The 1153433-nt window shown below is 47.0% G+C and overlaps 1 protein-coding gene across 1 annotated transcript; it reads left to right on the top strand.

Annotated features, from left to right (window-relative positions):
• Positions 1-384182: 384182 nt before the first annotated feature.
• LOC144770986 (putative cation-transporting ATPase 13A4) lies at positions 384183-1106412 on the top strand. Its single transcript, XM_078655855.1, has 30 exons — positions 384183-384363; positions 619002-619175; positions 674819-674965; positions 693034-693104; positions 711695-711775; positions 714260-714329; positions 714870-715004; positions 778497-778569; positions 798970-799101; positions 805848-806018; positions 814888-815045; positions 826546-826734; positions 828520-828581; positions 831554-831704; positions 837801-837887; positions 869184-869340; positions 902293-902410; positions 916632-916756; positions 925492-925655; positions 928022-928144; positions 947045-947124; positions 958375-958417; positions 966876-966985; positions 978997-979093; positions 996049-996121; positions 1004509-1004683; positions 1052683-1052834; positions 1087716-1087804; positions 1090961-1091041; positions 1103961-1106412. The coding sequence occupies exons 1-30, from the start codon at positions 384301-384303 to the stop codon at positions 1104162-1104164; spliced, it is 3555 nt and encodes a 1184-aa protein (XP_078511981.1). The 5' UTR covers positions 384183-384300; the 3' UTR covers positions 1104165-1106412.
• The last annotated feature ends 47021 nt before the right edge of the window (positions 1106413-1153433 follow it).

Here is a 1153433-nt window from a genome sequence, read left to right as displayed (position 1 = left end):
AAATGTGGAAGTGGGTCGGCGGTTGTGCACACCGCTTCCGTTAAAGCCCCTGAAGAGAAGCATTTGGAGCTTCGAAACGCGTCGGGCAGATCCCGTACGGAGCGGCGTCTACGAGTGGATACCCGTCCTCACCTATACATAAACCAAGCTGCTGTTCGCGTGCTACTCAAAGGTGGACACCTTCGAGCATTGATTTATACGCGGCCGTCCAGCCGCGGAGTATGCACCACCCCGGTACCCTGGGGGTCACGAAAGTGAAGCAGCAGTCGTACTTGGAATCGAGGACTGGCCCACTTGTGGAGTCCATACAGGACTTGATTGTGTGCTTCCCGGACCGCACTTCCCAGAATGCACAGTCTCATTTGAGCCTCCAATCGGTGGGTGTGCTATATATAAAATGTGGAAGTGGGTCGGCGGTTGTGCACACCGCCTCTGTTAAAGCCATTGAAGAGAAGCATTTGGAGCTTCGAAACGCGTCAGGCAGATCCCGTACGGAGCGGCGTCTACGAGTGGATCTCCGTCCTCACCTATACATAAACCAAGCTGCTGTTCGCGTGCTACTCAAAGGTGGACACCTTCGAGCATTGATTTATACGCGGCCATCCAGCCGCGGAGTATGCACCACCCCGGTACCTTGGGGGTCACGAAAGTGAAGCAGCAGTCGTACTTGGAATCGAGGACGGGCCCACTTGTGGAGTCCATACAGGACTTGATTGTGTGCTTCCCGGACCACACTTCCCAGAATGCACAGTCTCATTTGAGCCTCCCATCGGTGGGTGTGCTATATATAAAATGTGGAAGTGGGTCGGCGGTTGTGCACACTGCTTCCGTTAAAGCCCCTGAAGAGAAGCATTTGGAGCTTCGAAACGCGTCGGGCAGATCCCGTACGGAGCGGCGTCTACGAGTGGATCCCCGTCCTCACCTATACATAAACCAAGCTGCTATTCGCGTGCTACTCAAAGGTGGACACCTTCGAGCATTGATTTATACGCGGCCGTCCAGCCGCGGAGTATGCTCCACCCCGGTACCCTGGGGGTCACGAAAGTGAAGCAGCAGTCGTACTTGGAATCGAGGACGGGCCCACTTGTGGAGTCCATACAGGACTTGATTGTGTGCTTCCCGGACCACACTTCCCAGAATGCACAGTCTCATTTGAGCCTCCCATCGGTGGGTGTGCTATAAATAAAATGTGGAAGTGGGTCGGCGGTTGTGCACACCGCTTCCGTTAAAGCCCCTGAAGAGAAGCATTTGGAGCTTCGAAACGCGTCGGGCAGATCCCGTACGGAGCGACGTCTACGAGTGGATCCCCGTCCTCACCTATACATAAACCAAGCTGCTTTTCGCGTGCTACTCAAAGGTGGACACCTTCGAGCATTGATTTATACGCGGCCGTCCAGCCGCGGAGTATGCACCACCCCGGTACCCTGGGGGTCACGAAAGTGAAGCAGCAGTCGTACTTGGAATCGAGGACGGGCCCACTTGTGGAGTCCATACATGACTTGATTGTGTGCTTCCCGGACCACACTTCCCAGAATGCACAGTCTCATTTGAGCCTCCCATCGGTGGGTGTGCTATATATAAAATGTGGAAGTTGGTCTGCGGTTGTGCACACCGCTTCCGTTAAAGCCCCTGAAGAGAAGCATTCGGAGCTTCGAAACGCGTCGGGCAGATCCCGTACGGAGCGGCGTCTACGAGTGGATCCCCGTCCTCACCTATACATAAACCAAGCTGCTGTTCCCGTGCTACTCAAAGGTGGACACCTTCGAGCATTGATATATGTATATATGTGTGTGCGTATGTATGTATATGTTTGTGCGTATGTATGTATGTATATGTATGTATATGTGTGGGTGTGTGTGTGTGTGTGTGTGTATAATATATATATATATATATTCATACTGACACTTAATGTAACCTATATTATTTGTCTGATTTGATATAGAAGACAAGAGGAGGAAATCTCTGAGGTTTTTATTAGTGCCCTGAAGAGACCTCCTGATTGTATGAGCTCTGTACAAAACACCAATAAATTAGATATGATCGTAAATGGGACAGCACGGAGGTAGAGGGACCGGGAAAGGCGCACGATTCACACCCTTAGGGTCCACTGGTGGCTGGGATGTATGAAGTTGGTGGGGCAAAAATACAAGGGAAAAAAAAGTAAAAAAATGTTGACACTTTACCTTCCTGGCGCGACAACCTCCTCGCTCGAGTCTTTTGCAGGCAGGCTCCAACGCAAGACCCAGAAAACTGCAGTAACCAATCTGGGAGCGTCTCTCTTGCAGCACCAGGATTGGAGGGAGCGGTCTCCTTCGGCGCTCCTGAGAGAACTGGAACCCTAAGCTGTCTCTGGGTTAGAGAGGTTTAAAATGTGCATGTCTGGCTGGCCGTCGTAAGATTGTTGGCCAAGAGACATGCACACTTCAAACTTAAAGTGCCCTGCCCATCACTGCTGGGATTAAGACCAGACCCTGTGGCATGATGGAATGAATGAATATTTTCAGGGGGCATTATCCTGAGTTAACTTTCTGCCACCTTAACTTATGCATCGAAGGTGAGGATACTTGATTAAGGTGACGGACATTTATGTCCATGAAGAAGTCTGCGAGAAAGTTCATTAATGACATTAACACATGCTTGCTGGAGCAGGAGGGGTCCAGTTCTCATCACCCCTCCCTCCCTCTCTCTCTCTGCAATGCCCAGTTTCTAGGTTTAGCCTCTACCCTGTTCCTTCGGTGCGTCATCGATGCATCATCGCAGAGGAGCGATGCTCGCCCAATAGCACCTGTGGTAATGGACCGCCATATCTTATCTTGCGCAGCAAGTATTGATCTTCTGTGTTACCAGTCTCGAGTGCTTTCTCTCAGCTCGCTTCTATATATGTGTTTTTTTCTTTTTTTACTGGTCTGGGAGTTTCTTTTGCTGGTAGGTCATCACTGCTAGTTGGTGTCATCGGGACGAGATGTGGTGACATTTAGATTGTATTCATACAGAGTTACACCTGTTTATTTGTATTGTATCCTTAACTTATCGTTTGTCTTTGCAGCGGACATGCTGGTATCAGCATGTAGAGTAGGTTGTCAGTCATGTATGGTACACCTGGATCCACATAGTCGCTGGGGCGCGTTCATTGTGGTATTGTGGGTAATGTGCCTCCAGCTGGTTAAGTGCGATCAAGTGAGGAAGGCTGCTCAGTGAATGAGCGGGTGGGTGTGTTCTTAGTGTGCTGTACAATGTATCCGTGTGAGGTGGATGATGTTAAACCCTCCTGTGGGTGTGTTCTTAGTGTGCTGTACAATGTATCCGTGTGCGGTGGATGATGGTAAACCCTCCTGTTGGTGTGTTCTTAGTGTGCTGTACAATGTATCCGTGTGAGGTGAATGATGGTAAGCCCTCCTGTGGGTGTGTTCTTAGTGTGCTGTACAATGTATCCGTGTGAGGTGAATGATGGTAATCCCTCCTGTGGGTGTGTTCTTAGTGTGCTGTACAATGTATCCGTGTGAGGTGAATGATGGTAAACACTCCTGTGGGTGTGTTCTTAGTGTGCTGTACAATGTATCCGTGTGTGGTGAATGATGGTAAACCCTCCTGTGGGTGTGTTCTTAGTGTGCTGTACAATGTATCCGTGTGAGGTGGATGATGGTAAACCCTCCTGTGGGTGTGTTCTTAGTGTGCTGTACAATGTATCTGTGTGATGTGAATGATGGTAAACCCTCCTGTGGGTGTGTTCTTAGTGTGCTGTACAATGTATGCCTGTGAGGTGAATGATGGTAAACCCTCCTGTGGGTGTGTTCTTAGTGTGCTGTACAATGTATGCGTGTGAGGTGAATGATGGTAAACCCTCCCGTGGGTGTGTTCTTAGTGTGCTGTACAATGTATCCGTGTGTGGTGGATGATGGTAAACCCTCCTGTGGGTGTGTTCTTAGTGTGCTGTACAATGTATCCGCGTGATGTGGATGATGGTAAACCCTCCTGTGGGTGTGTTCTTAGTGTGCTGTACAATGTATCTGTGTGAGGTGGATGATGGTAAACCCTCCTGTGGGTGTGTTCTTAGCGTGTGTGGTGAATGATGGTAAACCCTCCCGTGGGTGTGTTCTTAGTGTGCTGTACAATGTATCCGTGTGTGGTGGATGATGGTAAACCCTCCTGTGGGTGTGTTCTTAGTGTGCTGTACAATGTATCCGCGTGAGGTGGATGATGGTAAACCCTCCTGTGGGTGTGTCCTCAGTGTGTTGTACAATGTATCCGCGTGAGGTGAAAGATGGTAAACCCTCCTGTGGGTGTGTTCTTAGTGTGCTGTACAATGTATCCGTGTGTGGTGGATGATGGTAAACCCTCCTGTGGGTGTGTTCTTAGCGTGTGTGGTGAATGATGGTAAACCCTCCTGTGGGTGTGTTCTTAGTGTGCTGTACAATGTATCCGTGTGTGGTGGATGATGGTAAACCCTCCTGTGGGTGTGTTCTTAGCGTGTGTGGTGGATGATGGTAAACCCTCCTGTGGGTGTGTTCTTAGTGTGCTGTACAATGTATCCGTGTGAGGTGAATGATGGTAAACCCTCCTGTGGGTGTGTTCCTAGTGTGCTGTACAATGTATCCGTGTGAGGTGGATGATGGTAAACCCTCCTGTGGGTGTGTTCTTAGTGTGCTGTACAATGTATCCGTGTGAGGTGAATGATGGTAAGCCCTCCTGTGGGTGTGTTCTTAGTGTGCTGTACAATGTATCTGTGTGAGGTGAATGATGGTAAACCCTCCTGTGGGTGTGTTCTTAGTGTGCTGTACAATGTATCCGTGTGAGGTGAATGATGGTAAGCCCTCCTGTGGGTGTGTTCTTAGTGTGCTGTACAATGTATCTGTGTGAGGTGAATGATGGTAAACCCTCCTGTGGGTGTGTTCTTAGTGTGCTGTACAATGTATCCGTGTGAGGTGAATGATGGTAAGCCCTCCTGTGGGTGTGTTCTTAGTGTGCTGTACAATGTATCCATGTGTGGTGGATGATGGTAAACCCTCCTGTGGGTGTGTTCTTAGTGTGCTGTACAATGTATCTGTGTGAGGTGAATGATGGTAAACCCTCCTGTGGGTGTGTTCTTAGTGTGCTGTACAATGTATCCGTGTGTGGTGGATGATGGTAAACCCTCCTGTGGGTGTGTTCTTAGTGTGCTGTACAATGTATCCGTGTGTTGTGGATGATGGTAAACCCTCCTGTGGGTGTGTTCTTAGTGTGCTGTACAATGTATCCGTGTGAGGTGGATGATAGTAAACCCTCCTGTGGGTGTGTTCTTAGTGTGCTGTACAATGTATCCGGTGAGGTGAATGATGGTAAGCCCTCCTGTGGGTGTGTTCTTAGTGTGCTGTACAATGTATCCATGTGTGGTGGATGATGGTAAACCCTCCTGTGGGTGTGTTCTTAGCGTGTGTGGTGGATGATGGTAAACCCTCCTGTGGGTGTGTTCTTAGTGTGCTGTACAATGTATCCGTGTGTGGTGAATGATGGTAAACCCTTCTGTGGGTGTGTTCTTGGTGTGATGTACAATGTATCCGTGTGAGGTGGATGATAGTAAACCCTCCTATGGGTGTGTTCTTAGTGTGCTGTACAATGTATCCGTGTGAGGTGAATGATGGTAAACCCTCCTGTGGGTGTGTTCTTAGTGTGCTGTACAATGTGTCCGTGTGAGGTGAATGATGGTAAACCCTCCTGTGGGTGTGTTCTTAGTGTGCTGTACAATGTATCCGTGTGAGGTGAATGATGGTAAACCCTCCTGTGGGTGTGTTCTTAGTGTGCTGTACAATGTGTCCGTGTGAGGTGAATGATGGTAAACCCTCCTGTGGGTGTGTTCTTAGTGTGCTGTACAATGTATTCGTGTGAGGTGGATGATGGTAAACCCTCCTGTGGGTGTGTTCTTAGTGTGCTGTACAATGTATCCGTGTGAGGTGAATGATGGTTAACCCTCCTATGGGTGGTATGCTTGGTGTTGGTCCAGGGAGGTAAAGTTTGTCGATCAGCGATGGTTTTTAGCCAGTTTACAAAGGTTTATAGATATGACGTTTCTTACATATTTGGAGAAGGAACGTGTGGAAAGAGCAGCTCTGCTACCGTTGCTTGGGGATGGCTTTCAAAATATGCAGAGTTCACGCAGAGGAATTTGCTGTGATCAGTCATGTTCTGTTTAATTTGATTGGTCCATGCCAGGAATGTCTTGTTTGCACCGCGTAGGATTCGGCCCTAAGAAAATGAATTGAAAAGACCCTACCGTGTTCCACATGTTCTGCAAGATTTCAGTCTTGACTTGATTTCATTTCTGAAGAGCTACTGATGCTTTGCGTGATAGACGTGAGCCGGAAGCAGAGTCCAAAATTCTGCTCCGTGGCAGCCACAGTCTGTTCTCCCAGTGATCTTTGTTGCTGTTTTGTTCTGAAACATTTGCTTGATTGGAGCAGCATCCGGGGTATGCATCTTATGAATTCCTTTGTATACTGTGGTCCCTTGATTCGCACAGCTCACTGGGCCACACAACGTGTCCAGCGCTATCCATCATCTCGCTTACGCAGTTGCAACCCAGCCAGTGGCAGCAGGATGGGCTCACGGGTGGACTTTGGGTCTAAAGATGACTCCATGTGCTCAGATTTGCAATTTCTTCAATCTATACAAGTCTCTGAGTGACGGTCCAAGGTGGCTTTCGCTCAGCCTTCACTTGAATTGATGTCTGACGCTGGGTGAAATGCTGCAGCGATTCAAGGAAAAGAAGAATCTTCCAGCCAGCTTGGACATAACATATGCCTCTTCACCAACCTCTGTGCCGTTGGCGTTAATTGGCTTTCAAGGGTGGTGAAAGCCTAAATTCTGGCAAAATAAACAGCATGTGTAGCACTAAAAGCAGTGTAGGATTGTTCACAGGTGTGCTCCTTCAATACAGCTGGATTTTATTGTGGGATGTGGGGTCCTTGCCTCTTTAATCTGTTTTTGATCTTCACTTACACTAAACGTTTGACAAATGAATCCATTATTTGCAATTCAATTTTCGCCGAGGTTATCATGATTTTTGAAGCTCTGCAGAAGAACATAACCTCGAGCACTCGTGCTGACTGGGAAGGCTGCAAAAGAAACTAACCTCGAGCGCTCGTGCTGACTGGGAAGGCTGCAGAAGAAACTAACCTCAAGCGCTTGTGCTGACTGGGGAGGCTGCAAAAGAAACTAACCTCAAGCGCTTGTGCTGACTGGGGAGGCTGCAAAAGAAACTAACCTCAAGCGCTCGTGCTGACTGGGAAGGCTGCAAAAGAAACTAACCTCAAGCGCTCGTGCTGACTGGGGAGGCTGCAGAAGAACCGAACCTCGAGCACTCATGCTGACTGGGGAGGCTGCAGAAGAACCTAACCTCGAGCGCTCGTGCTGACTTAGAAGGCTGCAGAAGAACCTAACCCTTAAGCGCTCATGCTGACTGGGAAGGCTGCAGAAGAACCTAACCTCGAGCGCTCGTGCTGACTGGGAAGGCTGCAGAAGAACCTAACCCTTAAGCGCTTGTGCTGACTGGGGAGGCTGCAAAAGAAACTAACCTCAAGCGCTTGTGCTGACTGGGGAGGCTGCAAAAGAAACTAACCTCAAGCGCTCGTGCTGACTGGGAAGGCTGCAAAAGAAACTAACCTCAAGCGCTCGTGCTGACTGGGGAGGCTGCAGAAGAACCGAACCTCGAGCACTCATGCTGACTGGGGAGGCTGCAGAAGAACCTAACCTCGAGCGCTCGTGCTGACTTAGAAGGCTGCAGAAGAACCTAACCTTAAGCGCTCGTGCTGACTGGGAAGGCTGCAAAAGAAACTAACCTCGAGCGCTCGTGCTGACTGGGAAGGCTGCAAAAGAAACTAACCTCAAGCGCTCGTGCTGACTGGGGAGGCTGCAAAAGAAACTAACCTCAAGCGCTCGTGCTGACTGGGAAGGCTGCAAAAGAAACTAACCTCGAGCACTCGTGCTGACTGGGAAGGCTGCAAAAGAAACTAACCTCGAGCACTCGTGCTGACTTGGAAGGCTGGAAAAGAAACTAACCTTGAGCGCTGGTGCTGACTTGGAAGGCTGCAGTCGAACCTAACCTCAAGCACTCATGCTGACTGGGAAGGCTGCAGAAGAACCTAACCTTAAGCGCTGGTGCTGACTTGGAAGGCTGCAGTCGAACCTAACCTTAAGCGCTGGTGCTGACTTGGAAGGCTACAGTCGAACCTAACCTTAAGCGCTTGTGCTGACTAGGGAGGCTGCTGAAGAACCGAACCTCGAGCGCTCATGCTGACTGGGGAGGCTGCAAAAGAAACTAACCTCAAGCGCTCGTGCTGACTGGGAAGGCTGCAAAAGAAACTAACCTCGAGCACTCGTGCTGACTGGGAAGGCTGCAAAAGAAACTAACCTCGAGCACTCGTGCTGACTGGGAAGGCTGCAAAAGAAACTAACCTCAAGCGCTCGTGCTGACTGGGAAGGCTGCAAAAGAAACTAACCTCAAGCGCTCGTGCTGACTGGGAAGGCTGCAAAAGAACCTAACCTTAAGCGCTGGTGCTGACTTGGAAGTCTGTATTTTAGCCCCAATGTGGTTCTTCTAACAAGCCCTGCATGACTCCTTCCCATATGCAACCTTTGGACTGTAGAGAATGCAGCTTTGCTTATCGAACTTTGTTCCACTGGTTGATATATTTACACTTGTTGGTCCTTTTTTACCGCATTCATAGGGCTTATGTTTAAGGATAGCCCTGGATTGGTAGAGTTTACTGAAGTGAAAAATTTATTTCCACATTTATTTGCCTAATAATGAACTACATGTTGGCAAATATTGTAAATAAACATTACTGTTGCTTATTATTTACTTTGTGTTACTTTTCCACGGAAGACTGTGTTGCCTGCTTGTGTAGTGTAGTTCCTATAGTCCCAATAGGCTCTGCGCATTGGAATAATATATTCAGCAGTGTAGACGAAGGACTGAGGTCGACTACGTCTCTACTGTAATGTAATGTAATGTAAGGAGCATTTCTATAGCGCTACTTTCACTCCAAGGAGTATCTTGGCGCTCTATCCAGCCTAGGTGAAAGGGCTGGAGGGAAAGAAATGACCTGAATACTGTACTACACACTACACCAATTCCCAACACGTCGCTTCAGACAGGGTGAAAATCCAAGTTTTCAGTGCTTTCCTAAAGTGTGACTCTTGAGAAAGTGTTCGTAGGTGGGGCGGAAGCTTATTCCAGGCCTTAGAACCTAATACAAAGAGTGATTTACCACCTTTTGTTACCAGCTTGAATCGAGGGATTGTAAGAAGATTCTGACTGGCAGACCTCAAACAGCGATTGGGATAATATCTCTTAAAACCATTACACAGGTATTTTGGACCCTGTTGATGGAAAGCTCTAAAAGTGATTATGAGAATTTTAAACAAAATTCTTTTCCCTATGGGTAGCCAATGAAGCAGTTTGAGTGCTGCTGAGGCTGAGGACCTACGGGGCCATCGCAACACCAGCTGAGCGGCTGCATGTTGGACCATTTGCAATTTATGGAGAACGATTTTGTTGGCTCCAGCATATAACCCATTGCAATAGTCCAACCTGGAATTTATTAAAGCCACTGCAACTGTTTTCCTGGCCGACAGTGGGAGAAAATCAAAACATTTTCTCAAAGCTTTTATAATCTGGAAACACGTTCCAGCCACTGTCACTGCTTGATGTTTGAAAGACAGTTGGTCATCAAATTTGATGCCTAAGTTGCGGGCAGATGTAATAGTTATGTTATGTTATGTTATGTTATGTTATGTTACGTCTATTTATTGTGCGCGCAGCGACTCCAGCCAAGGAGCGTCCCGGCGCAAAGACAAGGTAGCTCGTAACACAACGGGAAGTAAAAAGAGGCAAATAAACAGCTAATAGTCTTGGGAGGTGTTTCCGCATCCACTGGCCAACACACTCTAGGGGAAAACAAGTTGTTAGTTCCGAACGGTAGGATTTCTGTCTTACCAGCATTACATTTCAAATGATTGTCAGTCATCCATTTGAATGTTGCTGCTAGACAATCCTTGAGGTTTTCTTCAGCATTCGGCCGCTCCCTATCTAACACCAGAATGAGTTGGGTGTCGTCAGCGTATGAGATTGAACTGATCTGAAATGACGCGATCAATTCTACTAGGGGTGCCATGTACAGGTTGAACAGTACTGGGCTTAAGCTTGAGCCCTGAGGGACCCCTGAGCTGACGACCTTTGCTTCAGATTGGTGTTGACCCAGCACTATGACTTGACGTCTATTACCAAGAAAATTCGTAAGCCACGCCAAGACTTTCCCCCCTACACCTGCGGCAGCCAAACGGTCCACTAAGATGTTATGTGAGACCGTATCAAAGGCTGCCGACAGGTCGAGTAGGATTAGGACAGCCTTCATTCCCTGGTCCATGGCTGCTCGACGGGTCTCTGCTGTATAAAGCAGGGCTGTTTCTGTAGAGTGTTTTGAACGGAACCCTGACTGGTTAGGATGGAGAATATTGTTCATCTCCAAAAAGTTCGTCAATTGAATATTGACGAACTTTTCGGCCAGTTTAAACAGCACAGGCAACAGGGAAATGGGCCGCAGGTTGGAAAGGGTAGTAGGGTCGGCCACTGTCTTTTTTTGGAGGGGCTTAACAGCAGCACACTTCCAATCGTTCGGGATATCAGCCGTGGCTAGAGACGAATTTATGATCCCATTAATTATGGGATTAACCGTCTCTGCTAGAGTATGCAAAACCAGGGAGGGGCAGGGGTCCAAAGGTGATCTCGATTTAATGGCTAAAATAGCCTTCGAGGTCTCCTCAAGAGAGACCAGTGTAAATTCTTCCAAGCGTGCGGTGGGCCTCATCGCCTCACTCTGTGTAGGGACGATCGACATAGTCGAAGCTGAGGGAAAAGTTTTCACGATTGCCAGAATCTTGTCTTCGAAATAATCAGATATCGCATTACCGAGATCCTGAGATGGAGGAATCTCCTGCGATAAAGCTACTGGACTCATGAACTCCTTTACAATTTTAAAAATCGCTTTTTGTTCCTGACCTGCCCTAATGACAGCCTGTAGATAATGGGCCTTCTTAGCAGATTTTAACTCAGCATTGTTAGACGGGGACCCTGAGGGTCGGCCGGATACCGAGGGATAGATCCCCGAGGGGGACCGTCTCCGGCGATCGTACAGACAAGTACCCTCCCTCCCCACAAACAGGCACCACACCAAGTCGAGTTCAAGGCTTTATATACGGTTCTTAAGGCAAGGATATCAGCGATACAGGATAACTTGGACCCGGGGGTCCTCTCACTTCTAGTCTCTGTAGGGAAAGGGGGTAGCGGGACAGTCTTGGTACCGGATCGGTACAGGTAGTGGTAACAGGCGAGCTCACAATCCTCGAGCTGGAGGGTCTGTGGATCGGGCCGCGGCAGCGCCAGCAGGCCAAGGTGATAGTCTCATAAAGCAGAGGGCCGTGGCAGCGCCAGCAGGCCAAGTCGATGGTTTCACGAGGCAGAGGGCCGCGGCAGCGCCAGCAGGCCAAGACGATGGTTTCACGAGGCAGAGGGCCGCGGCAGCGCCAGCAGGCCAAGACGATGGTTTCACGAGGCAGAGGGCCGCGGCAGCGCCAGCAGGCCAAGACGATGGTTTCACGAGGCAGAGGGCCGCGGCAGCGCCAGCAGGCCAAGACGATGGTTTCACGAGGCAGAGGGCCGCGGCAGCGCCAGCAGGCCAAGACGATGGTTTCACGAGGCAGAGGGCCGCGGCAGCGCCAGCAGGCCAAGACGATGGTTTCAAGAGACAGAGGGCCGCGGCAGCGCCAGCAGGCCAAGTCACGGATGAGTTCTTCTCGGGTCTCTCGACTCCAGGATACAACTGGCTTCCTGGTCTGGCCCTGCTCCAGTTATAGGTCTGGTCCCCTTTGATGTCCGGACCCTCGCGCCTGGGGGCCGGGAGGTCCGGGATGAGGGAGTCCAGACACCCAGCAGGGGGGTGGAGCCAGCGCCCAGGCGGCCGGGGGTGATCGACACCTGGCGGAGGAGAGCCGTTGACGATTCCTTCTCCCATTGACTCGCCAAGTGGTCACTCTGCCTCCTGGGGGGAGGTTGGTGCCTCGATGTCGGGGCCGGTCGGGCCCAGGGTGAGGGTCGAGTTGAGGCCACGCGGCCTCGTGCTGCAGTGCCCCAAGATGGCGGCTGGGCCGAGGCCGTGGTGTGGATGGTGACCCGGGCCAGCTGGGTCCGGAGCTGGTGTCTTGTGGTGGAGGAATTTGCAGTGTACTTCGGGTGGTCGTCGGGGACTCTGGCTGGGGATGCAGGGGGAGCCAGGGTCCAGGTCCCATTGCGGGGAGGGGGGGCAGCCCGACCATGCGGCCTGTCCAACATGCGTCCCCCCCAGCTGAAGGCGGGGAGAGTCAGCCATCTTCCTGGGGACTCTCCTCGCTGAGGCGGAAAAAGCGTGACAGGCCGTCGACGTTGGCGTGGTCCTGGCCTGGACGATGTTCCACCGTGAAGTCCATCCCCTGCAGGGAGATGGACCAGCGCAACAGCTTCGGGTTTTCCCCCCGCATTTGCATCAGCCATTGCAGGGGTCGGTGGTCTGTTTGCACCCGGAAGTGGGTGCCGAAGAGGTATGGCCGGAGCTTCTTGAGTGCCCAGACTACGGCGAAGGCCTCTCTCTCAATGGTGCTCCAGCGCTGTTCTCGGGGCAAGAGGCGTCTGCTGATGAAGACCACCGGATGGTCGACCCCTTCGGCGTTGAGTTGGGAGAGGACGGCCCCCACACCATGATCGGAGGCGTCCGTCTGCACAATGAATTCCCGGCTGTAGTCGGGAGCCTGGAGCACGGGGGCCGTGCACATGGCGGTCTTTAGCTTTTCGAAGGCCGATTGGCAGGCCGGGGTCCAGTTGACGGTTTTGGGGCTCTTTTTGGAGGTGAGCTCCGTGAGGGGCCCCACGATGCTGCCATAGTCCTTCACGAACCGCCGGTAGTATCCGGTGAGCCCCAGGAAGGCTCGGACCTCCGTTTGGATCGTAGGGGGTTGCCAGGCCTGGATGGCAGCGATCTTGAGTTGGAGAGGGGCCACCAGCCCGCTTCCCACTTGGTGTCCCAGGTAGGTCACGGACCCTTGGCCAACTTGGCACTTGCTGGCCTTGATGGTGAGCCCGGCTTGCTGGAGGGCGTGTAGAACCTCCCGCAGGTGGCGGAGGTGGTCGGTCCACTGGTGGCTGTACACAGCAATGTCGTCCAGGTAGGCGGCGCTGAAGTCTTCCAGGCCCGCCAGTACCTGGTTTACCAGCCGTTGGAACGTTGCCGGGGCGTTTTTCATGCCGAAGGGCATGACTTTAAAGTGGTAGTGCCCGTCTGGGGTAGAGAAGGCGGATCGTTCTTGGGCCCTAGGGGTGAGGCCGATCTGCCAGTAACCCGCTGTTAGGTCGAAGATGCTCAGGTAGCGGGCGGCCCCCATCCGGTCAATTAGCTCGTCTGCCCGGGGGATGGGATGAGCGTCGGTCCGGGTAACTGCATTCAGCCCTCGATAGTCCACGCAGAACCGGAGCTCAGGGGCAACGCCCGGGGCAGCTGCCTTGGGAACCAGGACGACCGGGCTCGCCCAGGGACTGTCTGAGGGCTCGATCACTCCTAGGGTCAGCATCTTGGACACCTCGGTCTGGATGCAGGCTCGTACCCGGTCTGGTACGCGGTATGCTCGGTGTCGAATAGGAGGGCTGTCCCCGGTGTCCACATCGTGGAGGCACCAGGGGGTGACTCTGGGGGTGAGGGAGAACAGGGAGGCGAACTGCCTCAGGAGCGTTTGGCAGTCTTGGCGTTGCTCCGGGGACAGGGCCTCGGAGAGCTGGACCCCTTCCACTGAGCCATCCTGCTCGAGGGTCCTCAGTAAGTCCGGAAGGGGTTCGGAGTCTTCTTCTGTCCCAGTATCGGTAGCCATCAGGAGGCTGAGTTCGGATCGCACAAAATGGGGTTTGAGCCTGTTGGCATGGAGGACCCGTAGGGGGTTCCGGGCAGTCTCCATGTCGATTAAATAGGTGACGGGCCCCTTGCGTTCGATTACCTTGAAGGGCCCGGACCATCTGTCTTGGAGGGCACAGGGCTCAACCGGGGACATCACCCAGACCTGTTGTCCAGGTTCGAACTCAATGGAGGACGTGTGCTGATCGTACCACCTCTTCATGTCCTCCTGACTGGCCTCGAGGTTGGCTTTGGCGGTGTCTCGGAACCGCCGGGTCTGGTTGCGGAGAGCCAGGAGATACCGGTAGATGTCCGGGGGAGTTTTCTGGGGAGGCTGCTCCCAACCTTCCTTGACTAGGCTGAGGGGGCCCCGGACGGGGTGCCCGTACAGTAGTTCAAAGGGGCTGAAGCCGAGGGACTTCTGCGGGACCTCCCGATAGGCAAACAGGAGGCATGGAAGCAGTACGTCCCACTGGCGTCGAAGGGGTTCTTCTAGACCCATAATCATCCCCTTGAGGGTGCGGTTGAATCTCTCGACCAGTCCGTTTCCTTGCGGGTGATAGGGGGTCGTGAATTTGTAGGTGACCCCGCATTGCTGCCAGAGGGACTTCATATATCTGGAGATAAAGTTCGTGCCCCTGTCACTGACGACCTCCCGGGGGAACCCCACCCGGGAGAAGATCCCCATCAGGGCCCGGCCCACCACGGGGGCCGTCACAGTCCGAAGAGGGATGGCCTCGGGATAGCGGGTGGCGTGGTCTACAAGGACCAGGATGAACCGGTGTCCTTGGGCTGTTCGAGGGTCGAGGGGCCCCACAATGTCTATTCCCACTCGTTCAAACGGGGTGGTGACGACAGGAAAGGGTTGTAATGGTGCTTTGATTTTTCGGCCACTTTTTCCGCTGGCCTGGCAGGTGGGGCAGGCCTTGCAGTGGTTGGTGACATCCTTCCGCATGTGGGGCCAGAAAAAATGGGTCACCAGGCGGTCGTAGGTTTTATCCTGCCCCAGGTGTCCGGCAAGGGGGACATCGTGGGCTAAGTTCAGGAGGAAGTCTCGGAAGCGAAGGGGCACCACCAGCACCCGACTGGCCCCTAGTTCTGCAATTTTCTGCTCGCTGTAGAGCAGGTCTTGGTCCCAGTAGATCCAGTGGGCCCCCGAGGTATCCCCGGTGCTCTGGGCCAGGGCTTGCTGCCGGAGTCCTTCGAGAGAGGGACATGTTTTCTGTTCGGCCCGGAATTGTTCCTGCGTGGGGCCTCCCTCCTGCCGCCATTGTGCCAGGTCAGGGACGTCCCGAAGCTGGTCGGGTCCTTCTTCGGTTTGGGTCAAGGGAATGGCTTCTGGGGCGGCCTCCTCTGGGATGAGCGCGGGAGGAGGTTCTGGCCACTCGGGCTCTTCTGGGCTGGGGACCGCGCGGGCGGTCATGGACCGGGTCGTGACGCAGACCCATTCGGGGAGGCCAAGCATCCCCAGGTGCTCCCTCCGTTCGACAGCTGCCCAGGGAGAGCTTTCAAGGTCGTTTCCTAGGAGGCAGTCCACGGGGGCATCATCGCGGACAGTTACTTTTAACATCCCTGTTACTCCTCCCCACTCGAAGGGGACGCAGGCCATGTGGCATAGGCTTTCGGAGTTGTCGGCTGATCGAACAGGGCAAAGAATGTTCGGCAAGATTTGGTCTGGAGTGACGAGGTGGCGTCGGACCGCCGTTACACTGGCCCCGGTGTCGCGGAGGGCTTCCGCCCGGCGACCATTGATGTTAACCCATTGACCGTACTTCTGTGTGTTGGCGGGAAGGGGGGCCCGCGGAATCATGTCTCTCTCCCCTAAGCAGACCAGTGCCATGGCGGCGGGTGCCCATTCCGAGGGATCGGTCTCGTACTCCTCTTGGTCTTCCGGGATTATTTCTTCCCCTAGGGCCGCCGCTGCAACTTGGCGGGGAGTCGTGTTCGGATTCTTTGGGCAGTTGGGATCACTGGCGTAGTGGCCGGGTCGCTGGCACCTGTGGCACGTAATGTTGGCCCGGAAACCGGCCCGGACGGCAGGGCTTCCCCGGCCAACCGGGGTCGAGGGGGTTCTGGGGGGTGACGAGGGGCCGGGGTCTCTCCCCCGACCCTGACTTCCTCCTCCCCCTCGGGGGCGATACGATCTGGATACTTCGCTGGGTGCGCTCCGGCCAACTCGGGTGCTTTCCCACCGGTCGGCTTCGGCGGCGAGTTGTCGAGGGTCGGTTAGCTTGCTGTCCAGGAGGTGTTGCCGGAGCTCCACGAAGCAGTTGTTCGACAGGTGTTCCCATACGATAAGGTCAAAGAGTTGTTCGTAGGTGGTTACTTTGTTGCCCTTGATCCACCCCTCGAAGGCTCGGCTGAAAAAGTTCACGTACTCCACCCAAGTTGTACCCGGAATCCGTTTGCAGTCGCGGAACCGTTGGCGGTACATCTCAGGTGTGAGCCCGTATCGAGTGAGGAGGGCGGCCTTCATGTGGTCGTAGGAGGTCATTAGCTGGTCCGGGAGTTGCAGCAGGGCGTCCCGCCCTTCGTTGACAAACCTCCCCCATAATCCGGCTCCCCAATCGCTTCGGGGAATCCGGTGGGAGGTCATTGCCACCTCATAGGCTTTAAACCACTGCTGGATATCATCGTTCTTGTGGTATTCCCGGATGACATCTTTGGGGATGTGAACCTTGGGCTCGGTCGAGGCAGACGGGGTCGGTCGTTCGGGGAGCCCGAGGTCTTTATTCTGTTTCTGAATCTCCAGTGCTTTGAGATTGCGCTCATGTTCGTACTCTAGTCTCTTTTCCTCTAGCTCCCTCTGTCTTTGCTTGTCTTCCCGCTCTTCCCTGAGCCGTAAGTGTTCCAGGGTTATTTTTTGTTCTGCCAGCTTGAGTTCCCCATCCAAGCGAAGTCGGGCAAGTTCTAGTTCGTGGAGTCTGGTTTTTTCTCTTTCTTGGATCTCTTCCAGGGAGAGATCCGCTCTTTCTTTAGCTGGTGCGGGGCTCGTTTCGGTTGTTTGTGTTCGGGGTACGGCCGTACCTTTTTCTGCCCAAGCTTCTAGGGCTCGTTTGAAGTCTTCCTTTGTGCTAAGACCTGTGGTTGGAAGTCCAAGTTCTATGCAATATTGCTTCAGTTCCCGGTGGTTGTAGTCTTCCAATTTTTCCATCTGAAATTTTTCCGTTGTTCCGCTCTCTATTGACATGGTTGTTGTGTGTGGTGGGGCGAGTGACTTTCTGTACGATTATGCGTAGGTTCGGATCCCGTCGCTGGCCACCAATGTTAGACGGGGACCCTGAGGGTCGGCCGGATACCGAGGGAGAGATCCCCGAGGGGGACCGTCTCCGGCGATCGTACAGACAAGTACCCTCCCTCCCCACAAACAGGCACCACACCAAGTCGAGTTCAAGGCTTTATATACGGTTCTTAAGGCAAGGATATCAATGATACAGGATAACTTGGACCCGGGGGTCCTCTCACTTCTAGTCTCTGTAGGGAAAGGGGGTAGCGGGACAGTCTTGGTACCGGATCGGTACAGGTAGTGGTAACAGGCGAGCTCACAATCCTCGAGCTGGAGGGTCTGTGGATCGGGCCGCGGCAGCGCCAGCAGGCCAAGGTGATAGTCTCATAAAGCAGAGGGCCGCGGCAGCGCCAGCAGGCCAAGTCGATGGTTTCACGAGGCAGAGGGCCGCGGCAGCGCCAGCAGGCCAAGACGATGGTTTCACAAGGCAGAGGGCCGCGGCAGCGCCAGCAGGCCAAGACGATGGTTTCACGAGGCAGAGGGCCGCGGCAGCGCCAGCAGGCCAAGACGATGGTTTCACGAGGCAGAGGGCCGCGGCAGCGCCAGCAGGCCAAGACGATGGTTTCACGAGGCAGAGGGCCGCGGCAGCGCCAGCAGGCCAAGACGATGGTTTCACGAGGCAGAGGGCCGCGGCAGCGCCAGCAGGCCAAGACGATGGTTTCACGAGGCAGAGGGCCGCGGCAGCGCCAGCAGGCCAAGTCACGGATGAGTTCTTCTCGGGTCTCTCGACTCCAGGATACAACTGGCTTCCTGGTCTGGCCCTGCCCCAGTTATAGGTCTGGTCCCTTTTGATGTCCGGACCCTCGCGCCTGGGGGCCGGGAGGTCCGGGATGAGGGAGTCCAGACACCCAGCAGGGGGGTGGAGCCAGCGCCCAGGCGGCCGGGGGTGATCGACACCTCGCGGAGGAGAGCCGTTGACGATTCCTTCTCCCATTGACTCGCCAAGTGGTCACTCTGCCTCCTGGGGGGAGGTTGGTGCCTCGATGTCGGGGCCGGTCGGGCCCAGGGTGAGGGTCGAGTTGAGGCCACGGGCCTCGTGCTGCAGTGCCCCAAGATGGCGGCTGGGCCGAGGCCGTGGTGTGGATGGTGACCCGGGCCAGCTGGGTCCGGAGCTGGTGTCTTGTGGTGGAGGAATTTGCAGTGTACTTCGGGTGGTCGTCGGGGACTCTGGCTGGGGATGCAGGGGGAGCCAGGGTCCAGGTCCCATTGCGGGGAGGGGGGGCAGCCCGACCATGCGGCCTGTCCAACAAGCATGATATTTTCGTCTTGCTGATTTATAGATGTTATGGGTGGTGGCATCATATTTTCTACGCCACCTTCTTTCCAGGGTTCTTACCTCTCCCAATTCTAGTTTCAGGGCCAATGAGAACCAGGGGGCATTCTTTTTTATTTTAGTAGTTCTTAAGGTGTTCTTATTAGATGATTTTAACTGACTATATTAGACTTAAGTTTTTGCCAGTTAGCTCAGAGGTCACTAGAAACTTTCTCGAATAAGCGAGGAGGAGTTTAACCTCCCTGGATAGACAAGAAGGGATTTAGTTTCTGACAACCATAAAACATGACAACTTTGCTCTCCCTGATTAAGAGTATATCTCTAGAGTCGTGTGAAAACAAAAGACAGCTATTTCACTCAGTCAAAGGTGCGTACTTAGTTTCACCAGATTGCAGAGAAAAGAGAGACGGGCGTTTTCAATAAAAGGTATAATTTATTGAGCAGTCTCCTTCCTCATACAAGAGAAATGAATTGCTACAATTGCAATACTTATAGTAAAGTAAAGTGCGTACAGTAAAAGCAGGATTATAAAATAATACTGTAAAAGCATTGATATGGTTTCTGAGCCATATGATACTTTAAAATAGATAGAATATATACATACATATATACATTGACTAATCGTACTCAACTGGTGCTTCTAAATACGCCTACCCCGGTGTACCTGACCTAAGCCTAATACGTGGGAAGGAGTAAGTAAGTAGCAGTTTAAGTTAAGTTTGTTTTGCCAAGGGACTGACTCAAGAATTCTCTGCAAGGGATTATTCAGTTCTGTACCTGGGATTTAGAAGGCTGGAGGGCTGGTATCTCTTATCCCAGGTCTTGATATTCCAGCTGCCTGCGAGGGCTGCTTGGAAGCGCCGGAGCTGGATTTCTCGGCAGGAGAAAAGCAGCGTCTCTCTCTCGCTCAGCGCGTCAGGAAGGAGGGGCAGCGTCTGTGGGCTTCGCTCTCAGCTGAGCTCCTCGGCAAGTCTCACTGCTCCAAGTTTGTTTTGCCAAGAATCTGACTCAAGAATTCTCTGTAAGGGTTTAGTCAGTTCAGTACCTGGGTAATAGAAAGCAGGAGGGCTGATATCTCTCTCTCAGGACTCGATATCCCAGTCACCCGCAAGGGTGGGCTGGAAACGCCAGAGCTGGATTTTCTCGGCAGGAGAAAAGACAGCGTCTTTCTCAGCGCGTCAAAAGGGAGGGGCAGCGTCGTGGGCCCTCGCATCAGCTGGGCTTTCGGGCAAGTAGATAGCTGCTCCAGATTCACCACCACTGTGTCTTTGCTTAAGGCAGCGTTGGTATATTTATACCTGAAAGGTGCCGGGTTTGACGTAAGGCTGGACATAAGACGTCAATAAAGATGTCACTAAGAACTGGCCGTTCTTACAGTGCTTTACAGGAGTTCTCGGACGAAATCAAAACAAGGGCAATGGGGATTTCCCAGGTTGCTGGAGGCTTGGTTTTGTTTAGAGAACTCGGTGTGCTTTCTAGGGGGCTGGAGGAGTAGGCTTGCTTAATGTGACAGCATGGGCTACGACTGAATTATGAATAGGGTTTTTATGCCGTTGTATGGATATTATTGATTTATAACCGGACAAGGGCACAAAATAGAAATATCGATTCAGGTCCCTAGATAAACACACTACACCCACTCCACAAATTAATGTCCATCATTACTAAAATGTAAGCAATAGTAAACATATCTAAAGGTGCATGTGTATACCAAACCCACCCCAAAATACATTTTTGCATTTGAAATGGTGTATGTGAAATACATGAAAATGATTATAGTTACTGTACGTTTTTTAAGCAGAGTAATCATTCAAAAAAATAGGATGCATATATATATATATCAGCTGAATGATTTTGCGGAAATTACACAATACAGAAAAAAAGTGCGAGACCATTTCATCACATATAAATACAGTTATTTGTAAATATGCTAGAGGCTGAGGTAATATATTGTCTCTAGAGTACCTAAAATAGAAGCTCTGTTCTCTAAGAATAGTTCTACTTTAAGCAGAGTGCAAGTGCCAAAAAAAGGTAAATTTTTGGGAATCGGGAAAAAAAATAATTTTGTTTTTCAGGGGAAGAAGAAAAAATAGTTCCAAATATTTTCAGTAGCTTTTGTTTTTCAAAGCTGAAGGCCAAATTCAGAGTTCAGGGAATGCTGTGTGCTCGTTTGCTTTAAAGTTATTCTTTCTGTTCAGGGGAGAACATCACTTCAGACAGACTTTTAAAAAAGCAGTTTACTGCCTTAGGTGAAAGTTCGACCAAGTTGGAAAATGCCGCAACTGTGCAGTCGTAAGAATGATCGCTATCATCGATGTATTGATCAGCATTGCTCACAGAAGGTCGTACCTGGTTGATGCTGCTCTCATCTTGCACTTCACTACCCTTCAATCGCAGTGGTGAAGTTTCCACGAATGCCGTCATCAGAATAGGTAACCGCTGGGGACAACACGATGCATGAGCCGTTACAGGACTTAGCAAAGTATCTGTATCCAATGGTACTTCTGATTGTAGTGTGAGACAGATGTCTAACACGCATTCTTCTCCACACAGCATACATCTTAGCACAGGTAAGATACAATTCTGCCAGATGGGTCTGAATGAAAGAAACCAGGTCATATTCAGATCTCTTAGCCGGGCTAATCCAAGGACTTTAGTTATGTGGTCCCGATAGCGTATAGCTAGGATCGTTTCTTCCATTGTTGCTGGTGTCTTGTCTGTGACATGGCTTGCCATAACGAAGCAGGAGTATCAAAAATAAAATGCCTGCTACGAGTCCCAACAGGAGTGCTAGGCCGCCAAAGACCGAATGGACAAAATCAGGAAAGATGCACAGGACTGCTTTGAAGGGTGTTAACAGTCCCGAAAAAATTGTCTTAAATACATGTGGGATACCATCCGTATCGGACATGTTTAGGATTTGGCTTAGCATTTCCGCGAAATGTAAGGGGCAATTTGTTGATAAAAGTGCATGTATCTCTGCCGTTGTCCTTGCAACTTGAAGATCATACGTTTCTTTTGATGACGTCAAGGGCACAGTCGTCTGTAGAAAAACAGACTTCATTCTGCTTAAAGTATCAATTCGAACAGAAGAGATATTCACAATGGGCCACATTTTTCCCTCCCTGTCTGGAGTGCTGTTCGGATACAATACTTGCATACAGCAAGTGACCATGGAAGAAACGCTTACAAGATGAGCTTTTCCTGGCACCAAGCCACAACATCTGTGGTCCACTATTAGAATGTAGCTCCCGTTAAAAAGCCGTCTAAAAAATGGCTCTATTAGAGTTGCAGGTGTGCCATGCTGGTGGCATGAAAGGTTATTTGAAGTCCCCTCACAGGCCCCATGTAGATTTATACCCTGACACAGAAGTATACCACTTAGTGACCGTTTACAATTATTACCACTAAGAAATACATTTTGTCCTTTTTCACTATAACATGTGTGTGTGTAAGGTAATTTCCATGATGACTTAATGTATCCTTTACCCAACCTTTCATACTGGCCTGCTGGTATATACTCTTGGCAGTATTTAAATTGGAAAGTTGTTATCGGAATAGTTATGATTCCGTGTATTATCCATTCAATGACAGGTCGTTCTGACATTGTCAATGGTAATCTCTCAAGTTTTTCAATGCTCAGAATTGTATATTCCGCTCCTTTTTGTGCCAAGCTGATTTGTGTATCAGTAAGGTTAAAGATAGAGAATAATGACGTTGTGTTGATTAAACGCCAGGGCACGTAGCCTGAACGCAGATTTTGTAATGTCCAGCCAAGCTGTAAAATAGAACGTAATTGGGACTGACCGTGTTGTAACATTAGTAAGTCCTGTTCTATTATATCAATTGCAGATGATACAATACTGTCCAGTGAATATATTCTGGAAGACAGAGTCATTAACCCATTGTCCACAACAGAAAGTGATTTTTCCAAATTAATACAGTCAATTTCCCGTATTTTTCTGCTGTTTCAATTTGTGTTTCTGTCCAAGCTTCGTTGTAAGCCGCATATATACTGGCCGCTATGAAACGTTTTTGACGCTGTTTGCGTGGTCCCATTATGAAATCACGCAAGTCAGCACCGTCTTTAAGTAAAGTCAAGTGTTGCTTAATTTCTGCCAGTGTGGATTTCTGTAGCCATTCGAGGCAGAGTTTCCCTACACTGTATGTTGTAACTATCCCTGGATGTTGTCTCTGGGAGTATCTAGGGTCTGGCCTGGTCAATTTGAACCCCTGTATTTTGTTCAGAAATCTATCTTGACAGTTATTTGTGTCTGTGGGCCAGATCAACCATTTTTTCCAATCAGGATGTGTTCTGTTTTGGTTAAAAATATGGGATACGTCTATCTCAACATCTGTAGTGCTATTACTGTCAGGTGTTGGCTTTGGAATAGACGGTTTATTTAAGTCTTTAATGTTGGCAAGGCCAAGACAGGTTGTCTGTTGAATTGTGTTATTCAAGAATATAATTTGTTCTGGGATCATGCAGGCTCTAAATAATTATTCTATACCTTGGACCTGCCAATCTCTGGTACCCCAGATGGTTTTTGTTTCAATGTTATTTTTCCAAAAATCAAAACCAAATGTATTCATTTTTTCAAAAAATGTTTCTGAATAGATTAATTTAGTGTTTGTCAGCATGGTTTTCATTCCTGTCTCATTTAACAGTTTGAAATAAAACGTTTCTGGATCACTTGTGTTAAACCCTGAGAAGTATGGGAATTTATCATAAAATGTTTTTGAACTGCCTTTTGGTGGAGTTGCAGAATGTTCCCATTGATTATAATTAAAAACATTTCTTGGTTGAGCAGATTTATGCAAATAATGGTTAGCATAGTGATTGTAGCAGTACATCTGTTCATAATTTGATGAACCCTGTAAATATTCATGTTCTGTAAATTTTGCTGACATAACTAAATCTGACATCATATCATTAATACTTTCAATGTCCCAATCATCAGAGAATGTGCTCGGCTTTACAAAGTCACTTAATGAAACCTTGAATTGATGTGGATACTTCAAGAGCTCGACCGGGCCATAGATTTCGTAATCTGTTTTGTCCCAAGCTACCCCACCGGGTATTGGATTGGCTGTGAAATTTACTGATGAGAGTTCTCTTTTCTCGATGTGGGATGACTTGTGTGACTTTAGGACCAAGTTGATGTTCTGACTTGCTGTGTCCATTGTACTATATTTTCCCTCAATGAAATGTCCCAAGCAAAGTACCATGATGAGCCAAAGCAGGAGAAAAAGTACACCTAGCACAAACCAAAATTCAAACCATGGAGAAATCAGATAGGTTTCTTTGAGTTGATGAAAGATTTCTTTTGCTTTGTCTTTAAAAGTCTTTGTTGTTGTTGGCTGTTCCTCAGGTTCGCTTGGATCCTCAGAAAAGTCATCGAAATTGATGAAGTAGCCTGATGCAGTTCTGTCAATTGTTGGAATTGCTTCCGGATTTTCATTTGCTTTTGGTATTTTCTTTGTTTCATTAGCATAGTCTGAGGCTACATCGTTGTAGACAGGTGTTTCTTGACGAACTCTTGCAATTTGGGTTTTAAGAGGCATAGGTTCCATGGCTTTGTTGCATAGTCCTTGTTGATTCACTGTAGGTTTATCAAATGTGATTAGTCTCTCAGTTTGAACCTCTTGTATTGTAGCAAACTTTGGTGTTCTGCTATTTCTTGGGAGTCCACTTGGCCTACTACTTATTATTGTGGTTTAACCAGGTCGATGGATACAACTCGGTTCTCCTTTTTACCAGCAAGGGGCGGTAGTACAACTGATCTTGTTCGGCTGACAGCTAAGACAGGTACTGCTTTTCTGTAAGAAGGCCCAAATTCCTTCTTCACCGCGATTTTCTCTCTACCAGATCCCCAATCTTTGGAATCCAGACAGGCCTTGCTGGGACAGGTGGTTTCTCTTCAGTGGCTGTTGTTTTAACTTTATGTTGCTCAGGTCTTTTCTTGTTTCATTTAAGTCCTGTAAAATAGCCAAACGATCTTTGATATCAAAGCATTTTCCTTCTACCACTGAAGTCTGACTATCAAGGTCCTGGATATGCATTCTAGTCCCGAACAATAGTACGTACGGACTGAAACCTTTTAGAGAATTTCTTGGCAGATTATTAAGACTACGTTGGACACTTGTTAAATGTTTGACCCACCCATCCCCCACACCTAATACCTTTGCCGTTATAGATTGCTTTATGTCTCGGTTTTTTCTTTCCACCATCCCGTTTCCCTCAGGAAGGAAGTGACAAGAATACCGCAACGCAATGCCCATGCTGGTCATAGCCCCCTTATAAGCTCGAGAGCTAAAAGCAGGACCCTGGTCAGAATGTAGCATGCCAATTGTATGCCGATATAGACTCGCAAATCTTTTATAACAGTTCTGGCGTCAGCCGAGAGCTGGGGTCTACATTTTAAGTGAATCTAGTCTTTAATGATATACAATGGGACGCATTTTTCCTGTTTGATCATGCGTATAGATCGCCTTATGCTTTCTATCAGGGGTCTCGGCACTACTGTGGCCGGTTCGCCACTGCCATCTCTGTTTCAATCTGGGCAGCTTATTACAAATTTGTGATGTTGCAGGCTCATTCCCGGCCACCAGTATATTGATTGCAATTCTTTCAGAGATTACTTGATCTTATGGTGTCTTAGACCCTCACCCATGTGTGCGTCTGCTATTAACAAGACTCTCCTGTTCGTGTTTGGAATTACCCTATCCCCCACTCCAGGGATTCGAGCAAAAGGAACGGAGTTTGCATCGATTATGTATGTATAATTGAGTGGATAGTTCATGGGCAGTGCTGCACAGTCGCCTTTTGATGACGTTTTTACCGCCAGCATGGGTTCCCCGTCTATGTATTTTTCTGAGCGCTTTTTTGTGGCTACGGAAGCCGGTTTAGTTGCTTCCGCTGTGGCTGTCTCAGCCAATGAATTCCCTGTAACGTGAACGCCATCACGTTCATGACTCAGTGAATGTATCACGTGAGTCTTTTGTAGTTCTTTCTGTAAAAGAACTACTTGTTCCCAAAGCGATTTTTGCTTGATTGTGGCACCTGTGTCATCTTTGTAACCGTTTTAAACCCATTTCTGCAAGTCATTATTGTATGGTTTGACGCAGTAATGCGAATCGCACACTATTAGTGTCGGGAATTCGCGATCGGCAATATCTAGCGCCATTTTTAAAGCTATTAGTTCAGTTTGTTGACCTGAATTGTCTTTTACAGATTGTGACATTGTTACCAGTGGTCACAATTTACCTTCGCGCCACCGGCATTTAACAACCTCGCACGTAGCGTTATAGGCTTGTTTTCCCCAAACTGAGGGTAGTGCATATCCGTCTGTATATATTACACAGGCGTAAAGTTGTATAGGCAGAATGTCGATTGGCAGAGGATATTCTTTTTCATATGTAAGATCTTTCAGTTTTTTCATGTTTGGGTCAAAATAGTATTTCACTTTATCTGTAGCTGCCATGCCTGCAAGTTCACCTGCATCCGGACCTGCCCCGCTCCAGCACCCGCCAAGCCGAACACCAGCAGCAACCACCTCAAGTGCATCCTGCTCAACACCCGCTCCGTCCACAGACACGCCATCGAACTCTGGAACCTCCTCCACACCACATCTCCTGACGTCGCCTTCCTCACGGAAACCTGGATGAACGACTCCTCAGCACCCGACATCGCCATCGCCATCCCAGAGGGCTACAAGATCACCCGAAGAGACCGCGACAAACAGACTGGAGGAGGCATCGCCATCATCCACAGGGACACCATCCACATCACGACCAACACCGACGACACCCTGAAAACCGCCGAACACCTACACTTCCAGATCCGCACCGACCCGAAGACCACCCTCAGAGGCACCCTGATCTACCGACCCCCGGGACCACGCACACAATTCAGCGAGGACATCGCCGACTTTGTCAGCCCGCATGCCCTCCCCTCCGCTGACTACATCCTCCTGGGGGACCTCAACTTCCACCTGGAGAACAACAACGACCGCAACACCACCACCCTGCTCGACAGCCTCGCCAACCTCGGACTCAAGCAGCTGGTATCCACCCCCACCCACCTCGCAGGACACACACTCGACGCCGTCTTCTCATCCAGCAAAGACATCGCCTTCAGCCACGCCACTGGACTCCACTGGACAGACCACAGCTACATCCACTTCACCTTCACAAGAACGACGATCCACCACCACCAGCAACCGGTTGCTCGAAGAAGCTGGAACAAGATCACAGCTGACCAGCTCGCAGCTTCCCTGAGCCAGCACCCCCCCGCCAGCTCAGCGAACCCCAGCCAGGCCGCCGACAACCTCACGAAGTGGATCAACTACTGCGCAGACGAACTTGCCCCACTGAGGACCCCGCCTAGCAGACCCGGCAGCAAGAATGCCCCATGGTACACCGACGAACTCAAGAGCTCCAAGAAGAACTGCCGAGCCCTCGAGAAAGCCTGGAGAAGGGAACCAACACCGGACAACATGACCGCCCTCAAGCTTGCCACCCGGAAGCACCACCAACTGATCCGCGCCACTAAGAAAACTGCATTCAAGGACCGGCTGGACAACAACGCACACAACTGCAAGGAACTCTTCAACATCGTCAAAGAGCTCTCCAACCCCAACGCCGGAAACAACGACATCACCCCATCGCAAGACCTCTGCAACTCCCTCGCCTCCTACTTCCACAACAAGATCGCGGACATACACAACAGCTTCAGCACTCAACCGACGCACGTCACAACCGAACCACCGCCCCCCACCACCACCCTCCGCGCCTGGACTCCGATCAGCACCGAGGACACCATCCGCTTGATGAACTCCATCCATTCCGGATCTCCGACCGACCCCTGCCCTCACCACGTCTTCAACAGGGCCGACTCGGTCATCGCACCCCACCTGCGGGACATCATCAACACCTCCTTCGACACCGCCACCTTCCCGGAGAGCTGGAAGCACGCCGAACTCAGCGCCCTACTCAAGAAACCTACAGCGGACCCCACCGAACTCAAGAATTACCGCCCCATCTCGCTCCTCCCGTTCCCAGCCAAAGTCATCGAGAAGACCGTCAACAAGCAGCTGGCTGCCTTCCTCGAGACGAATGGATCCCTCGACCCCTCACAGTCGGGCTTCCTAGCCAACCACAGCACCGAGACCGCCCTCATCGCTGCCACCAATGACATCCGAGCCCTGATGGACAATGGAGAAACAGCGGCCCTCATCCTCCTAGACCTCTCCGCGGCATTCGACACTGTCTGCCACCACACCCTAGTGCAGCGCCTCAGCAACATCGGAATCCAGGAGAAGGCACTGGATTGGATCATCTCATTCCTCAACGGAAGAACACAGAGAGTCCGTCTACCACCGTACAAGTCAGAGGCCACCGAAGTCATCTGCGGCGTCCCTCAAGGATCCTCGCTGAGCCCCACACTCTTCAACGTCTACATGAGCCCCCTCGCGGCCATCGCACGCCAACACAACCTCAACATCATCTCCTACGCTGACGACACCCAGCTGATCCTCTCCCTGACCAACGACCCCGCCGCCACCAGAGCCAACCTTCACGAAGGGATGAAAGACGTAGCCGAGTGGATGACGACCAGCCGCCTGAAACTTAACTCAGACAAGACGGAGGTCCTCATCCTGGGCTCCTCACCTTCCGCCTGGGACGACTCCTGGTGGCCCCCCGCCCTGGGCAGCGCACCCAAACCGACAGACCACGCACGCAACCTGGGCTTCATCTTGGACTCCTCCCTCACCATGACCAGACAAGTCAACGCCGTCTCCTCGTCATGCTTCAACATCCTGCGCATGCTACGGAAGATCTTCCGGTGGATCCCCACCGAGACCAGGAAGACGGTCACCCAGGCCCTCGTCACCAGCCGACTGGACTACGGCAACGCCCTCTACGCCGGAACCACCGCCAAGCTCCAGAAGCGACTCCAGCGGATCCAGAACGCCTCAGCCAGAAACATCCTCGACATCCCACGACACAGCCACATCTCCGGACATCTGAGAGACCTGCATTGGCTCCCCGTCAACAAAAGAATCACCTTCCGCCTCCTCACCCACGCACACAAAGCCCTACACGATCAAGGCCCCAGCTACCTCAACAACCGCATCAACTTCTACGCTCCCAAACGACACCTCCGATCAGCCAACCACGCCCTCGCCGCCGTCCCCCGCATCCGAAGAATGACAACGGGAGGAAGGTCCTTCTCCTACCTGGCCGCCAAGACCTGGAACTCCCTACCGACCGACCTGCGCCTGACCCAAGACCACCTCTCCTTCAGGAAGAAGCTCAAGACCTGGCTATTCGAGCAGTAGCAGCACCCCCCCCCCAGCGCCTTGAGACCCTCCGGGTAAGTAGTGCGCTATATAAATTCCTGTGATTGATTGATTGATTGTAGCAAGAGAATTTTCCCATTGTATCCATGTTGGATCTAATGCCATGGTAGTTAAATTACACGGGCATGTTAACGCCTCAAAGGCTGATTCTGCTGTTAAAACAGTAATCCGTCTGCCTTGGGCTTAGGCTCTTTCTTTTGCTACAGCTGTTTGAACCGCATTTACAATGTTTTCCGCAAGACTCAATGTTTTTTCAGCTTCTGTGTACAAATGTGATTTGTAAGCTATTGCTACCGTTTCTCCCTCATTAGAGGTTAGGTACGTGAATCCGCATCTTCCTGGGATGACTCGGATTACAAGGTTGCGTGTGTTATCGCGAGTTTGCAATTTTGTTTTTGTTAACATGTCTGTTTGCAATGATCTCAATATTTCTCTGTGTTTTTGAGTCCAATTGATTGGTTTAAAATCAGGTTTTATTAGTTCATAGAGAGGTGTAACCCTCTCCGCATAATTTAGAATGTAAGTTATTCCGAAATTCAGGAAACCTAGTATTGATTGTAAGTTCTTCAGCGTTTTTGGTGCTTGGATTACTGCGCATTTCTCTAAGAAATTGTCTGCCAGGCTTTTGCCTTCACTTGGTAATTCATACCCTAAAAACAGGACAGTTAGATGGGCAATTCGTGACTTTTTAAAGTTGAATTTGTAACCCTCTGCTGCGAACCCAAGTATTATGGTGTTCACTCTTTTCGAGTATCCAAGTCATCATCTGTTAGATAGATGTCATCGACATAAGATAATGCCTCATCATCATACATTTGTAGTAACTCTGTTACTCTTGCTGAGAATAATCCAGGGCTGTTCTTGAACCCCTGTGGGAGTCGACAGAATTTTTTCTGCGAGCCCATTATTGAGAAAGCGGTCAAATACCTGCTTTCAGGTGCTATGTTTTGACAAAAGAATCCATTAGAGATGTCTAATGTTGTTTTGTATTTTTTGCGCACAATGTTATTCATTAGTGCTGCACTATGTGAGTTTTGTACTGCATAAGTTTTGCAACATGAGTTTAGGTGTCTGTAGTCCAAAACTAGTCGATATGAATCGTCTGGCTTGGAGACAGGAAACAATGGATTGTTCAATTGTGAGGTGCATGTTTCATTCACCCCCTGGTATTCAAGTTGATCTAAGATCTCCCTGACCTGTTTTTTAGCTTCTTGCTTAATTGGGTACTGCCTCTGTGCAGTTGGTTGACGTTTTAACTGGATTTTGTAAGGAGGAGAGTCCTCATCCCATCCAACATAGTTTTTATACAATGCAGGAGCTTGGGCTACTGCCCACTTTCTTGCAAGTGTATATTTTCTATGAATTGGAATATGATTTGAGAAGGCAGGCATAATCATTTCTTCGCCATGAGGGCACTCCCTGACAAACTCTGGTGGCCAGTCCTTTTCAGCTAAAAGGATGTCATAGCCTTTGGAAAGGTTATCCCACAGTAGACCCCTTATTTTCCTAGTCTTATCTCCCTCTATACGTAATGTTATTTCGTATATCTTATGAGGTTTGCTAACTCTGGTATCTGCAGTTTCCACCTGAATGTATTCATTCGTGTCCACTGTCTCCTGATGATTCATCAGGATCTTGCGAGCTATGCTCACTTCTGCTGCGCTGTCTAGCATTGTCTGAGCCCACTCTCCATTTGTCAGCTGTGTCCTCAGGATCCTCGGCATGTATTGTCTGAGCCCACTCTCCATTTTTCAGCTGTGTCCTCAGGATTCTTGGCATGTTTTATTACTTTAATACTGGCTACCTTATTTTTGGAAATTGTAATTTTTTACTTTGATGAGCAGGTTCCTTGTCTTTGGACTTGACGTGCTCTTCCCTGTGTTCTGAACGTCCTCTTCTTTCTGATTTCTGCGAGGAAGTCTGAAAAGATCGAGAGGGACGTGTATCAATATCTTGATATCTATCAGGTTTCTTCAAATTATCCCTATTTCTAAGGTTGTATCTTTTCTCAGAGGGCTCCCTCTGGGGAGACTTGTGTCCTTGGTCCGGAGATCTTTCTCTCTGCCTAGGAGACCTTCCTCTGGACTGGAATCTTTTTTCTTTGGGAGTGGATTGTTTATTTCTATCCCAGCTCTTTTTTTGGAGTGTTTAGATTATTTTTAATAAATATTTTTTCAGGATTTTCAGTTAGTTGGGTTTTTACCGGTTTCCAACCTAAACTATCTCTTCCTAGTTCTTCATAGGATTTTTCTATGATTCTGGCAAGTTCAAATGGTTGTTCTGCTATATCTGTTTCTTTCAATTTCTGGAGGAAAGTTATATCCTCAGTTGCCAATTGAACTAACTCTCTATATGCCTGTGTTAATTCTTTTATTTTAACAAAGAGTTCTTTGCTTGACATTTTATTAATGTCAGGATGTGGTGTACGGCTGGCTAGAACCGGCCACGTTGCTCCTGGTCTACCTAGTTGACCGAGCCTGGTGATGTGATTATTATGTTTTAGGGCGCCTTTAAACCAGAGCAGGTGCTCTTGGTATTTTAATGGGATTTCCACCTCCTCGAAAGGAGTGTACTCATCCGGAGGTTCCTCTATTTTGTAATATATTCATGTGTGACAGCGTTTGCTGCTGGAAAGTTTATCCATGAATAGAATACCTCTGTCTGCCGATATTCATGTGCCTCAATTACGAATATGACTGTACCACCTCTCGATGTTAGTCCATTTTCTATAAGTTTAAGGGTTATAGTTTTTCTTATGTTGACCGGAATGAGTATAGCATTCGGGTCGGTCTGCAGGAGACTATTGTCATCCTCTAGGAGTTGAGCTGCTATTCTAGCTGCCTCCCTTTCGTCTTCACCGTCTGACATTTTTACTGACAGAAGGGTTTTTGTTGCAGATCAAGTTTCAAGGAAACAAAGATTAGGTGCACAATATTTTGGAACACTCTATCCTTCAACATTGAATAAACCAAAAACTATACATAGGAATCTCTTCCTACTACGTTCCGGCAGATTTTAACCTTTTACCCACTCCAGACGTCTTTTGGAGTATTTACGGGAAAAAGGGTCTGTGTGAAAAAGCACGACTGAGTTACTCTAACGTCTTGCGTTAGATTTATCGCCTTATCAAACGTTGGGCGCCATGTAGTGTAGTTCCTATGGACCCAATAGGCTCTGCGCATTGGAATAATATATTCAGCAGTATTGACGAAGGACTGAGGTCGACTAGGTCTCTACTGACTATATTAGATTTAAGTTTTTGCCAGCTAGCTCAGAGGTCACTAGAAACTTTCTCGAATAAGCGAGGAGGAGTTTAACCTCCCTGGATAGACAAGAAGGGATTTAGTTTGACAACCATAAAACATGACAACTTTTCTCTCCCTGATTAAGAGTATATCTCTAGAGTCGTGTGAAAACAAAAGACAGCTATTTCACTCAGTCAAAGGTGCGTACTTAGTTTCACCAGATTGCAGAGAAAAGGGAGACGGGCGTTTTCAATAAAAGGTATAATTTATTGAGCAGTCTCCTTCCTCATACAAGAGAAATGAATTGCTACAATTGCAATACTTATAGTAAAGTAAAGTGCATACAGTAAAAGCAGGATTATAAAATAATACTGTAAAAGCATTGATATGGTTTCTGAGCCATATGATACTTTAAAATAGATAGAATATATACATACATATATACATTGACTAATCGTACTCAACTGGTGCTTCTAAATACGCCTACCCCGGTGTACCTGACCTAAGCCTAATACGTGGGAAGGAGTAAGTAAGTAGCAGTTTAAGTTAAGTTTGTTTTGCCAAGAATCTGACTCAAGAATTCTCTGTAAGGGTTTAGTCAGTTCAGTACCTGGGTAATAGAAAGCAGGAGGGCTGGTATCTCTCTCTCAGGACTCGATATCCCAGTCACCCGCAAGGGTGGGCTGGAAACGCCGGAGCTGGATTTTCTCGGCAGGAGAAAAGACAGCGTCTTTCTCAGCGCGTCAAAAGGGAGGGGCAGCGTCCGTGGGCTCTCGCATCAGCTGGGCTTTCGGGCAAGTAGATAGCTGCTCCAGATTCACCACCACCGTGTCTTTGCTTAAGGCAGCGTTGGTATATTTATACCTGAAAGGTGCCGGGTTTGACGTAAGGCTGGACATAAGACGTCAATAAAGATGTCACTAAGAACTGGCCGTTCTTACAGTGCTTTACAGGAGTTCTAGAACGAAATCAAAACAAGGGCAATGGGGATTTCCCAGGTTGCTGGAGGCTTGGTTTTGTTTAGAGAACTCGTTGTGCTTTCTAGGGAGCTGGAGGAGTAGGCTTGCTTAATGTGACAGCATGGGCTACGACTGAATTATGAATAGGGTTTTTATGCTGTTGTATGGATATTATTGATTTATAACCGGACAAGGGCACAAAATAGAAATATCGATTCAGGTCCCTAGATAAACACACTACAATTGAACCTGTTGGTTGGATCATTTCATATGAAAACACTCCAGGGTTCCTAAAAGCGGTGATCCTGGAAGGGAGTGAGGGTAACATCAGCACCAGAATGGCTCAAGTGCAAGACACCAGACATGCATTCAATTTCAAGGGCCTTGGGACAAGCCATTGTTCTATCCATTACTTGTTGGAGTCCGAGGGAAGTTGCCCCCTCAACTCTACATGTTCCCATGGTCATTGTAAATTTGTGTTTGACAGAAGTGTTGAGTAATGCCCATCTGAACTGTAGCTTGACTGCTGCAATCGATGAGCATTTTTTGGGGCCCTTGCAATTTTACATTGTGGTGTGCTATATGAATGCCAGTCGGCTGCATCCCTTTTCAAATTTGAATTTCCCATCCTGTGTGGAATTGGCTTTTCTTCACCGGGCGCTGAACTAAGGGCACCTGAAAAGATATGCGTAGACTAGTCAGATTGAGTATAAATATTCAACAAACAATTGTTTTTCCAGACTCTGCTGTAGATGTTGGTCTATATGGTTCTAAATAATCCCAGGGCTGGGATGGTGGTGTGGACTAGCGGCATCTCACACATTGTTCTCCCTGTACTCTAGCATGTTTCTTCAGATCTCTGAAAGTCAACCTCTCTGTTTCCTTGGAAGAAATAAAAACGTAAAGCATCTCTCTCAGATGGAGGCATGGTGTATGTTTTGTGTAGTTTAATTTGGGAGCCGTCAGAGCAACAATTGCGTATCTCAACATAGTTAAACATCGAATGATCAACCCTGTAAACGACCTCCTTTAAGGCAGAGAAACGCCAATCCATGCCTTCTGACATGCTACTTCATACGCTAACTTCCTCCAAGGCAGAAAAGCACCAATCCACACCTTCTGACATGCAACTTCCTACACTAACCTCTTCCAAGGCAGAAAAGCACGAATCTACCCCTTCTGACATGCAACATACTAAGCTAATCTCCTTAAAGGCAGAAAAGCACCAATCCAAACCTGCTGGCATGCAACTTCCCACGCTAACCTCTTCCAAGGCAGAAAAGCACCAATCTACACCTTCTGACATGCAACTTCCTATGCTAATCTCCTTCGAGGCAGAAAAGCACCAATCCATACCTTCTGGCATACAACTTCCCACGCTAACCTCTTCCAAGACAGAGAAGCACCAATCCACACCTTCTGACATGCAACTTCCCATGCTAATCTCCTTAAAGGCAGAAAAGCACCAATCCAAACCTTCTGGCATGCAACTTCCTACACTAACCTCTTCCAAGGCAGAAAAGCACCAATCCACACCTTCTGACATGCAACTTCCCACGCTAACCTCTTCCAAGGCAGAAAAGCACCAGTCCACACCTTCTGACATGCAACTTCCTATGCTAATCTCCTTCAAGGCAGAAAAGCACCAATACATACCTTCTGACATGCAACTTCCTATGCTAACCTCTTCCAAGGCAGAAAAGCACCAATCCACACCTTCTGACATGCAACTTCCTATGCTAACCTCTTCCAAGGCAGAAAAGCACCAAGCCATACCTTCTGAGATGCAACTTCCTACGCTAACCTCTTCCAAGGCAGAAAAGCACCAATCCATACTTTCTGACTTGCAACTTCCTATGCTAACCTCTTCCAAGGCAGAAAAGCACCAATCCATACCTTCTGACTTCCAACTTCCTATGCTAACCCTCCTCCAAGGTAGAAGAGCGCCAATCCACACCTTCTGGCGTGCAACTTCCTACACTAACCTCTTCCAAGGCTAAGGTGCACCCACCCAAGCAACTCCACACAAACCTCCTTTAAGGCAAGGATTCCTTAGACCATCACTACCCAACATTCTTCCGAGGGTAAAATGCCCTCCAACCCCAATATTCTTACCACCTGTAGTCATCTTCTGCAGCACTAATCCTGAGCTAGCTCCTGTTTCTCTCATTTCTGAAAATCCAATCAGCCTTGCTACAAAGACCACTCGTTGCCCTGTCGTGTTCTCCACTCTATAGAACTTTGCATAAGCGTGCTTGCAGAAGATATAGGCACACGCACAAGGCGCTTCATAAATCTAGGAAAGCATGTTCTTAACTCCTCAGCTCTTGCCCTGTAGTGGCTACTTGCCAATGACCTCCATCCTCTTTTATTCCTCTGGTAGGTTTGGAACCTTTGATGAGAACAGCTTTGAACAATTCTGCATCAACTATGCCAACGAGAAGCTCCAGCAGCACTTCAACATGGTAAGGAAAAGCGCTGACCCGTTGAGTAGTTGGACAGGTCAGGAAGCAACCTACCGGGCAGCCAGATAAATATGCTTGTTCTCACTTGGGGTGGTAGCCTGTGGGAATAGCCGTCTGTGTACTGTGAGATCTAGATGGCTGGCCTTATTTTTTTTCCCCTTAAATTTCAATGTCATTTTTTATAGGCATTATATGACTGAATTGCAGTTGGAAGCCTCACAACTTACAGCACCACACAAACCCTTGCTGCAGCCTGCACCACATACACCCTCGCTGTTTGTAAAACAATCTACCTTGCTGACTAGTTAATAAACAATGTCTTTTGTCAAAGTATTTTAACTTGAACTGGAATTAAGTGGGTGAATTTTAGGAGTGCCTCCTCTTTTGTTCTAAATGGTTACGTGGGACACTGAGCACCATCCTTTCTTGACACACTTGTTTGTTGTCTTGTTTGCCACTTTTATTCCGCCAGCACGTCTTTAAGCTAGAACAGGAAGAGTACGTTGCGGAGGGTATCCCCTGGACCTGCATTGATTTCGACGACAACCAGCCCTGTATTGACCTCATAGAGGCCAAGCTTGGTATTCTTGACCTGCTGGATGAGGAGTGTAAGGTGAGTGCCTTCTCAAGGGGGGAGTAGTCACTAGGTAATCTACAGGGCATGCAGTGAACTGTTGACATGGGTAGAATATAGATCTGTAGTCAGACACTCCTAGCTGAACCTCAAAACAGCCCTCCCACAGCATTCCTCAAGGCCACTCTAGGTTTAACGTAGAAGCAATCACACCAGGCAAGGGATGGATGCAGTGCTGCCAGATGTGCACCATACTTTGTGCTCCCACTTGTTTGGGTTAAACGTCGCCCGATTCCTCTTGCTTTGTGTGAAACCTTGCGTTTGGGAGAGGATGCCTCTCCTAGATTGGGTCTGAGTATTGTCAATCTCCCCTGGCAGAACAACTCTTGATTCTTGAACAGTGCCAAGCATACATATCATGAGGCGGCATGCACTGCTGAAAATAAGCGCGTCTCTAAGAGATGATGGTCCCTGCGGGCACCTATTCTGTGGTGTCCGAGCCTAAACATCCCCAAACTTGAGACCTGTATGGCAGCTTATGATTGGCTTTGTTCCACCACGTGCACGGCACACATGCCCTTTGATAGTTTACCTTTCTCTTCTTCAACACCATCTCCTGTCTCTACTTGCACCACCCTCTACACCAGGACTATAAATAAAATCCTGCAGACCTGAAGCTGAACCCATATACCTCCCAGAGGTCTTCATTGTTTTCTCTTTTTTTTCTAGATGCTCAAAGGCAGCGACCAGCGTTGGGCTCAGAAACTTTATGATCAGCATTTGCAGAGCAGCCATCACTTCAACACGGCCTTCACCATCGTTCATTTTGCTGATACTGTAAGTGGAGCACCGACCCAGTCTTCCATCATACGCGCCTCTTGGCTGTTGCAAAGGAGAGCTGAACCTGCTGTTGCTTACTTGGTCACATTTGCAGAAATGGTTATAAATGACTCCACCCTGTATTATACCTCTGAGCCAGCCAGGGTAGACTGGGCTATAGAAGGTGCTGATCAAGGCGGGGCCTTGTGGAAATAAAATTGACAATTGTGCCCCATCATTTCCCTGTTTCTGCCTGACAGCCATTTTTTTTCATTCGGACAAGCACCCATTTTGTATGTGACATCCATTTTGTCTTCAGACCCACAAGCAAGACACCCTGCCTCTGGCACCCCCGTTCATTGACCACACATTTCTGTGGTTCTGCCAATTCTGGGAACCAGCAGCAGATAGTTCCTGTTTTAAGAAGTAGTTCCTGTTCTTAACTGTAAGACACCCTGCACCTGGCATCTTAGTTCATTGACCACCCCTTCCAGTGCTTCAGCCAATTCCCAGAACCAGCAGACAGTTCCTGTTTTAAGAAATAGTTCCTGTTCTTGACTGCAAGCCAGAGAGCAGATGGTCTCTGTTTTACACAAGACAGTTCCTCTTTTTGACTCTTGTGGTTCAGCCAATTCTCAGAACCAGCAAGATAGTTCCTGTTTTACACAGGATGATGCACTAGACAGGTTCACCCATAAGGTGACCCGTATTCTGCAAAACTTGCAAACAAATGAAGAGAATAAGAAACTTGAGGAGGAAATTACTGAACCTACTGAAAAAGTCCTACCCATTCGTTCTTCCGCCCCTAATTCATGAACACCCCCGCCTACATTCCTCCAAGGTCACTCTGAACGGTCATCTCCAGACGAGTTATTTGAAAATACATCCAATGCCTTAGACTACTGGTTAGACCAGGAACCTCCGCTTACACCTGAGGAGGAGGAAATAGCCAGAACTGCGACCCTATGGGTCTCTCAATATAAGATATATGACAATGATCTCATAGCCCAACTTTTTCTAGCATTACCACGCTCACATCAAAGATTAGCAAGTCTCTACATGGTACAACATCTCATCACACTCAATGACACTCATTTTAAACATGATCCAAGACTCGAAGATTTTCTGTCTGACTGCGCTGATAACATGTTCCTCCACAATAGTTCAGTTTTTCTCAACACATTTATAGATTTTAGACAGAAATACCAGAAAACGACTGAATATAAATCTTTCAATAATACTTTTGGACCAATTAATAGACTTCCTCAAACACGCCAGTTCCCCATGAGAGAGGTCCACCCCAGAGCTGACACGAATGGCGCGCTACAACGCGTTTTTATTTATGTACCCTTGACAAAACTTGAGTTACTAAGGATAAAAGAGATGGTTCCCTCCCACTCAAAGGATCCTGCTGGATTCTTTAAAGAATTAGGAGATGTATTAATGATGGAAACATATACTCTTTCTGATATCACAGCAATTCTGAAATTATTGTTTGCATCGGGTATATATGACAAACTAAGAGAAAAAGATTGGGAGTAGCAGGTGAACACATTAGATGGACCGAACTTCAGAATGACGAAAATACTAGAATAGCAGGTCAAGGTATAGGAGACAGACTAAAAGCACTTCCTGGCACTATTTTAAAGGTGCTACCACAGTTACTGACAGTGAAAAAGGAGGACTGGGATACCATTTCCTCCTGTAAACAGACATAGGAGATTATTACACCAGACTTGAAAAAAGTTTTGCGGTAAATACCGGCCTTACGCCGACAAGCGAAGCTTACCCGCATCTGTTTGTTTCCAAATTAGTAGACAACGCCTTCCCAGCTATTAAAGAAAGAGTACTAAAAGTAGAAAGTACCTGGCAAGCACATACACCACCACAGTTCTTACAAATGCTACAATATCACCAAAATCGCATTAGGGATGAAGAAGAAAATGATAAGAAATGCATGAAAGTGTAGCGATTAGGGCCAGCAAACATTGGTACAGGGCAGTACGAGGTCGAAACCGCAGCTGCACTACATCTCCCAGGATGCCCTGGGTCCTGGTCATCTGGAACTCGCATCCGGTTACAGCAATATAAGCTCCTCCCTGACACTGCCGGGTGCTTGTCAATCCTTCCATTAACTTTGGTAGAGCCTGTTCGTGTATGTACGCTGAGGACTGATTTCCGCGGACGCTTTCTTTCCCGCTTGGAGGACGCCGAGACCTGGTTCCCGCGGACGCTTTTTTTCCCGCTTGAAGGACGCCGAGACCTGGTTCCCGCGGACGCTTTCTTTCCCGCTTGGAGGACGCCGAGACCTGGTTCCCGCGGACGCTTTCTTTCCTGCTAGGAGGACGCCGATGATTTGGTATCCGCGGACGCTTTCCTTCCCGCCTGGAAGACGCTAAGAGCTGGCTCAGCGGACGCTTTTCCTTTCTCGCTTCAGAGGTAAGAGTTAGAACAGTAGCACGGCCGTGCTGATAATCTGTTTCCTACGTTGCCTCATTCATTACATTCTTTTGAACCTTTAACTGCGTCTCTTCCCTTCCGCTCTGATTGGGAACTCCGTTCTAAATTCTCCAGTAGTGACTGTAACTGACCTGGATATTGAGACGCCTCTCCAACCTGCCTTCCGTTCGTGTTTGAGCTGTGGCTAAACAGCTACAAAACGCGACAGACGTTTACCCACTAAAGAAACAGCAGAGACTGTTAGACATTCACCGAGTGGGCAACCCTGTGAGTATTCCCCACATTTTCCCTATTGAAGACTGATCAAGGGAGCTTACAGTCCAGACTAATCAGTTTGCCTTTGTGTTTTCATAGCGACTTTGTGCCCAGAAGAACTCCTTATGTCAGACCAGACCTAGAGGGGTGCCTTCACAACAACTTCGTCCTTCTGTTATTCCCTTCCCTTTTCCCCGGGGTGCAAACTGTCCCTAGCGTGTGTCACACGCTGGGAGGGTTGGCGCTATTGGGAACTGGGAGGCCTCTCATCAAGCTGTGGTCCCCGCTGGCTAGATACCTAAGGTTAGTGGCTTGTGTGTTATTCTATTGGGATACCTCTCCGCTGCTAACCGCGACAGAAAGATACCAAGATGAAAGCATTAGTAGCCCAAACTGCACCTCAGCGCCAACGGACACCAGAGGTAGCCAGACAAACGTGAAGAGCACTTGTAATTATTGCAAAAAGACCGGACACTTCGTTAAAGACTGCCCTGTCTTAAAGCACAATTTGGCTACTGGTAAGACACAGCTTCGTCCATATTAGCCAAAACAGAATGTTTCCCAAGGCAGTTCAACACCTTCAGTTCCACCGACAACACAAATGGCCCAAATGAACATTATAGACAGCGACTACACTGAATACTACCCAGATTTTTCATGATGTTGCCCAGGGAGAGAAGATGACAAACTGCCCCTAATCACCATCCCAGTAGATCAGAAAGGCCCATTTATAGAGGTCCGACTTCTTGGGGAGGATAGAAAGTTTCTACTAGAGACTACGGCCAGTAAAACAACAATAAGCCATCAAGAGGTCCCAGAGGCTCCTCTCTCGGGTTCAAAAAGTATTTCTCTGGGTTTCTCCGGACAACCTGTGACAAACGCCACGTCAAAACCACTGCCCTTGCAGGTTGGTCCCCTCACGACAACTACATATCTTATATTGACAAAATCATGCCCAGAAAATTTGCTTGGTATAAAAACATTGAAAGAATTAGGAGCTGTTATTGTTTGCTCACTGTAACGGGGAGTCAGTAATAGGCAGGGAACGATGTTTGGGTAAAGCAGGTTTTATTTTCATATACAGTTTCTTTTGACGAAATGTCAGTCTTTCTTTGGCAAACTCAGCTGGATCCGTGGTGCCTCTTTGGATACACGCTGCTTATGAGACCGTCTCGCCCCTGGTTTGGGCTCTTCGAGTTGTAAGACTCTCGTGGTACGGGGTAACCGGAAAGGAAATAAACAAAAAAGAAAGGACCAATTACAGCCTGTCCTCGTTCTGCTTCAAACCCAAAGGAACCGGGGAAGTGAGGGAACACCTCTGGTGTGGCGCTTTACCGCTGCTGTGTCTCATGGTGAAGGGGAGGGAATTCTAGGGACCAGGAAGGTGAGGGATTCTATGGAAAAGGGTGCACTCGCTAACGCGGGACTATACCCCGACGTCCCACCCAACTTGCCAACTTGTCCCGTACCTGTCTGAGCCACACTCCTCCCTCGGGAGTATGGCACGGCGCAGCGTGGTCCCGTTGGCCTCCTGGCTCGTCTGCTTTGCCTTTCGGCTCGCCTGCTTCTCTTCCTCGCTCGGTGTTCTCGGACCCGCGCACTCTCCGGCTCTTCTCCTCGTACTCTCCCGATCTCCGCTCCTCGCCTCCGGTGAAGTCACACGCTAACCCTGGGATGTCTGGGTTCTTAACCAATGCCCCGAAACAGACGTCACGGTGGGAGTGGCCTTCGTCAGAGTCATACGACCAGTTAAAGGAGCCGTGCACATTTCCTCCTGTTGTCGAGAGCCAGGGAACCTGTTCGTCCTGTGGGGAAGGAGTAAGGGAATCCTCGTCATTATGAGTCCAGCAGTCCGCTTCGGGGTCCAGTCCTTGTATACTGGGTGCCTTGTTACACTCACCTAAAGATGTCAGATTATTTCTACGAGATTTTAAGGGCCACTACACAAGTAGAGAATTAGATGAGCATTTGAAAGATTTGCCACACACTCTTTCGGCCACTGATTCCACCACAGTAGGATGTATGGAAATAACACCTCACAAGGTTACACTGAAAGAGGGAGCCCATTTACCACGTATAAGACAATACAAAATTCCACCTCAAGCTGAACAAGCATTAATGTTAATTATTCAGGACCTAATACAGTCAGGTGTGATTAAAGAAACAACTTCGAACATTTGCAATTCCCCTGTTTTACCAGTTCATAAAAAAGTGGAACCAGGAACACCACCTGTCTACAGACTAGTGGTGGATTTGAGAGAGCTCAATAAATGTGTCATTCCACAACACCCTGTGGTCCCAGACATCTCCACTTTACTCACAGCCATAGATGCAGAAGCAACGCATTTTTCTGTCATTGACTTAAAAAACGCATTCTTCAGTATACCCATTCACCCAGACAGTCAATATCTTTTCGGCTTCTCCTTACAAGGACGAAGTTTCCAATTCACAAGAGCTCCTCAAGGTTTCACCGAAAGTCCAAGTGCATATAGCCAAGCGCTGAAAAGACAATTGGATACTATTCAAATGCCCACGGATACAGCCATACTACAATATGTTGAGCCATACTACAATATGTTGATGATATCCACATTACGGCTAGATCTGAAGCAGCATGTGCTGAAGCATCACTACTAGTACTAGAATTCCTAGCTGCAAATGGCCATAAAGTTTCCCCTGGTAAGCTCCAATTTTGTTTACAGGAAGTGGCATACTTAGGGCACTTGCTGTCAAAGGAGGGTAGGCAGCTTACACAGGAACGCATCCAACTCATACAACAAATACCACAACCAACAACACAGAAACACGTTCGAGCTTTTGTTGGTCTCACCTCATATTGTAGACAGTGGATCTCACAATTTGCACTCATTTCTAAACCATTAGTGCAGCTCACAACACTCGAAGCTGGCGCTACTCCACAATTACCCTGGACAGATGAACACACGCAAGCTTTTCAGTCTCTTAAAAAGGCTATGTGCCAAGCCCCAGTGTTAGCAACACCTGATTACACCAAAGATTTTACCTTGTTTGTAACAGAAAACTCAGGTACAGCACTATCAGTCCTGACCCAACTTCAAGCAGACAGACATAGACCATGTGGTTATTTTTCAAGTACATTAGATCCATTAGCACAAGCATTGCCTGCATGTCTAAAATCAGTAGCAGCTACTGCACAAGCTATTAGACAAAGCGATGCTATTGTATTGGGACATCATCTGATAGTCCAGGTCCCACACGCTGTAGAACTTCTGCTAAACAGAACGCAAACACAGCATCTGACAATAGCCAGACTCACCGGATATGAGATGACGCTTTTTCAGCCACATATTGAGATTAGACGATGCAAAATTCTAAACCCAGCAACACTGTTGCCACTGACCTCTCCTACTGAACAACTTCACGATTGTATTGACATAATTGATTTAGTGACCAAACCCAGACCAGATTTACAAGATACTCCCCTTTCTAAAGCAGAAATGACACTTTTTGTTGATGGTTCTTGCATGAGACTCCCCACTGGAGAACTAGCAGCAGCCTATGCCATCACAAATGGTACAAACACTTTGGAAGCACACAAGATAGAGATACTGTTGGCACAAGCAGCCGAACTCATAGCACTAACACGAGCATGTCACTTAACAAAAGGAAAATCAGTTAATATTTACACTGATTCACAGTACGCTTTCGGGGTTGTACACAACTTTGGCATATTATGGAAAGAGAGAGGATTCCTCACATCACACGGGTCTAAAATACAGCATGCTACACTCATCACTGCCCTCTTAGAGGCCAGTCAGTTACCAGCGAAAGTTGCAGTATTAAAGTGTAAAGCGCACACAAAAGGAACCGATGAAATATCAAAAGGAAATGATTCTGCAGACAGTGCAGTCAAATTAGCAGCAAACACAGAATTGAATATACTACACCGCCAATATGCAATACGAGACCCCTTTTCTGACATCCAGGATGTCCAAAGTCACACCACACCACAGGAACTGCTAGAATGGAAGGAAAAAGGAGGGGTCCTTACAGATCAGGGTTGGATGACACCTGAAAGAGCAGTATGGTTTCTACCGGATGCCATGGTACAGGTTATAATAAACACCATACATGGACCAGCACATCTGGGAGAAAAAGCAATGTTAGACCGCATACAGAATATATGGCACAACAAACATTTGAGAGCTGCAGCCAAACAAAAAGTTAAAACGTGCATGATTTGTAATCAGTTCAACCCAGGTAAAGGCACAAAGGTGGAGCAGGGTGGATTCCAACCCCCTGACCATCCATTTGAAGTTCTCCAAATGGACTATATCCAGATGGAGAGATGTAGAGGTCACAAGTATGTACTAGTTGTAGTATGTTCTCCGACCAGATGGACAGAAGCCTATCCCGTCCCAGATTACACTGCAACGACAACTGCTAAGCAGCTAGTAAGAGAATATTTCCCGAGATATGGGTTGCCCCGCGTCATCTACTCAGACAACGGCCAGCCCTTCTCCTCTGAACTCATGAAGCAAGTGTCTCTTCTGTTAGGGTACCCTTGGAAATTTCACTGTGTAAGACATTCTCAAGCAGCAGGTCTAGTAGAGAGACACAACCAGACTTTGAAGACAAAATTGGCCAAGATATGTACAGACAAAGGCGTGGACTGGATGGTAGCCTTACCGGTTGCCCTCTTCTACATGCGTATGGTAGCACATTCCAGAACCGGTCTTTCTCCGTATGTTCTGCTCTGAATCGCTAATTATTATGATTGTTACAGTCTTGAGATTACTGATGAAATATCTAAGCTATGTTGAGCATGTGCTCAGTGTGCTGTTAAATATTGTTTCCTTACTAAAGGTGCTGTTGCGTATGCAGCAATCTCAAAGCACTAGTCTACCAATACGGGGTCTGTACTCGTAACTCTTGCACAGTCCCGCCTATGTTCACTGTTGAGAGTGAAACCAGTTTGGGAGGAAAGGGGGTTAACTAGCTTTACAATTTTAAACTAAACTTTATCTTGTTTTTTCACTGCTCTTGCACCTTGACAGGTGGCTTCAGGAAGAAAGTGAGGTTATTTTAGATTGGCAAAAAAGTATGCTACCTAGAGCTCTCTACTCCAGTGCTTCTCTGACCTTTTAGTAACACAGGCCACTTTTTAGAACAAAAAACTTTTGTGACCCACCTAGCTTTAATGGCATGAGGCAGGCAGTGTTTTTAGTGTAATAAAACGTGGTGTGGTAGCACACTGTTCATTGAAATGGCCACTAAATTTGCACAAAAATAGTTTCTCTGATTAAACTACATTGAACACAAATAATGTGGTGGAAGAGGGTTCCATTGAATGTATTTGTTGTTCATCAAGAAAAGTGTTTTTGTTTTGATCCTTTTAAATCTTTCCTTCATTACACTTCAGAATTACAAAAAAATGCTTAATTTTTGCTTTCTAAATGCTGACTGTGTATTAGTTTACTGATATTTACATTTTGTTACAAAACAATGAGATCCTGTAGTAGCTTTTCACACACTGTACCGAAGCAATATTTTCACATAATTCACTTTACTTTTGTCTGACTGTAAAGCGACAGGAGTTTGTCAAATCCGCATGTTAAAGAAAAAAGAAACCTGACATCTCACCACTGTCTAGGAAGAGCAACAAATGTGACAAGATAAATACAGAATTTGAAGGTATCTGTATGGCTTGGGACTTCAAGACCCACCAAACAATTGGCTTCTGACCCACAGTTTTGGAAACTTTGCCTTACTCTTTGGTTATCCCGGGCAAACCAACACAATACTCAATTTCCATAATGTTACAGATATACCTTTTCAATTATACATTTGTTTAATCTATTACATTCAATGTTATGGTGTTAAATGTTGTTTTTCATTTCTTAAGTCACACCTAGTTACTTTGCAAATTTAGTATTTAGAAAATTGTGTTTTTAGTATTTTGTGGCTGGAATAGATTTACTTGCTGCTTGAAGTGGTTATTCTGGAAAGTAGTCTTCTCAGGAATCCTAATCAGTGCAAAGCCTTCCACCTTTGGTGGCCATATAACTTCAGGTCACCAGGGCACCTTGTTTTTAGGCTTGGTCTTTAATATATTAAACCAATTGCAGAATAGTTGTGGCCTACTTTAATTGGTCCATTTTAAATAGTTACTACTTACGGTGTGCATAAAAATGAGAGCAGTGGATGTGATGCAGTCCCCTTGTACCATGAAGGCCCATGGCCTCCTTCCTGCCACCCTGACACAAGTGGATACAAATTATCAGTATGCCTGTTATGGCACAACTAAAACTAGAACTCAGAAACTAACCACTGTTTTCATTTCTTAGATTGTGAAAATTCTGAAATTGTACTGAGGAACCAGAACTTGATTTGGGCCTAGTAAAACATGTAGTTTTCATTAGTTATTAGCGTGATGCACCTATTAAGCCAATTTAGGGATCCACATCTGAATAAACACGCAATATGTGTTCAACCTCGGGATTAGTATACGCTTTTCACACACTCTAACACCTAACCATAGCATATGCCGCTTGACTTTACCAGACGCCATTTTGTGGCCTTGTTTGCTCTTCGCATTAGTGAAACCTCATCATTTCAGTTTGACGAAACTGTTCCCCTGAGAAATAGTATAATTGTAGCCAACTGCTGCTTCTGCACGTTAGGCCTGTCAAGGTTGTAGGTGGGGGTATGCTGGATGAGCACATTCCAGGAGGCACTGTCCGGACTCTTTCGGAGCTAGCAAAAGGGAGTCACCCTCTCGACCTTACTATAATGAGCTGAGCTAAACTGAACAGGCTTTGTGTTCCATATATGGTCATTCCCCTGCACCAACCTGTACCAACTTGTATTTTTCCTTCTTAGGGAACGGTTTCGAAATGTAACAGTATATATGTGATCGATTGACATTGTGCCAGCAGTCTTCTTGGCGGACCTCGTGGGGTTAGGTCGCAAGGAGCTCCTCTGGCAGAGTTTATGCTTTGGTGTAATAAACGATTGGACCTTCTACACTGCCAACTGACTGATTATTGGTAATTGGTATTGGGGCTATTTGTAAGTATAGCTCGATTGGGTTGTAATTATTTTTTCGGTACTTCAGTACACACCACTGGATTTTTGAGGAACGGGTTTCAAATCGATTTACAGAGAATGTTCAGGTGAGTGCGGCTCTGCGGTTTATGAAAACTGTTGATAGTCTTTCGTGGGCAGTAGGGTTACAGGTTCCCCTTTAGCCCGATCCTGCGGTGCACCCACTAGAGGCTGTCGCCCTCATCCGCTGTAGGATTGGTAGTGCACCTCTCTATTAACTGTTCGATGTTGAATGTGGCCTTCCATCTAAAGGCTTAACGAATCGATGTCCGTATTTCTGTATTCGTGTGGCTAATAGCATGTAGTTTGTTGTGTTGATATGGTGGTGGCTGGATATGTCTCTTACTGATACTTGGATTGGGCCATAGGGTAGCATTCCTTCACTTTGGGCACTGTTCTTAATCTTCGGTCTTAAATGTCTGGTCTCTGCATTGTGTAGCCTCTATCCGGCCGCTACTGTCCAGGCACTGCACTTAAACCAACGTTTGCTTCCACTGTCCGAATGAAAGACCGATTCTGTTTCTAACCTCTTTATACCGTGCAGCTTGGGCCACGTTTCTTTCTATGTGTGTTTAGTTGAGGACATGCAACCATAAATTCTTTCTCCAGTCAGATTACGATTAGGACCCCAATTGTCTGCCCAATCATTGTGAATGTTTATCACCTCTGACGTTTTGATAGTAGCAGTCTTCCTACTGCCCGTTGTGCGTATAATGTGGGTTTTAACACAAATTTCCTATATCTTTCTGATGGAATTATTGTTACATTTTCAATATTCTATTACTCTGCTTTTTATACATTTTGCCATGGAATGTGACTGTTAAGCCCTCTAATAAAAATTAAGGGAATTATAGTAGAATATTGTGCACAGCATTTCAAACATGGTGAAGAAACATTTCACCACTGTACAGTACCTTATTCGGATGAAGCATACATAGCGAGGAGAGATCGCAACGTGGAAACCCATGCTTCACGTGATATGGTCTGTGACGATGTCAAAATCTTATGCTAATATCTGCCATTAGTGTTGTGTTGGATATACGTCATGAGACTAGTGCCTTGTTCCGTGGTGCCCAATACTTGAATAATTTCAAATCCACCATGCCTAATACTTGAATAATTTCAATAAAATAAAATCCACCATGACTTTTGCTATGACTATCGACAACCAATCTGAGACATGTGACACGTAATATGCCCCTACACCGCGCTCACATGATATGTCAATTCCACAGTTCCTACAGTCGGGCTCGCAAATTCAATCTATTTCTCTCACCTATAAGGGAGAGGAAAACATAACCAATATTCGTGGATGTATTTTGTAGACCTTTGCGAGCGCGTAAACAGCAGCCATTCTAGACACTGTGGCCAGTTCGTAACATTGCCGATCGCCTGCACGTCTCCCTGACCTCGCAATCATCCCTCACGCACACATGCTAGAGTTATAAAGCATCCTCAGCGCGACCCTGCCCCGGAGCCACTTCCCGTGCCGTGCCCACATACCCTTTCATCCCTTGCGCACGAATAGGCCCTTCGATAATCTCCTCCCCTGCACCTGGCTGTTTGATCCGATCCCAGGGCATAACCAACCCCTGCGGATACAGTTTATTGCCCAATACAGTAGGATTCCGCCTCTCATCAAAGGAGCCGGAATTATTCAATGCCACAACCCCACGAGATCCGACCGATTGCGCGTATTTCTGCTCCTATAATTATTTAATTAGCAATTGTTTGAAAACAATAAGAATTGCATTAGGCGCTGTACCGCCTTTGCCATCCCCGCTGCGGCCTCCAACCAATTTGAAATATTACCGCCTAGCAAAAGAGAAAAGTAGTGAAAACAGTATTTAAATTAAATATGTTTGCGTATACAAGGCGGGATCAACCTAAGAGCATCAGGACCTGTGTAGCTAATTTTTGCATTAACTAGTGCGTCTGTGAAACATTTCTGTCCCGCACCATGGTTGATGCCTGTTATAAGTGCTGAACATGTGTAATTGGCTATTTTTCAGCATATTGAGGGTCTTGACGAGGCACTGTGATAAGAGTGAGGCTGGTGGATGGGACATTCAATGGGGTGATGCACGAGTCCTAATGTCGATGAAAGTCGTTGTACAGTAAACGGGGCAGTGTTTCTCACGTTTTAACAGTGTTTGACAAATGCACGTAGTTTTTTTTTTTTTTTTTTTTCCGGAGTTTTTTATATAGCGCGAACTAGAACCAAACCGAATCAGTTATCAGAGCGCTTTACATAGCACCAGTTACGTTACATGTGGACACACTTTCATTTTTTAGGCACGGGGAGATTAAGTGATTTGCCCAGAATCACAGGTTTTTTTTTTTATATCAGAAACAATTTGTTTGTGTTTCAGTAACTTAAATACCCGTAGACGGTTCTGCTGTCGGTAATTCAGCCAGCAACAGTCCCACTGAAGGCAGATTTACCCCGTCCGAGTAGAAGCTGCACATTTTACACGACCCCATCTGTAAATCACGCCCAGTTATCCTACGATGGATATTACTTTAACCAAATTCAGCTAGTGGAAGCCGTCGGTGAAGGACCATGCAGCACTGATGGTTGCAAATAGTCGACTGGTGCCCCCTCTAGAGATGTCTCAACGCCCCCTACAGTTTGAAGACCACTGCACTAGAGTAACAAAGTCAGGAAGTGTCTGGGAGTGAATTAACAAGGTCTAATAACCAACAATAAACACTATACAGCCTTGGTATCGGGCACCCCAAGCTTCCATAAAACCAGCTACGCTCTTAGGAACCAAAACTTTGGGCCCAGATTTTTTTTTTTTTTTAAATAAATTAAGCACTGACATGTTAGGCATTTTTGCAAATTGAATTAAACACATTTACAATTGCAAGGATGTTCCCTAAAATGCATTGAATCGTACTATATAAACTCAAAAGCAGGAGCATCGATTAGAACCCAAGAATACTTCTGCTGAACTTAAAACATTGAGCGCAGGCTGGCATCCCCGTCATCTCTCTTGGTGGGGCCGTCTTGACACAATCAAAATGATGCTAACTTCAATCGTTTTGTATATCCTCTCCAACATCCCACTGCCTATTCCATCTAACTTCTTTCAAAGGTCAATTCTATTCTGATCTCCTTTTTGTGGAATGATACAAAATCAAGAATGGCGTTACAGAAATGAGTAAAACCAAAATCTGAGGGCGGTGTCAATTTCCCCCATTTTTCAATTATCACGAGGCCTTTCAGTTCCGCCAACTAACGAATTGGATTACCAATCAGACTAAGGCTAAACCTCTCTGGGTAGATCTCGAGACCTCATTTTTTGTTGCCTTCTCATTTCAGGAATATCTCTCCTTCACCCGCAAACCGCAAACGCTCTCTACTCCCATAAATAAGCAATCCTGTCGCCGCTCGCAGTAGCTTTTCAAACCCTGGCATTTTTGGGACATTAATATTGGCGTTTCCTGGATATTACTTGCTGAAGCTGCCCCTGGAATCAGATATCGGGTGTGGCGAAAGGACTGACGGGAAAGGGACTGCGAGGACCAGCAACCCCGTAACTCCGTGCAGCTGTGTGCCTCTTCCCGCCCCCTGCCTGATTTTATAACATTAATTAGGGCTTCCGGTGCGCGGCGCGCGCCGGGAGAAGCCCGGGACAAGGGCGGGACCATCCGAGGCCGATAGAGGCCGGGCAGGGTCACCCCCCCTTAATTTGCGATTCCAATAGTGAGTCTGCATGCTTCATAATCTTTGATTGTAATATATTGTGGGATTAATACATGCTTTGTAGATTTGGTCCACAACTCAATTAGTTGCCCCTGAACTTTTTAAATGATCTATAATATCTATTTTAGTGCATGCAGGCAGATGGCGCTTCGCTCAGGGAAAGGTAGAAATGTTAGGACTGGTACTATGGGGGGGTCAGTGACTGGAACTCTTGATCAGTTCATTACTAGGGCAGCAGTCGTATTAGAGCATGAGATAGCATTAACAGAAAAAAGACTATCTCTAGATGCTCTGTTTGCTAAACGATCATCGTTGGGTACAATTAGGTCTGCGGTTACACCTGAGCAGCCTCTTATTCATCAACCCAATGGAGTTCCCAGTCCGAGCAATAGCCCAGAATTGATAGGGTCTGTAGGTTCGGTTATCTGCACCTCAGTGAATACAACAAATGTTAGTACATCATCCATGGAAAACAGGCGGGTAGAATTAATCTTGCCAACTTCACTAACTCCGACCAGCACAAATGTAATTATTGAGCCGAACCTTAGGAAAGGCACCAAAGCCCAACAGTCCACTGGTAAAAGAAAGCGTGGGGGTGGTGCCCAAAAGGGTAGATGTGCCAAAGTAATTAAGATCACTAGGCCAACACCCGCTACACCTACTACTGAGAAATCCTTTACTCCCGTTATGAACAAAAGTAATTTGAATCCCAATCAACCATCTAGTCGTCAAGCTGCTATAGGAAGTAATGAGGGCCTCTTGGGACAAATTGAGCAGCTAGTGAAATCCCTGCTGTTACCAATATTAGAAATAATAAAGCTACTGAATGAAAACCTGGGGAAATTAGATAAAGTCGCAATGGCGAACTCCCGCATGCTGGGAAAGGCCGTGGAGAGCATACAAGGTCATGGACCCGTAGCACATCATCACGAGGCCTCTGCTCCAGTGAGCTCCTCTATCGACACTCCCCAAGAATTAGCCGGTAACGTGGAAAATAGCCAAATTGAGTCTTGTACTAAGAGCTGCTTAGACACTAGAAAGAAAACACATCGTAATAGAGAGGGAACAAAAACGACTGGTAGGGATGAAGTAATAGAGCTAGGGATCCCCGCTGCGGAAGGGGTGGTACAATCCAAAGGGAATAACGCTTCAGGTAAACAGGGTGGGAAAAAGAAGTTTACCTGCATTGATCTTCCCCCCGAGTCTGTCACCTATTCGGTAATATTGACTGGTGTCCCCGGGTTACGAGATGACATATTGGAAACCCATAGAGAGTTGAAAAATAAGGTCACCCATTGATTGAACAGGAATAGATCGCTCCCAGCACACACCAATGCAGAGATCGTACATGTTCGAAGGGTGAGCTGGTTGGGTTGTAGACCGAAGGATAAAGATGGGGACTGCATAATTGTGAATTTCAGGGACCCTAGGGTGGTACGGTTCATATGTAATGGGACAGGGTTGGGTGGGGAGGGTGGAATCCAATCTTTTGATTTGAATTACTTCTGTGCTTGTACATCTCCCCGCATGCCAACTAACCCGCAAACCTGGCGAGATAACCAATTTAGTGGATTAAACCCAGATTGTTGGCAAGAGTTCTGCCCCATCCCCTGTCCAACCGTTATGACATTCTTTCTGGATTGGAGGGGGTGGTCTGACTGGGGTATAATCCTAAAGGTTTTCCAGTGGATCAGTGTTTGGCATATGTAAACCCAAACTTGGGCAAGGGTATCATCAGAGAAAATAGTCGCTGGGAGGAGGGAGTGGATTCAGGTATGGCGATTATAGCCAGAGACGACATCTTGGCTAGCGAGGGCCTTGGTTCGCCCACTAGGCTCCCCATATCGAGTAATGGGGAACTCTGTGTTGTGAATCCATTGGGGGGCTCCCGGAGGGCCGGTTGTAAACCAAAATTGATGGCTTTGAGGTATCATGAGTGTTGGGGTATCAGTATGGGTGGGGTGGCCACTGAGAATTCCCAAATGGTTATGGACCCCAATGACTCTATTCAAGCCACTGTAATGCACAGGTTAAAAATCGTGTCTTGGAACATCGCAGGTTTAAAGAGTAAAGTGTCTATAGCCGAGTGGATTGAATTTGTGGAGGAACATGATATCCTGATTTTCCAGGAGACGTGGGCTGTGGACCCCATCCACCGCCCAGGGTACTTAAACTATCACAAAGCGGCAGTGAGAGGTAAAGAAGGTAGACCATCAGGGGGCCTAACCATCTGGGTTAGGCAATCTATCAATTATAGACCATTGGAAATAATTGTAGACAGCCCGGACATCCTCGTCATAAACTTGAAACGGCCTCTGTATCCAGATATCCTCATTGTAAATGTGTATATTAGAGGACAGCCGGGAGGGAGGGGTTGCTAAACCTTCCCAGGTTTGGACATCTTCTTTGACACCATCAGGTTAGACTGCTACACGATAGTAGCCGGTGACTTAAACTGCTCGTTGGAACCCCTAAACCATGATGGGGAAACGCTCTTGGTTGAGGAGGATGCACAATGGAATATCCCTCCACTTGATCTCCAGCCAATTATGAAGTGGACCGAAGCAGCCATGCAGTGGAGGGGTTTCTGCTTAGAGCGCGGATTTAGGGCAGTAAACCGGCGCTCCACCTCTGACAAAATTGGGAAGGCAACATTGGATAATGGCAAATCTATAAGTAATATCGATTATATTCTCATCAAGATTGAGTACTGGTTTATACTTGATGATATGCTAATTCTTGACCGCCCTGAGAGTGACCATAACCCACTTTTGTTGAGTCTAAACTTAAATGGAGGTGAAAGGAGTATCAATCGCACTCAGATATCTACTGCGGATGCCCTGCTTACTAATGATATGCACAGGGTTCGTTGGACTAGGATAATCGAAGACCCCGAGGCCTTGGTTAAGATTAATCGGGAGGTGTCTCGGACTCTTTGCGTCCTGCGATCGCTTCCGACTCAGGAAGATATAATCGGTAAGACAACTGCACTCCATGAATCACTTTTCCTGGAGTTAAAATCGTATTTTTCCAAATCCAGTAAACCCCAAAGGCCCATAATCCAAGCCCCTGGAAAAGCACGGTATAATAAAACCTGCCATGAATCCTATGGCTTACTGGTGACAGCTATAAGGTCAGGTAATATGCCAGACATTAGGAAGGCTAGGATTAACTATCACAAAGCACAAAGTCTCGCTAAAAAAGAGTTGGATGACCAACATTGGGAGGAGCTCTTAGTAGCTAGCAGGTTGAAAAACCAGACCAAGTTTTGGACATAGTTAAGTGGGGAAACACTCCTCATTCTCAAGTTCCTGTTAACTATGTGTCACCTGAGGACTGGGTGGGTATTTTGAGTCTCAGTTTTGGGGATTGGAACTGGAAAAAATCTGCTCTACTCATGCTACAAGTCCTTTGCCCAACTGCCAAGTCTTAAAGTTTGACCGTAAAGATGTGGAGGATGCTCTAAGAACGGTTCCGTGTGGAAAAGCCCCGGGAATGGACTGCATTCCAGCAGACCTTTTTAAACCTGATTTAACAATTTGGGTCCCATACATTGCCTTTCTCGGCAATGCAATTGTGAAGGGGGCATGTATTCCGGATTCCTGGCGTGGAGCTGAGATCCTGCCAATATACAAAAAGGGGGACCGCTCCACCCCGGGGAACTATCGACCAATAAGTTTGATAGACTCTGTACAGAAAATTGTTGCAAGGATGGTGCTGGCTAAACTAGAGAGTTGGATAGAACTTGAAGATATCCTGTCTCCGCTGCAGGCTGGGTTTAGATCATGCACAAGTACTATCGAGCAGGTGCTCCAGGTTATATTGATTTACTGGAGAGTTGTTAGCTTGGGAGGTGGTACCATCTTCGCTGCCTTTGTGGACCTTAAGTCCGCATTCGACTTGGTTCCCTAGGGCAAAGCTATGGGGGGCTCTTAGTAGTATGGGGATGCCCCAGGAGCTCCTGGATCTAGTGATTAAGCTGCATAACAACAATTTTGCGCAGGTGCGCTGGGGTAAGCAAGGGCAGGTTACCAAGAGATTTCCTGTGTCCCGGGGTGTGCGACAAGGGTGCGACTATCACCAACCTTCTTTTTGTTGTTCATTAACAGGGTTGTGAAGTACTTTTCAGCTTTTCCAGCCGATGCTCCAGTCTTGGGTGGCACTAAGATCCGCTACTTATGTTTGCGGACGACACCCTTATATTGTCAAAAACTCAGAAGGGCCTGCAGGCGGCCCTAAACAAATTCAAGGAATTTTGCCAAATTAATGATCTACAGGTGAATGTAGCAAAAACAAAATGTATGATTCTTACAAAAAACAGACCAGTGGTGGGCCACGTCACAATGAATGGCATATTGCTTGAGCAGACCAACGTTATGACATATCTAGGGGTTGTCTTAGAAAATAAGCTTAGTTGGAAGCCCCAGATCGACACTCTCTCGCTCAAGTTTGCCCAGTTATCGGGGTGTTTAGTCAAAGAACAGAGGTCCTCACAAACAAAAAGGATAGGTCCTGCCTTAAAGATTTATAACTCCAGGATTAGTTCAGCGATCCTGTACGGAGCGGACCTCTGGGGTTTTGCAGACCTATCCCAAATTGATAAAATCCAAAATAAATTTCTAAGAAACATATTAGGCCTCCCTCGTTCTAGTCCATTGAAGCTGCTTTTAATGGATCTAGGATGCCACTCAATTGAGGATGTGGCACGCTTTAAACCGGTGGCCTTATGGAGGAGGATCTGGACCACTCCAGAACTGGCACTTTTTGCCAAGGAAATTATGGATGTTAGATCTGTCGTGGGTTCGGGAAATATATCCTGGTTTAAAAAAGTAAGATTGCTATTAGTGGATATGGGTTTAAGTAACTTGTGGACCGATCCAGTAACCAACCCTTTTCCATCGAAAAAAGCCTTTAAAGATCTATATTGGCATTTAGTCCAGCAAAAACACATTGCACAGATAAATACCTCATCCCTGTCAGGACTGTTCCTAGAACATAAACTTGATCCATCCCTAGAAGAATACTGGGACACCATCACTAAGATGAGTGACAGAAAGTTATACCACCAGTTTAGGATCGGTTCCTTGCCCATAATACCGTTTACATAAAATTGGATAGGACAGGGAGATGAATTCTGCCCTTGGTGTATGGACCAAAGGGGGTCTATTGGCCATATATTCTTTGTATGTCCTGCCTATTCAGCCCCCCGAACAAAATGGCTTAAACCTATTTGTCAAAACATCGGTACTCGGTGGGGTTGGAGGCTTCAAGGATTCTCAGGACTTATACTAAGGAATGTATTGTAATTGCGGTGGCAAAATTTCTTGGTTGGATGTGGATTATTAGGACCAACCATTAGGTTAGGGGTTGATTTAGTACCAACCTGCTGTTTTTTAAGATATCTTAAGAGCATTAATTTTTATATTTCATCATCAAATCTTCATCTTCACCAACGCCCCTTCCCTTGGCATAATCTTCTCCGCATAACCCCCAAAGCGTCCACCATTTATTCCCATTTATTGGTTCCCCCTGAGCTCCGAGATAAAACTAAAGTAGAACTTTTGTGGGAATCTGATTTGGGAGTGAATCGGCCTATTTCTTTTTGGAACAGAATTTGGACGAAAATCAGGAAATCATCTAGAGCCGCCCGCACAACACAAACAGTTTACTTTCTTTATAATCTATTATTTTTTACACCTGCATACCTAAATAAAATTCACAACACAAATCTTAATACGTGCTGGACATGCTCCCAGGTTAACGCAGATCATCATATGTTATTCACCTGTCCACATCTTTTTGTATTTTGGGGGCATCAAATTAGCACTATTTTTCACACCTCAACCCCCCTCTACTTCACAAATGTTTTCCTAGGCAGCCTAACAGCAGACTGGGGGGAGGCTGATCCCAATGGCTACTTATTGATTTATTAAAAGCCGTAGCTTTTCAGCAGATATCAAAGAACTGGAAAAATTCCTCCAAATGATCATATTTTGCTTGGTGGTATGGTTATGTCACAACCATCGCCTTGATACGGCATTTGTCCATCCCATCTCTCTTGCTACAAAACGACTCCACCTCTGGGGCCTTTCACACAATATCCAGACGATACTGGGAAGCTGTTAGAATTGGGGGTCTCTGGTTGGCGCAAGTATTCCCTTGTGACAAGCAGGGACCCTCTCCTCTAAGTCAGGGCGAAGGATGACCCCTCAGAATTACCCTTGCTCACCCTCTTGGTGCGTGGCGTGAGCAGCCAAGGCTATTCTCCAGGCGTTGTTAGTTAAGCATTTGTAATAACACACACAGTAAAATGTACCAATCCCCCCCACAAATGGCCACCAGGCTGCGAATATATAAAAATACGTTCCTTTATGTAAAAATATATATATGGGCAGTTCAGACTTATTACAAGACCAATATAACGTTTTTAAATTAGGTCACAAGATTGTAAATAGGCAAGCGTTTCTCAGTTACAGTTCCAATGTATCTTCTGTCTTGTTCAACTCACTTGTAAACAGTTCTCTCAGTTCCAGTTATGCAATAATTGGGGCCTCTTGCCCCGTTCCTGGAAGGTATGCCGCTCCCAAGCGCCTCTGTGGGCTTCGCAGCGCTCCTCTGTGCTCCAAACGGAAGAAAACCCCAGGCCCTACCAATGCTCAAGCATCTCGCAGTATGGGTTGAATGGAGACCTGAGAGGGGCCTCTGGAAACCCTGGGCCTTTTCCGGAGATGGGGGCTGAACTGCGGAGCAGCAAGCAGGCAATGAGAGGAGCCTGGAGGAACCCCGGGCCTTTTCCAGAGGTGGGGGCTCTCGGCTGCAGTGAGGAGCAGGGAGGCGATGAGAGGAGCCTCTTGGGCCAAGGCACAGGGAAGGCTGACGGGGAAATAAAACGTTGGGGGCCCCGAGCCCGGTTTGAATTCCTTCCTTGGGGGGGACGAGTTGTACACGGGCAGTGGACTCGTCCCTGGCAGTGTCTCCGGGTCTCCGTCTGCAGCAGGTGGGTGCACACAGGCGGGGGTGGCACACGACCCTGGTACAGATGGTATTGGGGTCTCCCAACAGGGGGGCGGCGCGGCCTGCAAACTCCTCTGGTTGGCGAGCGGGGGCAGCAGGGCACGGTCCTTCGTGCGGGCTGCACTTGTTGGGTGTACTTCTGGTGTCTTCTTTCAGTGCGAGGGGCAGGCACATCAGACGCTCCACAGGAGGTGGAGCCAGCATTGTGTGGCCAGGGGCAGCCAGGAGTACCTTGATGACAGTGCTTCGCCCTTCCTGGGCCAGGTGCCGGCTGAGTCATCAGTCGCCCCCCCATGGGGGCGGAGCCAGCATTGTGGTGGCAGAGCACAGCCTGATTAAGAGTCCAGGGGCACTCCTACCTCCCACTAAGGTGTAATCCTTGCATTCACCACCGGTCATCCCCCAGCCCTGTCACTCACACATCCCAGACAGTCAGATACATATACTAGCAGAGGCTGGCTGAAATGGTTAGGCAAGCAAATGCTAACTTTCTAAAAGTTGCATTTGCAAACACAGGATATTAAAATAAACTTTACTAAAAGAAGTATTTTATTATTCTGAGTTCAGGCATACTAAACATTATTTCCTACCGTGTTCCCTGAGCCTGCTGGGATTATAGAGTGTAATAATTCCAGCAGCCCATCTGGCCTAAAGGGAACAGGTAGCCTTACAATAGTGAAAAACGAATTTGGCAGTAATTCACTATTAGGACATGCCACACTCATCCGAGCATGTCCTACCTTACACTTACAATGCATGCACCCTGCCCTTGGGCCTTCCATAGGGGTGACTAATATGAAGTTAAGGGAAGGTTTAGGGGCTGGCAAGTCTGTGCACTTGCCCAGCCACCATGACAGTACCAGACTGCACGCAGGTTCTGCAATGGCAGACCCTAGACACATTTTAAAAGGCTGCTTCTGTGGGTGGCGCAACCAGCGCTGCAGGCCCACTAGCAGTATTGGCATTTACAAGCCCTGGCACTCCTGGTGCACTTTACTGGGGTCTGACAGTAAATCCAAATAAGCCAATCATGGAAATCAATCACATATACACTTTATACAGGGAGAGCATATGCACTTTAGCACTGGTCAGCAGTGGTCAAGTGCACAGAGTCATTAAACCAACAAAAACAGGTCAGAGAGAATATTGGAGGAAGGCAAAAAGTTCAGGGATGACCCTGCCAAGAGGGCCAAGTCCAACAGAAGCGAACTTCTTTACACGATCTCTCACAACAAGAAGCCTCCAAGCCTCCTGACTTCCTATTGCTCGTTGTACAGTGAGGCTTAATTTATCATTTCCTATAATGTCTTTTAAGATCATGTTTCATTCACAAGTATTGGTATCTATATTTCATGTGAACCTGTGACTACACTCATATCCTCTTCTATAATTCCCTTTATTATTTTCATGAGTATAGTATATCATTACTACTTTTGATTGTACCTTCTTGCATTTGTGCATTGACAAATAATTGCTTATACAAAGTGTTTGTTTTTATGATCATATTAATATTTCTAAATAAAGCTCTTGAAGTTTAAAAACATTTTTTTAAGAACCCAAGAATATACTTAAGTAGACAGCTTAGCCATCGCACCACTTTGTTGGTTTTATACCCATTAGTAGTTCTGTAAACGGAACTGCCTCCCCTCCAATGTAACCACGCTAAAAAATGTGTAAAAAAGAATCCAGCAGGTGAAGTCATTATATTAACATATTGAACGTTGATACAAGCCACACTTAACACTTCGTTTTTTGTGAGGAAAAAAATAAAATGTACTGTCCCATTACACGTTTCATTTCTATCCAAAAAAATGTGTAAAACTTTTCAAAAAGCTTAACAAGAAACTAATGTTGCTAAATTATTCTCATATTAAAACAAGCACAGAGTCCACACACAAAAAAAATGTCTGAACAAAAAATAAAAAAATAAATTCCCATCACATTATCCACCCACCAAAAAAAAACATCCCGCCTCTAACCTTTCAAACAACTAACTCACGAAAGATGCCTGCTGCTGCTTTTAAAGGCACAAAAAAAACACAATCCTTCAGTACAGGAAGTGATGACAGTTATTGCCCAGCCAATAGAAGCCCGAGAAAAAGTTCAAACTGGCGCCTTTCAGAGTGACTCACCTGGCATTAATTATGCAAATGAGGCAGGTACATAGGTGGGGGCTCCCAGCACTCGGGTTTGGTCCATCAGTATCACAGCGCCCAGAAGCCCTGAACGGAGCCTCACAGCGCCCAGAAGCCCTGCACGGAGCAGAGCCGCCTCAGCGCCCAGAAGCCCTGCACAGAGCCTCTCAGCGCCCTGAAGCCCTGCACGGAGCCCCACAGCGCCCAGAAGCCCTGCACGGAGCCTCTCAGCGCCCTGAAGCCCTGCACGGAGCCCCACAGCACCCAGAAGCTCTGCACGGAGCCTCACAGCGCTCTGCAGCCCTGCACGGAGCCTCACAGCGCCCAGAAGCCCTGTACGGAGCCTCACAGCGCCCAGAAGCTCTGCACAGAGCCCCACAGCACTCTGAAGCCCTGTGTGGAAATAAAATTGACAATTGTGCCCCATCATTTCCCTGTTTCTGCCTGACAGCCATTTTTTTCATTCAGACAAGCACCCATTTTGTGTGACATCCATTTTGTCTTCAGACCCACAAGCAAGACACCCTGCCTCTGGCACCCCCGTTCATTGACCACACATTTCTGTGGTTCTGCCAATTCTGGGAACCAGCAGCAGATAGTTCCTGTTCTTAACTGTAAGACACCCTGCACCTGGCATCTTAGTTCATTGACCACCCCTTCCTGTGCTTCAGCCAATTCCCAGAACCAGCAGACAGTTCCTGTTTTAAGAAATAGTTCCTGTTCTTGACTGCAAGCCAGAGAGCAGATGGTCTCTGTTTTACACAAGACAGTTCCTCTTTTTGACTCTTGTGGTTCAGCCAATTCCCAGAACCAGCAAGATAGTTCCTGTTTTCCACAAGATGGTTCCTGTTCTTGACTCTAAGCCACAGACAAACCCCCGAATGAGGAAGGGCCTTCAACTGAAAGAGAACACATTTCCACACATCGCATGCCCTCTCACGAGACACAAGACACGCCCCTACCTTGACACATCTGTTGGAAATTACTGCTTGTCACTTCCCTTTTTCTTGTCACTTCTCTTTTCTTCTTTTGCCTATTGACTGAAAACTGTATAAATATTCTGATGTGTGAATAAAGCAGCAGACCACTCCTGTACCCACTTGGTGCTGGAGCTCTCCCCTTAACTCGAGTTACTGGACCCTTTTTTTTTGTACTCGAGCACCACGGACTCCTCTCTTTGCTTTGACTGAAATTATGATTATTAAGTATAGAAATTCTGAGATGAGGTAATATTGAATTAATTTACCACACCTGCACGGAGTTTTCTTCCGTAAGTAGCGCCTCTGATAATCTGACCTGGGGAGTCCCTCGCTCGCGCCCCCGACCTTTCAAAATTCCTCCCCCATCCATCTCCCTCCAGGGCCGGCGTCAGTCTGGTGCAGAGCGGGGCGGGGGTCTCCATGCCTGGGGGGCCGGGGATATCTCCATGCCTGGGGGTCCGGGGATGTCTCCATGCCTGGGGGGCCTAGGGGGTCCGGGGATGTCTCCATGCCGGGGGGGGCGGGGATGTCTCCATGCCTGGGGGGGGGGAAGGGGAGTCTCCATGCCTGGGGGGCCGGGGGGGTCCAGGGATGTCTCCATGCCTGGGGGGGCCAGGGATGTCTCCATGCCTGGGGGGGGGGGGAAGGGGAGTCTCCATGCCTGGGGCGGAGTCTCCATGCCATCCCCGCTGCGGCCTCCAACCAATTTGAAATATTACCGCCAAGCAAAAGAGAAAGGTAGTTAAAACAGTATTTACATTAAATATGTTTCCGTGTCTGGTTGTGTCTACAAGGCGGGTCAACCTAAGAGCATCAAGACCTGTGAAGCTAATATTTGCAATAACTGGTGCCTCCGTGAAACATTTCTGTCCCGCACCATGGTTGCAGCCTGTAATAAGTGCTGAACATGGGTGATTGGCTAGTTTTTCAGCATATTAACGGTCTTGACGAGGCACTGTGTTAAGAGTGAGGCAGGTGGGTGGGACGTTCAATGGGGTGATGCAGGAGTCCTAATGTCGATGAAAGCCGTTGTACAGTAAATGGGGCAGTGTTTCTCACGTTTTAACAGTGTTTGACAAATGCACGTAATTTATATCAGAAACAATTTGTTTGTGTTTCAGTAACTTAAATGACCGTAGACGGTTCTGCTGCCGGTAATTCAGCCAGCAACAGTCCCACTGAAGGCAGATTTACCCCATCTGTAAATTACGCCCAGTTATCCTACAATGGATATTACTTTAACCGGATTCAGCTAGTGGAAGCCGTCTGTGAACGACCACGCAGCAGTGATGGTTGCAAATGGTCGACTGGCGCACCCCTTGAGATGTCTCAACGCCCCCCACAGTTTGAAGACCACTGCACTAGAGTAACAAAGTCAGGAAGTGTCAGAGTGAATTAACGAGGTCTAATAACCTACAATAAACACTATACAGCCTTGGTATCGGGCATCCCAAGCTTCCATAAAACCAGCTGCGCTCTTAGGAACCAAAACTTTGGGCCCAGATGGTTTTTTTTTTTAACAAATTAAGCACGGACATGTTAGGCATTCCTGCAAATTGAATTAAACATTAAGCATTTACAATTGCAAGGATGTTCCCTAAAATGCATTGAATTGTACTATATAAACTCAAAAGCAAGAGCATCGATTAGAACCCAAGAATACTTCTGCTGAACTTAAAACATTGAGCGCAGGCTGGCATCCACGTCATCTCTCTTGGTGGGGCCGTCTTGACACAATCAAAATGATGCTAACTTCAATAGTTTTGTATATCATCTCCAACATCCCACTGCCTATTCCATCTAACTTCTTTCAAAGGTCAATTCTATTCTGATCTCCTTTTTGTGGAATGATACAAAATCAAGAATGATGTTACAGAAATTAGTAAAACCAAAATCTGAGGGCGGTGTCAATTTCCCCCATTTCTCCAATTATCACAAGGCCTTTCAGTTACGCCAACTAAGGAATTGGATTATCAATCAGACTGAGGATAAACCTCTCTGGGTAGATCTGGAGACCTCATTTTAGTTCCCTTCTCATATCAGGAATATCTCTCCTTCACCCGCAAAAGCTCTCTACTCCCATAATTAAGCAACCCTGTAAATTACTACCTATTGCATCCAATTTAGTTGTACATAATTTAGATACTTTTCTCAATTCTACAATTTGGCACAACAAACAAATCCTTCCCAACAAGAAACCTCTATACTGGAAGAGCTGGAGACACAAGAGTCTGCTCTGGGGTCACCAACTTCTTGATCAGGGCTCCCCTTTTCAATTTACGCAATTATAGTCCCTATATCATCTACCTTCTTCCTTTAATCCTACATTTTTGTTCTTGCGGAATGTAATACTTGATACTTACGCTAAACTCAAATCTTCCTCTTCACCAACGCCCCCTTCCCTTGGCAAAATCTTCTCTGCATAACCCCCAAAGCGTCCACCATTTATTCCCATTCATTGGTTCCCCCTGAGCTCCGAGATAAAACTAAAGCAGAACTTTTGTGGGAATCTGATTTGGGAGTGAATCGGTCTATTTCTTTTTGGAACAGAATGTGGACGGAAATCAGGAAATCATCTAGAGCAGCCCGCACAACACAAACACTTTACTTTCTTTATAATCGATTATTTTTTACACCTGCATATCTAAATAAAATTCACAACACAAATCTTAATACTTGCTGACAGGCTCCCAGGTTAACGCAGATCATCATATGTTATTCACCTGTCCACATCTTTTTATATTTTGGAGACATCAAATTAACACTATTTTTCACACCTCAATCCCCCTCTACTTCACAAATGTTGTCCCAGGCAGCCTAACAGCAGACAGGGGGGAGGCCGATCCCAATGGCTACTTATTGATTTATTAAAAGCTGTAGCTTTTCATCAGATATCAAAGAACGGGAAAAATTTGCTCTAAGTGGTCTTATTTTGCGTGGTGGTATGCATATGTCACAACCATCGCCTTGAGGCAGCATTTGTCCATCTCATCTCTCTTGCTACAAAACGACTCCACCTCTGGGGCCTTTCACACAATATCCAGACGATATTGGGAAGCGAACTTCTTTACCCGATCTCTCACAACAAGAAGCCTCCGGACTTCCTATAGCTCATTGTACAGTGATGCTTAATTCATCATTTCCTATATTGTCTTTTAAGAGCATGTTTCATTCACAAGTATTGGTATCTACATTTCATGTGAACCTGGGACTACACTCATATCCTCTTCTATAATTCCTTTTATTATTTTCATGAGTATAGTATATCATTACTACTTTTTATTGTGCCTTCTTGCATGTGTGCATTGACAAATAATTGCTTATACAAAGTATTGTTTTTTTATGATCATATTAATATTTCTAAATAAACCTCTTGAAGTTTAAAAACATTTTTTTAAGAACCCAAGAATATACTTATGTAGACAGCTTGGCCATCGCACCACTTTGTTGGTTTTATACCCGTTAGTAGTTCTGTCAACTGAATTGCCTCCTTTCCAGTGTAACCACGCTAAAAAATGTGTAAAAAAGAATCCAGCAGGTGAAGTGATTATATTAACATATTGAACGTTGAAACAAGCCACACTAGTAGTATAGGTTGTACACTACTCATCACCATGTATTTTCGCTAATTGGATGTGACAGGTGGCCACGCCCCCTTGGCCACGCCCCCCTTAAAAAAATTTATATAAAAAAAAGTTTGATATAAAAAAAGTTTGATATAAAAAAAAGTTTGATATAAAAAAAAAGTTTGATATAAAAAAAGTTTGATATAAAAAAAGTTTGATATAAAAAAAGTTTGATATAAAAAAAAGTATGATATAAAAAAAGTTTGATAAAAGTTTGATATAAAAAAAAAGTTTGATATAAAAAAAGTTTGATGTAAAAAAAAGTTTGATATACAAAAAGTTTGATATAAAACAAGTTTGATAAAAAAAAAGTTTGATATAAAACAAGTTTGATATAAAAAAAAGTTTGATATAAAAAAAAAGTTTGATATAAAAAAAGTTTGCTATAAAAAAAAGTTTGATTAAAAAAAAAAAAAAAAAAGTATATAAAGCGCTAAGTTAGATTTTGTGAATTAATGCACGTTAAATGATACGCGTTGAATTTTTTTAAAAAGCGTGTAAAATGACCAAGCATGCCGGGGGGTTGCTAAGAAGCGGTACTAGTTTGAAATACGAGTCAACAAGCATACCGGGGGCGTGTCTAGCATGTTCACAGAGGATATAAGCCAGCATTCCGAGGACCGTGTGTTAAGAAACCCCAGCTTTTTTCCGACGAAAAAAACTCGAGCTTTAAGACAACTTTGAGAATGTCTTGCAGTAGCGTGGAACTTGGACCCCTTGGAGAAACTATAACGGCGATGCTGACCGAAGCCGCAAACGCTGCAGATGCCGCTGTCAATCGCGCGGATAGTGACAAGGAAAATTGCGATCCAACAGCTCCTAAGGCCGAGATGGCGTCGACGCTGCTGAATAAAAAGCCTGAGACAGGCGTCGCCGAGACGGCGCTGCCGAATATAAACCCCGAGACCGGCGCCTGCGAAAAGGCGGGCGCACATGTTGGAAAAACACCAAACAATTCCCCCGATGTTACAGACGGCCGAGGAAGACCGGAACCGAGTGAAGAAGACGAGGGTATTTACCTGCAACAGCCGGACCCCGAGGACTCTAGCGACTCTACAGAGATGGATTCCGGAGATGAATCTGTAAACAAGCCAGAGAAGTCAACGGACGCTCAAGAAGAAAAGTGTGAAGATGGAAAACGAAAAGTAAGTACGAGAAGCGATTTTTCAGCAAACCTATGGGGGGCGTTTAAGAGTGTGATGATGAGGCGTGTAGTTATGAGGAAGGTTGAGGTCCAAAAAATCCCCTTTTTTCTTTTTATCAGCAAAAGAGAGGAGGAGGAGCCCCAGGCGACAAAACTGCTAGCACGACTATGGAAGTTACACATCCATCACTACATTTTTCATGTCTCTGCTGTTCAAGACAGAAAAAACTTGCCGTTACGCATAAAAACTGCAGCTGTAAGCGCCTAGACGCTGTTGTACAACTTTGGCACGGTGACAGGCGGGGTGCTGAACAGTATCACACACTTTTGACTGCTATAGCGGCTATCATAAAATTGTGCTTAAAGGCGGGGTGGTACGACGATTGCGAAGGTTGTAAAATTGACGACCCGAGTCAGCTGCATCACGACTGTCTCATGATGGGGTGTGAATATGAAGATAGGTTGATACGTAAACTATGTTGTAAGCTGGACCCCCATAAAATTATGGTAGCGTTGGGTGAGGTCAGTGCGTGAAAGAAATGTTTCTACCCGACGATTGTATTATGATGATTGTGAATGTTTTAAAATATATTAAAAGAACGCAGACCCCCTCAGAGCATGTTAAAAGTATGTATGCGGCGGGTGGTGAAGAGATAAGATCGATAACGAAACAGCATCTGAGGAAGATGAATTATCGTAGATATTTTAAGATCAAGTATCTTTGTAGGAGATTAAAACCGAGGAACATGGCATTTATTAATGACGCGTAAATGAAAACATGTTGATGATCGTTTTCGCTACTATTATGTATCTGTGTTTTTCTGTTGCAGGAAAGTCTGTTTCGACACATGGTCGAGATCGGGGTTCGGCCGAGCGCTAAATGCGTGGAAGATGCTTTTTATTTTCTGATCAGAGCAAAGATGCCGTACCCCAAACCTGTGTTTCGACCTTCCGTGCTATGCCGTAACAAACAATGTGAAGTTATTGAAGAGTTTGAAAAAGAGCTGAGTCGGAAACCTAGAGGCTTTTATGACATTGAAAATAGCAAATACTTCTTGGACGTCGACGACGTGCTCGAAGACTGCGTCAACAATTATATAGCACGGACATTTTGCACCCTAGGCACTACTATGAATAAGAAACAGTTTTTCAATTTTATGAATACAATAGCTGATTTGTATTGCCGAGCCTTCATGAGGGGTCGTGGAGAAGATGCAAGAAGACTGATACCATACACAGCTGGCAAAATCAACATACTTATTCTACGTCATGAGTTTTTAAGATCAATGTGTTAAATATCTATGTATTTGTTGTTATTAGCGTTTATAGCGTTGTACATTCCTATATTTCGCACTTTAAAATCATAAGCTGTTTAATTCATGTTTTATTAAATAATCTACTATTGCTGCATAAACCGGCTTCTAGTCCTGATTATGTGATAAAAGGAAAATAATAAATAAAACAAAACGTGGATGAATAGAGTAGTGACGAGGGAGTAGGTGGAGTGCGGTATTTTAGTTAAAGAAGCGCGACGATGCAGAAGCTTTTCAAAAGAGTTTATTACAACCCCTTGAAGGTTGGTAGTTTTGGCGGTGTAGACGCCTTGTACAAGGAGAGCAAAATCCACAACGACGCTGTTAAAAGAACACACGTACGTGACTGGTTATCGGGTGAAGATGCCTACACACTACATAAGGGGTCCAGAAAGCGTTTTCAAAGACGCCGTGTTTTAGTCAGCGGATTAAATCATCAATGGCAAGCAGACCTTCTAGATGTCCGTGAACACGCGGCGGTTAATGATGGTGTAAAATTTATATTAACCGTGATAGACATACTGTCAAAGTATGCATTCGCAGTCGGATTGAAGGAAAAATCAGGGAGTGCGGTCACAAAAGCGTTTGATTACATTTTCAGCGGCGGAAGAATCCCTAAAAAGTTACAGACAGATAGAGGGAAAGAGTTTGAAAACAAGACGCTAAAAGCGCTGCTGAAGCGGTATGGGGTAAAACATTTTGTCACAAACAACGAAGTTAAGGCGGCGATTGTAGAAAGATTCAACAGAACTCTCAAAGCTCGAATTTGGCGGTATTTTACAGCGTATAACACATTTTGTTATATAGATCGTTTACAAGATTTTATTAAAAGCTACAATCATAGCTATCATAGAACCATTAAGACGGCGCCAGTAGAAGTAACCCAACAAAATTAGTTGAAAATTTGGAGAACTGTGTACGGGTCAGCGTTCAACAACAATCCTGTTTCAAAAAGAACGTTCAAAAAAGGTGATCATGTTAGGGTATCTAGATGCAAGGGCGTATTCCAAAAGGGGTATGAGCAGACTTTTACAGATGAGATCTTTGTGATAGACAAGATTTCCACGCATTCAGGCGTTACAGTTTTCAACTTAAAAGACTACGCGGGGGAGGATGTCGTAGGATGTTTTTACAAAGAAGAGCTACAAAAAATAAAAAAGGATCAAGACCGCGTGTACCGTATTGAGAAAGTTTTGGCGAAGAAGGGGAAGGGCGCCAGAAGACAGTGCCTAGTTAAATGGAGGGGGTGGCCTGATAAATGTAATAGTTGGGTTTCTGAGAGTGAATTAAAGGATATACAAAGTCTACAACGGCAGGTTTAGGCATTTAGGTACTTCGAAAGCACCATGGAGGCCGGACCTTTTTATCTGACGCTCCCGAGTAACGCTTCTCAGGACACTTTCCCTAATAACAAAATTTCAAATTTTACAGTGAAACTAGCAAAACCTATACATCTACAAGGTGACTGGGAGGTGGCCCTAACAGAAATTCAGTACCCGCACACGTGGGATACTTTTGAAACCGAGGATGTTAGATTTACAGTGGTACGCAAGAAGGAGGGCGCTCATGAACTTTCTTTCCCACCGGGGTACTATGACAAGATACAAGACATTGTAGACGTGATGAATAAATCTATCATTAACATCGCAGAACTTATAGACTTTAGATTAACGTATGAGCCGCGACTTAGAAAAGTGCAGTTCAAGAATGTGCAAGACTACGGTATTTTGGTGCGCAAAAAAGTGGGTCGCGTGCTGGGGCTGACGCCTAACGTTCACCACTCGGCAGCAGAAGACAGAGCCTTCACGGATGTACACGGAGGGTTTTACATGATGTTTGTGTACTGCGACGTGATAGAGCATCAGAGAGTGGGGGATAGCTACGTGCCGCTCCTCCGCTGCGTGGAAATCACAGGCCGAAATAATAGCATGATAAACATCATTTACACCAAAAGAGACTATGTTGCGGTCAGCAAAAAACATTTTCACACGATAACTTTGGAACTCAAGGACGATTTGAACGCCAATATAAGATTTAAAGTGGGTAAAGTCATAGCGAAGCTTCATTTCCGCCCACGACGTGGCGAAGTGTACTAGCATAATGATTTTACCTGAAAATTACGGCGATGCGTCGCTCTATAGGGATTACTATAGAGCGCAAGCCGGCTGGGGGCTCCCGGGGTTCCACGGGGCTCCTATTATGTATGGGGCGGGTGTTGGCGGTATATTCAGAAGTCTTTTCAGAAAAGCGGTGCCGCTTTTAAGAAGAGGATTCCAACTGGCAAAACCACATGTGAAAACCGCGGCAGCAAATATTGCTCGAGACGTTGTAGGCCGCGTTTTTGGCGTGGTGGTGAAAAGTTCAATAAAAAGGGTCAAGAAGGTTCGGGTTTAATCTATCTTGAAAGAGGCAGGAAGAGAAAAAGGGGTGTGTCACTAAGGGGCCCACCAGCGTTCCTTCAAAGCGATGTGAAGCGCCGCCGACCGGCTCAAAAGAGATCTCTTAAGACCAGGAGTAGACGCGGAAAAAAACGAGTCTCTAAAGGCAACATATTTTGAAAGCGGACCATGGCCTCCGTCCCCTGTGGTTCCCAGGAATGCGCAAAGTCCGAGTTGGACCTATTCCAAGTACCACCAACGCAAACCAGCATTGAAAGTTCTCTATACGTCGAAGTACCGCCACTTTCGGCCCTGTCAGACACAGCACCCTTAGAGTTCTTTATAGCACGGTCGGATGACTACCTGGACCTTTCAGCCACGCTGCTTTATCTTTCGTGCAAAATTACTAACGCCGACGGTACTTATCTGGACGCCGCGGCACGTGTGGCATTTTCTCCATACCCCATAGCATCACTCTTTAACCAATTGGATGTGAGCCTCGGTGACCGACTCATCAGTCAGTCAAACAACTCGTACCCGTACAGGGCTTATTTAGACACCGTACTTAACTATGGGGACCCGGCTTTGAAACGCCAACTTTCAGCGGGTCTCTTCTTCAGAGACACCGCCGGAGAGCACGAGGACACGGCTTTAAATGGCGCTAACGCCGGGTTTAAGAGTAGAGCTAGCTTTACATCCCGAAGTCGAAAAGTGGAACTTATTGGCCAATTACACAGCGATTTGTTTTTCCAAGACAAATTAATGCTTAACGGTCTAGATGTGAAGATTAAACTTATTCAAAATAAAGACACTTTTTGCTTAATGAGCGGAGACGCTGAGGGTTACAAAGTGCACATCTTATCAGCGTTGCTTTTTGTGAAACGCGTCAAAGTGAGCCCTGTGGTGCGTTTAGCTCACGCCGAGACTCTGTTAACCAGTAATGCCAAGTACCCCATTGAAAGAGTGGAGCTTAAGGTGTTCAGCATCCCGGCCGGAGCTCTATTATCGAATACAGAGAATATTTTCTTCGGATTTTTGCCAAGAACTGTAATTGTAGCGCTGGTCGATAACGCGGCATTTAGCGGTGAATATGGAAAAAACCCCTTTAATTTTAAGCATTATAATATATCTCACAGCAGTCTCTCTGTAGACGGTCAAGCTATACCGGCAAAACCATACATGCCTTCTTTTGAATCTGGGGGCGTGGCTAGAGAATATTTGGCCCTGCTGCAAGTTGCAGGGAAGTATGCGGCGGACCGACCCTTCTTTGTGGACCGCATAGAGTACACTAAAGGGTATTCTATGTTGGCTTTCGATCTAAGCCCCGACAACGACGCTGGAGGCGGCCATTTTTCGCTACAAAAATCAGGCAACGTGCGTCTGGAGCTCCGCTTTACCGCCGCATTGCCGTCTACCATAAACCTCCTGATTTACGCTGTGTTTCAGAATGTTATACAGATCAACCATAGGAGAGAGGTATTAATTGACTATATGTGATGATGGATACGTCGCAACTGGAACGTTTTCTTGCCAAAGACACGACTGCTAAACATTCATTTTTAGGTGTATTTGCCGCTGACACTCTACCGCACTATCTGAGTAAACATCAACGCCTGCTTCATTTAATAGTCAATACAGACGGTAAAGATCAAAGGGGTCGGCACTGGTTAGCAATATTTCTAACGGATAAGGACTCTGAGTTTTTTTACTCCTACGGAATGCCGCCAAACAGTTATTTGTACCCCGATAGCATATGGACATTTTTAAAAAGAAACTCAGCAGACCGCATAATATTTAGCGATAACCAGATTCAGGACGACGCATCATTCACCTGTGGGGCACATTGTCTGTTTTATTTATATCATAGATGCCGAGGTGTAGACTTTGAAAGCATTTTAAAAATGTATTCAGCAGATTTAAACGCTAATGATGCTCTTGTAACAAGGTTTGTGATGAGAGAATTACGCAGCTTGAAAAGAGGCGTTGTAAATAAGATAACATCGCAAAATTGTATTTCATTCACTCATAATAAACGTGTTCATTGTATTTATGATAACTAGCAGGCCTCTGCAAGGTCTTTTTTAAAGTGAATCTGTAGCAAACATTTTAACCTATGATATAATTTTATCTAAATAAAACGCATGAAAAATGGCTTTAACTTTTGCTTGTCGATTTGACTTTTTTCAGCGCAGAGTGACCATGTTAATACGCCGCTGTTCATGTGATTTAGAAATGCTTAAAGGGGGTATTGTATGTATATGAGGCCTAGAGTAAGGGGTTGCAAAAAAATGAATGCAAAAAAAAATATGAAAAAAAGGGTCTGACTTTTTTTCAGCACCACGTGGCTATGTTAAAAGCGCCGCTGTTCCTTTCAATCAGAAATGCTTAGAAAGGATGTTGTCCGTATATGGGGCCTAGAGTCAGGGGGCGTGTACCGTTTAATTCGTAACACATGAAGACACAGTTAGTATTGCGAATTGAGGCGGGAAACTGCCCGTTTTTAGATATAAAATGTGAGGTCCGTGAGAACATTCTGGCTGAAGCTCTCAGAAAAGCTACGACGCAGCCGGTGACTCCTGCATTCAACACCACGTCAGGCGTTTGAAAAAGCTGAAAACCCTGGAAGATTTCAGCACTTGCCCACTGTGCACAGATGCCATTTATGAACATCATGACTGAGGAACAAGAATTGCTGGTAAGAAGTGTTTTGTCGTTTTTTCTATAAGCCTCTAGCTCCTTTGAATATGCGCGTCTAATAGGATTCTCTCTCAAAGGTTAAATGCTTTTTAATCAGAGAGGTCAGATTTACCAGCCCAGGCTGACAAAGTAAGACGAATGAGTCTCGAGCCCCGGGCAATGTTCTAACATGCTGTTTTAATTAAGTCTTTTTGCTTCTCCGTCAAATTTTATTTAGTAATGTTACACGTGCATGTGTTTTAAACTGAAGGAAAAATGATGCAACATGTTATGTTTAAAATTTGCACTAGCCCATACCTCAAAGACTACCAGGACATTGATCCGTGTTTTTAAGTCGATGCCTAGTCTGCCTACTTGTTTTTACCGGTCATTGTTTAATAACCCCAGCGGTCTTAAATAATGTCGCTGTATTTCCTCGGACAAGCCAGCTTGACCAGCAGGCTAATTTGACGATGAGGTCAGGATTTCTTGCAGCTGCAGTGATTGCATGAGCGTGTAATTATGTATAGCCGTGCTTTCAATTCATATAATTTAAACCGATGTAGGAAATGTGTTACAGCTGTTTGCATTTTGTATTCGTAGGCTGTGGCAGAAGCTGCTGAAGCTTTTTTATTCAACACAGCGCCTGAAGGCCCTAATCCTATCGCATCCAGTCAAATTTGTGGCTTCAGCACACAGGATGGTGAGAATTAATATACTTTTCTAGCAGTATTTCTCCGGGGTGTGTAGTGTGTGGCGTGTGGGTGTGTGGTGTGTGGTGTGTGGGTGCGTGTGGTTTTTACACTCAATGTAACTAGTTTTAGGGCGGATGACAATTGAGGACGCTTCAGACTGTTCATTGCTTGAATTAAAATTGTGTTTTTGCTCTTACTTAGATAATGCTGAGGCCGCATCAAGCACCAACCGACGCCTGACGCATTCAAGTACACAACGACGGGTTGTACAGAGGAGTTCAAGGCAACCGGCTGGTGATCTGAAAAGCAAAGGTCAGAAGGGGAAAGAAGCGAGGCGGAGCTGGGTGCAGCAAACAAGGCCGGGGGGTGTTGGGGATAGTTCTGTTGGGGTGCCGGCATTTCATAAGTTTCCACCAGCGCCTGTAAATGGTGGTTTGAGAAAGAGACGCTCTGTCTGTAAAGAAAAGGGTGTTAAAAAGCGCAATAGGAAAGCGGAAGCTACATATAACAATTCTGCTACCCTACAGACCGTTCAGGTTTCAAATTTAAACACTCCTAACCCGGGTTGTGTTCTACCCGGCCGAATTTCAGAACAGATTCTAGGTGTCACAACGCACCCTTGCAGCGCCACGCCTGTATTAGTGCACCCCCCACCTACTGCTACCCCTAAGTCTCACTCTCAACCATCAAACAACTCGCACAAACACCCGGCAATTGCCGTGACCCCCCACGCAGAACTAGAAATAATTTCGCTGGATGACGATGACTCTAGTTGGGGGGGAATTCCAAATGTACCTGTTCAACAAAACAAATCAAAAGCAGGGCCTGTTGTACACAGCGAACGCTCCAAGAACCCACACTCACAAGGGGTTTGTCACACAGATGTTACCTTAGGAGGCCCAGGCATCAGTACCCCACCGGTATGGGTTGACCGTGCTGCTATTTACCATAATTTAAATACTGAAACTGCCACCGGCGCCGCAGCAACCGGTGAATCCACAGCCGCGCTACAAACCCCTAGACACGTCCCCACATCAGCCCTAAACATTACATCCGCAACATCAGCGTGCCACGAAATTTTACCTTTAATTACCGACCTCAGGAGAAGCACTCTGAACACCGCCACTATCTGCGAAGCTATTATTTTTGCTGTAAGTAATCGTGATACCGTGGCTCAGATACAAGCCTTTGAAAGCATCAAAGCAGGCATTGCGCGTATACAACAAAATTTACAGAAATCAATTTCAGCTACTTTAGTAACAGCTCAAAATCAGCTTGAATCCTCAGTCTCCTCAGCTGCCATAGACGCCGTCCTAAGCGTCAAAAAATCACTTAACATTGAGTTAAAGACATCGCTTGACCCTAGTAGCGGGGTTGATGCTGCGGCGGTTAAAGCTTCACTCCCCACCGACGCAGCTGTACTTCAGGCGATTTATGCCGTTTTCCCCGTAATAAACAACCTCGAGGGCTTAGGCTTGAACTCTGCACCGGTCAGTTCATCCATTTTTAATGTTCTACGGGCACAGGGCGCTTCTGAACATATCGGGGGTATAACTGATGTCAAACTAGCTGTAGAGGAGGTGCTCCAAAATACTCAGACCGCGCAAGCTACTATTTTAGCCGATGCCCAAGTCAACCTTGACTCCTTGAGTCTTGACTCGGGGAACTGATGATGCAACCCAAAGAGCATAGGTCGCCAAGAAGGTCTGAAACTGCAAGCTCCAAACGTAAAGAGAAATGGTTAGCTGCTAAAGTAGTCAGAAATCGCTTAGCCAAAAACCTAAAAAGAGCCAAAAACCATTTGAGAAATATACGCCGTAATATTCAAACCCATGACGGCTATTTACCACCGAGCCCCACGCAGTTAGAGCAGCCGCCTCAGAGAGCCACAGGCAATCACGATAATTCCAGCGTCAGTAACACACCAGCGCCAGTGTTTTTAGAAAGCGTGCGCCAATATCGAAGAGTTATCAAAAAATTTAGAGCTATCGAATTTTATGAAGAATTTCGTTTTGTCAATCTTCACCTCATAGATTCTATTAGACTAGCCCTAGAAGTGGTTATTAACTCTATACAACAACTGCTCGACCCAATGGCCCCGGATATCGGTCCCAACGATTATGTACAAATTCGCCTGAGCGGCGGGGGTCTGGCTAACTCTTTTTACACTCGCAGGCTACCGCATCATGACCTAGATGCCTCAGATTTCTTAAACAAAATTGTTGACATGATGAATAGCAATGCTGAGATTGTGGGGTCCCAAAGTTTAACACTTGTTGTGACTGTGATAAAAAGTAGGGGTGGAGGTGCCAGACGGGGTCTGAATTCTGTATTGTTTAGTAAGATCATTCAAAAGAAACGTCGCTGGTTGCTTGATTTAAACAACACAGCTGGAAATTTGTGCCTGGCTGGGTGTTTAGCCGGGTTATTGGATCATGGACGCTCTACGGATAGAACATTGACGGAGCAGGCACAGTTAATGCATGATGACCTAAATATCCCCCCTGATACGGATGTCTCTTTGCGAGACATAGAATCATTAGAAAATTACTTGGGTGTGACGATTAAAGTATTATACCACGCAGGTGGCTGGCATTATTTCACCAGCAGAACCCCCACCAAATCTAAAATTCTGTTTGTTCTTTTACATGAAAACCATTTTTACGGTGTGAAAGATATAAAAAAATTCCTCGGCGCTAGGTATTACTGTGAATATTGTCATTCGGCCTATACCCACAAATACAATCACTCGTGCGCAGACTTCTGCAAAGCATGCGTTACGAACGATTGCCATGACCTAGCCAATGATCTCCAAAGGTGTCCGCAGTGTCGACTGTATTGTCGTTCTACTGCGTGTTTAGAGCGTCATCGGGCATTAGCAGCGGCAGGGAAAGTGAACTGTCTCAGCAGAAAGCTGTGTGATTCGTGCGGTCTCTATGGCCCCGAAAGTCATGAATGTGAAGGCCTTGAATGTGGTGTCTGTAAAGCCCGGGTGTTTTCATTTGATTCCCATCTCTGCTTTATGAGTAGACTCAAACCGCCAAACAAAACAAATGATTATATATTCTATGATATGGAGTGCCGTCAGGAAAATATCATTCACGAGCCTAATTATATTTTCGCCAGACATATTAATGGTGAGCCAACTTGGGAGTTTTCAGGTCCTACATGCGTCAATGATTTTATCAACACATTTATTACACCCCGCTTTAAAAACTATAGTTTTCTAGCCCATTTCTCTAAAGGATATGACTGTTATTTTGTAGTGAAAGCTTTAGTGCTTGAAAAAGTGGCAATGTCACTGATCACTCAGGGTGGTAAACTCATGTGCGTTACAACAAAAGTACTCAATATCAGGTTTATAGACTCTATTAACTTCCTCCCCATGAAACTCAGTAAACTTCCTCAGGCTAAGGGATTCCAAGAGTCCAAAGGTCATTTCCCACATTACTTTAACACTTTGCAGAACCAGAACTACGTCGGTGCTATGCCCTCAGAAGAATTTGATGGTGTAAACTATATGTCACCATCTGAGAAAACAGAATTCCTGTCCTGGTATGAATCAAACAAAGATCAGGTATTTGATTTCCAGAAGGAACTGTCTCATTACTGTCAACAAGATGTGAACATTTTAAGAGAGGCCTGTATCCACTTTAGAGAAGGTGTCATAGATATGTCTAAGAAACAAATCTTGGTGAACCCCGGTCAGGTCAACGAGTATGCCTATGATGACTTCATTGACCCCTTTCAGTACATCACTTTGGCTTCAGTCTGCTTGGCTATGTTCAGATTTAGTTTTTTAAAACCTTACACGTTAGCGTTGCTACCTCGTGATAATTATCACAGACAGCAAAAGAGATTCTCAACACCGGCTATTCAGTGGTTGATGTATTTGGAATACAGCGAAAAAATCACCATCCGTCACGCTTTGAGAGGTGGGGAAGCTTAAAATTGGGTCCTATTTTTTAGATGGTTATGCCAATATTGACGGGGTCCCTACAGCCTTTGAATTTAAAGGATGCTTTTTTCACGGCTGCCCAATTTGCTATGCAGGAAACGATTTTAACAAGATGACTGGTTGTACATACGGTCAGTTGCTTAACCGCACGGCTATTAAACAGGAGTTTTTAAAAAGACGAGGCTTCAACGTGAGAAGTATTTGGGAACACTCGTGGCGTGAGCAGTTAACATGTAATCTAGAGCTGCAGACTTTTATTAAGGATCGTGACTTACCAGAGCCCTTGAAACCCCGCGATTCTCTCTACGGAGGGCGAACCAACGCCATTACTCTTTACTGAAAGGTCTCTGATGATGAAAAGATTTTTTACTATGATTTTACCAGCTTATACCCATTTGTAAACAAGACAAAAGTCTACCCAATAGGACCTCCTAAGATCCTTTATAAAGATTTTGGAGACCCCCAAAGGTATTTTGGTCTAATCAGATGTAGAATTCAACTGCCTAGAGGGCTTTTTTTCCCGGTGCTTCCTTACAGATTTGAGGGCAAACTACTATTTACCCTCTGCCGCTCCTGCACAGAAGCCAGACAGACCTCCCTGTGTGATCACTCTGATGCTGAACGTGCTCTGACCGGCACCTGGTGCACTGTAGAAGTGAATGTAGCGCTGAAAAAAGGCTATGTGATAGATCGAATTTACAAGATATGGCATTTTGAAAATGTTTCTCATGATCTGTTCACCGACTACATCAATTTGCACCTTAGAGACAAGCAAGAAGCTTCGGGTTACCCCCAGTGGTGTACCGATAATGAGGCGAAACAGAAGTACCGAAGGGAATATTTGGAGAAAGAGGGTATTCATTTGCGCTCTAATAAAATCCGAGTGAACCCCACAAAAAGACAGATTGCTAAACTGTTTCTCAATTCTCTATGGGGAAAACTGGGTCAGAGAGAAGACCGTTCAGAAACTATTCTAGTGACTGAGCCGGATGAATTTGATGAATACTTTTTTACTACCTACCGCGAAGTGTCATCTTGCGAGTTCATAGATGATGATACCGCTTGCGTGTGTTGGCGGTATACCACAGAACATTACCCGCCTTCGTGCAATGCCAACATTTTTATTGCCAGTTTCACCACCGCTTATGCTAGATTAGAGTTGTATAGCTCCTGGAGTTGCTTCAAGACCGTTGTCTTTACCACGACACAGACTCTGTGATTTTCGTGAGCAAAGAGGGTGATGTTAACCCCCCGTTGGGTGACTATCTTGGGGAACTCACTAGCGAAACACCTTCCGATGAACACGTCACTGAGTTCATTTCAGCTGGACCCAAAACTTATGGGTACCGCTTATCAGGCGGTAAAATCTGCTTGAAGGTAAAAGGGATCACCCTCAATGTTCAGAACCGTGAAAAAGTTAATTTTCAAAACTTAAAAGAGCTGGTCACTCAATATGCTAAGCACACCGAAAGAGGTGAATGTGTCCCAGAAGCTGAGAGCTTAGTAGTTCCACACCCCAGCATTGTAAGAATAAAAAAACGTTGGGATATTGAGACCCGCCCTCTTCGTAAAACGTTGAAGGTTGTATATGATAAGCGCGTTCTTAAAGATGACTATAAAACCCTGCCCTACGGCTTTTAAGAGTCATCCAGCCTCGGTGTAAAAACGGTCTAGCGAGTAAAAAAGGCTTTCTGCATTGGAGTGCATAGTTTATTAAAGGTTGTTTAAAGTATGGATATTAGATTACAGCATCCATTCTCATGCATCCTCGCGGGTCCTTCCAATTCTGGTAAAAGTTATTTTGTAAAAAAACCTTTTGGAAAATGCGCATCAAATGATGACGCAGCCCCCCACCAACGTGGTTTGGGCCTATTCCTGTTGGCAGCGGCTCTATCAAGAACTCACGCAAAAGCTTCCGCACCTCAAATTTGTCGAGGGGCTCCCCGACACCTTAAATGATGACAATTTATTTCCACCTTCTAGCGTTAATATGTTAATTGTAGATGATCTAATGTCCTCTGCTTGTGCCAGCAATGAAATTGAAAAAGCTTTTACTCAGTATGTTCACCATCTGAATCTTAGCATTTTATACATTGTGCAAAACGTGTTCTGCCAAGGTAACAGCTCGCGGACCATCGCTCTGAACACCAAGTACATGGTGCTTTTCAAAAACCCCCGAGACAAGCTTCAAATAACTACTCTAGCCAGACAGATGTACCCGGGTCGCTCTAATTTCTTTCTGGAAGCCTTTGAGGATGCCACTCAGAGCCCCTATGGTTATCTTTTTGTAGATTTAAACGCCCGCACGCCTGAGGATTACAGATTAAGGACCGGTCTTTTCCCACCGGATCTTCCTGTTGCTTATACTCTAAAAAAGTCCAACCCATCTATAAAAAGAAGATAGATAGAAAGCATAGCCCCAGTTTAGAGCGCCGACAATCTCACGACCATGTCCAGCCGGATAGCTCGCAATCTAGCTCTTTTAAGACTGCTGGTCTCATCATCCCCGCAACAAAGAAAAGCTCTTCTATGCTCGGCGTCTGACGATTTAGTAGCAGCGATTTCGGAGATAGCCCTAAATACCTTGAAGGGCAATGTCCCGCTGAGTCCTCAGCAGCTCCGAGTGCTTAAAAAGAAAAGTAATCTTGTTAAAAAACTGAGCAATAAAAGGGTCTCCATTAAAACTAAAAAAAGTCTTGTCAAGCAGTCTGGGGACTTCATAGGGTCGCTGCTTGGCATTGCTATTCTGCTTCTCTCAGGACTGCTGCGTCGCCGGTTATGGCTCACATTGAAAAAATGTATCTTGTTCCTAAACATCAACTAGACAAAATGCGAGCTCCCCCAAGCGCTGATACTGACATTAGAAAATCAGCCACCGATCTGTTGGACGCCGAAATGAGTGAAATTCTTCAGCGGAGCGATTTACCGGTGCACGAAAAGGCCAAGCTTTATACCTCCATCCTTCAAAAGTATCTGAACTTTATCCATCATGGTAAAATGGAAAAAGAGGGCCTGACTTTATTCATGCCTGAAAGTCAAGAGCCCCCCGTTTCAACCGTCAGAGAACCTGAATCGCCAGCCTTTAACATAGTTAATGAAGTTATTAACAATGTTAACCCCCGGCACAAAAAGAAAGCCGAATTACTTCTTAATAAAATTATTCAAAATAAAGACATCGCTTTCTGGAATGATAAGGGGGAACTTCTTTATAAAGGTAATGTTATACGCGGTTCAAACCTGCACAATTTGGTCAGAGGCGCCACCCAAACACACTCTTTCGCTAATAATAAAGTGCCCGTCGGATGGGATGTCTTCATGCAGAGTCTAGCAGAACTGAACATTCCGACATCGGTGCTAGGCAACGGTGGTCATCGTATCTACTTAGAGGATTTAAAGAACAACGCCAATGCACCTTTTGTTATTCCTTCTCCCCCCGCATCACCATTTTCACAAGGCCCTCATAGAGCACCCTCGCATGCCTACCGAGTTACCTCTGATAATGCTCATGACTCCATAACCACCCCTGTCCAAGCACTCCCGCCCAAAAAAAGAAAACTGTTCAAGAAACCGTCTTGGTTGTCTACATAGCGCCCTGAATTTATAATAGAGATCTGTGGTTATTACTGTGGAAACTAAATATTGTTTTATATAGCTACCTCATTTTTATCAAACCTTGTAGTTTTGTCGGAATTTATGCTTGGTGGTCATACCGCATATTACAGAGTGCTGAATATATGCTTTTTGGTTTCTTGATTTTTATGTACCTCATTTTATGTTTGCTGCTCATTCCGTGGTTTATATAAGACAGAGCTTAATGTATTTCATGAATACCGATACCTCATTCATTTTTTAAATAGCTATCGTGATTATTATCGTGTACCAAAAAATGTGATTCCTTTTTTTATGTACCTCATTTTATGTTTGCTTTTGATACTCTGATTTATACGACACTCAGCATAATGTATTTGATAACCACCGTTACCTCACTAATAATGGTAAGCTAGAATTTGTGTTTTCTATACATTATAATTGTATTTTAGCTATTGTAATTATTATCATGTACCAAAGAAAAGATGTGATTCCTTTTTTATGTATCTACCGCTGATTTTATGTTTTGCTTTTGATACTGTGGTTTATATGCCGCTCAGCATAATGTATTTGATAACCACCGTTACCTCGTTAATCATAAGCTGGAATTTCTTTCAATTTTTCTATTGTCACTAAAATGTTGTCAAGTATACGTAATTCCATATTATAAAAACTGTAATTACTTAAAATTTAATTTTCTGTTATGTACAACATGATTTCAATAAATTGTAAATACTACCCCGAAATAAAACTTCTCTGAGCTTTGATTTAATATTTAATAAAAGCAAATTTATCTAAAATGCGTTATCATTCTTTTCAACAATATGACAATGTGAAATTTACGAAATATCATTGTAATTCGTCGCTACATTCCCTATATCCTGCATATGGACCCCCATAAAAACTCTAAAACAAGACATGCCTGGGCATGTTTGAACTACATATAAAATGATGTCCGAACATGCCCGGGCATGTCTTGTTTTATACCTCCCCCGCTTTATTCCTGCAGTTTTTTTATATTAAACTTTTTTTTTATATCAAACTTTCTTTTATATCAAACTTGTTTTATATCAAACTTTTTTTATATCAAACTTTTTTTTATATCAAACTTTTTTTATATCAAACTTTTTTTTATATCAAACTTTTATCAAACTTTTTTTATATCAAACTTTTTTTATATCAAACTTTTTTTATATCAAACTTTTTTTATATCAAACTTTTTTTTTATCAAACTTTTTTTATATCAAACTTTTTTTTATATCAAACTTTTTTTATATCAATTTTTTTTAAGGGAGGAGTGGCCAAGGGGGCGTGGCCACCTGTCACATCCAATTAGCGAAAATACATGGTGATGAGTAGTGTACAACCTATACTACTCACACTTAACACTTAGTTTTTTGTGAGGAAAAAAATAAAATGTACTGTCCCATTACACGTTTCATTTCTATCCAAAAAAAGTGTAAAACTTTTCAAAAAGCTTAACAAGAAACTAATGTTGCTAAATTATTCTCATATTAAAACAAGCACAGAGTCCACACACAAAAAAATGTCTGAAAAAAAAATCAAAAAAAATTCCCTATCACATTATCCACCTCCCAAAAAAAAACATTTCGTTTCAAACAACTAACTCGCCAAAGCTTCCAGCTGCTGCTTTTAAAGGCACAAAAAAAACACAATCCTTTAGTGCAGGAAGTGATGACAGTGAAGGCCCAGCCAATGGAAGCACGAGAAAGAGTTCAAAGTGACCGCCGTTCAAAGTGACTCACCTGGCATTAATTATGCAAATGAGGCAGGTACATAAGTGGGGGCTCCCAGCGCTCGGGTTTGGTCCATCAGTATCACAGCGCCCAGAAACCCTGAACGGAGCCTCTCAGCGCCCAGAAGCCCTGAACGGAGCCTCACAGTGCCCAGAAGCCCTGAACGGAGTACTTTCATCGTAAGTAGCGCCTCTGAGGGGGTCATCAGGGCAGGAGAGAGGGGACAGGGGGGAGGGGGGGATGCACGCACGGAGGAAGTTCAGCGCGCAAACTAGCGCCACGAATTGAACATTAAAGATAAAAAAGAAGTAAAGAAAGAAACGGGATTCAATGAAAGAATTAATGAAAAAGCAACTTGCATTTAAAATGCAGTAAATAATGCCCGTGTCTTGGTGTCCGGGAGGGGGGGTGGAGGCTGCATTGTAAGGAGGGATTCGAGCTCGGCACATGCTGATGACTGCTCGTGTCAGCAGCGAGCGTTGAACCCGTGAGCGGCCTGTGTGAGGAGCGCTGCTCCGAGCGGCTGAATGTGAGATAGCGCAGGGGGTTGAGGCGCCTGCAGCAGAGATCTGTAGATGGCGGGGAGCACTGCACGTGTCAGCAGCGAGCGTTGAACCCGTGAGTGGCCTGTGCGAGGAGCGCTGCTCCGAGCGGCTGAATGTGAGATAGCGCAGGGGGTTCAGGCTCCTGCAGCAGAGATCCATAGGTGCTGGAGGGAGCCCCCCGGGGTGTGACGCGGACAGTGATGCGGGGGGGGGTTGTCAGGGGCGGGATAATGCTGTCATTAGTTGAGCGGTTTTCACTGTAAACATGTTTTTCGGTGCATTAAATGCCGCGTCCGCCTTGGGGGTACGAGGGGTGATTGTTTCAATGCTCGCCCCAGATTCTTTTTCGGTGACCGGCCTATGCCTGAATTCTTGGGGTTCGTTCCCTCAGCGAAGCGCCGGCTTGAAATGCAAACAACCCCCCCCCCCCCCCTCCACCTCCCGCAGGTCGCCGAGCAGAGGGCGGGGGGGCTTTAAGTGGGATGGAAACACTGGGGGGGGTCTCAAGGGGCGCAGTCGATGGAATTCAGGGCTTTGCTTAGAAACACATCAACTCGTATTTTGCTGCTTCTGTCGTTGCATCAGATCTAGACTAGAACCCGGAGCAGGACACTTACAACAAGCAAGGATGTTGGCTTTGACAATGGTTGTTTGTTGCATAAGATAAATAAGCCACAGCCACGGCCTTGTTGTATCGCAGATTGAAAACGCGTCCGTTGTGGAACGAGGCTGAAGGAAAGGACTGGAGGCGAGCAGGGGCTGACACCAGCTGAGGAAGAGATCTCTTTACCCCTCCCCCCCTCCCCCCACCTCCCTCCATTCATCGCTTCTCGGCCTCTGGAAATGTGTTCTTGTCACTGATGCAATGTTGTCATATTGCGGATCCTCGTGTATAGCGCCCTGACGCCCCCGGGTCCAGCCAGCGCCAGGGGAACTCACAGAAAGAAATAAAATGCGGGGGGGGTGTATGATGTCGCCATGCCTGGGGGGCCGGGGGGGGTGGCGGGGATGTCTCCATGCCTGGAAGGGAGGGGCGGGGGGGGTCTCAATGACTGGGGGGCGGGGGGGGGCATCCTTTGCTGATCCAGGCCCCCTCCTCCCCTCAGGTCCTCTCCTTGGCTCGTTCAAGTCTCTCGGCGCCTCTCAGGAGTTTTCTTTTCTCCGCCACTAATTCTGGCCTCAAACTCCTTCTTTCGCACCCGCTGTGGAAGAGAAACACCGGGACAAATAAATCGCACCGTTGTATTTTTTAAATAAATGGCTTCGGATTCTTTTATGAAGTGCCGATTGTAACAGCGTGAATTAACATTCAGTGGGCATTATTCCTTGTCCTGCCCATGCCCCTTATGCCCGGAGCTGTGAGGGGTCTGATAATGCCCTCCGGGGCGGTCATTAACAGCCGCTCCGTTCGAAATCTGTTCAAAGCGCTGAGACGCGGCCGGAGGGTTTCTATTCCACAATCCAGTGATTCTCGCTTATTTTCAAACCGCCTCGTATCCGCCCCGCGGGGGCTTAGAGGGGGCCGTGGCCTCTCCTGGCCGGGGGGGGGGGCGCAAGCTTGTGTGTGTGTGGGGGGGGGGGCGCAAGCTTGTGTGTGTGTGTGGGGGGGCGCAAGCTTGTGTGTGTGTGTGGGGGGGGCGCAAGCTTGTGTGTGTGTGTGGGGCAGTCTTGTGGGGGGGCAGTCTTGTGTGGGGGGCAGTCTTGTGTGGGGGGGGCAGTCTTGTGTGGGGGGGGCAGTCTTGTGGGGGGGCAGTCTTGTGTGGGGGGGCAGTCTTGTGTGGGGGGGCAGTCTTGTGTGGGGGGGGCAGTCTTGTGGGGGGGGCAGTCTTGTGGGGGGGGCAGTCTTGTGGGGGGCAGTCTTGTGTGGGGGGCAGTCTTGTGTGGGGGGCCAGTCTTGTGTGGGGGGGCAGTCTTGTGTGGGGGGGCAGTCTTGTGTGGGGGGGGCAGTCATGTGTGTGGGGGCAGTCTTGTGTGTGGGGGGGCAGTCTTGTGTGGGGGGGCGGCTGGTGACATTTTAAAGTGGTGGGCGCAAACTGATTTGCATACTGCACCGTAGCGAGGGAGTGCAGCAAGAGAGCCCGAACCCATAAGGGGTTTTGAAAAAAGAGAAGGAAAATCGTGCATTTTCAAGCAAATTTGCGAAAGCAGGAAGGTTATTAAAGCAATTGTGAAAGTGCAGTTATTACATTAATAGATGGCATAAGATGGGTAGCTGCTTATTCAGTATAACCACAGAGCTTCATACATTCCGTCCTATTACGCCCCGGTGCTGAATTCAGACTATAAGACTTTCATGAAAATCTCAGCTCTAAGACCTTGCTGACTGGGATACGGACTCAGGTGCGGATGGCACATAGAACACCATTACATCCTTGTCCATACTGTGCCATAACTCAGACTCCCGCCTCCCCTCTCCCCGCTAGAGCGTTGAGTTCTCACCGAACTATTTTATTTCAGCTCATCTACACTTTTACTCTTCCCTCTTCTATTCTTCATTATCCTTTTCAGACCAACTAACAGACTTGCAAGTCCACCGCTTAGGTGACCCTAAGGGAAGTCCAGGGACACAATGTTCTTTTTTTTATTTAAACAAGCCATTTATATTAATAGACTTGTTTCTAGAGGGTCCTGCCCAGCACAACTCATCTTGCATCCTCACCATCTCGCAGCAAATGCTCTCGTAATACGCTGAGTATCAGTCACTCTTGGCGCCTTTTCTTCCCAATTCTACATTCCTCCGTGTTGGCCTATGGGAGTTTGTCACACTGTAATTGGCGATGCCATGTATGTATGTGCTGCATGGCTAAACTTTACACGGTGACAAAAGCGAGACCTAGTGGCGATGACAATGCATGTTAGTAATTTTTTACCGGTTTGAGCTAGAAACATTTTTTGTTAAAATCTGGAGATTATGCAGCAGTTGATAGTTATGGTACTGTACTCCCCTCTGTTCCTCTGTTCCTCAGTGCCCTCCCGCCCCGCCCCCCGCTTCCCGCCTCTGTTTGGTTGGCCACGCCCCCTTTGCTTTCTGTGCCCTCCCCGCTCCCGCCTCCCAGCTGCTCCTCCCTCCCTCGCACTTCGTCATAAATGGCGACCGTGCGAACGCGCAGCGGTCACGCGCAGCGGGCGCGCCGATTGTGTGCCGAAGGCGCGCCAAAGGTAAGCCTGTCTGCGCCTGGACCACGTCCAGCGCCGGGACCCCTGGCTTCCGCCGACACCAGCCCACCCGCCGGACCTACGACGCCACCGAACTCTACGCACTTAACGCCAGCCGAATCCCGGGCTGCTATCAAGCCACCCCGAGACGCACCCACGGACCCTTCTGCTGCCACTCCTGCAAGTTCACCTGCTCCCGGACCTGCACAAACCAAGCCGAACTCCAGCAGCAGCCATCTCAAGTGCATCCTGCTCAACACCCGCTCCGTTCACAGACACACCGTCGAGCTCTGGAACCTGCTCGACACCACAGCCCCAGACGTCGCCTTCCTCACGGAAACCTGCATGAACGCCTCCTCAGCGCCCGACATCGCCATCGCCATCCCAGACGGCTACAAGATCATCCGGAGAGACCGCGTCAACCAGACTGGAGGAGGCATCGCCATCGTCCACAGGAACTCCATCCGCATCACGACCAACACCGACGACACCCTCGCACCCGCCGAACACCTGCACTTCCAGATCCACATCAACCCCAAGACCACCCTCAGAGGCACCCTCATCTACAGACCCCCGGGACCACGTACACAATTCTGCGAAGACATCGCCGACTTAGTCAGCCCGAACGCCCTCCCCTCCGCTGACTACATCCTCCTCTGGGACCTCAACTTCCACCTGGAGAACAACGACCGCAACATCACCACCCTGCTGGACAACCTCGCCAACCTCGGTCTCAAGCAGCTGGTGACCACCCCCACCCACTACGCCGGACACACACTCGACCCCGTGTTCTCATCCAGCAAGGACATCACCTTCAGCCACGCCACCGGACTCCACTGGACGGACCACAGCTGCGTCCACTTCAGCTTTAAAAGGACCACGATCCACCACCACCAGCAACAGCTCGCACGCAGAAGTTGGAACAAGATCACAGCCGACCAGCTCGTGGCCTCCCTGAACCTGAACCCCCCCACCAGCGCATTGAACCCTAGCCAGGCGGCCACCAACCTCGCAACGTGGATCAACTGCGCAGACAACCTCGCCCCCCTGAGGACCCCGCCCAGCAGACCCGGCAGCAAGAAAGCCCCATGGTTCACCGACGAACTCAAGATCTCCAAGAAGAGCTGCCGAGTCCTCGAGAAAGCCTGGTGAAGAGACCCTACACCGAACAACATGACTGCCCTCAAGCTCGCCACCCGAAAACACCACCAACTGATCCGCGACACCAAGAAAACCACGTTCAAGGAACGACTGGACAACAACGCCCACAACAGCAAGGAGCTCTTCAACATCGTCAAAGAGCTCTCCAACCCCAATGCTGGAAACGACATCACCCCTTCGCAAGACCTCTGCAACTCCCTCGCCTCCTACTTCCACAACAAGATCGCGGACATACACAACAGCTTCAGCCCCCAACCGGCACACGCCACGACTGAACCACTGCCCCCTACCACCACCCTCCGCGCCTGGACCCCAATCAGCACCGATGACACCATCCGCACGATGAACTCCATCCACTCCGGATCTCCGACCGACCCATGCCCTCACCACGTCTTCAACAAAGCCGACGCAGTCATCGCACCCCACCTGCGAGACATCATCATCACCTCCTTCGACACCGCTACCTTCCCGGAGAGCTGGAAGCACGCCGAACTCTGCGCTCTACTCAAGAAACAGTCAGCCGACCCCACCGACCTCAAGAACTACCGCCCCATCTCGCTGCTCCAGTTCCCTGCAAAAGTCATCGAGAAGACCGTCAACAAGCAGCTGGCCGCCTTCCTCAAGACGAATGGATCCCTCGACCCCTCGCAGTCTGGCTTCCGTGCCAACCACAGCACCGAGACCGCCCTGATCGCAGCTACCGATGACATCTGAGCCCTGCTCGACAACGGAGAGACAGCGGCCCTCATCCTCCTCGACCTCTCCGCAGCCTTCGACACTGTCTGCCACCACACCCTAGTGCAGCGCCTCAGCAACGTCGGAATCCAGGAGAAGGCACTAGAAGGACACAGTCCGCCTCCCCCCGTTCAATTCAGAAGCCACCGAAGTCATCTGCGGCGTCCCTCAAGGCTCCTCGCTCAGCCCAACCCTCTTCAACGCCTACATGAGCCCCCTCGCGGCCATCGCACGCCATCACAAACTCAACATCATCTCCTACGCCGACGACACCCAGCTGATCCTCTCCCTCACCAACAACCCCGCCACCGCCAGAGCCAACCTACACGAAGGGATGACAGACGTAGCCAAGTGGATGATGAACAGCCGCCTGAAACTGAACTCGGACAAGACGGAAGTCCTCATCCTGGGATCTTCACCCTCCGCCTGGGACGACTCCTGGTGGCCCCCCGCCCTGGGCAGAGCACCCAAACCGACAGACCACGCACGCAACCTGGGCTTCAACCTGGACTCCTCCCTCTCCATGACCAGACAAGACAATGCCGTTTCCTCGTCATGCTTCAACATCCTGCGCATGCTACGTAAGATCTTCCGGTGGATCCCCACCGAGACCAGGAAGACGGTCACACAGGCCCTCGTCACCAGCCATCTAGACTACGGCAACGCCCTCTACGCCGGAACCACTGCCAAACTCCAGAAGAGACTCCAGCGGATCCAGAACGCTTCAGCACGACTCATCCTGGACATCCCCCGTCGCAGCCACATCTCCGGACACCTGAGAGATTTGCACTGGCTCCCGGTCAACAAGAGAATCACCGTCCGTCTCCTCACCCACGCACACAAGGCCCTCCACAACCAAGGCCCAGGATACCTCAACAGCCGCCTCAACTTCTACGCTCCCACACGCCAACTTCGATCGACCGGCCACGCCCTCGCCGCCGTCCCCCGCATCCGAAGAGCCACCACAGGAGGAAGGTCCTTCTCCTACCTGGCCGCCAAGACCTGGAACTCCCTCCCGACCCATCTCCGCCTGACCCAGGACCACCTCGCCTTCAGGAAGCAGCTCAAGACCTGGCTGTTCGAGCAGTAGCGGACCCCCCCCCCTCAGCGCCTTGAGACCCTCCGGGTGAGTAGTGCGTGATATAAATGTTATGATTGATTGATTGATTATGAGGGAACAGCAAAAAACGCATCATCCCATAGTTTCTGTTTTAGTTCTTGTATTCTTAATTTACGTGCCTTCCATATTGCTCTCTAAGGAGTTGGATCTGATCCGAATCTCTGGGTGGTTTTTTTAGAGCCAGCTTTAAATTAGTTAGGGCCACGGTACAACTATGGTTAAACCACCCTTTGGTGGTTGGGTTCGAACTCCTGGGTTTTACTGTAAGAAGTCCCTTAATTTTTTCTAAAATATCTGGATAAAATTTTTTAGGACTTCCTCATCTGTTTCTAGTAGATCCAGGCATTTGATTATATTTGGGTAAGCCGCTTTTACCACTTTTCCGGTGATTTCGGTCGGATCTATCTTCCCCCATTTTAATGTGTATCCGTTTTGTTTACCTATCTCCAGTTTATTCTGGGCAAGAGTTTTCGCTATAGCTGTACTTAGGGGTTTGGAGTTAATTAAGTAAAGATCCATCCTCAGGGCAGAATGATCACTTAGTGTGTTGATCAGAACCTCAAAGGATCTAGTTATACTTGACAATCCAGGCGACAGGAGGATGTAGTCGACTGTCGGTTGGCATCCCCTTCCCATATATGTTGGTTGCAGGAAGTTTGAGCCTGAGCTTAACCTATTAGCTATTACAAGATCTAAGTTCGATAGCATGTTCAGAGCAATCCCTACCTTAGTATGGACAAAATGCATGAGTGGAGCATCATGTTCATCCACTATCCCACATCGATTTTTCTCAGCATGTGGGCATGGGTGCAGATTAAAATCCCCTCCCCATAGAAGATGAATCGCCCCTTTTCCTGCCTTAGATTGCTGGAGCTGGGTTAATTTCTCCTGGATATTAGAGAGAAGTATCAGGAATTGACCCTCTTCTAGGTTGTTATAAAGGTTAATTAAAAGGATAGAATCCTTGTTCTTGGAGGAAAGGGAAAATAATTGGAAATTTGGATCAGACTAGACTATCGACACTTTTAGATGGTTCACAGTGTTTGCAATGTACGTGGCCAGCCCTCCCTTTCGGTCTGCCTGCACTGCTGGCCAGAGCTGGAACAAAGTATGTTTTGTAACCCAGGAGGTGGAGCTCAGTCATGGACCATGTCTCCTGGAGGCAGATAATTTTCCCCTGCTCCAAAAAGTACAAGGCAGTACCATCCTCGATTTTAGGACGAAGACCCGCAGCATTCCAGAAGAGGATGGGTAGGGGCGGTGGTTCTAGATTAACCGCCGCATCTTCATTTACTGAACAAATAGTTTTTATTTTTAGCGTTAGTTGAGGTGGGTTAAGATTAGTAGATGCGGTCGCCATTAGTGGTCAGTCGACCATTTCGAGGCCACTAAATCTATTCCTCGTCGGGATACTGAACCAAGTATCCCAGCGAGGCGGCTCTCTATAGGCCGTCCTCTGCGTATGCGGACCCCAATCATCCCATCCACCTCCTCGATGGCGTGGGCCCACTGTGTGCCAGGAGCTATCATAATCATGGCGACGAGGGCCCGCTGTTTGCCTTGTGTTACCATATTCAAAAAGACGTGGAGCTGCTGCTTCCCAAGGGTTGTCATGATCATTGAAGGGACCATTGCATAGTCTTGCGGGGTAGAAGAAAGACAGTGGCTTGGTGCTTATACCTCCATTTACACTCGGGTACTCCCAAGAGCAAATATAGTCTACTACTCGGGGGTCTTCGAATGTGATCACAATACAATCTCCCGGGATTGTTTTTCTGCCATTTCCCACCCAGGGAGTCCTATGTACCATCAGAATCCTAGATGGCCAGGTTGGTGGGATGGGGCGGTTGGTGTTTAGCCAATGTTGGGCTTTATTTTGCAATGACCACGTAGGTTCTGCGTTGTAATCCACCAACTCGGGGACACCTGTCATTACCACCACGAAGGGAGATGCTTCCGGTGGCATCTCAACAGGGAATCTAACTTCGGGAGGTCCTCTAGGGCCATCTCTGTTGGATACTGGAGCCGAGGTTTTTTGAGCCGGGGTTTTAGGCGCCGGAGTTTTAGGCTCCAATTTTTTGGGCGCAGATGTGTTTGGCGCCGATGTCTTAGGCGCAGATGTTGTCACTGGCGGGGGATTACCCTGGGGTAGTGTTATGGCAGCCTTAGTGGAGGGTTTCACTGGTCTATTGTTTAGTGTGTCAGGGAGTGTTGGTTTAAATATTACGTTTGACGGTACAGTTACATTATTTTGTGTGACAGAGTGGTTGGGGAGAATCTGTTTGTTCTGTTTGTTGCCCCCCTGTTTTTTGGGCCCCCGGGACTTGCAAAGGTTTTATATGATTTGTAAGATTAGTTAGTTGGTTCTCTATGTGCACTAGTCTTGCTTCTACTGGCTCAAGAAAGGATTTCAGTATGTCTGTGATGTTATTTAGCAGCTGTAAGTTATTGCTATCAGTAATTTCGTTACTGTAGGATAGAAGGATAGGGGATTCCAAGCTAATAAGATTAGAGGAATCATGTGCTGACTGGTTTATGATCGCAGAGACTACTATCTGTTCAGCTCTTGGAAGTGGATTCTCTATCATACTAGCCGTACCTCCGATCTCATTAGGGATGGAATTTTTCGGATCGTTCTTTCTTTTCCTTATGGCGCCCTCCCTCCTCCCTCTTGCTTGCCTTACTTCATCCGGTGTGGTTTGGAATGGTAGCTCTGGAGTCCTTTCTAGATCTGAACTTATCTGGGCATCCGAGAGCTGGGAAACCGACAGGTCCACGTTGTTTGGTAGGCTACGCCTAACCTCGCAAAGGGTCCTTTGGCCAGAATTGCTATCTATTACAGGGCTTCTTGCGTCCGCTAGGTTACCCATAGAGGATCTCTTAGCGTGCGCTAAGTCCAAGGACACCCTACCTTCCATCAAAGTGATGCTTTGGTCAATGAATAAATTTGCCTTGGTTATGAAGTCATCCATGGGGCCTAGCAGTTTACCCCCACCCCCCCGATGTCTAGGTTTTGTTTCCTCTAGTTAATACCATTGTTCCTGTTAGACCAGTACAGGAAGTTTAGTATCTTGCATAAGCCGAAAGTCAATAAAGCTGGATCTTTAAGAGCTCACAAATGCAGAGTCAGTAGTGAAACAGTACATACGATTTCCGTGTGGGTTCCCGAAGATGGGAGTTTAGGGAGGTGGCCCGGTCCGGTCTCTCTCGTCCTCGAACGGCCTCAAACGGCCCGCCCTTTGCCCGGGCTTCGCTCCGCGCGCGTCCCGCGTGCGCGGGTAAGTATCTGGCTTTATACGTGTACGCTATGGGCGTGGCTTCCGGGGAGAGCGGGCCAGGTGTCTGGAATTGGCCTCGCAGGGACTCTTGGTCAATGGAGTCCCTGCCGTCACGCTCGCAGCCCCATTGAGCCTCCGCAGCCCCTGTGAGATTGCCTGTGAAGTGGGACCTGCGGAGCGGGTCCGGCAAACAGTTCAAGCAGCAGAAAAGTTTAGGAGCAGGTCAGTGGCAAAAGGTCTGTTTCCTCGCTGGATTCACCTCGTAGAGTTAGTCTGTAGCGTATAGCTCTACGCCATGTAGCAAACAGTCCCACAGTTGCATTGTTCTTAGTTCTACCTTGGAAACAGTCAGTGCACGGGTTCGCACTTTGCACAGTTCTATCCTGTATAGCAACACGAGAGGACCAGGATCACAATGCGTTTCGTTCCCTGTCATCTGTGAGGGAACCAGGAGTTATGCATCCAAAGAGATATGTACATGGGATGCGTAATGTTTGGTATTTTGAAAATACAAAACTGTACTCTGGCCTGAGAGCGCATCCTGCCCCCTTTGTAAAATACTTTGCGTTATAGTCATCTAACTCTGGTCAAATGGACAGGAAACAGCCCCTTCAGTTTGCTTAATCACCACAACGGCCCCAGCAACGCCGGGGATGCCTGGCTTCACCTTGGGGTGCCCTCTCACAGGGAAAGCCAGGACGGGTTCCCCAGCGGTATACAGCGCCAAGACGCCACGTAACGAGGTAACAGTGCGCTTTACAAGTATACATACATTACACATTACATACATTCTGAGCTATGGTGATGTGTCGTCAGGGGCGGGATTATATGCACCGCTCCTCCCATTGAACTGGTTGATCCTCGGCACCCCGTGCACATGAAAGTGGAGGCACAGACGAGTGTCCGTGCAGCCATTTTCAGGAGCTGTTTGCTCATTTCTTTGAGTGTTGTGTATGTGTTTAGGAAGGACTGCTGCACACAACGTACTCCCCTCTATTAGAGTTTCCTGCTGGCCCTTATGCACCAGCGCATTCAAAGTCAAAAGGTAGCTTTATTCGACTTTACAAAGCAAGTCATATAAGCATATTTAAACATTTCAATTACAGACAAATATAAAATCAATTCATTTCATATAGGCAGATAAAAGCAATCTAAAATAACATAAAGGTCGTACTGTAATAAATACTAGAGGCTGTAAACTATACGAATTAAACAAGTATTTTAAAGGGCCGTCCCAGGCCTAAAGTGCCAACTAGCGCAATAGGTAAGATTGAAAATACATCAGGTAGAGTTGGTTACGGATTACAACTACCTCAACTTATTGCATCGACAATCTGCATCTAATTACATATTTTAAAAACTTTGCTGCTGTTAAAATAGTCACCTCATCTTGTAACATATACAGTTTAATCAAAGCAGGTCTACACTGCCTCAAGCCCCATGATTTTAACCTTTTCCAGGCGACCGCGTTTCCCCCTCCGGTGCTGGGCCGTAATAGAAACGGGCGTGGTCATGACGGAACGGTTCCGTCATGAGCATGGAAGGGGTTAAGAGGGGTAGTAAATATCTTTTCTCCCCCAGGCAAAGTATTTACAAAAGAAAATAAAATCTATATTAGACTGTACTGAGACATCATCACATGGGCAATTAAATTGCGAGACCAGTCGTTTGTAATCGGGAAAGTCAACAGTCTGAAAAAGCTGTCTGTTCTAATCCCAGCGCATTCATCAGAGACCTCTCTTGTGAAAAGCAGTCAGAACGTCCCGCACCGCTAGAAGCGTGAGGTATAGTGGGGCTCTCCCCGTGTATCAAGAACTGTGCACCATAGACTGTGCGCTGAGACAGGGCTTGTGGCCCAGTGCGCTGAATCTCCCCGCAGTACGAGCCGCGCAAGCTTGGTACGGCTCGTACCACTGTTATCATTGCAGGAAGAGGACGCGTCTCATGCGAAATGCGTCAGAGTTGGTAGGGCCGGGGCTAATAAACGTACAGAGTGGAGTGCACCGGAGCGTTCTAAGAGGCCCCGACTTGGTAAATCACGGTACCGGGCTCCTAAAAACAGTACCTGACGTCCGAGAAGGGGTTGTGAAGACAATTAGTGTTGCGAATGGATGTGTTTGTGTGTATGTGTGTGTGAATACAATTTCGGCTGTTTTTAGCGGACGACAAAGTTCTAATGCATGTTGATAAATGGATGTGCCCAGGACAACACTGTTTTAGTCAACTAGGGAGCTGGCTGGAATTAGAGCTAAACGTTGTTGTCGCTCGCGGAATGAGTTCTAAGGACCGGGCACAAGTCCCCACTTGTAACTAAGTGCTAGCATAATAGGCACATGCAGATCAAAACAGCTGTGCAACAAATAGTGGTGAAAGACTGCTTTTCACAAGAGAGGTCTCTGATGAATGCGCTGGTGCATAAGGGCCAGCAGGAAACTCTAATAGAGGGGAGTACATTGTCTGCAGCAGTCCTTCCTAAACACATACACAACACTCAAAGAAATGTATTCACACACGCATACACACAAACACATCCATTCGCAACACTCTCCACCAAACATTCATGCATGCATACACGCACACGCTCGCGCCAAACACTTTAAAATAAAAGAAAAACACACACTCTTACCTTGGTCCCGGTTCGCGCCACCTCTGGGCTCTGCTCCCCACACGTCACAGGCTCACAGCACTCCTGGCCCAGGGGCACAGGTACCTTCTCGCCCGCAGCACGCCCATTAGGGCTCCTGATGGGCATGCGCAACGCCCCAAAAACACAAGTGCGCATGCGTGGGCACGGGTAAAAATTCACCCTCCGTCCCCACTCATGCGCACTTGTGTTGCTGCCTGCCTGGTGCCTGTACAATCATGTCAATCAATCAACATGACGCCAGACCGCCCACTCCTACAGACTCTGAAGGGGCAGGGCGGTCTGACGTCATGTTGATTCATTGACATGATTGCTGTCAGTCTTAACTAAATAAAAAATGCTGAGGGAGCTGTGGGCGGCAGGGGGGCTACACCCCCACGCCCCAATGGAGGAACCGTGCCTGCTTGTGTGGGGGGGCAGTCTTGTGTGGGGGGGCAGTCTTGTGTGGGGGTGCAGTCTTGTGTGGGGCGCAGTCTTGTAGGGGGCAGTCTTGTGTGGGGGCGCAGTCTTGTGTGGGGGCGCAGTCTTGTGTGGGGGCGCAGTCTTGTGTGGGGGGGCGCAGTCTTGTGTGGGGGGGCGCAGTCTTGTGTGGGGGGGCGCAGTCTTGTGTGGGGGGGAGCAATCTTGTGTGGGGGGGCGCAGTCTTGTGTGGGGGGGCGCAGTCTTGTGTAGGGGGGCGCAGTCTTGTGTGGGGGGGCGCAGTCTTGTGTGGGGGGGCGCAGTCTTGTGTAGGGGGGCGCAGTCTTGTGTGGGGGGGCGCAGTCTTGTGTGGGGGGCGCAGTCTTGTGTAGGGGGGCACAGTCTTGTGTGGGGGGGCGCAGTCTTGTGTAGGGGGGCACAGTCTTGTATAGGGGGGCACAGTCTTGTAGGGGGGCACAGTCTTGTGGGGGGGGCAGTCGCTGCCTGGATTCATGAGGTTCCTTGTCCCGAGTCACCTTGAATGAACCTTTTTTCCAAATGTCTGGCCCCTCCTGCCCCCCTTGAACCCCAGACCGGGAACCACCTTTCTATTGGGGCTTCCAGGCGCTGCCGAGGGCTCTGTGCAGAGTGGTGCATTGTGGGCCTTTGAGACGCGTTATCCCTGCAGAGCAAGGGTCAGGGGTTGGAGGCCAGGGGCTGGGTGGGGGGGCAGAGGGCTGGGGGGCCAGGGGTCAGGGGTTGGGGGGGCCAGGGGTCGGGGGCTGGAGGGCCAAGGGTCAGGGGCTGGGGGGCCAGGGGTCGGGGACTGGGGGGCCAAGGGTCAGGGTCTGGGGGACCAGGGGTCTGGGGGGCCAAGGGTCTGGAGCTGGGGGGCCAAGGGTCTGGAGCTGGGGGGCCAAGGGTCTGGAGCTGGGGGGCCAAGGGTCTGGAGCTGGGGGGCCAAGGGTCGGGGGCTGGGGGGCCAAGAGTCGGGGGCTGGGGGGCCAAGAGTCGGGGGCTGGGGGGCCAAGGGTCGGGGGCTGGGGGGCCAAGGGTCGGGGGCTGGGGGGGCCAAGGGTCGGGGGCTGGGGGGGCCAAGGGTCGGGGTCCGGGGGGCTAAGGGTCAGGGTCCGGGGGGGCTAAGGGTCGTGGTCCGGGGGGGCTAAGAATCGGGGTCCGGGGGTGCTAAGGGTCGGGGTCCGGGGGGGCCAAGGTTCGGGGTCCGGGAGGGCCAAGTGTCGGGGTCTGGGGGGGCCAAGGGTCGGGGTCTGGGGGGGCCAAGGGTCTGGGGCCGGGAGCCAAGGGTCTGGGGCCTGGGGGGCCGAGGGTCTGGGGCCTGGGGGGCCGAGGGTCTGGGTCTGGGGGGCCGAGGGTCGGGGTCTGGGGGGCCGAGGGTCGGGGTCTGGGGGGCCGAGGGTCGGGATCTGGGGGGCCGAGAGTCGGGATCTGGGGGGGCCGAGAGTCGGGATCTGGGGGGCCGAGAGTCGGGATCTGGGGGGCCGAGAGTCGGGATCTGGGGGGCCGAGAGTCGGGATCTGGGGGGCCGAGAGTCGGGATCTGGGGGGCCGAGAGTCTGGATCCTGGGGGCCGAGAGTCGGGATCTGGGGGGCCGAGAGTCGGGATCTGGGGGGCCGAGAGTCGGGATCTGGGGGTGCCAAGGGTCGGGGGCTGGGGGTGCCAAGGGTCGGGGGCTGGGGGTGCCAAGGGTCGGGGTCCGGGGGCCAAGGGTCAGGGTCCGGGGGGCCAATGGTCGGGGGGCCAAGGGTCAGGGTCCGGGGGGTCAAGGGTCTGGGGGCCGGGGGGGCCAAGGGTCGGGGTCTGGGGGGGCCAAGGGTCGGGGTCTGGGGGGGCCAAGGGTCGGGGGCTGGGGGGACCAAGGGTCAGGGGCTGGGGGGACCAAGGGTCGGGGGCTGGGGGGACCAAGGGTCAGGGGCTGGAGGCCTGGGGTCAGACTTAAGTCGGGCAAATATGGAAAGAAGCTGGAAGCTGAGGCAATTAATTGATCCGTTTAAAGCTGCTGGAGCCCAGGCGTTTCTCCAAGAATCGGCTAAGTTGTGAAACTTTTTTTGTTTCAGATGTAGAGGCTAAATTGGCGTTGACAAAGTGGCAGACTGTATAACTGGGTAGCTATTAATAAGCACCTAGAGGTTGTATTTGCTGCTCTGATTCTATAGCTCGGATGTTTGGATGCTTGGGTCTATGGGCAGGGGGGTGCAGCATCATAGGTTGTTATGAGTGTTGAATCACGGGTGGTTTTTTATTGGCCCTTTTTTCTCTCTTTTGCTATAGGGATTTAGCAGGGTTATTAGCAGGGTGTAAGTATATAGATAGTCTTTTGTCTGTTCATGCTGTGTCAGAAAGGGCTGGGCCTGGGGCCTGGGAGACTCTAGCTGCTATATTCAGCAGCAGCTGTTCTGGGGGGGATTCCTTCTGTGGGAAACAAGGAGGATGGCCTTGAAGAAGGCAGAGGGGGGTGTTGCAAGGGGGGTGGGGCATGTAAAAAGTGGGGAAAAAGTCAAAGAGGGGTTGTTGTATATATGGTTATGGGAGAACAATAGTGAATGCTATGGTTTTTCTTATGTTTTGGTGGATATTATTAAATAGATATAGCATGAATTAGGTGTTAAGCATGGAATGTAGCTGGCTTGAATAGAAGATCTAAAAGTCAACTAGTTCGGTAAGAGCTTAAGGCATATAAAACCCATTTAGTACTCTTGATGGAAACACATTTAGCCTATAAGGATCGGCGCCTTCTGGAACAGCTTGGGCTAGAGGTAGTTGTATGTACCTCTCAAAATATATCGATTAGGGGGGTCGCCATTTTAGTGTCAAAAACGCTTGGGTGTCAAGTTCATAAAGTTCTAGCAGATCAAAGGGGAAGATGGGCTATTGCCCAAATAGAAATTAATAGTGTTATTTATGTTTTTTGTGTCTTATATGGCCCAAACATCGACGATCCAACTGTATTTGATATTTGCCTAGAGTTAGCGGGTTAGCAGGGGGAGATGGTATTGATGGGGGATTCTAACTGTTATTTCTTATGGGGTAGACTCCACTAGTCAACCGCTGGTTCCAAGAACGACGAAGGTGAGAGCTTCTATCTTGGAATTGGCCAGATTATACTCCTTGCAGGATGCATGGCGGACTTTACACTTAAACAAACCAGGCTACACGTGTTATTCAGCATCACATCATCAATATTCAAGAATCGATATGGCCTGGGTTTCAGATATTTTATTGGCATTAGCAGATATGCGCCAAGATTACGTCTGGCCATAACCCCATCAATTTTTTCTTTTCAAGCAAAAACTGCTATTAAAACTGCTCAATTATTTACATTGCCTAGGCATCTGGTAACAAATGGGAAATTTGGGATCGTGATTGGTAAACAAATCTTTGACTATCTCATAGACAATACAGGCTCAACCTAGCTTTTGACCGTATGGGACGCTATGAAGGCATACATTAGGGGAGCCATTCCGCAGTGTATTTATCAGCAGAATAGGGAACGGAATGGCCAAGTCAGGGATGCTTTTCAAAAACGTATTAATTGCGAACTACAACATGCCGATGCAGTTCATCATCAAAGGACAGAACAAGATCATTTGTGTCAACTCCTCTTGGAGTAGAAGGCTGTTACAAGCAGTGTTTTAATGGAAAAAGTAGCAGCCTGTTTCATCAAACATAAGACACTACAATACCAATATGGTGATAGGATTGGGGAAGTTTTGGCTCATCAACTTAGAGATAGTCAGTTTAAACTAAGATCAAGGCTATGAAAGGGGAGGGTGGTGCCCTTTTTAGGGAACCCGGGAAGCTAGCCAATCAATTCTCTACTTTCTATCAACAATTATACTCTCCGGAGGTAGGGCAGGTGATAAATTACTTGCATCGGAGCAGTCTACCGGCTTTGACGGAGGAGGATTCCCTTGCTTTAGAACAGGAGGTTACAGTAGAGGAGGCTTTGGAATCAATAGCGGAGCTTTCACTAGGGAAAGCTGCAGGTGATGATGCTCTCCCTGCCGAGTTCTGTAAGCATTTTAGAAACCTCCTGGCTCCGGTATTGTGGGATGTTATCTCTCAAATTGGCAGGACAGAACAGGTACCTGATTCATGGAACATTTCAAATATAGTTTTCTTTCTAAAGAAAAATAAAGATCTGAAAGAATGCGCCTCGTACCGCCTAATTTCTTAAATTAATGCAGATGCGAAAGTGTTTGCTAAGACATTGGCTTCCCGTTTAGCCCCGATGATGGCCAATTTGGTCTCTCCCCAGCAGCATGGGTTCATTTCTGGGAGAGATACAACTGCCCATGTTTATACGGCAATAGCTGCCTTTGATGCTGCGGGGTAATTAAAAATCCAACTAGGCATGGTATTATTGGATGCAGAAAAAGCATTCGACCGGGTGGCCTGGGATTATCTTTGGGCAACACTTATAGCATTTAGGATTAAATAAAACTTTCGAAAGTTGATAGCTGCTATGTATAGGGATCCAAAAGCCAAGTTACTTTATTCTAACATTCAAACCACTCCTTTTCCTGTTAGGCGCCGTACGACGCAGGGTTGCCCCTATCTCCTCTTTTATTTGCTCTTTACATTGAGCCATTTATTCAAACACTTTTGGCTAATATTGCGATCCTCCCACTGAATATTGAGCAGCACTCTCTTAAGTTGACGGCATATGCCGATGATATGTTTACGGAGAAACCAAAGGAGGCTATAGAACACATAGGTAGAGAGGCAAAATAGTTTGGTCATTTCTCCGGTTATAAGCTAAATCGGAACAAAACTCAAGTCTTGCAAAATTTTCAGCCGGAGGATGTAGTTGAAGGTGCTTGTGAGAAGGTTACTGACTTGAGGTTACAAACGTCTTCTAAAATTGAGCTAATACATTCTCTAAACTGTTTTTTTATTGAGTAAAGTTGAAAAACAATTGAAGGCGTGGCATAAACTTCCACTGAGTATCTTGGGCAGATACAATGCCATTAAAATGAAGATACTCCCCAAATTTCTTTATCTTTTTAGGTCTATTCCGCTGCGTATTCCGAATGTTTTTTAGGAAAGTAGACAGCATTCTCAGTAGTTTTATGTGGGGTATCGGAAGGCAAAAAGGGCCGTAGGATTAATGAAACTTCCATATATCCAGGGGGGGGGCTAGACCCACCCGATTTTGAACTTTATTTATTTCCGGCTTTTTTAGGCCATTTGCGGAGCCTCCTGAATCCTGAGCCATCTTTTCCGACTGTAAGGGAGAACCCATTCCTTTTGTTTGGTTTATTTATTTATATAGATTTATATAGTGCCAACAAGATCCCGAAGGATATCATTACTTCATTATGCGCATCCCTGCCACGTGCCGCGCATCTCGCATTAGAATCATGCATTTTCTGTAAATGTCCTGCATTACGCCAATGCTTGAGATTGTCACACAAATGAACCGTATCCTGAAGTGCATTAAAACCGTGTAGTTCCAGTTTCTCACTTTGCTGGGTGCTTAAAAGCTAAGCTCTGCTTATCATGGCCACAAGATGGTGCTGGTGTACAACGGGACGTACAGGATTCTCAATAATTAGCAGAAATATCCCACTAGCACAGAAACTCATATCCCAGCCAAGACAACTACAGAGAGTTGAAGACCTAAATAAACACAAACCCACACACCCGCCTATTAATGTACAAAAGCACCCCCTGCTCAAACCCTTGTATCACACAGATGTGGCTGTCCAGCGGCAAAGCGAAGCTTCTAAATAGATGCCCAAACCTGGGACGGTCTAAACTGCAGTGAGAGATGGGCCTTATTCGAGGACTGATCGGGGAGAAGGAGGAAGAGGCGGAACGAGATGTGGCCTAGCGGCCAGAACTGTCTACGTAGAACCGTTGATGCAAAACATGTAACGTACTCATGCTAAATAAAGACGTATCGGCTTCTCATGTAAAGCGCCCCTGGCCTTCATGCATGAAGGACCGCACATATGAGAAAAGGGCGTTAATTCTGAAAATAATTTCATGTCATGGATGCAAATCTTATTTCACTCACAATATAGTGTCACTCAAAGTTTCACATTTGAGGCTTGAAGTGTCACACATAAAAGTACTACATACATGAGAATGTCACACATCAGAAAACTGAACTTGGCAGCTATGTATGGAGCGCTAATCAGCATTGTTTCCACCTTCATTTGTTAAGTGCCGGAGCGTAGAATTAAACTAATTAAGAGAAACTGGCCTCTCTTTGTGAGTTAAGATGGTTACTAGGGAGACAGAGCAGCACCCCCTACTGGCAGAGACCTGTGCTTTGTTTCAAACTGTAACGATTCAGCAAGTCTTTAACAGTCCAAGAGCGCCACCTACTGGTTCTGTTTAAAACTGAGCACTTATCCATATTAATTTTCAAAACTGTCTACTGACTCATTGGTTAATCCTCAATGAATCGATCAAAAAGAATCCCATACCTCATTGTGAACTGTTAAAGAAAATGAACCACACCTCGGGAGAGGTGTGGCGCCGCGGCCAGGGCGACTGACGCTGGAATCTGGGGATCACGGTTCGATCCCCGGCTCCGGCGGCAGGTTAGCCCAGCACCATGTGACTCTGGGCAATAGCTCGCTTAATCTTCCCGACGGCCCCCCAGCGCCTAGAGACCCTTACGGGTGATTGTGCGCTTTACAAATGTGGACTTTACTTTAATGTTCTGGAAAGACTGTGATAGGCAAGCGCGTTGAGGTGCTAAAACACACGGGGGAGCAGGAGCCTGACCTCAGTCAGAACCAACTAAACATGAACATCAACACGTTGGATTGAAGTTACATTTTTGTCTGCTTTCTAGACACGTAATGAACAATATTTTCACTTCATTTTTTTCCTTTTTTCACAGTTCACGAGTTACATGTGTTTTGTCAGTTTACACCCCTGTTGGGTTTTCAATTTTTATTGTTCCTAATTAGGATTTTACTCCCAATGATCCAGTTTGGCGAAATGTTAAGCTTGGTTCATTTTCATCCGAACTTGAACTCCGAGTTCTAAAAAATGTGCTCCCGCTATTGTGCGTTCTCCGATCAAGGGAGGGTGTAGAGGGGGCTGGGCCTTGTTACTCACACTGCTATGTCAGCATCGGCTTATTAGAAGTTTAAACGCCATTTCACCTTTTTGTTGCTTTTCCACACAACACTACATATGAATGTTGTTGTAAGTTAGGGTGCGTGAAATGCTTCACATGAGAAAGGCTTGTTTTCAGCATCCCTAGACTTCCATTGAGGCTCTAGGCTGCTCACAGTGTTTTAAAAGCCTCCAAGGTTATCGTAACAAGGTAGCTGTTGTTCGGACTGATCGGCTAATAACATATATGGAGCTGCAGCCATCGTGTAAGCATGATTTCACACACTTGGAAGAAGCCCAATTTTACAGAGAGACAGAGCTTTTGCAAATCCTGCTGCTGATCTTAGAGGTATGGGGTCCCCCAAACAAGCCTAAGAGACCTTCTATATTTTATAAAACCTAGTTCCTATCTAGGGAAGGTGGTATACTAGGCATTATAAGACCAGTTTTCACCATCATTGTAATATGATTTCTCTTTTTGTATTTTATGGAATTGTAACAATGCTGACCATATTATTTCTGATTGTATGTCTTCTTATGTTGGCAAAAATACTGCATCTTGGAGCACGTCGTTAAAATAAACATTTTAACTTTGCCCGTGTCTCTTATTACTCCTGTTGTGGACTGGTATGAGAGTATAACGAAAGAGTGTTCTTGCTTCCACCTTTCCTGAGTATAACCTAAGTCGCATGTTCTGGGTTGTCTAATCATTGGTTCCTTTGCTATTGGATGAAGAGCTAATGGGACACTGATGCTAGCTGGTTAGGGTTTCTAGGCACTAAGGTGAGTTTTTTGGTCCACCACAATTCACTGAGGTCCTGGGTCTCTGTGCACAGTTCTGTGTAGGAACAGAGGGCCATATTATCAAGCAAGGGCGATACATTATCGCCTCTTTTATCGGCACCAAACTACTGATAAAGTGGCGATAATGGGCTTGATATGCCCTTGTGAATTCCCATAGCAGCCTAGGTTCTGGTGAACACAATGTGAGGGGGTGGGAGCAAAGGCACGCAGACAACGGGTAGAGATCGTAAATCTACATAAAGGGAATGAGAGCAGCCATGGCCAATCAAGAAACGGCGTGGGACCTTTCAATGCAAAAAAGAGTGCACCGGACAAATTATAAATTAATCTAAGTGTAAGGGCACTTCTAACAGGGTCAGTTGCCACTAAAGAGAAATCACACCCAATGGTGGGACAAAGAGCAGCGTTTCACCAATAAAAAAAACAATTTAGAAAGGGCACACAAAGCAACAAATGGAAAGCGTGAGCATGGTCTATGACCTCAGAGGGATTACAGCATGCCTCACAGAGCAGGGCTTGTACAATGCCTCTTAGCTGAGAAGAGGGGTAGAAAAGGTTAAAAGGAAGAGGATAAAAAAGATTAGAGTGCTGGAAAGTAGGATCTGATTTCATGGTTACTGTAGGAAGGTGGAATCTGACTACATTATTGCCCGCATGTTTTTACTTACTTTGGCTGGGATCCTGCTATTCCTCTCTAAATTGATTCCACTCCAGTTTGGTTACTGGGGTATCCTTATGAGTCCCTAGTATATGGTACACTAGGTACTAAGGGCATGTGTACGCCAGAGGCCTACCAGGGGCTGCAGCATGTATCGTGCCACCCCTTGGAAGACTTCCACAATGACACCACAGGACTGCACTTGCAGCCTGTGTAAAGTGGTGCATGCACCCCTTACTAGGATATAGGTTACCTATATCTACCTTAAATCACTGCACATAGAAACCTATCAGTCACCCCTATGGCAGGCCTTATCATTCCTGAAGGCAGGGTGCTTGGTTTTGTGTGAGAGGGTGCCCTTTCATCAGCAGGACCCCTCTGCAGCCAGTGCTATTTTTTGATGCAGCCAGACCATATACTCTTAAGTGCCTTATAACCTTGCGTTAAATGCTAACTTTGGAATGCCTGCATGGAAACATGTCGTGTTTGGTGTCACACACTTTGGAGTCCTACACCCCCCCCCCCCACCGGCCAATCCTGGCAGCGGGGGTAGAATTTCACCCTTCTAGAGGGTGAAGGATTCAAAATAAATCTATCGGGCCACACTTACCAATAACCCATATACCAATAATAATTATAATAATTCAGTCGGCAATGGAGAAGGTTCAATCGTTTATTCTTCAAATACAAGCCCTGACAGGGGAGCCTGTCTGCACGACCCTCGGAGGTGCGCAGAGGAGACTGATTACATGTTCAAAATACAAAGCATATATACGTTTCATGTGTTCAAGATGACCTCCTACAAGGAAAAACACAACTTGTAAGTAAGCCAAGAGGAATACCCATATAAGGCACAATTGATTTGGTAGTAGCCTAGGCCTAAGCCATTCCGGGAGCAGGTCAGTGAGGTGCCGCCCTGTCTATCTGGAGCTCGGGGAGTACAGGAACGAGCTCTGCTAGAATGTGCGCATCCCACAAGAAGGGCAGGTGTGACCTTGAGTTTTCCTTGAGCTACCAACTAACAACTATCATAGGTAGTTTTGGCTGCCATCGTGATTTCGAGCAGAAGGCCAAATCACGTGATTTCTGGGAAACCGCTTTTGCACATAGAGAAACAAAACAAAATGGCTCCGGTTATACCAATAGGAGCAAACAAATAAACAGTGAGTCGTTAGTCGATAAGCAACCATAGTGAACTCTAGATACATAATAATATAACTACGAGGTTATATTGAATATTTTAGGCCAATAATGCATGTTATCAAAATTTTATCCCAACAGACGACCCTTTTGGCCTACTATAGCCAATATAACTAGATTTTACTGTACGAAAACTCCTTCATCAATCTGCATGAGATCTGACACCTCCTTTTGGATCATCTTCTTCTCTGCTTTTTCTTGACAAGAAAAATTCAAAGCAGATGTGATCCTTGCTGCACAGAATGAGCAGCAGGCTGGGCCACATTGGAGACACAGGCAACACGTAAATATTACTCCAAAAGCTCCAGCTAGTACTATAAATATCTTCCAACCCCAAGTAGCTAAGAGACCCCAAAACCAACTGCTAAGGGACCAGGTGCCGTTATCTACATGTGCTTCGCTGGCTAGTCTATTTAGTTTTTGAATGGCCAGGTGAATGGTAGGGGCTGACTCAGGGATAAACACGCAGCAAGAGCTGCCGATCACTCGACAGGCTCCTCCCCTATCGGCGAGGATGACGTCAAGAACCATCCGGTTCTGAAGCGAAACAAGCCTCGTCGCCTGAAGCTCTACGGTAATGTTAGTTAAGATCCCAGTAGTGGTCTGAACCACGTTCTCAACTATTTGGGACAAACGTCGTATACTGCGGCTATTGAATATAGGTCCCCAAAAGGGGGTGAGACCTTTGGCAAAATCCTCGAACTGCTGCAGGGAAGTGTATGTCTGATCAGTACTGTCTGTGTCAAAGCTCCTAATATTTCGGCTAACCCCTGTCCCTTTCTGAACAAACTGAGTTCGATGATAATCTGGTGGAGCAATATATACAGGAGGGTACAGAAATGAAAGATAACTTCCTGCCCATCCCCGTGGGAGCCATGTATATGCATTTTCACCACAGACAAAATACACATCCCGGGGTGTAATCATAGGTGGGGTACTATATACCTGTAGAGTGTAGGTGTAATTACATCTGCTCTTTCCTACCTTAATATGGCCTCGTCCCTGTATGCAGAAGGGAGAGGTAGTATTGATAATGGGGATCGGCAATGCTTTGTCATTTGTAACATTTCGGTCTTGCTGGAAATACATAGGGTCATTAAAAAGTTAAAAATCCTGCATTTCCTCCTCCATCAAGCACATAATAATCTTATATTCTGTATATACATTCATGCAGGCATTGGGGTCTAAAGAGCCCTCTCCACCATTTCCTTCTGCGTCAAATCCTTGATGCTGTTCTATATACTTCAAAATGGCCTTATAATCCTTCTCAGTATACATTTTCGGTTCAGCTACATAATGTGAATACATCAAAGACAATAATTGGAACCAGGCTTCACAGCTAGGTAAGTAAGACATTGGCAAGGAAATGAATAGTTCATCCTGATGCATGACTGAGGGAAGTAACCCGCATACCCAGCAATTCGTTTTGTGTGTGGTGCTGTGAGTTTGATGCAACATTTCAATAAAAGCATTTTTCATACAAGTTTCTCTATGTCTTGCCTTATGAGGGGGCAAAGAATAGAAGATATGTTATTCTGGGGCCACAGTAGTTCCTAACAGCTTCCGTACAGGATGCTGAAACTCTAAGTATACGAATACACACATCATAATCATTGTAATGATGACGATAAAAGCAACGAATGCCACCTTCACTCTGGTGGACCATCCGGAAAATAAATGCATATTATCCACATATCGCCGAGGGGCTAATGGCCTTTCATCCTCCATTGCAAATCGAGCAAAAGGAAACATGCTCTCTAAGTCCAAATATAACTCGGTCCCTCTCTAAGTCCAAAAAACTATCCTTGTATCCACAAAGCACGCACACTACCAGAGGGGTTCTTCCTGTGTCCGTTTAGAGCCTCACAGGCAGACTCTTGTCGTCCATCAAAGAGAAAGAAACGGCAACCAACTTTCTTCGTTCCGTGGTACAACCACAGCCCCCACCTTAGTCTTTCTTTCTGAACAGAGCTATTTAGCACAGTGTTCCAAGCTCTCAACGGGTTCAGTCCAGTGTCTTGCCAGTACCCCAGTACGTCTCTCCGATGTTTCTCAACTCAAGTCTTTCCCTAACTCCTACCATGAGAATCTGGGGTACCGCGCTGTTTTCGGGGCCGCAGGTCGTAGTTACAGCGACCAGGTCGCTCTTGATCAACAAATAACTCAGTTGCACGGGCATCAGATACATTCGAACCCTGTGATGTACCAGAAACAACGGTCTCCGCTGATCGAGTCGCCGCCCTGTCACCTGGGGCAACACTTCACTTGGCTGCCCCTCTCGGGCGTCCGAGAAGGGTAAAAGACTCTGAAGCGACTCTTTCTTGGCTTGGGATTCCTTCGCGGTTTTGCAAATCAAAGGGCGAAGGGAGCGGGAGGCGCTTCAGATGGCTCGCATGTATCCAGTGTCTACACCCATGCACCTTCACGGCCGACCTTGTGGCTAGTATGATCTGGTAGGGTTCAGACCACTTCGGTTCCAAACTCGATTTCCGTTGATAGTTCTTCACCAAAACCCACTGGCCTGGTTCCAATCGATGTCCAGGACCCTCTGGTAGCGGCCGCAATGTTTCGGATACCTGTTGATGAATAGAACGCAGATCTTTAGTCAAGGCATACAAGTAGTCTGTCATCAAAGGATAGTCAATATCTCTAAAGGGCCTAGGGACACCCCACACATTAGCAGGACGTCCAAAAATTACCTCATAAGGAGATAACCCCGTTCTCGTGTGTGGTGTTCTTCTCAAAGACAATAATGCTAAAGGGAGGGCATCAGGCCATTTTAATCCAGTACTGGCACAAATTTTTGCCATCTTCAGTTTTAATATACCATTATATTTTTCAACTAGACCAGCTGACTGGGGATGTCTGGCTGCATGAAATTTCTGCCTAATTTGTAAACCATCACAAACACTCTGAACCAGTGATGTATTAAAATGTGTCCCGTTATCAGACCAGATAATCCGGGGAACGCAATATCTGGGGAAATATTCCTTCACCAGAGCTTTGGCAGTTGCAACTGCAGTGGCTTCCTTGGTGGGGTATGCTTCAACCCATTTACTGAAAGCCCAAACCACCACCAAGACGTATTTCAGATTGTTCACTCTCTCCATTTGATTGTAATCTATTTGTATAACTTCAAATGGCAAAGATGGAGGTGCAAAATTTCCACTCAGGACGGATTCTCTACCCCCTGAGTTATAACGTAAACACACAGGACAGTACTTGACCACATGTACTGCAGTTTTGGGAATATTTGGGTTATTCCAGACGGGGTCTAACACTGCACAAATACCCTTTGCTCCTATGTGTGCTGGACCATGAGCCATGGTCACTACAGCATATACCAATGCATTAGGAAGTAACCAACGCTGCTTCTCAGTTCGATCTATCCAACATTCATTCTTGTCCAATTGTCCCACTTCCTGTTCCCACTTTTGTGCTTCATCTATGGTAGCTTCTTTCTGTAACTCTTTTACACTTTCAATGGTATTATCAAACACTGATGTTTCCGTCACCCATCAGGCTGAAGCACTAGGGAACATGGGAGTCATCTTAGTTTGTGCCGTTTCTTTGGCTACTGAATCCGCATATGCATTTCCCTTTCCTGTGGAATCAATGACTTTCTTATGAGCACTGCATTTGATGATGGCAACTTTATCTGGTAGTGTCAGGGCAAGTAACAATCGGTCAATTAAAGGACCATGTAGAATTTTCTCGTCTTCTGTGGTAAAGAAACCCCTTTCCCTCCACAGCCTCCCAAAGCTATGGGCAACGCCGAATGCGTGCTGTCTGTATAAATATTTACTCTCAGGCCTTTACTGATTTCACATGCTTGTAACAAAGCTATTAATTCAGCTGCCTGGGCTGAGTGATGTGAGATCCTAGCGGTTTCCACCACCGTTTTCAGGGTCGTAATAGCATACGCAGCTGTTGCAGTTCCATCTGATAATTTAAAACAAGAACCATCAACATACAATTCTCTTTGGGGTTCTGGTAAAGGGGTATCGGTAAGATCTACACGCCCTTTTGTTTCCTCTTCAGTTCTAAATATGCAATCATGGATATCGTCCTTTTTATCATTGGAAGGGAGAGGCAGAAGTGTTGCTGGATTCAATGTAGCACATATTTTAATCGTAATGTTGGGTGCAAACAATGTTAACTCATATCCTGTTAATCGAGCACTGGTAAGGTGCTGGGTCTTAGTTCTATTTAACAGAATATCCACAGCATGCGGTACCATAACTGTGAGATCTGTATTCAAAACTATACCTTCTGATTGTCGGATGGCCACCGCTACCTCCCAGTGGCCCTCAGACAACTGGGAAGGGCTTGTGAGACCATGTCTAGTACTGATGAAAAGAAGGCACGGGGTCTCTGTTTTCCACCAAAACCCCGTGTTAACACTGAAAGGGAACAACCGTCCACCTCGTGCACATAAAGTGAAAAAGGCTTCCGGTAATCCGGGGTACCCAAGACAGGTGCAGAACACAAAGCAGATTTCAAAGAGTCAAAGGCTTCTTGACATTCATCCATCCAGGGTAGGGGTGCATGCACATCTTTAGTAGTCAAATACAACAAGGGTTTAGATATTGAGTGAATAGTTAGGAATCCATTGGCGACAGTAAGAGGTTATGCCAAGAAAAGCACGGACATCACGTTGAGTACGGGGTACGACATGTTAGTAATTACAGATATTCGTTCCGGTGTTAGTAGTCTCCCCGCTTTCGACAGTAAGTAGCCAAGGTAGGTCACTTCCTGTCGACAATATTGAAATTTGGAGAGGGAGACTTTATTTCCTTTATCATCCAAATGATGTAACAATTTCGCAGTCGCTTCCTTGCAGCCTTCCTCTGTATAGCAGGCCACCAAAATATCATCCACATATTGGATGATCGCATTACCTGCAAGCAAAATTAATACATCCAGGACTGCCTTCAGAGCCTGGCTATATATGCTAGGGCTTTCTGTATAGCCTTGTGGTGCACGCGTAAATCTAAAGCTTCGTCTTCCTGATGATAATCCGAAGATATGTCTGCTATCAGGGTGAATTGGAATGCTAAAGAAGGCGTTCTTTAAATCTATTACAGAAAAATATTGTGCAGTAGGGGGAATCCGTGTAAGAATCGCTGTAATATCTGGTACCACTGGGTATTGAGGGACTACTATTTTATTGACCGCTCGAAGGTCAATCACAAAACGATATGCGGAATTATAACCAGGGGCACCATCAATCGGTGTCTTCTTCAATATCGGCAAAATTGAACTATTACAGACATTAGCAGCTGTTTCTTCCACTACCGCCTTGTCCATGAGGTCACGAATGAAATGCAGCAAGGCTTGTTCACCTTCTGGTGAAATTTTATACTGTGGAATGCGGGGCATCTGTGTATTCGGTTTCACGGTTATTGACACAGGGGCTAGTCTTAACAGATCAACATCGGTGTCCCCTGTCGCCCATAATGTCTGAGGAATAGTAGAGAATTCAGGAGGCAAGGTCTCATTCTTAGCGAAATATTGGGTCATCTCTACAGGCGGTTTCTGCATTGTTAGAAAAACACCATCAGGGGAACAATACATTTGTGCATGTAATCTTTTCAAGTTATCCAACCCTAGCAAGTTTTCTCCACAATTAGAAGTGAGGAGGAAGGGTGTATGCATGGAAATGGGACCAATCGTAAAAGGCAGAGGTTTTGAAACGGGGCTCACTACCGGTATTCCAGAGAATCCTACTGATACATTATTTTGGCCAGACACAGCTGCCCCTGGGACCAGTGTATGGGCGACTGAACTACTCATCGCCCCAGTATCCACTAAAAACTTCCCCGATGTACCAAACAGTTCTCCTTTTACATAAGGTCCCTCTTGGTCAACTGGTACTGTAATATGGCCCCCGCTCTGTCCTTGGCTGTCTCATGCATAATCTCGTTCATCATACCTGTCCTCCTGATAAGTCTCATTGTAGTATTGTCTATTCTGAGGGTCATCAAAATGATTCTTAAGAGGACCCTCATCCTGTGATTCCTCCCGTCTCATACTATTTCGATCTATGTTCCCCAGTCCTCTTCCTCGTCCTCTACTGGGTCCGTTCCTTCCTTGCAACAGAGGGCAATCCACCCTCCAATGTCCTTCCTCCTTACAATAGGAACATTGGTTTATCCCAACATTCGGAGGGCCTCCTCTACCTCTTCCTGTCATCTGGCCTCTCTGGAACGAGCCTCGCACTCCCCGTCCTGAAGTTTGTCCTCTACCGACTTGCTGCAGTAGTACTCTTGATTTTAGATCCTTAGTCTTCTTCTCTGATCTTACCTTACTCTCGTTCTCACGATGTCCATAATATTGGGCCATACTAAGGATAACAGATGGTGCAGCCGTAGTCCACGTGCTCTCAGCCGATTGGAGACGGGACATAACCTCCGGGAGCAAATTGGTGACAAATCTATTCACAAATCTAATTCCTCCCTCAGTAGAGAGGTCCTGGCCACTGAAATCTATGAAAACTTTCTCAAACCTAGTGAAGAAATCTGACACACTTTCGTCCTTCTGTTTACACTGTTAATTTATCCCAATCTTCTTTCCTGGGAGGGAGAAGGGTCTTCATATATGCAACAATTTTATCGGGTACTGCTAATATTTCATCCCGGGGTTTTTCACCTGGCTTTCGTTCCGTATCCCAATTTTTTAATTGGTCCCATGTTCCTCCTAATTCGGGAGCATGGTCCGTACCATGTATCTGTCTCCAGATATCCACTGGAATCAGGAGACCAAAAAATAGCTCGATATCAGCTATAGTCATGATGGCGGAATTGGCAGCTTCGGTCAATTCTTTGTAATAAGCTGTAGGATTTTTACGGGGGTCAGGGAGCTGGGCTTTTAGCGTAAGGACCTCGCTTCATTTCCAAGGGGTGTAAACCCATTGTTGCTGTAGCCTAGCGTCCACACGTGCTCTAGTGACAGAACCTGCATTGTCTCTTATCTTGGGAACTTCCGGGAAAAAGAGAGGATGCACCTCTCATGGGGTGTTGAGCTCCCCATTCGGCACTCTTTCGGTGCACACGTTCCCGATAATTCAACAGCGTTGTCACATTCTGATAAACTTCCTCAACCGCGAGATGGAATTTATGAGCATGGTCACTTATATCCCACAATATTTGCGGCGGAAGTCCTTCCTCAAAATGCTGTTCCCATAAGGAAATTAATCGAATTGCCATGCTTTCTAAAGCCAGCTGTTGTGCAACAGGTTCAAAATCCTTCATAGTACTCCAAATATCTTCTAAAGTGTAAATAGGATTTCGCATCCACTAGGATGCCTGAACTATAATAGCCCTCCTCTCTTCCTGTCCCAACAACGACCGAGTGAAAGCTCGCTGATCAATCAAGTCTGACATCGGTCGTTAGGGCGTAGCACCCAGACTAATTGTATTCCGGAGATCTGAGGTAGTCTGAGTCGGAGGGGAGAGGAATACAGGGTGTAAGGGAGAAGGGACAGCCGCATCCGGGCAAAGGGATATTAGGGGTGAGGTAGTTAATCGAAGAGAAGGAGGGGACAACTGGGCATCATGTCCCGATCCGCCAGCAGGGGCCGTGGCGACCACCCCTATCTGTGGTTTGGCGGCCGAAACGGCTCCCGCCTGGCCAGCTCGTAACACAGGTACAGCTGGATACAAGCCTTGTGGAGCATAAGGGGGAGGTGGTCGGGCTTCTAGTAATTCCTCTAATTCATCTCCTGTCTCTGGTCTAGCCACATAGCTTTTATTAGTCTCTAATCGAAACTGCCTATCCACTCTTTCAATATTCTCTTCCACCTTTCCCTTATCGTATGCTACTGCCTTCTGAGTAATCGTCTGCCCACTTTTCAGCCTCCCCAACTTCTCCTCTCTGATCCGTCGTCTGTTTGCCTCCTTTAACCATAAGTTCAAGGAATCAAACATTGACTGGCGGCTTTTCTTCATGAATAATTTATTCTGTATATAATTAATCTTCTGCTCATCAAAAGACCCCGTAAGAGGCCATTGTAAACTTGCATTATCCTTTGTGTATTTGTTCCAAAGGGTATTAAACAAAATCAGTTGTAGACCATGCTTGACATACATATCGAAACTGGGACTGCCCTCAGGAGGGGCCGGCTGTCGTTCTTCCAGCCGTGTACCTCGCCTGCAGCAGCACCCAAAACATATTTTACTAAAACAAGGCATTATGTTTATTTTACTAGTTTTGTTTATACAACGTCACAACACACACTCATTTGGACGCATCCCTTCTCACCGGTCTCTCATGCATTCCTCATTCTATCAACACAATAAAGTGCTGTAAAACAGTACAATTCAAAAAGGGGGGTGGTGATGGACAGAGTATCTGAATTAAGCAGAACCCTCCTACCCAGTCAAAAGATCAGGGCTTGATCCATCACCGTTTTTTAGCTCACTGCACCATCCCAGTTCAGAACATGGCTACATGCAAATTAGTCTGACCCTGGCCCAGTGCATCATGGTAACAGGGCAGACCAAACTACCAAGCCAATTCTTTACTGGAAAGGAAACAAGCTTCCGGGGGCCGGTTTCTGGCATTCCAGCCGTCTTCGGCCCGGCTTGCTTGAATCCTGATTGTGCAGTGAGCAAGGGACTCACATCTGAGCATACCCTTCCACACTTGTGGTGGCCAAAACAGTACAAGGCAAATACTTCTCAGAACCTATGACGTCTTCAAATACGAACAGAGCCCGTCGACTCCTGTTCGGGGAATTGATTCAACAGAACTCCAGACCAACAAAGTCTCACCAAAAGGGAACAGTCGTTAGATGGCGAACCACAAACTCTCTCACAGGCCATCCCATGGTCCTGTTCTGGTTGGGACACGTCTCCAGAACCCTAGCTTACCCAGTTGCTCCCAGGGCTTTCCCGGAGAGAATTCGGCCGAGCGAGCAACGCCGTACTCTGCTAGGGCATCAGATGTAACCTCAATTATTCACCAAACCAGTCCGTGGGGTCTCTACCCGCGCAGCCCCTTCGCCGCAACGGTAGATCCCCAGATTCCCTCGTGGTCCGGCTTCTCCGGCCACCTTCAAACAAACAGTTAACTGTTATCCAAAAAGGAAACACTCCCTCCGAGTGATCCTTATCCAATCACAAATATCACTCACCTGGTGCACGCAGGTCGATTGCGAGTTCTCCACTGCCGACGCCTAAACAGACAGGCACAGTCTGTTCTTCTCTCGGGTTAAGCCCATAGGACTCTGGCGTAGGGTCTTCAGTAGCTGGGAGGGATACTGGGCTCGAGAGTGGAACGGCTTGTTTTCATACCACAAACGGGTGTCTCAAATCAGGATCCTTTTTCTGTCCACCCACTCGGCCAGAACTCCTCCTTGTCCCGTTACCCCTGTTTACAGGAGGGGACGACCCTATTGCAGAGTCCCGGCGGAGTCGCCAACTGAAGGATTCAAAATAAATCTATCGGGCTATACTTAACAATAACCTATATACCAATAATCATTATAATAATTCAGTCGGCAATGGAGAAGGTTCAATCGTTTATTCTTCAAATACAAGCCCTGACAGGGGAGCCTCGGAGGTGCGCAGAGAAGACTGACTACATGTTCAAAATACAAAGCATATATACGTTTCATGTGTTCAAGATGACACCCTACAAGGAAAAACACGAATTGTCAGTAATCCAAGAGGAATACCCATATAAGGCACAATTGATTTGCTAGTAGCCTAGGCCTAAGCTATTCCGGGAGCAGGTCAGTGAGGTGCCTCCCTTTCTATCTGTAGCCCGGGGAGTACAGGAACGGGCTCTGCTAGAATGTGCGCATCACACAAGAAGGGCAGGTGTGACCTTGAGTTTTCCTTGAGCTACCAACTAACAACTATCGTAGGCAGTTTTGGCTGCCATCGTGGTTTCGAGCAGAAGGCCTAATCACGTGATTTCTGGGAAACAGCTTTTGCACATAGAGAAGCGAAACAAAATGGCTCCGGTTATACCAATAGGAACAAACAAATAAACAGGGAGTCGTTAGTCGATAAGCAACCATAGTGAACTCTAGATACATAATAATATAACTACGAGGTTATATTGAATATATTAGGCCAATAATGCATGTTATCAAATTTTGATCCCAAGAAGGGAGAGACATGTACACACCGGTCTACCCGGTAACAGTTTAAAAGAGCCCTGGCATCACAAAATGGATGCAGCAGCCACAGACACAAGTCTGGCCTCCTGCTGCTGACCAAAACTCTGGCAAAGTGGCCTACAAAAAATATGATAAGGAATCTTTCTAATTAAAAATAAGCAATTTCTCAAACACTTGCTTTTTATTTGACTTGAAGTACAATAAATGTTAGCACTGAAAAATGAGGAAGACCGATCTTGACACCATAAGATATAGGCAGAAGACTGCCATATCCCTTAAACCCGTGACATTACATCGAAGACACCATAAAAAAGGTTGTTTATGTACAGGAAGGGGGACCTTCCTGCACATAAACAATTTTCCCCTCTACACAGGCACCCTTGCACTATGGTGCAAGGGTGCCTGCGTTTAGCGCTAGGCAGCTAAAGGTAGCGCCAGAGCAAGGGGAAACGCACGGCTGCACAATATTCTAGTGAAGATGGTGCAGCCTGTGGAAAATTAGTACGATTTTGGTAAACATTACCTGCGCCATCTTGCCTTTTCCCCGGATGCCACACTTTTGTCGTGCGCACCCGCCATTTCACGTGCCTCGACCAGAACCTCCCTCTGCACGCCACTGGCCCCCAGCATAGCCCATCACCCTCGCAAAGCCTGCACGCTGACCAACCCCCGCTCGCACATGCTTTAGGTCATAAACCCCACTTCAGCGCAGCTCCGACTCAGAGCCCCATCCTGTTCCCAGCGCGACACCTCCCTTCGTTCCTTTCATGGTCCCAGATCCTTTGATGCAAAACCCCCTTTTTCCTGTGCCCGTTTGCCGTCCTCGTTCCCAGGCCGACACCTAGCTCTGCCGATACTGCTCCCTGCCCCTCCCCGTACAGTAGAAGGCTTCCTTCATCAAAGAACCCCCGAGTTGATCAAAGCCCCCACCCCATGAGATCCGATCAAACCCCACATTCCATGAATCGACGGAATATCCAGCTGCGCGATAATCATCACCTGTTGTGACCAGGGTGGGGAGTTCTACTGTAAATGTGTGTGGGAACGGGCCCGAAGGGGAGGTCCCGGGAATGTCTTTCCGTACATCAAAGCATTGCCATGAATATGTAAACTGTAATAAAAGCCATGAAACCTGTATATAAGGGGCCAGGCCTCAGAGAGGAGCTAGAGCACCTCATGACGATACCTGCTGTCTGTTTTGTTGTGTTCTCCTCCGGAGAGAATAAACCTTGTTTCCTGCCTTCCAGTCTCCAGCGCCTGCCTCTTCATTGATTAATAATTCGTGGGTTACAGAGGCAATACCGCCGGGCAAATATCGATTGTCCCCGACCTTAGGTTTTACAATTGGCGTCCCAAGCGTGGGGCCCATCAGCGACTCGTGGATCCAGTGGGAGAGGTCCCGACGACAGAGTGAACGACTGCAACGATCGGGAGAGCTCTTGCCCAATAGACCCTCGTCTGGCAGCCGATCATCCGAACTTCACTAGTTCCGAACAGACCTCTCTCGAGTGATCCACGGTCCTGACTGGGAACCATTAGGAGTGCCGTGAGAAATACGAGAAGAAGAGGACGAACGGGCGCTGGATTCGGAAGACAAGAAACTGTCCATACGGTCCGGGTAAGGTCGTGTAAGCACGACAAACTGCAAAATAATTGATTGATCGTTCGGAAAATACTAGTATTACTCTTTGTTAACTTATTTGGAGATTCACTGTCTGCACGCGGAGAAACAGTAGGCTCTTTCCCTTTTGCAAACAGTGAAGGATAGGTAACGCAGCCGTCGTGCCTATTTTTCTCCCCCACTGATTCTATTATTTATTAACGGTTTTCAGGAGATTCCCTCTCCCACACTGATTAACTGGGTTCTTTGACCCCGAACTACTGTTCACGGATTGTCTTCTGGAGATTCTCTGTCTGCAAACAGGAAATAACAGATTCCTCTTTACGGATAGTGAAAGGGTAGAGGACACAGACTTTTGCGCCCCTGCTTACTCTCCCCATTGATTTTATTCTAGTTATTTATTATTGGTTATTCTTTATTATTGATTGTTCTTTATTATTGATTGTTCTTTATTATTGGTTATTCTTTATTATTGATTGTTCTTTATTATTGATTGTTCTTTATTATTGGTTGTTCTTTATTATTGGTTGTTCTTTATTATTGGTTATTCTTTGTTATTGGTTCATGAGGTATTCACTGCCTGCAAACAACGTAGAATAGAAATATTCTGTCTAGTCTTTGCACACAGTGATAAGATAGGCAGTGCTGACTTTTTGTCCCTCGTTGCGAGCCGTCATGTCTGTCTTCTCCCCACTGATTGATAATTGGTTCAGCCCGGACTGTTTATTAGAGGTGGATCATCTAGCTCCGCTGGAAGGTACCCCTAATAAGGACATGTTCATAAACTATGGATTAGTCACCATAACCTATAATAAATTGTGGCACAGGTATACCAAAGAAAGTCAAGACAAACAGTGGCCACTGGCAGGATCCTTCGACCTTGATAAAATAGAAACGTTAGAAATAGCCCTTCGTGATAATAAGACAACGCCTATTATGCTCGACAGTCTCGGTATGTGGCGCAAAGAGGCAATGCAACGAAAGAAAAGAGACGAGGACACAGCAGGTAGAAAAATATATCAACAGGACAACCCCTGGACACCACGACCCGAAAGTTATCCCCCGACACTACGCACAGAACGGCCAGACTTAGGGCAAGATCAATGCGCTTTTTGTAGATATGTCGGACACTGGAAAGCACAATGCCCGACTCTGCTGAGCAAGAGTGGGAATAGAGGGCCGACAGGAATAACAGACCGACAGAAAGGGAAAAGGCGCGAGACAAAGAAGAATCAGACTGACATACGCAGACCAGATAGAACCACCACGTTTGATTATGCCCGATGGCACAGATTTCGCCAGAACGATTTCAGCGACATGTTCGAGTTTTCCTAGGTCGGACAATGTAAAGACGGGAACCCAGCCTAGCCCTAAATTAACAGACGGAAAAAGATAATTATGGCCAATAACTGTTTTTATGCTTGTCTTTGGATCTTGTATGTCATACCTTTACTGTTTCCCCGTCTGAGTTTGTGTGTATGTAATGTATGAATCTGCGTCATCCCTCTACACGTGCTTTCGTGTTACATAAACTCTGTTAACAGAAATTTAGCTTGAAACAACCTGGAAAGAAAGGAATGGGAAACGAAATCAGTAAGCCACTGATGAACACGAACTTTTATTTTAACATAACAAGCAAGAAACAATAACGCTAGAAACAAGAACGGTAAACTGTAGAAAATGAAAGTCAACAGAACATTCGCCCCCCCCCATTCTGGAACCTTCCAAAGTAGGGCAGGGTTACGGCTACGCCCAACCAGCGGCAACCCATATAAGGCGGACCCTGCTGCCAGCTCTCGGTCAGGAAATCTTAACATATGGGGGAACCGGAGGAGAGGCAGGGGCCAGCAGAGTCCGGCCGCAGCGGCTCTGGATAGTTGCAGGCAGTCCCGCCACATGTCCTCCCGGTCCGGCCACCAATGGCCAGGGACCGGGGCCAACTGAGTCCGGCAGCAGCCGATAACCTAAGGAGGCCCGGTCCAGAGAAGGACGGGACGCGTCTTTCTTTTCCCTTCCGTGATGGCAGCAGCAGCACGCCAGGCGCCACTTCTATCATGAACAATGGCTGCGACGACTCTGGACGGCGGAATGTCCTGCACGTACCTCCACAAAATTTGTCCTGGTCGGGCTGGGAGGGAGGGGCGACGCGGACGAGCCTCTCCCACCTCCACAGATAGGAGGCTTCCCAGCCCCGGCCCAACGCCGAACTCCTCCAGCCAGGCGGCGGTGCCGATACTTGCGCAGCACCGAACATACAACGGTGCCCATATTTTCGGAGCACCGAATATGCAATGGCTGCACCGATACTTGTGCAACACCGAATGTGCGCCGCAGGCGGCCATACCTCCGCAGCACTGGGCATGAGCCTTGTGGAGCACAGGGTGTGGAGAAACTTTCGTGCAGGCCCATGAAAGAGAGCAGCGTGGGATGCACCGGGAGTGGGAGATGGCGCGAACGAGTCTCCCTCGCCCTCCAGGTGAGGGCATCACAGCTGCACCCCAGCCGAACGTCCCGCTTCCACAACACAGAGTTCCTTTCCTTTCACTCCAAAGGGCCTCTTCCACTCTTGCGGGCTCGGCGAAGGGTGGCCCCTGCAGGGCCTCAAAATGGCGTCCGAGCCCCTGGAAGGCGGGTCTAGGCCACCAGAGTAACTTTGGACAGCAATATAACTCGGACGCTTGCCCACCGGGGCACGAGCCCCCACCTCCGACAGCATCTCCACAGCCTTGAAGATTCTACAAAAGTCCCCGGAGGAGCCCTCGGCCCCTGCAGGCTTCCGGGAAGGGACGACTGCCTTGATCACTAACGAAACAAGCATGACATTGCCACTCCTTCTGTTAGCATGAATTCTTGAACTGCCGAAAAGGACTCTGGTCCAACTGCCAGTTATAGGAAACATTTCCCCCTGATGCTACTTCCGGACTGAACCGGCCCCGCCCAAAATGGCGCCGGTATCAATAGGAACTTACGAACACCTTGTGGTGTTCCTTCGCACTAATACAAACTTGAATGTTCCAAGACATATATATGTGATCCTTTGTACACGTGACAAGAAGCAAAAGGGAGAGCTCACTCGATGAACATGTAAAAGGATCCCGTTAAAAATGTTGAGTACAAAATGTACAATGTATTATACTTTTTATTTTAAACTGATGTATAACTTCCCTTATGACGCACGCACACGGTATGCATATAGGAAATCTGATTACAGCTAGTCTGACTATGCTTCTAAATTCTGAAATAAATGCCCCCGATTCCCCCAACCAATTGATGGACCTACGAATGAACGAATAAACTTTTCTAAATGTTTTTATTGCTGCAAAACAACACCCCCACTGTATGCACTTTAACCATTGCCGCGCCCGGCCAAGTACGACTGCACCCTCATATCCTGCGTACTGAATGATTTTGCAGAAATAAAGGTTTTCGAAACTATGAACGGGTATTGCATGCTTTATTTAAAATGTGGGATTGGCGGGAGAGTTTTTGTGCACCCTACTTTGCTCTCTCTTTAAGGTTATTAGAAGATGGTTACCCAGCCCCGGATGGAGGATCGGATCAACGACACGATACTCTGCCTCCAGATACGCGACAGACCCAAAAACTCGCGCATGGAGAAAGACCTCGACTTCTGAGGATGGGTAAACGAAACGGTATAAATGATGGAATGTAAAAGATGGGTAAAATGAAACGATGTAAATGTTATGAAGTACAACGCTCAAAGGTACTAGGGAACAGAGTTGATCGAAGAACTAATGAACCCGAGAACATCACCGCGTTGAAAGAGATTTAAGGACCCCGATAGCTAGATACACCTAACAACTAGGTACCTTCGGTTTTCTTTTTAACGTTTTCCTACACCCGACCTATAAGGGCACACTGCCCCCCCCGACTCCAGAAACCATACCCCCGGGATTCTATCCCGAGGAGATAAGACGGGTATGAGGTAAGTAAAGGACTCTTGAATCCATGTATTTGATATGCGCGAATGTTGTCCCCCTCCCTTCCCCTCTTTTCTCCCCCCCCCCCTCTGCAGGTTACATCAGAAATCACAACCGAGGTGTGGCGAAGATCTGAAGCCTTGCCATGCCTGATACGCGAAGCAGACTAGCTCCGCAAGGGGGCACCTAAGCACGCCCGCCAACTGCTCATGTAACAAACGAGCCACTAAATAATATGACTTGATAAGAATTGATCACTCTTACTCCAGGTTGCGCGAGTGGACACATGCCACGTATGTCTGAAACTATGAAAGAATGCTTGTGCGTGACTGAAGCGTCGACTCAACTGGTCAAAGGACCAAGAATGCAAGGAGTACGACAAAATAGTGCCCTCTTCCTTTTTGTCAATGCATGCCCCCCGTACCCGACCTAATGCTCGTCCGTCCTGAACCGCATGTATTCAAAATACTAACACTGACCCGCAATGTCTTGTGTCGAGTAAAGCGCTGAATAGCCTATCTTGATACACGGCCGCTCCCTATGTCGCACGTGTACTGTCTAGCCTACTGTTGTCCTCTCTCTCTCTCTCTCTCTCTCTCTCTCTCTCTCTCTCTCTCTCTCTCTCTCTCTCTCTCTCTCTCCCCTCCACACTCTCACTCTCCTAAAGGACTAGCACCGAAATTGGCAAACCGCCACCCCTAGCGTACCACCCAATTGGCTTCAAATACCGTCAGTATTTGCACAAAACTTGTCTTTAATACAATCACCCTGAGACCGTGTCATTACCTCTCCTTTTCTGCTAAAAGTCGATGAAACCGAGATTGGGCCGTAAGGGAAAGGACAGGTAAGACGACTGAGGTTCCCTAATCTGACCCGTAATAAGGGAACTACATGTCAGCGGCTCCTATGTTATAAAAAGATGCCTCAGATAAACGCGACCTTCCCCCGTCCCGAATTGTTGCAATACCCAAACAATAAAGGTGATCGGAACATCCTCATGTTCCAGGAACGCCCCTGTCCCCGTATCAGCTGCTCCAGACGGGAGTTATGAAACTGTCCCTCATCCCCGGTTGTGAGAGATGGGTCGATTTGCGCCCTTACCACAAGTTTTCTATGTCCTCAGTTGTTTCCCATAAAACCCCTGTCTTTTCTAATTAAGTAATCAGGCCGTAGGAGGCTACGTAGGAACCAGAATGATGTTTTACAAGGTTAAAAGGACTAGACCAAAGTGAAGAACTCGTTGCAATGAACCCTGTTGAAAGTGAAATTGTTTAGTTGAAAAGCAGGATGCATTGATAGAAAAGAAATGTTTAACCTATGTCCGTCCCTCAGCAAAATACCTGTTTAGTACCAGGTTGATAGCTCGCAGTACCCTTTGTAAATATAAAACCCTAGAGAACGGCATATCTTTGTCAGGCTCGTCTTACGAAGGTGGGTCTCCATCAGATGAACTGTCGTAACGGTAATAAATAATTGTGAAGGAAAGCCATAGTAAATCCAACAGGCCCATCATCGGTCATTTATATGTTAGTTGTAAACCCTAATATAACGGACGTTTTCATTTTTGCTTGGAGCTGGGAGAGAAATAGACTTTTGTGATTACCTTCCTCTGCAAATTCTCTAAAGACTGTCTTTTCAAACTCGTTTAAGGGTACGGCTGTCGGGAGAAAAGAAGGACCGGATGTGGGAGCACGAGGCCTGACTGCGGACTATGGAACACCTGCGACATTGGCCAAGGCGAGACCGCGACAGAAAAGAGCTGCAGGACGAGGCACTGTTTTCAACAAAATGAGAAGAAAGGGCCGACCTGATGCCCCTGCTCGATGTCCAGTGTTTGCCGACAAGTCCCCGCTCTTTGAACTCGGTCATGAGCCTGCCTATCTGAAATTCTCCGTCCCCCTAGTCTGTACCCGATCTGGCCCTGCTCCATCCCCCTTTTTCTCCAACCTACCCTAAAGGACTGCTCACGCGCACCCTTCTTCCATCTGAACTTTTTGACTTTCACCTCAAAGGACACAGGGTGAAAAGGACCTTTCTGATCAGGAATGCGAGGGAAAGGCCGTGCCCTGCAACGCGGGACCTAGAATAGAGCTGGACCCGTAGCTCCACCGCCGGTGCTCCACAGCGCCAACAAAAGACAACAAAGAATACTGAGAACTCGTTAACTTCGAACATTTGACACCCTCAATCATCGTTTCTGCTACGCCTCATTTCTCTCCCAGCCACCATTGTATTGATTATGCTCCAATCCAAATCTGATATATGTAATAACCCGTCAGTTCACATTATGAAATGTACTCACTGCTCTCGCTACAGAATCGTTTTTGTATTGTATTACTATGACTTTCCTGCTAACAAATTTATCAAAGTTTATCAATAGGCCCGCCTCCCAAGATGAAAAATTTTAAATGTACTGTTTATAGCTCCTTCACCTGGGTTCCTACTTTCTACTTATGACCGCCACAATTAGACATGAATAGGAAATAGGCCAGCAAGATGTCTTGGATATGTTAAAGGGGGGACTGTGGAAAATTAGTACGATTTTGGTAAACATTACCTGCGCCATCTTGCCTTTTCCCCGGATGCCACACTTTTGTCGTGCGCACCCGCCATTTCACGTGCCTCAACCAGAACCTCCCTCTGCACGCCACTGGCCCCCAGCATAGCCCATCACCCTCGCAAAGCCTGCACGCTGACCAACCCCCGCTCGCACATGCTTTAGGTCATAAACCCCACTTCAGCGCAGCTCCGACTCAGAGCCCCATCCTGTTCCCAGCGCGACACCTCCCTTCGTTCCTTTCATGGTCCCAGATCCTTTGATGCAAAACCCCCTTTTTCCTGTGCCCGTTTGCCGTCCTCCTTCCCAGGCCGACACCTAGATCTGCCGATACTGCTCCCTGCCCCTCCCCGTACAGTAGAAGGCTTCCTTCATCAAAGAACCCCCGAGTTGATCAAAGCCCCCACCCCATGAGATCCGATCGAACCCCACATTCCATGAATCGACGGAATATCCAGCTGCGCGATAATCATCACCTGTTGTGACCAGGGTGGGGAGTTCTACTGTAAATGTGTGTGGGAACGGGCCCGAAGGGGAGGTCCCGGGAATGTCTTTCCGTACATCAAAGCGTTGCCATGAATATGTAAACTGTAATAAAAGCCATGAAACCTGTATATAAGGGGCCAGGCCTCAGAGAGGAGCTAGAGCACCTCATGACGATACCTGCTGTCTGTTTTGTTGTGTTCTCCTCCGGAGAGAATAAACCTTGTTTCCTGCCTTCCAGTCTCCAGCGCCTGCCTCTTCATTGATTAATAATTCGTGGGTTACAGAGGCAATACCGCCGGGCAAATATCGATTGTCCCCGACCTTAGGTTTTACACAGCCCTGCATTTCTAAAGTGATGAAGCGTGTTTTTAGCCTACTTGGCTTAACGACACGCTTCGCCACTTTATTGCAAACAAGCTGCCCGTCCCGACGTTGTCCGGGGATGAATTAGAATGTCTGCAATGGTTGTAATAGGCAAAGTAAATTGCTTTCAAAACTTGCCTGTGCGTCTGCTCAGAAGCCCTCGTTTGGTACCGCTGAAGGTAAGCGTGTGCTCTTCTGTTTGTTGTCCTTGCCACAATATGCGAACGTGTGTGCCCACTCCAGGCGACGCCCCGGTACCGCTGAAGGTGAGCATGTGCTCTTCTGTTTGTTGTCCTTGCCGCAATATGCAAACGTGTGTGTCCGCTCCAGGCAACGCGGCAGCCGCGAACGAGTTTGTCCGCTGTAGCGCCACTTAGAGGCACCACATGACGTGAACGGCCAACAATGCCAAATTCAACTCCCGCTTGTAATGGCAAATGCAACTTCTGCTTCTCGCAAGCAGTGGAATCCAGCTTGGCTTTGAGGAATGCCGCGCCCATCGCTCTATGCACACGCCTCCAGCACAACGCTTTTCGCAAGCGGTATAATTCAGCAGGGTTGGATTTTGATGAATGCTGCGCCCATCGCAAGCGGTATAATTCAGCAGGGTTGGCTTTTGTCAGGGTTGTGTTTTGACGAATGGCGTGCCCATCGCAAGCGGTATAATTCAGCAGGGTTGGGTTGTGACGAATGCCGCGCCTATCGCTCTATGCACACGCCCCCAGCACAACGCACACTCCCACAATGGAATACTTTTTCCCAAACGTTCTTTTTCCCTTCTAATGTATATGTTGTGCTGGTGTATAGCCTATGACCATTTGCGGATACTCTCCTTTGGAACACTGTATTGGGTGTTCCGGTTGGTGCTGTGGTTCCGGAGCTTACCCGCCTCAAAGGTTTGGGCTCTCTCTTTATAATATTAGTATAGATATAGATATAGATATGCCCGTAAGCTGGGAGAAAAATCCTAGCTCAGTACATTCAGCGAGCACGAGTGGCTGCTTACACTGCTATTCAGGCTCTATAGTCGTTAGCACCATTTCTTAGCACATTTTTACATCCATTTTGGATGCAAGGTAATTTTTGTACTACTAAAATAGTGCTAAATGACTGGTTATGCTTCTTGCATACGTGTGCCTACTTTTGATCCAATTATGCGGTTCTTGGGACTCTGGTGCACCTGCTGCACGAATGGTAGCTGGACCCTTGTACAATATATGAAAACAGTGAGCTAGCGCCTCCTGAGGAAAATGCTACATTTAGCGCTATGCAGATGTGTTGCTTCCATTGGTGCAGCAGGTGCAGTGACACCAAGGCCTAGAGGCCAAGGGGCCTGCTGAAAGCTGAGCATTGCTGTATTTTACCATGCCAACAGCGGGCAAGCCGCCCAGTTCCTTCCTTGCACTGGGGCCCATGCCACACTTACCACTCCACTGGTCTTCAGCATCAACTTAACTTCCTCAGGAATTGTTAGATAATAGAGGTGGCAAAATGAACATGAATGCAGAAAATGTGACATGGTTAACTGTTTTCTTTCAATGCAAACACAAGTTGGCATGGCACACCTGGCATGGCACCCGGTCTCTTCAGTGCTTGATAAGCACTGTGGAAATTATGCACAGAGTTAAAACCAAAACAAATGTTTAAAGAAAAACAGGAGAAACTAAAAGATAGCCACTTAAGCAGAACCAGAAACGTGGTATTAATCCTGGCTTCTCCACGTTACCAAATTGAGTGATCTTAGTCAAATATTTTATTTCAGCAATCCTCCATTTTCTTCATTTTCGCATATGAAGGTAGCTTGAAATACATGAGTTCAGTCGCCAGGCGTACCAAACGTCCTGTGTTTCATTTATTAGACTACAATGTTGCTTTATCTATAGGAATGTGGGCCACGTACAGGGTGCACATTACACCTTACTTTCCTCTTAGTTCCCAAAGGGCATTGTCGCCAGGGAGCGGTGCAGAAATGGTTCATGTCCATGGTACATGTTTTAAAAGTCTCACTTTTAATAAGTGCAATGATATAATGTGACGTATTAACATCCGTAGTAGGATGGGATACCATTCACATCAAACCTCTGGCCGCAAAAGTGACAGGTCTGGCAGGAAACGGCTGGCCAGAAATTTGACAGGTCTAGTCTTAAATTTGACAGGTCTGGCAGCAAACCCTGGCCTTAAATTTGACAGGCCTGGCAGCAACTTGCTGGCCGCAAACACTCTGGTTTTAAATGGGTGACGTGTACGGCTAGTCCCAAAACTGACAGGTTTGATTGCAAAACATCGGTTAATTGTGTATGTTTAAAAAAGTGCATAGAAAAAGTGTGTGCATGTAGTAGGGAAATGCCTGGGCTTGTTTAAAACTGTGGGTTGCAGACAGCTGTTGGCTGAACAGCTGTGGGGCTGTCCTGAGTCCCCCAGCCCAGGGCCTGGGAAGAAGACTGGGGCATGTAGGTGTCAAAGTTGTAAAGGGTCCTCACAAACCTTCCTCTGGCTTTCTCTAATATATACATTTTTCTGTTTATATTTTATAAGCGGCTCAAACATGCTGCTGAAGAGAGGTCTGCGCAGCCCTTAAGGGACAAAACAGCAACCGTCTAGAACAACAGAAATGGCACAAAAGGCGTGAGTAGGCGTGTACGCCATGAGAAACTCTCAACGTCCTACACACTAGCCAACATGATGACAATCCTCTACAACAATCCATCCTGCACAGGGGTGGGGTCGGCACTGACAATGTTTACAAACACAGATTACACCGGGCAGGGTCTGTGTAAAACCGGTACATCGGGTCTATGCCCTCTCAGGGTATCAAAAGGGATGGGTGTCTCAACCGTGGTAACCTTTAAGAAGAAACATAGGGACTCAGAGAACCTTCCCAACCCTTTAACACGTGTGAAGGTCTGTAAGGTATTCACAGAGCCCCAAACCGAACCCTTAAACCTAAAGAAGACGGCGCCGGTGCTCCCAGAGGTCCAGGCAAGGCCCTTAAGCCCGAGAAGAAGAAACCGAGGACCCCTGAACCCCAAGATAGCCCCTTAGACTTATCTGTAAAAAGGGATGCCAAGCCCTTGAATGAGGCCGATACACCCATGAGCCCCAAGGAGGCGGTAGTTGTACTGGAGGGTGTAGAAGAGATGGCGCAGCCACAAGCCCCTAAAACATCGCGCCTCTCAAGAAAACATCTGAAGCTGAAACCGGGGGTCCCTAAGCTACAGTTAGCAGAGTCCCTCAGCAACCCTAATGCAACGCTGGATCCATCCTGCGTCCTGAAACCCCGGACAGTGCCAAATAAAATGACTGTTCATGTAGAGGTGCACGCCCCGGAGCAGACCCCAAAACCGGGTGTAAGTGTTCAGGCCGGGCCAAGGGTCTCAACAGGTGATAATGCGCAACCCCTAGAAGGTCCTTCTATCATGAATAGCTACGCTCTCGAGGTGATGAGGGGGTTGGTAGACGGCATAGGTAGAACCCCAGAAGCGGTGTACCAGGGGTCATCGAACATTGGGGGTTTACAGAACCCAGGTAGCCAGTCACCACACCCTGACACAGGCATTTCAGTTAGGCTCCCTGATTACAACAACAGTTCCTCACAATCCTCATACCCTTTGTCCCCTAGTACCCCTCAGGGAGCATACGACCCCACCACCCCCGCTGACAGCCCTGTGTACAGGACCGTGTCCAGCCCCGCTGCCAACCCCGTGTACAGTCCCGGGGCCAGGCCCGGTTACAGTCCCGTGTCCAGCCCCGCTGCCAGCCCCGTGTACATGTCTGTGTCCAACCCAGTGGCCAGCCCCGGGTACAGTCCCGTGACCAGCCCCGCTGCCAGCCCCTGTACAGTCCCGTGTCCAGCCCCGAGGCCTTCGTAAGCCCCACACAGCCCTCAGCAATAAGTGTGGATGACAATTCAGCCGTGGACTACTATGATTTGCCGCTTATTGCACGCCCTTTTGGCACTTTTACACTCCTGAACTCACCATACCAACAGCAATGGAGGCTCACTAATTGTAAAACATGCCAGGAACAGGCGTTAAAGAATGGGGCTAAGGCTGTTAGCAGTATAGAGGGTCCTGAGCAGGCGTTACAGAATGGGGCTAAGGCGGTTAGCAGTATAGAGGGTCCTGAGCAGGCGTTACAGAATGGGGCTAAGGCGGTTAGCAGTATAGAGGGTCCTGAGGAGTTGCATCCATTTATAAGGCCGCGCAAGGTGGGCCCCCCTAAGCAGGAACAAGATGGGTCTGTAAACACCCTAGATGTATTGGGGGCTCGTATAAAAGAGATGCAGATGGCTGTTCGAAAATTAAAACGCCAGGCGAACGGCGCAAACATGAAAATTGAGCTGGGGTTTCCAATAGCGGCTTCAAGAGGAAGGCCCAACAGAAGGCCCAACAGAAGGTCTTGGAAAGGGTTGGTGTTGGACTTGGCCCTTTTCACAGAAATCTTTTTTTTTTTTGCTTCCCCGAATTCTGGATGTCCCCCCTTTATAATGTAATTGTATAGGCCCTGCGAGGTTGTAATGCCCTGTGTATTAAAATCAATGTTAGGTACAGGTGCTCTACCTTCAACATGGCTGCCATAGGCCCCTGTTACTGCAGTGTGGTCGTGTTAAGGCACATTCTAGTTGCCAGGAGCTGGCAGGGACTCCAAACAATGTTGCCATTCCAGCCTGCCTTGTCTGCCCACAGTTAGAGTAGGGAAGCTCCTGGCACCTTCTAGAATAAGGGCGGAGCTTAGTTTTGCCGCCTTAGAGGGTGGTCACCTGACCTGGGCCTATATAAGCTAGGGAGGGAACTTTTTCCAGTCAGTTGGGGCATCACTGACCTGGGGGACCCACGCAGGAGTTTTAGGCGGAAGGGCCTAGTTAGGAACCTATGCTACTGAGAGTGATAGGATTTAGGTGCTGCCTCTAAAGCTGGGTGAGATGTCCTAGACTAGCCCCCTGATCTGGCTCGGCGGTAGGGAACCCCAGGGACCATCTACAGTGACCTGCAGAGGACGCCTGCCTGCAGCCCCCAACTCAACCCCCCTTCAAGAAACAAGAAACTGATATTTACAAGGGCGCAAAGTCCATCACGTGCCAAGAAGAAGTCTAACTGCTACAGGACTGCTGGAGAATCAACCAGGTACTGGACTGTGCTGCACCTGCGCCCCCTTTGTCTTGACCTGGGTCCCTGCGCTGACCTGCCACTGTCGTGTGGCCTGTCCTGTTTGAACTGTGATCTGCCTCCCACTTAAATACACTACCCGAGGAGCGCTGTCCTGCATTATCTGAACTGCCATAGATTGCCAGAGCTGTGGGTCCCTCCGAGCGCTGTGACCTACTCCAAGCGCTATCTCTGCTGAACATCTGACCCACGTGTACCTTAGCGTTGGCACCTGAAGTGATTGGGCTAATTGGGGCCCCAGCGCTGCATTCCTCCTGAGAAGGGCTATGCACCCCAAGCGCTGTTGAAATTACCCCCAAGCGCTATCGCTCTAAAGCGCTATCCTACTGTGCCCCAAAGCGCCGAGAAACGCTGAGCGCTAGAATCGCCGAGCTCCGCCTTGCCTGGGAAGACGCTGTTGCCCCGTGGAGCCCTGACCGGTTCCCAGCGCTGTGCTAATTAAGCGCTGACCTGCCTCGTGGCCCCCCCCCCGCCCCTGAAGCGTCGGGCGGAGAAGCGCGATTGCTGGGGCTGCACTCACCGCCGCAGCCCGAGCGCCGCTCGTGGAAGACCGCCGCTGACTGTGGCATTCCCCCCTCGGCGGCCCCCGGTGTGAGGGGAGGGCTGCCGCTACTTCAGGGAGGGCCGCGCTAGGCCCGGTGAAGCAGCTTTCCAGCACCACGTGACGGGGGGCACCGGCCGCGTCAATGGCCCCGCCCCTGTCCAGCGCCGTGCAGCGATTGGCTGCTGCAGCCGCGCCCACTGTGCCTGCTCCGCGATTGGAGGCAGAGGCTGTGCCTCCCCCATCGCTGCCCGCTGATTGGTCCCCGGGCCACAGGAAAGCCAGGGAAGGCCCGGGAACAGCCTGCCAGCACCAGAGGGCTCTCTGAGGAGAGCGAGAGCCCGGTAACAGCCGGTAATCATCGGGACCTCCGAAATGGGTCCGGAAGCCCGAAGATTAAGGTAACTCCCCGGGGAGGCAGGCGGGAGGCCAAGAGGAAGAGCGGGGACCCCCCAAGAGCCAAGTGAAACATTAGTTGGGCCTTGTCGGCCCCCAACCCCCTCGGACAGGACCCAAAGTGCTGGACTGGGTCCTGTGGGCCCCATTAGAGACCCGGAACTGGGCCTGAGTCTAATTAAAGTTTAACCCCGCGTTGGGGGGAGGAAATGGATGTTCTTCCCTGCCCCTAGGCAGGACTTAAAAGTCCTACTGTCACTGGGCTGCTTTGGAGGTCCCAGGGGCCCCAGTTTACGTGCCAGATGAAATGTTTTCCTGGCTTCATTAAGTAAATGTCACCCGTGTCCTAAAGGGTTGGGGATACTAGTGCCTTCACAATAAGAAGTTCTACTCTTAGCCTTATGCCTGGCTTGGTTTTGATTAAATGAAATACTCCTTACCACCTGATGAAATGTTGATGCCGGTCTGTTTGCATTGGCCTGCCTATCTTACTTAAAGATATGTTTTGCTTATGCCAAGGAAAAGTTTCATATGCATGAGCCACCTTTTATATGTCTCATGAAATGCTCTACCTAAGGTCAATGGAATGTTTTACCCTTGTGTAAACAAATGTTTCAATCTTAGCCCTGTGCATGGCTTAACCTGGCTACTGCAGCCATTCACTCAAGCTAATTAAATGTTTTACTCCTGTCTAGGGTAGGGGTTCCCGAATGCCTACAGTGATATAGGAAATGTTTTATTCCTGCTAACAGGACGGCTAATTGACTGTCGTTGAAATGAATTCCTTGCAGGGGCGGGCTTCATGAAAAGTTTATCCTATCCAAGGAACAGTTGCCCAGATGCCTAAAAGTGCTATGCTGCAGGGGTTGTTTATTAATGAAATATTTTACCCATGCTGGAGGCAATGTGTCAATTTACCTGCTGACATACTGGTTAATACCTACTGGAATGTTTACTGCTGTGTAGGGAAACGCTATTTTCTTTCCTGACAGGGTTATTGCGATATGCTGTGGTGATTAAAGAATCACACCCCTTTACTCCCTCAGGCAAATGATTAAGAGGTGCTGCATTGATGATGAAAATGTCATGTTTACCTTATGGGGTGTTCCCTCTTATTGAGGACATGCTTTCCTTAATGACCTATTTACTCCCGATTCGGAAATGTTTGGGTCCTCCTGAGTGCATGTAAAAAGGTCTATTCTTACGTGAGGAAGTGTTCGCCTTTACCAGATGACAGGGTTGTTTATCCCTGCCTAATGCCATGATTGGTGTGGCCTGATGACATGTTCATTCTGCATGAAATGTTCTACATTTAATGAACGGTTCTATCCTCATTTAATGCCCAGCTGATTCCTGCTGTAGGATATGTTTTACTCTTGCTGAGGAGATTTATGTAAAGTTCACCCTTGCTTGGTGAGATGTTAATTGATTTTCCTACTGAACTGGTTACTACCTGAAGACCTGTGGACTCTTGTTACAGGTTATGCTCATCCTTGCCTGATGAGCTGGTTGAAATGCTAATTCTTTCATGAAGTGTTCATTGTTAACTAATGAAATGCTAAGTCTCTGATGAAATGTTCACTGCGACATGCTATATTTATTGAACTGCTCCCTTTTCTCCCCTCCTATGAAATGCTTTAATGACTAGTTGATACTGTGATTTTCCACTCCTGAACCTTAGTCCTACATAAAAGTTATTTGATTTTTAATCAAACACCCTGGAGTGGTGTCAGTCATTGCGTTCCTTTTATTGTCTCAGTGGGTGTGTGCTGTGTAGTCACTTAACACCTAAGCTTTCGGGTGCCTACCTGCTCGTGCCAGGCTACCCCCGGGGAACTGGCGACTCCAGTTCCTACAGTTGGGTTGTGTAAAAAAGTGATAATACAGACGTGTCAGACAGCTGTGGCCGACATACACGGTATACAGGCGTGACTATGGCAGCACCAGCCCCTAAAGACCCCCACAACCACTGGTGCTCATAAGAGGCCCCCAAAATATACCCGTAAGTTCTAGAGGTTAGTGAGATAGTCTGTACGATTCTTACAACTGCTCAAGCAGAGGCCATCTGCTGCCCCACAGCCCCTCAAACAAGAAACTATTTCTCTAGACCCCTTCAAACAAGACACATCTGATTCCCTAGACCCCTTCAAACAAGGTACCATAGCTTCAAGACCAACGCCTGAAACATATAAACCAACACTTCACCACCGACAATACATAGGTGCAGGGTCTAACATACCGAGGTTCGGCCATTTGAAGGGGGTAGGGGGCGGGCTTTAAAACTCCAAACAGCAACATTCAGAAGGTCCTATGGGCATATCTGTAGTGACGGCCTCCATGAACAAGACGTACAGCGACACCGACCCACCTGTTCTGATAGGCTGGGGCTTGGTATCTAGAAAAGCATGGGTCCATAAAAAAAAGTGGTTTAATAGTACAAAGCAACGCCGGCTTTTAATTCATAAGCTGAAGAAGGCGAGAATATGCGCTACCCGCAGGTTTACAAGGACCCCTGAGACATGTCCCACCCTAACCCCCCCAAAATGACACAGCAGAGAACACCTCCGCAACTCTCACTCCTACTGATGAGGGCCCAGAGCCCTTGTTTTTAGAGAGTGTTAGAAGTTACACTCGCAATGTAGAGAGGTTTAGGGCCGTAGAACACTATAAGGAGTTTAGATTTGTTAACCTACACCAAATAACATCAACCACTCATGGTGTTCTAGCTATACATCAGGCTGTGCATGAGCTCATAGAAAGGTTGTTACACGATGTGGGGCCTAATGACTTTTTCCAACTCCGCTTCCAAGGGCAGGGTTTTGACACTCCGTTGTTCACCAGGCGGAAGACCTGAGATGTTTTTGACGCTGTGCAATTTTTAGAAAACCTCTCGGCTTTTACAGAGTAAGGCTGAACTAGTCTCCTATGGCACTTTTAGAGTCATAGCCCTCATTGTACGGGGGCGTGAGGGGGGTGTTTCCAGACCCTTAAAGAGCATACTATACAGTCAAAAAATTGGTAAGAAACAGCGGTTGCTGCTCAACTTTAACAATCCCGCTACCAATACATGTCTGGCGGCCAACATCGTGGGTCTGCTGATGGCTCGCAAGACCCCTGACGCTGTCATCATGTCTAGAAGCCCATGAGGTTCTTGAAATACCTCCTGACCGTGTGGTCGGCTTTGGCGATATAGGTCTTTTTTAGAACGGTGAAAGTTCTTTATCACAGCGGTTCCTGGCAGTACTTTACAACCAGGGAACCTGTGAGAAACAAGACCGTATATGTCCTCCACATCGAAAATCATTTTTACGGCATCTTGAACCTTAAAGGTTTTCTGGGGGTCAAGTATGTGTGCGCCCACTGCGACCATATATACAACAATAAAACATACCACCAGTGTGAAATGCATTGTAGAATGTGTCAGAGGGACGGTTGCATAGAAGACCCCACCATGAAGGTGAGGTGCTGCACATGTAGGTTGTTTTGTCGCTCGCAAGCCTGCTTGAACATACACGTAAAATCTTTCAAATGCATCCCTAAAAAGGACTGCAGCGAGTGTGGGCGGTATGTGGCAACGGATCACAAGTGCAAAGGTATGATATGCCCCCGCTGCCATGTGTCTTACACTGATGGCCCCAACCACCAGTGGTATATGGTTAAAGGTCCATCACAGACCAAGACCGAAGACTATTTAGTGTTTGATACAGAGTGCACCCAAGAGACGGGGGTACACCAGCCTAACTATATTTACGCACACCATCTAACTTCCGACGCCAGCTGGGAGTTTGAGGGGCGAACGTGTTGGTGATTTCCTAAGCACTTTCTTTCAATCCAAATTTCAAGGGTATACCATGCTCGCCCACAACTCAAAAGCCTACGACTCCTTCTTTATTCTGCGAAACATGATTCGTGAAAAGATACAGGTGGAACTCATAACCCAGGGGTCTAAACTGATGCTGATGACGGTATGCCCTTTAAAAATACATTTCATAGACACCCTGAATTTCCTACCCATGAAATTGAGCAAGCTGCCAAAGGCCTTTGGGTTCCCAGGGTGTAAAGGTTATTTTCCACACTTCAACACCTGGGCTAACCAGAATTATGTGGGGGCCATGCCTCCTCCTGAAAGCTACGGGATGGAATACATGATGCCTGATGAGAAAGTGAGCTTTCTACAATGGTACTCTGAAAACCGTGAAAAGGAGTTTCACTTTAAAACAGAGATGAAAGCTTATTGTCAGGCGGATGTAATGATCCTACGGCAAGCTTGTAACCTCTTCAGAGATGTTGTGGTGTCTATGACTAAAGAAGTCACGGTCTTGAAACCTAAGACACTGACTGAGAAAGTCAAGGCCTTGACATCCAAAACCCCTGAAATGCGGGAAACGGTCGACTACATAGACCCATTTCAAAACGTCACTCTGGCCTCCATGTGTATGTCATCTACAAACACAGGTTTTTGATGCCTGAAACTATAGCTCTAGTACCGCCAGACCTCTATAACGGTAAACAGAAACGTTATTCAACCCCCTCTATCCAGTGGCTCATGCACATCTCTGAGAAGGAAGACATCCAGATTCAACATGCCTTACAGGATGGTGAATACCGCCTGGGCCCCTATTACCTGGACGGATTCTCTGTAATTAAGGGTATGCGGACGGCCTTTGAATTCAACGGTTGTTTTTACCACGGCTGCCCCAAGTGTTACAAGCCCCTAGAGTATAACAAAATGTTGGGGGCCACCATTGAACACTTATACAGACGTACTCTGACAAAGACCCTGTATGTTGAAAAGCAGGGGTTTACTATGAGAGTTCTATGGGAGCATGAGTGGTTAGACATGTTAAAAACTGACACAGGTCTCTGCTCTTTTCTTCAGACTCGTGATTTACCCAAACCTCTGGAGCCCCGCAATGCCTTATTTGGGGGGCGTACAAATGCCATACAGCTGTACAAGGCCGCTGGTGAGGGTGAGAAAATACACTATTATGATTTCACCAGTCTGTACCCTTTTGAGAACAAGATGAAGTTGTACCCACTGGGTCATCCCACCATCATCTATAGAGATTTTAAGCACATATCCGAATACTTTGGGCTTATCAAATGTGAAATCTATCCTCCTAAGCAGCTTTACCTCCCTGTGTTACCATGCAGAGTCGATGGCAAGCTGATGTTCCCCCTCTGCCGAACATGTGCGATGCTTAAAGAGGTTGACGGCTGCAGACACACCGATGAACAGAGGATGCTCACAGGGACCTGGTGTAGCATCGAGGTACAAGCTGCCTTAGAGAAAGGGTACAGGCTCGGTAGAGTACACGAAGTGTGGCATTTTAAGAGCACTACAACACAACTCTTTGCCCCCTACATTAATTTATTTCTCAGAGACAAACAGGAGGCCTCAGGGTATCTGAATGGTGTACTAGTCAGGATGCAAAACAGAAATACATCGACTACTACGCTCACGAGGATATCCATTTACGCCCCCATCTGATAGAGGTCAATCCTGCACGCCACCAGTTAGCCAAACTGTCTCAACTCCCTATGGGGAAAATTTGCACAGCGCACAAACCTTTCAAATACTACCTTAATATCAGATCCTGAAGAACTGTTCAAGTACCTGTTTGCCCCATGCTACGAGGTGTCCAGCTGCGAGTTTATAGATGACGATACCGCGGCTTTGTGTTGGAAATACGCCCAAGAGTACCCCACATCGAGTAACAACATAAACATTTTCATAGCCTGCTTCACGACAGCCCACGCTCGTCTAGAGCTTTACGGGGTTATGGATAAGCTCCAGGATCGCTGCTTGTATCACGATACAGATTCTGTGATTTTTCTGAGCAAGCCGGGGGATGAAGACCCTCCTCTAGGAGATTATCTGGGTAACCTAACCAATGAGCTAGATAAGGATGAGTATATAATTGAATATACAACCTCCGGGCCTACAACATACAGTTACCATACCAACAAGCACAAGGTGTGTATGAAGGTCAAAGGGATAACATTAAATGTCAGCAACACCCTAAAAAAATCAATTTTGATAGTTTGAAGAATCTGGTGCTTGAATACGCTACAGCAGACGATTCTGAGAATGCTAAAACCATAGTCGTGAACCAGCCCTGCATAGTCAGATCCAAAAAGAAGTGGCAAATCACACCCCAGCCTCTACATAAAACATTGCGAGTTGTTTTTGATAAAAGGGTCCTGACCACAGACTATAAAACACTGCCTTATGGTTATTAGACCCATTAGAGAGACAGCCGCCACAGCATGGACACTAGGTTATAGCATCCGTTCTCCTGCGTGCTAGCAGGACCCTCAAACTGTGGTAAAAGCTACTTTATAAAAAAAGCTCTTAGAAAATACCGCCTCTGCTTTATCACAAACCCCTAACACATTGTGTGGCTTTATTCTTGCTGGCAGCCTCTTTATACAGACTTGGGCCGCCGGTTCCCCATATCAAATTTATAGAGGGTATACCGGATAACCTCAACGATGATGAGCTACTACCCCCAGCCCTTGTAAATATGATAATTGTTGATGCGTGAAGGTGGTGATCATCCCGAGTTAGAGAGAGCTTTTACTCAGTATTCACATCATCGTAATCCAAGCATCTGCTACATTGTGCAGAACTTGTTTTACAAAGGCAAGAACAGTAGGTCTATAGCTCTCAATGCTTCATACCTTGTTTTATTTAAAAACCCTTGTGACAAACAACAAATAGCCGTCATAGCTAAACAGATGTACCCCGGAAACACACACTTCTTCATGGAGGCCTTTAACGACGCTACAGCAAAACCCCACGGGTACCTGTTGGTAGACTTAAAAAATGAAACTCTAGAAGACTATAGACTAAGGGCTGATATTTTTCCCCCAGAGCTACCAGTAGTTTACACCCCAAAGCCCAAGACCAGGACCTTTAAAAACCAACACTGATGTATTTTAGAACCATTTACAGCCCCGCCCTTATAACGCTCAGTGGTGACCATGTCTGCACACCTACGCCGCAATTTAGCCCTCCTGAAAATGCTTGTTAAAGCCAGTCCCCAACATCGAAAGGCCATCCTGGGCACCGCTTCTGACGATTTAGTGGCTGCCATTTCAGAAATAGCCCTAAACACCTTAAAAGGCAACGTCCCTATATCAAAGCGTCAGTTACAGGTTCTGAAGAGGGGTCTTATCAAGAAGCTCAGAAATAAAAGGACCACACTCATCACCAAGAAGAAACTGGTGAAACAGTCTGGGGGCTTTATAGGTAACTTGCTGGGGATAGCTATACCTGTAATTACAAGCCTCCTCTCGGGCCGGTGATGGATCATGCCACAAAAATGTATCTGGTTCCTAGGCAGCAAATTGAGCAGCTGGGGTCTTCCTCGGACAACGCCTGGGATATCTGTAGAAATGAGACTCTACGTCTGGATACTGAAATTAAAGAAATTTTGAGCAGGACTGATCTAAACTCCTACGACAAGGCTAACCTATACACCAGCACTCTCAAAAATTTCTTAAATTACTACGCCCAATGGAATACCGAGAAAAACAAGCTGACTCTATATACCCCAGACTCTGAACAACCCGCAGCTCAGGCCCCTGACCCTCAGCCCCTACAACCGCCTCCCGATCTTGCGACAGCCTCAGATACCTTTGTTGGAGACCTCTTACAAAATATAAGTCAAACGCACAGAGGGGCTGCGCAGATGATAATGAGTAAACTAGCCGCTTCTAAAGACCTAACCTCTTGGAATGAACGAGGTGATTTTTCTCTACAAGGGCCAACCGGTTGCAGGGTCGCATATGTATGATCTAGTCAAGGGTCTCACACACCCCAAAATCCTAACGCCTCAAAATGCACCGAGAGGCTGGGAGCAGTTTCTGAGGGCCGCTGCTGAACTCAATATACCTTCCACGCTTGTTGGTAATAATGAACACCGCCGCCTGCTAGACAATTTGAAGGACCCCCTACTGCCATCGCCTACAGGTTCTGAAGTTCGAAGGCTATCCCCTAAATGGTCTACCCCTGCACAGCCTTCGACATCTCGAAAAATAGACATTGCCCGAACTACCCCTCACATGGATTACTCCTTGATGTTTCTAAAGACTTTTTGAATAATTGTGTGTGGTTTTTATTCCAAGGTTTCTGCAATAAAGTTTTGTCAACTATTGACCCACCTACCTACCTGTTTGTAATAAACACCTGTTATAACTTTTCAAACCGTCTCAGTTGTCTTTTAAAAAACATTTTATGGTGCATGTATATTGAAATACAGAGTCGGAATGCATGATTTTAAAAATATAATGTCTTTATTTTACAAGTTCAACATTAAGCATACAAGTTATAATCCCTTACAGTTTTGACAAGGTACATATTCTTTTTTCACAGGTCTGACCGACACCCGTGTGTTTTCTTTTACATATTTCGCAACTATAATATCATTGTTAACAAGATCCCTCGAATATAGATATAAGAAATTTCTAAACAAAACACCCTGTGACATTTTACTGATAAAATAAATAGTGTTCACCGCATGTGATGGCCATTGAATCCTGCACCCTTAGCTTTTTATACTCCACCATAGCTGCAGCTTTTTTCACAAACTTGAATATAGGAGGTGTATAGAGTCTGTGCTCAGGGAACTCTGCGGTACTGTCAAACACGTTAACCTGGTCAACATCTATAAACATGGCTGCCCAATGTGTCACAGCCTGGTCATGCGGGTTGGTAACCCATCGCTAGGGAAAACACCCAAAAAGTATTTCCTAGCGTATTTATGTCTGCTTAAGAAGTCACGTATCTGCACCGTATCCATTTCACAAATGTTTTTAAAGATAGTCAAACAAAATCTGCCACGCGTGGTTGATCTGAATGATGCTGTCGAATACAGAGAATACGTCCATGTTCACATTAGCCACCAGTGGAGATGCGAATCGTATTTCAGCTTTTAGATTCCCATTTTTGACCAGGTTGTAGTGATCGCCATCTTCCATGTCCGGTGTCAGGTCTAATGCGAGCAGCCTGTATCCACCTCCATAGCCTTCTCTTGACACTGCTACACTGCAGTCCTTTTGATGCTTTCCTGTTATCGAAACCAGTCCCTGATATTCCCTGATGTAATGCCCGGCGGCAAAACTAGGTGTGTAGGGTTTTGCAGGAATCACATTGCCCTCATTGACCAGCGCTGCGTAGTTGATGTTGTAGTGTTTAAAATTGAAGGGGTTTGAGCCATAGGTGCCACTAAAAGCTGTATTGTCCACAAACCCTATGATGATGAGCTTTGGTAGCTGCCCCAGAAATAAATTCTGCTGTTGTGTTAAGCGGGTACCTGCAGGGATGCTGAATACCTTCAGAGCTACTCTTTCCACAGCGTACTTGGCGTTGGATATTTGCAAAGCTTCGGCGTGCGCTAGCCTGACGCTCGGGGACACTTTCACTCTCTTTACAAACAGGCTCGCGGACAGTATGTTCAGCTTGTACTGTTCAGCATCCCCGTTGATGAGGCAGAATGAGTCCTTGTTGCGATTGAGCTTGATCTTAAGATCAATTCCGTTGATGAGCAGTTTATCTTGGAAGCAGAGGTCCGAATGTATGCGCCCCAGGAGGTCAAAGGTACGGCTGGCTGCAGCATGCCCCGCTCTTTTTATAAAACCCTTATCACCATCCAGAGCTGTGATTTCAAACTGGCCTGTGTATCCCTGTGAAAGAGACCGGCTGAAAGTTGTGTGTCAAGGGCATCGCTACTGTAATTTAGAATGCTCTCAATGTAGGCTCTGTAGGCGTACATGTTATCGTTCAGGGTGATGAGTCGGTCGCCCAGGGTGATGTCCACTTGATTAAACATGGTAGCTAGAGGGTAAGCGATTGGTGCCACTTTAGCGTCGTCGTCAAAGTCGGATCCATCCGCTTTTACGATTTTACACATAAGATGCAGCAGGGTGTTGTTGAGATCCAAATACATAGCCGTGGCCCCTGACACATAAAACTCTATAGGTGCCAGCGGTGTCAATGCTGCTAAAGGTGATACCTCCATGAAGAAGCTGTTTTTGATGCTTGTCTGCGTGGGTTTTAGACTAAACAAGTCCAACTCTGATTTGACGCACTCTCCAGATCCACAATGTACGAAGGCCATGGCTGTGTTTACAAGGCTTTAAAAAATATTTACTTTAGAGCCGGTTCGCTTCTTTGCAGCTCTCTTCCGTCTTGGAGCTCTTCTTTTCTGAGGGCGTTTTGAAACGGTCCTCCTTTTTTTATAGGGGGCTGGGGGACCCCTGCGTCTGGAAACACGCCGTTTCCTTTTGACACTCGCCCGTGGCTTATACATCAAACCAGCTCCTTCTTGAGGTTGCTTGTTCATGCGCTCTGCAACCGCCGACGTAACAGACCCCACCACCTCCTGGGCATTGTTCGTGGCAGCCGCCTTAACTTGAGGTTTTGCAATTTTATAGCATCTTCTCAGGAAAGGCATAGCTCTTCTAAACAGACTCCTAAAGAATCCTCCTAATCCAGCCCCGTACATAACGGGTGAACCTTGAAAGTACGGTGGTCCTCCATAACCGGCTTGATTTCTGTAATAGTCTCTGTACATAGACGGATCTCCGTAGGCTTTCATAACACCATGATGGCTGCTTAATACCTTCTGTCGGGTCTAGGCCTTAAATGAAGCTTGATAATAACTTTCCCGTATTTAAAGGCCACCGGCTCAGACTGATCATCGAAGATCATAATTGAAATAGTGTCAAAATGGTTTTTAGAAACTGCGACGTAGTCAGGTTTGTTAAATTGTATGTTGACCATGGTATTATTATCACCCTGTACATGCACCCACCTTAACAACGACGAGTAACTATCACCTATCCTCTGAGACTCTACAATATCGCTGTACACGTAGAGCGTGTAGAACCCCCCATTAATATCAGGGCACGTGTGATCTTGTTCCACGGGGCTTTTCACATGTTGTACTGTCCCTAAAATCCTTCTTAATTTACCTGAACAGTTAAACAGGGTGTTTCGATTTATGGATTTAAGAAACACCTTCCTTCTCACATTATCTAGCACCAGATGGATATTCGGATGTGGTTCTATACCGGCTATGGATTTGTTGGCTTCGATAATGCTTGAAACGTGTGGGTAGTAGCTGGGCGGGAAGGATGTGTGTATGCCCGTGGGGTCCTGTTCCCTCTTGAAGTGAAACTTGGTTTTGGCCACGGTAAATGTATTCCATGTTCTAAGGTATTGTATTTCTGTTAGGGCAACCTCCCAGTCCCCCTTCAGGTCCACAGCCTTAGCCAATTTGATAGTGTAATTAGAAATCTGATTGTTGGGGAACATGTCCTTAGAAGCGTTGGATGGTAAGGTTATATAAAAGTGTGTAGTCTCCATCGTCGCAGCGGTTTTTAGCTCACACACCCTTTAGGGAGCTGCCCAATACCCAACTGTTAAATTTCTCAGGCCATCCGCGCCATTTGACATATGCCTGGCTCTTAGCACCTGTACCTTTCCTTTTCAGAACCTTTTCAACCCTATACACACGGTTTGGATCATAGGGCACCTTTTGTAACTCTTCCTTGTAAAAGGATCCCAACACCATTTCCCCATCGTAGTCCTTTAACCTGTAAATATACATCCCTTCCTTAAGCTCCACTCTTTCCACTATAAATATTTCATCACTAAAGGTCTGTTGGTAACCCTTCGTGAAGACTCCTTTCAGTTATGAAATCCTTACGTGATCACCATTTTTAAAAACAGGCTTCTTCACCTTTGTCCCGAAGTTAGGACCATACACATTTCTCCAAGCAGTTAACGAATTATCAGGTGTTACCTCTTCAGGTGCCATTTTGATGGTCCTATGATAACTAGCATTATATACAGCTAAAAAAGCCTGTAGAACATCGGCGTATCTGTATGTATTGTTGGCAGTAAAATACCGCCACATCCTAGACTTTAAAGTTCTGTTAAACCTTTCTACAACCGCTGCTTTTACCTCCGTGTGTTACAAAATGTTGAACATTGTGCTGCTTTAATAATTTCTGAAATGACTTGTTTAAGAATTCTTTTCCGGCGTCTGTTTGTAGTTTTTGAGGAATGCACCCCTTATCGAAGATGGCTTTAAAAGTGGCCGTGACGCTAGCTCCACTTTTCTCACGCAGCGCCTCTGCATAGACGTACTTGGACAACACATCTATGACTGTTAATATATAACAGGCGCCGTCGTTATGTTTTGCTATATCTTGAAGGCTGATTATGTCCGCTTGCCACTGATAATCTATACACGCATTAACGATTGTAGGACGCCTCTTAAAACAGTCTTCTGACTGGTTTATGTAGTGAATACGCCTTCTCTCCTGATAACCACGTCTTCACAGCTTCTTTGCTTACCGACTCCTTTTCATCCTCAGCCCTTCTATACAGAGAGGCGACGCTTCCAAAGCTACCAACCCCTCTTGTATCATAATAAAGTTTTCTTAACCGGCCCACCGACATGTTAGCAGTCGTTACAGTACAGGAAATGAAAGACGCTTGTTTTGTGTAAACATTTTATTAAAAAATGAGTATTACCAAATCACAAACAAAAGGGGTTTCATATCTTTTCACAGTATGCGTAGTAAGTACGGTTTAACACATATACGGTTTTTGGGTGTAACATTCTACTACTTTAAATACACGCTAGCGTGTAACAATACATCATGACTTATCTATTATAAAACAACCTTTGTGGTGCCATGGCCTCTACTTTTCTGCTTTTTAGATACACATTACACATGCGCCTTTCTATAAGTCTTTCTATCATTTTTCTGTCACAGCACGCACAGGCGTTTGGCATGCTTAGTTTTGCGCAGGGGTCGTTGGCATAGCGTATCTCCTTTACTGTCGCCATCAAGATCTTCAGCATGTTCGGGTGGACAAAATTATTTTCAGCGCTCAGGCCGTGCACCACCCTTAGCAGCTTATACATCTTGTACGGATCAAGCAAACTACATATGTGCTATATCGTTCGGTCTCTGTATGATTCGGCTAGACACTGGTGCGCCTCCTGTTGAGGGTCCCTAATACGATGGCCAAAGCACATGTTGTAATAGTCCCTTTTGACACACGCGCGTACAACTATAGCTGCGAAACCTTTGACACCAGCTATAGTGTCTCTGGGGAACCACGCCATTGCTTTTTCAAACTCGTTCTTAGAACTATCTTCACATTCCATGGGCACAGGTGAACTCGGCTTTGTGGAACTTCCAGTCTGGTTTGCACAGCATATACAGGACAGATTCAAGCTGCGACCTTTTGCAGTCTGCCCGTGGGCCTCAGTTCTTTTCGGTGTTTCATCCTAGGTTCAAAAGATAAATATTGACAACCTGTTAGCGGTAGAAATACCACAAACTTTCATGTAAAGGGTCTACGCCTAACATTTTTGACTTACCACCACATTTTCACCACCCTCTGGAGCGGCTCTGAAATCTTGAGTCGGTAATATCCATCGGTGATCCCTCATCTTCCATGCTTGTATTAGGCTGTTGCACAACTACCTTCGTAGGACTCATAGCCATCTGAACATCCATGGTTTCATAGATGTGCGTATTAGGAGGGGGCATTGTTTGATTTTCTTTGTGCATTATGAAGTAAGTGCATCCCACTGGTGATGCTCTCTAGAGGACCAAAAACAAAAACAAAGAAATATTAGTGTTCGATAGTTGTAGAAATAAAATACATCCTTATGTAAATGGCTTCTCATAACGTTTTGACTCACCTTCACATTTTCACAGCCCCCGACGGCGGCTCTGCCATCTTGAGAGTTGTTAATATCCTGCGATGCCCCATCAGCCGCGGTTCTGACATCTTGAGAGTCGCTAATAACAGCCGATGCTCCCTCATCTTCCATGCTTGTATCAGGCTTTTGAACAGGGACATTCTCAGGAACAAGACTCTCGTGAAAACCCAAGTCTTCATAGACGGGTGTATTAGGCGGAACTATGGATTCTTCCTCATCCTCCACCTCCAAGAGCATGCTTTGCTCAGACGACCCACCATCACTCGAACCCTCGCTAGAGCTGCTGTCACGCTTAATCGGGGACACCTGGCGCGGCCAATCCTTGAGACCGGTGGCACCAAAGCGCTTAGCAAACCCACAGCCAAAAGCAGTAACGTCGCAGCCCATATCCTTAGGTTCTTCTAGTTGAGCATTCTCGTCCATTACCAAAGGGCTTATGGTTCTGTAATAGCTACTGATGGGGGGCTGTGAGCCACCAAACCAATGTGTTCTCGCAAATGGGGTGTAGCTCTTCCTTTCTGCCATGGCGACCCTTCACGAAGTCCAGCGGCTGCTTGCTATACCATGCTCCTGACACAGGCTTATATGTATTCTAAGAAACCACAACCCCTAAAAGAGGCATATACCTCTACACCACAAGAGGGACACATGGCCTCAGGGCAGTACCGCCACGCCTGCCTCCAAAAACAACCTGCCCCCTATGACTCATACGCCCCCTTCCGGGACAGCTGCTTTTAACACCCCAGAGGCAGTAAAAGTGCCACCTCTCACATGTTGCTGCCAACAGTTTAAGGCCAGGACAGTTTAAGGCCAGGACAGTTTAAGGCCAGGCCCTGTCAAATTTAAGGCCAGGGTTTGCTGCCCGACCTATCACTTTTGCGGCCAGAGGTTTGATGTGAATGGTATCCCATCCTACTACTAACGTCAAAGCTTTTGCATGTGCTTTTTTTTATTTGAGTGGATGTTATCGTATTTTACGTGGTGTATTGCATGATTTACATGGCAAACTTTTCAGCGCTTTCTCAGCTTGTACAGGGAGCGAGAGAGCAACCGATGTGTATTCTTTTTTGCTTTCACTCCCAGGAGTGAAATAGACTGGGGCAAGAAACTGGCGTAGGCCTCCCTGGAGGAGCAGACAACAAACTTTATGAAAACAATATCACAGGTCACAGGCCGCTGGTCAGACGCACCTCTGACCCTCTGCAGTCCCCCCTCCCCCAGGGTGCTCTGCTCATTCTGCAGAAACCACCCCTGCTGCGCCCTCTGCTTTTCAACATTCAAGGGGCCATTTTGTCGCTTCTCGCATTTTAAAAGCAGCGGCTGCGACCGGACTCTGAGTGATGTGTGACCCGTGCGTGGTCGCACCCTTCACGGAACACAGGTTTGCAGATTGCCTTGTTTGGTACGTAGCTAAGCTATTAATAATGTATTAAGACCGTTCCCAGTAGTTGTAAGCTTTTATTGGTAAAAGAAAAGCTTAAAGAGAAGAACCCACAGCAACACCTCAGGCAGACAGACAGACGGACTCTCAGCTCATCAACCAGAGCCTAAAGGAATCAAGGATCAGACAGAACATTTGGGATCCAGAGAACATCGTAATACTAATAGCTACCACAACACCCCCTTTCACCATAATGAAAACAAAAAAACTCTTAATCCAATACATAATCCATCAATTTGGAGGCAGTTTGACAGCGCGTTGACGGCGAGACACCCGTCCTTCAGCCCCAACACTTTGAAAAGTCTGGAGGAAGAACTTCCAGGAACACAAGCAGTGGAGGAATGAACAGAATCAGAAACTGGAGGAAGAATAGAAACATCTCCAGAAGCAACAGGTGTAGATGAAACGCGAGCCGGAATATCAAAAGTCCAAGAAAACTCACCAACTCATCTCTATCATGATACATTTTAAAATATTCTGCCTTCTCATTAGTGAGTTTAACATCTCTATCCTTATTCCACCCCCCCCCCCCTCCCACCCAACAGCAAAGAAGGTTTCCTGTCCCTCGATACCTGCACAGGAAGAGAAAGAAGATTGAACTTTGGACACTTTGAAAAGTTTCTTAATGAGAACCCAATCAATCACAGAAAAGTGAGCAGATCAGACTCTATGTATAACTCTTTGTTTGATTTGTTTACACAAAACTCCAGACTTAACCTAAAGATCATCACCCAAAACCCTATTGTTAATTAAAGAGGAACGAGCACTCAGAGGCGAAAACCATTCCAACATACAAGATAGGAAGAGTAGAGAGGAAGGGAGACCCACGCCAATGATGCCAGGGTGACTAACACCCAAACAGAAAGCACTCATAAGTAAGCAAAGGGTAACCTACACCCAACCAGAAATTAAGCAACCCAACCAGAAATCAAGCAGAGGGTGGTTTACACCCAACAGAAAGCAAGCAATGGGTGGAAGCACCCAACCAATAAGCAAAAACGGGTGGCGTACACATCATCCCAGGGGATGGACATGTAGTGAAAAGTATAGAAAGAGTGAATAACACCAAATTGTGCCTCCCCAATCAGTAAGTGCAAGGAAAATGCGATCTGGGTGAACTGCACCACACAGAAAATAAATAGTGCAATCACACCTTAAATAAGACCACACTTGAGAAAAACGCAAAGGGGATACACGCGCAAAAAACTGTGTACAATAGAAGATACACTGTAAATTAAAGTTATATAAAGCAGAAAAGGTTAGCAAAGAGAAAACGGCCCATGTCAGAACATATGAAGAAGCAAAGGATAAAAAGAAAATGCTCAGCATAGAAGTAGTAAAAAAACGGGAAACAACCATTACAACGCAAATTTTACAACGAACTACCATTACAACGAAACTTTTACAACGCAAAAACTTTTACAACGCATACCATTACAACGCAGGATTTTACGACGCAAGTACATTTACAACGCATACCATTACAACGTAAGTATTGGTAAGTATATAATTATTTTTAAAATATTATATGTTTGGGTTTTTGGGTAAAGGGGTATTTTTAGGGTTCAAGGTCAGTTTTCAGTTTTTGGGTAAAGAGGTATTTTTAGGGTTCAGGGTCAGTTTTCAGTTTTTGGGTAAAGGGGTATTTTTAGGGTTCAAGGTCAGTTTTCAGTTTTTGGGTAAAGGGGTATTTTTAGGGTTCAGGGTCATTTTTCAGTTTTTGGGTAAAGGGGTATTTTTAGGGTTCAGGGTCAGTTTTCAGTTTTTGGGTAAAGGGGTATTTTTAGGGTTCAGGGTCAGTTTTCAGTTTTTGGGTAAAGGGGTATTTTTAGGGTTCAGGGTCAGTTTTCAGTTTTGGGGTAAAGGGGTATTTTTAGGGTTCAGGGTCAGTTTTCAGTTTTTGGGTAAAGGGGTATTTTTAGGGTTCAGGGTCAGTTTTCAGTTTTTGGGTAAAGTGGTATTTTTAGGGTTCAGGGTCAGTTTTGGGTTTTTGGGTAAAGGGGTATTTTTAGGGTTCAGGGTCAGTTTTCAGTTTTTGGGTAAAGGGGTATTTTTAGGGTTCAGGGTTAGTTTTGGGTTTTTGGGTAAAGGGGTATTTTTAGGGTTCAGGGACAGTTTTGGGTTTTTGGGGTACAGGGTTAATTTGTAAAAATAAAATAAAATTATATTTAAATTAAATTAATTAAATGTAATTAAATAAAAATTAATTATATGTTAATAATTTAAAATAAAAAAATTATTTTTAGGGTTCAGGGTCAGTTTTGGGTTTTTGGGGTACAGGGTTAATTTGTAAAAATAAAATAAAATTATATTTAAATTAAATTAATTAAATGTAATTAAATAAAAATTAATTATATTTTAATAATTTACATTAAAAAAATTATTTTTAGGGTTCAGGGTCAGTTTTGGGTTTTTGGGGTACAGGATTAAATTGTAAAAATAATTTAAAATTATATTTAAATTAAATTAATTAAATAAAATTAAATACAATTTAATTATATTTTAATAATTTACAATAATTTATATTAAAAAAAATATTATATACTTACCAATATTTACGTTGTAATGGTATGCGTTGTAAAGGTACTTGCGGTGTAAAATCTTGCGTTGTAATGGTATGCGTTGTAAAAGTTTTTGCGTTGTAAAAAATTAGTTGTAATGGTAGTCGTTGTAAAAGTATGCGTTGTAACGTCATACATCCAAAACGGGAAACAACCATTATAAACTTTTATGCTGAAGAAGAAATGCATTACCAGCAGAGTACCATGTAAATGGCAATATGATAAAAAGTACATAATATGATTAAATAAAGATAGGGATGTCGGAAATGTAATGGCAATATTATACGAAACAAATGAGCCTCAATACAATTGTATAAAAAGTGAAACATTACATAACAAATGATAAGAAATAATGATAGAAAGAAAATGCCGGTATGTGTATAAACATAGACAATGCATAATTGTAAAATGCTGTAGTAAATGGGAGCCAAAATTGAGACAGCGAATCACGTTGCTTAAGTGCCAAGAAACCATGAAGTTCAGCACTTAATGTGAAGCAACGAAGAAAACTGCAAAGCGTCTCTAATGTAAAGGCAGTCGGGCTGGAGACAATAAGATAAATGTCCCCCAAAATACTTCGTACACATATGACTCCACGGACGTCAAAGAAAAATCAGCAGGGGAGCTCCGGAAACAAAGTCAGAATAGAAATGCAACAATGTATACACCATATTGTCTAACTGGTAATCTTCATTCCTCCGAGTCCAGGTCTTCCCGTTCCTGAGCCCGTCGCTCACTCCCAGGATTCTGTCTTTGGTGATTGTTGTCTTCATTATGAGTTTCTTTGGTATTCTCGGGCTGTCTTTGTGACGCGCGTCCCCTTGATGCATGCTGGGTACTCCACGCCTTATTGGGGGAAGTATTTTGACATCAGCTGGGTAAAAGGTTCTGTGGAGCATGAAGAGCTGGGGTAATCCACCGTGATTGACAGCTATAAACAACCAATGGCTGATCAATGTGTCAATGACACAACAATGCAGTAACAGAGGGGGTGGCACTCAGCCCTCTCACTCTGTATATGTCATCTAAACTCTGCAAGGCAGATAATGCTGCCTCTAGCCAGACCTAAGGCCTCTCACTCTGTATATATCATCTAAACTCTGCAAGGCAGATAATGCTGCCTCTAGCCAGACCTAAGGCCTCTCACTCTGTATATATCATCTAAACTCTGCAAGGCAGATAATGCTGCCTCTAGCCAGACCTAAGGCCTCTCACTCTGTATATATCATCTAAACTCTGCAAGGCAGATAATGCTGCCTCTAGCCAGACCTAAGGCCTCTCACTCTGTATATGTCATCTAAACTCTGCAAGGCAGATAATGCTGCCTCCGGCCAGACCTAAGGCCTCTCACTCTGTATATGTCATCTAAACTCTGCAAGGCAGATAATGCTGCCTCTAGCCAGACCTCAACAGCCTTTTCGAGAGGTGAGGGGTGTGACGTCACCCCTCACTTGGTTGAGGCCAGATCAGCACATTATATTATTCAAACTGGACATAACCAGCAGAGTAAGCGCAGGTGTGTAAGCTTTAGAATGCCAGTATCATTCGATGGAGCTCTGCTGACATCCAGTGGTCATTTGATGGAAATGCAGGTGAATCAACTCTTGCCAGGTTTGGATTCAGACAGGGCGCCAATGTTGGTGGTCAGGTTGTATTAGTGATTATTTATTTCTATTTTCGTCTGATACTTTTGTCATGGAGGGTGCAGTGATATTTAGAGGCTCGTTTTAAAGGCCCCATTAAGTTACTCTATGAGGAGTCTGTGTAATGCTGCAGTGCTTGACCAAAAATCATTGCAACAATTCCAAATTCCAAATAGGTTGTAATATGTATTTATATGTGGCATATTTTGACTTTAGTGTGGTCTCGGGGTGATAATGAGGTTCAGTCCCCTTTGCCCTGTTCTTGATTTCATCGCAGACCAGCATTGTGTGTGATTTTGTTTGCAGGGTGTAACTTGCAGAATGAAATATAAAAATAGATGAGTTTTTTCATTAAATGTGTTCATCGTTACCTTTTTCCAGAGCACAAGTTCTAAAAAAAGAAGTGGGCGGACTAATCTAGGTAATACAATTGACATCGCTGCGTGTGACATCGCGGCGTGGGACATCGCGGCGCGTGACATCGCGGCGCGGGACATCGCGGCGTGGGACATCGCGGCGTGGGACATCGCGGCGTGTGACATCGCGGCGTGGGACATCGCGGCGTGGGACATCGCGGCGTGGGACATCGCGGCGTGGGACATTGCAGCGCGTGACATCGCGCGTGTGACATTACAGCAAGTGACATCACAGGAAGTAGCATCATAAGAGATGACATCAGATCTTAAGCCCTCACATATATGTTTGACATGTCTATCATGAGTACATTGGAGCATATTTCGGGTATATAGGTAAACCCTCCTGATTTAGGCAGAAGATTCAGACTTTTGTAAGCTACAGATAATACAATGTTGTCTTTTGTCAGCGTAAACTTCCTCTACCCATAGTCTTTTACAAGAAAAAATAATGATATTTAAATGATTATCTTGACTCCTCAGGGGTTGTTAGCACTATGTAAATGCTATTTATTTTGTAGAAACACTGGAAAGGACCAACGCATCTGATATTCTTACAATGCAGGCACAAAGTGAAACGCTGCCTCTCTTAAGTGTGTGGTTCCCCTCTGCTGCATTTGCATCAGGTGTGAGCTGACCGCTCCCAGCCAGGAGACTCCAAGAGGAGGCTGATGGCCCCTCAGATCCGGCCTTTGTTGTGGGCGCAGCAGGAGTCTGAACGAAGAAAGCCCCGTCTCATCCTGCACGTTGTTGCGGATCAAAGCAGACAACAAAAGGCAGGCGGGGCTGAACGTGTCCCGGTGTTTGCAAATTACACCGGGACGAGTTCAGCATATTTTTCAGTGGAGCCCAACTTCTTGGCAGGGTGGACGGCGTCCACCCTGATAAAATAGTGAGTGGACGCCGTCCACCCGCGTGTACCCCTGACTCGTGCTCTGCCCTTTTCGTTCTGTTTTCTGGTGCATGGAAGTTCAGCCAGGCCTGTGCATTCTTCAGGGTAATGTTCCTGCTCCATTGATTGGCTGCGGCTCGAGGGAGCTCAGCAGAAGATTCATTTGCAGCTAAAAGACAAAGGCTCAATTAAGTACTCCACGTAAAGGGGGTTAAATAAAAACAAAGACCATTTTATGCGAAGAGGATCAGTAGAGAAATATGAGCAGAGTAAATTAAACAAGCTTTGTCAAAGTCATTGTCTTTGCTGGCAATAGAGACCTATTGGTATAGTGTTTCCTTGTGTGCACGCATCAGCACGCATAAGCACACATATGGTATGACGCAGCCGCCATTTGTTTATTGTTTAGATACTGTTCTGGGCGTCAGGCATCAATCTGGGTGCAATAAGTAGACAATAGTTAAATGTGCGCAAAGCTGCATTTTTCAAAGAGAAGTGGCCCCGCGGCAAGTTACAGACGCCGGGCCCTCCAATGAGGGGCCCCCCAATGAAGAACAAATGAAGAAACAGTCTTGATAGGGAGAGGCTGAGGAACGACGGTGGAGGGGGAGGGGCTGAGGAACGACGGTGGAGGGGGAGGGGCTGAGGAACGACGGTGGAGGGCGGGGCTGAGGAACGACGGTGGAGGGGGAGGGGCTGAGGAACGACGGTGGAGGGGGAGGGGCTGAGGAACGACGGTGGAGGGGGAGGGGCTGAGGAACGAGGGTGGAGGGGGGGCTGAGGAACGACGGTGGAGGGGGAGGGGCTGAGGAACGATGGTGGAGGGGGAGGGGCTGAGGAACGACGGTGGAGGGGGAGGGGCTGAGGAACGACGGTGGAGGGGGAGGGGCTGGAGGGGGAGGGGCTGAGGAACGATGGTGGAGGGGGAGGGGCTGGAGGGGGAGGGGCTGAGGAACGATGGTGGAGGGGGAGGGGAGCGATGATAGTGAATGCAGCCCGGGAAAAGGGGACAAGATGGGGGAGCAAGTGAGGAGGTGGGGGCGACGTTAAATTGAAAAGAAAAGAGGTAGAGATCCAAATGACGAGCCGAAGAGGGCAACATGGAAACCAGGGGCATAGAAGTGAGTGGGAAGCAGCATACATGGGAGAACACACATGAATGCACAGCCATGGAGGGCTCAAGGCAAAAAGAATAGTTCCTTGAAAGTGAGCAGCGGAAGTATACAAGTCATGTAATCAAAAGGTCAGTGAAGCAGCTGTGTTGTAAGATAGGGACAGAGAAGAGGAAGGAAAAACACTGAATAAGAAGCCAGAACATGAGTGACCAATAAGCTTAACCATGGTAACCAGTGGGCTGGTCTGAAGCCCCCTGTAAGTATTGGTATCGTCCGCCTGAGGTCTTCGACAACAAACAGCTAAAGCTGCGTGAAAGCAAAACAGGACTTTATGAGCTGCTGATGCAGAGATCTGGGGGACGGAGGGGATCATGCATGTCATTGGTGACATGTTCATGCGACTTTCATAAACAAGGTCAATAGTTATGTGTTTGTATCTGACAGTCGTTGTCCAATTTGAGCAGAATGTATTTCCCCTTTTACAACCTAAAGGTGATAAGGAAATAACACTATAGTGTCACACAAAATGCAGCTCATGACCCATTCCTCTTTGAAAAAAATAGTAGATTTGTTATTAAATTTGTTAATAATTGACTCTGGGGAATAGCTTGCTTAATCTACCCAACGGCCCCCAGCGCGGGGATGCCTCCGGGTAGCTGCGCGCTTTACAAATACTGGATTTACATAACCAGTCGCAGCTTCACAGAGGTTTTGGGTGCATTCTGACAGGCCTAGGAAGGTGAAAGGACTTGCAGCATTTGCCACATGAGAGGCAGCTGACAATGATCAAAGCTTTCCATCGCCCTGGTGCCGCGCTAGGCGATGCAGGGGGTGCAAAGCATAGAAGGACATTTGCCAAGCCGCACACGGCCTCCTTGCGCGGCTCTGCGAGGCTTGGGAAATCAGAAGTAGCGAAAGGCAGCGTGTGGGAAGCGGTTACATGGGTGGAGCGTGGGAAGGGGTTACATGGGTGGAGCGTGGGAAGCGGTTACATGGGTGGAGCGTGGGTAGGGGTTACATGGGTGGAGCGTGGGAAGGGGTTACATGGGTGGAGCGTGGGAAGGGGTTACATGGGTAGAGCGTGGGAAGGGGTTACATGGGTGGAGCGTGGGAAGCGGTTACATGGGTGGAGCGTGGGAAGCGGTTACATGAGTGGAGCGTGGGTAGGGGTTACATGGGTGGAGCGTGGGAAGGGGTTACATGGGTAGAGCGTGGGAAGGGGTTACATGGGTGGAGCGTGGGAAGGGGTTACATGGGTAGAGCGTGGGAAGCGGTTACATGGGTGGAGCGTGGGAAGCGGTTACATGGGTGGAGCGTGGGAAGCAGTTACATGGGTAGAGCGTGGGAAGGGGTTACATTGGTGGAGCGTGGGAAGGGGTTACATGGGTGGAGCGTGGGATGGGGTTACATGGGTGGAGAGTGGGAAGGGGTTACATGGGTGGAGCATGGGAAGGGGTTACGTGGGCGGAGCGTGGGAAGGGGTTACATGGGTGGAGCATGGGAAGGGGTTACGTGGGCGGAGCGTGGGAAGGGGTTACGTGGGTGGAGCGTGGGAAGCGGTTACATGGGTGGAGCGTGGGAAGGGGTTACATGGGTGGAGCGTGGGAAGGGGTTACATGGGTAGAGCGTGGGAAGCGGTTACATGGGTGGAGCGTGGGAAGCGGTTACATGGGTGGAGCGTGGGAAGCGGTTACATGGGTAGAGCGTGGGAAGGGGTTACATGGGTGGAGCGTGGGAAGGGGTTACATGGGTAGAGCGTGGGAAGCGGTTACATGGGTGGAGCGTGGGAAACGGTTACATGGGTGGAGCGTGGGAAGCGGTTACATGGGTAGAGCGTGGGAAGGGGTTACATGGGTGGAGCGTGGGAAGGCGTTACATGGGTGGAGCGTGGGAAGGGGTTACATGGGTGGAGCGTGGGAAGGGGTTACGTGGGTGAAGCGTGGGAAGCGGTTGCATGGGTGGACCGTGGGAAGGGGTTACATGGGTGGAGCGTGGGAAGCGGTTACATGGGTGGAGCGTGGGAAGCGGTTACATGGGTGGAGCGTGGGAAGCGGTTACATGGGTGGAGCGTGGGAAGCGGTAACATGGGTGGAGCGTGGGAAGGGGTTACATGGGTGGAGCGTGGGAAGGGGTTACATGGGTGGAGCGTGGGAAGGGGTTACGTGGGTGGAGCGTGGGATGGGGTTACATGGGTGGAGAGTGGGAAGGGGTTACATGGGCGGAGCGTGGGAAGGGGTTACGTGGGTGGAGCGTGGGAAGGGGTTACATGGGTGGAGCGTGGGAAGGGGTTACATGGGTGGAGCATGGGAAGCGGTTACGTGGGTGGAGCGTGGGAAGGGGTTACATGGGTGGAGCGTGGGAAGGGGTTACGTGGGTGGAGCGTGGGAAGGGGTTACATGGGTGGAGCGTGGGAAGGGGTTACATGGGTGGAGCGTGGGAAGGGGTTACATGGGTGGAGCGTGGGAAGGGGTTACATGGGTGGAGCGTGGGAAGGGGTTACATGGGTGGAGCGTGGGAAGCGGTTACATGGGTGGAGCGTGGGAAGGGGTTACATGGGTGGAGCGTGGGAAGCGGTTATATGGGTGGAGCGTGGAAGCGGTTACATGAGTGGAGCGTGGGTAGGGGTTACATGGGTGGAGCATGGGAAGGGGTTACATGGGTAGAGCGTGGGAAGGGGTTACATGGGTGGAGCGTGGGAAGGGGTTACATGGGTAGAGCGTGGGAAGCGGTTACATGGGTGGAGCGTGGGAAGCGGTTACATGGGTGGAGCGTGGGAAGCGGTTACATGGGTGGAGCGTGGGAAGGGGTTACATGGGTGGAGCGTGGGAAGGGGTTACATGGGTGGAGCGTGGGAAGGGGTTTCATGGGTGGAGCGTGGAAAGGGGTTACATGGGTGGAGCGTGGGAAGGGGTTACGTGGGTGGAGGGTGGGAAGCGGTTACGTGGGTGGAGCGTGGGAAGGGGTTACATGGGTGGAGCGTGGGAAGGGGTTACATGGGTGGAGCGTGGGAAGGGGTTACATGGGTGGAGAGTGGGTAGGGGTTACATGGGTGGAGCGTGGGAAGGGGTTACATGGGTGGAGCGTGGGAAGGGGTTACATGGGTGGAGCGTGGGAAGGGGTTACATGGGTGGAGCGTGGGATGGGGTTACATTGGTGGAGAGTGGGTAGGGGTTACATGGGTGGAGCGTGGGAAGGGGTTACATGGGTGGAGTGTGGGAAGGGGTTACATGGGTGGAGCGTGGGATGGGGTTACATGGGTGGAGAGTGGGAAGGGGTTACATGGGTGGAGCGTGGGGAGCGGTTACATGGGCGGAGCGTGGGAAGGGGTTACATGGGTGGAGCGTGGGAAGGGGTTACATGGGTGGAGCGTGGGAAGGGGTTACATGGGTGGAGCGTGGGAATGGTAGCGTGGGAATGGGTTACATGGGTGGAGCGTGGGAAGCGGTTACATGGGTAGAGCGTGGGAAGGGGTTACATGGGTGGAGCGTGGGAAGGGGTTACATGGGTGGAGCGTGGGAAGGGGTTACATGGGTGGAGCGGGGAAGGGGTTACATGGGTGGAGCGTGGGAATGGTAGCGTGGGAAGGGGTTACATGGGTGGGGCGTGGGAAGCGGTTACATGGGTAGAGCGTGGGAATGGTTACATGGGTGGAGCGTGGGAAGCGGTTACATGGGTGGAGCGTGGGAATGGTTACATGTGTGGAGCGTGGGAAGCGGTTACATGGGTAGAGCGTGGGAAGGGGTTACATGGGTGGAGCGTGGGAAGGGGTTACATGGGTGGAGCGTGGGAAGGGGTTACATGGGTGGAGCGTGGGAAGGGGTTACATGGGTGGAGCGTGGGAATGGTAGCGTGGGAAGGGGTTAAATGGGTGGAGCGTGGGAAGCGGTTACATGGGTAGAGCGTGGGAAGGGGTAACATGGGTGGAGCGTGGGAAGCGGTTACATGGGTAGAGCGTGGGAAGGGGTTACATGGGTGGAGCGTGGGAAGGGGTTACATGGGTGGAGCGTGGGAAGCGGTTACATGGGTGGAGCGTGGGAAAGGGTTACATGGGTGAAGCGTGGGAAGGAGTTACATGGGTGGAGCGTGGGAAGGGGTTACATGGGTGGAGCGTGGGAAGGGGTTACATGGGTGGAGCGTGGGAAGCGGTTACATGGGTAGAGCGTGGGAAGGGGTTACATGGGTGGAGCGTGGGAAGCGGTTACATGGGTAGAGCGTGGGAAGGGGTTACATGGGTGGAGCGTGGGAAGGGGTTACATGGGTAGAGCGTGGGAAGGGGTTACATGGGTGGAGCGTGGGAAGGGGTTACATGGGTGGAGAGTGGGTAGGGGTTACATGGGTGGAGTGTGGCAAGGGGTTACATGGGTGGAGAGTGGGTAGGGGTTACATGGGTGGAGCGTGGGAAGGGGTTACATGGGTGGAGCGTGGGAAGGGGTTACATGGGTGGAGCGTGGGATGGGGTTACATGGGTGGAGCGTGGGAAGGGGTTACATGGGTGGAGCGTGGGAAGCGGTTACATGGGTGGAGCGTGGGAAGGGGTTACATGGGTGGAGCGTGGGAAGCGGTTACATGGGTGGAGCGTGGGAAGCGGTTACATGGGTAGAGCGTGGGAAGGGGTTACATGGGTGGAGCGTGGGAAGGGGTTACATGGGTAGAGCGTGGGAAGGGGTTACATGGGTGGAGCGTGGGAAGCGGTTACATGGGTAGAGCGTGGGAAGGGGTTACATGGGTGGAGCGTGGGAAGGGGTTACATGGGTGGAGCGTGGGAAGCGGTTACATGGGTGGAGCGTGGGAAAGGGTTACATGGGTGGAGCGCGTGGGAAGCGGTCACATGGGTAGAGCGTGGGAAGGGGTCACATGGGTGGAGCGTGGGAAGGGGTTACATGGGTGGAGCGTGGGAAGGGGTTACATGGGTGGAGCGTGGGAAGCGGTTACATGGGTAGAGCGTGGGAAGGGGTTACATGGGTGGAGCGTGGGAAAGGGTTACATGGGTGGAGCGCGTGGGAAGCGGTCACATGGGTAGAGCGTGGGAAGGGGTTACATGGGTGGAGCGTGGGAAGGGGTTACATGGGTGGAGCGTGGGAAGCGGTTACATGGGTAGAGCGTGGGAAGGGGTTACATGGGTGGAGCGTGGGAAGGGGTTACATGGGTGGAGCGTGGGAAGGGTTACATGGGTAGAGCGTGGGAAGCGGTTACATGGGTGGAGCGTGGGAAGGGGTTACATGGGTGGAGAGTGGGTAGGGGTTACATGGGTGGAGTGTGGGAAGGGGTTACATGGGTGGAGAGTGGGTAGGGGTTACATGGGTGGAGCGTGGGAAGGGGTTACATGGGTGGAGCGTGGGAAGGGGTTACATGGGTGGAGCGTGGGATGGGGTTACATTGGTGGAGCGTGGGAAGGGGTTACATGGGTGGAGCGTGGGAAGCGGTTACATGGGTGGAGCGTGGGAAGGGGTTACATGGGTGGAGCGTGGGAAGCGTTTACATGGGTGGAGCGTGGGAAGCGGTTACATGGGTAGAGCGTGGGAAGGGGTTACATGGGTGGAGCGTGGGAAGGGGTTACATGGGTAGAGCGTGGGAAGCGGTTACATGGGTGGAGCGTGGGAAGCGGTTACATGGGTGGAGCGTGGGATGGGGTTACATGGGTGGAGTGTGGGAAGGGGTTACATGGGTAGAGCGTGGGAAGGGGTTACATGGGTGGAGCGTGGGAAAGGGTTTCATGGGTGGAGCGTGGGAAGGGGTTACATGGGTGGAGCGTGGGAAGGGGTTACATGGGTGGAGCGTGGGAAGGGGTTACATGGGTGGAGCGTGGGAAGCGGTTACATGGGTGGAGCGTGGGAAGCGGTTACATGGGTGGAGCGTGGGAAGGGGTTACATGGGTGGAGCGTGGGAATGGTTACATGGGTGGAGCGTGGGAAGGGGTTACATGGGTGGAGAGTGGGAAGGGGTTACATGGGTGGAGCGTGGGAATGGTTACATGGGTGGGTCGTGGGAAGCGGTTACATGGGTAGAGCGTGGGAAGGGGTTACATGGGTGGAGCGTTGGAAGGGGTTACATGGGTGGAGCGTGGGAAGGGGTTACATGGGTGGAGCGTGGGAATGGTTACATGGGTGGAGCGTGGGAAGCGGTTACATGGGTAGAGCGTGGGAAGGGGTTACATGGGTGGAGCGTGGGAAGGGGTTACATGGGTGGAGCGTGGGAAGCGGTTACATGGGTGGAGCGTGTGGGAAGCGGTTACATGGGTGGAGCGTGGGAAGGGGTTACATGGGTGGAGCGTGGGAAGCGGTTACATGAGTGGAGCGTGGGAAGGGGTTACATGGGTGGAGCGTGGGAAGCGGTTACATGGGTGGAGCATGGGAAGGGGTTACATGGGTGGAGCGTGGGAAGCGGTTACATGGGTAGAGCGTGGGATGCGGTTACATGGGTGGAGCGTGGGAAGGGGTTACATGGGTGGAGCGTGGGAAGCGGTTACATGGGTGGAGCGTGGGAAAGGGTTACATGGGTGGAGCGTGGGAAGGGGTTACATGGGTGGAGCATGGGAAAGGGTTACATGGGTGGAGCGTGGGAAGGGGTTACATGGGTGGAGCGTGGGAAAGGGTTACATGGGTGGAGCGTGGGAAGGGGTTACATGGGTGGAGCGTGGGAAGCGGTTACATGGGTGGAGCGTGGGAATGGTTACATGGGTGGAGCGTGGGAAGCGGTTACATGGGTGGAGCGTGGGAAGCGGTTACATGGGTGGAGCGTGAGAAGGGGTTACATGGGTGGAGCGTGGGAATGGTTACATGGGCGGAGCGTGGGAAAGGGTTACATGGGTGGAGCGTGGGAGCGGTTACATGGGTGGAGCGTGGGAAGGGGTTACATTGGCGGAGCGTGGGAAGGGGTTACATGGGTGGAGCGTGGGAAGGGGTTACATGGGCGGAGCGTGGAAAGGGGTTACATGGGTGGAGCGTGGGAAGGGGTTACATGGGTGGAGCGTGGGAAGGGGTTACATGGGTGGAGCGTGGGAAGGGGTTACATGGGTGGAGCGTGGGAAGCGGTTACATGGGTGGAGCGTGGGAAGCGGTTACATGGGTGGAGCGTGGGAAGGGGTTACATGGGTGGAGCGTGGGAATGGTTACATGGGTGGAGCGTGGGAAGGGGTTACATGGGTGGAGAGTGGGAAGGGGTTACATGGGTGGAGCGTGGGAATGGTTACATGGGTGGGTCGTGGGAAGCGGTTACATGGGTAGAGCGTGGGAAGGGGTTACATGGGTGGAGCGTTGGAAGGGGTTACATGGGTGGAGCGTGGGAATGGTTACATGGGTGGAGCGTGGGAAGCGGTTACATGGGTAGAGCGTGGGAAGGGGTTACATGGGTGGAGCGTGGGAAGGGGTTACATGGGTGGAGCGTGGGAAGCGGTTACATGGGTGGAGCGTGTGGGAAGCGGTTACATGGGTGGAGCGTGGGAAGGGGTTACATGGGTGGAGCGTGGGAAGCGGTTACATGAGTGGAGCGTGGGAAGGGGTTACATGGGTGGAGCGTGGGAAGCGGTTACATGGGTGGAGCATGGGAAGGGGTTACATGGGTGGAGCGTGGGAAGCGGTTACATGGGTAGAGCGTGGGATGCGGTTACATGGGTGGAGCGTGGGAAGGGGTTACATGGGTGGAGCGTGGGAAGCGGTTACATGGGTGGAGCGTGGGAAAGGGTTACATGGGTGGAGCGTGGGAAGGGGTTACATGGGTGGAGCATGGGAAAGGGTTACATGGGTGGAGCGTGGGAAGGGGTTACATGGGTGGAGCGTGGGAAAGGGTTACATGGGTGGAGCGTGGGAAGGGGTTACATGGGTGGAGCGTGGGAAGCGGTTACATGGGTGGAGCGTGGGAATGGTTACATGGGTGGAGCGTGGGAAGCGGTTACATGGGTGGAGCGTGGGAAGCGGTTACATGGGTGGAGCGTGAGAAGGGGTTACATGGGTGGAGCGTGGGAATGGTTACATGGGCGGAGCGTGGGAAAGGGTTACATGGGTGGAGCGTGGGAGCGGTTACATGGGTGGAGCGTGGGAAGGGGTTACATTGGCGGAGCGTGGGAAGGGGTTACATGGGTGGAGCGTGGGAAGGGGTTACATGGGCGGAGCGTGGAAAGGGGTTACATGGGTGGAGCGTGGGAAGGGGTTACATGGGCGGAGCGTGGAAAGGGGTTACATGGGTGGAGCGTGGGAAGCGGTTACATGGACGGAGCGTGGGAAGGGGTTACATGGGTGGAGCGTGGGAAGCGGTTACATGGGTGGAGCGTGGGAAGCGGTTACATGGGTAGAGCGTGGGAAGGGGTTACATGGGTGGAGCATGGGAAGCGGTTACATGGGTGGAGCGTGGGAAGGAGTTACATGGGTGGAGCGTGGGAAGGGGTTACATGGGCGGAGCGTGGGAAGCGGTTACATGGGTGGAGCGTGGGAAGCGGTTACATGGGCGGAGCGTGGGAAGGGGTTACATGGGTGGAGCGTGGCTGTTCTCACTACATAAGTGGACTTTGGTACATTTCTAGATTTATCAAGAAAGCCAATCCTGGAAATTGTATTGTATTGTAATTGCATTTGTATAGCACTTACTACCCCTGACGAGGCGTCAAATGGCTTTTTCAGCGGGTAGCACGCTACTCCAGGACCCATAGAGGATTAGTGTTGAATTAGTATAGTGAAACATGCAAGTGCATTTTAAGGGGTGGATAGGTTAGTCAGTTATTTGGATTTGGAATGATAGCAGAAGGATAGAGGATGAAAAAAAGATTTGTATTTATATAGCGCTTGTTACCCCTGATGGGGTGTTGAACCATGCTATTCAGGAAGCCCATATTAGTGGTGAATTAATGTGGTGAAATGTTAAATTAATTTGAGTGGTGAATATTAGTCAGTTATTTGGAGTGAGAAGGATAGTGGAGGGATTAAAGGGGAAGAAAGGTTTGCATTCATAGACCACTTGTTACCCCTGATGGATGTTGAAGCGCTTTTCTGGTGAGTAGCACGCCACTCCGGAACCCATAAAGGATTGAAGTAATTTGAGTAGTGGATATGTTATTCAGTTATGTGGGTAGAGAAGGGTAGGTGGCGGGATAGTGAAAGGAAAGAGGTTTGTATTTATATAACGCTTGCTACCCCTGATGGGGTTTTGAAGCGCAAGTAGCACGCTACTCTGGAACCCATCAGGATTAGTGTTGAATTAGTATGGTGAAACATGAAAGTAATTTTAGTGGTGGATATGTCAGTTATTTGGATTGAGAAGGGAGGGGTAGAAAAGAGGGAAGAGTTTGAAAGGTTTGTTTTGGGGGGATCGGTATAGTGAAAGAGGTGTAAGATGATGCAAGGAGGGGTAGAGTAGGAGAGTCTAGAAAGGGTTATTTTGGGGATCACACTATTGGTATGGGGTTTGGGGTTAAATGAGAGAGTGGATGTAGAGGATATATTGAGCGAAGTATAGGCTGAGAAATAGGGAAGTGCATTGGAAATGCTTAATTAGAAGAAAGTGATAAATATATAGATCCATAAGTACATTGAAAGTATATAGATGCATACAGGAGGTAAGTATATTGGGCAGCATTTCTGGCCCTGGCCCTGGTCAGTCTCGAACAGGATCAAACAGGCAACTTCCCTTGTCCTTTCCAACCTTAGCCTCGACGCCCGGGCTCAGACGCCCTAACCCTGCCCTTTTATAGCCCTAGTAATCAGGTGACCCCGTCAGCCAATGGGAACCCTAGCCCTAACACTATCCAATCACAACACTAGCCCTAAAAATCTAGAACAAATAGGAGACCAGGACCTTACAGCCAATCTTAGCCCTAGTCCAAGCACCCAATCAGTTCAAAAACCCTGATCTATACGTCCAATGAAGGCCCTAGTCCCATCCCAAGTCCAAGCAACCAATGGCACAGGAAGCCCTTGTCGCTACGTCTTCCTAGTAGAGGCACAACGAGGAGACATCTTTATTTCTCCTCGTTGTTTCTTCTTCCTCCACACATGGAAAGAGGGAAAAGCCTCTAAGGATTGTGCATCTTCCTGCACAAAAACAATCTTTCCTACAACGCAGGTGCAAGGGTGCCATCACAGTTCCCATACATTATTTAGTGCATTCCTACAGCTACTTGTACCACAAGCACAGCCCACTCGCTGTAGCCAAGTGCCAGAAGCATCCAAATTCCAGGGAGAGCTTTTAGATAATGAAAATGTCACTTAAATCAATCACCTGAAATCTATTCACCTGAGGGCCTCCCCCCTCCCCCCCCCCACCGGTGCCCAGAGACGCCCTCCCCACCTTGTCCCATCTATTCTGGTGCGCGCTCGATATCAACCTTGTTCCAAAACCCTCACGGGACATGTCTGAGTGCTAAAAAGACCTCTCAATCAAAGTTCAGTAGGCCACTTGGAGTCTGGTGCCACTGCACCTGCTGCACCAAGCAACATACAGGCTGGGGCACCACCACTACATCCACACTAAGCCACGCTATCCAGGCCACGTCCAGGTTTGCCCAATCTGCACACCCTGCCCAAAAACCAGACAAGCTTTCATTAGATGGCTGGAGCCTCAACATAGCTGGGCCTAAGACAGTGCAGTAACATAGGCCCCCGCAACGACCCATGGTGCGGCGCCCCAAGCTTCAGGGGTCCCCTCAGCACAGTATCCTGACCTGAGTGTTCCTGACTAAGCATGGAGGGGGGCCCTCCATGTACCTTGCAAGGGCCCCCTTCAAGCTTCATTATGCCACTTGCCTAAGATGTATCAATCATGTGGGGGAGGAGGAAGTTCTGATCCATTCAGTCTCCTGTTATTCAATCTCAATTTATCATAGGGGAATGATCACTTGTCCTGTACAACCAGGGTATACAGGAGCTATGTGGGGTGTCTCACAATAAAAACCCTCATGCACGTGATGGTAAGGTCGTGGTAGCGGTATATGTTGGTTCTCCGCTCTTCATTCACATGTGTGCATATTCATAGGGTCAGATTGGTTATGCAGCCTCCACCAGGAGGTTTCTACCCATGGTTAAAACAGTAGTGATCAAGTGATGTGGACTGTTGTTGGACCCGGCCTCGTGGCGTGGTCCTCCCTGACCCGTAGTGACCCCTCCTGACACGTGCACATCCCCAGGGCCCTGATTCCCCCGACCATTTCCTCCATAAACCACCCCCACGACCCTTGGCTTCCCCGTCTTCTCCCTCCATCTTCCTGGTACCCGAGGCCCGGTGCCCATGCCCCTGCACCTAAGATGGCCGCCCCCGGCCCCAGCCCGACCTCAGCCCTAGGCGCGCCATACCCGGCTGGGGGGTAGAGCGCTCCACGTGAGTGAGAGAGGGAGGAGTAGTTCGATCACACCTCCCACCTCCCCTCGAGAGATGAGTTTCGATCGCCCATCCGGCCTCCCTGAGGGCTGACTCCATGGCCTGCTGCGTGTCTGGGAGCCCTCCAGACCCAACTTGAAAGGATGAAAGGAACCGCCTAGGAGGAACCCCCAACAACCGGCCCCCAGGTGCTAAGACCTCTGCCTGCGAGGACTCCGGACATCAAAGGGGAGCAGTCCTATATCAAGGGTTGCTCTGGGACAATCAAGTCAGTTGTATCCTGGAACTATGAGAGCCCTGCTGACGTCGTCGCGGCTCCTCCCTGGCAGAGAAGGACTTCTGCGCGAAACCATCTGAGCCCTGCTGACCTCGTCGCTGCTCCTACCCGGCGGAGAAGGACTTCTGCCCGCATCCATCTGAGCCCTGCTGACATCGTCGCGGCTCCTACCCGGCAGAGAAGGACTTCTGCTCGAATCCATCTGAGCCCTGCAGACGTGGTCGCGGCTCCCTTGCAACCTTGAGAAATCCTGAGCCCTGCTGATTCGATCGCGCTCCCTACAGACCGTAAGAACTGCCTCATCCTTGCTCGAGCCCTGCTGATTTGATCGCGGCTCAGAGACTATCCTGGTCCGGCTGGACCCAAGATCTACCCGTATTGTGGAAAAGTAAATTTTGCCATGTTATGTGTCCCTACGTGTTCCCCATCTTATGCTATATGTGCATGATTAATATGCATATGTATTCCCTTATGATCAATTAAAGACGCAATTACAGTTGTGTCCAACTCCAATATACCAGTTTCCAGTTCTCGTGAAAGCTACGAGTATTAGGCATATGTAAAGCTATGTTGCCACGTTTCACAGTGTGCACGTTATTTCATTGTAAAGTCCCCGTTTCTAGGCCTCAAAAGGGCCCGGAGTCAGATTCAGCTCCTGTCTCCTGAACCCTCTCCGAGGAGCGATACAGCCCCCACCTGTATCCCTGACCCTTCACTTACTTCCTGCCTCACAGTGCCCGGCTCGGCCTGGCTCTGCCTGCCAGTCTGCCAAGAGTATGTTATGATTCTAGTTATCAGTCCAGCCCTCCTTCTCTGCATTCCTAAGCTACTGAATCGCATCAATAGTTTCAGTCATCGTCTAGCCTTTACGTCTCCATGTAAGAGAAATACTGTATTAATGGTCATTTAATATTCCTCAACACGCACCACATGTAGAATAATGTATGCACCAGTCTTAGAGTCTGTTAGCCTTTCCCCTCCTGACTTTTGGATTCTATCAACATGTTCTCTAAACATCAGATACTAGATAATGTTTAGGTACATGTCGCTCTGACTCTCCAGACTTCAGTCTCCCCTTCTAGCGCAGAAGTCATAGCCCCCAGCTTCTCCTAGTAACACGTCATTGCCAGTTTGCGCGCACCACTAGGTCAGAGGTCCCGGCTCCTTAGGTAGCCCCCTCCATGTTTCCGCCCCATTTATGACATATTCTGTTACGTTTACATCACATGTCTATGTATACGCCCTGTTCACGCCTCTTGTTACACCTACTTTCTGCCTTATCTTTCGCGACTGCTACAGGCCCTGCCCACTGCTACGCCTACTGTATGTACTGCAATGCAATTGTTTAACTATATATACTTGTGTACTGTTATTAAAAGTTAGCGCGCTCATTCCAGATCCTGCCCGACAGCTGTCGGGGCCCCCCTGCCAGGCTAGCCATCCCAGATCTTCCCCGTGCAGGTTGTCCTGTTCCTGTCCTTTATGCTGTATTAAACCTGCAAACTCCAGCTACCTCGAATCTTGACTCTTATTTATTGACCTATCTGTTATTGTATATCTAGTCAAAAATAGAGGTATTATTTATTTATTTACCACATAATGGCGCCCGAACAGGGACTTGCCCTTTCCCCACGCGCCGGAGAAGCCACGCCAGCCCCCTGACCCTCTGCAGCCGTGACGGAACCATACCGTGCACGTGCAGATATTTCTGCTTCAAGTATCCCTCAGGCCCACGGAGGAGACGGAGGTTGCGGTCCAGCATCCAGACGAGGCGGTGGAGGAACGCGGCGAGTCCCGACCAGAGCCCAAGCCGAGAGTCCAAGGTCCGAGGTATCCGGAGGCCCACCCGTAACAGAAGTCCGAAGTTCGTAGTCCGTCGTCGTAGCAGTCCAGTCCAGTCCGAGGCCTTCCGTTCTTGCTGCCCGGTGAGTACCGTTGCTGGGGTAGTATCTAGACAGGGTCAATTGCATTGTCTCTGGTCCGTGGGTTTGGGTACACAGATCCAACACGAAGTGTCCACTTAGGTGGATGCGGATCCTGACGTGTCTCTTTATGAGACCGGTAAGTTTCGTACTGTTTTAGCAGTGCATCCAGTCATTCTAGTTTCTGTTCTAGTAAGTTCTGTTCTCGAGGAAATTCATGTATTCCTGTTCTCAAGTATTCCAGGTAATGTTTCTGTTCTAACTGTTATTTTAAATGTCATTTCATGTGTTTTCAATGTCGTGGTATGAATGTGTTGTTCTTCAGTAATCATCGTGTTCATTGTGTATTGTATTGTGTCTAGACTCTAGCCCAGTCATGCCTCTATTCTCGAAATTACGTCAGTTAAAAACTAGAAAAAGTCTGCTTGAAGAAGCAGTTCCTGTCCCGCCTAGGGACAGTCCAGGTCATTTTATGTATCAAAAGCATGGCATAAGTGCCATATTATATCTAGATTTTTGGGTGGAGTACACCAAGGAATTAGAAGAAAAGTATAGATGGCCCGTATCAGGTACGTGGGATGCCGAGTGCATCATGCGAGTAGAAGAAGCATTATGGAAAAAGAAAGCCAGACAGTCACAGAAAGATGCCATCGAGTTATGGCGCAAAGAATCTCATAAAAGAACCGAAAAAGAAATCAGAAAGTCAGAATTAAGTAGAGAATCTTCAGAAAAAGCCCAAGAAAGGGAATTAATCGAAATAGGTGAACGAGTTAAAACCGAACAGTCAGACAGACAGAGGAATGCCCTTATTAAGGGTATGTATCCTCTTCTTGCCGAGGGCTTGCCAAAAGCAACCCCGGAGGCATCCAGTAATTTTCCGCCACCATTAGTTCCGACCAAGCTACGTCACAAACCGACCGCAGCTGATATTTTTCTCTCGTCATATTTGGACAACACAGTCCCAGAATATGCAAATCCTGTTCCGCCAGCTCCTGTAAATAATGTAATTTCTGGTCCTCCAGCCACCGGGGCACCTGTTACAGCACCTGTTACGGTACCCCCGGTCCAGCCTACATTACAAGTACCCGCTATATCGATCACTCTGCCAGCACGAAGAGTATCAGTCGACGATTCCAGTTCAGGGGCCGCGGGAGGAGGTCCTCCTGGTACCCCGCCGCCAAGTAGACGTCTAGGGTTAGTCGAGTTACATGAACGTGCGTTACAGCGTACGCCCAAATATCAGTCCATTGCAGAAATCAGGCGAGCTCTTACTGAATGCTGTTATGATCCAGTCCCAGGCGAGGATAGTATGGTGATATATTCCGTATGTATAAGGCAGGTGACCGAGTATTTGGTCACCCTACCGAATATGAAAGAAGATCTAGACAGAATGTATCGTTTCATTCGTACAGGAGACGATCCAGAAAGTATTGGCGAAGCCATGTCTTTAAGGAAAGCCGAGATTCAGCTTATGCTATTAAAGTTTCTAATCAATTGTTTAATTAGGGAACAAGATTCCCCGACTAAAGATCCGAACGAAATGAAAGTTCTGACAAGGTGGAGTGATAATATAGCCGAGGGTAAGCACAGGACCATCAGTAGTATAGAGAGTATGTACAAGAAAATACGTAAAGAAATAATAAGGTTACACGAACAACGCAAAGAAGCACTAGTAAGCGAGAAAGAAAGTAACTCTGATACTGAAGAGGTAGACGACGAGAATCCCACCAGAATAGCGTATGTAGGTAGAACTAGACTTTCCGACCGACATTCACGTCTAGAATACAAGAAAACTGTTCATCTTCCAGCACCAGAACAAGGTTCTCTAGAACAAGTATTTCAAGCTACCGATCACATTCTGAAATCACAAATCGGTTATGGTAAACTTAGTACCATGCATGAACAAGAATTAGCCCGATCAGCAATCCGATGGGCTATTGATTCTACCACTTTTCCAGACGAAATAGTGGCACAAATGTTTCTGAAACTGCCCCCAGCCGAGCAGCGACTGGTGGGTATGTATATGATCCAGCACCTCATTACTCTGTATGAGGGTCAACATTCTGATCCAGGTCCGTTACATGATGTTCTGAACGAGTTACTCCAGTATAGATGGAGAGGTCTAGGTACCGATTTAATTAGTGTCATTCTAGAACAGCGCCACAAATATAGAACGTTTCTGAATCCACATTTTGTCCATGTCTCACCCCCAGAAAGTAAACCGTTTTACATAGATAGACAGCATCCGTTACGAGAAGTACACCCAGTTAGGACACCAGCTGGTGAAATGCAACGAGTATTTGTTTACACCCCGATTACAAAGATGGAACTCTTAGAGATGAAGAAATTAATTCCCTGTCACGATAAAGATCCAGCAGGGTTCCACCGAGAATTAAAAGACATGCTCCGTATGGGAGAATACACGTATCCAGACATTATTAAAATGTTAAAGGTCCTGTTGCCTGCGGGCATATATGAAAAACTCAAGGAAAAAGAATGGGAGGTGGGAGAGAAAAAGATAGATTGGGCAGCTCTAGAAGCTGAAGAAAATACACGTGTACCAGGTACCGGTCTAGGAGGTAAATGTAAAGAATTACCCGAACTGTTAATACAAGTCCTGCCAAGATTACTAGCCACGAAAAAGGAAGACTGGGATGCAATCTCAGCCTGTAAACAGAAACCAGACGAAGATACTAGTGATTTTTATTCTAGGTTTGAGAAATGTTTTAGCATTAACAGTGGTCTCAAGACGAGTAGTGAGTCATACCCTCATCTTTTTGTTACTAAACTAGTCGAGAATTCAAGTCCACAAGTTAAGAATCGAGTTTTGAAAGTCGAAAGTACTTGGCAAGCTAATACTCCGTCCCAAATGCTTCAGATGCTCCAGTATCACCAGAATAGAATCAGAGAAGAGCAAGATCATGAAAGGAAACGTATGAAAGACACGAAAATGAAAGTATTAGTTGCACAATCTGTTCCTCAAGACAGTCAGAAGAGGGGTATGAATCAAGCCAGTCATCCTGCAGTTCCTGTCAAAGGGACCTGCAATTATTGTAAACAGCCAGGTCATTTTATAAACGAGTGGGCAGTTCTGAAACACAATATAGCCACTGGTAAGACTAAAGAAAGACCACGTCCGCCTAGACAAGAGCAAGTTTCACAGACTTCTCAGTTACCACAGAATGCACAACAGACAGTTCCAGCACCGCAGCCTATAGCTGCAACACAGCATGTTACACAGCAAATGTACCAGTATGCACAGTCCGAGTATCCAGAGTACCAGCAGTATTCATGAAACAGCCTAGAGAGGGAGGTAGGCTTGCCTCTCATCGAGATACCTGTAGATCAAGAGGGTCCCTATGTTCACAGTCAAGTATTAGGGAAAGACAGAAAGTTTCTGATTGATACAGGGGCAAGTAGGACGACTATTAGTCATGACGAGGTTCCAGGGGCTCCGCTCTCAGGCTCTAGAAATGTTTCCCTTGGATTTTCAGGAAAGCCTATTGTAAACGAGATATCAAAACCTGTTACTCTAGAAGTTGGTCCATTGTCCCGAACTACTGACCTGTTACTTACGAAGTCATGTCCAGAAAATTTGTTAGGTATTAAGACATTGAAAGAATTAGGTGCAGTCATATGTTGTTCCCCAGAAGGAATACGTTTGTTTTTGCGTGACTTTAAGGGTCACTATGTATTACGTGATTTTGATCCAAGATTACTGAATGTTCCGCAGCATCTATGGGCGCAAGGTCCAACTGATGTTGGTTTTATGCAAATCACACCCCATCGTGTGACTCTCAAGCCAGGTGTAGTGTTACCACGAATCAGACAGTACAGATTGCCACCTGAGGCTGTAGCAGCCTTATCCAAAATTATTGACGAGCTCATTGCTCAAGGAGTGGTTGTAGAAACTGACTCCAATGTATGTAATTCTCCTATCATTCCAGTCATGAAACGTACTGATCCAAATGCACCTCCGGTATATCGATTAGTGATTGTCCTTCGAGAACTTAATAAATGTATCATTCCCCAGTACCCAGTTGTTCCAGATATTTCTTCCCTATTGACAGCCATTGATTCTGAAGCCACGTTCTTTACTGTCATCGACCTTAAAAATGCATTTTTCAGTGTCCCCATTCATCCAGACAGCCAGTTCCTTTTCGGATTCTGTTTAAATGGAAGGAGCTATAAATTCACACGAGCTCCTCAAGGTTTCACAGAAAGTCCTAGTATTTACAGTCAAGCACTTAAGAGACAACTAGACAATATTCACATGCCAACTGACACTGCCCTGCTCCAGTATGTCGATGATCTACTGATCACAGCCCGTTCTGAACGTGACTGCGAGCGAGCGTCACTTACAGTTCTGTATTTCCTAGTCGAGATGGGGCACAAGGTGTCCCCTTCGAAGCTTCAATTCTGTGTCCAGCAAGTGATCTATTTAGGCCACTTACTGTCCAAGAGGGGTAGGCAGTTGACACCTGACCATATCCAGTTAATAGCGAGTCTTCCTCAGCCCAAGACCCAGAAGGAGGTACGTGCTTTTATCGGCCTCACTTCTTATTGCAGACAATGGATTCCTCAGTATGCATTTCTAGCCAAACTACTGATACAGTTAACGACACAGGAGGCAGCCGTATCGACTGTCCTCCCTTGGACATCTGAACATACACTTGTTTTTAATGAATTAAAGAAAGCCTTATGCCAAGCTCCTGTTCTAGCTACACCGAACTACAGTAAGCCTTTTACGCTTTTTGTCACAGAACGTGATGGTACAGCATTATCTGTTCTCACACAAGATCAAGCAGGACAATACAAGCCCTGTGCTTATTTTTCGAGCACATTAGATCCAGTAGCCCAGGCTCTGCCTGCGTGCCTCAAGTCAGTTGCAGCCACAGCACTAGCTATTAGACAAAGTGATTCCATAGTGTTAGGACACTCCCTGACCGTACAAGTTCCACACTCCGTGGAAGTTCTTTTAAACCGAACACAGACTCAGCACTTGACAATTGCACGTTTAACAGGTTATGAACTGACACTGTTCCAGCCACACAAAGAAATCAGACGCTGCAACGTTCTAAATCCTGCTACACTGTTACCGTCAGTTACTTCAAATCCTGCCACACATGACTGTGTGGAAATTGTTAACACCATGACAAAGCCAAGACAAGACCTGACAGATATCCCATTACCAGATCCCGACCTGACACTTTATGTGGATGGTTCATGTATGAGAACAAGTACAGGAGATCTAGTAGCCGCGTATGCAGTGACTACTGACACTAAAGTTATTGAGACACACCGTATTGACACCCTGTCCGCCCAAGCAGCAGAGCTAGTCGCTCTGACCCAAGCCTGCATACGTGCCAAGAACCTGAAAGTTAATATTTACACCGATTCACGTTATGCATTCGGAGTCGTACACGACTTTGGAGTGCTCTGGCAAGAAAGAGGTTTTATGACTTCTCATGGAACCAAGATTCAGCATGGTCTCCTCATTCAAGCTCTGTTAGATGCAATACATTTACCGACAGCTATCGCTATCATGAAGTGCAAAGCACATACGAAAGTTACAGACATTATTTCTCAAGGAAATGATCTAGCAGATCGAACAGCCAAGCTTACAGCTCAGACACCAGACATTCCAGTTAACAAGACACAGACATCCACTCCAGATCAGACTACATGTATGACAGTTAAGGACCCCACACAAGATGTCATAGATATCCAGTCACATGCTACTCCCGAAGAGATCAAGAAATGGTCCGAACAAGGAGGGGTCCAGACAGATCAGGGATGGTTGACGAAGGGAAAGGCCACATGGTTTCTCCCCGACTCTATGGTTCAAGTCATTATTAATACCGCACATAGTCCTGCACATTTAGGAGAAAAAGCCATGTTAGACAGTATCCAGAACATTTGGTTCAACAAGCATTTACGAGCTGCAGCCAAGCAGAAAGTCCGTACCTGTATGATATGTTGCCAGTTCAATCCAGGTAAAAGTGTCCCGGTGGAACAAGGGGGATTCCAGCCTCCTGACCACCCTTTTGAGGTCCTCCAGATGGATTACATTCAGATGGAGCGATGTCGAGGTTTCAAGTATGTCCTTGTAGTTGTATGCGCTTTGTCCAGGTGGACAGAGGCATATCCAGTCCCAGATTACACAGCCGCGACCACTGCCAAGCAGTTGGTTCGTGAATTCTTCCCCCGTTATGGACTCCCTAGGGTCGTGTATTCAGACAACAGCCAGCCATTCTCATCTGAACTCATGAAGCACGTTTCCCTTCTGTTAGGGTACCAGTGGAAGTTTCATTGTGTACGCCATCCTGAAGCAGCAGGTCTCGTAGAGAGACATAATCAGACCCTGAAAATCCGTATTGCCAAAGTCTGTAAAGAGAAAGGTGTGGATTGGCTAGTAGCTCTGCCAGTCGCCCTATTCTATATGCGCATGGTCGCACATTCCAGATCAGGTCTGTCCCCTTATGAGGTCGTATTCGGCCGACCCCCGAATATGTGGGGTACACCTAGACCCCGAAGTATTACATATGTTTCCAGTAATATGCTGACAGATTACCTAGCTTCCTTGATGTCTGCCCTACACTCTTGTCGTTCACAGGTTGCCGCCGCATTTCCAGACAATACCGAGGTGAAACCGCATGAGGTCATACCGGGCGACCTGGTCCTCGTCCGCAATTTTGATCGTTCAAGTCCGCTGGAGCCTCGCTGGAAGGAGCCGAAGTTAGTCCTTCTGACCACCCGTACTGCCGTCAAGTTGGAAGGCAGGAAGGGGTGGGTGCACCTGTCACATGTCAAGAAATTTCACGGACTCCGACTAAAAACTGTTTCCAAGAACATTTCCAAGGATTGCCAAGATTTTAAAGACTGTGTGGTAAATAAATAAATAATACCCTATTTTTGACTAGGCTTATAGCATAACAGATAGCTCAATAAAATAAGAGTCAAGATTCGAGGTAGTAGGAGTTTCTGCAGGTTTATTACAGCATAAGGACAGGATCAGGACAACCTGCATAGGAACAGAGTGACAGGGCCCAGCAGGACAACTGGGGCCCAGCAGCTGCCGGGGCTTGGTCTGGGATGAGCGCGCTAACTTTTAATAACAATACATTGACTTATATACATAGCGCAAACACATAGCATTACATTGCAGTAGGCGTAGCAGTGGGTGGAGCAGAAGGCGTGACGCGTAGCAGTCGCGAAAGATAACAGTAAAAAGAGGTGTAACTGGGAGTATACATAGACATGTGATGAAAACGTAACAGAATATGTCATGAATGGGCGGAAACACTGGAGGGGGCTACCTAAGGAGCCGGGACCTTTAACCTGATGGTGCGCGAAAACTGGCAATGACGTGTTACTAGGAGAAGCTGGGGGCTACGAACTCTGTGCTAGGAGCAGAGACTAGAGTCTGGAGGGTCGGAGCGACATGTACCTAAACCCTATCTGGTATCTGATGTTTAGGGAACATGTTGATATAAACTAGGAGTCATGAGGGGAAAAGCTAACTTGATTCTAAGACTAGACCATGCATTATTCTTCATGAAATGCGTGATGAGGAATATTAAATGACCATTAAATACAGTATTTCTCTAACATGGAGACGAGAAGGCTAGACAATGACGGAAACTATTGATGCAGTTCAGTAGCTTAGGAATGCAGAAGAGGAGGACTGAACTGATAGCTGGAACTATAACATACTTTTGGCAGACTCAGAGGCAGAACCAAGCTGCACCGGGCACTGCGAGGCAGGAAGTAAGTGAAGGGTCGAGGATACAGGTGGGGGCTGTATCGCTCCTCAGCGAGGCTTTCAGGGGACAGGAGCTGAATCTGATGTCCGGGCCCTTTTGAGGCCTGGAAACGGGGGCTTTACAATGAAATAACGTGCATACTGAGAAACGTGGCAACATTACTTTACATAGGCCTGATATTCGTAGTATTCACGAGGACTGGAAACTAACATACCAGAGGTGTACACAACTGGAATTGCGTCATTAATCGGGCATGGGGAATAACATATGCATATTGGTCATGCACACATAACATATGATGGATGAGGCGTAGGGACACAGAACATGGCAAAATTTACTTTTCCACAACTGCCAAGATACTATTCTTAAGGACTGTCCCGCAAATGACATTGATACCAAGCCCTCCCTGTTAGAGAAAACTCCGCAGCAGGAGTATAAAAGTAAACTCCGGTCTAGTAAAATAAGTCAGCCAGTTTAATTGTCTAAGTCCTCCCCTAGGTGAAACGGTTAGACAGGTTTCTGACATGTATGAGATAGACCCCCATAGTGAGAGAGTTAGTCAAAACTCTATCAGATGTATCATTATTCTATGTTTTCTTCTATTTTTGAGTTTGATGGTTACCTGCACAAGTTATGCATTGCATTTATGTTTTCCAATTTCTCATGTAAATAAGTTTTCTAATGCTACAGTAGAGCACACATTTAGTGATCTGCCTCCTCATGAGCTATCCTATCGTCTTGCTATGCGCAACAATACATTTATCAGAATGCTACATTATTCACACCAGACCAGCAATGCCACTAATTGTTGGGTGTGTGGTCGACTCCCCCCTTTCCAGACACCGAAGGGAGTTCTGCCACTCTTTCCTTATCCGTTTTCACATAATGGTTCGTGTGGAGCATGGTGCACGTTAACGTCATCTTCAACTGATATGTCCCTTCTGAACAGTACATGTTTTCCAGACAAGCAAGGTCTCACCCATAGAACAGGGTTAGATCTAGAAAATGAAGTTTATAATTTAGGTAATTATTCTTCGAGTTTTATGGTCCTGAATGTTCAGTCTGATACCACTCCTGATTTACCTGCTATTACAGTACTACCAGTCAAAGGCGAATTATGTGTCAGAAAGAATGGTTCTGCACATGTAGGACATAGTGATTGTACTACTATTGTCGAGTATAGTGACAGTGGGAAATCTATTTTCAAAGCCTCACGTCATTCATATTTTGTTTGTGGTCAGACCGCATATGTTCGTCTGCCCCTCGATTGGGATGGAACCTGTTACATTGCCTTCCTACTGCCACCAGTTTTCCTAGCCCCATCCGATTATCATAGAAACACACATCTAGTACACATTAGACATAGAAGGGAGATCGAGTCCCCGATTGTCGATCAAACTGAAACTACTCTAGAACAGTATCAAGATTTTAATAAAGGATTCTTCTTCTTTATAGGACCTGTCCAGAATAGTAAGCTAATCCGTAGGTTGACCAGAACCCTTGAAGCAGTAGTGAATGAGACTGCCTCTGCCCTAGGTAATTTAACCGAAGAGCAATCTGCTATGAGATTTGTCGTGCTCCAAAATCGTCTCGTTCTTGACGTCATACTGGCCGATAGAGGAGGAGCATGTACAGTCATCAGATCTAGTTGCTGCATTTTCATTCCTAATAACGCGCCGTCTGTTTATTCAGCTATAACCAGACTTCATAAAATTGCCCATCAGTTACACCAGAATCCAGGCACCTGGACATGGTCCGGTTGGCTCTGGAGTATAATTTCTGCCTGGGGATGGAAAGTATTGTCATTCCTAGGTATAGCAGTAATGATCATTTTCAGTTGCTGCCTCTGTTTACAATGTGGCCCTGCGATTTGCGGCATTTGTGCTACCTCTTGTATTCCTAGTCTAAGTCCCCGTCCTAAGTCCCGTTCCAAGACAATTCGAGACGAGCAAATGATACTGTATGAAATGATAGATGGTATCATGAATATTGATGTTTCCTGATGGAAACGTAGTGACAAGGAGGGAATGTGGAAAAGTAAATTTTGCCATGTTATGTGTCCCTACGTGTTCCCCATCTTATGCTATATGTGCATGATTAATATGCATATGTATTCCCTTATGATCAATTAAAGACGCAATTACAGTTGTGTCCAACTCTAATATACCAGTTTCCAGTTCTCGTGAAAGCTACGAGTATTAGGCCTATGTAAAGCTATGTTGCCACGTTTCACAGTGTGCACGTTATTTCATTGTAAAGTCCCCGTTTCTAGGCCTCAAAAGGGCCCGGACTCAGATTCAGCTCCTGTCTCCTGAACACTCTCCGAGGAGCGATACAGCCCCCACCTGTATCCCTGACCCTTCACTTACTTCCTGCCTCACAGTGCCCGGCTCGGCCTGGCTCTGCCTGCCAGTCTGCCAAGAGTATGTTATGATTCTAGTTATCAGTCCAGCCCTCCTTCTCTGCATTCCTAAGCTACTGAATCGCATCAATAGTTTCAGTCATCGTCTAGCCTTTACGTCTCCATGTAAGAGAAATACTGTATTAATGGTCATTTAATATTCCTCAACACGCACCACATGTAGAATAATGTATGCACCAGTCTTAGAGTCTGTTAGCCTTTCCCCTCCTGACTTTTGGATTCTATCAACATGTTCTCTAAACATCAGATACTAGATAATGTTTAGGTACATGTCGCTCTGACTCTCCAGACTTCAGTCTCCCCTTCTAGCGCAGAAGTCATAGCCCCCAGCTTCTCCTAGTAACACGTCATTGCCAGTTTGCGCGCACCACTAGGTCAGAGGTCCCGGCTCCTTAGGTAGCCCCCTCCATGTTTCCGCCCCATTTATGACATATTCTGTTACGTTTACATCACATGTCTATGTATACGCCCTGTTCACGCCTCTTGTTACACCTACTTTCTGCCTTATCTTTCGCGACTGCTACAGGCCCTGCCCACTGCTACGCCTACTGTATGTACTGCAATGCAACTGTTTAACTATATATACTTGTGTACTGTTATTAAAAGTTAGCGCGCTCATTCCAGATCCTGCCCGACAGCTGTCGGGGCCCCCCTGCCAGGCTAGCCATCCCAGATCTTCCCCGTGCAGGTTGTCCTGTTCCTGTCCTTTATGCTGTATTAAACCTGCAAACTCCAGCTACCTCGAATCTTGACTCTTATTTATTGAGCTATCTGTTATTGTATATCTAGTCAAAAATAGAGGTATTATTTATTTATTTACCACAGTATCCACCAGCTCGGGGATTGAGAGCTGGGTGCCGGTGACGCACCCGCATTGACTTTAAAACCTAAGACTGTCCCGCTACCCTAATCCCTACCGAGACTCTTTGAGCCCTTGCTCTGCTTGTATATCGGAATCTGCGAATCATAAAGATCCATACTGCTTGAGAGATAAAGAATACGTTCTCTTGAAACCTACGGTGTGGTGTCCCTTTGTCGAGTGGTGCTAGCTCAGCGCGCGCGATCCTAGATTCGAGATCCTCTCCCCGAGGGGTCTCCCGCCAGTGCTCGGCAGTGTTCCTAGGAGAGGTGGGTCACAGGGTGGTCAGGTACATATTCTGGCCTCCCCTGGGATCGCCCTTCTAACAACTGTGCTCAAGGGTGGTTAAAATACCCGGACAACCAGATATTACACTTTATTCGGTCTGGATTCGGGTAGCCCATCACTGGGTATAAAAAAAAGGGGGTTGTGTGTTCAGCGAATGTGTAAGGGATTCTAACGCACACAAAGGTAAGTGATTAAAAAGTGGCCAACATGTTTCAGCCCAATTTGCCTGGTTAGGTCTTATGGGCTTTCTTCAGGACCAATAGTGCAAAGTGAAAAATTGTGAATATCTATAACAAATATTGCCTCATTATAAACAGTGTAAGAAAAGGAAAATTTAACCTGTTTCTTTTCAGTATGGGAGGTCACAGTGTACCTTAAGTGTGGAATTGTCACACTTCCTCGGATGTTTACGGGAGTCGAGGGGGCTTTTCTAATGCTCCATGCCTCGTGCGCTGCTAGTACTGACTCTGCTACCGGGATCCACTCCCTGAAAAGCAGGGCTATTCTCTGTTTTTCTTTACCCCGGTATGTCAAAGGGTGCAAATAATATTTTCTAGGTTCGGGTGGATACACATCAGACTTAGGGCGACACACTGAAGTAAACATAAAAGTGACAGTTGAAATGCGCATTGATACCCTCACAGGTGACAAGTTACACTCTACAAACATGATTGATTGAATGTGTGAATCAATCCCAGCTACTGGTAATTACTCAATCCTGCATGTGTTAGTCGATCTCAACCACATTTCAAATAAAGCATTATGTTACAAGTGTCTTTAGGCCTCCTCTTCACACTGAGTGATTTAGGGGTGACATTTTAGAGTTTTTTTGCATAGAAGGAAACTTACTCAGGCAAACAATACACATCTGTGTACACTGACAGCCTCTTATGTTATGTTATGTGTTAGAAATGGGATCCCTGGATGGCCAGGGCTTGCGCCAAAGTCAGTCAGAGACCACCACTCCTAAGTCAGGGCAAGGGAGTTACACGCCAAGATAACCCCTGCTCACCCTCTAGGTAACGTGGTGCAAGCAGCAAGGCTAAACTTGGAGGGGATGTGAGTTAAGTATTTGCGCACGCACCCCCAGCAACAACACCCAAGGCCCACCACAGAGGAAACTCCACACAAGGTTATGTATAAAAATAGCCTTTGTATTACACCAAAACACATTAGATAAAAACACACACTTTACAATGTGCCAGAGGCACGGGCAGAATTTACAAGGGATATGTACAAGACAGGGCCACCTGGACCACTGTCAGGAATCAGCACTTTTAGAAGTAACACTTTTTGAACATAGCACATAGAGTGTAAAATTACTGTAGCAAAAAAATAGCACACAACCAGTAACCACTGGTACCCAGGACCTCACTAGCACCACCTGTACTAGGAGAACAACCACCTAAGTATCACAATACCTGTAGGGGTATAAGCACATAGCATATGATGCATAAACATACATTCAGAGGTGTAAGAACATGGCACATGATGCATTAAGACACATTCAGAGGTGCAGGGGAGGAAAACACATGATGCCTAAAAACATTCAGAGGTGTAGCAATAACAATTGCGCAGTAATCACATTGGCACATAAATCATAAATGCGCCAGAATCACATTAGCCACAACCTGTGGCCGTCCCTAGGCCAACTGGACTCTCTACGGCTAGGACGCCCTGTGTCCCAAATGTCAGGCAGGCTGCGCAGGCAGCCAAGAACACAAGCCTAAACGTGGCAACTGCCCACAAAGTGCTGGGCAGTTGTAAATACTGAGGGGGCCAACGTTGGAGCCTCGTGGGCTCAAGAACAATGGTGGGGCGAACACGATGTGGGAGCCTCACAGGCTCTGTAGAAATGACTGTCCCCTTTTTGGAGCCTCGCTGGGCTCTGAGTAAATAAATGGCCCCTGAGCCTCTCTGGGCTCTCAAAGATACTTGTGGCGCCTGAGCCCTCGTGGGCTCTCAGTTAATCAAAATGCCCCCTTGAGCCTTTCGTGGCTTGAAACAGAATGCGGCCTTGTCGGAGCCTCGGGGCTCAAGAACAACTCTGGCGCTGTAAGCTGGAGTCCCCCTCCTGGGGACTCCTAAAGGCAATGGTGCGCTTTGAGCCCGTCACAAATATGCCCCACGAGCCTCATGGGCTCTAAACAAATTGCCCCTGCAACGTAGGAGCAGCCCGCTGCCTTTGGGGCTGCTCTAGGGATGTGCCTGGGCCCCCACCGGGCCTTCAATGAGCAAGGGGGCCGCCTACTTGGTTGGAGTCCCCCTCCTGGGGACTCGACAAGACAATGACCCCTGGAGCCCTGGGCAGAGGAGCGACCCCGGAGCCCGCCCCCACTCACCGGCTACCTGGGGAGGTGGCCTCTCCTGGCGGCATCGACTCTCCTGCTGGGCTTCTACCAGTGGGGCTCTCTCCTCCTTCTCCGGAGCCTCGGCTGCTCCGTCTCTGCTGCGGTCGGCTTTCTTTCGGTGCGGGGCTCTCCTCTCCTCGTGGGAGCCCCGCAAGCGCCGGCAGTCTTCCTCCTCACAGGGCAGGAGCGTAGGGAAGCCCTCGAGGTCGGGCCAATCCCTGTGCGGCCCCAGGATGACGCGATGGGAACTCTGACAGCCGGGAACCAATCCCAGCGCGTCCAGGAGGCGGGACCAGCACTCGGCTCGGGATCTCCCGGGCTGGTAAAGTTTTTGGGCACAATACGGGGTAGGCTAAATCAAACAAATACGCGGCGTGGGCAGCCGCTAGAGCAGCAAAATGCAGGGTCGGCACCTGCCTTACAAAAGCGCTCCCAAGCGCCCTAAGACGACGAACAGCGCATCCAGGCGCTGCTGGACAATAAAGCGCTCCCAAGCGCTATACCCACAGATAAAGCGATTCCTGGCACTAGAGATGAAGCCAGCACTCCCAAGCGCTTTAGGACAAAGTACCAGCGCTCCCAGGCGCTGGAGGGATGCCACAGTCCAGCAGAAAGTCCTTTCAGGAGTACAGCAAGTCAGGGGGGGGGCAAGGCTGGGCCCAGAGCCAGCTCACTGGGCCTCCAGGCAGGGAGGCAATCCAAGTGGCGGTCCTCTTGCCCAGCAACAGCAGCAGCCCCCTCAGGATCCTGGCAGAGAACATTTTGTTAGGGGACACAGCCCCTCCTTATACTAGTAAATCCTTTGTCTGTAGGTGCAGGGTGGGGGAGAAACCAGTTGCAGCTGGTTTTGGAGCACCCTTGATGGCTCAACCACCCCTTTCATTCACTAGGGAGGCTAGGGTCGTTAGACGCACCACAGGGGGCGGAGCCAGCATTGTGTGGGGGAAAGCCCAGCCCCATTCAAGACACAGGGGCACTCCTCCCCAGCCATCAGCATGCTAATCTCCACACTCACCACCGGGCAGACCCATCATGACTCATGGAGCCTGGCATGCCAGCCAGCTCCAGCCAATCACGCTCCAGCACCCTCACTGCACACACACAGCCATGTCTAGAAGTGGCACTTCCACACTAGACACATTCATGCCGCATACATCATTTCGCAGCATTCAACCACACGAGTCCGCACATACCAGACTCAAGCCTGTACACCCCACGCATCAGGAACTACCAGGGACACATACATTCCCCATGCATTCCTATGGGAGGGCAGGCCTATCTCACCACATGCACTCAAAGTGCGCACGCACTTTCCACTGGGACACAGTGAAAGTGCGCAGAACCCAAAAATCACCATCACCAGGTCACCATTAAAAGCAAAAAGTTCAGGGGTGAACCTGCCAGAAGGGCCAAGTCCCACATTTTGTTACTCTGTATTTGTAAAGTTCAAGGCTCCTCTAAAGAGGGTCCCGGCTCTTGGGTTAGACGTGCACATTGTAATGTTACCATCATGACTAGTCACAGCAGGAAGTGTACAGTTACCCATTAAATTCATCGATTTGTGTTGCCCTGTATACACTGACACTCATCAGCTTGCTAAATGTATAATCTTTTCCAATGCGTCTCAATGCTAGGGTGTATTTGTGCATCCCTATTATGGGTTTTCTGTATCAGAGGAGTAGAGGTTCAGGACAGGTAATATATCGCTGCATGGGGAAAAATATACATTCATGCTTACAGTACCTGAAATGTGTCTGTCAGTATAAGGAATACTAAGAAGCTGACTGCACTATAGGTTATGTCAATGTTGAAATCAAGCACTGTCGGCATGCACAATCTCTCCGCTCTATGTGGCCAAAGTTATAACATCTTGGTGCTACTAGGCCTTGGTCACAACATCTTAGATTGTGCCCAGTGAGTTCTTTCTTGAGGGAGCCTGGAAGGGAGGTCTGTAGTCTTGGTGCCATCCATCCATCAGAGACCCTTTTCAAGTTAAGTAAACGAAAGGCTGCTTTGTTAGCAAAATCCTTATGTGGAATTAGTGTGGTGTTGCACGAAGCCTCATTATTTTATATATTTTTCGGTGTCACTGTGAGGACCACTTCCTGGCTATATTAAGCACCTGTGTATATCTGCATTCTTTGAAACACCTCACCCCACTTCATTCAACAAAGAAGGTTTGTTTACTCTTCTTTTTCTGGCTGGCCTTTGAAGCTGTTTCTGCTCTCGCTAGACCTCTGCTCTCCCTCACAAAATCTTAAATAATAGACATATCTAGAAGAAAGTTTGGACAGCAAGCCTCTTCATTGGTCTGCTAAGTTGCCATTCACATTTTGTTCCTGCCCTCCACATCATACAACATGGGGCAATGAGGCAGCCTGCTTCACGCATTGGCTCCATTCACTGAGTGACTGCACAAAGCCTTTGAAGACTGTGCACATCCGCCCAGAAAATAGTCCCTTCTTCCTCAGTAGCAAAGTTGGTTCTCAGTGCGCTTTTTATTTAATGTATTTTTAATATCAAGTTTAAATACTGCGTATTTTTCTTGCCCTCCTTTTTAACATATGTGTTTAAGAGACACTGTAGCTGTCAAACATCTGCATGGGTAAATGTTTATTAGAAAAAATGCTAACATAAACTAGCAACTTTTATTTGATGGCATAATTGACTTATTTCCCCTTTTTATTTTTGCTTCATAAGCTTGCAATAAAAAATTACCATGGCAACAGCTTGCCAAGATCAGGCCAATTGACTTTGCTAATGCTTGTTCTAAGTAGTAGTTCAATTTTTCCTCTTTTTTTAGTTCCTCTTTATTCAATTTGTGGTGGAAACAGGCATAAAACACATAGAGAAAACCAGAAGTAAAATGTTTAGATCACAAGATGAGGTCTCCACCATTCCCTTCCAACACCGCAGACTCACGTGTTACACGCCGCCACCCCACACAATGCCACAAATAGTAGATAGGTGACATCGTCTAGCTGCTTGGGAGGAATTGTGCTATTCTAAGCCAATGTCTATCTATGAACAGATGCTGGCTGCCCGGTTAATGTTTTGTAAAACCCGCAACACGATTCTTCCGTACACAATGCTTACTTCTTCACTTTAAGAGACATGATGATGTTATAAAATTAATAAATGCAATAAACTCTGTGTTTAGAAAAAAACTGAAAGCTATTAAATTCTGTATTTGGAAAACAACTTTATTGTGCAGTTAATTAAAACCATTACAATTTTAGCATAAAATACGTCCCATATGACAACGTGCTTATTTACATTTTGAGTTGCGCTTACTTGACATCGAATGGAGCAATATTTCCTTAAGTGCTGGTTTTCCTCAGCATTGCAACGTTTGAAATAACAGATAATATGTTTCTGGGCGATAAAAAAATATTGTTGGGTGAAAATCGCTAGTGAAGCGTTATACATGTTACATCTAAATCAGCGAGGGGAGTCTGTAATCAAACAGATCCGGAATCACCACTATCGTGGCTTTAAGTGACTAAGAGGTCGATTAGGATGGCGGACGGAAGGTCGACCGCTGTCCTGGAGTAGGCGGAAAAAGCCTTTTTTCTGTCCGCCTGCCGCGGACATTCCGTCCGCCATATTAGGATGGGAAACACTGTCAAATTTCCGTACGTGGCGGTAGAGCACGCACCGCCGCGGCGGTACACCCGACCCCGCGGCGGACGCACCCAATCCAGACACACCGCTGTACGGAATGACGTCTCCGACCGTCTTCCAACTCACGATGGCAGAAAACACACATAAAATCGCTGCGGAAAAACAACCTGCCTGAACACGGCGGAATCACCACAGCGGAGATACAACACATTGCAGAGATACACACCACAAGCAGATTGCCGTCATGGACCCAGCGCTACACGCATTTCCGATACTCTTCGTGCTCCACCACCAGCAAGTCATGGACCATCATCGACGACGACGCAGGTACGCCAACCCACCAATTGCAGTCGTAAGGGGATTAACTGCCAGGGCTGTGACGTTGGAAGGGGGAGTGTCATGTCTAAGAAACTACATTGACGATCGCACAAATATATCCACAATTGAAGTACACAACCAGGAATGACGACGACAAACCTCAAATTATGATTTACTAGCTTTATTTAACATAATAGGTGTATAATCTCAGAGTATTCAAGAGCATGGACACTGCGTACAACAGAGCAGGTACATCACTGGCAGCACATGAGAGGGCATAATGCAGTATCAGAACAGCAACAGGGCAATGTGGCCAATAGAGCAGGTACATCACTGGCAGCACATGAGAGGGGCAAAGTGCATCAACAGTCCATTGCACAGAACAGGTACATCATTGGCAGCACATGAGAGGGCAGAATGCAGTATCAGAAGAGCAACAGGGCATTGTGGCCAACAGAGCAGGTACACCAGAGGCAGCAAATGAGAGGGACTAAGTGCATCAACAGTCCATTGCACAGAACAGGTACATCATTGGCAGCACATGAAAGGGGCTAAGTGCATCAACTGTCCATTGCACAGAACAGGTACATCATTGGCAGCACATGAGAGGGCTGAATGCAGTATCAGAACAGCAACAGGGCATTGTGGCCAACAGAGCAGGTACACCAGAGGCAGCAAATGAGAGGGGCTTAGTGCATCAACTGTCCATTGCACAGAACAGGTACATCATTGGCAGCACATGAGAGGGGCTAAGTGCATCAACTGTCCATTGCACAGAACAGGTACATCATTGGCAGCACATGAGAGGGGCTAAGTGCATCAACTGTCCATTGCACAGAACAGGTACATCATTGGCAGCACATGAGAGGGGCTAAGTGCATCAACTGTCCATTGCACAGAACAGGTACATCATTGGCAGCACATGAGAGGGCAGAATGCAGTATCAGAAGAGCAACAGGGCATTGTGGCCAACAGAGCAGGTACACCAGAGGCAGCAAATGAGAGGGGCTTAGTGCATCAACAGTCCATTGCAGAGAACAGGTACACCAGAGGCAGCACGTGGGAGGGGCAATGTGCATCAACAGTCCATTGCACAGAACAGGTACATCATTGGCAGCACATGAGAGGGCAGAATGCAGTATCAGAAGAGCAACAGGGCATTGTAGCCAACAGAGCAGGTACATCACTGGCTACCCAAGTACGTGTGTCAAGCGACCCGTCACAAGGACAATAATAATGTCAGGGTGGTTACATTTGTCAATCTACACACAAAGTAAAATGACATGTGAGTGATGGCAACTAAACCTCACACCACAGAATCTGGTGGCGTGCTTGAACTACTCGCCTCGGACACACTTCCAGCACCAGCAACAGGAGTGTGAGACACAGCCACCGATCTACTGACTGACACATGAGCCATAGACCCAGACACACCGCCAGCACCAGCAACAGGAGTCTGAGACACAACCACAGCTGTAGTGACTGACACATGAGCCATAGACCCAGACACAACGCCAGCACCAGCAACAGGAGTGTGAGACACAGCCACCGATCTACTGACTGACACATGAGCCATAGACCCAGACACAGTGCCAGCACCAGCAACAGGTGTGTGAGACACAGCCACAGCTGTAGTGACTGACACATGAGCCATAGACCCAGACACACCGCCAGCACCAGAAACAGGAGTGTGAGACACAGCCACAGATCTGCTGACTGACACATGAGCCATAGACCCAGACACACTGCCAGGACATGTCCCTGTACACTGACCATCAAATACCATGCCTGCATCTGACACATGAGAGTGGCGGACACACACAGTGCCAGTACCTGCAACAGGAGAGGGCACAACTGACACAGTGCTACTACATGATGCATGACAGCGTACAATAGACACAGTGCCACTATCTGACACATGAGAGTGAACTGCAGCTGGTCCACTAGGACCACTAAAATGATGAGCCACAGAGCTGTATAGGCCAGGAGGCAGGGTCGCCCTGGGAGCTGGGGAAAGCTGTACTGGAGGGACATTGGGGTGTTCAGGTCTCACTGGTGTGTGCCTCCATTTTTTTGTGAAATGTAGGGGCACCCCGGACATGACAGGACTGGTAAGTGGAGTGGCATCATCAGACATCAAAGGTGTATCATGTGCTTGTGGTGGTCTGCTCTCTGGGGACGTGCTGGACCCTGCCTGCCGTTTGCTGTGGGCCTGCCTTCTGCCCTCTGCATCATGTGTAATGGGGGATGCAACAACAGTGTACTCCTTCCTCTGCTTCTGCGGGGCGTGGATGGGAGTCGAGGTATGGGGGGACTCCACCGCTGACACATGTGTTGTACGTTCCTTATAAATCAGCCTCAGTGCAGCCAGGGGTGATGTATGCCTGTCCTTGATGGTGCCCGTGTCCATGGGAGAACCCTTGGCCATGGGATGTGCCTTGGACGTAGGAGGTGTCCTGTCTCTGGAATGTCCATGATCCCTGGGTGGTGCCCTGTCCCTGGGTGCAGACTTGTCCATTGTAGTGTCCCTCTCCTTTGAAGCTACCTTGCCCTTGGGAGTGTCCCTGCTCTTGAAAGGTGCCCTTTCCTTTGTAGTGTCCTTGGGAGTGTCCCTTCTCTTGGGAGGTGCCCTTTCCTTTGTAGTGTCCTTGTCCTTGGGAGTGTCCCTGCTCTTGGGAGGTGCCCTTTCCTTTGTAGTGTCCTTGGGAGTGTCCCTTCTCTTGGGAGGTGCCCTTTCCTTTGTAGTGTCCTTGTCCTTGGGAGTGTCCCTGCTCTTGGGAGGTGCCCTTTCCTTTTTTAGTGTCCTTGTCCTTGGGAGTGTCCCTTCTCTTGGGAGGTGCCCTTTACTTTGTAGTGTCCTTGTCCTTGGGAGTGTCCCTGGACTTGGGCTGTGCCCTTGCCTTGGGAGTTCCTTTTGTGAGGGATGCCTGTGTAGCATGTGAATCCATTTCTCCCAACACCCCTTGATGATCATGTGTGTCAACTCCAGTGTAGCTCACGTCGTCTTCGGAGAAAGATATCCCAGTCCTAGGGGATGGTGTCTGTGCCCTCCGTGCCCTGCCTTGCTGCCTGTGGCTGCTCCTAGTGTAATAACCTGAATAAGAGGCCTGGTATGATAAATCACTCTCCTCTGAAACATCAAGAGGTGTGGATGGTGGTACAGAAGTAGCACCCTGTCTATGCGACTGTACAATGGCTGAAGACACAGTGTTTGCCAATGACTGAACTGTTCTGTGGAGACCAGCAACATCGCCATGCATCCCCTCCATGAATGCCACCACCTGCCCCAACTTCCTATCGTGGTCTTGGAATGCATTGATCATGTTGGTCTGCCCTACACACAGCTGTCGCAGCAGATCTACTGCCTCAGCACAAAGTGCACTTTGTGTCACAGGGGCAGGCTCCGCGGTGTCTGCACCAAAGGCAACTCTGCTCCCTCTCCTCTGGCGAGCACGAGCAGTATATGTTGCAGTGGGTGGCAGTGTGGGCCCTGTGTGCTGTGTCCCGACTGAAGGTGTCGATTGCCCACTCCCTGTCTGTGACAACAGTGCTGACTCACCAACACTTTCTGAGGATGAGGACAATGGTGTCTCCACATGTGAGTCCTCAGGGACGGTTCTGTCCCCCTCTCCGTGGATGCCCTCTTCAGTGTCAGTCTGCGTGTGTGTCATCTCGGATCTGGATGCATTGCCACCACTCATCTCCGTCGTCTGTGTGTCAGTGCCCTCGGCCAAACCTGGAAGAGAGAGGGAAGAGATGTTAACCTAAGTGCCACACTCACGTACTGAAGGTTACAAAGTCACACCGTTCCTTACAGTCGATTGACATGTAGCACCCATCCTGTACACGAACCACCCCTACCACACATCCTCATATCATAGATCCGTGGGCGTCTGTGAAACATGTACATCATACAAACAGGGCAAGTGCATGCAGACCACCACACATGTCATGCCATGGGACACCAGACCTCAACGGCATGTCCTGGAACCCTCAAATACAAATCAACTGGTATGTCCACCTGGCGGACATTGGTGCTACCGCTTACTCCACTAATGCCACCAACATGCAAAAGATACACACCACGGATGTCACTACTGTGTCTGAGCACGAATACATGCATGCACTCACAAGTTACATACACATACAGTCAGCTTACCGCTAGTTTGCTGTTGGTCCCCTCTCAGCCGGGCGGACAGGTCAGGATGCGTCACAGCAATTATCCGGTGCATTAGAGGTGTCATGGTGTGTCGGGCAAGGCGGACTGTTCTTGGAATGATCCCCAGTGCCAGGACTGGGCGCTCACCCACCGCCAGTGGGTGACCGGCCTGGACTGGCGGTGGGTGACGGAATGACACAATGACACTGTAAGGGGTTTTCTTAACTGCCATTTCAGATTGCATCATCAAATGTATGTGTTGGCCTGCACCGCCACCGCGGAATGCGTGCACCGCCATAGCGGCGCCAGTAAATGATCAAAATCTGTTTTCTCCGAAAAACTGGTGGCCGGACAATGCTGAAGCTCCCCCCGATACCATCTTGTCTGCTTGAAACCTCGGCATTAAATTTGACGACCAACTGTGCTTTAAACAGCAAGCGGTGGCTGTAGCTGGTATGTGCTTCCACATAATTAAATCTTTGAGGAAGTTTTTTGATCTTCTTCCTCTAGCAGCCAGAAAGACAGTCGCAGTTGCCTTAATAACATCAAGGCTGGATTACTGTAACAGCCTTTATGCTGGAGTCAATAAGTCCGTACTTCATAGGCTACAGATGGTCCAACATGCTGCTGCCCGGCTGGTGTTACGTTGGCCCCGTAAGTCATCTGCATCAGCGGCGCTGAAGGCACTGCATTGGTTACCAATTAGCAAAAGGATCCTATTTAAGATCTTGCTGATCACATTTAGAGCCTTTCAACAGCAAGGGCCTAAATACTTGTGTAATGGTTTTAAACGGTACCAGCCTACCCGTTGCCTGAGGTCGGCTAACCAGAACTTGCTAATAATCCCCAGATTCAGACTGGCTACCAAAGGAGGAAAATCTCTTTTTGTCCTGGGTGCTAGGGCCTGGAACAAGCTTCCACTCTACCTTAGGTCACTGTCCCATGAAACTCAGTTTTGGAAAGCTTTAAAAACTTGGGTGTTCTCTCTTTCAGATACGGCCTGCATAGCATTGGTGTAAAGTGTAATGCGCTTCCAATAAGTTGATTTCTTTCCCTCAACTGTGTTATCTGGTTGTTTGAGCGCCAAGATACTCCTTGGAGTGGTAGGTGCGCTATAAAAGTGTCCTTTACATTATATTACATTACATTACATTACATTTCAAATGATGCACCGTCGCGGTAGTACGCACATGCATTTTGCGGGGTGTAACCGGGATGGTCCTTGACCATACAGCATATGTCATGCTCAATTGCTGTGTAAACGGTCATCTTCTGTGTTGGTGGAAGGCGTCCCCAGATGGCGTATGTACACACACTGCATGTCTCCGCACACATGTAATCTTCTTAGTTGTACGTGTGTGTCAGGACATGTCCGGAATGCTGGAAGAATATTGATGTGAAGTCTATGGACCGTGTCCACGTGCGACATTCATGTCCATTTGTTGCATGTGTGCTCATACTGTTGACCTTGCCAGTGGTTAACAAAGGCTAGTGATGTGGGCCCAATTTGCATCACATGTGCATGGCGACGTGTTGACGTCTTGGTTTTGGGGACACACGTTGTCATTTCTACACATCTACACAGTCCCGCAAGGGTGTGTACACACATTCATTAGCTGTTGTGAGTGTGTGGTTTGTGTGTGCAAGTAACAATGATGTGTGTGTACATGCATTCTGTGTATGCGTGTCTGTTGTTGTGTGCCCATGCATGTCAGCTGAGGGGGCATTGTAGGTGTGTTTATGGGTGCATGAAGACAAGGAGGGTGTGTTCCAATTTCATGTTGTGTTTGCACGTACATGTGTGTCTGTGGGGACGCTGTCCACATATGGGCCCTCAGTCATGTGTTGTTGCAAGATGTTTGAACATGTGTGCACGTTACATTGTACATGTTAGCCCACAGGATGTTCTTTGTGGTTGTACATTGTGTGTGTAGTCAGCTGTATTGCCATATATATTGTTCCGGTCACACATATCATCACTGTCTGCAACATGTATTATTGGCATTGTGTTGGTCAAGATGTGATAGTGTTGCACAGCTATGCATTGTTGGTCATTTGACATCTGCTGCCATCTACTCCCACACAGGAGGGCTCCAAATGTGCATCGACCATACACTGTGCTGGAGGACATGGTTGACGAGGAGGTGATCCGCAAATACCGGTTTGACCGACTGAGATTGCAGGAGCTTGTCACACAATTGTCACCTCATCTGCAGCCACGCAGGACATATCCTGGAGCTTTCACACCCACAGCAAAGGTGATGGCGGCACTTCATTTCTTTGCGACTGGCACTTTCCAGTACGCAGTTGGTCATGCCGGAGGGATGTCACAATCCATGTTCAGCATGGTACTGCGGATGTTCTAAATGCCATGATGCTTTACAAGGATGATTACATCCATTTTCCACGTCCGGCACAGTTGGCAGCAGTCAAAGGGGACTTCCATGCCCTGGCCCAGTTACCACACGTAGTGGGTTCCATTGATGGAACACATATTGGTCTCATACCACCCCAGGCACGTGAAGCTGTATATAGGAATCGGAAGCACTACCATTCGATCAACGTGCAAGTGGTGTGCCTGGCTGACAACATCATCTCGCATGTGTGTACCAGATTTCCCGGTTCCGCCCATGACTCCCACATCATGCGGAGCAGCATTGTCCCCCAACTGATGGATAATCTGCATCCAGAACGTGTGTGGCTTGTAGGTGAGTGTGCTGAAAGGACAATTGTGTTGTCAGTGTGTTGTGAGGACAATTGTGTTGTATGTGTGGCATGGTGTTCCCATAAATCCTGGTAATGAAATTTGTGTCTGTCATCACCCCACCTAGGCGACTCTGCGTACCCAAACCGGCCGTGGCTGCCGAGCCCCATCAGGAATCCTACTACCCCTGGTGAATTGCGTTATAATGATGCCCATTGGAGGACACGGCGAGTGATGGAACGTACATTTGGACTGCTGAAGTCTAGGTTTCGCTGCCTTGACAAAACCGATGGGGGCCCTGCCATACTCACCAGGCAAAGTATGCAAAATCGTGATTGCCTGCTGCATGCTCCACAACCTGGCCTTGCGCAATAACATTGAACTGATCATGGACCCTGAAGACCAACAGGTTGCTCGGCCTCCCATCCCACCCATGTTGACTGATGAGGATAGTGGTGAGGAAGAAGGTGTGGACCAGAGGCGTCAGCTCATTGATCACTATTTCCCTTGATTGTGAGTAACTACCGCTTGTGCAGCCAGACAATGCGTGATGTATGTTTGGTGGTGGAGTGTGTATGTGGTGTGTCTATGATGCCTGTTCTGGTATGTTGTGTTTGCAAATGTGTGTGTTAGATGGTGTACATGCAATGCTCCCTGATGTGTGTCCTGTGATCCACTTAATTGGTGATGAGTGTGGTTTGTGGGATGTTGCAGTACAGTATGTTATGGGTGTGAATCTCTTTCCTGACCTGTGTTTGTTGTTCTCTCATTATCCCTAGGTCACTCCCACAGAGGCATGATTCTCAACAACATTGATCCCTGCACCTGGTAACGTTACATTCTAAGACAATCATGTGATTAAAACATGGAGCCCACACATCATTGAGTGTTTACCTGATGCTTATTTACAGGTTGAGGATTGATGTTGGTGCATATTTACAAACAAGTGTTGGTGGGGGAGTGAGAGTTGAAGGTCATGGCAGATGAAAACACCGTGGGGACACCACAATGTGTGATGTCCAGCTAGTCCAACAGACGTGTGGCAATGCTTGGCATTGTGGGACAGGATGGTTTGCAGGGTGAATGGCAGGCTCAGACAAGGGTGAAGTCGTTGGCACCCCCTCTTAGAGCGGGTAGATGGAGCAACACCACTGCTCTCACCTGGATCCAGCCTCGACGGCCCTTCAGTATTGGAGCCGGAGCGGAGACAGCTGTGGGGGCAGGTTGGTCAGGGGCCACCTCCCTGTCCGTGGGCTCAGGTGTGGGTGGCGGTGGTGTTGGTGACCGGTCCCGCTGGGCACTTGGGTGAGGGGGTGGTGGTGTGGCGCGGGATAGTCAGTCCCTCCACAGAGCAGTTTGCTGGCCAATGAGGTCCACAATTTGGCCTATGCGGTTATCAATTGACCGCAACAGATGACTGCTCTCTTGTGAGTCTTGGTGGGCCTGATCTGACTGTGCCTGGGACCGCTCATAGGAGGCATTGACTCTGGCGATAGCTTCCAGGGTTTTGGCGCCAGGATGGGGTGGGTGTCCTTCCCCACCTCGCCGGACAACTGAACTCCTGGTTGTGAGCTGTGCCCTCACCTGTGGCCTCTCACGTACACTCTCCCTGCTTGCCTGGGATGTTGATGGTCCATCATCGGCCGATGGGTCAGGCAGGGTGGCAGAGGCAGGAGTGGTGGTGGTGGTGGCTGCACAGCTCACAATGGCAGGTGTTGGTGTGGTGACACAGGCCGAGGTGGTGGAGGCAGTAATGTCCTGGGAGCCTGATGGCCCTGGAAGTCTGCTTGGCCCCGCATCGTCCTCTGCGCCTGAGCTGGCAATGGGCTTGTCCCCAGAGAGTCCATGCTGTGAGGGGGGCGACTGGTGCTGGCGGTTGCTGCTTTCGCCAGTCAAGTTGCGATCACCTGAGGGACAAGATTATCATGATCAATGCTGTGGACATGACATGTTTTTGGTAACAACATTACAATCAATAATCTCTCTCACACACCCCACCCACCTCTCGCACCCCCCCACCCACCGCCACCCTCCCTGTGGACATGGGGGCCTGTTGGGAGTTGTAGTGCTGGTCTCTCACACCCCCAACCCACCACCACCCTCCCTGTGGAAATGGGGGCCTGTTGGTAGTTGTAGTGCTGGTCTCTCACACACCCCACCCACCTCTCGCACCCCCCACCCACCGCCACCCTCCTTGTGGACATGGGGGCCTGTTGGGAGTTGTAGTGCTGGTCTCTCACACCCCCAACCCACCACCACCCTCCCTGTGGACATGGGGGCCTATTGGGAGTTGTATTGCTGGTCTCTCACACCCCCCACCCACCACCACCCTCCCTGTGGACATGGGGGCCTGTTGGGAGTTGTAGTACTGGCTGCTTTGACAACATGCAAGGCTAGGAAGGTAGTAGGCAACATTTGTGTTTGGTCATGGTGGGTGCATTTGAGGCCAGGACTTCACATTTGGGTGACTGTGTGGTCCACATGCATGGATTGGGGCCAGGGAGATGTGTGTTGGCAGTTGTGCATGGCAGACCATGGCAGTGTGATCGTGGTCATTGGTTTGTACTTACCCGCCTCTTGTCCCTCCTCGATTCCTTCCCGGCTCTCAGGGTGCAGTATGCCCAGCACCTTCTCCTCCCATTCAGCAAATGGTATGGGCTCCGGGGGAGTGCCGCCGCCAGTGTGGTGTGCCCGCAAGTGGTTCTTCGCCCTGATGCCTTTCACCCTTGCCTTGAGGTCGTGCCACCGCCTCTGGATCTCGTGTTTGGTGCGTGGCACGGTCCCTGACGCATTCACTCTGGTCACAATCCTGTCCCACATGTGATTTTTGGTTGCCAAGGTGGTTTGCTGGACTAGGTTGCCGAAGAGATGTGGTTCGACACGGATGATTTCATCCACCATGACCTTCAACTCACTGTCTGTGAACCTGGGATTTTTCTTTGGTGCCATGGTGTGTGATTGTTGGACGGCGACCTCAGGGGCGAGCAGGAAGTGCACCTGATCACCCTGGGGCCCACCTTCCTAAGTACAAAGTCGAGCCCTGGCGGGAGACTCCTCAGGGGGAGAGTCTCGAATCTAGGATCGTACACACTCTATAAGCACCACACGACAAAGAGATACCACACCGTAGTTTCTTAAAAACGTTTCTTTATCTCGTGATTCAAAAGGATCTTTATGATCGACAAGGCAAGTATTTACAAATAGGGCAAGGGTCCATAAAGTCTCGGTGAGGGTAGGTGTAGCGGGACAGTCTTATGGCTCAATGTCAATATCGGTGCGTATCCGGCGCACAGCTCTCAATCCTCGAGCCAGGGGATACGATGCGCTCTTTGGGGGTCCAGCCGGACCAGGAGAGTCAGAGAGCCGCGAGTCACTCAACAGGGCTCAAGCAAGATGTCAGAGGTCTTACGATCTTCAGGGGAGCCGCGAGTCACTCAGCGGGGCTCAGGAGTTCCAAGGTTGCAGGGGAGCCGTGAGTAACTCAGCAGGGCTCAGGTGTTCCAAAGTTGCAAGAGAGCCGTGCGTCACTCATCAGGGCACAGATGTTCCGAAGTTGCAGGGGAGCCGCGAGTCACTCAGCAGGCTCAGGTGGTTCCGGCAGAAGTCCTTCTCTGCCAAGCGAGCCGCGACCACGTCAGCAGGGCTCTCGTTGATCCAGAGTCGAATCTGTCGATAGTCCCGGAGCATCCCCAGTTATAGGACTGCTCCTCTTTGATCTCCGGAGTTCTGGTATGCGGGGTTCTTGACACCTGGGGGCCGCTTGTTGGGGTATCCTGCCACGCGGCCCTTTGATTCATTCATGTCAGGTTCGGGAGGAGTCCCAGACACACAGCAGGCGTGGAGCCAGCCCTCAGGGTGGCCGGAGGGCCGATCGAAACCGATCTCTCGAGGGGAGGTCGGAGGTGTGAGAGAAACTGCTCCTCCCTCTCTCACTCAAGGGGAGCGCGCTGTCCTCCAGCCAGGGTGGCGCCTCTCGGCCTAGGCCGCGCTGGAGCGGGCGGCCATCTTAGATGCCGGAAAGTGGGCACACAGGGCCTACGGGCCCGGAAGATGGAGGCACGGACGGGGCAGTCCGGGGACGGGGGTGTGTAACATGGAGGGAAGGGCTAACTAGGCCGGGGGCTCAGGGGTCTGTTGTGGGGTACAGCTCGGAAGGGGGTGCCTAAGGGTCAGGGAGGACCACGCCACGAGGCCGGTTCTAAAAGTGATGTGCAAGATGTTGGTGTGGTGGGGTGGGATGTGCAGGTGTGTGGGGATGGTGGGGTGTTGGTTTGTGTGGTGTGTGTGTTTGTGTGCAGGTTGTATGTGTATTTGTGTGTGTCTGCTGTTCGTGGTGATGTGGCTCTTGCTTGCAGCTATGCTGTGATGCAAAGGACTGTGGTAGTGGGAGGGATTCATTTTATACTCTGTGTGGTGGTGGTGTCCCAATGGTTGTTGGCAATCAGGTGTTCTGTGGGTGTGGTGATTTAGGTGCCTTTTTTGGTGCTTGGGGGGGTGTCATCGGGGCGTGTAGTTGCTGGGGGTGGGTGTTTCAGGTGGTTGGGTGTTCTGTTTAGTGTGTTTTCTATTTACTTCCGTCTGCCATTTTGTAATCGGTTTGACTGCAGGGATGGTGTTTGTGTGGTCCTTCCGCAGTCTTGGTCCGTTTTCCGAAGTATTGTTTCTGTGGCTGCGGAGGACGGCAGTGAGTTCAGTTGGAATGGCGGCGTTATCCTAATCGCGCGGCCGGACCCTCCGCAGGTGTAGCGGCGGTTGGGCCTGTTCCCGCAGTCATGTTCGTCCGCGGCGGTGGGTGTACTTTTGGTTCCGTCCGCTGCGGACGGTGTTTGATGTGTTCCGTCCGCCGCGGACGGTGTTTGCTGTGATCCGTCCGCCGCGGTCGGAGTTTCTTGACATAAATATCCTAATCGCAACCACGGATTCTCCGCGGTGCAGTCCGGAGTGATTTTGCCGCGACCATGGCGGACGGAACCCGTTTCCGTCCGCCATCCTAATGAGTCCCTATGTAAGGACACTGTACCATTTGTGGCTACATCTAGACAAGGGTTCGACTTGCAAAATAGCGAATTCATTCGACCGTCTTAAAATGGGACACTAAACATATTGGGCCCGATTCACAGAACTAACTTAAGACAAAATCCTAAACTTACTACCAAGACAACACATTTCAGTCCATAATGTGCAAAGTATTCACTAGTTGCAGATGCTTTGTTAAATATGGGGCTGCCACTGGGCTAGGGTGTCATGTGCAAAAATTGCTTTTTTGGCTTTAAATGCATCCCAATAAATCATTTCACTTTCAAGCACAAATCTTAAAATAAGGCTGTGATCGTGGGGTGTAGGCGGACCGGAATAACAGGCGTGGAGGCCGTACGTAGTGGGCTATCTCTTAGCCTATCTTTATGGTTTGTACACAGTTCAAGGGGGGAAGGAAGGGAGAACAGGGTCTTGAGGTGAGGCTTTTGTTCGTAGTCGCGGTGGTGGTTCTGCGCAGAGGGAAGGCACTTGGCTGGAAGACGGGGTGAGGGTTCCCAGAGAAGGGTTGGTCGGTTGAGCAGCGGGACGGTGGCTCCTCGGAGGTATGAGAAGGAGAGAAAAGGAGGGCCGTTAGTTCTATCGACACAGAACGGTATGAAGCCGTCTACCTTGTTATTGTTATTGTTATTGTTATTGTTATAGTGGATTTATATAGCGCCGGGTCACCCACAGGTCTCAGGGCGCTTTGACCACCAAACATAACATCCGGGATATGAAAAAAAGGGTGGAGTGCCTAAGCTAAGCTGAGTGCTGTTCTGAACAAGTTAGTTTTCAAGGCTTTCCTGAAACGGAGTAGATTCCCCTCCTTTCAGAGTGTCTCAGGCAGGGCGTTCCAAAGGTTCGGTAGTAAAACCGAAAAGGATCTCCCTCCCATTGTGGCCAGCTTAAAACGAGGACATACAAGGAGTTTGGCATCAGAGGACCTGAGATTTCTTTCCGGTCTGTATATCTCAATCCGCTCCTTTATGTAGGTCGGGGCCTTTCCATAGATGGCTTTATGGGCTATACAGAGGCTTTTAAAAACGGACCTCTGTCCAATTGGCAGCCAGTGTAGACTTTTTAATAGTGGAGAGGCATGCGTTCTCCGCGGTAGGTTAAAAATAAGTCTAGCGGCGTCGTTTAGGACTACCTGAAGTCTGTTTGTTAGCATTTTTGGCAGGCCTAAGTAGAGCGCATTGCCATAGTCGAGTCTTGACACTATGGTGGCCGAGACCACTGTGCGTAGCATCGACTGAGAGAGGAGAGGGACTAGTTTGCGCAACTGTCTTAAAAGACCCGTACAAGTGCCGACCACGGTGGAAACCTGGTTGGTCATTGAGAGGGCACTGTCCAATTTAATGCCCAGACTTTTAACCGTGGCTGCTGGCTGTGGGGTTGGGCCCAGCTCCTGGGGCCAATACATGTCACTCCAGAAAGAGCACTTGGATGGTACTATCAGCACCTCTGTCTTTTCCGGGTTAATTTTAAATTGGTTTGTGGACATCCAGTGGACCGTATATCTAAGTATGTCCTGCGCGTGTGACTGGGCTTGCGCTGTGTCATCTATGCCCAGCAGCAGCTGTGTGTCGTCAGCATAGTTAAACACCCGACAGCCCATCCCCGCTAGTGTGTTAATCAGGGGCTATAGATATATGTTAAACAGGAGTGGGGACAGTGCTGAGCCCTGGGGGACGCCACAAGTCAGCCTTCCCACTCCTGATACACTATCTCCCATCTGGATTCTCTGGGTTCTCCCAGATAGAAATGATTCGAGCCACCGAAGGGCTAAACCCTGAATCCCAAACCCTGCCAGCCTATTCAACAGAATGGAGTGGCTGACAGTATCGAACGCCGCTGATAGGTCTAACAAAATCAGGGCGCTCGGTCTTTTACTGTCAGCCATCCTTCTGAGCTCGTCCAGCACCGAGAGCATGACCAACTCGGTGCTGTGGTGTGCACGGAAGCCTGCCTGCCTCTCATGGAGTAGATGGTTAAACTCCAGATAGCTTGACATAGATTTTAGTACATGTTGCTCGAGTACTTTGGACAGGAAGGGCAGCTGGGATATGGGTCGATAATTTTTTAAGGCATTGGGATCTGCCCCCACTTTTTTTAGCAACGGTCTTACACGAGCTTCTTTGAAGCTAGTGGGGAGCCTGCCAGTGCTCAGGGATTTGTTCAGTGTAGCTAGGATATGGTCCTCTAGAATTGGACCTGCCAAGCAAAAAATACTTGGGGGGCATGGATCTGCTGGGGAGCCAGATTTTGTCTTTCTCATCAGTGATTCAAGGGTTAGTGAATCCATAGGGGGAAATGATGATAAGCAGCTGGCAGTAGAGTTTAGAGTGATATGTTGCTCAATTAAGCTGCACCCCATGCTTTTTATTTCGCGCATGATAGTGTCAACTTTATCCAGAAAATATTTCTGGAAAGTGTCACAGTCTATGCTACTATCTGCATCCTGGGCTCTTTTTGTTAGTTCCTTCAGGATTTTAAACGTTTCCTTTTGGACATTGTTCGCCCTGTTTATACGGACCTCATAGTATGCGGCTTTAGTTGTCCGGATAGATTTTTTGTAGCTACGAAACGCCATCTTGTATTGTTCACAAGTGGCTGTGTCCTTATTCCTCCTCCAGATTCTCTCTATATTGCGCAGGGCCTTCCTTTGGTCCCTCAAGGCGGGTGTGAACCAAGGGGCTCCCTTTTTCCCACTGTTTTTTGTCTGAAGTTTCTCAGGGGCTATCTGATCAATGGCCTTTACCAAATAGCCCATCATATCTTTACAATCCTGATCTACATCTTTATTAGGCATTATCGGCTGGACAGTTCCTCTGAGTGATGTAGTCAGTGTGTGTTGGTCTACGTTTTTCCACTGGCGGGTCAGTCTGGTTTTTGATGCTGGGCGTGGGAATATGATATCCAGGGGAATGTCACAGTAGATCAGGTGGTGGTCTGACCACATACAAGGGAGGATTTCAGCTAGTACCACCCTAAGATCTGTGGTCCATATCAGATCTAGCGTGTGGTCTTTTATATGGGTGGGAGCGTTTACAAGCTGCTTGAATCCCAGGGAGGACATGGTTGTCTCTAGGGTGCTGGCCGCTGGCTGTTTCTTATCTTTGTCCCAGTGAAAATTGAAGTCTCCTGTAACTATGACGTTTCTATATCTAGAGCACATGTCGGAGGCATAGGTCATAAAGGAGTCATTAAAACCTGGGGTTGCGTTGGGAGGGCGATAGACTGTGAGAACTGTAACACACATATTATCGCCAGCAAGTCGGCCAAATCCGCCGACTCCGCCAGTATTTTAGTCACTGCTAGATATTTCTTGAAAATTATTGCCACCCCTCCCCCTCGGGTCTTCCCTATGCGATTCTGCCAGTGGATGTCGTAATTTTCAGGAACAGCAGCTATGATGTCTGGTAGGGAGTTATCCCCCATCCAGGTCTCGGACAAGGTCAGGATGTCAATGTCTTCGCCCTGTGGTAGAGTGTAAATCTCGAGACTATGACAGCATAGCGACCTAGTGTTTAGGCTGACGAGCTTTAAAGTGTGCGGGGGGGCTCGGGATCTACCTATCTGCGGCGCCTGGATAGACAGTTCCTCAATACGAGTGAGTGTAGCCAGGTCTGGAGATGTCATAGCCCCATTCAGATAAGGGATTTCCTCACCAGAGTATGTAGTCCGTTCCGGGGTTGTGATGGGAGACAAGCGAACGTGAGGTAGGGAGGGGAGGAGTAAGAGCTGGAAAGAGGAAGAGGGGGTAGGTCGAAGGGTGACGGGTCAGTGAGGGGACAATATATACATTCGTGCAAGTGACAACAAACGGGCTATGTACAATATTCTACAGTGCTGGGTGCAAGGTGAATAAGGGTCTGACTATACACAGCGATATTTACACTCAAGGGGAGTCGGTACTCACTTGGCCCGCCGCAACTCTTTCCGCGAGTTGCGGCCGCTCTCCAGCTTCCTCCACCGGACTCCACCAGTCTGTGGTAAATAAATAAATATTACCTCTATTTTTGACTAGATATACAATAACAGATAGCTCAATAAATAAGAGTCAAGATTCGAGGTAGCTGGAGTTTGCAGGTTTAATACAGCATAAAGGACAGGAACAGGACAACCTGCACGAGGAAGATCTGGGATGGCTAGCAACTTTTAATAACAGTGCACAAGCATATATAGTTAAACAAAATACATGATGTTCAATACAATAGGCGTAGCAGTGGGCAGGGCCTGTAGCAGTCGCGAAAGATAAGGCAGAAAGTAGGTGTAACAAGAGGCGTGAACAGGGCGTATACATAGACATGTGATGTAAACGTAACACAATATGTCATAAATGGGGCGGAAACATGGAGGGGGCTACCTAAGGAGCCGGGACCTCTAACCTAGTGATGCGCGCAAACTGACAATGACGTGTTACTAGGGAGAAGCTGGGGGCTATGACTTCTGCGCTAGAAGAAGAGACGAAAGTCTGGAGAGTCAGAGCGACATGTACCTAAACACTATCTAGTATCTGATGTTTAGAGAACATGTTGATAGATCCAAAAGTTATCAGGGTAAAAGCTAACAGACTCTAAGACTGGTGCATGCATTATTCTACATGTAGTGCGTGTTGAGGAATATTAAATGACCATTAATACAGTATTTCTCTTACATGGAGACGTAAAGGCTAGACGATGACTGAAACTATTGATGCGATTCAGTAGTTTAGGAATGCAGAGAAGGAGGGCTGGACTGATAACTAGAATCATAACATACTCTTGGCAGACTGGCAGGCAGAGCCAGGCCGAGCCGGGCACTGTGAGGCATGAAGTAAGTGAAGGGTCAGGGATACAGGTGGGGGCTGTATCGCTCCTCGGAGAGGGTTCAGAAGACAGGAGCTGAATCTGAGTCCGGGCCCTTTTGAGGCCTAGAAACGGGGACTTTTCAATGAATTAACGTGCACACTGTAAAACGTGGCAACGTAGCTTTACATAGGCCTGATATTCGTTGTATTCACGAAAACTGGGAACTGGCATACTAGAGATGGACACAACTGTAATTGCGTCTTTAATCGATCATGGGGAATACATATGCATATTAATCATGCACATATAACATAACATGGGGAACACGTAGGGACACAGAACATGGCAAAATTTACTTTTCCACATTCCCTCCTTGTCACTACGTTTCCATCAGGAAACATCAATATTCATGATACCATCTATCATTTCATACAGTATCATTTGCTCGTCTCAAATTGTCTTGGAATGGGATCTAGGACGGGACTTGGGACTAGGAATACAAGAGGTAGCACAAATGCCGCAAATCGCAGGGCCACATTGTATACAGAGGCAGCAACTGAATATGATCGCTACTGCAATACCTAGAAATGACAATATTTTCCATCCCCAGGCAGAAATTATACTCCAAAACCAACCGGACCATGTCCAGGTGCCTGGATTCTGGTGTAACTGATGGGCAATTTTATGAAGTCTGGTTATAGCTGAATAAACAGACGGCGCGTTATTAGGAATAAAAATGCAGCAACTAGATCCGATGACTCTACATGCTCCTCCTCTATCGGCCAGTATGACGTCAAGAACGAGACGATTTTGGAGCACGACAAATCTCATAGCAGATTGCTCTTCGGTTAAGTTACCTAGGGCAGAGGCAGTCTCATTCACTACTGCTTCAAGGGTTCTGGTTAACCTACGGATTAGCTTACTATTCTGGATAGGGCCTATAAAGAAGAAGAATCCTTTATTGAAATCTGTATACTGTTCTAGAGCAGTTTCAGTTTGATCGACAATCGGGGACTCGATCTCCCTTCTATGTCTAATGTGTACTAGATGTGTGTTTCTATGATAATCAGATGGGGCTAGAAAAACTGGTGGCAGTAGGAAGGCAATGTAACAGGTTCCCTCCCAATCGAGGGGCAGACGAACATATGCGGTCTGACCACAAACAAAATAAGAATGACGTGAAGCTTTGAAAATAGATTTCCCACTGTCACTATACCGGACAATAGTAGTACAATCACTATGTCCTACATGTGCGGAACCATTCTTTCTGACACATAATTCGCCTTTGACTGGTAGTACTGAAATAGCAGGTAAGTCTGGAGTAGGATCAGACTGAACATTCAGGACCATAAAATTCGAAGAATAATTACCCAAATTATAAACTTCATTTTCTAGATCTAACCCTGTCCTGTGGGTAAGACCTTGCTTGTCTGGAAAACATGTACTGTTCAGAAAGGACATATCTGTTGTGGATGACGTTAACATGGACCAGGCTCCACATGAGCCATTATGTGAAAACGGATAAGGAAAGAGTGGCAGAACTCCCTTCGGTGTCTGGAAAGGGGGGAGTCGACCACACACCCAACAATTAGTGGCATTGCTGGTCTGGTGTGAATAATGTAACATACGGATAAATGAATTGTTGCGCATAGCAAGACGATAAGATAGCTCGTGAGGAGGCAGATCACTGAATGTGTGCTCTACTGTAGCATTAGAAAACTTATTCACATGAGAAATTGGAAAACATAAATGCAATGCATAACTTGTGCAGGTAATCATCAAACTCAAAAATAGAAGAAAACATAGAATAATGATACATCTGATAGAGTTTTGACTAACTCTCTCACTATGGGGGTCTATCTCATACATGTCAGATACCTGTCTAACCGTTTCACCTAGGGGAGGACTTAGACAATTAAACTGGCTGACTTATTTTACTAGACCGGAGCTTACTTTTATACTCCTGCTGCGGAGTTTTCTCTAACAGGGAGGGCTTGGTATCAATGTCATTTGCGGGACAGTCCTTAAGAATAGTATCTTGGCAGTCTTTAAAATCTTGACAATCCTTGGAAATGTTCTTGGAAACAGTTTTTAGTCGGAGTCCGTGAAATTTCTTGACATGTGACAGGTGCACCCACCCCTTCCTGCCTTCCAACTTGACGGCAGTACGGGTGGTCAGAAGGACTAACTTCGGCTCCTTCCAGCGAGGCTCCAGCGGACTTGAACGATCAAAATTGCGGACGAGGACCAGGTCGCCCGGTATGACCTCATGCGGTTTCACCTCGGTATTGTCTGGAAATGCGGCGGCAACCTGTGAACGACAAGAGTGTAGGGCAGACATCAAGGAAGCTAGGTAATCTGTCAGCATATTACTGGAAACATCTGTAATACTTCGGGGTCTAGGTGTCCCCACATATTCGGGGGGCGGCCGAATACGACCTCATAAGGGGACAGACCTGATCTGGAATGTGCGACCATGCGCATATAAAATAGGGCGACTGGCAGAGCTACTAGCCAGTCCACACCTTTCTCTTTACAGATTTTGGCAATGCGGATTTTCAAGGTTTGATTATGTCTCTCTACGAGACCGGCTGCTTCTGGATGGCGTACACAATGGAACTTCCACTGGTACCCTAACAAAAGGGAAACGTGCTTCATTAGTTCAGATGAGAATGGCTGGCCGTTATCAGAATACACGACCCTAGGGAGTCCATAGCGGGGGAAGTATTCACGAACCAACTGCTTGGCAGTGGTCGCGGCTGTATAATCTGGTACTGGATATGCTTCTGTCCACCTGGACAAAGCGCATACAACTACAAGGACATACTTGAAACCTCGACATCGCTCCATCTGAATGTAATCCATCTGGAGGACCTCAAAAGGGTGGTCAGGGGGCTGGAATCCACCTTGTTCCACCGGGACACTTTTACCTGGATTGAACTGGCAACATATCATACAAGTGCGGACTTTCTGCTTGGCTGCAGCTCGTAAATGCTTGTTGAACCAAAGGTTCTGGATACTGTCTAACATGGCTTTTTCTCCTAAGTGTGCTGGACTATGTGCGGTATTAATAATGACTTGGACCATAGAGTCGGGGAGAAACCATGTGGCTTTTCCCTTCGTCACCCATCCCTGATCTGTCTGGACCCCTCCTTGTTCGGACCATTTCTTGATTTCTTCGGGAGTAGCATGTAACTGGATATCTATGACATCTTGAGTGGGGTCCTTAACTGTCATACAAGTAGTCTGTTCTAGAGTGGATGTCGGTGTCTTGCTAACTGGAGTGTCTGGGGTCTGAGCTGTGAGTTTGGCTGTTCGATCTGCTAGATCATTTCCTTGAGAAATAATGTCAGTGACTTTCGTATGTGCTTTGCACTTCATGATAGCGATAGCTGTCGGTAAATGTATTGCATCTAACAGAGCTTGAATAAGGAAACCATGCTGAATCTTGGTTCCATGAGAAGTCATGAAACCTCTCTCTTGCCAGAGCACTCCGAAGTCGTGTACAACTCCGAATGCGTAACGTGAATCCGTGTAAATGTTAACTTTCAGGTTCTTGGCACGTATGCAGGCTTGGGTCAGAGCAACTAGCTCTGCTGCTTGGGCGGACAGAATGTCAATACGGTGTGTTTCAATAACTTCAGTGTCAGTAGTCACTGCATACGCGGCTACTAGTTCTCCTGTACTTGTTCTCATACATGAACCATCCACATAAAGTGTCAGGTCGGGTTCTGGTAATGGAATATCTGTCAGGTCTTGTCTTGGCTTTGTCATGGTGTTAACAATTTCCACACAATCATGTGTGGCCGGATTTGAAGTAACTGACGGTAACAGTGTAGCAGGATTTAGAACGTTGCAGCGTCTGATTTCTATGTGTGGCTGGAACAGTGTCAATTCATAACCTGTCAAACGTGCAATTGTCAAGTGCTGAGTCTGTGTTCAGTTTAAAAGAACTTCCACGGAGTGTGGAACTTGTACTGTCAAGGAGTGTCCTAATACTATGGAATCACTTTGTCTGATAGCTAGTGCTGTAGCTGCAACTGACTTGAGGCACGCAGGCAGAGCCTGGGCTACTGGATCTAGTGTACTCGAAAAATAAGCACAGAGCTTGTATTGTCCTGCTTGATCTTGTGTGAGAACAGATAATGCTGTACCATCACGTTCTGTGACAAAAAGTGTAAAAGGCTTACTGTAGTTTGGTGTAGCTAGAACAGGTGCTTGGCATAAAGCTTTCTTTAACTCATTGAAACTAAGTGTATGTTCAGATGTCCAAGGGAGAACAGTCGATACGGCTGCCTCCTGTGTCGTTAACTGTATCAGTGGCTTGGCTAGAAATGCATACTGAGGAATCCATTGTCTGCAATAAGAGGTAAGGCCGATAAAAGCACGTACCTCCTGCTGGGTCTTGGGCTGAGGAAGACTCGCTATTAACTGGATACGGTCAGGTGTCAACTGCCTACCCCACTTGGACAGTAAGTGGCCTAAGTAGATCACTTGCTGGACACAGAATTGAAGCTACGAAGGGGACACCTTGTGCCCCATCTCGGCTAAGAAATACAGAACTGTAAGTGACGCACGCTCGCAGTCACGTTCAGAACGGGCTGTGATCAGTAGATCATCGACATATTGGAGCAGGGCAGTGTCAGCTGGCATGTGAATGTTGTCTAGTTGTCTCTTAAGTGCTTGACTGTAAATACTAGGACTTTCTGTGAAACCTTGAGGAGCTCGTGTGAATTTATAGCTCCTTCCATTTAAACAGAAACCGAAAAGGTACTGGCTATCTGGATGAATTGGAACACTGAAAAATGCATTCTTGAGGTCTATTACTGTAAAAAATGTAGCTTCAGAATCAATCGCTGTCAATAGGGAAGAAATATCTGGAACAACTGGGTACTGGGGAATGATACATTTATTAAGTTCTCGAAGATCGATCACTAATCGATATACTGGGGGTGCATTTGGGTCAGTACGTTTCATGACTGGAATGATAGGAGAATTACATACATTGGAGTCAGTTTCTACAACTACTCCTTGAGCCATGAGCTCGTCAATAATTTTGGATAAGGCTGCTACAGCCTCAGGTGGCAATCTGTACTGTCTGATTCGTGGCAAGACTACACCTTGCTTGAGAGTCACACGATGGGGTGTGATTTGCATGAAACCAACATCAGTTGGACCTTGTGCCCATAGATGCTGCGGAACATTAGACAATCTCGGATCAAAATCTCGTAATACATAGTGACCCTTGAAGTCACGTAAGAACAAACGTATTCCTTCTGGGGAGCAGCAAATAACTGCACCTAATTCTTTCAGTGTCTTAATGCCTAACAAATTTTCTGGACATGACTTCGTAAGTAATAGATCAGTAGTTCGGGACAATGGACCAACTTCTAGAGTAACTGGCTTTGATATCTCGTTAACTATTGGCTTTCCTGAAAATCCAAGGGAAACATTTCTAGAGCCTGAGAGCGGAGCCCCTGGAACCTCGTCATGACTAATAGTCGTCCTACTTGCCCCTGTATCAATCAGAAACTTCCTGTCTTTCCCTAATACTTGACTATGAACATAGGGACCCTCTTGATCTACAGGAATCTCGATGAGAGGCAAGCCTACCTCCCTCTCTAGGCTGTTTCATGAATACGCTTGATACTCTGGATACTCTGTCTGAGCATACTGGTACATCTGCTGTGTAACATGCTGTGTTGCAGCAATAGGCTGCGGTGCTGGAACTGTCTGTTGTGCATTCTGTGGCTGAGAAGTCTGTGAAACTTGTTCTTGTCTAGGCGGACGTGGTCTTTCTTTAGTTTTACCAGTGGCTATGTTGTGTTTCAGAACTGCACACTCGTTTATAAAATGACCTGGCTGCTTACAATAATTGCAGGTCCCTTTAACGGGAACTGCAGGATGACTGGCTTGATTCGGACCCCTCTTCTGACTGTCTTGTGGAACAGATTGTGCAACTAGTACTTTCATTTTCGTGTCTTTCATACGTCTTCTCTCGTGTTCTTGCTCTTCTCTGATTCTATTCTGGTGGTATTGGAGCATCTGTAACATCTGGGACGGAGTACTAGCTTGCCATGTACTTTCGACTTTCAAAACTCGATTCTTAACTTGTGGACTTGAATTCTCGACTAATTTAGTAACAAAAAGATGAGGGTATGACTCACTACTCGTCTTTAGACCACTGTTTATGATAAAACATTTCTCGAATCTGGAATAAAAATCACTAGTGTCTTCGTCTTGTTTCTGTTTGCAGGCTGAGATTGCATCCCAGTCTTCCTTTTTAGTGGCTAATAACCTAGGCAAAACTTGTATTAATAGTTCAGGTAATTCTTTACATTTCTCTCCAAGACCGGTACCTGGTACTCATATCTTATCTTCAGCTTCTAGAGCTGTCCAATCGATCTTTTTCTCTCCCACCTCCCAATCTTTTTCCTTAAGTTTTTCGTATACCCCTGCGGGCAACAGGACTTTTAACATTTTAATTATATCTGGATACGTGTATTCTCCCATACGGAGCATGTCTTTTAACTCTCGGTGGAACCCTGCTGGATCTTTGTCGTGACAGGGAATTAATTTCTTCATCTCTAAGAGTTCCATCTTTGTAACTGGGGTGTAAACAAATACTCGTTGCATTTCACCACCCGCTGTCCTAACTGGGTGTACTTCTCGTAACGGATGCTGTCTATCTATAAAAAACGGTTTACTTTCTGGAGGTGAGACGTGAACAAAATGCGGGTTCAGAAACGTTCTATATTTGTGGCGCTGTTCTAGAATGACACTAATTAAATCGGTACCTAAACCTTTCCATCTGTACTGGAGTAACTCGTTCAAGATATCATGTAACGGACCTGGATCAGAATGTTGACCCTCATACAGTGTAATGAGGTGCTGGATCATATACATACCCACCAGTCGTTGCTCGGCTGGGGGCAGTTTCAGAAACATTTGTGCCACTATTTCTTCTGGAAAAGTGGTAGAATCAGTAATCCATCGGACTGCTGATCGGGCTAGTTCTTGTTCATGCATAGTACTTAACTCACTATAACCGATTCGTGATTTCAGAATTTGATCGGTAGCTTGAAATGCTTGCTCTAGAGAACCTTTTTCTGGTGCTGGAAGATGAAAGACTTTCTTGTGTTCTAGGCGTAAATGTCGGTCTGGAAATCTAGATTTACCTACATACGCTATTCTGGCGGGATTCTCGTCGTCTACCTCTTCAGTAGAAGAGTCATTTTCTTTCTCGTTTCCTAGAGCTTCTTTGCGTTGTTCGTGTAACCTTATTATTTCTTTACGTATCTTCTTGTACATACTCTCTATACTATTGAGTGTCTTGTGCTTACCCTCGGGTATATTATCACTCCACTTTGTCAGAATTTTCATTTCCTTCAAATCTTTAGACGGATAATCTTGTTCCCTAATTAAACAATTGATCAGAAACTTTAATAGCATGAACTGGATCTCAGCTTTCCTGAGAGACATGACTTCAGCAATACTTTCTGGATCTTGTCCTGTACGAATGAAACGATACATTCTGTCTAGATCTTCTTTCATATTCGGTAGGGTGACCAAATACTCGGACACCTGCCTTATACGTACGGAATATACAACCATACTATCCTCACCTGGGACTGGATCATAACAGCATTCGGTAAGAGCTCGCCTGATTTCTGCAATGGACTGATATTTGGGCGTACGCTGTAATGCACGTTCATGTAACTCGACTGCCCCTAGACGTCTACTTGGCGGCGGGGTACCAGGAGGACCTCCTCCCGCGGCCCCTATACTGGAATCGTCGACTGATACTCTTCGTGCTGGCAAAGTGACTGATGTGGCGGGAATTTGTACCATAGGCTGAACCGGGGGTACCGTAACAGGTACTGTAACGGGTGCCCCGGTGGCTGGAGGACCATGAATTACATTATTTATAGGAGCTAGCGGAACAGGATTTGCATATTCTGGGACCGTGTCGTCCAAGTAGGACGAGAGAAAAATATCAGCTGCGGTCGGTTTGTGACGTAGCTTAATCGGAACTAATGGCGGCGGAAAACTACATGGTGCTTCCGGGGTTGCTTTTGGCAAGCCCTCGGCAAGAAGAGGATACATACCCTTAACAAGGGCATTCCTCTGTCTGTCTGACTGTTCGGTTTTAACTCGTTCACCTATTTCGATTAGTTCCCTTTCTTGGGCTCTTTCTGAAGATTCTCTACTTAATTCTGACTTTCTGATTTCTTTTTCTGTTCTTTTATGAGATTCTTTGCGCCATAACTCGATGGCATCTTTCTGTGACTGTCTGGCTTTCTTTTTCCATAATGCTTCTTCTACTCGCCTGATGCACTCGGCATCCCATGTACCCGATACGGGCCATCTATACTTTTCTTCTAACTGTTTGGTGTACTCCACCCACAAATCTAGATATAATATGGCACTTATGCCATGCTTTTGATACATAAAATGACCTGGACTGTCCCTAGGCGGGACAGGAACTGCTTCTTCTAACAGACCTTTTCTAGTTCTTAACTGACGTAATTTTGAAAACAAAGGCATGACTGGGCTGGAGACCAGACACAATACAATACACAATGAACACGATAATTACTGAAGGACAACCCATTCATACCACGACATTGAAATACATGAATGACATTTAGGATAACAGTTCGGACAAAATACTACCTGGAATACCAAAAAACAAAATACACGAATTTCTCGAGAACAGAATAGACTAGAACAGAAACTAGATGCACTGCTAAAACAGTACGAAACTTACTGGTCTCATAAAGAGACACGTCAGGACCCGCATCCACCTAAGTGGACACTTCGTGTTGGATCTGTGTACCCAAACCCACGGACCAGAGACAATGCAATTGACCCTGTCTAGATACTACCCCAGCAACGGTACTCACCGGGCAGCAAGAACGGAAGGCCTTGGACTGGACTGGACTGCTACGACGACGGACTACGAACTTCGGACTTCTGTTACAGGTGGGCCTCCGGATACCTCGGACCTTGGACTCTCGGCTTGGGCTCTGGTCGGGACTCGCCGCGTTCCTCCACCGCCTCGTCTGGATGCTGGACCGCAACCTCCGTCTCCTCCGTGGGCCTGAGGGATACTTGAAGCAGAAATATCTGCACGTGGCCGGTATGGTTCCGTCACGGCTGCAGAGGATCAGGGGGCCTGCGTGGCTTCACCGGCGCGTGGGGAAAGGGCAAGTCCCTATTCGGGTGCCAATATGTGGTAAATAAATAAATAATACCTCTATTTTTGACTAGATATACAATAACAGATAGCTCAATAAATAAGAGTCAAGATTCGAGGTAGCTGGAGTTTGCAGGTTTAATACAGCATAAAGGACAGGAACAGGACAACCTGCACGAGGAAGATCTGGGATGGCTAGCAACTTTTAATAACAGTGCACAAGCATATATAGTTAAACAAAATACATGATGTTCAATACAATAGGCGTAGCAGTGGGCAGGGCCTGTAGCAGTCGCGAAAGATAAGGCAGAAAGTAGGTGTAACAAGAGGCGTGAACAGGGCGTATACATAGACATGTGATGTAAACGTAACACAATATGTCATAAATGGGGCGGAAACATGGAGGGGGCTACCTAAGGAGCCGGGACCTCTAACCTAGTGATGCGCGCAAACTGACAATGACGTGTTACTAGGGAGAAGCTGAGGGCTATGACTTCTGCGCTAGAAGAAGAGACGAAAGTCTGGAGAGTCAGAGCGACATGTACCTAAACACTATCTAGTATCTGATGTTTAGAGAACATGTTGATAGAATCCAAAAGTTATCAGGGTAAAAGCTAACAGACTCTAAGACTGGTGCATGCATTATTCTACATGTAGTGCGTGTTGAGGAATATTAAATGACCATTAATACAGTATTTCTCTTACATGGAGACGTAAAGGCTAGACGATGACTGAAACTATTGATGCGATTCAGTAGTTTAGGAATGCAGAGAAGGAGGGCTGGACTGATAACTAGAATCATAACATACTCTTGGCAGACTGGCAGGCAGAGCCAGGCCGAGCCGGGCACTGTGAGGCATGAAGTAAGTGAAGGGTCAGGGATACAGGTGGGGGCTGTATCGCTCCTCGGAGAGGGTTCAGAAGACAGGAGCTGAATCTGAGTCCGGGCCCTTTTGAGGCCTAGAAACGGGGACTTTTCAATGAATTAACGTGCACACTGTAAAACGTGGCAACGTAGCTTTACATAGGCCTGATATTCGTTGTATTCACGAAAACTGGGAACTGGCATACTAGAGATGGACACAACTGTAATTGCGTCTTTAATCGATCATGGGGAATACATATGCATATTAATCATGCACATATAACATAACATGGGGAACACGTAGGGACACAGAACATGGCAAAATTTACTTTTCCACAAGTCCTCCGTCCAGACTTCGTCTTCTTCTTCTGCCTCTTCGCTCGGCTCCCGGGGTTCTCCGCACGCTGTCTCCTGCCATGAGTCTTCCTGCTTGAACGCGCTGTTGTCCTCAGTTCCGGCTTTTCTGGGCTCCGCCTCTGGAATGTGGAAGGAACTTCCGGGGTCATGGGAGAGTCCTTCCGGGATTCCGCTCTCCGTGATTGGCTCCTGCAACGAAGGAGAGAGGGGAGGAGTCCGGGTTGCTATGGACGCCCGAGGATCATGAGTCGGGCGCCGGGATTGTGAGGGAAGGCGCGGCTTCGCCAAGGCAGGGGTCGTGGCCCCTTCACAAAGGCATTATACATCTAAATTCAGTGGTAAATCAGACTATGAACAAGTGCATGCCAAGTATTCACTGTCCTCCATTCCCATTATTTGCAAACCTGTGCTGTGCAGTTTGTGGCTGCCGCAAGATTGAAAATAATATGCGAGGGTGCAGTCATGTAATGACCTTAAAGTTAAGAGTGGAGCCTAATTTTGTCTGACACAGTCGAGTTCGCTCTATGTACAAAAAGTGCTAGATGTCCGCTGTCTTCTTTTTCAATGATTGTGGGTTTGCACTTTGCAGTATAGGGTGGGGCAGACGCAAGACTTGGATCTGAGGTCAGCAATGTGGGTTTGATGTTGTTTGTAACAGTTTGCTGACAAGTTGCAAAAACGTTGTTGTCCTGCACGCAAGCTGTAGCGACTGGCTGTTTAGTAATGCTATTGAGGAGGGTCAGCATGTGTCGTCTGTGTCGTCTCTGCGGACATGCGGAAGGGTCAGTCTTACATTTTTTGTGCATCAGATGGGAACTGAGGGCTGGAAGTAAAAAGTGGCGTCTCCATGTATTGACAGCTGGGCAGATGCACAAGAAATGTAAGACTGACCCTTCCGCATGTCCGCAGAGACGACACAGACTGGTCGGCCAAGTTAGTTTCCATGTTGGGATTTTAACTTTTGAGCAAAAGGCTCCCAGTAGAATCAGGAGCAGTAAGTGCTGTATTGTTGGGGATATGTGATGTACAAGATACAGCTGCGGCGACCGGGCCCCATACGAGGTTAACACCATCCATCCATGTTTCTTCTTTGCAAGCATTGCTGTGTCCAGTAGCCAAGCTTTGAGTTTACCATCCTTTGAATACTGAGAAGCTGCTAATTGTGCCCCATACTTCATGCATATTTAGGGTGGTTGAAGTTTGCTCGAGCGCGGTAGGCCAGTCTTTCTTGCTTTTGGGCTGGTTCTTTAATTCTATCCAGCAGAGACCTAACACGGATTCTTCTTGGGCTGACCTCAGCTTCCCGCACAGTTTGAATATTGCTGCAAACCTTAATGGGAGTTGGATAAGCAATCCAATTTCTACGCAAACTTGCTCCTGGGAGGTAAATTGCTGAATCCAAACAATCTGTTTAAAGAGACATGATTTTTGTATGTTCAAAAAGTTTGCGTCTTTGCCCTTAAATAGTTCAGAGCCGTAGGTAAATTTAGGTACAATTCTGAAAAGTAGACTCAATAGAAATAGGAAACGAGGTGAGCAAAAAAGTGCACACACAAAAGTAAGGACAGTTAAGGAAATTGTGTCCCAGTTCTATCAAGGTAGGCAGCCCCAAGTTTAACTCCATACATGGCTTTTATTTTTAGGTCTCATCTACAGGCAAGACACACTCTTATGTCTTTGAGGCCCTTCTGGTCACAGGGTTATAAATTGTTTGCTGTATAATTTATTTAATTTCTTCACATTTTGGGACATATTTACAAGGAGTTAATACCACCAGAACGTCCACGTTGCATTTTGGGCCATTTCCTGTCGCAGGCACTAGGCCTACCCACACAAGTGAGGTACCATTTTTATTGGGAGACTGGGAAATGCGGGTGAGTGGAATTTTGTGGATCCATGCAGATTCCAGAACTTTCCATCACAGAAATGTCAGGAAAATGTGTTTTGTTTTACAAAGTTTGAGGTTTGCAAGGGATTATGGTTAACAGAACCTGGGGCGACCCATACAAGTCACCCCGTTCTGGATTTACCTGGGTGTCTAGTTTTCAAAAATGTATACTTTTCTAGGTTTCCTTAGGTGCCGGCTGAGCTAGGGTTAAAAATCCACAGCTAAGCACTTTGCAAAAAAGTTTTCACTGTATAAATGTGGTGTGCCCACATTGCATTTTGGGCCATTTCCTGTCACCGGCACTAGGCCTGCCCAGATAAGTTAGGTACCATTTCTATCGGGAGACTTAGGGGAATACAGAATAGAAGAACAAGTGTTATTATCAATTGACTTTCTTTGCATTTCTTCCATCAAAATGTAAGACAATTTATAAAAAAAAGAAGTTATTTTTAAAAATGTCCTCTAATTCACATGCTTGTATGGGTACCCATCATTTTGAGATGCGCCAGGATACCCTCCGGGTGACAGCTTGCGCTATAAAAGTATCCGATACATACATATATTTTACCAAATGAATTGTTATATACCCGGTACACAATGAAATACCATTGCTAGACACAGCTCAGTTATTGGTTCTGGGTTCATCGGGTTCTTGGTGAACCTACAAGTCCTATATATCCCCACAACCTGAATGATCCAGCAGATATAACTGTATATTTAAAAAGATCTGCATACTTAGAAGAAGTTACAGGTGAAAACGTTGGCACACATGTCTGTTTTTTTCACCTCAATTTTAATATTTTCTAATTTCAACTGTTAGTTTCAATAAAAACAAACCTTGAAGGATCGACACAAATGACCCTTGCTGAATTCAGAGTCCTGTTTAGTTTTCAGAAATGTAAAGCTTTCCGGGATGTATAGCTTTCCGGGATCCATTTCATACCCATTTCTACCACTAACTGGAAGGAGAGTGAAAGCACAAAAATTAGGAACAATAGGCTATGTCCCAGTAATATCCCAAAACTGTGTAGAAAAGTTTGTTTTTCTGACAAAAGTCTGCCTGTCCCTAAAAGCTGAGAAGATGGTGATTGCTGCACCAGTAACCCTTTGCTGATGACATTTGCAGGGACAAAAACAGACACTTTCTTCTGCAGCAACTTTTTCTGATTTTTAAAAAAAAACTAAATTTAGCTGCATTTTGGCCAATTTCTGGATCCCCTCCAGGGGAATCCACAAGCCCTGGGTTCCTTTAGAATCCTCTGGGTGTTAGTAAAAAAGGGGACAAATTTGACATGGATACCTTATGTGGACAAAAGGTACAGAGGCCTAAGCGCGAACTACCCCAAACAGTCAAATAAAGGCTTAGCATGGGGGATTGGGGAGTAAAGGACTAGCAGCGAAATGGTCAAGGTGATGTGGACTACTTGCCAATTGTGTGGGCATGATTGAGCCTTGTGTGGCCATTTGACTGGAAATGCTACTGGTTCAGCATCCCTGGAAGGTGCCGTGATCAGGTCAGCTGATGAGCCTTGTTCAGAGTCTGTAGCCTGCATCCTTCTGTTTATTTATTTATTTATTTATTTTTAGAATTTATTAAGCGCAAACAATTGCCCGCAGGCGTCTCGGCGCTGTATTGTATTACTCACTTGTTTGATACTGAGGATGTTTTTCAGAGGTTAAACAGCCAGGTTTTCAATTTCTTCCTGAAGGACATTAGGTTCGGACAAGTTCTTATGATTTGTGGGAGAGAATTCCACAATCTTGGGGCGGCAACTAGGAAACGTCTGTCTCCCCAGTTGACCAGCCTAGTCCGAGGCACTGCTAGGTCATTCTGTCCTGCTGATCGTAGCATTCGAGTGGGAATGTATGGGACAAGATGGTCGCACAGGAATTGAGGTGCTTGTTGATGTAAAGCCTTGTAGACGATACAAAGTGTTTTAAATTTAATTCGGTTCCTGACCGGGAGCCAATGAAGACTCCTCAGGGATTCTTGTATTGGCTTAAATTTGGGAATGTTCAGGAGAAGTCTGGCTGCCGCATTCTGGATTGTTTGCAATTTCTTTATTATCCTGACTTGTGCGTTTGCGAACAAGCCATTGCAATAGTCCAGTGCTGACAATACCAGAGCGCTGACCAGTGTCTTTCCCACATTAGTAGGGAGAAAAGGAAGAATCTTCCTAACCAGACGTAGTTTGTAAAACGCCGTAGAGGCCGTCTGATTAGCATGCGCCAGAAAATTTAGCTTGTCATCGAAGATGACACCCAAATTTCTTACTTTCGTAACCGGTTTGGGTACGGCTCCAAAAGATGATGGCCACCAGGTTGGGGACCAGCTAGGACTGAGGTGGCCAAAGGTGACCACCTCAGTTTTATCAGAATTTAATTTCAGACAGTTTGCTGACATCCATTTTCCAATGGCCAGCATACCTGTCTTGAAATTTTCCGCCACTGTTTCCCCATTATTCCTAACAGCCAGTATCAGCTGTGTATCATCCGCATATGAGGTAAGGTTCATCCCGTGCGCTTTGATGGTATTAGCGAGGTCCGACACATATATATTGAATAGTGTCGGACTAAGGGATGAACCTTGAGGCACCCCACATGGCAGCGATAACTCAGCAGATTCAAACCGGCCCAGTATAACTGCCTGGGATCTCTCTGCTAGAAAAGACGCTAGCAGATCTTTTGCTAGGCCTTGTACACCCATCTTTTCGACACGGTTGACCAGGATTTTATGGTCAACCGTGTCGAAAGCAGCAGATAAATCTAAGAGTACCAACAGTGCAGTGCCACCTTGGTCTCTGATGAGTCGAGTCTGTGCTTTAGAATTGCTGGAAATCTTTTCATTTCATTGAGTCCTACTCTCAAGTCCTACCCTCATGACTGTCGCAACCCCCTCATACACCCTCTGTAGTGTGTTCAACTTGCTTTATCCCTGTGGTGCTTCATGGCGCTATAGGATACCATGACCGATGTTCCTCAAGACCTGTATTTCCGTTCCGCTTGAATCCCTGCCAGCGTCCCCCAGAACCTGTGATCCAATAGATTATCTGCACCCATTGTTACTAGACCCTTGCTGTGGTTTTCCATTGAATCCCTGCAAGCTTACCCCAGAATCCCATGAGCCAATACAAGCATTCCTCCTGCCTTGGGCCTTGGCGTTGTTTTCCATTATACACGTTTAAGTGAAAACAATACTTTTGTTTCCTGTTATTTGGTTCCAATCATCATATGGCACTTGACCATTCTGTAAGGTCAAAGTGAGTGTACTAACACGTACTTTATCCAAGGTTCAAGATCCTCCCAGACAGCCGTGTGCCCCACGTGTCACACATCATCTAGCTACATCCGTTGAGTCATAGAGAGGGTATATAAACCCTGCTCGACCCCGAATAGTGGCTTGACCTCACTCCCTGCGTAATAAGCTTCACCCTTCCCACTCACCTGAAGAATCCTGCCAGAACTGAGAAGCGCCCCAGTCTCCTTTAAGTCCATCTGATCCTGTGGTTCCAGTGGCTCCACCACCCTTGATGTCTTCCTCCTCTCTCCCTCCTGCACAGCTACTCCGGACTCCTCAAGACTCTCTAAGTCAAAGCCTCGAGATCTTCTTCGAACTTCAGTCAAGTAGAACAACTAGGTGAAGTACTTGATATCAGGCTAGGACACGCTAATCCTCCAATTGTGGTAAGCAGAGCCGAGTATCCACGTCTTCAAAGACGATTGACTTTTCCTCCGGGCTCTCTCTGTGATTTACTCCAGCGCTTCTTGTGGGTTTATACTCCAGACTCTTCCAGCAACCCTGGTGCCAGATCTGTTTGTGCCAGGATTAAAGAATTGTGCTCCGTGTTTCTCTGATGAACAGTAGTGCCTAGAGCACTTCAGAGTCATTGATATATGTATGAAACTTGTAACAAAATCTGTGTTCCAGGTTTAATCCTTGGCAGTGTTCCAAACTCCAATCAGTGATTTTGGTAATTTTTCTCATGTCGTGCTGCTGATGAACCTGTAAGTGTACGTCACTGAAGTCAATGTATGGTCACTGTATATAGAGGCCCGTTAGGGTACTGATGGCAGCTGCCTACTCTTGTTATTTCCAGTGTATTCTGTCATCGCAATACCAGAGGTTCTGGTCCCGTGCGTATCTTCCTTTGCAGACGAAAGGTCTCTGGAGTGACAAACGCTGCGAGGCAGTGTCGCAAAGCCGCTGAGCACATCCAGTACTGCAAGTCTCTCTTTTCTTATTTTATCCCAACACCCCTCCCCACCGGGGGCCACGCTTTATTTAAGGAGTTTCCGTTCCTTGAACAGGCTGGGGCCCGAGAGGAATAGGAGGTCCCGGATCGGCTCCGGTGTCGTCTCTGTGCTTCGGACCAGGTGAGTCCATGACAATAAAGCATCTCCAGAGGGGGAGGGGCGGCAATAAAGACGTCATTTGCCTAATTTTTATGAACAACGTCCTCTCTGCCGAATGACACACTCAGGATATTGTGGATCTAAATATTTATAGGGGATTGTTTATTTATCAGGGAGACCTGGAGCACCCCATATTGCAGTAATATCCTGCCGGCTCTAGGGCAACATGCTTATGGTATTATTCTTAGCGTGTGAAAGAGACACTCTCATTATGCATCCCGCATAACAACTTACTGTCTTGGCAAATAACTTTACACTTCATGTGACTAAATTGAATTAATTCTTAAACGCCTTCCAATAGTCTTAAAAATTATTCATTATTTGTCTGTTCAAATACATCCAAAATGCAGTCACAGGTGTTTCGTTCCTCGAGGCTGTGAATCAAAATAATGTAAATTAATTCAAATCAATTCCAGATTACAAATATTAAAAACACTGAGACTGCTAACACATTTTCACCACAACGCTTTGTATCAATCACAAATAAGTGACACATGTGACAAATTATATACAAGCGTTTCCATCATGTTTGGACAAAATGTATTCTTTTTTTTCCAAAATAAATAAGCCCAGTCTTGTTTTAATAAGGCAATCAGAAGAAATTCATCTAAAGAGATTGAAAGACAGACTTTATCTAGTAATAATGACATCTGATGCCTGCCTCATATACTACTACTTCTTATACTCAATTTGTTTATGTTCTTCCTAGAATTCTCAGTTTTGCCTCCAAGGTTAATATCTGGCAGTCCCTCTCAGGGCCATGTTAGATTGCTCACAAATTGAGCAGCCTGAAAATCTAGTTACTATTGTCCTCATAAACTGTTACTCAAAAAACCAGGGCAAAATGAGAAAGAAATAACCAGCAGCAGGTCGCCCACACTATGTAGAACTGAAAGAGTCACAGTTTGTTCGAGAGGTTTGTATAACAAACTTATTAGACATTCTGGGTAGTGTGCAAACAAATTATAAATAAAAGCATTGATGGGAGCACCATCTTGAGCGGATACCACGCACTCGGTATGCTAAATCCCTCGTATCCAAAGATCTATCCCGAATACATGTAACTTTGGACAACACAGAGTAAAAATTTGCTGAATCGGCTTCACTGAGAGTCTCCTAAAAATGCGCCATCTCAAGTCTACCATACCATACAGGAAAGATCCTAGGTTTTTATTATCTCTGAGAAGATTCTAGATATTGCACAAACAACTGATTAGTAAATGCATTAATGAGAATGATATCTAGAGCAGATAACTACCACTGAGTCTGCTAAAACATACACATCCAAAAGTTAATCTCCAGCACCAGTCCAGCCCCAGTAGCGTCATTCCACAGTCTACATAAACATTTGTGAAAACATTGACAGGGACGCCATCTTGAGCAAATAACAAGCACTGGATATATTAAACCACCCGTATCTAAGAATCCATGACCAATACTTATTATACCCGCTGACATCGTTCCACATCCTAAAGGGGTTGTTATGCTCTATCGGTGGACTGATAAATGTCGGCTACATAACAAATATTGTTTTATTGTCCTTGTTTAGTCCTCTGTCCGCTGCCTGAAGGCTGCAGATCCACCGAGCTTCCATGCGTCTACGAATGAGGTCTCGGTTGACCCTCTGGGGTCAGCTGAAATGTGGTCAATCCCATGAAATAGTAGAGTTTCATTGTCATTCCTCTGGGACAGATATTTGTGATTTAAGGATAAGTTTGTTCTTTATTTTGACAAGTTCTAGCATGTGTCAAAATCCCAAGTCTTAATTGTCTGCTCGTGCTTCCCATATAAATGTTCTCATATCAACAAATAATCAAATAGATTACATATGTTGTACGAAAATTAATGAGATGTCTGAACAAACATCTTTGCTATGTGTTGTAACAAATTGCAGTTTTTATGTTTAAACCCAGTGGGCAATCCAAGCATTTTTCACAAGCGTAGAAGCCCGTTGGGAGTTTTGGAAACTAACTTTCAACTCTCAAGTCAGGTGGTTCTAAGTAATTTAGACTTGTCAATTCTCTTCAGTAAAATATAAGTGGCCAATTTAAGACATTTAACAAACTTGGCACATATTCTAACATGTCTCAATGTCCATTGAGTATTTTCTAAAACTGATGACTGGGTCTAGAGTAAGCCATGAATGCTAATCTTTCCTTTTTGCTATATTTTTTCTTTATTCGCAAGGGATCTGACCCTTGGACACTTTAATACTCTTTTCTACGTCTTGTGATATCCACTCAAAGCCAAGTATTTGATAAGTGCTTTTCAGTTGGCCTCAAGTGGTTTTCTCTGATGCAATTCCTTCATATGTGGAGCATTTCTCCAACAGGAATGGACATGTTACAGAGGCAGGACGAACACTGTTGGCCGGTAATGTTCTCTTGTTGGCTGTTTTCTTATGAAACAGTAGACCTTGAATCTCATTATTGTAAATATACACTAGCACAGCCAATAAAAGGTATTTCAGTTCCATGTATGAACATCGTAAGCCTAACAATAAATGCAATCTTGATAAGAAATCTATAAAATGCTGATATCTTTTCTTTTGTGCCAGCCAATTATGATGATGTCATCAATATATGTACCCAAAAATACACAAACAGCAGCCATTCTCAGGCTTTAATGGACTAGGCGGGTTCCCTTTCAAACAAACCCATACAAATGTTGGCCTGGAAGGGGGCAAAGCTGCATCCCATTGAAGAACCGGGTTATTTAAGACCCAGCGGCGCCAGGGGCACGCCCAAAGTCTTCGGGTTCACCTGTCTTAGAATACAGAGACACGGGACTCTTCGTGGTGGCGTCAAAGATCGAATTTGTTGACTGCAGCCAGTAACAGAAGTCCTAGAAATCATCACGGTATGAGTTCTCAGGAGACTGCTCAATTTTACAAAGCAAGTCATCCCTTTTTATGCCAAAAATCACATTCCAGACAAATACCTTACATTTACGAACTGTCCAATCACATGTATCCACACCAGAGGTATCACATAACGGTAAAACCCACTTTTCAATTACCCGGCCCATGAGCAATCATCGGACAAACCCAACATTCTTCTTTAGACAGGTCGAACGAACCCATAATAAAAAAGGCCACAACCCATTCATAAATAGACCATAAAGAAAGGAGCAGAAACAGGTGGGAGTAGGATAAGGCATATTTGTGTGCAGTAAAACTTTACGATGTCCTGTGCTCTGATCCTTAATCTTGATCAGCTAAAGGGCAGGAACTTGTTTAACAAGGTCAGCTTCAGGCAACAGGGTCAGTTCACTCAGGTCAAACAGGAGTCAGCACGAACTCGAGCTAAGGTGTACATGTCCTTAAAAGACTAGTTCAACCACAGTCATCGGCCTATGTGAGGGCAACCACAAAATGGCTGCCATACATAAAATGGAACCCACGGTTCAGAACGAAATCTCCACAAACGTAGTGAATCTGTAAGTCTAGCGTGACGAGATCACTCGTACTTGCCGAACTCACTAGTTACGGTTTGCTATTATCAAATTCGTAACGAAACCATGCCATTTATAAAATTGGTTCAGAATTCACAGAACCTCACCATGTGCAATATTTGGGAGGATTGAACGGTGCAGAGTAGCATGATGCGGTGGTGCAATCATCTTGCACCAGCTTCTTGACAGGTAAAGGAGCTTCAGACCCAAAAGAGGTCATAGGTCAGGCCTATGGAATTATGTGATTCTGCAGCTGCTGCGTTTTCCACTGTAGGAAGATGGCTCTCTATATAGTGTACTAAAACGAAGTACACTGTGCAGAGAGTGCAGAGGATCCCTTATTGGTATAGAGAGGTAAAAATAGATAATACTAATGCTCTATCCTTTGCCGACGACACCCAGCTGATCATGTCCCTCATTGAAGACTGCCAAAGCCACCCTCCACAGAGGAATGAAGGCCATGGCCAACTGGCTGAAGAACAGCAGACTGAAGCTGATTTCAGATAAGATGGAGGTCCTCATCCTCGGACCCACCCCATCAGCCTGGGACGACTCTTGGTGGCCGACATCGCTAGGCACAGCCCTGGAACCAACAGACCATGCACGCAACCTGGGGGTCTTCCTCGACTCCACCCTCTCCATGAGCAGGCAAGTCAACGCCGTCTCCGCAGCCTGCTTCAACACCCTCCGAATGCTCCGCAGGATCTTCAAGTGGATCCCTCCCGACACAAGAAAAACCGTCACCCAGGCCCTCATCACCAGCAGACTGGACTACGGGAACGCCCTCTACTCAGGAACAAAAACCAAGCTCCTGAGACGACTACAACTAATCCAGAACGCCTCGGCACGTCTGATCCTCGACGTCCCCCGACGCAGCCACATCACACCCCACCTGAGAGGCCTGCACTGATTCCCCGTCAACAAGAGGATCACCTTCAAACTCCTCATCCACGCACACAAAGCATTACACAACACCGGACCTACATACCTCAACAACCGACTCACCTTTCACATCCCCACCCGAAGCCTCCGCTCACCCAACCTCGCCCTCGCCACAGTCCCTCGTTTCCGAAAAACCACCGCCGGCGGCAGATCCTTCTCCTACCTCGCCGCCAAGACCTGGAACGCTCTCCCTAACAGCCTACGACAGACTCAGGACCTGCTAGCCTTCAGAAGACTCCTCAAGACCTGGCTCTTTGATCAGTAGCGCCCCCCCCCAGCGCCTTGAGACCCTCACGGGAATGTAGAGCGCTTTAGAAATGCAGTGATTGCAGTGATTGATTGATTTGAGGCAGTGTGGACGAGCAGTTAGGCTTATCAGAGGGTAGTGCTAAGCATTTCTTGTAATCACAGAGTTAATAAATGAGACACACACTCTAGAATAAATCTGAGACCAATTTGTAACAATAACGACGCCTTTATGTAATTATAATTATATTTTAGATAATTTTTCAGACCAAGAACGTTCTAAAGTAAGTATTTTTAAAGTTATGAATTTTTAAAGTTTGCAAAATAATTCACTGTTGTATGCAATTAAGCACAATAGACGTCAATTGGAGAATATAGGAAAAAGCATTGGAAATCATACAGTGGCTTCTCGAGGTTCACCTCAACGATTCTGGATTCTGATACTTAGCAAGGCAGAAGTTCGGGAGCATCCCGGATTCGGTCGGGAGCATGCATGCTACGAAGAAGGGGTCCACCTGAACACACACTGCACAAGACTTAAAGGTAAGTCCGAGGGGTCCCACTTGAGGCAGCAGGTCACAAAGGCCTCAGGACCATGGCAGCCGTCTGTCATTACCCAGGCAAGGCGGGCTGGGTGCGGAGCAGATAGCGCAGCCAAGCAACATGCATCAAGATTGTCGACGCAGTCAGGGGCACGCAGATTCCAGGTACAGCTGGGTCACTCACGTAGCAGCTCTCAGGGGGTCTCGATGTCTCTCAACAGGTGACTGCGTCCTGTGTCGTTGGAGTTTGGATTTGACTATTTCTTCTTGGTCTTTGGTGTAAAGGGTCCAGTACCCAGGGAATTGGTACAGCATGGCTCCAGTAGGTCCTGGTGTGGGGGCAGATCTGACCCTTCAGAGCTGATGTACCTCGTCTTGCTTGGGTGCTGCATCAGAGTCATGAGAGCAGCAGATGCTAACCCGGACTTTGTGGTTCGGTGACTGCAGGCTGCAGGAGAGTAGCTCCTCTATTCCAATGGAGGTTCTCCGCAATTTGTCAAAGGATGGAGGTGCTTCAGGGTTCTCGGAGGCTTCACAGTCGCAGGACAAGTCAGCAGGTGACGATTCTTGAGTCCTGAACTGGGGTACTGCGTGCCCGCACCCACTATCTGGTGACCCTTTCTGAGTGGATCTGAGGTCATTTACCTGCAAAGCAGCTGTGGCGGATAGATTTTAAGGGGCCTATTAGGATCTCTGGGGGATCGCCACTGCCAGTCAGACGTTGGCGATCCGCCTGCCAAATATCCCTCTGTCACCCCCGCCATATTAGTATGGCGAGGCGCACCGCGGCGGACTGAAAAAAAAACCGCTTTTCCGCAGGTCGCCATGGAAAGACCAGCGGGAAATGCTTTGGGGGCCAATTAAAGAGCCTCCAGAGGAGTGGGGGTCTGAACTTGGGGGTACCTACGGTACGGCCTTCATTGGCAGACACAAGATAGCAGACAACGCACTGTGCCTGTCACGTTGTGCATGCCAATGCACAACATGCATATTTCACATTGCGGCGGGTGGTGCTTGAAGCACCGCCCGCCGCAATGTTAAATATGCGGGATGCGACCGACACCCTAATTAAAGAGAATGTCGTGTTTACAATGATTTAGGGGCTGGTGAAAAACATATTTCATTAATGATGTACACTATTGTACTATATCAGTGGATTTTTTTCAATTTGCTATTTAGATTTTATTTATGTTGTGGCAATAATGAATGTATTGACTTGCTTTGTTGTTATTTTATACTATTTCGGGCTTTTCTATTTTCACTTTTGCACGTTGGGTGGAAGCACGTAGTTGGGGCCAATTACATCGCACGTTGAAAAGAAAGGGGATTAGTTTCACTTGTGCGAGGAGGTCCAGTTTGGAGCTGTCTGTCCGGTCCACTGAAGCGCTTGAAACACAATAATCATGTTGAGGGAGAAGTGTGGCTCACTGGTTAGAGCGGCAGACTCTGAAGCAGAGATCAGGCCCGGGACCAGGGTTCAAGTCCCGACGCAGCAGGGTCTTGGGCTCAATGTCCGCGGACTCGATAATTCTCGCATCAGCGCCAACTCTAATCATGGGTCCCACGCTGCAACTCTGGGCAATAGCTTGCTTAATCTCCACAACGGCCCCTACAACACTGGGATGCCTGGCTTCACCTTGGGAGTGCCCAGGAGAGGCATCTCACAGAGAGAGCCAGGAAGGGTTCCACAGCGTTATACAGCGCCGGGACGCCCTGTTGGGGCAGCTGTGCGCTTTACAAAATACACTACATTTACATTTACATTTACATGTTACGGGAAGAATATAGGCTAGAATTAAAATATGGATTAATAGATTATGTTGGCTGTATAGCACGTTTAAATGACACTATGCACATAGAGGTTTAATTTTTGTAAGTAGTTTGTAAACAATATTTACTCGCTGCACAGCGTATTACACATATGTTTTTTTCATCTTGGCTTATGGTTTTTCACATGGTGGTCACATGCATACTGGTATTTTTGTGGCACGTTTTGTGGGTTAAGAGTTTTTCAAATTGTGTGGTTTATTTCTTTCCATTTTCTTTAACAAAATGTTTTTAGAAAATTAAGTTTGTCAAAATGCACTTAACAAAAATCTGAAACGCTCTTTTTATACTAGATTTACCCCTGAGGAAGGGTACGATCCCGAAATGCAGTGGGTTAACAACATTGTAACTACTCAACGTTTGGGTGAATTTCGACGTGCTGCTTTATTTGGCCTGGATTGGTAATTCGCAAGCATATATATATTTTGAAATCATGATGCTTGAAGTAAACGTTGAAGAAGATTGATGTATAAAGAGGACCCACAAGAATAAATGAACATAACTGGATTTAAACGGTTTATATTGATACATATAACACAGATTCAGCAAAAAGGGGAGGAGGAAAGCAAAATCTTTGAGGTGACCCTGTAGAAAGGGCCATTTCCAAGGCAACCCCCCTCCAGGCTACAAACAGGGAAGTCAAATCAATACCTTGATGGACTTCTGTGCTTAGGGCGATGGAACATGGAAAGTGGCCACTATGGCATCAGCAGTAAGTGCCAGTTCTACGCCTCTCTGAACCCAGGTGGATCCTTCTGTCTTTACTCTCTGGGCCCACTGAACTGACCCCATGGGGAGCCCTACTCCTTACCTCTGGACCCCATCATCACAGAACCTAACCTTACTTTGCTCACAGATGCATCCCAGGAGGCAGGCAGTACCGCTATGGCCAACAGTGTGATGCGGCCCATTACACCCTTGGGTCTGACTTCCGTCCCCAACCCAGAGAAAACTCTGTCACCAAGGACAACAACCACCAGAGGCCACTGACAGCTGTCGGGGTCCACCACCAGGCCCCTGGCCATCTAGGGGTCTCTAACCTCTGTGGATTATCAAAGTGGGGGGTGGTAGCCCCAGGTGCCGACCCTCCCACCAGTTTAGGGATGGTATTATGAGACTGGTCATTCAGCCCAGGGTCTGCTCGCTGAGGCTGAACAGGAGAAAGGAATGGGCTTGCCCTCACCCGGTTCCTTCGTTTGGGGACCTGTACCCTCTGTTTGGGAGTGGTACCCCCAGAAAACGGAATTGTTAGAGCACCTGTGGCAGCCACCCCTCCCAGTTCCCCTTACACCGGGGGAAACTCATTCCCCAGAATGCAGTCTATGGCATCTGGGGACTAACGATGCCCCTCTTCTGGGTCACTCCCACACCCCACTCCAGGGATACCAGCGGTTAGAGCAAAAAAAATACTGCCCTTGGGCTGCAGGTACCCTGCACACCTGGCCATTGTACTGCTCTGGGAAAACTAGCCTTTCCACATCCATGGCCTGGCTAGCCCTGGTGTCTTTCAGAGCAGTGACTGGGACCCCTTTCACTGTCACCTGGTGGAAGTGACATCTCCCACTCTCAGGGATCACCAGCTCACCGTCCTAGTGCACCTCCCAACTAAGGGAGATCACAACATGCTCTATGACCTGCCTCTGGGGACTACCTACCCCTAAGGCCACATTGGCCAACCCTGTAGAGGTATCTCCTGTGGGTGGTTTCTTAGGACAGATAGAGTTCCCATGCCTGTGTCCTAGCTGGAAACCTTCCTTTGGACCCCTGTGCTGATCCAGTGATCTGCCTCCTTAGCAAGTTTCCTTGGATCAGAGAGCTGACTATCAAGAAGGTGGTGGCGCAGACTTGGAAAACAAAGACTAAACATGTGCTCTGTTGCAAATAAATTACACACACCCTGGTAATACTGGTAATACTTTACCTCACTGCCCCGCACCCAACCATCCAGTGCCTTGAAAAAGGAACCTACATAATCCACCCAAGTCTGCTTAGATAGCTTCTGACTGTCCCTGAACTTCTGTATGTACGTTTCTGGGGTCAAACCACAATTCCTGATTGGTACCTCCTTCATGGGGGGATACCTAATCTTGTCACTCCCATTTAGGGCCAGTAGAGTTTACCTCCCTCCACTAGGGATATGCCTCCATGGACTAGCTCCCCAATCTCCCTCAGGGGTCTTGTGCATCTGTAAGGCGATTTCATAGGTCTCAATCCATCGGCCTATGTTGTTTCCCACTACAAAGTCAGATACAAGACCCTTGGGTATGTGGACACTCCTTTCAGAGGGCAAGTCAGAACTGCAACCACCATCTCTCTTTCCAGCTCTCTTAGGCTCAACTCCTGAACCAACACCTGTTTATTTTCTTGTGTAGCTTATAATTCTATTCCATCTCAACGGTGAGTCATTTCTCCTCTAAGACCTGGCTAATTTGCTCTGCCTCTAACTTTAGCTTGGCAAGTTGTAACTTGAATGTTCTCTGCTCCCTCCTGTCTTCCAGGTCCTCTGGGGACAGGCCTTTAGAGAAGACACTGCTTCCTGCTCTGTGGGGGACCATCTCTCTTTGTAGGCAGGTTGCCCTCTATCCTACAGGCATTCCCGAATTCTCCACTGAATCCTGGTCCACCTCCTCTTCCTTCCCTCTTTCCTCATCATTATCCTCATCCTCTGGGGTTTCGTGTGCTGCATCCTTAAATTCCAATCAGGCCCCAGTGCCATTTGCAGCTCAACCTTTTTGGTGAAGTCCTTGGTATAAACCGTAAACCCTTTGCAAAAATCCTTCATTTGCTGCACTGTGTAGTTCTCCAACTTGGCCAACTCAAAATCCATGCTTGCAGGTGCAGGTCCAATTATGGTACCTCCAATCGGAGACATGATTTTAGGAAAATGTACAAATGCCAATCATGAGGAATGGAGAAATTAAAAATGCCAATTTAATGATATCAGGAAAGAAAATACAGACTGGGGATCAGAGACAATTGATTCAAATTGGTCTTAGATGTGGATAGTAGTGTACACCAAATTACTGTAAGGTACTGTACAAACACAAGTCCTATCCTCACCGCTAATCACCAATGTTGAAAATTGTGGGCCTCATTGATGGCATTTTGGCGTAGTCCAGCACAGCAGGGCAGCTTGCAGCTCTGCCCTACGCCAACGTGAAAGGAAAAGAATGCCCTGTAGAAAGATATATATATATATAATTGAATAGCTTCACTTAATTTCACAAAGTAAATGAACAGGACTGATGCCCTTGAGGAATTGTTTGACCCCTAGGGAACCCGGACATGCCTCCCACACTACTTGACCATACCATGTGTTGTAGTCCCCCAGAAATGCCAGGGCAGAGTTGGCCTTCACAAACGTATTCACTCTTCTTCTTCCCAAGCCCATCACCCCCAAATAACACCGACTCCATTAAGAGCCATTCGAACACCACCACCATAACTGCTCCATCACCCTCCTTCATATTCCCCTAACCCTCCCAAGCCTTCCACCCCCACACACCACTGACCCCCTTAAGAGCCACACACACACATATCGCTCTATAGCACCATATCACATATTCAATCAATCAATCAGTCCATTTATAGAGCGCACTACTCACCCGTGAGGGTCTCAAGGCGCTGAAGGGAGGGGAGGTGCTGCTACTGCACGAATAGCCAGGTCTTGAGGTGCTTCATGAAGGTGAGGTGGTCCTGGGTCATTCACAGGTGGGCGGGAAGGGAGTTCCATGTCTTGGCGGCCAGGTAGGAGAACGATCTTCCTCCGGTGGTGGTTCTGCAAATTCGTGGGACGGTGGTGAGGGCGAGGCTGGTGGAGCGGAGCTGGCGGGTCGGAGTGTAGAAGGAGAGGTGTTTGTTAAGGTATTCGGGGCCTGCGTCGTGGAGTGTCTTGTGTGCGTGGGTGAGGAGTCTGAACGTGATCCTTTTGCTAACGGGGAGCCAGTGCAGGATTCTCAGGTGGGCAGATATGTGGTTGTGGCAAGGGATGATGAGGATGAGTCGTGCGCAGGCGTTCTGTATGCGCTGAAGTCGTTCCTGAAGTTTGACTGTGGTTCCTGCATATAGGGTGTTCCCGTAGTCCAGTCGGCTGGTGACGAGGGCCTGGATGACTGTTTTTCTGGTTTCGGTGGGGATCCACCGGAAGTTTTTCGGAGCATGCGCAGGGTGTTGAAGCATGAGGATGAGATAGCGTTGACTTGTTTGGTCATTGAGAGTGAGGAGTCCAGGTTGAATCCTAGGTTGCGTGCGTGTCGGTGAGGTGCCCAATGATGTGGGCCACCAGGAGTCGTCCCAGGCGGATAGGGAATGTCTGAGGATGAGGACCTCCGTCTTGTCTGAGTTCAGTTTCAGACGACTGAGCTTCATCCATTCTGCGACGTCTTTCATTCCTTCCTGGAGGTTGGTTTTGGCGGTGGCTGGGTCCTTGGTGAGGGAGAGTATCAGCTGGGTGTCATCAGCGTAGGAGATGATGTTGAGGCTATGTTTGCGTACGATGGCGGCGAGGGGGCTCATGTAGATATTGAAGAGGGTTGGGCTGAGCGAGGAGACTTGGGGTATGCCGCAGATGATCTCGGTGGCCGCGGAGCAGAAGGGAGGGAGGCGGACTCTCTGGATTCTGTCAGAGAGGAACGAGGTGATCCAGTCCAGAGCTTTTCCTTGGATCCCCGTGTCGTGGAGGCTGGTTATTAGGGTGCGGTGGCAGACGGTATCAAAGGCGGCTGAGAGGTCCAGGAGGATGAGAGCGCTTGTTCCCCGTTGTCAAGCAGGGTCCTGATTTCGTCGGTGGCTGCGATGAGGGTGGTCTCGGTGCTGTGGTTGGCTCGAAATCCGGACTGGGATGGGTCGAGGGAGTTGTTGACCTCGAGGAATGTAGTCAGCTGTTTATTGACGGTCTTTTCGATGACTTTTGCCGGGAAGGGAAGGAGAGAGATGGGGCGGAAGTTCTTGAGGTCTTTGGGGTTTGCTGTGGGTTTCTTCAGAAGGGCATTGATCTCTGCGTGTTTCCAGCTCTCTGGGAAGGTGGCGGACGTGAAGGAGTTGTTTATGACGTTCCGGAGGTGGGGTGCGATGATGGCGTCGGCTTTGTTGAAGATGTGGTGAGGGCATGGGTCAGAGGGGGAGCCGGAGTGGATGGTGTTCATGACGTGGGTGGTGTCTTCAGTGCTGATGGGGGTCCAGGCACTGAGGGTGCTGGTGGGGGGCGTTGGTTTGGTGAGTGGAGGCGGAGTCTGGGCGCGAAGCTGTCGTGTATATCGGCGATCTTGCGGTAGAAGAACGTGGCGAGGGAGTTGCAGAGGTCTTGCGATGGTGTAATGTCATTGTTGCTGGCGTTGGGGTTGGAGAGTTCTTTTACGATGCTGAAGAGTTCCTAGCTGTTGTGAGTGTTGTTGTCCAGTCGCTCTTTGAACGATGTCCTTTTGGTGGTGCGGATCAGCTGGTGGTGCTTGCCATTGGCGTTCTTGAGAGCTGTCATGTTTTGTGTTTTTTGCTCTTGGCGCCAGGTTTTCTCGAGAGTTCGGCAGGATTTCTTTGATTCTTTGAGGGCGTCGGTGAACCATGTGGTTTTCCTGTTGCCGGTCTTGCCTGGGGGGATTTTTAGTGGAGCGAGGGCATCGGCGGAGTTGGTGATCCACTGTGCGAGGTTGCGGGCTACGTCGTTGGTGTCAAAGGTGTCAGTTGGTGGGTTCTGGCTCAGTGATGTGGTTAGCTGGTCTGTGGTGACTTTGCTCCAGCTTCTGCGGGGGATCTGTTGCGGGCGGTGGTGGGAGTTAGTCTTCTTGAAGGTGAAATGGATGCAGCTGTGGTCAGTCTAGTGTAGGCCGGTGGAGTGGCTGAAGGAGACATGGTTGCTGGTGGAGAAGATGGGGTCGAGCGTTTGGCCGGCGTAGCGGGTGGGGGTGTTCACCAGTTGCTTGAGTCCGAGGTTGGCGAGGCTGTTGAGCAGGGTGGTGGTGGTGTTGTTGTCGTTATTGTTCTCCAGGTAGAAATTCAGGTCCCCTAGGAGGATGTATTCTGATGTGGCTAGGGCATGCGGGCTGATGAAGTCGGCGATGGTATCGCTGTAGTGTGTGCATGGGCCAAGGGGTCTGTAGATTCCCCTGAGGGTGGTCTTGGGGTCGGTGTGGATCTGGTAGTGTAGGTGTTTGGTGGCGGTGAGGGTGTCTTTGGTGTTGGTCGTGACGCTGATGGTGTTCCTGTAGATAATGGCGATTCCTCCTCCGGTTTTGTTGACTCGATCCTTACGGGTGATCTTGTATCCATCCGGGATGGCTATGGCGATGTCGGGGGCTGAGGAGGCGTTCATCCAGGTTTCCGTGAGGAAGAAGATGTCCGGTGCTGTTGTATCGAGTAGGTCCCAGAGTTCGATGGCGTGCTTGTGGACGGAGCGGGCGTTGAGTAGGATGCACTTGCGGTGGTTGTTGTTGTTGCTTGGTCCAGGGTGCGGGGTGCAGGTTCAGAGGCAGGTGAATTTGCAGGCTTGGCAGTTGAAGGGTCCATGGGTGCGCTTTGGGGTGGCTAGGTAGCAGGCGGGTGGGTGCCCTGTGTTGAGTGCGTTGAGGGCGGTGGTGTCGTATCTCAGTCGGGTTTCCTGGCTTCGGTGGGGGCCAGGGGTCCGGGTGCGGTCCAGGCGAGGATGGGCGCAGACGGGCTTGCCTTTGGCGTGCCTTCGGTGTGCCAGCGGCGCACCCGCTGCGTGTGGCCGCTTGGCGGCCGCCATATGAAGGGCAGAAGGAGGAGCAGCTGGAAGGTGGGAGCAGACCGGCCAATGGGAAAGAAGGGGGCGGGGCTGCAGGGATGCAGTGACGGGAAACGGCGGGGGACATGGAAGGTGAGGGCGCAGGAGAGAAGAGGGGCACAGGGGCGAAAAAACGGGCACAGGTGGGCAGAATGTGAAACAGAACAGAATGCCAAAGATGGGCACAGAAACACAGAAACAACAGCAGAGCAGTACTTCGCAAGGATGCAGGCGGGCCCACACGGGTGACAGCAGCTCACAGGTCACACACGGGGGCTGCGCAGCGGTGAGGGGAGCAATCTGCCTGGTGGCATGGTCAAAGGTCGCAGAGCATCATCATGGAACTCACAGGAACTCATACCTTCACCATCATCTACCCCCCCAACCTCTCATGAGAAGCATCCACACACTTTAAACACAACCTGATAAAACTACACCCTGAAACACCCATCTCTGATCCCTACTTCTCAATAAACAAATGTCATATAACCACTGATATCATCTTCTACACTAAACGTAGAGCACTGTAGCAGGGATTCCATTCTCCTACAGAACTGTGCATAGAGAATTGGAACCTTAGTGAATAAGGGTGTGCCAAAACTAACCTTAGTACCCAAAATCCCCTTAACGAGCTAGCTACAGTGTCTCATTGGTTATTACAAACTCCCAATGTTTAGACAAACCAGAACATGGACTTAGAATACCTCAGGTCACGTGGAACACATGAACACTCTTTCGTTATACTATCATTTCAAACCAGAACGTGGAGTAAATGAGGACGCGTGCATATTTGAAATATTTATTCACTAATGCAGGGTTCTCAAACGCAGTATCTTAGATAATACAAGCAAACATAATATAAGAAGCAAAGTTATCAGCATAGTTACTAGTCCATAGAATACAAAAGGTGACAACATACTAAAAATGCTGAAATGAATAGGAGTTAACAACACCTATTTCTCACCCACCCGAACTAGCATAATGTATTATATCTAAAAAGGTCTCATTGGGTTTGAGCAGGGCGGCCCCATACCTCAAGATCCTAGTGTGAAGGGATTACATCATCTTCCACCAGCTCTCTGCTTGCGAAGCACCATCAAGTGTAGTGTGTGCCCTGTGTACAGCAATATAAAACGTGCCTAAAGCCAGAATGTGGCTGCCGCTTGCATGTATGTTATGTCTAGGAAGGTGCGAAGATCAGACCTCACAACAACACTGTGTCGAGTTATCCTTGAAGGCTTCAGCACTCACTGTACAGACACAGTTTACCAAGCAAAGCTGATATCAGAGCAATAACATATTATTCTCGAGTAAATCACAACGCTCTACTGGGCTGAAAGCTAAAACAACAATTATGTGTCGTGTGCAGAAGCAGCAAAAGGTAAAATGGCATTTAAAACATTTAATAAGCTCATGCTAACTTAACACAGTATATAGGTAATGCGTATCAATATGTCATCCCCCCCATGATCCGAGCCCGAACCAGACATAATAATATAAGGGGCTCAACGATGAAGTGCAGAGTTCAAGAACGTTAGTTCAAATTATGAGTAAGCGAGAAATAATTTCGTCACTTAAAAAAAAATCCAAAATTGTATCCTCTGGACAATATGAGCAAAGTCAATAGCTCTGGGAATAGAACAAGTTTGACATAATCCTAAAAATTTTAAAATTGATAAAAGTCAACTTGTCAAAGTCAATAGTTCTTGGACATGTAAATTTAGTCATAATTCAGCAAAAAGAAATTGAAAAAAGTTCAATGTTAATAAAAGCTTCAATTCCATTCAGCCAAGGATGGAATATGCAAAATAAGTAGCAACGGCCTCCAAAAGGAAGTCACTGTCATCATCAGAAAACTAATCAGCCATCCAATTCAATAGGGGGAAAGAACATTCATGCTCTTCTAGTACCAGAGCCTTCAGCACCATCAGAGGACAACTCGGTGGCTTCTCAATGAAGCTATGTGTCAAGAAATCATGCGCTGCCGCGAGTATGTTCCAATGACCCATTAGTCCATGCATCGCTGCCAAGGCCATAATCCTTTCGTCAGAACAAACCAACTCATGAGCAACTAAGGGACTCATCAGTCGATTAAAATCCACGTTAGGAGACACCGTCTTGTAGAGACACAAATCAAGGGCCCACTCAAAATCGCAGCTCAGGCAATGAAACACAGGCTGGACACATGTAAAATAGGAAAATCGGAAAGATAATCCATATGCTGCGCTTAAGGTGGCGAGCGGCAGAGTGCCATAGTATTCAAGCATCCTGTTGCGAAACAGTGCAAGGTGGTGCAGCGCGTCGTGAAACACAGGATGGGCAGCCATTCTTAATAAAATAAAATATCACCAGAACGCCTGCAACCAACGCCAGCAAAACAGGAAATCCATCAAACAAGCTAGAAAGAATCGAATGGAATAAAGCAGGGATGACTCCAAATATTTTTTCAAATGAAGTTACAAGACCACTGCTAACTATCTTAAAAAAGTGTGCGAGGCCAGAAGTGGAGGACGCGTTAAAGATTGTATGAATCAGCTCGCTGAAATGCAATGGCAAGTCAGTATTTAATAGTGCCTGCACCGCTGTGCGGGTGTTGGCGACGTGAAGGACAAATGTTTCACGAGCCGAACTCAGGGCCACTTCTTTCTGAGACAAAAGGGCTCTTATTCTACTCATTCCATTGAACTCCGCCGTCAAGGTTGGAATCCATGGCCAGATGGAAACATCTGAGTTCCCATGTGGAGGAGGATATAGAACGTTTTTGCAACAAACTACACATTCAGTCACTAACCACATAAGCAATACCTCTAATTAACCCACAACAATCTTCAATATTTAAAAGTAAATAACTGCCGTTTACCAGTAATGTGAAAGTGGGGACGATAGCGGGAACGGGAGTACCTTTCAAAACACAGGCTAAATTTGTCCGTTCTTGGTTGCAAGAACCATGCATTGAATGTGTCTACACATTAATGAGTGATCTGATGTTTCTGTGCATTCTTCACATTTAAGATACACTTCTTTTCCATCTTTTAGGCATCTGTAAGTAAAAGGAAGCGACCAGGCTTCATGTAGAAATGAACTACCTAGCGGTTCGTATCTGCCTATCGCAATATATCGCATACAATTTGTAAATTTAAACAAAGCAAATGGTAACGTGATTAACCCGTGGATAAGCCTCCTTGCAGCAGTGGCTTCTGCCACAGAAAACGGTCAAGACTCCAACCTTTCAATGTGTAACATAGAAAAAGAGGCATCTCTCATTGAAAGTAATCGCTGCTTATCAGTCAAATTAAAAGGGGCAAAGAGGGAGGAAACGTTCATGTAATTCCAAGGTACTTTCCCATTCTTAAGCGTCTGCTGGGTCCATGCAAATTGCATAATGGAACGCAACTGATTTTGACCATGGTATAACACAGACACTTCATCTTGCACAATATCAACAACAGAAGACACAATATTATCTAAAGTGTAAACGCGGGAAGAAAGCATGTTAATGCTATTATCTACTACTGCAAGCACTTTCTCTAAATTAGCTTGATCAATGGCCCTAAGGCGTGTAGCCGCCTCAATCTGTGATGTTTTTCCAGATTTCATTGTAAATCGCATATATCCATCTTTTCGGTCTACCACTAGCCGGGACTTTTATGAAATCATTTAAATCCACATCATCAGTTAGCTTGGATAAATGCAGTTTAACCGATGCCAAGGTAGAATGTTTGAGCCAATTCTGACATAACTTGCCTACAGAATAAGTGGCATGAGTCAGCACTTCTGTGCCACATCAGCCAACCTCTTGGGTTCAAACTGGAAATGTTAAAGGACGAATTTTGCAAAAGAGTTTGCAACTCTCTAATCGAAAATTCAGTTGTATTACTCCAACCGGAATATTTTTCTAAAGCAGGTAGGGAAGGAGAATTTAATCTTTTAGAAGTTCCCAACCCAAAGCATGCAGTTTGAGAAATGGTAGAATTTAAAAACAACATATGATTTGGGATGAGACATGCATGGTGCAAAGCATCAGTGCCTTGTACCTGCCAACTTTTAGAACCCCAAACAGATTTAAGGTCAACAGTTTCCTTCCATAACTCGTAGCCTTCTATAGCCAGCTTGTCTAGAAAGGACTTTGAGTACAATAACTTAGTATCGGTAAGTCTAACCTTGGACATGGACTTCTGTGTCATTTTAAAATAAAAAGATGCAGGATTGGACTGAATAAAGTCAGTAAAAATAAGTGTCCTTTTTCAAACAAATACTCGAACTGCCTTGTAAAGGAGCCGGGCAATGTTCCCAATGTGTATAATTTACAGCACTCCTTCTGGAATTAGTTTTATGCAGATAATGGTTGCCAAAATGTTGGAAGCAAAATAAATCACTATAATTAGCAGATTCCAAATACAAATCCTCAGCATCAAAGGCAGCATAATAATTCAAATCAGAAAACAATGGCTCTACGGCCTGAACATCCCAATCATCAGAACGTATGTTTTGTTTTACCACATCCCCCATGTTTACTCTGAGCACATTAGGAACATTAACAACCTCAGTTGGGCCATGGATTTGAAATTTAACAGCATCCCACATAATCCCATCAAGGACAGGCCAAGCAGTGATATTAACAAAAGTCAAGTCTCTCTTCAGTTTGTGTGCCGAATGCGATGAGGAAAGGAGTGCCAAAGTACCATTGAGATGTCGAATGCATGTTCTCTCCTCGACATAGTGTCCATCGACGGTTCAAAAAAAATAAAACACAAAACCAACGAACATAAAAAGGTCAATTGAAAAAAGCATCAACCAAATATATGTCCAAGGGGGAATCAAAAAGTGTTTTTTAAATAAACTGGCATAAACTGCAAAACGTGAGGACTTTTTTGAGTTATTCGAAACAGTGTCAAAAGAAAATCTGGATTCTGTCGCCAAACGTGTTTGCAAATCAGGCATCGATTCATCAGTTGGGTAAGTGTAATCAAGTTCATCAACATTAGTACCAGGCAAAGTATTTAATTTAAGGACTGGAAATTGTAGGCATCTCGATGGCCACTTCTGGCTCGGGATTAGAAGCACTGGCCAATACAGAACTCCTCACAAACAAAGGACAAGAGACAGCCGGTGTCATACTAAGAAGAATCGGCCACTCTGTGTATTTTGACATTGTCAATTGAGATAAACCTATTTTCCTTACGACCTGGAAGTGGTGGTAAAATGACTGTTCTTGTGCCCTTCACGCCAAGCACAGGAACCGGAGCTCGATAGGAAGGACCAAATTCTTTCTTGTTATCGATCTTCTCTCGAACCAGTTCTCCAACTTGTAGTAGCCAGCCAACTACCGGTATCAGCAACGCATCATCCGATGTGGAGGGCAAATGTTCCTTTGCAAGACTGTCTCTGGTCTTCGTAGATCCTGTAAAACATTGCAATGTTCATCTACGTCGAAGGCTGTGGCTTGGGCCACGCAGTCTAGACCGCCAAGGTCCGGGACATACATCTTGATACCAAAGAGCATTTTGTATGGGGTCTGCCCACCCAGAGACCTTCTAGGGAGATTATTAAGAGCAGGCTGTACGCCATTGAGATGGACCAGCCAGTTCCTGCCAGTGCCTATAACTCGGGCTGTCAATGATTGCCTTAAGTCACGGTTCATTCGTTCCACTACACTGTTACCCTCAGGTCTGTATGGAGACGAAAACTTGACTTGGACCCCCATCGAAATCATGGCATCCTTATACGCCTTAGAGGCGAAAGCAGGACCCTGATCCGAATGGAAGGTACCACAGGCAAAAATCCGTACAAAGACGCGCAAATCTCTTATGACAGTCCGTGAATCAGCGCTACGGTGGGGCCAGACCCAGACAAAGCGTGTGCATGAATCAACTGTGACTAAGATATACTTATATGCAGTGTCAGAAGAAAAAGGACAGCAGTGATCTAAATAAACGCAGCCTAGCGGTTTATTAGATATGTACAACTGTGTCTGTGGCGGAGGAGCAGCAGTCAAAGGCTTAATCTGCTGGCAAATGTCACATTGAAGGACATAATCGCGCGTCTGTTTGTACAGTCCCTGCCACCATAAACGCTGTTGTAACTGTGATACAGTGGCCGAGACGCCCGCATGCGCAGACGCAACACCTTCATGTGCCTCTGTGATCAATGTATTTCTGCGGTCCGAGTTGGGAATGAACCTATCCCCAACTTCAGGAATTTTCACATAGGGAACCTTATGGGGGCTTAAGTGGTATGTGTACTTCGAAGGGAACCCCGTAGGATATTTACGTCCCTTCTCAGTGGCAGAAACAGCCGCCAAGATATCATCATCAATCTTACTTTTGGACCGTGTAACCGGTGCAACCAAATATGTAGATACCTCTGATTTTGTTGCCTCATCAGCAAGTGAGTTACCTACAGCGTGAAGTCCAACACGCTGATGGCCGAGAGTATGAATCACAAACACAAGTGGCAACTGCTCTTTAAGCTCAGCCACTCGAACCCAGATCATTTTATGTTTTATTGTGCTACCCTTGGAATCACGAAAGTCATTTTGATTTCATTGTAAGACTGGACACAGTAATATGAGTCACTCACAATAAGAGTCGTCACACTAGGATCTGCGTACTCCAATGCAAGCATCAGAGCCCGAAGCTGTGCCAATTGTGCGGTGCGGTCCCCTAGAGTCTGCGTGTGCACGACTCTGGACTTGAACTCATCGTTCACCATGGCACCGACCACAATGGCGCATGCGGAAATGTAGGCATGTTTAGAGCCATGCGCAACTTGCTGATGCAATGGAAATCCTCCAAAGGTCGCATAGCTAAAGGAGCTGGATGAATGAATTCATACTGTAAGTACTCCTGCGACCGCAATGAGGCGTCAAAAATAAACGTGACACCCGGGGACGTCAAGGAAGCAGCCCATTGTATCCACCGAGGGTGCAAAGCTTTTGAATTAGGTACACTGGCTTTCGTAACCGCCTCCAAGGCAGGACACGGGGTAACAACCAACATGCGTTTTCCCTGTGACAGAGCACGTTCCTTAAGAATCGCCATCTGTACAGCCGTCGAAACTTTCTCCACAGTTGAAAAATGTACAAGTGTGACTTGTAAGCAATAGGTACTGTGTCTCCTTCATTAAAAGTCAGGTATGTGAAACCAACCGTCCCAGGGATAATTCTTATCACCAGGTTGGTGTGGTTGTCACGAGTCAGCAAAAATTTTGAAGCGAGCAGATCCTCCTGCAAGGATTGCAGAATAGCTGAGTGCTCCGGCAGCCAGCATGATTTGGAAAAAGTTGGTTGTATCAAAGCATACAAAGGCTTGATACGCTGGGCATATTCCGGAATGTATGTTCTCCCGAAATTCAAAAAACCCAGCAAAGACTAATTTTTTCAGAGTTCTAGGAGCGCGCAGTTGTGCACATTTCTCCCGGAAGTGAGGAGCCAATCCTCTAACTTCATTGTCGAGCTCGTAGCCCAGGAACAACACTGTATATTCTGCAATGTGCGATTTTGCAAAATTGAATTTGTAACCATTTCGGCAAAGCTACAAATTAAGCGATCAACCCTACACAGATGCTCCCATAGTTCGTCGTCTGTGAGATAAATGTCATCCACATACGAGCAAGCATCAGGGTCGACTCTCTCTAGGAGAGAGACTATGTGGGCAGTAAAAATCCCAGGACTATTCTTATAGACAATAGGCAAACGCAGAAATTGTTTTTGGACACCGCCGCAAGTAAAGGAGGTCAAGCGTGGTCTTAAAACGCTTACGCACTAGACTATCCACCAAGGCAGAGCCGTGAGTTTTCTGTACTGCACAGGTACGGCAATGCGAGTTTAAATGCCGGTAATCCAATGCCAAACGATAAGAACCGTCCGGCTTGGTCACAGTAAACAGAGGGTTGGTCATCGGTGACACAAATGTTTCAATCACTCCTTGATATTCCAATTGTTCAAGGATTTCTGCAACGGAAGCCTTAGCTTCACGTTTAATAGGATATTGAGGCTGTGGCTGAGACCGCAAAGAAATCTCGTGGTGTGGGGAAAATGTATCCCAACCACAGTGTGTACGGTACAAAGCCGGCGCTAGAGCCTTAGCCCACTCTTCTGCAAAATTCAGCGCATGCTCTTTCGAGACTGTGCGCGAAACTAGGGAGGATTACCTCCTCCCCTCGCGGAGCTGCGAGCACAAAAGGTGGGGGCCAGTCAGCCTCTAATAACAAAATGTCATACGTAGACGAAAGATTTTCCCAAAATATCCCTTTTATGGTACGCTGTATGTCACCTTCGATTAACAGGACAATTTCATAAAGTCTGTCAGGGGGAGCAGCTCTAGTGTCAGCTGTTTCAACTGCAACATACCGGGCTGTCGCTGTCACCTTCAGTAGTGGAGGCAGGGCCTCTCGCACTTTGGTAATCTCCGCCGCGCTGTCCAGCAAGGTCAGAGCCCATGTCAGATTCCGAAGCCGCGTTCTCACTATCTGTGGCATATCTCGCTGTTAAAGCGGCGACCTTCTTCTTTTGAAACTGGGGTCTCTTTGTCGTAGAACCTTCCTGCTTCCCTGCACCGTCTTTTGGGCGGGGCTGGTCGCGTCTTTGGTGGCCACCCCGACCCCTGCCGCCTCCTCCACCACCGGTCGCTGAGGCCGAATAATCCTGAAAAGAACGAGGAGAGTGTTGATCAGAAACCTGAACTTGATCAGGTGATTTAATCTTCGCGCGATCGCGCAAGTCATAAACACGTTCTGTGGGGGCAGGCACTGGAGATGCAGGACGAGACTCCTGTTTCTGTTGCTGTTGCTTTCCTTGTTTTTGTTTCCTAGGCCAATTTTGTTTTTTGGTCTGGGGTTGTGTTTTCTCTTTAGTAGAAAATGGCTTAAGACCCCTACTATTGCGGCCCACGGTCTTATAAGCCACCACAATAATCCTTGCTAACTGTCGGGGTTTCTCGGCATCGGGAAGCGCGCTCAAAGTATTAGCTACCTGAAAGTTCACTGCATCCCCCTTGACATTAGCAAGAATGAGATCACAAACCACATCAAAGGTGCCACACAGGCGCATACCCAATTTAACCGCAGCCTCAGGTCCGTGCTCATCCTGAACACGCTTAAGGACCGCAGGCAGGACAGTCATAGACGGAGTGCCGTAGCACCTCGCATAGACCGCCGCAAATGTTCTACCCCAGGTCTCACAGTCACCGATTTCAGGGGCCAAGTCTTTGGGTAAACTAATCGTCAGAATCCTGTGTTTTTCACCAGGAGTCGTGTTAGGAAATACTGCTTCCAGCTGGTCAAATTTCTTGGCAAGCCAGAAAGGAAATTCATCCTTATCTTGGGGACGCTTGCCCATCACTGCATTGACCATCACGGGACTGAGCTTCATGCCGCCCTGTCCTGCAGGAAGCGCCGCACCACCCGGGGCCCGGGAGATTACGGGTTATGTATGGTACCAACGATCGAATAACGTTAATTGAGACTACATGTAGTCTTTTTAGCTCAACAACGGTACAATTGCCGTGTTGAGGATGAGGAGTAAATCCAGCCAAAACAGGCCAATTTGCGCCCGGAATGGACAACGGACCTAACCTCGGAGCTGCTAAAGTGTGGGGGAGGGCGCCACCAAACCAAACGCGATGCTGCCAAGTATCGATAGGTACTTCCTGTGTTCTATATGGAGTATATTCATTCGGCACAGGAGTGGGAGTGTATGTGTGGAACACACCAGAATTTCCGTCCACAGCTGGGAAGGTCACCCACCAGTAAAATATCTCGTATGGGTAAGCTACTTCCGCACTCACCACCATTATCACGGCCATGCCATCCACAGGGACATTATAATTCAGCAAATGATTGCGCACCGCAATGCGACTATGTTGTGGAATGTCCACGGCATTGGCCATGATAATACAGAAGAAAAAAAAGACAGAGGAAACTTTGTAGCACAACTGGGCATGTAATTCAAGGAAACCGTTTAGAAAGATTCAAGCTTGAAAAGACCTAATTCACAAATAGGTAGGTTATTTCCGACACCACCGCTTTCCGGAAACGACAGTGAAGGAGTTAAGGATTGAATGATGTACTACTCAAGTGTCATGAAATAAGACCACCAACGTATGGGCGCCATGCAGCAGGGATTGTTATGTTATGTTATATTGAGTTTGTATAGCGCACGGCTACTCTAAAAGAGTGTCCCAGCGCTTTCCACAGGCAGCTCGGTGTGAAATAACACAACAAGGAACAACAGATACAAAGAAAAAAAAAAAGAAAAACCCACCAGAAAAAGCCTAAAGATTAAAAAGCCAAGTCTTCAGGCTCTTCCTGAACTGAAGCAGATTGGAGGTGCTGCGTAGCGCCAGCGGAAGCGAGTTCCACAGCTGGGGAGCCTTGAAGCTGAAGGAGCGCCCCCCAGTGCGGGCCTTCCTCACACGCGGGACCACGGCATTAAAGAGAGATTCGGACCGCAGTGAGCGGGCTGGGCGATATAAGGCCAATCTTCGCTGCAGGTATCCAGCACCTAAACCAATCAATGCTTTGTGCATCAGCATCAGCGATTTAAACATAATCCGCTTCCGGATGGGCAACCAGTGAAGCGTATGCAGCAACCCAGAAGCACGTGCTCGCCTATGCAGGCCAAAAATGGCGCGGGCAGCAGAGTTTTGTGCCACCTGCAGGCGCTGGACCAAATAATCAGGAAGGCCAAGGAAAAGGGCGTTGGCGTAATACAACCTGGATCCAATGAGCGCTTGCACAGTAATCCGCCTATGCTCCACAGACAGCAATGGTAGGAACTTGCGGAGCATCTTCAGAATGCCGAAACAGGTGCCGGCCAGCCCAAGGACATGAGCTCTCAAAGAAAGCTTGTTGTCCAGCTTGACACCAAGGTTTTTGGCAACCTGTGATGACTGTGCAGAAGGACACATGTCAGAGGGCCACCATTGCCGCCATTCAGGGTCGGTGGCACAGCCAAAGAATAAGACCTCCGACTTACTGGAGTTGGCCTTCAAACTGTTCCGCTGGAACCAGTCGAAGACCATTCCCAGACAGCCCCGAATACTCTCTCCATCAAATGCCTGGTCTTTACCGCATGTGAAGAGGAGTTGCGTGTCGTCAGCGTAGGACACGATCTGGGCCCCATAGGCCTCCACCGCAGCCGCCAAAGGGGACATGAAGATGTTAAACAACGACGGGCTCAACACAGAACCCTGTGGAACCCCGACTCCCAATGGCGGCATCTCGGCGGAGCTCTGGGAAACCCAGATCGTCTGGCGGCGGCCTTCAAGAAAAGATGTAAACCATTTGAACACCGTCCCCCTAATGCCGATGTCATAAAGCCTGGCGAGGAGCGCCTCATGGGGGACGGTGTCAAAGGCCGCCGACAGGTCCAACATGACTAACATGGCCTTGCCGCCCACATCCAAGGTCTCCCTGATGATCTCCGAGACCTCCAACAACGTCGTTTCCGTGCTGAAATTAGGACGGAATCCGGATTGGGATGGATGGAGCAGATTGTTGGCTTCTAAAAAGCTCGACAAGACGCCATGGACATGTTTCTCTGTGATCTTGGCCAGAGCCGGGAGAAGTGAAATTGGCCTATAATTGGCCAGAACCTCGGCATCAAGACCAGGCTTTTTCAGGAGGGGGATTACCATTGCCCTTTTCCAGGTGCGTGGGACACTCCCCTCCCTCAGGGAGGCATTGAGGATAGGGTTGACCAGGGGGTTCACCACCGCCGCCATCCCGGCCAAAAATTTGGCAGGGCAGGGGTCTAGTGGCGAGCCTGATTTAAGACTGGCCAACAGCACCTGGGACGCATCGCTGGAAACGGCTGGAAAGTCTGACAACACAGCGACAGGCATGGACGGTAACCCATTTCCCGCCCCGGGACCGCAACAACCCTCCTCCGAGCTCTCCAAGAAGGAGGCCTGAATCGCCTTTCCGTTCGGATTCCGTTCTCCTACAGAACTGTGCATAGAGAATTGGAACCTCAGTGAATTAGGGTGTGCCAAAACTCACCTTAGTACCCAAAATCCCCTACCAGACTAGCAACAGTGTCTCATTGGTTATTACAAACTCCCAATGTTTAGACAAACCAGAACATGAACTTAGAATACCTCAGGTCACGTGGAATACATGAACACTTTTTCTTTATACAATCATTTCAAACAAGAATGTGGAGTAAATGAGGACGGGTGCATATTTGAAATGTTTATTCACTAATGCAGGGTTCTCAAACGCAGTATCTTAGATAATACAAGCAAACATATTATAAGAAGCAAAGTTATCAGCATAGTTACTAGTCCAAAGAATACAAAAGGTGACAACATACTAAAAATGCTGAAATGAATAGGGGTTAACAACACCTAATTCTCACCCTCCCTAACTAGCATAATATATTATATCTAAGAAGGTCTCATTGGGTTTTAGCAGGGTGGCCCCATACCTCAAGATCCTAGTGTGAAGGGATCACATCATCTTCCACCATCTCTCTGCTTGCGAAGCACCATCAAGTGTAGTGTGTGCCCTGTGTGCAGCAATATAAAACGTGCCTAAAGCCAGAATTTGCCTGCCGCTTGCATGTATGTTATGTCTAGGAATGTGCGAAGATCAGACCTCACAACAACACTGTGTCGAGTTATCCTTGAAGGCTTCAGCACTCACTGTACAGACACAGTTTACCAAGCAAAGCTGATATCAGAGCAATAACATATTATTCTCGAGTAAATCACAACGCTCTACTGGGCTGAAAGCTAAAACAACAATTATGTGTCGTGTGCAGAAGCAGCAAAAGGTAAAATGGCGTTTAAAACATTTAATAAGCTCATGCTAACTTAACACAGTATATAGGTAATGCGTATCAATATGACAGCACAATGGAGGAAAGCATTCCTGGCTATCTTCACGATCTCCTCCACTAGGAAAACCACTTACTGTCTCATTTTCTCTATCTCCCACTCCCAAACTTTCAAAGCGACAGTAACCATTACTATCTATAATAACGGAACCTTTCTCATGCAATCAACTAACCACAGCTTAAACCTGCAGGACAACATCTTCCCCATTATCAAAGAACAAGTAATTAAATCCCAAACCCTTCCCCAGACAACCCCCACCTCCAGCACACAACCTATCACGTCGCCTAATCCAACCTATAACCATGCTCTTCTACTAGCCCGACCAGTATGTACACCCCAGCTCTATGCTACTCCCACCTCTCCGATCGACTCACACACAAGACAATCCCCCCTTCCTACTACACCCACTACAGACTCACACACCACCGCATCGCTTCCATGACCCCTTGCTACAACTAAACTCTCTCCCACACTAGACACCCCCATAAGACACTCCCTCCTCACTACTAGCCCAGCATATATACTCTTAACAGATGTAGCATTCCCCCCTGAAATTAACATATCTCCCCCATTAACAACACTACCCGGTGCAAACTGTACACTACCACAACCACACTCTCACCACACACCTCAACGCATCACACGCCCACTCTCCATTCTAGCTCTCCCGTCTCCGTTCTGGAGATGGAATCAGATAGGACACCCCACAACAACGTAGATGACATGCCTCCCTCACACCACCCACCTGACCTAAGCACCCCTCACACAATCACACTTCATCCTCCAATCTGGAACACACCCTCACCAGACCCAAGACTCTCATTACGGCAAATCAAAGAAGATTTACTAGCTATATCTGAGGCTCTTCTGAGCCAACCCTGGTACATTAGATCTACACGACAGACTAAATCAAATGCACACCTGACCCATTAGTTACTTCGAAATTCCCATCCCCAAATGGAATTCAGTGCCTTCCCACAATAAATCAACACACTCAATCCGCAATACCAATCCTCTCTCTGAGAAAGATTTACTCTCTCTACTCCAATCCTATGAACCCTCACACATGAACCGCAAAACTATCTCTCTAGCGCACCCGCCCAATATGGCCCCAATACCAATTATTCCCCCCAACACCCACAGGCCCACGAAACACAACCCGAGAGGCTTCATCAAACACAACCTTATACAAGTTCCCAGCATTCAGGAACCAAGTTCATCCCACATCACGCCCGTCTCAAGTGTACACTTCTTAACTGTAGATCGGCCTCAAGACACTCTGCAGACATAGCTGACCTCATTCTCACACAAGAACCGGACTTGCTAATTTTAACCGAAACTTGGCTAAAGGAGTCCACAACACCCACCATTGACATACTAGTACCCCCAAACTATATTATCATCAGACTGGAAAGAATTGACAAGACAGGGGGTGGTATAGCCTGCATACACTGTAACAATATTTCAGTAAACAGATCCATATCCCCTGTATTCCTCTCTTGTGAATACTTATGCCTCGACATAACTAGCAACGACAAACCAGTATGCTCTCTTCACTCCCTCTACCGCACTACACACAGTAAAGGATCAAATCCTTGATTTAGTAATCTCTAAAGCTGACTCCATCCAGTTAGAAACAATACATCATTGTGATTGGTCCGACCATCATATTATCATCTTTTTCATCAATGAAACTGTGAAACTCAACTCGGTTCCCACGAGACCTAAAGTATGGAAGAGGAATTTGAAAAACATTAACACAATCACAACCTTCAGTTATAACCTACTTCTTCCGCCTGAAGGGGTATCCGAAGTTCAGAATCTCACCAACCACTACCTCAATTCCATGAACTCGATACTAAATGAGGTAGACCCCCTTCAACTAAAGAGAGTCTCCACAAAAGATTCTAAGCCCTGGTACAATGGAAAACTCAACGATGACAGACGAACATCAGAACACACATGGAGATCAGATCCTTTCGCCAAACACCTCAAAATACTAAGAAAGAAGAGAAACCCCTACTACAGAAAAATCAAGCGCACCACAGCAGATTTCTCCAGCCACCAATTGGATCAGGCAAAAAATTGCCCCAAAAAACTTTTTGAATGAATCAAAACTCAATTTCAGGATTGAATGCCTCGCCCCCAAGATCAATTAGGCCCACGAACCAACTGTGAAGAATTCGCTACCTTCTTCACCCTGAAGACAGAAAACATTAAGACGGACTTTCTCAATTATATAATCAAGCACTCTGCCTCACATACGAACCCATCACCATCCCTACCAATTGCGCCGCATCGAAGCTCATCAAAGTTTGTCCTAAAAAACAATGCGTCTTGGTTATCCTTCAATACTTACAATGAAGAATCCATTCGCAAAATGCTCATTGCCCTGACCCTCTTCCAACAAAAACCATAAATGGCTTCACTCCGCAGTTGTTACCTCTCTGGACTGAGATCATAAATAACTCTTTACCACAAGGTTGCATACAAGACACCCTCAAAGCTGGGCATGTAACCCCCATTCTAAAGAAACCTTTGGCCGACCCTGCAAACTTAAACAACTACCGCCCTATATACACCATTACTACCTACTTAACAAATACCAATCAGGTTTCCGTACAGATCACAGCACAGAATTAGCCATGACCAATATAATTGATGATGCAGTACAAATCCTTGATCAAAATGGAGCCTGCTTGCTCATCTAGCTAGACCTTTCCTCTGCCTTTGATACCGTCTGTTGGACTTGGCCCTTTTGGCAGGCTCACCCCTAAACTTTTTTGCTTTTAATTGTGACCTGAAACTAGTTGTTTTTGGATTCTGCGCACTTTAACCCTGTGTCCCAGTGTAAAGTGCGTGCGCAGTGTGAGTGCGTGTAGTAAGATTGCCCTGCCCTCCCATAGGAATGCATGGTTGAATGCGTGTGTCCATGGTAGTTCCTGGTGTGTGGGGAATGCAGAGTCGAGTTTGGTATGTGCGAACTCTTCTAGAAGTTGGCATGTCTGTGTAGTAAATGTGAATTGACTGTCTGGCTTGTGATTGGCTGGAGCTGGCTGGTGTGCCTAGCTCCAGGAGTCAGGATGGGTCTGCCCCGGTGGTGAATGGAGAGATCTGCATGTTGATGGGAGGGAGGAGTGCACCTGGGACCTGAATAGGGCTGGGCCTTCCCTCCACAATGCTGGCTCCGCCCCCTGTGGTGCGTCTGATGTCCCTTGCCTGTCCTGTGAATGGGGGGAGGGGCTGAGCACAACAAAGTCCTCAAGAACCAGTTGTAACTGATTGTCCCCCTGCCCTGCAGCCTGAGACAAAGGAAAAATGTGTATGAAAAGGGGCTGTGACCCCTTGTAAAGTTGTTCTCTCTTTGGATCCTATCTTGAGTGGGGCCTGCTGCTGCTGGTCACCAGGAGGTACCGCTGCTGGAGACTGCCTCCCTGCCTGGAGGTCCCTGTGAGCTGGCCTCTGGGCCCAGCCTGTGCCCCCCTGCCTTCCTTCCAAGACTTTCCCTGGACCTTGTACTACAGCGCCTAGGGAGCGCCATATCTTTATTGCTGGAGAAGCGCTTGACTGTGGTGCTGGGGAGCGCTTTGCTTTCCTGAGCAGCGCTTCTGATTGTGGGCAGCAGCACGAAGCTGCGATCATCTGAGCCAAGGGAATCCCCGGCGTGGAGATTCCCCCACTACGCCCTAATTTGCGGCGTGGGTGCCACCCCACTTATTTTAAATAGTTGCGAGCAGGTGCCCACCCTGCATTATGACCGGATGTTTATTTAACCCGGCGTGGGTGCCTACCCCGCGACTTGACTTTGTTTAATCCCGAAGGCGCGCCAAAGGCAAGCCCGTCTGCGCCCGTCCTCGCTTTCTATATTCTTTGAAGAGGGAGTCTACCCCTCGAATCACCGCCGATCGGCCCAGGAGTCCCCGGAGCACCGCGCTGGCTCCCCACTGACGTCAGAGGGGAGTTGCGCTGTGATTGGTGCTCACGCAGGAGTGCCCGGCAACAGTGGGAGCATCCTCAGGGGCATCCACAATGGCGGCCTGATTGAGGCTGCCGCGTCGGCACCGTGTGCACCTGAGTGAAGAAGCGACGGGAGCCTACCCCGCGCTCCAAGACCGGGAGAGAGAGGAGCAGCGCAGCCGGAGTCAAGAAGCAGCTTGCGGGGAGACAGAGTCGGGAGAGAGCCCAGCGGAGACTTCGGCCCGCGCCAGACAGCCCCGGTGAGTGAGACAGGGCTGGGTGGGGGTGCCGCGAGATCAGGTGAGATTCTGCCAAATCGCCCTGACCCTGTTAAGAGCCATCTTACCTGCATCCAAAGACTCGCCTGCTCCTGGGACTGTTGCCCACTCTGCTGCCTGTGCTCTCCCCCCGCCGCAGCTCCTTTCCATCATTGCTGCCGCCGAGCGGGGGAGAGACACAGAAACTACAATCCCCGGCAGCCTCCGCGACAGGAAGTCGCGTTGAGGCAGAGCGCGCCAGGAGACGCATAAAGAAACGCTCCACTCCCCGCGTCGCGGGAGCGCGCGGGGCGGCGCCGGGCTAAGCCCAGGCAAAGGGCGGGCCCTCTGTGGCCCTCAGGTAGACGGGACGGGCTACCTCCCCTACATCTACCACCAGGGAAGACGTGCAAAGGTGACCTTTTACGCATTCCTTATTCCAGCTGTGTGGGAAACATTTAAATCTGTATTCTACATAGTATTGCATCCCTGAATTCTAGTAAAGCACAAGATTCAGACATCAGGAAAACATTTCCCAGTACAATATGACGAAAGTAAAAAAGACACCTATTGCTACAAGATCTTCCTCTAGGAACAAAGTGGCTCCAAGTACACCTCTTCCAAGCCTCACTGCCATTGGCCGGCCGGCCTGACCCACCCACTAACCTGAAATCAGTCAAAAAGCCCATCCGTATTAATCTTCCCCCTGAATCTCACCCCTTCACCATAGTAATGATAGGCGTCCCGAAACTTGGTGAAGGGAAAATGGAAACTTACGGGGAACTAAAAAACAAAGTAAGTCACTGGCTTACTAGCCACAGACCGATCCCCTCACACCTTAATGGTCAAATATCCCACGTCAGAAGGGTAGATTAGGTGGGACATAGATTTAAGTCTACAGAGGGAGAGTGCATCATCATAAACTTTAAAGACAATCGTGTGGCAAGTTACATCAGCAATTGGAGGGATGGTCCCACAAACAGTTTGATTCGTACCGTGGGCCTCAGTTACTTTTATCCCCCAAACGACTCAGGGCTTAGCAATATGTACCAACAGCACCCGTTGGAACAGGGGACATTGAATGCCCATGTTAATCAGCATCCATTCTGGGACAAGTCAATGGTCTACAGGCACTATATCCCTAATGACTCACAGTATTTAACTCGGGCCATACCCAGGGACTATAGAATTATAAATCCCTTTGTCACACAACCAGAGAGGAGGGAAAACCCATACCAAACATACCAATGTAAATGTAAATGTAAATGTATTGCGACTTATATAGCGCACGTATCACCCGAAGGCATCAAGGCGCTTGCCTTGGGAAGCCGTCCTGGCTTTTCCCTGTGAGATAACCCCTACTGGGTATCCCCAGGGTGAAAGCCAGGCATCCCGCAGCGGGTGGGCCACCGTAGTGGAGATTAAGCAACTATTGCCCAGAGTTGCAGCGTGGGACCCCATGATTGGAATAGGCACCGAGGCGAAAATTATCGAGTCCGTGGACATTTTAGGGCTCAGGACCCTGCCGCGTCGGGAATTGAACCCTGGTCCCGGGCCAGACCTCTGCATCAGGGTCTGCCGCTCTAATCAGTGAGCCACACTCCTCCACTTGAGTATCCTCACTCTAACTATCTAAACAACCAGTATAGGGTTCCCATTTCCAATAGGTTTAATGCCTTCCTTGGACAGGGTGGCTTGGAGGGGGTAGACTGACTCCATGAACTATCAACTGCCCACAATACTACTGACCATACTAATCTTGATAGAGGCCCAACAAATGAGGTTAATACCAATGCACCGCATGATACAATAGCTGTAGAAAACACTAAGCTAAGTTTCTTTACAACACAAGACATGAGATCTCCATTGGAGGCCCTGTCACCCCAAGCCTGGCTAAGCTCAGGCAGTGTTTCACTAAACGATCACAGCCTTGTTACCCTCCATATAGACCAAACTTGTAACACCACGGGAGAACAGGTTATCACCTATATAGAGGCACTCGGCTCAAATCCAGCTGACAGGGAGTACACAAACATAGCTACTAAAACCTCATGTTCTTCGACACCTTGTAGCTCAAGCTTAGTCTCCTGGAACATTGCAGGGTTGGCAGATAAAGTCTGCGATCCCACCTGGCTGACTTTTATCAAACAACATGCTGTGATATGCCTCCAAGAAACCTGGCTGGTAGAAGAAACATCTTCATCGAGGGGAATCAAAGTTTCTTTACACCAGCTGAACCATCGCGTAGCGGAAGAGCAAAGGGGGTTTGGCAATTTATGTCAACCTGGCACTCCCATGTCAAATAATCAAGCACCTTCCTGGTGACAGTAACATCCAAGTCTTAGTGTTGAAGAAGGGTAAAAACTCTTTAACCCTGATTAACTTTTACAACGCAGTAAACCAGAATGGAGAATGTAGTTTAGTGTCCCTGTATGACTTTCTGAGAGAGGGTATTTTGCCGCGTCAAATACTCATTGCAGGTGACTTCAATACACACCCCTGTGGGAATCCAGGAGTGACTACTATGGGTCAAATGGGGTGCAACAGCCTGAGAGGTTTTCATTTCGATCATTCTCGGCGAGGAATCCAACTGAACAACCTGATGAACGAAAATAATTTAACTGCTGCTATGTCCACGGTGGCTGATCACACCCTTCACCCCAATCCCACGTATAAAGGACACACAGTTGGCTCATATATAGATCATATATTATTATCTGGTGAACTTCCAATTTCGTGTTGGATTTTTCTATCCAAGTAAATATACATAGCGACCATAATCCTCTTTGTATTAAATTGGGTGGAGGAATCTTTGATCTGCGCAAGCCACGTGACGCCCATGGGACCTTGAAGAGTACTGACAGAAAACGTTGTCTAAAATGGACAATGGTGAACTCCAACGATTTGTACACTTCAATCAATAACTTGTGTAGTTCTGAACTTTCGCTTTGTGTGTCGCCAGCATCGTCACCACAGCTAACCTTGTCTGCATTTGAGGGCGTTGTATTAACAGTAGGGACATTGTTAACCGTGCCATCCACAGGGCATGCAGGTAGTTGCCCAAAATGGTTTGACCACTCTTGTTCTAAGGCCAGCCGAGATCTCAAGATGGCCTTAAAGACAAAACCAAGAGACCCGGCCCGTATTAAGGCTCTGCGCACTAACTATAACAAATCCCTTGCTAAGCGAAAGAAAGAGATGAAGGCAAGTGTTTGGGAGACCCTCTTAGACCCCAAAATCTTGGGAAACAGCGCTAAGTTCTGGGAAATTATAAATAAGCCTCTGTTTGATCAACCCAGTAATTCTGCCCTTGGCACAAACATCCCAGATGAGGAGTGGGTTTCCCATTTTAGTTCCATTTTTAAAAGTATCGTGCCACAAGCAGAATACAGATTTGATGCCCCCGAGGAGAACTATTTGCTATTCTCAATTAACGAGGTCGAAAAAGGAATCCTTGGACTGACAAGTAACAAGGCCCCGGGGCCAGATGGCCTTCCCCCGGACCTCTTTAAATCATGTACATCCTTATGGGCGCCTGTCCTCACAGCCGTACTTAATGCAGCGGTGGTCTCCGGCTGCCCAAGGTCATGGGGGGTCTCTACTATAGTACCCGTGTTCAAGAAAGGAGCCCGAAATAGCCCCCTCTGCTACAGACCCATATCCTTAATTAACTCGGTGGTCAAAGTAGTGGGGGGAGTAGTTTTAAACAGACTAGTAACATGGGCAGACGAAAACAAAATAATGTCTCCAATCCAATACGGCTTTAGGCCTGGTCACTCTACAGTTAGCCAGTGTCTTAACCTGTATATGGTTCTAGGGAAATACACCATGGGCCGGCAAGGCACAATTCACATGGCATTCATGGACCTATCGTCGGCATTCGATTGCGTAAACCGTGGTAGGCTCTGGGATGCCATGGCCCGAATTCTTACCTGCTTCTTGCTGCTGGGCGCTTACTCCCACTCAGTCACTCCTGCGCAGCGGAGGTTAACGCTGCCGCGGGCGAGGGAAATCTTTCCTTGGCGCCATCCTCCGACCTGACCACAGGCCACGCCCACTCACACGAGGCCACGCCCCCCGCCTTCTTAAGCCGGGCTGATTACGAGCCCGAGCCTTGGTCCCTAACACTCCTGAGGCACAGCCGGGAGCTAATGTATGTTGCTTTTAAAAAACTTTGAACTTTGAATCGCTTTTAACTCATTCTTACCTGCTTCTTGCTGCTGGGCACTTACTCCCACTCAGTCACTCCCGCGCAGCGGAGGTTAACGCTGCCGCGGGCGAGGGAAATCTTTCCTCGGCGCCATCCTCCGACCTGACCACAGGCCACGCCCACTCACACGAGGCCACGCCCCCACCATCCCCTATAAAATGTGTATATCTCGGACGCGCAGCGGACGAGCGCAGTGGGCGCGCCGTCAGCGCACCGAAGGCGTGCCTAAGGCAAGCCCGTCTGCGCCCGTCCGTGGCCGACCGGGGCACGGGGCCTGTCCCCCGGCCGGTTTTATCAAATACACTACTGCTGATTTGATCCGCCTACACTTCTGCCACCCTACCCCCCAAGCACTCCCGTCCAGCCTTGAGCCACTGGGGATTTTCTACGCCAGAGACACCTTTCCCGAGATGGAAACACCTATACCCTCAGTCTCCCTGCCAGCCTCCAGTTTTCCCACTATTAATAGGCCTCTAAATTCTAACCTAAAAGTCATTTATCTTAATACATGCTCACTGGTAAAACACCAGTTGGAAATCTTTGCCCTGCTAGACTCTGAGAAACCGGACATAATACTACTAACAGAAACCTGGCTCAATGAGGAGTCTGCCCCTGACGTTCTTGCGGCAATACCCACTGGTTACTACATCATCCAAGCGAACAGGCCTTCTGGTAAATCAGGAGGTGGGGTCGCAGTGATTGTTAAGAACCCTATTAGATTCTCCGCCCTGACTGTAGTCGGTATTCCCTTGGTCGACCATCTCGTGCTGAAGCTTGATTCTCCAGCGACCCCGCTCGTCTGCGTCCTAGTCTACCGTCCCCCTCAGTCCATGCCCAATTTCCCGACAATGTTCGGAGACATGATCTCCCAACTTGTCATTAACAACTCTAAACTTTTAATCCTAGGCGATTTCAATTATTGGCCCTTTGACGTCAAAGAGAGTGCCTGTTCTGCTACATTCTCCGACCTTCTTGTTAGCATGAACTGCCTCTCCCATATAAAATCAGCAACTCACATTAAAGGCCACACCCTAGACGAGATCTGGACCTCCAATCTGGACATAACCGCCCTCTTAATCTCACCCTGCCTATGGTCAGACCATTTTATGATCTCCTTTTCCCTCATGATTGCTCCCTGCCCTAGCAGAGTCCTGGAAGGCAACCTTCCGGCCCGGAATTGGAACAGGGCCGATCTCGGTGAATTTGTCATATTACTCCGATCCTCCACCCCCCCCCCCTATCTTGGATCCATCGATACTCAAGCCTCTGCCCTTACACACTGGCTAGAATCAGCAAGCGACGCTGTGGCCCCACTCAGACAGATTAAAATTAAGCGCTTGCATGATGCTCAAAGGTGGTTCACGGAGGACCTCAAAGCCCTGAACTTGGGCCTCAGACAGGCTGAGCGCCGGTGGCGACGCGGCTACGCCCCCGACATGAAAATATGATTTACATCCCTGCTTAAGGAATACAAACTAGCTGTCCTACAAGCTAAGACCACTTCCTTCTCCAAAAAAATCGCTGACTCCTCCACTAGAACCAAGGATATTTTCTCCATTTTGGAGGAACTGTCAAACCCAGATAGGGTCACCATTAAACCCCTTCCTTCTTGTGCACTCTGTGATTCTTTAAATTGCTTTTTCGTGGAGAAAATTGCCAATATAAAAAACAGCATTCTTTCCTTAACCCCGCGCCACCCTCCTGAGCTCGACCCTTCCTTGCTCTCTCCCAACTCCATGCAGCTGACACAGATTCCTCCAATTTCGGAGACGGAGCTTCTCGCCCTCCTAAAAAAGGTTGCCTCCGGATCCCCCACGGACTGTTGCCCTTCCCTGATTCTCCGTGAGGCCTTTACAGCCTGCCCTTCCCCATCTTTGGCGCTGCTGAACAACTCTCTCTCTTCTGGCCTAGTCCCTGGGTCCCTTGGTCGTTTAAAAGAGCAGAGGTTGTGCCCATTCTGAAGAAACCCACGGCAGACCCCACGGTTATGAGTAACTACCGTCCTATATCCCTCCTACCCTACCTCAGTAAAGTCATTGAGTCTCATGTTACTAACACCCTGAGTACCTTCATTGAAGACTCTCACTTCCTTGATTCCCAACAAGCTGGATTTCGACCCAACCACTCTACGGAATCTGTTATACTTTCAGTTGCAGTTGCGGAGAGGGGCTGACTCCAACACCAGTCAGGCCTTGGTGCTCCTGGACTTATCGGCCGCCTTTGACACGGTCGACCATAACATCCTGGTCGACCGTGTCAGAGAGGCTGGCATCCAGGGCACCGCCCTTGACTGGGTTCGCTCCTTTCTGAGCAATCGCCGCCAAGCGGTTCGGCTCTCTCAGTTTTCTGCCGATGAGGTCGAACTAACCTGCGGCGTTCCACAGGGCTCCTCCTTATCTCCCCTTATTTTCAATTTATACCTCACTCCCCTCATTCGGTCCTTACGCGGCAGCGGTGTCACCGCGTTTAACTACGCGGACGACATTCAGTTGGTTTTCGATATCAGTTCCTCGGACCACTCCATCGACAACTTCCAAACCACCCTCTGTCACATCAGTGACTGGATGGGGGTGAACCATCTGAAACTCAACCACAACAAGACAGAGTTACTGCTTGTCGGGGGAGTCTCTAACCCCTGGAAATCCACCTTCTGGCCCGCGAGGCTGGGCCCTCCCCCCAGCCCTGTCAACTCAGTAAAGAGCCTTGAGATCATTGTCAGCAACGACCTCACCATGAAGCCCCAGATCAACGCGGTGGTCTCCTCTAGTTTTTTCCAGTTAAGGAAAATCCGAAAGATCGCACGCTTCTTGACCACCGAGGCTCTCACCCTGGTTTTGCTGGCCCTAGTCATCTCCAGGATAGACTATGCCAACTCGCTCTATGTTGGCATTCCGGCCTATCAACTGAAGAGGTTACAACTCGCACAAAACCAGGCAGCACGGCTTATCTACCATCAGCCTAAACACCAACATGTCCGCCCCCTGTTAAAATCCCTCCACTGGCTCCCGGTATGCGAACGTTGTAAGTTCAAATTGGGGTGCATCACCTTCAAATCCCTTGCAGGCGCAGGCCCTTCTTTAATTTCATCCCTACTACACCCATATGTCCCCTCCCGTAATCTTCGCTCCTCCCACCTGGTATTACTCCGGACCCCGACCTTCAAACGTAAAAAACTGGGTGGACTAAGGTTCTCATTCCTTGCCCCATTACACTGGAACGCCCTCCCGTTAGGATTGAGACAAGCCCCCTCCTACATCCACTTTAGGTCTCTTTAAAACTCACTTGTTTTGTAATGCTTATCATTAACGCTTCTAGCCCCTCGGATTGTCAGCCTCCTTTTTTCTTTAGCGCCAAGAAACCGTTGGGTGTTAGCTGCGCTTTATAATTTCTTTTTACATTACATTTTACATTACATGGGTGTGGAGCAGAATCTGATCAACCTGCTAGCAGATATGCATTCTGACCGGGGTGTCCGGCAGGGATGTATTCTTGCCCCGTTCCTCTTCAATCTATACATAAATGATCTGGAGGTGTACCTCCTAAAAACGGGAGCAGATTATCCCTACGTCGGACGGAAAGGTCTGCCGGTTCTACTTTATGCGGACGACGCAGTCCTGCTGGCCAGGACTGCGGTCGGTCTCCAAACGCTGTTAAATTTTTTTTTTGCTTTTATGAAGTCCCGAGACCTGAGCATTAACAACTCCAAATCCTTCGTAATGAAGGTAGGCCTAGGAAGCAAAAAGCCCAACTCTCTTAATGTTAACGGGGAAAAAATGCCAGTAACTAAGACCTTCTCCTACCTCGGTGTCCTCTTCGACCACCAACTGAATTGGGGACCCGCGGCACAGAAGAAAAAGGGGGAGGTAACCCGGGCAAATGCAGCAATACTTGATTTTTCAAGAAAAATGGGCAACAGCCCGGTGGCCGCGTTGCTTCAACTCTACCAGGCGAAGAGCGTTGCCATTGGCTGTTACGGAAGCGAGCTCTGGGGGTATACTTCACTGGATGATTTGGAGGTAACAGAAAATAATCTTCTGAAGCAGGTACTGAGGGTCCCAAGGGGAAAAGCAAACTTTATTGTGCACGAAGATTTGGGTATGTCATACTTATGTGACAAGATAGCCTTAAATCCCTTACTTTGCTGGCTAAACTGCTGGCTAAATAGTGATCTATCCCTCACACAGCAAATTTTGAGGGAAGCCCTAACATGGGATAACAGGCTTAAAGTCTCCTGCGTTAAGTATTTAAAAGATTGCTTTACTGAATTAGGGTGCCCTGATCTCCTTTTAACGCCAGAATGCATCAGTAAATCGGATGTTATTTATTTGAAGAAAACCTTTATCACATCCAGGTATCTGGCCCGGGAGGAGGGCGAACTAAAGAAAGGCAGCGTACGGAAACATGTGCTATTGAAAACTTCACCACATATGGAACCATATTTGTCCTGGCCCATGCTAGGTTATGATCGCTTGCTGTTGACGAGGTTTCGCCTGGACCTATTTCATTTATTACTGGCCGTACCTAAGGGGTCTTATCGTGGTCAAGTGTTGCCGGCTTGCGGCTGCGACGAAAAGTCTCCGCAAGACCTGGCACACTTTTTATTCATCTGCCCTTACTATGCTATACCCCGGAGGCTCCATCTAAAACCATATCTTAAAAAACTGAACTTTGCACAAATTAAACCTGCACTTTTTTACCTTCAGCTGCTAAGTTATGATTGCACTTTATATGTAAGCAGTTTTTTAAAATTAGCACTAAAATTTAGGAACAGCATGGAGGGGTAATAGTGCTATAGATATTGCTTTTAATGTCGACAATTTTTATACTTTTTATTGAACATTCTGCTTGGGACTTCCCTGTTCTATATTGTCTTTTTAACTTTTTTATATGTTACTGTTTGTTTAATGAACTGTGCTTTTATGGTTGTTTACATGAATAACCGAATAAAGTTGTTTGACTTGACTCAGGTGGTGTGCCTGACTGAGGCCCAAGTCTATTTACCCTTCAGAGCGGCCCCGTCCTGCAGTGGGCCGCTCCAAAGGTGGGCAGAATTGGTTCCTGGGCGCCAGTCCGCTCCAACGTCCTGGGCATCATTATTCCTAGAGCCTGAGGGCTCCAACAAAGCCGCAATTATTTTTAGAGCCGAGATGGCTCCCGGGGCACATTATTGATGTAATGGGCCAGAGAGGCCCTGGTTCCTTCCCACGCTGGGCATCAGGGTCCTAGAGCCTCGAGTGGATCCTCTATGTTATTTTTAGCGCCAGTGCGCTCCCCGCTTCGGGGGAATAGGTGATTTCAGAGCCTGAGGGCTTCAACCAGGCACATATTGTTTTCTGAGCCTAAAGGGCTCCAACGTTTGGCGCAATTTGTTTAGAAGGGCTACTGAGAGCCCTTACAGTATTTTCCCTACCTTACAGCTGCCCAGCAAGGAGTGGGCAGCTGCACCGTTTAGGTTCCTCATTTCTAGGGGACATGTTTTGAACTCAGGAGTGAGACTCACTCCTTTGCCCACATTGGTGCCTTTACAGCTTCCCAGCAAGTAGTGGGCAGCTGCCACGTTTAGGCCCTAAAGTCTGGCGCACTCTTCTGTTTTCTGCCTACGCAACCTGCCCTGACTTTTAGGACTAAGGGCGTTTGAGCCCCATGGAAGGCCAGTGGGCCTGGGGACAGTACCAAATGTGATTCTTGCGCAGGGTGATGGTATTCTGTGTTTGTAATAATAATTGCCTAATGTGATTTATGCGTAATGTGCAATGCCTTTATGCCTGTTGATACCCCTAACTGGGTTTTTATTATGCTTAGGAGGTTGTTTTGCCTAGTATAGTTTATGCTAGTGAGTTTATGTTTTCCTGCATAAGTTTGAGCTAAAACTCTCATAAATGCGAGACCTGCACATGTGCCTATATTTTTTAGGTAAACGCCTGCACTTCGAGAGCACGAACATCACACATTGGCTGTACCGAGGAGTCGGACGAAATGCAGAGTGCTGTACAGAAAGTTATGTTATGTTATGTTATGTTAAACCAGGTTTATATAGCGCACGGCTACTCTAAAAGAGTGTCCCGGCGCTTTCCACAGGCAGCTCAATACAGAATGACATAACAACAAAAGCAAATACAGAAAACAGACAGAGCAAAGCCCACCCAAAAGAAACTAAAGATTAAAAAGCCACGTTTTCAGACTCTTCCTAAACTGAAGCAAATTGGGGGTACTGCGTAGCGCCAGTGGAAGAGTGTTCCACAGCTGGGGGGCCTTACAGCTGAAAGAACGGCCCCCAGTACGTGCCTTCCTCACACGCGGAACCACAGCTGTGAAAAGAGATTCAGACCGTAGCGAACGGGTTGGGCGATAGAAGGCCAACCTACGCCTTAGGTACCCAGCCCCTGAGCCAAAGAGTGCTTTGTGCATCAGCGTCAGGGATTTAAACATAATCCGCTTCCGGATGGGCAGCCAGTGGAGCATTTGCAGCAGCCCGGACGCTCGTGCTCGCCTATGCAAACCGAAGATGGCACGGGCAGCGGAGTTTTGAGCCACCTGCAGGCGCTGGACAAGGTAGTCAGGGAGGCCAAGAAAAAGGGCGTTGGCATAGTCCAACCTGGATCCGATAAGCGCCTGGACGGTTATCCGCCTATGCTCCGCAGAAAGCAGTGGAAGAAACTTGCGGAGCATTTTCAGAATGCCGAAACAGGTGCCGGCCAGACCCAGGACATGCGCCCTCAGCGAAAGCTTATTGTCCAGTTTAACCCCAAGATTTTTGGCGACCACTGATGACTGTGCGGGAGGGCACATTTCAGACGGCCACCATAGCCGCCACTCAGGGTCGGTGACACAGCCGAAGAATACCACCTCCGACTTACTGGAGTTAGCCTTCAGGCTGTTCCGCTGGAGCCAATCGAATACCATGCCAAGACAACCCCGGATATTCTCTCCATCAAATGCTAGATCTTTACCGCATGTGAAGAGGAGTTGCGTGTCGTCGGCGTAGGACACGATCTGGGCCCCATAAGCCTCCACCGCCGCCGCCAGAGGGGACATGTAGATGTTAAACAACGACGGGCTCAACACAGAGCCCTGTGGAACCCCTACTCCCAAAGGCGGCATCTCGGCGGAGCTCTGAGAGACCCAGACCGTCTGGCGGCGGCCTTCAAGAAAAGATGTAAACCATTTGAACACCGTCCCCCTGATGCCGATGTCATGGAGCCTGGCGAGGAGCGCCTCATGGGGGACGGTGTCAAAGGCCGCCGACAGGTCCAACATGACTAGCATGGCCTTGCCACCAACATCCAAGGTCTCCCTGATGATCTCAGAGACCTCCAGCAACGCCGTTTCCGTGCTAAAATTAGGACGGAATCCGGATTGGGAAGGATGGAGCAGATTGTTAGTTTCAAGAAAGCTCGACAAGACGCCATGGACATGTTTTTCGGTGATCTTCGCCAAAGCCGGCGAAAGTCAGATACTTTTACTAAGATCACGTGTCATTTCAGCACTGTTGTTTACTGCAATGCTTTTACGGAGAAGTGATAGCCTGGCCTATAAGTTGCTGGTTGTGAAACAAAGAGCCCTGGTTGTCCCTCTTCCATTTTGAACAGATTGTGCAGTACTGCGTAAGTCACGTGGGGGCATATTATCAAGCCCCAGCGATAATTATCGATAAGCAAACTTAGCGCTAGGATAATTATCACTGGGTAGCGTGGATTTTTATCACTGAGATAGCGTGCTATTAGCAACGCTGATCTCAGAAGTGATAAAAATCCTTGTGCTAACTGCCAATTGAGCGATTATTGCTGGAAAACCAACGATAATCTCTCGAAGTTTGGCGTTAGCTTGATGATAGGGGCTCACAACCTTAGCCATGATATTCACCTTCCGTAGGATATCATGGTTAAGTCAGGAAAATACCAGGTGTAAAAAAAGCAGCGCTAACCGCGGTTAGCGCTGCTTTTTTTATCACGAACAGGGTTAGCGAAATCCTTGATAATAGGAGCAATGTCGCTTAGCGACATTTCTCCTATTATTTTTCTCTGGAACGCCCCCTTTGCATCTCATTAGAGATGCAAGGGGAAGCGTAGAGAAAAAGGGTGCTAACATGCAAATTTGCGTGTTTGCACCCTGTTGCTGATAGGGAGATACTTTTATCTCCGCTTTCTTGGCTTTTAGAGCCAAAAAAGCGGAGATAAAGCCCTTGATAATATGCCCCTGGGTTTACCTATGGCTGTATCTCTTCGCATGTCTGCCAAACTTTGGAGCAAAATAGGCAGAACACAGACAGTGCTCGCTTTATTAAAACAGGACATTTTTATTTGATTAATGTGTGTGACATCCTTCCTGGGTAACTCTACGATCAGTCAGTGGCGCTCACACGAGCTCTTCGCCTGTGGGATCTGTCTGGTGAGAGAGATAGCACTGCTGTCACCAGAGTGAGCCTGTGAGGCCTGGCAGGGCCTAGCAGCTGCTCAACCTCCCTGGGTATCTCTAAGATCAGTCAGTGGCCCTCACACGAGCTCTTCGACTGTGGGATCTGTCTGGTGAGAGAGATAGCACTGCTGTCACCAGAGTGAGCCTGTGAGGCCTGGCAGCGCCTGGCAGCAGCTCATCCTCCCTGGGTCAGTCAGTGGCGCTCACACGAGCTCTTCGCCTGTGGGATCTGTCTGGTGAGAGAGATAGCACTGCTGTCACCAGAGTGAGCCTGTGAGGCCTGGCAGCGCCTGGCAGCAGCTCATCCTCCCTGGGTTAGTCAATGGCGCTCACACAAGCTCTTCGCCTGTGGGATCTGTCTCGTGAGAGAGATAGCACTGCTGTCACCAGAGTGAGCCTGTGAGGCCTGGCAGCAACTCATCCTCCCTGGGTCAGTCAGTGGCGCTCACACGAGCTCTGAGCCTGCTTTTACAAAAAACAATTGTTGGTCAACTTGACAAATAGATGCTCTTTTGGTCAAAGTGCCGCAGGCCACGGTTTTACTTTGATGTCTGCCACGCCCCTTTCTTTGGACGTTGCTTGTCTAAAGAAAGGGGAGGGGTCTCCTTAAATGTGAAAGCGCCACTTCGGCGCTATTAAACACAAAAATAATTTCAATGGAATAGGTCTTTGTAATAATCCAGGAAACAGGTTAAATTTCAAGTAGCTTTATTCAGCAGCACAGCATCATGAAGGCAGCTTCAAGTCCAAGTACAACTGACATCAAGATGCAGAATGCATCACCAGGAAAGTTCTGAGAACCAGAACACCATGAACAAAGTCTCATGCCATTAAAAGGGAAGTAATAAAAGGAAAGATGTATAATACAGGATGTAACACATCTCCCCACAAAATGAAAAACAAGGAAAGAAAACATATGTACAAAATCATAATGACAACAATAGCAATATATTATATATAGTTCCGTAAAGACATGGGTTTCTAACGAATGCGGGAATCTTCCTTGACTCTAGAGGCAATGGTGTCAGGAGAAAGCCTAGAACACAGACTAGGTGCAGAATTGTAATAATTTTGATAATCTGGATGAGTATTCATATCATACTGGACAGGGCACTTTGCAACTTTGCTTACATTCCAGACTTTTCCATCTTGCGTAATAACAGAGTTATTAAAAACATTTTTGACCTGAATGGGTCTGCTATACTTGCTCATGCCCTTGCTAACAATTGAAGGTTTCTGAATCTTGACCCAATCACCAACAGCCAAACCATGCTCTCTTACTTTCCACCTCTTGTTATACCATTCACCCGATTTCTTTTGTTTACAAGAAACTCTGTCCGCAAGAATCCTAACATCCACAGAATCTTCATCAAAACCCTTACACTTTTCCTTGAACCACCAAGGACAGATAACAGATGCTGGATCTCTACCTTTAAGTAATTTGAATGGACTAACTTCAGTAGTGGTGTGGGGAGTTATACGGTAGTTCCAAAGTTTCTCTCTGAGAGCATTCAACCAGTTGCTCTTTTCTTTGATGGAATCAACAACAACGTTTTTTAACACACGGTTGAACCGTTCAACCTGACCGTTCTCGTGCGGCTCATAGAGAGAAGTTCTGACATGTTTGATATTACAAGATTGTAAAAATGACTGCATTTCTGATGAGACCAGTTGAACTCCGTTGTCTGACACCAAAACAGAAGGACAACCCTCTCTAGAAAATACTTCCTGAAAAAACATAATAATAACTTCAGAGGTAACTTTGGATACAAATTTTATCTCTGGCCATTTAGAGTGGTAATCAATAATCACCAGAGCAAAACGGGAAGACTCAGGTAAAATGTTAAACGGACCAGAAATGTCAAAGGCAATTTTATTCCAGGGAAATTCAGGCCACACTACTGATTTAAGAGGAGGAACAAAGACCTTCAACATCTTGTCTTTGTTACAACACTCGCTGCATTCTCTAACCACACGATCCACAAACCTGTCCAAACCCGGCCACCAAAAGTTCAATCTAATAAGACGCTTCATGGCAGAGATTCCAGGATGAGTCTTGTGTGCCAACTTGAGTATCAAATCTTGAACTCCAACCGGTGGAACACACTTGTCACCTTTAAAAATTAAGTTCCCTTCACAAAACAACTCATCAGCAACATTAAAAAATGGCACAATATCCTCTCTGACATTGGCTTTGCTGGGCCAACCTTCCAACAGGTATTTCCTTAAAGTATTCAGCCTATCATCTTCTTCCTGACACTTGATCCAAAATTGTTCAGTAATATCTTGATACTGAGTACCAACAAAATCTTGTAAGCCAGAAACAAAATCAACATCCTTACACCCAGAGATACCATCAACTACACTAAGACATGGAAGACGTGATAGACAATCAGCTGTGACATTTTTCTTGCCAGGTATAAATTCCACCGTAAAACTATATTCCTGTAGTCTTGATGTTAAACGTGCAATTCTCGCTGTAGAGTTCCACCCTCCTCCTACTGATAGAATATGAACAAGGGGCTTATGATCAGTCCTTAAGATGAACTTGCTTCCCCAAATGTAGATCCTATAATGTTCAATGGCCTAGACACATGACAATAGCTCTCGCTCGATAACTGCATATCTGCGTTCTGTTTCACTCAAGGTCCTGGATGAAAAAGCAACGTTCCACTCTGACACACTATCCGTCTGAGACAATACACACCCCAAACCATATAAACTTGCATCCGTAGTGATAATACACTCTTTGCCCATTCTAAAAGGTCTTAAAGTTGGTGAATTTACAATGTCTTTTTTAATTTCCGTAAAAGCCTTTTCTTGCTCTGTGTTCCAAATAAATTCATTCTTCTGCCTCAACAGCTTCCTTAAAGGCTCCATTTTAGTAGCAAAGTTAGCAACAAATTTGCTGTAGTATTCGCACATGCCCGAAAAGGACAGAAGCTGTTCCTTAGTACTAGGAGCCGGGGCATTGAGAATTGCCTCAACATTAGATTTCTTTGGAATTAAACCTTCCCCATAAAGGGTATGCCCCAAATATTCCACTGATTTCTTAAACAGATTGCATTTATGTGTTTTAAGAGTAAGGCCATGGCTTTGCAATCTGGAACATACTTCATTAAGATGTGCAGAATGTTCAACAAAATTTTTAGAAAAAATCAGAATGTCATCTTGGAAGCATTTAACAAAAGAATCAAGATCTCTGAATATCTGAAAAATTACACGCTGGAAAACAGAAGCAGCCGAAGCCAATCCAAATGGCATTCTCTTGTATTGGAAAAGACCCATGGGAGTAATAAAGGCAGTGAATTTCTTAGATTCTTCCGTCAACTCTATTTGGTGGTATGCTGACCTAAGATCTAAGGTAGAGAAGATCTGCGCACCATCAAATAGAGAAACAAGTTCATTAATATTTGGAAGCGGATGGCAATCTATGACTATATTCGAGTTAAGAGCCCTCAAATCAATACAGACTCTCAACTTTTGATCCGATTTACGTACAAGAACTATGGGTGAAACCCATTCTGAAGATTCTATGGGTTCGATGATGTCATCTTTTAATAGGTCATCCAGCATGTCTTTTAATTCAGACCTGACATTAAGAGGTACACCTCTTAATTTCTGCTTAACCGGAATAGCTCCATTTTTTAGCATTATCTTGTGTGCAAACCCTTTCAACTTCCCTAGTTGATCGCAAAATACTTTATCAAATTTACTGCTCCACAATGAAGTGACCTCCTCTCCCCCATCATTGATAGTGTTAATCATCTCTTGGTCACTACAAAGCTCGATGGGATCCTTAGCTCGTGGATTTAACTTGATACCAAGTTCCCACTGATCTTGCCACCCTAGAACATTTACACCCTTGATAGCAATGTATAGTTTGATGTGAGCCAACCTACCCCTGAAAGTTAGAGGGACACACAAAAATCCTTCAATGGAAATATTGCCTCCATTAAAACTTTCTGCTAGAATGTCAGATGGTTGTAACTTAGAAAAATCACATGATGGTCCATGGGGATCCAGAATCCACCATCAGTTCTACCTCAATCCCACAAATGTTAAATATACATTTAGGTGATTTCTTACTGATCGAAACAACAGTACCACTTTGAATGATAGAGACAACATAACCTCTAGTAAGTTCTTGTGTTGTGGTTTCAGCATTATTAACAGAAGAAACTTTGGCAGGAGTAGGAAAATTGGAAATAGTACGTGGATGCCCCGCTCGCCCCTGTGTATTGAAACGTTTTTCTCTACAGACATTCCCAAAGTGTCCCATTTTGCCACATATATTACAGGTTCTATTAAGGGCAGGACAACCTTGGAAAGAGGCAATATGTGATCTGTTTCCACATCTGAAACAAGAAACTGAATTGCTGTTAAAATCAGGTTTCCTGAAATTACTACTTGACACATTCTTTGTACCCAAATGTGTAGCAGTAAAATTTCTTCCTTCATTTTTGGGCTTAACAAGGCATACTTCTTCCTCAACGCTAGTTTTACTAGTGTTAGTACTCTGTTTTTCTACAATACTCATCCATTTTTCAGACATCTCTGTAGACTAAGCTATAGCAATACTCTCCTCCAGGGTAGGGTCACCTAAACACCATAATTTATCTTGGACTTTTTTGTTTCTGACATGAACAATAATTTGGTCACGTATCATTTCATCGGCCATTGTACCAAAATTACAGCGTAAAGTTAGCGCTCTCAAAGAAGTAAGAAAATCATCAAATGATTCATCCTGTTTCTGTGCCCTGGTATAAAATTTGAAACAATTAAGGGCAATATTAGCAGTAGGTTTAAATCTTTTTTCCAGTCTCGCAAGTGCTTCAGAGTAAACATTAAGATTATCACCACTTCCAGAAGGTAGCACAACAAGAGGCAAAGTTCTAAAAATGTCTTGCCCTTCTGAGCCTAAACAATGTAACAAAATACTTTTTTTTCTCTCTGCTCCCATTCGCTCTCCATCAATAGCCTTCTTATAATTGAAAAACTCTTCCTTCCATCTTGCCCAATGCAAGGGAGGATCACCCTTAACTTGTAAAAATGTTGCAGGAGGGTCAAATTGCATATTAAATAACTCAATAACAGTAAAAGTATGCAATATTAATAAAAAAAAATGAAATGCACTGAAATATTATATATAGGATGGTATCATGAATACATTGTACTATATCATGGAAAACACACTGTGAAATGAAAAGAAATATAAGGAAACACAGAGTTAATAGGTGTTGAGATCTTGCAAATGATAACAACACAGTACCAAAATAAATGAAATAAATTATTTGTTGGATGCTGAAGGAAACGCTGTAAATACTCCACAGCAGTAATTGCCACCCAGAAATATGTTCCTTCGTTTTCAATCGGCAAGTTATTTGTTGGATGCTGAAGGAAACGCTGTAAATACTCCACAGCAGTAATTGCCAGCCAGAAATATGTTCTTTCGTTTTCAATCGGCAAGTCAGAACATACAACAGTGATTGCTAGCAAAAAGTAGTTCCTTCGTTCTCAATCGGCAAGTGAGAACTACCGCAATCGTTGCTAGGAGATGAATTGCCAAAACAACAAAATGGCGGTACGTTGCACGCAGTGTTACGTGAGACGCTACTCGCGTTGCGTGTATTAGTTGCTAGGAGATGACGCGTAGAAATAGAAACGCGTTGCCAGGAGATGACGCATACAAAACAAAGCTTGGTTGCTGGGCAGCGTTGACGTCTTGCAGCTAGGTTTCAAAAGGAAGTGCTGACGTGTTGACGCTTCGTTTGTTGAGCTCGGCGTTTAAGTATCTAGGCAACTAGTTAGAATCCTCGCTTCAGAAGGCAAATTCCACAGCTCCGCGTAATGGTATCCAGGCAGCAAGTCAGGATTCTTGAGTAACGCGCTGAGCCAGTAGAAGGACTTGAAAGATGCACAAGTCCAAAAACGAAGTAAATTGCAGGGAAAACACGGGAAATACTCTCAAGCAGTGAGGATAAGCAGGAAATAAATCCAAAAGAGAACAGATCCAAAGTTCCAATTTTCTCCAAATGAAGAAAGACAAAAGCACCATAAAAGTCTTAAAATAGTTCCAGAAGAGATAAAATAGGGTTCACACCGCTCCTGTGCTGTAGATGGCTGGAGTCCTCGTCGCCAATTTTTGTAATAATCCAGGAAACAGGTTAAATTTCAAGTAGCTTTATTCAGCAGCACAGCATCATGAAGGCAGCTTCAAGTCCAAGTACAACTGACTTCAAGATGCAGAATGCATCACCAGGAAAGTTCTGAGAACCAGAACACCATGAACAAAGTCTCATGCCATTAAAGGGGAAGTAATAAAAGGAAAGATGTATAATACAGGATGTAACAGTCTTGCATTTGCAAGAGTATAAGATCGTGCATAGCCAGTAGCTCAACCCCTCATAAATGTGAGACAAATTGCATTGCAAATGCTTGTTTTTCCACTTTCTATGTGTCCTGCATTCAGCAGCAAACATAGAAGGAGGAAATCGCCTCCATTGATTGTTTTCGTGCAAGAATGTGTCCCTTCTTGTACAAAAACCATTATTCCCACAACGCACACCCTTGCACCATGGTGCCTGCGTTGCCCCTTGGCAGCAGCCAATTGTGCCCCAGTGCTGGGGAAGAGGACAGGAAGGCGTTGTATCTCATAGATACAGCGCATTCCTGCCCTTCTCTTTTGACATAGGACAGCGCAGCCAGAAGGCTTGCGGTGTGGCACTACGCCAAAAGCTTGTAAAGGAGGCCCCAGGTGACTATGAAAAGGGGCCGGGCTGGGGCGGATTCAGTCACATGCCAGGCAACAATATAATTAGGTATTCTCTGACATATGATTTGATTCTTACCCATGCCTGTCAGACTTTCAGAGACACCACTCATCTCATCATTAACCACCAATCACAAGGTTTGTGAGGATTTTACTAAAATGGCCAGCATTTTTATTTCAAGTTCAAGGCCAGAAAAACCATTGGGTAAATAGAAAAAAAAACTACATTTCTTTCAACTTTGCGATATAAAGTTATATAAAGTTTCCATAATGATATCATTTCAAAGGTTTTTTAGAGTTGTTATATGGGGGCAGTGCCAGGCTGAAAACGGATGCCAAACATTTTAAACATAGGTATAAGCAGCCATCAGCATGAGGCCCTTCCAGAGTCCCATAAAGTGCAGAAATGGCCAATATTTTTCTCTGAAAAATGTCACAACCCAGTAGTGCACAGAGAAAACTCTGGAAACAGACAACCCTGGCACCCAATATGTTTTGGGTTACCCCATCCTCATGAGCAAATTAAGAAAGCATGGAATTCTTTACAGCAGTTAAGTCCTTTGCCTCAGCTCTCCCGCTAGCGGGATCGACAAAAGCACGAGCCGCAGGAAAAGTGAAGTAATATAACGATAAGGCACAAATGGGTGCTCTCCTACTTCTGGATCAGCATTGGGTGGGCCGGAGAATTTCCTTGGGTGGGCCTGGCCCACCTGACCCACCTACTAGAGCAGGGCCACAAAATAAAGAGCTTAATTTACAAGGAACTGACACAACTGCATTGATGCGTCAGTTTCCTTGTGCCAGTGCCGAATGTCCTTGCGCCACTAAGTATGCGTTGTATTTACAATACAGTGCTCTATGGCACAGGATTAACAGATGAGTCTGAAATTCTGACGCATCTGTTGGCAGAAAGTGACTCATTGCTGGAGTTGGACTGATGGGTGAGTCCCATTCAAAAAGCCCTGCGTCATTCCTTACCCCTGGTCTGAGCAAGCAAAGTTATTTTAACGCAGTGAAGGTGTAGAGTGACGCTGTGAAATCTAAAAGTCTCCCACTCACCGGAAGTAGAGGAAATAAAGCAGTGAAGTACCCCTACCATCGGAACAGCTGCCCTTTGTTTGGTATCGTGATTAATATCAGCACGGGTTCTGGACCACAACGAGCTCCCCATCTGTAGTGTGTTTATCTAGGTACCTGAATCAATATTTCTATTCTTTGCCCTTGTCCGGTTATAAATCAATAATATCCCTGCAACGGCACAGAAACCCTTTTCATAATTCGGTCATAGCGCATGCTGTCACATTAAGCAAGCCTATTCCTCCAGCCCCCTAGAAAGCACACCGAGTTCTTAAACAAATCCAAGCCTCCAGCAACCTGGGAAATCCCCGCTGCTATTGTTTTGATTTCATCCGAGAACTCCTGTAAAGCACTGTAAGAACGACCAGTTCTTAGTGACATATTTATTGACGTCTTATGTCCATCCTTACGTCAACCCCGGCACCTTTCAGGTATAAATATACCAACGCTGCCTTAAGCAAACACACGGTGGTGGTGAATCTGGAGCAGCGACTACTTGCCCGAGAGCCCAGCTGATGTGAGAGCCCACGGACGCTGCCCCTCCCTTTTGACGCGCTGAGAAAGACGCTGTCTTTTCTCTTGCCGAGAAATCCAGCCTCCGCCGTTTCCAGCTTACCCTTGCGGGTGACTGGGATACCGAGTCCTGAGAGAGAGATACCAGCCCTCCTGCCTTCTAATACCCAGGTACTGAGCTGACTAAACCCTTCCAGAGAATTCTTGAGTCAGATTCTTGGCAAAACAAACTTAACTTAAACTACTACTTACTTACTCCTTCCCACGTATTAGGCTTAGGTCAGGTACACTGGGGTAGGCGTAGTTAGAAGCACCAGTTGAGTACGATTAGTCAATGTATATATGTATGTATCTATTTTATCCATTTTTAAGTATTATATGGCTAAGAAACCATATCCATGCTTTTACAGTATTATTTTATAATACTGCTTTTACTGTATGCACTTTACCTAACTATAAGTATTGCAATTGTAGCAATTCATTTCTCTTGTATGAGGAAAGAGACTGCTCAATAAATAACACCTTTTATTGAAAACGCCCGTCTCTCTTTTTCTCTGCAATCTGGTGAAACTAAGTACGCACCTTTGACTGAGTGAAATAGCTGTCTTTTGTTTTCACACGACTCTAGAGATATACTCTTATTCAGGGAGAGCAAAGTTGTCATGTTTCATGGTTGTCAGAAACTAAATCCCTTCTTGTCTATCCAGGGAGGTTAAACTCCTCCTCGCTTATTCGAGAAATTTTCTAGTGAACTCTGAGCTAGCTGGCAAAAACTTAAGTCTAATATAGTCAGTAGAGACCTAGATAACCTCAGTCCTACGTCTACACTACTGAAGATATTATTCCAATGCGCAGAGCCTATTGGGACTATAGGAACTACACTACATGGCGCCCAACGTTTAGTAAGGCGATAAATCTAACGCAAGACGTTAGAGTAACTCAGTCGTGCTTTTTCACACAGACCTTTTCTCCCGTAAATACTCCAAAGACGTCTGGAGTGGGTCAAAGGTTAAAAATCCGCCAAAACTTAGTAGGAAGAGATTTCTATGTATAGTTTTTGGTTTATTCAACGTTGAAGGATACAGTGTTCCAAAATATTGTGCACCTAATCTTTGTTTCCTTGAAACTTGATCTGCAACAAAAAACCTTCCTGTCAGTAAAATGTCAGACGGTGAAGAAGAAAGGGAGGCAGCTAGAATAGCAGCTCGTCTCCTAGAGGAAGACACTAGTCTCCTACAGACTGACCCAAATGCAATACTCATTCCGGTCAACATAAGAAAAACTATAACTCTTAAACTAATAGAAAATGGACTAACATCGAGAGGTGGTACAGTCATATTCGTAATTGAGGCACATGAATATCGGCAGACAGAGGTATTCTATTCATGGATAAACTTTCCAGCAGCAAACGCTGTCACACATGAATTCCACTATTACAAAATAGAAGAACCACCGGATGAGTACACCCCTTTCGAGGAGGTGGAAATCCCATTAAAATACCAAGAGCACCTGCTCTGGTTTAAAGGCGCCCTAAAACATAATAATCACATCACCAGGCTCGGTCCACTAGGTAGACCAGGAGCAACGTGGCCGGTTCTAGCCAGCTACACACCGCATCCTGACATTAATAAAATGTCAAGCGAAGAACTCTTAGTTAAAATAAAAGAATTAACACAGGCACATAGAGACTTAATTCAAGTGGCAACTGAGGATATAACTTTCCTTCAGAAATTGAAAGAAACAGATATAGCAGAACAACCATTTGAACTTGCCAGAATCATAGAAAAATCCTATGAAGAACTAGGAAGAGATAGTTTGGGTGGGAAACCAGTAAAACCCCAACTAACTGAAAATCCTGTGAAAATATTTATTAAAAATAATTTAAACACTCCAAAAAAGAGCTGGGATGGAAATAAACAATCCACTCCCAAAGAAAAAAGATTCCAGTCCAGAGGAAAGTCTCCTCGGCGGAGAGAAAGATCTCCGGACCAAGGAAACAAGTCTCCCCAGAGGGAGCCCTCTGAGAAAAGATACAACCTTAGAAATAGGGATAATTTGAAAACACCTGATAGATATCAAGATATTGATACACGTCCCTCTCGATCTTTTCAGACTTACTCGCAGAAATCGGAAAGAAGAGGACGGTCAGAACAAAGGGAAGAGCACGCCAAGTCCAAAGACAAGGAACCTGCTCATCAAAGTAAAAAATTACAATTTCCAAAAAAGAAGGTAGCCAGTATTAAAGTAATCAAACATGCCGAGGATCCTGAGGACACAGCTGAAAAACGGAGAGTGGGCTCAGACAATGCTAGACAGCGCAGCAGAAGTGACCATAGCTCGCAAGATCCTGATGAATCATCTGGAGACAGTGGACACGAATGAATAGATTCAGGTGGAAACTGCAGATACCAGAGTTAGCAAACCTCATAAAATATACGAAATAACAATACGTATAGAGGGAGATAAGACTAGGAAAATAAGGGGTCTGTTTTGGGATAACCTCTCCAAAGGCTATGACATCCTTTAAGCTGAAAAAGACTGGCCACCGGTGTTTGTCAGGGAGTGCCCTCATGGCGAAGAAATGATTATGCCTGCCTTCTCAAATCACATTTCAATTCATAAAAAATGTACACTTGCAAGAAAGTGGTCAGTATCCCAAGCTCCTGCATTATATAAAAACCATGTTGGATGGGATGAGGACTCTCCTCCTCACAAAATCCAGTTAAAATCTCAACCAACTGCACAGAGGCAGTACCCAATTAAGCAAGAAGCTAAAAAACAGGTCAGGGAGATCGTAGATCAACTTGAATACCAGGGGGTGATTGAAACATGCACCTCACAAATGAATAACCCTTTGTTTCCTGTCTCCAAGCCGGACGATTCATATCGTCTAGTTTTGGACTACAGACACCTTAACTCATGTTGCTAAATCTTTGCAGTACAAAACTCACATAGTGCAGCACTAATGAATAACAGCGTGCTCAAAAAATACAAAACAACATTAGACATCACTAATGGATTCTTTTGTCAAAACCTTGCACCTGAAAGCAGGTATTTGACCGCTTTCTCAATAATGGGCTCGCAGACTATTTCTGTCGACTCCCACAGGGGTTCAAGAACAGCCCAGGATTATTCTCAGCAAGAGTAACAGAGTTACTACAGATGTATGATGATGAGGCATTATCTTATGTCGATGACATCTATCTAACAGATGATGACTTGGATACTCACTTGAAAAGAGTGAACACCATAATACTTGGGTTCGCAGCAGAGGGTTACAAATTCAACTTTAAAAAGTCACGAATTGCCCATCTAACTGTCCTGTTTTTAGGATATGAATTATCAAGTGAAGGCAAAAGCCTGGCAGACAATTTCTTAGAGAAATGTGCTGTAATCCAAGCACCAAGAACGCTGAAAAACTTACAATCAATTCTAGGTTTCCTGAATTTCGGAAGAACTTACATTCTAAATTATGCAGAGAGGGTTAAACCTCTCTATGAACTAATCAAACCAGATTTTAAAACAATCAATTGGACTCAAAAACACACAGAAATTTTGAGATCATTGCAAACAGACATGTTAGCTAAAACAAAATTGCAAACACGCGATAACACATGCAACCTCGTAATCCGGGTCATCCCAGGAAGATGCGGATTCACATACCTAACCTCTAATGAGGGAGAAACGGTACCAATAGCATACAAACCACATTTGTACACAGAAGCTGAAAAAACATTCAGCATTAAGGAAAACATTGTTCATGCGGTTCAAACAGCTGTAGCAAAAGAAAGAGACCAAGTTGATGGCAGACAGATTACTGTTAGAACAGCAGAATCAGCCTTTGAGGCATTAACAAGCCGATGTAATTTACCTACTCTAGCATTAAATCCAAAATGGCTACAATTGGAAAATTCTCTTGCTACAGACAAAGTGAAATACTATTTTGACCCGGAAATGAAAAAATAAAAACATCTAGAATATGAAAGAGAATATCCTCTGCCAATCGACATTCGGCCAATACAACAGTACGCCTATGTGATATATACAGACGGACATGCACAACCCTCAGTTTGGGGAAAACAAGCCTATAACGCCACATGCAAGATTGTTAAATACGTGTGGCGCGGAGGTAAATTGAGACCTCTGGTAACAAAATCATACTCTGTAGAAAATTATTCAGAAAAACAAACTGAAATAATAGCGTTAAAAATGGCGCTAAATAATGCCGATCGTGAATTTCCGACACTAATAGTGTGCGATTCGTATTACTGCATCAAATCATACAATAACGACTTGCAGAAATGGGTTGAAAACGGTTACAAAGATGACACAGGTGCCACAATAAAGCAAAAATCGCTTTGGGAACAAGTAGTTCTTTTACAGAAAGAACTACCAAAGACTCACGTGATACATTCATTGAGTCATGAACGTGATGGCGTTCACGTTCCAGGGAATTCATTGGCTGAGACAGCCAGAGCGGAAGCAACTAAGCCGGCTTCCGTAGCTACAAAAAAGCGTTCAGGAAAATACGTAGACGGGGAAACGATGCTGGCGGTACAAACGTCATCAAAAGGCGACTGTGCAGCACTACCCGTCAACTATCCACTCAATTATACATACATAATCGATCTAAACTCCGTTCCTTTTGCTCAAATCCCTGGAGTGGGGGATAGGGTAATTCCAAACATGAACAGGAGAAATTTGTTAATAGCAGACGCACATATGGGTGAGGGTCTAAGACACCTTAAAATTAAGGAATCTCTGAAAGAATTACAATCAATATACTGGTGGCCAGGAATGAGCCTGCAACATCATAAATTCGCAATAAACTGCCCAGACTGCAACAGAGATCGCAGTGGCGAAACGGCCGGTGTATTGCCATGGCTCTTCGCTTAGATAGGACAATGCTATTTATATGCAGAACCCAGTAGGAATAATGCGTCATATTAACATATAGAGACTAGTTCCACTTAAAATGTAGACCCCAGCTCTCGGCTGATGCCAGAACTGTTATAAAAAGATTTGTGAGTCTATATCAGCACATACGCAATTGGCTTGCTACACTCTGAGCAGGGTCCTGCTTTTAGCTCTCGAGTTTAGAGGGAGGCCATGACCAGAATGGGCATTGCATTGCGGTAATCTTGTCACTTCCTTTCTGAGGGAAACGGGATGGTGGAAAGAAAAAACTGAGACATATAGCAATCTATAACGGCAAAGGTATTAGGTTCGGGGGTTGGGTGGGTCAAACATTTAACAAGTGTCCAACGTAGTCTTAATAATCTGCCAAGAAATTCTCTAAAAGGTTTAAGTCCGTACGAACTATTGTTCGGGACTAGAATGCATATCCAGGACCTCGATAGTCAAACTTCAGTGGTAGAAGGAAAATGCTTTGATATCAAAGATCATTTGCCTATTTTACAGGACTTAAATGAAACAAGAAAAGACCTGAGCAACATAAAGTTGGAACCAAACTTTGTCAGGTCACCTAGGGTAGCCTGGCCTAGGGTAAGACACAATCATTAGAGGCACATGTGTAAAGGTTGCAAACCACCCAGCAATAAATTAACGCAATTTCACTCAAAAAGGACGCTACACCAATGTTGGAAAAATACGAGCTTGTTTATAAAAATAGTATTTGCTCTTTTATCTTTTAGAAATCACAGTTTAGTACATTACAGTTTGTCTTGAAAATAATAATAATACTTTTAAAGCTGCTAAATCATATCATCACCCAGCATCAACAGTACATTACATTACATTAGACTCCAAACTTTACTGGCTTTGAATTCTCTGAAGTGCTTATACCTTTACCCCCCCCCCTCTGTACCTTTAACCACAAAGAGGGTGCACACCCAGTGAGAAGTGTAGGAAATACACAAGTTCTATGTTTTCACCAGTAACTTCTATGAGGATCTTATAATTTTCCTTAGACCAAAGGTACTCTCAACACCACATTGGCAGTTGCTTCTACTCCCAGGTTCTGATTAAGTGGCTTCTTTTCCCTGGACTGGCAATTGTTTAGGTTTGCGCCATCAAGCTACTCCCCACCTCATGGAACACAGTGGAAGGAAAAACGAACAGTGAGCCAGGGCACTTTTCATAGGCACTAGAACTAATTTTCCCCAGAAGGGGAAGACCTTTTCTTGAACCCCACTCCTCTAACTCATAAGGTGATTAATCCCTGGGAGTGCTCAGTTTTCCCCTTCACCCACTCACTCCTTACTGTCTTGTGGGGGCTGTACTGCCCGAGTCTTCAGGTATCTGTGCTGACAGACGGCTCTTTAGAGGTCCCAGCCGGCAGCTGTCGAGTCCGCTACTTCCCGCCCAGCCAGCTGCTCAACTCGGTGCTGGCGCGGGGAGAAGCGGTAATGCCAATTCCCCTTTTCCCAGGGACGATTGAAGTCTTTCCGCCTCCTCAGCCACTCGCTCTCTGGGCTGGCGCAGGCAGGGCGCGCCTCCGCTGACAGGAGCCGCTCTATACCGTGCCCTCGTTTCCGGCCGACTCCTCCTCTGAATTGAATTGAATTGAATTGAATTGAATTGAAAATTCCACTTATATAGCGCATAACCACCCGAAGGCCTCGCAGCCCGTCGGCTCCACCGGTCATGCGCAGGGGTGCAGTGTCTCCTCAGCGGAGATCGCCCTCTCCTGACGGCGCCTCCCCTTCCGCTCCTCTCACTCCGGGACCGGGGAAAAACACACAGGGCTGCTCCTGCAATAAGCGACTTCCTCGCTTCACCTCTCCCCTCTCTACGGTACTGGTGGCCACAGCTCCGCTCCTGCGCTGCTCACCACGCGCTGGTTCGGGGGTAGACCGGTTCAGCCTCACCTCGCTTCCGCTCCCTCAGCGCTGGCTCCTCTCCACAGCCAGAAATCGGCCACAGCAAGTAAGAGATGAAACTCTGTGGGATTTTGTTACTAGGGGGAAGCCACGGCAACCGGAGACATAATTCGATTGACGAGCTGAACAAGGGGGGGGCCACCAAGATTAGCCCCTCACCTACTGGACAACTCTCAGCATTAGTCTCTCTAAAGTCCCTCTACGGGGCAGAGGACTGCGCTCCGCAGCGCTGCAGTCTCCTTCTCCTTTTCACACCCCTGTATTTCTAGACTAAGGGTTGGTCAGGCACCCAGGGTCTCCAGCCATCCAAAGCAGCAGGGTCAGGACAAATAACCCAAGGGAGGAAGGGTGGTGAATCAATAGGTCAACCCTTTGACTATCCAACCCCCACCTTCAGCTACAGCCTGTCGTCCAGCTGACTCTCTCTAGTAAGACCAAATGGCTGACCCTCAGAGGTCCAGAAGGGACCAGAAGGTTCTGGAATGCCCTACTCTATCCTATGGGACAGATTCTAGGTTTGTCAGTTGGGACAGTTGGTAGCCACCATTTTGTGACTCCAACTATTTTCCTGTCAGGAAAGGCCTCTAGGCCTGAGGTAAAAAACTATGAGGGTGAAAGAACGCCTATCCCCTTGACCACCACCTTGAAAAAGCTAGTGGACACAAAAATTAATAAAGGCATGAGGGGCAAAAAGGGGACAAAATAAATAATAAATTGGAGGGACTACGCAAAAAATCAGACAGGTCTAACACGCGTCCCCCCCAGCTGAAAGTGGGGAGAACTTCCCAACCCCTTGGGAGTCCTCATCACTAAGGCGGAAATACCTGGAGAGACCGTCTGCATTGGCGTGGTCAACTCCAGGTCGATGTTCCACCCGGAAGTCCATTCCCTGTAGGGAGATGGACCACCTCAACAGCTTGGGATTCTCCCCCTTCATCTGCATTAGCCAACGAAGGGGTCGGTGGTCAGTCTGAACCAGGAAGTGCGAGCCAAACAGGTATGGCCGCAGCTTCTTCAGAGCCCACACCACCGCAAAAGCTTCCCTCTCAATTGCACTCCACTTCTGTTCCCGGGAAAGCAGTCTCCTGGATAGGAAGACCACAGGCTGATCCAGGCCCTCTTCATTTAGTTGCGATAACACTGCCCCAATGCCATGTTCTGATGCATCTGTCTGGACAATGAACTCCTTGGAGAAGTCTGGGGCCCTCAGGACTGGTGCTGCACACATTGCCTGCTTCAGTTTCTCAAAAGCTTGCTGACAAGCGTTCGTCCAAACTACCCGTCGAGGTTGTTTCTTGGAGGTGAGCTCTGTGAGGGGCGCTACAATAGTGCCATACCCCTTCACAAAGCGACGGTAGTAGCCTGTGAGGCCCAGGAAAGCTCGGACCTCAGTCTGTGTCTTGGGGGGTTCCCAGGCCATGATTGCCTCAATCTTTGCCTGCAGGGGCTGCACAGTCCCCCTACCCACCATGTGTCCAAGGTACACAACCGACCCCTGCCCAATCTGGCATTTGCTGGCCTTGATTGTCAGTCCAGCTTGTTTTAGGGCCTGGAGAACTGCTTGCAAATGTTGCAAATGGTCCTCCCAACTGCTACTGAAGACAGCAATGTCATCCAGGTAAGCAGCAGAGAAACTCTCCATTCCAGAGAGGACCTGGTTCACCAGCCGCTGAAATGTGGCAGGGGCATTTTTGAGCCCAAAGGGCATTACACAAAATTGGAAGTGTCCCTCAGGCGTGGAGAAGGCTGACCTATCCTTTGCCGATTTTGGAAAAGGGGGTGGTGATGGACAGAGTTTCTGAATGATGCAGAATACTCTTACCAAGTCAAGAGATCATGGTTTTAATCCATCACCGTTTTTTAGCTCACTGCACCATCCCAGCTCAGAACCTGGCTATATGCAAATTAGTCTGTTCCTGTCCCAGTGCATGATGGGAACAGGGCAAACCAAACTACCAAGCCAATTCTTATACTGGGAAGGAAACAAGCTTCCGGGGACCGGTTTCTGGCATCACAGCCTTCTTCGGCCCGGCTTGCTTGAATCCTGATGGTGCAATGAGCAAGGGACTCACGTCTGAGTATACCCTCCCACACATAGTGTGGATAAAACCGATTTTGGAAAAGGGGGTGGTGATGGACAGAGTTTCTGAATGATGCAGAATACTCTTACCAAGTCAAGAGATCATGGTTTTAATCCATCACCGTTTTTTAGCTCACTGCACCATCCCAGCTCAGAACCTGGCTATATGCAAATTAGTCTGTTCCTGTCCCAGTGCATGATGGGAACAGGGCAAACCAAACTACCAAGCCAATTCTTATACTGGGAAGGAAACAAGCTTCCGGGGACCGGTTTCTGGCATCACAGCCTTCTTCGGCCCGGCTTGCTTGAATCCTGATGGTGCAATGAGCAAGGGACTCACGTCTGAGTATACCCTCCCACACATAGTGTGGATAAAACCGATTTTGGAAAAGGGGGTGGTGATGGACAGAGTTTCTGGATGATGCAGAATACTCTTACCAAGTCAAGAGATCATGGTTTTAATCCATCACCGTTTTTTAGCTCACTGCACCATCCCAGCTCAGAACCTGGCTATATGCAAATTAGTCTGTTCCTGTCCCAGTGCATGATGGGAACAGGGCAAACCAAACTACCAAGCCAATTCTTATACTGGGAAGGAAACAAGCTTCCGGGGACCGGTTTCTGGCATCACAGCCTTCTTCGGCCCGGCTTGCTTGAATCCTGATGGTGCAATGAGCAAGGGACTCACGTCTGAGTATACCCTCCCACACATAGTGTGGATAAAACCGATTTTGGAAAAGGGGGTGGTGATGGACAGAGTTTCTGAATGATGCAGAATACTCTTACCAAGTCAAGAGATCATGGTTTTAATCCATCACCGTTTTTTAGCTCACTGCACCATCCCAGCTCAGAACCTGGCTATATGCAAATTAGTCTGTTCCTGTCCCAGTGCATGATGGGAACAGGGCAAACCAAACTACCAAGCCAATTCTTATACTGGGAAGGAAACAAGCTTCCGGGGACCGGTTTCTGGCATCACAGCCTTCTTCGGCCCGGCTTGCTTGAATCCTGATGGTGCAATGAGCAAGGGACTCACGTCTGAGTATACCCTCCCACACATAGTGTGGATAAAACCGATTTTGGAAAAGGGGGTGGTGATGGACAGAGTTTCTGAATGATGCAGAATACTCTTACCAAGTCAAGAGATCATGGTTTTAATCCATCCCCGTTTTTTAGCTCACTGCACCATCCCAGCTCAGAACCTGGCTATATGCAAATTAGTCTGTTCCTGTCCCAGTGCATGATGGGAACAGGGCAAACCAAACTACCAAGCCAATTCTTATACCGGGAAGGAAACAAGCTTCCGGGGACCGGTTTCTGGCATCACAGCCTTCTTCGGCCCGGCTTGCTTGAATCCTGATGGTGCAATGAGCAAGGGACTCACGTCTGAGTATACCCTCCCACACATAGTGTGGATAAAACCGATTTTGGAAAAGGGGGTGGTGATGGACAGAGTTTCTGAATGATGCAGAATACTCTTACCAAGTCAAGAGATCATGGTTTGAATCCATCACCGTTTTTTAGCTCACTGCACCATCCCAGCTCAGAACCTGGCTATATGCAAATTAGTCTGTTCCTGTCCCAGTGCATGATGGGAACAGGGCAAACCAAACTACCAAGCCAATTCTTATACTGGGAAGGAAACAAGCTTCCGGGGACCGGTTTCTGGCATCACAGCCTTCTTCGGCCCGGCTTGCTTGAATCCTGATGGTGCAATGAGCAAGGGACTCACGTCTGAGTATACCCTCCCACACATAGTGTGGATAAAACCGATTTTGGAAAAGGGGGTGGTGATGGACAGAGTTTCTGATTGATGCAGAATACTCTTATCAAGTCAAGAGATCATGGTTTTAATCCATCACTGTTTTTTAGCTCACTGCACCATCCCAGCTCAGAACCTGGCTATATGCAAATTAGTCTGTTCCTGTCCCAGTGCATGATGGGAACAGGGCAAACCAAACTACCAAGCCAATTCTTATACTGGGAAGGAAACAAGCTTCCGGGGACCGGTTTCTGGCATCACAGCCTTCTTCGGCCCGGCTTGCTTGAATCCTGATGGTGCAATGAGCAAGGGACTCACGTCTGAGTATACCCTCCCACACATAGTGTGGATAAAACCGATTTTGGAAAAGGGGGTGGTGATGGACAGAGTTTCTGAATGATGCAGAATACTCTTACCAAGTCAAGAGATCATGGTTTTAATCCATCACCGTTTTTTAGCTCACTGCACCATCCCAGCTCAGAACCTGGCTATATGCAAATTAGTCTGTTCCTGTCCCAGTGCATGATGGGAACAGGGCAAACCAAACTACCAAGCCAATTCTTATACTGGGAAGGAAACAAGCTTCCGGGGACCGGTTTCTGGCATCACAGCCTTCTTCGGCCCGGCTTGCTTGAATCCTTATGGTGCAATGAGCAAGGGACTCACGTCTGAGTATACCCTCCCACACATAGTGTGGATAAAACCGATTTTGGAAAAGGGGGTGGTGATGGACAGAGTTTCTGAATGATGCAGAATACTCTTACCAAGTCAAGAGATCATGGTTTTAATCCATCACCGTTTTTTAGCTCACTGCACCATCCCAGCTCAGAACCTGGCTATATGCAAATTAGTCTGTTCCTGTCCCAGTGCATGATGGGAACAGGGCAAACCAAACTACCAAGCCAATTCTTATACTGGGAAGGAAACAAGCTTCCGGGGACCGGTTTCTGGCATCACAGCCTTCTTCGGCCCGGCTTGCTTGAATCCTGATGGTGCAATGAGCAAGGGACTCACGTCTGAGTATACCCTCCCACACATAGTGTGGATAAAACCGATTTTGGAAAAGGGGGTGGTGATGGACAGAGTTTCTGAATGATGCAGAATACTCTTACCAAGTCAAGAGATCATGGTTTTAATCCCTCACCGTTTTTTAGCTCACTGCACCATCCCAGCTCAGAACCTGGCTATATGCAAATTAGTCTGTTCCTGTCCCAGTGCATGATGGGAACAGGGCAAACCAAACTACCAAGCCAATTCTTATACTGGGAAGGAAACAAGCTTCCGGGGACCGGTTTCTGGCATCACAGCCTTCTTCGGCCCAGCTTGCTTGAATCCTGATGGTGCAATGAGCAAGGGACTCACGTCTGAGTATACCCTCCCACACATAGTGTGGATAAAACCGATTTTGAAAAAGGGGGTGGTGATGGACAGAGTTTCTGAATGATGCAGAATACTCTTACCAAGTCAAGAGATCATGGTTTTAATCCATCACCGTTTTTTAGCTCACTGCACCATCCCAGCTCAGAACCTGGCTATATGCAAATTAGTCTGTTCCTGTCCCAGTGCATGATGGGAACAGGGCAAACCAAACTACCAAGCCAATTCTTATACTGGGAAGGAAACAAGCTTCCGGGGACCGGTTTCTGGCATCACAGCCTTCTTCGGCCCGGCTTGCTTGAATCCTGATGGTGCAATGAGCAAGGGACTCACGTCTGAGTATACCCTCCCACACATAGTGTGGATAAAACCAATTTTGGAAAAGGGGGTGGTGATGGACAGAGTTTCTGAATGATGCAGAATACGCTTACCAAGTCAAGAGATCATGGTTTTAATCCATCACCGTTTTTTAGCTCACTGCACCATCCCAGCTCAGAACCTGGCTATATGCAAATTAGTCTGTTCCTGTCCCAGTGCATGATGGGAACAGGGCAAACCAAACTACCAAGCCAATTCTTATACTGGGAAGGAAACAAGCTTCCGGGGACCGGTTTCTGGCATCACAGCCTTCTTCGGCCCGGCTTGCTTGAATCCTGATGGTGCAATGAGCAAGGGACTCACGTCTGAGTATACCCTCCCACACATAGTGTGGATAAAACCGATTTTGGAAAAGGGGGTGGTGATGGACAGAGTTTCTGAATGATGGCCAGGTTCTGAGCTGGGATGGTGCAATGAGCTAAAAAACAGGTGATGGATTAAAACCATGATCTCTTGACTTGGTAAGAGTACTCTGCATCATTCAGAAACTCTGTCCATCACCACCCCCTTTTCCAAAATTGACCTATCCTTTGCTCCATCTGTCAAGGAGATCTGCCAGTACCCTGAAGTGAGGTCAAAGGTACTTAGGTATTGGGCAGCTCCTAGCCGGTCGATTAATTCATCCGCCCTAGGGATCGGATGCGCATCAGTCTTTGTAACTGAGTTCAGTCCCCGGTAATCCACACAGAACCTCAGTTCTGGCGTGGTGCCTGGTGGAGCGGCTTTTGGCACTAGCACCACCGGACTGGACCAAGGGCTGTTGGAAGGTTCTATAACTCCCAGCTCTAGCATCTTGGCAACCTCTCCATGGATGCTAGCCTTCACCTTGTCGGACAGCCGGTAGGTCTTTGACTTCACTGGTGGGCTGTCCCCTGTGTCCACATCATGGGTACACAGGTGAGTCCTTCCCGGGACAAGGGAGAACAACGTAGAGTACTGCTCCAGTATCTGGCGGCAGTCCTCCCGCTGCTCAGGAGTTAGAGTGGGAGAGAGAATCACTCCCTCCACTGACCCATCCTTCTCTTGAGACGAGAACAAGTCCGGGAGAGGTTCGCTTTCCGCTTTCTCTCCCCCATCAGTCACCATCATCAAAATGACCTCGGGCCTCTCATGGTGGGGTTTGAGTCGGTTGGCATGCAGCACCCGTCGAGGGGTCTTAAGGTCTACCAGGTATGTGGCCTTACCCTTCTTTTCCAACACTTCAAATGGGCCTGTCCAACGATCCTGGAGGGCACTAAGCTCCCCAGGTTCCATCACCCACACTTTCTGGCCAGGCTCCAATTCCACCTGGTGAGCATTGTGGTCATACCACTCTTTCATGACTGCCTGGCTGGCCTCCAAGTTGTCAGAAGCTTGCTTCCACAACTTCGCCATTTGGCTCCTGAAGGCCAGCATGTAGCTCACCACATCCTGGGGGGGTTTCCTGGGAGACTTCTCCCAACCATCCTTCACCAGGCTGAGAGGACCGCGTACAGGGTGCCCATACAGAAGTTCAAAGGGGCTGAAGCCCACTCCCTTCTGTGGCACTTCCCTGTAAGAGAATAGCAAACAGGGTAGGAGGACGTCCCATTTCCTCCGCAGGCTTTCGGGCAGACTTCTGATCATGCCCTTCAAGGTTTTGTTGAACCTCTCAACCAGTCCATTTGACTGGGGGTGATAAGGAGTGGTGAACCGGTAGGTCACTCCACACTACTTCCACATTGCCCGCATGTAAGCTGACATAAAGTTGGTCCCCCTGTCAGACACAACTTCTTTGGGGAAACCCACTCGGGTAAAGATCCCCATTAGGGCTCTAGCCACTACAGGTGCAGTGACTGTCCTCAGAGGAATTGCCTCTGGGTACCGTGTGGCATGATCCATCAGAACCAGGATGAACCTGTGACCAGCTGTTGTTGGTGGATCTAAAGGCCCTACAATGTCGATGCCCACCCTTTCAAAGGGGGTACTAACGACTGGGAGTGGTTCCAGGGGAGCCTTCAGCTTCACCCCTGTTTTCCCACTGGCCTGGCAGGATACACATGTTCGACAGTAGGTGTTGGACGCCACTTTCATCTGAGACCAGTAAAAGTGGAGGACAAGCCGAGCAAAGGTCTTGTCCTGACCTAAGTGTCCTGCCAAGGGTATAGCATGAGCCAATTCCAGCAGAAAGGCTTGGTATTGTTGCGGGACTACCAAGGCCCTTGATGAACCAGGTAAGGGTACCTTGGGTTCACTGTAGAGGAGTCCATCCTCCCAGTAAATATGGTAGTGTCCCGTAACATCACCTGCTGCCTGGGCTTCAGCCTGTCGCCTCAGTCCCTCAAGGGTAGGGCACTCCCTCTGCCCCTTACAGAATTCCTCTCTGGTAGGTCCTCCCTCCACATGCCACTCAGCAGGGATGGGTAAATCCTCCAGATTACTTGTTTTTCTCCCCTGAGGCGGAAGCCGGGGGAATCTACTCTTTACCTTTTTACTACGGAAAGCATTCTTCTGTGTGTGAGATAATTTTGACTGTCTGCAAAGTGATTTACAACTTGTGCGCAGGGCTGACATCAGTGCTGACATCGAGTGCATTTTAAAATTGTATATATTTTAACTGATACGTTTTAGAGGAAAATGCTCACATTTCCGACTTGACCCGACCTGACGAGATTTGCTACGTCACAGGGGTCCTGTTAGCGCTCTCTCTCCCCCGGTGCAGCCGAGCACAGCGCTTTCGCCGGCTGGGAGAACGCGACACCACCTTCTTGGGGGGAGGCAGGGTAGCGCTCCAGCTCCTGGACGCCTCCCGCCCTCCCTCACTACTTAAGGTGTGTGGTTTTTGCGTGTCATAGATTACTTGTTTTTCTCCCCTGAGGCGGAAGCCGGGGGCATCTACTCTTTACCTTTTTACTACGGAAAGCATTCTTCTGTGTGTGAGATAATTTTGACTGTCTGCAAACTGATTTACAACTTATGCGCAGGGCTGACATCAGTGCTGACATCGAGTGCATTTTAAAATTTTATATATTTTAACTGATACGTTTTAGAGGAAAATGCTCACATTTCCGACTTGACCCGACCTGACGAGATTTGCTTCGTCACAGGGGTCCTGTTAGCGCTCTCTCTCCCCCGGTGCAGCCGAGCACAGCGCTTTCGCCAGCTGGGAGAACGCGACACCACCATCTTGGGGGGAGGCAGGGTAGCGCTCCAGCTCCTGGACGCCTCCCACCCTCCTCCCATCTTCCTCCGGAAATGGATAAAAGAAAGCAGTTATCCCGCCCGCGCAGCGGACGGGCAAAGCGGGCGCGCCGATGGCGTGCCAAAGGCGCGCCTAAGGCAAGCCCGTCTGCGCCCTTCCACGCCGGGCCCGCGCCTAGCGCCAGTCCCCCTGCCTCTCTCCCCCAAAGAATCTCCTGGTCCAGCAGCCAGCTTGCCATATTAAGACATGGCCTCTGTACCCCCTCTGCTTGCTGCAATCTCCCAGATTTAGAGAAGTCTACCTTCACCTGCACTGGGTGCAATTATTGCGTATGTAACAAGGACCCCCTGAATAGATGAATTCGTAATTCCTAGGTCAGGGAAAAAACCTATTTGAGAAGTAACAACCTAGGCAATTAAACACAGTAAGTCTCCACAAGATCAAAAGATATATAGCAATGAACTACAGCTGCTTAAAGAACACGTTTTTATTAGTTAGTTAACACAAGTAAAAAAAGGGGTTCATTATATGACATTAAAATAACAGTAAAAAAGTTCCATAGGGTACAGTTGACAATCACAAATTAACAATTTACGAACATTAAAAATTATATTAGATGGGTGGCATGAAAATTCAATCTCTACGCGCGTTTCGGCGGCCAGCGCCTTCTTCCTGGAGCAGCCACACAATATCTAAAGGTGAAGATATATACAGAACATACAATTATATCGATTCTTACTCATAAAACATGTAACTAACTGTTATGCATTTTGTTTAAAAAAAAAGAGAAGAAACAATTTTTGTAGCAGCTGTAGATTAAAAAAAGCAACATTATGAATTGCATTTATCTTGTCATTTCTCTTGTCATTTCCTTATGAAAATTGGATTTATTTATTTCAATGGGAGGGGAGAATCGAATATTCTTTGAGAATGATGTTAAAAATAGGTGCCAATAATGGGCATGTATCTAATGATTTTTTTTAAAAAATTGCAGTTCCAATTATTAGCAAGGCCTTGATGTGCAACATATACTGCAATTACCACAAGAGATCAAGGGACCTAATTAATGAGGTAGCATTGACTTAGTCTCGGCCAAGAGTCTTTTTAAATAAAATTGTGATATTTCAATCTGGCATAACAAAAAAACCATTCGTCATCTAGCATTGATCTGATACTTACTAAATGGTAATGTTAGCAGAAGGTAGTTGTTTAAAAATAGATATTCAATTTCTTTTTTTGAATCCTTTTGGTGTCGGTTATGATACAACTAAAAATAAAAATAGGGACAGTAACATGAGTACTTGTTAGTGTACAAGGATAGTTGCACTTTTCTTTAATCGATAGTACCAATTGTCACTGTTATTACCTGATTGTATAGGTGTTTAAGGATCTAAGCCCGCCAGCCGGAACCCTTTAGCGTGGATAGGTGCTTGATAAGGATCGGTCCTTGATGATCTAGATTTAGGATCTTTGTTATGGCGGGTAGGAGAGAGGTAAAGGGATGTTTAATATCTATTTGTTTATTGTTCTCTTGATTCAAAAGATCAGATACAATTATGATACGCAGGACAAATTGGGTTCTACACTGTCCAGGGTAGCTGTGTTATTCTTACCTATTGCATTATATTCGTTTCTCTTAAGATGTTGGGTTGGACTTGTTTCTTGATCTATCTTTTCCTTTTTGATACAGTCCTGAGCCCTTAAGAGAAAGCACATCAAGAGTACATTCAAAGAACCGCTATCTATTAATTATTTTATGTAAATTCGGTCTCTTCTAATATAACCTCAGGTCTTACTTAAAACGATAGGTGCTTCTCTTTTCTGTTTTCCGAAATGTAAAAGGTTTCTTGATCCTCTATGGTGCTGAGTTCAAGAGATTAAAAGATCTCCCTGCCTGTAATAAGAGGGAGGGTATGATTAGATGGAGGATAGTGTAGTTTACTATTCCTATTTCCTGATAGTAAGTTTTTCGGGGTTTATGTTTCGGAGTCTTACCTAGTAACGATCAGCAGGGCTCCCTATGTCCGGTGGCGGGCGGTACGTCTCGTCGGATGATGAGCGCGGCAACAAATGGTGATCGGGTACTCGTTAGTAGGCGTTTATATCTGTGTTCACGTAATCACGTGATTATCAGAGATTACTTGCACCTGTTCTCTATTTGTTCTTTTCTTCTCTTTGGCGCGAAGTTTGTGGAGTTTCAAAGTTAGGTCAAGCGGAGTTTTGTAAACTCACACATGATTGGATGTTTATTCGTTGCGCCCACGCTATTGGTTACTTCGATGTATACAGAAGGCGGTATTGGTGGAAATCACGCACAATACGAATGTGTTTTCCCCTTTCTAAATGTAAACAAGGAATTCTAGCAGATATCAAAGGAGTTACATCTGAATTGATAGATGTTTATCTAACATATTAACTACTGGGATCGGAATAATAGGTGAATAATTTACTATTATCTTTAGCGCCCAGTTCAATGAATTCTAAATTGGATGGTGCCGAATTCTTCTTTTTAGAGGCTGTTACTAAATGTGGTGTTTCAAATTCGGTAACCTTCGAAATTGGTTGCCATATCATATTTTAAGTAAGACATTGAATAAGTTATAATAACATCCTATTTTATATTTCGAAATTTCAGCAAATTTTCACAGCGTATATAGGTAGAACATCTCTAGGGTTTGTTAATTGTGCGTCTTGTTTATGGGAGAAAAGGATACTAAGTGGTCTCAGTACATATCATCTTCTAAGCAAGACATTAAGTAAATTATAATAACCTCCTGTTTTATATTTCGAAGTTTTGGATTTATGGTAACCCTGGGCACATAAGGTTCCATGTCTAAATTAAGTATGCAGGTATACAATGTATTGACTATAACTCATGTGAACATGAGCGTATACGGCTAATAGCTAATAGGGCTATTTTATTTTAAAGTATTGCGTGTTCCCACGGAATTTCGCTATTTAGGCCCTGTCTGAAAGAGTTAAAAACAAAAATCCAAAAGACTTCTCTTTTCTTTCGAATGGACATGCCTCCTTTTGAGTCTGGAACATGGATTTTCTCTAGAATCCTCCATTTAAAGTCGTCAGCATGATGACCTTTATCCAAGAAATGTTTGACCATTGGGCATGCAATTTTCTTAGTTTTTATCGCTGAACGGTGTTCGTTCAAGCGTGTTTGAATTGCTCTCGAGGTCTCACCTACGTATCCTTGGGGGCACGGACATTGAATAAAATAAATTACATTGTTTGTTTTGCAATTCCACATTTCCTGTGCTTTCGTTTTGTGGCCATTATATTCGAATTCCTCACCTGACAAAATGTTACAACATGATTTGCATGATGAACATGGGAAAGTTCCTTTTAAGGGGTGATTGGTCAAGATTGAACGTTGACTCAGGGTGTCATTTTTGGTATTCTTGGCAAATCGGGAGTGAACAATAAATTCTTTTATGTTTTTGTTTCTCCTGTGTGCAAAAATCGGTTTCATCAGTTTTTGGTCGTTCGTACAGTTACTGTTTAAAATATGCCAATTCGAGTTTATGACATGTCTTACTCTTTCATTTATCGTTGAATGCCGTGTAATGCAAACTATTTGGTCATTGGGTTCGGTTGGTTTTGTTTTTAGAAGACAATCTCTGTCATAATATCGGGCCCGTTTATAGGATTCTCTTATTAATCGATGGGGGTAGCCTCTCTCGATAAATTTAGTCCTCATTACCGCTGCTTGTTTATCGAAATCTCTTACATTTGTACAGTTACGCCTAACGCGTAGAAACTGTGAGAATGGGATACTATTTTTCTGAGTACGCGGATGAAAGCTTTGATAATGAAGTAAAGTATTTCTTGCTGTGGGCTTTATGTGGAGATCAACTTCTAAAGTCCCAGCATTGTCTAAAATTTCTATATCTAGAAATTCGACTTTCTTATTACTGACATGAGAGGTGAAGTTAAGGTTAGGATTGGCTCCATTTATCCATTCAAGGAATTCCAGTAGAGTTTCTCTCCCATCGGTCCAGATAAAAAAGATGTCATCAATGTATCTGGACCAATGGGAGATTGACTCGTAAAAAGGTGCAACTTCATTATGTACAAATTCTTTTTCAAATGATGCCATAAAAATGTTGGCTACGGATGGAGCCACTGAAGCACCCATGCTTACGCCCTTTATTTGGCGATATAAATGATTGCCAAATTCAAAGACGTTCTCTGTAAGTACAATTTCAAGACATGCAAGCAGGAATCTTTTTGGACAAGGGATTTGGTGTAGATCAATAAACCAACTCGTGGTTTTCAGTGCGTCTGTAAGAGGGATGTTGCTATATAATGACTCTACGTCCATTGTGACCAGTAGGTCATTATTGGAATTGAAGGGAATTCCTTCAATCTTCTGTATTATGTGACCTGTGTCACGAATGTAGGAATCTATTTTAGGGACAAAAGGGCGTAGGTAATTGTCTACATATTTGGAGAGTGGCTCAGTAGCTGACCCTATTGTGGAGACTATGGGTCTATAAGGGGGGTTATTGGCATCCTTATGGATCTTTGGTAGACCATAAATGCAGGCAATTTTTCCTTGGTTGTGATTCAGGTAGTCGAATTCTTTAGGATTGATAAAACCATCTTCTAGGGCAGATTTGGTTAGGGACATAATTCTTTTCGATAGATTAATTGTAGAATGGAATTTGAGGGGGACGTAGAAGGTTGGGTCATTTAGCATTTTAATCATGTTTACTTCATATTCTGAAGTATCAACAATCACAATTCCTCCACCTTTGTCACATCCTTTGATGGTGAGATCTTTATTGTTGGAGAGGGATATTAGGGCCTGATGTTCTTCTTTCTCTAAATTGTAAATGGGTTTGGGAATGTATCTGAGCGCTTGATCCAATTTTTTAAGTACCACTAATTCAAAGGTGGCTACCTCAGGTCCCAGTTGTTCGAGACCTGGGCAAAAAGTAGAAGGAAGGCAAAGTGGTTTAATAGAGGAGCTATCATCATCTGTGGTCGTATTTTGGGCAAAAATTTTTTTTAGACGGATTTTACGAAAAAAAGAAATAATATCACAGTGTAGTTCAAACAAATTTATTGTAGAGTGTGGGACATATGATAGTCCTTTGGACAACAGGTTTGTGCTATGGTTATCTAGCTCTATTTTGGTTAGGTTGAAGATTGGAATTATATCCCTTGCTTCCAATATTGTCTGCTTCGGGTTTCCCGCACAAATTGCGGTTCTTCCTGTTGATGGTGGTGTTGAGGTTGGTAATTGCCCCTCGGTTGACCCTGGAAATGAACTCTGGGGCGTCCCCGCCCCCCTCTGCGGTTCCCTAAAAAAGGCTGTCTACGGGTGCCTCTGTTGGGTGTTTGGTTATAAAGTAATTCGGAGTCATAGTACCCCTCATTGCTTTCGTTTTCAGAGTCAGAAGTTTCTGAAAAGGTGTTTACTCGTTGGTTCTGTGGTTGGTTTTCTCTAGTGTCAGTGGTGTAGTGGTTCTGTTGGTAGAAGTCTGGTCTTAAATAAGGATATGTATTTTCGATGGTGGCATATCTTTTATCTTTCATCAGTTTATCATTTTTCCTTTTTTCTAAATAGCTTGTGAAAGATTCTATTTCTTTGTTACATTCCTCTATCTTCTTTACGGCTTCGTCTATATTGCCTATTCTTTTCAATTTGGTTTCTAATTCTTCTACTTCGGACCTTACTTCTACAGCTAATTCTTTCGCGGTCTCAACGATGAGCATCATCAGATCTCTGGAGCATCTGCTGGCTATTCTGCTCCATTTGTCCAGAAAGGCCTTGTGTTGAACGAATAAGCCAGGGATATTTCTTACTCTGAGGCCCATGGGAATGATACCTAGCCTAAGATAGGCCAGCATAAATTCCCCATGTGCCTCAATTCTTTTTAGTTTCTTTTTTAGGTCTAGAAGTTTTTTAGTGTCATCGTTGTGTAGATTAGAATTCGAGGTGGAGGCACCAAAGGAGGATGGTATACCTACGAGTGTTTCAAATTCTTCGTCTGTGAAACCGAAGGTTTTTTGGACTGCCATATTGATATTAATGTGGGGTAGAATCTAGAGATAGGTATAAGTGAAAAATTTCTATAAGGAAATGACAACGGGGAACAGAATGATATAATAGACTGATGATAGAATAATAGCCCTACACAGACATGCTGTGGGTAAACAATTGCGTATGTAACAAGGACCCCCTGAATAGATGAATTCGTAATTCCTAGGTCAGGGAAAAAACCTATTTGAGAAGTAACAACCTAGGCAATTAAACACAGTAAGTCTCCACAAGATCAAAAGATATATAGCAATGAACTACAGCTGCTTAAAGAACACGTTTTTATTAGTTAGTTAACACAAGTAAAAAAAGGGGTTCATTATATGACATTAAAATAACAGTAAAAAAGTTCTATAGGGTACAGTTGACAATCACAAATTAACAATTTACGAACATTAAAAATTATATTAGATGGGTGGCATGAAAATTCAATCTCTACGCGCGTTTCGGCGGCCAGCGCCTTCTTCCTGGAGCAGCCACACAATATCTAAAGGTGAAGATATATACAGAACATACAATTATATCGATTCTTACTCATAAAACATGTAACTAACTGTTATGCATTTTGTTTAAAAAAAAAAAGAGAAGAAACAATTTTTGTAGCAGCTGTAGATTAAAAAAGCAACATTATGAATTGCATTTATCTTGTCATTTCTCTTGTCATTTCCTTATGAAAATTGGATTTATTTATTTCAATGGGAGGGGAGAATCGAATATTCTTTGAGAATGATGTTAAAAATAGGTGCCAATAATGGGCATGTATCTAATGATTTTTTTTTAAAAATTGCAGTTCCAATTATTAGCAAGGCCTTGATGTGCAACATATACTGCAATTACCACAAGAGATCAAGGGACCTAATTAATGAGGTAGCATTGACTTAGTCTCGGCCAAGAGTCTTTTTAAATAAAATTGTGATATTTCAATCTGGCATAACAAAAAAACCATTCGTCATCTAGCATTGATCTGATACTTACTAAATGGTAATGTTAGCAGAAGGTAGTTGTTTAAAAATAGATATTCAATTTCTTTTTTTGAATCCTTTTGGTGTCGGTTATGATACAACTAAAAATAAAAATAGGGACAGTAACATGAGTACTTGTTAGTGTACAAGGATAGTTGCCCTTTTCTTTAATCGATAGTACCAATTGTCACTGTTATTACCTGATTGTATAGGTGTTTAAGGATCTAAGCCCGCCAGCCGGAACCCTTTAGCGTGGATAGGTGCTTGATAAGGATCGGTCCTTGATGATCTAGATTTAGGATCTTTGTTATGGCGGGTAGGAGAGAGGTAAAGGGATGTTTAATATCTATTTGTTTATTGTTCTCTTGATTCAAAAGATCAGATACAATTATGATCCGCAGGACAAATTGGGTTCTACACTGTCCAGGGTAGCTGTGTTATTCTTACCTATTGCATTATATTCGTTTCTCTTAAGATGTTGGGTTGGACTTGTTTCTTGATCTATCTTTTCCTTTTTGATACAGTCCTGAGCCCTTAAGAGAAAGCACATCAAGAGTACATTCAAAGAACCGCTATCTATTAATTATTTTATGTAAATTCGGTCTCTTCTAATATAACCTCAGGTCTTACTTAAAACGATAGGTGCTTCTCTTTTCTGTTTTCCGAAATGTAAAAGGTTTCTTGATCCTCTATGGTGCTGAGTTCAAGAGATTAAAAGATCTCCCTGCCTGTAATAAGAGGGAGGGTATGATTAGATGGAGGATAGTGTAGTTTACTATTCCTATTTCCTGATAGTAAGTTTTTCGGGGTTTATGTTTCGGAGTCTTACCTAGTAACGATCAGCAGGGCTCCCTATGTCCGGTGGCGGGCGGTACGTCTCGTCGGATGATGAGCGCGGCAACAAATGGTGATCGGGTACTCGTTAGTAGGCGTTTATATCTGTGTTCACGTAATCACGTGATTATCAGAGATTACTTGCACCTGTTCTCTATTTGTTCTTTTCTTCTCTTTGGCGTGAAGTTTGTGGAGTTTCAAAGTTAGGTCAAGCGGAGTTTTGTAAACTCACACATGATTGGATGTTTATTCGTTGCGCCCACGCTATTGGTTACTTCGATGTATACAGAAGGCGGTATTGGTGGAAATCACGCACAATACGAATGTGTTTTCCCCTTTCTAAATGTAAACAAGGAATTCTAGCAGATATCAAAGGAGTTACATCTGAATTGATAGATGTTTATCTAACATATTAACTACTGGGATCGGAATAATAGGTGAATAATTTACTATTATCTTTGGCGCCCAGTTCAATATATAGCAACATCCCTCTTACAGACGCACTGAAAACCACGAGTTGGTTTATTGATCTACACCAAATCCCTTGTCCAAAAAGATTCCTGCTTGCATGTCTTGAAATTGTACTTACAGAGAACGTCTTTGAATTTGGCAATCATTTATATCGCCAAATAAAGGGCGTAAGCATGGGTGCTTCAGTGGCTCCATCCGTAGCCAACATTTTTATGGCATCATTTGAAAAAGAATTTGTACATAATGAAGTTGCACCTTTTTACGAGTCAATCTCCCATTGGTCCAGATACATTGATGACATCTTTTTTATCTGGACCGATGGGAGAGAAACTCTACTGGAATTCCTTGAATGGATAAATGGAGCCAATCCTAACCTTAACTTCACCTCTCATGTCAGTAATAAGAAAGTCGAATTTCTAGATATAGAAATTTTAGACAATGCTGGAACTTTAGAAGTTGATCTCCACATAAAGCCCACAGCAAGAAATACTTTACTTCATTATCAAAGCTTTCATCCGCGTACTCAGAAAAATAGTATCCCATTCTCACAGTTTCTACGCGTTAGGCGTAACTGTACAAATGTAAGAGATTTCGATAAACAAGCAGCGGTAATGAGGACTAAATTTATCGAGAGAGGCTACCCCCATCGATTAATAAGAGAATCCTATAAACGGGCCCGATATTATGACAGAGATTGTCTTCTAAAAACAAAACCAACCGAACCCAATGACCAAATAGTTTGCATTACACGGCATTCAACGATAAATGAAAGAGTAAGACATGTCATAAACTCGAATTGGCATATTTTAAACAGTAACTGTACGAACGACCAAAAACTGATGAAACCGATTTTTGCACACAGGAGAAACAAAAACATAAAAGAATTTATTGTTCACTCCCGATTTGCCAAGAATACCAAAAATGACACCCTGAGTCAACGTTCAATCTTGACCAATCACCCCTTAAAAGGAACTTTCCCATGTTCATCATGCAAATCATGTTGTAACATTTTGTCAGGTGAGGAATTCGAATATAATGGCCACAAAACGAAAGCACAGGAAATGTGGAATTGCAAAACAAACAATGTAATTTATTTTATTCAATGTCCGTGCCCCCAAGGATACGTAGGTGAGACCTCGAGAGCAATTCAAACACGCTTGAACGAACACCGTTCAGCGATAAAAACTAAGAAAATTGCATGCCCAATGGTCAAACATTTCTTGGATAAAGGTCATCATGCTGACGACTTTAAATGGAGGATTCTAGAGAAAATCCATGTTCCAGACTCAAAAGGAGGCATGTCCATTCGAAAGAAAAGAGAAGTCTTTTGGATTTTTGTTTTTAACTCTTTCAGACAGGGCCTAAATAGCGAAATTCCGTGGGAACACGCAATACTTTAAAATAAAATACCCCTATTAGCTATTAGCCGTATACGCTCATGTTCACATGAGTTATAGTCAATACATTGTATACCTGCATACTTAATTTAGACATGGAACCTTATGTGCCCAGGGTTACCATAAATCCAAAACTTCGAAATATAAAACAGGAGGTTATTATAATTTACTTAATGTCTTGCTTAGAAGATGATATGCACTGAGACCTCTTAGTATCCTTTTCTCCCATAAACAAGACGCACAATTAACAAACCCTAGAGATGTTCTACCTATATACGCTGTGAAAATTTGCTGAAATTTCGAAATATAAAATAGGATGTTATTATAACTTATTCAATGTCTTACTTAAAATATGATATGGCAACCAATTTCGAAGGTTACCGAATTTGAAACACCACATTTAGTAACAGCCTCTAAAAAGAAGAATTCGGCACCATCCAATTTAGAATTCATTGAACTGGGCGCCAAAGATAATAGTAAATTATTCACCTATTATTCCGATCCCAGTAGTTAATATGTTAGATAAACATCTATCAATTCAGATGTAACTCCTTTGATATCTGCTAGAATTCCTTGTTTACATTTAGAAAGGGGAAAACACATTCGTATTGTGCGTGATTTCCACCAATACCGCCTTCTGTATACATCGAAGTAACCAATAGCGTGGGCGCAACGAATAAACATCCAATCATGTGTGAGTTTACAAAACTCCGCTTGACCTAACTTTGAAACTCCGCAAACTTCGCTCCAAAGAGAAGAAAAGAACAAATAGAGAACAGGTGCAAGTAATCTCTGATAATCACGTGATTACGTGAACACAGATATAAACGCCTACTAACGAGTACCCGATCACCATTTGTTGCCGCGCTCATCATCCGACGAGACGTACCGCCCGCCACCGGACATAGGGAGCCCTGCTGATCGTTACTAGGTAAGACTCCGAAACATAAACCCCGAAAAACTTACTATCAGGAAATAGGAATAGTAAACTACACTATCCTCCATCTAATCATACCCTCCCTCTTATTACAGGCAGGGAGATCTTTTAATCTCTTGAACTCAGCACCATAGAGGATCAAGAAACCTTTTACATTTCGGAAAACAGAAAAGAGAAGCACCTATCGTTTTAAGTAAGACCTGAGGTTATATTAGAAGAGACCGAATTTACATAAAATAATTAATAGATAGCGGTTCTTTGAATGTACTCTTGATGTGCTTTCTCTTAAGGGCTCAGGACTGTATCAAAAAGGAAAAGATAGATCAAGAAACAAGTCCAACCCAACATCTTAAGAGAAACGAATATAATGCAATAGGTAAGAATAACACAGCTACCCTGGACAGTGTAGAACCCAATTTGTCCTGCGTATCATAATTGTATCTGATCTTTTGAATCAAGAGAACAATAAACAAATAGATATTAAACATCCCTTTACCTCTCTCCTACCCGCCATAACAAAGATCCTAAATCTAGATCATCAAGGACCGATCCTTATCAAGCACCTATCCACGCTAAAGGGTTCCGGCTGGCGGGCTTAGATCCTTAAACACCTATACAATCAGGTAATAACAGTGACAATTGGTACTATCGATTAAAGAAAAGGGCAACTATCCTTGTACACTAACAAGTACTCATGTTACTGTCCCTATTTTTATTTTTAGTTGTATCATAACCGACACCAAAAGGATTCAAAAAAAGAAATTGAATATCTATTTTTAAACAACTACCTTCTGCTAACATTACCATTTAGTAAGTATCAGATCAATGCTAGATGACGAATGGTTTTTTTGTTATGCCAGATTGAAATATCACAATTTTATTTAAAAAGACTCTTGGCCGAGACTAAGTCAATGCTACCTCATTAATTAGGTCCCTTGATCTCTTGTGGTAATTGCAGTATATGTTGCACATCAAGGCCTTGCTAATAATTGGAACTGCAATTTTTTAAAAAAAATCATTAGATACATGCCCATTATTGGCACCTATTTTTAACATCATTCTCAAAGAATATTCGATTCTCCCCTCCCATTGAAATAAATAAATCCAATTTTCATAAGGAAATGACAAGAGAAATGACAAGATAAATGCAATTCATAATGTTGCTTTTTTTAATCTACAGCTGCTACAAAAATTGTTTCTTCTCTTTTTTTTTTAAACAAAATGCATAACAGTTAGTTACATGTTTTATGAGTAAGAATCGATATAATTGTATGTTCTGTATATATCTTCACCTTTAGATATTGTGTGGCTGCTCCAGGAAGAAGGCGCTGGCCGCCGAAACGCGCGTAGAGATTGAATTTTCATGCCACCCATCTAATATAATTTTTAATGTTCGTAAATTGTTAATTTGTGATTGTCAACTGTACCCTATGGAACTTTTTTACTGTTATTTTAGTGTCATATAATGAACCCCTTTTTTTACTTGTGTTAACTAACTAATAAAAACGTGTTCTTTAAGCAGCTGTAGTTCATTGCTATATATCTTTTGATCTTGTGGAGACTTACTGTGTTTAATTGCCTAGGTTGTTACTTCTCAAATAGGTTTTTTCCCTGACCTAGGAATTACGAATTCATCTATTCAGGGGGTCCTTGTTACATACGCAATTGTTTACCCACAGCATGTCTGTGTAGGGCTATTATTCTATCATCAGTCTATTATATCATTCTGTTCCCCGTTGTCATTTCCTTATAGAAATTTTTCACTTATACCTATCTCTAGATTCTACCCCACATTAATATCAATATGGCACTCCAAAAAACCTTCGGTTTCACAGACGAAGAATTTGAAACACTCGTAGGTATACCATCCTCCTTTGGTGCCTCCACCTCGAATTCTAATCTACACAACGATGACACTAAAAAACTTCTAGACCTAAAAAAGAAACTAAAAAGAATTGAGGCACATGGGGAATTTATGCTGGCCTATCTTAGGCTAGGTATCATTCCCATGGGCCTCAGAGTAAGAAATATCCCTGGCTTATTCGTTCAACACAAGGCCTTTCTGGACAAATGGAGCAGAATAGCCAGCAGATGCTCCAGAGATCTGATGATGCTCATCGTTGAGACCGCGAAAGAATTAGCTGTAGAAGTAAGGTCCGAAGTAGAAGAATTAGAAACCAAATTGAAAAGAATAGGCAATATAGACGAAGCCGTAAAGAAGATAGAGGAATGTAACAAAGAAATAGAATCTTTCACAAGCTATTTAGAAAAAAGGAAAAATGATAAACTGATGAAAGATAAAAGATATGCCACCATCGAAAATACATATCCTTATTTAAGACCAGACTTCTACCAACAGAACCACTACACCACTGACACTAGAGAAAACCAACCACAGAACCAACGAGTAAACACCTTTTCAGAAACTTCTGACTCTGAAAACGAAAGCAATGAGGGGTACTATGACTCCGAATTACTTTATAACCAAACACCCAACAGAGGCACCCGTAGACAGCCTTTTTTAGGGAACCGCAGAGGGGGGCGGGGACGCCCCAGAGTTCATTTCCAGGGTCAACCGAGGGGCAATTACCAACCTCAACACCACCATCAACAGGAAGAACCGCAATTTGTGCGGGAAACCCGAAGCAGACAATATTGGAAGCAAGGGATATAATTCCAATCTTCAACCTAACCAAAATAGAGCTAGATAACCATAGCACAAACCTGTTGTCCAAAGGACTATCATATGTCCCACACTCTACAATAAGTTTGTTTGAACTACACTGTGATATTATTTCTTTTTTTCGTAAAATCCGTCTAAAAAAATGTTTTGCCCAAAATACGACCACAGATGATGATAGCTCCTCTATTAAACCACTTTGCCTTCCTTCTACTTTTTGCCCAGGTCTCGAACAACTGGGACCTGAGGTAGCCACCTTTGAATTAGTGGTACTTAAAAAATTGGATCAAGCGCTCAGATACATTCCCAAACCCATTTACAATTTAGAGAAAGAAGAACATCAGGCCCTAATATCCCTCTCCAACAATAAAGATCTCACCATCAAAGGATGTGACAAAGGTGGAGGAATTGTGATTGTTGATACTTCAGAATATGAAGTAAACATGATTAAAATGCTAAATGACCCAACCTTCTACGTCCCCCTCAAATTCCATTCTACAATTAATCTATCGAAAAGAATTATGTCCCTAACCAAATCTGCCCTAGAAGATGGTTTTATCAATCCTAAAGAATTCGACTACCTGAATCACAACCAAGGAAAAATTGCCTGCATTTATGGTCTACCAAAGATCCATAAGGATGCCAATAACCCCCCTTATAGACCCATAGTCTCCACAATAGGGTCAGCTACTGAGCCACTCTCCAAATATGTAGACAATTACCTACGCCCTTTTGTCCCTAAAATAGAATCCTACATTCGTGACACAGGTCACATAATACAGAAGATTGAAGGAATTCCCTTCAATTCCAATAATGACCTACTGGTCACAATGGACGTAGAGTCATTATATAGCAACATCCCTCTTACAGACGCACTGAAAACCACGAGTTGGTTTATTGATCTACACCAAATCCCTTGTCCAAAAAGATTCCTGCTTGCATGTCTTGAAATTGTACTTACAGAGAACGTCTTTGAATTTGGCAATCATTTATATCGCCAAATAAAGGGCGTAAGCATGGGTGCTTCAGTGGCTCCATCCGTAGCCAACATTTTTATGGCATCATTTGAAAAAGAATTTGTACATAATGAAGTTGCACCTTTTTACGAGTCAATCTCCCATTGGTCCAGATACATTGATGACATCTTTTTTATCTGGACCGATGGGAGAGAAACTCTACTGGAATTCCTTGAATGGATAAATGGAGCCAATCCTAACCTTAACTTCACCTCTCATGTCAGTAATAAGAAAGTCGAATTTCTAGATATAGAAATTTTAGACAATGCTGGGACTTTAGAAGTTGATCTCCACATAAAGCCCACAGCAAGAAATACTTTACTTCATTATCAAAGCTTTCATCCGCGTACTCAGAAAAATAGTATCCCATTCTCACAGTTTCTACGCGTTAGGCGTAACTGTACAAATGCAAGAGATTTCGATAAACAAGCAGCGGTAATGAGGACTAAATTTATCGAGAGAGGCTACCCCCATCGATTAATAAGAGAATCCTATAAACGGGCCCGATATTATGACAGAGATTGTCTTCTAAAAACAAAACCAACCAAACCCAATGACCAAATAGTTTGCATTACACGGCATTCAACGATAAATGAAAGAGTAAGACATGTCATAAACTCGAATTGGCATATTTTAAACAGTAACTGTACGAACGACCAAAAACTGATGAAACCGATTTTTGCACACAGGAGAAACAAAAACATAAAAGAATTTATTGTTCACTCCCGATTTGCCAAGAATACCAAAAATGACACCCTGAGTCAACGTTCAATCTTGACCAATCACCCCTTAAAAGGAACTTTCCCATGTTCATCATGCAAATCATGTTGTAACATTTTGTCAGGTGAGGAATTTGAATATAATGGCCACAAAACGAAAGCACAGGAAATGTGGAATTGCAAAACAAACAATGTAATTTATTTTATTCAATGTCCGTGCCCCCAAGGATACGTAGGTGAGACCTCGAGAGCAATTCAAACACGCTTGAACGAACACCGTTCAGCGATAAAAACTAAGAAAATTGCATGCCCAATGGTCAAACATTTCTTGGATAAAGGTCATCATGCTGACGACTTTAAATGGAGGATTCTAGAGAAAATCCATGTTCCAGACTCAAAAGGAGGCATGTCCATTCGAAAGAAAAGAGAAGTCTTTTGGATTTTTGTTTTTAACTCTTTCAGACAGGGCCTAAATAGCGAAATTCCGTGGGAACACGCAATACTTTAAAATAAAATACCCCTATTAGCTATTAGCCGTATACGCTCATGTTCACATGAGTTATAGTCAATACATTGTATACCTGCATACTTAATTTAGACATGGAACCTTATGTGCCCAGGGTTACCATAAATCCAAAACTTCGAAATATAAAACAGGAGGTTATTATAATTTACTTAATGTCTTGCTTAGAAGATGATATGCACTGAGACCTCTTAGTATCCTTTTCTCCCATAAACAAGACGCACAATTAACAAACCCTAGAGATGTTCTACCTATATACGCTGTGAAAATTTGCTGAAATTTCGAAATATAAAATAGGATGTTATTATAACTTATTCAATGTCTTACTTAAAATATGATATGGCAACCAATTTCGAAGGTTACCGAATTTGAAACACCACATTTAGTAACAGCCTCTAAAAAGAAGAATTCGGCACCATCCAATTTAGAATTCATTGAACTGGGCGCCAAAGATAATAGTAAATTATTCACCTATTATTCCGATCCCAGTAGTTAATATGTTAGATAAACATCTATCAATACAGATGTAACTCCTTTGATATCTGCTAGAATTCCTTGTTTACATTTAGAAAGGGGAAAACACATTCGTATTGTGCGTGATTTCCACCAATACCTCCTTCTGTATACATCGAAGTAACCAATAGCGTGGGCGCAACGAATAAACATCCAATCATGTGTGAGTTTACAAAACTCCGCTTGACCTAACTTTGAAACTCCACAAACTTCGCGCCAAAGAGAAGAAAAGAACAAATAGAGAACAGGTGCAAGTAATCTCTGATAATCACGTGATTACGTGAACACAGATATAAACGCCTACTAACGAGTACCCGATCACCATTTGTTGCCGCGCTCATCATCCGACGAGACGTACCGCCCGCCACCGGACATAGGGAGCCCTGCTGATCGTTACTAGGTAAGACTCCGAAACATAAACCCCGAAAAACTTACTATCAGGAAATAGGAATAGTAAACTACACTATCCTCCATCTAATCATACCCTCCCTCTTATTACAGGCAGGGAGATCTTTTAATCTCTTGAACTCAGCACCATAGAGGATCAAGAAACCTTTTACATTTCGGAAAACAGAAAAGAGAAGCACCTATCGTTTTAAGTAAGACCTGAGGTTATATTAGAAGAGACCGAATTTACATAAAATAATTAATAGATAGCGGTTCTTTGAATGTACTCTTGATGTGCTTTCTCTTAAGGGCTCAGGACTGTATCAAAAAGGAAAAGATAGATCAAGAAACAAGTCCAACCCAACATCTTAAGAGAAACGAATATAATGCAATAGGTAAGAATAACACGGCTACCCTGGACAGTGTAGAACCCAATTTGTCCTGCGTATCATAATTGTATCTGATCTTTTGAATCAAGAGAACAATAAACAAATAGATATTAAACATCCCTTTACCTCTCTCCTACCCGCCATAACAAAGATCCTAAATCTAGATCATCAAGGACCGATCCTTATCAAGCACCTATCCACGCTAAAGGGTTCCGGCTGGCGGGCTTAGATCCTTAAACACCTATACAATCAGGTAATAACAGTGACAATTGGTACTATCGATTAAAGAAAAGGGCAACTATCCTTGTACACTAACAAGTACTCATGTTACTGTCCCTATTTTTATTTTTAGTTGTATCATAACCGACACCAAAAGGATTCAAAAAAAGAAATTGAATATCTATTTTTAAACAACTACCTTCTGCTAACATTACCATTTAGTAAGTATCAGATCAATGCTAGATGACGAATGGTTTTTTTGTTATGCCAGATTGAAATATCACAATTTTATTTAAAAAGACTCTTGGCCGAGACTAAGTCAATGCTACCTCATTAATTAGGTCCCTTGATCTCTTGTGGTAATTGCAGTATATGTTGCACATCAAGGCCTTGCTAATAATTGGAACTGCAATTTTTTTTAAAAAATCATTAGATACATGCCCATTATTGGCACCTATTTTTAACATCATTCTCAAAGAATATTCGATTCTCCCCTCCCATTGAAATAAATAAATCCAATTTTCATAAGGAAATGACAAGAGAAATGACAAGATAAATGCAATTCATAATGTTGCTTTTTTTAATCTACAGCTGCTACAAAAATTGTTTCTTCTCTTTTTTTTTAAACAAAATGCATAACAGTTAGTTACATGTTTTATGAGTAAGAATCGATATAATTGTATGTTCTGTATATATCTTCACCTTTAGATATTGTGTGGCTGCTCCAGGAAGAAGGCGCTGGCCGCCGAAACGCGCGTAGAGATTGAATTTTCATGCCACCCATCTAATATAATTTTTAATGTTCGTAAATTGTTAATTTGTGATTGTCAACTGTACCCTATGGAACTTTTTTACTGTTATTTTAATGTCATATAATGAACCCCTTTTTTTACTTGTGTTAACTAACTAATAAAAACGTGTTCTTTAAGCAGCTGTAGTTCATTGCTATATATCTTTTGATCTTGTGGAGACTTACTGTGTTTAATTGCCTAGGTTGTTACTTCTCAAATAAACTGGGTGCAATTATTCCATTCCCCCTATGCGAAAACGATACCTTCATACTCAGATAGCTGTTAAATCGCAGCCCCCATCTAAACTTAAGGCCGCCTTAATAAATTGCCGATCCTTGCCTGCGCACGCTTCTGATATTTGGCTTTTAATGGATATACATAAATGGGACATACTATTCCTTACGGAAACGTGGCTTAAAGACTCTTCTAAACCAGACATACATTTGGCCATTCCCCCTGGCTATCGATTGTCAGGAGTCAATCGAGACAACACCAAATCTGGGGGTGGGCTCGCTGTCATTGCCAAATCCCACCTCATCATGAACATAAAAAAAATATTTAACCTCGGGCTTATTGAAGCCATGTATCTCACGATAATGGATTCTGCCATCACGATTTTTGCTGGCGGCCTGGTCTATAATCCCCCTACTGCCACTGCTGCCTCTCTCTGCTCTTTGCTACATTCAATTGCAGATTTTTCCCTTAAACATTCATATTTCACAGTGCTGGGAGATTTTAATCTTCATGTTGACAATCCCGCCTGTGCCCAAGCATCATTGTTGCTTGAAACCTTACAAGGATTAACCTTGTCCCAATTAATTAAAAGGGCCCTACCCACAAAGCTGGACATACTCTTGATCTTATTTTCACGAATCATCCTGGCATCACCTCTCTTCCTTCCCTACCCCTTACGTGGTCAGACCATTTCCTCCTTCCTTTTGATATCACTATTCCCTCCCTGCCCCTTCCTACTCCCATCAACAGAGATATAGGTCGTAAATGGTCTAAAGTTACCTATGAGGCCATTGATCCCTGTTTTCACTATCATTTTAACTCATCGGAAGACCTTAACAAGGAAACAGTGAGATATAACTCTGCTCTCACCACTGCATTAGATATCATTTCTCCTCTAGTTCCTATGACTTCCTCTAGGTCTCGCCCATCTGCTCCTTGGTTCTCCCCTATGTTGAGAGAGGAAAAGAACAGGTGCAAACAGTTGGAACGCAAATGGCGCCAGTCCTATGACCCCACTATCAAACTAGCTTATAAAGTGGCCTTAAACAAATTTCAAAAAATTAAGCGGGCCACAATGAGAGCCTATTTCTCTAAACTTATTCAACAGGCTGAGAATTCTTCTAAAACTCTCTTCACTATTGTGAAGGATTTTGTGAATCCGCCTGTCTTGAAAGCCCTGTGTGCCCCCACTCAAGCCCTTTGTGATGGACTATCTGATTTTTTCCAGGAAAAGATTATCAAACTATCATCATCCTTTGATCCCGCATCTTTCAGTCCCCAGCCAGGAGTATCAGACATCCAGCATTGCCCTTTCAATTCCTTTGATGGGCTGACCCCTGATGCAGCACTGTCACTGTTAAACCAGGTCAAGTCAGGATCTCCGCTAGACCCAGTTCCCGCTAAAGTAATGGGTAATCTTGCCCCTGTTTTAATCAACCCTCTCCTCTCAATATGGAATGCTTCCTTGACCCAGGGCCTATTCCCTTCAGTTTGAAAACAAGCTAGGCTGCTCCCCATTTAAAAAAAACCTGATGCGGATCCATCCCAATTTAGTAACTACCGTCCCATCTCCCTTCTGCCTAAACCTGCTAAAATTCTGGAGAAAGTGGTCCAGAAACAACTGACCTTGTACTTAGAATCCAACCAGCTGCTGCACGATTCACAGTCCGATTTTAGAACCGGCTATAGCACCGAGACCGCATTGCTAGGGGTATCGGAGACAATTCGCGAGTCGGTGGACAGGGGCGAGGAGGCCATGCTGGTTCTCCTCGACCTGTCCGCTGCATTCGATACTGTGCCTCATGATATACTTGTGACTAGGTTACAGCTGCTGGGAATTGGAGGTACAGCTCTGGCTTGGATTAAATCGCTCCTTTCAGGGAGATCCCAAAGAGTATCTTTGCCTCCTTTCGAATCAGATGACAAACCCCTTGTTTGCGGTGTGCCCCAGGGCTCCGCCTTAAGCCCTCTTTTGTTTAATGTGTATTTGGGCCCTCTTGCCAGGGTAGTAGAATCGTGGGGAGTCAGGGTGATGACACTCAGCTTGTTTTTTCTTTTAGAGACCATTCTGACTCGCACTTTTCCAACTTCCGTAACTGCCTTGGCAACATCTGTTCTTGGATGGCTTCTAATCATCTGGCCCTAAATACAGACAAAACTGAGGTACTCTTTTTCAGCCAGAAATCAACTCACCCTGCCGCCTTGTGGTGGCCTACGGTTTTGAATCCCCCCCCTAATCCTGTACAGTCAGCCCGCAATCTCGGCTTCCTTTTTGACAACACCATGTCCTTTAAAGCTCAGGTCAATAAAGTCACTGCGGCTTGCTTTGGCAAGCTGCGCATGATTTGGAAGATTTTTCCCTACCTTCCTCAAAACGATTGTCCATGGTCTCATTATGACACATCTGGATTACGCCAGCAGCCTGTATGCCGGAGCTCCCCTTTATCTCATTGATCGATTGCAAATCGTCCAAAATGCGGCAGCTAGGCTTATTGGAAACATCCCCTCCCGCAAATCAGTTAAAGCATATCGCAATGATCTACACTGGCTCCCTATCGCCCGCCGGGTTCAGTTTAAAATCCTGACCCTTGCCTTTCGGGCTATCCATGGAATTGGCCCAGCATATCTGAGTAAAAGACTCAAACTATCCTTGTCAGAAAGAAACCTAAGATCCAATAGCCTTCGTTTACTGACTGTTCCTAGATTTAGGCTCGCCCGGAGTGGTGGCAGAACGTTCAGTGTGACGGCTGCTAAATACTGGAATGGCCTCCCTTTGGACCTTAGGTTCATTGAGTCAGAGCAGACCTTCCGTCGCAAATTAAAAACCTGGCTGTTTTCCCAACTCTAATCAGGTGTGTGCCTCTGTATCTTCAGGTTGGAGGGTAGGACCCTGGCTGCCCTCTTTAGTGATTAACTTGTTCTCTTAGCGCCGGGACACCCCCGTCGGGGGTAGCTGTGCGCTTTATAAGCTTCCAAAAAATAAAAATAAAATAAATAAAAAGAGAGTCTACTTCCCCCTCCACGGACTCCTGGTCCACCACCGCCGGTGGCCGATCTGTCACATGGGGGGTGGAAGCCGAAGCAGGCTCTTCCTGTCTTCGGGTCTGTCCCTTTTTGGCAGCGGGTTGGGCCATTGTTCCAGGCTCCAACCCAGGCGAACTCCCTCTCCGGGCAGTCGCAGACCGTGTGCTCACACAGGCCCAGTCAGGTGTACCCAGCATCGCAGAGTGCGTCCGGTATTCCACCTCTCTCCAAGTGTTGTGCTCCATATCATTTCCCAGCAGACAATCAACTGGCACGGCAGGGCTTACGGCAACTCGAAGTGAACCTGCAACCCCTTCCCACTCAAAGGGAACCTCAGCCACTGGATAGTGGCCCATTCTGCCGTCAGCCATCGCGGCGGGGTGGAGTACATTGGGAATCACCTGCTCTGGAGACACCAGCTGACTTCTCACCATAGTCATACTGGCTCCTGTATCTCTCAGAGCCTCCCCTCTCTGGCCATTGATGGTGACCCATTGCCCATACTTAACAGTATTTGGGGGCACCTGGATCTTTGGAACCATCTCCCGTTCTCCCAGGGACACTAAGGTGACACCCGCCCACTCACCCCCCTTATCTAAGGGCAACTCCTCCCCGAGCGCTACACTAGCTACTCCCGGTGATTTTCCTCCGGTGGGAGGGGGTGGTCTCTTTGGGCATCTGACATCTCCCTTATAATGTCCAACACCACCACACTCAAAACAGTGGAGAACCCTTGGCTGCTGGCTTTGGCCAGGATTAGGGTTTCTTGGCGGGTTTGCCTTCGGGGTGGAACCTGTTCCCTTTCCTTGGAAATTGTTTTGGGGACCTTTAGAGAACTCCCTCTTTTTGTCTCCCCCCTCCTTCTTCTGAGGGGCGCCCTGTCCGGCCTTTTGGGAATCCCCTCCAGTCCCCTTGGAGGACACCCGGGTACTTGCCCAGATGTCCGCCTCCTCTGCAAGCTTCCGGGGATTGGTCAGCTTGCTGTCCACCAGGTGTTGGCGCAGCTCGGGAAAACATTTCTCGAGGAGGTGCTCTTTCAAAAATAGATCATACAACCCCTTATAATCCTTCACCTCACTGCCCTTGACAAAGCCCTCTAACGCCTTTCTTGCATAATCAAGGAAGTCCACCCAGTTCTGGGTGCTCAACTTGTGGCTCCCCCTGAACTTCTGACGGTACCTTTCTGGGGTAAGCCCAAACTTCCTTACCAATGCTAGCTTCATGGTGGGGTAGTTGGTTTGCTCCTCTGGTTCCAGGGCCAGCAAGGTGTCCCGACCAGCGGGAGGCATGTACCTATACAAACCACCCCCCAGTGCTTCTCCTGCACCCCATGGGCTCTTAAGGAGACCTCATAGGCAGCCAACCACTTGGCTATGTCATCTCCCTGACTAAAGCTGGCAATGAGATCTTTTGGTAAATAGGGTCTGGACTCACTGGCTGTTTCTTTGGATTCGCTGCCACCATTTATTACAGGAGAGGGCCCCCGTTGCAGGGCCTGGAGTTCCAACTCTTTCAACCTGAACTCGTGAACCATCCTCTTTTCTTCCTTCTCCTGCTCCAGCTTAGCCAACTCCCATTTTAATTGCCTCTTTTCCCTCCTGTCAGCGAGCTCTGCTTCAGTTAAGCCTCCCCCGGAGACACTACTGCCTTTCCTGGAGTAGGACACTGGTCCTGGGAGTAGGTTTTCCCCCTCAGAGTGGAATAATCCATCTATCTCCACAACCGTGTCCCAGTCTGTCCCTTCATCCTCCTCCTTTCCTTCTTTGTGTGCCTCCACCCAAGCCCTTAGACGGGTCTGGAGTTCCCCCTTCTTGGCACCATGCTTAAAAAATACCCCCATTTTCTGGCAGAAATCTTTCAGCTGAGCCACAGAATAGGTGTCCAGGTTTTCTAGTGCAAACTCCATTTTACAATAGGCAATACCAAGTTATACACACAAGGAAATTTGAGTTGCAAGGGCAACCTGAAGCTACCTCCACCCCACCACCAGGAACAAATCTGGAAAAACAAAAGCACAAATTAGGAGGGCCGCTAGGAGAAAACTCCTTGTGTAGTCTTGTGAATTACGCTCAATTACTACTGAGTATTTGCAACCACAGTCAGGATCCCACCGCTAGACACCAACTTGTTGGAACCAAACTTTGTCAGGTCACCTAGGGTAGCCTGGCCTAGGGTAAGACACAATCATTAGAGGCACATGTGTAAAGGTTGCAAACCACCCAGCAATAAATTAACGCAATTTCACTCAAAAAGGACGCTGCACCAATGTTGGAAAAATACGAGCTTGTTTATAAAAATAGTATTTGCTCTTTTATCTTTTAGAAATCACAGTTTAGTACGCTACAGTTTGTCTTGAAAATAATAATAATACTTTTAAAGCTGCTAAATCATATCATCACCCAGCATCAACAGTACATTACATTACATTAGACTCCAAACTTTACTGGCTTTGACTTCTCTGAAGTGCTTATACCTTTACCCCCCCCTCCTGTACCTTTAACGACAAAGAGGGTGCACACCCAGTGAGAAGTGTAGGAAATACACAAGTTCTATGTTTTCACCAGTAACTTCTATGAGGATCTTATAATTTTCCTTAGACCAAAGGTACTCTCAACACCACATTGGCAGTTGCTTCTACTCCCAGGTTCTGATTAAGTGGCTTCTTTTCCCTGGACTGGCAATTGTTTAGGTTTGCGCCATCAAGCTACTCCCCACCTCATGGAACACAGTGGAAGGAAAAACGAACAGTGAGCCAGGGCACTTTTCATAGGCACTAGAACTAATTTTCCCCAGAAGGGGAAGACCTTTTCTTGAACCCCACTCCTCTAACTCATAAGGTGATTAATCCCTGGGAGTGCTCAGTTTTCCCCTTCACCCACTCACTCCTTACTGTCTTGTGGGGGCTGTACTGCCCGAGTCTTCAGGTATCTGGGCTGACAGACGGCTCTTTAGAGGTCCCAGCCGGCAGCTGTCGAGTCCGCTACTTCCCGCCCAGCCAGCTGCTCAACTCGGTGCTGGCGCGGGGAGAAGCGGTAATGCCAATTCCCCTTTTCCCAGGGACGATTGAAGTCTTTACGCCTCCCCTTCCGCTCCTCTCACTCCGGGACCGGGGAAAAACACACAGGGCTGCTCCTGCAATAAGCGACTTCCTCGCTTCACCTCTCCCCTCTCTACGGTACCGGTAGCCACAGCTCCGCTCCTGCGCTGCTCACCACACGCTGGTTCGGGAGTAGACCGGTTCAGCCTCACCTCGCTTCCGCTCCCTCAGCGCTGGCTCATCTCCACAGCCAGAAATCGGCCACAGCAAGTAAGAGATGAAACTCTGTGGGATTTTGTTACTAGGGGGAAGCCACGGCAACCGGAGACATAATTCGATTGACGAGCTGAACAAGGGGGGGGGGGGGCACCAAGATTAGCCCCTCACCTACTGGACAACTCTCAGCATTAGTCTCTCTAAAGTCCCTCTACGGGGCAGAGGACTGCGCTCCGCAGCGCTGCAGTCTCCTTCTCCTTTTCACACCCCTGTATTTCTAGACTAGGGGTTGGTCAGGCACCCAGGGTCTCCAGCCATCCAAAGCAGCAGGGTCAGGACAAATAACCCGAGGGAGGAAGGGTGGTGAATCAATAGGTCAACCCTTTGACTATCCTACCCCCACCTTCAGCTACAGCCTGTCCTCCAGCTGACTCTCTCTAGTAAGACCAAATGGCTGACCAGCATTCCGCCTTTTATAGGCTGACCCTCAGAGGTCCAGAAGGGACCAGAAGGTTCTGGAATGCCCTACTCTATCCTATGGGACAGATTCTAGGTTTGTCAGTTGGGACAGTTGGTAGCCACCATTTTGTGACTCCAACTATTTTCCTGTCAGGAAAGGCCTCTAGGCCTGAGGTAAAAAACTATGAGGGTGAAAGAACGCCTATCCCCTTGACCAACACCTTGAAAAAGCTAGTGGACACAAAAATTAATAAAGGCATGAGGGGCAAAAAGGGGACAAAATAAATAATAAATTGGAGGGACTATGCAAAAAAATCAGACAGGTCTAACAAACAGCCAACAGCCACTGAAGAGAAACCACCTGTCCCAGCAAGGCCTGTCTGGATTCCAAAGATTTGGGATCTGGTCAGAGAGAAAATCGCGGTGAAGAAGGAATTTGGGCCTTCTTACAGAAATGCAGTACCTGTCTTAGCTGTCAACGGAACAAGATCAGTTGTACTACCGCCCCTTGCTGGTAAAAAGGAGAACCGAGTTGTATCCATCGACCTGGTTAAACCACAATCATGTGGCCAATAATAAGTAGTAGGCCAAGTGGACTCCCAAGAAATAGCAGAACACCAAAGTTTGCTACAAATCAAGAGGTTCAAACTGAGAGACTAATCACATTTGATAAACCTACAGTGAATCAACAAGGACTATGCAACAAAGCCATGGAACTTATGCCTCTTGAAACCCAAATTGCAACAATTCGTCAAGAAACACCTGTCTACAACGATGTAGCCACAGACTATATTACTGAAACAAAGAAAAATCCAGAAGCAATTCCAACAATTGACAGAACTGCATCAGGCTACTTCATCAATTTCGATGACTTTTCTGAGGATGCGAGCGAACCTGAAGAACAGCCAACAACAAAAACTTTTAAAGACAAAGCTAAAGAACTCTTTCATCAACTACAAGAAACCTATCTGATTTCCCCATGGATTGAATTTTGGGTGGTGCCAGGTGTACTTTTCCTCCTGCTATGGCTCATCATGGTACTATGCTTGGGACACTTCATTGAAGGAAAATATGTTACAATGGACACAGCAAGCCAGAATATCAACCTGGTCCTAAAGCCACACAAGTCTTCACACATCGAGAAAAGAGAACTTTCTTCAGTAAACTTCACAGCCAATCCATTACCCGGTGGGGTAGCATGGGACAAACCAGATTACGAGATAAATGGCTCGGTCGAGCTCTTGAAGTATCCACACCAGTTCAAGGTTTCATTAAGTGACTTTGTAAAACCGAGTACATTCTCTGATGATTGGGACTTTGAAAGTATTAATGATATGATATCAGACTTAGTTATGTCAGCAAAATTTACAGAACATGATTATTTACAGGGTTCATCAAATTATGATCAGATGTACTGCTACAACCACTATGGTAACCATTATTTGCATAAACTCCACCAAAAGGTAGTTCAAAAACATTCTATGAGAAATTCCCACACTTCTCAGGGTTTAACACAAGTGACGCAGAAACATTTTATTTCAAACTGTTAAATAAGACAGGAATGAAAACCATGCTAACAAATACAAAATTAATCTATTCAGAATCATTTTATGAAGAAATTAATACATTTGGTTTTGATTTTTGGAATAAAAACATTGAAACGAAAACGATCTGGGGTACCAGAGACTGGCAAGTCCAAGGTATAGAATCATTATTCAGAGCCTGCATTATCCCAGAACAAATTATATTTTTGAATGACACAATTCAACAAACGACCTGTCTTTTCCTAGCCAAAATTAAAGACTTAAACAAACCGTCTATTCCAAAGCCAACACCTGACAGTAATAACACTACAGAGGTTGAGATAAACGTATCCCATATTTTAAACCAAAACAGAACACATCCTGTTTGGAAAAAATGGTTGATCTGGCCCACAGACACAAATAACTGTCAAGATAGATTCCTGAACAAAATACAGGGGTTCAAATTGACCAGACCAGACCCTAGATACTGCCAGCGACAACATCCAGGGATTGTAACAACATACAGTGTAGGAAAACTCTGCCTTGAATGGCTACATACATCCACACTGGCAGAAATTAAGCAACACTCAACTTTACTTAAAGAAGGTGCTGACTTGCGTGATTTCATAATGGGACCACGCAAACAGCGTCAAAAACGTTTCATAGCGGCCTCTATATATGCAGCTTACAACGAAGCTTGGCAAGTAACTCAAATTAAAACAGCAGAGAAAATACAGGAAATTGACCGTGTTAATTTGGAAAAATCGCTTTCTGTTGTGGACAATGGGTTAATGACTCTGTCTTCCAGAATATATTCACTGGACAGTATTGTATCATCTGCAATCGATATAATAGAGCAGGATTTACTAATGTTACAACATGGTCAGTCCCAATTGCGTTCTATTGTACAGCCTGGCTGGACGTTACAAAATCTGCGTTCAGGCTACGTGCCTTGGCGTTTAATCAACATAACGTCATTATTCTCTATCTTTAACCTTACTGATATATAAATCAGCTTGGCACAAAAGGGAGCAGAATATACAATTCTGAGCATTGAAAAACTTGAGAGATTACCATTGACAATGTCAGAACGACCTGTCATTGAATGGATAATACACGGGATAATAACTATTCCGATAACGACTTTCCAATTTCGATACTGCCAACAGTATATACAGGCAGGCCAGTATGAAAGGTTGGGTAAAGGATACATCAAGTCATCATGGAAATTACCTTACACACACACATGTTATAGTGAAAAAGGACAGAATGTATTTCTTAGTGGTGATAGTTGTGAAAAATCACTAAGTGGTATACTTCTGTGTCAGGGTATAAATTTGCATGGGGCCTGTGAGGGGACTTCAAATAACCTTTCATGTCACCAGCTTGGCACACCTGCAACTCTAATAGAGCCATTCTTTAGACGGCTTTCTAATGGGAGCTACATTCTAATTGTGGACCACAGATGTTGTGGCCTGATGCCAGGAAAAGCTTATCTCGTAAGCGTAACATCCAGGGTCACTTGCTGTGAGCAAGTATTGTATCCCAACGACACTCCAGACAGGGAGGGAAAAATTTGGCCCAGTTTGAAAATCTCTTCTATTCGAATTGATACTTTAAGCAGAATGAAGTCTGTTCTTCTACAGACGCCAGTGCACTTGACGTCATCAAAAGAAACGTATGATCTCCAAGTTGCAAGGACAACGGCAGGGATTCATAACCTTTTATCAACAAATTGCCCCCTACACTTTGCAGAAATGCTAAACGAAATCTTAAACATTTTTGATACGAATGGTATCGCAAGTGTATTTAAGTCAATTTTTTCGGGACTGTTGACACCTTTCAAAGCAGTCCTGGGCATTTTTCCTAATTTTGTCCATTCAATCTTTGGTGGCCTTCCACTCCTGTTGGGACTCGTAGCAGGCATTTTATTTTTGATTCTCCTGCTTCGTTATGGCAAGTCAAAACGCAGACAAGACTCCAGCAACAATGGAAGAAACGATCCTAGATATACGCTATCGGGACTGCATAACTAAAGTCCTTGGATTAGCCCGGCTAAGAGATCTGAATATGACCTGGTTTCTTTCAGTCAGACCCATCTGGCAGAACTGTATCTTACCTGTGTTAAGATGTATGCTGTGCGGAGAAGAATGCGTGTTAGACGTCTGTCTTACATTACAATCAGAAGTACCATTGGATACAGATACTTTGCTCAGTCCAGTAAAGACTCATGCATCGTGTTGTCCCCAGCGGTTACCAATCCTGATGACGGCATTCGTTTAGACTTCACCACTGCGATTGAAGGGTAGTGAAGTGCAAGATGAGAGCAGCATCAACCAGGTACGACCCTCTGTGAGCACTGCTGATCCTGTCATCAATGATAGCAATCATGCTCACGACTGCACAGTTGCGGCATTTTCCAACTTGGTCGAACTTTCACCTGAAGCGGTTAACTGCTTTTTTGAAAGTCTGTCTGAAATGATGTTCTCCCCCGAACAGAAAGAGTAAACTTTTAAGCAAATGAGCACTCAGCGTTCCCTGAACTCTGAATTTTGCCTTCAGCTTTGAAAAACAAAAGCTTCTGAAAATATTTGGAACTGTTTTGACTTCTTCCCTTGGAAACGAAATTATTTTTTCCCGATTCCAGAATATTTACTTTTTTTGGCACTCATCCTCTGCTTAAAGTAGAACTATTCTTAGAGAACAGAGCTTCTATTTTTAGGAACTCTAGAGACAATATATTACCTCAGCCTCTAGCATATTTACAAATAACTGTATTCATATGTGATGGAATGGTCTCGCACTTTTCTTTTCTGTATTAAGAGCCATTTCATGTGTAATTTTCGCAAAATCATTCATGCTGATATATATGTGCATCCTTTTAATGAATGATTACACTGCTTGAAAGCGTACAGTACCTATACTCATTTCGTGTATTTCGCATATGCCATTTCAGATGCAATAAATGTATTTTGGGGTGGATCGGTATACATATGCTCCGTTAGATATGTTTACTATTGCTTAGTTTAGTAATTATGGACATGAATTCGTGGAGTGGGTGTAGTGTGTTTATCTAGGTACCTGAATCAATATTCCTATTCTTTGCCCTTGTCCGGTTATAAATCAATAATATCCCTGCAACGGCATAGAAACCCTTTTCATAATTCGGTCATAGCGCATGCTGTCACATTAAGCAAGCCTATTCCTCCAGCCCCCTAGAAAGCACACCGAGTTCTTAAACAAATCCAAGCCTCCAGCAACCTGGGAAATCCCCGCTGCTATTGTTTTGATTTTGTCCGAGAACTCCTGTAAAGCACTGTAAGAACGACCAGTTCTTAGTGACATCTTTATTGACGTCTTATGTCCATCCTTACGTCAACCCCGGCACCTTTCAGGTATAAATATACCGACGCTGCCTTAAGCAAATACACGGTGGTAATCCTGGAGCAGAGCAGCTATCTACTTCCGAAGAGCCCAGCTGATGCGAGAGCCCACGGATGCTTCCCCTCCCTTTTGACGCGCTGAGAAAGACGCTGTCTTTTCTCTTGCCGAGAAATCCAGCCTCCGGCGTTTCCAGCTTACCCTTGCGGGTGACTGGGATACCGAGTCCTGAGAGAGAGATACCAGCCCTCCTGCCTTCTAATACCAGGTACTGAGCTGACTAAACCCTTCCAGAGAATTCTTGAGTCAGATTCTTGGCAAAACAAACTTAACTTAAACTACTACTTACTTACTCCTTCCCACGTATTAGGCTTAGGTCAGGTACACCGGGGTAGGCGTAGTTAGAAGCACCAGTTGAGTACGATTAGTCAATGTATATATGTATGTATCTATTTTATCAATTTTTAAGTATCATATGGCTAAGAAACCATATCCATGCTTTTACAGTATTATTTTATAATCCTGCTTTTACTGTATGTAAATGTAAATGTAGGTGTACTTATATAGCGCAGACCTGTCACCCAAAGGGCATCCTGGCGCTTGCTTAGGGAACCCGTCCTGGTATTTCTCTGTGAGAAACCCCGGCAGGGTGTCCACAGGGTGAAAGCCAGGCATCCCGCCACGAGGGGCCGTAGTGGAGATTAAGCAAGCTATTGCCCAGAGTTGCAGAGTGTGACCCCATGAGTCGAGTAGACACCGGAGCGAGAATTGTCGAGACCGTGGAATTTATGAGCCCGAGACCCGCTGAGGCGGGGAATCGAACCCTGGTCCACAGTCGATCTCAGCTTCCGGGTCTGCCGCCTCTAACCACTGAGCCACGCTTCTCCACAACAGCGTGGTATGCACTTTACTTAACTATAAGTATTGCAATTGTAGCAATTCATTTCTCTTGTATGAGGAAAGAGACTGCTCAATAAATAACACCTTTTATTGAAAACGCCCGTCTCTCTTTTTCTCTGCAATCTGGTGAAACTAAGTACGCACCTTTGACTGAGTGAAATAGCTGTCTTTTGTTTTCACACGACTCTAGAGATATACTCTTATTCAGGGAGAGCAAAGTTGTCATGTTTTATGGTTGTCAGAAACTAAATCCCTTCTTGTCTATCCAGGGAGGTTAAACTCCTCCTCGCTTATTCAAGAAAGTTTCTAGTGAACTCTGAGCTAGCTGGCAAAAACTTAAGTCTGATATAGTCAGTAGAGACCTAGATAACGTCAGTCCTACGTCTACACTACTGAAGATATTATTCCAATGCACAGAGCCTATTGGGAATATAGGAACTACACTACACATCCCCCTCTTATTTGTTGAGACATATCAAGAACGGCGGTTCAGCCAAGGGCCTCCCCTATTCTCTTTCTTTTCCAGTCTCTCCTTGACTCTCTCTCCCCCCTGAGACAAGACTACCTCCACCATGAATGACAATTTGGGATTGACCTTTGGTGAGGACATCGTAGCAGAAATCCTCAGAACACCTTGACTACTCGATAGTGAAGGACATATTGCAGCAGCCAGTCTACAGCGAGACTGGAATTCCCTGGCATCACTTAAAAAGCTAAAAGTTAAAATTGCACTCCATGAGTCTGTAATGACCGAATATCTGAGAGCCAATACACATCCAATGGATTGTTAGTGAGGACTGCACCACGGATCTTCCTCGATGATCTCATCTTCAGACGCGAATGGAGCCAGATCGCGTGGAAATGTGCCCGCGAATGGCTCATATTGATCATCGGCACAACTAAGCGTCTCTTAGAAGCCCTAATTATTAAAATCAACATAGTAGAAAATGGCCTCAAAAACAGGCATTAGCATCTCTGGCTTCAAATCACGCCTGGCTGATATCAATCCCGACATGTCGGACCACCACGACTACCTTTTGCAACAGAAAATCCAGAAGTTAAAAAAGGATATCAAAAGATTTGACAGAGAAAAGATATACCCCTATACCAAAGAGGATTTTCAAGGTTCTGAGAACGACGCACTCTCAGATGATGGCTCAACAACCTCTAACAATTTAAACCGCTCAACCAACAGTAACTCGAGCAATAACAGCTGGGGCAGAAACACCAGCACAAAGGGGCTCCTCCCACAACCTCCACTACCAGCCATGTACGGGTACCCCAACCAATCATATCCCCCACAGGGACCTATGTGGTTCCCAGCCTACCGAAGACCACAACAAGGATCCAACCACTGATATTCCAATATCTTCCTCCTCCTTTTTGGAACAGAGGCAGGGGCAGAGGCAGAGGAAGAAGAAAAGGAAACAAGCAGGTCCAGTGGCAAGACACGGAGAATCAGAGAACAACGAGGAGTATGACAAACCCAAGCATCTGATTGTAAACATCTTCAAGAGGCCACTCAACACTGATGAGGTCACAGTGCTAGAGAAAGGTCTGGGCTTCGTACCAACCTGCAGAGAAGATAACTTCTGACTCAACGAAGAACTACACCATCTATCGCAGAAGATCAGACTCAAGTCTTTCTTCAATGAGAATCCTGCCCCTGAAAGAGGGGATACTGGTCTCAGACCACCCTCCGAATTCACCCCAACAACAGGAATGGTACCCTGCGAGGTTCTAACTTTCGAGAAAGCGATCCTGAAGGAAGCCAACCAACTTAAGTGGAAACACACATTCAATAACCTGCCGAACAGCCTCCATAAGGCCATCTCCCCTCTCAAAGAAGGTGACAGCATCATCATCAAGCCCACGGACAAAGGGGGAGCCACAGTGATGCTCAACATTACTGATTACGAAGAGGAATGCACACGGCAATTGAGTAACACCCAATACTATGAGGAGTTGGGCACTGACCCCACAGAAAAACTTCTCACCCGCATTGGGATCATGGTGATTGAGGCGGCCACTGAGGGTTGGATCTCCCCCCAGGAAGCAGCATTTCTGGTCAACACTAAGGAAATCAATCTACTCATCACACATCCCCCAAGATGCCTCCATCGAACTAGTGGAGAATCTCCTACAGGAGGCAGCCCTCCACACCAATACACCGGCAGATTTCATTCTGGACTGCAGCACCATTGCATTCAAAACAACTTTTTCATGTACAGGACCACTATCTACCACCAAGTAAAAGTTACCTCCATGGGCGAGACATTTGCACCTAGTCTGGCGGGGCTGTACATTGCACATTTCAAGGCAACCCACATCTTTACAGACACCAACCAGTTCCAGGAGAACCTACTGACGTGGAAGAGATACATCAACGACGTCCTCCTCCTTTAGAAGGGCACGGAGGAGACCTGCATCAAGTTCCATGAATGGTTCAACGGCTCCAACCCCTACCTGCGTTTTACCAGAATGTCATCCAACAAGGAAATGCCCTTCTTGGATCTTATGATTTCACTGGAGAATGGACACCTGCACACAAGGACATTCAGGAAGAAAACAGACTGCAACAGCCTCCCCAGCTTCAAGAGCTACCATCAGAGGGCACTAAGAGAAAACTTACCCTACGTCCAATTTCACAGGATCCGGTGCAACTGTAGCACCATCCTAGAGTTTGACCAAAAAGCTAATATGCTCACTGGAAACCTGAGGGAGAGGAACTACCCAGGAGACGTCATACATAAGGCTAGGAAATGGGCAAGAAACAATAACCACCAGGGCTTACTGGAAACCAGGGAGCACCAGACCAATGACGTCATGACCTGCGTCACCACCTTCACCCCACTGTCAAACCAAGTCAAGAATAGCATTAGATGAAATTGGAAGATCCTCAACACCGACTCTCTGAAAATAGAGCCGCCCAGGTTTGCTTTTAATCGGACAACTAATCTATGTGATTAATTTGTCAACACACGACCATACCCCAAGAAGAAGCAACCGGAGACCACCTTGTGGAATCTGCCACCGGTGGCAGGACATTACCCCTGCAATGCCTGTGCTGCCACAAAACATACAAAGACCCTACAGATGGAGGACTTTTACTGGGAACAACATACCCACATGAATTGCAACACCAAGAATTGAGAGTACATGATCACATATCCCTGCAAGCTAAGGTACGTGGGGATGACCAATGGACCCATAAAAACCAGGATCATCGAGCATAAGAGCACTATCCACCGTGGCCGAACTGCGACCAGGATGTGCAACCACTTCATCGATAGAGGACACTCATGTGAGGAGATACAGTGGACTATTCTTGAGGCGAATCAGGCATGGAGCAATGCCTCACTCCTCAGATAGGAACAGCATTGGGTTCATTGCCTCCGTACAAACATACCCTGGACGGAACTCTAGTTACACCCCACAGAATTTTGTAGGGCGAACTGGTACCCCATTCTCCTGTCGGGGCACTGTGCATTGAGAGACCTCTGGTTTCACCGCTATATACTCATGAGGGTCACTTACACCCTCATCTCGTTACACTGATACACGTGCACATCATACCCCCTTTTGGTCTATTCAGCCCGTATCATTTCATGCATATGGAACTAGTCATTCGCACACTTAGAGGCCCCTGGGCCACACGGACTCTCTTTTTTAATTTTAACTATTGGCGCTTCCTGAGCCTAGTCATGTACATTCTACAGAGAGTGGTGTTACCCTGACATATTAACCGGTGCATCAGCAGACAAGCACCTTTGGGCTCTCACCTCCCGTCTGCCTCCCAGATCAGGTGCCCGTACAACCTGCCTTCGAATGATTGTTGACATTTTCTCCTTTCTATGGCAACCGCCGGGCACATTTCACAATTCTTAGCGCACTCGCCAGGGCAGACCAGTCGTACAAGGCAATACATAGTCACACATGCGCATTACACGGCCACCTGGCCACTGCATCCTCGCATATGAGCAGCTAAACCCGACTTGACAAGGCAACCCAGAAGTAGGTACCTCCCTTCACTGCCATCCCTGCTACTATATCTTAGGCATGCAGACCGTGGCCATGCAATATGCAGGTAGGCGTGAAGGCAGGTAGGTGCTGAGAGCCAGTACACTGATGGAAACTGTGAGTATTCCTATGTGGCCAGGACTCCGGCCATGCCGACAGGCTAAGCACAGTAAGTCAATGCTATGTGGCATGTATGATTTTGTCTCACTCCGTGTTTTGTTTTCGCATTTCTTTAATTTTTGACAGCCCATAAAGGTGCGGGTGACCTCACGCGCTTGCCTATAGAGAAACCCTTTTCATACCTTCAGGTAAGGGCTCCCTTCCTACGCTCCTACTAGTTGCCACGCGGCGCTATGTGAACCACGTTCAATCTTATACGTAGCATCACACTGTCAGTGTAACCAGTGCATTTCCTTGTCCCACAATATGGGCACCATTATTCTTTACGTCTTCACACAGCTTACAGTGCAATATTGTTGGGGGCAGACATACGCCGCATATGCAATTGCCGGCTGCCTGGCATGACCTGCAGCCGGCCTTGCTTACCCACCACGATAGCCACCGCTTTTGGAGTAAGCCTTATGGTTTGGTGTGTAGTCGGTCTCGATGTTGTTTCTTTATACAATGTGCACTGACTGATGCGCTTTGTAGAGACTCTCAATGACTCCTCCGATGTGTTTCATGTTTGTCTTTTGTTTTTTTGTCTCCCTCTTTTAATCCTAGGTTCCTTCAGGATTGGTTTAACTATTTAGTTTTAGCCTGACTGTAGGTATTCACAGATGTGGCCCGGCCTTATTTAGTAGGGTTTCTAGACCAATTCACTCACTTTTACTGTCAGACCACAGCTTTTTTTTGTCCTGATGAAGCTCCACAGATCTTAATGACTAGTGAGGCACGAAACATGTTGACATTGTAGTTACTGGGGCACATTATGCCTGTTGGAGTAGCTCATGACCTTTGGGGTCTTTTATTCTGACAAGGGTACCTTCACAATAAATGAATCGACTCCTGGTATCCCTTAGCCCGTTTTAACTTGTCAGGCACCCTCTCACCCTCCACTTAGGACTCCCCCAAACACACCTGCACTCATCTGACGGCTGTTCTAAGAAAAGATCTCCGACAAAGTGACCCTTCGGGGGACCCGTAGGGCATTGCAGCGCTGGCCCGATGAGGAGCAATCGCCCGATGATAAAGCATGACATCCTTGGGGTGTGTGAGGGCAACAAGAGACAAGACATGTGCTTGCCTCTGACTAGAGGGTTCTAGACCTAGGACTCTCCCTTCTCCACTTTATATCCTCTGCTTCCGGTGAGTGGGTGAATTTTAGCACCCCTACCATTGGAACAGCTACCCTTTACTTGGGATCGGGATTAATATCAGGAGCACGGGTACTGCACCACAGCCAGCTCCTAGTCCCCCTCTTATTTGTTGAGGCACTGTAAGAATGTCAGATGTATGAGTAGTTACCCGAATAACAAGGTCAATAGCACTTACTAATTTGTGTTTTATAAGGTCATTGTTTGATAGCGCAGCACAGGGTGTCAGAGCACTTTATATCTCACCCCCATATTATAAAAAGACAATTACTCCAGGGATGCCTGTCGCAAAAAAAACAGAATAAAAAGTCTCCTGTGTGGTATTTATTTACTTTTCATAAATCCTTAGACCATAAACACGCCACCTAGGCAGGCAAGACAGGGAGATAAGTAAATAAACGCCAGAGGGAGGCTGACTCCTCTGTTTATCAGCCTGCATGCTGCTCCCTTCCAGTCGGCCTCCACCTACCCAGGGCATCCTGTCTGGCACGGATGAGCACAGCAGGTGTTGTCACAGGGTGGCAGGGATGGCATGACCAGAAATGCCCTCTTATTAACCTCCTTCCCCACTGTTGGCTGTGCCTCTCTACTTTGTGAAATGATGAAAGGCGGAGAACTCAAGGCTTGTCTTTTTATTCAATCTTGTAGTAGATTTCTTGACTGCGCTAGTTAAAATGCACACGTAGAACCTGAACTACCATCAGTTGTTTGTTGCTGTGTGAAAGCGAGGCGATGTGGCCTGACCTTTGAACTGGGGAACTAGGTGGTCGATATGGATGGAGGACGGACTTGCGTCCGTCTGCCACCCCCGAGGTGGAGGGACCGTCCGCAAGGGCAGCGGTGTTCCCTCCATACCAATTAGGATGTGACCGCCACCCTGGCAGTCACATCCCGTATCTTTAACATTGCGGCGGGTGCTGCTTAAAGCAGCGCCCGCCGCAATGTTAAATATGCATGCATTGCATTTGCACCATAGGTACCCCCCCATGTGCACCCCCACCCCCCCCTTCACCCTGGGGGTCCACAAAGGTCCACATGCTTTTCCACGGCGGAAAAACTGCAGCGGAAAAGCATGTTTCCACACGCATCCTAATTTGGCTGACGGTGTCTTGCAGACACCGCCACCAAATATCGGTCAACACCCTGCGGATCAGTGGCGGAAGGACCTGCCATCCGCCGCTGATCCCACCACCATCCTAATCTGGCGGTGGGTGTTTTCAAGGACCGCGCCGGTGCATCTGCATCCTCCGGGTCGGCAGTGGCTTCCACCGGCCCGGGGGATGCGGATTCACCGCCATCATAATCGACCCCTAGGTTTGAGTCCCAGCTTCAGCACATTATGTTGTCATTCTGGCAAAATCATGTAATCTACCTGTGCCTAGAAAGAGAAATCTGACCTTGTGTAATGTAATCTTGTGCTTATGTCAAGCGCTCTACTGCGCTGGGGGCGAGTTGGCGCTATATAAAACTGGAGTGGATGTCTTCTGGTGTTCATCCTCAGGTATGCCCCAGAGCAGGGACGGGGTGTGCAAGCCTGGCACAGTGAAAGAACGGGGCACCTCAGACAGGTGGGCTAGGTGCCACCCCAGCTGCTCGCCCTCCGTGGACTGGCCCAGGTGATGGAGAGGCTTGAAGGACTCTGCCAAACTGCACAGGGTGCATGAGGGTGGTGAAAGAACAGCACACACACTTTGGATTCAAGAGCAGGCAGCTTGGTACTCAGCGACAGCATCAGTGGACTCCCTGGATACCCCGACTCCATGTACTTAGTTATTTATTTGTTTATTGATTTAGATATTTATTGCTGGAGGTTTTGCTTCTCTTCCCTCCCTTTCTTCAGGACAAACCTGGCCCTCCGCGTTAAAGTACCAACCAACAGACCCAGACCATGCCACAGGAAGGGGCGGGAGATTCAGGGCCTCATTTACAATGAACTGGCATCGAGCAGCGCTGCCCTACGCCAATTCAAACGATCAAGAATGTACCGTATTAACAAGATACGGTGCATTCCTTTCTGCCTGCACCGGCGCACAATTTAGTGCCTATTGCAACAAGATGCAAGGGTGGGAAGCGTTGTTGGACACAGAAAGAGGAACAAGCATTAGTAATGCATCAGGTTCACCAGCGATGAATAATGATCTTTTTTGATCAATCACCATCCAAGACGAAGAAAACATCACCCTGACAAGTGCCACAGGAGTGAAGAGGATGTGGCAGAGCGGCGAGAGCTGCTGACTAGAGAGCTAAGGATCCTGTTTCGAGTATCTGCCGCTCAATATCCTGTGATTCTGGGATAATCAATTAGAGCCTGATTATGACCGACATGGTAGGTTTAAAGTCCGACCACCTTATTATGATGGAGTTTAAACCGGCCGGGTCTGATGGGCTCAAGGAGCCCGCTGGCCAGTCAGAAAGCCCTCATAATCCCTTAAGGACGGTGTTTCCACCATCGGGATTATGATGTGGGTTTCCAACAACCAATCCATGTCGGCCTTTCTGACATGGATTTGCTGTCAGAAACTGACTTTGGGGCCTCTAGCAGGGCCCCCTTCCCCTCTGGCCCTCTGCATTTGGCCAGGGGACACCTATGGTGCCCCCTTATCATCCCCGCACATTTGTGGCAGGCACAGGTGCAGAGATGATTAAAAACCTCCATTCTTCAATAGGTGCTTGTGCTGCGGGAGGTTTTAGCAGAAGCTGAAAAATTGAAGTTTGGGACCACACCATGCCGCATCCTGATTCAGCAATTGGAACCGCTGTCCTATGGTCGGGCCGTTCCTTCCACGAAACGGTGTTGGTCAGAGGCAACTCCGACCGACATCGTAACGAGGGCCTTAATCTCCCCGGTTACCCTAAATAAATCTGCAGCAAAACGAAAAAGCAGAAGGAGGCAAAACTTTATTTAAAAAATTAATTGTTCCACCAAAGCGGATGTTAACAGAATTTTAGCTACCGGAAATTGATAAGAGAAGCAGAGAGGAACAAGCATTGGTAAATGCCAGAAAATATGCTGCAGCCAATAGATATGGTGAAAAAAGTGGCAAGCACAGGAACCAATGAAGAGCCCGGAAAGCGAGGTGGTGGGATGTAAGCCCCATTCAAGATTTATATTAAAAACAATAGATCTCAAAAGCACTGTGCAGGTGAAACCAAAACAACGAGGAGAAGTAAAGCTATTTCTTCACGTTATCACGTCCCTGGGGAGGCGTACAGTTTTGACGCATTTCCAGGTTTAAAGATCTTTGTGATATGGGAATGTGTCAAACTCATGGGTGTTGCCTGGGAACACCCACCACAACGTCCATGGAGCGCCTCCCTCATGGAGTGTAAGGCAATGCAATGACTTGCACTGCGTTGCCTCACACCGTATCAACGAGGCCATAAAACGCCACGCAAAGAGGCATGGTCTCGTTGATAGGGGTCTGCTCTCTGCGCTGCTGGCACATCATAAACAGTGATGCACCGGCAGCGCAGGAGCTGGTAAATAAAGCGGTAGAAAAGGGGGTGGTGATGGACGGAGCATCTGAACCAATCAAACACTCACACACAGTCAACAGATCTGGGTTTAATCCATCACCGTTCTTTAGCCCACTCCGCCACCCCAGTTCAGACATGGCCATATGCAAATCAGTCTGACCCTGTGCCTCATGGGAACAGTCCAGCCCGAACTGCCAAGCCATGTCTTCCCTGGACCAGAAACAAGCATCCTAGGACAGGTTTCTGGCATTACAGTCGTCTTCAGCCCGGCTTGCTTGAATCCAGTGGCAAAGTGAGCAAGGGATTCACGTCTGCCAATTTATGGCGAACAAAGCAGTACAAAAGGGGGTGGTGATGGACGGAGCATCTGAACTAATCAAACACTCACAGCCAGTAAATAGGCCCCTAAATCCCCTTCCCAGAATCACCACAGCTTGGCTCCCCAAGTTTCAAAGTCAGCAGTTCTATCCGCCAGATTACAACTCCCTCTCGGATTTTCATTTATCCATCCATTTTCTTCAGCCTATTAGGCAGGGGCGCCAATGACATGTCCTGTTTTGTTCTGTGAATCTACAGCTGCATACAGCATGTGTGCTGTTTCACAGGGTCGACATGTCCACCGCGGAATCCAGTTGTTGGACTAGAACTAATGCCTGAAGCACATCCTCCATGAATGCCATATCTTGCGACCCCTGGATCGGGCAGAGTGAAATGCTTGGGTGCGTGATTCTGTCAGGGTGCACTCCGCGGAATCCAGTTGTAGCAAGAAGGGTCCACCTCCTGACCTCACCAACACCCCAATAACATATATAAGGAGTATTCGAGTGATCAGGCGAGGGAAGGATAGGGAAGGGAACAGCGGGGAAAAGGAACCTGAAACAACAATAAACATATAGGTTATACTTAAAGTCTGATATACAGGCTACTCCTATACATTCTCACCAACGTCATGTATGTACCTTGGTAACTACCATGAATCTTCTGACATCACACAGCGGGTTGTTTTGTCTGGTTATGCACAATCTCTATAAGAAAGAGCATACCTTGTTAGAGAAAGTAAACCACAAAGAGACCACATCACATTATATCCTGCTAATAAAAGCCAACATACCCAAGGTTCCTTCAAAATCAAAACGTACCGGGATTCTTCCCCTCAAGTTTATACAAAATAGGCTGCTCCTAGCAACCAAGAATAACACAATGGCAGGCACTTCTTCAGGTCACGAATCCAAAATACTTGGGACACGGTAAGACCTGGTTAACTCACCAATGTCTTCCGCTCTCCTTAGCAACTGTCCTGTGATATCAATGAAAGAAACAAAATCCTTCCCCCAAACACGGCTAAGCGTAGCGTTTAACCACTGCTTCCCGCCTTGGTACTTGTAATCCGATATGGTGCAAAACAAATCCAAATCCTTATTGCAGGACAGAAGCTTGAGGCCACTAAACAATTTTCTTATTTGGACATACTGTTTGCACAGAACGACTCTTGGGCCCAAGCTGTAGCGATATTACGCTCTACATCTGCCCTCACCATTTTTGCCAAAAAAACTGGGTAAAAGACCACCCGTTGAATTAATCAAAATATACAAGGCAAAATGTGTATCTGCTGCTATTTATGGGAGTGGGATATGGGGGTTTGCTGACTCTACACCGATCCAGGTAGTCGAAAACTCCTTTCTAAAATATATTTTAGCTGTCCCAAGTAGTACCTCAGGGTATATCTGCCATGCAGAACTAGGCCTTCCATTTATATCAAATTTATTTAAGCTTGAGCCTGTGCTACTGGCACAGGCTGTGGACAAAAGAGGAAACAAAATTGAATAGGGATATCGACTCAGATATTTTGAAATTGGAAGGAGCAATGAGGTTTCCCTGGTTGAGATACATGTATAGTTTCTGTTAGGATCTTGGCAAAACAGAGTAATTTTTTTAATCCTCTTACTATCTCGGCAGTAACCAGAAAGGATCTGAGGAAAGAGGGCTTGACACTGCTGGATACTTTAAGAATGTCAACAGAGATTATAAAGCCAACTGTCCCGCAACATCAAATGTTACTAGCCACTTTTAATTTTCAACCTTACTTAACTTTTGTTCCCGGCAAATATGATAGATTCTTATTGACTCGTTTCAGGCTGGGGATCTTTCATAGACTAGTTAGTTTTCCAGTTATTAATGATTGGTTGCAAAATCTCCAGCCTTGTCCCTGTGATAATGTGTCCCCCCAAACCACGATACATGTTATTTTATTTTGTAAATTTTATGTTACTGTTAGACGTGGGATACTGGTGCCTTTATTGAAACAGATGGGACTACATCAATGTCGCCCAGCCTTATTATGTTTACAATATTTGGACAGTGAAAGCGGAGTTCTAATAACCACAGCTTTCTTGAAAAAAGTGGTATACTGGAGGAAAAGCATGTTTACCTAGTTGCACTTTCTGTCTAGTGATGATGATATTATGAAATCTGAAATTAATTAATAATGTAATATTGAATATGTTTTTAATGTGTTCTTTCTTTGTGATTTTATAATACGAAATGAAATTCGGATTTTTAATTGTATGCTTTTATGATTGCTATTCAACAATCGAATAAAGCTATTTTTGATTGATTGATTGACTTGTAATCCGATATGGTGCAAAACAAATCCTAGAGACTGCAAAAACTCCTTGGATTTTCATAACGGTAATGCGTGGTGAGCTACCTCCGCATTCCGTTCTCGCAAAGCAAAGAAAGAAAGAAAGGCACCGCCTAATGCTGCCAAGCATTTGAGTAACCGCGGTGAGCCTTGCCACCGGTTTACACGGCTCGCCTCTGAGCGCAGCTTCTCTGATAATCCATTACCCGCAAAGATGGGGAATCCTCCCAAAGGTCCGTCAACCCCGTCGCTACTGCAAGCCTGCCACAAACTCTCCCTCGTCGGAGACAGAGTAACTGGAAAAACACAAACGGCCACATGCATCATCCCGGCCGTTTGCGAATTCCAAATTGCGTAAAATAGCGAATCGCAATTTGGAATTCGCAAAACGGGATGCATGAATTTTTTCAAATAATATTAGCGATTCGGTAAAATTCGCATTTTTTACCGATTCGCTAATATTATGCGAATTCTAATTTGCTAATTCGCATTTCCCATTGATTCCTATGGGCCAAGGCCCATAGGAATCAATGGGAATTGCGAATTTGCAAATTAGGATTCGCATAATGTTGATGCATTCCATGGGTGCAGGGGGGGGTCCAAAGGACCCCCCTGCACCCCTGAAATGTATTTTTAAGTGTATGTTTCACACACACATGTCCTAAGGACATGTGTGTCTGTAACATGCAAGTTAAAAAAAATCATTTTTTTGTTTTTTTAAAAATTTTCGCAAATTAACACGAGGGTCAACCTCGTGTTAATTTGCACTTCCAATTTCCATTTTCGCAATTTTAAAAAAAATGATGCATTCCATTTAAGGAATCGCACAAATGCGATTCCTTAAATGCATTCGTATTTTTTAGAAATGCTAAAAAATGCGAATTGTGCAAACAAGTTTGATGCATCCCACACATGGTTTTTGCATTCGCAAACGGCCGTTTTTACCGATTCGCACCGTTTGCGAATGCAAAAACCAATGATGCATGTGCCCGAAAATCACGCTCGACGTTCTGCGTGCATCACTTTCTGATATATCTTTCTCCCGGCCTACTGCATCATGGGAAGTGTAGTTTTACGATGTAATGCAGGCGCGGCTGGGCTTAAACCCTGACAGATATCACATTCATCCCCAATGTTGGTCCCGGCTGGAAGGACTTGCTGTGCTTTTCTACCACCACAACTGTGCTGTTGGAACTGAACCAGAAATCTAGGGAAACTTTAGGATGCCACACAGGTGGCGCTCAACCATACAGCCGGGAGAGCCGAGATGATGAACACGCTTGGCTGTACCAGAGCAGTGAAAACATTTGAAATTTGAATCCCGCAGCACACATCATGTAAAAAACATACACTAATGTCTGTTCAAAATTCAAAAAAGTTAACTTTAACATGCTGAATAGTTTCATCTTCAGGCATAAAATTATTTTGGCAAGAATTTATTAAAAGTAATAGTTTTTAAACATGAACTCAGACGTCTTGTGGCCTCCCCGCCGATGCCAGTAGTGAGCTAAGAAGCAGATGGAGAAACATTCTCAGCTATTAAATCAAGCAGAAGGCAGGTTTTTATGCAACACAACCCTGCAATCACATATTATAAGTAGTTTGCATATGTGATAATGAAGAAAAATGAGGTTTCGTACCATAAAGTATGTGCTTAGGATTACACAGTTCGGACAAGCGGGGTAGCCAGAATTGACCACACATTTTCGGGTTTCACACTGTGCAATTCCAGGCACTAGGTGCCTCATTTATGAGGCCTTGCGTGAGTTTTGCGCTTCCGATGCGTCACTTTTTGTGAAACATCGGCGGCGTAAAACATGCCTCCTGATGCGCACTATTTACAAAGTGACGCATCTAAGCAGATGCGTCACTTTGTAAACCCCTGCGCCACATTATACCTGTCTCAGGTATAATGTATGCAGGGTGGGTGTTCACCCACAAAAAGCCTCATAATAGTGACGCAGTGAAATCTATGACACTTCACTGCGTCACTTTTAGGATGCTGTTGCGTCAAAATCTTGCGCCTGCCTCACAGCAGGCGTAAGACTGACGCAGGCCCTTTCACACGGGGCTTGCCCCATGTGAAAGGAAGCATTGCTGGAGTTGCGTCACTTTTGTGACACACTCCAGCAATGCGTCACTTTTGCGCCTATAGATACGTCAGAAATTCTGACGTATCTGTAACTCCCTGCGACATGATGCGTCATATTATAAATATGAAGCATCAGGTATGTCGCAGGGAGAGCGCAGTGAAAAGTGACGCATCGCTGTTTTCACGCAGCGATGCGTCACTTTTCATAAATGAGCCCCTAGTATTTAAACTCCATGTGATGACACAGTGGCATTGCTGTGTGGGCACACAGGACATGTCTAGCTCTGCTCTCTGTGACATGCAAACCTGAGGTTTGCACCCCTCACACTTCTCCATTCTGCCCCATTGAAGGACAGTCTCGGGGTTCACTTGGGAGGAGCAGGATGGAATCAGGGGCGACGAGAGATGCTGAATGCACATTTTAACTCATGAAAAGCCACGTGAAGTCGCAAAGTCATATGTTGTAGGTGCTTGTGACACGGATTGTTGTTTCGCCAACTTTTGAAGAATATTCTCATTTTGGGATTGAAGTTGCAAACGGACAACGATCTGCACCGAAGCCAGGCATCTGGCTCGCGTTTCAGTGACCCGCCCGCCTCCAGGATGCTGTGATTGCTGTTTCATTATTCGCACCCGCTCATCACATCTCTGTGTCGCGCTGGAATATGCTCTGCAGATAAAACCCCAACACGAGGCCAGCCTTTGAGCCCGATTTAGATCTTGGCGGCCGGGTTACTCCATCACAACGGTGACCGATATCCCGTCCAACACATTATAAATCCCATTATATCCTATGGGACGGTGACTGATATCCCGTCCACTGAAATATAAATCCCATTATATCCTATGGGACGGTGACGGATATCCCGTCCACTGAAATATAAATCCCATTATATCCTATGGGACGGTGACGGATATCCCGTCCACTGAAATATAAATCCCATTATATCCTATGGGACGGTGACTGATATCCCGTCCACTGAAATATAAATCCCATTATATCCTATGGGACGGTGACGGATATCCCGTCCACTGAAATATAAATCCCATTATATCCTATGGGACGGTGACGGATATCCCGTCCACTGAAATATAAATCCCATTATATCCTATGGGACGGTGACTGATATCCCATCCACTGAAATATAAATCCCATTATATCCTATGGGACGGTGACTGATATCCCGTCCACTGAAATATAAATCCCATTATATCCTATGGATGGATGGATGACGTTACAACGCATACTTTTACAACGACTACTATTACAACGCATTTTTTACAACGCAAAAACTTTTACAACGCATACAATTACAACGCAGGATTTTACAACGCAAGTACCTTTACAACGCATACCATTACAACGTAAATATTGGTAAGTATATACATTTTTTTTAATATAAATTAATTTAAATTATTAAAATATAATTAAATGTATTGTAATTTTATTTAATTAATTTAATTCAAAAATAACTTTAATTTATTTTTACAAATTAACCCTGTACCCCAAAAACTGAAAACTGACCCTGAACCCTAAAAATACCCCTCTACCCAAAAACTGAAAACTGACCCTGAACCCTAAAAATACCCCTTTACCCAAAAACTGAAAACTGACCCTGAACCCTAAAAATACCCCTGTACCCAAAAACTGAAAACTGACCCTGAACCCTAAAAATACCCCTGTACCCAAAAACTGAAAACTGACCCTGAACCCTAAAAATACCCCTTTACCCAAAATCTGAAAACTGACCCTGAACCCTAAAAATACCCCTTTACCCAAAAACTGAAAACTGACCCTGAACCCTAAAAATACCCCTTTACCCAAAAACTGAAAACTGACCCTGAACCCTAAAAATACCCCTTTACCCAAAAACTGAAAACTGACCCTGAACCCTAAAAATACCCCTTTACCCAAAAACTGAAAACTGACCCTGAACCCTAAAAATACCCCTTTACCCAAAAACCCAAAACTTACCCTGAACCCTAAAAATACCCCATACCCAAAAACACAAACATATAATATTTTAAAAAAAATTATATACTTACCAATACTTACGTTGTAATGGTATGCGTTGTAAAAGTACTAGCGTTGTAAAATCCTGCGTTGTAATGGTATGCGTTGTAAAAGTTTTTGCATTGTAAAAATTTCGTTGTAATGGTAGTTCGTTGTAAAAGTTGCGTTGTAAAGGTTGTTTGCCCCTATGGATATATTAAAACCATTTTATGTTAAGATACACATATAAAAGAATCAAAACTTTCTATGATAAAGCTACAATTATTAAAACAAAATGGGACAACACACTAACTCAATAAATTAAATGCACATTACAAATGAATGTATAACATACAGTTCATTCATTATATAATAATATTACCTAAAGAATAAAATTACTTTATATTTAATATTTGTTCAGGCTTGTTAAGATAAGGGCAGAACTTGCGGTTATATGAAAACTCCATGAGATTCCATGGAGTTCCGAGACCGGGCAGAATTAGTCACATCGTTCTGCTTGCACAGATTTCTGGTGCCGTAAGCTCATTTTGCACTTGAAAATCTGAGAGAACGGCATCATGCAGCACACCAGAGGGTGCTGCTTCTTGAGTTGGTTTTGCTGTTGCTCGGGTCGATTCTCTACATGAGTTGCAGCTTTCTCACTACGAACAGTCGCCAAACATGCCATTTTCAAGCCATGCATGTGAAAAATATCCACCACGCGGTGGTTGGTGGAATCTGGCCGGAACTGTGTGTTACTTGCTTAATGCAGAGGGCCAAAACTCTGCCTCCCTGATTGCGGAGCCAAATTAATCGCCTGCCCCTAGTTAAGAGACATGAAAATATTTTTTTAACAAATGTTTAATTTAATTTCACATGAAGTTCATTATTAATTTTAAAATAATACATATAATGCTATATCACTTTTACAATTAACGATAGATAGATAGATAGATAGATCGATAGATACAGACAGAGATATGTAGATAGATAGGTTGATAGATAGATAGAGTTAGGTATAGAAATGAAGATAGACAGACATGTTATATAATTATAAGTCTCTGCTTCTAATATCTTCCTTGGGAGTGGGTTGTAGTGCATGTTGCTGGCCTTGACTGGTGTGAGACTTAACCCAAGGCTTGATTGGAGCTCATTTACTACTCTTGTTCCAGCTTTAGGGCTGTAGTAACTTTATAACTGTACTTTGTGGATAGCCAAGGGCTCACTTTTATGTGGCTGGCTGTTTGTAGCAGCCTGTTCCTTCCTAACCCCTTCTTTACATTTCTCTAAACCCCTCTTATTTTGTTGTAAATCTGTTTCACTAGCAACAACTGCGGCTTTTGTGAATATCTTGTTTTTTATAGTAGAATTTTGTTAAACTTTCTTAACTTCTAAAGTGATTTATGCTTATCTATTCTGGATACTCCATCTGACAAAATACTCATGGAAGCTCCCAGGTCAGAGGGTCCTGATCAATTTGGGGACATGTATATGTTTGAATGATTTAATTTTAAAAATGACTATTGCTGCTACTGCTAGTTCTGGTAGGAATATCCTCAAATAGATTGTAATAAGTATTGAAGTTCCTATCCAGATCCAGTTGACTCTGTCTCTTGTTAGAGGAATGGCTGCTGTTTACTTTTCTGTAATTGACACTTTGTTCTAATGGGAAGTAGTTGTTTCTGGTGGTCAATTATTTTCCTCTATCCCTAATGAGATGTAAAGGCCTTCAATTGTTTTTTAACCCAGATGCTTTATGTGAGACCTCGCTAATGGCCTTCAAGTCCAGTTATGTTATGTTATGTTAGTCTGATTTGTATAGTACAACAGCTGCCTCAGCAAAGAGGCGTCCCGCCGTGAAACACACTTTAATAATCATAATTGCTCTGACAATAATGTTCACTGGTCTGTAGGGTCATACTACTTCAGTGGCACTGGAATAATTCTAAGAGAACTTGTGCTGCCATCAGTGTTATATCATGGAACTTACGGGGATTATGAAAAATCAAGCATCAAACAAAGAACAAGTGTAGCAAAAGAGCCACGCCCATTCAAGAAAGGAGTGGTAAGAGCTTGGTACGTAGCCGATGGTGCATTTTGGAGCGCAGTGTTACAAAGAGAATACTAACGCCTTGTGTTGTAGTGCACTGTCATTTAGGGGCAGCACATTCTCCATTGAAATGTGCACTGAATTTTAAGCGTGGGCGTAAAATCCGTTCCGCTCGTGGATTTTGCGGATTTTCGGCAAATTCGCAATCCGCGAACTCTCGCGAATTTGCCGAAAATTCGCAAATCCGCGTGAAGTGGATTTTTTTGCTTGGTCGCACTTGCCAAATAGAATACTATACAATTTTGCGGCGCGCAGCGTTCACTTACCGTCATTCAGCGTTTGAAGAGTTGTTTTTCTCCATGTTTGCGTGTGCTGCGCCATTTTGGAACTTGCTGCGGGATCCCGCGGGAGTTTGTCGACCGCGATTACGCCATCGCGGCCCGCCACCTTGCACAGCGAGAGTTTGTTAACGCGAGTACGTCATAAAGGCCCGCGATCACGCATGGTACTTACTCAGTGGTGCATGGGCCTAGTCTTTCTGTGGGGTTTCTTGAATGTAAACATCATGGAGGGCATCTGTCGTTTCACCTTCCTGGATGTCATACCAACATAACGTAGTGAACAGGTGCAAGTGATCAAATATATCACCCTTTCACAATTACTATTAGTATGTCGTTTGAGCACCCAGGGGCGTGAGGTGCCAATGTCAACTGTGAGAGTTTTGTTGGTTTGGGGACACTCTGAACAGTTTCCACACGGATGGTGGCCTTGAACTGGCGATAAGTTCCAGAGTGTTGTAAGGGACTCTTGAGGTGTGGACCGTGGTCTAGTGTGTACCAAATCATCTTTTAAGTTTGAACTTCTCTTAAAAGAAAACAACAGAGCCGGAATTTTGTTGCCAGCAGTGTTAAGAATGCGCCAGTTTCTCCGGATGATCTTTTGGACCTGCGTGGACACCGCACTGAAGGTGGTCACAAAGGTTAAACTCTCCAGAGGAGTTTTAACAGCAGGTGGAGCGAGTAAAGCTTCTCGGGGATTATTAGAAGCCCTTTTACATGATCTTCTAACCAGGGCACTGGGGTATAGTCACTGTTTCAGTTTGGAGCATAGATCTGCAGATTGATCCTTGAAATCAGATTTTTCTGAACAATTCCTTTGAACCCTTAAAAATTGCCCGAAAGGCAAATTCTCTCTTAGAGAGCGCGGATGATAACTATCGAAGCGAAGAAGGGAATTTCTAGACATAGGCTTTCGATACAGTTTGCTTGCTAGATGTCCATCTATGGGGAAAATGAGTAGATCTAAAAAAGTAAGTTCTATCTCACTGTGTTCCACCGTGAATCTTAGAAATTGGTTTCGGGTGTTCAACCAATTCTGAAAAGCAAGTACAGAAGCACTGTCTCCACGCCCTACTACCAGCACGTCATCGATATATCTCTTCCACAACACCGTTTGGTGGTAATACGGATTGTTGTGGTCGAGGACGTGCTGTGTCTCAAAAAGGTGGACATACAAATTTGCCAAACTAGGGGCAAAGATGCTCCTCGTCGATGTGCCCGATGTGTGGAGGTACAGGGAGTCCTCAAATTGGAAGAAGTTTTCTGTCATTGCAAGCCTTGCCAGCTCCATAATGAAATTAATCGGTGTAAGGCTCTCATGAGTGTTTTCTTCAAGAAGACCCCTTATGGCCTGTAAGGTTTCCTCCTGCGGGATGCAGGTGTACAGAGATTCAACATCGAAGCTGACAAGAATGTCAGTCTCGTTGTTGAACTCTATATCAGGCAAAAGACGAAGTACGTCTTTTGTGTCTTGAAGATAGGTGGGCATAGTCCGCACCAGAGGTCTCAGAAAGAAATCAACAAAAGATGATAAGGGTTCCAGAAGAGACCCGATGCCCGAGACAATGGGTCGTCCAGGGGGTGGCCTAGCTGGTTTGTGGATTTTGGGCAGGGCATAGAAATATGGTGTCACTGGTTGTGCGGTGACAAGAAACTGGGCTTCTCTTGATGTAATCCAGCCCTCTGCACTTGCCTCTTCCACTAGGTTTTTGATCTCGGCAGCCAGCCTGTCTGTGGGGTCAGTACTGAGCAGAGTGTAGGAATTAGTATCTTGTAATTGTCTCAAGCATTCCGCTCGATAAGTGGTGGTGTCCAGAATGACTATTGCACCACCCTTATCGGCGGGTTTAATCGTTATATTTCTATCCTTGGACAGTGTCTCTATCGCCATTCTCTCTGCTCTTGACAAATTCTGAAAGTTGTCATTCTTTGATAGATTTAAGGAGCTGATCTCGTGAACCACCGCCGTCTTAAAGGCCCCAACCTTGGCTGGAACCTGTTGGAGAACGGGGGTATATGTAGATTTCTTTTTGAGACCTGTGTTGTTTTCAGTTTCAGTCAGATCTTGATCTTTCCAGAGAAGAAGAAGTGTAGCCGGACCTTACGAAAGAATTTTTCAACCTCTTGACTTGATGTTCAGTGGGAGTAAGTACGCGTGAGCTCAGGTTGACTACCAGGTCTTCATTACTGCCTGGGATGATTGTTACTGGCCTCGTTTGTTGCTGCAAGTGTTTGGGAGGTCCTGTTCGTCTTGCCACTGTACCTGGACCTGGGTTTGGCCTCTCCATCTGCCCCTGCCCCAGCCACGGCCCTGTCCTAAAAAACCTGGCCGTCATAAAATTGGGGCTGCGGTTGGTACTGGGGCATAGGATGTGGGAACTCTGGGTATCCCCATGGCGGAGGTGTCCACCATGGACCCGGTTGGTAAAAGTTCCCTTGTCCAGCTCGCCTACGATTTGGTCGATTGTATTGACCTTTCCCTCTTCATTGTGGCTTCCCACTAGTATCCATGTCAGAGTCACTAGAATCTGGGTCGGAAGAGGATGTAGCATAATTCGACCCATAGTTCTTCCCTTTCTTAGTAAACTCTGGAGAGGTGTAGTTCTCACTTGTGTATGGATACATTCTCTCGTGGGAGAACTTGGCCAAATCTTTTTTGAACTTATCAATTTTGGCAAAGAAGATAGGGTCTCTGTACTCTTTGTTGGATTTATTTGCCTCATCTAGTTGTTTCTGAAATTGTTTGCTAGTCAAAGTTGTTTTTATTTGGCCCTCCAATATCTAATTTCGATAAGGATTGCATCTGCAACCCTTTTCGCAGTTGTAATTATAAGGATTAGCCAGTCGCGGGTACATCGCCACGCGATTAACAACCAATCTTTAAGGAAAGCTTTATCTGTCAGAAACAATCTAGGGGCATTCGTTACCAAAAGGCCCGTGGGGGCACATTTGCCATGTAGGTATTCAGCCATAATTTGGCCGTGGATAATAGTCCGGGTGTGGCTTTTCTTCAGATTGAGAATAGTATCCCCATCCCCTGGAGTACTAGGTCCTGCAGTTGGTATTGAGTCCAGCATACTGGGATTGTCATTTAGAATAGAAGTTAGAGTTTCGTCATCAAATGACATCGCCGGCCTAGCAACGGTGTTGTGGAAGAGCTATATCGACGACGTGCTGGTAGTAGGGCGTGGAGACAGTGCTTCTGTACTTGCTTTTCAGAATTGGTTGAACACCCGAAACCAATTTCTAAGATTCACGGTGGAACACAGTGAGATAGAACTACCTTTTTTAGATCTACTCATTTTCCCCAAAGATGGATATCTAGCAAGCAAACTGTATGGAAAGCCTATGTCTAGAAATTCCCTTCTTCGCTTCGATAGTTATCATCCGCGCTCTCTAAGAGAGAATTTGCCTTTCGGGCAATTTTTAAGGGTTCAAAGGAATTGTTCAGAAAAATCTGATTTCAAGGATCAATCTGCAGATCTATGCTCCAAACTGAAACAGCGACTATACCCCAGTGCCCTGGTTAGAAGATCATGTAAAAGGGCTTCTAATAATCCCCAAGAAGCTTTACTCGCTCCACCTGCTGTTAAAACTCCTCTGGAGAGTTTAACCTTTGTGACCACCTTCAGTACGGTGTCCACGCAGGTCCAAAAGATCATCCAGAGAAACTGGCGCATTCTTAACACTGCTGGCAACAAAATTCCGGCTCCGTTGTTTTCTTTTAAGAGAAGTTCAAACTTAAAAGATGATTTGGTACACACTAGACCACGGTCCACACCTCAAGAGTCCCTTACAACACTCTGGAACTTATCGCCAGTTCAAGGCCACCATCCGTGTGGAAACTGTTCAGTGTGTCCCCAAACCAACAAAACTCTCACAGTTGACATTGGCACCTCACGCCCCTTGGTGCTCAAACGACATACTAATAGTAATAGTGAAAGGGTGATATATTTGATCACTTGCACCTGTTCACTACGTTATGTTGGTATGACGTCCAGGAAGGTGAAACTCAGAATTCAAGAACACAAGAGTACAATCAGGCGTAACAAACAGGCCACACGACTTACCAACCACTTTTTGATGATGAAACACTCTGCCGAAGATATGCAATGGTTAGTTCTTGAACAACCGTATATTCCCCAACATGTGAGCGACATCTCTCGATACCTGTTCATAAAAGAACAGAAATTGATTTTTAAACTGAAGTGTGACACTACAGGATTAAACGATGAAATTCCATGGATTCAACTTTGAGCGCTTTTCAAATACCACCGGCACTTTGGTGTTTTCTACTCTGCTCTATCGTTATTTGGCTACTTGATTTCTCTCTTAAGACATAAGGTACAATCGTCATAATAGCCTCTAACTATAAGGTACAGTCGTTTTAATAGCCTCTAGCCAGAATGCTTCCAGCAACACTTAAGTAACACTTAAGTAACAACAAAAATTCGTCTTAAAAATTCATGTTGATTTAGCCGTATCTGGCCCACGTCTTTTATTGGTCGGCTTCCGTGTCTTAACAAATCACTGGCGCTCTCGTGCGATGCTTCCTCTTTGGTCCGCAACGACATAACACGCTAGAAAGAAGCCGTGACAAAATGAGGAAACATCGTTATGGTCTGTGTTTGTTTTTGAGTTCCATTTGTCCCCCACATTACATCCGGCTGTATTCACTTCCGGTTTCCTGTTTGTGTAATAACCAATCACGGGACCACAGGAGACATTTTGTGGTGTCCCCCTTTCAGGTCCGCACTGCGCAAACAATAGACAGCAGGTCGGAATGCCCTTCACCTTCGCCTCGGCTAAGATGATGGGTAAAATCAATGAGGATACATTATTACGGTCTGTGTTTGATTTTGAGCTTTATTTGTTCTTTACACCGCATCCGGTTGTATTAACTTCCGGTTGTATTAACTTCCGATTTCCTGTCTGTGTAACAACCAATCAGGGAACAATAAGAGACATTTTGGGATGTTCTCTTTCAGGTCCGCACCGCGCAAACAAAAAGACAGCAGGTCGGAATGCCCTTCACCTTCCCCTCGGCTCAGATGATAGCCGGAGGTACCGACGGATAGGTGGGTTTCCGTTCTCTGCGACGTAGTTTTGCGTAGTTTGGTACTATGGCGGTCAAATTCTCATTGATATACTGTGCTAGTCCTTTGAGAACTTTGAAAATCTTAACAGTACTAGTTTATTTAGTTTTCTCATTTTTTCGCTGTACTGAGAGAAGAGACAAGCGCCTTTCTTTCACTATACCAGCAACAAAGTTATGAAGTCATCTTATCAATATGGCTTCAAAGGAATATGTTTTTCGTCATTATCTAGGCTAGTAGGGGTCTCTCTCATTCTGGTCACCTATCCTCTAGAGCACAGCTTTCCAAACTTTTCATGTTGGTGACACACCTTTTTGTGAAAAAAATTTCAGGGACACGGTAACGCGAGCGAGCGCAACGAGCTAGCCCAAACCACCCACAACCCCACACACAACCCTCCCCACACACACACAACCCCACACACACAAACCTCACACACAACCCCACACACACAAACCTCACACACAACCCCACACCCACCCACACACACACACAAACAACACCCCACACACAACCCCACACACATATCCCCACACACACATCCCCACACACACATCCCCACACACACATCCCCCCACACACACACCTCCCTCACACACACACAACCCCAGACACAACCCCACACACAACCACACACACACACACACACAACCCCCACACACACAACCCCACACACACAACCCCCACACACACAAACCCCACACACACAACCCCCACACACACAACCCCCCACACAACCCCCCCACACACACCCACACACTCCCACACACACCCACACCCACACACACAAACAACCACACAACCCCACACACACAACCCACACACACATAACCCCACACCCCCCCACCCCCAGATAATGTACGTATGTTTTGTATGGATCTGAAGACAACCCACATGGTTCGTAACAGAGCATGAACAGGAGATTTGCACATTTGTGACATTACATATCATATATATACAATCACGATACATTCCACACATATTTACAATTGTATGCACAGTGAGGTCAACTAATTTGCCCAGAATCACACATTTTAAAGTCAGGTGCCAGAGCTGGAATTAAAACCAAAAGTTTCAGATCACCTGATTTCTCCAGTTTATTGGTAACATTTGCCGAGGTGGCTAAGGTTGTCCAGGAAAACACTAATGCCAGGAAAAGTCCAGGAGGAGTGGGCCTGACTTGTTAAATACTGTGAATCAGTCCAATTTAGAACCATACCCGAATGGTCCAAAAGTGCCCTGATGAAAAACGGGGCTTCGTGGCTCAAGGAATTGATGGAAAAAAAGCTGTGGGATCAAACTTGGATGAAATAGTGAAAAAAGTCCAGATAAAATATAATCTGTACATCTACTTCGTAACAAAAAGCATAATGGATGTTTCGGACATATAGCCACAAGGGCTTGACTGTGTTCCTGTTCCAATACACAAGAATATGTGAAAAGAGAGGTCATAGGTCAGGGGTAGAATGAGGACGTAGGACGATCTCAGATGGTAGAATGTTATGTCTTAAATCCTACTGATAATATAAAACAGGAAGCAAGAGAGGATGAGATTCGCATATGATCTCACAGCAGATATATTGTTTCCCTTTAGCCACTGTTTCACACCATGTCCCAGTAGCCCGACCAACCAGTCACATAAAAAAAATATATAGCAGACTAAAACTATTGGACTTCTGACGTCTGGGTCATGTATAACTGGGCTTACTCACTTTAAAGTTGGGCAGCCAGGGAACGAAATTAGACATTTAAATATTACTTCATTGGGAAAAAGGCAGATACTACTTAAAACTGACCTCATTTTCCTTCAGTTCAGAATGTTTCTTTTTACGTAAAAGTTCTATTCTTAACAAAAAAGCAAAGCTGTAACTGAAGCTAAGTGCTGCCTGCCATCTGGTGCCGGTTTCTAATGAGATCACTTCTCACCAATCCGTTAAATGTCAAGCATCCCAGCTCAAGATAAGATAAGCTCGGCAATAAACATGCAAATAGTATGAGAAACAAAAACTTGCTCATGCCAAGCCGTGACAAATACATATAGATTTGTAATACCGAAGGCCAAGGCATTATTTTTGTGAAGAGGAAATCTTTGAGATGACCAGCCTGGTTTAAGCTCCTCTTCTGTTTGTCCTGTCCAGGGCTCAAACAAGACAGATCGCCAGTGTTGCAGCAGACAGCGCCTTGCCACCCTCTCGGCTAAGTGAAATGCTTGTCTGCGAGAGTACAGTAATTAGCACCGCAGCGTGAGCCTCAAACACGCGCTAAAGGAAACATCATCAGCACGTCAATGGGCCGATAAACAGCCATTCATGCTTTCAGACAACCCCCTCTTCCCTGCAGCCCTAATAAGCGCGACACACCTACGCATGGGGCGGGACACACTAACGTGTCGCGCCACACAGTTTGGAAAGCTGTGCTCTAGAGTGACTTTTTTCTGTAATAATATAAAAGGAGGGAATTTTGATAGAAGACTATTGCTTTCAATCAACAACATACGTTTCTTCCCTCCCTTCCCCTATAGAGCGGGGCCTCTTTTGACCTGAGCGAGTGCCAGGCGAGGTGAGGCTATCTCCATAAAATTTATAGGTGAGTCTATCTTTCTAGTTCCAATTTTGACATATGGACATACATAGACATATTTGCATTAATGTTTTGTGTTTACCACATTTTTCTTGGTTATAATTGTTTTTGTTTTAGGAGAGTTCTTCATCACGATGCGAGACCACCTTATAGTAAATCATTACTGGTAGGTCATATCTTTTGTTATCACTTTTCAATGTTGCAGTAGTGTAATTATAATAGGTCCTGACGAAAGCCTTGTTAGGCTGAAACATGTTGACCATATGGTTCATATAACTGATAGTGGTATTTGTTTAACACACAATCCTCACTCTGCTTTTAATCTTGCCACTATGATGATCCCTCCTTAATAAAGCAATTTCTTTGACATCATACTAGGCATTTTTAATCAATCACATCTCTTTCACAATTCTATACTCACTTTGTGCACTGCAACCTTTCTCCCCTTCAACCCTCCAACGTATCCTGTCACTGGTGGATCTGAAGCTAGTATTCCTCTACATATCAACAGAGAGGTACCTAGCAGATACCAGTCTTCAACAATACCCAGAAGATGAGATTCCGCCGATAGGTGGGCTGATGGGTATCTTTCCACATACAGCTGTCTTTCTCTCCTTACATTAACTACTTCACTACACTACTTATTGAGTGTACACATTTTTTCGTTAGACCCTTAGCATCCCTTGTGTGTCTGTTAAAACAGTTGTGTGGCCAAAACGCATTATTATAACTGCAGCCCTGTACTGTCGCATTCTTTCATTCACGGTTGTCGAAAGTAATACTTACTTTTCAGTAACCATGCATGCAGTAGTGCATGCACTTCCTTTATGTCACTTACAAGATTTATGGATAGCTTTGTACCCAAAGATTTGTTTATCTTCAATTATTGTTTGTCCATGCTGTGCATTTTTTTTCTTCTCTCAACAAAACTTTCCCAAAAACCCCCATTCCCATCCATTTTCCAAACACTAACCCTCTTCCCCCGGGCTGTGTGTTTTTGATTGATGTGTGACTAAATGACAGCCATAATTCCACACACTTGCTGGGGAGGATAAGGTCATAGCAACAGGCTGGTGAAGGAATCCGAGGATATATTCTTACTCAGCTTGACACTGAGTCACTATTGGCAAATGAAAGCAGATTTTCATGTGCGCCATAAACTTGATTGGTCATCAAGAACATCCTCCTCCTAGACGTGGCAAATTAATATTACGCTGCTGTGTCCTTCACCTTCAGTACCATTTCTTGTAGTAGTAGCCAATGTCAAAGAAATTCAACGCAAGTACTTTCAATACTTTACCATTTGTTCGGCTACATTGTGGCACTGTTCTAGTGTACTGTCACCTGCTATATTCTCTATCGTACCGTTCTAATGCTACGGTACGGACAAACAAGGTTTCATTTCCTTTTTTCAGATGCTGCAACTGTCACTGTGTAACACCACAAGTACTACCGCAATGATGACATTTCATCCGCCCAGGATTGCCAACCTTAATCGCCATTTCCCGTGCAGCCAGCCCTGTGCCTAGCCCTATTTCCAAACACAAATTACAGGTAAGATAAGCGTTTGGGGGGAGGTAGTATAATGGAGTATTAGGAGAGACAATAGACTGAAGGTCCTAGGACTATTGAATTCACTTACTCTGTGACAGGCACTTAGTTTTGAAAACATTTGGGCAATTACTAGTACTTACACAACTTGAATCAAGATGCCACTTAAGTTTCAGGAATACAAACTTACTGTTAAACCCCCACCCACCAGCCTCAAAAGCAGTAAAAAACACGTATGCTAAGATAAAGTTTAAAGTATATTTATATATCCCTAACATAAATAATCTCCCGCCAGACCCAACCCACCCTCCCTCCCGAGCCCCAACGAATGTCCGTGAAAACTAGATCCCAAAAAATAGAAAACCCAACTCCCAATTCCCACCCCCAGAAGACATTACTTAAGCCGCTGCTAAAAAAAAAAAACTTAGACAGGAATGAGCTTAAGAACTATCGACCGATTGCCAATTTGCCCATCTTGGCCAAAGTTGTCGAAAAGGCCCTAAACGCCCAACTGTCAGCCTTCATAGAACTCCATCATTTATTGGATGATTCTCAGTTTGGTTTTTGCCAACATCATGGGACGGAGACGGCCCTGATCAAGGCCACAGAGGATATCCGAATTATTCGTGATGCGGGTGGCACTGCGGTCTTGATATTGTTGGACCTTTCAGCAGCATTCGACACGGTCGATCATGCTATTTTGATCGACCGTGTCGAAGATCTGGGGATTAAGCATAAGGCCAAGGCCCTACTGGCATCCTTCCTTGCCGGAAGGACTCAGGTGGTCACCATAGGGCCTTTTCAGTCTACCACCCTGTCCCTGCCATGCGGTGTACCCCAAGGCTCATCCCTGAGTCCGATACTTTTCAATATATACGTGTCGGACCTTGCCAATACCATCAGAGCTCATGGGATGAGCCTTACTTCCTATGCTGACGATACCCAGTTGGTCTTGGCCATCAGAAATGACGGGCAAAAAGTGGCTGATAACTTCAATCTGGGCATGCAGGCTATAGGAAGTTGGATGGCCGCCAACTGCCTCAAATTAAATTCGGATAAGTCCGAGGTGGTCATCTTTGGACACTTATCCCCAGATTGGTCCTCCCGCTGGTGGCCACAGTCCATGGGTTCACCGCCCACCCCAGTCAGCAAGGTGAGAAACCTGGGCGTCATGGTTGATGACAGGCTTACTTTTCTTCCTCATGCAAATCAGATCGCCTCCTCCGCATTTTATAAACTACGAATCATCAAAAAAATCCTCCCTTTTCTCCCTACCTCAGCTGGCAAAACCTTGATCACGTCCTTGGTCTTATCCACCTTGGACTATTGTAATGCTCTATTCCTGAATGCCCAAGAGAGAGTCCTCAACAAGCTGCAGACTATTCAAAATGCTGCTGCCCGACTGTTGGGTAACATCCCCAAATTCCAATCAGTCTCGAGCACTATCAGAGAGTTGCATTGGCTCTCCATTAGGAACAGAACTAAGTTTAAGGCTCTGTGCATTGTCTATAAGGCACTGCATAACCAGGGACCAGCCTTTCTGACTCAACAACTTATCCCCTACCGGCCCGCTAGGTCCCTGCGGTCCTCTGATCTCTTCCAGTTGGAAGTACCCCGTACCAAACTGGTCTCATGGGGCGACAGAAGATTTCTTGTTTCAGCACCCAAGCTCTGGAACTCCTTGCCGCTAATCATAAAGAACAGTCCCTCCTTGTGGTCCTTTCGAAAACAACTCAAAACTTGGTTATTTGACCAATAGGTAGATCCTCCTTTAGGGCTGAATTTAGCAGATATCAGCGCCGAGATGCCCATGGGCCTTTGTAGCGCTTTACAAATGTTTAAATAAATAAATAAATAAATAAATAAGTCTTTAAAAAAGGGGCAAGGGACAGTCTCCTCCTACTGCTGGCTGCTGCTGTTGACTTTTCGGGCCAGGTCGGCATGCTCCTTGCGGAGGGTCTCGAGCAGGGTTTTAGTGTTGAGGAGCTCCTGCTTGAGGTAGGACACCCTCAGTGAAAGGCGGTGTGCGCGTGCCTTGCACCTGCTGTGGGGGGCAGCTGATTTCTTTGCTGCTCAGCGGTGGCGGGTGGCTGCGCTACCCCGGCTCCGTACCGCTTGAGACCTGCTGCACTGACTGGCTGACCCAGGGAGCGCGGAGGAGGATGCACGTGTCACCGTGGATGTTGTCGACGTACTGTGCGTGTCCTCCTCCTCCTGGTCCACCAGCCGTCGATATTCGGCGACACTGGCCTCCAGCCTCCGTTACCGGGCCCTGTTAGCCAGCTCCTTCCATGTTGGTTTGGAAGGAGCATCTATATGAAGAAAGAAAGACATAGTCTGTAACCAATGCTCTTTAAGATTAACACAAAATGATTCAGCAGAAAGTTGTGTCACAGTAGAACTAGCAACTTGCAAGTGCAGTACATAACTATTGTGGCCAGTATCTATCTAACCTCCCACCTCTTCATCCTTGCTCTAACATTAGTGGGAGTTTAAGGAATCAATTTTACGAGCACTATGGACTCACTCCATTAGAGTCGACTATGACAGTACACCAGTCTTATTCTTCTTCTTCTCTCTTGTTTAGCAAAATTGGTACGTTAACTTCTGCAAGCCGGCATAATGCCAGCGCCGTCAACTTGCACCCGAGAAAAACAGACGCAAGCCATGATGAGTGAGACAGACTTGCGTTACTGTACCAGTCCAGTACATGCAGGTTGTGATGCTCTTACTTTTCTATTACGGGTGGCACTGAGAATACTCTGTTACAAGGGCTACTGCTTAATTAATTTAACTTTCACCCTACAGTGCCAATGAATACTAGAAAAGGAAAATGAAGAAGATAAATAATCTGATTATCTATCACTGCACATGGTATGTATTTGCTTACATATGGGATGACTTTAGGTGCTTTGCTTTTTATTGAGTGAACACTGATAGGCCACACATGAATGACCGAGTTCTACTAAACTTATTAACAGAGGTAGTGAGTGGCCATCGTAATAGCCGGATATATGCTGTGCTTGCAATACAAACTACTGCTACTATTCATGGTAGTATTCGGACAAAATTACAACTTCTTTTCCTTGCCTTTCCTACACTGGGACGGACGTGCGGGTGCGGTGTTACATGCTCTTCAAAGTAACACTTAGTTCATCCAGTGACCGTATACTCTCTCTAGATACACATATGCTATCTAAGAGTCAGATAGTACCATGATCCAGGCATCCATCCGTTCAAACTATATGTCAATCATTCTTCTTCATGTCTCTCATCTGGACAAACCTTACGTTTTCTCACGGGAAAACAACCTTTTCATTTTATTTGGGAAACCGCAAGCCATACATCCGTGCTTGACTTGCATTTGAATTTCAACCAAAGCATATATTGCTCACACACACAGTTTCTGTTTCACCCACCCAGGCTGTTCTCCTTCCACCCATCCTTGCTTCATCCTTCACCCAGCCATGCATCATATTCCTTCCCAGCCACCTCGGGCACCAATCAAACACGTATCATTCTTCTTTGTCAGTCATCATTACTTTTAACTCGCTCGTCCGACCACACTTACTTACACCCTTCTTTCGCTTTTCGTTCATCCCATCCATCAAGTTCATCTCAGATCTGATTTGGATTCTCGAAAAAAGTTTTACCGCTTAGTTGAAGTAAATTTAGAGGAGGCTACTACCTGGTTGATAAAAAACTTTGTTCTAAATTTGAAAGTCTGCTCAACAGTATAGTAACTTAACTGTAGAACATATATACTACACCCGTGCAGAGAGCACACTACGCAGTCTGCAATCTCAATAAGTAAGGAATATAAGAGCTTACCACTGCCCACCACTACCGTGGCAACCCGCACAGCAGTTTCGTCCGGCACTTGCACCGCCTCCTCACCAGAACTGTCCTCCACCTCCGCGCTGGGCCCAGCACCAGATGTTCCACCTACAAAGTACAATTAAGAATGTTAGATGTCATAGACATACACCACTCACTAGTATTTTGTCTAGGAATGAAGAAATGTGAATACAGAAACCAATTTCATAATTTGTGACTGTCTACTCTAAAGTAAAAATGTCCCTTTTTCCAGGGAAGGGTGTTGTCTTGCTGCACTTTTTGGCACAACTGATGAATGCTTGCTTTTTTAACACACACCATTTTTCTCATAACAGACAGAAGCTTCACTTCTAAGAACAAATCATCATCACTAGGACGGAGTGACCAAAGATTCAGCACCAAAAAGAAAAAGTTCAAACCAGGTGAGGGCTCGGCTCACTTTCCCATTTTTAATCAACCGTTTATGTTTTATGACAAGCTTGATTTTAATAAATAGTTTTACTTTTAATAAAGCTTTAAAACTTAAATAGACTCTGTGGTTTTTGGTCAAGAGTGACTGAGCAAAAGGTTTTGCAATTTTCAAGCATGAGTCCGTGCCTCTGACACTTCTGGACTCTGACTCCGTACTCTAGTCCTGCTTTGGGTAATCATCATTGGGGATCAATCATCAATGAATTCGGGAGCTAAATTACTCTGCCACACTATCTAGTCAGTAAGGAGATTGGGGGTTCTTCAAAGTCTGATATCACTGAGGTGTGTGGAAAGTCTACCTGCGCCTATTGTAATTGATAAACAATGCACTTTAGTGTCCATAGTTCTGTTTGTACAGATTTGTCCGTGCAACAGTAGTAGTATGGATTGTCCTCCTATCCAAACCAAAAGTAAAGTAGTATCTTATTCTTTCTTGGTGGTCATTCACCTTTTTATTGTTGATAATTGTCAAAGCATAAACATTTAGAAGACTTGAAAAGACATTATGGACAATCCCAGAGGACTGCACTCAGTGCATAGAGCTATTGCTGACTAGAATGGGAGTTTCGTTTAACACCTTTTGCCAACTGTGCAATCTTAGTTAGCTACACAGACAGACTAATAAGAATAATCTAGTAATACCACAGGGAGTCATAGTAGAGGCAGGATAAGAATTTAGATACAGTCTAAAAGAAGATCAAAGACGATTTAGAAAAAATCGAATGAAGAACGCTAGGAAAAAATAGGTACTCTATATTAAAATTAAAACTTACCAGGGCCAGCAAAGGAGCCCTAGCCTGACCGATCCTGGCCTTGAACATCAGCAGCAGCCGATAACCCCTCCTCCTCTGTCCTCTTGCCCCTGGGGGGAGCTGATGTACAACATGAAAGAAAGAAAGACCCGAAAACATGGATGATTGTTGTCAACCAAATCAAACATTTCAAAAGAACAATAACAAAATATTTTGGCGGAATAGCAAATAGACAACTATTCCACAGGATATATTGACCTATCTCATGAGGTCTACTACGATATTAGTATTGCTTGATTTGCGGACCGTCGACTTGGAAAGTTATGTAAATCACTAAACAATGCATCACGTTGTAAAGCCCTGCGTCTTCAGGGGGCGTTCCGGCGCAAGAGATGGCGTTCCTGCACAGGAACGCATCCTAAAAGTGGCTGAGGGAAATCTACAAGATTTCAATCAGTCACTTTTAGGACAATGATGCGTGACTCAAACCCTGCGCCTGCTTGAAGCAGACGTATGGCTTCACGCAGCATTGGGGAGATAGGGCACCCCACAGCATTGCTGGAGCTGCGCCATCGTTGCGACGCAACTCCAGCAATGCGCCGCCTTTACGGCACAGATGCGTAACGATTCACAGAACTAACTTAAGACAACATCCTAAACTTACTACTTTTGGTATTCACAGAAGTTAGGATTTTGTCTTAAGTTTGTCTTAAGACAGACTTAAGACAGACTTAAGTCAAAATCCTAACTTAAGTCTGTCTTAAGTCTGTCTTAAGTCTGTTTTAAGACAAACTTAAGACAAAATCCTAACTTCTGTGAATACCAAAAGTAGTACGTTTAGGACTTTGTCTTAAGTTAGTTCTGTGAATCGGGCCCTAAGTGTCTAGCATTACGCAGTTCTTTACACTACACTAATACATAATTTCTCAGGTCAATGAAATGAACACAAAATAGAAAACAAATAAGCATAGTAGCAACACTACTGAGAAAGAAAGCAGTGCACCTGAAATGCACTGAAGATTTTGAAATATAATTTACCTACAATGTAATCTGCAGCATTATTGCTCTTGGTAAAAAACAAAAATTTGCAAAATAATAACACACAGAGCGGGAGAAAACAGAGTAGTGATGAAATAGCTAGAAATAGCTACTACTACTCACCAAGCCCAGGGATCTCGATGCCGAGCACGTCCAGCAAGTCGCGTTCCCGGTCCAGGAGATCCGTCCAACGGTGGGTGGCCTGGTTGTAGGTGCGCCGGACCCCAGAGTGTTGAAACATGGACCGGCACACCTTCTCCCACCGCTTCCGGCGCTCCCGGAGCCCGTAGCCGCCAGCGATCTTGCCGCCTCCCATGATGGTCCTGGGGAGGCGGCACTGGACATAAAAGACTAGTGCGGCCACCTCCTCCGCACTAAAAATCTCCCGAGCTATAACTTGCTCCCCCCTCAAACGCCTGCACAGGAGCCGGGCACGGGGTGCGGGACCCTTCCACTTCTTGGGCTGCTTCCCGGCTCCCTTTACCATGGTCTGGGCAGAAAGGAAGGTAAATAATAAAGAAGAAATAGAATAGGGAAGAAGAAAAGAAAAGAGTTAAAAAAAGTAGTTTAAAATTAACCAAAAGTAGCAGAAAACACAAAAATATAGAGCTAGGAAAATAGAGGTATAAATAAGTAAAATAGATTTTAAAAAAACTTCAAACAAGCAAAGGATGGCAGAGATTGACAGAGGATACAGAAAGCATGCCCAGAACCATAGCAATGAATGAAAAACAAGATGGCCGCGCCCGTTCACGACCGCGTGGGTAAGTTCGCGCGAGATTTCCCCCGCGATCACACGCGAACATGTTCTAGCGAGCCGCACACTTTGCGAGATTACACATAGCGCCCGGAAACGGAATTACGTCACGCAAACAAGATGGCCGTGCCCATGTACGACCGCTAGGGTAACTTCGCAAACGTTGCGCTACAAGCGGCTTGCAAAAATGCAAAAAATCACGCGAACTAACACGCCGCAAAAAAAACAAATCGTGTATTCGCACGAATTCGCGGCTTCCGAAATCGATCTCGCCCAAATTTGCGCCCCGCGAATCGCGCGAAATTGCAGAAAAACGATTTTTGAAAAACTGAAAGCACTCAGCAGGTGCAACAGTTCAATCTTATCATTAGTAACCATTCCCTCTAGTGCTTCCTGAGGGGCCCCTCCAGAGTTCAGTTGCCTACTTGCAACTATTCTATGACCCTGCTCTGACCTTCACAGCAGGCTCAGAGAATAGCTACAAGTATGCCACAAAGGTCCTGCTAAAAAAAATTAGACTGCAAAAGAAAGCAATTACAGATAAGGAAGCAGGTGCCAGACTGGAAGTTCAAATTCAGTGACACATTAATCAATCAGCCCCTAATTCATTCATGTCAGTTGAGGCAGGGCAGGTGTGCTTTTCCCCCCATAATCTACAGTGATGAAACAAAGGGTGGCATGGGTGAGCCAGAGGGTGGCAGTGGTGAAACAGAGGGTGGCAGTGGTGAAAAAGAGGGTGCTGTGATGAACCAGACGTAGAAACAACATGGTCGCGACCGTTGCTACCCGACAAGTAAGTTTGCGAACTGGTAAAAAACCCTCGCGAAACGGCAGAAACACTTGCGAACCCCAAAAAAAACAAAATCCGCAAAATTCGCGAGAGTTCGCGAATTTTGCGGATTACGAATCCGTAAATACGCAATTTTGCGGATTGCGAATCCGCAAAATTCGCCCATACTTACTGAGTTTGCACAAACATGAGGTTTTACTGATAAAACTATATAGCACACAAAAATGATGATTTGTGGAAGTGTTCTACAAATTTTTGTGAATTGACAATCACCAGGTAGAGTGTCTTGATTTGTTTTGATCTTATTAACTTTTTAAATCATACTTTTCAATTACAAAAGGTTCTTCATTTCTGTTTTCTTAACTGTTGATATATTTTCAAATATATGTAAAATTCATTTATAGGCATTATGTTGTGAAAAATGACAGGATGCAGCCTTTCATTTCATACTAGAAAGATTGTTGCATAGTTCACTTTACAAAATCCTCTCACTCAGTCTCAATTTTTCAGCAGACATAGCCTGACCTTTGACCTCTTTGTATGAATTCGCAGCCAATGTCACAAGATAAAAACAGAATTTTGAGTATTTTTTATTGCTCATTCACCTTTGGAAGTCCAACATGATTTATCTGGGGTGTTGCAGCACTCAATGTGCCCCTTCTTCCAGTGCCTATGTACTGTTCTATACTATTCTACTCTATTTAATTCAATTCTATTCAATTCTATTCTATTCTGTTCTGTTCTGTTCTGTTCTATTCTAGTCTACTCCACTATAGTCTCTTCTATTCTATTCTGTTCTACTCTATTCAATTCAATTCTATTCAATTCTATTCAATTCTATTCCATTCTATTCTGTTCTGTTCTGTTCTATTCTACTCTATTCTACTCTGTTCTATTCTATTCCAATCTACTTTATTCTATTCTATTCTATTCTATTCTATTCTATTTATTTTCAAACAGGGTGACAGGAATGATCCAAACAGTTATCGACTAGTCCCCTTAATCGACGTAGAAGCAAAGTACTATGCGGGAACACTCTTGGAAGAACCAACATCTTGGGCATCAGCAAATTCAATCATCCCAATAAACCAAACCGGGTTAGGTCGAAGACAAGGAACCATCACTAACATCATAGCGCTAGCTCTGTTGATGGACCCGGCTAAAGGCTTTAAGGCAAATTACCACTGTCAAAGGGCTAAAGCAACGGTGCGTCCTAGCACCCTTACTTTTTAACCTCTTTTTGTCTGACCTCCCCGGGGTACTGGACAAGAGCCCAGAAACTGGGAAAACTTTGCTTTCCAACCTGCTATATGCTGATGACTTGGTGCTGATAAATCGAGCACCTATTGGCCTTCAACATCTTTTGATGTAATGCAACGCCTTAAATATAAGTCTTAAGAAAACAAAAATGATGACTGTAAATTACCACAAAAAGAAAAAAATCAAATGATAGCTAGATGGGCAATGTTTGGACAAGGTAACTAACTACACATTCCTTGGTGCTCTGCTGGACTGCACAGATTCATTCAGACCCCAACGGGAGGCCCTAAGCAGGAAGGGCACAAGGAGCTATATAGTAGTGAATCCCCTGAAAAAAGTGCCACCTGAACTAACCCTTGTTCCCTTATTACCGGTGATCCACGCAAAATGACAACCCGCGCTAACTGATGGGAGCGAAGCACGGAAAAGGAGAGACGCAACAACCTTGGATAAAGTATTTGCCACTACCTATAGAGCAATTTTCCACCTACCAAACTACGTGTCACCTGCTCAAATATGTTTAGACTTTGGGCTACAAAAACAAACGGTGGAAAGAAGGGGCGCTTATAATAAAAGTTGGCACAAGATTAGAGGCAGGATCTTTAAACTCGCACCTTTGGAACGAGTTGATACGCCATGAAAAATCACCCGCCTGGGAGTACTTTGACTCTCCAAAGATACTGGGACTGTCCGACCTCTGGGCAACGTCCACAGAGCATCAGAGTTTTAAAAAGATCGTAACAAAGGTAACAAGAATGGTATCTCTCTAAGAAGACAAGGAAACACTTTCTAAAAGGGCTCACGGCTGGACAGTACTCAGCGACTATAAAGTTATCAAACCACAACCTTATCTGAAAACAGGAATATATCTGCGAATGAGAGAAAAGAAATCCTAAAGCTCCACTTTGGCATCTTACCAATCCCCCCACACCTCCCGCCATGGAAAAGAAGCCTCGGGAGTGCAGTCCTGACATCTGTGCAAAGAGTAAATGAGGACCGTGCAGATGTTATCTGCATCTGCCCCAACCTGAAGGACATATGAGGCACCTTACTTCGACCAATATTCAAGCAGAGCGGCATCAGGAGCTGCCGGCAGGCAGTAAAACTGTGCTTTAATCCAGTTGAGACACAACTAACATGCCCGCTTACAAAATATTTTGACATAGTGACAGGGAGATTTAACCACATATTGCAAGTAAACATTAAATAAACAACCTTGCCTGTTTTTTAAAATCCTAGCTTAACTTGGCAAATCACTTGCTAGCCACCTATGCTGTCGCACAGACAACTTAGATCTGACGAATTGCAAAGTCCCTCAATAAGAATTTTAACACAATGTGTAATGATGGTTTAACTTGAAGTGCAAAGATGTTATTTTACTGCTGTTTATTTTGGCAAAGTTGTAGCTAGTTTACCGACTTGACGCACAGGCATTTAGACCTGATGAATTGCACAAGCCTCAAAAAGTAACTTTAACATGTGGCACAATATTGTTTTAATTTGATGAATGATGATAGCTTTTTCTGTTGTTTAACTTGGCAAAGCATTTGATAGCTCACCTACTATTGAAGCACAGACAGTTTAGATTTGATTAACTGCATAAGCCCCAAGATGAGAATGTTAACATATTGTATAAGATGGGTTTTAATGTTGTTTACCTTGCTGAGCCATGTGATGGAACTGTTACTGTAATGTATACAACGATGTTAACGAATCATGCATAAATAAATAAACTTGAAACTTTACACTTGAAGCTATTCTAGTCTATTCTATTCTATTCTATTCTGTTCTATTCTATTCTATTCCACTCTATTCTGCTCTATTCTATTCTATTCTATTCTATTCTATCCCATTCTATTCTACTCTGTCCTATTTTATTCTACTCTATTCTATTCAATTCTATTCTATTCTATTCTATTCTTTTTCACTCTACTCTATTCTATTCTATTCTATTCTATTCTATTTCACTCTACTGTATTCTATTCTATTCTATTCTACTCTCTTCTATTCTATTCTATTCTCCTCTATTCTACTCTATTCCACTCTATTCTATTATATTCTGTTCTATTCTACTCTATTCGTTTCTACTCTATTCTATTCTATTCTATTCTATTCCACTCTGTTCTATTCTATTCTATTCTATTCTATTCTATTCTGTTCTATTCTATTCTATTCTGTTCTATTCTATTCTATTTTATTCTGTTCTATTCTATTCTACTCTATTCTTTTCCACTCTGTTCTATTCTGCTCCATTCTATTCTATTCTATTCTGTTCTATTCTATTCTGTTCTACTCTGTTCTATTCTGCTCTGTTCTATTCTATTCTACTCTGTTCTATTCTATTCTATTCTATTCTACTCTACTCTACTCTATTCTATTCTATTCTATTCTAGTCTATTCTATTCTGTTCTATTCTATTCACTTCTGTTCTATTCTGTTCTATTCTATTCTGTTCTATTTTATTCTACTCGGTTCTATTCTGCTTTATTCTATTCCATTCTATCCCATTCTATTCTATGCTATTCTATTCTATTCTATTCTATTCTATTTCACTCTACTCTATTCTATTCTATTCTACTCTGTTTGATTCTATTCTATTCAATCCCATTCTATTCTATTCTATTCTACTCTGTTCTATTCTATTCTATTCTATTCCACTCTACTCTATTCTCTTCTATTCTACTCTGATTCTATTCTATTCTATTCTATTCTGTTCTATTCTATTCTATTCACCAGTTTGTGTAAAGCGCATGGCTACCCAACACCTGGTTTTCCCAGCGATGTCAGTTCTAGATGGAGTGAGGTTGATAAATGAAGGTTAGGGGAAAAGATTTGTTTTTAGCTTCTCTCTGAAACTCCTTAATTTTGTTCTACAGCTTTTAGGCAGCCAGTGAAGAGTTTTAAGCGTTGCACATGCTGACTGAGTTTTCGGGATACCTAAAAGTATGTGAGCAGCTGCATTCTGAAACAATTGAAGTTTTTTGATGACCAAAGTTGGGCTGCCGAGGTACAGTGAGTTGTCATAGTGAAGGTGGGGAAGAATCATTCCTTGAATCAAAGTTCTTTGTGACTCCAACAGGAGCCATTTCAAAGTCTTCCTGCAAGACCCATTGCGGCTAAGATCAAAAAGTAAAGCAGAGGTTCCGGCCTGGAATACCCACAATCTGGTGTTAATTGACTATATCTGATGCATTGTGGGTATACCGGCCTGGAAGCGGAAATTCTGGCCCGATGGTGGAAATTCCGCTCCTGGTGTGGAGCTTGAACTGCGGGTGCGGAGCTTAAATTCTGGCCCGAGTGCGGACGTAAACTTAGGACAGTCGTAAGTGCATTCTGTGAATACCATGAGTAGTAAGTTTAGGATTTTGTTGTAAGTAAGTTCTATACATCGGGCCCTTTGTGTGGATACCTTATATGGAAAAAAATTAAGGAGGTCTAAGCACTAACTACCCCAAATAGTCAAAAAAAGGTCTTGGCATTCTAGGGGAAAAGGTCTAGCAGGGAAATGGTTAATGTTAAAAAGTTGTGACACAAACACTAAACTAACAGCTGTGATGCAGTTTTTTCTACTTGATCTTCTTTCATGTCAATTTTATACTTGCATTTCTGCATTTGTAATGGAAAAAACTGTAAATACCAGGGTGCAGAGAAAGAAAATAATGAGATGAACTAGCCACACCTGAAGAATAATACTAGCAAACACTGCAACGGGCTCTAGATAGGGTCAGTGGGCTCGATTCACAGAACTAACTTAAGACAAAATCCTAAACTCACTACTTTTGGTATTCACTGAAGTTAGGGCTTTGTCTTAAGTTTGTCTTAAGACAAACTTAAGACAGACTTAAAACAGACTTAAGACAGACTTAAGTTAGGATTTTGCCTTAAGTTTGTCTTAAGACTGTCTTAAGACTGTCTTAAGTCTTTCTTAAGTTTGTCTTAAGACAAACTTAAGACAAAATCCTAACTTCTGTGAATACCAAAAGTAGCAAGTTTAGGATTCTGTCTTAAGTTAGTTCTGTGAATCGGCCCCAGTGAATTCGAAGCTGCCTTAGCGTGACATAAACAGCTGTTTGCAGATTGAGCTTGTGAAGGGTGGCACATGGGAGGGCATGGATTGAATTCACAAGCGTGCAAATATTTGCGCTTGCTATGCGTTACATTCAGCGGACTTTGAACAAGTGCCCTTCCTGTCAGAACAGATGCAATGCTTCAGTCCTGGGCTTCTCCTGACAGGTCATTCTTTGCAGCATTTTTCCTCCATTGCTTTCCTCTCTGTGCCGAAGATGAAGGTCTCTGTGCCCTGCAGCCACGGCCATGTGCACCAAGAAACTGACCATATGTGCGATAGTTACCGGTTTAGACCTGACCGGAATCTGCTCATGTGTTTATGTTTTAGCATTATTTGTGCCTTATGGGTTTATGAACCAGAATTCTGTATCACACTTTCTGAGGTGCTTGGGGAGAATGAGCCAGAGACATCCATTAGAAGATCCCGCGTGAGAATATACAGCAAAAAATATGATAAAGAATCTTTCTAATTAAAAATAGGCAATTTCTCAAACTCTTGCATTTTATTTCACTTGTAGCACAATAAATGTCAGCACTGAAAAATGAGGGCGACAGATCTTGACACCATAAGATACGGGCAGAAGGCTGCCATATCCCTTAAACCTGTGACATTACCTCGAAGACGCCATTTTTGGTGCACGGGTGCCTGCGTTGGCGCTAGGCAGCTAAAGTTAGCGCCAGAGCAAGTGGAAACGCAGGGCTGCACAATATTCTAGTAAATATGGTGCCGCCCTGCGTTTCTAAAATGATGAAGCGTGTCGTTAGCCTTCTTGGCTTTACAACATTCTTTGCCACTTTATTCCAAATCTGCCCCTAAATCGGGAGGAAAACCCTAGCTCAGTACATTCAGCGAGCACGCGTGGCTGCTCCCGCTGCTATTCAGGCTCGATAGCCGGTAGCACTATTTCTTAGCACAAAATACATCTTTACGTCCATCTTAGATGCAGGGTGCATTTTTGTGCAACGAAAATAGCTCTAAATGCCTGGTTATGATCCTTGCATAATTCTGCATCATTTTGATGCAATTATGCGGTTCTTGGGACTCTGGTGCACCTGCTGCACGAATGGTAGCGAGACCCTTGTACAATATATGAAAACAGTGAGGTAGCGCCTCCTGAGGAAAAGGCTACATTTAGCGCTATGCTGATGTGTTGCTTCCATTGGTGCAGCAGGTGCAGTGACACCAAGGCCTAGAGACCTAAGGGGCCTGCTGAAAGCGGAGCATTGCTGTATTTTACCATGACAACAGCGGGCAAGCTGTCCAGTTCCTTCCTTGCACTGGGGCCCACGCCACACTCACCACTCCACTGGTGTTCAGCATCAACTTAACTTCCTCAGGAATTCTTAGATAATAGAGGTGGCAAAATGAACATGAATGCAGAAAATGTGACATGGTTAACTGTTTTCTTTCAATGCAAACCGGCACACACGTGTTGGCAGGGCACACCTGGCATGGCACACCTGGCAGGGCACACCTGGCATGGCACACCTGGCAGGGCACACCTGGCATGGCACACCTGGCATGGCACACCTGGCAGGGCACACCTGGCATGGCACACCTGGCATGGCACACCTGGCAGGGCACACGTGGCAGGGCACACCTGGCATGGCACACCTGGCATGGCACACCTGGCATGGCACCCTGTCTCTCCAGGGCTTGATAAACACTGTGGAAATGATGCACAGAGTTAAAAAAAGACCAAATGTATAAAGTAAAACAGGAGAGACAAAAAGACACCCATTTAGTTGCTCATTGTACAAAGCAGAACCAGAAACGTGGTATTAATCCTGGCTTCTCCACGTTACCAAATTGAGTGATCTTAGTCAAATATTTTATTTCAGCAAGCCTCCATTTTCGCATATGAAGGTAGCTTGAAATACATGAGTTCAGTCGCCAGGCGTACACACGTCCGGGGTTTCATTTATTAGACTACAATGTTGCTTTATCTATAGGAATGTGTGCCACGTACAGGTGCACATTACACCTTACTTTCCTCTTCGTTCCCAAAGGGCAGTGCCGCCCGGGCGCGGTGCAGAAATGGTTCTAAGTAAGTTCATGTTTTGAAAGTCTCACTTTTAATTAGTGCAGTGATATCGTGTGACGTATTAACGTCAAAGCTTTCGCATGTGCGTTTTTTAAAATTGAGTGGATGTTATCGTATTTTACACGGTGTATTGCATGAATTATATGACAAACTTTTCAGCGCTTTCTCAGCTTGTACAGAGAGAGAACAACCGATGTTTGTTCTTTTTTGCTTTCACTCCCAGGAGTGGACTGGATGGGGCAAGAAGAGGCGACGCCCTCCCTGGAGGAGCAGACAACAAACTTTATGAAAACAATATCACAGGTCACAGGCCGCTGGTCAGACGCACCTCTGACCCTCTGCAGTTCCCCCCCCCCCCCCCCCTCCCCCAGGGTGCTCTGCTCATTCTGCAGAAACCACCCCTGCTGCGCCCTCTGCTTTTCAACATTCAAGGGGCCATTTTGTCGCTTCTCGCATTTTAAAAGCAGCGGCTGCGACCGGACTCTGAGTGATGTGTGACCTGTGCGTGGTCGCACCCTTCACGGACACAGGTTTGCAGATTGCCTTGTTTGGTACGTAGCTAAGCTATTAATAATGTTTTAAGACCGTTCCCAGTAGTTGTAAGCTTTTATTGGTAAAAGAAAAGCTTAAAGAGAAGAACCCACAGCAACACCTCAGGCAGACAGACAGACGGACTCTCAGCTCATCAACCAGAACCTAAAGGAATCAAGGATCAGACAGAACATTTGGGATCCAGAGAACATCGTAATACTAATAGCTACCCCCCTTTCACCATAATGAAAACAAAAAACAAAACAACTCTTAATCCAATACATAATCCATCAAATTGGAGGCAGTTTGACAGCGCCTGGACGGCGAGGCACCCGTCCTTCAGCACCAACAGTTTGAAAAGGTCTGGAGGAAGAACTTCCAGGAACACAAGCAGTAGAAGTATGAACAGAAACAGAAACTGGAGGAAGAATAGAAACATCCCCAGAAGCAACAGGTGTAGATGAAACGCGAGCCGGAGCATCAAAAGTCCAAGAAAACTCACCAACTCATCTCTATCATGATACATTTTAAAATATTCTGCTTTCTCATTAGTGAGTTTAACAACTATGGGACATATTATCTAGAAACGGTGCTAAAATTATCGCCGTTTTATCGGCAGGAAATTGCCAAGAAAACGGCGATAATGGGCTTGACAATACACCCTTGTTAATTGCCTTAGAAGCCCAAGTGAACACAAGAACATGGGCTTCTATGGGAAATAACAAGGCCGTATTATCAAGCACATTATCGGCGTTTTATCGGCAGTTTCCTGCCGATAAAACGGCGATAATTTTAACACCGGTCCTTGATAATATGCCCCTCTATCCTTATTCCACCCCCTCCCATCCAACAGCAAAGAAGGTTTCCTGTCCCTCGATACCTGCCCAGGAAGAGAAACAGAAGATTGACCTCTGGACACTGTGAAAGGTTTCTTAATGAGAACCCCGTCATTCACAGAAAAGTGATCAGATCTGACTCTATGTATAACTTTTTTTGTTTGATTTGTTTAAGCAAAACTCAATACTTAACAACATTAAGATCACCCAAAAACCTATTATTAATCAAAAAAGAACCAGCAGTCAGAGGCGAAAACCATTCAGGAATCAATTTTGGTCTGGCCTCCCTACCTCCGAGAGCTTTAAAAGGAGTGAGTCCAGTAGTGGAATGAGGTGAGGTAAGATAGGCCCAAACCTTTTCTTGCAAGAAATCAGCAACATCAACATTAGCACCCACAGCAGTTTGAATGCCTTCTTTGAGGATACGATTAGCTCTTTCAACTAAACCATTTGCAGATGGACTGCATAAAGCAACTTGGAAGTGCTCAATGTCAAATTTCCCCCAAAAATCTGTCATTTGCTTAGAAACAAAAGACACGCCATTGCCCATAACCAAGGAGCTAGGTGCACCTTCAATCTTGAAGATGTTCTGCAAAAAAGAAATAACAGACATAGAGCTAGCCACCTCAACAAAAGAGTAATACAACCGCTTGGAAAAGTAGTCAATAGCAAAAAGCAAATCCCTCATCCGAGAAGGACGAATGTTAAAAAGTCCAGCAAAATCAAGGGCAATTTTCTCCCACGGCACCTCAGGAAAGGAACAGGAAACAAAGGTTTTTTGTTGAGTTTCCAGTGTTTATCCGAGACAGTACATTTGGGACATTTAGAAACAACATTTCCCACCATAGAGTCCAAACCTGGCCACCAGTAAATCTGTTTAATTCTTTTGTCAGTGGCAGAGATGCCCATATGCCCCTCATGAGCAATGGCAACAATCTTTATCCCTAAGTAATTGAGGAGGAACAAACAAAACATTGTGAATACAAACACCATTTTCAAAAGATAGTTCCTCACAAACTTGAGCAAAAGATATTAAGTCACTTGACCAAGCCTTACTAGCAGGCCATTTAATCCTGACAAAGAACTCGACTTTCTGCAAATTTTCATCTTTTTCCATAGCTAGAATCCAATCCTCATGTGATAATTTACCACCACTAGCCGAGACAATGTCAGTAACACCAACAACACAGTCATCATCAGCATTGTCTAAAGTAGCAGAATTACATGGTAAAGGAATGTGAGATAAACAGGCAGCACAAACATTCCTGCCACCTTGGACATAATTGATGTCTAGATCATATTCTTGTAACATGGATAGAAGTCTGACAAGGCGAGCAGAAGCTTTGTCCAGACTATTACCGGCCAATAGAAAAACTAGAGGTTTATGATCCGTGAACATATCACATTTCTTTCCCCAAATATTAGTTTTGTACTTTTGGGCAGCCCAAACAATTCCCAGGGCCTCCCTTTCAATAGTGCTATAGTGACACTCAGCTTCAGAAAGAGATCTTGAAGCAAAAGCTATGGTATTCTCATGTCCATCTACCTTCTGTCCAAAAACAGCACCTAAGCCTTTCAGACAAGCATCAACAGTGATAAAAGAATCACCAGAGGGATCAAAAGAACGTAATGCAGGAGCATTGATCACAAAGGATTTGAGACTTTCAAAAACGTTGGACAAGTAGTCACTCTCGACAAATGTCACACCTTTCTTAACAAGGTCTCTCAAAGGTTGAACAGCAAGGGAGTACCCAGGAACAAATCTGGTGTAGTATTCACAAAGGCAGAGGAAAGAAGTGTCTTTTATCAACAGGTGCAGGAGCATTCCTAATGGCCTCAATATTGCAAAATTTAGGTTTGATCCCTTCTGCAGAGATAAAGTGTCCTAAATAGTCAACCTTATTAACAAGAAGCTCACACTTGTTAGGTTTAACAGTCATGCCAGTGAAATTGAGCTCATTAAGCACTTTACGTAAGACTTAAACATGTTCATTTCTGGTTTCAGTAAAGACAAGAAAGTCACCCTGAATCACCTAGACATGCGGCATATCACCATATAAACCATCCATGAGTTTTTTTAAAACTATTGGCACGGATGCAAGTCCAAAGAGCAGCCTAAGACACTTAAAAGCTCCAAACGGAGTTACAAACGCGGTAGGAGATTGAGATTCCTCAGAGAGATTAACCTGGTGATAAGCCGAATGCAGGTCAATGGTTGAAAACAATTTGGCATTACCAATTTTTGCAAGCATCTCTTGTATGTGTGGAAGAGGATGGCAGTCCACAAGAATATTGCGATTGAGAGAGCCTAAGTGAACACACAGTCTGGGATCCCCAGTCTTTTTCTTGGCTAAAACAACCAGAGAAACCCATTCTAAAGCATCAATAGGATGAATGATATCCTCTGATTTGTTTTTATTCAATACAATTTTGAGATCATCCCTAATACTAAGGGGAACAGGTCTCACTTTGTGGATAACTGGAACACCACTACTTTTCAATTTGATGCCGTGCTCAAAGCCCTTAACAGAACCCACTGCATCTTTAAAAACACCAGGGAAAGATTCAACAAGGTTGGAAACAAGATCATCTTCTGAAGCAAGGAGTAAGACGTCCTTAGGAAGATGACCTAAAGAAATGGGAGGATCTTGACCAGGACATAAAATAATAGCAAGATCTTTCCACCCCACAATATCTCTGCCCTTCACTGCTACATAAATTTTGGTTTTGATGGATCTGCCTAAACCATATACCATAACCTAAATAAACCTAAGAAATGAATATCTTGCTCAACAAAAGCTTTAGGATTGATGTCTGGGGACAACAGAGAAGTACCAGGTGACCATAATTAATGAAATGTGCAGTGAGCAAGAATGGTAATTGTGGCTCCAGAATCAGCCCTGACAGAGGTAGATTTTCCTTCAATAAGAGCATCAACAATGGGTCCCTTAATAGAAGAGACATTGAAATGATCATTGGCATCAACAGTAAGAACTACATTACCAATTTTTTATTCACATTGTTGCAGTTCAAACTCAGTGTCTTCTACAGCAACATTTGAAACTTTTACTGTAGTTAAAGAGGAGTTGGAACCACCTCTGCATACACTTTGAAAGTGGCCAAATTTGTTGCAACAAGTGCACTTCTTACCTATAGCAGGACATGTAGGGTTGTTTCCAATGTGACTCTTAGAACCACAGCGAAAACAGATAAGCTGTTTGCGAGGAGATTGGTTCTGTCAATGACCTGTCTGTTGCGAACAGCACAAACAACATCTTCATCAGACAAAACATTGACAGAAGAGGAAGAGGACGAAGAATGATTGGACAAGACTTTGGAGGAGACAATGGACCTTTCTATGCTCATAGCAATATCCAAAACTTCAGGAAGAGTGGGATTACGACAAGCAAGTAAACGCTCTTGAATCTTTTTAGAAGATGAGTAAAAAACAAATTGATCTGTAATATGGGTGTCAATGTTAACATCAAATTCACATATTACAGCTAAAGCTCTAAGAGAGGAAACAAAGTCTTCCACAGATTCATCAGAGGATTGTTTGGCCATAGCAAAATTGAATCTTTCTAATAAAACATTTGAAACATCAGGATATTGCTTTCTCATGCATTGTTTTGCTTCCAGATACACATTTCACGGAGAGTCTTCAGCAACTGGAGCTGGTTGACGAGGAAGATTATGAAAAATACTTTGACCAGTAATTCCTAGATGGTTGAAAAGAATAGCAAATTTCCTTGAAGGTGTGTAACTTTCAGCATCAATGGTGGCTAAGTAGTTTTCAAAAATAGAAAAGCCATTCTAGCCATTTAATGTCAGGTTTACCAGCTTTTTGTAGAAAAGGAGGTGGTTGAATGAGACCCTGGTTAGTAGCCATGGTGCACGAAGAGCGTAGGAAAATAAGATTTCAATAAAAATAATATTGACTCCACACAGCAAGTATGTAGATCTCCGAATAAGTGTGCAAAATAATGCAAAGATCTAAGAATAAAATTCCAAAATAGGAAGATGAAATGAGTATCTGCACGAAAAGGTGTGCAAATCACCGAAAAAGTGTAGAAGAATGCCTCATATACATATTGTAGAATAAAATTGGTGTAAGAAAGAAACAGCGCCCAAAAATATGTGTGCAGATCACTGATGCCGCAATATAGTAAAGAAACAGCTGTTATCGCACAGGTGTGAGAATGACTGTAGACGCAGAGAATTTCCTCAACCAAGATGGCCGCTGACGTTCTACGTCAGCGCGCAGGAAGAATCCACCAATAAACGAAGGCAGGCAGCAAGCAAGCCCTCACATCAGTGTAATGATGAAGGCAGGCAGCGCACAAGCTCCCACAACAGTGTAACAACATTAGCGGGAGAGGGATGAGTGGAAGGACAGTCGGGCCCTGGCGCGGCATAGCATTTACACAAGCTCGAGGGAGAACAATGGAGAGTCAAGTGGATGGCGCGTGGTAGGCACGGGACAGTCGCGCGAGGTAGGCAGCAGTTGAAAGTAGCAGTTGAAGTAAAAGTTGTGCTAAAGTAAAATAAACAATCCCACCTTGTTCTCTTTGTGGAATGCAGCAAGACCAGGACAGCAGACACAGCCGGTGGGTTCCAGCAGTAGGAAGTCGCAGGGAAACAGCAGTGAAGAAGTTGCGGTCAGGAGCACAAACAGCTTACCCCACTCCTGGTAGCAATATGTGGTAAGGGGTTAAGCTGTAAATAATGTTCAAAGACCGTTCCCAGTAGTTATAAGCTTTTTTTGGTACAAGAAAAGCTTAAAGAGAAGAACCCACAGCAGCACATCAGACAGACAGACAAGCTGAGAGTAACCGACTCTCAGCTCATCAACCAGAGCAACAAACTCCAGGAGTCAGAACCTAAAGGAATAAAGGATCTGACTGAACATTAGGGATACAGAGAACATAGTAATACTAACACAGACCACAACCAGCTAAATAGGATTATGTGAAGTGAACCAGGGCCGCAGTGCACACAGCAAAGGGTGGCAAAAAGGAAACACAAGACAGGGGCACTGTTTACCTGATGAAAATCAGTCACCTGGAGCCATCTGTACTAAAGCTTTTTCCCATAGACCCAAAATGGGTAAAACCCTTTGATACATTCTGGCTGCTGGTTCATTAACGTGTAAATGTTGCACATCCTCAGAGCCCTCATGTTCCCCAGATCCATGTGTGAGGATCCTTTGCAGTCCAGAACTTTGTCTTTGCATTCTGGGATTTGTAGTCCTGATTATTTGATTATAAATTCAGAACTGCAAGTCTCAGAATGTAATGAAACATCCCCTGGTGTAATGACCTATTCAGGCATGGATCTGTGTGATTTGAAAGCCGTTTAGACTCAGTGTAAAACACTCTTTAAATCATCATGTGAGGGAAACGGATGGTGGAGGGGGCGCATATGGGGCGGGGACAAGCTATTCCAGATCTTACCCCGCTCTCCCATTCACAGTTTGTGGGCTCAACTCCTCCCCAAAGTGCAGAAATAACAGTTTTTCCTGCACCTGGTGTGGCAGGGAAAGGCTTTTAATGGTGGCAAGTGTGACCCTGATAAATGTTGCCATTTAACTCAATGTCATTATTTTTGGAAAGTGGTTTATTAGTAGTGATAAATAGGGACCTACCACTCATAATAAGGCCATAAACACAATAGAAGTTTCAGACAAGGTCTCAATAAATTATTCCCTTGCTCAACCCTTGGTAGCTGGCAATGACTAGGCTTGACTTAGGAGACAGGCGTGTAAAGCATTTAAAAACACCAATACAATAAATAATTGAGACATAACACACAATATAAATCCAACTCCAATTTATAAAAATAGATTATATTTATATAAACAAATAGACACCATAATGACAATAATCTGACGTAGGGAATCAGATATATTGTGCTCTCCTGCCTTGACTACTGCAACAGTCTCTTCCTGGAAGCCCAGCAGGGGCTGCTTAATAAACTGCAGGGGCTGCAAAATGCGGCTGTACGTCTGATTACTGGTCTGCCCAAGTTTACGCCGGTGGCACAGGAACTGAGGAAACTGCACTGGCTTCCGGTGCGCAAACGGATAATGTTTAATTGATTGTGTATTGTGTAGAAGGCTGTTCATGGACTGGGTCCATCTTTTCTCCAACAGCACTTTCAACTGTACACGCCAGGCAGACAGCTGAGGTCGGCCAACAAAGGGCTAGTGAAGACAACTCGGATTAGGAAAGCACGATGGGGAGGCAGAAGCCTCATCTCTGAAGCTTCCACCACCTGGAATGCCTTGCCCTTGGCCTTGAAGCAAAGTACGGACCTGATGGCCTTCAGGAAAAATATCAAAACCTGGCTTTTTGGCCTTTAGAACCGGACTTTCACCTTGGGGAGATATCATTTCAGCGCCAGGACACCGCTCGGTAACAGCGCGCTTTACAAATGGTATAAATAAATAAATAAATAAATAAATAAATATATGAATCTTTTAAAGAATAAACACTTTCTAGTGTTTAAAAACAGTTATCACCACTTTGGAACATCTGGTCGCGCTTGACGTGGACAAACTCAACGTTTGAGGCTGGCCGCGATGGAGCCCTGGTAGGATTAACTAAGTGAGAGGCCTCAGTCACAATTTACCTTCAAACGTACAAACTTTTCTGGAGGATTTTTTCTCAAGGTCGAGCAGTCCACTCCAGCAAGCCGATTTCGATGCAAAGTCGTTGGATTGCTTCTCTGCGAGGCCCCGGTCAAATCAAGATAGTCTGGAGCTCCATAGCTTTCAGCGGGACAAACCTGAACTCTAGGCTGGGTTGCAGTTGAAGGTAGCCGGCTTTAATCTCAACGTCAAGTCGGCCACCTTATGGAGCTTCTTCCAAAAGTTGCTTCAAACTTCTGCACATTTCTGGAACTTCTTCCAGAAGTTCCTCTTGAGGGTTCAAAGTGTCCAAAACACAAATACATCAGTGTGGAATTGCCTAGGTGGTCCATGGGATGTCTGGACTGGGAAACATCACTTACAACGAAACTTTTACAACGCACTACCATTACAACGCAACCATTACAACGCAAACTATTACAACGCATTGCGCTGGGGGGCGCTCTAGGATAGGGAATAAATTAATTTACTATCCAATAACCTTCCCTAGTGTCCACGGGGACTAGAGTTGGAATAGAAAATTAAAGTATTCACTATCCAGCACCCAGAAGCACTATGCGTTGTAATGGTATGCGATGTAAAAACCGCGTTGTAAAGGCAGGCGTTGTAATAGCCTGCGTTGTAACGTCATACATCCGTCTGGACTACAGTTCCCACAATGCACTTGGCAAAAATCCAAGATGGGAACTCTTGTGGAGAAGTTAGCCTGTTAACCTGTAGCCTGCAGGGAGACCACTCCTTAATCCTTCTTGAACCAAGGCAAAGTCTTTAGCACTGTAATACCAGATTTTGTGCAGAAGCAGATGCCAGCAGGGCAGTCCTTCTTCTCTTTGTGATTTCAGGCAGCAGATTCGAGGAGCTATGCAGCTCTTCCATATTTATCCAGTATTCCTGGGAGTCAAGCAGGGGGACACCCCTGACTAATGGGATGCTGGGTGCCACCGAGGTGTATGCCCAATTCCTCCAAAATGTGGCATATTCTTCTCCCAGAAAGCTCTATTTTTCCACAATCCAAAATGGAACAAGTGTCAGGCTAACCCAAACTGCTGCTGTGGCTAATTTTCCTAAACACTCCCCTTCCAACCCTCGCCCTAATGTAATTACAGGGACTCCCGTGGTCAGGGGTGGCAGGATGTGGGGGTCAGGCGGTGCTTTGCTAAAGTGTCATTCTCCCTTTAACTACCAGTTTGGCTACCCCCACCCCCTTCCTGCCATCTGCTCTGCAGCTGGTACTTCTCTGACCACAGGAACCCATTGCCTCTAGCAGGGCATTTTACACCTGTTGGAAATTGGATCCCCGGCTGGCCAGGGCTTTCGCCAAAGTCAGTCAGAGACCACCATTCCCACGTCAGGGCAAGGGAGTTACACGCCAAGATAACCCCTGCTCACCCTCTAGGTAACGTGGCGCAAGCAGCAAGGCTAAACTTGGAGGCGATGTGAGTTAAGTATTTGCGCACGCACCCCAGCAACAACACCCAGGACCCACCACAAAGGACACTCCACACAAGGTTATATAAAAAATAGCCTTTGTATTACACCAAAACACATTAGATAAAAACACACACTTTACAATGTGCCAGAGGCACGGGCAGAATTTACAGGGGATATGTACAAGACAGGGCCACCTGGACCACTGTCAGGAATCAGCACTTTTAGAAGTAACACTTTTAGAAATAGCACTTAGAAGTTAGAATATAAAATGTAAAATTACTTTAGCACAAAATAGCACACAACCAGTAACTACTGGTAACCAGGACCTCACTAGCACCACCTGCCCTAGGAGAAAAACAACCACCTAAGTATCACAATACCTGTAGGGGTGTAAGAACATAACACATGATGCATAACATACATTCAGAGGTGTAAGGACAAGGCACATGACGCATAAAAACACATTCAGAGGTGCATAAAAAGAACAATTGCGCCGAACTCACATAAGTCACCACCTGTGACTGTCCCTAGGCCAACTGGCCTCTCTAGGGCTAGGACGCCCTGTGTCCCAGTGTCAGGGTCCTAAACGTGGCAGCTGCCCACAAAGTGCTGGGCAACTGGGGAGCAATGTTTGAGCCTTCCAGGGCTCAAGAACAGCGATGCGGCCAATGTTGGAGCCTCGCTGGGCTCTAAACAATTGACTGGGCCCTCAGGAGCTTCTCAGGCTCCTAGTAAATAAATGGCCCCTGAGCCTCTCTGGGCTCTCAGTAAATCAAAGATGCCCCCTTGAGCCTTTCAGGCTCAACACAAAATGCGGCAGTCTCTGGAGCCTCTCCGGGCTCTTAGCACAAAATGTGGGGCAATCGGTGGGGTCCCCCCCCTGGGGACTCAAAATGATTATGGCCCCCGGAGCCCTCGTAGGGCTTCACCATCCATTCCCCTCACTCGGGAAGAGAGCACTGGGGGGGGGGGGGCGGGCACCGGCAATGTGCCCCGACGCCTCCCCCTTCTCGAGAACAACACTGCAGGCCGTCACTCACCCGGTCCGGCGGCGGGGAAGCACTCACGGCCGGTCTCCTCCTCACCCGGTCCCGCTCCTGGGGGCCGGGTCTTCACACGGGCGGCGGGCGGGGCTCCTCTTCCACCACGGAGCCCTGCCGGTGTCCTCAGCTGCTCCTCCCTTCGCTGCTCGGCTGCGGGGGTGGGACTTCCGGTTCGCCTCTCCCGGGCCGCGCAGCGATTGGCCAGCCGACCCAGCACTTCCGGGCCATTGTAGGCAGCGCGGCGGCCCGGCGGGGGCTGCAAACACTCCTGGGCTGCGGCGGTGATCTCGGGGCAATGCCGGGTGGGCACCGGCTTTTAAATAATTAAATAAACCGGGGAAAGACCGGGTGGGCACCGGCTTCCAATTAAAATATAAAGCGAGGTGGGCACTCGCTCGGCCAAAAATTGGCAAAACGTGTCAAATGCCGGGTGGGCACCGGCTTTTACAAATAAAGCGCTCCCCAAGCGCTACAAGCCACAAAAAAACGCTCTAAAGCGCTAGAGCAGAACAAAAGCGCTCCCAGGCGCTAGGAGGAATCTGCAAGCGCTTCCAAGTGCTAGGAGGCAATACCAGCACTTCCACGCGCTAAAGGACAGCACAAGTCCAGAGAAAGTCCTTCAGCAAGGCAGGGGGCAAGGCTGGGCCCAGAGCCAGCTCACTGGGTCTCCAGGCAGGGAGACAGTCCAAGTGGCGGTCCTCTGGCCCAGCAGCAGCAGCAGCCCCCTCAGGATCCTGGAAGAGAACAACTTCTGTGGGGACACAGCCCCATTTTTATACAGTAAATCCTTTGTCTGTAGGTGCAGGGTGGGGGCGGAACCAGTCGCAGCTGGTCTGTGAGCACTGTTGATGGGCTCAACCACCCTCTCTATTCACTGGCAGGGCTTGGGTCATTAGAAGCACCACAGGGGGGCGGAGCCAGCATTGTGTGGGGAAACCCCAGCCTCATTCAGGACACAGGTACACTCATCCCCAGCCATCAGCATGCTAATCTCACTCACCACCGGGCAGACCCATCCAGACTTCCTGGAGCCTGGCATGCCAGCCAGCTCCAGCCAATCACACGCCAGCACCCTCACAGCACACGTACAGCCATGTCTAGGAATGGCACTTTCCCACTAGACACATACAAGCTGCACATACCGTCGCGCAGCATTCACTCCCACGAGTTCACACATACCAAACTCGAGCCCGCACTCCCCACGCATCAGGAACCACCAGGGATACACACATTCCCCATGCATTCCTGTGGGCGGGCAGGCCAGCCTCACTACACGCACTCAGAGTGCGCACGCGCTTTCCACTGGGACACAGTGAAAGTGCGCAGAACCCAAAAATCACCATCACAGGTCACCTTTACAAGCAAAAAGTTTAGGGGTGAACCTGCCAGAAGGGCCAAGTCCAACAACACCTCTTCACAGCAGCCCGGCCAACCAGGAGGGAGCAGCTAAAAGGCTCACAGAAAAGAAAGTTTATTAACGTATTTTCTGTCACATCTATTATAAATCTAACAGAGGCAAGTTGTTGGATTTAACTTTACTATTAATTTGATACCTTGAAGTATATTTTACGTGGCTCCTATCAATATTGATACTTAAATAAAATATTACAATGTTAGCCTATGGAGCCATTCACTACATTGGGGAAACATGAACTTGGCAGCTTTTCCCTTCATCATGACTTATAAAACATATTTTATAATGTCCCTGCTCATAGTTACAAGGCCCACACCCCTGGGGCACCCGCGGGAGACCTTAGGGGTGATTTATTTGTAAACCTAAGGTAGTTTGAGACTTTGGATGTACCAATCAATCCAAAGTCGAATTTTCATAGAAAGTTACGGTGAAGGTAATGCTGCCTTTAAAATGACAGCAGGGAACACAGTGGAGCACAGGTAAGTCCATTAAGTCTACCGGGTCTCTAAACCTATGTGCCCTATTATATGCCAGGGGCTTTTAGCTAGGCTGTCAGTACCAATTATAATTACACCTAATTTGCATAGCCTTATAATCAGAGCACTGGTCCTGGGCCTAATAAGCAAGGCCCAGGGTGCAGTCAGAGACAGTTACCACCAGTACCAAGCAAAACAAGCATTTGCAATGCAATCGGTCTCGCATTGGTGAGAGTTTAAGCTATTAGCATTGTAAATGACAATGCTTTTTATTTATGTTTTAAAAACATAAATAAAAGGCTTTGTCATTTGCAATTCCAGTATCTTAATCTTGTGTAAATGCGAGACCTATTGCTTTGAAAATGCTTGTTAATGTATGTCTTGTGTGTTTGGAGTTGGCGGTGCCATTTTGTGTGCATCTGACCCTAATCCGTTAGAAGTTGAAGCCCAGGTTTGGTGGCCGGTAATGAGCAGCGGCCACGACAGAAAAGGGCCGGAGGTGGAAACCTGCTTCCTGGGATTTAAACCCTGATAAATAAAGCTGAGAGAAAAGGGGGCGACTGAGAGCAGGTGAAAGATCAATGCCGCCTAGGAATGGAAGTCAGGGATGCTGCCTCCTGCAGTTACATTAATGTATTGATTCAATAAAAGCTGCGAGCGCTGATTGAAAAAAGAAGTTGCGTGTTTGCTCGTGCGTGGTTAAGACATCAAGCTACTTAAGACATGTGAAGGGGGAGGAATGCTCCGAGCACTTCTGCTTGAATGTCGATTAGTTTAATCAGCTGGTGGTTGAGGACGTGGGGAGCGGGAGAAGACTAAGCACGGAGTGCGCAGCTGGGGGTGCGTCTGCCTAGTGTCGGGAGGGACTCCTGGGGGCGTCCTGGTGCTGAGAACTATCCAAGCACACAGAGTTATTTTATAGAAATATAACATTGTTTTTCATTGGTTACTCAAACTTGTATACAAGCAGCTGCTGAGCACATCTATAGGATGACATGCCTCGCTCTGCCAATGCTGAGGAAACTGCAATTCAAACAAAAACGGAGTATGTAATATGTATATATATTTGTTGTTTACGTCACAATATTTACTGTCCGTAGCGAATGTAGAAATCCCACGCTGCAGATCTGCTTTTTAATGTAAGAAGGCTGACTGTTATCAAAGTGCAAGAGGCAGAAAGTGCTCTTGAGGCTGACTGTTATCAAAGTGCAAGAGGCAGAAAGTGCTCTTGAGGCTGACTGTTATCAAAGTGCAAGAGGCAGAAAGTGCTCTTGAGGCTGACTGTTATCAAAGTGCAAGAGGCAGAAAGTGCTCTTGAGGCTGACTGTTATCAAAGTGCAAGAGGCAGAAAGTGCTCTTGAGGCTGACTGTTATCAAAGTGCAAGAGGCAGAAAGTGCTCTTGTTGTGAAGGGTGTGCATTCGAAGCTCGTGCCTTGCGAACCACGCGCTCGAAGGCGCGATCACTGGCTGTGTTAACCCCTTCCATGCTCATGACGAGCTCAGCTCGTCATGAGCACAGTGCTCTTGTTGTGAAGGGTGTGCATTCGAAGCTCGTGCCTGACGAACCACGCGCTCGAAGGCGCGATCACTGGCTGTGTTAACCCCTTCCATGCTCATGACGAGCTCAGCTCGTCATGAGCACAGTGCTCTTGTTGTGGAGGGTATGCATTCGAAGCTCGTGCCTGGCGAACCACGCGCTCGAAGGCACGATCACTGGCTGTGTTAACCCCTTCCATGCTCATGACGAGCTCAGCTCGTCATGAGCACAGTGCTCTTGTTGTGAAGGGTGTGCATTCGAAGCTCGTGCCTGGCGAACCACGCGCTCGAAGGCGCAATCACTGGCTGTGTTAACCCCTTCCATGCTCATGACGAGCTCAGCTCGTCATGAACACAGTGCTCTTGTTGTGAAGGGTGTGCATTCGAAGCTCGTGCCTGGCGAACCACGCGCTCGAAGGCGCGATCACTGGCTGTGTTAACCCCTTCCATGCTCATGACGAGCTCAGCTCGTCATGAGCACAGTGCTCTTGTTGTGAAGGGTGTGCATTCGAAGCTCGTGCCTGACGAACCACGCGCTCGAAGGCGCGATCACTGGCTGTGTTAACCCCTTCCATGCTCATGACGAGCTCAGCTCGTCATGAGCACAGTGCTCTTGTTGGGAAGGGTGTGCATTCGAAGCTCGTGCCTGGCGAACCACGCGCTCGAAGGCGCGATCACTGGCTGTGTTAACCCCTTCCATGCTCATGACGAGCTCAGCTCGTCATGAGCACAGTGCTCTTGTTGTGAAGGGTGTGCATTCGAAGCTCGTGCCTGGCGAACCACGCGCTCGAAGGCGCGATCACTGGCTGTGTTAACCCCTTCCATGCTCATGACGAGCTCAGCTCGTCATGAGCACAGTGCTCTTGTTGTGAAGGGTGTGCATTCGAAGCTCGTGCCTGGCGAACCACGCGCTCGAAGGCGCGATCACTGGCTGTGTTAACCCCTTCCATGCTCATGACGAGCTCAGCTCGTCATGAGCACAGTGCTCTTGTTGTGAAGGGTGTGCATTCGAAGCTCGTGCCTGGCGAACCACGCGCTCGAAGGCGCGATCACTGGCTGTGTTAACCCCTTCCATGCTCATGACGAGCTCAGCTCGTCATGAGCACAGTGCTCTTGTTGTGGAGGGTGTGCATTCGAAGCTCGTGCCTGGCGAACCACGCGCTCGAAGGCGCGATCACTGGCTGTGTTAACCCCTTCCATGCTCATGACGAGCTCAGCTCGTCATGAACACAGTGCTCTTGTTGTGGAGGGTGTGCATTCGAAGCTCGTGCCTGGCGAACCACGCGCTCGAAGGCGCGATCACTGGCTGTTTTAACCCCTTCCATGCTCATGACGAGCTCAGCTCGTCATGAGCACAGTGCTCTTGTTGGGAAGGGTGTGCATTCGAAGCTCGTGCCTGGCGAACCACGCGCTCGAAGGCGCGATCACTGGCTGTGTTAACCCCTTCCATGCTCATGACGAGCTCAGCTCGTCATGAGCACAGTGCTCTTGTTGTGAAGGGTGTGCATTCGAAGCTCGTGCCTGGCGAACCACGCGCTCGAAGGCGCGATCACTGGCTGTGTTAACCCCTTCCATGCTCATGACGAGCTCAGCTCGTCATGAGCACAGTGCTCTTGTTGTGAAGGGTGTGCATTCGAAGCTCGTGCCTGGCGAACCACGCACTCGAAGGCGCGATCACTGGCTGTGTTAACCCCTTCCATGCTCATGACGAGCTCAGCTCGTCATGAGCACAGTGCTCTTGTTGGGAAGGGTGTGCATTCGAAGCTCGTGCCTGGCGAACCACGCGCTCGAAGGCGCGATCACTGGCTGTGTTAACCCCTTCCATGCTCATGACGAGCTCAGCTCGTCATGAGCACAGTGCTCTTGTTGTGAAGGGTGTGCATTCGAAGCTCGTGCCTGGCGAACCACGCGCTCGAAGGCGCGATCACTGGCTGTGTTAACCCCTTCCATGCTCATGACGAGCTCAGCTCGTCATGAGCACAGTGCTCTTGTTGTGAAGGGTGTGCATTCGAAGCTCGTGCCTGGCGAACCACGCACTCGAAGGCGCGATCACTGGCTGTGTTGACCCCTTCCATGCTCATGACGAGCTCAGCTCGTCATGAGCACAGTGCTCTTGTTGTGAAGGGTGTGCATTCGAAGCTCGTGCCTGGCGAACCACGCACTCGAAGGCGCGATCACTGGCTGTGTTAACCCCTTCCATGCTCATGACGAGCTCAGCTCGTCATGAGCACAGTGCTCTTGTTGGGAAGGGTGTGCATTCGAAGCTCGTGCCTGGCGAACCACGCGCTCGAAGGCGCGATCACTGGCTGTGTTAACCCCTTCCATGCTCATGACGAGCTCAGCTCGTCATGAGCACAGTGCTCTTGTTGTGAAGGGTGTGCATTCGAAGCTCGTGCCTGGCGAACCACGCGCTCGAAGGCGCGATCACTGGCTGTGTTAACCCCTTCCATGCTCATGACGAGCTCAGCTCGTCATGAGCACAGTGCTCTTGTTGTGAAGGGTGTGCATTCGAAGCTCGTGCCTGGCGAACCACGCACTCGAAGGCGCGATCACTGGCTGTGTTGACCCCTTCCATGCTCATGACGAGCTCAGCTCGTCATGAGCACAGTGCTCTTGTTGTGAAGGGTGTGCATTCGAAGCTCGTGCCTGGCGAACCACGCACTCGAAGGCGCGATCACTGGCTGTGTTAACCCCTTCCATGCTCATGACGAGCTCAGCTCGTCATGAGCACAGTGCTCTTGTTGGGAAGGGTGTGCATTCGAAGCTCGTGCCTGGCGAACCACGCGCTCGAAGGCGCGATCACTGGCTGTGTTAACCCCTTCCATGCTCATGACGAGCTCAGCTCGTCATGAGCACAGTGCTCTTGTTGTGAAGGGTGTGCATTCGAAGCTCGTGCCTGGCGAACCACGCGCTCGAAGGCGCGATCACTGGCTGTGTTAACCCCTTCCATGCTCATGACGAGCTCAGCTCGTCATGAGCACAGTGCTCTTGTTGTGGAGGGTGTGCATTCGAAGCTCGTGCCTGGCGAACCACGCGCTCGAAGGCGCGATCACTGGCTGTGTTAACCCCTTCCATGCTCATGACGAGCTCAGCTCGTCATGAACACAGTGCTCTTGTTGTGGAGGGTGTGCATTCGAAGCTCGTGCCTGGCGAACCACGCGCTCGAAGGCGCGATCACTGGCTGTGTTAACCCCTTCATTGCTCATGACGAGCTCAGCTCGTCATGAGCACAGTGCTCTTGTTGTGAAGGGTGTGCATTCGAAGCTCGTGCCTTGCGAACCACGCGCTCGAAGGCGCCGATCACTGGCTGTGTTAACCCCTTCCATGCTCTGCTCGTCATGAGCACAGTGCTCTTGTTGTGAAGGGTGTGCATTCGAAGCTCGTGCCTTGCGAACCACGCGCTCGAAGGCGCGATCACTGGCTGTGTTAACCCCTTCCATGCTCATGACGAGCTCAGCTCGTCATGAGCACAGTGCTCTTGTTGTGAAGGGTGTGCATTCGAAGCTCGTGCCTGGCGAACCACGCGCTCGAAGGCGCGATCACTGGCTGTGTTAACCCCTTCCATGCTCATGACGAGCTCAGCTCGTCATGAGCACAGTGCTCTTGTTGTGGAGGGTGTGCATTCGAAGCTCGTGCCTTGCGAACCACGCGCTCGAAGGCGCCGATCACTGGCTGTGTTCATTACAACTGGCCTACAGCACTAAGGAGCTGGTGAGGTACACGTTCCATAACCCTCAAAGAAATAAAATGTATCCTAGCACCGGATGTATGACGTTACAACGCATACTTTTACAACGCCTACCTTTACATCGCATTTTTTACAACACATACCATTACAACGCATAATGCTTTTGGGCGCTGGATAGTGAATAGTTTAATTTACTATTCCAACTCCAGTCCCCGTGGATAGTAGGGAAGGTGTTGGATAGTACATTAAACCTATTACCTATCCTAGAGCGCCCCCAAGCGTTATGCGTTGTAATAGTTTGCGTTGTAAAAGTTGCGTCGTAATGGTAGTGCGTTGTAAAAGTTTCATTGTAAAGGCTGTTCACCCCTAGCACCATCTTTAGCGCTTTTACAAAAAGTGTAGACTGGAGACCAGGTATTAGAAAAGATTTATGTTGGACATGCGGCACTTTCTCGCCACCATTGCGTCACTTCTGTGATGCAGCCGCGGCGTAAACCCTGCTCCACGTTGCGTCATACTTACATTGTGACGCATCTATGGAGATGCGTCACGGAGTACGGCCCTGCGCCACATGTAACCTGCGTCAAGTTTCATGTGGGTGTTTCCACGCAGGGGGGGGCGTTCCCTCGTAGGAACGCCCCTGAAAAGTGACTCCGTGAAATTTACAAGATTTCACTGCGTCACTTCACCAACGTTGATGCGTCAAAAGCCTGCGCCTGGTTGAAGTAGGCGTAAGGCTTGACGCACCATGTAACAGATAGGGCAAGTTGGAAAAGTGCTTGAGTTGCGTGCCGCACGCAACACAACTTCAGCACTGCGCCAACTTCATGCCCTAGATACGACACGCATCTGTTTATTCCTGCGCCATGGTGCGCCGCATTGTAAATGCAGCGCATCATGGGTGGCGCAAGGATACATTTTGTGCCGCATCTTTCCTGGCGCATCTCTGCTGATTTGCAGAGGTGCGTGAGGCAACGTATATCTGCCCCTTGGTACTCTGCCAGACCATACAAGCTCTTTGGACAGTACACCTGCTCCATCCGCACACCCGGGCACAATAGCCGTCAAGGGAACTCTTTATAGTCCAGGGCCCGGTACTCGTTGTGTGTTTTTGCTTGTCGGTGTTTGCGTTACGCACTTTCCCAGAGCTGAGGGTCACCCGAGCCAGCACATGGGGATGGTTTATTCTCCTTTCCAAGAGTATTAGTTTAAACACTGGTAAAAGAGAGACACCCACGGTCCCTCCACTGGTGCCCTTACCCTTTGTCACTTACCGTGGGTGCACTAACGTTCCACTTTTACACCTTGGAGGCCCGGTGGGTCATGGGGGGGGGTAAGAAGAACAGCTGGCACCCGCACAGACTGCTGCCTGCAGCCATGGTGAAGAATGACAGCGATTCATCAGGACTGGGGGGACAAGAACCCTCCTCTGCTTTAAAGTAAGGGGGACAGTCCCCTTTAGAGTAGATGATGATTCCTTTCCCCCCAGTCCTGATGAAATGCCGCTCATCCTTTCGGAGAATCAAGGCATGAAACATGTCGACCTATTCACCACTTTCACTTTTCACCCCAGATATTGAGCTGCAGCAGGTTTAATTTCCTGTATCTTCCAACACTCTTAGCTATTAGATTCACCTTCACCCCACTCTACTCACTACATATTCACCCCAACACCCCATCTTCTGGGGCCAGTGGGCAAACAACATAGCAGACCTCTGTCAAAGAGCCCCCCTGCGGGCCCGCTGGGCATTGCAGCGCCGGCCCATCGAGGAGCTGCCCTATGATGAAGCACGACAAAAGGGGGTGCTGATGGACGGAGCATCTGAACCAATCAAACACTCACACCCAGTCAACTGATCTGGGTTTAATCCATCACCATTCTTTACCCCACTCAGCCACCCCAGTTCAGACATGGCCATATGCAAATCAGTCTGACCCGGTGCCTCATGGGAACAGTCCAGCCCGAACTGCCAAGCCATGCCTTCCCTGGTCCGGAAACAAGCTTCCGAGGACCGGTTTCTGGCATTACAGCCGTCTTCAGCCCGGCTTGCTTGAATCCAGTGGCAAAGTGAGCAAGGGACTCACGTCTGAGCATACCCTGCCACACTTATGGCGGCCAAAGGCGGTACAAAAGGGGGTGGTAATTGACGGAGCATCTGAATCAATCAAACACTCACACCCAGTCAAAAGATCTGGGTTGAATCCATCACCGTTCTTTAGCCCACTCTGCCACCCCAGTTCATACATGGCTATATGCAAATCAGTCTGACCCTGTGCCTCATGGGAACAGTCCAGTCGGCTTTGGATTTGTGAATCAAGGTCTTATATTCTACAAGTTTGGTCTTCCAAAGCCGTCTGCCTGAGTCTGTATAACCCTGCCTCCATTCCCTCTCGGCCTGTTTACAGGCTAGTTTCGAGGCCCTTAAAGTTTAATTAACCCAAGGGGCAGAAGCTCTGCCTTTATGACTACGTTTTTTGAGAGGGGCATGGGAGTCTACCATCGCAGTTATCCTAAGGCACAGAGAGGCATAGTTCTCGTCGACCTGTTAATCCAGGGAAAAACAATCTCCGACCTTAAATACCGAGTCAGCGGAACCCAGCCGTGCGAGAGCTTTCCAGTCCCTCCACAGAAATTCTGTAGTAGTGTACGGGGCCTGGGTTAAAGCAACATTAAAATTAACATAAAATTTGATTAAGAAATGATCTGTCCAATCCATGGGCAGAATTTCCCCTATGTGCAGTAATTGGGGAACTGAGAAGATAAGGTCAAGACGATGCCCCTTCTTGTGAGTGGCTTCCCCAACTTGCTGGTGGAGGCCAATGCCTTCACAAGAGTGGAGAAGGTTAAGAAAACCAGTGTCCAGGGAGCCATTTAGCCACAAATTGAAGTCCCATAAGACTACCAATTTGTTATGGGTGGCTGCCATGTGAGTGAGGGTGGCTAGCAGTGAAAGTTGCTGCTGAGCGTTAAAGGCCCCAGGTGGTCTATAACAAATTAGCCCAGTAAAAATAAGACCAGCGTCATTTTTTATGAACAGGCCAAGGAGCTCCACTACATTAACCTGGTCCATGTCAATGGTCGCAATTTGCCAGGAGGCCCTATAAATAACCCCTACCCCGCCACCACGACCCTTAGGTCTAGGGAGGTGAAGAATTTTGTAATCATGCGGGCAGGCCCAGCCCGGATCGATCTCACAATTGGGGTGAGTCCAGGTCTCCGTCATGAATAGGACATCTAGCTGATGTGATTCTACTAACAGTTGAAGCTCCACCTTGTGTTTTGGCAGAGACGTCACATTAAGAAGACCGCATGATAAGAGACCCCCAGTCAGGAAATCGCTCAAAGGGAGAGCTGACTCCTCAAATACAAGATGTGCCTCGTTGGCATACTCGCCTATGTTAAGCAAGGTCTGACTAGAGTAATGTAGGGAGACCCCTTCCAGAGGGGATATCCTCCCGCCAGCAAAAAGAGCAGCATGGCTGGCGCTGGGCGCTACCTTGGCGCGGACAGGCACAGATGGGCTTGCCTTTGGCAAGCCGCCTGCGCGTCCGCTGCGCGCTCGCTCCAGCGTCGTTTTATGGACCCTCAGAGGCACCCTCATCTACAGACCCCCGGGACCACGCACACAATTCAGCGAAGACATCGCAGACTTCATCAGCCCGCACACCCTTCCCTCCGCTGACTACATCCTCCTAGGGGACCTCAACTTCCACCTGGAGAACAACAATGACAGCAACACCACTACCCTGCTGGACAACCTCGCCAACCTCGGACTCCAGCAACTGGTGAACACCCCCACCCACTACGCCGGCCACACGCTTGACCCCGTCTTCTCATCCAGCAAGCACATCTCCTTCAGCCACTCCACCGGACTCCACTGGACTGACCACAGCTGCGTCCACTTCAGCTTCAGAAGAACCACGACCCACCACCACCCGCCGGAGCTGGAGCAAGATCACCAAGAAGACAGCACTCAAAGAACGACTGAACAACAACGCCCACGACAGCAAGGAACTCTTCAGCATCGTCAAAGAGTTCTCCAACCCCACCGGAAACAACGACATCACTCCCTCGCAAGACCTCTGCAACTCACTCGCCTCGTTCTTCCACCGCAAGATCGTAGACATACACAACAGCTTCGACGCGCAGACCACGTACCCTACCACCGAACCAACGCCCTCCACCACCACCCTCTGCAACTAGACCCCGATCAGCACTGAAGACACCACCCGCACGATGAACACCATCCACTCCGGATCCCCAACCAACCCCTGCCCCCACCACGTCTTCAACAAGGCCGACGCCATCATCGCACCCCATCTCCGGGACATCATCAACACCTCCTTCCGCACCACCACCTTCCCGGAGAGCTGGAAGCACGCCGAGCTCAGCGCCCTCCTGAAGAAACCAACAGCGGACCCCACCGACCTCAAGAACTTCCACCCCATCTCGCTCCTCCCTTTTCCTGCCAAAGTCATCGAGAAGACCGTCAACAGACAACTTGCCGCCTTCCTCGAGACGAACGGATCCCTCGACCCCTCACAGTCCGGGTTGCGGGCCAACCACAGCACCGAGACAGCCCTGATCGCAGCCACCGACGACATCAGATCCCTGATCGGCAACGGGGAAACAGCGGCCCTCATCCTCCTGGACCTCTCTGCTGTGTTCGACACTGTCTGCCACTGCACCCTAGTGCAGCGCCTCAGCAACATCGGAATCCAGGAGAAGGCTCGGGAGTGGATCATCTCGTTCCTCGCCGGAAGAACCCAGAGAGTCCGCCTCCCCCCGTTCAGATCCGAGGCCACCGAAGTCATCTGCGGCGTACCACAAGGATCATCACTCAGCCCAACCCTCTTCAACGTCTACATGAGCCCCCTCGCAGCCATCGCACGCCAACACAACCTCAGCATCATCTCCTATGCCGACGACACCCAACTGATCCTCTCCCTCACCAACGACCCCGCCACCGCCAGAGCCAGCCTACACAAAGGGATGAAAGACGTCGCCGAATGGATGAAGAACAGCCGCCTGAAACTGAACTCAGACAAGATGGAAGTCCTCATCCTGGGATCATCCCGCTCCGCCTGGGACGATTCCTGGTGGCTCCCCGCCCTGGGCACCACTCCCAAACCAACGGACCACGCACGCAACCTGGGCTTCATCCTGGACTCCTCCCTCTCGATGACCAGACAAGTCAACGCCGTCTCCTCATCGTGCTTCAACACCCTGCGCATGCTCCGCAAGATCTTCAGATGGATCCCCACCGAAACCAGGAAGACCGTTACCCAGACACTCGTCACCAGCCGACTGGACTACGGGAACACCCTCTACGCCGGGACCCCAGCCAAACTTCAAAAAAGACTCCAACGCATCCAGAACGCCTCCGCCCGACTCATCCTGGACATCCCTCGACAGCCACATCACCAGACACCTGAGAGACCTGCACTGGCACCCGGTCAACAAGAGGATCACGTTCAGGCTCCTCACCCACGCACACAAGGCTCTCCACGACCTGGGCCCCAAGTACCTCAACAACCGCCTGACCTTCTACAAGCCCACCCGCCAGCTACTATCGATCAGCCACGCCCTCGCCACCGTACCACGCATCCGCAGAGCCATAGCCGGAGGAAGATCCTTCTCCTACCTGGCAGCCAAGACTTGGAACTCCCTCCACATCCACCTTCGGCTGACCCAAGACCATCTCTCCTTCAGGAAGCAGCTCAAGACCTGGCTCTTCGAGCAGTCACGCCCCCCCTCCCCCAGCGCCTTGAGACTCTTCCGGGTGAGTAGCGCACTATACAAATGTCGTGACTGATTGATTGATTGAGCCCTGAGCGCGAACCACTAGAGCGCAAGTGAGGACTACCCTCAAGCTGGCGGGTCCGCTCGCACGGACAGACCTGGCCAGAGGGAGTAGAATGCTAGGAGCAGAGCCGCTCCGGTCCCTCCCAAGTTAGTAAAAACACAGTAAGGCACAGTAAAAAAGTTGTTAATCACTTCTTTTAAAATATCCTTATTTACAAATATCGCCGCTATTATGGGAAATGTAACCGTGCTGGCAGAGCCCTACCACACACCCGTCACCACCCTCAGGAGCCAATACAGGGCTCCCTCCACAGCCATGCCCAGGGCTCCTGCAAAAGCACACACAGGGCACCCAGAGCTCTCTCCACAGGCACGTCCAGGGCTCCAGCAAAAGGCACCCAGAGGGCGCCCAGGGCTCCCTCACAGGCACGTCCAGGGCTCCTGCAACAGGCACACACAGGGCACCCAGAGCTCTCTCCACAGGCACGCCCAGGCCTCCTGCAACAGGCACACACAGGGCACCCAGAGCTCTCTCCACAGGCACGCCCAGGCCTCCTGCAACAGGCACACACTGGGCGCCCAGATCTCCCTCCACAGGCACGCCCAGTGCTCCTGCAACAGGCACACACAGGGCACCCAGAGCTCCCTCACAGGCATTCCCAGGGCTCCTGCAACAGGCACACACAGGGCACCCAGAGCTCCCTCACAGGCATTCCCAGGGCTCCTGCAAAAGGCACCCAGAGAGCTCCCAGGGTTCCCTCCACAGGCACGTGCAGGGCACCCAGAGCTTCCTTCACAGGCACGTCCAGGGCTCCTGCAACAGGCACACACAGGGCGCCCAGGGATCCCTCCACAGGTACACCCAGGGCTCCTGCAACAGCCACACAAAGGCACCCAGAGCTCCCTCCACAGGCACGCCCAGGGCTCCTGCAACAGGCACGTGCAGGGCTCCCTCCACAGACACACACCGGGCGCCCAGAGCTTCCTTCACAGGCACCCCCAGGACTACTGCAACAGGCACACACAGGGTGCCCAGGGCTCCCTCCACAGCCATGCCCAAGGCACACACAAGACACCCAGCCAGGGCTCCCTCCATAGGGACGCGCAGGGCTCCTGCAACAGGCACATTCAGGGTACCCAGAGCTCCCTCAACAGGCACACAGGGCTCAGGTACACACAGGCTCCCTCCACAGGCACACAGGGCTCAGGTACACACAGGGCTCAGGTACACACAGGGCTCAGGTACACACAGGGCTCAGGTACACACAGGCTTCCTCCACAGGCACACAGGGCTCAGGTACACACAGGGCTCAGGTACACACAGGGCTCCCTCCACAGGCACACTGGGCTCAGGTACACACAGGCTCCCTCCACAGGCACACAGGGCTCAGGTACACACAGGGCTCAGGTACACACAGGGCTCAGGTACACACAGGGCTCAGGTACACACAGGCTTCCTCCACAGGCACACAGGGCTCAGGTACACACAGGGCTCAGGTACACACAGGGCTCCCTCCACAGGCACACTGGGCTCAGGTACACACAGGCTCCCTCCACAGGCACACAGGGCTCAGGTACACACAGGGCTCCCTCCACAGGCACACAGGGCTCAGGTACACACAGGCTCCCTCCACAGGCACACAGGGCTCAGGTACAGACAGGGCTCCCTCCACAGGCACACTGGGCTCAGGTACACACAGGCTCCCTCCACAGGCACACAGGGCTCAGGTACACACAGGCTCCCTCCACAGGCGCACAGGGCTCAGGTGCACACAGGGCTCAGGTACACACAGGGCTCCCTCCACAGGCACACAGGGCTCAGGTGCACACAGGGCTCCCTCCACAGGCACACTGGGCTCAGGTACACACAGGCTCCCTCCACAGGCACACGGTGCTCTGGTACACACAGGGCTCCCTCCACAGGCACACAGGGCTCAGGTGCACACAGGGCTCCCTCCACAGGCACACAGGGCTCAGGTGCACACAGGGCTCCCTCCACAGGCCCACAGGGCTCAGGTACACACAGGGGTCCCTCCACAGGCACACAGGGCTCAGGTGCACACAGGGCTCCCTCCACAGGCGCACAGGGCTCAGGTGCACACAGGGCTCAGGTACACACAGGGCTCCCTCCACAGGCACACAGGGCTCAGGTGCACACAGGGCTCCCTCCACAGGCACACTGGGCTCAGGTACACACAGGGCTCCCTCCACAGGCACACTGGGCTCAGGTACACACAGGGCTCAGGTACACACAGGGCTCCCTCCACAGGCACACAGGGCTCAGGTGCACACAGGGCTCCCTCCACAGGCACACAGGGCTCAGGTACACACAGGGCTCCCTCCACAGGCACACAGGGCTCAGGTACACACAGGGCTCCCTCCACAGGCACACAGGGCTCAGGTGCACACAGGGCTCCCTCCACAGGCGCACAGGGCTCAGGTGCACACAGGGCTCAGGTACACACAGGGCTCCCTCCACAGGCGCACAGGACTCAGGTGCACACAGGGCTCAGGTGCACACAGGGCTCAGGTACACACAGGGCTCAGGTACACACAGGGCTCAGGTGCACACAGGCTCCCTCCACAGGCACACAGGGCTCAGGTAGACACAGGGCTCAGGTACACACAGGCTCCCTCCACAGGCACACAGGGCTCAGGTGCACACAGGGCTCCCTACACAGGCACACAGGGCTCAGGTGCACACAGGGCTCCCTCCACAGGCACACAGGGCTCAGGTACACACAGACTCCCTCTACAGGCACACAGGGCTCAGGGACACACAGGGCTCAGGTACACACAGGCTCCCTCTAAAGGCACACAGGGCTCAGGTACACACAGGGCTCAGGTACACACAGGCTCCCTCAACACGCACACAGGGCTCAGGTACACACAGGGCTCAGGTGCACACAGGCTCCCTCTAAAGGCACACAGGGCTCAGGTACACACAGGGCTCAGGTACACACAGGCTCCCTCCACAGGCACAGGGCTCCTGCCAGAGGCACACACAGGGCTCCCTCCACAGGCACACAGGGCTCAGGGACACACAGGGCTCAGGTGCACACAGGGCTCAGGTACACACAGGGCTCAGGTACACACAGGCTCCCTCCACAGGCACACAGGGCTCAGGTACACACAGGGCTCAGGTACACACAGGCTCCCTCCACAGGCACACAGGGCTCAGGTACACACAGGGCTCAGGTGCACACAGGCTCCCTCTAAAGGCACACAGGGCTCAGGTACACACAGGGCTCAGGTACACACAGGGCTCCCTCCACAGGCACAGGGCTCAGGTACACCCAGGGCTCCCTCCACAGGCACACAGGGCTCAGGTACACACAGGGCTCCCTCCACAGGCACACAGGGCTCAGGTGCACACAGGGCTCAGGTGCACACAGGGCTCAGGTACACACAGGGCTCCCTCCACAGGCGCACAGGGCTCAGGTGCACACAGGGCTCAGGTACACACAGGCTCCCTCCACAGGCACACAGGGCTCAGGTACACACAGGGCTCCCTCCACAGGCACACTGGGCTCAGGTACACACAGGGCTCCCTCCACAGGCACCCAGGGCTCAGGGACACACAGGGCTCAGGTGCACACAGGGCTCAGGTACACACAGGGCTCAGGTACACACAGGCTCCCTCCACAGGCACACAGGGCTCAGGTACACACAGGGCTCAGGTACACACAGGCTCCCTCCACAGGCACACAGGGCTCAGGTACACACAGGGCTCAGGTGCACACAGGCTCCCTCTAAAGGCACACAGGGCTCAGGTACACACAGGCTCCCTCCACAGGCACACAGGGCTCAGGTACACACAGGGCTCCCTCCACAGGCACACTGGGCTCAGGTACACACAAGGCTCCCTCCACAGGCACACAGGGCTCAGGGACACACAGGGCTCAGGTGCACACAGGGCTCAGGTACACACAGGGCTCAGGTACACACAGGCTCCCTCCACAGGCACACAGGGCTCAGGTGCACACAGGGCTCAGGTACACACAGGCTCCCTCCACAGGCACACAGGGCTCAGGTACACACAGGGCTCCCTCCACAGGCACACTGGGCTCAGGTACACACAGGGCTCAGGTACACACAGGGCTCCCTCCACAGGCACACTGGGCTCAGGTACACACAGGGCTCCCTCCACAGGCACACAGGGCTCAGGGACACACAGGGCTCAGGTGCACACAGGGCTCAGGTACACACAGGGCTCAGGTACACACAGGGCTCCCTCCACAGGCACACAGGGCTCAGGGACACACAGGGCTCAGGTGCACACAGGGCTCAGGTACACACAGGCTCCCTCCACAGGCACACAGGGCTCAGGTACACACAGGGCTCAGGTACACACAGGCTCCCTCCACAGGCACACAGGGCTCAGGTACACACAGGGCTCAGGTACACACAGGGAGTGGAAGAGCCCTGTGTCTGGGGAGTAGTTGGAGGCGCCAGGAGTTGCCTGTAATGAGGAAGGTGTGAGCTCGAGATATAAGAATGAGGCCGGGACTGCGGATCGACAATCATTAACCCCGGCGGAGGGAGGAAGAGACGTGGATGCTGAGCCCGACCTCTGCCAGGCAGCGGGGAGAGGACAGCTGCACCCCGGGATGGAGAGGGATCCCGAGAAGCACCGCCATGCCTTGCTCAACCAAGGGGAGGAGAACGAGATGGTAAGAGCGGAGTGTAGGTGCTGTGAACCCCTCTCTGCGGAGTCTAGGCGCTGTGTGTACCCTCTCTGCGGAGTCTAGGCGCTGTGTCACCCTCTCTGCGGAGTCTAGGCGCTGTCACCCTCTCTGCAGAGTCTAGGCGCTGTCACCCTCTCTGCAGAGTCTAGGCGCTGTGTCACCCTCTCTGCCTCTCTGGGCGCTGTGTCACCCTCTCTGCCAGAGTCTAGGCGCTGTGTCACCCTCTCTGCGGAGTCTAGGCGCTGTGTCACCCTCTCTGCCTCTCTTGGAGCGGAGTCTAGGCGCTGTGTCACCCTCTCTGCGGAGTCTAGGCGCTGTGTCACCCTCTCTGCGGAGTGTAGGCGCTGTGTCACCCTCTCTGCGGAGTCTAGGCGCTGTGTCACGGTGCTGTGTCACCCTCTCTGCGGAGTGTAGGCGCTGTGTCACCCTCTCTGCGGAGTCTAGGCGCTGTGTCACTCTCTCTGCGGAGTCTAGGCGCTGTGTCAACCTCTCTGCGGAGTGTAGGCGCTGTGTCACCCTCTCTGCGGAGTTTAGGCACTGTGTCACGGCGCTGTGTCACCCTCTCTGCGGAGTGTAGGCGCTGTGTTTACCCTCTCTGCGGAGTCTAGGGGCTGTGTCACCCTCTCTGCGTAGTCTAGGCGCTGTGTCACCCTCTCTGCGGAGTCTAGGCGCTGTAAACCCTTCTCTGCGGAGTCTAGGCGCTGTGTGTACCCTCTCTGCGGAGTCTAGGCGCTGTGTCACCCTCTCTGCGGAGTCTAGGCGCTGTGTCACCCTCTCTGCGGAGTCTAGGCGCTGTGTCACCCTCTCTGCGGACTCTAGGCGCTGTGTCCCCCTCTCTGCGGAGTCTAGGCGCTGTGTCCCCCTCTCTGCGGAGTCTGGGCGCTGTGTCACCCTCTCTGCGGAGTCTAGGCGCTGTGTCACCCTCTCTGCGGACTCTAGGCGCTGTGTCCCCCTCTCTGCGGAGTCTAGGCGCTGTGTCCCCCTCTCTGCGGAGTCTAGGCGCTGTGTCACCCTCTCTGCGGAGTCTAGGCGCTGTGTCACCCTCTCTGCGGACTCTAGGCGCTGTGTCCCCCTCTCTGCGGAGTCTAGGCGCTGTGTCCCCCTCTCTGCGGAGTCTAGGCGCTGTGTCACCCTCTCTGCGGACTCTAGGCGCTGTGTCCCCCTCTCTGCGGAGTCTAGGCGCTGTGTCCCCCTCTCTGCGGAGTCTAGGCGCTGTGTCACCCTCTCTGCGGAGTCTAGGAGCTGTGTCACACCCTCTGCAGAGTCTAGGCGCTGTGTCACCCTCTCTCCCGGAGTCTAGGCGCTGTGTCACCCTCTCTCCGGAAGTCTAGGCGCTGTGTCACCCTCTCTCCGGAAGTCTAGGCGCTAGAACATTCTTCAGACGCTGCACCTGTCCCCCAGACGCCCTGGGACGGCCCTGCCAGGGGGCGCCCACATTGTCACAGCTCACTTTCATTGGAGGGGGGGTCTGTGCCCCCCCCCCCCCCCCCCCCCCCCCCTCCGTATCACGAGCTGAGTCTCAGGCACTTCCAAGGTCAGCGAAATACTAAAGTTATTTTCAAGTAGCGCCAAAAAGTTTGAATTCAGCCTATATCTAAGCGCCGCCTTAAATGGCATGGAAAGAGGCAAAGGGACAAATAACGATCTGCCCAGGATCACACGGGGTTAGGCAAGTGTTGAATATATTAAACTGCAAAATGCCCTTTCTAAATATTACTTTAATTTGGAAATGGGTTCAAAGAAGTGGGTTAGCATTTAGACAACGTTTCCAATTACGTCATCTAGGAGCAGAAATGATAATACCCCCCCTGCCCCCCCCAATCATTTTATGACTTTGACTGAGCTGTAAGGGCACCAAATGACTCCATGTCATCAGGAACCCTGCATTCCAGTCCGGGCTTTCCTTGCTGTCAGGCGCTGTCGGCTGATTGTTTCAGTTGAAATGAGCATGACTACAGCTCCCAGAATGCACCATATTGTTATTGAAAACCCAGCACTGAAAAATGGTGTCTCATGGTGACGCGGAGTCAGTTAGTAACCTTAACAAAGTTGTGTTTAGGGTGTCCTTCCCGAAAAACAAGATGAGTCTTTTGAGCAATTTATTTAAATGACCGCGGGCTGAAGACTTCTGTACTCGGGTGTCTGAGAATCTATGTCTAGTCGGCGGCGCCTTCAGGGCGGTGCGACCGGTGCAGCCGCACCCATTGCTGAGCTTTGGGGGGGCGCTGTCTTATAAAATAACTTCTGGGTTTGAAAACACCTGCTGCAGAGTTCCTTGTGTGTCCAGCGGTTTTCAAGCAACAATTAAAATGTCAAGATACCTCTGGTGATCAATGCTCCTGCTGGAGAGAGATCGGGGTTTTGTCTTATCGCAAAGTGGCGCGGAGGGTTAAAGCGCCTGCTGAAAGAGTGCGCACTGAGCGGATCACTGAACCGCGTTTTATGTGGATAGGTCACTGCTTCACTCATTTTGTTTATTTATTAACTAATAGTTTTGTTTAAGTGTGTGATTAACCTCGGGTGTCCTTGCGCTAACGAACTAATACACTCGGAACACAAACTCGTGCACTCAATTGTTCAAGGTGGAGCCAGTGTGAATAAATGGGGGCAGATTTACAAGCCCCTGCGCCACCACTACGTCTTTTCGTGACGTACTGGTGGTGCAGGGCGCTCCCCCATATTTACAAGGACAGGAAAAGCCACCCTGTGTGACTTTTCCTCTCCTTGTAAATACGGCCCCTTCACACGCTGCACTTTGCGTGGAAGGGGCGTTCCATGGGTGTTGCTGTGGGTGTTCCCACGCAACACCCACAGAACAAGACACATCTCCAGATTTATGAAAAATCGTTAATCTGGAGATGCGTCTGAATGCTACGCCACCGTAGAGGTGGCATAGCGAGGCGCAACGAGGAGAAATGTTTTCATTTCTCCTCGTTTTTTCCTCTTTCAATGCCTGCTGCTACAGCACACATTGAAAGAGGAAAATGCCTGTAGTAATTGTTTTTATGCAGGACGGGGCCCCTTCCTGTACAAGAACAATCTCCCCACGACGCAGGCACCCCTGCACCAGGGTGCAAGGGTGCCAGTGCCAGCGCTTGGCAGCTGTTTGTGCGCCAGCACAGGGGAGAGCACAGGAATGCAACATATTCTTGTAAATATGTCACATTCCTGTGCTCTGAAAGTGCCGCATAGTGGCGCAGCCAAAGGGCTTGCGGTGCCGCAATGCGGTGCCGCGCTGCGGCACTTTCTTGTAGATCTGCCCCATGGTTTTTCAGAGCCCATGAAGTTTTAAAAGGTCCGGCTCCGAGTGTAACTCAGGCATAAGTCTAGTCCGCGCCTGGGCTCCGAGTGTAACTCAGGCATAAGTCTAGTCCGCGCCTGGGCTCCGAGTGTAACTGAGTCTAGTCCGCGCCTGGGCTCCGAGTGTAACTCAGTCTAGTCCGCGCCTGGGCTCCGAGTGTAACTCAGGCATAAGTCTAGTCCGCGCCTGGGCTCCGAGTGTAACTCAGTCTAGTCCGCGCCTGGGCTCCGAGTGTAACTCAGTCTAGTCCGCGCCTGGGCTCCGAGTGTAACTCAGTCTAGTCCGCGCCTGGGCTCCGAGTGTAACTCAGTCTAGTCCGCGCCTGGGCTCCGAGTGTAACTCAGTCTAGTCCGCGCCTGGGCTCCGAGTGTAACTCAGTCTAGTCCGCTCCTTGGGCTCCAAGTGTAACTCAGTCTAGTCCACGCCTGGGCTCCGAGTGTAACTCAGTCTAGTCCGCGCCTGGGCTCCGAGTGTAACTCAGTCTAGTCCGCTCCTTGGGCCCTGAGTGTAACCCAGTCTAGTCCATACCTGGGCTCTGAGTGTAATTCAGACATCAGTCTAGTCCACGCCTGGGCTCCGAGTGTAACTCAGTCTAGTCCGCTCCTTGGGCCCTGAGTGTAACCCAGTCTAGTCCATGCCTGGGCTCTGAGTGTAATTCAGACATCAGTCTAGTCCACGCCTGGGCTCCGAGTGTAACTCAGTCTAGTCCGCGCCTGGGCTCCGAGTGTAACTCAGTCTAGTCCGCTCCTTGGGCCCTGAGTGTAACCCAGTCTAGTCCATGCCTGGGCTCTGAGTGTAATTCAGACATCAGTCTAGTCCACGCCTGGGCTCCGAGTGTAACTCAGTCTAGTCCGCTCCTTGGGCCCTGAGTGTAACCCAGTCTAGTCCATGCCTGGGCTCTGAGTGTAATTCAGACATCAGTCTAGTCCACGCCTGGGCTCCGAGTGTAACTCAGTCTAGTCCACGCCTGGGCTCCGAGTGTAACTCAGTCTAGTCCGCGCCTGGGCTCCGAGTGTAACTCAGTCTAGTCCGCTCCTTGGGCCCTGAGTTTAACCCAGTCTAGTCCATGCCTGGGCTCTGAGTGTAATTCAGACATCAGTCTAGTCCACGCCTGGGCTCCGAGTGTAACTCAGTCTAGTCCGCTCCTTGGGCCCTGAGTGTAACCCAGTCTAGTCCATGCCTGGGCTCTGAGTGTAATTCAGACATCAGTCTAGTCCACGCCTGGGCTCCGAGTGTAACTCAGTCTAGTCCGCGCCTGGGCTCCGAGTGTAACTCAGTCTAGTCCGCGCCTGGGCTCCCAGTGTAACTCAGTTTAGTCGGCACCTGGGCTCCGAGTGTATTGAGTGTAACTCAGTCTAGTCCGCGCCTGGGCTCCGAGTGTAACTCAGTCTAGTCGACGCCTGGGCTCCGAGTGTAATTCAGTTTAGTCCGCGCCTGGGCTCCGAGTGTAACTCAGTCTAGTCCGCGCCTGGGCTCCGAGTGTAACTCAGTCTAGTCCGCGCCTGGGCTCCGAGTGTAACTCAGTCCAGTCCGCGCCTGGGCTCCGAGTGTAACTCAGTCTATTCCACGCCTGGGCTCCGAGTGTAATGAGTTTAACTCAGTCTAGTCCGCTCCTTGGGCTCCGAGTGTAACTCAGGCATAAGTCTAGTCCGTGCCTGGGCTCCGAGTGTAACTCAGTCTAGTCCGTGCCTGGGCTCCGAGTGTAATTCAGTCTAGTCCGCGCCTGGGCTCCGAGTGTAACTCAGTCTAGTCCGCGCCTGGGCTCCGAGTGTAACTCAGTCTAGTCCGCGCCTGGGCTCCGAGTGTAACTCAGTCTAATCCGTGCCTGGGCTCCGAGTGTAACTCAGTCTAGTCCACGCCTGGGCTCCGAGTGTAACTCAGTCTAGTCCTTGCCTGGGTTCCTAGTGTAACTCGGGCGTCAGTGTAGTCCACACCTGGGCTCGGAGTGTAACTCAGGCGTCAGTCTAGTCCCTGCCTGGCTCCAAGTGTAACTCAGTCTAGTCCACGCCTGGGCTCCGAGTGTAACTCAGGCGTCAGTCTAGTCCATGCCTGGGTGTCAGGACTCGCAGGAGGTTTCTGGCTACCATCTCCCCTTCACAAAATTATCAAAAGTCAGTTAATCCTTTAAGCTGGGGTGCTTGTTGGCATCGTTGGAACTCCAAGATGGCTGCCAACATGCACATACTGCTAAAGCACTCCGCTGTCGGCAGTCTAGTCTTTTAAGCCTCAGGACATCTGGTGAAGTGTGCTCCAACATTTTACTGCACACTTCACTGAAGAAACTAGGAGAAGAGCATCTGAATTCCCTGTGTCTTGTTAGTCAGCTAGGGTAGTTTGTTGAATTTACGGGGTTAGCTTCGCCAGTACTCTAATATTCCCTTCAGATTCAAGTTAGTGTAATTTGAGGACAATTATAGAATAATTCTCTGTAAGCATAAAAATTGGGTGTAAAAGTTTAAAATGTAAAGTCTTTCTTCGACGTTATTTCAAAGCAGCAGGAAAAAACGGTAACTAAAATAACCTTTAAGGAAACTGTGAACTGAAGAGGAGGAGTTTACTCTTCAGCTGTCACTGTTATCGTATCTGTTCAGTCAAACGCGGTTGCATTAACTCAAGCACTGCGTCTGCCAAAAACAATTTGAATATTTCACCAAAGCTCGTAAATGTAAAAGAACTGAGGATAACGTGGGCATAACTCTTACTGTGCTGCGCGCTTAAACGAACAACTATTTCCTTGTTAAAAGCTTGGAAACGCATTAGATTCGGTGTGACCTTTTCTCACATCCAATCTAGTAAAACCTTCCCGCTTAACATATTATTAATGGGTTTAGACGCGAGCAAGTTTTTCTACATGCCTCGCGCTATTAGACGATAACCCAAAACTAGATTGTGGTGAAATATTTCCGCTTTAAAAAGAAGAGTGGTTAAAAACATTTAGAAGCAGAAACTTCTTTAAGAGCATTAAAGAATCTCCTTTAATTCTCCACACCCATCTAAGGATATAAGGAGACAAAAGCTATATCTAGGCAGATCCAGAACCCCCAGTATAATTTCTCACTCTCATCTCTTCATAGTAAGTCATAGGGATTAAGGGAAGGTAGACACACCATTTGAATAATAAAGGCACACAAACACGTACCTTATTTTCTCTTGTGTAATGGGTTCAGAAAAAATCCAGTATAGAGCGAACCTAAAATAAAAAGAAGAGAGTAGAGTTAAGACTTCTCATTCATACGTTGCTGGTAAATATGAGAAGTAAGAAGAGAAGCGAGCATCCAAAGACATTCCGGTTAGATAAGAAATATATATTTAAATTGAAGAAAGAACAGTAAGTTATAAGTTACAATGAGATCTAATAATAATATAATTGTTGGCAGACCTGTAAGAAGAAGGAGAAGAAGAATTTAACGAAATAGAACAAGCAGATTTTGAAGCAGTCTCTTCTCTGTCCCAACCCCTTTTCCCCCCTTAGAACGTATCTGTGATGGAACTGAGAAACCTAACAGGTAGTGTTCTGAGAAGGGCATTGGGATTTAGCGTCATCCTGCTCCTGTGCAGTTTAAATAGTTGCAAGTACTTCCTGACACTGGGCTCCGAGTGTAACTCAGGTGGCTAGACCACGCCTGGGCTCCGAATGTAACTCCGGCGTTAGTCTAGTCCATGCCTGGGCTCAGAGTGTAACTCAGGCATCAGTCTAGTCCAAGCTTGGGCTCCGGGGTAACTCAGGTATCAGTCTAGTCCACGCCTGGACTCCAGTGTAACTCAGGCATCAGTCTAGTCCACGCCTGGACTCCAGTGTAACTCAGGCATCAGTCTAGCCCACGCCTGGGCTCCGAGTGTAACTCAGGAGTCAGTCTAGTCCATGTCTGGTTTCCAGTGTAACTCAGGCATCAGTCTAGTCCACACTTGGGATCTGAGTGTAACGCAGGTGTCAGTCTAGTCCACGCCTGGGTTCAGAGTTTAACTCCGGAGTCAGTCAGTCTAGTCCATGCCTGGGCTGTGTCCCCAGAGAGAGCCCTCCTCCCAGTCTTGCTCTCTGGTATTTTGTTCTATAATCAGAGAAGCGGCAGTCGAAGGAAGCAGTTCCGGCAGGAATGTATTTTTTGCACCTCTCTGAGATGTACTTGGACAAAGCCTCTGGATAAAGCGTCTTATGAACCATACAGAGGGCCTTAAAGCATCAGACTTACTCCTCCGAAAAATCAGCCTGGCAGCTGCATTTTGTACAAGTTGTCTCCTCTTTTTAAGGGAACAGTCTTTGACGCAATCTCAAACTCACTTTTGCCCTGGTGGGGCAGGAGTCCCAGGGCCCTTTCAGCACAGCTCTTTCAGCCTTCTCGCAAGCGCCAGAAGCCCCCAGAAGTGGAATAACATCATGACAGGGGACTTCCAGTCCCAGCATCCCCTGCTTCTGCCACAGGTGCTGCGCGTGAGGGGGTGGCCCTGGTGAATGCGCTTATAGCGCTGCCTCTCCCCCCGCGGTGCGGGACGTGCTCGGGCCACGCCCAGGCAAATGGCGGGCCTGTCCTGTGCCCATCAGCGTTTGGAAGAGGCTGGGCTTGGCCACCCATCTTGATTGCTTCTTCGGGACACAGGCCACCTAGTCCTGACAACGGAACTGGTACCGTAATCATCTGGAGGGCAAGGCGGGGAGACTTAATCCTCATTCCTCATTTCTTGCTTCCCTAGCCACTTCCCCTGGGGTCTGCAATCACGTTAACATTGCCATTAACCTGCACAGACTGCTTAATTTGTGGGGGCAACCTTTCGCAGGGCGGCCTAAATGAAACTGTTAAATAAGCTTATGTGCTTTTAACCATTTATTCAGAGTTAAGGACCAAGTATTGAATTGCATATTTTATTCTATTTAGCCACTCAGTATTTCTCGGGATTTCATTTCTACTAGAACATTGGATTTTAAACCGGATCAGAACCAATTTGACTCTAGCGTTGAATGTCCCCAGTGATCGGGTTGCTGACAGAGCCTTTTACCATATTTATTTTATTTATTTATTAAACTTGTAAGGCGCACGGCTACCCGCAGTGGGTTTCCCAGCGCCAAGGGACAGACTCAAGAAGAAAAAGGACTAGCAGGCTGGACTTCTTGGGCAAAAAACCTTCTACTCACTGCTGAAAGAGCCAAGTTTTGAATCCCTTACAGAAACGAAGAAGAGAGGTCTCCGTCTTTAGGGCCACGGGAAGGACGTTTTTGGACCCAAATGAGAGGCACTCCTATCTGGTAGCCCTGCTAAACCTACGTTGATACACACTGGGGCTTGTTCCCGCCTGCACTCCCGCACTTGCACCATTGTTTCTTACCTTTTTGTGCCCATTGCCTGGCATTCTTCATTTGTACTCTGCACTTTATGTCTGAGGACTCACGCACTTTGAATCTTGTGCTAGTTGTCTCCAAGTAGCTCTCCCTGTATCCCAAGTTCCAAGTCAATTATTATAACATAATGATTGCCCAGCTACTCAAGTTCCAAATCTAGAGAGACCGCAACAATCAGCCCCCACTAGAGCCAACATAGAGAGGCCCTCCACCACCACTGCTAATAGAGCAAATCCACCCCTTTACTCCAACAACCCATCAGGCAATTGCAGCCGAATAAACAAGGGGTAGGAGTAGACTTTCGCACAAGCACAGAAGCCACTAAAGTAAACCCTCCCCCCGAGTTATAAACCTACCACCGGCTTCAACTCCATATGTCCTCATCCTTGTAGGCATCCCCGAGCTCGGAAGGGGCCAACATGATCCACACCAAGAACTAAAATACAAATGTATGCAATGGCTAGCCAATGATAGACACTTCCGGTACGACGATGCAGGAGAGATCCTAAACACACGCAGAGTTGGATGGCTAGGATGGAGGCCTAAGGACAAGCAAGGAGACTGTATAGTGATACATTTAAAAAAAACCTGCGTTATCCAAGAAATTTTAAATAGAGAGGATGTGAGACAAACGGGTACTATCCAAGCCCTCCCACTGGGTTATTTTTATCCCCCCAGAGAGGGTCCATCAAGACATAAGGCATTATGGGTGGGGCCGGAGACACGAAAACCTTGGCTACAATATAGCTGCTATGGATCACTACTGGCCCAGGCAACCAATCTCTAATATTCCCACAGCAAATAGATTTAGCAGCCTAGAAGGAGTGGATTGACTTGAGGCTCAGGCCATTGGCCCCAAAGTGCAGTTGGGCAACCTTTTGATGGTAACTGAGACCCGTGGTTATGATGCAGGGCACTGCACCATGTTAGGGGAAGGAGAAACCTGTGGGAGCATGAGCGGCTCCCCAGGAAACACCTGTGAGGGCCTTAATATGACCCTGTCCTGCAACCAAGCCCCTTTATCGAATAGCGGGGCTATCACGAAAGCTGATTCTGGACTCTGCGCGTCCCTCCCTCAATCCAACCTTTCAGTTGCCAATAAAACCAACTCTCCTGATCGCCCAAGGCTGCGCGTCTTATCCTGGAACCTTGCAGGTCTGAACAACAAGATAGATGACCCCGAATGGGGCCAGTTCATTGACCAACACGAGATCTGCATGTTCCAGGAGACGTGGGCAAGAGGGGACGTCTCAAAATTGGGTTTTGTCCCCTTCAAAAATTTCTGCAATATCTGGTGGAAAAGGGAGACCCCCGGGCGGATTAAGTATATGGGTGAGAGTTCACCTAGGCTGTTCAGCAAAACAGTTAGGATCATCTTCAAATGATATTCTGTGTATCCTCCTGCACGTTTCGCCCAGGACCTCTAACGAACTTCTAAATATGTACTCAAGACCAGTTAGCCAGGGACAGGAGTCAAAAACACTTGAGGGACTAACGTCATTTTTAGCCACCATTGCAGATAATCACATGAGGATCATAGGAGGGGATTTCAATTGCCAGTTTGAGCCATTGGATGGCCTGCTTAAGGGCAGTCTCTGTGAAGAAGATAAGTATTGGGCCATCCCGGAGAATACCCGTCCACCAGTCAAAACTTGGTCCCCTCTGGTGATCCAGATGAATTGCCTTGTTTTATAATTTTGATGCAATGGAAGATCACAATTCAATACATCTAGCAACTACACCTTCACTAGAAATGGACAAGGTTCCTTGCTGGATTATATTTTAATCTACTCCAAATTCTGGCATAGGGTAATTGACTGTAAAGTCATGGTACGACACAATAGTGACCATAATGCCCTTGTTCTAGAACTAAAGGAGTTTAATCCCGGGAGTGCCACAGGGGTAGAATCCCCCACTGATGACAGGTTGTCCCTCTCAAACTGTAGGAGGAGAGTGCTTTGGGCCGACATAAACCAGTCTCAAGATAGACTAGGCTCCCTGTATGAAGCCGTCATCCCGGTGCTCTTGACTGCAATTATTTCTGTACCTACTAACAGGGCCAGAATTGGTCCTCAGATGGTCACCCAGAACCATACTAGGCTAATTACAATCACGGTAGATTTCTTTTTTTCTATAAAAAAAACATGAGGCCAAATAGGAAAACCCCCAACCTTGGTATAACGACTAATGCCGTAAGGCCAAAACAGCCCTGATCACATCTATCAAGGCCAATGACTGTCTCTTAATTATATGATCTAGAGCGGCCTTCAAGGCCAGTGTCAACGAGGCAAAAAAAGGGTGGGAAAGCTATTGGACGTGGCCCTCTTGGCAGGGTCATCCCTGAACTTTTTGCCTTCATCCAATATTCTCTCTGACCTGTTTTTGTTGGTTTAATGACTCTGGGCACTTTACCACTGCTGACCAATGCTAAAGTGCATATGCTCTCCCTACTGTAAAGTGTATATGTGATTGGATTCCATGATTGGCTTATTTGGTTTACTGTCAGTCCCCAGTAAAGTGCACCAGGAGTGCCAGGGCTTGTAAATACAAATACTGCTAGTGGGCCTGCAGCGCTGGTTGTGCCACCCACAGAAGCAGCCTTGTAAAATGTGTCTAAGGTCTGCCATTGCAGAACCTGCGTGCCGTCTGGTACTGTCATGCTGGCTGGGCAAGTGAACACACTTGCCAGCCCCTAAACCTTCCCTTTTCTTCATGTGAGTTACACCTATGGTAGGCCCTAGGGCAGGGTGCATTGTAAGTGTAAGGTAGACCATGCCCTGATGTGTGTGGCATGTCATTATAGTGAATCACAGCCATTTTCGTTTTTCACTATTGCAAGGCTACCTGTTCTCATAGGCCGGAATGGGCTGCTGGAATTATTACACCCTATAATCCCAGTAGTCTCAGGGAACGAGGTAGAAGGTCAAGTCTAGTATGCCTGAACTCAGAATAATAAAATACGTCTTTTAGTAAAGTTTATTTTAATATCCTGTGTTTGCAAATGCTACTTTTAGAAAGTTAGCATTTGCTTGCCTAACCATTTCAGCCCGCCTCTGCCAAGATGTGTATCTGCTGTCTGGGTTGTGTGAGTGACAGGGCTGGGGATGACAGGTGGTGAAAAGGGGGATTACACCAATGTGGGTGGTGGAGTGCCCCTTGACTCTGAACAGGGCTGTGCTCTGCCACCACAATGCTGGCTCCACCTCCTGGGGACCGACTGATGAGTTTGCCCGACACCTGGCCCAGGAAGAGGGAAGACTGTACTTGTCATCTTAATGCTGGCTCCACCTCCTCTGGAGCGTCTGCTGTCCCTGCCCTGCTCCCTCAAAGCTGAAACCGAGTTGCAAAAACAAAGTGCTCACAGACTGGAAGAACCTATGCAAAGGCCCCCCTGGCCAGGCGAAACAAAAGAAATACCGTATAAAATAAGGAGCCCTGCTCCCAAAAGATCAGATCCGTTCAGCCCTCATAAGAATCTCTGTTGAAGGAGAAAGGACCTTGCTGCTAAGAAGACCAGAAGAAACCTGCAAGGCCCCCTTGAGCCCCCTTTTGCCTTGTTCCTGCAAACCTGGGGCCTCTGACGATCTCCAAGGGCCTGTAGCTGAGCTGGCCCCCTGACCAGAGTCCCTGGACCATTGGACTCTGCCTGTTCCTCTTGTGACTCACTGCTGGGCCCCCCTCTGGAGGCCCTCACTCTCCCCTTTGCAGCTTGTGCCTGGCCCCTGCCTTGAGCCCGACCCCCTCCCTCCAGGAGCCGTGACCCGCTCGGCCGGACCGCCCTGCACTCTGCCGCACTCTTGCCTCGGCGCACCGCTCCCTTTGCAGCCCCAAGATTGTACCGAGGCGTCTCTCATCGCCTCTCCTTGCCTGCTCCTCAGCTCAGCCCCCAGCGCAGGAATCTTAAGCCGGGACATCTCGAGGCCCCTGACATCACCTCTCCCACTAGCAGGCTCAAATTCACGCCGCATCTCTTCAGAAGCTGGTGTGCCTCGCTCCTCTTTCCGGACTCAGGGTCCGCAACGTTTTCTTTCCCTGCCTGAGGCTAACCAGGAACAGTACGCATCGTACTGTACGCTTTCATAACCTCACATTTAACTGTACGCTTCATATTGCATTAAGAAGCTGTACGCCGCGTCCGCCTGCTCACGCGAGATGCGTGAGCATCGGTAGGGCCTTGGGATTTCTCCTGTTCTAAGCGCACAAGAGCGCTACGAAGTGTACAACTCGTCCAAACAGGTCTGAAACCTCGAATTAAGGGTTTTTGAAATTAAGGGAGTGTTGAAATATGCAAAACAAGTATTCCTAAAGGAACTCTGGTAATTTAAAGTATTGCTGAAAGAACAATTGCCTATTTAAAAATCTTGTGGCCTCAACTTGCGTGTTATATTGGTCTTGTGATAAGTCACTGCCTCAGATATATATTTTTACATAAAGTAACGTATTTTTTATATAAATACAACGCCTGGTGTCCATTTGTGGGGGGATCATTGGATTTGCTCTGTGTGGTCATAAATGCTTAACTGTAGCGCCCCGAAGTTTAGCCTCGTCTGCTCGCGCCACACTACCTAAAAGGGTGAGCAGGGGTAATTCTGAGGAGTAGTTCCCTTGCCCTGACTAGAGTGGTGGTTTCTGCCTGGCTTTTGTGCAAGCCCCAGCCAGCCAGAAATCCCATTTCTAACCAAAGCGACAAGTGGGATATCTTGAGAAGCTCCCTGGGTGCTCGTGACATGAGGGCCTTTTGGAAAGTGGTCAACGCAGGCAGTTCTGAGGCTAAATCACTGATAGAGCCAAACCTAGAGGCAGATGTATGGAGGGACCATTTTGAGTCCCTCTATTCAAGGGTGGAGACACGGAATGACTCAGCCGCCAAGGGCTGTTTTGCGGGGATTGATCATCCAATTGCACCTATGTTCACCGACAGAACTTTGGATGACACCCCGACAATAACCCTTAATGAGATAACTGGCGCCCTCTCCAAAATGACCCTGGGTAAAGCTCCTGGATTAGATAAAATGCCAGGGGACCTATTACGCAGCAAACCCACCGTTTGGACACCATATCACTGGGTCCTACTCAATGCCATAATCCAAGGTATGAAGATCCCTGTTGGCTGGGCTTGGGCCGAAATAATCCCCATATATAAAAAGGGCTCACCATTGTTACCAACAAATATAGGCCAATAAGCCGTATCGATATTACACAAAAAATCTTAGCACGTGTGTTGCTGCTCCAGCTCCAGAGCCGGATGGAGGAGCACAAGATACTTACTCCTCCTCAGGCAGGGTTCAGAGAAAAAAAAGTCCACACTGGGCCAAATCCTCAGGCTACAAATGTTACACTGGAAGATCGTGTGTTTGGAGGGTGGCAGCCTCTACGTAATATTTGTAGACGTCAGATTCGCATTCGACCTGGTCCCAAGAGAGAGGCTGTGGGCAGGTCTCCATGAGATGTGGGTTCCTCCTTACCTGTGCCAAGTCATGAAGCGGTTGCACAAGGGAAACTATGTCCAAATTAGATAAGGCAAGGAAGGAAAACGTACGGCCCCCATTCCCATAAAAAGAAGCATTCGCCAGGGATGCATACTCGCCCGACCCTTTTTATCCTTTATATAAATGGGTTTGTTGACTTTTTGCTCAGCAAAAAAGACCTGGACGCCCCTAAGTCGGCATCTCGCAAAATCCCAGCTATGATGTTTGCAGACGACACTCTACTAGTATCTAAATCGCCCATGGGGATACAAAGGGTACTAAATAGATTTTATTTGTTTTGCAGGGAAAGAGGGCTTGAAATTAACCTTAAAAAAACTAAATTCATGGCGCTCAACTCTGCCAAAAGCACTCGACCAAATCCATCCTTAAATGGCAAACCTTTAGAGAGAGTATCCTCTTTGATTACCTCGGCATCACCATCACAGAATCTATGGACTGGGGGGCCCAAATTAAAAAGTCAACCCTGAAATTGGCTCAGTCCTCAGGGGGCTTAATGAAGATTTTCTGAAAATGTAGCCATAAACCTGTGAGTCCTGCCGTAGAAACATACAAGGTCCAAGGTAGGGAAGGGGCGCTGTATGGAGCAGAATTATGGCGTCACCGCCATTCTGGGAGTCTCACACAGATCGAAAACACCTTTCTCAGGCAACTGTTTTGCCTCCCACGGAGTTCTCCTCTCACGCCACTCCGACAGGACTTAGGGGTAAGGGCCATTGCCGAAGAATCTAACCTCATACCCCTTCTATTCTGGTGGTGTTTGTGGGTTACCCCAGAATTTACAGAATACAGGGGCAAATTAAGAGAGGTGATGAGCCTACCGGGGGCAGGTAAATTACCCCGGCTTTCTTATATCCAACACACGTTAGCGAGTCTGGGACGGGGCAACCTTTGGGGTGACCCGGAGGTTGCTTGTGCCTCAATTTTTAGGAAAATTCTAAAGGACTACTACGGGCAGTTTAAACTGGCCCAACTCCGAAGCAATCCATTAGTCTGCAGTCTTCCTAGAAACCAAGGACAGGTATAGCCTAGAGCCGGCACTGAACAACATCAAGCCGGCAACTGCAAGAAAGCTTTAATTTGCAGTTCAGACATGGGGTTCTGCCACTCCACTCTTTTACAAACAAGTGGGCGGGTTCGCAAATTCTGGGGTGCCCGGCATGTGACTGCCCCACAGAATCAGACGTTCATGTGTTTTTGAGCTGCCCCAGTTACCACAAAGCGAGAAAACAGTGGCTGGTCCAGATCTGTAGAAATCTAGGTACCAGGCGCTGTTGCGAGGCTTTTAGGATATTGAAACACGATTCTAGTCTCCCGATAGTATACTCGGTGGCAGGTTTTCTATCCTCCATGTGGTGCACTCGCAGAGCATTTTCAAATCAACTTAACAAATAAGGTCAATAGTTTCGCAAAAATGAAATGAGGAATTTTAAAGGGTCTTCCACCTTCACTGGTCAAATGGGATCATTTGGATTGATGCAGTTTGCTTATATTTAGGATTTACTGTTATATTGGTTTGTTGCTCCCGAGATTCTGTATCTAGTGGCTAAGATCAAGTTTTGGTTCATAAAAGGGGGTGGAGATGGACAGAGCATCTGAATTAAGCAGAACACTCCTACCCAGTCAAAAGATCAGGGCTTGATCCATCACCGTTTTTTAGCTCACTGCACCATCCCAGTTCAGAACCTGGCTACATGCAAATTAGTCTGTCCCTGGCCCAGTGCATCATGGGAACAGGGCAGACCAAACTACCAAGCCAATTCTTTACTGGAAAGGAAACAAGCTTCCGGGGACCGGTTTCTGGCATTACAGCCGTCTTCGGCCCGGCTTGCTTGAATCCTGATGGTGCAGTGAGCAAGGGACTCATGTCTGAGCATACCCTTCCACTCCTATAGTGGCCAAAACGATTCATAAAAGAGGGTGGTGATGGACAGAGCATCTGAATTAAGCAGAACACTCCTACCCAGTCAAAAGATCAGGGCTTGATCCATCACCGTTTTTTAGCTCCCTGCACCATCCCAGTTCAGAACCTGGCTACATGCAAATTAGTCTGTCCCTGGCCAAGTGCATCATGGGAACAGGGCAGACCAAACTACCAAGCCAATTCTTTACTGGAAAGGAAACAAGCTTCCGGGGACCGGTTTCTGGCATTACAGCCGTCTTCGGCCCGGCTTGCTTGAATCCTGATGGTGCAGTGAGCAAGGGACTCATGTCTGAGCATACCCTTCCACTCCCATAGTGGCCAAAACGATTCATGAAAGGGGGTGGTGATGAACAGAGTGTCTGAATTAAGCAGAACACTCCTACCCAGTCAAAAGATCAGGGCTTGATCCATCACCGTTTTTTAGCTCACTGCACCATCCCAGTTCAGAACGTGGCTACATGCAAATTAGTCTGTCCCTGGCCCAGTGCATCATGGGAAAAGGGCAGACCAAACTACCAAGCCAATTCTTTACTGGAAAGGAAACAAGCTTCCGGGGACCGGTTTCTGGCATTACAGCCGTCTTCGGCCCGGCTTGCTTGAATCCTGATGGTGCAGTGAGCAAGGGACTCATGTCTGAGCATACCCTTCCACTCCTATAGTGGCCAAAATGATTCATAAAAGGGGGTGGTGATGGACAGAGCATCTGAATTAAGCAGAACACTCCTACCCAGTCAAAAGATCAGGGCTTGATCCATCACCGTTTTTTAGCTCACTGCACCATCCCAGTTCAGAACCTGGCTACATGCAAATTAGTCTGTCCCTGGCCCAGTGCATCATGGAAACAGGGCAGACCAAACTACCAAGCCAATTCTTTACTGGAAAGGAAACAAGCTTCCGGGGACCAGTTTCTGGCATTACAGCCGTCTTCGGCCTGGCTTGCTTGAATCCTGATGGTGCAGTGAGCAAGGGACTCATGTCTGAGCATACCCTTCCACTCCTATAGTGGCCACAACGATTCATAAAAGGGGGTGGTGATGGACAGAGCATCTGAATTAAGCAGAACACTCCTACGCAGTCAAAAGATCAGGGCTTGATCCATCACCGTTTTTTAGCTCACTGCACCATCCCAGTTCAGAACCTGGCTACATGCAGATTAGTCTGTCCCTGGCCCAGTGCATCATGGGAACAGGGCAGACCAAACTACCAAGCCAATTCTTTACTGGAAAGGAAACAAGCTTCCGGGGACCGGTTTCTGGCATTACAGCCGTCTTCGGCCCGGCTTGCTTGAATCCTGATGGTGCAGTGAGCAAGGGACTCATGTCTGAGCATACCCTTCCACTCCTATAGTGGCCAAAACGATTCATAAAAGGGGGTGGTGATGGACAGAGCATCTGAATTAAGCAGAACACTCCTACCCAGTCAAAAGATCAGGGCTTTATCCATCACCGTTTTTTAGCTCACTGCACCATCCCAGTTCAGAACCTGGCTACATGCAAATTAGTCTGTCCCTGGCCCAGTGCATCATGGGAACAGGGCAGACCAAACTACCAAGCCAATTCTTCACTGGAAAGGAAACAAGCTTCCGGGGACCGGTTTCTGGCATTACAGCCGTCTTCGGCCCGGCTTGCTTGAATCCTGATGGTGCAGTGAGCAAGGGACTCATGTCTGAGCATACCCTTCCACTCCTATAGTGGCCAAAACGATTCATAAAAGGGGGTGGTGATGGACAGAGCATCTGAATTAAGCAGAACACTCCTACCCAGTCAAAAGATCAGGGCTTGATCCATCACCGTTTTTAAGCTCACTGCACCATCCCAGTTCAGAACCTGGCTACATGCAAATTAGTCTGTCCCTGGTCCAGTGCATCATGGGAACAGGGCAGACCAAACTACCAAGCCAATTCTTCACTGGAAAGGAAACAAGCTTCCGGGGACCGGTTTCTGGCATTACAGCCGTCTTCGGCCCGGCTTGCTTGAATCCTGATGGTGCAGTGAGCAAGGGACTCATGTCTGAGCATACCCTTCCACTCCTATAGTGGCCAAAACGATTCATAAAAGGGGGTGGTGATGGACAGAGCATCTGAATTAAGCAGAACACTCCTACCCAGTCAAAAGATCAGGGCTTGATCTATCACCGTTTTTTAGCTCACTGCACCAGAATGCCAGAAACCGGTCCCCGGAAGCTTGTTTCCTTTCCAGTAAAGAATTGGCTTGGTAGTTTGGTCTGCCCTGTTCCCATGATGCACTGGGCCAGGGACAGACTAATTTGCCTGTAGCCAGGTTCTGAACTGGAATGGTGCAGTGAGCTAAAAAACGGTGATGGATCAAGCCCTGATCTTTTGACTGGGTAGGAGTGTTCTGATTAACTCAGATACTCTGTCCATCACCCCCCCCCCTTTTTGAATCGTTTTGGCCACCACAAGTGTGGAAGGGTATGCTCAGATGTGAGTCCCTTGCTCACTGCACCATTAGGATTCAAGCAAGCCGGGCCGAAGACGGCTGTAATGCCAGAAACCGGTCCCCGGAAGCTTGTTTCCTTTCCAGTAAAGAATTGGCTTGGTAGTTTGGTCTGCCCTATTCCCATGATGCACTGGGCCAGGGACAGACTAATTTGCATGTAGCCAGGTTCTGAACTGGGATGGTGCAGTGAGCTAACAAACGGTGATGGATCAAGCCCTGATCTTTTGACTGGGTAGGAGTGTTCTGATTAACTCAGATACTCTGTCCATCACCCCCCCTTTTTGAATCGTTTTGGCCACCACAAGTATGGAAGGGTATGCTCAGATGTGAGTCCCTTGCTCACTGCACCATCAGGATTAAAGCAAGCCGGGCCGAAGACGGCTGTAATGCCAGAAACCGGTCCCCGGAAGCTTGTTTCCTTTCCAGTAAAGAATTGGCTTGGTAGTTTGGTCTGCCCTGTTCCCATGATGCACTGGGCCAGGGACAGACTAATTTGCATGTATCCAGGTTCTGAACTGGGATGGTGCAGTGAGCTAAAAAACGGTGATGGATCAAGCCCTGATCTTTTGACTGGGTAGGAGTGTTCTGATTAACTCAGATACTCTGTCCATCACCACCCCCTTTTTGAAAAGATCAAGTTTTGACCTTTCATATTTGGACCGGTCACCTGCTTATATAGCTCGCAAGTGCACTTTGAATTGCCAGTACTGTTTCCATCTTTGATCAATTTATTGCCTCATATGATCTGATTCCCGCACTTGTTGAGCTGCCTGAATAGATCGCACCATACTTCTTATTTGTGCCAGGCCATACCTCTGTATGATTTATTTCACTTTTTTTTTATATATCCAATATTGTTCAATGTCTTTTTATCCTTATCGATTTTAAAGCAAGTGAATTGTATGCAAATGTAGATGTACTTTTAAGGACAAACTGACTGAAATAAAGTTATTTCCTGACTAACTGACTGACTGACTGACTTTTTAAGGTGGTCTGGAAGTCCAGCATAGAGGGCATTGCAACAGTCCAGTGTGCTTAGACTCTGGCCTTGCACTAGCACCTGTCAAGAGCTCTGAGGAATCAATGCATTGATCATTCTCAATTGTTTCATGAACAGAAAGAATTTAAACATCAAGGGGCCGATTCACAACTAATCCCAGACAAAATCCTAAATTTACTACTTTTGGTATTCACAGAAGGCATTTAGTAGTTGTAAAGTTAGTATTTTCTCTTAAAATAGTATTTTGTCTTAAATTAGTATTTTGTCTAAAGTTAGGATTTTGTCTTAAATTTAGGATTTTGTCTTAAGTTAAGATTTTCTTTCAAATTAGTATTTTGTCTTAAATTAGGATTATGTCTTAAATTAGGATTTTGTCTTAAATTAGTATTTTGATTTAAGACAAAATCCTGAAACTAAATACTGACTTAAGACAAATTCCTAAATTAAGAAAAAATTCTAATTTAACACAAACTCCTAATTTAAGACATAATCCTAATTTAAGAAAAAATCCTAATTTAAAAAAAAAAATACTAATTTAAGACAAAATACTAATTTAAGACAAAATACTAACTGGACTACTACTAAATGCCTTCTGTGAATACCAAATGTAGTAAGTTTAGAATGTTGTCTAAGATTAGTTCTGTAAATCAGCCCCTTACTCATTCATCTAATGCTCAGGTGAAAGTATGTTATCACATAGCACGCCTAGTTTACAAGCAGTGGACACCTGTTCAGTGGCCTGGTGCTGGGTGCCAGCATACCTCCAAAACTCCATACCAAAGTTTGCAGCTCTCTGGGTCTTCACACTGTAAATTTCCAATGCGGAAGACACTGACCCAGAGTTTTTTTTTTCATATAATCTTAAAATATCATTGGATCTGTGCTGAAGGAGGAGAGAGCTTTTATTAAGTTGGGGTTCCCACCGAAGTTTATCTGACATCCCGATTCCTCGGTAGTCTATACTGTGAACTCTTTCGAAGGGTTCATCCTCAACTCTCGTTGCCCAATTTTTAACAGTCCCAGGTCCAAACACCATGTATTTTGTGAGAAGTTGGCCTGGCATATGCTGTCCACTACTCTAGTGGGCTCCTTGCACTAGTCTAAATTACCCTTATTGATGGTAGGTTTAAGACAACCTTTATAGAACGCTATCCTAGTCTTGAAGGAATGTAAAACAGCTTGTTTTTCCAGTCTATAATCTCGTGAATGACCAAATGAAAGGAGGACCACTCCAGGTATATATATAAAATATATGTATTTATTCTAAACAAATTCATCTAGTCTCTTGGCCGCCCCTCCTTCATCCGCCATGGGAAAATAGCAACAACATGGGTAAGCTCTCTACCCCCCCTATACAGACTAACAAGGAGTAATAAGTAAGTTCAGTACCCCAAACTACCTAATTTAAAATCTGGGTAACTACAATGAAGAAATGCACCACTTTACCACCCGTGCGTCCACTAACTACAAGCATTAACAGCATGCTCGAGAGGCTGGTCAATATCGTCTCAGGGGATATTGAACTGACGGAACGGCGCATGTCTTTGGATATTGGCAGTCGGGCGGACATTGTTAACTTTAGAAACACATTGACTGATCACATACAAGGCTCACTCCCGTCTCAAGGCCAGCGCATTGGATCTATTGAGACACAAACTGCAAGTGGGAGTACAAGTGTACCAGAGACAATGGAGTCAACTGAGACAGTTGAGATATTTGAGTTATAGTCGCAGCTCGACATGGACATTGTTACACTTGCAGATCATCCAACTGCAAAACGGAAGAAGAAGTACGTAAAACCAATGTGCACTAAAAGAAAACAGCCCAGACGTACCTGCCCCCCTCAAACATGCCTTTCTGCATGGATACACCCACCCCAAAGCACCAGTATTGGCATCTCTGAAACCTCGAATTGCCTTGTGATAATTCCCACTACAAAATCAATTTTCTCAATCGGGACACAAACTGATGTAATGCGGGACATTGAGAAAATGGAGGACGTTATTGCTAATATTGCCGCTGAACTGGTGGCTAAACAACTTAATGAGTTTATAGACACCTGGGGGCATATTATCAAGAACAGGCGATAAAATTATCACTGCAGGAAACTGTCGCTAAAGCGGCGATAATGGGCTTGATAATATGCCCTTGTGAATTCCCATAGCAGCCCAGCTTAACACCAGAACCTGGGCTGCTATGGGAATTCACAAGGACATATTATCAAGCCAATTATCGCCGCTTTAGCGTCAGTTTCCTGCCGATAAAGCGGCGATCATTTTATCGCCTGTTCTTGATAATATGGCCCAAAATCTTTTCTATTAAAGGATCGCCTTGATAAATTGTCCTCACTAAGAGGGGGGATTGGTGAATTAGTGGACCCCGAACAAACAATAGTAGCTGAAGCAGGAGCGGCAATGTGTGGGGGAGCGGCAGTTAAAGAAATGCACCACCTAACCATTAAAGTCAACACCCCGTAAGTTATCTGCACTGTACCCCGGGCCAAATTAGGGGCGGCCCTCATTTGCCCCCCAATAGGCATAATAACACACCCCACGTTGATTTACCTGCTAATTCGTGTTTTAACCCGAATCGGGTCAGTGTTGATGGACCCAACAGAGTAGATCAGATCTCATTGCTTGGTAGATTGAACAGCAATAGTAACATGTTAGCCCCCACCGGGTGTAGCCCCGGTAGAGCAAATCAACACGTTTTGAGCCTGCCACCTGCCACTTGCCCTTATGTGCTGGTGTTGGCAGGCGTAGCAACTTTAAAGAGGGACCAGCACGAGTCATGGGATCAACTACGCAACAAATGCGTGCATTGGTTAACAAGGTATCGGAGGTTCCATCCGTCAGATACAAATGAGATTATTATGGCACGCAGAGTCGAGTGGGTTGGTGTCTCTACCAAGACTATCGAGGGAGACTGCATAGTTATCAACTTTCCCAGACCATTATTGGCAGAAACCATGGCCACAACTTTTAGGGACCATAACCCAATTCAAACAATACTAAGAATGTCTACCGTCCCCACAGTCAATATAGAATGTGGTGCCAAGGATCTATCACCATCCTCAGACAATTTAATTTTTCACGTTGGTACTTTTCTGCGAAGGCCATAAGGGCCCATAAATGAATGTATAACCCATGAAGCACATCTGCACTTTGTCCTAATATTGTGTATTTTTATTTGCTATTTGTGGTTTCTGATATTCCTATTGTTTTTATTCGTGTACTACTGTAGGAGAGTAGGATCTGCTTACTCTGGTTACCCCCACTTTTTGCTGTGTTTGAATGTTTCTTGACTTTAATCTGGCTGGAGCCCTGCTAACCAGGACCCCAGCCTAGCTGCTTCCTCTCTAAAATGATAGCATGTACTTTAGGTACACTCCAGATTGGTTACTGGGGTACCCTTGTGAGTCCCTGGTATATGGTACCTTATGTACTAAGGGCATAGGTACCCCAGAGGCCTGACAGGGGCTGAAGCATGTATTATGCAACCCCCTTGGAAGCCTTCCAAAATGACACCACAGGTCTGCTACTGCAGCTTGGGTAAGGTGGTGCATGCACCCCTTACTAAGATATAGGTTACCTATATCTAACTTATATAACTGACACATATAAAACTATCAGTCACTCCTATGGCAGGCCCTATCAATCATGAAGGCAGAGTGCTTGGTTTTCTGTGGGAGGGTGCCCATGCATGAGCAGGACCCCTCTGCAGGTTTCAGAATCTATTCTCTGAGGCTGTTCTGTGATGCAGCCAGAACATATACTCTTAAGTGAATTATAACCTTGCGGTAAATGCTAACTTTGGAATGGCTGCATGGAAATATGTCGTGTTTGATGTCAAACACTTTGGAATACTACCCACCCACCAGTCCTGGCGGCGGGGGTAGAATTCCACCCTACTAGAGGGAGAAACATGTACACACTGACCTAACCAGTAATAGTTTAAAAGAGCCCTAGCATCACAAAATGGATGCTGCAGCCACAGACACGAGTCTGACCTCCTGCTGCTCGATGAAACTCCGGCAGGGGAGGCCTAGACAATAGGTTTCCTGTCACAGGGAGGTGTAACCACATCCCAGACAGGCTTTAGTGTATTGGGGCTGGGTGGGTGCATACAGAGAATGCTTTTCAGTCAGTGCTGGGGGCACACTTGGTGTCACTGTGCATATCCCAGTTCAAACCGGTTGCAGGGGCACTCAGCTCCTGCTCTGGTGTGAAACTGGACAAACGGAAAGGGATGTGACTACCCCTCTCCCCAGACCCTCCCATAGATGGGTCCCCAGAGTATGTCCAACTCCCTAACTTAGTATAAGTATGGGACCCCAGTCCTTAGGACTTCAGATTACACCTGGACGAAACTCTGTAACATATACCCTGGAACTTCGACATTCTAGTTCGACTAGAAGATGGAAAAATCTCCTTTGGGGTCAAGGAGTGACTACCCTGTTCAAACAGGCACCAATAAGCATCTTACTGGTCTGCATTTCCAAGGCTCCTGCCAGACCCCAAAGTATTTGTGACTCAGGACATGAACTTCCAGACTTCTCAGAGGCTGACACAAGATCCCAGCAAAGCTGAGACCCACAGCCCTCCAGAGTGACGTGGAACCGGAACTCCTGGACACGTGCGCATTTGCAAGCGCATTAACTTCCCGAGCTTTCCTGAAGTTGTGCATTGGGCTGCTTATAGTCCAATCCTCAAGCACCATCTGCACCAAAGATTGTGGGCCTACACTCCAAGAGTGTTCCGTGAGCCCGCTTCTAGCATTTCTGCTTGAAGCCCCTTCACGATCCCTGGTCCGTCGACTGGTGGGTCCCCACGAAGGTAACTCTTCTTTCCTTTGGACTTCCCTGGTTGCTCCAGACATGCCCTGACTCCCTACCAAGAGGAGAGTCCCTCAGATCTTGCTGGTCTGCACCAAAGCCAATCTTTGCTTTCTGCGTGGGTTGCTGTTGCCAAGGCTTATTGGGTCCCATCCGGAATCCGACACCGCAGCACTCAACATCCTTTGTGGGATAGCTTGAATACAGCACCTGGTCAACGTCAACACCTCCTGGTCCTCCTGGTCCTCGAGGCTGAAGAGACAAGCTTCACCCTCTTCACCTGAAATCACCCGACATAGGTGGGCATCTTCTCATCGCCCTCCTGGTCACTGGCAAGTGACCCAGTCTCTGTCCCCTCTGCTTTCAGGTTCTTCACATCTCCGATCCTCCCTTGGATCCACCCGGACGCTTTCCTCTTGGACGCCAGCAGCACTTTGCAGCAGCTCGCCAATTAAATCGACGATGAAACCCGACACGAAAAGACACCTATGCACCCGGCTTCCCTGGGTGAGGTAATTTGAGTACTCTGGTGCTCCGTGGGTGTTGACTCTAGAACCTCCTAGTTCTAAAGGGGTTTGCTCCATATCCTCTACTAAGTGTCCTTAATCTCTAAATTTCCAACAGCGACATTCCCTGTAGAAGTTAATTTTGATTCGCAGCTGTGTTTAGACACAGCACGCATCCCCCGTGGGTCCCCTGTGTCACTACCTTGGGTGGTTCCTGCTGGCCCCAGTGGTTCTAAAGGCTCTAGGCCTTGTATCTATGTCAGTCGTGGTTCTTATACCACTTACTTAATATATGGTTTGGTACACCCCTGGGGCTCAACGTATACTGTGTAATTTGCTCTGTGCTAAATAAGTTTACTGTATTCACTTTTGCCTCTAGCCTCATAAAGAGACTAGAGGGGTGTGTTTAGAATAAATACATATATTTTATATATACCTGGTGTGGTTCTCCTTTCATTTGGTTATTCATGAGATTATAGACTGGTAAAACAAGCTGCTTTACATTCCTTCAAGCCTTAGCCTGAAGGCTGCTCTCCACAGCTACCACTAGGACAGCTTTATATAAAGGTTGTCTTTAAACCTACCATCAATAAGGGTTGTTTGGACTGGTGCAAGGTGCCCACTAGAATAGTGGACAGCATATGCCAGGCCAACTTCTCACACTACTTTAATGGATACGTTCTTATCAGAATAAAGTCTTTTGGATTTGGATTTGGTTTATACATAAGTGCCTCACATGTAACAACATAAAGAAGATAAACTTTGGACTATCTGGAATTAAAATGAATTAAACATGGATGAATTTGTGGTATTTTTATAAAGAAATATGGAGTCTGCTGCGCGTCCGGTCTTGGAGTGAAACTTTGCTTCAGCTCTGTTGTGTTCACAGGGATGTGTGCCGTGTCCACTCTTCACTTTCTTCTGCACCAAGACACGCAGCCTGCAGAGGCAGTGTGTGTGTGTGTGTGTGTGTGTGTGTGTCAGGGCACAGGGCCTCCAAGGGTGGCACAATAAGTGCTGCAACCCTTAGGGGTCGTCTCTGGTCACAGCGCCCTGGGCACCGGTGGTTCCATTTACCAGGGGGTGACCTGTGGCCAGAGATGCCAATAGGGTTAGTTTTAGGGAAAGAACACAGACCCTGGGAGCCTTGATTGGCAGGGACCCAGGGCACCCCAAGTAAAAGTGCATCAGTAGTCTGGCAAAAAGTGGTGGGGGGGGCGGGGTTACTGCAACAGAACCCCACACTGCACAGCTGTGAGGGCCCCTCCTCCTTGTTTTTGGTTGTCATTCCTTGAAGTTTCTTTGTGCTCGGCTGTGAATAGATCAGTTGACAGGTGCGCCCCCCCATCTCTCTGCACGAGACTTCTAAGTCCTGCTGCCACAATCTGTGATGCCTCAAGCCCCCAGGGCTGGCGCGTGCCAGCCGCTGTGTAATCACCGGTAAAGTGGTTTACTGCACGTGGGCACCATAAAGATTGTGCAAGGAATGCTGCAGGTGTGGGACCTGTCAGGGGCTGGTGTATGGGAGGTGAGGAGCTGAGTGTCTGCTGGAGATGGGTGAGGTGGCACTGCCAGGGCCGCTGTTGGGTGCCACCTGCAGAACCTGCTGTTATCTATTGTAAACATGGGTGTGTTGGCACGCGACATCTCATTTGTGTCTACATGTACACAGGATATAATTTCATCCTGTAAATGATTTCACGTCGTTTGGTCCTGGTGCCAAGAGATGCAGTGGGTGTGTCCTCAAAACAAACCAGAATCTAATCCACGCAATGACGCACTCAACATCCAGGAGCATAAAAGCACTGCCAAGACTGCGCATAGAAGCCGCTAGGGGGCAGATTTACAAGCCCCTTGCGCCTCTTTTGCGCCGCCGTTGCGTCACTTTTGTGACGCAGCGGTGGCGCAAAAGATGCACCATGGTGCGGGGTATTAACAACGTGTCGCATCTGGGAGATGCGTCACGTTGTAAAGCCCTGAGCCATAAGGAGGCGTACCTGCGCAGGGGAGGGCGTTCCGGCGCAGGAACGCCTCCTAAAAGTGGCTGAGTGAAATCTACAAGATTTCACTCAGTCACTTTTAGGCAAATGCTGTGTCAAAACCCTGCGCCTGCTTGAAGCAGGCGTAAGGATTGACGCAGCATTTGAAGGATAGGGCACCCTAGAGCCTTGCTGGAGCTGCGTCGCACTCCAGCAATGCGTCACGCATCTGTGCCGTTTTTGCCCCATGGTGCACCGCATTTTAAATGCCGCGCATCCATTGTGGCGGAGGCATGGCGCACAATAAGTGGCGCTTCCCTGCTGACATGCAGGGATGCGCCAGTTATTGTAAATATGCCCCTAGGTTTTTAGGTGTGCACCACGTGGATTCGATGAAGAGCGAAGACATCCAACGCACATGCCCAAAGGCAAACCACACTCACACACGCACACTGGAACTCACTCACCACCTAACACAAACACACCCACGATCACAGCACATGCGGCGCCCACAGGACACACAATGCACTCATAGCATACTTATCACACATACTTTTACGCAGCGCAGTTACGCATGCGTTTCCTCTCCTCTGATACGCTCGCACCTCTCTTCCCCTCTTTCATCTCTGCGAAGGCTGCCATCACGCGGTGGGCTTATTGTATTCACAAAAGGCAGCTTGAGGACAGAGCAGCACCCTCCCCCCCAACCCCCCTCGGCCATCAGCCGGCCCCTCACAGCTCCTCATACAGCTCCTCACAGCTCCTTACACAGCCCCTCACAGCTCCTCACACAGCTCCTCACAGCTTCTCACACAGCTCCTCACAGCTCCTCAAACAGCCCCTCACAGCTCCTCACACAGCTCCTCACACAGCCCCTCACACAGCCCCTCACACAGCTCCTCACAGCTCCTCACACAGCTCCTCACAGCTCCTCACACAGCTCCTCACAGCTCCTCACACAGCCCCTCACAGCTCCTCACACAGCTCCTCACAGCTACACACACAGCTCCTCACAGCTCCTCACACAGCCCCTCACACAGCCCTTCACAGCCCCTCACAGCTCCACACAGCCCCTCACAGTCCCTCACACAGCCCCTCACACAGCCCCTCACAGCCCCTCGCACAGCCCCTCACAAAGCCCCTCACACAGGCCCTCACACAGCTCCTCGCACAGCCCCTCACACAGCCCCTCACAGCCCCTCGCACAGCCCCTCACAAAGCCCCTCACACAGGCCCTCACACAGCTCCTCGCACAGCCCCTCACACAGGCCCTCACACAGCCCCTCACACAGCCCCTCACACAGCCCCTCACAGCTCCTCGCACTGCTCCTCACACAGCTCCTCACACAGCCCCTCACACAGGCCCTCACACAGTTCCTCACACAACCCCTCACAGCCCCTCACATAGCTCCTCGCACATCCCAATCACACAGCCCCTCACACATACCCCTCACACAGCCCCTCACTCAGCTCCTCAGACAACCCCTCACGCAGCCCCTCACACAGGCCCTCACACAAGCCCTCACACAGGCCCTCACACAGCTCCTCGCACAGCCCCTCACACAGCCCCTCACACAGCTCCTTGCACAGCTCCTCACACAGCTCCTCGCACAGCCCCTCACTCAGCTCCTCAGACAACCCCTCACACAACCCCTCACACAGCCCCTCACACAGGCCCTCACACAGGCCCTCACACAGGCTCTCACACAGCTCCTCGCACAGCCCCTCACACAGCCCCTCACACAGATCCTCGCACAGCTCCTTGAACAGCTCCTCACACAGCCCCTCACACAGATCCTCGCACAGCTCCTCGCACAGCTCCTCACACAGCCCCTCACACAGCTCCTCACACAGCCCCTCACACAGCCCCTCACACAGCCCCTCGCTCAGCTCCTCACACAGCTCCTCACACAGCCCCTCACACAGCCCCTCACACAGCCCCTGTTAGAAAGGCGGTTCCTGGGGAGGCAGAAGATGTCTGACTGTCCACCCCGAGTCCCACCTCTCCGTATGGAGTTTGGCCGAGCGCCGTCGAGATGCCTCCTGAGTGAGGCTCCTCTCTTAGAATCGTACAGCAGAGCAATCACACCACTACAAAGGGACACCACACAAGAGGATAACTTCTTAGAATCTTTATCAGAAATAACGATTGGTTCTTTCGGTACTATGTACATACGGATCGGGGGATCCTTAAAGTCTCAGTAACTGCGGGAAAGGGGTAGCGGGACAGTCTTAGTATCAGGTTGGTACGGGGATACCCTACGCACAGCCCTCAATCCTCGAGCTGGGGGGTTCCGCAAGATCAAGCCGCGGCAGCGCCAGCAGGCTCCGAAGATGGTTTCAGCGTGGTTGGGCCGCGGCAGCGCCAGCAGGCTCCCAAGATGGTTTCAGCGAGGTTGGGCCGCGGCAGCGCCAGCAGGCTCCGAAGATGGTTTCAGCGAGGTTGGGCCGCGGCAGTGCCAGCAGGCTCCGAAGATGGTTTCAGCGAGCTCCGAAGATGGTTTCAGTGAGGTTGGGCCACGGCAGCGCCAGCAGGCTCCGAAGATGCAGTGTTCAAAGTAGTGAGTTCTTCTTAGGGTCAGCCGCGACAGCGTCAGCAGGGCTCTCGACTCCAGGATACAACTACTGACCCATTCCAGAGCTGCCCCAGATATAGGTCTGGGGTCCTTTGATGTCCGTACCCTCGCGCCTGGGGGTCAGAGGGGCCGCGATGAGAGTGTCCAGACACCCAGCAGGCGGGTGGAGCCAGCGCCCAGGGAGGCCGGAGGGCGATCGAAACCAGGCGTCTGGGGACGGCTGGAGGGCCATCGAAACTCCCCTCCTCCTTGATCCGTCAAGTGGCCGCTTTACCACCTGGTCGGATCTTGGTGCCTCGATGTCGGGGCTTCGCTGGGGCCGCGGCCGAGGCCGGGCTGAGGCCACGTGGTCCGGGCGTGGAGTGTCCAAGATGGAGTCGGGGCCTGAGAGGGCGGCCCGAGATAGGGGTCGGACCAGCAGAGTGGGGTGAGTAAGGGTCGCCGTGTTTCTGAGGGGGAGAGCCGGGGGTCGCCAAGAGTTGTGGCTCTCATTGAGGGTTGGAGAGGTAGCTTCGTTGGGGAGGTCAGGGGTCGCTGCTGTCCAGGGCCCACCATGTGGGAGGAAGGGGACCATGCCACGAGGCCGGGTCCAACACACGTCCCCCCCCACCTGAAGGCGGGGGGAGTCACCCATCTTCTTGGGGGTTCTCCTCCTCGAGGCGGAAGAAGCGGGACAGGCCGTCGGCGTTGGCGTGGTCGTTGTCGGGGCGATGTTCCACAGTGAAGTCCATCCCTTGGAGGGAGATGGACCATCGCAGCAAATTTGGGTTCTCTCCTCGCATCTGCATCAACCACCGCAAGGGCCGGTGGTCAGTTTGCACCCGGAAGTGGGTGCCGAAGAGATAGGGTCGGAGCTTCTTGAGGGCCCACACCACGGCGAATGCCTCCCGTTCAATGGTGCTCCAGCGTTGTTGTCCGGCCGGCAGACGTCGACTGATGAAGGCCACAGGTTGATCAATTCCCTCGGGGTTGACTTGGGAAAGGACCGCCCCGACACCGTGCTCCGAGGCATCTGTTTGGACTATGAATTCCCGACTGTAGTCGGGGGCCTGGAGCACGGGGGCGGTACACATCACTGTCTTCAGTGTCTCAAAGGCGGCCTGACACTCGGGTGTCCAGTGCACCTTCTGTGGCTGCTTCTTGGAAGTGAGTTCGGTGAGGGGGCCCACAATGCTCCCATAGTACTTCACGAAGCGCCGGTAATGCCCAGTGAGCCCCAGGAAGGCTCTGACTGCTGTCTGGGTGACCGGGGGCTCCCAGGGCATGATGGCGTCGATCTTGGGTTGGAGGGGAGCCACATGGCCGCTCCCCACTTGGTGTCCCAGATAGGTCACGGAACCTTGGCCTACCTGGCATTTGCTCGCTTTGATGGTCAGTCCGGCCCGCCGGAGGGCAGCCAGGACCTCCCAGAGGTGCTTGAGGTGCTCGGCCCAGTGGAGGCTGTACACCGCAATTTCGTCCAGATATGCGGCGCTGAACTCTTCTAGCCCCGCCAGCACCTTATTCACCAGTCTCTGGAACGTCGCGGGGGCGTTCTTCATCCCAAAGGGCATCACCCTGAAGTGATAGTGGCCATCGGGGGTTGAGAAAGCGGAGCGCTCTTGGGCGCCCGGGGTGAGTCCGATCGGCCAGTAGCCGGAGGTTAGGTCGAATGTGCTCAGGTAGCGGGACCGCCCCAGGCGGTCGATCAGTTCATCGGCCCGGGGAATGGGGTGTGCATCGGTCCCGGTGACGGCGTTCAACCCCCGGTAGTCGACACAAAATCGCAGTTCGGGAGTGGTGCCAGGGGCGGCGGCTTTTGGGACCAGGACGACAGGGCTGGCCCAGGGACTGTCGGAGGGTTCTACTACCCCCAGGGCCAGCATCTTGGAGACCTCCGATTGGATGCAGGCCCGAACTCGGTCGGGAACTCGGTAGGCCCGGTGTCGTACAGGCGGGCTGTCCCCGGTGTCGACATCATGGACCCACCACTGGGTGACGCCGGTGGTGAGGGAGAACAAGTCTGTAAATTGACCCAACAATTTTCGGCAGTCCTGGCTTGTTCTGGGGTCAGGGCGGAGGAGAGGGTGACCCCCTCGACGGAGTCGTCTTTATCGGAGGTGCTCAGGAGGTCCCGTAGGGGCTCGGAGTCGTCTTCGGCCCCGCCATCGGTAGCCATCAGCAGGCTAAGCTCCTTTCGTACAAAGTGAGGCTTGAGTCGGTTGGAATGGAGGACCCGGAGAGGGTTTCTGGGGGACTCCAGGTCCACCAGGTAAGTGTCAGGGCTATTGTGCTCTACCACTTTGAAGGGCCTCGTACACTTGTCCTGGAGGGCACAGGGTTCGACCGGGGACATGACCCAGACCTGTTGGCCTGGCTCGAACTCAATGGAAGAGGCGTTTTGGTCATACCAGCGTTTCATCTCCTCCTGGCTGGCCTCGAGGTTGGCTTCTGCAAGTTCCCGGAACTTCCGAGTCTGATTTTGGAGGGTCAGGAGGTACCGGTAGACGTCGGGGGGAGCCCCTTTTACTGCAACCTCCCAGCCTTCTTTGACTAGGCTGAGGGGATCCCGGACGGGGTGTCCGTACAATAGTTCGAAGGGGCTGAATCCCAGGGACTTCTGAGGGACCTCTCGATAGGCGAAGAGGAGGCAGGGCAGCAGCACGTCCCATTGGCGTCGCAAGGGCTCCTCCAGGCCCATGATCATCCCTTTTAGAGTTCGATTGAAGCGTTCCACCAATCCATTCCCTTGGAGGTGGTAGGGGGTCGTAAACTTATACGTGACCCCGCACTGTTGCCACAGGGACTTCATGTATCGGGAAATGAAGTTCGTACCCCGGTCACTGACGACTTCTCGAGGGAAGCCCACCCGGGAGAAGATCCCCATCAGCGCCCGGCCCACCACAGGGGCGGTCACAGTCCGGAGAGAGGGATGGCTTCTGGATAGCGGGTGGCATGGTCCACCAGGACGAGAATAAACCGGTGTCCTTGGGAGGTGCGGGGCTCCAGAGGCCCCACAATGTCGATTCCCACCCGCTCAAATGGGCTGCTGACGACTGGGAAGGGTTGGAGGGGGGCCTTGTGCTTCCCTCCACTCTTTCCGCTGGCTTGGCAGGTGGGGCAAGTCCGGCAGTGATTGTACACATCATTTTTCATTTTTGGCCAGTAGAAATGGGTCACCAGGCGGCTGTATGTTTTGTCCTGCCCCAGGTGCCCGGCGAGGGGCACATCGTGTGCCAGGTTCAGGAGGAAGTCTCCGAATCGGAGGGGGACCACCAGCACCCGGCCGGCCCCCAGTTCGGCAACCTTTTGCTCACTGTAGAGGAGATCGTGGTCCCAAAAGACCCAGTGGGACCCCGAGGGGTCTCCGGCGGCTTGAGTGGCGGCTTGCTGTCGGATTCCCTCGAGGGAGGGACAGGTTTTCTGTTCTTGCCGGAACTGTTCTCGTGTGGGGCCACCTTCTTGGCGCCATTGGGCTAGTTCCGGGAGGTTGCCGAGCTCAGCAATTTCTTCACTGTTGGGCCCCAGGGGTTCGGGCTCTGGGTCGGTGTCTTCGGATACGGCGGGCGGCGGAGGTGCAGGCCACTCGGGGTCTTCATCCGGGGCGGCTTCCGTCAGGGTGGTGGCCCGGGCGGCCATGGATCGGGTGGTCTCACAGACCCACTCGGGAAGGCCTAGCATCCCCAGATGCTCTCTCCGCTCAACGCCGGCCTAGGGGGAACTTTCTAGGTCGTTCCCAAGGAGGCAGTCCTCGGGGGCATCATCCCGGACGGTCACCTTCAGCATGCCCGACACCCCTCCCCACTCGAAGGGGATGCGGGCCATCTGGCACAGGCTCTCGGAATTGTCCGCCGACCGTACTGGGCACAGCACATGGGGCAGGATTTGGTCAGGGGTCACCAAGTGGCCACGGACGGCCGTCACGCTGGCTCCGGTGTCGCGGAGGGCTTCGGCCCGGTGCCCATTAATGGTGACCCATTGGCGGTACTTCTGAGTGTTGCCCGGAATCGGGGCCCGGGGGACCATGTCTCTCTCGCCTAGACACAACAGGGACATGGCGGCGGGCTCCCACCCGGTCTGGTCTTCGTCATAGTTCTCTTCTTCGCCCCTTTCTTCTCCCAGGGCGGCGGCGGCGATCTGGCGGTTTGGAGGACCGGTGGCGCCGGGTCATTGGTTCAGCGGGCAGAGGGGGTCATTGGCATAGTGACTGGGCCGCTGGCATCTGTGGCAGGTAACGTTTGGGTGGGGCCCCGGTCATGCTGGGGGGGGCCCTCTTCTGGCCAGGGATGGCAAAGTGGAGGTCGGGGGTGGCCCCGTGGGGGAGTCTCGGCTCCTGTTCTGGCCTCCTCCGCCGCCTCGCGGCCGGGGTTCACCGGGGAACCTCGGCCGTAGTCTCCCATCGGGCTCCGGGGGACCTGGGTGCTCACCCATCTATCGGCCTCGACGGCGAGTTTACGTGGCTCGGTCAGTTTGCTGTCGAGGAGATGCTGCGGAGTTCGATAAAACAGTTGTTGGAGAGGTGCTTGTGAGAAGTTGGCCTGATATACAGTGCTCACTATTCTAGTGATCACTTTGTATCATACCAAACAACCCTTATTGATGATTGGTTGTAAGTCAACCTGATAGACCAGCTATCCTAGTAGCATGGACAAGAGCAGTCTTTAGGCTAAACTCTAGAGGGCGTGTTAAGCCAGCTGTTTTACCACCACATTTACCCCTTGAACACCAAGTGAAAGGACACCACACAAGTAGTTATGAAAATAAAGTATATTTATTTATAACAAGACTACCCTGAACTCTTTATGAGTCAGGGAGCTAAGCACAATACAAAACTCTTATGAAAACACTTTAAGTTGCACAATTTACACAAATGCCCGAGGGGCACGAAAAACCATATACTACAAAAGTGGAATGCGAAATACTAGCAGGTAAGTAACAAGATCCAGAGGCTTCAGGATCGCTAGGACTACACTACTGAACCCTAAGGTTAGGAGCAGGAGGCCTAGGGAGATCGGGTGCAGAGTGTGCACTCTCACGCGGGATGCGGGACAAAGTCTATGGATGCTAGATTTCGTAAAGTTACAGTTATCGGACGAATCCGACTAGTTAGGCTGAAAACGAAAAAGGATCTGGACACTTAGATAGTGAACCTACGTTGGAGCACCGAAATGCTCAAGTTACCTAGCCCAGGGGCTGCGGCTGCATAGGGTTCAAAAGACGTCGGGAATCCTCGTTACAGTCTATGGAGCCTGAAAGAAGAAGTTGCTGGCAGGCGACCAGTGATGAAGTTCGATGGGATCCAAGCCTGGATCGGAGTTGGAGATGACCTGAAAGCAGAGGGGACTCAGTTCTTGATCACTAGCCAGTGATTAGATGGGCACCAGGGTGGCACCGGACGAAGTCCCCTCGACCAGGTGAGTGGGCGACGCTGGGCTCTGCAGTCTCTCGGACCAGGAGGCGTTGTCGGCGTCCAGGATGGAGGTGCGATCTGTCCCACACTGGTGTCTGCTGTTGGCGCTGCTGGAACCAGGATTGGAGCAAAAAGCCTTGGCAAAGGCAAGCCCAAGCGGTGGACTCAAGATGGCGTCTGGAGTGGACCAGGAGGGTCCGGGGTGCTCCTCTGTTGGAGGGGAGCAAGGGCCATTCTGGAGCAACCAGACCAGCGATGGAAGTGTCGTGGTTCGTCGTCAGGAGGGCCACAAGCCAGCAGGCAAGTAGCCGGTCAACGCGGTGAGCAGCAAAGAGCAGAAGGGCCCCATGCAGATCTCGTGGATGCTGGGAGGCTGGACTTCGGTGCTGGAGCTGCTCCGGGTTAGGGCTTCTCAAACCCCAAAGCACTCACTCGAGGATCCCTCGGCGGTCGTGCTGGACAAGCGTCGTGCAGGTTCTGAAGATGGCCGGTCCCTCGGGTCTCGTCACACCCACGAATCTCAGCTGGGCTGATGATTTAGGTAGAGGTCAGAGATGGCAGAGAATCCGGGTCTCGTCGAGCTGGGCAGTCTTGATCTGGAGGATGGACTTACAGCAAAGCGCATGCGCTTAGATGGTGCCCGCTGGTGCAGGGTGGCTACTCCTTAGCCACAAGGGAGAGTCTTCAGAAAGGTTCAAGAGTTCTTTCGTGGAAAGTCATCAAGATTCAGAATTATCTAATTTGGGAAGGGGGCCTGCTCCTACCTTTATCCTAAGAAAAGGGGCTGGCACGCGACTAGGTCCTGCCCATGGGTGGGACCAGGAGGGGGGTGGTTACACCCCTCTCCTTTGTCCGGTCTCTCCCCAGCTCAGGGGCTGGTGTGCCCCTGGAACTGGTTTGAGCCGGCATATGCACAGTGAGCACCGGGGTGCCACTTGCAGTCACCTTCCTCTCAGTTCTGCCTACCTGGGATACACAAAACCCTGTCTGGGATGGTGCTGGCACCGACCCTGACAGGAAACCCTTTGTCCAGGCCTCCCTCGCTGCAAGGACTCCCAGCAAGAGGAGGGCATGTAGTGTAGTTCCTATTATCCCAATAGGCTGTGCAAATTGGAATAATACCTTCAATAGTATAGGCCTAGACCAGACGTTAACGAGGTCTTCTATTGTCGATATTAGACTTAACGTTTTGGGTTTGCCAGCTAGCTCAGAGTTCGCTAGAAACTTTCTCGAATAGGCAAGGAGGAGTTGAACCTCCCTGGATAGACAAGAAGGGATTTAGGGGTATATTACCAACAACTAGCGATAATTTTTGTCTCTAACTTGTTTAGAGACAAAAATTATCGCCGCACATCGGCGATTTTTATCGCAGATAAACCTTGCTATTAGCAAGGTTTATCGCAAATGCGATAAAAAACGGCCGCAATGCATGAATATCGCTGAAAAGTCAGCGATATTCATGCATTATCGAGCAAATGCTCTTAGCCATGTTATCCACCTCCCATTGGATAACATGGTGAAGAACTGCTCAGGGCAGGTGTTAGCTTTTGGAGATATTCGCGCTTAGCGCGAATATCTCCAAAAGTTGGTAATAGGAGATAGCGATGTTAGCGACTGTTTCCAGTCGCTAACATCTTGGCATGCCCACTTTGCATGTCATTAGTGATAAATATCACTGACATGCAAAGCGGGGCCCAAGATGGTCGCTATCTCCTATTAGCTGTCACTAACTGGTGTTAGCGACAGCTTGGTAATAGGGAGATAATTTTATCTCCGCTTTCTTGGCTTTTAAAGACAAAAAAGCGGAGATAAACCCCTTGATAATATACCCCTTAGTTTCTGACAACCATAGAACATGACAACTTTGCTCTCCCCTAATCAAGAGTGTATCTCTAGAGTCGTGTGAAAACAAAAGACAACTTATTTTACTCAGTCAGTACGTGCATTCTTAGTCTCACCAGATTGTAGAGAAAAGGAAGAGACGGGCGTGTTCAATAAAAGATGTTATTTTATTGATCAGTCTCTTTTCTCGTACAAGAGAAATGGATCGATATTATCGCAATACTTGTGGTTAAGTAAAGTGCATACAATGAAAGCAGAATTATGAAATAATACTGTAAAAGCATTGATATGGTTTCTAAGCCATATGCTAGTTAAAATGGATAAAATAGATACATACATATATACATTTGACTAATCGTACTCAACTGGTGCTTCTAACTACGCCTACCCCAGTGTACCTGACCTAAGCCTAATACGTGGGCGGGAATAGAAAGTAGCAGTTTAAGTTAAGTTTGTTTTGCCAAGTGACTGACTCAAGAATTCTCTGCAAGGGGTTATTCAGTTCTGTACCTGAGATCTAGGATGGTAGAGGGATGGTATCTCTCGTCTTTGGTCTCGATATTCCAGGCTGCCTGCAAGGGCCGCTTTGAAGCGCCGGAGCTGGATTTCTCGGCAGGAAAAAGCAGCGTCTCGTTCTCAGCGCGTCAGGAAGGCGGGGCTGCGCCAGCGGGGTCCGCTCTGTGCTGGGCTCCTTCGGCAAGTCTCGCTGCTCCGATCTCGTCACCACCTCGTGTGTTTGCTTCAGGCAATATCGGTAATATTTATACCTGTAAGGTGCCGAGATTGACGTAAGGATGGACATAGATACGTCAATAAGGATGTCATACGAACTGGTCGTTAGCACATTCTTTTACTGAAGTTCTCGGTGAAATCAAAACAATGGCCGCAGGGATTTTCCCAGGTTGTCATAGGTTTGATTTGTTTTGAGAACTCCGTATGCCTTATCAGGGGCTGGAGGAATATTGCTTGCCTAATTAGATGGCAAGCGTTATGACCTAATCAGATAACGCGTTCCTGTGCCGTGGTGTGGCTTAATCAGATAACGGCTTCTGCATCATGGGATGGCTGCTAGTTCATTTGTTAACCAGAACAGGGTCAGGAATAGGGGGATCGATACAGAACCTATAGGAATACATCACACCCACTCCACGCTAACTATGGCCATATTTACGAATCTAGGCATAGTAAAACATACTGTAGAGTATCGTGTATACCTTACCACCCCAAAATACATATAATGCATTTCGAAATTATGTAATATACGGAAAAAAATAGTCACATGTACTATATGCACTCAAGCTGTAGAATAATGCTAAATTAATCACGCATATGTATACATTATTATTAATCGAATATGAGAATTACACATGAAATGGCTTTTAATACAGAAGAAAAAAGTTCGAGACCACTTCATCACAGATCAAAATATTTGTGAACATACCAGCGGGCAGCTAATGTCTATGAAGTTTCTAAAAATAGAAATTTAGTTCTCTAAGAATAGTTTTTACTTTAAGCAGAAGATAAGTGTCCCGAAAAATTGTAAAAAATATCTTGGGGCTGCTGAAAAATTGCTGTCCGTGAACTGGAGGGAAAATTGTTCATGCTACTTTATTATTAAAGTTGAAGGCCAAATTCAGGGTGTTGGGAACGCCGTGTGCTAGCTTGCTCAAAAGTCGTTATTTCTGCTCTGGAGAGAACATCATATCATTTAGACTGTCGAAAAAGCTGTCAACAGCTTCCTGTGAAAGTTCCACTAACTCGGAAAAAGATGTAACCATGCATTCATGTGCATGATTGTCTCCATTGACGTTTTGATTAGTATTGCTGACAGAAGGTCGTACCTGATCGATGCTGCTTTCATCTTGAACTTCACTACCCCTCAATCGTAGTGGTGAAGTTTCCACGAATGCCGTCATCAGGATTGGCAGCCGTTGAGGGCAGCACAATGCATGAGCCGTGACCGGACCCAACAAAGTTTCTGCATCCATTGGCGCATCCGATTGTAGCGTCAGACAGGTGTCCAACACGCATTCTTCTCCGCACAGCATGCACCTTAATACAGGTAAAACACATCGATGCCACATTGGTCGAAATGAAAGAAACCAAGTCATGTTTAGGTCTCTAAGCCGGGATAGTCCCAGGATTTTTGATATCCGGTCCCGGTATCCAATGGCTCGGATTGTTTCTTCCCTTGTCGGAGGTGTTTTGTCTGTGACATGGTTTGCCATAACGAAATATAAGGACCAAGAATAGGATTCCTGCAATTAGTCCCAAAATGAGGGGAAGTCCGCCAAAAATCGAATGGACAAAGTCTGGAAAAATACCCAGTATGGCTTTGAATGGTGTTAATGCCCCTGAAAACACTGTCTTAAATAAATTTGAGACTCCACTGGGATCAGAAATATTTAAGATTTCATTCAGGATTTCTGTGAAATGTATGGGGGAATTAGTTGATAACAATGAGTGAATCTCTGCAGTCGTCCTTGCGACTAGGAGATCATACGTTTCTTTTGATGACGTGAGCCTGGTCGGCGTCTGAAGAAGCACTGTTTTCATTCTGCTTAAAGTATCAATTCGAATAGAAGTAATTTTCAAGGTGGGCCATGTCCTTGCCTTCCTGTCTGGAAAGGGGCTGGGGAACAATAAGCGTCCACAGCACATGACCTTCGCAGTCGTAGTTACGAGATAAGGAACCCCGGGCAGGAAACTACAACATCTGCGATCCACAATTAGAATGTAACTCCCGTTATAGAGTCTTTTAAAGAATGGTTCTATCTGTGTTGCAGGTGTGCCTAGCTGGTGACATGAAAGGTTATTTGAGTTCCCTTCACAGGTTCCATGCAAACTAATTCCATTACACAGAAGTGTACCGCTTAGTGACATTGCACAATTATTGCCACTAAGAAACACTTTCTGTCCTTTATTACTGACACATGCATGTGAATAGGGCAAGTTCCATGTTGACCTAATGTACCCTTTTCCCAATTTTTCGTACATGCCAGCCTGTATATATTTTTGGCAGTATTGAAACCTGAAAGTAGATATTGGAATAATAATTATCCCATGTATTATCCATTCAATGACAGGTCGTTCTGACATTGTCAATGGTAATCTCTCGAGTTTCTCAATGCTCAGGATTGTATAATCAGCACCCTTCTGTGCCATACTGATTTGTTTATCAGTAAGGTTAAAGATATTGAATAGTGACGTTGTGTTGATTAAACGCCAAGGCACATAGCCTGAACGCAGATTTTGTAACGTCCAGCCAGCCAAGCTGTACAATAGAACGCAATTGAGACTGACCGTGTTGTAACAACAGTAAGTCTTGCGATATTATGTCGATTGCTGAAGACACAATGCTGTCCAATGAAAAGATTCTGGAGGACAGAGTCATTAACCCATTGTCCACTACAGAAAGTGATTTTTCCAAATTAATACGGTCAATTTCCCGTATACTTTCTGCTGTCTCAATTTGAGTTATCTTCCAGGCCTCGTTGTAAGCCGCATATATAGAGGCTGCTATGAAGCGTTTTTGACGCTGTTTGCGCGGTCCCATAATGAAATCACGCAAGTCAGCACCATCAGTAAGTAAAGTTAGGTGTTGCTTAATTTCTGTCAGTGTGGAAGTTTGTAGCCATTGAAGGCAGAGTTTTCCCACACTGTAGGTGGTAATGATCCCTGGGTGTTGTCTTTGGGAATATCTAGGGTCTGGCCTGGTCAATGTGAACCCCTGTGTTTTGTTCAGGAATCTGTCTTGACAGTTATTAGTATCTGTGGGCCAGATTAACCATTGTTTCCAATCAGGATGTGTTCTGTTTTGGTTTAATACATAGTTTACGTCTATCTCTTCATCTGTAGAGCTATTGCTGTTCATTGTTGGCTTTGGAATAGACGGTTTGTTTAAGTCTTTGATTTTGGCTAGGCCAAGACAGGTAGTTTGTTGAACAGTGTCATTCAAAAATATAATTTGTTCTGGGATCATGCAGGCTCTAAACAATGATTCTATACCTTGTACTTGCCATTCTTTTGTACCCCAAACACTTTTTACTTCAACATTTTTGTCCCAATAATCAAAACCAAATGTATTCATTTGTTCAAAAAATGAGTCCGAATATATCAATTTCGTGTTTGTAAGCATGGTTTTTGTTCCTGTCTTATTTGACAATTTGAAATAAAATGTTTCAGCATTACTTGTATTGAACCCTGAAAAATATGAATATTTGTCATAAAAGGTTCTTGAGCTTCCTTTTGGAGGGGTTGCACAATGTTCCCATTGATTATAATTTAAAACATTTCTAGGTTGTGCCGATTTATGTAGAAAATGGTTACCATAGTGGTTGTAACAGTACATACTATCATAATTAGACGAACCCTGCAAATAATCATGTTTGGTAAATTTAGCAGACATCACTAGGTCAGACATCATATCATTAATACTTTCAAAGTCCCAATCATCAGCAAATGAGCTTGGTTTTACAAAGTCACTCAACGAGATCTTGATTTGGTGTGGATATTTCAGGATTTCAACCGGACCATAAATTTCATAGTCAGTATTGTCCCATGCTACCCCACCCGGTATAGGATTGGCTGTGAAGTTGACTGAAGAAAGTTCTCTTTTCTTGACGTGTGAAGACGTCTGTGGCTTGAGGATCAAGTTGATTTTCTGGCTTGCTGTGTCCATTTTTGCATACTTTCCCTCAATGAAGCGTCCTAAGCATAGTACCATGATGAGCCAAAGTATGAGGATAAATACACCAAAGGCCACCCAAAATTCAATCCATGGAGAAATCAGATAGGTTTCTTTCAGTTGTTTCAAAAGTTCCTTAGCTTTATCTTTAAAGGTTTTTGTTGATGCCTGTGTCTTTGATTCACTGAGGTCTTCAGAGGAATCATTGAAGTTTATGAAGTAGCCGGATGCTGTTCTGTCAATTGTTCCAAGTGCTTCAGGATTACTGTTTCTTGCGGCTTCAGCATATTCATTTGTTACTTCATTGTAGGTTGGTGTGTCTCTACTAAATGTTTTTATTTGGGTTTTTAGAGGTCTGAGTTCCAATGCATTGTTGCATAGTCCTTGTTGTTGTTCTGTAGGCGTTTCGAATGTGATTAGCCTCTTAGTTGGGACCTCTGTATTTGTAGCAAACCTTGGTGTTCTACTACTTATCGGGAGTCCACTTGGCCTACTGTTTTTTATCGGCCACATGATTGTGGTTTTACCAGGTCGATGGATACAACTCGGTTCTCCTTTTTACCAGCAAGCGGCGGTAGTACTACTGATCTTGTCCCGTTGATAGACAAGACAGGAACTGCTTTTCTGTAAGAAGGCCCAAATTCCTTCTTTACCGCGATCTTTTCTCTGACTAGATCCCCGACTTTTGGAATCCAGACAGGTCTTGCTGGGACAGGTGGTGTTTCTTCAGTGGTTGTTGGCTGCTGTTTCAACTTTATGTTGCTCAGGTCTTTTCTTGTTTCGTTTAAGTCCTGCAAAATAGCCAAACGATCTTTGATATCAAAGCTTTTTTCTTTCACCACTGAAGTCTGACTGTCAAGATCTAAGACCATCATCCTAGTCCCAAACAACAATTCGTACGGACTGAATCCCTTCAGAGAATTTCTTGGCAGGTTGTTTAGATTACGTTGGACACTTATTAGATGTTTGACCCACCCAGCTCCCGAACCTAATATCCTTTCTGTTATAGATAGCTTTATGCCTTGGTTTTTTCTTTACACCATCCCGTATCCCTCAGGAAGGAAGTGAGAAGAATCCCGCTTCGCTATGCTCATTTGGCCATGCTTCCCCACAGGCTTGAGGGCTAAAGTGAAAACATTGGTCAAACGTAGCATGCTCCTAGCGTATATGCCATTTAGACTCGCAAATCTTTGTATAACAGTCCCGACGTCAGCCGAGTGCTGGGGTCTACATTATAAGTGGAAACTAGTCTTTGTTTGTTAATTGGACGCATTATTTACACTGGTTATTGATTATTGTTTAGCCCTTCTTGAGTGAAACGACATGGTATTATACCGTTTCTCTCGCCGCTGCGATCTCTGTTGCAGTCCGGGCATTTTTTTACAAAAATGTGATGCTGCAGGCTCATGCCTGGCCACCAGTACACTGATTGTAGTTCTTCCAGAGAATCTTTTAGTTTGAGATGACTAAGACCCTCTCCTATATGTGCGTCTACAATTAACAAAGTTCTCCTGTCCATGTTTGGAATTACTCTATCCCCCACTCCAGGGATTCGAGCAAAAGGGACGGAGTTTGCATCGATTATGTATGTATAATTGAGTGGATAGTTGATCGGTAGCGCTGAGCAGTCGCCTTTTGATGACGTTTTAACCGCCAGCACTGTTTCACCGTCAATGTATTTCACTGTACGCTTTTTTCTAGCTACGGAAGCCGATTTAGTTGCTACCGTTGTGGCTGTCTCAGCCAAGGAATTCCCTGCAACGTGAACGCCATCACGCTGATGACTCAGTGAGTGTGTCACGTGAGTCTTTGGTAGTTCTTTCTGTAACAGAACTATTTGTTCCCAAAGCAGTTTTTGCTTTATTGTTGCACCTGTGTCATCTTTGTAACCGTTTTGAATCCATGTCTGCAAATCGTTGTTATATGATTTGACGCAGTAATATGAATCGGACACTATAAGTGTCGGGAATTCGCGATCTGCATTATCTAGCGCCATTTTCAATGCTATTATTTCAGTCTGTTGTTCTGAATTAGTTTCTACTGAGTGTGTTTTTGTTAATAGAGGTCTTAGTTTACTTCCGCGCCACACTTCTTTTGTAATCTCACATGTGGGGTTGTATGCTTGTTCTCCCCAAACGGAGGGTTGAGCATGTCCGTCTGTATAGATTACACAAGCGTACTGTCGTAACGGCAGAATGTCGATTGGCAGAGGGAATGTTCTTTCATATTCTAGATTTTTCAATTCTTTTAATTCTGGATCAAAGTAGTATTTTACTCTGTCCGTTGTAATTGAATTCACCCATTGTATCGATTCAGGATTCAATGCTGTTGTTGGTAAATTACACGGTGTTGTTAATGCCTCAAAGGCTGATTCTGCTGTTCTGACTGTGATACGTCTACCGTCAGCTTTATCTTTTTCTCTAGCTATTGCCGTTTGAACTGCATGAACAATGTTTTCTTTAATGCTGAACTTCTTTTCAGCTTCTGTGTACAAGTGTGATTTGAATGCAATTGGTACCTTTTCTCCCTCATTAGAGGTCAGGTATGTGAATCCGCATCTTCCTGGGATGACTCGAATCACAAGATTGCGTGTGTTATCACGTGTTTCTAATTTTGTTTTAATTAACATGTCTGTTTGTAAGGATCTCAGAATTTCTGTGTGTATTTGAGTCCAATTGGTTCTTTTAAAATCTGGTTTTATTAGATCATAAAGGGGTTTGACCCTTTCTGCGTAATTTGCAATGTATGTTCTTCCGAAATTTAGGAAGCCTAGAATTGACTGTAGGTTTTTTAGTGTTCTAGGTGCTTGGAGTACGGCACATTTCTCTAGGAAATTGTCAGCCAGGCTTTTGCTTTCACTTGATAATTCATATCCTAAGAACAGGACTGTTAGATGGGCAATTCTAGATTTTTTAAAGTTGAATTTGTAACCCTCTGCTGTGAACCCAAGTATTATGGTGTTCACTCTCTTCAAGTGAGTATCCAAGTCATCATCTGTTAGGTATATGTCGTCGACATAAGATAATGCTTCGTCATCATATATTTGTAGTAACTCTGTTACTCTCGCTGAGAATAATCCTGGGCTGTTCTTGTACCCCTGGGGTAACCGACAGAATTGTTTTTGAGCGCCATTTATTGAGAACGCGGACAAGTATCTGCTCTCTGGTGCTATATTTTGACAAAAGAATTCATTAGAGATGTCTAATGTTGTTTTATATTTTTTGCGCACTATGTTATTCATTAGTGCAGCACTATGCGAGTTTTGCACTGCAAAAGTTTTGCAACATGAGTTAAGGTGTCTGTAATCCAAAACTAGACAATATGAATTGTCTGGTTTGGAGACCGGAAACAAAGGGTTGTTCATTTGTGAGGTGCAAGTTTCAATCACCCCCTGGTATTCTAGTTGATCTAGGATTTCTTTTACCTGTTTTTTAGCTTCTTGCTTGATTGGATACTGTCTCTGTGCAGTAGGTTCTGATTTTAACTGGATTTTGTGAGGAGGAGAGTCCTCATCCCATCCTACATGATTTTTATATAAAGCTGGAGCTTGAGCTACTGCCCATTTTCAAGCAAGTGTGTATTTTTTATGAATTGGAATATTATTTGAGAAGGCAGGCATGATTATTTCTTCGCCATGTGGGCACTCCCTGACAAACTCTGGTGGCCAGTCTTTTTCAGCTAGAAGGATGTCATAGCCCTTGGAGAGATTATCCCAAAATAGGGCCCTTATTTTTCCAGTCTTATCCCCTTCTATACGTAAAGTTATTTCATATATTTTGTGAGGTTTGCTAACTCTGGTGTCTGCAGTTTCCACTTGAAGGTATTCATTCGTGTCCACTGTCTCCAGATGATTCATAAGGACTTTGCGAGCTATGCTGACTTCTGCTGCGCTGTCTAGCATTGACTGAGCCCATTCTCCGTTTTTCAGTTGTGTCCTCAGTATTCTCGGCATTGTTGATTACTTTAATACGGGCTACCTTCTTTTTTGGTGTTAGAAAGGCGACCCGGGGGAGGCAGAAGATGTCTGACTGACCACCCCTAGGTCCGCCCCTCCGTCGAGAAGTAGCCGAGCGTTACCGAGAGGCCTCCTGAATGAGGGCCCTCTCCTAGGATCGTACAGCAGAGTAATCACAACACTACAAACGGACACCACACAGGAGGTCAAGTTCTCAAGCTTTTATAAGTAATAACGGTTGCGGGTTCTTGGCAGTATATACAGCTGGATCGAGGGATCCGTAAAGTCTCGGACAAGGAGGGTAAGGTAGCGGGACAGTCTTACTCTGGGCGGAGGAAGGGACACCCTAAGCACAGCTCTCAATCCTCGAGCTGGGGGGTTCCGAGAGGTTCGAGCCGCGGCGGCGCCAACAGGCTAACAAGATGGTTTAGCAAGGTAGGCCGCGGCAGCGCCAGCAGGCTCTCAGATGGTACAGCAAGGTAGGCCGCGGCAGCGCCAGCAGGCTCTCAGATGGTTCAGCAAGGTAGGCCGCGGCAGCGCCAGCAGGCTCTCAGATGGTTCAGCAAGGTAGGCCGCGGCAGCGCTAGCAGGCTCTCAGATGGTTCAGCAAGGTAGGCCGCGGCAGCGCCAGCAGGCTCTCGGACGTACGTCGGGTTACAGGAAGGATGAGTTCGTCTGGTGTCGGCCGTGACAGCGTCAGAAGGGCTTCCAGTCCAGGATACAACTAGCGTCCTACTCCGGGGCTGGCCCAGATATAGGACGGAGGTCCTTTGATGTCCGGACCCTCGCGCCTGGGGGCCGGAGGGGCCGGGATGATGGTGTCCAGACACCCAGCAGGGGGGTGGAGCCAGCGCCCAGGGAGGCCGGAGGGCGATCGATACCAGGCGTCCGGGGACGGCTGGAGGGCTATCGAAACTCCTCTCCCTCCGGGATCTGTCGAGTGGCCACTCGACCACCTGGGTGGATCTTGGTGCCTCGATGTCTGGGCTTCGCTGGGGCCGAGGCTGGGGCCGAGACCACGTGGTCGTGACGTGGTGGGCCCAAGATGGAGTCGGGCACGGCCTCGTGCTTAGGTCGTGATGGGCCTACGCTGGGGCCAGGTCGATGATGGGGATCCGGGATGGTAGCCGGGTCTGTGGTGTTGGGGCGTGCAGGGTCAGGCAGAAGGGGCCGCCCGAGGTCCGGAGGAGGGCTGATGTCGTCCTGGGCCCGCCATGCGGGAGGAGTAGGACCACGCCATGAGGCCGGGTCCAACACGCGTCCCCCCCAGCTGAAGGCAGGGGAGAGTCACCCACTTTCTTGGGGATTCTCCTCGCCGAGGCGGAAGAATCTGGACAGGCCGTCAGCATTGGCGTGGTCGTTGCCGGGGCGATGCTCCACAGTGAAGTCCATCCCCTGCAGAGAAATGGACCAGCGCAGCAGTTTCGGGTTTTCTCCCCGCATCTGCATCAACCAACGCAGGGGCCGGTGGTCGGTCTGGACTCGGAAGTGGGTGCCGAAGAGGTAGGGCCGGAGCTTCTTGAGTGCCCACACCACGGCAAAGGCTTCCCTCTCGATGGTGCTCCACCGTTGTTCTCTTGCCAGGAGGCGTCGGCTGATGAAGGCCACAGGCCGGTCCATTCCTTCGGGGTTAACTTGGGACAGGACCGCCCCGATGCCGTGCTCCGAGGCGTCGGTTTGGACTACAAACTCTCTGCTGTAGTCGGGGGCCTGGAGCACAGGGGCGGTGCACATGGCAGTCTTCAAAATCTCAAATGCTGTCTGGCACGCAGGGGTCCAGTGCACCTTCTGGGGTAATTTCTTTGAGGTCAGTTCGGTGAGGGGCCCCACAATGCTCCCGTAGTCTTTTATAAATCGCCGATAGTATCCGGTGAGCCCCAGGAAGGCTCGGACGGCGGTCTGGGTGACCGGGGGCTCCCAGGCCCGGATGGCGTCTACCTTTGGTTGGAGGGGAGCTACTTGACCGCTCCCTACTTGGTGTCCTAGATAGGTCACGGACCCTTGGCCTATCTGGCATTTGCCGGCTTTGATGGTTAGTCCGCCCCGCCGGAGGGTTGTCAGGACTTCCCGGAGGTGGGACAGGTGCTCATCCCAGTGAAGGCTGTACACCGCAATGTCATCTAGATAGGCGGCGCTGTATTCTTCAAGTCCGGCCAGCACCTGATTCACTAGCCTCTGGAAGGTGGCTTGCGCATTTTTCATGCCGAAGGGCATCACTTTGAAGTGATAGTGGCCATCTGGCGTCGAGAAGGCCGATCGCTCTTGTGCGCCAGGAGTAAGGCCGATCTGCCAATACCCTGCCGTGAGATCAAAGGTGCTGAGGTATCTGGCGGCCCCTAGGCGATCGATCAGTTCATCCGCCCTGGGGATGGGATGTGCGTCGGTCCTGGTGACTGCATTCAGTCCCCGGTAGTCAACACAGAACCGGAGCTCGGGCGCTGTTCCGGGGGAAGAGGCTTTCGGGACCAGGACAACGGGACTGGCCCAGGGACTGTTGGAGGGTTCGACTACCCCCAGGGCCAACATCTTGGCCACCTCGGATTGGATGCAGGCCCGAACCCGGTCGGGCACTCGAAAAGCTCGTTGTTTCACAGGGGGGCTGTCTCCGGTGTCTACATCGTGGACACACCACCGGGTGACCCCCGGCGTGAGGGAAAACAGATCCGCAAACTGCCCCAGCAGCTTCCGGCAGTCTTGTTGCTGCTCTGGGGTCAGGGTAGAGTAGAGTCGGACCCCTTCGAAGGAGCCGTCCTTCTCGGTGGTGCTGAGGAGATCTGGTAGTGGCTCGGAGTCGTCTTCAGCTCCGTCATCGGTCGCCAGCAGCAGACTCAGTTCAGTGCGTGCAAAGTGCGGCTTGAGCCGGTTAGCGTGTAGAACCCGGAGGGGGTTCCTGGGGGACTCCATGTCTACCAGGTAGGTGACGGGGCTCTTGCGTTCCACCACCTTGAAGGGCCCCGTCCATTTGTCTTGGAGGGCACACGTTTCAACCGGGGACATGACCCAGACTTGCTGGCCCGGCTCGAGCTCGATGGACGAGGCGTTCTGGTCATACCAGCGTTTCATCTCCTCCTGACTGGCCTCTAGGTTGGCCTCGGCAAGTTCCCTGAACTTCCGAGTCTGATTGCGGAGTGTCAGGAGGTACCGGTAGACATCTGGTGGGGCATCTCGAACTGCTGTCTCCCAGCGCTCCTTGACCAGGCTAAGGGGGCCTCGAACCGGGTGTCCGTACAAGAGTTTGAACGGGCTGAACCCCAGGGATTTCTGGGGTACCTCTCGGTAGGCGAACAGGAGGCAGGGCAGCAGGACATCCCAGTTGCGCCGGAGGGGCTCTTCTAGGCCCTTGATCATTCCCTTCATTGTCCTATTAAAGCGTTCCACTAGTCCATTTCCCTGGGGATGATACGGGGTGGTGAACTTATATGCGACCCCGCACTGTTGCCATAGGGACCGCATATGCTTCGAGATGAAGTTGGACCCCCGATCACTCACGACTTCTCGGGGGAAGCCGACTCGGGAGAAGATGCTCATGAGGGCTCGGCCCACCACGGGGGCCATGATGGTTCGGAGAGGGATGGCCTCAGGATAGCGGGTGGCGTGGTCCACCAGGACGAGGATGAAGCGGTGCCCCTGCGAGGTGCGAGGGTCCAGGGGCCCTACGATGTCTATTCTCACTCGCTCGAAGGGGGTGGTTACCACAGGAAACGGCTGGAGCGGGGCTTTGACTTTCCCCCCGCTCTTCCCGCTGTCTTGACAGGTCGGGCAGGTCCTGCAGTGGTTCTGTACATCAGTGCGCATTTTTGGCCAGTAGAAATGGGTCACCAGGCGGCTGTAAGTTTTGTCCTGCCCCAGGTGCCCGGCGAGGGGCACATCATGTGCTAAGTTCAGAAGGAAGTCTCTGAACCGGAGGGGTACAACCAGCACCCGGCCGGCCCCTAGCTCGGCAACCTTCTGCTCACTGTAAAGGAGGTCGTTGTCCCAGTAGACCCAGTGGGATCCCGCAGGGTCTCCAGCGGCTTGTGTAGCGGCTTGCTGTCGCATCCCCTCGAGGGAGGGGCAGGTTTTCTGTTCCTGCCGGAACTGTTCGCGGGTGGGGCCACCTTCTTGGCGCCATTGAGCGAGTTCTGGGAGGTGGTTGAGCTCGGTGAGATCTTCTTGGTCGGGCCCTTGGGGGCCGGGCTCGGTGTCGGCATCCTCGGGGATGGCGGGTGGCGGAGGTGCGGGCCATTCGGGCTCCTCTGTTGGAGCTTCCCCCGCGGGGGCGGAGGCTCGGGCGGACATGGAGCGGGTGGTCGCACAGACCCACTCGGGAAGGCCCAGCATCCCCAGGTGCTCTCTTCGTTCGACGCCAGCCCAGGGGGAACTTTCCAGGTCGTTCCCAAGGAGGCAGTCCACGGGGGCATCGTCGCGGACCGTCACTTTCAGCACGTTCGACACTCCCCCCCACTCGAAGGGGATGCGGGCCATCTGACACAAAGTTTCGGAGTTATCTGCAGATCGGACTGGGCACAGGACGTTAGGAAGGATCTGTTCCGGGGTCACCAGATGGCAGCGGACCGCTGTCACGCTGGCCCCAGTGTCACGGAGGGCTTCGGTCCGGCGACCATTGATGGTGACCCACTGGCGGTACTTCTGGGTGTTGCCGGGGATCGGCCCTCGGGGGATCATGTCGTGAGTACCCAGGCAGGCTAAGGTCATGGCGGCGGGCTCCCACTCGGCCTGCTCTTGGTCGTCGTCCTCTTCCTCACTTCTTTCTTCACCTAGGGCAGCTGCCGTGATCTGGCGGGCTGGGGGCCCGGTGGTGCCGGGTCGCTGGTTCATCGGGCAGAGGGGGTCATTCGCATAATGACCCTGTCGCTGGCATCTGTGGCACGTAACGTTCGGGCGGGGCCCCGGCCTGGCTGGGGGGCCCCCTCTCCGGCCCAGGGATGGTGACGTGGGGGTAGGGGATGACCCCTGGGGGCCGTCTCGCCCCCGGCTCTGGCCTACTCCGCTACCTCGTGGTCGGTGGTTTCCCGGGGACCCCCGGCCGTAATCTCCCATCGTGTTCCGGGGAACTCGGGTGCTGGCCCAACGGTCTGCCTCGACAGCGAGTTTTCGTGGCTCAGTCAATTTGCTGTCGAGGAGGTGCTGCCGGAGTTCGATGAAACAGTTATTGGACAGGTGTTCCCATAGAATGAGGTCGACCAACTGCTGGTAGGTGGTGACCTGGCAGCCCCGAGTCCACCCCTCGAAGGTTCGACTGTAATAGTTCACGTATTCCACCCACGTGGTACCGGGGATTTTTTTGCAGTCTCGGAATCGCTGCCGGTACATCTCGGGGGGGAGTCCGTAGCGAGTGAGGAGGGCGGTCTTCATGTGCTCGTACGAGGTCCTCTCGGTATCAGGGAGCTCCAGCAGGGCGTCTCTCCCTTCGTTGATAAACTTCCCCCACAGGCCGGCACCCCAGTCCCTGAGGGGTACTCGATGGGCGGCCATGGCGACCTCGTAAGCTTTGAACCACTGCTGGATGTCGTCGTTCTTATACTACTCTTTGACGACATCCTTGGGTATGTGCACTTTCGTGTCCACCGGGGGAGGTGAGGTCTTACCCCCGGAGGTGGCAGTCTCGCTTGCCTTTAAATTCTAGTTCTTTGAGGACACGCTCGCGCTCGAGCATGAGTTTCTTCTCCTCGAGGTCTCTTTGTCTTCGCTTTTCCTCTAGGTCTCCTTCTAGCCGTAGCTGCTCGAGGGCTAGCTTCCTTTCTGCCAGTTGGATCTCTCCTTCTTGTCTGAGTCGGGCGAGCTCCAACTCGTGGAGCCGGTTCCTCTCTCGTTCTCGGGCGTCTTCGTGGGAGAGGCCCGTGTTTGGGTTTGCGGGTCTCTCTCCCGCTGGGTTCAGCTGAGCCTCCGGGCCTCCGTTTGGGCCCGGGTTATCTTCACTCGGAGGTGGCACCTCCCTGGCGTCCACCCAGGCCTGCAGGGCCGATTTGAAATCTTCTTTGGTGCTTAAGCCAGTGGTAGCGATGCCTAGATCTTTGCAGAATTGCTTCAGCTCCTTGTGACTGTAGTCTTCCATTTTCTCCTTCTGGAATTCTGTGCTCATGGTCGCAGTGGGTTTTTCTGGGTAGCGAGTGAATCACTCTCTGTACGATCTGCGTGGGCTCGGATCCCAGCGCTTGCCACCAATGTTAGAAAGGCGACCCGGGGGAGGCAGAAGATGTCTGACTGACCACCCCTAGGTCCGCCCCTCCGTCGAGAAGTAGCCGAGCGTTACCGAGAGGCCTCCTGAATGAGGGCCCTCTCCTAGGATCGTACAGCAGAGTAATCACAACACTACAAACGGACACCACACAGGAGGTCAAGTTCTCAAGCTTTTATAAGTAATAACGGTTGCGGGTTCTTGGCAGTATATACAGCTGGATCGAGGGATCCGTAAAGTCTCGGACAAGGAGGGTAAGGAAGCGGGACAGTCTTACTCTGGGCGGAGGAAGGGACACCCTACGCACAGCTCTCAATCCTCGAGCTGGGGGGTTCCGAGAGGTTCGAGCCGCGGCGGCGCCAGCAGGCTAACGAGATGGTTTAGCAAGGTAGGCCGTGGCAGCGCCAGCAGGCTCTCAGATGGTTCAGCAAGGTAGGCCGCGGCAGCGCCAGCAGGCTCTCAGATGGTTCAGCAAGGTAGGCCGTGGCAGCGCCAGCAGGCTCTCAGATGGTTCAGCAAGGTAGGCCGCGGCAGCGCCAGCAGGCTCTCAGATGGTTCAGCAAGGTAGGCCGCGGCAGCGCCAGCAGGCTCTCGGACGGACGTCGGGTTACAGGAAGGATGAGTTCGTCTGGTGTCGGCCGTGACAGCGTCAGCAGGGCTTCCAGTCCAGGATACAACTAGCGTCCTACTCCGGGGCTGGCCCAGATATAGGACGGAGGTCCTTTGATGTCCGGACCCTCACGCCTGGGGGCCGGAGGGGCCGGGATGATGGTGTCCAGACACCCAGCAGGGGGGTGGAGCCAGCGCCCAGGGAGGCCGGAGGGCGATCGATACCAGGCGTCCGGGGACGGCTGGAGGGCCATCGAAACTCCTCTCCCTCCGGGATCTGTCGAGTGGCCACTCGACCACCTGGGTGGATCTTGGTGCCTCGATGTCTGGTCTTCGCTGGGGCAGAGGCTGGGGCCGAGACCACGTGGTCATGACGTGGTGGGCCCAAGATGGAGTCGGGCACGGCCTCGTGCTTAGGTCGTGATGGGCCTACGCTGGGGCCGGGCCGATGATGGGGATCCGGGATGGTAGCCGGGTCTGTGGTGTTGGGGCGTGCAGGGTCAGGCAGAAGGGGCCGCCCGAGGTTCGGAGGAGGGCTGATGTCGTCCTGGGCCCGCCATGCGGGAGGGGTAGGACCACGCCATGAGGCCGGGTCCAACATTTGGAAATTGTAATTTCTTATTTAGATGAGCAGGTTCCTTGTCTTTGGACTTGACGTGCTCTTCCCTGTGTTCTGATCGTCCTCTTCTTTCTGATTTCTGCGAGGAAGTCTGAAAAGATTTAGAGGGACGTGTATCAATTTCTTGATATCTATCAGGCTTCTTTATATTATCCCTATTTCTAAGATTGTATTTTTTGCCAGAGGGCTCACTTTGGGGAGACCTGCGTCCTTGGTTTGGAGATCTTTCTCTCCGCCGAGGAGACCTTCCTCTGGACTGGAATTTCTTTTCTTTAGGATTGGATTGTTTGTTTCCATCCCAGCTCTTTTTTGTGTTGTTAAATTATTTTAAAAAAATACTTTTTCAGGACTTTCAATCAGTTGGGGTTTTACTGGTATTCCACCTAAACTATCTCTACCTAGTTCCTCATAGGATTTTTCTATAATTCTGGCAATTTCAGCTGGTTGGTCTGCTATATCTGTCTCTTTTAACCTTTGGCGGATCGCCACGTTTGCTGCTTCTCCCTTTATGTTGGCTAATAGTATTGCCGAGACCTGCTTGAAGTCTTTTAGTAATTTCATACCGAGAGTTAAAGCGGGTTCTGGACCGTTTTCATCTTGAATTTGTTTTAGCACATCTGGTATTACCGAGATGGATGGAACACCATGCGTTTTTGTGTAAATGGAAGCAAAGACTGTACCCCAAGTGTCACAGTCCTCCACGTGTGGTGCGATTCCCATTGGAAGACAGATAGTCAGAATCCTGTGTTTTTCTAACGGGGTGGTGTCTGGAAACACCGCCTCTATTTGGGTGATTTTTTGTGCTAACCAGAATGGTATTTGTTCCTGTTTAGCTGGTACTTTACCTAGGCAGGACTGTATGTTTTGTGGTGTCATTTTATTTGTGTTCCCCTGATGAGGGGTCAGCTGTGGAATTTTAATTGCTGGTTGGATTGTTGAAGTCCGCATTACATATTGGACTAATTGACTATGTACTTTTATTAATTGTTTTAGTTGTATTAAAAGATCTGCTGCAGACATTCTTTCGATGTCTGGATGTGGTGTGTATCCGGCTAGGACCGGCCACGTTGCTCCTGGTCTACCTAATGGACCGAGCCTGGTGATGTGATTATTATGTTTTAGGGCGCCATTAAACAAGAGCAGTTGCTCTTGAAATTTGAGTGGTACTTCCACCTCCTCGAAAGGAATGTACTTATTAGGAGGTTCCTCTGTTTTGTAATAGTGGAAGTGCTTTGTTACAGCGTTTGCTGCTGGAAAGTGTATCCATGAATAGAATACCTCTGTCTGCCGATATTCGTGTGCCTCAATTACGAATATGACTGTGCCACCTCTAGGTGTCAGTCCATTTTCTATAAGTTTTAAAGTTATAGATTTTCTTATGTTGACCGGGATGATTATTATACCCGGGTCTGCTTCTTGCAGTGCATTATCAGCTGCTACGAGTTCAGCTGCTATTCTAGCTGCCTCTCTTTCTCCTTCGCTGTCTGACATTGTACTGTCCAGAAGGTTATTCCGTTTGTTTGCAGATCAGGTTTCTTATGGAAACAAAGATTAGATGCACAATATTTTGGAACAGTGTATCCTTCAACGTTGATTGAACCAAGAACCATACATAGGAGTCTCCTCCTGCGAGGTTTGGCGGATATGACCTTTCACCCACTCCAGACGTCTTTGGAGTATTATGGGAAAAAAGGGGTTCTGTGTGAAAAAGCACGACTGAGTTACTCTAATGTCTTGCGTTAGTTTTATCGCCTTTCCAAACGTTTGGGCGCCATGTAGTGTAGTTCCTGTTATCCCAATAGGCTCTGCGCATTGGAATAATACCTTCAATAGTATAGGCCTAGACCAGACGTTAACTAGGTCTTCTATTGTCGATATTAGACTTAAAGTTTTGGGTTTGCCAGCTAGCTCAGAGTTCACTAGAAACTTTCTCGAATAGGCAAGGAGGAGTTGAACCTCCCTGGATAGACAAGAAGGGATTTAGTTTCTGACAACCATAGAACATGACAACTTTGCTCTCCCCTAATCAAGAGTGTATCTCTAGAGTCGTGTGAAAACAAAAGACAACTTATTTTACTCAGTCAGTACGTGCATTCTTAGTCTCACCAGATTGTAGAGAAAAGGAAGAGACGGGCGTGTTCAATAAAAGATGTTATTTTATTGATCAGTCTCTTTTCTCGTACAAGAGAAATGGATCGATATTATCGCAATACTTGTGGTTAAGTAAAGTGCATACAATAAAAGCAGAATTATGAAATAATACTGTAAAAGCATTGATATGGTTTCTAAGCCATATGCTAGTTAAAATGGATAAAATAGATACATACATATATACATTTGACTAATCGTACTCAACTGGTGCTTCTAACTACGCCTACCCCAGTGTACCTGACCTAAGCCTAATATGTGGGCGGGAATAGAAAGTAGCAGTTTAAGTTAAGTTTGTTTTGCCAAGTGACTGACTCAAAAATTCTCTGCAAGGGGTTATTCAGTTCTGTACCTGAGATCTAGGATGGTAGAGGGATGGTATCTCTCGTCTTTGGTCTCGATATTCCAGGCTGCCTGCAAGGGCCGCTTGGAAGCGCCGGAGCTGGATTTCTCGGCAGGAGAAAGCAGCGTCTCGTTCTCAGCGCGTCAGGAAGGCGGGGCTGCGCCAGCGGGGTCCGCTCTGTGCTGGGCTCCTTCGGCAAGTCTCGCTGCTCCGATCTCGTCACCACCGCGTGTGTTTGCTTAAGGCAATATCGGTAATATTTATACCTGTAAGGTGCCGAGATTGACGTAAGGATGGACATAGATACGTCAATAAGGATGTCATACGAACTGGTCGTTAGCACATTCTTTTACTGAAGTTCTCGGTGAAATCAAAACAATGGCCGCAGGGATTTTCCCAGGTTGTCATAGGTTTGATTTGTTTTGAGAACTCCGTATGCCTTATCAGGGGCTGGAGGAATATTGCTTGCCTAATTAGATGGCAAGCGTTATGACCTAATCAGATAACGCGTTCCTGTGCCGTGGTGTGGCTTAATCAGATAACGGTTTCTGCATCATGGGATGGCTGCTAGTTAATTTGTTAACCAGAACAGGGTCAGGAATAGGGGGATCGATACAGAACCTATAGGAATACATCACAGGCAGACTTGTGTCTCGGTGGCAGCATCCATATTGTGGAGCTGAGGCTGTGTTCAACTTTAACTGGGGTTACAACTACCAACATGTCTTCTCCCTCTAGAGGGGTGGAATGCTACCCCCGTCGCCAGAACTGGCGAGGGGGTAGTATTCCAAAGCGTATGACACCTTACACGACATGTTTAGATAATGTCAGACCAAAGTTACCATAACCGCGAGGATTATAAGGCACTTAAGAGTATATGGTCTGACGCTATCATGGAAACGGCTAAGGGAGAGATCCCGAAGGCCGCAGACAGGCTCAGCTCATGCCAGAGCACTATCTCACATGATTCCAAGCACTCTGCCTCCAGGATTGTTAAGGCCTGCCATAGGAGTGACTGATAGGAGATCTGTGTGCCCATTTTAGGTTTAGATATAGGTATACTATATCTAAAGCAAAGGGTGATTACACCCTCTTGCTCCCAGCTGTCAAGCAGCCAGTTGTGTCTGTTTAGTTAGTCAGCCCAGGGGTGGCATAATACATGCTGCAGCCCCTGGGAGACCTCTGGGTGCACCTCTGCCCTGGGTACAGGGACTCAAGAGAGGGCCCAGTGCCAATTCAGTACCTGGGTACAATTTGGAATAGAGAGAACAGCTAGGCTCTGGGTCTGATTAGCAGGCCCACAGCCAGGGAAAGTCGTAAACCAGTGAAGCAAAAAGCAAAAATCTGGGTGATCATAGGATTGCAGACCCTACTCTCCTACATGACCCCCCCCCCAAACTTTGGGACAATAAGCTGACCGTGACCAGGTGAGTCTTCTTGCTCTAAGTGGAAATACCTGGAGAGCCCATCAGCATTGCCATGATCAGTACCAGGTCTATGCTCCACTGTAAAATCCATCCCCTGTAGGGAAATGGACCACCTAAGTAGTTTGGGGTTTTCACCCTTCATCTGATTTAGCCACAAGAGGGGCTTATGGTCGGTCTGAATCTTGAAGTGAGTGCCAAACAAGTATGACCTCAACTTCTTCAGGGCCCAAACCACAGCAAAGGCCTCCCTCTCATTAGCTGACCAATTTTTATCTCTCGGGGTCAGCCTTCTGCTAATGAAAGCAATGGGCTGCTCGTTACCATCAAAATTCAGCTGAGATAGAACAGCTCCCACACCCAACTCAGAAGCATCTGTTTGGACAATTAATGTTTTGGAGTAGTCTGGACTCTTTAGGATAGGTGCTGTGCACATGGCCTGCTTTAGGTCATCAAATGCTTTCTGACAGCTTGCTGTCCACTGAACTTTCTTTGGCATTTTTTTACTTGTCAGGTCATTAAGGGGGGTCACAATGGACCCATAATTTCTGACAAATTTCCTGTAATAACCAGTCAGGCCCAAGAAAGCTCGAAACTGAGTCTGGGTGATTGGAGGAGCCCAGTCCTTGATGGCCTGTATCTTGCTCTCCAATGGCTGAACCTGGCCTCCACCTACAAGGTGGCCCAGGTATACAACCTGTGTCTGCCCTATCTGGCACTTAGTAGCCTTGATAGTGAGACCTGCCTTTTGCAGTGCCTCTAACACTTTCCTCAGGTGGACCAGGTGATCCTCCCAGGTGGAGCTAAAGACAGCTATATCATCAAGATATGCTGCAGAGAAGTCATCCAACCCAGTGAGAACTTGATTCACCAGCCTTTGGAAGGTGGCAAGTGCATTTTTTAAACCAAAGGGCATTACCACGAACTGATAATGCCCACCAGGGGTAGAAAATGCTGTTTTGGGCTTGGCTTCCTCAGCTAACCTGATTTGCCAATACCCAGCTGTCAGGTCAAATGTACTTAAGTAGTTGGCAGAAGCCAATCTATCTATAAGTTCATCTGCTCTTGGTATTGGGTGGGCATCAGTCTTAGTGACTGCATTGAGACCCCTGTAGTCTACGCAAAACCTCATCTCTTTCTTACCACCCTGGGTGTGAGGCTTTGGGACTAGAACTACTGGGCTAGCCCAAGGGCTATCTGAGGGCTCAATGACTCCCAGCTCCAACATTTTCTGCACTTCTGTCTTGATGCAGTCTCTGACATGATCAGGCTTTCTGTAGATTTTACTCTTGACAGGCAGACTGTCTCCAGTGTCAACCTCATGGGTACACCAATTAGTTTGACTGGGTGTCAGAGAGAACATATGTCTAAAAGACTGAAGAACCTGTCTACAATCTTTTTGTTGATGTTCAGAGAGGCTGCCACAAAAGACAACATCATCTACTGACCCATCATCAGGGTTCTGAGTGAGCAGGTCTGGGAGAGGGTCACTCTCTTCCTCCTGTCCCTCATCTGTGGCCATGAGCAAGCCCATGTCCTTCCTGTTGACATATGCCTTGAGCCTGTTTACATGGAGCACCCTTAGGGGGCTCCTGGGAGTTCCAAGGTCCACCAGGTAGGTGACCTCTCCCTTTTGCTCAATGATTGTGTGGGGCCCAGACCATTTGTCTTTGAGTGCTGCTGGGGCCACTGGCTCCAGCACCCACACCTTCTGTCCAGGCTTGTACACAGTCAGGACAGCCTTTTGGTCATGCCAAGCTTTTTGGAGTTCTTGGCTTGCCTCAAGGTTTTTAGATGCCTTTTCCATGTACTCAGCCATCCTGGAGCGGAGACCAAGTACATAGTCCACAATGTTTGTTCCAGGATTTTTGAGAGGTCTCTCCCATCCTTCCTTTACCAAACAAAGGGGTCCTCTTACAGGATGCCCAAACAGAAGTTCAAAAGGGCTGTAGCCAACCCCCTTCTGTGGGACCTCTCTGTAAGCAAACAAGAGGCAGGGTATCAGGACATCCCATCTCCGCCTGAGTGGTTCTGGTAGTCCATGAATCATCCTTTTGAGGGTCCTGTTGAATCTCTCAACAAGCCTATTGCACTGTGGGTGATAGGGTGTGGTGAACTTGTAGTTGACACCACATTCCTTCCACATTGCAGTCAGATATCCTGACATGAAGTTTGCACCTCTGTCAGAGACGACCTCCTTAGGGAAGCCCACTCTGGAGAACACTCCAATTAGGTCTCTTGCCACAACAGGTGCTGTAGTGGTCCTAAGGGGTATAGCTTCAGGATACCTGGTGGCATGATCCACTACCACCAGTATAAACTTGTGCCCTGATGCTGTCTGGGGTTCCATTGGACGAACAATGTCAATCCCCACTCTCTCAAAGGGTACCCCCACCACAGGTAGTGGTATGAGGGGGGCCTTTGTTGTGCCACCTGACTTACCACTGGCTTGGCAAGTGACACAGGAGCGACAAAACTCCTTGGTATCTTCATTCATGTAAGGCCAGTGAAAGTGTGTGACAAGCCTGTCCCACGTCTTGTTCTGGCCTAAGTGACCTGCAAGGGGAATCTCATGGGCCAAGGTAAGAAGGAAACCTCTCTGAGACAAGGGGATGACCAGCCTCCTGGTTGCACCAGGCTTGGGGTCTCTTGACTCAGAGTACAGGAGTCCATCATCCCAGTATACCTTGTGGGTACCTGTGGCGTTCCCTGCAGCCTCAGCAGCAGCCAGCTGTCTGAGGGGTTCAAGTGAGGGGCAGTCTAACTGTGCCTTACCCAGGTCTTCCCTGGAGGGTCCCCCTGAGCCCAGAAACTCAACCTGATCAGGTTCAAGCTCTTTAGGCTCAGTTTCCCTCAGTTCTTTGAGATCAGCCTCCTCAGAGACTTGATCCACAACCTGGGGCAAGGGGGAAGGCAATGCCTTAACCCTACTGCTCCTCTTCTTGGTAGGTGTCTGGTCCACGGTTCCAGGATCCAGCACCTGTTCAGGGGGGCATCTTTTGGCCTGTGACCTAGTCACAGCAAGGACATGTGCTGGCAAGCCTAACATTTCCATGTGAGTCCTCTGCTCCACTTCTGACCATAGGGATGTTTCCAAATCATTGCCCAACAGACATTCTACTTGGAGGTCTGAACTAACCACAACCTTCTTTGGGCCACTTACCCCTCCCCAGGAGAAATCAACAACTGCCATACTATGATTGGTAGTGACATTGCTGGCATTGGTCACCAGGTAATCTGCACCTGGCATGATCTGTCCAGAGAACACAAAGTTAGGTGTCACCATTGTGACACTGGCACAAGTGTCCCTGTAGGCCTGAGCCATTTTTCTATTAATTAAAGGTGTCTGCCTGTATTTGCCCAAAGTATTGGGACTGGCATCAGGGGATATATCCACATCCCCTGTACAGACAAGCACAGCCTGAGTGAGTGTGCCAACTAAGTTGTCATACCCCTCAGTTTCCAAGGTTAACCCAACTATTCCCTTGGGAGGTGCACTACCACTACTGACTGTACTAGGGGGTGCAGGTGCCTTAGGGGCTGTAGTGGTAGGAGTTTGCCCTCCTCTCTTGGTGCACTCACTAAACCAGTGAGTCTTACTTTTACAGTATTGGCACCACCTTTTTGACTGGCCTTCTTGAGTCTTCTTTTTCTGCTGTGAAGCCTGACCCCCACCCTCTTTGGTTTGTTGGGGACCTGTTGAAGACTTCTGGTCATTTTGTTCACTCTTGTTACTACCCTTTTGGTCTGCTTTCTTCTGACCACCCTGGTTCTGAGTCTGGTTCTGCTTGACCCTTGCTCTGACCCATCTGTCTGCCTTCTTACCCAATTCTTGGGGAGAGGTCAGATCCGAATCAACAAGGTGCTGGTGCAACAACTGGTTCTGACAGTTATTTAAAATCTGTTCTCTCATGATAAGATTATACAACCCTGTGTAATCAGTAACCTTGCTACCCAGTAACCAGCCTTCCAAAGCCTTAGTGGCACAATCAACAAAGTCAGCCCAATCCTGAGACTGAATTTTCTGGGTGTCCCTGAACAGCAACCTGTACTGCTCATTTGTTAAGCCAAACCCATCAATCAGTGTGTTCTTCAGGACTAGGTAATTGTTAGCATCCTCAGCTCTAGTAGTGAGGAGCTTATCTCTACCTTTGCTTTCAAAGGAGAGCCACAATATAGCTGCCCACTGACTCTGGGGGATGCACTGGACAGTGCAGGCCCTCTCCAAAGCAGTCATCTACTTGTGGATGTCATCCCCTTGTCTAAAGGGGGGGCACTATCTTACTCAGGTGTTTAGTGTCTAAACTCCTTTCTTTATCTCTAGGGATATTGCTGCCACCAGTGGGGACTACCCCACTCAACTGTTGCTCTCTAGCAAAGGCAAGCTTCTCTTTGGCAAGGGCAAGTTCTTCCCTCTGGATCCTCAGATTAGCCTGTTTCATCCTTGCCTCATGTTCTCTTCTCTGAGGGGAAGTCAATCTCCTCTGGGGAGAAATCATTCTCCTCTGGGAAGAGGCATGAGAGAGCACAGATCTATTGGAGTCCCTAGAATGAGACCTATCTCTCCTAACTCCAAAGTTAGGCCTGATCAGGGTCAGTACTGGGGGTCCCCCAGATCCTTTCCCATGTAGGTCTAAGTTGGCCCTACTAAGTCTGCTGACTAGCTCAGGACCTTTGTCTGCCTCCTCCCCAGAGACTACCTCTTCTCCCTCCTCCTCTTCTACATCTTCTGTTTCAGGGAGATCTGGATCACCAGGGGCACCTTCTAAGGGGGGCATGTTCTCATCTGTGTGAGAAGCCTTTCTTGCATCATAAGTCTCTAAGAGACCTAGCAGGAAAGGAGTGGTAGGGTTAGAACCCTGTTTCAGTTTCCTGGAGGTACACAATTGTCTCATCTCCTGGAAACTGAGAGCTGCATATCTTGAGATGACCTGTGGAGGGTCACTAACCACTAGGGGAGTCTCTGAAGACTCTCCATGGGTAGACATGCTTCTAGTGTGGTGTAAGTGATGCACCTACCTACACTATGGGTTTACCTACTGATCCCTTGCTAGAGTTGTAGTTTAGGGTGTGCTAAGCCCTATTACACTACAACAGCTGGTTCAGTAGAACTCAGAGTATTCTAAGCTAAGTTATATGTACCTATGTACCTATGTGATCTTTCAAATGATATTCTTAGGATACGTGTGTGGTAAAACAACAGCAAGCTCAAATCCCAACCGCTGCTCACCAATGTGAGAAGTTGGCCTGATATACAGTGCTCACTATTCTAGTGATCACTTTGTATCATACCAAACAACCCTTATTTATGATTGGTTGTAATTCAACCTGATAGACCAGCTATCCTAGTAGCATGGACAAGAGCAGTCTTTAGGCTAAACTCTAGAGGGCGTGTTAAGCCAGCTGTTTTACCACCACATTTACCCCTTGAACACCAAGTGAAAGGACACCACACAAGTAGTTATGAAAATAAAGTATATTTATTTATAACAAGACTACCCTGAACTCTTTATGAGTCAGGGAGCTACGCACAATACAAAACTCTTATGAAAACACTTTAAGTTGCACAATTTACACAAATGCCCGAGGGGCACGAAAAACCATATACTACAAAAGTGGAATGCGAAATACTAGCAGGTATGTAACAAGATCCAGAGGCTTCAGGATCGCTAGGACTACACTACTGAACCCTAAGGTTAGGAGCAGGAGGCCTAGGGAGATCGGGTGCAGAGTGTGCACTCTCACGCGGGATGCGGGACAAAGTCTATGGATGCTAGATTTCGTAAAGTTACAGTTATCGGACGAATCCGACTAGTTAGGCTGAAAACGAAAAAGGATCTGGACACTTAGATAGTGAACCTACGTTGGAGCACCGAAATGCTCAAGTTACCTAGCCCAGGGGCTGCGGCTGCATAGGGTTCAAAAGACGTCGGGAATCCTCGTTACAGTCTATGGAGCCTGAAAGAAGAAGTTGCTGGCAGGCGACCAGTGATGAAGTTCGATGGGATCCAAGCCTGGATCAGAGTTGGAGATGACATGAAAGCAGAGGGGACTCAGTTCTTGATCACTAGCCAGTGATCAGATGGGCACCAGGGTGGCACCGGACGAAGTCACCTCGACCAGGTGAGTGGGCGACGCTGGGCTCTGCAGTCTCTCGGACCAGGAGGCGTTGTCGGCGTCCAGGATGGAGGTGCAAGCTGTCCCACGATGGTGTCTGCTGTCGGCGCTGCTGGAACCAGGATTGGAGCAACAAGCCTTGGCAAAGGCAAGCCCACGCGGTGGACTCAAGATGGCGTCTGGAGTGGACCAGGAGGGTCCGGGGTGCTCCTCTGTTGGAGGGGAGCAAGAGCTAGTCTGGAGCAACCAGACCAGCGATGGAAGTGCCGTGGTTCGTCGTCAGGAGGGCCACAAGCCAGCAGGCAAGGAGCCGGACAACGCAGTGAGCAGCAAAGAGCAGAAGGGCCCCACGCAGATCTCGTGGATGCTGGGAGGCTGGACTTTGGTGCTGGAGCTGCTCAGGGTTAGGGCTTCTCAAACCCCAAAGCACTCATTCGAGGATCCCTCGGCGGTTGTGCTGGACAAGCGTCGTGCAGGTTCTGAAGATGGCCGGTCCCTCGGGTCTCGTCACACCCACGAATCTCAGCTGGGCTGATGATGTAGGTAGAGGTCAGAGATGGCAGGGAATCCGGGTCTCGTCGAGCTGGGCAGTCTTGATCCGGAGGATGGACTTACAGCAAACAGCATGCGCTTAGATGGTGCCCGCTGGTGCAGGGTGGCTACTCCTTAGCCACAAGGGAGAGTCTTCAGAAAGGTTCAAGAGTTCTTTCGTGGAAAGTCATCAAGATTCAGAATTATCTAATTTGGGAAGGGGGCCTGCTCCTACCTTTATCCTAAGAAAAGGGGCTGGCACGCGACTAGGTCCTGCCCATGGGTGGGACCAGGAGGGGGGTGGTTACACCCCTCTCCTTTGTCCGGTCTCTCCCCAGCTCAGGGGCTGGTGTGCCCCTGGAACTGGTTTGAGCCGGCATATGCACAGTGAGCACCGGGGTGCACTTGCAGTCACCTTCTTCTCAGTCCTGCCTACCTGGGATACACAAAACCCTGTCTGGGATGGTGCTGGAACCGCCCCTGATAGGAAACCCTTTGTCCAGGCCTCCCTCGCTGGAAGGACTCCCAGCAGCAGGAGGGCAGACTTGTGTCTCGGTGGCAGCATCCATTTTGTGGAGCTGAGGCTGTGTTCAACTTTAACCGGGGTTACAGCTACCAACATGTCTTCTCCCTCTAGAGGGGTGGAATGCTACCCCCGTTGCCAGAACTGGCGAGGGGGTAGTATTCCAAAGCGTATGACACCTTACACGACATGTTTAGATAATGTCAGACCAAAGTTACCATAACCGCGAGGATTATAAGGCACTTAAGAGTATATGGTCTGACGCTATCATGGAAACGGCTAAGGGAGAGATCCCGAAGGCCGCAGACAGGCTCAGCTCATGCCAGAGCACTATCTCACACGATTCCAAGCACTCTGCCTCCAGGATTGTTAAGGCCTGCCATAGGAGTGACTGATAGGAGATCTGTGTGCCCATTTTAGGTTTAGATATAGGTATACTATATCTAAAGCAAAGGGTGACTGATTACACCCTCTTGCTCCCAGCTGTCAAGCAGCCAGTTGTGTCTGTTTAGTTAGTCAGCCCAGGGGTGGCATAATACATGCTGCAGCCCCTGGGAGACCTCTGGGGGCACCTCTGCCCTGGGTACAGGGACTCAAGAGAGGGCCCAGGGCCAATTCAGTACCTGGGTACAATTTGGAATAGAGAGAACAGCTAGGCTGTGGGTCTGATTAGCAGGCCCACAGCCAGGGAAAGTCGTAAACCAGTGAAGCAAAAAGCAAAAATCTGGGTGATCATATAATTGCAGACCCTACTCTCCTACAGTGCTCCCATACAATGAGGTTGAACAGCTGCTCGTATGTGGTGACTTGGCTGCCTTTGATCCACCCCTCTAGGGCTCTGCGATAAAAGTTCACGTACTCCACCCATGTAGTCCCGGGGAGTTTCTTACAGTCCCGGTATCGCTGCCGGTATATCTCGGGGGTGAGTCCATAGCGAGTAAGGAGGGCGGCTTTCATGTGTTCGTAAGAGGTCATCTCGGCGTCTGGGAGCTCCAGCAGGGCATCTCTCCCTTCGTTGACGAACTTCCCCCACAAGCCGGCACCCCAGTCTTTCTGGGGTACTCGATGAGAGGCCATGGCTACCTTGTAGGCCTTAAACCATTGTTGGATGTCGTCATTTTTATAGTATTATTTGACGACATCTTTGGGGATGTGGACCTTCGTGTCCGCAGGAGGAGGAGGGCTCCGGTTCCCGGAGGCGCTGGCCTCCCCATTTTTGGCCTTGATCTCAAGTTCTTTCAAGCCTCGTTCGTGCTCGAACGTGAGCTTCTTCTCCTCTAAGTCTCTCTGCCTTCATTTCTCCTCCAGGTCTCCTTGCAGCCATAGTTGCTCAAGGGCTATCTTTTTCTCGGCCAGCTGTAGCTCTCCGTCCAGACGGAGTCGGGCGAGCTCCAATTCGTGGAGCCGGCTCCTTTCTCGCTCTCGGGCATCTTCGTGGGAGAGGCCCGTGTCTATGTTTGTAGGTCTCTCCTCCGCCGGGGTTGTGTCAGTCTCTGGTTGCATGTTCGGAACTGTGTTGTCTTCGCTCTGGGGTGGCGTCGCTCCTGCCTCCACCCATGTTTGTAGGGCCAGCTTGAAATCCTCCTTGGTGTTCAGTCCAGTGGTAGCGATGCCCAGGTCCTTGCAGAATTGTTTCAATTAATTGTGGTTATAATCCTCCAACCGGTCTTTCTGGAACTCCGCGGTTGCAATGGTTTCTTTGGTGGTCATGGTTGTGGTGTGTTTCTGTCAGTAGTGGGTGAGTCCCTCTCTGTACGATTTGCGTCGGCTCGGATCACACCGCCTTCCACCAATGTTAGAAAGGCGGTTCCTGGGGAGCCAGAAGATGTCTGACTGACCACCCCGAGTTCCACCTCTCCGTATGGAGTTTGGCCGAGCGCCGTCAAGATGCCTTCTGAGTGAGGCTCCTCTCTTAGAATCGTACAGCAGAGCAATCACACCACTACAAAGGGACACCACACAAGAGGATAACTTCTTAGAATCTTTATCAGAAATAAGGATTGGTTCTTTCGGTACTATGTACATACGGATCGGAGGATCCTTAAAGTCTCAGTAACTGCGGGAATGGGGTAGCAGGACAGTCTTAGTACCTGGTTGGTACGGGGATACCTTACGCACAGCCCTCAATCCTCGAGCTGGGGGTTTCCGCAAGGTCAAGCCGCGGCAGCGCCAGCAGGTTCTGAAGATGGTTTCAGCGAGGTTGGGCCGCGGCAGCGCCAGCAGGCTCCGAAGATGGTTTCAGCGAGGTTGGGCCGCGGCAGCGCCAGCATGCTCCGAAGATGGTTTCAGCGAGGTTGGGCCGCGGCAGCGCCAGCAGGCTCCGAAGATGGTTTCAGCGAGGTTGGGCCGCGGCAGCGCCAGCAGGCTCCGAAGATGCAGGGTTCAAAGTAGTGAGTTCTTCTTAGGGTCAGCCGCAACAGCATCAGCAGGGCTCTCGACTCCAGGATACAACTACTGACCCATTCCAGAGCTGCCCCAGATATAGGTCTGGGGTCCTTTGATGGCCGGACCCTCGCGCCTGGGGGTCAGAGGGGCCGGGATGAGAGTGTCCAGACACCGAGCAGGGGGGTGGAGCCAGCACCCAGGGAGGCCGGAGGGCGATCGAAACCAGGCATCCGGGGATGGCTGGAGGGCCATCGAAACTCCCCTCCTCCTTGATCCGTCAAGTGGCCACTTTACCACCTGGTCGGATCTTGGTGCCTCGATGTCGGGGCTTCGCTGGGGCCGCGAACGAGGCCAGGCCGAGGCCACGTGGTCTGGGCGTGGAGTGTCCAAGATGGAGTCGGGGCCTGAGAGGGCGGCCCGGGATAGGGGTCGGACCAGCAGAGTGGGGCGAGTAGGGGTCGCCGTATTTCTGAGGGGGAGAGCCGGGGGTCGCCAGGAGTGCTGGCTCTCGTTGAGGGTTGGAGAGGTAGCTTCGTCGGGGAGGTCAGGGGTCGCTGCTGTCCAGGGCCTGCCATGTGGGAGGAAGGGGACAACGCCACGAGGCCGGGTCCAACAGCCCCTCACACAGCTCCTCATACAGCCCCTCACATAGCTCTTCACACAGCCCCTCACACAGCTCCTCACACAGCCCCTCATACAGCTCCTCATACAGCCCCTCACAGCTCCTCGCACAGCCCCTCACACAGCTCCTCACACAGCCCCTCAGACATCTCCCTCTCACAGCCCCTCACACAGCCCCTCACACAGCTCCTCACACAGCCCCTCACACAGCTCCTCACACAGCCCCTCACACAGACCCTCACACAGCTACTCACACAGCCCCTCACACAGCTCCTCACACAGCCCCTCACACAGCCCCTCACACAGCCCTTCACTCACCCCCTCACACAGCCCCTCACACAGCCCCTCACACAGCCCCTCACACAGCCCTTCACTCACTCCCTCACACAGCTCCTCACACAGCTCCTCACACAGCTCCTCACACAGCCCCTCACACAGCCCCTCACACAGCTCCTCACACATCCCCCTCACACAACGCCTCACACAGCCCCTCACAGAGGCCCTCACACAGCTCCTCACACAGCCCCTCACACATCTCCCTCACACAGCCCCTCACACAGCCCCTCACACAGCTCCTCACACAGCCCCTCACACAGCTCCTCACACAGCCCCTCACACAGCCCCTCACACAGTCCCTCACACAGCCCCTCACACAGCCCCTCACTCACCCCCTCACCGAGCTCCTCACACAGCTCCTCACACAGCTCCTCAAACAGCCCCTCACACAGCCCCTCACACAGCTCCTCACACATCCCCCTCACACAGCCCCTCACACAGCCCCTCACACAGCCCCTCACACAGGCCCTCACACAGCTCCTCACACAGCCCCTCACACGTCTCCCTCACACAGCCCCTCGCACAGCCCCTCACAAGCCCCTCGCACAGCCCCTCACACAGGCCGTCACACAGCTTCTAGAACAGCCCCTCGCACAGCTCCTCACACAGGCTCTCACACAGCTCTTGGCACATCCCCCTCACACAGCCCCTCACACAGCCCCTCGCACAGCTCCTCACACAGCTCCTCACACAGCCCCTCACACAGCCCCTCACACAGGCCCTCACACAGCTCCTCACACAGCCCCTCACACGTCTCCCTCACACAGCCCCTCGCACAGCCCCTCACAAGCCCCTCGCACAGCCCCTCACACAGGCCGTCACACAGCTTCTAGAACAGCCCCTCGCACAGCTCCTCACACAGGCTCTCACACAGCTCTTGGCACATCCCCCTCACACAGCCCCTCACACAGCCCCTCGCACAGCTCCTCACACAGCTCCTCACACAGCCCCTCACATAGCCCCTCACACAGGCCCTCACACAGCTCCTCACACAGCGCCTCACACATCTCCCTCACACTGTCCCTCACACAGCTCCTCACACAGCTCCTCACACAGCCCCTCACATAGCCCCTCACACAGGCCCTCACACAGCTTCTCACACAGCCCCTCACACATCTCCCTCACACTGCCCCTCACACAGCCCCTCGCACAGCCCCTCACACAGCCCCTCACACAGGCCCTCACACAGCCCCTCACACAGGCCCTCACACAGCCCCTCACACAGCTCATTAAACAGCCCCTCACACAGCTGCTCACACAGCCCCTCACACAGCTCCTTAAGCAGCTCCTCACACAGCTCCTCACACAGCCCCTCACAGCTCCTCGCACAACCCCTCACACAGCCCCTCACACAGCCCCTCACACAACCCCTCACACAGCCCCTCACACAGCCCCTCACACATCCACCTCACACAGCCCCTCACACAGCTCCTCTCACATTCCCTCACACAGCCCCTCACACAGCCCCTCACACAGCCCCTCACACAGCTCCTCACATAGCTCCTCACACAGCTCCACACACAGCTCCTCACACAACTCCTCACACAGCTCCTCGCACAGCCCCTCACACATCCCCCTCACACAGCTCCTCACACAGCCCCTCACACATCTTCTCACACAGCCCCTCACACAGCCCCTCACGCAGCTCCTCACACATCCCCCTCACACAGCCCCTCACACAGCCCTTCACACAGCCACTCACACATCTCCTCACACAGCCCCTCACACAGCCCCTCACGCAGCTCCTCACACATCCCCCTCACACAGCCCCTCACACAGGCCCTCACACAGCTCCTCACACAACCCCTCACTCAGCTCCTCAGACAACCCCTCACACAACCCCTCACAGAGCCCCTCACACAGGCCCTCACACAGGCCCTCACACAGGCCCTCACACAGCTCCTCGCACAGCCCCTCACACAGCCCCTCACACAGCTCCTCGCACAGCTCCTCGCACAGCTCCTCACACAGCCCCTCACACAGCTCCTCACACAGCCCCTCACACAGCCCCTCACACAGCCCCTCGCTCAGCTCCTCACACAGCTCCTCACACAGCCCCTCACACAGCCCCTCACACAGGCCCTCACACAGCTCCTCGCACAGCCCCTCACACAGCGGTTCCTGGGGAGGCAGAAGATATCTGACTGACCACCCCGAGTCCCACCTCTCCGTATGGAGTTTGGCCGAGCGCCGTCGAGAGGCCTCCTGAGTGAGGCTCCTCTCTTAGAATCGTACAGCAGAGCAATCACACCACTACAAAGGGACACCACACAAGAGGATAACTTCTTAGAATCTTTATCAGAAATAACGATTGGTTCTTTCGGTACTATGTACATACGGATCGGAGGATCCTTAAAGTCTCAGTAACTGCGGGAATGGGGTAGCAGGACAGTCTTAGTACCTGGTTGGTACGGGGATACCTTACGCACAGCCCTCAATCCTCGAGCTGGGGGTTTCCGCAAGGTCAAGCCGCGGCAGCGCCAGCAGGTTCCGAAGATGGTTTCAGCGAGGTTGGGCCGCGGCAGCGCCAGCAGGCTCCGAAGATGGTTTCAGCGAGGTTGGGCCGCGGCAGCGCCAGCATGCTCCGAAGATGGTTTCAGCGAGGTGGGGCCGCGGCAGCGCCAGCAGGCTCCGAAGATGGTTTCAGCGAGGTTGGGCCGCGGCAGCGCCAGCAGGCTCCGAAGATGCAGGGTTCAAAGTAGTGAGTTCTTCTTAGGGTCAGCCGCGACAGCGTCAGCAGGGCTCTCGACTCCAGGATACAACTACTGACCCATTCCAGAGCTGCCCCAGATATAGGTCTGGGGTCCTTTGATGGCCGGACCCTCGCGCCTGGGGGTCAAAGGGGCCGGGATGAGAGTGTCCAGACACCGAGCAGGGGGGTGGAGCCAGCACCCAGGGAGGCCGGAGGGCGATCGAAACCAGGCATCCGGGGATGGCTGGAGGGCCATCGAAACTCCCCTCCTCCTTGATCCGTCAAGTGGCCACTTTACCACCTGGTCGGATCTTGGTGCCTCGATGTCGGGGCTTCGCTGGGGCCGTGACCGAGGCCAGGCCGAGGCCACGTGGTCCGGGCGTGGAGTGTCCAAGATGGAGTCGGGGCCTGAGAGGGCGGCCCGGGATAGGGGTCGGACCAGCAGAGTGGGGCGAGTAGGGGTCGCCGTATTTCTGAGGGGGAGAGCCGGGGGTCGCCAGGAGTGCTGGCTCTCGTTGAGGGTTGGAGAGGTAGCTTCGTCGGGGAGGTCAGGGGTCGCTGCTGTCCAGGGCCTGCCATGTGGGAGGAAGGGGACAACGCCACGAGGCCGGGTCCAACAGCCCCTCACACAGCTCCTCTTACAGCCCCTCACATAGCTCTTCACACAGCCCCTCACACAGCTCCTCACACAGCCCCTCATACAGCTCCTCATACAGCCCCTCACAGCTCCTTGCACAGCCCCTCACACAGCTCCTCACACAGCCCCTCAGACATCTCCCTCTCACAGCCCCTCACACAGACCCTCACACAGCTCCTCACACAGCCCCTCACACAGCTCCTCACACAGCCCCTCACACAGACCCTCACACAGCTACTCACACAGCCCCTCACACAGCTCCTCACACAGCCCCTCACACAGCCCCTCACACAGCCCTTCACTCACCCCCTCACACAGCCCCTCACACAGCCCCTCACACAGCCCCTCACACAGCCCTTCACTCACTCCCTCACACAGCTCCTCACACAGCTCCTCACACAGCTCCTCACACAGCCCCTCACACAGCCCCTCACACAGCCCCTCACACAGCTCCTCACACATCCCCCTCACACAACGCCTCACACAGCCCCTCACAGAGGCCCTCACACAGCTCCTCACACAGCCCCTCACACATCTCCCTCACACAGCCCCTCACACAGCCCCTCACACAGCTCCTCACACAGCCCCTCACACAGCTCCTCACACAGCCCCTCACACAGCCCCTCACACAGTCCCTCACACAGCCCCTCACACAGCCCCTCACTCACCCCCTCACCGAGCTCCTCACACAGCTCCTCACACAGCTCCTCACACAGCCCCTCACACAGCCCCTCACACAGCTCCTCACACATCCCCCTCACACAGCCCCTCACACAGCCCCTCACACAGCCCCTCACACAGGCCCTCACACAGCTCCTCACACAGCCCCTCACACGTCTCCCTCACACAGCCCCTCGCACAGCCCCTCACAAGCCCCTCGCACAGCCCCTCACACAGGCCGTCACACAGCTTCTCGAACAGCCCCTCGCACAGCTCCTCACACAGGCTCTCACACAGCTCTTGGCACATCCCCCTCACACAGCCCCTCACACAGCCCCTCGCACAGCTCCTCACACAGCTCCTCACACAGCCCCTCACATAGCCCCTCACACAGGCCCTCACACAGCTCCTCACACAGCGCCTCACACATCTCCCTCACACTGTCCCTCACACAGCTCCTCACACAGCTCCTCACACAGCCCCTCACATAGCCCCTCACACAGGCCCTCACACAGCTTCTCACACAGCCCCTCACACATCTGCCTCACACTGCCCCTCACACAGCCCCTCGCACAGCCCCTCACACAGCCCCTCACACAGGCCCTCACACAGCCCCTCACACAGGCCCTCACACAGCCCCTCACACAGCTCATTAAACAGCCCCTCACACAGCTGCTCACACAGCCCCTCACACAGCTCCTTAAGCAGCTCCTCACACAGCTCCTCACACTGCCCCTCACAGCTCCTCGCACAACCCCTCACACAGCCCCTCACACAGCCCCTCACACAACCCCTCACACAGCCCCTCACACAGCCCCTCACACATCCACCTCACACAGCCCCTCACACAGCTCCTCTCACATTCCCTCACACAGCCCCTCACACAGCCCCTCACACAGCCCCTCACACAGCTCCTCACATAGCTCCTCACACAGCTCCACACACAGCTCCTCACACAACTCCTCACACAGCTCCTCGCACAGCCCCTCACACATCCCCCTCACACAGCTCCTCACACAGCCCCTCACACATCTCCTCACACAGCCCCTCACACAGCCCCTCACGCAGCTCCTCACACATCCCCCTCACACAGCCCCTCACACAGCCCTGCACACAGCCACTCACACATCTCCTCACACAGCCCCTCACACAGCCCCTCACGCAGCTCCTCACACATCCCCCTCACACAGCCCCTCACACAGGCCCTCACACAGCTCCTCACACAGCCCCTCACACGTCTCCCTCACACAGCCCCTCGCACAGCCCCTCACAAGCCCCTCGCACAGCCCCTCACACAGGCCGTCACACAGCTTCTCGAACAGCCCCTCGCACAGCTCCTCACACAGGCTCTCACACAGCTCTTGGCACATCCCCCTCACACAGCCCCTCACACAGCCCCTCGCACAGCTCCTCACACAGCTCCTCACACAGCCCCTCACATAGCCCCTCACACAGGCCCTCACACAGCTCCTCACACAGCGCCTCACACATCTCCCTCACACTGTCCCTCACACAGCTCCTCACACAGCTCCTCACACAGCCCCTCACATAGCCCCTCACACAGGCCCTCACACAGCTTCTCACACAGCCCCTCACACATCTGCCTCACACAGCCCCTCACACATCTCCCTCACACAGCCCCTCACACAGCCCCTCACACAGCTCCTCACACAGCCCCTCACACAGCTCCTCACACAGCCCCTCACACAGCCCCTCACACAGTCCCTCACACAGCCCCTCACACAGCCCCTCACTCACCCCCTCACCGAGCTCCTCACACAGCTCCTCACACAGCTCCTCAAACAGCCCCTCACACAGCCCCTCACACAGCTCCTCACACATCCCCCTCACACAGCCCCTCACACAGCCCCTCACACAGCCCCTCACACAGGCCCTCACACAGCTCCTCACACAGCCCCTCACACGTCTCCCTCACACAGCCCCTCGCACAGCCCCTCACAAGCCCCTCGCACAGCCCCTCACACAGGCCGTCACACAGCTTCTAGAACAGCCCCTCGCACAGCTCCTCACACAGGCTCTCACACAGCTCTTGGCACATCCCCCTCACACAGCCCCTCACACAGCCCCTCGCACAGCTCCTCACACAGCTCCTCACACAGCCCCTCACATAGCCCCTCACACAGGCCCTCACACAGCTCCTCACACAGCGCCTCACACATCTCCCTCACACTGTCCCTCACACAGCTCCTCACACAGCTCCTCACACAGCCCCTCACATAGCCCCTCACACAGGCCCTCACACAGCTTCTCACACAGCCCCTCACACATCTCCCTCACACTGCCCCTCACACAGCCCCTCGCACAGCCCCTCACACAGCCCCTCACACAGGCCCTCACACAGCCCCTCACACAGGCCCTCACACAGCCCCTCACACAGCTCATTAAACAGCCCCTCACACAGCTGCTCACACAGCCCCTCACACAGCTCCTTAAGCAGCTCCTCACACAGCTCCTCACACAGCCCCTCACAGCTCCTCGCACAACCCCTCACACAGCCCCTCACACAGCCCCTCACACAACCCCTCACACAGCCCCTCACACAGCCCCTCACACATCCACCTCACACAGCCCCTCACACAGCTCCTCTCACATTCCCTCACACAGCCCCTCACACAGCCCCTCACACAGCCCCTCACACAGCTCCTCACATAGCTCCTCACACAGCTCCACACACAGCTCCTCACACAACTCCTCACACAGCTCCTCGCACAGCCCCTCACACATCCCCCTCACACAGCTCCTCACACAGCCCCTCACACATCTTCTCACACAGCCCCTCACACAGCCCCTCACGCAGCTCCTCACACATCCCCCTCACACAGCCCCTCACACAGCCCTTCACACAGCCACTCACACATCTCCTCACACAGCCCCTCACACAGCCCCTCACGCAGCTCCTCACACATCCCCCTCACACAGCCCCTCACACAGGCCCTCACACAGCTCCTCACACAACCCCTCACTCAGCTCCTCAGACAACCCCTCACACAACCCCTCACAGAGCCCCTCACACAGGCCCTCACACAGGCCCTCACACAGGCCCTCACACAGCTCCTCGCACAGCCCCTCACACAGCCCCTCACACAGCTCCTCGCACAGCTCCTCGCACAGCTCCTCACACAGCCCCTCACACAGCTCCTCACACAGCCCCTCACACAGCCCCTCACACAGCCCCTCGCTCAGCTCCTCACACAGCTCCTCACACAGCCCCTCACACAGCCCCTCACACAGGCCCTCACACAGCTCCTCGCACAGCCCCTCACACAGCGGTTCCTGGGGAGGCAGAAGATATCTGACTGACCACCCCGAGTCCCACCTCTCCGTATGGAGTTTGGCCGAGCGCCGTCGAGAGGCCTCCTGAGTGAGGCTCCTCTCTTAGAATCGTACAGCAGAGCAATCACACCACTACAAAGGGACACCACACAAGAGGATAACTTCTTAGAATCTTTATCAGAAATAACGATTGGTTCTTTCGGTACTATGTACATACGGATCGGAGGATCCTTAAAGTCTCAGTAACTGCGGGAATGGGGTAGCAGGACAGTCTTAGTACCTGGTTGGTACCGGGATACCTTACGCACAGCCCTCAATCCTCGAGCTGGGGGTTTCCGCAAGGTCAAGCCGCGGCAGCGCCAGCAGGTTCCGAAGATGGTTTCAGCGAGGTTGGGCCGCGGCAGCGCCAGCAGGCTCCGAAGATGGTTTCAGCGAGGTTGGGCCGCGGCAGCGCCAGCATGCTCCGAAGATGGTTTCAGCGAGGTGGGGCCGCGGCAGCGCCAGCAGGCTCCGAAGATGGTTTCAGCGAGGTTGGGCCGTGGCAGCGCCAGCAGGCTCCGAAGATGCAGGGTTCAAAGTAGTGAGTTCTTCTTAGGGTCAGCCGCGACAGCGTCAGCAGGGCTCTCGACTCCAGGATACAACTACTGACCCATTCCAGAGCTGCCCCAGATATAGGTCTGGGGTCCTTTGATGGCCGGACCCTCGCGCCTGGGGGTCAAAGGGGCCGGGATGAGAGTGTCCAGACACCGAGCAGGGGGGTGGAGCCAGCACCCAGGGAGGCCGGAGGGCGATCGAAACCAGGCATCCGGGGATGGCTGGAGGGCCATCGAAACTCCCCTCCTCCTTGATCCGTCAAGTGGCCACTTTACCACCTGGTCGGATCTTGGTGCCTCGATGTCGGGGCTTCGCTGGGGCCGTGACCGAGGCCAGGCCGAGGCCACGTGGTCCGGGCGTGGAGTGTCCAAGATGGAGTCGGGGCCTGAGAGGGCGGCCCGGGATAGGGGTCGGACCAGCAGAGTGGGGCGAGTAGGGGTCGCCGTATTTCTGAGGGGGAGAGCCGGGGGTCGCCAGGAGTGCTGGCTCTCGTTGAGGGTTGGAGAGGTAGCTTCGTCGGGGAGGTCAGGGGTCGCTGCTGTCCAGGGCCTGCCATGTGGGAGGAAGGGGACAACGCGACGAGGCCGGGTCCAACAGCCCCTCACACAGCTCCTCTTACAGCCCCTCACATAGCTCTTCACACAGCCCCTCACACAGCTCCTCACACAGCCCCTCATACAGCTCCTCATACAGCCCCTCACAGCTCCTCGCACAGCCCCTCACACAGCTCCTCACACAGCCCCTCAGACATCTCCCTCTCACAGCCCCTCACACAGACCCTCACACAGCTCCTCACACAGCCCCTCACACAGCTCCTCACACAGCCCCTCACACAGACCCTCACACAGCTACTCACACAGCCCCTCACACAGCTCCTCACACAGCCCCTCACACAGCCCCTCACACAGCCCTTCACTCACCCCCTCACACAGCCCCTCACACAGCCCCTCACACAGCCCCTCACACAGCCCTTCACTCACTCCCTCACACAGCTCCTCACACAGCTCCTCACACAGCTCCTCACACAGCCCCTCACACAGCCCCTCACACAGCCCCTCACACAGCTCCTCACACATCCCCCTCACACAACGCCTCACACAGCCCCTCACAGAGGCCCTCACACAGCTCCTCACACAGCCCCTCACACATCTCCCTCACACAGCCCCTCACACAGCCCCTCACACAGCTCCTCACACAGCCCCTCACACAGCTCCTCACACAGCCCCTCACACAGCCCCTCACACAGTCCCTCACACAGCCCCTCACACAGCCCCTCACTCACCCCCTCACCGAGCTCCTCACACAGCTCCTCACACAGCTCCTCACACAGCCCCTCACACAGCCCCTCACACAGCTCCTCACACATCCCCCTCACACAGCCCCTCACACAGCCCCTCACACAGCCCCTCACACAGGCCCTCACACAGCTCCTCACACAGCCCCTCACACGTCTCCCTCACACAGCCCCTCGCACAGCCCCTCACAAGCCCCTCGCACAGCCCCTCACACAGGCCGTCACACAGCTTCTCGAACAGCCCCTCGCACAGCTCCTCACACAGGCTCTCACACAGCTCTTGGCACATCCCCCTCACACAGCCCCTCACACAGCCCCTCGCACAGCTCCTCACACAGCTCCTCACACAGCCCCTCACATAGCCCCTCACACAGGCCCTCACACAGCTCCTCACACAGCGCCTCACACATCTCCCTCACACTGTCCCTCACACAGCTCCTCACACAGCTCCTCACACAGCCCCTCACATAGCCCCTCACACAGGCCCTCACACAGCTTCTCACACAGCCCCTCACACATCTGCCTCACACTGCCCCTCACACAGCCCCTCGCACAGCCCCTCACACAGCCCCTCACACAGGCCCTCACACAGCCCCTCACACAGGCCCTCACACAGCCCCTCACACAGCTCATTAAACAGCCCCTCACACAGCTGCTCACACAGCCCCTCACACAGCTCCTTAAGCAGCTCCTCACACAGCTCCTCACACTGCCCCTCACAGCTCCTCGCACAACCCCTCACACAGCCCCTCACACAGCCCCTCACACAACCCCTCACACAGCCCCTCACACAGCCCCTCACACATCCACCTCACACAGCCCCTCACACAGCTCCTCTCACATTCCCTCACACAGCCCCTCACACAGCCCCTCACACAGCCCCTCACACAGCTCCTCACATAGCTCCTCACACAGCTCCACACACAGCTCCTCACACAACTCCTCACACAGCTCCTCGCACAGCCCCTCACACATCCCCCTCACACAGCTCCTCACACAGCCCCTCACACATCTCCTCACACAGCCCCTCACACAGCCCCTCACGCAGCTCCTCACACATCCCCCTCACACAGCCCCTCACACAGCCCTGCACACAGCCACTCACACATCTCCTCACACAGCCCCTCACACAGCCCCTCACGCAGCTCCTCACACATCCCCCTCACACAGCCCCTCACACAGGCCCTCACACAGCTCCTCACACAGCCCCTCACACGTCTCCCTCACACAGCCCCTCGCACAGCCCCTCACAAGCCCCTCGCACAGCCCCTCACACAGGCCGTCACACAGCTTCTCGAACAGCCCCTCGCACAGCTCCTCACACAGGCTCTCACACAGCTCTTGGCACATCCCCCTCACACAGCCCCTCACACAGCCCCTCGCACAGCTCCTCACACAGCTCCTCACACAGCCCCTCACATAGCCCCTCACACAGGCCCTCACACAGCTCCTCATACAGCGCCTCACACATCTCCCTCACACTGTCCCTCACACAGCTCCTCACACAGCTCCTCACACAGCCCCTCACATAGCCCCTCACACAGGCCCTCACACAGCTTCTCACACAGCCCCTCACACATCTGCCTCACACTGCCCCTCACAGAGCCCCTCACACAGCCCCTCGCACAGCCCCTCACACAGCCCCTCACACAGGCCCTCACACAGCCCCTCACACAGGCCCTCACACAGCCCCTCACACAGCTCATTAAACAGCCCCTCGCACAGCTCCTCACACAGCCCCTCACACAGCTCCTCACACAGCCCCTCACACAGCCCCTCACACAGCCCCTCGCTCAGCTCCTCACACAGCTCCTCACACAGCCCCTCACACAGCCCCTCACACAGGCCCTCACACAGCTCCTCGCACAGCCCCTCACACAGCGGTTCCTGGGGAGGCAGAAGATATCTGACTGACCACCCCGAGTCCCACCTCTCCGTATGGAGTTTGGCCGAGCGCCGTCGAGAGGCCTCCTGAGTGAGGCTCCTCTCTTAGAATCGTACAGCAGAGCAATCACACCACTACAAAGGGACACCACACAAGAGGATAACTTCTTAGAATATTTATCAGAAATAACGATTGGTTCTTTCGATACTATGTACATACGGATCAGGGGATCCTTAAAGTCTCAGTAACTGCGGGAAAGGGGTAGCGGGACAGTCTTAGTATCAGGTTGGTACGGGGATACCCTACGCACAGCCCTCAATCCTCGAGCTGGGGGGTTCCGCACGGTGAAGCCGTGGCAGCGCCAGCAGGCTCCGAAGATGGTTTCAGCGAGGTTGGGCCGCGGCAGCGCCAGCAGGCTCCGAAGATGGTTTCAGCGAGGTTGGGCCGCGGCAGCGCCAGCAGGCTCCGAAGATGGTTTCAGCGAGGTTGGGCCGCGGCAGGGCCAGCAGGCTCCGAAGATGGTTTCAGCGAGCTCCGAAGATGGTTTCAGCGAGGTTTGGCTGCGGCAGCGCCAGCAGGCTCCGAATATGCAGGGTTCAAAGTAGTAAGTTCTTCTTAGGGTCAGCCGCGACAGCGTCAGCAGGGCTCTCGACTCCAGGATACAACTACTGATCTATTCCAGAGCTGCCCCAGATATAGGTCTGGGGTCCTTTGATGTCCGGACCCTCGCGCCTGGGGGTCAGAGGGGCCGGGATGAGAGTGTCCAGACACCCAGCAGGGGGGTGGAGCCAGCACCCAGGGAGGCCGGAGGGCGATCGAAACCAGGCGTCTGGGGACGGCTGGAGGGCCATCGAAACTCGCCTCCTCCTTGATCCGTCAAGTGGCCGTTTTACCACCTGGTCGGATCTTGGTGCCTCGATGTCGGGGATTCGCTGGGGCCACGGCCGAGGCCGGGCCGCGGCCACGTGGTTCGGGCGTGGAGTGTCCAAGATGGAGTCGGGGCCTGAGAGGGCGGCCCGGGATAGGGGTCGGACCAGCAGAGTGGGGCGAGTAAAGGTCGCCGTGTTTCTGAGGGGGAGAGCTGGGGGTCGCCAGGAGTGGTGGCTCTCGTTGTGGGTTGGAGAGGTAGCTTCGTCGGGGAGGTCAGGGGTCGCTGCTGTCCAGGGCCCGCCATGTGGGAGGAAGGGGACCACGCCACGAGGCCGGGTCCAACACACGTCCCCCCCAGCTGAAGGCGGGGAGAGTCACCCATCTTCTTGGGGGTTCTCCTCGTCGAGGCGGAAGAAGCGGGACAGGCCGTCGGCGTTGGCGTGGTCGTTGCCGGAGCGATGTTCCACAGTGAAGTCCATCCCTTGGAGGGAGAGGGACCATCGCAGCAAATTTGGGTTCTCTCCTCGCATCTGCATTAACCACCGCAAGGGACGGTGGTCAGTTTGCACCCGGAAGTGGGTGCAGAAAATATAGGGTCGGAGCTTCTTGAGGGCCCACACCACGGCGAAGGCCGCCCGTTCAATGGTGCTCCAGCGTTGTTGTCGGGCCAGCAGACGTCAGCTGATGAATGCCACAGGTTGATCAATTCCCTCGACACCGTGCTCCGAGGCATCTGTTTGGACTATGAATTCCCGGCTGTAGTCGGGGGCCTGGAGCATGGGGGCGGTACACATCACTGTCTTCAGTGTCTCAAAGGCGGCCTGACACTCGGGTGTCCAGTGCACCTTCTGTGGCTGCTTCTTGGAAGTGAGTTCAGTGAGGGGGCCCACAATGCTCCCATAGTACTTCACGAAGCGCCGGTACTGCCCAGTGAGCCCCAGGAAGGCTCTGACTGCTGTCTGGGTGACCGGGGGCTCCCAGGCCATGATGGCGTCGATCTTGGGTTGGAGGGGAGCCACATGGCCGCTCCCCACTTGGTGTCCCAGATAGGTCACGGAACCTTGGCCTACCTGGCATTTGCTCGCTTTGATGGTCAGTCCGGCACGCCGGAGGGCCGCCAGGACCTCCCAGAGGTGCTTGAGGTGCTCGGCCCAGTGGAGGCTGTACACCGCAATATCGTCTAGATATGCGGCGCTGAACTCTTCTAGCCCCACCAGCACCTTATTCACCAGTCTCTGGAACGTCGCGGGGGCGTTCTTCATCCCGAAGAGCATCACCCTGAAGTGGTAGTGGCCATCGGGGGTTGAGAAAGCGGAGCGCTCTTGGGCGCCCGGTGTGAGTCCGATCTGCCAGTAGCCGGAGGTTAGGTCGAATGTGCTCAGGTAGCGGGCTGCCCCCAGGCGGTCGATCAGTTCATCGGCCTGGGGATTGGGGTGTGCATCGGTCCGGGTGACGGCATTCAACCCCCGGTAGTCGACACAAAATCGCAGTTCGGGAGTGGCGCCAGGGGCGGCGGCTTTTGGGACCAGGACGACAGGGCTGGCCCAGGGACTGTCAGAGGGTTCTACTACCCCCAGGGCCAGCATCTTGGAGACCTCCGATTGGATGCAGGTCCGAACTCGGTCGGGAACTCGGTAGGCCCGGTGTCGTACAGGCGGGCTGTCCCCGGTGTCGACATCGTGGACGCACCACTGGGTGACGCCGGTGGTGAGGGAGAACAAGTCTGTAAATTGACCCAACAATTTTCGGCAGTCCTGGCGTTGTTCTGGGGTCAGGGCGGAGGAGAGGGTGACCCCCTCGACGGAGCTGTGTTTCTCGGAGGTGCTCAGGAGGTCCGGTAGGGGCTCGGAGTCGTCTTCGGCCCCGCCATCGGTAGCCATCAGCAGGCTAAGCTCCTTTCGTACAAAGTGAGGCTTGAGCCGGTTGGAGTGGAGGACCCGGAAAGGGTTTCTGGGGGACTCCAGGTCCACCAGGTCTGTGTCAGGGCTCTTGCGCTCTACCACTTTGAAGGGCCCTGTCCACTTGTCCTGGAGGGCAAAGGGTTCGACCGGGGACATGACCCAGACCTGTTGGCCCGGCTCGAACTCAATGGAAGAGGCGTTTTGGTCATACCAGCGTTTCATCTCCTCCTGGCTGGCCTCGAGGTTGGCTTCTGCAAGTTCCCGGAACTTCCGAGTCTGATTTTGGAGGGTCAGGAGGTACCGGTAGACATCGGGGGAACCCCTTTGACTGCAACCTCCCAGCCTTCTTTGACTAGGCTGATGGGACCCCGGACGGGGTGTCCGTACAATAGTTCGAAGGGGCTGAATCCCAGGGACTTCTGAGGGACCTCTCGATAGGCGAAGAGGAGGCAGGGCAGCAGCACGTCCCATTGGCGTCGCAAGGGCTCCTCCAGGCCCATGATCATCCCTTTGAGAGTTCGATTGAAGCGTTCCACCAATCCATTCCCTTGGGGGTGGTAGGGGGTCGTAAACTTATACGTGACCCCACACTGTTGCCACAGGAACTTCATGTATCGGGAAATGAAGTTCGTACCCCGGTCACTGACGACTTCTCGAGGGAAGCCCACCCGGGAGAAGATCCCCATCAGCGCCCGGCCCACCACGGGGGCCGTCACAGTCCGGAGAGGGATGGCTTCTGGATAGCGGGTGGCATGGTCCACCAGGACGAGAATAAACCGGTGTCCTTGGGAGGTGCGGGGCTCCAGAGGCCCCACAATGTTGATTCCCACCCGCTCAAATGGGGTGCTGACAACTGGGAAGGGTTGGAGGGGGGCCTTGTGCTTCCCTCCACTCTTCCCGCTGGCTTGGCAGGTGGGGCAAGTCCGGCAGTGATTGTACACATCATTTTTCATTTTTGGCCAGTAGAAATGGGTCACCAGGCGGCTGTATGTTTTGTCCTGCCCCAGGTGCCCGGCGAGGGGCACATCGTGTGCCAGGTTCAGGAGGAAGTCTCTGATTCAGAGGGGGACCACCAGCACCCGGCCAGCCCCCAGTTCGGCAACCTTTTGCTCACTGTAGAGGAGATCGTGGTCCCAATAGACCCAGTGGGACCCCGAGGGTTCTCCGGCGGCTTGAGTGGCGGATTGCTGTCGGATTCCCTCGAGGGAGGGACAGGTTTTCTGTTCTTGCCGGAACTGTTCTCGTGTGGGGCCACCTTCTTGGTGCCATTGGGCTAGTTCCGGGAGGTTGCCGAGCTCAGCAATTTCTTCACTGTTGGCCCCAGGGGTTCGGGCTCTGGGTCGGTGTCTTCGGATACGGCAGGCGGCGGAGGTGCAGGCCACTCAGGGTCTTCAGCCGGGGCGGCTTCTGTCGGGGTGGTGGCCCGGGCGGCCATGGATCGGGTGGTCGCACAGACCCACTCGGGAAGGCCTAGCATCCCCAGATGCTCTCTCCGCTCGACGCCGGCCTAGGGGGAACTTTCTAGGTCGTTCCCAAGGAGGCAGTCCACGGGGGCATCGTCCCGGACGGTCACCTTCAGCATGCCCGACACCCCTCCCCACTCGAAGGGGATGCGGGCCATCTGGCACAGGCTCTCGGAATTGTCCGCCGACCATACTGGGCACAGCACATGGGGCAGGATTTGGTCGGGGGTCACCAAGTGGCCACGGACGGCCGTCATGCTGGCTCCGGTGTCGCGGAGGGCTTCGGCCCGGTGCACATTAATGGTGACACATTGGCGGTACTTCTGAGTGTTGCCCGGAATCGGGGCCCGGGGGACCATGTCTCTCTCGCATAGACACAACAGGGACATGGCGGCGGGCTCCCACCCGGTCTGGTCTTCGTCATAGTTCTCTTCTTCGCCCCTTTCTTCTCCCAGGGTGGCAGCAGCGATCCGGCGGTTTGGAGGACCGGTGGCGCCGGGTCGTTGGTTCAGCGGGCAGAGGGGGTCATTGGCATAGTGACCGGCCGCTGGCATCTGTGGCAGGTAACGTTTGGGCGGGGCTCCGGTCATGCTGGGGGGGCCCCTCTTCTGGCCAGGGATGGCAAAGTGGAGGTCGGGGGCAGCCCCGTGGGGGAGTTTCGGCTCCTGTTCTGGCCTCCTCCACCGCCTCGCGGCTGGGGTTCCCCGGGGAACCTCGGCCGTAGTCTCCCATCGGGCTCCGGGGGACCCGGGTGCTCACCCATCTATCGGCCTCGACGGCAAGTTTACGTGGCTCGGTCAGTTTGCTGTCGAGGAGATGCTGCCGGAGTTCGATAAAACAGTTGTTGGAGAGGTGCTCCCATACAATGAGGTTGAACAGCTGCTCGTATGTGGTGACTTGGCTGCCTTTGATCCACCCCTCTAGGGCTCTGCTATAGAAGTTCACGTACTCCACCCATGTAGTCCCGGGGAGTTTCTTACAGTCCCGGAATCGCTGCCGGTACATCTCGGGGGTGAGTCCATAGCGAGTAGGTAGGGCAGCTTTCATGTGTTCGTAAGAGGTCATCTCGGCGTCTGGGAGCTCCAGCAGGGCGTCTCTCCCTTCGTTGATGAACTTCCCCCACAAGCCGGCACCCCAGTCTTTCTGGGGTACTCGATGAGAGGCCATGGCTACCTCGTAGGCCTTAAACCATTGTTGGATGTCGTCATTTTTATAGTATTATTTGATGACATCTTTGGGGATGTGGACCTTCGTGTCCGCAGGAGGAGGTGGGCTCCGGTTCCCGGAGGCGCTGGCCTCCCCATTTTTGGCCTTGATCTCAAGTTCTTTCAAACCACGTTCGTGCTCGAACGTGAGCTTCTTCTCCTCTAAGTCTCTCTGCCTTCGTTTCTCCTCCAGGTCTCCTTGCAGCCATAGTTGCTCAAGGGCTATCTTTTTCTCGGCCAGCTGTAGCTCTCCGTCCAGACGGAGTCGGGCGAGCTCCAATTCGTGGAGCCGGCTCCTTTCTTGGGCGTCTTCGTGGGAGAGTTGTGTCGGTCTCTGGTTGCATGTTCGGAACTGTGTTGTCTTCGCTCTGGGGTGGCGTCGCTCCTGCCTCCACCCATGTTTGTAGGGCCAGCTTGAAATCCTCCTTGGTGTTCAGTCCAGTGGTAGCGATGCCCAGGTCCTTGCAGAATTGTTTCAATTCTTTGTGGTTATAATCCTCCAACCGTTCTTCTGGAACTCCGCGGTTGCTCTGGTTTCTTTGGTGGTCATGGTTGTGGTGTGTTTCTGTCAGTAGTGGGTGAGTCCCTCTCTGTACGATTTGCGTCGGCTCGGATCACACTGCCTGCCACCAATGTTAGAAAGGCGGTTCCTGGGGAGGCAGAAGATGTCTGGCTGACCACCCTGAGTCCCACCTCTCCGTATGGAGTTTGGCCGAGCGCCGTAGAGAGGCCTCCTTAGTGAGGCTCCTCTCTTAGAATCGTACATCAGAGCAATCACACCACTACAAATGGACACCACACAAGAGGATAACTTCTTAGAATCTTCATCAGAAATAACGATTGGTTCTTTCGGTACTATGTACATACGGATCGGGGGATCCTTAAAGACTCAGTAACTGCGGGAAAGGGGTAGCAGGACAGTCTTAGTACCAGGTTGGTACGGGGATACCTTACGCACAGCCCTCAATCCTCGAGCTGGGGGGTTCCGCAAGGTCAAGCCGCAGCAGCGCCAGCAGGCTTCGAAGATGGTTTCAGCGAGGTTGGGCCGCGGCAGCGCCAGCAGGCTCCGAAGATGGTTTCAGCGAGGTTGGGCCGCGGCAGCGCCAGCAGGCTCCGTAGATGCAGGGTTCAAAGTAGTGAGTTCTTCTTAGGGTCAGCCGCGACAGCATCAGCAGGGCTCTCGACTCCAGGATACAACTACTGACCCATTCCAGAGCTGCCCCAGATATAGGTCTCGGGTCCCTTGATGTCCGGACCCTCGCGCCTGGGGGTCAGAGGGGCCGGGATGAGAGTGTCCAGACACCCAGCAGGGGGGTGGAGCCAGCACCCAGGGAGGCCGGAGGGCGATCGAAACCAGGCATCCAGGGACGGCTGGAGGGCCATCGAAACTCCCCTCCTCCTTGATCCGTCAAGTGGCCGCTTTACCACCTGGTCGGATCTTGGTGCCTCGATGTCGAGGCTTCGCTGGGGCCGCGACCGAGGCCGGGCCGAGGCCACGTGGTCCGGGCGTGGAGTGTCCAAGATGGAGTCGGGGCCTGAGAGGGCGGCCCGGGATAGGGGTCGGACCAGCAGAGTGGGGCGAGTAGGGGTCGCCGTATTTCTGAGGGGGAGAGCCGGGGGTCGCCAGGAGTGGTCGCTCTCGTTGAGGGTTGGAGAGGTAGCTTCGTCGGGGAGGTCAGGGGTCGCTGCTGTCCAGGGCCTGCCATGTGGGAGGAAGGGGACCACACCACGAGGCCGGGTCCAACAGCCCCTCACACAGCTCCTCATACAGCCCCTCACACAGCTCCTCACACAGCCCCTCACACATCTCCCTCACACAGCCCCTCACACAGCCCCTCACATTGCTCTTCACACAGCCCCTCACACAGCTCCTCACACAGCCCCTCACACAGGTCCTCATACAGCCCCTCACAGCTCCTCGCACAGCCCCTCACACAGCTCCTCATACAGCCCCTCACAGCTCCTCGCACAGCCCCTCACACAGCTCCTCACACAGCCCCTCACACATCTCCCTCACACAGCCCCTCACACAGACCCTCACACAGCTCCTCACACAGCCCCTCAAACAGCTCCTCACACAGCCCCTCACACAGCCCCTCACACAGCCCCTCACACAGCCCCTCACACAGCCCTTCAGTCACCCCCTCACACAGCTCCTCACACAGCTCCTCACACAGCTCCTCACTAGCTCCTCACACAGCCCCTCATACAGCCCCTCACACAGCTCCTCACACATCCCCCTCACACAACGCCTCACACAACCCCTCACAGAGGCCCTTTCACAGCTCCTCACACAGCCCCTCACACATCTCCCTCACACAGCCCCTCACACAGACCCTCACACAGCCCCTCACACAGCTCCTCACACAGCCCCTCACACAGCCCCTCACACAGTCCCTCACACAGCCCCTCACACAGCCCCTCACTCACCCCCTCACACAGCTCCTCACACAGCTCCTCACACAGCTCCTCACACAGCCCCCCACACAGCCCCTCACACAGCTCCTCACACATCCCCCTCACACAGCCCCTCACACAGCCCCTCACACAGCCCCACACACAGGCCCTCACACAGCTCCTCACACAGCCCCTCACACGTCTCCCTCACACAGCCCCTCGCACAGCCCCTCACAAGCCCCTCGCACAGCCCCTCACACAGGCCGTCACACAGCTTCTCGCACAGCCCCTCACACAGCTCCTCACACAGGCCCTCACACAGCTCTTGGCACATCCCCCTCACACAGCCCCTCACACAGCCCCTCGCACAGCTCCTCACACAGCTCCTCACACAGCCCCTCACATAGCCCCTCACACAGGCCCTCACACAGCTCCTCACACAGCCCCTCACACATCTCCCTCACCCTGCCCCTCACACAGCCCCTCGCACAGCCCCTCACACAGCCCCTCACACAGGCCCTCACACAGCCCCTCACACAGGCCCTCACATAGCCCCTCACACAGCTCATTAAACAGCCCCTCACACAGCTGCTCACACAGCCCCTCACACAGCTCCTTAAACAGCTCCTCACACAGCTCCTCACACAGCCCCTCACAGCTCCTCGCACAACCCCTCACACAGCCCCTCACACAACCCCTCACACAGCCCCTCACACAGCCCCTCACACATCCACCTCACACAGCCCCTCACACAGCTCCTCTCACATCCCCCTCACACAGCCCCTCACAGAGGCCCTCACACAGCTCCTCACATAGCTCCTCACACAGATCCACACACAGCTCCTCACACAACTCCTCACACAGCTCCTCGCACAGCCCCTCACACATCTCCTCGCACAGCCCCTCACACAGCCCCTCACGCAGCTCCTCACACATCCCCCTCACACAGCCCCTCACACAGCCCCTCACACAGCCCCTCACACATCTCCTCGCACAGCCCCTCACACAGCCCCTCACGCAGCTCCTCACACATCCCCCTCACACAGCCCCTCACACAGGCCTTCACACAGCTCCTCACACAACCCCTCACACAGCTCCTCACACATCCCCCTCACACAGCCCCTCACACAGCCCCACACACAGGCCCTCACACAGCCCCTCACAAAGCCCCTCACACAGCCCCCTCACACAGCCCCTCACACAGCTTCTCACACAGCTCCTTGAACAGCTCCTCACACAGCTCCTCACACATCCCCTCACACAGCCCCTCACGCAGCCCCTCACACAGCCCCTCACGCAGCCCCTCACACAGCTCTTCACACAGCCCCTCACACAGCTCCTCACACAGCTCCTCACACAGCTCCTCACACATCCCCTACGCAGCCCCTCACACAGCTCCTCACACAGCTCCTCACACAGGCCCTCACACAGCTGAGGTACCGGGTTTTAGGAACCCGGGGTGCCAGGGGATAACACCCGAAGACCTCTGAGTTCTCCCTTGTTCCGGACCACAGAAACACGGAGTCTTCTAGTCGCAGTCAAAGATCAAGTTTTATTGGCAGCTACCAAGTAACACGTGTCCCAGAAGTACACCACACGGAGAGTAGGTTCTCGGGAGACTGTTCGTTTTTACAGAACCAGCCGTCTCCTTATATACAAAATATATAGCTCCAAGCAAGAATTCTTGAGTTTATGATATGGCTATACACATATTTCTACAATAATACAAAGAGCGAAGTCATGTAAGCAAGCCCATATTTTAGATGTCCAGTTCGTTGATAGATAACCCGGTTAGGCCTGGAACTCCCATCAGATATCGATGAAACCTCAATAAAGAAGGGTACCTCCTAGTCATAAAACTGGCCATAAACAATGAACATGGACAGGTGCGTGTTTGCAGAAAGTATGGTCTGTATGTAGTGAATGGTTTGTGGAATGTTATGCACTGATGTTATCGTATTCGGCCACTGGGCGAGGAGCCGCCCAAACAGGTCTGGCCGAAGGCAGTGGAGTCAGTTGGGACAGGTCAGGGGGAAGTCAAGGAAGGTGGACGTGTCTATTTGGATCAAGCTCGACCTTTAATTGACTTATCATGAGGGCAAGACTTAAGATGGATGCCGTTTACAAAATGGAGTCTAAGGGGTCGGAACGGAAACTACGATTTAGGGGTGTTGGCAAACTTCGATTATGATGCAAATGCACAGGAATGATGTCCTAGTCATTATCGGTTCGTCGATACCAAATTCGTCATGGTATGTGGATGTTTTGTGACACGGAAAAGGACCTCGATATCGGGATAACAACAGGGTCCAGATTTTCAGAACCACAGACCCTCCTTTTGCCCTTATGTAAGGCAATAACTCATGTTAATCTGAGTCCAAATCGGTATGGAGAAATTCGCGGAGATGTTGCTGTAGCATCATTCTGTTACTCAGTTCGTCCCTTGACACAGGCTTCCGTACACACGAAGTAGCACAGAGGCCACATAGTGCAGGAGCGCACTGTATACCTAGGCAAAACATGAACAGGAGTGCTAAGATCATCCCAATGAAGATCAAGGTCTTCCATCCCCAGGCGGTGATCAGCTCCCAGAACCACCCCAGCAAGGACCAATCCCCTTTCTCAACGTGAAGGGAACCAGATATTTCATGTAGCTTAGAGATGGCCTGGTATACCGTCGGCGCATTATCAGGGATGAAAATGCAACAACTAGATTGGATGACTCTACACACACCACCACGATCGGCGAGTATGATATCTAGGGCAATTCGGTTCTGAAGGGTCATGAGTCTATCCGACTGAAGCTCGGTTGTCAAATTGCCAAGGGCTCCGGCCGTCGTAATCACGGCGGATTCAACTATCCTTGCTAACTGACGAATATTCCTGCTGTTCACCATAGGCCCCCAAAACGGCAGAAAACCCTTTGCGAAGTCAGCGAATTCCTGACCCGCGGTGTCGTCTTTACTCACGACACCTCTAGCTGTCCTTGTCCGATGGTAATCTGCTCTGGCCGTGTAGGTGGGAGGTAGCAGAAATGAGATGAAACATGTACCTGCGAAGTTAGGGGGCAACCAGGTGTAGGCTTGGTCGTGGCAGATGAAATACGTGCCTTTGGCTGCTAAGAGTATAGGGGAAGTTCGGGAAGCGAATACATATGTTTCTGTGCAAATGCTCTTTCCTAACTGTGCTGTGGGGTCCCTACCAATACCCTGTAAACATACGTGACCTCGGTGGGGCACTATCCAAACTGGGCGGGATTTATTGGCTGCCTGGCTCTTGACCAGGTAAACCCCATGTTTAGTCACGTTCCAACGGGTGTAAGGACTGAGTTCATCCTTGGGCATTGTCAGGTATATGTCGATATCCCTACTCATATTTCTTATCCCTGCAATTAGTGCCTTGTTACTGGAATCGCTCTCAGTGGAGCGGGTCGGGTATGGTTCTAGGGCGAAGAGGAACATGGTCTGGAAAGCCCACAGAGAACCATAGTAACTGAATGGCAAGATGAAGTATGGTACTCCCTTATCGGTTGTGTGTGGCATGAGTCCGCATATCCAACAGTTTGATGTGTTCATTATGGACTGGTGTTGGTGTAGAAGCTGAATGAAAGAGTTATTTACAAATTTGAGTCTTCGGGCAGACTCGTGTTTAGGTAGAGGGTGAAAGTAGTGTGGAGAAATAGTGGGAGGAGGTGGTGGCTGGGTGTTATTCGAGAAGGTAACTTTAAATACGAATAGTGTATAACCAGTAAAAAACACGACTATGCTACATAACATTAAAACACATATTATCAGGAATCTTCTTTTGGACAGTATCGTGCATAACTCTTTTTCAAAGTTCGTAAGTCTGATAGGTCTCTCTACCCTAGGAAACTCCATCCTCTAGTTGCTGCCCGCGGTGGTTGATTGATTCTCCCAGGGGGTGCACTCTGTTCAGTCCGAGGTAACTCCCGTGGACCAACCAAAACCGTGGATCTAAAACTTCCCAGTTGCACTCCCCAGACTTCAACCGCGACCCTAGCAGCAGAACCGGATGGCGGTTCAAAAATCAAAAATGAGGAAGTTCCCTGGGACGAGAGAGCTGAAAAATCAAAAATAGTTCTATGGGGAAAAGGGAAATCACATTAGATCAAGCTTTATCAGTCTCTTTGTCTAGACCGTAGGTTGTACCGTCGTTTCCCAGGTACGGTTTGGTCTTCAAACAATGTCTCAGGTTCGGTAGTGTCCAATTGCATAGATGGTGACACAAGTCCTTGTAGAATATGATCACTCTCCTTCTCGGTACCAGTCTCTTTCAAACGTGCATCACTGAAAGGGATGAAGCGAGGTACGGATTCGGTCTCGGAGTCGGCAAGTCCTTTATTGACCCATCGGTCGTATGGAAGGGGTAGAGGGACCCGTTTACAGTGGGTCCCATGTACCCAGCTCTTCTTGCCTTCCACCCGAACTGCTGATCTCGTTGAAAGCAGCACCAGGTGCGGTCCGGTCCACCTCGGCTGTCCGTTGCTGGTGCGCTGGAAATTCCGCACCAAAACCCACGAGCCGGGTTCGATGAGGTGACCTGGATCGTCAGAGGCTGGCGGAGAGGAACTGTGAACCTGTTGGTGTAAAACACGCAATTTAGTTGTCAATTCGCACAAATAGTCAAGCAGCACTGGGTGTTCTATCTCACTGAGTTTCCTTGGTCTTGGCACGCCCCAGACGTTGGCTGGGCGGCCAAACACTATCTCATGGGGGCTAAGTCCTAATCTGGAATGGGCAGTCACTCTGGTTGACAAGAGTGCTAGGGGCAAGGCGTCGGGCCATTTAAGACCCGTACTGGCTTGGATCTTGGCTAGTTTGAGTTTTAGAGTGCCATTGTAGCACTCTACTAATCCAGCTGATTGGGGGTGATTTGCAGCGTGGAATTTTTGGTGGATGCCCAGACACTCACACACTCTCTTCATCATGCATCCTACAAATTCACTTCTGTTATCACTCCAGACAATTCTAGGCATACCGAACCTCGGGAAGAACTCTTTGACAAGGGCTTTGGCAGTCGATAAGGCGGTGTTGTCCTTAAGGGGGTACGCTTCCACCCACCTTGAAAAGACCAAACAACAACGAGCACATACTTTAGGTTGTTGCACCTCTCCATGTGGATGAAATCGAGCTGCAAGACCTCGAACGGGTACGTTGGAGGCGCAAAATGACCAGCTGGAGTTGGGGTTCCCCTACCGGGGTTGTACTTCAAACACACCATACAGTTTTTGACCACATTCTCTGCATATTTTGGGATATTGCTATTCTGCCATACTGGGGCCAAAAGTTTACATATTCCTTTCGAACTGATGTGCGCAATTCCGTGAGCCATCGTTACTACTGCAAGTACGTATGCATTAGGTAATAGCCATCGCTGGTGTTCTGATAGTTCGACCCAACAACCATTCGCATCTAATCTACCTGTGCTTTCTCTCCATTCATTCACCTCGTTCTCAGTGGCCTCGGCTTGTATCAATTTCACGCTTTCAATGGTGTCCTCACACATTCCCACATCAGCAATCCATCTAGCGGGACCCATAACATACATCCGACTCGTTGTGTTCCTTGCAGTTTCTTTCGCAACCTCGTCTGCAAATGCATTCCCGCGGCCAATATCATCCTGAATCTTTTTGTGTGCACTGCATTTTATGATGGCGACTTGTAGTGGCAAGGTAAGTGACTCAAGGAGCTCATTAACTAGCTGACCATGTTGTATCTTTGCACCATGGGACGTAAGGAACCCACGTTCACGCCACAATCTCCCAAAACTGTGAGCCACACCAAAGGCATATTGGCTGTCAGTGTACACGTTCACTCGCTTTCCTTTCGCCAACACACATGCTCTGGTAAGCGCTATAAGTTCTGCGGCTTGTGCAGAATCGTGGGAAATACGCGCAGTCTCTATAATGGTGTGTAATGTCGTTACGGCATATGCTGTGGTCGTATCACCATTCGGCAACTTGAAACATGAACCATCAACCCATAAAGTGTCATTGCATTCGGGAAGGGGAGTGTCCTGTAGGTCTACTCTCCCTTTTGTCTCTTCTTCTGACCTAAAACAGCAGTCATGGTTATCAATCTTGTCTGTGTCTGTTTCTGTTGGGATGGGAAGTAGCGTAGCGGGGTTGAGTGTACCACACCTCTCTATGTGGATGTGACTTGCTAGCATTGTAAGTTCGTAACTGGATAGTCGAGCGCTAGTAAGATGTTGTGTCTTTGTCCTATTTAGCAAAATGTCTACTGCATGCGGAACCATAACGATCAGAGTGTTATTCATGACTAATCCAGCAGATTGTCGAATGCAGACAGCTGCTGCGGCGGTTGCTCTCAGACAACTTGGTAGGGCTTTAGCCACAGGCTCTAGAGTTGCCGAAAAATACGCGCATGGGCGCTGTTTGTCCCCAAAGTATTGCGTTAAGACTGATAATGCACAGCCTTCTTTTTCGTGGACATATAATGTAAAAGGCTTACTGTAGTTGGGGTTTCCCAACACAGGTGCCGAACATAATGCATCACGCAACTCGTGGAAACTCGTCTGACAATCTTCAGACCAAGGCATAGGATTAGGCGTGTCTTTGCGGAGTAGCGCCAGCAAAGGTTTGGCTAGTAGTGAAAAATTCGGTATCCACTGTCTACAGTACGATGTAATGCCCAAGAAGGCTCGAACCTCTCTCTGTGTCCTTGGGGCACTTAGTTCTGCAATTGCCTGTATTCTTTCTGGTGTCAGTCTCCTTCCCTCCTTCGACAAGATGTGACCTAAGTAGGTTACTTCTTGTCGACAAAATTGTAGTTTGGAAATGGAGACTTTGTGCTTCATGTCACATAAGTGATGCAATAGTGACAACGTGGCTTCTTTGCAAATCTCTTCAGTGTCCGCAGCGATCAGCAGATCGTCTACGTACTGAATCAAAGTTGACCCATCTGGCAGCACAATTGTGTCTAGTTGTATTTTCAGAGCCTGACTGAATATTGATGGGCTTTCGCAGTAGCCTTGAGGAGCGCATTTGAAGCGGAAACTTCGTCCTCCTAAATTGAAGCCGAAAATATCTCTACTCTCTTCAGCAATTGGGATGCTGAAGAAAGCGTTTTTCAGGTCAATCACCGAGAACCAAGCTGCTGAAGCTGGAACCATTGTCAATAAAGCAGTAATGTCAGGGACAACTGGAAACTGTGGTATAACTACCTTGTTCACTTCTCTAAGGTCGATCACAAACCTGTACACAGGGGGCTGTGAAGGATCAGTACGCTTTAAGACTGGTAAAACCGGACTGTTACAAACATTTCCTGTTGTTTCTTCGATGACATCTTTGTCAATCAGATCATAAATAATCGTCAACAACGCTCTTTCGCATTCGCTGGATATTTTGTATTGGGGAATACGTGGCAACCTAACGTTGGCTTTCAAAGTTATAACGTACGGTGCTATCTCCAAACGACCTACATCATTAGAACCATTAGCCCACAGTATATCAGGAAGTGATGACAATTCAGTTGGAATATCTTCTTTTGACAAATACATTGGAGAAATGACTTTTTTCCCTAAAGTAAGTTGTACTCCCGAGGGAGAACAGTACAAAGTCGCATACAACCTCTTTAGTAAATCCAATCCTAACAGATTTTCACCGCAACCCGTTGTAAGAATGAGCGGTGCTTCTAATTCACAGGGGCCAACAGAAAGGGATATAGGACTAGAGATCGGGTTCTTAACAGGGGCGCCAGAGAAGCCTACTGAGACGTTCATTTCGCCAGACAAAGGTGCGCCAGGAAGTTTCGAGTGCATAATAGAACTTTTTGTAGCACCAGTAGCCAGCAGAAATGGCTCTGACACTCCTGAGGCAATTACCTCAACATAAGATCCATCCTGATCTACTGGAACTGAAACAACTCCCTCTCTTTGTCCATGGCTGTCCTAGCAATCGTTGCCCTTATTGTCGTGTTCGGTGTAATAGTCGTCAGCATAGTACTGAGCTGACCTGGACGATGCATTGTTTTGTTGGTCCAAGCTATTCATGGAATTCTGAGGCGGGAAAGAAGCTGTGTTTTGGGCAAAATTTCCACGGCCCCTACCTCTAGGGGCATGTTGAACACCTCTTCCCCTTACACCTTGAGCACCGTTCAAACGTCGCGCAAGGGCCGGACAATTACCTCTAAAATGACCCTCTTCCTTGCAATACGCACATTGATTCGGGCCATATGTAGGACGCTGATGGGAAAACTCGTTACCTTGCGCATTTCTTGAATACTGCGGTTGTTGCTGATAATTGGGCTGACTAGCCATACGAGGCGGATAGGCCTGCTGGAGAAGAACTTTAGTTTTTAAATCTTTCGTCTTTTTGTCGGCCTTATCGAGCTCGTCTTTGCGCCTGTTTTCGTAGTACTGAGATGTTGCTAAAATCTGCGCTGACGTAGAGACAGCCCAAGCACTCTCAGAGTCTTTTAGTTTAGTACACAGTTCAGGAAGCAAATTATGTACAAATTTGTCTACGAACAATCTTTGGCCACCCTCGGTAGCCATATCCTGACCACTATGATCGGCGAAAGTTTCCTCGAATCTCGTGAAAAAGTCAGACACATTCTCATCTTTCTTTTGCTTGCACGCAGAGAGCTTGTCCCAGTTTACGCGTACTTCAGGCATAATTGTCTTCATGTACGCCATAATTCTACCGGGAAGTTCAGCTATTAACGGCTCAGGCTTGAAACCACCGACTTGTCTAGCATCTGTAGTCGCAATGTTCGCCCACGAGTCACCTAATTCTTGGTCATGATCCGTATGACGAATTTTACTCCATAAAGGATGTGGAACAACGTTCCCAAACAACATGTCTATATCCGCTAAATTCATTATACATGAGCTTGCAGTTTGGAACAACTCCTTATAATACCCAGTCGGGTTTTTACGGGGATCGGGTAGTGTCTGCTTGAGTGCTAAAACTTCGGATTTTTTCCAGGGGACATGTACCCATACGCGCTGGAAATGAGGCAGAACCGGTGGAACTGCAGTTGCGTCACCTTCCCTCCAAACCGGAGGAACCTCTCTCATGGGGTACTGTCTCGCTCTTTTCCTACTAGATGTACCACTTTCAGAGGATGACCCAGAATTACCGCCCGTACTTCGATGTGATAATAATATCTCAACTGCTTTTTCAACGTCGGGACCCACAATCATACCCTCCCCAAATCTAAATCGTACACTACACAACTCTTGCTGGTTGCTCTTCTGACCATTATCTTCCAAATCCTCACACAGAAAAACACACATCTGTTCAAACACGTATCTTTGCGTTGGTTCATCCCATTGACGTAAAACGTTCATGACAGCCTCTACATCATATCTTGCTGTGTCAATAGCCCAATTCCGTGCTAGCTTATTTAATGATTCCCTTTCCTGATAATCGGGCATTTGGCTTCGTAATTGTCTTAGTTCCGTATTAGGGGTCGTTTTAGGCGACCGAAAAAGTGGTGAAGGAAAGTTAGTAACAATGCTGGCCATTTTATGCCAGACGGAAGGTGAAAGTGGAGGAATAACTGGTGGTAGAACAGAGTCACGCAGAGCAGAAACAGAAACATTCGTAGAACGAATATCAGAGATACTAGAAGGTGCGCTAGGCGAAACTTTAGAAGGAACAGTAGGAGAAGTAGATGTGATCGGTGAGCCTTGATGAGGCTGCACTAGAGAAACAGGAGCCAGCTGAAGAGCAGCTGGTGAGTGCTGTAAAGGAGCCTGTATAACAGCTACCAAAGGTGCAACTAAAGGTTGCGGAGGTGCTGTGGCATTTTGTGCATAGGGTGGTGGCGAATTTAATAAATGGGACATTAATGGATCTTTCTCGGATCCTTTCTCTTGACCCTGTCCCTTATTTGGTAACATCGGGTAACATTTATCTACTGCTAGTTTCTTGCTCCTAAGCATTTGTTCTCTTTCCTGCTCTTCCTCGTTATCTCTGTATGCAACGGCAGCTTGCACCATCGACATACCTCTTTTATTCCTTTTTGCTAATTTTATTTCTTTCTGTTTGGCTTCTTTGCGCCATAGGCGGAAAGAGTCAAACATCGCCGGCCAGGCTTTTTTCTTGAACAATTTGACCTCTAAGTTATCTAATATTTCTGAGTTGAAACTACCATATTGGGGCCATTTTAAAACACCATCCTTGCGGGTGTATTTTATCCATACTTCGTTATATGCGATAGGACCTACGCCGTGTTTTACGTAGAGTTCATACATAGGAGTTCCAATCGGAGGAACCGGACAAGAATCCTCTAATCGGGAGTCCTTACTACAACCAAGACAAAACAAGTTTCCAAATCTGCTAAAACCAGGCATCTTCGCTCACTAGTCTAGCTTCAAACTTCAAAGGATTATCTATTACGATATTTCTCGTGAATACACGAGTCCTTCGGCTTTGGGGCTTGCAAGTACCAAATCAAAGCGTATCTCAAGGATACCAAAAACTAAGGACAAACTAAGGACTGGGAGACGCTCCACTTATACTTAACTGAAGTATTTGAAGTTCTGTGACGTCGCTAGAAGACTCGTCTATCGTTTCGCTCTACCAAGGATCACTGGGTCCAAAACAAGGCGATAGTCAGGGCAGCAGTCCTTCGTAGCCGTCGGGACGCGGGGAACCTCGCAGCAAAGACCTTCGGAACCACGTCGACATACAGGGGTCGCTGAAGTGGCTGGCCGTCCTCCGGAATTTTCACACGAAGCTCCTCACGAACATCTGGCTTGGACCGTCGCCGCTTGATATCGCCCCACCATGGGCGCCAACTGAGGTACCGGGTTTTAGGAACCCGGGGTGCCAGGGGATAACACCCGAAGACCTCTGAGTTCTCCCTTGTTCCGGACCACAGAAACACGGAGTCTTCTAGTCGCAGTCAAAGATCAAGTTTTATTGGCAGCTACCAAGTAACACGTATCCCAGAAGTACACCACACGGAGAGTATGTTCTCGGGAGACTGTTCGTTTTTACAGAACCAGCCGTCTCCTTATATACAAAATATATAGCTCCAAGCAAGAATTCTTGAGTTTATGATATGGCTATACACATATTTCTACAATAATACAAAGAGCAAAGTCATGTAAGCAAGCCCATATTTTAGATGTCCAGTTCGTTGATAGATTACCCGGTTAGGCCTGGAACTCCCATCAGATATCGATGAAACCTCAATAAAGAAGGGTACCTCCTAGTCATAAAACTGGCCATAAACAATGAACGTGGACAGGTGCGTGTTTGCAGAAAGTATTGTCTGTATGTAGTGAATGGTTTGTGGAATGTTATGCACTGATGTTATCGTATTCGGCCACTGGGCGAGGAGCCGCCCAAACAGGTCTGGCCGAAGGCAGTGGAGTCAGTTGGGACAGGTCAGGGGGAAGTCAAGGAAGGTGGACGTGTCTATTTGGATCAAGCTCGACCTTTAATTGACTTATCATGAGGGCAAGACGTAAGATGGATGCCGTTTACAAAATGGAGTCTAAGGGGTCGGAACGGAAACTACGATTTAGGGGTGTTGGCAAACTTCGATTATGATGCAAATGCACAGGAATGATGTCCTAGTCATTATCGGATCGTCGATACCAAATTCGTCATGGTATGTGGATGTTTTGTGACACGGAAAAGGACCTCGATATCGGGATAACAACAGGGTCCCGATTTTCAGAACCACACAGCTCCTCACACACCCCCCTCACACAGGCCCTAACACAGCCCCTCACACAGCTCCTCACACAGCTCCTCACACAGCTCCTCACACATCTCCCTCACACTACCAGCCCCTCTCACAGCTCCTCACACAGCTCCTCACACAGCCCCTCATACATCCTCCTCACACAGCCCCTCACACAGCCCCTCACACAGCCCCTCACACAGCCTGTGAAACGTGGCAAACAACCCAGGGCAGGAATGCAGCTGAGACAGGAAAGAAAGTTCCACATGAGTTTGTGGTATTGTAATCATACAGCCTTAGAGTGAGTGATATTTATTAGTGTATAAGTCGTAATGTGCTACATTGTGGAGAAAGTTTTTTTATGTTTTCTTAGAAAAGCAAACCCTCTTTGAAATCTATATTTTGAAATACACAAATAGAAACCTGGCCTCGGAGGGCAGACTTTACATGGAAGGACGCTGGAATGACATGCGTGTGACGTGTGGTGACATGCGTGTGACATGTGGTGACGAGCGTGGCTGTGTGGCCTCGGAGGGCAGACTTTACTTTGAAGGGCACTGCAATGACATGCTTGTGACATGTGGTGACATGCGTGTGACATGTGGTGACAAGCGTGGCCTCGGAGGGCAGACTTTACATGGAAGGGCGCTGGAATTACATGCTTGTGACATGTGGTGACATGCGTGCGACATGTGGTGACGAGCGTGGCTGTGTGGCCTCAGAGGGCAGACTTTACATGGATGGGCACTGGAATGACATGCTTGTGACATGTGATGAACGTGGCTGTGTGGCCTCGGAGGGCAGACTTTACATGGAAGGGCGCTGGAATGACATGCGTGTGACGTGTGGTGACATGCTTGTGACATGTGATGAGCGTGGCTGTGTGGCCTCGGAGGGCAGACTTTACATGGAAGGGCACTGCAATGACATGCTTGTGACATGTGATGAGTGTGTCTGTGGGGCCCCTGCAGCTCCTGTCCCTTTCACATTCCAGTGTTAGCAGCTGATCACTGTTATTGTTGGCAGGCGGGCCTGGGAGCAGGAGGAGGTCAGCTCGGGCTCCAGACTGAGCCTGTTAATGTCCTTTGGTAATTCTCTCATTTATAGGCTGTTCTTCCAATTATGCATTTCTGGCCTATTGTATTCATCACATTAAAAACTCCAGGTGGCAACAAAACCTCACAGAATGAACAATTAACAATTAACTAAATGGCTTTCCGCCAAGCGAGCCTAATAGCTATTGAAATATATATATTACCTACTGGCGATAGCCAGTAGGTATATATAGTTAGGATTTGTTTCCTATGGGATTTTTGAAAATTCTATGTCGAATAACTTTGGCGTTTGAAGACAGAATTGGCTGAAATTTTCTGGAAAATGGAACATTTTGTTTCTGAGCAGCCCCTGAAAATCTGGGGGGGTTTCGTCAAGGGGGGGCCGAGAAAAAAGGGGGGTCCCAAAACGTGTTTTTCCCATGCAATTTTCCATAGGGCGGTTGGCCTCACTTTTAGCCTGAACGGCTGAATGGATTTACACCAAACTTGGCAAAATTGTAGGGACTGGTAGCCCGATGTGCCTTTGTTATGTCTCAAGATATAGGCTCCAGTGGTTTTTACGAAAATTAACTTTGAAAAATATATATTGGGCTACATTGGGCTATATATATGTTGGAGCCCAAATGTAGCCCAATGTAGCCCAATGTAGCCCAATGTAGCCCAAAGATGGCCACCAGAGACAAAAAAAAACAAATGTAGCCCAAATATCAGCCAGATGTAGCCCAACTATAGCCCAATGACAGAATGTCCCAGAGTGTTCTAAAGAACAACTAGAGTGCTAACAGTCCTACTTATTACAAAGGTATGGCACACCTGAAGCCATCTTGATTGGAATAAAGTGGTAACTCTTAAAACATTTAATTTAAAAAGGAACAAAATGAGGGGGTTCATTTTGCCATAGCAAGTATGATTAGCGAATATATGACGAAATCCCGCATACCATCAGTCCGCAAAAAAAATCCCGCATGTACTATTAGGCCGCAAATTAAAATAACGAAAACTTTTAGAACGAATATGCCTTTAGCATACACTAAACAACTAAACTACCCTAAACCCTAAAACACTAACCCCAGCATGACCCTACACTACACAAACAGTACAACACTACCCTAAACCCTAAAACACTACCCCCAGCATGACCCTACACTACACAAACACTACAACACTACCCTAAACCCTAAAACACTACCCCCAGCATGACCCTACACTACGCAAACACTACAACACTACCCAAAACCCTAAAACACTACACCCCAGCATGACCCTACACTACGCAAACACTACAACACTACCCTAAACCCTAAAACACTACCCCCAGCATGACCCTACACTACACAAACACTACAACACAACCCTAAACCCTAAAACACTACCCCCAGCATGACCCTACACTACGCAAACACTACAACACAACCCTAAACCCTAAAACACTACCCCCAGCATGACCCTACACTACGCAAACACTACAACACTACCCTAAACCCTAAAACACTACCCCCAGCATGACCCTACACTACGCAAACACTACAACACTACCCAAAACCCTAAAACACTACACCCCAGCATGACCCTACACTACGCAAACACTACAACACTACCCTAAACCCTAAAACACTACCCCCAACATGACCCTACACTACGCAAACACTACAACACTACCCAAAACCCTAAAACACTACACCCCAGCATGACCCTACACTACGCAAACACTACAACACTACCCTAAACCCTAAAACACTACCCCAGCATGACCCTACACTACGCAAACACTACAACACTACCCTAAACCCTAAAACACTACCCCCAGCATGACCCTACACTACGCAAACACTACAACACTACACTAAACCCTAAAACACTACCCCCAGCATGACCCTACACTACGCAAACACTACAACACTACCCTAAACCCTAAAACACTACCCCCAGCATGACCCTACACAACACAAACACTACAAAAATACCCTAAACCCTAAAACACTACCCCCAGCATGACCCTACACTACGCAAACACTACAACACTACCCAAAACCCTAAAACACTACCCCCAGCATGACCCTACACTACGCAAACACTACAACACTACCCAAAACCCTAAAACACTACCCCCAGCATGACCCTACACTACGCAAACACTACAACACTACCCAAAACCCTAAAACACTACCCCCAGCTTGACCCTACACTACGCAAACACTACAACACTACCCAAAACCCTAAAACACTACACCCCAGCATGACCCTACACTACGCAAACACTACAACACTACCCAAAACCCTAAAACACTACCCCCAGCATGACTCTACACTACGCAAACACTACAACACTACCCAAAACCCTAAAACACTACCCCCAGCATGACCCTACACTACGCAAACACTACAACACTACCCTAAACCCTAAAATACTACACCCCAGCATGACCCTACACTACGCAAACACTACAACACTACCCAAAACCCTAAAACACTACCCCCAGCATGACCCTACACTACGCAAACACTACAACACTATCCTAAACCCTAAAACACTACGCCCAGCATGACCCTACACTACGCAAACACTACAACACTACCCTAAACCCTAAAACACTAGCCCCAGCATGACCCTACACTACGCAAACACTACAACACAACCCTAAACCCTAAAACACTACCCCCAGCATGACCCTACACTACGCAAACACTACAACACTACCCTAAACCCTAAAACACTACCCCCAGCATGACCCTACACTACGCAAACACTACAACACAACCCTAAACCCTAAAACACTACCCCCAGCATGACCCTACACTAAACAACCACCACAACTCTACACTACACTAACACAACACTACACTACACAACACTACACTACACTACACAATCACTAACCCACGAAAAAATTAACACAAACCCACTTACCTCTCTCGTCATCGTGGTTTTCACAACGCAAATGCATTTACCATACATGCCTTTAAAACGTAATTCTTTGTAAAGGCATGCACGATAAATGCACATGCGTTTTGAAAAAATGCGGGATAATGGTATGCGAGGTCAATGACCTTGCGGGATAATGGTATGCGGACTGAAAGTCTGCAAGATAAAAAATGCGGGAAAATGGCTGCAAACCATGATTAGCAGCAGACTTCCCTGGTGAGCACTAGCTTTACTACAGTGATCTAATGAGCAACTAGAGTGCTAACATTCAGAATTTATGGCAAATGTGTGACACATCTGAATGCCTTCTTGATAGAACCAAAGTAAACAAGCATTGAAAATGCAACAGATCTCGCCCTCGTTTAAGTTAAAGCCATTCTGTTTGTAATGAGGTGGCTTTTTAGCTTTGCTTTTATTAGTGTTTTTAAAACTTTCATGTAAATAACATGCATATGTATGCATATATGTATATGTATGCATTTATATTTATATAGATATGCAGATTATATATGTTTATCTATGTATATTACCTACTGGCGATAGTCAGTGGGTATATATAGTTAGGATTTTTTCTCTATGGGATTTCTGAAAATTCTATGTCTAATAACTTTGGCGTTTGTGGACGGAATTGGCTGAAATTCTCAGGAAAATTGCACATTTTGTTTCTGAGCAGCCCCTGAAAATTTGGGGGGGGTTTCGCCAAGGGGGGCCGAGAAACAAGGGGGGTCCCAAAACGCATTTTTCCCATTCATTTTTCCATAGGGCGGTTGGACTCACTTTTAGCTCGAACGGCTGAATAGATTTACATGAAACTTGGCAAAATTGTTGATATGGTTTGCCCGACGTGCCTTTGCTATGTCTCAATATATGTGCTCCAGTGGATTTTGAGAAATTAACGTTTAAAAAAATATATATATCTGTGACAGCGCTCCGGTTAGCGCCCCGGTTCGCGTACCTGACGCGTAACGGAACTTCGCGAAGCGTAGCTGATTGGCTCTCCGGTGTCTGTCAACATTCTAAACAGTCCGGAGCGGCCGCCATCTTGTCTCTAGGTACGATCGAGAGACAAGATGTGGTGAAAAACGAAGGGGGAAATGAAGGAAAGGGGGCAAGGTAGACCACTCCTGACCCCCTAGGATTGATGAGGGGGATATTAAAGTGCCCCGCGGGGCAAAAAATAAAAATAATTTTTTTTTTGCGATTTTACGCCGTAGAGGCTTGTCCCAGTACGCGAACCGGGCAGCTCACCGGGCAGCTCACCGGGCAGCTAACCGGGCAGCTAACCGGCAGCGTAGCTGTCAACATTGTAAACAGTCCGGAGCGGCCGCCATCTTGTCTCTCGGTAGGTTCGAGAGACAAGATGTTGTGAAAAAAGAAGGGGGAAATGAAGGAAAGGGGGCAAGGTAAACCCCTCCTGACCCCCTAGGATTGATGAGGGGGATATTAAAGTCCCCCGCGATTTTTCGCGGTAGAGGCGCTTCCCGGTACGCGAACCGGGCAGCTAACCGGCAGCGTAAAGGGAGTCCGCCATCTTGTGTTTTTGGAGCGTCCGGTTCGCGTACCGGGTAGCGTCCCGGTAAGCGTAACAAGGGGAAAACCAAGAGAAACAGTAAAAAAAAAATTAAGGGAATAGATTTCCAGCAAACTTGGCAAAATTGTAGGGACTGTTTGTTTGATGTGCCTTTGCAAGGCCTCAAGATATGTGCACGTGTGGATTTTGTCTAATTAAGGTTAAAAAAAATATATATATCTGTAAGCGTGCTCCGGCACGCTTACGTTACGGGTTTTGTTTGCGCTGCAGAGCCGATACGTCACGGTTATGCGACGCGTCATGAGGCGTCTCACGTGGCTACGTGATACGTCACGTAATAAAGAATATATTTTACAGCTATAGATATTAGCTTTTAAAAAACCAATGAAATTCACTGAAAAAACCATAGGTTATAGACCATATATAGTTAGGAATTTGCATTTACAAAACCTTGAAAATTCACTGAAAAAACCATAGGTTAGAGACCATATATAGTTAGCTGGACATTTTATTGACATAAAACCAATGAAATTCCATATATAGTTAGTTGCACTAACTATATATCGCGCACCCGCAATCCACTGCTGATGATGTCACATATTACATCATTCATGACATGGTCAGTGACATCACTGATGACATCACTGATGACATCTCAAATGACATCACTGATGACATCACTGATGACATCTCAAATGACATCACTGATGACATCATGACACAACAATACCAGTTACTACATACGCACTCACTGATTCCTACGTCTACACACACATTCACTCATTCACCCATACAATCACTCATACATACAGTCACTCATTATTACAACACTATCATATGCACTCATACACCTATGCAGACACTCACACACTGCCATTCATCCATGGAGTTACTCACACACCTAGTCAGTCCTGTAAAGAATCAATCACACTTCCATTTCCTCATCTATACAGTTAAACACAGAACACCATACTTCAGTGACATCACTGATGACATCACTGATGACATCTCAAATGACATCACTGATGACATCTCAAATGACATCACTGATGACATCATGACACACCAATACCAGTTACTACATACGCACTCACTGATTCCTACGTCTACACACACATTCACTCATTCACCCATACAATCACTCATACATACAGTCACTCATTATTACAACACTATCATATGCACTCATACACCTAGTCAGTCCTGTGAAGAATCAATCACACTTCGATTTCCTCATCTATACAGTTAAACACAGAACACCATACTTTTCACACATATACTAACACATACTTACTCTCTTATACAATCACTGATACAAGTACACATTGATATGCACAGAGTCACACACCTCCCAGCCAGCCACACACACACTCAGTCTTCCATACATCCACTCATTCTTCAATATGTAAAACATATTAAAACTTTACAAAAACACACAGACACTAGATGATGTCATCAGTGATGTCATTTGAGATGTCATCAGTGATGTCATCAGTGATGTCATTTGAGATGTCATCAGTGATGTCTTCAGTGATGTCACTGACCATGTCATGAATGATGTAATATGTGACATCATCAGCAGTGGATTGCGGGTGCGCGATATATAGTTAGTGCAACTAACTATATATGGAATTTCATTGGTTTTATGTCAATAAAATGTCCAGCTAACTATATATGGTCTCTAACCTATGGTTTTTTCAGTGAATATATATATATATTCACTGAAATAACCATAGGTTTTACACACGTTATAGTTAGGAAGTAGCATTTACAAAACCTATGAAATTCACTGAAAAAACCATAGGTTTGACACCAGTTATAGTTAGCTGGAAATTTTACTGATATAAAACCAATGAAATTCCACGTTATAGTTAGTTGGACTCACTATAACTTGCGCGTGTAATGCACTGCTGATGACGTCACATATTACATCACTCATGACATCACTGATGACACCATCCAGTGAATGTGTGTCTTTCTGAAAAATAAATATGTGTTATATATGTATATATTATTGAATATCTTAGTGAATACATATATTAGTGAGTAATGCTTAAATATTTAAATATATGTATTAGTGTTTCACTTTGTGTATAAGTGGCTGCATGGGTTGATGAGTAGGTACATGTGTATGTATATAGGTTATTAGATGTTTTTCTTAGTATCAGTATGAGTGTTTGCATGCTTTGGTGGGAGTATTACTTAGTACATAGATGCAAGAATGACTGAGTCTCTGTTTGTATGTGTTTTGAAGACAGCATATGTGCAGGACTGTATGGGTGGATTAGTATGCATATGTCTGTGTTAGTGAGTGAATGACTGTCTTATTAGTGTCTTTATCAGTAACTACATATGTTTTAATGTAGTATATGTGAATATTGATGTATATAAGTGACTATAGGTGGGAGTGAGGGATTGTAAGAGTTCCTGTTTAAATTAGTATGTGTTTCTATAAGTGATTTTTTAAGAGAGTAAGTATGTGTAAGTTTCCTTAGAAGTAAAGTGGTAGTGTGTGTATAGCTGTTTATGCAAATAAATGGATGTTCAATAGTTTATTTGCATGTGTGAGTATGTGTGTGAATAACTTTTGGATGACTGTCGGTGTGTGACAGGATGTGTAGGTGTATCACTACATATGATTAGTGAATATATGTATGAGTGACTATATAGAACTGTTGGTGAATTAGTGCATGTGTATATAGATGGTGGAATTATTGAATTGGTTGTTGTAACTGGTATGGGTATCTCCATTTTTTTGAAAATTTTAGTTTCTATTTTTGAATATGTGTTTCAAGGGTTAGATTACAGTGAAAGGAGGTCTGTCACTGTGTCACAAGGATGGTGTCATCAGTGATGTCATGAGTGATGTAATATGTGACGTCATCAGCAGTGCATTACACGCGCAAGTTATAGTGAGTCCAACTAACTATAACGTGGAATTTCATTGGTTTTATATCAGTAAAATTTCCAGCCAACTATAACTGGTGTCAAACCTATGTTTTTTTCAGTGAATTTCATAGGTTTTGTAAATGCTACTTCCTAACTATAACGTGTGTAAAACATATGGTTTTTTCAGTGAATTTCATTGGTTTTTAAAATGCTAATTCAGAAATATCTCGTGTATACAACCTATACTTTTCTCAATAAAGTTCTGGCAATATTTTTTTCAGAAACAAGCCGTTTTCTTCACTGTTCAAGTTGCATAGAGACTCATTGTAAAGCGATACAGAATTAGAAAGTCTGTACCTTGCCTTTTTTTCAACGCATTAAAATTTGCTTGTAAATAAAAATAGCCTTTCTAAACTTTCGTGCACGACCCGGTGTGCGCACTCTCGGCAACAGTTCTCAATAAAATGGATAGCGCATTTCCAGGCTTTCGTGCGCGACCGACTGCGCGCACCCGCCTATATATTTCGTGAAAACTTTGCAATCTGAACTTATTGAATTTCTTCATAGACCCATCAAAGAACTTATAATACGTCAAAGAGACTAAACCTAGGCTTCTTTTTTAATATTATGAAAATTTTCATTAAATGGAGCCGAATGTCTTTTTAAACTTTCGTGTGTGACCGAATGTACACACCTTGGTATTTTAAAAAAATATATAAAAGGTTTTATACTTTAACAATTGTATGCTTGAATCGAGCTCAGAAGATATATTAAATCCGGATATGTTTGGATTTACTCCTTTTCACGTTTTGAAACTTCGCTGAATTAGACCGCTTCTTCCAAATGGCGTACGTGACCAGATACTATCACCGCGTACACGTCCTGAGACGCGCATGTGAAGTCATGTGACTTCAAAACAACACTTCCAATTGGTTCTTAGTAGTTTCTATTCTGCAATTTACACGAAGCACTCCACCCACTTCTCTCACATCTCTACCCTGTTATCTGCAATTGTGAACATCAAAAGGAGCTCCGCTACGCCCCTGTAAGAGGCCTCACTCCCACTGCTGCAACGGCTTAGCAGTCCTCCAGATGCACAGGAACAGCCCCTCCGATCCATTGAAGTTCTGTGTCGGTCTCAATACCACTTACGAAATGAAAATAAGCACTGAAGAATATTTATGCTTGCAGAATGCATTCTATTACCTATCAAAAAGTGAAACACCCATGCTACAATCATATAGAATACTTCCTCTAAAGAAGCCTGTGAATAACTTTCGAACATCAGGTTAACCTTTTGTTACTCTCTCATCATTGTTAAAGATAAGTATTTACAATACTATATTAAACAATGCCATGATTTTTCCTTTTCAATTTTAAAAATCTTGCAATCTTTCACAAACCCAATACTCATGGCTTCTTTTTCGTGACAAAAATCTTGCAATATTACATACCTACATAGAATAACAGAAAAAACATAACACTACAAAGGCCAAACAGTCTACTAAACGTGGATTTGTAACCTATGGGGCAGATTTATGTTAACTACTTCATACCCAGATATGCACCAGTTAATGTGCACCACAGTATGGTAGTGCTCCGTTACCCATGGTGTGCCACATTTGAAATGTGCCGCACCATGGTACAAAAACACCATACATGCGTAACACATCTGTGCTCAAAAACGAATACATTGCTAGAGTTGCATCGCAACTGTGATGCAGCTCCAGCAAGGCTCACCAATGCACTATATTCACAATGCTGTGTCAATACCTACGCCTGCTTCAAGCACATGCACAGTTTTGAAACAGCATGGGCCTGAAAGTCACTGAGTGAAATATCATACATTACAGTCAGCCACTTTCAAGACACATTCCTTCAGAGGAACACTTACCCGTTATTAGAGGTAGATCGTCTGACTCCACCGGAGGACACCCCTAATAAAAAGACATATATATAAAATGCGGACTAGCCGCTGTATTGTGCTAGCAAACTTTAACTTAAAAATCGTTAGAAAAAACAAAAGGAATCGAGCAAAATCAGTAGGCCACTGATAGGATCTCTTTTTCACCTCGCTAAAATAGAAACATTAGGAACAACCCCTCATGAGAAATACTAAACTAGTGAGAGAAACCGAGCTCGACGCCATGATGGCTGCAAGATAGCTCGGCTCCGCCGCCCACCCCGCCCAAAATAACGACAAACCCTATACAAATATTATAAATAAATACAACACACCAGCAAAGTAACAGGGTAAAATGTTTTATTAAATAACTATTTACATGGCAGCCTGCTGCAACATGAAAACAACACTTCCAATTGGTTCTTACTAGTTTCTATTCTGGAATTTACACGCAGCACTCCACCCACTTCTCTCACTATCTTTTCTACTCTCAAGAGAGAACAACGTCCTACATTTTTCGGAAGACTTTGGTGAAATGGCTACCGTATCTCATTCATCTTCCGAATCTGAACAAAATGATCGACTACCTTTAAGAAGAAAAAAAGAATCTTTCATCCGGCAATTTTTCACTTATCCTGAACATCAAAAGAATGTAAATGCACCAAAAGTAACCTGCACGATATGTGACTCGTTTCTCTCAAGAGGAAATCCAACAAAAAAATATTCCTTTTCCATACATACCATGGTGCGGCATGTCAAACAAGTGCACCCTGTGCAATTTGCAGAGGCATCGATAAAAGCCCTGGCCACGCTATTACCATTAGAGGTGGCCAGCACATTTTTTGATCGACGACCTGTATCTCCATCGAGTGCAGAGATGGACTTGAGATATTTAACTATATATGGTCTATAACCTATGGTTTTTTCAGTGAATTTGCTCCGCCGCCCACCCCGCCCAAAATAACGAGAAACCCTATGCAAATATTATAAATATATACAACACACCAACAAAGTAACAGGGTAAAACGTTTAATTAAATAACTATTTACATGGCAGCCTGCTGCAACATCTCCGCCAGGAGACGGCGTGGGGTGCACTGGAAGGGAGAGGCGGAGCGAATGAGCCTCCCCCACCTCCCCAGGTGGAGGTTTCTCAGCTACACCCCAGCGCTTCACTGATCTCCTTGTCCTCAGTCAAGCATCAATAGTAAGATTTTCATAGGTGAGTGTAGGTTCATAGTTTGCCATCCACAGACTAAAAGCCTGGAGTGGCAGTGAAAAAACCATAACTAGGTAAGAAGGAACGCAGAGGCTGTAGGAAGGATTCTGCATATGCTTGGTCCCTGAGATGCTTCAATGTCACAGCCTTCCACAAATGTCATAAGTCCTGGATGTTGGGTGCCATAGTTCAGGGTTTGACCTAAAGACACGTAATGCGGTGCCCTGGTCCAACCATCACATATACCTGCGCCAGGAGACGGCATGGGGTGCACTGGAAGGGAGAGGCGGCGCGAACGAGCCTCCCCCACCTCCCCAGGTGGAGGTTTCTCAGCTACACCCCTAAAGACACGTCCTGCGGTGCCCTGGTCCAACCATCACATATACCTGCGCCAGGAGACAGCGTGGGGTGCACTGGAAGGGAGAGGCGGCACGAACGAGCCTCCCCCACCTCCCCAGGTGGAGGTTTCTCAGCTACACCCCTAAAGACACGTCCTGCGGTGCCCTGGTCCAACCATCACATATACCTGCGCCAGGAGACGGCGTGGGGTGCACTGGAAGGGAGAGGCGGCGCGAAAGAGCCTCCCCCACCTCCCCAGGTGGAGGTTTCTCAGCTGCACCCCAGCACTTCACTCGACATAGGCGGCCGGCTCCCGGGGTCCGGCGGAACTTTTAGCCTTTTGGTGACTCTTCCATTCTGGACCTTGTCCCACAATCCGTTTGACCTGAAGACACGTCCTGCGGTGCCCTGGTCCAACCATCACATATACCTGCGCCAGGAGACGGCATGGGGTGCACTGGAAGGGAGAGGCGGCGCGAACGAGCCTCCCCCACCTCCCCAGGTGGAGGTTTCTCAGCTACACCCCAGCGCTTCACTCGACAAGCTGAGTTGCGCCCGCTCCTGCGGCACAGTGCCTCGCTCGGCCAGCTGAATTACGCCTGCTCTTGCTATACAGCGTCTCACCCGCCATCCGGCTGAATTACACCCACTCTTGCGGTACAGTGACAGGCGGCTGCCACGGAGCTCAGGAAATGGCGGTCGGCTCCACAGACTTGGGCCTGGCCTGCAAGGATGGCTCTGGACAACCCTGGAACTCGGACGCTTGACTGCTACGGCATGGGCCCCATTCCCAAAAGCGTCCCATCAGCCTTGAAGATTCCACAAGAGTCACCGGGGCCCCCGACTCACGCAGAGTTACGGTGGGGAGCTTCTGCCATGATTGCTCGCAGAATGGCCACGACGTAGCCACGGGGTGCTCTCATGCTGACGCCAGCTTCAGTCTGAAACTTCCAGCAACACTGTAGACTACCAATTCAATCAGTTCTGGTGGAGCCCCAACGACGTATCGCGTTGTTGCATAATGCGTCATATGACACGCTGCGTTAGCGCACCCGGAAGTGCTCCGGTGCGCGAGGCGCGAAGCGCAGCTTCCCGGAAGCAATCCGGGGCGCGGCGCGGAGCGCGTAACGTAAGCATAACAGGTCATGTGACTTGTTAATAAAACTTTTCATTGGTTTAGAAATATTTTTTGTCACAAATGATGAAAACCCCTCCTTGTTTCCTCTTGGCTCCTGCCCCCTCCCCAAGTCTTGCTCGGCCAGCTGAGTTTCGCCCACTCGTGCAGCCTACGACATGGATACGCCGGGGCGTTATGGATCATGAGCAAATATACACTTGGGGATTCACAAGCAACAACAAGCCTTTGTATTTGGGGCTCTAAATCAACAACAGTGAGAGAACAGAACCGAACTAAGCACTCAGGGGCTACGTTTAAACGTAACATCATCTCCCCAGAGGTACATCACCTTACACACACATGCACTCTGATCTCCTTGGCCTCAGTCAAGCATCAATAGTATGATTTTCATAGGTGAGTCTAGGTTCATGGATTTCCATCCACAGACTAAAAGCCAGCAGTAAGAGTGAAAAAACCATAACTAAGTAAGAAGGAAGACAGAAACAGAATCTTCCTCTGCAACATCCGGCTCTGCATCGCTACTTACTTATAAATGCAGAAAAAACTCAATTAACACAAGGTCTCTTTTCAGAGCCACCTTATATCAAAGCACTCAAACTTCTGATTTATCTCCATTTTCACACTCTTCTAAATAAGTGTGCGCGCCCGAGTGCGCGCACCCCGCAACTTAAAAAATATATATATATATATATTTTCGCCTTTAAGGACCTTACTGCACACCCTGAGAAAACCTACGCAGCAAAACAATCTCTACCTTCTCCCCTTTCCATGTTCCAACGCTTTCAAATGAACAATATATTTACTCGCAGTGACAAAATGGCGGTCAACCCTTCCTGATTTCCTTCGAATCGAACGTTAACATACGTCACGCAGCAAAAAAAAATTCCGCTCGCGCGCAGACGTTTGAGTGCGCGCACCCGTGCGCGCTTACAGATATATAATTGACTTTAAGTTTAATTTTCTCAGCAACTACTGAACAGATTTACACCATTCCAAAAAAAGCGTAATCTGCGAGCCGGACTCTACAGTTTTGCCAAATTTCTTATAAATCCATTCAGCCGTTCGACCTGTAGCCGTGTCTAAACGTCCTATGGAAAATAACATGGAGAAAACACGTTTTGGGACCCCCTTTTATCTCAGCCCCCACTTCACCAATCCCCCCCAAACTTTCAGGGAAGGAGCGCAGCGGACCGAGCCATCTTCTTTGAGAAATTGGCAAAGATTCATCCACCAGGGCCAAAGTTAATCCAAATAGAATGTTGAGGATTTCCTATGGAAACTAGGTCCTAACTATAACTACCTACTGGCGACCGCCAGTAGGTAATATATATATATATATATATATATATATATATATATATATATATATATTACCTACTGGCGGTCGCCAGTAGGTATATATAGTTAGGATTTTTTCCCTATGGGTTTTTTGAAAATTCTATGTCTAATAACTTTGGCGTTTGTGGACGGAATTGGCTGAAATTTTCAGGAAAATGACACATTTTGTTTCTGAGCAGCCCCTGAAAATTTGGGGGGGTTTCGTCAAGGGGGGGCCGAGAAAAAAGGGGGGTCCAAAAACGTGTTTTTAACATTGATTTTTCCATAGGGCGGTTAGCCTCACTTTTAGCCCGAACGGCTGAATAGATTTGCACGAAACTTGGCAAAATTGTAGGGACTGGTAGCCCGATGTGCCTTTTGTAGGTCTCAATATATGTGCTCCAGTGGATTTTGAGAAATTAACGTTTAAAAAAAGATATATATCTGTAACAGCGGACCGGGCAGCGGCGCAGGACGCGTACTTTTCGCGCAACGGAGCTTTGTGAAGCGAAGCTGATTGGTTCTCTGGCGTCTGTCAACATTCCAAAAAGTCCGTAGCGGCCGCCATCTTGTCTCTCGGTAGGATCGAGAGACAAGAGGAGGCCAAAACAAAGGGGCAAATAACCATAAGGGGGCATAGTAGATCCTCCCTGACCCCCTAGGTTTAATGTGGAGGCTTTAAAAGGGCACCGCGGGGCAAAAAAAAAAATTTTTGTTTTGTTTTTTTGCGTGGGTAGCGCCCGGTCCGGGAACCGGGAAGCTTTCTGGGCAGCGTACTGCAATGAAAAATGAATGATAGACTTTTCAAATACTGTATGTTAATTGATTGTTGGTTTTGTTGATTATTTTTATTTATTTTTTATTTTTTAAGGATTGTTTATTGTGTTTCATAATTTATTAAACTTTCTAACGCGGCGCGTCATATGACGCATTACGCGACAACGCAGGTCCAGAATATAGTCAAAATGTCTCCACCAACCAGCGGACGGCACACAACCCCTTTCAGCAGGCTAAATAGTTCTGTTAAATGACAACAGAAGGGACAGGCAACAAGAACCATCAGTCAAAGAGGGGAGGGCAAGTTCTTCTCTACCGGGTCACGTTGGAGCGCTACCGGAACTGATCGAATTGGTAGTCTACAGTGTTTCTGGATGTTTCAGACTGAAGCTGGCGTTAGCATGAGAGCACCACCATTTCGTAGCTCCGTCGTGGCCATTCCACGAGCAATCATGCTAGGCGCTCCCCACCAGAAGCCTGCGGGAGTCGGGGGCCCCCAAGACTTTTGTAGAATCTTCAAGGATGAGGGGACGCTTTCGAGAATGGAGCCCAAGCTCTAGCAGACAAGCGTCCGAGTTCCAAGGTGTCGCAGGCCCATTTTAGTGGACCACGCCCAAATCTGAAGAGATGGCCGCCATTTTGAGAGTCCTGTGGCAGCCGCCTATCGCTGCACCGCAAGAGCGGGAGCAACTCAAGTACATGGTGAGCGAGACGCTGTAGTCGAAAGAGCGGGCGGTAAACAGCTGAATAGCGGAAGAGGCACAGTGTAGCAAAAGCGGGCTGAATGGCAAATGAAACGGAAAAGGGGTGCCCCACTACAGCGTGTCTTTAGGTGAAACGGATTGTGGGACAAGGTGAAGAATGGAAGAGTCACCAAAAGGAAAAAAGTTCCGCTTGACCCCGGGAGCCGGCCACCTATGTCGGGGGCGATCTCAGGCCACACCAGGGCAACACGACTTGGGGAGGGGGCCGGAGCCAAGCGCCCCCTCCGAGTCCGCGACATGACACCGTCCCTCGGGGGCCTCCGTCAAGCGGTTCAGGGTGGCACCGCATCACAACAGCCCCCACTTACTTTAAGAATAGTGAAGATGAAGCAATTGCAAATAGGCTTCAGACAATGTTACAAGCACTCCTCAAAACTTTGAACTTTCAGAGTGCATGAGTTGGGACAGCGAGGGGTGATTTGGTTTCTCGGACTGTTTTTCTGGTCTCTCACCACTGGCATACTTTAACGTTTTCTTGTTTCTAGGACATTAATAGGTTTTATCATTACGTTATGTTATCGTTTCTTTGTTTGTTGTTTAATAAAAGTTCATGTTCATCAGTGGCCTACTGATTTTCGTTTTCCTATTTTTTTCTTTCCAGGTTGTTTCATGGTAAAGTTTCTGTTAACAGGATACAGGGATCACTTCGTTATTATTGCATATGTCCTTTTCACTAGGGGTGCTCTCTGGTCGGGCCAGATGACGTATCTCTAGTAAATGGTCCGGGTGAAAAAGGTGCATCAATCAGTGGGGAGTAGATAGGCATGACAGATTACAACGGGGGAGAAAGGTCCGCATTACGTACCCTTTCACTACTTGCAAAGATTTTCCTACGTTTATTTGCAAACAGGGAATACCTCCAAAAAGAAATAATTCCCAAACAGTCAATGTTCGGACAATCAATCAATCAATGAGGAATGAAATAGGTACGACGTGTTAAAGGCTTGCGTTACCTACCCTTCACTATCTGCAAAGGGAGAGAGAATATTCCTATTCTTCCTCGTTTGCAGGTAGAGAAGATCCTTAAGAGAATTAACTTCGAACAATTCAATGCTCGATTGAAACAATCAACAAGGGGTACTGTGAACACAAATGAACGCCGCTTATGTACATACGCATTGCTATTTTCAACAGGTTGTTCCTAATGTTTCTATTTTAGCGAGGTCAAAAAGAGATCCCATTAGTGGCCTACTGATTTTGCTCGATTCCTTTTGTTTTTTTACACGATTTTTCGCTATCTGCAAAGACTAAACAGAGTATTGCGACTCTGTGCTTGTTTGTAAATAGAGAATGAACCAAAGAGAACAATCAATCAAATGGAGAGAGAAGCAGGCACGACGGATTACAACGGGGGCAAAGGGCTGCGTTAACTACCCTTCACTATCTGCAAAGAGAGAGTACTCCTAATAGAAATGAGGGGTGGGGGGCAGTATTCAAAGCAGATCAGTGTGCATAAACACGAAAATGTTTTTACTTACCACGTACTTGACATTCGACAGCTTATGATATTTGCTATTAAAAAACCATTGAAATTCACTGAAAAAACCATAGGTTATAGACCATATATAGTTGGAATTAGCATTTACAAAACCTTGAAAATTCACTGAAAAAACCATAGGTTATACACCATATATAGTTAGGAATTAGCATTTAAAAAACCTTATTTTACTCACACAAAACCATTGAAATTCCATATATAGTTAGTTGCACTAACTATATATCGCGCACCCGCAATCCACTGCTGATCATGTCACATATTACATCATTCATGACATGGTCAGTGACATCACTGATGACATCACTGATGACATCTCAAATGACATCACTGATGACATCACTGATGACATCTCATTTGACATCATTCTTGTGCTAATACGATAAACCTCTTCAGACTCTAATATAACCTTAGATACACTCAGTGTAAACAGACACTCACACACTGCCACTCATCCATGGAGTTACTCACACACCCAGTCAGTCATGCAAAGAAACAATCTCACCTCCATTTCTTCAACTATACAGTTAAACACACCTTACTTATTGAAACATATACTAACACATATTTACTCTCTTATACAATCCCTGATACAAGTTCACAATGATCGATACAACCACTCACTCATTCAGTGGCTCTCATGCACAGTTATTTATATATGCCAACTCTCACATGTACTGTGTTTTACATATGTACTTACTATGACATGTAGCATTGAGATATCCATTCACTCATCAATACACTCATGCACACAGTCAACTGCCCATGTAGCTGTTTCCACATGCACTCTTGAACTCATACACCTAGTGAATAAACTGCTCACACATCTATGCATAGAGTCACACACCTTCCAGCCACCCCCACACAAACTCAATCTCCCATAGAAATACTTGGGCAACCAATTAATAACACATATAGCCTCTCGTATAGCTAATGATCAACACATGCAGCAGTTTACAGAACAACAGACATAATGATGCACAAATTAAGACAGTTTAGTCACTAACCCATGCATTCAGTGAGACACATTTAATCACTCACTCATACAGTCAGTCATGCACCTACTAAATCCTTCATCCAGACACTTATACATCCACTCAAGACATATTTTAACTTTACAGAAAAATACAGTCACTGGATGTTGTCATCAGTGATGTCATCAGTGATGTCATTTGAGATGTCATCAGTGATGTCATCAGTGATGTCACTGACCATGTCATGAATGATGTAATATGTGACATGATCAGCAGTGGATTGCGGGTGCGCGATATATAGTTAGTGCAACTAACTATATATGGAATTTCAATGGTTTTGTGTGAGTAAAATAAGGTTTTTTAAATGCTAATTCCTAACTATATATGGTGTATAACCTATGGTTTTTTCAGTGAATATATATATATATATATATATATATATATATATATATATATATATATATATATATATATATATATATATATATATATATATATATATATATATTCACTGAAAAAACCATAGGTTTCACACCAGTTATAGTTAGGAATTAGCATTAAAAAAAACTATTAAATTCACTGAAAAAACCATAGGTTTCACACCAGTTATAGTTACCAGGAAGTTTTACTCGCATAAAAGCATTGAAATTCCCATTTTATAGTTAGTTGGACTCACTATAACTTGCGCGTGCAATGCACTGCTGATGACATCACATATTACATCACTCATGACATGGTCAGTGACATCACTCATGACATCACTGATGACACCATCCAGTGAATGTGTGTCTTTCTGAAAAATAAATATTAGTGAGTAATGTTTAAATATTTAAATATATGTATTAGTGTTTCACTTTCTGTATAATTGGCTGCATGGGTTTGTGAGTAGCTACATGTGTAAGTAAATGGGTTATTAGATGTTTTTTTTAGTATCAGTATGCGTATCTGTATGGTTTGCTGGTGGTATTACTTAGCACATAGATGCATGAATGACTGACTCTGTTTGTATGAGTTTTGAAGACAGCATATTTGCAGGACTGTATGGGTGGATGAGTGTGTATATGTGTGTGTTAGTGAGTGAATGACTGTCTCACTAGTATCTTTATCAGTAACTACATATGTTTTAATCTAGTACATGTGAATATTGATGTATATAAGTGAGAATATGTGAGAGTGAGAGATTGTAAGAGTTCCTGTTTAAATTAGTATGTGTTTCTATAAGTGATTGTTTTAGAGAGTAAGTATGTGTAAGTTTCCTTAGAAGTAAAGTGGTAGTGTGTGTATAGCTGTATATGGAAATAAATGGATGTTCAATAGTTTATTTACATGTGTGAGTATGTGTGAGAGTATCTTTTGGATGACTGTTGGTGTGTAAGAGGATGTTTAGGTGTTTCACTACATATGATGAGTGACTATATGTATGAGTGACTATATAGAACTGTTGGTGAATAAGTGGATGTGTATATAGATGGTGGAATTATTGAATTGGTTGTTGTAACTGGTATGGGTATCTCCATTTTTTTGAAAATTTTAGTTTCTATTACTGAATATGTGTTTCATGGATTACATTACAGTGAATGGAGGTCTGTCAGTCTGTCACAAGGATGGTGTCATCAGTGATGTCATGAGTGATGTCACTGACCATGTCATGACTGATGTAATATGTGATGTCATCAGCAGTGCATTGCACGCGCAAGTTATAGTGAGTCCAACTAACTATAACATGGGAATTTCAATGGTTTTATGCGAGTAAAACTTCCTGGTAACTATAACTGGTGTGAAACCTATGGTTTTTTCAGTGAATTTAATAGTTTTTTTTAATGCTAATTCCTAACTATAACTGGTGTGAAACCTATGGTTTTTTCAGTGAATTTCAATGGTTTTTTAATAGCATCTCTTTATAGGTATAAAAAGTGAAAAATGTTAAAACAAATTTTATATTGTATAAATATGTAAAATGTTTTTTTTGTTTTTTTTTGACTTCGGGTGTGCTCCCGGGGAGCGTACCGGGGAACGCACGGGTAAGCGCAATATTACGGTGCGTCCCACGGCGCGTACCGAGGAGCGTCCCGGGAGCGCTATTCCCGCGAACGAAAACAACATCGTGACGTATCGCGTAGACGCGTGATGCGTCATATGACGCACAACGTAATCGCAACCGAAAGCACGCGATCGCATACGATTGCGGAACGTCCGGACGCGCTTACGCTACGCACTCGCGGGTGCGACTACGGGCGCTCCCCACGGCGCGTAGCGTAAGCGCGTCGGGTCATGTGACCTGAAAATAACACTTTCTATTGGTGCAGAACAGTTTTGGTTTCCAAATGATTATAGACTGAGTCTTGTGACCAGCCTGGGTCTAGTGACCTGTAAATAACACTTCTGATTGGTTCAGGACACTTTTTATTTCCAAATGATAATAAACCCCACCTTTCTTCCTTATTCTGACTTTGTCCTTTGACTGAGGAAGACCTGTTTCATCGACAGAGACAATACTTCTGTTCTTTGAAATGGCTACTGTAGCAGCAACAGCTGGAGCATCTGCACCACCACCACCACCACCACCACCAAGAGGACTACCACAACAATACATTGGTGGTGAAGAAGAGGAAGAGGAGGAAGAGGAAGAGGAGGAGGGGAGAGGATGGCTGCCTGAACAAAATACCCCATACAACCGAAAAGAACATATTGTATGGGAGTTTTTTTCTCTTCCACAGGGCAAGAAAAAAGTTAATGCGGCCAAGGTAACTTGTCGAATCTGTGGTGCAGAACTCTCAAGGGGCAATCCAGATAAAAAATATTCATTTGGTAATAATACCATGATTCGGCATATGACCCGGAAGCATCCTAATAACTATTCTCGTGCAGAGATCAGGGAACTGGCCAGTCACCTCCCCCAGTGTTCAAGGACCAGCTCCAAAAGGAAGCAACCCACTCAATCGGGACCAGAATCAATGGAGACGATGCCTTGCATTCAGCCACGATTTGCTGATTTTAGAATAACATGCATTGAATGTGGCAAGCTCATCGCCTATAGTGAAAAGAGCGTGAAGCTCGTCGTCCTTGCTGGTGACAATCACAATTGCCCCAAAAAAAGTTAATTTTTTCCGTTTTTTGGTTTTTGCTCCAGTTGAGCCATTTTCAATTCCCTTTCTCTTTGTTTGTTCCCATAAAAAATACAAAAAAAATATAAAACTGTTTTGAAAAGCCAAAAAAAGTACAAAATGTTCAAAAACATTAAAAAATATATAAAACAACAAAAAGAATTAAAAAAAAGGTCTTTTCATAACTACCTTTCATTTATAAAATTAAACCTATATTTTTAAAGGATCTCTGTCAATTTTTTGTCCTTAGGGTACGCATACCGGGGCGCGCCACCCCCCAAAAAAAGATTTTTTTTTTAATGAAGCAGTTAGGAGGCGGGAAGGACACAAAGACAGTTAAATTAAGAGAAAAAGACAGGGCCGGACTGGCTAACGGGCAGTTGTGTGTGCTGCCGAGCAGGGGGAGGATTTCTCTGTGGTGTGAGCTCATTTCGTTGATGGGGACCTGCGTGCGCTTTGTAATAAAAAAAGCAAAACGAATTTCGTTTTGCACACACAGGTCCCCATCAACGAAATGACCCCCCTGCTCGGCAGCACACACAACTGCCCGGTAGCCAGTCCGGCCCTGGAAAAAGAGCTGCAGGATGAACACAGAGGGATTGTTTATTACATAGTAAAAAATAGAGAAGGTGTAATTGGATGAAAGTGAGAAAAGTGAAATGACTAAAGGAGCGAAAGAAAAGAACAGAGAGGAAGAACACTAAAGTAGAGATAGTGGGAGAATGTGACTGGCTGTTAAAAGAAAAAGAAAGGACAGTAAAAAATAGAGAATGAAGGGTAGTGGCGGAACCAGGATAAATGAAGAACGGTGAGAGATGGTGAGAAAAGACCACGTAGTATAAGTACAGAGGGGTGAAAGAGGGGGAAAAATTGAATTAGGATAAGACATGGGAAGTTACAAAGAGAGAGGAGAAAGAGAGTAAAGGAAACAGTAAATGAATGGTCTTGAGTAAAACAGCAAAGAAAGATAAGTAATGCAGTGTGTGTGACTTATAGTGAGTCAGTGGGAGTAGGTTGGGGTGTGGGTGTGTAAGATGTGTCTGTGGGTGTGGCTGTGTGGGGTGTTTGGGTGTGGGTGGAGGTGAGGGTGTGTGAAATATGTATGAAGAGTGTATACGTGTGGGGTGTAAATGTGTTTGATGTATGTGTGTGTATGGAATGTGTGTATGTGTTTGAGGAGTGTGTGTGGAAGGATTTCTTGTGTGTATGAGGTGTGTGTGTGGTGTGTGTGTAGGGTGCATGTTAGAGATGTGTGTATTTGTTGGGAGGGGGATGAGGTGTGTGTGTAGGAGTAAGGTAAATAATTAAGAAATAGAGAATGAGTGAAGAAGCAAAGGAAGGGAACAGAGGGTAAGTGAAGTAAAAAATAGGGATTGAAAGAAGTTGAATATGAGAGGGGAAATAGGGAAAGGGGAGTAAATATGGAGAATAAGAATAAGTGAGGGAAGCAGAGTAAAGACACAGCAGTGAGGTAGATTGAGAAAATGTTAGTGACCTTAAGGCAAAGGGTGATAACAAACTACCTTATTTAGTCATACTTACCATATTATAAATGTAACTTTCAATAATTTTTTTAACTACACTTTGTATCAGTGAAAGAGAGAAGAAAAAAATATATAATTAGTAAAATATGTATTTTCAATTAAAGGATACAAATGAAGAAGTTAAAAATCATAACGCTCTATTCAGAAATAAAATTAGAGTGAAGAACACAGAAAGGGAAATAAAGTAAGGTAAAAGGACAAAAAGAGAGAAAAATAAATAGAAGGAGAGCAAATTACAAAGAGTAAGGCATATAGATTCACTGACAAAGAGAGAGAGAAGAACAGAGAAATGAACTGAAGGTAAGAAAGATACTAAAACAATGTGAGTTACCAAAACTAAATCAGGAAACAAAAGTAAGTAAAAAGATAATGACTGAGACAGAAAACAGTCTAATTAAGTATGCATTTAGAAGAATGAGGAGTAGAAGATAACTGAGAGTAAGTGAAGAACAGTCATAGAGAGAAAGGATGAAAGGAGAGAGGATAACATACAACGATTGAGGAAAATGGACTGAGAAAGTTAGTACGTAGACACACTAAGAGAAAAACTGAGTGAGGTGGAGTACAATGAGTGAGAAAAAGAAATGAGTAAGGGAGCAAAAAGAAGGAAAGAGAGGAGTAGACAACTAAAACAGTGGTACAGAGAGAAAATAATTTGGTGATGAAAGTAAAGAGAAAGACATTGAAAGAAAGGAAATGAGGGATAGTAATGGGACCAGAGTAAAAGAAATGAGATGAAGAACGATGAGAAAGGAGCAGTGAAGTTGTAAAAGAAGTGATAGAAGGTAGATAAACACAAGTGAACATAACACAAGGAGAGTGATGCACTGAGGACATAGAAGTAGTGAACGAAAAATAGAGAGAAGAGGTCAAAATTAAGGAGCAAACAAAGATAGGCAAAGGAGAGTGGGTGATTTATAGTGATAGAATGCAATAATACTGCTGAGTGAGTAAACAGAAATTACTAAAAGAGAAAAGGAGGAAAATACGGAAAAGGGAAATAAAGCACATAGACTGAAATCTGAAAAGTTATGCAAGGGAGAGAGGAGATGCACACAGTTGAAATAAGAATGAGAGTTTGTCAAAGCAGTGGAGTAAAGGAACGGGGGTTACAGAGAGTGAGAGAAAGACATTATAAGTGAGTAAAAAGAGCTGAAACAGGATGGAAAAAGGAAAGTAAGTGTCAGAGAATGGGAATACAATTTAATTTACACAATCCAAAGTATAAAATAACTTCTACAACATGTTACATAGTTTATTTTTGCTGTTCTCAGAATATATTGAATTTCACTTAAAACAGTGAGTTCAAATTACTCATCATATGACAGCGGGAAAAAAAAACCACAATCTAAAAGATTGTGTTTTAAAAAAAAACTTAAATACTGACAAATGACAAATGTGTGCTAATCTTAGATTGACTTACTTTTCCTTGAAGCCAAATACTGTATCATGGAGGTCCTTTTCTCATTGCAAAGTACTTAGCTGTTCACTTAAAAATCCATTTCATCGACTTTCTATAAGAAAAGCTCCAAGAACATCTGAAATATTTCGAATATTTTCATATACTCTTTTTTTCAGTCATGACTCTTTACTCATTCCTGCACCTTTCCATTTGGCCAAATAGTGTCAGATGTATGAGTATATTTTCAAATTAATTCTAAGGCACTCTGAAATGACCTTTTCCCCGACGTTCTGAAAGAAAGGCTCTACAACATTTTCACAATATTTAAGTATTTGTAAAACCATCTCTGACTCACTCATGTTCATCATTTTGTATAATACTAATATCACTTACTATGAGATCCACTTACAGTACCTATATGACAAGTCAATTTTTTATATTGCCTGGATCACTTTTACTCAGAATATATTTTTAAACAGCAAAATAACCTTTATTAACTGCTCCCGTCTTCATTAGCCAATTACTTTTACCTAAATTTTGGCTGTAAAAATACTAGGTATGAATTTATAAAGCCAAAAGGCAAACGTTGTTTGAAAGTCAAATGAGTGTCGTTACATTGGGTCCAACCTTTAGAAGTTTTTAAATAGCATGTGTAATGCCCTGATGTTGTAGAAGGACCATCATGAAAAATAATAGCTACAGTTGCAAAGGTTCTTCCTGATATCAATAACTGAGATGCCACGAAATTTTTAATAGAAGTTGTCAATTTAGTTCCATCAGGTCTACATCGTTGGAACATTAAAATGACATAGTGACCATAATTTTGTAGAAATAATGTGGACAGCATTGTCGACTTACATTGGGTACACACCATATTGTGATCCGCTGCTTTAACTAGATTATTAAAAGGCACTGATTTGCAGTCTGGTAAAGTCAAATATATAAATCTTTCAGAGTCTATTCTAGTAGTACTTGATGAAGCACAGTTATCACAGTCATGTTGCCATTGATAAGAAAGGTTAAAAAGATTTTTTATATCTACTCCTTAATCTTCCAATACATCAAACACATACATTAAAAATTCCTGACAATCCTGCTGAATTATCTGTGAAAATTGATTTTGACCTGAACATATGTCTACAAGATTTCTAATTTATGAAACACTTTCTATTTTTGCTCTATCACTACTACATTTCTCTAACACAGAATTTAGTAAACAGCACAATGTTTGTTCCTGATTTTCGACAATCTGTTTTTGTAAATTTTGAAGAAAAAAAACATTAACCACTACATTAGCATAGCAGTTGACACCAGAACTGTTTTCAAACTGAAATCCAACAACATCTTCCACAGAATCCTTTTTCCTTCTGCTTACAATTACAGTTTCATCTACTTTTTGTCTTTTTGCTACTACCTCACTGCAATTAATCTCATTTCTTCTTTTTCGGCCTACCACACGTTTTTCAATCAGAGGATATTGAGGCAAATGTGGAGCATACTCTCTTCTTAACCTATTGTATTCTTTAACACAATCTAGATCAGCACAAATCTTTGTTTCATCTCACTCAATCAAGTACAATCCTGATAAAGTTCTGACTCGTGATAAAGCCACATATGCCATACCCTCTTTAAACACAGAACTTCCAATGTTCACCAAAGCGCTATCTACACTTAAACCTTGAGATTTATGAATTGTCACTGCATATGCCAAACAAATAGGAAACTGTTTTCGTCGAACATATAAGTCTTTCACGAGCAAGAATCTAGCTGAACAACGACAAATTTGTTCTATTTCATCAATGCCATCAAATTTAATTTTTAAAACTTCAATTTCATCTCTATTCTTGTAATTCACAAAACCAACAACATGATCCTTTGCTCCATTTACCAGACCTCTTTCAACATTTAAATTCCTTCTCAAAATGATACGACAATTCAAACACACATTCAGAGTCTTTTCAAAACCAGCAGTTTTAGATATAGTCTTCTCTAATGAATCCAATTTTGACTTCAAATTTTCAGACAAAACAATTGTTGCTCCCATATGCTCTATTTTATCTGTAGCTTCCAGTTTCACTATCTCTTCATTTTCTAAATTTAACATTTTGTTGTTAAACATGGAACATTCTTTCAGAGTTGGCATCAAACATATGGCAGATTTCTTCTCGTTAATTTTCTTAAAAATATTCTCTGGAAGAATCTTTTCATTTGGGTACAAATTTGAAATTAACCATCCATGTAAAGCTTCTTTGCCTTGCTGACTTATTTTTCCAACTCTTACATCTTGTAAAATATTTTTATAATCTTCATCCTTTGCCTGCCGCATATTTTGAAGCAGTTCTGCATATTTGAAGTTTAACCATATATTAACGTTTCCAATGCTTCCTAGGCACTTCCTGGTATCTTCATGCGTGAGCTTTTTGAACACAGGTTGTCCTTTCACTGGAGTCAACTGCAGAAGATCTCCAAAAACAATAATATGTTTTCCTCCAAATAAAACATCATAGTCTGTTCTAAGAATTTCTTGCATTCTCAAATGCACAAAAGCAAGCATTATATTTGACACCATGCTTACTTCATCAATGATAAGAAGTTTCATTTTCTTCAGGACTCTCCAAACTTCGGAACACGCATCTCCAGATAGCTTGTGATATTGCAATTTGTTATCATGCTCCACTGGCAGCATCAGTAAACGATGTAAAGTAATCCCTTTAATATTATGTGCTGCCAGCCCAGTTGGAGCGGTAACAACACAAGACAGCGGTGATTCAGTCCTTTTCTGCAGATAAGATGCAATTGCTTTAATCAGAAAACTTTTTCCAGTTCCCGCTTCTCCACTCACGTACAGTCGGACATGCTTAAATGATGTACATGAGCCTTCTTTCTTCTCATGACTCAATCCATGTTCAACCTGTTCTGTGACTTCGTCATATATCTGTTTCTGCTCAAGGTTTAATTGTTTCACCAAATCTTCTAAATTAATTACATCCTCTTGTGCTTGCTCCATAGCTCTTTCCACCTCATCCATGGCAGTCGCAGCTTCATTTTGGATAATTGATCCTCCTAGTGGATCCTGACTTAATGAAGCAGAACTCTGACTGCCTTGAGAACTGTCTCTCGCAATCTCTGCAGCAATTGTTGATTCTTGCTCTATTTCTTCATTCAACATTTGCAGATAATTTGGAAAAACAGGACATTCTATGGTATCCTTCGTTGCATTAAAGGAGTCTTCATAACAGAGAAAATCTCCAAGTAGTTCCTCTTCTTCACGCCATGGTTTAAAGAGTTGCAAAAGAGCCAAATAATAAAATTCTCTTTTATCTGGATTATCACAACTCAATTTTCGATGATTAATCAAATGACCTTTTTTCTGTTTTACTAGACATCCTTCACATCCAATGACAGCATATATTCCATTATTCATATCTTCTCTGATGTTCCTCTTATAAATATATCTTTGCAGAACTTCATAGAGACAAGCGTTCTCAAGGTGAGGACTTCTATTTGGATAGTATGTATCCAACATGTTTGTCTTCAAAATATCTGTACTTTCTGGTTCTTTGTCCACCAAATACTCTATCTCTTGTACAGATTTCAAAACACGATTTCGTGTTGCAGCAAGACCTAGACTCACCCAAATGATGGTTCTAGATTTGGCATAGAGACTTGCTGACGACAATCGATCAGAACATTCATACGCTCCAATTTCTCGATGCGACAACATCTTCAGACTGTAACTGTATAATTTCTTGCTTAGGCTCTTTTCATGTGAAATGTCCTCCCACATTTCCTTCAGTTCTGTCTTTTCTTTTTTTGTGATGTAAGACGTCACATATCGAGCCACAGCAATAGAGTTGTCAGCAACGAATTGAATATCCATGTTAGCATTCCACATGGACAAAACCACTGGGTTGTAGTCGTTGATGTACTTGGACTCTTCGTCTCTTTTTAAATTGTATGTATTTTTTGGTGATTTCCTCGTCACAGTATGTCGCAGAGAAGACATCAAATTATTTACTCTTCCTTTAGAAATCACTGGTCGTGGAAAGCTGAAACGACATTTTGTGTAGAACTTGTCCTTGTTTCTGAATATTCGACGACAGTGCTTTCCACAACGATGGGATTGAAAGCATAAAACTTGTTGCCTTAAACTGTTTTCTTCCGTAGTTTTCGGAACAGCACATGTTGAATACTCTTCAATGAAGCTCATCACTGTCTCATCCGAATCTGTTCCAAATTTGGGTGCATCTTTAATCCATAACAACATATGTATGTGAGGAGCACCTCTCGCTTGATACTCCTTTCTCCAAAAGAAATCCCAAACCTCTCCAAGGGGAGGATTTTTTTTGTTGGTAATAAAACACATCATAGCTTTAAATCTGTGATTGAAATATCTGCATACATTCACTGGATCCAAAGAACACAGTTCTCCAGGTGTTTTGAATTCTATAATTTGTATGTTTACATTTACCTCTCGTAGAAATTGAAGTAAGTCGTCCCATGCATACTCGGCACAGCTAAGAGTGAAGAACCATGTAGGAGTTCTTAAGTTTCTTAGCATACATTTCAATTCCCCATGACGACGGTACCAATACTCATTTGTACCACGCTGACATGCCATGAGATTGATTAGATGAGATTTTAAAATATTATCTTGCAGATTCACTTTCTCCATAAAGTCCCTCGCCGAAACATTTTGCAGATGTGCTCCACTTTTCAGTATATGGTTTACTGCATAAGGAAGACCAGACAAGTCACTTTCATACAGTAGATGAAACAAATAGGGAATGCATTGACGAAATCTTGGATCTTCAGCATATAATCTTACAGTTCGATATTCAGATTCTGGAATTTGAAGTGGTCGATCGTCATATCGTCCACCTCGACCTGTTGGAAATAGCTGTGGAAAACAACGAGCTTCCAAACTTTTTTCCCATACACTAATGGGACTTCCTTTTGCTGCTTTCATTTGAAACAATTCAATTGCATTCCCCATTACTTCCTTGGAATGCAAAGGATGAACAGTATAATGTTCATATATTTCTTCACTTCTACACACATCAACTTTTTCAATTTGGCCGCCTGAACAATCACTGTCTTCATCTGCAGCTGTTTCCTCTGCTGCAACACATGCATCTTTGTAATACTCATTGTTTTTGACTACATACAACGTTGCCTTTTTGACTTTCCTAACATCCACTAAATCTTGCCAGATTTTTTTACTCTTTGTCGGAACCCCATTAACTAAAATAACCAGAGGTTCCTCTTATACTTTTTCTATACCAATTGTATCAATATTTTTTTTGAAATCTAGAGGCAAATAAACAACTCTTCCCTTTAATCCTCTCTGCAAATCTGTAAGAGGCAATTTCCCTATCGTAGGCTCCATGCGAACAATTGCCTGAAAAGGATGGACACATTGAATCAAAATAGACTTATATGTATTTAAATCCATCAATTCACGGGGAATGTCTACTAACTCCAGATTATTATGAACAGCTCTAGCAGGCATTCTGTTTTGATCTAATTTATCATAACAATATTTACAAATACGCTGATCAGAACTCAAATCAAAACAATTCTCCACCCACAAATAAGTAGCAAAATTCTTCCACTCATAATTATTCATCTTTTCACTTTTTACGTATAAATCAACTAATCTAGTTTGATGCTTATAATGACTTCGTCGACAACACACACAAGTAAAATTCGGCCTTTCACTTGATTTCACCTTAAACCTGGTAATTTCCTGCTCAAACTTTTCTATATTTGAAATCTGTACATTGTCTTCCACATTACCTTGAATTGCTGTGTCAATTTCTACACTGTCCTCTTTGTCACCAAAATAACAAATCTCAATTTCTTCACAAATCTTCTTCACATCTAATTCAGTTCCATGCAAAAGAGCACTGTTTAATTGTTTAAGCTTAAGTGCTGGACTTTTTGCATAATACAACATTCTCACAAATTTCCTAATTTTGATATGATGCACTGCTAACATCCTAAAATGATGAAAAACACTCTGACATACTTTTCTAGAAAGACAAGCCAGTGAATGCCCTTGCAAACCTGTGTTTTCTCTCACTCTGCAAGGATCTAAGTCTTGCAACAACTTCACTTTCTGCTTTAGACTTTTCTTACTATATGTACATAAGAAATTACAAAAGAAATCAATTGATTCCTGTCGCACACTACAAATACGACTATACTTCCAAGTGTACACTGGACCCTTAGTACGTCTCCCTAAAACTTCATCAGTTAACACGTCTTCTGGTTCTCTAGGCACAAGTTTTTCTTTTTCAACTGGACAACCGTCTTTCACTTCATACGCTCGACCACTGGTGTCAACTGCATGCACTAAATCATTATCCTGGAAGTAACTCTCCTCATTAAAAAATGGCTCACAACTTGAACTGTGCATCCATTCTCCCGAAAAAACTTTACAAAAATTAGTCCGATTAATTACTCTTTTCCATCTACTGTTTGATTTGAAAACATCAATTGTCTTGTTAAGTGTCCTAATTCTATTGATTATTAAAATAAATAATTTTTTCTTAACTTCAAAAGCCTGATCAACAATCGTCTCTACACTTTTCTTTTTCTTATAAAAAGCAGCTCTCTGTTTACCTTTCCTAATGTTTTTTAACAAATTTAAAACCACCCTATTGCGAAACATTCGTTTACGAATGTCTCTAAACTGATTCTGCCTTCTATTCCTATACATATTTTTCTCTCCTGCTCCAGTTGTAGAATTCTTTGAGGTTCTCTCCTTCCTTTTCAAATTCACTCTCTCATTCTCTTTTTCTACATGCTGTCCATCATTTTTTTCCGATGTACCTATGTTACGTATGAAAGACTTAGTTCTCTTACCAGGAGCTTTGTTCCTGTTTTTTGAAGTATTTGTTGTGGAAGAGTGCTGTAATTCCGTTGCTCTTTTTGATTTTTGACGGTTGTCTTGTTTTCTTCGCCTTTCCCTTGAAGGCATTTTGTCTTACTCCTCAAATCTTGATTTCAATCTGTGTTAAAGAAAAAAATAGCACATTATAGATCACTATTACCAAACAACAAAGCAATGACAAAAAGCAAACGGTCTATTCAGGGTTACAAATCAAGTCACGATTCTCCAGGGGTGCAGAAGAGGTGAGGCCTGTATTGAAGAGTGCAGTGGAAGACAGCTCTGTCCAGAGGTACAAAGTAGATGAGACCTGTGTCTAAGAGTCCAGTAGAGGATAGACTTCATGAACTCTAGTCCACTGCACTCTTATACAAAGGCTTCGCCACCTATGCTTCCCAGGAAAGACCTCTCTCCCACTACAGTCTTGAACATAGACCTCACTTCCTCTGTCCATCTGAACATGCCTCACCTCATCTCCACAATCTACTTCCTAATCTCAGGTAAAACAGGTGACATGATTGTGAAAAGATCAATTTTTTTTATGTAATCATGCACACACAATTTATTCTTTCTAAAAAATGTAAAACACATTAATGTCCACTATAAATGTTTCAGCAGTGTAATGAAAAGCTTATATATTATCTATGTTTTTCAAATTTTATTCTAAAAAAACATTATGAGGCCTAAGCAGGACTGCTCATGTGATGAAGCCTGTCCAGGGGAGCACAAAACGTGATGCTTCTGTCCAAGAATGCAGTGGACAGGACTAACTGTAGTAGTGTGCAAAAAAAAAGATGAGCCTCATTTATAAAACCCTGTGTCAGTTTTGCCCTACTGATGTGTCATTTTTTGTGACGCATTGGTGACATAAAACATATGCCTTGTTGCACCATATTTAAAAAGTGACGCATGTAGGTAGATGCGTCATTTTCTAAACCTCAGCGCCACATTATACCTCTGTCAGGTGCAATGTACACAGAGGGGTCATTTCTCCACAAAAAGCCTCGTAATAGTGACGCAGTGAAATCTATGAGATTTCACTGCATCCAGGGCCGGACTGGCTACCGGGCAGTTGTGTGTGCTGCCGAGCAGGGGGAGGATTTCTCCGTGGTGTGAGCTCATTTCGTTGATGGGGACACACAGGTCCCCATCAACTAAATGACCCCCCTGCTCGGCAGCACACACAACTGCCCGGTAGCCAGTCCGGCCCTGAACCCATTGATTTGCACTAAAATCGTTTTTCAATTACCATTTTAGGAACAGAACACGGGTCCTATGTACAAGGATTCATTTTTACTACTGAAACCCATTGATTTGCACTAAAATCGTTTTTACTGAAACATCACTATTACACAAAATACAAATCCTCTATTTTACAAATATAGAAACCATGCATTTTCAAAAAACATCAAAGAAACCAACAGCCAAGAAAATCAATGTGCTTCTTAATCTGAACTCTCTATCCAAATGAATCATAACTCACCTTTACAAAATGTGTGTAAAAACATCTAATTCTACACTCATGTTGCTCATGGTAACCAATCAAAACTCTTCCCTCTGTATTTTCAAACCAACACCCTTCCCCCCCTCAGCCCTTTCTACCTGTTAACATAGCAACTCCCTCCTCACTGAGCTCTCCGGTTTAAAAGTTTATTCTACAATGTTGCAAATCACCTCTGCAAGGATGTTTGACCTGCGAATACACCAGCCTATCTGATGCAAGCTTTCTTAAAATGACTTTTTTTAACCATTGAAATTACTTCTTACACAGAACACAAGCATGCACCCTAACTTTCACTTTTCAACTATCTCAATCTACCAATCATTGCTTGTGATTCAACAGCACTGAAAGTCTACATTTTTTTTTCAAACTCCTATTGTTCCAACTGCCATTTCTTTCCCTCACTTCATCTGACTGCACCAGAATCTCCTCTCACCATGTATTCTGTCTGGATTATTGGACATAGCTATATCCACTGGGCTCAAAGGTATGCAGATACCAGAAATTTTCACAACCTTGATTTATCAAATGTGAACATCAAATGGATTCGCCAGAGAGGATTAAAATGTCACCAATTGATTCCATTGGTGAAAATGTTTTTGCATTTGCCACACCCTGACCTCTTAATTGTGCACTGTGGAGGAAATGACTTGGGCACTTTGACTTTGACACCTTTGGGCAATTGATGACACTTTTTCCTCAAAGTGCCTTGGTATATTCCAATATATGCCAAAGACAGAAATGGAAGTGGTCCAACCAATTTTGTCCACAATTTGAGAAAGCACGGAAACATGTGAATAAATCTGTTTCTGCTTACATGAGAGACTATGGAATGGGTTCAATATACAACAACAACTTGCGTTACAACATGCAAGCTATCTACAGAGGTGATGGTGTGCACTTCTCAGATGAAGGGAATAGAATATTCCTCCTGAATTTAAGACTGTGCATTGGTACCTAATTGTAGGTACCTAAATCAGCCACAGAACCCAAAAGCTCTTTTAAGAGTTACCCTACCTCTGATCACTCCAAATGATTATCTTTTTGTAACTTTTTTACACTATTTTTCATCAAAGTACGCTCCCCGGTACGCTCCCCGGTGCGTGTACCGGGCGCTCCCCCCGCGAAAATTATTATATTTTTTTTTTGCCTATATGGGCCTCCTAAGACCCCCTCAGAAAACCTAGGGGGTCAGGCAGTGCCTACTGTGCCCCCTTATACCCATTCCCAACGTTATTTGTCCGCCATTTTCTGTCTCAAATCTACCGAAACACAAAATGGAGGACTCCCGTTGCGCTTACCGGCTACCCTACCTCTAATCACTTTAAATTATTATTTTCCTGTTTCACTGTGTTTTCCCCGTAGTACGCTCCCCGGTACGCTCCCCGGTGCGCGTACCGGGCGCTCCCCCCGCGAAAATCGAAAAAAATATATCTTTTTTTTTGCCCCACGGTCCCCTTTTATGGCCCCCACATCAAACCTAGGGGGTCAGGGGGGGTCTACCCTGCCCCATTTTTGTCATTTCCCCCTTTGTTTTTTGCCACCTCTTGTGTCTCGATCCTACCGAGACACAAGATGGCGGCCGCTGCAGATTGTTTCGAATGTTTACAGACACCCGAGAGCCAATCAGCTTGCCGTGCGCAAGTCGCGTGGCGCGCCCGGAACGCTCCCCGGTACGCATACCGGGGCGCGGCTATAGATATATACATTTTTTTGAACCTAAATTACTCAAAATCCTCTGGAGCACATATCTTGAGACATAGCAAAGGCACATCGGGCTACCAGTCCCTACAATTTTGCCAAGTTTGGTGAAAATCCGTTCAGCCGTTCGAGCTAAAAGTGAAACAGACCGCCCTATGGAAATTAACATGGGGAAAACACATTTTGGGACCCCCCTTTTATCTCAGCCCCCACTTGACGAATCAGGGAAGGACCGGAGCGCCGCGAGGCAAAGTTGCTGAAAAATTCAGGCAGATTCCTCAATCGGCGCCAAAGTTATTCCCAATAGAATGTTGCGATTTCCCTATGGAAATCAATCCTAACTATAACTACCTACTGGCGACCGCCAGTAGGTAATATTACCTACTGGCGGTCGCCAGTAGGTATATATAGTTAGGATTTTTTCTCTATGGGTTTTTTGAAAATTCTATGTCTAATAACTTTGGCGTTTGTGGACGGAATTGGCTGAAATTTTCAGGAAAATGGCACATTTTGTTTCTGAGCAGCCCTTGAAAATTTGGGGGGGGTTCGTCCAGTGGGGGCCGAGAAAAAAGGGGGGTCCCAAAACGTGTTTTTAACATTGAGTTTTCCATAGGGCGGTTGGCCTCACTTTTAGCCCGAACGGCTGAATGGATTTGCACGAAACTTGGCAAAATTGTAGGGACTGGTAGCCCGATGTGCCTTTTGTAGGTCTCAATATATGTGCTCCAGTGGATTTTGAGAAATTAACGTTTAAAAAAAGATATATATCTGTAACAGCGGACCGGTTAGCGCTCTGGTTCGCGGACTTTTCGCGCAACGGAGCTTTGTGAAGCGAAGCTGATTGGTTCTCCGGCGTCTGTCAACATTCCAAACAGTCCGTAGCGGCCGCCATCTTGTCTCTCGGTAGGATCGAGAGACAAGAGGAGGTCAAAACAAAGGGGGAAATAACTATAAGGGGGCATAGTAGATCCTCGCTGACCCCCTAGGTTTGATGTGGAGGTTTTAAAAGGGCCCCGCGGGGCAAAAAAAAATAATAAAAATAATAATTGAACGGCTGAATGGATTTGCACGAAACTTGGCAAAATATTAGGGACTGGTAGCCCGATGTGCCTTTGCTAGGTCTCAATATATGTGCTCCAGTGGATTTTGAGAAATTAACGTTCAAAAAAAGATATATATCTGTAACAGCGCTCCGCTTCGCGTAACGGAGGTTTGCGAAGCTGATTGGTCATTCTGTCACTGGGCTATAGTTGGGCTACATCTGGCTGATATTTGGGCTACATTTGTTTTTTTGTGTGTCTGGTGGCCATCTTTGGGCTACATTGGGCTACATTGGGCTTCATTGGGCTACATTCGGCTAATTAGCAAATAGCTCATCGCAAACTAGGAATGGTAAAGAATCGCTATTTATTCCTTAAAGTTCGCTATTTAGGAAATGCAAATAACTTTGATGATACATATGGCGGTTCATCTCTAACAAGCTAAGAAGCATAGGGATAGATTTATGATGACTGGCGCATCACCAGGGATGTGTTAGTCATTCTGTGCCGCTGTTCCGTCACCTATGGTGTGCTGCATTTACAATGCGGCGCATCACGGGGCAAAAACAGCACAGATGCGTGATGTATCTGTGCCGTAAAGGTGGCGCATTGCTGGAGTTGTATCGCAAGTGTGATGAAGGTCCAGCAAGGGTCGGGGGTGCCCCTGTCGCAGGGTTTCTGTTCTCACACAGAACTGTGGACAGAGGATTGGAACCTCGGCGAATTAGGGTGTCCCAAAACTCACGTTAGTAATCAAAAACTATTTAGCAAGCTAGGTACAGTGTCACATTGGATATAACAAACTCTCAATGTTTAGACAATCCATAATATGAACTTATAGTACCTCAGGATACGTGGAACTCATGAACAGTCGGTCGTTATATATTTCTTAGAAACCAGAACATGGAGTTAAGAAGAACACATGTGTATTTGAAATGTTTATTTACTAATGCCGTCTTCTCAGGCGTAGTACCTTAGATAATAAAAGTACACATATTATCAGTAGCAAAATTACCAGCATAGTTACTAGTACATAAAAAGTGAATGGTGATAGTATGTTAACATGCTGTAAATGAATAAGAGTTAGCAACACTTATAAGCAGCCGCGGGCCGTGGAGGGAGTTACGGTGGGGCAGGGAGGCGGGGAGGGGGAGGGGCAAGGTAGAGAGGGCTCCACCCTGCTTCTCCCCCTCCCCGCCTCCCTGCCTCACCGTAACTCCCTCCACGGCCCGCGGCTGCTTATATCTCACCCTCCCTAATACACATATTATATTATTTGCTAAGAAGGTCTCTTTGTGTTGGTTTAGGGCGTGCCCATACTTTAGTGTCTTAGATTTGAAGGAATCACATCAGCATACACCAGCTCTCTCTTCATGTGAACCGCATCAACTGTTGTGTATGTGTGTTCGGCAAAGCAATATAAAACCCGCCTCATGCCCAGAATTGGCAGAAGTTGCACTTATGTTATGAGTATGAAGTCGTGGAGATCAGACCTCATAACAATTCTGTATCGTGTTGTTCTTGAAACTTTAGCACTCGCTGTACAGATATAGTTTAACAAGTAAAGCAGATAGTAGACCAATAACATATTATTCTCATGTAAACCACGATGAACTACTAGGTGGAAAGCTAAAGCAACAACTAAATGTCGTGTGCAGAAGTTGCAAAAAAGGAAAAATGGCGTTTAAACCGGTAATGAGCCCATGCTAACTTAACACGGTGTAAAGATATCCAGGACCTAGATGACACCTCCTCATGATCCGGAAACGAACTGAATAAGATAATAGAAGTGCCATCTCATGAGAGCAGATTGCAAGTTTATATGTGGACGGTCCGCAAGGTAAAGCATTAAAAACTAGGAAAATTCAATGCTAAAGAAAAATAAAACAGCCAAGTACTTTATCGAGTCTTAAGCCAATAGGCAAGGTAAATAATAAAAACTTGACAATTAAGTCAATGAATTGTCAATGAAATGCTAGTACTCAGCATATGAAACATGAAAAAGGTCTATGACATAACTGTGTATGCAAAATAAGCTGCAACAGCCTCCAATAGGAAGTCACCGTCTTCATCCGAAAACAGTTCAGCCATCCAATTTAAAAGCGGAAAAGAACATACGTGCTCTCCCAGCACCGGATCCTCTATCACCATCAGAGGACAGCTCGGTGGGTTTTCAAGAAAGCTCTGTTCCAAGAAAGACTGTGCTGCCGCCAGTAAATTCCAGGGACCAAGTAGTCCATGCATCAATGCCACAGCCATAATCCTTTCGCCAGGACAAATCAACTCGTGAGTAATGATAGGAGTCATCAGCTGATTAAAGTCGACGTCAGGAGAAACCGGTCCGCAGAGACACAAATCAATGGCCCAATCGAAATCACAGGTCAGGCAGTGAAATACAGGCTGGACACAGGTGAAGTAGGAGAACCGAAAAGATAATCCATATGCCGTGCTTAATATCGCCAACGGCATTGTGCCATAATATTCTAGCATGCGATTGCGGAACAGTGTCAGCAGCTGCAGGGTCGGAGGTTGCATAGGAGGGACATCCATATTTAAAAATGTAAAAAAGCACAAGAGCGTCCGCTGGTAATGCAAGTAAAAATGCAATCCACGAACCAGAGTGGAGAAAATGGAATGAAAGGGAGCAGGGATGACTCCAAAGATTTTCTCAAATGAAGTCACGAGACCACTGGTAACAACTTTAAAAAAGTGTGCCAGGGATTTTGTGGAGGATGCGTTAAAGATAGTCGGAAACATGTTGCTGAAATTGAAAGGCAAACCTGTGTACGGGTGTTCGCTATGTGAAGTACGAAAGTTTCACGGGCCGAACTCAAGGCCACCTCTCTCTGAGACAAAAGAGCTCTTATTCTTGTGATGCCGTTGAAACGTGTCCCAAGGTTGGTATTTGTGGCCAGATTGAAAACTCCCTATGTTCATGTGTGGGAGGAAATAGAACATTTCTGCAGCAAATAACCCGTTCACTTACTGTTACGATAAAAGGAATACTTTTAATTAACTCAGAACAATCTTCATTATTGAGCATCAAATAACTACCATTTTCCAACAACTTGAACGTGGGGATGATAGCAGGAACTGGCGTGCCTTGCAACACGCAAGCCATATTTGGTCGGTGTTTGTTGCATGAATCGTGTAACTGTATGTGCCTACACATTAGTGAATGATCTGGCGTCTCAGTGCATTCCTCTCCATTCAGATAAACTTCTTGATCATCTTTGAAACATCTGTATGTGTATGGAAGCGACCAGACCTCATGAACAAAAGCACTACCTAAAGGTTCATAAAGACCTATTGGTATATATTTCATACAATTTGAAAACTTATATAAAGCAAAAGGCAGCGTTATTAAACCGTGGATAAGGCATGTTGCCAAAAAACCCGCAATCCTCTGCTGATGATGTCACTGAGCATGTCATGAATGATGTAATATGTGACATCATCAGTAGTGGATTATGGGTAATAGTATCTCTAGTTTACTCCCCTATAGCTGTCTTTCTTTTAACATAAGTGTGTGTTTCCTTCCCTTATACTTACTGTTTTTGGTTCGCTTCCAGTTCGCGTACCAGCGAGCGAACTAGGAAGCGAACTAAGAGAAATAGAGGTTGGCACAGTTCCAAATATTGTACCAATTTTTTAATAACGGGGAGGTAGTTCTGAAAAGAACTTTTTTTTTTATTTTTCTGAACATTTTTTTAATGTTTTTGAATTTTTCGGAACAGTTTTATATTTTTTTGGGTTTTTCTTGGAGGGGGCAATGAAAACGATTCATTGTAAAGGGCTCAACAGGAGCAACAAAACAAAAAAAAGAAGTATTTATTATTTTGGGCGTTTCGGACAAACTTGCATATGATAGTCAATAGCTCTGTTGATCAGAGTGATGCTTCTTTCTCCGTAGGAAATGAATCCATCGCAAAATACGCAGGTGTGTTTTACTTCACCAAATCTCATTTGTATATTTGGCACCATCTCTCTGCCCTCTGGTCCCGTTACTTCCGGTACAACAGATCTTCTGGCCATAATAGGGAGATTATCTAGGTCGTTCCGAAACTGTGCAGCACTGTAGTTGTTAGGATGCCACCTAGTCATATGGCGATGCATTGTGTAGTTTCCGAAACTGTATTTTTTGTCGGTCCCTCTGGACAGTCTATCTTGACATATAAGGCAAGTTACGTATCTTGCATTTACTTTTTTCTGACCTTTGGGAATTTAAAAAAATTGCCAAATGAAGTTTTCTTTCCGGTGAGACGTCTTGGGCTGCTCAGGCAAAAACTGCCTCTCTTCGTGCTCGTCCTCCTGTTCCTCTTCTTCTTCTTGAATTATAACTTGAGCAGGTGGTCCACTCTTCCTTGGATGTGGTGGAGGTGGTGGGGAAGCACCAGCTGAAGCTACTAAAGAAGCCATTGCTCAGTGATCACAAAGGGTCTTTCTCTCACAATGATGAAAGTCAGAGTGAGGAAAGAAGGAGGGATTTTCATCATTTGGGAAAAACAAGAGTTCTCAACCAATCAAAAGTGTTCATTTTAGATTATATGACCTAGTCTTACATCATTAGGAAACCAAAAGTGAAATGAACCAATGAAAAGTGTTATTACCAAGTCACATGACTTGCTGTGTTTACGTTAAGCGCTTTGCAGGGCCTCCCGGTTTGCTTCCAGAAACCTGCGCTTTGGCACTCGCTTCGCGTACCAGTTCGCTAACGTAGCACGTCATATGACGTATCACGCGACAACGTGGAACGTCATGCGGACGGGAGGCGTCACGATGTTGTTTTCTAACGCGGCACTTGCGGTAAAGAAACGTTTACCGGCTCGCGGTCTATTTCGCGGCATCAAGGTCAGCTAACGGGAAGCTTCCCGATTCGCGAAGCGGGAACGAAGAAAAAAAAATATTTTAAAAAAAAATTATTCATAAACATATAAAATATATTTTTGGATTTAAAGAAGAATACATTTTACAGCTACAGATATTAGCTGTTAAAAAAACAATGAAATTCACAGAAAAAACCATAGGTTATAGACCATATATAGTTAGGAATTAGCATTTACAAAACCTTGAAAATTCACTGAAAAAACCATAGGTTATAGACCATATATAGTTAGGAATTAGCATTTAGAAAACCTTATTTCACTCACACAAAACCATTGAAATTCCATATATAGTTAGTTGCACTAACTATATATCGCGCACCCGCAATCCACTGCTGATGATGTCACATATTACATCATTCATGACATGGTCAGTGACATCACTGATGACATCACTGATGACAACATCCAGTGATTATGTGTTTCTGTAAAGTTTAAATATGTTTTACATATTGAAGAATGAGTGGATGTATAAGTGTCTGAATGAAGGTTTTAGTAGGTGCGTGATTGACTGTATGAGTGAGTGATTAAATGCGTCTTACTAAATGCACGGGTTAGTGACTAAACTGTCTGAAAGTGTGCATCAGTATGTCTGTTGTTGTGCAAGCTGCTGCATGTGTTGATCAGTAGCTATATAAGTAGCTATATGGGTTATTGATTGGTTGCACAAGTATTTGTATGGGAGACTGAGTGTGTGTATGGCTGGCTGGGAGGTGTGTGACTCTGTGCAGATCAATGTGTACTTGTATCAGTGATTCTATAAGAGAGTAAGTATGTGTTAGTATATGTTTGAAAATGTAAGGTACTCTATGTTTAACTGTGTAGATTAGAAAATGGAAGTGTGATTGATTCTTTACAGGACTGACTAGGTGTGTGAGTAACTCCATGGATGAGTGGCAGAGTGTGAGTGTCTGTATAGGTGTATGAGTGCATATGATAGTGTTGTAAAGATGAGTGATTGTATGTATGAATGATTGTATGGGTGAATGAGTGAATGTGTGTGTAGACGTAGGAATCAGTGAATGCGTATGTAGTAACTAGTATTGGTGTGTCAATGGTTTCAAAAATTATACTCTGTATTTAACACTGGGTGTAACAGAGGTTATATTAAAGTTGAGGAGATGCATTGTATTGTCACATTAATGATATCATCATTGATGTGACCATTGATGTCAAAAGAGATATCATCAGTGATGTCATTTGAGATGTCATCAGTGATGTCATCAGTGATGTCACTGACCATGTCATGAATGATGTAATATGTGACATCATCAGCAGTGGATTGCGGGTGCGCGATATATAGTTAGTGCAACTAACTATATATGGAATTTCAATGGTTTTGTGTGAGTGAAATAAGGTTTTCTAAATGCTAATTCCTAACTATATATGGTCTATAACCTATGGTTTTTTCAGTGAATTTTCAAGGTTTTGTAAATGCTAATTCCTAACTATATATGGTCTATAACCTATGGTTTTTTCTGTGAATATATATATAGATATATATTTATGTTAATATATATATATTCACCTCTAAAAACCATAGGTTTCACACACGTTATATTTAGGAATTAGCATTTAATAAACCTTGCAAATTTACTGAAAAAAACTGAAGTTTCACAAATGTTATAGTTAGCTGGACATTTCACTCATACAAAACCATTGAAATTCCCCAGTTATAGTTAGTACAGCTAACTATAACTTGCGCGCCCGCAATGCACTGCTGATGACGTCACATATTACATCACTCATGACATGGTCAGTGACATCACTCATGACATCACTGATGACATCTCAAATGACCTCACTGATGACATCACTGATGGCATCATCCAGTGAATGTGTTTCTTTCTGAAAAAAAAATATTTTTTATATATGTATATCTAAAGGACGATGGAAGAATAAATAGGTAAATAAGTGTGTAAATGGATGTTTTTTTTGTAAAAATGATTGGTTAACTGACTTATTAAGTGTATTTTAGTGAATAAATGTATTAGCAAGCAATGTTTAAATATTTAAATATCTGTATCAGTGTCTCATTTTGTGTATAAGTGGCTGCATGGGTTGGTGAGTAGCTACATGGGTGTGTATATGGGTTATTAGTTGTTTTTTTGAGTATCAGTATGAGTGTCTGTATGGTTCGGTGGGGGATATTGCTAAGCACATAGATGCATTGATGGGTGACTCATTGTTTGTTTGTGTTTTGAAGACAGCATGTGTCCAGGACTGTATGGGTGGATGAGTGTGTGTATGGGTGTGTTAGTGAGTGAATCACTGTCTCCATAGTATCTTTATGAGTGACTATATATGTGTTAAACTAGTATATGTGAGTACTGGTATATATAAGTGATGTATATTAGTGAGTTTATATGAGAGCGAGAGATTGTAAGAGTTCCTGTATACATAAGTATGTGTTTCTATAAGTCATTGTTTAAGAGAGTAAGTATGTGTACAATTCTGTAGAAGTAAGTGTAGTGGTGGGTGTATAGCTGTATATGCAAGTAAATGGATGTTTATTTGCATGTGTGAGTTTGTGTGTGAGTAACTATATAGATGAGTGTCGGTGTGTAATAAGATGTATAGGTGTATGAGTACATATAATGAGTGAGTACATGTATGAGTACCTATATCGAACTGTTATTGAATGAATAGATGTGTATGTAGATTTTAGAATTACTGAATAAGGTGTTCTAACTAGAATTGGTATTTCAATTCAATTCAATTCAAATAATCTTTATTTCGATCATTTCAGATCATAAAAGATAAACACATAAACATACTATAAAACATTAAGACGATTTCTGTATTACAGGTTTTTTTTTTTTTTTGTTTTTAAAAAGCCATGAGTGGAGTCTAAAAAAATATATGGTTTAAGCTTAAAAGTTAGTAGAAGATGCCATATTGGAATCTTTTATAATTCTTGCGCGTGCTCTCCACATTGCCGTCAGAAATTTCGCCATGGCAAAGACGGTTGTAGGTGATAAGTCTGTTTTTAGCACTCTATATGCTGGGGCATAGGTCCGGAAGCCCAAGTTCTTTAAGTATGGAGCCAGCCAGTAGCTCCTGAATTTGCTGTACGCTCTACAAAAGAAAACCACATGTAGCTCACTTTCTAGCTTGTAATTGCATGCTGGGCATGTGGCCAACTCAAGGTTACCATTCCAGGATTTGGTGAAGGCCCTCAGTGGTAGCGAGCCATATCTCCATTGCAGGAAAATCTTTCTTACATGCACAGGGGTCATAGCGTCCAGAACATACTCAGTTCTGTAGGAGTCTTTTGCTTTCGTAAAAATGTCACTTAAAGACCCTTCTCTGATTGAACCCAGAGCTTTCTCGAGCATGAAATTGTAAAACAGTCTGGAGAGTTCTTTTCTTGGGAGGTTTGTGGCAGTTGTTTCAGGATTACACCACAACTCAGGGATTCCAAGTGTAGTACACATGTCCCGGATATACTTTAACCAAGGAATTTTGGACACATGTATTAGCCTGAGCAACTCCTGTAATTCGCTTCTGTAGTGGCCCAGATCCTGGCTGCTCCACAGACGTCTCCAGTAAGTCAAAGGTTTTAGGCCCAGTTCTTCAGTAATTGGGCGGAGTGCCAAGTCCATTCTCAGGGGGAGGAGGGGGCTACTCGATGGAAGAGCCGCTAGCTGTCTTATAAAATTAATTTCAGCGACCTGGATATTTTGTAGTGATGTGTGTCCCCATAGCTCTGCCCCGTAAGCAATACCTCCTCTAGCTTGCGCTTTATAGATGTGTATTGCCGGTGTCAGAGGTCGAAGATAGGATTTCTTGGCAATTCTGGAAATAGCTCCCGCCCTCTGAATTAATTTTATAGTGGCCTTTGATTTATGTTGCTACCAGGTCAGAGACTGATTAAGTGTAATGCCCAGGTACTCGATTACTTGAACTCTTTCTAGAACTACAGATCCCAGACGGGGATTTGGGCAATTTTTGTTTTTTTTGCTGAGAATCATGAATTTGGTCTTGGAGGGGTTTATTTCTAGACCCCTTTTGTTACAGAAGTCCAAGAAACCGTCCAAAACTCTCTGCAGCCCCATTGGTGTTTTTGCCAACAGCAGGGTGTCGTCGGCGAACATGATCGCAGGCACCCTGCTGTTGTTTAATTGTGGAGCATCAACGTTGGGGATCCTACTCAGGTGTTCTATTACCCCATTTGTAAAAAGACAGAAAAGAGTCGGTGCCAACACGCATCCCTGCCTTACCCCTCGTTGGACAGGGAACCTATCTGTCAGCCTACCACCCTTTCCGTATCTTACACGGGCGTAATTATCTGTATGTAGCCTTATTAAAATGTGCAGTATATCGCCGGGGATACCCATATCCGCCAGTACCGCCCACAACCTGGCCCGTGGGACCAGGTCGAAGGCGGCACGGAGATCAACGAAAACCGCATACAGTGACCCCCCTTCTAGGTGTGTTGTCTTCCAGTACAGAATGTTAAGTCTAAGTAACTGATCGACTGTTGAGACTCCCCTCCTAAATCCTGCCTGAAGAGGGCTTAAAATATCTGTCTCATCCATCCAATTTTGGAGCCTATCAAGGATTAGTCTACCGAACAACTTTTGGGTCACATCGATGAGACTAATTGGACGGTAATTGGCTGGAAGCAGGGGCGACCCCTTTTTAGGTCGAGCGTAGCGAACGGACCTCGTGTATACTTTAGTATACTTTTAGTATTTGTAAATGGGGGGGTGCACGCGCTGGGACTGGGAGGTGCACGCGCTTTCAGTCTCGGATGTCGGATTTGACCTCGTGAGCGCGCATGTGTGCGAGCGCGACTCTGCCATGCACTTAGGAAAACGAAACCTAAGAGCCGCGCGACGTGAGCTGTCTACGGTAGAAGCTCACGCGCGCGGCTCTTAGGTTTCGTTTTCACTGGTTTGTTTTCCTGCATAGAGAGTACAGTCCTCTTTCACCGCTCACTCCAGGCAGCTGCCTCTCCCCTCTCGCTCCGGAACAGCGCAGCCCCGCCAAGGCACCACGAGCACAACGGCAGCCGGGTAATGCTTGTCTATTATGTCTGAGGTATTTTTTTTTAGTTTTTTGTTCTTAACACTCAATTCTTCTCGCTCGGTGTCTTCACGCTTCCAGTGATGGGGAGTTCACTGGGAAGAGACCTGGAGTTAAATAAGGCGTCCTTTGTGGACAGCGCCGGCTCTCCGCAGATGAGACCCCTACCCCCTCCTTCTTGTGTGTACAATTGCACCGTGGGCAGCGCCGTCCTCTGGACAAAAAACATTCCAGGGCATTCCTGGACAAAGGGACGTGTCAGCTTACGCCACCCTTTCAAATGCCACTTTATTTTGGGTTATAATTCTCCGTTTTTGCTCTGCTCCTGTATTTTTTCCGCCCTATCATCATCTTTATTGATGAGGGGGTCAAGAATACAGTCGCGTTTAGCTTCATTTAACCACGCTGTCCAGTAGAGCAGCTTCCGGGCGCTTCATGAGAGTGTTTTCAGTCAGTGGGGCGTCTGTGGCGTCGCTGGAGTTTTCTGCCCGAGCACTGAGTGGCGTTAAGGTCTGTCCTGGACCACGTGCGCAGGGAGCACGGAGGGGCTTTACTTTCAGGGAGGGGGCGGGGCAGAGCGAAGGTAAACATTCACCAGCAGACGGTGCCAACTGGCAGGACACTAGGCGCTTTGCGTTTACTGCCTCGTGCATGAGCCGCACTTCAGACCAGTGTCCCCGCAGCATGAGTACACACCCACGTGAAGCGAGCACAGGCAGGCGCACCTCGTACTCAGGTGAAAGTGCTTGTACTTTTCCACGTGCTCCTCAGCTGTGTGTGAGTAGGGCGATTGCAGCCCAGGAGCCCGTCTGAATGCATAAGCGATTGAGCATCTTTTTTTAAAACTCTAGGTGTGCATTAACTCTAATACACAAGCATCACGTGCCTTTGATATCCACAGACCCAAGGGAGTCTGTTAGATTTACTGATTCGGTCTCAGCACATTATACACATCTGAGAGATTCATATTTGAAGAGATGGGTGATAATTGTATCAAATGTATACATTTGGTGGAATCTTTGTTTGTATTAATATTTGACTATGTATGTGCTTTTTAGGTACTTAGTTTTAATAGCCGGCCACTATGAAGCTGAAGAGATAATCTCTTCCACCACAACAGCCAACATTACAGGCCTGGGGAGTTCAGCTAGCCTTACTTGGATACTTTGCATCTTGATAGTGGTAGTTTTACTTTTGAATGAGGCACTACAAGTCCCAGAAGGCAATTTAAAAGATGTGCTCTGGCTGTGGTACTATGAAATGGGGCAGCCACTGCTCCCTTTGTAGTCTTGTTGGCCTTTGTCAGAGATGCAACACTATCACCAGAGGACCTGTTATTTCCATTTGTATTCTTGAAAGTGTCGGCTGTATTCATAGTTGTGAACCACAAACTGGAATCCAACCGCCCCCCCACCCCCCAACTCCCAATCACCTCCAGAGCAGGCAGTCCGCACGTGGGGGGGCCTTTCACAAGACAGTCCCAGCCCCCTGCCGCCGCCACTCACCAGGTCCCTGGCTTGTCGAGCACCGCAACCCCAATCACGCAGCCTCGAGGGTATGTGCCAGGCCTCATGCCACTGTCGCCCCAGGCCTCCCGCTGCCCAAAAACGGCAGCCGGCACCACAGCAGCACCGCAGGAGAGTCGGGGTGAAGCCTCAAATTGCTCCCGCCATCTCCAGCAATGGTTCCAGCACCCAATCAGGCAGGGCAGCTTAGCGTCAGCATGCAGGGATGACTGGCAACGGCTGCAGATGCAGAGGTCCAGCCGGGCGGGGTGAGGACGGCACGGCGGGCGTCTCTCCAGGGGGTCCACAATCCGACGCCAGTCGCCGCAGCTTTGGGGGTCACCTCCACCAGGACAAAAGGCCAGAAGCGACCACAGCAGGCTCGGGACGCGGAATGCAGGGGTCCTAGTTCAGCACACGGAGGCCGACATGTTGCAAGAAGGCACCCGGCAGGCAGGCCGGGCGTGGTGAAAAACACCAGATCGCCGGGCTCCCCACGGCCAGGATAAAAGCCAGGGGTGCAGCAAAGCAGCGGCAGCAGGAGTCAGGGCAGGATGGATCCTGAAACGAGTGGATTGCTAAAGTTATCGTACCCCCTTAATTGAAGTTATACCACCCATAGAATAAGATATAGCCTATAAACTTCAGGAAAGAAACTGTAGGTATCCCAGATGTTTACTTCCATCACACCTATTAATTCTATATGGGTTACCACACTCCTCTGCCAGAGGCTCAAATTAGCTAACTCGTAAACCCTGTTGGACAGGCTCCCTCCCAGAATATAGTCACTTAATCCTATCCAGCTGCACCGGACACACCATCTTCACATCATTCACCCTCCTAACTGTGCATTACATAAGTGGTGAGCAGCAACATCAGACACTATCACACTCTCAGTGTCGTGTGGTAAATAAATAAATAATACCTCTCTTTTTGACTAGACATATATCATAACAGATAGCTCAATAAATAAGAGTCAAGATTCGAGGTAGTAGGAGTTTCGCAGGTTTATTACAGCATAAAGGACAGGAACAGGACAACCTGCATAGGAATAGGATGACAGGGCCCAGCAGCTGCTGGGGCTCGGTCTGGGATGAGCGCGCTGACTTTTAATAACAATACATGAGCATATATACATAACGCAAACACATAGCATTACATTGCAGTAGGCGTAGCAGTGGGTGGAGCAGAAGGCGTGACGCATAGCAGTCGCGAAAGATATGGGCGAAAGTAGGTGTAACTGGGCGTATACATGGACATGTGATGCAAACATAACAGAATATGTCATGAATGGGGCGGAAACCATGGAGGGGGCTACCTAAGGAGCCGGGACCTCTAACCTGATGGTGCGCGCAAACTAGCAATGACGTATCACTAGGAGAAGCTGGGGCTATGAACTCTGTACTAGGAGCAGAGACTGAAGTCTAGAGAGTCAAGGCGACATGTACCTAAACAGTATCTAGTATCTGATGTTTAGAGAACATGTTGATATAAACTAGAAGTCAGGAGAGGAAAGGCTAACTTGATTCTAAGACTGGACCATGCATTATTCTACATGTAATGCGTGATGAAGAATATTAAATGACCATTAAATGCAGTATTTCTCTAACGTGGAGACGTGAAGGCTAGACAATGACGGAAACTATTGATGCAGTTCAGTAGCTTAGGAATGCAGAGAAGGAGGACTGAACTGATAACTGGAATCATAACATATTCTTGGCAGACTCAGAGACTGAGCCGGGCACTGCGAGGCAGGAAGTAAGTGAAGGGTCGAGGATACAGGTGGGGGCTGTATCGCTCCTCAGCGAGGCTTCAGGAGACAGGAGCTGAATCTGGTGTCCAGGCCCTTTTGAGGCCTAGAAACGGGGACTTTATAATAGAATAACGTGCACACTGAGAAACGTGGCAACGTCGCTTTACATAGGCCTGGTATTCGTAGTATTCACGAGGACTGGAAACTGGCATACTAGAGGTGGACACAACTGTAATTGCGTCATTAATCGAACATGGGGAATGCATATGCATATTTAATCATGCACACATAACATATGATGGATGACACGTAGGGACACAGAACATGGCAAAATTTACTTTTCCACATTCCCTCCTTGTCACTACGTTTCCATCAGGAAACATCAATATTCATGATACCGTCTATCATTTCATACAGTATCATTTGCTCGTCTCGAATTATCCTGGAACGGGATTTAGAACGGGGCTTGGGACTAGGAATACAAGAGGTAGCACAAATGCCGCAAATCGCAGGGCCACATTGTATACAGAGGCAGCAGCTGAATATGATCGCTACTGCAATACCTAGAAAGGACAAGACTTTCCATCCCCATGCGGAAATTATATTCCAGAACCAACCGGACCATGTCCAGGTGCCTGGATCTTGGTGTAACAGATGGGCAATCTTATGGAGTCTGGTTATAGCTGAATAAACAGACGGCGCGTTATTTGGAATGAAAATGCAGCAACTAGATCCGATGACTCTACAGGCCCCGCCCCTATCGGCCAGTATGACGTCAAGGACGAGACGATTCTGTAAAACGACAAATCTCATAGCAGATTGCTCTTCGGTTAAGTTACCTAGAGCAGAGGCAGTCTCATTTACTACAGCTTCGAGGGTTCTGGTTAACCTACGGATCAGTTTACTATTCTGGATAGGTCCTATAAAGAAGAAGAAACCTCTGTTGAAATCTGTATACTGTTCTAGAGCAGTTTCAGTATAATCGACAATTGGGGACTCCCTTCTATGTCTAATGTGTACTAGATGTGTATTTCTATGATAATCAGGTGGGGCTAGAAAAACTGGTGGCAGTAGGAAGGCAATGTAACAGGTTCCCTCCCAATCGAGGGGCAAACGAACATATGCAGTTTGACCACAAATAAAATAAGAATGACGTGAAGCTTTGAAAATAGATTTCCCACTGTCACTATACTTGACAATAGTAGTACATTCACTATGTCCTACATGTACGGAACCATTATTTCGGACACATAATTCGCCTTTGACTGGTAGTACTGAAATAGCAGGTAAGTCTGGAGTAGTATCAGACTGAACATTCAGGACCATGAAATTCGACGAATACTTTCCTAGATTATATACTTCATCTTCTAGATCTAAACCTGTTCTGTGGGGAAGACCTTGCTTGTCTGGAAAACATGTACTGTTAAGAAAAGATATATCTGTTGAGGATGACGTTAACGTGGACCATGCTCCACACGAACCATTATGTGAAAATGGATAAGGAAAAAGTGGCAGAACTCCCTTCGGTGTCTGGAAAGGGGGGAGTCGACCACACACCCAACAATTAGTGGCATTGCTGGTCTGGTGTGAGTAATGTAACATACGGATAAAGGAGTTATTTCGCATGGCGAGGCGGTAAGAGAGTTCATGAGGGGGCAGGTCACTAAACGTGTGCTCTACTGTAGCATTAGCAGACTTATTTACATGAAGAACTGGGAAATACAAGAAAAATGCATAACTAGTGCAGGAAATCATAAGGCTGAGAAATAATATGAAACATAGAAAAACAATACATCGGATTGAGTTTTGACTAACTCTCTCACTATGGGGGTCTATTTTATACATGTCAGAAACAGTCTAACCGTTTCACCTAGGGGAGGACTTAGACAATCAAACTGACTGACTTATTTTACTAGACCGGAGTTTTAGTTTATACTCCTGTTGTGGAGTTTTCTCTAACAGGGGAGGGGTTGTAGCAATGTCTTTTGCGGGACAGTCCTTGAGAACAATATTTTGGCAATCCTTCAAATCCTGGGAAATGTTCTTTAAGATGGGTTTCAGTCCATTAAAAAGTTTGACATGAGAAAGGTGTACCCAGCCTTTGCGTCCTTCCAACTTCACGGCTGTACGGGTGGTGAGGAGGACCTGTCGGGGCTCTTTCCAACGAGGCTCCAGCGGACTTGATCTGTCAAAGTTGCGGACCATCACCATGGATCCAGGAACGATTTCGTGCGGTGCCACCTCGGTATTGTCTGGAAATGCGGCGGCAACCTGTGAACGACATGAGTTGAGGGCAGACATCAAGGAAGCTAGGTAATCTGTCAGCATATTACTTGAAACATCGGTAATACTTCGGGGTCTAGGAGTACCCCACATATTAGGGGGGCGGCCGAAAATGACCTCATACGGGGACAGACCTGATCTGGAATGTGCGACCATGCGCATATAAAATAAAGCGACTGGTAGAGCTACTAGCCAGTCCACACCTTTCTCTTTACACACTTTTGCAATACGGATTTTCAGAGTCTGGTTATGTCTCTCTACGAGACCGGCTGCTTCAGGATGGCGTACACAATGAAACTTCCACTGGTACCCTAATAACAGGGAAACGTGCTTCATGAGTTCAGATGAGAATGGCTGGCCGTTGTCAGAATATACGACTCTAGGGAGTCCATAACGGGGGAAGAACTCACGAACCAACTGCTTGGCAGTGGTCGCGGCTGTGTAATCTGGGACTGGATATGCTTCTGTCCACCTGGACAAAGCGCATACAACTACAAGGACATACTTGAAACCTCGACATCGCTCCATCTGAATATAATCCATCTGGAGGACTTCAAAAGGGTGGTCAGGGGGCTGGAACCCACCTTGTTCCACCGGGACACTTTTACCTGGATTAAACTGACAACATATCATACAGGTACGGACTTTCTGCTTGGCTGCAGCTCGTAAATGCTTGTTGAACCAAATGTTCTGGATACTGTCTAACATAGCTTTTTCTCCTAAATGTGCTGGACTATGTGCGGTATTGATAATGACTTGAACCATAGAGTCGGGGAGAAACCATGTGGCTCTACCCTTCGTTAACCATCCTTGATCTGTCTGGACCCCTCCTTGTTCGGACCATTTCTTGATTTCTTCGGGAGTAGCATGTAACTGGATATCTATGACATCTTGTGTAGGGTCCTTAACTGTCATACATGTGGTCGGATCTGGAGTATGTGTCTGATTAACTGGAATGTCTAGAGTCTGTGCTGTAAGCTTGGCTGTGCGATCTGCTAGATCATTACCTTGGGAAATAATGTCAGTAACTTTCGTATGTGCTTTGCACTTCATGATAGCGATAGATGTCGGCAAATGTATGGCATCTAACAGAGCTTGAATAAGGAGACCATGCTGAATCTTGGTTCCATGAGAAGTCATGAAACCTCTCTCCTGCCAGAGCACTCCGAAGTCGTGTACAACTCCAAATGCGTAACGTGAATCTGTGTAAACATTAACTTTCAAGTTCTTGGCGTGTATGCAGGCTTGTGTCAGAGCAACTAGCTCTGCTGCTTGAGCGGACAGGGTATCAATACGGTGTGTCTCTATAACTTTAGTGTCAGTAGTCACTGCATACGCGGCGACTAGTTCTCCTGTACTTGTTCTCATACATGAACCATCCACATAAAGTGTCAGGTCGGGGTCTGGTAACGGAATATCTGTCAGATCTTGTCTTGGCTTTGTCGTAATGTTAACTACTTCCACACAGTCATGTGGGTCAGGATTCGAAGTAACTGATGGTAACAGTGTAGCAGGATTTAAAATGTTGCAGCGTCTGATTTCTATGTGAGGCTGGAACAGTGTCAATTCATAACCTGTTAAACGTGCAATTGTCAAGTGCTGAGTTTGTGTTCGGTTTAAAAGAACTTCCACAGAGTGTGGAACTTGTACTGTCAAGGTATGTCCTAAGACTATGGAATCACTTTGTCTGATAGCTAGGGCTGTGGCTGCAACTGACTTGAGGCACGCAGGCAGAGCCTGGGCTACAGGATCTAATGTGCTCGAAAAATAAGCACAGGGCTTGTATTGTCCTGCTTGATCTTGTGTGAGAACAGATAATGCTGTACCTTCACGTTCAGTAACGAAAAGTGTAAAAGGCTTACTGTAGTTCGGTGTCGCTAGAACTGGAGCTTGGCATAGGGCTTTCTTTAACTCATTGAAACTAAGTGTATGTTCAGATGTCCAAGGGAGGACAGTCGATACGGCTGCCTCCTGTGTCGTTAACCGTATCAGTGGTTTGGCTAGAAATGCATACTGGGGAATCCATTGTCTGCAGTAAGAAGTAAGGCCGATAAAAGCACGTACCTCCTTCTGGGTCTTGGGCTGAGGAAGACTCGCTATTAACTGGATACGGTCTGGTGTCAACTGCCTACCCCTCTTGGACAGTAAGTGTCCTAAGTAGACCACTTGCTGGACACAGAATTGAAGCTTCGAAGGGGACACCTTGTGCCCCATCTCGGCTAGGAAATACAAAACTGTAAGTGATGCTCGCTCGCAAGCACGTTCAGAACGGGCTGTGATCAGTAGATCATCGACATACTGGAGCAGGGCAGTGTCAGTTGGCATGTGAATGTTGTCTAGTTGTCTCTTGAGTGCTTGACTGTAAATACTAGGACTTTCTGTGAAACCTTGAGGAGCGCGTGTGAACATATAGCTCCTTCCATTTAAACAGAATCCGAAAAGAAACTGGCTGTCTGGATGAATAGGAACACTGAAAAATGCGTTCTTGAGGTCTATGACAGTGAAGAACGTGGCTTCGGAATCAATGGCCGTTAATAGGGAAGAGATGTCTGGGACAACTGGGTACTGCGGAATAATACATTTATTAAGCTCTCGTAGGTCAATCACTAATCGATATACTGGGGGTGCATTTGGATCAGTACGTTTCATGACTGGAATGATCGGAGAATTACATACGTTGGAGTCAGTTTCTACAACCACTCCTTGAGCCATGAGCTCGTCAATAATTTTGGATAAGGCTGCTACAGCCTCAGGTGGCAATCTGTACTGTCTGATTCGTGGTAACACTACACCTGGCTTGAGAGTCACACGATAGGGTGTGATTTGCATGTAACCTACATCAGTTGAACCTTGCGCCCATAAGTGCTGCGGAACATTAGACAGTCTTGAATCAAAATCTCGTAATACATAGTGACCCTTAAAGTCACGTAGGAACAATCGTATTCCCTCTGGGGAACAGCATATAACTGCACCTAACTCTTTCAGTGTCTTAATGCCTAATAGGTTTTCTGGACATGACTTAGTAAGTAACAGATCAGTAGTACGGGACAATGGACCTACTTCTAGAGTAACTGGCTTTGAAATCTCATTTACGATAGGTTTTCCTGAAAATCCAAGGGAAACATTTCTTCAGCCTGAGAGCGGAGCCCCTGGAACTTCGGCATGACTAATTGTGGTCCTACTTGCCCCTGTATCGATCAAAAACTTTCTGTCTTTCCCTAATACTTGACTGTGAACATAGGGACCTTCTTGATCTACAGGTATCTCGATGAGAGGCAAGCCTACCTCCCTCTCTAGGCTGTTTCATGAATACTGCTGGTACTCTGGATACTCAGACTGTGCATACTGGTACATCTGCGATGTAACATGCTGTGTTGCAGCAATAGGCTGCGGTGCGGTAACTGTCTGTGGTGCATTCTGTGGCTGAGGAGTCTGTGAAACTTGTCCTTGTCTAGGCGGACGTGGTCTTTCTTTAGTCTTACCAGTAGCTATGTTGTGTTTCAGAACTGCACACTCATTTATAAAATGACCTGGCTGTTTACAATAATTGCAGTTCCCTTTAACGGGAGCTGCAGGATGACTGGCTTGATTCGGACCCCTCTTCTGACTGTCTTGAGGAACAGATTGTGCAACTAGTACTTTCATTTTCGTGTCTTTCATACGTTTTCTTTCGTGTTCTTGCTCTTCTCTGATTCTGTTCTGGTGGTATTGAAGCATCTGCAACATCTGGGACGGGGTATTAGCTTGCCAGGTACTTTCGACTTTCAGAACTCGATTTTTAATTTGTGGACTTGAATTCTCGACTAATTTGGTAACAAAAAGGTGAGGGTATGACTCACTACTTGTCTTGAGGCCACTGTTGATGCTGAAACATTTTTCAAATCTAGAATAAAAATCACTAATATCTTCGTCTTGTTTCTGTTTACAGGCTGAGATTGCATCCCAGTCTTCTTTTCTAGTTGTCAATAATCTGGGTAAAACTTGAATCAATAATTCTGGTAATTCTTTACATTTATCTCCAAGACCGGTACCTGGTACTCGTGCCTTATCTTCAGCTTCTAGGACTGCCCAATCGATCTTTTTCTCTCCCACCTCCCATTCTTTTTCCTTGAGCTTTTCATACACCCCTGCGGGCAGCAGAACCTTTAACATTTTAATTATATCTGGGTATGTGTATTCTCCCATACGGAGCATGTCTTTTAGTTCTCTATGGAACCCTGCTGGATCTTTGTCATGACAGGGAATTAATTTCTTCATCATGAGGAGTTCCATCTTTGTTATTGGAGTGTATACAAACACTCGCTGCATTTCGCCACCCGTTCCTTTAACTGGGTGGACTTCTCGTAACGGATTCTGTCTCTCCATGTAAAATGGTTTACTTTCTGGAGGTGAGGCATGAACAAAATGCGGGTTCAGAAACGTTCTATATTTGTGACGCTGTTCTAGAATGACACTAATTAAGTCGGTACCTAAACCTTTCCATCTATACTGGAGTAACTCGTTCAGGATATCATGTAACGGGCCTGGATCAGAGTGCTGACCCTCATACAATGTAATGAGGTGCTGGATCATATACATACCCGCCAGTCGTTGTTCGGCTGGGGGCATTTTCAGAAACATTTGTGCCACTATCTCGTCTGGAAAAGTGGTAGAATCAGTAATCCATCGGACTGCTGATCGGGCTAGTTCTTGTTCATGCATGGTACTTAACTCACTGTAACCGATTCGTGATTTCAGAATGTGATCGGTAGCTTGGAATACTTGTTCTAGTGAACCTTGTTCTGGTGCTGGAGAATGAAAAATAGACTTGTGTTCTAGGCGTAAATGGCGATCTGGAAATCTAGATTTTCCTACATACGCTATTCTGGCGGGATTCTCGTCCTCTACCTCTTCAGTATCAGAGTTACTTTCTTTCTCGCTTACTTGTGCTGCTTTACGTTGTTCGTGTATCTTTATTATTTCTCTACGGATTTTCTTGTACATACTCTCCATAGCACCGACGGTCTTGTGTTTACCCTCGGCTATATTATCACTCCACCTTGTCAGGGTTTTCATTTCGGCCGGATCTTTAGACGGGTAATCTTGTTCTCTTATTAGACAATTGATCAGAAACTTTAATATCATGAGCTGGATCTCGGCTTTCCTTTGAGACATGGCCTCGCTAATACTTTCTGGATCATCCCCTGTACGGATGAAACGATATATTCGGTCTAGATCTTCTTTCATATTCGGTAAGGTGACTAGATACTCGGCCACCTTTCTTACGCGGAATGAATATAAAACCATATTATCCTCGCCTGGGACTGGATCATAGCCGCATTCGGCAAGGGATTTTCTTATTTCTGCTACAGTCTGATGTCTGGGCGTACGCTGTGACGCTTGTGCATGTAATTCGGCTAACGTTAAACGCTTGTGTGGCGGCGGGGTTTGAGGAGTACCTCCCCCTGCGGCCCCTAAACTGGAGTCTAGGTCTACTGAGGCTCTTCGTCCTGGCAGAGTGGGAAATGGAAATGTAGGCTGGACTTGTATGACGGACTGGACCGGGGGTACCGTAACAGGTACTCCGGTGTCTGGAGGAGCGGGAAGTGCCTGATTTACAGGGACTGGCGGGGCGCGAACAGGATTTGCATATTCTGGGACTGTGTCGTCCAAATAGGACGAAACAAAAATATCAGCTGCGGTCTGTTTGTGACGTAGCTTGGTCGGAACTAATGGTGGCGGGAAATTACTGGATGCCTCTGGGGTCGCTTTTGGCAAGCCCTCGGCAAAGAGAGGATACATACCCCTATTAAGGGCATGCCTCTGTCTGTCGGACTGTTCGGCTTTGACTTGTTCACCAATCTCGATTAGTTCTTTTTCTTGTGCTCGTTCTAAGGATTCTCTACTTAATTCTGACTTTCTGATTTCTTTTTCAGTTCTTTTATGAGCTTCTTTACGCCATAACTCGATGGCATCTTTCTGTGATTGTCTGGCTTTCTTTTTCCATAATGCTTCTTCTACTCGCATGATGCACTCGGCATCCCATGTACCCGATACGGGCCATCTATACTTTTCTTCTAACTGTTTGGTATACTCTACCCATAAATCTAGATACAATATGGCGCTTATGCCATGCTTCTGATACATAAAATGACCTGGACTGTCCCTCGGCGGAACAGGAACTGCTTCTTCTAACAAACCCTTTCTAGTTTTTAGCTGACGTAATCTCGAAAAGAGAGACATTGTAAACTTGAATCGGAACACAATACAATACACGAGAAACAATAACAATTTGGAGAACAATTCAGGCATACCACGACATTGGAAATACATTGAACAACATCATAACATAACAGTTCGGACAGAATATTACCTGGAATACTGAGTACAGAAACACAAGAATTTCTCGAGAACGGAACAGACTAGAGTTACTGGATGCACTGCTGAAACAGTACGGAACATACCGGTCCCGTAAAGGGACGCATCAAGACCCGTATCCACCTAGATGAACACTTCGTTTGTGAGTCTGTGTACCACCAACCCACGGACCAGAGTCAATTTAGATTGACCCTGTCTAGATACTACCCCAGTAATGGTACTCACCGGGCAGCAAGAACGGAAAGCCTCGGATCGGACTGGACTGCTACGACGACGGACGACGAACTTCGGACTTCAGTTACGGGTGGACCTCCGGATACCTCGGACCTTGGACTCTCGGCTTGGGCTCTGGTCGGGACTCGCCGCGTTCCTCCACCGTCTCGTTTGGATGCTGGACCGCCTCCTCCGTCTCCTCCGTGGGCCTGAGGGATACTTGAAGCAGAAATATCTGCCGGTGCACAGAAGAGTTCCGTCACGACTGCAGAGGGTCAGGGGGTCGGCGTGGCTTCACCGACGCGTGGGGAAAGGGCAAGTCCCTGTTCGGGCGCCATTATGTGGTAAATAAATAAATAATACCTCTCTTTTTGACTAGACATTTATCATAACAGATAGCTCAATAAATAAGAGTCAAGATTCGAGGTAGTAGGAGTTTCGCAGGTTTATTACAGCATAAAGGACAGGAACAGGACAACCTGCATAGGAATAGGATGGCAGGGCCCAGCAGCTGCTGGGGCTCGGTCTGGGATGAGCGCGCTGACTTTTAATAACAATACATGAGCATATATACATAACGCAAACACATAGCATTACATTGCAGTAGGCGTAGCAGTGGGTGGAGCAGAAGGCGTGACGCGTAGCAGTCGCGAAAGATATGGGCGAAAGTAGGTGTAACTGGGCGTATACATGGACATGTGATGCAAACATAACAGAATATGTCATGAATGGGGCGGAAACCATGGAGGGGGCTACCTAAGGAGCCGGGACCTCTAACCTGATGGTGCGCGCAAACTAGCAATGACGTATCACTAGGAGAAGCTGGGGGCTATGAACTCTGTACTAGGAGCAGAGACTGAAGTCTGGAGAGTCAAGGCGACATGTACCTAAACAGTATCTAGTATCTGATGTTTAGAGAACATGTTGATATAAACTAGAAGTCAGGAGAGGAAAGGCTAACTTGATTCTAAGACTGGACCATGCATTATTCTACATGTAATGCGTGATGAAGAATATTAAATGACCATTAAATGCAGTATTTCTCTAACGTGGAGACGTGAAGGCTAGACAATGACGGAAACTATTGATGCAGTTCAGTAGCTTAGGAATGCAGAGAAGGAGGACTGAACTGATAACTGGAATCATAACATATTCTTGGCAGACTCAGAGACTGAGCCGGGCACTGCGAGGCAGGAAGTAAGTGAAGGGTCGAGGATACAGGTGGGGGCTGTATCGCTCCTCAGCGAGGCTTCAGGAGACAGGAGCTGAATCTGGTGTCCAGGCCCTTTTGAGGCCTAGAAACGGGGACTTTATAATAGAATAACGTGAACACTGAGAAACGTGGCAACGTCGCTTTACATAGGCCTGGTATTCGTAGTATTCACGAGGACTGGAAACTGGCATACTAGAGGTGGACACAACTGTAATTGCGTCATTAATCGAACATGGGGAATGCATATGCATATTTAATCATGCACACATAACATATGATGGATGACACGTAGGGACACAGAACATGGCAAAATTTACTTTTCCACAGTCGGACTGTTCTGTAGGTCAACATGGCAAAGCTTAATGGGCTGGTCTGACTGGTTGGTGTGTAGGCCAGACAAAAAAATACACTGAACATAATTTCACAAAAGTTCTTTAGAAAAGTATAAGCTATTGCCATTATAAATTACAATAACTTCTATTTAAGTATTAGTTATTTAAAAAAAATTAACCGCCATTGTTATTTGTAATATCAATACATCTAAGTCATGTAAATACAAAACATATTGCATTACAAATGCTATAGGTATCACATTTGCGAAAGTTATAACTATTGGCATTGTAAATGACAAAGCTATTAATTTAGCTATTTAAAAAAAAAATACATATATAAAAACTTTGCCATTTACAATACCAATAGCTCAAACTTTCCTAATGCGAGACCTATTGCATTGCAAATGCTTGTTGAATATAGGGACCACCTCCGCTCCCAGCCAAGTATCCGGTATTCTCATCCCCCCCAGGACTGCATTAAACAATATCAACAGATAGGGTGCCCAAATATCAGGTTCTTGTTTAAAGAGATCACCCGGCACCCCATCAAGTCCTGGGGCCTTTCCGGAGGACAGCCCAGCTAATGCCACCCTTATGTCTTTAATGGTAAAAGGGACAGCACTATGCGTGTTATGAGTAGAGAGTTGTATTATTGCTATCTCCTCGTTGTCAGAGGAATATAGCTGCTGGAAATGGTCCTGCCAGACGTTTGGAGCAATATTTGGTTCCACAGCCGAGGGGAGATCCCCACTTCCGTGGTTTATAATTCTCCAGAATCTACGGGAATCCCTTTCAGCTAGGGACTCCGATAGATTCTCCCAATGCTGGACGTCCCACTCAATTTTAGCGTTGGTTATGAGTGATTTGTAGGTCCTCCTTTTGAGTCGAATTTCCTCCCTTGAGCCCCCCTCTTTTATCATGGTTAAGAGGTCCCGCTTTGCCAGTCTACAGGTGTTATTATACCAGGTATTTTTGGGTACGCCCTGCGCTCTTGGTCGTCCAATGCTTAGAAAATCAGCCTCAAGCTTCTTGGTTAGATTTAGATGTAACTGAGCTATATCCTCGCTAATGTCTTTTGTAGAGTTAAGGCGCCATAACTCAAAAGCCTCATCTAGAATGGGAATAATCCCAGTATAGAGGGCGGCTAACTTTTCGGTACTGGAGGCAAGTTTTTCCCATCTTATCCGCCTCCGGTTGTTCTCCAGGAGGTGCCCCGCTCTCAATTCCTGTGCACATAGGGCAGTCTCCCCCAAGGGCGGGATGACATATTCTAACTCCAGGGCGTTATGGTCGCTGTCATCTCTATCTACTATTTTAAAATCCAATACCCTTTTCCACTCCTGCATTTGAACCAGAAGGTAATCCAGTCTACTTTGCCTACCTGCCTTGTTGAATGTGCATTTAGAGGGAATGTCAGATCTGGTACGACCGTTGCACGCTCTCAGACCAAAGGTAAGGTTCAATGTATTTATTTGGACGGCCAACGGTGTCCAAGCTCTGGGTGGGGGTGCCTCTGTCTGAGGAACCTGCCAACTTGAATCCTCCTCTAGGGAGGGTCCATCAAGTAGGCCAGGTAAAGGCTCGAAATGTGAATTGAAGTCGCCCCCTATTAGATAAGACAGATCCCCAGGGATGGTTTCTAAAATAGTCGACAATGACTCTATAGTTTTAGAAGTGGCCGCTGTTTGAACTGGTCTGGAATATATGTTTATAACTAATAGTTTGAAAGGCCCTGGCCATTCCAATAATACTACCAGTATATCTTCTGAGTCTGCTGGGTATCTTGAGGCTGTACATCCTAGGTCTGACGCATCCCAGGTTGCCAGTCATCCAGATGGTCGTCCTTTCCCAGCCCTTAGAGCAGGGATTGAGAAAATCTGAAATCCCCTGTATGGTATCTCTTCTCTTGACCAAGTCTCTTGAAAGAGAAGAGAGAGATAATCTCTTCCACCACAACAGCCAACATTACAGGCCTGGGGAGTTCAGCTAGCCTTACTTGGATACTTTGCATCTTGATAGTGGTAGTTTTACTTTTGAATGATGCACTACAAGTCCCAGAAGGCAATTTAAAAGATGTGCTCTGGCTGTGGTACTATGAAATGGGGCAGCCACTGCTCCCTTTGTAGTCTTGTTGGCCTTTGTCAGAGATGCAACACTATCACCAGAGGACCTGTTATTTCCATTTGTATTCTGGAAAGTGTCGGCTGTATTCATAGTTGTGAACCACAAACTGGAATCCAACCGCCCCCCCACCCCCCAACTCCCAATCACCTCCAGAGCAGGCAGTCCGCACGTGGGGGGGCCTTTCACAAGACAGTCCCAGCCCCCTGCCGCCGCCACTCACCAGGTCCCTGGCTTGTCGAGCACCGCAACCCCAATCACGCAGCCTCGAGGGTATGTGCCAGGCCTCATGCCACTGTCGCCCCAGGCCTCCCGCTGCCCAAAAACAGCAGCCGGCACCACAGCAGCACCGCAGGAGAGTCGGGGTGAAGCCTCAAATTGCTCCCGCCATCTCCAGCAATGGTTCCAGCACCCAATCAGGCAGGGCAGCTTAGCGTCAGCATGCAGGGATGACTGGCAACGGCTGCAGATGCAGAGGTCCAGCCGGGCGGGGTGAGGACGGCACGGCGGGCGTCTCTCCAGGGGGTCCACAATCCGACGCCAGTCGCCGCAGCTTTGGGGGTCACCTCCACCAGGACAAAAGGCCAGAAGCGACCCCAGCAGGCTCGGGACGCGGAATGCAGGGGTCCTAGTTCAGCACACGGAGGCCGACATGTTGCAAGAAGGCACCCGGCAGGCAGGCCGGGCGTGGTGAAAAACACCAGATCGCCGGGCTCCCCACGGCCAGGATAAAAGCCAGGGGTGCAGCAAAGCAGCGGCAGCAGGAGTCAGGGCAGGATGGGTCCTGAAACGAGTGGATTGCTAAAGTTATCGTACCCCCTTAATTGAAGTTATACCACCCATAGAATAAGATATAGCCTATAAACTTCAGGAAAGAAACTGTAGGTATCCCAGATGTTTACTTCCATCACACCTATTAATTCTATATGGGTTACCACACTCCTCTGCCAGAGGCTCAAATTAGCTAACTCGTAAACCCTGTTGGACAGGCTCCCACCCAGAATATAGTCACTTAATCCTATCCAGCTGCACCGGACACACCATCTTCACATCATTCACCCTCCTAACTGTGCATTACATAAGTGGTGAGCAGCAACATCAGACACTATCACACTCTCAGTGTCGGACTGTTCTGTAGGTCAACATGGCAAAGCTTAATGGGCTGGTCTGACTGGTTGGTGTGTAGGCCAGACAAAAAAATACACTGAACATAATTTCACAAAAGTTCTTTAGAAAAGTATAAGCTATTGCCATTATAAATTTCAATAACTTCTATTTAAGTATTAGTTATTTAAAAAAAATTAAACGCCATTGTTATTTGTAATATCAATACATCTAAGTCATGTAAATACAAAACATATTGCATTACAAATGCTATAGGTATCACATTTGCGAAAGTTATAACTATTGGCATTGTAAATGACAAAGCTATTAATTTAGCTATTTTAAAAAAAAAACATATATAAAAACTTTGCCATTTACAATACCAATAGCTCAAACTTTCCTAATGCGAGACCTATTGCATTGCAAATGCTTGTTGAATATAGGGACCACCTCCGCTCCCAGCCAAGTATCCGGTATTCTCATCCCCCCCAGGACTGCATTAAACAATATCAACAGATAGGGTGCCCAAATATCAGGTTCTTGTTTAAAGAGATCACCCGGCACCCCATCAAGTCCTGGGGCCTTTCCGGAGGACAGCCCAGCTAATGCCACCCTTATGTCTTTAATGGTAAAAGGGACAGCACTATGCGTGTTATGAGTAGAGAGTTTTATTATTGCTATCTCCTCGTTGTCAGAGGAATATAGCTGCTGGAAATGGTCCTGCCAGACGTTTGGAGCAATATTTGGTTCCACAGCCGATGGGAGATCCTCACTTCCGTGGTTTATAATTCTCCAGAATCTACGGGAATCCCTTTCAGCTAGGGACTCCGATAGATTCTCCCAATGCTGAACGTCCCACTCAATTTTAGCGTTGGTTATGAGTGATTTGTAGGTCCTCCTTTTGAGTCAAATTTCCTCCCTTGAGCCCCCCTCTTTTATCATGGTTAAGAGGTCCCGCTTTGCCAGTCTACATGTGTTATTATACCAGGTATTTTTGGGTAGGCCCTGCGCTCTTGGTCGTCCAATGCTTAGAAAATCAGCCTCAAGCTTCTTGGTTAGATTTAGATGTAACTGAGCTATATCCTCGCTAATGTCTTTTGTAGAGTTAAGGCGCCATAACTCAAAAGCCTCATCTAGAATGGGAAAAATCCCAGTATAGAGGGCGGCTAACTTTTCGGTACTGGAGGCAAGTTTTTCCCATCTTATCCGTCTCCGGTTGTTCTCCAGGAGGTGCCCCGCTCTCAATTCCTGTGCACATAGTGCAGTCTCCCCCAAGGGCGGGATGACATATTCTAACTCCAGGGCGTTATGGTCGCTGTCATCTCTATCTACTATTTTAAAATCCAATACCCTTTTCCACTCCTGCATTTGAACCAGAAGGTAATCCAGTCTACTTTGCCTACCTGCCTTGTTGAATGTGCATTTAGAGGGAATGTCAGATCTGGTACGACCGTTGCACGCTCTCAGACCAAAGGTAAGGTTCAATGTATTTATTTGGACGGCCAACGGTGTCCAAGCTCTGGGTGGGGGTGCCTCTGTCTGAGGAACCTGCCAACTTGAATCCTCCTCTAGGGAGGGTCCATCAAGTAGGCCAGGTAAAGGCTCGAAATGTGAATTGAAGTCGCCCCCTATTAGATAAGACATATCCCCAGGGATGGTTTCTAAAATAGTCGACAATGACTCTATAGTTTTAGAAGTGGCCGCTGTTTGAACTGGTCTGGAATATATGTTTATAACTAATAGTTTGAAAGGCCCTGGCCATTCCAATAATACTACCAGTATATCTTCTGAGTCTGCTGGGTATCTTGAGGCTGTACATCCTAGGTCTGACGCACCCCAGGTTGCCAGTCCTCCAGATGGTTGTCCTTTCCCAGCCCTTAGAGCGGGGATTGAGAAAATCTGAAATCCCCTGTATGGTATCTCTTCTCTTGACCAAGTCTCTTGAAAGAGACATACACTTTTTAGATCTACTAGCTCAGCCCATGAGTCCGATTCTATTTTGTTACTTATGCCTGCAACATTCCAGGAGAGGAATTTTAGGATTAGTGGGGCAATCTGTGTCGCTGCTTGGCTAGCCCTTAAGATGGTATTAGCTGTACATGGGGCTGAGCCCATTTGAACTTCCTCAATTGCCAGGGCTTCTTGAGTGTTTTCCCTTTTGTTAGGTTCATAATGGGAGTCTTGAGTCCCTCTACAGATTTTCTCCTCGCTGGTAGTGAGGGATACTAGGTAGCCTTGATCAGGGCCTACTGAACTCTCTTTTGCCCCTACTACGAAGGCCGGCTGTCAATCCACCGTTTCTAAGCAGTCATAGCGGTTGGACAGTGATAAAAAAGGTGGCTGGTAAAATCTTGGGGGCCATGACTCCTCTCTCTCATAATTTCCCCTTCCCGTTCCTCTTCTCTGTACAGTTTCCCATCCCTGTGAATCACAGTATGTGGGAGGGTAGATGGGGGGTGGGCGTACATGATCAAAGGGAATTCTCCTCCTTTCCTGGTTTCCCTCCCAGTTTCTCCTAAGGTCCGGATAGTAACCTCTCCTCTGTGCCTTAGATGGATGATCACTAGGTGGATAGAAGAACGACAGAGGGACTGGTTGAATAGTGCTCCCTTCGTCCTCCAAAAAAGAACCACAAATAAATGGGACTGTACCTGGTTCTTTAAAACTCACCAGAATACAGTCGCCACTAATTGTTTTGGGACTCTTGCCCACCCATGAGACTCTTCTTGCCATGCTGATATCACTGGTCATGCCTCTAGGATGCGGCCTATGTGTTGAGAGCCAGTTAATTACTTTATTTTTCAACGACTCCCCTGTCTCATAAGAGTCTGATTTCAATTCGGGAACCCCAATTAAAATCGCAGTATATGGTGCTACCTACGGAGGAAGATTAACAGTGACTGCTCTTGGAGGTTTGGTTAGGAGCGTTTTTGGGTCAGGTGGATTATGGATGGTGTTCAACTGAGGTTTTGGGGGACTTTTGTGTTGCACATTTGTCTGAGTTATGTTAGTTGCTGTTGGCACTTGGTTTTGAATAGCACTAGTTTGTTTATTGATAGCGCCTCCTGAAGTCACTGGAGTTGCCGAGTTAGATTTTAGTTTAGGTGGTTGAATGGTAGTTGATTTAGAGTTTTTATCCCCCGCTAGAGTTGTTGTTCCTGTCTCAGCTGCTTTTAAGCTTTTGAGAGGGTCCAAATTGTTCTTATGTTTCGGGTCCATGGGGCGGGATGTGGAACAGGGAGCACCCGATTTCCAGCCCTCCATAACTTTTCGGGCAGTGTTCTCGATTTTAATTAATCTCGCCTCCATTTTTATCAGGCGAGCTTCTAAGGGACTTATGATTGATTTCAGGAGGTGGCCAATGTCCGCTAGTGTTATGTCCTCTTCCGTGGACTCGGAGTTATGTTCTACGGAAGGGGGTAGCAATTCAGTGGGAGTATCCCTAGACTGTACCTGGGGGGGATCAGTTGTTATCATAGGCGGTGTTCTTTCCTGGTTATTATGATCTGTTCTAGTTGTATTTTGTGTTTCCCCCGCATATTGCTTCGTTTTCTTTCCTTTCCTTTCCTTATTACTCTGTTTCCCAATCTTCCTCTTTTGTATAGCACCCTCCCTTCTCCCTCGGTCTGTGCTAGGTGACTTGGTAGCTTAGGGGTATTGGTGGTAGTAATAGCAAGTTCATCCCCCGAAAATGGGGGACTTGAAGTGCTTATTTCAATGGCTTCCCTCGGTTCTGTGGTATTTGGAGGTTGGGTAATTTGTGTTAGGGGGAGGGACAAAAGACTCATGTCATCTAAGTCACTCACTGTTCCTTCAGAGAGATCTATACTGGTGGTTCGGTGCGCCCCCCACATGCGCCAAGCTGGGAAATATCTACAGTCCGCCTATCCTCGGGGGTTTTCGACAATGCTATGATCCCCATCGAGGATCTTCTCACCCATTCAATCTCCTGCGAGATTCGTCTTTCCAGGAGGGTGATATCGTCAATCAGAAGGGAACCGGCCTTCAAAAAATAATCATCAATTTTGCCTTGGTTTGGGGCAGTTGTAGTAGGGGCATTGGCTGCCAGGCTAGCTTTACTCCTAGTCTCCATATTACTCATAATGAGCTAGATAGCTCTTGAGGACCCAAGAAGTAGTAGAGGAGTGATGAATTAAGAAGGGAGTATAACTTAGTACCTGGAGTAAGTGGGAGGACCCAGTCCAGTCTCTCCGGTCCTCGAACGGCCTCAAACGGCCCGCTCTTAGCCTGGTCTTCGCCCGCTTTTTCGTCCGCGCGCGTCCCGCGTTCGCGTTCAGGGCGGGGTTAAAATAGAGGAGGAGAGAAGGGGGCGGGAAGAGGAGCCAGGTGGGCGCGGTGGACGGCGCAAGCACTTCTGGACCTCGCAGTCCCGCTCCCTAGGCAGGTGACGTTTGTGGCTCTCCCCCAGCGATGGTGACCGAGCTGGTGTGCTCCCAGGTCACAGAAAAGGGTTCTCAAAGGGCTGAGCTGTACAAAGTGCCCCAGATACGGCCACAAGCAAGTCCACAGTCTTTCACAATTTTTTGAAAATTTTTGTTTCTATTTTTGAATGTGTCTATCAAGGGTTATATTACGCTATTACGCTGAGAGGAGGTCTGTTACTCTTTCACAAGGATGATGTCATCAGTGATGTCATCACTGATGTCATTTGAGATGTCATCAGTGATGTCATGAGTGATGTCACTGACCATGTCACGAGTGATGTAATATGTTAATCAAAAAAGCGGACTAATTAGTGCTAATATTTAACGGGGTCCAGTGCATATGCCCTAATAGCATACTGTTCAACAAAAGTGATGCACTGTTCCCCTCGGGAACATTCTAAAATGGGACAATAGACAATGAAAAGGTAAAAAAAGTGAGTGAAGACACACCGGAGGGGGATCCTCCTATTCGGAATTTAAGGGCCTCACACACCCAGCAATCTAGGTGTCATGCTTCATCATATGGCTCTGCCCCTCGCTGAGTGGGCAGTGCAACACCCACCGGGCACCCGTTGCAGGGGCTCTTTGTCGGGGATCTTTTATTCCTGCCTTATGGTGCAGTGGGGGTGAGGGCCCTAGGGAGTGGGAGAGTGTAGATGTGCTAGGGTGAAGTTAAAATAGGTTAGGTAGTCCACAAAAGAAATTTGAATATAGTGGTAACCCACCTAAATAAAAACAAAGTGAGAGTGGTCTCTTGTAGTGGCTTAATAGTCCACTACAGCAGTCACCTACTCTATTCCGTGGTCGACATGTTTCATGCGTATGAGTTCGAAAAGATACTCTGCAATTCCTCAGGACCGATTGTTTGAAACTATCTACACTACTAGAAGTCTATTGGTTAATTCTAGTCAAGAAATGTGTCAAGTTCCTTCTTGTGGAAACCTGTAGAGGATGACATAAGGGGAAATGTCTACAGTGTCATCCACAAAGTTCCACTATTCATTATCAAACTGTCACAAGTATAAAAGGGAATGTTGGTGTCATTCCACATTAGTTAGAAACCACACAATTTGCAGTTTAAGAAGGGAAAACAATGAGGACTAATGTCCACATGGAGTACAAGTTGCGAACACAATTGAAAAATACATTATATGTTAGCCAAACATTAATGTGTCTCACCCGTCTCTGTGATGGAGCGGGTCCTCTCACCAAAACCTCGGCTTAGGGACACCTAGATCTTGATGTCCTGTGAGAGATAATAGAGAAAGGGGGGCGGTGGGTCGGCCCCCTCTCGGTGGCGAATGCGGGGAAGGGCTGAAAAACTGCCTGGAGTTAATTAATAGGCAAGAAATTTAGTGATTGACTTTCTTACGCTCATAATCAGGAACCAGTATCGAGAGCAATCACCGCCGCTCCCCTAACCATGTCGGTGCGGGGCTGAGATCCATAAAGATATACAACCCACAGCGCGGGTAACTCTCGTGACTCCCTGGGGAAGCGGAAACACGAGCCCGAGTCCGTGTGGTCGCTGCGGCGACCAACCACTGCAACCCCGGCTCAATGCTCCACCAAACCCAGATATCCGGGAGTGCTGTAATTAATCAATAAAGACTGCTTGTAAGCCTACCGCTAACCCACCGTTCATTGGGCGGGTCTGCAGGATATAGCCCCGGGTCTAGGAGCCATCCATCAGTTACCACCTTGTGGATCGGCGTGTGTCAGCCGGTCAAAGCTCCCGGGACACAGGCGGAGGCTACCGGGTCAACGCTTACCTTGATGCTCCATGAGCCACGCCAGTCACCTAATCGCGCTCCTGCTGGGAAATCTGGTGCACCGTCGTTGATCGGTCTGCTCCATTTTGACTTCCGGCATGGGCGGGTGCGGCCTCAGGTGATTGGTTCCATGTGTCCATGACATATCGGGGGTGTGTACGGTGCATTCTGAAAGTAAATCATTTCTGATAGTGGCGGCCATCTTGAGAGTAGTATAAGTGCGAACTTTCCTTATCAGTGTTCTAAGCGCATACAGGTATTGCAATGAAAATCTTAGTAAGGTGTGGGTAATGTAACAACGTACATCCGGTTGTCCCTACATGACGTGTTGATAAAGTGCCAGATACCAAGCGTACACAGTTTGTTATCAGTGTTCTAAGCAGATATAGGTGTTGCAATAAAAATCTCCATAAGGTGTGGGTAATGTAGCAACGTACATCCGGTTTCCCGTTGATGATGTATTTATAATGTGCCAGATGCCAAGCTCATCAGTAATATGTAACGTCATCAGCAGTGCATTGTGGGCGCGCGAGTTATAGTTAGCTGAACTAACTATAACGTGGGAATTTCAATGGTTTTGTATGAGTGAAATGTCCAGCTAACTATAACATGTGTGAAACCTCTGTTTTTTTAAGTAAATTTGCAAGGTTTTTTAAATGCTAATTCCTAACTATAACATGTGTGAATCCTATGGTTTTTTCAGTGCATTTCTAAGGTTTTTTAAATGTTAATTCCTAACTATAACGTATGTGAAACCTATGGTTTTGTGAGTCAATATATATATATATATATATATATATTCACTGAAAAAACCATAGGTTATAGACCATATATAGTTAGGAATTAGCATTTAAAAAACCGTATTTTACTCACACAAAACCATTGAAATTTCATATATAGTTAGTTGCACTAACTATATATCGCGCACCCGCAATCCACTGCTGATGATGTCACATATTACATCATTCATGACATGGTCAGTGACATCAATGATGACATCACTGATGACATCTCAAATGACATCACTGATGACATCACTGTTGACATCATCCAGTGACTGTGTGTTTCTGTAAAGTTTAAATATGTTTTACATATTGAAGAATGAGTAGATGTAGAAGTGTCTGGACGAAGGATTTAGTAGGTGCATGACTGAATGTATGAGTGAGTGATTAAATGTGTCTCACTGAGTGCATGGGTTAGTGACTAAACTGTCTTAATTTGTGCATCATTATGTCTGTTGTTCTGTAAACGGCTACATGTGTTGATCAGTAGCTATATGAGTAACTATATGGGTTATTGATTGATTGCCCAAGTATTTGCATGGGAGACTGAGTGTGTGTGTGGCTGGCTGGGAGGTGTGTGACTCTGTGCAGATCAATGTGTACTTCTATCAATGATTGTATAAGAGAGTAAGTATGTGTTAGTATATGGTTGAAAACGTAAGGTGCTCTATGTTTAACTGCATAAATTAGAAAATGGAAGTGTGATTGATTCTTTACAGGACTGACTAGGTGTGTGAGTAACTCCATGGATGAGTGGCAGAGTGTGAGTGTCTGTATAGGTGTATGAGTGCATATGATAGTGTTGTAAAGATGAGTGATTCTATGTATGAATGATTGTATGGGTGAATGAGTGAATGTGTGTGTGGACGTACGAATCAGTGAGTGCGTATGTAGTAACTAGTATTGGTGTGTCAATGGTTTCAAAAATTATACTCTGTATTTAACACTGGGTGAAACAGAGGTTATATTAAAATGTGAGATGCATTGTATTGTCACATGAATGATATCATCAGTGATGTGGTCATTGATGTCAAATGAGATGTCATCAGTGATGTCATCAGTGTTGTCATTTGAGATGTCATCAGTGATGTCATCAGTGATGTCACTGACCATGTCATGAATGATGTAATATGTGACATCATCAGCAGTGGATTGCGGGTGCGCGATATATAGTTAGTGCAACTAACTATATATGGAATTTCAATGGTTTTGTGTGAGTAAAATAAGGTTTTTTAAATGCTAATTCCTAACTAGGGGGCCGATTAGGATGGAGGATTTTCCGCCTCCTCCGGGCCGGCGGAAGCCACCTCCGGCCCGGAGGAGACGGAAAAATCCTCTGCGGAGTCACCAAAGACCCACCGCCAAATTAGGATGGCTGGTGGGTCTGGAATTCCGTCCGCCGCTTTTCCGCTGCGGTCGGCTTCCGACCGCGGCGGAAAAGCTATAACATGGCAGGCGGTGTCTATGAGACACCGTCCGCCATATTATGATGGTTGTGTAAAACTGCTTTTCCATGGCGGCTTTTCCGCCATGGAAAAGCATACGGACATTCACTTTGGGGGCCCGTTGCGGGCCCCCTGGGTGAATGGGGGGTGGGGGGTGCACATGGGGGGTACCTATGGTACCCCCCTGCATTTGCGTGCACAAAGCAGCAGGCACCGTGCGGTGCCTGCCGCTTTGTGCATGTAAATGTAACACATGCTTTTTTAACATTGCGGCGGGTGCAGCTTGAAGCTGCACCCGCCGCAATGTTAAATATAGAGGATGTGACCGCCACCCTGGCGGTCACATCCTAATCAGCACGGAGGGAACGCCGCAGCCCCTGCGGACGTTCCCTCCTCCTCAAGGGTGGCGGACGGACGCAAGTCCGTCCGCCATCCTAATCGGCCCCTATATATGGTCTATAACCTATGGTTTTTTCAGTGAATTTTCAAGGTTTTGTAAATGCTAATTCCTAACTATATATGGTCTATAACCTATGGTTTTTTCAGTGAATTTCAATGGTTTTTTAATAGCAAATATCATAAGCTGTCGAATGTCAAGTACGTGGTAAGTGAAAACATTTTCGTGTTTATGCACACTGATCTGCTTTGAATGGTGCCCCCCCCCTCATTTCTATTAGGAGTACTCTCTCTTTGCAGATAGTGAAAGGTAGTTAACGCAGGCCTTTGCCCCCGTTGTAATACGTCGTGCCTGCTTCTCTCTCCATTTGATTGATTGTTATCCAAGCATTTACTGTTTTAGAATTCATTCTCTTTGGTTCATTCTCTATTTACAAACAAACACAGAGTCGCAATACTCTGTTTAGTCTTTGCAGATAACGAAAAATCGTGTAAAAAAAAAGAAAAGGAATCAAGCAAAATCAGTAGGCCACTAATGGGATCTCTTTTTGACCTCGCTAAAATAGAAACATTAGGAACAACCCCTCATGACAAATACAAAACTAGTGAGATGAACTGAACTCCACACAATGATGGCTGCAAAACAGCTCGGCTCCGCCACCCACCCGCCCAAAATAACGATAAAGAGCGGCTGCCATGATTGGTTGCGGAATGGCCACGACGGAGCTACGAAATGGTGGTGCTCTCATGGTAACCCCAGCTTCAGTCTGAAACATCCAGAAACACTGTAGACTACCAATTCGATCAGTTCCGGTAGCGCCCCAATGTAACCCGGTAGAGAAGAACTAGCCCTCCCCTCTTTGACTGATGGTTCTTGTTGCCTGTCCCTTCTGTTGTCATTTAACAGAACTATTTAGCCTGCTGAAAGGGGTTGTGTTCCGACCGCTGGTTGGTGGAGACATTTTGACTATATTCTGGACCTGCGTTGTCGCGTAATGCGTCATATGACGCGCCGCGTTAGCGCATCCGGAAGTCATCCGGGGCGCGACGTGCAGCGCGTAACGTAAGCATAACAAGTCATGTGACTTGTTAATAAAACTTTTCATTGGTTCATTTTACTTTTCTTATTCTAATGATGAAAGGCTTGGTCATATGACCTAAAAATTACGCTTTTTATTACTTCCGAACATTATTTTTTCTTAAATATATGTTATAATGTTCCAGGCTAATGTACTTTCCCGGAAAATTTACAACTGTCCTGCAAGTAAAATATATTCTTTTTTCGAGAAAAAGAGCGTTTCTTCGTCTCATGACGGAGCCGTTGAGCAAAAGAGGGTCGACCTGCTGTCTTAGTCGCCGATACGCCAGAATATGAGATTCTTATCGATCACTTTATGTTGCAGGAGTAGAAAACACAACAGCCCTTGACCATTTATCTTTACTGCGTTCCTGCGTATTATACCTTTTACCCTTCATGTAATTGGTCTGCTTTATTTCACTTGCCTTTTAATGATTCTAAAACAGTGACTATTATTAAAAACTTTACCAATGTATATACTACTACCATGTTTTCTTTTAAAAAACTTTATTGTGAAAATTTCATTATACAAATACGAGCCTATAACCACGTGGGCCGGCCACGGAGCAAACTGTAATCGTATATGATGAGTACACATTTACACTGTAGAGGAACGTAACGGGCGGGCCATTAGGTTGCAAGAACTAAGGTGTCTAACAGTTGCGGAATCGGTGGACGTACATTTTATAATTAAAATACGACAGGGCCAGTTACAATAAAATTATCTAGATATACATTTGCGGGCAAGTACCATGGGTGACGTTAATTCGAACTTTCAATAGTACAGTAATCAATGACACATCAGAACTTAATATCAATAGGGATGTCGAAATATTCAATCAATTCTCGTCCCCGCCCGCCATGTGCTTCAAAACTGCATACGTATCTCGTGATTTCAAGGTTCTGCAACCAGTACACAACAAGGAGTTACGAGTCCATTTATTCCGGCGCCATTTTGGGCGAGGACGGGCAGGTCCAGGATATAGTCAAAATGTCTCTACCAACCATCGACTATGATGATGTTCATATGCTGTATTTATTAGAGTAACACTCATCTGTCCACATGAAATTAATTTGCCACAATCTAAACATGTCATTTTAATCTTTCCAAAGTTCTCCTAAATATTTGGGACCTGTTTCCCTTGCCTCTGATGCTGTCAGTGCCACTTCTTTGATGAATGTACTGGCAGGTCAGGGGTTCTCCTCCAAATCTCTTTTTTATGCAGCACTATAATTAATTGGTGCCACCTCTCCATATGACGATGCATGGTATAGTTACCATAACTATATTTTTTTTCGGTTCCTCTGGAGAGTTCATCGTGGCAGATCAAGCGTGTAACGTACCAGGCATTTACCTTTTTTTGCATGTACAGGAAAGGAAAAAAAAATCGAGCGTCCGAGTTCTAAAGTGTCCCAGTGCCATTTTAGTGGACCAGGCCCAAATCCAAAGAACAGGCCGCCATTTTGAGAGTCCTGTTGCAGCCGCCTGTCGCTGTAGCATCAAGAGCAGCCGAAACTCAGCTGAATGGCAACTGAAACGGTAAAGGGGCGCCCCACTACAGCAGACGAGCCTCCACCTAGGAAGGCCCGTTCACGCCGCCTCCCCCCCCCCTTCGGGCACCCCACGCCGTTATTCGGAGCAGTATTGTAGGATGGCCACACCAGTGCGGCAACTTGCTAGACATCATCTCGGTGGTAACCGAATCTCAGCGTCTTGTGGTGTCTCCTCTTCAGAAAATATTCTTGCGCTACCTTTGCCCCATTCACACATCGGTCCGCTACTGACGCAATCTCACAGACTAATGGGCCGCCCCACGCCGAGTTTCAGCATTGTAGGATGACCACACCAGTACAGCAACTTGCTAGACATCACCTCGGTGCCATCCGGATCTCGGCGCCCCACTGCAGATGAAGTGCCTCTCAACTATGAAACCACCACGGTGACATCCGGGTCTTGGCGCCTTGTGCTGGTTCCGGCCTATTCACACATCGGTCCGCTACTGACGCCATCTCACAGGCTAATGGGGCGCCCCACGCCGAGTTTCAGCATTGTAGGATGACCACACCAGTACAGCAACTTGCTAGACATCACCTCGGTGCCATCCGGATCTTGGCATCTCAACGCCTAGTGGTATCTTCCATTCTGAAAATATTGTTGCGCTGCCTTCGGCCCCATTCACACATCGGTCCGCTACTGACGCCATCTCACAGGCCAACGGGGCGCCCCACGCCGACTTTTACCATTGTAGGATGGCCACACCAGTGTGGCAACTTACTAGACACCACCTCGGTGCCATCCGGATCTTGGCATCTCAGCGCCTTGTGGTGTCTTCCATTCCGAAAATATTGTTGCGCTGCCTTTGGCCCCATTCGCACATCGGTCCGCTACTGACGCCATTTCACAGGACAACGGGGCGCCCCACGCCGATTTTTACCATTGTAGGATTGCCACACCAGTGCGGCAACTTACTAGACACCACCTCGGTGCCATCCGGATCTTGGCATCTCAGCGCCTTGTGGTGTCAGTCAGAAAATATTGTTGCGCTGCCTTTGGCCCCATTCGCACATCGGTCCGCAACTGACACCATCTCACAGGCCAACAGGGCGCCCCACGCCGACTTTTACCATTGTAGGATGGCCACACCAGTACAGCAACTTGCTAGACATCACCTCGGTGCCATCCGGATCTTGGCATCTCAGCGCCTTGTGGTGTCAGTCAGAAAATATTGTTGCGCTGCCTTTGCCCCATTCGCACATCGGTCCACTACTGACACCATCTCACAGGCCAACAGGGCGCCCCACGCCGACTTTTACCATTGTAGGATGGCCACACCAGTGCTACAACTTGCTAGACACCACCTCGGTGCCATCCGAATCTTGGCATCTCAGCGCCTTGTGGCGTCTTCCAGTCAGAATATATTGTTGCGCTGCCTTTGGCCCCATTCGCACATCGGTCCGCTACTGACGCCATCTCACAGGCCAACGGGGCGCCCCACGCCGAGTTTCAGCATTGTAGGATGACCACACCAGTACAGCAACTTGCTAGACATCACCTCGGTGCCATCCGGATCTTGGCATCTCAACGCCTAGTGGTATCTTCCATTCTGAAAATATTGTTGCGCTGCCTTCGGCCCCATTCACACATCGGTCCGCTACTGACGCCATCTCACAGGCCAACGGGGCGCCCCACGCCGACTTTTACCATTGTAGGATGGCCACACCAGTGTGGCAACTTACTAGACACCACCTCGGTGCCATCCGGATCTTGGCATCTCAGCGCCTTGTGGTGTCTTCCATTCCGAAAATATTGTTGCGCTGCCTTTGGCCCCATTCGCACATCGGTCCGCTACTGACGCCATCTCACAGGCCAACGGGGCGCCCCACGCCGACTTTTACCATTGTAGGATTGCCACACCAGTGCGGCAACTTACTAGACACCACCTCGGTGCCATCCGGATCTTGGCATCTCAGCGCCTTGTGGTGTCAGTCAGAAAATATTGTTGCGCTGCCTTTGGCCCCATTCGCACATCGGTCCGCAACTGACACCATCTCACAGGCCAACAGGGCGCCCCACGCCGACTTTTACCATTGTAGGATGGCCACACCAGTACAGCAACTTGCTAGACATCACCTCGGTGCCATCCGGATCTTGGCATCTCAGCGCCTTGTGGTGTCAGTCAGAAAATATTGTTGCGCTGCCTTTGCCCCATTCGCACATCGGTCCACTACTGACACCATCTCACAGGCCAACAGGGCGCCCCACGCCGACTTTTACCATTGTAGGATGGCCACACCAGTGCCACAACTTGCTAGACACCACCTCGGTGCCATCCGAATCTTGGCATCTCAGCGCCTTGTGGTGTCTTCCAGTCAGAATATATTGTTGCGCTGCCTTTGGCCCCATTCGCACATCGGTCCGCTACTGACGCCATCTCACAGGCCAACGGGGCGCCCCACGCCGACTATCAGCATTGTAGGATGGCCACACCAGTACAGCAACTTGCTAGACATCACCTCGGTGCCATCCGGATCTCGGCGCCCCACTGCAGATGAAGTGCCTCTCAACTATGAAACCACCACGGTGACATCCGGATCTTGGCGCCTTGTGCTCGTTCCGGCCTATTCACACATCGGTCCGCTACTGACGCCATCTCACAGGCTAATGGGGCGCCCCACGCCGAGTTTCAGCATTGTAGGATGACCACACCAGTACAGCAACTTGCTAGACATCACCTCGGTGCCATCCGGATCTTGGCATCTCAACGCCTAGTGGTATCTTCCATACAGAAAATATTGTTGCGCTGCCTTTGGCCCCATTCGCACATCGGTCCGCAACTGACACCATCTCACAGGCCAACAGGGCGCCCCACGCCGACTTTTACCATTGTAAGATGGCCACACCAGTACCACAAGTTGCTAGACACCACCTCGGTGCCATCCGAATCTTGGCATCTCAGCGCCTTGTGGTGTCTTCCAGTCAGAAAATATTGTTGCGCTGCCTTTGGCCCCATTCGCACATCGGTCCGCTACTGACGCCATCTCACAGGCCAACGGGGCACCCCACGCCGACTTTCAACATTGTAGGATGGACACACCAGTGCGGCAACTTACTAGACACCACCTCGGTGCCATCCGGATCTTGGCGCGTTGTGCTGCCTTCGGCCTATTCGCACATCGGTCCGCTACTGACGCAAACTCACAGGCCAACGGGGCGCCCCACGCCGACTTTCAGCATTGTAGGATGGCCACACCAGTGCGGCAACTTGCTGGACACCACCTCGGTGCCATCCGGATCTTGGCGCGTTGTGTTGCCTTCGGCCTATTCGCACATCGGTCCGCTACTGACGCCGCCTCACGGGGGTCCCACGCCGACTTTCAGCATTGTAGGATGGCCACACCAGTGCGACAACTTGCTGGACACCTCCTCGGTGCCATCCGGATCTTGGCATCTCAGCGCCTTGTGGTGTCTTCCATTCCGAAAATATTGTTGCGCTGCCTTTGGCCCCATTCGCACATCGGTCCGCTACTGACGCCGCCTCACGTGCCAACGTATTTTCTCCGCATTTTATACCCTATGCCGCATAACAGGTCATGTGACTTGTTTATAAAACTTTTCATTGGTTCATTTTACTTTTGGTTTCCTAATGATGGAAGGCTTGATCACATGACCTAAAAACAACACTTTTCATTGGATGAAAACTTTTTTTTTTCCCAAACGATGAAAACCCCACCTTGTTTCAGGATGTTTCAGACTGAAGCTGGCGTCAGCATGAGAGCACCACCATCTCGTAGCTCCGTCGTGGTCATTCCGCGAGCAATCATGGCAGCCGCTCCCCACCAGAAGCCTACAGGAGTCGGGGGCCCCCAAAACTTTTGATGAATCCTCAAGGCAGAGGGGACGCTTTCGAAAATGGGGTCCAAGACCTAGCAGACAAGCGTCCGATTTCCAAGGTGTCCCAGGGCCATTTCAGTGGACCAGGCCCAAAAAGGAAACAGCCTGCCGCCATTTTGAGAGTCCTGTCACAGCCGCCTATCGCTGCACCGCAAGAGTGGGCGCAACTCAGCTGAATTGCGGCTTTTGACACAGTGGACCAAAAGCGGACGGAATGGCAACTGAAACGGTAAAGGGGCGCCCCACTACAACAGATGAGACTCCACCTGGAGAGGCCCGTTCACGCCGCCTCCCCCGGGGCGCCCCACGCCGTTATTCGGAGCAGCATTGTAGGATACCAAAACCAGTGCGGCAACTTACTGGACATCACCTTGGTGCCATCGTTCTGCTGCCTTGGAACTATTCGCACAACAGTTTGCTACTGATGACCCACCCCCCGCGATGCCCCACGCCGTTATTTGCTGGGTGGCAACTTACTAGACATCACTTTCGTGTCATCTAGATTTCAGCGCGTTCTGCTGCCTTGGAACTATTCGCACAACAGTTTGCTACTGATGACCCACCCCCCGCGACGCCCCACGCCAGAAATCTGGACGTTGTGCTGCGTTGGGACTATTCGCACAGCCGACCGCTACTTCGTTGTTTTTCCCTAAAATGTTTATATGTTATTACTGTTTTTGTTTTCTTGTATATATTTATAAGTTATTAAAGTTTTATAATCTTACTACTTTGTTGGAGTGCTATATATTTTTAATGTGACACATAATTGTAAAAACTTTGATGTACAAAGAGTCATCCCTGGAATCTTCCGCTTCAGGCTCGGTCCCCTCCCCAATCACAATACAGGATAGTTTTCAGATAATAGGAACGCGTCTGCTGTGACGGATGTCATCGAGTGTGGGCCTTGATCTACTATAACTCCTTTGAAGAGGGGTGATTCTTTACAGCTGGGGCCATAAACTACATCTGCAGGGCTAGCTGATACCCTAGGACCGGCCTGGACAATCGGACACAGAGGAAAAGGAGTGTCAGAGGGTGCGGTAGTGAATAGGGCGAAAGGGAGGTGTCGGGCAGGCACAGGGTGTGATTCTCAGGGAAGAGCAGCGCAGATGGGGGGTGGTTTATTACCCATGCATAAGACAGAGAGCGGGGGTGACCACTGCCTGGGGGAGATGCTTGCGAGGGTGGGGAGCCATGCTAAGGATCGACAGCGTGCACAGAGTGGGTCTGGTCAAGGCATCTAAAATGACTGCCGTGCACGACAAAAGTGTGGCATTTGAAAAAAGGCAAGATGGCGCAGACAATGTTTTTCAACACTTCCTCATTTCCTTCGAATCGAACGTTAACAGACGTTGGGGCATATTACCAAAGTTAAGCGATATTTATCCCTAACGATGCTTAGCAACGATTTTTTTACCGCTAAGCATCGTCGGAAATTATCGCAGATAAACCTTGCTATTATCAAGGTTTATCGCAAATACGATAAAAAACGACCGCAATGCATTAATATCGCTGAAAACTCAGCGATATTTATGCATTACCGAGCTAATGCTCTTAGCCATGTTATCCACCTCCCATTGGATAACATGCCTAAGAACTGCTCAGGGCAGGTGCTAGCTTTTGGAGATATTCGCGCTTATCGCGAATATTTCCAAAAGTTGATAATAGGAGATAGCGATGTTAGCGACTGTTTCCAGTCGCTAACATCTTGGCATGCCCACTTTGCATGTCATTAGTGATAAATATCACTCACATGCAAAGTGGGGCCCAAGATGGTCGTTATCTCCTACTAGCTGTCGCTAACTGGTGGTAGCAACAGCTAGGTAATACAGATATAATTTTATATCCGCGAAGCGGAGCGCTGTTACAGATATATATCTTGTTTTTGAACGTTAATTTCTCAAAATCCACTGAAGCACATATATTGAGACCTAGCAAAGGCACATCGAGCTACCAGTCCCTACAATTTTGCCAAGTTTCGTGCAAATCCATTCAGCCGTTCGATTATTATTATTTTTATTTTTTTTGCCCCGCGGGGCCCTTTTAAAACCTCCACATCAAACCTAAGAGGTCAAGGAGGATCTACTATGCCCCCTTATGGTCATTTGCCCCTTCGCTTTGGCCTCCTCTTGTCTCTCGATCCTACCGAGAGACAAGATGGCGGCCGCTACGGACTGTTTGCAATGTTTACAGACGCCGGAGAACCAATCAGCTTCGCAAACCTCCGTTACGCGAAGCGGAGCGCTGTTACAGATATATATCTTTTTTTGAACGTTAATTTCTCAAAATCCACTGGAGCACATATATTGAGACCTAGCAAAGGCACATCGGGCTACCAGTCCCTAATATTTTACCAAGTTTCGTGCAAATCCATTCAGCCGTTCGATTATTGACATTTAGATACGTCTACAGCCTGAATGGCTGAACGGAATTACACCAAACTTGGCAAAATGGTACATCAAACCTAAGAGGTCAGGGAGGATCTACTATGCCCCCTTATGGTCATTTGCCCCTTCGCTTTGGCCTCCGCTTGTCTCTCGATCCTACCGAGAGATAAGATGGCGGCCGCTACGGACTGTTTGGAATGTTTACAGACGCCGGAGAACCAATCAGCTTCGCTTCACAAAGCTCCGTTGCGCGAAAAGTAAGCGAACTGGAGCGCTGCCCGGTCCGCTGTTACAGATATATATCTTTTTTTAAACGTTAATTTCTCAAAATCCACTGGAGCACATATATTGAAACCTACAAAAGGCACATCGGGCTACCAGTCCCTACAATTTTGCCAAGTTTCGTGCAAATCCATTCAGCCGTTCGGGCTAAAAGTGAGGCCAACCGCCCTATGGAAAACTCAATGTTAAAAACACGTTTTGGGACCCCCCTTTTTTCTCGCCCCCCCCTGGACGAACCCCCCCCCCCAATTTTCAGGGGCTGCTCAAAAACAAAATGTGCCATTTTCCTGAAAATTTCAGCCAATTCCGTCCACAAACGCCAAAGTTATTAGACATAGAATTTTCAAAAATCCCATAGAGAAAAAATCCTAACTATATATACCTACTGGCGACCGCCAGTAGGTAATATATATATATATATATATATATATATATAAACACAGACTCTTAGCTGAACCTTTGCCTCTGTGTCGGCGGGCTCACGGCAGGGGTAGCCACCCCCTAAAATTCAACACACTCCACCAGCGTCGTCTTTCTCGTAGTCTCAGAAAGAAATAACACAGGAGCCGTGGCCTCAATAAATGGTGCAGTTTTAATGCAGATGCAACGTCCTACGCGTTTCGGAGTAAGCCTACTCCTTCATCACGGGCAAACTTTGTGCATAATAGTGTTTGTTATAAAGTAAAAAAATTATGTCACGTGATAAAAAACATAAACAAAATACTTTGCCATTTACATACTTTTCGATGATGTTAACCTTATAAGTGACCTTATACCTCTGTTTGTTCTGGTGAAAGCAATAAATCACAGCTCATATTTGACACTGATTATAACTGTAAATGAGTATTAGTGACCTGCGCTTAACGTACCGCCCATATCCTTTACATCAGGAAATAGCATAATACTTGCAGTACTAAGTTCAATGATAATATATTTGAATAATACAGTAATCATGTGCACCACTATCACATATTATAATTCAAAACATAGCATTTTGAAAAAAATATAACATTTGAAAAAAGGGTTTGAAGCGACCTAGCTGATAGAGGAAGCGAACCCTTAACCTCAAAAGAGTATCGTTCGTGGTGAACCAGCCCGCTACGCTAAATGTTCACCCTGTTCACAATAGCTGAAGGTTACCCGTCATAAAGCAAACAATCGTGCGCCTTAAAGTAACTGACGGGAAAGGAATACAGTATTGCCCAAGTGGGCTGACTCAATTGTGGTGCATACATAAATGGAAAAATTAATGCCCCAGTGGGTCTGAATAGTACATTCAGAATTTAGTGTTAACGAAAAAGTTCATTGCGCAAGTAGGTCACTTAAATCCCAAGTCCAGCCCAAGTGGGCAAGTGCTCAATGCTGTGCCAGCGAAAGTCTTCTTGGTCAGGTTTTGTAACACCTATGGACAATAGTAAAGGCAACCTATTAAAATCTTCATAATCAAAAAGAGAGTATCATGAAGAAATACACAAAATTCTAAAACAACATGCAGAAGTTCGTGAAGCAGCAACAATCTTATGACAAAAAACTCATAGCTTCAATATAAGTGTACCGACAATTCCTCGTCCATATTCAACCCCTGGGGCACCATGGTGTTGAACCTTATGATAAATTTGGACTCCAATTTCCTGAGCTCCAGAAGTCTATTCCCACCCCTTATGTTGGGGGGGATACAATCAATGACGGCAAATTTCACAAGATTAGCATTGCTCTTGTGGTGTTCCTGAAAGTGTCGGGCCACTGGGTAGGTTTTGTCATTTTTGCAGATGGCTCTCAGATGTTCTAATACACGCTTTTTACCTTTATGAATAGTGCTACCAATGTAGTATTTGGAGCACGGACACTTCAGGGTGTAGATGGCATACTCAGTATTACAATTCAGATGTTTTTGTATAATCCATGGGGTCTCATTGCTGTTAAGTTTGAGTGATTTAACACTACTGCTAAATTTGCATGCCTTGCATTGGTTACATGTAAAGAAACCTTTAACTGCATTGGGTTTTTTAGGAGTGGATATCATGTTGCTGCATAGTTGATCCCGTAGTGATCTGGGTTTACGGAATGTTAGAGAAGGATGTTCACCTATACAGTCTCTTAGGTCATTATCTGTTTTTAGTACATCCCAAAACTTATTCAGGCTTTTTTTCACTTCCCATGCATGAGTGCTGTAAGTGGTAATAAATCTTACTGTATTTTCATATTTAGTTAGGGATTCCGATACTTTGGGAAATAACAGGTCTTGCCGATTAAGAGTTTCTACTCTAGAAATGGCTTCACTCACAACCTTGAGGCTATAACCTCGTGTCAGGAATCTGTCAATCATGATCTCCTTCTCCTGTTCAAACTTATCAGCTGTGCTACAATTTCTACGTGCCCGTAGTAGCTCACCATAAGGTATGCTATTGATTAGGTTACGGGGATGGCAACTTCCCGCGTGAAGCAAGCTGTTGCCAGCCGTAGTTTTCCTAAACAATGAGCTAACAATTCTATTATCTGCTACCTCCAATTTGAGGTCCAGAAACTCCACATATAGTTAGGAATTAGCATTTACAAAACCTTATTTTACTCACACAAAACCATTGAAATTCGCATATATAGTTAGTTGCACTAACTATATATCGCGCAGCCGCAATCCACTGCTGATCATGTCACATATTACATCATTCATGACATGGTCAGTGACATCACTGATGACATCACTGATGACATCTCAAATGACATCACTGATGACATCACTGATGACATCTCAAATGACATCACTGATGACATCACTGATGACTACATCCAGTGACTATGTTTCTGTAAAGTTAAAATATGTCTTACATATTGAAGAATGAGTGGATTTATAAGTGTCTGGATGAAGGATTTAGTAGGTGCATGACTGACTGTATGAGTGAGTGATTAAATGTGTCTCACTGAGTGCATGGGTTAGTGACTAAACTGTCTTAATTTGTGCATCATTATGTCTGTTGTTCTGTAAACTGCTGCATGTGTTAATCATTAGCTATATGATTAACTATATGGGTTATTGATTGTTTGCCCAAGTATTTGTATGGGAGACTGAGAGTGTGTATGGGTGGCTGGGAGGTGTATAACTCTGTGCATAGATATGTGAGCAGTTGATTCACTAGATGTATGGGTTCAAAAGTGCATGTGGAAACATCTGTATCTCAGAATGCACACACCCACACGTCTCAGAATGCACTCGCCCACACACAACAACGCTGAACAGCACGCACACCTCATGACGTGCACGAACGCTAATCTCACTGTGATGAGATTAGCGTTCGTGCAAGTCATGAGGTGTGCGTGCCCTTCAGCGTTGTTGTGTGTGGGCATGTGCATTCTAAGACGCCTGCTGCATTGGAATGCGGCGGGGTAGCGTTCGGTAAAGTTTGCCATCCTTCAGGAAAATCTCTTTTATACCTGGACAATGTCGGGCGGGCAGCTAGTATATATTTATATATACTCGCTCCAAAGTCCACCAATAACGCGAGTCACTCTGATGGCGGGTGCTGCCACTCGGTGGTGTACCACATTCAAAATAAATGCTCCACAGCTTTCTTCACATTTCATCCAGGTAGAAGTAAAAGCGGCAGCACTCACGGGTTCTTAGAGTTTTCAACAAACTTTATTTAAGACAAACGCGTTTAGGGAAGCGTCCCTTCCTCAGTGTCATAAGGGAACGCGATGTTTGGTGCCATTTTTAAAGAGCCCATACAGCATGATAACAACAGACAAGGGACTTTGCTAAGCCTAACACTGCGCGCCATCTTTGAATGTGTTTTTGCGCACACTTAAGCATTAGTATCCTGTTACAAGATCATATACAGTCACTAGTTTATCTCGCCGTGTATCGGCGTGGGCAACCCTCTAAATGAAGGATGCATATCCCTTGATGGTATTGTTTCACACTTTTGGATCTCATGTAGCTGGATTTGCTGGCGTGCGCCACTCCCATGTCCATCCCTGTGATCAAAACATGCGAGGATGGCGTCCCACTCACCTACTACATGAGTGACACAAACAAATGGCAAATCTTGCTGTGGATGTAAGAGGAACGCATATAGGAGAGTCATGCTGACATGTCTCTCCTATATGTGTTCCTCTTACATGTGAGGACTTAGCAGCCTTTGGGCTGCAATTGCCGATCCACGGCAAGATTTGGATTATAAAGCACTTTATCTTAATACACGGCAATATTAAATTTGCCATTTGTTTGTGTCACTATAAATAAATATATATATATATATATATATATATTTTTGAACAAATGGAGCAGCACATCCAGGATTTTTTAAAGCTACTTTATTGAAGCTTTCACCCCACCAACGCGTTTCAGCCAAAGCCTGTTGAGGCTGAAACGCGTTGGTGGGGTGAAAGCTTCAATAAAGTAGCTTTAAAAAATCCTGGATGTGCTGCTCCATTTGTTCAAAAATAATAATTGGGTCTGGATCCGACCCCTGAGCAAGCACACGCTGTGGAGCGCTCTCAAACTCCTGCTGGATCACATTGTTTTGGGATATATATATATATATATATATATATATATATATATATATATATATATATATATATATATATATATATATATATATATATATATATATATATATATTACCTACTGGCGGTCGCCAGTAGGTATATATAGTTAGGATTTTTTCTCTATGGGTTTTTTGAAAATTCTATGTCTAATAACTTTGGCGTTTGTGGACGGAATTGGCTGAAATTTTCAGGAAAATGGCACATTTTGTTTCTGAGCAGCCCTTGAAAATTTGGGGGGGGTTCGTCCAGTGGGGGCCGAGAAAAAAGGGGGGTCCCAAAACGTGTTTTTAACATTGAGTTTTCCATAGGGCGGTTGGCCTCACTTTTAGCCCGAACGGCTGAATGGATTTGCACGAAACTTGGCAAAATTGTAGGGACTGGTAGCCCGATGTGCCTTTTGTAGGTCTCAATATATGTGCTCCAGTGGATTTTGAGAAATTAACGTTTAAAAAATGATATATATCTGTAACAGCGGACCGGTTAGCGCTCTGGTTCGCGGACTTTTCGCGCAACGGAGCTTTGTGAAGCGAAGCTGATTGGTTCTCCGGCGTCTGTCAACATTCCAAACAGTCCGTAGCGGCCGCCATCTTGTCTCTCGGTAGGATCGAGAGACAAGAGGAGGTCAAAACAAAGGGGGAAATAACTATAAGGGGGCATAGTAGATCCTCGCTGACCCCCTAGGTTTGATGTGGAGGTTTTAAAAGGGCCCCGCGGGGCAAAAAAAAATAATAAAAATAATAATTGAACGGCTGAATGGATTTGCACGAAACTTGGCAAAATATTAGGGACTGGTAGCCCGATGTGCCTTTGCTAGGTCTCAATATATGTGCTCCAGTGGATTTTGAGAAATTAACGTTCAAAAAAAGATATATATCTGTAACAGCGCTCCGCTTCGCGTAACGGAGGTTTGCAAAGCTGATTGGTCATTCTGTCACTGGGCTATAGTTGGGCTACATCTGGCTGATATTTGGGCTACATTTGTTTTTTTGTGTGTCTGGCGGCCATCTTTGGGCTACATTGGGCTACATTGGGCTTCATTGGGCTACATTCGGCTAATTAGCAAATAGCTCATCGCAAACTAGGAATGGTAAAGAATCGCTATTTATTCCTTAAAGTTCGCTATTTAGGAAATGCAAATAACTTTGATGATACATATGGCGGTTCATCTCTAACAAGATAAGAAGCATAGGGATAGATTTATGATGACTGGCGCATCACCAGGGATGTGTTAGTCATTCTGTGCCGCTGTTCCGTCACCTATGGTGTGCTGCATTTACAATGCGGCGCATCATGGGGCAAAAACAGCACAGATGCGTGATGTATCTGTGCCGTAAAGGTGGCGCATTGCTGGAGTTGTATCGCAAGTGTGATGAAGCTCCAGCAAGGGTCGGGGGTGCCCCTGTCGCAGGGTTTCTGTTCTCACACAGAACTGTGGACAGAGGATTGGAACCTCGGCGAATTAGGGTGTCCCAAAACTCACGTTAGTAATCAAAAACTATTTAGCAAGCTAGGTACAGTGTCACATTGGATATAACAAACTCTCAATGTTTAGACAATCCAGAATATGAACTTATAGTACCTCAGGATACGTGGAACTCATGAACAGTCGGTCGTTATAGATTTCTTAGAAACCAGAACATGGAGTTAAGAAGAACAGATGTGTATTTGAAATGTTTATTTACTAATGCCGTCTTCTCAGGCGTAGTACCTTAGATAATAAAAGTACACATATTATCAGTAGCAAAATTACCAGCATAGTTACTAGTACATAAAAAGTGAATGGTGATAGTATGTTAACATGCTGTAAATGAATAAGAGTTAGCAACACTTATAAGCAGCCGCGGGCCGTGGAGGGAGTTACGGTGGGGCAGGGAGGCGGGGAGGGGGAGGGGCAAGGTAGAGAGGGCTCCACCCTGCTTCTCCCCCTCCCCGCCTCCCTGCCCCATCGTAACTCCCTCCACGGCCCGCGGCTGCTTATATCTCACCCTCCCTAATACACATATTATATTATTTGCTAAGAAGGTCTCTTTGTGTTGGTTTAGGGCGTGTCCATACTTTAGTGTCTTAGATTTGAAGAAATCACATCAGCATACACCAGCTCTCTCTTCATGTGAACCGCATCAACTGTTGTGTATGTGTGTTCGGCAAAGCAATATAAAACCCGCCTCATGCCCAGAATTGGCAGAAGTTGCACTTATGTTATGAGTATGAAGTCGTGGAGATCAGACCTCATAAAAATTCTGTATCGTGTTGTTCTTGAAACTTTAGCACTCGCTGTACAGATATAGTTTAACAAGTAAAGCAGATAGTAGACCAATAACATATTATTCTCATGTAAACCACGATGAACTACTAGGTGGAAAGCTAAAGCAACAACTAAGTGTCGTGTGCAGAAGTTGCAAAAAAGGAAAAATGGCGTTTAAACCGGTAATGAGCCCATGCTAACTTAACACGGTGTAAAGATATCCAGGACCTAGATGACACCTCCTCATGATCCGGAAACGAACTGAATAAGATAATAGAAGTGCCATCTCATGAGAGCAGATTGCAAGTTTATATGTGGACGGTCCGCAAGGTAAAGCATTAAAAACTAGGAAAATTCAATGCTAAAGAAAAATAAAACAGCCAAGTACTTTATCGAGTCTTAAGCCAATAGGCAAGGTAAATAATAAAAACTTGACAAATAAGTCAATGAATTGTCAATGAAATGCTAGTACTCAGCATATCAAACATGAAAAAGGTCTATGACATAACTGTGTATGCAAAATAAGCTGCAACAGCCTCCAATAGGAAGTCACCGTCTTCATCCGAAAACAGTTCAGCCATCCAATTTAAAAGCGGAAAAGAACATACGTGCTCTCCCAGCACCGGATCCTCTATCACCATCAGAGGACAGCTCGGTGGGTTTTCAAGAAAGCTGTGTTCCAAGAAAGACTGTGCTGCCGCCAGTAAATTCCAGGGACCAAGTAGTCCATGCATCAATGCCACAGCCATAATCCTTTCGCCAGGACAAATCAACTCGTGAGTAATGATAGGAGTCATCAGCTGATTAAAGTCGACGTCAGGAGAAACCGGTCCGCAGAGACACAAATCAATGGCCCAATCGAAATCACAGGTCAGGCAGTGAAATACAGGCTGGACACAGGTGAAGTAGGAGAACCGAAAAGATAATCCATATGCCGTGCTTAATATCGCCAACGGCATTGTGCCATAATATTCTAGCATGCGATTGCGGAACAGTGTCAGCAGCTGCAGGGTCGGAGGTTGCATAGGAGGGACATCCATATTTAAAAATGTAAAAAAGCACAAGAGCGTCCGCTGGTAATGCAAGTAAAAATGCCAATCCACGAACCAGAGTGCAGAAAATACAATGAAAGGGAGCAGGGATGACTCCAAAGATTTTCTCAAATGAAGTCACGAGACCACTGGTAACAACTTTAAAAAAGTGTGCCAGGGATTTTGTGGAGGATGCGTTAAAGATAGTCGGAAACATGTTGCTGAAATTGAAAGGCAAACCTGTGTACGGGTGTTCGCTATGTGAAGTACGAAAGTTTCACGGGCCGAACTCAAGGCCACCTCTCTCTGAGACAAAAGAGCTCTTATTCTTGTCATGCCGTTGAAACGTGTCCCAAGGTTGGTATTTGTGGCCAGATTGAAAACTCCCTATGTTCATGTGTGGGAGGAAATAGAACATTTCTGCAGCAAATAACCCGTTCACTTACTGTTACGATAAAAGGAATACTTTTAATTAACTCAGAACAATCTTCATTATTGAGCATCAAATAACTACCATTTTCCAACAACTTGAACGTGGGGATGATAGCAGGAACTGGCGTGCCTTGCAACACGCAAGCCATATTTGGTCGGTGTTTGTTGCATGAATCGTGTAACTGTATGTGCCTACACATTAGTGAATGATCTGGCGTCTCAGTGCATTCCTCTCCATTCAGATAAACTTCTTGATCATCTTTGAAGCATCTGTATGTGTATGGAAGCGACCAGACCTCATGAACAAAAGCACTACCTAAAGGTTCATAAAGACCTATTGGTATATATTTCATACAATTTGAAAACTTATATAAAGCAAAAGGCAGCGTTATTAAACCGTGGATAAGGCATGTTGCCAAAAAACCCGCAATCCTCTGCTGATGATGTCACTGAGCATGTCATGAATGATGTAATATGTGACATCATCAGTAGTGGATTATGGGTAATAGTATCTCTAGTTTACTCCCCTATAGCTGTCTTTCTTTTAACATAAGTGTGTGTTTCCTTCCCTTATACTTACTGTTTTTGGTTCGCTTCCAGTTCGCGTACCAGCGAGCGAACTAGGAAGCGAACTAAGAGAAATAGAGGTTGGCACAGTTCCAAATATTGTACCAATTTTTTAATAACGGGGAGGTAGTTCTGAAAAGAACTTTTTTTTTATTTTTCTGAACATTTTTTTACTGTTTTTGAATTTTTCGGAACAGTTTTATATTTTTTTGGGTTTTTCTTGGAGGGGGCAATGAAAACGATTCATTGTAAAGGGCTCAACAGGAGCAACAAAACAAAAAAAAGAAGTATTTATTATTTTGGGCGTTTCGGACAAACTTGCATATGATAGTCAATAGCTCTGTTGATCAGAGTGATGCTTCTTTCTCCGTAGGAAATGAATCCATCGCAAAATACGCAGGTGTGTTTTACTTCACCAAATCTCATTTGTATATTTGGCACCATCTCCCTGCCCTCTGGTCCCGTTACTTCCGGTACAACAGATCTTCTGGCCATAATAGGGAGATTATCTAGGTCGTTCCGAAACTGTGCAGCACTGTAGTTGTTAGGATGCCACCTAGTCATATGGCGATGCATTGTGTAGTTTCCGAAACTGTATTTTTTGTCGGTCCCTCTGGACAGTCTATCTTGACATATAAGGCAAGTTACGTATCTTGCATTTACTTTTTTCTGACCTTTGGGAATTTTAAAAAATTGCCAAATGAAGTTTTCTTTCCGGTGAGACGTCTTGGGCTGCTCAGGCAAAAACTGCCTCTCTTCGTGCTCGTCCTCCTGTTCCTCTTCTTCTTCTTCTTGTTGAATTACAACTTGAGCAGGTGGTCCACTCTTCCTTGGATGTGGTGGAGGTGGTGGGGAAGCACCAGCTGAAGCTACTAAAGAAGCCATTGCTCAGTGATCACAAAGGGTCTTTCTCTCACAATGATGAAAGTCAGAGTGAGGAAAGAAGGAGGGATTTTCATCATTTGGGAAAAACAAGAGTTCTCAACCAATCAAAAGTGTTCATTTTAGATTATATGACCTAGTCTTACATCATTAGGAAACCAAAAGTGAAATGAACCAATGAAAAGTGTTATTACCAAGTCACATGACTTGCTGTGTTTACGTTAAGCGCTTTGCAGGGCCTCCCGGTTTGCTTCCAGAAACCTGCGCTTTGGCACTCGCTTCGCGTACCAGTTCGCTAACGTAGCACGTCATATGACGTATCACGCGACAACGTGGAACGTCATGCGGACGGGAGGCGTCACGATGTTGTTTTCTAACGCGGCACTTGCGGTAAAGAAACGTTTACCGGCTCGCGGTCTATTTCGCGGCATCAAGGTCAGCTAACGGGAAGCTTCCCGATTCGCGAAGCGGGAACGAAGAAAAAAAAATATTTTAAAAAAAAATTATTCATAAACATATAAAATATATTTTTGGATTTAAAGAAGAATACATTTTACAGCTACAGATATTAGCTGTTAAAAAACCAATGAAATTCACAGAAAAAACCATAGGTTATAGACCATATATAGTTAGGAATTAGCATTTACAAAACCTTGAAAATTCACTGAAAAAACCATAGGTTATAGACCATATATAGTTAGGAATTAGCATTTAGAAAACCTTATTTTACTCACACAAAACCATTGAAATTCCATATATAGTTAGTTGCACTAACTATATATCGCGCACCCGCAATCCACTGCTGATGATGTCACATATTACATCATTCATGACATGGTCAGTGACATCACTGATGACATCACTGATGACATCTCAAATGACATCACTGATGACATCACTGATGACAACATCCAGTGACTGTATGCTTCTGTAAAGTTAAAATATGTCTTACATATTGAAGAATGAGTGGATGTATAAGTGTCTGGATGAAGGATTTAGTAGGTGCATGACTGACTGTATAAGTGAGTGATTAAATGTGTCTCACTGAGTGCATGGGTTAGTGACTAAACTGTTTTAAATTGTGCATCATTGTGTCTGTTGTTTTGTAATCTGATGCATGTGTTGATCATTAGCTATATGACTAACTATATGGGTTATTGATTAGTTGCCCAAGTATTTGTATGGGAGACTGAGTGTGTGTGTGGGTGTCTGGGAGGTGTATGACTCTGTGCATAGATGTGTGAGCAGTTGATTCACTAGATGTATGGGTTCAAAAGTGTATGTGGAAACATCTGTATGGGCGGTTGACTGTGTGCATGAGTGTATTGGTGAGTGAATGGATATCTCAGTGCTACATGTCAAAGTAAGTACATATGTAAAACACAGTACATGTGATAGTTGACATATATAAATAACTGTGCATAAGAGCCAGTGAATGTGTGAGTGGCTGTATGGATTATTGTGAACTTGTATCAGGGATTGTATAACAGAGTAAATATGTGTTAATATATGTTCCAATAAGTAAGGTGTGTATAACTATATAGTTGAGGAAATCGAGGTGTGATTGATTCTTTGCAAGACTGACTAGGTGTGTGAGTAACTCCATGGATGAGTGACAGTCTGTGAGTGTCTGTTTACACTGAGTGTATCTAAGGTTATATTAGAGTCTGAAGAGGTTCATTGTATCATCACATGAATGATGTCATCAGTGATGTGATCAGTAATGTCAAATGAGATGTCATCAGTGATGTCATCAGTGATGTCATTTGAGATGTCATCAGTGATGTCATCAGTGATGTCACTGACCATGTCATGAATGATTTAATATGTGACATCATCAGCAGTGGATTGCGGGTGCGCGATATATAGTTAGTGCAACTAACTATATATGGAATTTCAATGGTTTTGTGTGAGTAAAATAAGGTTTTCTAAATGCTAATTCCTAACTATATATGGTCTATAACCTATGGTTTTTTCAGTGAATATATATATATATATATATATCCAAGGCGCCGCTTGAAGAGATCGGATGCCGCGTGTAGTCCTCCAGCATACAACGAAAAGCAGACACAAACCCAGAGTAAGTGCAGAAAGTAGCGTTTATTTTCTCGCTAGTCAGCCATAACGTGTTTCACCACAGAAGTGGCTTGATCACATGACAACGTTCAAGCATTGAATGGACCATTAAGACGGCTATCACCCTGAGCACGTGACTGTGGCAGTGATAGACATAAAGAAAACAGTGAAATGTAACTGAAAATCTTCCTTCAAAAAACCGAATAATGTATAAAATATATAAAAGCTAAACTCACAAATAGCTGAGAATAATAGAAAAATAGAAACAAAGACATTCACCATCTGATACATAGTTTCTGGGGTCACTCAGAAAAAAACGATTACATGTGATTAACTTGGGTTATTGACCAACATAGTTTCCAAAAGAATATATAAGGGAACCTCTCTTTAAAATGCAAAAATCTAATATATATGCAGCATAGATTTTTTAAGCATAGATTTTTTAAGAAAAAGTGCAACGTGCAAATTGACATATATCCACATATGTGAAAAAATATATAATGCTTATCTTTTGTACAAAAATAGTTCTGTATAAAAACTTGTCATTTCATATATATACACAAGTAATTTACCCAAGGTGAAAATCAGTTGGTCATAACATGATTTGCAGCATAATGCTTAATGGTAATCAATGTAAAAATGCCAATGGATATAGAGAAAACCCCCCATCAGTGAGTAATTTGTTCATAATCCAAGTCAGATGGTGGTCGAAGGACAGTATTCAGTAAAAAAGTCATAATGTGCATAAAGTGAATAAGTGCTAAAATTAAAAAAACCTCGATATGAGGGTTTTGTGAATAAACTAAAGAGAGAATTGGCAGCCAACAGGGACAAAGTCCAAAAAACTATGTAGTTTAAATAACATGTTTTTGTGCCACTTAACAAGACGATATAACGAAAAACATTTTTTTAAGGTTAAATCCATAACCAGTAATTTTTATAGAAAACAGGAAGGAGAAGGACACAGGGGACAGTTTCTCTATACAGTTCGGGATCAGGGAAAGGAAGTGAGATAAAATTAAAATTCAGTTGAACTAATTAGAGTTAAACTGAATTAGATGGTCACTTCCATGGGGGTTCTATGAGGTGTTTACATTCATAAACATGTATGTAAATCTTCGGTATTGTTTAACCCTCCGGGGCTCTTGCTGTTGAAGTTCAAGATGTACCTCGTCTCCAACTTACGCATTAGATGTTCACGGTCACCCCCCTGTTTAGTTTTGGGTATAGTGTCAATGATATATATATATATTTATTTATATTGGGATATAAGTGTATTCCAGCACTTTAACGAGCGCACTTTCTGGACTTGCAGTCGCGCTCCGGTCAGCACCGGAGCAAGGAGAGCCACCCCCCCACATCCCTCTCGGGCTCCCCTGTTACTTTTCTGGCATTGAGCAGAGGCATTTGTAGTGCGTTCTAACTTCAAGGAGCAAAATTCAGGGACGAAAAAGGCATTGAATGGGTGATGCATGTGACACAACACAAGCGAACAGATGTGTATTGATCCACCCTTGATTTCTAAAGTGCCTCATTCCATGTGGTACCAATGGAAACGGACCTGGCTGGAATATATGCGGCCTTTTCTTGGATTGGTGACCTCGGTTAATGTCCACTGGGCAAACCACCCCCACGGAGATGACACGTTATGAGGTTTGTCGAGGCCCCTTTTCTGGACATCATAACGCTTCCATGGCAAACAAACCCGCTGAAGAAGGACATATTTCGACCAGTGTTGCCTTTCACAATCCAGACGCCACTCACACCCATAGTCCAGGAAGCTTGGGAGACCCCCTCTGGGTGACCGTGGCATGGTGGCACTAGGGGGTTCATGTGGTGCAAGCGCTCAGTGCTTGGCTGAGTCCAGCTCTCAGGACATGCCGCCTGATGACGTGAGAAGCACTTATACCTCTTCAGCTCACATGGGACCGCCCAATGCAGTAGCAGTTCAACGCATATTTTAAAAATAAGTTATTTGTAAGATGTCATATATGTGTTGAATGGCTAAACACTTATAAGGTCCAAAAGGCGAGACCGATTGCATTGCAAATGCTTGTTTTGTGCTAGTGAAGGGTTTTGAGGTGTTTTTTGCTTGCCCATTCTAGCTGTAACAGCCAATAGGAGGAGAACAGCACAAGGCATAATATGGGCGATGAGAGAGTTGAAGTTACTCGTTTCAACATTGGACGCAACCCCAGGACAGGTGGATTGCCCCGCCCTGGCCTCTTCGGAGCAATGAGGGGCGAGGACGGGCCCCTCTTGGCCCAGGCACACGGCCAGCCCCTTCCCTCACTGCGGGAAGCCTGGGGCGGGGTTTAGCGTCCCGAGGCTCCTCCCAGCCCCAGTGCGTACTGGGGGAAGATTGCGAGCACTCACACCCAGTCAACTGATCTGGGTTTAATCCATCATCATTCTTTAGCTCACTCCGCCACCCCAGTTCAGACATGGCCATATGCAAATCAGTCTGACCCTGTGCCTCATGGGAACAGTCCAGCCCGAACTGCCAGGCCAGGTCCTCCCTGGACCGGACACAAGCACCTGGGCCCCCAACAACATCTCGCATGTTCCCTGCACCAATCAACTTCAAGGAGTCCATCCCTTTCCCAACACAACTGTAAATGAATCACATCTCAAGAGCACAAACTAACCACAACTAATCCACAAGGAGAAAGAAAGCACACACCACTAATCTACTACCTATTTAACTCTAACGTCGGCATTCAGGGTAGCATGCTACTCGCGGCAAAGTGCTTCAATGCCTCATCAGGGGTGGTAAGTGCTATGCAGCTGCGGTCGGAGCAGGTAACAGTGGTGGGGTCATGTGAGGAGGGGTTTTGAGGGACTATGCAGAGGAAACATTAAATAAATAACACATTTTCTTCTTAGCGATGGAAGACAAGCCTTCTTTGGTGCCATTTGGTTGTTCCTCAAATAATTGTGTTTGGAATCTACCTGCAGTGCGTTGTCACCTCAGATTTGTCACCTCTTGCGACCATTTGTTTTTCTTGGCTTTAGAACTCTGTGCACTTATCCCTTTTTTTTTTTTTTTTTTTTTTGTGTCCTCATATATGCCACCAGTAGATGTTTGCTCTAAATAGGCGTTCTTCAGGCCACTGACACAAACCTTCCTTTCCAACCCTTGTGTTTGTGGATAGCCGATGAAGATTGCCCAGAGGTAGGGCTGTTACTCGTCCAACTTCCTCTCGTGGTGTGACTTGCTACTTAGGAAGGACAGGACCACAAACCTCTGGCATAATCATTGGACTATTGGTTTATTTCTCACTCCATAAACGTAAGGCCGACCACATATTAACAGACCTCTCACCCCCACATAGTGTATCCAGTCTACTCACCACCATGATGTTTTTAAGGCAGTCTGCAAATTTTGGAGGGAGTTCCGACTTCCACTCTTTATAGATTTCTCTTCTAGCAATGACAAATACATAAAAAATAAACTGTGATATGTAGCTATTAATGTCATAGACAAGTGGGAGACCGAAAAAAATCAATCTAGGGGTACATGTGAGAGAAAATGAAAGTACTTCTTCTAAAAAACCACACACTTGTCTCCAATAATTACTAATTTCAGGACATTCAACAAACATATGTATATCGTTAGCTTCTTGGGCCTGACATCTAGGACAAACGTATTGAGCTGCTGACATCCTAGAAAGCCTCACCGTGGTCCAATAGGCCCTGTACATTGTGAATAAATGGTTCCTTCTTAAGTTTGAAGGTTTAATGATTTTTTGAGACATAGAAAAAGAGTCTACCCAAAGTTCCACTAGATTGTCTGAAATCTGAACCGTGGAGGAATCCCATAATTTATTAATATCTGTTTGCAAATTATCCTTACTCTCTAGGAAAATTTTGTACCATTGGGCAGTTTCTCCTTTCCTGCCTATATTGCCACTTGTTAAAATTAACAAGGGGTTCTCATCTTCTATATTCCAGGTTTGGGTTCCCCACCAGGACGACAATTGGTAGAATTTAAATCTCGTGAGGGTGCCCCCGGTTAGACTTGCCAGGACTTCCCAGCTCAATACTTTCGTAGCATCACAAAGATCCCCCCATTTTAACAAACCGGCTCTTTTCAATGGGAGAGCTAATTGATCCAACAGACAGTCAGGAGTTCCAGGAGAGTCCCAAATTGGAGCTTGTGAATGATAATAATGAATTCCTAAAATCTTTCGAATCTGTAGCCAATTATCCAAGGCTGCCTTTAATATCTTTAGTCGAACTTTTTTAAAGAATTTTTGATCTCCAAATTTGAACAAGAAGAAATCTGTACTATGTGGGAGGTCTAGAAGCATTGCCTGAAAAAGTATGCCGTGAGAAGTAAAGTCTTGCTTATTGGCCAAGAGTCTAAAGTTTTTGAATTGGAAGGCATAGCAGTAGAAAAGCAAATCTGGAAGGGCCAAACCACCAAGTTTTAATCCTCTCCTCAACTTTTTCCAAGCTATCCTGGGAGACTTTGTTGCCCAGATAAAGGAACCTATCCTACCCTGCAGATTAAGAATATCTTTTTTATTAAATACTAAAGGAATAGAGTTAAAAAGAAATGTTACCTTTGGCAGAATTATCATTTTAACCAAATTCACTCTGCCATAGATATTTAAAGGCAGGGTGTTCCATCTGAGCAAAAGTTTTTTGACCTCTTTTATTACTACTTCCCAGCTGGTTTTAGGAGTATCTTCCAATTTTTGAGTAAGGTGAATACCCAAATATCTAATCTTAGATTTAGCTTCTGGGATAGGGACGGGATTGTTCCAACACATAATGTCGGTTTTGTCCCTATTAATACTATATCCAGATACTATACCAAAATCCTCAGGTAGTTGGAATAATTTTGGTATTGCTTCTAAAGGATTGGAAGTATAAAGAAGAAGATCGTCCGCGTATAAGGCTGTCTTCAATGTTAAATCTCCTATTTTAAAAGGTTTTATTATTGGATCTTGTCTTAGGGAAAATACAAAAGGCTCAATATATATATCGAACAGTAATGGAGACAAGGGGCATCCCTGCCTTGTCCCTCTGCAAATGTCCAACCACTCAGACAAACCACCATTTACCAAGATCCTAGCTCTCGGACCCCTGTATAAAGTCTCGACTCCTTTAACAAAAATCTCTGGAAAGCCAAATTTCGCCATTGCTTTCCAGAAGAAAGACCAGTTCACTTGATCGAACGCTTTGGCCGCGTCTATTGCTACAATAGCAAGCGGCTTCTTCTTCTCTATAGCGAAATCTATAGCACCCAACACTTGAAATGTGAGTTCATTTAATTGTCGACCGGGAATAAATCCCCTCTGATCTGGGTGAATAATAGATTTTATGACTTTCGCGAGTCTGGTTGCCAGGATACCAGAGTATATTTTTAAGTCTGAATTTAAAAGTGAAATAGGACGGTAAGACTCAATCCTTTCAGGGTCTTTATTTGGTTTGGAAATTAAAGAAATTGTGGCATCTAACCAGGAAGATGGTATTCGTTCTCCCTGAATAAATATTTTATTAAATAATGTCTGTAATGGGTCTAGGATTTCTTCCACACTATCCTTATAGACCTCTATCGGAAGTCCGTCAGGTCCCGGAGCCTTTGTAGTGTAGTTCCTATCATCCCAATAGGCTCTGCGCATTGGAATAATACCTTCAATAGTATAGGCCTAGACCAGACGTTAACTAGGTCTACTACTGTCGATATTAGACTTAAAGTTTTGGGTTTGCCAGCTTAGCTCAGAGTTCACTAGAAACTTTCTCGAATGTTCAGGAAGGACTTAACTTCCCTGATTAGACAAGAAGGGATTTAGTTTTTGACAACCATAGAACATGACAACTTTGCTCTCCCCTAATCAAGAGTATATCTCGAGAGTCGTGTGAACAAAAGGCAATTTATTTTACTCAGTCAGTACGTGCATTATTAGTCTCATCGGATTGTAGAGAAAAGGAAGAGACGGGCGTGTTCAATAAAAAGGTGTTATTTATTGATCAGTCTCTTTTCTCATACAAGAGAAATGGATCGATATTATTGCAATACTTATAGCTAAGTAAAGTGCATACATTAAAAGCAATAGTATAAAATAATACTGTAAAAACATTGATATGGTTTCTAAGCCATATGATGTTTTAAAATGCATAAAATATATTACATACACATATACATTTGACTAAACGTACTCAACTGGTGTTTCTAAATACGCCTACCCCGTGTACCTGACCTAAGCCTAATACGTGGGCGGGAATAGAAAGTTACAGTTTAAGTTAAGTTTGTTTTTGCCAAGTAAATAACTAAAGAATTCTCTGTGAGGGGTTATTCAGTTCTGTACCTGGAATCTAGGTTGAATGAGGGATGGTATCTCTCTCTCTGGTCTCGATATTCCAGGCTGCCTGCGAGGGCTACCCGGAAGCGCCGGTGCTGGATTTCTCGGCAGGAGAAAGCAGCGCGTCTCGTTCTCAGCGCGTCAGGAAGGCGGGGCTGCGCCAGCGGGGTCTGCTCTGCTCTGGGCTTCGGCAAGTCTGGCTGCTCCGTCCTCGTCACCACCGCGTGTGTTTGCATAGGGCAAAATCGGTAATATTTATACCTTTAAGGTGCCGAGATTGACGTAAGGATGGACATAGATACGTCAATAAGGATGTCATACGACTTGCTCGTTAGCACATTCTTTTGCTGAAGTTCTCGGTGAAATCAAAACAATGGCCGCAGGGTTTTGCCCAGGTTGTCATAGGTTTGATTTGTTATGAGAACTCCGTATGCCTTATCAGGGGCTGGAGGAATATCGCTTGTCTAATTAGATCGCAAGCGTTATGACCTAATCAGATAACACGTTCCTGTGCAGTAGTGTGACTGCGTCAGATAACGGTATCTGCATCATGGGGGTTTTCTGCCTCATGGGCTGACTGCTAGTTAACTTGTTGGTTTGTTTTAACCAGAATAGGGTCAGGAATAGGGGGATCGATTCAGAACCTATAGGAATACATCACACCCACTCCACGCTAACTATGGACATATTTACTAATCTATGCATAGTAAAACATACTATAGAGTATAGTGTATACCTTACCACCCCAAAATACATTAATGCATTTTGAAATTATCAAATATACTGAAAAGTTGCAGTCATATGTATTGTATGCACTCAAGCTGTAGAATAATGCCAAAGTAATCACATTTGTATACATTATTGCTATTTGGTATATGAGAATTACACATGAAACGGCTCTTAATACAGAAAAAAAGTTCGAGACCATTCCATCACAGAATAAAATATTTATGAACATACCAGCGGGCAGCTAATGTCTATAAGCTATCTAAAATTTAGAAACCTTAGTTCTCTAAGAATAGTTCTTACTTTAAGCAGAAGATAGTGTCCCGAAAAATATGCAAAAATATTTTGGGGCTGCTGAAAAATTGCTGTCCGTGAACTGGAGGGAAAATTGTTCATGTGACTTTATTTTTAAAGTTGAAGGCCGAATTCAGGGAACGCCGTGAGCGAGCTTGCTCAAAAGTTTCTATTTCTGCTCTGGTGAGAACATCATATCATTTAGGCTTTCGAAAAAACTGTCAACAGCTTCCTTCGGAAAGTTCCACTTACTCGGAAATAGGTGTAATCATGCATTCGTGCGCATGATTGTCTCCATTGACATTCTGATTCGCATTGCTGACAGAAGGTCGTACCTGATCGATGCTGCTTTCATCTTCAACTTCACTACCCATCAATCGTAGTGGTGAAGCTTCCACAAATGCCGTCATCAGGATTGGTAGCCTTTGAGGGCAGCACAAAGCGTGAACCTTGATCGGGCTCAACAATGTTTCTGCATCCATTGGCGCATCCGATTGTAGCGTCAGACAGGTGTCTAACACGCATTCTTCTCCGCATAGCAGACACCTTAATACAGGTAAAACACATCTTTGCCACATTGGTCGAAATGATAGAAACCAAGTCATGTTCAGGTCTCTAAGCCGGGAGAGTCCCAGGATTTTTGATATCCGGTCCCGGTATCCAATGGCTAGGATTGTTTCTTCCCTTGTCGCAAGAGTTTTGTCTGTGACATGGGTTGCCATACCGAAAAATAAGGACCAAGAATAGGATTCCTGCAATTAGCCCCAAGATCAGGGGAAGTCCGCCAAAAATCGAATGGACCAAATCTGGAAAAATACCCAGTATGGCTTTGAATGGTGTTAATGCCATCGAAAATACTGTCTTAAATACCTTTGAGACCCCATTGGTATCAGAAATATTTAAGATTTCATTCAGGATTTCTGCGAAATGTATGGGGGAATTAGTTGATAACAATGAATGTATCTCTGCAGTCGTCCTTGCGACTTGTAGATCATACGTTTCTTTTGATGACGTGAGCCTTGTAGGCGTCTGAAGAAGCACTGTTTTCATTCTGCTTAAAGTATCTATTCGAATAGAAGTCATTTTCAAATTGGGCCATGCCCTTGCCTCCCTGTCTGGAAAGGAGCTGGGGAACAATGAGCGTCCACAGCACTTGACCTTCGCAGTCGTAGTTACGAGATAAGGAGTCCCGGGCATAAGACTACAATATCTGCGGTCTACAATTAGAATGTAACTCCCATTATAGAGTCTTTGAAAGAATGGTTCTATTTCTGTTGCAGGTGCGCCTTGCTGGTGACATGAAAGGTTGTATGAATTCCCTTCACAGGCTCCATGCAAACTAATTCCGTTACACAGAAGCGTGCCGCTTAGTGACATCGCACAATTATTGCCACTAAGAAACACTTTCTGTCCTTTATTACTGACACATGCATGTGAATAGGGCAGGTTCCATGTTGTTTTAATGTACCCCTTTCCCAATTTCTCGTACATGCCAGCCTGTATATATTTTTGGCAGTATTGAAACCTGAAGGTTGAGATTGGAATATTTATTATCCCATGTATTATCCATTCACTGACAGGTCGTTCTGACATTGTCACTGGTAATCTTTCGAGTTTTTCAATGCTCAAGATTGTATAATCAGCACCCTTTTGTGCCATACTGATTTGTCTATCAGTAAGGTTAAAGATTTGGAATAATGACGTTGTGTTGATTAAACGCCAAGGCACATAGCCTGAACGTAGATTTTGTAACGTCCAGCCAAGCTGTACTATAGAACGCAATTGAGACTGACCGTGTTGTAGCAACAGTAAGTCCTGCGATAATATGTCAATTGCTGAAGACACAATGCTGTCCAAAGAAAAAATTCTGGAGGACAGAGTCATTAACCAATTGTCCACTACAGAAAGTGATTTTTCCAAATTAATACGGTCAATTTCCCGTATTCTCTCTGCTGTTTCAATTTGAGTAACCTTCCAGGCCTCATTGTATGCTGCATATACAGAGGCTGCTATGAAACGCTTTTGACGCTGTTTGCGTGGTCCCATAGTGAAATCACGCAAGTCAGCACCATCAGTAAGTAAAGTTAGGTGTTGTTTAATTTCTGTCAGTGTGGAAGTTTGTAGCCATTGAAGGCACAATTTGCCCACACTGTAGGTGGTTATTATTCCTGGGTGATGTCTTTGGGAATATCTAGGGTCTGGCCTGGTCATTTTGAACCCCTGTGTTTTGTTCAGGAATCTGTCTTGACAGTTATTAGTATCTGTGGGCCAGATCAACCACTGTTTCCAATCAGGATGTGTTCTGTTTTGGTTTAATACATCATTTACGTCTATCTCTTCATCTGTAGAGCTATTGCTGAACATTGTTGGCTTTGGAATAGACGGTTTATTTAAGTCTTTGATTTTGGCTATGCCAAGACAGGTAGTTTGTTGAACAGTGTCATTTAAAAATATCATTTGTTCTGGGATCATGCAGGCTCTAAACAAAGATTCTATACCCTGCACTTGCCATTCTTTTGTACCCCAAACACTTTTCAATTCAACATTTTTGTCCCAATAATCAAACCCAAAAGTATTCATTTGTTCAAAAAATGAGTCTGAATGTATCAATTTTGTGTTGGTTATCATGGTCTTTGTCCCTGTCTTGTTTGACAATTTGAAATAAAATGCTTCAGCATTACTTGTGTTAAAACCTGAAAAGTATGAATATTTGTCATAGAAGGTTCTTGAGCTTCCTTTTGGAGGGGTGGCACAATGTTCCCATTGATTATAATTGAAAACATTTCTAGGTTGTGCAGATCTATGTAAAAAATGGTTACCATAGTGGTTATAACAGTACATACTATCATAATTTGTAGAACCCTGCAAATAATCATGTTTGGTAAATTTAGCAGACATTACTAAGTCAGACATCATATTATTAATGCTTTCGAAGTCCCAATCATCAGCAAATGAGCTTGGTTTTGCAAAGTCACTCAATGAGATCTTAATTTGGTGTGGATATTTCCGGATTTCGACCGGACCATAAATTTCATAGTCAGTGTTGTCCCAGGCTACCCCACCCGGTATCGGATTGGCTGTGAAGTTGACTGAAGAAAGTTCTCTTTTCTAAACGTGTGAAGATGTGTGTGGTTTGAGGATCAAGTTGATTTTCTGACTTGCTGTGTCCATTTTAGCATATTTTCCCTCAATGAAGCGTCCCAAAGTTAGTACCATGATGAGCCAAAGTATGAGGATAAATGCACCAAAACCCACCCAAAATTCGATCCATGGAGAAATCAGATATGTTTCTTTCAGTTGTTTCAAAAGTTCCTTAGCTTTATCTTTAAAGGATTTTGATGATGGCTGTGTCTTTGATTCACTGAAGCCTTCAGAGGAATCATCGAAGTTTATGAAGTAGCCGGATGCAGTTCTGTCAATTGTTCCAATTTTTTCAGGATTTCTGTTTCTTGCATTTTCACTTGGTACTTCATTATAGATTGGTGTGTCTCTGCTAAATGTTTTTATTTGGGTTTTCAGAGGTCTGAGTTCTATTGCATTGTTGCATAGTCCTTGTTGTTCTTCTGTAGGCGTTTCAAATGTGATGAGCCTCTTTGTTAGGACCTCTGTACTGGTAGCAAACCTTGGTGTTCTGCTACTTATTGGGAGTCCACTTGGCCTACTATTTGTTATCGGCCACATGATTGTGGTTTTACCAGGTCGATGGATACAACTCGGTTCTCCTTTTTACCAGCAAGTGGCGGTAGTACAACTGATCTTGTCCCGTTGACAGACAAGACAGGAACTGCTTTTCTGTAAGAAGGCCCAAATTCCTTCTTTACCGCAATCTTTTCTCTTACTAGATCCCCGACTTTTGGAATCCAGACAGGTCTTGCTGGGACAGGTGGTGGTTCTTCAGTGGTTGTTGGCTGTTGTTTCAATTTTATGTTGCTCAGGTCTTTTCTTGTTTTGTTTAAGTCCTGCAAAATAGCCAAACGGTCTTTGATATCAAAGCTTTTTTCTTTCACCACTGAAGTCTGACTATCAATGTCAGAGATCAACATCCTAGTTCCAAATAATAATTCGTACGCACTGAATCCCTTCAGAGAATTTCTTGGCAAGTTATTTAGACTACGTTGGACACTTATTAGATGTTTGACCCACCCAGCTCCCGAACCTAATACCTTCCCGTTATAGATTGCTTTATGCCTTGGTTTTTTCTTTACACCATCCCGTACCCTCAGGAAGGAAGTGAGAAGATTCCCGCTGGGCTATGCTCATTTGGTCATGTTTCCCCTCAGGCTGGAGGGCTAGAGTGAAGACAATGGTCGAACGTAGCATGCTCTTAGCGTATATGCCATTTAGACTCGCGAATCTTTGTATAACAGTCCAGACGTCAGCCGAGTGCTGGTGATCTACATTATAAGTGGAAACTAGCCTGTATATGTTAATCGCAACCCTTCCTTTTTACTCTTGATTTTTTCTGGAGTAAAACGACGAGGTATTAAACTGTTTCTCTCCCCACTGCGATCTCTGTTGCAGTTTGGGCAGTTTTTTACAAACATGGTGTGACGCAGGCTCATGCCTGGCCACCAGTACCGTGATTGTAATTCTTCCAGAGAATCTTTTAGTTTGTGGTGTCTGAGACCCTCGCCCATATGTGCGTCTGCGATTAACAAGTTTCTCCTGTCCATGTTTGGAATCACTCTACCCCCACTACAGGGATTCGAGCAAAAGGGACGGAGTTTGCATCGATTATGTATGTATAATTGAGTGGATAGTTGATCGGTAACGCTGAGCAGTCGCCTTTTGATGACGTTTTCACCGCCAGCACTGTTTCACCGTCAATGTATTTTAATGTACGCTTTTTTCGAACTACGGGAGCCGATTTAGTGGCTGCCGCTGTGGCTGTCTCAGCCAATGAATTCCCTGCAACGTGAACGCCATCACGCTGATGACTCAGTGAGTGTGTCACGTGAGTCTTTGGTAGCTCTTTTTGTAAAAGAGCTATTTGTTCCCAGAGCAGTTTTTGCTTTATTGGTGCATCTGTCTCATCTTTGTAACCGTTTTGAATCCATGTCTGCAAATCCTTGTTATATGATTTGATGCAGTAATATGAATCTGACACTATAAGTGTCGGGAATTCGCGATCCGCATTATCTAGCGCCATTTTCAAAGCTAATATTTCAGTTTGTTGTTCTGAATTAGTTTCTACTGAGTGTGTTTTTGTTAATAGAGGTTTTAGTTTACCGCCGCGCCACACTTTTTTTGTAATCCCACATGTGGGGTTGTATGCTTGTTCTCCCCAAACGGGGGGTTGAGCATGTCCGTCTGTATAAATTACACAGGCGTAATGTCGTAAAGGCAGAATGTCGATTGGCAGAGGATATGTTTTTTCATATTCTAGATTTTTTAATTCTTCTAGTTCTGGATCAAAGTAATAGTATACTTTGTCCGTTGTGATTGAATTCACCCATTGTATCCATTCCGGATCCAATGTTGTTGTTGGTAAATTACAAGGTGTTGTTAGTGCCTCAAAGGCTGATTCTGCTGTTCTGACTGTGATATGTCTACCGTCAGCTTGATCTTTTTCTCTATCTATTGCGGTTTGAACTGCATGAACAATTTTTTCTTTGTTGCTGAATTTCTGTTCAGCTTCTGTGTACAAGTGTGATTTGAATGCAATTGGTACCTTTTCTCCCTCATTAGAGGTCAGGTATGTGAATCCGCATCTCCCTGGGATGACTCGAATCACAAGATTGCGTGTGTTATCACCTGTTTCTAATTTTGTTTTAATTAGCATGTCTGTTTGTAAGGATCTCAAAATTTCTGTGTGTATTTGAGTCCAATTGGATCTTTTAAAATCTGGTTTTATCAGATCATAAAGGGGTTTGACCCTTTCTGCGTAATTTGCAATGTATGTTCTTCCGAAATTTAGGAAGCCTAGAATCGACTGCAGGTTTTTTAGTGTTCTAGGCGCTTGGATTACGGCACATTTCTCTAGGAAATTGTCAGCCAGGCTTTTGCCTTCACTTGATAATTCATATCCTAAGAACAGGACTGTCAGATGGGCAATTCTGGATTTTTTAAAGTTGAATTTGTAACCCTCTGCTGCGAACCCAAGTATTATGGTGTTCACTCTTTTCAAGTGAGTCTCCAAGTCATCATCTGTTAAGTAAATGTCATCGACATAAGATACTGCCTCATCATCATATATTTGTAGTAATTCTGTTACTCTCGCTGAGAATACTCCCGGGCTGTTCTTGTACCCCTGGGCTAACCGACAGAATTGTTTTTGAGTGCCATTTATTGAGAATGCAGTTAAATATCTGCTCTCTGGTGCTATGTTTTGACAAAAGAATCCATTAGAGATGTCTAATGTTGTTTTGTATTTTTTGCGCACTATGTTATTCATTAGTGCAGCACTATGTGAGTTTTGCACTGCAAAAGTTTTGCAACATGTGTTAAGGTGTCGGTAATCCAAAACTAGACGATATGAATTGTCTGGTTTGGAGACCGGAAACAAAGGGTTGTTCATTTGTGAGGTGCAAGTTTCAATCACCCCCTGGTATTCTAGCTGATCTAGTATTTCCTTTACCTGTTTTTTAGCTTCTTGCTTAATTGGGTACTGCCTTTGTGCAGTAGGTTGTGATTTTAACTGGATTTTGTGAGGAGGAGAGTCCTCATCCCATCCCACGTGATTTTTATATAAAGCAGGAGCTAGAGCCACTGCCCACTTTCTAGCAAGTGTGTATTTTCTATGAATTGGGATATGATTTGAGAAGGCAGGCATAATTATTTCTTCGCCATGAGGGCAATCCCTGACAAACTCTGGTGGCCAGTATTTTTCAGCTAGAAGGATATCATAGCCCTTGGAGAGATTATCCCAAAATAGTCCCCTTATTTTTCTAGTCTTATCCCCCTCTATACGCAATGTTATTTCGTATATTTTGTGAGGTTTGCTAACTCTGGTGTCCGCAGTTTCAACTTGAAGATATTCATTCGTGTCCACTGTCTCCAGATGATTCATAAGGACTTTGCGAGCTATGCTCACTTCTGCTGCGCTGTCTAGCATTGTCTGAGCCCATTCCCTGTTTTTCAGTTGTGTCCTCAGAATTCTCGGCATTGTTAACTATTTTAATGCTGGCTACCTTCTTCTTTGGAAATTGTAATTTCTTTTTTAGCTGAGCAGGTTCCTTGTCTTTGGACTTGGCGTGCTCTTCTCTTTGTTCTGATCGTCCTCTTCTTTCCGATTTCTGCGAGGAAGTCTGAAAAGATTGAGAGGGACGTGTATCAATGTCTCGATATCTATCAGGTTTCTTAATATTATCCCTATTTCTAAGGTTATATCTTTTCCCATAGGGGTCACTCTGCGGTGACCTCTGTCTTTGGTTTGGAGATTTTTCTCTTCGCCTAGGAGACCTTCCTCTGGACTGGAATTTCTTTTCTTTAGGACTGGATTGTTTATTTCCATCCCAGTTCTTTTTTGGTGATGTTGAATTATTATTAAAAAATATTTTTTCAGGACTTTCAATTAGTTGTGGTTTTACTGGTATTCCACCTAAACTATCTCTACCTAGTTCCTCATAGGATTTTTCTATGATTCTGGCAATTTCAGCTGGTTGGTCTGCTATATCTGTCTCTTTTAACCTCTGGCGGATCGCCACGTTAGCTGCTTCTCCCTTTATGTTGGCTAATAATATAGCCGAGACCTGCTTGAAGTCTTTTAGTAATTTCATACCAAGAGTTAAAGCGGGTTCTGGACCGTATTCATCTTGAATTTGTTTTAGCACATCTGGTATTACCGAAATGGATGGAACACCGTGCGTTTTTGTGTAGATGGAAGCAAAGACTGTACCCCAAGTGTCACAGTCCTCAATGTGTGGTGCGATTCCCATTGGGAGACAGATAGTCAGAATCCTGTGCTTTTCTAGCGGGGTGGTGTCTGGAAACACTGCCTCTATTTGGGTGATTTTCTGCGCTAGCCAGAATGGTATTTGTTCCCGTTTAGCCGGTACTTTACCTAGGCAGGACTGGATGTTCTGTGGTGTAATTTTATTTGTGTTCCCCTGGTGAGGGGTCAGCTGTGGGAGTTCAATCGCTGGCTGAATTGTTGAAGTCCGCATCACATACTGGACTAATTGTCTATGTATTTTTATTAATTGTTTTAGCTGTGTTAACAGGTGTGGTGCAGACATCCCATCGATGTCTGGATGTGGTGTGTATCCGGCTAGGACCGGCCACGTTGCTCCTGGTCTACCTAAAGGACCGAGCCTGGTGATGTGATTATTGTGTATTAGGGCGCCATTAAATAAGAGCAAATGCTCTTGGAATTTAAGTGGTACTTCCACCTCCTCGAAAGGAGTGTACATTTCAGGAGGTTCCTCTATTTTGTAATAGTGGAAGTACTTTGTTACAGGATTTGCTGCTGGAAAATTTATCCATGAATAGTATACCTCTGTCTGCCGATATTCGTGTGCCTCAATTACGAATATGACTGTACCACCTCTAGGTGTCAGTCCATTTTCTATAAGTTTTATGGTTATAGATTTCCTTTTGATGACCGGAATGAGTATTATATTCGGGTCCGCCTCCTGCATGGTAGCATCAGCTTCTGCGAGTTCAGTTGCTAATCTAACTGCCTCTCTTTCTTCATCACTGTCTCCCATTTTACCGACAGGAAGGTTATGTCTTTTGTTTGCAGATCAGGTTTCTTATGGAAACAAAGATTAGATGCACAATATTTTGGAACAGTGTATCCTTCAACGTTGACTTATACCAAGAACCATACATAGGAGTTCCCTCCTGCGAGGTCTGGCGGATATAACCTTTCACCCACCCCAGACGTCTTTGGAGTATGTTGGGAAAAGGGGTCTGAGTGAGAAAGCACGACTGAGTTACGCTAAATGTCTTACGTTAGTTTTATCGCCCTTTCCAAACGCGTTGGGCGCCATGTAGTGTAGTTCCTATCATCCCAATAGGCTCTGCGCATTGGAATAATACCTTCAATAGTATAGGCCTAGACCAGACGTTAACTAGGTCTACTACTGTCGATATTAGACTTAAAGTTTTGGGTTTGCCAGCTTAGCTCAGAGTTCACTAGAAACTTTCTCGAATGTTCAGGAAGGACTTAACTTCCCTGATTAGACAAGAAGGGATTTAGTTTCTGACAACCATAGAACATGACAACTTTGCTCTCCCCTAATCAAGAGTATATCTCGAGAGTCGTGTGAACAAAAGGCAATTTATTTTACTCAGTCAGTACGTGCATTCTTAGTCTCATCAGATTGTAGAGAAAAGGAAGAGACGGGCGTGTTCAATAAAAAGGTGTTATTTATTGATCAGTCTCTTTTCTCATACAAGAGAAATGGATCGATATTATTGCAATACTTATAGCTAAGTAAAGTGCATACATTAAAAGCAATAGTATAAAATAATACTGTAAAAACATTGATATGGTTTCTAAGCCATATGATGTTTTAAAATGAATAAAATATATTACATACACATATACATTTGACTAAACGTACTCAACTGGTGTTTCTAAATACGCCTACCCCGTGTACCTGACCTAAGCCTAATACGTGGGCGGGAATAGAAAGTTACAGTTTAAGTTAAGTTTGTTTTTGCCAAGTAAATAACGAAAGAATTCTCTGTGAGGGGTTATTCAGTTCTGTACCTGGAATCTAGGTTGAATGAGGGATGGTATCTCTCTCTCTGGTCTCGATATTCCAGGCTGCCTGCGAGGGCTACCCGGAAGCGCCGGTGCTGGATTTCTCGGCAGGAGAAAGCAGCGCGTCTCGTTCTCAGCGCGTCAGGAAGGCGGGGCTGCTCCAGCGGGGTCTGCTCTGCTCTGGGCTTCAGCAAGTCTGGCTGCTCCGTCCTCGTCACCACCGCGTGTGTTTGCATAGGGCAATATCGGTAATATTTATACCTTTAAGGTGCCGAGATTGACGTAAGGATGGACATAGATACGTCAATAAGGATGTCATACGACTTGCTCGTTAGCACATTCTTTTGCTGAAGTTCTCGGTGAAATCAAAACAATGGCCGCAGGGTTTTGCCCAGGTTGTCATAGGTTTGATTTGTTATGAGAACTCCGTATGCCTTATCAGGGGCTGGAGGAATATCGCTTGTCTAATTAGATCGCAAGCGTTATGACCTAATCAGATAACACGTTCCTGTGCCGTAGTGTGACTGCGTCAGATAACGGTATCTGCATCATGGGGGTTTTCTGCCTCATGGGCTGACTGCTAGTTAACTTGTTGGTTTGTTTTAACCAGAATAGGGTCAGGAATAGGGGGATCGATTCAGAACCTATAGGAATACATCACACCTTATTTTTTTCCATCTTCTTCAATTGAGCCCTAATCTCACCCTCTGAAATCTCCCTTGCCAACAAAGCTATATCTATATCGCTCAACTGTGGCAGGTCTCTTAAGATCCGCAAAGTATCCAATTCATCTATGGATCGATGAATTTTTTCTAAATAGAGTTCTTCATAAAAGGATCTGGCCTCCTTTCTAATCTCTACATCTTCTGTTAAGAGAACACCAGTCACACGTTGTATCAGGGATTTAATGTTATTTCTAGTTCTCTCCGTCCGAGCCTTCCATGCTAGTAAGGACCCACATTTCTCTCCATATTCAAAGGTACGTAATTTACTGACTTCCCATTTATCTCTAAGTATTTTTTCAGTTCTTATTCTGAAGTTTATTTGTAGATCCGATAATTCCTTTTCCAATCTTAGAACAGTAGTTCTATCATCCAAAGTAGCGAGATGAAGTTGCTGTTCTTTTATTTTAATCAGGCTGAGGTCTTTAATATCCTTCTCTTTATTAGATTTCCTATTAAAAGTCATTTGGGAACCATATATGCCTCTTAAATAGGATTTAAATGCATCCCATATGATACAGTCTGGAGCAGTATTATTATTAAATTTAAAAAATTCTATTGATTTTTCCTTAATTTCGTTCCTAAACACTTCATTTAGGAATAAAGTCCTATCTAATGTCCACCTGTATTGAATACTGTTTTGAAAATTGATGTTTAATTCAACCACTGAGTGATCTGATAAGCCTGTTGAAATGTAAGAAATAGATAAAGTGTTTGCCAGGAAAGATTGGTCTATTAAGAAGAAATCTATTCTCGAAAACTGATGGTACTTTTTACTGTAGAAAGAATATTCTCTTCAGGTGCCATATTTAACTCTCCAGACATCTTGCAAAGTATAATCCTTCATAATGTTTTTCAAAGCTACAGAGGATTTTTTTGGGCAATTATATTTAGCTTTCGAGGTGCGATCTACCTCAGAATCTAGTAGTAAGTTAAAATCGCCTCCTAATATGATAGGAATTGTATGCTGTAGAAAGTATTTTTCTAGCTTTTGTAAAAAGCAGGCATTGTCTTCGTTCGGCCCATAATAAACCCCACATAGCAACTTGACAATGCCTACTAAAACTACTGCGGCCAACCATCTTCCTGACTGATCTGTGGACCAATCAAGAACTCTAATCCCTTTATTAGCGCTAATTATAATTGCTACTCCTCTCGTGGAACCCGATTGCTTAGAGCAAAGAATATCCTGCACCCATTTATATCTTTTAAATGTTTTCATACATTCCTCCGCCTCAAGGTGGGTTTCCTGTAAGAAAAATATAGAAGCTCCAGTATTTTCTAAAAAATGACAAATATTTTGTTGTTTCATACTACTACGCAAACCATTTAAATTCCAAGAGAGGATTTTATTACCTCTAGGAAAAATCGTGTGGCATTACAACCCTACCGTATATGGCCAACATACAGTATGATAAGATATAGTATATTGTGACAAATGAGGACCTTTTTTTCCCATTTTCACCCCTCACCCCTGTGAACCCACCCCCCCCTCCCCCCGAGGAACCCAACCCTCCTAATTGGCGAAATTACGCCCTTGGAGGCCCTGAACCACTGACGCCCCTCCTAAGTGTAGTAAACTAATTGTCTCCGGTGTTGTTTTTTTTTCATAAACTTATTTATTAATTTTCTTATTTCTTATTTTTATATATATTTTTTCCCCCTTTTTAATCCCATTTCACTCACCAACTCCCAAAACCCTCACTTCTCACTTTTTTTTTTTTCCCTTCCCCCCTCCTAACCATTTCATAACTAAGATTAACTAAAATAAATCTAAGTAATGAAATAATGATTATTACACATTATTCTGTCTGCTCTTTCATCCTAGCTAATACTGCATCAGCTTCCTCCGGAAAATGACACGTAAACATTTTATTATTCCACATTATTTTGAGGAGCGCTGGGAATTTCATTTGAACTTGTGCCCCAAAAGAGCGTAGTTCTGGCATTCTAGAGCCCAGCTCCCATTGTCTTTGGGCAGTTCTCCCACCAATGTCAGACCTTATTTGATAGGGATTGGCTCGAAAGTGTAGAGAGGTACGTGACAGGCATCTTCTAAGGATCAACTCTTTGACACTGTAAGTTTGAAAATACACCAGAATCTTCCTGGGTGTCTTACGATCAGAATGCAACCTGAACGGATCTCTATGAACTCGCTGGATCTCAGCTTCCAGGTCAATGTCCAGTCGGTCTTTTAAAATGTCCTCTCGAAGCAGTTTACATACAAATCCCTTAATGTCTTCAACTTCAGCCCCCTCAGGAATTTTGAGAATCCTTAAGTTATTACGTCGGCTTTGGGTTTCCAGCCTTTCCAGGTCCATCGTTAAGGTACGGTTCTGGGTTTTTAAGGCTTCTAGATCTTTAGAGTTACTTTTTGAGGTCTCTGAAAGGGTCGTCACTTTGCCTTCAAGAATTCTCGTCCTAGCACTTATTCCTTCAATTTTGGCCTCCAAAAGGTCGAATCTATCATGCAACCCCCTCTGATTTTTTTCCGAAATCTCAAATTTACCCAATATATCTTCTCTCAACAGGTGCAATAGGGAGCCCAGTCTATCGTCCTCCACTCCATACTTTCCAACTGCCCCCTCTGGACTGGCAGTTAAGCCGTATCTTCCCAAACCGGTGTTAGATGTAAGTAAGGATGGAGCATCTGTTGAGGAAAATTCTGCCACGTCTGTAGCTGCAAGGTCCCTTGATGGAGAGTGATCAATTTGTGATGCTCGTAATGTTTGTGACATTTGCCCATTGTTCAGTGGATTACCTATATCAAACTCAAGATTTTTAGTAGAGGGTTGCTGTGGAGTTGCTCCCAGATTTTCTACCGAATGAGTTAAATCCAGTGCGGCATACTTATTGCTCAAAGGAAAAGTAGATAAGAGAGAGGGATCAGCTGTTGTATTGGATACCACAGTCTCAATAGTCTTATCAATCATAGGCATTTCAACCCCTGCAGTGCCTTTATCCACTTCTCTAATTTCTGTGTTATTTTCTATGTTATTTTCCATATTGCCTTCCTTAGGATTTAAGACTTGCTCCATAATTTTAAAGAAGCTTTTTAGCGAAGGAGTACCTCTGGGTGCTTGTGTCTGCTTTAATCCCTTAGATTTCCCTCTTTTTGCTCCTCCTTTCCTATTTTGCTTATGAGGCGAAGTAGGCACTGGACCACAACTCTCTTCCTCTGTGAAGTCAGTGGAGTTAAGGACTCCCTTCTTCTTAAGCTCCTGTTTAGAGCGCAACTGATACCGTTTTTTTACTTCTCCTCTCCTTTCTTTAAAAGCAGTAGCCTCCTTAAGGGTTGATTTTGGGGAGTAACTTATAGAGGAAGCCTCCCCTGTCGCTTCCCTCCTCTTAGCAAGTTGTGACGAGAAAATATTGTCGACTTGAGAGTCAATTTGGGGGTCAAATATGTTTCTGTTTTCCTCCATACAATCCCCCAACACACTGCTATTATAAATGGCTGGAGGGGGGGTCTCGACACGCTAGAATACTCGTTCGGTGCCAAAAAGCCAATCTTGAGCGTCGCCATACATTAAAACAACTTACTCGAAGCCTAGGGAGCCCAGGGACTTCAGCGCCCTTCCCTGCTTGTACACTGCTATTGTTTCTGCCCCGCTTCCGCTCCTGAAGCTCACCGCCCTCCTTACTTGAAATCCGGTACAGCCGCCCGGTAACCTGCTCCGTTGTATACCTTCATTGTTGTTGCTCCCGCATCCCGCCTCAGTCTCCACCTAGGGCGCCGCGTAGGTCCTAGTGTCCCCGTGTACCACGCATCTCGTTTCTCAGAAGGGGGAGAAACAAAGGGAAAACATCTATTTAGATGCAGTATCCTCCTATTATTCCGGTATAATAACCCGTATAGCGATCTTTAAGGGGCATCGGGCTCAGAGCCTCGCAGCAGCCGCTAGCCTGCCGCCGCCATGTTCCTCCACTCGTGCACTTATCCCTGCCAAACAGTAGTACTATTCCTGTGCTGCCCTTTTAACCATTGTGAAACTGACATAATCCCAATTGATATATTTAACATATCTATAAATCACTAGTGAATGGTACAGGGTAGAAGGTGCAGCTGGGGCCTGGACGTTTAATGCCACAAGTGCACTGCAGCACCATTGGACCTGTCAGCCTCAGGGTGGTCTTTCCCAAACATTTGCCTTCACTCCTATGTTAATTCATTTGTTTCTGTTTGCTTTAGGACTCTGTGCACTTTATTACTGCCAAACAGTGCTAAAGGACTTGTGCCCTCTCCTTAAAACATGATGTGCACCTGATGAGCATATTTAATTTACTTATAAAACCCAAGTAAAGTGGTATTTGATATTACTAGGGCTGGTAAATTAAAAACTGCCAGTGGGAATGCAGCACTTATTGTGCCACCCTTTTAAGAAGTCCCTTAAAACATGTCTCAGGCCCGCCCTTGCAGCCGGCATGCTGTTTTAAACTGCCATTCAGCCTAGCAAAAAAAACAAAAAACTTTGCCAAGCCGAAAACGTCCTTTATATAACATATAAGTCACCACTATGGTAGGCCCTAGACAGCCCACGTGCAGGGTGTATTGTAGGCAAGAAGTTGGACATATACTTTTAGGTTTTACATGTGCTGGTTGTGAAAATCTCATAAACTCGCTTTTCACTACTGTGAGGCCTACCTGTCCCATAGGATAACATTGGGTTACCTTATTACAGTGCTAATGTTTGATTGGAAATAGGTAGGAAAGTCATGTTTCAATCAATCAATCTGGGGATCGTAAAGCACGGCTACTCACCTGTGAGGGTCTCCAGGCACTGAGAGGGGAGAGGGCGGCTGCTGATCCATCTGGGGGGCCGGGGTTCTGTCGAAGAGCCACGTCTTGAGATTCTTTCCGAATTGGGTCAGCGACGGGGCTTGCCTGAGGTGGGGAGGTAGGGTGTTTCATGTCTTGCCAAGAGATAGGACAAGGATCTTCCTCCTGTTCTAGTCTTCTGGCTCCATGGGACGCTAGTGGGGGCCCGATGGATGGAGCGGAGGTGTCTGTTGGGTACTTGGAATGAGAGGCGGTGGTTCAGATATGCTGGGCCTGCATCATGGAGATCTTTGTAGGCGTGTGTGAGGGGCTTGAAAGTGATTTTTTGTCGACTAGGAGCCAGTGTATTTCTCAAAGGTGTTTGGTGATGCGGCGATGGCGGGGGAGGTTGAGGACCAGCCTGGCTGTGACATTTTGAATGTTCTGTATTTTTCTGAGGAGTTTCTAGGTGACACCGGCGTGGAGTGCGTTGCTGTAGTCAAGTCTGCTGCTGATGAGCGCATGGGTGACCGTCTTTCTGGTTTCATCGGGGATCCATATGATGTCTTATGAAGCAGGCGAAATGTGTGGAAGCAAAATGATGATACGGCATTCATCTGGTGGTTCATTGTGAGTGAGAAGACCAGTATGATGCAGAGGTTTCATGCGTGGTCCATGGGGGAGAAGGGGGGCTCCCAGTGAGGCAGGCCGCCTGGAGTCATCCCAAGCTTGAGGCAACTGTCTTTCGTCCAGGTGGCAGCGGCCTTCATCCCCCTGTGGAAGTTGTTTCTGGCAGTTGTGGGTTTGTCGGGAAGGGAGTGGATCAGCAGGGTGTCGTCGGCATAGGAGACGATGTTGAGTTAGTGGTACCTGACAATGGCTGTGAGTGGCGCCATATAGACATTGAAGATGGTGGGGCTCAGGGAGCAGCCCTGGGGCACTCCATAGCTGGACTCTGTAGGTTCTGAGAGGAATGGAGGAAGTGTGATTCACTGTGTTCAACCAGTGAGGAAGGAGTGCATCCAGCCCAGGGCCTTGTCGCAGATGCCGGCATTCTGGAGTCTAATGATTAGGGTGTGTTGGGCGATGGTGTTGAAGGCAGCACAGAGATCCAGTAGGATGAGGGATGTGGTTTTGCCCCTGTCTAAGAGGGAACGGATGTCGTCAGTGGCATCTCAGTGCTGTGGTTGCTACGGAAGCTGGATTGGGAGATGTCCACGACATGGTTCGCTTTGATGACCTTGGCTGGGAAGGGGAGCAGGGAGATGGGTCTGTAGTTCTTGAGGTCTGTTGGGTCGACGGATGGTTTCTTAAGCAGTGGGTTGATCTCTGTGTGTTTCCAGTCATCAGGGAAGGTGGCGGTCTCAATGGAGCAGTTGATCATGCTGCGAAGCTCGGGGGCAATGGAGCTGGCTACTCTATGGAAGATGTGGTACGGGCATGGGTCCAAGGTGGCTCTGGAGTGGGTGTTCTTCATGGTCTTGAGTGTGTCGTCTGTGGCGAAGTGGGTCCAGTTGAGCAGGATCTATTGGGGGGCGGCGTGGTAGGGTGCGGTGGTGTCGGGCTTGGTGGGAGAGTCTTGGGTGTCACAGCTGTCATAGATGTGCTTGATCTTGTGGTGGACGATACCAAAGGGGATGATGGATGGAGCGCTTGAGCAAAACAAACACTCACCCCCAGTCAACTGATCTGAGTTTAATCCATCACCATTCTTTAGCTCACTCCACGACCCCAGTTTAGACATGGCCATATGCAAATCAGTCTGACCCTATGCCTCATGGGAACAGTCCAGCTCGAACTGCCAAGCCATGGCTTCCCTGGACCGGAAATAAGCATCCTGGGACCGGTTTCGTATTCATAATCCTCATCAGCCAGGTTATCTTGATTTGATTAATGGATTTGATTTTGATTTGATTCATTGATTTATACAGCGTGCGAATGCCCAAGGGCGTGGTAGTGGTAGAGTGAGCAAGGGACGCACGTCTGGGCATATCCTGCCAATTTAGGGCAAACGAAGTGATACCAAAGGGAGTGGGACGGTTATGCTCAGACTCGAGTCCTGTGCTCTCCACGCCACTGGAGTCAAGCTATCCTGGGTGAAGACGGCTGATAGCCAGAAACTGGTCCTAGGATGCTTGATTCCAGTCCAGGGAAGACATGGCTTGGCAGTTCGGGCTGGACTGTTACCATGAGGCACAGGGTCAAGGCTGATTTGCATATGGCCATGTCTGAACTGGGGTGGTGTGGTGAGCAAAAAAACGATGGATTTAGGCCCAGATCTCTGTACTGGTGTGAATATATGATATTGCTCTGCATTCTGTCCATCAACTGTTGTTTTTGTATTTGTCACCCCGAGTGGTACGGGTATGCTCAGACGTGAGTCCTGTGCTCTCCACACCCCTGGAGTCAAGCTATCCTGGCTGAAGACGGGTGAAGACGGCTGATAGCCAGAAAGCGGTCCTAGGAGGCTTGATTCCGGTCCAGGGAAGACATGGCTTGGCAGTTCAGGCTGGACTGTTCCCATGAGGCACAGGGTCAAGGCTGATTTGCATATGGCCATGTCTTAACTGGGGTGGTGTAGTGAGCAAAAAAACAATGGATTTAGGCCCAGATGTCTGCACTGGGGTGAATGTATGACATTGTTCTGCATTCTGTCCATCAACTGTTGTTTTTTCATTTGTCACCCCGAGTGGGACGGGTATGCTCAGACGTGAGTCCCACGCTCTCCACGCCACTGGAGTCAAGCTATCCTGGCTGAAGATGGCTGATAGCTAGAAACTGGTCTTAGGATGCTTGATTCCGGTCCAGGGAAGACATGGCTTGGCGGTTCGGGCTGGACTGTTCCCATGAGGCACAGGGTCAAGCCTGATTTGCATATGGCCATGTCTGAACTGGGGTGGTATGGTGAGCTAAAAAATGATGGATTCAGGCCCAGATCTCTGTACTGGGGTGAATGTATGACATTGTTCTGCATTCTGTCCATCAACTGTTGTTTATGCATTGATCTTGTGGTGGAAGAAGGTGCCGAGTTTGTTGCAGGAGTCTTAGGAGGATGGGACATTTGTGGTCTCGCTGTTGGGCTTGGTAAACCCCTTGACGATGGCTAAGAGTTATTTGCTGTTGTGTGCATTGGTGTTGATACTGTCTTGGAGGGCAGTTTTCTTTGTGGTTTTGAGGAGGAGGTGGTGTGCGGTGACTTCGGCTTTGAAGGTTATGTGGGTTTCCCGGTTTTTATTGTTCTTTTGTCTCTTCTCAAGTCGTCTGCAGGTGTGCCTGGATTCATGGAGGGTGGGAGTGAATCAGCGGGCTTTCTTCGAGTGTTGCTTGCCGGGTGCCCTCTGGAGGGGTGCCAGAGTGTGGGAGCAGTTGGATATCCATTGGTGGAGTTTGTGTGCTGCGGTGTTAGTGTCGGAAGATGTCTGCGGTGTGGTAGTGCTGAGGGTGGTGGTGAGAGGTTCTTCAGTGACCTTGTTCCAGCTACAGCACGTGGGCTGTGAGGGCGGTGGTGTACAGTGAGTTTGGTGAAGGCAAAAGGCATGCAGTGTTGGTTGGTCCAGAGGAGCTCGATGGTGTGGCTGTAGGTGATGTTTTCGCTGGCAGAGAAGACGAGGTCGAGCATGTGTCATGCTGTGTGGGTTGGAGAGGTGACTAGCTGTTTGAGTCCTACATTGGCAAGGTTTTCTAGAAGGGATGCAAAGTTCTTGTCATTAGATTACTCCAGGTGAAAGTTGAGGTCGCCGAGAAGGATGTAATGAGTGAATGCGAGAGCCTGGGGTGCATTGAAATTGAGAATGACATTGGTGAAGGGTGAGTGGGGGCCAGGAGGTCTGTAGAAAAGAGTGCTGTGAAGGGTGGTGTTGTCCTATATCTGGGAGTGGAGGTTTCCATGGTTGTCGTTCGGACGTTCGAATGGGTGGTCAGGCGGAGTTTTTTTGTGGATGTTGGTGGTGCCTTCTCCTGGTCGGATCATGCTGTCCTTGTGGGGTATCTTGTAGCAGTCGGGGCAGGCGGTGGTGATGCCTGGGTGGAGCTACGGTTTGTCCAGGTTTCCATGACGAAGGTGATGTTGGTAGACACAGAGTCGATGAGGTCCCAGATTTCCGTGGTGTGTATGTGGAGGGAGCACATGTTGAGGATGATGCATTTTTGACAGTCCGGTGTGGAGGGCGAGGAGGATGCTGATGTTGTAATGGTGGAAGGTCCAAGGATCATGGTCCATGGTACTGGGCGTGGTCCAGATGAGGACGGGCGCAGAAGGGCTTGCTTTTAGTATCTGAGGAATTGTAATTTAATATTGTTTTTAATGGTAAAGTTGAATTTTAGATCACAAATTTGAAAATTCCACTTTTTGAAATTTGGCATTTTCCTGTCCAATTTGGTGCCTTCAGTCTGTTTCTAGGTCACATGACTAGGTGTAGGTAGTATTTGGGGTTTGTGTATTACTGCTAGACAGTGAGAAAAGAGGGTAAAGGTCGTTGGCAGGATGGGGGAACAGAGCTGTCAGTTTCACACTTGCACATCACAAAGGCTCTGCCTTAGCAGACTCACAAAGGGTTTCACACTAGGTTGTTGTGCCCACAGACACGCTGGGGGAAGGGCTGGAACAAAGGAAGTTCCAGGCACCGCTGTAGGGGAGAACTCTGAAATTCTATCCCACTTCAAAGTTGGTACCAGGTATAAATATTGAGCCCTCAGCCCCAACTCTTCAGTGCACCTGTTGAAGAGTCAGAAGAAGGACACCTGTGTTGCCCTTCTGCATAGAGGACTGCCCTTCTGCCCTTCTGCCCTGCTGCTCTGCTGTCCTATTGCCTGAGTGAGAAGGACTGGACCTGCATCTTCAACTCAGGGCCACCAGAGTGACTCCGAGGGCCAGTTGTCTGGACTCCTGATCACAGCCTGAGGGACAGAAAAGCCTCCAACCATCTTTAACCCACCACCTGGGCTCTACCAGCTTTAAGTCCTAACCCTGCAAGTGGTGCCTCTCCAGTCCTCGACCCCTTATAAGTGGGGCTAAAGGTGCTCTTCCAGCCCAGCTGTGATCTCCAGCAGAACCAATGCAGCGCAACGTATCTCCTCTTAGCCCTGCACCGGAACCGCTGCTGTATGACACATCTCCAACGCAGGACCTCGCATTGCAGCACCGCAGCTCATCGGAACAGCTGCTGTATGACACATCTCCAACGCAGGACCTCGCATTGCAGCACCGCAGCTCATCGGAACAGCTGCTGTATGACACATCTCCAACGCAGGACCTCGCATTGCAGCACCGCAGCTCATCGGAACAGCTGCTGTATGACACATCTCCAACGCAGGACCTCGCATTGCAGCACCGCAGCTCACCGGAACCGCTGCTGTATGACACATCTCCAACGCAGGACCTCGCATTGCAGCACCGCAGCTCATCGGAACAGCTGCTGTATGACACATCTCCAACGCAGGACCTCGCATTGCAGCACCGCAGCTCATCGGAACAGCTGCTGTATGACACATCTCCAACGCAGGACCTCGCATTGCAGCACCGCAGCTCATCGGAACAGCTGCTGTATGACACATCTCCAACGCAGGACCTCGCATTGCAGCACCGCAGCTCATCGGAACAGCTGCTGTATGACACATCTCCAACGCAGGACCTCGCATTGCAGCACCGCAGCTCATCGGAACAGCTGCTGTATGACACATCTCCAACGCAGGACCTCGCATTGCAGCACCGCAGCTCATCGGAACCACTGCTGTTTGACACATCTACAATGCAGGACCCTGCATCGCTGACCCTCACATCATTGGAACCACCTTTATGTAACACATTTCCTATGCAGGACCTCTCAACCCAGACCCACAGCTCATGGAACCCACCACTGCGTGGCCCATCTCTGTTGTAGGATCTTGCATTGCAGCTCTGTCATCTTGGAACCACCACAGCCTGACACATCACCAACGCTGGATCTCGCTTGCGTGGCACAACAAAGCTCTGGAACTAGGATTGAAGGTACATTTTTCCATGGGACTAACTTGGTCCCTCTATCTGGCCCGTGTTCCATCGTGGTCGACCTATACTTGTATCACAGTCCGGCGTGACAAGATTACCACAGTTAGCACTTTGTGCTCCTAAGCACTATTTTAACGTAATTTTTAAAATTGCATATCTCCAGTTCTATAAACTGGATTTTTCTCTTCTTCCCTAATAACTTATTAAAATGTACTCTATTGTTCTAAATTGGTGTGGGGTTTTTCTTGTGCTGTGTTTTCATTTTATTGCTGTTTGGTTGCTACATAAATACTTTGCACATTGCCTCTAAGTTAAGCCTGGCTGCTTTTATGTCACGCTACCAGAGGGTTGAGCAAAGGTTAAGTTAGAAACTTTAGTTGTTCGCCCTGACAGGAATTGTGATTGTTGCTCATACCTTTCTAAACCAACAATTTCTCACAAGCACCTATTGTGCAGTTCACTAAAGTAGTACTGCTGGCATGGCTTTAGTCAAAATAAACTCTTTTGACAGGTATAAAATACTGTTTTCATTATTAACTAGCTGTACCCGGCCACGCGTTGCTGTGGCTCAGACTGGTTAAATGGAAGAGAAAGAAAAGAGTAAATGCACGTTTCTAATATGTTTAATTTCACAATGCTTGTGGGTATACAATTTGTTTTAGTGACTTTTGTCTCTATGCGTCTATGCGCAGCGAGCAAATCGATAGGGTCTGTTCGGCCTTTCGATGAAAAACACACCCGTATTCGAATCCAACGTTGTGTATATATAAACACGCGCTAATGTTGCAAAGTGAACAAACTCCTCCTCCCCCCTCCCTCCACCCACTTCCTGATCTGCCATCCTGACACTAACTGTCCATCCTAATATATGTAGACTATTGTCTCTATGCGTCCCTTCTTAATGTTGCAAAGTGAACCAACTCCTCCCCTCCTCCCTCCACCCACTTCCCAGTCTGCCATCCTGACACCAACTGTCCATCCTAATATATGTAGACTATTGTCTATATGCGTCCCTTCTTAATGTTGCAAAGTGAACCAACTCCTCCCCCCTCCCTCCACCCACTTACCAGTCTGCCATCCTGACACCAACTGTCCATCCTCATATATGTAGACTATTGTCTCTATGCGTCCCTTGTAGTTGTTGCGCAGTAACCAAATCGATAGGGTCTGTTCGGCCTTTCGATTAAAAATACGCGTGTATTAGACATGTGCGTATTCGAATCCAACGTTGTGTATAGATAAACATGCGCTTAATCAAATCAAACGTTGTGTCAAAATTTCAAAGCAATCGGTGAAGAACTTTTGGAGATTTAAGATTTTGAACAAACGAACATCGACATTTTTATGTGTCTGTTCGGGCTTTCGATTAAAAACACGCGCGTATTCGACAGACGCCTATTCGAATCCAATGTTGTGTTTATAATAACACGCGTGTATTCGAATCCAATGTTGTGTCAAAATTTCAAAGCAATCAGTGAAGAACTTTCGGAAATTTATGATTTTGAACAAAGGAACATTTAAATTTTTATTTATATAGCTAGATACATCACCCCTATGTATTTTTGTAGTCCACAATGCAGTGTGCATGGTAATTAAAAATAGGACATATAGAATTGTAATATTACCATGTCCTTACAGTGAGTAGCATCTAGAAGTTATTTATCACTGTGGCAGGCCTAGGCGTCCTGTGAAGAAAACAAAATTACAATTCTAATACTGTAGCTCAAGAATGGGACTAGCTAGAAAAATAATGAAAAAACAGTGTTTAATAGATATTAAAAGTATAATTCAATGGTGAATTCAGATTTTTAATAAATATTAAGAAAAAGTAACTTTTAATACCTTAACTTTTCCCAGCCTTAAATTCCTCAAGGCTAACTTGTATTTTCTCTCCAGCTTCTCCCAGCCAGTGACAAGCATTTGAATAGGTGTGAAAAAGGTTTGTAATGCTTTCCAGGAGCAGACAATAGGCTGACCTAATTGGGAAGAGATGACTCATCTGAACCTCACAGAATATGCAGGGTGAGGCTGTGGGCATCCTTTTTGACATTTTGTCAAATTCTGCTGGAGTGTTAAATCCTGCTCTACCGGTTTGCCGGTTTTATACATAACACTTAGGGTGCAAAGACAAGGTAGAGAACAGGATACCAAGATAATTCTTCTGTATCCACTGTTTGATTGCTGGTGAACTCTGCTTTTATCCTACCAGACTTCTGCCACACGGTTTATTGTGGTTACAGTGGCTGCTTCAGTTTGTATTTTAGTATTGGATGTAGAAAGACTCTAGAAGTACCGTAGTATACTCCCTATACACATCCCCTGGCCTCAGCGCCCAAGTTTAGAGTGGCTGAAGACTGTCACCTTCTTGTAAAAATGTCCCAAGTGGGTATTGTTGGCCCTGGAAACATTTACTCCGTTGGTTGGGCCAGGAGACATTCTCACCTGATAGCTTGTGTCAGGAATAAATGTGGCATCTCCAGGCACCAACTTGAGAACACTTCCTGGACATGAAGGAGAACAAAAACGTTCTGGACCTACTCTCTCTTTATCCAACACAAAGAAGTGGAGTCATAAGGCTGGCCTCCTGTTCAAGCTGCATGAACACAACAAGCTGCCAGAGGCCTTTCCTGCAATTGCCCAGCTGACCAGTAGCAAGTGGCCCTGGACTGGGCCTTGCTGCTGGTTTTTGTCTGACACCCGGTGAGACTATAAGTACCTTTCTTGAGGTCCTGTGGACTTTAGAAATGTACCCCTTTGGTGGATTGTGACTTAAAGGACTAATTCAAAATGTAAACTCTCTGACAATGGTGAATCTGGTTGGTGTATCCGACTTGAGCTCCATCGTGGCTCAAGGACCCGAGCAATGAGGAATACAGGGTATTGAAATTCAGGGTTCTGCTTACACAGTGAGAGGGAAGCATGCACATTAGTGGGGCATACTCGCTGGCCGGGAGTTGAAGGGCCTCAGTCTACTTTGGTGGCAAATATGAGCGGTAAAAGGAATAGGAAAACAACTAGTTGTGTAACCACTGCTGCAGCCATTAATCAGCACTTCGTAGACAGATGTTTGTCCACATCGCTGCCAGATACTCCTGATTCCTCTCTCTACCCTTCAATAAGGAATTGGATAAGAACAAAGCAGATATGTCCTGGCTGGTCACTGTCTGACATGTCTCATGATTACACTGATTTTTGCATCGGCCGCCAATTCAACTATGTTGATCCTATCCTTCTTCTGCTGTCCAAAAATCATTGAACCCACAGGTTGACAATGGTTACGTGGGTTCCTTCTGATGTTTCTTTGGAGATGTCTCTAAAACACAGTTCTGTCTTTCATATTCTGGTACAGTCAGCAGAATCTGATGGAATACAGAACTCATAATTTTCAGGGGGTTAATTTGTCATATTTCAACCTACGAAACAATACATTTGGTAAATTAATAAATTGTTAATGTGAAGGTTGTACTGTAGTGTTGCGGTCTAGTGTTCACGCTACGTGGTGACGTAGCGTGAAGGGCAGCCATTTTAGGTTTGCGCTGTTAGAGCGCGAGTTGGGTGCCGGAGCTGCTGGTGAGAAGCAGCATGCTCGGCGCTCTCCGTGAAATATATAATCTATAAATAAAGCAGCGTTCCCACCACCCACAGCGTCCTGTCTTCTTTACAGGAAACCACAACCTTACAGTGGCGACGAAGTCTGGGACCTGGCAAAATAAAAATAAAGAGAAGGAATACACAAGAAGCACAGGAAGAAGGCCAACAGCAAAAATACAGGCCCCATGATAGAAAGGGAGCAGGAACACCACGGAGAGCGCGGCAGAAGCATCAGGTCAGGCCAGCACAGCTTGAACACTGGCAAAACCAGGTACGAGGGCAGCTACCACCCCAGGAAAAAAGGGGGAAGGAATCAACACGCAGTAGCACCACGTGGGACACAGAAGGGTGCAGGCTAGCAGTAGAAGGATGCCCACAGCCAACTGGATTACTGGAAGCACGCAGGGGGGCAGCACTGACGAGAGAGAGACCCTAACAGGACAGGTGCCCTGGCGGAACCAAGGAGCAGTGGTGCATGAGGTGCAGAGAGTCCTCAAGTCCAACCAGAGCAGGGGGAGGAGAACAGGGCACCAGGCAGCCCCAAGAGCCTGGATACAGCGCCCAAGAAGCGCGAAGTCATGAGCGCGCAGGCGTCTTCAGCGACAGCGCCAATACCATTCCTGCCCAAACCGGGAGAGCCCCTGATGAATTGGGAAGATTGGAGAAAGTACATTCTCAATTATATCGAGGTCTTGGAAGACAAGAATGAAGAAGTATTCACGAGCAAAAGGAAAAGAAGGATATTGCTGCACAACCTGGGCACAAACGGATTAGGGTATTCAAGAACCTAGTGCCCAAGCCCCGACAAGATGCAGATGATGATGTATTTGCACATGCCATAGAAGAACTCAACGAGCATTACCGGCCAGCAGTATGTGTGTCAATAGACCGTTACAATTTCCAGCAGCGAAAACAAGAAATAGGAGAGTCGATTGACGAGTACGTGGCAGCGTTGAAAAAGTTAGCGACGACGTGCAAATTTGGCGTGCTCTATGATGAATTCATCAAGGACCAGATAGTGATGCACACGACAAACAAAACGGTGCAAGACAAATTATGGGCCAGTGGCGATGCCACGCTAAAGGAAGTGATCGTGATAATAAAAAAGGCTGAGCTAGTGAAGAGATGTGCGGATGCAGCAAGGAGAGAACCAGTAGCGAGGCCGATGGTGAACAATGTAGACGAAGAAGAACCCAAGGGATGAAACAAGAGTACGGTGCCAAACAACAGAGGACCCAACAAATGGATGGGGAAACCGGGCCAGCAAGGGAAGCAGACATGAGGAGCCAGAAACCCATGCTACAGGTGTGGCAGTCCGGCCCATGAAGCATACGACAAGAGATGTCCTGCGTTCCGAGCAAAGTGCATGTTCTGTGGCATAATGGGGCACTACGAAAAGGTGTGCTGGAAGAAAGCAGGCCGCAACACGGTGAAGTATGTGGACCAAGACCAGGAAGACACGGAGGAGAGCAGGCAGGAGGAAGAGGACAGAGTGCTGTGTATAGAGGATCAAGTGCTGGGTGTGGACATCCGAATATCGAACAAACCACAGTGCGACATGACGATAGGTGGAGTACAGATAAGCATTGTGGCGGACTCGGGTTCACCGTATACAATTGTCCAGAGAGCAGTTTGGAATGAGAAGTTCAAGCCTCATTTGGGACCAAAATTTGAACCTCCCAACATTAGGCCTGATTCGTACATAGGTGAACGTATCCCTATGGTGGGGTACCGATTGTTAAAATTTGAATTCAGCGGACAGAATGCGGAATGTAAACTATATGTAGCAGAAAAGGGCCCATCGGTCCTGGGTTGGATGGATCAAGGAGACCTGGGCATAAAACTGGACCCCGGAGGAGCTATACAGGTGTTAATGATGGCGCCGGAACAATGGCCGGACCTAGAGAAACTGCAGAAGGACTTCCCAAAAGTGTTTGGCGGGAAAGTCGGGAAGCTGGAAAAGTTCACGCACAGGATAGTTCTCAAGGACGATGCCACATCGGTATCACACAAAGTACGCAACGTCCCCATTGCAGTGAGAGAAGCAGTGCAACAGGAGTTGCGGGAGCTGGAGAAGAACGGAATTATTGAACCTATAACGTGCACGGAGTGGCTGGCGCCTCTGGTGGTAGTAATGAAGCCCAACGGCAAGGTCCGGCTGTGTGTGGGCCTGCGCGAACTGAACAAAGGAATCGTGGTGGAAAAGTTCCTGTTACCCCGCATAGAGGAAATGCTAGCCAAGACCAAGGGTATAAAATGGTACTCCACCATTGATTTAACATCGGCATATCACCAAATAGTGCTACACCCAGAGAGTAGAAAGTTCACATCGTTCATAACACCCTTTGGGTGTTACCAATTCTGCAGAATGCCTTTCGGACTTGGAGCGGCCGTCTTCCAGAAACTCGTGCACCGTCTCTTCAAAGACATGAAAGGAGTCCAATACTTCCAGGATGATATCCTGGTGATGGGAAGAGACCGGGGAGACCATGACACCAAATTGGCCAAGGTGTTGAACGTGCTGGAAGAAAAAGGCTTGACGGCAGAGTGGGAGAAGTGCCGTCTAGGGATGGCTTCAGTAACCTACCTTGGACACGAAAAAAGAATAATGTGAAGGCCATCTGTGAAGCACCACCTCCCTCCAGTAAGGAAGAAGTCAGATTGTTTTTAGGGATGGCTGAGTACTACAGTAAGTTCGTACAACACTTTGCCACCAAGACTCATCACATGAGACAACTCACGAGAGAAAAAACAGCATTCATATGGACGGAAGAAACGCAGAGGGAGTTCGAAAGCACAAAAAGGAGGTCAGTCAGGCCATACCCCTGCAAGGGTATGACCCACACGGACAAACGATATTGACGACTGAAGCCAGTGACAAAGGATTGGGAGCAGTCCAAATGCAAGAAAGGGGCAGTGGAATGGTGGAAACATTAAGCTTCGCCTCCAGAGCCCTGACAGATACAGAAAAGAAGTTCAGTGTCATCGAAAAGGAAATGCCAGTTCTTGTGGGGCACGAGGTTCCAACTGAAGACCGACCACAAACCCCTGGTGAAGGTTCTCACGTCCAGTGGACATGCAAGCGCCACCCCTAGGATAGCCAAGATGACCCTGAAGCAATTGGAGTACCGATATGACGTAGAGTACATTCCGGGAAGTAAGAACAAGGTGGCAGACTATCTGAGTAGAGCCGCTGCAATGGAGGAAGTCACCGAAGGGATGGAAGCGAACAAAAAGATGGTGTCTTTGACGGAAGACCCGGAAAAGGTAATAAGCAATCAAGAGTGGATGGAAGCATACAGAGAGGACCAGAACATCCAAGGGGTGATGGAACACATCGTGGGCGGATGACCCAAGAAACGGCATCTGTGGGGGACATCAGGAAATTCTATGAAGTAAGAGAGGAATTGTCTTTAGATGACAAGGGAGCGTTCCTATACAGAGGAGATAAGGTGGTGCCCCCCGTGGGGCTAATTCCCAGGTTGTTAGCGATACTGCATGAGGGCCATCTAGGTATCGTCAAAACCAAGTTGAGAGCCAAACAAGGAAACTGGTGGCCAGGCATGGACCTACAAACAGAACGACAAGAACGAGAGTGTGACCAATGCCAGCGAGCAGATAAGACGATGACGCTATTGAGGCCAGCCCTGGGAAAATTCTCCACCTCAAAGAATCCTTGGCAGGAGCTCTCTATAGACATATTGGGACCTATATTGGATGACCAAGGACTCCTAAATATATATGCGCCATAGTGGACAGATACTCCAAATGGCCCGAAGTACATATTCAAGAGGAAATGGACACTGATACAATACTCAAGTTCCTCACCGCGACCTTTCTAAGGGAAGGCATTCCCAAGTCAATATTAAGTGACAATGGCCCCAAGTTCACGTCAGAAAAATGGCTCAAATATATGGAGAGAAATGGAATTACATCGAAACACACGTCCATATATCATCCGGCTGGAAATGGACAAGTGGAACGCTTTAACAGAGTATTAAAAATGTAAATGTAAATTGATACTTGTATAGTGCACTACTCACCCGCAAGGGTCTCAAGGCGCTTGTACGAATACCGCTGTAGAACCCATCCTGGTTTTCCCTGTGAGGTGTCCACTCCTGTGCACCCCCAAGGTGGAGGCCAGGCATCCTTAGCTTTGTGGGGGCCGTTGTGGAGATTAAGCAAGCTATTGCCCAGAGTTGCAGAGTGGGACTCCATGATTGGAATAGGCACAGAGGCGAGAATTATCAAGTCCGTGGAATTTTTGAGCCAAAGACCCGCCGAGGCGGGGAATTGAACCCTGGTCTCGGGCTAGACCTCTGCATCAGGGTCTGCCGCTCTAACCATTGAGCCACACTCTCCACTTAATGGGATCCATCCAGGCAGCCATCTTGATGGGGAAGGACTGGAAAAAGGAGATCTTACATATGATATGGGCCTATCCTATCACACCTACGGGTACAGGGTACAGCCCCTTCCGAATTCGGAGAGGCAGAGATCCGTTCACAAGGGATAATCTGGCCTGGAAGGAGAAGACGGTGACAAGTAAATGGTCTCCTGCCGTGGTGCAGAACAACCTTGAAAGAGCTTAATCCATTTATACAGAACACTACAATAAGAGGAAGAATGTAAAAGACACGTCCTTGGAGGAAGGAGAATGGTTTAAGGTCAAGCTTAGCGGTGTGAGCAGCGCGAGCTAGGCGCTGAATGAGAGAGGTGATTTCGTGCAAGCTGGCAGCAGCTGGGTGACGTGTAAACTGCGAGACTTTCTTTTTTAAACTGTGTTATAATTGCTGAGACTCATTTGGAGCTTCATAATTAATTTTTTTAATTCTGTGTTTGAAGTCGAGTGACAGATTTCCTACACATTGCATTTACACTCTGTCTCCCCCTGCACTTACCTGGTCGGTCCCCGTTCCGTCACGGCTGTTGTGCCGCTTGAACGGAGGGACGCGACTCCTCCCCCTCTGAGCGTCTCATATCCGGGTTGTCGCCCATCAAGGTAGATGAGAACGAGACCCCGCAGCAGACGGGTGCAGCGGGCGCGCCAAAGGCAAGCCCGTCTACGCCCGGAATACGGCCTCGGCCAGTTATGCTGCTCGGTCTGGGAGTGACATTGGTAGGATCACTTGGACAGGTGAGTACCTGTTGTCTTTTAGGCCGACACTGCCATGTAGAGCCGCTAGGGCTGATTTATCTAAAGATACCCTATCTCAGGTATGCTTGCATTGTGGGGTGACCCTCGGGACACACAAACCTAAATTCCCAGTTGGCCCTTTGACCTGCAGTTTCAAAGCTGGCCTGCTGAACTGCAGATCGCTACCAAAACATGCGGAGGACATTTGGCTACTGCTGGAAAGTGCAGAGTGGGACGCCCTGTTTCTGACAGAAACATGGCTGAATGATCATAATATGACCGCCATTTCCTTAGCTGTGCCTCCAGGCTTTAAAATGTGTCTCTCTAATCGAGATGAAAATAGAAGGGGTGGAGGTGTGGCCTTCATTCTTAAGGACCAGTACAAACTCACATCTTCACACCGACCGCGATTGCAGGGGTGGAAGGTTTGCACTTCTGTTTTCAAATCTCCCCTCAATAATCCTTGGCAGGCTTTGTCATCTATCGACCCCCGGTCTGTTCAGAGGAGAATTCTACTGCGCTTATGGACATTATTGTCCAACACTCCCTCCTCCACCCGCACTTTTCAGTAGTGGGGGATTTTAATGTACATGCTGATAGAGCCTACTGCCCCCAGGCGGAGCAGCTAATCTCCACGCTAAGTGCGGCCAATCTGGTACTCTTGACCACTGGACCCACGCACAGAGCAGGTCACACTCTTGATCTAATATTCTCCAACATCAGGGATATGTCAGTGGAGGATCCACGGCCATTGCTGTGGACAGACCCCGCTCTTGTTCCTTTTACCATTTTGGCACTGGGAGAGAGGATGGGGGGTGGAAAACACTCGGTTTTGCAGAGACAGTGGAAAAACTTGAGACCTGAAACTATCGGCCCAGCCTTAGCACGGAACCCTCCGCCCCTAACCGCCAACACAAATGTTGATGCCAATGCTGTGAATAAATGGATCAATGACATGGTGGAGGATGTTGCCCCTGTTAAACGAGCAATGTCACGGAGGGAATCTCCCTCGGCCCCCTGGTTCTCAGAGGAACTAAAGGCAAAAAAATCAGCCTGTAAAAGATTGGAACGGCTGTGGAGGGCAAACTATTGTGAACTGGCAAGTGCCTGCTACCGGGAAGCCATTTGAGCACTTCACAAATCAATAAGAAAGGCTAAAAAACATTATTTTACCACCTCCATTCAGCAAGCAGATCATTCAAGCAAAGAAGTTTTTAAAATAGTGCAGTTTAAACCTAGATGTATCGAGACAGAGGTTGTCCCTTCGGTAGCACTCTGTGATAGTATCTCGGAATTTTTTGATAACAAAATTAAAAAAGTTTATAATTCATTCTCCTTACCAAGATCCACGGAAAAAGAGGATAGGGATGAGGCTAGCCACCCTCTGATGTTTCTATGTCAATTCCAGACGATCTCGCTACCTGAGGCCCTGCAAGAAATAAAAAGGTGTAATCCGGGTCTCCTGATGACCCCTGTCCACCCAAGCTCTGGAGTCTGATGGCTGAGTTAATTGCGCCCGTCCTCCAACATGTGTGGAATACATCGATTTCCTCGGGAGTGTTTCCGGATTGTTGGAAACATGCCACATTGCTTCCTCTGAAAAAGAAAGCAAATGGAGATCCAGAGGATCTTAGCAATTTGCGACCAATCTCACAATGGGCAGCTCCTGGCAAAATGTTGGAGAAACTGGTCCAACGACAACTAAATAAGTTTGTGGAGGAAAATAATATTCTGCATGAAACCCAATCGGGCTTCAGGGCAGGTTTCAGTACTGAGACCGCCCTGATCGAGGTGGCCGAGTCAGTTAGGTGGTCGTTGGATTCAGGGGCATCTGCTATGCTGGTGCTCCTGGATCTATTGGCCGCCTTTGACACGGTTGACCACGGATGGCTTCTGCATCGATTGACGGAGGTAGGACTACAAGACCAGGCGCTCGGCCGGCTTCACTCCTATTTGTCTAATAGGTCCCAGAAGGTAGCATTGGGAACCTTTGTGTCCAAAGCTAGGTGCCTGGACTGTGGTGTACCACAAGGCTCGGCACTCAGCCCGCTGCTTTTTAATATTTACCTAGCTCCACTTTTTACTTTAATTTCTAACTGGGGTGTCACGGCAATTTCATATGCCGATGACACCCAGTTAGTTTTCCCCTATTCAGAGGCATCAGAGGCAGCATTTGCTAACTTTAAGGGCTGTCTTCGCGACGTGGCCTGTTGGATGAACACTAATAAGTTGAGGCTGAATGCCGGAAAAACCGAGGTGCTTTTCTTTGGGAAAGGCCCTCACCCTTCTGCGGAGCTCTGGTGGCCAACAGAGATGGGCACGGCACCTACCCCCAGTACTAAGGCTAAAAACCTGGGAGTACAGTGGGATGATAACTTATCCTTTCTGCCCCACATTCAACAGGTGGTCGGAGGATGTTTAAGTAAATTGAGAAACTTACGGAAATTTCTCCGGCTTTTGCCGGAGGGATGCCGTAAAACGGTAATCCATGCTATGGTCACCTCAAGGCTGGATTATGCCAACGGTTTATACCTAGGCCTCCCGAAATACCTGATTCAACGGCTACAAACCGTTCAAAATGCGGCTGCGAGACTGGTAACGCATATTCCATTTAAGCTACATGTCTCTCCGCATTTGGTTAGATTACACTGGCTTCCGGTAGTTAGCAGAATTAAATTTAAGGCCCTAACCCTGGCATTTAGAGCCTTACTCGGAACCTGTCCCCACTACCTTAAGGCCCGTCTTCCCAGATATACTCAGTCGAGACATCTCCGCTCTAACTCCATGCTCCAACTCTGTGACCCTCGAGCTAGGCGTGCTAGGATAGGGGACAGGAACTTCTCTGCCAGCGTGACGAAGTTATGGTGACCATCCCGAGATCCCCGAAGGAGGTCGCTCCCCTTGCTGCTTGCTGCTGGTATCGTAGCGCTGATCACACCGCCTGTGCCTGTGCATTATTTACTGAACAGCTATCACGGTTTTATGTAACTAGCGCTGCTCGCGCTGCTTGTGCCTCTAATTGCTGGAAATTGGCTATTTTTGCGCTGCTCGCGCTGCTTGTGCCTCTAATTGTTGGAAATTGATTATTTTGGAGCTGCTCGTGCTGCTTGTGCCAGAGCCCCGACTAAGAGCACTGTTTAAGATTTAAATATTAATTTTGCTGCCTGTGTTGTGCCCTAACTCATCGCGCTCGCATATTGGATTGCAGCCATCTTGTTGTTGTTGCGATGACCCCCAGCCCGGCTCTCCGCCCCGCTCCCCGCCTCCAAGATCATCCTCCCTCGCCCCTCGCCCCTCCCACTATCCTTATATGACAGATGCATTTAGAAGCAGCGTCCACGTGCAGCGGTCGCGCCCCATGCGCGCCGAAGGTGCGCCAAAGGTAAGCCCGTCTATGCCCGTCCGCGCCTGGACCGCGCCCACCGCCAGACCCCCTGGCCCCCGCCATTCCCAACCCACTAAAACCACATATGATGCCGCAACTCTCCACGCCCTCAACCCCGGACGCACACCACAATGCTGCCAAGCCACCCCAGGTCGTACCCACGGCCCATTCGCCTGCCTCTCCTGCAAGTACAACTGCTTCAAGACCCTCACCAAACCCACTCCCTCCACACACAACTCCGACTCCAACCGCCTGAAGTGCATCCTGCTTAACACCCGCTCGGTCCACAAACACGCCACTGAACTCTGGGACCTACTCGACACTGCGTCACCGGACATCGCCTTCCTCACAGAAACATGGATGAACACATCATCAGCACCCGACATCGCCATAGCCATACCGGACGCTTACAAGATTATCCGAAAAGACCGCACCAACCAAACAGGAGGTGGCGTCGCCATCATCCACAGAAACACCATCAAAATCACGACCAGCTCCGACGATAATCTTGCAACCGCCGAACATCTCCACTTCCAGATCCACACCGACCCCAGGACAACACTTAGAGGCACCCTCATCTACAGGCCTCCAGGCACCCGCACTCAATTCTGCGATGACATCACGGACTTCATCAGCCCACATGCCCTCGCCTCCGAGAACTACATTCTACTGGGAGACCTCAACTACCACCTTGAAAACAAACACGACAGCAACACCACCACCCTTCTAGACAACCTGACCAACCTCGGACTCAAACAACTTGTTGACACCCCCACCCATGCTGCCGGACACACACTCAACCCTATCTTCACTTCCAGCAAGCATATCACCTTCGATCGCACCACAGCTCTCCATTGGACGGACCACAGCTGTGTTCACTTCAGCTACAAAACCACCCTGAACCACAACCGCCAACAACCTATCCCTCGAAGAAACTGGAACAAAATCACCTCCGACCAACTCCTCACATCACTCAACCAAAACCCTCCCACCCTCTCACTGGACCCAAACCAAGCGGCCACCAATCTCAAACAATTGATCACCCTCAGTGCGGACGAATTAGCACCCCTGAAAAAGCACCAGATCAAATCAGCCAACAAAAAGGCTCCCTGGTTCAACGATGACCTTAAAAAATCCAAAAAGCTATGCCGCACCCTGGAGAAAACATGGAGAAAAAACCCAACCACCGGCAACATGGTCACCCTCAAGGCAGCCACCTGCAAACACCACCAACTGATTCGATCCGCCAAAAAATCAGCATTCAAGGATCGTCTCGACAACAACTCTCACAACAGCAAGGAACTCTTCAACATCGTCAAAGAATTCACCAACCCCACCGCAGCATCTAACGACATCACTCCCTCCCAAGACCTTTGCGATGCGCTATCCTCCTTCTTCCATAACAAAATAGCCGACATCCACAACAGCTTCAAGAATACCCCCAGCGATCAGCCCTCCCCACTCCCCTCAGATCCTCCTCTGCCAACTAACATCCTTAGCAATTGGAACCCAATCACCACTGAAGATACCACCCGCCTAATGAACTCAATCCATTCTGGCTCGCCAACCGACCCCTGCCCCCACTACATCTTCAACAAAGCTGACTCCATCATCGCACCCCATCTCCGTGACATCATCAACTGCTCGTTCAACTCTGCCACCTTTCCAGATAGCTGGAAACACGCCGAACTCAGCGCCCTTCTGAAGAAGCCCACAGCAGACCCCTCGTAACTCAAAAACTACCGACCCATATCCCTCCTCCCATTCCCGGCCAAAGTAATTGAGAAAGCCGTCAATAGCCAACTCGCCGCATTCCTTGAATCCAACAACTCCCTCGACCCATCTCAATCTGGGTTTCGAGCCAAACACAGCACCGAAATCGCCCTCATCGCAGCGACTGACGACATCCGAACACTACTTGACAACGGAGAAACCGTGGCCCTCATTCTACTCGACCTCTCCGCCGCTTTCGACACAGTCTGCCACAGCACCCTTATACAACACCTCAGCAACATCGGCATACAAGGAAAAGCCCTGGACTGGATCATCTCATTCCTCGCTGGGAGAACTCAAAGAGTTCGACTTCCCCCATTCACCTCAGAGGCCACTGAAGTCATCTGTGGCGTACCACAAGGATCTTCACTCAGTCCCACCCTCTTCAACGTTTACATGAGTCCTCTCGCCTCCATTCCGCGTCAACACAACCTCAACATCATCTCTTACGCCGACGACACCCAGTTAATCCTGTCCCTCACCAAAGACCCCAAAACAGCCAAAACCAATCTTCACGAAGGCATGAAAGAAGTAGCTGAATGGATGAAACATAGCCACCTAAAACTCAACTCAGACAAAACCGAGGTGCTCATCCTAGGATCTTCCCCCTCTGCCTGGGACGACTCTTGGTGGCCCTCCACACTGGGCACAGCACCCACTCCCACAGACCATGCACGTAACCTTGGCTTCATCCTAGACTCCTCTCTCTCGATGTCCAGACAAGTTAACGCAGTCTCATCCTCCTGCTTCAACGTACTTCGCATTCTCAAAAAGATCTTCCGCTGGATCCCCCTCGAGACAAGAAAGACTGTCACCCACGCACTGGTCACGAGTCGACAGGATTATGGAAACACCCTCTACGCCGAAATCACAGCAAAATTACAGAAAAAACTCCAACGCATCCAAAACGCATCAGCGAGACTCATATTAGACGTCCCTCGCCGAGATCACATCTCCGGACATCTAAAAGACCTCCACTGGCTCCCCGTCAGCAAAAGAATTACTTTCCGCCTTCTCACCCACGCACACAAAGCCCTCTACAATCTAGGACCCGAATGCCTCAACACTCGACTGTCCTTCTACAAACCCACCCGCCAACTTAGATCGTCCAATCAAGCCCTCGCCGCAGTCCCGCGCATCCGAAGATCCACCATGGGTGGCAGATCATTCTCATTCCTTGCTGCCAAGACCTGGAACTTACTCCCCACTCACCTCCGCCTTACTCATAACCACATCGCCTTCAGAAAAGAACTTAAAACATGGCTATTCGACAAATAACGATTCCCTCCCCAAGCGCCATGAGACCCTCTGGGTGAGTAGTGCGCTATACAAATGCTTGAACTTGAACTTGAACATGGAACACTCTACCGCTGGCTATACAGTTGGCACCATCTGAAGCCACCTTCAGGAAGCTACTGAAAACGTGTCTCTTTGAGTAAGGAGTGTCCTTTCCCTCCTCCGCATTATGCGTTTGCCTGCACTGCACACTTAGCGCCGGGACACCTCCGCCGAGGTAACTGCACGCGCTCAACAAAACTCGGTATTATTATTATTATTATTATTACAGAAGAAAGGTGACAGCAAATACAGCCGACCCTTACAAGTAAAAGAAGTATATGACTGGGCTGCATTGCTCAGTGATGGAAATGTGTGGTCCCAGGATCAGATGGCCTGATGTAATAAGATCTTACAATGGTTCCCTGAAGATCGGGAACAAGTGGCAGCAGGTCAAAGGACACTGGAGAATGACAATTCGATACAGGAAGGATATATGGAAGTTGCAGAACCAGAGATGGAGCCAGGAGATGGCGGAAGTCCCAGAGCAGAGGTACAACTTCGAGAGGAGAGAGAGTCTCCCGGCAGAGTGAGCCCGTGTACCCAAGAAGGTAGAGAGATGGGGTCCACGGTGGTCAGCGGGAGAGAAGTGACGTCCACCCCGGTAAGACGTACCAGGGGGAATAGATTGATTGTGAGGCCTTCTAGGTTCCGGGACTTTGAGTTGGGAGAAGGAAAGTAAACAACCGCTACAGACTGCCTCTTCCCAATTGATACAAAAGGGGGAGATATGTAGTGTTGCGGTCTAGTGTTCACGCTACGCGGTGACGTAGCATGAACGGCGACCATTTTAGGTTCGCGCTGTGAGAGCGCAAGTCTGGTGCCGGAGCTGCTGGTGAGAAGCAGCATGCTCGGTGCTCTCTGTGAAATATATAATCTATAAATAAAGCAGCTATCCCACCACCCACAGCGTCCTGTCTTCTTTACAGGAAACCACAACCTTACATGTACGTCAGCTAAAGAAGCTGCTCATGTACTGTACATGTCGATCAAAGTATGTAGGTGTTAAGTCACTCCTGCAAATGTTGCTCAGTTCAATACCTGAGGGTGAAAAGTGCTGTGCTGCAAGTATTGGGCATGCCAGAAAATGTGCAACTACACAGAGATCAACAATGTTCACTATATTCAATGTCTATGAAGTGGATAAGGTGCCTCAATAAAGTCAGTTTCTTTAATGCTCCATGTTTATGCTTTTACTTCACAGGAAATGTTTGGATACAAGACACGCCCCTGCCGAAGGGTGTTGTGCATCATTGGTCACGTCCTGTCCCTTGGCCTTCTTCTCTTTCTGTTCTACTGGAAGCCGGAGTGGGAGGTGTGGGCGAGCTGTGCGCCATCCACCTTGGAAGACGCGGATGTCATGTTACTGAGGACCACGGTAAGGGGCCTTGGTTGTTGAGATGGGTCGGATTACAGAAGTGCACAATGCAAGCCGGCATTCTTGGGCAATAGCATGTATGTTAGAGATGCATGGGACTTTGCAGACTGCAACGGAGACCTAAGCTAGGGACATTGTAGGAATCATTTACACAAAGGCACCATGTGCATAGGTGGTGGGTTCTTATGCTACCAGATGTCATTTGCTTTGAAGAGGTGAATTTTCTGGACCGGTTGGAAAACATGGCGGCCGCTGGTTAGGGTGGTGCGTGCATCTGTGACAGACCTCTCCCAGCCCCGCTGTAGTTTTTTCGTTGCCGGCACTTCCGGCCGCATCAGAGTCATGTAGGACGCGGTAGGTGGGGGTAGATACAGTTTTGACCCCCCCCCCCCGGAGCTGTGCCACTGTGTTTTTGCTTTCGACCCTGCATTACCCCGGCGTTGATGTGTTTTGGAGCCTGCCTCTCTCTCGCGGTGGAAGGAGGCAGCCGTGGAGCTGAGGCGCGGCCGCAGGGCGGCGGCTCGCGGGCTCCTCAGAGGTGGTGTACGGGGAGAGAGCGGAGAAGGGGGAGCGACGGCCCACTCAACATTTCCCATATTTCGTCCCTCGGAGTCCGAGGGAGGCATCAAGGGTGGCGCGGCGGTGAAGAGGAAGGAGAAAGAGGCTGCAGGGGCAGCCCGTGGATTCCCTGCATCACTTGGGAGTGAATCAGCCGAGAGTGGAAGTAATGTGGGGGCACGGTTGGAGGTACAAAGGGTGCTGAGTTTGTGAAGCCCAGAAAACCCAATAAGCCTACATCTGAAAAGCAGGGGGCAACAAGCAGAAGGCGAGGGAAGGGCCCCAGAAGTAGCGCTTCCACGGAGAGTCAAGGGGGAGAAGACAGGAAGGAAGACCTGAACCGCACCCCAAAGAGACAAAGCGAGGTGGGGCTGAGGCTGACTCTGTGGAGAAGGACGAGGGAGTGGTTGAGGTTAACAGAGTCAGGGACAGAGCTGGTGAACCAGGGGTCCAAAGTAAGAGGTCGGTCCAAGCGCTCCATAGTCGGTGCCAGTTCCCAGTAATGGGGCAAATGTAAAAACAAGTGCCCAATAACCAGTGTAACCCGTATTACACCCTCTTTGCGTTCTTATTTTAAAGCATTGCCCCAGGTACTGGATATACTTCCAGTTCCAGTTACAGCGGCTGTCAGTGGCACCCCCAAAGGGATCAAGGGGAGCACGGTGGAGTCTTCCCCCCCACCTTTAAGTGACTCTAATATTACCCAGGAGACTGAGAGCATTAACCCGGAAGACGCAATGGAGGTCTCACGGCCAGTAGTCGATCTCCGGGAGGCTAGTCGTCTTGAGGAGGCCACTGAGGAAGCCAAATCGGCCTGTGAAGGCCCAACGGTTGGGGAGAAGGGGGAAGGTGGCCCAATTGAGGCGCTTTTGACAGCAATGAGGGAAGAGATAAGGAGTGGTTTCATGGTCTCAAAAATCAACCAGAATGAGATCAGGGTGGCTTGTGAAACCCTTGAGAAGAAGGTAGATGGCCTCTACGAAAGAAAAGAGTCCTTGGAGGGCTCGGTGGGGGTGCTAAAAGCAAGTCTGGAGTCAGCAGAGACTAAGATTCAATGACTACGGAGAGAGGGGGACGCCATGAAGGAAAGGGTTGAATCTTTAGAAAACTACTCACGAAGGAATAATCTCCGACTTTTGAAGATCCCAGAGGGGAAGGAGGGTGGAGACATTAAGGCATTTGTGGTCTTACTATTAAAGAACGCCCTGAATCTGGATGAAACAACTGAAGTACTAGAGAGGGATATCCAGAGGATACATAGAGATCCTTTCCGCCTCAACCCCGGGAGAGTGAAACCGAGAAAGATCTTGGTCAACTTCCTTACATACGCTCTAAAGGAAAAAATTCTGAACCTCGCATTGAAGGCTAAGTCCCTAAAGGCCCCAGACTTCTCTTTTGAAGTCCGGTCAGATCTATCTAAAACCACCTTAGATCGACAGTGGAGCTTGGCCAGAAAATGGAGAAGTTTAGAGCTGTAGGGTAACAGTACAGATGCGGTTCCCCGCCTTCTTGAGGGTGATGTACAACAATAAAATGTATAACATCCGATCCCCTCTAGAGGCTGATGAATTAATAGAGTCCATCAGCGAGCGCTCGCGGGGGGGAAGTTAATACGTTGCTGCCTTTAGTCTGAGATTCTTCCACTGTATTAGGTTGGACCCCTAACTCTTTTGGGAGGCGTTTAGCGTTCACTGAATAAGGTTTTACACACTCATAAATAAACAAGGGAAAAAAATATAGGAAAAGAGGTAATGAAACAAAAACGACCCCTTTAAAAAAAAAAAAAAAAAGAAGAAGGGGTACTCATCTAAACTAAATGTTATAATAAGAGAAATACAAAAAAAAAAGGGAATGTATAAAAACACAAATTCACTACTAAACCAACTTTTTTTCACATTAGGGGGAGACTGGATCTCTTTTCTCACTACACCTATGTTTTTTTTCTGGAGCGACTCAGCCCTGAATGTTTTGTTCAGCTGGCACTCTTATACAGGCTAAGCGGTGTGGGAGGGTGGGTCTGTCTGAAGACGCAAACCTGGCTATCCATCTGGCCAGTGTGAGTGAGGTAGGGTTTTCTAGAGGAGGGAGGTGGGGGGGCACGAGGTGGGGGGAAAAAAAGGTAAACTGTCCTCTTAAGTCTGTCCTCGTTAAGTTTGCTATGTCTAATAGGTTCCTTAAACGCCCCACTAGTGATTATTTCCAGGCTAAGAGATGTCAGCAGCTACATCCAAGGGTAGTTGGCCTTTTAGGTGGGTGGGTGGGAGGGGGTAGGATACCGATATGACCTTGTTGCAGGTCTTATCCTGGAATGTCAATGGCCTGCGTGTGAGGGGTAGGAGACATAGAATTTTACAATATTTGAGAGACTCCCCCGCGCAGATCATTGTCATCCAGGAGACGCACCAACTCAAAAATGAAGTAAATGACATGCTGAAAAAGCAGAAGTGGGTGGATAAGTTCCTATGCACCGATCATAACGCTAATATAAGAGGGATCCTCATTATTTTTAAAAAGCAGGCCAATGTTCAGATTCTGGAGCATAAGGAAGACCTGAGTGGAAGATGGCTATTAACAAAAATTGCAACAGGTGGCTGGACTTACATTTTAGTGGGCTATTACGGCCCGAATTAAGATGATCCAATATACTTGAATAGGATTCAGAACCACCTGATTACATCTCAAGACCCGATTATCTGGGTTGGAGACTTCAATATAGTCCTAAATCCCAAGCTTGATAAGTCACCTAATTCCAGAGCAATGATACAATCCAAATCAAGGCAAATCCTGATATCGATAATGACAACCTTGGGTTTAGCTGACCTATGGAGGGAGAGGGCGGGCAACAAACTGGGTGTCTCCTTTCAGAATTTTAAATATAAACATAAGTCGAGAATCGATTACGCACTCTTTAGCTATAATCTTAAAGATGCATTGAAGGAGTTGGTATACCTTCCCTCCCACTTGTCCGACCACTCAGCCATCCTTTTTACCTTAAAACAGGGTCAGAAGATCAGACATATCTCTTGGTCCTTTGACCGGACGATTCTGCTAGAATGTGGAAAAGTAAATTTTGCCATGTTCTGTGTCCCTACGTGTTCCCCATCTTATGTTATGTGTGCATGATTAATATGCATATGTATTCCCCATGTTTGATTAAAGACGCAATTACAGTTGTGTCCATCTCTAGTATGCCAGTTTCCAGTTCTCGTGAAAGCTACGAGTATCAGGCCTATGTAAGGTTACGTTGCCACGTTTCTCAGTGTGCACGTTATTTCATCGAAAAGTCCCCGTTTCTAGGCCTCAAAAGGGCCCGGACACCAGATTCAGCTCCTGTCTCCTGAGCCCTCGCTGAGGAGCGATACAGCCCCCACCTGTATTCCTGACCCTTCACTTACTTCCTGCCTCACAGTGCCCGGCTCAGCCTGGCTCTGCCTGCTAGTCTGCCAAAAGTATGTTATGATTCTAGTTATCAGTCCAGCCCTCCTTCTCTGCATTCCTAAGCTACTGAATCGCATCAATAGTTTCCGTCATGGTCTAGCCTTTACGTCTCCATGTAAGAGAAATACTGTATTAATGATCATTTAATATTCCTCAACACACACTACATGTAGAATAATGCATGCACCAGTCTTAGTGTCTGTTAGCCTTTACCCTGATAACTTCTGGATTCTATCAACATGTTCTCTAAACATCAGATACTAGATAGTGTTTAGGTACATGTCGCCCTGACTCTCCAGACTTCAGTCTCTGCTCCTAGCGCAGAAGTCATAGCCCCCAGCTTCTCCTAGTAACACGTCATTGTCAGTTTACGCGCACCACTAGGTTAGAGGTCCCGGCTCCTTAGGTAGCCCCCTCCATGTTTCCGCCCCATTTATGACATATTCTGTTACGTTTACATCACATGTCTATGTTCACGCCTCTTGTTACACCTACTTTCACCCTTATCTTTCGCGACTGTTACTGACCCCACCCACTGCTCCGCCTATCGTATGTATTGTAATGCAATTGTTTTAGTATATATACTTGTGCACTGTTATTAAATGTTACGCCATCGCCGATCCTGCCCCCGGCAGCGCTGCCATCCTATTCCTGTGCAGGTTGTCCTGTTCCTGTCCTTATGCTGTATTAAACCTGCAAACTCCTACTACCTCGAATTTTGACTCTTATTTATTGAGCTATCTGTTATTACTATGTCCAGTCAAAAATAGATCCGGTATTATTTATTTATATACCACATAATGGCGCCCGAATAGGGACTTGCCCTTTCCCCACGCGCCGGTGAAGCCACGCAAGCCCCCTGATCCTCTGCAGCCGTGACGGAACCATACCGTGCACGTGCAGATATTTCTGCTTCAAGTATCCCTCAGGCCCACGGAGGAGACGGAGGTTGCGGTCCAGCATCCAGACGAGGCGGTGGAGGAACGCGGCGAGTCCCGACCAGAGCCCAAGCCGAGAGTCCAAGGTCCGAGGTATCCGGAGGCCCACCCGTAACAGAAGTCCGAAGTTCGTCCGTCCGGCGTCGAAGCAGTCCAGTCCAGTCCGAGGCCTTCCGTTCTTGCTGCCCGGTGAGTACCGTTGCTGGGGTAGTATCTAGACAGGGTCAATCTAATTGACTCTGGTCCGTGGGTTTGGTGGTACACAGACCCAACACGAAGTGTCCACTTAGGTGGATGCGGGTCCTGACGTGTCTCTTTATGAGACCGGTAAGTTTCGTACTGTTTCAGCAGTGCATCTAGTTTCTGTTCTAGTCAGTTCTGTTCTCGAGAAAATTCATGTATTCTGTTTTCAGTATTCCAGGTAGTATTTTGTCAAAACTGTTATTTTAAATGTTCTTCATGTATTTTAATGTCGTGGTATGAAAGTGGTGTAATTATCGTGTTCATTGTGTATTGTATTGTGTCTAGATTACAGTTCAGTCATGCCCCTGTTTTCTAAACTACGTCAGTTAAAAACTAGAAAAGGTCTGTTAGAAGAAGCAGTTCCTGTCCCGCCTAGGGACAGTCCAGGTCAATTTATGTATCAAAAGCATGGCATAAGTGCCATATTATATCTCGATTTATGGGTGGAGTACACCAAGGAATTAGAGGAGAAGTATAGATGGCCCGTATCAGGTACGTGGGATGCCGAGTGCATCATGCAAGTAGAAGAAGTATTGTGGAAAAAGAAAGCCCGACAGTCACAGAAAGATGCCATCGAGTTATGGCGCAAAGAATCTCATAAAAGAACCGAAAAAGAAATCAGAAAGTCAGAATTAAGTAGGGAATCCTCAGAAAGAGCCCAAGAAAGGGAACTAATCGAGATAGGTGAACGAGTTAAAACTGAACAGTCAGACAGACAGAGAAATGCCCTTATTAAGGGTATGTATCCTCTTCTTGCCGAGGGCTTGCCAAAGGCGACCCCGGAAGCATCCAGTAATTTTCCGCCACCGTTAGTTCCGACCAAGCTACGTCACAAACCGACCGCAGCTGATATTTTTCTCTCGTCCTATTTGGACGACACAGTCCCAGAATATGCAAATCCTGTTCTACCAGCTCCTGTAAATCATGTAATTCCTGCTCCTCCAGCCACCGGGGCACCTGTTGCAGTACCTGTTACGGTACCCCCGGTCCAGCCCGTAGTACAAATCCCCGCCACATCAGTCACTCTGCCAGCACGAAGAGTATCAGTCGATGATTCCAGTATAGGGGCCGCGGGAGGAGGTCCTCCTGGTACCCCACCGCCAAGTAGACGTTTAGGACCAGTCGAGTTACATGAACGTGCGTTACAGCGTACGCCCAAATATAAGTCCGTTGCAGAAATCAGGCGAGCTCTTACTGAATGCGGTTATGATCCAGTTCCAAGCGAGGATAGTATGGTTCTATATTCCATACGTATAAGACAGGTGTCCGAGTATTTGGTCACCCTACCGAACATGAAAGAAGATCTAGACAGAATGTATCGTTTCATCCGTACAGGACAAGATCCAGAAAGTATTGTTGAAGTCATGTCTCACAGGAAATCCGAGACCCAGTTTATGCTATTAAAGTTTCTGATCAATTGTTTAATACGGGAACAACATTCCCCGACCAAAGATCCGGCTGAAATGAGAATTCTGACAAAGTGGAGTGATAATATAGCCGAGGGTAAGCACAAGACACTCAATAGTATAGAGCATATGTACAAGAAAATTCGTAAAGAAATAATAAGGTTACATGAACAACGTCAAGAAGCACAAGTAAGCGAGAAAGAAAATGACTCTTATACTGAAGAGGTAGAGGACGAGAATCCCGCCAGAATAGCGTATGTAGGTAAATCTAGATTTCCAGACCGACATTTACGCCTAGAACACAAGAAAGTCTTTCATCTTCTAGCACCAGAACAAGGCTCTCTAGAACAAGTATTCCAAGCTACCGATCAAATTCTGAAATCACGAATCGGTTATAGTGAGTTAAGTACTATGCATGAACAAGAACTAGCCCGATCAGCAGTCCGATGGATTACTGATTCTACCACTTTTCCAGACGAAATAGTGGCACAAATGTTTCTGAAACTGCCCCCAGCCGAGCAGCGACTGGTGGGTATGTATATGATCCAACACCTCATTACTCTGTATGAGGGTCAACATTCTGATCCAGGTCCGTTACATGATGTCCTGAACGAGTTACTCCAGTATAGATGGAAAGGTTTAGGTACCGATTTAATTAGTGTCATTCTAGAACAGCGCCACAAATACAGAACGTTTTTGAACCCGCATTTTGTTCATGTCTCACCTCCAGAAAGTAAACCGTTTTATATAGATAGACAGCATCCGTTACGAGAAGTACACCCAGTTAGGACACCAGATGGTGAAATGCAACGAGTATTTGTTTACACCCCAGTTACAAAGATGGAACTCTTAGAAATGAAGAAATTAATTCCCTGTCACGACAAAGATCCAGCAGGGTTCCACCGAGAATTAAAAGACATGCTCCGTATGGGAGAATATACGTATCCAGATATTATTAAAATGTTAAAAGTCCTGTTGCCCGCAGGGATATATGAAAAACTCAAGGAAAAAGATTGGGAGGTGGGAGAGAAAAAGATCGATTGGGCAGCTCTAGAAGCTGAAGATAAGATACGAGTACCAGGTACCGGTCTTGGAGATAAATGTAAAGAATTACCAGAACTGTTAATACAAGTTTTACCTAGATTATTAGCCACTAAAAAGGAAGACTGGGATGCAATCTCAGCCTGTAAACAGAAACCAGACGAAGATACTAGTGATTTTTATTCTAGATTCGAGAAATGCTTTAGCATCAACAGTGGGCTCAAGACGAGTAGCGAGTCATACCCTCATCTTTTTGTTACTAAACTAGTCGAGAATTCGAGTCCACAAGTTAAGAATCGAGTTTTGAAAGTCGAAAGTACCTGGCAAGCTAATACTCCGTCCCAAATGTTACAGATGCTCCAGTATCATCAGAATAGAATCAGAGAAGAGCAAGATCATGAAAGGAAACGTATGAAAGACACGAAAATGAAAGTACTAGTTGCACAATCTGTTCCACAAGACAGTCAGAAGAGGGGTCCGAATCAAGCCAGTCACCCTGCAGCTCCCGTTAAAGGGACATGCAATTACTGTAAACAGCCAGGTCATTTCATAAACGAGTGTGCAGTTCTGAAACATAATATAGCTACCGGTAAAACTAAAGAAAGACCACGTCCGCCTAGACAAGAACAAGTTTCACAGACTTCTCAGCCACAAAATGCACAACAGACAGTTCCAGCACCGCAGCCTATTGCTGCAACACAGCATGTTACACAGCAGATGTATCAGTATGCTCAGTCCGAGTATCCAGAGTATCAAGCATACTCATGAAACAGCCTAGAGAGGGAGGTAGGCTTGCCTCTCATCGAGATTCCTGTAGATCAAGAAGGTCCCTATGTTCATAGTCAAGTACTAGGGAAAGACAGAAAGTTTCTGATTGATACAGGGGCAAGTAGGACCACTATAAGTCACGCCGAAGTTCCAGGGGCTCCGCTCTCAGGCTCTAGAAATGTTTCCCTTGGATTTTCAGGAAAGCCTATTGTAAACGAGATATCTGAGCCAGTTACTCTAGAAGTAGGTCCATTGTCCCGCACTACTGATCTATTACTTACGAAATCATGTCCAGAAAATTTGTTAGGCATTAAGACACTGAAAGAATTAGGTGCAGTTATTTGCTGTTCCCCCGAGGGAATACGTTTGTTTTTACGTGACTTCAAGGGTCACTATGTATTACGAGATTTTGATCCAAGATTGTCTAATGTTCCGCAGCATCTATGGGCGCAAGGTCCAACTGATGTTGGCTTCATGCAAATCACACCCCATCGTGTGACTCTCAAGCAAGGTGTAGTGTTACCACGAATCAGACAGTACAGATTACCACCTGAGGCTGTAGCAGCCTTATCCAAAATTATTGACGAGCTCATGGCTCAAGGAGTAGTTGTAGAAACTGACTCCAATGTATGTAATTCTCCGATCATTCCAGTCATGAAACGTACTGATCCAAATGCACCCCCAGTATATCGATTAGTGATTGACCTTCGAGAACTCAATAAATGTATTATTCCCCAGTATCCAGTTGTTCCAGATATTTCTTCCTTATTGACAGCCATTGATTCTGAAGCCACATTTTTCACCGTAATAGACCTCAAGAACGCGTTTTTCAGTGTCCCCATTCATCCAGACAGCCAGTTTCTTTTCGGATTTTGTTTAAATGGAAGGAGCTATAAATTCACACGAGCTCCTCAAGGTTTCACAGAAAGTCCTAGTATTTATAGTCAAGCACTTAAGAGACAACTAGACAACATTCACATGCCAGCTGACACTGCCCTGCTCCAGTATGTCGATGATCTACTGATCACAGCCCGTTCTGAACGTGCTTGCGAGCGAGCATCACTTACAGTCTTGTATTTCCTTGCCGAGATGGGGCACAAGGTGTCCCCTTCGAAGCTTCAATTCTGTGTCCAGCAAGTGATCTATTTAGGCCACTTACTGTCCAAGAGGGGTAGGCAGTTGACACCAGACCGTATCCAGTTAATAGCGAGTCTTCCTCAGCCCAAGACCCAGAAGGAGGTACGTGCTTTTATCGGCCTTACTTCTTATTGCAGACAATGGATTCCTCAGTATGCATTTCTAGCCAAACCACTGATACAGTTAACGACACAGGAGGCAGCCGTATCGACTGTCCTCCCTTGGACATCTGAACATACACTTAGTTTCAATGAGTTAAAGAAAGCTTTATGCCAAGCTCCTGTTCTAGCTACACCGAACTACAGTAAGCCTTTTACACTTTTTGTTACAGAACGTGATGGTACAGCATTATCTGTTCTCACGCAAGATCAAGCAGGACAATACAAGCCCTGTGCTTATTTTTCGAGCACATTAGATCCAGTAGCCCAGGCTCTGCCTGCGTGCCTCAAGTCAGTTGCAGCCACAGCACTAGCTATCAGACAAAGTGATTCCATAGTATTAGGACATTCCCTGACAGTACAAGTTCCACACTCCGTGGAAGTTCTTTTAAACCGAACACAGACTCAGCACTTGACAATTGCACGTTTGACAGGTTATGAATTGACACTGTTCCAGCCACACATAGAAATCAGACGCTGCAACGTTCTAAATCCTGCTACACTGTTACCGTCAGTTACTCCAAATCCTGCCACACATGACTGTGTGGAAGTTGTTAACACTATGACTAAGCCAAGACAAGATCTGACAGATATTCCATTACCAGATCCCGACCTGACACTTTATGTGGATGGTTCATGTATGAGAACGAGTACAGGAGAACTAGTAGCCGCGTATGCAGTGACTACTGACACTAAAGTTATTGAAACACACCGTATTGACACCCTGTCTGCCCAAGCAGCAGAGCTAGTTGCTCTGACTCAAGCCTGCATACACGCCAAGAACCTGAAAATTAATATTTACACAGATTCACGCTACGCATTCGGAGTTGTACACGACTTCGGAGTGCTCTGGCAGGAGAGAGGTTTCATGACTTCTCATGGAACCAAGATTCAGCATGGTCTCCTTATTCAAGCTCTGTTAGATGCCATACATTTACCGACATCTATTGCTATCATGAAATGCAAAGCACATACGAAAGTTACTGACATTATTTCCCAAGGTAATGATCTAGCAGATCGCACAGCCAAGCTTACAGCACAGACTCCAGACATGTCAGTTAATCCGACACAGACACATACTCCAGATCCGACTACTTGTATGACAGTTAAGGACCCTACTCAAGATGTCATAGATATCCAGTTACATGCTACTCCTGATGAAATCAAGAAATGGTCCGAACAAGGAGGGGTCCAGACAGATCAGGGATGGGTAACGAAGGGAAAAGCCACATGGTTTCTCCCCGACTCTATGGTTCAAGTCATTATCAATACCGCACATAGTCCAGCACATTTAGGAGAAAAAGCTATGTTAGACAGTATCCAGAATATTTGGTTTAACAAGCATTTACGAGCTGCAGCCAAGCAGAAAGTCCGTACCTGTATGATATGTTGCCAGTTCAATCCAGGTAAAAGTGTCCCGGTGGAACAAGGTGGATTTCAGCCCCCTGACCACCCTTTTGAGGTCCTCCAGATGGATTATATTCAGATGGAGCGATGTCGAGGTTTCAAGTATGTCCTTGTAGTTGTATGCGCTTTGTCCAGGTGGACAGAAGCATATCCAGTCCCAGATTACACAGCCGCGACCACTGCCAAGCAGTTGGTTCGTGAATTTTTCCCCCGCTACGGACTCCCTAGGGTCGTATATTCTGATAACGGCCAGCCATTCTCATCTGAACTGATGAAACACGTTTCCCTGTTGTTAGGGTACCAGTGGAAGTTCCATTGTGTACGCCATCCTGAAGCAGCCGGTCTAGTAGAGAGACATAACCAGACCCTGAAAATACGCATTGCTAAAGTATGTCAAGAAAAAGGTGTAAACTGGCTAGTAGCTCTGCCAGTCGCTCTGTTTTATATGCGCATGGTCGCACATTCCAGATCAGGTCTGTCCCCATACGAGGTCGTATTCGGCCGCCCCCCGAATATGTGGGGTTAGACCCCGAAGTATTACAGATGTTTCAAGTAATATGCTGACAGATTACCTAGCTTCCTTGATGTCTGCCCTACACTCTTGTCGTTCACAGGTTGCCGCCGCATTTCCAGACAATACCGAGGTGGCACCGCATGAAATCGTTCCCGGAAGTCTGGTTCTCGTAAGGAACTTTGATCGTTCAAGTCCGCTGGAGCCCCGCTGGAAGGAGCCCAAGCAAGTTCTCCTGGCCACCCGTACTGCCGTCAAGCTGGAAGGCAGGAAGGGCTGGGTGCATTTGTCGCATGTAAAGAAGTTTTATGGACTAAAGACTGTTTCCAAGAACATTTCCGAGGATTTGAAAGACTGCCAAAGTACTATTCTCAAGGACTGTCCCGCAAAAGACATTGATACAAACCCCTCCCTGTTAGAGAAAACTCCGCAGCAGGAGTATAAGTTAAAATTAAGGTCTAGTAAAATAAGTCAGCCAGTTTGATTGTCTAAGTCCTCCCCTAGGTGAAACGGTTAGACCGGTTTCTGACATGTATAAAATAGACCCCCATAGAGAGAGAGTTAGTGAGAACTCTAAAAGTTGCATTATTATTTTATGTTTTCTGCTATATCTCAGCCTTATGATTACCTGCACGAGTTATGCATTGCATTTATGTTTTCCAGTTTCTCATGTAAATAAGTCTCCTAATACTACAGTAGAGCATACGTTTAGTGATCTGCCTCCTCATGAACTATCTTATCGTCTTGCTATGCGAAATAATTCCTTTATCCGCATGTTACATTATTCACACCAGACCAGCAATGCCACTAATTGTTGGGTGTGTGGTCGACTTCCCCCTTTCCAGACACCGAAGGGAGTTCTGCCACTCTTTCCTTATCCATTTTCACATAACGGTTCATGTGGAGCATGGTCCACGTTAACGTCATCCTCAAATGATATGTCTTTTCTGAACAGTACATGTTTTCCAGACAAGCAAGGTCTTCCCCACAGAACAGGGTTAGATCTAGAAAATGAAGTTTATAATTTGGGTAATTATTCTTCGAATTTCATGGTCCTGAATGTTCAGTCTGATTCTACTCCAGACTTACCTGCTATGTCAGTATTACCAGTCAAAGGTGAATTATGTGTCAGAAATAATGGTTCCGTACATGTAGGACATAGTGATTGTACTACTATTGTCAAGTATAGTGACAGTGGGAACTCTATTTTCAAAGCTTCACGTCATTCTTATTTTGTTTGTGGTCAGACCGCATATGTTCGTCTGCCCCTCGGTTGGGAGGGAACCTGTTACATTGCATTCCTACTGCCACCAGTTTTTCTAGCCCCACCTGACTATCATAGGAACTCCCACCTAGTACATACTAGACACAAGAGAGGACTCCCGATTGTCGATTATACTGAAACTGCTCTAGAGCAATACATAGATATCAATAAAGGTGTTTTCCCCTACTTAGGTACTGTCGTGAATAGTAAACTGATACGTAGATTAACCAGAACACTTGAAGCAGTAGTGATTGAGACTACCTCTGCTCTAGATAACTTAACCGAAGAGCAATCCTTTATGAGAATTGTTGTGCTCCAGAATCGTCTCGTCCTTGACGTCATACTGGCCGATAGGGGCGGGGCATGTAGATTCATCGGATCTAGTTGCTGCATTTTCATTCCTAATAACGCGCCGTCTGTTTATTTAGCTATAACCAGACTCCATAAAATTGCCCATCTGTTACACCGAAATTCAGGCACCTGGACATGGTCCGGTTGGTTCTGGAATATAATTTCCGCCTGGGGATGGAAAGTATTGTCCTTTCTAGGTATTGCAGTAGCGATCATGTTTAGTTGCTGCCTCTGTATACAATGTGGCCCTGCGATTTGCGGCATTTGTGCTACCTCTTGTATTCCCAGTCCCAAGTCCCGTCCTAAATCCCGTTCCAAGAAAATTCGAGACGAGCAAATGATACTGTATGAAATAATAGATGGTATCTGAATATTGATGTTTCCTGATGGAAACGTAGTGACAAGGAGGGAATGTGGAAAAGTAAATTTTGCCATGTTCTGTGTCCCTACGTGTTCCCCATCTTATGTTATGTGTGCATGATTAATATGCATATGTATTCCCCATGTTTGATTAAAGACGCTATTACAGTTGTGTCCATCTCTAGTATGCCAGTTTCCAGTTCTCGTGAAAGCTACGAGTATCAGGCCTATGTAAGGTTACGTTGCCACGTTTCTCAGTGTGCACGTTATTTCATCGAAAAGTCCCCGTTTCTAGGCCTCAAAAGGGCCCGGACACCAGATTCAGCTCCTGTCTCCTGAGCCCTCGCTGAGGAGCGATACAGCCCCCACCTGTATTCCTGACCCTTAACTTACTTCCTGCCTCACAGTGCCCGGCTCAGCCTGGCTCTGCCTGCTAGTCTGCCAAAAGTATGTTATGATTCTAGTTATCAGTCCAGCCCTCCTTCTCTGCATTCCTAAGCTACTGAATCGCATCAATAGTTTCCGTCATGGTCTAGCCTTTACGTCTCCATGTAAGAGAAATACTGTATTAATGATCATTTAATATTCCTCAACACACACTACATGTAGAATAATGCATGCACCAGTCTTAGTGTCTGTTAGCCTTTACCCTGATAACTTCTGGATTCTATCAACATGTTCTCTAAACATCAGATACTAGATAGTGTTTAGGTACATGTCGCCCTGACTCTCCAGACTTCAGTCTCTGCTCCTAGCGCAGAAGTCATAGCCCCCAGCTTCTCCTAGTAACACGTCATTGTCAGTTTACGCGCACCACTAGGTTACAGGTCCCGGCTCCTTAGGTAGCCCCCTCCATGTTTCCGCCCCATTTATGACATATTCTGTTACGTTTACATCACATGTCTATGTTCACGCCTCTTGTTACACCTACTTTCACCCTTATCTTTCGCGACTGTTACTGACCCCACCCACTGCTCCGCCTATCGTATGTATTGTAATGCAATTGTTTTAGTATATATACTTGTGCACTGTTATTAAATGTTACGCCATCGCCGATCCTGCCCCCGGCAGCGCTGCCATCCTATTCCTGTGCAGGTTGTCCTGTTCCTGTCCTTATGCTGTATTAAACCTGCAAACTCCTACTACCTCGAATTTTGACTCTTATTTATTGAGCTATCTGTTATTACTATGTCCAGTCAAAAATAGATCCGGTATTATTTATTTATATACCACAAGAAGAGGAGGAGACAAGCCGAGTCTATTTCATTTTTGGAAATCAACTTAAATTTGGCTACCACAGCGTATGTGTGGGAAGCATTTAAAGCCTACCTAAGAGGATGTATAACCAACCGAGCCTAATACAGAGGGAAGGTATATAGAGAGGCAATCAAGACTTTAGTGCAAGTACTGCTCCTTTTGGACCAGAAGTGTGGTCCCGCAATGGGATCTGTAGTAGACCAAGAGAAGCGGGCCGAGCTGAAAAAACATCTGGAGAGTATACTACAGGAAAGGGTTGCCAGGAGATGGGAGGCGAGTAAGATCTCCCATTTCGAGTATGGGGAAGCTGCAGGTAAAGTTCTGGCCTGGAAGACAAAATCAGATCAAGCAAAAAAATACATTAGGGAAATAAAACTGGAAGGGGAAGCTACATCTAGGATCTCCAACTCGGAAATCTGGACTGCCTTCCAGGAGTTCTTCCAGACCATATACAAGGAGGAGATCATAAATGACCCCACGGCTAGGGAGTCTTGGTTAAACAAGGTCCTTTTGCCAACCCTCTCCACAGCACAGAGTAACCATCTGGATAGGGAAATATCAGAAGCTGAAGTAAGTAAAGCTATTGGACAACTAAAGCGAGGGAAGGCGGCCGGTCCGGATGGCTTACCAGGGGAGCTGTATCGTGTATTAACCGCAGCTATAGTTCCAACATTGACTGCCCTTTTTAATTGTATCTTCTTAAATGGTGAGGTGCCACCAGAGTCGTGGAGTGAAGCAACTATTGTTTTGATCCCCAAACCTGGTAAAGACCCGACTGACTGCGGGTCCTACCGGCCGATTTCGCTCCTCAACAATGATTATAAGATCTTTTCAGCCATTTTGTCGGCTCGGTTGGGGAACGAGATCAGCTCAATTATCCATCAAGACCAGAAGGGGTTCATAAGGGGGCGTCAGTTTATTTATTTATGGAAGTTTTGTATAGCGCTAGCTGGACCCGGGGGTATCAGAGCGCTTCACAGCAAATACAGATATGCAGCAAAGGAAAATAAGCATAGAAAAACAGGAATCAAGAATAACAAGCAGGAAATAGAGTCTGTACGACAGTAACTTGAGCGCAATATGGGACGGAGATCAGGAGCGAGACAACCGGCTCTGGATTCAGAGAGATAGCGGACTTCCACCGTCAGGCGTGGGGTTCTCCTTAGAGTGTTCAAGGAAGAGGGCTTTAAGATGCGATTTGAATTGCGAGAAGGAGGCGGTCATTCTGATATGGGGGGGGGCTGGAGTTCCAGATCCTGGGGGCATTCCCCGCAAAGGATTTATTTGAGGTTCTGCGTTTCTGTGATTTCAGAGGGATAAATTGTAGTGTGTTGGAGCTTCTGAGGTTCCTGGACTGACCCGCCCTTTTGAGTTTGGAGGCCAGGTATTCTGGTTTGCCAGTATGCAGGGCTTTATGTGTGAGGCAAGCTGTGCGGAAGTTGGCTCGTTGGTCAATCGGGAGCCATTTCAGTTCTTTGAGTTCCGGAGAGATGTGGTCAAATTTCTTTGTTCCTGTGACCATTTTTGCTGCTGCGTTGAGGGTGGAGGTGAGAGGTCCCAGGTGCGACCTGGCTGTTCCAGTCAGCACTGCGATGCCATAGTCAATTCTGGAGAGCACAAGTGCCTGCGTGGCCTGTTTCAGGTCTTTGGGGGGGAGGAAGGGTTTAATTTTGTATAGAAGTTTCAGGTTCAGGAACGCGCTTTTGGCGGTTTTATGTTCAAATTTTGTTCATTGTGCTGTACCTTCAATCCAATACATCAACATGCCTTACAAGCTGGTTCGGCGTCAACATTCAGCCTCGCCAGCGGTGCCACAGCTTTTTTAATAACAAGTTAAACAGTAGGCTCAAGGGAAAAATTGCATAGATAGTTGTATGTGGCAGGCCACGGCACAAAGTTCAAATGCTAGCAAAAAGTTTCTTAAGTGCCATCCATGGTGGCTCGGAAGAGTGTAATACCACATCCAGGTGGCAGCTACTGTGACCGTGTCTGCGGCAGGCCATGTCGTATTGTCCAGAGAGAAAAAGAATAGAACGATAACGAAATTATAAAACCCCAACCCCACCACCCCCCAACCTACCAACCCCCCACCCCAGTTCCAGGTCCAAATTGCCACCGTGTGACAGTGCTCGCTCAGTCCTTAGGTTGACCGGTTTCAGACTGTGACAGCCGCAGCAGGCGTAGGTATCTGGGGCAAGTCACCTCCCTAAATTCAGAAGCTAGAAGCGTTAAGAATGGTTGCCATAGTTCCGGGTACTTATCTCCCTCCCCCTTGGCGATTAGTGACAATTTCTCCATCCCCAAGACGTTCCAGAGACGGTGCAACCAGCCCTGAAAGGTGGGGACATGTGTAGTGCGCCAATATGTGAGGATATTCTGTGTCGCTGACCCCAGGGCTATAGCTATCAGTCTTCCTCGGTGGGAGCGCAGTGGATAGGTGATGGGGTTGGGAGAACCCAGCAGCACATATGCGGGGAACCTCGGGATGGTGGTATCTAAGTGCAGGCCCACCTCATCCAGCACCTGTGTCCAATATGCCTGCAAATGAGAACAGTCCCACAGTAAGTGTACTAGTGTGCCCCTTTCCCCACATCCCCGCCAGCAGAGTGTGTCCCTTGTGTGGTCCATCTCGTGTAGCTTTTCAGGGGTGTAATACCAGTATGTGGCAATTTTAGTGAGGGTGTCTGTCAGGCCCATATGATGAGCTGAGTGACGGGCCCTATAACAAATGCCCTCCCATTCCTTATTACTCAGTGTGCGTCCCAGATCCCTCTCCCACCTAGCCCTCCCTGCATTGTAAATATGTGTGTACCTGCCCAGCAGCATACGATAAAGATCCGATATTAATTTGCGGTCAGATTTTCTCGAGAGCAGCCAGTACTCATAATCACTGAGTGGGCGGTCAGCCTTAGTTTTAATGGTGGGATGGAGTGCCCAGTGTCGCACCTGGAAGTATCAGAGACGTTCCTCCTCCGGCAAATCGAATTCCCGACGGAAGGCGTCGAAGGGAATGGCTCCTTCCTTTGCGTATATGTGGGATAACACTTTACACCCTGCTGGGCCCCATTTCGCGAATGCCGTCACGTCCATACCGGGGCTAAAGTCCGGGTTGGACAGTAGCGGCGTCAGAGGAGATGGGAAGGATGTCAGCTCGTGTGGTACGCTCACCTGGTCCCATACCTCCATAGGCGTTCTCGTGATGAAGGAGGCATAGAGGTTCGGGGGTCTGTGCCGCCGCCGCAGGAAGGGGACCTCCTGCAGAGTGCGACCCGCCACAGCCTGGTCTTGGAAGAGCCAGTGCTTCTCTGACTCCCATTTGCTCCATTCTACAAGTGTTCTTAGCTGCGCTGCCTGGTAGTATAGTAACAGATCCGGGAGGCCCAGTCCCCCATGCTCCGGGGGCAACATCGCCAGGCGTAGTTTCATGCGTGGGCGTCTTCCACTCCATATGAATTGGGCCAGTTCAGCTTGGGTCTGACGAATCCATCCCTCCGGGGGCCTCATAGGGATGGCTCTAAACATGTACAAGACCTGCGGTAGAATCGTCATTTTGATCGCCGCCACTTTGCCAAGCTAGGACAACGGGAGGTGTCGCCATCTGTTCAGTTCCGACCGAATCGTTTGCCTGAGTTTCGCATAGTTAAGGCGGACCGTATCATGCAGAGTGGGAGCTAACTGTATACCCAAATAGGGGACCGCCTCGAGTGCCCACGGGAAGGGGAAAAGGCCCTGCAAGTGTTCCCTCGTGGATGCTTCCAGGGAGAGGTCGAGTGCCACGGATTTTCTGAGATTAACTTTAAAACCGGCCACTGCTGCGAAGCCCTCCAAAATCGCCACGCAGGCTGGAAGGGATTCACGGGGGGAGGATAGTGACAGCAGGACATCGTCCGCATATAAGCTTATAGTGTGCCGGAAGGCCCCCATCTTGATGCCCTGGATCCCCGGGGCGAACCTCACCGCTTGAGCCAGGGGCTCCATATAGAGGGCAAATAACAAGGGGGAGAGTGGACACCCCTGCCTCGTGCCACGCTCAATGGGAATGCGGGGCGATGAGCATCCATTGACCCGAACTGTTGCCGAGGGCCTGGAATAGCAGTTCAGGACCCAGGTGCGGAAACGGTCGCCCAGTCCGGCCCTCATCAGGACCCATTCTAAATACGGCCAGTGGACACGATCGAAGGCCTTCTCTGCGTCGATGGATAAAAGCATATATTCCCCATCCGTGCGCATGGCTTTCTCTATGAGGTGTAACGCCCTTTTAGTGTTGTTAATGGTTTGACGTTCCGAAATAAACCCCGTTTGATCTGGGTCGATAAGACTTGGCATCAGTGGGCCGAGTCTCGCAGCCAGAATGCTTGTGTACAGTTTCAAATCTATATTGAGAAGCGAGATGGGTCGGTACGCTTCACATCTCGAGTGATCTTTCCCTGGTTTAGGGATCACGGAAATGGTGGCGTCTAGCAGGTCCCCCGTGATCGCCCCGGGCTCTGAGAAATAGTTAAACAGAGTGGTAAGCAGCGGCACCACCTGCGCACAGAATTTTTTATAAAAGAGGGCTGTGAAGCCGTCCGGCCCTGGAGCTTTCCCCAACTTGAGCCTGGAGATGGCCGATATGACCTCTTCGGGTCTGATGTCGCCATCCAGGGCTGCTGACTGATTTGTAGCGAGGGTTGGGAGCTGGGCCGCGTCAAGAAAGACCTCCCCTGTCGTCTGATCCAGCGTCGCACTGTGTAAGGCGAGGCGTAGAAATCGCTGAAAGCTGCCGCGATTTCCCCATCCTCCGTAGCCAGGGTCCCTCCGGGTGTCCTGATTTATTTCACCATTTGACACTGCCGTTTCTCTCTAAGCGCCCGTCCCAATAGACGCCCGCATCTATCCCCCCCGGTGTAGTACATATGCCGCACCCTTAACGCCGCGAACTCTGCCCTGTCCTGATTCAAGGCACTCAGTTGCTTTCGGACCAGCGTCAGCTGCCTCCAGATCCTCGGGGCGCAAGTCCTCTGGTGCATGCCCTCCAGTTCCCTGACTTTCTGCGTTAACTCGTCTCTCTTCTCTGCCCGTGCCCGGTTCTCCGCCGCGGAGAGGGCGATAAATTCCCCCCGTAGGACTGCTTTTAATGCTGCCCAATGAGTTGCCGGGGTGGTGTCAGCAGTGTTGTTATGTAGTAAGTAGTCGCGGATTGCGCTTATTATTTTTTCCGGGACTTCCTTGCGGTGCAGCAGTGTATCTCTAAGGCGCCAACACCGGGAAAGGCTGCAGGGGTGGGAAAAGGAAAGTCGCCAACAAGGGAGCATGGTCAGAAAGGGACGCTACTCCTATCTCTACAGCGGATGTCAGTGCCTGGAGTGAGGTAGAGGCTAAGAAATAATCTAGCCTGGCGTATGTGCGATGCGCGCTCGAGAAGTATGAGTAGTCCCTGGTGCCGGGGTGGAAGCTACGCCAGAGGTCCACCATACCCAGCTCCCGTAAGCTTGCCAGCCCCTCCCTGGACAGAGACCCAGCCTGCGTAGTGCGCTGCGCTGACCTATCTAAAGTGGTATCGAACACCAGGTTAAGATCACCTCCCATGAGTATATGCCTGTCCTCAGATGTCGCCAGTAAGCCAAGCGCGTTTTGAAGGAATTTTTCTTGACCCTCGTTGCGGGCATAAACCGAGCAAACCGTGAAGTCTGACCCTCCCAGGGAGAAGTGGCAGGATAAGAGCCTCATACACAACACGAGAGGTACCAGAAGTCTATACGCGGGAGCCTATGAAGTACTCACTCTGTGAAGAGACAAAACCAACAGGTCAATGTACAGATTATCCACGATTGAAATATGATAACAGGAGAAGAGAAGAGAAAAACCTAGAGGGAGAGAAGAGCCCCAGAGGTCCTTGAAAAAATTCCCATCAGCCCGCTCAATAGCGGAATGTCGTCATCTGGGTAGAATGGTTGACAAAGGCAATGTCCATGATGCCCTTCCTTAGGAAGCACCCAAGGCTAGCACAGCTTAGGACCATTGCGTTGACCCTCAACCAACAGAGACACGGACTGAAAAGGATTAGATTGCAGTGCTCAAAAGGATGTGTGAAAAGGAAAAGAAACAAGGTTCATAATCCAAGTGTTGTTAAAAATACCTACCTTGATGTCATAAAAAACTTTATTGGGTCTGACCATCAAGGTGGTATGGTTAAAAGCAGAGTGCAAATAGCATGCAAGAAATTGCTATTAATCATGAGTCTTAAATGGTCGACATGTTTCAGCCTTCAAAAGGCTTTCTTCAGGACCTACGATGTACTACTGCAATGAAGAAAAAACGTGAGTAAACTTACTGGGTGAAAGCCTCAATAAGTGAATCTGTCCTCCAAAAGTAAGGAGTCAGAAGTCTTCTCCTGTATATGAAACAATCAGAACACAAAGCGACAAACATGATTCTTATTGTCAGCAAGAGGAAAATCTAGGTGTGAAGTACATTCTAGACTCCTACATAAATCAACTTACCCAAATTGCAGGGAGGAAAGACCTCACCTCACCTGGCACTTGCTCACAGTGAAGGAGGCCACGCACTAAGCAGAAAAAGAAGAAAATACAAAAGCATACGTATCATTAAATAAGTTTTGAGAAGATCAACACCCCCAATGGTATTAATAGGGAGTCCTTGAATCATGATAACAACGCTGACACAAGGGCCTCTAAAGGGTTAGGCATGCCCTACACGAGGCTGCACACCAAGTTTAAAATGGCACACCAAACCCAGAGGGCCAGAAGACTAAGCAGGACTGAATAAGGGCTCCACGAGTAGTTCCTATTCAAATATTAACAAAAAGGACATATCCTTACACTTGTGGTGTCTTGTATATCTGTAAATGCTCAGAGGGAGATCGCCCGTCGGCCAGTAATAGCGCCTGATACCCACCAAGTATTACAAAGATCTACCCAGCAAGTATTGCAGAAAAGGGGGCAGCATCCACGACAGGCCCCAAGTGCTCACCTCTCCGTCGTTACCTCGCTCAAAACTGTGAGTCGAGGGGGAGGTGAGGACATCAGGTACACCGCACGGCAAAGTAGTGAGGCTGCGGACCTGCAAGGGAACGAAGCCGTCTCCTTTGGCGTCCAATCAGATGCGAAGGAGCCAAGACGGACTTCATTTCATATGCGTTAAGCCCCGGGTGGCTGCTCACTAGCGAACAAGCCCCGCTATTGGTCCGTTTTGGGCCAATCCAGACAGCGCGCAAAAATGTTGAGTGTCTAGTTAGAAGCTGTACCGCGATTGGAACAATGTAGACCAATGGAGTTAGATACACACGCTAACATCACATCCTGTTAGATGGTATAGGCCAACACGAGTACAAAGAGCCAAAAGACAAAGACCACTTTATTCAAAGGTGGAACAGATCGAGGGACCATGAAAAATTCATGCAAGACTGATACCCACGGTGGGTATCAGTCTTGCATGAATTTTTCATGGTGTGTATCTTCTCACGCTTTTCCTAACGTTGTTTCATGCCTCCATTGAAGGGCGAGCCCACACTATCATGGGGCATTGAGGGTGGGCATTGGATTATATGAAACTGCCCTTGCAATAACGACACTTGGACTGTGTGTGAGCCTGTTTTAGTCTGCACAGTATTAGAACATATGGCCCTCTGGGATTGGTCTATATCTATCCAATGCCTTGACTCTATAGACGGGGTATCCTATCAGCAGCCAACTTTCAGCGAGGGTCAGAGAACTGAGCGCTGTAAGTGTTTCGCTTTAGTCCAGTATGATCAGTCTATTCTTTGGGACATTTAGTTCTATTTGTCCCTGTAGAGAAACATTATGTATCCGCCTTTTGCATGGCGTTTTGCCGCGTTCGCGATGATCGGATGCGGTCTGTGTATATCTCAACCAACACAGACAAGCAAAACTCCATTGGTCTACATTGTTCCAATCGCGGTACAGCTTCTAACTAGACACTCAACATTTTTGCGCGCTGTCTGGATTGGCCCAAAACGGACCAATAGCGGGGCTTGTTCGCTAGTGAGCAGCCACCCGGGGCTTAACGCATATGAAATGAAGTCCGTCTTGGCTCCTTCGCATCTGATTGGACGCCAAAGGAGACGGCTTCGTTCCCTTGCAGGTCCGCAGCCTCACTACTTTGCCGTGCGGTGTACCTGATGTCCTCACCTCCCCCTCGACTCACAGTTTTGAGCGAGGTAACGACGGAGAGGTGAGCACTTGGGGCCTGTCGTGGATGCTGCCCCCTTTTCTGCAATACTTGCTGGGTAGATCTTTGTAATACTTGGTGGGTATCAGGCGCTATTACTGGCCGACGGGCGATCTCCCTCTGAGCATTTACAGATATACAAGACACCACAAGTGTAAGGATATGTCCTTTTTGTTAATATTTGAATAGGAACTACTCGTGGAGCCCTTATTCAGTCCTGCTTAGTCTTCTGGCCCTCTGGGTTTGGTGTGCCATTTTAAACTTGGTGTGCAGCCTCGTGTAGGGCATGCCTAACCCTTTAGAGGCCCTTGTGTCAGCGTTGTTATCATGATTCAAGGACTCCCTATTAATACCATTGGGGGTGTTGATCTTCTCAAAACTTATTTAATGATACGTATGCTTTTGTATTTTCTTCTTTTTCTGCTTAGTGCGTGGCCTCCTTCACTGTGAGCAAGTGCCAGGTGAGGTGAGGTCTTTCCTCCCTGCAATTTGGGTGAGTTGATTTATGTAGGAGTCTAGAATGTACTTCACACCTAGATTTTCCTCTTGCTGACAATAAGAATCATGTTTGTCGCTTTGTGTTCTTGATTGTTTCATATACAGGAGAAGACTTCTGACTCCTTACTTTTGGAGGACAGATTCACTTATTGAGGCTTTCACCCAGTAAGTTTACTCACGTTTTTTCTTCATTGCAGTAGTACATCGTAGGTCCTGAAGAAAGCCTTTTGAAGGCTGAAACATGTCGACCATTTAAGACTCATGATTAATAGCAATTTCTTGCATGCTATTTGCACTCTGCTTTTAACCATACCACCTTGATGGTCAGACCCAATAAAGTTTTTTATGACATCAAGGTAGGTATTTTTAACAACACTTGGATTATGAACCTTGTTTCTTTTCCTTTTCACACATCCTTTTGAGCACTGCAATCTAATCCTTTTCAGTCCGTGTCTCTGTTGGTTGAGGGTCAACGCAATGGTCCTAAGCTGTGCTAGCCTTGGGTGCTTCCTAAGGAAGGGCATCATGGACATTGCCTTTGTCAACCATTCTACCCAGATGACGACATTCCGCTATTGAGCGGGCTGATGGGAATTTTTTCAAGGACCTCTGGGGCTCTTCTCTCCCTCTAGGTTTTTCTCTTCTCTTCTCCTGTTATCATATTTCAATCGTGGATAATCTGCACATTGACCTGTTGGTTTTGTCTCTTCACAGAGTGAGTACTTCATAGGCTCCCGCGTATAGACTTCTGGTACCTCTCGTGTTGTGTATGACTTAGTTGGGGGACAAGGTACCGTTAAGTCTTTAAACACTTCTCCCCTTAGGCCCTCCCCTACCCAGTCTGGTTTGTTGTAGGATAAGAGCCTCCCCTTTATCTCTACTCCCTTGCGCAGAACATGCCCTCGAAACTTCCTAGCTACCAGTATGGCAACCCCAGCTTTCTTGTGTGGTGCGGATGAGAAAAACTGGTGTGGAAAGTGGTGTGTTCGCATCCTCATACAATCCTTCTGTAGTAGGTGCGTCTCTTGGAGGAGACAGATGTCCGCCTGTGCGTGTTCGAGGCATGATAGTACCGCCTTCCTCTTGATGGGGTTATTGAGACCCCGAACATTCAGCGAGAGGATGCGCACTTCAGTGGGAGCCATAGGTCATTCTCTTCATCACCCTCCCTGAGCTCCCCTGTCGGCCGTCAGAGCACACAACCCTATTCCAACCGGGCCACCACCACATTTGGAGCCGTGTCATGCCACGTCTCGTCGCCGGAGTCCTAGCACCTTCAACCGCCTGTCTCTTCAGCACCCCCTGGATCTGGAACCCCTCCCTCGCCATCACACAACTATGTACAACCCCAACCCTACTCTCATGGAAACCCCAGCACTCCCTCCAACCCCCTACCCATCCCTCCCCCAAAACAGAGAACCATAAGGCAAAATGCCAGAAAGATACATTACTGTCCATCATCCCTCACAGATGAATGGAAAAGACAGGAGGAATGTGTCTGGGTCCGTCGATTCCCCTCCTGCCGCCGACCGCCGATGCAGTCGATGCCCATCCGTAGGGCTCCGGGCTCCCGAGGCCCGTTCATCAGCCGTCATCCGTCGCTGCTAACTCCAGCGCCGCTGTTTCCACCGCCGCTCTCTGACCCTCTTGGATCTCTGCTGGAGGCGGGCGACGCGGCCTGCGCCGCCTCTTTTGCTGCCGCTATCGACCAGTGGGGCTGGTCTCAGGGCCTTTCCCGGGGTGGGAGCCTTCCTCAGATTCGGGTTCTTCTATGCCCAGTACTTGGCACGCGTCCTTGAGCGAACGCAGCTGGTGCACCTTATTGTCCCATTTAAACACCAGGCGGAATGTGTGCCCCCAGCTGTACGTGATGCCAAGGCGCCTCAGTTCGGTGGTGACGGGTCTAAAGGACCTGCGTTTCTCCAGGGTGATGGCCGCCAGATCCTGGAAGAGCGTCGGCGAGTGATCGCCATAAGTGATGGAACCCAACTGCCGTGCTTTACTGAGGATCTCCTCCTTGGTGCGATAGTCCTGGACGCACACTAAAATGTCCGCTGGCAGGGCGTGGGAAGCTCTGGGCGGCCCGGTCCGGTGCGCTCTATCCAGATGAATAGCTGAGTCTGCCGGTCTGCCCAAGATATGGTTGAAGAGGCCTTGTGTAAACTGGAAGAGGTCCGTGGTGTCCGGGGATTGTTTCACTCCTCGGATCCGGATTTTATGCCGTCGGGACCGGTTCTCCAGGTCTTCAACATGGGCTTGCAAGTCCACCTGTTGGTCGTGGATGCGGATAATTTCTTGCTGGAGCGCTTCCATCTCGACATCTCGGCCATCACCCTTCGTCTCGAAGTTTGCCACTCTCTCTCCTATAGCGTCAGTGTCCCGACGCAGTTCTCGGAGTTCCCCTTTCAGCTCTGTTTTAAGGAGTTGGATATCCTCCCGCAGGCCACCAAACAGAGACTCCAGAAAGGACCTAGTGACAGGTTCATCCGTGCCCTGGGTGTTCATGCCCTTCGCGCCCTCCGCCATCTTGGTCGGAGGTGTCTGTTGTCCAGGGGGGTGCAGGTCAGTTTTCTTTCCCATTGTGGTAGAGGCGAGTAGGTCTTTAATGGTCCTGTCTTTACGCACTCTGTTAGTGGCCATGCCTTTCAGGCCTGTCGACGGGCAGAGTCGGCCGGACAAGCCGTGACCGTGTGTTCCTCAAAATGGCGGCCTGCAGTCCGCTGAGTCTATGGGGCCACTAGATATCCAGCCACGGCCAAGGTCAGGGAAGGCTCCAGTCGTACCGCCTCCCACCAGGAGGACACCTCCCGACACCACCTCTTCACTGCTGCTATCTACTGCGCCCAGGGGGGTGCCACGTGCTATCCCACCGCTCCTCGCTTCTGTCGGCCTCCTTCACGAGGGAGCCCTGTCGTGCTTCAGGGTCGTGTGTGGGTGTCTACCCCCTACCCCGCACGTGTCCCGGCGTCCGTGTCAGGGTCGTGGGGATGCACCACAAGTCAATGTAGCCGGAGAACAAAAGGCAGGGTTACGTTAGTGCATCCAGTCTGGCCGTGTTTGCGCGCTTCCCCAAAATCGCGGCTCCAAGCCTACCGGTCCTAGGAGAACACGAGGCCGCCGACCGCGGCTGGTGTCAAGGGCAACTTCTGATGCGTCCCATTTAGCAGGGACTATCAGTGCTGTCTCAGAACGCCCCGCACTGATCCCACTGTACAGCCGTTATCTGCTGCTCTCTGGGGGGGGGTCGCGTGAGAACCACCGCTCCTCACCTCCGTTCGCTTCCCTGTCGCGTGCACCTCAGTCCCTCTCTCTGGTGTCGGCCACCGTCTGCTGTGGTTGCCGCGCTGCAGCCCTCACCGTTCCGTCGTCCCTGGGGAACAAGGGCAGCAGGTCCGCAGAAGCCTCCGCCTGTATCTGCGGGAGGCCTCGCGCGTAGTCGCGCGGGCCGGACCTGTGCCTCTGCTACAGCCGCTTGGGATGTAGCTCCGCCCACCTCGGCCTCTCTTTCGCTGTTCCACACTCCACAGGCCTCTGAGGGCCGCGTCAAGTTGGCTCGGACTCGGAGGGTCCCGGGCACGGACGCTTCGCTTTTACCGTCCCGTCAGGTCACTGTCACATCGGCGCCGGAGTCGGGCGCTCCGGGAACTCCTCCGCGCCCGGAGGGATGCTGTAGAAAGCTGAAATAAGGCGGCCAGCGGCGGGAGCTCGGCGAGGCACGTCTGCTCACACCGCCATCTTGGCCACGCCCCCTTTTGGCGGTTTTAGAGATGTGTTTATACATGTCCAGTTTGGGGTCGAGAGTGATTCCTAGGGATTTTGCGGAGTCCGTTGGCTTTAGAGAGACATTGAGGGCATTAAGGCTTTGAGCCATTCCACTATTTGTGGGTTTTCTTCTTTGTTCGAGATTAGGAGTACTTTGTTTTTTCTTCATTCAGTTTGAGGTGGTTGGCTGCAAGCCAATGTTGGACCTCCATGAGTGTAGCATTAAGTCTGTGAACGTCTGCGATCGAAGTTGTTTCCAAATTGAGTTGTGTGTTATCCGCGTAAAGGTGGAAGGGGATGTTGGAGTTCCTTAGGAGTGAGGTGAGGGGTTCCATGTAGATGTTGAAGAGTTGTGGAGAGACTGCTGACCCTTGAGGAACTCCTCTGCTGATTCAAAGCTGATGATCTCTATTTTTTGAGTGCGGTTGTTAAGAAAAGAGGAGAACCATTTTACGACTGTCTTTTCGATGCCCACTCTCTCTCGGAGGGCATTAAGTAGGAGTGTATGATCCACTGTGTCGAACGCAGCCGAGAGGTCAAGGAGGATGAGAAGGCTACATTGGTTGGAGTCGAGTGACATATGCAGATCATCTAGGACATTTAGGATTGCAGTTTCAGTGCTGCAGCCCTTCCTGAACCCTGACTGGTGTGGGTCCAGTAGATTAGAGTTCTCAAGATGTTGGGTTAATTGTGAAAGCACGCATCTTTCAAGAATTTTGCTAGGAACGGAAGGTTCGAGACCGGTCTGAAGTTGTTCATGTCCATGAGATCAAGGCCAGGTTTTTTCAGAAGTGGTGTGACTTGACCAAGTTTAAGGCAGTCGGGGATGAAGCCCTCGATCAAGGAGCTGTTGATGATCTTGGCCCAGATAGGGGCTGGAGTGAGCTTCAAATCCTTTGTCAGTCTCGAGGGAAGTTGATCGAGGGAATGAGATGAGGGTTTAGCGGCGGCGATAAGATTGCTTATCATTTCTTCCTTAACCGGCTGGAAGGATGACCAGTGGAAAGGCGGGGTTACTTGGGGGTTGTTGTTGGGTGCAGGACTCGTGCTGAATGAGCGATCAATTTTGGCGATTTTTTCATTGAAAAAGCTAGCAAAGTTTTCGCACTGGGTCTTGGATGCTACTTAGGGCCACATGTAGGTGGCCATTTACCGACCGGTAACGGCCGATTTTGGCCGTTACCGACCGGTAAATGGGTATTTGGGATGTAGGGGGCCAATTTTACCGATTCGGTAAATTTACCGAATCGGTAAAATACAGACTCAGTATTTTTACCGATTCGGTAACTTCGAGATGTAGGTGGGACTCTTCTGAGTCCCAAAGGCCTTTCAGATTCGGTATTTTACCACCCAATCCAATTGGGTAGTAAAATACCGAATCCAGGTGTGCATGCACATGTGTGCATGCACACCTATGCCATGTGACAGACAGACATGCCCTTAGGGCATGTCTGTGTGCCACATGGCACACATGCCTGTATTTGGGGTGCTAGAGGGTGTCAAAGTGACACCCCCTGCACCCTTGCTTGAATCGGTATTTACAGAATCGGTAAATACTGATTCGGTAATGCCTATTGATTCCTATGGACTTCAATGCCCATAGGAATCAATGGGCATTACCGATTCGGTAATTCAATTACGGAATTTACCTAAATCTTCCTCCTTCTATTTTACCGATTCATAAATACCGAATCTGTAAAATTCGGTATTTATGGGTCGGTAAAATAGATTTACCTACATCTGGCCGTAAGTTGGCTGCCTTAGGGATGGAAGTTTGGTTCCTAATGATGTTGAAGAGTTCTTTGGGGCGGTTTTTGGCATTGTCTAGGGCGGAGCAGAAGAAGGATGACTTTTTGCTCTTGATCTGTGTATAATAGTTCTTGCGTGCTGTCTTGAGTTGGTCTCGATGGAGGGCGGTGGGGTTAGTCCTCCAGGTTCTTTCCAGGGATCTTAGGTGTCTTCTTTCCTCATTAATGTCAGTAGAGAACCAAGACCTAGAGGGGATGCTTCTGGGTTTTTTTAGTTTCAGAGGTGCCAGCTGATCTAGGTTGGAATGGTAGAGCGAGGTGAGTTCCGAGGTTGAGAGGGACTCCGTCGTGTTCGGGAGGAGTGTGCTGAAACCCTCTTCTAGCTTGTCTTGGGGGATTCTGGAAGTGTTCCTGACCCACTTAGGGGGGCTTGGGTGGGTGGGAGGGATAGGGCTGGCTGAATGATATGAAAGAGAATGATGTGGTGGTCTGACCAGTCCACCAGGATGATGTGATCATTCGAGATTGCATTTTTGTTTGCAATGATGGCATCCAGGGTCGCTCCTCTGTAGTGTGTTTCCTCTGAACAGCGTTGAATCAAATCGTTGTCTTGCAGAAGGGTGTTGAGAGATTGAATCAGCGGGTTATTGGATTTGTTCCATCTTAGGTTGAGGTCACCCAGAATTAAACTGTCATCGCTGTTAAGTGCTGATTGGGTGATGAGATCCGCCAGCTGAGCTCTAAATTCGTTGGAATTGCCTGGGGGATGGTATAGGAGATGGCATTGACGGGAACTATGACAGTGAGATGTGATGTTGACCGACAGGCATTCAAAGGAACTGTATAGGCAGGAGGGAGCTTCGGTGATGGAGAGGTCATTTTTGTGGATAATTGCTTTGGCCCCACCTTTGTGTAAGGGCCTGTCTTTGCGGATAATTGAGAAACCGGGTGGCACCAGCATGTCCAGAATGGGGCGGGATAGGGTGTTTAGCCACGTTTCCGTGATGAAGGCTACATCCAGGTCATGAGAGAGGATGGCTTCAGCTATTTCCATTGCATATTTGACTGCGGACCGGCTGTTGATAAGCATACAGTTCATGGGGGGTCTTCTTTCGCTTTTAAATTGTCAGGCTTGGCTCTGGGTTTGGAGGAAAGAAAGAGTGGAGGTCTAGTGGCTCTACGGAGGGGGAGGTCTCTACCCACTCCGGTGATGACTTGTATCGAAGAGGTGAGAGTCGAGTTCGTGAGTGGGGCCTGGGCTGACTGGTTCGGGGGGAGTTCGTACGAGGCGACGAGTGCGCTCACTTCCTGGGGGGAGAGGGAGGTTATAATTCTTCTGGGATTTACTGTTCAAGGTTCCGTCAGGCCTTTAGTGTGAGGAGGCAGGGAACCTGGGTGTGGATGAGCCCCTATGGTGGTGAGATAGACATTCCTAGGGGGTGGAGGAGGGATGTGGAGTGGTGGAGAGGGAGGGGGGCAACTGGAGATTTCCTAGGGCAGATAGGGTTTCCTTCAGGCCAAGGATCAGGGTCGCGATCTGCGTTTCAATAAGGTCGAGGCGATGCGACAGCTCGGGTGAGGGGGAGAGGAGAGGAGGATCTCGGGGGGGAAGGATCTCTAAGGGGGAGGCTGAGAGCTAATGGTGCTTCGGGAACTAGGGAACTAGGGAATAGGGGGGTGGGGGTCCTTTGGGGATGAGTGGGGGCTGAATACTGGAAGTTTGGGAGTGATGGGAGGAGGACGGGGGTAGGGAGAAAGGGGGAGCTGGGGTGGGTGAGGACGTGTGATTGGCAGAGTGGAAGAGCAAGGAAGGGTGGGGACACTGGGGTGGATCTCTAAGGGCGGAGGATTGGTAGTTAGGGGTGCTTTGGGAGCTGGGGAGAGGGGAGTTGGAGGTCCTTTGGGGATTAGAGGGTGACTGAATAGTGGGAGGTTGGGAGTGAAGGGTGGAGGGCGGGGGTTGTGAAATAGGGGGAGATAGGGCTGATGGTGTCATCTGATTGGCGGAGTGACTAAGTAGAGTAGTGAGGGGATGTTGGGGTGGCGGGGACATGCTCTGAGGACTGGGAGTTTGTAAGGAGCTAATAGGTGGGGAGGGGGTGGTTTTGTGAGGGTAATGGATAGTAGCCATCTTAAGTGTGGGGAAAAGAGAGTCGAAGAACTCTAGGTTCTCGTCTTTTGCCTGAATTAGAATGGTGCCATTCTCATAGATGGTGATGGAGATGTCTCCGGTCAGAGACTGTTGGGTCAGGGGGGCAATAGTTAGTTTGCGGTTATGTTTGGTGAAGGTGGTTTTGAAGACGGGGAGGGATGAGTTAAAGATGGTTACCCAAACGTCAGGTCTGTTGGTGTGGAAAATGAAGTCCATTTTCCTCTGTCCTCTAGTTGTGCAGTGGTAGGTGTCAACAACTAGCGTTTTGGGGTGTAGCCTAATTATATTCTGTTTGAAGAGTTTTTTTGCTTTGAAGGACAGGCTGCGTGGGAATGTTATAGCGAAGGTGTTCTGCCCTTGAGGAGATAGGTGGTTAGAGGAGGGGCAGAGATGCGTGTCCAATTGTGCGGCCGGGGGCATCTTAGCTGGGCTGAGGGGGAGGCGAGACCTCCGTGGCAGGAAAGGGGGGTGAGTAGGACGGAGGGGTGCAGGGTTGATGGAATCGGTGTAGAGGTAGCGGGTATGCTCTGGGGAAATAGTGTATGGGGAAGGTGGCGTGGGGTGTGGTCGGTCTTCACGAGGGGGGTAGGGGAGAGCTGTCCAGTGAAATAGGGGGTTACCGCCGGGGTCCTGGGGACATTTGGAGTCCGATGAAGTCAGCTCTGGCAAGAACGGTGGTCAGCATGTCCCGGGGCGAGCTGTAGCATCGGAAGTCGGGCGTGGCGGTGAGTTAGGTGAGTGAGTGGTCTGCTGCGAGTACTGGTGGGAGGCGCTGTCGATAAGGGCCTCTGAAGTCCCTAGGCTGTGAGAAATTGATACGCTGATGTTAATGCATTTGTCAGACCGGTTTCCCTGCCCAATTAGCTCATCGGAGTGATCTTAGCTCGCCAGAGTTACAGTCTTGGAAGCAAGAGGTCTAAGGGTCTTGAAATGGGCAGAGCAGGTCCGAGAGCCCTGTTCAAATACTTAGGTCGAGTCAGGTCAAGAGTGGGCTTAGAACGGGCGGATCAGGTCCAGTTTCTCTGATTCAGTGATGCCCCGGGTGGCGGCCATATTAAGGTCAGGCAACCCTGATTGAGAGCGAGTGTCAGGTACTAGCGTGGAGGGCGGTGGGAGGCGCCCCTGTGGGATGATGTTGGGGTCCACTAGCTGCGGCAGCGGTCTCGTGTAGCGGGGGCCTTTTTTTCCCGCTTTGGGCTCACCTGTAGCTTTAGTGGGACTTGCAGTTGTGAGCGGTTGGCCATCTTAGGGCCAGGCAGCCCGGTTGGTGATGATCGTCAGGACCGGTGCGAGGTCTGCCTCCTGATGCGAGGTCGGCCGCCTTTCGATGATGTCAATTGGCGGTGATTGTGTGAGGAGAAGGCGTCCCTTTGTAGCCACTGCCTACGAGCACTTCCGCTCGCGGCTTGGGACCGCTCCCGGGTGTCCCGGTTTAACCGCCTATGGATGACTCTCCGCTGCTTATCCCCCAGGTGGGGGGGGGGCGATCACTGCTTGCACGACCTGGTCGGTGCTATTGACATCGCTTCCAACTTTTCTCTCCCTCTGGCCACACTCACTTTGGACGCCACCATGGCATTTGATAGGGTTAATTGGCCCTATCTGGCCGCGGTAATGAGAAGGTTCAACTTTGGGGCCAACTTCCGTCAAGTCATTGATCTCCTATATATGGCCCCTAGGGCTAGACTGTTGGTTAATGGCACCCTGACACAGCCCTTTAAAATCACGAGAGGTACTAGGCAGGGGTGCCCGCTTTCTCCCCTCCTAATTAACTTGTATATTGAGCCTTTTGTGCAAATCTTGAGAGAAGAGCACAACATCCCCTCTTTTGAGTTTGGAGGATGGGTAAAGCGGATAGGCATCTATGCAGACGACATTCTTATTTACACAACCGATCCTGTTCAATCTTTTCCCATAGTTGTTAAAAGGGCGGAGGAATTTGGGCGGATTTCGGGGTACCAAATTAACGCAGGGAAAACCGAGATAATGACTTGGAACATTGCTAACACACAGCTTGCACTGACCCCCTCTATGCGCTATCTGGGAATACGGATCACTCAGGAGGTCGGCAATATTGCACAGACTAATTTAGACCTGGTCTTTAAAGAATGTCGGAAGCTTTTAAAATCTTGGACCTTTCTCCCACTGACTATACTAGGGAGAACAAGCTTAGTAAAAATGTCCATCCTTCCCAAATTCACGTTCATTTTTAATACCATCCCACTTGCCTTTGACTCTAAACAACTGGAAAAATGTCAGCGGGAAATCAATTCTTTTGTCTGGAACTACAAGGCAACCAGGTTGGCCTGGAAGAAATTGAGAAGGAGGAGGGAAAAGGGAGGGCTTGCACTGCCAGACCTACAATACTACGCATGGGCGTTCCAATTGTCACATTCCAGGATGTTGTTAAAAACTCCATCAAGCTCATCCAATGGGAAAATGTTTAAGGCCATGTTAATTGGGGCGGATTTGCCAATTGATGGATTCCTATTTAAGTTCGGGGACCAGAAGTTTTTTAAAAAGGTGAGATTAAAGATTTCACAATCACTGGCAAGAGCCTGGGTACAGATAAAAACAAGAATAGGTTGGCCTACTTTTCAAATTTTGCCCCTATTTGGGACTCCCCTGGGCTCCCTCCATGTTTTAAGGATAGTCTTGCAGTCCCTGTGAAGGATGAAGGGATTGTAAGATGGGGTGAGCTGTTAGCAGGAGGGTCAATGTTAAGATGGGAGGAGCTTTATGACAGGGTAGGTCCGGCTTTATCCAGATTCAAATATATACAACTTGTTAGCTGGTCCCGGGATATGATCAGGAAAAGGGTCCAATTGGGGAAGATCAGTAATTTGGAACAACAGCTGGTAGAGAGGCAACCAGGGGGTAAAGAGGTAGCCATTTGGTATTGGACCATTTTGGAGGAGGTGGACGCGGAGTTCACTCTCCCCGAAGAGCAATGGGGAGGTGACATGGGCCTTTAATGCGAGGACTTATGGGGCCCGATTCACAGAACTAACTTAAGACAAAATCCTAAACTTACTACTTTTGGTATTCACAGAAGTTAGGATTTTGTCTTAAGACAGACTTAAGACAGACTTAAGACAGACTTAAGTTAGGATTTTGTCTTAAGTCTGTCTTAAGTCTGTTTTAAGACAAACTTAAGACAAAATCCTAACTTCTGTGAATACCAAAAGTAGTAAGTTTAGGATTTTGTCTTAAGTTAGTTCTGTGAATCGGGCCCATGGACAAGATCTTTCACTCTCTTGTATAAAACTGTCAAACCAGCTTGATTGAGGCGAAAACACCTGTTCACGCTACATCGAGCCTACCTCTCCCCTCTACGGCTATCCAAATTTCTGCCAGGAAAATGCTGTAATAAGTGTTACCTTCCCGAAGCCTCTGATGTTCACATGTTTATGGAATGTCCCCTCATTAGTTCTTTTTGGGAAGAAGTTAAGGCTTCATTGGACTCGATCCTTAATACATCTTTATCTTTTACGATGCCGTTAATAATTTTTGGATTGGACGAGAGCGCCTCCGGGCCGGCAAAGTCCTTCCTGTTTTATGCAATTCTCCTTGCGAGACCACAGATTTGCAAATTCTGGGTTGACACCAAAGCACCATCACATGCAGGCTGGCTAATGTCAATATATGATACATCAAAGGTAGATAACGGCAGTAAACGTAATCTATCTTTTTGGAATTTGCTGGTTCAGTGGAGCTAGGATCTCCGTTTTTTTTATTTTCCCCCAGTTCCGATGATTATGCCTAAAATACTCCATGGACCTTTGGTGGTCCCGCCCGATAGCATATTTGGTCCGACAGGCTGAAATATGCCTTGATGGAGTATGCGTGGGTCTACACTCCACCCTATCCCTCATCCCTCCAGGTACTCCTGGTTTTCATCTCCCGCCACTTTGGTACCTGTGTCCGGGTGTGGGAGAGGATTACGATCTTTCTCTTTGGCTAAGGACACCTAAGGTGGTTGGCGTTTTTCTTTGGTACGAGGGTCAGGCAAATGAGGATTTTACACAAAGGATTTAAAAAAAAATAAAAATAAAGAAGAGGTGAATTTTCTGGTCCTTCCTGAATTGCAAGAGAATGAAGGCAGTTGGAGACGGCCTGTCCTTTGTTTTCTATTTTTTTCAGTTTAGCATTTTATTAGGTTTGGCCTATAACAGCTTTATTTGTATTTCCAGCCTTTTGTTTTCCAAACAAATATCATACAGAAAATACACACATATTTAGGGTCTACAAAGCAACATTCTTTCACCAGTGATCAGTTGAGATGTCATTCAAATTATACTCCCTCTCACCCTAGCAAACGACCAGCCCACTCTCGACATTGGACAATTTCAGTTTGAGCAACTAAATTGTTACCTTTCACATGTGAAAATACACCTAAAAAATAGTCCCCTAAAAATAGAAATAGTTACATACTTGATCTTCCCAATCACCGATAGTCCTGATGCATAGCAGGGTTGCATCAACTATTTTCATAACTCTCAAGAGTTTTTTGTAAATCACAATACTTATTCCTTACCATAAACCAGCTTTGGATTTGTATTCATCCTACTGCAAATGAGCACAGGTCATCAGAGTAGCTGGATCCTATGTGCAGATCTGCATATTGAAGTCACCCCCCCCCCCACAGCATTGTAATTCACATGAACACCCCTCACACCCAGGGAAGCTTCAAGGCTTCACTAACACCATTTGCCCCTAGAGGGAGTGTTAACAACTAATGACCAACTGTAAGAAAGCATGCTTTTGTGCTGGTTTACCCCACTGTGGGCCAGATGTTGGTAATTCTAATTTACCGATTCATAAATACCGAATTTTACCGATTCGGTATTTAAGAATCGGTAAATTAGAAGGTGGGAGATGTAGGTATTTTTTAATTTGGAATTACCGAATTGGTAACAATCGGTATTTACCGATTCGGTAAATACCGAATCGGTATTTCCCATTGATTCCTATGGGCCTTGAAGCCCATAGGAATCAATGGGCAATACCGATTCGGTATTTACCGAATCGGTAAATACCGAATCCTGCAAGGGTGCAGGGGGTGTCACTTTGACACCCTCTAGCACCCCAAGTACAGGCATGTGTGACATGTGGCACACAGACATGCCCTAAGGGCATGTCTGTGTGCCACATGGCACAGGTGTGCATGCACAGATGTGCATGCGCACTTGAATTTGGTATTTTACCACACAATAGGATTGGGTGGTAAAATACCGACTCTTAAGGGCCTGTGGCACTCTTAGGAGTGTCACCTACATGTGGATTTACTGAATCGGTAAAAATACAGATTCGGTATTTTACAGAATTGGTAAATTTACCGAATCTGTAAATTTACCGATTCTGTAAAATAATGGCCCCTACATGTCGAATCATAAATACCGGTCGGTAACGGCCGAAATCGGCCATTACCGACCGGTATTTTGGCTCCTACATCTGGCCCTTAGTTTCCCATGTAGGACAATGTCTCCCGTTTTTTTACTTTGAGAGTGCACCGAGGTCTGCTGTCCAGACCTCAGTCCTCATCCTAGGATCCTCACCCTCCGCCTGGGATGACTCCTGGTGGCCCCCCGCCCTGGGCAGCGCACCCAAACCAACTGACCACGCACGCAACCTGGGCTTCATCCTGGACTCCTCCCTCTCCATGACCAGACAAGTCAACCCCGTCTCCTCGTCGTGCTTCCACAACCTGCGAATGCTACGCAAGATCTTCCGATGGATCCCCACCGAGACCAGGAAGACGGTTACCCAGGCCCTCGTCACCAGCCGTCTGGACTACGGCAACTCCCTCTACGCCGGAACCACCGCCAAACTCCAGAAGAGACTCCAGCGGATCCAGAACACCTCAGCACGACTCATCCTGGACATCCCCCGCCGCAGCCACATCTCCGGACACCTGAGAGACCTGCACTGGCTCCCGGTCAACAAGAGAATCACCTTCCGGCTCCTCACCCACGCACACAAAGCCTTACACAACCAAGGACCAGGATACCTCAACAGCCGCCTCAACTTCTACGCTCCCACGCGCCAGCTTCGATCGACCAGCCACGCCCTCGCCGCCGTCCCCCGCATCCGAAGAGCCACCACAGGAGGAAGGTCCTTCTCCTACCTGGCCGCCAAGACTTGGAACTCCCTTCCGACCCACCTCCGCCTGACCCAGGACCACCTCGCCTTCAGGAAGCAGCTCAAGACCTGGCTATTCGAGCAGTAGCGGATCCCCCCTCCCAGCGCCTTGAGACCCTCCGGGTGAGTAGTGCGCTATACAAATGCTCTGATTGATTGATTGATTGATTGATTGGCAGTGTTCTTTCCCTTTTAAAATGGCAGGCTTAATTGGATTTCCCCATTGGCACGTGCTAGCTTACTTCTAAGTCCCTAGTATATGGTGCCCAGTACCCAGGGCATGTAAGGTGAGCTGTTCGCATAAGAGCACCGGTTGTGCAACTCTGTGTGTGACAAAGTGAAAGCACGGCCTTCAGCTTCCATTGGAGACTGAACAAGCTGTGCAAACACTGCTCACACAACTTTGTCACTACCACTATTGTGAAAGTACATAAGTCCCATAACTATATATGTAAGTCTCCGCTAAGGCATGCCAGTTAGAAATTAAGGTTTCTGGTTGTCAAAGTATATACCCTGTCCAAGTAGGAGCCACAATTCTAGTCAGGTTAAACAGATACACAGCAAACATTAACCTGATCTCACTCTTTGGTAGCTTGGCACAGAGGAGACAGGCTTAACCTAAGCGGTAATGTGTAATGTATATGGGCAACACATTAATTACAGTAACACAGTGAAAACACAAAGAAAGACTCTATACTTGTTTAGAAAAATAAAGAGTATATTTATGAGTAAAAAAAAAAGACTAAAACAACAAAAATCCAACATGAAGAACTTGAGATTTGAATTTTGAAAGATTAAACAGCAATATAATCATTTAAAAAAATTCTTTATTGCGTGATTAATAAAAATAATTATAATCAAAACATTTTCACAATCGCATAAAATCTAAAACATAAAGCTCTCTATTAAAAAGTCAATAATTACTATAGCAAGATATTGCACATATTGCGAGTTAAAGTGCCAGCGTGCCATAGTTAGTAATTCCACAGTTCAAGCACAATAATAAAGTGCATCAATTAAATCTGTCCCAAGATAGTCTCAGTAATTACATTGCTAAAATATTAGCCTAATTGAATATACACTTTGTTCTACTAGGGATCAGACTGTGCAGAGGATCTCTTCAGTCAAACTGCAATATAGTGCTTAGAAGCAAATAGCACATAGGGGTTACTTGAGGTTGCGTTGGATGGGGGGAAAGGGGCTTACAGGAGTGCTGAAGTTGTGCCAATAGTGGTGCAGTGTTCGGGAGAGGAGACTGGTACTGGGATCCCAGTTAGCAGTGACCCAGTACACCTCAGTTAAAGTTGGATAGAACAACAGGCAAAAAGTGGGAGGGCACTACAAGAGAACCCAGTTTCCCACACACTGAATCTCTTCTGGGTGAGGGAAGCAATCACTGCATCTCTTCTGGGTGAAGGAAGCGATCACTGCATCTCTTCTGGAGAGGGAAGATATCACTGCATCTCTTCTGGAGAGGGAAGATATCACTGCATCTCTTCGAGGTGAGGGAAGCTATCACTGCATCTCTTTTGGATGAAGGAAGCGATCACTGCATCTCTTCTGGAGAGGGCAGATATCACTGCATCTCTTCTGGAGAGGGAAGATATCACTGCATCTCTTCTGGAGAGGGAAGATATCACTGCATCTCTTCTGGGTGAGTGAAGCTATCACTGCATCTCTTCTGGGTGAGTGGAGCTATCACTGCATCTCTTCTGGGTGAGTGAAGCTATCACTGCATCTCTTCTGGGTGAGGGAAGCCATCACTGCATCTCTTCTGGGTGAGGGAAGCCATCACTGCATCTCTTCTGGGTGAGTGGAGCTATCACTGCATCTCTTCTGGGTGAGTGGAGCTATCACTGCATCTCTTCTGGGTGAGGGAAGCCATCACTGCATCTCTTCTGGGTGAGTGAAGCTATCACTGCATCTCTTCTGGGTGAGTGGAGCTATCACTGCATCTCTTCTGGGTGAGTGAAGCTATCACTGCATCTCTTCTGGGTGAGGGAAGCCATCACTGCATCTCTTCTGGGTGAGTGAAGCTATCACTGCATCTCTTCTGGGTGAGGGAAGCCATCACTGCATCTCTTCTGGGTGATGGAAGCTATCACTGCATCTCTTCTGGGTGAGTGAAGCCATCACTGTATCTCTCCTTGGTGGGGAAGGGATTACTGCATCTCTTCTGGGTGAGGGAAGCTATCACTGCATCTCTTCTGGGTGAGGGAAGCCATCACTGCATCTCTTCTGGGTGAGTGAAGCTAACACTGCATCTCTTCTGGGTGAGGTAAGCTATCACTGCATCTCTTCTGGGTGAGGGAAGCCATCACTGCATCTCTTCTGGGTGAGTGGAGCTATCACTGCATCTCTTCTGGGTGAGTGGAGCTATCACTGCATCTCTTCTGGGTGAGGGAAGCCATCACTGCATCTCTTCTGGGTGAGTGAAGCTATCACTGCATCTCTTCTGGGTGAGTGGAGCTATCACTGCATCTCTTCTGGGTGAGTGAAGCTATCACTGCATCTCTTCTGGGTGAGGGAAGCCATCACTGCATCTCTTCTGGGTGAGCGAAGCTATCACTGCATCTCTTCTGGGTGAGGGAAGCCATCACTGCATCTCTTCTGGGTGATGGAAGCTATCACTGCATCTCTTCTGGGTGAGTGAAGCCATCACTGTATCTCTTCTTGGTGGGGAAGGGATTACTGCATCTCTTCTGGGTGAGGGAAGCTATCACTGCATCTCTTCTGGGTGAGGTAAGCTATCACTGCATCTCTTCTGGGTGAGTGAAGCCATCACTGCATCTCTTCTGGGTGAGGTAAGCTATCACTGCATCTCTTCTGGGTGAGTGAAGCCATCACTGCATCTCTTCTGGGTGAGTGAAGCCATCACTGTATCTCTTCTGGGTGATGGAAGCCATCACTGCATCTCTTCTGGGTGAGGGAAGCTATCACTGCATCTCTTCTGGGTGAGTGGAGCTATCACTGCATCTCTTCTGGGTGAGTGGAGCTATCACTGCATCTCTTCTGGGTGAGGGAAGCCATCACTGCATCTCTTCTGGGTGAGTGAAGCTATCACTGCATCTCTTCTGGGTGAGTGGAGCTATCACTGCATCTCTTCTGGGTGAGTGAAGCTATCACTGCATCTCTTCTGGGTGAGGGAAGCCATCACTGCATCTCTTCTGGGTGAGTGAAGCTATCACTGCATCTCTTCTGGGTGAGGGAAGCCATCACTGCATCTCTTCTGGGTGATGGAAGCTATCACTGCATCTCTTCTGGGTGAGTGAAGCCATCACTGTATCTCTTCTTGGTGGGGAAGGGATTACTGCATCTCTTCTGGGTGAGGGAAGCTATCACTGCATCTCTTCTGGGTGAGGGAAGCCATCACTGCATCTCTTCTGGGTGAGTGAAGCTAACACTGCATCTCTTCTGGGTGAGGTAAGCTATCACTGCATCTCTTCTGGGTGAGGGAAGCCATCACTGCATCTCTTCTGGAGAGGGAAGATATCACTGCATCTCTTCTGGGTGAGTGAAGCTATCACTGCATCTCTTCTGGGTGAGTGGAGCTATCACTGCATCTCTTCTGGGTGAGTGAAGCTATCACTGCATCTCTTCTGGAGAGGGAAGATATCACTGCATCTCTTCTGGGTGAGTGAAGCTATCACTGCATCTCTTCTGGGTGAGTGGAGCTATCACTGCATCTCTTCTGGGTGAGTGAAGCTATCACTGCATCTCTTCTGGGTGAGGGAAGCCATCACTGCATCTCTTCTGGGTGAGTGAAGCTATCACTGCATCTCTTCTGGGTGAGGGAAGCCATCACTGCATCTCTTCTGGGTGAGGGAAGCCATCACTGCATCTCTTCTGGGTGAGTGGAGCTATCACTGCATCTCTTCTGGGTGAGTGGAGCTATCACTGCATCTCTTCTGGGTGAGGGAAGCCATCACTGCATCTCTTCTGGGTGAGTGAAGCTATCACTGCATCTCTTCTGGGTGAGTGGAGCTATCACTGCATCTCTTCTGGGTGAGTGAAGCTATCACTGCATCTCTTCTGGGTGAGGGAAGCCATCACTGCATCTCTTCTGGGTGAGTGAAGCTATCACTGCATCTCTTCTGGGTGAGGGAAGCCATCACTGCATCTCTTCTGGGTGATGGAAGCTATCACTGCATCTCTTCTGGGTGAGTGAAGCCATCACTGTATCTCTCCTTGGTGGGGAAGGGATTACTGCATCTCTTCTGGGTGAGGGAAGCTATCACTGCATCTCTTCTGGGTGAGGGAAGCCATCACTGCATCTCTTCTGGGTGAGTGAAGCTAACACTGCATCTCTTCTGGGTGAGGTAAGCTATCACTGCATCTCTTCTGGGTGAGGGAAGCCATCACTGCATCTCTTCTGGGTGAGTGGAGCTATCACTGCATCTCTTCTGGGTGAGTGGAGCTATCACTGCATCTCTTCTGGGTGAGGGAAGCCATCACTGCATCTCTTCTGGGTGAGTGAAGCTATCACTGCATCTCTTCTGGGTGAGTGGAGCTATCACTGCATCTCTTCTGGGTGAGTGAAGCTATCACTGCATCTCTTCTGGGTGAGGGAAGCCATCACTGCATCTCTTCTGGGTGAGTGAAGCTATCACTGCATCTCTTCTGGGTGAGGGAAGCCATCACTGCATCTCTTCTGGGTGATGGAAGCTATCACTGCATCTCTTCTGGGTGAGTGAAGCCATCACTGTATCTCTTCTTGGTGGGGAAGGGATTACTGCATCTCTTCTGGGTGAGGGAAGCGATCACTGCATCTCTTCTGGGTGAGGTAAGCTATCACTGCATCTCTTCTGGGTGAGTGAAGCCATCACTGCATCTCTTCTGGGTGAGGTAAGCTATCACTGCATCTCTTCTGGGTGAGTGAAGCCATCACTGCATCTCTTCTGGGTGAGTGAAGCCATCACTGTATCTCTTCTGGGTGATGGAAGCCATCACTGCATCTCTTCTGGGTGAGGGAAGCTATCACTGCATCTCTTCTGGGTGAGTGGAGCTATCACTGCATCTCTTCTGGGTGAGTGGAGCTATCACTGCATCTCTTCTGGGTGAGGGAAGCCATCACTGCATCTCTTCTGGGTGAGTGAAGCTATCACTGCATCTCTTCTGGGTGAGTGGAGCTATCACTGCATCTCTTCTGGGTGAGTGAAGCTATCACTGCATCTCTTCTGGGTGAGGGAAGCCATCACTGCATCTCTTCTGGGTGAGTGAAGCTATCACTGCATCTCTTCTGGGTGAGGGAAGCCATCACTGCATCTCTTCTGGGTGATGGAAGCTATCACTGCATCTCTTCTGGGTGAGTGAAGCCATCACTGTATCTCTTCTTGGTGGGGAAGGGATTACTGCATCTCTTCTGGGTGAGGGAAGCTATCACTGCATCTCTTCTGGGTGAGGGAAGCCATCACTGCATCTCTTCTGGGTGAGTGAAGCTAACACTGCATCTCTTCTGGGTGAGGTAAGCTATCACTGCATCTCTTCTGGGTGAGGGAAGCCATCACTGCATCTCTTCTGGGTGAGTGGAGCTATCACTGCATCTCTTCTGGGTGAGTGGAGCTATCACTGGATCTCTTCTGGGTGAGGGAAGCCATCACTGCATCTCTTCTGGGTGAGTGAAGCTATCACTGCATCTCTTCTGGGTGAGTGGAGCTATCACTGCATCTCTTCTGGGTGAGTGAAGCTATCACTGCATCTCTTCTGGGTGAGGGAAGCCATCACTGCATCTCTTCTGGGTGAGTGAAGCTATCACTGCATCTCTTCTGGGTGAGGGAAGCCATCACTGCATCTCTTCTGGGTGATGGAAGCTATCACTGCATCTCTTCTGGGTGAGTGAAGCCATCACTGTATCTCTTCTTGGTGGGGAAGGGATTACTGCATCTCTTCTGGGTGAGGGAAGCTATCACTGCATCTCTTCTGGGTGAGTGAAGCCATCACTGCATCTCTTCTGGGTGAGGTAAGCTATCACTGCATCTCTTCTGGGTGAGTGAAGCCATCACTGCATCTCTTCTGGGTGAGTGAAGCCATCACTGTATCTCTTCTGGGTGATGGAAGCCATCACTGCATCTCTTCTGGGTGAGGGAAGCTATCACTGCATCTCTTCTGGGTGAGTGAAGCTATCACTGCATCTCTGCATCTCTGCTGGGTGCGAAAAGCTTGCATTGCTCACAGTACTGCACCTTTTCTTGGTGATGGAAGCTTGCACTCCTGTCTGCACTGCAACTGGCGAGGGAGCCTTGATTTGCCGCAGTCTGTACTGCATATGTTATGGGTTATTGGAACTTGCAGTTTTTTTTACCGCACCCACCCATCTGTAAGGAACCTGTCCATCCGTACTGTTCCTGTTCCATGTGATGGAAACCTGTACTGTTAGCTTTACTACAAATGTCTGTCTGTAGTGAACCTCTTCTGGGTATTTATCTGTACTGTACCTGTTCTAGTTGAGGGAAGCTTGCACTGCTGCTGGTGTCTGTACTGCATCTGTCCCTTGGTGAGGGAACTTGCACTGCTGATTTGACGGCACCTGTCTATCCGTAGTGTATCTGTTCCAGGTGAAGGAAGCTTGTACTGTTGGCTTTACTGCAACTGTCTGTCTGTCTGTCTGTACTGTACCTTTTGTGGCAGGGGCGTAGCTAGAGCTGTGGCGCCCGGGGCATCCCTCAGACGGGCCGCCCCTTGGGGGGGGGGGGGGGTGCAGGGGGAAAAGGACGGTGGGCACTTGAAAGATGTCCGAGAGACACGTAGTATTGCTGCTAATAGTTACCTCGATCTTAGATAAACATTCTGCTGCTTGTGACTTTATTCCAAGTGTTGTTGTGATCACAAAAAATACACCACGGTGCAAACACTATTTGAATGTGAATTTCCACCCGTGTTTCAGTTCTGCAGTAATCAATGGGGAATAAAGCGCTCAAATGTTCTTTGAGCATGAATTCCGTGTTGGCGCTAACCCTACTGCACAGTTTTGCAGACACGATTATTTATTTGAAAGGTTTTATATAGCGCTGGCTAGACCCGAAGGTTTCAGAGCGCTTTACATGAAGATCACAATTCGAATGCAAAACATGCATTTATCCCAAACTGAGACAAATGTTTTCAAGGAGACGACCTATCAGAATAACCTCAGCTACACAATAAGGCTACAGGCATCGATCTAGACTGGAAAGCATTGTCAAGCAGCAAATACACCTAAAGATATTCACCGTCCATTGACAGCAAGCGATTCCAAACAGGTCGGTTTTGCTTTGAGTGAACGGAGACAAAAAGCGCATCACGTGCACAAAATAACAAAACATCAAGTGAATGAGAAGAATTGAGAACGCAAGACGGAAGGGGGGCAGCCGGGGGGGTTCTGCGCCCCTTTAATTCTACGTGTCACTGCTGCGGCCTCAGATCTGATCTCAGGGTCATTTGTGCCGTTTCACGCACTCTTATCTCTGACAGGCCGCAGTGGATACTGCCTGTGCCAAAGTCGGAAGAGAGAGAGATTTACTCTCACCTCCTGCTAATGAGAGCAAAGTGACCACCGGGAGCGCATCCCTGAGCGCGAGTGTTCACTTGGAGCGCCTCGAAAGGAGGCTTATGGCGCTATGAACTCGTGCTGCTGCGAGCCCGCCACTTCTGTATCCTGCAAACACGCTCCGGCGCAACACGGTCCCAAATAAAGTATAAAGGCCGCCGCCGCCTCAACAATGGTGCCGCCTCGGGTGGACCGACCCCCCCCCGCCACCCCCTAGCTACGCCACTGTGTTGTGGGTGATGGACGCTTGCACTATCTGTCTGTAGTGTTTATGTTCTGCATGATGGAAGCTTGCAATGTTATCTTTACTGCACCTGTTTGTCTGTATTCTACCTGTTCCTGGTGATGGAAGCTCGCACCGTTGACCTGACCTTACCATAGTTGCTTAATCTCCACTACAGCGGCCCACCCGCTGCGGGATGCCTGGCTTTCACCCTGGGGATACCCAGTAGGGGTTATCTCACAGGGAAAAGCCAGGACGGGTTCCCAAGGCAAGCGCCTTGATGCCTTCGGGTGATAAGTGCGCTATATAAGTCGCAATACTGCATCTGTCTGTCTGCATTGTACCTGTTCCTGGTAATGAAAACTTGCACTGCAGGCTTTACTGCACCTGTCTGACTGCATTGTACATGTTTCGCATAATTAAAGCTTGCACTGCTGACTTTACTGCACCTGTCTCTCTGTTGTCTACCTGTTCCAGGTGATGGAAGCTTGCACTGTCGGTTTTTGTGCACCTGTCTGTCTGCAGTGAGCCTCTTCTGGGCGAGGGAAGCTTGCACTGCTTCTGTCTGTAATGAGCCTCTTCTGGGTGAGGGAAGCTTGCACTGTTTCTGTCTGCAGTGAGCCTCTTCTGGGCGAGGGAAGCTTGCACTGCTTCTGTCTGCAGTGAGCCTCTTCTGGGTGAGGGAAGCTTGCACTGCATCGGTCTGTAGTGAGCCTCTTCTGGGCGAGAGAAGCTTGCACTGTTTCTGTCTGCAGTGAGCCTCTTCTGGGTGAGGGAAGCTTGCACTGTTTCTGTCTGCAGTGAGCCTCGTCTGGGCGAGAGAAGCTTGCACTGTTTCTGTCTGCAGTGAGCCCCTTCTGGGCGAGGGAAGCTTGCACTGCTTCTGTCTGTAGTGAGCCTCTTCTGGGCGAGGGAAGCTTGCACTGCTTCTGTCTGTAATGAGCCTCTTCTGGGTGAGGGAAGCTTGCACTGTTTCTGTCTGCATTGAGCCTCTTCTGGGTGAGGGAAGCTTGCACTGCATCTGTCTGCAGTGAGCCTCTTCTGGGCGAGGGAAGCTTACACTGCTTCTGTCTGTAGTGAGCCTCTTCTGGGCGAGGGAGGCTTGCAATGTTTCTGTCTGCAGTGAGCCTCTTCTGGGCGAGGGAAGCTTGCCTGCTTCTGTCTGTAGTGAGTCTCTTCTCGGTGAGGGAAGCTTGCACTGCTTCTGTCTGTAGTGAGCCTCTTCTGGGCGAGGGAAGCTTGCACTGTTTCTGTCTGAAGTGAGCCTCTTCTGGGGAGGGAAGCTTGCACTGCTTCTGTCTGCAGTGAGCCTCTTCTGGGCGAGGGAAGCTTGCACTGTTTCTGTCTGCAGTGAGCCTCTTCTGGGTGAGGGAAGCTTGCACTGCTTCTGTCTGCAGTGAGCCTCTTCTGGGTGAGGGAAGCTTGCACTGTTTCTGTCTGTAGTGAGCCTCTTCTGGGCGAGAGAAGCTTGCACTGCTTCTGTCTGTAGTAAGCCTCTTCTGGGCGAGGGAAGCTTGCACTGTTTCTGTCTGAAATGAGCCTCTTCTGGGCGAGGGAAGCTTGCACTGCTTCTGTCTGAAGTGAGCCTCGTCTGGGTGAGGGAAGCTTGCACTGTTTCTGTCTGAAATGAGCCTCTTCTGGGTGAGGGAAGCTTGCACTGCTTCTGTCTGCAGTGAGCCTCTTCTGGGTGAGGGAAGCTTGCACTGTTTCTGTCGGTAGTGAGGCTCTTCTGGGCGAGGGAAGCTTGCACTGCTTCTGTCTGTAGTGAGCCTCTTCTGGGCGAGAGAAGCTTGCACTGTTTCTGTCTGTAGTGAGCCTCTTCTGGTCGAGGGAATCTTGCACTTCCTCTGTCTGAAGTGAACCGATTCTGAGTGACAGAAGCTTGGAGAGCCCCTTGGGGTCTACTTATTCTGAGCTTGAGGGACCTTGCAATGCAGCTCCCATGAGCCACTAATGTGTCTACCTTCTTCTAACTAAATCCAAAGCTATGCTACGGAGGGACAATAAAGGAACAATACATAGGTAAATAGCATTGTTTGACTGTGTTGGACTTGGCCCTTCTCCCCCAAACTTTTTCACTTTTTGCCCCCCTAATTTGAAATGTCTCCCCCATGGTAATAAACCTGTATAGGCCATGAGTGGTGTGAGACACCTTGTTAATAAGTAATGCCATGCAATGATGTGAGCTCTTTTCAATTCCCCCTTGTAAAATGGACCCTGGTGAAATGCTGTGTTTTTAAAATGGATGCCCAGGCTGTGCGTTGTGCCACCTGACTGCAGGAGGTTAGCAGTCTAGTCGTCAGGTACCCAGTCACACCTAGCTATTGGAGGGAAAGCCTGGCACCCAGGGTGCTTTACTCCTCCCCCTGAGCCAGTTTAGGCCAGTTTTGCCAATATTCTAGAAGGTTCTGGCACTGCCTTGGAGGAGGGTATTAGTAAGGGGGATGTGCCACCATGCAGAGAGACAGAGCTGGGACAGGAATGCGAGGGGACCTGCTGAGAGGGGATACCACCACTTGGGCCTGTGTGCTGGACTCCTGCACCCATCTAGGACCCCCCCACTGCCCCCAGGGCTTGTGAAGCCCCACTGCAGGAGTTCAAGGCTGCTGTGTGGGAGGAGGGCCACGCTGCAGTGGGGATGGTGAGAGCCTACCACCCTGCTTTGATGATGCCCCCACTACCTGTTGACCTGGCCCAGTAGTGCTACTCCTCTGTCCCCAGGGCCCCTGAGGAAGGAGGGCCCCCCGAGGTCCCGATAGCTGTGGGACCTTGCACCACGCCAGCGCTGCGTGAAGAAGCACCCTGAAAGGGAAGGAGTGCTGAGGACAGCCCCCCCCCAGGAGGTGAGGAGAGTTACCTGGAGACCCCTGGGCCTGCTGCTGGGACTGTCGCCCCCCCCCTTTTCGATGTGTGCCTGTCAAGCGCTATCCTCGTGAAGGAGTGTGCCCCTAAGGAACTGCTCTGTTGCTGAAGCGCTGCTGGCCCTTCAAGCGCCGTGGGCACCGAAAGCACTGTGCCCCTTGGAGCCCCAGGGCCCTGGAAGCTGTGTGGCCCGAGAGAGGAGCTGGGCGCCGTGAATAGCGCTGTGGGTGCATTCCCCACGTGTTTGCGCCCTTTTGCTGAGGAGATAGCGCCGCGGGAGCCTACCCCGCGTTTTGGCGCGCTTTTGGCGGTATAAATAATTAATGAAAGGGAGCCTACCACTCGTGGCTGCTGTCATCACTGCGGGCGCCGTGAAGTCTGTGGCGCTGCCGGTGGATTGCGCCTGGGACCCAGAATCACCGCCGCGGCCCGGCGCGATAGCGAGGAGCCCCCTGCTGCTGCCATTGTCGTCGCGGCGGCCCCCGGTACCAGGAGAGGGCCGCTGGAGTGAGGAGAGGGCTGCGCTAGGCCCTGAAGCTGACCGGGCCTGCATCACGTGACGGGGGAGACGCGACATCACTGGCCGTGCCCCCCAGCCCCCGCGTAGTGATTGGCTGCCACCCGGGTAGCCCGAGGAAGCCGGAAGAAGCCCGCCAGCGGTGTCGCGGGGCTCCCGTGGCAAGGAGGGAGCCCCGGGTGTGCGGAGGAGGCAGCCGAAGAGGCCTACTGAGGTCCAGGAGGGACCCGAGTGACGCCGCCGTGTGGAAGAGCGGAGCGCGGGAGCCTACGCCGCCTCCGCCGGTTAAGGAGTGCCCCGAGTGTTGCTGCGAGCCCCGCAGCTGGCTGCAGGAGCACGGAGGGGGATCCTCGAGGCGCATTGTCGGTGCCTACCCCCCTCCGCCTCGGAAGCCCGTGGAGAGCGACCGGAGCCAGGGCCACCCCGCCGGTCTGTGCCCCCGCTGGTAAGGTCACATTGGAGGCTCAAGAAGTCGCCTGGAGCCTCGTGCCCGCCATCAGAAGCCCCGGTTCCCAGGAGCAGGGGGAGGCCGGGGGGAATACCGGAAACGTGTTGTCTGTTGCGGGGCTTCCGTTGAGTGAGGGAGAGCCCCCGCGTGTTCCCGCACCGGAGCAGAGCCCTCCGGTGACTGCGGGAGAGAGAGGCCCTGCACTGCCGGTGAGTGGGGACTCGGCCGCATAGTGGGTTGGGGGGTGTGCTGGGGCACAGGGTCGGTGCCCGCCCCGTGGAGACTGTTGGTGGGGCCCCGTTGGCCTCAGTTGTGCTGGGATCATCCTCCGAACAGGGCCTGGACATTAGTTAGGCCCCTAGTGATGGACAGTTGGTAGAATTAATCCCTGGTAAGGGGAAGGGAAAGGAGCTGAAAGGTTGCTATCACAGAGTGTTACCTGAGCCCTAAGGAACTGGCTATCCGTGCATAATGACATGGTGATCCCTGGTTAAGGAAATGCTGATTAACTGCCTACAGTGAAGTGTGTTACTGAGGTCCATGCTGACAGCCTGATGTCCCATGTCATTTCCTTGTGCTCCCTGTTGACTGCGATCTATGCTATTGCAAGTTACCCTGTGTGTACCCTGTGTGTTTGCCAATCTGCATGTCTATGCCCCGGGGAGGGTTTGCCCTAAGCTGAGGTTCGTAGGCCTAAAGTTCTATGCCCCATGTGTTATTGTTTCCCCTAAGGTGTCCCTGGAAGAGTTCATGCCTCACAAGCTACGCCTGATGTTTATACCCACAGGGTTATTGTGGAGGAAGCCGTGCTGTTTTATTACAGGTGTTCCTGGCCCATGAGTTAGGGCCAAGCCTTATGTTAAAGCTGGGAGCTTAGGTTACTGCGCCCCTTGCCCAGGATTGGGTGTGTCCTGTTGCCAAGGTATACTAGCGTGTCATCCTATGCTGATGTTATGCCTACTGTTTTCCCTGACTACGGTTTATGCCCCCAGGTTCAATGTGAATTAGGCCAACAGGACACAACCAATCCTGGGCAGGGGGCGCAGTAACCTAAGCTCCCAGCTTTAACATAAGGCGTGGCCCTAACTCATGGGCCAGGAACACCTGTAATAAAACAGCACGGCTTCCTCCACAATAACCCTGTGGGTTTATTAAAGGTGTTCCATCCGTGGCTAAAGCTGTTGTGGCCACTGACATGTGCCCAGGGGTACCGGCCTACTGAGTCCAGGCGTGTCGTGCTTGCCTGCCTAATGTTTATCTTACCCGGATCTGCCCACAGGCCGACGCCTAGTGTTCTTCCCTCATCTGGACACTGCTGATAGTGTAAAGTTCATTCTTGCTCCATGAGATGGGTACGCCTATTTGATGAAATGTTTATGCCTCTGCCAGCTGTTAAGGCCAGGTGCCGCCTGTTTCTTTCCCCAGGAGATGCGGATGCAGGCCCTGCTGGGTATTCATGCTTGATGTTGTATTTGACCCTTACAGCTGATTTCTAGGTTGAGGCCAAGGATGAAGGCCTGAGTTTGCCCCGCGAGATCGCCCTGGGGCTTCATTAGTTTTTCTTTCTTTCCATCACATAGACTATCTAGGATTCATGCTACGACCGCACATTCTTTTTTTTTATTTCAGCCGTGGACTCATGTACTTAACCATTGTTCCCATTGTTCCCTTGTAAATAATCCCCCGGATTTACTTTGCTCTGGTGCCGGTTGGCGCCCTGTTGTGATTACCACTGTTTTTGTGCTTTACCTTCTCAGGTTGGAGAGAATACAGATCTTGCTCTTTTTCCAACTCGAACTGGTGTCATGTCTCTTTTGTGGTGTGCCTGGTGTGTCGTATGTGGGTACTGCGTGGATGTTTCACTTGTCCTCTGAAGCTTGGCCTGCCGGCTCTGTTCCATGCTACCCCCTGTAGAATTGGCAACCCCATTTCTGACAGACTGTATATCATAATATCACATATAAATATATCTTCCAACGTAAATATTATGTCCTAAATATTGTTTACAAAATCTTTCAAGTCAGTAACTCCTGAGGCGGAAGCCAGGAGTATTCGTTTTTTAGCCACTTACTCTGTACTTTGTTTGTACTTTGTTTTATTTTCAAAACTTCACGCAATATTTTAAAAACTGCACTGTTGCTCTCAGCTTACCTGATTCAGACGACTAGGAGCTGATCAGGGGACGCTGGGCAACACCGGTGACTGCCGCAGAAAACCGCCGCCATCTTGGAGGTAATCGGAGCAGGCAGCGGGCTAGTTGTTGGGCACAGTTAGGGATTAATGGACACCTTAGAGTGTACGCGCCAAAGGCAAGCCCGTCTGCGCCCGTCCGCGCCTGGCCCGGGCCCATGGCCAGGACCCCTGGCACTACAAAGAGAAAAAAAAAAAACAATCCACCTATGCAAAAACAGGCAAGTAAGACGGGGATTTATGAATATGACTCCGACTTTCTGAAGGCCCTTAATAATTCTCTAACACCCAATTGCGCCGGAGCCCTCACTATCACTGATCCTTTAACCCCTTCCATGCTGATGACGAGCTCAGCTCGTCATCAGCGTTACCTACCGTGTGCTGATGACGAGCTGAGCTCGTCATGTAACGCGGTAATTCGCAAATTGCCGCATACCGTGGGAAAAACGGCCGCACGCATGCGGTTAATCTGCACACATTGCGGATTTCACTTCACCCCTTATGATGACGTAAATGCATCACACGCTGGTAAACAAATAACCCCCGTTCCAAAGCATACACCATGACAAGCATAAACTGCCGCTTGCTCCCCAAACACAAAGCTAATATTTTTGACCTACTCTTGAATGACCGACCGGATGTGGTTTTCCTCACGGAAACCTGGCTCCATGAGAGCTCAGGGCCTGACATAGCAGGAGCCCTACCTTCCAATTATGCTATTGCAAGATGGATCGAACAAAAAGCATAGGGGGGGGATTGCGGTAATATTAAAAAAAAACTTCTGCTGCACTCTGGAGCAGCCACCTATTACTGCCTGCGAAGCTGCACTATTTAAACGTACTTTGTCCCCCAATTTCACTTATTCAGGAGTGCTAATATATCGACCCCCAGAGCACCTTGCTAACTGGATCCCCACTTTTATGGAAGAGATTTCATCTTTTGTTACAAAAAATTCCAATTTCACATTCTTAGGAGACATAAATCTACATCTGGAAGACTCTACCTGTAAAAATAGTACCAGACTTATCTCTGACATGGCTTTTCTAAGCCTCAAGCTACTAAATTCCGGTCCCACCCATATAGCCGGACATTCCTTAGATCCCATTTTCTCTAATCTAAATACAATCATCCGCTCCCCTGCTTACCAACTAGTCGGTCTGACCACTATCAGATAAACTTCACTCTGACCCCTCCATACGACAAGAATACCTCTAATAACGCCAAAGGAACAGGGGAAACACGGAGAAACTGGAAACAGTTAGACATCGACAAATGTAATGAATGTCTTGATGCCCATAAACCAATCCTAGAGCAAAAAGTTGCCCCCCTCGCTGAGACCGGTCATAACTGGATTCCAGAAGCCATTGACACCCGCCTCCCCACCATAAAATACAAAAGAACCGTCCATCGGTATAACGATTCTATAAAAATTTTAAAAACTAGCTGCAAGATCCTTGAAGGAAGGTGGAGGTGAGACTATGACCAATCCACCAAACAGGCCTATAAAACAGCTTTGAGCAAATATCACAAAGAATGTAAACAAGCTTGCGCCGCATTTGTGAATTTAACCATCTATAATGCGTCTAACTGTGCAAAAACATTGTTTAACACAGTAAAAGAACTTGCCGGCTCGGACACCTGAGCCAAACCACCAATATTGACCCAAACCAAATGCGAGGAATTAGCAGCCTTTTTTTTAAATAAAGTTGAAGGAATATATGAAGAGATTGTCTCACAAGAATATGTACATGATAGCTCAGCGAGCACCAATGCACCTATGCCAGTGACACCTCATCCCCCTGCTGTGCAACAATAGAGTCAAAGCGACGCGGACTACGTCCTAACTGACTGGCCCCGCCTTACAACGGAAAATGTGGATGCACTTCTGAAATCAATTAAATATGGATCACCGAAGGACCCACTTCCAGCCAACATTCTCAAACAACTAAATCACTCAGTGCTATCAGTCTTAACCCATGCATCGATTAAAGAGTCAGTGATTCCTCCCACATGGAAACACGCCATGATCCACCCACTATTAAAAACGCCAAATGCAGACCCTGCCGATACCAAAAACTATCGTTCCATATCATTGCTTCCGATTCTATCAAATATTTTAGAAAAACACATTCATATACATCTGACGCAATATGTAGCAACACATCACTTACTCCATCCCTCACAGTCAGGCTTCAGAGCTGGCTTCTCGACTGAAACCACCCTCCGAGGTGTTACGGAAGCTATCCGCCAGAATTTAGATAGAGGAGAAACGGTGGCTCTCATTCTTTTAGATTTGAGCGCCGCTTTTGACACCATCTCACACACTGTGCTCATAAACACACTGAGCGAAATAGGAATAGGCCGAGCAGCTCTCAAATGGATTCAAGCATTCCTTTCAAACACAACTTTTCAAGTTTTTCCCAGAACGCTTGCTCCAAAACGTACTCTTTTGCACATGGTGTACCACAAGGCTCCATCTTAAGCCCGCTACTATTCAATCTCTTCGTAAAACCTTTAGCGGAGCTGGCTGAAAAATCCGGGCTGTCAATCTACTCCTACGCAGATGACTCTCAAATCATGTTTTCACTATCTGCGCAAAACCCCAATGACATCTCCATACTCAAGACAGAACTAACTAACATAGCAGCCTGGATGCAATCTAACTTCCTAAAAGTGAACGGAGAAAAAACAGAGGTACTAATACTGGGAAAGCAAAAAAATCTTTGGCGCCTTCAACATTGGCCAGACAAAACGGGCACCCTTCCTACCCCCGCATCACAAGTGCCAAACCTAGGTGTACTCCTTGATGACACTTTGAATATGCATGGTGATTCAGTAAAAGTCGCGGCCACTTGTTCTTCCATCATCAAATGGCTGAGAAACATCTGTTGGATGCTACCAGAAACAACAAAAAAACTGCAGTCAATGCCTTAATTACCTCTCGGCTAGACTATGGAAACGTCCTCTATGTTGGCTCAAACGAGCAGATTATCCACAGGTTACCGATGGCCCAAAATGCGGCAGTCAGACTTTTATGCAAAGTACCAAAAAGAGAATCGATCTCCGCATTCCGACGTAAACAACACTCGCTAAACATTGAAAATCGAGTGAAATTTAAAACACTCACCTACATGCACAAAATTAAATCTGGAACAGCCCCCAACTACCTCTGCACTTTGGCCAAACCCTACACTCCATCCAGAAATCTAAGTTCAGCCTCCCACGGCCGTTTTTTGGTCCCTAAATACAAACTAACACGAATAGGAGGAAAACCCTTCACATATCCAGGGCCATCTTACTGGAATTCCCGCCCAGTCTCGCTTAGAAATTAAACAAGCTTCTCCAATGTCCGTACGTTGCTTAAAACCTGGCTGTTCGATAAATAAGATGCCCGGCTCCACCTTGACATGGCTTCTCTGTCTGCGCCGGGAAACCCTTTCTGGGTAGCTGTTGGGCAATATAAATTCTAATAATAATAATAATAATAATAATACAATGTATGTAGATGTTTTGTTATGAACAATGTGGGAATATTATGTAAATAATATTTAGGACGCTACATTTTTTCTCGATGATATTCCGGTTTCCAGACTCTGAGAGCGAAGGGTGAGCACTCTTCATAGCATGGTGACAGTGGTTCTTCAAAGATGTTTTTATTATGATCAGTGCAATGCTCAAGGTACGGTGCAACAGTACAGGTGAATTACCTTCCGCAGGCGATTATCCAATCGTAGTACGAAACCAGGCATTAACAGCGATCAATGCCCAATCACAGGGAACTCACATTGCATGTTACCACAAATGAAGTGTAAAAGAGGCACTAAAGAAAAGCAAGCAGAAGAGAGTAAGCCCATTATTCTACTTCCGGTAAGAAAACCCCTCCCCTCATCAACATCCCCACAACAATCGTGCGGGGGTGGGAAGGGCACAGGAGAGCGGCAAAGATGATTACATTGTTTTGCAACTGATTAGGGTTTCTCTGGTTCATATGGTGAGTAATGTGCACTAACAGCCTTTGCAACCAGTAGTACATTGTGGTGCTTGACTTTGCAAAGTGCGTTGAACACGCAGATTCCAGTAGACAGCGCCTGGAGGACAGTGCATGGTTAAATGAAATTTGCCCCGACTCCGAATGAAAAATCAGTGCAAACACTGTTTTTACCCAATTCAGATCTACCGCCGCACTTAGAATAAGGCTGGTCCTTGAGCACCAGAAATATTGTTGATTCAATTTACAGTGTTCACTACATTCTACAGCGGTTCCACATCACTATTTCAGTTTTAGTTTGTTTGTCCTTGAGAGCGGTAATGTCCTTATTCCAATGAACAGACTTTCAGGGGAAAAATGTAACTATAAGATAAGAACAGTCTTCCATGACTCTCTACAACTGGTCAAGTTCCCAGGGATCATAAATGTGTTTCTATGATAAGGTTCTCTTCCATCTTGTAGTCTAGAGACAGAAAGAGTAGAGTATTGTTCAACAGTTGTGAGTTGACTTCCTCCTCTGCTGTCCATGGACCATGGAATGACTCTCAGTGACATCTCTCTTTAGGACGATTTTAAAAGCTACTCCAAGAAGAAGGTGAGATGGATCTACCTGTCTGCTCTCCTGGGCCCTTCGAGCGGGAAGGAAGACCATCTGATTGCAGCTCTCGAGAACGACATCATCCACCGAGCCATCATGGATCCAGAGTACAAGGTAGAGACTTCGGTATCCTCACCGTCAGCAGTGTCACGGAGCCAGAGGGCTGTATGACATTACAACGCATGCTAATACATCGCAAGCCATTACATCGCGGTTTTTACAACGCAAGTCGTTACAACGACTTGCGTTGGAGTGACGCTGGACTTAGGAGTAGTATCATTTACTATTCCAGCTCCAGTCTACATACAGTAGGGAAGGTGTTGGATAGTAAATTATACTATTCCTTGTCCTAGAGCGCCATCCAGCGTAAGTCGTTGTAACGACTTCCGTTCTAAAAACTGCGATGTAACAACCGCATTGTAGGCGACGTTTCCCAGCCAGAGTACAAGGTAGAGCCTTCAGTATCCTCACCATCAGTGCTGTCACAGCAGCAGCTTTCTGGAGGGGGGGTTCTAGATTGTTGTCCATACTGAACGACTCATTACCAATGCCCCAATGACCCCAGATCGGGCACATACGGCAGCTTGCACTTGATACTGGATTACAATTTATATTCAAATTCCACACGTTCTCTCTGCACAAATCACTCCAGGTAAATCTTCTGGACATTTGTGCCGGGACAATACTGTGAATACTTCTTGTAGATCATGGAGGGTGAACTAGGAGGTTTTACATCGTTATCTAACCGGTGGAGCTTGTCATGTTGCGGTAATAAACACCTAATGCGGTATTACTATTAATTACAAAAGCGATATTACCACATTATTTGATCAAAAATCAAATCAAACAAGCTTATTAGATTACTTGAATAAGATAATCATAAAAGCACATTAAAATTTAAATGGAATTATCAGACCATAAAAATCCGTTAAAATACAATCGTAGCATGATTATAAAAAGTAGAGCCGATCACTGCGTTGTGCTCATTATACACTCACATCATAAGAGATTTTCTACATTTAAAAACATTCTTTACAAACACAGTAACAGATGCGATAACAAATTCTGGGGCATATTACCAACAACTAGCGATAATTTTTGTCTCTAACTTGTTTAGAGACAAAAATTATCACCGCACATCGGCGATTTTTATCGCAGATAAACCTTGCTATTAGCAAGGTTTATCGCAAATGCGATAAAAAACGCCCGCAATGCATGAATATCGCTGAAAAGTCAGCGATATTCATGCATTATCGAGCAAATGCTCTTAGCCATGTTATCCACCTCCCATTGGATAACATGGCTAAGAACTGCTCAGGGCAGGTGTTAGCTTTTGGAGATATTCGCGCTTAGCGCAAATATCTCCAAAAGTTGGTAATAGGAGATAGCGATGTTAGCGACTGTTTCCAGTCGCTAACATCTTGGCACGCCCACTTTGCATGTCATTAGTGATAAATATCACTGACATGCAAAGTGGGGCCCAAGATGGTCGCTATCTCCTGTTAGCTGTCGCTAACTGGTGTTAGCGACAGCTTGGTAATAGGGAGATAATTTTATCTCCGCTTTCTTGGCTTTTAAAGCCAAAAAAGCGGAGATAAAACCCCTTGATAATATAACCCTCTATTTCCAGGGATTGTAAAACCAGAATAGCGGGGCGACATTGTCTCAGACTGAACGTTTGAGGCACCGGAAGGATTCACCTCCACCTCTGTACAGACTACAATTTGGAAAAGAATAATACGTGCATGGTCGACTGTACAGATATATCGTCGCACGGGCCTTTACTCAGCAGTCTCGACTAATCATTTGGTTCTGAGAAATGAATAGATCAATGAATGGTGCCCAGTCTGAACCGTGTTAGCAGGAATCTATCACAGTCGCCAGGAGTCATCCTCAGGGGCGTAACACAGGCCCCCGCAGTCCACGCGGTGCGGGGGGGCCCCTAGCTCGAAGGGGTCCCCTCGGCACTGAACTCTGGCCGGGAGAGCTCCTGATTGAGTCCTGAGGGGGCCCCCCTAAGTACCGTGCAGGGAGGCCCCCTCACTTTTTGTTACGCCTTATGTATGACTGTATTTTAAAAGTTGTCAAAATGAGATGGTGCGCTTGAACTGTTACTTTTGTTAATTCGGTGCTACATCTTATTTCTTCCACAAAGCGCAAACAACTATTTTTTAAATATTTCCCTGGCAGAAAATGTATCGCTTTGGAGATAAACGTTGCTAATAGCACGTTATCTCAGCGATAATTTCCGGCGATGCTTCGTGATAAAAAATTTGTTGCTAAGCCTAGTTAGCGATAAATATCGCTAATCGTTGGTAATATGCCCCAAAGTCTTTAACGTACTCCAGCCACCTGATATGAATAGCCCCGTCTAACCCTCAGCTGTCACTCAGGATTTGGCGATTAAGTGTTGTCTTGTCCGAGGTCAAATCCGATGCCACAGGAGGACTGGCTGAATTCTTATAATATCAGCTAAGTATGGCATACCTAATTCTGTGTGACAAATGAAGGTAGAAGTACTATCTGTGATGGCCAGCAAGAACCTAAAAAAACTGTTTTTCAGAGATTTGTAAGGACTTAACATCGTCATAACCCCAAACACCCGTGTTTTAGGATTGCAACACATTTAGCCTTGCACATTTGTAACAGTTCTGCCAGCGGCCGCAGTTTACCTAGTTTCCTGCTTAAATTTGATTGGGAAGTTAGTGCCTTTGAAAATACCAGCCTCCTGGCCTTGACTGCCTGAGTCCAAGTCCCCATCCGGTTGAATAAAATTCCATGATAAGAAAAAGTTTTTGTGCATTCAATCCGCTTGGTGTCTAAAAAGAAAGCACTTCATTATCAATGTCTTCGAGGTGTTTATTGTAAGACCCAAATTAGACATAAAATTTGCAAAACTAGGAACTACCCTCTGAAGCCCTTGCGAGTGCCTGCCATAAGGACCGCGTTGTCCGCGTACATACGTGCAGGTACTGGACGTTTCCCTACTAACGGTCGGTCCTGGCACTCTTGCAACGAAACGGTTCCTAAGTCATTTATGTAAAGCGTACAAAGGAACGGAGCCAGGACACAACCTTGTCTCACTCCTCTCATTACATTAAATTGTTTTGTGCACTCCCTCCCGACCCCTTATATAGCCCCAGGTAAAGCTGCCTCAAGAAGGATATTAAGGAGTCGTCCACCCCTGTCCTCTCTAAAATCCTCCACAGTTTATCGTGGATAACGCAGTCCAGTGTCGCAGGTAAGTCCATGAAGGCCAGGAGTCGCCCGCCCCTTTTTGCCTTGATGTCTTTGCCTATCATGGTGTTTAAGTTCAGGCCTTGCTCCACTGTGCCCAGACCCTTACGAAAGCCATACTGTACATCAGTCCTGAAATCTGGTTAACAAGACTCGCCCTACAACTTTGACCGAGGAATCCAGCAACAAAGGTGGCCTGTAGCCTGCTGGAGGAAGACTGTCCCTTTATTTCCGACCGGAATGCACGCTCTCATTGTGAAGAGAAGAGGCGCAGTTCATTCCTGCACCACGTGGCAGGCACCTCAAGGGGCAGGGATCAACAGGGGGCACCGTATGTGCCCCCTCAGCAACCAAACGGAGCTGTGCCCCCAAAGTCGACTTCCGACAGCAGTACTGTGTCGGAAAGACCAACACAGAAAGGCTGTTGGAATCCGACATTGTAATTCCCTCGGGCAGAAAGAGTCGCCCTTGGGATCACTGAAGTCTTTCCGACTGTCGGACGGGCTCGCGGAGACCGTCGGAGGGCAGTCGGAATGAGCGATCGGAGTCTTTTCCGACTGAAACCATCCAAATGGGTCGGTTGGAAAGGAATCCGACCCGCTCCTTATGATGAGGTCGGAACAGCTCGGACTGACAGTCGGCGCCATTACTGACTGCGTCATAATCAGCCCCAAAATATGAGAAAAGAACAACTACATAAAAAAACGAAATTGACCAAAAAACACCACTCACCATAATTGGGTTGTTGTGAGTCCCTTTCACTCCTGGGAACCGCCTGTGCTAAAGATGGCTGTTCCCTGAGCGGCTGGCTGCCTGCTCTGCCTCTCTCATGCCTTTCAGGCAATGCCTGACCATCAATCAGATCTTGAATCAGACTCTGCCCCTTTCTGAAGAAAGGTGCTCACACACTGCCCGTCTCTTTGCAGCAAGGATGCTCTCGGCTCTACACCAGCGTGGACAGTGAGCGCCCCTGCCACATCTGTAAAGCAAGGCAGTCATAACTGAGATGGAGAGGGCCGAACACCTGTGGGCCCCAGTGCCACTGCACCTGCTGTACTGAATGAAAGGGTCTTTGATTGGACTTGTAAACATGTTGGCACTGGGTAAAATCTGATTACCTATTTTAAAAATGTGTTCTTTAAAAGCACTTGTTTATCCCTAAACACTAAGGGCAGATTTATGTCGGACTTGCGCCACGTTTACGCCGCCGTTGCGTCACGCAACGGTGCGGAAACGTGGCGCATCCCTGCGGCCTATTTACAACGTGACGCATCTATGGAGATGCGTCACGTTGTAAATGTAGACGTATTTGTAAATGTAGACGTATTTGTAAAGCGCACTGATACCCCGGCAAGCAGTGTGTCCTGGCGCTGTACTCATACCGCTAGGGAACCCATCCTGGCTTTTCCCCGTGAAATGTCCACTCCTGGGCATCCCCGGGGTGCAACCAGGCATCCCCAGCGCTGTAGGGGGCCGTTGTGGAGGTTAAGCAAGCTATTGCCCAGAGTTGCAGCGTGGGACTCATGCTCAGAGTAGGCACCGAGGCGAGAAATCAGGTCCGAGGAATTATGAGCCCAAGATCCGCCAAATCAGCCGAGATCAGCCGAGGCGGGATTTGAACCCTGGTCCCGGCCAGACCTCTGTACCAGGGACTGCCGCTCTAAGCAGTGAGCCACACTCCTCCACTGCGCCACATGAAACCTGCGTCAGGTTTCATGTGGGCGTTCTGTCGCAGGGTAGGCGTTCCCTCGTAGGAAAGCCCCGTAAAACTGACGCAGTGAAATCTACAAGATTTCACTGAGTCAAGTTCAAGAAGTCTTTATTCGATTAGTTCATCATAAAAGACATAAAATACAATAAATACATATAAAACAGTTAAAACTAGTATTAAATCATTGACAAGCTAATCAGCTTCTTGTACAAATATACACAACTTTACAAAGAGACTCATGTACAACCTTGAGTCAGCAGGTTACAGGATACTAGGCAATCACCATTTGGTTATTTTTGATGAGCCTACTTCTAAGCACCCAGGCCCACCCAAAAAATTTAGCAACCCCCACAACAATAAGGGGATCCAGGTTGGTTTTTAGCAATCTAGTTCCTTCCACCGCCAATCTGGTACCTAGATGTCTACATACCGGCTTTAGCCATTTGGCTCTAGGGGCAGAGTATAAAGGGCACACATACAAAAAATGGTTCAGGCTTTCCCCAATACCTTGACAATTAGGACAAAAACCCGATCTTTCTGTTCCCCACTTTTTAGTGAACTCCCCTATGGGAAGTGAACCGCATCTAAATTGGAAGAATAGTTTGCGGTCCAAGGGTTTAGTTATAGTGTCCCAGTACCCCTCTAACTTGGGTGTGTCCTTATGTACAATGAACAGTCCAGTAAGACTGCTCGGGTTCGTTTCCAAGTACATATTATGAGTCACCCATTCCCAATAGCATTTTTTGAGTTCCTTTTTGGAGGGGAAAATGGCTGACTCAGGCGAGGACCACAGATCGCCATAACCCAAAGCTAATAAGGTAGTCTTAAGGTCTCTAAACCATCCAATGTTTGAGGCACCAGAGCTATTTTTAACCTCCAAGCAGGCTTCTGCATAATGATGGAGTTCTGGCGTTGTCCACAGACGGCGCCAGAATGTCAGTGGACGGAGTCTTGCTTGGTCCTCCACCGAGTGACACCCTAAGTCGTAAAGAAGGGGGTTATAGGAGTCGACTGTGGCAGACCTGTGGACAATCTTAGGAATTTATTTTGGGCATGTTTTAGCGGATCCAAATTGCTACCACCCCATAGTTCCGCACCATACAGGACTGCTGAAAGAACCTTACCACCATAGATCTTAATGAGCGGGGACATTGGCCTCGTAAATGACCCTTTATGTTCCTTAATCAGTGCTCCGCCCAGCTGTTGATGTTTCATGGTCATGAGCTCGATCTGGTGGGTCCAACTCAGGGTGTCACTAAAGGTGACTCCCAGGTAGGTAAAATGCTTTGTTTGCTCCAGGGGGGTATCCCCCATGGAAACCCTGGCATTTATTTGTTTGCGCCCCCTTAAAACCATAAATTTGGTTTTGGACACGTTCACCTCCAGCTCATGATCGCTGCTGAAACTCTCGAACCTTGACAGTGCGTTCTGCAGACCCTGTCTGGTTCGTGAAATCAAGAGAGTGTCGTCAGCGAACATGAGCAGGGGGATTCTCATGCCAGCCAAACTTGGGGCATCCGTGGAAAAGTTGTCATAGTACTTGGTAACTCTATTAATATATAGAGAAAACAAGGTAGGTGCCAAAACACAACCTTGCCTGACACCTTTGGCCACTGGAAAATTCTCTGTCACCTCACCCGGTTTACCCCATCGCACAAAAGCAAATGTCCGTGCATGAAGGTTCACTATAAGACGCACCAAAAGGGGAGGCATGCCCATGTCTAGTAGGCAATTCCAAAGCCCGGCTCTCGGGACAAGGTCAAACGCAGACCGTAGATCCACGAAGGCCGCATATAGGTTGCCTTTGCCCAAGGTGACCATCTTCCAATGCAGAAGCATGAAACGAAATGCCTGATCCAGGGTGCTCACATGGGGTCTGAACCCAGCTTGGAGAGGAGTAAGAATGTTATATTCCTCTATCCAAGCCTGGACCCTTGACAGAACAAGACGGGTTATGATCTTCTGGACTGCGTCAATTAAACTGATCGGCCGGTAGTTCAAAGGAACCGACCGATCACCCTTCTTAAAGATAGGGAGTATTTCAGCGCCTGCCCAAGAATCAGGAACCCTGGCGCCCATAGCCAGCGCATTAATCAATCACACTAGGTACGGTACCCATAGGTCCTGATCTTGTTGGAATAAGTCCGCTGGGATACAGTCCGGACCGGGAGCTTTACCCCTAGGGATGGCATTCAAAACTGATTCTACTTCTTTGGCCGAGAACACAAGTGTATCAGAAGTTATTGGCCAACTAATGGGATCTTGTGTAGTGCCATAGCATCTAAATTGTTCCTCGAAGTGGGACACCCATTTCTGTTGTTCAATGGATGCGGGGCTTGGGCGGTCGTCCTGAGACTGACCCCACCTGAGAAGGTGCCAGAAATGCTGTAGGTTCCTTGAGCCACAGGCCTCGGCTAATAAGCTCCAGCGCTCGTCGTCCCATGCTGCTTTAGCCCGACGTTTGGCATCATTATACGCCTTCCTACTAGTTTTAATTAGGGCTGAGTTCTTTAATTTTAAGGCCTTAAACAAAGACGAATGGGACTCTCGACAAGCTTCGTTGTACCAGTTTGCGGGTTTCTTAACCTTCCCCCTACCCTTATTGACAACAAATTTAACAAACAGAGTTTTTAGGGACAAAAACAAGCTAGCGTGAATGTCTGTGATTTTTGAGTTAGTTAATTCCTGGTTATCACACTTATCAATTTCCATTAAGGAGTTTGATACCAGGGTTCTGATCTTTACGCGTGCTTCCACATCTACAGAAACCTTTGGCCAGCGCACCCTCCTCATATCATTTGATAGTACCACGGCCTCTTGTACAGGATTAGGCTGACGTTCAATCGGCCCTGCAAAACTAAAGTCCTTCAATTCCGCTATGAATGGTTCATGGTCGCTTTCTGGTCGTGGCTTAACTATCATGTCCAGAACTAAAGGCCACATTTTAATGTCAACTAGGATATAATCAATGCGACTGCTGTGTCTGCCATTAGAAAAAGTGTAGTTACCCAGCCTGTCAGAGATTACGTGTCCGTTTAGGGCACGCAGCCCCCAGTTCAGACCTTTGATGAATGTGGCTGCTTGGGACCACTTAGTGATCGGGGGTAGCTCAAGTTGAGGAATCCCCCAGGTCAGATCCTCTGCCTCAGTTAATAACCCATCCTCTTTGCTTAAAGGTTCAAAACAGGTATTAAGATCGCCCATAACAACCACATGACCAGTTAATTGAGTGGAACCCAGGAAATCATCCAAGCAAGTGAGGGTGGTCGACACTCGGCCACCCGCAATACCTCTTGCGTATACATTGATAAGCAGTATGTTCAGCCCTCTATTTGTTTTCATACTAATTATCAATATATCGGGGCAATCAATAGAGATTTCCTTAACAGATACACCTGCAACCTGGCGAACCCAAATAGTGAGGCCACCCATGGCCCTGCCTCTTTGGCCTCTAACTGCTAATTTGTTAAAGTTCAGGAAGCCTGGAAAATAAACTGATTGGGTCGCCCAGGTCTCCTGAAACGACCAGACATCACTTTGTCGAATAAAATCAGCCCAATCAGGAATACATATACAAGAATCAATTCCTGCGACGTTCCAACAACCCATGGTGGTGCCCTTTTCACATGCTTGATCACACATTTTTGTTACAGCTATTGGGTAGGGTTCGATAGACTGGAGAGACGATTCTACATGCCCACATGCATCTGTAACCAAACCTTCCATTAACAGACAAATTGACCCAGCCTGGGTAGTTGACCCAGGACTTGCGCCTACACTGATAACATCATTGGAAGACAGCGGGGTGGGTACCAAAACTGGTATATCTGGCTCTCCTGTATAAACAATACAGCCCTCCACAAATTGATGTAATTGGTCTTCTGGACTTTCGACCATATTTGAAAGGATACCCAGGTCATCTCCCACCCTCAAACACTCAGAGTTAGGTTCATCAACCCTTGTCGAAAGTGCTGGTCAATCATTAGTCGACAACCATGATAGTGGATCATATAGGTTTCTCAGAGGAATATTCCAAAGCTCTTTAGGCTGGGTAAACCTATTGGGATAAAGTTGTGCTGGGTAGAGACTTGGGGGCTGTTGGATCTGTGTAAAGGCAGATGTTGTAGGAACCAATGGGTACAGGGACTTATTGGGAAATGGCAGATCCAATAACACTGGAGGACCTCTGGGCTGGGTATTGATCTTAGCCCAACCCGGCGTTTGTGCGGGACAATTGTAGTCAGATTGAATGTAGGAACGATACTGCGCCTCAGGATTAAAATGGGGTCCATGGAAACTAGGTGTAAAATTGGTCCATTTAAGGAGGCTATTGGTATTTTTATTATTATTAGCAGGAGGTTGATCTGATGGATTGATCAGGGTCTCGGGATAAAAATAAGTGAGGTTCCTCGTAGAGATCCCTCCCTCATTACTTCCCACATACCAATCGGAGAGATGGGATACTACTTTATGGTCCCTAAAATTAATAATTACTATGTCCCCCTCTATATCCTTAGGGCGAACCCCTACCCACCGACATCTTCTGACCGTAACAATATCCCCATTAAGATGAGAAGGAAGGGGTCTATTTGTTTTCAGCCAAAAGATGACTTTGTTTTTTAAACTTTCGTTATTTTCCCTATCCCCTTCCGCAACTGGTGGCACACCCGTCATAACAATAACATAATTCGTGGAATCCGGGGGCAAATCTACATTTTTCTTATGAGGAAGAGGTCTATTGATTTTATCAGTGGAATTAGCGATTTTACCCATCCCATTCCTTGTCTGTGGCACTACTCCCTTAGCAGGTGGTTTGTTGGCTACCACCCTAGGATTTGCTTTGGCAGTCGTGGCCGCTGTCCGGGGTTTAGCAGCCAGGGCCAAAGCTTTGTTTGTTGTAGTGGCAGTGTTGGCTACACTTTTAGTGTGTTTGCTAATAGAACTAGATATATTGCCAACACCCTGGGATGAACCAGGAGGTTTGTTGGGTGGACCCTTGACCTTGTCCAGGCTAGAGGAGTGTGAAGGCTCAATGGACGCCAGCAGGCGGTCCAGTTTGTCACCCATTATCCTAACACGCTCCAGCACAGGTAGCATATATGATTTAATAAGCTTCTCTATGTTAACAAAGGTCACCTCATTAACCCCTTCGCTAGCTAACTCAGGGGTTACCAAATCCTGTATATCTGAAAGCAGTGGCACTACATTAGGTGGAAACACTAACTCAGTGTTTGGTTTGGATAGGGTTAGTGAGGGTGGCTGGGCACTTTGACCTTTCCTTTTTACCCCACCTTTTCTCCTTCTTTTCCTCGGTGGGGAATGCACAACCCTCTTGGCCTCGTCAGGCTTGGATCTAGAGTTACATATACTCTTTGGTGGTGTACTCTCGCCTGGATCTATACAAACAAGTGAAAGGTTGGGCAACATAGTGCAAGGATCCGAATCAGTAATGTTAATAGAAGGGATGTTTGTTTCAACTAAACTAGAGTGATCAACCGGCAGGCAATCTAAGTGGCCTCTGCTGGTAGCACTCACACAGGGCGGAGAAATAATTGGAAACCTAAATATTCTAGGGGTTTGATTAATGTCAGTAGCATCGGCCTCAATAGAGCTCAACCCTTGGGCAGCCATATCATGGGTAGAATTAGAAGCTGTCTGTGATGGCAGTGAGATTTTCTTTAACTGCTCAATCGATCGTCGACGCTCTGCTCTTCTCTCTGCTAGGAGTAGGTCCATATCTACCTCCTTAGTAGATTTTTTAAAGAATTTATTTAATGGACCAAGGACAGAAATGCCTACACCTGGGGGAGCAGAATGACTCATAGCAAAAACGGACCGGTAAAACTTTCACAACCCAATAATACAAGCTTAATATACTACTAATAGAAAACAATGAGGTGATCAGAGACACAGAACGCCAAAACAAGATGAAAAAGACCTGGCCCAGCCCGGCCTCCTTTGGCCCCTGACGGCCACAGACGGTCCCGCCCTTGTCCCGGGCTTCTCCCGGGACGCTCCCGCACGCTCCCGCTTAGCGGGTACAGGCCTTCCCTTAAATTGGTTGTCCGTAGGATTGCAGGCGGGGCGAGGTGGCCAGGGAGAGCAGCCAGGTGACGGGAGGCGCGGTCAGCAGAGGCTTCTGGTCAACGAAGTCCTGCCCCGCACGCTCGCAGCCCTGGACCTACCCACGCTGCACAAACAGGCTCCCCTGTGGCTCCGGTGCGCAGCGGGACCCGCGAAGCGGGTTCCGCAAGTAGTGGCAGAAAGAAGGGGTCCAACAAAGTCCTCGACCCTCGACAGGCAGTCGGCAGCAAAAACAAAAATTTCCAACGACGTGCAGTCCTCACGGTCTTTTTAAGGTTGCAGGCGGGGCGTGGTGGCCAGGGAGAGCAGCCAGGTGACGGGAGGCGCGGTCAGCAGAGGCTTCTGGTCAACGAAGTCCTGCCCCGCACGCTCGCAGCCCTGGACCTACCCACGCTGCACAAACAGGCTCCCCTGTGGCTCCGGTGCGCAGCGGGACCCGCGAAGCGGGTTCCGCAAGTAGTGGCAGAAAGAAGGGGTCCAACAAAGTCCTCGACCCTCGACAGGCAGTCGGCAGCAAAAACAAAAATTTCCAACGACGTGCAGTCCTCACGGTCTTTTTAAGGTTGCAGGCGGGGCGTGGTGGCCAGGGAGAGCAGCCAGGTGACGGGAGGCGCGGTCAGCAGAGGCTTCTGGTCAACGAAGTCCTGCCCCGCATGCTCGCAGCCCTGGACCTACCCACGCTGCACAAACAGGCTCCCCTGTGGCTCCGGTGCGCAGCGGGACCCGCGAAGCGGGTTCCGCAAGTAGTGGCAGAAAGAAGGGGTCCAACAAAGTCCTCGACCCTCGACAGGCAGTCGGCAGCAAAAACAAAAATTTCCAACGACGTGCAGTCCTCACGGTCTTTTTAAGGTTGCAGGCGGGGCGTGGTGGCCAGGGAGAGCAGCCAGGTGACGGGAGGCGCGGTCAGCAGAGGCTTCTGGTCAACGAAGTCCTGCCCCGCACGCTCGCATCCCTGGACCTACCCACGCTGCACAAACAGGCTCCCCTGTGGCTCCGGTGCGCAGCGGGACCCGCGAAGCGGGTTCCGCAAGTAGTGGCAGAAAGAAGGGGTCCAACAAAGTCCTCGACCCTCGACAGGCAGTCGGCAGCAAAAACAAAAATTTCCCTGAGTCAGTTTTACGACGCTGCTGGGTCAAATCCTTACGCCTGCTTGAAGCAGGCGTAAGGAGTGACGCACCACGTTATGTATGGGTGGCCTCTTTACATTGCAGGAGTTGTGTCGCACTTGCGACGCTACTCCAGCAATGCGCCGCCCGTACACCACAAGATGCGTCACGCATCTGCCCTTCCTTGCACCATGGTGCGCCGCATTGTAAATGCGGCGCATCTGTGGTGCCGCAAGGAGGGAATTGCGTGACGCATCAGTTCTGGCGCATCCCTGCTGATTTGCAGAGATGCGCCAGAACTCATAAATCTGCCCCTAAATCATTTTGTGGGAGCCTGTGTTAAACTCAGGGAAACTGGAAGTATGTGTTTCGGTAGCCCTGGTCTGTCTGCATAATTATGCTTTTCTGCATTTTCCACATAATCTGTCCTCTGCTGCAGGAACTAAACATTTCAGCAAAACATATTGTTTCTAACTCAAATGGAGAAAAAGTTGCTAAACGCGTGGCAACATGGATTTTTCATAAGTGAAAGAGTACATTTCACGCTGACACGACTCTCATCATAATAATGAACATGTAGCAAATAGAAATGATTCAAATGTGAATTTTAAGGAAAACCCATTAATTTGCTTGTTAATTAAAGGGAAATTCTGATTATGAGCAGTAGTTGTATATCTACTTACATACCTGGTTCTGTACGTCTAAGCTATTTTATATTGTGTAGTATCTTTTTATTAATTCTACAAGGACAAGATCTGTTAGAGGAATATGATGTTGATCTGGATTTCCCTTTCAATTAATTATCTGAAATTAAGAGTCAGCATCATCTTAATAAAGAAAATAGACCTATTACACTACTTACTTAACCCTTTAATAACCCTTTAAAAATACTAATGGAAGGGGGGTCTTAAGCTGTCGGAGGCCCTACAAGACCTAGCGACAGGGAAGGCGGCGGGCCCAATGGCTTGTCCCTTGAGTTTTATAGATGGGTATCTGAAGAAACTTCCCCACTTCTTTTGGATTTGTTTAATGGGATCATAAATACGGGCCTAATTCCAGAATCATGGATGAGCACTAACATCGTAGTGTTTCATAAAAAGGGCAAGCCCAACGAAAATCCTGGCTCATATTGGCCCATATCCCTGATAAATGCGGATAATAAATTATATGCTAAGATCTTAGCTACCCGCTTGGGGCGGATCATCGGGGGCCTGGTTTCTCCCTTGCAGCATGGCTTTATCCCCAGCAGGGGAACTACAGACCACATCAGACGGGCCATCACGCTGTTTGATATCCATGCTTCCGGGGAGGAGGGGGTCGCAATGATCCTCCTCGATGCGGAGAAAGCTTTCGACCGCGTCAGGTGGGATTTCCTGTGGGGTGTGCTAGAGGAAAGGGGGTTTGGGCTAAGATTCCGGAAGACTATTCAGGCAATGTATTCTACTCCAGTTGCCAAGATCCAAATGATGGGTGAGAGCTCAGAGAAGATCTATATCACAAGGGGGAGGAGACAGGGGTGCCCATGCTCACCCATCTTATTCGCGTTATATATAGATCCTCTAATACACCAGATAATGAACAACACTGTAATTAAACTGGTAGTCACAAAGGGATTTCAAACACAAATCCTGGCATATGCCGACAATCTGGCCGTCATTACCACCGATCCTGACGCGGCTATGCGGGAAGTGGTGGGTATTACGTGTCTATTTGGGAGACAGTCAGGGTATTGCGTAAATGAGGGGAAAACCCAGGTGCTGTGCTCTAAGAATATAATTAAATCAGACTCTAGATTAGTTGACTCGGTGGTGTATCTGGGGATAACAATTAATGCACAGCCGGAGCATATCATCAGAGATAATTGTATCCCTCTTATGAAAACAATGGAGGTGCATCTAAAAAGGATGGATGCATTGCACCTCTCAATATTAGGGCGTGCTAATGTTATCAAAATGACCATGTTCCCTAAAATACTATATACATTTCGTGCAATTCCCTTTAAAATAGAGGAAAAAATTATTAAAGAAATAGAAGCCATTTTTATGAACTTTCTGTGGCAATATGGAAAGGTGAGAAGATCTATCAAATATATGTCTTTGCCACAGGAAAGGGGAGGCTTGGGTTTGCCGAACCTCAGATATTATCATTGGTCTTGTCTCCTCACGCAGATGGCTATATTATTTGACCCCGTGGGAAACAGTGCAAATATTTCTAATAAACAAGATGGTATTCCCTCTATTATTGAGCTGGTGTTAGGTAGTGAGGCAAGTGGGGTATTATTAAGGAGAACGGAAAGAAGATATAGTAAAAAGTCAAGATATAAAATACTGGAAGGGATATGAGGGGTCTGGGTGACAGTCCAGAAAGTTCTGGGAATACCTAGATATAACCCCCATACTCCACTTTGATATTCTGGTCTCTTCCCTACTCTATGTAACGACGGGTGTTGGAGACACTGGGAGCGACAGGGTATCGTGACACTGGGGCAAATCATGGTAAGAGACGAGTGCAGATCTTTAGAAGATCTGAAACAGAGGTATTCCCTCCAGGGTAGCCAAGATTACAAATACGCTCAGGTGGTCAATACAATTAAATCAAAGAGACCTCGCATCACTCTAGAAAAAAGGTGCAGCATTTTGGATTATTTGAATGGAGGAAGCAGAAGAATAAAGGGAGTATACAGGCTATTTATGGAGGGATCCCAGGATGATATGGGTAAAACAGAGACAGCCTGGGCCTCCAAATTGGAGGATCTGGGCACCGACCTTGACAGAGCTCTTTTAATGGATAAAAGATTTTTACGTTCTTCTAATTTAAGAGCTCAACATTCCAAAACATTATTTAATTTATACCATACCCCTTCCAAGCTATTCAATTCAATTCAATAGAGACTTTATTTCAGTTTTGATTCAAACCATAAAAGCACATATGCAACAAAGCAGTTTAAAAATTCAATAAATATAAAAATAAACGGTAAAGTGCAGAAAATTCAGTCAGTTATTTACATACAATAAGTAAATTCAAGAGAGAAATAAATCAACAAAAAGAACCATCACTGATACAAACAGTTTCTCAACCTTATACACAGCTTTAAAAATTCAGTGACTTGAAGAATGCTGTCCTTATGCAGAAGTTGTAGGTACATAAGGGCTGGTCTGATCTGATTGAAATTAAGTTTTTTTAAAAGAACAACCAGATAGCGTTTGCGTGGGTAATCATAAAATCTGCATAAAAATATAAAATGCAGCATATCCTGTGGAGACTTTCCGTCGCAGCCACAGGGTGCAGCAAATTTATTAAAAATGTAACTTTTTAGTCTTATCAGCAGATGATGGTACAGATTTAACCTAAACCTTGTTAGCAAGAACTTCTCATGTTAGGTCAATGAGCCACTCAAATATGGCTCCATTGATTCACATGATTTTAGCATAACAGATTTTCTTACAGTTGGTTTTAGAAGCTCCACACCATACCTTTGCATACTCCTATCCATAAGGAAAGCCGCTTTAATTGCCTCCACATCCCCTTTTACAATCCTGCTCGGATGTTCAAACAAATCCAAGCGACCGAGCCTGGAGAAACTAGATTTCAAGTAATTTAACCATGGGGTACCCATTGCCTTGTCCTGGGACAAAAAGTCCTTCATGATCAAATGAGTCAATGGGATGTCCACATTTAGCCACAAATTTAGCCAACATGTCAGCGGGCGTAAAGAAAAAATGTCGCTTATGTATTTGCCCCCAACTCTTCATGTACTACAAAGTTAGAAGTTCCAACTGGGACACACAAGAGGCGCATCATGAAAAAATAAAAAAATTCCCCCACGACATAACCCCACAGTTCACTGCCATAAACAGCAGTAGCCACTGATTTCGCATTGTAAAGTTTCATCATGGCACTGGTAGGTCTTTTTCCCTAGTTTTGCCGCAAAATTAAAAATAGAGGCGTTCACCCTGGCCAATTCACCTTCCAAGCTATATGACTGGGGCAAGAGGGCGGATAATAACTGCCCTAGATGCTCTAAAGGTCCAGCTGATATTATCCATATGTTTTATCACTGTGAGAAACTTGAAGTAATCAAAACAGAGATTGAGGTATTGTGACATGGTCAGTGACAACACTGATGACATCACTGATGATATCTCAAATGACAACACTGATGACATCACAGATTACATCATCCACTTAATATCTGATGCACCTCCTCACACACTAATATAACCTTTCATACACCCACTCTAAAATACAGACTACCATTGTCGAAACCATACACACACCAATACCAGTTAGTACATACCCACTCACTGATTCATAGGTCTAAACACACATCCACTCACTCACCCATACAGTTACTCATGCACACAGTCACTCATCGATACAGCCTCTGATATAAGTACTCATATACCCATACAGACACTCACATACGGCCACTCACCCATAGAGCTACTCACACACCTAGTCAGTCACCCAAAGATTCAATCACACTGCCATTTACTCACCTAAAAGAAAGTGGGTCATTTCATTAGTGGTGAAGGATGTGGGTCCTTCACAAGAAACTAGTCCGCAATCTTCTGTCTTCTGAGAACGACGCAATCTGTTGTGGCACGTGACTCTCTCAGGAAAGCAAGGCAGAGCAGTCCAAGGCCTACTCAGGGGAGGTGGTGCCCTCTTGTACTCCAGTCTTCAGGCACATGCTTGCTTAATTTCTGTCTAATTACCCTTTTGTGTGAGAGGGCCTTTGATCCTCCAGCAGACCAGCAGAGTAATCAATGTGACCCAGTAGTGTGAGTCAAAGGCCCAAATATAATTAGGAGCATGTTCAGAGTAAAATCAATCTTGAAGTTCAGACCTGAATTCAGTATCCTGACTTAGCGTAATGATGGTGCGTCAACTGAGGGGCATATTACCAAGCAATAGTGATAATTATCGCTATTGCTTGGTTAGAGACAAAATTTTACCGCTAAGCTGCGGCGATTTTTACCGCAGATAAACCTTGGTATTACCAAGGTTTATCGCAAATGCGATAAAAAACGGCCGCAATGCATGAATATCGCTGAAAAGTCAGCGATATTCATGCATTTCCGAGCTAATGCTCTTAGCCATGTTATCCACCTCCCATTGGATAACATGGCTAAGAACTGCTCAGGGCAGGTGTTAGCTTTTGGAGATATTCGCGCTTAGCGCGAATATCTCCAAATGTTGGTAATATGAGATAGAGATGTTAGCGACTGTTTCCAGTCGCTAACATCTTGGCACGCCCACTTTGCATGTCATTAGTGATAAATATCACTGACATGCAAAGTGGGGCCCAAGATGGTCGCTATCTCCTACTAGCTGTCGCTAACTGGTGTTAGCGACAGCTAGGTAATAGGGAGATAATTTTATCTCCGCTTTCTTGGCTTTTAAAGCCAAAAAAGCGGAGATAAACCCCCTTGATAATATGCCCCTGAGTCCCTTGGACTAACTATGGTGAAACTGCAGTTTGGGGAAGATTTCGAGATTTTACCGATAGTGTATAACACAACAAAGCACTATCAATACTATTATAAAGCCTGCACAAGTCAACAACGATCCATGAAGGGTTCCTTCTGGTAGAGCCTACTCATGCACAGGTCCTTGAGTGAGTTTGAGGGTCGTCTTAAACACAGCCCCACACATGTGCACTCAAGTGTGTGCATGTGTTCACATTCAACCAGCCTAGAGCTTATTACCGTAGTGGCAATGGGCCGTATCATAAAAAGTCACACTTGTAGTTATTAATCTGTATTCCATTTGTACAGAGCTTATAGTTACTGAGCCTTTGGTAGAAAGACTCATTCACAGCAACAGTCCATGAACCAGGGTGTCCAAGAAGAGAATAATCCAGTGGTGATCAAGAGAAAGAACTCATCCATCAAAGTACCCTTTCTTTTAGACCCAAAACTCATTAAGATCAATTCGTAGAAGGATGATATTTGAAACGTTGCATGTGTAACCTTCTCTTATATGATCACACTGTGGCGGGATGACGTGGTCTTCTGATACGGTCATGTTTGTTTCTGCAGGTCCGATGTATTCAGGTACAGAAGATTCGGTATGTTTGGGACAGCTCGGAGAACCGGTTCACGAAAATTGGGTATGGTTCGTTTTCTCTACACAAGGAATTGATGAACTGTATGCCTCCAGCTATAAGCTGATATTTTGGAAGTGGGGGAGGTTCAAGCATCCTATCGCCTCGGGCATCTTAGACCTGTTAGAGCCCGGCATAGGGTTGAGCCGGAGTCCCTGCTCCTGCAATGGCAAGTCACATAACTCCCAGGAAGAACACAAAAGTCCTACCCTCTTCAAGACCTGTTTAAGACAATCCTTCTGTGCCATCCAGATAAAGACTGCTAAAGTAAACCATTTTAACGATAGACCTACCTGTATTACATCTGTTTATAAACCAATAGATCCTCTTTTTCTCTTTGGTAGGCCCACTGGAAATTTCTCTGGCTGCCAATGAGAAGAGCATCAAAACACACAAGATGAGGGAGGGAATGTTGCACACTGCCAAAACATTCACCCCCAGTCACAGATCTGGGTTTAATCCATCGTTATTTTGCTCACCAAGCCACCCCAGTTCAGACATGGCTATATGCAAATCAGTCTGACCCTGTGCCTCATGGGAACAGTCCAGACCGAACTGCCAAGCCATGTCTTCCCTGGACCGGAGGTGAATGTTTTGCCATTGTGCAACATTCCGCCATCATCTTGTGTGTTTTGCTGATCACCGTGGTCTTGTGGGAGCTCTTTGACAATGAGATCACCCACCACTTGCCTTATCTCCTCCCAAAGGGATTGTAGTGTGGGGCACCTCCATAACATATGAATTATATGTGCCTCCCTCTCTCCACATCTTGGGCATGCAGCTGTCTCCGTCCCAAAATATCTCCTAATGCGGGATGGGGTGAGGTACACTCTATGCAGCATGTAAAAATTGATTAATTTAAATCTTTTCTTATGCGTTCTGTCACACCCGTAGCAGGATCATCGCTAGGGCTGTGGCATCATGTACAGCCGGGTACCGTTCCCTCTCTGGAGTACATTGCGCCAACAGCCATTGGATCAGCCAGCACAACTGGGCACCTATCTAATATCAGTCAGGGACAGCTGGCCTCCCTCCATCCTAGGATGCTTGATTCCGGTGAATGTTTTGCCATTGTGCAACCTTCCGTCCATCATCTTGTGTGTTTTGCTATAACCAGAGCATGACATGTTTTGCTCCTCCATCACTTCAGAAGACTGTGTTTGTCATTTCTCCTTGCTGTCTTCAGTTAATGCATGCCACAAGTGGCTCTTCTATTCGGTGGTCGCTGGCAAGCAAAGTCTTAAATATGCCTGGCCCTGACAAGATTTGATGACAAAGAGACAAATGGCATTTGAAGCTTGTGGTTATGATACAACCTTAAATGCCCTTTGGCCCCAACTCCAGTTCTTATCCCTCTTACTTCCTCATTGCCTCTCCACCTAAACTAATAGAATTCCTCTTATAGACGCTACAAAATTTCACCACAGTCAAGTACTGCAGCTACCTAATAACAGAATATTTTTCAGGCTAAATGACAGATTGTCTGCCATAATGTCTCTGTTTCACTCAACTAGTACTCCAGGTTACTGCTGGTGGCTTTGCACTGCCTTCAGGACTAGGATTGAGTCACTCCTGTGTTGACTTAATGGGTCTCATTTATGAGGCCGTGCGTCAGTTTTACGCCGCTGGTGCGTCACTTTTTGTGGCACACCAGTGGTGTAAAAAAAGCGCCTTGTTGCGCCATATTTACAAAGTGACGCATCTAGGTAGATGCGTCACTTTGTAAACCCCTGTGCCACATAAGAAAGGGTCGTAGAAGTTACGCAGTGAAATCTATGTGATTTCACTGCGCCACTTCTAGGACACAAATGTGTCAATTTCTTACGCCTGCCTCACAGCAGACGTAAGACTGACCGATATTTTTGTACTTACCTTAATGAAGATATAACTCCGATATTTTTGATGTCGATATTTTTGTGTCGATATTTTTGTATGTAGATATTCTGTCTGTCGATATTATGTCATAGATCCGCGAGATACGCGTAGCTCTACGTGAACTGCGTAGTGCGTTGTTTGTGATGATTGCACAGCGCCGGGTGCTTTTCCGCACTGTGCAATCATTGATAACGGCATCTTGCACAGTGCGAGCTGTCGTTTTCTGCCGCTCGAGTAGATTTTTACTCGAGCGGCAGCTTTCTCAACGAGGACTGGTAGTTTCTCATCGCGAGCGGTCGCGAGCATACACGACCACTCGCAATGAGAAACCTGACCTCCCCGCGTTGAAAATCTCGCCGCGAGGTTTATTTTCCACGCTCGCGATCGGCAACTTGATGTTGCTGATCGCGAACGAGGCAAAAGACTCTCCGGGATGTAATTTTGCTTCCTCATGGTCGCCAACTTGACGTTGAGGACCGCGAGCAAGCAAAAAATGACCAATGTGCTACGCTACGCGTGTTTGCACTGTGCTACGTGCAATTCGCGGATTGCGAAGTAGCGCAAACTTCACAAACTACGCGAGCGTAGCGTAGTGCTTTGCCCAGGGTTACTTATGTTGCAAGATAGTTGGTATATGCTTTCATGGCCACTTGCAAATTCACTACACAGCAGGATGTGCAGACTCCCTACATGGCATGTAGCACAATCTCTTTAAGGACATGTTGAATAAGTGATTGCATGACATTATTGAGTTGCAAATTTCATGGGAAATTTGAAACAAAGTAAATGACAAATATGTGACAGACTGAATAGTAATGGGTGGAATGCTTGAATTAATCTCAGCTGCAGGTAATTACTCTGGTTAGCATCCCAGTCCTTCTGTGTTTTGCACATCATACCACCTCAGTTTACACCCAGCCATGTGAACATCAATCTTGACCCTGCTCCAGTGGGAACAGTTAAGCCTGAACTGCCAGGCCAGGTCCTCCCAGAACCAGAACACACGCAACCCAAGTCCAGTATTGCCATGGATAAGGCTCTTCAGTAACGTGCAGCTTGGTTTCGGCACATCAAACCTTGATAATTGCTATATTTTACTACCCCAACAGCAATCAAAAGGGCCATTTTCATTGCTTGCACCAGGGCCCGCGGCATGCTTGCTGGTCCACTGCTGACTGACAGCACTGGCGTAATTAGCTTTGGAGCTCACAGATGCAGGTCGAAGCAGGCAAACCAAGAGTGTGTATGAGACATGGGGTAAAGTGTGCCCAATAATATTTGTTGTAAATGTAATGAAACCTTTGTCGCAAGTGACGCCACTCAGCTTATTTGGAACATCTTTCATGTGTCCCAATAGCACCACAAGGGGGTGGGGGCATAAGTTCCAGATCTAGCAGGTCTGGCACAGTGTGTTGTGAACTTTTCTCTATTCACACGTCTTCATGCTGATTGCGGGGAGTTTTCCCAGGAAAGTCCCACCCCCTGAGCTCAGGCTTCACCTTCAAGTCTTGAAGTCCCTGGGGCATATTACCAAGCAGGGCGATAGGCAATTATTGCCGCTTTAGCGGCCGTTTTCGGCCACTAAGCGGTGATGATTGTATCGCCCTATCAGCAAGCTGTCGCTAACAGCAGTTAGCGACAGCTTTAGGCGATAGTGAGCGGTTTGGGTCCCGCTTTGCATGTCAGCGATATTTATCGCTAATGACATGCAAAGTGGGCGTACCCAACCTGTTAGCGACTGAAAGCAGTCGCTAACGTCGCTATCGCGTATTAGCAAGGCAGGCGTAGCGATGGAAATATTCCTGCTATCACCAAAAACTAACGCCTGCTCTGACCAGTTCTTAGCCATGTTATCCAATGGGAGGTGGATAACATGGTGTTCTGCCTGATTTCTCAGATTAGATAGGACCAGCTCATCAGAGCATTACCAACTCAGCCAGAACGTTACCACCTCCCCCTCCCTAGGGCCTATTTACAACAGGTAACAACATATATCTACCACCTAAGGACAGGGAATTCCCAATATACATACCCAGACTTCCTATAATGTCAATCAATCGGCGGCCTCGCGGTCCCAGACGAACCCAGACTCCCCTACCCAGACGGCAGCATCAATATCGGCGATCTCGCGGTCCCAGACGAACCCAGACTTCCTACCCAGACGGCAGCATCAATATTGGCGATCTCGCGGTCCCAGACGAACCCAGACTTCCTACCCAGACGGCAGCATCAATATCGGCGATCTCGCGGTCCCAGACGAACCCAGACTTCCTACCCAGACGGCAGCATCAATATCGGCGATCTCGCGGTCCCAGACGAACCCAGACTTCCTACCCAGACGGCAGCATCAATATCGGCGATCTCGCAGTCCCATACGAACCCAGACTTCCTACGCAGACGGCAGCATCAATATCGGCGATCTCGCGGTCCCAGACGAACCCAGACTTCCTACGCAGACGGCAGCATCAATATCGGCGATCTCGCGGTCCCATACGAACCCAGACTTCCTACGCAGACGGCAGCATCAATATCGGCGATCTCGCGGTCCCATACGAACCCAGACTTCCTACGCAGACGGCAGCTTATCCTATGATTACTATTACATAAAGGGATCAATCTCACTATTCATCAGGGGTATAGTACTACAATATTCTGGATCACACAATGATTGCCAATTTGGATGATGTACAACCTATCCTTCAATCCAAGAGCTCCTCTCTCCCTTATTCAGTTACCACTTACCTGATCAGGGTTAGCATCTGTTCACATAGTAGCATCTGACTAGAAGAACAGGTTACCTTTTCATGCAAGAATAAGAAGCACATGTCGGTTCACTAAGAACTGGGGTATCTTTATTACAATAACAACAATAGCAACACATAATAGACACATACACAGATCTGCAGGGTCTCTGTAAAGACCACATCCACATCTAACTGGGACTGTAAATAGACTGCACACCGCTGAAAGGAAAAGGATCAGTAATACAATAGGGACAAGGTTAATGTTTTATGGGCACTAACATAACAGGACAGATATCACCTGATTAGTATGAAGTTTTGTTCTAGCTGTCATCTGGATTCCTCCCTCGTCTGTGATTCTCCTCTGCCCTCTGGACATGCATCTGCGCTGATCACTCTGCACTGGACACCTCTCCCCCACGAACTGTCTCCGCCTTCCAGCTTCAGTCTAATTGTTTCTGCCGCTCTGATAACCGTTCGCTCCACTAGCTTCTTCATTCTGTCTGATTATCTCTATTCAAATGTCCAATTCACTCCAGCTGCTCTCACAGATTAATATGACTTCAGTCTCTTCCAAAAGGCATCACTTCAGACTCCAGCTGATCACAACTCCTCCTGATAAGTAACTACTTATGACTGCTGTCTTCAGCTCCAAACATTGCTTCATCTCTCTCTGTTCAGAACACCATCTATTCACTACTGCTTCTAGTTTCTCTCTCTCTGGTTCCAGCTCACTGGCTGTCTGTCTTCCCTCTGTTCCAAGCATCCACTGTCTCTTCTCCCCTGCTCCATCTCCTCTCCTTCTGCACTCTAACTCTCTCCGTTCCAATCATCGACTGAACTCCTTCCAACCCAAAGTCTTTCTCCCTGGCTCCCTCTCTGCACTTCACTAATATGGAATGCTGTCTCCTCATGGAAAGTTCCAGCCATCAGCCTGCCGCCCACCAAATTCTTGTACCTCCCCGTACCAAGGACACGTTCCCAGCCGGCCGGCCCGATGTTGTGTCTTCGGCATGAAGAAAAATACAATCCTTCGACAAGGGCCAGCCTGAGCCGGTTCTCTCCAGGCAAACAACACCTCATAACTAAAACATCACCTTTACCCTGCAAGCATCTCAGTTCTGCAGGGACAGAAAGCAAAATGGAGTCTCTCTAGTTCTGGGCCTTGTAGGCCTGAGAAGGATGAAATAACACTTAGCTCTATCAGAGTACCTACACAAACCATACCAATATGTAATATAAAGTCAAGACAACAGGATCCACCCTCTACTATAGGTAGAATCATGAAAGGACACATAATTATGTCAAAGCCAATAGGCAATAGATGGATTAGAGTCAACAATAAGGGATCTATCATCATATTAAGCAGCTATCCTCTAGTTTATGCTTCTAGGTATGGCAAAAAGGCCTTAAAAGGACCAACACAAGGCAAGAATAGAGATTCAGGATGGTAGCAAGCTTAAAGTCACCATCACTCAGAAATAGAGCCTAAAAACCTAGCACTACACATGGCTAAGAGCATTTTGTCGCTAATGCGTGAATATCGCTGTATTCTCAGCGATATTCATGCTATCGCCGGAAAATGTATCGCTTTGGAGATAAACGTTGCTAATAGCACGTTATCTCAGCGATAATTTCCGGCGATGCTTAGCGATAAAAAATTAGTTGCTAAGCCTAGTTAGTGATAAATATCGCTAATCGTTGGTAATATACCCCCCTGTGTTATGTATGATCACATCAGGTCCAGCTCTAGACTTCTTGGTCTGGGAGGGCTATGCTGGACATGAATATGCAAAGGCGAAGTGCGCACAAATCAACAAAGGATTCTGGGAGGTCTGCTATCAAGACACTGGCAACATCTGTCCAATATGGACATGTTTTAGAAGAAAACTTTGCACTTCTTGGATCCATGACTGTTGACCATACACAGGGCCCATTCTATTGTCTGCGAATCTTAACTATCCTCTTATAGGAGCTGCCTGTTGTGTTTTCTGCTGAAGTGGGCGTGTCCTAGGATACACTGTGTGGTTCTGAAAATTCTGGACTCGTATCAACATTCTAGACTTGAGAATTAAACTTCGTCGTAACATGACGAATTTGGTATCAAAAGACCGAGAATGGCTAGTACACTAAGTAAAAGCATTTTTGTGAGTTGGCCTCACACAGGCAAATGGATCAAGCCAAATTCGATTCCAAAGGACACGTACACCTTGATTGACTTTTCTCTGACCTAGGCAAGTTGGAACCATTGCCCCAGGCCGAACCTGTTTGGTCAGTTCCTCTCCCAGTGGCCGAACGAGATAGCATCAAGGCAGGACAGGCCATAAACCTTCTCTTCGCACACACACTCTGCCGAATCTTGCTCACACCTGTCCCCGCTCTTTTCTCTCTCGCTTGCTTTATGATGGGGAGGTGCCCGTTTTATTGGGGGTCCACCGGTATCTGATGGAAATGCTGGACCTTGCCGGGTAATTTGTTATGGGCTGGACAAACAGAAATGTGGGCTGTCATCATGACTCTGCTTTTCCTTTGTATTGGAAACATTTTTATGATATAAGTAAAATGTGGAGAATGTTTGCCTAAAGCACAATATTTCGTATAAAAAGAGAAGCCTAACTTTGTGAATTTGAGCAGTCTCCTGAGAATATACATCCTGTGTGTTGTACTTCTAGGACCTGTTACTTGGTTGCAGCCAATAAAATTGATCCTTGACTTCACCTAGAAGACTCTGAGTTTCTGTGGTCTGAATCAGGAAAGTACTCGAGGTCTTTGGGTGTGGTCCCTGACACCGCTGGGTTACCGGTTCGTTACCGGTTCTGAAAAACCCAGTACCTCAGTTGGCGCCCAACGTTTGGGGTGATACCAGCGGTACCAGTCCAGCCAGAGGTTCGTGAGGAGCTTCGTGTGAAAATTCTGGAGGAAGGCCGCCACTTCATCGACCCCAGCATGTCGACGTGGTCCGAAAGTCTTTGCTGCGAGGTTCCCCGCTTCCCGACGGCTATGAAGGACTGCTGCCCTGGCTATCGCCCTGATTTGGACCCTTGAAGTTTGGTAGAGCGAAACGATAAGACGAGTCTTCTGGTGACGTCATCGATACCTCAGTTAAATATAAGTGGAGCGTCTCCCAGTCCTTAGTTGGTTCTTAGTTTTGGGTATCCTTTGGGATCATTTGTAACTTGCAAGTGCCAAAGCCGAAGGACTCGTGTATTCACGAGAAATATCGTAATCGATAATCCTTTGAAGTTTGGAGCTAGACTAGAGAACGAAGATGCCTGGTCTTAGCAGACTTGGAAATTTGTTTTGTCTTGGTTGTAATAAAAGGGACACCCGATTGGAGGACTCGTGTCCGGTTCCTCCAATTGGAACTCCAACTTATGAATTATATGTGAAACATGGAGTAGGCCCCATCACATATAACAAAGTGTGGATCAAATACACCAGAAAAGACGGTGTTTTAAAATGGCCCCAATACGGTAGCTTTGATACCGAAATCCTAGATAATCATGAAGTTAAACTTTTTAAAAAGAAAGCCCGGCCGGCAATGTTTGACTCTTTCCGCCTATGGCGTAAGGAAGCCAAACAGAAGGAAATTAAATTAGCAAAGAAAAATAAGAGAGAAAGGGGTATTTCGATAATGCAAGCTGCTATGCAGTATAAAGACAATGAAGAAGAACAGATGAGTGAGCAGTTGCACAGGCAACGTAAAATGGTAATAGATAAATGCTATCCAGTTTTACCGCGTCTTCAGCAAGATGTAGCAAAAGAACTTGAAAAAAATCCGTTAATGTCGCATTTGTTAAGTTCGCCACCTCCCTATGTGCAAAATGCTACGGCACCTCTGCAACCTTTAGTTGCGCAACCCGTGGTTGCATTGCCTCCTGCTCCTCCACAACACCCACCAGCTATTCTTCAGCTGGCTCCTGCTCCTTCGGTGCAACCTCCTCAGGGCCCACCGATCACATCTGCTTCACCTGTGCTTTCTACGACTTTGCCTAAAGCACCTTCTATTTCTCCTAATGCTCCCTCTGCTATTGCCTCTGCTATAGCCTTATCTCACCCTGTTTTTCCGCCCGTTCTTCCGTCAGTTTCTCCTTCCGTTCGACAGAGAATGGCCAACACTGTTACTAATCTTTTCTCACCTTTCTTCGGGTCGCCTAATACTACCCCTAACCCGGAACGAAGACAGTTGCGGAGTCAACTGCCTGACTATCAAGAGAGAGATTTACTGAATCGTTTAGCGCATAAATGGGTTATCGACGCTGTAAGGTATGATGTAGAGTCTGTCATGGAAGTCTTCCGTCAATGGGAAGCACCTAAGCAGAGATATGTTTTTGAACAAATGTTCGTTTTTCTCTGCGAAGATTTGGAAGACAATGATCTGGAATACAACCCGCCCGAGTTGTGTCGTGTACGATTCGACTTCGCAGAAGGCATGATCGTAGGTTCCGATGTTGAGAAAGCAGTTGAGACATTGTTGTCGTATCGGAGTAAAGGGGGCACTTCTCGATCACTATTTGAGCGCGACGCATCCGGTAGGAAAAAGGCGCGACAGTACCCCATGAGAGAAGTTCCTCCAGTTTGGAAGGAAGAAGTAGCAGCTGGTCCTGGTAATGTTCCACCACTTGTGCCAGCACACTTTCAGCATGTGTGGGTACATGTTCCTTGGAAGCGAACTGAAGTTTTAGCCCTTAAACAGACATTGCCTGATCCCCGTAAAAATCCCGCAGGGTATTACAAAGAGTTGTCACAGACTGCTGGGTCATGTATAATGAATTTAGCAGACATAGACATGTTGTTTGGGAACGTTGTTCCACAGCCTTTATGGGGAAAGATTCGTCATGTAGATCATGATCAGGAGTTAGGTGACTCATGGGCTAATATTACTGCTGCAGATGGCCGGCAAGTTGGTGGTGCTAAGCCTGAGCCTTTAATAGCTGAACTTCCTGGTAAAATAATTGATTACATGAAGACGATAATGCCTGCGATACGTGTAAACTGGGATAAGTTGTCTGCATGTAAGCAGAAGAAAGAAGAAACGGTGTCTGATTTCTTCACCAGGTTTGATGAAATGTTTGTCGACCACAGTGGTCAAGATATGAGCACAGAAGGTGGTCAGCGATTGTTCGTCAATAAATTTGTGCACAATCTGCTTCCAGAATTGTGTAAAAAGTTGAAAGATTCAGAGAGTTCTTGGGCAGTTTCCTCTTCAGCACAGATATTGGCTACTGCACAATATTACGAAAATAGAGACAAAGACGAGAAAGATAGAGCATAAAAGAAAACTAAAGAACTGAAAACGAAGGTTTTGTTACAGCAAGCATACCCACCACGTGGTGGTAGTGGCCAGAATAATGGTGGTCAGAATAACTATCAGAATAATTATCAGCAGCCTCAACAGTATCAGAGGAACTCGCAAAGAGTCGAGTATACTCAGCCACGTGTTCCTGTAGGCCCCAACCAGTGTTCGTATTGCAAGGAAGAGGGTCATTTCAAGAATAGTTGCCCTATTCTGTTACAACGTGCAAATGGTGCTTCTGGTGTAAGAGGTCGAGGTGTTCAGCAAGCACCTAGAGGTAGAGGACGTGGAAACGTCCTCCAGAACGCACGTCCCCTTCCACCTCAAAATTCTATGAATAGTTTCGATCAGCAGAATAACGCATCTGGTAGGACAGCCCAGTACTATACTGATGATTATTATACAGAAGATGAGCAGTGGGAAGGTAATGATTGCTAGGACAGCCGTAGACAAAGAGAGGGAGTTGTTTCAGTTCCAGTAGATCAGAGTGGACCATACGTTGGGGTGATTACATCAGGTGTGTCAGAGCCTTTTCTGTTGGATACTGGTGCTACAAAGAGTTCTATTATGCACTCCAAACTCCCTGGCGCACCTTTGTCTGGCGAAACGAATGTTTCTGTAGGTTTTTCTGGCGCCCCGGTTAGAAATCCGATTTCTGACCCTTTGTCTCTTTCTGTTGGTCCTTGCAAATTAGAAGCACCCCTTATTCTGACAACAGGTTGTGGTGAAAACTTGTTGGGATTAGATCTGTTAAAAAGATTGTATGCGACTCTGTACTGTTCTCCTTCGGGAGTACAGGTTACACTGGGTAAGAAAGTGGTTTCTCCGATGTACTTGTCAAGGGATAAGCTTCCAACGGAATTGTCGTTTCTGCCTGATATTCTTTGGGCTACTGGTCCTAATGATGTGGGTCTCTTGGAAATATCGCCATATGTTATAACATTGAAAGCCAATGTTAAATTGCCATGAATTCCCCAATACAAAATATCTAGTGAAGGTGAAAAAGCATTGCTAGCGATCGTATACGATCTGATTGAAAAGGATGTGATTGAAGAGACTAGAGGCAACGTTTGCAATAGTCCTGTTCTGCCTGTTTTGAAACGAACGGATACTTCTCAGCCACCTGTTTACAGATTTGTGATTGATCTGAGAGAGGTCGATAAAATAGTTGTGCCACAATTTCCAGTTGTCCCCGACATTACTGCCCTATTGACTATGATTCCAGCTTCTGCAACATGGTTTTCGGTGATTGACTTGAAGAATGCTTTCTTCAGCATCCCGATTGCTGAAGAGAGCAGGGACATTTTCGGCTTCAGTTTAGGAGGACGAAGCTTCCGCTTTAAACGAGCTCCACAGGGCTACTGTGAAAGTCCATCAATATATAGTCAAGCTTTAAAGACACAGCTTGATACAATTGTTTTACCTGATGGTGCTACTCTTGTACAGTACGTTGATGATTTGCTTGTGGCTGCAGATACTGAGGAAATCTGTAAGAAAGCCACGTTGTTATTGTTGCATCATCTGTGTGATTTGCATCACAAGGTGTCACTTTCCAAATTACAATATTGTCGACAAGAAGTGACCTACTTAGGTCATCTCTTATCAAAGGAGGGAAGGAAACTGACCCCAGAAAGAATTCAGGCAATAGCGAAATTGAGTGTGCCGAGAACACAGAAAGAAGTGCGTGCTTTCTTGGGTATTACATCGTACTGTAGGCAATGGATACCAAATTTTTCGTTATTAGCCAAACCTCTGGTGGCATTAACGTGTAGAGATACACCCAATCCCGTTCCTTGGTCTGAAGAGTGTCAGAAAAGTTTTTCTGAATTGCGCACAGCATTATGTTCGGCTCTTGTGTTAGGTACCCCCAACTACAGGAAGCCCTTTACATTGTACATCCATGAAAAAGAGGGTTGTGCATTGTCCGTGGTAATGCAGTTATTCGGTGACAAGCAGCGTCCATGTGCATATTTTTCGTCGACTTTGGATCCGGTAGCTAAAGCATTGCCGAGTTGTTTAGGAGCAACAGCGGCAGCAGCTGTTTCTATTCGACAGTCTGCTGGTCTAGTGATGAATAATATGCTAGTTGTGATGGTCCCACATGCAGTAAACACGTTGTTAAACAGAACCATGACACAGCACTTAACTAGTGCTCGATTGTCAGGTTACGAATTAACATTGCTAGCGAGTCATGTGCATATAAAAAGATGCAACTCTCTCAATCCAGCTACGTTGTTGCCAATTGTAGAGGAATTAGATGCTTCAGAACAGCATGATTGTTTTCTTAGAACCGAAGAAGAAACGAAAGGGAGAGTAGATCTCCAAGACACTCCTCTTGCTGAATGTGATGGTACATTGTGGGTGGATGGTTCATGCTTCAAGCTCCCGAATGGTGATACGACTGCAGCATATGCTGTCACGACTTTGCATACAATTGTTGAAGCTGCACGTATTCCACATAATTCAGCTCAGGAAGCAGAATTTATTGCACTCACGAGAGCATGTGTGTTGTCAAAAGGAATGAAAGTGACTGTCTATACCGACAGCCAGTATGCGTTTGGTGTGGCTCACAGTTTTGGACGATTGTGGAGAGAACGTGGGTTCCTGACTTCGCATGGAGCTAAGATTCAGCATGGTCAGTTGGTGAATGAGCTTCTTGAATCACTGACCTTGCCTCTGCAAATGGCGATTGTGAAATGTAGTGCTCACAAGAAGGTGACTGATGATGTTGGTCGTGGAAATGCATATGCTGACGAAATCGCGAAAGAAACTGCAAGGAATGTGATGAGCCGAATGTATGTTGCAGGCCCTGCAAGATGGGTTGGTGATGTTGGAATGTGTGAAGACACGATAGAGAGTGTGAAGTCGATTCAAGCTGAGGCTACAGAGAAAGAGTTGAATGTGTGGAGAGAAAGTACGGGTAGAATGGATGCAAATGGCTGTTGGGTGGAATTGTCAGAGCATCAGAGATGGTTGTTACCCGATGCGTACATGCTTGTAGTGGTTACAATGGCTCATGGAATGGCTCATATTAGCGTGAAAGGGATCTGCAAGTTGTTGGCCCCAGTATGGCAAAATTCAGGAATTCCCAAGTGTGCAGAGAATGTCGTCAAGAATTGGATGGTGTGTCTGAAACACAATCCTGGTAGGGGAACCCCAACTCCAGCTGGTCATTTTGCACCTCCTACGTATCCGTTTGAGGTTTTGCAGCTAGATTTCATCCACATGGAGAGGTGCAACAATTTAAAATATGTACTCGTTGTTGTTTGCGCCTTCTCAAGATGGGTGGAAGCATACCCCCTAAAAGACAATACTGCCTTGTCCACAGCGAAAGCCCTTGTGAAAGAGTTCTTCCCTACATTTGGAATGCCTAGAATGGTCTGGAGTGATGACGGAAGTGAATTTGTGGGTCAAGTGATGAAGAAAGTATGTGAAGGGCTAGGCATTCAACAGAAGTTCCACGCTGCAAATCACCCCCAATCAGCTGGATTAGTAGAATATTACAATGGCACGCTTAAGTTAAAACTGGCCAAAATTCAAGCGAGCACAGGTCTTAAATGGCCTGATGCTCTCCCTTTAGCACTCCTATCCACCAGAATGACTGTGCATTCGCGAGTGAAACTTAGCCCCTATGAGATAGTCTTCGGCCGCCCGGCCAACATATGGGGAGTGCCAAGGCCCACAAAGTTCAGCGAACTAGAACACCCTGTTTTGCTTGATTATCTGTACGAATTGATGGCTAAATTGCGTGTTTTGCATCAACAGGTTCATGACACCCTGCCTCCGGTCTCTGAAACTCCAGGTCACGCCATCGACCCTGGATCCTGGGTGCTGGTCAAGAACTTTCAGCGAACCAAGAACGACCAGCGCAGGTGGACCGGACCGCACCTCGTCCTTCTTTCCACAAGATCAGCTGTTCGAGTGGAGGGGAAGGCTAACTGGATCCACAGGATCCACTGCAAACGGATCCCTCTACCGCTGCCGTACGACAAGTGGGTCCAGAAGGGTTGGGCGACTCAGAAACTTAAACCGTGCCACGCTTTCTGCCTTTCAGTGATGCACGAGTAAAAGGAACATTTACTGAACAAGAGAGCGAGAACATTTTGCAACCAGTTGTATCACCGTCATTTCGATTGAACACTTCAGAACCTGAACTCCTTTTTCATGATAATACAATACCAGGAAAACAACGGTATAGTTTGAGGCCGAGAAATATGAACTAATAAAAGTGGTTTTTTTCATTCCAAAGTACTATTTTTGAAAATGCAGCTCTCCCATCTGAGAAACTTCCTTATTTTTGTTTTTCGAACCGCCATCCGGGTTCCGCTGCTAGGGCCGCGATTGCCCAAAAGTCTTTGGGGTGCAGCTGACGACGTTAGGTCGGCAGTTCTGGTTGGTCCAAGGGAGTTGCCCTAGACTGACAGAAGAATTCCTTAGCAGAATCAACCTCCCATCGCGGGCAACACCTTAGAGAGGATGGAGTTTGTCGAGATGGAGAGACCTGCCAAGGAAATGAACTTTAAACACAGATTATGTAAAATAATGACAAAGAAAAGCTTTTTGATATTGAGCATTTTTATGTTATTCAGTGTGATGACATTTTTATTAGGTTATGTTTTATTCTCTTTTCGAGTAACATTTGCACCCACAGCATCGCCCATACCCCCCCCCTACTGTTTCCTCTCATTCTTTTCAACCCCTTCCTGAACACGAATCAGCTAGGAGATTAGAGTTCATTAATAACTCCTTTGTTCAGCTTTTACACCAACACCAACTTGTATTGAACACGACTAACTGTTGGGTGTGTGGTCTTATGCCTCACACAACGGATAAAGGTATCCCTTATCTGGTCCTGCCTTACAGCCACAACGGTTCTGTGTGGGCATACAGAACAATGTTCATATATGCACATGAGATCTACCCCCTACGTTCTGTAACAGACAATCCTAAGAATAGTGCTCTAGTTAAGGGTATAGTCGACATGATTAAGGAAGGTATTTCTTATGAGACTATCCCGAGAGACGAGACACAAGTATACATAGGATGGAACGTGACTGGATATGGAGCTACCCTGAGTGAGAAACAGCAAGCTAAGAGATCTTCTCCGATCTGGATTGTACCCCATCAGGGTCACCTGTGTCTGCAAGGTATTGGCAAGAATCCCAGAACTCAGTTAGGGAAGAGTGTCCGCACTAAAACGTATGTTTTTGCAGCCCAGACTTCCCCATCGTTTTTAGCAGCTAAGGGTACCAATTTCATCTGCCATGATAGAGCCTATATATGGTTGCCCCATGACTTCTCGGGCACATGTTTTGTTTCGTTCCTGCTGCCTCCCACTTACACAGCAGCGGCAGATTACCACAAGACAAGGATAGTTAGAGGTGTCTTGAGTAAAGAAGACACTGCAGGTCAAGAATCTGGGGACTTCGTAAAGGGTTTTCTGCCGTTCTGGGGACCCATGGTTAACAGCAGGAACATAAGGCAATTGACAAGGGTAGTTGAATCCACCGTAGTTGAAACTGCTGGTGCCCTTAGTAACTTGACTTCTGAGCTCCAGTTGGATCGTCTTATGACCCTTCAGAACAGGGTTGCTTTAGATGTCATACTTGCAGACCGAGGTGGAGTATGTAAATTGATCCAATCGAGTTGCTGTGTTTTCATCCCAGATAACGCTCCAACAGTGTACCAGGCCATCTCCAAACTACATAAGATTTCCGAATCTATTCATGTGGATAAAGGAGATTGGTCGTTAATGGGATGGTTCTGGGAACTGATATCCGGCTGGGGATGGAAAATTCTGATGGTCATTGGGATGGTCTTAGCCATTCTTTTCCTGATCTGTCTTTGCGTGCAGTGTGCTCCTGCAATATGTGGCCTCTGTGCTACATCATTTGTAAGGAAACCTGTATCAGGAGACGAGCTAAGTACTAGGATGATGCTACAGCAGCATCTAAATGACTTTAGGAATATAGACCTGGACTCAGATTAGCATGAGATTAGGTTAAATTGCCTATGTAAGGGCAAAAGGAGGGTCTGTGGTTCTGAAAATTCTGGACTCGTATCAACATTCTAGACTCGAGAATTAAACTTCGTCGTAACATGACGAATTTGGTATCAAAAGACCGAGAATGGCTAGTACACTACGTACAAGCATTTTTCGTCATATTCGAGTGACGATTTCGCCTCGAATTCGTCATTTTCGTTCTGAACCCTTGGCTTCCATTTTGTGTATGGCAGCCATTTTGTGAGTTGCCCTCACAAAGGCAAATGGATCAAGCCAAATTCGATTCCAAAGGACACGTACACCTTGATTGACTTTTCTCTGACCTAGGCAAGTTGGAACCATTGCCCCAGGCCGAACCTGTTTGGTCAGTTCCTCTCCCAGTGGCCGAACGAGATAGCATCAAGGCAGGACAGGCCATAAACCTTCTCATCGCACACACACCCTGCCGAATCTTGCTCACACCTGTCCCCGCTCTTTTCTCTCTCGCTTGCTTTATGATGGGGAGGTGCCCGTTTTATTGGGGGTCCACCGGTATCTGATGGAAATGCTGGACCTTGCCGGGTAATTTGTTATGGGCTGGACAAACAGAAATGTGGGCTGTCATCATGACTCTGCTTTTCCTTTGTATTGGAAACATTTTTATGATATATGTAAAATGTGGAGAATGTTTGCCTAAAGCACAATATTTCGTATAAAAGGAGAAGCCTGACTTTGTGAATTGCAGCAGTCTCATGAGAATATACATCCCGTGTGTTGTACTTCTAGGACCTGTTACTTGGTTGCAGCCAATAAAATCGATCCTTAAATTCACCTAGAAGACTCTGAGTTTCTGTGGTCTGAATCAGGAAAGTACTCGAGGTCTTTGGGTGTGTTCCCTGACACCGCTGGGTTGCCGGTTCGTTACCAGTTCTGAAAAACCCAGTACCTCAACTGCTGTTCAGTTGTGGATGGTAGCAGATAGATGAGATACCATCAGCTTCCATCTGTGCTGGGCGACTTCTGTTTACAGATTGCAACAGCGTCACTGGTCCATAGTTAAATGATTTAAAGAAACTTTTACAGAGATTTAGTAGTTCTCCTCAGGTGTTTCTGGTAACATAAATGACAAATTGTGCTTTCTTTGTCTTCAAAAAGGTTTACATAAAATACACAAAAAGCATAGAATGACAAGAACCCCATGTCTTTAAGAAGGTCTGCAACATCCTTCCCTAGTATATTGTCTGGAGGCCAATGGCGACTGGAAAATCTTGAAAATGGTGGGGAATAGTGTACTTGCTGCGGCTACCTTACATTCTTTGTGCTGTTTCTAAGCGACAGCGCAACCAACAGTATTGGAGCGCTCTGCCAATTCATGGCACAAGACCAAGTATGTCGAAGAGACAAGACATGATATAAAGAAATAATTAAAAAAATAAACATAACAAAGAAAAATGTACTTACCTCAGCAGTCGATCTTCTTTACATCCTTTGAAGAATGACCTACCTTATTAATATTTATTAAGCAGGTGCCATTTGAGACCCTCTGTAATTGACTGTACTAACAGCGATGGTGGCCTGCAAGTGACAGCACACCACCATTCCTATGACTGAATTCCAAAACTAAAAATGTTTTTTAAAGCAGGCTGGGTTCCTCTGAACAACCAGTTCTGAGAAAAAAGTTTTTTTTAGAACTCCCCTCTCCCCCAGGCTCTCAGCATGATTTTCAATGATAAAGGGGTTCTCAGGGGTCATTAGCTCATCAGTGGTTTGCACCCGAGACTCTTCGTGACGCGCCACTGGCTGCATGTCACACTATTGTACAGTCTATATGCCAAGGTGGCTCAGGCGTTACCAATGGGGCGCTGCGCTACCTGCAGCCTGTGCGGCCTCACCATGTAGTGCTCGGGTACTTTTGTGTTTTTTTTTTGGGCACTGGTAGGGTCTCCTTTATATAAATGTTGCAGGCATACAATTAATGATCCCAGCTAGGCCCCATTGGCTAGGGCGCCACCACTGACTGTCCCTCACCTCCTCTCTTAAGGACGCCCTAGAATACACCAGCCTGTACTGCTTGTGCCACTGTGCAGTCATGGGCTGTTCTGTTGCCACTGGACCTCTCATCTTTGACCCCCCCACCCCCCCCCCCCAGGTTGTGACACTCCATCATAGCACTAGAAGGGGCTCCATCTTCCTCCAGCTCCAGCTGTGGCAGTAGGACCTGCAGGCTGCTTGGACAGCTCACCTTCTGTGCCCTCTGTTGCTCAGTCGGGGCTATAAGTTCACTCATGGTGAAGGTTACAAGGATAGTGATATATTAATGGACCCAGTCGCAAAAGCTGTGTTAGCAGCAGCTATCTTGGGTCCTGGCAGTCTTTCTCTCCAAGATTACAAACTTTACCAATATTGAAGCATGCATTTGTAAGCCTTTCACACCCCTTCCTAGTTACTGATTCAATAGACCACATTTTAGCCTTCTCTGATGGATGAAAGACTGAGTCAGTTTGGAGAATGTTTCCTGTAGTTGCTCAAAGGTGTGTGCAGCAGGCTCCTTAACACACTGAGCTATCTTAATCAGCTTAGATCAATGAGTAGCAATCCATCTGAAGTAAAGGAATAAGAAGGCCTCTTGGATGAATGTAAATGTATCAGATATTTGTCAATTATAAAATATGCAAAACAGTGTCTTGTGTTCTCATTTCAGGGCTCTGGAGGACAGGTACTCCTGCACCGACATACACACACAGCTCGGATCCGGATTCACAAGCGAAGAACAAGAAATCAGGTAGAAAGACCCTGAGCCAGTGCTCAAAATGAGCAGCACATTACACTTTACTGGTGTTAAATGCACTCCATGTAGTACTTACAGGCACTGAGAAGAAATGAGGATTTAACAAGAGCTCTTTGAAGGTTTATGGGGCTAATTATCTGAGGTCTTCTACTGCACTTAAAATATTTTTGGGGGGATTCAAATTGTTTCACATTGTTCAACATGCATGCTTGCAAAACTGAAAACAAAGAGATGATGGACGGAGTGCTGAAACTTTTCAGAGACTCACACCCAGTCACAGATCTGGGTTTAATCCATCACTATTCTTTAGCCCACTCTGCCACCCTAGTTCAGACATGGCCATATGCAAATCAGTCTGACCCTGTGCCTCATGGGAACAGTCCAGCCCGAGCTGCCAAGCCATGTCTTCCCTGGACCGGAAACAAGCATCCTAGGACCGGTTTCGGGCTAACAGCCCTCATCAGCCGGGCTTGCTTGAATCCAGTGGCAAAGTGAGCAAGGGACCCACTTCTGGGCATACCCTGCCACACTTATGGCAAACAAAGTGGTACAAAAGGGGGTGGTGATGGACAGTGCATCTGAACCAATCAAACACTCACACCCAGTCAACAGATCTGGGTTTAATCCATCACCGTTCTTTATCCCACTCTGCCAACCCAATTCAGACATGGCCATATGCAAATCAGTCTGACCCTGTGCCTCATGGGAACAGTCCAGCCCGAGCTGCCAAGCCATGCCTTCCCTGGACCGGAAACAAGCATCCTAACACCGGTTTCGGGCTAACAGCCCTCATCAGCCAGGCTTGCTTGAATCCAGTAGCAAAGTGAGCAAGGGACGCACTTCTGGGCATACCCTGCCACACTTATGGCGGCCAAAAGCGGTACAAAAGGGGGTGGTGATGGACGGAGCATATGAACCAATCAAACACTCACACCCAGTCAAAAGATCTGGGTTGAATCCATCACCGTTCTTTAGCCCACTCTGCCACCCCAGTTCAGACATGGCCATATGCAAATCAGTCTGACCCTGTGCCTCATGGGAACAGTCCAGCCCGAACTGCCAAGCCATGTCTTCCCTGGACCGGAAACAAGCTTCCGAGGACCGGTTTCGGGCTAACAGGCCTCATCAGCCAGGATAGCTTGAATCCAGTGGCAAAGTGAGCAAGGGACTCACGTCTGGGCATACCCTGCCAACTTAGGGAGAACAAAGCAAACGCAAGGAAATGATGGACGGAGCGCTGAGACTTTTCAGACACTCACTCACTTTCAGACACACAAACACTCACCACCAGCCACAGTCAACATATCTGGGTTGAATCATCATCGTTCTTTAGCTCACTCCACCACCCCAGTTCAGACACAGCTATATGCTAATCAGTCTTCAACCCAGGTCTGTGACTGGGGGTGAGTGTGAAAAGTTTCAGCGCTCCGTCCATCTTCTCCTTGTGTCGTCCTTTGCTTGCTCTAAGTCCTTGTTTTTGGTTTCCAAACTGCACATTCTGTAAGTAGAGGTCTGTGAAATGTATGCAATTTGCTGTCACAAAATTATGCAAAAAGCCAAATCCTACACTTAGACCAATATTTTAGTGCCAGCTGCATCAACTGCACTAAAAACACCAGTACCGAAAACAGCTGCAGCTCATATTCTCGTAGTTTGAGTTGATCCTGCGCTTCCACAGCACAGCCTTGCTGTTCAAAGATGGCCCCCACATTCATGGTAAGTCGCCATGTTAGGCTTTGGGAGTTATTGCGTCAAGCAGCAAAGTATCAGTGAGATGTTACAGAGACCTCTGCTGTGCCTTCCATGAGCCAGCATCAGTGTCAAGGGACAAATGGCTCCATCTCTGAAGTGACTACAGTGCTACAGGCAGTCAGTGTGCACACTCCTCACACACCAGAGACCTTCCCAGCCCCCTCCAGTGATCCTCTGCTTGCCCCTTTAATTCCACACATAGGTCAGAGGTGACAGATGCAGGGCTGTCAAGATTCCTTTGTCCATGACTGAGGATCTCATCAAGTCAGGCTCTTGTGTGCACTGAAGCACTTGTCCTGTTTATAGCATCATATATAGAGGACTGCAAGAGAGCAATGAACAGACCTGGACTGGAGAAGCTGCTCATTCATGGACCTTGGAAACATCACAGCTCTGATGATGCAGCATTCACTGGGACATGTACTGATGTAGCATGCACTGGGACATGTGGGGCAGATGCGATCAGCTGCTACTTCTGTTGAACCCCAGTTTGCATCCTTGAAGGTAAATGTTCCCTTCATCGGTGACCAGGTATCTTGAAGTAGTATAAGAATCTGTTTACAGCCCGGCGGAGTCAACGTCTCGCAATCCTGAGAAGGTCACGGGATCCGAGGCGTGTAGCGTCTATTCACTTGTGCTCAAGGTGCTGGAACCTCAGAATGCAATGATTTACACATGTAGTATGTTTTCAGTGTTTATTACTAACCAAGGAATTGTTCTTTGCAGGAAATTGATAGTGGGACCCAATGCTATTGAAGTAGAGGTAGTCCCAGTGTGGAAACTGCTCTTCAAAGAGGTAGGAAAGGTTCCTGGACTCTTACTGTGTTTTAATAAAAACCCAAATAAATAACACAGTCAACTGGCTGATAATGGCTTTTAATAGGTTAATCGTTTATTAATCAGGTTATTACAATGACAGCTCTTTCAGGTGTGAGTGGTTAATTCACTGTAAAGAGTTTCAAACATTTTTAATCAAAGCTGTAGCCTGCATCCATTGGATAATTCCAAACCTTTGGCTGCAGTTATGCATTTCTATTGTCCTTTTGCTGGTAATTGATCAAAAATGATGTAGGAAATAATTTACTATCCCTAAAAACCGTACTCCCCGATTTAAATTAATTATAATTATACCCAGGGATATTATGTTATTATGCCCAGTCTCCAGTTTAGCACCCTCAGGGAGATCTTCACGCCACAGACCCACTGCTCTATTGCAGCTTGCACTAGTTCTGTCAAAACATACTGACCGTGAAAATATTTGTTTCATTGATTAATGTCAATAATCTTAATAATCTGTGGAAGCTACTTTTATCTGTTTTCTCTTTGTTCTACACAGATTCTAAATCCCTTTTATTTGTTCCAAGCTGTTGCTATGGGTCTTTGGCTGTCCTTTGAGAACTATGAAGTTTCTGGTATCATCATTGTTATGACTCTAATTTCAATCATAGTCACTACCTATGAACTCCGGAAGGTGAGTGCTTTGACGCGCTGAAAAAATGTATCTCTTGGGTAGGGGCTTTGCTGGGTTCCCACCTGGACAGCAAGATAAAAAGGTTGCACTCCAGCAAAATGAATGGAAAATCTAGCGAAAGGGAAATAGAGCGGCATGAAATTAAGGATGTGTGGCTATAGCTGGAGTGCAACAGTTATACATCAAGCTAACCTAAATATACTGTCATGGTGTAGTGTAGTTCCTATATTCCCAATAGGCTCTGTGCATTGGAATAATATATCCTATAGGTTTGACGTAGGACTGAGGTTGAATAGGTCTCTATCGAATATTTTAAACTTAATAGTGAGTGCCAGCTAGCTCAGAGGTCACTAGAATCTTTCTCGAATTCACAAGAAGGGATTAGTTTCTGACAACCGTATAAACATGACAACTTTGTTTCCCAAGAATAAGAAATGTATCTCTAGAGTCGTGGAAACAATAGATAGGTATTTCACTCAGTCAATCATGCATGCTTCGTTTCACCAGAGGTGTAGAGAAATAGAGAGACGGGGGTTTTCAATAAAAGGATTTAATGAACAGTCTTCTTTCTCATACAGAACAAATGAACTGCTATAATCGTAATACAGGCTGCAAAGTATAATGCGTACAGAGAGAAGAGTATTAAAAAATAATACTGTAAGAGCATTGTATGGTTTCTAAGCCATAAGAATACATGTATGTATGTATGTATGTATTCATTTTTGTATAGCGCATATGTCACCGTTCGGTCTCAGAGCGCTTGTACATAAATACATAAATAACAATGGCTAAAAAGTACTCAACTGGTGTTTCTAAAATACGCCTACCCCGGTGTACCTAACGAAAGTCTAGTATGAGGGAAGAAGTAAGTGTGGTGTAGTATAGGTTTAGTATTATTTGCCAAGAATCTATCCAAGATTTCTCTTAGGGTCTAATCATCTCCGTACATTGATTTTAGAATGAAGGAGGTCGGGTATCTCTCTCGCAGGACTCAATTCCCAACACCCCGCAAGGGGAGCTTGGAAACACCGGAGCTGGATTCTCAGCGAGAGAAAGCATAGCTTCTCAATCAGTACGTCAGCTGGAGGGTCAGCTTCCTTCGGCACTTGCTGTAGCGAGCTGCGTCAGGCAAGGAGATAGTCGAACTTCTCCAAACCACTGTGTGTTTTGCTAGAGCAAGTGAAGGCATATTTATACCTTGAAGGTGCATAGTTTTACGTAAAGTCGGGCATGGTATCGTCAGAAAAGAACCCCAAGGGAATGGCAGTTCTTTAAAAACTCCATGAGTTCTTGGACATTCAAGGATGGGGGGGTCCATGACTTCTTAAGCCTATTTTCCAAGAAATCGTTTTGGCTTTTCGGAATGGGTGGAAGTAGCAATGCCTGTATTTGGACTGCATGGGCTATGTCTAAATATGGGTATAATTTCTATGCTTATATTAGGGCAATGTGAATTGTACCTATATAAGGGCATGAATCAGGAAATTTCACTTGGGTCCTAAAACGCCATACAACACCCACTCCACTATATTATGTTCGACATTACTAAATTCTAAGCATTCAAAACATATCTAAAGCATGATGTGTAAAAACTCCACCCAAAATACATAAAATGCATCTGAAATGGTTCTACACGAAAAAACAAGCATTTGTGCTGTACGCATTTTAAATGTAATAGATTAATTCAAAGCATATTGTATGCCATTGGAAATGCTATCCGAATGAGTCATGAAATGGCTCTTAATACAGAAAAAAAGTCGAGACCATTCCATGACAATATATATAAATTGTTTCAGTTGTGGACAAGGTCAAATACTGTCTCCTGGAAGTATTCAAAGAATTCTTGTTCTCTATGAATAGTTCTACTTTAAGCAGATTACTTTGTGCCAAAAAAGTTTTCAATTTTGGAAAAAAGTCAATACGTAAAAAAAAATAGACCAATTTCAAAAGTCAGTGTCATTGTTTGGAGAAAACATCAAATCTTCTAAGCTCGAAAAGAATTTGTATACTACTGTAGGTGAAAGTTGGACTACCTCGTTAAGCAGATCAATCGTACATAGATGAGAAACATCGCCGTCAGCGTCAGTCGCATTAGCAATGTTCATCGTATATGGTACCTGTGTGCCTGTAGATCCACGTATCTCACCGTCATTAGTTTGCGTCTGTGAGACCTCAATGAATGCCGTCATCAGGATTGGTAGCCACTGGTGACAACACAGTGCATGCGCCATTACTGGTCCAAGCAAAGAATCAACTTCCGTTGGCATGACTGATGGGAGTGTCAGACAGATGCCTTGCATGCATTCTTCTCCGCATAGCAGGCATCGTAGAACAGGTAAGATGCAATCTTGCCAGATTGGTCTGAATGATAGAAACCATGTGGTATTCAGATCTCTTAAACGAGCCAAGCCCAAAATTTGGATTATGCGCTCATAACACCTCATCGCCAGAAGAGTGTTCTCCACAGTGATCTGGGCGTCGTTGGTGAGTTGGCTTGCCATATCGGAGCGGAAGCAGCAAAAATAATATCCCTGATACGAGTCCCAAAATGAGAGGCAGTCCGCCAAACACCGAGTGCACGAAGTTTGGAAATATGCCGAGGACTGCTTCAAAAGGTGCTAACAGTCCCGAAAAAACTGTCTTAAATACATGTACAATACCACTCGTATCAGACATGTTTAATATACAACCTAACATTTATACGAAATGTACAGGGCAGTTTGTTGATAAAAGGGCAAGTATCTCTGCAGAAGTTCTTGCAACTTGCAGTTCATACAACTCTGTGGACGAGGTCAGTGGCACCGTTTTTTGTAAAAGAATGGCTTTCATTCTGCTTAAAGTATCAATTTGTATAGAAGAGATGTTCAGTGAAGGCCATAATGGCGACTCCCGTCTGTCTTAGTTTTAGGAAACAATACTTGCATACAACAAGTGACCCTGGCTGACACAGTTACGAGATAGGCTATTCCTGGCAACATGCCACAGCAGCTGTGTTCATTCAACCTAATGTAGTTCCCATTAGAAAGCCACCTAAATATTGGATCTATCACTGCAGCTGGAGAACCTTGCAGGTGGCAGGATAAGTTGGTTGAAGAACCGTCACAGGCTCTGTGTAAGTTAATACCCTGGCATAAAAGTGTACCGCTTAGTGCGCTTTTACAGTTTGTACCACTAAGAAATACTTCTTTTCCCCCACTCCAACATCTGTGTGTGTATTGTAAATCCCAGATTGACTTGATGTATTCTTTACCCAACCTTTCATATACGCCTGCTGGTATATGTTTCAAACAATATTGAATTTGGAAAATTGTCACAGGCAGAGTGATTGTCCCATGTATTATCCATTCTGTTGCTGGTTTTTCAGAAACAGTTAATGGTAATCTTTCCAGTTTTTCAATGTTCAGCACCGTATAGTCTGCTCCTCTTTGTGATTTGTTTATCTGAAAAAAGGTTAAATACTGAAAACAATGACGTGGTATTGATTAGACACCATGGCACATATCCACAACGAAGATTTTGTAACATGCAGCCTAATAGCATTATAGAACATAATTGTGACTGTCCATGCTGTATCATGAGCAAGTCCTGTTCCATTATGTCTATGGCAGAGGATACTATGCTGTCCAAAGAATAAAATCTGGATGAGTCCTTAACCCATTGTCAACTACAGAGAGAGATTTCTCTAAATTAATACGATCAATTGCTCGTATTCGTTTTGCAGTCTCTGCTTGTGTCGCTTTCCAAGCTTCATTATAAATTGCATATATACTAGCGTATATAAAACTTTTATGATGCAGTTTAGGAGGTCCTTGTAAGAAGTTCCTCAGATCAACGCCATTTCTAAGTAAAGATAAGTGTTGTTTTACCTTTGTTAGTGTGGATTTTTGTAGCCAATCAAGGCTCAGTTTTTCTACACTGTATGATGTTACTATTCCTGGATGTTGTCTCCGGACATATCTTGGATCTGGCCTAGTGAATGTGAACCCTTGTGTCTTGTTCAGGAATCTTTCTTGACAGTTGTTTGTGTCTGTGGGCCAGATTAACCATTTTTCCAATCAGGATCAGTTCTGTTTTTAAATAAAATTGTTTTTACGTTGATCACCCCCTTTGCAGTGTTTTTGCTATCAGGTGTAGGTGTAGGTATGGACGGTTTGTTTAAATCTTTTATCTTCGCTAGGCCAAGACAGGATGTCTGTTGCACAGTGTCGTCCAAAAACATTATTTGTTCAGCGATGATGCAGGCTCTTAATAATGCTTCTAATCCCTGCACCTGCCAGTCTTTTGTGCCCCAGACAGTTTTTGTCTCAATGTTGTCTTTCCAAAAGTCAAAACCTAATGTGGACAGCTGAGCATAAAAGGCCACAGAATAAATTTGCTTAGTATTACTTAACATACTTTTCATTCCTGTCTTATCAATATTTCTAAAGTAAAATATTTCTGGATTTGAGACATTAAAAACTGAGAAGTATGGACATTTTTCATAGGATGTTTTTGAGCTACCTTTTGGTGGCGTCAGACAGTGTTCCCATTGATTGAAAGTATAAATAATTCTAGGGTTTGCAGACTTGTGCAAATAATGATGACCATAGTGATTATAACAATACATTTGTTCATAATCTGATGAAACTTATTAGTATTCATGTTTTGTAAATGTTGTTGACATTTCTAAGTTTGACATCATATTATTAACAGTTTCAAAGTCCCAATCATCAGACAATGTGCTGGGTGAAACAAAGTCACTCAAGGAAACCTTGAATTGATGTAGAATCTTCAACAGCTCTGCAGGACCAAAGTTGCCGCAATCAGTTCTGTCCCAAGCTATACCACCAGCTGTGATGTTCACTGATGACAAGTCTCTTTGTTCACAATGAGATGATTTGTGTGGCTTCAGGAGCAAGTTGATGTTCTTACTTGCTGTGTCTATTTTACTATATCTCCCATTTATCAGCATTCCCAGAGTTAGCACAAGAATTAGCCAAAGTAGTAGGAAAGGTACGCCTAGCACAATCCAAAGTTCAACCCATGGTGAAACCAGATAAGTCTTTACCAGTTGATGAAAAAGTTATGTTGCTTGTTCTTTAAAAGTTTTTTAGCTGGCATAGTTTCAGGCTCACTGGGATCCTCGGAAAACGTATCAAAGTTAATGAAATAGCCCAGAGGCAGTTCTGTCAATTGTTGGTATTGCATCAGGATTAGATGGAATCGCAGGCGCTACTCCATCACTTGTCATGTTAGTATAGTCTGATGCTATATCATTGTAGACAGGTGTTTCTTGACAAACTGTTATTTGGGTCTCAAGAGGTACAATTTCCATGGCTTTGTTGCATCGTCCTTCTTTTCGCACTGCGGATTCTTCAAAGGTGATGAGTCTCTCAGTTTGAACCTCTTGGATAGTAGCCAGATTTGGTCATCTGCTACATCTTTGCAGTCCACTGGCCTACTACTTATGATCGGCCAGATGTTGTGGTTTTACCAGGTCAATAGACACAAACCTTTTCTCCTTTCTTCTAGCAAGGGACGACAGTAACACTGTTCTTGATCCGTGGACTGCTACAGACAGGTACTGGTTGTCTGTAAGAAGGCCAGATCTTTTCTCTGACTAGATCCCCAATCTTTGAAATCCAGGAAAGCCTAGCTGGGACAGGTGGTTTTTCTTCAAACGGTCTTTGATATCAAAGGGTTTTTGTTCTACCATTGAAGTGTGACGATCAAGGTCTTCGACAATCATTATAGTACCAAAAAGGATTTCATATGGAGTGATTCCACCCAACTTCTTGGCAGATTGTTAAGACTATGTTGGACACTTATTAGATGTTTGACCAACCCGTCACCCGAGCCTAATTCCCTAGCTGTTATAGATTGCTTTATGTCCCGTTTTTTCTTTCCACTACTTAATTTCTCTCAGGATGGAATGGACTAAAATACCGCAATGCAACGCCCATATTGGCCATGGCCTCCTTGTAAGTTTTGGAGCTAAACGCAGGACCCTGGTCAGAATGTAGCGTGCCTACTGCATATGTGCCGATAAAGACTCGCAAATCTTTTATAGCAGTTCGGGCGTCCGCCGAGCGCTGAGGCCACTTCCAAATGAATCTTGAGCATGAATCCACTGCGACCATAATATATTTATAGTTACCATCCCTCTGTAGGGGACCACAGTGGTCCAGGTAAACGCACGCTAATGGTTTATCTGAAATTAAAAGGGGCGTCTGCGCAGGACGTTTCACTGTCAAGACTTTCATCTTTTGGCAGATTTCATATTCCAAACCATAGTTTCGGGTCTGTTTCCTCATGCGCGGCCACCAGCATCTTTGTTTTAATAACGACACTGTGGCGGAAACACATGCGCGTGCAGAGGCAAGCCCTTCATGTGCTGCTAAAATTAGTCTTAATCTATGTTCCATGTTTGGAATTACTCTATCCCTCACTCCAGGGATTCGAGTAAACAGAACATTATTTGCATCAGTTACATATGAGTACTTGAGTGGAAAGTCTTTTGGTAATGTTTTACAACTGTCTTTGCTTGAAGCGGTGACAGCCTGCATTATTTCGCTGTCTATTTTCATTTTTGAACGAGTGATTGCAGCTACGGAAGCTGTTTGGACAGCTGCCTTTGCGGCTTCATCCGCCAATGAATTCCCTGCAACGTGAACGTCATCACGTTGATGACTCAGTGTATGGATCATGTGAATCTTTTGTAGTTCTTTCTGTAATTGAACTACTTGTTCCCAAAGCAATTTATGCTTGATTGTGCCACCTTTTGCATCTTTGACACCATTTTGAATCCAATTCTGCAAGTATTCATTGTAAGATTGGATTGCATGCAATAATAGGAATCGCACATTCTAAGTGTGGGGAATTCGTGATCAGTATTTTCAAGCGCCATCTTGAATGCCTGTAGTTCAGCTCGCTGAGCTGTACAATCTCCTAGAGATTGCAATTTTGTGACCATAGGTAGAAATTTACCATTGCGCCAGTGACCTTTAACAATTGCGCATGCATCACTATAAGCTTGTTTACCCCCAATTGCGGGCTGTGCTGATCCATCTGTATAAATTATACATACTGTTCTAGAGGCAGAATCTCAGTAGGCAGAAGACATTCTTTTTTTTTTTTTTTTTTTGAAATATATTTTTATTGCAGGAATCAGCAAACTGTTACATATATGACCATCACCAAAATTCCACTGAAATCAACTAACCGCATCCCGCCCACCCCCCGCAGCACATTTTCATACATAATCATTCAGCCCACAGTCCAAAGGCTGGGCGATAAAATCCAGCGGGAGCTCAGCAGGAGAGCAAGGCTGGTCCGGATGATCCACTGTCCGTCATCTGCTTTTCTAAACAAGCCCCAAAATCCAAAAGAAAGTCCCATCCATAAAACACTACAGTACAAAAAAGGGAAAAATTCCCTCCCCAACCCACCCCCGCCATCAGTGTATGGTAGCAGCCGCAAAGGGATTCTTGAGAGACCCAAGATGAGCGTATCAGAAACAGAAAACGCAATCGCCTATCGGGACTCAGGGCGCGCTGCAATCTCACCATCAGAGTCGCCAGGGGCGCAATAGTCTCTGAGGGCCTGCACTAGCGTCTCCCATTCTAGCGCTGCCTCCTGTGCTTTTTCGTTACGCTGTCTCCCAGCCAGTTGGTATCTCAACGTGCTTTCTCCCGCCGCCCACTTCAAGAGTTCGCTATGCCACCTGCTCCCAGTCGGACCAGCACGCGCCTTCCAGTTCCTGGTCACCTCTCGTTTGGCCAATAAAAGCCCTAAATCAATAAATTTACTGGAAATTTTGTTTTTGGGGGTATGTGGAAACCAATGCAAGAGACCCACCGCCGCATCGACCGATAGTGGTCTCCCCGTCACCTCCGTCAGGGTCCTCTCCACTTCCACCCAGTAGGAGGACAAACCCGGGCAGGCCCACAACATATGTAGGAGGTCCGCCTCCGGCGCCGGGCATCTGGGGCAGGTTGCTGAGCCCGTGGCGAAGTACTGTTGGATTTTCGCCGGGGTCAGATATGCCCGATGGAGTATGTAATAGTGGACCAACTGAAAACGGGCGTGGCGCGTCCCCTTCCAGGCCCGTCGTACGAGCTGAGACCAGGTCGCTTCCGGGATTTCCTTGCCTATGTCTGCCTCCCACCGGGCCTTCAGGGTCGTAAGGGGGGTCAGCCCTTCATTGATCAACCTACCGTAGAGGCAGGTGACCGCCTTCACCGTGCCCGCAGACATCATGACGTATTGGCACACCGGAGACGTAGGAGGTTCCTCCCGTCCGCCTTTCCAATGTGCCTGGATCGCACGGACCAGGGCCGAGTGCAACAGGAAGTCACCGTGGGGAATCCCGAAGCGGTCAATGAGCTCCTGAAAGGGCAAAAGTACCCCAGCCTCATAAAGATCCCCCACCAACTGCAACCCCGCGCCTTCCCAGTCCGCCAAACGCGACCAATCGCCGCCATGGGGCAAGGCCGTCAACATCCCCAACGGTATTTCAGGCGCATACGGTATCCGCAATTGTCCCCGGGCGTGAGCCCGGTTCCAACATAGGCGAAGGGTCTTTTCCTCCAACGTCAGATCCTGCAAGGTCAAGCGTTGGCGTAGAGCTATGAAGGATAGGACATGCCTGGCTATCCCTATACCCCTCCTGTCCTCCGGGCCACGGAATTCCCTGGCAATCTCCTGGGTGAGGGTCTGGAGCTGCGCCGCCAGATAGTATTTCTCAAGATCCGGCACCGCGAGTCCCCCCTCGGCTTTCGGCCTCATCAGGGTCTTAAGGGCCACTCTACGGCGGCCCGAGCCCCAGAGGAAGCCGACTATCATCGACCGGAGGAGCCTAAAGGCGGCTGGCGGGATCCAAACCGGTAGCGCCCGGAAATAGTACAGCAGCCGAGGAAGAGCCACCATTTTGAGGAGAGCGACCCACCCCGCCAACGAGAGCGGTAGCGTAGCCCAGAAGTCCATATTCCCCCGTAAAGCTCGACTGCATCTGGTAATGTTTCCGTCTAGGAGGTCAGATGGATCATGATAGATGTACACTCCCAGGTACCTGAAGCAGTCAGGTTCCCATCTAAGCTCTCTATTGAGGACCGGACTAGGGGTGCCTCTGCGAACCGGGAAAAGGCATGTCTTGGCCCAATTCACTCGTAGGCCCGAGACCACCCCAAACGCCGTGAGCGCCGTCTCAGCTCCATGTAAGGCCTCGACTGGGTCCTCAAGGAAGAGCAACAGGTCGTCGGCATATAACGAAACGTGGTGCGGGCCCGAATGTGTCCAGAACCCACTGTAATGCGCCCCCGAACGGAGTAGCAATGCGAGGGGCTCCACCGCTAGTGCGAAGAGAAGTGGGGATAACGAACAGCCCTGTCTCGTACCCCTTTCTACTGGGTACTCCGAGGAGATTAACGGACCCGCCCGAACCCTGGCCGATGCGGAGGTATATAAGACCGCGGTCCACCTGATGAAGCCCTCGCCGAGACCGAATCGCCGCAACACAGCGTGTAGGTAGTCCCATTCCAGGCTATCAAACGCCTTCTCTAAGTCCACCGATAGGACCACCGGGCACGGGGCATCCACCAGCGGGTCCCCCAGCAAGCGGAACAACCTACGGATGTTCATTGTTGTGTTGCGCTTGGGGATGAACCCAGCCTGGTCCTCATGCACCAGGGAGGTCATATGGCCCAGCAGCCTCGAGGCCAAGATGCTGCTCAGAATCTTATAATCGACCGTCAACATCGATAAAGGACGGTAGGACGCCGGATCGGTCGAGTCCCGCCCCGGCTTGAGGAGGGGAACCACCAGGGCCTCGCGCATCGAGCCAGGCAGTCGGCCAAGCCTCTTCGCCTCTCTATAAACAGTCACCAGTCTTGGAGCCAAAAGGTCGGCATAGGCCGCGTAAAATTCCACAGGAAGACCATCCAGGCCCGGGGTCTTATTCCGCGCCATCTTCTTAATGGCGCTGCGGACCTCCCCTAGTTCAATATCGGACCCCAGGGCTTTCGCCACGTCGGGCTCCACTACTGGGAGCTCCAGGGGCCTCAGATAGTCCTCGAGAAGGTCAGGGTCTTTGGCAGCACGACTGCGATACAACTGGTCATAGTAGTGCCGGTAGCAGCCTAAAATCTCCGGTTGAGTGTGCACCATGGTCCCATTCGCCATGCGCATGGACGTCGTCAGTGAGGTCTGGCGCGTAGGGTTAGCCAGCCATGCCAGCAATGCGCTCGACCTATCCCCTTCTGCAAGGGACCGAACCGCATAGGCCTTGTAGTCGAAGCAGCGCAGCCGCTCAACCTCAGCCGCCACCGTCTCCCTTGCCTCCGCCGTGCGTCCCTGGAGTTCAGGGTGCCCGGGGCGGCGGAGTTCCAACTCACGGAGCCTCCGATCAGCCACGTCCAAGTCCTCAAGGATAACCCGCCTCACCCCTACCTTCTTGGAGATGCAATAACCCCTTACCACCACCTTAAAAGCGTCCCATTCCAGTGCCCTCGAGCTCGCAGAGCCCCCATTGGACGCGAAATACTCCTCGATCTTATCACCTAAGTCCGCTCTGAATACAGTGTCCTCGAGGATCTCAGGGCGTAACTTCCAGGTGGGCACCGCCGGCGCCCCTGGAAACCAGCGAAGGGCCAGCAGGAGGGGATTATGGTCCGAAACGGTCCTAGTCAAGTATTCGGAACGGACGGCCGCTGAAACCAGTTCAGTCGAGCCAAGAAACCCGTCCAGCCGAACGTGCAACTCGTGAAGACCCGAAAAGTAGGAGTAATCTCTAGCCTCAGGGTGTTGCGCTCTCCAAATATCCGTCAGACCCCACCGTGTCTGCCAGTCCCTACGGCCCTTGGCCACACGGCGGACCGGAGAATCAGGAAGGGGCGGGTGTGAACGATCGGTCTCCACATCCACTACCGAATTGAAGTCCCCACCGAGCAGGAGGGGCCCCGTGAAAAAGTGGGCCAGCGAGCCCGATAACCTAGAAAGGAAGGCAATCTGGTCCATGTTAGGTGCGTAAACACAGCAAACGTTCAGGGCCCTCCGCCCCAGAGTACCCGAGATGGCCACGTAGCGCCCCTCTGGATCTACCACTGAGTTTGTGACCTGGAAGGGAACTCCAGCCCTAATCCAGATTAGCGCCCCCCTGGCATACGCTGAGTACGACGTATGAAAGACCTGCCCCCTCCATCTGCGCTGTAGCGCCGCCCCTTCCGCCTTGGTCAAATGGGTCTCCTGCAGCAGCGCCATTTGTATTCCCCTACGCACTAAATAAGCGTGGACTTTGTGCCGCCTAGGCATGGTATGAAGCCCCCGCACGTTCCAAGTAATACACTTCACATTAGCAACGTCAGCCATTGTCCCATACTGTTCGTGCAAAGTCTCCCCATCTGGGTCTCAACAAAAAGCATACAACAATCCCCCCAGCACTGATGGCGGTCATTTCCCCCAACCAGAACTCAACAACTCTTACATTAACCAAACCCCTGCCCACCCTCCCCAGAACAGGACCCAAATAATTCCATCTAGTTCCCATCCAAACCAAGCCCTCAGAAAACCCTTCGTCCCAAACTAATCCTACGGTCGCCACCGTAGGAAGGCCTTAAGGGCCGGGTGCGGGCTGGGTGGTGGCAGTGGGCCCTCGATGCCCTGGCTACCAGGACTAATGCAAGCCCCAAACAGCAACGGAAACCCTCGGGGCAAAGGCAAGGCACCCCACCCCCCGCTTCTTCGAGGATCATGCTGAACCATCGGCTCCCGCCACCCCCGCTACGGGCCCCCACCCAAAAGGATGCAGCTCACCCCGTCAACCTTGTCCATCAAGAAGGTCCTCAGCCGATTTTGGCGTGACCTCCGGTGTGCCGGTGCTATCTGCCACCGAGTCCTCCGAGTCCGTCGATGCCCCCTCGCCACCAGGGTTCTCCTCTTCCGCGATAGTATCATCTCGTGAACCAGACAACGCAGACAGCACCTCCAGTACCCCCTTCCGCTCCGTCGATGTCTCCGCAGTAGAAGGGCCGCCCGACCGGCCCCGTCAACCCCGCACCCTCGTGGATCGCCGTCGCCGTCCTGGCTCCGCCGTTGGCTGAGATGCGGAGGCAAAGCCGTCTTTCCCAGCTCTATAAAGTTCAAGCCAATTACAGGCATCTTCCGGGGTATCAAAAAATTGAGACTTGTCATCGACAATGACGCGGAGCCGTGCAGGAAATAAGAGCGAGTATTGGATGCCCTCGCTCCGAAGCTCGCGCTTGACCGCCAAGAATAAAAACCGCCTGCGTTGGGTTTCATAAGTGTAGTCCGGGAAGATGTTCACCTGGCTGTTCTCCACCTTGAAGGGGCCATTATGTCTAGCGGCATTGAGAATGAGGTCCCTGTCGCGAAAATGGAGGAGGCGCGCCACCACCGGGCGCGGCGCACGGCCTTGTTGCGGTGGCCTCGCTGGGACTCTATGAGCTCGCTCAAGGGTGTAGAAAGAGGATAGGCCCTCCGGGGCCACCGTGTCTCGGAGCCAGGCCTCCAAGTAGGCCACCATGTCGCCATCCTCGATCTTCTCCGGCAGGCCCACCACACGGATGTTCTTGCGCCTGTTACGGCCTTCCGCATCCTCCGCTCGCTGCTCCAGGGCAGAAATCCGGGTCAGGGCATCTTTCATTGCCGCGGCCAAGGTGCGCTGCGCCGGCTCCAAGGTCTTCACCGAGCCCTCCACTTCTTTGACCCTGTCCGACAGCTTGCCATGATCCGCCCTGAGGAGGCCCAGGCTCGTCGCCACCTGGGCAATGTCCTGCTGGAGGGCCGAGCGTGTGGTCGCAATCGCCTCCAGGACGCGATCAAACTGTTGCTGCAGCGGCGCGCCACCAGCACTCCCCGGGTTTCCATGGCCTTCCTTGTCCGTGGTCTCCGAGTCAGAGGCCGCCGGGGTGGCCCCCTTGGCCCCTCTCGGCTTCCCCATGCCGCTGGAAGTGCACAGTGTGGACTCAGAGGAGGGCGCCACCCAGTGCGGGCGCCGACTATAACTCCCCCGAATGCAGGCCCTCGGGGTGAGGGCCGGTGTTCCTCCTCTCCAGGGCCAGGCGGGTCTCCTCAGTTTCGGCTCGCGCCACCCCCGTGTCGTCTGAGGGCGCCGAGGAGGAGGCGGAGACACTCGGCGCCAGGCCGGGTAGGCCCGTCCGGCTGACGAGGATCTGGAACGAGGGCCACCTACACCACCAGAGACTTTTTGACGCCAGGGGGTTGTGCTTCCCATGGGATCGGGTCGAACGGGGGATGCAGCCAAGCGCCGCGTCGGGGGATGGCACCCCCGTCAGGCCCTCCAGGCGTCCGTGTGCCGGGGTCCACTATGGTAGGGGCCTCCGACCGCCCGGGCGCAGTTACCAATATCAGAGTCTCAGCAGTGCAAAGTCCAGCTCCTCACTCTCCAGGAAAACACAAGAGCGGAGGGCACGTCATGACCAGCGACGTCCTCTCAGGCTAATGGTCCCGTCTAAGGGGACCAAGGGGTCCGGGCGCCATATTGGGTCGCTCTCCGCGGGACCACAAACTTCAAGTTTCGGGCGGATCACCACCCGTCCAGGCTGTGCCAGGCGTCCCAGCAGGGTCCAGTTGGGCTGAACAACGATTTGCGGGGGCTAGGGTGCCCCGCGGCCTCCGATTAACAGGATAATCCCGGGCTCAGTCCCGGAGCCGAGCTCTCAGGCGACCATCGCCATCGGCGCCCAAGCCACGCCCCTAGGCAGAAGACATTCTTGTTTGCATTATGGAAATTCTTGAGTTTTCAAGTAGGGGTCAAAAACGTATTCAACGTCTGTTGCAGCAAGAGAGTTAACCCATTGTATCCATTTCGGATGTAAAACCTTAGCATTTGGAATGCATGCTTTTGTCACTGCCTCTAAGGCAGGTAAATGTGTGACGACCATTATGCGTTTTCCCTGTGCGAGGGCGCTCTCTTTTGCTACTGCAGTTTGAACCGCTGTCAGAATTTTTTCGGTAGAAGTGAATTTCATTTCAGCTTGTGTGTACAATTAGGTTTTTTAAGCTATTGGTACCTTTTCTTCTTCATTAAAGGTTATGTATGTGAATCTGCATCTTCCTGGAATGATTCGATTACACGGTTGCGTACGTTTACGCCTGTTTGTAAGTGTGTTGTTGCCAACATGTCCGTTTGGACTGAACGCAAAATGTCAGTGTGTTTTTGAGTCCAATTAGCGGTTTTGAAATCAGGTTTAATTAGTTCGTAGAGAGGTTTAACCCTTTCTGCGTAATTTATCATGTAAGTTCTTCCGAAATTGAGGAAACCTAGAATCAACTGTAAGTTTTTCAGCGCTTTTGGAGATTGAAGCAGCGCACACTTCTCTAAAAAGTTTGCTGCCATGATTTTTCCTTTACTAGAAAGCTTGTATCCTAGAAATAGGAAGTTGGGGTGGGCAATTCTTGATTTCTTAAAATGTAATTTGTACCCTTCAGATGGGAAGCCAAGTATAATGGTGTTCACTCTGTTCAAGTGCCTGTCCAAGTCGTCGTCTGTTAGATAGATGTGATCGACATAAGATAATGCCTCATCATCATACGTTTGTAGTAACTCTGATACTCTGGCTGAAAATAAACGTGGACTATTCTTGAATCCCTGGGGGAGACAACAAAAGTGACGCTGTGTCCCCATAATTGAGAAAGTGGTCAAGTACCTGCTTTCTGGTACGATGTTTTGACAGAGGAAACCGTTAGAAATATCTAATGTAGACCTGTTCCTGAGGCACAGCCGGGAACGCGTGCGCCAATTTGTTTAAAACGCTTGCGAGCTGTGATTGCTTTTAATTTGTTCTTTGACAGTGTGATGTGGAAACTACTGTTGAAATTTTAATTAGTGGGACAGTGTGTAACCGAAAGGCTACTGTCTGAATTACTTGGTGCGCTGACACTAAAGCGAGTGTTTTGTAGCACTACCTGACTCTGCACTCTGGTTAACACGCTGCTTGCAGCGCGGCCACCATCTTGGGTGTAACTAGGGTCAGCATGCTAGTCTTTAGCGCCCTCTGACCATAAAACACCCGGTTCTAAGCGCCGCTTTCAGACCTGCTCCTGAGGCTCAGCCGGGAAAGCGTGCGCCAATTTGTTTAAAACGCTTGCGAGCAGTGTGATGCGGAAAATACTGTTGAAATTTTAATTTGTGGGACAGTGTATAACTAAAAGGCTACAGTCTGAATTACTTGGTGCGCTGACACTAAAGTGAGTGTTTTGTAGCCCTACCTGACTGCACTCTGGTTAACACACTGCTTGCAGTGCGACCGCCATCTTGTTATTATTATTATTATTATTATTATGCGTTCTTATGTAGCGCTCGATTACCCGTAGGCATCTCGGCGCTTGCCTTGGGAACCCGTCCTGGCTTTTTCCCTGTGAGATACCCGTACTGGGCATCCCCAAGATGAAAGCCAGGCATCCCGCCGTGGGGGGGGGGGGGCCGTAGTGGAGATTAAGCAGGCTGATGCCCAGAGCTGCAGAGTGTGAACCCGTGATTCGAGTAGGTACCGAAACGAGAATTATCGAGTCCGTGGATATTTGGGCTCAAGACCCTGCCGCGTCGGGAATTGAACCCTGGTCCCGGGTCTGACCTCTGCTTCAGGGTCTACCTCCTCTAACCAGTGAGCCACACTTCTCCACTTCTTGGGTGTAACTAGGGTCAGCACGCTAGTCTTTAGCGCCCTCTGACTCACCTCCTCTCCCCTATTTAATCTGAATGCCTCCGAGGACGTGCAACGGACGAGTGCAGCGGGCGTGCCTAATGTGCGCCGAAGGTGCGCCAAAGGTAAGCCCGTCTGCGACCGTCAGTGTCCCGGAGGCGCCAGGGGCCGGCCCGGCAGATGGGTCCCTAGCCATCACTCCTGGTATCATGCATAGATATGATTCGAGTTTTTAAAAAAGTTTACGGGGAGATATGGGATGCTGCTGTCCTGTGCTCCCTATTGACCCCAAGGGCGTTTCACGCTGCGAGAGTTGCGGCTGGACACTTCACAACATAACATCCAGTAAGGACACCGAGTGCTCTTCAGACCCCTCTGATTTAGTGGTGGTCAGGGGAAACCATCAAGAAAACTACTCCTGCATGCTACTCTACACGCGGTCCCTGGGTAAACATGCCCTCGATCTTTTTAACCTATTAACCGAGTCTAACCCTGTGTGCCTCTTTCTGACGGAAACCTGGCTCGGTGCTTCTTCAAGCCCGGATATATCTAATGCTCCCCCTCAAAATGATTATATAGTAAGGAAAGACCGAGCGGTGGGTAAGGGGGGAGGAGTTGCAATTTTGGTGGCAAGTCGCTACTCCTGTTCAGTGGTCACTACGGAGGACATCCCTGGGGTGGAGTCACTTGGATTTTGTTTGTCATTCTCTCCTCATCATTTGTGTGCCGGATTGTTGCTTTATAGACCACCTGGTCATGCTGGCTCCTTTCACGACGAACTTCATACTGCCATTTCCCAATAATCATGAAATTTAAGCACTGTCTGCTTCTGGGGATTTCAACATCCATTTGGATGTTGCAGACGCAACTGATACCATGAAACTGCAGGACGTGACTAGTCCATTTGATTTGTCTCCTTATATCTCCTCAGCTACTCATAATAAAGGTCATACCCTCGATCAAAGTTTTTCATCAATTCCCATAATTTCTTCCCCCCTCTACCTCTGACTTGGTCCGATCATCATTTATTGAATTTTGATATTTTGCACATTTCTAAAGCGGCCAGTTTTGACTCTGGCTCGCTGCCTATGGCCACGCGCTCTTATCATCATGTCTCGGCTGACATGCTGGAGCAATCTTTTGCTATGCACCCGTGCCAGTTCACAGGTGAGCTGGCCAGTGACTTAGTTCTCTTCCAGTCATGGCTCACGCAGCGTCTTGACGAGATAGCAACCCTCTCTATCTGGTCCAAAAGAATTTTGCGTGCTTCTGCACCTTGGTTCACCCCTGAGCTTCATGAGATCAGAAGGCTTTGCAAGAAAGCTGTAAGAGCGTGGCGCAAAAACTATGATGTCTCATCAAAAGAGATATATAAGGAACTCATAAAAAGGCATCATAAGGATATAGTGATAGAGAAAAAATCTAATTTCTCTAAAAGAATTGAAACTTCAGCTTATATTAGTAAAGAAATCTTTACAATAGTTAGGGAATTTACCTCCCCCGCTTCCTTAATTTCCAAATTTCCTCCTACAGAGCTTTCGATCAAACAACTGGCTAGTTTTTTCACCAATAAAATCACAAGTATTCAGGCTTCTTTCATGCCAGCTGACTACTCTATAAGCGACTCTGGTTCAAACCCCCCGCGCTCCATTCTCTCCCTGAGAGCCATACGCTCTCGCTTTTTCCTCCCATTTCCCCACAAACGTCACTGGACCTATTATCTAAATTAAAGTCCGATTCTTAGTGTAGTTGGCCAATGCTTCGGCCTTCTAAGAACTCTTAGGAAATTTCTTCCCTTTCTGTCTCATGCCCACAGGAGGATTATGGTACAGGCCTTGATCGGCTTTAGGCTGGACTACGCCAACATACTTTATCTAGGCCTCCCGGAATATCTCCTTACCCGTCTTCAATCTGTTCAGAATTCGGCGGCAAGGGCATTTTCGGCCTTAGCCGAAGGTTTCACACCTCTGCTCTTCTGAATTCACTTCACTGGCTGCCAGTGCGAAAAAACATCTATTTTAAGACTCTCATCGCGGCTTTTAAATCTCTTCATGGCACCGGTGCTGTCTATCTAAGGAGAAGAGTGCGGTTCTATTTTCCTTCTAGATCTTTACGATCCGCCTCTCAAGCGCTGGCCATTGTTCCTGCAACCAAATGAGCGCGCATTGGAGAACGTTCATACAGATTGCTGGCTCCTCAACTATGGAACAAATTGCCCCTTTCCCTCAGGAAACTAGACAACTTGCTTTCCTTTAGGAAGGGGCTCAAGACCTGGTTGTTTGGACAGTAGTTCGCCTGCTTTTGGCCTAGCTTCTACAGGTCTGTATAGCGCCGGGACACTCTGCCCGAGTAGCCGAGCGCTTTATAAGACCACCACTAATATAACATAACATAACATAATGTGGTTTTATATTTTTTACGCACAATGTTATTCATTAGTGCTGCACTGTGTGCATTTTGTACTGCAAAGTTGGAATAATATATCCTATAGGTTCGACGTAGGACTGAGGTCAACTAGGTCTCTATCAAATATATTAAACTTAATAGTGAGTGCCAGCTAGGTCAGAGGTCACTAGAAACTTTCTCGAATTCACAAGAAGGGATTAGTTTCTGACAACCGCATAAACATGACAACTTTGTTTCCCAAGAATAAGATATTCTTCTAGCTGAAAAAGACGACTGGCCACCAGAGTTTGTCAGGTAATGCCCACATGGCGAAGGCATCATTATACCAGCCTTCTCAAATCATATTCCAATTCATAAAAAATACAACTATGCCAGAAAATGGGCAGTAGCCCAGGCTCCAACATTATATAAAAATCATGTAGGATGGGATGAGGACTCTCCTCACCATAAAATCCAGTTAAAAAATCAACCTACTGCTCAGAGGCAGTATCCAGTTAAGCAAGAAGCTAAAAAACGGATCAGGGAGATCTTAGATCAACTTGAATACCAAGGGGTGATTGAAACATGCACCTCGTCCATGAACAATCCTTTGTTTCCTGTCTCCAAACCAGACAATACATATCGTCTAGCTTTGGACTACAGACATTTAAACTCTTGTTGCAAAACTTTTGTGGTACAAAATGCACACAGTGCAGCACTGATGAATAACATCCTGCGCAAAAAAATATAAAACTACATTAGATATTTCTAATGGTTGCTTCTGTCAAAACATTGCACCAGAAAGCAGGTATTTGACCGCTTTCTCAATTATGGGGACACAGTGTCACTTTTGCTGTCTCCCCCAGGGATTCAAGAATAGTCCAGGGTTATTTTCAGCCAGAGTAACAGAGTTACTACAAACGTATGATGATGAGGCATTATCTTATGTCGATGACATCTATCTAACAGACGATGACTTGGATGTGCACTTGAAAAGAGTGAAGATCATAATACTTGGGTTCGCTTCTGAAGGGTACAAATTCAATTTTAAGAAATCACAAATTTCCCACCTCAACGTCGTATTCTTAGGATGCAAGTTATCAAGTGAAGGCAAAAGCCTGGCAGCAAACTTTTTAGAAAAATGAGCGCTGCTCCAACCTCCAAAAACGCTGAAAAACGTAGTCGATTCTAGGCGGCATATTACCAACAACTAGCGATATTTATCGCTAAATGGGCTCAGCGACATTTTTTCTACCGCCGTGCTTCGCCTGATTTTATCGCAGAGATAACTTGCTATTAGCAACGTTTATCTCAATTGCGATAACATTTCAGGCGTTAGCGGCGAAATGCGTGAATATCGCTGGTAATCCAGCGATATTCACGCATTATTGCCAATGGGGGCTTAGCCATAATATCCAACTCCCATTGGATATTATGGCTAAGAACTGGTCTGAGCATGCGTTAGTTTTTGGAGATATTCTCGCTAAGCGCAAATATTTCCATCGCTACGCCTGCCTTACTAATAGGCGATAGCGATGTTAGCGACTGCTTTCAGTCGCTAACAGGTTAGGTACACCCACTTTGCATGTCATTAGCGATAAATATCGCTGACATGCAAAGTGGGCCCCAAACCGGCCGCTATTGCCTAAAACCTGTCGCTAACTGCTGTTAGCGACAGCTTGCTAATAGGGCGATAGAATTATCGCCGCTTAAGTTTCCTAAATTTCGGAAGAACTTACATTATAAACTAAGCAGAAAGGGTTAAACCTCTCCACAAACTAATCAAACCCGATTTCAAACAAACAAATTCGACTCAAAATCACACAGAAATTTTGCGTTGAGTGCAAACAGACATGTTAGCAAAAACACAGTTACAAACACGCGACAACGTATGCAATCTTGTCATCCGAATCATCCCAGGGAGATCCAGGGAATTCATTGGCTGATGAAGCCGCGAAGGCAGCTGTGCAAACGGCTTCTATAGCTGCAATCACTTGTTCAAAAACAAAAATAGAAAGCAAAATAATGCAAATTATCACTGCCTCAGTAAAAGACAGTGGTAAAACACTTCCAAAAGGCTTTCCACTCAAGTATTCATATATAACTGATGTAAATAATGTTCCTTTTGCTCGAATCCCTGGAGTGGTGAATAGGGTAATTCCAAACATGGAACATAGATTAGGACTAATTTTAGCAGCACATGAAGGACTTGCCTCTGCACACACAGGTGTTTCCACCACAGTGTCATTATTAAAGCAGAGATACTGGTGGCCACGCATGAGGAAACAGATCCGAAACTATGTTTTGGAATGTGAAATCTGCCAGAAAATGAAAGTTTCGACAGTAAAACGTCCTGCGCAGACGACCCTTCTCATTTCAGACAAACCATGACCGTGCATTTACCTGGACCACTGTGATCCCTTACAAAGGGATGGTAACTATAAATATATCATGGTCACAGTGGATTCATGGTCAAGATTAATTTGGATGTGGCCTAAGCGCTCGGCTGATGCCCGAAATGTTATAAAAGATTTGCGAGTCTTTATTGGCACATAAGCAAACGGCATGCTACATTCTGACCAGAGTCCTGCGTTTAGCATTCTCGAGCTTACAAGGAGGCCAAGGCCAGTTTGGGCGTTGCATTGCGGTACTCAAGTCCATTCCATCCTGAGGGAAATGCGGTAGTGGAAAGAAAAAAACGTGAAATAAAGCAATCTATAAGAGCTAGGGTACTAGGCTCGGGTATCGGGTGGGTCAAACATCTAATAAGTGTCCAACGTAGTTTAAACAATCTGCCAAGACATTCTCTGGGTGGAATCACTCCATATGAAATACTTTTTGGTACTAGAATGCTAGTCCAGGACCTTGATCATCACACTTTAGTGGTGGAAGAAAAACCCTTTGATATCAAAGACCGTTTGGCAGTTTAACAGGACCTAAATGAAACACAAAGAAATCTGAGAAATCACGTCCCCTCCAGCTGAAGGCGGGGAGAGTCACCCATCTTCTTGGGGGCTCTCTTCGTCGAGGCGGAAAAACCGGGACAGGCCGTCAGAGTTGGCGTGGTCACTGCCAGGGCGATGCTCCACAGTGAAATCCATGCCTTGGAGGGAGATGGACCATCGCAGCAGTTTGGGATTTTCGCCACGCATGTGCATCAGCCACCTTAGGGGCCGGTGGTCAGTCTGCACCCGGAAGTGGGTGCCGAAGAGGTAGGGCCTGAGTTTCTTGAGGGCCCACACGACAGAGAAGGCTTCTCTCTCGATGGTGCTCCATCGCTGCTCTCGGGCCAGCAGCCGCTGGCTGATGAAGGCCACAGGATGGTCAGTTCCCGCGGAGTCCATTTGCGATAGGACCGCCTCGATGCCGTGTTCCGAGGCATCGGTCTGGACCACAAACTCTCGGCTGTAGTCGGGGGCCTGGAGCACAGGGGCGGTACACATGGCTGCTTTCAAGGTCTCGAAGGCCACCTGACACGTGGGTGTCCACTGCACTTTTTGGGGCCGGTTCTTCGAGGTCAGTTCCGTGAGGGGGCCCACAATGCTCCCATAGTTCTTGATAAAACGCCGATAGTACCCCGTGAGCCCCAGGAAGGCTCGGACGGCGGTTTGGTTGACCGGGGGTTCCCAGGCTAGGATGGATTCGATCTTGGGTTGGAGGGGAGCCACTTGGCCGCTCCCCACTTGGTGTCCCAGATAGGTCACGGACCCTTGGCCTATCTGGCACTTGCTGGCCTTCACAGTTAGCCCAGCCCGGCGGAGGGCTGTCAGGACTTCACAGAGGTGTTTCAGGTGCTCAGCCCAGTGGAGGCTGTAGACCGCAATGTCGTCTAGGTAGGCGGCACTGAACTCTTCCAGCCCCGCCAGTACCTTGTTTACTAGTCTCTGGAAGGTGGCCGGGGCGTTTTTCATGCCAAAGGGCATCACCTTGAACTGGAAGTGGCCGTCGGGTGTGGAGAAGGCGGAGCGCTCCTGGGCGCCAGGGGTGAGGCCGATCTGCCAATACCCGGCGGTGAGGTCGAAGGTACTGAGGTACTTGGCGGCCCCCAGGCGGTCGATCAGTTCATCGGCCCGGGGGATGGGATGTGCGTCGGTTCTCGTAACAGCATTCAGCCCCCGGTAGTCAACGCAAAACCGGAGTTCTGGCGGGGTGCCAGGTGCGGCGGCCTTGGGGACCAGGACCACGGGGCTGGCCCAGGGACTGTCGGAGGGTTCGACTACCCCCAGGGCCAGCATCTTGGTGACTTCCGTCTGGATGCAGGCCCGAACTCGGTCGGGGACCCGGTAGGCCCGGTGTCGTACTTGCTGACTGTCCCCGGTGTCGACATCGTGGACACACCATTGGGTAACCCCGGGTGTGAGGGAGAACAGATCTGTGAATTGTCCCAACAGTTCTTGACAGTCTCGGCGCTGTGCGGGGGTCAGGTCGGGGGAGAGAGAGATCCCTTCGACGGAGCCGTCCTTCTCAGTGCACTTTAGGAGGTCGGGCAAGGGCTCGGAGTCGTCTTCGGTCCCATCGTCGGTAGCGAGTAGCAGGCTTAGTTCGGTGCGGGCAAAATGAGGTTTGAGCCGGTTGGCGTGCAGAACCCGGAGGGGGTTCCGGGGAGACTCCATATCCACGAGGTAAGTGACGGGGCTCTTGCGCTCGATCACTTTGAAGGGCCCGACCATTTGTCCTGGAGGGCACAGGGTTCGACCGGGGACATGACCCAGACCCGCTGGCCCGGCTCGATCTCGATGGAGGAGGAGTGCTGGTCGTACCAGCGTTTCATGTCCTCCTGACTGGCCTCCAGGTTGGCCTCTGCAAGGGCCTGGAACTTCCGAGTCTGGTTTCGGAGGGTCAGGAGGTATCGGTAGACATCCGGTGGTGCGCCTTGGACGGTAGTTTCCCAGCCCTCTTTGACCAGGCTGAGCGGACCTCAGACAGGGTGTCCGTACAAGAGTTCAAAGGGGCTGAACCCCAGGGATTTCTGTGGTGCCTCCCGATAGGCAAACAGGAGGCAGGGCAGCAGGACATCCCATCTGCGTCGTAGTGGCTCTTCTAGACCTGTATCATTCCCTTGAGTGTCCGGTTGAACCGCTCCACAAGTCCATTCCCTTGGGGATGATACGGGGTGGTGAACTTGTATGTGACCCCGCACTGTTGCCACAGGGACCGCATATATTTAGATATAAAGTTCGTGCCCCGATCGCTCACGACCTCCCGGGGGAATCCTACTCGGGAGAAGATCCCCATCAAGGCTCGCCCCACCACGGGAGCGGTGATGGTTCTGAGGGGGATGGCCTCAGGATAGCGGGTGGCGTGGTCCACCAGGACAAGTATGAAGCGATGCCCTTGCGAGGTTTGAGGGTCCAGGGGCCCCACAATGTCTATTCCCACTCGCACGAAGGGGGTGGTTACGACTGGAAAGGGTTGGAGCGGGGCCTTCACCTTCCCTCCGCTCTTTCCGCTGGCTTGGCATGTTGGGCAGGTGCGGCAGTGGTTATATACATCCGTGCGCATTTTGGGCCAGTAGAAGTGGGTCACCAGGCGGCTGTAAGTTTTGTCCTGCCCCAGGTGCCCTGCGAGGGGCACTTCGTGCGCCAGGTTCAAAAGGAAGTCTCTGAATCGCAGGGGAACCACTAGCACTCGGCTGGCCCCCAGCTCGGCAATTTTCTGTTCACTATATAGGAGGTCGTGGTCCCAGTAGACCCAGTGGGACCCTGAGGTATCCCCGGTAGCTTGGGCAGCGGCTTTTTGGCGGGTCCCCTCGAGGGAAGGGCAGGTCTTCTGTTCCTGCCGAAACTGTTCTCGGGTGGGACCACCCTCTTGGCGCCATTGGGCTAGTTCGGGGATGTCGCTGAGCTCGTGGTGGTCTCCGGGCTCCGAGGGCCTGGTCTCGGAGTCGCATTCTTCGGGGATGGCAGAGGGTGGTGGCTCGGGCCACTCCGGCTCCTCGGTCGGGGCGGCCTCGGTCGCTGCCGGGGCTCGGGCTGCCATAGATCGGGTCGTCGCACAGACCCACTCTGGTAATCCCATCATTCCTAGGTGCTCTCTCCGCTCGACTTGGGCCCAGGGAGAGCTCTCGAGGTCGTTCCCAAGGAGGCAGTCCACGGGGGCGTCGTCCCGGACGGTCACCTTGAGGGTGCCCGACACTCCCCCCCATTCGAAGGGAATTCGGGCCATCTGGCATAGAGTTTCTGAGTTGTCGGCGGCCCTCACGGGGCAGCGTACGTTCGGGATGATCTGTTCGGGGGTCACCAAGTGGCAGCGGACGGCCGTCACACTGGCTCCCGTGTCCCGGAGGGCTTCGGTCCGTCGTCCATTGATGTGGACCCACTGACGGTATTTTCGAGTGTTGCTTGGTAGCGGGGCCTGGGGTACCAGGTCTCTAATGCCCAGGCAGGCTAGGGCCATGGCGGCCGGTTTATACTCCATTTGATCTTCCTCGTAGACCTCTACGTCTTCTTCTCTCTCTTCTCCCAGAGCTGCAGCAGCGAACTGGCGGGTCGGAGGCCCCGTGGTGCCGGGACGCTGGTTCATGGGGCAGAGGGGGTCACTGGCATAGTGACCGGTCCGCTGGCATCTGTGGCAAGTAATGTTCGGGTGGGGCCCCGGCCGTGCTGGGGGGTCCCTCTTCATGGACGGCGAAGTGTTACTCGGGGGGTTCCCTGGAGGGGGACCCCGGCCCGAGGCTGGCGGGAAGCTTCGGCTCGGGTTCTGTCCTCCTCCGCCTCCCCGCTGGCGGGGGTGGCCCCGGCCGCCCTGACCGGTTTCTCCTATCGGTGTTCGGGGGACCCGGGTGCTCACCCATCGATCTGCCTCGACGGCGAGTTTCCGGGGCTCGGTTAGCTTGCTGTCGAGTAGATGCTGTCGGAGCTCGACAAAGCAGTTGTTGGAGAGGTGCTCCCAAACAATGAGGTCGAACAGCTGTTCGTAGGTGGACACTTTGCTGCCCTTTATCCATCCTTCCAGGGCCCTGCTATAAAAGTTCACGTACTCGACCCACGTGGTACCGGGGATTTTCTTGCAGTCTCTGAATCTCTGCTGGTACATCTCGGGGGTGAGGCCATACCGGACAAGCAGGGCGTCCTTCATGTGGTCATAGGAGGACATTACGTCGTCGGCCAGCTCCAGCAGGGTGTCTCTTCCTTCGCTGACGAATCTCCCCCATAAGCCGGCACCCCAGTCTGATCGCGGAATGCGGTGCGCGGTCATGGCAACTTCGTACGCCTTGAACCATTGCTGGATATCGTCATTCTTGTAGTACTCCTTGACGATATCCTTCGGGATGTGGACCTTTGGGTCGGCAGGAGGTGAGGGGTTCCGGGCTACCGTGGCGCCAGCTTCTTCGAGTTTGGCTTTGATTTCGAGTTCTTTAAGGCCACGCTCGTGTTCGTATGCGAGTTTTTTTTCTTCCAATTCTCTTTGCCGCCGCCTCTCTTCCAGATCTCCCTCTAATCGCCGTTGTTCAAGGGCCATTTTCTTTTCTGCTAATTGGAGTTCTCCGTCCAGCCGGAGTCAGGCGAGCTCTAGTTCATGGAGCCGACTCCTCTCTCGCTCCCGGGCATCTTCGTGGGAGAGGCCCGGGTCCCTGTTGGCGGTTCTTTCCTCTATGGGGGCTATGACGGTACTCACGGGTACCTCTCGGATAATGTCATCGTTCGTTTGGGGTGGGGTCTCTCTGGACTCCACCCAGGTTTGCAGCGCTTCTTTGAAATCGTCCTTTGTACTTAGTCCAGTGGTAGCGATACCCAAGTCTTTGCAAAATTGTTTAAGTTCTTTATGGGTATACTCCTCTAACAGGTCTTTCTGGAATTCTGCGGTCGTTCCGGCTTCCTTAGTAGTCATCGTGGCTGTGGGTCTCTGTCAGTAGTGACGTGTTACTCGCTGTACGATTTGCGTGGGCTCGTATCCCGTCGCTTGCCACCAATGTTGGAAAGGCGACCCCAGGGGAGACAGAAGGTGTCTGACTGTCCGCCCCGAGGCCCACCTCTCTGTGTGGAATAGGCCGAGCGCCGTAGGGAGGCCTCCTTGGCGAGGCTCCTCTCCTACAATCGTAACAGCAGAGCAATCACACTACTTACAGATAGACACGACACAGGAAAGATGTTCACAAGCATCTTTATATAAGTACTCAAAGCAAGTTCTTGGCAGGGTAGCGGCAAGGATCGAGGGAACCGTAATGTCGTGGTCTCGGGGGAAAGGGGGTAGCGGGACAGTGATGGCACCCACTGGTGCGTGGGTAGTTCAAGGGTTCAGGCCGCGACAGCGTCAGCAGGGCCTCGAAGGTAGTTCAGGTTGGGCCGGCCGCGACAGCGTCAGCAGGGCCTCGAAGGTGGTTCAGTTTGTACAGGCCGCGACAGCGTCAGCAGGGCCTCGAAGGTGGTTCAGCTTGGACAGGCCGCGACAGCGTCAGCAGGGCCTCGAAGATAGTTCAGCTTGGACAGGCCGCGACAGCGTCAGCAGGGCCTCGAAGATAGTTCAGCTTGGACAGGCCGCGACAGCGTCAGCAGGGCCTCGTAGATAGTTCGGCTTGGACAGGCCGCGACAGCGTCAGCAGGGCCTCGAAAGTGGTTCAGCTTGGATAGGCCGCGACAGCGTCAGCAGGGCCTCGAAGGTAGTTCCGCTTGGACAGGCCGCGACAGCGTCAGCAGGGCCTCGAAGGTAGTTCCAGGTGCAGGAGTTAGGATCAGGATCAGCCGCGACGAGGTCAGCAGGGCTTCGACTCCAGATACAACTGCCGTCTGGATCCGGGGCTGGCCCAGATATAGGACTGGAGAGCTTTGATGTCCGGACCCTCGCGCCTGGGGGTCAGAGGGGCCGGGATGAAGGTGTCCAGACACCCAGCAGGGGGGCGGAGCCCACGCCCAGGGAGCCGGGAGAGCGATCGATACCAGGCGTCCGGGGGCGGTAGAAGGCCCATCGAGACTCTCCTCCTCCGGGGTCTGGTCGAGTGGCCACTTTACCACCTGGGAGGATCCTGGTGCCTCAATGTCTGGGCTTCGCTGGGGCCGGGCCCGGGATGGCTGCGGCCACGTGTTCGGGGCGTGAGGGTCCCAAGATGGAGTCGGGCCGGAAGGGTGGCCTGGTCAGAGTGCCAGGCTGGCAGCGTTGGCGAGCGGGTCCTGCCGGGGTACCAGGGAGGGGGAGCTGTAGGTGGCCCGGGAGGCTGCTCGCGCCGATGGTTCGGGAATGTGCGTGTCAGGGGGGTCGATAGTAGGTAAAGGGAGGGCCGATGTCGTCCCGGGCCCTCCATGTGGACGGGGTCGGACCACGCCACGAGGCCGTGTCCAACACAGAGCAACACAATACAGAAGCCAAAGACCACTGAAGAAAAACCACCTGTCCCAGCAAGGCCTGTCTAGATTCCAAAGATTGGGGATCTAGTCAGTGAAAAAATCGCAGTCAAGAAGGAATTTGGACCTTCTTACAGAAAACCAGTACCTGTCTTAGTAATCCACGGAACAAGATCAGTGTTACTGCCGCCCCGTGCTGAAAAAAGGAGAACAGAGTTGTGTCCATCGACCTGGTCAAACCACATCATGTGGCCGATAATAAGTAGTAGGCCTAGTGGACTCCAAAGATGTAGCAGACGACCTAATCTAGCTACTATCCAAGAGGTTCAAACTGAGAGACTCGTCACCTCAAGACTCTGCAGCAAAGAACAAAGGACTAGGCAATAAAGCCATGGAACTTGTGACTCTTGAAACCCAAATAAAAGTTTGTCAAGATACACCTGTCTACAATGATATAGCATCAGACTATACTAATATGACAAGGGAACAAGCAGCTCCAGCGATTTTAAGTAATCCGGATGCAATACCAACAATTGACAGAATTGCCTCTGGCTATTTCATTAACTTTGATACGTTTTCTGAGGACCCCAGTGAACCCGAAACAATGCCAGCAAATAAAACTTTCAAAGAAAAAATAACGGAACTCTTTCATCAACTTGAAAATACATATCTTGTTTCACCATGGGTTGAAATTTGGATTGTGTTAGGTGTACTTTTTCTCCTACTTTGGCTCATTCTTGTTTTAAGTTTGGGAAATCTGATAGATGGAAAATATAGTAAAATGGACACAGCAAGTAAAAACATCAACTTGCCACTAAAGCCACACAAATCATTGCATCGTGAAGAAAGGGACCGGTCATCAGTGAACATCACAGCCATTCCTATACCAGGTGGTATAGCATGGGACAGAACTGATTATGACATTTATGGCCCTGTAAAGCTGTTGAAAATTCTACATCAATTTAAGGTTTCTTTGAGTGACATTGTTTCACCCAGCATATTTTCTGATGATTGGGGCTTTGAGACTGTTAATAACATGATGGCAGACTTAGAAATGTCAGCAAAATTCACAGAACATGACTACTTAGAAGGTTCATAAGATTATGAACAAATGTATTGTTTTAATCATTATGGTCATCATTATTTGCACAAATCTGCAAATCCTAGAAATGTTTACACTTATAATCAATGGGAAGATTGTCCACCGCCACCAAAGGGCAGCTCAAAAACATTTTATGCAAAATTTCCATACTTTTCAGTCTTCAATGTCACAAATCCAGAAACTTTTTACTTCAAAAATGTCAATAAGACAGGATTGAAAAGCATGTTGAGCAATACTAAGCAAATTTACTCTGCAGCCTTTTATGCTCAGCTGTCTACATTAGGTTTTGACTTTTGGAAAGACAACATTGAGACAAAAATTGTCTGGGGCAAAAAAGAATGGCAGGTGCAAGGTTTAGAAGCCTTATTTAGAGCCTGCATTATCCCAGAACAAATTATGTTTTTAAATGACACTGTTCAACAGACATTTTGTCTTGGCTTAGCTAAGATAAATGATTTAAACAAACCATCTATACCTAAACCAACAACTAACAGTAATAGAACTACAGATGAGGAGGTAGACGTAAACTATATTTTACAACAGAACAGAACTGATCCTGATTTGAAAAAATGGTTAATCTGGCCCACAGATACTAATAACTGTCAAGATAGATTCCTGAACAAGACACAAGGGTTTACAGTAACTAGGCCAGACCCAAGATATGTTCGAAGACAACATCCAGGGATAATAACAACATACAGTGCAGGAAAACTGTGCCTTGAGTGGCTAAAAAATCCACACTTCCAGAAACAAAACAACACTTAATTTTACTTAAAGATGTCGTTGATTTGAGAGACTTCTTACTAGGACCTCGTACACTACGTCGTAAACGTTTCATATACACCGGTATATACACTGCTTGCTTATGATGAAGCATGGAAAATCACGCAAATGGAAACTGTAGAACGAATACGAGAAATTGATCGTATTAATTTAGAGAAAGCACTCTCTGTAGTTGACAATGGGTTAACCACTCTGTCATCCAGAATTTTTTCTTTGGACAGCATAGTATCCTTTGCCATAGACATAATGGAACAGGACTTGCTCATGTTACAACATGGACAGTCTCAATTACGTTCTATAATGCTACTAGGCTGGTGTAGCGGGGAGACCGTGCCCTCGGAAGAAGGGACCCCTGTGGTGCAATGGTGGGTGTCTGATGTAGCTGCCCCTCCCTCTTGTTCCCCACATCAGGACAACTGGCAGCCCGAACCTACGACCAACTGGCCAGACAACAACGAGGAAGGGGAAGGCTCCTTTAAGTGGATGAGTCGCCAGGAGGAAACCACGCCCCTAAATGACGTCTTCGCTGTCGGATTGGTAATAAACAAGGAAGTGGAGAGATGGGCGTGTGACTTCACCAAGTCAGGACTCGAGGAGTTGGAGCCGGTCGTGAGGGAGCAGAGAGGGGCATCGGAGAGCGGAGAAGAGTTGCCCGAAGAGCAGAGGCGGCAAAAGAATAGGAGAGAAAGCCAGGAGTCCACTGTCAACGCGAGTCGCCCAGGAAACACTCACCAGGGAGTGTGGCTCAGCCAGGTACGGCAGCGCGTTACGGGGTGGTTCGGGAGGAAGGGAAACACCGCGTAATGCCGGAGAGTCTGACTGATGTGCTGTTGCGGCTGCCCCTAGAGTAACGAGCAAAACCCCTTGCATGAAACACGGTGACCCTGACACACCCCTGGGCTCCCACGTGGGTAACCTACATTAGAAACACCTTCTAATACTGGTCCTCGCTCTATTTTTCTTTTACATGAACTTTGGTGGAGTAACCAAGGAAGCGCTGGACCCCGAAAGAGAGAGAAGAAGTCCCCTACTGAAAGCAGGAGGAGGAGTCAATCCTGCCATACTGTCTAGAGAACGAACTGCTCAGAGGAAAAAAAGGACTTTTGTAAAAATAAAACCCTATCTACCCCGATCCAGTCTTCGTGCCCTTCATTCTCCCCCATCACCCCCGCAACAAGTGGTGTCAGAAGTGGGATCCCCTCCCCTCATCTCATCAACAGAGATGGACCAAATAATACCACAGTTGATAAAAGGGCAGGAGAAGCTGGAGTGGGCGGTGGAGCGCCAGATGACCTCGGCACATGAAGACCGTGAAACATTCAAGACTGCAATGACAGCCCAGCTAGACGGACTACAAAAAGCGATGAAAGAGCCTGGGGCTATAGCCGTGGCCGATAGAAGACCGCCTGTACCCCATCCCTCCGGTATAGCCCTGCAGAAGTATATGCCGGGGGAAAATCCCGACGCTTTCCTGACCAACTTCGAAAGAGCCGCAAGAGCGTGTGGGTGGCCTGAGGACAAGTGGCCGTTTTTTTGGCCCCCTTGCTAACCGGTGAGGCACAGTCCGCCTACCAGGTCGCTAACGATAATGGGGTAACCCCCTACCAAGACATAAAGATGATAATATTGGACCATCTAGGGCTGGATGCTGAAGCCTATAGAGTCAGGTTCAGAAAAGAGAGAGGAATCCCTGGGGAAAACCCTAAGACTTTGTATTTCAGACTAAAAGCCGCTGCATACAAGTGGATAAAACCAGAGAACAAGTCTAAGCAAGAAATCATGGAATGCATATATTTAGAACAATTCACGGAGGCCCTTCCCTACGGGACACAAAGGTGGTTAAGGCAGCACTCAGGTTTGTCTCCAGCCCAAGCGATAGAAATGGCTGCCAACTTCTCTAGAGCGCAGCCATGAACAGTACAGTGGGACACTGAAAAGAATAAACCGAATGCCGGACAGAAAATTGACAAAAAGGTGAAGTCAGGACCGGAACCTTTCAAACCCAGACCACACGAAGTTAAGTTCCCCATAATGAAGGGACCTCAGTGTTTCAACTGTGGGGAGTGGGGCCATATTGCCCGACTGTGTCCCCGAAGAAAGTCTACTGAAGAACCTATGGAGGTGGGGTATATACCCCGGACTGTGTTGTATACCGCCGAATTGGGACCCTCCTTCTATGTACATGTGTTACTAAACAAAAAAATGATAAGGGCACTACTGGATTCAGGATGCCGACAGTCAGTAGTACAAAAATCATTGCTATGTCCAGAACAGCTATTGCCTAATAGTGAGGTACACATAAGATGTGTGCACGGGGATGTAAAACCTTATCCCATAGCGGAGATACGCATACACCCCGAGGGCAGAACCCCTTGTACCATCAGGGTAGGAGTGATAGAGTCCCTCCCAGAGGACCTCATCATAGGAGTAGACAATCCAGACTTCCTAGCCTTGTTCCAGGCAGAGATTAGGAAGGAAGGTAGAGAGAGGCCCAAATCCGCCCATACCACATCAGAGCCCTGGGTTCTAGACAGAAATTTTAAGTTTGCACAAGCCAATGACGCCACACTTTTCAATGCATGGGAGTTGGCCCATAGAACCCAGAACAGTGCAGATACTCCCTATCCCCGGTTCATCATAGACAACGATCTCTTGTACAGGGAAGGGAAACAGGGAGAAGCGAGACAGTTAGTAGTTCCCAAATCCTTTAGAGAACAGGTGCTCTTTTACGCACAGTCTCACTTAACTGCAGGACACATGGGATCCGAAAAGACCATACAGAACATGTTAAGGTGTTTTTACTGGCCCGGCATATATAAAGAGGCCACCGAATATTGCCGGACCTGTGATGTTTGCCAAAAGAAAAATATGTACAAACCCCCTGCGGTACCCCTACAACCTCTACCTTTCATCAGTAACCCATTCGAAAGGGTGGGCATGGATCTTATTGGGCCTTTACCCAAAACGGCCAAAGGGAACACATATGCTTTAGTGATAGTTGATTACACGACTAGGTTTCCGGAAGCCTTCCCCCTACGCGCTCCTACTTCTAAACTTATTGCGGAGAAGTTTATGGAACTCTTTTCACGAGTGGGGTTCCCCAAAGAAATCTTAACAGACCAGGGAACTCCCTTTGTCTCCAGACTAATAAAAGAGGTCTGTAAAATGTTGGGCGTGAACCAAATACGTACATCAGCCTATCATCCCCAGACGGATGGGCTGGTGGAACGTTATAATCGTACTTTGAAATCCACCTTGAGGAAGATGCTGTCGGTGGAGCACAAGGAATGGGACTCACTGTTGCCTCTAGCCCTTTATGTCCTAAGAGCACAGGTCCAAAGCAGCACTGGCTACTCAGCTTTTGAACTGTTATATGGGAGACAACCCCGGTCTCTGCTAGAAATCATGAGAGAGGCCTGGGAAAAAGAGGAGGTCAATGCCACCAAGACCCTCTTAGAATACACGCAGCAACTAAAAAGCAAGTTGGGGAAGTTATGGGATTTGGCGTATTCCAACCTAGAAAAAAGTCAACAACGCCAAAAGGTCCATTACGACAAAGGGAAGAAGTGGAGGAAACTAGCAGTCGGAGAGTGGGCCTTAGTACTTTTGCCCTCTTCTACCCACAAATTCTAAAGCGAATGGATGGGTCCTTATCCAGTCGTTGAAACCATAGGAAACACCACATACAGGGTACAAATATCTCCTACCAGGAAACAATGTTTTCATATAAACCCCCTAAAAAAATGGTTAGGTCCCATCCCCAAAAAGAATCAGTTTGGCCTACCCACAGCCCACAACTCCACCACCTTGGAGCAATTGCCTGTTAACAGTGACCTTTCCTCTCACATTAAAGACGAACTTAGGACAATGTTACAGTCTTTCCGGTCTATATTTTCAGACACTCCTGGACACACCAACATGATTGAACATAAAATAGAGACTGAGCCCGGAAAATGTATTTTTGTATTTTGTATTTGAGCTTGTAAAGCGCACTGCTACCCGTCCATAGGTTTCCTGGCGCTGTATAACTCTGGGGAACCCGTTCTGGCTTTCCCTGTGGGATGGTCCCTGCTGGGCATCCCCAAGGTGGAGCCAGGCATCCCCGGAATTGATGGGGCCGTTGTGGAGATTAGGCAAGCTAATGCCCAGGGTTGCCGAGTGGAACCCCTGATTAGAGTAAGCACCGAAGCGAGAATTATCGAGTCCGCTGAACCAAGTCCACAACCCTGGAAAACAGGTGTGGATCAGACCATATAGAATACCCGAAGCAAGACGACAAGATGTAAAAAGGGAAGTGCAGGAAATGTTGAGTCTTGGGGTTATACGTCCTTCCAGGAGTAGTTGGTCCTCGCCCATAGTGATGATTCCGAAGCCAGACGGCTCAACCAGATTTTGTATGGACTTTAGAGCACTAAACGCCATATCATCCTTCGATGCCTACCCCATTCCTAGGGTGGATGAGTTGGTGGAGAGGATAGGGGAAGCACGCTATATAACAACACTTGACCTGACCAAAGGTTATTGGCAGGTACCATTGCGTGAAGAAGATAGATGCAAAACAGCATTCGTTACTGATGAGGGCCTTTTCGAATTCAACGTGCTGCCCTTTGGGCTTCATGGGGCCCCGGCCACCTTTCAGCGTTTAATGAATGAAGTCTTACAACCACACAGAGCTTTTTGCTCCGTGTATTTGGACGATATTGTTATATTCAGCAATACCTGGCAGGAGCACTTGGTACACCTCCAAAACGTACTCCAAGCCCTGGAGTCAGCAGGATTACATGTTAATGCCAAGAAGTCGAGGGCTGCCTATTCCACAATGAAGTACTTGGGTTTCCTGTTGGGGAATGATGCAATAGCCCCTCAGGAAGAGAAGGTGAAAGCCATATCGGGGACTCCCTTCCCTGCTACCAAGAAAGACTTACGAGCATTTCTTGGTTTAATAGGATATTACCGTCGGTTCATACCCAACTTTGCCGAGGCGGCTAGTCCCCTCACAGATTTGTTGAAAAAGGAGATCCGCCCCCCCAAATACAGAGACCCCCAGATCTGGCAAAACAAGCCTTTGAAGATCTAAAGAAAGCTATCACTACCAGTCCCATTCTCATAGCCCCCGACTTCACTAAAACCTTCTATCTAGCCACAGACACCTCCAATACAGGAATCGAAGCCGTATTGTCCCAGATAGGGCCAGATGACATGGAACACCCCATCCTATTCATCAGTAGGAAACTGCATCCAAGGGAGATGAAATACCCCACAGTAGAACGGGAGGGATTGGCCATACGGTGGGCGGTAGAGAAACTACGATATTACCTGGAGGGCAGGCGTTTTGTTTTGTATACTGACCACACTCCACTACAGTGGATGTACAGGAACAAAACCCTTAACCCCCGTATACTTAGGTGGTTTCTGTTCCTACAAACCTTCACCTTTGAAGTGAAACACAAAAAAGGGAGAGATCACGGAAATGCTGATTTCCTCTCGCGTTCTTGTTTTCTCCCCGATCGGGAGAAACCAGAGGGGGAGGTGTGTAGCGGGGAGAGCGTGCCCTCGGAAGAAGGGACCCCTGTGGTGCAATGGTGGGTGTCTGATGTAGCTGTCCCTCCCTCTTTTTCCCCACATCAGGACAACTGGCAGCCCGAACCTATGACCGACTGGCCAGACAACAACGAGGAAGGGGAAGGCTCCTTTAACTGGACGAGTCGCCAGGAGGAAACCACGCCCCTAAATGACGTCTTTGCTGCCGGATTGGTAATAAACAAGGAAGTGGAGAGAACGCCGTGTGACGTCACCAAGCCAGGACCCGAGGAGTTGGAGCCGGTCGTGAGGGAGCAGAGAGGAGCATCGGAGAGCGGAGAAGAGTCGTCCCGAAGAGCAGAGGCGGCAAAAGAAGAGGAGGGAAAGCCAGGAGGCCACCGTCAACTCGAGTCACCCAGCCACACTCACCAGGGAGTGTGGCTCAGCCAGGTATGGCAGCGCGTTACGGGGTGGTTTGGGAGGAAGGGAAACACCGCGTAATGCCGGAGAGTCTGACTGATGTGCTGTTGCGGCTGCCCCTAGAGTAACGAGCAAAACCCCTTATGTTGGATAAAATTCACCGAGCACGAGTCGGCAGTACTTGCATGAAACACGGTGACCCTGACACACCCCTGGGCTCCCACGTGGGTAACCTACATTAGAAACACATTCTAATACTGGTCCTCGCTCTATTTTTCTTTTACATGAACTTTGGTGGAGTAACCAAGGAAGCGCTGGACCCCGAAAGAGAGAGAAGTCCCCTACTGAAAGCAGGAGGAGGAGTCAATCCTGCCATACTGTCTAGAGAACGAACTGCTCAGAGGAAAAAAAGGACTTTTGTAAAAATAAAACCCTATCTACCCCGATCCAGTCTTCGTGCCCTTCATTCTCCCCCATCACCCCCGCAACAGCTGGACATTACAAAATCTACATGCAGGCTATGTGCCTTGGTGTCTAATCAACACCACGTCATTGTTTTCTGCATTTAACCTTAAAGATGAACAAATCTCCTAGGCACAAAGGGGAGCAGACGATATGGTGCTTAGCATAGAAAAACTGGAATGATTACCATTAACCGCTTCTGAGAAACCAGACATAGAATGGATAATACATGGCACCATCATGATGCCAGTGACGATTTTACAGTTTCAGTATTGCTTGCATCACATACCAGCAGGCCTGTATGAAAGGTTGGGTAAAAAATACATTAAGTCAACCTGGGATTTACAATACACACACACATGTTGGAGTGGGGGAAAGGAAATATTACTTAGTGGTAACAATTGCAAACATTCACTAAATGTAAATGTATACTTGTAAAGCGCACTCTTACTCCATCTCGGAGTGTCCTGGCGCTGTATACCGCTGGGGAACCCGTCCTGGCTTTCCCTGTGAGATGGTCCCTCTTGGGCACCCCCAAGGTGAAGCCAGGCATCCCTGGCGCTGATGGGGCCGTTGTGGAGATTAAGCAAGCTATTGCCCAGAGTTGCAGAGTGAGACCCATGGTTAGCTTAGGCACCTAGGCGAGAATTATCGAGTCCGCGGACATTGACCCAAGACCCTGCCGTGACGGGAATTGAACCCTGGTCCCGGGCCGACCTCTGCTTCAGGGTCTGCCGCTTCTAACCAGTGAGCCACACTTCTCCACGTACACATTTGTATAAAGGTATTAATTTACACGGAGCCTGCGAGGGTTCTCAAATAACCTTTCTTGCCACCTGCAGGGTTCCACCACAGCAGTGATAGATCCAGTTTTTACTTTTTAGGCAGCTATCCAATGGTAGCTACATAATGTTGAATGATCACAGCTGTTGTGGAATGATGCCAGGAATAGCCTATCTAGTTAGTGTGTCAGCCAGGGTCACTTGTTGTATGCAAGTATTGCTTCCTAAAAGAAAGATAAACGGGGAGTCGCAGCTATGGCCTTCACTGAACATCTCTTCTATTCGATTTGATACTTTAAGCAGAATGAAAGCCATTCTTTTACAAAAAACTGTGCCACTGACCTCGTCCAAAGAGACGTATGATCTGCAAGTTGCAAGGTCCTCTGCGGAGATACATTCACTATTATCAACAAACTGCCCCATACATTTCATAGAAATGTTAGGTCGTATCTTAAACATGTCTGATACCAGTGGTATGGCACATGTATTTAAGATTATTTTTTCTGGACTGTTAACACCCTTTGGAGCAGTCCTAGGCATTTTTCCAAATTTCGTGCACTCTGTGTTCGGTGGCCTACCGCTCATCTTGGGACTTGTAGCAGGAATACTGGGGCATATTACCAACAACTAGTGATAATTATCGCTATGTTGGCTTAGCGTCAATATTTTTATCGCCGAGCTGTGGCGATTTTTATCGCTTAGGAACCTTGCTATTATCAAGGTTTATCTCCTAAGCGATAAAAATTGGCCAAAATGCATGAATATCGCTGAAAAGTCAGCGATATTCATGCATTACCGAGCTAATGCTCTTAGCCATGTTATCCACCTACCATTGGATAACATGGCTAAGAACTGCTCAGGGGCAGGTGTTAGCTTTTGGAGATATTCGCGCTTAGCGCGAATATCTCCAAAAGTTGGTAATAGGAGATAGCGATGTTAGCAACTGTTTCCAGTCGCTAACATCTTGGCACGCCCACTTTGCATGTCATTAGTGATAAATTTCACTGACATGCAAAGCGGGGCCCAAGATGGTCGCTATCTCCTACTAGCTGTCTCTAACTGGTGTTAGCGACAGCAAGGTAATAGGGAGATAACTTTATCTCCGCTTTCTTGGCTTTTAAAGCCAAAAAAGCGGAGATAAACCCCCTTGATAATATGTCCCACTATTTTTATTTCTCCTGCTCCGATATGGCAAGTCCAATCACCAGCTATTCCCAGATTACCATGAAAAATGCTCTTCTGGCGATGCTGTACCGTGACCAAATAACACAGATTCTTCACTTGGCTCGTTTGAGAGATATGAATACCACATTGTTTCTTTTGTTCAGACCAATCTGACAAGATTGCATCTTACCTGTTCTACGATGCCTGCTTTGTGGAGAGGAATGCGTGTTAGATATCCGTCTGACACTTCCATCGGCACTGCCAGCGGATGTTGACGTTTTGCTTGGTTCGGTAACGGCTCATGCATTGTGTTGTCCCCAACGGCTACCAATAATGATGACGGCATTCATTGAGGTCTCACCGACGCAAGTTACTGCTAGTGAGATTCGTGGACCTTTAGGCACACAGGTACCATCCACTGTGAACGTTGCTAATGCGTTTGACGCTGACGGCGATACTTCTCATCTGTGTACGATTGATCTACTTAATGAAGTGGTTGAACTTTCACTTACTGTGGTATACGATTTGTTTGCCAGCATAGAAGATTTAATGTTTTCTCCCAAAACCGAGAATAACTTTTGAAATTTGCACACAGCGTTCTATCAACTGTGAATTTGACCTTCATTTTTTCAAAACAAAACTTCTAACTTTGGAACTCTATTTTTCTACTATTTTGATTTGACTTTTTCCAAAATTAGAATTTTTAGGCACAAAATAATTTTTTTAAAGTACAACTATTCTTAGAGAACAAGACATTCTTTTGAACACTTCCTAGAGACAATATTTGGCCTTGTCCTCAAAACAAAAACTGTTTATATATTCTGCTATGGAATGGTCTTGACCTTTTTTCTTCTGTAATTAAGACCAATTTCATAAATTTAATTTCAATATTCATTCAGATAGCATTTCCAATGGTGTTAAATATGCTTTGAATGACAGCTATTGCTTTTAAAATGCGTGCAGTACAAATGCTCATTTATGTGTAGAACCATTTTCGAATGCATTTTATGTATTTTTGGTTGGGATTGTGAACACATGCTTTATATATGTTTAGATGCTTACAGATTTAGTAATGTCGAACATAATAAGTGGAGTGGGTGTTGTATAGCTTTTTAGGACCATAGTGTAATTTTCCTGATTCATGCCCTTGTATAGGTATAAATCACCATATCCTTATATAGGCATAGAAATCATAACCATATTAAAACATAGCTCATGCAAGTACAAATACGGCATGGCTGCTTCCACTAGTTCCGAAAATCTACAACGATTTATTGTAAAAACCCGCCTTCAGCAGTGAGGAACTTTCCCCTGCTTGAATATTGAGTTATCCAAGAACTCATGGAGTTTTCAAAGAACTGAAACTCTTTGATGACGTTGTTATGTCCAACCTTACGTCAAACCCGGCACCTTCAGGGTATGAATATCCCCACACTTGCCTTAGCAAACACACAGTGGTTTGGAGCAGCTCGACTATCTACTTACCCAACGCATCTCGCTGCAGCAAGTGCCGAAGGAAGCCGACCATCCAGCAGACGCACTGAGAGAGACGCTGTCTTTTCTCTGGCCGAGAAATCCAGCTCCAGTTTTTCCAAGCTACCCTTGCGGGTTGTTGGGAAATCGAGTCCTGAGACAGAGAGATACCAGACCTCCTTCATTCTAAACCAAGGTACGGAGCTGATTAGACCCTAAGAGAAATCTTGGATAGATTATTGGCAAAAGAATACTAAACCTTAAACTATACCACACTTACTTATTCCCTCGTACTAGACCTAGGCTAGGTACATCGGGGTAGGCGCATTTTAGAAATACCAGTTAAGTACTTTTAGTATTTATTATTTATGTATGTATTCTATGTATGTTATGGCTTAGAAATCATACTACTCTTCGTACTGTACACATTTTACTTTGCAACAAGTATTACGATTGTAGCAGTTCATTTCTTCTGCATGAGAAAGAAGATTGTTCAATAAATAATTTTATTGAAAACGCCCGTCTCTCTATTTCTCTGCACCTCTGGTGAAACGAAGCATGCACGATTGACTGGGTGAAATAACTATCTATTGTTTCCACGACTCTAGAGATACATTTCTTATTCTTGGGAAAAAAAGTTGTCATGTTTATGCGGTTGTCAGAAACGAATCCCTTCTTGTTTATTCGAGAAAGTTTCTAGTGACCTCTGAGCTAGCTGGCACTTACAATTAAGTCTAATATATTAGATAGAGACCTAGTAGACCTAAGTCCTACGTCACATCTATAGGATATATTATTCCAATGCGCAGAGCCTATTGGGAATATAGGACCTACACTACTCACACACAAACACAATCACTCACATACCCATTCACAGACCCATACAAGTACTCACACAACCACCACTCACCCACAGAGCCACTCACATACCCACTCATTTACTCATACAGCCACTCACATAACCACTCACTCACCCATATAGTTACCCATGTAGCCACACACTCACCCATAGAGCTACTTACACACCCGCTTATACACCTATACAACCACTCACACACCCATTCACCAACTCATATAGCCTCTTAACACAGCTACTCACTCACCCATAAAAGCACTCACACACCCACACACTTAACCATACATCCATTCCCACACTCATTCTCAAATAAAGCCACTCACACATCAACTCACTTCACCAAACACCCACTCGAATAGCTACTCACTCACCCATACAGACATTTATACACCCAGTCACTCACTCATACAGCTATTCCGATACCCACTCACTCACCCACACAGTCACTTACACACCCACTCACCCACCCATACAGTCACTCACACACACCCACTCACCCACCCATACAGTCACTCACACACACCCACTCACCCACCCACACAGTCACTCACACACACCCACTCACCCACCCATACAGTCACTCACACACACCCACTCACCCACCCATACAGTCACTCACACACACCCACTCACTCACCCACACAGTCACTCACACACACCCACTCACCCACCCATACAGTCACTCACAGAGCCACTAACTGTCCCTGTGACCCCTATCCTCAAAGCTAGAAGGAGCGGGACCTAAACACCAACAGGCCCTAAGGATGTGTGTTTATTTTCATATATCAGTGTCCTCGCCTGCATCTTAGCAACATCATGTCCACGTATGCTACATGGTTCTGAGTCAAAGGGCATGTATTCCCTCTGAGAATGACTGAGAGCATGCAGAACTGCAGTGTCTATAATATGCACCCACTCTCCAGGTGGGGAAGAAAATGCGTAAATGGTGTCTTGATTGTCATTGGCAAAGTATTCTTATAAAGTACTGTTGTAATATTCTATTTAGATACGACTCAAAAGCAACATGAAATGATATGTGGGTCAAGACAGTCACACAACAAGTGTGAGCTAATTTTAAAATGAAAACACGCTCACAGTTTCAATTCACAATAGACCTTCTTTTTCAAAATTGCAGAATCACGAACACTTGGCTACTGTACGTAACATTTTAACCATTCAGTAAAATAGTGCTCATCAAGCACTATTTATTGAAAAAGAGAAAACATTATTTCTTCACTCCTGAAGTGAGTAATCCATGCATCGTCCTATATTTATGTAAACCAATTAGATATAGGTGATCTTAGATTAAATCACACATTTATCAAAAGAAACAAATATGTTAAAGATTAAAATACGAGGCACATGGGCAAACATTAATGTGTTCTATTCTCTTACTATGAGGACATTCATCCTTCACAGCCTGGTTACTAACTTCTGTATTAGGAAAGGCTGAATATTCAGGAAGCAGAACTGATGTTGGTGGTGGTATAAGGCTTTCTCTCGATAAAAACATATCTTAAAAGCATAACATTATACAGTAATTTGATATCAACTAATGATGCAATACTCAATTTACAATTTGGTTAACAATACTATACAATTAGAATAAAAAGACTGCATAAAATTGAATATAAATCACTAATTAAATACATTCATTAAGCCTTTTGGATCTGATGGACCAAGCCCATCTTAAGAATTTTGACAGTCCACATACATACAATGACCGAGTATCTGACATCAGGATTCGCAATGCTACAATATGATGTCTAGTGCCCAGTTCTCTGCATAATGGTTTTAACCAGCAGTTCCTCGGTGATTTGTATGCCGGGCATGCGAACAAAATATGAGCAACGGACTCTACTCTGGTCTTACAGATTGGGCAAAAGGGTAAAGTTTGGAACGGAACCTTCCAGCGTGCAGTCAGTTCACATACAGGAAGGATTCCAACCCTGAATTTAAAATACAAAGCCCTGTCAGTGGGCTTCAAAATAATATCGAGGTAGGGTTCCCGAACTGCCACATCCTTGATCCTCAGAAAGTCAACAGTTGCTCTGCCATGTTTAGAGTCAGAGTTGTTTTTACTGGATACCCATCTTCAATAAAGATTCTTCAAGACCGCTTTGGGGGGAGCGGATCTAGTTTCCCTGGCATCCCCAAGGCCAAGCAAAAATTTAACAACTTTTAGCCACCTGACTTTGGACCAACCCGACATCGACATTACTTCCATTAACCCATCCGCATACTTTGCTAATTCTGGGACTCGCCATAACCGAGCCCATAGTAGGAGCGGTTGGATTTGTGCCTGCTCTTTAATCATCACCACCCCCTTTTCTGAATCGTTTTTGGCCACTATAGGTGTGGCAGGGTATACTCAGACATGAGTCCCTTGCTCACTGCTCCATCAGGATTCAAGCAAGCCGGGCCGACGAGGCTGAAATGCCAGAAACCGGTCCCCGGTAGCTTGTATCCTTTCTGGTGAAGAATTGGCTTGGTAGTTTGGTCTGCCCTGTTCCCATGATGCACTGGGCCAGGGACAGACTAATTTGCATATAGCCAGGTTCTGAGCTGGGATGGGGCAGTGAGCTAAATAACGGTGATGGATCAAGCCCTGATCTTTGGACTGGGTAAGAGTGGTCTGCTTAATTCAGACACTCTGTTCATCACCACCCCCTTTTCTGAATTGCTCTTTAATCGAGCGGCAACCCAAATCGAGTAGCAGAGGTACCGTAGGGGTACTCTGTGGGAGTGCCATTAAGTCCTTAACCGCTACCGCGCTAGCGGGTTTTCCCGCTGTGCGCTGATTTTTGAAAAACGCGCGGTTTGTGACAAAGCCAGCTCGTCATCCGCGTAGCGCAGGTAACGCCCATGACGAGCTGGCTTTGTCATCAGCACGGAAGGGGTTAAAGAATTTGTTCTCAGATCTAGAGAGCTGATCTATATTGCATGTACCCCACAGTTCTGCCCCATAAAGGGCCGAACTGACTCCTCTCGCCTTATAAATATCAATAACTGGGCGATGGGTTTTGTTGAAGAAGAACGCTGTTCCTTAAGGGGTGCCCCCACTACCCTTTTGTGGCTTAGTAACATCTTTTGTAAGTGTGGCTTCCACTGCATTGTCTCTGATATGCGGATACCTAGATAGTCAAATTCCGCAACCCTTTGGGGCACAAGGTTCAGAGCTGACGGTCATCCGGATTTTTGGGGGGGGTTTCAACACCAGGTATTTAGTCTTATCAATAATAATTATGAGCCCTCTGCAAGTGCAGAAGGACTGAAAGCTGTCCAGGAGGCTCTGTAGGCCCATAGGGGACTTAGAGATAAGGATGGTATCATCAGCGAATAGGAGGGTTGGAATTCGCTTGCCCGCCAGGGAAGGTGCATCAGATGGATTTTTCAGCAAGTGCTCCACCACTCCATTCACATATAATGAGAACAGAGTGGGGGTAGGACACATCCCTGGCGGACACCCCTATTCACTGGAATTCTATTTGACTTCTGGCCCTGTGTACCCCACCTCACCTGTGCAAAATTTCCAACATGGAGCCTCACTAGTAATGACAAGATATACGCGGGGATCCCCATTTCGGATAATACCCCCCACAATCGGTCCCGGGGAACCAGGTCAAAGGCAGTCTTTAAGTCGATAAATGCGAGGTAAAGACTGCCTTTGCCTATTAGGACCACCTTCCAATATACGAACAGTAATCTAAATGCCTGTTCGATGGTCCCTGTGACAGTCCTAAATCCTGCTTGGTAGTCCGAAAGGATTTTATTATCATCGACCCACTGCAAGAGTCACCTTGCCAACGACCTTCTGGGTAGAGTCAATTAAACTTATTGGATGGTAGTTGGCAGGGTCGTCCCGGCGCCCCTTCTTAAAGATTGGGACGACCTATGCCCCCTTCCATGAGTCTGGGATTGCATCGCCATTATTGATAGCATTAAGTAAAGTTGAAATAAGCCTCCCCCATTGGATGCGATTGAGACGGAGCAAATCCCCCGGGATCCCATAAGGACCTGCTGCTTTATGTGGCACTATAGATTTAATTGCGTTTTCCACTTCCTTCGCTGTAAAAGGGTGGCCTTCACACTCCCCTACGAGGTCCATTGAGGTAGGTGTGGTCAGCCCCTGTCTGTCATCCAGGTGGTTCGTGTATAATGTCGAGAAGTGGTTGAACCACATTTGACCAGTGATATTGCACGTGATAAGGGTATTAGCGGGCCTATTCCTAGCTCTTATGAGAATCCAGAAACCACTAGGATCCCTCCCAGCACTGGCCTCCTTTAGAGCTTGCCAATACTGGTCGCCCCACTCTTTCTTTGCTTCCGCAACAGTCCGCTTATAGTCTTTCCTAGCCAACTGGGTCAGCTCGGGGACTTGCATTTAACGGCTTTAATTAATGCAGATTTCTTTTGTCGGGATATTTTTGGGTTACCCTTAGGCCTCCTTTTGTGCAGTACCTCTGTTTTGTACAAAGAATACGTTTCCCAATGCTTTAATTGTGTCACAAAAAACTACAGATACTTCCGAATAGTCCAGGGTAATAGTGTCCAACTTTGACTTGGCAGCTGCCAAAAGGGCCCCTATGCTCTGAACTTTCCCCTCGTTCAGAGCAACTTTACACCATTTAAGGCACCTCCCGCAGTTTGATGGACAAACTTCTAGGGTTGACAATGCTTTGATTAGTTCGACCGGTCCGGTTACACGCGGCCACATATATGAAAATAGCTTAGGTCGTATGTGCCGATTCCTCTGCTATCATGGCCATTCTGTTGGTTACAAATAAACCTTGCGACCCGGGCGTCCCTGAAATTAACCAGAATGCAATCCCCCGGAACATCTTTGGTCCAATTGCCAACCCAACTGACCCTTCTTACATGGAGAACCTGGCCGTCAAGTTGGTTTGGAAGGGGTCTATTCTCATTTAACCGATGTGTGTGTTTTTTTTTTTTAATTTTTTTCAGATTTTTCGCCCCATTTTACAATATTTTCCATTCCATTATAGCACAAAAAAAACGAAATTCAAAACCATGAGATCCAGAATTGCTATAAATCCTAACTGTTGACACTGCGTGCTTTTTATCTCCCCTTTTCTCTCTGTCTGCTTTTCCACTGATCTAATGGTTGCCAGATTCTGTCTCCCAATGCTCTCGCTCTCCTACCCTTCCTTTCATAGATAGCTTTCTCCAGATTATATGTTGAGATCAGTCTTGCTATCCATATTTGCAATGTTGGCGGGACCCTATCAAGCCAAGCCCTTGCAATTCCAATTCTATAGACCGCCGCTACTATAAACATAAATTCGATATGGTGAACCACTGTCCCTCCCGACACTCCTAATATCATCATTTCATCTGACAGTTTACTCTTAACTCCCAGAGAAATCTCCAAAAAGTTTTCAATTTCCATTTTTAGTGTATGTAGTTGCGGGCATTGGGCAAACATATGGACAATGTCCGCCTCGTTTGAATCACAACGCGGACAGGAAATTCCTGTGTTTCCACCCCACTGGGCAATTCTGGCTGGCGTATGATATAAGGAATATATTGACTTATAGTGTTGCGAGTGAAGTGTCGCAGAGCAAAGAACTGTCTGCCCTAAATCCAGAGATGTCTGAAAATCCTCTGCTGTCACTCCCACCTTTGCCGTCCATTTATTAGCATATTTTTCTCCGTCATCAGATTTCAGTATATTTAGTTCTGCATACAACTGGCGAATTGTACAATGGTCCACCTTCTCCAGATAATCCATAATTCTGCTGTGTTCAAAACCTATTAATCCACCTGTTTTATTTACAAAATAGCTTCTTATCTGTAGATATTTAGAGAAATTGTTCCCCATTATCCCGTGTTTTAATTGTAAATCCTGAAATTGTCTAATCGCCCCCTCTGTGTCCAGTAGATCCCCTATCTTCCTGATCTCCTTATTCTCCCAGACCTTCATGATTGCGTCTCTAAATATATCTCCTGGGAGTGAATGATTACCATATAGACGCGTATAGTAATTATATCTACCAATGCCGAGCTTTTTTGCCACCGCTTTCCACACATTATATGCTGCTCGTAAAAGTCTTGAACTTACTATGCTTAAAATAATTAAAGTCAACTGTTTTCAGTAGGCCATTCCCGGCTTCCTCTCCCACACGTGCTCTATATACATTTGTGTAACTTAATCTGTCCTCTTGATTCTCTTTGCCCCCCCACCTAATAATCCTTGTGTATATTGCAAAACTGCTGCCCAGTAATAAAATCTAAAGTCTGGGGCCCCCCATCCTCCTTTCGCTCTCGGAAGTACCATATATCTGTATGCTCTTCTGGTCTTCCCTTGAGCCCATATCAATCTATTGAGTATTAATTCCAGTTTCCTAAACCAAACCTGATCAAAGAATAGTGGGATTGCTCTAAAAAGATATAGAAATTCCGGAAATGTGATCATTTTAATGACGTTTATCCTACCCATTAATGTTAGATGTAAGTTATGGATTCTTTCGGTGTTTCTTTTTACTTTATCTAGTAATGGATTCATGTTAAGTCCTACTAGACTATCTAGGTCGGTAGTCACCTTTATCCCTAGATATGTGGCTGCAGTGACTATTCTAGTGTCTTGGTATATTGTAAACCTATTCTGTACAATCTGGGTTTTGCCTTTATTAATCGAGTAGCCTGCGATTATCCCAAAGTTAAAAGCCTCTTTCTCTACTTCCAGTATTGATCACCCTGGGTTTGGTGTTATAATAGCCACGTCATCCGCGTATGTGAGTAGCTTATATTCCATACCATGTAACATAACCGGGTATATATTTGCATTGCTTGCTAATTTCCTTAAAAAAGGGTCTAGATATAGAGCGAATAGCAAGGGAGAAGCAGGGCAGCCCTGTCTCGTCCCTCGTCTAATCTGTACTGCCTTTGTGTAATTTCTGTTTATTCTAACCCTTGCTGTTGGATGTTCGTACAGTGCCTGAATTGCCTTGATGTAACCCTCGCCTATCCCAAACCACTTCATTACCCTCCACAGGTAGTCCCACGAGACCCTGTCGAAAGCCTTCTCAGCGTCGAGGAATATAGCCGCGACAGGGTCCTGTGTCACCTCTGCAGCATCCAAAATCGTAATCATTTGTCTGATGTGCTGTGTCGTGCCTTTCCCGGGTATGAAGCCATGCTGTGAATTGATGACTAACCCTTCAATTACCTTACTCAGTCTTTGAGCTAGTGTTTTGGAGAAGATTTTTGTATCTGCGTTTAGTAGAGTGATTGGCCTATAAGATCCAGGCTCTAAAGCTGGTTTGTCCTTCTTTAAAATCACTATTATATCGGCGCCTGCCCATGACTGTGGTACTGATCGTCCTGTCTGTGCCTGTCTAAAAATCTCTAACATACCCCCCCCCAATAGATCCTAAAATGTCTTGTAAAATTCGGCCGGTATTTGGTCTGGTCCTGTAGCTTTCCCCGCTGGAAGTTTGTTCACGGCCTCTCTGACTTCTTGTAGTGTTATTGGGAGGTCTAATTTTGCTTTGGCATCTGGGTCTAATGTATCATGCTGTATCCCTGCCAAATATTCAGTTATCTTCTCATCAGTGTTACTTATATTTGAGTCATACAAGTTATCAAAAAAGCTCTTGAAAACCTCCTGTATTTTTTCCGGTGTATTAACCTTATTGCCCAAACTGTCTCTAATTTCCTTTATATCCCCTTTTGAAAGATTTTGTCGGGTACGTATTGCTAGCAGATGTCCAACTCTTTCATTGAATTCATAACACTTTTCTTTCTTTATCAAGTAGTTCCCGGCAGCTTTCTGTGCGAGGGTTATCCCTGCCTCTGCTTTATTCAGTTCTATGTCTAGTAGTATTTCCTCTATTGGCTCTCGATTACATATAGCCCTGCTTAATCTCCCTTCTAAAATCTCCAACTCCCTCATCTTATTATCCATCCTGGTTTTCTCCTTCTTAGTTCTTTGTAATGTATAGCTTAGTGTTTCGCCCCTCACCCCGGCCTTGAATGCATCCCACACCATGTTGCTCGTAGCTGTGTTCCTATTGTCCTCCCAAAATTGTGGTATCCATCCCTGCATATGTCTAATATATACAGGCTCCTTTATTAAACCTCTCTCGAATGTCCATGTGCTGTTTCCCGCCACTCTACTACTGAGCGATGGCAGGATTAACACTAGTGGGTTGTGATCTGAAACTACCCTGGGCAGCATTTATAATTTAGATTCATTCATTATTGATCTTGATATAAAAAGATAATCCAATCTTGCTACCATCTTGTGGGGGGCAGAATAAAACGTACTCCCTGTTCCTATTGGGTTCTTTTCTGCCCAGACATCCACTAATGCGTTATGTGCCGCCATGTTATGTATGGCCTTACTTGTTTTTTTCTTTCGCCCAACATATCCTGTCCTATTCGACATACTCCCTCCATCCAGACCATTGATGTTAACATCTCCACAACATATTACTGGTTCCGGCCATAAAGCCAGTTCCACATCTAAAAACTCAAAAATCCCTGGTTCATCATCATTTCAGGCATAAACTGATACCACTGTATAACTGCCAGCCTGTGTTTCTACCTCTGCAATTACCCATCTCCCGTCTTGGTCCTCTTTTTTCCTCTTAAGTTTAACAACCCCCTTTTTAGCTAATATAGCGACCCCTCTTGTTCCATCAGAATTTTTTCCTTTCCTGCAATGTGTGTTTCTAGTAGACACATTATCTCTAGTCTCAGCATTCTTAGCAGGGCAGCAACTTTCTGTCTTTTGTCTCCATTATTCAAACCACTCACATTTATAGAGATAATTCTTAATGCCATTTACGTTTTCTTAGGTCTCTCCATTTCGAACGTCCCCTTGATTTCATTCTAGCTCTACACATTCTTAATGACATTCTTAGTATTGTGTTCTTTGCTCTCTTGTTTATGTTTCCTTTTTTGATTTTTTGTGCAGTTTTTCTCCAGTTTTCGGACTCCCCCCCTTCCCCCCTCCCTCTCCCCCCCTTACCTCCCTGAACTACCCCCCCTCCCACATGACTCCCACCCCCCTTTCACTGGCAAATAGGTCGCACATGACCTATATGTGACTGCTGTATGATAATGTGTGGTTTTGTTTTTGCGCTCATGGTATGATTCTAGTTTGCCGGCCTTGGGCTGGGGGACTCCTGTAAGCAGAACTACATAAGGCAGGCATTCGGGCGGTAGATTAATGTGGGGTAGGTAGGTATCATCATTCATAGCCGTGGTGGACTTTTGGGCTAATACAGGTAAATTACTACTATGTCCCGCTGTTTTACTTGAGATGGTGTTAGTTTCCTGTCTCTGCATGGGTACACTATGACGGGGTCCTTTTGCCCCTTTGGCCATGGTCGGATTGGAGATTGTTCTAGTTTGCTGAGCACAGTGGGTTGGTGTAACTGACACTACAGCATTTATTCCGGACGTGGGCCCAGAGGCTACCTCTGGCGTTTTGGGTACCCTCGCCTCTGTGGATGTAAGATACACCTGTGGATTTTCCTTCGGTTCACACACATCCTGCCTGTTCTTAGAATGTAGTTTGATTAGTGTCTTGAGGGAAAAGAAATTATCGAGTGTGGCTTGCTCAAATCTATCCAGCCTCTCAGTTAATACCTTCACCCTCTCAAGTACAGGGAGTATCAGGGATTTCACAATTTGCTCAATCTGGGCAATGGGGGAAATCTGGGGTAAGGTGCCTATTATAGGGGTTAGCTTTGGGCTAAGATTTGCCGGCTCAGTTGGATTTCACAAAGTCTGACTGCCGGTCAGGAATTCACCTCTTTCTCTTGTAGGCATGAGTTTCTCTGTCCTCCCTAAACCCAATGATTTCTCACTTCCTTTGAAGGTTTTTGTCTTAAACTTCTTTGAGGTCTTGAGGCATCCCCCCCCCCCTTAGTCCTCTTGCAGCTCTTTTCCTTTTACTGGGTGCTATTCTAGGGCCTGCAACAGTCGCTGGCTCTGATGGCACAGGAGTGCCCTCGGGGATTATGGGGCTCCTAGTAAAGGCATGTCCCTTGTTCGATGTGTCTGGCCCCAATACAGACGGAAAATCTGACTGCTTGGGAGATTCTAGTGCATTGAGCCTCTCCAGGCTAGCCCTTATGGTGAGTGAATGTGGCAGTGCTTTACCAGATGTAGCACCTTCAGTGTGCTCGTCAGTATTAGCAGGGGAGACGGCCTATGCTAGTGGCCCCAGGGAGGAACTCTTGCGATTAAGTGGCTCAAGCGAGAGGCGACGCTCTGTGATAGCGATTTCCTTTTCAAGGACCGAGTATGCTCGGGTTATAAACTGGTCAAACGTGCCACTAACGCAACCTCCCCCCACCCGTCTTCCCTTTCAAGAGCGGGTAGACATTGGCATGGGCAATACTTTTGTCAAGATAAGGCACAAAAGTCCAGATAGTGCAGCAATATGGTGTAATGCAAGAGTCGATACAAATCATCCAAATACCTTTCAGGGGTCCATGGGTTATACCAGTGATTAGAGGGATGGCCCAGCCCGGCCTACACCGGCCTCTGACGGCCACAGATGGCCCCGCCTTTGTCCCGGGCTTAGCCCGGCAAGTCCCGCGTGCGTCACGCGTGCGTCACGCGTGCGTCACGCGACGCGGAGGGCTAGGCGACTATATGCGCCTCCTGGCGCTCCAGCCGCATCAGTGGTACGCACCGCCGCTGAGGCTGCTGGGATTCGTAGTCCCGGGGCAGCGGCGCAGGTGGCAGTGGCGTCCGGCAGTGTTTGTGGCGCTTCTGCGCTTTAATTCAGGGCGATATGAGTCTTGGTGGTGGCGGCAAAGGAACAGGTACTCCCGCACTCCAGGTAGGTCTCCCCCCTGATGTTGTTTGACAATGGTTTTTTTTTTTATTATTTTATTTTGTTCACCAGGAAGTCACAGAGAAATCACATTCGAATGCATTAGATTACTCATATTTGAACATATAAAGCAAATATTAACAAATGATTATAGGGCATACGGTCGTCCAATCACAGAGCCTTAGCTTCACACATTTCAGCATCACATCTAGGCGCTTTTCCGGCCCTCCCCTTCACTGCAAAGTAAGATCAGAAACATTTATGCAGCAGGTTGTCCCATACCTCCTTATTACAGCTGTTCAGAAACACCCATCCAACATATCCTATAGCCTGGGTGGAGTTTGTATCGAGGTCTCTGCACTCTCCCCGCGTGTGTATAGCCATGCATCCTTACTTAAAGAGCCTCCATGGTCACGTGTCTTCTTCTTGCGCTTGCAGATAGTTCACTAGCGGCTGCCAGAAGTCTCTCGGTCTGGAGGCCATGGGTAATCCCTCCTCGTAAGTCCCCAGAGTCTCTTTACAGTATAGCATATCGGATATCCATTGTTTAAATCTGGGCGGCCTTCTACTCCCCCATTTAATGGCTACCCTTCTTTTGGCTAGCAGGAGTGCCACCGCCAGTAATTTCCTTCTTCTGACTTGTTTGAGTCTGTGTATGCCTAACAGGCAGGTTAGTGGAGTATTAGGGATATTTTCAGCTAACATTTTCGATAGGGCATCCATCACCTGCGTCCAGTAGGCTTCTAAATCTGGGCAGGCCCAGGCTACATGGACACAATCTGCGCCCTGCATCTGGTATTTCTGACACCTGTCATCACCCCTCAGACCAAATTTGTGTAATTTTACTGGAGTATAGTATGATTGGTGCAAAAACTTAAAATGTATTATGCGCAGGTTGCAGTTCGATGTTAGCAAGTGGAGCTAGGCGCAGCTATAATCCCAGTCAGCCTCGGAGACAGGCGTCCCTGTCTGGTCCGCCCATCGGGATAATGACCTATTGTCTTCTGCAGCCTGTTCGTGTTGTGAGGAGGTGTATAGTTTGGTGACCAGTTTGGTGCGGGTGGGTGCCGTCAGTAGGATCTGCAAGGCTTGTAAGGTCGGCGGTTCCTGTGGGAACGTGGAATAGAGCTCTTTGATGGCCGCCCTGAGTCTGTGGTATGCAAACAGTTTCAGTGGCGTTCTGTGCGCACTTAGTGCTGGCTCTTGTATGGATATGAACTTATTATGGGGAAAAACCGCACTCATTGTCCGGAGGCCCATAGCATCTAGTTCCCCCATCATCTTTTTCTCGCAGGTGACGGACAATTTGGGGTGATTTGCCAGTGGGAGCGCTGGTGCGCTTAGAGGCAGTTTGTGTGCTCTGGATGCTAGCGTGTACCACGCCTTGGATGTGCACTTCACCGGGTGTATGGTGTCATTTGGATAATAGCTTACCGCATCCGAAAGGTATTGCGTGAGCCGCTTGGGGCGTACGTACACGGTCTGTCTCTACGGCAATATGTGGTATGTGACTGTGTGGGTGTAACCAGTAATGTGCATGTTGCGCTTGGGCACAGTAGAAATACAATTGCAAATCGGGGGCCGTGAAACCTCCCTGATGCTACGGTTTTGTGAGCGTTTTCCACCCAATCCGTGGTTGTTTCCCTGCCCAGGTCAGGCGTTGTTGCACAGTGCGTAGCCTTGTAAAGAAAGCGTTTGATAGCCACACTGGAATGTTCCAGAACAAATAAAGGAATCTGGGTAGTATTACCATTTTTTGTAATGCAATCCTGTCTGCCAGGGACAGTGGGAGTTTAATCCATTTGTCCACCGTTTCTTTCAGTTTTGTCAACGCCACTCCGTAGTTTCGCCTGATTACGTCATCGGGGTCTCGGTGGACCCAAATGCCTAAGTATTTTACAGGGTCTGTTTCCCAATTCAGGGGATACTCCAGTGTAGGTTGCTTGGTTGCCTCTGTCAGCAGGATCACCACAGATTTCCCCCAGTTTATGCTTAGTCCTGCGAACTGTTCAAATTTAATATATTCCCTTATCAATGGGTTCAAGTTCGTGTCTGGATCTCATGTATAGAGGACCATGTCGTCCGCGTAGAGCGATATACCGACCGGACGTAGCTCGAACTGAAGGGCAGAGGCAGGGTGGTTCTGTCTAATCTTACACGCTAGAGGCTCGACTACGAGCGTGAATAATATTGGTGACAGAGGGCACCCCTGTCTAGTGCCACAGCCTATGGCGAACCCTCTTGAGGTGTTGCCGTTTATGCGGACTCTCGCGGTGAGGGCAGTATATAGCATGGTTATCCATTGCACAAAGTTTGGAGGGAATCCCATTCGGACCAGAACTGTGAGCAAAAAGTCCCATTCGACTGAGTCGAAGGCTTTGGCAGCGTCCAGGAGCGCCGCTGTGGCGGGTATTTCAGGGTCCAGACTACGATACATCGTGAAAATTGTCCTTATGTTCTGCGTGGTAGACCTTGTGGGAATAAAGCCCGCTTGGTCGGGCAGTACCAGTCGCTGGAGCAATAGTTGTATTCTGGTAGCTATTACTTTGGCCAACATTTTTACATCCACATTTATTAGGGAGAGGGGTCGGTATGCATCACATGTAGTGAGGTCCTTCCCGGGTTTTTGCAGTGCGATCAACATAGCCTCTCTAAGAGTTTCCGGGAGGATCCCTTTCTCATAAGAGACATCGTACATTAGGGCTAGGTGTGGGAGCAGCAGGTCTCGATATTCCTTGTAAAATTCACCTGGTAGGCCATCGAGCCCTGGGGCCTTATTATTCTGAAGCGAGTTTATTGCATCTTTAAACTCATCCTCCGTTATTGTATGCCCTAAGAACTGCCTTTGAGTGTCCGAGAGCCAGGCCAGCCCAACGTCGTCCAGATAGTCATGTATCTCCTGAATCGTGTTCTTAGGCCTAGGTGTGTATAGCTTTGAGTAAAATTTGCGGAAGCATTTCATGATACCCGGAGTGTCATAGATCAGCTCATCATCCTCATTTCTAATTTGCGTTATGTAAGTGTTAGTCTGTCTGGCTTGTTTTTAATTTTCTGTGATAGTGTTCTACCCGGTCTTCCACCCTCACCAAACGCCCTAGCTTGGTATTGCGATGTCATGTACTTCGCCTCCGTGTCCGCATATTCGTGAAAGACCGTGATCTTCTGCCTAATTTCAGCCTGTGTCTCTGCGCTCGGAGAAGCGGTATGTGCTGCCTCCAGATCTCTGATGTCCCTTTCTAACATTGCCATTTGCTGCCGGATATCTTTAAGTATGCCTGCTTGCTTCCCTATGCAGTGCCCTCTAATGGTGACCGTGAAAGCCTCCCATAGTGTGCAGGCGCTATCCACCGTCCCCACATTTGTACTAAAAAAATCCTCTATGGCTTGTTTCAGCTCTCCGTGGAAAACTTGATCCCTCAACGCGTTGTGTGGGAGGCGCCATGTAAATTCACGGGGGTATGTGTCGGTAATGTAAGGTGCAGTTTCACCGGTGAGTGGTCAGAGAGTGTTTTAGGCAAATGTTCTATCTTCTGGACCCAGGTGCTCATCTCCCTTGTAATCAGCCAGTAATCCAGCCTGGACCATGTATTATGTGTCTGTGATGTGCATGTGCCCTCTCTCGCCCCTGGGTGCCTCTCCCTCCAGATGTCCACCAGCTGCCATTCTTCCATACCATCTCTGACTACCTTGGCAGAGTGTCTGTCCGTGCTGTGTTGACCAGTGGTCCTGTCTATAGCGGGATCTAAGCAGGTGTTAAAATCGCCCCCCAGCAAGATATACGACGGCTGCAGATCGCGTAGTTTCGCGTATATATAGGCAAAAAACTGGGCGTCGTCAATATTCGGGCCATATACAGTAAGGATGGTGAGGGTCACCCCTCCGAAGTTCCCTCGTATCCACCCGAATCGACCTTGGTCATCCGTGGCTGAGTCAATAAGGATGAAAGGGATACCACGTTTAACCAGTATCAGGACACCCCTCGCATACGTCGAATACGACGACGCGACTGCCGCCTGTGCCCACCTGTGTCCTATTTTCAGTTCTCTGGCAGGGTTTAGGTGAGTCTCCTGTAGACAGGCCACATCCACGCCATGCCTATGTAAATAAGCCATCACTTTACGTATTTTACGTGGATCTTGAAGACCTCTTACGTTCCATGTCAGTAGGGACAAGGGCCTAGTTTGTGTCAGGACATTGTGCCCAGTGTGCTGGCTAAGCGACATTTGTGCCTAGTGGTGAGTAAATTGTGACGAACATCCGCATCTCCAATGCAAACATCAAATTCCCTCGCAACCTTCCGGTGAATTTTATATTTCCCCCCCCCCCACCCTCCACCCACTCCGTTCACCCCAACTCAACGAAGCCATAAAACCCGTCCCCACAACTTTCTCTCCGTAGAGAAGTAACAGAGAAGGTCGGTGTGCTACCACGTGGTCAGGAGCAGCCGCGACCCAACCCCCACATGTAAAAGTAGGGGGGAGGCCTTGCATGCGTTCAAATCTCGACAGTAGCTAGATTTGGCACGGGTAAACAGCAATTAACACATTTATAACTAACACCCCCGTAACGTTACATTACCCACAGTCGTTCAATGGCGGGTGAGCCTAGACAAACAGTTGAATTTTCGAGGTTGGATTCATCGGCCACCCGAAGGGACTAATTAGTCAATCACAGTGTTCAGAAATATGGCGACCGTCCATATCCACGATGTCCTGTCAGGGTTGTCGTTGCAGACTGTTCTTCGAGAGCCTTCTCCGATCTAACCTTCTCTGCAGTGTCTATTCCACATCCGACATGTTTTCGTCGACCATATTATGCTCCCTTGGCGATTTTCGGCGCCCCCCATTCGATTTTCGCACCTGTAGATATTTTTGAACGTCTTTGGGGTCATTGAATACTTTGATTGTGCCATTGTCTGTGATCTTCAGCCTCGCCGGGTACAACATTGCGTACGTGATTTGCAGCTCTCTTAGCTTTTGTTTTGTCGCATTAAACTTTTTCCTCGCCTCTTGCACAGGTTGGGTAAAGTCCGGGTATAGGGCTATGCTCATGCCCTCGTGCTGCAGTGATTGTAGGACCCTCGCCTTCCGCAGCGCCGCATCTCTGTCGCGATAATTTAACAGTTTTGCTATGATCGGCCGTGGCTTGTCCCCGACTGGCGGTTTTTGGGTGAGGGTTCTGTGGGCCCTTTCGACAATGAACACCTCCGAGAATGTGTCTCTCCGTAGGAGCGTTATCAGCAATTTTTCCACATACTGTTCCATCGGACCAGTGTTCGTCGTTTCTGCAACACCCATTATTCGTATATTGGATCGTCGCGACCTGGCTTCCAAATCGTCCGCTTTCGCCTGCAGTATCGCCAATTGTTTGTCCACATCGGTTTGTTTGCTAGACTGTTGGTTGGTGGCGTCTTCCACATCCGATATCCTCCTTTCCGCCACGTCCAGCCTCTCCGTATGTCGGTCCAGCCTTTCGGCCATGCGGTCCACTCTGTAGGTAAGCGTGTCCAGCTTCCCATCCATGTTCGTTAACGTCGTCTGTATGGACAAAAACATTGATTGGACGCTTTCGGCCGGCAGGTCCCTGGGCTGATTCCCGGGAGGGTTGCATGTTTGTTGGTCCATGTCTGGCTGGCCTTGTTGCTTCTTCTGGGCTTCGAAATTGAGTTTGGCCTGATTCCTTTCCGGCTTACCCATGGTGACCGGCCACTTGCCAGCCAAGGTGTATTCCAGTACAGTCCTGCTGCCAACGTGGGCCCACGGTGACCGTTATGAGTTGTGGAAAAAAACCAACGATCATTCATACTGCGTAGGCAATGGCCGACCCCTTTCCGCCTTGACTGTTGCAGATTTTTCGGGTCGCTGCGCCGCACTTGGCCCCCGGATTCCGCCGCTCGTACCCTTGTCTCAGTTCGGATGATGTGCGCTGTCTTTATCTGGTAGGTCTCCGCCGCAGGCTCACCTCCGAGACTTTGTCCGATCTCCGGGCCGGCGTGCGTGCTGTGCGTCGCGGTCGTTAGTGGTACGGTAGGGCGGTGCTTCAGATCGTTCTCGGCTCCGCAGGCCTCAGAATGGCAGTTGCTCGAAAAGTCACCTTCCCGGCCACTTTTTTGATCGCTGTTTTCTGTCGAATGTGTAGCTGCAGATCAGCAGGCGATAAAAGCTATTTGTAGAGAGAAATCGTCTAGCTACATGTAGGATAAGGATGATTTATGTCAGCCTCGCCGAGGAGCTCGCGCACTACGCGGCCATTTTTCGTCGCGGCTAGCTCCGCCCCCCGTTGTTTGACAATGTTACCCCCAACCTCCCTACCATTGACAACATTTAAAATCTGTGTTACCTGGTGGAAATCTCTGCAATCCGAGATCTGAGCATCCAAGATATGTTTCATTTTAGGATTATATCTACAATCTTAACCCCTAAAATAGTAACAGTTTGACAACCAGAGGGCCAAGCCTGGTGCCCAAAGCTCAGCCTGTAGTAAATGTTTAATTTAAGGAATAAAGTTGTCTTAAGTCTCCAATATCTGCTTAGCATTATGGATACATTTGCTGTCCAAGGTATGCAAGATCTGGGTACCATAAGTAATGGCTTGCTGGACCACTTTGGGGTAGTCCTGGGCCTGAGTATCTGAAACTATGGACCTCATTACGACGATGGTAGTTGGACCAACCACCTGGGGATATGTCTTGTTTACCATGTTCCCCCATGCTGGAGTGTGGCGGATTGTGCACAGTCCACTCAAAGGGCATAGATACCACATGAGGACTTACCTGGAATCCGGCGCCCACAGGATCGTAGCTTTCATGGTGCAGCTGCCCTGGTGTAGGGGGACCTGGAGGAAGGAATCTATGGCAGAGACTGCTGGAGAGAAGCAGATTTGAGTGAGTACGCCCTCCAATTGTTTGTTTATGACTACTTGTAGCAGGCGGTCGGACCGCCACAGTTCGGTCGTTGGAAACCCACATCGTAATCCGTACGGCGATCAGAGTTCCCTGTAATGCCCTATGGCTGCTGTTTTTCTCCGACCGCCACCTCGGTCGGAGTCACCAGTCTTTTAGCAGTCAGTCGTAATACATAATGCAAGCATCATAATCCGGTGGTTGGACCGACCGCTTCCGATGAGAATACGGCGGTCCAACCACCTCAGACTGGGCTGTGGAAGCCGGTTCCGACCATCATCGTAATGATGCCCTATGTTTGGACATTTGAACAAATATATAAATATATGATGACTGTGCCTAGGCACTACAAGCTATGGTTATATGTAGTTGTAGTTATTCATGCAATTGCTGTACTGGTGTATGTGATGGCTGACCCATGAAAGAGTCTGGCATCTCATTAATTGACATGTGGTTGCAAACTAAAATACACTTTTATGAGCTCTCAGAATATACTGGCAATGTTATTGATCTTGCACCTGTAATTTACTTTACTTGAGTGTCCGCAAGCGCATGGTCGTGCGAGATCAGTTCCTGCAGTAACAAGGGAGAATGAGACTTGTGATGTCACTTCCTGTGATGTTGTTAGCAGTGAAAGGGCAAGTGATATCATTTCCACTACTCCTGGTATTTTGGTGACTTGCAGCCAGATTCATCAAAGCAAAATCGACTCGCAAAGGGCCAGATTCTGCGAATCTGGCCCTTTGCGAGCTCTATTTTTGCATTTGGGATTCATCATCCCAAATGCAAAAATCGCAAATCTAGAAATCGCTAAATTGCGAATAATTGCATTTAAGGAATCTCAATTTGAGATTCCTTAAATGCAATTCATGAACAATTCTAAAATTGCAATTTCCCAATCTGGGGCCGCTATTTACCGCGAAGTCTAACTACGTGGTAAATAGCGAAAACTTAGAAAAATGCACTTTAGTTGTATGTTACACACACACACATGTCCTTTGGACATGTGTGTGCGCAACACCAGTGTACATGACCATTTCAGGGGTGCTACAGGGTGACCTTTGGACACCCTGGCACCCTTGAAATAGCTTCCTTATTTGCGATTCGCTAATTATTGTTATTATTATTATTATTATTGGGACATTTGTAAAGCGCTGCGTTACGCACACCGGCGTGTCCACGCGCTGAAAGTGAGAGAGGCAGTAAACAGGGAGCACAGTAGCTTAATAATGATTTACTTCACATAGAGGTGGGTTTTTAATTTCGCTCGAAACCTCGCTTCTTCAGGTTCCAGACGCAGATCCACTGGAAGTTTATTCCAGTGGTTTGCCACTAGACACCTGTAAGATCTACCGCCCATGCGCGCTTTCTTCACCCTGGGGACCCTGAGCAGACCCCCATCGGCGGATCTGAGCGCTCGAGCGGGTATATAAACTTCGACCAGTTTCCTCAGTGGTCGAGGAGCCCTATCATGCAGGATACGGTGACACGTGCAGAGGGCTTTATATTCTACTCTGCGCCTCACCGGAAGCCAATGTAGCTTCTGCAGTGCCGCCTTCGAAGGCGCCCTTTTGGGCAGCCTGAGGATCAGACGAGCTGCCGCATTTTGCAGCACTTGGAGGCGAGCCATGCTTTTCTCTGGCACCCCCAGGTAAAGCAAATTCCCGTAATCCATCCTGGCGGTTACCAAAGCATGTACCATGGTTTGGCGAGCTTCCATCGGCAGTAGGTCCAGGACTTTCCTCAATCTTTTCAGTACCCCAAAACATACGCCAACCACACGGTTGATATGGGGCCCGAAAGTGAGACCTGCATCGAACCATACCCCTAGATTTTTTGCCTCCTGACAAGGGGTAGGGGTTGGTCCTAAACAGGGTGGCCACCATGCCGATGACCAAGCAGACTGGGCTCTCCCTACCACCAACACCTCTGTCTTGCTGCCATTGAGTTTCAAACAGTTGATGGCCATCCAGTCGGCAAGTTCTTTCATGCACGACCGGAAGCCATCTGCAGCATGACAGGGTGCGTGCGACAGGGAGATGACCAATTGCGTATCATCGGCATATGATACTAATTGGAGACCATAGTTCTCCACAATGGAGGCTACCGGCGCTACATATAAATTAAAAAGGGTTGGACTCAGGGACGAGCCCTGAGGCACGCCCTGGCCCAAAGGTACCCCTTTTGAGTAGCAGTCGCCTTGCCTCACTTGAAAGCTTCTTCCCTTGAGGAAGGCCTGGATCCACCTCAGCGCGGTATTGGTGATGCCACCTCTGTTCAGACACTGTAGCAAGGTGGTATGTGCTACAGTGTCGAACGCCGCGCTGAGGTCTAACAGGATCAAGGCCATCGTTTGCCCCTTATCTACACCCTCTCTCAGATGTTCCGTTGCCATAAGAAGGGCGGACTCAGTAGAATGGCGCGGTCTAAAGCCAAACTGCGTGGCATGGAGCAATCCCACCTCCTCCACATCTTTCATGATTTGGGTGTTAACCACCTTTTCCGTCACTTTGGACAGAAAAGGCAGGAGAGAGATGGGCCTCAGATTTTCCAACACCTCAAAACCAATGTGCGATTTCTTCCGGAGAGGGAGTACCACAGCCTGTTTCCACCCTGCAGGTAACATACCCGATTTGAAGGAGGTATCCAGGACATGCCTTATGTAAGGCTCCAACACTTCCAGGCTGTCCCCCAAACGTTTAGGGGACACCGGGTCCAAGGGGGAGCCCGATTTAACAGAGAGGCATACCCTGACTAGCTCTTCGGGGGGGGGGTGCTAAAGTTCGTGAGGGACACTTTTGTCTCCATGCCCTCCGATGTTGCCACAAACTCAACCCCTACAGGGGGAGGATTAGGAAAGGTCGAATACATTTTCTCGGCTTTGGTGGAGAAATAATCGGCGATTCGATCGCAAGTTTCGGGCGAACAGATCTCTGGGTCTGCCGATGAGTCGAGAATAGTCAAAGACTTATAAATACTAAAAAGTTCTTTGGCCGAGTTTTTTGCCCCTAAAATTTGTCCTGCATAAAAGGCTGACTTTTTAATCAGCCTATGATGCTGCCGCCTTTTTTCTAGGAACAGTTCCCTAGCCTGGGTATCATATGACACCCTCCACACTCTTTCGGCTCACCTGCATTCCGCCTTTGTTTGCCTCAGCTCTCCACTAAACCATGGGGCTGATCTTTCTTTACGGCCGGATGCAGATGATCGACAAAGTGGGGCGGTTTGATCAAGCGCTTGAATAATGCGCTTATTGAGGTTCAAAACCGCCGTTTCTATATCCTCCCCTCCAGGTTGGCCATCTCTAATCAGGGCACGATTAAAATCCTCCAATGAGAACGTAGCCCACTTCCTCCTTAAATAATTTAAGGGTGCCTGACTGGGTTTAGTGGTTTTAGGGGTCTTTATAGAAAAGACCACCAGAGAGTGGTCTGTCCAGGGGATTGGTTCAATAGTGGACACCTCAACCCCTTCCCAGTTAGCAAAAACCGGGTCCAGGAGGTGCCCCTGCCGGTGCGTGGGGCCCGAGAACTTAAGTTCAAGCTGAAGGGCTTGAATATCCCGGCAAAATTCCTCCACTCCTTTATCCTCTGGGCAATCTAGGTGCAAATTCAGATCGCCCAGTAGGAGGAATGTGTCCCTACGCAACGTTGCCTCTGTTAAGTTTTCTAACAGACTCTCCCTGAACTTGGCGCAAGGCCCTGGGGGTCTATAAACCAAAAAGCCTTTGATCGTCTTGCCCCCATTAACATGTATAGTGAAAGCTCCCACCTCACTCTCAGCAACCATCGTGCTTTCCAACAAACATCCCAAAGGTTTCCTAAAAATAATTGCAATCCCCCCTCCCCTCCCTACTGGCCTCACCTGCCTAACCATCGAGTAGCTCTCAGGCATAGCCTCGATGATGTCCGAATCAGAGTACTGGTCTAACCATGTCTCTGTAATGAACAATAGGTCAAACTTTCTCTCCGCAAGCAACTCGAAAATATCGATTCTGTGCCTGCGCAGTGACCTCACGTTAAGGAGACCACAGTTAAGAGCAGCTCGCTCCCCAGCGTCTGGCAGCATGGTGGTAAAACAAAAGCCACAGTGAGCACAATCTGTGTCGTCACTAGACATACCGTGCCTGCATGATGGTAAAGTGGACGGACATAATCTGAGGAGCTGCTCCCTATCCCAGCAGATCTTAACAACCGGACCAGGGGTTATCGCCCTAGCCCGCCGTCGGCCGCGGACGGGCGCAGACGGGCTCGACTTTGGCGACACTTCGGCGCGCCTTCGTCGCGCCCGCTGCGCTCGTCCGCTGCGCTTCCAGAATAACATCCTCCTTTTGAAGCCCTCAGCCCGTCTGCCTCACCACCACTAGACCGCTAACCGGTCACTCACAGACGGAAGCGGAAGTGACTGTCTCTCACCTCCACGCCCTCCGCTCAACGGTGCTAGCCACCCTGTCAGACCGAGGCGTGGAGGAGGGAAGACAAGACAGTCACCCCAATGCGTCCGGTGAGTCGGGGGATACGGGGGGGATTAACAAAGCCTCAGCCCTCTAAGGACTTGACCCGAGCGGGATCACCGCTACAAATGCTGCCGCAAAACAATCAGCATAAACAAATTAAAATTAGCTGTGCAGCACAGTCCGTTATTAAAATCCCAGCGTGACCACTGTTAAAACACTGTACCTGCGCGCAAAGCAGCTGTGAGCCCTGCCACTGCTCACTCACCGCCACTCGCCCTCCGTCTCTGGATCCCTTTTGAAGCCCTCAGCCCGTCTGCCTCACCGCCACTAGACCGCTAACCGGTCACTCACAGACGGAAGCGGAAGTGACTGTCTCTCACCTCCACGCCCTCCGCTCAACGGTGCTAGCCACCCTGTCGGACCGAGGCGTGGAGGAGGGAAGACAAGACAGTCACCCCAATGCGTCCGGTGAGTCGGGGGATACGGGGGGGGATTAACAAAGCCTCAGCCCTCTAAGGACTTGACCCGAGCGGGATCACCACTACAAATGCTGCCGCAAAACAATCAGCATAAACAAATTAAAATTAGCTGTGCAGCACAGTCCGTTATTAAAATCCCAGCGTGACCACTGTTAAAACACTGTACCTGCGCGCAAAGCAGCTGTGAGCCCTGCGGGGGGGATTACGGCCTTTAGGCCCATAGGAATGAATGGGAAAGCTATTCCTTATTTGCGTTTAGCAATTACAGAATCGCAAATAAGGAAGCAGTAGAAATCGCAAAAAATATTGTGATTTCTACATGCATCCCGTTTTGCGAGTCTTTAATAGCGATTCCTTAAAAATCGCTATTAAGGACTCGCAAAACGGGACCTTGATGAATCTGGGGGTTGATGCCCATGAGTAGATGCACACAGGGCAATATCTAATTCACTAATCATCCCTTTTACCAAATCAGTTGGCATTCTTTACAAAAAACTGGGGGTCCCGCTTCCATCGTATCCAACCTGAGAGGGTTTTTTAAAATGTCATGGTGCTGTGAGATCTTCTTGTGGTATGAACACATTCCTGGAGACTCTTCAGTCACAGATCCAACCTCTCAGTCTCTGCAACAGATCCGGAGATATCTAAGCATCATTGAGTGTCCTCAAGCCAGAACCTTTAGAAGCTAACTTAAGGTTTAACCATTTTTCTTGTATTATTTAACAAGATCTTTAACTCCTAGTGAAGTGATGATCATGATACACCGAAGAGGTGTTAACTCACTTCCAAGGACTGCAGAGATTCCTGAGCGTGTTAGAGGAGCATTGACGCCCCACCTTAGAACGCAATTCTAAATTCAGTGTTAGAAAGAGATTTTAAATTTGTCTAGGATGTTAAAAAGTGTGGAATATTTCTGTTCATATTAACATGTGCATCGTTTTGCTCCTCTCTCACAGCAATCAGTTAACCTGCATAACTTGGTTGCGGCGAACAATAGCGTCATGGTCACCGTGAGTCTGAAAACTGGAGGTGAGTTTGGTGCAGCTGTTCTAAGACGTCATGCCTTTATATTTGAAGGTTCAGAATCAGAAGCCCCCTTAAGGGCTAAAGGATTTATGTGGCATGAGTCATCAGTTTCCAAAAATAAATGGCTTTGACTGGATAAACACATGCATTTTAAAAGTATTTTTTTTTAAAGTTTTTACATAAGGCCTTACATGTCATTGGTCCAACTTCTCTTACTTTCCTGCTACATCCTGGCTCATCCTGAGCCCACCTTCACAATGTTCCCAAGATTAGGAAAGCACACCAAAGCAGGAGATACTTTGCTCATCAGCTGGGAATTCAATGGAATCTTTGTCATTGTACATTAGAAGTCAATCAAATTTGGTCACCTTCCAGAACCAGTTAAAACCCTGACTATTCTCTTACAAAATTTATTTGTATCACCCTAGTTTGGTTTGGCCTTCTTGTCTGGCACCAATAGGAGACCCCAGGTCATTGTGTGCTAAAAGATATAAATAACATGAAAAGCACAGACAATAACATCAGATGTCAATGACAGCCCACATGTCAACTGATACGAACCTTATACCTATATCGAGGGACTCTTTTTTCGCCTTCCATTTTTGAGTTCATTGAAGAAACTATTTGCTGTAATTCCATTCAAAATATATTCGACTATTATGACTGAGTCTGTGACAAATGTGACACCACAAAGTGCAATTCCAACTCTAGGGCATGTGACGCAAAGATAAGTGGGATACTGTCCTCTCCTAACTCTCCCATGCTCTGGAGAGTGGTCGCTCCCAAATACACGCGTTCATGCTAACACTCGCCCTCACACTGGGTGCACGGTGTGACATCTTCAATCAATCTTTGACATGAGTTCCTGGATCCTGCGGACAGTAAATCACAAGGGGTGCTGTCCATAACTGGATTTTTGCAAGTCATTTAGGGGTTCTGTAAGCAGAGATATATGACCTCATGATGAGTGCCGCACTCCTCCCCGCCCACAGAAAGGTTTTAAAGTATGGCCATGGCGAGCTTTGGTCCACAGCCCCACCTATCCAGGTGGCATGCATCAATTGACCAGGATAGTCACAATGTAATTACTGTTTTTAAAAAGAGTGAACCAAATACTTTGTTTTGTTTTGTGAGCCAGGCAGACCCTATCTGACCAGAGCTTGCAAAGTTTAGCAAGAGTCAGTAATGACATGGGGGCAGTTTAGTTCTGATTGGTCTTGGCTAAGCATCTCAAGTAGGCCTTTTCCACCCCTACCTCACCTGCCCTTAATTCTACCCTCAAATACAACTGATTGGTAGGAGAGTGTGGCTTGTCATCCCATACCGACAGTGACAATGCCCCTACGGAACTGGCCAGTGTCATGAATTTTCATCTTTACAGGCTGTCAACAAAGGTAACTCAAAGAAGGTCAAGCAGCATATTTGAAGTAGGAAGGTGGGTGCATCGCCTACATCTATTTGCTGTTCTTGCACTGCTCACTGGTTAGGGGCACAGGCCACCTGCTGAGTCTATGGGACTGATCTCAGCCCCACAGAATATATTGTAGAAAGCAGTGCACACTGTTTACCTGTTGGACGTGGCCCTCTCGGCAGGGTTATCCCTGAACTTTTTGCCTTCCTCCAATATTCTCTCTGACCTTTTTTTGTTGGTTTAGTGACTCTGGGCACTTTACCACTGCTGACCAGTGCTAAAGTGCATATGCTCTCCCTGTGTAAATTGCAACATTGATTGGATTACATGTTTGGCTTATTTGGTTTACTGTCAGACCCTAGTACAGTGCACCAGGAGTGCCAGGGCTTGTAAATACAAATACTGCTAGTGGGCCTGCAGCGCTGGTTGTGCCACCCACAGAAGCGGCCTAGTAAAATGTGTCTAAGGTCTGCCATTGCAGAACCTGCGTGCAGTCTGGTACTGTCATGCTGGCTGGGCAAGTGCACCCACTTGCCAGCCCCTAAACCTTCCCTTTACTTCATGTGAGTCACCCCTAAGGTAGGCCCAAGGGCAGGGTGCATTGTAAGCATACGGTAGGACAAGCTCTGATGTGTGTGGCATGTTCTAATAGTGAATTACAGCCATTTTCGTTTTTCACTATTGTAAGGCTACCTGTTCTCATAGGCCAGAATGGGCTGCTGGAATTCTTACACTCTATAATCCCAGCAGGCTCAGGGAACCGGGTAGAAAGTCAAGTTTAGTATGCTTGAACTCAGAATAATAAAATACTTATTTTAGTAAAGTTTATTTTAATATCCTGTGTTTGCAAATGCTACTTTTAGAAAGTTAGCATTTGCTTGCCTGACCATTTCAGCCCGCCTCTGCTAGGATGTGTATCTGCTGTCTGGTTTCTGTGAGTGACAGGGCTGGGGTATTCCAGGAGACAGTCTGGGCTGGCAGGTGGTTAATAGAGGGATTACCCCCAGGATAGGTGGGAGGAGTGCCCCCTGACTCTGAATAGGGCTGTGCTCTGCCACCACAATGCTGGTTCCACCTCCTGCAGAGCGTCTGATGTCTCTGCCCTGCACCCTGAAAGAAACAGCAAGAGTCTCCAAAACAAAGTGCTCAAAAACTGGGTTGAACCAGGGTCAGGTCCCCTGGCCTGCAGGAACAAAAGATTTTGCGCATAAAAGTAGGAGCCCTGATCCTAAACATCAGATCCTGTTTTCGCCAAGAAGAAACTCTGCCCGAAGAGGAGGACCTAGGAAAGATACATGGAGGATTACTGTATCTAGCCTGAGAGACTGGCCTGTGGTGGGTGCCTTGCTGTAAGAAGGAGAGAAGTCAAAGACTGAGAAAGACTTTTATTTCAACTTGTGCAAAATCTCTGAAACCGATCTCCAAGGGCTTGGACTCGAGCTTGCCCCCTGACCTGAGCCCCGGGACATTGGGTCATCCTGCCTTCGCCCGTCTGCTGTTGGGCTGTTGTGTTTTTCCCCCTCGCTGGAGCTGTGACCTCTGGTGCCCTCACCCTCTCCTTGGGCCGTGACACTCCAGAGCCCGGCCGCCTTGCCTGGTGAGAGCTCCGCTCGAGTTCGAGCCGCTCTCCCTACGCTGTGCCGGGCCGCCCGCTCCCCTGTCACCTCGCCTGCCTTGGAACGCGCTGTGCGCACCTCACGCGTCCCGTCGGAATTCGGTCGGAGCGCACTCTAAAGCCTTGGACGGCCCGTACATTTGAAACTTACCCGCCGCCCCGCTCTGCCCTTCTGCATCCGAAGGGCCGCGCCGCACCCTGAAGAGCATCCAGTACGGTCCGTACTAGAGGCCCCGTGCTGCGCCTGCCTGCCTGAAAACACTACGCCGCAGAAGATATGAAGGTAAGTTCCGCCCCAACCTGTACTAAAAAAGTACGGCTCGTACGCCGCAACCCGAACATCCCCAACGCGCCGTGAACCCCTGGGGGCCTCGGACGTACGCCTCGCCTCCCCAAGTCCCACCCCTACCCTTCGTACGCTGAAGCCGAGCCGGACACTAGAAAAAAATCCGCAAATACGTCCCGCACCCACCTTCACCAGCATACGCATCCCGGGTATTACCGGCTACGATTTAAACAAGGTACTGTGCAACTCGTACTGAGTCTTTTGTGTGCATCGGACCGCAGGGTCCGCAACGTGAATGTGCTTTCACTCCCTTTTCACTGATATGGAATTCTGGTCAGGATGACGGACAATGTGGCAGCATACATTTTCTTGATTGTTCCATGCTGGCTAAGAAGGTGGTCATTTCATCACTGGCTCAGATGGCAGCCATGCCAGCCTAGAGACACCCAAAAAATTGGATCCCCAAGTCAATGACCTGGTCAGTGTTTAGGGTTGAGCTGGAAGTTCTTCAAGGCTGGGGCTTTCAAGGGAGGTAAGCAAGGCTAATTAAAGGCAGAGCAGTCCAGTTATTCTGTGCACCTATAGTAGCCAATAGTTGGGTTCTAGAAGAGGAAACATTGTTGGCCAGGTTCCTTTAAGAAATCTTGCCAATCTGAAAATATTGACTGATGGCTTGGGCTACACTGGTATTAATGATGCCTCCAGACATTCCTGACCACTGAAACTACCTGTCTTCCCAATCACATAAACATTGGCTAGGCACTTGGATGTTGTAAGTTCCATGTAACGTAGGGAGCCATTGAGGATAGTTGCAGCATTCAGTCCTAAGGCCCTCTCGGTATGTTACTGGGCTAGAGGTGTGTTTTTAAGCATTTGTTCCACGGCACCGTCCGTAGAAGAAGAGATGTTGTATTGTTTAGATTTACCTTTGGGGTAGCTTGCCTTCCTGTAGAGAACAGAGGTTACCATGAGCTAAATCATCTCTCTGAATACTATACATGTCTGGGGAGAGAATCTTCAACTGAGCCTTCGTCTAGATGGATTAGATCTGCCATTTTCTTGGCTTATTTCATTTCTGGCTCCATCTTCATGAGGGGATTCAAGAAAGTTCACCAGAGAGCAGGCTTGGTTTGGTGGAATCCCTGTAATTGACCTTTGTGATACAGCTCACCGTCAATTTGGGTGACATTACACATTAATGGTAGACTCAAGTGCTATATATTTTTAAGGTTGGATAACTTTTGACTGTTTCAAAATTATTTTTCATTTTGTAACACCTCTTTATGGTGTTTTTATTTATTTGTGCTTCATTCCATAGCAAAGAATTCAGAACACCTCAGGTTAGTAATATAGACATGTAGACAATACCTTGATTACTTACGCTAATCTTTGCTACTCATAGTCCCACTCTTCCTTCTCACAGTCTCTTAGACCTGTCAGATTCAATTTTCACTGATGCAAGACCTCTCTCTCCCATAGGATAACATTCAGATTAACTTATTATATCTTATAAGTATAATTTTCAAAAGGGGGATACAAATGATTCAAGCTTTGTGTCTCTGGAATCCTAATAAAAATCCTAATTTATGGTGAAGTCGAATTTTAAATAAAAATTCTGAAAATGCCACTTTTAGAAAGTTGGTATTTTCTTCTTTCAGCTATTTGGTACCTCCTAGCCTGTCTCTGATCACATGTAGTTGGCAGTTGGGCTTTGTAAATGCCTGCTAAACAGCCATACACAATGTGAGCTCAGGTGTGTCTCAATGAGTCATTTCTGGCTGGATGAGAAGTAGGTACTAGGCAGAGCCTCACACCTGAATAGGCTATGCCCTGATCCCACACAAAGGGCTGCATCCCCCCGGTAGTGAGTCTGGAGCCAGGGCAGGAAGGGCAGGGATTCTGTGACTTCAAAGGCATGTCTTTGTAGTCTCCCCCACTTGAAAGGCCCTGCTGAGTATAAGTACTGGACCTCAGGCTCTTCTATTTGAGTACTCTTCTAGACCTGTGGAGACTCTGCCAGGAATAAGGACTGCTGTGCTGCTGAAAGGACTGCCACTCTCCTGCTTTGCTCTGTTGATCTGCTGCCTGCTGCCCTCTTGCCTGGGTGAGAAGTACTGGTCCTGCATCTCTTTTTTGTTTTTTAATTTTTATTGAAGTGCTTGACATTATACATCATAGCGAGTGATACACAATGGATAATAAGGCTTTAACATAACCCATATAACGAAACTAATAGTGCAGGCATCCGATACAAAGCTTTACTTGTCTTAATCTACTAACAATCATAACCACTAATCAAAATATAATTCCCATGTATGTTCACTTTTCCTGACTCTTTTAATTTCTTGAAGCCACTTATCTACGCTAGGAACCGTCTCTGACCTCCAATACTGGAGTAACAATGATCTTGCCACTGCGATTACGATATAAACAACTTTAGCTAACGGGTCAGACAATTTAAGTTCTGGATCAAAACCATATAATATTAAGTTAACGTAAAGATTGTGGTTCCCTGCTACGTTAACTTAATATTATATGGTTTTGATCCAGAACTTAAATGGTCCTGCATCTCTTGAGCCCAGAGGGCCGGAGTGGGCTAGTTGGCTGGCACCTGCACCTTAACTCTGTCATCTGTAAGTCTACTCTGCCAAGTGATGCTACCCCAGTCATGGACCCTTGGATGTGGGCCTAGGGTGCTTGCTAGTGGAACTGAGGAATCTTCTCTGCTCAGCGATGCATCCTTGAGCCTAACTGACGCATCTACCCGGCTGAGTGGAGCACCCTAGAGCAGAACTACTACATCGCAGCTGCTGCGTGTTTTGGAGCGGTGACAAAAATACTTGTATCACCACCACTTCCCGAATCGAATATAGCATGTTACATTGCATGCTATCACATCGCGTTCTGTCACAACACAATCGTTACAAAAACCGCTTTGTTAGAACGCGATACCTTTATATTGCAAGTCACTAGATTGACTTGCTGTAGGGGGCGGGCGGGATTTAGAAATAGTATAATTTACTCCAGCCTGCAAAACAGTAGGGAAGGTGTTGGATTAGTAAATAATACTATTCCTTAGGTTAGAATGCCCCCTACAGCAAGTCTATCTAATGACGTGCGATGTACAGGCATCGCGTTGTAACAAACGCGGTTGTTATAATGACCGCGTTTCTGACGAAAGAAGGTTATGCCGATATGCTGTAATGCTGTAATGCTGTTTTGAATGGAATACGAGCAGCGTGACTGATTAAAAGTGACGCCGCCTTCCTATTTTTAAAAACTCTGCTCCTTCACCGAGCAGCGCTGGAAACTGATCACCTGTTCTAGCGCTACACTTTTTAATCGCACTGCACCGAGTTGATTTCAAAAACAGCACTGTGTGATATAAATTGTGAATTACTCACTTCCCAAGTACCTTTTTGATAACAAACTGTGTCCCCTGTAGCCCCGGTCCTCCGCAAGCGCTAGGCTTGTTTGTGGGGCGGGTGCAGGGCGGTACCTTGTTCCGGCTTCAGGCTGGGACAGGTCTTTGATTGGGCAAACTGAGTGGTAGAGGCGGAGCTGAACAAGAGCCCGTCCTCTACAAAACGAGTCACTCCATATGACGCGCAGCGTTTACGCGCAGCAACCGAGCCTTAGCCGCGCCGAAGACAAGCCAAAGACATGCCCGTCTGGGCCCGTCCGGGACAGGATGGGGCACGGGGCAGGGATCCTTACTTTAACCACCTGTCAGGTATGAGCTCTATGCAACTAAAAGCCTTACGCCCTGTAACACACAGCGATTGCATAGTGCTCTCACCACTGGGTGACACACACTGCACGAATTGCAATGTTCATCTCACAAATATCCAACCATATAAAGACCCAGAACCCCTATCCCAAACCCATTCCAGACGCCCAAGACGCACCTGTTGCAACTACTCCTTTCTGAGTGTTAACTGCAGATCCTTGCCACAGCACAAACTTGATATCCTCACCCTTCTACTTGAAGAAGCACCCAGTGCTCTCTTCCTTACAGAAACCTGGCTACACGATAGTTCTGGCCCAGATGTAGCAACTGCTCTCCCAGCCAACTATGCCATCACAAGGCAGGATAGACAAGGCCAAGTGGGTGGAGGCATCGCTATTATATTCCGTAAAGAACTGACCTGCAATATGCTTCCAGTTAATATCCCGAACTGTGAAGCCGCCTCCTTTCAAATCATCCTCAATCCCAACTTTACTTTTTCTGGACTATTAATATATAGACCTCCTGGGAATGCAAATTCCTGGGCAGCTAGCCTAGCAAACCATATAGCCCCATTTCTGCTAGATTACAAAAATGTCACCCTTCTAGGTGACCTAAATCTGCACTGTTGGACCCAGCCTCGTGGCGTGGCCCGTCTCTGTCCCCCAGAACCCTGCGAGCGTAGGCCTGCACCCTGAGCCCCTGCGCAGCGTCCCCGTAAGAATAGCCTGCACCAAGCAGCCTGGTCGTCTCACCCCCGATAAGCCCGAACCCCAGTAAACCCACGACCAGGCCGCATGTCCCAGTCCCGCTCCCGGCTCCGAGCGCCTAGACCTGGCATGCCCCACAAGGCCCGGACGCCATCTTCCCTTCCCGACATCCCTGTCTCCTTGGGCCTAGCGTGACCCCGGCCCCAGCCTAACCCAGACTCCAAAGGCGCGCCAGTCCCAGCCGGGGGGTAAAGGGCTTCCCGAGTGAGATAAGCCAGGGAGTTTCGATGGCCCCTCCGGCCTCCCCTGAGAGACTGGTATCTGTCACACCTTTGGGCCTCCCCTGTAGCCCAGTTTCGATCACCCCTCTGGCCTCCCCGAGGGCTGGCTCCAGACCCGCTGGGCGTCTGGGAATTCCCGGACCCATCTTTCAAAGGGATCAAAGAGCCAACCGCCGGACCTCGCCAACGACCAGCCCCCAGGGCTTGAGACCTCCGCCTGCGAGGGTCCGGAGATCAAAGAGCAGAAGGACTATAACTGGGCCCGCCCGACAACTAGCGGGCAGTTGTATCTTGGACCTGAAGCCCTGCTGATCTGATCGCGGCTGACCCTAAGAAGACTCATCCTGAACCTCTGAGCCCTGCTGACGCTGTCGCGGCTCGAGCTAAACTTTGACCATCGGAGCCCTGCTGACGCTGTCGCGGCTCGTCCTCTTGTAACCATCGGAGCCCTGCTGACGCTGTCGCGGCTCAAGCTGAACTGAACCATCGGAGCCCTGCTGACGCTGTCGCGGCTCGTCCTCTTGTAACCATCGGAGCCCTGCTGACGCTGTCGCGGCTCAAGCTGAACTGAACCATCGGAGCCCTGCTGACGCTGTCGCGGCTCGACCTCTAAGACCATCGGAGCCCTGCTGACGCTGTCGGGGCTCCTCACGAACTTCTCCAGATCGAGTCCGGCTGACCTCGTCGCGGCTCGAGGAGTACTCTGGTCCGGCTGGACCATCGAGAGCACCATCACGACCGAGCCGACTCGACGTGGGCGAAGCAGCCAGTGCGACCATCATCCCGTACCCCCCGGCTCGAGGATTGAGAGCTGTGCGTAGGGTACGCCTCGTACTGTCCCAGAGACTAAAAGACTGTCCCGCTTCCCCCTTCCCGAATCCTCTAAGATTTTGTGGTCCCTTGACCCCTGTGTATATAAGAGTGCTTCCTTCGTTATTTGCTTATATAAAGATCTTGTTACTAAAACCCACTGGTGTGGTGTCTGTTCGTAGTGTGGGGTGAGCTCAGTTTGTACGATCCTAGACTCGAAGTCCTCCCCGGTGAGGACCTCGCGATAAGACTCGGCAAGTTCTCTGGGAGAGGTGGATCTTGGGGTGCCCGGGTGAGCATAACCTGGCCCACGGAGATCGCCCCTTCTAACATTGGTGGCAGCGTCACGATAAGAACCTACATCTAGGGATCGTACAGTACTGACACACTACCCGAACGAAGAAGCAGCCATGAGCGCCGACAAGACCACCTTCCAGATGGAGCTTCTGGGAGACTATTCGCACCGAGAGCTCAAGCAATTCTGCAAAGATCTCCGTATCCCATCAACGGGATTAAACACCAAAGAGGACTTCCAACAAGCTCTAACAGCCTGGGTGGAGGCCGGAGCACAACCTCCAGCACCGACAGAAGCCGATGGAGGGGGAGCCCCCCTGATCGAAACCCCCGCCCCAGAGCGAGAAAGAACAGAGTCCCCGACGCGGACTCCCAGCACGGAGAGAGGTCTGTCTCCAGAAGAAATGACCGACCGAGAACGCAACCGAAACCACGAACTAGAACTAGCCCGCCTGAAAATGTAAGGAGAACTCAAGCTGGCCGAGAAAAAGCTAGCCATCGAGCAGCTGCGGCTGCAAGGAGAACTGGAGGAGAAGAAACTCCAACGAGAATACGACGGAAAGAAGCTCCAGCTGGAGCACGAGCGCAGCATATTGGAAATAGAACTAAAGGCCCGGAACGAAGGCAACAAAACAGCAGCGACCCGAGAGGCCGTCCCCCCGGTGGAACCAAAGGTCCACATCCCCAAGGACGTGGTCAAGGAATATTATAAAAACGATGACATCCAGCAATGGTTCAAGGCCTACGAGGTCGCCATGACCTCCCACCGAGTTCCGCAGAAGGATTGGGGAGCCGGGCTGTGGGGTCGATTCCTGAGTGAGGGGAGAGACACCCTACTCGACCTACCGTCTGCCGAACAGACCTCCTACAGCCACATGAAAGAGGCCCTCCTCGCAAGGTACGGGCCCACCCCGGAGATGTACCGCCAACGCTTCAGAGACTGTAAGAAAATCCCTGGCACCACCTGGGTGGAGTATGTCAATTTCTACAGCCGGGCCCTGGAAGGGTGGATCAAGGGCAGCAAAGTGTCCACCTTCGAGGGGCTCATCGACCTCATTGCATATGAACATTTGTCCCTGAATTGCTTCGTGGAACTCCGACAGCACCTCCTGGACAGCAAGTTGACTGACCCCCGGAAACTGGCCGTCGAGGCCGATCGCTGGGTGAGCACCAGAGTCCCCCGGGGGTCTGGGGGAGATTCTGGCCGAAATGAACAGGGGTCGTCCCGCCAGAGGGGAGGGGGGGAATCAGAACAGACAGAGGGGTTCCCAGGTAGGGTCCCCGCGTAGTCCCCCCAGAAACCAGCCCGGCACCTCGCCCCCCACAGCGCGCGCAGGGTTTTCCCCAGCTAAGCCAGGGCCCCGAGTCAGCCAAGCCTGCTACCATTGCCAGCAACCAGGGCACTATGCCAATGACCCCCGCTGCCCTTTGTTCAAGAAACCTGCCGCGGCAGGCCCCGCAGCGCGCCACATCACCTCATTAGCCCTAGAAGGAGGAGGAGGGAGAAGAAGAGTTTGAGGGCGCAGACCCCGCGGCTATGATGTTAGTCTCCCTGGGGAATAGGGAAATGGTCCCCGGAGCTCCCCTACCCGACAATACAGAGAAGTACCCACAGCAGGTGACTGTCAATGGCCATTACATAGGGGCGCTCCGAGACACGGGGGCCAGTATCACCGCCGTCAAACGGCATCTAGTAACCGAAGCCCAGATTGTTCCCCACATCTCCTGCAGGGTGATCGCAGCTGATAACTCTGTCCGCACCTGCCGGATAGCTCAAGTCCCGTTCGAATGGGGGGGCGTCTCTGGAGAGTTACGCATGGCAGTCCTCTCCGACATGCCTGTGGACTGCCTGCTCGGCAACGATCTGGAGAGCTCCCCATGGCAGCGGGTGGAGAAAAGGACCCACCTGGAGATGGTGGGCCTGCCCGAATGGGCCTGTGTGAGTACCCGGTCGATGACCGCCCGAAGGGTCACCCCCGAAGGGGCGACCTTAGAGGCGGCACCAATGACCCCTGAGGACCCCGAGGTCCATGAACCCTCCGAAACCCCTGAACTGTCCCCCGAGGAGAGCTTCCCCCCCGACGCCGGTCCTCTCGGCCCTAGCTTCGATTCAACCCCGAGCCTGGACGACCTTCCTGAGCTGGCCCAGTGGCGCCAGGAAGGAGGACCGTCCCGCGAAGAATTCTGCCTGGAGCAGACCTCCTGTCCATCCTTGGTTGGGCCGCGGCAGCAGGCCGCCGGTGACCAGTCCGGCTCCCACTTGGTATATTGGGAAAACGGCCTCTTATACAGCGAGCAAAAGTCCGCCGAGCTAGGGTCCGGCCGAGTGCTGGTGGTCCCCCTACGCTTCCGCGGCTTTCTCCTGAACCTGGCCCATGACGTGCCCCTGGCGGGACACTTGGGACAAGACAAAACGTACTATCGCCTGGTCACCCACTTCTACTGGCCGGGCATGCGCTCCGATGTAGAGGCTCACTGTAAGTCCTGCCCCACGTGTCAGTCCAGCGGGAAGAGCGGCGGGAGGCGCAAGGCCCCCCTCCAGCCCTTCCCTGTGGTCAGTACCCCCTTTGAGAGGGTGGGAATCGACATCGTGGGCCCCCGAGACCCCCAGACCTCCTTGGGGCACCGCTTTATCCTAGTGCTGGTGGACCATGCCACCCGCTACCCCGAAGCCATTCCCCTCCGGACGGTGACCGCCCCTGTAGTGGGGCGGGCCCTCATGGCCATCTTCTCCCGGGTGGGATTCCCCCAAGAAGTCGTCAGCGACCGAGGGACCAACTTCATCTCGAAATACATGAAGTCCCTCTGGCAGCAATGTGGGGTGACGTACAAGTTCACCACCCCATATCACCCCCAGGGGAACGGTCTGGTGGAACGCTTCAACCGGACCCTCAAAGGGATGATCATGGGTCTCGAGGAGCCCCTGAGGCGTAAGTGGGAAATCCTCCTTCCCTGTCTCCTCTTCGCGTACCGCGAAGTCCCCCAGAAGTCCCTGGGGTTCAGCCCGTTCGAGCTGCTCTATGGGCACCCCGTCCGAGGACCCCTCAGCCTGGTCAAGGAAGGGTGGGAGACGGCGGCCCCCGAGCCCCCTCCAGATGTGTTTCGTTACATTCTGGCCCTCCGGAACCAGACGAGGAAGTTCAGAGAACTGGCCGAGGCGAACCTCGAGGCCAGTCAAGAAGAAATGAAACAGTGGTATGACCAAAATGCCACTCTGGTCGAGTTCCAGCCTGGACAGCGGGTCTGGGTGATGGCCCCCGTAGAGCCCTGTGCCCTGCAAGACAAGTGGACAGGGCCCTTCAAGGTGGTCGAACGCAAAAGTCAGGTGACCTATCTTATCGACGTAGAGTCCTCCAGGAACCCCTTGCGGGTCCTTCACGTGAACCGCCTCAAGCCCCACTTCGCCCGGTCCGAGTTGAGTTTGCTCCTCGCCACGGACGATGGGGAAGAAGACGAAACGGAGCCCCTCCCCGATCTTCTGTCCACGAAAGAAAAAGATGGCTCCGTAGAGGGGGTGAGTCTCTCCCCCTCCCTCTCCTCCGAGCAGCGCGAGGACTGTCGCCATTTGTTGGGACAGTTCTCGGACCTCTTCTCCCTCACCCCCGGCATCACCAGCTGGTGCGTCCACGACGTGGACACCGGGGACAGCCCTCCGGTACGGCACAGAGCCTACCGCGTCCCTGACCGAGTCCGGGCCTGTATCAAGGCCGAGGTATCAAAGATGCTTGCTATCAGGGTGGTCGAAGCCTCTGACAGCCCATGGGCTAGCCCCGTGGTCCTGGTTCCGAAGGCAGACGCCCCCGGTGCTGTCCCCGAGCTGAGGTTCTGCGTTGACTACCGTGGGCTCAACGCAGTCACCAGAACCGATGCTCACCCCATCCCCCGAGCCGACGAACTTATCGATCGCCTCGGGGCTGCTCGCTTCCTAAGCACATTCGACCTGACCAGTGGATACTGGCAGATCGCCCTCACTGAGGGAGCTAAGGAAAGATCCGCTTTTTCCACCCCGGATGGTCACTACCATTTCCGGGTGATGCCCTTCGGGATGAAGAATGCCCCCGCCACCTTCCAGCGGCTGGTGAACCAGGTACTGGCTGGGTTGGAAGAGTTCAGCGCTGCGTATCTGGACGATATCGCAGTTTACAGTTCCCACTGGTCCGAGCACCTCCAGCACCTCTGGACGGTGCTGACGGCCCTGAGAAGGGCCGGTCTCACCATTAAGGCAAGCAAGTGCCAGATCGGACAAGGGTCCGTAATCTACCTCGGGCACCAAGTCGGCAGCGGCCTCGTAGCCCCCCTCCAGCCCAAGATCGATGCAATCATGGCCTGGGAGGCCCCCACGACCCAGACGGAAGTGCGGGCGTTCCTAGGACTCACGGGGTACTACCGCCGGTTCATCAAAAATTACGGCAGCATCGTAGCCCCCCTAACGGAGTTAACCTCCAAGAACCAGCCGAAGAAAGTCAGCTGGACCCCCACCTGCCAAGAGGCGTTCGAAACTTTGAAAGACGCCATGTGCACCGCCCCCATCCTGCAGGCCCCCGACTACTCCCGAGAGTTTGTAGTTCAGACGGACGCGTCCGAGCATGGCATCGGAGCAGTTCTGTCCCAGGTGAATGAAAACGGCCTAGACCAACCAGTGGCATTTATTAGCCGGAGGCTATCCCTCGCGAACAAAGGTGGAGCACCATCGAACGGGAGGCCTTCGCGGTGGTTTGGGCCCTGAAGAAGCTGAGGCCCTACCTGTTCGGTACTCACTTCTGGGTCCAGACCGACCACAGACCCCTCCGGTGGCTAATGCAGATGAGAGGGGAGAATCCCAAATTGTTGCGCTGGTCCATCTCACTCCAGGGGATGGACTTCACTGTTGAGCACCGGCCTGGCTCTGACCACGCCAACGCAGATGGCCTGTCCAGATTCTTCCGCCTCAGCGAAGAGAACCCCCAAGAGGATGGGTAGTTCTCCCCGCCTTCAGCTGGGGGGGACGCGTGTTGGACCCGGCCTCGTGGCGTGGCCCGTCTCTGTCCCCCAGAACCCTGCGAGCGTAGGCCTGCACCCTGAGCCCCTGCGCAGCGTCCCCGTAAGAATAGCCTGCACCAAGCAGCCTGGTCGTCTCACCCCCGATAAGCCCGAACCCCAGTAAACCCACGACCAGGCCGCATGTCCCCGTCCCGCTCCCAGCTCCGAGCTCCTAGACCTGGCATGCCCCACAAGGCCCGGACGCCATCTTCCCTTCCCGACATCCCTGTCTCCTTGGGCCTAGCGTGACCCCGGCCCCAGCCTCACCCAGACTCCAAAGGCGCGCCAGTCCCAGCCGGGGGGTAAAGGGCTTCCCGAGTGAGATAAGCCAGGGAGTTTCGATGGCCCCTCCGGCCTCCCCTGAGAGACTGGTATCTGTCACACCTTTGGGCCTCCCCTGTGGCCCAGTTTCGATCACCCCTCTGCCCTCCCCGAGGGCTGGCTCCAGACCCGCTGGGCGTCTGGGAATTCCCGGACCCATCTTTCAAAGGGATCAAAGAGCCAACCGCCGGACCTCGCCAACGACCAGCCCCCAGGGCTTGAGACCTCCGCCTGCGAGGGTCCGGAGATCAAAGAGCAGAAGGACTATAACTGGGCCCGCCCGACAACTAGCGGGCAGTTGTATCTTGGACCTGAAGCCCTGCTGATCTGATCGCGGCTGACCCTAAGAAGACTCATCCTGAACCTCTGAGCCCTGCTGACGCTGTCGCGGCTCGAGCTGAACTTTGACCATCGGAGCCCTGCTGACGCTGTCGCGGCTCGTCCTCTTGTAACCATCGGAGGCCTGCTGACGCTGTCGCGGCTCAAGCTGAACTGAACCATCGGAGCCCTGCTGACGCTGTCGCGGCTCGTCCTCTTGTAACCATCGGAGCCCTGCTGACGCTGTCGCGGCTCAAACTGAACTGAACCATCGGAGCCCTGCTGACGCTGTCGCGGCTCGACCTCTAAGACCATCGGAGCCCTGCTGACGCTGTCGCGGCTCCTCACGAACTTCTCCAGATCGAGTCCGGCTGACCTCGTCGCGGCTCGAGGAGTACTCTGGTCCGACTGGACCATCGAGAGCACCATCACGACCGAGCCGACTTGACGTGGGCGAAGCAGCCAGTGCGACCATCATCCCGTACCCCCCGGCTCGAGGATTGAGAGCTGTGCGTAGGGTACGCCTCGTACTGTCCCAGAGACTAAAAGACTGTCCCGCTTCCCCCTTCCCGAATCCTCTAAGATTTTGTGGTCCCTTGACGCCTGTGTATATAAGAGTGCTTCCTTCGTTATTTGCTTATATAAAGATCTTGTTACTAAAACCCACCGGTGTGGTGTCTGTTCGTAGTGTGGTGTGAGCTCACTGTGTACGATCCTAGACTCGAAGTCCTCCCCGGTGAGGACCTCACGATAAGACTCGGCAAGTTCTGTGGGAGAGGTGGATCTTGGGGTGCCCGGGTGAGCATAACCTGGCCCACGGAGATCGCCCCTTCTAACATGCACCTTGAGGACAAAACAAACGTGGCATGCTGTAATCTAATAGACGACCTAACTGCCCTAAACCTATCACTCCTCAACTCCGGTCCTACACACAAGGCAGGTCATCTTTTAGACCCCATTTTTACAAACATCCCAAATCTAAAATGGATTCTAACCAGCCCTATATGCTGGTCAGACCATTACCTTATCAGCTTCAGCTTAAATAGAACATTCGCCTCCGAAAAGACCTCATGGCCTGCTCGCACCATGAGAAATTGGAAATCACTCGACGTCAACAAACTAAACCAAGCACTAACAACCAGCACCCCTTCCCATGACCACAATGTGGAAAATTCAGCTATAGCTACCAACCAGTGGTTAGAATCGGCAGTCAATCAATGCCTTCCTCTAACGGAGGAAAAAAGAAACTTCCATCGTCCTCCCGCCCCCTGGTTCAATGAATCTCTCAAAATTGAAAAATGTAAATGTAAAGCATTAGAAAGGAAATGGCGAAAAGATTATAACTATGAAAATAAGACAACATACAACAAAGCAAGAAATGCATATCATTCCTCCTGCATCAAAGCGCGGGCCCTGTACGTGGCAAATTCCGTCAACAACGCCACAAACAAAGCAAAAACTCTATTCAATACAGTGAAGGACTTAGCAGGCGCTCAAACAACGGCTACCTCCCGCCCGTTAACAAAAAAACAATGCCAGGACCTTGCAACATTTTTCAATGATAAAATTGAAAACATCATTCTCAACATTACTACCAGGCCCCTTGATAACTGCTCACAGCAGGATATCCAGAGGCCACCGGGGAAAGGGAACTCCCTTGAGAAATGGCCCCCCGTAACTATGGACTCTCTAAAAACATCCCTGAAGTCCATCTCATCAGGCTCTCCTTGCGACCCTCTACCTGTATGCATCTTAAAACAACTGGACACCTCCCCTCTGAGCACGATAGCAGACATGCTAAATGCGTCACTCCAAGCTTCCATAGTCCCGTCAAGTTGGAAGCACGCAATGGTAACCCCATTATTGAAAAACCCATTAGCTGACCCCACGGTCCTTTCTAACTATCGACCAATATCCTTACTCCCCGCTTTTTCCAAACTCTTGGAAAGTCATATCCATTCCGCTCTCACTACCTTTACAGAGGGAAACAATCTCCTCCACTCATCGCAATCAGGTTTTCGAGCAGGATACTCTACGTAGACCACCTTGCTGAGTGTAACGGAAAAAATGCGCCAACTGCTGGATGAGGGTCAAACGGTCGCACTCATTCTTTTAGACTTGAGTGCGGCGTTTGATACCATATCACATGATATTCTTCTGGCAACTCTAGAAAGAAATGGCATTCGCAGTGATGCACTACAGTGGATCAGGTCCTTTCTCACCAAAAGAACCTTGCAGATCAAATCCAGTATTGCATGTTCAGACACGTTTCCCGCTCCACATGGAGTCCCACAGGGCTCCATCCTGAGCCTGTTGTTTTTTAATCTGTATGTTAGACCACTGGCAGACCTGGCGGATTGCGCAGGCCTGACTTTGATGTCCTACGCAGATGACTCTCAAATCATCTTTTCATTATCAGAGTCTAAATCCTCAGCCCCTTCTCTACTCAAAAATGGCCTCCAAAAAATGTTCAACTGGATGACCACCAACCAGTTGAAATTAAATGGGGATAAAACGGAGGTCCTCCTACTGGGAAAGAATAAGGAGCTTTGGAGCCCCCTCCATTGGTCACCTGAGCTAGGTAATCTTCCATCTCCAGCTACTCAGGTAAGAAATCTCGGTGTCAATTTTGACAATACTCTATCCATGAATCAGCAGGCAAACAAAGTCGCTGGCCTATGCTTCACCATAATAAAATGGCTGAAGAAAATCATTTGGATGCTGCCCCCCGACACCCAAAAAACTGTAGTAAACGCACTAATTACATCGCGTATTGACTACGGAAACATCCTCTACATAAGCTCAAATCTAGCAGTAATCAAGCGACTCCAAATGATACAAAATTCTGCTGTACGACTCCTATGTAGGATACCAAAGTCAGAAAGAGTATCACAACATCTGAATGCTCTACATTGGCTCAGGGTAGAACATCGGATCAGTTTCAAAACCCTGAGCTACATGTTTAAAATCAAAGCCAAAACGGCACCCATCTATATACAAGCCTTGGCCTCCCCCCTACCTGCCAACAAGAAACCTTCGCTCCCAAACTGCAGCAAACTTTGCTGTTCCCAGATTCAAATTACAAAGAACTGGCAGGAGATCGTTTTCTGTCAGAGGGCCCATTCTATGGAACTCACTCCCCCCACATATCCGGAAAGTGGAAAATTACGTCCATTTCCGGAAACTGGTAAAAACCTGGCTTTTCCAAAAACAACTAAGCTAAAACACTACTCAGCATAGTCCTCCTAGGTGGAGAAGTGTGGCTCAGGGGTTAGAGGCGGCAGAATCGGAAGCTGAGATCGGTCCTGGACCAGGGTTCAATTCCCCGCCTCGGCGGGTCTTGGGCTCAAAGATTCCACGGACTCGATAATTCTCGTTCCGGTGCCTACTCGACTCACGGGTTCACACTCTGCGACTCTGGGCAATAGCTTGCTTAATCTCCACTACGGCCCCTCGCGGCGGGATGCCTGGCTTTCACCTTGTGGATACCCTGCTGGGGTTATCTCACAGGGGAATACCAGGACGGGTTCCCAAGGCAAGCACCTTGACGCCTTCGGGTGATACGTGCGCTATATAAATCGCAATACATTTACATACATTCAATCTAAGTAATGTCAAAGGCGCCGGGAAACCCTTGTTGGGTAGCTGAGCGCCATACAAATGGAAAAAATAAATAAATAATAAATAAATAAATGTAATGGCAGGGTTGTAAACGCTATTTCCCCCTGCATCTTGTGGCTAAAGCATTGCCTTCGGAACCAGCTCTGCAAGATGTTTCTCCCGGCATAGCAGTGTCGACAAGGATGCTAAGTCTCCAAACGCAGTTTCACTGCTCATCAAAGCCGACGCATCGCCTCAGCTGTGCTTCGCAACCTTGACACCGGACTAAGCATCTTAAGCCCCATCAATGGGATCCTTGGCGCTGAGACAACAGGACCTCACAGCCTCACCGCATCTCGAAACCGATGCATCGCCTCGGCTGCACAACACATCTTCTACGTGGATCCATGCAACTATCCGCAACCAGGATGTAAAGTACTCTGTTCAGCGGGCCTAACTGGGTCCCAGCGTTTGGCACGCGCTCCATAGTGGGTGACCTGAACTTGAGACTTTGTTCTAGTCGGGCACAACCAGATATCCCCAATAGCACTTTGTGCTTCTTAGCACTATTTTTCACTATAAACTTTAAAATTCAACATCTAATTGGATTTTTTTGTTTGGGCCTTATTTTAGAGCTACTTATCTAACCAGTTGTAGAATCATTTTGTGTGGTGTTTTTACTGTTTTACTGTTTGAAATGTTGCACACATTCTTTACACACTGTCTTTAAGTTAAGTATGACTGCTGGGTGCCAAGCTACCAGAGGGTGAGCACAGGGCAATTTAAAGTTTTCAGCCCCTAGCCTGACTAGTATTGTTGTTTCTGCCTGACCAGGGCTCATACACCAGTGCTAAAATATACTACACACACATTCCGAAGATGACCCCAAAAGCACACAACCTTAGAGCCATGCTTACAACCCCAATTTAAGTTCAATTCATCATGTCATTTAACATGTTATGAATATTGTAATGTGTGAGGACAAAAACAGTGTATGTCAGGAGAGAAGACTGCAGTTATGTCACTAAACTTTAACTGGTGAAGTTCAGTGTTTTTTTTGTTTTTCGAAGTTAGTTCTTGTCTCCTTTAAAAAAATAACTATTATGCTACCTTAACCTTTGTTTTTTTCAGTGAATGTCTGGGTTTTTATTACCATACCTAACTATAGCGTCACTTTATCCTTTGGTTTGTTTCAATGGGTTTGGGTGTTTTAAAAAAAAATCATATTCAATGTTGAGTATCCAAACCCTAAATTGGGCCCTGTTTCCAACTGATAATTACAAACTCTACAAATCCTCTCTTAATACCTTCAAACTTCATCTTATGGTATGAAAAGTAGAAAAGACCATACATTTTGCATAAATATTATTGTTTAACTCTGGGCCTGAATGCACTGTCTAGGTAAGCTGGTCTTAAAAAATAGTTACCCATTGTAGAGCAATACAGATTTTCTGGGAACACGTTTCAGAAATTGAGACAATCACTATTATTCTTTAATAAATGTAATTATTCTTACCAAACTTTTTGCTACAGAATAAAACAGTTTTCAAGAAAAAAAAATAGCTGTCATTCAAGATTCTAAATACACCCAAAGCTAATTCGCTAACAGGTAAAATAGCAACATTTCAGATTTATTCACTGATTTTCAGTTTTTCATTTCCAAACACAAATTGTATTATTCACCTAGCACTAATAAATGTTGTAGAAAATGTGAGCTTCTTTTCTTCCTAAGCCCTTCTCTTTTTCTGCTTTCTGATATTTTTACAGCATTACATTACCTCTTCTTGGATCTGATATATTTGAGAAACATTGAATTCTAATGATGGAGGAGCTAAAACAAGGGTTCTAACAGAATGGTTATTGAAATGTTTTGAATTTCACATTTTAAGATAACAAATTATTTGTCTGGGTTATCCACACTTAAAAACAAAACTGCAAAAGTGCCACACCAAGTTATGAACTATCCATAATAATAGGAATGTCTAAACAATATATTTTCTTTTTTTTGTAGAGTACAAAGAGGTGGAATCACACAATTTAGTCCCCGGAGATGTGCTTATATTAACTGGAAACAAGCTTTATTTGCCGTGTGACGCTGTACTCATTAATGGGAGTTGCATTGTAGATGAAGGGATGCTTACAGGTATGAACACTTTTTATATTGTCTTCTGTGACACAGTTCATCATCAAAGTACTTTATTTTGTGGTGGAACTCCTTTACTCCGTCCCCGTGGTCCGTGTACGAATGAACAGGCTCTTCTCAGACCCAATCCGTGTTTGCAGAGGCACGAGACAAGGGTGTCCCCTTTCTCCCCTACTATTTGCTCTTATAATGGAGCCTCTAGCGGCACAACTGCGCACTTCCGGTGAGGATTGGGGTATTCCATTGATTGACGGGGTACACTCGGCATCCCTGTATGCTGATGATCTACTGATCTATATCAAGGATTTAACCCGCTTCCCACACGTACTCACAGACATATTGGGTGATTTTGGCAAAATGTCAGGGTTACATGTTAACTGGGCGAAGTCCGGGGTATACTCTTTTGCTGCAGATACCCCTGTGTGCAGAGACCCCTGTGTGCGAGATCACGGTGATGGGCAAGCGCCTTCTTTGGTATCCAGCAACCTTTCGATACCTGGGAATCCATGTTTACCGAGACCCTGCCGACCTCTTAGATGGCAATCTCACGAGAGCGATATCATCGCTCACGGCCCAAGTATCCTTTTTCAACACTCTTCCGCTGAATTTACCTAGCTGCATTGCGCTGGCAAAAGCGATCGTTCTGCCCAGGTTGCTGTACTACTATGCAAATCTGCCGCTGTATGTCCCGGCCCGTATCTTTCGCGAACTGGACTCCCTCACCAGGCCACTGATTTGGAACAAGGGGCGCCCCAGAGTGGCCTTGAGGACCCTTCATGCTGCAACGGAGAGTGGTGGGCAGGCGGTCCCCAATCACAAGCTTTATTACCTGGCTTCCCAGTTGCAATGGGTCGCCTACTGGCTGAGTGGGAGACATTTGGGAGATACCGCCACAGCGGAGATGATCATGTCGGTTCCGCAGATACATGCATTGTTTCACCCTTTAGCTAAGACCCGTATCCCGAGCCAGTTACATCTCGCGGTAGCAAAGAAGTGCTACCTGAGAAGTTTGAAACTCACCGTAGCGACTAAACCGTATGCGCCCAACCTCCCACTACTGGGTACGCCCTGGGGCACCGGAACACTCACAACACCTGTACTAGACTGTTGGGGGGCAGCCGACTTGGACAATCTAGGCGACTTGTTTGCGGAGGGTACATTACTTCCTTTTGCGACACTAGCGGATACCTCCGGACTACCAGCCAGACAGTTCCTGACTCATGCACAGCTTTTGCATACACTAACGGGGGCCTGGGGTCCGTTGAAAGAGGAACCGCCTACACACCTACTCATTCAATACCTACATGTGATGGGGAATGGTAGTCACCTAATACATTGGCTTGCTCAAGCTCTACACGTACATACACAGTTCTACCCTCAGCGCCTTCGAGACAAATGGACGGCTGACAGAGGTTGGGACTGGACGGACAGAGAGTGGACACTGATACTGGCTGGGGCTCTGAATGTGCCACGCAATGCACGCTTTAAGATTATACAGTATTATATTGTACATCGCTCGTATCTGTCTCCGGACAAAATCAACCAGTACTTTGGGCTCACTACCACAGCGTGTCCCAGATGCGGACTGGTAGGCGCGCAGTTCCTACATGCCCTTTGGACGTGCTCTTCGCTGCAGCCCTACTGGACTGCAGTGTCCGCTGTATTGGCGAACATGACAGGGGGCACCTTACCGAACACTTGGGAAGCCTGCCTGTTAGGCTTATTTAAAAGAACTAATCAGACGAAGGTCCAGGCGAGATTCTGGGACCTGTGACTTATCACAGCGAAACGGCTCATTACAAAGCGCTGGAAACATAGTGTACCCCCCCGGGCAATACAGTGGCGCTCCTCACTGGATAATTGGGCAAGAGCGGAGAGTGTGTCGCTGCATAGGAAGGAGAAGGCGGGGCTCAGGAAGTACCCCATAGCGCTGGATTGGGATACCACTCTGACGACCTATCATCAAGTGTGCTTGCAGCATAACATCGTGTAAATATTATCGCTTCTCTGCCCACCCCCGCCTCTGCTGCCGCTCTCTCCCCCACTCCCTCTTTTTCCTCCCTCTCTATGTGCCCCCCCTTCTTTCTTCTTTATGGGACCCCTTCCCCACCCTCACGCTCTGCCGCATGCGAAAAGGACCCACGACATACACCATACCATTGTCACGGAGCACTATGGACCCGCTCTTTGTCCGCATCGATGTCTTCACACACACACACACACACGATTAGTGTCAGCTATCACCGGATCCCTTGTTTACTGAATACTTTGGGTTGTTCTAACTCCTTTGGTTTTGCAGCCATAGCATAGTCTTTGCACCAAACTGAACAATTCTTGGATATGCAGTCCCACTGCGGATGTTGTTTTTTCTTTTTTTTCCGTAGCGCAGCACTAACATTACTGAACGGTGTAATAAGAATTTGTCACGCTGTTTAATTGTGCACTTCTTCTTCGCTCTTATTCCTTGTTGCCATGCTTTCGCACGAGAGTGGATGCCCGCAACGGCCGGTGAACAATGCCTCATGTTACAGTGACATTCATTACTTCTGTATGTATATGGGTACTGATGTACTATAACAAAATGCAAATAAACATATTCAAACAAATCAAAGTACATTATTTTGATCGCGTGACCATCAAAAATGCAAATGCAATAAATACATACTATACATAAAAATAGCGGCCATAATAAATGCGCAGTTCCATATTCAATAAATAACCAAATAATCTTACACAATATCCTCTGATGCGCCAGTACACTCAGAACAACATGAACCTTCAGAAATCCTAAAACTAGATGAAAGGTGTCTGGTACCATTAGTTGTCTTTAGGTTTCTGATCACTAGTTGTTGCTGTCACATTTTCCCATCATTCCTGCACCAATAGAAGGGGTTCCACGGTGAGAATCACCCTCCCCCCCTGCTTGTGCTTGGGGTGTCCTGCCTTGTTGTGGGGTTATCCAGGAGCCTCTACACTGTGTTAGTCAAGTAGAATCCCTGCTCTAAAATCAAAATAAACCTTTGCAAATGGCTTCCACTGATTCATCTTTGGTCAATATGTTTTTGGGTTTATGACCAGTAAAGAAAGGTAAATCTACTGTTTATAAACAAGCATTGCAACAGCTAATAGGTCTGGGTTTTGTGTTAATGGACGCAGGATTGGCACATTAGAAGAAGAGAGGGAGCCAGCTGACATGGACAAAGAAGGCTACAGTTGTAAGGTAGACCCTCATGTGATTAAATACACACATTGGAGGTAAGGTGGAGGGGTACACCATCAACGAATGCCATTAAATGAGAGATGAATACTCCGCCGGGCTGAGGCAGGATGAAATTTACCAAGTCTCAAGTCAATGGCTTACAGAGGCTGATCAAAGAAAATCATGGTTGAAAGAAGTGGACTCAAGGCCCACTCTGTGTATGTTGTTAGAAAGAACCCTGCTTGATAGCTGTGCTGTCAAAGTCCAGACCTAAATACCAATTGAGAGCAATATACAGGATTAACTGGTTTCAAGGACTGCTTTCAAGTACATATATTTCCATAAGAGGTAGTGGTCTGATCCTCAACTCACCCACAGACCATCATATGAGTTAAGAAGAAACTTTTTGCAATTGATCATGAGAAGTTTGTGGCAAAGATATGGTTTCTCAAAGGCAAAAATAAATCCCTAGAATTCCAGCCAGTGCTAGCCAGAGTCTGGATGCGTTTCATTTGGGTGCAGTGATTCTTGAAGGTCAAGTCTTTCATTGGAAAAATAGGAATGGGGAGGAGGCGACAACCAACAAATTTGTCACATTTTATAAGGGTGTCCACAGGTGGTCAGGCTGCCACACTGCATATTGTGTAAGCGTGGTGCACGGATCCTGATTTTACATGGATCTGAAACGAATGAACTCTTTGCTCTGGCATCCTTGCAGCACAAACAGTCAAGTAAAGGTTGAATACATAAGCCATTCCGAGGTTGCAGAGGGTGTCGATCAGGGTGGAGGTGTTGGAGTTGTTGTTGTTCTCGAGGTGGAAGTTCAGGTCCCCGAGGAGGATGTAGTCCGTGGAGGCGAGGGCGTGTGTGCTGATGAAGTCAGCGATGGAGTAGGTGAACTGAGGTTGGAGTCCAGGGGGTCTGTAGAGGAGGGTGCCTCTGAGGGTGGTGTTGGGGTCGGTGTGGATCTTGAAGTGCAGGTGTTTGGCGGTGCTGAGGGTGTCATTACCATCTGTCGAGATTTTGAGGGTGTTTCTGTGGACAATGGCAATTCCTCCACCTACTCCGTTGGTGTGGTCCTTGCGGGATGGCTATGGAGATGTTGGGTGCTGAGGTGGGGGTCAGCCAGGTCTCCGTCAGGAAGGCGACGTATGGGGCATTGGTGTCGAGTAGGTCCCAGAGTTCGACGGCGTGTTTTGCAGGCAAAGCGGGTGTTGAGCAGGATGCATCTGAAGAAGTTGGGTTCTTCGGTGGGTGGGTTGGCGGGCCAGATGCTGGTGAAGCTGCAGCTCCGGCAGGAGAAGGGTCCTTGTGTGCACTTCGGGGTAGCCAGGCAGCAGGTGCGTGATGTCAGGCGTTGAGTGCGTGGAGGGTGCTGGAGTCGTAGCGGTGAAGTGTGTCGTGGTGAGTGTGGGGGCCAGAGGTCCTAGTGCTGGGCATGGTCCAGGCACGGACAGGCACAGACAGGCTTGCCTTAGGCGTGCCTACGGCGCGCCAGCGGTGCAGCGGCTGCGTGTGGCCTCCATGTGAGGGGGAGTGGGAGGGAGGAGCAGCTGGGAGGCGGGAGCAGGGCGGCAAATGGGGGCAGAGGGGGTGAGGGCCACAGGGGACACAGCGGTGGGAAAGAGAGTGGACAGGGGCGAGCGGGCACACAGCAGGATACAGAAGGCAAAAGAGGGCATAGAGGGGCACAAAACAACAATGCTAACTGAGCAGGTGGGGGCACAGAGCGGGGGTACACAGGCAAAGTGAGGCACAGGGGGCACAAGTACAGAGGGCACAGAAAAGTAAAATAAGCAGGCGCAAACCAGAATGAGCGGCAGCAGTGGCTCAGGGCACACAGGAGGGCCGCGTGGTGGCGTGGGGAGCGACCTGCCTGGTGACTTAGGCAATCTTGATGAGTGAAAATGCATGCAGAAAACCCTGGCACCACGCTGAGATAGCAGATGACCCTGTGATGCTGCTTAGACAAAGCTGTATGTGCTGTGTTTACAGTCCCAGGCCGAGGCGTGTGGATCAGGGGAGGCACACCATTGAGGGGATGCTGACCCAACCAGCCCTGCAAGGGATGCAGAAAACCAGATTTATTGAGTCTGGGTAAAAGAGTTGTCTCCGGCGAGTACAAAACAAAGCAAGGATAAAGCGTTCTAGTAGGTGTCCCTCAAACTAACAGTGCAGACTACAGAACAACGATGTCTAACTATAAAAAATGCAGGTGTGCCATTTGGTGGTGTTAGTGAAAAATATGTTCAAATCACCATCCCGGAAAGATGCCAACTTATAAAGGAAAACTAAAATGGCGCGAAATGTATCTCTACAGCAATGACCATTTTACCATCACCACCTAGTCAAATCCACCTAGCACCATGCAATTATGTGAAGAACCCCATAGAATGGGCAATTCTTTGTCTAGTTCTAAAACTGCACAGAATTCCCCATTCATTGGGGTTTTACTGCATGCATTTACCACTTGCTCTGCGCGGGTGGCAAATGTACGCAAGGGCCTGCGGCGGCCCACTTTAGGTCGCCCTGCTCCATACTTTGTTCCTCTACTGCCTCCGACTCCGAGTGGCCCTGACACTGGTGAGGCTCTGCAGCTTTGGGCCCCGTCATTTTTATATTTTCACAGACCCCGGAAATACTTCACATTTTTGTGCAAAATAGCTTTTTCAATCACTACATTCTGTGTAATAAACGCCACCAATATGTAATACTTCTCTCTCGCGCGTGCTCTCTCTCATTCTCATTCTATTTTGTAAATGTAAATGTAAATGTAAATGTGGGTGTACTTGTAAAGCGCACTGCGACTCTATGGAGTATCCTGCCGCTGAAGACCGCTGGGGAACCCGTCCTAGCTTTCCACGTGAGATGGTCCCTTCTGGGTATCTCCAGGGTGAAACCAGGCATCCCCGGCGTCTGTGGGGGGCCGTTGTGGAGATGAGGCAAGCTTAATGCCCAGAGCTGCCGAGTGTGTTCCCTGGTTAGAGTAGGCACCGAGGCGAGAAGTATCGAGTCCGTTGACCCCAAGACCCCGCCGCGTCGGGGATTGAACCCTGGTCCCGGGCCGTTCTCTGCTTCCGGGTCTGCCGCCTCTAACCAGTGAGCCACACCTCTCCACATTGTCTTCTGCTTCCCTTACTTTCTCCTCAACACTTTGTCTCTTGTCGCTACACTTTCTTCCACTCACCGTTCCTCTTTTTTTCTCTCCATTTCTCCTAGCGCGTTCTCTTTTTCCCTCTTTTTTCTTTCTCTAGATCTGGTTCTCTTTTTCTTTATTTGTGTCTCTTTAACTCTTATCTCAACATTTCTGTTCTCTCTTTCTACCCTTCTGAATCATTGGATAGCTGTGGATATTAATTGTGTTTTCTTAAGCAAGTGAAAGCGTGTTGCCTTGGTGGCAGAGTGCACCTAAACACAACACGTTTTAGAATACTGAGGAACATGTTTGTGTTTAAAATGCCACTTCATGGACTCACTCTTGAGAATGTTTTACTTCTGCCAGAGGTATGTAATCGAGTGTAATGCAGAAGATACTTTTTCCTTACAGGGGAGAGTGTACCAGTCACAAAGATGCCATTACCTGAAGCAGACAGCCCCATGCCCTGGAAAGAGTACAGTGGGGAAGATCACAAGAGGCACATCCTGTTCTGTGGCACCAACCTCATCCAGAGCAAGGCATCTGCTTCCGGCCCCGCCAGAGCTGTGGTTCTGCAAACTGGTAAGTTTCCTAACTCAGCCTTGCCTTTGACTGTGATAATAGTTCCACTGAGTCTTTTCACAAAAGTGCAAATTATGCAACAAGGTCCAGAGGTCAAGAATGCAGGAATGTCTCTGTCATGATAGGTATTTATGTGTTAACATACCTTCATGGCTATTCAACTCGGAGCTGACTTGTGATTCCAGTTTTATTTATGGTTGGGGGTACTTTAGGCCAGATGTAGCTCGCCAATTACCGGTTGGTAACGGCCGATTTCGGCCGTTACCGACCGGTATTTCGGAATTGACATGTAGGGGGCATATTATTTACCGAATCGGTAAATCAATATGTAGGTGGCACTGTAATCAGTGCCACAGGCCCTTAACGAATCGTTATTTACCATGGAATACTATTCCATGGTAAATTACGAATTTCTGTGTACATGTACACCTGTGCCATGTGGCACACAGACACGCCCTAAGGGCCCTAAGGGCATGTCTCTGTGTCACATGGCACACAAGCCAGAAACAAGGGTACAACAAGGTGTCAAAGTGACACCCTGTCCCCCTTGTAAATTCAGTATTTTTACAGATTCTGTAATTACCGAATCGGTATTTGCCATTGAATCCTATGGGCTTCAAGGCCCCTGGAATCAATGGCAGATACCGATTCTGTAATTACAGAATCGGTAATTACTGAATCTTACAGATTCGGTATTTTTACCGAATCATTTACCTACATAGCAATTACCGAATGGTAAATACCGAATCGTTCAAATTCGGCATTTACCATTCGGTAATGTGCTATTACCTACATCTGGGCCTTTATTCCTTATAATGCACAATGAATCTCTTTCTGAGTCTGCAGCAGAGATCCTTATTAAGTCTGTCCTATGAAAACAAAACTATATACCATCCACCTTTGAAATTTGGCAGATGGAAGTTTAAAGAAATTTAGTGAAGGGCATATTCCAATGTCCTTTTATCATGTGCAAACATGCTGGGATTTATTCCTTTGACAATAACGCAAAAAAAATTGCAGTAAAAGCAAGTAGACTTTATGTACCTACATCCTTTCCTGTGCTATTGTGAAAAAGGAATAGCGCAAGCAATGTCTGTGCAGGACAGAATGCAAACATTACAAGCACTATTTCTGTTCGATTAGGTGTAAAAATATTGTACGTATCAATATATGACATATACGTTTATAGTTTGAGGGATTATTCTGTTCATAAGTAGCACAAATATAGTGAAATACTCTTGCAAAGTTTTGGGGCCTTATTTATTTGTTTTTTGCCTTAGGGTAGCGCAGCAGGCCTTGCTGCTTCGCTGCCCTAAGGCAAAAGAAAATCACATAGGGCGCATTCCTGTCCTTTTCCCCTGTACCGGAAAAAAACAGGCTGCCGCGCGCCCTCGCAGCCCCCTCGAGCCTGCGTTGTGGGGATGATTGTTTTTGTGCGGGAAGGGAAACTTTCCTGCACAAATACAATCCTTTGAGGCATTGTCCTCTTTCTAAGTGTGCTGCAGCAGACACAGAAAGAGGAAATAAGAGGAGAAATAAAGATAGTTCTCCTCGTTGTGCCTCCCTTACGTCTCCCCTGGGGAGGCGTACGTTTTTGGCGCTGCCTCAGACTTACAATTTCTCGTAAATCTGGGGCAGTGTCAGAAAGCCATGGTTGTTGCTGGGAACGCCCCCAACAACACCTATGGAAGGCCCTTGTTTACGCAGCTTTCTACGTGAAAGGGAAACACATTTATACGGCCATGAAAACCACGTAACATGGTTTTACGTGGCCTTATGAATATGCCAGTGGCACGTTCCGGCGGCGCAAAAGTGCCAGTAGGGCCTCATAAGGAGCCCCTTTGTGTTTTTACTCTGATGTTCGTTATAAATTTATGTTAGAAACAGTTGAATCCGAGTCCGTTTTTTTTGTAAGAAAAAAACTGCAGTAGCTCGGAATGTGCAGAGCGATGCCGAAAGGTTCTAGTTTTTCTCTATTTAAGGAGTACAACAAATAAATATATTCTCTCTGCTTGGCATTGTAAGCTTTTAAAATAGAGCAGAAGAAAGGAAAGCAACTTTACATTTTTCGTTGCTTTAAACAGGTGGTCTGTGACCTGCGTCACCAGATGTGCCTTCTCCCGGGCTCCGGCAGCAGGTATTGGGACATCAGAATCCACTGTAACGCCCTTACAGTCGGGGAGGTCTGACGTGTTTTCTGCATAAGCGGCGACTTGGTGCGTTATAAGTCAGCGGCTACAAAGAAATCAGCTACTGCCGTTAATACGGGGATTACAGAATCACGGGCCTCATTTATGAAAGCCTTGCGCCATCGATGCGCCACTTTTTCCCATGTTGAAAGTGAAGCATCGGCGGCGCAAGGCCTTCATAAATAAGGCCCCACATGTATTATATAAGAAGATAAGACAAATATGGACAGGTTTTACATATCCTGGCAGTGAAAAATCTCCAAAATCTTTTTTCTCTGTGACAAGGCTGGCTGTCCCATAGAAGAGCACTGGGTTGTCTTATAACACCAAATAGCCATGTTGCGATCGCTAGAACAATGAATCGAGGATTGAAATTAGTCCGAGCGTAAGCCGCACAGCCTGCGCAAAATGAGTCTCAAGTCGTACGTTTCTCAGCGTGTTCATCACTTATCTGTCATCAGCCCAAGGAGTCCCAGGACACAAATGCAAGTACCTCCACAGAGAACATGGATGTACCTGGCCACTCCCTGCCTCAGGTGATCGACTCCAGACTAGACACCTGCATCCATCAAGGCAAGTGGCTACCCGCCGTCGTCCCGATTCACTTCGCGGCTGGCAATACTACCACGCCAGTGCTCAACAAGTGCGTCTACCGACACCATCTCCAACACACATGGAATGGAATCCTACACTATTGCCCAACCAGCCAACAAGAAAGCTCAGAGGCTACCTGCTAACCTGGGGGTGGAAGCCGCTCAGATTCTGAGATTTTGTGAATATATGAGAACCAAGCTGCACCTCAGCTACCTAACCAAGCATGTGCTTCATAATTAGGCAGTTTTCAGGACTTCCTACAAGGATGTGGAAGATGTATCCTGCCTGATATCATTGGGATTGAAGTTCAAAATCTTTGGTGAAAAAGCTAGAGATTAACTTCTTTGCAGAACACTCTAACTATTTAACACAATAGAGGGAGTGAGCCATGTGACAATACAGATTATGACTCTTCCAATACTATCAAATCTTCAATTTGGAAATAACTGTTCATTGGGATGTGCTAAGAATGGACTTAGGCGGTCGCCAGTAGGTACGTATAGTTAGGACCTAGCTTCCATAGGAAAAGCATTTTTTGATTTGCCAATATCTTTGGCACTATATGACGAATCTTCACGAAATGTTCTAAACTAATGGCCCGCTCCGGTCATCTCCTGTCCTGAAAGTTTGGGGCTGAGAAAAAAGGAGGTCCCAAAACGCGTTTTCCCCATGTTAATTTCCATAGGAAATTTAGACACGGCTAAAGCCCGAACTGCTGAACGGAATTACATGAAATTTGGCAAAAGGGCAGCCTTTAGTCCAGAAAACACTCTGTTGTTTAAAAGGTGTAAATCCGTTCAGTAGTTCCTGAGAAATTCAAAAGAGAACATTATTGATATCTGAGCACAGAGTAAAAGTTGCAACTCCTCCCGAGCACTAGCTGACGTTTGATTGGCTGCCAACACTCCAAACCAGGAAGTGTTGGCAGCCATCTTGTGACTCAGTAATCGAGTCACAAGAAAAAGGGGGAAAAAAGGTTGAACAATAAGAAAAGGGGGCAGGGTAGAAAGACCCTGACCACTAGGTCTGGTCAGTGGGTCCCACAAGGACCCCCAGGCCCAAAAATAGCTTTTTTTTTAAACGTCCAAAGTCATGCTGGGTGCGGTCTCTCGCACTTAATAAGCCCCCGGGTGGGCCAGGTCCCATGGGCAATGAGTACTGTATTTGTGGCGGCTTGCGGGGGCTCCCGCAGCCCCGGGGCTGCCACTTCGGGGCTTGTTGATTAAATGCGTGATGGGTCATAACCCCCCACCGCTGCCCCTGAGTCCGCCATGTAATTAAAAGGCAGGGTGTCTCACTGGCCCCCACCAAGGACCACCACCATCCCGGGGCTAAGCAAATTTATGGAGGGGGCCATGCAGCCACCCTCATTGAGCCCTTGTTGGCCCTGGGGACCGCCAACCCCCAGGGCCGGCTCCTACATTGCCATTTGCTCCCACCCTGTCATAGCAAACTCTGTGGGATGAGTAGTAGCATTTTGGAACTTCTGAGATTCCTGGACTGACCGGCCCTTTTGACTTTGGCAGCCAGGTATTCTGCTTTGCCTGTGTGAAGGGCTTTATGCGTGAGGCAGGCCGTTCTGAAGCTGGCTATCAATTCAATTGGAAGTCAATTGAGTTCCTTGAGTGCGGGAGAGATGTGCTCGAATTTCTTAGTTCCTGTGACCATTCTAGCTGCGGCATTGAAGGTAGTTTTCAGGGGACCTTGGTGAGATTTTTCTGACCCAGTCAGGGCTGCGATTCCATAATCAATTCTGGAAAGAATCAGTGCCTTGGTGGCCTGTTGAAGGTCTTTCAGGGAAAGGACGGGTTTTATTTTGTATAGAAGTTTCAGATAGAGAAAAGCAGTTTTGGTGGATCTTGTAATGTGTTTTTTCATGCCCAATTTGGGGTCTAGGGGGATACCTAGAGATTTCACCGAGTCCGTTGGCGTGAGGGTGCCATTAAGGGCGTCAATGGCTTTGAGCCATTCTTCGATTTGGGGGTTTTCTTCTCTGCTGGAGATGAGGAGTTCTTCTGTTGTCTCTTGATTAAGTGTTAGGTGGTTTGTTGTGAGCCATTGTTGGACCTCTTTGAGTGTGCCATCTAGTCTGTGAATGTCATCAATGGAGGTGGTTTCCAGATATAGCTGTATATCATCCGCATAGAGGTGGAAGGCGATGTTAGAGTTCCTGAGTAGTTTGGTGAAGGGTTCCATGTAAATGTTGAAAAGTTGGGGGAAGAGTACTGACCCTTTTTGGAACACCTCTGATGACAGGCATGGGATCGAATTCAAAGTTTTTAATTTTTATTCTTTGTGAGCTGTTGAGGAGAAAGGAAGAGAACCAGTGGAGGACCGTCATTTCAATGACTGCTCTTTCTTGGAGGACTTTGAGGAGTAGGGTGTGATCAATGGTATCGAAAGCAGACGATAAGTCTAGGAGAATGAGAAGGCAGCATTGGTTTGAGTCAAGTGACTTACGTAGATTGTCTATGACATTTAGGATTGCGGTTTCGGTGCTGCAACCCTTTCTGAATCCCGATTGTTGTGGGTCTAGGAGCTTGATGTTCTCCAGGTGTTGGGTTAGTTGTGGAAGTACACATCTTCCCAATATTTTGGATAAAAGAGGGAGGTTCGATACAGGTCTAACGTTACACATATCCTCAGTGTCTAGCCCTGTTTTTTATAGTAGCGGCGTAATTTGGCCTATTTTTAGGCAGTCTGGTATGATTCCCGAGCTCAGTGAGCTATTAATGATCTTGCACCATATTGGGGCTAAGATGAGTTTCAAGTCTTTAACCAGGTTCGTGGGAAGCTGATCTAGGGAGTGGGATGAGGGTTTAGCATTGGCGATTAGATTGACTATCTCTGTTTCCTGGATGGGGATGAAGGAGGACCGGTGTTTAGGCCAATTCAAGGGGGCGCTGTCCTTAAGTGCCGGTGTATTGGTCTCAGTGGGAGGGGGGATTTGTGCTGAGAGAGAGATCAATCTTGGCAATTTTTTCGTGGAAAAAGATGGTGAAGTTGTCGCATTGTTCTTTGGATGCCACTATATCGGATGTCGTCGGTTTGGACATTTGGCTTCTAATGATACTTTGGGGTGTTTTTTTGCGTTGTCTAAAGCGGAGCAGAAAAAAAGTTGTCCTTTTGCTCTTAATGTACTTATTGTAATTTGTGCGAGCTGTATTTAGTTGATAACAGTGGAGTGTGGAGGGGTTGTTCCTCCAGATTCTTTCTACGGTTCTTAGATGTCTTCTTTCTTCATTGATGTCAGTGGTGAACCATGACCTGGAGGGAGTGCTTCCGTTTTTTTTTTGTTTCAAGGGAGCCGGGTGGTCCAGGGTGATTGTCATGTTGGGGAGGTAGAGAGAGGTGAGTTCGGTGGTTGAGAGATGCTCCGTCAAGCTATCCCTTGTTCAAGGTTGGTCCGAGGGACTTGGGCAGTGTTCCTGACCCATTTGGGTGAGGCCTGTTCAGGGGGTAAGCTTAGGACCGGGTGGTTGATATGGAAAAGGATGATGTGGTGAAGTAACCAGTTCACAGGAATGATATTGTCAATAGTGATTATGTTTCTTTCCGAAATGATTGCATCAAGGATTGCTTCTCTGTGGTGTGTTTCTTCTGAGCAATGTTGGGTCAGATTGTTTTCTAGAAGGGGGCTGTTAAGAGATTGAATGAGCGGATTTTTTGTTTCATTCCATCTTATGCCGAGAATTATGCTGCTGGCGTTGCTGAGTGCGCTTTGGGTGATCAGGTCAGAGAGGTGCACTCCGAATTCGTTGGAGTTGCCTGGTGTGTGGTACAGGAGATGGCAAAGGAGTGGTCTGTTCGTGCATTATTTGATGTTGACTGAAAGGCATTCAAAGGAGCTATATAGGCAGGATGAGCTTTCCGTTATAGAGAGGTTACTTTAAGAATGATAGCTATGCCTCCGACTCTTTGCTCCATTCCGTCTATGTGGATTAATGTAAATCCGGGTGGTACCAGCATGTCCATGTTGGAGTAGGACAGGGTGTTGAGCCAGGTTTCCGCGATGAAAGCTACATCTAGGTTGTGGGAGAAGATAGCTTCTGCTAATTCAGTTGCATGTTGTCAGACTCCACGGTACGATCCTCAGAATAGTGTTGATGTAGTATAAGGGGCCCACCTCCGGATCACCCCAAATCTGGCTTGGTATAAACAACACAGACTTAGAGGGGATCAAGCGAGGGGCAGGAAAGGGAGGGGACTGCGGGGAGGGAGATCTGACGGAGACAAAATATGAAACACAGAGTAAGTTTTGCAATACTATAAACACCTGGCATATAGAAATGACCCGTCCTACCCAACCTACTCTTCCCCTCACCTGAAAAGCAAAAAAGGTGAGCCCAGGCCAGAGAAGAGAGAAGACGGCAGAGGTAAGGTCGCTTCTCACTCTATTTCAAATCAAAAGACAAATGAACACACTGTTATTCCTATACACAAATGAATGTCAGAAGCACATCACATTTCCTATGTTTTGATGATAGCGCATACCATTATAGAGCTGTGAAGCATTCATTCAAAGGTCTCCGTGAGTACTTGCCTTCTAAACTCTCCTGTAAAATAAGCAAGGAAAAAGGCTAAAGTACAGATCCACTGGAATAATGAAAGTAATGTTCAAAACCCAACTGTAAAGCTCCTAGTTGAATTCACTAGGTAGTCGGTAAGGCAAATGAGTTAGTTGGTAATCAAGGCACTGTGACCTCTTTGAATCCAAACTGGTAATTCCCCACCTCTTATGTAAACAAAACAAAGGAGCCCCTCTGCAAGTGATCACGGGTAGCGATCACAGCCAACAGAGAAGCAATATCGAACAGACAACAAGTATAGTTCCTAGAAAAGGCGTCCTCTGCACGAGACCACCGAAATTAAGTCTCTTCCAACAGAGACACTGACAAGATTCACTGACCTCAATTTCAGAGCGTAGCCCGCTCTTGTAAGGCACTGAGCAACTAGGAAACGGACACGGACTTAGAGCGATTACGGAAAATAGGCGGTCGGTAATGTGGTGCAGGTGCACCCTTACCGCCTTGAATGTTAGCATAGAAGGAGATCTGCCACAAATAGCCGCTACTCCCAGGAACAAGACCCAGAATTATCGGCACTGCCTCATCCGTCCGCTGCCATTAAATCTGGGCTTCGGGGTTGACGCAGACCACGTGAAGCGTGGCCCGCAATGCCTCTGGGATATGTAGTTCTGAACCAGACGTTCTTCTTCTGCACTCTGTGCTGCTGCACGGCAGTCAGTGATAACCGGCGAGTGGTGTTCGTAACACATGTTTTGTGGCAGATCTGCTGTTGATGAGCATGCATTTAACGGGGGGTTCTTCTTCAGACCTTGAATTGCTGGGTTGGATTCTAGGAAGGGAGGTTAGATGGGCGGGGGGTCTAGGGACTCTAGGAGGGGGTTCCTTCCAACACCTGTTATTACTTGAATCGTGGATTTGGGTGAGGAGTTCAACGGGGGGCATATGTTAAGGTAAGTGATGTCGCTTCCTGAGAGGAATATGCGGATTTGGGGGAGTGGTTCGTGGGGGGGTCATATGATGAGGCGAGTGTTGACGCTTCCTGATGGGAAAGAGTGGGTTTTGTTCTTCTTGGTCTGTCTGCTCGGAGCTCGGTCCCTGGTTTGATGGATGAAGGACGGGATCTGGGGGGCAAGGGTCCCACTGGGGGAGGGGTATTACTCCTTCTGGGTTGTGAGGGGATTGGAGGGGCTACGGAATGTTGAGTGGGCCTTCCGATTTTAGCCAGGGAGGATAGGGTTTTATTCAGGCCTTGTACCAAGGTTTCGAGCTGAGATTCAAGGAGGTTGAGGCGTTGCGTCAAATTATCTGTGGGGGTGGGAAGTTTAATATGGGTGATGATGTGCGCTGGCGAGGGGAGTGCAGTCCAGTCTTCTTGGATGATGGTGGGAGAGCTGCTCGGATTGTTGATTCTAAGAGGGCTCAGGGGAAGGGGGGCGCACAGCATGCAGCTCTATAAATCCTGTTGCATACTGTTCACTGCTGTTTACCTTTGCATTGTTATATACACTTCCTTAAGTAGATACTTCCCATAATCTCATTGTATTTTATCTCCACTAGGGTTCAACACAGCAAAAGGTGATCTGGTGAGGTCCATCCTATATTCCAGGCCTGTCAACTTTAAACTGCACCAAGACGCAGTCCGGTTTCTCATGTGTCTTGCTGTATTTGGCCTCATGGCAGTGATTTACATAATTGTGATATACATCAGGGCAGGTGTAAGTAACATTTTCATTAATTCACTGTTTTGAGAGACTTTTAATGATATGGTGAATTAAGTTTTGAAAGGGTATGGGTATTTGGGTGTGGGAGGCACTTGGTTAGGGCTAGGGACAAAACACCTTCGCTATAACTTTCCCCCACACTCTCTCCTTCAAAGCGAAAAAACACTTTAAGCTCAAATTAATAAGGCGACATCCCGAAACACTAGTTGTTGACATTTACCACTGAACATCTAGAGGGCAGCGAAAAATGGACTTCATCTTCCACACCAACAGGCTCGACCTCAGGGTCACTATCTTCAACTCTCACCTCCCCATCTCCAAAACCACCATCACAGCCCACAGCCGCAAACTAACAATCTCCCTCTTGAAAGACCAGTCCCTGACCGGAGACATGTCCATTACCATCTTTGAGAACTGCACCATACTAATTCAGGCTAAGGACGAGAACCTCGAGTTCTTCGACTCCATCTTCCACGCAATTAAGAAGGCAACTTAACATAACTCACAACAGTCGCGGATAACCCCCCCTAGCAACCCCATACAAGCACCAAACCACCTTCTCCCGCACGCGCCCTCTCCCAGACCCCATCCCCTCAAGTTACGTGAATTCTCTAGCCTTGCCTCCTCCGCAGTCGCAGCACCTCCTATCACCCACCCCGCCCCATCTATTCCACCCAGCCTCCAGAGCCCACCGCCCAACCACTACTGCTCCACAGCCCCACCTTCCCCACCAGTCGGTCTGCGCCCAGATCACTGACACCCGCCCAAAGGGAAGCCCGACCGCCAAGCAAAACCATCTCCCAGCCCCACCCCCGCCAACCCCTACTCAACCAGAGCAGAGCCCCCACACCAGAGTGGATCACTACCCACATCCTCAACTAGGCCTCATCGCCCCCCTCCTGCCTCACTACAGATGGGTGCTAAGCCAGAGTCAGCACCCCAGCCGCCTCTGAACCCCCTAGAAACGACATGGCCAGCAGCTCCTCACCCTTAGGGCCAGCTACTCCCTTCCCCCCTCCCCGCCCCCCCAGACAAGCTGATGCAATGCCTTGACCTGCTAGAAGCCCAGCTCGGAATCCTGATTCATGGCCTGAAGGAAACCCTTTCAACCTAGAGAAAATCCATCTGTCAACCCCAGACTTCACAACCCCCCCATTCCTCTGCAAACAAAAAGAAATGACTCACAACCCCTCACCCAGACCCCGGCCCCCACAGGCTCTCGGCCCTCACTCACGAAACCCTGGATGGAGTCACGAACAGACAGACCCATAAGATCTAATCTCAACCTCTCCCCCCAGGGGGCGACCACACTCACCTCATCATATGATCATCCCACTATCCCCTACCACAAGCCCGCTCCCCACCCTCAGATAACGATTCCGCCCACCTTAGCTCAAGCTCCGACACTGATCTCTTCACCCAAATCCATGATCCAAGTTATTACTGGAATGGGTAGGGACCCTCCCCACCGTAGAGCCACCAGACCCCCAGCGCACCTATCCTCCATACCCAGTTCCCACCCTGGAAATCAGAAGCCTAAAGAAGAACCTCCCATTAACTGCCTGCTCATCAACAGCAGATCCTCTACCAAACACGCTATTGAAATAGCAGAAGCCATCCTCTCTCATGACCTTGATGCAGCTTTCATCCTGGAAACCTGTCTTACCCCAACATGGATATGCTGGTGCCGCCCGGTTTCTCAATCATCCACAAAGACAGACCCGAGCACAGAGGGGGTGGCATAGCAATCATTCACAAAAGCGACCTCTCCATATCAGAAAATCCCTCATGCCTTAATAACTTCTTCGAATGCCTATCGGTCATCATCAAATCGTGTACTAACAGTTCGCTACATTGCCATCTCCTGTACCACCCACCTGGTAACCACAATGAATTTGGAACACAGCTCTCGGACTTGATCACTCAATGCGCTCTCAGCAACGATAACAGCATAATTCTGAGTGACCTCAACATAAGATGGAATGAAATAAAAAACCCGCTCATCCAATCTCTCAACAGCCTCTTGCTAGATAACGGTATGATCCAACACTGTTCAGAAGAAACACACCACAGAGGAGCGATCCTGGACGTAATCATCTCGGACAAGAAATCAATCACTATTGACTACATCATTCCCGTTGACTGGTCCGATCACCACATTATTCTTTTTCATATCAGCCAACCGGCCCTATCCAAACCCCTCACTCTGGCACCACCGAAATGGGCCAGGAACACATCCCGAGTCCCTCGAGACAAACTAGAAGAAGGGCTAAGCATTCTCTTCCCAATCGAATCGGAGCACCTCTCAACCACTGAACTTACCTCGCTCTGCCACTCTAACTTGTCGCTCACCTTGGACCGGCTGGCACCCCTGAAACTAAAAAAGCCCAGAAGCACCCCCTCTAGGTCTTGGTTCACCACAGACATCAATGAGGAAAGAAGACACCTTAGAACTGTAGAAAGAGCTTGGAGGAATAATCCCTCCTCCCTCCATCATGATCAACTCAAGGCAGCACGCAGAAACTACGACAAGCACAACAAGAACAAAAAGACATCTTTCTTCTGCTCTGCCCTAGACAACACAAAAAAACGCCCCAATGAACTCTTTAACATCATTAGGAACCAAACATCCAAACCGTAGACAACCAACATAGTGGCGTCAAACGCTATGTGACAACTTTGCCATCTTTTTCAACGAAAAAATCGGCAAAATAGATCTATCACTTAGCACCTACCCCTCCACCCGCACGGCGACCTCGACACTAGCAACAATAAGCAACACCCTAGTGATCACTCCTACTCTTTGGTCCTCCATCCGCCCCATCCAGGAAGAAGAGATTATTAAGTTGATAGCCGCCGCTAAACCCTCTTCCCACTCCCTAGATCAGCTACCCTCGAGCCCGGCGAAAGACCTGAAGCTTACCCTAGCCCCAATCTGGTGCAAGATAATCAGCAGTTCACTGAGCACAGGACTCATTCCTGACTGCCTCAAAGTAGGTTAAGTCACTCCGTTACTAAAAAAAACAGGTCTGGACACTGAGGATTTGAACAACTTCAGACCGATATCAAACCTTCCTCTTTTATCCAAAATTCTTGAAAGATGTGTTCTTCCACAGTTAACCCAACACCTAGAGAACATCAAACTACTAGACCCACACCAATCAGGATTCAGAAAGGGATGCAGCACCGAAACCGCAATCTTAAATGTCCTAGACGATCTTACAGGTTACTTGACTCCGACCAATGTAGCCTTCTCATCCTACTTGACCTATAGGCCGCGTTCTATACAGTTGTGTCAGATTGCTTCTTCCTCAGGGTCTGGAGTGATGATATAAGGGGCCCACCTCTCAATACCTCCAACTCTGATTGTAATGATTACACAGAGTATTGAAGTGATTAAGCGGGGGGAAAGGGAATTAGGAAGGGAACAGCTGTAACACCCAAAAACGGGAGGGAGTGTAACCAACTGAACGCTGTTTCTTGTAATTTCTTAGTGGGTAGATACACTTGTTTTCCATGGAATGGTATTCCTTCCTTGATGGATTGGGTTGTATCTTGTTTTAACCATTGTGCCCATAACGAAGGAGGAACATTTTCATGGAGATCATCTAGGAACTGATCTGCTGTCAAAACACAGATTACTTTGTCGGGATTGATTATGGCTTGAGGAACCCCTTCACATTTGTGTAATGAGGAATCTTTTCTGGAAAGTGCATCAGCTTTTTAGTTATCTTGTCCTGGACGATAGGTCACAATAAAGTCATATTCGGTGAAGAACATCATTCACCGTAATTGACATGGAGTTAATATTCTTGCAGAACTCATAAATTGTAAGTTTATGTGGTCTGTGTAAACAGTCACTGTGAATCGTGCCCCCAAAAGATAATGCCTCCATTCTCTGAAAGCGTCATGTATGGCAAGCAGTTCCAGCTATAGTATAGTTCTGTTCAGCTGGATTTCTTGACATGTACGCCACAGGATGCATTTGACCAGTGTTTTGTTTTCTTTGAGAGAGGATGGCACCAATAGCTACATCCGAGGCATCGGCTTCGATAATAAAGGGTTCACAAACATCTGGATGCATCAAAATCGGAGCTGCTGTAAAGGCTTGCTTCAATGTGCGAAATGCGTTATTGGCTTCAGGAGTCCATTCAAATTTTACCTTCTTTCGTAGCAACCGAGTGATTGGTGCCACTACAGCAGAGAAATGGTCTATGAAGCGACGATAAAAATGTGCAAATCCGAAAAAACATTGTACATCACTAACTGAGTTTGGAATAGGCCATTCTGTAACTGCTTGTATCTTTTTGTCAGTCATTTTCATGCCAGTAGGTGTAAGAAGAACTCCCAACAATTCGACTTCAAAAACATGAAAATCGCATTTAGACAATTTGCAATAAAGGTTATATGTTTGTAATATACCCAAAACCTTCTTAACGTGACCTTCATGACTAGCTATGGAATCAGAATAGATCAAAATGTCATCTATACCTACGATGACGGAAAGGTCCAGATACGTCGTTTAAAAAGAACTGGAACTCAGCTGGAGCGTTACAAAGCCCGAAAGGCATGACCAAATACTGAAACAGGCCATATCTGGTCTTAAACGCCGTTTTCCATTCGTCACCATTACGAATGCGCACCAAATGATACGCACCTCGAAGATCTAATTTGGTGTAGATCACAGCGGTCCTCACCTGGTCCAAAAGAACTGGGATCAATGGAAGGGGGTACTTGTTCTTTATTGTGATCTTATTTAATGCTCTATAATCAATACATGTTCTTAATTCCCCATTTGCCTTAGGAATAAAAAACAACGGAGAGGCCGCAGGTGACTTAGATGGGCGTATGAATCCGTTTTCCAAGTACTGATCAGGATATTGTCTCAAATGTTGGTTTTCTTTTTCTGATAATGCATATATCCGACAGTTAGGCACACATGAACCAGGCACAAGATCAATTTGACAGTCGTATGACCGATGAGGAGGGAGGGTCGCTGCTTTTGCTTCACTGAAGACTTCTTTAAATTCCTCATAGGGAGTTGGTAGCACGGTTTCTTTCTCTTCCGTGGTTGCAATTTGTCCCATCGTAGATTCTTTGGTCTTTAAACATGTGGAGTGACAATATTGAGAAAGAAAAGCAAGTTCTCTTTTTTGCCATTCTATTAAAGGGTTATGCAAGCAAAGCCAAGGCATTCCTAAAATAAAGCCATATTGTGGGGCTTGGATTACATCGAAATGAACTTCCTCTTTATGCTGTTGGTTATTTGCATCTATGCAGAACATATGAATTTTAGACGTTTGCATGGTAACAGGGCCTCCAGATAACATTTTGCCATCTACTGCTTGCACAATTTCTGGAGTGACCTTTTTCTCACAAGCAATTTGTAACCGTTGAGTTGTTTCAAAATCTACGAAATTCCCTGTTGCGCCTGAGTCTATTAGGACTTCTATTTGGTATATTTTTAACGTCAACTGAATTTGTACTGCCAAACGGAAGTGAGCTTTATAGTTGGATACACAGGAATTTATTGAAGGGAAGGCAATGGTTCCCAAGAGATCCTCTTCTAAACATCTTGAGCACAATAGTTTCCCGACGTTTGCTCAGTTGTAGTCACAGCCACAGACTTGTTAGCACTCACAGTCTTACCTTTAGGTTTTATTGTGCAATCTTTCACGAAATGTCCCTTTCATCCACAATAAAGACATTGGCCATTTTTACGTCTATTATCTTTTTCATCTTTAGACAATGGTTGCCTAGGAGTCCCGATTTCCATTGGTTCTGTAGCTGTTTCTGAACTACTAACTTGACTTCTGGGTTTACTGTCGAACTTCCAACTTGATTTATCATATTGTTTCTTGTCAGTTCTTCTTTCGGACAGTCTATGATCCAGACGTAAAGTTAGATTGACTAACTCTGAACAAGTAGTTGGTTGAGGATCGATTTGCGCAAGAACGTCTTTCAGATCATCTTTTAACCCTTGATAAAAGAGTGCTGCCCTCTTTTCTTCAGGCCACGAGGATTCTGCAATTAACCTATTGAAATGTGACAAATAGGAAATGAGGTCTCTATTCCCTAGTCGAAGCTGTAATAGTTTGCGATCTGCAGATAGAGTCACTGTTCGCCTGTCAAAGATTTTCTTAAACTCTTCAACAAAACGTCGCCAATTGTCCCACAGAGGACTGTCTTGTCGAACCAACGGAACCGCCCAATTGGCAGCATCCCCCGAAAGATAAGAAATTAAGAAGGCAATCTTGGTTTGGGGGTCAGGAAAGGCAGTTGGTCTACAAGTAAAATGCAATTCGATTTGAGTTAAAAAAAATTGCACTTTGGAGGGGTCTCCGGAAAAGCGTTCAGGTGGTGCTAAAGGGATTTGAGGTGGAACAGTTACAGAAATATTCATGGAAGACTTTGTTTCTATACTCTGTGTATCAGGAGGAAGCGGAGTACTTAATCGCTGTATTCTATCTACTTTATCAGAGAGCATTGCAGTGGCATTCCTAGCTTTAGTTAAATCTGTTTGCATCTGAACAATAACCTCATTAAATCATCCATGGTGGCCATTATGTCAAAACTCTCAGACCGGGAGGAATACTATTCGTGGGCTCACTATTCTGTCAGGTTGCTTCCTACTCAGGGTCTTGAGTGATGATATAAGGGGCCCACCTCTCAATACCTCCAACTCTGATTGTAATGATTACACAGAGTATTGAAGTGATTAAGCGGGGGGGACAGGGAATTAGGAAGGGAACAGCTGGGAAGGAGAACTGAAAAGGAAAAGTTACTCACAAACAAAAATACACGCACTTTCCTTTGCACAAAGACGTAAATTAGTACATCAGATTCTGTCCTTCAATCAGGAACTAGCTTAAGAGCTTCGTGGCTTGCGTTTATTCAGACAATCAGACTCTTAGTTGGCCTTTCTTAGATCCGCTATATTGTGGCGATAATACTTCACTTCAGTATCAACTGCTCAAAGACATAAGCAGCAGAATTTAGTTTAGGTCTTTCTATGACTAGGTTTTCAATCACCTAAACAATCAAAGTCTTATATTTCCTTATTTTATGTGACTTTAAAAGTATTCACAACAACATTCATGGAACTACTATAGAACTAGAATCACACTCATCAATATGGTAATGAGCTAGAGAAAACATGCATAGAATTTCTACTGAACAAGAATCACACTTGTGAATATGGTAATGATCTTGAGAATCAAAACGAATGTTCCTAATAATTCACTGATGGTTTTAACAAGATTCGCAATCTTACCTGTAGAGTACGACCTACTCTACTTCTGAATCTGGGTTAGTGACAGGTAACCCCCAAAAGCTAGCCTCACCGGGAGCCGATCAAGAAGAGAAGCCTCCGCAGATTCTAAACTCCTCCTGCAGCTCAGCGAGCGTTGTAGCAGTATTCAGGCACCCAGAACTCTCCACCAATCAAAAGAAGAAAGCTGGCCACGCCGAGAAACGGAGCCCCAAGATCCTCTTCCTCCTTCACCAAAAGACGCTGAATAGTGAGCACGGGGAACTGGGCGCGGCCGCTGACGTCATCGTAGGCACGCCCATGCCAAATCTCACGAATCTCGCGTGAGATGCCAAATCTCACGCATCCTGAGTGGGAAAAAGTTAGTAAAGAGAACAAACATACTAGGACACAAGAACATGCATCTTTAAACATTGTCGCCACCACAATCCTCCAGGGGCTACTCTATGGCTTTTACCACATAAGGGTTGGTCGCACAGGAACAGGCGTATGTGCCTACAGGATGCGGCGGGCCCTAGACCGCAAGCCGCCCTAGTCCTGACACAGTTGACCACACCCTGCTCCTCAAAGTCCTCCAGGAGAGAGCAGGCATTGGAAGGACGGTACTGAAATGGTTCTTCTCCTTCTTTCACAACCGCACACAAAGAGTAAAAATCAACAACTTTGAGTCTGACCCCCTTCCCGTCAGTAGAGGAGTTCGACAAGGGTCAGTACTCTCTCCACAACTGTTCAACATCTACATGGAACCCCTGACCACACTTCTAAGGAACTCCAACATCCCCTTCCACCTCTATGCGGACGATACACAACTCTATCTGGAAACTACCTCGATCGAAGACATCCATAGACTAAACGTCGCGCTCATAGCGGTCCAACAGTGGCTCTCAATGAACCACCTCAAACTCAACCAAGAGAAAACAGAAGTTCTCCTCATCTCTAATAGAGACAAAAACCCTCAAGTCGAAGAATGGTGCAAAGCCATAGACGCCCTCAATGGGGCCCTTGCGCCAACGGACTCGGTGAAATCCCTAGGGATTACCCTCGACCCCAAGCTGGACATGAAAAAACACATCTCTAAAACCGCAAAAAGCGCGTTCTTAAACCTGAAGCTGCTGTACAGAATAAAACCCTTCCTCCCTCCAAAAGATCTTAAGCAGGCCACGCAGGCATTGGTGCTTTCCAGAATTGACTATGGAATCGCAGCATTGACCGGTTCAGCAAAATCTCACCTAGGTCCCCTGACCACTGCCCTCAACGCCGCAGCAAGAATGGTCACAGGAATGAAGAAATTAGAGCACATCTCTCCGGCACTTAGGGAACTGAAGTGGCTTCCTATTGATCAACGAGCCAGCTTCCGCACAGCTTGTCTCACGCATAAAGCCTTGCACACAGGCAAATCTGAATATTTGGCCGCCAAACTCAAAAGGGCCGGTCAGTCCAGGAACCTCAGAAGCTCTAACACGCTTCTACTCATCCCAATGAAATCTCGGAAACTCAAAACGGCAAATAAATCCTTCGCGGGTAATGCGCCTAAGATTTGGAACTCCATCCCACCTCACATCAGAATGACTACCTCCTTCCCGAAATTCAAGACACTTCTCAAAGTCCTCTTCCTAGAGCGCCCTCGACCGTAAACAGTAACCCAGAAAAGACTTGGGGAAGGATTACTATTCCACTTCTTGAAACCCCTCCACCTGGAGATATGTTCCGCAACTGTTTACATATTGCCTTTGAGTTGGTATACTGAAGGTGTTTTTTGTCTCGGTTTTTGTTGCTTCTCTGCTCTCGTTTTCCGTACTGAACTTGTTTGCTCATAATGGTACATGCTCTGAAGCGCTCTGATACCCTCGGGTCCAGCTAGCGCTATACAAAACTTCAATAAATAAATAAATAAAACCTGAGATAGGGCTTAGGGCTTGCAAGGCAGTGGAACATTGAGGCTTAGGAGAGGCTAGGGTATGACTTTGGCTCTAGGTGGTTCTTCTTCTGCCTGGCAGGCTGAATTTCCCTTCTTGGTGGCTTCCTCACAAACCAGGATTATGCCAGAGATCAACATGGATGTGCTGCAAACACCAGCAGCAGTGGAAGGACACATGGTCACTGGACAAGTGTGAAGGCCAGGGACTCATTTTCATAAGCCATGCACACAGAAATAGTGTGCATGGCTGCCCGTCTGGCCCGGCTATAGCAGCACCCATTTGTGGGAGGGAGGCAATCATGGATGTTCTGTTGGAGCATGTTAGCTTGACAAGGCCCAGGACTAAAGCTTCCATGTGTACAATGTAATGTCAGATGTACAATATACGTACACCCACGGTCTTCCCGATTGGGTTTAACATTGATACAAATTAGAAAAACAAACCAAATTAATTTCTAATTTTTAACTCAATACCACTGTGATAACTTAAACTGTACTACTCTGAGTGTGCCCAGGACCATCAGCCGCCTGCAACATATAAGCACCGCTTTCAGCTCAGAAAGAATGCCATAGACCTCCTTCTTCTTGGGTTTATGAGATGTCATGAGTCTTTCCACATTTCTACTGGAAACTGTACTCGTGGTTCTAGATCACACATGGAACAAATCTCTCATTCATAGAGCACAAATGGAATACTTGTTGGCATCCTTGTACAGTATTTCAAATTATTTAACAAAAGGGTGTGCAGATGTAAAGTGGCGTTGGTCCTGGATAGACAAGCCATACGCGACTGCAGCCATAAAGTCCCTAACATGTCTGATCCTAGTTTCATGTTCCAAACTAAAGTTACAGTGTTATGCAGTTCAAACATGACATGTGCAAAATAGAAAACATATGTTACACTTTACCCAAAAGGACTGTTGCATTTCCTTTAAGTGCCCAATTGAGATATTTAATGTCAGACTTGGCCCCATCTGCCACAGAGCTACCAATGCACAGATAGTCAATAGTCTTCCTGACTCAACCCACACATGTGTGCACCTACTCTTACCTCAGCCGTCTGTAGCAGCTGATTTTATTTAATTGGGCACTACAGGCTGAAGCTCAAAACCATTTTAAAAAATCATTAGTCAATGATACCTTACTAAGGGTCTCACACCACATCAGAGGTCCACACCAGAGGTCCACATCAGAGGTCCACACCAGAGGTCCACATCAGAGGTCCACACCAGAGGTCCACACCAGAGGTCCACACCAGAGGTCCACATCAGAGGTCCACATCAGAGGTCCACACCAGAGGTCCACATCAGAGGTCCACACCAGAGGTCCACACCAGAGGTCCACACCAGAGGTCCACATCAGAGGTCCACATCAGAGGTCCACACCAGAGGTCCACACCAGAGGTCCACACCAGAGGTCCACACCAGAGGTCCACACCAGAGGTCCACACCAGAGGTCTACACCAGAGGTCCACACCAGAGGTCCAACCCAGAGGTCCACATCAGAGGTCCACACCAGAGGTCCACACCAGAGGTCCACACCAGAGGTCCACACCAGAGGTCCACACCAGAGGTCCACATCAGAGGTCCACATCAGAGGTCCACACCAGAGGTCCACACCAGAGGTCCAAACCAGAGGTCCACACCAGAGGTCTACACCAGAGGTCCACACCAGAGGTCCACACCAGAGGTCCACATCAGAGGTCCACACCAGAGTTCCACACCAGAGGTCCACACCAGAGGTCCACACCAGAGGTCCACATCAGAGGTCCACACCAATGGTCTACAGGGGAAACAAATCTACTTGGTATCACATTGAGACCCTGGAGCCCACGGAGGATGGTTACTGGAGGTTTGGGTGGAATCAGCCAACAAAACCGATCCTTAAGAGTAAGACTGTGACTGTGGATCAGGACACATGTTTGCCCACAATCGGAAGAATCCGTTCTTCAAATTCAGTCCAAATGCACCACAGTTAGTGCGCACAGACTGCGGAAGGGCCATCACTGTTCACTTGAGTGAAGTGGAAGGCATATATGATGCTTGCGTGGGCTGTGTCTGGTGTGGGTGACAGTGCCTGCAGGGGAGTCCTGAACTCCCATCTATGGATGTAGTACACACAGAGCTAATACAGTTTGTGTATTCATTGTCTTCTAAAAGCATATCATTCTATTCACTTAAGGATGCAAAATAAAAGGAATATGGTAGAATTTTCCATTGCAATCTGCAGTGTTAAGCATGTCAAACATTCTAACTATAAGGTCTGCGATTGTAGTTGCTTACAATGTGGTGTCCTTCTACCACCAGAAATCCACGGAGGAAACGATATTCATTGGGATCATCATGATAACCATAGCCGTGCCACCCGCTCTCCTGACTGCTCTAGCGGTGGGCATCATGTACGCCCAAAAACGGCTGAAGAATAAGGGCATCTTCTGCTTCAGCCCTCAGCGGATCAACCTATGGGGACAAGTCAACATTGTCTGCTTCGATAAGGTAAATGCAGCTTCTTGAAGCCACCTTGCATGCACCGATTTGAAATCACATGGGCTTTTGTATATATTCATTGGTGATCTGCAGCCTGTAATCATCAGATTGGGGTTCAGATTTGTATGGAGGGACTGGGATAATGAGCACGTTCCACCAGAGTTTGGCAAATGTTTAGCTTTGCCCACACAGTCAGGAACATACAAGAGCTTTCAGTTTGATTCTTCTAACCCATGACCCCAGAGTGTGGCCAGCTTGCTCTGAAGCATAGGTCAACTACCCCATCTTTGCAATGGACTTCTTGGTCATTAGGACCACCTAGCGGGATATGCTGTGCCAGGAAATCCTTGGGAAATCTGCTGAACGTTCTACCTGTAAGTGGCAGGGTAGCGGGTATGGGGAATGGAGAGAGATGGAGAGTTGGCGGAGGGCTTATTCTGTATATCAGCCGTCTATGAGTGCTTGTTCACTGTATCGTTATCCCTTGAGGCAACCAATACCCAACTCTTTCATTGTGACATTTCTAGCATTAGGGCTCCGTGCACACGGAGAAGTGAGTAGGTTGGCGGTGATTTCAAACCTAATCGCAGGAAAATCAGAGTTGTCAATGCACTTACAAAAGTCTGTAGGGAATATGAGGTCTCATTGTGTAAATGGGTGACTTGCATCCTTCACAAGTTATTCAGTCCTGGAACAGAGCGGCCCGCCACTTCGTGCAAGTGTGATCCTCATGTATCTGCTATTCAGAATCGCAACCTAGACTAGGTTACTTGCAATGAAGAGGCAAACACCATCCAAAAGAAGACTGGCGTATAGTTTATGTAGATCTGGTCAGGATGCATGAGAGGGGCGGAACAGCCTTTACAACGCGGGCATTACCACGCGCTGCCATTACTGCGCTGCTTTTATGACGCAAGTCGTTTCAATGACTTGCGCTGGAGGGTGCTGTTGGACAAGGAATAGCTTAATTTTCTATTCCAACACCTTTCCTACTGTAAAGTGGGCTCGAGTTGGAATAGAACATTAAACTATTCCGCTATCCAGCGCTTACAGCGCAAGTCGTTGTAACGACTTGCGTTGTAAAAACAGCGTTGTAATGGCCAGCGTGGTAATAGCCCCCGCTGTGCTGACATACAACCGGAGGGGGTGCACAGTACGCACTTATGTGGTACTTACCTGTGCAGTACTTACCTGCGTGGTGACATCCTGCAGGGTAAAGACTGCATATATCTTTCTTCGACCACCAGGTTAGCAAGGTATAGCCTTTCGTATTCCCTTTTCCAGGATCTGGCAACTGATGGGGAGAAAATGCCCATAATATTTCTGTGAAGAGGGTTGGGAGCTTACCTCTAAGTATGCGTGAAGAAATCGTTACCATCACCCCGCAAGAAAGTAAAACATTGGCCTCTTCACAAGACACATGTCTTTAGTCTTGAATCCACTTCCCAAAGTCAGTGCCTATGTCAGAATTTGGCCAGCCTGGACTGGCTTGCCAGCAGTGTATTTTCATTAACAAATTCTTTGCAATCAAAATCACATGATGCCATTGTGAATTTGGATTTTGGTTAAAAAATCAAGGTTGCAAACACAACGGTTCAGTAATCCAAATGTATTTATAATAAATTATGGGAAGTCCAAGCTAGTGAATTCGAATAAATGTAATTTTAAACACATGACATATCTGGTAAGGAGATGAAAAATACATAATTCAGCTCCAGGATGCCTAGAATCTTCCTCCTGTGACACTTTCTGGAAGAGGTGAGATAAGTAATATTATTTCATATTCTTCCACAGACAGGAACCTTAACAGAAGATGGCCTGGATCTGTGGGGACTCATCCCTTCAGGAGAGAACAGGTGAGGTTGGACACCACCTAAATGGAATTTCTTGTATTGTTTTGAGAAGATGTGGTCTGTGTCTTAAAGAACAGAAATTGAAATTTCAGGTTCTTGATTTAACTTTCTTTTACATCACCCGTAGGTATTATATTATCATGCAGTGAACATAATGTCTATAGCTATCATTTGCACAGCTAAGACTTCATAATTTGGAGTGGGCGATAGATTCTGCTCTGCCAGCAAATATTCTTGAGTTTTGCCTACTCCGTGTTGCACTTGTAATGCAGAGTTCTGGCAAAACTCCGCCAATCACTGCGTGGCAGAGTTTTTTCTCACACGTGACTCACCAATGGTAAGTTGATGAGCATGCGCGATACTTGACATCCCATAGTGCAATGTTTGGGTGGAGAAGTGTGGCTCACTGGTTAGAAGCGGCAGACCCTGAAGCAGAGGTCGGCCCAGGACCAGGGTTCAATTCCCGACGCGGCAGGGTCTTGGGTCAATGTCTGCGGACTCGATAATTCTCGCTTAGGTGCCTACGCTAACCATGGGTCCCACTCTGCAACTCTGGGCAATAGCTTGCTTAATCTCCACAACGGCCCTAGCAACGCCGGGGATGCCTGGCTTCACCTTGGGGTGCCCTCTCACAGGGAAAGCCAGGACGGGTTCCCCAGCGGTATACAGCGCCAGGACACCACATAACGAGGTAACAGTGCGCTTTACAAGTATACTTACATTACATTACATTACATTTGGGTGCTAATATGACACCCAGTGAGATTTTCTCAATGCGGGTGGCCACGATGACAAAACTGCTGCTCGAGTAAAAAATCGACTCATGTGACAGCAAAGACGGACGCCCTCTGGCACGCCGCATGGTGCCATTGGCGCTGATTTCGCAGCGTGGACCAAGCTCCTGGTGCTAAAAATCAGCACAACATGCCAATTCCGCCCATTCGCATAGCTCCACGGAATCTCTTGGAATTGTCATGTAAGTGAAACTCCGCGAGTTCCGTCCACTCCTATTCAAAATAATACCCACAAATTAAGAAGAGGTACTGAAGCCCTGATTTAACAAAACTCTTCAAGAGCTCATCCCCTTTGTACTGTTTTATGGGCTGAAAGATGTCCTTTCCCTCATTTAAGACAATCTTAAAACTGCCTTCAATCGTAAGTGATAGTCTTCAGCCATGATGAATAGACTCAAGTCTCTTTCAAGCAGAGATAAAACTTTCTTTCAATCGCTGACATATTTTCTAACTTAAAAGTGATTCAAGGCATTCTAACAATGAAGAACAGACCTGAGCCTGTTTAACGACATCTTTTAGTAAATTTATCTCGCTTTTGTAGGTTGAAGCCATCATTGGATGTCTCAGGTAATAAGCGTGGCCCTCACACCCTAGGAGTAAGTGTAGATTTATTCATTTCCTTATGAGACACGTGAACAGAGGATGGATTGTAAACAAACCGAGCCACAGAGGTCTTACCTGGTTAATCCTGCACAGGTTCGAATACACATGTCCGTGGGAGGTAGGCGCGACTTAAATACAGACATCTGGAACAAATGCACCTTTCGAATTTTATTCAATTTTTGCTGTTTATCCTTCCAACTTGCAGTTCATTGGGGTTTTTGCAAAGAGGGGTTTGGCCCGATAAAACCAATGGTAGAAGTAGCATTAGGTACACATGCATGTATTTACTTCTCCTTAAATTGCCATCTTTAGCACAAAGACAACATGGAGGCATACAGTCTAGAAAAAAGTTAATGAATTAATTAAATGTAAAAGAAAAATATCCAGACACATTGTGATCCAAGAATTATAAATAACTTGAGATATCAGCAACTGTTCAGTAGAAACAGCACTAAGTTAACCACTGAAAACTATGCAGGAATGAGGGCATCTCAGCGGGCGTGAATCAAAGAACTGGCCCGGAAGTGGATTCTGATGGAGGGAGGAACTCCCACACTGTAAGGGATTCTGCAGAGAGTCTGAGCAGAGAGATGTAGATGGTGGAACTTTTGAATATCCAGGCACAGCACATCCAAGCTCGTAGTCTGCAAACTCTGCCATCTGCAGCTTTCTGGGTGGTTGTCCCATGAGAGTGCATTGTACATTATGCGTAGCACCACCGTTTGGCCTTGAAGAGATCAGGACATAACCATAGTCAGATGATGGCGGCAAACGGTTTAATCTCCACAATCCGTAAAGCTGAGATAAACATCTAGCCATCAGTTTACTTGTTTGTAGTGTGAAGTTCAGAGACAAGCCAAGAGTTGTAGAAACAGATAGTAGCACCTGAAGAAAAATGAGGATAAGCAGAAGAGACATGTCCAGAGGAAGAGATGAGAAGAAACTGTGGTTTACAAGGGTTAAGCTTTGAATAATAATAGCATTTGTAGAGCGCAACAGCTACTCAAGCAGAGGTGTCCCGGCGCTACGCGGTCACAGTGGGAGAGGGAGGTACAACCGAGATGTTAGCATTGGCTGAAAAGCCAAGTGATCAGGCTCTTTCTGAATTCATGTTCGGAATTGATCAGGCGCATACGGGAAGGCAGGGAGTTCTACAGCCTGGCCGGCCCCACCAAAATGAAGGGCATCCCATCATCAGTGGTGGAGAGTCAGTGAATGTACTGTTATGGAGCTCCAAACGCGTTGTGCCGCAGAGATAGTACCACCCGTAAATATCTTTAGGAGCTGTTTATGATCCGATATATGTGCCTATTGTATTGTTGAATTTACAAATGCCAATAAACAGATTTAACAAAAAAAATCAATAGTGGAGAGTCAGACTCACTGGTGATGGATATTTTTGAAATATGATATTTTTTTTTTAATTCAATGCTGGAGGACAGAGTCGCCTTTGTTGAGTCACTAGGATACGGCCCAACTTCGTACACATGTTGATGCTGTATTTCTTATTCTTTTAAAACAATATCATTAACCCTGATATCTGGCAAGCATGAGTCCTCACTATTGTTTCTGTTTCAGTTTCCAGACTGTGTACCGATTCAGCTCTGGTGCAGCCTTACCCTGGGGGCCGCTCTTGGGAGCCCTCGCGAGCTGCCACTCCCTGATGGTCATCGATGGGAAACTTCAAGGGGATCCGCTGGACCTCAAGATGTTTGAAGGCACTGCTTGGGTAACAAGTCGTTGCTTCGTTCATACTCACACTCACCATCGCATTGATATTTAAGAGTCAGACCATACAAACCTCAGCCCTTTTCTTGGTATCGCCAGAGCATTTAGTACAGTTTCCGTGCCTACAACCGCGTGAAAATTTGTAAATCTGCCCTGATCACTCGCCTGCCATCTCTCCAAGATCAATGCAGTAATTAAAATGAAGTTGGTTAATAATTGCTCCCATTTTATAAGTGCCATTTGAGTCTGTGGTGTGCTGAATAGAATTTCATTATTATCCGATACAGCGCACACCACCTCTGCAGCTTACATTTTGAATTATGCAAACTGATCTCCTATAAGAAGACACAGAATTGAACGAGCTCGACCTGTTTCTTTAAATTTGATAGAAGTTAACTTAATAAAGACAGAGTGCCTTTCTTAGCCCCCCGATTGAGTGTGCTGCCATGTCAGAGACATTTTCTTCCCTGAAGCGGCTCGCGTGTGTATGACAGGCGCTGCATTTGGGAAATTGGAACAGTTGCTGCGGGTCCATCTTTGGAACAAAATAACTAATGTTCCACTTGTACCAAAGGTTTTCTTTCATTGTATGGAGGACAATTGTTTAATTTCCCGTCCAAGATTGCCATGGTTAATACATGGCAGATCCAGATAGGAAAAGTGCTGCTGGAATTGAGCTGTTGAGGTAGCCAGCTTTTCCTGCAAGTGAGGTGGGGGACATGAAGCATTTTGGCATCTGTGTGGTTTCCATCTACATCTAAGTCGTCCCCAAATATACAGATGCTATAAGAGAACATAGATAAGGCAGAATCTATATTCAATGAGTGTGGACACCTTGTGGATTCCCTCTGTGACAAGATAGCTGGAAGACTGGGGGTCTGTAAAATATCAGCTTGGGGTTTTCCAAATTGGCTTCCTCTTTCCGTGGGAATTCAGCGTTGTGTACTAAGCATGTCACTAGAGTAAGCACAAGAATTTTATTAAATGGTTAAAAAGTGTCAAGGAGCCACAGAAACAACATTCCTGAAGCACCCTCAAACTTAGAAAAACTTAGAAACAAAGGCAGAGAATTTGGTTTTCATTTTAATCAAATGAGGTGACCTTGATCTTGAGTGGTGTGTTCTCCTACCCTAACCTCTGCTTCAGAAGCCCGCTGCCAATGCTGATGCCGTGAGTGCTTTGCTTCTGCCCTCGCACAAAATAGAAGGCTATATTTCCAATTGCGCTCCTTACGTTGCCGGATGGCTGATGCTTCCAGTGCACGTCAGACGCCTCCTTGTATATCTTTGAAACTTCATTGAGTCTCTTGATCCTTATGGATCTAATGGTAGAGGTATTCTCAAACGTGCCAAAGCTAGTAGATGTCACCAATCTTCTCTATCTGACCCGACCTGACCCATCAAAATTAATAATCTCTCACATGCAAGGAGGTAAAATACCGAATGCAGGTGTGCATGCACATGTGTGCATGCACACCTATGCCATGTGGCAGACAGCCATGGCACACATGCCAGTATTTGGGGTGCTAGAGGGTGTCAAAGTGACATCCCCTACACCCTTGCTGGAATCGGTATTTACCGTATCGGTAAATACCGATTCGGTAATGCCCATTGATTCCTATGGGCTTCAATGCCCATAGGAATCAATGGGCATTACCAAATCGGTATTTACCGATTCGGTAAATACCGATTGTTACAGAATCGGTAATTCAATTACCGATTTCACCTACATCTCCCCCCTTCTATTTTACCGATTCATAAATACCGAATCGGTAAAATTCGGTATTTATGAATCGGTAAAATAGAATTACCTACATCTGGCCCTTAATGGCTAATAAAATTTCATCTTCAGTAATGGGTAAATCTAATTTATTTTTAGTTATTTGAGAAACATTGGGTAAACCGCATTTAGATAAAAAAAGAGTCAATTAAAGAAGGATCATCAAATGTATGTATATTATATAGAGTAGCGTAATCATTTAAATATTCATTAACAATATCATATTGCGATAATGCAATTTTACCATTGGGGCCATGAATTTAATTTATTTGTGTTTTATTTTTTGGATACGTAAATAGTTGGCCAAAAGCCGTCCAGCTCTGTTAGCTTTAAAACAGAATTTGGCTTTAGAGTTAGAGAGTTGAACATCAGGTCTTTTGCTAAGGATCGAATTAAAATCAATATTGAGGGTCATGAGAGGAAAAAAAAAGTGTCTCAAATTTTGTAATTTGTTTATCCAATTCCTTAATTCTTGTATTGAATGTTTTGTTTTCATGTGCCATGAGAGAAATGGATGCACCCCTGATATAGGCTTTACAATTTAAAAGCGTCCCATCTGGACACCATAGATGTAGAGCCTCCTGATTTGAGTTGGAGGTATTCTTGAAGTGTATTTAAAATTTTCGGTTTATTTTGTTCATTGAGAACAATACTAGTATTAATGCGCCATCTGGATTGTTCTTTAGAATTTGAATTAAATTGTAGAACAATGGAAATCAAGGCATGATCCAAAATATCAATATTGCCAATAGTAGGAGTAACAGCAGAATTAATTTGTTGTCTGGAAATGAATAAATAATCAAGTCTTGAATGTGAGTTATGTGGGTTAGAGAAAAAGGTCAACATTCTTTTCCATAAGGAAAATGCAATCACCAGATATCCACCAATTTTGTAGTTTTAAAAAAAAGATTTAAAAGTAGAAAATGCTTTAGGAGGTCGAAATTTAGTGAGAGAAGATCTATCTAATAAAGGATCAAAAATGATGTTGAAATCTCCTCCAACTAGAAATACTTAGTAGTTAGAGTAGACCGAAAAATAGGGTCTTCAGCCTTTGGACCATACACATTGATTAAACCATAACTGTATCATGAATTTAAATTTTTGCTATGAGATATCTACCTTCTGAATCCGAGGATTTACTTAATTTGACAATGTATTTTTTTCCCGAAAAGAATAGCAACACCATTTCTATTACACTTTGCAGGAGAAGGTATAATAGTATCAACCCACTTTTTTTTCATTTCATCTAAAACGTTGTCTTCAATATGCGTTTTCTGTATGGAGCAAATATCTGCCTTACAGCTTCCGATATCTTGAATTGTTGTATGTTTTACAGGACGTCGTAAACCCTTGACATTCAAAGAGATTATTTTAACGTTATGAACATTAGCCATAGTAAATTAGAGAGTAAAGAAAAGAAAAGAAGAGGAGAAAAATTTGAAGAACATGAAGAATAGTAGCTCTAAAAAAGGGTTAAGGAAGAAAGAAGGACAAAAGAGAAGACAAGCAAACATAGAAAAGACGACAACAAAAAAACATTAATAGCAGGTTTGAAACGGACACACGCTTTTCAAGCATGACCGAACCATTTGAGCTCTGTGTGAAAATAAACAGTAAATTAGTCAAAAATACATATTAGACTAATGTTCAAGTAGCAGATTCATGAGTATCCATAGAATGCTGTGAATGCTGATCCAGGAATAATCTTAAGTCATCAGGTCATTGGAAGGACTTTGAAAAATTATCTTTCCAAATTTGCATTGTTGAAGGATCAAGACTTCTTAATCGTGGATGAGTGTCTGTTAATTCCTTGCGAGTGTTAACAGTATCCTTGGCAAAGTCTTGGTGATTAACATTTGTACTACCATTGACCATTAAGGAAGGAATTTCCTGCGCTGCTTTCCTTATCAAAATCAAATGATGGCGACGTAAAACCTTGAAAATCATTTGTCTTGGTTTGGCGTGGTGAGGATTACGATGAGACAGAACGTAATGTGCTTTATCTATTTTACATTTCTCTGGAAATTTGATATTCAAAATACCAGGTATAAAATTCTCCAATTATAGTCTGCAATTGGAACCTTCAACATCTTCTGGGAAATAAAAAATATGTAAGTTGTATTGCCTGTTAAAATGTTGAAAACCCATAAGGAGAGCAGACATAGGAGGTGCAAAGGCATCAATTGTAACTTCCTTGTCCTGGATTTTGTTTGAATTATCTGAAACCTTCATTGACATACTAGCCATATCTTTGCATAGGCTTGTAATCTCTGATGCTATTGTATCAGTGCTAGAATTAAGTGCTTGAATTTCATCAAGAATTAATGCTAAGGAAGGTTCACTAGATTCCACCACTTTAGATTGTATTGGAGTAGGAGAAATATGTTGTTTCCACCTATTTTGAGGCGTTTGCACTTTTTTATTCTCCATTTTCCTATTATAAAAAAAATTAAGGCTGTAAATAAATTCAAAGTGAAGGAAAAGGAGATTACTGCAGAAAAAATGCTTAAAAAAAGGATGGTGAGGCAGCTAAAACAGACTATGGAAGTGGTTAGGCCGAAGCCAGGCCCTTGCCAGAGCAATACTCCACTCCCCTGACAGGAAAGCTGGGCAGTACCTTGAAGCAGAGTTCGAAGTTGAAGCAGGAGGAAAGAAAACACAGCTTCCAATGTTGTGCTGACCAGGAAAACCAACACAGCAATAGGTAAGATCTTCAGAGCACTGCTACAATATTATAAAGAAATATTCTGACAGGAATTCATATTGTATTCGTCAAAAACTGGCCGGGAAGTGGCCATTGTGTTTTGCGCACTCACGTATTCCAGGAATATGGCTTTCTAACAATGGCTCCCCACGATACAAACCGGCAACCAGACAGAATAAAGCATTGGTCTCGATATTTTTCATGTAAAATGCTCAGCTGTATAGCTCAACAGTAGACTCCATCCTCAAAGCCAAATTTCTTCCATTGCTTTTATACACCCAACATCCCTGCTGGACTCAATTTAATGCAAAATGTACAATAAGTCTTCTCACTTCTAAATACACAAGAAAATCACAAGCCCATTTGGCATTTGGCTTAGCAAATCCAGGAATATGCATGCAGCGCTGCATCCATAACACTCCGCTATAGCATCTTGAAATCTAAAGCCCACACCCAGAAGTACCACCTGCATGAAATGATTAAAGTTACGGAAGACCTTAAAAATCCTTGGACCCTACAACTAAGCAAAGCCATTGCAGATCTAGAAGTTACTACAGAATGGATGAACATAGACTTAAAAGCCGCTCTCAAACTATCTAAAAGAGGCCGCTTCAGTTTATCTCCAATGTCGTTGACTTAACCACCATCGTTTCCGTCAAACCTGCTGATCTTCTGGCTGACGCGTCTAAGATGTCAGCCATGCCACGCTGCCTGAGGGAACCATCAAACAAGTGACAGGACTGAGCGTCATAAGAATGTTCTTTCTGCTGGTTCCATAAAAAGATATCAGAAGAAGCTGGCCTAACTTTTGCCAGACACTTACGTGAGCATCACTAGGGAGAGGCTCTGGCTCCAGACACATGTTGGGAGCCAGGAGTACATGTTTTGATTGGGCAGGAGTTGTGTGCCTCCACAAAGAAGTGCTTGCCCTCAACACAGCTGTGAACATTGTGTTTATTTATTCAGCTGCCTGAGCTTGAACTTTCAGGGGTACATACATGACATTGTTACACTTTAAAAGTGTCTTAAATAACTAGAAAAGGTATGGTGTTTTTTTACTGGCAGTAGCACAGATGGGAGGAGGGCAGGCATGAACCTAAATTAATGTTTATCTCTGGCTTCCCAACTCAACTGTCACCTGACCTTTTAACCTACGTCAATACACCAATATTATTCTACAGAGCTTTGCTTCCACACAAATACATCTATTCCCGTGCTATTTATTTGTGATGCTTCACAATAGCATACAACATTCCTTTAAAGCCAAATATTTTGGCATTGCCAATGCTTGGTTTTGGAACTGTTCCGTGGCTAAAGAGGAAAGACTAAACTTTTAATGGCAAATTGTATGAAAAGGGTACTTTGGGTTGCAAGATGGCCTTCAAGCCCTGCTTAACAACTGCGGCTCTATTGAGCTCTGTCGGACACAAACATTTATCGATTATTAAAAAAAATGTACTGCACAGATAGAATTGTTATGTTATAGCACCACATGTACTTTACTAATCTTATATATGAGTTTATGATTTTATTGAATTAAACAATATATATATATATGTTGTTAGTTACATTGATTATCACTGCCCTATATGATTTTCTTCTTTTTGCTGCCAGGAGGTTGAGGATCAGCGTATCAGTGAAGACGTCGTTGGGAAGCGAACATCATCAATGATTCTCAAGCCCGGACCGAAGGCCACCAAGGTACTTACACTTGGGGGGGAAGATTTACAAAGATTTGACACAACACAATGCAGCAAGACCACTCACATGGAGAGGGCAGGAATTTGCCATACTGACTAAGTTCTGGTGCATTCCTCTTCTACCCCTGAGGAGTCAACCGAGGCTCCCATGCACCACGCTGCAAGGGTGCCTATGTTACAGCCAGGATTGTTTTTGCGCATTAAGGGGCACCTTCCTGTGACAAACCAATCCTCAGAGGCGTTTTTCTCTTTTAATGTGTGCTGAAGAATGCAGCACACGCAGAAAGAGTTAAAAGGAGAGAAATACACACATTTACATAAAGCTCTAAATAGATCAAACCGTCTTGAACTGCTGGTCGATACAATGGAAAAAAAGAAAAGTAATTATAAAATTAAATTAAATTAAAATGTTATGAAAAGGTTGCAGTATCCAACATTGATGTAGAATAAGGCATCTCAATTACACCTGAGCTTCATACGTGTTAGTTGAAATTGCTGGTAACCGGCAGGCTAACCAGTCTTGTGATGCTCTACCAAAATCTTAATAAATCCGCAAAAGATGTGTTGAAGTTCTTCAATTTCACTTCTTTACTTGTTGTTTAGGTGCATAAATCTTCAGTATATATCATTTGTATACTCCATCATCAATTCCATTGAAAATTCAAATTCATGTATGGCGATAGACTTCTTGGTCCACCAGAACCCAATGCAATTCGGGTATATAACCCTTCATCAGGGGTACCCGCAATAAAATTTGAAAATGTGATGTCATCAACGGGTCAGTGGAACCCTAGCTCATTAGCCCCAGAGTGTGTGGTCATCTCGTATCCCACCAAGTGTATGACGGGCAACTTGTGTGTCAAAGAAACAAACAAAAGTCCAGCAATCTTAGACCAAAATTTACAGATACATCATGCGATTAAAAAACATTACAAACCAAGGTCCTCATTTATAAGAAGTGACGCATTGCTGCGTGAAAGCAGCGATGCATCACTTCTCAGTGCGCCCTCCTTGCGACATGTTTGATGCGTCATATTTACTGTATGACTCATCATGTCACAAGGGGTTACAGATACCTCAGTATTTCTGATGTTTCTGTATGGCGCAAAAGTGACGCATTGCTGGAGTGTGTCACAAAAGTGCCGCAACTCCAGCAATGCGTCAGTCTTACGCCTGCTGTGAGGCAGGTGTTAGAAATTGACCCATTTGCGTCCTAGAAGTGACGCAGGGAAATCTCATAGATTTCACTGCGTCACTTCTATGACGCTTTCTTGCGTCAATACGCCCCCCTTGCATACATTATACCTGGCACAGGTATAATATGGGGCATGGGTTTACAAAATGACACATCTACCTATATGCGTCACTTTGTAAATATGGCGCAACAAGGCGCATTTTTTACGCCACTGGTGCGTCACAAAAAGTAAAGTAACGCACCGGCGGCGTAAAAGTGACGCCCGGCCTCGTAAATGAGGCCCCAAGTGCTTAGGAAGTGACCTCAAAAACAAAAACCCGAATCCAACAATCATTGGTAAATGCATTGGGTTTGCCTATGTGATTACTATTAAGCTGTTTTTGTTGTAAGTTATAGTTTGTTTAGTGTCATGATTCTCTCCCTGTACTCTCATGCCCACCAACAGGGGGCCAAATTGTGTGACATTCCAGTGTACTAATAATCTTCCGGACACTCCCCTGCATGGATATATAGTGACTTCCAGCCATTTCGATGCTACTTGGAAATTGCATCCAGTCCAAATCCATGCCAGGTTTTGTGGAAGCCAGCCTGCTCATGCTTGAAACTCCATCACCTAGAATTCCTTGCTACTGCTTCACCTCCACCCCTGCAGGCCAAGGATGGGTGGAAGAATTTAGCTCACCCGGGGCTGACTGCAGCTAGCCTGCTCACACCTGGTGCATGTGATTACTTTGAGCTCTGTTAAGCCCAAACTCCTTTCAGCCCAGCGTTGGTCATTGTAGCCGTGTTCTGGTGAGACCGATCCTGGTTGCCTGAGCTTTTCTTATCCCTGTTTACTGAGCTTTTGAGATTGCCTGATTCCTGATCTATAGCTGTTCCTTGTGCCTGAATTAACAATGCCTGCAGTGCTACCTTGTTTCCTGAGCTCCTGAGCTATAGTTATTCCTTGTTCCTGTTCCTGAGCAGCAGCTTTCCTTGTTCCTGATTTGCACTGCTTGCAGTGCTCTCTTGACTCCTTGTTTCCTGAGCTCTAGACATTTCCTGTTTAAAAAACTAGCACTGCCTGCCAAGTGCTACTTAGATTCCAGAGATATAGCTATTCCTTGTCCCGAATGAGATTCCTTGATTCTAGAGCTAATGCTATTCCTTGTCGCTGAACTAGTCTTGTCTTCAGCTCTATTTTAATTCCTGAGCTTAGCTCATTCCTTGTTTCTGAACTAGGACTGCCTGCAGTGCTACCTTATTTCCTTGATTCCAAATCCAATACTCCTCTAGTGCTCCATTCAGCCTCTCTCCTTCTGTATTCACCTTTCCCCAAACCCTGCATGTCTTTCCGTTACCTTTGTCCCGGTTCCTAGTTTGCTGTTCTTTTTATTCCTGCTGTCTTGCTTCTAGTTTCCTTGTATGTTTGTTACTTGCTTTGTGCCAGGCGTGCCCTTTATTGATCCTCCTTGCCCATTAGGCACTCCTCCTTGCTAACTCCTTGTCTACCAGTGTTGTGTATTTAGTTCTACCCCCTTGCTGTTACCTCCTTGCATGTTCCTGTTTGATCTCCAAGATCCGTGGTCAGCCTAGGAGGTGGTTCTTGTTCACTGTGAGTATTGTCTTTGAGTTACATTTATATCACCACCATAGGTATCAGCTCCACAGACCCTGCTTTTGCAAATATGTCCTATATGTGGGTAGTTGCAATCAGAATCTGTAACAGCAATTGTGGGTGAGGAACTTACTGAGCTTCAGTCTTACCATATGGAGCTTCTGAGGGCTTTACCCCCCGTTCCCTTTATTGTTATTGTTATATATATGTCTCGAACTCCTGTCTTTGGGTGTTGGCTTTTATGAATGCTAAATCACCCCATGAGTGCCTGTCCTTTCTGAGTCTTTACCATCTTGTTCCCTTGGCAGGCATCCACTTTGAATCCCTTTTTTCCTCTGACTCTCTGTGTGATCCTGGGCACTGCTGACCTCCTCTCTCTGCTTACTTTTTCTACTCAGGGACCAGTCCATGCCCAAGTCTCTGACTGTGACCAAATATAGTCCAGGACAGTTCTGACAAGTTATGCAATATATATATAAGTTACTGAAACTCTGTTATTGTTTCATGACTTGAGCTGTAGCAATGCTCATCACAGTGTGGAAAAGTAAATTTTGCCATGTTGTATGTGCCTACGTGTTCCCCATCTTATGCTATATGTGCATGATCGATATGCATGTATTCCCCTCTGATCGATTAAAGACGCAATTACAGTTGTGTCCATCTCTAGTATGCCAGTTTCCAGTCTTCGTGAAAACAACGAATGTTAGACCTATCTAAGCCTATGTTGACACATTTTACAGTGTGCACGTTAACTCATTGAATTGTCCCCGTTTCTAGGCCTCAAAAGGGCCCGGACTCAGATTCAGCTCCAGTCTTCTGAACCCTCTCCGAGGAGCGATACAGCCCCCACCTGTATCCCTGACCCTTCGCTTACTTCCTGCCTCACAGTGCCCGGCCCGGCCTGGCTCTGCCTCCCAGTCTGCCAAGAATATGTTATGTTTCTAGTTATCAGTCCAGCCCTCCTTCTCTGCATTCCTAAGCTACTGAATCGCATCAATAGTTTCCGTCATGGTCTAGCCTTTATGTCTCCATGTAAGAGAAATACTGTATTAATATTCATAGAATATTCCTCGCACACGCAATACATGTAGAATTATGCACGCATCAGTCCTAATGTCTAGTAGACTTTGCCCTGATAACTTTTGGATTCTATCAATATGTACTCCAAACACCAGATACTAGATATGCCTTGGGTACATGTCGCTCTGACACTCCAGACTTTAGTCTCCTCTTCTAGCACAGAAGTCATAGCCCCCAGTTCTCCTGGTAATACGTCATTGCCCGTTTGCGCGCACCACTAGGTTAGAGGTCCCAGCTGCTCAGGTAGCCCCCTCCATGTTTCCGCCCCGTTTATGACATATTCTGTTGCGTTTACATCACATGTCTATGTATACGCCCTGTACACGCCTTCTTGTTACATCATTTTGCCCTTATCTTTCGCGACTGCTACGAGTCACGCCTACTGCTACGCCTACTGTATTGAATGTAATGCATTTGTTTTGATATATATATTGTGCACCCATATTAAAAGTTGCCAATTGCTAGCCAATTCCCAGATCCTGCCCCCGGCAGCTGCCTTCATTCCCTTCCCGTACAGGCTGTCCTGTTCCTGTCCTTTATGCCTGATTAAAGCCTGTCGACTCAAGATTCCTCGAATCCTGACTCTTATTTATTGAGCTATCTGTTTTATTCATTTTAGTCAAAAATAGAACCGGTAATTAATTATTTATTTACCACATAATGGCGCCCGAATAGGGACTTGCGCTTTCCCCACGCGCCGGCGAAGCCACGCAGGCCCCCTGATCCTCTGCAGCCGTGACGGAACCATACCGTGCACGTGCAGATATTTCTGCTTCAAGTATCCCTCAGGCCCACGGAGGAGACGGAGGTTGCGGTCCAGCATCCAGACGAGGCGGTGAGGAACGCGGCGAGTCCCGACCAGAGCCCAAGCCGAGAGTCCAAGGTCCGAGGTATCCGGAGGCCCACCTGTAACTGAAGTCCGAAGTTCGTAGTCCGTCGTCGTAGCAGTCCAGTCCAGTCCGAGGCCTTCCGTTCTTGCTGCCCGGTGAGTACCGTTGCTGGGGTAGTATCTAGACAGGGTCAATTAATTTGTCTCTGGTCCGTGGGTTTGGGTACACAGATCCAACACGAAGTGTCCATCTAGGTGGATGCGGGTCCTGACGAGTCTCTTTATGGGACCGGTAAGTTTTGTGCTGTTTTAGCAGTGCATCTAGTCATTCCAGTAAGTACCATGTGTTCTGTCCGAACTGTTATTCTAAATGTTATTTCATGTGTTTTCAATGTCGTGGTATGAGTGATTTGTTTTTCCAGTTATTATTGTGTTTATCGTGTATTGTATTGTGTCCAGATTTCAGCCTAAACTATGCCTCTATTCTCGAGGTTACGTCAGTTAAAAACCAGAAAAGGTCTGCTCGAGGAAGCAGTTCCTGTCCCGCCTAGGGACAGTCCAGGTCATTTTATGTATCATAAGCATGGCTTGAGTGCCATATTATATCTAGATTTATGGGTGGATTACACCAAGGAATTAGAAGAGAAATATAGATGGCCCATGTCAGGTACATGGGATGCCGAGTGCATCATGCGAGTAGAAGAAGCATTATGGAAAAAGAAATCCAGACAGTCCCAGAAAGATGCCATCGAGTTATGGCTCAAAGAATCTCATAGAAGAACCGAAAAAGAAATCAGAAAAACAGAATTAAGTAGGGAATCCTCAGAAAGAGCCCAAGAAAGGGAATTAATCGAAGTAGGTGAACGAGTTAAAGCTGAACAGTCAGACAGACAGAGAAATGCCCTCATTAAGGGTATGTATCCTCTTCTTGCCGAGGGCTTGCCGAAAGCAACCCCGGAAGTACCATGTAATTTTCCGCCGCCATTAGTTCCGATTAAGTTACGTCACAAACCGACCGCAGCTGATATTTTTCTCTCGTCCTATTTGGACGACACAGTCCCAGAATATGCCAATCCTGTTCCGCCAGCTCCCGTAAATAATGTAATTCCTGTTCCTCCAGCCACCGGGGCACCCGTTACAGCACCTGTTACGGTACCCCCGGTCCAGCCTACAGTACATGTACCCGCTACATCAGTCACTCTCCCAGCACGTACAGTACCCGTCGACGCTTCTAGTCTAGGGGCCACGGGGGGAAGTCCTCCTGGAACCCCGCCGCAACACAGACGTCTGACACTTCTCGAGCTACATGAACGAGCGTTACAGCGTTCGCCCAAACTCCAGTCAGTTGCAGATATCAAGCGAGCTCTTACCGAATGCCGTTATGATCCAGTCCCAGGCGATGATGATATGGTCCTGTATTCATTACGTGTAAGACGGGTGACCGAATATTTGGACACCCTACCGAATATGAAAGGATATCTAGACAGAATATATCGTTTTATCCGTACAGGAGTAGATCCAGGAAGCATTGGCGAGGCCATGGCTCAAAGGAAAGTCGAGATTCAACTCATGCTTTTAAAGTTTCTAATTAATTGTTTAATAAGGGAACAAGATTATCCGGATAAAGATCCGGAAGAAATGAAAGTCCTGACCAGGTGGAGTGACCATATAGCCGAGGGAAGACACAAGACACAGAACTGTATAGAGAGTATGTACAAAAAGATCCGTAGGGAAATAATAAAGTTACACGAGAAACGAGAAGCAGCACAAGTAACCGAGAAAGAAGACAACTCTGATACCGAAGAGGTAGACGACGAGAATCCCTCCAGAATAGCGTATGTAGGTAGAACTAGACTTCCCGACCGACATTCACGCCTAGAACACAAGAAAGTTTTTCCTTCCCCAGCACCAGAACAAGGTTCTCTTGAGCAAGTATTTCAAGCTATCGATCACATTCTGAAATCACGAATCGGTTATAGTGAACTTAGTACCATGCATGAACAAGAATTAACCCGATCAGCAGTCCGATGGACTACTGATTCTACCACTTTTCCAGACGAAATAGTGGCACAAATGTTTCTGAAACTGCCCCCAGCCGAGCAGCGACTGGTGGGTATGTATATGATCCAGCACCTCATTATACTATATGAGGGACAGCATTCGGATGCAGGTCCGTTACATGATGTTCTGAACGAGTTACTCCAGTATAGATGGAGAGGTCTAGGTACTGATTTAATTAATATCATTCTAGAACAGCGCCACAAATATAGAACGTTTCTGAATCCGCATCTTGTTCATGTCTCACCCCCAGAAAGTAAATCATTTTACATAGATAGACAGCATCCGTTACGAGAAGTACACCCAGTTAGGACAACGGGTGGTGATCTAGAACGAGTATTTGTTTACACCCCTATCACAAAGATGGAACTCTTAGAGATGAAAAAGTTAATTCCCTGTCACGACAAAGATCCAGCAGGGTTCCATCGAGAATTAAAAGACATGCTCCGTATGGGAGAATACACGTATCCTGATATCATTAAAATGTTAAAGGTCCTGTTGCCCGCAGGGGTATATGAAAAACTCAAGGAAAAAGAATGGGAGGTGGGAGAGAAAAAGATTGATTGGACAGCTCTAGAAGCTGAAGATACTTCACGAGTACCAGATACCGGTCTTGGGGGTAAAGTTAAAGAATTGCCCGAGTTATTGATACAGGTTTTGCCAAGGTTACTAGCCACGAAAAAGGAAGATTGGGATGCCATTTCAGCTTGTAAACAGAAACAAGATGAAGACACTAGTGATTTTTATTCTAGATTTGAAAAATGTTTTATTATTAACAGTGGTCTGAAAACGAGTAGTGAATCGTACCCTCATCTTTTTGTCACCAAACTAGTCGAGAATTCAAGTCCACAAGTTAAAAATCGAGTATTGAAAGTCGAAAGTAGTTGGCAAGCTAATACTCCGTCACAAATGCTACAAATGCTCCAGTATCACCAGAACAGAATCAGGGAAGAGCAAGAACACGAAAGGAGACGTATGAAAGACACGAAAATGAAAGTATTAGTTGCACAATCTGTTCCACAAGACAGTCAGAAGAGGGGTCCGAATCAAGCCAGTCATCCTGCAGCTCCCGTTAAAGGGACTTGCAATTATTGTAAACAGCCAGGTCATTTTATAAACGAGTGTGCAGTTCTGAAACACAACATAGCTACTGGTAAGACTAAAGAAAGACCACGTCCGCCTAGACAAGAACAAGTTTCACAGACTTCTCAGCCACCACAGAATGCACAACAGACAGTTCCAGCACTGCAGCCTATCGCTGCAACACAGCATGTTACACAGCAGATGTACCAGTATGCTCAGACAGAGTATCCAGAGTATCAACAGTATTCATGAAACAGCCTAGAGAGGGAGGTAGGCTTGCCTCTCATCGAGATACCTGTAGATCAAGAGGGTCCCTATGTACACAGTCAAGTATTAGGGAAAGACAGAAAGTTTCTGATTGATACAGGGGCAAGTAGGACTACAATCAGTCATGACGAGGTTCCAGGGGCTCCGCTCTCAGGCTCTAAAAATGTTTCCCTTGGATTTTCAGGAAAACCGATTGTTAATGAAATTTCGAAACCAGTTACTCTAGAAGTTGGTCCATTGTCCAGAACTACTGATTTGTTACTTACGAAATCATGTCCAGAAAACTTGTTAGGCATTAAAACGTTAAAAGAATTAGGTGCAGTAATTTGCTGCTCCCCAGAAGGAGTCCGTTTGTTTCTCAGAGACTTTAAAGGTCATTATGTATTACGTGATTTTGATCCAAGATTACTGAATGTACCACAGCATTTATGGGCGCAAGGTCCAACTGATGTAGGTTGTATGCATATCACACCCCATCGTGTGACTCTCAAGCAAGGTATAGTTTTGCCACGAATCAGACAGTACAGATTGCCACCTGAGGCTGTAGCAGCCTTATCCAAAATTATTGACGAGCTCATCGCTCAAGGAGTGGTTGTAGAAACTGACTCCAATGTATGTAATTCTCCTATCATTCCAGTATTGAAACGTACTGATCCAAATGCACCTCCAGTATATCGATTAGTGATTGACCTTCGAGAGCTTAATAAATGTATCATACCCCAGTACCCAGTAGTCCCAGATTTTTCTTCCCTATTGACAGCCACTGATTCTGAAGCCACGTTTTTCACAGTTATCGATCTCAAGAACGCATTTTTCAGTGTCCCCATACATCCAGACAGCCAGTACCTTTTCGGTTTTTGTTTAAATGGAAGAAGCTATAAATTCACGCGAGCTCCTCAAGGTTTCACAGAAAGTCCTAGTATTTACAGTCAAGCACTTAAGAGACAACTAGACAATATTCACATGCCAACTGACACTGCCCTGCTCCAGTATGTCGATGATCTACTGATCACAGCCCGTTCTGAACGTGACTGCGAGCGTGCGTCACTTACAGTTCTGTATTTTCTGGCCGAGCAGGGGCACAAGGTGTCCCCTTCCAAATTACAATTCTGTGTCCAGCAAGTGGTATACTTAGGACACTTACTGTCCAAGTGGGGTAGGCAGTTGACACCAGACCGTATCCAGTTAATAGCGAGTCTTCCACAGCCCAAGACACAGAAGGAGGTACGAGCTTTTATCGGCCTTACTTCTTACTGCAGACAATGGATTCCTCAGTATGCATTTCTAGCCAAGCCACTGATACAGTTAACGACACAGGAGGCAGCCGTATCGACTGTCCTCCCTTGGACCCAGGAACATACACTTGTTTTTAATGAGTTAAAGAAAGCCTTATGTCAAGCACCTGTTCTGGCAACACCCAACTACAGTAAGCCTTTTACACTTTTTGTCACAGAACGTGATGGTACTGCATTATCTGTTCTCACACAAGACCAAGCAGGACAGTACAAGCCCTGTGCTTATTTTTCGAGCACATTAGATCCAGTAGCCCAGGCTCTGCCTGCGTGCCTCAAGTCAGTTGCAGCCACAGCTCTAGCTATCAGACAAAGTGATTCCATAGTGTTAGGACACTCCCTGACAGTACAAGTTCCACACTCCGTAGAAGTTCTTTTAAACCGAACACAGACTCAACACTTGACAATTGCACGTTTAACAGGTTATGAACTGACACTGTTCCAGCCACACATAGAAATCAGACGCTGCAACATTCTAAATCCTGCTTCACTGTTACCGTCAGTTACTTCAAATCCGGCCACACATGACTGTGTGGAAATTGTTAACACTATGACAAAGCCAAGACAAGACCTGACAGATATTGCATTACCTAGTCCCGACCTGACACTTTATGTGGATGGTTCATGTATGAGAACAAGTACAGGAGAACTAGTAGCCGCGTATGCAGTGACTACTGACACCGAAGTTATAGAAACACATCGTATTGACACCCTGTCTGCTCAAGCAGCAGAGCTAGTTGCTCTGACCCAAGCCTGCATACGTGCCAAGAACCTGAAAGTAAACATATATACAGATTCACGTTACGCATTCGGAGTCGTACACGACTTTGGAGTGCTCTGGCAGGAGAGAGGTTTCATGACTTCTCATGGAACCAAGATTCAGCATGGTCTCCTCATTCAAGCTCTGTTAGATGCAATACATTTACCGACAGCTATCGCTATCATGAAGTGCAAGGCACATACGAAAGTTACTGACATCATTTCCCAAGGTAACGATCTAGCAGATCGAACAGCCAAGCTTACAGCTCAGACTCCAGACATTCCAGTTAACACGACACAGACACTCACTCTAGATTCGACTACTTGTATGACTGTCAAGGACCCTACACAAGATGTCATAGACATACAGTTACACGCTACTCCCGAAGAAATCAAGAAATGGTCCGAACAAGGAGGGGTCCAGACAGATCAAGGATGGTTGACAAAGGGAAAAGCCACATGGTTTCTCCCCGACTCTATGGTTCAAGTCATTATTAATACCGCACATAGTCCAGCACATCTAGGAGAAAAAGCTATGCTAGACAGTATTCAGAACTTATGGTTCAACAAGCATTTACGAGCTGCAGCCAAGCAGAAAGTCCGTACCTGTATGATATGTTGTCAGTTCAATCCAGGTAAAAGTGTCCCGGTGGAACAAGGTGGATTCCAACCTCCTGACCACCCTTTTGAAGTCCTCCAGATGGATTATATTCAGATGGAGCGATGTCGAGGTTTCAAGTATGTCCTCGTAGTTGTATGCGCTTTGTCCAGGTGGACAGAAGCATATCCAGTTCCAGATTACACAGCCGCGACCACTGCCAGGCAGTTGGTTCGTGAATTCTTTCCCCGCTATGGACTCCCTAGGGTCGTGTATTCAGATAACGGCCAGCCATTCTCATCCGAGCTTATGAAACATGTTTCCCTTCTGTTAGGGTACCAGTGGAAGTTCCATTGTGTACGCCATCCTGAAGCAGCCGGTCTCGTAGAGAGACATAATCAGACTCTGAAAATACGCATTGCAAAAATATGTAAAGAGAAAGGTGTAGACTGGCCAGTCGCCCTGCCAGTTGCTTTGTTTTATATGAGGATGGTTGCACATTCCAGATCAGGTCTGTCCCCGTATGAGGTCGTATTCGGCCGCCCCCCAAACATGTGGGGTACACCTAGACCCCGCAGTATTACAGATGTTTCCAGTAATATGCTGACAGATTACCTAGCTTCCTTGATGTCTGCCCTACACTCTTGTCGTTCACAGTTTGCCGCCGCATTTCCAGACAACACCGAGGTTAAACCGCATGAGGTCATTCCAGGCGATCTGGTGTTGGTGCGGAATTTTGATCGTTCAAGTCCGCTGGAGCCCCGCTGGAAGGAGCCCCGCCTCGTCTTGCTGACAACAAGGACTGCAGTAAAGCTCGAGGGGAGAAAATGCTGGGTCCACCTGACCCACATAAAGAAATTCCATGGAATACCAGAAAAGACTTTTGCTAAGGACTGCCTCATCCCTAAAGACTGCCTAAAAACAGACTCTGAACTCAAAGTTCCCCTGTTAGAGAAAACTCCGCAACAGGAGTATAAAGAGAAGCTCCGGTCTAGTAAAATAAGTCAGCCAGTTTAATTGTCTAAGTCCCTCTCGGGTGAAACGGTTAGACAGGTTCCTGACATGTATGAGATAGACCCCCATAGTGAGAGAGTTAGTCAAAACTCTATAAGGTGTATCATTGTTCTAAGTTTTTTATTGTGTTTGAGTCTTATGGCTACCTGCACAAGTTATGCTTTACATTTATGTTTTCCAATTTCACATGTAAAAATGTTTTCTAATGCTACAGTAGAACACACATTTAGTGATCTGCCTCCTCACGAGCTATCCTATCGTCTTGCTATGCGAAATAATACATTCATTAGAATGTTACACTATTCACACCAGACCAGCAATGCCACTAATTGTTGGGTGTGTGGTCGACTCCCCCCTTTCCAGACACCGAAGGGAGTTCTGCCACTCTTTCCTTATCCGTTCTCACATAATGGTTCGTGTGGAGCATGGTCCACGTTAACGTCATCCTCAACTGATATGTCCCTTCTGAATCGAACATGTTTCCCAGACAAGCAAGGTCTTTCCCATAGAACAGCGTTAGATCTAGAAAATGAAGTATATGATTTAGGTAATTATTCTTCGAATTTCATGGTCCTGAATGTTCAGTCCGATACTACTCCGGATTTGCCTACTATTTCAGTACTGCCAGTCAAAGGCGAATTATGTGTCAGAAAGAATGGTTCCGCACATGTAGGACATAGTGATTGTACTACTACTGTCGAGTATAGTGACAGTGGGAAATCTATTTTCAAAGCCTCACGTCATTCTTATTTTGTTTGTGGTCAGACCGCATATGTTCGTCTGCCCCTCGATTGGGATGGAACATGTTACATTGCCTTCCTACTGCCACCAGTTTTTCTAGCCCCATCTGATTATCACAGAAACACGCATCTAGTACACGTCAGACATAGAAGGGAGATCGAGTCCCCAATTGTCGATCAAACTGAAACTACTCTAGAACAGTATCAAGACTTCAATAAAGGTTTCTTCTTCTTTATAGGACCTGTCCAGAATAGTAAGTTAATACGTAGGTTAACCAGAACCCTTGAAGCAGTAGTGAATGAGACTACTTCTGCTCTAGGTAACTTAACTGAAGAGCAATCTGCTATGAGATTTGTCGTGCTCCAAAATCGTCTCGTTCTTGACGTCATACTGGCCGATAGAGGAGGAGCATGTAGAGTCATTGGATCTAGTTGCTGCATTTTCATTCCTAATAACGCGCCGTCTGTTTATTCAGCTATAACCAGACTTCACAAAATTGCCCATCAGTTACACCAGAATCCAGGCACCTGGACATGGTCCGGTTGGCTCTGGAGTATCATATCTGCCTGGGGATGGAAAGTATTGTCATTCCTAGGTATAGCAGTAATGATCATATTCAGTTGCTGCCTCTGTATACAATGTGGCCCTGCGATTTGCGGCATGTGTGCTACCTCTTGTATTCCTAGTCCTAAATCCCGTTCCAAGACAATTCGAGACGAGCATATGATGCTATATGAAATGATAAGATGGTATCATGAATATTGATGTTTCCTGATGGAAACGTAGGGCACAAGGAGGGAATGTGGAAAAGTACATTTTGCCATGTTGTATGTGCCTACGTGTTCCCCATCTTATGCTATATGTGCATGATCGATATGCATGTATTCCCCTCTGATCGATTAAAGACGCAATTACAGTTGTGTCCATCTCTAGTATGCCAGTTTCCAGTCTTCGTGAAAACAACGAATGTTAGACCTATGTAAGCCTACGTTGCCACATTTTACAGTGTGCACGTTAACTCATTGAATTGTCCCCGTTTCTAGGCCTCAAAAGGGCCCGGACTCAGATTCAGCTCCAGTCTTCTGAACCCTCTCCGAGGAGCGATACAGCCCCCACCTGTATCCCTGACCCTTCGCTTACTTCCTGCCTCACAGTGCCCGGCCCGGCCTGGCTCTGCCTCCCAGTCTGCCAAGAATATGTTATGTTTCTAGTTATCAGTCCAGCCCTCCTTCTCTGCATTCCTGAGCTACTGAATCGCATCAATAGTTTCCGTCATGGTCTAGCCTTTATGTCTCCATGTAAGAGAAATACTGTATTAATATTCATAGAATATTCCTCGCACACGCAATACATGTAGAATTATGCACGCATCAGTCCTAATGTCTAGTAGCCTTTGCCCTGATAACTTTTGGATTCTATCAATATGTACTCCAAACACCAGATACTAGATATGCCTTGGGTACATGTCGCTCTGACACTCCAGACTTTAGTCTCCTCTTCTAGCACAGAAGTCATAGCCCCCAGTTCTCCTGGTAACACGTCATTGCCCGTTTGCGCGCACCACTAGGTTAGAGGTCCCAGCTGCTCAGGTAGCCCCCTCCATGTTTCCGCCCCGTTTATGACATATTCTGTTACGTTTACATCACATGTCTATGTATACGCCCTGTACACGCCTTCTTGTTACATCATTTTGCCCTTATCTTTCGCGACTGCTACGAGTCACGCCTACTGCTACGCCTACTGTATTGAATGTAATGCATTTGTTTTGATATATATATTGTGCACCCATATTAAAAGTTGCCAATTGCTAGCCAATTCCCAGATCCTACCCCCGGCAGCTGCCTTCATTCCCTTCCCGTACAGGCTGTCCTGTTCCTGTCCTTTATGCCTGATTAAAGCCTGTCGACTCAAGATACCTCGAATCCTGACTCTTATTTATTGAGCTATCTGTTTTATTCATTTTAGTCAAAAATAGAACCGGTAATTAATTATTTATTTACCACAACAGTTAGAGGTGAAGTTTTCTTTTATACTCCACGAATAGCTGTGAGGTATTTTAGTGTGCAGCCTACACTGTGAGAAGAGAGCAGGTGTTTTAGTGTTTTCAAGACCAAGATTTCACCAGCACAGCCCAATCGCTGTGAAGCCGAAACCAAAAAGCAAGGTCTTGTCCCTCCCCCTTTAGTATCGGGCAGGTGCACAGAGACTTTTAGTGACCTGTAAAGCATTATGGTTCATTTCCAGCACGCCTGAATGACCAGCCTTTTTTCTTGGCAGTCAATCAAGTTTTCTGACACAGAGATATTGGAAACACAGGGTCACTCTTAGACTTTGGCTCTAATTTTGCAACACAAAACACAGAACCACATCACCATCATGGAATCATGTGATCAGAACAGATTGAGCAGTATAAATAGCAAGGTGTTTTATCATGTACTACATGGCTGTGTGCTCTGTCCATTACACATGGGTTTGAACTTAAAGAATGTTTCTTCTTGTTCACCCTCTTCCATGTAGGAACATCTGGATGTTTGTTCACTGCTCGCAGTAACCAACATGAAACAATTATAAACCATCAGGAGAGGCTTTTCTCTGTTATTTTATACAGCGCAAAGCCGAACCCAAACCTCGCCAGACCGGCCCCTCTAATGATGTCCTCTAAAGGCAAATCATTCTCATACCTTTGGGCTGAGTGCACGCTGTATAAAACAGAAAATAAAAAGCAATTGAAGGTTGTTCATCCCCATAAGAGAACTCACCTGTGAGAGGAATGAGGCGGATGATAGCCTTTACGATGCGTGGGGCAAGAGCCAGGCATCCCATGAAACCGCCACAATCGGAGACACGCTGGCAAGTGGTCCAATAGACCATCCCTGTCAGAATGAAGGCGGGGAGTTTGCCAACTACAAATATGGCAATGATGTGAAGGAGAAATGCTGGTAATTCAATTACCGGTAATGGTCCCTGTGTCCACTTGTGGGCAGCTGGCAAGGAAAGCAGAGTCTGTGAAGGAAATTGCCATTTTTTTGTATCTCCTTTTATTATAAACAATACAACAAAGAAAAATGATCTCAGGTGAAGGCAATCAATTACCTCATATGGGTCCATATTGCACAATGCAGGATAAAACATGCAATGATTAAGACTGGGGTCAAAAGGATTCCAGTGCCACCTGGTCCGGCACCGGCGTAGGTGGCTCACAGAGACCTCCACTATAAGCATTCCATGCTGCCCAAATTTTCCCCCACTTCCGCGGGCAACCCCTGGCTACATATACTGCCCGTTCCCTGAGCATGCACCAGTCAAGATCTCCTGCCCATTTATTGACTCAGGGCAGTTGACGAGCTCCCCATAATTGTGCAATATTTCATTTGGCAACCATACATGCCAGCGTGACCCACTGCTTCTGATAGTCATTCAAATCTGTTGGCTCCCACACGTTTAACAAACATCTCCGGGCCTCCAGACACACCTCCAGCCCAATTACATCTCTCAACTCATCATGAATCTTCAACCAAAATTCTTGTATTACCGTACAATACCAAAGGATATGCATCGAGGTACCTTCCTCCCCACACTCTCTTCTGCACACTCCGCTCTCGGCTCACCCCATGCGCACCAGACACGGCCCGGTCATATAGGATCTGTGCAATATTTTCAGCTGCACCAAGCGGAGCCACATCTGGATAGCAACAACTTTGGGGGAGGATACTGCTTCCGTCCAATCCTCATCATCCAATTCCAACCTATCCGCACACCACTGTGCCCGAAGTCTCACAAACGGGTCTTCTAAGTTGTTAATCAATTTCCGGTAAATAAGAGAGTTGTTTTTTTCTGGGATATGCCCATCTAATACTCGGTCCTCAAGAGGGGATGCCTCCGGGAGTTCCGAGCCCCTGGGGACATGAGTGTCAAGAGCGTGCCTAACTTGCAGATAATGGAAGTATTCAGTCTGATGCAAACTATACTGTTTTGCTAAAGAGTCGAATGTAAGTACCGAATCCTTCCCCCACACATCCTTAATCTGGGTAATTCCAATGAGGTCACATTTGTCGAACCCTTTAGTTTTCCACAAATTACCTAACTTCTTGGAGTTCAACAAGGGAGTGGCGAGCGTGATTTTGCCCTCCCACCCCAAACATTTATTGGCCACATGCCATACATGTACCGCATGTGCAGTCGGGCCCGACAGAGGGTATTTCCCCATCTTAGAATAAAGCGCTCTGTCTATCTTCCCACCCGGGGCCTGACTCCGGTCCATAGCATAACCCGGGTCATCCGGGATCCCATAAACGATTTGATTCACTGCGGCCGAGTGCGAGGCCCAGTAGTATCTACGGAGGTCAGGAAGACCAATCCCACCATCATACCAGGAAAGAGTTAGTTTCTTAAAAGTGATACAGGCCACACCGTCCCACAGCAGCTGTCTCTGAAGAGCCTAAATCTCCTTGAAGTACCCAACCGGCACCGGGTCCATAACATTTTGCAAGGCATATAAGAACCGTGGCAGAGCCATCATCTTGAGGAGCGTGGCTCTACCCAGCAGGGAAAGTGGAAGACATTTCCACCGCTCGACATCGCGCCGACACCGGGCCAGTGGGGAAGCCAAATTATTATCGTAACGCATTTTTGGGTCTAGCGTGACAAATATGCCCAGGTATTTAAACCCAACCGTCTCTATGCGGATGGGCAAGTCCGCGGGATCACCGGGGGATCTCCCGCCAACACAAAAATCACTGATTTATTCCAGTTAATAGCTAGACCAGAATACCTCCCAAAAATAGCAAGTACATCAAGAAAAAAACGGAAGGAGTCCTTCGGTCTCGTGAGATAAAGCAGGACATCGTCCGCATACAATGAGATCTTATCCTCCCAGCCAGGCCTCCACCGCAGACCGCGTATCGTAATGTCCCACCTCACCCAAGTCGCCAGTGGCTGCATTGCTAACGCAAAGAGTAACGGGGATAATGGGCATCCCTGTCTGGTGCCCCTCCCGAGGGAGAAATCACTGGATTTACAATTGTTGACAACCACTCTTGCCAGGGAAGCAGCATATAATAGGCGCACCCAGCCGATAAATTCACTCCCAAATCCTAACTTCGCCAGTACAGCAAACAAATAGGGCCATTCCACTCTATCAAAGGCCATTGTGGCAGCCAATGATACCAGAACCGCCTGCTCCTGTATTTTATTGGCTTCCCCGAGAACGCTATGCAACCTACGCAGATTTAAAGCCGTGTTGCGGCGCGGCATGAAACCAGATTTTTCTGGATGAATCAAGGTCGTAATCAAATTTACCAATCTGATAGCCAGGAGCTTCGCCAATATTTTGGGCTCAGCATTAAGGAGCGATATAGGCCTGTAGGAGGAACACTCCGTTTTTGGCTTGTCGGCTTTATGGAGAACTACAATATTGGCCACTCGCTGGTCATATGGAAGCTCACCATTCTCTCTACTTTCTAAGAACATTGCACGGATGTAGGGGGCGAGTTGATTGGTATTCAGTTTGTATAGTTCAACTGGTATTCCGTTGGGGCCTGTAGCCTTACCGGATTAAACCTGCCGAATCGCCTGGGCCACCTAATCATCGGTCAGCGCTGAGTCTAGATAACTCCTATCATCTTCTAATAAGTGAGGCATAATTATGTCCTTGATCATATCACCATTCTCCTCTTCCGAGAAGTCACAACCCGTCGCGTATACCCCACGATAATACTCAGCAAATTCATCCGCCACGGCCTGTGGGTCTGTGATCTTACTCAGTTCCGGTCCTACCAATTCGGGCACCAACCGAAAGGCCTGCTCCCCTCTCTCAAGCCACGCTATCAATTTTCCGGCCTTATCGCCGTGCTCATAAATACGGCTCTGAGTGGCGTTATGCTGAGCTACCCTTCTTTCCCTGGCGAGATTCCTATATTCCTCCTCTCGGAGTTTCAACAGATGGAGATCCGCCTCCATTTGCAACTTTGCTACTCTCTCTTCCAGACGCAATACCTCCTCTTCTATGCGAACCACCGCTGCCTGCCCCTCTTTCTTTTTCCTAGACACTATGGACAACACCTCGCCTCTAGCAACTGTTTTATACACTTCCCAGAGTGACCTAGCGGAGCCCACCGACCCTACATTCTCCTTAAAATAGCATTCCGACATCTGGAGAACCTCCTTCTTAATCACAGGGTCCTGTAACCGCCAAGCCCCTATGGGAGCTACCCTACCCACTGACGGCATCTCAATAGTGAGACCAATCCACAGCGGGGAGTGGTCTGATATTTCTCTCCCCAAATACTTAACTTCTTTAATCAAGGGCGTCATCGCCACCGGGACTAGTACATAGTCTAATCGAGACAGTGTGCCATGAGCGGCTGAGACATGTGTATAATGCGAGGAAACTGGATTGTGCACTCGCCAACTGTCAATCAAACCCAACATAACCAGAAAGTCGGACAGCCACCTCTGCGCAGTCTAAGCACCCGGGGCGGTCGACGGTCAATCTCCTAATCCACCACTGAATTAAAGTCGCCACCTAATACTAGGCTTCCAAGAGGAAGGGTGAGAAAAATAGCGCTCAAGTCTCAAAATGTCTCAGTCTGAAGGTCTGGGGGCACATATATGGATAGGAGAGTGACCGGAAATTCCACCGTATCTACCCTTTTGGTCAATCCAAGTCGCCTGTATGGATAATGGGAATGAGTTCTTAACCAGGATTCCCACCCCCCTGGAACCGGAAGTGAAGTCCGCGTGTGACACCAATTTATACCCCCGTTTATGGAGGGCTCGGCATTTGTTACCCACTAGGTGCGTCTCTTGGAGTAGTACCACGTCTGCGGAGTGTCTTTTGAAAAGCTGACTGACCATCCCCCTCTTAATCCTGTCCCCCAAACCGTTAACATTCCAACTTAACACTTTCATCCCCGACCCATGAATATCACGTGACGTCGGACCCATGCATGAAATGCGTCAATACATTAGTTTCACCTGAGAAGAAATAATAATACTCAACAAAATCACTTACGCACATACACATACAAAACAACACACCCCCCTTCCCTCCCCCCACCCTGCACCCCTGCTCAAGGCCTTTGCCAACCCCCAACTCGCAGTGTGCCTGTCGCCCCGTCATCTAACTAAACAGCTAAATAAAAATAGAACTGAGGAGGAGTTCCGCTCTCCGCTGCCCCGCGCACCCCCGGGTAGTTAAACTCAGCATAGTCAATCATATCAAACACCTCTTATGGGAACACCCAACATCTGGCCCTCCTCCCGAACCTCCCAGCTGCACAGTGATTGATACGCGCAATGTTACTGTTCTTGCGGGCCCCCATCTTCGTCGCCGCTCTGTCTCTGAGGACCTCCCCGAGAGGGAAGGCTCTCCACCCAGTCCGAAGCAACTTCTGGATTGTCGAAAAATCAGACCTTCCCCTCCGTCTCAACTCGCAGTTTGGCAGGAAACATCATAGCATATTTAAATCCTTTATTGCGGAGCCTCTTCTTGCCTCCTACGAAACTCTGCTGCTGCCTCTGAACTGCCTGCGTAAAGTCGGGGAAAAAGTTGAGGGTGGAGTTCTCAAACTGTAAAGGACCTCCGGTCCGGGAGGCTTGCAGGATAGCGTCTCTGTCCCTGTAATTGAGCACTCTCGCAATCAACGGTCGGCGTGGGGCCCCCATTCGCGGTCTTCCACCCGGGATTCTGTGTGTTCGTTCCACCGTGAAAAGGTTGCTTAGTCCCTTCGGTTTCAAGTGGTTTAGTATTATGTCCTCCACAAATAGGTCTGGAGATTGACCCTCTGCCCTCTCCGGGACCCCAATGATTTGCACATTGTTCCGCCGGACCTGTCCTTCATAGTGGTCCAACTTACGACTCGCCGTTTCACTGGATACCTTGATGCTCCGTACCTCCCGCTGTAGTTCAGCCACATCATCAGTCAAACTCGTTGTTTTAATGTCCAGTGACTTCACTTTCTCACTAGTTTTAGTGAGATCAGCTCGGATTAAGTTCACTTTGATAGTCACAGTGTCTAGCTTGTGTTCTAGTGACTCCATCTTCTTTCCAAGGGAGGTCCGGACTCCTTCAATGGCCGCCATCACGTCCGACAATGTAGGTTCCGAAGCCTGGCCCGAGGCGTCACCACCGCCAACTTGTGACTTCCCAAACCCTGCAGGGGAACGCCTAGGCTGTGTGTATCGGTCCAGCTTATTCGACTGGATGATGCGGGATCCCCTTGTACTCTTGGGTTGCTATTTATCCGCCTCCGGTTTGGTCGCCATTTCGCCTTCAGTATTAACCAGATAGTCACAACGTCTCTTTGTCCTCTTGAGCAGACCACAGCACTTGAGGACCCACTCGGTCCTGCTCGGCAGCAACTTTCAAACAAGGAGCGCTCAGGCCTCCGGCCAATCGATCGCCCCCGGGGCCCGACACCTCTGTCAATTGCCCTCCAAAATGCCAAATTCGTGGTATCAGTACATTCTCAGTGCGAGTAGACCTACGAGCACGAGTCTCCACTGGTCCCGGCAGATGGCTTGAGTTGTTCGGGCGAGAGGCGGGGATAAGGCGCCGACTTCCGGTGGTTGGCCCTGTTGTTGTTTAACTCGGGCTGGGGTCACACGCCCACTCTAGGACCCGGCTTCCAGGCTAGCAGGCCGCAAATCTTCACTCGACTATTCTCAGGATCCCGTGGGTCAAAAAGGATGCGAAGAACAGCATCTAAGTCAGCTCCACGTCCGCCACTTATTCCCACCACTTGGCGTCAGGATAGTAGACAGGATATCTCCGGAGGAGGCGGTGTTCACGGGAGCCCTAAGCTCACGCGGCCATCTTGGACGTGCGTGAAGCTCCTCCTCCCGGAAATTGCCATTTTAAGACTGGGCACAGATGTGAAGACATGAACAAAAATACAAGCGAATGTGCATGACAGGATGTGTCTCTTGGAAGTGTGGACCTTGGAGCTGAGAGGCCAGGTTTGAGTTTGGGCGTTGGCTCAATATCCAATATAAGCACCCTTGAAATGTGTGCTAACACAAAAATATTATATCAAAGACATTGGGTACAGACAACAAGCAACCTTCAAATGCATGCAGGGGGAGATTTTTTAAACGTAAACAGTGGAATAGGACCTCTAGGGGGCTACAAAAGTTACTTGACTCCTTTTCCACCTTCATGGGGGATCTGGAACATATGTTATACAAGTGGGCCCTCGCTCAAAAAAGATATTCCTATTTAGGGTAGGATCCGCCACGATTCACTGCACCAATGCTTTCTCATGTTTGGGGGTCACATTGGATGAACAACTGAAATGGGGCCCCCTTAAACAAAAAAATAAGAGAGATCAGTTGTGTGTGAATGCGGCTATCTTTAATTTTGCCTCCAAACTGGATAGGAGACCGATTGCTGCCCTTTTAAAAATGTATCAAGCTAAGTGTGGCGCAACGCGCACGCATCCACGCCTCAGGGATCCGAGACAAGGCTCTGGATTGGACCACCTCCTTCCTCTCTGGCAGAACCCAGAGCGTCCGCCTCCCCATTCTGTTCCAAAGCCTCCGAGATCATCTGCGGCGTACCCCAGGGATCCTCCCTCAGCCCCATGCTGTTCAACATTTACATGGCCCCGCTTGCACACGTAGCCCGACAGCACGACTTCAACATAATCTACGCTGACGACACTCAGCTGATCCTCTCCCTCACCAAGGACCCCATCACCGCCAAAGCCAACCTCCATGAACGAATGAAGGTCGTCTCCCACTGGATGAAGACCAGCCGTCTGAAGCTGAACTTGGACAAGACGGAGGTCCTCATCTTCTGCTCCAAACCTTCAGCCTCGGATGACTTCTGGTGGCCGACGGCACTGGGGGCAGCCCCGACACCCACCGACCACGCAACCAACCTGGGAATCATCCTCGACTCCACGCTCTCAATGACCAAGCAAGTCAACGCCGTCTCCTCCTCCTGCTTCAACACCCTCCGCATGCTCTGCAAGATCTACAGATGGATCCCGACAGATACAAGAAAGACAGTCACCCAGGCCCTCGTCAGCAGCAGACTTGACTACGGAAATGCCCTCTATGCGGGAACCTCGACCAAGCTCAACAAATGACTACAACGCATCCAAAACACCTCGGCACGACTGATCCTTGACGTACCACACCACGGTCACTTCACCCCCATCTGAGAAACCTGCACTGGCGGGGATATCCTTCAAGCTCCTCACTCACACACACAAGGCACTCCACAAGACTGGCCCAGCCTACCTCAACAGGTGGCTCTCCTTCTACATCCACAACCACCAACTATGCTCCGCCGACCTCTCACTCGCCACTGTCCCACGCACCCGAAGAACAACCACCGGTGGTAGATCCTTCTCCCACCTTGCCGCCAAGACATGGAACACCCTCCTACTGAGCTTACGACAGACCCAAGACCTGCTGACATTCAGAAGGATACTCAAGACCTAGCTGTTTGATCAGTAGCGCCCCCCCCCCAGGCGCCTTGAGACCCTCGCGGGTATGTAGTGCGCTTGATTGATTGAACGGTCTCCTATGGCAGTGAAATATGGGGGCATGTCACAACAGATACTTTACAAGTGGCAGACAATGTATTTTTGAAGCCCTTATTAGGAGTACCGTTTGGTACTTCTAACTTGGCCGTACACAAGGAATTGGGGGTGCCCTATTTGAGCGATACGTTGGCACTCCGTCCTATCACACTTTGGTCGAAAATCTGGCTGAGTGAAGGTCTATCATTGAATCGTTTATTACGGAAAGAGTGTATGACCTTGGATCATGCTCTCTTCATACCTTGGCTTAGATATGTTAAGAACAGCCTTGAGCGATTAGGTAGAGATGAACTGCATAATAATACCCAAAACATTAACTAAAGAGAACTTGGCGTGGATAAAATTAGCTTTCATTAGCCTCAGGAAATTAGAGAGGGAAGTGTTGGAACTGAGGAAACCTCGTGTGTGGAAATGTATAATGTTAAAAACAACTCCATTGACCAGGCCATATTTACAGGGGCCTTTTAGAATATACGAACGCTTTTAAATGACTTGGTTTCGTTTGTGCCTCTTTGATCTTTGTTGGCCATGTCTCGGGGGAGTTGCAGGGGCCAGTTGTTAGCACCCTGTGGCTACGATCATGAGTCTCCACTGGATCTGCTAAATGTTTTGATGTTTTGTAAAATTTATCAGGCGTCCCGGAATGCTTTTATCATTCCTATTTTAAAGAGGTTGAATTTTAAGCAGGTCAGCCCTTTGCTCATTTATTTACAAATGTTACAGGAAGATTGCATTCCTTTTGTTCTCAGCTTTTTGAAATCTGCAATGAAGGCTAAGTCTTGCCTCGACTGAATGGTCAAAGGGATTGTGTATTTAACTGTATTAATAGAACTTCGGGGCATATCAGCAAGGGCCGGCGATAATTATCACTCAGCGCGCGGAAAATTATCGCCGGCCAACGATGAATTTTATCACTGAGATAGCGTGCTATCAGCAACGCTTATCTCCATAGCAATAAAATTCCATGTGCAAGCTGCCAAATGAGCGATTATCGCTGGACATCCAGCGATAATCTCACAACGTTTGGCGATAGCTTGATGATAGCGCAAGGCAGACTTAGCCATGATATCCACCGTCCATTGGATATCATGGCTAAGTCAGACTGAAAGCAGGCGTAAGGAAAGTAGCGATAACGACGGTTAGCACTACTTTTCTTATTGCCATGCAAGTTAGTGGGAGGTTTATTGATAGGAGAAATGTCGGCTAGCGACTTTTCTCATATTATTTTTGTGCGGAATGCCCACTTTGCATCTCATTAGAGATGCAAAGCTGGGGGATGAGGGTAAGGACGCTAAGGCAAGGATTCATGCGATAGAGTGACCTTGCTGATAATGCAATAAAATATTGCCGCTTTTCGCCTGAAAATGGACGCTAAAGCGGCAATCATTTTATCATGGCGCCTTGATGATATGTCCCTTTGTTTGTTATAGGATTATTACGTGATGAACTGTGCACATTTTTACAAACTTTCATGTATTGATAACTTTTATGGTTTTAAATGCTAAAACCGAATGAAGTTTGATTTTGGTTTGATTTGATTTGAAAGAGTGGAATAGAAATAACAGCAGCAGAGTAAGGGTAAGAGACGAACTGTAGAGAGCTGTCCAACCAAAGCTTAAAACAAAAAGTCCCACAAAGTGCATATAAACAGTAATTGGGCCACAGGAGACTGATAAGAGAAAAACACAAGGAACCATTTGAAATATATGCTTACAGCAAATAGACATGGAGGAAAAGTAATTGGCTGGTACAGGAACCAATGAAAAGTAAGGGGGCAGGACATAAGCCCCTTTTAAGATTTATTTTAACAATAGATTTCATAAGCACAGCGCAACTGCTGTGCGGCGAAACCTTAACAGGATCATGCCCTGGACTTAACAAAAACCAGACATACATGTGACAACGTGCTAACCGATAGTACAACATAGATGTAAATTTTACAATTGCATCCGTCCTTGGCTCATCGTGTACTGCATGAGTCTCATTTAATGTAAACAAGGAAGAATTCAGTTGAGAGTGATCGCACGTAAAGAAAAAAGATAATGAAGTGTCCGCATTGTGCTCAGTTTAAAGGCATTAATCTAAATGTGAATGCAGTGTTTTCATACTTATGCCAAAAAGAAAAGCGTTGTAAATAAATGCGGTGCCAAGACAGTGATGACAAGTGATACAAGGGTGGAGGGGCCCAGCAACTCCAGCAATGTGCTGAATTTCCGACGAGGATGCGTCACGCATCTGCCTATCCGAGCAGTGCGGCACATTGAGGCGCATCAGTGGTGGCGCACGGGTGGGCAGATGCACGCAACGTTTCTGGCGCATCTCTGCTGATTAGCAGAGATGCGCCAGAAGTCGTAAATCTGCCCCAAGGCCGCTACCACAACCAGCAGAGACCCTATGAAATCTCCACAACCAGCCGAGACTCTGAGTCACCTCCACAACCAGCAGAGACTCTGAGTCACCTCCACAACCAGCAGAGACTCTGAGTCACCTCCACAACCAGCAGAGACTCTGGGTCACCTCCACAACCAGCAGAGACTCTGAGTCACCTCCACAACCAGCAGAGACTCTGAGTCACCTCCACAACCAGCAGAGACTCTGAGTCACCTCCACAACCAGCAGAGACTCTGGGTCACCTCCACACCCAGCAGAGACTCTGAGTCACCTCCACAACCAGCAGAGACTCTGAGTCACCTCCACAACCAGCAGAGACTCTCAGTCACCTCCACAACCAGCAGAGACTCTGGGTCACCTCCACAACCAGCAGAGACTCTGAGTCACCTCCACAACCAGCAGAGACTCTCAGTCACCTCCACAACCAGCAAAGACTCTGAGTCACCTCCACAACCAGCAGAGACTCTGAGTCACCTCCACAACCAGCAGAGACTCTGGGTCACCTCCACACCCAGCAAAGACTCTGAGTCACCTTCAGAACCAGCAGAGACTCTGAGTCACCTCCACAACCAGCAGAGACTCTGAGTCACCTCCACAACCAGCAGAGACTCTGAGTCACCTCCACAACCAGCAGAGACTCTGAGTCACCTCCACAACCAGCAGAGACTCTGAGTCACCTCCGCAACCAGCAGAGACTCTGTCACCTCCACAACCAGCAGAGACTCTGAGTCACCTCCACAACCAGCAGAGACTCTCAGTCACCTCCACAACCAGCAGAGACTCTGGGTCACCTCCACAACCAGCAGAGACTCTGAGTCACCTCCACAACCAGCAGAGACTCTGAGTCACCTCCACAACCAGCAGAGACTCTGAGTCACCTCCACAACCAGCAGAGACTCTGAGTCACCTCCACAACCAGCAGAGACTCTCAGTCACCTCCACAACCAGCAGAGACTCTGAGTCACCTCAACAACCAGCAGAGACTCTCAGTCACCTTCAGAACCAGCAGGGACTCTGGGTCACCTCCCCAACCAGCAAAGACTCTGAGTCACCTCCCCAACCAGCAGAGACTCTGAGTCACTTCCACAACCAGCAGAGACTCTGAGTCACCTCCACAACCAGCAGAGACTCTGAGTCACCTCCCCAACCAGCAAAGACTCTGGGTCACCTCCCCAACCAGCAAAGACTCTGGGTCACCTCCACAACCAGCAAAGACTCTGAGTCACCTCCACAACCAGCAGAGACTCTGAGTCACCTCCACAACCAGCAGAGACTCTGAGTCACCTCCACAACCAGCAGAGACTCTGAGTCACCTCCCCAACCAGCAAAGACTCTGGGTCACCTCCCCAACCAGCAAAGACTCTGGGTCACCTCCACAACCAGCAGAGACTCTGAGCCACCTCCACAACCAGCAGAGACTCTCAGTCACCTCCCCAACCAGCAAAGACTCTGGGTCACCTCCCCAACCAGCAAAGACTCTGGGTCACCTCCACAACCAGCAGAGACTCTGAGTCACCTCCACAACCAGCAGAGACTCTGAGTCACCACCACAACCAGCAGAGACTCTGGGTCACCTCCACAACCAGCAGAGACTCTGAGTCACCTCCACAACCAGCAGAGACTCTGAGTCACCTCCACAACCAGCAGAGACTCTGAGTCACCTTCAGAACCAGCAGAGACTCTGAGTCACCTTCAGAACCAGCAGGGACTCTGGGTCACCTCCACAACCAGCAGAGACTCTGAGTCACCACCACAACCAGCAGAGACTCTGGGTCACCTCCACAACCAGCAGAGACTCTGAGTCACCTCCACAACCAGCAGAGACTCTGAGTCACCTCCACAACCAGCAGGGACTCTGAGTCACCTCCACACCCAGCAGAGACTCTGAGTCACCTTCAGAACCAGCAGAGACTCTGAGTCACCTCCACAACAAGGACAGACACTAGGTTGCATCCACAAGCAGAGGCTCTGGGTCACCTCCCCAACCAGCAGGGACTCTGAGTCACCTCCACACCCAGCAGAGACTCTGAGTCACCACCACAACCAGCAGAGACTCTGGGTCACCTCCACAACCAGCAGAGACTCTGAGTCACCTCCACAACCAGCAGAGACTCTGAGTCACCTCCACAACCAGCAGAGACTCTGAGTCACCTTCAGAACCAGCAGAGACTCTGAGTCACCTTCAGAACCAGCAGGGACTCTGGGTCACCTCCACAACCAGCAGAGACTCTGAGTCACATCCACAACCAGCAAAGACTCTGAGTCACCTCCACAACCAGCAGAGAATCTGAGTCACCTCCACACCCAGCAGAGACTCTGAGTCACCTCCACAACCAGCAGAGACTCTGAGTCACCACCACAACCAGCAGAGACTCTGGGTCACCTCCACAACCAGCAGAGACTCTGAGTCACCTCCACAACAAGGACAGACACTAGGTTGCATCCACAAGCAGAGACTCTTGGTCACCTCCCCAACCAGCAGAGACTCTGGGTCACCTCCACAACCAGCAGAGACTCTGAGTCACCTCCACAACCAGCAGAGACTCTGAGTCACCTTCAGAACCAGCAGGGACTCTGGGTCACCTCCCCAACCAGCAAAGACTCTGAGTCACCTCCACAACCAGCAGAAATTATGGGTCACCTCCACAACCAGCAGAAATTATGGGTCACCTCCACAACCAGCAGAGACTCTGAGTCACCTCCCCAACCAGCAAAGACTCTGAGTCACCTCCACAACCAGCAGAGACTCTGAGTCACCACCACGACCGGCAGAGATGCCGGGTCACTTCCACAACCAGCAGAAATTCTGGGTCACCTCTACAATGAGCAGGGGCTTTGCGCCACCTCCACAACAGCACAGACTCTAGGTCACCTCCACAACCAGCAGAGAGTTTGCGCCACCTCCACAAACAACAGAGTCTCTGAATCACCTCCAGAGCCAGCAAAGACTCTGAGTCACCTCCACGACTAGCAGAGACTCTAGGCCACCTTGACTGCCAGCAGAGACTCTGAGTCACCTCCACAACCAGCAGAGACTATGGGTCACCTACACAACCAGCAGAAATTATGGGTCACCTCCACAACCAGCAGAAATTATGGGTCACCTCCACAACCAGCAGAGACTCTGAGTCACCTCCACAACCAGCAGAGACTCTGAGTCACCTCCACAACCAGCAGAGACTATGAGTCACCTCCACAACCAGCAGAGACTCTGGGTCACCTCCACAACCAGCAGAGACTCTGGGTCACCACCACAACCAGCAGAGACTCTGGGTCACCTCCACAACCAGCAGAGAATCTAGGTCACATCCACAACTGGCAAAGACTTTGCGCCACCTCCACAAACAGCAGAATCTCTGAGTCACCTCCACAACCAGCAAAGTTTCTCGGTCACCTCCACAACCAGTAGAGACTCTGGTTCACCTCCACAAGAGATGGAAAACATAGAGATCCACCCTCATACAGATGTAAAGCCGTGTCCTCCCAGACTACGCGTGTTCCCTACTGTGGTGGAAAAACACATAGTTTTGTTAACAAACTCTCACACACCAAAAGGGCCCTTGGTGTCATGCTTCATCATAGCAGTCTTCCCGCCCAGTTGCGGGACGGGGCGTGCTACGACCTACGACTACGTGGGAGCACTGTTTAAAAAAAAAAACACTGTGTCATGTAGGAGTGTGCGTGGAATGGTCAGAAGTGAATGAGAGGGTAAATTCGTTGAACTAAAAAACTTTAATATTCCTTTGAGCTGGTATTATGAAAACTGAGGTATATTGCCTAAATGAGCAGTTCCTCCTATGTCAGTCAACATGCTTCAAAGCCCTCCCCTGGCTTCTTCTTCAGGACCAAGAGGATCCCTTCTACACTCATCATATAATAGGGAGCAATGTCTATAAGATATCTAAATAAAGTAGTTTATGTACATGCAGCATTTACTACGTGATGAGCATGCCAAATAACTATGCACAGTATACAATACCAAAATAGGTATACTACTTTGGGATTTGATCCCTAAGGATATAATGAGCCTTATAACGGGTGGCAGGGGTGCCTATAGTCACACTCACTCCAAGGACACTGCCTCAATGTGTCAAGCCTCCCCGTGGCTCCGTTGAACCCTCCACAACATGCAGAGATTCTGGGTCACCTCCACAACCAGCAGAAATTCTGGGTCACCTCTACAACCAGCCTGAGAACTCATGATTGGGTGTGGCTCCAAGTTGTCTATCAGCCACATCACCTGGGACATTTGTGCTATGACACAATTCAATTTATTTTATTTATGATTTTGGAACTCAGCAGAGATCCACATAAAAAATGACAAAAGATAAAATATACATTTTCATACAATCACAATATAAAATACAGAGAAAACATTTTATAAACATCTAATATATTTCTAAAAAGCTTTTAAAAAAGTAAAAAATTATATGGCAAAACATTTCATTTGGTGGGTTATATATGGAGTCTATGAATGCGGTGGCAGACAGAATAGTTAATTGTTGGCAAATTGGTCTCATCCACTTATGCCGATGTAAAAGTAGAGCCGGGCAGACAAAAAGCACATGAGTGACATTCTGAGTTGAATTATTGCAAAGATTACACATAGCTGAAGATCCATACCATCGGGACAATACATTATTCAGAGGAAGAAGATCCAGCCTCAATAAAAGCCAAAAACAGCGTACTCCATGAGGGAGATTCCAAGTAACATAGGGTTGTACTTTTCTTATCAGGCAAGAGTCAATAGTCCGAACAACACATTTCTTTGTGATACCGGCTTCCCTATCCATATCAAAGCTTACTTTCCAGGAGGCCAGTTTCAGAGTGGCCTTTAACTGATAAGAAGATAATGTAAATAGTACAGATTCATCCAATTGCAAAAGATCAGCTGCAATTCTAATTTTTTTTACAATTAGAGAATGCTCTTTTAGGGTTCCTAATAATTCTTTCTGAATAAGATATCTTACGGTACCGGGTCCTCCCTTTGCGAGGCTTGAAACCCATCGCACTATCCCTGCAAGGCCTTGAACCCAACTACTACGCAGACAAAATTCCAACCTAAGAGCGGCCACAGAACAGGCTGTATTAACTGTGGTTAAATACCGCAAAATGTTGCCTTCCGTTGTATTTAGAAAACCCCAATTTCCTAGATCAAGTAATTCAATGCCATACAGTAAGGTAGCTGGAATTTTAGCACGGAAAACCTCTAGCAAAAAAGCAAAGTGTCTTCTGGCTGTAGATCTATAGAGGGAGATTAAACTTTTGCCTTGTGCAATTGCTTTCCAAGTATTATTTGCTATGTGAGCCTTATCACTTAAATTACCAACTATTGCTTTTCCTAAGAAGACATATAATTTTTTATAACTTCCAATTGTTGTCCGTGTACAAACCAGACAAAACTCCCATAATTCGGCTTTTTCCTTCCCGTCATACACATTACTTTACTTTTTGACACATGTATCTTCAAGTAATGGGCCTCTGCGTATTCATGTAATGCCTGCAGACGATTATTTAGTCCCCTTAGTGTTAGGTCCAGAATTAATATATCGTCTGCATAAAGCAAAGAGACAATCGATTTACCCCCAATACAGGGGCGATACCTTCACATGTAGACAGGGCATAGGGGAGGTCGGATATGTACAGGGAAAATAATAAAGGGGCCAATAAACAACCTTGTTTTAAACCATTAGCTGAAGCAATTGCTTGGGATAGACCTGATGCCTCCATTATGCAAAATGTGTCCTGAACAGCTTATAGTGCCCTCAAAAATTGTGAAATAGAAGAAAAGTTAATCTAACTGTTCAAAGTCATGCTGACGTAATGTTCTGGTTCGTCCTTAGGTTCCTGTTGAAGGCCTCGCCATCGTGCACCAGTTCCCCTTCTCTTCAGGCCTACAGAGGATGTCGGTTGTCACACAGGTGGTGGGGGGCGACCAGTGCCTTGCCTTCATGAAAGGAGCACCAGAGAAGGTGATCAGCTTCTGCAGACCTGAGACAGGTATTCAGACATGGAGTCAAAACGACTCACCACTGAGAATTTCCAACATTAGTAAATCTGCTAGGGTTCCCTGGTCCCTTCTCCATAAGTAGGCATGAGGGCCCCCAGTGAGCATCTTGCAAAGTTCCAGAACTCTATTATGACTTGTAATATTCTCAATATACAGATGTGGGAATATTCTGCATCTTATAATATGTTAATTCTACACAGACATGGGGCAGGGGGATATTGAAAATTAAATCTGCCCTCCGCATGTTTACAGCTGGTGAACAGCATATTATAAATAGCAAGAAATGAAAGACGAACTTTAGGTAAAAATTGTGTTGTGGAAAGATAATATCTTGGCAAAATATTGCCTTATGGGCCCAGAACACTATTAATTTACAGTTTAGAATGAGCATTGGCAAAGGCAATAGTGCTGTCCTGTGCTGGATGGTGTGGTGCCAGCATATGCCATAGAAATGAAAAGGAAAAAAATAAAATATACTGTTTAATTGCAATTACAAATTTCAACCTTCAAACAATTTACAGATACAGTTGTTTTACTAGTGATGTTTTAAATACCACACCTCACAACTGTACAATGCATTTTATTTGAAGTATTTTTGAAGGAGGCAATAATAGATTGCTACATACACCAGCAGCACCCAAACCACAGGCAGTTGGAAAATTACAATGTCACTAAAACTCCCTAAAAAGGGGATGGGGAATATATGACATCTAACTGGGCACCTGAAGTGCATGATACATAGACAGGCAAACTTGTCACTGAAGATAAAGGAGATATTTTAAAAGGAGTGTGCAGTTACCAAAAGAGGGGGCATCCAGTGGGTAAGATGGGCTGATCCATTAACCCTTGCTCTATGCTCTAAATATCATTGACAGTTTAAAAACCCAATAGAAAAAGCCCACTGGCCAAACCACACTCTACATATAATGTAGAAGATCAAATTGTAATGACGAAAGAAAGACCTCTGTGATAATGGCAACACTGGAGCACAAACCTTCACAGAAAGCTCAAATCCTTTCTATTGCAATGCAATGTCAAAGAGGTTTCAAATTCCCTCTAAATAAACAGGTCTCCATAATACGTCTCAGAGTCCGGAAATCATGAATTACCTCAAAGGAGGGGATTCACAGACAGGAGTACCGAAGGGGAAGACATGTATCACACCTTAGGGTGACGTCAAGGGGCTCTAGGGAAGAGCTGCAAGTCAATGGAGGCACAGACTGAAACAGACCATTTACAGTATAATATGGGGGTGCGCTTACATTAGACGTACCAAGGTGGAGAATTCTAGTGATATCTTCAAAGCAAGTTAAGCAACGTATGAACCAAGCAGGCATATTCCCCACACCCTAGAGCAAACAAAACTCTGAATTCAGCTTGTCTCCGTGGTCCATGTTCCATGAAATCGCTGTAGAAAATCTCTCAATACCAATTTGGAATCAGAAACACTAATGTGCTTTTGACTCCACATGTGCTGTCAATGACGGTGCCGCATGTCAGCATTAAAAGGCATGCTGTGGCATCCTCCTTGTAATCAGCAGAGGGTGCAGGAGCCAGAAGACAAGGCAGTCATGTTTCCATCCACAGCCAACTGCCAGCCGGTGAGGTGAAGCTAGGACAGTTCCCTGTTTCTCATTGGAAGGTTGAACACAGCAGCTGCCTCTTCGTGCAGTCATCAGAAGACAGTGGTCATTTCTGACCAACTCTGTGGCTGTGAAACTCGTTGTGGAAAAATGAAGATTGTCTTATAAAGTAATGATGACCAGGACTCAAAAACAGCAGCTGGTGGCGGTGCCAGCTCACTGCTTTCATTTCCACATTGATTGGAGCCTAAGCTTTGCCATCTGTTTTGGTATTGACTAAATTGGTAAATCATGTTGCTTCACCACACTCTGAACATAATTCACTTTGAATTGTAAGTTTCTAAATATATTGATGTAGTTCTCTTGATCCAGCAGATCCGGAAATGTCCCTGGTTAAATGGAGTTGGATTCCGAGGAGTAGGACTGCACCACATCCGTCTTTCTTCTCCTCTATTGCTTCTTTCTGCACTTCCCTTGCTTCTTTATACATCTCTCGTGCCTCTTTATGCACCCCTCTTCCCTCGTTCTGCACCCCTGCTGCCTCTTTCTGCACCTCTGTTCCTTCTTTCTGTACTTCTTCTGTTTCTTTCTTCATCCCTCTTGCCTCTTTCACCACTCTCGTCACCCTCTCTGCATCTCTGTTGCTTTTTTCCACACTTCTCTTGTCTCTTTCTCCACCCCTCTTCCCTCTTTATGCACCTCTGTTGCTTCTTTCTGCACTTCTTTATCTTCTTTTGGCACCTCTCTTGCTTCTTTCTGTATCCCTTTTCCCTTTTTCTTTATCTCTTTTGCATGTTTCTGTACCTTTGTTGCTTGTTTCTGCACTTCTCTTGCCTTTTTCTGCACCCCTGTGGCCTCTTTCTGCACCTCTGTTGCTTGTTTCTGCACTTCTCTTGTTTCTTTCTGCACCTCTTTTGCTTCTTTCTGCTTCCCTCTTGCCTCTTTCTTCACCCCTCTTCCCCCTTACTGCCTCTCTGTTGCTTCTTTCTACACTTCTCTTGCCTCTTTCTGCACCTCTGTTCCTTGTTTATGTACCTCTTGTGTTTCTTTCTGTACTTCTCTTGCTTCTTTCTGCAAGTCTCTTGCCTCTTTCTGCACACCCTTTTCCCGTGTTCTGCACCCCTGTTACCTCTTTCTGCACCCCTCTTGCCTATATCTGCTCCCCTCTTCCCTCTTTCTCCACCCCTCATCTGTCTTTCTGCTCCTATGTCGCTTCTTTCTGCACTTCTCTTGCTTCTTTTTGCAAGTCTCTTGCTTCTTTCTGTACCCCTTGTGCTTTTTCTGCAAACCCTCTTCTTTCTTTATACACCACTGTTGCCTCTTTCTGCACCTCTGTTCCTCCTTTCTACACTTCTTTTGTTTCTTTCTTCCCCCTCTTGCGTCTTTTGCCCCCCCCCCTTCCCACTCTCTGCACCTCTGTGTCTTCTTTCTGCACTTCTCTGTCTCCTTTCGGCACCTTTCTTGCTTCTTTCTGTATTCCTCTTCCCTCTTTCTACGCCTCTTTTTTCATTGCGCTTTACAAGTATACACACATTTACATTTACACATTGTGCCTGTTTCTGCAACTCTCTTGCCTCTTTCTGTACTTCTCTTGCTTTTTTCTGTACCTCTTGTGCCTCTTTCTGTACTGCTCTTCCCTCTTTATGCACCTCTCTTGCTTCTTTCTGCAGCTCTGTTGCTTTTCCTGCACTTCTCTTGCTTTTTTCTGCACCTCTCCGGCTTCTTTCTGCACCCCTTGTGCCTAGATTTGCACCCCTCTTCCCTCTTTCTGCACGCCTTCTGCCTCTTTCTGCACTTCTTTTGTTTCTTTCTGCAACTCTCTTGCTTCTTTATTCACTCCTCTTGCCTCTTTCTCCATCCTCTTCCTTTTTTCTGCATATCTGCACTTCTCTTACTTCTTTCTCCACCCATCTTCCCTCTTTCTGCACCTCTGTTGCTACTTTATGCACTTCTCTTGCCTTTCTGAACCCTTCTTTCTGCTACCCTTTTGTCTCTTTCTGTACCTCTGCTCCTTATTTCTGCACTTCCTTTGTTTCTTTCTGTAACTCTTGCTTCTTTCTGTATCCCCTTCTGTATCTACATTGCTTCTTTCTGTACCCCTCGTGCCTCTTGCTGCAACCCTCTTCACTCTTTCTGCACCCCTCTTTCCTCTTTCTGCATCCCTGTTCTTTCTTTGTACACTTTTGTTTCTGTCTGCACCTCTCTTGCTTCTTTCTGCACCCTCTTGTCTCTTTCTCCATGCCTCTTCCCTCTTTATGAATGTCTGTTGCTTCTTTCTGCATTTCTCTTTCCTCTTTCTTCACCCTCTTCCCTCTTTCTGCACCTCTGTTGCTTCTTTCGGCACTTCTCTTGCTTCTTTATGCACCTCTCTTGCTTCTTTTAGCAACTCTTTTGCCTCTTTCTGTACTACTATCGCCTCTGTGTCCACCCCTCTTAACCCTTTCTGCATCTCTGTTGCTTCCTTCTGCACTTATCTTGTCTCTTTCTCCACCCCTCTTTCTGCACCTCTGTTGCTTCTTTCTGTATCCCTCTTGCTCCTTTCAACACCCGTTGTGCCGCTTCAACATAGCTCTTCTGTCTTTCTTCTCCTCTGTTGCTTCTTTCTGCACTTCCCTTGCTTCTTTCTACTTCTCTTGTACCTCTTTCTGCACCCCTCTTCCCTCGTTCTGCACCCCTCTTGCCTCTTTCTCCACTCTCTTCACCCTCTCTGCATCTCTGTTGTTTTTTTCTGTACTTCTCTTGTCTCTTTCTCCACCCTTCTTCCCTCTTTATGCACCTCTGTTGCTTCTTTCTGCACTTCTGTATCTTCTTTCTGCACATCTCTTGCTTCTTTCTGTATCACTTTTCCCTCTTTCCTCATATCTTTTGCCTGTTTCTGCACCTCTGTTGCTTGTTTTTGCACTCCTCTTGCCTCTTTCTGCACCTCTGTTCCTTCTTTATGTACCTCTTGTGTTTCTTTCTGCACTTCTCTTGCTTCATTTTGTACTTCTCTTGCTTCTTTCTGCAAGTCTCTTGCTTCTTTCTGTATCCCTTGGGCCTCTTACTGCACCCCTCTTGCCTAGTTCTGCTCCCCTCTTCCCTCTTTCTCCACCCCTTATCTGTCTTTCTGCTCCTCTGTTGCTTCTTTATGCAGGTTCAGGTTTTAAAATCTTTATTTCGATTTTTTAACAAATCATAAAAGACACAAATGTAACTAAAGCAAATCCAAAAAACAATACTATAAAAGAGATTTGAACACAAACGCCATGAAAAAATAAGTATACAAGTAAAAAAACATTTCACAACGAATTGATAAAACAGGATTAAACTACAATTAATGAACAAAAAAGACCTAAACAAAGAAACCTGAATGATTTTGTATGAGAATAAGTAACAGTACATTAAAAATCAGCATTACATTTCAAAAGTTACAGTTCAAAATCATTGTGGACAAATCCTTATTATTGCAGAAAGGATAGAGAAGCAAGGGATGCGAATGATGGAACAAAGTCATGAAATGGTTATCAGATACATAATCAGACAATTTGTGGCCTTTTGCAAATCACCCTTGTACTTGGAACTAAGTCATGCTGGTTTTTAGTCTTAGGAGCCAAGCCCATCCCAGATACTTTGCCAAAGTTACCACAAAAAGTTCTGAGGTGTTAGTCCTAAGCACCCGTATGGCCTCCATTGCTGTTTTGAATGGAAGTTTTTGGAACAAAGGTTTTAACCATTTCTTTCGGGGTGCACAATACCTTGGGCAGACAAAAAGGAAGTGACCTTCAGATTCAATATGACCTGGACAACATGTACAGTAGGGCGATATCCCTGTAGACCATTTATTTAGAAAGATGTTTAAGGGCAATGCGCCCACTCTAAATTGATGGTACAACTTCTTGTCTAATGGTCGAGATATAACATCCCAATATGGCTCTCTTAATAGGTCAAGTTTGAATGTTAAAAACCTGCCTGTAAGGCCGTTTTTGTTAGAAAGCAAGACTCTTTTTAAGTGAGATATTGCCCAGTATAATGATTTGAACTCATCTTTAGATGGGAAAGCATTAGATTGCGGGGATGTCCAGAGTTGTTCTAAGCCCATATCTTTAAGGGTTGATTTAACAGCATAAAACCAGGGTATTTTCCCTGAGCCCCTAATAGACCTCACTTCGGTCAATTCTTTTGCAAAGAGGGATAAATCTGGGGATGTCCATATCCGCCTCCACAATGCCACTAACCTAAATCTTGCCATCTCATTAATAGGTGGGGAACCAAGGTCCAAACAGAGGGGGACCAAGGGTGTGGACTGTGGGAGGCCCACCAGATTTCGAAGGAATCTACATTGGGTTTTAAACAGGTTAAGCAAGTCCATGTGGCCCCACAAATCCGCGCCATATAAAATGGCTGTAGAGATTTTAACGTCGTAGATCTTAAGGGCCGGTAGGACCCGCTTTGTAATAGATTCCTTCTGCTCTTTAAGGAGACAACCAGTCAGCCTAGCGAGTTTAAGATGTTGCATATTAATCTGATCTTTCCATCTTAAACGGCTATCAAGGGTAACCCCTAAATAGGTCATGGTGTCGACCTGTTCAAGGTTTACTCCATTTAATTTTACTGAACTTCGGACTGAACGGTTTTTTGTAAAAACCATAAATTTTGTTTTCCCCACATTAACTACCAAATTATTGATGGCACAGTACTCCTCAAAGCGGTCGAGAGCCCGCTGGAGTCCGCTACGTGTTTTTGAGAGGATTAAAGTGTCATCTGCGAAGATGAGTAAAGGGAACCTCATCCCCGCCAGCATTGGTGCATCAGTGGGGGTATCCATGAAAAATTTAACAACTTGGTCCATAAAAAGGAGGAAGAGGGTAGGGGCCAGGACACACCCCTGGCGGACACCTCGAGTTACGGGGAATGTTTCCGTCACTTGTCCCTGGCCCCCCCACCTCACCCTCGCAAAGTTGTCCTCATGGAGTCTTACAATGAGGTCCAATAGTTCTAGTGGGCACCCCAGATTTTTCAACACACCCCATAGCCTGTCCCTAGGCACTAGGTCGAAGGCGGACTTCAGATCGATGAATGCAGCATAGATGGTGCCACCTCCCAACCACACCTCCTTCCAATAGATCAGGCAGAATCTAAAAACCTGATCTATGGTGCTCATTCCCGATGTGAAGCCCGCCTGCATAGGTGACAGAATATTCTCAGTTTCCATCCAACCCTGGACCCGTCCTAGGACCATGCGTGCCACTATCTTTTGAATCGAATCGATCAAACTGATAGGGCGGTAATTGCCCGGAATGGTTTTATCCCCCTTTTTATAAATTGGAACAATTTCGGCCCCTTTCCAAGATCTCGGGACTGTAGCTCCAAGGGCCAGAGTGTTAGCTATCCTGGTAATATACGGGAGCCACAAAGTGGGATTAGATTTAAATAGATCAGCCGGAATCAGATCCATACCGGGGGCTTTGCCTCGGAGAGTAAACGCCAGCGCCAACTCAACCTCAGCAACTGTGAAGGTGAGTCTTTCCCCTTGTGGGGTCGGCAAAAGTGCTTTGCCCAAGTGATTTACAACCTTATCATCGCCAGCTTTAAATTGGGCCGAGTAGAATGAAATCCAATCCTCGATGGGCACATTATTTCCCGGGGTAGAAGAGTCTGCGTTTTTACCCCATTTGACCAAATCCCAAAACCTTTTCTGGTTGTTAGTGGACGATGCCTCCAAGAGGTCAGTCCAGAACTCATCCTCCCACTCCCGTTTGGCTTTACTAAGGGTTTTTTTGTAATGGAGCCTTGCAGCTCTCACTCCAGCCATATCCCGAGATTTAATGGCTGAAATGAGAGCCGCATGTGCCCCCTACATTCCTTGTTATACCATTTTTGGGGCAAAGAATTAGGTTTAATTGTAGCACTCCCACATGGCTTGGATAGGAGAGTTTTTAGATGATCAAAACAATTGATATGGACACCCATCACATTATTGGCTAATCCAACATCCATCCCCAACAAATCTATTTGCGACATTTCATTAAACGCATCCTCCACCACACCATTAATATTGTCTAATAAGCACTCATCTTCCATAACCCGTGACCACTTCAATCTTCTCCTGTCATTGGTTAGTTGGGCGTCCCCTGTATAGGTGGCAGATGGCTCCTCGTGTCTATTTAGACCCGGTATCTTCAGCGATAGAGAAAGTGGATTGTGGTCGCTTTCCGGGCGCTCCAATACTACCATGTCTATTAGCAGAGACCAATGTTCCATGTTCAGTAAGATATAGTCAATGCGGCTCTGCCTCTGCCCGTTGTCAAAAGTGCAATTTCCCTTCACATCCGAGGCAGAGCGGCCATTACATGCACGGAACCCATTTTGTAAACAAAAAGCCATCCAGGAAACTGCAGCCTCTGTTGCTTTAGCCCTCTTCTCCACTTGTAAATCCGGGATGCCCCATACCGGGTCGTCTGCCATAGTCCAGGTATCTCCCATATCTAGCACAGGTTCTATGGTGCAATTTAGGTCACCCGCAAGAATAGTAGTAATGCCTCTGTCCATTTTCATAACCATTTGATCAACAAGGTTCAACAGGGGTGGGCTTCGACCGCCAGACAGACCTCTAGCATAGATATTAACAATGTTCATGATTTGATTGTTCCCTTTGTTGATTTTGATGGAGAGGAGATCCTGACTCTCCACCGGGAATTCCATTGGATAGAAACCCAAGGATTGTTTCACCCAAATCAACAGGCCACCAGCGGCCCGCCCTTTGCCTCCTTTGATTGCGGGTTTGAAGAAATTAATATACCCCAACTTATGAACAGGCTCCGTTGCCCATGTTTCCTGCAACAGGATAATATCATAATTGTCCATAAAGTTCGACCAATCAGTGGACACAAGGCGCGCCTTAATTCCCGCTATGTTCCAGGTCAAAATTTTCAAATGATCTTTCGGATTGCCTGGCAACATAGGGTATAGGGGCTGTACAGGTCCGTGAGACACCCCTGTATCATCATTAACCACAAAATGTTTAACGAGATCAGCTGGGACTGTGATTTTGTCCTTGGTCATAAGCCCCTGAGTAGCTGCATATGATAAGGAGCTAGTTAACAAAGGCATTTGGCCTCCTTCCCCATCTACTCGATTGGTGATTTGGATTGGGCAGACCATATTTTGGTCAATGGGCTCTTGGGCTACAACACTACCAATCAGAGACTCACTAGACGGAGCATTGAGTCAATCTATAGCTTCAAGCCCAGAAAGGGGACCAAAATGATTGAAAAGGAAGGGGCGCTGGCAGTCAAGTGGGGTTAACGCCAGGGGATGTCTTGCAGCAAGACCTTTACGAAATAGGGGATAAGACTGAAAGGGTATTTGCCTGCGCGGGTAAAAATAGGATAAAGCTAGTGTTTGTACATCCCCCTGCCTAGCATACCTGGGTTCTCGTTTGATAGCATCTACCACCCATGAATCTTTGAACGAGATAAGTATACAATCTCCTTCTAAATCTTTCCCCTCCGGCCCCACCCAGTCTACTCTCCTCACATATAGTATTTCCGTGGGGGTAGAGGGGGGTAGCGGGCGATTTTTGTTCAACCAAAAAGTGACTTTATTGCGAAGGTCACTATAGGATTCCCTTGCACCCTGTTTTAATGGTGCTACACCTGTCAAAACGATGGTGTGTAGGGCTGCTTCAGGTGGTAAATCAACGCTGGGGGTGTTTGGTCTTTTACGCCCCCCCTCCCTCTGGGTAGTAGAGACGGTACGTGGGGCTCTTGAGATACAGGGGGGTGGAAGATTTAAATTAGGTTGGGTGGGTGGTCCCATTATTTGACGCCCACCAGTATTTTGTTTAGGCACTGGTTTCAATTGGGACTTAGGTACCTGAGTGTGAGTGCTATGTGGAAAAGTAAATGTTGCCATGTTCTGTGTCCCTACGCCTCATCCATCATATGTTATGTGTGCATGACCAATATGCATGTGTTATTCCCCATGTCCGATTAATGACGCAATTACAGTTGTGTCCACCTTTAAGTATGCCAGTTTCCAGTCCTCGTGAATACTACGAATATCAGGCCTATGTAAAGTTACGTTGCCACGTTTCTCAGTATGCACGTTATTTCATTATAAAGTCCCCGTTTCCAGGCCTCAAAAGGGCCCGGACATTAGATTCAGCTCCTGTCCCCTGAAGTCTCGCTGAGGAGCGATACAGCCCCCACCTGTATCCTCGACCCTTCACTTACTTCCTGCCTCGCAGTGCCCGGTGCAGCTTGGCTCTGCCTCTGAGTCTGCCAAAAGTATGTTATAGTTCCAGTTATCAGTTCAGTCCTCCTTCTCTGCATTCCTAAGCTACTGAACTGCATCAATAGTTTCCGTCATTGTCTAGCCTATACGGCTCCACGTTAGAGAAAATACTGTATTTAATGGTCATTTAGTATTCTTCATCACGCACTACATGTAGAATAATGCATGGTCCAGTCTTAGAATCAAGTTAGCTTTTCCCCTCATGACTTCTAGTTTATATCAACATGTTCCCTAAACATCAGATACCAGATAGGGTTTAGGTACAAGTCGCTCCGACCCTCCAGACTCTAGTCTCTGCTCCTAGCACAGAGTTCATAGCCCCCAGCTTCTCCTAGTAATACGTCATTGCCAGTTTGCGTGCACCACCAGGTTAGAGGTCCCGGCTCCTTAGGTAGCCCCCTCCTATGTTTCCGCCCCATTCATGACATATTCTGTTACGTTTGCACCACATGTCTATGGATACGCCCAGTTACACCTACTTTTACTGTTATCTTTCGCGACTGCTACGCGTCACGCCTTCTGCTCCACCCACTGCTACGCCTACTGCAATGTAATGCTATGTGTTCGCGCTATGTATATATGCCTGTGTATTGTTATTAAAAGTTAGCGCGCTCATCCCAGACCCAGCCCCGGCAGCTGCCGGGCCCTGTATGCAGGTTGTCCTGATCCTGTCCTTATGCTGTAATAAACCTGCAGAAACTCCTACTACCTCGAATCTTGACTCTTATTTATTGAGCTATCTGTTATGCTATATGTCTAGTCAAAAATAGGGTATTATTTATTTATTTACCACATAATGGCGCCCGAATAGGGACTTGCCCTTTCCCCACGCGTCGGTGAAGCCACGCCGACCCCCTGACCCTCTACAGTCGTGACGGAACTCTTCTGCGCAGTGGCAGATATTTCTGCTCAAGTATCCCTCAGGCCCACGGAGGAGACGGAGGAGGCGGTCCAGCATCCGAACGAGACGGTGGAGGAACGCGGCGAGTCCCGACCAGAGCCCAAGCCGAGAGTCCAAGGTCCGAGGTATCCGGAGGCCCACCCGTAACTGAAGTCCGAAGTCCGTCGTCGTCAGTCCAGTCCAGTCCGAGGCCTTCTGTTCCGTGCTGCCCGGTGAGTACCATTGCTGGGGTAGTATCTAGACAGGACCAATCTAAATTGACTCCTGGTCCGTGGGTTGGTGGTGCCCAGACTCACAAACGAAGTGTTCACCTAGGTGGATATGGGTCTTGATGCGTCCCTTTATGGGACCGGTATGTTCCGTACTGTTTCAGCAGTGCATCCAGTAATTCTAGTCTGTTCCGTTCTCGAGAAAATTCTGTTCTGTTTCTGTTCTCAAGTATTCCAGGTAATATTCTGTTCGAACTGTTATGTTATGATATTGTTTAATGTAATTCCAATGTCGTGGTATGCCTGAATTGTTTTCCCAATTGTTATTGTTCTTCGTGTATTGTATTGTGTTCCGATTCAAGTTTACAATGCCGCTCTTTTCAAGATTACGTCAGCTAAAAACTAGAAAGGGTTTATTAGAAGAAGCAGTTCCTGTCCCGCCTAGGGACAGTCCAGGTCACTTTATGTATCAGAAACATGGCATAAGCGCCATATTGTATCTAGATTTATGGGTAGAGTATACCAAACAGTTAGAAGAAAAGTATAGATGGCCCGTATCGGGTACATGGGATGCCGAATGTATCATGCGAGTAGAAGAAGCATTATGGAAAAAGAAAGCCAGACAGTCACAGAAAGATGCCATCGAGTTATGGCGTAAAGAAGCACATAGAAGAACCGAAAAGGAAGTCAGAAAGTCAGAGTTAAGTAGAGAATCCCAAGAACGAGCCCAAGAAAGAGAATTAATCGAGATAGGTGAACGAGTCAAAGCCGAACAGTCAGACAGACAGAGGCATGCCCTCATTAAGGGAATGTATCCTCTTCTTGCCGAGGGCTTGCCAAAAGCGACCCCAGAGGCATCCAGTAATTTCCCGCCACCATTAGTTCCGACCAAGCTACGTCACAAACCGACCGCAGCTGATATTTTTATTTCGTCCTATTTGGACGACACAGTCCCAGAATATGCAAATCCTGTTCGCGCTCCGCCAGTCCCTGTAAATCAGGCACTTCCCGCTCCTCCAGACACCGGAGTACCTGTTACGGTACCCCCGGTCCAGTCCGCCATACAAGTCCAGCCTACATTTCCATTTCCCACTCTGCCAGGACGTAGAGCCTCAGTAGACGACTCCAGTTTAGGGGCTGCAGGAGGAGGTCCTCCTCAAACCCCGCCGCCACACAAGCGTTTAACGTTAGCCGAATTACATGCACAAGCATCACAGCGTACGCCTAGGTATCAGTCTGTTGCAGAAATAAGAAAATCCCTTGCCGAATGTTGCTATGATCCAGTCCCAGGCGAGGATAATATGGTTTTATATTCATTTCGCGTAAGAAAGGTGGCCGAGTATCTAGTCACCTTACCGAATATGAAAGAAGATCTAGACAGAATATATCGTTTCATCCGTACAGGGGATGATCCAGAAAGTATTAGCGAGACTATGTCTCAAAGGAAAGCCGAGATCCAGCTCATGATATTAAAGTTCCTGATCAATTGTCTAATAAGAGAACAAGATTACCCGTCTAAAGATTCCGCCGAAATGAGAATCCTGACAAGGTGGAGTGATAATATAGCCGAGGGTAAGCACAAGACCGTCGGTGCTATGGAGAGTATGTACAAGAAAATCCGTAAAGAGATAATAAAGATACACGAACAACGTAAAGCAGCACAAGTAAGCGAGAAAGAAAGTATCTCTGATCCTGAAGAGGAAGACGAGAATCCCGCCAGAATAGCGTATGTAGGAAAATCTAGATTTCCAGATCGCCATTTACGCCTAGAACACAAGTCTATTTTTCATCATTCAGCACCAGAACAAGGTTCTCTAGAACAAGTATTCCAAGCTACCGATCATATTCTGAAATCACGAATCGGTTATAGTGAATTAAGTACCATGCATGAACAAGAACTAGCCCGATCAGCAGTCCGATGGATTACTGATTCTACCACTTTTCCAGACGAAATAGTGGCACAAATGTTTCTGAAACTGCCCCCAGCCGAACAACGACTGGTGGGTATGTATATGATTCAGCACCTCATTACTCTGTATGAGGGTCAGCATTCTGATCCAGGTCCGTTACATGATATCCTGAACGAGTTACTCCAGTACAAATGGAGAGGTCTAGGTACCGATTTAATTAGTGTCATCCTAGAACAGCGTCACAAATATAGAACGTTTCTGAACCCGCATTTTGTTCATGTCTCACCTCCAGAAAGTAAACCATTCTACATAGACCGACAGAATCCGTTACGAGAAGTCCACCCAGTCAGAGGGACGGGTGGCGAAATGCAACGAGTGTTTGTATACACTCCAATAACAAAGATGGAACTTCTTGAAATGAAGAAATTAATTCCCTGTCATGACAAAGATCCAGCAGGGTTCCATCGAGAATTAAAAAACATGCTCCGTATGGGAGAATACACTTACCCAGATATCATTAAAATGTTAAAGGTCCTGCTACCCGCAGGGGTGTATGAAAAGTTAAAGGAAAAAGAATGGGAGGTGGGAGAGAAAAAGATCGATTGGACAGCTCTAGAAGCTGAAGACAAGGCACGAGTACCAGGTACCGGTCTTGGAGATAAATGTAAAGAATTACCAGAATTATTGATTCAAGTTTTACCCAGATTATTGACAACTAGAAAAGAAGACTGGGATGCAATCTCAGCCTGTAAACAGAAACAAGACGAAGATATTAGTGATTTTTATTCTAGATTTGAAAAATGTTTTAGTATTAACAGTGGTCTCAAGACAAGTAGTGAGTCATACCCTCACCTTTTCGTTACTAAATTAGTCGAGAATTCAAGTCCACAAATTAAAAATCGAGTTTTGAAAGTCGAAAGCACCTGGCAAGCAAATACTCCGTCCCAGATGCTCCAGATGCTTCAATACCACCAGAATAGAATCAGAGAAGAGCAAGAACACGAAAGAAAACGTATGAAAGACACGAAAATGAAAGTGCTAGTTGCACAATCTGTTCCTCAAGACAGTCAGAAGAGGGGTCCGAATCAAGCCAGTCATCCTGCAGCTCCCGTTAAAGGGAACTGCAATTATTGTAAACAGCCAGGTCATTTTATAAACGAGTGTGCAGTTCTGAAACATAACATAGCTACTGGTAAGACTAAAGAAAGACCACGTCCGCCTAGACAAGAACAAGTTTCACAGACTCCTCAGTCACAGAATGCACAACAGACAGTTACAGCACCGCAGCCTATTGCTGCAACACAGCATGTCACATCACAGATGTACCAGTATGCACAGTCTGAGTATCCAGAGTATCAGCCATATTCATGAAACAGCCTAGAGAGGGAGGTAGGCTTGCCTCTCATCGAGATACCTGTAGATCAAGAAGGTCCCTATGTTCACAGTCAAGTATTAGGGAAAGACAGAAAGTTTTTGATTGATACAGGGGCAAGTAGGACCACAATTAGTCATGCCGAAGTTCCAGGGGCTCCGCTCTCAGGCTCAAGAAATGTTTCCCTTGGATTTTCAGGAAAGCCAATAGTTAACGAGATCTCAAAGCCAGTTACTCTAGAAGTAGGTCCATTGTCCCGCACTACTGATCTGTTACTTACTAAGTCATGTCCAGAAAATCTATTAGGCATTAAGACACTGAAAGAATTAGGTGCAGTTATTTGCTGTTCCCCAGAGGGAATACGTCTGTTCCTACGTGACTTTAAGGGTCACTATGTATTACGAGATTTTGATTCAAGATTGTCTAATGTTCCGCAGCATTTATGGGCGCAAGGTCCAACAGATGTAGGTTATATGCAAATCACACCCTATCGTGTGACTCTCAAACCAGGTGTAGTGTTACCACGAATCAGACAGTACAGATTGCCACCTGAGGCTGTAGCAGCCTTATCCAAAATTATTGACGAGCTCATGGCTCAAGGAGTAGTTGTAGAAACTGACTCCAATGTATGTAATTCTCCGATCATTCCAGTCATGAAACGTACTGATCCAAATGCACCCCCAGTATATCGATTAGTGATTGATTTACGAGAGCTTAATAAATGCATTATTCCTCAGTACCCAGTAGTCCCAGATATCTCTTCCCTATTAACAGCCATTGATTCTGAAGCCACGTTCTTCACTGTCATAGACCTCAAGAATGCATTTTTTAGTGTTCCTATTCATCCAGACAGCCAGTTTCTTTTCGGATTTTGTTTAAATGGAAGGAGCTATATGTTCACACGCGCTCCTCAAGGTTTCACAGAAAGTCCTAGTATTTACAGTCAGGCACTTAAGAGACAACTAGACAACATTCACATGCCAACGGACACTGCCCTGCTCCAGTATGTCGATGATCTACTGATCACGGCCCGTTCTGAACGTGCTTGCGAGCGAGCATCACTTACAGTCTTGTATTTTCTAGCCGAGATGGGGCACAAGGTGTCCCCTTCGAAGCTTCAATTCTGTGTCCAGCAAGTGGTATACTTAGGACACTTGCTGTCCAAGAGGGGTAGGCAGTTGACACCCGACCGTATCCAGTTAATAGCGAGTCTTCCCCAGCCCAGAACCCAGAAGGAGGTACGTGCCTTTATCGGCCTTACTTCTTATTGTAGGCAATGGATTCCCCAGTATGCATTTCTAGCCAAGCCACTGATACAGTTAACGACACAGGAGGCAGCCGTATCGACTGTCCTCCCTTGGACATCTGAACACACACTTAGTTTCAACGAGTTAAAGAAAGCCCTATGCCAAGCTCCAGTTCTAGCTACACCGAACTACAGTAAGCCTTTTACACTTTTCGTTACTGAACGTGAAGGTACAGCATTATCTGTTCTCACACAAGATCAAGCAGGACAATCCAAGCCCTGTGCTTATTTTTCGAGCACATTAGATCCAGTCGCCCAGGCGTTGCCTGCGTGCCTTAAGTCAGTTGCAGCCACCGCACTAGCTATCAGACAAAGTGATTCCATAGTTTTAGGACATTCCCTGACAGTACAAGTTCCACATTCCGCACTTGACAATTGCACGTTTAACAGGTTATGAATTGACACTGTTCCAGCCACACATAGAAATTAGACGCTGCAACGTCCTGAATCCTGCTACACTGTTACCATCAGTCAGTTTGAACCCTGACCCACATGACTGTGTGGAAGTAGTTAACATTACGACAAAGCCAAGACAAGACCTGACAGACATTCCGTTACCAGATCCTGACCTGACACTTTATGTGGATGGTTCATGTATGAGAACTAGTACAGGAGAACTAGTCGCCGCGTATGCAGTGACTACTGACACCGAAGTTATTGAAACACACCGTATTGATACCCTGTCCGCTCAAGCAGCAGAGCTAGTTGCTCTGACACAAGCCTGTATACACGCCAAGAACCTGAAAGTTAATGTTTATACAGATTCACGTTACGCATTCGGAGTTGTACACGACTTCGGAGTGCTCTGGCAGGAGAGAGGTTTCATGACTTCTCATGGAACCAAGATTCAGCATGGTCTCCTTATCCAAGCTCTGTTAGATGCCATACATTTACCGACATCCATTGCTATCATGAAATGCAAAGCACATACGAAAGTTACTGACATTATTTCCCAAGGTAACGATCTAGCAGACCGCACAGCCAAGCTTACAGCACAGACTCTAGACATTCCAGTTAATCAGACACATACTCCAGATCCGACTACATGCATGACAGTTAAGGACCCTACACAAGATGTCATAGATATCCAGTTACATGCTACTCCCGAGGAAATCAAGAAATGGTCCGAACAAGGAGGGGTCCAGACAGATCAAGGATGGTTAACGAAGGGTAGAGCCACATGGTTTCTCCCCGACTCTATGGTTCAAGTCATTATCAATACCGCACATAGTCCCGCACATTTAGGAGAAAAAGCTATGTTAGACAGTATCCAGAACATTTGGTTCAACAAGCATTTACGAGCTGCAGCCAAGCAGAAAGTCCGTACCTGTATGATATGTTGTCAGTTTAATCCAGGTAAAAGTGTCCCGGTGGAACAAGGTGGTTTCCAGCCTCCTGACCACCCTTTTGAGGTCCTCCAGATGGATTATATTCAGATGGAGCGATGTCGAGGTTTCAAGTATGTCCTTGTAGTTGTATGCGCTTTGTCCAGATGGACAGAAGCATATCCAGTCCCAGATTACACAGCCGCGACCACTGCCAAGCAGTTGGTTCGTGAATTCTTCCCTAGGTATGGACTCCCTAGAGTCGTATATTCTGATAACGGTCAGCCATTCTCATCTGAACTCATGAAGCACGTTTCCCTGTTGTTAGGGTACCAGTGGAAGTTCCATTGTGTACGCCATCCTGAAGCAGCCGGTCTAGTCGAGAGACATAATCAGACCCTGAAAATCCGTATTGCAAAAGTTTGTAAAGAAAAAGGTGTGGACTGGCTAGTAGCTCTGCCAGTTGCTCTATTTTATATGCGCATGGTCGCACATTCCAGATCAGGTCTGTCCCCGTATGAGGTCGTATTCGGCCGCCCCCCTAACATGTGGGGTACTCCTAGACCCCGAAGTATTACCGATGTTTCATGTAATATGTTGACAGATTACCTAGCTTCCTTGATGTCTGCCCTCAACTCATGTCGTTCACAGGTTGCTGCCGCCTTTCCAGACAATACCGAGGTGGCACCGCATGAAATCGTTCCAGGTTCCCTTGTGATGGTCCGGAATTTTGACAGATCAAGTCCGCTGGAACCTCGTTGGAAGGAGCCACGTCAGGTCCTCTTGACCACCCGTACTGCCGTCAAGCTGGAAGGCAGGAAGGGGTGGGTCCACCTTTCTCATGTAAAACTTTTCAATGGATTGAAACCCGTTTCTAAAAACATTTCCAAGGATTCCCAGGATTTTAAAGACTGCCGAAACATTGTTTTAAAGGACTGTCCCGCAAAAGACATTGTTACAACCCCTTCCCTGTTAGAGAAAACTCCGCAGCAGGAGTATAAGCAAAAACTACGGTCTAGTAAGTCAGTCAGTTTGATTGTATAAGTCCTCCCCTAGGTGAAACGGTTAGATTGTTTCTGACATGTATAAAATAGACCCCCATAGTGAGAGAGTCAGTAAAAACTCAATTCAATGTATCGTTTTTCTAAGTTTCATATTATTCATCAGCCTAATGATTTCCTGCACCAGTTATGCCTTTTTCCTATATTTTCCAGTTTCTCATGTAAATAAGTCTGCTAATGCTACAGTAGAGCACACGTTTAGTGATCTGCCTCCTCACGAATATTCTTACCGCCTCGCTATGCGTAATAATTCGTTTGTCCGTATGTTACATTATTCACACCAGACCAGCAATGCCACTAATTGTTGGGTGTGTGGTCGACTCCCCCCTTTCCAGACACCGAAGGGAGTTCTGCCACTCTTCCCTTATCCTTTTTCACATAATGGTTTGTGTGGAGCATGGTCCACGTTAACGGCATCCGCAACAGATATGTCTTTCCTTAACAGTACATGTTTCCCAGACAAGCAAGGTCTCCCCCACAGAACAGGGTTAGATCTAGAAAATGAAGTGTATAATTTAGGTAATTATTCGTCGAATTTCATGGTCCTGAATGTTCAGTCTGATACTACTCCAGACTCACCTGCTATTTCAGTACTACCAGTCAAAGGCGAATTATGTGTCCGTAATTATGGTTCTGTACACGTAGGCCATAGTGAATGTACTACTGTTATTCAGTATAGTGACAGTGGGAAATCTATTTTTAAAGCCTCACGTCATTCTTATTTTGTTTGTGGTCAAACTGCATATGTTCGTCTGCCCCTCGATTGGGAGGGAACCTGTTACATTGCCTTCCTACTGCCGCCTGTTTTTCTAGCCCCACCTGACTACCATAGGAATTCCTTCCTAGTACATACCAGACACAAGAGAAATCTCCCGATTGTCGATTATACTGAAACTGCCGCAGAGCAATTCATTGATATAGATAAAGGTGTTTTCCCTTATTTAGGCACAGTTGTAAATAGTAAGCTAATTCGTAGGTTAACAAGAACCCTTGAAGCAGTAGTAGATGAGACTGCCTCCGCTCTAGGTAACTTAACTGAAGAGCAATCCTTTATGAGAATTGTCGTTTTACAGAATCGTCTCGTCCTTGACGTCATACTGGCCGATAGGGGCGGGGCCTGTAGAGTCCTCGGATCTAGTTGTTGCATTTTCATTCCAAATAACGCGCCGTCTGTTTATTCAGCTATAACCAGACTCCATAAAATTGCCCATCTGTTACATCAAGATCCAGGCACCTGGACATGGTCCGGTTGGTTCTGGAATATAATTTCCGCATGGGGATGGAAATTCCTGTCCTTTCTAAGTATTGCAGTAGCGATCATATTTAGCTGCTGCCTCTGTATACAATGTGGCCCTGCGATTTGCAGCATGTGTGCTACCTCTTGTATTCCTAGTCCTAAGCCCCGTTCTAAGTCCCGTTCCAAGATAATTCGAGACGAGCAAATGGTACTGTATGAAATGATAGATGGTATCATGAAAATTGATGTTTCCTGATGGAAACGTAGTGACAAGGAGGGAATGTGGAAAAGTAAATTTTGCCATGTTCTGTGTCCCTACGCCTCATCCATCATATGTTATGTGTGCATGACCAATATGCATGTGTTATTCCCCATGTCCGATTAATGACGCAATTACAGTTGTGTCCACCTTTAAGTATGCCAGTTTCCAGTCCTCGTGAATACTACGAATATCAGGCCTATGTAAAGTTACGTTGCCACGTTTCTCAGTATGCACGTTATTTCATTATAAAGTCCCCGTTTCCAGGCCTCAAAAGGGCCCGGACATTAGATTCAGCTCCTGTCCCCTGAAGTCTCGCTGAGGAGCGATACAGCCCCCACCTGTATCCTCGACCCTTCACTTACTTCCTGCCTCGCAGTGCCCGGTGCAGCTTGGCTCTGCCTCTGAGTCTGCCAAAAGTATGTTATAGTTCCAGTTATCAGTTCAGTCCTCCTTCTCTGCATTCCTAAGCTACTGAACTGCATCAATAGTTTCCGTCATTGTCTAGCCTATACGGCTCCACGTTAGAGAAAATACTGTATTTAATGGTCATTTAGTATTCTTCATCACGCACTACATGTAGAATAATGCATGGTCCAGTCTTAGAATCAAGTTAGCTTTTCCCCTCATGACTTCTAGTTTATATCAACATGTTCCCTAAACATCAGATACCAGATAGGGTTTAGGTACAAGTCGCTCCGACCCTCCAGACTCTAGTCTCTGCTCCTAGCACAGAGTTCATAGCCCCCAGCTTCTCCTAGTAATACGTCATTGCCAGTTTGCGTGCACCACCAGGTTAGAGGTCCCGGCTCCTTAGGTAGCCCCCTCCTATGTTTCCGCCCCATTCATGACATATTCTGTTACGTTTGCACCACATGTCTATGGATACGCCCAGTTACACCTACTTTTACTGTTATCTTTCGCGACTGCTACGCGTCACGCCTTCTGCTCCACCCACTGCTACGCCTACTGCAATGTAATGCTATGTGTTCGCGCTATGTATATATGCCTGTGTATTGTTATTAAAAGTTAGCGCGCTCATCCCAGACCCAGCCCCGGCAGCTGCCGGGCCCTGTATGCAGGTTGTCCTGATCCTGTCCTTATGCTGTAATAAACCTGCAGAAACTCCTACTACCTCGAATCTTGACTCTTATTTATTGAGCTATCTGTTATGCTATATGTCTAGTCAAAAATAGGGTATTATTTATTTATTTACCACAGCTAGCTCCAATTTTAGAAGAGGTAGTAAGGGTGGTATTAATTTCTTGGCCCCTTTTGAGTATGGCGCTATTTGTTCCTGTGATTTTATTAGGGAAATTATTACCCTTTTCCATATAGTTGTTACTAGTAACCTTACTAGATGCCTTACTGGGTGCTGATGTATTAGTAATAGCGCCCGTATTATTTGGACCAAGTAATGTTTGAAGCATCGCATGGTTTGAATGAATCAAATCCTCCATGCTATCAATTTTAGAGGTCATTAACCTAGTCCGCTCCAGGACTGGTAAGAGTAATGTTTTAATCATGGCCTCCATTTTTGCCAACAAAACCTCATCACTATTAAGGCACGTGGGGCAAGTACTTGAGGAGCCTAGAGGAAGAAGGGAGGGGCATAACATATTGCTAGACACAGAGGGTATTAGTGGGTTTAAGTGAGACTCAGACCCCCGGCCCCCTACATCTTGGACTTTATTTACTTTACTGGTTTTTAGGTCTCTTTCCCCTGAAAATCTAGAGTCCCGTTTTCTCTTTTTCGTTTTGGGGCCAGGATTGGGTATTGGGGGATTAAGACTTTCAGCAGGGTTGGACATATTGGACTGATTGAGGAGAGGAGATCCAGAAAACTGGCTAAAGTCCTGCTCCTCGCTACTCATAGAATCATTATCCTCCTCCCCATCCCCCTGACTGTCTTGGGAAGCATTTATACTAATCTTTTCTTCCTTAGTTATATCCCTTGTTGGGCTACCCCCAATGTTTTCTAAATGGACTATAGCGTCTGAAAAAGTAGTATGGACACAATTGAAGGCAGCATGGGGTGCAGAGGTTGCAGGAGAGATAGATGTGGCTAAAGCCCCCAGTGAGGATCGCCTTCCACTAATTAGGTCTATTGACAATCTTTTCTCAACCATGGCGATTTCCTTTTCCAGAATACCAGTGGCCCGTGTTATGAAGGCGTCGAGGGGACCCGAAACGACGCCACTGGTGGTATTAAGTTGGACAGTACGTACCTTCCCTGATCTTAATGGCATTTTCTATGGTCTTCCTAGCGTCCAGGGGGGGTGGGCCTAGGCCGGACTCTGCCGTACTCGAACGGCCTCAAACGGCCCGCTCTTTGCCCGGTCTTCGCCCCCGCTCCCGCGCAGCGGAGGCGCTGCTCTTAAAAATAGGATAGGGCAGTGGGCGTTGCCGGCAGGGAGAGCGGCCACAGGTGTTGCACGCAGGGACTCCTGGGCAATGGAGTCCCTGCTCGCCTGCTCGCAGCCCTGCCGGTGACCAAGATGGCTGATGGGTTTTGTGCTCACCCTGAGTCCCTCGCAGAGTGTCCTTCTCCGCAGCGGGACCCGCGCAGCGGGTCCGGCAAGTCGTTGGCCGTGAGTCCTAAGCCTGTTACTGGCAGTGAAGCAGTGGGAGAGAGTCGCCTCCTTCAATCCTCCGAAGTCCGTTCACTGAAAAGGTTTCCCGGTTCAAGACGGGAAACGCTGTAGTTTTGAGCCGCTGTCAGGGGGCGTTGCCGGCCGGGAGAGCGGCCACAGGTGTTGCACGCAGGGACTCCTGGGCAATGGAGTCCCTGCTCGCCTGCTCGCAGCCCTGCCGGTGACCAAGATGGCTGATGGGTTTTGTGCTCACCCTGAGTCCCTCGCAGAGTGTCCTTCTCCGCAGCGGGACCCGCGCAAGTCGTTGGCCGTGAGTCCTAAGCCTGTTACTGGCGGTGAAGCAGTGGGAGAGAGTCGCCTCCTTCAATCCTCCGAAGTCCGTTCACTGAAAAGGCTTCTTTATGCACTTCTCTTACTTCTTTCTGCAAGTCACTTGCTTCTTTCTGCACCCCTTGTGCCTTTTTCTGCAAACCCTCTACTTTCTTTCTTTCTACACCACTGTTGGCTCTTTCTGCACTTCTGTGGTTTTCTTTCTTCTTTCTGTTTCCCTCTTCCCTCTTTCTATACCTCTTTTGCCTGTTTCTGCACTTCTCTTGATTCTTTCTGCACCTCTCTGGCTTATTTCTGCACCCCTTGTGCCTATTTTTGCATCCCTCTTCCCTTTTTCTGCGCCCCTCCTTTATGCACTTCTCTTGCTTCGTTCTGTACCTCCCTCGCTTCTTTCTGTGCACCTCGTGCCACTTGCTGCAGTCCTCTTCAATCTTTCTGCACCCCTCTTTCCTCTTACTGCATCCCTGTTCCTTCTTTGCACTCTGCTTTTGTTTCTGACTGTACCTCTCTTGCTTCTTTCTACACCCTCTTGCCTCTTTCTCCATGCCTCTTCCCTCTTTCTGAATGTCTGTTGCTTCTTTCTGCATTTCTCTTTCCTCTTTCTCAATCTCTCTTCCCTCTTTCTGCACCTATGTTGCTTCTTTCTGTACTTCTCTTGCTTCTTTATGCACCTCTCTTGCTTCTTTTAGTAACTCTTTTGCATCTTTCTGCACCTCTCTTGCTTCTTTCTGTATACCTCTTGCCTCTGTCACCACCCCTCTTAGCCCTTTATGCATCTCTGTTGCTTCCTTCTGCACTTTACTTGTTTCTTTCTCTAACCCTCGTCCCTCTTTCTGCACCTTTGTTGCTTCTTTCTTTACTCCTCTTGCTTCTTTTGACATCCCTTGTGCCTCTTTAACATCCCTCTTCCCTCTATCTGCACCCTTATTGCCTCTTTCTGCAACTCTGTTCCTTCTTTCTGGACTTATTTTGTTTCTTGCTGCACCTCTTGCTTCTTTCTGTGCCTCTTTCTGCAACCCTCTTCCTTCTTTCTCCATCCCATCCGTCTTTCCTCTCCTCTGTTGCTTCGTTCTGCACTTCCCTTGCTTCTTTCTATATCTCTCGTGCCTCTTTCTGCACCCTTCTTCCCTTGTTCTGCACCCCTGCTGCCTCTTTCTGCACCCCTTCCCACTTTCTGCAACTCTGATGCTTCTTTCTGCACTTATCTGTCTCCTTTCGCCACCTATCTATCTTCCCCCTTTCCACACCTCTTTTGCCTGTTTCTGCAACTCTCTTTCCTCTTTCTGCACTTCTCTGGCCTCTTTCTGCACCTCTGTTCCTTCTTTCTGTACCTCTGTTCCTTCTTTCTGCACCTCTGTTCCTTCTTTCTGGACTTCTTTTGTTTCTTTCTGCACCACTCTTGCTTCTTTCTGTGCCTCTTTCTGTGCCCCTCTTGCCTCTTTCTGCAACCCTCTTCCTTCTTTCTCCACTCCATCCGTCTTTCTTCCCCTCTGTTGCTTCGTTCTTCACTTTCCTTGCTACTTTCTATATCTCTCGTGCCTCTTTCTGCACCCCTGCTTCCTCTTTCTGCACCCCCTTCCCACTTTCTTCACCTCTGTTGCTTCTTCCTGCACCTCTCTGTCTCCTTTCGGCACCTTTCTTGCATCTTTCTGTATCCCTCTTCCCTCTTTCTACACCTCTTTTGCCTGTTTCTGCAACTCTCTTGCCTCTTTCTGCACTTCTCTTGCCTCTTTCTGCACCCCTGTGGCCTCTTTCTGCACCTCTGTTACTTGTTTCTGCACTTCTCTTGTTTCTTTCTGCACCTCTTTTGCTTCTTTCTGCTTCCCTCTTGCCTCTTTCTTCACCCCTCTTCTCCCTTACTGCCTCTCTGTTGCTTCTTTCTACACTTCTCTTGCCTCTTTCTGCACCTCTGTTCCTTGTTTATGTACCTCTTGTGTTTCTTTCTGTACTTCTCTTGCTTCTTTCTGCAAGTCTCTTGCCTCTTTCTGCACACCCTTTTCCCGTGTTCTGCACCCCTGTTACCTCTTTCTGCACCCCTCTTGCCTATATCTGCTCCCCTCTTCCCTCTTTCTCCACCCCTCATCTGTCTTTCTGCTCCTATGTCGCTTCTTTCTGCACTTCTCTTGCTTCTTTTTGCAAGTCTCTTGCTTCTTTCTGTACCCCTTGTGCTTTTTCTGCAAACCCTCTTCTTTCTTTATACACCACTGTTGCCTCTTTCTGCACCTCTGTTCCTCCTTTCTACACTTCTTTTGTTTCTTTCTTCCCCCTCTTGCGTCTTTTGCCCCCCTTCCCGCTCTCTGCACCTCTGTGTCTTCTTTCTGCACTTCTCTGCCTCCTTTCGGCACCTTTCTTGCTTCTTTCTGTATTCCTCTTCCCTCTTTCTACGCCTCTTTTTTCATTGCGCTTTACAAGTATACACACATTTAAATTTACACATTTTGCCTGTTTCTGCAACTCTCTTGCCTCTTTCTGTACTTCTCTTGCTTTTTTCTGTACCTCTTGTGCCTCTTTCTGCACTGCTCTTCCCTCTTTCTGCACCTCTCTTGCTTCTTTCTGCAGCTCTGTTGCTTTTCCTGCACTTCTCTTGCTTTTTTCTGCACCACTCCGGCTTCTTTCTGCACCCCTTGTGCCTAGATTTGCACCCCTCTTCCCTCTTTCTGCACCCCTTCTGCCTCTTTCTGCACTTCTTTTGTTTCTTTCTGCAACTCTCTTGCTTCTTTATTCACTCCTCTTGCCTCTTTCTCCATCCTCTTCCTTTTTTCTGCATATCTGCACTTCTCTTACTTCTTTCTCCACCCATCTTCCCTCTTTCTGCACCTCTGTTGCTACTTTATGCACTTCTCTTGCCTTTCTGAACCCTTCTTTCTGCTACCCTTTTGTCTCTTTCTGTACCTCTGCTCCTTATTTCTGCACTTCCTTTGTTTCTTTCTGTAACTCTTGCTTCTTTCTGTATCCCCTTCTGTATCTACATTGCTTCTTTCTGTACCCCTCGTGCCTCTTGCTGCAGCCCTCTTCACTCTTTCTGCACCCCTCTTTCCTCTTTCTGCATCCCTGTTCTTTCTTTGTACACTTTTATTTCTGTCTGCACCTCTCTTGCTTCTTTCTGCACCCTCTTGTCTCTTTCTCCATGCCTCTTCCCTCTTTATGAATGTCTGTTGCTTCTTTCTGCATTTCTCTTTCCCCTTTCTTCACCCTCTTCCCTCTTTCTGCACCTCTGTTGCTTCTTTCGGCACTTCTCTTGCTTCTTTATGCACCTCTCTTGCTTCTTTTAGCAACTCTTTTGCCTCTTTCTGCACTACTATCGCCTCTGTGTCCACCCCTCTTAACCCTTTCTGCATCTCTGTTGCTTCCTTCTGCACTTATCTTGTCTCTTTCTCCACCCCTCTTTCTGCACCTCTGTTGCTTCTTTCTGTATCCCTCTTGCTCCTTTCAACACCCGTTGTGCCGCTTTAACATCCCTCTTCTGTCTTTCTTCTTCTCTGTTGCTTCTTTCTGCACTTCCCTTACTTCTTTCTACTTCTCTTGTACCTCTTTCTGCACCCGTCTTCCCTCGTTCTGCACCCCTCTTGCCTCTTTCTCCACTCTCTTCACCCTCTCTGCATCTCAGTTGCTTTTTTCTGTACTTCTCTTGTCTCTTTCTCCACCCTTCTTCCCTCTTTATGCACCTCTGTTGCTTCTTTCTGCACTTCTGTATCTTCTTTCGGCACCTCTCTTGCTTCTTTCTGTATCACTTTTCACTCTTTCCTCATCTCTTTTGCCTGTTTCTGCACCTCTGTTGCTTGTTTCTGCACTCCTCTTGCCTCTTTCTGCACCTCTGTTCCTTCTTTATGTACCTCTTGTGTTTCTTTCTGCACTTCTCTTGCTTCATTTTGTACTTCTCTTGCTTCTTTCTGCAAGTCTCTTGCTTCTTTCTGTATCCCTTGGGCCTCTTACTGCACCCTTCTTGCCTAGTTCTGCTCCCCTCTTCCCTCTTTCTCCACCCCTTATCTGTCTTTCTGCTCCTCTGTTGCTTCTTTATGCACTTCTCTTACTTCTTTCTGCAAGTCACTTCCTTCTTTCTGTACCCCTTGTGCCTTTTTCTGCAAACCCTCTACTTTCTTTTGTTCTACACCACTGTTGGCTCTTTCTGCACTTCTTTTGTTTCTTTCTTTACCCCTCTTGCGTCTTTCGCCACCCCTTCCCACTTTCTGAACCTCTGTTGCTTCTTTCCGAAATTCTCTGTCTCCTTTCAGCACCTTTCTTTCTTCTTTCTGTTTCCCTCTTCCCTCTTTCTATGCCTCTTTTGCCTGTTTCTGCAACTCTCTTGCCTCTTTCTGTACCTCTCTTGCTTTTATCTGTACCCCTTGTGCCTCTTTCTGTACCGTTCTTCCCTCTTTCTGCATCTCTCTTGCCTCTTTCTGCAGCTCTGTTGCTTTTCCTGCACTTGCTTCTTTCTGCATTTCTCTTTCCTCTTTCTCAATCCCTCTTCCCTCTTTCTGCACCTATGTTGCTTCTTTCTGTACTTCTCTTGCTTCTTTATGCACCTCTCTCGCTTCTTTTAGTAACTCTTTTGCATCTTTCTGCACCTCTCTTGCCTCTGTCACCACCCCTCTTAGCCCTTTAAGCATCTCTGTTGCTTCCTTCTGCACTTTACTTGTTTCTTTCTCTAACCCTCGTCCCTCTTTCTGCACCTTTGTTGCATCTTTCTTTACTCCTCTTGCTTCTTTTGACATCCCTTGTGCCTCTTTAACATCCCCCTTCCCTCTATCTGCACCCTTATTGCCTCTTTCTGCAACTCTGTTCCTTCTTTCTGGACTTATTTTGTTTCTTGCTGCACCTCTTGCTTCTTTCTGTGCCTCTTTCTGCAACCCTCTTCCTTCTTTCTCCATCCCATCCGTCTTTCCTCTCCTCTGTTGCTTCGTTCTGCACTTCCCTTGCTTCTTTCTATATCTATCGTGCCTCTTTCTGCACCCTTCTTCCCTCGTTCTGCACCCCTGCTGCCTCTTTCTGCACCCCTTCCCACTTTCTGCACCTCTGTTGCTTCTTTCTGCACTTATCTGTCTCCTTTCGGCACCTATCTATCTTCCCCCTTTCCACACCTCTTTTGCCTGTTTCTGCAACTCTCTTTCCTCTTTCTGCACTTCTCTTGCCTCTTTCTGCACCTCTGTTCCTTCTTTCTGTACCTCTGTTCCTTCTTTCTGCACCTCTGTTCCTTCTTTCTGGACTTCTTTTGTTTCTTTCTGCACCACTCTTGCTTCTTTCTGTGCGTCTTTCTGTACCCCTCTTGCCTCTTTCTGCAACCCTCTTCCTTCTTTCTCCACTCCATCCGTCTTTCTTCCCCTCTGTTGCTTCGTTCTTCACTTTCCTTGCTACTTTCTATATCTCTCGGGCCTCTTTCTGCACCCCTCTTCCCTCGTTCTGCACCCCTGCTTCCTCTTTCTGCACCCCCTTCCCACTTTCTTCACCTCTGTTGCTTCTTCCTGCACCTCTCTGTCTCCTTTCGGCACCTTTCTTGCATCTTTCTGTATCCCTCTTCCCTCTTTCTACACCTCTTTTGGCTGTTTCTGCAACTCTCTTGCCTCTTTCTGCACTTCTCTTGCCTCTTTCTGCACCTTTGTTCCTTCTTTCTGCACTTCTTTCTGCACTTCTTGTGTTTCTTTTTTTATCTTTCTTGCCTCTTTCTCCACCCCTCTTCTCCCTTTCTAGATCCCTGTTGCTTCTTTCTATACTTTCCTTGCCTTTTTCTCCACCTTTCGTCCTCTTTCTGTACCTCTGTAGCTTGCTTACTTCTTTCTGTACTTCTGTTGCCTCTTTGTGCACTTCTCTTGCATCTTTCTGTACATTTCTTGCCTCTTTTGTCACGTCTCTTGCCTATTTCTGCACATTTCTTACTCTTTCAGCACCTGTCCTGATGTTTCTGTGCTTCTCTTACCTCTTTCTGTGCTTTTCTCATCTCTTTCTGTACTCAAATGGGAAGTGCAACCTATCCAGTCTAAAGGTCTGTGTGCTATCATGACTGCAGTATATGTCTACTTGTACATGTATGTGTTATGCATCTGAAGAGGGTAGCTTAAAAAGTGGGTAACTTCTCCTATAGGTGGTCAAGTCTTCTCTGTTCTCCTCTGTCTTTCGGTTGCACAGGCAGACATGTCTTATGTATATAGGTGTTATAGAGTCCCCTCAAATATACTACTGAATACCCGTGTCCCTTGTACAGAAAGAAATGGATACCCCTTTGTGTACACAAGCTTACTGAGTTTGCTGTTTGAAACACAGGTATTCAAGTATATGTATGTTTATTTTATGTAACCTGTCACTAGGTAAAGGCAGAGACACCCACATGCATACCTTCACAAACTTGGTGAGACTTACAACAGCGATATGGTTAGGATTGGTAGGCCTAACATTCTGAGAAGTCGATGAATAGTGAACCTTGAAGAGAAAAGTGAGGTTTAAGACATCTTGGGAGAAGAATTAGTGATTAGGCTACTTTGTATAAGTCTGTGGAAGGGTACTCTCAAAGTAGGCCTTTTTCTGCACCTCAGTTGCCTCTTTCTGCACTACTCTTGCTTTTTTTCTCTACCTTTTTTCCTCTTTCAGAACTTTTGTTGCCTCTGTCTGTATTTTTATTGCTTCTTTCTGTACCTTTCTTCCTCTTTCTGCACTTCTTTTGCTTCTTTCTGTGCCTTTCTTCCTCTTTCTGTACATGTTCTACCTATGCAGGCCTAGTTAGAAATAGGCATTTAAAAAAACCTTAGAAATTCACTTAAAAAAACACAGGTTTCAGGGAAGTTATCGTTAGTAATTAACATTTAAAAAACTTTAGAAATTCACTGAGAAAAAGAGGTTTTAGGGACGTTATAGTTAGGAATTAGCATTTTAAAAACCTTAGAAATTCGCTGAAAAAAACACAGGTTTCAGGGACATTATAGTTAGGCTGACATTTCACTCATACAAAACCAGAGAAATGTGGCCGTTATAGTTAGCTGAGCTTACTATAACATGTGCCCTCGCAATGTACTGCTGATGACGTCACATATTACATCACTCATGACATGGTCAGTGACATCACTGATAACATCACTGATGACATTTCAAAGCAGATCCTGGTTTGAAGTGTTGGCAGCCATCTTGTGACTCAGTGATGAGGGAGGAGGAAAAAGGTGAGATAGACATTAAAGGTCTGGTCAGGGAGTCCCACAGAGACCCCCAGGGCCCAAAAAAGCATAAGAAAAATGTCTGCTGAATTCGCGCACACAGTGTGACTCTGGCTGAAAATTTAAAAAAAATCAAAGTGTGGACTCTCGCTCTTAGTTTTTTAAAGCGCCCGGGTAGGCCAGGTACCGGGGCAATCCCAATTTATGTAGCAAGGGCTCCTGGGACCCCTGCAGCCCCAGGGACTACCACCTCCCCGGGGAATTATTATTTATGTTGGGAGCATGCGGCCTCCCCGCAGCCCTGGGGACCACCACTTCCCCGGGGCTATATTTAAACAAGGGCGGGGGCCTTGTGGGCCCCCCAAACCCCTGGGACCCCCACCTCCCTGGGGCTGTAAATAATAAGTAGTGTGGGGAGCTTGAGATCCCCGCACTGCCCCGGGTACCACAACCTCCATGGGGCATCAAATATGTAATACAGGGGTCTGTAGTGGACCCCCGGTCCCGGGGACCCCCACCTCCATGGGGCTATTTACATGTTAGAGGGGGCCGCGTGCCCCCCTCTTGGAGCGCTTTATTGCCATCTTCAAAGGCCATGCCCCTCTTTCTCCACCACTCTGCAAATGTACCTCCTGCCAGACTACGGGATGTGGGATAAAGTCAAATTTACTCCTGAGGGACTTTGGGGGCCAAGAAGCCCTCCTGGTACCTCCTGTAAGTCCTACGCAGCGGAATTCCTGAGCGCTGGCCAAGCACCCTTTCTCCACCACTCTGCAAACACTACTAATAGTTAAAGAAGTGTTTGCAATGTAATAGGTTTCATATTTGCAAGAAGTAGAGCTATTGGTGTTGTAAATGCAAAAGTTGTTTACTAATTTTGTTTGGAGTGGATGTACAATGTGTGTAGTGGAATTATGTGGTATGTTGCGCAGTGAAATTATGTGGATAGAAAGTATGTGGTATTTAGTGTATAGGAATTATGTAGAGTGGGATTATGTGTTATGGAGAGTAATTATGTGGTATGGTTGTATAATTCATCATCTGCACCCTAATCTAAATTTAGAACAGAAAAAGTCTTCTATCTCAAATGGCTGAAAAGTTTCAAAAAATGCAGCGACAAGTGTTACAGCGAGGTGGAAGGCCCTTTGCAAACCTAGAATGGTCACTTATTAAATGCAATAAGGAAACCCAGAGTTAAGTATTGGGAGAGATAGGTCTTACAGTAGTGATAAATGATTTAGGAGTTTTAAATACCAAGACATATAAAACTCTTACATTCTCTACTGTGTTCTACTTTTTAAATACCATGCACCCTGCCCTAGAAGCTGCTAGGGCCTACCTTTGGGGTGAATTGTAAATATTACAAAGAAAGGTTCAGGTCATGCAAAATGGTTATTTTGCCAGGTGGAAATGGCAGTTTAAAACTGCAATACTTGCTGCATTGGATGACCTGAAATATGTTTTCAAGTTCTACTTGGAAGCACAATGAGTGCTGCAGGCCCAGTAGCAAAAACATTCAGATGATGGACGGAATGCAGAGAAAATCAAACATTTCCCTCAGTCAAAAGATCTGGCTTAAATACATTGTTCTTTTACTCACCTTGCTCACTTTGTCACTGGATTCAAGCTAGCCTGGCTGATGAAAGGTGTTACCCTGAATCCGGTACCAGGATGCTTGTTTCCGGTCCAGGGAGGACCTGGCTTGGCAGTTCGGGCTGGACTGTTCCCATGAGACACAGGGTCAAGACTGATTTGCAAATGGCTGGGTCCAACTGGGGTGTCGAAGTGAGCTAAAGAATGATGATGGATTCAACCAAGATCGGTGACTTGGGGTGAGTGTCTAAAGAGTTTCACTACTCCGTCCATTATCTCCTTGTGTGTTCTTTGTTCGCCCTAAGTTGGCAGAGAATGCCCAGACATGGGTCCCTTGCTCACTTTGCCACTGGATTCTGGCTAGCCTGGCTGATTAGGTTTACCCCGAAACGGGTCCTAGGATGCTTGTTTATGGTCCAGGGAGGACCTGGCCTGGGAGTGTGGGCTGGACTGTTCTCATTAGGCACAGGGTCAAGACTGATTTGCATATTGGTGGGTCCAAACTGGGCTGGCTAAGTGAGCTAGAGAATGATGATGGATTTAACCCAGATCTGTGGCTGGGGTGAGTATCTGAAAAGTTTCAGCACTCCGTCCATCATCTCGTTGTGTTTTCTTTGTTCACCCTAAGTTGGTAATGTTTACTGAGAAGTGGGTCCCTTGCTCACTTTGCCATTGGATTCAAGGAAGCCTTGCTGATGAGGGGTGTTACCCCGAAACCGGTCCCAGGATGCTTCTTTACGGTCCAGAAAGGACCTGGCCTGGCACTTCGGGCTGGACTCTTCCCATGAGACACAGGGTCAAGACTTATTTGCATACGGCTGGGTCCAAACTGGCGTCACGAAGGGAGCTAAAGAATGATGATGGCTTCAACCCAGATCTGTGACTGGGGGTGAGTGAAAAGTTTCAGCGCTCTGTCCATCATCTCCTTGTGTTTTCTTTGTTCACCTGGTAGTAACATTTAATTTTACAGACCCTGGGTACATGTTGGATCATATACTAGGTACTTACTAGTAATTTCAATGTCCCATTCAGATGTAGTTTATAACAACAAATACTCCAAAGGAGACCTAACATAAGACCCACTGGATCAATGTAGGTAGCGCAACTGGGAATAGGGAACTTATAAATAGGGTGAGATTAAACATCTACCCACTAGGGATGTGTATGATATGCTAACCATATCTATGTAATGAGAGGGGGGCAACACTAATTGTTTTTAGTTACCCTCACACACCCAAGTGGTGTCATGCTTTATTATGCTTCCTCATCGGGTCACCCAGACTCCTATAGGTCAAGGTGGGCTCAACCACAGTGTTGGGAAGCTCTTGTGATAGTGAAGGCAAATGGATCTAAATAAAATACCTCAATCAGACCCCAGGTTTCCCTTTATTCATGGGTCTGGTTTGGTTGAGTATGTTGAACTGCTGACCCCAGCAGTCCACCATCCAATCTGAGTGAGTCACAATGTGCAACCACTCAATTGAGAGAGTTCAGATTGTGACCCACTCCAAAGGGAAAGAACTAATACATGGGTTTATTCGCAGAATCAGAATCAATTTGCAAAATGGCAGTGCATAATTTGCAACCATTTTTTACAAAATGATTCTTGGTACATCTGGCCCAAGTCGAAGTAAATAACTGATAATCATATCAAAGACTGTTACCTGTTTTTTAACCAAACATCGTTTTTCACCAACACAATTGGCTTCTTGTGGTTAAATAATATTATTTGGTAAAGCACTCTCCATCTACGCCTAAATATCAGTTGTCTTGTGACTAAATGAAATTGTGAAAATGTGAGCTCTTGTGATGTAACAGAATGTTGATCTGTGATATTTATTTCTTTGAACAGTCCCATCCAATTTTTCAAGCGAACTCCAGATTTACACCATGCAAGGGTTTCGGGTCATTGGGTTTGCGTACAAGCCTATGCCGTCACAGACGCCATCGGAACTTCACAGTTTAGCAAGGTAAGAGAGAGAGGCCGCCATCCCGCGAGCACTTCAAGAAGAGGAGGTCACTCTTTCCAGATGTAAACCTCAAACCTCAGCAAGAGAAAGCAGCTGCTCTGCTGAGATGATTCCATTACAGTAATTGGAAATTGCTCGATTAATATTTAGTGGCCTTTGATATGACTATCATTTTTTATCTTGTTCCTCAAGACCTTCTTCTAGTGTGACACATGGGCAGCTTCAGGCTGTGGAATCAGGATTATAAAACCATGTTAGGTCTCTGTAAGTGCCTGACTGAATACGAAAGCATGTTTAGCACAACACCCTAAACTAAAACAGCTCAAGGTGCTTTCTGGGAGCCTGGCATAGTTATTTCTTTTAGAGTTTTTCCTAATATGTACACTGATGTCTTAGGTTGTTACAACTCCTAAATTGTGATTCCAAATAGATGCCAATTGAGGGGTGTATTGTAGGTGTCCAAATACCAAATCAGTATATATCAATGTTTAGCAGCCAAAATCCAATCCTACACGAAGGGATGAAAGACGTCGCCGAGTGGATGAAGGACAGCCGCCTGAAACTGAACTCGGACAAGACGGAAGTCCTCATCCTGGGATATTCGCCCTCTGCCTGCGATGACTCCTGGTGGCCCCCAGCCCTGGGCAACGCACCCAAGCCAACCGACCACGCACGCAACCTGGGCTTCATCCTGGACCCCTCCCTCTCGATGACCAGACAAGTCAACGCCGTCTCCTCATCGTGCTTCAACACCCTGCGTATGCTTCGCAAGATCTTCCGCTGGATCCCGACCGAGACCAGGAAGACTGTCACCCAGGCACTCGTCCCCAGCCGACTGGACTACGGAAACGCCCTCTACGCCGGAACCACAGCCAAGCTACAGAAAAGACTCCAGCGCATCCAGAACGCCTCCGCCCGACTCATCCTGGATGTCCCCCGACGCAGCCACATCTCCAGCCACCTGAGGAACCTGCACTGGCTCCCCGTCGACAAGAGGATCACGTTCCGGCTCCTCACCCACGCACACAAGTCTCTCCACGACCTGGGCCCCAAGTACCTCAACGACCGCCTGACCTTCTACATACCCACTCGCCAGCTACGGTCCACCAGCCTCGCCCTCGCAGCCGTACCACGCATCCGAAGAGCCACCGCCGGAGGAAGATCCTTCTCTTATCTGGCTGCCAAGACTTGGAACTCCCTCCCCATCCACCTTCGGCTGACCCAGGACCATCTCGCCTTCAGGAAACAACTCAAGACCTGGCTGTTCGAGCAGTAGCATACCCCTCCCCCCAAGCGCCATGAGACGCTCCCGGGTGAGTAGTGCGCTATACAAATGGCATGATTGATTGATTGATTGATTCAGTAACTCTGCTCTATGGATCTCGTGAAGGGAAATAAATTGTAGTTAATTGACAGATTCAGGATAACCAGAACTAGCTTTACGATTACATTGAGAATGCAGCCAAATAGATGGATAAGGCCTCAGACTACTGTCTCAGGTGATATTGAATATTTCAGCGACATCCTCGGAATGTATTCAATCGGAAAGATTTGTAGTTGGGGAAGTGAAACTGGCAAAGCAGACAGGGTAAGCCCAATTCACAAAAGTAATCTGAGACAAAATCCTAACTGTACGACTCTCGGTATTCACAGAAGGCCTTTAGGACTACTTAAGTTAGGATTTTGTCTCAGTCAATCTTAAGTTTTGGTCTTAAGTTAAACTTAAGACAAACTTAAGTTTAACTAAGACACAATCCTAGTCATAATATCCTGAGGTCTATCACCTGAAGAAACTCATGCTGATGCGAGATTGTTCCAATGATTGATGGATCACCTGCCCTTGAAATTGTACCCAGAGGCTCCGAAGTGCTACCCATGTAGCAGTGTGCTTCTCCCAGGGCATACTTAGAGGGGCTACTAGCACCCCCTAGACCAGAGGTCTTCAAACTTTTGTAGGTTGAGCCCCCCTCCAGCTGAATTTTTTTTAGATGTTGAGTCCCCCCACCACCTGACAGAAATTTCTGGAATCTGGTTTCCTACATAATCGACTGCCACGTGCATATCACGGGCCATATTCGGCAAGTAATGTTTAACACAATAGTGTTTAGTAAAGGTCAGGTTTGTGAATGGGTGTGGTGAAATAACAGAGGCTTATTACACAGCTAAAAAGACAATTTTCCAAGATAAAATGTGCGCAAATTCTTTTTAGTAGCATGCTTTGTTTTACACGACCTGGATTAACAATAACACCACAAACATAAATGTGTGGACCCGTTTTGATCTAAAATAAACTTTTCTATGGTTGTTGCATGAAACAAAAACATTTCTCTGCAAATAGTAATAGACTCTCTCACATCAATCACATTAAAAAGAAATGAAACAAAACAGTATTTACTAGAATCTGTTTAGGAATGATTCCAGGGAATCAGGGCAAAAACAGAGCTGCCTCCATCAAGGGAACCCCTGAAAGGCTGGATTGCAGTGCGTGTAAAAATGTCCTTTTGTAATTTAGGACGAAAACCTTGATGGGGCACGACATGCCTATACTTGTGTACAGGGGCGCAACTAGACCCGAACTTCGGGGGGGGGGGGGTTAACACTCCCATCCAGGGCTGGCCCTAGCACTGGACGCACATAGTGCAACGGTCTGTTTTGGCCCCCCTCCCCATTTCCTCCTTATCCCTGAATTTCTCACCAACAATGCACCCCATCTCTCTATAGCACCTTTCTGGCAAACATTTCATTTGTTTATAGCGCTACTCCTAGTTTATCCACACTCAGTTCTTTGATCTGCATGGTACACATTCTTTATAGCAGGCACATTAACCCCCTGCACTTTGTGGGTGGCAGGAGTGCCCATGTGAGTGCACGGTGAGTTATGCGACAGTGTGAGAGAAGGATAACAGGAGTGACTGCAGGGGGAGTGAGGTGACCATATGAATTTGGGTGCAGATGTCAGTGCAGAGTGGGACAAATGAATGAATGGTTAGTGATGGTCTTATTTGAGTGAGTATGCACATTGAGCAGAAAGGGATTCATGTGAGTGAAGTGTTTCATGAGTGCATGGTGAGTAGTGTGCTCGTTTGACTGCAGAGTGAGGTACAGGGTGAAAAGCACAAGTGCATTGTGAGTGAGTGCATAGGGGAGAGGAGTTGGCCTAACGGCTAGGGCGCTCGACCTCGGACCTGGGGATCTGGGTTCGAGTCTCGGTAACAACGCCAAAAACCTCCTGTGATTCTGGGCAAATCACGTAATCTCCCCGTGCCTAAAATGAAAGTGTGTCCTCATGTAACGTAACTGGAAAATATGTAAAGCGCTCTGATACCTGATTTGGTTCGGGTCTAGTTCGTGCTATATAAAACTCAGCAAAAAAAAAAAGAGTGCAGAGTTTTCACTTTGACTTCAGGATGAGCGGGTGCCTGGTGATCAGTGTGAGTGCATTGTGATCATTGTGAGTGCAGAGTGATTACTGTGAGTGCAGGATGAGCAGGTGAATGGTGTGAGAGCATTGTGATCGCTATGAGTGCAGGGTGAATGGTGTGAGTGCATGGTGATCAGTGTGAGTGCATGGTGATCATTGTGAGTGCATGGTGATCACTGTGAGTGCAGGGTGAGCGGGTGAATGGTGTGAGAGCATGTTGATCATTGTGAGTGCATGGTGATCGCTATGAGTGCAGGGTGAATGTTGTGAGTGCATGATGATCAGTGCGAGTGCAGGGTGATCAGTGTGAGTGCATGGTGATCAGTGTGAGTGCAAGGTGATCAGTGTGAGTGCAAGGTGATCAGTGTGAGTGCATGGTGATCAGTGTGAGTGCATTGTGATGGCTGTGAGTGTATGGTGATGGCTGTGAGTGCATAGTGATCAGTGTGAGTGCAAGGTGATCAGTGTGAGTGCAAGGTGATCAGTGTGAGTGCATGGTGATCAGTGTGAGTGCATTGTAATCGCTGTGAGTACAGGGTGAATGGTGTGAGTGCATGGTGATCAGTGTGAGTGCATGGTGATCAGTGTGAGTGCATTGTGATCGCTGTGAGTGCAGGGTGAATGTGTGAGTGCATGGTGATCAGTGTGAGTGCATGGTGATCAGTGTGAGTACATTGTGATCGCTGTGAGTACAGGTGAATTGTGTGAGTGCATGGTGATCAGTGTGAGTGCATGGTGATCAGTGTGAGTGCATTGTGATCTCTGTGAGTACAGGGTGAATGGTGTGAGTACATGGTGATCAGTGTGAGTGCATGGTGATCAGTGTGAGTGCATTGTGATCACTGTGAGTGCAGGGTGAATGTGTGAGTGCATGGTGATCAGTGTAAGTGCATGGTGATCAGTGTGAGTGCATGGTGATCAGTGTGAGTGCATGGTGATCAGTGTGAGTGCATTGTGATCGCTGTGAGTACAGGGTGAATGTGTGAGTGCATGGTGATCAGTATGAGTGCATTGTGATCGCTATGAGTGCAGGGTGAATGTGTGAGTGCATGGTGATCAGTGTGAGTGCAGGGTGAATGTGTGAGTGCATGGTGATCAGTGTGAGTGCATTGTGGTCGCTGTGAGTCCAGGGTGAGCATGAAAGTGAAGGGCGAGAATGAGGAACGATTTGTCTGAATGCAGGGTGCATTCCCAGACCCTTGAACTAACCCAGCAGGTTATTGACGGTGGCGTAGGGTTTCAGATATGTTAAACTATTGCTATTATGGCATTAACCAGGGATCAGGGTGGAGGAAATAAATGTGCTGATCTTGCAACAAACTTCCAGTTTTATGGTTAGGGTTGCCAGCTCATTATTTTGATGGCCCAGATGGTACAAAAATAAACAGTCACCTAAAGCTGTATTGTTAGCACTTGTCTGGGCATACTTTGAACAGCAAATATAAATAGTAGCATTTTTAATTGTGTTCTAGGGCTGCCTGAATGGTCCATGACTGATAATAAAATGGAACAAAGACAGAAACGTCATATTACAAATGTTTATTTGCAAACATATTTGGTGTCAAGACAAGATACTGAAACTTGAACCATCTTTGCTGAAATTCCGCAGAGAACTTAAGACCTGGCTCTTCTCTCAATAACATCTGCGATGCGTCAATCATTGCTTCTCTGGCGCCGGGAGACCCCTTGTGGGTAGCGGCGCGCCCTACAAATTTAAATACAACGGGGCAGATTTATGAGGCCCTTGCGCCTGTTTGCGCCGCAATTGCGTCACTTAATTTGACGCAACGGCGGCGCAAACAATGCGCCCTATTTACAACGTGACGCAACTAGGAGATGCGTCACGTTGGAAAGCCCTGCGCCATAAGGGGGCGTTCCTGCGCAGGAACGCCTCCTAAAAGTGGCTGAGTGAAATCTGTGAGATTTCACTCAGTCACTTTCTACGTCAATTCCTTACGCCTGCTTGAAACAGGCGTAAGGGTGACGCACCATGCATTGTAGGAGTCATGTCGCACTTGCGACATGACTCCAGCAATGCGCCGCCGTACGCCGAAAGATGCGTCACGCATCTTCCCTGCCTTGCACCATTATGCGCCGCATTGTAAATGCGGCGCACCATGGGTGGCAGAGCTGTGGCGCACTGTGGCGCACATTAACTGGCGCATCCCTGGGGATGCGCCAGTTAACATAAATCTGCCCCAAAATACAAATACAAATACAAGCAGGCTGTTTAAAAAACACATGGCAAATTTTTCTGTTGGTGTTGGAAATGGGATCCCCGGCTGGCCAGGGCTTTCGCCAAAGTCAGTCAGAGACCACCACCCCCAAGTCAGGGCAAGGGAGTTACACGCCAAGATAACCCCTACTCACCCTCTAGGTAACGTGGCGCGAGCAGCAAGGCTAAACTTGGAGGCGATGTAGGCTAAGTATTTGCGCACGCACCCCAGCAACAACACCCAAAGGCCCACCACAAAGGAAACTCCACACAAGGTTATATGTACAAGACAGGGCCACCTGGACCACTGTCAGGAATCAGAAGTAGCCCTTTCAGAAATAATACTTTTTCATGTAAAATCACTGTAGCACACAATAAAAATAGAGCACACAACCAGTCACTACTGGTAACAGGACCTCACTAGCACCACCTGCACTAGGGAGAAAACAACCACCTATGTATCACAATACCTGTAGGGGTGTAAGAACATACACATGATGCAATGCCTGACATTCATTCAGAGGTGTAAAACAATATCAATTGCGCCAATCTCACAAGTCACCACCTGTGACTGTCCATGTGTCCCAATGTCAGGGGGGACCTAAACGGAGCAGTTGCCCACAAAGTGCTGGGCAACTGGTGCAATGCTGGTGGGGACAACGTTGGAGCCTCTCAGGCTCTGGACAAAGCACTAGTGTCCCCCAAGAGCCTCGTGGCTCTAAACAAACAGAATGGCCCTCCCGAGCCTCTCAGGGCTCGTAAAACAACTGTGCCCCCTGAGCCTCTCTAGGCTCAAAATCAATAATGGCCGCCGTTGGAGTCCCCATCCTGGGGACTCGAAGCAAAATCGGGGCACCTAGAGCCTCTCTGGGGCTCCAAACAACCAAGGTAAGGCGGGCTGGTCGGTGGGGCCTCAGGGCCCTTGCACAAGATGCGGGGCAATCGGCGGAGTCCCCCTCCTGGGGACTCAAAATGACAATGCCCCCGGAGCCCTCTCAGGGCTCCACCAACAATTTCCCTCACTTCGGATTTTAAGGGGGAGCGGCCCGCTGCCTTCCGGGGCCGCTCCTGAAGTATGCACGGGCCCCCACGGGACCTTTACAGATCACTGGGGCCCCCGCCTCGAGACGCCCGCACTTCACTCACCGGGCTCTGCTGCGGGGGCTCCGAGGTCGCGCTGGGTTCCTGCGGCGTCTCCCTGCCGTCAGGACTCTTCTTTCTGGTGCTCCGGGGCTCTCCCTCGTCCTCGGGAGCCCCGGAGGAGGGACAAGGAAAGACGCCGGCTCTCTCTCCTTACCGGAGCGCGGGGTGGCCTCCCGTCCGCTTCCGGTTGCTTCTCTGTCCTGCCCCCGGCCTGCCTGACTTCCGGGTCGCGGCTGTGGGGGCGGGACTTCTGCCGGGCCGCGCTCGGATTGGCCGGCCGGCAGGAGCACTTCCGGGTCGTCGCGGGCAGCGCGGCGGCCCGTCTCCGGCACTTCTAGGCGGGGGCTCAATCAGGAAATGCCGGGTGGGCACCGGCTCTCTTAAAGGCACAAATAAATCGAGGTGGGCACTCGATCAAAGGCGGCAATGTCCCTGGCAGGGTGGGCACCTGCCAGAGGACTCGAAAATCAGCAAAAGCGGCGTGGGCAGCCGCGGAAGGAAAAGGACAGCGCTCCCAGCGCTTAGCCGATAAATAAAGCGCTTCTAAGCGCTAGGGCCGCAAATAAAGCGCTTCCAACGCTTCAGGGGTAAGAGAAAGCGCTCTCAAGCGCTAAGGGCCACAAGGAAGCGCTTCCAAGCGCTAGAGGCAAAGATCAGGCCCCAAAGTCCTTGTATGCAGGCAGGGGGGGGCAAGGCTGGGCCCAGAGCCAGCACACTGGGTCTCCAGGCAGGGAGACACCCCAAGTGGCGGTACTCTGGCCCAGCGACAGCAGCAGCAGCCCCCTCAGGATCCTGGAAGAGAACAACCTCTGTGGGGACACAGCCCCATTTTTATACAGTGCATTCCTTTGTTCAAGGGTGCAGAGTGGGGGCGGAACCAGTCGCAGCTGGTTCTTGAGTACTCTGTTTACCTCAACCACCCTCTCTATTCACTGGCAGGGCTTGGGTCATTAGACACACCACAGGGGGGCGGAGCCAGCATTGTGTGGGGAAAACCCAGCCCATCCAGGACACAGGTACACTCCTCCCACACATCACTCATGCTAATCTCCCACTCACCACCGGGCAGACCCATCCAGACTTCCTGGAGCCTGGCATGCCAGCCAGCTCCAGCCAATCACACGCCAGCACCCTCACAGCACACGTACAGCCATGTCTAGAAATGGCGCTTCACTACTAGACACATACATGCTGCATACACCATCTCGCAGCATTCACTCTCACGAGTTCACACATACCAGACTCAAGCCTGTACACCCCACGCATCAGGAACTACCAGGGACACATACATTCCCCATGCATTCCTATGGGCGGGCAGGCCTAGCTCAGCACATGCACTCACAGTGCGCACGCACTTTCCACTGGGACACAGTGAAAGTGCGCAGAATCCCAAAAATCACCATTGCCAGGTCACCATTTCCCGCAAAAAGTCTAGGGGTGAACCTGCCCTAAGGGCCAAAGTCCAACATAACCCCCTTCCAGCCAAAACGCAGGGGAGACCAATCACCACCGTGATGGACTTCCCTGCTTGGGGCGATAGAACACGGACGCGGGCCCACAACTGCAGGGACACCCTCCTGTTCTACGCCACGGTGAACCCATGGGATTCCTTCTAAACACACTGTCTGGACCAACTGGGCTACCCCACCGGTACTCCCAAGTTGTCCGCGGCCAGGCCCTGGGCCACCCAGATGCCACTGGTCCTTGCCAATTCGCAGAGCGGGGGGTAGTAACCCCTGGCACATAGCGGCCATTTTCCACTCTTCCTGTCTGCAAGACAGGACTAGACTGCCACTGGTTCTCCAGCCTAGGGTCTACAACCTCAGGCGGACCAGGAGTCTCAGGGAAGGCTCTCCTCCCCCTACCTCTTCTTCTAGGGTTCCTCCTCCCTCTGCGAGGGGTACCCTTACAACGCCACTCCAACCCAGGGTTTAACCCCTCAGGTTGCACCGGGGTCAGAGGGGGGCTCTCCCACCCTCTGCACCCCCTTCCAGAGGTCTGCCCTCTCCCACCTGGAGAAGTTCCTCTGGAAGAAGAACCGGTCAGGACACTGGTTACAGTCATCCTACCCTTCAGGTCAGGCTGATCCTGAACCTGGCCTTCCAACCTCTGGTCTAAAACCTTCGGTGGAACAATTGCCTGGCACTCCAGGACTTCTGGGGACTTACACTCCATCCCCCTGAGGCTAACAAATGAGACATATGTTGTGTGACTGTCAGTCTGGCGCAGATCTCCCGCCCTCTGTCCACCTGACAGTGCGTGACGATCCCCCAGACCAGAAGTGGCGCCACCCGGGTCCCCCCAAGAAGATCTAGCCCAACTGGCTAGTCCCTGACCCACTGGTCCTTCCACTGGGGAACTCCCCCAATCACTCCTCACTCTGGACTCCTGTACCCTCCCTACCGGAGCGGTACTGCCAGACTCTAGAACCATAGGAGCTCTGGTTACAGACGCTCCAGGTCCTCTACTCACTAGGAGATCTTCCTCAAGTGGACTAACAGGACAGCCTAGGTCCCCAACCTGGTGTTCCCTACAGAAACCATCCAAGTCCTGAGGCAGGGCTTCGGGCGTCCGGGGAACCTCGGTCTCCCCCTCACTCCTGCTCCACTGAGCCAGGCAGTGAGCCCCTACACCCTCCTCGCTATCCTGGGACCTAGCTGGGCTACACTGAGCCTCTTCCACCACGCTGGGCTGGAAGATACCTGAACCACTACTTTTGGACTCACTCCCTAATGACTCTAGAGAACCTCTGGCCCTTTCCCAGCGGTCTGCTTCATCTGCAAGCTCACTTGGACTAAGGGATTCAGACTTCAACAGGTGCTGGCGCAACTCTGGACAAACAACATTGAGCAACTGCTCTTTGAGAAACATATTCAGTACTCCGTCTCTCTCATCATCCGAGCTAGCCTCCAGCCAATCCCACATTGCATCAGAACAGTCATCCATAAAAAAAACCAACTCTGATGAGGCAGTTTCCTACTGCCCCTGAACTTCAACCTTAACTCCTCCTCTTGGGAACAAGGGACCATACGTTGGGCACGGGGTAGGGGACTTTCTGCACTGAAGTCTAAACAGCTGCCACCACTGGACTCAGCCCTCCCTGGGGAATCCAGAAAATTAAAACTGCGCGCAGGGGATAGTCTATCCTCCAGAGCTACTTTGCCCCTGGTGGCGGCCCTCTCAGCCTCCTCTATCCTTTCCTGCGCTAAGACCCTCTCGGTCTCTAGCTGTTGCTTCCTAAGCTCCAGCTGCGCCATAGCCTGGGCATGCTCCAACCTGAGCTTTTCTAAAGCCAGCTGGTGCTCCCTTTCTCTCCTCCTATCTTCCAGCTCCTCTGGGGACAGGGAAAGGGATGAGGCGCTGCCTCCTACGCTGGACCCAGCAAGGGACTCCCTATCTATGGGGTCTCTACTCTCTACTGGCGTCCAGGTGCTGTCATCTTCTTCCTCCTCTTCTGAATCTTCAGGGCTCCCGACAGACCCACCACCCTCCTGGTGTGGGGCCCGGGCCCTTTCCTCACTGCGCTCAAGATCCCATTGATCCTCTTGCCATTTGACCATGCATCTCCTAAGTGCATACCATCCTGACTGATCCGCCCCTATGCCTCTCTCTTCACAGAACTTTCTCAGCTCCCACACACCGTATGTGGCTAGATCATTGAAATCAAAAACCAGCTCCATTCTGGCAGACGTTCTAGAGAAGAGATCACACAGGGAACCTAGGGGTCTGAGCTAACACAGGAGTACACAATTCACAAAGGTATCAGCAAGCTCTCTACCCCAGAGAACTCACACTCACTTGCCTAGTGCCACACACCATTCATCCACACACAACCCTCCCCTCGGACTGGTAAGGCAGTTTCTACCACCCCTGATTCCTCAACCTGACCACAAGTGACACAGGTACCGACTCTGGGCGCAGGGTAGGGGACAAATGTACTGACACAATTGCACAATGATACCTTCAGGAGAAGAAAATATGAAACTTCAAAAAAACAATCCCCTAAAATGTGGTCATCTAAAATGCAGAGCTTTGTGGTGCAGCCAGCCGCTACTAAGGTACAAGGCAAACACAAATCCTTATCCCGCCGCTTGCCGCCAATGTTGGAAATGGGATCCCCGGCTGGCCAGGGCTTTCGCCAAAGTCAGTCAGAGACCACCACCCCCAAGTCAGGGCAAGGGAGTTACACGCCAAGATAACCCCTACTCACCCTCTAGGTAACGTGGCGCGAGCAGCAAGGCTAAACTTGGAGGCGATGTAGGCTAAGTATTTGCGCACGCACCCCAGCAACAACACTCAAAGGCCCACCACAAAGGAAACTCCACACAAGGTTATATGTACAAGACAGGGCCACCTGGACCACTGTCAGGAATCAGAAGTAGCCCTTTCAGAAATAATACTTTTGCATGTAAAATCACTGTAGCACACAATAAAAATAGAGCACACAACCAGTCACTACTGGTAACAGGACCTCACTAGCACCACCTGCACTAGGGAGAAAACAACCACCTATGTATCACAATACCTGTAGGGGTGTAAGAACATACACATGATGCAATGCCTGACATTCATTCAGAGGTGTAAAACAATATCAATTGCGCCAATCTCACAAGTCACCACCTGTGACTGTCCATGTGTCCCAATGTCAGGGGGGGCCTAAACGGAGCAGTTGCCCACAAAGTGCTGGGCAACTGGTGCAATGCTGGTGGGGGACAACGTTGGAGCCTCTCAGGCTCTGGACAAAGCACTAGTGTCCCCCAAGAGCCTCGTGGCTCTAAACAAACAGAATGGCCCTCCCGAGCCTCTCAGGGCTCGTAAAACAACTGTGCCCCCTGAGCCTCTCTAGGCTCAAAATCAATAATGGCCGCCGTTGGAGTCCCCATCCTGGGGACTCGAAGCAAAATTGGGGCACCTAGAGCCTCTCTGGGGCTCCAAACAACCAAGGTAAGGCGGGCTGGTCGGTGGGGCCTCAGGGCCCTTGCACAAGATGCGGGGCAATCGGCGGAGTCCCCCTCCTGGGGACTCAAAATGACAATGCCCCCGGAGCCCTCTCAGGGCTCCACCAACAATTTCCCTCACTTCGGATTTTAAGGGGGAGCGGCCCGCTGCCTTCCGGGGCCGCTCCTGAAGTATGCACGGGCCCCCACGGGACCTTTACAGATCACTGGGGCCCCCGCCTCGAGACGCCCGCACTTCACTCACCGGGCTCTGCTGCGGGGGCTCCGAGGTCGCGCTGGGTTCCTGCGGCGTCTCCCTGCCGTCAGGACTCTTCTTTCTGGTGCTCCGGGGCTCTCCCTCGTCCTCGGGAGCCCCGGAGGAGGGACAAGGAAAGACGCCGGCTCTCTCTCCTTACCGGAGCGCGGGGTGGCCTCCCGTCCGCTTCCGGTTGCTTCTCTGTCCTGCCCCCGGCCTGCCTGACTTCCGGGTCGCGGCTGTGGGGGCGGGACTTCTGCCGGGCCGCGCTCGGATTGGCCGGCCGGCAGGAGCACTTCCGGGTCGTCGCGGGCAGCGCGGCGGCCCGTCTCCGGCACTTCTAGGCGGGGGCTCAATCAGGAAATGCCGGGTGGGCACCGGCTCTCTTAAAGGCACAAATAAATCGAGGTGGGCACTCGATCAAAGGCGGCAATGTCCCTGGCAGGGTGGGCACCTGCCAGAGGACTCGAAAATCGGCAAAAGCGGCGTGGGCAGCCGCGGAAGGAAAAGGACAACGCTCCCAGCGCTTAGCCGATAAATAAAGCGCTTCTAAGCGCTAGGGCCGCAAATAAAGCGCTTCCAACGCTTCAGGGGTAAGAGAAAGCGCTCTCAAGCGCTAAGGGCCACAAGGAAGCGCTTCCAAGTGCTAGAGGCAAAGATCAGGCCCCAAAGTCCTTGTATGCAGGCAGGGGGGGGCAAGGCTGGGCCCAGAGCCAGCACACTGGGTCTCCAGGCAGGGAGACACCCCAAGTGGCGGTACTCTGGCCCAGCGACAGCAGCAGCAGCCCCCTCAGGATCCTGGAAGAGAACAACCTCTGTGGGGACACAGCCCCATTTTTATACAGTGCATTCCTTTGTTCAAGGGTGCAGAGTGGGGGCGGAACCAGTCGCAGCTGGTTCTTGAGTACTCTGTTTACCTCAACCACCCTCTCTATTCACTGGCAGGGCTTGGGTCATTAGACACACCACAGGGGGGCGGAGCCAGCATTGTGTGGGGAAAACCCAGCCCATCCAGGACACAGGTACACTCCTCCCACACATCACTCATGCTAATCTCCCACTCACCACCGGACAGACCCATCCAGACTTCCTGGAGCCTGGCATGCCAGCCAGCTCCAGCCAATCACACGCCAGCACCCTCACAGCACACGTACAGCCATGTCTAGAAATGGCGCTTCACTACTAGACACATACATGCTGCATACACCATCTCGCAGCATTCACTCTCACGAGTTCACACATACCAGACTCAAGCCTGTACACCCCACGCATCAGGAACTACCAGGGACACATACATTCCCCATGCATTCCTATGGGCGGGCAGGCCTAGCTCAGCACATGCACTCACAGTGCGCACGCACTTTCCACTGGGACACAGTGAAAGTGCGCAGAATCCCAAAAATCACCATTGCCAGGTCACCATTTCCCGCAAAAAGTCTAGGGGTGAACCTGCCCTAAGGGCCAAAGTCCAACAGTTGGTAACTTGAATCCCTGTGGGTGTTGCAGCGCCTGCCTGTGTACATTTAAAGGGAACTTTGTCTCCTTTATACTAAGAGCTGCCTCTCAGGATGCGGTTAAACTGGTAGAGCTGAAATGCTTCAGCTGCTTTGGGAGGCAGGATGCTCCTTTGCTAAAACGGAAAACAAGGAAAGACCGTCCTTTCAGCTGCAGTGGGAGGCAAGGAGTCTCCTCTGCTCTGAAATCGAACACAAAGGAACGGGTTTGCATTCGTTGTCCCTGCCTCCCACTGCAGCTGAAGCATCCAAGCTCTACCAATCAACCCCCTCCTGGGACGGCGAACTGCTAGCTCTTTACATGACAAAAGCACACGTCCTGCCTTATCTATTTCCCCTCCCTCCCCCTCCAGCCCTCAGTTACCGGAGAATTCACCTTTGAACTTGTGATGCCATGGGACAGTAAAATACTCTGAAAGGGAAGATCTTCGTGAGGAGTGCGCTCCCCCCCCCCCCCGAGACGGTGTTGCGCCCCCTCTGAAGAACTCTGCCCTAGACTAAAACTTTGTGTTGTATAAGGAGTCAAAAATATTTTTAAAGTGGTAATGATGAATGCATTTTTGAGTATGTTTGGAGAGTCTTAAGAATGTGACCAAAGCAAGGGAAAGATTTAAGAGGGATACCAAATAGGGAAATAGATGCGCATTGATTGATCCAGAGATTGGCTTGAAAGAAGAAAACATGAAAGACATTCTTACGTTCCAGTATCATTTGCCTTTTTCTTTTACTTTGAAGGGAAGAGGTTGAATCTAACTTGGAATTTCTTGGGCTGCTGGTGATGGAAAACCAGCTCAAGCCAGAGACGAAGCCGGTGCTGGAGGAACTCTTGGAGGCCAGAATCAGGACAGTAATGGTGACAGGTATGTAAGATTAGCACTGGGTCTCGGTGCATGCTGTTCACACGGGTCAAACCCTGTATTAAAGAGTGAAGCAAGAAGCTTAACTTTTCCAACCTCACAATTTAAGCATATAGTCAAATATGTAAAACTAATTTATTCAAATAAGATATCAAAGTCTTCAGTGTGATAATCTTTTGAATGGATTTACCATGTTCTCGTAACTAAGCCCAACTATCAATCATAAATATTTGTTATAGAAGTTTTATTTGTAAACACGTAGGGCCCGATTCTGATGCGGGTTGGAAAGCATTCCCACCCAGGGCCTGATTCTGATGCGGTTAGGAAGGCCTCCTAATGGCATTTGCTCCTTCCAAATAGGATCGGGAGTGACCCAGTGCCCAATTATGATGCGGTTAGGAACATGTGCTCCCATTGAAGTCAATGGGAGTCCAACTAAATCATATCTGGAAGCATCCGGATGCATCGTACTTGGTCGGTCGGACTCTCCCGATCCGAGTGGGTCGTAAACCATTTCCAACTTGATTTGGTCGGGAAGCTTTCCAACCCGCATCAGAATCAGCCCCTTTAAAGTCACTTAGAATAAAAAAAAAAATCTTAAACAATGAATAAGTTACAGTCATTCTGCAGTACAAACATGATCTATGTTACACGATGTGTATGATAGGGCTCCACTCTGTCCGTGATGTATACAAATGCTTGTTTTTTTTTTGCAGAGTTTTATATAGCGCGAACTAGACCCGAACCGAATCAGGTATCAGAGCGCTTTACATATTTTTCCAGTTACGTTACATTTTTCCAGTTACTTTCATTTTAGGCACGGGGAGATTAAGTGATTTGCCCAGAATCACAGGAGGTTTGGCGTCGTTACCGAGACTCGAACCCAGTTCCTCCAGGTCCGAGGTCGAGCGCCCTAGCCGTTAAACCAACTCCTCTCGAAAATAAAATCTGCAATGCTGGCCCTCAACTACTGCAATAACTACACTGCACATGTCACAATCAGCAAGTAATTGCAGTATAAAAGTGGAGTTCTGCTGCAAAAATAAAAGCATGTTGTTAATATGGGCAAATCAAAACAAATTAAATCAAAGTAAACAAAACAGTCAAGCTTATTTGTTAATTGGCATATAACAAGTCCAGACTGGAATTCCTTTCTTTATTTTCTCTTAACCTAAAATGGTATTTCTTGTGTACTTCCTAGACGCCTGCGTTTTATATTTATTATAGCGAACTATTGCATTAGTAAAAGGCTTTAAGAAATATTATACTGCTCATACCTTTTATTGTTCTCATGACATATCGGGCCAATCTGCTTTTCACGTGGGACTTGAGGGAGATGTTAGAGTATTCTGTCTTAAGACACAGGTCAGTTCAAGTCCCACCAATTCCCACCAATTTCTCAAATCTAAACCATTCTTAATAGTCTGATTTAAAATTTGATTGGCCATTACATTTTTGTCTGCTAGGACGTTATTTGATTATCCACCATCATTGGGCTCTACTCCTGGGTAGAGAAGCTTTACAACATCTATGTGCAATTTGAAGAAAGTCTGCCCTTTGATTCCAGACTGGTCTTTCTTGGAGTTTAATCTGCCAGAAATGGTGGTCAATAATTCACTGTAAAAGTGGCAGCAGTTCTATCACCATGACTGGCTCAACATCTTTGTGGAACGGATGACCAGCACGGAGGTATCTCCACTAGTTCCACTAACTAGGGTGGTTAGTCCACCTGATGTCTAGACGGGCAATCTGCTGGAGGTTTATTTTCTTTTGACAGATTCTTTGTAACTCCCTATAGTGAATCAGATTTTGACACCTCTATAAAAAAGTTTTAATGATGTTTTAACATCAAAGACCCTCAGTATGAAACTCACGGTTCAGAAAACACCATTTAAAATATGTAAAAGAAGTCTACAGTGTTGAAATACGGCCACATACATGTCCACCATCACGGTCTCCAGAGAAACAACGGGTGGTGTGTGATTGTTCAAAGTGTAAGCTTCCACTCCATATCATTTTGCTTCTATCTCTATGGTCTATGAAGTGCAAGCAATGATGTGCCTGTAGCTTCTGTGCGGGATGGAGGCAGGCAACTAAGAATGTGGCCTAGTGCAGAGCTATGCTCCGCAAGGGGACTCCTGAGCACTGGGGAGCCATTAACATAATAAGTCCCCCTCTACTCTCTGGGAAGGATGTCTTGCACCCCTCCAGGACCCCAGGACCACACAGCATTGCTCTTAGAACATACGCATCAGAAGCCAAGCAGCAACATGAGCTGCTGGTGGTCCTGAGGCCGGCTCCCTCACCGGCCTGCCTTGTTGGGTGGGCGCAACCAACAGTGTCCCCTTGTGTCTCCCCAACTTGGGCCCTGCAGCACATGTGCTGTGCTTCCCTGGACCATGGGGATGAGGTAGGAGTGGGCTGGGTGGAGTGATCTATGATGCAATGCAGACAGAACCCAACAACAACCCTTGGACTTTGCCTCCTTTCCTCATGCTTGAGTCATTTGCGGCCCGCACAGCGAACAAGTGTTGGATGAACAGCACTCTCTTCGAGCCCAACTTGGGACCTCATACATCGTTTTCACCACCCTCTAGTAAGAGCGCATGCCTGGCCTTGCCTGACATTGTAGACACATGGAGCCTTGGATAGGCCCCGCTTTTCGTCATATTTGGTACCTGTGATCTCTCTAAACTCTGCCGTGGAGTTGCGGGCAGGCTTTCCCTGCTACTCTCCCCATTCCTTTATCATACTGTTTTACTGATTGTGATGAGCAAGGGAACCTAAAGCGGAGGAAATACCACATTGATAACATAAAACACCATTCTGCATCGTCCACATGCACTGCTGATCACCAGTTAGGTGCTGAGGGCGAAGCACCTGGGCACTCCTTAGCGGCCATCCTGCTGGAAATTGAAATCAGCGCACAGTCCACTGATGCTTGAGTGTAGGATCTCTGACCTTGAGGCTCACACAGGTGCTACTAAAGCCAAAGTCACCAATCTAGAAAAGCAGTTTCTGACCACCGCTGTGAAGAATGAGGACCTTGAAGAGCGTCCCAGATCCAATAATTTCTGCATTATGTGCATTGCTGAATCTACAAATACAAAGCAGATGGCAGCCTCTTTGGAACCCCTGCTTACATTTCTCTTCAGTCGTAAAGATTTCTCTGAGGTGTGTCTTGTGGAATGAGCTTGTAGGTCACTTGTCCATGGTCCCTCTCAGGGGCACCTCCCCAGCCGATCATAGCCGGATTGCTCAACTTTCGTGACTGATACTGCTCTGTGATTAGCTCATGAGAAGGAACCACTTCACCTGCAAGGTTCTGCAATTTTGATCTTCCCTGACTTTACTGATGTACAGTGGTGTGGGGTATGCCATATCCAGTGTGACTAAGGTAAGGATGGAACTTGATGGCAGGGTCCTTACCTTACAACATGCCCCGACATCCTCAAATGTGGCTCTGCGTGATCTGCTTCTAGGGCCTCACCTGCATCAATGACTGGTTCTGCAGGAGGTGACTGTCCTGATGGAAGGAGACAGGCCAACAGGGAGCAGACTGAACTTATCCTCTCCTCCCACTTCCTAGATGCCTGGGGCATCCCCTTTGTGATAACTTCTTGTAGGGGACTGGTTGGGATGTTCATACTCTCTTTGTGTTTTCCATGCTTTAAAGGTAGCAGCACTTCCCTCCTGCTAATTAAAACAAACTGCTAGTATGTTCTTTCACTTAGACCTGCCTAGAAGTGATTTCTCACCCTTTGTTGGCTTTTGTTTTGCTCTTGGGTTCTTGTTTTCAGCAAAGTAGCACTGCATGTTGAGGTTCTCAGTGTGGCTGTGTTAAGGTCTTGTCATGTCAGTTGATTCACTGTCATGTATGCTCTATGCTTATTAATGCATGATTCTTTGCCATCTGGATGTCACACACTACTTTGTTTATTTTCTGTTCCTCTTTCATTAGTGACTTGTCGGTGGCACACTCTTAAATGGCTCACTTGGAATATCAGAGATCCTAACGACCATCACCAAGCCAGCCACGGATATATGATGTTAAAACGCATACTTTTACAACGCCTACCATTACAACGGGACTTTTACAACGCAAATACTATTACAACGCATGTATTTACAACGCAGTTTTTTACAACGCAGGTACCTTTACAACGCATACCATTACAACGTAAGTATTGGTAAGTATATATAATTATTTTAATTGTATATTATTTAAAATTATTTATATTTAATGTAATTGTATTTAATTTAATTTAATTTAAATTAATTTAATTTTATTAATTTAATTTATATTTAATTTTATTTTATTTTTTCTTGTACCCCTTTATCTAAAATTCCCAAAACTGACCCTAAACCCTAAAAATACCCCTTTACCCAAAAACTGAAAACTGACCCTATACCCTAAAAATACCCCTTTACCCAAAAACTGAAAACTGACCCTAAACCCTAAAAATACCCCTTTACCCAAAAACTGAAAACTGACCCTGAACCCTAAAAATACCCCTTTACCCAAAAACTGAAAACTGACCCTGAACCCTAAAAATACCCCTTTACCCAAAAACTGAAAACTGACCCTAAACCCTAAAAATACCCCTTTACCCAAAAACTGAAAACTGACCCTGAACCCTAAAAATACCCCTTTACCCAAAAACTGAAAACTGACCCTAAACCCTAAAAATACCCCTTTACCCAAAAACTGAAAACTGACCCTAAACCCTAAAAATACCCCTTTACCCAAAAACTGAAAACTGACCCTAAACCCTAAAAATACCCCTTTACCCAAAAACTGAAAACTGACCCTAAACCCTAAAAATACCCCTTTACCCAAAAACTGAAAACTGACCCTAAACCCTAAAAATACCCATTTACCCAAAAACTGAAAACTGACCCTAAACCCTAAAAATACCCCTTTACCCAAAAACACAAAACTGACCCTGAACCCTAAAAATACCCTTTTACCCAAAATCCCAAAACTGACCCTGAACCCTAAAAATACCCCTTTAAAAAAAAACTAACATATAACATTTTAAATATAATTATATACTTACTTATACTTACGTTGTAATGGTATGCGTTGTAACAGTACCTGCGTTGTAAAAAACTGCGTTGTAAATACATGCGTTGTAATAGTATTTGCGTTGTAAAAGTCCCGTTGTAATGGTAGTGCGTTGTAAAAAATGCGTTGTAATGTGTGTTTACCGCCAGCCACATATTGACATACCTGGCCCACCACAAGATCAATGCGGGCTTCTTTCAAGAGACTCACCTGGCACCCAAAGGCCCATCTTCCTTTGACCCAAAGTGATCCCTCACCGCTGCTTCTCTTCATATACTACCTATTCCCAGAGGAGTGTGTATTTTCGTACGTCCCGACATAACCTTTAAACTTAATCAGATCATTGGCGACAGCGTTTGCAGATTTGTTATTCTAGTGGCACCCTAGAAAAAGTCAAATTAGTACTGGTCAACACACACCAAATATTGATGACCCTCAGCTTTTACTAGATGTATTCTCCACACTGCACACCTCTTGCATAGATGCCATGATATGGAGACTACCCTACATTTAGTGCTGCAGGCACAATGGGACTTTTCTGGTACCCACTGCAAATACCACACTCAGTAGAATTTGTACATTATTACTCCTTTCTTTACACTCCTGGGGTGCTGGGCCCCTGGAAGATATGACTAAATACATAAACAAAGTGGTGCTGGTGTGGCTTGAGGGCTGCCATCAACAGTTTCCGAGTCAACATCTCCTCAGAGGAGGTTATTGCCGCCATTGATTCACGTGCAGGAGATAAATCCCCGGGCACAGATGGGCTCACTACAGATTTTTAATAAACGTACAAACATATTTTTGCTCCCCACCTTTTTGAGGAATATGCAGAGGCGCTTCAAAACAGGGAATTACTCCCTTGATGCAGAAAGCCATCGCCTTTCTCCTCCCTATACCCTCTACATGTGCCTCTTATCAACCCCTCTCATTACCAAGTCGTGATAACAAGATTCTTGCTCAAATATTTTCCCCCGAGCTCTCCCTCCTGCTGGAGCGCATAGTTGCTCCTGTACAGTCGTAATTTGCCGCCCATTCATCCACAACACCCAATCTCTGCATGGCTATTGCGGTGACCAATCAAATAAACCCTGAGGTTAGAGCAACAGTTACACTGCTTGAGACCGAAAAGGGTTTGAATTCCTGTAATGGACATTATTGCTTGAGACCCTCCAACGATTATGATATACCCAACAATCGTCTCACCCTTATATGCACGTCTGATGACCTGTATTTCTGACAATGGCCTCACATCAGACATTAGCGTGAGCAGGGATGCCCCCTCTCTCCTTTATTATTTATATCGACCAAGGATCCTTAGTTTAGGCTGCTCCAAGTAAAGCCCCTGCATGGCGGCCTCAGCTTTCTTCATGGACACTTCTTGCTGTCCGTGCGTGCAGATGATATATTGCTGTTCGTGAGGGGCCCAGAGGTCAGGCTCGCCCCACTGATATGTGAGATTGTCAGATTGGGACATGTTCTGGTATTTCCATTTATTGGTCTAAATCAAACCTTTTCCTGATAACTGAGAGTACAACACAAGTTACCCTAAAACACCCTTTCAGTTGCGTTGCAGACTTCGTTAAATACCTGGCTATCTTTCTACACAACACAAAGAGGGAAGGGTATACTCCTGGTCCTCTAGAGATATACACACACAACAAAGTAGGAGGAATTCCTGTGTAGGATTACTCCTAAATGTGGTGAAAAGAGGAAGCGATTCCTTTTTTAGGAAAAACCCTCACCCACCAACCTAATTGGTGGCATGCTTCATCATCGGGTTCCCACCTGAGCGGCCGAGTGCCTCCCGGGGGTGCGTTGATGCCTGAATTACAGCAGAGCGGGATTTTATATGGTGTAAGGTGAGTGACTGGTGATAGTGATTTTTAAGATTGCCTCCTTGACTCTTTAAAATGTTGGTGGATGTCTTCTATGGCATTATTGGTCACGGACATCTGTGGTGTCATAGTGGCAAGGTCTACTTGTTTCACCCTTTTCGTGCTTTGCAGCTAGGCTGTCTTCAGGCCCGTTGAAAAGGAAAGGAGTACACACCCCAGGGTGCACCGATATAGCGCTTACTGAACCGCGAAACTTACGGGTCTAATATCAACGATTCATTCTGGAAAACAAAATGACACATGATGTAAAGAGCCATTCATTCAGGCAACTCATTTATTCCACAGAAGTAATCACAATATTAGGTTCATCAGGTGTGATAAAAAAGTTCCACATGCCAGGATCTGTAATCATTTATTCCACCTGTGTTTCCTAACGTGTGTTGCGGGCAAAAAAGAATCCTATTCTGACTCAGGCGCATGCGCATAACCACACTTGAGACAATTCCTGGAGAACCAGTGCAAATTGCTGTAATCCTCCTATACAGAGAGAGAAAGCCGTTGAGGCGAAATCTCTACCTCGTCAAAATTCATGAAGGTAAAATTGATCCGAAAATAGCCACTAGCGGTGGAGTGGATTCTTATTTGTGCAGTAATTATTTTAAAATGAATCAAACAATGGCGGAGAACAAGATACTGTCATGGATCGTCTTTCAAATGCTCTTGTAGATGTTGGAAGTCAGGATCACAAGCGCCCGCATTATGGTGGATCGAGCACCCAAGGTCGCGTTGGTGCAACTAGTAATACAGCATCAACAGTAACAACTGTGCACAGCTGGGCGTGTGGAATCGTGTCCTGATACAAATGGAGGGGTTTATCTTGCTGCACCCACCTACATCTAGACCTCAGGATGTTTGAGGACCCAATTGGTCTTATCTACTTTGCAATGTATCGGATGATCCTAAGCACCCAGTTGTGGGTGAGACTGAATACCTACCTTGTCTCCAAATTGACACTTTTGGGTTTCCAGATGTGTCTTGATATATATTACTACTTTTCTGATATTTGTATGCTCTCTTTTTCTTTCACCTTCTATTTCATTTCATAGCTCTTTAAACACAGTCCTATTGATGGATTTACATTTGCATTCACCCTTTGTAGTTTCATGTGCCTTCGACCACCCCTGCTACGTAATTAGACTGTCCCCTTGTTAGACCGTCCCCTTGTTAGACCGTCCCTTTGTTAGACCGTCCCCTTGTTAGACCGTCCCCTTGTTAGACTGTCCCCTTGTTAGACTCTCCCCTTGTTAGACCGTCCCATTGTTAGACCGTCCCCTTGTTGGACCGTCCCCTAGTTAGACCGTCCCCTAGTTAGACCGTCCCCTTGTTAGACCGACCCCTTGTTAGACCGTCCCCTTGTTAGACCGTCCCCTTGTTAGACTGTCCCCTTGTTAGACTCTCCCCTTGTTAGACCGTCCCCTTGTTAGACCGTCCCCTTGTTAGACCATCCCCTAGTTAGACCGTCCCCTAGTTAGACCGTCCCCTTGTTAGACCGACCCCTTGTTAGACCGTCCCCTTGTTAGACCGTCCCCTTGTTAGACAGTCCCCTTGTTAGACCGTCCCCTTGTTAGACTGTCCCCTTGTTAGACAGTCCTTGTTCGACGTCCAGAGTGCATGGTCGCTAGTCCTGTTTAGACATGAATGGACGTGCTATGTTGAATTTGAAATTAAATCTGTGCGGCTACGTTCCCAAGCACGCCATTTTGGTGTTTGCTGTTGATGTTGTGGTGTCAACATGTGGTATTTAATAGATGACGGATGTGTATGTTCCTCAGGTGACAACCTTCAGACGGCGCTGACTGTTGGGAAACGCTCTGGAATGATCGCTGAGTCCAGCAGTTGTATCCTGGTCACCGCCTGTGGACCTGAAGGCTCCAGCCCGCCATCCATCACCCTACGAGAGGTGGACGGTCAGAAGAGCAAGATGGACGGAGTAGACGTAAGCAATGCCTTCTGGGTAACCACCTCACTAGCACGAGCGCGGAACAGCAAACGTTTTAGATAGATTTGTTCTCCAGCTTTTTTTAGAGCTTGTCAGATGTGTAAGGTAAAAACATCCACCCTGAGTCTGTCTTATGGATGTCCAGTATTCTCTTGACATGTTCAGAGTATGGCGGGTAAAATACACACTTAGCAAAACAGTCATTATATTTTAATACATATAATACCATAACTTCTGGGTGTCAAAAGAAGGGAATACCCATGCGCATGTGAGCCCCAAAGTCAACAGTGGAAAGATTGTTGGCTCGCAGGGCCTGGCACGCAATGTTATTAGGACATGTCACATTTCTCACTTCCCAAACCTCTCTTGAGAAGATTTCCTTCTGTCTGTGATGATGGACAACCTGAGGCTGGACCCGCGCCTCGCCGACATGTCGAGCCGCAGAGCCCCCCTCCAATCCTCAAGTCACGGATTTGTTAACAAGTTTGTAAGTTGAAGACACTAGTGTGGTACATAAAGAGTCCTTCTTATTGGTATCATGATTGTCATGATTGTTGGCATCACTCATGGCTCCACCTTGCCCCAATTTCCATTAAAGGGAGAGCCCCATTACCACCTCTCACACTGCCCGCTGTCCACTGCGGTCTACCTCTGTGAGGGCTTCACCAGACATGGTAATGTGCTTACCAGTGTTAGTAGGGTGGCACTGAGCTGAATTTCATACCACACTCTAGGTAGACAGTTTATGGTTGATTGACCCACAAACACTGTAAGCAAAATATTTATTATCTGTAGAACACAAAAATGTGAATTCTTAGCAAAGCAGAAAAAGGAAATATGAATAGCTTGGAAAAGAATGAAAGACCTGGAGAATGTCCCACAGCATCGCAGTGATGTTAACGGGAAGCCGCTAAGATGGGTACTTGGTCACTGTCATGATTTTGCCATGGAGTAGTATACATCACCTGGGAACTTTAAATACATTGGTTTTAACATTAAGTAAAACTACAAGCAGAAAGACTTCCCTGTGACTGTCCAGAGTTCTGCTTTGTTGAAGATTTCAATTCAGTGGCTAATTGAAAGTGTGTGAGTGGCTTCCTACACCCACTCTCCCTCGTCTGCACCAAAAATGAGTTCCAATCTCTGTTATGTATCAGGAAGAGCAGCGCAGGGGCTCAGCTGAACCAAGGAGGAACTGTTGAAAGCAGCGGTTATGGATGTCCTCCTCCTCTACGGAGCCTAGCAGGCCTCACTCTGGCGTAGATGCAGCACGGGACTTTAAAGGGTGACCGTGCAATCATTGCTGGTGGAGACCTGCCTAATCCCCTGAAATTTCACTAGATCCATCCTGGCTATCAAAACAATCACAAGGTTTCATGGTCTAGAAACCCAAAATGGAGACTTGTTCCAAATGGGAAGAGCTCTCTGCTGCAGACCACCTCTACCACTGACCCTCCCTGTTCCGCCCCCGTGAGCTTTAAAGGAATTCTCCTGCTACCTACAACACCTCTTGTGCCCCCCTGTTAGTGGGTCTCCTTTAGGGCTGCTGGGTCCCCCTTTTCAATGGGAAAAGGAGCTTCTTTGAAAAAAGTATTAAATAATCAGATTTTAAAATTGGTCCTGGTCTTTCTAGCCCAGGTTACCTACACACTGAGAAATTACCTTTGTTCATAAATTCTAATTAAAAGTTGGAAATTTAATTTCACATAATATTTTATGTAGCAGGAGATAGGCCCTGCAGGCGAAGCTGCAAGGAAAATATGCAGCTAAATCATATTGAATTTTAGAAGCAGCGAGGAATATACACCCCATCCCTCCTTGAAAGACCTGGCCTGTGATATGGGCGGTAGGGGTCAGGGATATAGATGCACCTGCAAACAAGAAGGTGTCATACTAAAGGGACACCAAAGGCAATTTGGAAATAAAAATACCCAACATTTTAAAAATAGCAAATGTGCTTGGGCCTGGGCAGCAGTCTCACCACCACTGACTGCAGAGGTCAACACACCATTGATCCTGAGTAACATAAGGGGGAGACTGTGGAAAATATGCATTTCCACAGAATTATGCATATAGTTAGAAGATTCCCACATGAGGCACTGCCGAGAGCACACTTATGTCATGTGATGTAACAATTTGTTTACACATCCAAACTTCCTGGTCAGAGGGTACCGTCATGAGGCACGCAAACTTTGAACAATGTCCTGAAGGCAAAATGTTCTTTGGAAGTGGACAGAGTTAAAGAGCACCTAGTCCTGCCATCAGCAGAGGGATATCATTTCAATGCTTTAGTTTAATTTGATGTTAATTCTGCAAGTGACCCATTAATAATGACAATTTTGCAATAATGTTTTTGATTACAGGAGATGTTCATTAACTTTGAAGACAAATTCAGCCACGCGATGCTGTTGCGAAATTACTACTTTGCCATGGATGGAAAAACTTATCAAGTTATACTGCAGCACTTCTACTGTCTGCTCCCAAAAGTACGTTTTAGATTTTCAAACAATCTAAATGTATTTATTCCCAAGACATAATCCTTTAGAAATAGAAAACAACATTTTTTATAAGAAGGTATGAAAACATCTTATTTAATGTCAAATCTCCATGGATATAAATATTATAATAAGCTGCAGAGTGCAACCCAAGTTCACTTTAACTTAATAGATTGTATACTTTTTTCTTAAAAACACCTAATACAAGTTAAATTCAAAAAGCACTTTTACAAACTCCTATATTTGTTTTGTTGATAAATAATAATAATCCACATTTGTAAAGCGCACAATCACCCGTAAGGGTCTCTAGGCGCTGGGGGCCGTCGGGAAGATTAAGCGAGCTATTGCCCAGAGTCACATGGTGCTGGGCTAACCTGCCATCGGCGCCGGGGATCGAACCCTGCTCCCCAGATTCCAGCGTCATGTTATTGATACAAACTCAAATATTAAACAATAAAAGATCATTTTGGAGTTACCGTATTACTCACAATCAAATCTAAATATTTCATTTTTTATAAAGTGCTTCTGATAGTTTTGTAGCTTGGTATTTCCTAAAAATAGGACAAGGGACTTTCTTCCTCACTTCCCAAAACAACAGATAATCTAGGAAGAGACAATAATGTGTATAACTCTAAAATCACATAGATGATACTAATTAGGTGAAAGCATTTTTTCTCTGAGATATTTTATTCTCCAAATTGGGTCAATCATAATCTTTATTCACAAAATTTGATCCTGGGTAAATGTATATGGAATAACTTTTGGTCTGCTGGTGGGCAACTGAAAAAGGATGTTATTTGTGGGATCAGAATATTTGCACTACAGACAGACCATGAGCCCCTTAGTTTAATATATTAGGAGGAACGTCTAATAGGAATAATACTCCCCGTACAGCCAGGCTGTCCACCAAATTGCTGCAGTTTCAGTTTAATATTGAGCACATTTCTGGTGGAAAGAATATCAAAGCAAACTACCTGTCACGTTTGCATATAAATGTAGAGGAGACAGAGAGTCAAAGTGGTGATTTGAGTTCTCCTGATGATGAAGACCTGGATTACTGTATAGTGGCAGCATTTGAAATTGAAAGTGCATGTTCTTTTTCAGAAGAGCAGTGGAAGAGTGCGACTGAAGAGGACATTGTTTTAAAGTGTGTTGTGGAAAAGCAGTTACTTTGGATAACCTTTTCCAACACTGCTTTGGCGTTAGTCGCCTCTAAACCACTCGACGATTATCAAATAAAGAGGCAGGCGCTGGGAATTGGAAAGCAGGAAACAGGGCTTAATTCTCTCCGGAGCAGATCACGTCAGATCGGACAAATGGGGTATTGTCTCGAGGTGCTCTAACCGCATTTCTGAGGCCTGGCCTCTTATACACAGGTTTATTGCTTTATTACATACAACACATTCTTGGCAATGCTTTGATGTTTGGAAAGACATCCTCGGAATCCCCGCTCCAGGCCCGTTCCCACACATATCTACAGTAGAAGTCCCCACCCCAATCTCAGCATGTGATGGCTATCGCGCAGCTGGACATTCCGCTGGGAACAGAAATATGTGTGATCGGTCGGTGAAGACATTGATTAATCTCAGCCCCTTTGAAGAGAGGCGAGTTTCTACTGTGGGGGGCAATAAACTGCACCCACAGGGCTAGGTGATGGCCTGGGATCAGCTCGGACAATCGGGCACGGTAGAAGGGGGTTATCAAAAGGGCCCGTTTGCGTGAAAGAGATGAAAGGGTATGTGGGTTCCGCACGGGATGTGGCTCCGGGGCTGGGTCGCGCTGAGGCTGTTTTATGGCTCCATCATGTGCTTGGGGGTTGCCAGCGCGCAGGGGATGATCGCAAGGTCGGGGAGACGTGCAGGCGATCGGCAATGTTACAAGAGTGGCCATAGTCTTAAAATGGCTGCCGTTTACGCGCTCGCAAAAGGCCTAAACGGGACAAGATGGCGCTAGTAATGTTCACTCCGTAATCTAATATTCAACAGTGTCGTTAAATACATTATTGAAGGTTGGCCTAGGGAAAAAAATTTGAGAGTGCAATTCAACCTTATGTAAAAGTATCTGATGAGTTATCGTTGGAAGATGGTTTAATAATGAGGTCAGACACATGAGTTCATTCTGTGAAGATAAGCAACATATTGCTATAAAAGGCACATGAAGGGCATCTTGGGGCCACTCTTACCAAACGCACAGTATGTGTAGACTTCCGATGGCCACAGATGGACAGGGACATTGATTATATGGTTTATGAATGTGAGATTTCTTCCAGGGGTGACAAGGTTTTGACTCCTATTGCTTTGCCTTCAAGGCCATGGGTTGCACTGAGCATTGACCTAATGAATCCATGTTATTACCTGCCACATCATTCTCCGTCTGCTTTAGTCCTGGTCGACTACTATCCTAAATGGACAGAGATAAAGTTTGTTGGGGAAACAGATTCCAAAGCAATCTTGGATGTTATTAAAGATGAGGGAGGGGTTTCCTGAAGTGATAGTCTCTGATAACGGGGTCCAATTTGTATCAATTGAAGAGGTGAATTTTCTTCAGGAAAGAGGCATTAACCATTTAAAGAGTTCACTCTGTCACCTGCAAACCAATGGTCTGATGAAGCACCTCGACAGAGTGATAGGGGAGTGTATACGTTTGGCTCTGTGGCATAAACTTGTAGTACCAGTAGCTGTGAGGACCATGTTTTGGTTTTACAGAACAACACCCCACTCTACAACCAGCATTTCTCCTTTGGAACTGCTGAGGGATAGGAAGCCCTCAACTGAGTTTAAACCAGCTGGGATGTCTAAATGGCTCCAACAGAGTTAACCATGGGCTGATTTGGATGCAATTGCGAAAAACAATGTTAAAAATGATCAAGTGAAGCAAAAGGTTTTTTATGACAAAAAGAAGTGTGTGTCTGTAAAACATTTTAATGTGGGAGAAGTCGTCAGTATTAATAGGTTGTCTTTTGTAAAGAAAGGAAAATCCAAATATTCTTAACTTGTGAAAATCGATAAGATTTGTAGAAGTGCAGTACGTTTGACTAGTCGTAACTGGTGGAAGGTGTCTAAAGTTGTGGAAGTGGATCCCAAGTTTTTTCTATTGATGTTCAGAATACTGAACCCAAGGATTATGAGGAAAATACTGCTAAAGATGGTTTAATTGATAAGATGATGTATCTCTCCTTCCTCATCAGGGGGTTCGAAGAAGTTCTAGGCACATAAAGATACCCTTAAAGAAATAGGTGACTGAATACTGATGTTCCCTGGTATTCAGTTGGACAAACAATATATAATACCTTGTGATGTCTGAATAGAATGCAGAAACATTACCTATTTAAACAATTCTGCACCAAATAAAGAATATCAAATGTGTCCATAACATCAGGTTCCTACACCAACCGTAGAATTATGCAAAACATAATTGTAAAAATGTTAAACACTCTTACAGGGAGTAGAATTAATGAAGGTAGACTAAATCAATGTCCAAAGGTGTCCGGTTAAGATACACCCCGCAGCTCATAAATATATTCAAGAAATGTCAAAAGGTGAGCGTGTCACTGCGCAGTTTCACAAAGATAAATTGAAGTAATGACAGTCTCTGTTGCTCTCATCACCGCGCTGTTCTTCAAAGCCAAAAACAAAGCAAACGCTTTGTAAAGTTAACAATTAGTTAGAAGAACAGTTGAGTTAAGTAAAACGCGACAAGGATTGCTTAACCTGTACTTTATTCCAGAGAAAAGAGGCACCACCAGTTACATGTCTTCCTGCTCCGGTAGCTCCCGTAAACTGCCACAACACTGTCATGGTACGAACCTATCAGTTTCAGGATGGAATACCAGGATCATGAGATGAGCGAGGATGAAACAAAAGTAAACACATAATACATCTTCATCCTTTAATAAAAACAAAAAATTCAACACAAAAGACTAACAACATAGTAAGCTAAAAACAATGTACTCTTTTTGGAATTGAAAATGTACTCCTGACGTGAGCAACAAAATCAGACAACCACCCAGGTCTTTTTCGAACCCGTCTCTTTCACAAAGCATTAGTTGTTGTTTCTTCCAGGTTATTGCATCACAACATTCTCTACTAGCACAAGCGGAATCACTTCTTTGGGGATTCTTTTTCCACAACCAAAACCCCCATTGGATCTGGAACCCTCCTCTTCATACCCACCTCTGTCCCCTTTGAGAATTGGCTAACATTCCACACTCTGCCATCAGTAATTCTCACCGCATTTTTCAACATGTCCTTAACCTCAAAGGGACCCAGGTACTGACTTTCCCCTTTCTTCGCTCTCTAAGGTTTTTTAACTTTTACCATCATCCCAATACTGACCCTAGGATTACTTTTAGATCCCCTTTTCAGATCAAAATTGTGTTTATTGGTTACATCAGTTTTCTTGATTCTTTCTTTTACCATTTCCAAATCCACGCTTGTAGAAGTGGACTCAACTAACCAAGCAGGATTGATTTTGGTTCTGGGTAATCTACCCCTCATAATTTCAAATGGGGAACAACCTGTTGTTACTTCTATACAATCCAAACCATCTTGAGGGATTGAGTTTCCCATTTATTACTAGCTACACCTGCAAATTGTTATAGCTCCTTTGAGCCCTCTGTTAAACAACTCAATAACTCAATTTCCACTTGGAGTATAAAGAGAAGTGGTGCAATGTGTGATGCCTACCGTCTGGAAATAACATTTGATTCACGTTGTTAGATTGCACACCCTTATCCGTGATGATACGCACAGGCAACCCTTCCTCAGTGAACATAAAATCAAGAAAGGATAACACATCTGTGTCCACTCTCTCTACAACCTTTACAACGGGTCGCCGTTAGGATCAATGGGTCTCATAATATCCATCACAAAGGTGTCCCATGGGTTTTTCGGAATGACGTGCTCACCCATGTTGGGCCGTAATGTTTATAAAGATGCATCCAAATCGGCACAAATGACACAATTTCGGACTGTATGTTCAATATAAATGTCCTGGCCACCAGGAACGTTTTTTTAAATGATTGTTTGGTCCTTACAATGCCTCCATGCCCCGCATGGCCATGCATTACTATAATGTTTCTCAGTCCAACAGGAGGTACAGCTCTATCTCCTATCCATATAATATCATTAACAGGTCATTCCATACTTCCCCAAAACACTGTAAATCAGAGCCGACCAAACTTTTTGCAGGCCAACCTTTGGTAATACAATTCTTCACTTCCAATAGGCCTTTATCTTTCAAAAACACCTCGGTCCATATCTTCCTTTCAATAGTCTTGGTACCCTGATCAAAGCAATTTGAAAATTATACCACTCACCATGTATGTCCTCTGATAGGCAAAGGCATCCCAGATAAAAATTCAGCTGTGACATTATATTTCTCTGATACATACACAACCGTATATAAGAGTCTTGAAGTCTTGTTGCCATTCTGGCAAATCATTCCTTCTGTGGTAAGTGGGCGTACCAAAGGCTTACAATCACTTCTGATTTTGCACTGTTTCCCCATACAAAAGGGCCATAATGTTCCAATGCCCAAACACAGGCTAAAGTCTCCCTTTCGATGGTGGAATATTTTTCCTCCGTAGGGGACAGTGCTCTAGATGCATACACTACAATAGATTCTCCACCCTTCTCTAGTTTCTGTGCCAAGACAGCACCTACACCGTTAGAGGTAGAATCTGTAGTGACAATACAGGTTAGTTGAGGATCAAATCAGCACAACACAAAGGCCGCAAAAATAGCTACTATCATGTCATTGAACTCTTTTTCACATTTAACACCCCATATAAGCATGTTCTTGTTCTTAAGTAACTGTTTTATATTGTATGTCCTACAAGAAAAGTTTTGTATATATGAATAACATTCAGTTAGACCAAACATCTATCTTACATTATTGTTGAAAACAGGAGAAGGAGCAGCGTTTATGACCTCAAGCAAATCTGGTTTAGGTTTTATCTCCTACTCACATAAAACGTGCCCCAAACAAATAACTTATAAAACAGCAAATTTGAACTTGTTGTTACATAAAATTCTTAGAACCTTTTCTAAAGTACAATCATGGCCACTTTTGTCTTTCCCGAACAGTAAAACATCATGCTGGAAACAGACAGCATTTTTACAGTGCCCAAATAGGTTATGCATGATGCGCTGGAATACAGCAGGAGAAGGAACGTGCTCAAATGGCATCCTCTTCTATTGATAGCAGCTGAAAGGTGTGATAAAAGCAGTACAACATTTGCAACTTTCATGTAAAACAATCTGGTGGTGGGAGGTAGACAATTCAATGTTAGAAAAAAACTTTGCTTTCCCCACCGTAGCTAACATACATGGGAACGTCAATTGGCCAATTAAAATATTGTTATTAAGGAGACGCAAATCAATGCAAAGTCTAATATTTCTAATAGACCATCTAACAACTACAATGGGGGGAACCCATTCAGATGATTCCATTTTTTTTTATTGATATGCCCCTCCACCAACTTTTAAAGTTCTTTTTCCACTTCTTCACGCACCATCATAGGAATGTTCCTAGCTTTATAAATTCTTGGACATGCATTCTCTTTCAATATGATCTTATGTTTAAATTTGATTAATTTGGCAATCTCCTCTATAAAAACATTAGGACATTTTTTAACATTGCATCTATGATACCTACCATTGTGATCCTCAATCACCATAACGGGATCAGGACTGTTAGGATTAAGGATAATATCAAGTTTCCCTTGTTCAAACCAGCCCAAAACAGAGGGACCTTTTTTGAAACATAAAGTTTAGCAACACACTCACGTTAATTAAATCTAAAAGCCAAAGCTCAGAATCCAATCCTTTCTATCCTTTTACCTGAATACCCTTCAGGGTGTATATACGGCTCCTCTAAGTTGGTTCCCAATCTTTCCGCAATTTCTGGACTTCCATACTGACATACTGACAATGGAATAGGAAGATCCAGAGTCAGCGTAAATCTGAATCTCCACTCCTCCAATTATCATGTCACACACTCTTTTTTTTAATTCAGAACATGTTCGATATTATGTAGTACCAGAGTGCTGTCCTTAATGTTCTACACAAAAAAACTGCCATCTTTTGCATCATGCCCCAAATACTCATCTTCATTACGATCACCATCCTCTACACACTCGATCCTGTTAGTCTTGTCAGGTGTACACACCATTTTCAAAACCACCAGCAAGCAATGGTTGACAAGGTTTATTTTTTTTTAAAAACTGTCCAGTTACCTGTTCGACCAAAAATAAAAGTGAAAAATTCTAAATCAATCCTGTTTACCTGCCTAAAATATGGCTTGCTGGAACTTGTAGACCCATTCTAAAATGCAAAACACTCAAACAGTCACCTTATGTGGCCAACTCACAGCTATTGCATAGTTGCACCCCTGTACTGCCCCATGTTTGAGTGGTTAGCACCCTTGACAGGTGACAGCTGCACGTCAACCTCACCATACTCGTATCGGCTCCTAGCAGCAGTGCAGACAAATAAGGCTTGAGAAGAAGGAGCTCCCAAGGAGGGAGATGCAGAAGATTGGTCTGAGACCAGTGCGCACGGCGCATGTGGTTTTCTCCACCACAGCAGCACATGGAGGGGGTGGATGGGGAACTGCAGTATTCAGGAGCAAGAGAAGAGGTGGGCCGCAAGAGGTTAAGCAACTGTACGAAGTGACAACCCAGGTGGCTTTTGGCAGCAGCTAGCATCATTGAAGCTGTTGATGGTACGGAGTCCAGGACTAGAGGCGAGAGCGCACCGGGAAACTCCCCTCTTCTGGCGGTTGGCAGAGTTTTTGGCAGAGTTTTTTCCAAACTCGACAGAGCAGAGTTTGCCACCCACCCTTACTTTACACCTCCCTCTAAGCAGGTTGAATAACAGTTCCACCAGTCAATGGGAAACCTCTGCTTCCTTCTGTACCCGACCTGCATAGATGGCCTGCTAAGATGTGTCATCAAAGTAATTTATCCAATTTTTCCTCATTTTGTGTCAAGTACTCTGATTCAGTAATTGTTATGTAGAACTCATCCACACACACAGGAGGTACAAAACACAATGCTGTTAGTTTTTTAACTCATACTACAGGTTACTGTTTGACATGTTATCCTCAATTTTTTGCCTATATACACGGGGAAATGTGAAAAAACAGTTCACTGACACAATATAGAAATCATAAATATCATTATGCCAAATATTGTGCCAAAAACATCAATCACAAACATTTAGCAGGATATTCTCAAGAACGTGTGATAATCAACACAAAATGAGCTTAATGCAACTTTGCACATCGCAGTCTATCGCGGAAAAACAACACCGTGTTAACGTGGCATTCTCAACCCGGTGGCACCATGCAAAAGGCTCACAATAACTTGTCAAATGACCGCATTAAAACCAATGAGATGCCGCAAAATGCAAAACATGAAAGTAAAAAAAGCAGCGATGAGGCCAAGTGCAATACAAAAATCAGCGAAAACCAGCAACAGGCCTGAAATTCCCAAGCGTCATGCGGGAATTTGCACTATAAAAGTACAACAAGAAAAACACACCAAAAATAAAAGAAACTGCGTAGCAACATGGATGCACCCAGATCCAGTGCAGAGGCCAACGCAAACACCACAAGCCCAACAGACCACTAGCAAGGAATCTCGGGGTCGGGGAAGGGCAAGGAGAAGAGGAAGAGGAAGACTGGGTGCAGTTCGCAGGAAAACCAGATCAGCGCCACGAAGGTGACAGAACACTACCATCCACTGAACATCAACATGACAAACGTGAATGCAATCGCAGTATCGAGGAGGCCTATGGAGGAGGACAAGAGGCGCTGGCATGATGTGAAAAGCCAAACCAAGCACAAACCCGCTGCCAACAGCAAGGCAGCAACGGCAACAGGAGGTGGGAGTCCAGCGCCACAGGAAGAGGTGGAGGAAATGGAGGCCACAGTCATCAGGGTGGAGATGTCACAAGGAGTCAGGAGTCCGGACACAGCTCGATAGGACCCGACACAACATCAACAGGGTGCGTAACGACCAGGGCCCAGGGGGATGGGGAGAGATGGGCACAATGTCACCCATGCACAAAGATGAGTAGCACACTGCACACCCACAATGACCGTGGATCATCCCCGTGGCACACTGCAGCACACACACATAGCAATAACAGCACATTTGACGACAATGTGGCACAGACTGCACCACTGACACTGAAGAACAGAGGACACAACTGCGTCCGCTCATGCGCAGAAACAGGCCAATCTCATCCAACATATCAGAAAACTGTGAGATGGAAATGCATGTGTACAACCACACATACGTCTTGTAGCCCAAATGTCCGCTGTCACGCATCAAATATGCAAAAGACACACAATTGATGGATGGAATGCAGAACAAATCAAAACATTCCCCCCCGGTCAAGAGATCTGGGTTAAATCCATTATTCTTTTTCTGACCATGCCACCCCTGTTTAGACCTTGCCATATGCAAACCAGTCTTGACCCTGAGCCTCATGGAAACAGTCCAGCCCGCATCAAATATGCAGCACCTCCCAAACAGCCACAATGTACACAGTCATACAGTCTGCATGTAAACCAGAACAATGCGCCATCATACATGTCAACACAATGTCAACATGCTTCTCCCATTCACATTGCAGAGGGACAAACAACACCTCCAGCAGAGCAGACCAGACTACTCATCAGTGATGCAGGAGAGGACCACCACACCTTTGATACCGATGCCCTACAATAGCCTATGGACATCTTAGGCATCCCATCGCCAGTAGCAGGGCAGCCAAGCTACACAGACCACACAGCAGGAAGCACCCTCCACCACGGCTGGCTTCCAACGCTTCACCTATGCACACATCGCATTTCAATGCCAGGTGTCAAAATGCCAAAACGAGGTAGCTGAGCAGCTGTGTGTGGGGTCAGAGCTCACGGAAGCTGAAGTAGTTCACAAATGTGGGTATTCAAATCCCATAAGGGACCACCTACACCCTACAAAGGAGACCCACACTGCGGCACTGCACACTTCCTGCAATGAACCATGCCCAGAGCCCCAGAATCATCATACACCCCCCCAAGCTGGACCTTCGTACGACGTATTGAGTGGGTGACGACAAAGCTACATGCTCAAGGTCTTACCCGCTGTCAGCGGTGACATGGTTGCGTCCGCTGTACACAGCACAATGTAATGTTGTAGGCCCCGGGGCCCTCGTGCAGACATCATGACCACACCGACACATGCAGCTAGTTTGTGGAACTGGCTACGGGCACGTGCGCCCGGCCCCTTTATTGGCAGGGTCACATGTACAGTGACTCCTGTGCTGGATGGGTGTGGGGTGAGTGTAAGGCAGCCCACATGGAGTGGTTGGTGCTGGCAACAACTTGAACAGTGAACACCATCAAAACGGAAACAGAAAACACCAGCATCACAGAGACAACTGCGGAGCATCATTGTGGTATGCGGAGCAAGTACAGAGGTACGCAATCTGCAAACAGAAGTGTCCATGAGTTGCAGTGCACTGAGGTTGGGGCACTGAAGATGAGTGTTCTAATGTGAAAAAAAAGTCTAGGATTGTGCCACTTTGGTTTATTCCTGATGCAGCTGCAGTGGGGTATGTTACATATGCATCCTCTTCCTCATCATTGTCCCAGGTCTCCCACACTGCCTGAGCTGACATTGCTGCGTGAATTCTCCACAGCACAAAACTCATTCAGAAATGGTCCATGAGTCGTGGTGCACTGAGTTAGTGGCACCTGGAGTGCTGGGCAGGGTATCAGGCAGTTGATGGCATCCAGAACAGGTGTGGCACCTCCGTTAGTCTGCTAGTACCGCTGTTTTGACTCTGGCAGTTGGCATTTGGAGTTGATTCTGGCAGTGGTGATGTGTTCCTCCTGCGGTGATGTGACGTCCAGGCCGGTCGGAACTCAATTTGATGTGTGAGCCCTGGTTGACCACAGTTGAGTCCGAAGGCAGTGGACAGCGCAGGGCCACAGCCACATGGCATTGAGGACCCCAAGGCAATCGTCTCAGAGGCCATCCAAAATATCACCGGACAAGGTCCCTGACTTCAGCTCTACGGAGTTAGTGGCCTGGGATGCACTGCAGCCGGCACAGACAACCCGCCACAGGACGATGACTTGCGGTGCGGTGAGATGGGCCACACGAGCTGAGCGTGTCCTCATCGATGTCCGAGGTGAATGTGGCGGAGGGTTGCGGGTGAAAGTGGAAAGTGTCCTCCAGGGCATGATGCAGAGGGTAGAAGCCTTACGGAAGCGGAAAATTGAGAAGTGGACTGCTACAGCCTCGTTTTTGCCAATGAATCAGTATTACTGACATGATGATGAAGACAACCCCCAGGCTATAGACACAGTCGACACCAAAGTTCAACCAGAAAGTGTCCATGGCTGTCGGGGAAAAGAATTAGTGGCAATGGAGCTGAAGGGGTATGCAGTATGCGATGAGAAAAAGTGCAATGATATAAAGGCTACCATAAATAAATCAAGACTCAGGGGCATATTACCAAGCAATAGCAATAATTATCGCTATTGCTTGGTTAGAGAGAAAATTTTACCGCTAAGCTGCGGCGATTTTTACCGCAGATAAACCTTGGTATTACCAAGGTTTATCGCAAATGCGATAAAAAACGGCCGCAATGCATGAATATCGCTGAAAAGTCAGCGATATTCATGCATTACCGAGCTAATGCTCTTAGCCATGTTATCCACCTCCCATTGGATAACATGGCTAAGAACTGCTCCGGGGCAGGTGTTAGCTTTTGGAGATATTGGCGCTTAGCGCGAATATCTCCAAGAGTTGGTAATAGGAGATAGCGATGTTAGCGACTGTTTCCAGTCGCTAACATCTTGGCACGCCCACTTTGCATGTCATTAGTGATAAATATCACTGACATGCAAAGTGGGGCCCAAGATGGTCACTATCTCCTACTAGCTGTCGCTAACTGGTGTTAGCGACAGCTAGGTAATAGGGAGATAATTTTATCTCCGCTTTCTTGGCTTTTAAAGCCAAAAAAGCGGAGACAAACCCCCTTGATAATATGCCCCTCAGTTCCCAATGTGTGTCCTACTCTACCGCAGTGTAGGCCGAAGGCAGTAGTCAGAAAAGGACCACAGACAGGTGTCATGCGGATGCTATGCACAGAGTTGCTGGCACCACATTGAAGGGAGCACAGTGACATATAATCTATTATAAAGTGTGTACTCTGCCATTGTGTAATTAGGACTCAGTTCCAAATGTGTGACCCACCGAGCAGCTGTGTAGGCCGGTGGAGTATGTCAACGATAAAGGAGTACTGCGGGCCTGTGTTGCGGAGGCCTTGATGGTCTGAGGAGGCTGTTAAGCTTGCGGGCCTCAGGCTTGGTGGGCCCTCCTTGACACACACCGGTGTTGGCAGGAGGGCAGTGAGACCTGGCTGCGCAGGGGCGCGCATGATGGGTCCAGGACCAGCGGCCTGGGTTGCAGGAGGCACACAGGTTCACATGCAACACTACTCATGGCGACGGCAACGGCCTTGTGCCCCACCCTGGCAGACAAATTTGGCATTCCGGAAGAGTACCACGCCCAGAGTTGCCTGCTTTTAATTCACACCCCTATGCTCGCCTGGCGTACGCCGGGCCAACCCAATCCGCACATGTTTCCAGGGGGGGACGTCAAAAGCTACATATCCGGGATCTTCCCCACTGGCTGGCGTGACATGGTTGCGTCCACTGTCCACTAGACTCCTTACACCAGTAGTGAACGTAGACATGGATATGTCTGTGGTATGCATACTGCAGTCAGTCCAGCACATCTCCGCCACACTTGGCATTGTGTACATTGTCATTCATAGGTCACTTGCCTCCGTCACACATGCCTGGTTCCCACTAGTGGTGGGCAGAATTTGCGTAATTGCGTTACGCAAATCTCAGCGAAACGGTAAAAAATCTCTGTAAATATGCGGAATTGCTTGTTTGAGATGCTTTCTTACTGTTCGCAATCGCTGTTTGCGTGCTCTGGGGGAAATATCTTGCGAACACGCATTTGAGAACGCAAACAAGCAAACAATTTTGCGAGGTCGCGGAATGCAGAATTTTGGGCAATTACGCCTACTCCGCAGAACGAGAATTTACCCAAATTCCGCGAGCGGAACGGAATTTACCACCCAGGCCTAGTTCCCACCTCTCCCCACATTCCGCCATTGTGTGGCTGAGGTGCCATGCCGTTAATGGCTGATGTACATGGCTAGCCCAGGTTGCCGCAGTAAGTTATGCTGTTGTGTCTGTGGGTGGGCATGTTGTGTGGCATGTTGAATGTGAGTATGTGACGTGTGCATTCCCAGAGTTGGGATTTGCTTGATTGTGGAGTTGGGGGGTGTGGTGTGTTTATTTGGTACTTGCCAACAAGCAGTGTATTTCCATGGGTGCCATCCTGTTAGAGCTGGTTGATGATGGACTGTCGAAAGAAGTAGGAATCATGCACCCTGCCTGGTTAGTTGGCAGCGACATTGGTGGTGATTCCCAGGTGGTCCACTGTTGCCTGCACATTGATGGAATGGGTGTGCTTTCTGTTGAGGTAATTGGGGGCACGAGTAGGACATGTGTGCAATCAATTGCCCCTGACATGTGAGGGAAGCCAGCTATGGCTTAGACGCCTTGCTTGGTCTCCAGCTGTTCATACGCAGTGTGGGGGGAGTATGGGTACTGGGATACCAAGCTGATGATGGCATCCGAGACAGTTGTTTGATAGGGCTGACACCTCAGACTCTGGCGGTTGTTGGTTGGAAGGTCCCAGAGGTCAGCAGGTGCAGCACAGCCAGCAGCTTTCTCAGCGGAGGGATGTTGGTTGTCTGCTGTGTTAGTACCGTCAGCCTGTGGGCAATCATTGTCAGGATGCGTAGGATGGTTGCCCTTTTGAGCCTGTGGTGGGCAATGGCATTCTCGGGTGTTGGGTCTATGAGGTTGGTGCATTTTCTGAAGGTCCGCTGTCATGGTCTGTCCTGCCTCTGTGGTGGTCCGTGTGGGATGCAGGGGTGTCCAGGGTGTTAGAGGTCCTGGGGGTGGTGGCGGCGGGTGTTGTCGCCCTTTTGGGGATTGTGCTGCATGATCAGTGGCTCCATGGCATCTGTTGGTCTTCAGGTGTATCTATGGGCTGTGCTCTCTTGGCTGCTGCCGGTTGTCATCCGACTTTAAACCAGGTCAGAGCAGGTGTTAGTTTTCTACAGCTAACATGCCTTATCGCCTGTTTAGTCTTCATATTGCTGATCTGTCTGGTCATTGAGAATGCTGGGAAGTGGTGTTGTCACTGCTTTGTGCTCGAGAACACCTACTCTGCATCTCATTAGTGATAGTTGCCGGGGTCATCCGTGGCAATTTTTTTTGACAATGCTATCGCTGGAAAAGTGGTGATGTGGGCTGTTAGCACCAGCTTGAGAAAGGGGCATTGAATTTATCGTGACTTTGGATACGCAAAAGTGCCGTTAACTCGATTCCGCCGTAGGGATTATGATGTCAGTTTCCGATAGGCTTTACATGTCGGGTTGTCCGACATGGTAAGCCAGTCAGAAAGTGACATTGGGGGCACCTAGTTTGACCCCGTCACCCTGCCACCTCTGTTTGTGGGCTGCTGGGGCACCTATGGTGTCCAACTGTTAATCCCTGCACCGTGTGGCAGGCACCTTGAGGTGCCTGCCACACTGTGCAAGGTTTTGTACAAAGTCCCATTTCTCTATGGGAGCTTGTGCTATGGCCAGTTTATGGTGGCAGCACAAGGTCCCATAGGGAAATGAGACTATGCGACCACACCATGTGTGGTCAGATCGTAAATATGTGCTCAGACAGGCACTGCTGTGACACCCTCACAGCACATTCCTGCATGGTGTGGCATGCAGCATGTGGGGTGCACATTTGCAGGGGACACAACATGTGCACCCCTGCATCCACCCCCTGTCCCTGCAGTGGCAATGGGCTCTGTTTGGGGCCCTTTTGTGGCCTCACCACCATGGAAAGGCTGGCGGTGAGGCAACTCGTAATATAAAACTTAGCACTTTGCCACTGGATTCAAGCAAGCCTGGCTGAAGACGGCTGAAATGCCGGAAACCGGTCCTCGGAAGTTTTTTCCGGTCCAGGGAAGGCATGGCTTGGCAGTTCGGGCTGGACTGTTCCCATGAGGCACAGGGTCAGACTGATTTGCCTATGGCCATGTCTGAACTGGGGTGGCAGAGTGGGCTAAAGATCGGTGATGGATTAAACCCAGATCTGTTGACTGGGTGTGAGTGTTTGATTGGTTCAGATGCTCCGTCCATCACCACCCCCTTTTGTACCGCGTAGCAGTTCTGCAGCGGCACTGTCAGCATATTACTCAGCCTGACAGGATCCAGGATCCCCAGCAGACACAGAGGTCCCGTGGCAGTACAACCGCCAAACTGGAATACGACGGGCGGACCGCCAGTCTGTTGGTTCGTGGACCGCCACCACGGATTCGGCAGTCCAGTGGACCGCCAAACTCATAATTATGCCCTAATTGTATTTAAAGGACAGAGCCCTGCCCTCTGCTCATAGAAGGAGATGTCATTAAAGAACTCGTTCATCAGACTCACTGAAGTTCAGATTTGTGTCCAATATACTTTTGACACATTCACTTTTGTTAATTATTTCTGACCTTTTTTCAATAAAGATTTTTATAGGGAATGTTTTTGATTTCTATTCTCCCAGCCTAAGAAGACAGTTTTGTTCCTATGTTTCTCAAGTGGAGAATTACCTGGGGCACATGCTATATTTATATTTGTAAATATTTCACATTGAGGTTGCATTTTTGTAAAATGAACATGAGGACCAGAATGAAAACTCATTTTTTAAGAAGAGTCTCCGGTTTTTGGGAACATGTGTACTCATTTGCGTTATTTTGTGCTGGGAAATTTGTTGCTATTTATTATTGTGCAAATGTCTACTGCATATTATATACCACGCCTGCACGATAGATCACCCATTGTTGAATTTCTCTGTGGCAGTTCTTCTAATTTGTTTCAGTGGATCAATAACTCAGGGGCATATTAGCAAGGGCATTATCGCCGCTTTAGCTGGACTTTTTCCTGCTAAAGCGGCGATAATGTTATCGCCCTATTAGCAAGCTGTCGCTAACAACAGTTAGCGACAGCTTTTAGGCGATAGCGACCGGTTTGGGGCCTGCTTTGCATGTCAGCGATATTTATCGCTAATGACATGCAAAGTGGGCGTACCTAACCTGTTAGAGACTGAAAGCAGTCGCTAACACAGCTATCGACTATTAGCAAGGCAGGCGCAGCGATAAAAAAATTTGCGCTAAACGCGAATATCGATAAAACCTAATGCCTGCTCAGACCACTTCTTAACCTGTATATCCAATGGGAGGTGGATATTAAGGTTAAGACCCTATTAGCGTTAATGCCTGAATATCGCTGGATTTCCAGCGATATTCACGCATTGAGCTGCTATCACCGGATATTATATCGCTTTTGAGATAAACGTTGCTAATGGCACATTATCTCAGCGATAATATCCGGCGATGCGCGGCGATAACAAAAAATGTGCTAAGCTCATTTAGCGATAAATATCGCTATTTGTTGCTAATATGCCCCTCAGTTTTTTTAATTAATTGTCACAAATTTGTAGCAGATTATTGTGATAAGTATGTTCCGGTCTTCAAAAACTGTAAACTTATATACACATATTGGAAATAATGTATGCCAATAGCTGTTTACCAATATAGTGTTTAAACTTTTTGGGGCAGATGTATGATGACTGGCGCATCCCCAGGGATGCGCCAGTTAACATGCGCCACAGTACGCCACTGCTCCGCCACCCATGGTGCGCCGCATTTATAATGCGGCGCACCATGGGGCAAAAACGGCACAGATGCGTGACGCATCTGTGCCGTAAAGGTGGCGCATTGCTGGAGTTGCGTCGCAAGCGCGACGCAGCTCCAGCAAGGCTCGGGGGTGCCCCATCTTTACAATGCTGCGTCAAGACCTACGCCTGCTTCAAGCAGGCGCAGGGTTTTGACGCAGCATTGTCCTGAAAGTGACTGAGTGAAATCTCATAGATTTCACTCAGCCACTTTTAGGAGGCGTTCCTGCGCAGGAACGCCCCCCCCCCTGCGCAGGAACGCCTCCTTATGGCGCAGGGCTTTACAACGTGACGCATCTCATAGATGCGTCACGTAAATGTTTGCGCCGCCGTTGCGTCAAATAAAGTGACGCACCGGCGGCACAAGACCTTCATAAATCTGCCCCCTAGTTCTGTATTCATTTGGAATGTAAAACACTTTTAAAATGTATCCCCTGTTTTCACGATGACACCGTAATTGCGATGACTTCGATATTCACGAAGATCTTGTGACTATGTGAGAAAGAGATTTCATTGGAGAAGACCGTTTTCCTTCATCTTCAAATGAAGTTCCCATCCATGCCTGCCTTCTTGAAGGTTCCAATTGCTATTTGGTTAATTCTTGGAGGACAACTGTACTTTGAGTGCAGAACTATGGTGTCAGTATTTTCTGGGCATTTTTGCTAAAATAAAATGGTGTCAGGAAAAGGTGCGGAGGAGGAGTTACCAGCAGCACCACAAGACTATCCTGGTGAGGCACCGCCAGCTAAGAAGCAGAGCATAGCGTGCGATATTTATCTAAAACAGTGGCACAGTTTGTCAAGTGCACCGTGTGTAATAACACACTATGAAGTGGGACAGCAGAACAATATTCATGTGCTACAACAAGTATGTTGCCCCACTTGAAAAAGTACCATAAAAACCAACTTAAGTGACGGAAGGAGAGTGCAGGAGAGGGGGCCATCAACCTCCAGGGCTGCATCAGCTGCTCCTGGAGAGAGAGTTCCAGCGGAAGCGGAGAGGAGACGCCCACAAATATCTCCTGAGTTAAGGTGCTTATGCCTTCAGTACAACACCACCCTGACAGCCGGTGAGCAATTTGTTGATGTGATTTTGGAGACAGCAAGGCAACATTCCTGTTCATCTATTTTTCAATTTACTCCAGTTTACTGCACTGTTTTTGTGGTTAGGTTTTTTTCCCCTTGTTGCCATTTTATTTAAGAAAAAAGACAAAAAAAGTGCAAAGTATTAGGGAAAAAAACACAGTTCCAGAAAAAAAAGAAGAAAAAAAGGTTCTTCTCAGAGCTGCCTTCCATGGTTAAAAAAAGATAAACTGTTTGGCTGTGTGTCTATATATATATAAATGAGTAATTGCATAAGTGTGTGAATGAGTTTCTTATTGGCTGCATGGGTGAGTGAGTGCTTGTGTGAGAATATGTATGGATGAGTTAGTGCCTATGTGAGTGCCTGTCTGGTTAAGTGAGTGGCTGTGTGTGTGGCCGTACAGCAGAGTGAGAGGATCTGTGATTGGCGTTATGGATGAGTGACTGGTTGTGTGAAGTGGTTGTGTGGTGAATGAGTACCTGTGTAAGAGGCTGAATGGTTGTATGACTGTCTCTCTGGGTGAGTGAGTAACTGTGTCTGCAGCCAAACCCAGTGCAGAACACAATCTTGTATGCATCCCCAAGAAACCACAAGGCAAGAGTCACATCAGCCAATCCCAGTGCCGGGTACAATCGTGTGTGTTACAAGTCGAGTCTCCTCTGCTAATCCCAGTGCAGGACACAGTCTGTGAGGTTCAAACGCCATTGACAGGTGATGCCTGGGTGCAAGCTGAAGGTTACATGTTTGTATCCTGTCACGTCTATTCAGCTTTTCACCTTTCTGACTTTGATACAATAAGTATAATTATGGGATTATAGCTGTTATGAGCAAATACCGATGATCCATTATCGGTGGTAATTATTATTATGAATCGATACACTGGGATCCTGTTGTTTTGCAAAGAGTAACCTGTTCTCCTTCTCCTCTTTCTTCCAGTTCCTGCTGAATGGCGTCATCTTTGCCAGGATGTCCCCTAGACTGAAAGCAAGCTTGGTTGGAGAACTGATTAAATTAGAGTAAGTAAACTATGTAATAATGTATGAAGCATGTGGCTGTGTGGGACCTCTTGAACGGGGATACAAACTGATAGGACAGACAGATGGACACCGTACAATGATTGCTGTGAGTTACAAGGAGTGCAGTTTTACCTAGAAGTGCATAAGAGTGTCACACGTCTACTTATATTTTGAATGGCAGGAGGGGCAGTGGGAACTTGAATGTGCGTAGCAGGCACAGGGTGACTCCCACACCCTGTCAGAAGCTGTCATTTAGAGAATTACACACTTGCTTGCCACACAGGTCACCTGTGACCGGTTTTGTCCCTGTTCTAGGGTGCAGCAGCAGTGCCTGTTCCAGAGTGACCCTTTTTTGATGGTTCTATCCAAGGACATCACCCCAAGTCAGCCTCTCTCTAGTTAACTAAAGATTCTTCACAGGCTGAGCAGGGCCGGCCTGTGGTCATTCACCTGTGTCGCTCCCAGAGATCCTGTGCTCTTTCTAAGTGTATCAATAGCTCTCTGTAGGATAGACACAGGTGGAGAGAGGCTGTCTGCACTACAGATCTGTCTCAGGACTGCACTAAAGGCCTCTCGCCCGTGTCTGCCCAGAGAATACAGGCACCTGTGTCTAATCTGAGACAGATGTGTAGCAGAGGCAGCCTCTCCACCTGTGTCTCCTGTGACAGATATGTAGCAGAGGCAGCCTCTCCACCTGTGTCTCCTGTGACAGATCTATAGCACAGGCAGCCTCTTCACCTGTGTCTATCCTGAGACAGATCTGTAGCACAGGCAGCCTCTTCACCTGTGTCTATCCTGAGACAGATCTGTAGCACAGGCAGCCTCTTCACCTGTGTCTATCCTGAGACTGATCTGTAGCACAGGCAGCCTCTCCACCCAAGTCTACCCTGAGACAGATCTGTAGCACAGGCAGCCTCTTCACCTGTGTCTGTCCTGAGACAGATCTGTAGCAGAGGCAGCCTCTCCACCTGTGTCTCCTGTGACAGATCTGTAGCACAGGCTGCCTCTTCACCTGTGTCTACCCTGAGAAAGATCTGTAGCACAGGCAGCCTCTTCACCTGTGTCTGTCCTGAGACAGATCTGTAGCACAGGCAGCCTCTTCACCTGTGTCTGTCCTGAGACAGATCTGTAGCACAGGCAGCCTCCCCACCTGTGTCTACCCTGAGACAGATCTGTAGCGCAGGCAGCATCTCCACCTGTGTCTACCCTGAGACAGATCTGTAGCACAGGCAGCCTCTCCACCTGTGTCTTTCCTGGGACAGATCTGTAGCGCAGGCAGCATCTCCACCTGTGTCTACCCTGAGACAGATCTGTAGCACAGGCAGCCTCTCCACCTGTGTCTGTCCTGGGACAGATCTGTAGCGCAGGCAGCCTCTCCACCTGTGTCTCCTGAGACTGATCTGTAGCACAGGCAGCCTCTCCACCCAAGTCTACCCTGAGACAGATCTGTAGCACAGGCAGCCTCTTCACCTGTGTCTGTCCTGAGACAGATCTGTAGCAGAGGCAGCCTCTCCACCTGTGTCTCCTGTGACAGATCTGTAGCACAGGCTGCCTCTTCACCTGTGTCTACCCTGAGACAGATCTGTAGTACAGGCAGCCTCTTCACCTGTGTCTGTCCTGAGACAGATCTGTAGCACAAGCAGCATCTCCACCTGTGTCTACCCTGAGACAGATCTGTAGCACAGGCAGCCTCTCCACCTGTGTCTGTCCTGGGACAGATCTGTAGCTCAGGCAGCCTCTCCACCTGTGTCTCCTGAGACTGATCTGTAGCACAGGCAGCCTCTCCACCCAAGTCTACCCTGAGACAGATCTGTAGCACAGGCAGCCTCTTCACCTGTGTCTGTCCTGAGACAGATCTGTAGCAGAGGCAGCCTCTCCACCTGTGTCTCCTGTGACAGATCTGTAGCACAGGCTGCCTCTTCACCTGTGTCTACCCTGAGACAGATCTGTAGTACAGGCAGCCTCTTCACCTGTGTCTGTCCTGAGACAGATCTGTAGCACAGGCAGCATCTCCACCTGTGTCTACCCTGAGACAGATCTGTAGCACAGGCAGCCTCTCCACCTGTGTCTGTCCTGGGACAGATCTGTAGCGCAGGCAGCATCTCCACCTGTGTCTACCCTGAGACAGATCTGTAGCACAGGCAGCCTCTCCACCTGTGTCTGTCCTGGGACAGATCTGTAGCGCAGGCAGCCTCTCCACCTGTGTCTCCTGAGACTGATCTGTAGCACAGGCAGCCTCTCCACCCAAGTCTACCCTGAGACAGATCTGTAGCACAGGCAGCCTCTTCACCTGTGTCTGTCCTGAGACAGATCTGTAGCAGAGGCAGCCTCTCCACCTGTGTCTCCTGTGACAGATCTGTAGCACAGGCTGCCTCTTCACCTGTGTCTACCCTGAGACAGATCTGTAGTACAGGCAGCCTCTTCACCTGTGTCTGTCCTGAGACAGATCTGTAGCACAGGCAGCCTCTTCACCTGTGTCTGTCCTGAGACAGATCTGTAGCACAGGCAGCCTCCCCACCTGTGTCTACCCTGAGACAGATCTGTAGCGCAGGCAGCATCTCCACCTGTGTCTACCCTGAGACAGATCTGTAGCACAGGCAGCCTCTCCACCTGTGTCTGTCCTGGGACAGATCTGTAGCGCAGGCAGCCTCTCCACCTGTGTCTCCTGAGACAGATCTGTAGTACAGGGAGCCTCGCCACCTGTGTCTATCCTGAGACAGATCTGTAACACCGGCAGCCTCTTCACCTGTGTCTACCCTGAGACAGATCTGTAGCACAGGCAGCCTCTTCACCTGTGTCTGTCCTGAGACAGATCTGTAGCACAGGCAGCCTCTCCACCTGTGTCTCCTGTGACAGATCTGTAGTACAGGCAGCCTGTTCACCTGTGTCTACCCTGAGACAGATCTGTAGCACAGGCAGCCTCTCCAGCTGTGTCTGTCCTGAGACAGATCTGTAGCGCAGGCAGCCTCTTCACCTGTGTCCACCCTGAGACAGATCTAAAGCACAGGCAGCCTCTCCACCTGTGTCTCCTGAGACAGATCTGTAGTACAGGCAGCCTCGCCACCTGTGTCTATCCTGAGACAGATCTGTAACACCCGCAGCCTCTTCACCTGTGTCTACCCTGAGACAGATCTGTATCACAGGCAGGCTCGCCAACTGTGTCTGTCCTGAGACAGATGTGTAGCACAGGCAGCCTCCCCACCTGTGTCTATCCTGAGACAGATCTGTAACACCGGCAGCCTCTTCACCTGTGTCTACCCTGAGACAGATCTGTAGCACAGGCAGCCTCTCCACCTGTGTCTACCCTGAGACAGATCTGTAGCATAGGCAGCATCTTCACCTGTGTCTACCCTGAGACAGATCTGTAGCACAGGCAGCCTCTCCACCTGTGTCTGTCCTGAGACAGATCTGTAGCACAGGCAGCATCTTCACCTGTGTACCCTGAGACAGATCTGTAGTACAGGCAGCATATTCACCTGTGTCTACCCTGAGACAGATCTGTAGCGCAGGCAGCCTCTCCAGCTGTGCTACTCATGGTATATAAACTGTATATAATCTGTAATTTAAGCTGTTGTTTTTGCATTAAATTTACAAGTGTGTTGCATCAACCTTGGTTTCTGTTTGGACCAATCACCATAAGCATCTGTTTGGACTCATGTCTTGGGAATGGGATGAGAAGACAGAAAAGGAGGTAACGCTCGGTTATTTACTGGTAATCTTCATTACTGCGAGTCCAGGTCTTCCCGTTCCATTCCTGAGCCCGTCGCTCCCTCACAGGATGCTGTTTTTGGTGATTGTCCCCTTTCTTATAAGTTCTTTGGTAGTCTCCCTTGATGCATGCTGGGTAGTCGGCACCATATTGGGGGAAGTATTTTGACCTCAGCTGGGTAAGAGGGTCTGTGGAGCAGGTGAACTGCTCATGTGTAAGAAATGGAATGTGAAACAATGGCTGATGTATCTGTGTCAAAGACACAACAATGCAACAACAGAGGTGGGCGGCACTCGGCCCTCTCACTCTCTGTATGGATCATATAAACTCTGCAAGGCAGATAATACTGTGTCTAACCAGACCTAAAAATTCACCTCTTCCGAAGGGTGAGAGGGGGGGCGCGGTTGACCCCAGATCAGCACATTATATTTATCCATATTGTCAGCGGCATTGCTAGCACTTTGGCCGCCCATGGCGGTCCCCGTGTTTGCCGCCCCGCTGCGGCGGCATCGAAGTGCAGGGGGTGCTTGCACTATTTTTCTCATTTGCTGCCCCTCGGCTGCTGATTGGAGAGCAGGGGTGGGGGGCACTACTATAGATTGCTGCCCCGAGACGGCGTGGAAGAGTGGGACTAGGCTGCCGCCCCTAAAACTGGTGCCACCTGGGGCAGACCGCTCCCCCAGCCCTTGCTACACCACTGCATATTATACATGTGGAGAAGTGTGGCTCACTGGTTAGAGGAGGTAGACCCCGATGCAGAGGTCAGACCTGGGACCAGGGTTCAATTCCCGACGCGGCAGGGTCTTGAGCCCAAATGTCCACAGACTCGATAATTCTCGCTTCGGTGCCTACTCGAATCACGGGTTCACACTCTGCAGCTCTGGTCCTCAGCTTGCTCAATCTCCACTACGGCCCCCCCCCGCGGCGGGATGCCTGCCTTTCACCTTGGGGATGCCCAGTACGGGTATCTCACAGGGAAAAGCCAGGACGGGTTCCCAAGGCAAGCGCCGAGATGCCTATGGGTAATCGAGCGCTATATAAGAACTCATAATAATAAATAATAATAATAATAACATAACAAGCAGAGTAACTGCTTGAGTGTGTAAGGGTTTACAATCTCAGCATCATTCAAAGGAGCTCTACTGACACCCATTGGTCATTTGGTAGAAGTGCAGGTGAAATCAGTCTACTCTTGTGCAGTGCCAGGTGTGTATCCAGAGAGGGCGCCAGTAGCTCGTAGTAGCTTTATCATACTTCAACTGCGATATATCACTTTTACAGAATTGGTCGCTGGGCCATCTAAAGCTCTTTTTTAAACTATGGCACATCGCCTAAACTTTGACTTAGACTCCGCTCACTGTTCTCAGTTATCCCAGTAGATCCTATACATCTTCTATTGAGTGTAAGACCTATCAACAACATTTGAGATTTACACTAGAACACAGCATTTAACGCAGTCTCATTATGCTTCGTCTAAGGATATTGCCTTTAAGCGTTTATAATTAATATTGGGACAAAACAGGATTACGTAAGCTTTATAAAGGAGGAGAACAAGATTTAGTCTACATGCTATATATCTGCCCGAATAAAGGGGCATATTACCAAGTGCCTTATCGCCGCTTTAGCGTGAAATTTTCCTGCTAAAGCGGCGATAATTTTATCGCCCTAATACCTAGCTGTCGCTAACAGCAGTTAGCGACAGCTAGTTGGAGATAGCGATCATCTTGGGGCCCACTTTGCATGTCAGCGATATTTATCGCTAATGACATGCAAAGTGGGCGTGCCAAGATGTTAGCGACTGTAAACAGTCGCTAACATCGCTATCTCCTATTACCTACAAAAGCGTACTTATGGAAATATTCACACTAAGCGTGAATATCTCCAAAAGCTAACACCTGCCCCTGAGCAGTTCTTAGCCATGTTATCCAATGGGAGGTGGATAACATGGCTAAGAGCATTAGCTCGGTAATGCATGAATATCGCTGACTTTTCAGCGATATTCATGCATTACGGCCGATTTTTATCGCTTTTGAGATAAATCTTGATAATAGCAAAGGTTTATCTGCGATAAAAATCGGCAGAGCTCAGCGATAATAATATTGCGGCTAACCGTGTTAAGCGATAAATATTGCTTAATCTTGGTAATATGCCCCAAAGTTTTACCAGCAACTTCACGTTGTTTCTTAAAACCTATGGGGCAGATTTACAATAACTGGCGCATCCCCAGGGATGCGCCAGTTATTGTGCGCCGCAGCTTCGCCACCCATGGTGCGCCGCATTTACAATGCGGCGCACCATGGGGCAAAAACGGCACAGATGACGCATCTGTGCCGTAAAGGCGGCGCATTGCTGAAGTTGCGTCACAAGCGCGACGCAGCTCCAGCAATGCTCTGGGGGGCCCTATCTGTCCAATGCTGCGTCAAGCCTTACGCCTGCTTAAAGCAGGCGCAGGGTTTTGACGCAGCATTGGCCTAAAAGTGCCTCGTGAAATCTTGTAGATTTCACGCAGGCACTTTTGCGAGGCGCACCTGCCCCGGAACGCCCACCCTGCGCCAGAACGCCCACAGGTGGCGCAGGGCTTTATACCATGACGCATCTGCGTCACATTGTAAATGGGTCGAAGGGATGCGCCACGTTTACGCCACTGTTGCGTGACGCAACGGCGGCGTAAACGTGGCGCAAGTCCGACATAAATCTGCCCCTCAATGTTTTAGATAAAATCTATTTGCTGCTAACGGTTTGGTTGTCTTAATCAATTTAGCCCAAAAGAATTTGTTTGTTACAATTTGAACACATTTTTAAATCTTTTTTATCCCTGTCTTAAAAATAACCTATACTTATTGTTATCAAGTTTAAAAACAATGTATTCTTTGTATTTATTCAAATATTTGACCTCTTTCCTCAGTAGCAAAGTAGCTTCTAAGTCTGCTTTTTATTTAAGGTATTTTTTAGATCAAATGTAAATACTGTTATTTCTTTCTTTCCCTCCTTTTTAATGTGTATGCTAGAAAGAGTGTATGAGACACTGTAGCTGTAAAACATCTGCATCGGTGAATGTTTGTTAAGTAATAAAAATGCTAGCATTAACAAGCAACTTTTATTTGATGGCATAATTTAATATTTTCCCTTTTAATTTTTGCTTCATATGCTTGAAATAATAAAAAAGAAAACATTGCACCAGCTTGCCAAGACCAGGCCTATTGGTTTTGCTAATGCTTGTTCTAATTGGTAGTCAATTTTTCCTTTTTTTTGGTTCCTCTTTAATCAGTTTGTTTTGGAAACAGGCATAAAACACATAGATAAAACCAGAAAGCAAAAGTTTAGATCACAAGATGAGGTGTTCGCGACACCTTCACAACACTGCAGATTCATGGATTACACTCCGCCACCCCCACACAACGCCACGAATGATGGGTGACATTGTCTAGCTGTTTGGGAGGGGGGGGTAATGTTGGAATTGCACAACTCTATGGCAATGTCTATCTATGAACAGACACTGGATGCTTGATAATGTTCTGTAATACCTGCGATAGTCAGAAATTATCGCAGATAAACCTTGCTATTACCAAGGTTTATCGCAAATGCGATAAAAAACGGCCGCAATGCATGAATATCGCTGAAAAGTCAGCGATATTCATGCATTACCGAGCTAATGCTCTTAGCCATGTTATCCACCACCCATTGGATAATATGGCTAAGAACTGCTCAGGGCAGGTGTTAGTTTTTGGAGATATTCACGCTTAGCGCGAATATCTCCAAAAGTTGGTAATAGGAGATAGCGATGTTAGCGACTGTTTCCAGTCGCTAACATCTTGGCACGCCCACTTTGCATGTCATTAGTGATAAATATCTCTGACATGCAAAGTGGGGCCCAAGATGGTCGCTATCTCCTACTAGCTGTCGCTAACTGGTGTTAGCGACAGCTAGGTAATAGGGAGATAATTTTATCTCCGCTTTCTTGGCTTTTAAAGCCAAAAAAGCGGAGATAAACTTCCCTTGATAATATGCCCCCTCGTCCCTTCTCCATCAGGATAGGCAGCCTCAAGTTTAACTGCTTACGTGGCGGTCCTTTTTTTGGTCTCACCTGCAGGTAAAATTTCAAATTCAGCAAGCAGGTAACTCATGCAAATCGCTCATGACTTTCCTAAAGAAGCGAATCATTGAAATAAAAAATAATGTATAAAATAGGAACAGGTAAAAACTTTTAATCTGTAACTTTTTGCCCTGATGGCGACTTACAATGGTGATATATTCCTACGTCTGTGAGGCCCTTCTGGGCACAGGTATATAAAGTGTTTGCTTTTTTATTCATTATATTTCTTCACATTTTGGGGCATATTTACAAGGAGTTAATGCCACTAGAACATCACTTTTTCCGACGCTCTGGTGGAGTTAAGTCCTGTCTTAATTACTTGCCGGTAATTGCATTACTCTGAGTCCCACTCCCTCGCTTCCATTACTTACGCATTGAGGCATCCCTGCCTCAACAGACCATACCACGTATTTTATCACGCGGGGACTATAAGTCGCCCCCTCAAACCTCCTGTAATACCACAGAGACTGAAACCATACCGAACGGTTGGCCTGGACTATCAGGGAGGGAGGGAGGTAAGTAATGGAAGTGAGGGAGTAGGACTCAGAGCAATGCAATTAATGGTAAGTAATTGAGACATTACCTCCTCGTCCCTCCCGCGCTTCCATTCCTTACGCATTGAGACATACAAAGCCCAACAGGACAACCAAAGAAGGTATGCAAAAACAGGCTCATCAAAAAACACAGACAACAAGGAAAACCACTACACAGGAACCGTAGCGGAAAGAACCTTGGGCCATATTATCAAGAAAGGGCGATACATTATCACCGCTTTTATCGGCAGAAAACTGTCGCTAAAGCGGCGATAATGGGCCTGATAATACGCCCTTGTGAATTCCCATAGAAGACGAGGTTCAGGTGATAACCTGGGCTTCTATGGGAGTTCATAAGGGCATATTATCAAGCCCATTATCGCCACTTTAGCAGAAGTTTCCTGCCGATAAAAGCGGCGATAATGTATCACCCATTGTTGATAATATGGCCCCTTGTACCCAAAACCCTCAGCATGGATAAGCACCCGGCCAAGGAACGTGAGGCAAAGGACAACGGCGAAGCTCAGGTGGCAGCCCGACAAATCTCCGAAATGGAAGCCCCATGGACTTCCGCACAGGAGGCTGCCATGGACCGAGTGGAACAACCCTGAACCCCCAAAGGAAAAAGGTGCCCTGCCGCCATTACGACTCAAGGAAGGAGTAGAAGGACACAAACCCTGGTTCACAGGCCCAAAATAAACAAAAAGCGAAACAGACAAACGGAAAGGAGCGACCCGTTCCAAATAGACCAGGAGAGCCCGCCGAACATTCAAAGAGTGCAGCCACACCTCAGACTCCGACACCGTAGAATCAAAAAAAAGAAGAAAGAACCAACTCCTGAACCCAGTGGAATTGAGAATCCCCCTTAGGACGAAAGGAAAGGATCGGTCTCAAAACAATCCTGTCCTCAAAAATCTGACAAAAAGGATGTTTGGAAGAGAGAGCGCCCAGCTCACCCAGGCGGCGAGCAGAGGAAATGGCCACCAAAAAGAAGGTCATGAAGGACAAATGGCATAGAACCACAGAAAGCAAGGGCTCAAATGGAGGGGACATTAAAGCGTCCAAGACCATAGACAGATCCCAGGTGGACAAATGCCCCTTTGTGTTTTAAGGGATTTTCAGCCAGATTCATGAAGGGAAAATCGGGTCGCAAAGGACCAGATTCTGCGAATCTGGCCCTTTGAGAGCGCTATTTTTGCATTTGGGATTCATCATCCCAAATGCAAAATTCGCTAATTCTGAAATCGCTAAATTGCGAGGAATTGCATTTAAGGAATCTCTATTTGAGATTCCTTACATGCAATTCATGAACCATTTTAGAATTGCGAAATCGCAATTTTTGGCCGCTATTTACCGCGAAGTCTGACTTTGTTGTAAATAGCGAAAACTTAGAAAAATGCACTTTAGTGCATTTTTCTAAGTTGGATGTTACACACACACATGTTCTTTGGACATGTGTGTGCGCAACACCAGTGTAAATCACCATTTCAGGGGTGGCACAGGGTGTCCTTTGGACACCCTGGCACCCTTGAAATCGCTTCCTTATTTGCGATTCGCTAATTGCGAATCGCAAATAAGATTGACTCCCTATTCATTCCTATGGGCCAAAGGCCTTTGGCCCATAGGAATGAATAGGGAGTCAATCCTTATTTGCGATTCGCAATTAGCGAATCACAAATAAGGAAGATGTAGAAATCGCTATAAATTATGCGATTTCTACATGCATCCCGTTTTGCGAGTCTTTAATACCGATTCCTTAATAATCGCTATTAAGGACTTGCAAAAGAGGAGCATGATGAATCTGGGGGTTTGACACCACATTAACATTTACAAAGATCTTTGGCCCAAAGCAAATAAAAAAACACTCAATAGAAGTTTAGCACACAGAAAACAAATGCCATATATGCTGCTATCCCTTGCAAATGATAATAAAAGAGGATGTGATACAGTAACTCACCAGTGCTTATAAAGGAGACCTTTTTAAAGAACTAGAAGCAGTAACCTTCAGATTCCTAGACGCCATCAGTTGACGGAGGAGGAATGATCACATGAATGCACTTGCTGTAACAAACAAATTGATATGCAAATACAGATCTGCACGGAATAATTTAACATCCAAAAACATATGTTATTCCACCTTAACTCCTACATCAAACCTGGCCCTGCATTGAGCAAGGCAGTTCCAGTGAGGATAGTAGAAGTTTAGATTTTGATGTCAACTTTCTTGAGTGGCGTGACATTAGCCCCCGAACTGCAGGGGGTCCCCTCCGGCACTTTGCACGGGAAGCGGGTCCCTGGCCTGAGAGCTCCTGACTGGCTTTCCTGGATGAGGCCCTCCATGCACTTGGCACCGGTGTCCCCTCAAGTTTTCTTACGCCACATGACTTACCCCATCATACAGGAAAAAAACTCCTCTCAGATTCCATTATGAGGATGATTATCAGCCACAACGTATTTCATTTGCAGTTTAGGTGCAGAATTTTGAGATTTTTACAAACTCAGGAAAAGATTGAACTTCATAAGCGACGTATATTACAGCCTTGCCAATGAGGTCTTTGAGGTTAAAGGAGGAAGGCCTGGTAGTGTACTGTTTAAAGATGAACCACTTTTAGATAGATATGCAGATGCCCCATTGCAGGTGTTAAAGCAGGATTATTTTCCGAATGGCAGGTTTGCTGTGGGCGACAAGGACACGTGTGAGGTCTCCTTTACTTTGTATTATCCTTTTGATAAAGTAGAGTTACAGAGATCATGGCTGCTTGTCCCAGCCGATCACTGAGCCGCACTTCATGTGGACAATTAGGAGCATGGGAATGAGAATGAAGTACAATTATTTGTTGTTCACTAGGAGGATTTTGGTGAAAATATCAAGACTTCAGCTTCAGAACTCACTTTCTCTAACTTTTGTTTTCTAGTTACTATGTGGGAATGTGCGGAGATGGTGCTAACGACTGTGGGGTGAGTATAAGAAGCCCTGCACCTTACCGTGCACAGACTGCTGGATGTCCTCGACGCATCAGTGGGAGAAGCAGCTGGGTCATTAGGATAGTCCCTTCTCTATTATCTAGGATCAAATGATTGATTCCTCTAACTCCTCCTAGAACTTGATTGGTTGGAACCACTGCTCTATAAAGTTCTTTTGTGTCTACAAATGGTGTCAGGAGAAGTACAACCAGCATGTGTCAAACAACATCAGTACATTTACTTATCAAATGGAAAGGGGCGACCACTCGGTCCCCCCGAACGTACGGATGGGTGCCCCGAACCTCCCGGGAAACCATTTTTGGCGGGGTGGGCGTAGCCCGGCTGGTATGCCCGAAGCTGCGTGGCCGGGGCGCACCTTCCCCCGCCCAAGAGGGGTTGTCCTAGACACCTCGACGGAAGACCACGCCCCGTAGGCGTATCGGGGACGGGTACACGCCCTCCCGCGGAAGAATAAAGGAGTGGGAGTCTAGAGGATCGTCCTCTTGTTCCTCGGATCGGAAGGCTGCACCCACTCGTTGCTCGTGAGCCCTCGACGGAACAAGCAGCAATTTTGAACGTGGTAATCCTGTTTTTTCTCTTTCAGTTTCGACACAGATTTCAGGACCTCGTGGATCGACCAGAGGCAGAGGACTCGAAACCATGCCTAGCAAGAAAGCAGGAAAGGGTTCCGAGACGGAAAGGGTGTTACGCCTGTTGTCGAACCGGATGGCTTGTATGGACCGAAAGCTCGGTCAAGTCCAATCGCTCGGTAGAGGTTTGGCGGAGGTGAAGAAGCAATTGGCCGCATTGAGCGACCCAGGTCAGCCGAAAAAGGTAATAGGCCCGGCCTTGCCGGGAGTTGTCCCCAGGGTTAGAGGGAAGCGGGTCAAAGAGAGGGCGGTTTCAGGGGGGGTCCCGGTCCCAGAGGTACCCCCCATCACCCCCCTTGTGCCGGCTGAGAACCCAGATTTAGGCCAGCCGATCCCGGTGGTGATAACCCCGGCCGAGGATGATGAGATGCCCCCAGAATTGGCCGCACAGTTGACGGCATGGCTCAAGACAAAAGTGGGGGGCACAGTGACCCCGGGAGAACCGGCCGAAGAAGCCAGAGTACTAATAAAGCAGTTACGGCAATCGAGAGATGTCGCAAAGGCGAGTGTTCCTCTTGTTCCCCCACAGGTGGCACCTGGAGTACCAGCAGCTGGTCAAGAAAAGACGGCGGCAGCAACGGCCGATCCGGGTAAGCTCGCATTGCCGATGGTGGGGGAGGGCTCAATACCCTCAAGGCGGTGAAAAGGTTGCACAGCACATCCCATGGCCACGAAAGAGTTAATATGGGGAGACAAGTATGTCAACATGTTTTCATTGTTAACCACTTGGATGCTAATGACAAGGGTAACTCGTCATGGAGTGCCCATTCATTTCAATGGAAATTACATGAAGAAGCACAAAAAGCCTTAGCATCCAAGTGGTTAACTGACCATCGCGAGATGGAGTATGCTAAAACGCAGAAAGATTTGTGGCACCCGAGTGTCTGGCGCGCCAAGATGGCCGAGTTCAGGGTGGACGAGACAGTGACGAACTGGGTTAAGGCCTTCTCTATATTTACCGCAGTCATGGGGGAACGTAAACCTGAGGTTATGACTGAGTTGGTTTGTTATCAGAATCGCATTATGGATTTTTATTCAATGTATGAGGGAGAAGAATGGAAAGGCTATGACATGAAGTTCCGTAAAGCAAAAGAATATGATGCTTCTTTGTCTTGGGATTGTTTGGACTCGTTGTCATGGCACAAGCAACTCCTGCCAGGGGCGACAGGTACGTCCTCGCCAGGCGGGAGCGGGTCCGGAGTGGTCCGCCAAAAGCCCGGGGTGCCCTTTCGAGCAGGCACAGGTGGGGGCTACCAGCCTAGAGTTGGCGGGAATGGCGGAAAAGGGGGGGTCTGTTGGGGCTTCAATCGAGGCAATTGTAACAGACCACAGGGGACATGCAAGTTTAAGCATGTGTGTGCCGGCTGTGGGAATTCCTCACACCCGGAGAGTGCATGTAGATCAAAAAATGGCGGGACGGGGGGAAAAGGTGGGTCTAAGCAGGAGTGAGGTAGACCTTTCTGACCGATTGCCCACACCCGTTGATCTCATGGTTATGATTCCGTGGTTAAACAAATACCCTGATCATGTATCCGCTGGGGTGTTGAGGAAGGGATTCTTACATGGCTTCCACATCCCGGTGGGGGATTTTCGGGGGAACTCTTTTTGTAGAAACCAGTTATCGGTACAGCACAACCCAGGCGTGGCAGAAAAGAAAATAGCAAAAGAAGTCAGTTTAGGGCGAGTGGCTGGGCCCTTTCATCGCCCGCCGGTGGCCGAGTTCATCTGTTCCCCGTTAGGGGTTGTCCCGAAGAAAGATCCCGGGGAGTTTAGACTCATACATAACCTTTCTGCTCCTAGGGGTTCCTCGGTGAATGATGCCATTGACCCAGAAGTTTGTTCAGTACGATATGCATCGTTCGACGATGCCGTGGCCATGTTGAACCACCTAGGCCCTGGGGCGCTGATGGCGAAATGTGATATCGAATCAGCGTTCCCGTTGCTTCCGGTGCGCCCGCAGGATCAGCGCCTGCTAGGTTTTGCATTTCAGGGAAGTTATTACATGGATAAATGCATGCCCATGGGTTGCTCCATTTCTTGTGCATATTTTGAAATGTTTAGCTGTTTTTTGGAATGGGTATTCACCGAGGCTACAGGGCATAGACATGTTATGCATTATCTGGATGATTTCCTGTTCTTGGGGGCAGCCGGTGATACGAACTGCGCACAGGCGCTGTATGATTTCTGCACCCTCATGAGTGAATTTGGGGTCCCATTGGCACCAGGTAAGACGGTTGGACCATCTACTTCACTGGAGTTTCTGGGAATTGAACTCGATTCTGTGGAGGGGTGTTTCCGATTGCCAATGGAAAAAGTGGTCAAGTTCCGGGCTTCCTTAATGCAATGCCTGGGTGGGGAGAAAGTGACCCTGCACCAGTTACAACAAACAGTGGGTCAGCTTAATTTTGCCTTGAGGGTGATGCCTATGGCCCGCCCCTTTTCGCGCTCTATCGCTCAAGCTATGGGGGGTCTCAAAGAGGGTCACCACCGTACGAGACTGTCAGGGGAGGTTCGCCAGGATATGCGTATTTGGTTGGCATTTCTGGCGGACTTCAACGGTCGAGTCGTTTGGAACTCCCCGCCAGAGTCTTCGGATGAACTGGGTCTATGGACCGACTCGGCAGGGAGCATGGGTTTTGGCGCCATCTTGGGTAATCGATGGTCGGCACAAACATGGCCAACATGGTGGCACTCCAACGGTCTCACAGGTAACATTGGGTTCCTGGAGTTATTCCCCATCTGGGTTGCTCTGATGACATGGACTGACGACTTCAGGAACCGCTCAGTGGTGTTTCGGTCTGATAATATGACTGTTGTCGAGTGCATTAACCAACAGGCAGCACGCTGCAAATTGATCCTGAGGTTGTTGAAAGAAATTGTGCTGCTTTGCATGAGATGGAATGTACTGTTCAGGGCGAAACATGTGCCAGGTGTACTGAATCATGCGGCTGATGCACTCTCTCGTTCACATATGCAGGCATTCAGGGGTTATCTGCCCACAGTGGACCTAGAGGCAGCACCATTCCCCGAAGCAATGTGGCTAATCGGTGCCCCGGATTACAAGACCTCGTGGCAGCGAGTCTAGCCCCCAGGACAAGGAAAGCATACGAAGGAGCCTTTCGTTCCTATTGCACATATTTGGGTCCCACAGAGAGTCAGTACTGGGGTCAGGAGGAATCCTTCCTGGGGTATCTGGTAGCACTGCACAGAGAGGGCCGATCAGTGGCAACGGCCAGTAGGCATAGGGCAGCCATTTCCTTCATGGCCCAGGTACACGGCATAAAAGACCCTACAGGTTCCTTTTTGGTGAAGAAAGCCCTTCGCGGCTGGCAGCGCCTCGAGGGTTGCAAGCAAGATACGAGGCACCCGATTGGCTTAGACAGACTGTCTCTGCTTTTAGCAAAGCTGGATGAGACGTGTTCCTCTCATTTCGAAGAAGTTCTTTTCCGGGCAGCGTTCACATTGGCATTCCATGGGGCTATGAGGGTGAGCGAACTTGTCGCAAGGAACAAGAGAGATATGGAGGGAGGCTTGTGCAGGGATCACATCCAAATAAGGGGTGATTCGATGGTCATCGTGATAGCCAGGTCCAAGACTGACCAGGGGGCTATGGGAAATAGTGTTGTAGTGCAGCGCAAACGTGGGTCCCCCATCTGCCCGTTGAAGTGTGTGGAAGACTATTTGGCGCTAAGAGCGGCCGCATGGGGGGGGAGTTTGCTCCGACACAAGGATGGCACCCCACTGACGAGATTTCAGTTTCAGAGGGTGCTGGCACTGTCAATCGCTGACGCGGGCATGGACCCGTGCGATTTTGGGACCCACTCCTTTCGGATAGGGGCTGCTACTGAGGCTACAGCCAGGGGTCAGAGTGCTGAGGAAGTGAAACAATTGGGCCGGTGGTCCTCGAATTGCTTCTGGAGGTATGTGCGATTGCACATGTTGTGAGTGATCAATTGACATGCACTCACGTTTTCTGTCTTTTGTTTACTTTACAGTTTCGTGAGCCTGCCACGCGGGGCGGAATTTGAGGTCGACCCAGCATCAGGAGACCAGCGGTCAGAGGCCACCGACTGGAGAGAGGATGGTATGGGTCGTAGGCCACTCATACGTGAGGCGCGCCGGTGACGTATTCAGGGAAGGTGATGCGATTCACGCACCTGGGGAATACGGTTTCAGAGTGGCCTTCCATGGGAAGGGTGGGCTCGTTTTTGACAACTTTGAGTCATTTTTCGAGGGTCTTCTAGGGCGGCATAGATCACCGCCATCTGTAGTCATAGTACACCTGGGAGGCAACGACTTGGTGACACTGGGTAGATGAGTGTTACTTGAACGAATTTTGTCGGCTGTTAGCTGGTTGGCTAAAAGAGTCCCGGGGTGCACGATTGCCTGGTTCCACATGATTCCTAGAAGGATGTGGCAGGGGGGCCTTTCGGTGTCAGCACTGAACCATTCAGTTAAACGGGTGTTAGGGGGTCGGTGACTGCCGTCCTATAACGGACTTTTCATCTCCAATGCAGGACTGGGCTGGCCCCTTTAATTCTTGCCTCGCCTATGAGGCTGCCTGCCCCACCCCTGTGACGGGGGCCCCGGTGCTCCAATCGGTGACGACTTCTCGACATAGAAGGGCGGAACAGGAAGACGCGGAGGAGCTGCTGTGGAGGACGACTACAACCACGGACGTGAGAGAGGACGACGCGGGTGTTGCCGAGCGAGAGGACGTCGGAAGCCCTGAGGCGGCGCCGAGAAGGAGGTCGGAGAACCTGCACAACCACGGTGAACCGGAGTACGACCCAGAGGAAGGACCAACGCGAGGAAGGGAGCTGGAGAAGCCAGGAGGCCAACGACACCGCCTACCGCCCAGCCACGCGCAGGAGGACGCGTGGCTATCACAGGTGCGTGACCGCTTGCGTAACCTGCTCAGCTTCAAGCGGGGAGGGTCCGGGTAGGAAGGAGTCGGTGGACCTTAGGTGTCCTGTGAAACACTGCACGCTCCGGTCCCTAAGAGCTTGGTGGTGGTCTCTTTGTATTCACGAAAAGTACTCCCTCACTACCCAACCCTGATTCCTATGTTTGTAAGTGCTGTGCACTAACAGCCACGTTTCTTTCTTTTGTGCTTTTGGGTGAACTGGAAAACGGACGTCGAACCCGGGGAGGAGAGAAAGCGATACCGAAGCCAGGATTATTCGGGAGGAACTGCTATCTACCCTGTTCTTATGTGTTTACATGGAGAGACCTGTTGAACGCTTGTACAGTAAATAAACCCCTTGCCCAGAAACTAGCCTTGGCTCTGTCCGTTCTTGTACCAAAAGGTTACAACGGGTCAATAATAAAATTGGTAGATTGTTCCGTTCTGCACAGTTGCATAACATTCCTCATGGGTGTATTCGGGGTGACCATATGTATTTGAACGATGGAGTTCACCTGTCCAGGGAGGGGAATGATTTACTCATAGGAGACTTTGTTGCATGGCTAAGGGGTTTGAGGAAGCATGACCTATAGGAGGAGTTGGGGGGGACCGGATAGTCGGTCAACTATCCGGTCTGTGGCAGTAAGGTCATGATCGGTGAGCAGTAATTTCAAGGTCCCTAGAGTGGGGCGCCACCCACAATGGATGGGAGCGCCCGGGGGAAGACGGCCATTGGCCCCTTCCACGGGGAGGCGGCACCCACTAAGGATGGGGCGCCTATGGGGAGATGGCCATGGGCCCCACCCAGGGGGGGGAGGCGGTTAGATGCCCCTCCTACTAATTTCCCGGGGGCCGGATATCCGCGACGACGGATAGAGAGTGTGGGGATGGGGGGAGAGTCCACGCTGTCCTTCCTACAGAGACCTCATACGGGAACTCGGACGACCCTTAAGATGGCGTCGAGTAGAAAGGGGGCCCCCACCACGACAAGGGAAGTTACAGTTGGCAATGAGGGTAGAGCCCTCTGCGCATGCGCCGCTCACACCGTGAGGGCGGGAGTCTGGTAGTAGGGATCTGACATCGGTTAAGACCTTGCCGTTGGCCCTTAATGCTAGGATGTACAATTTGAGTTAGAGCGTATGCATTTTCAGGATGTTAAGCAAAAGTACATGACTGCATCGAAATGTAATAAATGACAAATGGTACATAATGCATAATGATGAAACTTTTATTTTATGTTTTAAATTTTGTTTCATATTTTAATAAATACGGCCAGGAGGGTGACTCCCTCCCGCCTTCCAAAAGTTCAACCGTTGTCCGACTCCCCATCCTTGGGGATATGTGTTGGGAGGGGGTGGCGGGCATCCCGGCCATATGGAAAGGGGCGACCACTCGGTCCCCCCGAACGTATGGATGGGTGCCCCGAACCTCCCGGGAAACCATTTTTGGCGGGGTGGGCGTAGCCCGGCTGGTATGCCCGAAGCGGCGTGGCCGGGGCGCGCCTTCCCCCGCCCAAGAGGGGTTGTCCTAGACACCTCGACGGAAGACCACGCCCCGTAGGCGTATCGGGGACGGGTACACGCCCTCCCGCGGAAGAATAAAGGAGTGGGAGACCAGAGGATCGTCCTCTTGTTCCTCGGATCGGAAGGCTGCACCCACTCGTTGCTCGTGAGCCCTCGACGGAACAAGCAGCAATTTTGACCCACCCACCAGCCCCTTATAGCAAATGTTTGGTAGAAATAAAGTTTTGCTGAGGGATGAAAGTATAGGCCTTTTTCCTTGGTAGAGAGAATGAAGGAACGTTGAGAATGAAGATTTGATTTTTGCATTGCAGAAATGTCTTCTTGCAGGAAAGAGCAGTTGATAACACAGTAAGATGATGTGGAATTTTTTCTTTCCTTAGTAGGTAAACAACTGTCGTATTTATTTGTCGGGCGGTAAGGTCATGATCGGTGAGCAGTAATTTCAAGGTCCCTAGAGTGGGGCGCCACCCACAATGGATGGGAGCGCCCGGGGGAAGACGGCCATTGGCCCCTTCCACGGGGAGGCGGCACCCACTAAGGATGGGGCGCCTATGGGGAGATGGCCACGGGCCCCTCCCAGAGGGGGAGGCGGTTAGATGCCCCTCCTACTAATTTCCCGGGGGCCGGATATCCGCGACGGCGGATAGAGAGTGTGGGGATGGGGGGAGAGTACACGCTGTCCTTCCTACAGAGACCTCATACGGGAACTCGGACGACCCTTAAGATGGCGTCGAGTAAAAAGGGGGCCCCCACCACGACAAGGGAAGTTACAGTTGGCAATGAGGGTAGAGCCCTCTGCGCATGCGCCGCTCACACCGTGAGGGCGGGAGTCTGGTAGTAGGGATCTGACACCGGTTAAGACCTTGCCATTGGCCCTTAATGCTAGGATGTACAATTTGAGTTAGAGTGTATGCATTTTCAGGATGTTAGCCAAAAGTACATGACTGCATCGAAATGTAATAAATGACAAATTGTACATAATGCATAATGATGAAACTTTTATTTTATGTTTTAAATTTTGTTTCATATTTTAATAAATACGGCCGGGAGGGTGACTCCCTCCCGCCTTCCAAAAGTTCAACCGTTGTCCGACTCCCCATCCTTGGGGATATGTGTTGGGAGGGGGTGGCGGGCATCCCGGCCATATGGACCAGGCAGCCATCCTGTCTGTAAGAGTCTCTTCATGCCTTCAGAATGGAAGAAGGTTCTTTTTCAGCAGTGTAGTGTCGTAATTCTTTTTTGCCAGTTGTGCTTTGGGGGTGTCAGTTAGAACTGTATTACATTGCAGTGCAAAAGCAATTCACATGTAAATATATAATATTCAAAAGCTTTCTCAAGGACTAATAATCTTTACGCACATTTTTGTTCAACAGGCACTCAGAACGGCTCACGTTGGAATCTCGCTTTCGGAGCAAGAAGCGTCAATGGCTTCGCCCTTCACGTCGCGAACCCCGAATATTAAATGTGTTTCTGAAGTCATCAAGTAAGCCAAATACTGCATATTGTTAGTATTAAGTGAAAAACAATTCATGCTCTCGTCATAGGAAAAGACCCACAGTAAACACAAGAGTCTTATTCTCAAGGGGTAAACCTACACATGTACATTTACTCAAGTGTAAATCTACTTCTGCACCAGTGTGCAAGTCTACACTTTTTTCTAGACACCTTTTTCAAGTGTATATTTATACCTAAGTGTAGAGATACATGTCTCAAACCCCCCGGCTCAAGGGGTGGAAACAACTAAGACTGAAATGACGTGTAAAGTTACCACTGGTAAATGTTTACCTGTAGCTGAAGATCCCGGCCACCCTGAGGAAGATCTCCTTATTGGAAACTATTGAGAAAATGATTAAAGTTCATAAGTAGTTAAAACATTTACTAAAATTATATTAATGTAATATTATAAATGTAAAATGAATTAAAATATATTTTTTTAACATTAATTTAAACATTAAAATGTTAGATCATATTTACTCTTTGCAACATTTTTTTAAATTCCTGGGGGATATTAGCAAGAACTTGCGATATTTAATGCAGAACGCGCTTAGCGCGTTTGTTTTTATCGCCGCCTATCGCTGGATATTTTCGTGGAGATAACATGCTATTAGCAATGTTTATATCCACTGTGATACAGTTCATAAACTTTATTTCGATACATCCAAGGAATCATAAAAGTATACATTTAAATAAAAACAAATTTTACAAATGGTTTTCAGATCTACAGGATCAAGTTATTAACATGCAATGCATTTCTTAACCATATTTCAACAGATCACCAAAGACAATTACAATCCCTAAAAGTTAACATAAATCATAAAAGATAAAAAGGCCCAAATATGCAATAGTAAATTGCAATCTGCTATTACAATTTATAAATATCACATGAAAAACCGATGGAAACTTTCAAGTTAACCTGTAATCTTACATCAGGTATATACTCAGTATTCCCACCAAGTCTCGATCATTTCTGCTCCAAGTTTCTTGGAAACAGATAATATCGAAACTTGCTATATATTTGGACCGTGCCTCGTCCTGTAACCTACGAGAAAGACCTGCTATATTCCATGTGATTAGGCGGAAGGTACACCCATCTAGTTGGTTACTTAGTGAAACTGGGCACACACGTTCCACACTTGGATCCGTATCACTACTAACAACCGTTTCTGCCACTGCTGGTCTTTCCACTGACAATCTAATTGAACTTCCAGAAGGTACCTCGACAATTTTCTTAGCCACAATATCCCTTCCAGGGCTCAAATCAATTTCTCAAAGGGAGATACTGGGCCGCCCAGTCAAATTGGTTCTCACCGTGGGGTCTCCCCCTACAATGGTTTAATATTGGACGAGATGGACCACGATTCATATAGGGATAAAAATAACTTAAACCTGTGGATTGAATATCTCCCACTCTACCAAACCTTGGTTCTTGGCAAATATAATCGACTACCCAGAGATCTCTAAAATTGACAATACCGCAGTCACCTTCAAGGTCCTTCTTACTGCAGCCCAACCAGCTCACCCTTCTAACACTTAAAATCTCTGTATTAGAATAGGGGGGAGCGTTCTATTTTTATTCAGCCAAAAAGTGACTTTATTTTTCAGCTCCCTGTGTGATTCTAGTTGGTTTGCCCTAATACCCGGGACGCCCGTCAATATGATTGTATAAGGTGCTGATTCAGGGGGAAGGTTTACACAAGGCAGCTGCTGTGTGGAATCATCATTGCCCAATAATTTTTGTCCCATTGGCTGTTTTCCCAGTGGTTTTGCAAGCGATGCGGGTTGCAAACTATCCGCCTTGTCTGCCCCTGTACCCCTATCACTAGTAGTGCGTGGGGATTGCTCACTACCGGATTTTTCTTTGAACTTACAGCAGTGGGTAATTGAACGGCCCTGCTGGATTTGGTGGGTTTACTAGGCCCTAGGGATGGGGAAGCCAAGGCTTTTGCGCCTTCTCTCTCCAAGCCCTTTGTCAGCATATCCAACATAGATGTGTTTGCGCTTACTAGCTTTTCCAATTGGTCAAGTTTTAAATGTATTACTTTCGACTTTTCCAGTAAGGGTAGCATCAATGATTTAACAAGTTTTCCTATTTCACCCAGTAACCCCTCATTTACACTACATTGAGTTGGTAATTGGGTAGAGGCAAGGGATACCCTAGTCAGGCTAGGAGATTGAACTACAGTAGGTGGGGCCTGGTTCACATTTTGTGTTTTTAATATTTTTGCATAACCACCCTTCCGATGTCCTCTCCTTCTTTTCCTTTTACTAGTTGTTAATATGGGTGTAGGTTTTTTACTCACTCCTAGCACTTGGTCTTGAACTTTTGGAGGGGATCTCTGTGGTGATAGAGACTTAGAAACTATGCTGCTCGAGGCACTTGAATCAATACTGTTTGGGGTAAGGCTTACGATGGAACAAGCCGCCAAATCATCATGAGCTCAAACTCGGGACGACCAAAGGATCTGTTGGTCTACATTGTTCTGGAGTGGCCGCTGACCCAATAGGACCCAGAGAAGAACGCTTCCCAGTTAAAAGGTCCATGGACAGGCGTTTTTCCTTATAGGCTATTTCTTTTTCCAGGATTACCGTTGCCCATTTGATAAAAATGATCAAGGGCCCCAGTGGCCACACCGCCATTAGTAGAAAGGGTGATCTTTTTTCCCCTCCCTGAGCGTAGCGCCATTTAGTAAATTAACAACTGTCACTTAACTGGCAAGCAGAAAAGACAACAAGATGTTTTCCCAAAAATGAGATGAAAAAGGACAACAATATAACCCTTCGCTACCACCCAATGGCAAGGATAATAATTATGTATTAAACACTTCACAGTACCAAAGTTTAAGGGGGTTTGGCCCAGCCCGGCCTCGATCGTCCTCGGACAGCCTCATACGGCCCGCCCTTTGCCCGCGCTAAGCCCGGCTTGCCCGCGCGCGTCCCGCGATTCGTGAGCGTGGGCGTGGTTAAGTAAAGGAGGCTCGGGCGGGAAGAGTCACCAGCTGCGCTAGATGATGAGACGCAGTGTTCGCTGGTCCTCGCTGTCCCGCTCCTTTAGGGGAAAGCTGTTGTGCCCAAGTCGACGGTCAAAAGGGATGCAGGGTTGTTCCTCAGAGTCCTCAGAGTCAATAATACAATAAAATCGGCTCCCAAAGCACTCACAGGCAAAACGGCTGCGAGCGGCTCCCGCGAAGCGGGGGCCGCGAGCCGTAATGTAGTGGAGGTCAGCTGGGGGCGGGAAGAGTCACCAGCTGCGCTAGATGATGAAACGCAGTGTTCGCTGGTCCTCGCAGTCCCGCTCCTTTAGGGGAAAGCTGTTGTGCCCAAGTCGACGGTCAAAAGGGATGCAGGGTTGTTCCTCAGAGTCCTCAGAGTCACTAATCCAATAAAATCGGCTCCCAAAGCACTCACAGGCAAAACGGCTGCGAGCTGCACTCACTGTGATACAATATCCAGCGATAGCGGTGAAATGCCTGGATATCGCTGGAAATCCAGCGATATTCACGCATTAGCGCCATGGTGGACTTAGCCTAAAAATCCACCTCCCATTGAGGATACAGGTAAGTCAGGTTTTCAGCAGGTGTTAAATACTAGTGATAAGCTCGCTTAGTGCTCCTTTTTGTATCGCTTCGCCTGCGTTGCTAATAGGGGGAAGTTGTGTTAGCGACTGTCTTCAGTCGCTTCTAGTTGGGAACGCCTACCTTGCATTTCATTAGCGATAATCATCGCTGGCATGCAAGGCGATAGGAAAACCGTCCGCTATCGGCAGAAAGCTGTCGCTAATGCCTGTTAGCCACAGCTTGCTGATAGGGCAATAAAACATTGCCGCTTTAGCTGCAAAAAGTGCCGCTATTGCGGCGAAAGAGCCCTTGCTAATATACCACTCTGTTTATTTATTTTTAAATGTTTCCAACGTTACATCTTGTTTGTAAGTTACATACATCTCAACATTATAGCATCTAATAATAAATAACGTAATTTTGTGTCCAGAACTTCAAAAGCCACGTAACAACAAGTACTACATCAGTGATTAAAAAAAACTTTACCCGCTGCCCAGATCACATGAAGAGGACAGCAGTGTCTCAAGCTCAAACTCATTCATAGTGACTCCATCGTGCCAGTCCATGTGGCAGGCCCTCTGGGGCTTTTCCCTCTGCCATTGGTCCAACTTCCATTTTAAGTTTCAAAGCCCAAAGGAGAGGCGCTGCCCCCCGCACCACTCTACGGGGGTCCATGGAGTGCCTCCTCCCCTGACCCCTGACCCCTGCCCAGACAGCTCACCCTCTCCTGGAACCCCTCACTGTTGGAGGCGCTCCCCATTTTATTTCGCCTTGGGAGCAGAGAGCTGCCAGGGCTGCTTCTTGGCTCAACCATTCTGGATTGTTTTTTTTTGTTTTTTTTGTTATGCTGTGACAGGAACTCAAGGGCACCCAGTGATATTTTGTTTTCTGTTTTTACTGTACAATCTGGGCTTTTGTTGTGACTTAAATTGCAACAAAACATCAGAAAGTGGAAGAAAGTAACCGGAGGGAGCACAGAACTGCTGGGCTGAGGAGATAGATACACTATTGAAAGTGCTCTTTAAATGAAGATGTGAAGGGATTTGCTATAGTTTCCTAGAAGCCATGAGAAAGCCGCAGGCATGTCAGTCTGAGGAGGTGAAACATGTGTTGGCTGTTGACAAATGGTATATCCAGTGGTAACCTTACCTGCGGAATATGGAATTACCCACCTTGAAATACAAAGTGAATGTCAATTAAAAATGGATTCTATTCAGATTTATTACTGAAAGGGAATTCACTCCTACTTCAGCTTCAATCAGTCCATGCAATGGCACCCACCAACATGTTCATAACAGGGTCTTTCATTGGGGGACCTATGTACACATATTTCGTTGACGAAGTGCATCTATTATTTCATTTAGCACACCTTTCAACCAGCCGTACAGCATCTAATCAATAAAGGCGTCATCAATACAATTCATACCCCCACGGACGGAGGTGATCATTCTTGGCTTCGATAGTGGTTCCTGACCGAGAAGCAACCCTTTGGCATCCTCAGGAAAGCCAAAGCTTGTGATTGAGTCATTGCGGCCAGATGTGCACTCTACTGTGTTGGAGTGTGCTGTGATGATAAGGGGTGAGCACTGCAGCAGTGTTCACTGGTAATCTTTGCTTCTCCTGTGGTTGGAAGAGCTGTTTTTTCCAAACTCCACACTCCCAGCAGAGTGCGGACTAGCAACAACTCCTCAATCTCCCCTGGCGGAGTGGAGCTTACTGCCCAGCCGTATTCCTCATCTATGACAGTCTGAGCTACTCGTTGGACAAACCTGGACACACCTGGTTCTATCCAGACCCCATCCCCTGGTTAATAGGTGGATGTGCTGTGCCTGTTATTTGACAGCACAACTTCTTGCATAACTTTGGAAGCTCTACTGTGACGAGATGGGTCTCTTGAAAGCATCTGAAATGCATCACTCTGACCTCAAGTAGGATACCATTCCAAGATGTTTGGTGGTGGTCCCCAGCCCCTGAACATTCCAGGCTGGGAAGTTATATTGCCAGTGCATGTTGTGTGTACATGGCTGTGTTTGTTGCTCTGGAAGACCCCACCTCTGGGACTTCCCTACACAAGTAGATGCGGTGCCACATTCAGGTATGAATGTTGCAGTGCTTGGCCCTGCAATCCCAACCCTCTGGTAAGCCTCACAGGCACCTATCAAAGTTCACCTCAACAGAACACGGCCCCAATGCATATAGGAAGCCACCCTTCTGGCAGCGGTTAGGATAACTACCTCATCACCCCAAACTCAAACAATGTAAACTATAAACCTCATGTCTATATCGAAATTGTGTGGTGCGTCAGGAAGAAGAGATAGCCATATTTATCAAAGGGTTGCGTTGCTTTTACGGCATGCAATGGGGTACAAAAGCAATGCAACGCTTGAGATGCAATTTATCAAGCGACACAAGGCCACCTTGCACAGCCCTGAGTGGCTTAGTAATAATAATAACAATAATAATAATAAAAGCAATAAGGAATTTTATAAAGCGCCTGGTTACGCCAAGTCGGCGTGTCCCCGCGCTAGAATAAGTGGGAGAGGCAAAACCACAGAACCTAGGACAACGTCAGAGCATAACTATTAATGTGAGAACAGGTAAGTTTTAAGATCCTTCCTAAACTTCATCTCAGATGATTCCAAGCGGAGGTTAAGAGGGAGTTTATTCCAGCTCTGGGCCTCCAGAAGCTGAAAGGACCTACCTCCCATCCTGGCCTTCTCTTAACCTTAGGGGCTAACAGCAGGCCAGTCCCACTTCATCTAAGAGGCCGTGCAGGCGTGTAGGAGGTAAGGAGACTCCGCAGGTACACAGGGCCAGTGCCCTGGATATTGCGATAGCATGTGCAGAGAGCCTTAAACGTCACTCTCTTCCTAACTGGAAGCCAATGTAAGGTGTTTAAGGCACTTTTGGAGGCAGCCCTCCTGGGTTGCATGACGACCAGCCGTGCCGCTGCATTCTGCAGAACCTGAAGTCTGTTTAAACATTTAGCGGCGGCGCCCGGATATAGTGTATTGCCATAGTCTAAACGAGAAGTAACAAGGGCATGCACCAGCGTCTTCCTGGCCTCTATAGGCAGGAGATCCATGGTTTTTCGTAGGCCCTTAAGGACTCCAAAACATGGCCCCACTGCACGTCTAGTCTGAGGTTCAAATGTAAGGTAAGAATCCAACCATACCCCCAGGTTCTTCGTCTGGGTGGATGTTATAGGAATGGAACCCAGGCTTGACGGCCACCACGCCGACGACCACACTGATGGACCACCTCCTACCACAAGCACCTCGGTTTTACTTCCGTTAAGTTTCAGGCTCCAGAGTAAAACAAGGTAGCTCAAATCACCCCCGCCATGCGCAGTTTTCTCATCAATAATTTCATTGCAAATGTTGCAGTGAGATTACTAATGATGTCAAGGAAGATGTCATGAATAATGCAATATGTGGGGTAATGTTATGTTATGTTATGTTAATTGGGGTGCTTCTATAGCGCACGGCTACTCCGAGGAGTGTCCCGGCGCTGTCGGAGCCTCACAGGTCTAGAGAAGAAAGAAACAGACAAGCGGAGCAAGCAGCGGGGAGAGAAGAACATGGAAATGAACTTATTGCTGAAACAGCCAGGTTTTCAAATCCTTCCTGAATGCCATTAGATTGGGGCAGGATCTGAGCGTGAGAGGAGGATCGTTCCATAGCAGGGGCGCAAGATGTTGAAGGAACGTCCCCCGCAGCGCGCACGATATATCCTAGGGGATATATCCTAGCAGTGAATGGCGAGTGTGCGAGTTATAGTTACCTTAGGGCACAATTTATAGTTACTTGAGATAACTATAACTAGTAACTGGTGAAATTCTGTGGTTTTAGAGTTTAAAACATTAAGTTGTTACTGAACATTTCATTTAACAATAACTTTACTTTAACCTTTATTTTCTTCAGTGAATTTCTATGCTTTTATTTAACATAAAGTAATATTTCATCACCATAAGTAAAGCCAACCACCCTCTGTGCGCAGCCAGGCCCTGCAGCGACCTCTGTGCAGGCAGGCAACCCCACTCTGGGCATGGCCTTCGGCCGTGCACTGCTGGGGGTTGGCCACACTCCGGCCGACACCCACACAGACAGCCAAACCCTCCTCTCCTAACAACCTCTGGGGGATGCCGGGAGCCCCCATAGGCCCCCACAGGTCCACCTGCCCCACGGGTGCCGGGGGGTTGCCAGCATCGCTCACACCCCGTGGGAGCAGTTTTCTTTTGATCCCGCGCGGTGGGAGCAATCGAAGCATTTTCCCTGCCCGAGAGCACGGCCAAGGAGACGCTTTGTTCTCCCACCGGGCGGGGGCAATTATGTGCTCTCGCCTGGTGGGAGAACAGTAGTGATTTCCCTGCCTGCGCTGATGGCAGGTAAACGGATGGTGCCCTGAGTGTTGGGGTCCCTGAGGCTCTGTCACTGAGCTGGCCCTGGGGCCATTGTATGGCTCAGGGAGGGGACTGCACAGACCCCTCCCCTTTATGTAAGTTATCAGCCTCAGGGATGTGTCCCCTAGGGGTCTTTGAGGCTTAGGGAGGGGCCCCCGCAACCCCTCTTCTTAATGAAAATTATCAGCCCTGGGGGATGTTGACCCCAGGGCCTCTTGGACGCTTGGCGAGGGGCCTGTGTCACCCCCCTTCATAATGAAATTATCAGACCTGGGGGATGGGGCCTTGTGTCCTGGTGGTAAGATCCGAGAGGGACCATTTAAAAATACATTGCCATGAATCCACGGAGGTTCTGTGCGCCTGTGGTAAAATGTTTAAAAAATTGCGGCTCCAACCGTTTTCAATTAGAAAAAAAGTGGGGGGGGTTGGGTCAGGGGGATCAGCCTGTTTTAGGGGGAGGAGTTGCGCGGCCCCTGCTTAATGGATCACCACAAAACTTTCCATGTGCAAACTATTTAAAAAGTAGCACTTTTTTGGACAGTTTCATGGAAATTCGTCAAAAGGTGCCAAAGTTATTAGCAACATTTGGAGACATGATCCTAACTATAGCTACCCAGGGGTGACTGCCACTGGAGAGCCACTCTGCAGTCACAGTTAGGACTCCCAGACATGGGATACCTCTGAATTTTGGTTTCTAATAACTTTGCGCCTGTTGACTAATCTCCACTAGTCTTTGCAGACCTATTCCTCTTTCTACATTAGCAAAGTCTGCATTTTATACAGAAATACTCAAGGGGGTCCAAAGAAAAAAGGGGGTCCCATACCGTGTTTCGGCGCCAATGCATTTCCCATGGACTTTGTACTTATGTGTAGCATGAAAACGGCTGGAGGATTTCATTAACATTTGGCAGGATTACACATTATGGTGTGCAGATGATCCTTTTGTGTTCTAGAGGTGAGTAGAGCAAGAATACTGTAAGTTATAAGGCATTTTAACTTAGTGATATCTGTAGTTGCTGTACTTTTTCAAAATGTCATGGTATTTTGCTGAATTTTGTTAACGTACCATGTTACATAGAATGATAAGTAAATGTCCCGGTATTTATAGAGCGCACAGCTCCTTCCCTGAGGTAGTGTCCCGGCGCTGTCCGTATACCGCTTAGGAAGCCTTCCTGGTTTTCCCTGTGAGTGTCCACTCCTGGCAGCCCCAAGGTGGAGGCCAGGCATCCTTAGCGTTGTGGGGGCCGTTGTGGAGATTAAGCAGCTATTGCCCAGAGTTGCAGAGTGGGACCCATGATTGGAATAGGCACCGAGGCGAAAATTATCAGGTCCGTGGAAATTGACCCAAGACCCGCCGAGGCAGGAATTGAACCCTGGTCCCGGGCCAGACCTCTGCATCAGGGTCTGCCGCTCTAACCATTGAGCCACACTAAGTCAGTATGTGATTGGCAAATGACAGCCTTTACATACGTTAAAGTCTATTTCGGGACTATTTTCCCCTGCGTCCTAGGGGCCTCTCTGTCGCCCGGGGCAGATTTTGGGTTGACACCCTCAATCCACACTCGGGAACAGAATAATGTATGCACCTATTCTGGGGTGGGAGCACTGCGTGATGCTGAGTGCTGCCCCAAACCCTTTTCCTGCCCCAAAAAAGGTGTGTGGTGGGGCTCACCCAGGCATCATGCCAGGCTCTCACCCAAGAATACGGGCATAGGTGTTTTGGCACCTCTGGAAGTTGGATTGAGGGTGGTTACTCAAAATCTGTCCCGGGAACAGAAAGAGACACTGGACACCACGGAAAAATAGACCCAAAAAACAAAAAAGGAGGTGGACTTTCTGCACACCTGATGGTGGCTTGAGGGCAGCTACTCAAACTCTGCCCCAGAGGGCACAAAGCCCACTGGACACCAGGGAAAAATAGGCCCAAAAATTAAAATGAGGGTCAGTGCGTCTCACTCAGGCATTAAAGTGTTATCAGTCTTTCTGCTCGCTGGGGGTGGATTGAGGGCACGGACTCTAAATCTTCCCTCAGGGGACAAAAATTTCATTAAATCCTGGGGGGGGGGGGGGAAAGTCTTGAAAATTAAAAAGGGGGAGGCAGCTCGCCCATACATTGTGCATTGCCCGTAGTTTGGAATCATCACAACAGTTTTTCTGGCCATTTGGAAAAATTGTGGGTAAACAGCCCTCCAAACTCTTCTTTATGAGGCGCAGAAAAATTGGTGTCTATGGGGACATTGTCCTTTTCCCGAGGGGGCCATATTGGAAGTAAAGACCTCCTATCTTCCACCCAGAGGGAAAGAAAGACTGTTGGGGTTAATTTGGGGTGAGAGCTCAGAACGATGTATGAGCGGGCCACCCACACCCCGTTTACTGATTTAAAAAATCTTGTGTCTAGTAGGCATAGTACTAGACACCTTGAGACCCTCATGGTTATGTAGCGCGCTTTAGAAATGCAGTGATGGATTGATTGATACTATCCTCTGAGGGGGCATAGGATATGCGATCCATACGATTAGAGTACGTGCACGGCCGGAGGTCATACTTCCACTTGACCTTTGCCCTATTTACATTGGGATATATACTTTTTGTCCTTGTAGATGGCGGTTATTCACGCTATCTGATATGGATATATACATTGCATGAAAATATATATTGAGGACACCCGAATAAGGAGGCTACATATAAGAGCAATATAGAGATCGATAACCCTCGCATACTCACCATACTCATACCATTTAAATGTATCACAATTTTCTAAAATGAGGTGTATTGTTGATATTATTGCTACACAGAGCACGGTTCAAGGGTGATGTCCTTGTAGTGATTGCCGGGACAGAAGTAGACCCGGCCTGGAGGTAGGGTAGTATGTGAGACTTGCAGCAGATTCTTCTGGTTCAAACCTTAGGCGCGTTTGGAATTGATGCACCCACTGAAAGGTGCTCATATCACCATCTAGGTATGAATACGCGATATTCCTGCAAGACAGGTGCGCGCTGCATTCTTTTATTATACTGCTTGATTGTAGATCACAGATCCACACCTTACTGGAGATTGCATCACCTGCCAAGGAGGTGTACATAGTCACTTATTGAGAGGTATGAACTCACTGCACCAAGTCCCACTTCACCCCTTCTGAAACCCTGGAGCTCAGTTTTAATGTTGTATGGATCATTCACAGCTATAAACAGCTTTTAAATGTGGTGTGATATGTTCTATGTTTGTGAAAAAAGAAAAACCAATTGATTTGAATTTCACATTTACCAACTACTTGAAAGGAAGGTTTGGGTTTCCACAAAGATTAACACGTGTGTATAATGTGTGGTGTTCTTACACTACATCTACATTTGAGTTATTTTCCACCCTGAGGAAGTTGTGGGGAACACCCTTAACAACGAAACACGTGTTGACTAGCTGTACAAAAGAGAAAGACAATTAAAGACCAAGAGGATATACAAGAAATGTGTCATAACAATTGATAGTTTTATTGGACTTAGTGTGTGCTCGGGCTATGTATTGTTATCCATATTTTGAATGATACACCTGGCCTAAAGGTCTTTGCAACTTTAAACACCTTTAACCCTGAATGTGGTGGCTCCAGGTTTGTTATGTGGACAAGGGATAAGGCAGTGTAGAGGTGAGGAGAAGTTGTCCAGTGTCAATAACAAACAATTGGGAACTGGTAAACAAAGCCCTTACAATTCTCAGTCAATTTCACAGCTGAGTAGTGAACCTACACTGTGGTCCTTTGTCCTAAATCTATGGTCCGAGAGGTGCTGGGCAAAGACAGAGCATTTATGGAAGTTTTCATTCATGCAGACAACAGATCATGAGTGGTTAGTAGTGGTTTTTCCACATTTATAGCGCATTGACACCCTTAGGTCCTGTAGGTGTCACTTACCGCCACACAATGAATAAGCTGTGGACTGTGCTTGCTGTAAACGTGTTTTTTTTTCTTTTGCAACTGGTGGTGGGGACAGAAGCTTTGAAGTACTGTTTGATTGCCTAATCAACAAGTGTTTTTGTCTTTCCCACCAGGGAGGGGCGCTGTGCTCTTGTGACCTCCTTTGCGGTGTTTAAGTTTATGTCCATGTACGCAACTGCGACCCTGATCACGCATGTTCTACTCAGCTGGGTATGTTTGAACTCACGGTGACTTCTGATGTGTTCCACATGAGACCAATCATTATTGGGGGGGGGAATAACCCAGGAAATTGGAATGAGAAGCTTCATTGTTCATTTCCTTAAATCCTTGTGTTTGGTGAATATATGAAATATCATCAGACAGGACTCTGTGAAGAAACAGAACCCGCAGAATCCGTAAACTCCTGTTTGTTCCCAGGTGTTACCTCATCATCTGTTAATACAGGATAGAGAGGGCCCCCCGTGCACAGACTTGGAACAGTTCAGATTACTGAAACTATGGTTCTTACCCTACTGTGATGTAAATTGATGCTATTTATTTGTATTTAATATTTTACTTTATTGATATTGAAATGTTATTCTCATACACGTGATGTGTATTGCTCCGAGTTGGTAAATGAGAATATTTGAGAATGGGTGGGGGTCACTTGAAGACAGGTTGATGGACTATAATCGTTGGAGCGTGAAAAACACCCTCAGCTAGTGCTTTACACTCACTGCAGATTGTACTCAACCTACTAGTACTTCAAAGTCTTCTCTGCTTCAGACATCCAATGCCTCAAACACGACCTGCACGACTCCCAGACCTGGCTGTCCGGCATCTGCCTGAAGCTCATCTATAAGCAACCGTACAAACCTGGCTCTGTGATACGAACCTCGACAGCTCAAGCCCCAACTTTCTCTCAATGATGAGGGAATTAAATTCACCCTGGACACCAACCTCACCCTCAAGGAACACTGTTAGAAATGGGGGTCTCTAGTTGGCAGAGGTAAGAACCTTTGTCCAAGTAGGGACCCTTCTTCCTAATCAGGATAAGGGAGTTACACTCCTAAAATAACCCTTGCTCACCCCCTTGGTAGCAGGCACGAGCAGTCAGGCTTATCTTAGAGGCAGTGTGTAAAGCATAATTTGCTGAAAAGTTCATGAACATTCACCATATAAAATTGTCACATAGAAAACAATGATTTGGAAAAGTGTGATGTCAGAAAAGTATGATTAAACAGATTCATTGCTTCAACATACATGTGAATGAGGGCGGACACACATGACCTCAGCATGCTTGATACATACCCATTCAGATTTACGTAAGCTGTCACTATTCTCCAGGAAACAAGATCTGTGATATTCATTATTCATCAAAGAGGACCCTTGGAGATAAAAATATGCATCAAGGGCACCGTCCACTCAGCTATACCATATCCACAAAAGCCCTTGTTGCACGTTACACATCACACTGGAATTTTTAGGGGTACCCCACTTCTTCTGTTTTGGTGGGGATCAGTCTAGTACCTACTTTTGAACCGTCCCATGTTTATATATGAAGCGAAACCAGGCCATGTGCTAAGAAATTATTCTTACAAATGTTAAGACAAGTAAAAAGTGTGTGTTTAGGAAGTGCCTCCCGTAAGCAACCACCAAGGAGCGATTTACGGTTTCTCGCCAAATAGTTTACTCTCTCATCATCAGCACTTTCCTAGAAAGGAACGAAAACCAACACCCAAAACATGAGTGAGAAAGGAATTTATGTGTGTGACCTAAAAACTACTAACAGTATACAGTGCGCATCTAAACATATGTATATCGATCCCCGTTTAGAAAGGAGAGCATTCTTTCTCACAAGCACTACAAAACTTAAAAATGAGTTACGGAAGAGCAGACTGCACTTGTCTTTAATTTGTAGTGCACTCATAGTTAAAAAACATTCACGTTTAGACCATTTTAAGCTGAACGGCCGACATGTTTCGTTGCCACTTCACTGTTTTGCAAATGTATCAGGGCCACCTTTAAGATGCACTGGACCTGCAGGTTAAGAAAATAGGAGTAGCCAGCATATAACATAGAGAATACAAAAGTAAAACAAGAAAGAACCTTTTTTAATTAATACCATGTTCATTTCCTAAAACTGTTACTCCTTAGCATTCACTGTAATCATAACAAACAGAATGTTGTCATGATACTTATATGGTAATTGTCATCCTCCCCAACTCACACTACATTGCTCCCAGAAGAATGAAAGGCTCAGTGCACTCTGCAAAGATTCAGATGAGACCAACACAGGATAAAAGTGTTTACATTTAGCTGAGGAGGAAGGATCTTTTTGAAAGCTGAAAGTTCAAATATTTTACTCCTTAAATGTACTCTATGTCCCCAGGTAAGAGTTAACCAATAATTCCGAAACAGAGATATGCAGGGGATAGTCCAAGGAGGTATATACCCTTAGAAGTAATTGCACCTTGAAAGAGCCTAGGAACCGAAGCCTTGAAGACTAGAGGAGCTCATGAAAGCCCCCAGATGGAGGCTTTGATGACAGCTTGAGATGCTATGAAACTACTAGTACACCTGGCTGTACCCCAGAAACCAAACTCCTTGGATTTACTCCATGCCTGCTCCAATTTGTCAAGTGAGTGGTCCGAGTGTGGGCCTGTTTTGCTTTTTTCTCCCTCTCTAAGCACTTTTCATCCTTTTTAGGTCTCGCTCTATTGTCGTCGAGATGCCTCTCAGGGGAGACAGACCGGGGCACGCGCGGCGATTATGGTTTGTGGACGCGCACGTAAGACGCGCCTGCCACAAAGCGTGCACAGCTGGCTCGAGTCAACAGTGTGAACGCACAAAATTGCAGTGCAGCATGAAACAGAACAGGCCTTTGCGTTTAGAGCTTCGTGGCCTACCTGGTGCTGTGTTGTTTAACATGCCCCAGCCACACATCATGTGCCAGGCTGTGTGGACTGTCTAGTCACATTATATAATCACACCGCCCAGACCACCACCAAACCTATCCTTCACTCTCCATTACAGCTACGCACGTTTATATTGACAACAATAAACTATAACGCCCGTCTGACTGCCCCATCCTCACCCTTTAACTGGCTGGTACTGAAAAAATGATTGTACATACAAATTAGACATTTTTAGATGATTGTATTTTTCTCTCCTTTTTAAGTTACTATGCATTATATATACTCGTCGCCTAACCCGTGAGATATACAAATGCTTTCCTTTGTAGAGCACTTAAACATGCCTTGAGATGATGTCCACTCTATGCAAAACAATTGACTAAATACTGCTCTGTTATTCTGTGCATGACACCTGTCATACGTGTCGTGTGTCCCCATACACTTTAACACAATTACCGAATATTTACTCCAACCCCACCAGCTTGATAATAGGCAGCCCTCCACTCCGGGTGCTTCTCACCTTCCACCCCTGCCCCAGTCCCCTCCCCCAGCCATGGCCCTCCCAGGGCGCGCACTCAACTGCGTCGGTCTGCGCCGCGCCGTTGGCCCGGGGCGCAGCCGCACCTGCTCCTGCACGTGGGCGTTCTTCAGCTGCTCGCAGTCCCTATGGTCCAGCTGGTGGTCGGAGGGCAGCGCCAGGGAAGAGGTGTCCATGTTGGGCTGCAGCGCCGACATGAGGAAGGTGCCGCCGAGCTGCGCAGCACCCACCGACCGGAGCACGGTGAAGCCTGCAGGCGCCGCCACGGGGCACGAACCGTAGACCATGGCAATGTGCACGCCCACAATGCGTGCGCGTCTCTCCCACCCCTATACATTCAAGCAGCAAGCTGCCCATTGTTTTTTTTTATTTATGCGTTTTAATATAGCGTGGACTGTACCCGAAGGTGTCAGAGCGTTTTACAAAAGGAACAGAACTGATATAAGAGAACAATACAAGTTAACCAATTGCAAAAGTTACATTACATGAGGCAAAAGTGACAATCGTGAGTGAACAAAGTACAAGTGGTAGCAAACGGTGCATTACAAGAGGAAAAAGTGACATGTGTGCAGGTTACAAAAGCGTACAAAGTACAAGTAGAGGTATAATACTACAATAAATGGAGGACACTCAAACACAAGAACAAACGTTACATAGGCAATGGGGACACTTGTGCAAGTATTGAGAGCAAACAAAAAGTAAGAGGTAGCAAACTGTGTGAGCCGGTACGAACAAAAAGGCACACCACTTCACCTGCATGAAAGTGTACACACAAATATGGCTTGTTGTGATACCTTCCAAGTAATGCAGTCCAGTGCGCGAGCAGACTTTTGGTCTATGAACGCGCTTTCCACAAGCAGGTCTGTGAACGTGCTTCACATGAACAGCTTTTGCGTGTTCATTCAATTTGAGTGCTCCTCTCCGGAAGACCTGCTGCGTTAATTATAGGTCCTTTCCGGGAGAGGTGCTGTTATTTAGCAGCATGGGGCGCCTGTCGGCATGCTGTTTTAATGACTTTCTTTTTATTGGAATGCAGCCTGTTTCTCTTGCTCATTTTAAGATAAATGGAATGTTCCGAAATAGTTCTTAAATCGTTCCTTTTCCTTTAAATGCCATCACAGAAGACCTTTCCGTTTCATCAACGCCAGGGTTTTTTGAAAAGGACAATGCTTTCTTTTTCACAGAAAAGTCTTTGTTCTCACTGCATTAGGTGTCTACTACGTAAAGTCATATGGTGTAACCATATGCTTCCTAAAATGTAGCTCAAATTGCCTCCAACCAACTTCCTGTTCTGATGTGCGTTCTTTTCACCCCTTGCTGCGCTCGTCCGCTCGGGAAACTTCCTCCCTGCACCAACAAATAAGCAGGACTGGCAACTACATCGAAGGGTGCACCCACATCAGAACTTTTTATTTAAACAAAAACGTTATTGAAAATATCTTCAATGGTCAAAACCATTGAAGAAGGACTCATGCGTACACTAGTTTATCGCAATAATAGACAAACATGAAGGTCCCTTCCAGTCTGCCAACTAGTGCTCAGCACTCACCGTGGATGTGCTGTCAGAACTTCACCTGCCGCCGACTGATTCCTCGTCATTTTTTTTTTTTTTTTTCCTCTGGCTTGTTCCAGCACGTCAGCCATATAAGCCCCGCTTCTTGCTTGCCGGCGTCTCTTTTGATTTACTCAGTCGTCATCTAGATGCTTCTGGTGAGTCTATTTCCAACCTCGATTGCCCTTTTGATTTGTGCACAGGCCTCAGTTAATTTTTCCTGCTAGGCCTCCATAGTGCTTATGGTTATGGTTTTGGCAATCTGCTATGTCCCCTGACCTCCCGGTATTTTGCCCAGCTGTTCTCGAGCTCCGCACTCCCACCATAATTTGCCAGGGGTCACACCGGGAGATTACAAACACAACACGGCATTAGTACTTACATCCACACGGCCCATTGACTAAGTTTTGATTCTTTTAAACTGCTCTCTTCCCTGCTCTTTCTGCTATGCTTAATTGTGTCCTGCGTACGAATTGGTATTGGTCTTGGCCTTGAAGGCTCATTATTCCAGTAACACCGCACGCATTCAGTGCTTTTCTCTTTTCACAACACACAGACCCAACGTTGCATGGTCGTGGTAAAGCCGTACTTACGTGGGCTTATGATGTTTTGTACCTCATCACAAAATGAATGTCTCTTATTCACGGAAATCCACCTGTACACGGTTGTGCTACACACACTGTTTATACAGGATTCCTGTAAATGACCCTATTCACTAGTGTTTCCCTGGTATTTTATCACCTTCAGGGGGTCTGACATTCAGGGCGCAGGGTTTTGATAACATGAATAATGTGTTTTCCAACCCAGTTACTGAAACCTCCCCTTTGTTTTAAGGTTTCCGCCCATTCTGGTTATTTCTCCTCTCACGCACAAGGTCCTGTGCGTTTGCTCAATCCTCCAAATAATACTCTGCACCCATCTGCTGTTTTCGTGTGCCTCTGTTGCCTGCTTGTGATCGGGTTTTTGTGATCGGGTTTTTGTGCGCCTCTGCTGCTTGCTTGTGATCCGGTTTTCGTGCGCCTCTGTTGCCTGCTTGTGATCGGGTTTTCGTGTGCCACTGTTGCCTGATGCCTGTGATCGGGTTTTCGTGTGCCTCTGTTGCCTGCTTGTGATCGGGTTTTCGTGTGCCTCAGTTGCCTGCTTGTGATTGGGTTTTAGTGCGCCTCTGTTGCCTGCTTGTGATCGGGTTTTAGTGCGCCTCTGTTGCCTGCTTGTGATCGGGTTTTCGTGTGCCACTGTTGCCTGCTTGTGATCGGGTTTTAGTGCGTCTCTGTTGCCTGCTTGTGATCGGGTTTTCGTGTGCCACTGTTGCCTGCTTGTGATCGGCTTTTCGTGTGCCTCTGTTGCCTGCTTGTGATTGGGTTTTTGTGTGCCTCTGTTGCCTGCTTGTGATCGGCTTTTTGTGTGCCTCTGTTGCCTGCTTGTGACCCGCTTTTCGTGTGCCTCTGTTGCCTGCTTGTGACCCGCTTTTCGTGTGCCTCTGTTGCCTGCTTGGGATCCGCTTTTGTTGTGCCTCTGTTGCCTGCTTGTGATCCGCTTTTGGTGTGCGTCTGTTGCCTGCTTGTGATCCGCTTTTGGTGTACCTCCATTGCCTGCTTGTGATCCGGTTTTGTGTGGCTCCAAATGCAATAGGTGTCGCATTTGCAAGAGTTTAGGCTATTGGCATTGTAAATGACAATGCAATTTATTTATCTGTTTTCAAAGCCAACACATAAATAAAAATGTTGTCATTTACAATGCCAATAGCTCTAACTTTGGCAAAGGCGAGACAGTTGCATTACAAGTGCTTGTTTATTATTGCATCCTGTACGGTCTAAGAAAAATGGCACCCAACTGAGGTCAGAGGATCACTGGATCCCCAGGCTCCCCCTAAGCACAAGAGTTTAGTGGAAGAGAAGCACAGCTGGTTGAGATCAGGAGCAGCTTCCTGTTGGTCTTACCCTGGTCTGTGGCTGTGGTGCACATCTGGAGCCCCTGCTCTAGTGGCCCTTCTGCAGCTAACAGAGTCTGCATTGGAAGAAGCCAAGAAACATTGGATCTCAGTCAGCATTTGGTGTTGTCTCTTAGTAAAGATGTTTTTATAGAAATATATAAACATGATGTAAACAAGAACAATCCCCGGCACCACAAATTCCACAGCAAAGAGAGTGCTGTTTCCTGTAGGAGCAAATGATGGGACTCCACAGCCGGGGAGGTGAAGGTGGCCTTTTAGACAGTCAGAGATCCCCTCGGTAGAGAGTTACTTCCATGTTTGTTGCATGACTGCGCCCTCCCATGAATCCATTTGCTTGTAGTTCAGTAAATCTTTAGTTCGACGATTAAAAACCATCATAAAAATACATTTATACAATAAAAATTCCTTAAATTACATATCTGAACTTATGACAAATTAAAACCACAAGGAGTAGAGGGTACAATTCATAGAGGGAAGTAATTATTCTGTACAAAAGTTGGCTAATTCCTTGTGTTTCTCAGTCTTACTGCTACTTTTAAAAAACTTGTAATAGAACATAAAGTGTACATGTCGCTAGCCCTCTGTAAAAAGAGCAGTGCAGCTCTTGCATGACGAAATTTCTGCTCCCTGAGGATGTCAACCAAAAATCTACGCCTAGGGTTTCGATAAAATGAACATAAAAGTACAAAATGAAGGGTGTCCTGCGGAGACCTATTTTTGCAGCCGCAGGCACCCTTCTGCTCAATCGTTACAGTAAAACCAGAGGGATAAGCTAAAATATTAGGTAACAGATTGAGCCTAAAATGGCACATAAAAAATCTATCATGCTGGTTATACATCAGGAACAGATAGGGTTCCATGCCCTCCCTATTACTGACTGGACCTCTTTTAGGGTCCAGGACCAAGTCTAACAGTTTCAAATTTTTCTATAAGCAACTTTTTGACCCTTGATTTACAGCTGATAGAAATTGAGGAAGGGTCACTAAAAAGGAGATGCTTGTCTATATTCTCTAAAGTGCTTTTAACGTATTTTAGCCAGGGAATTTGTAACCCCTTATCCCTTTGCAAACAATGTATGATGATTTCCCTGGTCAGTGCTGCCTCTGGGTTAGACCATATTCTAATCCATGCTATAATTTGCCTCATCTTGACATGGTCTGAAATATATGGAATCCCAAGTTCTGTAAGAGCAATTTCGGCCGAGGTGGAGTGTGGGATTTTCAGGACTGTACGGAGACATTTATCTTCCTCTAATTGTAGTTGTTTAGAGTCCCTGAATCCCCACACCTCAGCACCTTACAGGGCCTTTGCCATGCTAATTAAGCCATATAAAGTCATAATTTGTTCGGGGCACCATCGTCCCAGCCTACGAGCAAAGCTTAGTATTACAGCGTTTGAAGAGATCAGCTTTGTGCAGTGCTCCTTGACCAGGGAGTTGAATTGAATTTCGTCATCAAACAATAGGCCCAGATAGGGGAAAGTATTTACTGTGTCCAAGATGTGTGTCCCTATTTTGAACACGAACTTATTAGAAAGTTTTTTACCGGCCACCATGACAAAATATTTCTTCAGATTTACGGACAGGTCTAGGTTGGCCATGAACTTGACAAATCCGTCCACCAGTTGTTGTAGACTCCTTGGTGTTCGGGCAAGCAGAACCGCGTCGTCCACGTACAAAAGTACAGGGATTTGACGCGATCCTACTTTGGGGCAGTCCACAGTCAGGGAAATAAGGCTGCTTTCCAAGGCGTTAATATAAAGTGAAAAGAGGAAAGGGGCGAGAATGCACCCCTGCCTTACTCCTCCCGAGCAAGGGAATGAGTCAGTTCGCCCCCCTCTGAACTGAAGCGAACCCTGACCGTGGTGTTCCAGTGTAACTCTTTTAAGATGTTTATCGGCCCTGCATCTATACCTATCTTGTACATCATGGCCCACAGTTTAATCCTGTTCACATTGTCAAAGGCCGCAGCCAGGTCCATAAATCCCATATAAACCGTACCATTGCTAGCTTTGGTATATTTGGCGATTAGCAGGTACAAATTTAGGCACTGATCACTGGTTGATTTACCAGCTCTGAACCCGTACTGTATGTCAACTATAGTGCGGTGCTCCTCTGCCCACTCCATAAGCCGATTCAGAATCACTCGGCCTAATATTTTGGCAGAGACATCAATTAACGAAATCGGCCTATAACATTTTGGGTCGTCCCTACTCCCTTTCTTGAAAATCGGTACAATCAATGCAGTGGACCAGGAGCGTGGTAGACCTGATCTAATAGCGGCATTTAGGACCCTGGTTAAAATGGAGGCCCAAAGGTCTATGATGCTTCTATAGAGGTCTGGTGGAGTACCATCGGGCCCTGGAGCTTTATTCGGGGTCAACCCTTGGATCGCCTTTGTTATTTCCTCTAGAGAAAAATGTATTTCAACACTCCGTGTACCCTCCCAGCCCCCTTCTTGAATTGCTACCTTCCAGTTGGTATAAAGACCCTCAAAGTGAGAAACTCATTGATCCAGGAGGATATTGGTGCTAATCACCGGGGAGGTGTTATCTTGAAAACAGGGTCTATTTACTATTCTCCAAAACTCTGTAAAATCCCTGTTTTCACCTGCCTCTCTCAAGTCAGCCCAGACCTCTGCTTGTAAGGTGATCTTTCTCTCCTTTACCTTTGATTTATAGACTCGTCTACAATTGGCCACTTCTACCTTATCTCTTGGATTAGCTTTAAGGCAAACTTTTAAGTTCCTTAATGCTTTGGAGCAACTTGTGTCAAACCATCTTGGTAGCGTAATACCCTTTCGTGGACCTTTCGCTTTCAATAATTTGTCAGCCAGTTTTGTCAGGGATCAAAATGTTGCAACCAGCTCAGGTCCTTCTATTAGGGGGTTCAGACAATCTTCAACTTGTTTTCCACCTTTTTGGATTGGAGTTTTATAAAACTCCTGAGGGTTTATTTTTGCCCACCTTAGTCTCCTCCCCTGATCTGTGGGCTGCAGGCTTATGTCCCCTTGTATGTTCCTACCCCCCAGCCAGTGTGTGTTATTTCCATGACTAAGGGGTTGTGATCACTAAAGGTGCTCCATTCTGTACTAACCTTTGTGATCCTAGTTTTAGCAAAGGTAGATATCATTATATAATCTATAGTGGTGGAGCAGCCTCTTTCTTTGAACGTTGGAACGTAAGTGCCCTCCACCTCCGGGACTGTCAGGTCGAAGGTATGTGCTAATGAATGGGTTTCTATCAATGTAGTTAGCGCTGTACCCTCGTAGTTATGTTCAAAATGCGGCCCATTTTTAAGCGGGCAAATGTCCCAGTCTGTTAGAGTGGGGGACAGGTTTGGGCAGAGGTGGCAATTAAGATCACCCATTAATAATACTATTGGTCCCCCCCCTTTCCTCTGTTCCGCCTCTTGTGTGAGTCTTTCATCTAACTCCCGTAGGAAAGCATTTTCCCCATTCATTGGCCCTGAGTTATAAACATTAAACACCTGTAGCCTCAACCCTCTTCCTTGGAACGTTACTGCTTGTATTATTCTGCTCATCCATCATGTGCATGTGTTAACATTGATCAACAGTGCATGTGATCAGCAGTCCCATCAGTCACTGGGCAGCTTCAAATCTGGGCTGCAGCTGAGATCTCCTCATTTACCTCCACTGGTGTCTCCTTCTACACAGCTTTAAATCTGGGGCTGCAGCTGAGATCTCCTCAGTTACCTCCCCTGGTGTCTCCTTCTACACAGCTTTAAATCTGGGCTGCAGCTGATATCTCCTCAGTTACCTCCACTGGTGTCTCCTTCTACACAGCTTTAAATCTGGGCTGCAGCTGAGATCTCCTCAGTTACCTCCACTGGCGTCTCCTTCTACACAGCTTTAAATCTGGGCTGCAGCTGATATCTCCTCAGTTACCTCCACTGGTGTCTCCTTCTACACAGCTTTAAATCTGGGCTGCAGCTGAGATCTCCTCAGTTACCTCCACTGGTGTCTCCTTCTACACAGCTTTAAATCTGGGCTGCAGCTGATATCTCCTCAGTTACCTCCACTGGTGTCTCCTTCTACACAGCTTTAAATCTGGGCTGCAGCTGATATCTCCTCAGTTACCTCCACTGGTGTCTCCTTCTACACAGCTTTAAATCTGGGCTGCAGCTGATATCTCCTCATCTACCTCCACTGGTGTCTCCTTCTCACAGCTTTAAATCTGGGCTGCAGCTGAGATCTCCTCAGTTACCTCCACTGGTGTCTCCTTCTACACAGCTTTAAATCTGGGCTGCAGCTGATATCTCCTCATCTACCTCCACTGGTGTCTCCTTCTACACAGCTTTAAATCTGGGCTGCAGCTGATATCTCCTCATTTACCTCCACAGGTGTGTCCTTCTCACAGCTTTAAATCTGGGGCTGCAGCTGATATCCCCTCATTTACCTCCACTGGTGTCTCCTTCTACACAGCTTTAAATCTGGGCTGCAGCTGATATCTCCTCAGTTACCTCCACTCTTTTGTCCTTCTCACAGCTTTAAATCTGGGCTGCAGCTGATATCTCCTCAGTTACCTCCACTGGTGTCTCCTTCTACACAGCTTTAAATCTGGGCTGCAGCTGATATCTCCTCAGTTACCTCCACTGGTGTCTCCTTCTACACAGCTTTAAATCTGGGCTGCAGCTGATATCTCCTCAGTTACCTCCACTGGTGTCTCCTTCTACACAGCTTTAAATCTGGGCTGCAGCTGATATCTCCTCAGTTACCTCCACTGGTGTCTCCTTCTACACAGCTTTAAATCTGGGCTGCAGCTGAGATCTCCTCAGTTACCTCCACTCTCGTCTCCTTCTACACAGCTTCAAATCTGGGCTGCAGCTGATATCTCCTCAGTTACCTCCACTGGTGTCTCCTTCTACACAGCTTTAAATCTGGGCTGCAGCTGATATCTCCTCAGTTACCTCCACTGGTGTCTCCTTCTACACAGCTTTAAATCTGGGCTGCAGCTGAGATCTCCTCAGTTACCTCCACTGGTGTCTCCTTCTACACAGCTTTAAATCTGGGCTGCAGCTGATATCTCCTCATTTACCTCCACTCTCGTCTCCTTCTACACAGCTTCAAATCTGGGCTGCAGCTGATATCTCCTCAGTTACCTCCACTGGTGTCTCCTTCTACACAGCTTTAAATCTGGGCTGCAGCTGAGATCTCCTCAGTTACCTCCACTGGTGTCTCCTTCTACACAGCTTTAAATCTGGGCTGCAGCTGATATCTCCTCAGTTACCTCCACTCTCGTCTCCTTCTACACAGCTTTAAATCTGGGCTGCAGCTGAGATCTCCTCAGTTACCTCCACTGGTGTCTCCTTCTACACAGCTTTAAATCTGGGCTGCAGCTGATATCTCCTCATTTACCTCCACTCTCGTCTCCTTCTACACAGCTTTAAATCTGGAGCTGCAGCTGATATCTCCTCAGTTACCTCCACTGGTGTCTCCTTCTACACAGCTTTAAATCTGGGGCTGCAGCTGAGATCTCCTCAGTTACCTCCACTGGTGTCTCCTTCTACACAGCTTTAAATCTGGGCTGCAGCTGATATCTCCTCATTTACCTCCACTCTCGTCTCCTTCTACACAGCTTCAAATCTGGGCTGCAGCTGATATCTCCTCAGTTACCTCCACTGGTGTCTCCTTCTACACAGCTTTAAATCTGGGCTGCAGCTGAGATCTCCTCAGTTACCTCCACTGGTGTCTCCTTCTACACAGCTTTAAATCTGGGCTGCAGCTGATATCTCCTCAGTTACCTCCACTCTCGTCTCCTTCTACACAGCTTTAAATCTGGGCTGCAGCTGATATCTCCTCATTTACCTCCACTGGTGTCTCCTTCCACACAGCTTTAAATCTGGGCTGCAGCTGATATCCTCTCAGTTACCTACACTGGTGTCTCCTTCTCACAGCTTTAAATCTGGGCTGCAGCTGATATCTCCTCGTTTACCTCCACTGGTGTCTCCTTCTACACAGCTTTAAATCTGGGCTGCAGCTGATATCTCCTCAGTTACCTCCGCTGGTGTCTCCTTCTACACAGCTTTAAATCTGGGGCTGCAGCTGAGATCTCCTCATTTACCTCCACTGGTGTCTCCTTCTACACAGCTTTAAATCTGGGCTGCAGCTGATATCTCCTCATCTACCTCCACTGGTGTCTCCTTCTACACAGCTTTAAATCTGGGGCTGCAGCTGATATCTCCTCATTTACCTCCACTGGTGTCTCCTTCTACACAGCTTTAAATCTGGGCTGCAGCTGATATCCTCTCAGTTACCTCCACTCTCGTCTCCTTCTACACAGCTTTAAATCTGGGCTGCAGCTGATATCTCCTCATCTACCTCCACTGGTGTCTCCTTCTACACAGCTTTAAATCTGGGCTGCAGCTGATATCTCCTCAGTTACCTCCGCTGGTGTCTCCTTCTACACAGCTTTAAATCTGGGGCTGCAGCTGAGATCTCCTCATTTACCTCCACTGGTGTCTCCTTCTACACAGCTTTAAATCTGGGCTGCAGCTGATATCCTCTCAGTTACCTCCACTCTCGTCTCCTTCTACACAGCTTTAAATCTGGGCTGCAGCTGAGATCTCCTCAGTTACCTCCACTGGTGTCTCCTTCTCACAGCTTTAAATCTGGGCTGCAGCTGATATCTCCTCAGTTACCTCCACTGGTGTCTCCTTCTACACAGCTTTAAATCTGGGGCTGCAGCTGATATCTCCTCAGTTACCTCCACTGGTGTCTCCTTCTACACAGCTTCAAATCTGGAGCTGCAGCTGATATCTCCTCAGTTACCTCCACTGGTGTCTCCTTCTACACAGCTTTAAATCTGGGCTGCAGCTGATATCTCCTCAGTTACCTCCACTGGTGTCTCCTTCTACACAGCTTCAAATCTGGAGCTGCAGCTGATATCTCCTCAGTTACCTCCACTGGTGTCTCCTTCTACACAGCTTTAAATCTGGGCTGCAGCTGATATCTCCTCATTTACCTCCACTGGTGTCTCCTTCTCACAGCTTTAAATCTGTGGCTGCAGCTGATATCTCCTCATTTACCTCCACTGGTGTCTCCTTCTCACAGCTTTAAATCTGGGCTGCAGCTGATATCTCCTCCTTTACCTCCACTGGTGTCTCCTTCTACACAGCTTTAAATCTGGGCTGCAGCTGATATCTCCTCATTTACCTCCACTGGTGTGTCCTTCTCACAGCTTTAAATCTGTGGCTGCAGCTGATATCTCCTCAGTTACCTCCACTGGTGTCTCCTTCTACACAGCTTCAAATCTGGAGCTGCAGCTGAGATCTCCTCATTTACCTCCACTGGTGTCTCCTTCTACACAGCTTCAAATCTGGAGCTGCAGCTGAGATCTCCTCATTTACCTCCACTGGTGTGTCCTTCTCACAGCTTTAAATCTGGAGCTGCAGCTGATATCTCCTCAGTTACCTCCACTGGTGTGTCCTTCTACACAGCTTTAAATCTGGGCTGCAGCTGATATCTCCTCATTTACCTCCACTGGTGTCTCCTTCTCACAGCTTTAAATCTGGAGCTGCAGCTGATATCTCCTCAGTTACCTCCACTGGTGTCTCCTTCTACACAGCTTTAAATCTGGGCTGCAGCTGATATCTCCTCAGTTACCTCCACTGGTGTCTCCTTCTACACAGCTTTAAATCTGGGGCTGCAGCTGATATCTCCTCATTTACCTCCACTGGTGTGTCCTTCTCACAGCTTTAAATCTGGGGCTGCAGCTGATATCTCCTCATTTACCTCCACTGGTGTGTCCTTCTCACAGCTTTAAATCTGGGGCTGCAGCTGATATCTCCTCATTTACCTCCACTGGTGTCTCCTTCTACACAGCTTTAAATCTGGTGCTGCAGCTGATATCTCCTCATTTACCTCCACTGGTGTCTCCTTCTACACAGCTTTAAATCTGGTGCTGCAGCTGATATCTCCTCAGTTACCTCCACTGGCGTCTCCTTCTACACAGCTTCAAATCTGGGCTGCAGCTGATATCTCCTCAGTTACCTCCACTCTTTTGTCCTTCTACACAGCTTTAAATCTGGAGCTGCAGCTGATATCTCCTCAGTTACCTCCACTGGCGTCTCCTTCTACACAGCTTTAAATCTGGGCTGCAGCTGATATCTCCTCAGTTACCTCCACTGGTGTCTCCTTCTACACAGCTTTAAATCTGGGCTGCAGCTGAGATCTTCTCTTTTACCTCCACTGGTGTCTCCTTCTACACAGCTTTAAATCTGGGGCTGCAGCTGAGATCTCCTCAGTTACCTCCACTGGTGTCTCCTTCTACACAGCTTTAAATCTGGGCTGCAGCTGATATCTCATCATTTACCTCCACTGGTGTCTCCTTCTACACAGCTTTAAATCTGGGCTGCAGCTGAGATCTCCTCAGTTACCTCCACTGGTGTCTCCTTCTACACAGCTTTAAATCTGGGCTGGAGCTGATATCTCCTCAGTTACCTCCACTGGTGTCTCCTTCTACACAGCTTTAAATCTGGGCTGCAGCTGATATCTCATCATTTACCTCCACTGGTGTCTCCTTCTACACAGCTTTAAATCTGGGCTGCAGCTGATATCTCATCATTTACCTCCACTTGTGTCTCCTTCTACACAGCTTTAAATCTGGGCTGCAGCTGAGATCTCCTCAGTTACCTCCACTGGTGTCTCCTTCTACACAGCTTTAAATCTGGGCTGGAGCTGAGATCTCCTCAGTTACCTCCACCGGTGTGTCCTTCTACGCAGCTTTAAATCTGGGGCTGCAGCTGATATCTCCTCATTTACCTCCACTGGTGGCTCCTTCTACACAGCTTTAAATCTGGAGCTGCAGCTGAGATCTCCTCAGTTACCTCCACTCTTGTCTCTTTCTACACAGCTTTAAATCTGGGCTGCAGCTGATATCTCCTCAGTTACCTCCACTGGTGTCTCCTTCTACACAGCTTTAAATCTGGGCTGCAGCTGAGATCTCCTCAGTTACCTCCACTGGTGTCTCCTTCTACACAGCTTTAAATCTGGGCTGCAGCTGATATCTCCTCAGTTACCTCCACTGGCGTCTCCTTCTACACAGCTTTAAATCTGGGCTGCAGCTGATATCTCCTCAGTTACCTCCACTGGTGTCTCCTTCTACACAGCTTTAAATCTGGGCTGCAGCTGATATCTCCTCAGTTACCTCCACTCTCGTCTCCTTCTACACAGCTTTAAATCTGGGCTGCAGCTGATATCTCCTCAGTTACCTCCACTCTTGTCTCTTTCTACACAGCTTTAAATCTGGGCTGCAGCTGATATCTCCTCAGTTACCTCCACTGGTGTCTCCTTCTACACAGCTTTAAATCTGGGCTGCAGCTGATATCTCCTCAGTTACCTCCACTGGTGTCTCCTTCTACGCAGCTTTAAATCTGGGGCTGCAGCTGATATCTCCTCATTTACCTCCACTGGTGGCTCCTTCTACACAGCTTTAAATCTGGAGCTGCAGCTGAGATCTCCTCAGTTACCTCCACTCTTGTCTCTTTCTACACAGCTTTAAACCTGGGGCTGCAGCTGATATCTCCTCAGTTACCTCCACTGGTGTCTCCTTCTCACAGCTTTAAATCTGGGCTGCAGCTGATATCTCCTCAGTTACCTCCACTGGTGTCTCCTTCTACACAGCTTTAAATCTGGGGCTGCAGCTGATATCTCCTCATTTACCTCCACTGGTGTCTCCTTCTACACAGCTTTAAATCTGGGCTGCAGCTGAGATCTCCTCAGTTACCTCCACTGGTGTCTCCTTCTACACAGCTTTAAATCTGGGCTGCAGCTGATATCTCCTCAGTTACCTCCACTGGCGTCTCCTTCTACACAGCTTTAAATCTGGGCTGCAGCTGATATCTCCTCAGTTACCTCCACTGGTGTCTCCTTCTACACAGCTTTAAATCTGGGGCTGCAGCTGAGATTTTCTCAGTTACCTCCACTGGTGTCTCCTTCTACACAGCTCTGCACAAATGCTCACAAAATAATATTTTTGAATTTAGCATCCAAGTACATAACTGTAATGTTTAATCTCTAGAATGAATCATTACACTGATGTCATTGTGGGGGGCATCTCAGATCACTTATTGAACAAGAAAATCTGAATTGATGACTTGAATTGTACAAGATAGCTTCTCTCGATACACAATGATCTAACTCTGTGTTCATTGATATTCACAATACTAGACTTTTTATTTTGTGTACTGTTTTTCTTCCCCTATTACAGCACTTTGGACTCTTCGGAAGATGCCTGTACCTCATTAATGATGTGGCGATCACAACAGGCGTGTGCTTAACAAGTACGATTCTACACTCTCCAACATGAATTCAAATGTGTTCTTATTGCCTGAAATTCAAAAATGCAGCTTGTGGCTGCCCCATTCCACTTGTGTGTGTATGAGATTTCACAAACCTTTGTAGTACACATGAGCATATACATTTTGCAAATATACTAGTTAGCCTATTTAAAGATTAACCACTCAGTGATCAGCTCAGTGCAAACACAAAGAACCAGACTATTGGCCATGACTGAGACACCAGAGGCCAAAGGTCATGTTAGTGGTGGTGTCTCTGATGGGTAGTATATTTGGTATCCAGCCACACAAGCACACTCACACCCCTACACTCCCACACCCACCCAAAGCACAAACACACACACACCACACACACACACAAACACACACACAAACACACACACACTCACACCCCTACATTCCTACACCCCACCAAAGCACAAACAAACACACACACACACACACCACACACACACACGCACACACGCACACACACACACATGCACACACACTCACACCCCTACATTCCTACACCCACCCAAAGCACAAACACACACACACACACGCGCACACACACACTTGGGTATCAACAGCAATCCTTATAACAGAACAAAGGCACCCTGATTGCCTTAGATAAGAAAATGCACTCTAGTTTATCTTAAAAAGGTGAGAACTAAGAACAAAAGACTCTCTCCGAATTGCTCACAAAGTGTGGTCACCAATCACCAAAGTGATGGAAAACCCATTATGAGATTCTGGATCATTAACTGAGGTGAGAAAAATACATGGACTCACTACCACAAAGTTAGTAAAATGGGCTTTGTGGTGAAAAGTTTCATTCAGCAATGCCATATATTAGCTGGTTCACTGACAGAGAAATGTGTATAGTGTTTCATTCAGCACCAAAAGAACTTTGAAGAAAATAAAATAATAATGATCCTAAACCAATATAATAAAAATGAGGAAATATATATGATCAAAATAACACCAATATTCCAAAAAATGGTTGAGGGGATCATGAGACATTCATTTCTGATGAAAATGGCAAAAAATCTATTAGGAACTAACGGACATATTAACAAGGGCTTTATCTCCGCTTTTTTGGCTTTAAAAGCCAAATAAGCGGAGATAAAAAAATCGCCCTATCAACAACAGGGTGCTAACATGCAAAATTGCATGTTAGCACCCTTTCACTCTACGCTTCCCTTTGCATCTCTAATGAGATGCAAAGTGGGCGTTCCAGAGAAAAATAATAGGAGAAATGTTGCTAAGTGACATTTCTCCTATTATCAAGCTTCACGCTAACCCTGTTAGAGACAAAAAAAAATAGAGCGCTAACCACGGTTAACGCTGCTTTTTTACGTCTGCTAATTTTCAGACTTAGCCATGTAATCCAATGGGAGGTGGATTACATGGCTGAGTCCACCATGGGCTATCAACAAGGATATCCCTATCTTTGTAGTTTTATCGCTGCATTACCAGCGATAACCTCATACAATGCCGCTATCGCTGGATTTTTTTATCGCCTAGGCATTTAGCGTTGTTAATAACGCGATAACCAGGCCATTGGGGCATATTAGCAAGGGCATTATCGCCGATGAAGTGCGATATTTTTATCGCCCTATTAGCAAGACAGCGTTAACATGCGTTAGCGCCAGCTTTCCGGTGTTATCTGCCGGTTTTCCTATCGCCTTGCATGCCAGCTCTAATTATCGCTAATGACATGCAAGGTAGGCGTAATCGACAAAAAACAACCTAGGCAACCAATAATTTGAACAGAACACAATATAAAGGAACAATTGGCTACAACTTAGCCAATTGTTCCTTTATATTGTGTTCTGTTCAAATTATTGGTTGCCTAGGTTGTTTTTTGTCGATTGCTGTCTTTTCCCTGACCTAGGAACTACAGTATCTATGTTTTCAGGGGGTCCTTGTTAAATATACACCAATGCAAGGTAGGCGTTACTTACAAAACGCACAAAGAAAAGGTCGCTAAAACAACTTCGCTCTATTAGCAAATCTGTCCCGTGATGACAAAAGTTGCGCTAGGCCCCCATCATCGCAATATTCTATCGCCTGATTGAAACCTGACTTACCATTAATGCCTTTGGGGGGTTAAGTCCACACTCCCCTATTACTAAGCCTGACATTAGCGCTGTGAAATCATCGCAAGATTTCACGCGCTAATGTTCATTATCGCAGCCTATCGCAGGATTTCACATCACCTGTTTGCGGCTTGTTGGTAATACAATGCTAACACAACGATAGTTTCCCGCAATAGACGGAGATAAGAAAAGACGCGTTAACTGCGGTTAGCAATAATTATCGCCTTCTCTTGCTAATATCCCCCACGGTGTAAAGTATATTATGCAGCACTTAAACAGTAATAAACTGAAAACACAACACAAGGGAAATCACATAGGAATTTAGAAAAATCGATTACATTTTAATAGTTTATTTGACACCATAATGCAAAAATCAAATCAGTAGAACAAGCAGTATGAATTAGTATGTTTTAAAGTAAGAAATTACATCTAAAAGATGAAAACACCAAACGCGAACATCTAGTCGCTTTAGGCTGGGGCAAAGTTGAAATTTATGGCCGACTGCGATGGGGCGCGGTTCAGATACACAAAGTGGACCCAGTTTCTGCTTACCTTTGGGCTTCAAAGACTTTTAAAGAAAAATGACTGAGAAGGTAAATTTCGGCGGGGCAAGGCAGCTGGTGGCATCCGAGGAGGAGACATTATCATCAGGGAGCCACTGGACGAAGTCACAGTGAAGTTTAATACGTTCGGGCTAAGTCTCTTTTACGGGATTCAAAAGTCTCCAGAGGACGAAGCTGCCGGCTGTATCCAAAAAGGGCTCCGCGAGGCCGGATACCCTTTCTGCAAAGACTGGTTTTACTGCTGCAGAAAAGAATTTAGTCGGAGCTGCCGCAAAATCAGACCGAACAACAATGCTCCTTGGGTGGATCAGCAAGCACGTAGTTCCTGGTCTCATCTTGGTTCTTAAGGCTCTTCTTTGCAGAATACTCCCAAGATTTGGGCTATTTGGGCTCCTTTAGCACCACGTCTTTGGTCCAGGGCTGGAGAGGAACCACTTGAAGGATCAGGATTCACGCAGGCTGGGTCTAGCTGGTGGTTCAAGATGGTGGGAGCCATTCCTGTCCCTGAGCTCTGATTAGGAAGCCAGCCAACTAACTCTTGGAATCACCCTGGAAGTCTTGGATTCAAGCAGGAAAACAGATCAGAAGGTCTCAGGTGGCAGGGCAGTCCTCTCAGGGCACGGGCAGGCTGCCATCCACATGGTAGTCGTTGTGGCGTAGCAGGGCAGACATCTGACGTACATAGCAGGCCACAGATAGCAAGCCAGTTCTCTGAGAGCCCTTACGCCGGTCCAGAAGTGAACCGAAGAGTGGGTCTGAGCTCTGAGGGACCTATTTTTATACCTGGCGGCAACATTGGGTGGGAAGAAATTTCTAGAGTTTTCTTCTCACTGAAGTGTCTGGAATGTCTTGCCCTGTTCCCAGGCTGTCTGGGGGACCAAAAGCTAGTGTGAAGTTCTATGAGTTTGAGCTGAGGCAGAGTTTTTGAAGCGCAAGTAGGATTGTGCACAGTTTCCTCCACCCCCTGTCCTGCCAACACCCAGTCCCTCAATTCTGTCACTGTCTGGCAGGAATACACAAAGGCCAACTCCCAATTACACCTAGTCATATGACCCAGGAAACAGACCGAATGCTCAAGATGGTTAGGACAAGAAAAAGAACATTTTCTACAAGTATCATTTTCAGAATTATGACTTAAAATCTGACTTTACCAGTAAAGAGGATTCTAAATTACAATTCCTAAGTGACCAACGTGATATTTCTACCTGCTCCCAAACAAACGTTACCTCTTATTAAATAAAATAAAGGCTACCTATGTTATCCTATGGGAGAGATAAGCCTTACATTAGTGAAAAATAAATTTGGGAGCTTTCCATACCAGGACATGTAAAACTTAAAAGTGCACATCCAACATTTTAAATACAATGCATCCTTCCCTATAGACTGATTCGGGCCTACCTTAGGGGGGAGTCATATGTAATAAAAAGGAAGTTTTAGGCCTGGCAAGGTGTTTATTTTGCTAAGTCGAATTAGTAGTGTAACTCTGCATACAAGCCGCAGTGGGAGGCCTGGGGTATGTTTTAAGGGACTCCTAAAGTGGATGGCATAATAAGTGCTGCAGGCCCACCAGCGTGGTGTGGAGTGCAAAAAAACGATGGATTTAGGCCCAGATCCTTGTACTGGGGTGAATGTATGACATTGTTCTACATTCTGTCCATCAACTGTGTTTTTTGCAATTTTCACCCTGAGTGGGCTGGGTATGCTCAGACGTGAGTCCCAGGCTCTCCACACCACTGGAGTCAAGCTATCCAGGCTGATGAAGGCTGATAGCCAGAAACCGGTCCTTGGATGCTTGATTCCGGTCTGGGAAAGACACGGCTTGGTAGTTCGGACTGGACTGTTCCCATGAGGCACAGGGTCAGAGCTGATTTGCATATTGCCAGTGTCTAACCCAGGGTGGTGTGGAGTGCAAAAAAAACGATGGATTTAGGTCCAGATCCTTGTACTGGGGTGAATGTATGACATTGTTCTACATTCTTTCCATCAACTGTGTTTTTTGCAATTTTCACCCCGAGTGGGCTGGGTATGCTCAGACGTGAGTCCCAGGCTCTCCACACCACTGGAGTCAAGCTATCCAGGCTGATGAAGGCTGATAGCCAGAAACCGGTCCTTGGATGCTTGATTCCGGTCTGGGAAAGACATGGCTTGGTAGTTCGGACTGGACTGTTCCCATGAGGCACAGGGTCAGAGCTGATTTGCATATATCCAGTGTCTAACCCAGGGTGGTGTGGAGTGCAAAAAAACGATGGATTTAGGCCCAGATCCTTGTACTGGGGTGAATGTATGACATTGTTCTACATTCTGTCCATCAACTGTGTTTTTTGCAATTTTCACCCTGAGTGGGCCGGGTATGCTCAGACGTGAGTCCCAGGCTCTCGACACCACTGGAGTCAAGCTATCCAGGCTGATGAAGGCTGATAGCCAGAAACCGGTCCTTGGATGCTTGATTCCGGTCTGGGAAAGACATGGCTTGGTAGTTCGGACTGGACTGTTCCCATGAGGCACAGGGTCAGAGCTGATTTGCTTATAGCCAGTGTCTAACCCAGGGTGGTGTGGAGTGCAATAAAACGATGGATTTAGGCCCAGATCCTTGTACTGGGGTGAATGTATGACATTGTTCTACATTCTTCCATCAACTGTGTTTTTTGCAATTTTCACCCTGAGTGGGCTGGGTATGCTCAGACGTGAGTCCCAGGCTCTCCACACCACTGGAGTCAAGCTATCCAGGCTGATGAAGGCTGATAGCCAGAAACCGGTCCTTGGATGCTTGATTCCGGTCTGGGAAAGACATGGCTTGGTAGTTCGGACTGGACTGTTCCCATGAGGCACAGGGTCAGAGCTGATTTGCTTATAGCCAGTGTCTAACCCAGGGTGGTGTGGAGTGCAAAAAAACGATGGATTTAGGCCCAGATCCTTGTACTGGGGTGAATGTATGACATTGTTCTACATTCTGTCCATCAACTGTGTTTTTTGCAGGCCCACCAGCAGCATTTGATTTATCAGCCCTGGATATAGAGTATACCACAGTAGCAGGCTCAATCAACTCTCAGGCTGGCAGTCTGAAATACTTCCAGTGTGGCCTGCACTCTTCTGGGGGACTCCAGAACAAATACAAAGTGAAATTAGAGTACTTTGAACCTGCTTTCGGCTCCAGTCAGAAGTCCCAATTTCTTCAGATGCTGGATATTTCCTTTGGTTCATTCCTAAGATTTACTGACAGGTGGAAACCCTCTAGCGTCAGAGTCCACGTTCATCAGTGGGCGGGAGGCTCAAACACATTCTCCTGCAAGGACGTCCAGGACAGTTCCTATTGCCAGTGGGTTTGCTAGTTCTTCCTCACAGATGTCCTTCCTTTTTCAATGATAACTGGTTTGACCATCAGCAACATCTCTAAAGCTTATGAACCTGAGAATTAACTGGTCCTTCCCAGAGCATGCTCACCAACTAGTTTATACTCTCATATTCTCCCTACAAGTTCAAGTGTTTTTGAATTGCTGACGGTCCCCATCTTCTCTAGTCAATATGAATTAGCCTGGAGGTCTTTCTGTATTATTCAAATGAGTGAGCTCTCTTTAACGCCTTAACCGCGGCGGTTTTTCCGCCGCGGTGCGGGCGTTCTAAAGGGTGGATGGGGCTGCGTCAGCCGTTGGATGTGCGCAGCACCAGGGAGGTAGCTCGCGTGACGTCCAACCGCCGACGGCAGCAGGGAAGGGGTTTAAAACCAGCCCTGGCTGTCTCTTCATCCAGACCCCTCTTATGGCGGACGGAGACAATCTGACCGGCAACTGGCTGGCTGCCAGTAAGGACTGTGAGTGGGATCCATTTTACTATATGCATGCCAAATATTCAGGTCAATTTCTGGTCATTTTGATTACATTTTATGTTACTCTCCCATATTCTCGGGTAATTAGCAGTGGGAGTCTACCACTTAAATCATCGCCTTCTTGCCAGTAGGAGAAGCATTTTGTGTCTCACAGGAAAGGTATTTCACAGTTTTTTAAAGAGCTAATTACTGCTGCTAGGGAAGGAAGAGCTTGACCAGAACCCAATTAAAACATCTATGGTTACCACAGGATTAGATTTTTCAATTACAATACACTGAATACATTTTTGATAAATATTGCAACGGTCTGCTGATTATTACTGTAACTATTTCCTAACCCGATTTAAGAAAATTATGACATTTATTGACAAGTGGGCTTTTATTATGCAAAATAACGACCACCGCTTCATAAAGAGAAGTAAATGATGTGTATCCTATTACTGTAGGTACTTGTCAATCTAAATATTTGACGTGAGCTACACTGCAGACTCTGCACCCAGATGTAGTGGGCTTTATATAGATGGCTTAGGTAGTGATCTATGTAGGCCTCCAATCATGTTTGCAATGAGCTTCCTTGGATGCATGGCTGATGCAACTTAGTTCACAGCAGTTCAGGGCTGCAGGGGAGGCTTGGTGCAATGATTTTAAAATCATACATGCGGACAGTGTCCATCTACACTGCTGCCCACATGTGATACATGGCAGCTCGTAACCTTGGCTTCACTTTTGACAACTCTCTGTCTGGAAGTGCCCAAGTCAACAAAGTGGTAGGGGCCTGTTTCTCCAAATTACGTATGATCAGGAAAATCTTCCCCTTCCTCCCTCAATCTTCACGCAAAACTGTGGTCCAGGCACTCATCACCACCCATCTAGACTATGCTAACAGTCTATATGCAGGTGCCCCCCTTTACCTTATCGACGTCTGCAAATAGTTCAAAACGCGGCAGCCCGGCTCATTGGTAATATCCCCGCCCGTACTTCAGTCAGAGCCTACCGAGAAGAGCTTCATTGGCTCCCTATTTTACGACGCATCGATTTCAAAATTCTGACCCTGACATTTCGTGCTATTCATGGAACTGGCCCGCTCTATCTGAGAAAACGTCTCAAAATCTCGGCTTCAGTCAGACATCTGAGATCCAACAGCCTTCGTCTCCTGATGGTACCAAGATTCAGGCTTTCTCGGAGTGGCGGCAGATCTTTCACCGTCACTGCCGCCAAGCTCTGGAACAGCCTCCCACTTGATCTCAGGTTTTGCGAATCTGAGCCTGCCTTTCGACGCAAACTCAAGACTTGGTTGTTCACTAAGCGTTAGGGCTTGGTATTGGTATTGTCAGACCATTGTACTCTCCTAGTCTCTCTGTGGGATATGATTCTGGTTTATTCTTTAGGGGGACAATCATGTAACTCTAGCGCCGGGACACCTCCGCCGGAGGTAGCTGTGCGCTCTACAAGCTTCAAATAAATAAATAAATAAATAAATAAATATTCACCTTTTATGCCATGGGTGCATTTCTGCATAGTATTGCTGGGGTCTTTCTCAAAATTTAAAATTTCCACTTGGGGATAGCCAATCTTTGACTGTGTTATGTGTGTAACAAATTGTATAAATGTTGGGTTTATCACTGTTTGTTGCATGTAAATAGCCAGAGTGGTTTTTATAAGTGTGCAGTGCCACATCTCGATCAAGTGTGCGGTATCGTAATGCTAATACTTCAATATGCAATTTTCTTCTTTTTTCATAAAAATACTATTTTTCTCATACCTAGTCAGAAAGTCAGAGGCAACACTCTTTTACATGCCAAAGCTTGTTTAAATGGAGACAATATTAAGAAGCAATTACTGTGACAGTGGATTTGTTTGGATCTAAGTGTAGTTCATTCATACATGTTTCTTTTCTTTCAGTGAGTCTGAATGGTGCCTATCCAAAGATATCTCCATACAGACCAATGAACCGACTGATGTCGCCCCCTTTTGTGCTGTCGATATGTCTGCACACGCTCTTTACCTTCATCGTACAGGTCCTTGGCTATGCATCCGTTCTGGAGCAACCGTGGTATAATGCAACAAACATCCATAGGTAAACACCAACTCAGGGGTGACTTCTTGCATCTCATTTTAGGAATTACAGAGGTCTGTTGAGTTTTTAATGCAATGGCTTTTTTATATATTGTTTACTGCTGCAGATTCTCTATTTCATGGCACTGTAAATGAAGACTGTAGAACTGATTGTATTCAATGTGTCAATATCCTAAAGATGAAATAGTGGCAATGCTTGTTTGGGGTGTGAGCCGAGTGATACACTAGGGAAGCCATCTCACTCCAAATAGTTATGGATACTGTCTCCAGTTCTCAGTTGTTCCACAAATCTTTGCTTCAGGGGTGCGGGTCGAATTGTCGATTGAAGCAAAACAAGCCTACAAGGCTGTGGTATATAAATAAATAATACCGGATCTATTTTTGAATGAATGAATGAATAACAGATAGCTCAATAAAATAAGAGTCAAGATTCGAGGTAGTAGGAGTTTCTGCAGGTTTATTACAGCATAAGGACAGGATCAGGACAACCTGCATAGGATGACCCAGCAGCTGCTGGGGCTAGGTCTGGGATGAGCGCGCTAACTTTTAATAACAATACATCAACTTATATACATAGCGCAAACACATAGCATTACATTGCAGTAGGCGTAACAGTGGGTGGAGCAGAAGGCGTGACGCGTAGCAGTCGCGAAAGATAACAGTAAAAAGAGGTGTAACTGGGAGTATACTTAGACATGTGATGCAAACGTAACAGAATATGTCATGAATGGGCGGAAACATAGGAGGGGGCTACCTAAGGAGCCGGGACCTCTAACCTAATGGTGCGCGAAAACTGGCAATGACGTGTTACTAGGAGAAGCTGGGGGCTACGAACTCTGTGCTAGGAGCAGAGACTAGAGTCTGGAGGGTCGGAGCGACATGTACCTAAACCCTATCTGGTATCTGATGTTTAGGGAACATGTTGATATAAACTAGGAGTCATGAGGGGAAAAGCTAACTTGATTCTAAGACTGGACCATACATTATTCTTACATGAAATGCGTGATGAAGAATACTAAATGACCATTAAATACAGTATTTCTCTAACATGGAGACGAGAAGGCTAGACAATGACGGAAACTATTGATGCAGTTCAGTAGCTTAGGAATGCAGAAGAGGAGGACTGAACTGATAGCTGGAACTATAACATACTTTTTGGCAGACTCAGAGGCAGAGCCAAGCTGCACCGGGCACTGCGAGGCAGGAAGTAAGTGAAGGGTCGAGGATACAGGTGGGGGCTGTATCGCTCCTCAGCGAGGCTTTCAGGAGACAGGAGCTGAATCTGATGTCCGGGCCCTGTTGAGGCCTGGAAACGGGGGCTTTATAATGGAATAACGTGCACACTGGGAAACGTGGCAACATAACTTTACATAGGCCTGATATTCGTAGTATTCACGAGGACTGGAAACGGGCATACTAGAGGTGGACACAACTGGAATTGCGTCATTAATCGGACATGGGGAATAACATATGCATATTGGTCATGCACACATAACATATGATGGATGAGGCGTAGGGACACAGAACATGGCAAAATTTACTTTTCCACATTCCCTCCTTGTCACTACGTTTCCATCAGGAAACATCAATATTCATGATACCGTCTATCATTTCATACAGTATCATTTGCTCGTCTCGAATTGTCTTGGAACGGGACTTAGAACGGGGCTTGGGACTAGGAATACAAGAGGTAGCACACATGCTGCAAATCGCAGGGCCACATTGTATACAGAGGCAGCAGCTAAATATGATCGCTACTGCTATACTTAGAAAGGACAGGACTTTCCATCCCCAGGCGGAAATTATATTCCAGAACCAACCAGACCATGTCCAGGTGCCTGGATCTTGGTGTAACAGATGGGCAATTTTATGGAGTCTGGTTATAGCTGAATAAACAGACGGCGCGTTATTTGGAATGAAAATACAGCAACTAGATCCGATGACTCTACAGGCCCCGCCCCTATCGGCCAGTATGACGTCAAGGACGAGACGATTTTGCAAAACGACAAATCTCATAGCAGATTGTTCTTCGGTTAGGTTACCTAGAGCAGAGGCAGTCTCATTTACTACAGCTTCAAGGGTTCTTGTTAACCTACGGATCAGTTTACTATTCTGGACAGGTCCTACAAAGAAGAAGAAACCTTTATTGAAATCTGTATACTGTTCTAGAGTAGTTTCAGTATAATCGACAATTGGGGACTCCCTTCTATGTCTAATGTGTACTAGATGTGTGTTTCTGTGATAATCAGATGGGGCTAGGAAAACAGGTGGTAGTAAGAAAGCAATGTAACAGGTTCCCTCCCAATCGAGGGGCAGACGGACATATGCAGTTTGACCACAAATAAAATAAGAATGACGTGAAGCTTTGAAGACAGATTTCCCACTGTCACTATACTGGATAACAGTAGTACAATCACTATGTCCTACGTGTACGGAGCCATAACTACGGACACATAATTCGCCTTTGACAGGTAGTACTGAAATAGCAGGTAAGTCTGGAGTAGTATCAGACTGAACATTCAGGACCATGAAATTCGACGAATAATTACCTAAATTATAAACTTCATTTTCTAGATCTAAACCTGTTCTGTGGGGGAAACCTTTCTTGTCTGGAAAACATGTACTGTTAAGAAAAGACATATCTGTTGAGGATGACGTTAACGTGGACCATGCTCCACACGAACCATTATGTGAGAATGGATAAGGAAAGAGTGGCAGAACTCCCTTCGGTGTCTGGAAAGGGGGGAGTCGACCACACACCCAACAATTAGTGGCATTGCTGGTCTGGTGTGAATAATGTAACATACGGATGAAAGAATTGTTGCGCATAGCAAGGCGGTAAGAATATTCGTGAGGAGGCAGATCACTAAACGTGTGCTCTACTGTAGCATTAGCAGACATATTTACATGAGGAACTGGAAAATACAGATAGAACGCATAGCTGGTGCAGGAAATCATAATGCTGATGAATAATATGAAACTCAGAAAAACGATACATCTGATTGAACTTCGACTGACTCTCTCACTATGGGGGTCTATTTTATACATGTCAGAAACAGTCTAACCGTTTCACCTAGGGGAGGACTTATACAATCAAACTGACTGACTTATTTTACTAGACCTGAGCTTTAACTTATACTCCTGTTGCGGAGTTTTCTCTAACAAGGGAGGGGTTGTAATAATGTCTTGTGCGGGACAGTCCTTAAGAGCAATATTCTGGCAGTCCTTCAAATCCTGGGAAATGTTTTTAGAAACGGATTTCAGTCCTTTAAAAAGTTTAACATGAGACAGGTGGACCCACCCCTTCCTGCCTTCCAACTTGACGGCAGTACGGGTGGTCAAGAGGACCTGACGTGGCTCCTTCCAACGTGGTTCCAGCGGACTTGATCTGTCAAAATTTCTGATCATCACCAAGGAGCCTGGAACGATCTCGTGCGGTGCCACCTCGGTATTGTCTGGAAATGCGGCGGCAACCTGTGAACGACATGAGTTGAGGGCAGACATCAAGGAAGCTAGGTAATCTGTCAGCATATTACATGAAACATCAGTAATACTTCGGGGTCTAGGAGTACCCCACATGTTAGGGGGGCGGCCGAATACGACCTCATACGGGGACAGACCTGATCTGGAATGTGCGACCATGCGCATATAAAATAAAGCGACTGGCAGAGCTACTAGCCAGTCCACACCTTTTTCTTTACAGACTTTTGCAATGCGGATTTTCAGAGTCTGATTATGTCTCTCTACGAGACCGGCTGCTTCAGGATGGCGTACACAATGGAACTTCCACTGGTACCCTAACAAAAGGGAAACGTGCTTCATGAGTTCAGATGAGAATGGCTGACCGTTATCAGAATATACGACTCTAGGGAGTCCGTATCTAGGGAAAAATTCACGAACCAACTGCTTGGCAGTGGTCGCGGCTGTGTAATCTGGGACTGGATATGCTTCTGTCCATCTGGACAAAGCGCATACAACTACAAGGACATACTTGAAACCTCGACATCGCTCCATCTGAATATAATCCATCTGGAGGACCTCAAAAGGGTGGTCAGGGGGCTGGAAACCACCTTGTTCCACCGGGACACTTTTACCTGGATTAAACTGACAACATATCATACAGGTACGGACTTTCTGCTTGGCTGCAGCTCGTAAATGCTTGTTGAACCAAATGTTCTGGATACTGTCTAACATAGCTTTTTCTCCTAAATGTGCTGGACTATCTGCGGTATTGATAATGACTTGAACCATAGAGTCGGGGAGAAACCATGTGGCTCTACCCTTCGTTAACCATCCTTGATCTGTCTGGACCCCTCCTTGTTCAGACCATTTCTTGATTTCATCGGGGGTAGCATGTAACTGTATATCTATGACATCTTGTGTAGGGTCCTTAACTGTCATGCATGTAATCGGATCTGGAGTATGTGTCATGTTAACTGGAATGTCTGGAGTCTGTGCTGTAAGCTTGGCTGTGCGGTCTGCTAGATCATTACCTTGAGAAATAATGTCAGTAACTTTCGTATGTGCTTTGCACTTCATGATAGCAATAGATGTCGGTAAATGTATGGCATCTAACAGGGCTTGAATAAGGAGACCATGCTGAATCTTGGTTCCATGAGAAGTCATGAAACCTCTCTCCTGCCAGAGCACTCCGAAGTCGTGTACAACTCCGAATGCGTAACGTGAATCTGTGTAAACATTAACTTTCAGGTTCTTGGCATGTATACAGGCTTGTGTCAGAGCGACTAGCTCTGCTGCTTGAGCAGACAGGGTATCAATACGGTGTGTTTCAATAACGTCGGTGTCAGTAGTTACTGCATATGCTGCGACTAGTTCTCCTGTACTAGTTCTCATACATGAACCATCCACATAAAGTGTCAGGTCAGGATCTGGTAACGGAATGTCTGTCAGGTCTTGTCTTGGCTTAGTCGTAATGTTAACTACTTCCACACAGTCATGTGTGTCTGGATTTGAATTAACTGATGGTAACAGTGTAGCAGGATTCAGGACGTTGCAGCGTCTAATTTCTATGTGTGGCTGGAACAGTGTCAATTCATAACCTGTTAAACGTGCAATTGTCAAGTGTTGAGTTTGTGTTCGGTTCAAAAGAACTTCTACGGAGTGTGGAACTTGTACTGTCAGGGAGTGTCCTAAAACTATGGAATCACTTTGTCTGATAGCTAGTGCTGTGGCTGCAACTGACTTGAGGCACACAGGCAACGCCTGGGCGACTGGATCTAATGTGCTCGAAAAATAAGCACAGGGCTTGTATTGTCCTGCTTGATCTTGTGTAAGAACAGATAATGCTGTACCTTCACGTTCGGTAACGAAAAGTGTAAAAGGCTTACTGTAGTTCGGTGTAGCTAGAACTGGAGCTTGACATAGGGCTTTCTTTAACTCATTGAAACTAAACGTATGTTCAGATGTCCAAGGGAGGACAGTCGATACGGCTGCCTCCTGTGTCGTTAACTGTATCAGTGGCTTGGCTAGAAAGGCATACTGGGGAATCCATTGTCTACAATAAGAAGTAAGGCCGATAAAAGCACGTACCTCCTTCTGGGTTCTGGGCTGGGGAAGACTCGCTATTAACTGGATACGGTCTGGTGTCAACTGCCTACCCCTCTTGGACAGCAAGTGTCCTAAGTATACCACTTGCTGAACACAGAATTGAAGCTTCGAAGGTGACACCTTGTGCCCCATCTCGGCTAGAAAATACAAAACTGTCAGTGACGCTCGTTCGCAGTCACGTTCAGAACGGGCTGTGATCAGGAGATCATCGACATACTGGAGCAGGGCAGTGTCAGTTGGCATGTGAATGTTGTCTAGTTGTCTCTTGAGTGCTTGACTGTAAATACTAGGGCTTTCTGTGAAACCTTGAGGAGCGCGTGTAAACATATAGCTCCTTCCGTTTAAACAAAATCCGAAAAGAAACTGGCTGTCTGGATGAATTGGAACACTAAAAAATGCATTCTTGAGGTCTATGACAGTGAAGAACATGGCTTCGGAATCAATGGCTGTTAACAGGGAAGAAATGTCTGGGACAACTGGGTACTGAGGAATAATACATTTGTTAAGCTCTCGTAAATCAATCACTAATCGATATACTGGGGGTGCATTTGGATCAGCACGTTTCATGACTGGAATGATCGGAGAATTACATACATTGGAGTCAGTTTCTACAACTACTCCTTGAGCCATGAGCTCGTCAATAATTTTGGATAAGGCTGCTACAGCCTCAGGTGGCAATCTGTACTGTCTGATTCGGGGTAACACTACACCTGGCTTGAGAGTCACACGATGGGGTGTGATTTGCATGTAACCTACATCAGTTGGACCTTGCGCCCATAAGTGCTGCGGAACATTAGACAATCTTGAATCAAAATCTCGTAATACATAGTGACCCTTAAAGTCACGTAGGAACAATCGTATTCCCTCTGGGGAACAGCAAATAACTGCACCTAACTCTTTCAGTGTCTTAATGCCTAATAGATTTTCTGGACATGACTTAGTAAGTAACAGATCAGTAGTACGGGACAATGGACCTACTTCTAGAGTGACTGGCTTTGATATCTCATTAACTATTGGCTTTCCTGAAAATCCAAGGGAAACATTTCTTGAGCCTGAGAGCGGAGCCCCTGGAACTTCGGCATGACTAATTGTGGTCCTACTTGCCCCTGTATCGATCAAAAACTTTCTGTCTTTCCCTAATACTTGACTGTGAACATAGGGACCTTCTTGATCTACAGGTATCTCGATGAGAGGCAAGCCTACCTCCCTCTCTAGGCTGTTTCATGAATATGGCTGGTACTCTGGATACTCAGACTGTGCATACTGATACATCTGCGATGTGACATGCTGTGTTGCAGCTATAGGCTGCGGTGCGGGAACTGTCTGTTGTGCATTCTGTGACTGAGGAATCTGTGAAACTTGTTCTTGTCTAGGCGGACGTGGTCTTTCTTTAGTCTTACCAGTAGCTATGTTGTGTTTCAGGACTGCACACTCATTTATAAAATGACCTGGCTGTTTACAATAATTGCAGTTCCCTTTAACGGGAGCTGCAGGATGACTGGCTTGATTCGGACCCCTCTTCTGACTGTCCTGAGGAACAGATTGTGCAACTAGCACTTTCATTTTCGTGTCTTTCATACGTTTTCTTTCGTGCTCTTGCTCTTCTCTGATTCTATTCTGGTGGTACTGGAGCATCTGGAGCATCTGGGACGGGGTATTTGCTTGCCAGGTGCTTTCGACTTTCAAAACTCGGTTTTTAATTTGTGGACTTGAATTCTCGACTAATTTGGTAACGAATAGGTGAGGGTATGACTCACTACTTGTCTTGAGACCACTATTGATACTGAAACATTTCTCAAATCTAGAATAAAAATCACTAATATCTTCATCTTGTTTCTGTTTACAGGCTGAGATTGCATCCCAGTCTTCTTTTCTCGTTGTCAATAATCTGGGTAAAACTTGAATCAATAATTCTGGTAATTCTTTACATTTATCTCCAAGACCGGTACCTGGTACTCGTGCCTTGTCTTCAGCTTCTAGAGCTGTCCAATCGATCTTTTTCTCTCCCACCTCCCATTCTTTTTCCTTTAACTTTTCATACACCCCTGCGGGCAGCAGGACTTTTAACATTTTAATGATATCTGGGTAAGTGTATTCTCCCATACGGAGCATGTCTTTTAATTCTCTATGGAACCCTGCTGGATCTTTGTCATGACAGGGAATTAATTTCTTCATTTCAAGAAGTTCCATCTTTGAAATCGGAGTGTATACAAACACTCGTTGCATTTCGCCACCCGCCCCTTGGACTGGGTGGACTTCTCGTAACGGATTCTGTCTGTCTATGTAAAATGATTTACTTTCTGGGGGTGAGACATGAACAAAATGCGGATTCAGGAACGTTCTATATTTGTGGCGCTGTTCTAGAATGACACTCATTAAATCGGTACCTAGACCTCTCCATCTATACTGGAGTAACTCGTTCAGGATATCGTGTAACGGGCCTGGATCAGAGTGTTGACCCTCATACAGAGTGATGAGGTGCTGGATCATATACATACCCACCAGTCGTTGCTCGGCTGGGGGCAGTTTCAGAAACATTTGTGCCACTATTTCGTCTGGAAAAGTGGTAGAATCAGTAATCCATCGGACTGCTGATCGGGCTAGTTCTTGTTCATGCATAGTACTTAACTCACTATAACCGATTCGTGATTTCAGAATGTGATCGGTAGCTTGAAATACTTGTTCTAGAGAACCTAGTTCTGGTGCTGGATGATGAAAAATAGACTTGGGTTCTAGATGTAAATGACGATCTGGAAATCTAGATTTTCCTACATACGCTATTCTGGCGGAATTCTCGTCTTCCTCTTCAGGATCAGAGATACTTTCTTTCTCGCTTACTTGTGCTGCTTTACGTTGTTCGTGTATCTTTACTATCTCTTTACGGATTTTCTTGTACATACTCTCCATAGCACCGACGGTCTTGTGCTTACCCTCGGCTATATTATCACTCCACCTTGTCAGAATTTTCATCTCGGCGGGATCTTTAGACGGGTAATCTTGTTCTCTTATTAGACAATTGATCAGGAACTTTAATATCATGAGCTGAATCTCGGCTTTCCTTTGAGACATAATCTCGCCAATACTTTCTGGATCATCCCCTGTACGGATGAAACGATATATTCTGTCTAGATCTTCTTTCATATTCCGCAAGGTGACTAGATACTCGGTCACTCTCCTTACACGTAAGGAATATAAAACCATATTATATTCGCCTGGAACCGGATCATAGACACATTCGTTAAGGGTTTGCCTGATTTCTGTAACAGACTGATGTTTAGGCGTGCGCTGTAACGCTTGAGCATGTAATTCGAGTAATGTTAAACGCTTGTGTGGCGGCGGGGTTTGAGGAAGACCTCCTCCTGCGGCCCCTAGACTAGAATCGTCGACTGACATTCTTCGTCCTGGCAGGGTCGGTAATTGTAACGTGGGCTGGACTTGTATGGCGGACTGGGCCGGGGGAGCTGTTAAGGGCACCCCGGTGTCTGGAGGAGCATGAATTACCTGGTTTACAGGGACTGACGGAGCGCGAACAGGATTTGCGTATTCGGGGACTGTGTCGTCCAGATAGGACGAAATAAAAATATCAGCTGCGGTCGGTTTGTGACGTAGCTTGGTCGGAACTAATGGTGGCGGGAAATTACTGGATGCCTCTGGGGTCGCTTTTGGCAAACCTTCGGCAAGGAGAGGATACATACCCTTAATAAGGGCATGCCTCTGTCTGTCTGACTGTTCGGCTTTGACTTGTTCACCTATCTCGATTAATTCTCTTTCTTGGGCTCGTTCCTGGGATTCTCTACTTAACTCTGACTTTCTGACTTCCTTTTCGGTTCTTCTATGAGCTTCTTTGCGCCATAACTCGATGGCATCTTTCTGTGACTGTCTGGCTTTCTTTTTCCATAATGCTTCTTCTACTCGCATGATACATTCGGCATCCCATGTACCCGATACGGGCCATCTATACTTTTCTTCTAACTGTTTGGTATACTCTACCCATAAATCTAGATACAATATGGCGCTTATGCCATGTTTCTGATACATAAAATGACCTGGACTGTCCCTAGGCGGGACAGGAACTGCTTCTTCTAATAAACCCTTTCTAGTTTTTATCTGACGTAACTTGGAAAAGAGCGGCATGACTGAACTGTAATCTGGACACAATACAATACACAATGAAAACACAAAATCACGTCGCACTCATACCACAACAGTAAAATACATAAAGAACATTATAAATAACAGTTCGAACAGAATATTACCTGGAATACTGAGAGCAGAAATACAAGAATTTTCTCGAGAACGGAACAGACTAGAATTACTGGATGCACTGCTGTAACAGTACGGAACATACCGGTCCCATAAAGGAACGCATCAAGACCCGTATCCACCTAGGTGAACACTTCGTTTGTGAGTCTGGGTACCACCAACCCACGGACCAGGAGTCAATTTAGATTGGTCCTGTCTAGATACTACCCCAGCAATGGTACTCACCGGGCAGCACGGAACGGAAAGCCTCGGACTGGACTGGACGACGGACGACGAACTTCGGACTTCAGTTACAGGTGGGCCTCCGGATACCTCGGACCTTGGACTCTCGGCTTGGGCTCTGGTCGGGACTCGCCGCGTTCCTCCACCGTCTCGTTCGGATGCTGGACCGCCTCCTCCGTCTCCTCCGTGGGCCTGAGGGATACTTGAAGCAGAAATATCTGCCAGTGCACGGTATGGTTCCGTCACGACTGCAGAGGGTCAGGGGGTCGGCGTGGCTTCACCGACGCGTGGGGAAAGGGCAAGTCCCTGTTCGGGCGCCATTATGTGGTATATAAATAAATAATACCGGATCTATTTTTGAATGAATGAATGAATAACAGATAGCTCAATAAAATAAGAGTCAAGATTCGAGGTAGTAGGAGTTTCTGCAGGTTTATTACAGCATAAGGACAGGATCAGGACAACCTGCATAGGATGACCCAGCAGCTGCTGGGGCTAGGTCTGGGATGAGCGCGCTAACTTTTAATAACAATACATCAACTTATATACATAGCGCAAACACATAGCATTACATTGCAGTAGGCGTAACAGTGGGTGGAGCAGAAGGCGTGACGCGTAGCAGTCGCGAAAGATAACAGTAAAAAGAGGTGTAACTGGGAGTATACTTAGACATGTGATGCAAACGTAACAGAATATGTCATGAATGGGCGGAAACATAGGAGGGGGCTACCTAAGGAGCCGGGACCTCTAACCTAATGGTGCGCGAAAACTGGCAATGACGTGTTACTAGGAGAAGCTGGGGGCTACGAACTCTGTGCTAGGAGCAGAGACTAGAGTCTGGAGGGTCGGAGCGACATGTACCTAAACCCTATCTGGTATCTGATGTTTAGGGAACATGTTGATATAAACTAGGAGTCATGAGGGGAAAAGCTAACTTGATTCTAAGACTGGACCATACATTATTCTTACATGAAATGCGTGATGAAGAATACTAAATGACCATTAAATACAGTATTTCTCTAACATGGAGACGAGAAGGCTAGACAATGACGGAAACTATTGATGCAGTTCAGTAGCTTAGGAATGCAGAAGAGGAGGACTGAACTGATAGCTGGAACTATAACATACTTTTTGGCAGACTCAGAGGCAGAGCCAAGCTGCACCGGGCACTGCGAGGCAGGAAGTAAGTGAAGGGTCGAGGATACAGGTGGGGGCTGTATCGCTCCTCAGCGAGGCTTTCAGGAGACAGGAGCTGAATCTGATGTCCGGGCCCTGTTGAGGCCTGGAAACGGGGGCTTTATAATGGAATAACGTGCACACTGGGAAACGTGGCAACATAACTTTACATAGGCCTGATATTCGTAGTATTCACGAGGACTGGAAACGGGCATACTAGAGGTGGACACAACTGGAATTGCGTCATTAATCGGACATGGGGAATAACATATGCATATTGGTCATGCACACATAACATATGATGGATGAGGCGTAGGGACACAGAACATGGCAAAATTTACTTTTCCACATTGCCCAGAAGGTGTAGGAATAACGCCAGCCAATTTCTTCTTCAAGTGGGGTTATTGTGAACAGATGTCCTCAGCAAATCCAGCTGCGCACACTGCAGCTCTCAAGCCAGTGCTGGTCATTCCATCCCTGACTCTACTCATCCATCCCTGGCTCTACTCATCCATCCCTGGCTCTACTCATCCATCCCTGGCTCTACTCATCCATCCTTGGCTCTACTCATCCATCCCTGGCTCTACTCATCCATCCCTGGCTCTACTCATCCATCCCTGGCTCTACTCATCCATCCCTGGCTCTACTCATCCATCCCTGGCTCTACTCATCCATCCCTGGCTCTACTCATCCATCCCTGGCTCTACTCATCCATCCCTGGCTCTACTCATCCATCCTTGACTCTACTCATCCATCCCTGGCTCTACTCATCCATCCTTGGCTCTGCTCATCCATCCCTGGCTCTACTCATCCATCCCTGGCTCTACTCATCCATCCCTGGCTCTACTCATCCATCCCTGACTCTACTCATCCATCCCTGGCTCTACTCATCCATCCTTGGCTCTACTCATCCATCCTTGGCTCTACTCATCCATCCTTGGCTCTACTCATCCATCCCTGGCTCTACTCATCCATCCCTGGCTCTACTCATCCATCCCCAGCTCTACTCATCCATCCCTGGCTCTACTCATCCATCCCTGGCTCTACTCATCCATCCCTGGCTCTACTCATCCATCCTTGGCTCTGCTCATCCATCCCTGGCTCTACTCATCCATCCCTGGCTCTACTCATCCATCCTTGGCTCTACTCATCCATCCCTGGCTCTACTCATCCATCCTTGGCTCTACTCATCCATCCCTGGCTCTACTCATCCATCCCTGGCTCTACTCATCCATCCTTGGCTCTACTCATCCATCCCTGGCTCTACTCATCCATCCCTGGCTCTACTCATCCATCCCTGGCTCTACTCATCCATCCCTGGCTCTACTCATCCATCCCTGGCTCTACTCATCCATCCTTGGCTCTACTCATCCATCCCTGGCTCTACTCATCCATTCCTGGCTCTACACATCCATCCTTGGCTCTACTCATCCATCCCTGGCTCTACTCATCCATCTTTGGCTCTACTCATCCATCCTTGGCTCTACTCATCCATCCCTGGCTCTACTCATCCATCCCTGGCTCTACTCATCCATCCTTGGCTCTACTCATCCATCCCTGGCTCTACTCATCCACCCCTGGCTCTACTCATCCATCCCTGGCTCTACTCATCCATCCTTGGCTCTACTCATCCATCCTTGGCTCTACTCATCCATCCCTGGCTCTACTCATCCATCCTTGGCTCTACTCATCCATCCTTGGCTCGCTCTACTCATCCATCCCTGGCTCTACTCATCCATCCCTGGCTCTACTCATCCATCCCTGGCTCTACTCATCCATCCCTGGCTCTACTCATCCATCCCTGGCTCTACTCATCCATCCCTGGCTCTGCTCATCCATCCCTGGCTCTACTCATCCATCTTTGGCTCTACTCATCCATCCTTGGCTCTACTCATCCATCCCTGGCTCTACTCATCCACCCCTGGCTCTACTCATCCACCCCTGGCTCTACTCATCCATCCTTGGCTCTACTCATCCATCCTTGGCTCTACTCATCCATCCCTGGCTCTATTCATCCATCCCTGGCTCCACTCATCCATCCTTGACTCTACTCATCCATCCCTGGCTCTGCTCATCCATCCCTGGCTCTACTCATCCATCCCTGGCTCTACTCATCCATCCTTGGCTCTACTCATCCATCCTTGGCTCTACTCATCCATCCCTGGCTCTACTCATCCATCCCTGGCTCTACTCATCCATCCCTGGCTCTACTCATCCATCCTTGGCTCTACTCATCCATCCTTGGCTCTACTCATCCATCCCTGGCTCTACTCATCCATCCTTGGCTCTGCTCATCCATCCCTGGCTCTACTCATCCATCCCTGGCTCTACTCATCCATCCTTGGCTCTACTCATCCATCCTTGGCTCTACTCATCCATCCCTGGCTCTACTCATCCATCCTTGGCTCTGCTCATCCATCCCTGGCTCTACTCATCCATCCCCGGCTCTGCTCATCCATTCCCGGCTCTACTCATCCATCCCTGGCTCTACTCATCCATCCTTGGCTCTACTCATCCATCCTTGGCTCTACTCATCCATCCTTGGCTCTACTCATCCATCCCTGGCTCTACTCATCCATCCCTGGCTCTACTCATCCATCCTTGGCTCTACTCATCCATCCTTGGCTCTACTCATCCATCCCTGGCTCTACTCATCCATCCCTGGCTCTACTCATCCATCCCTGGCTCTACTCATCCATCCCTGGCTCTACTCATCCATCCCTGGCTCTACTCATCCATCCCTGGCTCTACTCATCCATCCTTGACTCTACTCATCCATCCCTGGCTCTGCTCATCCATCCCTGGCTCTACTCATCCATCCCTGGGTCTATTCATCCATCCCTGGCTCTACTCATCCATCCTTGGCTCTACTCATCCATCCCTGGCTCTACTCATCCATCCTTGGCTCTACTCATCCATCCTTGGCTCTGCTCATCCATCCTTGGCTCTACTCATCCATCCCTGGCTCTACTCATCCATCCTTGGCTCGCTCTACTCATCCATCCCTGGCTCTACTCATCCATCCTTGGCTCTACTCATCCATCCCTGGGTCTATTCATCCATCCCTGGCTCTACTCATCCATCCCTGGCTCTACTCATCCATCCTTGGCTCGCTCTACTCATCCATCCCTGGCTCTACTCATCCATCCCTGGCTCTACTCATCCATCCCTGGCTCTACTCATCCATCCCTGGCTCTACTCATCCATCCCTGGCTCTACTCATCCATCCTTGAGTTTGAGTTTGAGTTTAAAATTACTTGTACAGCGCACATACACCAGCGGTTTCTTGGCGCTACAACTGATAAGATCCGGGGCAGAAAACAAGGGAAGCTAATGAGAGTTTAATCAAAGGCCTTAGTGAACAGGTGAGCCTTGAGGTGTTTACGAAATAGTGAGTACAAAGTGAGGGAACGGAGTTCAAGAGGGAGGGAATTCCACAGAATCGGGGCAAGGGTGGCAAATTTCGAACCTCCCCACTTCTTTCTCCGATAACGAGGGACAGTGAGGAGGGACTGAGAGGAAGAACGTAGTTCCCGGGTGGGAACATAGGGGGTGATCTCAGAAGAGATAAATGCGGGTGCCAAGCCCAGTCGAGCCAAGAAGGTGATGGAGGCGAGTTTGAATTGGACCCGAGCTCGCACAGGAAGCCAGTGTAGAGAATTCAAGAGGGGGGAGGAATGGAAAATTTTCGGAAGATTAAAGACCAGGCGGGCCGCCTGGTTTTGTATCTGCTGCAAACGCCGTAGACTATATGCAGGAATACCTGCATATAGGGCGTTGCCGTAATCCAGGCGGGACACCACCATGGCTAAAATGATAAGTTTGAGAGCAGAAAAAGTAAAGAAACGGGACACCCTGCGAATAGTGCGCAATGAAAGGAAAGAAGAAGATACCACGGAGCTGACCTGAGAATGGAGGGTGAGTTGAGAATTAAGTTTTATGCCAAGAGTTTTAACAGAGGAAGTGGGTACGGGAGAGGGGCCCAGTACAGGGGGCCAGAAAAGAGAGGACCAGGGGCTGGATGAACCACCCGTCAACACCAGCTCGGTCTTATCGGGGTTGAGTTTCAAATGATTGTGGTTCATCCAGTCCCGGATGTGAAGCATAATAGTTTGGAAATTGAGAAGAGAAGAGGGGGAAGAGGACAGATTGAAAACAAGCTGGAGGTCATCCGCATAATTAAATACGGCGACCTCCATTTGTTGAAGAGAGAAAATAAGAGGGGCAACATAAAAATTAAACAGGAGGGGGAAAGGGAGGAACCCTGGGGAACCCCGCACTGAACTTTCCGGAAGTCCGCCGTGAAATCACCCAGGCGAACGGCCTGGGTGCGGTCACTCAGGAAGGAGGATAACCAAACCAGAGCAGTGCCCCCGATCCCCGCCGCCTCGACACGGGAAAGTAAGATGGTATGATCCACCGTGTCAAAGGCGGCTGAGAGGTCGAGGAGCACAAGGGCCTGGCGCTGGTTGGTATCCATACCCTCCCTGAGGTTGTCCAAGACCGAGATGACAACGGACTCCGTAGAGTGTGCGGGGCGGAAGCCGGCCTGGCGGGGAGCAAGAGCTCCGTGCATCTCCACAAAGGAGCTCAGAGCGCAGGTGACATGGCCCTCGAGCACCTTTGCCAAAAATGGCAAAAGGGAGATGGGGCGGAAATTGGCAGGGACAGAGGGGTCTGCCCCAGGTTTTTTAAGAATTGGCACAATAACCGCTGACTTCAAGGGGTTGGGTACTACACCTTGGGCCAGGGAGCTGTTGAGGAGATGAAGGGGGGGATCTGGGCAGGTAACAAAAATATGACGAAGGATATGAGCCGGACAGGGGTCAAGTGGAGAGCCAGATTTGACCAAGGGTACAATGGAAGTGAAAGCTTCCTTAGATATGGGAGGGAAAATAGTGAGTTTTCCCTTGGGAGGGGGACGTTGGGGATCAACAAAGGAAGGAGAAGGGGGCGGGATGTTGGCTTTAATGGTAATGATTTTGTGGATAAAGTAGTTATTGAGGGATTGGCAGAGTTCTTCGGACGGGGCGGGCTTAAGGGTTGTTCTGTCTGAAAGCGCCAGGTTCTGAACAATCATAAATATCTCCTTAGACTGGTTTGCAGCGGCAAGAATTTTAGAGGAGAAGTAAGTGGTTTTGGCCTCCAAGATTTTTTTTTTATACTGGGTAAGGATGTTGGTATACTCCAGTCGCAAAATGGGGCAATAACTTCTCCTCCAAGCCCGCTCCGCGCGGCGTACTGTAAGTTTGGTGGCCATAAGCTCTACATCGAACCACCGATTAGCATCCTTGTCGCGCTTGGAGGTAATGCATTTGAGCGGGGCAGCAGAATCACTACCAGCGGAGAGCCACTGATCTATAGCCTCGACCTGGGAAAGGGTGGAAAGACCCTGCAGGGAAGGGAGGGAAGTGGTAAGAAGGGAAAAGAGTTCTTCCAGGTTGGCTCCGCCCCAAGCTCGGACCCAGATGTTCTTGGGGCGAGAGGGCTTGGCTGGGGGGTGAATGGGCAGAGAAAATGAAATCAAGTGGTGATCGGACCATGTGCAGGGCGAAATAGAAAGAGATTCCACGGGACAATTCAGGGACCAGATCTGGTCAAGCATGTGACCTTTGATGTGGGTGGGGGAGTGAACAAAGGAAGTGAAATTGAGGGATTGGAGTGTTTCGGAAAATTCCTTTGAAGATGGGCATTCGGCTGGGTCGGAGGGCCAAAAATTAAAATCACCAAGGAGTAAAATAGAGGAATTGCTGACTGTAATGGTAGCCAGGACTTCCAAGAAATCAGAAAGAAACTGTAAGGGAGATTGAGGGGGGCGGTAGGTAAGAAAACAGGTCAGAGGGGGAGAGGTGGCAGTGGTACGGACAACCAGGAATTCAGTGGTTGCAATGTCAGGTAATGACATGGTTTGAAAAGGGAGATCGGTGCGTGCGATGACCGCCAGACCGCCCCCCGTTCTGCCAGAAGGGCGATCTGCCCGAAGGGCATAGTAAGTAGCCAGTAACGTGGCTAATAGGGCGGGGAGGGAGTCGTCGCCGAACCAGGTCTCCGTTAAAAAAAGATCGGGGGTATGAAGGTCCAGCAGGACCGAAAGTTCGTGCGTATGGGTAACAGCGGACCGAGTGTTAAGATAGAAAACTGTTAAAGGTTTGAAGGTTGTAGGGTGAGTGGTGCATGGGGGTGAGAGAGAAGGGCCAGCCGTAGGAAGGGGGATGTGCGGGGGAACCTCATGAGATAGACCAAGAGAGGAAATGTGAGAGCAAATGGAGGCTGCGATGGGCCAGGGTCCCTGGAGGTGGCGAAGTTGAGCCGGAGTATAGGTGATAAGCGGGGCGGAGTAACGCGCCCCTAGCCCCGGTCGGCCGCGGACGGGCGCAGACGGGCTTAACTTAGGCGCAACTTCGGCGCGCCTTCGTCGCGCCCGCTGCGCTGTCTATGAGGGGAAGTTGTAATATAGGGACGCATGGGAGGGGGTCTAAAAGGGGGCGTGGCAGGGGGTGGAGGGACAGAGGAGCAGCCCCGCCAACCACAGAGCAGCCCGAGATGGTGGGCACGCCCGTCTCCGCCCTCGTGACCTGCCCGTCACAGTGTGAGGGAACGAGCAGCGTGGGGTGCTCTGGCGGCGGCCGGCAGAGAAGTCAGGAGGCGTCAGGGGGTGCGCGATGTCCAGAGCGCAGCCCCTGCAAGATGAAGGCAAGGTAGGTTTTAAAAAAGTCTCGTGGTTCTTAAAAGTAAAGTTGCGCCGCGCCTCAGCAGCGTTGTAGCTCCCTCGGGAGATCTAGTCAGTGTCAGGGCCTGAACTCGCCCAGCTGAAATAGATTGCCAGGGGGGGAGGGACAGAGGAGCAGCCCCGCCAACCACAGAGCAGCCCGAGATGGTGGGCACGCCCGTCCCGCCCATCCATCCTTGGCTCTACTCATCCATCCCTGGCTCTACTCATCCATTCTTGGCTCTACTCATCCATCCCTGGCTCTACTCATCCATCCTTGGCTCTACTCATCCATCCCTGGCTCTACTCATCCATCCCTGGCTCTACTCATCCATCCCTGGCTCTACTCATCCATCCCTGGCTCTGCTCATCCATCCCTGGCTCTGCTCATCCATCCCTGGCTCTACTCATCCATCCCTGGCTCTACTCATCCATCCCTGGCTCTACTCATCCATTCTTGGCTCTACTCATCCATCCCTGGCTCTACTCATCCATCCCTGGCTCTACTCATCCATCCCTGGCTCTGCTCATCCATCCCTGGCTCTACTCATCCATCCTTGGCTCTACTCATCCATCCCTGGCTCTACTCATCCATCCTTGGCTCTACTCATCCATCCCTGGCTCTACTCATCCATCCCTGGCTCTACTCATCCATCCCAGGCTCTACTCATCCATCCCTGACTCTACTCATCCATCCCTGGCTCTACTCATCCATCCTTGGCTCTACTCATCCATCCCTGGCTCTACTCATCCATCCCTGGCTCTACTCATCCATCCCTGGCTCTACTCATCCATCCCTGGCACTACTCATCCATCCTTGGCTCTACTCATCCATCCTTGGCTCTACTCATCCATTCTTGGCTCTACTCATCCATCCCTGGCTCTACTCATCCATCCTTGGCTCTACTTATCCATCCTTGGCTCTACTCATCCATCCCTGGCTCTACTCATCCATCCCTGGCTCTACTCATCCATCCCTGACTCTACTCATCCATCCCTGGCTCTACTCATCCATCCCTGGCTCTACTCATCCATCCCTGGCTCTACTCATCCATCCCTGGCTCTACTCATCCATCCTTGGCTCTACTCATCCATCCCTGGCTCTACTCATCCATCCTTGGCTCTACTCATCCATCCCTGGCTCTACTCATCCATCCCTGGCTCTACTCATCCATCTCTGGCTCTACTCATCCATCCTTGGCTCTACTCATCCATCCCTGGCTCTACTCATCCATCCCTGGCTCTACTCATCCATCCCAGGCTCTACTCATCCATCCCTGACTCTACTCATCCATCCCTGGCTCTACTCATCCATCCTTGGCTCTACTCATCCATCCCTGGCTCTACTCATCCATCCCTGGCTCTACTCAACCATCCCTGGCTCTACTCATCCATCCCTGGCTCTACTCATCCATCCCTGGCTCTACTCATCCACCCCTGGCTCTACTCATCCATCCCTGGCTCTGCTCATCCATCCCTGGCTCTACTCATCCATCCCTGGCTCTACTCATCCATCCCTGGCTCTACTCATCCATCCCTGGCTCTATTCATCCACCCCTGGCTCTACTCATCCATCCCTGGCTCTACTCATCCATCCCTGGCTCTACTCATCCATCCCTGGCTCTACTCATCCATCCCTGGCTCTACTCATCCATCCCTGGCTCTACTCATCCATCCCTGGCTCTACTCATCCATCCCTGGCTCTACTCATCCATCCTTGGCTCTACTCATCCATCCTTGGCTCTACTCATCCATCCCTGGCTCTACTCATCCATCCCTGGCTCTACTCATCCATCCTTGGCTCTACTCATCCATCCTTGGCTCTACTCATCCATCCCTGGCTCTACTCATCCATCCCTGGCTCTACTCATCCATCCCTGGCTCTACTCATCCATCCCTGGCTCTACTCATCCATCCTTGGCTCTACTCATCCATCCCTGGCTCTACTCATCCATCCCTGGCTCTACTCATCCATCCTTGGCTCTACTCATCCATCCCTGGCTCTACTCATCCATCCCTGGCTCTACTCATCCATCCTTGGCTCGCTCTACTCATCCATCCTTGGCTCTACTCATCCATCCCTGGCTCTACTCATCCATCCCTGGCTCTACTCATCCATCCCTGGCTCTACTCATCCATCCCTGGCTCTACTCATCCATCCCTGGCTCTACTCATCCATCCTTGGCTCTACTCATCGATCCCTGACTCTACTCATCCATCCCTGGCTCTACTCATCCATCCCTGGCTCTACTCATCCATCTGGAGTTCTGGACTTTTTGGTTCCGTCCAGAGGTGTCAGGGACAACACCCGAAGACCCCGGAGTTCAACCTGTCTTGGTACACATACAAACAGAAACACGGGCTTCTCGATGGTGGCGTCAAAGACCAAAGGTTTATTACTGCAGGGACACAGAAGTCACAGAAACTACACATGGGCAGTATCTAGGAGCCTGTTCGATTTGTACAAAGAGGATTGCTCCTTATATACTAAATATTGGGCTTCAGGCAAATTCTTTACATGTTACCACAGTTCTAAACATTCGTGTCTTAAACAATAAATATTTGGCGTTGCACAGGAATCGTCAACAGTATCTGATGTCAAAACATTACGAATGAGGGGTTCCCACTAGTCCATCATAATCCCATGTCAATTCTTCATTCAAGACCCGGACCGCCTCATCGTAAATTTCGTTACCTCCCCCTAATAAAGGCCCAGAAGGAAAGGAGCAGAGCCAGGTGTAGAAGATAGAAAGACAGGATAAGAAATGTTTGTGGGTCGTAAATGGGCACGGTTACCAGCTTCGGCCGCCTAATCATGATCAGGCCAACGAACACAAGAACCAGTATAGCAGGACTGGCCTCAGGCTGGGGAGGCAGTTCTTGCCGAGTCATGCTGCTACAGCGTTGCTGGCCTAAGGTGCACGTGTCACTAGCAAGGTGAATTGCCGGTTAAAGCCTACGTGTCCTTTAATGAAAAAGAGATCATTGCGTGTCCATTGACTATGTGAGGGCAAGGAATACAAAATGGCTTCCGTGTTCTAAGATGGATGTCACGGGTAGAACAGAAATGTGTTTGTAACTGGAGTGCTCTTGCTCGTAGCATAGCGAAAACACCAGGATATACTAAATGGATCATTTGCGGTTCACTGATACCAAAATTATGTATTTCCGACAATGTTACAAACATGAGTAAAATCGTCACGGAACCTCAGACCCTCCTTTTGCCCTTACATAGGCAATTACTTAGTCTATATCAGAATCAGAGTCTAATTCTATGCTCATTAGGTCAGTGACATGTTGTTGTATCATCATCCTGTCTCGTGTCTTTTCTCCTAATGTAGGTGGTTTTCTGAAACAGGTTGCAGCACAGAGGCTACACAGAGCGGGACCACATTGGATAATAAGACAGCACGAGAACAGAAATACTAGGATGACACCAATGACCATCAGAACCTTCCATCCCCACTCTGATACCAGAGTCCAAAACCACTCCATGAAGGACCAGTTTCCCTTATCTACGTGTATAGAGTCGGAAATCTTATGTAGCTTAGAGATTGCTTCATAGACTGTTGGAGCATTATTTGGAATAAAGACACAGCAGCTCGATTGGATCATTCTGCATACCCCACCTCGATCTGCAAGTATTACGTCTAGAACCATACGGTTCTGCAACGTCATGAGACGATCCGCTTGAAGCTCAGCAGTTAAGTTACTAAGGGCACCAGCAGTTTCTGTAATAGTAGATTCAACTACTCGTGTTAGTTGACGTATACTTCTACTATTAGCCATAGGCCCCCAAAACGGAAGGAAACCTTTGAAGAAGTCTCCAGCTTCTTGACCAGCGGTATCTTCCTTGCTGAAGACACCTCTTGCTACTCTGGTTTTGTGATAATCTGAAGAAGCAGTGTATGTCGGAGGTAACAATCGAGCAATATAACATGAACCTGAAAAGTCAGCAGGCAGCCATGTATATGCTCTGTCCTGACAAATGAAGTAGGTACCCCTAGCAGTCAGAAAGGCAGGGGAGGAGTCAGACGGAAATACGTAAGTCTCAACGCACTCACTGCTCCCTAGCTGAGCTCTCGGATTTCTCCCATTTCCTTGCAAACAGACCTGACCTCGGTGAGGCACGACCCAAACTGAAGTGGAGCTTTTACGCTTGCTTTCTCCCAAACCAAGGCGGTACTCTGTAGAGTTCCAAGTCAAATACACCAGCAATTCATCTCTAGGATAAGATGGAGTATTATTGACGTCTTTAATCATATCAATAATTCCCTGGACTAAAGCTTTGTTGGCTGAGTTGTATTTAGTGGACCGTGGTGGACGCGGAGGATAGGTCTCAAGGGCATATGAAAAAATGGTCTGAAAGGCCTGAAATGATCCATTATAGCTAAAAGGCAAGACTAGATAGGGAATGCCTTTATCCATAGTGTGAGGTATCAAACCACACACCCAGCAGTCTGTAGTATTAACTATCAGTTGGTGTTGATGCAAGAGCTGTACAAATGTATTGTTAATAAATTCTGAGCGTCGAGCTTGTTCGTGTTCAGGAAATGAGTGAAAAGAATGCATAGAAGAAACCGTAGAAGTAGCAGGATCAAGGGAAGGTACTGTAGTTACTGGCATAAAAATCAAATGTACACCAAAGACGATTCCACCCACCAACGTTATTAAAACAATTAAAAATGTAACTGCACATTGCATTAGAAAGCATTTGCTGTGTAGTATTCTGTTCAGTCTATTTCTGCGAACATAAATTACATTTTCTCGTTGTAGCTCAGGAAGCTCCATCTTCTACGACCGTTCGCGACCACTGATGATGTGCACGTAGATGAAAATGCCTCTATCAGCCCTGGGAGTTCCCAGAACTAACAGAAAGATCGACCTTGTGTCGGACCCCCGCAGATTCAACTAGGCACACAGCCACGACCCTACGGCTACCCAGACGGCAAGGCAATTTTAAAACAAAAAGAAACAATACATAGTATTAGCAAACTTCCTGGCTGGAGGCAATGTATAGCAAATTCAAATCTGAAAATAGGCAGTTTCCTGCTTTATTTGTCCATATTGCGAGAACGTAAGTTGTATCTCAGTTTTGCAGGAGCTGTCTGATCTGGAAACAATGTATTTTCAGCTGACGTTGCAATGTTCACGTTCGCAGATGACAAATGTTCTTTTGGTACAGATGACAAATGTTCAGGGTTCAAAAGAGCAGTTTCGGGAGGAGAGTCAGAATTTGGTGAATCCGTGATCAGTTCTGCATCACTGAAAGGTATGAACCTGGGGATTTGTTCCGTTTCAGAGGCACCGATTCCTTTCTTTACCCAGTTGTCGTAAGGAAGTGGCAGAGGCACACGTTTAGCATGAGTCGTATGGATCCAATTTCTTCTTCCGGCCACACGAATAGCAGTTCTCGTTGCTAGCAGGACTTGGAACGGGCCAATAAATCTGGGCTGAAGATTTTTCGTTCTTGCAAAATTTCGGATGACCACCTGATCACCCGGTTTCAGCTGATGGCCTGGACTCTCCGATGGCTTTGGCAATGCATCGAAAACCTGTTGGTGAATAAGACTCAATTTAGCAGTCAAGTCGAAAAGGTAATCAATTAACATTGGGTATTCCAGCTGCTTAAATTCTTTCGGTCTAGGTACCCCCCAAACATTTGCAGGACGACCGAAAACTATTTCGTAGGGACTAAGCCCTACTCTAGAATGTACAGTTGTTCTTGTTGATAGCAAAGCCAAAGGCAATGCGTCTGGCCAGGACAAACCCGTGGATGCTTGTATCTTAGCGAGTTTCAGTTTAAGGGTGCCATTGTAACCCTCGACTAAACCCGCGGACTGGGGATGATTCGCACTATGAAATTTCTGTCTAATCCCTAGGCCGGCACACACACTCTGCATAACTTTCCCTACGAACTCACTTCCGTTGTCTGACCATACAATCCGTGGCATTCCGTATCTGGGGAAGTATTCTTTAAGAAGAATTTTGGCAGTGGATAAGGCAGTATTGTCCTTCAGTGGGTATGCTTCGATCCATCTGGAGAAAGCACAAACTACCACTAGGACGTATTTCAGGTTATTACAACGATCCATGTGAATGAAGTCTAGCTGGATCACTTCAAAGGGGCAGGAAGGAGGAGCGAAGTGACCTGCAGGTGTGGGGATTCCCTTGCCAGGATTATGCATCAAGCATACCATACAATTCCTCACCACTCTCTCTGCACACCTACTAATCCCGTCATTCTTCCAGACCGGAGCCAACATCTTACAAATCCCTTTTGAACTGATGTGCGCTGTTCCATGTGCCATTGTTACTACTGCAAGCACATACGCATCAGGCAACATCCAACGCTGTTGTTCCGACAAGTCAATCCAACACCCACTCGAGTCCAATTTACCCGTGCTCTCTTTCCATGCAAGTTTTTCCTCCTCAGTCGCCTCTTTCTGAATTTCTTTCACGCTTTCCACTGTGTCTTCACACATTCCAGACTCAGAAATCCATCTTGCAGACGTTGCAAGATACATTCTACTCGTCATATTTCTGGCTGTCTGTTTTGCAGTCTCATCAGCAAAAGCATTCCCACGACCAACATTATCCGTGATTGCTTTATGAGCACTGCATTTCACAATCGCAACTTCAGTCGGTAAGGTTAGAGATTCCAACAAGTCATTAACTAGCTGACCATGTTGAATCTTAGTCCCATGGGACGTAATGAAACCTCTCTCTTTCCACAAACGGCCAAAACTATGGGCCACGCCGAACGCGTACTGACTATCTGTGAACACGTTCACTCTCTTTCCCTTAGCTAAAACGCACGCTCTTGTTAGCGCGATCAATTCTGCAGCCTGGGCAGAATTCTGACTCACTCTTGCAGTCTCCACAATCGTACTCAAGGTCGTTACTGCATAAGCAGCAGTCACATCACCATTCTCCAATTTGAAGCAAGACCCGTCAACATACAACGTGCCATCTGGTTCTGACAACGGAGTGTCTTTTAGGTCGATTCGTCCTTTTGTTTCTTCCTCAGTTCTGAAACAACAGTCGTGTGGTTCGGGATCACTCGACTCTTCACTAGTCGGCAACAATGTTGCTGGATTCAATACATTGCATCTTTTGATCTGAATATGACTAGCTAACAGTGTCAGTTCATAACCTGATAATCTAGCACTGGTAAGGTGTTGCGTCTTGGTTCGGTTCATGAGTGTATCCACAGCATGAGGAACCATGACTACTAACATGTTGTTCATTACTAAACCAGCAGATTGTCGAATGGAAGCTGCAGCTGCGGCTGTAGCTCTCAAGCAACTAGGCAATGCTCTAGCTACTGGATCTAATGTTGATGAAAAATACGCACAAGGGCGTTGTTTATCACCGAATTTCTGCGTCAAAACACTCAATGCACAACCTTCTCTCTCGTGGACATAGAGCGTGAATGGCTTACTGTAGTCGGGTGTACCCAATACAGGTGCTGAACACAGTGCATTCCGTAACTCAGAAAAACTCTGTTGACATTCAGCAGACCATGGTACCGGACTCGGGACACCTTTCCCAGTCAAGGCTACCAATGGTTTTGCTAGAAGAGAAAAATTTGGGATCCATTGCCTACAATATGAGGTAATACCCAAAAAGGCACGTACTTCTCTCTGCGTGCTAGGAACGTTCATCTGTGTAATTGCTTTTATTCTCTCTGGGGTCAACTTCCTTCCCTCCTTTGACAAGAGATGACCTAGGTAGGTCACTTCTTGGCAGCAGTATTGCATTTTTGAAGGTGACACCTTGTGATTCAAATCTGACAAGTGATGCAATAAAGAGATCGTAGCTGTTTTGCAAGTTTCCTTGTCATCGGCAGCCACTAGAAGATCATCGACATACTGTACTAAAGCAGAACCACGAGGAAGTACGAAGGAATCTAACTGGCTTTTTAATGCTTGACTGTAAATGGATGGGCTTTCACAATAACCTTGTGGAGCGCGTTTAAATCTAAAACTTCGTCCTCCTAGAGAGAAACCGAAGATATCTCTGCTTTCCTCGGCTATCGGAATGCTGAAAAAGGCATTTTTCAAGTCGACAACCGAAAACCATGTTGCTGTAGCAGGAATCAACGTTAACAATGCAGTAATGTCTGGAACCACAGGAAACTGTGGGATCACAATTTTATTAACCTCTCTAAGATCAATTACGAACCTATATACTGGAGGCTTTGTAGGGTCAGTTCGTTTCAAAATAGGCAGTACAGGACTATTACAGACATTACCTCTAGTCTCTTGTACAACATCTTTCTTGATCAGGTCTTGTACTATCAGTAGGAGCGCACGCTCACCTTCACTAGAGATTCTGTATTGTGGAATTCGTGGAAGTTTGACATTTGCTTTCAAAGTTACTACATAGGGTGGAATTTCCAATAGGCCTACATCATTAGGACCAGTCGCCCAAAGAGTATCAGGGAGTGAACGCAGCTCTGGTGGGAGCGCATCCATCGACAAGTACATCGGAGAGATTATTCTTTTACCCAACGTAAGCTGTACTCCTGCTGGAGAACAGTATAATGTCGCGTACAGGCGTTTTAACAAGTCTAAACCAAGCAGATTTTCGTTACAACCTGTCGTCAAAATCAGGGGTGCTTTCAATTGACGGGGTCCAACAGAAATAGACAAAGGACCAGAAACAGGGTTGTGAACAGGGGCGCCCGAAAAACCTACTGAAACGTTTGTTGAGCCAGACAAAGGTGCGCCAGGGAGTTTCGCATGTATGATAGAACTTTTTGCTGCACCAGTATCCAACAGAAACGGTTCGACTATACCTGATGTTGCTACCGCGACATAAGGCCCACTCTGATCTACTGGTACTGATATTACTCCCTCTCTTTGTCCATGGCTGTCCTAGTATTCACTTTGCTGACCTTCCTCACTAGCTTCATAATAGTCTTCAACATGATACTGTGGAGACCTATTCTGTTGGGCAGATTGTCCATTACGCTGGTCGAAATAATTAGAGGGGCGATCACTTGTCTGTGGAGGCATAGCACCTCGTCCTCGACCTCTAGAGTTTTGCATAGAACTACCACGACCTCTCTGAGCGGCCGCATCATTATTTTGCGCCCGAACTGGACAATCACTTTTGTAATGACCTTCCTTTTTGCAATAAGCACATTGATTCCATTGGTATTGTGGCCTTTGAAAATTATAATCCATTCTTTGATATGACCCTTGCTGCATATTAGTTTGATTCATGCGAGGCGGATAAGCTTGCTGTAAAAGTACTTTAGTTTTTAAATCTTTCGTCTTTTTATCTGATTTTTCCTTCTCTTCTTTATCCCTATTTTCGTAGTACTGAGCAGTCGCAAGTATTTGCGCAGTCGTAGAGACAGCCCACGCACTTTCAGAATTCTTTAATTTACCACTAAGTTCTGGCAACAGATTGTGCACAAATTTATCAACAAATAATCTCTGGCCTCCTTCTGTGCTCATATCCTGACCACTATGATCCACGAAAGTCTCTTCGAATCTTGTGAAAAAGTCGGAGACGCTTTCGTCTTTCTTTTGTTTGCACGCGGACAATTTATCCCAGTTAACGCGTAATGCAGGCATTAAGGTTTTCATTAAATCGATTATTCTACCAGGCAAGTTAGCAATTAAAGGTTCAGGTTTGGAACCACCTATTTGTTGACCATCCGCTGCAGTTATAGCTGCCCAGTCACCACCAAGGGCAACTGGATGATTCTCTTTACGAATTTTAGCCCAAATTGGTTGCGGTACTACGTTACCAAATAGCAGATCTATGTCAGCAAGATTCAATACACAAGCGTCAACTGTTTGAGCCAACTCTTTGTAGTACCCTGCAGGATTTTTACGCGGATCTGGCAAGGCCTGTTTTACTGCTAACACTTCAGCTCGTTTCCATGGAATATGTATCCAGACTCTCTGGAATTGGGCCGGAGCGGCTGCAATACCAAGCGGTGCATTAGCTTGCACAGCTTCGCGCCAAATTGGTGGAACCTCTCTCATTGGATATTGACGATTTCGTTTCGTACTACGTTTCTCTAACTCTCTCGGTGAAAGAAGGGATGAGTCGGATCTATAACTTAAAATTAGTTCCATCGCTTCTTTTATATTTTGACCAACTATCATACCTGTAGCAAACTCTTTCTGAACATTAATTAATTCTCCTAAATTTGATTCAGGGTCATCCTCTTCCAATTCCTCACGTAGAAGGAAACACATTTCATCGAACACATATCGTTGTGTCGGTTCGTTCCATTGCATAAATGTATCTAATACATTTTGTACATTATATCTTCCAACTTTCGAAACCCATCTGAGGGCAGTGGAATCTAGTATTCCTCTTTCTTCAGTACTGGGAAGCTGACTACGTCTCTGCACAGAGTCAGAGGTAGGAGTCTTAATCAGAGTTTTATAGAAGGGAGATAGAATATTGGAGACAGAATCAGTGATTCTTCGTCGAACAGAAAGCGGAGTCATAATACTTGCAGAGGCAGTGAATAGAGTAGTAGTTGGAATAGATAGATCAGGAACAGTAGGAGTAGCAGGCAAAATAGCTTGTGAAGTGGCAGGTGTGAGTGACACAGGCATAGGAAAAGAAGCCGGCAACCCTAGAAGAGGGGTTGTCGAAGGAACATTAATCTTGACCACAGGAGGTACAGGAACTAGATTCAGGGGAGCGGGAACAGGGACACCAGGTTGTCCAGCAACCGGTAATTGAACATTCGGTATAGGTGGAGCCGTAGCACCCTGTGCATACGGTGGGGGTGATCGTAACAAGTAAGACAACAGGGGGTCCTTTTCAGGGTCCTCTACTGTCTTAGCCGTACTCGATGGCAAAGCAGGATAGCACTTGTCTATCGCTAAATTACGCTCTCTATCGGCCACCTCCATCGCTTTCTCAGACTCGTTGAGTTGCAGCTGCCTAGCAGACTGTTCTAAAGTCAACTCTTGCTCTTTCTGTTCTTTCTTCAACTTTTTAATTTCTCTCTGTTTAGATTCTTTTCGCCAATAACGGAAAGAATCAAACATTGCCGGCCGGGCTTTCTTCTTAAACAACCTTCTTTCTAGATTATCGAGAACTTCAGGTTCGAAACTACCATGTAGTGGCCAACTAAGGACACCGTCTTTCTCTGTGTAGCGGATCCATACCTCATTATAAGAGATAGGGCCCACACCAAATTTGCAATATAGATCATAAAGGGGAGTTCCAATCGGAGGAACCAAACACGAGTCCTCCAACCGGGAATCACTGTTGCAACTAAAACAAGACAACATACAATTTTTCCGACTTACCATTTTATAATCCGGAACACAAGACAAACAAGACACAAACAGAAAAGATGCGCACTCGAACCACGAACTTAGGCCTACCAGAACTGACAAATGTATCGATACCTGAACTGAACAGAATGATTATCGTAACCAGAATAACCAGTGATAACCTTACAGAACTGAACTGAACTGAGAACTAAAAGGATTATCCAAACAGGAGCAATCCTCACAAAATATTTAACTAGCAACCACTGAATACTTAACTGAGGCACTGAAGACGTCACCAAGGAGAAACCCGTCACGTTTCGCCGTACTGAGGACTGCACCTCGGGTCCAAGACAGGGCGACGGTCAAGGCAACGGAGCACTGCAGCCGTCTGAACGGGAACCCTCGTGGAAGAGGACGTCGGGGCCACTTTTGCGATATGCCGGGATCGATGAAGTGGGGCGCCTCCCTCTGAAATCTTCACACGAAGCTCCTCGAACTCTTCAGGCTTTTGGACCGGTACCGAATGACGTCGCCCCACGTTGGGCGCCAACTGGAGTTCTGGACTTTTTGGTTCCGTCCAGAGGTGTCAGGGACAACACCCGAAGACCCCGGAGTTCAACCTGTCTTGGTACACATACAAACAGAAACACGGGCTTCTCGATGGTGGCGTCAAAGACCAAAGGTTTATTACTGCAGGGACACAGAAGTCACAGAAACTACACATGGGCAGTATCTAGGAGCCTGTTCGATTTGTACAAAGAGGATTGCTCCTTATATACTAAATATTGGGCTTCAGGCAAATTCTTTACATGTTACAACAGTTCTAAACATTCGTGTCTTAAACAATAAATATTTGGCGTTGCACAGGAATCGTCAACAGTATCTGATGTCAAAACATTACGAATGAGGGGTTCCCACTAGTCCATCATAATCCCATGTCAATTCTTCATTCAAGACCCGGACCGCCTCATCGTAAATTTCGTTACCTCCCCCTAATAAAGGCCCAGAAGGAAAGGAGCAGAGCCAGGTGTAGAAGATAGAAAGACAGGATAAGAAATGTTTGTGGGTCGTAAATGGGCACGGTTACCAGCTTCGGCCGCCTAATCATGATCAGGCCAACGAACACAAGAACCAGTATAGCAGGACTGGCCTCAGGCTGGGGAGGCAGTTCTTGCCGAGTCATGCTGCTACAGCGTTGCTGGCCTAAGGTGCACGTGTCACTAGCAAGGTGAATTGCCGGTTAAAGCCTACGTGTCCTTTAATGAAAAAGAGATCATTGCGTGTCCATTGACTATGTGAGGGCAAGGAATACAAAATGGCTTCCGTGTTCTAAGATGGATGTCACGGGTAGAACAGAAATGTGTTTGTAACTGGAGTGCTCTTGCTCGTAGCATAGCGAAAACACCAGGATATACTAAATGGATCATTTGCGGTTCACTGATACCAAAATTATGTATTTCCGACAATGTTACAAACATGAGTAAAATCGTCACGGAACCTCACATCCCTGGCTCTGCTCATCCATCCTTGGCTCTACTCATCCATCCCTGGCTCTACTCATCCATCCCTGGCTCTACTCATCCATCCCTGACTCTACTCATCCATCCCTGGCTCTACTCATCCATCCCTGGCTCTACTCATCCATCCCTGGCTCTACTCATCCATCCCTGGCTCTACTCATCCATCCTTGGCTCTACTCATCCATCCCTGGCTCTACTCATCCATCCTTGGCTCTACTCATCCATCCCTGGCTCTACTCATCCATCCCTGGCTCTACTCATCCATCTCTGGCTCTACTCATCCATCCTTGGCTCTACTCATCCATCCCTGGCTCTACTCATCCATCCCTGGCTCTACTCATCCATCCCAGGCTCTACTCATCCATCCCTGACTCTACTCATCCATCCCTGGCTCTACTCATCCATCCTTGGCTCTACTCATCCATCCCTGGCTCTACTCATCCATCCCTGGCTCTACTCAACCATCCCTGGCTCTACTCATCCATCCCTGGCTCTACTCATCCATCCCTGGCTCTACTCATCCACCCCTGGCTCTACTCATCCATCCCTGGCTCTGCTCATCCATCCCTGGCTCTACTCATCCATCCCTGGCTCTACTCATCCATCCCTGGCTCTACTCATCCATCCCTGGCTCTATTCATCCACCCCTGGCTCTACTCATCCATCCCTGGCTCTACTCATCCATCCCTGGCTCTACTCATCCATCCCTGGCTCTACTCATCCATCCCTGGCTCTACTCATCCATCCCTGGCTCTACTCATCCATCCCTGGCTCTACTCATCCATCCTTGGCTCTACTCATCCATCCCTGGCTCTACTCATCCATCCCTGGCTCTACTCATCCATCCCTGGCTCTACTCATCCATCCTTGGCTCTACTCATCCATCCTTGGCTCTACTCATCCATCCCTGGCTCTACTCATCCATCCCTGGCTCTACTCATCCATCCTTGGCTCTACTCATCCATCCTTGGCTCTACTCATCCATCCCTGGCTCTACTCATCCATCCCTGGCTCTACTCATCCATCCCTGGCTCTACTCATCCATCCCTGGCTCTACTCATCCATCCTTGGCTCTACTCATCCATCCCTGGCTCTACTCATCCATCCCTGGCTCTACTCATCCATCCTTGGCTCTACTCATCCATCCGTTTATCAAGCCGTTTATATCCAGGGTAAGGCTAACTCTTAAAAGGCCGTGGTATAAACTTACGCTGGAGGAGTTCTACGGTATATTAGAGCGGAAACCTTTAAACAATCTCACCAATGTGGAACAAGGCTACCAACAGTTTTGCCTGTGGGTAACTGACGCCTTGGACTCTCTGATACCTTTACGATGGGCGAAAGGCCGAACAAAAGTACCTAGCCCCTGGTATAACGAGTCTTTGGCAGAATTGAAAAGATCCTGCCGTAAGACAGAGAGGGAATGGAGACGCTCATATGACCCGGCCCAGAAAATCCGGTATTTCACTGAGTTAAAGTTTTATCACAGAGCTATATGCAGAGCTAGAGCTGCATTTTATGCCCAGGAATTTGCCACCAGTACCAACCGCTCAAAACTGATTTTTAAGGTACTGAAGGACCTAATGAAAAATAGATCCTCAGCAGAGGCGATTTGCACAGACTCACACTGTGATAAACTGGCCTCTTTTTTTGTGGAGAAAGTGGAAAAAATATATCACGGGTTCGACACACTCCACCAGGATCGAGAAGCCACTGTCTCTGATACATTGGATCATGAGCCTCTGGCTATCTTACCTGAATTGTCGGTTGAGGCTTTTGACAGACTCAGCCTCAAGGTCAAATCAGGTTCCCCGGCGGACCCGCTGAAGCCTGCCTTCATTAATACACTCTCCCCGCTGTGTCGTAATCCCATACTGGATCTCATTAATATGTCCCTGTCTTCTGGAACTGTACCCGCGGCCTGGAAGCAGGCAGTGGTTACCCCCATATTAAAAAAAGCAAATTCTGACCCCCGACTGCCAGAAAATTACCGACCTATCTCCCTGTTGCCGTGGATTGCCAAGGTAACAGAAGCGCATGTCAACTCGGTTCTGTCCGAGCATCTGGCTTGCAACCAGATCTTGGACCCCAGCCAGAATGGATTTAGGTCAGGACACAGTACCGAGACGGCACTACTTTACATCTTGGAACATCTTCGCCAGGTACTTGACATGGGTCATACCGCAGCGCTTATATTATTAGATTTAAGCGCTGCTTTCGATACTGTGTCCCACCAAATACTTATCCAGCGCTTACAGGAGGCGGGAGTGACGGATGTCGCTCTCCAATGGTTCCGGTCCTTTCTGGCTGATCGTACTTTTAAAGTGGCTATACCACCTGGCCAATCCACTACTTACCCCCTGAAGACGGGGGTTCCTCAGGGATCTTCACTGAGCCCGACTATATTTAATCTCTATGTGAAACCGTTGGCTGGTGTCGTCAAACAGTGGGGCCTTACGATGGCCTCATATGCGGACGACACACAGCTAGCGGTGACACTTAGCGGAGACCCCGAGGTAGCAGCTTCGAGATTCCGTGCGGGTCTCTTGGCAGTAGCAAGCTGGCTTCGCACCAACTGCCTCCAGTTGAATGCCACCAAAACGGAGGTATTGGTTCTTGGGAAGCAAGCTGAGCTATGGGGTAATCAGTGGTGGCCGTCAGAGCTTGGTGTCACACCTATTCCAGTGGCTGGAGTGAGAAATCTAGGAGTCTGGGTAGACTCTGCACTTTCCTTCAAGGACCACACCATGAAGGTGGCTGCCACATGTTATGGAATACTGCGTGGTATTAGGCCAGTCTTGAAGTACTTTGATCCCCCTACCAGACAGCTCGTAGTTCAGGCCTCAATACTATCTAGGCTGGACTACGGTAGCTCACTGTTGTTAGGGGTGAATCAAGCGGAGGCCTCTAGGCTCCAAAGAGTACAAAATGCCGCGGCACGAGCCATTGTGGGCCTTCCCAGACACTGTTCGGTGTCGGGCACCATCATGGCCTTGCATTGGCTCCCGGTCAGACAGCGAATCAAGTTCAAGGCGCTGTGTCTGGCCTTCAAAATTTTGAAAACTTCTTCGCCACCGGCACTTGTTACTCTGCTTACACCCTATGTGCCATCGAGATCTTTAAGATCGGAGGGTCTCCATTTGGCTGTCTGCCCACGCTTCAGGTTGAGCAGGATGGGTGGCCGTTCTTTTAGGGTTCTAGCGGCTGGCCTATGGAACTCGCTACCAGTCCACATTCGTGCTCTTGAGGATATGTTTGCCTTCAGGCAGGCCATTAAAACTTTCCTCTTTCCAGTTTCTGGCTAATCTTTTTAGTGTGTTATGTTATAGCATCTGTCAAAGCGCCAGGACGCCCCTTTGCTGGGGCAGCTGTGCGCTCTAGAAATTTTAATAACATAACATAACATAACATAACATCCCTGGCTCTACTCATCCATCCCTGGCTCTACTCATCCATCCTTGGCTCGCTCTACTCATCCATCCTTGGCTCTACTCATCCATCCCTGGCTCTACTCATCCATCCCTGGCTCTACTCATCCATCCCTGGCTCTACTCATCCATCCCTGGCTCTACTCATCCATCCCTGGCTCTACTCATCCATCCTTGGCTCTACTCATCGATCCCTGACTCTACTCATCCATCCCTGGCTCTACTCATCCATCCCTGGCTCTACTCATCCATCCCTGGCTCTGCTCATCCATCCTTGGCTCTACTCATCCATCCCTGGCTCTACTCATCCATCCCTGGCTCTACTCATCCATCCCTGGCTCTACTCATCCATCCCTGGCTCTACTCACCCATCCCTGGCTCTACTCATCCATCCCTGGCTCTACTCATCGATCCCTGGCTCTGCTCATCCATCCTTGGCTCTACTCATCCATCCCTGGCTCTACTCATCCATCCTTGGCTCTGTTCATCCATCCTTGGCTCTACTCATCCATCCCTGGCTCTACTCATCCGTCCCTGGCTCTACTCATCCATCCCTGGCTCTACTCATCCATCCCTGGCTCTACTCATCCATCCCTGGCTCTGCTCATCCATCCTTGGCTCTACTCATCCATCCCTGGCTCTACTCATCCATCCCTGGCTCTACTCATCCATCCCTGGCTCTACTCATCCATCCCTGGCTCTACTCATCCATCCCTGGCTCTACTCATCCATCCCTGGCTCTACTCATCCATCCCTGGCTCTGCTCATCCATCCTTGGCTCTACTCATCCATCCCTGGCTCTACTCATCCATCCCTGGCTCTACTCATCCATCCCTGGCTCTATTCATCCATCCCTGGCTCTACTCATCCATCCTTGACTCTACTCATCCATCCTTGGCTCTACTCATCCATCCCTGGCTCTACTCATCCACCATTGGCTCTACTCATCCATCCCTGGCTCTACTCATCCATCCTTGGCTCTGCTCATCCACCATTGGCTCTACTCATCCATCCCTGGCTCTACTCATCCATCCCTAGCTCTACTCATCCATTCTTGGCTCTACTCATCCATCCCTGGCTCAGCTCATCCATTCTTGGCTCTACTCGTCCATCCCTGGCTCTACTCATCCATCCCTGGCTCTAATCATCCATCCCTGGCTCTACTCATCCATCCCTGGCTCTACTCATCCATCCTTGGCTCTACTCATCCATCCCTGGCTCTACTCATCCGTCCCTGGCTCTACTCATCCATCTCTGGCTCTACTCATCCATCCCTGGCTCTACTCATCCATCCCTGGCTCTACTCATCCATCCCTGGCTCTACTCATCCATCCCTGGCTCTACTCATCCATCCCTGGCTCTGCTCATCCACCCCTGGCTCTACTCATCCATCCCTGGCTCTACTCATCCATCCTTGGCTCTACTCATCCATCCCTGGCTCTACTCATCCATCCTTGGCTCTGCTCATCCATCCCTGGCTCTACTCATCCATCCCTGGCTCTACTCATCCATCCCTGGCTCTATTCATCCATCCTTGGCTCTACTCATCCATCCCTGGCTCTACTCATCCATCCCTGGCTCTATTCATCCACCCCTGGCTCTACTCATCCATCCGTGGCTCTACTCATCCATCCCTGGCTCTACTCATCCATCCTTGGCTCTACTCATCCATCCCTGGCTCTACTCATCCATCCCTGGCTCTACTCATCCATCCCTGGCTCTATTCATCCATCCCTGGCTCTACTCATCCATCCCTGGCTCTACTCATCCATCCTTGGCTCTACTCATCCATCCTTGGCTCTACTCATCCATCCCTGGCTCTGCTCATCCATCCCTGACTCTGCTCATCCATCCCTGACTCTACTCATCCATCCTTGGCTCTACTCATCCATCCTTGGCTCTACTCATCCATCCCTGGCTCTACTCATCCATCCCTGGCTCTACTCATCCATCCTTGGCTCTACTCATCCATCCCTGGCTCTACTCATCCATCCCTGGCTCTACTCATCCATCCCTGGCTCTACTCATCCATCCCTGGCTCTACTCATCCATCCCTGGCTCTACTCATCCATCCCTGGCTCTATTCATCCATCCCTGGCTCTACTCATCCATCCTTGGCTCTACTCATCCATCCTTGGCTCTACTCATCCATCCCTGGCTCTACTCATCCATCCCTGGCTCTACTCATCCATCCTTGGCTCTACTCATCCATCCTTGGCTCTACTCATCCATCCCTGGCTCTACTCATCCATCCCTGGCTCTATTCATCCATCCCTGGCTCTACTCATCCATCCTTGACTCTACTCATCCATCCTTGGCTCTACTCATCCATCCCTGGCTCTACTCATCCATCCCTGGCTCTACTCATCCATCCCTGGCTCTACTCATCCATCCCTGGCTCTACTCATCCATCCCTGGCTCTACTCATCCATCCCTGGCTCTACTCATCCATCCCTGGCTCTACTCATCCATCCCTGGCTCTACTCATCCATCCCTGGCTCTACTCATCCACCCCTGGCTCTACTCATCCATCCCTGGCTCTACTCATCCATCCCTGGCTCTACTCATCCATCCTTGGCTCTACTCATCCATCCTTGCTCTACTCATCCATCCCTGGCTCTACTCATCCATCCTTGGCTCTACTCATCCATCCTTGCTCTACTCATCCATCCCTGGCTCTACTCATCCATCCTTGGCTCTACTCATCCATCCTTGCTCTACTCATCCATCCCTGGCTCTACTCATCCATCCTTGGCTCTACTCATCCATCCTTGGCTCTACTCATCCATCCCTGGCTCTACTCATCCATCCCTGGCTCTATTCATCCATCCCTGGCTCTACTCATCCATCCTTGACTCTACTCATCCATCCTTGGCTCTACTCATCCATCCCTGGCTCTACTCATCCATCCCTGGCTCTACTCATCCATCCTTGACTCTACTCATCCATCCTTGGCTCTACTCATCCATCCCTGGCTCTACTTATCCATCCCTGGCTCTACTCATCCATCCCTGGCTCTACTCATCCATCCCTGGCTCTACTCATCCATCCTTGGCTCTGCTCATCCATCCCTGGCTCTACTCATCCATCCTTGGCTCTACTCATCCATCCCTGGCTCTATTCATCCATCCCTGGCTCTACTCATCCATCCCTGGGTCTACTCATCCATCCCCGGCTCTACTCATCCATCCTTGGCTCTACTCATCCATCCCTGGCTCTACTCATCCATCCCTGGGTCTATTCATCCATCCCTGGCTCTACTCATCCATCCTTGGCTCTACTCATCCATCCCCGGCTCTACTCATCCATCCCTGGCTCTACTCATCCATCCCTGGCTCTACTCATCCATCCCTGGGTCTATTCATCCATCCCTGGCTCTACTCATCCATCCTTGGCTCTACTCATCCATCCCTGGCTCTACTCATCCATCCCTGGCTCTGCTCATCCATCCCTGGCTCTACTCATCCATCCTTGGCTCTACTCATCCATCCCTGGCTCTACTCATCCATCCTTGGCTCTGCTCATCCATCCCTGGCTCTACTCATCCATCCTTGGCTCTACTCATCCATCCTTGGCTCTACTCATCCATCCCTGGCTCTACTCATCCATCCCTGACTCTACTCATCCATCCCTGGCTCTACTCATCCATCCCTGGCTCTACTCATCCATTCCTGGCTCTACTCATCCATCCCTGACTCTACTCATCCATCCCTGGCTCTACTCATCCATCCCTGGCTCTACTCATCCATCCCTGGCTCTACTCATCCATCCCTGGCTCTACTCATCCATCCTTGGCTCTACTCATCCGTCCCTGGCTCTACTCATCCATCCCTGGCTCTACTCATCCATCCTTGGCTCTACTCATCCATCCCTGGCTCTACTCATCCGTCCCTGGCTCTACTCATCCATCCCTGGCTCTACTCATCCATCCCTGGCTCTGCTCATCCATCCCTGGCTCTACTCATCCATCCCTGGCTCTACTCATCCATCCCTGGCTCTACTCATCCATCCCTGGCTCTACTCATCCATCCCTGGCTCTACTCATCCATCCTTGGCTCTACTCATCCATCCCTGGCTCTACTCATCCATCCCTGGCTCTACTCATCCATCCTTGGCTCTACTCATCCATCCCTGGCTCTGCTCATCCATCCCTGGCTCTGCTCATCCATCCCTGGCTCTGCTCATCCATCCCTGGCTCTACTCATCCATCCCTGGGTCTATTCATCCATCCCTGGCTCTACTCATCCATCCCTGGCTCTACTCATCCATCCCTGGGTCTATTCATCCATCCTTGGCTCTACTCATCCATCCCTGGCTCTACTCATCCATCCCTGGCTCTACTCATCCATCCTTGGCTCTACTCATCCATTCCCGGCTCTACTCATCCATCCTTGGCTCTACTCATCCATCCCTGGCTCTACTCATCCATCCCTGGCTCTACTCATCCATCCCTGGCTCTACTCATCCATCCTTGGCTCTACTCATCCATCCTTGGCTCTACTCATCCATCCCTGGCTCTACTCATCCATCCCTGGCTCTACTCATCCATCCCTGACTCTACTCATCCATCCTTGGCTCTACTCATCCATCCTTGGCTCTACTCATCCATCCTTGGCTCTACTCATCCATCCTTGGCTCTACTCATCCATCTCTGGCTCTACTCATCCATCCCTGGCTCTACTCATCCATCCTTGGCTCTACTCATCCATCTCTGGCTCTACTCATCCATCCCTGGCTCTACTCATCCATCCCTGGGTCTATTCATCCATCCTTGGCTCTACTCATCCATCCCTGGCTCTACTCATCCATCCCTGGCTCTACTCATCCATCCTTGGCTCTACTCATCCATTCCCGGCTCTACTCATCCATCCCTGGCTCTACTCATCCATCCCTGGCTCTACTCATCCATCCCTGGCTCTACTCATCCATCCCTGGCTCTACTCATCCATCCCTGGCTCTACTCATCCATTCCCGGCTCTACTCATCCATCCTTGGCTCTACTCATCCATCCCTGGCTCTACTCATCCATCCTTGGCTCTACTCATCCATCCCTGGCTCTACTCATCCATCCCTGGCTCTACTCATCCATCCCTGGCTCTACTCATCCATCCCTGGCTCTACTCATCCATCCCTGGCTCTACTCATCCATCCCTGGCTCTACTCATCCATCCCTGGCTCTACTCATCCATCCCTGGCTCTACTCATCCATCCCATGCTCCAGGTTACATCATCAACTCTACATGAAGCACTAGAACAAGGCAGATGGTGGAACCTTCTTTACAAATGCACCTAACCAAAATAACCACAGTAATAATTTTCCCTTTACATTTTAGATTGGGATTTGTGTGCACACCGGTAAACACCCACCATCACAGTGATTCATAAGCACAGGTGCACCACATGTAAGAATTTTGAAAACTAAGTCACAAGCTTGTTACAAAGACACTGAGAGTAATGTCCAATTTGTTTGAAAAATCCTCTTTATTGTTCCATTTGTAAGAAAGAACAGCCGGCGCGTTTTGTCCTAGATGGTACTTCTTCAGGGCTGTATTATAACAAAACAAAACATATAAGCATACAGTTAAAATCATGAACTATTTATATGCTCAACCGAGCAACAATAGTCACAAGTTAAAAAACATAGCTGCCAGTGTTACAATATCCAATTTAATCTTAGTGCACAAAAGGCGCCATTAAGGCCAGGCCATAGGCCATGGCCTCCCCAAACTTGATACAAAGTCATATGGTCAAAACTATCTGTTCACTTAGTTCCACCCCATTTATGTTTCTAACATGCAGGGGATTATATCAGGAAAAAAAGGCATTTGTGAGAAAATTAACCATGAAGAGCCTGTGGCAGAACTGTCCTCTCCCCATACAATTGTTACAAATAAAAAGAAGAATGCATACTGAGTCATGGCAATCCTGCGGATAGAGAATAGTATAAAAACAACACAGGGACCTCCCGAGATGAACTGACGCCTCATGGACGATTCGGCAGGTCGTGTGAGAGTAGACAAATGTTGTGATAACTGCTGCTTTATGCACTGCCCAGATGTATCTATTCCAAAAAAGAAAAGCAAGAACGTCTGAGCCTTAAGACAGCACTTGGCATATTCACCTCCCTGTCCCAGTCGCACCCCCCTCCTTCAGCAGTGATGCAGATGGTAACTATGCGTCAACAAGAGGAGAGGTAGGGAGAGTTAAGCAACACTCTTATTCCCCGGTTATAATCAGTAAACAAGAAAAGAGTGTCAAATAGTTATACCAGGCCACAGACAGGAGCAGCTAAGAAAGGGGTTGACGGCCTCACTCAGGACGTTAAGGAAAGCCCTCACTCACCACCTGGTGATGACATGTTTCATCATTGGGCCCCACCAAAGAGACCGAGTGCCTCTTTGGTGTGCTACATCGCCAGATTTACTGCGGAGCAGAATAGTGAGATTCAGACGTGTTGTGCAAAGTAAATTTAACTAATGAGTGGTGAGGGTTTAAAAAGTCAGTAGTATATCAGAAACAATTTTATTCTTTGATCACTAAGGACGGGTTATTAAAATTGTATTGATTTCCGTGTCCTTAATGGGTGAGCCAATGTGAATGCTGTCCTCATCCGAGAGTCTGGGAAGATTCAGGGATTCTAGATATTTAGTGCAAGCTGCCGGGTCTAGTGTTGTTTCATTTTTGTAGAGGTCCTCATAAAAGGATTTAAAGGTGTCTACAATCATCGCCTTTTTCGTGTGAGTTTTATTTGTGGCGTCTTTGATTGAGGCTATAGTGAGCAACTTCTGTTTGTGTTTAAGGTAGCAGGCAAGAAAATTCCCAGCCTTATTCCCATTGCACAGCATTAGGGCATTGAATTTGTTGATCCAAACACCGGCCCGTTTGCTGGCGATTGCTTTGTATTCGTATTTCAGCCTGGTCAACAGGCGTCATCAGGGTTGGCTGCATGTGTGGTCTCTAGGAATTTTATATCTTTCTCAAGCCTTTCTAACTCCTGGTTCAACGCCTTATTAGTTCTGGCCCTAATGCTAATGATAACACCCCGTAGTGTGTCTTTGAGTGCGTCCCAGACAGTAGAAGTAGCTGTGTCAGGGGAGACATTCATTGAGATATATTCTGCTATGGCATCAATAATTTGCTGTTTGTTGGCAGAGTCAGACAGGATTTCTTCCTTGAACCGCCAGCGCTTTGGGGGAAGGATCGAGCGAGAGCCAGCAAGCTTGGTGCTAATGCATGAATGATCGGAGACTAGCCTCGGGGCAATATCTATCTCATCGATGAGGTGGGTGAAAGAACTCGAGATAAGGATAAAATCGATTCTGGAGTAGGAATTGTGCAGGGTAGAGTAAAAAGTATAATCTCTACTGTCGGGGTTCTGAGGTCACCAGGAGTCATTTAGTAGGAATCGATTGCATAGTCTTGTGAGCGCCTCATGAGAGCGGGAAGGATGGAACAGCATCTAGATTATCGGTCGAGTATAGGGTCTAGTGGGAGGTTAAAGTCACCACCTACGATTAAGAGTTCTTCTTGTGGGATATTTTCTATGGCTAGAGAGACCGAGTCCCAGAAATCTGGAGCATCCGAGTTGGGACCGTACAGATTTACAACGTGGATGGGGTCATCGTCCCTTATCAGATGCGTGATTAGTAGTCTTCCCTCTGTGTCATGCGTGTGTGAGACAACCGAAAGGTTCGATTTTTTTGCAATCAGTGTGATTACTCCACCTTTCTTGTGGTTAGCAGAGGAGCAGATAGTGTGCGAGATCCAATTAAGATTAATAAACCACGTGTCTTCCTCAGTAAGCTTAGTTTCTTGCAACAGGAAGATATCTCCTTTCGACTTAGATAGGGAATCAAAAATGTTCCGTCTTTTCACCGGGTGGTTAAGGCCCTTGACATTCAAGGAGACTATATTAAGGTTTTCTGACAAAGAGTTAACAGCAGGCATCTGTAAGTGGTAAGTTCGCGGAAAGAGTCGTTCGTGGGGTGAGGCGCGCTGTACAGCGCCCAAAGAACATAAGTGAGGTAGTAAAAGGAAAACTATTCCAAGGCCCCAGAACAGAGCACGAAGTGTGTGACACTGCATGAGAGTTGGTGACTGCATCTCGGATGAAGCATAAAGCTAGCAAAGCAAAACAACAGGAAGCAAATAGTGTAACATACAACTCCCTTTTCAGCCCCAATCCCCTCCTCCCCTTCCCCCTTCTCCCCTTCCCACCATCCCCCTCCCTATCCCCCCTCCCTCCCCTCCCCCCCTCAAAAACCAAACTTAGGGTGTACGACGGCAGTACCGTCTCTGAGCAGAACAGGGATTAGATTCTAAACATTATGCTTCATGTAGAACAAGATTAAACAGATTAAGTAAAATAAGCAAGATAAACAAGATTAAACCAGGTTAAGGCCTATACTCAGCTGATCCTATTAAGAGGTCACACCTAACTTACGCTGGAGCTCAGCACTAATAGGAGGTTACATAAGTATGGTAGGTTGAGCACGTTAGAGCCACATCGGTAATATAAAAACGTATGCACATATACCCCGTTGGTGATTAAGGCCGTGGAACATGGCTACAATAAGCCCTGAGGGAGGGAGCTGTGTCCTCATTTCAACAGTTAACAGCTAAGTTTAGAAAATATGGACAATATAGTCACAGTGTTGGTTTGGGTAAAGATTAAGCCCTCAATGTCTGTGAAGGTGAGACTGTTCCGAGCTTAAGAGCACAGACCGCTCTATTGAGAAATGCGACAGTGAGATGTCTACTCACAATACTGGGAGATCAGAGTAGAAGGCAAGTTTGACCCGGGAAAGCTACCCCATCTTGGCGACAGGCATCAGCTACAGGATTCAGGTATTCGTATAGTCATGGGAGTCATGAGGGACCGTTTTCCTCTTATTTGATGCACCGCTTGATTGATCCAGACTCTGTGTCGGGCAGACTTCCCGGTGGCAAGCCAGGTCTCATGGGTCCGTGTAGAAGTAAGGCTTCCCGTTTTCGATGATCTTGAACCTAGATGGGCCCGCAAAGGAGAATGGTATGTTTATTTCTTTCAGGTTGTCCCTCAGTTGGAGGAACCCTTTTCGTAGCTCAACAGTATCTTTGGAGAAATCTTGGGTAAAGATTATGCGTTGGCCTTCCCAGAGTACCTGGTGATTCTTTCTCGCAAACTGTAGGATGACTTCAACGTGCTGGTATCTGAGGGACTTGCATATCAGAGGACGTGGGCCCTTCCTCTTTTTGTCATGAAAGCGGGGATCCTGTGTGCCCTGTCCAATTCAAAGCCATGTTGGAATTCGATCTTAGTTACCATAGGGATCCAAGATTCCAAGAATGATACGCACAAATCTGAGTCCTTTTCAGAGTTTTCTGGAACCCCAAAAATGCAGATGTTCCCTCTCCTGTTGCGGTCTTCCAACTTGGCGTTCTGTCGTCTAAGGTCGTCAGTGGTATTCTCGAGGCGCTTTATCACTTTCGAAGATTGGAGGGACAAGTCTTCTACCTCACTTAAGCGTTGTTCCGCTTCGCCCAGACTCTTATTCATAGTACTCATATCTGCTCTAATGGACACGAGTTCAAGCTGCATTGAGTCTGTGTTATTTTTGGTGAATTTAGCGAGATCATGGACTTCAGCCAATTTTTTAAGGATCATGTCCATGGTGGCTGCCATGTCCTCTCTTGCTTTGATGGGAGAGTCTGAAATCGTAGGTTCCGGTCGCACCTTTTTAGTGTTACCTCTGCCTTCTCTTTCGGCCACTGTGAGACAGGTCATCAACGCTTGTCGTCAGGGCGACGGGAGAGTCGGTACTTGAAGTGCAGTTGGTGCCGGCTGCAAGCTATGAGACGCTGGCCCCACGACGAGAGTCCGTTGCAAGACGTACAATAATAGGATGGGATGGAGTGTGGGTAAATGGCTGGCTACTGGCCGTAGCAGGAGTTCTGTTCACCGGACTTGGTCTCAGGCGTAAGCTGGGTGTGATGTAGGATCTGACCTCCTACTGTGGTTCTACCATCGCTCCTTCAAACTGGCTCCACGCACTTCGTCGTGAATCAGGGGCTTATTCATTAAAGAGAGCCCAGAAAACGCGCATCAGCATTGGAGGGAAGGAAGCGCCACATCTCCACAGTCTGGATCATGGTCTTAGCTACATATTGCCGCAGTCTCTAGAGGCGAACTTATAAGATTCAGATAGAGGTCAGCGGATCCTGTGTATGTATACTGTCAGTTAGCACTCGTAGGCTTCCTTACTTTTATCTGTAGACGCGGTGGGGTGGACCCAGAGCGTTGGCTTCTTCGCTGATGTGTGACAGACCTGGTCGTGGTTGGCTTGTTGGCGTTGGAGGCTCACAGGTATTTTAGAGATCAGAAACCCCGGCAGCATTACCGCGCCATTTTGAGTGCTCCTGCTGGGTAGATCGACATAGTGGTAAAAAAGGGGGTGGTGATAGACGGAGCATCTGAACCAATCAAACACTCACACCCAGTCAAAAGATCTGGGTTTAATCCATCACCGTTCTTTAGCCCACTCTGCCACCCCAGTTCAGACATGGCCATATGCAAATCAGTCTGACCCTGTGCCTCATGGGAACAGTCCAGCCGGAACTGCCAAGCCATGCCTTCCCTGGACCGGAAACAAGCTTCTGAGGACCGGTTTCTGGCCTTTCAGCCGTCTTCAGCCCGGCTTGCTTGAATCCAGTGGCAAAGTGAGCAAGGGACTCACGTCTGAGCATACCCTGCCAACTTATGGCGAACAAAGTTGTACAAAAGGGGGTGGTGATAGACCGAGCATCTGAACCAATCAAACACTCACACCCAGTCAACAGATCTGGGTTTAATCCATCACCGTTCTTTAGCCCACTCTTCCACCCCAGTTCAGACATGGCCATATGCAAATCAGTCTGACCATGTGCCTCATGGGAACAGTCCAGCCCGAACTGCGAAGCCATGCCTTCCCTGGACCGGAAAAAAGCTTCCGAGGACCGGTTTCTGGCATTTCAGCCGTAGATCGACATGACATGAGGGAGTGAGAGCGTAACTAAGGCGATTATTGAGCGGTCCCTCCACTCGCTGGTGGCGTTAGATGTTGGTCGCATGGCATGAAGGTAAAGGCTTTCACTTACACGGGTGTTTTTGCGTGAGGCAGCGCAGGTCAGCGTGTCCTGAAAACCGCCATTTTGAGGTCAGGCGGAGCAGGGATCGGAGAGATAGAGCAGCCGTAGCAACAGCGAAAGGCACCCACCTTCCAGAGGTGCCCGTGAGTGGATCTTGGCAGCAGTCCGCCGGTTAGATTGGCCCAAGGAGACTTTGTCACATCAGCGCTAGACTCAGTCGGATCTCGGCCTCGGGCTCAGGCGGGTCGGAGATGCGGCGCCATTTTAGGTATCTTCGCGAGCTCCACGGGCCCCGAGAGGAACCCTGAATGAGGGCGTAAGCTGGTCGATCCAAGCGCAAACCACAGCGCAATCAGGGCAGCCTGAGTAGGTGGGTCAGTTCCTGGTGGACTGAAGGTGCTATCCTCAGTTTGGCGCTAAATCCAAGCATAAGTCGCTTCCCCGTCTGCAGAGCGACTCAGTTAGGCAGCCATCGCCGCTGCCGTCCAAGCCACGCCCCCCATTTTACTGCAGATTCAAGCGGGGATGGAGACCTAGAGAATCTGGCCAACAATCCGGAGTCCAGTGATTCAAGTCCTTGCCATCCACCACGGCACCCGTCTCTTCTCCATTAAGTGTTAAACAGCATGCAGCCATCCACCGTGCTACTGCTGAAAGACACGGTTTCTGTGGTGATGATTCAGAATGTTTTTATGGAGCTACAGCAATAACAATCTGAGGGTGATATTTACAATAAAATGTCAGAGCATAGTGTTATGCAAAAATTGGTACGCCGCGCTCCGACATTTTTAAAATGCAGGCATGCGCCAGATTTACAAAATACGGCGCACCCCTGTGTTTCCCCTAGCACTGGCGCTATGAAAGCTGCCTAGCGCTAGAACAGCCGCCCTTGCAACCTGTTGCAAGGGCGCCTGCGCTGCAGGGGCGATTGTTTATGCGCAGGAAGGTTTTCCTTCCTGCACATAAAAATCTTGAAAGGTGATTCTGCGTTTCTATGTGTTGCAGAATGCAGCACACATAGAAAGAGCAAAATATGAGGAGATATTAATGATTTCTCCTCGTATCGCCATCCTAAGACCAGATTTTACCTGGCCTTAATTTATGGCGCTGCCCCATCCTTATAAATATGGGGCAGCCCTAAAAGCAATGGGTGTTGCAGCAGAACGCCCACTGCAACAATAATTGCACGCCCCATTCTTGCTAATTGAAGAGTGAAAAGGGCCTTATTTACAAGGCGGCGTTATTATCGGTGTATGCCCCTCTTACTATGTCCATTTCATGGGAAACAACCTTTACAACGCAACTTTTACAACGCACTACCATTACAACGAAACTTTTACAACGCAAACACTTTTACAACGCATACCATTACAACGCATGTTTTTACAACGCAAGTACTTTTACAACGCATGCCATTACAACGTAAGCATTGGTAAGTATATAATTATATTTAATATTTTATATGTTTTTTTTTTTTAAGTTTTCAGTTTTTGGGTAAAGGGGTATTTTTAGGGTTCTGGGTCAGTTTTCAGTTTTTGGGTAAAGGGGTATTTTTAGGGTTCAGGGTCAGTTTTCAGTTTTTGGGTAAAGGGGTATTTTTAGGGTTCAGGGTCAGTTTTCAGTTTTTGGGTAAAGGGGTATTTTTAAGGTTCAGGGTCAGTTTTCAGTTTTTCGGTAAAGGGGTATTTTTAGGGTTAAGGGTCAGATTTCAGTTTTTGGGTAAAGGGGTATTTTTAGGGTTCAGGGTCAGTTTTCAGTTTTTGGGTAAAGGGGTATTTTTAGGGTTCAGGGTCAGTTTTCAGTTTTTGGGTAAAGGGGTATTTTTAGGGTTCAGGGTCAGTTTTGGGTTTTTGGGGTACAGGGGTATTTTTAGGGTTCAGGGACAGTTTTGGGTTTTTGGGGTACAGGGGTATTTTTAGGGTTCAGGGACAGTTTTGGGTTTTTGGGGTACAGGGGTATTTTTAGGGTTCTGGGTTAATTTGGGTTTTTTTGGGGTACAGGGGTACAGGTTAAAAAAAAATTACATTAATTAAATTAAATTAAATTAAATTATATTAATTACAATTAATTTAAAATAAAAAAAATATTATATACTTACCAATACTTACGTTGTAATGGTATGCGTTGTAAAGGTATTTGCGTTGTAAAAACATGCGTTGTAATGGTATGCGTTGTAAAAGTTTTTGCGTTGTAAAAAATTTGTTGTAACGGTATGCGTTGTAAAAGTATGCGTTGTAACGTCATACATCCCCATTTCATATATGCTCCTATTAGTATATTCCCTTTCTGCTATCTGCCTCCTTTGGTATATGCTCCTATTAGTATACCATTTTAACAATATGCCTCTTTCAGTGTGTGCTCCTATCAGTATCTGCTGCTTCAGGTATATGCCTCTTTTGGATATGCTCCCTTTCTGCTATATACCTCTTTCGGTATATGCCCCCATCAGTATATGGTCCTATTATTTTTTGCTACTTTCGCCATATATACCCTTTTCAGAATATGCTTCATTAGGTACAGGCTTCTACCGATGTATGCTCTTTTCGCCATTAATACTTCACTTTAAATGCTCTTAACTGCTTTTAAGTGAATCACTTCCTTGTAATATATATTTATTTGATGTTTCAAAAGCAATAGCACAGTGAGTATTTCTTCTAGCCTCTTGTTGTTTCCGGGGTACACACTTGGCTTCATACATCTGATCAGAAATGGAATAATATATATTTATTTGTATTTCTGGACAGCGCTTGTCTAACTGGAAACCTGGACGTGACGAGGTCAGATAATACGAACTATGAAAGCACCACCTTATTTCCACTCTATGAGGGAACCCTGATCATTGCAGCCTTTGTGTTCGCCAAAGGGAAGCCCTTCAGAAAGCCGGTGTACACCAACTGTAAGTGCACATTTTCAGTAATGTATGAGTAGTGTTCAAATGCATGCACAGGGGCTCCATGGCAGTGACTGCTGACAGCCCTTTGAGGGGTGAGGGCACTGCAGGAGTCTCATTGTTTACAATGTCTGCTCCTGATTGGTTCCTGATTTCATGACCAGTTGCAAATAAGCATGACCGGTCTCTGTGCTTTGGATGGGCTGTGACCTATGTATGATTCTCTGCTGACTCCTGAGATGCAGGGGCTCACTGGCCACTGGGTGGGAGCATACCATCCAGTGGAAATCCAGGGGACTGCTGGAGGGGAGCTACCACCCAGTGGAAATCCAGGGGTCTGCTAGAGGGGAGCTACCACCCAGTGGAAATCCAGGGGTCTGCTATGTTTGAGCTACCACCCGGTGGAAATCCAGGGGACTGCTAGGTGGGAGCTACCACCCAGTGGAAATCCAGGGGTCTGCTATGTGGGAGCAACCACCCAGTGGAAATCCAGGGGACTGCTAGGTGGGAGCTACCACCCAGTGGAAATCCAGGGGTCTGCTAGAGGGGAGCTACCACCCAGTGGAAATCCAGGGGACTGCTAGGTGGGAGCTACCACCCAGTGGAAATCCAGGGGACTGCTAGAGGGGAGCTACCACCCAGTCGACATCCAGGGGACTGCTAGAGGGGAGCTACCACCCAGTGGAAATCCAGGGGACTGCTAGAGGGGAGCTACCACCCAGTGGAAATCCAGGGGACTGCTAGAGGGGAGCTACCACCCAGTGGAAATCCAGGGGTCTGGAAGGTGGGAGCTACCACCCAGTGGAAATCCAGGGGTCTGCTAGAGGGGAGCTACCACCCAGTGGAAATCCAGGGGACTGCTAGGTGGGAGCTACCACCCAGTGGAAATCCAGGGGACTGCTAGAGGGGAGCTACCACCCAGTGGATATCCAGGGGACTGCTAGAGGGGAGCTACCACCCAGTGGAAATCCAGGGGACTGCTAGAGGGGAGCTACCACCCAGTGGAAATCCAGGGGTCTGGAAGGTGGGAGCTACCACCCAGTGGAAATCCAGGGGTCTGCTAGAGGGGATCTACCACCCAGTGGAAATCCAGGGGACTGCTAGAGGGGAGCTACCACCCAGTGGAAATCCAGGGGACTGCTAGAGGGGAGCTACCACCTAGTGGAATTCCAAGGGTCTGCTATGCGGGAGCTACCACCCAGTGGAAATCCAGGGGTCTGCTAGAGGGGAGCTACCACCCAGTAGAAATCCAGGGGACTGCTAGAGGGGAGCTACCACCCAGTGGAAATCCAGGGGACTGCTAGAGGGGAGCTACCACCCAGTGGAAATCCAGGGGACTGCTAGAGGGGATCTACCACCTAGTGGAAATCCAGGGGTCTGCTATGTGGGAGCTACCACCCAGTGGAAATCCAGGGGTCTGCTAGAGGGGAGCTACCACCCAGTGGAAATCCAGGGGACTGCTAGAGGGGAGCTACCACCCAGTGGAAATCCAGGGGACTGCTAGAGGGGAGCTACCACCCAGTGGAAATCCAAGGGACTGCTAGAGGGGAGCTACCACCCAGTGGAAATCCAGGGGTCTGCTAGAGGGGAGCTACCACCCAGTGGAAATCCAGGGGACTGCTAGAGGGGAGCTACCACCCAGTGGAAATCCAGGGGACTGCTAGGTGGGAGCTACCACCCAGTGGAAATCCAGGGGACTGCTAGAGGGGAGCTACCACCCAGTGGAAATCCAGGGGTCTGGAAGGTGGGAGCTACCACCCAGTGGAAATCCAGGGGTCTGCTAGAGGGGAGCTACCACCCAGTGGACATCCAGGGGACTGCTAGGTGGGAGCTACCACCCAGTGGAAATCCAGGGGACTGCTAGAGGGGAGCTACCACCCAGTGGAAATCCAGGGGACTGCTAGAGGGGAGCTACCACCCAGTGGAAATCCAGGGGACTGCTAGAGGGGAGCTACCACCTAGTGGAAATCCAGGGGTCTGCTATGTGGGAGCTACCACCCAGTGGAAATCCAGGGGTCTGCTAGAGGGGAGCTACCACCCAGTGGAAATCCAGGGGACTGCTAGAGGGGAGCTACCACCCAGTGGAAATCCAGGGGACTGCTAGAGGAGAGTGACCACCCAGTGGAAATCCAGGGGACTGCTACAGGGGAGCTACCACCCAGTGGAAATCCAGGGGACTCCTAGGTGGGAGCTACCACCCAGTGGAAATCCAGGGGTCTGCTAGAGGGGAGCTACCACCCAGTGGAAATCCAGGGGACTGCTAGAGGGGAGCTACAACCTAGTGGAAATCCAGTGGTCTGCTGGGTGGGAGCTACCACCCAGTGGAAATGCAGGGGACTGCTAGGTGGGAGCTACCACCCAGTGGAAATGCAGGAGACTGCTAGGTGGGAGCTACCACCCAGTGGAAATCCAGGGGACTGCTAGAGGGGAGCTACCACCTAGTGGAAATCCAGGGGACTGCTAGAGGGGAGCTACCACCCAGTGGAAATCCAGGGGTCTGGAAGGTGGGAGCTACCACCCAGTGGACATCCAGGGGACTGCTAGAGGGGAGCTACCACCTAGTGGAAATCCAGGGGTCTGCTAGAGGGGAGCTACCACCCAGTGGAAATCCAGGGGACTGCTACAGGGGAGCTACCACCCAGTGGAAATCCAGGGGACTCCTAGGTGGGAGCTACCACCCAGTGGAAATCCAGGGGTCTGCTAGAGGGGAGCTACCACCCAGTGGAAATCCAGAGGACTGCTAGAGGGGAGCTACAACCTAGTGGAAATCCAGTGGTCTGCTGGGTGGGAGCTACCACCCAGTGGAAATGCAGGGGACTGCTAGGTGGGAGCTACCACCCAGTGGAAATGCAGGAGACTGCTAGGTGGGAGCTACCACCCAGTGGAAATCCAGGGGACTGCTAGAGGGGAGCTACCACCTAGTGGAAATCCAGGGGACTGCTAGAGGGGAGCTACCACCCAGTGGAAATCCAGGGGTCTGGAAGGTGGGAGCTACCACCCAGTGGACATCCAGGGGACTGCTAGAGGGGAGCTACCACCTAGTGGAAATCCAGGGGTCTGCTAGAGGGGAGCTACTACCCAGTGGAAATCCAGGGGACTGCTAGAGGGGAGCTACCACCCAGTGGAAATCCAGGGGACTGCTAGGTGGGAGCTACCACCCAGTGGAAATCCAGGGGACTGCTAGAGGGGAGCTACCACCCAGTGGAAATCCAGGGGACTGCTAGAGGAGAGCGACCACCCAGTGGAAATCCAGGGGACTGCTAGAGGGGAGCTACCACCCAGTGGAAATCCAGGGGTCTGCTAGAGGGGAGCTACCACCCAGTGGAAATCCAGGGGTCTGCTAGAGGGGAGCTACCACCCAGTGGAAATCCAGGGGTCTGCTAGAGGGGAGCTACCACCCAGTGGAAATCCAGGGGTGTGCTAGAGGGGAGCTACCACCCAGTGGAAATCCAGGGGACTGCTATGTGGGAGCTACCACCCAGTGGAAATCCAGGGGACTGCTAGAGGGGAGCTACCACCCAGTGGAAATCCAGGGGACTGCTAGAGGGGAGCTACCACCCAGTGGAAATCCAGGGGACTGCTAGGTGGGAGCTACCACCCAGTGGAAATCCAGGGGACTGCTAGAGGGGAGCTACCACCCAGTGGAAATCCAGGGGACTGCTAGAGGAGAGCGACCACCCAGTGGAAATCCAGGGGACTGCTAGAGGGAAGCTACCACCCAGTGGAAATCCAGGGGTCTGCTAGAGGGGAGCTACCACCCAGTGGAAATCCAGGGGTCTGCTAGAGGGGAGCTACCACCCAGTGGAAATCCAGGGGTCTGCTAGAGGGGAGCTACCACCCAGTGGAAATCCAGGGGTGTGCTAGAGGGGAGCTACCACCCAGTGGAAATCCAGGGGACTGCTATGTGGGAGCTACCACCCAATGGAAATCCAGGGGACTAGTAGAGGAGAGCTACCACCCAGTGGATATCCAGGGGACTGCTAGAGGGGAGCTACCACCCAGTGGAAATCCAGGGGTCTGCTGGGTGGGAGCTACCACCCAGTGGAAATCCAGGGGTCTGCTAGAGGGGAGCTACCACCCAGTGAAAATCCAGGGGACTGCTAGAGGGGAGCTACCACCCAGTGGAAATCCAGGGGACTGGTAGAGGAGAGCTACCACCCAGTGGAAATCCAGGGGACTGCTAGGTGGGAGCTACCAGCCAATGGAAATCCAGGGGACTGCTAGAGGGGAGCTACCACCCAGTGGAAATCCAGGGGACTGCTAGGTGGGAGCTACCACCCTGTGGAAATCCAGGGTCTGGTAGAGGGGAGCTACCATCCAGTGGACATCCAGAGGACTGCTAGAGGGGAGCTACCACCCAGTGGAAATCCAGGGGTCTGCTAGAGAGAACTACCACCCAGTGGAAATCCAGGGGACTCCTAGGTGGGAGCTACCACCCAGTGGACATCCAGGGGTCTGCTAGAGGGGAGCTACCACCCAGTGGAAATCCAGGGGACTGCTAGGTGGGAGCTACCACCCAGTCGACATCCAGGGGACTGCTAGAGGGGCACTACCACCCAGTGGAAATCCAGGGGACTGCTAGGTGGGAGCTACCACCCAGTGGACATCCAGGGGTCTGCTAGAGGGGAGCTACCACCCAGTGGAAATCCAGGGGACTGCTAGGTGGGAGCTACCACCCAGTCGACATCCAGGGGACTGCTAGAGGGGCACTACCACCCAGTGGAAATCCAGGGGACTGCTAGAGGGGAGCTACCACCCAGTGGAAATCCAGGGGTCTGCTAGAGGGGAGCTACCACCCAGTGGACGTCCAGTGGACTGCTAGAGGGGAGCTACCATCCAGTGGAAATCCAGGGGACTGCTAGAGGGGAGCTACCATCCAGTGGAAATCCAGGGGACTGCTAGAAGAGAGCTACCACCCAGTGGAAATCCAGGGGTCTGCTAGAGGGGAGCTACCACCCAGTGGAAATGCAGGGGACTGCTAGGCGAGAGCTACCACCCAGTGGACATCCAGGGGACTGCTAGAGGGAAGCTACCACCCAGTGGAAATCCAGGGGTCTGCTAGAGGGGAGCTACCACCCAGTGGAAATCCAGGGGTCTGCTAGAGGGGAGCTACCACCCAGTGGGAATCCAGGGGTCTGCTATGTGGAAGCTACCACCCAGTCGACATCAAGGGGACTGCTAGAGGGGCACTACCACCCAGTGGAAATCCAGGGGTCTGCTAGAGGGGAGCTACCACCCAGTGGATATGCAGGGGACTGCTAGGCGGGAGCTACCACCCAGTGGAAATGCAGGGGACTGCTAGGTGGGAGATATCACCCAGTGGAAATCCAGGGGTCTGCTATGTGGGAGCTACCACCCGGTGGAAATCCAGGGGACTGCTAGGTGGGAGCTACCACCCAGCGGAAATCCAGGGGTCTGCTAGAGGGGAGCTACCACCCAGTGGTAATCCAGGGGTCTGCTAGGTGGGAGCTTCCACCTATTGGAAATCCAGGGGTCTGCTAGAGGGGAGCTACCACCCAGTCGACATCCAGGGGACTGCTAGAGGGGCACTACCACCCAGTGGAAATCCAGGGGTCTGCTATTTAATTGTGGGTTTATATAGCGCTAGGAATCGACTCCCGGAGGAGTATCTCCACGCTTCGACCGCTGGGGAACCCGTCCTGGCTCACCCTGAGAGATGGTCCCAGATGGGTATCTCTAAGGTGCGACCAAGCATCCCCGGCGATCTGGGGGGGCCGTTGTGAAGATGAGGCAAGCTGATGCCCAGAGTTGCCGCGTGTGGTCTCTGACTAGAGTAGGCACCGAGGCGAGAATTATCGAGTCCGCTGACCTTGGTCCACGACCCTGCCGCGTCGGGAATCGAACCCTGGTCCCGGGCCGTTCTCTGCTAGAGGGGAGCTACCACCCAGTGGAAATACAGGGGTCTGCTAGAGGGGAGCTACCACCCAGTGGAAATCCAGGGGTCTGCTATGTGGAAGCTACCACCCAGTCGACATCCAGGGGACTGCTAGAGGGGAGCTACCAACCAGTGGTAATCCAGGGGTCTGCTAGGTGGAAGCTACCACCCGGTGGAAATCCAGGGGACTGCTAGGTGGGAGCTACCACCCAGTGGAAATCCAGGGGTCTGCTATGTGGAAGCTACCACCCAGTCGACATCCAGGGGACTGCTAGAGGGGCACTACCACCCAGTGGTAATCCAGGGGTCTGCTAGGTGGGAGCTACCACCCAGTGGAAATCCAGGGGTCTGCTGGGTGGGAGCTACCACCCAGTGGAAATGCAGGGGACTGCTAGGCGGGAGCTACCACCCAGTGGAAATGCAGGGGACTGCTAGGTGGGAGATATCACCCAGTGGAAATCCAGGGGTCTGCTGGGTGGGAGCTACCACCCAGTGGAAATGCAGGGGACTGCTAGGCGGGAGCTACCACCCAGTGGACATCCAGGGGACTGCTAGAGGGGAGCTACCACCCAGTGGTAATCCAGGGGTCTGCTATGTGGAAGCTACCACCCAGTCGACATCCAGGGGATTGCTAGAGGGGCACTACCACCCAGTGCTAATCCAGGGGTCTGCTAGGTGGGAGCTACCACCCAGTGGACATCCAGGGGACTGCTAGAGGGGAGCTACCACCCAGTGGAAATCCAGGGGTCTGCTATGTGGGAGCTACCACCCGGTGGAAATCCAGGGGACTGCTAGGTCGGAGCTACCACCCAGTGGAAATCCAGGGGTCTGCTAGAGGGGAGCTACCACCCAGTGGAAATCCAGGGGACTGCTAGAGGGGAGCTACCACCCAGTGGAAATCCAGGGGACTGCTAGAGGGGAGCTACCACCCAGTGGAAATCCAGGGGACTGCTAGAGGGGAGCTACCACCCAGTGGAAATCCAGGGGTCTGTTATGTGGAAGCTACCACCCAGTCGACATCCAGGGGACTGCTAGAGGGGCACTACCACCCAGTGGTAATCCAGGGGTCTGCTAGGTGGGAGCTACCACCCAGTGGACATCCAAGGGACTGCTAGCGGGGAGCTACCACCCAGTGGAAATCCAGGGGTCTGCTATGTGGAAGCTACCACCCAGTCGACATCCAGGGGACTGCTAGAGGGGCACTACCACCCAGTGGTAATCCAGGGGTCTGCTAGGTGGGAGCTACCACCCAGTGGAAATCCAGGGGACTGCTCAGTGTAAGAGCCTTCATAGAGCAATCCCAGTATCAAGGTGATATTTACGATGACTGCGAATTCATGGTGCTGTGGACACACACAAATGTTTTAGGTGAAACCTGTGTACCGATAGAAGAAATGCACGCCTTATTGTTTGGCTCTTTAGAAAGCCGATCTGTCCGTTTCCGCACTTACTGTGTCAGACTCTGCATTCTGGGTAGAATGTGGACTTGCCGCACTGTCATCTAAACAAATTCAGAGATTCAAAAGGCACATTGATAAAAGAGGAGCAACTCTGGGAAAGATAAGTATTCTACAGGGCAGGCATATAAATTCTGTATGATTGGTTTTCCTTGATTGAGATATTTGATTTATACTAAGTCACTCGTACAGTGCACTGTATGTGACCAGGACCTGTAAATGGAAAGCTACTAGTGGGCCTGCAGCACTGGCTGTGCCATCCATACAAGTAGCCTTTCAAAGGTGTCTCAGACCGGCCACTGCGCGCAGTTTTTACTGCCATGTCGACCTGAAAAGTGCACCCACTTGCCAGGCTCAAACCTTCCCTTTTCTTACAAGCAAGGAACCCCTCAGGTAGGCCCAAACGATAGGTGAAAGGTAGGACCTGTTTTACATGTCCTGATAGTGAAAGACTGTGTATTTTAGTTTTTCACTATTTCAAGGCCATCTGTCACATAGGCTAACATGGGTTTTGCTTTGTAACATCTTACAAGCATAACTTTCCATTGGGAAAAGTTGGAGAAATGGAGCTTAGGCTGCCTAAACTCAGAATTTAAACAGACATATTTAATAAAGATCCTTTTTACATTGTGTGTTTTAAAATGCCACTTTTAGAGCATTTTCTTACTTAACCATCCTGTGTGCCTCTGCCATTTGTGCATTCGCCATCTGGGTTTAGAGTGACAGGAGCTGGGACTGTGTATTCACACTAGACAGGCACAAGGGGTTGAGGGTGTGTCCTGTCTTTCCTGGGTGACTCTAAGTCAGGCTACATAGACCTGGCTGCATTTAGAGTAGTGGGAAGAGTTGCTGCTTGCACTTGTGTGGACTGTGGCTGCCTCTCACTAAGCTATCTCCACCTCCTGTGGTGAACCTGGCCTGATCCAGGCTGAACTGGTTTATGTGTGCCAGGAGAGCTTTGTACCAACTTCAAAGGCGATTATGGTATAAATATTCGGGCCCTGACCCCAGAACTTTAGACTACTGGTGGACTAAGGAACCTGCCAGAAAGAAGAGCTATAAGAGCCGTGAGGAGAGACTATCACTTTGCTGTGTGCTTTGCTGGGTTGGCCTGCAGTGTCCGCTTCTGTCGTGGGCAGGGAAAGGATTGGAAAGTGCTTTCGGCATCCCAAGTATTTTCAAGGGTTCGATGGAGAGCTTATCTCCTGTTGGAAGTCTCAGGGAAATGAAAGGCTTCAACTTCTGGGTACCGGCTTCTGGAACTGGAGGTTTCAGCTGCCACAGAGGTAAAAGGTAACACAACTCTGTCAGCGATGCTGCTGCTGTCTCCTTGACCTGAAGGTAATGCAGAGGGCACCCTGCACTTTGCACCACAACCCTGGTCGCACCGACAATGCCGCCACCCAGCAGCTGCTTGCACTGTCACCTGTGGGCACCGCACTCCACACTGTCTCTCTTCACACCACCGCCCTGATAACCCCGATGACGACGGGATGCCATCACCGATGCCGCAGCCTACACTGTGACGTGGACAACTGTCGTGGAGAACATGAAGCACCGTCCCACTTTGCACCACAGCCCTGGTCTCAATGACGCCGTCATCCCAAGCTGACATTGATGCCGCTGCCTGCACCATGGTTTGGGGGCACCACTCGTATGTTACTCGACACACTGCCCCATCCCACACTACGGCCTTGGCCCACCGAAGCCAGCACCATTGACTCCAGATCATCAACCGACGCCTCTGCCTGCACGAGACCTGTCGGCCCTTCACCCTGCATTGCCCCATCTCGCACTGCAGCCATGGGTCTACCGACGACATTGCTTTAGTAACGACGATGCCGCTGCTTGCACCGTGACCTGTGACCACTACAAGCACCATCCTGCTTCGCACCCCAGGAATGGTCTCTCCGCAACGTGAGGGCACCGCACGCTACACCACTCCTCTTCACGCCGCAGCTCCGGCACTTTCTGAGGCCAGTGCTCCTGACTTCAAACTCACGGAGTTCAACCTGCACAGCCTGTGACTTCATGGTCCAGCAACTTCTGCACTGACTCCTGGAACCGAGGCCTACCGATGCCGCTCCTCTGGAGCTCAATGCAATGTCAGATGCCCTGCATCTCCAAAGGTACTCTTTTACGGGTCTCCTTGACACTATAGCTTGACCTCGAGACCACGGCCGGCCAGAACTGTTGGATTCGCCTGCTCACGACACTATGATAGCCCCATGCGGAGTTATTGACTTCAAGGAGAGGATGTAGCCTTGCAGCTAGAGCGGTCGACCTAGAAGCTGGGGAACCTGGTTTAAGTCTCGGCAACGATGCTCAACATCCTGTGATTCTGGGCAAACCACCTAATCTCCCCGTACCTAACGAAAATGAATGTGTCCCCATGTAACGAAACAGGTTCTCATGTAAAGCGCTCTGATAACCAATCTCTCGGGTCTAGTTTGCGGTCTATATAAAACTCTAAAATAAAAGGGAACTGTATATAAAGTCTATTTTTGCTTTATTGGTATTGTGGATTACTGTAGGTTGGATTTTTTTCCTTTTGATCTTGTTTTACACAGAAACATATTGGATATTTTTCTAAAACTGGTATGGTGTCCTTGTGTAGTTCTTTCACAGTATTACTGCTGGTTATGTACAAATGCTTTACACAGTGCTCTAGGATAAGCCTGACTGCTTGTGCCAAGCTACCAAGGGGTGAGGAGGGGTTATTTCAGATGTGTAATCCCCTTATCCTGACTAGAGTGGTGGATTCTGCCTAGCTTAGTTACAAACCTAGCCAACCAGAAAGCCCACTTCTAACAAGTGATCATGGGGATACTTAATGGGTGAGGTAGATAGGTTTTAATTATGGCAACATATGAATGTATAGCTTTGGCTCATGCTGGCATTAGTGCTATTGTTTCAATGCGAAAGCAATAATAGTGGTTGCCTTATCCAGCTAAGAACACAAAGGAATATGTACAGCAGTGTACTATTTATCAATAAATAAAGCATTCACCTACAGTAAACCCAGCAGCTATTCCCTCACAATATCCAACAAAATCGTTTGAAGTTGTGTCCCTTGATCATTTCAGACCCTTACAAATAGTTGTGTAGGTAACACATTGATTACGGTCTTTTTCTGATGTAGATTCCTTTGGGTTTGACCACAAAAGATTGACTCAGCTCAACAATGAGTAAAAGACTTGCATGCTTAGTAACAATGGGAGCAGTTCATACATTTCTTTGAGACAGCGGTCCTGCGTTTGCCGCTAAGGTATTTTCAGATCCTGTGTTTGCTCGAGGGTATGATTGCTGCACTTGCAAACTTTCCGTCCAGAATCCAACAGCATGGTCAAGTGAGCCAACGGCCGGCATAAGAAATTCTTGACTGCTGTTGTATTAATATAGGACTGATACGTCTTCATAGTCTGTATTGGCCTCAAAGAGCACTCATTAATTTGCCTAGAAGAGTCCCTGATCTTGATCTCCTGGAAGGCTGTATGAGTAGAAAAGTCGTCAAACTCCATATTGACAACTCAATGCAGCCAATCGTGCTTTGACACTGCCGATTTGCATTCCATCCAAGACCTATGGTGGAAAATCTCAACTCTAATGGCATCATCGAAAAACTCACAGGCCCCACCCCATAAGTATCGCCCATTATGGCTATTAGGAAGCCAAATCAACGAGGTGAAGTCCGCATTTGTGTGGACTGGAAACATCCTTTACCCCGCATTTTTTAGCCAGCATGCTTTTACTCCGCAGTTGTTACTCTGCAAAAACTTTTACAACACAGGGCTTTACACCGCAAACTGTTACAAAGCATTCCACCAAGTAACACTCTCCTGGAGTTAGAATAGTAATTGCGTTGTAATGGGGAATGCGTTGAAACAGAGTGCATTGTAAAGTCCTGCGCTATAAAAGTTTTTGCAGGGCAAAAACTGCAGGGTAAAAGCATGCGGGGTAAATGCATGTGAAGTGACGTCATACAACCGGGTGGACATTAAACTGCTAAACATCGGAAACAAGAGGGAATGGCATCTGATCCCCGTCATTGATGACCTCATTGAGGAACTAAATGGAGCCAGCTGGTTCTCTAAGGTGGATCTGCATTTAGGATAACACCAACTAACCCTGCCAAAGAATACAGATACATAATGACATTCTCCAGTCATGTTGGGTTGCAACGATATATGCGATTTAATTTTGTAATCTCAAGTGCCGTGGAAGAGTTCTCATGAACATCATCCAGGAGATGCTGGCGGGATTTTCTGTAGTCATCAATGTGGGTGGGTCAGCGGGCCCTACACTGATAAGGGAATCAGGACTCATGCTGCATAAGGACAAATGCAGGTGTATGTAGCAACAGAATCATTTGTTTGGGTACATCTTCTACTGAGAAGGTCCGCAAAGTCAAGGAAGCAGCCTCGCCATCTAGTCTCCGACTTCAGAAGCTTCCCAGAAATAGTCACTTACTGGGGCTGCTTCATATAGGATTTGACCACTCTGACCCAACCCCTCTGAGACCTCAATAAATCAGCAACCACCTAGACATGGGGCGAAGGTCAGGAGAGGTCATTCCAAGCCATCAAGCATGCACTCTCGACCAGAACAACCACATCCTACTTCAACCTTGTGAGGCCGAACATCTTAGCTGTGGATGCCAGCCCAAAAGGTCTGGAAGCTGTTCTAAAACTATAGTTAGAAACTGGAGAGTGTGCACCTGTACCCTACGCTAGTCGGTTACTAACCCCCACCAAACAATGCATTCGCAGAATGACAAAGAAGTGTTTGCCATGCAATGGGGGTGTTGACCCTTCCATCTCTACGTCTGCGGACATCCGTTCGTAGTCACAATGAAACACAAACTGTTTATTCCCTCTTTCAAGGCACCTTATCAAAACATCAATCAATCAATCAATCATTAAATAGAGTGCTTCTTCTCGGAAGGGAGTGTATTCAGGTACCCAGCATAGAGAAATGGATGCTGCAATTTCAAGAATTTCACCCATGAACTCACAACGCAGCCGACTACCCTTTGAGGCACCCTGAACACCACGTCAGAAGAAGCAGATGAGGCTGACGAAACAGAGGAGTATGTTTTATACTTACCAGTGTGTTGGAGACAATATTAGGGGTGGGAGGTAAACTCTGCTGCGCCATCAGAGTTTTCAGATTTTTGCCCCTCCGCACTGCGCTTGTAGTGTGGTGTTTGGCAAATACTCTGCTATCCACCTCATGTCTGATTTTGCCAGTGCTCACCCCTACAGTATCATCCCAGCCAGTCTGCCTACACACCATTCCACCATAGACGACGGCGTACTATGCTCTGATAGAAGTAGAGTGCGTTCACTTGCAACGGGCTATATCTTCCGGAGCAATGGGGCGGGCACTTCCAGTGCAGCGACAGTGGCGGGTTCTTTGTAGGATCGGTGTGCCATGTTTGTCTGGTCTGATTCTCCTTCTAATCAATAATACCTGGTCTGACTGGGAAGTACAGTCACGAAGACCTGCCTATAACCATCTATCAGCCTATCAGTTTCTAGCCTTGCCTACCCCAAACAGCAGCAGAGCTTCAGTAATGCCTGCCTCGACATGGATTCCTCGTTGTTACATTCTTTATTTATATTAGCTCTTTTATGTCTATCTGTGTTTGGTTCCTTGCCGTAGCCTGGAATGTATTGATGCGTGCCTGAATCTTACAGATCAGGTTCCAAGTTCTATGTGGGACAGTTTACCGGATACTTTGACTGATCCAGGCGTACTGTGCTCTAGCTGAACAACTTCAGAATAAACATCTGTATATATTTACTTTTTCCTGGCATCCTCAATTAAATATTGGCGACGAGGGACTTGTCCAACATTTCTGCCACGTTTTTATGAGCACAGAAGCAGAAGATTTACGAATCCACGAAGAAAAAGCAGTAAACATACCGCTTACCTTGAATCGAACACGGACGGTTCTTCTTTTCATGTCCGTCTGGATCCGGCGAGTTTGGTCCGTTTAGATCTACATTTGCTGATTTTGGGAGTTTTTCAGCAATTTGCCGGCAAGCAGCTCGAGCAAAAATTGAACACGTCACTTTGCACGTCATCGCGTGTGACTTGGAGTTTAACACGTCGCTCTACGTATCCGCATCATCACTTAGGACGTGTAGCCTCCATTTTGTTTCTATGGTAATTTATTGAGATAAAGTTACCGGAGAAGGAAACACATCGCAGGTTTGCTTTGGCGCTTTCTTAAGGTACGATTTTTCACGTGCTCTGTTTACTTTTGTAATTATTTTTCTTTTTGCGTAAACCTGGTGCAGACAACATGTTTTATTTCAAAACTGACTAAAATATTATTTTTAGACTCGATTCAATACAAAACTAAGTATATTTTAATGACTATTTTGGAAGTTTAAACAGAATTGTACGACGTTCAACTGATGATTGGAATCAATTGTTCTGTGATCAATTTTTCACATATTGAAGGATTTACTGAACTTTGCTGTACCAGTGTTACATTTCTGCCATCTAGTGGATTTTGAAGAACATGGCATTAAAGATATTGACATTCTGGAATTAGTTTTGTGAATCCTACACAGGAACTACATTTGAAATAGTTTTGAGATTATTTATTATTGTATATTTTACTGTTCCAAAATCTTATTTATTTTGAATATGTTTTACGCGTTCTAAAATTTTATATTGACATTTATTACATTCTACAAGTTGTTTAAATTTATAGAAACATGCAATTTGATCCTCCATCAAAATTTTTACAATCCAAAGGCGATCCGCCAATCCCATGGAAAAGATGGAAAGAGGAATTTTTTACGTATCTCAAAGCAATGGATGGAGAAAGGATGTCTGCAGAAAAGACAAAGAACATATTTTTACATTGCCTTGGTTAGGAAGGGCAATTAGTTTTTAGAATTTTAGAACATTACCACCTGTTAGGTCAGGGGGTGACACAAATGTTTATGATGAAGCTGTTTTAAGAATTGAGGGTAGATTCAAACCTATTACAAGTGTAGCACTCAATAGATTTAAATTCTATACAAGAGTTCAAGATGATAATGAGTGTTTTGATGACTTCCTTACTGCTCTGCGTGCCCTACCTTTACATTGTAACTTTGGTTTCATGACTGACGAAATGATTAGAGATCAAATCATTGTGCATGTAAAGAGTAAGAAGGTTCAAGAACAACTGTGGATTTTAGGTGACCCTAGTTTAGAAACAGCTATCAGTACAGCAAAAGCTCTTGAGCAGCCTGATAAATGGATTAAATCTCTTGATAAAGTAGCTAATTCCAATTCTTCTACTTCTAGCGGTGAGGTCAGTACTGTAAAACATCAAGAATCTAAGAATTATTATGTTAATAGGAATGATGGTAAGAACAAACAATATTATTGTTTTAGATGTGGCATCCTGATCATATCGCTTCATTCCTGCATTGTCCTGCCATTAGCAAACAATGCAACAAATGTGGGCTTACAGGGCATTTTTCAAAAATGTGCAAAATTTCAGCTAAACCTTTTCAGGATGCTAAAAAAACACCATTGCATACTTCTAAATGTTCTAATGGAAGTGTTTCATTTGTTTCTGATGAATGGAAGAATAACCCAGAGATTGTGGAATCTGGTATTGTGGTATCCATCCAAGATTCATTTGATATTTCACAAGCTGATAGCCTACCTTCTCCCAAATGCTTTGTAAATATTTTAGGGAAGGTTTTAGAACTTATGGCAGACTCTCGTTCCCCGTGGACTATCATTACTTGTGAATATTGCATAGAATCATTTGGTGATCTAGTAGATATTAATGCCTTATGTAAACCAGATATAATTGCCTATAATTTTCAGGGCTCTAAAATCGACTTCATTGGTTTTAAGGAGGTTCTTATTACCTTCAAACGTATTCTGCTGTTATTAAACTATATGTAGCTTGGAAAGGTGTGAATGTTTTGGGATGGAGGGATCAGGCTAAATTAGGAATTTCGTTGAATCCCAGGCTAAAGGATCCTGTTTCAGTCCTTGCTGTATCTAATGGGGAGTCTGGTATATTACCAATATCCACTGAATTTTCTCAGTTGTTTCCAAAAGTATTTTCTGACAAACTGGGAAAGTCGAAAGGTTTTAGTCACAGGATTAAAGTTAAACCTATTACCATCCCCATTAAATAAAAGCTAAGAGGGGTTCCTGTTAGTATTAGAAATGAACTCAGAGATATGTTAGATACTATGGTGAAGGAAAACATAATTGAGGAGGTGGAGTCTTCAGAGTGGGTGTCGCCCGTTATTTTGGCAATTAAACCGGATAAAAGCATTAGACTATGTGTGGACTTAGGAGCTCTTAACACAAATTTAGTTACAGATTGTCATCCACTTCCCTACATTAATGAAATGCTGTGTATGTTGGATGGTGCATGTGTATTTTCCACATTAGATCTTAGGTCTGCATATCACCAGATCGAGCTTACTGAAGACTCAAAAAAATTTACAGCCTTCATCACCCCTCATGGTTTATTTCAGTTCAGGAGAATGCCATTTGGTTTGGCTTCGGCCGCTTCGGTCTTTCAAAGAGCTATGTACCATATTTTTAAAGATCTGGGATTATTTGGCAAATGTTTTCACAATGACATACTTATTTTTTCAAAGAATGACAATGAACATCGCAATCATCCTAAAGAGGTGTTTTCTAGATTAGAACAATCTGGGTTAACGCTCAAAGCTAGTAAATGTAAATTTTTTTGCAAATCAGTGGAGTATTTGGGGCATACTCTTTATGGGGAAGGTGTGGTACCAAAAAAAAATCTTGTGGATGTCATTGTGAAGGCACCTGCTCCTGACAATAAGGAGAAGTTACTGTCATTTGCAGGCTTATGCGAATATTACAGCAAGGTAATTAAAAAAGTTGACACTAAAATGGAACCTCTTGGAGAGTTGACAAGAAATTCAACTAAGTTTATTTGGACAGACAAACAAGACCTTGCTTTTAAGCAAATTAAGGATGAGATCATCAATGCTCCCACTCTAAATTCATTTTGTATTAATAAAAAATGCATCATTACTGTGGATGCCAGCCTGCATGGGGTTGGAGGACTTCTGAGTCAGTGTTCTGGTAAGGATGAGTGGTGCATTGCATTTGCGTCCAGAACCTTGTCCTCAACAGAAAGAAGGTATTCAGTGATTGAAAAAGAGCTGTTAGCGTGTATTTGGGCAGTGGAACACTTTAGGAACTTTGTGTGGGGAAATAGGTTCATTTTGAGGACGGATCATAAACTGCTTGTGGGGATTTTAACTCCTGGTGGTGGATGGAATTCCACTGCGCGGATAGCTCGGTTGTCTTCCCGTCTTCAAGAATATGATTTTGAGATTGTTTTTGTACCTGGGAAAAGTAATGTCATGGCTGATTTTCTTTCGAGATTACCCTGTAGTGAAGATAATATTTCAGTTGTTGAGCAAGATGATGATGTGGTATCGTCTATTGGTGATTGTGTTTCTCAGGAGTTTTTGACTCTAAGTGAATAAGAGTGGTTTGAAAAGTTGAGTAAGGATGTTTTGTGCCAGCAGATTTTTGGTTATGTAAGGGAAGGATGGCCGAATATTAAAAGTATTTCTGCAGAGTTAGCTCCGTTTTGTCAAGTCTCTTCTGAGATTGAAGAGTTTGGTGGTTTACTGTTCAAAGCTGGCAAAATTATTCCTCCTTGTTCATTACAGAAGAAAATCTTGTTATTGTCTCACCAAGGTCACATAGGAATGTCTTCAATGAAACGTCTTTTAAGGGAAAACTTTTGGTGACCTGGCATTGATAAAATGGTAGACAGAATGGTAAGAGAATGTTCACATTGTATAAGTAGTGATGAGATGCTTCATGTGTCTTCTGCTCCCCTGAAGCCAGTGAGTTGGCCTAGTTTTGCTTGGCAGAAATTAGCATTTGATATATCAGGCCCGTTCAAACAGTTGCCATTAAATGCTCGTTATGCTTTGGTTTTGGTTGATTACCACTCGAAATGGCCGGAAATAAAATTTGTTGGAAATGCCTCATCGCAAGTTATTATTGTATTTTTAAAAGAGATTTTTGCTAGGAAGGGATTTCCAGAAACATTTGTCACAGACAATGGTACGCAGCTTATTTCTACTGACATTGAAGAATTTCTTAAAAGTTGTAATATTAAACATTATACTACGTCCTTATATGAACCTAGGGAAAATGGCCAGGTTGAACGTTTTAACCGAGTTCTTAAGGATTGCATTAACAGTGTGTTTTCCTCTGGTGGTGATTGGTTAGAAGTTGTGAGGAAAAGGTTGTGGACGTATCGCATCACGCCTCATTCAGTCACTGGTGTGAGCCCATTCATGCTCCTTAGGGGAAGATAACCTTCCTCTGATATTTGTCCTTGGTGGATAAAAAAGTTAAATAAAAACAATTCTGTTGTTGATCTTGAAAATGTTGCCAAACGTGTTGAAGAAAAACAACGGAAAATGAAAATGTCTTTTGATTCTAAAATGAATGTCAAAGTTCCTGAATTTGTGGTGGGAGAGTGGGTGAGGGTAAAAAAACCTGGGGGCATATTATCAAGGGGGTTTATCTCCGCTTTTTGGCTTCAAAAGCCAAGAAAGCGGAGATAAAATTATCTCCCTATTACCAAGCTGTCGCTAACACCAGTTAGTGACAGCTAATAGGAGATAGCGACCATCTTGGGCCCCGCTTTGCATGTCAGTGATATTTATCACTAATGACATGCAAAGTGGGCGTGCCAAGATGTTAGCGACTGGAAACAGTCGCTAACATCGCTATCTCCTATTACCAACTTTTGGAGATATTCGCTCTAAGCGCGAATATCTCCAAAAGCTAACACCTGCCCTGAGCAGTTCTTAGCCATGTTATCCAATGGGAGGTGGATAACATGGCTAAGAGCATTTGCTCGATATTGCATGAATATCGCTGACTTTTCAGCGATATTCATGCATTGCGGCCGTTTTTTATCGCATTTGCGATAAACCTTGCTAATAGCAAGGTTTATCTGCGATAAAAATCGCCGATTTGCGGCGATAATTTTTGTCTCTAAACAAGTTAGAGACAAAAATTATCGCTAGTTGTTGGTAATATGCCCCCTGGTTTTCTTGTCAAAAGGATTTTCTAAATCCTTTCCTCCCATCAAAGTTGTTAAAGTTTTCAAAAATAGTGTGGTCACTCAAGATGGAAGAATTTGAAATGTTCGTAGAGTGGCTAAGTGTAGTGATCGTTCGGAAGATAATCATGGAAGGTTAGTACATAATCTGAAGAATCATCCCCAAAAAGTTGTACGAAGTGATTTATCCATTGCTTCTAGAGTTAAAGGTAATGTCAGACCTAAAAAACTTACAAGCAGGTATTTGAGCTAATGTTTTAATTATTTAGGGATAAGATGTGTTACATTCTTTATTTATATTAGCTCTTTTATGTCTATCTGTGTTTGGTTCCTTGTCGTAGCCTGGAATGTATTGATGCGTGCCTGCATCTTACAGATCCGGTTCTATGTGGGACAGTTTACTGGATACTTTGACTTCTCCAGACGTGCTGTGCTCTACCTGAACAACTTCAGAATAAACACATATATATTTACTTTTTCCTGGCATCGTCAATTTAATACTCGTGATTGTGCTTCAACTCTCCATGGTGCAGCGGGCTCTGCCATTGCACCTTCTCGACTGCGGGGGATTGCCGCAACCACTGAGTAGGCGGCTCATCCTATATGCCATGGCCAGGCTTTCCATAGGCTAAAATCAGGCCATGCACACCAGCAAGAAGTAGCTGTTCACTTCACTTAACCAACCGTGTCTGCTCAAAGTATTGGAGATCGGGAGTGGGACTGAAGCAATGTTCACGTTTTAACCACGCAGAGCCAGGGTCACCCACCTGGACCCAAACCCCAACTTCCAGCAGTTCCTGATAAAGAACCAGGCTGGACAGGATCACTTGCACTACGAGCGCCACGTGGTGGCGTCTGGGGAAAAGTTGGCCAGAGTGGACACCTCAGTGGATATGGTCGTCTCCACCATTGTGATGCGCTCCGTGAAGAGTGTCGAGGCGGCTCTGATGGAAGTCAAGAGAATCCATTCCTAGAACTGTAAATAGCCATTTTTCTTTATACCTCATGAAAACGTATGAAGGTGCAAAAATGTCATGTACAAGGAGAACGGGTTGTATAACACCATTTCGAGCTATATAATGTGTCCCCTTCATCACTGCCTGTTTTGTCTGGACTCTTGTTTCCCATTGGGCTCAGCATGAGAAATCTCTTTTTGCTATAAGCTCTCACTAGCACAGAATTTGTGGCACGCCATCCATTTTCCTTTGGCCACTTGGCTGCTGTTGTGAAGTTGTGTTTATAAACCTGCAGTGCCCGTGCTATAATTTAATCTTCATTTCTGGGTTGGGCAGTGCTGCGGGCACCTTCTGTACTTTGGAAAGCAGAACGTCTCTTCCATGTGTCCTTCTAACACCCAACACTGCACATACTGTAACCCTGAAGGCTTTTCCTCTGACAGCTGTTAGATTACGTTTGGCACTTGCTGTGCCCTGAACAAACCTCATGTCCAGAGCGGACTCCAGATGCCAGGGCCATGTGTACCATGTCAGAGCAGCTGGAAAGAAAGGATGTGAGCCACAGGTGTGGCCGTCTGCACTTTGCAAACTTTCCCGGTGCAATCCACCCTGCACTTGATGCCACGAGTGGGGGTGCAGAGTGTGACCCGTTCATACCAGTCTCCCCTGCACTCCCAGAGTCTGCCAGATGCGCAATGAAAGCTTGCCCCAGATGTTCAGCTGACAGGCGGATCAACGGAATGGCACCGCTTTGATCAGCATAGAGCCTCGAGTCGCTAGCGCCAAGATCAAACCTCTCTGGCGAGCTCCTGGCTGAGCGGGGGGCTTCAGTGCACCCCACCCTCTCCCACCACAGATCGGACACCCCCGGAAGGGCGTGAAGGCTCCAAACACCGGAAGCTTCACCACAAAGTCTCCCATAAAGCAATCTGCGAGCAAAATCCCAAGAAAGCATCTGGGGTTCAACAGACAGCAGCCAATCAGCGCCTCGCTGCCGCCTCCCTCTTTTATAAACTCCTCGGGTCACGGGCGATGAATGTGTTTTCAACTTTACTTTTCCATTTTTTTGTTTCTCTTTTCTTCAGTTTGTGCTTGGCACATTTCTCTCCATGGTGGGGAGACCCTATTGTCGTCGTTGAATCAGCAATCTGTTTCTGTTTTTTTATTTTTGCATGTTTTATTTTCAGTTTAACTCCAGCAGCCCACACTTTTTCAATGATGGCCAGATGTGTGTGTATCCGTGAAGATGATATTTCTGGGGCTGAAAGAAGAGGTGAGAAATTGAAATTAGAGGTGGGCAGAACTCCGCAGAACGGCAGAGAGTTTTTATGCAACTCCTTGGAATTCTACAGAGTGAAACTCTGCAAGTTCAGTCCACCATTAGACAATATGCCAATCCACTGCCACCGACGAATGCCTACAATTGACCCTAAGGGCCACCAAGTCTAGTCAGTGGCACATCCAAAAGATCCACTGAGCACAACGAACGTTGGATGCACGAGGAATACAGGAATCCCTGCATCAAGTAAGCTATGAGAAGCTGGCTGACCCAGACAGCCGCCTGCTGTGGGGACACTGAATCCTCATCCCTATGAGCCTAACCACCTGCGTCATACAACTGGCCCATGCTGGTCACCAGGGGACGGCCAAAACAAACAGCCACCTTCTCAGCAAAGTATGGTTACCTCTGATGGATGAGTGAGTAGAAACAACTGTGAGATCCCGTCCCTGGTGTCAAGCGGCGGGGGACCTGAACCCCCAGCACCCGTCATCACAGAGCGTGGACCCTGACCCCCCAGCACCCGTCATCACAGAGCGTGGGCCCTGAACCCCCAGCACCCGTCATCACAGAGCGTGGACCCTGAACCCCCGCCACCCGTCATCACAGAGCGTGGACCCTGAACCCCCAGCACCCGTCATCACAGAGCGTGGACCCTGAACCCCCGGCACCCGTCATCACAGAGCGTGGACCCTGAACCCCCGGCACCCGTCATCACAGAGCGTGGACCCTGAACCCCCGGCACCCGTCATCACATAGCGTGGACCCTGAAACCCCGGCACCCGTCATCAGAGAGCGTGGACCCTGAACCCCCGCCACCCGTCATCACAGTGCATGGACCCTGAACCCCCGGCACCCGTCATCACAGAGCGTGGACCTTGAACCCCCGGTACCATTCATCACAGAGCGTGGACCCTGAACCCCAGCACCCGTCATCACAGAGCGTGGACCCTGAACCCCAGCACCCGTCATCACAGAGCGTGGACCCTGAACCCCCGGCACCCGTCATCACAGAGCGTGGACCCTGAACCCCCAGCACCCGTCATCACAGAGCGTGGACCCTGAACCCCAGCACCCGTCATCACAGAGCATGGACCCTGAACCCCCGGCACCCGTCATCACAGAGCGTGGACCCTGAACCCCCGGCACCCGTCATCACAGAGCATGGACCCTGAACCCCCGCCACCCGTCATCACAGAGCATGGACCCTGAACCCCCGGCACCCGTCATCACAGAGCGTGGACCCTGAACCCACGGCACCATTCATCACAGAGCGTGGACCCTGAACTCCCGGCACCCGTCATCACAGAGCGTGGAGCTCAGCACCCATTGGTCTGGGCGAGTCTGGGTTTTTGATGTCTTCCAGATAGCTGATACACCCTTGTTCTCATAGACAACCATTCAAAGTACACAGAAGTAAAAATTGTCAAGGAGCAAGTGAGGTACTTTCCAAATTAAAGAAAATTATGGCGACCCACGGGCTCCTCCAAGAATTCTGGACGGAAAATGGTGAGGAAGTGGCCACTAACCTTCGGTCACTGAACATCAAGCACAAGAAGGTCCCCCCAGATGGCCCCCAGCTAATGGGGAGATTGAGAGACTCATGAGGACACTGAATAAAGAAATCCGAATGACCTATGCCAACCAACAGCCTCTCGGACGGGCTATCTCCTCTTTCCTGAGGGAGTACCAGTAGACCAACCTACACATCAACGGCGGAGCTTTGGGTCACCTAAGTAAGGGGCGGGCAGTCAATGACTCTACCCTACACCACTCTCAGTGGAAACCCCCCACAGATGGATGACCAGCAAACTCCACAGCAGCGGAGGCCAACTAATGAACGTCCACTGCATCAAATTCTGAAATGAGCTGCCTAATGTGATCGTCCGTCTCCCTACCCTGAATAAAACCATACTGCCATGCTAACACTAAATGCTGCATAACTTTATTCAAACGTGATGCAAAAATCTTTGAATATAATTTCACATCACTATTTAGCAATGTTATTGGTCTGTAAGACCCCATGTTCAAAGAATCCTTCCCTTTCTTTAAATAAATGACGATATTTGTCGACTCCCATGATGCCGGAGGGCTAGCCCCAACCCTGACTTCTTTAAACAGATCCAAAATCTCTTGGAAAACGTCCTTGTAAAACTTTTTATAAAACTCAAGAGGTATTTCATCTGTGCCAGTGGCCTTGCCAGAGGGAATATCTAACAGTGCCCTCTGTAGCTCGACTTGAGAAATTTCGGCGCCCAGAGAAAGAGCCTCCTCCTGTGACAGTCTCGCCTTAGGTGGAAGGTCAGACTCATTGGGCTACCGCAGTATAGAGTACCCCATAATATTATTTAAAGGCTTCTCTGATCTCGGTGGCATCGGACAGTATATCCCCCTGCATATTCCTAATTTATTTTATATGCCCCACCGCAGTCTGTTGTCTAGACATGACTGCCAGTAATCGCCCGACTGTCTCACTATACTTATAACGTTGTTGTCTGTTAGCGAGGTACTTGCCGGCCAATTTGTCTGCATAAAAATCATTTAAGGCGGGTTTAGTCACCATAATTGAATCTGAGATTATAGAACAGTACTATTATTCACAACAGAGATTAACTCAGTCTCCAAGCGAAATAGTTTCTGATGATATTTAATTTGATCAGCGCTTTTTTTTGTTTATTAAGGCTAAATCTCAAATTCTCTCCCCTAACTGAGGCTTTGAAGGCATTCTATACCATTCCTGAGGGCGCAGTGTCTTTATTAAATGTGAAGAAATCGCAATTCCACCCTCTCATATAATTTACATACTCCAGATCCAGAAGAAGTGCTCTCTCAAAAGTCAATTTTTTCTGTGACCTAATTGCCCCTGCTAAAGAAAATTCATATACTACTGGGTTGTGATCCGACATGACCCTAGGAAACAATTCTATTTGAGCCTCCTTCAAAAGAGACGGTGAGACAAGAAAATAATCTAGCCTAGCGAACTTTTGATGGGGGGCCGAATAGTATGTATATCCCGGGTCAGTGCCCCTCAGGTTAGGCATGCATCAATCAAGCCTACATCTCTTAATAAATCCTTCAATGCCCTCCAAACTTGCGGCTTGCGAGTTGTACTTGCTGCCCCGTCTCCCCGCTTGGATCCATTCACATTTAAATCCACATGCACCAAATAAGGAGGGGGCTAAGAGGGGAACTCGACGGATAAGTAGGTCAATACTGAGGGGTCATCTAAGACGGGAGCGTATACTGAACACAATGTGAATGCCCCAGCCCCAGACTTAATTTCCATAATTATCCACCTTCCATGCTTATCAACAATCTTTCTGTCCCAGATAACATTTTTATCTCTAGACAAAACTGCAACTCCCTTAGTCCTGACGTCCTGAGTCGTATGTGCAATCAGCTTAAACCCTATAGTATCGAGTATTTTATAATCTTTACAAGCTATATGCGTCTCTTGAAGACACAGCAGATCTGCCCGTAGAACTTTAAGGTCTTCTTGTACCCTTCTTCTTTTGCTCCCATCATTGAGGACACAGATATTTATGGTGGTAACGCAAATTTTAGCCATTATTCCTTTAAAAACATACCTACAAAGAACCCCAGCACAATTAAACAAAAACTTCCGGGCATCCCAACATGCAATGTAGATTGAATTTCCAAGATAGCCCTGAATCCTTAATTTGGCGCCCTCACCATTTTTACACAACCAAAAAAATCAAACTGAAAAATATAGCTTCATTCAACTGTAGATTGTTCTCACCTCTGAAACCAAAAAAAACATCAAACCCCCCCGCGTCCCTACTCCCTCCTCTCTACCCCCCTCCCGTCCCATGAAAGCTAACAGACCTCCGCGGGCTGAGTGATGGAGAAAGCACATAGCGCCATGGCGACTCCCCTTCCCCCCCAAACGGAAAAGAAAAACAAAACTAAAGAGAAAAATCCTGGAGGACCCATAAATGAAGCCGAAACTATAATCTTTCTTACTCTTTTTGTTTCTCGCCACGAACCTGGTCGAGATACTCCTTGGCTAGAATTTCAGATATAAAAAAATCTGACGGCCCCTTTGACAACCGTTTAAAGCCTTGCTGGAGCCAGTAGGTACGCCTCAAACCCTGCATCCTGAAATGGTTATAATAATTGCTGCAGACACCACCTCCGCTCCAGGGTTATATGACAGAAGTCGGGGCATACAAAGAAAGAGACGTCCTTAAACTGCCTTCTAGCCTCGAGCGAGCTTTTTCAAAGATGGACTGCCAAGGAGCCAAGTTGCCAAAAAATACCAGAATTGCCTTAGGCTGACTGGTATCTCTATTTGACAACTTCTGGCGAACAAAGGGGAATCTATGAACCCTCTGGATTTCTTGCTCCCAATCCCAGCCATTAAGCTCCGGAAAAGATTCCCTAAAGAGACTAAGCATGAAGCCCCGAATATTGTCTCCTTCTTTGCCTTTCTCAATTACCAAAACTCTTAGATTATTTCTATGTTGGCTGTTCTCTAAGTCCTCGAGCTTCCACATTACATCAGATAGTTGGGCTTCATGAGTCTTTGTCTGCTCCTTCACCACCTCCAGATCCTTCTCGATTGCCACAGTTCTAACTTCCATAGCATCCAGCCTTTCGCAAATTTCTCCACATGCCCGACCTACTTTCCGAATTGCTCCCTCCAGTTTTTTGGTACATTGTCTTGCTTTTTTACCATCTGCTCTGGTTTTTGCGTGATGCTCTTTAATTGTCTCCAGAATAAGACTCGCCAATGATTTTTCCTTTGGGGCAGAACAGCCGAGACGTTCCAACAGGGAAGGATCACGGAACCTGCAGCCGATCCTGAAGGGGGAGCAAATCCAGCGTCTGAGTAGTCCCATTTCAGTCCAGAAACTCCACTGTTCTTTTTCTTTCGTGTTTCTTTAGATCCCTTCGAGACTTTAGAGGTCCACCGAGATTTTTTAAGTTGCCTCCGAGCTGTATCGGGGGCTTCCACTGTGCTTGATCCCGAGGTAGTACCACTGTGCTCAGAATCAGAGTATTCCAGATTGGAGTCCGAAGTCACTGAATGGGAGTCTTCTGTCAATGAAAAAAATGTGTCTGGCCTATCCGAGATAACTCGGACTGACAGTAAGCATGGTGCCTCGGCCTCGGGTGGAGAAATAGAGTGCTCGTTAGTTGGGGGCAGGGCAGCTGTCCTCGTCGCCTGTGGTTGTGAGTGCTCAACAGTCCTAACTGCACAAGATATATCCGGATTAGCTTCATAGGCCTCCAGCAGCCCTTGTGTCTGCTGTAAAGCCTGAATCTCCTCGTTGCTTTGTGGAGTACCTTCTAGGCCAGCGATGGTGGCATCCATCTCGACCTCGACCTCCCCATTTACATGTCCTTCCCTGGCTTTAAAGTATGCAGTGATAGCCAGCTGAGGTGGTCTGGATGTAGAAACCGATTTAATAACTTTGTGAGCCATAACTGTCTCATCCGGAGCTTTTGAGGCGCTGCCTTTTTTGCTGACTGCCTGGTTTTTCTCCTGCAGCAGTCTCCGTTTGACCATCCCAGAATCCTGTACTTTTTTTCTGAGTGCGGCTCTCTTGAGTTTTACCCAGACTAGTATCCACTGTTGAAGGTGAGTTCTCTTGCCTAAGTTGGGCAGCATTAAACGCTGCCGCCTCTTTCTGCTCCTTCAGTAATCTGGCATTTTTAGGGGCCCTTTTAGTGGAGGTGAGCAGCCAAATACTGCCAAACTCCCTTTGTGCCCTTCACGCTTAGTTTACTAACTCACAACCAGCAGTAGAAACCAGATCTCCCCACAAACAGAGGGAGAAGCGCAAAAGTTCCGCCCATTCCTTGGGTGGTAGACAGGCCCGGCTCCAGGAATTTGTATTTGGGTGGGCTAAGGGTGCATTCGGGTGGGCCACTGCGGCAGTTGCGACTCACGGGAGGGGGTGGGGAGAGAGGAATGGTGGGTTGGTGGGGGGTCGCGCGCTGAGGTCTGGTGGGGAAGGGTTCAATTTAATAATATTCATTTAAAAAAACAGGAAGCAGGCAGCCAGGTCCCTCCCTTAAGCCAATCACAATGCTGCAAGCAGCGCTGCGATTGGTCAGTACGCCACTCAGCCAGGGGCCTATGTGGTGCTGCCCTGCTCGCATGTACAAACGCTATTGTGCAAGACGGTATTAGGAAGGGGCGTCCCTTCCTAATAGCGAGCCGCATTTGTATGTATCATTGTTTTGTGACCACAATTAAAGTCACAAAACACTCGCAGTTTACCACCTACTCCAAGTAGGTGGTGAGCCACTCAGAAAGAGGAAGGGGTCACCAGGGGAGCCCTTCCCCTTTATGAAAGGATGTGAAAATAATTTTTAAGAGCACGTAGTGGTCCCACGGACCGCTGCCTGCTCTTAAAAAATGAAACAGATGTTTCATTTTTTTTAAAAAATGCATCCCATGTAAGGTCCCTTTGATGAGAAGAGGAGGTTTCTGAGGTGGGAGTATCAGGCAAGTAACACTACTCAGCCTTCCTCATTGCCAGCCTTCAGAGAGAATCTCTTTTCATTACTAACGCCACCTGACCCCGGACTCTGCAGCACCCTCCCTTCCAGCCCTGATTATCCATTTTCTACCATCCATCTCTTGTGCACCTTACTTCACAGCTCACCTTGGGCCCCAGCCCGATATCAGCCACCATCCGGATCCTTTTTCATTATTCCAGGTAAAAACATTAGTTAAATCCCCCTCAAACTTAAAACATTAAATATACCAGTAAATATAATTAGCACACACTTTAAAATATGTTCCACAGTGGCCCTTATGACCCGACTGCTAAATAAATAAACAAAAACAGAAAGGCCATGAAAGGGCCCGCTTTAGCACTGGTGTGAAAGTCTTTATTGGTGCCCCACCACTGACCTCTTTCTCGATATCTTTACTACCACCCTCCAACAGTGCCCGTCATCTCTCCATAGCCTTTCCTCCTCATGACCTCCTCCTCAGACTCTCACATTGCCACCCTCCACCAGTGCCTCTCATCTGTCTGTAGCCCCCCTTCCACCGCAGGATGGCCTTCTCAGATTCTCTCATTGCCACCCTCCACCAATGCCCCATAACGCTCCATAGCCCCTCCCTCATGACCTCCTCCTCGGATTAGCTCACTGCTACCTTCCAACAGTGCCCATCATCTCTCCTTAGCCCCTCTCTCATATGCATTTCATTTGTCGCATAGCGTTACTCATAGTGCAGGATTTCACAGTACTTTATACCACACACACATTATGCAGAGACAATGAATCATACAAATATGTAAATCAGCCTATAGGGAATGTCACATACGCCAATGAGGATTACCAGGTGTAGGAATCACATGTCATCCATACTGGTGGGCGGTATGTTTTAAGAGGGATAGGTCTGGAGAAGCACAAACTCGGGATTTAAAGCATAACCCAGTGGTTAGGGTTTGTCTTTACTGATAGAAATGTATATCGCCCAAACAAACTCTTTATAGCAACATTAGAATAATGAAAGACTGGGGAAATTCTAACTATATCACAACACACAAAAAAAAGTTCTAATTATACCATTCAGCTTTGTATGCAGCTCTTTGAATACAGTTCATAGGACACTGTCCTATGTTCGATCTGTGAATTCTAAAAATATGAACAAATAGCCACACATTCTCGGAGCATACATGAAGCATGTGTCTTGCTGGGCCTTTGCAGATTTTTTTAAAAACAGATTAGCCACACATCATCATACCTGCTGGGTTGGAAATCTGTCTCACAGCCCGATCTGATAAGCAGCTGAGGGGGTCAGGAAAGGTGAATCAGGATAAACAAGCTCCTTTTCTCCAACGCTGAAAAGAAAGAAATATCCATACAGCACGCAAATGTCACCTGGTGCCAAAGAAGGGATTTTTCCCCTTCGCCATGCCCCTATTCTACCTACACGAGTGGTCGGGGACTCAGCTCACCTTTCTAAAGGAGATGCGTGATTCGTGGTGCCTGCGAGAGAGCCCAGGCCCAATCACGCAACTCCTAGGAGGAGATGATAAATTATGTTCAGAGGAATGTTTTATATTATAGTTAACATTTTCTGCTGCCTTCTTGACGTTGCTGCAAAGGCCAAGATTCGTATTTGGGTGGGCCAGGATCATGTTTGGGTGGGCCTGGCCCACCCGGCCCACCCGACTCACCCAGCCCACCCTCTAGAACCGGGCCTGGTGGTAGAGCTCTGACAGCCACCTTGCCTTGTGCTGCCCCTGCCCCTTTCTCCGACGGTCCGCTGTGTCTCCCAGCCGCTCCACAGCTCCGCAAATCCCGTATCGGCAAGACAGCGTGCACCGGCTGTGAGCGTCCTCGGAGCCGCGAACGCTAAGCAGGGCACCCGACTGTAAGGGAGCAGGTACTCAGTGGGGGCAGATAACTTATACACACATACGGTGATGTGGGGTAATAACTGAGACACACACACTTGGACAGCTAGTCGGACCGGAAGCCACAAGCGGCGACCGTCCATTTATTTATAGCCTTCTGGCCACGCCTGGCCAGAAGGTGATACATTGTGTGGAGGTGTTTCCGGGTCTCAGCCAAGACCCGTGAAACACTAGACCGTTACATCCCTTCCCAAGTTAGTGTTCAACGTTCTTGTTTTCTGGTCTTCTGCACGGCAGAGTCAGCAGGCAAAGTCCGCCAGCATCCGACTTGGTCTAGGGTTTGGTCGCAGGTTGTGATAGTATCGTCCTCGGGGGATTGTTGGTCTGTGGTCTCTGCTCCCCGGGGTTGAGGACTTGTTGGTGTTATCTTCATCCTCATGAGGTACCTGCCGGTCGTCAAGTTGACTGGATGTTCCTGCTGCAGGCTCGTCAGTTTCCTCCTGATGGTCATCTTTCGGTGGAATCCGTTTAAACCATGAGACGTTCCTGGTTATTTCTTCACCGCTCTTTTGTGCTGTTACAGCTGTGCCGTTGGTGGCTTTGACCGTCCAGGGATCCACTTCATATGGGGTTCTGAACTTTCCTCCAGGGCGTCTTGTTCTCACGAGCACCTCATCCCCAGGGGAGAGTATTCTGTCTTGCGCCCGTCTCCTGTGGCTTGCTTTAGCATTTGTTCTTCGTCTTCTCTCTTGAGTGTTGGCTGGTGAATACAGTTCCGGTGTCCAGTTTTCTGCTGTAGGCAATAGGTCGTGCCTTGGTCCAGCAAACATGAGCGCCCACGGGGACCTTTGGGTAGTGCTGTGCGGGGTGCTTCGGTATTCCCTGAGAAACAACTGCAAGGCCGCTTCGGGATCTTTTCCTTCTACCAGTGCAATTCTCAAAGTTTTATTCACAGTTCTCATGAATCGCTCTGCCTCCCCATTGGCTTGAGGCCATTGAGGTGTGATTCTTCGATGTGTTATTCCCAGCCTTTGCATGAAATCCTTGAATTCGTGTCCTTGAAATGGGGGTCCGTTATCGGTTTTTATAACCTGCGGGATTCCAAACATCGCAAAAGTCTTACTGAGTATGGGCTGGACATTTGCAAAACTTGTAGATTGAGCGACTTCTACCACTGGGTATTTCGTGTAGCTATCGACTAGTACCACAGTCACTCTCCCGTCCGGGAAACTTCCAAAATCTAGACTGACCCACGTCCAGGGTGCTGGTGGTTCTTCCGTTATGACTGTTGCTGGTGCCTCAGGGAGACTAGTCAATTGACACGCTCGACAGTTTCTTACCAGTTCATCCACTTTGTTTTCCAAGTACGGAAACCACACTTTTTCCCGCATCCTTGCCTTCATCCGTTTTGTTCCTTGATGTCCTTCATGAGCAAGCAGCGTTGCCCGGTCCTGCAGAGTGCGGGGAATTACTACTCGCCTTCCTCTGAGTATCAGCCCATTATTCGCCTTGCTGAGCTCATTGTGTATTCTCCAGAACTGGGACAGCCTTGCCTGATCTGCTTCATCCCAGTCACTCACATTTCGCAAGATATTCTCCCACGATCCGGTGTCTAGGGCTGTTTTGACTCGCATGATGACAGCATCTTCCCCATACTGAGCTACAATGTCTTCTAGTGCCAGGGCCCGGGGGCACGATAGGTGGGCTACCATGTCTACGTACTCTTCAGTCTTTGTTTCCTGACTCATCTCCTCGGCAACGTCTGTCTGTGGGTGCCTAGACAAAAAATCCACCGGGTTCTTGGCCCCTGGTCTGTAGACTAAGTCCATTTGATAGTGCTGGACTTGGATAGCCCATCTCTCGATCCTCGGCGGAGGATGTGGGCCTGTGCCCTTGAACAACGGCACCAGAGGTTGATGATCTGTGACCATTCTGAAGGGTTGCCCTGTTATGTATAAGTGAAAATGATTACACGCCCACTTCACGGCCAGCGCCTCTCTTTCAATTTGTGAGTATCTCGCCTCAGTGGCTGTGAGGGCCTTGCTAGCAAACGCCAATGGTACCCATATCCCAGGTTCTGATTCCTGCGTCAATAGTGCTCCTAGTCTGACAGGACTCGCATCCACCAGTATTTCCGTTTGACGTGCTGTATCAAAGTAAGCCAAAGTGGTGCTATCCAGCAGTGCTGCTTTTATCTTGTTGAAGGCTTCTTCTTCCATTCGTGACCACTTCCACGGGTTTTCCTTTTTTGTCAGGTTCCTCAGAGGTTCCGCTATGGTGGCAAGTTGCGGTATGAACCGGGCACAGTATTGCGCCATTCCCATGAAGCTCCTCACCTCTGAGGCTGTAGTCGGTGCAGTGGCATTCTTGATGGCACTTGACTTCCTTGCATCCACTCTCACCCCTTCTGCTCCGAATACGTAACCAAAGAATTCGATGGACTGTTTAAAAAATTGACATTTCTCTTTGTGTAGCGTGACACCAAATTCTGCCAACCTCTTCAGCATTGCTTTCAGTCTCCTGTGGTGTTCCTCGCTGGTTTTGGCATGTATGAGGATGTCATCACTGACATTTAACACCCCACTAAGTCCTGATAGAATTTCTCGGATAGTGTTTTGAAAGATTTCAGCTGCCGACGTGATGCCAAAATTGAGTCTCTTATATCTCCTCAGACCTAGATGCGTGGAAAAAGTAGTGATATAACGGCTCTCTTCTGCCAGTTTCAATTGATGGTACCCCGCATTTAGATCTAATTTGGAGAACCATTGCGCCCCATTTAAGTCTGTTAATATATCATCCACTGTAGGAGTAAGATGTCTCTCTCTTTTTATCGCCTTATTTGGCATCCTCATGTCTATGCATATTCTGATTTGTCCCGGTTGCTTGGCCTTCTCAGCGATTACCATTGGTGACACCCACGGTGTTGGCCCTGTCACTTTTTCTATTACTCCTTGCTCCTCTAGTTTCGTTAACTCCTGCTCCACTGCCGCCCTGAGATGAAACGGAATTCTTCTATGCCGTAGCGCAACTGGTTGAATTGCCTTGTCGATATGTAGCCTTACTGGAGGTGTCTTGATAGTACCTAGTCCTTGGAACAGTGACGGGAATAGCTGGAGAGTTTCTTCCGTGTGTAGCTCTTTTACTGCGTTTGCAAAGGCAATTAACTTGAGGTCTTCGGCCGTGTGACTGCCAACCAGCAGGTCTGCCTCCTTATCAATTACATGAAAGGTCGTTGTCACTTCCTGATTTTCTGCTTTGACTTGGACTGTCATCTTCCCTCTTAACGGCAGTGGTGTTGTGCTTCCATAGGTGAGGATTCGTGCACTCGACGGCACCAGACGAGGTTTTGGTCTCAGTGCATTGTAATGCTGGATGCCCATGACATTAATTGTGGCTCCGGTGTCTATGACCCCTGTCACCGTCGAGCCGTCAATTTGGATCAGACACTTTGGTTGGGGTCTACGCCGCCGTTTGAGCTCATTCACAAAGGACATGTAATAGCATTCGTCTTCATCGTCCGTTGACGAGTCATCCAGGCGGTTCGGGTAGCGAGATGGTGTCCTGTTTCCTTTTTCCGAGTGCGTATCTCGTGCGTCGTCTAATGCCAGTTGCCGGACTGCTTTCGTTGGTGGCTTCCTGCCTTCGTTTCTTTGCCCTCGCGTTGACCCTCTGCCTCCACCTCTGCATACACTGGCAAAGTGATTGCTTCCTCCACACTTGTCACATGTTTTGCCACGTGCTGGGCAGTTGTCTCGACTGTGCTCTTCATACCCACAGGACCCGCACTGTGCCCTCCTCTGGGTCCTGGTCGGCCATCTTCCTCTGCCTCCCCGGTTAGAGTTCCGCACCCCATCCACTCTCTCTGTCTTGACCGCTGCTTCTGCGTGTGCTGCCGGGTTGAGGGCTGATTCCATTGCTGCTGCCCGTGCATCCGATAGTTCGTGTGACCGTGCCAACATTAGTATTTCGTCAAGTGTTATGCAAGGTTGTCTTAAAATTAATGTTCTTAGATGTTTATTTTTGCACCCCTGTATTAATTGCGCAGTTACCTCTTTGTCTTGGTCATCATCCGGGCAGGTGCTTACTAACTCTCTTAGTCGGGCATAAAACGCATCCATAGTTTCTCCTTTCCTTTGCCGGGACTGCCTAAACTTGAACCTTTCGTAATGGGGATTCAGCTGCGGATCGAAATGCGCATTCAGCGCTTGTACCGCACCATCATAGTCTGTCGCTGCTCCAGTGTTGGGTAGGTGTAGGAACAGCTTATATAGCTCATCACCACCAAAATGCAATAACAGGGACCTTTTTACTTCATTGTCTTTCTCCCTCATTGCTGTGAAATAGTTGTTCAGGTGACTTAGCCACACCCCCCATCGAGGTGCTGCCGTTCCAGGGTCTGCTAGCGCACTAAATGGAGGAATGGGGTTGATTTGGGCATGTGGCGATTGTTGTATCACTGCTCTTGCCGGCTGAAGTCCTCCTGCTTGTGCTGGGGCCACTGCTTGTTGCGCCCCACCCCCATTGGCTGCATCCTGTGGTACTGACATGCCTGTGTGCTGCTAGGCCTCTATCTTGCCTCGTGGTTGGCCACCATGTGGCCCTTGATGAAGAAAATGGCGCCTTGTTACTGACTCCCTTCACATTTTCTCTTCCAGTGGTACTGCGCTGTCTCTTTTGTGTATCCTTGAGGTTCACGGCAGGCAGGCACCACTTAGACTCCCATCCAGACACTTTCAGTCCAAGCAAACCTACGATTTCACCCACATTAATGTCACTTAATGTTGTTCCACTTTCAAACGTCTAAATTTTTTTTTTGAAAATGTCCGCCGCCAATGCTTGTTGGCTCACCCTTTCGTCGTCATCCAGGGCCGCTTTCCCCTCAGGGCTCCACTTCGGCACTCCGGCGATCACCACGCCGCCTCACGCACTTCAGGGCCCCCAGCGCACGCTTCCGCCCTAGATCCAGGCCGCGCGATCACTGCGCACGCGCGCACCTTCCTCCGCAGTAACCAGGCCTTCTCCTCGACTGCACGGCCCCTCCGAGCACTCCGGTCCCCGCGCAGCACTGGACACGCTGCTTACCAGGGGATCGCCGACCGATGAGCACCCTCCGCCAGCACCACAGCAGACACCACGCGGTACCGGGAAACACCAGATCGAGATCGATCCGCTCCGCAGACGGGGTTCAGGTACCTCCGGCCACGCACCACCTTCGTCGCCAGTTGTAAGGGAGCGGGTACTCAGTGGGGGCAGATAACTTATACACACATACGGTGATGTGGGGTAATAACTGAGACACACACACTTGGACAGCTAGTCGGACCGGAAGCCACGAGCGGCGACCGTCCATTTATTTATAGCCTTCTGGCCACGCCTGGCCAGAAGGTGATACATTGTGTGGAGGTGTTTCCGGGTCTCAGCCGAGACCCGTGAAACACTAGACCGTTACACCGACCAGCAATGCATCCAAAGTCGGCAAACCTGACCTGCCCCGTCAAAGGTTGCGAGGCTCCACTCGCAGCTGAAGCCGTAGCAGGTAAGCGATAACCTTCAAGATTCTCCATGCCTGTTTTACATCACTCCGTGCGGGACTCGGGGGAAGGGAAGCCGTGAAGCTCTAAGCTGTCGCCATCTTGCCTTCCCAGAGTGCCTGAAAATTGGTTCTAGACAAGAAAAGACGAAAAAATAATTTCTTGGACCTTTCAGTTAGAGAGTTGCACTGAATTCTCCTGAAGGTGGCAATAACATTTTTTATGGACCCTGCACTGCAGAAGTCTTGTGTTTTTAAAGCTTCATTCTGAATGATTAAAAGATGCCTGTTTCTTGTTGTTTTAGATATATTCTCACTACTACTGATTGGACTGACTGCAGTATGCATTTTCCTGATTTTTGGTGACTTCGAAGAACTGTACATTATATCAGAGGTACAGGTCCCCTTGAATCCAATACAGTTTACTCTCTAGAAACTTGCATGAAAATTGTTTGCATCACACTGAATGTAATGATGACTACAGAAATGTTAAATAGGGGGACCCTAAGGCACTCCCTTAGGAAGACCCTCAGTCAGCAGGGGCAGTGCCACGGTCATTGGGTCTCCATGGGAGAGTGATGGAGAAAAGCTTCTTTCATGAGGGGTAGAGCTAACTGTTACTTACCTTTGCAATTTCAATGCCCGACCCTACATAGTCCACCCTTCCCAAGCAAGAGTTCCTTCCTTCATCAAGGTCCACTGCCTCCCCTATGAAAGAGGAGTACACCCACCTCCTTTCTATATTTCTTTGTGCTCATCTGTGATTTTCCTTCTGTATCTTGAGCTAAGGTAACATTTTGCCTACATTTTCTATATATTTTTTCTTTTAAGTAATGGATTGTGTCAAGTTGCATTTCTGCCATTGCTTGGATCTTCATTCTGATTAATAAGGACTGGAATTTATTCAGTAAGCACATCACACTTGTTAGTGAAATACTTGCAGTCCTTTTCTTTAGCTTTGCCGAAGGGAGGGGATATTTCCCGGGTGCTGACAGTAAAGGCGTCTCAAGGCAAATATCTATTAAATATTGCTTTAGAGTGTCCTAAATCTTCTCCATGTCTGGGACTGGTGTTATAGCAGCAGAAAGAGGTGCATTTGAGGGGATGGTAGTGGGATATGTCCCAGAAAGCCTCACTGTTGCCAATGCTCATTAACTAGGAATAAACTCTCAGGGGTAGATCAGGAGTCGGTCAGCCATAACTCATTGAAGAACCAGAAACCTACTCAGGTTTTCAGGCATAAATCAAGGAAAATCTGGAAAGTTCAGAGAACCTTATAAAAGATCAAGGCAAGAGAACCACCTTCTATTGTACAATGGTTTCTGCCAACACAGTCATTGCAACAGAAGAGGTGATCAGGATTCTAAAGGAAGTCAGAGGCAGATTTTCATGTTCCCTGTTAATTCACATGTCATTGACATGTCACATTGCCATGTGACATGTAGTCTCTGTTAATCTGCACTTTGCTGCCCTTCCTTGTTTTCTTTAGGGGTGGGCGGTGCTCACGGAGTCGTAGAATGCAAAATTCCACAGAGTTATAAAAAAATCTGTGAAATACCGCGGAGTTCCACGTGTGGCGGAATGCCGCCCAGTTAGCATACTAAATACAACCACTCACTCTACAACATGTGGCACACCGACCCCTAGGCCTGCAGCACAGTCAGAAGCACCGCCGCACTAAGGAGGCAAGACCAAGCTAACGCCCGGCTGTTCTAAAGGTTGTGGTATGTTAGTTGAGGAGCAGAGAAGCTTTATAGAACTCATGTGTTCAGCTATGGCTGTGCATGATGTGATGTTGGCCTTTTGATAATAAGATAGCACGCAGCAGGTAACAGTGCGAGAAGTGCAGTAGATGTGAAAAGAGCCGCCATCTCCTCAAGCTATGACTGGAGCAGTCGGAGAAACTGCCATAGTCAGGAAGACACTGGATCAAACAATAGGCGTGGCGCACCCTTCAGAAAACATTTATTTACATACAATATCTGTCACTCATGGTTTCCCCTCTCTTGCCCCAGTCTTCGGACCTCTTCCTTCTCTCTGATGCCTTGATTTCCCCCCCCAGAATCCTGCATCATTGAAGCTTTAGAACTGCGGTGTCTCTTACGTCATGTTCGGTTCTCTTATTTTTACTGGTTTCAACTTCTTTGCTTACGTAATATTATTGCGATGGCCGCAGCTTTTGGAAATGGAATAGAGCATAGTAAGGTTTGCTGCACTGGGGAGTTTTCACTTTTTAATGTGATTCGGGGGGGTAGAGCTCACAATACAAGTGGCAATCGAGGCACGCTGGTGAACTCCGCTCCGCCTGTGGCTGGCGGAGTTTTTTTTGCATAACTTCGCACTCCACTTGGAATGCAGAGTGCCTAAACTCCGTGAACTCCGCCAGCGGAGTGGAGTTCCTGGCTCACCCGTAGTTTTCTACCATGGCTTATCTCCACACCATTTGCTCCACTCATGTAATACACTCTTTGTGAATTCTAGGAGTGCATCAAGTGGGAAACGCACTGTTCATAACACAGCTAATGTTTAAGTGAGGCTAAAGTTAAGTCGACAGCTCATGCTCCCTCCCCATCTGACCCCAGTCCTGCTCCTGCACCTGCCCAGCTCCTGCTCTTTTGTCTTAATATTTCACCATTAGATTGGATTCAGTTCCAGCTAATTCAAAGTTGGTGTGGCCCCATGGGCTGCAGGGCATGAAAGACAGTAAAAGTCTGGATTTTTTCAAGCGCACATTTAGGGTGCCAACTATCATAGTTAAAGTTTGTTTTGCTACTTTGTGCCTTGACTTGGATTTGTGATTGATCCGTTTCACTAGACTAAAAAATAAATTGATCATTGAATTTGAGGTTGTCCCACATCTGTTCCTCTTTGAAGGGGATCCAAGAACTTTGGAGGGGAATCAAAAGAGAACATTTGATGGACTGTTATGGCACTTGAAACTGAATTAATAAGATTTTAGAAACTTATTAACAAATCCAAAGTTAAACTAATAATCAGAAAAATCCACAAGAGAATTGACTCAGGTGCATTCTAACCTGGAACTTGAAGGAGGATGCTCTTGTTTTGCATGATACAAGGTACTGGTAGGTGGAGAAGTGTGGCTCACTGGTTAGAGGAGTCAGACCTGGAAGCAGAGGTCAGCCCGGGACCAGGGTTCAATTCCCGGCTCGGCAGGGTCTTGAGTCCTAAAATGTCCATGGACTCGACAATTCTCGCTCCGGTGCCTACTTGATTCACGGGTTCACACTCTGCGACTCTGGGCAATAGCTTGCTTAATCTCCACAACGGCCACTCGCGGCGGGATGCCTGGCTTTCACCTTGCGGATACCCTGCCGGGGTTATCTCACAGGGGAATACCAGGATGGGTTCCCTAAGCAAGCGCTTAGAAACCGCTCGGTGATTTGCGCTATATAAATTCCTGTACATTTACATTTACATTTACTGATTAAATTAAAAAGGGACCGCTATTAGCTACTGATTAGGTGAATATGGTGTTCATCAGACAAGATTCAAAAGTTATTATAAAGGTGTTCATTGTTCTTCTTTGCAGCTCGCCTGCGTTCCCACTCTTTGGAGGGTTTACTTGTTCATCGCTCTGGTCATCCTCTTCTTGGTATGCTACGGGGTTGAGGTGAGTACTTGTACGGTTTCTGACCAATGTGCCTAGTCACTGACTTTTACCTTACTCTGTGAATCGATGTTCAAAGTTTTGTGGTAATAGAAAGAATGTTTAGTAATTACGTCTAGAGTTCGAACAAACAGCCAAGAAAGTCAACTCTAAATAAAATGACCAGCCTATGAAAAATACTGACTACTTTGCTTTGACTCAGACCAGGTCGGGCTGACTTGCGGTGTCCCGCAGGGCTCCTCTTTGTCTCCACTCCTTTTTAATTTATACCTGGCCCCTTTGATCCGTTCTCTCCGTAGGTTGAATGTCACCGCCTTTAACTACGCGGATGACATTCAACTGGTCTTCACCATCGACACATCGGATGAATCTATTTCCACCTTTCAAACCACCCTTTGTTTCATAAATGACTGGATGAGCCTTAACCATCTTAAGCTCAACCCCGACAAGACCGAGTTGGTTCTTGTCGGGGGTCCCTCCAATCCTTGGCAACCCTCTTTCTGGCCGGCTAATCTGGGCAGCCCCCCTTGCCCAGTGAACTCGGCTAAAAGCCTGGGGGTTATCATTAGTGCTGATCTCTCTATGAAAACTCAGATCAGCGCGGTAGTGTCTTCTAGTCACTTCCAGCTTAGGAAGATACGAAAGATCTCCCGCCTCCTTACAACAGAAGCCCTCATCTTGGTGCTGTTAGCGCTAGTCATTTCAAGACTCGATTATGCAAACGCACTTTACGTAGGCATTGCTGACTACCAAGCCAAGAGACTTCAGCAGATCCAAAATAAGGCCACCCTTCTAATTTTCCGCCAACCCAGGTGTGGTAAATAAATAAATAATACCTCTCTTTTTGAATGCATAAATGAATAACAGATAGCTCAATAAATAAGAGTCAAGATTCGAGGTAGTAGGAGTTTTGCAGGTTTAATACAGCATAAAGACAGGGACGGGACAACCTGCACAGGAATAGGATGGCAAGCCCTGGCAGCGCTGCCGGGGTCAGGATCGGAATCGGCGGAAGGAAGGATAACTTTTTAATAACAGTACATGAGCATATATACATAACGCAAACACATAGCATTACATCGCAATAGGCGTAGCAGTGGGAAGAGCAATAGGCGTGACGCGTAGCAGTCGCGAAAGATAAGGGTGAAAAGAGGTGTAACAGGGCGTATACATAGACATGTGATGCAAACGTAACAGAATATGTCATGAATGGGGTGGAAACCATGGAGGGGGCTACCTAAGGAGCCGGGACCTCTAACCTGATGGTGCGCGCAAACTGGCAATGACGTGTTACTAGGAGAAGCTGGGGGCTATGAACTCTGTGCTAGGAGCAGAGACTGAAGTCTGGAGAGTCAGGGCGACATGTACCTAAGCAGTATCTAGTATCTGATGTTTAGAGAACATGTTGATAGAATCCAAATGTTATCGGGGTAAAGGCGAACAGACTCTAAGACTGGAGCATGCATTATTCTACATGTAGTGCGTGATGAAGAATATTAAATGATCATTACATGCAGTATTTCTCTTACATGGAGACGTAGAGGCTAGACAATGACGGAAACTATTGATGCGATTCAGTAGCTTAGGAATGCAGAGAAGGAGGGCTGTACTGATAACTCGAATCATAACATACTCTTGGCAGACTCAGAGGCAGAGCCAGGCTGAACCGGGCACTGCGAGGCAGGAAGTAAGTGAAGGGTCGAGGATACAGGCGGGGGCTGTATCGCTCCTCAGCGAGGCTTCAGGGGACAGGAGCTGAATCTGGTGTCCAGGCCCTTTTGAGGCCTAGAAACGGAGATTTTACAATGGAATAACGTGCACACTGAGAAACGTGGCAACGTAGCTTTACATAGGACTGATATTCGTAGTATTCACGAGAACTGGAAACTGACATACTAAAGGTGGACACAACTATAATTGCGTCTTTAATCGAACATGGGGAATAACATATGCATATTAATCATGCACAGATAACATATGATGGATGACACGTAGGGACACAGAACATGGCAAAATGTACTTTTCCACATTCCCTCCTTGTCACTACGTTTCCATCAGGAAACATCAATATTCATGATACCATCTATCATTTCATACAGTATCATTTGCTCGTCTCGAATTTTCTTGGAACGGGTTTTAGAATGGGGCTTGGGACTAGGAATACATGATGTAGCACAAATGCCGCAAATCGCAGGGCCACATTGTATACAGAGGCAGCAGCTAAATATGATCGCTACTGCAATACCTAGAAAGGACAAGACTTTCCATACCCAGGCGGAAATTATATTCCAGAACCAACCGGACCATGTCCAGGTGCCTGGATTTTGGTGTAACAGATGGGCAATTTTATGAAGTCTGGTTATAGCTGAATAAACAGACGGCGCGTTATTTGGAATGAAAATGCAGCAACTAGATCCGATGACTCTACAGGCCCCGCCCCTATCGGCCAATATGACGTCAAGGACGAGACGATTCTGGAGCACGACAATTCTCATAAAGGATTGTTCTTCGGTTAAATTACTTAGAGCAGAAGTAGTCTCAATTACTACTGCTTCAAGGGTTCTGGTTAACCTACGTATCAGTTTACTATTCACAACTGTACCTAAATAAGGGAAGACACCTTTATTGATATCTATATATTGTTCTAGAGCAGTTTCAGTATAATCGACAATCGGGAGGTTTCTCTTGTGTCTTGTATGTACTAGGTGGGAATTCCTATGGTAGTCGGGTGGGGCTAGAAAAACCGGTGGCAGTAGGAAGGCAATGTAACAGGTTCCCTCCCAATCGAGGGGCAGACGAACATATGCGGTCTGACCACAAATAAAATAAGAATGACGTGAAGCTTTGAAAATAGATTTCCCACTGTCACTATACTTGACAATAGTAGTACAATCACTATGTCCTACGTGTGTAGAACCATTATTTCGGACACATAATTCGCCTTTGACTGGTAGTACTGAAATTGCAGGTAAGTCTGGAGTAGTATCAGACTGAACATTCAGAACCATGAAATTCGAAGAATAATTACCTAAATTATACACTTCATTTTCTAGATCTAACCCGGTTCTGTGGGGGAGACCTTGCTTGTCTGGAAAACACGTACTGTTAAGAAAAGACATATCTGTTGAGGATGACGTTAACGTGGACCATGCTCCACACGAACCATTATGTGAAAAAGGATAAGGAAAGAGTGGCAGAACTCCCTTCGGTGTCTGAAAAGGGGGGAGTCGACCACACACCCAACAATTAGTGGCATTGCTGGTCTGGTGTGAATAATGTAACATGCGGATGAAAGAATTATTTCGCATAGCGAGGCGGTAAGAGAGTTCATGAGGAGGCAGATCACTAAACGTGTGCTCCACCGTAACATTAGCAGACTTATTTACATGAGAAACTGGAAAATACAGGTAAAATGCATAACTGGTGCAGGAAATCATAATGCTGAGAAATAATATGAAACATAGAAAAACGATACATCGGATTGAGTTTTGACTAACTCTCTCACTATGGGGGTCTATTTTATACATGTCAGAAACAGTCTAACCGTTTCACCTAGGGGAGGACTTAGACAATCAAACTGGCTGACTTATTTTACTAGACCGGAGTTTCAACTTATACTCCTGCTGTGGAGTTTTCTCTAACGGGGAGGGTGCAGTATCATTGTTCTTTGCGGGACAGTCCTTAAGAATAGTACTTTGGTAATCCTTCGAATCCTGGGAAATGTTCTTTGAGACCGGTTTCAGTCCATAAAACTTCTTTATATGTGAAAGATGCACCCAGCCTTTGCGTCCCTCCAACTTCACGGCTGTACGTGTGGCGAGGAGGACCTGTCGGGGCTCCTTCCAGCGAGGCTCTAGCGGACTTGAGCGGTCAAAATTCCGCACCAGGACCATGGATCCTGGAACGATTTCATGCGGTGCCACCTCGGTATTGTCTGGAAATGCGGCGGCAACCTGTGAACGACAAGAGTTGAGGGCAGACATCAAGGAAGCTAGGTAATCTGTCAGCATATTACTTGAAACATCGGTAATACTTCGGGGTCTGGGTGTACCCCACATGTTAGGGGGGCGGCCGAAAACGACCTCATACGGGGACAGACCTGATCTGGAATGTGCGACCATGCGCATATAGAACAAAGCGACTGGCAGAGCTACTAGCCAGTCCACACCTTTCTCTTTACATACTTTGGCGATGCGGATTTTCAGAGTCTGGTTATGTCTCTCTACGAGACCTGCTGCTTCAGGGTGGCGTACACAATGGAACTTCCACTGGTACCCTAACAAAAGGGAAACATGCTTCATTAACTCTGAGGAGAATGGCTGGCCGTTATCAGAATATACGACCCTAGGGAGTCCATAACGGGGGAAGAACTCACGAACCAACTGCTTGGCGGTGGTCGCGGCTGTGTAATCTGGGACTGGATATGCTTCTGTCCACCTGGACAAAGCGCATACAACTACAAGGACATACTTGAAACCTCGACATCGCTCCATCTGAATATAATCCATCTGGAGGACTTCAAAAGGGTGGTCAGGAGGTTGGAATCCACCTTGTTCCACCGGGACACTTTTACCTGGATTAAACTGACAACATATCATACAGGTACGGACTTTCTGCTTGGCTGCAGCTCGTAAATGCTTGTTGAACCAAATGTTCTGGATACTGTCTAACATAGCTTTTTCTCCTAAATGTGCTGGACTATGTGCGGTATTGATAATGACTTGAACCATAGAGTCGGGGAGAAACCAAGTGGCTTTTCCTTTCGTTAACCATCCTTGATCTGTCTGGACCCCTCCTTGTTCGGACCATTTCTTGATTTCTTCGGGAGTAGCATGTAACTGGATATCTATGACATCTTGAGTAGGGTCCTTAACTGTCATACATGTAGTCGGATCTGGAGTGTGTGTCATGTTAACTGGAATGTCTGGAGTCTGTGCTGTAAGCTTGGCTGTGCGATCTGCTAGATCGTTACCCTGGGAAATAATGTCAGTAACTTTCGTGTGTGCCTTGCATTTCATGATAGCAATGGATGTCGGTAAATGTATTGCATCTAACAGAGCTTGAATAAGGAGACCATGCTGAATCTTGGTTCCATGAGAAGTCATGAAACCTCTCTCCTGCCAGAGCACTCCAAAGTCGTGTACGACTCCAAATGCGTAGCGTGAATCTGTGTAAACATTAACTTTCCGGTTCTTAGCGTGTATGCAGGCTTGTGTCAGAGCAACTAGCTCTGCTGCTTGAGCGGACAGGGTGTCAATACGGTGTGTCTTAATAACTTCGGTGTCGGTAGTCACTGCATACGCGGCGACTAGTTCTCCTGTACTTGTTCTCATACATGAACCATCCACATAAAGTGTCAGGTCGGGATCTGGTAACGGAATATCTGTCAGATCTTGTCTTGGCTTTGTCGTAATATTAACTACTTCCACACAGTCGTGTGTGTCCGGACTTAAAGTAACTGATGGTAACAGTGTAGCAGGGTTCAGGATGTTGCAGCGTCTGATTTCTATGTGTGGCTGGAACAGTGTCAATTCATAACCTGTTAAACGTGCAATTGTCAAGTGCTGAGTCTGTGTTCGGTTTAAAAGAACTTCCACGGAGTGTGGAACTTGTACTGTCAGGGAGTGTCCTAATACTATGGAATCACTTTGTCTGATAGCTAGCGCTGTGGCTGCAACTGACTTGAGGCACGCAGGGAGAGCCTGGGCTACAGGATCTAATGTGCTCGAAAAATAAGCACAAGGCTTGTATTGTCCTGCTTGATCTTGTGTGAGAACAGATAATGCTGTACCTTCACGTTCTGTGACGAAAAGTGTAAAAGGCTTACTGTAGCTTGGTGTGGCTAGAACTGGAGCTTGACATAGGGCTTTCTTTAACTCATTGAAACTGAGTGTATGTTCAGATGTCCAAGGGAGGACAGTCGATACGGCTGCCTCCCGTGTCGTTAACTGTATCAGTGGCTTGGCTAGAAATGCATACTGAGGAATCCATTGTCGGCAGTAAGAAGTGAGGCCGATAAAAGCACGTACCTCCTTCTGGGTCTTGGGCTGAGGAAGACTCGCTATTAACTGGATACGGTCAGGTGTCAACTGCCTACCCCTCTTGGACAGTAAGTGTCCTAAGTAGACCACTTGCTGGACACAGAATTGAAGCTTCGAAGGGGACACCTTGTGCCCCATCTCGGCTAGGAAATACAGAACTGTGAGGGATGCTCGCTCGCAAGCACGTTCAGAACGGGCTGTGACCAGTAGATCATCGACATACTGGAGCAGGGCAGTGTCAGTTGGCATGTGAATGTTGTCTAGTTGTCTCTTAAGTGCTTGACTGTAAATACTAGGACTTTCTGTGAAACCTTGAGGAGCTCGTGTGAACATATAGCTCCTTCCATTTAAACAAAATCCGAAAAGGAACTGGCTGTCTGGATGAATGGGGACACTAAAAAATGCATTCTTGAGGTCTATGACTGAAAAAAATGAGGCTTCTGAATCAATGGCTGTCAATAGGGAAGAGATATCTGGGACAACTGGGTACTGGGGAATAATACATTTATTAAGCTCTCGTAGGTCAATCACTAATCGATATACTGGGGGTGCATTTGGATCAGTACGTTTCATGACTGGAATGATCGGAGAATTGCATACATTGGAGTCAGTTTCTACAACCACTCCTTGAGCGATGAGCTCGTCAATAATTTTGGATAAGGCTGCTACAGCCTCCAGTGGCAATCTATACTGTCTGATTCGTGGTAACACTACACCTGGCTTGAGAGTCACACGATGGGGTGTGATTTGCATATAACCAACATCAGTTGGACCTTGCGCCCATAGATGCTGCGGAACATTGGACAATCTGGGATCAAAATCTCGTAATACATAGTGACCCTTAAAGTCACGCAGGAACAATCGTATTCCCTCTGGGGAACAGCATATAACTGCACCTAACTCTTTCAGTGTTTTAATACCTAATAGATTCTCTGGACATGACTTAGTAAGTAACAGATCAGTAGTACGGGACAATGGACCTACTTCTAGAGTAACTGGCTTTGATATTTCATTTACAATGGGTTTTCCTGAAAATCCAAGGGAAACATTTCTTGAGCCTGAGAGCGGAGCCCCTGGAACTTCGGCGTGGCTAATTGTGGTCCTACTTGCCCCTGTATCAATCAAAAACTTTCTGTCTTTCCCTAATACTTGACTGTGAACATAGGGACCTTCTTGATCTACAGGTATCTCGATGAGAGGCAAGCCTACCTCCCTCTCTAGGCTGTTTCATGAATATGGCTGATACTCTGGATACTCAGACTGTGCATACTGGTACATCTGCTGTGTAACGTGCTGTGTTGCAGCGATGGGCTGCGGTGCTGTAACTGTCTGTGGTGCATTCTGTGGCTGAGGAATCTGTAAAACTTGTTCTTGTCTAGGCGGACGTGGTCTTTCTTTAGTCTTACCAGTAGCTATGTTGTGTTTCAGAACTGCACACTCGTTTATAAAATGACCTGGCTGTTTACAATAATTGCAGTTCCCTTTAACGGGAGCTGCAGGATGACTGGCTTGATTCGGACCCCTCTTCTGACTGTCTTGAGGAACAGATTGTGCAACTAGTACTTTCATTTTCGTGTCTTTCATACGTTTTCTCTCGTGTTCTTGCTCTTCCCTGATTCTATTCTGGTGATATTGGAGCATCTGTAACATCTGGGACGGGGTATTAGCTTGCCAGGTACTTTCGACTTTCAAAACTCGATTTTTAATTGGTGGACTTGAATTCTCGACTAATTTAGTAACAAAAAGGTGAGGGTATGACTCACTACTTGTCTTGAGGCCACTGTTGATGCTAAAACATTTCTCAAATCTAGAATAAAAATCACTAATGTCTTCGTCTTGTTTCTGTTTACAGGCTGAGATTGCATCCCAGTCTTCCTTTTTCGTTGTTAACAATCTGGGTAAAACTTGAATCAATAATTCAGGTAATTCTTTACATTTCGCTCCAAGACCGGTACCTGGTACTCGTGCCTTATCTTCAGCTTCTAGAACTGCCCAATCGATCTTTTTCTCTCCCACCTCCCATTCTTTTTCCTTGAGCTTTTCATACACCCCTGCGGGCAGCAGAACCTTTAACATTTTAATTATATCTGGATACGTGTATTCCCCCATACGGAGCATGTCTTTTAATTCTCGATGGAACCCTGCTGGATCTTTATCATGACAGGGGATTAATTTTTTCATCTCTAAGAGTTCCATCTTTGTGATCGGGGTGTAAACAAACACTCGTTCTAGTTCGCCACCCGTTCCTCTAACTGGGTGGACTTCTCGTAACGGATTCTGTCTCTCTATGTAAAATGGTTTACTTTCTGGGGGTGAGACATGAACAAAATGCGGGTTCAAAAACGTTCTATATTTGTGACGCTGTTCTAGAATGACACTAATTAAATCGGTACCTAAACCTTTCCATCTATATTGGAGTAACTCGTTCAGGATATCATGTAACGGGCCTGGATCAGAGTGCTGACCCTCATACAATGTAATGAGGTGCTGAATCATATACATACCCGCCAGTCGTTGCTCGGCTGGGGGCATTTTCAGAAACATTTGTGCCACTATTTCGTCTGGAAAAGTGGTAGAATCAGTAGTCCATCGGACTGCTGACCGGGCTAGTTCTTGTTCATGCATAGTACTTAACTCACTGTAACCGATTCGTGATTTCAGAATGTGATCGGTAGCTTGAAACACTTGTTCTAGAGAACCTTGTTCTGGTGCTGGATGATGGAAAGTTGACTTGTGTTCTAGGCGTAAATGGCGATCTGGAAATCTAGATTTTCCTACATACGCTATTCTGGCGGGATTCTCGCCGTCTACCTCTTCAGTATCAGAGTTACTTTCTTTCTCGCTTACTTGTGCTGCTTTACGCTGTTCGTGTAACTTTATTATTTCTTTACGGATTTTCTTGTACATACTCTCCATAGCACTGATGGTCCTGTGCTTACCCTCGGCTATATTATCACTCCACTTTGTCAGGGTTCTCATTTCGGCTTGATCTTTGGACGGGTAATCTTGTTCTCTTATTAAACAATTAATCAAAAACTTTAGTATCATGAGCTGGATCTCGGCTTTCCTTTGAGACATGACTTCGCCAATGCTTTCTGGATCATCCCCTGTACGGATGAAACGATATATTCTGTCTAGATCTTCTTTCATATTCGGTAGGGTGACTAGATACTCGGCCACCTTTCTTACACGTAATGAATATAAAACCATATTATCCTCGCCTGGGACTGGATCATAGCCGCATTCATTAAGGGCTTTTCTTATTTCTGCTACAGACTGATGTCTGGGCGTACGCTGTGACGCTTGTGCATGTAATTCGGCTGACGTTAAACGCTTATGTGGCGGCGGGGTCTGAGGAGGACCTCCTCCTGCGGCCCCTAAACTAGAATCGTCGACTGATCCTCTTCGTACTAGTGTGGCAGGAAATTGAAATGCGGGCTGAACTGGTATGGCGGGCTGGACCGGGGGGACCGTAACAGGTACTGCAAGGGGTACCCCGGTGTCTGGAGAAACGGGGAGTGCCTGATTTACAGGGACTGGCGGAGCGCGAACAGGATTTGCATATTCTGGGACTGTGTCGTCCAAATAGGACGAAATGAAAATATCAGCTGCGGTCTGTTTGTGACGTAGCTTGGTCGGAACTAATGGTGGCGGAAAGTTACTGGATGCCTCCGGGGTCGCTTTTGGCAGGCCCTCGGCAAGAAGAGGATACATACCCTTAATAAGAGCATGCCTCTGTCTGTCTGACTGTTCGGTTTTAACTCGTTCACCAATCTCGATTAATTCCCTTTCTTGGGCTCGTTCCAAGGATTCTCTACTTAATTCTGACTTTCTGATTTCTTTTTCGGTTCTTTTATGAGATTCTTTGCGCCATAACTCGATGGCATCTTTCTGTGACTGTCTGGCTTTCTTTTTCCATAATGCTTCTTCTACTCTCATGATGCACTCGGCATCCCATGTGCCTGACACAGGCCATCTATACTTTTCCTCTAACTGTTTGGTATACTCGACCCATAAATCTAGATACAATATGGCGCTTATGCCATGCTTCTGATACATAAAATGACCTGGACTGTCCCTAGGCGGGACAGGAACTGCTGCTTCTAGCAGACCTTTTCTAGTTCTCAACTGACGCAGTTTTGAAAAGAGCGGCATGACTGAACTATAATCTGGACACAATACGATACACAATAAACACGATAACTACTTCACACTCATTCCACGACATCAAGATACATGAAGAACATTCAGAATAACAGTTCGAACAGAATACTACCTGGAATACGGAAAACAGAATACATGAATTTTCTCGAGAACAGAACTGACTAGAACAGAAACTAGATGCACTGCTGAAACAGTACGAAACTTACCGGTCTCATACAGAGACACGTCAGGACCCGTATCCACCGGAGTGGACACTTCGTTTGTGGGCTTGTGTACCACCAACCCACGGACCAGAGTCAATTAAATTGACCCTGTCTAGATACTACCCCAGTAATGGTACTCACCGGGCAGCAAGAACGGAAGGCCTCAGACTGGACGGGACTGCTTGGACGTCGGACGGACGAACTTCGGACTTCTGTTACGGGTGGGCCTCCGGATACCTCGGACCTTGGACTCTCGGCTTGGGCTCTGGTCGGGACTCGCCGCGTTCCTCCACCGTCTCGTCTGGATGCTGGACCGCCTCCTCCGTCTCCTCCGTGGGCCTGAGGGATACTTGAAGCAGAAATATCTGCCGGTGCGCAGAAGAGTTCCGTCACGACTGCAGAGGGTCAGGGGGTCGGCGTGGCTTCACCGACGCGTGGGGAAAGGGCAAGTCCCTATTCGGGCGCCATTATGTGGTAAATAAATAAATAATACCTCTCTTTTTGAATGCATAAATGAATAACAGATAGCTCAATAAATAAGAGTCAAGATTCGAGGTAGTAGGAGTTTTGCAGGTTTAATACAGCATAAAGACAGGGACGGGACAACCTGCACAGGAATAGGATGGCAAGCCCTGGCAGCGCTGCCGGGGTCAGGATCGGAATCGGCGGAAGGAAGGATAACTTTTTAATAACAGTACATGAGCATATATACATAACGCAAACACATAGCATTACATCGCAATAGGCGTAGCAGTGGGAAGAGCAATAGGCGTGACGCGTAGCAGTCGCGAAAGATAAGGGTGAAAAGAGGTGTAACAGGGCGTATACATAGACATGTGATGCAAACGTAACAGAATATGTCATGAATGGGGTGGAAACCATGGAGGGGGCTACCTAAGGAGCCGGGACCTCTAACCTGATGGTGCGCGCAAACTGGCAATGACGTGTTACTAGGAGAAGCTGGGAGCTATGAACTCTGTGCTAGGAGCAGAGACTGAAGTCTGGAGAGTCAGGGCGACATGTACCTAAGCAGTATCTAGTATCTGATGTTTAGAGAACATGTTGATAGAATCCAAATGTTATCGGGGTAAAGGCGAACAGACTCTAAGACTGGAGCATGCATTATTCTACATGTAGTGCGTGATGAAGAATATTAAATGATCATTAAATGCAGTATTTCTCTTACATGGAGACGTAGAGGCTAGACAATGACGGAAACTATTGATGCGATTCAGTAGCTTAGGAATGCAGAGAAGGAGGGCTGTACTGATAACTCGAATCATAACATACTCTTGGCAGACTCAGAGGCAGAGCCAGGCTGAACCGGGCACTGCGAGGCAGGAAGTAAGTGAAGGGTCGAGGATACAGGCGGGGGCTGTATCGCTCCTCAGCGAGGCTTCAGGGGACAGGAGCTGAATCTGGTGTCCAGGCCCTTTTGAGGCCTAGAAACGGAGATTTTACAATGGAATAACGTGCACACTGAGAAACGTGGCAACGTAGCTTTACATAGGCCTGATATTCGTAGTATTCACGAGAACTGGAAACTGACATACTAAAGGTGGACACAACTATAATTGCGTCTTTAATCGAACATGGGGAATAACATATGCATATTAATCATGCACAGATAACATATGATGGATGACACGTAGGGACACAGAACATGGCAAAATTTACTTTTCCACACAGGTATCAACACATTCGTCCTCTTTTGAAAAGTCTCCATTGGCTCCCGGTCACCGCACGCTGCAAGTTCAAACTGGGCTGCATAATCTTTAAATCCCTTGCAGGTGGAGGCCCCTCTTTCATTTCCTCCCTCCTCCACCCTTATCTCCCTTCACGCAACCTTCGTTCGTCTCAACTGGCTCTGCTATCAGTCCCTAGATTCAAGAGGAAGAAACACGGTGGTCTTAGGTTCTCCTTCTTAGCCCCTTCCTTCTGGAACGCCCTCCCCCTCTCTCTAAGGTTGTCCCTCCCCTACACTAGGTTTAGATCTCTCCTTAAAACTTTTCTGTTCACTGAGGCCTACAATTAGTCCTGACCCTCACTTTTTTCTCTCTTTTCTCTGTTTTCTCAGCACAAGCGCCAACAAACCTTCAGGTGTTACCTGCGCTATAAAACATTTTTTAACATAACATAACATAACATAACTCACAACTTTAAATGCACTTAACAAATATTGCGAACTTTGAAAAAATATATATGTTCTTTTATTACTGTTTTTTAATATTTTTACCCCCAAAATCATGTACTGGATACGCAGGAGCGGGTACAAGATATATCTGTTTCTAAACTTATGTTTGCAGAAACTGATAGATAAGCAAGCCTGTACATCTATATGCCAGCCCACTTTTTCCCCAATTTTCTTTCATTTTTATAATTTTAGACTTGATATTCTTTACATTCTTTGCTCCAAAATAATCGTGAGACCTATTCATCAATTGTGCCCAGAGGTCAATGTGAAGGGAAATCAAGCTTATTTTCATGAAAATTTAATTTTCTTTATTTTTGTAGGAAGGAATTATTGGAAACCGAGCGCTCTGGGTCTGGATAAAGAAGAAGGTGAACTACACATCCAAAAGTCAGTACCAGAAGCTGCAGCGACTCCTGGAAAGGGCTCCACAGTGGCCACCAATAAACCAAACCATCTATCCTGACTCAGCTGTTACAGAGTTAGAAGTTGAAATAGACACCTACCGCAACCCATCCAGCATTTGACAAAAATGTGCATGTGAAGATACAACTCAACTCCTAGCTGCATGGAATCCAAAAAGGGGCTCCCTGGTCTTTTAGCCAGCACTATTTATTTGTGAATGATTAACAATTGGATTATTCATTGACGTAACCTTGTGATTTTAGAGTCGCATCCTGACCTCCTGAATCCACATACTCAGAAATTACTCAATAAATCTTGTAAAATTCAATGCTCCAAAACAGATCACAGCCTGCTGGTCAGTACCTGGTTACTGGGGCAGAATGTGGGCCGCCCAACGGGTGGTTCTAGTCATTCTGTGCTTACAGGCCCATCTCCATACATTGTCAGGAAACAAAGTCAGGGTTTTGTGCAAGAAGGGTAGGCTGTGGTTTTGTGGTACCTGCTATAGACACACAGTGAGATATGTGCCCAACATTGGTCATTACTCAGATGTCAAGAAACAACGTTTTGTAGAACGAACATATTAAGATCTTGGCTCCAAATGAACCTTTCTACCTGCTCAGTGTTTCCGGGCCAAGGCACTGCAGATAATGTGTAAAAGGAAGGTACATCACAGGGCCACATGATTAAGTGTCGTAAATGAGAGTCGAGCTACATATGCGGGGGCGAACAGGATGAAGACACAACAAAAAGATCACCATATGGTGTTCAGAATCAGATGGTTGCACATGGATGAAGTGTTGCTTGAAGAGGATGCTCTGGCCTCCTTTCCAAACAGCATAAGTGATGGAGTTTGCTGGATATGGGTCTAAAGGGAGTCTCAGGCCATAAGAAGCAATAGGAGATGCAACCAGTGGCAGTGTATCAATGGGGTTGCTGCTGCTCCAACAAGAGAGTTTAAAGTTCCTCTGTGTGTCATTTACTAAATAATGGGAGTTATTCCTGCAGTAGTTTCTTGAGTCATGTGATAAGGGGGTGTTCTGGGAAACACTGCATTTGGTCTGACAGTTATTCATCCTGGTTCTACACCTTTTATTAGTCCAATATCTTTTTCAGTGAAATGCCATACTTCTGGATTCACTGTCTCTCTCAGATCAAAAGGAAGTTATTCAACATTTAAAACTAGATATAACCTTACAGCTGTCTTATGTCGAGCCATTTTGAACTCCACATCCTCGTCATGAGTCTGGAATTCAACACTATTTGGTGTACAATAAATAGTACAGTTTAACTTGCACATTACGGGCCTCATTACGAAGTCAGGCTGACTTTAGTCCGCCCAACACCGTCTCCGTCCTGGGACCGGCAGACATCCAGCCGGTGGTCCCGTCTGCCTCATTAGGATGCGACTGAACACTGTTTGGTTGTAATCCTACATTTCTCTATGGCAACATGTAATACGGCCGTAAATTGGCCGTAGTACATGCTCTCATAGGAAAATAGGAGGTAGCAGCAATCCCTGCACTCATGGTGCCTGCCACTGGTTGCAGGGATTGAAAGGGGGCACCTATCTTGGTTCCCAACCACAGGCCTTTAGGGAAAGGGGGACCTTTTAGGGGCCCCCAAAGTCAACTTCAAACAGCCTTTCTATGTCAGAAAGGCCGTCACAGAAAGGACATCAGAGTCTGACATTTTAATCCCAAGAGTAGCAAGGCCGCCCTTGGAGATTATCAGCTGACTGGCGAACGGGCTCCTACAGCCCGTCGGAAGCCAGCTGGAATGTCCGACCGGATTCAATTCCGACCGCCTGAAACGATATCAGGCAGTCGGAATTGAAACCGACGATCCATGCTTGAAGTTCTCCGACATAAGGTCGGAGGCCTTCTGACACGGATCGTAATCGACTCCTAAGTCGCTCCTTAATAGTTTTACAGCACTAGTAGCACACACGAAAAACAGATAAACTTCTTCAAATGAACACATTTTTACGGGGACCTTTTCTGAAAATGGATTTGTGTGCTATTCATTTAAAACTCCTACATCGTGGATCTTCCTTCTCAAGAGGGGTAGATCTGGGATTTATGCTGTTCTTACAGTAGATGGGGTAACACCAGTGTCAATGAGAAAGGACATTTGACGACCATTAACCTCTCCTTTACAAATGGTCCTCATTGGTCCACCTCTAAGACTGCTCCAAGTATGCAATCTTCCTGTGCCCTCAGGCACCGTCATTGGGAATTTTCAGATCCTGTGCTGTCATTATCTAACATCTGGAATTGCTGAAATGTATTTTGATTCTAGAATGGATTTGTATTCATTTTAGGCAACTGATTCTGATTAAACTTCTCCATATTTTGTGGTATTATCTGGGCATGTGGGACATGCATCATTGGAATTTGTCTGGGTACTGGCTTTTTTATTTGCTGAGCTGGTCCATTTTGTATTTGCATTTGATTACCTCCCTGCATTGGAATGTTTCCATTTAATCCATGAGGATTGAGCCTGCAGTCCCGCTTCCAATGCCCGATTTGATTGCAATATTGGCAAAGGGTCATTTTCTTCCATGTTGCAATATCAATGCTTGTTTTCGTGTCAACCGAAACACCTCTCCCTCTAAAAAACCTCCCTGCATAGCTGGTATACCAGCCGGCAGACCAACACCTTGAAAACCACCAACATTTTCTGCAAAAGACAGATTCTGATTTTAGAAACACTTCTGGGCAAACTTTGTCTGAGCCATCATGATTTTCTCATTTATTTTCCACTGCTTCATTTCCTGTTCATCACAGCAGTATTGAACATATCTCAGATTCTCTTCCAATGATTATTCTGCCAACAAATCACACTCAGCTTTATATGTGAACTAATTTCTGGTCTCAAGCAAAATGATAAACTCAGATATGAAAAATCCCATATCGTTAGGTCTGGATACTCTCTGCCACTGTCCTGATGAAACACTGAGAGTAAACACTCATGATAATCTTGCACTTGTTATTTTGGTTTTTGAGAAGTTCTCTTAATTTTTACCCAGTTTTCTAGACTGCTGGAGATGGTGCATTAGTGCGAGGGTGTCTTGTCGGTGGTCGTGAGCTGGCCATTGCACTGCAACCTTACATTCTGCCCACAAATCGTTCTGCACCTCAATGTCAAAAAAGGCATTGAAACCAATCCAGAACACCTCTGGCAGTTTTACAAATGTAACAACTTGAGGATACCACTCCACAGATTTATCTCTTAATTTAGGGAAATTACTAGTAAGTACAGCAAGCTCTCCTCCCATCCAAACCCTATGGACCTTTACCCCTCCCTCTACTTCTGTCAATAGAAAGTTTGACACTTCTCCTTCAGTACAGAACCCTGCTTGTTGCTTTTTCTCTGTCTGTTTTGGCTTTCCTTTTCTTTTTCTTCGAATATTTGTTTTAAAATTTCTCAAAATCACTCCATCCGTGAAGGCATTTTATTAATTTAGTGTTCTTAGTTTTCTCAGATTTGTCAGTAGTAAGGATATAATATATTCTGGGGACAGATGTACAATGCATTTTACAGCTTGCAAATGTCCCATCGGGTTGTTTGTGACCAATAAAATGCTCTTTGGCATGAACCTACCTTATTTTGTGAGTCGGTAACCTAGTACCAACTCTCAAAATTGGGTTTGTGAGTCTTTATTAGGAAGGGGTGTGTTAAGGGTGTCCCTTCCTAATAGCGAGTCACACTGGTATGTAAGAATATTTTGCGACCGGGAATGTGGTTGAAAACATTCAGAGTTACCACCAACTTCAAGTTTCTGGTGACCCATTTCCAAACGGGAAGGGGTCCCCAAGGGATCCCACCCCCTTTGTGAATGTGGGCGCCAACATTTTTTAAGGGCAGGCAGTGGTCCCCCAGACCACTGCCTACTCTTAAAAAAGGAAAAGGTAGCTTGTCATTTTTATTTTTGAAATGCATCCCATTTTCCTTTAAGGAAAACAGGCTGCATTACAAAACAAAATGAATTATTTAAAAAGCAATCACAGACATGGTGATCTGCTGACCACAGCATGCCACCAGGCCTGTGATTGTAGCCATTCACAATGGGTCGCAAATTGCAACCTTTTGCCCTTCCATACATGAATTGTCACCACACTCTTTACTAAATTCATAATGCTCTTTAAACATTTCATGGTTTCAATTTATAAATCAGCAATCAATATTAATGACAGTTAAAGTCCCCAGGTGCTTTGAACATTTCCTGGAAATGTCAGTTTTCCTTCCTCTAATCTTAGTCAAGCTTTCAAAATGAAGACCTTTTCACCAACTACAAAGAAGCTAACAAAGCTCAACAGACCAACACCCTATTTCGTCATCAACCAATAACAGCGTGGCAGCACAGCAACCGACCAATCCCAGTGTGGCACACAATGATGTATGAACTTACTCCTTGCAGCAGTTCCCCCTTACCGTTTTCTCTCATACATGTAGTACTTCACAAATGCAACAAATACATTTAGCTAAACACTTTGGGGCTAATTTATGAGCCCTTGCTTCACTTTTACGCTGCCGGTGCATCACTTTTATGAAGCATCAGCAGGGTAAAAAAGGCACCATGTTGCATCATATTTACAAAGTGACGCATCTAGGTAGATGCGTCACTTTGTAAACCCCTGTGCCACATTATATCAGCACCAGGTATAATGTATGCAGGGTGGGCGTTCTGACGCAAGTAAGCCTCGTAGAAATGACGCAGTGAAATCTATGAGTTTTCACGGCGTCATTTCTAGAACGCAAATGCGTCATTATCTTACGCCTGCCTCACAGCAGGCGTAAGACTGACGCAGGCACATTTGAAATGGGACTTTCCCATGTGAAATGGCCCATTGATGAAGTTGCGTCACTTTATTGACACACTCCAGCAATGCGTCATTTTCGCGCCTACAGATACGTCAGAAATACTGACGTATCTGTAACTCCTTGCGACGTGATGCGTCATATTGCAAATATGACGCATCCATCATGTTGCAAGGAGGACGCAATGAAAAGTGACGCATAGCTGTTTTCACGTAGCGATGCGTCACTTTTCACAAATGAGGCCTTTTGTCTGCTCGTTTAAAGAAAGTAGATATGATTCAACAATCAAAAAATTACAGTTCTGTCACCCTGCAACTTGTCTTCATTAAAATACATTTCTCATCCACTGAATAAAATCTTGACTGGCGAAATTTTCCCCAAATCAATGCAGCTTTACCTCTAGGCAGGTAGAATCCGCTAACATCGATTGAATTAGTATATTTTGTGGAATGGGTCAATACGATGTCAGTGATTACCGTGATGTGTGCAGCCTCGACAACGGCAATACCAATACAGGCAATATCAACATATGCCATAACCTGTGCCCTCATGACCTTGCCATTACCCGTCAATGCAATGCCAATCAATGTATGTCATAACCTGCACTCACACAGCAGCACTGACACCGGCAACGACAAAATCATTGTATATCATAATCCATGCACAAATGACAATATTTTTAAGAACAATTTCAATGTACGTTATGCAAACATAACTGTGTCAATACCAGTAAAAACAATGTCAATGTATGCGATGACAACTGTATACACAATGTTAAGGATGTCGATAAAAATGATACCAGTGTCTACCATATTATTTTCAGGAGTTCTAATGAACTCGTATCATCGCTGTCGGATTCACCCAAGGTGACCTCCCCATCAACCCGATTCAGACATTCATGGTTAGACAAGGCCCATGACCCTCACCCATCATCATTGTCTACGGATCATCATTGTCCATGGATCATCATTATCTTTGGATCATCATTGTCTATGGATCATCATTGTCTTTGGATCATCATTGTCTTTGGATCATCATTGCCTTTGGATCATCATTGTCTTTGGATCATCATTGCCTTTGGATCATCATTGTCTTTGGATCATCATTGTCCATGGATCATCATTGCCTTTGGATCATCATTGTCTTTGGATCATCATTGTCTTTGGATCATCATTGCCTTTGGATCATCATTGTCTTTGGATCATCATTGTCCATGGATCATCATTGCCTTTGGATCATCATTGTCTTTGGATCATCATTGTCTTTGGATCATCATTGTCTTCGGTTCATCATTGTCTTTGGATCATCATTGTCCATGGATCATCATTGTCTTTGGATCATCATTGTCCATGGATCATCATTGTCTTTGGATCATCATTGTCTTTGGATCATCATTGTCTTTGGATCATCATTGTCCATGGATCATCATTGTCTTTGGATCATCATTGTCTTTGGATCATCATTGTCTTTGGATCATCATTGTCCATGGATCATCATTGTCTTTGGATCATCATTGTCTTTGGATCATCATTGTCTTTGGATCATCATTGTCTTTGGATCATCATTGTCTTTGGATCATCATTGTCTTTGGATCATCATTGTCCATGGATCATCATTGTCTTTGGATCATCATTGTCTTTGGATCATCATTGTCTTTGGATCATCATTGTCTTTGGATCATCATTGTCCATGGATCATCATTGTCTTTGGATCATCATTGTCTTTGGATCATGATTGTCTTTGGATCATCATTGTCCATGGATCATCATAGTCTTTGGATCATCATTGTCTTTGGATCATCATTTTCTATGTTTCTTTTTTTTTGCATAATTTATGCATCACTCTATGCCTGAAAGGGTATTTTTTTTACTTATACTGGGTGCTCCGTTGTGTCTGGACAAAGCTATACCTCTCTGAAGAGCTCTACTTAGAGCGAAACACTGTATCAGGGGTCGCTTTTACTCATTTCAGGTTGGCTTTGCTGGTATTTTACCAATTCAAAGCTGTAATATTGTCCCTGGAGTGATAAATGGCTTTTGTCATATTACAGCTTGGCAAGGACGACACTGTGCTAGTTCTATGCTTAAAAACGTTGCTGAAGAAATGGCAAAAGACTTTGTCCATTTCTATCTCGGCGTGGATAGCACTGTGCTAATCCTATGCTTAAAATCTTTGATAGAAAAGCAGACATTTGAGGTGAGCAGGTCTAGAGGGTCTCTGGTGTTGAGAGTGCTCTAACAGGGGCTACTTTCCACCTAAACTTGAGAACTACCCAGAGTTCTCTGCTTCTTTTTGTTGCATAATTTATTCGTCACTCTGTGCCTGAAAGGGTATTTTTTTGATATATATATATATATTCAACCAATAACTCTCCGGACCACCTCCAGCTCTGCAGAACCGGCGAAGAAGAAGAACAGATCACTTTCATACGGCAAGATGTTTCTTCTTTATTGCCAAGTTACAACAATGGCGCGTTTCGGGCGCGAAAGCCCTTGATCACACAACGGTCACAGTACAATGTTCATTTTTAAATGCTTAGAAGTGCACTCCCATCGACACCACATAACTTGGTCATGTGACCATAGAAAGTGAGAACATACTTTGAACTCCACAATGTACGACTTTCTACCTCCATATATTTATATTGCTGAATAAATAAATAAACATAAATATAGCAGCAACATTGTAACGTGTAAAATCACTGTTTAAATACAGGATTATTTACATTGGAAAGGGACATGAATTAAATATTCTATGTGCAAAATATAGACAACACATATACTTCCTCATAACTGGCAAGATAATCTATACCTGTTTAATGGTATGGTACCAAAATGTCAAGTTTTAAATACCAACATTAAAAAATATTAATATTGAACCCAGAATACTGACTAGCAGAATCTTGTGAAGGTAAGTACAAGTTTACTCACTCAGCTCCACTTATATGTACATTGGCTATATATATATTTATATATATATATATATATATATATTTATATATATATAATACCTCCACACTTCCCTAGTGCCTTGGTGCACTCAAACAGGAACACTAGCTCGATTATAAGCCGAAATCAGAATTATTTATTGGATTTTTAAATACATGGAACGGTGACTGCCTCAGACGCGAGGCTGTGTCCTTGCTCACTTAACAAACGAGGAGGCTGGACAGTGAAATTTAAAACACCCATTGGCGCTAAACACAGTGGTATAGTCATAGAAAACGGACAGGAACCAATACATTGTGAGTATGTTTAGGTGCGGCCATCTTATAGTGTCTGTCCATAGCTATATCGGCTAATGCATCGCCTGCATAAAAAGTACCTATTTAAATAATTCACCTATATGTGAGGGAATTATAGTATCGAGTGCCCTTGATAAAATTATTGCATTTAAATAAATACGGATATTAAGTAAATTACATTATTGTTCTAGGTCATTTATAAAGACCAAAATGCTGTTAAAGTGCAATGTGCGGAAATTCATATATGTACAAATCTATATACAATCTCATATATAATACACAAATGTTTACACAATACGGGCAAAAATCGATAAAAATATTATAAAATGTACAAAAATGCAAAATGCAGTGCAAAGTGGTGCAAAATCAGCTATGTACAACAGACCTACTGCTGCAAAATAGAATGTGCAAATACGTTTGTGGACATGAAGGGTTAGTATTTTTACGTTTCCATGCTTTCATAATCTGTCAGATTATCACCTTGACACTTAATAGATGCAATAACATTAGATTAGCACAACCCAAATCTAAAAGACATGTCTGTACAAATACATAAATAGACTTGGGAAAACGATATCTGGTATGCAGGAAAATGCATGCCCTCCTATGAACCAATGTATGACTAGGTGACTAAAACCAAGTTATTATACTAACCGTCTGCTATGCTACCCTTTATGGCGCAACCCTATAGATCAACCAAAATAGTGTGTAGTGCTGTGCAGAAAAAAAATATGTATTTATTTATTTTATCTCTAGTATACCTTTAAAGCCCAAATATATACAAAACACAGTAATCAGCCGATTACTGTTATGAACAAATGCCTATATTGGTGCAGGAAAAAGATTTATCAATGTGTAAATTAAGCCGAACTAAATACAAATCATGAGACTCCAAAGGCGAGAATTTCAGCTGTTAATCAAGTAATAGAAACTGTGGTTGACTTCAATGTGGGCGCATCAGAAGACGATGGTATGATATTATATTATAGGAAATTGTAAAGGTCCTCCCCCAAATTCAAACCTACAGGTGCTTTACTGTTCAGGTTGACTATATACTTGGACTCAAGTTGTCCTAGGCTTTTCACCCTGTTACCCCCTTTCCTATTTGCTGCTACGGCATCGATGACAAAATATTGCAAATGGCTCAAATCATTATGATGAGTGGTCTTGAAATGCCGAGCTACCGGATACGCTGGATCTGAATTGACTATTGCTCTTAAATATTGCAATATTCGCATGTGCGCTTGTAGTTTGGTACTGCTTACGTAGTACATATTACAGCTGCACTTCAAGACATATGTAGCAAATTCTGTGCGGCAGGTGTAATGCGATTTAAGGGCTATTCGGATGCTGGAAAAAGGAGTCAAATACGATGTGGTGTTAACACCGAATTTGTACGCTCAACAAGAGCTACATTTGAAAAAACCCTTGCGAGGGAACAACCAGCTGCCTGTCTGTCTAGTCTCTGGACTACTAGTTACAAGCTCATTCTGCATAGAATACGCTCTTCTGAATGTGACTGTAGGGGTCATAGGCATTACCTCTTTAAGGACCTGGGGGCATATTATCAAGCCCCGGCGATAATTATCGCTAAGCGCACTTAGCGCTAACATAATTATCGCCGGCTAGCGTGGATTTTTATCACTGAGATAGCGTGCTATAAGCAACGCTTATCTCAGAAGTGATAAAAATCCTCGCGCTAACTGCCAAATGAGAGATTATCACTGGAAAACCAACGATAATCTCTCGAAGTTTGGCGTTAGCTTGATGATAGGGGCTCACAAACTTAGCCATGATATCCACCTTCCATAGGATATCATGGCTAAGTCAGGAAAATACCAGGTGTAAAAAAAGCAGCGCTAACCGCGGTTAGCGCTGCTTTTTTTATCACTGACAGGGTTAACGACATCTTTGATAATAGGAGAAATGTCGCTTAACAACATTTCTCCTATTATTTTTCTCTAGAACGCCCCCTTTGCATCTCATTAGAGATGCAAGGGGAAGCGTAGAGAAAAAGGGTGCTAACATGCGAATTTGCGAGTTAGCACCCTGTTGCTGATAGGGAGGTCATTGTATCTCCACTTTCTTGGCTTTTAAAGCCAAAAAAGCGGAGATAAATCCCTTGATAATATGCCCCCCGGTCTGTTAGAATGATAGGCCATTCCGTTTTTACGATTTTACTAATCTGCCTGACCTGTCTGCTATAACCAGTGATCAGTCTGACCTCCTCTATGTTATCTTGCTCACCATCGCTAATGGTAGAGTCCCTGTCGAGGTCCAACAGGGATGGACGAGCGAGGGCATTAGCCTTTATGATTGCTGAATCTAACCGATCAGAGTTGTAGTCTCTCGCCGTCAATCTATTTTTATCCTCCTGTTGTGATACTGCCTTGCTTCATTGGTACTGCATGCTCCATGGATCCTAAGAAATTCCCCGTAGGGGATGCTAGCTTTCGTGTGCTGAGGATGGAAACTGCTAGCATGCAATATGGTGTTCCCTGAAGTGCTCTTCCTATGAAGACAAGTTTCAATCTTGCCATCTTGTATTAGAACTTGTACATCAAGGAAATTAACCATTTTAGCATCAATAGTGGCAGTAAAATGAAGATTCAACTCATTTTCATCGATGGTACCAACAAAATCACTGGCTTGTCTGTCATTACCTCGCCAAATGATGAACATGTCATCAATATAGCGCCAGTATTGCACAATATGTGTGGCCCAAATGGTGGCATGTTGCACCAGCCAACGTGGAGCCCCGCGTAACTGGGGGAGAAACATGCCCCCATCGCCACACCTCTCAATTGTTTATAGACAGAATTGTCGAACAAAAATATATTATTATGCAGGCACCTGTCAATCATTTTGATGATCATCTGGTTGTGGCGATACATTTTGTTTCGTCTTTTGTCCAAATAAAATTTAGCAGCTCGAATGCCATCTTTGTGCGGAATACTTGTGTAAAGACTTGATATGTCCATGGTTAAAAACAACAGATCTTCAGAACATTCACAATTGTTAAGGAGATGTCAAAACTCGGTTGTGTCCTTGATGTATGCAGGTAATGCTGTGACAAATTTCTGAAGATAAAAGTCAATATATATTGAAGTATTTTCAAAGGTGCTTTTTATAGAAGAGACAATGGGTCTCCCTGGCACAGGTATTTCCTCTTTGTGCACCTTCGGAATGAAGTAAATGTTCGGAAGAATGGGATGTTCATTATAGAGAAATTTGTATTCGTCTTTGGAAATGAGCCCCTCTCCTCTCATTCAAATCATCCTTATATGATTTCTGTATACTTTTCACTGCCGCCATGTCAATTTTCATGTAACATTGTATGTCATCCAGGTGCTGAAAAGCCTCTTTTAGATATGCCTTCTTGTCCCAGAGATATTTATATATATATATATATATTTTTTTTTTAATTTTTATTTTATGGGGAACATGGCCCTTTCTGAAGGGTCACCCAAACTTTTGGCTCCCTCCCCTCTTCTTCTGGCCTTCTTTTTCTTGCTTTAGGACTCTGGGCACTTTACTACTGCTAACCAATGCTAAAGTGCCTGTGCAGTGAGTGAATTGGTCTAGAAACCCTACTAAATCAGGGCGGGCCAAATCTGTGAATAACTACAGTCAGGCTAAAACTAAATAGTTAAACCACTCCTGAAGGAACCTAGGATTGAAAGAGGGAGACAAAAAAACAAAAGGCAAACATGAAACACATAGGAGGAGTCATTGTGAGCCTCCACAAAGCGCATCAGTCAGCGCACATTTTATATAGAAACAACATCAAGACCGACTACACACCAAAGATAAGGCTTACTCCAAAAGCGGTGGCTATCGTGGTGGGCAAACACGGCCGGCTGTAGGTCATGCCAGGCAGCTGGTAATTGCATATGCGGTGAATGCCTGCCCCCCACCAATATTCAACCGAAGCTGTGTGAAGACGTAAAGAATAATGGTGCCCATATTGTGGGACAAGGAAATGCACTGGTTACACTGACAGTGTGATGCTACGCATGAGATCAAACGTGGTTCACATAGCGCCGCGTGGCAACTAGTAGGAATGTAGGAAGTGAGCCCTTACCTAAAGGTATGAAAAGAGTTGCTCCATGGGCTTGCGCATGAGGTCACCCGCACCTTAATGGGCTGTGAAAAATGAAAGAATGCGAAAACAAAATGCGGAGTGAGACAGAATCATACACGCCACATAGCAGCGACTTACTGTGTTTAGCCTGTCGGCATGGCCGGAGCCCTGTCCACATAGGAATACTCACAGTTTCCGTTGGTGTACTGGCTCTCAGCACCCACCTGCCATCACGCCTACCTGCATATTAAATGGCCATGATCTGCACGCCTAAGATATAGTAGCAGGGCTGGCGGTGAAGGGAGGTACCTACTTCCGGGTTGACTTGTCATTTTGGGTTTAGCTGCGCATATGCGAGGATGCAAGGGTCAGGTCGCCATGTAATGCGCATGTGTGGGGATGTATTGCCTTGTACGGCTGGTCTGCCCTGGCGAGTGAGTTAAGAATCATGAAATGTGCCCGGGTGGTTGCCATAGAAAGTATAAAATGTCAACAATCATTCGAAGGCAGGTTGTACGGGCACCTGATCTGGGAGGGAGACGGGAGAAGAGAGCCTGAAGGTGCTCGTCTGCTGATGCACCGGTTAATACGTCTGGGTAACACCAATCTCTGTAGAATGTACACGACCGGGCTCAGGAAGTGCCAATAGTTAAAATTAAAAAAGAGAGTCTGTGTGGCCCTTAGGAGCCTCTAAGTGTGGGAATGACCAGTTCCATATGCATGAAATGATACAGGCTTGTGAAAGGCAGCAAGTCTTCTAAGACCCCCAATGCTGCCCGGTGCAGGGTTCCGCCTCTAATTCACCTTGGGTTTGTTACCAAAATAAGAGGCAAGCGCTGGTAACTGGAAGACAAGAAAAAGGTTTATTTCTCATGAGGAGACCACGTCAACTGCAGACACCGGGATGTCTGAGGGAAGTGTTCTGCCGGCAACACCTTTGGCTCTTCCTTTTATACAGGTTTGACACAATGCATTTGTTTTCATCAACATGGTTACACAAGCTTGGAGTCCCCGCCCCGGGCAGGTTGTCACACAAGCCCAACATTGTTTCATCATCCAGGCCAAACAGACAGTCTTATCTTGCAGCTGGACCTCGCTTCAGGGTCTAAAACATGTGAGACCGGCCAGATCTAAGAGTCTGTTCTGTTGATAAAAACAGGTCCCACCTACTAATGCTAAAAACAATTTTTGGGGAAGTATCTGCTTTCAATATTCTTAGTGCTTCAATGCAAGTTCTGATATTAAAAATATGGCAAATTGGTTGTATCCATTTATTCCTTGGCTTGCCATATGTGAAGCAAAAGAATAGAATATGCAAATCATTCTCTTTTAAAGGATGTTTACAGAATTCGCACAATTCATTATTATTTTTGTTCCTATTTATTGCCCATTTTGATGTATTCGCATTAATGTTTAGTACACGTATCTAAACTTAAGATATAGGCATTTAGCCAGTGGAGGGTAAATCTCATCCATAAATGTTTCAAAATTGGCTACTGCCTTGTGTAAAAAAAACGTTGATGTCAGTGTAGCATTACCCGCGCCATGCAGCAATTTATTTTGGAAATAGTACCAAAATGTTGCTTTTATCAGTTTTTTACTACACCCAGTTAGTTGTGTTGGTGCTTCCCAGACGTGTTTTAGGCCTAGTTCCTCGAACCAGAAGGAAACATGTTTTATCCACGGAGTACCCCTAGTCAATTTCTAGAATCTCTTTAAGACCCTCTTTATAGCTAGTCAATTCAGGGGTTGACCACAGTCGCACGCAAAATAATAGTGGACGTAGTACTGCGAGGTGATCCATACGTTTAACGTTTAGATCCATCAGGATGGGTATTATTGGTGTTCTTACTGGCAACCCCAAAACCCTCCTGAAAAACTTGTTTTCTCTAGGTGCAAAGGCTTTTTTACAATGTGGTCCCCAGATTTCAGCACCGTATAATGAAGCTGCTTGTACTTTATATTTATAGACATCAAGAGCAGGAGTCATAGCTCTTGAGGTACTGCTACCATGCACCTTTATTATTGGGTGCGAATTTTGAAGTTGGACGATTTTGTTTTTTTCCAACTGCTGTCTCCAAGATAACTTTGCATCCAACGTTATTCCTAAATAGTTAAAACAGTGTACATACTATAGTTTTTGGCCTCTAATAAATACATTTTGCCTTAAAGACTTATGTGGATTTATAGCCATATACTTTGTTTTGTTGGAATTTATTTCAAGGCCCTTTTCATTACAATATATATCAAAGCAATTCAATAAAGATTGTAGATCTTTAGGGGTTTGAGATATCAAGATGGTGTAGTCGGCAATTAAAGGGCTGGCATCAGATCCCCACCCAACTTCGGAGAATCGTGTGTACAGCCCAATAGATAGCTAGGGATGTCGTTAACATAGAGGGAAAATAGGGTAGGTGCCAGCACGCACCCTTGATGTACACCCCGTCTAAGTGGTATCGCCTCTGTTAACTCACCCCTCGGGCCCTATCTAACTTTAGCGAAGTTGTCCTTGTGTAATCTTATTATTTGCTTCAGTATCTCTGCGGGAGCACCCTGTGATTTTAGAGACCCCCAAAGCAATTTCCGAGGCACAAGGTCAAATGCGGCCTTAAGGTCTATAAAAGCTATATATAAATGGCCCTTCTTTATATTTATATATTTCCAACATAGACATAAAAATCTAAACAACTGATTGATTGTGCTCGTTTTTAATCTAAATCCCACCTGGAATTTTGAGATCACCTTATTTTCTTCGAGCCAATCGTTTAATCTCATTAAAATATGTCTAGAAATTATTTTTTGTAAAATATCAATTAAACTAATTGGTCGGTAATTTCCAGGATCATCACGATTGCCTTTTTTAAAAATAGTAACAATTTCCGCCCATTTCTATGTTTCCAGGGTTGGAGAACCACCCGCAATTGCATTGCAAAGGTAGTTAATGTAAGGGCCCCAGATGCTCTCATCATGTTTTAATAAATCCCCCAGGATTTTATCAGGTCCTGAATCTTTTCCTGGTTTAACTGCTCTAAGCGCTAAGAGTGTTTCTTCCATACTAAAATGCAGGGTATTTATGTCAGGACTGGAGGCCACTATTATGGGAAAAGGTACTCCTGCTATGTGCTTTTCAGCATATAATTTCGAAAAGTGTTCCTCCCACGTCTTAGCTTCTAAAAAGAGGTCCTTAACTTCCTTACTTTATTACTGCCATTAGCAATTATTCTCCAAAACCCTTCTTGATCTTTAGATTTAGCCGCTTCAATTAGATCTGTCCAAGTGTTGCCGTCCCACTCTTTTTTTGCCTGTTTTAAGGTTTGCTTTTATTTAGTTCTTTTTGCCCTTATGTCTACTAAATTATTCTTTTTTACTGCCAGTGAAATATCGCCTTTGGACTCTCGGCACTCCTTGTTGTACCACAAATTAGACCCTTTTTTTGTTCCAGTCGCTACTCTACTTTGTTCTCCTGGTAATTTACTTAATATTGGTACCAGGGCCTCCTGCAACTGGCGATGTGCAGCTATTACCGGAAAATCCACTTCCGGGGCATCTAAATAGGGCTCCATGATATTAGAGAAAACACTATGGGGCATATTATCAAGGGGGTTTATCTCCGCTTTTTTGGCTTTAAAATCAAGAAAGCGGAGATAAAATGATCTCCCTATTACCTAGCTGTCGCTAACACCAGTTAGCGACAGCTAGTAGGAGATAGCGACCATCTTGGGCCCCGCTTTGCATGTCAGTGATATTTATCACTAATGACATGCAAAGTGGGCGTGCCAAGATGTTAGCGACTGGAAACAGTCGCTAACGTCGCTATCTCCTATTACCAACATCTGGAGATATTCACGCTAAGCGCGAATATCTCCAAAAGCTAACACCTGCCCTGAGCAGTTCTTAGCCATGTTATCCAATGGGAGGTGGATAACATGGCTAAGAGCATTAGCTCGGTAATGCATGATTATCGCTGACTTTTCAGCGATATTCATGCATTTCGGCCGATTTTTATCGCTTAGGAGATAAACCTTGATAATAGCAAGGCTCCTGAGAGAAAAAAATCGCCGCAGCTCGGCAATAAAAATATCGCCGCTAAACCAACATAGCGATAATTATCGCTAGTTGTTGGTAATATGCCCCTATATATTTGTGTCATGGATTCTGCCTTGCCTAATATATTAGGCCACTTTAAATCCCAGTGGTTGTTACTCACTATGCCTCTGTCAGGAGGGCTCATTATTTCTTCGTTATTCTGGAAATTACCAAAAAGGACCGGTTTTATTAATAGATGCAAAGGTCGATGATCACTATCAGATCTTATATCTACTTTCATGTCAAATATGTTTGGCCATAGGTTAAAGGATGCTGTTATATAATCACTGCAGCTCCTATAAGTACCTCTGCAAAAGGTAGGGATATTCGGTTGATCTGAAGGTAAGCGGCCATTGCAGGCTCTAAGCCCGTGTTCTGTCGTTAATTTATTTATCTGGTCTACTGCTATGGTATAGGACACTAGAGGGTTGCTCTCTAGGGCAGGGATATTGTGGGCGCTGTCCTCATCATCAAATAAATTACCGAACCCCACTGCCGGTTCGAATTTACAATTAAGGTCACCTCCAACAAATATCATTGCGTCCGCCTCTAGTGTATTCAAAAAGGTGTCCAGATGATTTACTGTTATCGACTCCATAGTATTTGGGCTCGGCCTGTTATATACATTAATAAGATATAAAAGATTGTATTCCCTGTATTTTTATTTTTACAACAGCCAAGTCCTCAGATAATGTAAGTAGTACCATAGATTCTATTTTGAGGGTTATCCTGATCCATATGGTGAGACCTCCCGAAGCCCTGCCTCTTGGTGAAGGGGTGGCTTTTACATTAAAGGTCTTATATCATACCCTATGCGGGGAATCCAAGGCCCATGTCTCTTGTAAGAGTAAGATATCACTAGTTTCAGTATACTCCATCCGTTCTTCATCTCTTAAATTCCTGTTTAATCCTGCTACGTTCCAGGATGTTAATCTTATCGCTTCCGCATGTGCACTTTCTAGATTTACTGTGTTGAGCCTTCCATCACTCATATGTGGATCAGGGGGAGCAATAACAGGCATTAACAATGTCTGCTCTTGCTCCTCCTCCCCAACATTTATACATGACCCATGTGGATTGCAATCTTCTCGTTTCCCTAGTTCTTCCTCATGATAGTCTATATTAGTGGTGGATATTCTCTCCCTATTTCTATAAATTATATTTTTATGTAGATGAAGATTATAACAAGTATCCTCTCTTAATTGTCATTCTACTTCATCTAGTGTGGATAGAACTTGGAATCTATTAGAGGGTAGTATTGGGGCGTCAGCACAATCTAATAGCCCTAAGTTAGGTTTATAAAAAGTAACCCAGCGGAAGTGCACTTTTGCTGGTATTTTGAGTAAAAGTTTCCTCTCTAGTATTCAAAAGTGATCTGGCCAACTGCGGCCGTCGGAAATTTACTATTATGCAGTCTCCATCTCTGTTTTTAGAAGAGTCGCCAACCCATCCAACTCTTCGGACCATCAAAATGTCATTAATATTTCCTGGGTCAAATTTCTTATGTTTTGAGAGCCAGTCTGCTGTTTTATTTCATAGGGTCATCAATGATTCATTTTGTCCTGTTTTTAACACTGGGACCCCTACCAAAATTAGGACATACGGGCATGCAGCAGGCAGTAGGCCTATGGTATCAGGGCTTGGGGCCATAGAGCGATCTTTTGGGTTTTCTGTTCCAACAGGTCCTACCCTCTTTATCGATCGATTTAAAATTCCATTATCGTTCAAAGTGTCTACTCCCCTCATAGAAGCATTTGTTCTCGTGTGCTCATTTCCGTGCTATCACTTCCTGTTATCGGGTTATGAGTAATGTTTTCTGTTGGCCTACTATTTCGCCCTTTAAAACTCAGGGAGCGTAGTTCATCCGCTGCCTTAGATTTCCGCAAGTTTCAACAAGGAATGCTTTTTTTTACTTCCTCTTTAATGTAATCTGCAAGTATTGTTAGCTGCTCTATCTTTCACTCCATGCAGTCAAATCTATTGCCTATTAGGCCACTTATCTGGGTTAAAATCATTTTTAGTGCTGTTTCAAGTATCCCACTAATTTCTCGTTTTAAACCCTCAGGGTTAACGTTTTCCATTTCACTAATTAATGTAACATCAGCTTCCGTCTGTCTACTGCATGTTTTTAGCATCTCCCCCATGTTGTTCCTCAATTTGCTGATTTTTCTGCGCATTGGACCTTAAGCCCCTTTTTTTCTTGAATTCTACACCCCCCATCGCATGTTTTTGTCTCGCCGCGGGGACCTTACCCTTGATCTTATCAGTTTGTTTTGAGGGACGGGGTCCATTTGCTGTGTTTGAACTTACATTGTCAGCTAATACTTGACTTTGGGGTGATGGAGTTAAATTGACCAGATCTATTCTGGATTGTTACCCTCAGTGATAATGGGATAGGTGCTCCTCTCTGAAGTGGAAACAGTTTAGGATCCAGGGATAATCGCCTCTCAGCCAGTTGGATCTCATGGGACAGCAGAGACTCTGCTCTAATTAGGAAAGCATCCAAGGTACCTGCTGGGCCTTTGCGTTTGTCCATCTTCCCAAGTTACTAACTAACTGTGGTGCCACAGATCTTAAGGGTACAACCCGCGCCACTAGTGAGTAGTTAACCTGGCCAACCAGATAGGTAGTGTTATAACGTCAGCCCTACCTATTAAATAATGCCTGTCCAAGGTTCTGGTAACAACCAGACTAAATCTTTTTACAACTTAGAATGTAACCACTTCGAGTTATATCCCCAGTATCTGAGTACACGAGTTGGTGAAAAATAGACAATATAAGACGATTTAGAGGGGAGGTCCACAGGTCAGTAATCCTCAGGTGTTAATGTCTTATACGGCCCAGATCAGATCAATGTCATTAAAAGTGTCGACCCCAGCGGCGCGATATGGTACAACTCAGCTCGGCAAGTCAAACATGCCTTACCCCTTCGCACTTTGATGGCTGGGTTACTAGCAAGCAGCAGCTATGGCGGTATTGGCGACAATGTAAACCCCCAGGCACCCGTGCCTGGCGCCAAACAGCCAGTCAGAAACAAAGCCAAAAGGATGTAAACGAGGCAAAAGCCAAGTGATCCCAAATATTAAAAATGAAAAGCCAAAAGTCATGTCCCAGCCCAGCCTCCTCCGGGCGACGACGGGCTAGGACGGGCCCGCCCTTGGCCCGGACTTCGCCCGCGTGCGTCCCACGCCGCGGGAGCCCCCGTCAGCCCTTATACTCCGGATATCCCGCTGTCAGGTGGAGCTACTCCTCCTCCTCCCACGAGACCGCGTTGCCCTCTGGATGATGCAGTCCGGGCAGCGCGCGGTCCTGGAAAAGGGTCACAGGAGCTGCAGATGCAATTTATCCCACGTCATGGAGTCACGAAAAATGGCAGCAACGAGTCAGCAGCAGGCAAGTGAAAAGGGCGTTACTCACACTGCTGCATGCTGCTTACTACCGTCTGTGGGCCTCCAGCCTTATCCTGTGCTCTACCGTCTGTGGACCTCCAGACAGATCCTGTGCTCTACCGTCTGTGGGCCTCCAGCCAGATCCTGTGCTCTACCGTCTGTGGGCCTCCAGCCTTATCCTGTGCTCTACCGTCTGTGGGCCTCCAACCTTACCCTGTGCTCTACCGTCTGTGGGCCACCAGCCTTATCCTGTGCTCTACCATCTGTGGGCCTCCAGACAGATCCTGTGCTCCACCGTCTGTGGGCCTCCAGCCAGATCCTGTGCTCTACCTTCTGTGGGCCTCCAGCCTTACCCTGTGCTCTACTGTCTGTGGGCCTCCAACCTTACCCTGTGCTCTACCGTCTGTGGGCCTCCAGCCTTATCCTGTGCTCTACCGTCTGTGGGACTCCAGCCAGATTTACGTTAAAGCCTAAGGGAAAGCAAAGTACATATTTTAGCATGCCGGTCCTAAGGCGAAAGACCGTTCCCAGCGGTTAAATTAATGATCCCAAGATTTAAACAATCAAAAAATTATTTGGTGACAGAAATTTCATAAATTGCAAATTAATAAAACTCGACAAACAGATACACAAAAACAAAACAGAGATAAACTGGTGTATATAAGAATATTGAGTTTATCATTAAGTAAAAAAGGCAGCAAATCTTTAAATACAAATATAAGAAACAGACCTACAGGAATTACAGTGGTAAATCAATATATAACACTGTAGGTACTGAGAACACCCTTCCTATACATCAAGTTTATAAATAAATTCACAGTAGGAGAAGGCGATGGTCGACGTTTCGGTCTCTTATGCGTTCATCTGTGAGACCATCTTCAGGACTGTGTCGTTTATATTTGTAATGCCCTTATTAAATAGTAGGAATGCCAATTGATTGTCGTCGTCTCTATCTACAGGCACATTTAGTGCAAAGAGATACTGATCTGAATAGAATTTGAAACAGAGTGGTCTGTGTGACTATCCGCGTAGCTGCTGCACATCAGAGGGCAGACACACAACGCATGCGGCAACAGCGTAATCACTTAAGCATGTGAGGCACTGGATTCAATTCTGAATGTGGAAACCATCTGAATGATGTCTTAATCAACGCGCTCTATGTAAGAACCGCGATGCCGCTATAACTCAGAGGGAAAAACAGGCAGCGTGGCAACAAAAACAGCAGCGTAGACAATCCTGCGAATGGAGCGCTGTATTAATTTCATAAAATGAAGCAGACAGGTTGCAGTCTTCGTTGTCGATGAAAGGCGTGGCATCAGAGATCTCCTTTTGGACAGCCCCCGGCATGCCGCCACCTTTTCTGAGTGACTAGAGTTAAGACTGCAACTAATCTGCACTTTACTCGCCCTTTGCCACGTCTTTCATCGACAACGAAGACTTCAACCTGTCTGCTTCCTTTTATGAAATGAAGACAGCGCTCCATTTGCAGGATTGTCTACGCTGCTGTTTTTGTTGTCCACCGCCATGGCCTGGTCCTGTCTGTGGAATCAGATTGATTATCCATGTAAAAACCCAGGTTCCGAACTGATTCCTTAGGCGTTAGACAGATACCTAAATTAGGTGACCACCAGTCATGTGTCCAGTGTTCCGCAGCTTTACCAAAGAGCATAATCTCTGATTTGCTGCCGTTTAGCTGAAGTTGGTTTTCACTCATCCATTTCTCGACATGAGTCAAGCAATTTTGAAAATGCTGTTTGGTTTCATTTGGGTCGGGACCCAGTGCAATTAGAATCTGGGTATCGTCGGCATAGGACAAAACATCAAAGCCGTAGGCTTTGGTCACCCTAGCCAATGGTGTCATATAAACATTGAAACGCGTTGGGCTCAGAATGGAGCCCTGCGGCACACCCATCTTGACAGGTCTCTCACATGCAATGTTTTTGTCAATCTGAACAGCTGTTACACGGTCGGATAGGTAACTGGTGAATCATTTTAGGGCATTTCCTCTGACACCGATCTCCCAAAGCTGTTGTGTTAGAATGCAATGGGAGATGGTGTCAAAAGCAGCAGGCAGGTTGAGCAGGACGAGGATGACTGATTGATGTTTGTCTAGGCCAGTCTGATATTATCGGCAACCTCGACCAGTGCTGTCTCCGTGCTGTGTGATGCCCTGAAGCCGGATTGCGAAGAATCTAGGAGTCCATGGCTCTCAAGATGGTCCGCAAGCTGTTTATTGACAAAAGATTTGAGCATTTTCCGAAAGTATGGGAGTAAGGAGATGGTCCGATAGTTTAAAAGGATATTAGGATCGGCCATGGGTTTCTTTACGATTGGTCTAACTCTTGCTACTTTCCATGTTGTGGGGAAATCTGCCTCCGAGAGTGACTTGTTGAAAAGACTGGTCAGATCCTCCACCAATACCGGGGCAAGCATAGAAAAAAGTTTGGGGGAAATAGGGTCAGTGGGAGAAAAATACTTTAGTTTCAGGCCGACTGAGACGGTCGACTTGCTGTCGCATTTTTTTCAAAATCGTTCAAGATATGTGGCGGGTCAGATAGCGAGTTTGGCAGAGCTTCAGGATGTGTGCTATTTTGATAGGGCGGAAAGGAATGATGGATAGCTGTCATTTTTTCCTCAAAGAATTTAGAAAGGGCGTCAGTCCACTCTTGAGAAATAGGTATTACTGACTGATTACTAGAGGTGGTAAATTCCTTCAGAATTTGGTAGAGTTCTTTAGAGGAGTTTTCTGCTTTGTTTATTCGCTCTATAAGAAATGTTTTTTTGCCGCCTTTATATCGCTCTTATATCTGGAATGCAGTATTTTATATGCTTTACGGTCAGCTTGATCTTTGCTTTTATGCCACTTTTTCTCTGCGGTTCTACATAAGGATTTTGTAATTTTAGTTGCTCTGTAAACCAGGGGGTAGTTCTGATCTTACGCTTGACTTTACTCAGAGGGGCGATTTTGTCCAGATCTTTCTCTATGGCATTGTCAAGGTGTTGTGCTGCTGAACTTGCACTTATAGTAGGAGTTACCAAGTCGGGGTGGAAGTGTTTTAAAAAAAGGGGTAATGTGATTTTACGCCAAGGCCTCCGTAATGTAACTTTGCTTGCCAAGACTGCTTTGGCTGTGGTGATGGGAATAGTACATTTTAATAGGTAGTGATCTGTCCAAAGTAATGGAATGGGAGGCTCCACCATAAGGTCGGGGGAGTTGGATAAGAGGAGGTCTACAGTATGGCCGGCCCGATATGTGGGGCCTACAACCATCTGGACGAGGCCGAGGGTGTTCATATTGGAAATCAATTTCTCAGTGTCCGAGTTGGATTGTATTTCAGCATGATAATTAAAATCACAAATTAGGAGAAATGTATCGGTGGCTAGAACATGTGGTGCTATGATCTCAAGCTGCTCGTTCGTAAAATCTCCTTTGGCTCCCGGTGGTCGATATACTAGGGCTCCTCTCCAGACGTTAATTGAGGATCCCTTGCTCTTAAAGATGCTAATTTCTGTATGATTAAAAACGAGATTTTCCAAACTAGTGAGGGGACAGGTAGAGGGCCCCCTCCCCAGAGCTCTAAACGAACCGGCGACCCCATTCTCCTGGTGAGGTATTCATTCCAGGGGGCCCAGGACCCCGCTCTAGGTCCCTGGCACTACAAATTGTAGTGGTCGTGCCTCCTCTCCCTGTGCTTGTGTCTGGGGGGGAGCAGGGGAGCCACCGCCAGACAAGCACCATGACTGACAACTCCTGCATTGGCAAAGACAGCGTAAATCAGGCAGGAAGCCAGCGGGTCATGTGGGAGTGACCTCCTCATGTGCCCCATTGGATTGCAGGTTGGGCATGTCCAGATGAGACAGGGCATCCCCTAAAAAACAAAAAACAAAGAAAGGACCTCAAAGGTTAAAAAAAAAAGACTGCAGGATTTCAGACTAGATAGATCCTCCATAATGCATGGAATTCTTATTTACATGTTTTTCTCACCTCATGGTAGCCCCAGGAGGGCAGAGGCACCACCAACAATGTTGTGGGGGGCTGCAGGACCCTATGTCTGCAGGGTCAGTAAAATGACGACCCTATTTGGCTTTCTGGTTTGATTAAAGCATTTCCAAGGCTGGAACTTTTGCTCCACAGCTAGGAATGCAGTGCCCTCTAGTGGCTGGTTTTGTGGCTGTGGTTTATGTGGCCTAAAGGTGTTTAAATAAAACAAATCCAGTTCAGCACTCTCTAGGGGCTATTTATACGGTTGCATTTTATGTGGCTGGAATGTATATACCAAGCACATAGGCACATTTTATATTTATTATAAAATGCCTCATTGATATACTACAGTGATTACTGGTCAAGGTTTGTTTTTCTCGAGTTATGTATAGCGTAAACTAGACCCGAAGATATCAGTTATCAGAGCGCTTTACATTAGCACCAGTTTCGTTACAGGCAGACACATTCAATTTTGCTAAGCACGCGGAGATTAAATGATTTGCCCAGAATCACAGGATTTTTAGCGTTGCAGCCGAGACTCGAACCCGTTTCCCCAGCTTCGAGGTCGGCTGCTCTAGCCGTCAGGTACATCATCTCCCCGAGAGCGTTTTCACATGTGGTTTGTTGTTCTTGTAATGAGATCACAGTTGATAGAGCCAACAGGACTGTTTTATATAAGCAGTGATGTGTTATCTGTTATAGGCGGGGGGGTTCAAGTGATGTTGGTGGTCATGACCCTTTAGGAGTCAAATATGACTTTATAATGTCATCTAAGCTATTTTCAATCTGTCTTATGTATATATTGGTAAGTTAATGTGTAGTAATTTGTGTATAATAAATGTACTTGACAGGACAATCATTTATTAAGTGTTAATATTGTGTGCCAGTAAATGGTGATTGCTAGCCCATACCACCTCCCGAGTAGGCCTTGAATTACTTTGCTTCTCTTCCCCAAGAGAATCGAGTGCTGCAACGGGGTGCTGGCACAGTAAGCTGAAACTTTGGACTATTACTTGCTCAGAACTCAAACCCTGCACAACTAATAATCCAATTTCCTACATTGGTGTCAGCGGTGGGATAATAGTATCCCGTCCACCCAATGTCCTACATGGTCGACATGCTAAGGTACTTTGGAGGCTGTGGATCTGGTCTCCAATGGCTGTACCTTCAGTGGACTTAAAATTAGTGAATTCGGGCAGATCAGATTACCTCCTTGTGTGAAATGCAATGCAATAGTAAATATGTACAATGTTTTGTCATTATTCAATTCTAAGGAAATTGACCCATTTGTGAACATGATCTGGCTCCTTCTCCTAGTTCCTCCCATTAATGCAAGGTGTTACCAAAATATACATCGTAAGCTTTCCTAATGTTTCGTATACTCCATCCTTTGGAAGAAATCTATGATGACTATTGAAAACCCAAATGAAAATGTGAATTACCAATATTCTTTCAGGAAAAAAGTTGTTGGACCTAATAGGATTGAAATGGAAATTACTCCCATTTGGAAACTGCTTTTGAAAGAGATGGGTTTTGTTTGTTTTGTTTTTCTTCTTGCAAATATTTCAGATGTATAGCATTGCATGATATAAACAGGATCCTGTCTGACTGTCAACAAATAAACAAGTACTTTGACCTTTCTGCACCTTGATGTGACCTCCACTAAAAACGGAAGCATTTGTTTCTGCCTTAGGCCTCAAGTGCATCTGAACGTATAGGCCGAAACATTGTACCCATACACACCACACTGGCCCTATGTGAGTTAGAGCTAATAGAGGTCAAGATGTATTTATGTGCCTGGTTATCCAGTTTCAATTAGGACCTCATATAAAAGTGCTCTCTGTTTTTGTGGGCTGAAAGTCCTGCATACCTCTGTGTCAATTTTAAAAATCAATTTGTATAGATAAAAGGTTTATTTCCAATCCATATGCCTCAGCTTCTTCAGTGTGGGATGTATGCCCTCACATCACGTAGGTCAACAAGCTATGCAGCCCCTTGAAGGAATTAAATATATCATTTCAGATGTTCTTGGTGGGGACTTCTTCATTTGAGGAAGATATGTTATTCCTATATAAAACTCATTAAGCTGCAATCATATTGGCGATATCGAGGATTATGTTTTGTAAAGATTACTTTATTGATGTTAAGAATGGGACCCATCCATCTGATACACAAAGCTTTGACTGGGGCATGGTTAAATAGGATCAATAAATGTTAATAAACCTATATAGAGATTCACCCATAGACATCCATCAGACCCAGATATTGAGTCCAGAGGCAGCAAGTGGGACCATGGGTTCCAAGGTGACTGGCTTTGAAATATGAGATCCAAGAACCTAAACTCTAGACAGGAAGTCAGGATCTGAATCATTGTAGAGGTTTAGCTCTGTATTTATGGGTAAGTCTAATTTCCTTTTTTTTTTTTTATATTTTTATTATTCATCAACATCAAGATTACATTTCCATTGTATTATTCACCAAAATCAAATAATGAACAAAAAACATTCATTTCAGCAAATTAATCCTTATAATAAACTCCTCATACAAATTCTGACTGTATTCATTCTTACCGACTCAAAGTAATACAAATTATTAAATATCTTGCTACAAACTTAAACCTCCCCCAATCTTTGTTTCCATTCTATTATTGGAGCCCATATCCGTCTCGCAGCTTCTTTTCTCACCCTTCCCTTTTTCTCAAATAGGGCCTGTTCCAACGTATATATCGCCAAAACCCTGGAGACTCATTGTTGTAATGTTGGTGGCCTGGGATCTTTGCATAACGACGCTATGCATAATCTACTTAATACCATGGCTATATACAAAAACTCGTAGTGAGGTATATCCAAGCCATTCTTTGTTACTCCTAAGATCATTACTTCATCAAGCAATGCTATATTCATTCCCAACGAGTTCTTGAGAAATTGCTCCAATTCTTGTTTATATTTATCTAAAACAGGGCATGAGGCAAACATGTGAATAGTGTCGGCTCGAGTAGATTGACACCTCGGACAGGTTATACCTTTAGTTCCACCCCACTGTGCCACCCTGTGGGTAGTGTGGTATAGTTCAAACAGAGTTTTATATTGCTGGGTTTGCAGATTTGCTGCTCTCAGCACAGTATTTGACATTTTTAACAATTTCTCAGCCTCATTCCCTGTCAGCCCCAATTTTGTTCCCCATTTCTCATACATTTTTCAGAGTCATCTTCCTTATATTTACATATTTCACCATATAATTGCGATATGGAGCATCCAGTTTCTTTTCTTATATCTTCCATTATATCTATTTTTTGCATATCAACACCCCCACCATGCTTCTTTGATGAGACTGACCTGACTTGTAAATATTTATAAAAATCTCTATGCCTTAGATTATATAACCGTTGCGCATTCTCATAGGTGATTATTACCCTTGCCACCCCTATCAGATCTCCTATAGTTTTTACCCCTTGCCTATCCCAGCCTTTCATTACGGAATCATGAAATACTACTGGGAGCGATGGATTCCCATATAGTGGTGTATAATAATTCATTCTGCCCAATTTTATCTTCCTCTTAATGATAGACCATACTGTTATTGCGGCCCCCAGGGTCTTGAAGCGTACCTTCTTATAATAACTTTTCTCCACGTATTTAAGAAGCCATCTATCCGAGTCTTTGACCAGAAGTTCATATACATCTGGAATCACGTCCCTCCCTCTCCATTTATCGTTATATCTCCCCCCAGCATCCCTCTTATATACTGCAAAACTGTAGCCCAATAATAGGCCTTGAAATCAGGAAGCATTAGCCCACCGCGTTCTCGAGGTAGCGACAAATTTTTTTGACTACGGCGTGTTCTTCCTCCTGACCATATGAATCTGTTTGTTACCCCTTCCAACTCCCTAAACCACTTATTATCAAATAACAAGGGAATGGTCCTAAAGTGATATAGCACTTTAGGTAAAAATGACATTTTTATCACATTACACCGGCCAATTGTAGTCAGATGTAAATTGTTTAATCTATTAAACTCGAGCTTGGCCTTGCTGATTATAGGTTCTATATTTTTTGCCACCACTGTCGAAATATCAGAGGTAATTAAAACCCCTAAATATGTCGCTGTTCCAGTAATTCTTTGGTCCACCAACGTTATTTTTTGGTTTACTACAACCTGTGTTTTGTCTACATTTAGCTTGTATCCTGATAATTTTCCATATATAGCTGCCTCCCTTTCTATCGCTCGCAATGCCAATTCGGGATCACTTGATGTAACCGCCAGATCGTCCGCGTACCCCAGAATTTTTGTTTCATATCCGTTCAAAACAATTGGTCGTATATCTATGTTCTGTTCTATTCTTCCTATAAATGCGTCTATATATAGGGCAAAGAGGAGCGGAGAGCAAGGGCACCCCTGTCTGGTTCCCCGCCCAATCGTTATTGTATTGCTCATTTCACCCATAATCCTAAGTTTTATTCTTGGATTAAAATATAATGCCCTTACCACTTTTATAAATATGCTCCCTAGGTTTACTTTTTCTAGCACTGCCCAGAGGAATCCCCACGAGACCCTATCAAATGCTTTCTCTGCATCTAATAGTATTAATGACATAGGGTCTCGTGAGGCTGCTGTGCCATCAAACAGGGTTAACACTCTCCTAATATGCTCTGCGGTGCCTCTCCCAGGTATGAACCCATGTTGTCTGGGGGATACGATCTTACCTATTACACTCCCTAATCGATTTGCCAAAATTTTTGAATACATTTTAACATCGCTATTCATTAAACTAATAGGTCTATATGACCCGGGATTAGTCGGAGGTTTATTTTTTTTAATGAACACAATCATGACTGCTTCACTCCAAGACTCTGGGGGGGGGGGTACCATTTTGGATATTAGTTATTAAATTAAAAAAGTCCCCTTCTATTTCAGGCATAAAGGTTTTATAAAATTCTAACAGAATGGAATCCGGGCCAACAGCTTTTCCTGCTGGAAGATCAAAAATTGCTCTCTGCATTTCCCCTCGATTAAATATTGTTTCCAGAGCCCCTTTATCAGCCACGTCCAATCTTTCTAGGTTTGCTCCTTCAAGAAACTCCTCTATATCTCTTATCTCGCCCCCTTGTTCAGGACTATAAAGTAGCTGATAAAACTCCTGAAACCGTGCGCATATATCCCTAGGTGCTGTTACTTTACTTCCATCTTGGAGCATGATCTCCGCAATATCACCCTTTGTGGCCGCCTGCCTTGTTCGAATAGCTAGTATGTGGCCAATCTGTTCGCTGTATTCATATTGTTCCTTCCTCCATGCCAGGTATTTCCCTGCTGCCTTAGATGCAAATATTTCCCCCACTGCAGCTTTAGCGACTGTTAGTCTCTGCAATATTGTTATAATGTCTTGTTTAGACCTAATGGCCACAACAAGTTCTTCCTCAATATTAGCCACCATTCTTATTCTCTCTGCCATCTCCTGGGTAAGTCTAATTTCCATTGAAAAGGCTGCTATTGATATGCCAGTTGCTTTGGAAATCACTGGGATCATGAGGCAGAACCATCAGGTGGGACGAGGGTAAAGATGGAGGGGGACATTAGAGTTTCCATTCCCGCTCTAATATGATTTTAGTTCTTGGCCACACCAACAACTGCTGGACGAGATTATACTGAACTTGGCATTAAAGAAGCACTTTACTAGAAATTTAGCTTTTTATATTTTGGTGAAACTCTCTTTCTGTCGTCCTTTATTTTAAAATCTTTATTTAAGTTATCATAATTGTGAAGTATAAGCACTGTAAAACAGTGCTGCAAGGTGTAACAAAATACCACAACTAGGCAACAAAAGTCACAGAGGTCCAATTCAAGTGATAATCAGCAATTAGAGAAACAGCCACAGTGGAGGGAGGGAAGGGTGGAAGAGAGAAAACACCAGAGGGGAGGAGGGAGGTGGAACAATGGACAGGATGAGCTTGGGGCCACAAATGCAGTGGAGGAGGGTCCCTTTGTGCCCATAGGGAGAGAAGTGGTGAAAGAGGGATGTGTGAAATAAAAAAAGATTGTTCTCAACGGTGCATGTTGTATGTGAAATAAACAAGCCCACAAAATGAAGGTGTGGGGCAGAGAATGCACGGTGTCCTCACAGGCTGGTGCACGGTCTCGGTGCCAAGAGCAGGTGAGTGTATATGGGGTGGGTTAGAAAGGGATCACTGAAATCATAGGGAAAGGTGTCACAGTGCTGATGTGACAGGGGGCTATGCCCCTCAGAAAAAAAGGGAGGAGGACTGTGTCACAGGTCATTGTTTAGGAATGAACTTTTGGTAGGTTTCAAGTTTATCAGACAGCTTATAAGTAAATAATCACATCTCTTCACACCTGAACAATCTCCACTGGCTCCCAGTCCAGGTGTTTGTCTTGTATCTTGGGATTTTGAGGTGAGATGCCACTCTAGAGCGGAGGTTTCTTTGTTGAATATGTTTAGTGATTTTTTTCCTGATGAAAATTGGTCCCATTCCATTTTTCTCTTTGAGGGTGATACAAAGCAGCTTTAACGTGGATCTTCTGACAACTGGTAACGAACTGGTAACCAATGCAGGGCTTTCAAGCCAGCAGAGATGTGGTCTCGCGGTTTGATATGCAAGAGTAGAATGGCAGCCGTGTTCAGAATCTGTTGTAGTCTTTTTATGGTCGTTAAAGGTGGTAGAGAATATTGTCGTAATTGAGTTTGGACAGAACAAGGGAGATGGTAGCTTGGACCTTGTGTGGAAATACCAATTGGGGGAAGATTTGTCGCAGAGTTTTTATAGTAACAAAGCTTGATCTTGCTAGTTTTTCCACTTGGGAATTAATCGACAGCTTGGAGTCCATGGTCATTCCAAGGTTTCTTACTTCATTCGATACTTTAGGTGGTGATCCCTCTTCATCAGGCCAGGTGGCAAGCGGGTCATAATGTTTCAAATCACCACGCGTGAGTATTTCTGTTTTTGCAGCATTCAGTTTGAGATGGCTCCAAGTCATCGACTGATCCACGGATCTGAGACAACTGAAAACAGGCAAGTTTTTCAAAGTCTTTGGGGCATTCCAGTTGAAGGAGTATTTGCGTGTCAGCCACATAATTATAGCACCTGAGGTGAAATTGATTGATCAGTCTCGATAATGACTTCATGTAGTTGTTGAAAAGCATGGGCGAGATGATAGAGCCTTAAGGGACCCCTACTTTTGTGGATTATGGATTGGACGAGAAAGGTGGGGTATGAATTACATTAATCCTGTTGGAAGGTAGGATGCGATCCAGTCTAGAGTGGTCCCCTCTATGCCGGTTTTTATAGTCCTTGTATCAGAGTGTCATGGTCAACCGTACCAAAGGCAGCCGAGAGGTCTAAGAGGAGTAGCACAGCAACCCCGTCGCAGTCAACTGTGTTCTTCAGGTCATCCCAGATGGCAAGAGGGCAGATTCTGTGTTTCTTTCCAGACGGAGTCCTGTTTGGAAGTCTGAGAGTCTGTCATTCTCTTCAATGAATTGCGACATCTGGGCGATTGCTGCTCTTTCTATCAGTTTGCCCAGGAAAGGTCCATTTCTAATGGGTCTGTAGTTGTCAGGGTTCAACGGGTCCAAGTTTATTTTCTTCAGTAATGGGCAATGTATGACTTTTTGAGTTCTTCTGGAAATATTCCTGTAGTGAAGGAATCGGTGATGATTCTTCCTACTGGAGTGGCAGCAGAGGTTGTTAGAATTGTCTTGAAAGTTTGCAGTGGACACGGGTAAAAAGGGCTGCCGACAGGCCTTCTTTCCTTGACCAGGTCCATAAATTCATTGTGTGAAATGTGTTGGAAGGAGCGGAGAGGCGGGGTTAGAGTATTCTTGGATTGATGTTTTGTAAATAGGTTAGTGTTGGTGTTTTGTCTCTGCTTTAAGTAAGAGTCTACTGTGTCTGCTTTGTCTGTGTGATGATTTGCCAGTTTGTCTGTGAAATCTTGAGTAACTGGCTGAGTTACTTCTAGGCAATTTGCTTTACAAATTTTATTGAGTGTTTTATAGAATTCTTTATTTTAACATTTAGCGTTTTGAGTTCTGTCTGAATAGTACCTTTTCTTTGCTTTTTTGATAGCTGATTTCTATAATCTGTTAATTTTCTGTAGGTGAAGTTTGTCTTTGACCAGGTCCATAAATTCATTGTGTGAAATGTGTTGGAAGGAGCGGAGAGGCGGGGTTAGAGTATTCTTGGATTGATGTTTTGTAAATAGGTTAGTGTTGGTGTTTTGTCTCTGCTTTAAGTAAGAGTCTACTGTGTCTGCTTTGTCTGTGTGATGATTTGCCAGTTTGTCTGTGAAATCTTGAGTAACTGGCTGAGTTACTTCTAGGCAATTTGCTTTACAAATTTTATTGAGTGTTTTATAGAATTCTTTATTTTAACATTTAGCGTTTTGAGTTCTGTCTGAATAGTACCTTTTCTTTGCTTTTTTGATAGCTGATTTCTATAATCTGTTAATTTTCTGTAGGTGAAGTTTGTCTTGTTTTGCGTTTGTTTTGAGCCAGGCACTTTGCAGCTTTCTAATTTGTTGTTCTATGTCTTTTATCTCTGTATTTCTCCAAGGTGCTTGTTTTCTTTTGTTCTGTTGTGTGGTTTTGAGTGGTATGAGGATATCAAATGCTTCCTGTAGGCACACATATAGTTTATGAACAGAATTTATTGTTTCAAGATCTTTACTGGATGTTAGTTGTGTTTCTATGTGTTCCAAATTGATAATTTGTTACACTGTAGATAGGTGGATGCACGTAAGGTAGTTTTAAGTGAATCGCTTAGTGTTTTTTTTATGTTGGAAAGCAAGCAAATGGTGGTCTGACCATGTGACTGGCGTTCTAGTTTGAAAGGTAACTAGTTCAGTATTAGCAAAAATGACATCTAGGATGTGTCCAGCGATGTGTGTGGGTTTGTACACGATCTAATGTAGGTTCTGTCCATCTAGGCCAGCGGTGATTGTTTTCGGAAGGGGCATATTAGATTTGTCAAATCAATTGTTGAGTTGACCCAGAACACATCGGTTGGTGTGTATTGTTATCAGGTTTGAAACAGTGTCTAGAAGTGCCCCTGGGATTGCCGGCTTGCTAGGTGGAGGTCTGCAAAGTAGCAGGAAGTTACAGAAGGAAGACGGTGTAGAATTGCATCTGGCGAGAAGAGCCTCACAATTCTTTATGGAGATGTTGCCAACTGTAGTGATATGTAATGTTTGCCTGAATACAACAGCTAGGCCACCTCCTTTTTTGCCAATTTTGGGTGATCATTTGATAGCCTAGAGGAACGGCTTCATGCAGGACTGGAGCCATAAAATCTCCCAACCATGATTCAGTTATGAATAGTATGACTGGTTTTGCGTCAGAGAGAAGGTCATAGATGTGATGCTTGTTTTTAGAGAGTGATCAAGCATTTACTAGTGGACAGTTTAGAGAATGTGCTTTGGTGAGAGTGAGACTTTGTTTTGTAGAAGAGTGATCAGTATTTTGTGGGTTTGTAGCAGGTGTGTTTTTTGTGCTGGTATTAGCTGTATTTGAATAGCAATTGTGTAGCTGTTCTGTAATGTGGGACACGTCCATCAGGCTAAGGAGGCATTTTGATGGGTCTGCGTGTATAGGTGGTGGAGACGGTGTTTGAGCGTAAGTTGGGGCGCTGTGTTGTTTTTGTGGTTCCAGTAGACATGGAGAAGCAAAGTTGTGAGGTGTGGCACATTGCTTATATTGTTTGTGCATGTTTATGGCGGAAGGTGTATGAGTCAGGGGTGGTGGTGCAGCATGTGGGTCATGTAGTAAGGTTCTAAATTGTCCAATGGATGAGAGGCGGTTGGAAGAGAGTTGATGTGTTGCTGTATGTGTGTATGACACTGAAGAGAAAATATAACACATATAGCAGGGGATTCTGGGGGTCCGGTATGCAGGGTCAGGGCACTGAGACATTTTTACTAAGTACAACCGGTGTTTCTAGATGAGGGCCTCTTAGGTCACAGCTCGTAAAAGTAAAGATGCCCTCACTGAGGAGCCATGATAAATCTGAATCTGGTTTGGGGTATCTTGTGACCGGATCTGAGGGGACATTGCCTGGCAGTTTGGGCAGAAACGGATCGATTGTAGCAGCACCAAGACTCACCTGCACGTGTTTAGTCTTTGGTGGCACAGCAAGCAAAAAAATGATAGACTGGAATGAGGATTTAAGTAATTACCAGAGATTCATTCAAGCATAAAAATCCATCAGCATTGAAGAAGTCACAGTGGCTCAGATGAGTCCCGGCATTCCATTCTTCGCTTTTGTGTGTTTTTCAGTGAGACGCACCTTATTACAGCTTCGGCCACGGGTAATGCTTTGAAATGCCACGGAGATGCTAACATTTACTTACTGGTAAGTCCTCCATATTTGTGCACTGATTTGAGTGCTATTCCCACAGCAGCATTGAGTAGTTACCAGAGCCTTAGTTCTGAATTGCATGGCCGTCTGTTGAGTAACATTCTTGGATGCTGGATGCTCTGCTCACAATCCTACTCTCTTTGCAGATTTTGAATCCCTACTACTGGTTTTAAGCTGGCAGCATCATCCTGTGGATCGCCTTCGGTTATTATGAGTTTTCCTTTGCGATCCTGGGAATCACTATCATATCAATTGTCATCACCATATATGAGCTCAGAAGGGTGAGTGTGTAAGACATATATATTACCTACTGGCGGTCGCCAGTAGGTATATATAGTTAGGATTTTTTCTCTATGGGATTTTTGAAAATTCTATGTCTAATAACTTTGGCGTTTGTGGACGGAATTGGCTGAAATTTTTAGGAAAATGGCACATTTTGTTTCTGAGCAGCCCTTGAAAATTTGGGGGGGGTTCGTCAAGGGGGGGCCGAGAAAAAAGGGGGGTCCCAAAACGTGTTTTTAACATTGAGTTTTCCATAGGGCGGTTGGCCTCACTTTTAGCCCGAACGGCTGAATGGATTTGCACGAAACTTGGCAAAATTGTAGGGACTGGTAGCCCGATGTGCCTTTTGTAGGTCTCAATATATGTGCTACAGTGGATTTTGAGAAATTAACGTTTAAAAAAAGATATATATCTGTAACAGCGGACCGGGCAGCGCTCCGCTACGCGTACTTTTCGCGCAACGGAGCTTTGTGAAGCGAAGCTGATTGGTTCTCCGGCGTCTGTCAACATTCCAAACAGTCCGTAGCGGCCGCCATCTTGTCTCTCGGTAGGATCGAGAGACAAGAGGAGGCCAAAGCGAAGGGGCAAATGACCATAAGGGGGCATAGTACATTGTCGCTCACCCCCTAGGTTTGATGTGGAGGTTTTAAAAGGGCCCCGCGGGGCAAAAAAAAATAAAAATAATAATAATCGAACAGCTGAATGGATTTGCACGAAACTTGGCAAAATTGTAGGGACTGGTAGCCCGATGTGCCTTTGCTAGATCTCAATATATGTGCTCCAGTGGATTTTGAGAAATTAACGTTCAAAAAAAGGTATATATCTGTAACAGCGCACCGCTTCGCGTACTTTTCGCGTTACGGAGCTTTGCGAAGCGAAGCTGATTGGCTCTCCGGTGTCTGTAAACATTCCAAACAGTCCGTAGCGGCCGCCATCTTGTCTCTCGGTAGGATCGAATAGCTGAATGGATTTGCACGAAACTTGGCAAAATTGTAGGGACTGGTAGCCCGATGTGCCTTTGCTAGGTCTCAATATATGTGCTTCAGTGCATTTTGAGAAATTAACGTTCAGAAACAAGATATATATCTGTAACAGCGCTCCGCTGCGCGGAGATAAAATTATATGTGTATTACCTAGCTGTTGCTAACACCAGTTAGCGACGGCTAGTAGAAGATAGCGACCATCTTGGGCCCCACTTTGCATGTGAGTGATATTTATCACTAATGACATGCAAAGTGGGCATGCCAAGATGTTAGCGACTGGAAACAGTCGCTAACATCGCTATCTCCTATTATCAACTTTTGGAAATATTCGAGATAAGGGCGAATATCTCCAAAAGCTACCACCTGCCCTGAGCAGTTCTTAGCCATGTTATCCAATGGGAGGTGGATAACATGGCTAAGAGCATTAGCTCGGTAATGCATGAATATCGCTGAGTTTTCAGCGATATTAATGCATTGCGGTCGTTTTTTATCGTATTTCCGATAAACCTTGATAATAGCAAGGTTTATCTGCGATAATTTCTGACGGTAAAAAAATCGTTGCTAAGCATCGTTAGGGATAAATATCGCTTAACTTTGGTAATATGCCCCAACGTCTGTTAACGTTCGATTCGAAGGAAATCAGGAAGTGTTGAAAAACATTGTCTGCGCCATCTTGTCTTTTTTCAAATGCCACACTTTTGTCGTGCACGGCAGCCATTTTAGATGCCTTGACCAGACCCACTCTGTGCACGCTGTCGATCCTTAGCATGGCTCCCCACCCTCGCAAGCATCTCCCCCAGGCAGTGGTCACCCCCGCTCTCTGTCTTATGCATGGGTAATAAACCTCCCCCATCTGCGCTGCTGTTCCCTGAGAATCACACCCTGTGCCCGCCCGACACCTCCCTTTCGCCCTATTCACTACCGCACCCTCTGACACTCCTTTTCCTCTGTGTCCGATTGTCCAGGCTGGTCCTAGGGTATCAGCTAGCCCTGCAGATGTAGTTTATGGCCACAGCTGTAAAGAATCACCCCTCTTCAAAGGAGTTATAGTAGATCAAGGCCCACACTCGATGAGATCCCTCACAGCAGAAGCGTTGCTATTATCTGAAAACCATCCTGTATTGTGATTGGGGAGGGGACCGAGCCTGAAGCGGAAGATTCCAGGGATGACTGTTTGTACATCAAAGTTTTTACAATTATGTGTCACATTAAAAATATATAGCACTCCGACAAAGTAGTAAGATTATAAAACTTTAATAATTTATAAATATATACAAGAAAACAAAAATAGTAATAACATATAAACATTTTTAGGGAAAAACAACGAAGTAGCGGTCGGCTGTGCGAATAGTCCCAACGCAGCACAACGTCCAGATTTCCGGCGTGGGGAGTCGCGGGGGGTGGGTCATCAGTAGCAAACTGTTGTGCGAATAGTTCCAAGGCAGCAGAACGCGCCGAAATCTAGATGACACGAAAGTGATGTCTAGTAAGTTGCCACCCAGCAAATAACGGCATGGGGCGTCGCGGGGGGTGGGTCATCAGTAGCAAACTGTTGCGCGAATAGTTCGAAGGCAGCAGAACGATGGCACCAAGGTGATGTCCAGTAAGTTGCCGCACTGGTTTTGGTATCCTACAATGCTGCTCCGAATAACGGCGTGGAGCGCCCCGGGGGAGGCGGCGTGAACGGGCCTCTCCAGGTGGAGTGTCATCTGTTGTAGTGGGGCGCCCCTTTACCGTTTCAGTTGCCATTCCGTCCGTTTTTGGTCCACTGTGTCAAAAGCCGCAATTCAGCTGAGTTGCGCCCACTCTTGCGGTGCAGCGATAGGCGTCTGTCACAGGACTCTCAAAATGGCGGCAGGCTGTTTCCTTTTTGGGCCTGGTCCACTGAAATGGCCCTGGGACACCTTGGAAATCGGACGCTTGTCTGCTAGGTCTTGGACCCCATTCTCGAAAGCGTCCCCTCCGCCTTGAGAATTCATCAAAAGTTTTGGGGGCTCCGACTCCTGCAGGCTTCTGGTGGGGAGCGGCTGCCATGATTGCTCGCGGAATGACCACGACTGAGCTACGAGATGGTGGTGCTTTCATGCTGACGCCAGCTTCAGTCTGAAACATCCAGAAACAAGGTGGGGCTTTCATCGTTTGGGAAAAAAAAAAAGTTTTCATCCTATGAAAAGTGTTGTTTTTAGGTCACATGATCAAGCCTTCCATCATTAGGAAACCAAAAGTAAAATGAACCAATGAAAAGTTTTATAAACAAGTCACATGACCTGTTATGCGGCATAGGGTGTAAAATGCGGAGAAAATACGTTGGCACGTGAGGCGGCGTCAGTAGCGGACCGATGTGCGAATAGGCCGAAGGCAACACAACGCTCCAAGATCCGGATGGCACCGAGGTGGTGTCCAGCAAGTTGCAGCACTGGTGTGGCCATCCTACAATGCTGAAAGTCGGCGTGGGGCGCCCCGTTGGCCTGTGAGTTTGCGTCAGTAGCGGACCGATGTGCGAATAGGCCGAAGGCAGCACAACGCGCCAAGATCCGGATGGCACCGAGGTGGTGTCTAGTAAGTTGCCGCACTGGTGTGGCTATCTAACAATGCTGAAAGTCGGCGTGGGGCGCCCCGTTGGCCTGTGAGTTTGCGTCAGTAGCGGACCGATGTGCGAATAGGCCGAAGGCAGCACAACGCGCCAAGATCCGGATGGCACCGAGGTGGTGTCTAGTAAGTTGCCGCACTGGTGTGGCCATCCAACAATGCTGAAAGTTGGCGTGGGGCGCCCCGTTGGCCTGTGAGTTTGCGTCAGTAGCGGACCGATGTGCAAATAGGCCGAAGGCAGCACAACGCGCCAAGATCCGGATGGCACCGAGGTGGTGTCTAGTAAGTTGCCGCACTGTTGTGGCCATCCTACAATGCTGAAAGTCGGCGTGGGGCGCCCCGTTGGCCTGTGAGATGGCGTCAGTAGCGGACCGATGTGCGAATAGGCCGAAGGCAGCTCAACGCGCCAAGATCCGGATGGCACCGAGGTGGTGTCTAGTAAGTTGCCGCACTGGTGTGGCCATCCAACAATGCTGAAAGTCGGCGTGGGGCGCCCCGTTGGCCTGTGAGTTTGCGTCAGTAGCGGACCGATGTGCGAATAGGCCGAAGGCAGCACAACGCGCCAAGATCCGGATGGCACCGAGGTGGTGTCTAGTAAGTTGCCGCACTGGTGTGGCCATCCTACAATGCTGAAAGTCGGCGTGGGGCGCCCCGTTGGCCTGTGAGATGGCGTCAGTAGCGGACCGATGTGCGAATGGGGCCAAAGGCAGCGCAACAATATTTTCTGATTTGAAGACACCACAAGGCGCTGAGATGCCAAGATCCGGATGGCACCGAGGTGGTGTCTAGCAAGTTGTGGCACTGGTGTGGTCATCGTACAATGGTAAAAGTCGGCGTGGGGCGCCCTGTTGGCCTGTGAGATGGTGTCAGTAGCGGACTGATGTGTGAATGGGGCCAAAGGCAGCGCAACAATATTTTCTACTATATTTTCGGAGTAGAAGACACCACAAGGCGCTGAGATGCCAAGATCCGGATGGCACCGAGGTGATGTCTAAGTTGCGGACCGATGTGCGAATGGGGCCAAAGGTAGCGTAACAAGATTTTCTGTATGGAAGATACCACTAGGCGTTGAGATGCCAAGATTCGGATGGCACCGAGGTGATGTCTAGCAAGTTGTGCCACTGGTGTGGCCATCGTACAATGGTAAAAGTCGGCGTGGGGCGCCCTATTGGCCTGTGAGATGGTGTCAGTAGCGGACTGATGTGCGAATGGGGCCAAAGGCAGCGCAACAATATTTTCTGACTGACACCACAAGGCGCTGAGATGCCAAGATCCGGATGGCATCGAGGTGATGTCTAAGTTGCGGACTGATGTGCGAATGGGGCCAAAGGCAGCGTAACAATATTTTCTGTATGGAAGATACCACTAGGCGTTGAGATGCCAAGATTCGGATGGCACCGAGGTGATGTCTAGCAAGTTGGTGTGGTCATCCTACAATGCTGAAACTCGGCGTGGGTCACCCCATTAGCCTGTGAGATGGCGTCAGTAGCGGACCGATGTGCGAATAGGCCGAAGGCAGCACAACGCGCCAAGATCCGGATGTCACCGTGGTGGTTTCATAGTTGAGAGGCACTTCATCTGCAGTGGGGCGCCGAGATCCGGATGGCACCGAGGTGATGTCTAGCAAGTTGCTGTACTGGTGTGGTCATCCTACAATGCTGAAATGTAGTGGGGCGCCCATTTACCGTTTCAGTTGCCATTCAGCTGAGTTTCGGCTGCTCTTGATGCTACAGCGACAGGCGGCTGCAAGAGGACTCTCAAAATGGTGGCCTGTTCTTTGGATTTGGGCCTGGTCCACTAAAATTGTCCTGGGACACCTTAGAACTCGGACGCTCGATTTTTTTTTCCTTTCCTGTACATGCAAAAAAAGGTAAATGCCCGGTATGTTACACGCTTCATCTGCCACGATGAACTCTCCAGAGGAACCGAAAAAAAATATAGTTGTGGTAACTATACCATGCATCGTCATATGGAGAGGTGGCACCAATTAATTATAGTGCTGCATAAAAGAGAGATTTGGAGGAGAACCCCTGACCTGCTAGTACATTCATCAAAGAAGTGGCACTGAGAGCTTCAGAGGCAAGGGAAACGGTCCCAAATATTTAGAAGAACTTTGGAAAGATTAAAATGACATGTTTAGATTGTGGTAAATTAATTTCATGTGGGCAGATGAGTGTTACTCTAATAAATACAGCATATGAACATCATCATAGTCGATGGTTGGTAGAGACATTTTGACTATATCCTGGACCTGCCCGTCCTCGCCCAAAATGGCGCCGGAATGAATGGGACTCGTAACTCCTTGTTGTGTACTGGTTGCAGAACCTTGAAATCACGAGATACGTATGCAGTTTTGAAGCACATGGCGGGCGGGGACGAGAATTGATTGAATATTTCGACATCCCTATTGATATTAAGTTCTGATGTGTTATTGATTACTGTACTGTTGAAAATTCGAATTAACGTCACCCATGGTACTTGCCCGCAAATGTATATCTAGATAATTTTATTGTAACTGGCCCTGTCGTATTTTAATTATAAAATGTACGTCCACCGATTCCGTAACTGTTAGACACCTTAGTTTTTGCAACCTAATGGCCCGCCCGTTACGTTCCTCTACAGTGTAAATGTCTATTCATCATATACGATTACAGTTTGCTCCGTGGCAGGCCCACGTGGTTATAGGCTCGTATTTGTATGATGAAATTTTCACAATAAAGGTTTTTAAAAGAAAACATGGTAGTAGTGTATACATTGGTAACGTTTTTAATAATAGTCACTGTTTTAGAATCATTAAAAGGCAAGTGAAATAAAGCAGACCAATTACATGAAGGGTAAAAGGTATAATACGAAGGAACGCAGTAAAGATAAATGGTCAAGGGCTGTTGTGTTTTCTATTCCTGCAACATAAAGTGATCGATAAGAATCTCATATTCAGGCGTATCGGCGACTAAGACAGCAGGTCGACCCTCTTTTGCTCAACGGCTCCGTCATGGGACGAAGAAACGCTCTTTTTCTCGAAAAAAGAATATATTTTACTTGCAGGACAGTTGTAACATTTCCGGGAAAGTACATTAGCCTGGAACATTATAACATCTATTTAAGAGAAAATAATGTTCGGAAGTAATTAAAAGCGTAATTTTTAGGTCATATGACCAAGCCTTTCATCATTAGAATAAGAAAAGTAAAATGAACCAATGAAAAGTTTTATTAACAAGTCACATGACTTGTTATGCTTACGTTACGCGCTGCGCGCCCCGGATGACTTCCGGATGCGCTAACGCGGCGCGTCATATGACGCATTACGCGACAACGCAGGTCCAGAATATAGTCAAAATGTCTCCACCAACCAGCGGTCGGAACACAACCCCTTTCAGCAGGCTAAATAGTTCTGTTAAATGACAACAGAAGGGACAGGCAACAAGAACCATCAGTCAAAGAGGGGAGGGCTAGTTCTTCTCTACCGGGTTACATTGGGGCGCTACCGGAACTGATCGAATTGGTAGTCTACAGTGTTTCTGGATATTTCAGACCGAAGCTGGGGTTAGCATGAGAGCAGCACCATTTCGTAGCTCCGTTGTGGCCATTCCGCAACCAATCATGGCAGCCGCTCTTTATCGTTATTTTGGGCGGGGTGGGTGGCGGAGCCGAGCTGTTTTGCAGCCATCATTGTGTGGAGTTCAGTTCATCTCACTAGTTTTGTATTTGTCATGAGGGGTTGTTCCTAATGTTTCTATTTTAGCGAGGTCAAAAAGAGATCCCATTAGTGGCCTACTGATTTTGCTCGATTCTTTTTCTTTTTTTTTACACGATTTTTCGTTATCTGCAAAGACTAAACAGAGTATTGCGACTCTGTGTTTGTTTGTAAATAGAGAATGAACCAAAGAGAACTAATTCTAAAACAGTAAATACTTGGATAACAATCAATCAAATGGAGAGAGAAGCAGGCACGACGGATTACAACGGGGGCAAAGGCCTGCGTTAACTACCTTTCACTATCTGCAAAGAGAGAGTACTCCTAATAGAAATGAGAGGGGGGGGGCACCATTCAAAGCAGATCAGTGTGCATAAACACGAAAATGTTTTCACTTACCACGTACTTGACATTCGACAGCTTATGATATTTGGTATTAAAAAAACATTGAAATTCACTGAAAAAACCATAGGTTATAGACCATATATAGTTAGGAATTAGCATTTACAAAACCTTGAAAATTCACTGAAAAAACCATAGGTTATAGACCATATATAGTTAGGAATTAGCATTTGAAAAACCTTATTTTACTCACACAAAACCATTGAAATTCCATATATAGTTAGTTGCACTAACTATATATCGCGCACCCGCAATCCACTGCTGATCATGTCACATATTACATCATTCATGACATGGTCAGTGACATCACTGATGACATCACTGATGACATCTCAAATGACATCACTGATGACATCACTGATGACATCTCATTTGACATCAATGACCACATCACTGATGATATCATTCATGTGACAATACAATGCATCTCCTCACATTTTAATATAACCTCTGTTTCACCCAGTGTTAAATACAGAGTATAATTTTTGAAACCATTGACACACCAATACTAGTTACTACATACGTACTCACTGATTCCTACGTCTACACACACATTCACTCATTCACCCATACAATCATTCATACATACAATCACTCATCTTTACAACACTATCATATGCACTCATACACCTATACAGACACTCACACTCTGCCACTCATCCATGGAGTTACTCACACACCTAGTCAGTCCTGTAAAGAATCAATCACACTTCCATTTTCTTGTCTATACAGTTAAACATAGAGCACCTTACATTTTCAAACATATAGTAACACATACTTACTTTCTTATACAATCATTGATACAAGTACACATTGATCTGCACAGAGTCACACACCTCTCAGCCAGCCACACACACACTCAGTCTCCCATACAAATACTTGGACAATCAATCAATAACCCAAATAGTTAATCATATAGCTACTGATCAACACATGCAGTAGTTTACAGAACAACAGACATAATTATGCACAAATTAAGACAGTTTAGTCACTAACCCATGCACTCAGTGAGACACATTTAATCACTCACTCATACATTCAGTCATGCACCTACTAAATCCTTCGTCCAGACAGTTATACATCTACTCATTCTTCAATATCTAAAACATATTTAAACTTTACAGAAACACACAGTCACTGGATGATGTCATCAGTGATGTCATCAGTGATGTCATTTGATATGTCATCAGTGATGTCATCAGTGATGTCACTGACCATGTCATGAATGATGTAATATGTGACATGATCAGCAGTGGATTGCGGGTGCGCGATATATAGTTAGTGCAACTAACTATATATGGAATTTCAATGGTTTTGTGTGAGTAAAATAAGGTTTTTCAAATGCTAATTCCTAACTATATATGGTCTATAACCTATGTTTTTTTCAGTGAATATATATATTACTGTATGGCTACTCATTTAAACTTGGAGGCCCCTCTCAGAGAAACGTTACCGCCCCCTGATGTGGATGTTACTGCTCCGCTATCCCCTGTGAGGCACAAAAGCCAGAGATATTGTGGGGCAGATTTACAAGCCCCTTGCGCCGATTTTACCCCACCGTAGCATCACTTCTGTAAAGCAGCAGCAGCGCAAATCCTGCGCCATGGTGCGGGTACTTACAACGTGACGCAACTGGGAGATGCGTCATGTTGTAAAGCCCTGCGCCACATATAGGCGTTCCTGCGCAGGGGGGGGGGGCGTTCCGGCACAGGAATGCCTCCTAAAAGTGGCTGAGTGAAATCTACAAGATTTCACTCAGTCACTTTTGGGCCCATGCTGCGTCAAAACCCTGCGCCTGCTTGAAGCAGGCGTAAGGCTTGACGCAGCATTAGAAGAGTAGGCCCCCACCAGAGCATTGCTAGAGCTCCGTTGCTCTTGCGATGCAACTCCCGCAATGCGCCGCCTTTACGGCATAGACGTGTCACGCATCTGTGCCGTTTCTGCCCCATGGTGCGCCGCATTGTAAATGTGGTGCATCATGGGTGGCGGAGCTGCGGCGCACAATAACTGGAGCATCCTTCCCGATATGCAGGGATGCGCCAGTAATTGTAAATCTGCCCCGCATTTTTCAGGGTCACTTAGAGCCCCTTCCATGCCTCCCACCAGCAGTAGGCCTTCATCTTCTTTTATAGCGCCTGGAGGATACTGCCACACCCCAGACTGTCCCTCCCATGAGGGCCCACTGGTACCACATGCATAAACACTCATTGCTCTCTTCTTGGCAGTTGTGTCCTCGTGTCTACATTCCCACTGGAGCATATTTGAGATCATAGATGATGGAGACAGGGAAAGGACCAGATTCACATGAGCCTTTACCCTTCCTCCCCCAGCACCAAGGGCCTGAGTAATCCAGTGGGTAAAACCTAACGCCCCATAGGATGTATCAACGCGTCACTCCTCTCAGGAGCTGGGTGTGCCTGCTGCTGGATGCTAGCTACCACCAATGACATGAAATTGAAGACAGATAGTAAACTAACACAGCTTTGTGACAGAGAGACACTTTTGAAATACTAATCCATTTAACATTTAATCCCACAGCAATCTGTGAACCTGCATGGCATGGTGGAGGCCCACAACAGTGTCACCCTTACTGTGCGCCGGAATGGAGGTACGCTTGTGTATCGTGCTACTTGAAAGTTCAATCCTCAGTTTTAGCCATGTCAACCTAACTGCCATGTGTACCTACTATCTTCAGTCTGTGGTTTCATCATATCATGTCAACCCATGTGTGTAACATAGATTATTACACATGTAATAAAAATGCCAGTGCTGCAACTTATTTACCAACTGATGAAGCAAGGTCCCAGATTCAAACAGCCAGACATGAGGAGACAACGGGTGCCCTGATGCCGTGGACACGTGTGGTGTCTACCCAGGACCACCCTGGCATCATTGTTCATTCCTTGTGACGTCATTAAGTACTCAAATATATGCGGCTGCAGGTATTTTTTACACCAGCAACATTTTCAAATGATAACTCATTTTTTATTGATTTTTCACCTTCTCTCCACAAGCATCCCACGCAATTTGGCAATATTTCTTGTATTTCATTTCGCCTTCACGGTTCTCATTTTTTTTACTTCACTCACTTACTTCAGGCCTTGAGCAATTATTGGTCTTTCTACTGGACCTTGTTTTCCAGGTCATTTTTGTTAACTCCTTTGGGTACCTTAAGGGCCCATCTTCTTGTGACTGGGACCCCCGTATTTCTGTCCCTAGACACAGGATGCATCACTCGCCCTTCTGGACCGATGAGGTCCTTACCGCGTACTACTGCCTGGCAACACATTGTTTAACTTTTCTTTCCCCTTTTTCTTTTCAGTTCATGTTGAGTTACAGTTATGTAACTGATTTATTGGCCATGGTATTTCCATGTCCTGAGGAAGATCCTATGCTCTTCTAAGGATCGAAACGTCGTCAACTTCAGTACTCCGAACCTGTTGTAATGTTTACAATAATTCACACAAAGGCAGTGGTTCTTATGGATTGTAACTACACCCTTTTAGTTACGTTTCACACACACACAAATGTCTGAGTCTTTGAAGTCCAAATGGACTGACTTTTTTGTCTGTTTTTCCTTCCCACCCTATTGTCTGATATTGATGCCAATAAATGATGTATAAACTGTCGACTGGACAACATACATAGGTATCATTGCATTCCTATTGTATTGCTATGCGTATATGTTTTTTTGTGAGGGACCAATAGGGGCATATTATCAACAACTAGCGATATTTATCGCTAAATAAGCTTAGCAACATTTTTTTTATCGCCAAGCATCGCCGGATTTTATCGCAGAGATAACGTGCTATTAGCAACGTTTAGCTCCAATGCGATAAAATATCCGGCGATAGTGGCAAAATGCGTGAATAACGCTGGGAATCAAGCGATATTCACGCATTAACGCCAATAGGGTCTTAACCTGAATGTCCAACTCCCATTGGATATACAGGTCAAGAACTGGTCTGAGCAGGCGTTAGTTTTCAGCGATATTCACGCTTACCGGTAAGTTTTTTTATCGCTACGCCTGCCTTGCTAATCGGCGATAGCGAAGTTAGCAACTGCTTTCAGTCGCTAACAGGTTGGGAACGCCCACTTTGCATGTCATTAACGATAACTATCGCTGACACGCAAAGTGGGCCCCAAACCGCTCGCTATCGCCTACAAGCTGTCGCTAACTGATGTTAGCGACAGCTTGCTATTAGGGCGATTAAAATATCGCCGCTTTGCGGCCAAACATGGCCGCAAAAGCGACGATTTCATTTCCTCTGCTTTGGTAATATGCCCCAATATTTCCTAACATAAAATGCAAACATCAGCAGCTCATCGTTTTCTGTGTAGCTGCACTCAGCAGGTACTCCATAACGCAGGCAGAAGTAGGCGAAATGCAATAACATGCATTATTTCCTGATGTTGTTTGATAAGTTCAGGAAATCAATTAGCTAGTAAAGTTCAGTAACCGCTTACTTTTGAGTCAAGTGACAAACTGATGAGATGGAGACAATGCCCAATCTTGCCTTTCCGGTCTTTTCTATGAGATTTCTTGTCAAACATTCCTCCATAGACATGGCAGAAGTATTTATGGAATAAAAGTTAGCAGCCAGTCTGCCTCGTCTTGAATGCATGATGGACCACCACACACTTTTTGTTGTTTTTCGACGAGAAACAAAACGCAATGTCCATATGAATGATTGACACATATGTAACTGCAATCTGATCTGCACAACCAAATTAATCTACATTGATTGAAATGATATAGATACAATATATTCTGCTGTCCTTATGGGGAACAAATATTGATACATGTAGATACAGGGTCAGATGCATGAAGAAAGCGTTTTGCGATTTCCAACTTGCAAATACTTACAATTCGCAGTTAGGAAATCGCAAAATGGCATGCATGAAAGTGTGTCTGAACACTTTTTGCGATTCCTAGGGGATCGCATATGAGCGACTCCATGTATATTGGTGAGGTAGGTGGCAATTTGCGACCCCCTAGGGATTGCACAGTTCACGGTGTTGGTGGCCTGCTGGGGTCAGCAGAACACCATGTCTGTGATTACTTTTGAATGAAGCAATTTTTTTTTTCAAATGCAGCCCGATGTTTTTCTGTAACAAAAATTAAAAGTTTTCTTTTCATGTTTTAAGAGTAGGCAGCGGTCCGTGGGACCACTGACTGCTCTTAATAAACGCTGTAACAAATATTCACAAAGGGGAAGGGGTCCCTTGAGAGCCTTTCCCATTTGTGAATGAGTTACCACCTACTTAAAGCAGGTGGTAAAATGCGAATGTTTTGCGGCTGCATTTCTGTCACAAAGCACAATTAGCACAGGGTGCTTGAATATCAATGTTGGCAAGCTTACAGCTTCTGCAGGGCTGAGTGCTGATATGCCCTCCCTTGCGAACCGACATCGACAAAAGCACAGGGAAGAACCTTGTAGACCCGGTTACAATCAGTGGGAGATGGGAAATTCATCAGGTCATGCTGGCAATTACAAATACAATATCACTGAACGATGCTTTGTTAACTACTCTCAGCTGCTGTCAGTCACTCTGATACACACCTATTCATTGTTTTTTTCTCCCACCATGCCACCTCTGTTTGCACCCAGTCATATGCACCAACAAAAAATAGCAGTGGGTCACAGGTCTAACTAAATTATGTATCCTTCAAAACAATGTGTTCAAAAGCAAAACAGTGAGATCTTGCCAGGGAGACTCCTCAACGTGAAAGAGTTCCCATCAGTCCACCATCGAGACCGCCCTTCATCATCTGGGTACTCTCAAACTTTGAGGGTACTGATACCCATAACAGACCGGCAGATGCTATTAACCTAATCTGGGGTATATCAGTGAGACAAGGCTAAGATGTGAAAAAATGTGTCTCTAAAGGAACTGAATAGCAGTGCTAACTAGAGTGAAAGTGCATCAGTGAAAAATGCTCTAAAATTGGATAGTGATAGGGGAAAAAAGAACTTTTATTATGCACCCCTCCACTCCCAAATCAATAAAAACAGTGCAAATAGTAGTGTAACAAATAACTACCAATGAGAATCTTAGGTCGACATGTTTCTGCAGGATCACTGAAAGAATATCGAGGGACAGAATATCGACCATCAAAAATATCGTTGAGAAAATATCGACAGTCAAAATATCGAGTTTCTATCTACAAACAGGTAAGTACAAAAATATCGAGTTAAAAATATCGTTTACAAAAATATAGTTGTAAAAAATATCGTATTTACTAAAAACAGTGTTAAATTAAATTAATATTAATAATTAATTACTAAAATATACTTAAAATTACTTAAATTAACTTATAATAATTAATGAAAATTAAATAAATATTTTTTTATTTCATATTTATTAAACATTTATATAGTAATAAAATATAATTAAATATTACCCCAAAACTGAAAACTGACCCTGAACCCTAAAAATACCCCTTTACCCAAAAACTGAAAACTGACCCTGAACCCTAAAAATACCCCTTTACCCAAAAACTGAAAACTGACCCTGAACCCTAAAAATACCCCTTTACCCAAAAACTGAAAACTGACCCTGAACCCTAAAAATACCCCTTTGCCCAAAAACTGAAAACTGACCCTGAACCCTAAAAATACCCCTTTACCCAAAAACCCCAAACTGACCCTGAACCCTAAAAATACCCCTTTACCCAAAAACCCAAAACTGACCCTGAACCCTAAAAATACCCCTTTACCCAAAAACCCAAAACTGACCCTGAACGCTAAAAATAAAAACGATATTACTTCACTTACCTTAAAAACGATATTACTTCACTTACCTTAAAAACGATATTTTGGCTGTCGATATTCTGTCCTGTCGATATTTTCTCCAAACGATATTTTGGAGTCGATATTTTCTCCAAACGATATTTTGGAGTCGATATTATGTCTGTGTACCGTTTCTGCAGACACTCGGAGCCAAATGGTCTCCTGCTGCTTCCTCAGGACCATTAATTATACTGCTATATATATATATATATATATATATATTACCTACTGGCGATAGCCAGTAGGTATATATAGTTAGGATTTTTTTCCTATGGGATTTTTGAAAATTCTATGTCGAATAACTTTGGCGTTTGAGGACAGAATTGGCTGAAATTTTCAGGAAAATGGGGGTTTCGTCAAGGGGGGGCCGAGAAAAAAGGGGGGTCCCAAAACGTGTTTTTCCCATGCAATTTTCCATAGGGCGGTTGGCCTCACTTTTAGCCCGAACGGCTGAATGGATTTACACCAAACTTGGCAAAATTGTAGGGACTGGTAGCCCGATGTGCCTTTGCTATGTCTCAAGATATAGGCTCCAGTGGTTTTTACGAAAATTAACTTTGAAAAATATATATTGGGCTACATTGGGCTATATATATGTTGGAGCCCAAATGTAGCCCAATGTAGCCCAATGTAGCCCAATGTAGCCCAAAGATGGCCACCAGAGACAAAAA

This window comes from Lissotriton helveticus, chromosome 7 (assembly GCF_964261635.1).
Source record: "Lissotriton helveticus chromosome 7, aLisHel1.1, whole genome shotgun sequence".
Classification (NCBI taxonomy): domain Eukaryota; kingdom Metazoa; phylum Chordata; class Amphibia; order Caudata; family Salamandridae; genus Lissotriton; species Lissotriton helveticus.
This window is presented reverse-complemented; position numbering and strand designations above follow the sequence as displayed.

Excerpts from the sequence above, each read along its gene's own strand:
- LOC144770986 (XM_078655855.1), top strand. The coding sequence starts at position 384,301 with ATGGAGAGGGATCCCGAGAAGCACCGCCATGCCTTGCTCAACCAAGGG. Across the intron at positions 714,330-714,869 it reads GGAAACTGCTCTTCAAAGAG|ATTCTAAATCCCTTTTATTT; the intron begins GTAGGAAAGGTT and ends TGTTCTACACAG. Across the intron at positions 916,757-925,491 it reads CAGGACAGTAATGGTGACAG|GTGACAACCTTCAGACGGCG; the intron begins GTATGTAAGATT and ends TATGTTCCTCAG.